Here is a 988,699-nt window from a genome sequence, read left to right as displayed (position 1 = left end):
AAGGACAGCAGGGGAACAGGCAGAGGTGAGTATTACATTCTTTTTTAATTTTTGTTTCACACTGTGGGGGATCTAGTAGGGGGACATAATACAGTGAGGGCAACTGCAGGGGGAACTTATACTGTAGTGGTCAGCTGAAGTTGGATATTAAACTGGGGGTGGGCAGCTGGAGGGGAACATTAAACTGGGGGGCAACTGGAGAGCAATATTATACTGTGGGACAGCTGGAGGGGGATATTAAACTGTGGAACAGCTGGAGGGGGATATTAAACTGGGGGCAACTGGTGGGGGACATTATAGGTCAAATAGGAAGTGGGTGGAGCTAAATTAACCATGGCATGGATAGCTGGCTGCACATTCTTCCCATCTTTCAGTCGTGAAAGTTGTGAGGTAAGTATCTGTTTGTAAGAGAAACCTTTCGTTCTGAGTTCTAATACTGAATGGAATGCCAGTGTGAATGTAGCCTACCATGTCATTAATTGAGGTAAAACTCAACTATTACTTTTGAGCTTAGGAATCTTCTGGGCATTCATGAAAACAGTGTACATCCAGAAGTAGCTGATCTAGAACCGACCACTGGAAATGGCAAGATACAGAATCTTTTCCCACAAAACTGTGTATCATATATGCTCAGCTCCTCCTGCTCTATAAGGGTGCATTCACACTACGGAACACCAGCGTGTATCAGAGCCGTACACGCCGGCGTTACAGCAGGGCTGCCGGACACTTCCCATTCATTTCTATGGGAGCCGGCATGCGAGCGCTCCCCATAGAAATGAATGGACTGCTTTTTTCCATTCATTTCTATGGGGAGCGCTCGCATGCCGGCTCCCATAGAAATGAATGGGAAGTGTCCGGAAGCCCTGCTGTAACGCCGGCGTGTACGGCTCTGATACACGCTGGCGTTCCGTAGTGTGAATGCACCCTAAGTTAGTTTTTTGGTCAGGGTTTTGGCAGAAATCCGCCTCCAAACCCTGAACCAAAAAATGTCTCACCATTCAAAGCATACAAAACGCTTCTAAGGCTTTTCCACTAGTGTTTTTTTCTGCTAGCGGCAAAAAAGGAGGGAGATGTCCATTCTTTTTGAGTGTTTTCCGGCTCACGGCTTCAATGCAAGTCAATGTGAGCCGGTTTTTCCTGCTCACAGTTTTTTGGTCAAAAACCTGAAACGGAACCTGATCAGGAAACGCCAGGCTTTTAAAAAAAATATAATTCATGACCACATCCCAAGAGGAAACGGATCAGGAAACTCCTCAAAAAAACGATTCAGGATACGCTTCAAATGGCAAAAAAACCCTCAGGAAATGTCTCATGCATTTTCCGATCCAGTTTTGACAGTGCCAAAACCCCGACCAAAAAACACTGTGTGAACTTACCCTAACATGCCACCTGCAGTTTGAGCTGCATTTTCCATGTAACAGGTGCAAACCATCCGCAGTATGAGGCAATTGAGGGAAAAAGAGAACATTTAGAGCTAAAAAAAAGCAGAGTTAATGTATATGATCAGGTTATGGAAATGTATATTGCACACAGGGGCATACCTATTATTTCCCAGGGGGGGTTGTCACCCCAGCATAAAATTAACCACACCCCTTTCACCAATAGTATGGCTACTCACCTCCACCGATCTCTGCGGTCCCATCTTGACACTGCCCGATCGCCACTGCTGTTTCCTGTGTGCAGTTTTGACAAATAGGAAATTAAATTACTGGTGCCCACATAAGAAAGCATTTCCAGTGTGTCGGAGTGACACCCAGAAAACAGAGAGCAGTGACTACTGGGTGGTGCCAGGATGGAGAGGCGCGGGAACAATGGAGTTAATCAGCCTTGTTAATTATTTTATAATGCTTTGCTCAGGAGAGTTGCCATTAGGGTCAATAAGGAGGTGGTTTTAACCCTGATTACAAGTAAATAATATTTCTATAAATAATGGTCATAGGCTGTGTAAAATCTGCATTGTATCAATTATATGCTGATAAATTCTATACTTACCGATGTAGTTCAATCGTTATAGACATATGTGTCCACATTCAGTATCAAAGCATTGCACAGTCCATTGCACTGGAAGAAGTACAATACACAAATGTAGGACGAGAACCAAGCTTGATACATAAATAGAGTAACACAACTGAGTTTAAACAATCTGTGCAGTTTTTTTCAGTGACCGATATGCTACTTAGGTTCTGTACTGTCAAATGGGTTGTATCAGGCAGAAGCAGGCAAAGTAATTTCCTAGCCTCGCCCAGGAATGAACCACCACTTACATGGTCTGGGTCTGATGGTACCTGGCTCTTCCCACCACCACTACTTACAGTTGCGATTGCCAGTATAATTTCTGAGGGTAACTCAAGTTCATTGGCCTAGTTTTTAAAAGGTGGTCAGTGATCTTTGAGTAGGGACCATATTTGGTGTAATGGAGTGTACCAGATGTGCCACAGTTATTAATAATTCATCTATAAAGGAAATTCCGCACTTGGAAGGGTCTGCAAGGGTCCGGACAGCCCAATACAAAGTAGACCTGTCTTTCGGAAATTGGTTAGCTCAGCCAACATTTATCTAATATGTATGGCAGTTCTGATTACAATATTAAATAGGAGACATTTCTGTCGGTGTCTGTAACACTGCCACGTGTATTGTGTTTTATAAAATGGCAGTTTAGTTCCAGAATTCTGTGTGTGTTATATAATATTTTTTTTTTTTTTACTGGCTTATTTGAGTTGATTTGGACAAAATAGTAAACCACTGAAGAACTGCATGTCTGTGTGCTAGTTAAACTCTAAACTAAACACTCTTCCCCTGCCTAACTTCTATCTTACTTATTTACTCATTTACTTACTTACCGGCTCTATTGCGCAGAAGTCAAGAGAAAAAGGAGGTGGTGGCACAGAAGAAAGTGATCTTGAGGACAGGAATATAGGTAAGTATGATGCAATGGAGGGGAGGGCTAAGTTAGTTAGCTAGGTAAGGCTAGTAGTCCACGGTCTAGCTAGTGAAACAGGGAGGGATGTAAGAGGGGAAGGGAGTCAGAGGGGAGCTAAGTGAAGAGCAATGCGTAATGGATGTTGTAGGATAAGAGAGCAGGAAGCTATCCATGTAAATAAATGCAGAGGATACCAGGAGCTCTCAAAGAGACCCAGAAATAACTCAAAACACTGTTAAAGGTATTTGGGTGTACTTATTAACCCATTAATAGCACTAAAAGACTTTTTTTAATTAAAAAAAATTTTTTTTTTGCCCAGGTAACCCCTTTAAGTTGGGATGGAATGCTAGTAGTTGAAAACTCTAGTAGCTGTCTATCGAAGAATATTACTCTGAGAATCTGAGTCTGGTTTATACAGCCTGCATCTATATAGAGAAATTGAGTGTTCTGATAACTATGACAGAAGTGAACGGCTGCTGCTTCGTGGGCTCTTCCCACCCAGGATGACTAAAACTATAATCATTTCTGCTTGTCGGATGCTGATGTCTGTTCCTAAGTATCAGGCTCCACAGTGCCTGGCGCCAGCCTTCCACAGTCACTGTGTAATTAAAACATTATCTTAATGTAAGTGTGACATTGTTCCATTAGCACATATGAAATATAGTTTTAGTGTGGGGCTGGCATCTCGGCACTTGACATTAACTAATGTACAAGCTAATAATTGGCATTACAATTTATTTGAGTCATGCCAGTTTACAAGTGAAGGTAAAGTAGCATATACAGTATACAGCATAGTGCAAAACCATCTGTGCACATTACATGCCACTGCAAACGCCTAGTGGATATAATGCTTAGGAACATAGAAGACTGATTGTAAAGAAACCCACCTGATCCATCTAGTCTGCCCTTATATCCTTTCCTTTTACTCTTATTATAGACGTATTTATCCCAGATATGCTTAAATTCACCTATTGTAGAGTTCTCAGCTACATCTGCTTGAAGTTTGTTCAAAGGTTCAACTACTCTATCAGTAAAATAATATTTCCTAACATTGCTTCTGATCTTACCCTCAAGTACTGTTGTTCCAGATTGTGCCCACTCAGAGGCGGAACTTGAAGCTGCTAGGGCCAGGGCCGCTTTAACTATAGAGCGAGCAGTGCACTTGCATCTGGCCTTATGGCATTGGGGCCCATTCTCTGCTAATCTTCCCTGGAAGGTGCACTGTTGTATGGCCACACACCTTCCTCAGAGCTTGGGATAGAAGCAGCAGTAGGTGGTAGACCCTACCTGTAGCACATCCTATAACACGAATCCCCATTTGTGCAGTAATACAGAGCAGGATTGTTGTAGTAGGGTGTGCTACAGGTAGGGGCAGCCTACCACTTCTTTTATCCTGGTCTGAAGGGCTGATCCTGGTGTGCAGGGGCTGGCCACAGTGATGCAAGTATTGGAGTAGTACACCACCAGTCTGTGAGCTACAGTGAGTGACCCATAACCTACCCCTACTCCCTCCTCAATCTACAAATACTGGCTGGCTATGAGACTGACTCTTGCATGTAAAAGTTAATGTGGTACACCTTCTTCCAAGGTGCCTAACTATGTCCAAGCACATTAAGAGGGACTCAGCACCTAGGAAGAGTGTGTACCCCTGCCCCCCACACTTACTCAGAATCCGTTAGGGCTATGAAGATGACCTTGGATTCATTTTAAAGTTGAGACTTTCTTCTTTACATTGATACCAAGATAGCCCTTACAGATTCGGAGCGATTCCTTGGTGAAGACAATGTTCGGCTTTCCCATCAGCGTTTTTAAAAGCAAATCGCTCAGAAACTGTAAGGGCTATTATGATGATCTTGGTATCATTTTAAAGATAAGATTCTTTTCAGATCATCTTCATAGCCCTAAACATATCCTGAGATATGCGGCTCTAATGTGTCCTCACCCCTCAAGTCTCAGGCAGCATATTAGAGATGAAGGAGGAAGAGGAGGGAGTAAGGAGCAGAGCTATAGACTACAGAGACAATTAGAAATCATTATTGATTGTGCATAACTTTTATGTGACCCTGGGGGCTTAGTGTGGATTTCTGTCCATTTTATCCCTTCTCCTATCAATCAGAGAGAATACTGTACTTTCAGAGGGGTATTCTCCAGTGGAATATGTAATACTCCTCTAAACATAACCAGGAAATTTATTGGTGCTGTGACCCAGATGTTAAGCATCATCCAGATTGCAGCGCCAAAACAGTTGCAGCAAACATTTCTACAACACATACACAAAGTCATCAATAAAGTTTGCATTTGACCCTGTTCCTATCCTGTCCATACCTGATCTTTATAGAGTACAATACGCTGACTCTAGTGATATCTGTTACACTCTAAAATAATAGCAATAATGATTGCCCTGTGCTCTGCAGCGATGATCTATCTCTACTGCGCATGCGTGTGTGTTGCACAGTAGATTATCGGCTGCAGAGCATAGAGCAGCGCTGGGAGAAGCGGTGTCAGTCAGAAAAGATGGAGGAGCTGTCCGACAGGAAGAAGCCTGGAAGATAAGTATTTCTGAGTTGATGGAGAGGGAGTAGTAGTGACGTTCCGTTTTCACAATCTGGGAAATGGATTGTGATCGGATAAACAGCAAATGTCCCTGGGCGGTCACATGACCGCCCCAGGAATATGAGTAACTATACATTCTTGATTAATTATGTTATTTAGAAAGTAGGAGCGTAGAGGGTATTTAGATTAGTGTAAAGCTTTCCATTTATCCCAGACAACCCCTTTAAGAAATTTCCTTTATACACTTGAGCAATAAAATGTTCTGCAGTGACCACTAGGGGGAGATGAGTCCATAAGAATTAATACAACTTCCATTGAAATCAATGAAAGCAGTAAAGATCTCCTTGCACTGTGTTCCTCCTAGTCGTGGCTGCAGGAAATTGTAGTGCATCAATGTCACTATGCAGGGGAGGATGATCAGCCCTTGGCCCCCTCCCATAGGCCCTATAGCAGCTGTGTGGTTTACTTACATGGTAGGTATATAACTGGGGTCAGGCTTAGGGGCTTGTGGTTTTTGAGCTGTTGTGTCCTGGGCTGCTCCTAAGTTGCTCAGCAGCCAAGTCCAACTTGCTATCATCACACTTTGCAAAGATACATCATTTCAGCAGGATTTTCTGCTTACATGATTTTGTGTGTTGTATAAAACCGATCTGTTGTAGATAGAGATTATAACAGTTTGTCTAGAAAGTTTTGGGCCCATGTAGAATTAAACAACCTGCAAGATTTCCAGCTCATTGCAGAGGCCGCTATGTACTCATATTCCATCTGTCTGCAGTACGGAACACTTCAGCTGTAAAAATGAAGGATAATTACCTCTTCAGAGCACCGAGGCGATTCTTACGTCAAAGCCCTGCCACTTCATCAGCACAGCAGCAAGCTCAACAGCACACCATCTAAGTAATACATGACAGATACAAAGAGTTAAAAGATTATAACTGCCAATGGAAATACAAGAAAATATTATATATAATGCATGCAGAGTCAAACTCCTTATAATACCTCATCCTAGATATAACTATGACCAAAGCAGGAACCACGTCCGAGATACTTGGTAAAGAGATTTTACTACATAATGTGCATTTTGTAAACTCCCATCATGCATCAAGATAGAGCACAGGTTTCATTTATGTGTATCAGAATATAACTACCAGAATACTGCCCTCTCTGCAGACTAAAGACTGCCTCCCTAGACACAATATAACTGTCTCTTACTTCCTTTACTGACCCCAACATGGTCCCTTGCCCTCTTCACTAGTCCCCAGACAGTATAACGCCTCTTTTACTGGCCCTCACCCAAAATAATGCCTCTTTTTCTGGCCCCTACACACTATAATGCCCACTTTCTTGCCACACACTATATATTTTACTGGCCACCACACATTACATTGGCCCATTACTGGCCCCCCACATAATATATTGCTTCCTTTACTGACCCACACACAGTAACTACCCACTTTATTGGCCCCCTGTACAGTGTACTGCCTCCTTTACTAACCCCATACAGTAATTGTCCCCTTTTCTGACCCCACTAAATATATGGATTCTTTACTGGCCCACAAACGTTAACCCCTTGATGACCAATGAAGCACCTATATGTCCTTGTCACATGGGGATGTATGGAGGGGGCACAGGAGCTGACCTGTCTCCACACACGGCAGATGCCAGCTGTATAATACAGCCAGCACCCACCACTAACAGCTACAATCGGTGCGACACTGCAATGGCACTGCTATCTGTACTCAATCAGTTGCCGACTGCGCTGAGATGCAGAGGTCTAAACCAGCGCAGGAGAGGGGCCGCTCAAGTTGTTTTCAGAGCGGTCATTCTCCTGCATTAGTTTAGGGGAAAAAAGTAAATAAAAATAAAAAGGCCACGTCTGCTGTCCCCCTCCGAGTACCGCCTGAGGCCAATCGCCTCACCTCGCCTCATTAGATGTACAGCACTGTCTAGAACAACTGGTTTTAAAGATTATCTGTATTCTTTTGTATTTTTATTTTAAATATGATTTTTATTGAAAAGAAGAAAGCTTTTACAATATAATAAAAAAGCAATTACAAACATAAGAAGAATCGGCATAAGTCCAAGCAGTAGAATAGGAATTGCAAGCTGGAACTCCGGGCTGCAGCCCAAATACATGGATGACACAAACATGACCGAACATACAAAGACCAAAGGACCAGATATACAAACGCTACAAAGACACCAATTCTACAAGAAGACAGGAAAGGAATGAAAAGGGGAGCACAACCAGAAGGGAACAGGAAAGAAACAAGAAAAAGAGAAATAGGGGAGACGGAATAGGAACAGAAAAGAACAAGAAAACCAAACAATGACATAAACAACATAACCACATACCTGAATACAATACCAGAAAAACACAAAATACATCCGAAAAATAGAATAAAATAAAATAAAGCCACCTGGGGTAATAACATAGTAGGTAAATAGTAATCAAGGGGACCCCCTGGGGGCGGCCTGAGGCCGAGGAGAAAGAACACCCTTATTAGACTCCACATACGAAATCCAGAGAGACCACTGGGATCGAAACTTGGCGTAAGTATGGTTTTTGTTAGACAACAAACGTTCCAAGGTACATGCCAAGTTCACATGGTGAAATAGTTCAGCTAAGGTCAAACAAAGAGCGGACTTCCACTGACAAGCGATCATGGCCCGAGCTGCGAGCACGATCTGACCCAGGACGACCTGCATCTCCGAGGGGAAACTACCAATATCTAAGAAACAAAGGGCGAGACCAGGAGAAGGACTGATATCAAAACCAGCTATGGCGGACATGAAATGAAATACCGCTATCCAGAAGGTTCGTACCGGTGGGCAGTCCCACCACAAATGCAAGAATGAACCTACTTGGCCGCATCCCCTCCAGCAGAGTCTGGAACAAGAAGGATCAATATGCGCAAGCTGGGTCGGAGTCCTATACCACCTCAGCATAATTTTCAAAGCCGTTTCCTATCTGTATTCTTTTGTATACCTTAACTGTGGTAGAACTCTTGGCTGCTAGTAGTGACTTCAGAAGAGAATTGCAAACCTGTCTGATTTTTCCTGTCATCCTCCATTCAGTATCTGTGGATTCAGACGATAGACTCCTTTCTGATACAGGAGATTTTGAGACTCCTGAAGCCTCGTCCTCCAATAAATGCAATTCGAGAAAACCAAGCTCTCTATGGTCAAAAGGGTAGGATGTCTATTGTTTCTACTTCTGTCTCTTGGATTCACTTAGTACCCAGGAAACTAGGGGCATGGCTAGTGTCCCTTTCCAACTGATGGAAAAGCCTTCTGATGTCTTCTTGGTGAAGTGTACAGAATACTGGAAGCTTGGTGTTCTCTGTGTTCTCCACTGCATCTATATCTGGAACTTTCTACATCAAGATTAATACATTGAACACAGATGGATTCAGAGCTCATTTTCCAGGGTGAAGGGTATTGCGACTTAAGAAATGCTGTCTGATTTAAAGTTGTTTTCATATGGACTGTTGCAATTCCCTGGTAATGTTCTGCCCACATCATTAGATGGCTGCATTCAGATGCCATTGAAGTGTTCTACATTCCCCCTTGCTTGTTGATATAAAAATGATTGCAAGGTTGCCACATTTTATCAGAATATTATAATTTTGCTGATTCATCATTATGGTTTGTGGAATAAGTAATCATTTGAGTTCTTTTCACGTAAAGTGAGAAATCTGAAATTTGGCATCCAGATTTTTCTGGTGCTTGTCCCAAGCGCAAAGGATGTCACACTGTAATGTTTTCATGTGTACCTTGGAGCAAAATACCCCATCCATGGCGGAAGGCATGAGACCAGGGGTTTTCCTAGGAGGGCCTTTTGGATTGAGACTCTGGGATGAGATTCACCGAAAATGTGTCACGGGGTGACTAATGCTATACAGTCTCAGAACACTTCTCACTGACAAGTGTGTGATGTGATAATAGCAGTGGTAAAAGGAGATGTTTCTGTAATGAAAAATTCTATTGTAGTAATTCTTTTTGACCACAAGATGCCGCTGTGTTAGGTAAAGGAAAAACCAGGAAGTGACGAGTTCAGGAAGTGGACTGCTGTAGTGGGGGAGAAGAAGCTGGCTGTGAGCAGTGAGAGATCTGAGGGACAATCCATTGCCATCCGCTGCCCTGCAACGCTTGTTTCAGGCCAGGGCCAGCTCTGGAGAAGCCCGAACCTGTTGCTGGTTCCCATGTCAGGAGAGTTGGAGACGATTGCTGTGCAGACGCCGCGGAGCGGATGACAAGAAGGACCAGCCCTTGTGACACCGTGTTCCAGTTGCCTGGAGGCAAAGAAATTCCTGTTTCCTTCGGAAAGTCCATCTGACTGTTCGCCCCCTTGCTAACCCGGGTAAGCGGAGCTCCGATTCACCTTTCATAAGGGTGAATAGTGTATACACGCAGTAAATAGTTTTTTTTTTTTGGCGCCAAAAACCTAGCATAGACTGGTTCCGGCCATTTTGCTTTAAAGCGAGTTCTATCCAAACGGAGATACAGCACGTGTTGTCCTGCTATTCAAAAGAGACACTATATCCTGGATTATAGTACCAGAAGTATGTCATAAGAGGAGTTATTTGTTTCACTAAGACTTGTGCAGCTAAGCACCAACTTCTGATAAAACAAAACCGGTTGCTGAAGTCTTCCCTGCAGGGTTGGGGTAGTGTGTTGAAATGTGGATATTGGGGAGTGGGTAAGTTAAATAGTAAACTGTGATATTGTTAACCCCAGTGTGACACCGCAGGTGATCTTCCTCTGCATACTTACATTGTTTTGTTAGCTTGGTATTAATAGGTAAATTGCAGCTGCTATATATATGTAGCCGCTAGTTAAAGGCATAGTTCACTAGTTCTGACATATTAGGTCACGGTGCAGTGTCACTCAGGGGTCTCAGCCCTCGGCTGAGTGTCTTGTAATTATTGATTTCATCAGGCCTGTTAGCCTGGAGTTCACCCCAAAAGGGTATAGAGTAAAATTTATATTTCTTACTTCGTGTCTGGTGTGGTTGTGCCTGTCCGTGGAACCGCTGTATCCTAAAAGTTCCTGCAAGAGCCCCGGTAGCCAGTCGGCTGCCGTGTCTTTCCCTTCCTCCTCCCCCCTTACATTTTTGGCGTAGTCGGCAGGATACGGTGCCACCATGGACATGGACAACGCATCTGGGGACGCGCCCTTGGTGGACGCGGACCGTGTGCCTAATGGCGGGGTGGCTGTAGGTGCTGTCCTCCCGCCTGTTGCACCTACCCTTGCACCGACAGCCCCAGTCAGGTGTTTACCAGCAGGTGCCATCTTAAACCAACTGACTAAATTTGACGGACATAACATGTTGCTGACCGATTGGACTGAACGACTGAGGAGTGCGATTAAACTGTGTAATCTAGCCCCCGAACTCCAACCGGAGGTAGCGATAAATGCTCTGGAAGGGAATGCCCGACGGACAATCACATTACTGCCAGAGTCCCAGAGGAGTACGGTGACAGACATAGTAAACAGGTTGGAGAAGGTTTACGGGAACCGTGCCCCGTCAGTTGATTTACTTGCCCGGTTTGTTAATCGGAGACAGAGGGAGGGGGAGACTGTCCCTGAGTATGCTAATGAACTACAGGGGTTGTTAGCTGATGTCCGGAGGGCCGAATCCCACGCCCAGCGTGCCCCTGAGGAAGATGACGAGCTGTTGAGGGACTATTTTATTCGGGGATTATGTTTGAGTACGGTGAGGCGGGAACTACAGAACCGCGTGCTGGCGGACAAGACCCTGACCTTTGTCCAGATTCTGGAGGAGACCATCGCCAGGACTCAAATGGAGGAGCCAGAGGTGGGTCAGGTCGCCATGCAGAGAGCTGGAAGGGTGATGACCAATGCTGTAGGGGGTGAGACAGAGGCCCAGATGAGAGAAATGCAGCGTACTATAGATGCGCTAACCCAACAATTGAGCCAGGTGCAGAGTAGGGTACAGACTCCTGCTGCTGGGAACCCGTTACCAACTCCCTCAGACGGGCCCCCATGTCAATGCTCAGCAAGACCCCCCATGTGGCAAACAGAGGAACCACAGGGAAGGCCATCTCCATCACGGCCGTGGTATCGCTCTCCTCCTGACCCCCAACTGCGACAAAGGCCACCACCTCGGGAGTGGGACTATAGCAATGTTCAATGTTGGCAATGTCAAGAGTTCGGGCATATCTCAAGGAACTGCCCAGGACCGAGAAGGGCCAGGCCCAGCAACTCACCGCCGTTAAACGGGAGACCTCCGCGATAAGAGGGCGCACCGCGGGGGTATCAGGGGGCCCAAGTGCTCCAAAAAGCCCACATGATTTGATCGCAAAAAGCCCCGTGCTGGAAGTGAGTTTTGAGGGAAAGAAGGTCCCCTGCCTAGTGGATACGGGTTCTGAAGTAACAACAATGCCCTTAGACTATTTTGAACGGCATCATGGCCACCTTATGCGACCAAACACCGGAATGGTTATCCGACTGAGAGCGGCAGATAATGGAACTATCCCTGTACATGGGGTAGTCTGGATGCGGCTTCGGGCCTGTGGCCAAGAATTAGGAGTCAAGGGAGTTATCCTTGTCAAGTCTACCTACTTGCCGGAGGTCCCGGTGATTCTAGGCATGAATGTGTTGCGAGACCTGAACCACGTGCTTTTCACCAAGAAAGGACCGGAGTACTGGAAGCGGACTACGGCACATAGGCCAACACAGCAAGTTTTCCGGCAAATTGTCCAGACTTGCCGAATCCAGAAGGGACTCCCTGAAAACCACCGGCTGGGGGCGGTGTATACCCCGAATGGTGCGCCCGTAAAAATACCTCCCCGGCAGGAACGGACATTGATGTTGCCTGTGGGGACCAATCTGAATGTGGACGGATTGGATGTCGAGCTGGAACCGGTAGAGCGGTGTGAAGAGATAACTGGTGTGATGTTTGGGCGAGTGGTGGCCACAGTCCGAAACGGGCGAGTGCCGGTGCGGTGCGTGAATCTACAGGATCATGAAGTGACCCTACCAAGGAGAGTCAAGGTCGCCAGAGTCTTCCTACACCAGGGTGAGACAGCCCGGAGAAGACCCTTTACTCTTAGGGAAGAGAGAGGGGACGTTTGGACCTTGGCGGTACAGATGGATCAACCTGAAAAACCCACGCCCGAGTGGAATGGGAGGAAGATCCTGGAAATGATGGGAATAAACCGTCCCTCTTTGAGTCCAGACCAAGTACGGCTAGTGGAAGAGACCCTATGGGAGTTCCAAGCTGCATTTTCTAGGCATGACGAAGACTTTGGCTGTACGTCTGCTATCGAGCACCGAATACCGACCGGGAACACGGCCCCAATCCGTGAAAGGTATCGACAGATCCCACCAAACATGTACCAAGAAGTGAAGGAGATGTTACATCAAATGTTGGATAATGGCGTGGTACAACCAAGTCAGAGTCCGTGGGCTGCCCCGGTGGTGCTGGTCCGAAAAAAAGACGGCACCTTACGCTTCTGTGTCGACTACCGGAAGCTGAACGCAAAGACAGTGAGAGACTCTTATCCCTTGCCGCGGATCGAGGAATCCTTATCCGCATTGGGAAAGGCGAAATACTTCTCATCCCTAGACCTGGCGAGCGGATACTGGCAAGTGCCAATGGCAGCAGAAGACAGACAGAAAACAGCGTTCATCTTGCCGATGGGCTTGTATGAGTTCAGAAGGATGCCCTTTGGATTGTCCAATGCCCCCGGCACGTTCCAAAGACTCATGGAGTATTGTCTTGGTGACCTAAACTTTGAGTCAGTGCTCATCTATCTGGACGATATTGTGGTCTTCGGATCGTCCTTCGAACAACATCTTCAGAGGCTGAGACAAGTCCTGAAGCGCCTGATGGAGCATGGGCTCAAGGTCAAGCCCAAGAAGTGCCAGCTGTTCCAGACACAGATTGAGTACCTGGGGCATATTGTCTCTGCTGAGGGGGTGCAACCGGCAAGCAGCAAGGTGGAAGCGGTACAACGCTGGCCTGTCCCAAGAACCCTCAGGGAACTTCGCGCATTCTTGGGCCTAGCTGGATATTACCGGCGCTTCATAAGAAATTTTTCAAAGAAGGCAGGACCGCTGAACGAATTGCTGAGGGGGACCTCCCGGGGGCCAAAGAACCGGCCCATTCCATGGGGAGAGAAACAACAACAGGCGTTCGAGGAGTTGAAGGAAGCCCTGACGAGTGCACCAATACTCGCCTATGCGCAGTTTGACAAGCCCTTCATGTTATACACAGATGGGAGTCTCCATGGCCTAGGTGCGGTGCTCGCCCAAGAACAAGATGGCCGTGAGAGGGTCATAGCCTATGGAAGCCGGTCCCTGAGGGAGACAGAGAGGAACTTTGACAACTATAGTTCATTCAAGCTGGAACTACTGGCCCTAGTGTGGGCCATGACGGAGAAATTCTCAGAATACTTGACAGGAGCGGAAGTGACTGTTATGACCGACAACAATCCCTTGGCGCACCTAGACAATGCAAAGTTGGGTGCTTTGGAGCAGCGATGGATGGCCAGGTTGTCCAGGTACAAGTACAAGATCAAGTACCGATCCGGTAGAGAAAATGCAAATGCGGATGCCCTGTCTCGAGTGACGCCGGATGACTCCGGACGAGATAAGGATGGAGAGTTGGAAGACTCAGAGGTTCCCCACTTGGGTAGAATACCCTTGTTTGTGATACTGGCACGGACAAGTGGGGTGGTGACAGACCGACCAGTGTTGCTTGGGAAAACCCATGGAGATTGGGTATATGCTCAGAATGATGACGTGACCCTAAGAAAGATCAAGCAGTGGGTGATGGCAAAGGAGTGGCCTACCCCGATGGAGCGCAAACGCTTGCCACCTATGGGGGCAAGAGTAATGCAACAGTGGGATAGACTGAAGTGTGAGAATGGGTTACTGTACCGTAAAGTATATTTAGAGACTGAGTTGGAGGTGAGATGGCAACTAGTAATACCAAGTACCAGTGCCAGGGAAGTTGCCCGTGAGGCTCATGTGAGAGGGGCCCACTTTGGTCCTGATAAAACGTTCAAGTGGCTCCAGCGATTTGTCTATTGTCCTGGTCTTGAGCAGACAGTGCAGGACGTGTGCCAAGCCTGCAGGGCCTGTGAGCTCGCTAAACCCCCAGAACAAAGGGCCCCCACTCAGACGATTAGGACCACTGCGCCGTTGGAGGTGCTGATGATTGATTATGTCCTGATAGGACACTCCAACAGCGGACATCAGTACTGTTTGGTAATGACCGATCACTTTACCAAGTTTGCAGTAGCAGTAGCTACGAAAGATCAGACTGCTGAATCTGCCGCCAGGGCTGTGTGTAAGCACTTCATCCAAGTGTATGGGTGCCCCACTCGTATTCACTCAGATCAGGGGGCATGTTTTCAGGGGCGGCTCATGTCGGAGTTGTATCGGGTGTATGGTATCCACAGATCCCGGACGACTCCTTATCACCCAGAGGGGAATGGGGCCTGTGAGCGATTCAATCGCACCCTCCTTCAGATGTTGCGAACGTTGGAGAAAGATCAAAAAGCTCGGTGGCCAGAGAGCTTAGCTGAGTTGCTCTGGGCCTATAATAATCGGGTCCATAGTACCACCGGCTACACGCCATACCTGATGCTGTTTGGGCATCCCGGACGGGAGATTGAAGAATTGAACTTGACAAATCCTGAGAGAGAGGGCGCTCGCTCGCCCGATGACTGGGTAGAACTACACCGTCGAAAACTGCAGACCATACACCGATTGGTGATTGACAAAACCCGACTGTCCAGTCACCCAGACAAGACCCTGGTTCAACATGAACCCTTCCAACCTGGGGACAGGGTGTTAGTAAGGGCCAAGAGACCCTCGGGAAAGTTGGATGATCGGTGGGAGGCAATGCCATATCGAGTAAAACGAAGGGTCATCCCTGACGGACCAGTGTATGAGATAGAGCCTGAAAGGGGTGAAGGAGTTACCCGGACTCTTCACCGTAATATGCTCAGACCTTGTAATTCAGAGACTCCCACAACGGAGACTGAGGTGCATCGGTTGAATCCGACAGCCCCAACCTTCACACCTGCTGCACAGATTGATCCCGATGAGTGGTGGGATGTACCAGTTCCCATGTCTGAAACGGTTCCAGCCGTGGTGATCTTACCTCCACGGGAGGGGACGACACTAATGGCTGCTCCTGTACAGGAACCTGAGCCGACCTGTGGGAATGAAGTGACTGATGCCCCGACTTTACGCAGAACGCCAAGGTCTAATGCTGGGGTTCCCCCACAGCGATACGCCCAGGATGAGTTTGTCTGGGGAGGTCTGTCGAGGACGCCGACCTCTAGTGGGGTGGTGTGTCACGGGGTGACTAATGCTATACAGTCTCAGAACACTTCTCACTGACAAATGTGTGATGTGATAATAGCAGTGGTAAAAGGAGATGTTTCTGTAATGAAAAATTCTATTGTAGTAATTCTTTTTGACCACAAGATGCCGCTGTGTTAGGTAAAGGAAAAACCAGGAAGTGACGAGTTCAGGAAGTGGACTGCTGTAGTGGGGGAGAAGAAGCTGGCTGTGAGCAGTGAGAGATCTGAGGGACAATCCATTGCCATCCGCTGCCCTGCAACGCTTGTTTCAGGCCAGGGCCAGCTCTGGAGAAGCCCGAACCTGTTGCTGGTTCCCATGTCAGGAGAGTTGGAGACGATTGCTGTGCAGACGCCGCGGAGCGGATGACAAGAAGGACCAGCCCTTGTGACACCGTGTTCCAGTTGCCTGGAGGCAAAGAAATTCCTGTTTCCTTCGGAAAGTCCATCTGACTGTTCGCCCCCTTGCTAACCCGGGTAAGCGGAGCTCCGATTCACCTTTCATAAGGGTGAATAGTGTATACACGCAGTAAATAGTTTTTTTTTTTTGGCGCCAAAAACCTAGCATAGACTGGTTCCGGCCATTTTGCTTTAAAGCGAGTTCTATCCAAACGGAGATACAGCACGTGTTGTCCTGCTATTCAAAAGAGACACTATATCCTGGATTATAGTACCAGAAGTATGTCATAAGAGAAGTTATTTGTTTCACTAAGACTTGTGCAGCTAAGCACCAACTTCTGATAAAACAAAACCGGTTGCTGAAGTCTTCCCTGCAGGGTTGGGGTAGTGTGTTGAAATGTGGATATTGGGGAGTGGGTAAGTTAAATAGTAAACTGTGATATTGTTAACCCCAGTGTGACACCGCAGGTGATCTTCCTCTGCATACTTACATTGTTTTGTTAGCTTGGTATTAATAGGTAAATTGCAGCTGCTATATATATGTAGCCGCTAGTTAAAGGCATAGTTCACTAGTTCTGACATATTAGGTCACGGTGCAGTGTCACTCAGGGGTCTCAGCCCTCGGCTGAGTGTCTTGTAATTATTGATTTCATCAGGCCTGTTAGCCTGGAGTTCACCCCAAAAGGGTATAGAGTAAAATTTATATTTCTTACTTCGTGTCTGGTGTGGTTGTGCCTGTCCGTGGAACCGCTGTATCCTAAAAGTTCCTGCAAGAGCCCCGGTAGCCAGTCGGCTGCCGTGTCTTTCCCTTCCTCCTCCCCCCTTACAAATGCTTGTGAATCCATGACAAAACCTAGAAATATCGGTCTCTAAGGGAGCATTCACACGGCGTAACGTCCCGCGAGATTTGGCACGTGTACGCCGCGTGACCCTTTGCGTGCCGTACACGCTCCCATTCATTTCAATGGGAGCGGGGAGCGTATGCGCCGCGCTAGTTTCCGGCCGTGCATTTATTCATGGCCGCAAACTAGCGCGGCGCATACGCTCCCCGCTCCCATTGAAATGAATGGGAGCGTGTACGGCACGCCAAGGGTCGCGCGGCGTACACGTGCCAAATCTCGCGGGACGTTACGCCGTGTGAATGCTCCCTAAGTCAGAACTAAGATTTCTTGAGGTTTACGAGAAAGCCATGGTCTGAAGGACAATCTGAACGTAACTTTTTAGTAGATGCCTTCACCCACCAGTTGTCCAGATATGGGATGACTTAGATGCCTTTCAGCCTGAGGGCTGCAATCAAGACTACTAAAATCTTGGTAAATATGTGTGGGGCTTATGATATGCCGAATGGCAGATATGTGGACTGCAGATGAAGAATCCCCTTTGAAGACTGTACAGCAATCAGTAAATACTTTATGTGACTGGGAAGGATAGATATGTGTTAATATGCATCCGTATGATCTTTTGTTGTGAGGAAGGTCTAGTTTACAAGGAACTGATCGAGGAAGGTTAAGTCAATTACATATTTCCATTTTCCTCTAGTTTTGGGACTGGGAATATTCTTGAAGCTACACCTTAACCTCTTTTGGACCATGGGACTTCCTATAGAGCAGCCTTCTTGCAAAATTCCTGTAATAGCAACACGACCACTGGATTTGTACAAGAACTGAGATGATAAGGTGGCATATCCTTGAATTCTATGGCCTAACCTCTCTGGATAGTAACTGTCGCCCCAAGTGAAGTAAAATTTCTTAACCTTGTCCCTACTGGTAGTCCTAGGTTTCTGGCTTGACAGGCCATTATTTTTCTCACAGATGTTTTTATTTCTTGAAGGAGGTTTGGTTCTCTCTTTTTGTTACAGGTACCCATGGGCTGTGTATCTGTTGTCTCTCCTGAATCTAGGAGATCTTCTCCTTTGAAACCAAAAGGATCTGTGAAATTCTCTTTTCTTTGTTTCAGGAAACTTATTCCCTTTACGAGGGTAAAGGGAGTAAGTTTCCTTAAACAAAAGAAAAGTGTAATGTCTTTGCCTATACGGGTCTCTGTGCCACCCTCCGCTCTCACGCTGCAGCGTAAGAGGCGTGTTCACGTTGATTTCTTGCCTAGAGTTGTTTGTTCCTCTGTCTGAACACTGCTCTATTACCTCTCCTTTGTAATTGAATTTCCACCACACCCATCTCCTGCAACTTGTTTCCCTCTGTCCATAAAATAGTTAATCTTAGCCTTACCTGTGTGATTGACAGCCTCTCTTGCAATCAAGTCTGAGGCAGGTCCTGGGAGTTTCCTATATACAGGTCATCAGCCCACACAAGTTTGACTCTGTCCTGTGACTTTGTCCTTGCTAGCTTCCTACTTTCTCTTACTAATGTGTTACTGACCTCTGACCTTTGTGACTACTCTTTTGGATTACAATTTTATACTGCTTTGTCGGCTTTACCCCTTGGCTAGCTGACGCCTCTTCCATGTTTGTCTTGTCAGCATTTCTTGTTGTCACTTATTCAGAGAAGGAATCACCACCAAGTTGTCGGCTGTCGCCTAGTACAGTTCAGATAAGTAGGCAGAGACAGGGGCCGGGTTGAGATTAGGACTCACTGTGTCTGTCATTCCCTTCCTCTCAGGTTTCAGCAGCAGCACAGGGGAATTGCTCAACTGGCAACTCCCTTACAAAAAGAGAATTTTGCAGATCCTTTTGGGTACATAGGAGAAGATCGCCCAGATTTAGGAGAAACAATAGGGCCAATACTTTGGACAGCTGTTCTCCAAACAAAGATTTTGGCAGAAACAGAAATGATGTTTAGAGGGAATATCACCTGGCCAGAGCTTCAAGCCAAAGACAACGTCTTGCAGAGTTAGTTCAGTTCAGGGATCTGGCTGAATATTTAGTAGTATCTTGATAGGAGTCACATAGAAATTCAGCAGCTAATATCAACTGAGGTACTGTCTAAAGAATTCCTTCTTTTATGTCTCTTGTGATGTGGTTAATCCAAATGTGAAGAGCTATTGCAACTGATACCAAGGCAAGGGAGGCTTTGCCGGATCCCACAGAAGAGGCATAGTTCTTTTTCAAGATAGAGTCTGCTTTGTTGTTCACTGGATTCTTTAGCAAAGTAGAATATTCTGAGAAAAAAATCGATTTCTTTGATAACTCTCTTACTGTGAGAGAGACCTTAGGAACTGAGCCTCACTTTTTGGAGAAGGAATCATTCAGTCTGTGGATATTTAAGATTCTAAAACTTAGGTCTGCTTTTTTTCTGGCTTGTCCCAATTCATCATGATCCACAGGGGGATATGAAAAAACTTTTTCCTTAGTCACTCGAAAATAATATAGTTTATCATGTCCTATTTTGTGATCCACATTTTTATGTCTTTGCCTTTATCAGGTCATGTAGTTCGTCTTTATTAAGAATATATATTAATATTCTTCTGGATTGTCTGAATCAGATAATATTTCACAGTCAGAATCTGAGGCTGATGACGAGGCAAGAGAGATATAACGTTAGGGAGATCTTTTTGCCCTTTTAACTCTGAGCGGATTTAGCTTCTTCAAAGATGGATGATAATTGTTGCTTAAAGCAGTGCATAAAGTCTGGGGGCTCATCCACTGGGGAGGAGTTTAAGGGAGATAAATAACTGGCACATGTATTAGACTGTAAATCACCTGGCAATGGTAGCTCTCTCTCTTTGCAGTCATCTGTAATACATATAGAACACAGCATAATCAGTATATAAACTATATATAGTGAGGGTCACAGGACTTGCGCAGCACACCATGCTGCAAAATGTGCTGGGCTTTAGTGGCACATCATGCCACATCCATGCAGGACTTAAAGTTCAATGGTAGTACTGAAAGTGTCTTGGCCGTTGCTTACTGTGTCATGTAAGTAAGGCCCAGGAAGGGCTCACTCATTCGCTCATATGCGCGTATCATATTGAAAGAAATAGGTAAAAAAAAGCCTCCCATTGATTTCAATGGGGAGTGCGCGTATGCCGGCACCCATTCAAGTCAATGGGATCTTTTTTTACGCCGCTCATGAGCGAGTATAAACTCTGCGTGCAGGCTTCCTTGGCTATATACTACCAGGAAGGACTTTACCCACTCCGCTTGTGTATCAAGGAATACATATCTATCGCCCGCCATCTTAGTATGCAGCTGGGATTTAGGGACAGAGACACAACCCTGTATGTAGCCTGACATAGCTCATAACAAAGAAGGAAGTTTAAAGGAACCTGTCCCATAACACCTAGGAGAGAAAAAATACGCTTTCTCTCCTTCCTTGTCTCATACTTATGGAGTGGATGTGATTGGATGATTGGTCAATTAGCAACCATGTTTTAATGCTTACGGTATTAACCTGTCTCTATCTGATTCTACCCAGGTAGCTAAAACCCATATGTGCTGGGCTGCAATTAGGATGTCCAGGAAACTGCTGACGCTGGGTTCACACCAGCGTCTGGACTCCGTCATCGGGTTTCCGTCTTCTGCATTCAGAAGACGGAAACTTGTCATGCCGAGTCTGGCCGTGAGCGGCGGTGAGCGGTTTGAGCTCTCCGCGGCGAAACGTTTTTTTTTAAAAACCGGACACAGAGTACTGCATGTCCGACTTTCGCCACGGAGAGCATAAAATGCTCACCAGCGCTCACAGCCGGACACTTTTCAAACCCATTCAAATGAATGGGCTTGGAAAGATGCCGGCAGGTTTCCGTCTCCTGCCCTGTTATGTGCAGAAAACGGAAACCTGCAGAACGGAGTGCCAGGCACAGATGTGAACGAGCCCTGATGTGTATAACGGTAAAACTACTATAAGGCTAAGGCCCCACGGGACGTCCTGTGGCAATGCATCGTGGTTCTTCACGCAGAGCTTTAGACAAAAAGTTTGCAGAGTCTTCCTCTGTGGGCTTTCTGTTACAATTATACCAATGGGGAAACCACCGGCGTTTCCATAGGTATAGTTGACGCCACGCCGGTTTCGGAAATCGCAGCATGTCCGCACCATGGTTTTTACCACAACGTGGGTATTGGATTCGCTAGTATCCCATCCACTTTGCCATTACTGTAAAACACTGTGATTTTTCCCATGGCGTTTCCACCTCCTGGGGTCCTGGCCTAATACTACTCCCTATGTACAAGATTAAGCAGGAAAATAAGTAAATCTTTATATATTTTTGTTTCTTTGATGCTGCTTCATCAGTGTAAGTGAAAAAATTAACGTTATTATTTCCTCTCTATAATAGGATTTTGATATTTTATGATTTTTTCTGTTGTTCTGGGCGATTCATTGTCCTAAGTTCACCTGTGACTATGAATGATAATCCATTTACCTGGAGATCTCAGGGTCAAACATAATCACAATTATTTGCAGCTCCCCATGAAAACAGGAACTTACAGCTCAACTCTACTTTCACATATGTCTCTTCATATAATATTGGCAGTGAACAAAGAACATTTTTGCCTGTGGTACCATCAGGAATTGCACCTATAGTTACACAACTGCTCTTCACCGCTGTGCGCACCAGGATGTAAATGTACGTCCTGGTGCATGTGGCCAAGTATGGCTTCCGCACTGAAGCAGAGCAGACTCACTAACCCCTGTGCTGTTTCACAGAGCAGGGACCCGGGAGCATTGCCCATGTTCAGAGATGTCTCTGATCATGGGCATTTATCCACTCAGATGCTGTGGTTAAAGGGAGTCTATCATTAGAAAAACACCTTTTTAACTAATGGCACATTGGAATAGCCTTTAAAAAGGCTAATCTACTCCTACCTTCCATTCTTTTCTTCTCCTCGCCATTTCTGATAAAATTAGTTTCTTCTGTTATGCCAATTACGGTCACGGAGCATCAGGGGTGTTCACCCTGTGCTCCAAGCACCCCCGTCATAACTTTCCACCATCCTTTAGCTCATTGTGTTGACTCCCCTCTTCTCCGTACCTTCTGCCTTTTCGCAGGCATCAGACGCAGCGCTGTAACAGACCCCCAGAAAATGGCAGCCTGGGCAGAGCCAACTGGTGGTTGCAGGAAACCAAAGTCCAACACCAATATTCCATCTCCTGCAACGTGCCTGTGTAGTTGCATTGGGTAAGTGATAGGAAGCAAGGAGCTCATAAAGAGTTAACAAAAACAAAAACCTGTACCCACAGCTTTGAATGCAACTTGAGTATAATACATGTAGAGGATAAATAGACTTTTACAAAGTTACTGAATATTATATGTAAAATGAGAGGTCGTCCCTTCCTTCTACCTGTACAGTGTTATACTGGGGGAGGGGTTGTTTTTCCTTCAGTAGTCTTGCCAATATTCATATTTGCTAATCACTGTAAGATGTCGAAGAGACACAAAAAGCCTCTGATTTTGCTTCTCTTTGAAGCATTGCTGGAATTAGCCGTATTCTTTGGTGATTTGTCTGTTTGTTGAGTGTGACATGGATGCACTGATTTTGCTCAAGTAGGAGAAAACATGGCTCTCAGAAGACGCAGTCAGCGCTTGTTCTCCACTGTGGTCTGGGTATTACCAACTCTCAGAACCGTCAGTAATGAAAGGCATCATTAATTCTGTCTCTGGAGCCGGAGCTCAAGTTATCAAGCAGAATGACTGATAAAAAGTGACATTTCAGCCGGCAATAAATGCATCACTAAAAGAGTAACAAAGCGAATGGATGGAAATGAACATAATAATATCCCAATAAAATGTAAAATATTTGTGGAGCCATCAAGACTGGCATATTCTGTGCCCTGCACCAATGGGGAATTTGCCTCATTTCTGGCAAAGCACAGGCCTCATAAATCAAATGCACCCTCTGCAAGACTCTTCGCCTACACTAAAAGCTGTGAGTTGGTGTAGATTACATTTACACCAAAAAACTGGAGTAAATAACAGTAAAACTGGTCAACAGCACGCCTCCAACACATCCTGATTTTTAAAATAGCAATGGAGGCCTGAAACTGGCACTTGCAACAACAATTTTTCTCACAAGTGACATTAAAAAGTGACATGCATAAATATTAAGTATCCAGTAAGTTTAGCTGATTCTTAGTTCTATCTGTGCCTTAAGGGAGCATTCACACGGCGTAACGTCCCGCGAGATTTGGCACGTGTACGCCGCGTGACCCTTTGCGTGCTGTACACACTCCCATTCATTTCAATGGGAGCGGGGAGCATATGCGCCGCGCTAGTTTGCGGCCGTGAATAAATTCACGGCCGCAAACTAGCGCGGCGCATACACTCCCCGCTCCCATTGAAATGAATGGGAGCGTGTACAGCACGCAAAGGGTCACGCGGCGTACACGTGCCAAATCTCGCGTGACGTTACGCCGTGTGAATGCTCCCTAAGAAAGATGGGGGACAGCCAATATCAGCTGCTCTACGGCTCCTTCTGGTGTTCCAGTTTTCCTAGGATTCTAGCTAGCACTTCTACTTGTGCACAAAATGACCATCACGTTAAACAATATTATTATATATATTGGCAGAATTTCAGGAGTACAGAAAACTGGTTAATAGTTCCGCTGGTGGATGGAATGGTTATCATACTGGGTGTCGAGGGTTTTCATAGAAATAGATAGGATTATGTCTGATAGAATCATGTTAAAAGGCTTCATATTGCTTGATAAAACAATCTGCCACTTTTTATTAGACTTTTCAGTCCAGATTTACCACTGTCGTTATGACTAGACACTGACATAAATATAGTGCAAATTTTACGCAATGTTGGTCATCTTTGGCGCATCTAGTTTGGGCTAAAATTTATTGACATGCAAGACATGCGGGTGTGGATATTCAAACATCTAGACATACTACTAGATGTGGTTTAACTGTGCCACAATGGGCCAAAATAAGCATTGAAAAAATCTAGCTCAAAGTAAGCCAACTAAATGTAGTATAAACTTAGATTACACAGTTTATTCATATGCCAGATATATCATCCACCATCAGCCACTGTAATAAGTGTTCTTCAGAGCCCCCGCCAGGTCTGAAGAACACTGGTGTAAGTAATGCCAGTACTGCTTGTAGCTGGGGTGCCTGCACGCCCTTACCATGCTCTCCTTTTGGGAAAGTGGCAAAGATGGTTCAGTGGTAAAAGGTGGTTCAGCGGTAATTCACAATTTTTTTGCCTTGTACTAAAAGTTAGACAAAGCAAACCTAGACAGACAGTCTAAAAATATATCCGATTTATCACAGTGACTAATCCTGGATGATAATTCTGGAATATTTTTAGACTATCTAGTCTATGTTTATCTCACCTTTTAGTTACTTTGACCCAGAATTTTTTTTACACTATTTTGGTACAATGTTTGGCTCATCGTGACACATTTAAGCCACACACCCTTTTTCTGAGAACCCACACCCACATATCGAGTATGTTGAGCTATTTTAGGGCAAACTAGATGCGGCACACTGTACCAAAGATGTGCCATGTGTATACCAGTGTATAGTTGTAACTACAATAGTAAATCTGGGCCATTGTTTATACCTAGGGACAGAAAACCAGTATGTAATTTCAAAGCTATCGGATCGACACAATTGTATCTATTGTAGACACCCCTTGTATGCCAAACTTGTCAGCACCACAAACCTCTCCTATCCTAATACTTTGCTATAATGTATCAGTTCAGGTAAAATCAGTTTGGAAGCTTGTTTAGCTGACAGAGGATTATCTAGACTGGATAGAACTGTAACAAGCTGTCAGCTGAAGACTAGGTTCTGGCACAGTGAAGTATTACTGGATCCAGCAGTACCATTAGTATGAATAACCACAGATGATGGAGAAATTTATTTGCTGCCGTGCTATGTGCTCCATCCTCGAAAACTCTGAGGCTTGTCAGAAAAATCATGTGTGACAGCTAACATTAGGGGGGCATTACAGAGCCATCCCTCAGCGGGTCACATCATGTTTTATGCCCAAAGAAAAACTTGGCTAAAACCTACAAATGAGCAAATTGCATTATACATAGAATCAGTTGTAATGTCGCCTGCACTGACTTAATATTCAGTCTGTGTATTGGTGATTACAGCAATGGCATAAATAAGGGGTATGAAGGGCTGTGTCGGGCAGTGTCCAAGATACTGGGTGCCATAGGATCACTAATAAGCCACTCTGACTTGGTCAGGTTATGGAGATACAGGTCTAGAACAGCAAACAGAATTTCTCACCAGTGTAAAGCAAGGCTAGACTGCGGGATGTGGATAACATGGACTGTGACACCAGGTGACTGCAGGATATACAGTATGATACATGAGCTGTGCAGCTAGAAGAGACCTGCTTTATTTCTACTAAAATTACAGTTTATATGTATTGTGTGCCTATATAATGAAAATCCAGCGAGAGCCAATGATAAATGAAATCTAGCTCCAGCTATGCCACATCCCGCTATGTACATAGAGCATATAATCATATCTACATATACTTGGCTGAATAACCACTAATATAATGTGCAGTAAATGTAGCAGCTAAGGGTCAGCTTGCAGGGAAACACAATGTTGCACCCCCCATGGCAAAATCCTAAAATAGAAATGTCACTATGTGGCAATTCTGTGCACTTACATATTATACTAAGAGGTGATTTTATGTATGGTACATGACCATTAGCTTATGTAGTGACATAGTTAGTGGGTGTTATACATTATATATTATTCATGCTTATTGAGCTCATGTGATATCCCACTTGACAAATCATCGATATATCGCCTTGAATGGAGTAAATTATATTACTCTGAGGATTGCAGTCTAAAATAAATAAACTAAGTATCTCTCTATGGGTGTCTAGTTTGCATAGAGATATTAATTAATAGCAAAGCAAATGATCTGGAAGTTATACCCCAGTACACATATCTATAGGAACGACTATATGAGGCAGAGAAAAAATATTACTACAAAGCTTCTCCTTTCATAATCAATCAGAATACATTTTTTACATACCGTAACTCATTTATTTATGATCAGGGAACTCTGCTGCGTCTCTTATCTCAAGTGCCAGGATTTGTGGCCTTGGGAAACAACAGAATTGAATATTGGTTAAAATGATTAATATTTCATATTCATGTTTGGTGTGCCTAGGTTGGTAAAACACATTTTGGAACTTGCCAGTCTAATGAACACACTAGAAGATTTGTATGTAGACAGAGGTGTAACTTGAAGGTCCTGGGCTGCAATATAAAATTTGTACAGTGCTATCTATAATTCTTTTATCTTCTTATGTTGTAGAGAGGCCCTATAGCCCACTCTGGCAGTTGTTGCTACTTTCCTTTCTCTGTATTTAGCGTTAAACTGTATTATTTTCATACAGGCCATGTAATATAATTACAACCTTGTCCTATACACTTATATAGGCTGTATTTATATCACATGGTCACTATAGGGGGCCCTTGCACACGGAGTAAACGCGTGCTCATTTTTGCATAATACACGTGTAATGAATACACATGTAAAAATCAGACTCCCATTGACGTCAATGACATTTTTTACACGTGTAAAAAACGTGCCAAAAATGAGCATGCATTTACTCTGTGTGCACAGGCCCCTATATAGACAGCATGCAATATAAACAGAGAAGAGGTCACTGTGCCTGCACATGCGTTATGGCCTTCTTCGAACAGCTGATCTATGGAGGTCCAAGTGTCATAACCCCACTGATCATCAAAAAATGAGCTGGAAAACCCCTTGCCCTAGTGCTTCTTAATTTAATACTGCCCAATTGCTCCCTTATATGATGCCCCCTGAGAAAAATACTGCCTCCAATGCCCCTTATACTAATATGCTCTAATGATCCCTCATATTCATAATGCCCCGACAACCACCTTTTATAAATAGTGCCCCTTATATAAATGATTTCCTCTTATATGTGAATCCCCCTCATAGATATAATGCCCCCAATAACTTCTTATATAAAAAAGCGCCTTATATTCTTTATTCCTCCTTACATACAGTAAATGATCACCCCCCTTAGTCCCTTAGTCATCCGCAGACTTTCTGTTACAATTATATCTATGGGGAAACCGCCAGCGTTTCCGTAGATATAATTGATATGCTGCGATTTCCAAAACTGTGCCAGTTTCGGACATGTCCGCACAATGGTTATTACTACAAAGTGAGCATGAGATTCACTAGAATCCCATTCACTTTGCCTGTACAACGAATTGTGTTTTTTCTGAATATGGATGTTGTACTGTGGTTGATTATACGGTTTGGAGGTATTGTTATTGTGGTGATAATCGATCAGACCCTATATCTTTACAATTGGACATTAAATGTGTGAGTGCTTGTTACGTAACTCAAAGGTTAAGGATTAGGCCCCTTCTAGATGTTGATTGATTTATGGGGGCATTTTTGAGCGTTGTATTCTAGAACAGGTGGGGTGTATGGAGCAATAGCCATGTCCCTGGCTGTAGGGTCTGAACATATGAATGGTTGATAAAACCCCATCCCCTAACCCCCTCCATATATTCTCCAACCTTACCCTCCACCCTTCCTTAATCTCTTGTATTCTTGTTCTTATTTTTTTTTTGGCCTTTTCCACCTACTATTTAAGTTCAATATTCTAGATGTGGTCTGGAGGAATTTTGAAGTAAAATTTTCGGTCAATACTGTTCTCTACTGGATGACCTTTAGCCTCCATCTCACTTTTTAGTAAAATTTAGTAAAATTACAATATGACAACACATCTTCCTGTGGGAACATACGTGTATTTCTATTTTGGAGTTGATGAAAGGTCCCAACCCAGTATTCGGCAGGCTTTCCTCAAGACTTTCCTCAAGACGATCACCTGGAATACCATGTTCTTGGCACGTCTGTTGTTGATGTTTCTGAAAACACCTGCGCAATTTAATTTCCATGTAAATAGGTTCAAACCTTTAACCTTTTCAAATGTGTCAATATCGGATCGTGCTATTTAGGTTCAATATCTTAGATGGGACCTGGAGGAACAGTATGGGACTTTACTGTTTACATGTCTATTTTAATAACTGACATCTGTGATTAATGGGTTAATTGTATCCTCTCTTTCCCTAATGGGTGTTTTCCAAGCGGTGCTTCTCCTGGGTTGTTGTTTTTTTTTTAAATATAGTATTTCATCTAATGCAAGTATAGCAGTCTATTTAATGTATTTGCTCCCTGGAGATACAGGTTTATCTTTAACCTTCTGGATTATCTTGTACATATGAGCCATAGAAGTGTTGGGTCTCAATAGAGGTTTAACAAACCTGACCAATGGAGCTATGCTTTAAGGCAGAGGTTCTCAAACTTATTTAGTCTACCGCCCACTTTGAGAATCTATTAATTTCTAGGGCATAATAAAATTTTGAACTTACCCACATCTTAAAAATCCCAATCGCAATCATTACTTTCATTTAATGATAGTGGCCATATGAGTCTTATCCTGTTCAAACTTACATTTTAAACGAGGCTGTTCTAATGAGAACAATAAAACACAACTTTATGAATAACATTTAGAAAAACTTTTATTCAAATTTAAATAAACATTTCAATTTAAATTTTAAAACTAATCTAATGTAAATGGTGAATCTGATGATTTTTAACAAGTTTCTTAATATTATGCTCGAATTTACTCAAAAACATCCACAGCGTTTGGTAACATACAAACGATTTCTCTTTTTAGTTAGCAGCATTGCCACAGCACTAAGTCCCATTACCGCCCCCCTGTAGGCCTCCAGCGCCCACAAGGGGGCGTTATCGCCCACTTTGAGAAACACTGCTTTAAGGTATGCTGCTACCTTGCTTCTATTTAGTGATCAGATAGGAGATCACTAAGTGTGGTGCGTTTTGTTAAAAGCTGCATCACGCCACCTTGTTTATGCATGTGAGGGCCAGAGATTTGGCATTACATCTTTGGGGCGTGGCATAGAATCCTATATCTAGCTGCGCTACGTGTGAGGCTGCACAGAGCTTCCCCTAAACAATTCACAGCGGGGACTATCAAGTTCTCCTTGTCTTATATCCACGGAGTAACTCTGCTGCATTATTTCTCATTTTTTGGGTTGTTTGCTTGGTATAGGTGGGAGTTTGATTTTCATAGGGGTGACAGGGCATTTTTAATGTAATCGTTCCTCCTGAACCCCAACACTGACTCCCGAACACTGGTATGTCCCTGTTCCAACTGAACACTGTCCAACTCCCAATTCCAAATAGACAACCCAAATAGCAAGAGTGTTCCATTTTTTATGATCATGGTGTTTTCTGGACTCAAGTATTTTACATTGTACCTGACATAATAAATGTTAGGTTTTATTATAGTTTGATAGGGATCTGTGCTTCCAGTTTCAACTTATCTAGCAATCTAGGAGGAAATAGGACAAAATCCCCCCTTTGTGGCTTAAGTGATACATCCAACCAGTGCTTACTCTAGGAATAAGCTTGCATTCACACTTTTTAAATGTTTGTTCTGATAGAATAACAAATGAAGATGGAAGATTCTCGATTTGCATTCACCACCATTCACTGCAATGTTACAAACAAGATGAAAACTTTCTTCATCTTGTTTGTTATTGTTTGAGCAGAAAAGTATATCTGATGTTCTTTGTGAGTCACAGCACTCACTGGATTTCATTGATTGTGCCCCTTACTATGACTGACACCCCAGTAGTATAAGGACCCGCTATACAGAAGAGGCCATGAATTGCCTTAATCAAAAAGTACTCTAAAAAGCTTGTGTTCATTTCTGTAGATTTTGCTAAGAAGCATGTGCCAATGTATAATACTTACATACATACATGCCATCTCTTTTTTTCTAACATATTGGTTTACTTGTATAGTCATTTTTTTTTTTTTTTGTTTTCTCATCAGTCTTTTGACTGAGGATACATGGTATGGTGAATTTTTTGAGATATGTTCACATGGTGCAGTTGCTGCCACTATTGTGTCTGTGGGGTGGTTTGGCCCAGAGCCTAGAATTTAGCCTAGTAGCACTGGTGTTGTTGGACGGCTGAATTGCTCCCCCTGCAGGCCAGCTGTACTACGCTGGTCATGGTCTTCAAGTGGTGTCACATCCAGTAGCATAGAGAAACACTATACCGATGTCATGTGAAGTGGCTTGTGGACTTCCATAACTTGATAATGTATACTAAGAACCTCAAGTTTATTTTTTTACATTTTGCTGAGAAGCAAAGATCAATGTATAATACTAGGATGTGTGGTCCATGTTTTTTTTCTAAAATGTTGAAGAAAATATCACTGTGTTGGGTTAATCCATTCTACTAGTTTTTTGCAGGACTTTTTCATCTGGGATTTCGAATGGATCTGTGCCGGAGGGACACCTATTGAAGATGTGAACTTAGCCTTAGTAGCCAAAGAGCGTGGTTTGTGGTGTCCAACTACTCGACACAATACAAAGCTGCTACTACTAAGAGGTAGATCTGTTAGGTGCAGGAATAAAGTTTGGGTTGTATTTTTGCTTGAGAGCACTATGTGCTTGTGCATCTTGTCAGCCATAACAACAAGTGATAATACTGTTTTGTTTGCATGTGACAATCTGTATATATCCTTTTAGATTTCATGAGTGACCAAGAGCATCTGTGTTTCATATTTTTGTGTTTCATATTCATGTTTTACTATTCATAACTCATAATAGGTTGGTTGTCCCTCTTTGTACTCTCACCAGCAGGTTTGCCAATCTGATTACTTTTTCGGACAAGTGAATATAAAGATAACCATCCTCTAGCAAGTTTTTTACAGACAAATTAGAAAACTACAATAAATCGTTAATATTTTGCCTGATATATGCTTATAGCTCCGACATTAGCAGCATTTACTCAGAACTGCAAAATGATGGCAATTATAATAATAATCTGCACAATCTCTACCAGCTGCAAAGAAATTGATATATTTTCATAGGAGTTGCAAAAGTCCCCTATTTTAACAGATTGTCCAGGATTTTACAGTCATTTGTTCTTCCTAGTACAAGGCTCTATTTTGACTTTTGATGTGACAGTCAGACATTACTTGCTATACTTTTTGTTCTAGTTTGCCACCTTTGAAACAATAATTATTATACAACTATTATTATAAAGTACAAAGAATAAGGCTTAAAATGTACTGACCCTGATTTGTACCCAGTATTTTTCTCCAGAGCTTCACTTGGTATTCTGGGATCTGGAATTACTATATATATATATATATATATATATATATATATATATATATAAGATTAATTATCCCTTCTGGTTATGTTGGTGGAAACACCGGCTCATATTTACTAGAAAGTGGCTAAAAATATGATGCAATGTGGTTATTTTTGGTGCATGATGGCACATCTCATCTTCTGTACCGTGCTTACCACTTGGATCACTACTTGGGCCATCAGATTTACTATAATTCTCACCATAAAACTGGCATAAGGTATACCACCATAGATTTGAGTTCAGGCGCATCTACATGCACAAGAATTCTGATGTGCTTTTACCTGTTGGGAAATGAATTAAGATTGACATAAAAATTGCCAGTCTTAATAAACCTCCCTCAATGTGAGCCTACGTTACTTATTCTGTAGTGATCCTGAGTTACATACAGTATACTCCACAGCTGCACTCACTATTCTGCTGCTGCAGCCATTGTGCACATACATTACTTATTCTGTAGTAACTCACTATTCTGCTGGTAGAGTCATTGTTTACGTACATTACATAATATATCCTGTATTACACTCCAGAGCTGCACTCATCATTCTGCTGGTAGGGTTACTCTGTGTATACTTTTATATTAATTATCCTGTAGATGATAATAAAAAATCCAGCTTCAAACCAGGCAGCACGATGATGAATTTCTTTAAAACATAGCTTTTATTCGTAGATTCAAATAAAAATGTTACATAGTAACATGGAATAGACCATAGAATATTGCATAAGAGAGGCTACGCGTTTCCGGACATAGCGTGTCCCTTCTTGAGGCCATGAAGAAGGGACACGCTATGTCCGGAAACGCGTAGCCTCTCTTATGTGATATTTGATGGTCTATTCCATGTTACTATGTAACATTTTTATTTGAATCTACGAATAAAAGCTATGTTTTAAAGAAATTCATCATCGTGCTGCCTGGTTTGAAGCTGGATTTTTTATTATCATCTACTTCTATTTATCTGCTGGCTAAGTCCCACCAGTACTCCGAGCCTCCCAGGAACACAATCTTGTAAAAAAGTCTACATTTTTCCTGTGAGCTGGATTCTTTTGTGATTTACGACTGTATTAAGTATCCTGTACTGATCATAAGCTACATCGAGTGTTATGCTTCAGAGCTGCAGTCACTATCTGGCTGGTGGAGTCACTGTGTATATATATTACAGTACATCACTTATCTACAGTTTTGGACTGGAATGTCTAGGGCCCACAAGTAGAATTTTTTATGTGAGACCACCACCAAGACCCCTGCAGATTAGCTGATCAGCACGACTACATATCTGGAGTCATGCTGCTCACTCACCATACGGTGTGCACCACTGCACTACCTAAATCCACTGCTAAACTCTGTATGGCAAGTGAGCAGCATGGATCCTGGAATTGTTACCATTACCTGTAGCTGCACTGTGTATGGAAAGCTGATCTGCAGAGATCCTGGCTGTCGGACCACCAGAGATGTAATAGAACAGGCCAACAATATTAGAAAGATGGATAAATCCTTTAAAGAGGTTGTTCAGGAATTGAAACAACCCATGTGACGTGCAAAATAAAATAAAACTAAAAAAATGTAAAAAGCAAACTCAACTGTCTTTGGCACTCCATTGTCCGCCGCCAGTATCCACTCAATAATATGCCGGCGCCTTATGCTGGCAGTCCTGCATCTCACGTGACCTCTAAGACCAATTTGTTACAGGATTTCCAGAAATGAGGCACTGCCATGAGACCAAACAGACACAGTTGGGGAACTGGTGAATGTGCTTTTTTTTTCTTTTAAATATTACACCTCCCTGATTGCCATGGGTCGCTTCAATTTATGGACAATCTCTTTAAAGGGGTTGTCTGAGCCTAATTTTTTATGGCCACTTCACTGGTCTCCCCATAGAGTGGCCTCTTCAATGGTCCCATCTATAGGAGTATTGGGTCATTACTTACCTGTCTGCTCCTTGGTCCTACTCTTGCTCTGGGCATACTGATGTGTACAAGTCTGGAAGTGGTAACCTATGGCTTCCTGCTCTACCACCCGGCTGCATTCACTTACCATTCCCTGCAACTGCTCATAGCCTCTCCTCTTCCCCCTTCATTCTTCAATGGACCTTCGGGGCTCACATCAGGTCGTGATGACGTAATGGAGAGGAAGGGGGTAGGTAAGTAAATAAGGCTGTTTCCGCACCTTCATTGCAATTTAAAGGGATCCTATCATTAAAAAGCAATTTTTGCGACTAACTCGTAGGAATAGCTTTAAGAAAGCTATTCTTCACCTACCTTTAGATGACTTCGATGCGCCGCCATTCCGTAGAAATCGTGGTTTTCTTATGCAAATGAGTTCTCTCGCAACAATCGGGGCGGTCCCCAGTGCTCAAACAGCACTTGGGGCATCCTCAGTGCTGTGAGAGAACTCTCCAGCGCCGCCTCCATCTTCTTCAGGAACGGCCTCTTCACGCGTCTTCTTCCGGTGCTCGGGGTCAAACTTCTAGGCCTCGGGCTGAGCCAACTACACATGCCCGCGACCACAAGAAAAATGGCCGCTTACACAGTACACAGAACGGCGGCGCAGAGAAGACATCTAAAGGTAGGAGAAGAATAGCCTTTCTTAAGGCTATTCCTACGTGTTAGTCACAGAAAATTGCTTTTTAATGATAGGATACCTTTAAAAAAACAGTGGAGTCCAACAAGGCCTCTAAAGGACCAATGGGCCTCATACAGGCTTGGACCTCAGTAGGTCAGTCTGAGCCTGCTTATCCTGCACTTATGATCCTGCATTACACTTCACAGCTGCAGTTATAAAAACTGTATAAAAATGATAAATATTTAGTGATAGAAGTCTTTATCTCAGACACTAATATGAAGACATTAGCAGCAGTTACTGTGCACTAGAAACAGATGATAACTAGTCATAATAATGTGTATGAGCACCTCCAGCTTCAGCTATAAATCACTGATCTATCATTTTTAGTTTTCATTTTTTATATTAATTAGTTTTTTATAGACAGCGGGAAAATTGCTCCTATTTATTAGACTGTCCAGGAATATGTAAACACGTGGCAGGCTGGGTATGAATACAACACTATCCTGAATGTGAATCTCCAGTGTAAAGCTTTGTACAGACACTGTGCAGAAAATGTTTATGGATTTAATCTCGGAATCTGCAAAATGGGCACATTTAGCTCATTTTAACTATCCATGCACATTAGATCAGGTTTCTGCTTGTGGATATTTTGAAAGCATTAACACAATTTCAACAGAGAAAATATTTTTTGCAAATCAATTTGCTGTTAGAGCTCACTGGGAGGCAGAGATGAAAGTGGTGCCTGTGACGGGTGCGGAGGGTCCGACTCATTAGCACATGAGATATAGAGGATTTCTCCATGTGGAATTATTTGATCCCATATCTTTGATTTCTTATCCATGGGGAGTTAGTCAGAGAGCGCTATCAAATGCCACATCCTCTGCTGTGAAAGGTCAGCAGTGGTCAAGCACTGGCACATTCTCTAGTTACTGACATGTGCAGGAGCTCCCAGTGGTATAGTCCTCGCAGTGCTTAGCATTACTGGTGGTTGGGTAGGATGGCATCACCTTGTATAACAGAAGAACAAAGTTTTCAGAGAGTTTTCAGGAAGCAGTGGACTATGGATATAGGGACGTTCCAAAAGGTCTGGTAGTTAAACACAACCTATGCAAGGGGTAGACAGTTTAGGCAACTGCCTAGAGCACCACCTAAGAAATCCTGATCTTTAGTGGTCAGTGATAGTACTCACATGTTGAACTAGAGACCTGTATAGGAAGAGGAAGTTACATACAGCAGTTAGATTGCTTTGGTATCACTGCTGTCAGTGGAAGAACAAGCACCCTGGGAGCACTTCTACTAGAGAACCATTGTGAGGTCAGGTAAATATTATAGGGACTACTAATAAAGCTGGCAATACAAGGCATGACACGCCATCACCTTATATAAGGAGGGCACAGACTGAATAGAGTAGCAAAATTATTTGTATACAGTTACACATAAGGACAGCTAGGTGAATGGCCACTTGGAGCATATAATACTGTGGGCAAGGGCCACTTGGAGCATATAACACCATGTGCAAGGGCCACTTGAAGCATATAATTCCATGTCCAAGGGCCACTTGGGGCATATACTACTGTGTGCAAGGGCCACTTGGGGGCATATACTACTGTGTGCATGGGCCACTTGGAGCATATAATTCCATGTGCGAGGGCCACTTGGGAGCATATACTACTGTGTGCAGGGGCCACTTGGGGACATATAATACTGTGTGCAAAGTCCACTTGGAGCATATAATTCTGTGTGCAAGGACCACTTGGGGAATATAATTCCATGTGCAAGGGCCACTTGGGGCATATATTCTGTGTGCAAGGGCCACTTGAAGCATATAATACTGTGTGCAAGAGTCACTTGGAGCATATAATACTGTGTGCAAGAGCTACTTGGAGCATATAATACTGTGTGCAAGGGCCACTTGGAGCATATAACACCATGTGCAAGGGCCACTTGGAGCATATAATTCCATGTGCAAGGGCCACTTGGGGCATATATGCTACTGTGTGCAGGGGCCACTTGGGAACATAGAATATTGTGTGCAGGGGCCACTTGGGGGCATAGAATACTGTGTGCAGGGGCCACTTGGGGGCATAGAATACTGTGTGCAAGGGCCACTTGGGGGCATAGAATACTGTGTGCAGGGGCCACTTGAGGGCATAGAATACTGTGTGCAAGGGCCACTTGGGGGCATAGAATACTGTGTGCAGGGGCCACTTGTGGGCATATAATACTGTGTGCAAGGGCCACTTGGGGGAATATAACACTGTGCAAGGCCACTTGGGGACATATAATATTGTGTACAAAGGCCACTTGGGGACATATAATTCTGTGTGCAGGGGCCACTTGGGGCATATAATACTGTGTGCAGGGGCTACTATGACGCATAATTTATTCCAATATTGGGCATATAAGTGTGTGTAGGAATGCATGTGTCCACAGGGGGCGGTGTTGCTATGGGGGGTGGGGTTTTTTGGGGCAGGATCCATTTCCAATTTAATCACTGCCTACAACCCCCAACTACTATCACCAAACCAGCATCTGAACAGTCTCTACCCTCAGGCCCTCTATCCCACTGTGTCAGTTGGTCACTGTTAGTATTATATTTGTTTTGTATATTTTGTGTACTGTATGTAAACCCTCAAATGTACAGCAGCATAAAATTAATATAATGTACAGCAGCATAGAATTAATGGTTCTTTATAAATAAAGTGGTGGTGTCTTCTAACTTCTAGGCCTCGGGCCTAGGGCAAACCAACTGCGCATGCCCGCCAGCCACGAAAAAATGGCCGCTTACAATACTATGTGCATATCTGCAGCAAGCTGAAATTTTTTTTAGCTCAAACTTGGTGCACCAAATTTATGCCATAGTCTAGTCACAACCACAATACTAAATTATTGCATTGAGTTCCCCCATTAACTGGTAACTCCCTGTAAATTTTTATGTTTGGAAGCTAATTTTTTTTTTTTTTTTTTAGGAGGGAGGATTTGATATTTGTCCTGGTATAAAGAAATCAGCCTGTAATGTTATTAAGTTGAGCTTTTCCTGGCAGAAGATGCATATGGAATAATTGCCCTCCCCCAGGTACAGGCAGGCTGTGCAGGCTACAGGGGCCAGGCTGACATGACAGGCCTGATTAGCAGGCCACCCGGGGAGGGGAGCCGGGCCTCTCAGTGCTGCCGGTCACTCCGATGTCACTTCGCATTTACTAATTTAAATCAACGGAGAGATAAACACGCGCCATTGTTGTCAGGATTCAGGAATAGTTCTAAGCGCTAATTAATAGCATAAAATCCAGGTAATTAGAACTACAGCCCTCTACACCGTGGCCGGGTCTGTAGAGGCTCATTATCTGTATCTTGTAGACTTGTGAACCGTGTAATATGCCTGACAAGATGAAGGAATACTTTTTGCTGAGTGAAAATTCCTCTGTGGTTCTATGTTGGTACTTCTGTTGTTAGGGCTTATTCACACAACAGTGAATAATGACCGTGTTACGGCCTTCTTTTTCAACAGCCTATAAATGTCTTTGGGTCTATCCACATGTCTGATTTTCTGAAGGACTATTTTTCACAGGTGTCAAAAAACTCTCATGATCTTGTGCACTTTCTTCCATTGTCCACAAGAATATGGCGCTCGGCCATGCGCAATAGCGCTCAGAAGGGGGCGTTACTGCGCATGCCTGAGATTTCAAAGCGCAGGGATCGAGGCTACAAGAATGGAGGCAGATACAACAACAGAAGAGGAGGGCATCTTGGAGCACAAGCAAAGGAGGAGGCATTACAAAGGTATGACGCAGTGGGTGTGTACGATGACTTGGGAAACGCCCAGGGTGCACCGAGAGGTTCATTTACATATCAGTTCTACCGCTATGAAAAAAAACGGGGGGAGGGGGGATCTTTTCAAAATCTACTAGCAGCACCTGAATAGCCTTTTTAAAGGCTATTCAGGCATATCACTATGTAAAGACATGATTTCCAAATGATACAGCCCCTTTAAATTCCTCTTCACTTTTCACCTGTCTGGCTTACTGCTGCAGCTTTCACTCATTGATTCGGCTCAGATGAATGGGCCTAATAAGTGGACTGTCATGTGCCATTTGTGCTTTTAATAAATTTTGTGATATACTTTAATAACAATTTTTGGATAGTTTCTGTGAAATCCTGCATTTTTTCACTCTTTTATTTGTTTCTGTAGCTGTTCCTGCCTCTCACTGAATGTTACTGTGTATGGAGTACAGGGCTGTGTAACATGCAGAGAAAATGAGGATAGGGGAGGCTCAATTCAGTCAGTTAAAGCTGCAGTGCTATATACTGTAACTTATTTCACTGGTTGAAAATACAGCCAAGATTAGGCTATTTATATGCAGCTGTATAAATAGCCTTAGCGTCACATCCCCTCTTTTATATGACAACGAAAGCAAGGTTATATGTTTTTATAACATCTAAATTATAACTGTTTGAAGTGATCCTCCCCTGCCTTCATTTTCTCTACATATTACAAAGCCCTGTACTCAGTAACATTCAGTGAGCGGCAGGAACAGCTCGCAACACAGAAGGGGACAGTGAAAAAATGCAGGATTACAAAAGAATCCAAAATGTATTAAGAAAGTATATTGCAAAATGTATTAATGACCCAAATACTGCCAACATTTTGGGTATGACAAACCCTTCATCAGGAAGTGGATAATTTAGTATAGACTTGCTGGTGGCAGTCAGTTTAGAAACATAATCCTGTTTTGTATCCGGATATGATCCCCTTGGGAAAGATGATAATCCTGGTCTGGCAAGTATATATGGAGTTGAATTGCTGACAATTGAATACAGCAAGTGTATTCTAAACCATTATCTGATGAAGGGTGTGTTAAGCCCGAAATGTTGTATTAACTGTGGCGGGAATAAAACTTTAGGAAGCATAAGGGTAAGTTCAGACGGGGTTTTTTGGACTGGAACCTGAGGAACCTGAATCATCTTACCAGACTAAGTTGCTCTTATATCAAGGGAAACCAATGGTGCCAACAAAGGGAAAGAGTGTCTAAAAATACTCACTGGATTATATCAAGGAGAGAGGTACTGAAGAGAGTTAGTATCTGAGTGGTAGCATACCACAGAACTAATTGTTATTACAGTATGTCTGCACAATGTCTGATGAAGGTCTAAGATCCATACCGAAACATTATATTTGATGACGTTGGATTGTTATCTCACATAGTTAAAACTTTTCTATATACTAATGCTCTGTGCAGTGCTGAGTTTCTGTATCCACTTTGACAACAGGGTGGAACCCTACTCGAGCACCTGAGACAAGTGGCTTGACGTGCATCCTTATTATTTTTGTTCAGTGGATTGGGTGAAAATATAAAGACTAATGAAATTCATCTTTTTTTTTTTCTTAATGGTCCATTAAAAAATGGTGACAGGCATTAAAAATGGAATGGATCCAAAATGGTCATTAAAAATATCACTGCCCTGTGAATAATAGACAGTGCAAATTTGACTAGACAGTCTTAAACTGCCTCATATTTTCCAATGTGTATCATGCTTTTTGACTATCTGTTGTACATTTAGAACGTCTAGTCTAACTTTACAACAAATATTAGTTAGCTTAGTTTTCAACAAAATTTGGGTACATTTTCTGTCTCAACTTTTTGCATACTAACCTACTCCTGACAACTGCTGTCTTTAAAGATAGCCGCTCTGCTGCAGAGTGGCCGCCATAACCATTGAGCACGCTGTATTGTTCACTCTGTTTGTGGGCATTGCAACTGTACCTTTGACTGTGTAGGGCAATTGCCCAGGGCCCCAGCTATACTTTCCCTATTAATATAGGCAGAGTATATGTCGGAATATGTGTAGCTGCAGCATCGGCTAATATATTGCAGCCAGTGCTGGAGCTGCAGCTATTGCTAGAGGACTCTCCACTCAGCGCTCTCAGGAGGCTTCACCCCCTCCTCCCCTTCTCTGGCTGTTCTCTTCCCACCAATGAGAGGGTGAGAAGAGCCCAGGAGGCGGGACTTATCTTTATACAGAAGATGGACCCTGCCGAGCTCCTGCCATCTGCATAGTGCATAAAGGAGAAGGAGGAGAACACAGCTCAGTAAAGTGAAAGTAAAAAAAAATAAAACACCAGGTACTTGCTGGAGTAGTAATATCAGGTATTTGGGGTGATTAATTTAGTTTTAGGAACTCCATGTGCCTCACATTAATGTCAATTAACCCCCTCATGTCCCTCACATTAACCCTTGTATGCCTCACATAAGGGTTACTAGTATGTGAGATATATGGGGGTACTAATAATGAAGATACCTTATTATTACCTCCATATGTCTCACATATTAGTAACTCTAATGTGAAGCATATTAGTAACTCTTATGTGAGGGACAGGAGGGCGTTAACTGCTCTTAATATTGGGCACATGGAGTTTCTAAACTGTAATGCACAGAACCAGGGCCGGCGTCAGCGCACGGCATAGTCGGGCAAGTGCTGGAGCCCACAGAGCCTCTGGGGGCCCCCCGGCACTTGCCCGCCCCAGCACTTGCCTGTCCCGATTTCCCGAATACATAGGCGATTAAAGCAGGAGCTGTGAGCTCAGTTCCTGCTTTAAAGCTGCGGCCCGGCTTGTGTGTATAGGCGCGATGACGTCATCACATCGCGCCTACACACACAAGCCGGGCCGCAGCTTTAAAGCAGGAGCAGAGCTCACAGCTCCTGCTTTAATTGCCTATGTGAATGGAGTGAGAGAGTGGAGAGAGGAGCATCGGGGGAGCGATGGAAGGTGAGTGTAAGTGTTTGTTTTGTATTAAATATTAAGGTGGAACATAATGAAGGGGGCCCATGAAACTGGGGGGCAAATGAAGGGGAGGGGGGGAACGGCATGACACTGGGGAAGATGAAGGGGGTGGGGAGAGAACGGCATGAAACTTGGGACAGAGATGGAGGGGGCCTAATGAAACTGGGGGGGCAAATGAAGGGGAGGGGGGGGAACGGCATGACACTGGGGCAAATGGGGGGGGTGGAACAGCATGACACTGGGGCAGAGATGGGGACATGAAACTGGGCAGATGAAGGGGGAGAACGTGATGAAACTGGGGACAGATGGAGGGGGGGACATGAAACTGGGGCAGAGGAAGGGTGTATATGAAACTGGGGGAGAGATGGAGGGGGGGCATATAATTTACGGGTGACTGTAGGAGGATTATATTGTGTGGGAACACATGATAAATGAATGAGAATGGGCGGAGTCAACATAAAAGCGGGTGGAGTCAAATTTGCCGCGGCGCGCAGAGCACATTTTGCCCCTCTTTCTACTCTTTAAAAATTGGGAGGTATGGCGTTGGTGACACCACACTCCTGCGTGATGTCACTCACTTCATCTGTGACGCACAGTGTCTCGACTCCCCCGCCTCCTTTACAAGGGGGCCCACTGAGGCTCTGTCGCCCAAGGGCCCATAAAAACCTGGAGCCGGCCCTGCACAGAACCATTCTTTTTATCCTCAATTGTGGATAAAAGTATGGACTATTATATTTCAATGCTCCCTTACATACTGCCGTTGTTTTTGCGGCCGTTTGTCCGGACCAAATTGAAGACCCGCAAAATATGTTGTAGGTCCTATATCTGTCCTATATGTAGACATTTCATGTCCTCAGAAATGGGTGGTATTATATACCACCATAAAGATGCAGTGCACGGAATTCACTGCACTGCCAGCTTTCATGGTACGTGCCAATGTGCTGGAGATATTGGTGCTATTATTTTCGGCAGCAATATCTCTCCACTCTCAGAAGAGCGGGTCTTATAGCTCAACATCATTTCTGTACTGTGAGGTACGCCCTCCTAACTGTACTCTTCCATAGCCTTGTACTGTCAGAGGGGCGTTTTCTACCGCCTAGTGATGCCGCGAGGCTAGAAGGCCCACCTTTCCAACTGTGGAGAGATATTGGTGCCGAAACTAACTGCACCAATATCTCCATCGTGGCGAATACCGGAAAAGTTGGCACTGCACTGAACTCAGTCAGCTTTCTAGCAGTATATAATACCGCACATCTCTGAAGACATGAAAGGTTCTCTTTAAATACACGTCATCTGCATCAGTTCTGTGGTTATCCAGGACCATTGTCCAACTTGCAGAGGTGCAGTGTATGTCATTGCAAGGCACTGACACTCAGTGTAGTACATGGCTCCTAGGAACAAGCTGCTTACTGAAGCTTACTATTACAGTGCACGGCAGGAAGAGGTTAATTGCTGGCTGACATTATGAGGGGGCATCTGCAAATAAAAGGGGTCTGGTTATGTTCATATGGGGAATGGAGGCAACTCTGATAGTCGTGAAGTGTTTGGCGCTGTGAGGGGAACATTATACCGTAAAAATAGCTGGGTGGCTGGGCCCCAAACCTCACTGCCATAGAGAAGGATCGGAGTGATGACTGCGTTGAATATCTTCAGCCAGACCCTCACCAGTGGTTTGTGTAAGGAAGGTGAGGATTCTGTTATTGATGATGCTGTTGAACAGTTTCCCCAGCGTGCTGCTGACGCAGATCCCTCTGTAGTTGTTGGGGTCATATTGGTCCCCATTCTTGTACATGGGGGTTATGAGGCCTTTGTTCCAGTCTTGGGGGAAGTGTCCGGTGTTGAGGACAAGGGTGAATAGTTTTGCCAGTGCCGTATGTATGTCTGGGGAGCTGTATTTGATCATCTCTGGTAGGATGCCGTCGGGACCGCTGGCCTTTTTGTCTTTCAGCAGGGCGATTCTTTCCTGTATATCTTTTATGGTGATTGGTGAGTCCAGAGGGTTCTGGAAGTCCTTGATGACTTTCGCCATATGCCTCAGTTTGGTGGTTATCTGTTGCTGTCCGGGGGTTAGTTCTTCTTCTGGGATGTTTTTGTAGAGGTCTCTGAAGTAGTTTAGCCAGATATTGCCGTTTTGGATGTGGAGGGAGTTTTTCTTGGGCTTTGTGCCCATGTGGTGCCAGGTCTCCCAGAATGAGCTGTGTTTGAGGGAGTCCTCCAGTTGCTCCATTTTGTGGGAGAGGTACGTCTGTTTCTTCTCTCTGAGGATGCCTTTGTATTGCTTGCGTAGATTGTCGTAGGCTTCCCTCGCCTCCTTGTTGTTGGGGTCTCTGTGTTTCTTGTTGGAGGTTGCCCTTAGAGAACGACGTAGAGCCTTGCAGTCTCTGTCAAACCATTTGTGAGACTGTTTGTTAGTAGGTCTCTTGGGCTTTGTCTGTTTCAGGCCTGCTAGTTCTGCCGTGGTGTACAGGATGTTACTGAAGTCCTTCACTGCTCGGGTGACACCTTTTTGGTCTGGCTGGTAGGAGCTCATATAGAAGTTTGTGAACAGTTTCTTGATTTCAGGTCAGTTGGCCGCATTGGTGTATTCGGTGGCCTGGGGGCTGGCCCATTTAAAGGATGGTGGCAGGTTGTAGAGACCAATCTGGTGGGGCTTCTGTGTGGGTGGCTTGTCAGTGGATCTCATGTACAGCAGGATCTGGTTGTGGTCCGACAGGTGTGTCTCAGGGGTGACTATGAAAGCATTTATGTCTGCTGGGTCTGTGTCTGTAATGGCATAGTCCACCACACTGTTGCCCATGTGAGAGTTTAGTGTGAAGCATCCATGAGAGTCCCCTCTGGTGCGCCCGTTCATTATGTACAGTCCCAGACCGGCACAGGTTTGGCAGCTGTCTCCCGCTTTTGTTGACGTCTCTGTCATAGCTATTTCTTCTTGTCTGTGTAGACTCCACGTGGTGGACCTCGCCTCCCAGGATTTGCAGGTTTCCATCAGAGGACAGGTAGTCTTTCTCTTTGCCCGTCCTGGCGTTTAAGTCACTGCAGATCAGCACTCTGCCTTGGGACTGGAACTGGGCAGCTTCCCTTTGTAGGACCTCATAGTTGTCTGGGTTGTGGTAGGAGGACTCTGATGGGGGGATGTATGCTGCACAGAGGTATATTTCATGTTGACCGTTGAGGATGGAGCTGCTTATTTTTATCCACATGTGGTTGTCTCTGCGTTTAATGGCTTTCAGATGTTCTTTAAGCTCCTCCTTCAACCATATTAGTATGCCTCCTGAGTGACGGCCTAGTTTGGTGGTTTTGCTTTTCCGGGCAGTGACAGAGAATACCTTGTAGCCCATGGGTGTTAGGGCTAGTTCACACGGGGACATGGACGCTGATTTTGACAGCGGATTTCGCAGCCAAATCAGCGTCCATACAATGTATCCCTATGTGAACTGCTCGCTTTTTTTTTCTGCTAGCTCGCTAGCAGAAAAAGAAGCGACATGACCTATCTTTCGGGCGGAAGCCGCTCGCGATGAGCCGCAGCTTCCGCCCAGCCGCAGCGCCCTCCATGTCGGCTCATTCATTTGAGCCGACAGCGGAGGTGAAAGCCGCGACCGCGATGGTCGCGGCGGGAGCAGTTCACATAGTGTAGACATTGTATGGATGCTGATTTGGCCGCAAAATCTGCTGTCAAAATCAGCGTCCATGTCCCCGTGTAAACTAGCCTTTAGGGATTCATCTTCTGCCCGGAACCATGTCTCTAGGAGGATTTGGATGTCAATATTTTTTAGTCTGTCTATAAAGTCTGGATCGTTTTGTTTGGATCCAAAGGCTGCGGTGTTCAACCCTTGGATATTCCAGCTACTGATAGTCAGTGGTGTCATCTTATGTAACCTGTACATCTTCTTATAATTATATATGTACCGCTGGTATAAATGATACATCTTCTTGTATATAGTGACATGGATCATGCTGGTATACTCTGAGTACCTTCTGTACATAATTCACAATTATATATGTACAGCTAGTATAAACTATACATCTTCTTGTATATAGTGATACGGACCATGCTGGTATAACCTGGGTACTGTATCTATTGGTAGTATATCTAGTATGTGAAATGCAGCTTGTGTATCTTATGTCCTGATCCTGTCTGTGTGATGCTGAGGACACCAACAAGAAAAAGACCCTGCGGTGACATCCAGCTCATATACAAGATATACTGCTGTAATAACACTGCAAATATAAAATCAAAGCAAACAGAATAAAGTACAGAATGTCTCAGGGTCAAAGCACAAATTAAAATGAGCCATTTTCCCCTTTGCACAGCGGCACGTTTGATGACTGATGCCTCACAATGCATACAGATGGAATTTAGTGAGAAATTTCCAGCAAAATATGTGCCCTATGAGATCATATGAGTTTAATAGTCTGCATATTGTTATTTTATAAAGAAAGGTGGACATTGTGATTGTGGTGGGGAATGTGGGAGGGAAAGAGGTGTAGCTAGGGGGTTCAGCACAGGGGAGGGGGGGGGCAAACATGTCCGAGTGGGCACCCAACTCAGGTATACTGATATTATCACTATATGGTGACCATATGGTGGTAGATACCGATTCTACACAAACCATTTAGGTAAATACAGTACAGTAACATTTCATGACTTACAGAAGACGTCTCTGACTGTAATTATTCACATTTCTCATCTCTTCTATCTGGACTGCCATGACCACTTCTTCCAGCTGTGACTTGTCTTTAAGGTCAGACCTTATGAAAGTAGCGGCACCTACCATACGGGTCCCGCGAACTGCGGTTTTTACCGCACACCATCATCTAGGTGTCTCAACCTGATAGACAGGACTATGCTAGTCTCCTGATGAGATTTAAACGAAACACGTCGAGACTAATCATGTTGTTTTAAGGAGTAGACGGCTGTTATATACCAATACAGCCACTCCTGTATATTTAGGTACCCTGACTGTTAAGTTGGAATAGGGCTTGAATATATCAGTGCTGCGGGTGGTCATCACAAACTGGGCAGCACTTGTTCGAGATAAATTTTAGCCTACTCCAATTTGTTTGGTGTTGCTGCCTTGCAAGATAGCAGCTCACCGTTTGCCACTTTGGCTCTGGCTGTCAATTGGATGTAACATCTCCTGTGTTTATATACAGTTGCACTTTGTCTTAAATGAGATAGAGACACAGATACATTGTCTAGGTAAATCTTTATTCAGGAGTATTAGACATCATTCCATTACAGTTCGAGTCCTATAGTGGATTGTAATTATAGGTGCTCACTTCCATAAGGAGTACATGAGTTCTTTTTCATGACATTTTAAATTTATTAAATAAAAGTTATATTTTATAGTACCTTAGTAGGGGACACTTTTGTGTTTTTGCATTGGAATATTAGTCTCCTTCGATCCTGGTTTAGTAGTAATTTTTATTAGGCATGCTGCAATACGTTTTTTTTTGTACTAGCTATTCACTCCATATAGCAGTCCGGGGATCTTCCGAGCAGCCCATATTTTCATGCTAAACATTTGTGCAAGGATTTGACTTTGGATAAAGTTGAGCAACTTTCATGTGGAACTATTTTTTCGTAGCTAAAATCTACTATGCCCAAAATTCTTCTTAACTATTTCAAGTCTGTACTTTACCTGAACCCCAACACAGTGAGACAGTGGAACCAATTTGTCTTGGTAACTGGGCATGGCACCCGTCCAAGCTGTAACATCTCAGTAGAATAATAAAAACCGCAGGAAGCACACAACCAACTTTACCATGTACTAGCCACATCTCCAAAAAATACCCAGGGGCAGAGTGAGCGACTATTCCTATCATTGTGTCGACAGCAGAAGCTAAGGGCCTGCCTACATGCACCTCTTTATATATGTATGCCATAGGCTTCGCCTCTAATCCATCGCATCCCAGAGCCTATGTCCCCATCAATTCAAACTATCACATGTCCCATAATTGGGTAGACAGTCCCAGGACCTTTCTCTAATTGGTTTAAGGTCATCAAGACTGTCGGGACTACTGTAAACCAAACCCAACCGGAAGGTAGGTGGCTACATGGACAATGGCTCCAAGGGTAAAGCACCGATTATTTTTCCACAGCTTGACTCTAAGGTTACGTTCACACTACCATTATAAATGTCCATTGCTGAGTCCCCTCAACCTGTGTCTGCTCCAATTGACTTTAAAATAGGTAACATGGTAGACACCTTCTTCTGTATTGTTTATTTACTTTTGCATGCAGCACTTTTTCTTCCATCAGAGAAGTAGAAAATGTGATGGCAGAAGGCTTCTGTCATGTTTTTTTAATATATATTGGGATGAATTCAGACTGATACCCAATAGAGGGAGCTAAAACAGCATCTGTCATTTAATATACATTGTTGCTCTCATCTGTCACACGATGAGAACAAACATTAAGGCTAAGGCCCCACATTGAGGGGAAACAGCTTTTTTTGTTGCAGATTTTGTTGCGGCTTTTTGAGCCAAAGTCAGGAGTGGATTGAGCAAAAGGTAGAGGTATAAGAACTTCCTATATATTTCCCATTCCTTTCATAGTTATTCATGGTTTTGGTTCAAAAAACTGCAGCAAAATCTGCAACAAAAAAGCTGCATTTCTGCAATGTGGGGTCTTAGCCTCAATAACTGTAGTGTGTACCTAACCTAACTGACTCCTGTTCTGACAGCCATGGTCAAACAGAAACAGTAAAGCTCCTCTAATTCATTAAAAAGCCAGTGACTGAATTCTTACGGAAGTAAATGTGTAGCACACTACACATCTAATAATTGTAATTAGTCATCTAATTTTGAAGATAGATTAGGTAATCTTTTCCAACTCCATCCAAAACTGGCCCTGACTCAAATTCCATAATTCCGATCTCAACACCACAGCCCTGCTACAACCACAGGAATTTATTGCATGACATGATTGGTATAATGCAACTTTCTCACACCCTTACTGGACACTCCCTTGAGCCAACACACATTACTCAAATATCATCCTGTAAAAAGCTCTCCAAAGTCTCTATATTGCTGGCTGTAAGGGACCTAGGTCATCCCTGAAAATGCCATAGCATTCCTCCTCCTCGAGTAGGTCTCCTAACATTCTCCATACCCAGACTCTTCCATCAGACTGCTAGACAGGGAAAAGGGATTTGTCACTCCACAGAAGATGTTTCCACTGTTTCCAAGTTCAGTGCGAGCTTTGTGCTTTATACCACTCCATCCGATTGTGCTTGGCGATGTAAGGCTTGTATGCAGCCACTTTACCATGGAAACCCATGAACTGAAGCTCCTGATATGCGTTTTTTATACATCTTGTGTAACTCAATGGTAGCCTCTATTATTACATGTCTGTCTCTTTATTAAGTTATTACAGTGGTGATGGCAGTGGCACCCGATCGCTGCCTCTTACTTTACATTTCACTCCTTATAATAGGTGGTTTCCTTGGTGACAAAACATTTTATCCTCTACCTCTGGCAATATAAATTTATTTGTATTACTAGGTATTTCTTAATAAAACCTGTTTATCTAGAGAAGAAAGCTTACAAGTGCTTCATATCACAGCACACAATACAATATATGACTTAGTCTCTTCAGATCCTGGTCACAATATCCTTGTCTGTAGAATAAAAGGTCCTGCCATAAACTGAGCTGGTATAGCATGTACAGGGCTGGCTCCAGGTTTGTGTACAGAGCCTCAGCGGGCCCCTTTTGGAGCAACTTGTGTGCATTGTAGCAAAAAAACCAGCCAAAATTGGGTGTTTTTTGCTGAAGCAGTACATTACATATGAGTAGACAAAACCTGTTCAGACGTCAGAAAATAAAGAGGAATTTAAGGTGGACAGCTGCCTTGATTCCTCTCTATTTTCTGCCCCCTGGCTCAAGGTTTTGATTGCGGAGCATCAGTATTCCGTTGTGGAGTTCTCCTGCATAATTAGCAAAGTGGGCCCCATAGCAAACGTTTGTCTTGGACTCCTCTACTGTCACACTGCATGCGCGCTACATATTGAAATCAATGGCAGGCTTTATAACCCATTGATTTCAAAGGGTAGCGTGTGTAAGCCGGCACCCATTGAAGTCAATGGGATCTCTTTTGAAGCGCCTCGCTCTGACATGTGTTTATGTGTCTAAATGAGCGGCACATTACTCTGTGAGAACGGAGCCTTAGGGTGAGTTCACACGGAGTAAAGTGCCGCGTGATATGGCATGTATACACCGCATGAGCTTTTGCGGGCCGTATACGCTCCCATTGATTTCAATGGGAGCCGGGATCGTATACGCTGCGCTATTTTGCAACCATGATTTTGCCCTTAGAGGCCCCTGAACACAGGATAATGTCTCACAGCAACTCTTGCACACAGTGTAAGGTCCCATATTTGCCCCTGCACACAATATAATGTCACTTATTGGCCCCTTGAAACAATATAATATCCTGTAGCAGCTTCTTCACATAGTATAATATCCTATAGCGGCTCATGCACACAGTATAATGTTCTATAGTGGCCCCTGCATGCAGTAATATGTCCATACTGGCCCCTAGGGTTTTTCTTGTAAATATTGCATAAATCTCAGGTACGGCAGGGGTTCACCACCCAAGGACTATTATTATACTCAGGGGGGTTTTCAGACCTTCAGAGTATAATGATAGGAGGACCAGGGGAGGTAATCAAACATACAATAAGTGTTACTCATGTCTTCTGGGCTCTGGCACAACTCCATGCTCAGCTTTCAGCCCTCTTCAATTACGTCACAGATTTGGGTTAAGCCAGTATCATTATTCATCTGTAATTTCATTAAAAAACCCCAAAGACAGCAGGGACTCGCACCAGAGCCCAGGAGAGTATAATACAAACAAACAAAATATCTATGTGCTGGTGTGCACCAATGCTAAACATATAATCAAATATAAAAACACCCAGCTAAGGTAATAAAACCATGATTGTATTAATGTCTTAAAATTGAGACAACAATAAACTAACAAAGTACACAAAATAGAAAGGCGGATGAAACAAACAATACCCAAACCCAATGGGATGTCCGTTTTTTTATTGATCCATTAAATGGATCAGTTAAAAAAATGGACACATTAACATCAGTTAGTGTTCATTAATGTCTGTAAGAAAGGTGTCCTTTTTTTTTTTTACGGGCACCTTCATAACGGAATTCAATGGCAGTGTGAACCCAGCCTAAGGGGGCCATGTATTACCTATTTATGCCAGATTACTGGTTTGCCACTTTTAAAATTCCATTTGCAACACAATTTAGGACCAGTTTTTGTATTGTGTTCACCACTTTCCTGAAAGGGGGCATGGCAGGGAACATGGGTTGGGCCGGAGACCCGGTCAGATTTCTCATTTACACCAATTTGCTGGTGTAAATGATGCCTTATCTCCAGCTGGCATACATTTCAGTGTAGGCGCAAAGCCTGCCGGGGAGTGCATGAGATGTGTGCCTCACCATAAATTAAGAATTTTCAGGACTGGCATATGAAACTCTGGACTTTATAATTCTCCAAGTATTTAGCCGAAATCCGACTTGAGGTGTTGTCAAGAAACCTCCTATGGTAGAATGGGACAATAATCCCTAAAGAACAAGCAAACTCTGAGCATTATGGAGAAGTTGTCACAGTCATGCCCCTTCTGGCACTGCTGTTCAGGGCCGCCATCAGGAATTTTGGGGCCCCATACAGCCTAAGTGTCTGGGCCCCCCCCCGCCATTTTAAAACGACCTTATTTTGCGACACACCAATTCTGTATTACATTTCCCTTTATTTAGCAGCATTACAAGGCTTCATCAGATTCTATTTGCAGGTAAAATCTGCTCCGTGTGACAGCGCCTATAGAGAGCCAACACCATCTATAAGAGCCCTCCTAATAAATCCTCAGGGCTTATTCACATTGCGTTTTTGGCCTCCCTTGCCGGGATACGTTGGTAACCAGTCAAAATCAGCTGTCACCTTATCCCTGCACGAAGAACTGGCCATTAAAAAAAAAGGGGGGCCTGCAGTTCTCCGTGCAGGGATAAGTGGGGAGCTGATTGTGACTGCTTACCAACGTATCCCGGCAAGGGAGGCCAAAAACACAACGTGAACACTCCTTTACAGCGAAAGTCCCACCCCCAAACAGGCTGCTATGCTAGTAACATAGCGGCCTACATCATTATTATTCTCCAGCTAAAAACTTATATATTATATATTATTGCCCCAGTTCCCTCTCCGCAGTGCCGCACACCCGATGTCCCAACAATCCCCCCCGTCCACCCTCTAGCATCTTTCCATTGCCCCCTGTACCCATACCTCCCAATTGTTGAAGAACCAAAAGAGGGATAAAATGTGCGGCGCGCTTTGCGCGCCGCGGGAAATTTAGCCCCACCCACTGTTATGTTGACTCCGCCCACTCATTAATTTTCATGTGCCCGCACACTGTATAATCCTCCTACAGTCACCCGTAAATTATATGTCCCCCCTCCGTCTCTCCCCCAGCTTCATATACACCCTTCATCTGCCCCCAGATTCATGTCCCCCCATCTCTGCCCCCAGATTCATGTCCCCCCATCTCTGCCCCCAGATTCATGTCCCCTCCATTTCTGCCCACAGATTCATGTCCCCCCATCTCTGCCCCCCAGTGCCATGCCGTCCTCTCCATCTCTGCCCCCAGATTCATGTCCCCCCATCTCTGCCCCCAGTGCCATGCCGTCCTCTCCATCTCTGCCCCCAGATTCATGTCCCTCCATCTCTGCCCCCAGTGTCATGCCGTCCTCTCCTTCATCTGCCCCCAGTTTCACGTTCCACATAATCCACATTACACTTACCTTTTCCTCGTTCCCCCGCTGCTCTCTGTGCGCCTCTCTCTCTTACTGGCGCACAGTTACACTTCCTCGCTTCCTCGCTTCCTCTGGACGCAGATCTGAGTTGAAACAAGCAGGACATACAATGACTGCTGCCGGCGCCAGGGGCCCGGGCCCCCCCAATTTTTAAATTTGGCCGGGCCCCTGACGCCAGTAGCAGTAGTACTGGCCTATCGGCGGCCCTGTTCAGCCGCATGTGTCAGCGAGAGAGGCGGGCAGCGGCGAAGCGAGGAGCTGACCTGTGTCAGCTCCTCGCTTCAGCCGCGTATGTGTTCAACTCAGATCTGCGTCCTCTGGACGCAGATCTGTGTTGAAACAAGCAGGACATACAATGACTGCTGCCGGCGCCAGGGGCCCGGGCCCCCCCAATTTTTAAATTTGGCCGGGCCCCTGACGCCAGTAGCAGTAGTACTGGCCTATCGGCGGCCCTGCTGCTGTTATGATTATATCATCAAGTATACACTACATACTGTGTGGCTATTTAAAGGGACCGTGCATTCTGATGTCAATGAGCAGGATCCTCTGAGAAATCTTACAGCTAATGAATGTCTTACACATTTAACATTTACACATTTCTTATAATTTTCTCGACTCCTCCGCAGAACTTTCCATTATTCATTTCTTCTTTAAACTTTTACATTAATCCAGAACATTGTCTAATTATCGAGTACAAAGTCTGAATTAGCAGCCGGCACATGAGATAATCTTCTATCATTTCACTAAATCAAAGAGAAACAACTGCTGAATTTCCAAGTGTTTAGAGAGCGAAGGCGTCTCATTCCATAACCTCTAGAAAAAACAGTGCCAAAGTGACTCATAACAGTAGACTGTGTGTAGGAGCGCTGTCACCAGAGGCTGACATTCAGTAGATGTCTTATAGTAAGTAGAATGTTGGTCAGCTTGGATTGTCCGGTGAGCACGAATAAGGTTCTTGATGATTCATTGGTTGTAGGTTATTTCCTGAGAAAGAGAATAGAATAGCAGAAGAATTTTTCGTTGATAAGTTCTTGAGTAGAAGAATGTTTGCCGATGATTTCTTGGGCAGGATTATGGTTGATGATATCTGGCTGTTCTTGAATTCTTGAACAGCAGAATAGTTGTTAATGATTTCTTATGGTTATACAAAATGGTTGTTAATTTCTTGCATCCAAGAATGGTGGTTGATTATTTGTTATACAGGATAATGGTTGTCAGTGATTTCTCAAATGGGAGAATGACAATAATCAGGAGAATAGACATAAAACATTTTACATACAGATAAAACAGGTACAAATGGGGCATTTAGTGTCGCCCACAATGGTACACAATGGCTAGAAAGCATTGCTTTGGAGAAGAGAAGATCGCAGATCACCCATGTCCCACACATTCCATTCAATCTGTAAGCTATTAGAGTTGTATTGAAGTACAGTCAGATGGTTATACCTAAGACCCGCTGAAGATACCTCACCGGGGAGAGTACGTTGTTTCACATTTACTGGAGCTGCTCTTTGATTCGACCATTTTGGGCATAGGTTAAAGCACTAACTGATGAGTTCTTTCTCCAAGTTGTCCTGCTTGATCCTTCCATTTATTTGCTTAACTTACCTTCTTGACACCTTGGCAGAAAGACCTCTAAGCTGTTCTTGTACCTCTGCACTGCTGCTAGATCACTTTGTAGCCCTTCATAGGAAAGTGTGCATCCTCCTACTGGCCCAGCCTTTGTAGCTCGCTAAGAATTCTTCACGGCTACCCTTAACAATTCTATGGATGCCTTCCAGTCCATCTGGAATCTATGGGATATGTATTGCATTCTTCATAGTCTCTGACTTCTCCATCTTGTCCCTTCTTTCCTCTTTTTCTCCCTTTTGTTCTCTCTATGTTTATGTGTTCTTGGTTCTCTGTCTGGGGTTTTATTACTGTTTTATTGTTTATTATAGTATGCCTTTTGTTTGTATGTATAATATACTTTTGGAAACTTAATAAAAATTACAGTTTAGAAAAAAAAAGAAATGAAAGAAATTTTCTGAGAGAAGTCCTCAGTAGTTGATACCTTTTTTAATGGCTAACTCAAAAAGTTTTTTGATGACATATCGAACTTTCGGGACTACTATAAAGGTCCCTTCATCAGGATGGTATAACACAATGTCTGAAGGTAGGCATATATATACAGAGAAATGGAGTGTTAGATGCAAAATAGATGGAAAACAGAACATAAACAGTTTAAAAAAAAAACAAAAAAAAACACATATATATCAGTTCGCAGGAAAGTTCTCTGGGTTTATGGCTTCTTTGATCAGTGACGTGGTGTCTAGTGGTTATAAAAGGCCATAAAACCCTGGGCCCTGTTTAAACCTTGTCGGAGAGTGCAAAGGGTCGTCATAAGTTTAAATTCCCATATGAGGCGATCTTTTCTGTCTCTGAAATTCCCCCTTAGTACCAGGATCTTCATATCCTGGGTCATATTATGATTTTGATTACAGAAGTGTTTTGGCACCGGGAGGTCCATTCTTTGCTCTCTAATCGTATGTCCAGAGGTGGATAAGGAGGCTTCCCCATCAACATCCTGGTCGCCTGACCGGATGGACTTCAGCAGTTTCCCCCATCTTATCCATGGGGAGTATGGGTCTGCTGGAATTTACATCCTCGTCCAAAGAAACAGTTTGGTCGTCCATGGTTAATCGCACCAGCGATTGCAAGGACAAAGAGCGCCTATCAGTGCGCTGTTTCTTGGTGATGTGGGAAATAGAATCCCTGATGTCCTTAGAAAAGAGAAAGAAAAAAGGGCTGGACGGTCATGAAAAAGAAAAAAACTCTCCATGAAGTCTCTTACCCAGACAATAACATCTCGAGTAGAAATGTTCTTGGGAGGAGGTCCTCTGCAAGAACGGCAGCGGGCCCATGCATAGCCTGGGCAAAAGGGGAAAGAAAAATATTTATTTCCCACTGTTTTGTTTTGTTTGTTTTTTTGGTGAGAAAAAACCTACCATCAGGCAGGGGAATTTCGCGTCCAGTGCAGGCCTGATGCCTCCTCTTAGAGGAGATTTCCATCTTCTATGGTCTTCCGGAGGAGGGGTAGTAGAAGACATACTGGGCTACAAGCCACTCACTCTACGGAAGGTACAAACACGTTAGTGTATGACCATAGGAATAATAGCAAGACCTGCATACTCATGGAAGAGGCCATTTAGCGCTTGAATAGTTGAGCTGAATAGCACAAGAAGCTCCAAAGCAATAAAGCAACCACTACACAAATACAGGCTAGTGCCAGAAAGCCCCACTAGTAACTCGTAAGGCCCAGAGCCTCCAGAGGAGGATCTCCAATAGGGAAGGGGCCGGAAGGGGCGTGGCCACCCGCTGCCAACAGAGCCCTGCACTCCAAAACATAATGAGAAGAAAGGGGCTCAGAACCTTGAGACACTGCAAGAAAAGCAGGGATAAAACATAAAGATCTTGCCCCACAAGCAAGGAGCTGGCTGCAAGGGGCGGGGAGCTAACCAACACTGCCCAAGGCCCGCCCCTCACCAGACGGACTAGCAGCAGGCTGGAAGTGGAGCCAAGCGACTGGAAGTAGGCCGCAAGAACCTGCCCCTAAGGTAAGCGGCAAGTAAGCCAGACTAGGCTGCAAGCGCGGTCGGAAGTAGGCCGCAAGTGTGGCTGGAACAAGCCGCTGCGCTGCCAGACCGTGAGCGTGGCTAAACAAGGCCGCAAGTATGGCCCAAACAAGGCCGCAAGCGCAGCCCAACCCAGGCCGCAGCGCGGCCAAAACAAGGCCACACAAACGCGGTCTAACCACAAGCGGGCGGAGCCTAACTGGACCAGGCCATACTGCGGCTAACTGACCAGATAGGCAGCCTGCAAACTGAACTTTCTTCTCTCATTTATGCCTAGGCAGAAAACAAAGAAGATGAACAAAAGAAAAGGATCGGGACCTCGTACACAGGCCGAGGAGAGGTAACAAAACCCCGGTCAAGGAGGACACAAAGTCCTCCCCACCTGTCCTACCATCTGAAGGACAGAAAAAAACATATGGGGGGAGGTCTCTGTGCCCTCTTATAGGGCCTAGTCGTGCATATTTAAATTAACTGTTGATTAAAATATTCCATCTGTCCTACCAGCACGCAGGGGCAGAAATACCCCACATTGTGCTGACGATAGGGAATGAAGTATATATCTCTTTAGGGAGCGTTCACACTACCGTCGGTGTCCGACATGTAGTGTCCGCTCCTAGTGTCCGCTCAAAATCTGTCACGGACATTAGGAGCGGACACTAGATGTGTTCGTGACACCTGTCATTCACTTTAATGGGCATCGGGTGCGTTCTTTTGCACTCCGTGCCCGTCCTTTCCTGTCCGCAAGAGAAGATGTCCGACTTCTCAAGCGGACAGAGGAACCCTGCATGCAGAGTTTTTCTGTCCGCTTGAGAAGTCGGACATCTTCTCTTGCGGACAGGAAAGGACGGGCACGGAGTGCAAAAGAACGCACCCGATGCCCATTAAAGTGAATGACAGGTGTCACGGACACATCTAGTGTCCGCTCCTAATGTCCGTGACAGATTTTGAGCGGACACTAGGAGCGGACACTACATGTCGGACACCGACGGTAGTGTGAACGCCCCCTTACTAATCAGTTTCAATTTTTTATATTCTATCTTCTATGTATGATTATGGGAACTTCCATCTTGCCTGACCTTCTCCTCTACTGTGTTAACAGCAATTTACTAATGAGCATTACAACAGCCTTGTGGCTAATAGTATGAAGCACACTCATTATACTTTGAAAATAAGAAAATAAGCCATTTTATTGTTGATTGTTGTAGTGACTAAAAAGGCGCAGATATGTTCTGTGCATGGAGGGGGAGTCACCTGTAAGTCACTAAATGTTACTGCCTTGTATTCACCTTAACTTGTCTGCAGAGCCCTGTGTAAAGCTGCTATATACCACTACACACTCACCATATACTGAAAGTATCAGTATACGAACATGTTCAATTTGGGGGCCCACCTAGACATGTTTGCCCCCCCTGTGCTGAACCCCTAGCTACCCCACATGTGGATTAACTGCAGTGAATGGGACAAATCTATATATCAGTCTGTGCAAAAGCAACATGAAAATCTGTAGAAGAAATCCAAGGATTGGCCTCAGATTTATGCGACAATTTCTTCCAAATCTGCTTTGAATTTTTCCTTTGAACATGCTCTTAACGTGAACTCCAGTTATAAAATAACTTTTCAGAAATAAATAATTCAGATGAATATAAGAAACTTTGCAGTATATCTTATTAAAGAAATATGCTTCCGTCTCGTCTTATTAAGCTTTCCTTTTCCTTATCTTTATTCAAACTGTTTATCTGTATGGAATCCTTCTCCTTACTCTGACTCATTAAGAAGTCAGTGGAGAAGGGAGGCAGATGAAGCTGTTGCCACCTACTTAACCAAGTTATAGCTTTTTTTCTGGGTTTTGGTAGACTCTTATCTTGAAAGAAAACGGTGAAAAAAAGGTCTCTCCCTCACAGTATAGCAGAGAATAACAGCAGAAGTTATTTGTGTGTCCCATCTTTGTGCTGCTGGTAGGACATAATGGAATGGTTGATTGTGATATTAATGTTTTCCCTTAGTCCTAACAGCAGCACAAGTCTCTCTCCCTGTTGTCCATTTTTTTTTGTTCTTTATAAATAACATATGTGGGGAGGTCTCTTTTGGGAAGTTAATTAGTTTAATTAAATTAAATATTCTGCCTGTCCTACCAGCGCACATGGGCAGAAACACTCCATCTTTGTGCTACTGTTAGGACTAAGAGAAAACAGATTAACGTCATAATCGACCTTTTTTTCCACGTTGTGCACATGTAGCCTTACCCTGGCACTGGGCAGCCAGTGCGCCATATCACACTGATCAGTAGGTATGGTATATGATATATAGAACATTCCTAATTGTGATCAGATACTAAATACAGTGGCGTAACTACCACCATAGCAGCAGAGGCAGCTGCCACAGGGCCTGGGACATTAGGGGCCCGGTGACAGCTACACCTGCTACCCCCGCTCTTATCTCAAACTGTTGTAACTGCGATAAGATCGGGGGAAAGCTTGTAGGACCTGTAGATGAAGGACCTTGTGTGACGTCAGCCGTCACATGACTAGTTGGGCGTGTCTTTATAGCCCGTGCAGTCCTGCAAGAGATGAAGAGAAGGAGAGATGTGGTGCTAGGTAATGAAGGGGAGGGGGGATGTGAGTTGCAGGATGGAGAGTGTGTTTGTGTGTAAGTGTGTATGTATATGTGGTGTGGAGGAGGGGAGAAGACAGTGTCCTGATATCTGTGTATTAGGAGGAGGGGAGAAGACAGTGTCCTGATATCTGTGTATTAGGAGGAGGGGAGAAGACAGTGTCCTGATATCTGTGTATTAGGAGGAGGGGGAGGTCAGTGTCAGTAGATGGATCAGTACTCTACACATTGTTTGTATTCAGACTTGCCTGCAATTGCTGTTACTAATGACTATCTAATAGTAGTCAGGGGGCGCTCTGTGTATTGTATTGTATTGTACTGAAGGGGAGGGGGGATGTGAGATGGAGAGTGTGTGTCTGTGTGTGAGTGAATGTGTATGTATGTGTGGTGTGGAGCAATTGAGGAGCAACAGTAACCTAGGGGGCAGAGATGGAGGAGAGGACATGAAAATGAGGGTAGAGATGAGGGGTGCATGAAACTGGGGGCAGCTGGAGGGAGGACATGAAACTGGGGGTAGATGGAGGGAGGGTATGAAATGTAATGTGACATCTGTGTGTTATTTAAGATGGCCAACGCCACCAAAGTCTGCAGCGGAGCCGGAGACAGGTAAGTAACTTTTTTTTATATCTGTATCTCCCCTCGGTCTCCGATTATTATACTCTGGGGTCTGAAAATACCCCAGAGTATAATAATTGTTCATGAGTGTTCATTATGGGGCATAATCCCTTGTGCATGGGGCCACAATGGGGTGTAATACTGTGTGCAGGGGTCACTGAGGGACATAATAGAGCGCGCTGGAATGCTAGGAGAGGGGGGGTCAGTCGGTAAAGGTCTTCGGTGTCAGTCAGGAAGGGGAGGGGGCCATGTCAAAAGTTCGACACGGGGCCCCGCCATTCCTAGTTACGCCACTGACTAAATATACACAGCTGCAGGAAAAAGCCAGGGTGAGGCTGCAGGTTGGGCTCTGTTCAGCAACATACAACATGCCACTTGCAGTGTGTTAACTCCCCAGAGGCATAGATGGCTGGCCAGAACGCTTATAGGAAACAATACCCAAAGCTAAGGAGATTTATCATTGTCATCCATTTCATATCATAACAATGTACATATAGGACTTTTATGCAAAGGAAAATTAGGCTCATTGCCTGCAAAGCAGGTCTACAATTGACTGGCAATTTCCATATGAAGTGCTTGTCTGTGGAAGCGAATACTGATGAGCTGTTTAATGTGAATGGATTATTGGATATTTTAGCCTCATCTATGGTAATTGTGGAGTCATTGCGCTCAGCCCGATCCACTGAGAACCTTCTGGTTTTTATGTCTCGTCCAGAGCTTCAGTGCAGGGAATATATTCAGCTGGGCACTTGAGCCTGATGAGATTTTCAGGGCTTGTTCTGAAGAGGCGCTGCTGCTACAGAGGGGATAGAGTAAATTGCAGGTTGGCATTATCGCCCTGACTGGACACGGAGTGCCTATTACCCAGGATGATAGAAAGATGATCAGCGGCAGAATTAGTCGGGGGCAACATTACCGTGCACTTATCACATATTCATCAGCGGCCACATCCATCAATGTAGTGAACAGGCTCATGTTGTCTGCATAAGTAAATTCAGAATTCTCTATAATAATGAGGCTGCAAGAATCCAGTGTGGGACCCCTACTCTGTATTACATGGCAGTGCCTCTCTCCAAGATAACAGTCTGAAGCACTTGGAGTCTTGTGAATCTGAACATGTGCACATCCAACTAAAGCACATGGCATAGGGGAAAAAAAAAACATATTAGCAAAATTTGTGGCTGGAGTACTGATGGTACTTCTTAAATGCTTTATTGCATATGGGGTATGCAGTTTAACTTGGGCACTGCATATTGAGGTAATGTGCATTATTGCAGGCCTACTGACGCCACAGCCCTGTCACACGCAAGCTAAAAAAAAAAATCAATATCGGAAAGGGGCTTGTAAAGGGAATCTGTCCCCAGAATCCAGCTTAACAACCCAGCCCTTAGATAAATGGGTTTCCTGGATCTATTGGTGTTTTCTCCTTGTGAAATGGTGCCAAGATATCACTTTTTTCAAATAATACTCATTTTCTTCCTGAAAATGATTGCAAGCACAAACACAAGCGCAATTTTGCTTCTCAAGTCCTCAGACAGTTCTTTGGTCTTCTTTCTTTTCTCCATACTCAATGTGGTACACACAAGGACACAGGACAGAGGTTCAGTCAACTTTAATCCATTTCAACTGGCTGCAAGTGTGATTTAGTTATTGCCACCACCTGTTAGGTGCCTCAGGTAAGTAACAGGTGCTGTTAATTACACAAATTAGAGAAGCATCACATGATTTTTCAAACAGTGCCAATACTTTTGGCCACCCCCTTTTTTGTGTTTGCTGTGGAATTATATCCAATTTGGCTTTTTGACAATTCTTTTTGTGGTTTTCAATTGAAGACAAATTAAATGAAGATAATAATACCAAAGAATTTGTGATTGCAATCATTTTCTGGAAGAAAATGAGTATTATCTGACAGAATTGCAGGGGTGCCAATACTTTTGGCCAACATTGTATAATAATCTCCGCTTCAATCAGCCGCTTTCATCTTCAGGCGACTTACCAAGGGCCTGGTGACCCCGCACTGTCCGTCCACTTCTCCTGCAGAATCCTCTAAAATGAAGGCGACAGATGATCAAATACCGCAGCAGCCATAACAAGCGCTGTGACCTATAGGATGTGTGATCCAACCACGCGTAAAAGAAAAATAAGATATATAAAAACACCACAAAGTGTCCAACTGTGTCATCTGATCAGCCAGAGAATTCTCCATGATGTTAAGAGATAGATAGATAGATAGATAGATAGATAGATAGATAGATAGATAGATAGATGGATAGATAACAGATACACATATTAATCCACACACCATATTATTTTCTATAATGATCTTTTTAATGTGTATAAAAATAGCATTAATATCTTCTTCTTCTTCACATTCTGTCGTTTACAAATCATAAGAAGAACTGAAATATTTCCTGACAACTTCACTTGCCCATCTGACAACCAGCTGCCGATCAGAAATGACATTGTGCATCCTCTTATTGTTTGCAGCTGCTGTGCACAAATCCTGTAGTGACACTTGAGATTATTCATGAAACGCCGGCTGTCCACTGCTGAGATGTCACCTGCTCTATAAAATAATTAAACTAAACCAGGGAATTCAGGGCGCTGGTTGTCATGGCAATAAGGAAATCTAAAGAGAACGCCGTGTAAACAGGTGTTGGCCTGCCATACACCAGCACTACTGACATCCTCATATTACACTAGGGTGGAGTCCAAGATTTTCAGAAGGGAAGATCCCTCAGCGAAGTCTTCCAGCACTTCAATCACATTATGGATGGTAACAACAGTTTTCCATGAAGTATTGTAAACCTTAAGGGGGCGCTCACACTTGTACCCATGTCTGCCCGACGGATCTCCGTCCTATTCTCCAGAGAATCTGCATAGGGCATGACTGTGTCTGGTCAAAAGAAACGGGTGTCCCCACGGAAAGGCTGCATACGGACACCAGCGGTTTGCTTTTAAAACCCATTGAAATGAAATGGGTTTTAAAACTGACCGCCGGGAAGCCATGCCGTATGCAGTTTCTCTGGGGGATAGGACGGAAACCTGGCGGGCAGACACTGGCACAAGTGTGAGCGCCCCCTAAAGGGCCAATACATCCTTCTGTACATATTATATTATCAATGTTTATTGAAAAGTTTTACAACACTCTAATATACTTCATCATTTTAAAGATCTCTGCTTTCTGTTAGGGAATGGAAACAATATCCAGAAACTAACAAACTATCAGAAGAAACAAGGGACTTGTGCTTGTGGTCACAGGTTTATCTAGACTAGCTCTGCTAGAAGTATTGGGTCCATACATGTTTCCCCTCACTGACAGCAAGCAGTGATATTTATATATTCATTGAACTACAATGCATATTAGAGAATTGCAGATTATTTTATTATATCCTGCACCCTTAAGTTACCGAACCTGCTATTTAACGCTCGGCTCACATCCATTGGGTATCTGTTCTTTTAAATTGAAACCACCTGGCGAAAAAGTTGGACTTGCTGTACTTTTTTTTCATCCAGCAATTTTTTACAGTCACTGCAATAGAGTCTCCAAATGGAGATTTTGGTGAAGATGTGAACCCAGCCTTAGTTGGCAGTCATATTGTTTTCAGAATTGTGCTCATTTCCCAGCATGCATATTGGTCCAAACTGTGCTTACACGTATTTTTTTTTTTTTTAACAAAACAAGATTGTGCAAGTTATCTTCTAAGGGCAGGTTCACACTACTGTTATTAATGTCCGTTGCTGTCATCTGTCATAGGATGACAGCAACAGACATTAAGTGGCTGATATATAGCGAGAGGACCCTCCTTCTGGTGTCCATCTGCATTCAATATTGTGTACTATATATAAAACGTCATTCCCCCTACGACAAACAGCAGCACAAGATGGGGTATTCCTGCCCCTGTGTGCTGTTAGGACAGGTGGAACTTTTAATTAGCTAACAGTTTTTCCCCCTATAAGAGGCCAGAGCGACCTCCTCCCCCCTGTGTTTTTTTCTGTCCTGTGCGACTAGACAGGTGGAGGAGGCTGTGGCCTCCTCTATGGTTTAGAATAAGGTGTCTTAGCTCCTTTTTTCTCTTTCCCTTCTTTCTGAGTGAAAGATCTAGGTTTATACTGCAGTCTTTTGTCTTACCTGCCTTGTGCAGGTTACTGACTTTTTCAGCTGCAGTTCATTTACTGCCCTGCAGTAAGGTAAGCCGTGTCCTCTTTCAGCTTTCCCTCTGTGTTCACTGCAGAGACTAAAAGCACTAATTTCTATTGCTATGGGTACTCTGTCAACTTCACAAGATGGAAGTCGATTCACCGCCATTATGGTAAGATCCAACCAAATTTTTTTATTTCTTGCGGTTTTTCAATGTGCATTTAATTCCTAAGCGGGGACTTTATGCTGTGAACCTAAAAGAAGGGTTCAGATACCTATGTACTATCATGACTTATTAGGTGCATATTTGCTTATTGCTCACATGATGGTGGATGCTCTAAGGCATTTTGTTGTAAGGTTATGCATGTCTGCACTGCTGTCAGTACGGGGTCCTCCAGCTAGGAGCCCTTCATTTATTGTTGTCATCTCCTGGGTGAAGGAGTACATGATTTTCTGGTAAGGTTCCCTCTCCCAGTTTTCATAAGAGGTCTTACTTAGAAATAGAAGCCCTAGTGGCTCAAACTTGTATGCCTGAATCCACAGTATCCTGGGTTCAATTCCAGTTGCACTTTGCAATCGTGACATGGGAAAAAAAAAAAAAAGTTAATAAGGTACTTGTGGTTCTCATGGTCCATTCACATGGAGAACGTTTCTAAACTTCATGCTGGACTCTGTCTGCTTGAAAATCTCCCTCCTCTAGGTGGGAAAAGATCATATCAGCAGTGCATTATCTATAGGTGATACAGCAGGTTTCCATCCTAACTGCCAAAGGTTACTGGATCTTATGTCCGAGTCTGCCGTTGCAGTCCCTTGGGCCATATAGCGCATGCGGCCTGCAGAAGGTAAGTCTGAGGCCTGGAATCACAACCCGTGGGGCCTGGAGGGGCTTCATTTTAAGGGCTGGATGTCCATGTCCAGATAGTCTGGACCCTGTTGACCACAGAGACAGCCCTCTCCGGTAGAGAGCGCATCTACAGGAGATTCCCATACGGGCAATGAGGAATTGGATGGAGGAGGCTGTGTCATCCAGCTGACAAAAAACTCAGCAGTCTGGGTCAAGCCAATTTAGTTATTCCTCAAAATTTGTCTTTCATCCAGGTGGTGTTCCATCTTAAGGACGGGATGTCCATGGTCCAGCTAGCGCTGGACCCTGTTGACTATAAACGCCTCTCTCTCTCACTAGTGGGGCGAATCTAGAGAAAAGTTCCATAGGAATAAAGTGGAATTGGATGAAGAGTTCATGGTCCAGTTTACCTGGACCCTGTTGCCCACTGATGCATCCCTCTCTGGTGGAGAGTGTCCACGGTCCAGCTAAGGCCGGAACCTGTTGACTACCTATGTCTCCCTCTCTGGTGGAGAGTACATCCAGATAAGCGTTCCATAGGAGGAACATGAAATTAAATGTAGAGTCCATGGTCCAGTTTACCTGGACCCTGTTGACCACTGATGCATCCCTCTCTGGTGGAGAGTGGCCATGGTCCAGCTAACGACAGACCCTGTTGACTACCTATGCCTCCCTCTCTGAGGAGAGCACATCTAGATCGGCTGGGTAGGCTATTTGGTCTCATCATATGTCCTCCTGGTTACGGCTTATCCAAGATCCATCGGTCCTTCAACTTGTTCAAGCCAGACAAATACGTAAGGACCCTCCCTCTTCAGGGCATCAAGCAACTTTATCTAGACAGATCCGTTCAGGAGTACGTGGACAAAGCCGCATTGGAACCTTTTCCCTTTGCAGAACGAGGTCAAGGCGTCTACTCTCCGGTATTTTTAGTACCAAAGTCATCAGGCGGATGGCGTATGATCATCGACTTCAGATACCTGATTCGATTTATTCACAGGGTACGGTTCCGCGTGGAGACCATCAAATTGATCCTTCCCTTCCTGCAATCCGGAGATCACTGTCACCCTAGACTTAGGGGATGCATACCTCCATATAACCATTTACCCTCTTCACAGGAGGTTTCTAAGAATTGCGGTATATTTAAACGGAGGATTGCTTCACTTCCAGTTTACAGTTCTCCCATTCGGCAAATCCTTGGCCCCCCACACCTTCACAAAGGTAGTGGCCCCGGTCGTAGCCGCCCTGCGCCTCCAAGGGATCTTATTGTCCCATAACTAGACGAATGGCTCCTAAAAGCCCAGTCAAAGGAGGTGCTTGCCACACAGTTGGAATCCACTGTGGCTTTCCTAAATGAGCTGGGCTGGCTAATAAACTGGCAGAAGTCGGTAGTGGTTCCATCTATCCCGATTCAATTTCTGGGGTTTATCTTGGATTCTCTCAGCATGATGATCTCCCTGCCTCCTCCTTGGAAGGAGAAGATTGGTCAAGCGGCTCATCACCTATCCACAACCCGGAAGGTTACTATCAGGACCGCCATGAAGGTCCTAGGTCTCATGTCCGCAGCCATCAAGGCAGTTCTGTGGGCCCTATGGCACATGCGCCCCTTACAGTGCAAGATCCTGAGAGTCGGGAACCACAATCCTTCGGGGCTACAGAAGCCTATCCAGTTATCCATCAGAACCCGTCGATCACTGGCTTGGTGGTCCCAGCTCAGAGACGGGAAATCCACGGTCCAGACATCCTGGACCCTGTTGACCACAGATGCCTCCCTCACAAGATGGGGAGTGCTTCTGGGGGAGACCCCGGTACGTGGGACCTGGAACCAGCTTAGAGAAGGCTCATTTGTCCAACTGGCGAGAGCTCACTGCGGTGCACCGTGTGCTTCTAATGTTTGCACCCCACCTGCAAGGGAAAGCTGTGAGAGTGAGAACAGACAACTTAACAGCAGTCCGATATATCAGCAAACAAGGGGAGAACCAGATCCCCCTCGCTTCTGCAGGTGACAAATCTAATATTCTCCTGGTGGAGAGGAATCTTTCACAACTATCAGCGGTTCATATTCGAGGTGGGCTGAACATCCTTGCGGATCAGCTAAGCAGAGGCCTGGTGACAACAGGCGAATGGTCCCTAAATCCGGACATCTTTCATCATCTCACTGAGATGTGGGGTCTCCCCGAGGTGGACCTGATGTCCACCCAGTACAATGCCAAAGTGACGAGGTTTTGCTCCCTCTACCGGGAAGACAATCCTTTGGCGGTAGATGCCCTGTCAATACCTTGGAGGTTCAAACTGGCATACGTTTTTCCTCCTATTCTGATGATTCCGAAGGTATTGGCGAAACTCAGGCAGGACCAGACTTCGGCAATAGTGATCATGCCGTTCTGGCCAAAAAAAGAGGGCATGGTTTGCCCACCTCATCCTAATGAGTCAAGGGACCTACTGGAGGCTTCCACAAGTTCAAAACCTGGTAATTCTGAACCGACAGCTCTGCCAGGACCTGGACAGGTTCAACCTCATGGCCTGGAGGTTGACCGCATCGTATACGGAGATAGACGATTATCCCAGGCCGTTCTGGCCCATTCAAGAGCGGATTCAACTAACAGGAGTTACCAAAAGATCTCGGATAGGCAGCTTAATAACTCTGCTATCGAATCGGTCTTGGAGTTCCTACAGAGTGACCTGGATAAGGGGCTAACTCCAGCTACCCTGAAGGTTCATGTTTCAGCACTTTCCGCTCTTCTAGGGACCTGGTTATAACAAGATCCTCTATTAAAGTAATTCCTTAAAGGGGCCTCTAGGCTCCGCCCTCAGATGCAGCCCCCTGTCCCGCAATGGGGCTTGGCTGCGGTTCTTCAGGGGCTTTGTTCTCCCCCCTTTGAACTCTTAACAGAAGTGGACTGGAGATATCTCTCCTACAAGTTAACCTTCTTGTTGGCAATTACCTCTGCCAAAGGGTTGGAGAATTACAAGCTTTGGCTGCCTCGGAGCCATTCATTACCTTTTTCCCTGATAGGGTTCAACTTGGGTTCATCCAGGGATTTTGTCCTAAGGTCGCATATATTTGCGCATATATTTGGATTGTACAGCTTCCTTTCGAAGAACCTGCTCATCAATACCTACGGCCATAACAAAGGTGTTAAAGCCTCTAAAGTCACCCTATCAAGATGGATCAGGGAGGCCATCGCTTGCTCTCTTCGCGCTCAAGACCTACCAGTACTGGAATTGGACCAACTTCCCGGTCAGAGAGACGCTCGCTCTCCTTAGAGCAGATATGTTCCGCTGCTTCCTGGAGTTTTCATCTGATGTTCACCAGACACTGCAGATTGGACTGGCGCAGCTCAGAGGCCACAGCCTTCGGACATTCTGTCTTGGCATCTGCTTGCCAAGATCTCCCACCCTAGTTGGGATTTTACTTGCTAGATCCCCCATCTTGTGCTGCTGTTTGGCGTAGGGGGAATGGAAGATTATAAAGATAATCTGTTTTCCCTTAGCCCAAACAGCAGCACAAGGCTCCCTCCCATTGTTTATGGTAATGTTTGTATTGTTATATTGCCTTTTATACTTTTGACTAACACAGGGGGGAGGAGGTCGCTCTGGCCTCTTATAGGGGAAAAACTGTTAGCTAATTAAAAGTTCCACCTGTCCTAACAGCACACAGGGACAGGAATACCCCATCTTGTGCTGCTGTTTGGGCTAAGGGAAAACAGATTATCTTTATAATCTTCCATTCTACTACCACTAATATCCTTTGCTCTCATCTTGTGAAGGATGAGAGCAACGGACAATAAAAACAGCAGTGTAAATGTCCCTTAATGCTTTTCATTACTTATTTCATATTGACTTACATTATGTCTTATACTTCAGTCACATCCAGAGTTTAATTCACCATACTTTTCTGAGATTCTTCAACACTGAACAAAAGAACACCTGCCAGGCAGATTTACTAAGACGTCACAATGCAATGCACTCTGCCATACCGCATGGGGAAAACCTTTTTCTACTGCACTCAGGCTACTGAGGAGTAAGATGGTATTATCACATATGTACATCAGTAGACTACACTGTGCACTGGCAGAGAAAAGTAGGGAAAATGGAAACCTGTAGTCAGAGAGCAAGTCAGCAGAATTCGGAATGCAACTGCGGGTGTGATTGAAATAACAAGAGCATAAAAATAGTCATCTCCTTGAGGCCCCACATTGCAGAAACGCTTCTTTTTGTTGTTGTTTTTTTATTGGACCTAGTAGTGGCTACAGAAGGAATTGAAAATATCTAGGAAGTTCTTATACGTCTTTCTACTTGATCCATTCCTAGGTATGGCTCAAAGAGACGCAGAAAAATCTGCAAACAAAAAAGCAGCCTCCCCGCAACAAGATTTGCATATAAAACTCGTGTACCTTCACATATATTAGTTATCTTTTAGAGATCCTGAGATACATCCTCTATCACACACCAGTCTGGCACATATTATTCTGCTGGTGGAGTCACTGGGGCAAATTGATGAAGACTAGTGTTACAAATGTTAGTCTTTATAGTCCCTGAACTATTGCTGGGTGTGCCTCATATATGACCAGATGAACACCTACTCATAAATGAGGTCCACACTGTGCGTCTGGTGGGAAATGTACACCAGCTTGTGGCATTCATTTCCCGCATCATTTATGCTGGATTTTTTGTGTACGGCTAAGGTCCCACAAAGCAGGCAGCAGCCAGTAAGCGCTGCTGGAAAAACATGGCTGAAATGCTTTGCAGTTTTTCCCGCAGCACTTTTCACATGAAGTCCACAGATTTTTCTCTGCTTTTATTATACCTATATGGAAACTGCCAGCATTTCCATAGGTATAATTGACATGCTGCGATTTCCAAAAACAGGATGGGCATTTCTGCTTCAGGTATTTGTCTGAAATGTGTGCATGGGATTCAGTACACTCTCATCTACTTTGCAGGGACCGTAAAACGCTATGTTTACGCCACGTTGGGCTTTAGCCTAAAGGGTATTTTTACCTTTTAAAGATTACATATAAAATTAATCTACCTTCTGGCATAAATGATGATAAATTTCATGGGCCAGTGGCCCTCCCTCCTGCTTGTTACACCCCATTTTTTGGAAAGTAGCAAATGCTGCGCAGAATTAAAGTCACACCACATTTTGACCAGAAAAATGTGACTTGTTATACCTTGTACACCAGAAAACTGGCGTACAAAGTATAATAAATCTGGGCTATAACCAATTACTTATCCTAAATTGATGCTGAGTTACATCCTGTATTATACTCCAGAGCTGCACTCACTAGTCTGCTGATAGAGTCATTGGAACTTAGCAATCTAGATCAGTTTTATGACACTAGTCATTATCTCCATTCAGCTGCTTAAAGCAGAGGACACAACATTCATCCGATGCTGCAGACTCTTCAAATAGTTGATCAATGGGAGTGCCGGGTGTCAGACAGGTCATCAATATCCAAGCACCCGGGAACCCCTTGAGGTTAAGGTCCCAGGTTGCGGAAATGCAGTCTTTTTTTTTTTTTTTTTTGCTGCATTTTTTAAGCCAATGCCAGTAGTGGATAGACCAGAAAGTAGAAGTATAAGTGCTTCCTATATGTTTCCCATTCCATCTGTAGCCACTCTGGGCTTTGGCTCAAAAAAAGCAGCAAAATCTGCAAAAAAATGCTGTGTTTCCACAACGTGGGGCCTCAGCCTACAAGGACATACACAGTTACTCCACAAGCAGAATAGGGAGTGCAGCTCTGGAGTATAATATAGGATGTACCTCAGGAACAGTGCAGGATAAGTAAAGCAAAGTATGAACACAGGAACTCCACCAGCAGAATAAAGAGTGCAGCTCTGGAGTATAAAACAACCTGTAATTCAGGATCATTATTGTCATGTATTTATGGTTTGTATGTATCACATTCATAACTGCTGGACACAATGTTTCATACTCATTTTTAGCAGGTAAATGACAGAATGTTCGATTGTCTCTACCCAAAACATTCATCTGTCCACACTAGTTTCTGCAAGTCTGTTATTCATAATCGCTAACGCCCCTACTCCTCCTGAGAAGCCATTGTGCCTGGAGCTTGTGCCTATTTGCCTCGGGCAGCCATTGGCCGTCTCCGACAACTGTTTCTGCATGATGGCCAAAGAAACTTTATTAGATGCCAAGAAGTCTTTCATGGAGATCATCTCCCCAGACATTCTCCTGCCATCCGTCTCACTCTCATAGACTCCATCTGTTTCTATAGATATGTTGCGCCTCGTCCGTATATTTCCTGGCATCACCACATTCCTCTTGGGCCTAAATATTTTTCTTTGGCATTTTTGGCAGCAGCGACATTCCAATTTTTTTAATATCCAGTTGACACATTGTTTAATGACTATGGAGATGACATTAAACAGAGAGTAAATACAGCAGACCCCCATAAAGATGAAGATAAAGTTACCACATCGGTAGAGTCCTTGGTTCTCATATTTGGCTTTTTGGCTGCTGACCATGTCCCCAAATCCTATAGTGCTGAAGGCAACAAAACAAAAATAGAGGGAGTCAAAGTATCCCCATCCTTCAATGGGAGAGTACATGGCGGAGGCACAGCAGGATATAATAATAGATGCCAGGCATAATATGAGCATCACATAATACACTGAGGGTTTCCATCCAGCCAGACTGTCCACCTCCGAGTTACCTGATCCCCGACGTGTTTCAGGGGGTATGCCTTCTTTCCTTCTGAGTTGCCTCTCGTGACAGGATTTCATGACATAAGCTATGACTGTAATTAGACGCTCCAGGAACAGGTTAAAAAACAAGATGGTGGCAGCGCACCCAATGAGACCATAGAAAATCAGGAAAATCTTGCCAGTAATGGTGGCTGGAGTTGTCATGCCAAACCCTGTAAAGGAAGCAGAAGACAGAAGGTCAATGGCGATAGGACAAGACAGTAATGAAACACCAAATGAAGCTAATGCATTTTGCAATATATTTTAGTACAGGAACATAAACTGAATTCAGTAACCAGAAGCCGCGCTCCTCCTGGAGCAAAACGTCCAATTAATTCATCTCTAAGTATTCATTACAGAGTTGTCCCGCTAATTATACCTTGTGGCGGCCCTGAGGGATCCACCATCGGGAAGTTCGGAGACTTACTGAACAAAGGGAATCTCCGTGTGAAGAGAAAATACATTAACCCCACACTACAGACAGTCAAATGTCATCATCAATCTGCACCTCTAATAAAACAGATGAGTGCCCCATACAGAATCATTGTCATTCAACCATCGCCTGGGCTCTTAAAGGGCCATGCCTCATAAAATAAGGGAGACACCTAAAAATAGAGTCAATTATTATGCTATGAGGGGTTTAGGCTCTTCCTTGGTCCTTATACAGGTAAACAGCAGCAAGTGTCACTAAAAGACAAGAGCACCGAAACAATCCTACTAGGGGTTTAAACCCAGTTTTTAACAATTTATGATTCTGAAATATTACACATCATTTAATCCCAACTGGCTTCCTCTCTACTACAGCTCAGTTTATTAGTCAGTCTTAAGTATTCACAGAATTTTATTCATGAAAGATTTTTTGTTGCAGAGATTTTTTGTTGCAGATTTTGCAGTTTTCTTTTTTTTTTTTAAATACAGGATTGGCTTCAAAAAGAATGGTAAATATAAATGAAACTCTTAAAGGGGCTCTATCAGCAAAATTATGCTAATAGAGCCCCACATATGCGTGAATAGCCTTTAAAAAGGCTATTCAGGCACCGTAAATGTTACATTTAATCCCGGTTCCGTTTTTAAATAAAAGTATTAAAACATATATGCAAAACTTACCTGAACGTGCAGACGCCCTCTGGTTCCGTGTCTTCCGGCTTCTTCTTTTCAAATCCCGCACCTGCGTAGTAGCGCTTCCCTCCGGAGAGCTACTGCGCAGGCTCACTCGCCATTTTACTTAATGGCAGCTCGCGAGTGAGCCTGCGCAGTAGCGCATCGGGGAGATGCGCTACTACGCAGGCGCGGGATTTAAAGAGAAGATGCCGGAAGACACGGAACCAGAGGGCGTCGCTCCAAGAAGACAGAAGAGCCGGGCGTGCCCGAAGCTGACGTCGCATCGTTTATCCCCGCCCATGGTGCACGTTCAGGTAAGTTTTGCATATATGTTTTAATACTTTTATTTAAAAACGGAACCGGGATTAAATGTAACATTTGCGTTGCCTGAATAGCCTTTTTAAAGTCTATTCACGCATATGTGGGGCTCTATTAGCAGAATTTTGCTGATAGAGCCCCTTTAAATATTTCCCTTCTGTTAAATCCATTCTTGACTTTGGCTCACAAAAAGTAGCGAAATCTGAAAAAAATAAAATAGCTGCATTTGTGCAATCTGACAGGCTGAAGCCCACGTTGTGGAAACACAGGTTTTTGTTTGTTTTTTTTTGGGGGGGGGGGGGTTTGCAGTTTTCATTGCGTTTTTTTTGAGCCAAAGCCAAGAATGACTACAAAAGGAATGGGAAATATATAAGAAGTTCTTACACTTCTACCTTCTGCTCAATCCTCTCCTGGCTTTGGCTCAAAAAACCACATCAAAATCTGCAACAAAAAAAGCTGCGTTTCCGCAACATGGGGCCTTAACCTTAAAGGGAATTGATGCAATTTTATCACTGATGATTTATTGCTAGAGCAGCCAGTGAATACTTGATCTATGGCAGGTTTGTCTGCTCCCTGATCAGCTGAACACTCACAATGAGGCTCAGTGCCATACATATGGTTGTGCCTAGTACTGTACTTCCATGCCAATCAGGTGAATGAACCTGAGGTGTAGTACCAGGCACAGCCACAACTGTATGTAAAAAGAGCCCCCCCCCCCCCCTGAATGAAGGTTTGACCTACAGATAGACTATCAGTACTAAGTTCCAATAAATCCAGTTTACATTCATTTATTATGCTTACTTATATAGCGCTATCATATTCTGCAGTGCTTTACAGAGATATTGTGAACACAGTCCCAAGTAGGGCTCACAATCTAAATTCCCTATCAGTATGTCTTTGGAGTGTGGGAGGAAACTGAAATACCTAGAGGAAACCCATGCAAACATGACAGGTCATTGCAGACAACCACCTCTATCTTATATAGCAGCAGAAGCATATAAGCATCCCATAATAAAAGCTGGAGGTGTCATATTATAAAGGCACCATGACCTTCAGATTATCACAGGAAAGTATTAAACTACAGGTTACAACCAGATCTTTAGACCTCTCTCCAGTGTATGTGCTGCAGTTTCCGTACATCTATTTCTCACTGGTGCTTACTTACAATGTTAGTGTTAATTAGATCTTCTATCATTACTGTATTGTCACCATCTCTTCATGTACTAAGGTTGTGCGTAATACAGAAGTCAATCTAAACAAGCAGAGAGGTAGCCTAAACCTTTAATAAATCATAGGATGGATGAGGGGTAGACGAAGGTAGACAACCGACTAGGGCTCTGCTTTTCCATGCATGACAGGGTGTACAATGAGCGCTACTATCAGTACACAGGCTATTATAATGGGGAGACTGTTATATATAAGGGGGTTATTATAAGGGGAAGACTTTTAAATATAAGGAGACTGGTATTTATAATGGATGAACTATTATACATTAGGGCCACTATTATAAGAGACATTATTATATATAAGGGGGCTATTAAATATAAATAGGCAATTATAAGGGGGGACAATTATATATAAGGGGGCTGTTATAAGGTGGAGACATATATAAGGGGACTGTTATTTATAATAGATTAACTGTTTTATATAAGGAGCGCTATTATAAGAGAGGAATTATTATGCAGTATATAAGGGGCACTATCACAAGGTAGGACCATTATATATAAGGGGGCTACTATAGGAGAGGAATTATTATATATAAGGAGTGCTATTATAGGGGAGGAATTAATATATATAGGGGGTGTTATAAAAGGGGACTGTTAGGCCGGGGCCCCACGGACCGGAAACACCACGATTTGCGTGCAGCAGAGACACTGCGGGAAAAATTGCGGCGTTGTACAGTGCAGGCAAAGTAGATGGGATTCATGCGAATCCCATTTCCAATTTGCGGGAAAAATCGCAGAGTGGACACGCTGTGATTTGCAAAGCCGCTGCGGCTTTGCAAATCGCAGCATGTCAATTATATCTCCGGAAACGTCGGCGGCTTTCCCGTAGATATAATGTTAAGAGAAAGTCCGCAGAGGAAAACTCTGTGAACTTTCTATTAAAAGCGCTGCAGAAAGAACTACAATGCGCTCACGCAGCGGTTCTTCCTGCAGCGCTTTAGTGCTGCGGATACGGCCCGCGGGGCCTTAGCCTTAAATATAAGAAAGGCTGTTTTAGTTGCGGAACTTTTATATATAAGGTGGATAATATAATGTGGTCTCTTTTATTTATATGATGGGAACTTTATAAGTAGGATATTGCTAAAGGGGCTATTTATAAGGGGGCTATTATTTATAAGGAGGCTATAAATATAAGTGGGTATTATTGATAAGAGGACTAATATTGATAATGTGGACTATTATTTATAAGGTGAACTCTTATTTATGAGGGGGCTATTACTGATAAGGGGGAACTATTACTGATATGGGGCACTGTTTATAAGCAGGGACTATTATTTATAAGGAGGTGCTATAATATCTAATGAGGGGATGTGAAAATCTATTAGGCAATACAAAGGCATTGTGTGTGGGCATAAGAGAGTGTGGTTGGTGGTTACTGTTTTGGGGGAAGAAAGGGGGTGTTATTAAAGGGGCTTCCACTGGAAATATGACGGTGTTGTTGGTATATCAGCATTTGGTGCCCCGCTTTTAATTTCACCCAGGGCCACAGTTTGACTAAAAGCGGCTCTGTCTAGCCCTCGACCCAATCATCAGAGCTACTTCCAGCACCTGTACTGTACACGATATGGAAGCATATTGCACCAGTATCATGTTTATATAAGATGCCGCAATATAAATTCGACTGGCCTCCCATCATTGCAGCCAATCAGATTTCCTAAAAGTGGATGTCGCTGAAATGAATTGGAAACCCAAAAACAAAGAAGAGAGACCATCACAGTACAATGAACACTGCAGATAAAGTGTCCTTGAGCATCCAGAATCTGTTGCTTCTATTGTGTCTTAAATGAGAAAATTAATTTAAATGAAGCAAAAAAAAAAAAAAAAAAAAAAGATCGAAAAACTTAACTCTTTATTGTAGAGTAACAACTAAATCTCTGAACCAACTGATTCACTGTACTATTCAATGTACCATAGAAGCAAACTATGCAGCCGCTCTGGGCCCGGGGAAAGTTCCCTTTGGTGTGGGCTTTGGAGCACACTGTTTTAACCCTTTTGAGGTTGTGGTTGTTATTTGGCCTGTTTTATAAAATGAAGCCATATTTATGAATGACTGCGCTCCATTCTTGTCATTATAGTGCAGCATTCTCCTACACCCAATGACAGTTCATCTAAATGTTCCCAACTGTGTCTCCCTGAGGAGCTACTAGTAATTTCCTAATGGCAGCTTAAAAGCCAAGAAAAACATAGAAATCACTTAAAGTGAATTTCTTGTGCTCATCAATATCAATTTCCACAGCTTCAGTCAATCCTCACAGAAATGTCAACTTTTCAACCCCTGAGCTGAAGATCCCACAGAGAACGAAGAAGAAGATTTCATAGAAAAAGAATTCATATGGCGGCTGACAGCAAAGTCCCCAGCCCTGAAAATTGACAGACTGATATAGTACATGCTTCTTTAGAAATACTCTGTGCTGCTGAAACCTTGTTCTTTCCTCTTTAAGTCTGTAGTATGGTGTGGAAACCTAACCTTTGAAAAGTTCCATGTAGTCACTATTTTTTCAGACAACTTATTTTCATTTAATAGATGTCATCCTGGACCAAAATATAATGCACTTTCATTATAATTTTGCTTTCTATGGAGACAATGCAGACGTCTCTTCCTCCAAAAGGGGTTAATCTTAAGAAACACCCCTAGACCCTGTCTCAGGTGAAAGGTTACATCAAATCCTCATTCCAAGGTGTGATGCCAAGATCATCCTTGACGCATATCATGACCAATCTGGATATTTTGGTGTGCATAAGACAGAAGCAACCATCCGACGCCGCTTCTATTGGATTGGAATGCGAGGAGACATCCGAGAATTGGTGTAATGAATGTCCTGCCTGTAATCTCGCCAAAGCCGGTTGGAAAGATGCAAAAGCACCTCTTCACCCTATCCATACTCATCGACCAAATGAGCTCGTAGCTTTGGATCACGTGAAGCTTGCACCCACTAGTTCAGGCTACACCTATGCTCTAACCATAGTGGATCATTACTCCAAGTTTGTCGTAGTCGTGCCTGTTAAAGATCTTACCGAATGTACCACAGCTATTATGTTCTATCTGCAGTATGTTAAACATTATGGCTGTCCAGAAGCTGTTCTCACTGATCGTGGATCTGCCTTTGTTATTACATCTTTACACAGTTTATAGAGAGGGGAGGGCTTGGTTTTCCTCACAGTACATTTCTCTCTGCACTGGACTGAATATTCTGCAGCATTCTCACAATATAAAAAAAGTCTACCTATGTACCTGTATCTACATCTGGATGTTTGTGTGATTAAAAATGGGAAGTTATTTACTGACAGCGAGCAGCTCTCTTTTTAGCTGCACCATGCTTGCATGTATTTACACTGTATTTGCAATTTGGTGTTGATTGAGCTCTTATAGTATACTCACTCGGGCTTTTCTCAACTGTCTGCTTGTTATTGTACAGTTACTACCGGCTAAATTACATGCAAATAATAGGCATAATGGATAGGGAAAGGGGCAGACTGCTTCTTATTGTACACAGTCACAGACCTAAGAGACAAATGTAAAATGCGATTATTAGCAACTTCAAAACTAAAACAAAAACCTTATATGAAGGCTTACATAGTCATAGAATAGACTACATAGTTAGACCCAGCAGATATTTCAAATTTTTATGTAAATTCAGGCACCCTTTTAGTGGTTGACTGATGTGACATGACCTTACTACTCATGATGGGCATTCTTTATTGTTGCACGCATTGTGAAATAAAATGTCTAAATTATATTTCTATGTTACTGTATGTATGTTTTATATCCACAAATACAATACTTTGTGATATCTATTTAAATGGAGTCTATTGCTGTCCCCAGCTACTATAAACATATGCCCAGGGACACGAGCTGAATGCAGAATGGGTGTGTGTAGTGATGATACAGCAGTGCTCAGTAATAGAGGAAAACTCCCCCTGTGCTCCAAGATCCTCATTTGAATAAAGAATAAGGCTGGGGCGCTACGGGCCATAAATGCAGAGATTTGCCCGTGGCGGAAATGTTAATGATAGTCTTTGTGGGGCCCGCGGTGTGATTTACCGATCCCGGCCCAGCCAGGATCAGTAAGTAAATAGGGCCCGTTACCGGATTGAGTAACTCCGGCCGGTAACAGGCCCTATTTACTTACTGATCCTGGCTGGGCCGGGATCGGTAAGTGACACCGCGGGCTCCACAAAGACTATCATTATACTCGGGGGTCTTTGCAGACCCTCGAGTATAATGATCGGAGGCAGTAGAGAGGTAAGAAACATAAAAAACACTGTTACTTACCGCTCCACAATCCGGGCAGGCTTCAGGCCTAGTTGTCTAACGTCTCTGATGTCACATGAACCTGGCCTGCGTCCCGGGTCATGTGATGTCCAACGTCATTGAAGAAGGACGACAGCTGAGGACTGCAGCGAAGACAGAGGACAGGTAAGTAACAGTGTTTTTTTATGTTTTTATTCCCCCTGGGTCTCTGATTATTATACTCTGGGGTCTGAAAAGACCCCAGAGTATAATAATTGTTTATGGGTGTCCACAGTGGAGCATAATACTGAGTGCAGGGGCGACTATGGGACATAATAGTGTGTCCAGGGGCCACTAAGAGACATAATACTGTGTGCAGGGGCCACTAAGGGACATAATACTATGCGCAGGGGCCACTGAGGGACATAATACTGTGTGCAGTGGCCACTGAGGGACATAATACTGTGTTGACAGGGGCCACTAGGGGCATAATAGAGCGCACAGAAATGAGGAGGAGGGGGGTCGGTCGAGGTCTTCGGTGTCAGTGTCGGTGGGGAAGGGGGGCATGTCAAAAGTTCGCCACGGGGCCCCGCCATTCCAAGTTACAGCACTGCCCCACATTATAATGTTGCCCCACAGTGTTAGGTCCCTCTCCTTGTTCACCAGTCTAAACTAGCGGAAACTAGAGGGGGACATTAAACTAGGGCATCAGGAGGGGGACATTAAACTATGGGGCAGCTGGAGGGTGATATTAAACAGTGGGGGTAGTTGGAGAGGGACATTAAAGTGCAAGCAACTAGAGGCAGACATGTCTCCCTCCAGATAACCCTACGGTTTAATGTCCTCCTCCAGATGCCCCCAGTTTAATGTCACCCTCAATCTGCCCCTCCCCCAGTTTAATGTCACATGACTGCCACAGAGATATGGGTAATTTAATTATGTTATTCAGAAAGTAGGGGGGTGTTGAGATTAATGTAGGGATTTCCATTTATCCCGGACAACCCCTTTAAAATGCTAGATACTAGTAACCCCAGAACTTCTGCCTTAGAATGGCAGACACAAATGTTGCTGCTTCGTAGCTAATTTTCCATCTAAACATCAATGGTTGCCATGGAAACAAGCTGGCTATGCAAATGCAGGCACCTTGGTGGAAGAGCTGGGCACTCAAGGAGCAATGCCAAGAGTTAGTATGCTTGGCACCATTACCAGCGTATATGGTTTTCTAGAAACAGGAGCAACTAGGTGAGGGCTTGTCCCTGTTTACTATACACGGTGCACCGCAGTTGGGGGTTTTCAGCACTGAAGTCAGAGGTGACAAACCATGAGAAAGGCGCACAACAAACCCCACAATATAACATCTATGGAGTATACACGGACTAGAACTCCTCATTGTTAGGATCAGTTATGCGTTCCAGAAAATCATTCAACATATTATGTGAAAAAACCTTTCGCCTCGTTGCTGTTATAAATGCTGGCAACAGTGTAGCAACTTCCCTCTATACACCCTGGGTTTAGGATATAAATCCTACAATTGCTTTAAAAATGAGAAAAAATTCTATTTCTTCCATTTTTGCATTTTTTATACAAATCACTTAGCATAATACACGCAAGGTCCCTGTGAGAATGACAGACTGAACTTTCATCGTTCGCCATTCGCTCGCAGTAAACGATTCCTGACTAGATTCCCGATAGGACTGACTTGGACGCAGTACAGATGAGCAGCGGCTGCTGCAGTAATTAGCGGCAGGAAACTCCGCACTTGCTGCCTGTGGAGCTGAAGGCTGCTGGATAAAAGCACAAGGCCTTCTTGGTTACATAATTAAGGGAACGTCTCGCTGCTCCCCAGCGATTTCTGTGGATAGACATGCTTGTACAGCACGAGCTTTCTTTCATAAGAGACCACTGGGAGCCAGAAAGATGTCAGGAGCGTACTGTTCCTACAAGGTTTTCCTACAGGATTTCCAAGAGTGGCTGTGACATATTGTCAGCATTGAACATTACATAGAATATTGCCATTCATACCGTGATATTCACTTACAATCCTTATGATGGATCCTTAGGCCGACTTCACACAGGTATATTTGATCCATTGAATGTGAACTGTATGTTGTCAGTAATTTATTTATTTTATTATTTTTTTTTTTTTTATGTAGATTGTGGGCTCCACATAGAGCTCACAATGTACATTTTTCCCTATCAGTATGTCTTTTTTGGAATATGGGATGGAAATCCATGCAAACACGGGGAGAACATACAAACTCCTTGCAGATGGTTTTTTGTCCTTGGCAGGATTTGAACACCAGGACTCCAGCGCTGCAAGGCTGCAGTGCTAACCACTGAGCCACCGTGTGGCCCCTTGTTATCAGTAATTTTTGAAAGAAAAACCGACCAAGGATCCGGATTACAAGCATCATCCTAATCTATGATGCTAGGAGTTCCCTTTACTGCCGTTTTCAATATGGGACAGTAAATCACTATGATGCTTGGAGTCCAAGCCCCTGCTTAGTGTATGGTTGGGGAAATATGGTACACATCTGATTCATATGTCCTGGACCAAATACCCCATGTAAAGACTTCATAATGAAACATTCTACTTTCTACTAGCTACAAACATGTACAGGTCTAATATACCTCACAGCTGAGAGTTTTTTGCAGTTCTTATCTAGTCTTGACAGTCTTTAGTATTAGCACATATTGTTCTTAACTAGAGTAGTGCTAAAGTGCAGGGAATTATGAGAAGGCGCAGAAATATGTGAATATAAATGACTAGCAGGAGGACCCGGCTTCGCACGGGTATATTACATTTTATGTTTGTGTAGTGGCTCCATAAGCACTGGTGTATTTTGTATGTGTGTATGTCTATAAGCGTCATGTGATTATGTGTATCTCATTTTGGATATCAGTGAAAAACCTGTGATCAGTTGTTATGGATACCTGGAGTAAAGCTGTATCTAATCCTTCCCCGTGTAGTACTGTGTTTATACGCAAGTATCTAATCCTTGTTGGTGTGGTACTGTGTGCAGATGCAAATATCTAATCCTCCAGAGTGTGGTACTGTGTGCAGATGCGCATATTTAATCCTCCCCCGTGTGGTATTGTGTGAAGAGGTGCGTATCTAATCCTCCAGCAAGTAAAACTGTGTGCAGACGTGCGTATCTAATCCCACGACATGTTGTACTGTGTGCAGACGCACGTATCTAATCCTCTGGAGTGAGGTACTGTGTGCAGATGCGCGAATCTAATCCTTTGGCGTGTCATACTGTGTGCTGAGATGCACATGTAATTCTCTGGCGTGTGGTATTGTGTGCAGAGGCATGTATCTAATCCTGCCCCATGTGGTACTGTGTGCAGACGCAGGTATCTAATCCTCTCCTATGTGGTATTGTGTGCAGTGGTGCGTAGCTAATCCTCCAGCATGTGGCATTGTGTGGAGAGGCGCATATCTAATCCTCTGACATGTGGTACTGTGTGCAGAGGCACATATCTAATCCTCCCCCGTGTGGTATTCTGTGCAGTGGTGTTTATCTAATCCTCCGGTGTGTGATATTGTATGACGATGCCTCTCTGTTGGCATGGCAATAGGCCAGTAACCTCAGAGGGGGGGGAGTGATTTGCTGGCAGTTCATGCTTTGGGTCCTGTTCAGAAGTTGCTGTTTGGAAAAAAGCCACTGTGGTTTATTAGGGAGTGAGGGTTTCAATATCCTATAGGGCATATATAGGTGTATATACAATTGCCCCTCCCTAGTTATTTCTTCACTTTTGTATGGACTGAACAGGTGGAACACAATCATTTTGTTTTACTTATTGGATATCAATAAAAGTGAAATTTTATGTGTTTATTTTTTTGGGCAGATAGTGTCATTTGTCCCTCTGTGAACTTTCTAATATACACACATTTGTTTGACATCAGTGAATTATTGTATGACGATGCATGTATCTAATCCTCTGGCATGTAAAACTGTGTGCAGATGCGCGTATATAATCCTCTGGCGTGTGGTACTGTGTGTAGATACACGTATCTAATCCTCCCCCATGTGGTACTGTGTGCTGAGACGCGTATCTAATTCTCTGGTATGTGGTACTGTGTGCAGAGGCATGTATCTAATCCTCCAAAGTGTGGTACTGTGTGCAGATGCACGTATCTAATACTCCCCTGTGTGGTATTGTGTGAAGAGGCGCGTATCTAATCCTACGGCGTGTGGAACTATGTGCAGACGTGCTTATCTAATCCTCTGGTGTGTGGAACTGTGTGCAGATGCGCATATCCAATCCTCTGGCATGTGATACTGTCTGCAGACACATGTATCCAATCCCCCGGCGTATGGTACTGTGTGCAGACGCGGGTATCTAATACTACAGCATGTGGTACTGTGTGCAGATGTGCGTTTCTAATCCTCTGGCGTGTGGAACTGTGTGCAGATGTGCATATCCAATCCTCTGGCGTGTGGTACTGTGTGCAGATGCGCGTATCTAATTCTCCCCCGTGTGGAACTGTGTGTAGATGTGCGTATCTAATCCTCTGGTGGTGGTACTATGTGAAGACATGCGTATCTAATCCTCCAGTAATGTGGTACTGTGTGCAGACGCACGTATCTAATTCTCCCCTGTGTGTAGACACGTGTATCTAATCCTATGGCTTGTGGTACTGTCTGCAGACGCGCATATCTAATCCTCCCCGTGTGGTACTGTGTGCTGAGACACGTATCTAATTCTCTGACATGTGGTACTGTGTGGTACATGTATCTCATCCTCCAAAGTGTGGTACTGTGTGCAGACACACATATCTAATTCTCCCCTGTGTGGTATTGTGTGAAGAGGCACGTATCTAATCCTACAGCATGTGGTACTGTGTGCAGACGTGCTTATCTTATGCTCTGGTGTGTGGAACTGTGTGCAGATACATGTATCCATCCTTTAGCATGTGGTACTGTGTGAGGTTCTGAGGTTCTGAAGAAGGTCTTTGAAATCAGACACTTCATATCATGTAGATCAAAAGGGGTGATCTATAAGATCACTTGTAAATGCAAGTTAGAATATGTAGGCAAAACAAATAGGGAGCTTAGAAGAAGGATTGGTGAGCACCTGGGGGACATACGGAATCAGAGGGATACACCAGTTGCGAGACATGTTAATTCCTGTCATGGGGGTGATTTAAACTGTATACGATTTATGGGTATTGATCTGGTTAAGCCACATCAAAGGGGAGGAGACTGGTCAAAAATGACGTTGCAGCGAGAAGCCAAATGGATATTTAGATTAAAAACGGAGTCTCCACGAGGCTTGAATGAACAACTAAATTATTGTTGCTTCATTTAGGAAATTATTGGGTAATTTCTCTAGCCAAAAACTTTTGGCATCTGAGGTCTAGTTTCTATGTAAAATACTTAAAGTATAATTAATTAGGGTATGCGTATCAACCAATAAAAAGGGACAGTACCTGGTTTAGTAAATGCTCAATGAGCAATGAGGTGGATGAGGTTAGTTTCACAATATACTCACCGTTCCTAGGAAAGTATGGGGGATGGGGATAGAAAAATTGTTGGAACTAGGGGTTATATGTTTGTTTATAATTGCTGGAGTGCACTGATTGGATTTGTGCAAACCCTTTTCTCCTCATTCAGACGTCTGTATAGACAGAGAAGCGCTACTACGCATGCACGGAGTATGTTGTCAAGCTCCGTGCGGCAAACTACTGCGCATGCGCGGGATCGGGAGTGCGATCCCGCGGGACATGAATACTGGGAGTACGTCGATACGAGTGACGTCATGAGTATGCGCGAGATGGCGCCAAAATCGGAATGGTATCCGTTTACCCCCTGGCAATACGGGTAAGGGGAGGAGCGCCACAAAGGTATTTAAAGTTCTTGATTGGAGTAAGGGGTGCTGCCAGTGTCACTACACTTAGCGAGCGCTAGGAGATTGAACTATCTAGATGTCCTACCACTGTGGGCATAAGTTTGAGATGAGAGGAGTCTGCGGTTAGCAGCTTAAAATAAGGTCCCCTGATGAGCGGTGCGTTACTGCACTGTGAAACGCGTAGGGACAACTAGGGTCTTGCTTGAGGGCTAGTTTGGGACTGCCCTTGTCAGGGCGGGAGTCAATGGGGGCTAGCACGCATCGGCAGGTAAACAACAGGGATTGAACGTCCTCCTGTGATGGGCCTGGTCCTGAATGAGACTCCCACTCCTGACATCTGGTAAGACCGTTCATTTTTGTCATCTTAATTGGCAGACTATAACGAACAGTTGGTGGTCAGTATGCTTTATGGTTATCACTTAAAGTGACATTGCCAAAAAATCTCTATTTTTGTGGACTCATTAGCACATATGAGTATTTTTTCTATGTATTGTCTCCAATAGGGGAATTTTTTAAAAGCCATTGTTTGTGAGCACTTTTTATAATAATAATGAATAAATGTTAAGTTTTATGCATCAGTGCGCTGCTAAATAACTGATTTACCTGTTGCAAATCACGTCCCAAGATATTGTTGGGGAGACGTGAGGGCTCGATATTTTTGCTGGTTTATTCATGTGGTACTGTGTGCAGACGCATGTCTCCAATCCCCCGGTGTATGGTACTGTGTGCAGACGTGCGTATCTAATCCTCCGGCGTGTGAAACTGTGTGCAGACGCACGTATTGTAAGGATTGGAGTCAGGGGCAGGCAGTGCAAAGTGACACAGATGGGAAAGCAACACTGTGCAACTAATGACAAAAGGGGTCGTAGGCCCTGCGGCTATGACTATGCTGTAATATCTGAGATGAGGCAGACCCATGCACTTCCTAATTGAAGTGCGCCTACCAAGGCTCCTGACACTTCTATCCGGCGGCTAGGATAAGGGGAGAGGAGGCCCTGAAAGTCCTAGGGACTGGAGTCACGGGGGTCACACCTAAACAGAAAGCACAGTGTAACTGCAATGCAAAACAAAAGACTAAAACAGCATGGAACCAGGGAGGACCACAAGTCCCAGCAATATACAGAAGAGAAGGCGAGGTCAGACGAGCAAGAGGTCAAGCCAGGAGATATAAAAGGTACCAAATCAAAAGACAAGGGATAGTCAAAAATACAAGCCGGGTAGATTAACCAAGAAAACAGACCGAATATTAACAGACAGGGAATCAGACTGAGCAGGGGGACCAGGAACCACAAAGTGAATGGCTGGCAAGGATCCATGCCTGGGTGGAGTTTAAATAGCAGCAGAGAACACACCTGATGGTTAATGACATGGAGACTGAAGGTAAGGAAAAGATTAACCCTTAATGACCTAAGCACACCCAATAGAACTCCTAACACGTCTCCCAGGGAGATGCCGCGCAGCAAGGAGACCGCGGCAACTCCGTATCCTGACACATATCTAATACTACAGCATGTGGTACTGTGTGCAGATGTGCGTTTCTAATCCTCTGGCGGTGGTACTATGTGAAGACATGCATATCTAATCCTCCTGCATGTTGAACTATGTGCAGATGTGCGTATCTAATCCTCCCGTGTGGTATTGTGTGAAGAGGTGCGTATCTAATCCTCCCCTGTGTGGTACTTTGTGCAGACACAATATATCTAATCCTTCAGCGTGTGGAACTGTGTGCAGATGCGCATATCTAACCCTCGGTCGTGTGGTGCTGTGTGCAGACGCACATATCTAATCCTCCCGTGTGGTATTGTGTGAAGAGGCACGTATCTAATCCTACGGCGTGTGGAACTGTGTGTAGACACGTGTATCTAATCCTACGGCATGTGGTACTGTGTGCAGATGCACGTATCTAATCCTCTGACGTGTGGTACTGTCTGCAGGCGCACGTATCTAATCCTCTCCCGTGTGGTACTGTGTGCTGAGACGCATATCTAATTCTCTGGCTTGTGGCACGTATCTAATCCTTCAGTGTGTAGAACTGTGTGCAGAAGCGCGTATTTAATCCTCTGGTTTGTGGGACTGTGTCCAGACGCGTGTATCTAATCCTCTGGTGTGTGATACTGTGTGCTGACCTGTGTATCTAATCCTCTGATGCCTGTATCTCAGTTTGGTTATCACTGTTGGATTGTACATGTGGAGTGACCGTGTGTATTGCAGTTGGAATATGAGTGAAAGACTTGCAGGTTTGTTTTGGCTAAGGAGGGGGCATTGTGTTTGGAATGCTGTATCTCAGCAACGGTACGTCCGAGCGAGTTGGAGTCTTGTCTTAAACCTTCCCGGATACCTGAAGTATCTGTTGCACACCTAATGAACTAACACTGGTGTGGTTGGGGGGGGGGTTATATTCTTTATTCACTTTATCTGTAATCATAAGGGACATGCATCAATATGGAGAGTAGGACCTCCCTTCTTCTTGCTATCTGAGGTGCACTACAATAAGTGTCCTTACATACTATCTAGTAGTTATACATTAGCATCAAATTCTCAGTCATTCCTAACATCAGTGACTGTATCAACATATACTGAACAATACAATATGAGAATATAACAACAACATGGCTGCAGCAATTAATCACTGTACCTGTAATCATAAGGGACATGCATCAATATGGAGAGTAGGACCTCCCTTCTTCTTGCTATCTGAGGTGCACTACAATAAGTGTCCCACCAGAAACACACCTCTGAGATACATGGTCCCACTCTAGTGTCAGATTACAGGACCTGTAAACTGCTAGTCTGACACTAGGTAATATCCAAATTTTTGTGTGGTGGATCTTTCTGTATATATCTCACATTCTTCCCCACTAAATTAATGTCGTCCTCGACATTCCGCATTTCCACAATTATGTGGATTGTCTTAAGGTACTTTAGTAATTGAGAACAATCAATTGGTGGTGATATCTCCAATAGAGGTCAATGCCTCATTGTGACATATGTTCCTATAAAAATGTCACAAGTTACTTCTAGGTCCGTTGCTAGCTAAGAGACCTAGAAGAGCCAATGTTAGCACTGGTTCTCAGTAGTATTGGACCACCATGCATAACAATGCTACTACAATATCTGAACCTCATTTTATGAGGTGGAGATTGGTCAGGTCTAATTTTTGCATTAAATACGACCATATGACCTTGTAACCTCACAGTTTCTATCGCTAAACAACTAGAAACATTGCCAAATAAACAAACTAATTGTAAACATAACAGTGCAATTGCTTTGAAGGTAAATAGTCTTTATATCCGCTCACAGTTCTCCAGAAAATATGCTGGTGGTAGGTACCATTCAGGTTGTTTCTCTTGGCCAATGGTTTTCACTACCTGTTTAGCATGAAAACTTCTTGGTACCCTACTTGGTTCTCCCATGGTATCATAAGTAAGTGTAACCGGCCTTCGCCTTTCTCTCGCAACAGAAGATCTTTTCAAAGTCTGTTGTCCTGAAGTTTCTGTTTCTTCATCTGTTTCTGGGTCTGTTGATTCAGAGTTCTCCATCCATACTTCTTCCTCTGGAGTTGTTACAGATTCCTCTGATGACTTTTCTGACTCTGACAGTAGACCTTCAGGTGATGCCAAGATCTCTGATGAATTTTGTGGTTCAAATTCTGCTGCGTCAGGATTAAGTTTACTGCCTTGTGCTGTATAGTTATCTGTTATAGGTGAACTTAATGAACACATTTCATCTTCTTCATCAACACTATCAGTTTCATATCCTACATGCGATGTTGGTTTTGGTCGCTTTGCTTTGGAGGATCTCTCTTGGCCTAACAATTCAGCAGTCTGCTGTACATCTGGAAGATAGTCACAAGATAATAACAGATTACGGTGCAAAATCCTTGATCTGTTGCCACCTGACTCTGGTTTTACCTCATACACTGGACTGTTTTCGTGTTTTCTTCTTATGACAACATAAATCTTATCTTCCCAATAGGAGCGAAGTTTTCCTGGTCCTCCTTTCTCATGTAAGTTCTTCACTAGAACTCGACTTCCTGGAGTAAGTTCAGCACCATGACTTTTTTGATCATAGTATTCCTTGCTTTTACATGCTGACTTCTTTGCTGTTTCTGAAGCTATTTTATAAGCTTCTGCCATTCTCTTTTTCCAGACTGTAACATAATCTGCGTAAGTTTTGTATTTCTCTGATACTGGAATGTCAAACATTATGTCAATTGGAAGTCTTGGTGATCGACCATACAATAGGTAGAAAGGTGAATACCCTGTTGCTTCACTTTTTGTACAATTGTAAGCGTGGACAACTTTTGACAAAGAGTTTTTCCAGTCTTGCTTTTCTTCCTCTGTAAGAGTTCTCAACATTGACAACAATGTACGATTAAAACGTTCAACCTGTCCATTACCCTCTGGGTGATATCGAGTTGTATGAGAATTCTGAATTCTGCAGTATTTCCCAAGTCTTGCAAATAACTGATTTTCAAATTCTCTTCCCAGATCATGGTGTAATTTTGTTGGAAAGCCAAACTTTAGAGCAAAATCATTAAATATCTTGTCTGCTGCAGTCTTACCAGACTTGTTTGTGGTAGCATATGCCTGTGCAAACCTTGTAAAATGATCCATTACAACAAGGATGTACTCATATCCTCCTTTGCATTTTTCCAGATGCAAAAAATCAATCGATACCATTTCAAAAGGATAGGTGGAGACAATGTTGTTCAATGGTGCTCTGGTTGGTTTATTGGGACGTTTGTCTTTTAGACACTTGCATTCTCTGGTGACATAATGCTCAATATCCTTCTGCATGTATGGCCAGAAAAAGCGTTCTCTAACAAGATTGACAGTTCTTTCTACTCCTAAGTGTCCCATTTGCTCATGAAGTTCTTTGAATACTGTCCTATGGTAGACTTTTGGCAGGACTAATTGTAAGTTATGGCTAGTCTTCCTATAAAGAATACCATCTGAATTGAGGTATAACTTAGACCATTCTCTGAATAAGGCAGTTACAGCTGGTGGTTCTGTTTGTCTCTCCTTCTTAGCCGGAAATCTATTTTGATGTTTGTAGTGTAGCAGTCTCCCAATGATCTTGTCTTCTTCTTGTGCTTTTCTGATAGTTTCTTTTGGGAGCTGGTTAACACTTGCTCTGAGGCTTTGTTCAGCTTCTCCAGCTGTACTTTCTACAGTTACAGGGCACCACCATGGCATATGTTCCTCCTCTTGTATCTGAACTGCTTGGACAGTGCTACTAATAGCTTCCATGCTGATTTCTTGGGAACATTCCTTCATATACTGGTCAGGATCTAGTGGCATTCTTGACAATCCATCAGCGTCTGCATTTGCTTTCCCTGGGCGGTATTTAATGCTAAAATTGAAGTCTGCAAGTTCTGACACCCATCTATGGCCAGTCGCATTTAATTTTGCTGTAGTGAGAACATAGGTAAGTGGATTGTTGTCTGTATATACAACAAATGATGGACTATAGTACAAGTAGTCTCTAAAACGATCACATATTGCCCATTTCATTGCCAAAAACTCAAGTTTCCCCGAGTGCAAATGGTAGTTTTTCTCTGCTGCAGTAAGAGTTCTTGAGCCATAACCAATAACTCTCAACTTGCCATTTTGCCTTTGATATAGGACAGCACCAAGTCCTTCCTGAGATGCATCACAGTGCAGTATGAATGGGATGTTGAAGTCTGGATATCCCATCACTGGTGGCTTAACTAACAAATCAATCAGTCTCTCCAGGATTTCTTGATGATGGGCAGTCCAATTGATGGGCTGATGTGCAGGAAGTTGACTTTTTTCCTTCTGTTTGGATCTATCTCTCTTTGCTTTCTTTTGTGTGGGTGATGGTGAACAAGGCCCTACCGACAGTAGATCATACAGTGGAGTGGCAATCCGGGAGAAGTTTTGAATATATGTCCGGTAGTAAGACAGAAAACCTAGTATTTTTCTAAGCTCTCCCACTGTAGATGGAGGTTTGTTTTTCAAAGCCATTACTGGAGCAATTTCTGCTGGATCCATAGTATAGCCATCAGCAGAGACACTCTTACCTAGGAACCGGACTTGTCTTTTGAACAGCTCACATTTCTTCGGTGTTAGCTTGATTCCATGCTGTTGGTAGCGCTGAAGCACAGTCCGTACATGTTCCACATGTTCAGTGAAAGACTTACTGTGAACCAGGTTGTCATCAAGATATGGTTGACAGATACTGTCTCTCAGTCCTTCCAAGCATTCTTCCATGCTTCTCTGAAATTCCGCTGGAGCTGAGCTGAGCCCAAAAGGAATACGGATCCATTCATATAATCCCCAAGGTGTTATAAAGGCTGTCAAAGGCCTACTGGATTCTTCCATAAATCCTTGGTGATAGGCTTTCCCTTGATCAAGCACAGAAAACCATGAACTTCCTGACAAACTATTCAGGATATCTTGGATTCTCGGTATAGGATGACGGTCAGGAACTGACTTCTGGTTTAGTTCTCTATAATCACAGCAGAGTCTCAGGCTACCATCTCGTTTTCTTACACATACTATAGGAGAAGAGTAGGATGATTCTGACTTTCTAATCCATCCTCTATTTATCAGGTCTTGTAGGTACTCCTTCACTTCGTTATGAAGCGGTTTCGGCACGGAAGTATATGTCTTCTTAACGGAGGTGGTGTCTTTTAGATTAATCTTTAATTGGAGTGATGGAATATATCCAACATCAGACTCATCTCTGGAGAAGGCATGACATTCTTCTCTTAACATCTGCCTTACTATGCACTGTTCGTCTGCATCAAGATGATCCATAGGAACCGGAGGATCCCATTCCTCTTTAACTGAACACACTTCACCCTCTGCTTTGTCAACATTTTCCACTGTTTGTATGTTTGCAGTCAAAGAAGAAACTTGAACAGGTTTTATGCAAGCTGGGTATACCGCTTTGACTGTTTCCAAGTGACCCAACACGGTTTTTGGATCCAGTACAATATCATGTTTAGTGGGGTTCATTACTGGAATGGTTACCCGAGCATAGTTGTCATAAGGTACAATCACAACTGTCTCATCTGTATATATTCCCTCTGGTAACTGTGCAATGCTACTATTGCACAAAGAGCTTTTCCTGGTTCTTCTTATGAGGTCCCACATGGACACCACACTTGACACCCATTATAGTACCTGCAGGAATAATGGTACGACGTACTCCAGTTCTTACCTCCTTCACAAATGTTTCTGCTTGGCTCACTTGGACGGCTTTTACCACCATCTCTGCTCTTCTTGTCGGCAGTGAAAATGATGCAGCCAGTGTACTCACCAAAGATGATGAAGGGATTTTTCTCAGGATGACTTCCTCAATCACATTATATCCAATGATTGGCTCTTCAGCTACATTATTGTCACTAGATACTAGAAAAGGCACCAGAAGTTCTATGTTGTCATTACCAGAGGACAGCTGAAAGGTTACTTCTATCCAACCAATGAAAGGAATTTCGGTCTTGTTTACCGCTCTCCCGCATAATGGTTCAGAGCCTAGTAATTCTTCCACTGCCCTTACTTCTGTTTGAGGAAGGTACTGCTGCCGCCAACTTTCATTGATGATACTTGCTTGAGCTCCAGTGTCCCATAATGCCTGAAGAGGAACCCCATTTAGTTTACATAGGACCATACACCTCTTTCCTATTAAATTGATGAGTTTTCTTTGGCCTCTTGACACACTTTCACTCATCTGTAAGTTAGTTGTCGTGCACTTCCTAGAGGTGACTTGCTGTATACTGTTCTGTTGAAGCTCCAGTTGTTGGATACGATCACATACATTTTGGAAATAAGTATGTAGCAGATTTTCTTTGGCTTCCATACCTGAAGATGGTACTTTCTTTGGTTGGGACTGGGGCTTGGCACAGGTTACTGATTGTCCCTCATCAGCAACCTCCTGTCTTTTAACTGTGCAGATCTGGGTGCACAACATCCCCTAGCATAATGTCCTTCTTTGCCACATTTGTAGCAGTGGCGACATGTATGACCTTGATTTGATGTCTTGCAGGCCTCACAAATTGGATTCTGCTTATTTCTGGAAGTTACTTGGGATGAAACCAATCTTGGTTCTTGAGAAGTCTTAAGTAACTTTTTCAATTCTGACATCTCATTCCTCAGTTCTTTCACAGCCTCCTCCCAGTTTGTCACTTCTGTATCTCCTGAAAGTGGAACTTTCTTTGATTTTAGCGTAGGTGGGGCGGTTTGAGTTGTAGATGACTCTACTTTTGTAAGTAATCCTTGTTGTGTGGTACCAGCCTGCATTTCGCCAAGTTTGCTGATTTTGCTGGAAGAGTACTTCTTTAATTTCTGTTCCCTCTCTTGTTCCCAACTGGCAGCTTCATTCATTTTCTTTATTAATACGTCATCAGTGACAGTGGGATCATCCAAATAAGGTTTCAATTGGAATTTAATGTGTTCACTGAGCAGTCCTGTTCCTACTGATCTCAGGAATTTCCTTTGAATCAAATCCGTTTCAAATTTTTCCTCTGCTCCCACTTCTCTAGAGGCAAAGAGAAGTCTGTCCTTTAGTTCTATAGTCCTGAAGAGGAAATTTTGAGGAGATTCTTTTCTGTCTTGCGAGATATTTACCAACCGGTGGTATAAGTCCGAGTTGCTCTCCTCCTTGTAGTGTCCTTTTAGGATAGTCTTCAGCTGTGGCAGTGTTAGATCACTTTTCATCTCTAACATATTTCTTATACTCAGGCCGGGGCTTATTGCTTTAACTACTGCCTCAATCACTTCTAATTCACTGTAACCCTTTTGCAGTCCCATGTCTATCTGGTGCATGAGATTTGTGTAAGACAGTTTGTCTTTTTGACCTCTTTCACCAATTTGACCACTAATTTTAAAGTCTTTCCGTATTGTCATTTCTGGCCACATGTTCTGTGGAGAAGTCCTGCAGTAAGTCTCTCTCTCTGACACCTCTTGCTTTGCTTGACTTGATGTCTCAGAAACAAGGGCTTTTTCTAACAGTTTGCTAGATTCCTGGAATGCTTTCTGCAAAGCAAGGTACTGTGCCTTTAAATCTTCCAATTGAGTCTGGGTCTTAGTCTCTTTTGCCTGTGCCCCGACCTCTGCCTCTGAATGCAGATCTGTAATGAACTGTTTGCACTTTTGGAGGAACAGACAGGTAACATCTTCATCCTCTGTTTCTCCCACTTCATCAAGCAGTTTATTGATAGCATTCAGCAGGTGCCTGCGGGTTCTGGCTTTGGAGATTTGCTCCCCTGGCACTTTAAGATATTTGCTAACAGCACCCAGTTCATCAAATGTTAGATGCAGCAAGGACTCACTAATGTCATTAATACAGCTCTCCACATCCATTGTCAGTCTGCTGGGCAGGATCTCACTGAGGGGACACTCACAGGATATCACTGAGATGGCTGCACTTTACAATTGGTTCTTTTCTATCTCTTATTGAGTGAATTCTGCTCTGTATCTTCTATGAATTGTCACTCAATCCCATCCTCGTCGCCATTTTTGTTGCACACCTAATGAACTAACACTGGTGTGGTTGGGGGGGTTTATATTCTTTATTCACTTTATCTGAAATCATAAGGGACATGCATCAATCTGGAGAGTAGGACCTCCCTTCTTCTTGCTATCTGAGGTGCACTACAATAAGTGTCCTTACATACTATCTAGTAGTTATACATTAGCATCAAGTTCTCAGTCATTCCTAACATCAGTGACTGTATCAACATATACTGAACAATACAATATGAGAATATAACAACAACATGGCTGCAGCAATTAATCACTGTACCTGTAATCATAAGGGACATGCATCAATATGGAGAGTAGGACCTCCCTTCTTCTTGCTATCTGAGGTGCACTACAATAAGTGTCCCACCAGAAACACACCTCTGAGATACATGGTCCCACTCTAGTGTCAGATTACAGGACCTGTAAACTGCTAGTCTGACACTAGGTAATATCCAAATTTTTGTGTGGTGGATCTTTCTGTATATATCTCACATATCTCTGTACCAAATTTGGTGAAGATTGGTACAGTCGTTTGGTTTGCAATAGAGAACACACAGACAGAAATTAATTTTTATAATATAGAGAGATTATGTAAAATACATAATGTAAAAAAATTAAAACTGGTCAAATGTCTACAGCCGAGACCCATTCTGACCAATGTTCTTACTAAAGCAACTCCAATAGGAGCTGTCAGGGTCATCCAGTTTTCTTAGAGTCCTGAATAGGAAATGTTCTTGAATTTTCAAAAATTTTCCTTAAAGCATATCTCCAATTATACCAATATATTATTACTAGCTGGTACCCGCGACTTCGTCTGCGGTGATTGTAGCAGTGGGTATATACAGGGGTGGGTAAGGTTTTCGTACTGTGTATAAGGTATGGGATATGAAATGTAAGTTTGCATCTTGTTTTTGCTATAATTCAGAGAATACGTGAGACGTTTGTGTTGAAGTTACTTTGTATTTGAGCTGCTATATATACAGTGTTGTGAGAAACTTTACATAGTGACTTTGGGACAGAGGGATTTGAAGTTAACCCTTTCCCGCCGATGGCATTTTTTGATTTTGGTTTTTGACTTCCCTCCTTCTAAACCCCATAACTTTTTTATTTCTCCGCTCCCAGAGTCATATGAGGTCTTAATTTTTCTGGGACAAATTTTTCTTCATGATGCCACCATTAATTATTCTATATAATGTACTGGGAAGCAGGGAAAAAATTCAGAATGGGGTGGATTTGAAGAAAAAATGCATTTCTGCGACTTTCTTACAGGCTTTGGTTTTACAGCGTTCACTGTGCAACCAAAATGACATATCCCCTGTATTCTGTGTTTCGTTACGATTCCGGGGATACCAAATTTATATGGTTTTATTTACATTTTGACTCCTTGAAAAAATCCAAAACTATGTTAAAAAATTTTTGTTTTGAAAAGTCGCCATATTCCGACAGCCGTAACTTTTTTATACGTCCGTGTACGGGGATGCATAGGGCATCTTTTTTTGCGGGACCGGGTGTACTCTTTAGTTCTACCATTTTCGGGAAATGTTATTGCTTTGATCACTTTTTATTCAAATTTTTATCAGAATCAAAACAGTGAAAAAACGGCGGTTTGGCACTTTTGACCATTTTTCCCGTTACGGCGTTTACCGAACAGGAAAAATATTTGTATAGCTTTGTACAGCGGGCGATTTCGGACGTGGGGATACCTAACATGTATGTGGTTCACAGTTTTTAACTACTTTTATATGTGTTCTAGGGAAAGGGGGGTGATTTGAATGTTTAATCCTTTTTATTTGTTTTTATTTTTTTTTTACTTTTTTTTTAAACTTTTTTTTTGCATTTATTAGACCGCCTAGGGGTATTGACATGGGTGGGCGGTGTCACGGATTGTCAGAGCGGTGGGGATCGGCAAACATGGCTGCTCCGGAGCGTTATAGAGCGCCTCCTGGAGTATCGTTAAGGTGAGGGGCAAAGTGGTAAAGTATATGTATATGTGATTGTGTGGGGTTAGGGGCGAGGCTGTAGAGGGCAATATGAATTTTGTGGCTTGCTATGGTCCAAAGTGTGTGAGATTACAGAGATGGTGGTGTGAGTTTGGGTTTGGGTTTTGTGGGGGTCCTGGCACAAACGTATGTGCGCTATTGTGACGAAAAGTAGCCTATTGCGCAATCGGGTGTATTAACTATGTTTGTGGAAACTTTCAGCCAAATCGGTCGAGCGGGTTTTGCGTGATTGAGGAACAAACATCCGAACATCCAAAACTCACAAACCCACAAACTTTCACATTTATAATATTAATAGGATATATCACAATAATTTCAATAAATAAAACAGGTAAATATAAAAAACTTTGTAATATATCATATTTAAGAAATATATTTCCTTCTTCATTTATCAAGTTATGGGGAGGTAGGCTCAGCGGTAGCAGCAGCAGACCCAGACACCAAAATCAGGTTCAACGGGTTTTTAAGCCTTTATTTTGCAACAAAAAAGAATTTGCAGACAAAATAAACAGGCCTTAGCTTCAGGCAAAAGTAGTAACACAAACACCTGCTCGTCTGAGCAACTAACTAAACAAAAGTACTCTAGCTATATGTGTGGTTCGCTTCAGCCACACAGGAAAACAAAAAAAAACCCAGAATCTGTGGTGCACACTGGTCTCTCACCAGAGGTCAGGCTGTTGGGACAGAACCTTGCTCTTCCACTCTCCCCCAAGGACTGCCTAGGACTGAAGTCTTGACAGGCTTTATAGGCCTGTAATAAGGTCCAGCTCTCACCTTGCATGAAAGCTCCTTCCTACAGTAGAATAAGAAGAGGTTATACTCACAGGTGAGATTTTGCTACAGCTATGTGATGACCTCACTCAACACACATAAGTGAGGAATCTGGAGGAGATACAGCGTCCTTCCAATTCCAGGACTTTCCTTGTCACTTTCTCACAAAGCTTAGTTACTTTTTACATATTAGTCTAAGGAGATTGAAGGGAGAGGGGTGGAAAAGACATACAAATAACTGCAGCTGCTACATTGTAGATCAGGGAGCTATTTTATACACTGCTATGCTAAGAGTCTACCACTGCCCAGAATGAGGCACTAAATTAAGATCCTGCTCCTCTCCGCAGTATGGTAAAGTTAGATGACAATCCTTGTGGTACCTGAATAGCCATTAGGGTCCATTCACACAGAGGAAAATGGTGAATTTGGTGTGGAATTTCAGTGATGAAAAAAAGCCTCCCTTTGATTTCAATGGGTTCTGCTAACATTTTTTCTCCACTAGCGGAAAATTCATTTTTTCAGCACTGAAATTCCACACTGAATTGCTCACCATTTTCCTCCGTTGAATGCACCCTTATATCAGTTGTCTCCCATCTTTCCCAGACCAAGATAAAATGAAGAAACCTCTGTTAATGGACATGAGTAACTGCAGTGAGCAGTTTATATATTCATATATTCCGTTTCTGCCTCTTCCTCTAAGTGTCGCTGCATTCTCAGATGTGTAAAGCGCTATCAAGGGGATTGATCGTGATTGTTCATCTCAGCCCAAATTGTGCTTCTATTATCAGATTTTCCCTTAATCTTTGTTCCATGCTCAGAGTGATCAGGAGAAAATCATCCTCCTTGATACTATTTCTATTCTTTACATTTTCAGATCTTATTCTGAATTGTGTTCCCAGTGGAATTGCGCTTTGCTATAGAATATAAGCATTTTCCACCAGGCGTCTGATATCAATCACCAGCAACCGGCAGAGAGGCAAGGACTCCTCTTATCAACCCTTTCAGGACTGACCAAGATGTGAGTAAAACACAGCATAGTATAACTGCATCTCCTGGCTAAAAAATATGCAACTAAGACCTCTTTGGTGAATAAAAAGAATTTAATTTTGCCACCTTTTGGAAGATCACTATAGATTAATGTATGGCTTTCAAAAGAAACCTCTTGGCTTAGTATGAGAATAATAGCCAAGTCAGAATAACTCCCCAAAAGGAAGAGGGTCCCATTCGCAGACAACTTCGAAACAGCTGTCTGTGGATAGAAGCCTCTTCCTTTCTGGTTTGCCTATTATTCCCAGATCATGCCCTTAGGTTTCTTTTGAAAAACATAAATTATTCTATAGCACAGGTGTCAAACACAAGATTATTATTATTATTATTATTAAGATCTGCGCGCCAAATCCAGCCCAGGGCCACTTTGATGGTGCAGCTGTCCCGGGACCTTTAACCTGCATCAATCAATTTGTTTTGCCTTTGGCCGGATGGTCCCCAGCACTCTAATGCCTGAGGGTCCACAGCAGTCCCTAGCTAAAGACAGAACAAACAGCTATAGGAGTCACAAGGCTCATAGATCCCCTCGCCACACTACTTTTTACAGGTAGTACCATAATATAGCTGCCAGGGTAGTTGGGAAGACAATAGAAGTGCACAGCTCGGCACAGCATCAACGCTTTGCAGGAAAAAAAAGAAAAGATGAAAGTATGAAATATTACACACAGTGTAATATGCTCCTTGCAGCCCACGCCCCCACAGTCCACAAAGCCCAGCATATTATAATGCTCCACAGTCAACCCACATGATATAATACGTTCCCCATAGTGTTTCCCCCCAGCATAAAGCTCCACAGTAGCCCCACACAATATAATATGCTGACCATAGCTTTCAAACAGTGTGATATTCCCCTGCAGCTCCACACAGTATAATAGGCTCCCCACAAGACCCTCCCCCCCAGTATAATGCTCCTCAGTGGTCCTACACAATATAATGTGCTTCCCAAATTTTTTTTAAGCTCAAACTAGATGCGCCATGTTGGACCAAAGATGCACCACTTTAAAGCCAGTGTCTAGCCATAACGATAATAGACAATCTGGGCCTTTCTGTTAGAATTGCTGAGTATTTTCAAGATCTCTGCTGCAGGTGAACAAGAACATTCCTGGTTATAAAGCAAGTAAAGGCAGTAAATTATGTACACAGGTAGCCCTGCGCATAGCTGAGAAATGGATACAAATGTATCCGGCCTAGACCTTGCTCTCTAAGGCAATGTTCACATCTGTGACAGATGTCCATCTGGTGCAGATCCGTCAAAAATCATCAGCCAAAAAATGCTGCAAGTCCAACTGTTTTTGTTTTTTTTTTGTAGATTTTAAACAGTCCTGTTTATGCCCGCTATTTTATGGGTCCGTTATTTTCCACTTTACTTTTCTTTTGGTGCTCCGACAGGCCATAAAATGGGGTTCCCAATGCAGATGTAGTGTAAGCTAAACACATCAGCAAAAGCTGGAGAAATCTCTGGTAGTTTGATGCAATCAATTGAGGCTGTTCAGCTCACAGAGCATTGTCTAGATTGTGAACTACTTTCCTGTCCGCATGATCCCTGCGGAGATCTGGCGGCAATCACACGGACTCCATTATAGTCTATGGGGTCCGTGTACTTTCACTGGCACATCACTTGCAGTTGCATTCGGTATTCCGTTCGGGGGGTCCTCATACATTTGGATTCCCCCAGAGGGAATCCAAACGCAGATGTATACGAGGCCTAAGGCCACATGTTGCAGAAATTAGCAAGCATCAAAAATGCTGTGTTTTACAGTCCCTGCAAAGTGAAAGACATTCAATTCAGGGCAACACAGTGGCTCAGTGTTTAGCACTGCAGCCTTGCAGCGCTGGAATCCTGGGTTCGAATCCCACCAGGAACAACATCTGTAAGAGTCTGTACGTTTTCCCTGTGTTTGCATGGATTTCCTCCCATACTCTTAAAAAGACATACCGGTAGGGGAAAAAAAATGTACATTATGATCCCTATATGGGGCTCACAATCTACATTTAAAAAAAATTTTTTTTATTTAATCAAATCCACAAAAATGCTCTAGAAAACGCACTGATCTGCATGTTAGCCTTAAGTTAAGATCCCATGTAGCGAAACGCATCACGTTTTTTCCGGAGTGTTTTTCATTGCATTTCTGTAGAGTTTTCCTCTTTGGGGTTTCTGCCCCTATTATAACTATATGGAAAACACCAGCGTTTTCGCAATTGACAGGCTGCGATTTACAAAAACACAAGCATTTTTTGAAAACACAAATTTTCCGCTGCAGGTTTTTTTCCACTACGTTCTTTGCAAGTACTGTAAAACGCATCGAACTTCAGCCTTAGATATACAAAAAAGAATCATTATTTGCCCTAGATTTATATGGGGCGATTAAAACACGCAACAAAAATGTGGCTGAATTTCCGCTAATGCAAATACGTACTACATTTTTTTGTATTATTTTTTTTTATTGCTGCATTTCCACATTGTGCGGCCTAAAGCTTACAGTTTGTGTCCTATGCAAGTATTCTCTACTGTGGCCTAAGGGGGCATTCACACAGAGTTTTCTGGTGCGGATTCTGACGCGGATTCCAGAACCTATTGAAGTCAATGGGAGGCTTTTTTTCCACGCAGATTCTGACGTCCACGTCCGTGCTGCGAAATTTTTTCCGCAAAGTGGGCGTAGGACTCGCAGGAATCCCATGCACTTTGCAAGTACTGTAGAATGCCACAATTTTTCCTGCGGCATTTCTGCCGCAGCTAAATCGCAGCGTTTCCAGCCCGTGGGGCCCCGGCCTAAAACAGATATAGGGTGCATTCACACTAGTGATACGGTGACTGATTCTGAACGTGAAAACACGTTCAGAATCAGCGTGTATAAAGCAGATCCCTTTGCAGTCCCATTGAAGTGAATGGGGAGTGCCGGCGTGTACGCTCCGGCATGAGCAGAGCTTGCCGTATACGCCGGCACTCCCCATTCACTTCAATGGGACTGCACGGAGTGAAAGAAGCAGCCCATTCATTTCTATGGGGAGCGCTCGTATCCCCGCTCCCATAGAAATGAATGGAGCTGCTTTAGACGCCGCTTATTCTGAACGTGTTTTACGTTCAGAATAAGCTAGCGTTTACTCAGTGTGAATGCACCCTTAGGGGGAATTCACACGGAGTAATCTGGCGCGTGATCTGGCACGTATACGGCGTGTCAGAGCTTGCGCGCTCAAAAAAACCCCATTGATTTCAATGGGAGTTACGAGTGTATACACCACGTAGTTTTGCGTCCGTAATTTTGCAGGCGCAAAATTACGTGGCGTATACGCTCATAACTCCCATTGAAATCAATAGGATCTTTTTGAGCGCACAAACTCTGACACGCCGTATACGTGCCAGATCGCGCGCCAGATTACTCCGTGTGAATTCCCCCTTAACTATAAGATACTTCCCCTTCTCTCAAGCAGCATGAAGTATGCTAGTTTCCTCTACACCCAGTCTCTGCTACTACTCCAGCTCCACCAGCCTGGACCTGCAGGTGTGTATTATCCAATTTCACAGTGTTACATTAGTATCACACTCTGGCGAGCCTCCAATTCCTTCCATCGTGCCACTATCTATTAGGACATATTTACAGGTCTCCTGGTCAGTGTGATTTTGTCCCAAAGCAGATCTGAAGCCACATGCTTCTAAAATGACAAATGCATGTCTAATCCTTACAGACCTCTTTAAAGGTAACTCCATCCAAAACTCAAATTATTAATGTGCTGATGTATCACTAGATTCTCCTTCATCTGTGTTACATTATGATTAGGGACATAGTTATAGGGGGTGCAGAGGTTAAATTGCTACTGGACCCTGAAGCCTGAGGGGGCCTAGAGGACTTTCTACAACATAAGAAAATACCGTAGTATTAGATAGCATATTGTAAGTGTGAGCCCCATTACATATGTTGTGATCAGACATAAATGAGATCCACATATCACAGGTATCCCATCCATTACTGCTTACAACCAGCCACTCCACTATGTCTGAGAGGTTGTCAAAGCCCTGTCCTCAGTTATTATCGGCATCACTGAATATAATTACACTGTGAGACGATGTCCATGTAATCCAGCCAGAGCTAGTCTACTTATTACTACTTACTACAGATCGGCAAACTTCTCAGATTCGTTTTGTTTCAGGCTCAGTACCAGATTTTCTTTCGGTGAAACAAGTTTGGTATCAACTACTCCTTAAAATGGCTTAAAACATAGTGTATGGGTAAGTTCACACGGGGTAGCCGCGACTGAAAGCCGGTGCACTGCACCGGCATCCAGCCGTGCACTCTGCTCCGGATTAGGTCCAATGAATGGGCCTAGTCTGGAGGAGGGTGTGTCTTCAGGCCGAATCGCGAGGCGACTCAGCCTGAAGAATGAGCATCTCGCTGCTTTTTTCCGGGAGCCAGAAGAAACGGCTCCCGGAAAAAAAGACCTGAGCGGCTCCCATTGACCAAAAAATTCCGTCATATATCAAATTTCTAAGGCAAACACAAAGTTATGTGAAAGCGAAAATGGCATTATTACACTCTGGGGTTTCTTCAGACCCTAGTGTGTAATAGGTAGAGGGCCAGGAGTAGTGTAAAAAATAAAAAACATTCATAGGACGGGTTCACACGGCTGCAAAATCACGGCCGCAAAATAACGCAGCGTGTACGATCCTAACTCCCATTGAAATCAATGGGAGCTTTTACGGCGCGCAAACTCTCACACGCCGTATACGTGCCACATCACGTGGCACATTACATCGTGTGAATGCACCCTTAGACTCCAGCGCTGCAATGCTAACCACTGAGTCACCATGCTGCCCTTATCCATAGCTTGGTAGTAAATGGATGTCCATGTGACTGTATATGTCACTCCACCTCCTCCACCGCGCCTTCATTACAGTAGTTTGCAGAGTGCAGTGTGGTACTATAGAATAGACTCAGTGATGTGTACAGTTAGGGTATGTTCACACAGCGGAAAATGGATTCCGCGTGTGACCATACCGCGTGGCTATCCGCGATAGAATGCCGATGCAGTGCACCGTTCGCAGCATTCCGCTCCGGATTAGGGCCGAATGAATGGACCTAATCGGGAGGGAGTCTCGCGCCGTGGATGCCGCAGCTGAGTCAGCAACAAGATAGGTCATCTCGCTTCTTTTTTCCGCTTCTTTTTACCTGTGGTGACGACTGTACTACTTCACTTCACTTTCAGATGTGGGATATTTCTTCTGAATTAACGATCTGGGTTAAGAGGTTTAAAAACATTTCCTTGAACGCTTGCCTGCAGATCTTGGCTGAGTCACCAGCTGCCTGACGCAGGACACAGGTTTCTGATATAATCAGCAAAATGGCAAAGGATAGAATTAAGAATGAGGTCGATCAATTCCACGCGTGATAATATCCGGCATGTGTTGCCAAACGCTTTTGCCACATCCTCCTCTTATTTTATTGATGAACTTATCGGTTTAGATATTTCGATCATTCTGTGAATGAGTCAGTCTCAGAAGCTGACATATTTCATTCACATGGTATACAGCTACTGAGCTTCCAGTGCTCAGGCACCAGTAAATTACTGTCCTCCAACCCCGGAGCGTCCTTAATTAGATTTTATTCTCTGGGAAAATGCCAATTTGCAGCTGGTGTTGAAGGAAATGGAAGAAGGTGAAGAAGAAAGGGGTGGCAATAATTGGAGGCTTGACTGGAGGAACATGGGGTCCTGGTGACACAAGCACTGAGGGTCAAGTAACTCTATAGCAGATCATGGCATAAATGGAGAACTACGGTATATTAAAAACCTGTGGCTGGCTGCAGTTAACATCACTATCACACTTCCCCATGTAACAATCCCAGTAGACCAAGAAGCTGAGATATGAGATACTGTTTGTTGAAGTCTTCTCACTATACTCCTAAATAAGCTGTTTCTACCACAAACATAAAGAAAACAAGGTGTTCACTAATGACCAACATATTCCATCCATTGCACAGAAAGGGACATCTGTAAAAATAGCTGGCCTAAACTAGAACATTGAACCTACCGTATATACTCGAGTATAAGCCGAATTTTTCAGCCCAGTGTTTGAGCTGAAAAAGCCCCCCTCGGCTTATACTCAAGTCAGCAAATTAAAAAAAAAATTTTTATTCGGTTTTTTTGGAGGAGGGGGGGGGGGTCCATGACCAGTCACAATATCAATGTATAGAATCTCCCATAAAATAGTGCAAAAAAAAAAAAAGATTTCAAAGAAATAAAAGTTCTTAATCCCTCCTTTCCCTAGAATACAGACTAAAGTAGAAAGTAACTGTGAAACACATACACGTTAGGTATCCCTGTGTCTGAAAGTGCCCGGTCTACTGAATATAGGGGATCTGCAGTGCTCCTGTTCCGTCGGGAAGGGGTTAATAGGAGCACTGCAGATACCCTATATTCAGCCAGGCTGAATTCCAAGTGAGGGAAGAAAAAACAGTCCTCAAGCTCAGGGAAGGGGCAGACAGACACCAAAACACCCCCTCCCCTTCCCCAGCACCCAGCAACTACTGCACCCAAAAACTCCGACCATTTTAATTTTTGAAATTTTCCAGTAGCTGCTGCATTTCCCCCCCCTCGGCTCATACTCGAGTCAATAAGTATTCCCAGTTTTTTTGTGGTAAAATTAGGGGCCTTGGCTTATATTCGGGATGGCTTATACTCAAGTATATACGGTATATTAGGCCACAATTCACATGCAGGGTTTACAATGTGCAGGTCATGGCCATATTAAAACACCATGAAGGATAATATTAATATTTAGGTTCATTCTGAGCCATACACAATGTGGCGGAGTAAACCTCCATACACAGCTACGCCCCCTCCCCCCTTATATTACGCAACAACCACCATATAACACAACATTGCCCAGCCCTCCTCCATACCACATAAGTTTAGCATGAAATTAGGGTGTCCCCTGTAGTCCACAGCATGGATTTTCAGCTGGAAACTAGGGGTGGATTTGCATAGATTTGCATGGTATTAGCATTTCATTATGTACATACAGTATATGATAATTATGGCAGAAGGCGAGTATCGCACGTTCCTGTGATTATCACGCTGCATCTATAAATTCTAAGGATAAAACTTTGCAGTTAAACATAAGATATTCTTTATCTTCCAGAAATCTATTACATACATAAATATCCATGAACTGGCACCTTGTGTGACAATTTTAGACGTTCATCCATTTTACATCATAATCCCTTATATTCAGCTCTCTAGGGATATGGCATAAATTTCCTTTATTCTATTCTGTCAGTTTTCACTAAAGTTTTGACATTCTATTCATGAATTCTATTTTCTTCATGACAACATCCAGTGCACTGTGTCATGTGACAGGGGTGTTCTCCCTCATTTCCTGATATAAACATGTATTGTGTGCAATATTCTAACCCCTTGTGCCTAATCACTGAATATTTACATGTCACGTATAACAAGCGTCTCTTGTTTAAAAAGACCCTGAGCGCTTTCATTGGCAGTAAGGCAAAGAGGATGTGAAGCTTTTATTCTCACCATTCAGCGCAGGCCTTTACAATTAGTGGGTCTGTGTAATTAAGTGTGAGGCAGACAAAGGCGCGGCTCTGATTAACAGCAACAAACGCCGCTGCTGATGCAATTCTTCTAAACGCTTCCAACCTACAATGGAGCTGGCGGTTAACCCCTCCGCTTCCACCATCATATTCCCTGGTTTTATCCTCCACATCTGCATCTCACACTTCGCCCATCTTACATTCTTCCTAAGGCCTTGTTCACATCCGCATCGGTAATCCGTTAGGGCGAGTCCACATGGGGACCTCCGAACAGACTACCGAACGCATTTGCAAGCGGTGTGCAGTGAAAGCACACGGATCCCATAGACTATAATGGGGTCCGTGTGCTTGCCACGAGATGTCCGCAGGGAACATGCGAACAGGAAAGTACTTCACAATCTACTTTTGGGCTAGTTCACACGGGACAAAAAGGTCAGGATTTTGACAGGGAATCCCTGTCAAAATCCTGCCGCCTCCCACTGAAATCAATGGGAGCCAGTCAATTCCTTTTTCCTTGGGCGGTTTGTTCCTGCTCGTGGAAAAAAGAAGCGAGCTGCCCTTTTTTCAGGCGGATGTCCAGCTCTCAAAACCTTCCTCCACACTAGGCCCATTCATTTGGGCCTAATCCAGAGCGTAAAGCCGCGGCGGAATGTGCACACGCAGAACCCCGTGTGAACTAGCCCTTTCTGTCCGCATGACTCGTGCGGAGATCTTGTGGCAAACACACGGACCCCATTATAGTCTATGGGGTCCATGTGCTTTCACTGCACACAGCTTGTAAATGCGTGCGGTAGTCTGTTCGGGGATCCCCATGCGGACTCCCCAAACAAATTACCAAACGCAGATGTCAACCAAGCCCCCTTACACACACCGTATGAATGTTTTTCCCGGATAGCACACTGACACATACATTTCTATGGGCCCCTACACATGACCATGAGTTACACGGTCACGTATGTGGGCCAACAGTCCGGGCCGCAAAATATGGAACAAGTTATATTCCTCTGTGGACTTTCTGTGAAAATGAGATATGTTTTCCGTTGCAGATTTTTCCACAGCACTTTTTGGTTGCGGCTCACTACGTGGGGCCTTAGCCTTAAAGGGGTTGTCCAGGCAATTTTTTTTTTTTTTTTTTTTAGTATGCCGGGGAAGTGAAAATAATAACAAAAAAATCATACTCACCTGTCCCTGATGCTCCAGTGTCCACCCAGAGCAGTCCGGTCCTTCTGCTCCAGCGTCTTCTCATAGCTCTCTTCCCATGTAGCCACTGATTGGAATCAGCAGTCATGTGGCCACTGAAGCTAGTCAGCTTCCTCAGGAAGGGACCCGTGATGTCACAGGTAGTGACATTGCACACCATTCCACCACACGCTGGGAGGCACCTAAGCTCTGTAGAAAGGTGAGTAGGAATTTTTTTTTTTTTTCACTGCCCCCTCCGGCTGATTTAAACATTAAATGGGTTGTCCATTTTTACCTGGACAACCCCTTTAAGGCTACTTTCACACTAGTGTTGTGATGTCTGTTATTCTAGTGTTTATTGATTTATTGAAGTGCAATCCAGACTGGACCTTCTTCAGACGGGTCACGACATCCTCTCAGTGGTATACCCTATTTCCAGATACATTCCTCTCTGACTCTTTCACTCTTTAACCCTGACAGTCTGACAAAAATTCGGTGTAGACTGAAACGTTACATTTTGTTATATGGAATGCACGTCAATAAATCACGCTAAGGAGTAAGTTCCATCTTGAGCATCAGATCTGTACAAAACAGAGTAGATTTGTTGTTCAGAGGATCAGGGGATATCTAGGTGACAACCAAGAGAGGTGCTATCGGGTTTGTCACCTAGCTTTCCCACAGCACTGACATGCAAAGTAGTCTTATAAGGCTGGCTGCACACAACAAGAGGACCAGGAAAACAGACATTAAGGCTAAGGCCCCGCAGGCTGTCCTGCAGTAATACAGCGCAGCGGGAAAAACCGCAATGAGAACTCATTGTACGCAGCGCTTTAAACAGAACGTTCACAGAGTTTTCCTCCGCGAACTTTCTGTTACAATTATACCTATGGGGAAACCTCCGGCGTTTCCGTAGGTATAATTGACATGCTGCTATTTCCAAAACCGTGCCGGTTTTGGAAATCACAGCGTGTTCGCACAGTGCATTTCACCACAAAGTGAGCATGGAATTCGCTAGAATCTCATCCACTTTTCCTTACTGTAAAACGCCGTGATTTTTCCTGCGGTGTTTCCATCCCGTGGGGCCCCGGCCTTAAACTGTCAGAAAGATAGAAGCGAATGGAACACATTCAGTTTGTATCAATTATCATAGAAATGCTAAAATAAAAAAGGTAGGCCACACTAGTCTCTCATAGAATAAAGCGAAGCATGATGCTATTTCCCTTCTGTATCTTTTAATCGTGTTTTATTAAAGTTTTCAGGGAAATAGAAAAATACAAAACTCTACAGTCTCGCAGGATCTATTATATCAGAAGAATTGGTAAAGAGAACGACAACATTGCCTACAGCCCCCTCATGGCACAAGTCAAACATCTGAAAGACGAGGTGCTTAGGAACTAACTATCGTAGACTATACCAGGCACATTGAGAAGAGCAGAATGTACCCCATTGAGAGGAGGTGAGCCGATCATGCCTTGGCAGCAAAGAAAATGGGAAAATATGTATGTCACTTACATTGACATTATCCATACAACCATTTTTAACAAAGCCGAACAATACTGTACATCAAACAAAAGGGGGGAAAACAGAATACATGGGGTGTAGAGGGGAGAATTATAGTAGAGGAAAAAGAAGGAAAGCAAAGCAAAAGATAGAGGGAAAAAAGGAGGGATGAAGGATAGGGAAAAGAGAACCTTCTAAAACGTTTCTGAGACTACCTAAGCATCCTTCACCCATTTATTTAAAGGGGCTCTATCAGCAAAATTTTGCTTTACGAGCCCCACATATGTGTGAATATAAGGCATAAGGCTATTCAGGCACTGCTAATGTTATTTTTAACCTCGCCTCCCCCCCCCCGTTCTAAAATAAAACCATAAAAACATATATGAAAATTATACTTATCGTGCACAGTGGGCGGTCATGCATGGTCCGACGTCATCTTCTGGTACGCCTTCCTCTTCTTTCGGCGACGCCCTCTGGTCCTGGCTCTTCCCTGGCTTCATCGTCCTCTTCTTCCGGCGGGATTGGTTCAAATCTGGCACATGCGCAGTATCGCTTGCCTCAAGGATGCGAGCATACTGCCATTGAGAAAAATGGCGCCAGAGCAGCTGGAGGGGACCTTATAATGCATGGGCAGATGGAGCGGGGCATAAAACTGCGGGGGTAGCTGGAGGGGGACATTATAATGCATGGGCAGATGGAGGGAAGTATAAAACTGTAGGGGCAGCAGGAGGGGGACATTATAATGCATGGGCAGATGGAGGGGGGCATAAAACTGTGGTGGCAGCTGGAGGGGACATTAAACTGTGGGGTAGCCTGAGGGGGACATTATACAGTGAGGGCTTTCCTAACCCACCATATATTCCCCAAGTGTGCACAGAGTTACATGGCCATATACAACCATTTGTGAGGCAACAATTCAAATATTTTGGGAGCAAATAAAAAATGTTACTTTAACCCACCTCATGAATTTTGTTTCATATAAACCCCATTGAGGAATATTTGACTGGCAGACCCTGCCTTTTACAAATGCTGCCTTAAAATGTATTTAGCATATCTGGATGCAGCCCCGGCCTCCTCTCAAAAAAACTGTCCTTGATCAAACGGACTTATTTATTTCTAATGGGCTGGGTGGAATTAAACATTTGTAAGGAGTTTTATTAAGGTTCTACATAGACTACAAGACAAAAATTAATTGACACTTCCAAATTTGGGAAATGATCCCCTTTTGTAAGTGTGCTAAGAGTTTTCATGATCTACACAGAGGTGGTAGCAGCAGTTCTGTCCTTATCCTTTTTGTTGTTGTTTTGGTCTTTTTATGCTTGTGTTTTCCTAATACTTGTTGCTGTAAGGTTTGTGTTGTTTCACTCCTGGATCGATCATTGTCACCTTGCCAGCAATAACATTTTCTTTACTGTCACTCTTCACAGAGATTGCTAATATATTCAGTGAGCTATATACTGCCAATGTTTATTAGTACTTGCCGCCAAGAGCTCTTGGATTTGTTGTTGTATTAGCATAATAATTTCAATAAAAATAGTTTGACAAACATAACATATATACGGGATGATGCTCATGTTCCATATCATACTTGTAGCATCTATTAAGGGTCAGTGCACACAAAGTTTTTTGGCACTGATTTTGATGCTGAATCCGTCTCAAAATCAGCCTCCAAAAAAAGCCTCCCAAAACTCTATTGGAAGGCTTTTTTGGAGGCTGATTTTGAAGCGGATTCAGCATCAAAATCAGAGCCAAAAAACTTTGTGTGCACTGACCCTAATATGAAACTGTCTTCCTCCGGCGCTCACGAACTGCCATTGATAAAAAATGGCGCGGGTGCATGCGCAGGTAAAGAGCTATCGGTGCCGGTACCATAGCTATTTACAGTCAGAAGGGCGTTCCTGACACTCAGTCAGGTACGTCCTTCTTCAAAGCAGCGCTTATCGCGCTGTGCTGTGTGAGCGGGGAGGAACGCTTCCCTCCCCTCCTGATAATACTCATCTATGGACGAGCACTGTGAGCAGAGGGAGGGGGCGTTCCTCCCCGCTCACACTGTACAGCACGATAGGCGCTGCTGTGGAGAAGGACGTACCTTATTGACTGTCAGGAACGCTCTTCTGACTGTAAAGAGCTACGGTACTGGGACCGATAGCAACTTTACCCGGGGCACAGATTGGGAAGCAGTATATAGAACTACCTGTGCCCAAATCGGTGAAAGGTCATCTTTAAGTAGATTTTTATGCTGATTTCAAATCTGAAAACTGTTTTGCTCTATCAGGTCAAATTATTAAGATATTGTCGAATAAATGTTTTTATTTTGCTTAAATAGTACTACAAGCTTCTGACAGTAACAAAATAATATAATATATATATTCTCAATATATATATATATATATATATATATATATATATATATATATATGAATATTTCATTATAATTACTTACTAAGAGATGATGTAAGATTTTATGACACAAATTTAGTTGGCAGTTGCGTTATGAATTGTGCCCGCATGAAATATTCTACCCACATGAAAGAAGTATGAAAACATGTCACTACTTCTGGAAAAAATATGTTATCGTGAGTCCAACTGGTGTATTTGCGGTGACTTAAAAGAAGTAGCTATTCTAACAGAATGCAGACAGACTCCTCACACAACCGTCTCCAAGACTTCTCTCAGGCATTCCCCATACTCTGGAACTCCTTACCAACACACATAAGACTGACCCCCACAATCACAGGCTTCAAGAAGGCCCTGAAGACTCACCTATTCAGGATGGCCTACAACCTCCAATAACACTATCACCGCACCGCCATCTGTACAGTCTCTCACCTCATCTTCTGTCTCTATCCATCTTCCCTCAAAGATTGTAAGCCCTCAAGGGCTGGGCCCTGAAACCCGCTGTGCCAGTCTGTCATTGCTAGTATCATATCTGTTTGTACATTTTGTGTACTGTATGTAAACCCTCAAATGTAAAGCATCATGGAATTAATGGTGCTATATAAATAAACAATAATAATAATAAGTACTGCTGCTTCATATGCGAATGGACAGCAGATATAAGAAGCAACACTACATCAAGAAGAATTGACCAATCAGAGACAGAATGCAGCCAGGAAATAAAAACGTTCTTCATCCACCGTTGGTTGATCGTGACAAGATTCTTATGCCACGGCTTCATATAAAGTTGGGACTTATGAAAAATTTTGTCAAGAAATTAGACAGCGACACTGATGCACTTTGGTTCCTGCGCAACAAGTTCCCAGGGTTGAGTTATGCAAAGGAAAAAGAAGGCATACTCATAGGTCCACAAATAAAAGAAATCATGGCTGATGGAACACTTTCAAGACATTCTAAGTGCTGCTCAAAAAGTTGCGTGAGTGGCATACAAGTCAGTCGTAATCAACTTCCTTGGAAATAAGAAAAGTGATGGCTACATGAAAGTTGTACAAAAATGTATTAGTGCGTACAAACATCTTGGCTGCAATATGTCTCTGAAAATTCATTTACTCGTCTCACATCTGGACTTCTTCCGAGAAAACCTAGGCGCAGTCAGCAATGAACATGGCAAGCGCTTCCACCAGGACATTTCGGTGATGGGCTCACGCTATCAGGGTCAGTGGAGTGCAGCCATGTTGGCAGACTACTGTTGGATGCTTCAGCGTAATTTGTTAACTTATCAGTATAAGGGGAAATCCACAGCCAAGAAATTTAAACCATGAACATGTTTAATGAATTTTTGCACATATTTTACAATTAGACTTCAAAGTGAATTTTTGTTTATCATATAATTATGTATGTTATATATAATTTCAGTATCTATAGCCACGTTCATGTTTATGTTTACAATTCATGTAGCAATTACTTTTAAAATATAAGTTTTTGTGCAAAAATTACATTTCTTATGATTTGAAGTAATTAATTGAAATATAAGATTTAAGATCATGGATATTTCAAGAATGGCGGGTGATAGAGAAAGACGGTTTGGATATTTGAAATCAGCATGTTCAAATTGACTATGATCGATTATTGTATACCAAGATATCCACAGAAAGCTCTTTTTTTTGTTGTTTAGTGTAATCTGCATGTTTTCTACATGTTATGTAGGACTGTGTTGGGAACATGGTTAATCTCATAATACCTGCCATAGTAACATTAAATGGGACATAATATAGTTTCATAATTTTAAAGGGATTGTCCAGTTTCATACAAATTTTAAGAAACAAGTGTTATTGTTTGTATAATGAAAAGTTGTACAATTTTCCAACATTCTTGCTGTATGAATTCCTCATGGTTTTCTAGATCTCTGCTTGCTGTCATTCATGGGAAAAATATGCAAATCTGTCTCCCAAGATGTAAACAGGGAGACAGTGCCTCTGTTATGCTGCCCTCTATAGCAAGCTGTCATTCATTCATACTACTTACTTCCAGTGGATAAAAATCAGTCCATGGTCATATAATGATCACAAAGACGCACAGCTCGTTACCAGGCAAATGTCTGATTACTGTGCTGTGACTATAACGAGCTGTACACTTGTGTGTCACATGACCATGAACTGTATATCACATGACCATGGACTGATTTTTATCTACTGGCCATAAGCAGAATAAATGACAACAAGCAGAAATCTAGAAAACCGAGAGGAATTGATACAAAAAGTGCAGATGTAGCAGTGTTAACCTGAATTTCTGCAATTGTTTAAACTGCTGCAGTGAGACATCTTATCACAGAAGACAACGAAATCCAAAGAAAAGTCGTACTCTTGGTTAACATCTGTGCTTGCCACTCCATATGGGGATTCTGTTCCTCTCTCCGCAGCACTTTTCTCTCCGCATTTTTTGTCCTTTGCAAGCGGAAACCAAACATAAACCACTCAGACTCCATTATACACTCACCGGCCACTTTATTAGGTACACCATGCTAGTAACGGGTTGGACCCTCTTTTGCCTTCAGAACTGCCTCAATTCTTCGTGGCATAGATTCAACAAGGTGCTGGAAGCATTCCTCAGAGATTTTGGTCCATATTGACATGATGGCATCACACAGTTGCCGCAGATTTGTCGGCTGCACATCCATGATGCGAATCTCCCGTTCCACCACATCCCAAAGATGCTCTATTGGATTGAGATCTGGTGACTGTGGAGGCCATTGGAGTACAGTGAACTCATTGTCATGTTCAAGAAACCAGTCTGAGATGATTCCAGCTTTATGACATGGCGCATTATCCTGCTGAAAGTAGCCATCAGATGTTGGGTACATTGTGGTCATAAAGGGATGGACATGGTCAGCAACAATACTCAGGTAGGCTTTGGCGTTGCAACGATGCTCAATTGGTACCAAGGGGCCCAAAGAGTGCCAAGAAAATATTCCCCACACCATGACACCACCACCACCAGCCTGAACCGTTGATACAAGGCAGGATGGATCCATGCTTTCATGTTGTTGACGCCAAATTCTGACCCTACCATCCGAATGTCGCAGCAGAAATCGAGACTCATCAGACCAGGCAACGTTTTTCCAATCTTCAATTGTCCAATTTCGATGAGCTTGTGCAAATTGTAGCCTCAGTTTCCTGTTCTTAGCTGAAAGGAGTGGCACCCGGTGTGGTCTTCTGCTGCTGTAGCCCATCTGCCTCAAAGTTCGACGTACTGTGCGTTCAGAGATGCTCTTCTGGCTACCTTGGTTGTAACGGGTGGCTATTTGAGTCACTGTTGCCTTTCTATCAGCTCGAACCAGTCTGGCCATTCTCCTCTGACCTCTGGCATCAACAACGCATTTCTGCCCACAGAAATGCCGCTCACTGGATGTTTTTTCTTTTTTGGACCATTCTCTGTAAACCCTAGAGATGGTTGTGCGTGAAAATCCCAGTAGATCAGCAGTTTCTGAAATACTCAGACCAGCCCTTCTGGCACCAACAACCATGCCACGTTCAAAGGCACTCAAATCACCTTTCTTCCCCATACTGATGCTCGGTTTGAACTGCAGGAGATTGTCTTGACCATGTCTACATGCCTAAATGCACTGAGTTGCTGCCATGTGATTGGCTGATTAGAAATTAAGTGTTAACGAGCAGTTGGACAGGTGTACCTAATAAAGTGGCCGGTGAGTGTAGTTTATGTAGTCCACAGGTTTCCTGAGGTATCTGCTTTTTTATGTGGATTAGGTTTCTGTTCGTGGGGGTTGGTTGCCAAGCAGATCCCCAAATGGAAACCCATGCTTAAATGTGAACCAAGCTATAGAAAATTGTGCATGTTTTTTTTCATTACTTTTCATTTTGTTTTGTTGTCTTCTGTGTAAAGAGTTTAATCAGCTGCAGAGATTTGCATTAACTCTGCTACATCTGTATATTGCAACATTGTATAACTTTTCATTATACAAACAATAACATTTGTCTCTTAAGATTTGTGTGAAACTGGACAATCCCATTTTACATCTAAATAAGCATCAGACAATAACAACAAGATGTGATAGTATAAAATACTGAGGATGTTCCTCAACTTTGCACTGTCAGATGATTCTCCTCTCAGAGCACTATTTGGTAGAAGCTACATGCTCACGTCCTTGCAGAGTCCTTTCAATGTCTCCTTTCATACTGAAATAAATAAGAACCATTTGAGATAAGGAGAGAAACTGTAACTAAGGAATTTCAAAGAGCCACCACTGCACTGAGTTATCTATGAAAGCTGTCACTGGACATATGGTAGTCACATGGCTTTCTAGTGATATAGAATATTGGCAGCACATACACGTATTCTCCAAAGGCATACTGATTTTACATTGTGAATTAAGATTGTGAGCCCCATATGAGACAGTGACCAACAATGTCAGTATAGAGCTGTGGAATATGTTGGCGCTATTTATTTATTTAAGTAAGCGAAGTAAATAAATGCTGGTAGATTCACAGAGCACATATATTATTTACCCTGTACTCATACTAAATTACACCCTGTATTATACTCCAGAGCTGCACTCCCTATTCTGCTGGTGGTGTAATTGTGTATACACAATACATTATATTACATATCCTGTACTGATCCTGAGTTACATCATGTATTACACTCCAGAGCTGCACTCACTAGTCTGCTGGTGGTGTAACTGTGTATACACAATACAATACATTACATTACATATCCTGTACTGATCCTGAGTTACATCCTGTATTATACTCCAGAGCTCTACTCAATATTCTACGGGTTGGATTTCTGTATACATGCATTACATTACTTGTCCTGTACTGATCCAGAGTTATGTCCTGTATTAGGCTAAGGCCTCACGTGGCACCCCGCAGCAAAAAAGCACTGCAGGAAAAGCTGTGGTGGCAACGCATTGCAGTTTTTCCCACAGCGTTTTTTACAGAAATTTCGCAGAGATTACAGGGAAGCCGGCGTTTCTGTAAATATAATTCCATAGAAATCGCTGCATGTCCACACCACATATTTTCCTGCAAAGTGGAGATGGGTTTCACTAGAAACCCATCCATTTTGTTGAGACTGTAAAACGGTGCTGTTTTTCTGGGTCCCTGGCCTTATACTCCAGAGCTGCACTCAATATTCTGCTGGTGGTGTTACTGTGAACATACATTACATTGCTTGTCCTGTACTGATATACGTCAAAGGCAACATTTTTTGCAGCACAGCTTTTGGACACTTAAGTGATTTGCAAACCATGCCAAATGTCATAACTGTGAGACTTGTGACCTTATCACTGTGGCTCATCTTGGTGGCTACTTAGAACCACACCCTGACTGCAGTGTATCTGGTGCCCTCCTGACTCTAGGGAGGTCATTGACAGATAGCTCATCTCTTCTGCGCTCAATTTTGATTAAGTTCATTTGGATAATTTTTAATTAATGAATATTAGTGGCTGATTTATAAACAGCTGATAGCATGAAGCTCCAGTTATAGCAAAACCATCATCCGCTAAGAACAAGGTGACAACTAACATAACTGCTGAGGGGGAATATGCTTAAAGCGATAGATACAAGCCCTCAAAAATAAGATATCCACTGTAGTGGCCTGCAATTTTGCCAGAGAAACATCTTAAGAAATAGAGTTACCAAGAACACTTCATGGTGGATGTAAGTGAATGGATGAGGCACGAAGCACTATGTGCTCTGTGTCTCATTTAATAATATTTTTTCATAGTGAATGTAAATTGATTTTTGGTTGAGTGTTACTTTCTGAGTCTAAGTTTACATCGTGATTTTTGCTGAAGAACTGTATGTGGCTTTTTGCAACCTGTCATACAAATGCCAGTATTTTGCAAATAGGGGGTCTAATAAATACAGTATTAAAAATAATAATAATTTTATATATATATATATATATATATATATATATATATATATATATATATATATATATATCCTATTAATATTATAAGTGTGAAAGTTTGTGAGTTTGGATGTTTGTGGGTTTGTGTGTTTGGATGTTTGGATGTTTGTTCCTCAATCACAGCCACACGGCTGAATGGATTTTGGGGAAATTTCACACACACACATATTTGCCAGGAAAAGGTAGTAGGCTACTTTAAATGTGGGTCACTCACCCCAAATCGCCACCGTGACCCTCCAAACAATCCTCTGGCTCGGTTGCAGCAGCTGGCATTCTGCCAGCGCTGGTCTGTGCACGCACCTCCTATTGGTGCATGGCAGGCTGTGGGCAGGCTCTGGAGCCAGGGCGGTGGCACCATAGGTTGGGGCTGAAGGTGGGCGTGCCGATTCAGCAGGGAAACACTGGGGAAGATGGCGGCAGCCCACATGGTCCTGGCGCCGCAGCTGTCCCAGCCCACCTACACAGCTCTCGGGCAGAGGAGGCTGCTTCCCCCCTACATACCACAGGTAAGTGCAGTGGGTACAGGGGGCTGGGGTGTCCCGGGGTGGGGGAGGGGCAACCACATTCCCCAGCTTCATGTCCCCTCCCCCCTTTATTGGCCCCAGTGTAGTTGGACTCACCTTTCCACGCTCCCCTGACGCTCTCTCCACTCGCTTGCTGCACATAGGTGTCCGGCGGCTGGCTGCGTATGGCAGGTACCCTGCAATACAGGCACCAGTATTCGGCAATGCACTGTATGATACTGGCGCTTGGATTGCAGTCTACCTGCCTAGGCTGCTATACAAGCACACACCTGACAGGCCAGGGAGGCAGAGCGAGGCTCCGGCTGTCATAGCAACCTGACGCCCTCGCTCTGCCTCCTATACGCCACACGCAGCCAGCCGCCCGACACTGATGTGCAGCAAGCGAGTGGAGAGAGCAGCGGTGGAGCATGGCAAGGTGAGTCCAACTACACTGGGGACGATGTGGGGGGGGGGGGGGGCATGAGGCTGGGAGCAGAGATGGGGGGACAAGAAACTGGGGGCGGGGACAAGCAACTGGTTGCAGATGAAGGGGGGACAAGCTCCTGGAGGCAGAGATGGGGGGACAACAAACTGGGGGCAGAGATAGGGGGGGGGGGATAACAAAGTGGAGGCAGAGATGGGGGGGGGGCAACAAACTGGGGGCAGAGATGAGGCGGAACAAGAAACTGGGGTCAGATGAAAGGGGGACAAGAAACTGGGGGCAGAGATGGGGGGACAAGCAACTGGAGGGAGAGATGGGGGGACAACAAACTGGGGGCAGAGATGGGGAGGTCAAGAAACTGGGGGCCGATGAAAGGGGGGACAAGAAATTGGGGGCAGAGATAGGGGAATAAGAAACTGGGGTAAGATGAAGGGAGGGACAAGAAACTGGGGGCAGAGATGGGGGGACAGGAAACTGGGGGCTAAGATAGGGGGACAAGAAACTGGGGGCAGATGAAGGGGGGACGTGTTATATCCACATGCTGTGACCCCCTCCTCGTGTCCTACAACCAAGTCGGCTGTATTATTATTATTATGATTATTAATATCAATCCGCACAGAGAACGAAATGATCCTGTAGTGTGTCTTTGTTTCTTTCTTTTTTAGTTGATTCCTATGATTCCTAGGATTTATCTATCTGCCATGAGCTTGTATGTGTTTCTCTCCTGTTATATACTACTGTACCATCTATGAAACTGTAACACTGAAATTTCCCCATTGTGGGACTATTAAAGGAATATCTTATCTTATCTTATCTTATCTTATGAAACTGGGGGCAGAGATGGCGGGACAAGAAACTGGAGGCAGACATGGGAAAACAAGAGATATAAGCGGTTCAGCGCCACCGCCATCCCCCGGACGAAGTCGCGGGTAACTGCTAGTATATATATAAAGATATATATGTATATATATATAATCACCCCCTTTCCCTATAATACATATAAAAGTAGAAAATGACTGAAACACATACACATTAGGTATCCCTGTGTCCAGAAACACATGGTCTAAAAACATATAAAAATAATTTTCCTGTACGGTGAATGCTGTCGTGGGGGGAAAAAATGCTACACCAAAGTTTTTTCACTTTTTCATCTCTGATAAACGTTTTCATAAAACGTGCTCAGAGTAATAGACATTCTGTACACGGAAATACAAAAAAGGTAAAGGTGTCAGAATATGGTGATTTTAAGCAAAACTTTATTTTGGCAAAGTTTAGAATTTTTGTTAAGAGGTTAAAATGTAAATAAAACTAGATAAATTTGGTATCCCTGCACTTGTACTGAAACATAGAATACAGATGACATGTAATTTTGGCTGCACATTGAACGCTATAGAAACTAAGCCTGTAAGAAAGTTGTGCAAATACACTTTTTCTCCAATTCCACTCCATTCTGAATTTTTTCCCAGTTTTCCAGTACATTGTACAGCATAATAAATGGTAGGAAATACAAATCAATTAGTCCCTACTCAAAACTGAATAGATATCTAAAATATAACTTTTAATAATACCAATTCAAACCATAAACAAAGATCCCCAATAATAAACCCTGCTATTCCTTCAACTGGGATAATGTTGAAGGACACTAATGACTGTGGTGATTGCAGTACCTGAAACTAAAGCGTGCACCTAATTAGGTCCAAGCACTGTACTAAAACGTCTATCTATTGGTCCCCAAAATGCACCTATGTTCTTTGTTCCGTGCAGACCAAGAGTCACCGCAACAAAACTGATAGACTAATGTTTAATAATCTGCAAGAAATGCTGGAGGGGGAGATGTCTTTAAGTCAGGTGTCCCACCTATTTTGGCTGATATTTAGAGCCCCGTCAATCACTATGGGCTAAACTTCTATAACTATGGTCCCGCGAACTGCGGTTTTCACCGCACATCATTTTACTTATATAGCGCTGCCAACACTCACCTCCTGATGAACAGATAGGGAAATGCATCGAGGCTTACAGCATATATCCAATGATTTTGTGAGGAATGTAATAGTGAAGGTAACCCTGGTCGGCAGTATAGCGCATAGGGATTGACGGGACTGTAAAATATCAGCCGAAATAGATGGGACACCTGACTCACAGACATCTCCCCCTCCAGCATTTCTTGCAGCTTATTAAGCATTAGTCCTCTTCTTCCGGTGGGATTGGTTCAAATTTGGCGCGTGCACAGTATTGCTCCCAGTGGCGTAACTACCACCATAGCAGCGGTAGCAGCTGCCACAGGACCCAGGACATCAGGGGCCCGGTGACAGCTGCTACCGCTGCTATCATTATTCTCGGAGGTCTTTTCGGACCCCCGAGTATAATGATCGGGGCCCCCTGTTGGTGGAATACTTTCCACCAACAGGGGGCCCCGAAGCTGCAGCAACGGCTGAGACACAGGAGCTGCAGGTCTGGCTCCTCTCAGCGCTTCAGGATGCTCCCCCTCTCTCCCCCCTCCCTTTCTCTGCTGTCCTCTGCCCACCAATGAGAGGAGGAGGCGGGGCTTATCCCTGCCGAGCTCCTGCCGTCTGCACTGGAGGAAGAAAGGAAGAAGGAAAATGAAACTAAAGCTACACAGGTACGTACTGGGGTTACTTATTAATGTCAGGCATATGGGGGGATTACTTGTGTTTTAGTAACTCCATGTGCCTCATATTAATAGCAGTTAACCCCATCATCTCCCTCACATTAACCCCTGTTTGCCTCACCATAAGAGTTACTGATATGTGAGACATATGGGGGTAATAATAATGAAGATACTTTATTATTACCTCCATGTCTCTCACATATCAGTAACTCTTATGGTGAGGCTTACAGGGGTTAATGTGAGGGAGATGATGGGGTTAACTGCTATTAATATGAGGCACATGGAGTTACTAAATTGTAATGCACAGGGCCAGATTTTTTATCCCCAATTTGTCCTGGTATAGCGGTCAGCGGGTGACGTGACAGTATTTAGTCCTGTAGGGGCCACTAAGGGACATAATACTGTGTGCAGTGGCCACTATTGGGTATAACACTGTGTACAGGGGCCACTATTGGGTATAATACTGTGTGCAGGGGCCACTATTGGGTATAATACTGTGTGCAGGGGCCACTATTGGGTATAATACTGTGTGCAGGGGCCACTATTGGGGATAATACTGTGTGCAGGGGCCACTATTGGGTATAATACTGTGTGCAGGGGCCACTATTGGGTATAATACTGTGTGCAGGGGCCACTATTGGGTATAATACTGTGTGCAGGGGCCACTATTGGGTATAATACTGTGTGCAGGGGCCACTATGGAACATAATAGAGCGCGCAGGAATGCATAGGAGGGACTCGGTCGAGATCTTCGGTGTCGGGGGGGCCCCATGTCAAAAGTTCGCCACGGGGCCCCGCCATTCCTAGTTACGCCACTGATTGCTCCCTCCGGAGCGCTAATGCGCACGCTCCGGCGCCATTTTACTCAATGGCAGTATGCTCATGTCCTTGAGGCAAGTGATACTGCTTAAGTGCCGGATTTGAACCAATCCCGCCAGAAGAAGAGGACGATGAAGCCGGGGAAGAACCATGACCGGACGGCATCTCCGAAAGAAGAAGAAAGAAGAGGAAGGCGTGCCAGAAGATGACATCGGACTGTGCATGACTGCCCACCGTGCACAATAACAAGTGATTATGAAGATAATCTTGTTTCCCTTAGTCCTAACAGCGGCACAATGTGGGGTATTTCTGCCCCTGTGTGCTGGTAGGACAGGCAGATATTTAATTAGCCAATCAAATGCGTGGCAGGCCCTATAGGAGGGCACAAGAACCTCCCCTCTGCGTGTAAATACAAAAGTACCTCCATAACATTCATATACAGTTTTATAAATAAGACATGATTCCCAGGGTGGGAAATCTTGTGCCGCTGTTAGGACTAAGGGAAACAAGATTATCTTCATAATCACTTGTTCCCTGTCGTCCGTACCAGCGGCACAATGTGGGGATATAGCAAGCAGGTCCCCAAGATGGGTGGGACTAACCCATGACCGAACTTAAAACGGTCTGGGCAAAGGCAGTGGAATCTGCCACTTGGTCCTTCAGGAGGTAATGCCGAATGAAGGTGGATTCAGATGCCCAAGAGGCAGCTGCGCATATTTGGTCCACAGACAAAGCACTTCTTTCTGCCCATGAAGTGGACACTGCCCTGGTTGAATGGGCATGAAGGAAAGATGGAGCCGACAGCCCTTGGGCGGTATAGGCGACTAATAGTCTCGGTAACCCACCGGGATATTGTAGCTTTGGCGGCTTTGGCGCCCTTGTTTTTCCCCGTGTAGCTGACCAATAGGTTTTCAGTCCACCTAAAGGGGCGAGTGCGCTGCAAGTAGATCTGCAGGCATCTGACCACATCCAGCTTGTGCCATCTTTCTTCTTCAGCAGAAGAAGGGAAAGGAAAAAATACTGGAAGGGAAATCAGTTGGTTTCTGTTTACAGCAGATGGCACCTTGGGACGAAACCCAGGGAGGAACCTAAGCTGTACATGGTCAGAGAAAAAGGTGGTATATGGCTCCTCAGCGGACAAAGCTTGTAGTTCACTAACGCGTTTGGCAGTTGTGACTGCCAATTGCAGCGCCATTTTGCCTGTTAGCAACTTGAGAGAGACCTCTTCCAGAGGTTCAAATGGTCAATGGAATAAGGTTCCATTGGTGGACAGGGGTGTTTACCACCGGTCTCAGCCTAGTTGCCCCTTTAATAAAGGTGCTCACTAAGGAATCCTGAGACAAACGCCTCCCCAGATAGGCGGACAGGGCCGCTACGTGTACCTTGAGTGTGGCCGCAGCAAGACCTCTGTCTAGTCCGTCTTGAAGGAAGTCCAGGATCGCCTCCGTAGGGGGATCGGTGGAGTCCACTTGATGCTGCAGACACCAGGCATTAAAGATGTTACCTATTCGACGGTAGTTCCTGTTAGTCAAATCTGCTCTGGCGCTGGATAGGGTCTTCAAGACGGCTTGTGACAGTCCTCTATTCCTCAATAGGGACTGGTCAACCTCCAGGCAGTCAGGTTGAGTCTCCTCAGATCCTGGCATCTCAGCTCTCCTTGGGTTACCAGGTCTGGGAGAGGGGGAAGCCTCCAATATATGCCCTGACTCATTTGTATGAGCTGAGCAAACCAAGCCCTTTTTGGCCAGAACGGGATTATGGCTATTCCCGAGGCTTGGTCCTGTCTTATTTTTATCAATACCTTCGGTATGATTGGAATTGGAGGGAATATGTAAAACAGCCTGAACCTCCATGGGATGGACAGGGCATCCACCGCCAAGAGGCCCTTAACCCGGGCACTTACCCCCACATCTCCCCGTCTTTTCCGCCCTTTAATAAGGCCTGAATCTCCCCTGAGTATCATGGTGCCATGATACTTCCGGCGAAACCGGAACTGCGCTCCTACAGCCACCAGAGGCGGCATGCGGAGTCCCCGGACTCTCACCAAAATGTCAGGTAAATCACAAGGAGCGGGGGAAGTGGAGGAGAGGGGGGGAGGGGGGCATAAATGTTTTTATGGTTTTATTTTAAAACGGGGGGGGGGGGGGGGTAAAATAACATTAACGGTGCCTGAAAAGCCTTTTTAAAGGCTATTTACGCATATGTGGAACTCATATAGCATAATTTTGCTGATAGAGCCCCTTTAATGGCAAATGGATAAGAGTGAGAGTGATGCAGGGGGTACTTTGCACCGTGTGCCTCAGTCTTCTGCACAAGCTCTATATAAATGGTAATGGGTATTAAGTTCACACCACGTTTACTGTAATGACAAGACAATAAAGAATTGGGCACATGACAGAACAGTCACAGGCGGAGGCAGAGGTTACAGTGTCGGTCACTGACCATAGATGTTTCATCAGGTGATTTCATGTGCAGTAGTGCCTGAATTCTTTGGCGGAATCAGTGAACAGGTGTCCAGCCAGAAAATCAATGAGGGGGTCACAAATTACAGATAGAAAGAAACACACGATACTCTTCCAGCTCATTTCACAGTCAATACCAGTGATTGCTGCCGTCCTCCATCAGAAAGCTGATTGTCTCCCTGGTACCTCCTGTTAGAACATCCTGTGACCACTGATTCTGTAGGACTGTCTTTCTAACATGTCCTCAGGGATGGTGGTTGCAGGGATGCCTTTAACACAAGTTATATAAAGAACCAATGTCTTGTGAACAGAGGCACAATTTATTAGCATCTAAAAAAACCCAGACTCTCCCTGTTATTATATTGTAATGATATGGACCATACTGAGAGAGCGAGTCTCTGTTTCCCACTATGTATCATATAGTATAGAATAATTTGTATAATATAGGTATAACCTGGGAATCTTCTGTATTCTACTAATCACGGAAAAACAGCTGAACAGATTTGAATGAAATTTGGCACACAGATAGATTGTAACCTCGATTAAAACATAGGCTACTTTTCATCCCAGTAAATGACATGGCTTCACGACTGTTATGAATTTATGTTCACATACTATATTACACTGCTCCTGCAGCAGACTTATCTCAGGTCCCAGCTCTGTTATCCGCCGTGTAAACACACGCTAACCCTCAGTGGATTGTGTACATGCATTTGCATATTATCTGATCTGCTCCAGGCAGTGCAGAAAAACTGACATGGGCAAACACCTTTAATCCAAATTGGCAGTTTGTCAATTTTAAACATGCTGGAAAAAAGAAAATGTAATTTGTCGCATAAAACGAGAGCGATGAAGGGAGCCAGAAGTCAACAGAGTTCTCCTCAAGCGGAGCTGAGGGGGATCATTAACGCCAACAACACGCTCATTATATGGTGTCCCAGCAAGCTGCTGAGATGCCGAACAATTCCGGGCACAGCGCGAGGTACGCGTTCAGCGACATGCCAGCTTGACAGTTGTCGAAACACCAGAGCAGATGGATCGTCAACACCAAAAACATACTCATTATGTGGTGTCCCAGCGAGCTGATGAGATGCCGGAACAATCACAGGCATGGTGCGAGGAACAAGTTCAGCAGCAGGACAGCTTAAAGGGGTATTCCCACCTCACATACTCATCAGTCTTTACTGCTGTAAAATCTTCTTTCTTCCTGGTTTCTTACATCATTTGGTGGGCGGGGTTTCACATGCAACCTGCCATTTAGCTCTGCCCCCAAATTCACGTGTAGCTCCGCCCACCCATATTGGACTATGAAGTACAGGCAGCAGCAACTCCATTCTGTGTTACATACAGAGACTGCCTGTCTCTGCCATAATAAACACAACTGAATTAGCTAGCCTGATAACTGGGAGAACAGAAGAAATGAAAGCAGCTCCTCTCCTCTATTTGATAGCAGAGAGGTAGGTCACGTGGTGTAGACACAGGAATAGCTAGATACACAGGCTCGCTCCCTGCACTTAGCCCCTCCTCCCCCCCCCCCCCCCCCTGAGAGCAGCAGATACATCACTTGACTCATGAGCAGCTAAGTCAGGGCTGTGGCCACAAAGAATTGAATAAGGTGATATAGTGGAGAAACAAAGCAGTTTTGCTGAAGCAATGTATTTAGGAAAGGTCTTACATCCACATTAACAAGCAGTATAGATAGGATCCTTGTGATTGGACAACCCCTTTAAGAGCTGCCAAAACGCCTGAGCAGGCAGACCATCGACGGCAGCAATTTGCTGAATATAGGTGGATCATCGACGCCAACAACCCACAGAGGAAGTCATGGGCAGAGGCTAGTATAATTATATATGAACAGTTGGTATAAGTTCTACAACTGTTTGTATATAGTAAAATGAATAATGCTGGTATAACCTGGGAATTTTCTGTATATAATTATATATGTACAGCTGGTATAATTTATGCATCTTATTTATAGTGATCTTATATGTATCTTATTGCATAGAATAATTTATAATTTACGTATAACCAGGGCATCTTCTGTATATAATTGTATATGTACAGGTTGCATAAGTTCTACATCTCCTTGTATATAGTGGTATAGACCATGCTGTGCTGGTATAAACTGAGAATATTCTGTATATAATTATATGTGTACAGCTGGTATAATTTATATATCTTATTGTATACAGTCATATGGACCATGCTGGTATAACCTGGGCATTGATGCTCCTAGGTCTAAGTGCAAAATCTGTAATGTAGGTCCGCTCTGTGCTACCCATAAGGCTGAGTTCAAACTGAGTTTTTTGGTGTGGAATTTGACAAGGAGGCCGCCTCAGATTCCGGACCAAAAAACAGGTAGCCGCGACTGGATTCCGCTGCAGTGCACTCCGCTCTGGATTAGGCCCAAATGAATGGGCCTAGTCGGGAGGAAGTGTCTTCAGGCGGACGTCTGGCCGCAGAATCTGCCTGAAGAAAGAGCATGTCGCTACTTTTTTCCAAAAAATTGCTTGCAGAAAAAGCAACCCATTGTTTTCAAAGGGAGACGATTTTTTGAGCTGGATTCTGATGCGGATTCTGCGTCAAAATCCAGCCTAAAAAACCCTGTGTGAACTCAACCTAATACTGTTGTCTTCTTATTGTGCACTGTCCATTGGGCTAGCTCTGCACCCACTACATCTACGTTCCTGATTTCCAGCTTATTTTTATGTTACAAGGTCATTAACACATTCACTGCAAGGATGTAAATTGTCTGTAGATGCCTTCAAGCAGGTTCACGGGTATGGATATTGGTTTCTGTTTATGTCATTGGCACATGGCTGCTCTATTTCCTATGCATTGTCAGGTAATATACTGTATATAGGGTTTCAATATATCTTTACTTTTTTCTTGAATGTGCACTGCAGAAAATTATGGTGCCATACGGCTAGTTCACACGGGACAAGAGGGGGTGGATATTGGCACAGAATCCACCTGAAATCCACCCCCTCAAAATATAGGTCTATGTAGACCGCAAGCGATCTTTTTTTCGGAAAAAGCGGAAAAAAGAAGCGCAATGCCCTTTCTTGAGGCGGACATTTATGTCTGCTCCTACACTCACACAAATGATCCCATCATCAATCCAATGGCCCTATGACAGATGTTTGTAATGTAATGTGTATTGTCAGACTAACCCATACAGTACGATAGCCATCAGCGGAGCAGTGTGTTCTAAATAGGTATGAGGAGAAGGCTCTTAGTAGGCTCCTCTGGCAGCGGCTTATCTTGCAGAGAGCAATGGACTTGGACAGTCATGTCCAAAAGCTTTGAGTCTGAAACAAATTTTTGAGACTGGCAAAATTGTTAGATGAAAAGCAAGTTTACCACTGAATAAACACCGCCACAAATAAAGACTGGTATCTAAAGCTATTTCTACCAACCATCTAAGAGTAATTTGGTGAATAATGCTTTTTCCAGCATGATGGAGCGCCATGTCACAAGACAAAAGTGAAAACTAAGTGCTTTGGTGAACAAAACTTTGAAATTTCGGGTTCATGGCCAAGGAACAACCTGAATCTTATTGAGAACCTGCGGTCATTCCTCAAAAAGTGGGTTATGAAGCAAAAGCAAAAGCACAGACATAGTGATAAACTAGTACAGATCAGGCTAGAATGGGTTGTCATCAGTCAGGACTTTGCCCAGAAGCTGGTATCCAGCATGCCAGGGTAAACTGCAGAACTCTTGAAACAATAAGGGTCAACACTGGAAAATATTGAGGCTTTGCATGAACTTGATATTTGCTGATAAAAGTGTTAAAACTTATGTAAGTTTTTAAGTGTAAAAAACTTATAATTGTACTTCAACGTACCATAGAAATATCCAAAGCCACTGAAACAGAAGACTTTATGAAAATCAAAATTTGTATCAGTCTCAAAAGTTTTGGCCATGACTATATTTCCCTGCCATCTGCCATCAGGTAAAACTAGGCTAGTGGCCACCATACATATTAGATGGTTGGTTGGTCCTGACAAAATTATCAGGTTTGTTTGTTAACCCTGTAATATGTATGCCTTAATGGCTTAACTCTTTATTTCATAGCAGAATGTGATCACCATATACAATGCACAGATACCAGCTCGAGCCACTTATGAAGATTGCTATAACTTTCTGTCTGAGCAATTCTTGAGGTTCAGAGAGAATCCTTAAAAATCAATTACACAGGACTTGAGGGCACTGGTTCTCAACCTGCAATACGCATACTCCTGGGGGTACACCATGATACACACAGTGATGAGAACCTCTGTTCCACCCTCCAAGGATGAATGCCCACAGATTGTCGGCATACAACAGGAATTTATGGTCCTAAATATAGTTTCCTAAATTTATAATTTCTTGGTTTTCTGAATGTGTATGACAAGTGCAGTACGTTGTGCACTGTGCACACCCAATTTTGTTACCCTATACGTGGAAGAGCCATGCTACCAGCCAATAGAGCAAAGAGAGCTGTCCTTCATCCAGTGGTGGGTGGACCATAGAGGGAATTAGGAGTAGTAATCTCCAGCGCTGATAGAAGCCCAAACTGCGGATTACACATCCGTAAATCCCTTTTCAGTTAATTTACATATTTAACTCAGAATATCTCTGCAATGGAGTAGCAGTATGAAATAAGAAACACACTTTTGAAAACTTATCACAAGCCTGACAAGATACTGTATTTATCTTTATATCCAACTTACAGCTGACAGACTCCCTATAAAGAAGACCAAAAATCATAAGGCCTAGTAACTACAGATGCAACATTTTTGCTAACCGATGATGACCCACAGCTGTTCATCCAGAGTCTCCTGTTGCCAGCACTACAGAACCATCTGACCTAGGCATGGAGCTTCCACAGACAGCACTGCAATGGTGCATTGTCATATCCTGAATGGCAACAAATGGTGCTGCATGTCCAATTTCCATTAAATCAGTCAGAGTCTATGATTCTGGATGACCACAGCATGGGCACTTTACTCTGCTGTTCACCCCTGTAGTTTTGTTGATCAATCTTACCCCAGAGACTAGGTTCACACCTGCGCCTGCACTCTGCCTGGGGATTCTGTTCCCCATTCCGCTTTTTGCTTGGGTCCAAGGGTTTCCAAAGGTAACTACTTTTTTAAGTGCATTAGGTTTCCATTCCACTCCACACGGAAACTCTAAAGCAGGTGTGAACCTAGCGTCATGGTATATATTATAAACCTGGAGAAACTTCTTCTTGTGATTCCTTTTGTAAACAGATAGTACAGGATACAATTTCTATAAATAAGAGTCATATAGTGCAGGCTTCTGCTAATAATAATGGTGATGATGACGTAAGCAGTGATGTCAGAAACTCTGATACTAAGCTAAAGTCTCCACTGATAAACATGGCACAAGTGATGGGAAGAATTTGGACTGTAAACCCCAATTGGCACAGGGACTGATGTAAGTGATGGTCGTCTCTGTCCAGCACTGTAGAGTATATTGGTGTTGAATGGAATATTTTACAGGCAGTTTACATGTACAACAGAGGTAGATTACATGTAGGCCATCAGCAGGTAGTCCTTCAATGAACTATTATATAGTAAATGGATGGCACACTTCCAGCAGCTATGAGAATGTCCTGACTTATGTAGCCGTACAAGTACGATCAGTGGCTTCAGCTCAGCTGCATTGTCTATCGGAGTTTAAGGTAAGCTCATCAGAAACTTAGGTTTTTGCTCTGGTGATCCTCGTGCTTTACACCAAAGCCTAGATCATGAGTTTTCATGAAGAGTTGAAATATGTGCAGGGTCTTGCTGGGCTATCAGTTCTATAGCTGTATAAGCCTTCATTCATGGTATCTTACCAGTGTTTTTCTGCAGCTAGCAGTCCCATTATGACTACAGCAAATTTTACTTTTCTCCCTGAGGCAGATGATAGGTACCAGCCCCTTTTTTTTTACCCTGCGCCTGCCTAGAGTGTGGCTGCATGTGTTTACAGCTGCTGAAACTAAACTGATCTTTCTCTATCCCGTCCTTGTTTGTTCACTTTTTTCTATTACTATAAGGAGTATTAGTATAAGAACTTACCATGGGCTGGAATTTGATGCAGAAACTCTTATAAAGAAATCCTTTTTGAGCCTTTTTGTCTGAAGCATGCCTCCACACAGACAAGGAAGACTGGTTTACACTAAGGAGACACTATTACACCTTAGAAGCATGCTGCAGGACAAGCTGGACAAGCATGCTCTTACCATCCCCCACGAACTAATAAGGAGACTTAGAAAACGCAGAAAACGCGGAAAACGAGCCGGCATACTGAGACGCGAAGGAAGAAAACGCAAAAAGCATGTGATCCCGTCCATCATTATGGGGAATGTGAGATCAATTGTGAATAAGATGGATGAACTGACAGCACTGACCAGACATCAACAGGAGTTTCGTGAGTGCAGTATGATGCTGTTTACAGAGACTTGGCTTACTGAAATCACTCCGGACATACTTGCCTCCGTGGAGGGCTTCAAACTTCTTCGGGCGGACAGAACACTGGAGAGCGGTAAGCGAATAGGCGGAGGAATTGCAATATTTGTCAATGAGAGATGGTGTAATCCAGGACATATTGTGGTTAAGAAACAATTGTGTGGAAAGGATATTGAACTGCTAGCCGTGGGCATGAGACCTTTTTACCTGCCAAGGGAACTATCACATGTTATTGTACTAGCTGCCTATGTCCCCCCCTCTGCTAAAGCTGACGCTGCCTGTGAAGTCCTCCATGCTGTTGTGAGTGAGCTGCAATCATCTCACCCCCATGCCCTGCTCCTAGTGTCTGGAGACTTCAACCATGTCTCAGCATCCACTCTACCAGGCTTCACACAGTATGTAACCTGCCATACAAGAGACAACAAGACGCTGGACTTGCTCTTTGCCAATGTAAGGGATGCATATAATTCATCTACCCTACCACCCCTAGGCAGATCAGATCACAACCTGGTACATCTGCGACCCACATACATTCCACTGGTGCGCAGAGAACCGGCGGTTACCCGTACCGTGAAGATTTGGTCAGAGGGAAGTGTCGAGTCTCTAAGGGACTGCTTTGATATAACTTTATGGGAAGTGTTTCAAGACTCATTTCCAGAGGACATTGAGGGACTCACACATTGCATAACGGACTACATTAATTTCTGTGTGGACAGCACGGTACCAACTAGGAAGGTGAGGTGTTTCTCCAATAACAAACCATGGATTAACTCTGAGATTAAAACTCTCCTCAAGCAAAAAAAGAGAATTTTTTAGGTCTGGGGACAAAGATGGCCTGGGGGCGGTTCAGAAACAGCTGAGACAATTGATCAGGGAAGGGAAAGCCAACTACAGACGGAAGATGGAGCTACAGATGGGGGAGGGTAGAATCTCTGAGGTGTGGGACAGCCTTAAGGCAATTTCAGGACACAAGGAAAAGACAAGGCACCGAACAGTAGGGGACAGGAAGTGGCTTAACGAGCTTAATCTATTCTTCAATAGATTCGACTCCAAGCAAATGCTCCCTCCACCAGCATGTCAGCTAACCGCCCTCCCCTCACACACCAAGACCCAACCCCCACCGACCTGCGGTCAACTGCAATCTGACTATCTGATCCTGCAGGAGTCTCAGGTGTGTAAGGAAATGAAGAATATTAGAGCGAACAAAGCGGGGGGACCTGATGGTATAAGCGCAAGAGTTCTTAAAATGTGCAGTGACCAGCTGTGTGGTATTATAACGCACATGTACAATATGAGCCTGAAGCTGGGGGTGGTACCTCAACTGTGGAAAACATCTTGCGTGGTACCAGTCCCAAAGAAACCCAACCCGATGGGCTACAATGACTACCGACCTGTAGCACTGACATCACACCTAATGAAGGTCCTAGAGAGACTGGTCCTGACACACCTACGCCCCCTAGTGAGCTCCGCTCTGGACCCCCTCCAGTTTGCCTACCGGCCAGGCATTGGGGTAGATGACGCCATCATCCACCTTCTTCACAGAGCTCTCTCTCACCTGGAGAAACCCGGGAACACTGTGAGAATAATGTTCTTTGATTTCTCCAGTGCGTTCAACACCATTCAGCCAGGGCTACTGAGGGAGAAGCTGAACCTTGGTGGTGTGGACCATCACCTGTCCAACTGGATCCTAGACTACCTGACAAACCGCCCTCAGTATGTGAGAGCCCAGGACTGTGTGTCTGACACTGTGATCTGTAGTACGGGGGCACCTCAAGGTACAGTTCTTGCCCCATTCCTCTTCACACTGTACACTGCTGACTTCAGGCACAACTCATCCAGCTGTTACTTACAGAAGTACTCCGATGACTCTGCTATAGTCGGCCTTATCACTGATGGCGATGATAGGGAATACAGAGACTTAAACCGGGATTTTGTTGAATGGTGCCAGCAGAACCAGCTCAGGATTAATGCTGGGAAGACCAAGGAGATGGTGGTGGACTTTAGTAAACGGAGAGGTGCTCCGACCCCGGTGGAGATCCAAGGAACATGTATTGAGATAGTCAGGACCTATAAGTACCTGGGCGTGCTCCTCAATTACAAACTAGACTGGGCTGATCACCTGGAGGCGCTGCACAGAAAGGGCCACAGCAGACTCTACCTGCTCAGGAGGCTGAGGGCCTTCGGAGTCCAGGGGACACTTCTTAGGGCCTTCTTCAACTCTGTGGTTGCCTCAGCCATCTTTTTCGGTGTGGCCTGCTGGGGAAGCAGTATATCAACCAGGGACAGAAATAGACTTGACAGGCTGATCAGGAGGGCCAGCTCTGTCCTGGGGAGCCCCTTGGACCCAGTACAGGTGGTGGGTGACAGAAGGATACTGTCTGTGGTGACCTCCATGCGGGGGAACAAATCCCACCCCATGTATGGGACCCTGATGGGACTTGGCAGCACTGTAAGCGACCGTCTGCTTCACCCCAAGTGTGAGAAGGAGCGCTATCGCAGGTCCTTCCTTCCAACCGCGACCAGGCTGTATAATCTACATCAGACCAAACGAAGAGCTCTCCGCACAGAGAACTAATGATTATGAGGATGACCATGAGGTCTTCCTCTTTCTCTTCTGTTTTTCCTTAGCTGCCATGGACTCCTAGTATATCTTCTCTTCTCAGCTTATCTGTGTCTACGTCTGTAACATATTACTCTGTATTATCCTGTATCTGTATTACTATGCTGCTGTAACACGCTGAAATTTCCCCAAGGTGGGACTATTAAAGGATTATCTTATCTTATCTTATCTTCCATCTCCATTCAGTGTGTAAAGAAAAACAGACCCTCACCCTCTACTCTAAATCTTAAGCTTGACAATATCTATGGACAGAACTACCTTACTAACTGGGAGTGTACGGAAAATAAACTAGAAGGGAGACATCTATTGATAGCAACCTTAGAGAGGTTTTCAGGTAGACAATAGCAACATTTTCTACATAAAGTGCATTGCATTTTGGTCCAGAACCACATGTTCTTTTAAATGAGACTAAGTTGTCTGAAATGTTAGTGATTAGTCATTTAAGGCACGGAAATACTCAATGATCCCAGTTTAGCTGCACTGTGTATTGCAATTTGAGATAGTATAAAATGTTCATTAGAGATGCTAATGCTCCCCCTTGCTTCATGCTTTACACTGTAGCTCTGCTTGTCTAGATATATTGCTGTGTATAAGCACAAGCCAAGCATGAAGTCAGTATAAAGAGAGTTGTTTTCCATTACAGCAAACAGGGCAAATGTGCAATTTTGGCATGGTATGGAATAATGGGAACCTGTATAATTTGGTACATTACCTCATAGAGTATTAGGGTACCTGTATAGAGCGCAATACTGCCATGTTAAGGTGACATTATAGTGTTGGGTGGTAGTATAGATAGTTGCAATTGTGTAAGTATTGGGATAGTAGTGTAGTGTTAGACTGACTGTATACTGTGGGGTGCCAGTATACAGTACAGGTGGTCTAGGTGGGAGTTTGGCATGGTATGACGAGAGTGTCAATACAGTGTGGGATGTTCAGTGTCGGAGTATAGTGTGGGGCAGTTTTTCTGTACAGATGTTTATGTGGGATTACACTGTAGAATTCAGTATTGTTTGGAATGCTATGATGTCATCAGTTACATTGTTCAAAGTGACTATAAGCTCCACAGGTTGCTAGAGCTACACAGGATTTAGCAGCACCAGTGTTTGGAGCAGAGTGTGACTGAACTGTGATGAGCTTCAACACCAACTCTGCTGCTTGTGAAAGTGTTACCCTGTAATAATGCCTGGGGGTGTAGTAAAGAACATGACGGTGCAGAGCTGAGGAGCTCAGAACAGAATGGCTGATGTCATGAAGATAAATATGATTCCCAGCCCATGCCACTGGCTACAAAGTATCATAATCTGTCTGCATTTGAGTTCGAAAGTCCAGTCTGAAACTCAGAATTTAAATGGAAAAACGGAACATGACCCTTAACCCCTGTGCCATAGATTTAAGCAAAAAGTCCCTGAGCAAGGCTCCCCTCACTCCCTCTAGTACTCAGGAGTGTTGGAACCAATGTATTCTCTAATGCAAACACAACTCTCATGATAAGTGAGATGCTTTCTGTTCTTCCCTTTTGATGACGTCAACACAAAGACCCTTTGTGTCTAAGATATAGCTTGATTTAACCATGGTGGGAAGATACAGGTCACTGAAAACATATAATCAGACTCCAAGTTGTTGGCTTCTTGGTGACTTCTTCAAATTAGTACATGGTGATTGCTCATGGACTGACTCTAAATCCCTGGTTTTACATGATGGGACACATATGGATAACTAATTGGAGCTAATCTTTCCGAAATGTATTATCAAATACTTAATTTTAAGTGTCCACTTGTAAAAGGGGACAATATGCAAAGATGAAGACCTATATAATGGATGTAGGTAAAACTTTCACAAATACCCAATAAAAAAAACATCATAACCATCCTTGGAGAACCCAATAAAAAAAACATCATAACCATCCTTGGAGAACTATGTATTTCTTCAGATAAATACTTACGCAGGATAACAGACCAACATGTCGGGTGTTTTTATAGTTTGTATTGTCACCTTGCACACATGGACTATGAGTTTGAATCCAGGGAAACATCTATATAAAGCTTGCATTTGTTAACCCATTGTTAACATGTGCTTTGCCAACAATACATAAAAGAACCTTCTGCAATTAGTTGGTCTCTTCTAGATAGCAGGTGTCTTGAGGTTGAAGAATCACACAGGAAACATTCTCTGTATAGCACTTCAAAATATGTTGTGGCTATATGATATTATAAATGTATAGTCTGCGCTTTATCAAAAACTGAACTAAAGGTCCAATAATATAAACTGCAGACTATGTATATACAGTAGATATCAACATCCCCCTTGAGACATTTGGAAATGGTGGTAGAGATGAAATCTATAAGATTACCACTTACCAATGGTTGAGACCACAGTTCCGACAAAGTAGAATGCTCCAGTGAAATCCCACCTGGGTCTTATAGTGTCCACTCTGATCCCAGCCACATTGGCCTCCTCATAGTCACGGAGGAAGTTGCGTAGGTCACTTTTGCTGAGGTTGTATTTTTGGGTAAAGTTGTCAAACTTATTTTGCCACCTTTCCTTGGCTTCTTTTTCCTTTGGTTGCTCAATGGCTGAGAATACAGCAGCTCCACACAGCATGTAGAGGATGATTAGTATGGCCAACAACAGAAATCGACCATTGTCTTCATTCAGGTGACCAAATCCACAGCAGCAGCCACCTCGACAAGCCATTCTCTGCCCCTGGGCAGTAGTGACTAGGACACAGATCCCAGGTGAATCAGCTTTCTACATTACCCAGATGTTCAGAGCTGACCCAATGTACCAAATATCAACTTTTATGTTAAATCCAACTCAATGGGCCTGGTGGTTCTGGACATTTTATCTTGACTTGAACTTATCTTACATCACACCAGGCAGAGATAATCACCTGAAGACATCACTGCATCTCCTAGATTGTCTACAGTGAGCCAAATAGTTTATACACCTCCAACCCATTGGTCAGTAGACCATTATGCCCAGTTGTGCTAAGGAGAGGTGATGGTAGGTAGGGCAAACATGACTGTATTTGTACTTGGCACAGAGAACATTATCCCAGCTCCATGATCATGTCTGACACCATCTCTCACCATACACATACTGGACCCGCAGTAGACACTGGTGAGGAATCTGACCTAGCACCAAGTGGCCAGGATGAAATTATATTTAGCTTTCTCATTTCTTACTGAACAACAAATTTCCATCAGTCGGGACTTTGATTTAGTACAGAACAAGGGAGCTCCTTTCCCCCAACCTTGAGATGCCACTGAAACCTTTAGGAATGTATTATAAATCCACTATAATCCAGTACATTTCCAGATGTGTTACATCTAATGCAGCCTTATACAAGCTCGAGGAGCCTGAATCTAGCAGTAAAGATGATAGGTCTGGGAAATAAGCAGCTATAGATGTGTTAACTTTTACAGAACATCTTGTACTTATCTGTTCATAGAGCTCCAGCAAAGTCCATTGTGTGAGATCCTGATCAAGCAACACACGACTTCATTGTGTCTGCCCATAAGACGTCTGGAGAGTTGCAGATGCCCAGTAGCAGCCAGCTCCTCTGAGGTAGGTGGTCCTCTCCAGGATGACCCATTCACACCTCTATTTTACAACTTGGACTCCTAAAACTTCCCCGCTGCGTCCTGTACCTGAGATCTGCAGACTTTCAGCTCGGTGACTGTAGTCCATAGACGTAAGGGGTCTTCTGGGAAGACTTCCTAAAGATAGGAGCAGCTTCCTCAGAGGTGAATTAACCCACTCCTGCCCGGACTGTCGTGGGCTGCAGCTGTGATCGCAGCTTCTGTGCAATGATCACTTCAGTATGAAGATACAGCTTCAGACTCTGAAATCCCCCAGTCCTTGTCTCCACTCTCCCCCGGGCTGCTCTGCCTGATGCTTAGCAGATGCTGCTCCTCTCCGTACAAAACCCTTCTGGTTTGTAAGCCTGATTTTAGCGCCCCCTGTGGTGATCGGGTGCAGTGCAGCCTAGAAGCATCATTGTATACAACAACCACGTGAATGGTGACTGTGCAGAAGACATGGCAAGCTGAGTGAGTGGCATCCGTATACTGGCCTGCGTTATGTCCTAGCTGGTGTATGCAGCTCTCCCAGGGCAGTGTCACAGGGACAGAGGGGTGAGCTTCAGAACTTCAGGGGTTAAGTGTATGAACGGCCACATCCTCTCTTCTTATGTGTTGGTTCCTCCCCTACTGAGAATTAATGTTATTTATAGACCCTGACACTTCAAAAGGAGTCAACTGGTTTGATATGTCCTGTCCCTGCAAAGAGAAAAGAGCTAGAAGCAGGAGCTGCCCAGGGTGCTGCCACCAACCACCAGCCTCAGAGGCTGCCACTACAGGATCTGCTGTCTATGGTGCTGAAACCAGTACTTTTACCCTGGGCATCACATCAGTAACTATCTCATCTATGTATCACAGCTATCTAAACTGTAATCTGTCAGAGATATATATCTCTCGTTCTCTTTATCTAGCTCTATATATGTAAGAGATCCACCCATCTCATATTTAACCATTTATTCAGGCTGTTACACATTTATTTATCTCATATCTGTCTTTTCTATTTATCGATCTTCTGTCCGACATCAAATTTTAAGAAGTTCTATTAATAGGTCCAAAAACATATTAGCATTGCCAAAGAAAGGGAGAAATAATGGCATGGGGAATGGTCAAATCCAGGATAGGGGGCATAAAAGTCAATGACAGATCATGTCTGTTCTAGCATGGCAAGTTTGCTTTCTTAAAGGGGCTGTCCTATCTCAAGGATCCTATCTATACTGGTAGCTTATGTAGCTTATGTAAACTGAAGACTTTTCCTAAATTTATTGCTTTAGAAATGCTGCTTTGTTTGCCTGCTATGTGAACTTATTCTTCCCATTGTTTAGACACCGTTACCATAACCATGGACCTGTAAGATAGGACATGTGAGGTCACTCACTGCTCTGCTGGCAGGACTAACCATGACGGGCTGCCGATGTACTGCATTGGCATTCCATTGCAGCATCCCGCTCCTGATTAGGCCTGGATGAATGGGCCTATGCAGGAGGGTGTCTCAAGCCACAGATGTCGCGACTGACTCAGCCGTGAAATCCGCGTGTAGATAGGGCATGTTGCATTTTTTTTCCACTAGTTGAAAAAAAATCTCTAGCAGAAAAAAAAACTGTGAGTGACTCCTAATTAAATGAATGGGAGGTGTTTTTGCAGGAAGATTTTGAGGCGGATTCTGCGTCAAAATCCACCTGCAAAAAACGCTGTGTGAACATACCCTTATGTAACTGAATTTATAGTTTATCTCCCTTCTTCATGACTGAAGTACGAGAAGACCCAGTTTCTCTGATGTTCTTATGTCATACCTACAGTCTTCTTGACCTTTGTTAATTGCCTTTGGTGAAGCTGTGCTGATTGATGATTTGGTCACGCCAGAAGTGTATGAGCCCCAAATCTCATTTCTATATAAGAGAATTGAAGTGAAGTAAAAAATTGTAAGCCATACCATCACTTGTATGGGTTTTATCTACCTATCATCTGTGGCAAGGTTGCTGCAACCAGTACAGGATCTGTCTATAGTGTTAAAAACAGTCCAGTAAAGCCAGGTACACACATAAGAAATTTTTGTTGACTACACAGTTTTATTAACACATCTTTATGTATTGTACATAAGGATATGCAGATCCCCAGCCTGTTATATCTGATGGTACCAATACTAATCACTTGGTACTCTACCTGTCTCCAGATCACTATATATGTCTGTCTCATTCACTTACGGCAGTGTGGTACAGTTTTTAGATACACCTCTTGCAATGAAATCGAATTCCTTAGTTTATACTTTTCCTCTCATTCCAATTATCTCCTAACTTTAGCTTAAAAATGTGTAACAAAAACTGCACCACACTGCACAGTGTGCACCTGGCCTAAAGGAAAGACACCTAATCCAAGGTTCAGGTTGTGATAATCCATGCTGGGCAGCTATGTAACCAATGAATAGTAGAATCTCTACCCAGAAGCCCTGCTGGTGAATATGTTCTATAGAATTCTTCGTTAATGCGAATGCAAAGCGTGAGTAATCCAGTTCATCATCACTTGAATACTGCTCTCCAAGACAGAGATATACCAGGATAATGAAGGGACAAGGGTAGGTAGACTGTATCTCAGCTGCTAATATAGCATCCATCTCGAAGTTTGGGAACATAAATGAAGCAGATGGTTCTGCTGATAAAACAATGGCCGACAATCAGGACTTCTACTCAAGCATCAGTGGGGCCGCTGTGTAGAGCTAATTGGGGATTATTTCTGCCAGAGAAAGCAGAAAGTCTCCAAATTCACTGCACTAGGGCAAATGTCCCTCCTCCCTGTCACCAGCGATATCTTATCTCTCGCTACATTGTTACATGCCCTGATTATTGTCTTAATTGCTTTATCGTACTGCTCTATTTTTATATATAACCGTAAAACTGACAGGACTTGGACCCTGGACGGAACATGCCCAAGGATTGCACATCTGAGTTGATTTTCATCCATGTCCTGATCCTGAGATCAAGAATCATTGTTCTCTAAAGACCAGAGAAGGAAGGAATGCACCTGCCCATAGCAACCTATGTAGTACCAGCGACAATGTTACTAGGGCAGATTAGAATAAACATGAATTTATTTTATAAGATATCTCTATAGGGGTAGTAGATCCATTTTTCTGATACAATGTTCCAGATCCCTCGAGTCTGCTGCCGCCACAAGGGGGAGTTTATTGAAGATGTATTTGTTATTGAGTTTGATGTGCATAGTATAAAGTCTTATTTAGTGGACTCCACACTGTGATGGCTGCAGATACCTAGGATGTTTTCATGTAAGGCCATGTGCCGGGAAGCAGTATGTGGAGAAGGTGGGGATATCAAGCTCTAACAGAAAATTGCAGTTTCCACTCCAGTAAAAACAAGATAACAATCATCAGAGATCAAGTAAAGAGTGGCCATTTATGTTGAAGATCCTTAAAGAGGGGAAACCTTCTTTACCAGGGACACAGAAGCTGCATGTGTTCTCTCTATGGTACTTACACCATATACACAAGAGCTCTGCATACACTCCTTCATTGTATTGTGAGATTACAATCACATTTCTTACTGGGAACCATTAAACATTGTGGTATCTCTATCTAGTGAGTGGTGGATGTCGGACTGGGAGGCGCATTTACAAACACAATGGCAGATGGCTCCTATTTACTGCCATAAAATACTTGTCAATGTGTAAATCCTTCTGTTTTAGCAATACTCTGTCATGGTTTAATTGCATTCATTTGATGCCAAGACATAAACCCTGACTCCACAGAAATAGGACCCAGATAAGGAACTATACTGACACAAACAGGAGGTTATGGTCTGTTATCACAGAGCAGAAGATAGGAAGAATGCCAGCTCCCCATCCCCTCCTTTCCACAGTAACCCACTACTCATCAGTAATGCCAATTCATACATAGAAAATAATACAATGTATGAGAAGTTACTGAGACAGAGTGGGATTATCATGTGTGATATGGTCTGCTGAGCTGAAGTATCTAAGCCTGTCGTGTGTTAGTGACTGCTGAGTCAATGTATCTAGTGCTATAATGTATAATAATGTATGCTGAGTCAATGTTTCTAGTGTAATGCTGTCTCCTGTGCTGTTATATATAAGCCTGTCATGTGTTATATATAATGTCTGCTCAACTACTGTAACTAAACTTGTCATGTGTGATTTTATGTCAAGGAGTCACCCAGCTCTACTACTTTCTCTGAGATTCTTCAGTTTTCTTACCTACAATGTGGGATGAATAGTTGAAGAGAAGGCCATTATCATTCTACATTTGCATAATTCTTTTGATACAATGTATCATTTTCAGTGTTTTTAATGACTGCTCAGAATAGCTATTATCCATGAATTCCTCTTGACAAATCTACCACATCTGGGCTACTGTTCTTTAGGAGGTTCACAATGTCTTACTCAGCACCAAGAAAAACTGGGATTCAAAGGTAGCATGGCAAAGAGGAAAGTTCATGTAGACTATGTGAAAACTGATCAAGCCTAAGCTGTATCCATAAACTTACATTTTTCAAAGGTAAAGCTGGCCAGACCCACTGATTTCAGTAAGCCATGGTGACCAGGGGCGTAACTTCAGGGGGTGAGGTCGCACCGGGGCCCAGGATCTTCAGTGGGCCCATAAGCACTGGCATAAGCCAAGGAGACCCAAAAATTACCCAAACCACACTTAAGGTATGCTCACATGAAGGAAAAGATTGCGGAAACCTTTTCCGCCTTGTGAACATTCCGTGCGGCTAACCATGACGGGATGCAGATGAAGCATCGGCATTCTGCTCCTGATTAAGCCTGAATGAATGGGACTAAACAGGAGTGTGTCTCTAGCCATGGCTGAATCAGCCACAGAATCCGTAGCAAGATAGGGCATCTCAGTTCTTTTTTCTGCTAGCGGAAAAAGAAAATAGGCAGCTCCCTTTAAAGTCAATGGGAGCCTTTTTTGCAGGCGTATTTTGAGGGGGCTTCCGTGTCAAAATCCACCTGCAAAAAACTCTGTGTGAACATACCCTAAGGTTGATTAAACTCCTTAGCACCTATAACCATTGCTATCAAGAATTTACTATAGGGATGAGGTAGGGGGCCCCGAACAAAAGATTGAACCTGGGCTCACAAGAATTTAGTTACGCCACTGATGGTGACTATTGTAAAAGGACTGTCCAGGACCTAACAAAGTTGGATACTGATGACCTATCCACAGGATAGGTTATTAGTGACAGATTGGTGCATTGTCCGGGTGTCGGACCCTGACCTATCAGTAGTTTCACCCACCAGAATCTGTATAGTGAATGGAAACAGAGCGCAAGTTCCTGGCTCCACCACTACACTTTACAGACAGGAAACTGTATACAGTGTATGGAACTACAGCATTGGCACCAGCGGTGCAGCCATTCACTTGAATAGAAGCAGAGTTGGTTCCCGTCCATATACCTGGTATATGGCTTCCAGCAAAATAGCTGATCGATGCAGGGTCCAGGTGGCAGACCCTGACCTTTTTAATACTGATGATCTATCCTGTGGATAGGTCATGAGAATACAACTTTCTAGGTTCTGGACAACAACTTTAAATGTATAGGGATGTTATGACTTCCATTCATAAGATGCAGAGCTGTGTGTGCATGTGTATTGAGGGTATCTGGTATTTCTTTCTTTTACTGTGGACACGTGGGACTCTGTTACAGCCTGGGAACCTACCCCACGAGGTTATGGAAGCTTGGCAACACCCTGTCTACCTGGATGGCTTCAGACTTCTTTGGGCAGTAGAACACAGTGGTAAGAAGAAACGAGGAGGACATTTGGGGCATTTTTTGTGGTTAAGGAGCAATAGTGCTGATGCAAGATACCGAACTATCAGCCGTGAGCATGAGATCTCAATACCTACCAAAGGAACTACCACATGTTTTCGTGATAACTGCATATGTCCCCCACCTCTGCAAAAAGAAAAAAAAAGTTTCTGCCTGTTATATCTCCATGCTGTGACCCCCCCCCTCCTCATGTCCTCCAACCACAGTCGGGCTGTATTATCAACATCACTTCACACAGAGAACTAAATGATCCTGCAGTGTGTCCGTGTTTCTTTCTTTTTTAGTTGCTATGATTCCTAGGATTTCCCTATCTGCCATGATCTTGTATGTGTTTCTCTCTTGTTATATACTACTGTACCATCCATGAAACTGTATCACAAAAAGTTTCCCCATTGTGGGACTATTAAAGGATTATCTTATCTTATCGTATCTTAAGGCTGTCATAACAAATTTGTAGTTAACAAAATCAGTAGGATGGAAAAGGACAAATGACAACCGTATAATGTAAACTGATATAGTGTGTCAGGCCATTGCTACAAAGGCCAGATGTGAATACTTTGCTCTGCTAGGATCTGCTCTGTTTTTTGTTAGGGGACACTCACAATACTGTTATGAATGTCCATTGCTCTCATCCATCATAGGACAAGAGCCACAGACTTTAACAGCTATGACATAATAGACGCAGACTGGGTCCTCTGTATACAAGACTTTTTCAGGGTCAAGGTGTTTATTTGCAGAAATTGTCAGCATTATGGTGACTTCTGTTATTCCCTAGGTCTCATATTCATTCCTACAGTGAATCAGATAGCACTAGACAGAAGTCCATAAATCCTGCAACCTGTTCCAGTATACACTAGCGGAGTGTTTAATCCGGAATACACATACGCTCCCATAAGGGCCACCTAGGCCCAATGCTGAAGTATGACAGGCTCTCTGAATTGAGATGCTCTATAACTCATCTTCTCTACTCCTGAGTGATGGTAGTAGGGTCCAACCAAAAGACTCCCAAAGCAAGCATTCAGAGCACAGAGGAGGTGTTGTGGAGCAGCTCAAAGCAGAGAACCGATAGCACTTCAGTCTTAGGGACCGCCTCGGTAGCACTTGTGGGAACACATGCTGGAGTAAAGGTTCCTCTCTGAAATGCTGCTACTACAATACTTTCTAGAGGCGACAGATGATCTAAATCTTCATCACTCTATAATGACATCTTCTATTTCACTTACTCACTACTTGCGGTCAGTGAATGAAAACAATCCTAATCTGAAAACCCACCATGAATGAACATTTCCCACAACTGAGTATTTGTTACATTTGTATCCAGTCTAGACAATTGTCTGTCAGCTAAGTATATCTCTCTTCGCTGTAGACAGTTTGCTATGTAACAGACTGTTCAGCTCTGTGTTAAACTCTCAGCTGTGAGACATAAATATGCTTTTGGTCTCCCTGTGTTTCCATACAATAACAGCAAGCACACTTATTGAGAGTGAGGTCTGTTATAAAAGTGCGGCGCCTGAGATGAAAGAGAATGATTGCAAATATGTCAAAATCAAGGACATATCGAAATGACATTTTATTAGCTTTCCTTATCTTTGTGTGAAAACATACAAAAAAAACTACAATTTGACAGATCTGAAACGTCTGAGTAAAGCTTTAAGGTCCAGCCCCGGTCCTGCCAACTCCGCTTCATATCTACATGGCTTTGATGTGTGGAGGTTTCTACGAGGGACACCATATATTTCCGTGGGAGTCCGGTGCGTTGACATAGGGAATGTTCCAAACCCAGGGTCTATCTGAAAGACAACATAGAGGAGGTGAGCGGGGGTCTGCGGCTTGCCTGGATTGTTGGGGGGGGGGGGGCTGGTTGCCTGGCGATCACACACTGATGAAGATAAAAGAGGCTTGAATAACGAGAGGGGGCGGATGCAAAAATCAAGAGGATTTTATGAATAAATCTCATCATTGGGAGAAGGAAAAACAAGAACATAAGCACATTATAACTGCCTGGTTACAAGATGGAAGCTCTGTGTCACCAATGATGTGAAGATGCAGTCACGTGACAGAGACAAGGGAGGAGGATATTTATTTAAATATGTTTGTTTTCCTTGTCTTTTTCTTTGATTCTCCTTTATGAGAATGGGTTCTCCTTGAATACAGTTATATACAGTACTACATTGATCTAACCTAAAGGGCTGAAGTGTCCCCCAGGATGATCATACGATACGTTTCAGATCATGTAGGAATCTTACCACCTACTGTCATTTTCCATTGTTCCTTCTTTCCTTCCTTTCAATCTTGTTATCTTAAGTTATTGTAATGATTGATGCAGTTTAATAGTGTGACACCCCTTAGTGTTATATGTCTGTCTATACTTACATGCCATCCAAGGCACTGGATCCTTTTGAAACTGTAGAGACTGAGCTTCCTGATTCAGGAACAGAATGCTTCAATACGTAGGAAGCGTGAGAGGGCATTGGATGTAATTCAACAGTTACACTGTCCACAGAGTCAACACACCCAGCTTTCCAGTCACTGAATGGCACAGAAACCTGCTTTTGCCTTATTGTTAGCTCGTGTCAGTCTTTACTGTGGTTCCAACATTTTGTTCATGAACAAGGAGGGCCAGGATAAACAGAACTAGAGCTTGTTCTCAGATTGGGGAGGGGGGTGGAGTGTTACAGTACATGGAACTGTGGGAGGACACAAAGTGATATGAATACTTTGTATTATATAAACACTGTGACAGCAGCAGTAAGTTGCATTTATTCAGTAGGCGCCCTTAGGCTGTCGAGGCATGCTGGGGGTTGTAGTCACAGAACTAGGAGGTTTGTATTACTAGGGGGATTAGTTTATTGTGCGTACATGGTGTTAATTCAGCGTGTGATTCTCCACCGTACGAGGCAGTTTTTCCCCGTCGTTGGAGATTTATTTCCTGCTGAACGCCTGTCAAAATCTGGTGATTCAAGGAACGATCAAGGCCTCGTCTTCACGCCATTAACATTGTGTGGTTTTTTTCCACCCACAGTTCAAAATTATTCTCCCTTCACCGGAGAGGAGGAAAATTAACCCTGCAGCTGCTGAACAGCATTTAATTGTCTTTCCAGGAAAACAGCGTAAAGCGATCTTGTAATATCTGGCCTTTAAAGGGGCATCACCCCACTTTAGTCTTTGTTTCTGTTATGTAAATTGTTAGTTCAGGCCTTTATAAAGTTCCTAAAGGAGATCTAAAGAAATTGCCTTAGTGTTTACTTCCATAATTCTTATGTTTTCCCTTCCTCCTCCCACGCAGGTGAAAAGCTCCTTCAGATAAACTGTATGAATGGAAGAGATGAATGTTTATGGACTATTAAGTCTGTCACTATTACAATGGATTCTGACAAAGAACAAGTGTGGATCCATTGTCAGCCTTGACTTTCTCCATGACATGCTCACTCAGCCCAGGGCAAACGCATCATTTTAATGGTGGGGAGAAGAAGCCATCAGAAACCACCAAGTGGCCTCTGCTTATAATGTGCCAATAAGAAAATAAAAAAAACATTAGTTTTTACCAGTGCAGATGTCATGGGAACTGTCTCCTTTCCCTATACACAACAGACACAAATATACATTTAATAAAGCCAGTCCTGAAGAATATACAGATCACACCGCTGGAGGACTTATTACAGAAACATATCTGATACACTACAACAAACCCTGCAGCTGTGTCAGCAGGAGATTACCTAAACAGTTGTCAGGCCTGTGCTTGTAAACATATATTAACTGCATGATTGAGGAGGGTCACAGGGGTGTACTGTCCCTTTAGACAGTTACAACTCATGGCTAACCTATAGACAGATGCATAATGCAGTTTATATGTACCAGTCTCAAATTCTTCTTTTCATGGATGGTTAAACCATGCAACAAAAGTTTCTAAAATAACATTTTCCCCAAAATTTTAAGACTATCTTTTTTTCATCTTTTCTCCTCTGCTAAGTACAAAATGATGGAAATCTTATTTTCACCTACTAGGAGAAGTGACTGTAATGTATTATGTGACAGAATCACAAAGCATAGACATAATGAATGCTCAATGAGAATGCAGCCAATTTCCTTCAGACTCTCTCAAAATTGGTGCTCGGTGTAATGCGCTTCCATAATGTCGCTGCTTTTAAAGAACGTATTACGCTGCCCCCACCCAGCAAGGTTGTACAGACCCCAGACTGCGAGACATGCTGCTCTGTGCCAAACTGCAGATTTCTTCCCTCTATTATAATTAAAATAAGATGCAAAACACAATCTGCAGTTACAAGCTTGGGAACCTGAGATTAACCCATTAAATCACAAGGCTTCAGCACTGGTACTAAGCACAACGAACCCACATATTAAAGGGGCGGTCTCCTGTCTAATGTAAACAAGGTTTAACCATTGTAGAATGACAAGTTGTGCGACTTTTCAATTCTTCATCATTTTCAAGATCTGCTTTCTGTGGGTGAATGGGAATATTATTATTTATTTTTAATGTCCAAAAACCCTTCAGCAAAGGATATGCTACAGATGTGTTCAGTGCACATCATTTTCTGTAACCATGGACTGCAGACAGAAAGAGATGAATGTAGTTATCACTAAAAGCTAGGTCACAGCCATAGATGTCTACTAGAAATCATCTTTAAGACCTTCACCAAACAGGAGACCAATGGTCCTGTGAGAAATATGTGTTATAATGAATCCAAGAAAGCAGTGCTAAATACATTACTCAATGCTTTATTGTGGAGCTAGAGAGCACAACAGTGACGTTTCACAAAAAGAGAAAACAAAAGGAGAAACAACACCGAGCGGATCCTTGTGCATTAACCAACACTGTATGGCAATGGTGAAAAGACAATTAGCCCTCTCACTTGGTGGGTTGTGAATGATGTCACAACAACCCTTAGGGTCAATTCACACCGAGGAAAATGGTGAGGAATTTAGTGTGTAATTTTCCACGCTGAAAAAAAAGTCTCCCTTTGATTTCAATGGGTTGTGCTAGTTTTTTTTTCCACTAGCGGAATTTTCCGCTAGTGGAGAAAAAATGTTAGCAGAACCCATTGAAATCAAAGGGAGGCTTTTTTTCAGCGTGGAAAATTCCACACCATTTTCCTCCATGTGAATGGACCCTTAGAGCATGAATAAAACTGATGGTAAATGATCCAAGGTAGCTGCTGCCAAACCGCCATATGGACGTCAAAGAAGTAAAAACAAATGGACCAGTCTCTTCAAGTAATAGGCCTAGGAAAAGTGCTCACCCAGAAAGAACTGCAACACCTCTTAATTGACTAATGTACAATGTGTTTCGTGCTGATAGCGCTTTCTCAAGTGCAAATATTCTTGAATAAAACACACACATATAGAACACATAACAATACATAATAAATAAAATAATAATAAAAATCTTATTATGGCCCATAAAAATCAAATCAATCAAAATCTGCATATATGTATATGTTGTACATTACCAACTCATTTTATGGGCCATAAGTCTGAGTTCTATTTGATTATTATTTTTTTTTTTCTTTTTGGCGATTGTTATGTGTTCTATATGGGCGTGTTTTATTCAAAAATATTTGCACTTGAGAAAGGGCTATCAGCCCGAAACGCGATGTGTGTTACTCAATAAAGAAGTGTTGCAGTTCTCTCTGGGTGAGCACTGTTCCTTGGCCTATTCCTTGAAGAGGCTGGTCCATTTGTTTTTGTTTCAGAAAAAGAGGTGTTTCTCAAGCTGTATATAAGAAGGCATGCTGAAACTGAAGGTATGGCTGTTCTGTGCTTTTGTGCTGCACAAAAACACTGAAAAATGTATCTGCTGCAGCCTTGAACCCTTACATATTGGAATCCATCCCGTTTTGCATGTCTCAACCTTACCTGTTTCAAACTATGCAAAATCTGGATACACCATTATAATCAATACTTTCCAAGTGAAGCAAGTGGGACAAGCAACCTTCAACTTGCCCCCACAACACTTTAAATCGGAGATAATGTCATTGTAAATATGATTACCTACGTCTTCTTTAACTGTAGAATCATCTTGGATGGCTCAAGAACAGGTCACATACCTTTTCCAGTGTATCGCTCAGGGGGTAAATCAAAGGGAACTGGGAATGTTCCTGTAGAATCTTCTTTGTTGGAGTAGATATTCAACATCACATGGAAGGTTCCGCTAGGGAGGTCCTGCACAGAACAGAGGATTTTAGGAATATTAACTGTGACAAAAGATCCATCAGCAAAGATGAAATACAGTAAGAGGAGCTGAATAATTTAAAGAGGTTTTCCCATCTCGGGAATTTCTGACATAGCCATAGAACACTGAAAACAGAGGGGGCCCAAAACATAAAGTTCTCTTTATTTACATTTATGAGGGTTTCAAAAATAGCAGAGCTTATCCTGAAATAAATGCTGATCCCAGAAATGGAACGTGGGGCATAGAATTGGGAACACGTCACATTATCACCTGTTTGTCAGTACAAGGGTACCAAGAGCTTGTAAACCTATCATGCCTCAGTCCCGGGGATTGTTCTCTCTGTCCTCACAGATTGTTATAACGTATCAGTGCAGGTAAAACATATCAGTTTACATTTCAAGACTACTTAGCACACAGTTAACAGAAGGTGAAACACAAAGAATATTATAAATTTGGAGACCTTCTCAGAATTTTTCTTTATTTACATGGACTGGATGAGTCCCTCACTCACTGTAATATGAAGAGCTTTACGTAGTAATACATTGTATTTTATTTCCTCATCATTTTTAACATCTATTTGCAGTCAGTGAATGGAAGCATTCTAGTTTACAATAACAATACGTTCACACTAGCGCTCCTTTCTCTGTTGTTTGGTTATCCACGGACCCCATAGACTGTAATGGGATTCTCCAGTTTTATACAGACTCCAACACAGATGCAATCCTAACCTTGCTGAGTGAATACCCATTGTGATCTAGTTCTTCTCACACACCTTAAAGACTGTCATACCATATTAGATATCAATTAAGATGCAGATCTATCAGTGTCTATTGTATGATCTGCAGTACACAAGGCTGGACAGACTGTACAGAAATGGTGATAGAGCCCAGAGGATTGTGGCAATATTGCTGTGAGGAACCTTGCAGCTATTGACACCTGGGAATAGATTTGTCAGCGCAGCTTCATGTTTTCTCCACTGATCTCTGCCAGAGCTGAGATTTTCCCACTGCTCAATAGAAAAACAAACTCTGAATATAAAGTAGAGAAAATGCGTAGAATTCCGGAGACCACGTCACTTATCTGAACAATCTGCGATAATGACAAAATGTGCTCATCTCCGGTACAGTATGTTTGCCAGGAGAGGACAGGAAACAACTTAAAGAAACATTACATCTTCATCTACTGTGCAACAGAATGAAAATCTAATGCTCACTCTTTTCATCCATATAAGTCAGGGAAGGGCTGAGTGTAAAGACAAATAAGCACAATCCACCTATAGCTTGCCCCCTAGATGTTCCCTATAATCATTTAAGGGAGAGCAGATGTTGACTGCAATGTTCTTGAAGGGGAAGTGACAGGCAGCAGGGAGAATTTCTTACCATATATATGCTTTAGGTAGAAGACAATACTAAAGCAGTCTATTACATGTGTATTAGCCAAACCCATTGATTTTAATATATGAAGTGGTAGATTGAAAGACGCCTCTGAGTTATACTTTAAACATATCCCACAGGAGAATAACATTGTGCTCAACCATATTTGGCCACAAGAAAACCTGTAATTGATCAGTTATGCAGTTTTATGGGGCCAGTGTAGTAAACCAGAAAGAGTGAATGATTGCTTTATACATTACAAGGAAGTATGTAACTCTCACAACAATGGCAAGTGGTCCAAAACAACACGGTCCAAAACAACACGGTCCAAAACAACACGGTCCAAAACAACACGCATCAGAGTGCACAGTACTATATTAGTGACAGTTATATATTCCTGTACACAGGGAGTGTTATAGTAGGTATATTGCTGTACAGAGGGCAATATCATAGTAGATAAAGGGAACCTGTCCATCATAAACTGACCCAAGCATCAAGCAATGGCCTTTCATATGATGTTCCTGACAAGGATTTCTGTTGCTGAAAAGTTGAGTTATAAACTTTTCAAAAGTTAAACTGGCATTCATCAATTTACATTAAAGTGTAACTAAGCATTTTTTTCATAAATTTATAATTCAGATGAAGATAAACTTTGTAATATACTTTAAATAAAAAAATTCTACAATATATGTCTATGGAGCGGAGGGAGAGGAAAAGGAGAGCTCCTCAAAGAGAGACATCAACAATATACAGACACGGTTCTTTTTCAGAACACAGTTGGGTTATCAGGTATTACTATCCAGCCTTCTCCTGACAGAAATGACAGAATGCAATAAACAACCTAATATCTCGGTTTTTCTCCTCACCCTCCTTCCTCTTCCTCCCATTGTAAACTGAGATTGCTTGTGTAGGGAGTATGGATAAAATAAATCAGATTAGAAAAGACAGGAGAAATATCAAAAGACACAGGCATTTTTATTTAGTAAGTATATTGCAAGGTTGCACTACAGATTTATGAAAAAAGTCATGGTTGGTGAGAATAGCTTCATCTAGTTAGGCAGTCGCTGCATAAATCACACCCCATGTGAAAATGACTGCATGACTAGATGAACCTGTTCCTGCCCCCCCGTGGCTAGTTAAGGTAAATTTGCATGTGCCAATCTAAAGTTTTAAAGCTTATAACACAACTTCTCAGTGACAGAAATATTAGTCATGGACACCATAAGATAAGATAAGATAAGATAAGATAATCCTTTAATAGTCCCACCTTGGGGAAATTTCAGCGTAGATAAGGACTTGATGTTACACATGCTGGGTTCAGCTTAAAGGGGAAAAAAAATCTGAAAGATTCCCTTTGAAATTTTGTATAGATGTAATAATGAGCACATGTAATGTAAGGTATAATAAAAATGGCACACTGAATAAATTTGGGGTATTTTAGGGCACTGCCTAAATGCATTTTCTCAGAACTAATGTTTTCATCCCTTATACCCCTGCTGGTAAGATCTGAAAGTACATGAAGCATCCATGCAATTCAACAAGCATTGTAGGCTGGCTATTCTAAAATCCATTATTCACAGTGGAGAATTCAACATCCCATTACCACGTAGGAGTCCTGCTCAACAGCTCTGTGTATTCATACAGCAGACTATGAAATACCAGTTAATGCAGAATTACAGGGCATTAAGATATAACATAGTATAATTTTCTTAGTATGGGACCGTAATTTTCCTGTATACAGATGCTGAGTGCATAATGCAGCCACAGAAACTGTAAGTAAAGGTTCATGTGAGGCATTTAATGAGGACAGAAGCTGTTATACAGTCAATGACATGTAATGATACCTAGAAAGTTTAACCCATAATGACCTTGCAGGCTGATACACAGTATATATAGCATTTACCAAGCTCAACATGAGGCATCTGCAGGTAGAAAGACTGCGATGGCAAAGGCATAAGTGAAGTCTGCCATAAAGATCAACTGAAAATGACATGCTTCATGTAATGATCCAGAAGCCGGTATAAATCCAGCTTGTTCTCCTATTTATCTAAATGAATTCAACTGCACATATACAAAGTCTGGACAGTGCCTTCAAATTATCAATGTGAAATTTGATGGTCTTTGTCCATTGGCATCGTTGAAAAAGTTGACTCAACTGCCAACTAAAGCAAAATATTATTGCCTCTGTACATGTTATACATGTTGTACAAGAGATGCACTAAAGACAGTATACAAATAATAAATCAATATTCTACTAGAGAGCAATGGTGAGATCACCAAGAATGAAGTCTGTCCTTTTACTAGAGAACAGCAGTGACATCACTGAGAATGCAGCCTATTCCATTCAGGGCTCGTTTACATCTGTGCCCGGTCTCCGTTCTGCAGGTTTCCGTTTCCTGCACAAAACAGAGGCAGGAGACGGAAACTTGCAGGACTCTTTCATACTCATTCATTTGAATGGGTTTGAAAGCTGTCCGGCCGTGAGTGGCGGTGAGGGTTTTATGCTCACTGCCGTGAAACCGTTTTTTTAATCCGGACACAGAGTCGGACATGCAGTACTCTGTGTCCGGTTTAAAAAAAAACGGTTTTGCAGCGGAGAGCATAAAACGCTCACCGCCGCACCCGGTCTGTGGTTTCCATCTTCTTGCATGCAGAAGACGGAAACCACAGAACGGAGACCCCAACGCAGGTGTGAACCTAGCGTCACTAGAGAACAGTAGTGACATCACTGAGAATGCAGCCTATCTGCACCGGTCTGCGTACCGGCGGTGAGGAGTCAGCAGCTGACTCTTGGTTGTTGTTCATCGGGATAAGGTGAGCAAAGTGCAGGGTTGAGGCGGGACCAGCTGTATGTCCGGGATTCTAGTACTATGCAGGACATGCAGCGGGTCTTGGCTCCACCCCGCACTCGCCTACCAAACTTTGGGCAACTACATTACACGTCACTTGTCCCTGTGACGTGTAATGTAGCTGTAGTGAGGCTGTAGTGAATTTAATAACAGCATTAAGATTGATATCCGTCATCAGTATCCATCTTCATAACAGTGTCTGTCATCAGTAGCCATCTTCATAACCTGAAGAGTTCGTCAGTTTGCACTTTCTCTTGTGTTTTCATATGTACATGATTCTAATCTACACCCCCATGCTTAACCCCACCCCCAACCACAGCCCTTCCCCGCCCCCATCCACACCCCTTCCCACCCCCACCGGGCCATAGAAAAATTGTCTTGGGGACCACTGCACTAGAGAACAGTAGTGACATCACTGAGAATGCAGCCTATCCATTCATTAGAAAGCAGCAGTGACATCACTGACAATGCAGCCTATACATTCACTACAGAACATCAGTGATATCACAAATACCATTGATGCTAAGATGCATTATATTATCTTGCTCTTTTAGTGACTTTCTTGCTTCTGGAGCAGTGACCAGACTCACATAAACTCAACCACAGAGATAACAACACAGCTGTTGCAGACATGGACTCACAAAGGCAGATGGCAGGAATAAGACCCCCAGTTCATAGGACCGGATAAACAGCTGGGTCCCATTCTTCTCCAGAGACCCCCACGCTGCTTTGGAGAGGTTTGCACTGAAAGAAATAAAATAAATGATATAAATGAGACATCACCAACCCTCACAATAGCTCTGAACTCATCAACTGAAGGGGGCTATTACACATCCACGTTTTCACTCGCGTTAGCTCAAGCATTTTTTGTAAACCACACAGGTATTTAGTATTTTTGATCTATGTTAGCTGTGTTTATCGATAGATTTTAAAAAAGGTGTAATAGTACCCTTACACAAAAACCTTCCGAATCTGTTTTACGAATGGTTAGTGCCTATTCAGACATTCATTTTTCTCATCAGTGTGTTGTCCATGCGTCTCACCTACAGCACATGGATGTTACATTCTGTGCGGCCAATCAAAGTTCTTACATTTCTTGCGGATTTATGGTCTGCATGTAAAAAAAAAACTTAAGTGATCACTACTTTTATCTGATTTGTGAATCTGATTCTGAATCTGAATTCTCATCCAACACAACTGTGGATGAGAAAAACGACTGCTATACAGAAAAAAAAAAAAATTGACAAAACGGATACAACATGGACATGCTCATCATGGAATAGGTCCTTAAAATACACATAAAACTTTTAGAATAAAACTTTGTGAAGCATTTGCTCTACTTATCCTGTACAGATTTCCATTGTTTCTTATAAACTAGTCACTGCCAGAGCGGCACAATTCTGTGGGCTTCCTGCTGCCAAAAAGCAGAGAACTGTGGGAGCCCAGATGAAAGTTACTCAGCTATGACAGCAAAGATTACAAGGACTACAATTTGCCCTCAGGTTAGCCTGCAGAATTTCAACTGCAGTTCTGGATGTGACTAGAGTAAAAGACAAGACATAATAAGATCGCTGCAAGAGAACTTTATTCAACATTATATATATGACAGAAGTCAACGTTAAACTAAGCTGTTGAGTAGAAATATATGGTCATACAAAGTGTAAGACACAAGGTATCCTGCGTCACATACAATACCTCTCTAATAAATCATTACTTGTGATCAGGAAAGCCGATAGGCCAGTACTACTGCTACTGGCGTCAGGGGCCCGGCCAAACTTAAAAATGGCGCCGGCAGCAGTCATTGTATGTCTGCCGCATTGCATATCAGCCGCATATGTGTCAGCGAGAGAGGCGGCAGCAGCGAAGCGAGGAGCTGACACAGGTCAGCTCCTCGCTTCAGCCGCATATGTGTCAGCGTCAGCGAGAGAGGCGTCAGTGGTGAAGCGAGGAGCTGACACAGGTCAGCTCGCTTCAGCCGCTGAAGCGAGGAGCTGACCTGTGTCAGCTCCTCACTTCGCCGCTGCCGCCGGCTACCCAGCAGTGTAGACGCGATGTGATGACGTCACATCGCGTCTACAACTGTGCGCCAGTAAGAGAGAGAGGCGCGCAGAGAGCAGCGGGGGAACGAGGAAAAGGTAAGTGTAATGTGGATTATGTGGTGAAACTGGGGGCAGATGAAGGAGAGGATGGCATGACACTGGGGTCAGAGATGGAGGGACATGAATCTGGGGGCAGAGATGGAGGGACATGAATCTGAGGGCAGAGATGGAGGGGACATGAATCTGGGGGCAGAGATGTGGAGACATGAATCTGGGGGCAGAGATGGAGGGACATGAATCTGGGGGCAGAGATGGAGAGGACATGAATCTGGGGGCAGAGATGGAGGGGACATGGATCTGGGGGCAGAGATGGAGGGGACATGAATCTGGGGGCAGAAATGGAGGGGACATGAATCTGGGGGCAGAGATGAGGGGACATGAATCTGGGGGCAGAGATGGGGGGACATGAATCTGGGGGCAGATGAAGGGTGTATATGAAGCTGGGGGAGAGACGGAGGGGGGACATATAATTTACGGGTGACTGTAGGAGGATTATACAGTGTGCGGGCACATGAAAAATTAATGAGTGGGCGGAGTCAACATAACAGTGGGTGGGGCTAAATTTCCCACGGCGCACAAAGCGCGCCGCACATTTTATCCCTCTTTTGGTTCTTCAACAGTTGGGAGGTATGGGTACAGTGGGCAATGGAAAGATGTTAGAGGGTTGACGGGGGGGGGGGGATTGTTGGGACATCAGGTGTGCGGCACTGCGGAGAGGGAACTGGGGCAATAATATATAATATATAAGTTTTTAGCTGGAGAATAATAATGATGTAGGCTATGCTACTAGCATAGCAGCCTGTTTGGGGGTGGGACTTTCACTGTAAAGGAGTATTCACGTTGCGTTTCTGGCCTCCCTTGCCGGGATACGTTGGTAACCAGTCACAATCAGCTCCCCACTTATCCCTGCACGGAGAACTGCAGGCCCCCCTTTTTTTTTTAATGGCCAGTTCTTCGTGCAGGGATAAGTTGACAGCTGATTTTGACTGGTTACCAACATATCCCGGCAAGGGAGGCCAAAAACGCAATGTGAATAAGCCCTGAGGATTTATTAAGAGGGCTCTTATAGATGGTGTTGGCTCTCTATAGGCGCTGTCACACGTAGCAGATTTTACCTGCAAATAGAATCTGATTAAGCCTTGTAATGCTGCTAAATAAAGGGAAATGTAATACAGAATTGGTGTGTCGCAAAATAAGGTCGTTTTAAAATGGCGGGGGGGGCCCAGACACTTAGGCTGTATGGGGCCCCAAAATTCCTGATGGCGGCCCTGCTTGTGATGTCAAAAGGAACGTGCCAGTCTTGCATTCATCCATTTTCTACTGCATTGTTTTAGAACTCAAAGGTCACATGCATTAGGTTCGGTCAATGCACAACACGACATTTAGCACAACATTCTGTCAGGCACAATATAAGGCAATGAAACGCGTTAGGCTCCTGTTCCAGTCGAATCACTATAAAAGTCAGGCTATGACTTCACTGGGATAAAACATGTTCTCCAGCAGCCAGTCCCACTGTGCGAGCTCAGCCTGAAAATAGCCTCAAGGCTTTGGAATCTGCTTTCCCTGAATATTTAAGTGAGGGCCCTCTAATAGACCCCTATGTATCTAAACCAACCTTCCGCTCAGAGGTAGTGAATTTACAGCTCCATATGATGCTATGGAAGTACATTAGTATAGCATTGCATTACCCTCTGCCTCCATGGTTGGAATTGGGATTCTATCATATAAAGATTATTCCTACAGCATATCTGCTATTTTACCAATGACAAACCCTTCACATAAGGAAACAGCAGCAGTAAAAGAATAATTTACATTGGGTCAGATTTATGAAGACGGGTGCTACTAATGCCAGCTTTCATAGTCCGGAGCAGGCAGAGGGTGTACGTCATATATGACAAGGCACATGCCTCCTCATAAATGGGATGGATCGTCTGCTGGATGTGGAAGGGAAATATGCTGGTACACCAGCTCAAAGATTCCCCTCATCATTTATGCAAGATGTCTTGGTCATTTTCAGAGCAAATAGGTCCGTAAGAAACAGATGGGTAAATGAGCAGGGTGGGGTAATATTTTTGAATAGCACAGATGAGTGAATGAGGCTGAGGGTGAATGAGGCTTAACAAGCCAGAGAACAGTCTTAGGCCGGGGCCCGCAGGCCAGAAACTCCACGCTTTTCCCGCGGTGGAAACACTGTGGGAAAAATTGCAGTCTTAAAGTAACTGCAAAGTGGATGGGATTCATGCGAATCCCATGCCCACTTGGCGTTTAAAACCGGCGCAGTTTTGGAAATCGCAGCATGTCATTTATATCTACGGAAACGCAGACGGCATTCCTGTAGATATAATTGTAACAGAAAGTCTGCGGAGTGTTAGGATCACATCTTCCATCTTGTATTCTGTCAGCCATTTTGTAAGCATTTTCTGTTATAAGCTTCATAAGGATGTCTGTTTAAAGTCTAAGAGACCCCTTTAGGGGATAAGGCGTGTGAAATGTTAATGGTTGGGTTATAACTCCTTATCTGTTGTAAGGGTCTCATCTTTGAGGGTGTGTGTAGAATAACCTGTTGACCGTCGGACCAGCATGTGATCATTATCTCTCTTGCTGTGATATACATCTAGAATTAGTGTAAGATGTTGGTTTACACATAAATATTTTAGATTCCATGAGAAAGGTCATCCCAGGTTGGAGTGTAATAATAAGATGCAGACCTTATCCAATAGTCATGTGCCACAGCCTATGTTATAACCAATCATGTCAAGTCCAACCTGCTTTTGTCTGTATAAATATTGACTCCCTGTAACAATAAATCAGAACTCACTTGATACACTATCTGTTAGGAGTATTTAGGTTCTTTACTTTCTATTTTTCTTACCTGGGGAGTTTTTGGCTGCGCAGTGTCTGGGGTGGCATCCTGGCGCTGCGGGGTTGTCCTGTCGTGAGTATTGGTGCACACCTTCTGACTTGCACGTGCGCACTGATGGTAGGCAGCTTTATCTCCTGGTTGATTAGTCTGTCCTCCCATTTGCACCTGGGAGGAGTGGTCTCTACTCTGTATTTAAACCCATGCCTCCCATGGTTCTGTGCTGAGTGTCGCTTTTACAGAGCTAGGCCTTAGCAGGAGGAGTAGGTGGTTATCTTGGATAGAGGAAGTTCCGTGGTTGATTTTTGGGAGGTTTGGGTGAACGAGTTGGTTTGTGTGTTTTCCCTTCTGTGTTCACCAATCCTCCCTCTGTGTATAATTGACTGTGTGAGTGAATTGCCTAATCCTTTGATTTCTACTCAGTTTCCCTGTGTTTGTTTCCTAGTGTAAGGTTCCTTCCCATATTGGTTTGGGGGAATCCTTTCCCATATGTTTCCTGTGTGCTGCTTGTGTTGTTAGTCAGCGCACACCCTTGTCAGTCCCTGTCAGTAGCAGCTTCACTTGTTCGTTAGGGGTGACCCCCTTTAGTCTCCAGTCCCTAGAGATCTTATAGGGCATTCCTTCTCCCACTTCCCTCTAGGCCTACGGAATCAGTGAGAGAGGAGCTGTCGGGGTCAGGCTTAGCCTGAGTACAGCCGACCCACACCCGTGAGGCAGGGACCGGGATAGCTAGCGGGAGTAGTGCAGGGCGAGATTCCCTACTGCTATCCCTTAGCCCCGTTGCAGCTACCTGGACTGACATAACAGTACACTCAGCCGGTAAAAAAAAAAAAAAAAAAAAAAAAAGGTTCGTTTGCATTATGACGGACCTGAAACAGTTGTACCAGGCGGTGCAGCAGATTTCCACTGAGATGGAGGGGATTAAGCTACGAATGGATGCCATCCAAGCTTCTGGCGCATCTCAAGTACAGCAGTTGGCTCAACACACAGCCTCTCAGGTGGAGGGCATACAGAGGCAGGTGAGTAGCGCCCCTGTGGGTCGGCCTCTGGAGCCAAAAGTCAGCTTACCTGAACCCTTCCGAGGTAAGAGGTCAGATTTTTTCCGATTTCAAAAGGACTGTCTTTTGTATTTCCGGCTACGGCCGTTTTCCTCCGGTTCTGAGGTACAGAGAGTTGGGATTATTATTACTTTATTGAGAGATGATCCCCTCATCTGGGCACATTCGTTACCAGCCGACTCAGCTTGCTTACTAACTGTAGAGGCGTTTTTCTCCACAATGGGGTTACTGTATGACGACCCAGACAGGGTACGCACGGCTGAGTATAACCTACGACGTGTGGTGCAAGGGGATCACGCTATAGAGAAATATTGCACAGAGTTTCGTAGGTGGGCAGCAGAAGTACATTGGAATGACCCCGCTCTACTTAGTCAGTTTGAGACAGGGCTCTCGGACCAGGTTAAAGACCATCTAGTTTCTCACCCTGTTCCGGGAGATCTAGATGAGGCCATGCAGCTGGCAATTAGAGTTGGACGGCGCCTCCGGGAGCGTGGAGACAAGAGTCCTGGGGGGCTTAGCCCTCCTCAATTCTCTGTTTTGGGACCAACCCATGCAGATTGGGGCCACTGTGCGAAGTGCAAGACCCAAGAGTGAAGGGTCCCGCACTGTACGCTGTTTTGTGTGTGGAGGGATGGGACATGTAGCAAGGGTATGCCCCTCCAGAGAATGGTTCGCCAAGGAGAGTAATAACCCCAGGTCTATTGAGGGTAAAGGGAGAAAACCTACTAAGGAGGGAGGTGTGCATATTTCCTGTACTCAGACTGCCGGGTTGACCCTTGAAGGATGGGTAAATGGGCAGAAGTGCCGGATTTTGGTTGATTGTGGTTCGGCAGTCAACCTTATTGACTCAGAGTTTTGTGAGCAATTAAGGGTGAGTCCTTTGGTCTTGGAGTCTCAGATACCGGTGTGGGCTATTGATAAGACCCCTCTACAGCAAGCTGTCATCTCCAAACAGGTGGAGGGTTTGGAGTTTATTGTGGGTGGCCACAGGGAAGAGATTGACTTGTTCTTGTTGTCTAAGTTACCAGCACAAGTAGTTTTGGGGTGGCCCTGGCTGAAGCAGCATAACCCTATTATCAACTGGGAGACCGAGTCAGTAGTTTCTTGGGGGCAGGGGTGTAATGGTCGATGTCTGCCCATATCCGTTATGTCTTTGTCTATAGACAATTTGCCTCAAGAAATATGTGAGTTCAGGGAGGTCTTTGAGGAAAGGGCAGCCAAGACATTACCACCACATCGCACCTATGATTGCTCGATTAAATTTATACCTAATGCAGTGTTACCCAAGACAAGGTTGTACAATCTCACTATTCCGGAGAGGGAGGCGCTCAAAGAGTATATTGAGGGGAGTCTAGAGGTGGGGCATATTCGCCCATCTAAGTCCCCAGTAGCAGTGGGGTTTTTCTTTGTAAAGAAGAAAGATGGAGGGTTGCGCCCTTGTTTGGATTTTAGGGAGATTAACAAAATCACGGTGCGGAATCCCTATCCCATCCCGTTGATCTCGGATCTATTTAGCCAGATTACGGGAGCCCGCTGGTTTAGTAAAATAGATTTACGTGGGGCGTATAACTTGCTGAGAATCAAGAAGGGGGATGAGTGGAAAACCGCGTTTAACACACCCCTAGGACACTTTGAGAATCTTGTGATGCCTTTCGGTCTAACCAATGCGCCTGCGTTTTTTCAGAATTTTATTAATGATGTACTAAGTGCCGTCATAGGGAGGGGGGTTGTGGTCTATCTGGACGATATACTCATTTACACCCCGGATTTGGAGACTCATTGGGAGAGAGTGAGAGAGGTTTTAGATCTCCTGAGGGTTAACCAATTAAGTGCTAAGCTGGAGAAATGTGTGTTCGCGGTCAATAAATTATGTTTCCTTGGCTATATCCTATCGGACAAGGGGTTCGAGATGGATCCTGAGAAGGTCAGGGCAGTCTTGGAGTGGCCGCGACCCGGAAACCTAAAGGCGGTCCAACGGTTCTTGGGGTTCTCCAACTATTATCGCCAGTTTATCAAGGGATTTTCTGAGGTTGTGAAACCTATCTCGGACTTGACTAAGAAGGGGGCTGACTGTGCTAAGTGGTCGCCAGAGGCGCTAGCGGCGTTTGAAGAACTGAAGAAGCGATTCTCGTCCGCTCCCATTTTGAGACAGCCGGATGAGAGGTTGGCCTTCCGAGTGGAGGTGGATGCCTCCTCGGTGGGGGTGGGAGCAGTACTTTCTCAGGAGTTCGAGGAGGGTACGCATCCCTGTGCCTTCTTTTCTAAGAAATTCTCTGCCTCTGAACGGAATTATGACATCGGAGATAGGGAACTACTAGCAATAAAACTGGCATTCGAACATTGGCGTCATTTCCTGGAGGGGGCCAGAAGGCCAGTCCAGGTATTTACTGACCACAAGAATTTGATTTATCTTGGGTCGGCGAAGAGATTAAATGCACGGCAGGCCAGATGGGCTCTATTTTTTGCGCGGTTCCATTTTAACGTGACTTATGTGCCGGGTTCAAAGAATGTTAAGGCTGATGCTTTATCCCGGTATATGTCGACCGAGGAGGAACGAGAGGCGCCTGCCACTATTCTTGGGGATGGAGTGGTGGTAGCAGTATTGGGCGCGAAATTGGAGAAGGCCTTGATCGAAGCGCAACACGCTGCACCTTCCAAGATACCTAGAAACAAGCTTTTTGTCCCAACTACTCTCCGACAAAGTCTCCTGAGGGAGTGTCACGAGTCGGTTCTTGCTGGTCACCCGGGGGTTTCAGAGACCATGAGATTGGTGTCTAGGAATTTTTGGTGGCCAGGGTGGAGTAAGGAGGTCTTGCAGTTTGTTCAAAATTGTTCGGTCTGTGCAAGAGCCAAGGCGTCGCATACCCGTCCCCACGGTCTTCTACATCCATTGGAACCTCCTAAGGCACCTTGGACTCATCTGTCTATGGATTTCATCACGGGCCTTCCGGTGTCTAAGGGTTTCACGGTCATTTGGGTAGTCGTTGACCGCTTCACGAAAATGTGCCATTTGATCCCGTTTTCCAGGCTGCCATGTGCCAAGACACTATCTGAGGCGTTTATTAAAGAGATTGTAAGGTTGCATGGTCTTCCTGAGGAGATCGTTTCGGACAGGGGACCGCAATTTGTGGCTAAATTCTGGCGGGCTTTTTGCAGCAGGTTGGGAGTTACACTGTCGTTTTCCTCCGGGTTTCACCCAGAGTCTAACGGACAAACAGAGAGGAAGAATCAGGATGTGGAACAGTTTTTGAGGTGTTTTGTTCGAGAGAACCAGAATAATTGGGCTGCCTTTCTCCCCCTGGCAGAATTTTCCCTAAACAACCATGATTCCAATGCCACAGGTACCACACCTTTTTTTTGCTCCGGTGGTAGACATCCTGTTTTCGGAGTATTTTCTTCCATTTCTTCCCCAGTTCCGGAGGAGGAGCTATTTTCTAAAAAGCTGCAAGGGGTATGGTCCCGTATCTGAGAGAATCTGGTGCGGGCGTCGCACCAGGCTAAGGTCCAGACGGATCGGAAGAGAGGAGAGTTGCAGTTCTTCCCTGGTGAGATGGTTTGGTTGTCCACCAAGAATATCAGGTTGAAGGTTCCTAGCAAGAAGCTGGGTCCCAGGTTTGTGGGTCCTTTTAAGATCATCAAGATGGTAAATGAAGTGGCGGCGCAGCTGCAACTACCTAAAAGGTGGAAGTTAAACCGGGTCTTCCATGTCTCCTTGTTAAAGAAGGCCAAGAAGGGAACGTCTCCAGTTAAGGTTCCACCAGTTTCTGAGTCCGGGGAGTATGAGATATCCCGAGTTCTGGATAGCAAATATGTTCGGGGGAAGCTATGGTATCTGGTGGCATGGAAGGGATACGGTCCTGAGGATAATTCTTGGGTCCTGGAGTCGGATGTGTCAGCTCCCAGACTCGTGGAGAAATTCCACAAGGAGTTCCCGAAGAAGGATGCTCCTAGAGAATCCGGAGTCTTCTCCTTGAGGGGAGGATCCTGTTAGGAGTATTTAGGTTCTTTACTTTCTATTTTTCTTACCTGGGGAGTTTTTGGCTGCGCAGTGTCTGGGGTGGCATCCTGGCGCTGCGGGGTTGTCCTGTCGTGAGTATTGGTGCACACCTTCTGACTTGCACGTGCGCACTGATGGTAGGCAGCTTTATCTCCTGGTTGATTAGTCTGTCCTCCCATTTGCACCTGGGAGGAGTGGTCTCTACTCTGTATTTAAACCCATGCCTCCCATGGTTCTGTGCTGAGTGTCGCTTTTACAGAGCTAGGCCTTAGCAGGAGGAGTAGGTGATTATCTTGGATAGAGGAAGTTCCGTGGTTGGTTTTTGGGAGGTTTGGGTGAACGAGTTGGTTTGTGTGTTTTCCCTTCTGTGTTCACCAATCCTCCCTCTGTGTATAATTGACTGTGTGAGTGAATTGCCTTATCCTTTGATTTCTACTCAGTTTCCCTGTGTTTGTTTCCTAGTGTATGGTTCCTTCCCATATTGGTTTGGGGGAATCCTTTCCCACATTTTTCCTGTGTGCTGCTTGTGTTGTTAGTCAGCGCACACCCTTGTCAGTCCCTGTCAGTAGCAGCTTCACTTGTTCGTTAGGGGTGACCCCCTTTAGTCTCCAGTCCCTAGAGGTCTTATAGGGCATTCCTTCTCCCACTTCCCTCTAGGCCTACGGAATCAGTGAGAGAGGAGCTGTCGGGGTCAGGCTTAGCCTGAGTACAGCCGACCCACACCCGTGAGGCAGGGACCGGGATAGCTAGCGGGAGTAGTGCAGGGCGAGATTCCCTACTGCTATCCCTTAGCCCCATTGCAGCTACCTGGACTGACATAACACTATCAGCTGCATGTGTGTGTGTGTGGTTCTCCAGGCCCAATGGGTGGTAGCCCATCTAGGCCTGTTAATTATTTAATTTGGAGCTCTGCAACATACTATGAGGACTCTTTAATGTCCCCTACAAATTGGCGCTTCCAACGTGTGGCTTGAGAAATAAGGAGACGGTTTGCTGATCCCTCGGACGACCAGTGATTACAGAAGTTCCTGGGACCACAGATCCAACAAAAGTCAGCGCTGCAGGTAAGAACTTTTTTCTTACCAATCCGATCTGTGTTTCTAAGGACTTTGTTTTCCTGTCCGAGTGTGAGGTAAACACATATGTTCCTTATACAGATATCTCAAGTTTTTTGCAAAGAACCTAAGAGTAGTATGTTGTATGGGTGTTGCTAGATAGAAACTTGGGCTAAAATCTGTTGTGGTTGTGCATTCATTGTATTCATTTGTGTTCTGTGGAAAGTAAGTAGTCACGTGACAAAGGGACATAGTGATTCCTAAAAACCCTCCATCTGACCTTGATTAGTCACTTTTGATTTAGATACAGTAGTATCTTGGAAAAAAGGGCAAGAAAAAGGCAGAAAAATCCTCTAAACTGATCTTGAAAGTCTCCATTGAATAGCAATTTGGGGCAGGAAGAGACAGTGTGTAGTAGGAAAGCACGCAGAACAGAATGGGAGGAGTGCAAAGTCAGCCAGTATGGAAATCGGCCCAAGAGATAGTTAAAGAAAGAGCAGGGAAGAGAGCAGTTGGAAGAGGATGCAATAAACTGTTGAAGAAAGCAAAATGTAGTGCAAATGGAGTGTTAAACAGCAGCCATTGGGAAAGATTTGCCTCTCAATACAGAGGCTGGGTTCAGGATCAAAAATTAAGTAAAATGTTGAAAAATTGGACGCAGGTAAGCAGGGAAATAGAAAGGGAGGGGTATAGAAATAAGGAACATGAGGGAGTCATGTATTATGCCCCCCCTGAGAAAAACCCATCTCCCTATGAGCAAAACTCTGCACCATCTGCTCCAGGTAATCCTGATGGATGGACATGTGGTCAGGAAAGAGCCTGTAAATCAAAATGGCGGCATAGTGAAGCCCCTGCCTTATTACAAGCTGCCAAGGGCCTTGAGTTAGATCACAGGTCTGAGAAGGAGAAAAAGGTATTGCTTGCCTTCAATAATAAAAATTCTGGCCAGAGAACTCGCAACAGACAAGGAGGCAAACAAAAACACAATTACAAGTGTTATCACTGTAGGAAGCCAGGCCATTTTAGGAAGGACTGTAGGTCTCTAAAAGCTAGAAACCCCCCAGCTCAGGGCACTGACCAATGTGCCAACACCCCTCAATGAGGAGTTGGCAACCCTGTACCAGTCCTCCCTGCAAAAACATCAGAAGAAGGTGTGGCAATAATACATAAAACAAAGGGGAGGTATTGGGGGAAGAAATCCCCTTCTTAGTGGATACAGGGGCTGCCATTTCTGTTGTTAAAGGATACCACATACCTTATGAGCTGAGGACTGATAAATCTCAATCTTGTGTTGGATTAGGAGGAAAAAGAATCATTTTAAAAGACACAGTGCCACTCAATCTGAAACTTAGAGGGCAAAATGTTGTCACCAAATTGCTTGTTAGTGACGATGTGCCAACATCTCTTAGTGGTACTGAGGTGTTAACGGTGTTTGGTGCAAATATAAAATTTGATCTTAGTGGGGAGGTACAAGTGGAAACATCAGCTACTACCATTGATGAATTTTATATGCTGGCTGTCTCATTGTCTGAGTCATTTCCTGTTTCTGTACTAACTAAGGAGGAATCCACCCAGCTTTCCCAGGTACCAGATAAATTCACAATGAGTGTCAGGCCCCTCCCCCACCTCCTATTGTCCTCTGTATATCCACAGCAGAGGTATCATGTTATACAGGTTTGGTAGGAGTCAGCAAGAAGGGGGAAGGGGAGACAGCAGGTGGCTAAGTTGTCAGCTATAAGTGAGATTGTAACAATGTAACATCATTGGTATAATGTATGGAGAATTAGGAATATATGGTTTAATAATAAGTGAACTGTATAGTGTAAGCTGTTTCTAACCAGTATTTGACTTTGTGTAAGATTATTGTGATGTGTTACAGTGGTAAAAACTTTGATTGGAATCTTGTAAAGTAAAGTGTCAAAAAGTCTTGCAGTCAGCCCTCAAGGCAAATCTCAGATATAATGTAAGAGTTTCTGAGCATCTGTAGCAACTAGATGAGTGGGGTCTGCCATGGAAATATTCGAAGACTGCACAGAAATATTAATATGTAATGTTGGTATCAGTATTGGCTGTTTAAATCATATTTAATGTCTTTAGAATTGGATTAATGTCATAAATTTTAGATAATCATTATGTTTATTTTCCAGTGATATACACATTGAGGAGAAGACGAAGGCATCTAAATCACATGTTTTGTTTATTTTTCTTCAATATTGAGCTGTGCAGGAATTATAACTAACCCTGTGATTACTTGTAGGGAAAAAAAAAAAGAATAAGATGATATCACTGTACAAAATATATGAAAACTTGACAAGTTCTTTATGACTTAATGGATGTGTGTTGTCTGGAGCTCCAGTGTGAAGGTTGCATGTATGTATGAAGTGAATGGGCCCATAGGTGTTACATGTATTTGCTATATGCACATGCTCTGTTTGTTCATGTTTATATTGTTACATTTTTAGTCTCCACAGGGAGCAGATGAAGAAATTGAATGCTGATAGTCCCACAGAGGGTGGTGACAAGTATATATGAGTTCCTTTCCATCGTTGAAAATATATATATATATACAGTATATATGTCTTCTGATGAATATGAGATGTACTTGATATACCATGTACATGTACTAGGTACTCGGTGTTTATTGGTTATGAGTTTATACTATAAACCCATGAATGTTAACAATCGGGAATTATTTTGTGAAAAAGTTGTATCTAATACTTGTAAAATGTTATTGGTCATTTCTATTCAGATTGATCCTTCTGATATGGGATTAGGAACCATAAAGGGGTAGGCAATGCATGTGAGCTATCTTAATATGTACACGCAGGTAAAGATAAATCATAGTTTTGCAAAACAAAAGTGGTATTTCTGCGGCATTGTTTGCTACAAGGTGATAGACATCTGACTAAGTAGATCAGAAGGCACTCGAATATCTGCTCTGTAATGTGTTTTTGTGTATAAATTCTTGTTATGACGGGGGAGGGGGGGAGATAGATTGATCCCTTAAAGTTTTGCCTTCTCTGCTGATATATTTTGAGCATTTAATGAATTAGTTGTAATTCTGGAATAATTAGAAGTTGTAGAGAATTGAATTTACTTAGGATTGTATAAATAAGTCTGAATACAGGTTCGGCAAGTTTTAGCCAGCCAGCCACTTACAATGGCTGTACCCTTAGACTACAGTGTCTTAATTAGTGTCTTAATTAGGTCTCAAAAGTTCTATTGTATATCTGCTGAGGGCAAATAGAGTATTGTATTGTCCTGTATAGCTTAAAAGTGAGACACTGGAAATCTAATTAGACAAAAGTAGTGATAGCAAAAACCACCAGTGTATGAAAAAGATTAGACAAATGTTTTATGGGAGATTAAGTGAATATTATTGTGATATGTTGATAATTCTAATTTTTTATTCTTTGTGCCACAGATAGACAGACATGAACCTGATGTGTTTTCCTCTATCAGAACGGTGGTAAGGCAATCCTCACACAGATAGACAGATGTCATATTTTTTTGGCAATGATAGAGCAACATGGAATTTGCTCTACAATCCTCCTCAAAATATCTCATTTCAGCGTTATTTGACTTTTGAATCCTGCAACTCTTTTACCAGTAGGAGTTCATGATTCAAAAGGGGGGAGTAGATAATGAGATATTTAGTAGATGAGATATTTTTTAAACTCCCTCTCAGAAGAGGCGGCTTCAGTCATGTCACTGATGCCCCATTGGAGAATCCTGACTATGAGATGTTTGTGCACGGTTCCAGGTACCTAACAGAAAAAGGCAAATTTGAATACAGGGTATGCTGTAGTCATTATACATGACACCATAGTATAAGAAGCCCTTCCACCACACATGTCAGTATAAGAGGCTGACCTTATAGAAGCCTGATAGCACAGCAAACATTTACACTGACTCCAGGTATGCGTTTGGCATTGCACATGGTTATGGTCCAATATGGAGGTCCGGGAACTTCCTGATGGCACAGGGCAAGCCAATTAAGAATGGAAACTTAGTAAGTCAGTTGAGATATGGCCATATTGCTCCCTAAGCAGTTGGCAATTGTAAAAGTCAGAGCTCACACAAAGGGAAGAGACCCTGAGAGTATTGGAAATAAAAAGGCTGATTAAGCAGCGGCACTACTGCCATGGAAGGGTCTCAACCAGGTGAGACATTGACCTAGCAGACCCCAAGGGGCTGTACTCTAAGGTGACTGGTGCCAGAGAATGTGAAGGAATGTGAAAATGGGGGATAAATCAGTGTACCCCCAAATGGCTGGTTTGGCCCACGGTAAGGTGCATGCCTCTTGAAATGCCATGGAGTCACTAGTGGGTAAACTATAGTTTGCCTCAGGGTTTGGAAGGGCTGCAGGGAATCACGTAAAAGCATGTCACATAGGTGCTCTACACAATCCAGGGCAGGTAGTTAAGACACATCGCATGCACACCAGAATCCCTGTATCCATTACATACAATTGCCTGAATCTGAATGTACAAATATGTGTTGGTCTGTGTGGATTTTGTTCTCAGGTTGGATCAGCCGAGCAACGACACAGGTAACTGCCAAGAAATTGATATCTGAGCTTGTGTGTAGATTGGGGATACCTGAGATGATAGAGTCTGATAGAGGGACACATTTCACAGGTGAAATAATGAATAAAATAATGTATGTATTTCGGATTAAGCAGAGTTCATGAAAAGTGAAAAGTTTCTTTGAGTAGAAGTAGCCATGTGTGACCCGGTGAGCGGAGGATGGGCGGCTGCAGGATTTAGTATCACTACTGACAGATATATATGTGAGCCTGCATGGCATGTCGTAAATGAAAAGTGTCTTTGAGCCAGGCCCAGAGCCCTTGTACCTGCTCCAGGGATTGCAGGATAACTATATGCTATAACTATAACTTTAGTAACTACAAAAGGTGAGACGGTATAAGTACGTGCTTGTGTGTATAGTGGTATCTCTTCAGGATGGCCTGGGGCATATCTGGTGAAGAAAGCCATCACAAGTGGGCTGCAGATACTGAAGATGTAGTGTGTCACTTGTATTTGTATCTTCTGTAAGGTATCTTCCTGATAGAAGAATTGGTTTTAGCCCATAGCAAACTTTCTTTGGGTCAGCCCCTAGGTTAGAGTTGTATTATGGTGTACTGACTGACTATGTGATGTCTTGGCAAAAACATCTGACTAATGTATAGTTTTGAGTTTTCTCCTCCCTCTCAGATTTTAAGTTAAGTGGATGGGACCTATATATTTGAACCAAGAGATTGATGACACATGAGAAATCCTCTTGAACCAAGATTTGATGATTCACTCCAAGTGCTGCTAACTACTAATACTTCTATGAAACTTGACGGAAAGCCTAATTGTATCCATGCTTCACATTACAAAGAAGTCTCTACACACAGCGATGAAGATTCTCCTGATGTTACTGTTATAGATTATTCTGGCGATAAGCCTGCATAGAACATTTGACGATGAGTGGGACAATAAGTTTTTTTTCTTTAAACATCATATGATCTTGAACGAAGATCTGAATGTGTCAGACTGTAGGATATGTCCTCATAGCCCCATATTAGCCTCAGTCATGTTATATAGCTGTTTTCATAACACAACAGGAAGTAATGATACATAGTATACGCAAGTGAATGTATAATCTTATGTTTATGTGTTTGAAAAATACAAAGCAGACTGAAAATAACAGGCCAGAACTATGATTGAGATTAATTTGGAATACAGGAACATATGAGGGGAATCTGGAAAGGTCCAACAGTAGATGTTAAGTCACTGAAGTACCTAAATATGAATTCCTGTATCCAATTATCTCAAAATGGGGGAACTGTTAGGATCACATCTTCCATCTTGTATTCTGTCAGCCATTTTGTAAGCATTTTCTGTTATAAGCTTCATAAGGATGTCTGTTTAAAGTCTAAGAGACCCCTTTAGGGGATAAGGTGTGTGGAATGTTAATGGTTGGGTTATAACTCCTTATCTGTTGTAAGGGTCTCATCTTTGAGGGTGTGTGTAGAATAACCTGTTGACCGTCGGACCAGCATGTGATCATTATCTCTCTTGCTGTGATATACATCTAGAATTAGTGTAAGATGTTGGTTTACACATAAATATTTTAGATTCCATGAGAAAGGTCATCCCAGGTTGGAGTGTAATAATAAGATGCAGACCTTATCCAATAGTCATGTGCCACAGCTTATGTTATAACCAATCATGTCAAGTCCAACCTGCTTTTGTCTGTATAAATATTGACTCCCTGTAACAATAAATCAGAACTCACTTGATACACTATCAGCTGCATGTGTGTGTGTGTGGTTCTCCAGGCCCAATGGGTGGTAGCCCATCTAGGCCTGTTAATTATTTAATTTGGAGCTCTGCAACATACTATGAGGACTCTTTAATGTCCCCTACAGGAGGAAAACTCCGCAAACTTTCTGTTCAAAGCGCTACGGGAAGAACAGCGATGTGATGTGGGGCCTAAGCCTTAAAGTGGTTTTAGCTAAAATACTGCTTACCTATCCTAGAGATAGGTCACTAATATCAAAGCTGTGTGGGTCACTGATCAGCTGTTTCCAGCCGCTGATATACAGAGAATGAAGCAGGAAGTAGACAGCTCTCTTCTCTATGTAGCTAGGTACTTCAGATCAGCTTCTATTTATATAAATGGGAGCTAACCTGCAGTGTCTCAGATCTACCACTACACCAAGAACAGAGCTATCTGCTTCCTGCTTCATTATCTGTGCATCAGGTGCAACAGATGATTGGTGTGGGTGCTGGGTGTCAGAACTCCACAAGTATGATATTAGTGACCTATCCTTAGGATAGATCATCAATATTTGTAGTGCAGAAAACACCTTTAATAGAGATATAATGTATATAAAGACCCACATTGGCAGTAAACTGCAGCTTAACTTCAGCATATTATTTAAAGGGGTTGTCGGGGATAAAATAATATTTTAAAACTAAACCCCCTTCCCCCCCACCTACTTTATGAATTACTTTTACTACCAAAAATGTATATTTAACATTATCGCTGGGGCAGTCACGTGACCACCGCAGGTACATATTCAGTGTATCCTGTGATGACCTGTTTGACTGCTTCCGAAAACGGAGCGTCAATACTTACCTCCCTTCCTGCCAGAAACTCCAGGCATTGGCGATGGGTGCGCAGTGACTGTGACACTTGGGCATGTGCAATAGAGTTCCCCAGCAGTTGAAGTATTGGGCATGCGCGAGCTACATGGCAACATCACGAAGATGTCTATTGGTCCGTACATGTGCAATAAATCAGAATCGCCAGCTAGGGGTGCCGTTGGCATCTAGGGATGCAGGGTCCTTTGGGTTCTAAAGGACGGTAGCGATCTTTAAGCTGCTTCTGGCATCTAAATGGGGGGGGGGGCAGGAGTCTTTTGGGTGCTGCTGTTATCTGAGGGGACAAGGGAAACAGGGAGGAGAGGGGAATGTGTTAGAAGGGAGAGGATCAGTGTGTGAGAGAAGGAGGAGAAATGAGGTATCATGGAACTTGTACGAAACAAAGCAGAGGAAGTTATGGATGTAAACAAATGCAGAAGATGCTACAAGCTCAGAACCCCAGAAATCAACACACTGCTAAAGGTATTTGGTGGCATTTATGAACCTACTAGCTGGTACCCGCGACTTCGTCTGCGGTGATTGTAGAAGTGGGTATATACAGGCATGGGTAAGGTTTTCGCAGTGTGTATAAGGTATGGGATATGAAATGTAAGTTTGTATCTTGTTTTTGCTGTAATTCAGACAATACATGAGACTTTTGTGTTGAAGTTAATTTGTATTTGAGCTGCTATACGGTGTTGTGAGAAACTTTACATAGTGACTTTGGGACAGAAGTATTTGAAGTTCCCGCCGATGGCATTTTTTGATTTTCGTTTTTGACTCCCCTCCCTGTAAACCCCATAACATTTTTATTTCTCCGCTCCGAGCCATATGAGGTCTTAATTTTTCCTGGGACAAATTTTTCTTCATGATGCCACCATTATTTATTCTATATAATGTACTGGGAAGCAGGGAAAAAATTCAGAATGGGGTGGATTTGAAGAAAAAATGCATTTCTGCGACTTTCTTATGGGCTTTGGTTTTACGGTGTTCACTGTGCAACCAAAATGACATGTCCCCTGTATTCTGTGTTTCCTTACGATTCTGGGGATACCAAATTTATATGGTTTTATTTACATTTTGACCCCTTAAAAAAAATCCAAAACTGTGTTTAAAATTTTTTTTTTTGAAAAGTCGCCATATTCCGACAGCCGTAACTTTTTTATACGTGCGTGTACGGGGATGTATAGGGCGTCTTTTTTTGCGGGACCGGGTGTACTTTGTAATTCTACCATTTTCGGGAAATGTTATTGCTTTGATCACTTTTTATTCAAATTTTTATCAGAATCAAAACAGTGGAAAAAAACAGCAGTTTGGCACTTTTGACCATTTTTCCCGCTACAGCGTTTACCGAACAGGAAAAATATTTGTGTAGCTTTGTAGAACGGGCGATTTTGGACGCGGGGATACCTAACATGTATGTGTTTCACAGTTTTTAAGTACTTTTATATGTGTTCTAGGGAAAAGGGGGTGATTTGAATTTTTAATCCTTTTTAATTTTTTTTAAATATTTTAACTTTTTTTATTTTTTATTTTTTGCATTTTTTAGACCGCCTAGGGGTATTCACATGGGTGGGGGGTGTCGCGGATTGTCAGAGCGGTGGGGGTCGGCAAACATGGCTGCTCCGGAGCGTTAAAGAGAGCCTCCTGGGGTATCGTTAAGGTGAGGGGCAAAGTGGTAAAGTATATGTATATGTGATTGTGTGGGGTGAGGGGCTAAGCTGTAGAGGACAATATGAATTTTGTGGCTTGCTATGGTCCAAAGTGTGTGAGATTGCAGAGATGGTGGTGTGAGTTTGGGTTTTGTGGGGGTCCTGGCACAAACGTATGTGCGCTATTGTGACGAAAAGTAGCCTATTGTTTAATCGGGTTTATTAACTATGTGGAAAATTTCAGCCGAATCGGTCGAGCGGTTTTTCCGTGATTGAGGAACAAACATCCGAACATGCAAACATCCAAACACACAAACCCACACACTCACAAACTTTCACATTTATAATATTAATAGGATTAATAGCACTAACAGACCTTTTTTGAAAAATGATTTTTTTTTTGCCCGGAAAACCCCTTTCCAGTCCATTCTGCGCTGCAATGTGGATGTAGCAGAGCCATGATCATCTGCAGTTTCTCATAGAACTACAATACATTGGGAAAGATTTATTGAACTGTCTAAAAGCAAAACTGTCGTAGTTGTCCATGGCAACCAATCACAATGCAGCTTTCATTTTTTTTATGGCCATACAAAATTTAAGTTGCACTGCGATAGGTTCCTATGGCCAAATAAGACAGTTTTACTTTTAGATGGTTTTAATAAATCTGCCCACTCACAATGCAATAAACAGTTATACCAACACATTCAGCACTGCTACATCTGTATAATTCATCATATATAATATTATATTATGAGCTCCTGATGGAAAATCATCTACAGGAGATGAATTTAAACTTCTGTGTTCACATCAGGACCTGTGAAAACCCGAATACTTCTTACAGCTTGAGTTTGGTACAACTGTATCCAGTATAGACAATTGCGTGTGAGCCAAACAGTCTGGAATTCACATTAAAAGGGTTAGTTGGGTTGTAACATTATTAGATTGGTGGGGATTTGACATCAGGGACCCCCCGCAGACTGAACAACTCCTCGTATTGCTGACATACCACAGATCTCCTGTACTGTAACCTATCTTGTGTTATACAATGCTTTCAGTCATTGGCGCAGATTTATGAAAACTCTTTTTTACTGGTTACAAGGAGAATCAAAGAGTTTTTCTTTTATACAGTTTGTTAAAATTGTTCAATTGACTGCTAGCAAAGATCTTAAAAACTATGAGGAATTGTTTCAGAAGCCGGTCTAAGAAAAAGATAGCTGAAGTGATTTGCACCAAATTTAATGCAAAGAACCTCACATGAGTGTCCCCTTAAGAGACTCACATGAAGGCTTGACTTCTGCCTGATAATGTGACACATTGCAGCAAACACAAGAATATGGAGGTGTGGAATTTGTCTATCGCCTGCAATAAATACAGAAGGAATAGAGAGCGAGTTAATGGTGAAGGCTGGGGGGAGGGGCACATGCTCAATCATATTCTTGGGTTGGTAGGTAGAAAAAAGCGAAGGATCTGAGGACGGGAAATGTAACGTCGTAACCAAATATTGTTACCATGATACATGATTGCCGAATACCGATGCGCCTCAAGGACTTCAAGACAAGGAATATTTTAGATCACAACAAATGGGCTGTTACCATAGTACCAAGATGGAGAAATACACTTCATTGCATTCAGGAGGAAAATTGTTTAAAGGGCAACCCCAGGACACATGGTGATAATTCAGTTTTGTTTCTCATTCAAGTTCATTTTGCCTCAGCACACTCCCCATCTCCCAAAGCTTTACTTTACCTTGAGTCCTGCATTTCAGAAACATTTTAATAATTCATTCAGATAATCCTATAGTAAATCTGTTCCTGGGAAAGCTGGGTAGCAATAAATATTATCAAAACTCCTACAAGGATTGTCATCCATTAAGACAAGAATATCAAACCTTCTTCAAGGGAGGTGAGTGGTCAGATTAGACAAATTTCACGAGGAAGCTAAAGATGTTTATATCAGATATTATTATTATTCTCTCACCGGGTCTCAGCTGTTTGGACATTTCATTACTTCTCTTTATTGCTTTCAAAGGAATTCTCCGGATGATCATGGATATCTGCAGCAACATGCTTTTAAGAGCCGCCGCCACCGCCGTACCAGATGAAAGCCTGTAATAAAGGCTGTGACGGGAGCGGGGGAGGTCAGAGGGCACAATCTCCATCTTAATGGACTCTGTTTTTCCTTTGCACATCAACACCACATTAAAAAAAATCTAATTTCTTGGTTACATCTGTCTATAGGAAAGCTGAGTGATAACCAATACAGCTCCAATAAGGTTTTTCACTCAACTGTCTCAAACTTTTTTCTTGGCAGATTTGCTTACTTCTCTCCTAACTACTGAACTGTCCCAGATTCAGTATGAAGCCAGGAAGATTTATCATGCAGTATTCTAAGAAAGCTGGGTGATACCTTAATCTAGGTAACATAGGAAAATCATATTGTAAAACAAGAGTCTGTGAATATAGAAGTTGTTCTTTGTGGCATAGTAAACTGGATGCTTTGGGGGCCACAAAGTCTATAAAGGTCAGAGAGGATATGCAAAGATACAAAATAATGTGCATTCCCCAAATATATAGAGTGAAAATGTAGATCCATTGGAGTAACACAGAGCACATAAAGGTGTCATCAATGGAGGCGGGCTCAGACAAAACATATATATAATGTACTAGTAACACTGAACTGGATAAACTATTCATAAAAAACCCAGTCCCTGACATTAAAGCCTGCCGAGTCCCATAGATGTCGGCTATGGCTCAATTACACCCTCCGCCCACCTGAGGTCGGCACTGATGCCGGAGTCTCGATATAATCAGCTGCTTGTTGCTAAGAAACCCACGCAGCATTCCATGTGCTCCCATTAATTGCCATGAAGCATTGTATTCCATTGTACAAAGACAAATACAGAAAAATCCTTTAAAAGGGACGGAACTCATAAAGGAAGTTCTGAGGACCATAAATTGGATTGTCACTGGTCTTATGATCTTACATTTGAGGAAAGAATTCACTTCACCATTGACCCTAAATAAGTGTTTATAGAAACATTGAAGGCCATATCGACATATATCACATTCCTTATCCTGTACTGATCCTGAGTTACATCCTGTATTATACTCCAGAGCTGCACTCACTATTCCGGTGGTACAGTCATGTTATACACTAGCCTCTTTGTCTGTGTGTTGTTGGCATCGATGATCCGCCTATATTCAGAAAATTGCTGCCGTTGATGGTTTGCCTGCTCCAGTGTTTCAACAACTCTCAAGCTGTACTGTTGCTGAACTTGTTCCTCACACCGTGCCTATGATTGTTCCGGCATCTCAGCAGCTCGCTGGGATGCCATATAATGAGCTTATTGTTGGCGTCAATGATCCGCCTGCTCCAGCGTTTTGGCAGCTCTTAAGCTGTCCTGCAGCTGAAGCTGCACCTCGCGCAGTGCCTGTGATTGTTCCGGCATCTCAGCAGATTGCTGGGAAGCCATATAATGAGTGTGTTGTTGGCATGGACAATCCACATGCTTCGCCGTTTCAGCAGCTCTTAAACCAAGCTGCCGCTGAACTTGTTCCTCACACCGTGCCTGTGATTGTTCCGGCATCTCAGCAGCTCGCTGGGACGCCATATAATGAGTGTGTTGTTGGCGTTGATGCCCCCCCTGAGCTCCGCTTGAGGAGAACTCAGTTAACCTCTGGCTACCTTCATAGCTCTCGTTGTTTTAGAATTTTGTGACAAATTAGATTTTTTTTTTCCCAACATGTTTAAAATTAGCAAACTGCCAATTTGGATTAAAGGTGTTTTCCCATCCAGTGTGTCAGCACTGCGTGAAACAGATCATATAATATGCAAATGCTTGTACACAATGGACTGAAGGTTAGCTGTGTGTTTACATAGAGAGATATCAGCTTTATCAGCCTGTTGACAAGAGCAGTATAATATAGTATGTGAATATAACTTCATAACAGTCGTGAAGCCATGTCATTAACCGGGATAAAAAGTAGCTTATGTCTTAATCGAGGTTACAAGCTATCTATGTGCCAAATTTCATTCAAATCTGTTCAGCCGTTTTTGCATGATTGAGGATTGAGTAACATACATCCAAACACACAAACAGCCAAACCCACAAACTTTCACATTTATAATATTAGTAGGATATATCTCATTCTTTATCCTGTAATGACCCTGAGTTACATCATGAATTATACTCCAGAGCTGCACTCACTATTCTGCTAGTGAGTCACAGTATACATACATCACATTCTTTATCTTGTAATGACCCTGAGTTATATCCTGTATTGTACTCCAGAGCTGGACCCAGTATTCTGCTGGTGAGTCACAGCGTACATACGTCACATTCTTTATCGTGCTGAGGTACATCTTGTATTATACCCCAAAATTGCACTCACTTATTCTGTTGTTAAGCCTGAAACATAAGCCAGTCCCTGAATGGCATAGATTTCAGTTCTCACGCATGGCACTTCTTAATAATTCTGGTACATCTCGTGTTGTTTGCTACGCCAATCTTAATTCATTCCCTCCCCTGTGTACATATATTTCTAACTTATTTATTTTAAAATTAGATTTTTATTGAGGAAAGGGAAATTTTCAATATATAAAACAGTAACAAATAAAAGAAAAATCTGCAAAGTTCCGAACATTAAAGTCTTGCATACAAGGTCAATGCAACAAAATGCAAACTGGGTGTGAAGACACCACACAAATAATCAAATAAAGTAAGACCAGAAAATCGGTTATACACACGAAGCTTAGATAACAGGAACCGCAGTAAAACATAGATAACAAAGGAAGACAGAAGCTCGGGAAAGGGAAGAAGAAAGAAACACCAAAGGGGAGGGAGACGGGAGAAAAGGAAAATAAAACAGGACAACAACAAAAAGAAACAAGAAAATCAAACATATTCAAGAACAGTATACCTGGGTACAATACCAAAAATATATGGATAACAGCAAATATAGAAAACGAAGCCACCTGGGCAGTTAACAAATTTAACAAGTTTAAGGGGTCCCCACGGGATCAACCTGAGATCGCAAGGAAGAATAGGCCTTACTAGCTTCCATATACGAGATCCAAAGGGACCACTGGGTGCGAAATTTGGAGTAGGTATGGTTCTTGTTGGCCAACATACGTTCCAGAGTACACGCTAAATCAACATGATGGATTAACTCAGCTACAGTCAAACAAAGAGCGGACTTCCACTGACGAGCGATCATAGCCCAAGCCGCTAGCACAATTTGCCCTAGAGCAACCTGCGACCCCAAGGGGAAGCTACCAGAATCCAAAAAGCATAAGGCAAGACTAGGGGTGGGACGTATGTCAAGACCAACTAAAGTGGACATGAATTGAAACACAGCCGTCCAAAAGGCTAAAATGCACACCACAAATGCAGGAAAGAACCTACTTGCCCGCAACCCCTCCAGCAGAGGTTCGAACAGGAGGGGTCTATATGGGCCAATTGGCTTGGGGTCCGGTACCATCGCAACATTATTTTCAAGGCCGTTTCCCAGTGAGCAGCCCCCCTAGAGACCCGTTTGACAAAACCACTTGCTTCGTACCAATCCGTCAGAGGAATGGTCTTGTCAAGATCCGTTTCCCAACGGCGCAGATGACAAGGCTTAACCTGCCCAGAGGGAACAGAGAGAAAGTTATAAAACGCAGACAAGCCACCTGTAGCCGGGGAGGATCTATTCCACAGCTGTAAAGCAAGTCTAGGGAAGGTTAATCTAGAGGGCTCATAGGATTGGAAAAAATGCCGCAGTTGTAAGTATTTTAAAAAGTCTGCTCTAGGGAGGTGGAACTCTTCCTGTAGTATAGAGAACGATTTAAGCCCATCTTCAGAATAAAGTTGAGCCACTTTGTAGAGGCCTCTAGAGACCCACCCACAATGTCGCAGTTGGGGGAGAAAAGAAGTCATGTACAGCAGGGGTAATTTCGACAATGGAGCCAAGTCCTCTCTGGAAGTATACGACAAGAAATAGCGCCAAGCAATCACAGAAGCCCTAATACTCAACAAAAGAAAGGGTGAAGGGAAGGGGGCCAGATCTCTAGGGCGCAGAGTACTCATAAGCGGGGCATCCAATAGGCTTTCCTCAATCGCAGCCCACCGCCATTTAGAGGTCGCATCCCAACCAGGGAAAGGTCTCAGACAAAAAACCAGAAGAAAGCACACGAGACGACGGATGAGAATAAAGAGCTAGTATAGCAGACTTGAAGACAGGGCCCATTCCAAACTTATCTAAGAGGCTATCAAGATAATCCCAGTGAACCCTGTCAAAGGCCTTCTCGGCGTCCAGAGCCAAAAGCAAAGAAGGAACACCATCCCTTTAGGCTTTCTGGATAAGATCTATGAACCGTCGCGTGCCGTCCGGGGCCTGCCTCCCAAACACGAATCCTACCTGATCAGGGTCGATCAACTGCGGGAGAAGATGGAGTAATCGCTCAGCAAGAATCTTAGCATACAGTTTAACGTCAATGTTCAGAAGAGAATTGGGTCTAAAATTAGCCGGGACGGTAGGAGACTTGCCAGGCTTTGGGATGGTCACTATGGTGGCCGAGAGCATTTCCTTCGGAAAGGACTGTTCCTCCGCCGCCTTCCTATAGATAGCTAAGAGATGGGGAGACAAAATGTCTACAAATTTTTTGGGAAGAATATGCAAATCTGTCTTCCATGATGTAATTAGGAAGTATTGCAAACCAATAGAGGGCGCTCACTGGAATTTGCAAGCCTATCTTCCCTGATGTAGTTGGGAAGACAGAATTCCAGTGAAATAACCCAATATATCCCAATATATAATATATCCCCGAGAAGCCATCAGGGCCAGGAGACTTTAACAGCTTCAGCGAGGCAATAGCTTCCGTAACTTCAAACAAAGTGATAGGGGAGGCCAGGGATGCAGCTTGTGCAGAGGTAAAGCGGGGAAGGGCCACAGAGTCCAAAAACCCATCTATTTCGTCTTTAGATGGCTGATAAGTATGTGGGTCTTCCCTAAGATTACATAGAGACATGTAATATAGGCGGAACTGCTTCCCAATAAGACGGGGGTCAACAACCTTATTACCCAAATCATCCATAAGATAGGCAATGCAAGATTTGGGACACGACTGCTTGATCTTTTTGGCCAAAAAAGCACTAGCCCTGCTATTATGTATATAAGCCTGACACTGGAAACGTTTGAAGGCCAAGTCTTGTTGACAAGCCAGAATCCCTTGTAGCCGAAGTTGCCCTCGCCTAATCTTCGCAGAGATGGAAGGGGTAGGATTGAGCTTATTAACTGCCGAGAGAGAGGATAAAGACCGAAGTATCATATCTATGTCCTTAGACCGTTCTCTTTTTGCTCTCGAATATATTTCTAACTTATCATGCATTCACCCTCATTTTCATCCTGTCTCCAGAATCACTGCGCACATACATTATATTATTTATCTTTCACTGATCCTGAATGACAGCCTGTATTATACTCACTTTTCTGCTGTTGGTGGAATTGTGTAAATACATTATATGGACAAAAGTATTGGGACATTCACAGAAGCATTTATGAGATTCCATTGTACATCCATAGATAGTAATATAGACTTGTTTCCCCTTTGCAAATAAGACAACTTCCAATCTTCTGGGAAAGCTTTCTACCAGATTTTGAGTGCGTCTGTGGAAAGATTTTGTCCATTTATCTAGAAGAGCATTTGTGGGATCAGACACAGTGAATCCACTAGCAGAATAGTGAATGTAGCTCTAGAGCATGGGGTCAGCAGTTTTTTCAGTATGATGTGACAATTAAAAAAAAAAAAAAAAAAAATACTCAATGTCCCATGCAATAATTGTAAGGATGTCAACCTGACAATATGAAAGTCGTATGATGCAAGCCATAATTGCAACCAATGTATTACTTGATTAAAGAGGACCTTTAATATCCTCATCAATGTGCTGTTTTATATACAGCTATAAGCTGTCAGTGGTCTGAATTCAGTGCACTCTTGGCTTTCCTGGTATGCACCCCAGTGCTGGAGATATCGGTGCCGCTAATTTCAGCATCATACTAGATACAATATAGTCTGATACCAGATAGTAGAAATAAAAAAAAACTAACGTGAACTGCCACTCACTAGTGAGGATATCTAAAACTAGATTTTATTAGAACTATTAATAATACTAAAGCCACAATTGGCCAGATACACAACTACTCTAATAGGGGTAACAATGTCTCTTAATAAGTAACTCCATAAAGAGAATAGCTGGTTTGCACCAAATATAATATATAGACATTAGGGAGAAAGAGGATGAGCTAAATTTTGTAGGCTCAATGCCCCTATGTAGTTTATGATGATGAATAAACTACTGAAAAATATGAACCCCCATAATCTAATTGTGCAAAAGATAGCAACAAAGTTTAGTGAGCAGGCGCAGGAGCTAAGATAAGCAAACTCTCAATATTCGTATCTGGCTCAATTGTAACGCAGGAGCCTGGTCTACAATTTTGCGTCTCATCAACTATTGTACCAAAAAGAAAAAGGCACTAACAAATAAATGAACAAACTGACCACCTAAGGTCAGGCTCCAAAACATAATGTTTCTACCTCCATGCTTGACAGTTAGGGACAGTGTTCTGTGGGTCATAGACAGGATTTCTCTTCCTCCAAAAACGGCGAGTTCAGTTAATGCCAAAGAGCTCAATTTTTGTCTCAAATGACCAATCTGGATGACTCTGACCGTGGTCCAATAAGATAAAAATTGAGCTGTTTGGCATTAACTCAACTTTCTGTTTTTGGAGGACGAGAACACCATTCCCAATGCCAATCATGGAGCTAGAAACATTATGTTTTGGGGGTGTTTCTCTGCTAAGGGCACAGGACTACTTCACTGCATCAAAGGGAGAATGGATGGAGCCATGTACCGTAAAATCCTGAGTGACAACCTCCTTCCCTCTGCTAGGATATTGAAAATGAGTCATGGCTGGGTCTTCCAGCAGGACAATGACCCAAAACATTCAGCCAAGGTAAATGAGTGGCTCAAAAAGAAGCACATTAGGGTCATGGAGTGGCCTAGACCACTTAATCTCATAGAAAATTTATGGAGGGAGCTGAATCTCCAAATTGCCAAGCGACAGCCTCAAAATCTTAATGATTTAGAGAGGATCTGCAAAGAGGAGTGGACCAAAATTTTTCCTGACATGTGCGCAAACCTCATCATCAACTACAAAAAAACGTCTGACTGCTGTGCTTGCCAAGGGTTTTGTCACCAAGTATTAAGTCTTGTTTGCCAGAGGGATCAAATATTTATTTCTCTATGCAAAATGCAAATAAATTTATAACATTTATACAATGTGATTTTCTGGATATTATTTTTGATATTCTCTCTCACTGTTAAAATTAACCTACCCTTCAAATTATAGACTATTCATGTCTTTGTCAGTAGGCAAACTTACAAAATCAGCAAGAGATCAAATAATTATTTCCTTCATTATATATATATATCACGCCCCTGCAGAGAATCAAAGGGGTTGTCTGGGAAAAAAAGCTAATTCCTCACTAATCTAAACACCCTCCCCCTGCTTACTTTCTAAACTACATAATTTATCAAAAATGCATATTTACCCATAACCCTGAGACATTTTCTAGCTATCCGGTGACGATCCCCGTTTTCGGAAAGTCACTACTACACCTCCCCATCAATTCCATTATAATTACCTCTCTTCCTTCCAGGTTTCCTCCTGCGCTGCTCTGCACTGAGCCGGTAATCCAGCTCTACTGCACAGGCATGTGAGCAGCTCCCACACGTGCGCAGTGGAGGTGGGTCGTCAGCTGCAGAGCACAGAGCAGCGCTGGGACTATTGCGCGGTTCCAGCAGTCAGAAAAGAGGGAGGCGCCATCCTGCAGGAGGAATCCTGGAGGGAACAAAGGTAAGTATAATGGAATTGGGGATAGGCTGAGTTAGTTGGGAAGGGCTAGTAGTGGGCGGCATAGCTAGAGAGACAGGGATGGGGTGTATGGGAGGGATGGAGAGAGGAATGGGGGGGGGAGGTGAAAGGGAGGTAGTGTGGAAGCTACAGGAACCATGTAAACAAATTCAGAAGATGTCAGCAGCTCCCCCAAATCATTCCAAACACTGTTAAAGGAATTTGGGTGCATTTATTAGCCCAATAATAGCACTAACAGACCTTTTTTTAAAAAAACAAAAAAAACATTTTTTGCCTGGACGTGTTAAACCTGACTTTATAAATAATGCGGCTAAAGACATAGGGGATTATTTATCATGGCCTGTGTGCCAGAATTTTAGGGCAGAGAATTGCTCCACGCCCGACTTTCCTTAAAAAGGGCATGGTGGGGGTCATCAGGTCTTTCACATTTATCAGCTTTTACACCAATGATATCAGTAGGAGCTGGCACAGATTTCTGTTTTAGTGGATACAGCAGGACAAGGATTATCAGGTTAGAAGACACCGTTCTTGACAAATGAAGATTCGCAGACAACATATAGGTAGGAAATAATCATCTACCTGTTAAAGGAATTTCCAGGAATAGAAAAACATGGTTACTTTCTTCCAGAAACAATACCACCCCTGTCCATATGCCATTTTTAGTATTGCCATTTAGCTTTAACAGGCTGAAATGCAATACCACACTCTTGACAGGTGTGGCACTGCTTTTTTTTTTCCCTCCAAAGTTTTTTTAAACACCCTTCCCCCATGGATAAAAAGGTACCATCTACCGACCAAGTGACAGTCAACAAGCATTTATGAAGTAACCTTGGCCGCAGACTCCTACCAACCCCATCAACCCCTCCCCCTCCAAACTTTACTTGGTGGCATGATCTGACTACTGCACAGGATGCAGTTTTGCATTTTTTTTTATTATTTTTTTAAATAATTCATACAATTAAAAAAAGAAAACCCTAAACAGACTTTTCAAAAGGAGACTGCAGGAAATCTCACTGCCACTGCCATCACTATGGAAACTTGGGATAAGAGGAGCACTTGCTGCTCCCAACTCTTCACATACATGAGGACCACAGTTCCGCACTCCAGCTGAGATGGATTGAAGCTTCTGTGTACAAAGACTTAAATTGCTTAAAGGAACACCAACTAAAAAATAAAAAGTATGTGCTTTAAGGGTCCCACCAAACAACAACGTTACATGGGCTCATGAATTTTCCTAGTTTGTAATGTGGTTTGCTTGACAGATCCTAAAGGCTGATACTTTGTAGGGACAGAAAGTGGGAACTATATTCAGCCACTTTATACATTTTGGAAAGCTGCCTTTAGTCACCAGCAATAAAAATTGGACTTTTGTACTTACTGTATAAACCCTTTTTAGTTGAAATCATTAGGGGACACATTACCATAGGTATAGGCCCGTCCACTAGGAGGCTGACAGTAGGAAATAAGAAAGTTTTGGCGGCGTCCATGTGGACTATACCATCACTTCAGAGAGGAAGTTAATCAGTTTTGTACCAACAGCAGTAAGAGAAGACAAAGCGCGGATCAAGTACCAATATGTCCTTAGCCCAAGAAGAGAACCCAAGCACAATTTTCAAGAACAGAAAAAGCATAGGGAAGGATCTATATCCCCCAATGAATTCAACGAGAAAGGGATTTTACGGTAAAGTACAAAAATCCAATTTTCACGTTTAAATCATTGGGGGAACCGAATACCATGGGATGTCCTAAAGCGTTCCCAGTGGGTGGAAAGAGAAAACGCCAACCAGCAGCACAAGACGCAGATCAGCCTAAACTTCAGACAAGGAGGAGGAAGCCTGTGTTGGACCAGCAGGGCCTAGTGAGGACACGGACGTCAGCCCAGAGAACAGCAATATTAGATTGCCATCAGCAGCAATCATGATTGCCCAAAGAATGAGGGGCCCAAGTGGGACTCTAGGATGCACAGAATAAAATGCAAATGTCCTAAGATATTAAGACAAGGCCCTTAGGAGATAGAAACCTCAACGGTTGCCGAACCCATGTATGGACCCTCAACAGAGGAACTAGAAACTGGAGCAGCAAGAGGGCTGCGCGTAACCCCGAAGAAGTAAACTGCCTCTGACAGATACTGACCAAGAAAATTTAAGCATGTTGTGGAAAAGAAAAAGTCAAGTAGGGGCTGGAGAGACTCCATCACTGAGAAGGGATAAGAGAGAGCCCTATCTAATAGTTAGACAACCTACTCACCCAGTGGAGAGCGATAATTGCAGAGGGAACCCGAGGGGGTTAACTAGTCAGCAAGGCCCTCCACACTAAACCAGGTAGCAAGCTCCACTAAGGTGCACAATAGGAGACCTTTAGCGAAAGATCAGCTCTGTGGGAGGAGCAAGCCAGGAGCAGGCCGATAACGTAGCCAAGATGGCCCACAACTCACCTGGGAGAAAAGGGGAAAGAGGACTGAAATGTATCCTGAGCCTGAGGAAGGGGACAAAGGAACAGACCTCAACCACAAAGAAGGCACCTGGGGCTGCAGACAAGTAGGGGAACAGGGTGATCGGTGGTGAGGAGAGACACAGGCCTATACAGGGAAACACTAGCTGCATGACTCCTAACACCCACAGAAGGATATAACTAATGTGGTGGTACACACTGAGGACCCCCCTGTAACCTGAAAGAGAAAATAAGTAAAAAACTAATATAATAAAATGCAGAAGACCTGCAAGCAGGACATTTCTGCCTCATACGGACACTATGCTAAAACTGATTAATGTCCTGCCTAGGGAAAGAGTACAGCCCACTTGGGCTAAGCCAACACTTTCTTATTCCTAGTGTCAGCCTCCTAGTTGCTGTGCCTAAATCCATGGTACTGTGCTCCCCAATTATATAAATGAGAAAGACATATACACACAGATTATTTAATATACTCCTCTCCTTGTTATCAACAGTGCACATGTTAGTCCCTGGCCCTAGAGTTCTCAAGATGAAAGTACAATCTACATGAAGGATAAAAACATCAACTTGATAGTCCATGTCAATAAAACTGATTTTTTTTTTTGCAAGACTGTAACAGCCCTGACTTCAGCATTTACAATCCTGCTGGTTTCCGCATAGCCTTATTCTTCCCTGGGTTAATAGCCTATCCATCAGTACCACACAGAGCCACCCCTATGTACCTTTGCAAACAACGTAAAAGATTTTCAGTTAGTGTTGAAGCCCCTTCATTCTGGAAAATCCCTTTAAGTGTCTGTAAGATTCCTTACAAACACTTAAGGTTACTGTAAGATTCTAACATGGAGAGTTACTTCTGAACAGTTTGTCTGATCGCCTTTTTCTCAGGAGCATGGTAAGCGCGGCCTGGGGAAGAAGTGATGTGTACATTAAATCACACAGACTACAACAAGAGCTCAGCAGGATTGCTGGGATAATCACCAGGTAAAGGAAATTATTGGCAATTTTTTAGTTGTGAGAACTGAGATTTATTGTCTTTCTTCTATTTATTTGAGAAGTGAAACAAGCAAATAAATCAATTCTTGAGTACAGCAGTGCTGGCATTGTTCCTGCCAAGCAGCCAGAAGTTGCATAATGGCAATATAGATCTGTGGAGCCGCTTTATGTCAAGACAATGAGAGCTGCGCACATGGGGGCTGTGCTCTACAACCAGGCGTCAATACTATAGTTATAAAAAAAGGTTAGGTGATCGAGTCATTCCATTAGTACAATACCTGCCATGCCAGAAAAGTTTCTGGATTTATGGAAGTTTTCTACATGCAAACAAAAGGCAGAGATATTAGGGTGTGTAAAATCTACTACATTATATGTACTCAAAACTGAGGTCACACTACATTTCTTATCATTTTGAGGAGTGTTTTTAGGCAAGGAGGAGTATGAAATTTCCAATAATGCAAATAAATAATCCACAGACTGCAGGTTGTGGATACCAGGTGGTGTGCCAGCGGACACACCAAAAAAGGTGCTTTTCACACTAGCGTTATTTTATCTATTCTCCTAATCTATGACAAACTACAATGAATGCTAAGGGCCAGTGACTATTTGTTGTTTTTTTATCTGACATAGCTGGAAAAACAATCATGTTTGCAGGACTTTTTAGTCTGTGATTTCAGATGGACTCTGTGCCAGAGGCTCCCAATGGAAACTACGATGCAGGAGTGAACTGTGACTAAGACAGCTCAGAGAAGCACAAACAGTATTAGCAGTTTACCTGTATTCACTTTAGAGTAATCTCCTTTATACTGGCAGTATCACAATAGAATAGATATATGGTGTATACCATGTAGTAGTGTAAATAGACAATAGCAATAAAAGGACTAAAACACACAGCAAAGACTGGTATGATCATGCCGGTAATACCTAGCCCTGGGTTACTGATAGATTTGACTGCAGTTAAAGAGCAACTCCACCTAAAACATTCCTATAAATGCTACTCACATTTCAAGGTCTTACAGGATGAAGTGGTGATTAACGTGAGATTATACCACATTATATTATATAATGCCATTATGGTACCTTGTTACTAGGAACCATGCCAGTTCCTGGCAGTCTGGTGATACCCGCATATAAGTTTTGATGTGGGGCATAGCTCTGCTACGACCTGAAGTTTCCGCTTTCCACTTGCTGTAAAGAGATATGGGTTCATTTTTAGAACAATGGTATAACCACATGTTTCACAGTCACTGACTATAAACTCATCCAGTATAGTCTGACCCTGGAGCCACATATTACTCTTCCATCTTTTACTGTATGTTCATTTCCAGGATGAGGAGGCAGAGAAGGTGGAACACCACATGACTGCAGGATTAGACTACAAAGGGTTTGTATGTAGTCTGTAACTATGGAAATATATAGCTGTGTGAGTTGTATAAATAAAATTTTAGATTTTTTTTTTTTTTTAAAATCAGGACTATTTCCAAAGTTACTTCAGATTATGCATTGCGGTAATATAAACTGTCTGCAAAAGGTAAGATTTATTTACCTAAGTAAAGACATCCCCATTAAGTCATAGAGGAATTGATTAGCCCCCTTAATGTAGAATGTTACCTACTGGAAGTACGTGTGAAGCCAAGGCTGCTTCTGTGCTGTCTGGATACCATAAGGCAGGGAGCCGCCAGCTGCAAAATACAATGAGCAAAACAAAACTAAGCAGAGTTATCTGCAAAATATGAAGACTAACAGCAATGACAGAAAACTCAATGGCCCAGTTTTTCTACTGTAGATACAACCAGACACTGGTGTAAACCTGACACATTTTTGGCACATCTAGTTTGAGCTCAAAATTTTCCAACTTGCCAAAAGGCGGTATAAGCTTGGGGTAGACGGTCTACAAATGCATCTGATTGAAATGCCAAGACTGGCCATCTTGATAAATGTCTTGCGTTTTCAGACTGCCATTTAACACTGTCTAATTATTAGTATATCTGGATCAATGTATCTCCCTACAAATTAAACTCTATGAGACAATAACATTAGTTTCTAGAATGGAAGTGTATGTTAAGGATCAGCAAACCTTTCTTGTATGGTATGGCGATTTATGTAAAAAAATCAAAGATGCGGTACTTAGTTGGCTATGCAATAGTAGTAGGAATGTCAATCTGTATAAGAAAGTCAATTAACTAGTTGATTAAACTTCCATTTCAATGTGATCCTTGTTCCTCACTTTTATGCAAGGGCGATCCTTTATGCAAAGGCAATGATTTTCTGCTGAACACAGGCCACAGAGTGGTGTGCAAGTAAGCCTGCTTTTTTGGGGACAGCCCAGTCTTTTTGATTAATAAATCCATACAAATTTGTCCAGTCTCGTCGAAAAGAACAAAATCCTACTTTATAGCTTGTTCAGCTGCCATATTATGCTTTTGAACTTGCTTTGAGGTAGAAAAGTGACTCATACAGGAAATTGTTGCCCTCTGACTAGGTCAACTCCAACTCAGTCACTAGGACGCTATGCTTCATGCTTTTTCCCCTAGTGCCTACTCTCCTCTGATTGGATTTCCATAGTCCATGAGAGATAAATTCATGGAGAAATCTGGAGCAGCAGTGTCTAAAAAAAATGGAGAGATGCTCACCCCTGTACTATAGTCATATTGTGGCCCTAACCTGATCATGGCGCTGCATTGCCCCTTGTTTGGGCATCATCCTACAGCAGGGGTAGGCAACCTTCAGCACTCCAGCTGTTGTAAAACTACAATTCCCAGCATGCATACTTGCTCTGCTGTTCTCGGAACTCCCATGGCAGTGAACGGAGCATGCCGGGAGTTGTAGTTTCACAGCAGCTGGAGTGCTGAAGGTTGCCGACTCCCATCCTACAGACTGGTAATATCTATAAAGGAGCAGAAAAGGCTACGGTTTCTTTAGCACTTACCAGGATATCCTTCCAGACTGGTCCTAACATTATCCACAGACGGATAGATCTGCAAAAAGAAGATAAAATGAAACAAATATTTTGTTGCATTCATAATCATAAGATTCTCTAGCTAAATATTTTTTTACAAAAAAAGTACAATATTTAATTAAGAAATGGAGAAAGCTGAACTATAATGTCTGCAGAGCCTCCAGCGTCGTCTATTGCTCTCAACCATGAGTGCAATGGGGGCGGAGCCTGATTTATTTACAGGCAGCTGTAATGCAGACAGTTTGTAGGCAAATGTCACATATTTTGTTCGCCCGTTAAGTATTCTAAGACTGATTTACATATCTGTAAAAGATGATTATTTCTACATTGATTTACCAGTTTGTGGCCACAAAGGTATGTGTCTGACCCTATTAAACGCCCCTAACATGGCACTATTATTGGTTTGGGAGGAATTCTGGACCTGACAGACTCCCTTTAAAGTTTTCAGTCATAACTGGCAGGTGACCCTTTGTACCCACACTTATACCTGGGAAACGTTGGGTACTTTCTGTAGTAACACGTTTTATTCATTAAAACCTCTACTCTTTCTGTGTTATACAGTCAAGAAAGCAGTCCTGTCAGCGACTGTGCATACAGAGATAGCTGTCAATCACTGATAGAACTACTGCCTTAACTTTCTAACAAGAAAAAGCCTGAGATTAAAAATTAATCAAGTTATACTAAATGTTTTCCCACAAAACTATACATCAATCTTCTCAGTTCCTCCTGCTCTATAACATGTTAACTGTACCATGTTGCCTTTTGCAGATTCCCAATAATGTATGTACATAGCAACTCCATCAGCAGAATAATGAGTGCAGCTCTGGACTATAATAATGCAGCCTTTAACTCAGGATCAGTACAGTAATGTATGTACAGAGTGATTGCACTAGCAGAATAGTAAATGCCAATATGGAGTAGAGTATAATACAGAATCTGGACCTCAGATCAGTACAGTTATAGTAAAATAATACAAAGACAGTGGGGCAGATTTATTATTGCCCTACACCTTTCACAAACATTTGCCACTTTTTAAAATGAGAGCATGGCAAGGATGTGCAATTGATCTCAGTAAATCTATTGTCATTTACAAGAGTTTTCTGGAGTAAGTTATTGTTGTAATCTATGCCAGTCTGTAGTCAGTATCCGCACAGGGAATGCTGAAGAATGGGCTTAGCTTATGACTACGTAGTGCAGTGAATATGAACAAAAATATAATGAGTGCAGTTCTTGAGTGTAATAGAGGATATAACTCAGATCAAGTAAAGTAATGACAGTGGATATTATGTAGGTTACTCTTAAGGTGAAAAGATGCTTGAAAAGAGACTATGGAAATGTACAGCACAGAGCACAGAAGAAACAGCTTATAACTTTACCAGTTGCAGGGGGTTTTCAGAGTGTGGAAGAGTTTTCACCCCTTTCCCCAGGGTCTTCAAACTCTCGCTGAATTCAGAATGTAGCCATTTGCTTTGATCAGTTCCCATTGATCCTATGCTGGAAAATTGGCCAATCACAGGCCAAGATTCTATGCCAGTGATGGGGCTGCACCTTTCCCTTAAAATCTACAAAGTAATTAAAAACACATAATGGAATGAGCAATCATCCTATATGAACACAATAAAGACTGGCCCCTACCATAGCACTTAGCAATATCTGTGACAGCTAAACAAAAACTCCAGAGACTACTTTTACCTTTCTTAAACGGAAATGCCCCCATTTCTCCTTGTCATATCCTTGGAATCTCCCTGGTGTCGATCCAACTAAAAATACCCTGAAATAATAAAAATAATTTAGCACGGTGTCCAAGAGCATATTTGTTTATACAATTTATAAAGCAGTTATTCAGAATCAGAAAAAAATGGCTGCTTTCTTCCAGAATCTATTACCATTTTCAATGGGTAGTGTGTGGTGTTGCAAGTCAACTCCACTGAAGTGAATGGGACTGAGTCGGAATACCCTAAACAACCTATCAACAAGTGCTGCATTGTTTTTGGAGTAAAGCAGCCATCTCTTTCTTACCCTATAAAATCCTATGTAGCATTAGCCCTACATTGCAGTCAAATACCATGGGCGATCTACATGTAGCTTATAAGAAAGTTAAACAATTACAATAGTTGGTGTGTTGTGTATGGAAATCATTCAGGATAATGGATAAGCTGAAGTTGGGTCCCTGTGTCAGAGTTATTACCATGAATTGATAGCTCAGGCTATAGGCAGTACAGACAAACAATGTCTGGGTCATTCAGCTACATAGGAATCAACATCTCTTCTATAATGAGGCACTTTGCTACCTTGTTATTTTATCTGCAGACAATATAAGAGAGCTCCTTGCCCCTCCACCATACACAGCTGGCAGGTACAGACCTGGTCTCAGACAGATCATGCTGTTTAATTATATCCATCCATTCCCTGAGGCTCTGTGAGTTGTATGAGGCCAGATATGCTACCAAGTCAGACCTGAAGTTGGTTACTGATTCACCGGCTAATGATGAAGACCCTTCCGGCAGTTTGGGATAAAGAGGACTCATCCAGATCCTGCTGACACAGAGTGAAGAAGAGGAGATAATGAGATATAAAGTCACTGTACATTACAGAATACTACATTGGTACCAATGAATATACTGGAGAAAGAACTTGTCAATCCCTATGTAAATCAAGGTGAATCACTGCAAAACCCATTGCATTTGAAGATTACGGCTTGATCATTGCAAGGAGTCTTATCAAACAGATCTGCTCCAATCTGATTCATATTTCCTATCACACTGAACTTCGCTATATCCTAAAATGAGAATCAGACTTGGGCTGTACCCCTACTGATGAGCAATGGTCCCAGATTTGGGAAGTAACATGTGTTTGTGCAACTTTTTTGTGGGTTTAATTTTCATTGGAAATATTCTGACACCTGTAACTTTATTATTTGTGTGGACAAGGGTCACATAAGTTGTCTTTTTGTGAGGCAAGATGTAATTTTTATTTATACCATTTAAGAGAATGTCTGAGGTTTTGGTCTTATTCAAATTTTTAGGGCAGACAACAGCGAAAAAGTGTCTGTTTGGCTGTTTTGACTTTTTTTTTTTTTTTTTCCTGTGAGGGAGGATATTTTCACTATTTTCTGGCATACCCTCAGAGCTTATTCCGGCGGCCGGCTGCAGTTCCCCTTCAGGTCCGGCCGGCCAAGGTTCTCATTCAGGTCTGCCCCTCGGCGCTCGTGCCGGGGATCTCCCTCAGCGCTTCTGTAAAGGCTCCCTGGCCTGCAGTGCTTTTCTTTTGCAGGCTGCTCTATGCAACCTGCAAAAGAAATTATGATCTTTGCAATGTATTGCAAAGCATTAGCATTGCAATGCATTGCATTAGTGATCAAACTCCCTAGGGTTCAAGTCCCCTAGGGGGTCTAATAAATGCAAAAGAAAAAAAAAGTAAAAAAAAAATAAAATAAAAAAATTAAGTATTAAAAATCAAATCAAATCCTCCCCCTTTCCCTAGAACACATCTAATTAATAACTAATACTGCTAATACTGTGAAACACATACACGTTACGTATCCCTGTGTCTGAAAATGCCCACTTTACAAATCTATAAAAATATTTTCCTGTACGGTAAACGCTGTAGTGGGAAAAAAAAGTTGTCTAACTACCCCTTCCCTGAGACTGTTCCCCCCCCCCCCCCACTTGGAATTCAGCCTGTCTACACCCAGGCTGAATATAGGGGATCTGCAGTGCTCCGATTCCATCAGGAAGGGGTTAATAGGAGCACAGCAGATACCCTATATTGAGCCAAGCTGAATTCCAAATGGGGGGGAAACCCAGTCCTTAAGCTCAGGGAAGGGGGCAGACAGACAACCAAAACACCCCCTCCCCTTCCCCAGCATCTACTGCACCCAAAAACCCCGGCCATTTTAATTTTTGAAATTTTTCAGTGGCTGCTGTATTCCCCCCCCCCCCCCCCCCCCCCGTAGCCTTATACTCGAGTCAATAAGTTTTCCCAGTCTTTTTAGGTAAAATCAGGGGCCTCGGCTTATATTCGAGTATATACGGTATATATATATGATATGATATGATATATATGATGTAGATTTCAGCTCTGCCTGGTCCATGCCCCTGTTATAAAAGTGGTAAGCAGGTTTGCACAAACAAATGCAGCTTTTAAGGCTAGGAAACTGGACTAAACCTCTTCATGAATTACTGCACATCTATGATGTAATACAGTCCTACAACACAAAGAGTGCAAGAGTGCACTGCCATCAAAAAGCCCCAGACAAAGTAAGAAAGCCACAAGTATTGTGTTTGAAGATGGTGCTGAGTGTGCAGGCTCAGGCAGCAGACACGAAAGGAAAAAGCTTTCAGATGTAACACAGCAGTAACCTGAAGAGAAGACAATGGTTGGAGGACGCAGGGGGCGATGAGAAGATTGTAATGCCAGGATGGACACAAGATGTAACAGATCACTCCTATGTATCAGACACTGAACGCACTGCTCTTTTATTTCATTTTTCTGTTTCACAATGGTGACATACTACAGTACACTCACAGCTATTCATTTTTCTTTCTTATGTAGCACTAACATATTCTGCAACACTTCACAGACGTGTCATCATTCATTGCCTCCAGCATGGCTTACCATCTAAATCAGTATGTCTGTGAACTGTGGAAAAAAAACAGTGGACAAACAAGGAGAACATACAATCTCCATACACACACATATTGCTCCTCCACAGGACTCCAGTGTATATCATGTGTGAGGGGTTGTCATAGCTCTATCTCTTATTGCTGATGTCACTGGATAAAATATAATAGTAATGTGATCAGACACCCATGGATTTCCCACACCTCATTACTATAGTAACAGCTATTCCATCTATTACTGCTAACAACCACCTTCTGGAATAATTTATAAAATAGAATATTAGAATAGTATAATCACATTGTGATCAGACATACGATTAATATACCTTATCCTACATTAATAGATATTATATCTGACAATCTGCCTTTACAGCATGGCAACATCTGAGAGGTTGTTATAACTCCACCTATTCTACAAATAATATATAACAGTAATATAACTAAGGCACATCTGTAGGATCCATAACAAGAGAAACGCTTAAAACAGCTTTACACTGAAGCAAAGAAAATCTCTTAGCCAGCTTCTATTTAAAAAGGTGTTGCCCAGAAAACGTAATCTCAGAATCTGCAAGGAGCGATGAAATAAGCAAGGTGGCAGCAATACTTACATAAGACTGAGCAAAGAGCTGAGAAAACAGAAGAGGAGAAACCAGTGAACTCTACATGGCTGCTATCCTCCTATCCTACTTCCTATCCTATCCTATCCTATCCTACTAATCCTATCCGATCCTATCCTACTAATATAAATGTGAAAGTTTGTGTGTTTGTTAGTCAATCACGCAAAAACGGCTGAACGGATTTGAATGAAATTTGGCACATAGATAGATTGTAACCTCGATTAAAACATAGGCTACTTTTTATCCCGGTATACGACATGGCTTCATGACTGTTATGAATTTATGTTCACATACTATATTACACTGCTCTTATCTCAGCTTCTGAGAAAGCCAGGGCTGTTATCTCTCTGTGTAAACACATGCTAACCCTCAGTCCATTGCGAACACGTATTTGCATATTATCTGATCTGCTCCAGGGACTGCTGGCAAACTGACATGGGTAAACATCTTTAATCCAAATTGGCAGTTTGGCAATTTTCAACATGCCTGGAAAAAGAAAATTTAATTTGTCGCAAACAACGAAAGCTATGAAGGTAACCAGAAGTGTTAGAGTTCTCCTCAAGTGGAGCTGAGGGGATTATCGATGCCAACAACACACTCATTATATGGCGTCCCAGTGAGCTGCTGAGATGCCGGAACAATTACAGGCAGGCACAGCAGGACAGCTTAAGAGCTGTCAAAACGCCGGAGCAAGCGGATCATCAACGCCAACAACACGCTCATTGTATGGCGTCCCAGCGAGCTGTTGAGATACCGGAACAATCACGGGCACAGCGCGAGGAACAAGTTCAGCGGCAGGTCAGCTTCACAGCTGTCGAAACGTTGGAGCAGGCGGATTATCAACACCACCAACACACTCATTATATGGCATCCCAGAGAGCTGCTGAGATGAACAATCACAGGCACAGTGTGAGGAACAATGTCAGCAGCAGGATAGCTTGAGAGCTGCTACAATGCTGGAGCAGGCAAAAAATTGACGGCAGCAATTTGCTGAATATAAGTGGATCATCGACGCCAACAACCCACAAACGAAATCGCGGGCAGAGGCTAGTAAAATCATATACATCAAATACCAAACAACACAAATATGTAGGTGTGCCTATATATATATGTAAAATGCACCAAATTGCTTTAATCCAGTATTAATGAGACAAGATAAAGAAAGGAATGTTGAATAAACAAATATTTTAGATTATTCGATTAATGTAAAATTTGCTTGTCTGAAAAATTATTAATTTCTTCATCTTTGCTTTGAAATTCAAGATTGTAGAACAACAGGTGCCAGATTATCAGTATGACTGGACTATTGGATGTCAGTTTAACGTAATATGCCCACGTGCGTGTATATTCGTATTCCTAATAGTAATCACAACTGCAAGGGATTATGGGTTATACATACCCCTGAGTCTTCTGGTGCCAGTCATCACGGATGAGATTACTGGTGTGGATGACAACCCGCAGACCTTCCTCGTATAACAGCAGCATCATTTTCCTTTAAGAAATGGTAAACATTTGATAATTCCTGAGATGCTCACAAGGAAAAAATTTGCAGCAATGGAAATGGATAAGGATAGCACCCTCTCCTCCGCCCCCAGATGAAACAATCCACCTCCCCCACTTGGGGAGGTTCCTAATATTGAAGCATTATATATTTCCAGCACATGGAAAACAAAAGTCACTGGTTTCAACTGCAATACAATAGAAAGTACTACCCGTATGGTCAACTTCAGGTGAAGCAGAAAATATCAGGACAATTTCAGTGTTAAATTTCACACTGAGCGGTAACAGATGACTCTTAGTGTGAGTTCACACTATCGTTTTTATAGTTTGTTGCTCACATCCATGACGGGATGAGAGCAATGGACTTATATACTCATAGAATAACTGATGTAGACAGAGCCTCTTCCATATGTGTCTGTTTCTTTTCTCTCTAAAGTAAAAAACATGACAGCCGTTCCGAATAGCACACTCCCATAGAAATGAATGGAAGCGGCCGGCATGCCGACTTTGCCGGCGGCCGCCTGCTTAACCCCCTGCGTGCCGGCTACATCCATTCATTTCTATGGGAGCGTGCTATTTGAAACGGCTGTTTCGAATAGTGTTCACTCATCTCTATTACTTATCTCTCTACGATCCGGGCAGGCCTCAGGCCTAGTTGTCTGACGTCTCTTACGTCACATGAACCCGGCCTGCGTCCCGGGTCATGTGACGTCTGACATCATTGAAGAAGGACGACAACGGAGGCCGACAGCGTAGGAGCCGGGGGACAGGTAAACAACAGTAGTTTTTTATGTTTTTATATCCCCGGGTCTCCGATTATTATAGTCTGGGGTGTGAAAAGACCCCAGAGTATAATAATTGTTTATGGGTGTCCACAGTGGAGCATAATACTGAGTGCAGGGGCCACTGAGGGACATAATACTGTGTGCAGGGGTGACTAAGGGACATAATACTGTGTGCAGGGGCGACTAAGGGACATAATACTGTGTGCAGGGGCCACTAAGGGACATAATACTGTGTGCAGGGGCCACTAAGGGACATAATACTGTGTGCAGGGGTGACTAAGGGACATAATACTGTGTGCAGGAGCCACTGAGGGACATAATAGAGCGTGCAGGAATGCGGAGGAGGGGGTCAGTCGAGGTCTTCGGCGTCGATGTCCGTTGGGAGGGCCTCCATGTCAAAAGTTCACCACGGGGCCCCACCATTCCTAGTTACGCCACTGCCTGACACGGACAGTACCTGGACATAATGTGCAGCAGCTCCTGAATTCACCCCTTGATGGCAGCGCCAGGGCCTTATAGCCAATGTGATAGGGAAGTTTGGGACCACTAAGGGGGCATTAAACTGTGGAAAGAGGCACTAAGTGGACAGTATAGTGTCTGGAGGCACTAGGGGAATTAAGGGGCAAAAAGGAATTACAAAATTGTCCATTATTATTACAAGAAGTATGGCAAACGTTTAGCAACTAATAGTGAAAACCTAGATGAGGGCGAGCCATGCACAATGCCAGGACGTTTCTCGCTTCCTTTCCTGTTGCTTGGAAACTGCTACTTGAAACTGAAATGAAGAGACCACAGAGCGATCTCATCATCTACAAGATTATAAGCTGCCTAACACCCCCTCTCCCCCTTTAATGTCACACAGGAACGCCAAAATCTGAATATGTCTGCAGGGGAAAAGGTGAGGACCCTACAGCTGTGTTATTCAACATGTGCCTCTCTAGGTGTTGCTTAACTGTAACTCTCAGTTTGTTATGACATATTACAGGGATGCAAAAATTTTCTACATCTCTTGGCGGACACCTACAGTAGTGTCCCCCAACCTGTGAATTAATAGCTATTGCAATACCCAGTATGCTTTGACAGTATGCATCTGTAGAGTCACAGTTGAAGGAACATTGCCTTACAATAAACTAGGTAAGTTCAGTAAAATGTATAAGGGGATCGCTTAAATAACAATTCTCCTATATATTGCTATTGTTCTTATGAATGTACCCTATATAGTGGCTTTTTGTCATTACAGGAACATTTTACATAGATATACATCATAACTCCACTTACGTATGATGTGTCCCAAATGCCATATCCAGCCGAGCCTATGGAACAAATAACTTTATTGTGAATTTAGGTTAAAATAGAAGAAAAAAAAAAAAAAAGAATTCACATGATTTATAAAAAAAAACAAACAAACAAAAAAAAAAACAGCCGGAGAATCAAATCATTTGGGACAAAGATGTATAGAGCAAGAACTTTTACCTGTAGAGTCACAGGCGTGCGCAGGCTCAGAAGTGGATCGATTTCAAGTTCATAGTATTTAGTATTAGTGACCATGCGTTGCCCTCTAGTGGTCACAAGAGTTAATCACAAATAACTAGAGCGGATATATAGGTTTATATTTGGGTTTTCCAGGCTTTTGATAAAGATAACCTTTTAAGATTGGTCATCAATTTGACACCCATCACCCCCACAGATCAGCTGTTCTCAGGAACAGTAGAAGATGTCAAAAACTAATGGCTCTGTCCACTGTGAAGTGGCCTTGCTGATTGCTGTGAATTGGTTCTGAGTTAGAGTAGCCCACTACTGTCAATAAACAGTGGATGGAGCCGTTGAACAAGAGGGCCTGGTTCGCATTCTCTGTTTTAGTTCAACTCAAAGGTCTTTGATGGAGTTATGGTCAGGGCTCTGGGCAGGGCAGTCAAAATCTTTCACACCAAACTCATTCAACAATGCCTTTATGGACCTTGCTTTGTGCATTGTGGCACAGTGATGCTGGAGCAGAAAAGAGCCTTCTCCAAAATGTTACCAAAAAGTTGGAAACATACAATTGTCCAAAATGTCTTGGTACTCTGAAGCATTAAGATTTTATTTTACTGGAACTATGGACCAACTTCCAAAAAACACCCCCATGGCATTATCGCACAATACACGCAGGCAGGTAACACTCTCCTGGCAGTTGACAAACCCAGACTCATCCATCAGACTGTCAACTCCACTGTTATGTTTCCACTGCTCAAGAGTCCATTAAAAGCATTGTGCTTTACCCCACTCCATCTGACGCTTGGCAACAGTGAAGTAAGGTTTGCATGTAGCTGCTATATTCACACTACTGTCATTAATGTCCAATGCTTTTATCCATCATAGGATGACAGCAAAGGAAATTAACTGCAGCAAAGTAACAGATACAGATGTGGGCCCCTCCATGATGTGAGAAAATGCAGACACACTTCTGACGGAGGGGGTTCATCTGCATGTGACAGGTCTGTTGGTCTCATTTGGCGACAACGAACATTAAATAATGGTAGGGTGATTATTTTGGTTCGATTATTACAAAATTTTCAGTTTCATTCACACCAAAGAAGTCCGAACCAAAAATGCTATTATTATACTTTCTGGTCTCACTGGGCAAACGTCACAACGCGAATCTCGGGAGGTTCCCCCAACACTTAGTCATACTAGAAAAGAGGCATGGTTTAAAAGGGGCCTGAACTAAATAATGGCCATTAATCGTTATTGAGGTAAAATTCCTGATTAATCACGATTCAGATCATAATATCACATTCCTAGCTAGGATCAAGGCAGGAAGGACAGGGATGCCGCAGTTTCAGTTTTAAAAGCAGTGCACTATAAATTCCCCTCTTGTGTAAGACTAGTAATAGGACAGCTGTGTTTAACATCATTGGTTGATACATAAAAGTTTCCAGGATTCCGTTTTGGAACTGAACTGCCTGTATTGACATTGGTCTTGTCCGTCTTCACTTTTTGTGCTGACAGCTACCTCTTCCCTTGTCTTCACAGTCTGCTAGCCTGAGTGCACTGACAGCAACCTCCTCTTCGATTATAACTTTCTGCAATGGCAGTTGCCTTTTGTCTACTTGGTTTGCGTTCACAGCTGCCTCCTACACTTACTGCCTGCACCAACAGAATTCTGCCCTTGTGTAATCACCGTCTGTACTTATAACTGTCTCTGCTCCAACCTCACTACTTGCCGCTAACTATCTTATATGCATTCATCAGCAGTAATCACCCGTTATGTCCTTACTACCTGCGCTGACAGGTGTCTCCTCTGCTGCCCTCACTGCCTGCGCTAGCAGCTGTCTCCTTTTCTATCCTCACCACCTGCGCTAACAGCTTTATCCTCTTCTGTCCTCATTGCTTGCATCAACATCTAAATCCTCCCCTCCTCACTGCTGATGCTGTCAGTTGTCTCCTCACTGCCTGCACTGACAGCTGTCTCCTCCCCTCCTCACTGCCTGCACTGACAGCTGTCTCCTCCCATCCTCACTGCCTGTGCTGACAGCTGTCTCCTCCCCTCCTCACTGCCTGTGCTGACAGCTGTCTCCTCCCCTCCTCAGTGTCTGCACTGATAGCTGTCTCCTCCTCTCTTCACTGCCTGCACTGACAGCTGCCTCCTCCCCTCCTCACTGCCTGCACTGACAGATGTCTCCTCCCCTCCTCAGTGCCTGCACTGACAGCTGTCTCCTCCCCTCCTCAGTGCCTGCACTGACAGCTGTCTCCTCCCCTCCTCAGTGCCTGCACTGACAGCTGTCTCCTCCCCTCCTCACTGCCTGTGCTGACAGCTGTCTCCTCCCCTCCTCACTGCCTGTGCTGACAGCTGTCTCCTCCCCTCCTCACTGCCTGAGCTGACAGATGTCTCCTCCCCTCCTCACTGCCTGTGCTGACAGCTGTCTCCTCCCCTCCTCAGTGTCTGCACTGATAGCTGTCTCCTCCTCTCTTCACTGCCTGCACTGACAGCTGCCTCCTCCCCTCCTCACTGCCTGCACTGACAGATGTCTCCTCCCCTCCTCAGTGTCTGCACTGACAGCCGTCTCTTCCCCTCCTCACTGCCTGCACTGATAGCTGTCTCCTCCTCTCTTCACTGCCTGCACTGACAGCTGCCTCCTCCCCTCCTCACTGCCTGCGCTGACAGTTTTATTAGTGATTTGAGAATACTTTTGTAAAGCCATAAAAGCAGAAGGCACAGAGTAGAATAGAAATACCTGGCACAATCGGACATTCTCATAAGGATGAGCAGCTTCATGAAGCCGAGTTTTGGATTCCCGCTTCTCACCATGGACAATCAATAATGGCTTATCCCTTTCATACAAAACAGAGCAGAGTGAAAATAAATATTGGTTACATTTCTCTGAACATATTCTCTGCTTACTCCTAGGGAACAGAAACATTCTTGCTTACTATACAGGCCTCATAATTCTCATAGATGAGATTCTGTTACAATTGTATCCAACCTAGACAATCCAGAAAACATGGCTGAATAGATGTTCTGTTTACTATTTAGGGCTAGTTCTCACGGGGGCAAGAAGGCGGATTTTGACAGCGTCTCAAAATCCGCCTTCATACAATGATGGTCTATGGAGACCACTAGCGCTCTTTTTTCCTCTATCGGAATGTTGCCGCTAGCGGAAAAAAGAAGCGAGCTGCCCTTTCTTCAGGCGGATTCCGCGGCTTGCTGAGCCGCGGAATCCGCCTAGCGGCAGCAACCTCTGGCGTCGGCTCATTCATTTGAGCCGACTCCGGAGGGGAAAGCCGCGACCGCGACAGTCGTGGCAGGCGGGTTTTGACCCGAGAGTGACGCGGCTCCCCACGTCACTCTTGGTGCCAAAATCTGCCCCACCACTCCCCGTGTGAAAGAGCCCTTAGTTCAATTTTTTTTATTCCAAAATTTTCAGTTTGAATATCTGTTCCTTAGTCCTATTGAAAATGTTTTTATTCTAATGAAAAAAGGAAACATTAAAAAACTCACCGAAACTCCTCTGGGTACTGGTTCACCAGCCAGGGTATATCTATGCAGTAATTAAACTTGCAAAATAAAAAAAATAGAATAAAGGTGAACACCACAACAAGTTATAAAGGTATCTGAATACTGTATATATCTGATTAGGAGACAGTCCCATCTTTCTTACTTTCCTACTGCATGTGGTTCCCAATTCCCTGCCAGCAGCCCTTAAATGTCCTCAAAACAACTCAGTACTTTAAAAGAATCTATTTTAAGTGATAGAGCAAATAACAGACAGGGAAGAGGGAGATGCAGCTGCAGATTATATCTCTCTTTTAACATGGGCAGCAAGAAACTCTACCATAAAGGACAAACATCACATTATGAAGTTGATACAAATGGAAGGAGACAACACAGAACATACACATATCACTTCTTCACGCATAGACAGACGCTTCCTTGTACAACAACACTATACATTTATACCTGAACTGAAGACACCAAAGTCCCAAAGAGAGGAGAAAGAATATCTGCCAATAAAGAAAAAGATAATGATCCATTAAAGGTTTTATAGGACTGAGCTATAACATTATGGTGGACACAGAACTTGTCTGCCAACTTACAACATGAATACACAGAATGCATCCACATCAGTGCACAAACGCCACTCCTTGTATTAACCAACATGTGGCACAATACTGAAGACAGATAAAAAGAGAAGGACAATGCTCTGCTCACAGCAGATTAGTGAACTTAAATGATTAAGACGTACATAGAGCCTTAAGTGTACTCAACCGTATTATTGTTATTTTTACAACACCACTGTATACCTATGTAAACCTAAACAATGGTTTACATAAGTTTACTTTGAAGTCTTCCATTGGAGTAATGTGTAAGGAAATCTTCTTGCCATATAACTTCGATTGAAGGCTCTAATAAAGTGTGAAAAGAGCCAAAAAAGGATTTTCTTGACATGGAGAGGTTGAGGTCACGTACATACAAGATCATATGAAGTGTAACAGACATCAGGGGCAGGATTTTTTTTTTTTTATGACAAGGAGAAAGGATAAGATGATAGATGCAATAAGCTAATACTAATACTGACTTTCATGATATATGTATGCATGGCAACCCATTTTATTTCCATAGGTTAATCTTTAACTTGTTATTATTGGCAGTAACTCACCTTTAATGTGGAGCGCTCCTGTGTTATACTTGGGCTTAATACCTGTGACTTTAGTCAAATAAAAGCAGAATGGCTCTCCAGCCTGTAGTACATCCCAGGGGTCCTGAGCGTCACTAGGAGTTCTATATTTGTCATCAGCACTTGGGCTAAGTCTTTTTTCCTTTTGTGACTTTGGAGCTTCCACTTTATAAGATGTCCCAGCGCTCTTTGATTTTACAGTCTTTTTAGGCTTTGATTCGTCATCGCTGCTCGATAGACACCAACCTGAATCCTCTCTGTCTGTTTTTGGTTTCTTGGATGGAGAGCATTCCTTACCAGGTATCTCTTCAAACTTCAGAGGATTTGACTTCCTCTTGTAAGACTCTTTCCTGGCATCAGAGCAGGGGTGTTGAAGAGGGATGACGCTGGATTTCACTTTAGGTGTAGAATTAGATGACCTCCCCTTGTCCTCACACTCATCTTCACTACTGGACAATGTCCACTTGCCGTAACTCCCTTGCTGAGAACCAGTACTCCTGTAAAACACAAATAACTGTCTATTATACCTCCATCTTACATAAACTCTACAACAAGATTGGAAGATGTAATACAATGTTAATTTTCATTCAGATAAACCCAAAATTATTAAAAGGGGTTGTTCAGGGCTGTAGAAACAGGCAGGCTGTTTGTCCATGTGATGGAAAGTGCATTATTTAGAGGGATGGCTATGTCACTTATGATGTTCTGTCTAGGGAAGTGACATCACATCAATAGCACAAAAAGTAGACCTTCCACTCTTCCAGGCACATGATAGTCAGGCAGAAAGTGGGACAAAGCTAAAAGTAAATCCCACTGTTAAAAAGGTTAACCACCTTTTCAAAATTGATGGCCTATCATGAAAATAAGCCATTGATTTAGATTATCAGAGAGCCCCCACAGATCAACCGTTTCTCCAGGCACGGGTTACATGCAGAGTGCTGTGCTTTTACCCTGCTGTACTACTGACAGCAGTGGTTCTGGGTACTGCAGCAGCGTTCCATAGACTTGCACAGAAATGTAAATATGGCTGGGAATTGTGTTTTCGGGTAAATAACTAATTTTTAAGTGATTTCCCCTTGTTGCCCCCCCCCCCCCCATTCATTTGAATGGGTGTGAAAGCTGTCCGGCCGTGAGCGGCGGTGAGTGTTTTACGCTCTCTGCCACGAAACCGGGTTTTTTAATCTAGACACAGAGTCGGCCATGCAGTACTCTGTGTCCGGATTAAAAAAAAACGGTTTCACGGCAGAGAGCATAAAACGCTCACCGCCACTCATGGCCGGACCCGGTCTGTGCTTTCTGTCTTCTTGCAAGTAGAAGAGGGAAAGCACAGAAGGGAGTGCTGAACACAGGTGTGAACCTAGTGTCAGACGTGTCATGAGTAAGTAACAACAGCCAAGTCTAATGCTTGGTTCACACATCAGTATGCCATCCGTTCGTTTGAATTCAGTTTGAGACTAAGACTTTGAAATGGACTGATGCACATACTGATTGCAAAGGTCTGGCCCCCTGGAGGACAGATAAGGGGATTAAAAGTAGCAATTGTAAACAGAGTAGAGATAAGGACATATAATAAATGCCTTATCTCTACATATAATAAATGTCCTTATCTCTACTCTGTTTACAATTTTCTACTTTTAATCCCCTTATCTGTACTCTTTGCTATCAGTATAAAAAGGAGTCAGTATACAATCAGTGTGTGTATCAGTTCATTTTTAGTCTCAAACGGACGGATGGCATACTGATGTGTGAACCAAGCCTTACACTGAAGTCTGGAAGAGTCAGTTAAAATTTGCTATCTGCAACTAAAAAAAAACAAAAGACTTAGATTTTTTGCAACTGTCAAACTCAAATATTGTTGTAGGTAGTAACAACCAAAATCACATTACTTTCAATACTCCAACGCAACGTTGGAATATTAATCTGGTGTGACCAAAGACTAACTATACCTCTTCCTACTTTGATATCTGAAGCGTTAGAGCAAAAATGCAACACTTTGATGATAAGGCAACACATTGGACAAAAGCTGTGTTTTTTGTTGTAGATTTTGCAGCTTTTCACTGGATGTGGCCTTAGTCTAAATTTAGTTTCCCCAAAAAAATATAACCATATTTAAACTTATTTAATCAGCTGTATAAGGGTGAGCTACTTCTTACTGACTTTTTTATTGATGGGACATATTTAAACTTGTACACAAATAAAAATGAATATTTTTGCAAATATAAATATGTAGCCCTGCTCTCAGGACTAAAGTGCACAAACTTCTTCATTTGCATAACACTTCAAAGTTGTTTTTTTCCCTAAATTTACATGAGTGACATAGATAACAAAGGTAAGCGGTTTATCACTGTAATGTAGAATGGTGATAATAATTATATATGTTTGGTGCAGTACTCTTTAAAAAAAAATTCCAGTTTTACAGAATTTCTCTAACCTTGAGGTTACCATAGGTTACCAATGGATATGATCATGAATGCAGGAATTTTCTGTGGTCTGGCATTTGTCAGACACTTAGCCATGCTTTCATGCAGAGACACTACATGCACAAAAAGATAACCTGGCCACAACAAAGAAATTTGGACCAATTTTGGGTGGAGTCCAAGTTGGGTATGAGTTGGAAAAAATTTCTGGGACACGTTTATTAAGTGTTCATTGTGCCTTTTCAAGGACTTTTTCTGCTCTATGCTCCATTTATGAAGTATTAGCGCATTTTCTCACATTGTGATGCTGCTCTCGCCACTTTTTCTTTTTGGCGAGAAAAAGGGCGCAAATGCACTCCAGTCCATGGGCAGCGTAAAAGAGCCCGTCATGTTAGAGTGCATTAGAAAGGGGCAATTGCACATCTAAACCAACATGTTGACAACATTTATCAAGGAGGTGCGCCTACATCCTAAATAACCTCGACATCTGCATCAGAAACTTTTCTCTCCGCAGGTTTCAGTATAAAATCAACAAGCTCTCGTTCAATGCTAGTGTGAACCTAAACACAAGCCTTTAAGCGGCCACAGTAAAATGGCTGAACAGACATGCGCAGTTGGCTCTGCCCAAAGCCCAATGGCAGAGCCGACTGATTATGCGCAGGATTTCCATCCCGAACGCAGGCTCGGCGATGACGACATAGAGGATGCAGCGGAGAGGCGCGGCTGAAGAAGATGGAACAGTCGCTGGAGAGTCTTCAGGCAGCACAAGAGACACCCTCCTGTGCTTTCTGGAGGCTCATTTGCTTATGGCAAAAAAATGGCATATCAACGGAACAGTTCCATGCTGCAGAATATAAAGATAGCCTTTGTTAAGGTTTTTCTGACATGGTATTACTTGAAAAAGGGATTCTAATTATAGAATCTCTTTAAAAACAAAATTAATAAATTTTTTTTATTATACTATACAGTTTTTGCATTTTTCTTTCATAGCAATTAATTCACTGCTTTCTTAACGAATAGTTGATCTTTACAACTTCTGCATGGCCATGTCTGTAAGCTATTTATGAAGGAGTTGGAGCAGGAGTCAGAGTTGGGCTGTGGAAAAATAGAAGACTGAGTCAGTTGTTTGCCCTACCAACTCCACAGCCCTGACATACAGTTCCTGCACTTGATGTTATTCCCACCGGAAATCTATCACAACAAGAGACTGTCACACATCAGATGGTTAGGCCCCGTTCACACAGGGCGCGGAATGGCGGATTTTGGTCCTGATTCTGACGTGGGAAGCCACTCTGGAGTAGCGCCAAATGAGTAGGCCTAGGTTGGAGGGTGCTGCCGCGAGGCGGATGCTGTGGCTGAATCAGCCGCGGGATCCGCCTGATTTCCATCAGTGGCAACATGCCGCTCACGGAAAAAAGTAAGCTAGCGGTTCACATAGACCACAATTTTGAGGGGGCGGATTATTACATGGATTCAGCGGCCCCTCTTGCCCCGTGTGAACGTAGGCCTTAGAGAAAATATTTAATACTTTGCAAACTTTTAAACTATTTATATTTGCCAAAAGTTTAACTTTTAAAGGTCTACAAATTTAAATATAGTTGGTTAGAAAACTCATTTAACGCTTGTAAGAAAAGTGGGAAGAGTTTTGCAATAAACTGGCAAAGATTTCATTTTGAGGCACATTGAAAGCGAAATATATACCTCATTTATTAAAAGGCATGCACCTATAATAATATTAGCACATTTTTTTAGCAGCACACTCTGGAATAAAAATGTATGTACAAAATGCCGCTCTCTCACCCGATGTTTTTTCCCATTTTTATTTTTTTTCTGTTGTAAAAAAACTTAATGTTCCATAGGTAGCCAAGTAAACCCGAAATAGTTGATGAATAAATCACAGGAATGAGTCTGGGCAGGTAAGGGGGTGTTGCATTATTAACGCCATGCACACGGCTACAGACTGACATTATTAATAAACAACATCTGTTTCTGCCGATACTTTTCACCACTGATGAGTATATCAATCCCACTTGGCTTATTCCATTTTCCCAGACGTCGCAGTTGTAGAACATTCAGTCTTGAATTCTGTCTCCACCATCTGCTGAAGAGCTGCACACAATTGGGGTTGGTGAACAAAATTAGCCTCCAGTCCAGACAACTCAAATCATTATACCTGAGACTCCAGCAAAAAACGCTCAGGGCTCCCTGCACCTCGGCCGCCGCTTATCACTGTAGGACTGGAGCAATTACTTATTTATCAAGTGTGAATGAGAACTGCATGGGGATGGGAAGTAGAACATTACCGGGAAAGGTTGTTCTTTACATGTACAAATCCAAAAGATAAAACAAAAAATCTGAATCTGCTTTACTGTTCTAAAATGTTCCCAAAAAACAAATTAAGGCCATGGCCACCTGGGGTGGACTGCTGTTAGCTTTTGCCTTGGGTTTAACCCCTGAAGCTACAGCAGTTGCTCGCTTTTGTACTGCAAGGGTTGAAAACTGCCACAAAATCCACAGTAATAATTGACACGCTGGGGGTTACAAATTCTATCCAGACAGTGGGATTAAAAAAAAAAACAAAAAAAACTGCAAAATGTTTTGTTTTACATTCAGTTGTTTTTTGTTTGTTTTTTACTGAAGTGTGGAAAAAATTACATTGCTACTGTAAACAGCGAATTAGCTGACAACATGTAACACTCTGCATTCTCTCAATATGTGGCTCCGGCCAAAGGAACAATTCATATGCATGAGCCTGATACCAGAGATCTGATACTCATCTGGGACCAATTAGTGTCAACTAGGGAGCAGAAAATTAAGAGATATCTGATGTGTATGTCCGCCTCAGATTCCCCTTCACTTTACACCATGTGAACAGCCTAAGGGCCCCTTCACAAGGCGTAAGTGTGCCACTCATTTAGACATGTATACACATGTCCGAGCGTGGCGCTTCAAAACAGAGCTCATTGATTTCAATGAGAAGCGTGTGTATATACCAATATACGCGTGCTTCCCATTGAAATCAATGGGCTCTGTTTTGAAGCGCCACGCTCGGACACGTGCATACTTGTCTAAATGAGCGGAGCACTTATGCCGTGTGAAGGGGCCCTAAGGGGCCATTCACATGGAGGAAAATGGTGCAGAATTGGGTGTGGTATTTCAGCACTGAGAAAAAAAAGCCTCTCATTGACTTCAATGGGAGGCTTTTTTTTAAGCGCTTAAATTCAACACCAAATTCCTCACCATTTTCCTCCATGTGAATGGACCCTAAGGGTGCATGCACACTACGTAACGCCGGGCGTGTATGAGAGCCGTACACGCCGGCGTTACAGCAGGGCTGCCGAGCACTTCCCATTCACTTCAATGGGAGCGCTCGTAAACGCCGCTGTTACGAGCGCTCCCATTGAAGTGAATGGGAAGTGCTCGGCAGCCCTGCTGTAACGCCGGCGTGTACGGCTCTCATACACGCCCGGCGTTACGTAGTGTGCATGCACCCTAAGGGTGCATTCACACGTAGGAAAATGGCATTGAATTTGGTGTGGAATCCGCCTCAGATTCAGCGCTGAAAAAAAAAGCCTCCCATTGACTTCAATGGGTTCCTTAGCAGAAAAAGGAACCCATTGAAGTCAATGGGAGGCTTTTTTTTCAGTGCTGAATCTGAGGCGGATTCCACACCAAATTCAGCGCCATTTTCCTCCGTGTGAATGCAGGCTGAGTTCACACTGAGTTTTTTGATCAGGATTTTGAGGCGGAATCCGCCTCAAAATCCTCCTCCAAAAAATGCCTCATCATTCATGTATGTAATCCGCTTGTAATTTATTTCCAGCAGTGGAAAAAAGAAGCGACATGTCCATTCTTCAGGCAGATTCCGCCTGAAAAAAATCAATGCAAGTCAATGGGAGGCGGAAATTCTGCCTTGTGGTTTTTGGACACATTCTTTGATGTGAAATTGGCAAAAAAAAAGCCACGAGGCATTTTTAAGAAGATAATGCATGGCCACATTCAAAAAAACGCCTCAAAAAACGTGCCAAAAACCACCACACAAATTTTATTAAGCAGATTTTTCCTGACCAAAAATCTCAGTGTGTACTCATCCTTAGAGGTCACTATTTAAGCAGGGAATCCATTACTATGAAGGTCTTCCATGTATAAATAGTGACAGTATAAAAATTACATTTTCCTTATCTCCTCGGGAACGATCACAGCGATATCAAATTTATAAGGTTTTTTATCATGTTTTAATACCTTTACAAAATCCAAAAACTATTTTAGGGTGCATTCACACTGAATAAACGCTAGCTTATTCTGAACGTAAAACACGTTCAGAATAAGCGGCGTCTAAAGCAGCTCCATTCATTTCTATGGGAGCGGGGATACGAGCGCTCCCCATAGAAATGAATGGGCTGCTTCTTTCACTCCGTGCAGTCCCATTGAAGTGAATGGGGAGTGCCGGCGTGTACGCTCCGGCATGAGCAGAGCTTGCCGTACACGCGGGCACTCCCCATTCACTTCAATGGGACTGCACGGAGTGAAAGAAGCAGCCCATTCATTTCTATGGGGAGCGCTCGTATCCCCGCTCCCATAGAAATGAATGGAGCTGCTTTAGACGCCGCTTATTCTGAACGTGTTTTACGTTCAGAATAAGCTAGCGTTTACTCAGTGTGAATTCACCCTTAGTCACCATATTCTGACAACTGTAACTTTTCTATGTTATTATGTGAACAATGTTGTGTAAGGCCAAGGCAACACATGGCGTAAACAGTCTCTGTAAGGTGGATGGGATTCTAGCAAAAGCCTTCCACACATTACGAAAAAATACCCACAGTAGAAATACTGTGATTTCCTAAACCATCGTGTTTTTGGAAACCACAGCATGTCAATTATACCTATGGAAACTCTGGTCGTTTCCCTATAGGTGTAATTGAAGTAGAAAGTCCGCAGAGGAAAACTCTGCGGACTTCCTGTAAGGCTAAGTCCCCAAGGGACGACCCGCAGAAAAAAAGCACTGCAGGAAAAACCATGGCGGCAACACATCGCGGTTCTTCCTGCAGCACTTTAGAAAGTTTGCAGCATTTTCCTCCGTGGACTTTTACCTATGGGGAAAGCGCCGACGTTTCTGTAGGTATAATTGACATGCTGCACTTTCCCAAACCACGGTTTTTATCCATCCACTTTGCCCTTAATGCAAAATGCTGCAAATCGCGGCATCAGTTTTTCCTGCAGAGCTTTTCGCTGCGGCCTGCTATGTGGAGTCTGATACCATAGATCACACTACTTTTTTTTTTTTCTGGAAGAATACAAATACTTTATTAGGAGTATTTTAGTCACAGCAAAGCATTTTTTAAGCACAGAGCACATAGGTGTCTTTTTTGCGGCACAAGGTGTAGTATTTATTGATACTGTTTCGGGGAGCGTCTGACATATTGACTGTTTTCTATTCAATTCATTTTCATTGGGGAAAATGGCAATTTGACCTTTTTTTTTTTTTACCACCAGTGTACACCACATGGCATAAATCTTTTTATAGTTTGGGCATTTTTGGTCATGGGAAAGCCTGATTTATTGTTATTTATTTAAATTGTGATCTAGGAGGAGGAGTCGTGATTTGAATTTTTTTGGAACTGGCAATCTTTACATTTCATGCCCAACAGAATGCAATACAGGTGTATTAAAGTCGATGGGAGAATCAGTGTAAAACTATTGAGGATTGCATGTAGCAAGCCTCAATACTTATATTCCGGTCAGCTTCCTCAATCTCCCCTATATAGGCGTTATTGCAACCCCTGCCTGGTATTGTACCACAGTATGCTAGTGATTGTGTACCTTATGGTGGCCAGGCACTGATACTGCAGCTCTGCTTCCATTGCCACTAGACACGGGCCAGAGTAATCTGCTTCCTGCCCCATGTTCATGTAGTACGTGGGTTGGAAGTAGTCCCATACAGCTGATCTGAGCGTGGGTTGGCTGTCAGTTGCATTATTATATATTTGTGGCCTATCCTAAGAATAAAGCATAAAAACCTAAATCCTGGACAACGCCATTAATGTTTTACTAAGCTTGGTAGATAAATGGCATACCGTCATGGGCTTTAACCATGGGTGGCAAGACCCTAGTGGAATTAATTTGACTTTAACTATATGTAGGTGTAAGGAAGCGTTGCTTCTACTTGAGAATATCTTTGTACATACAGTACCCGATAATAAATTGTGATTTCAATTACTGAGATCATATTATGGATTCACACAACCTCTAACACGTACAGCGCTCTAAATGAGGCACCTACCATATATATATTTTTTGACCCACTGCCTCTGTACGTCTTAGTTCTAATTCAGAGGCATAGAATTTTGGCAGTGTCAGATTTTACAAGAATTGACAGAAAAAAATAATTGTGCCATGCTTCATCAGTTGGTACTATAATGTGCAAACATACTTCCTTGTGCACACCTGTCCATCTCTTCCTCACAGAAATCACCATTAGTTCCCCATCTACCCCATACCATCAGTTCTCTGCCTCTCCCACACTACCATCATCATTTCTCAGTCTCACCTTTACCCTCAATCTTCAGTTCTCTGCACCCCTACAATCAGTTCTCCATCCCTCCTATACTACCCACCATCAGGGCTCCCAAACCCCCTGCCATCAATTCTCGATCTTTACCACCAACAGTTCTCATACTCTCCCATACCCCCTGTCATCAGTTCTCCTTCTCTCCCATACCTTCTGCCATCAGTTCTCCTTCTCTCCCATATCCCCTGCCATCAGTTCTCCTTCTCTCCCATACACCCTGCCATCAGTTCTCCTTCTCTCCCATACCCCCTGCCATCAGTTCTCCTTCTCTCCCATACCCCCTGCCATCAGTTCTCCTTCTCTCCCATGCCCCCTGCCATCAGTTCTCCTTCTCTCCCATGCCCCCTGCCATCAGTTCTCCTTCTCTCCCATACCCCTGCCATCAGTTCTCCTTCTCTCCCATACCCCCTGCCATCAGTTCTCCTTCTTTCCCATATCCCCTGCCATCAGTTCTCCTTCTCTCCCATACCCCCTGCCATCAGTTCTCCTTCTCTCCCATACCCCCTGCCATCAGTTCTCCTTCTCTCCCATACCCCCTGCCATCAGTTTTCCTTCTCTCCCATACCCCCTGCCATCAGTTTTCCTTCTCTCACATACCCCTGCCATCAGTTCTCCTTCTCTCCCATACCCCCTGCCATCAGTTCTCCTTCTCTCCCATACCCCCTGCCATCAGTTCTCCTTCTCTCCCATACCCCCTGCCATCAGTTCTCCTTCTCTCCCATACCCCCTGCCATCAGTTTTCCTTCTCTCACATACCCCTGCCATCAGTTCTCCTTCTCTCCCATACCCCCTGCCATCAGTTCTCCTTCTCTCCCATACCCCCTGCCATCAGTTCTCCTTCTCTCCCATACCCCCTGCCATCAGTTCTCCTTCTCTCCCATACCCCCTGCCATCAGTTCTCCTTCTCTCCCATATCCCCTGCCATCAGTTCTCCTTCTCTCCCATACCCCCTGCCATCAGTTCTCTTTCTCTCCCATACCCCCTGCCATCAGTTCTCCTTCTCTCACATACCCCTGCCATCATTTCTCCTTCTCTCCCATACCCCCTGCCATCAGTTCTCCTTCTCTCACATACCCCTGCCATCAGTTCTCCTTCTCTCCCATACCCCCTGCCATCAGTTCTCCTTCTCTCACATACCCCTGCCATCAGTTCTCCTTCTCTCCCATACCCCCTGCCATCAGTTTTCCTTCTCTCCCATACCCCCTGCTATCAGTTCTCCTTCTCTCCCATATCCCCTGCCATCAGTTCTCCTTCTCTCCCATACCCCCTGCCATCAGTTCTCCTTCTCTCCCATACCCCCTGCCATCAGTTCTCCTTCTCTCCCATACCCCCTGCCATCAGTTCTCCTTCTCTCCCATACCCCCTGCCATCAGTTCTCCTTCTCTCCCATACCCCCTGCCATCAGTTCTCCTTCTCTCCCATGCCCCCTGCCATCAGTTCTCCTTCTCTCCCATACCCCTGCCATCAGTTCTCCTTCTCTCCCATACCCCCTGCCATCAGTTTTCCTTCTCTCCCATACCCCCTGCCATCAGTTCTCCTTCTCTCCCATACCCCTGCCATCAGTTCTCCTTCTCTCCCATACCCCCTGCCATCAGTTCTCCTTCTCTCCCATACCCCCTGCCATCAGTTCTCCTTCTCTCCCATACCCCCTACCATCAGTTTTTCTTCCCTCCTGCAATCTCCACCATCAGTTCTCCCTGAACTAGTACCACTTATTCCATCTGTCCTCCCCCTCTCTCGTCCTGTAATATTGTATCACTTTAGTTTCTGTCACCTGTTCATTCTGCAGCTCAGCTCCACATGTGGCGCTCTTTGATGACGTCACCATGAATGTAGACGAGCAATAATAGTGAAAGGGGCTGTTGAATATTATACTGCCCCCTGCTGGCTCATCTTAGCCAGACTTGCTATTATGGAACTACAACTCCCAGCATTCCTCGCCAGCTAGAACGTCTGTCAGCTTATTGACAATATAACCAGTCCTGAGAGGACTAGCCTGGAGCTGTACAAATAAGCGGTCCTGGTATAACAGTGTCATAATGATTACTAAGACTAATACGGCCTTTTGCAGAGTCGCTTTGTTTACAAGTGACGTCACGGCAAAGCCACCAATTAGGTGCAGCCTTAGATTTGAGCGGTCGTTTTGGATTCTGGGTTGCTATGGAGACACGGCCTGTTGAGACGATAGCCAGGCCTCACGACCGCAGGTTGGGAAGCGGAGTCATGTTTACAGCGGGGTCCCGAGCTGTGAGGGGCTCTGACAGGAAAAAGTTTCTTCAGGTAACATCTCATCACTGATCCTTCATAGTCCTGCTCTGCCATAGTCATCGTCTTCTCGTCACCTGGTGACACGTGTACATCCACCTATTCATGGATACAGTGCAGGGAGTCTATGCCAGGCCACATAACCATTCATGAGTGAAAACCAATAGGTTTACATTGCTGCTCCCGGCTGAAAGGCGAATCACTAAGCGAAAAAAAAAGTACATGTAAGAATGCTTATAGAAAACATATAAGGGATATATCACAGGTCACAAGGGTGGTGTTACTCAGCTTCTCCAGGCTTCTGAATGAGAAATCGACTTCTGACATGACAAGGTATATTTACCATTCAGGAGACAGGGAAAGCTGAATGAAAACTCAAACTGGGTTAATCACAAATGTTATCTCTGCTTACTTAATAATTGTGGTGACCTACGGAGTTTCCGTACACTAGAATTAAAACCTGTGCCAACCAGGAGTGGATGTAGATTTCAGCTGAAAGAGGGGTCTATGTAGACCGCTAGGGTTTTTTTCCGCTAGCGACAAAGAAGCGACATGACCCTTCTTCAGGCGGATTCCACCTCAGGAAATCAATACAAGTCAATAGGAGGTGGAAAAATGCCTGCAAAAAACGCCAGGCGTTTTTTTCAAAGTCCATTCACTGTGCTGGAGCAAAAACCAGAAACAAAAAACGCTCCAAAAACCGCCTCATGTCAAAAAATGCATCCTTATTCCTGAAGCGGATTTTTTCCTGACCAAATTCCTTGACCACCTTAAGGCTTAGTTCACATGTAAATTACGTGTGGCTTATTTTGGCACCGGAAAAACCGCTTCCTAATTAGGAAGCGTTTTTTGGACCTTGCCCCGCTTTTTGTGGAACGTTTTTTTTTTTTTTTGAAAAATCGCTTCCAAAAGGTTCCAGGCGGTTTTCCCATCCTTTACAGAATGGGCTGCAAAAATAACGTTGCATTTTTTATCGAGCGTTTTTTTTTTTTGCAAAAAAATGCGTGGTAAAAAACGCACTTTTGCGCTTCCCATTCACTTCTATTGCTTTCTTCAGGCGGAAAATGCCTGAAGAAAGGTCATGTCGCTTCTTTTTCTCTGCTAGCAGTCTACACAGACTCACATTGTATGGAGGAGGATTATGACATGGATTCCGCTGTCAAAATCCTCCTCCATGTCCCCATGTGAACTAGCCCTAACACGTGTGAACTAGCCCAGCCCAGTTTTCTGTTGTGAATCAAAGCCAAGGCATGTGATCCCAACACATCATCCACAATCTGCTTTGCCCACTCCACCCTTAAAGGGGCTTTCCAATGATAGAGCCCTTTTAAAAAGTGGCATACAGCAAATGTTTCTTTTTTTTTTTTTTTTTTTCTCCCTCAACATGAGTATGACGCTGTTTCTGTGCGAAAGCAGCCATGTCTTGTAATCATATACAACTCCTTTAAAAAGAGGCTGTCAATGAGGGTGATTAAACCAGACACACAGATAGGTCACCCTCACCTGAATGTAACGCCTGGAGCACTGACAGCAGCCCTGTTGCTCCAAACTGTTATGCCCCAGTGATAATAAACCGACACAAATACAAGAACACAGGGTCAGGTGAGATTTCAACATAGCTCCTTGGCCCTGTCACTCAAAGAAGGCAGAGGACACGGAGGGGACGCATTAGAGACTTATGGTTTGGTACACTGGAACCATCCTTGGTGCTCTAGATTTTTTAATGAATTAATATCAATATCTTGGCAACAGAAGTGTGAATTTTTATGGGGGGAAAAGGCGTTACTTTCAGGTGAGCCTGACCTATCTGCGTTGCTGGTTTATTATGTTTCATTCACCATTGTGACAGACTCCCTTTATGGTGTTATTTCCATCTCAACTTTTCATGGGAAGTTACAGAGATCGGTGAATCAGCTGTTCTTCCATTACATCCATAGGATTTACAGGAACGGCATAGCACTGCAAGTTATGTTGTTTCTGTAACACCCAAAGCTGGGCAGCACGGTGGCTTTGTGGTTAGCACTGTATCCTTGCAGTGCTGGAGTCCTAGGTTTAAATCCTGCGGAGGACAACATCTGCAAGTGGTTTGTATGTTCTCCCTGTGTTTGCATGCGTTTTCCCCTGGTACTCTGGTTTCCTCCTACACTCCAAAGACATCCTGGTAAGGACTGTAGATTGTGAGCCCTATTTGGGACAATAAATTAAATAATTATAATAATACAGTGTAGCTTACTGTGCTTTGCTGTTATTATAACATCTGTTGATTACTATAAGCCATGTTTGGCTGAATCCATAACTCCTGACCTAGTGGATGGAATAAGGAGCTGAATCTTTCTAACTTGGCCGCTTTTGCCCATGGTAATAATACACCTTTCCATGAGAGAATATGTTTCTGATATAATTGATGGCAGTAAATCACCCCCCCCCCCCCCAGTGGTTACACTGATAAATTTGCCCCTCATTTCTTTGGTAATATGACTGCATTAGGAATATTTCTTCTATGTGATTTATTGTGTCCCTTTGTGAATTGTTGTGCAGGTGTTCGAGATTTGTGATGAAGACAAGAAAGGTTATCTCAGTAGAGAAGACTTCAAGGTGGCTGTTGTTATGTTGTTTGGTTATAAGCCTTCCAAGGTAATTTCTGTTGCTCTGTGTATTGGGTCTAATATATAACCGTGATCTAAATAAGGATAAAAAGGTGGAAAGCTTTAACAAGTGCTTCATTATCACTGTGTGTCTTTTCACGGCCACCCAGAAGATGTCAGTAGATGTCAGAGAGTCACTGAAAGGATCTCTTCTGTTTTTAAATACTCATGTACAGTCTGTGATGCTCACAGTTGGATTTTCCATCATTACCTATTTCTACTAATGTCTGCACGTCTGATGGGGATTACTATACACACTACTGAACAATGTCAGGATGCACCCAGCATTTTTCACTGCCATTTTCTTTTTCAAAAATAGACTTGTTCCTTTTCATAGCATTGTTACTCTAATTGATCATGTTCCTTTTGTCAATGTCATAATGTCATATATTGGTAGAAGTATTTGTGTGGCCCCCTCACAATTATGGTCCTTAAAGAGGACCTTTCATGGTTTGGGGCAAAGGCAGTTCTATATACTGCTGGAAAGCCGACAGTGCTCTGAATTCCGCGCACTGTCGGCTTTCCTGATCTGTGCCCCACGTAAAGAGCTTTTGGTCCCGGTACCGTAGCTCTTCACAGTCAGAAGGGCGTTCCTGACAGTCTGGCAGTAACATCCTTCTTCACAGCAGCGCCTATAGCGCTGTACAGTGTGAACGGGGAGGAACGCCCCATTCCTCTGCTCACAGTGCTCGTCCGTAGACGAGTATTATCAGGAGGGGAGGAGGCGTTCCTCCCTGCTCACACTGTACAGAGCGATAGGCGCTACTTTGAAGAAGGACGTTCCTGACAGATTTGTCAGGAACGCCCTTCTGACTGTGAAGAGCTACGGTACCGGGACCGAAAGAGTTTGTGCTTGCAATCATTTTCTGGAAGAAAATGAGTATTATCTGACAGAATTTCAGGGGTGCCAATACTTTTGGCCAACACTGTAGAACTGGCTGTGCTCCAAACCATGAAGAATCCTCTTTAAGTTTATTTATTTTCACAATAACACTTAAAACTATAATGGCTGCATTATAAAGGCAAGTTCCCATGGTATAAGATACACATCAGTAAAATCTGTTACTGCTATGGAGAGTCAGCACCCTGATTAATCCCATTCAATTTAGCTAAACTGGCCATATATGTGGTTTTAGTGCTGTTGGGATAAAAAGCCAATTTTTGGTTGTGAGTATCTTCTTCATTCACATCTAGAGCTGCTTTTAAAATTCTGGTTGCCTTGGGGAACAGACATCAGCTTAGCTTCACCCTTTCCATAAGACGTGTGTCCTATTTAATTTACGCTAGGTCTACACCTGCATTTGAGTTTCCGTTCATGGGGTCCACTTGGCTTAAGAAAGCGGTTATTTGCAGGAACCCGCTGACCCCATAGACTATAATGGGTTCTGCCTGGATTCCGCCCAAAAAAAGCTGGAAAATACAGAGAAAAAAGTCCTGCTTGCGGGACTTTTCGCTCCCCATTTTTCAAGCGGATTCAAGGACATGAAAACCCGAACGGAGACTGAGCACAGGTGTGAACCTAGCCTTAAAAGTTATGTTTACATGGGATGGTTGAATTTCAGATTTTCCACCATGAAATTGTGGGCAGAAAATCCATAGCATTTACAGCAGCAGCATAATGGATGAAATTTGGGAACCTGCCATGCAAAACAGTCAGCGCAGAAATTGACCTGTGGAGTGGATTTTAAATCTGCAGCATCTCAATATATGCTGCACAATTTAACCCCTTAACGACCGGCCCATAGGGAATCTACGTCGGCACTGACAGGTCCTTCCTGACTGCCCTATAGGAAAACTACGTCGGGCAGTCAGGGAAGGATTCCCTGTCAGTGCCGACGTGAATGGAGCGGATCTTAGCTGTATCTTACAGCTAAGACCCTGCTCCATAACCCCCCATCGGAGGGGGCTCCGATGGGGGGGTTTTAACCCCTTCAGTTCCGTGATCAAACATGATCACGGAACTGAAGCGGTTCCGTGATGGTGCCGGCGGTATCGGCACCCCCCGCGGCGAGATCGGAGGGTGCCGATATACAAAACATGCAGTCTGGGGTCTGGCCAGTGACCCCAGACTGCCTGAGCCCCCTGTTACCTGGTTGATCCTGCCCCCGTTGTCAGGAAGCCAAGCGATGCGTCTACATCGCTTGGCTTCCTGATACAGACTGGAGACACGTGCAGCCTGTGTCTCCTGTGTCTCCAGCCTGTAATACTGATTCAGCAATGAAGTCATTGCTGAATCAAGTGTCCTAAGAGGGACACATAAAAAAGTGAAAGAAAAAGTGAAAAAAAGTGAAAAATAAATAAATAAAGCTTTTGAAAAAAATGAATAAAGTTATAAAGCCCCAAAAGTCTCCTTTTTTCTATAAAAAAAATGAGTTATGTAAAAAAAACCTAAAAATTAATAAAAACAATACATATTTGGTATCGCCGCGTCCGTAACAATCTGTACAATAAAACTGAAATAATATTTAATGTATACAGTAAACGTCGGGGGAAAAAACGGAAAAAACCCGCCGGAAGTAGTGATTTTTCACCATCTCACCTTAGAAAATATGCTATAAAAAGTGATCAAAAAGTCATATACACCCCACAATAGTAGCAATAAAAAGCACAGGTTGTCCCGCAAAAAATAAGCCCCCAACCAACACTGTCCACGGAAAAATAAAAATGTTACGCCTCTCAGAAGGTGGCGATGCAAAAATCACTGATTTATGTCCCCAAATGTGTTTTTGTTCTGCAGAATTAGTATCGCATAAAAAAAATACTATAAATGAGGTATCGCCGTAACCGTACCGACCCGCAGAATAAAGGTCACATGTTACTTATACTGTACGCTGCATGGCGCAAAATTTAAAAGGGAAAACTCAATGCCAGAATTGATTTTATTTTTTTAAATCCAGCAAAAAAAGAGTTAATAAAATGTACTCAATAGATTGTAAGCACCCAAAAATGGTGTCATTACAAAATACACCTCATACCGCAAACAACAAGCCCTTATATGGCCACGTCACCAGAAAAATTAAGAAAATATAGCATCCAGCAATGTGAAGACAAAAACCCGCAAAAATCGCCAAATCATTAGAATACAACTGGCTGCGGCAGGTAGGGAATATATAAGCTGTGCGAGCGTATATCAGGGGACACCCCATATTTACACCTTATGAGGGAACGGACACCAGAAATGACCCCCAAAGTGACTCGACCAATCATAGGAGCTATTGGGACATAGTAGGGAATTTGGTGTTTGCAATGTTCTCCGCACCGCTTATATATTCCCTCTTCGCCATCCGCTGTGCAGTCACGTCTGGGATACTAATACTCACTACACCCCCTGATAAATTCTTTGAGGGGTGCAGTTTTCAAAATGGGGTCACTCCTTTGGGGAATCCACTTTTCTGGTACCTTACAGGCTCTACAAACATGACATCGCGTCCAGATACCAAACATCTGAATCTGTACTCCAAAAGCCGCATCGCACTCCTTCCCTTCTGCGCCCTGCTGTGCGCCCAAACTACAGTTTATGCCACATGTATGACACTGGTGTACCCGGGATAATGTACGTAATGTCATATGTGGGTATAAACTGATATTAGGGCACAGCTGGACACAGAAGGGAAGAAGGGTTATTGGGTTTTTGGAGCACAGACGGTTTGGTTTTTGGATGCCATGACACTTTTGCAGAGCTGACACGCCAGTAAAGTGGAATCCCCTGATATGTGACCTTATTTTGGAAACTACACCCCTGAAGGATTTATCCAGGGGTACAGAGAGCATTTTTAACCCCTAAGTGTTGCTATAACTTATTATCTATAAATGAATACGAAGCTGATTGTGAGAAGTGAAAATACCAATTTTTCCAGGAATCCGTCATTTCAGTGCATAATATGTTGTGCCTGCCTTGTATCAGAGATGAACGCTCTGAAAGCTGTTGTGCCCGGGATACCCACTTAACAATTTTTGGAGTGTGTATCTCTGCTGACATAAGTTGGGCACAACATATCAGATACTGAAATGGCGAATCTCTGGAAAAATTTCATTTTTAACTTCTCATTGTCAGTTGCGATTTCATTTCTGGAAACTAAATAAATGCAACCCTCAAGGGTTAAAAGCGCTCGCTATGCCACTTGATAAATCCCATCAGTGGGCTAGTGTCCAAAATGGGGTGACATGTCTGCAGATTCCACTTTATTGGCAATTCAGGGTCTTTGCAAAAGTGATGTCCAAAAACCAAACTGTGCGCCAAAAAACAAATTAGCGCTCCTTCCCTTCTGTGCCCGGCTGTGCCCAAACAGCCGATTCTACCCACATATGGCATTAAGTCCGTTATCCGGGGTACACCAGTGTCATACATGTGGGCATACACCGCCATTTGGGTACACAGCAGGGCGCAGATGTGAAGGAGCGATATGTGCTTTTGGAGTGCAGATTTAGATTGTTGGTGTTTGGACACCATGTCATATTTGCCGAGACCCTAAAATTGCCCCTACAAAATGGGGTCACTTCTTAGGGAATTCCAGTTTACTGGAACCTCCAGGGCTCTGCAAAAACATCATGGCGCCCAGAGGGTCCCTCTAAATCTGTACCCCAAAAGCTAAAAAGCGCACTGCTCCTTCTCTTCTGAGCCCTGCTGTGTTCCCAAGCAGCAGTTTACACCCACATATATAATTTTTTGACCCTCGGGATGGCCCCTTAATAGTTTTAGGAGTGCAGGTCTCTGACAACACAAAGTGGGTGCAACGTATTGGGCACCGAAATAGCAGATTTCTTTCAAAATTTCAATTTTCATTTTGTACATTAATTTTTGGGAAGCATTTTTAGGCTCAGAGTGATAATACACCTTGATACATTCTTTGATGGGTGTAGTTTTTAAAATGGGGTCACATTTGAGGGGTTTCCATTGTATTGGTACTTTAGGGGTTCAGCAAATGCGACATGGCACCTGAAAACTATTCCAGGAAAATCTGCCCTCCAAAAGCCAAATAGCGCTCTTTCCATTCTGAGCCCCACCATGTCCCCATAAAGCAGATTATGGCCACATATGGGGTATTGCCGTGTTCAGGAGAAATTTTGTAACAAAATGTGGGGGGCTTTTTCTCATTTAACCCCTTGTGAAAATTAAAACTTTGGGGATAAAGGGACATTTTAGTAATTTTTAACCTACACATCCCAAGGTTAGTAAAATCTGTGAAAAGGCTATAGGGTCAAAGTACTCACTATACTCCTCAATGAATACCTTAAGGGGTCTAGTTTATAAAATGGGGTCATTTATGGGGGTTTTCAATTGTTTTGGTAACGTAAATCTTGTTTGAATGTGCAATGGGCCTAAAATATCTGCAAGCAAAATTTGTGTCTTGAAATTCAGTTGGTGCTCCCATCTTTTTGGGCCCTACCGTGCGTCCGTACATAGGATTAAGGCCACAAAGTGTACATTTTTGAAGACGGGAGAAATGGGGCCATCTATTTTGGGGTGTTTTTCTTTATTTTCATGCCTTGTGTGCAAAAAAACTGCCTTTAAAATGACTCTTTTGTGTAAAGAATATGACAATTTTTTTGTTTGACACAAATTCTTTTAAAACCTATGGGGTCAAAATACTCACTATACCCCTCAATGAATACCTCAAGGGGTCTAGTTTATAAAATGGTGTCAATTATGGGGGGTTTCAATTGTTTAGATAACTCAAATCTTTTTGGGCCCTACCGGGCGTCCGTACATAGATTTCAGGCCACAAAGTGTACATTTTTGAACACAGGAGAAATGGAGTAATCTATTTTAGAGTGTTTTTTCTTCATTTTCATGTGTTATGTGCAAAAAAACTGCCTATAAAATGACACTTTTGTGTAACAAAATGACATTTTTTTGTTTGACGCAAATTTTCTAAAAACATATGGGGTCAAAGTACTCACTATACCCCTCAATGAATACCTCAAGGGGTCTAGTTTATAAAATGGGGTCATTTATGGGGGTTTTCAATTGCTTTGTTAACTCAAATCTTGTTCAAATGTGCAATGGGCCTAAAATATCTGCAAGCCAAATTTGTGCTTTGAAATCCATTTGGCCTTCCCTACCTCTTAGGCCCTACTGTACGTGCGTATATAGGACTAAGGCTACAAAGTGTACATTTTTTAACACGGGAGAAGTGGGGTGATATATTTTGGGGTGTGTTTCTTCTTTTTGACGTGTTGTGTGCAAAAAAACTGGTTTTAAAATGACACATATTTGAAGAAAATGAAAATGTAATTTTTTTCAGCATTTGTAATAATTCTTGCAAAACAATATTTGTTTGATCAAAATGCTCACTGTACCCCTCAAAGAATACCTGAAGGGGTCTAGTTTTACAAATTGGGTCATTTAATGGGAGGTTCTGTCATTATGTCACCTATTCTTGTCTGCAAACATAGCTTGGTACAGGAAAAAATCACAAACTCAAAATTTCCAAAATTTGCTTTTAAATTTCATAAACTTCTAAATTGTCTAAATTACTCAAATATGCTAAAATTATTTCAAATATGCTTGAAACACAAAAGGAACATTTGGAAATATATAACTACTAACTTTTTTGCCCTGTATTATTGTGCATATGTGAGATATCGCAGCTGAAAATGGAAAACATTGTAAAAATTTCAAAATTTTCAGCATTTGCGAGTTTTTTAATAAATTTACACAAGTTATATCAGTCTAATTTTACCTTCTCAGTAAAGTACAACATGTCACGAAAAAACAATATCAGAATCGCTTGGATGCGCTATACTGTTACAGAATTATTAACTGATAAAGTCACACAGGGCAAATTTCCAAAATTTGGCTTGGTCATTAAGGTCTAAAATAGGCTGGTCACTAAGGGGTTAAAGTAGTTGTTCAGTTCACATTTTTAGTATTACTGAGCATATAAACACCAGTACTTATTTCTTCCCATACCTCTGTTTCCAGCGGCAGTAATTCCATTGCCTATTATGCAGGTCCCGTGCTCTTTGTGAGAAGGGTTTGCTGCACAGGCCTCAGTGGTCTCCTCTTCACAAACTGCACGTCATGTGCCATTTGTGATTGGCTACAGCAGCACCCTAGCATAAACGGGACATAAACTGTCACTGGTGTCGTCAGCAGGGATATGGTTTACAGACCAATGGAGTGGCTGCCACTAGAAATTGAGGCACAGGGTGAGGTGAGTACTGGTTTATGTTTATATGCCCAGGAGAAGTGCTGTTAAAACATAAAAAATATTAATTGGACAACAGCATTACTTAAATCTTTCGATGAACAGGATGAAATCTGCATTAAACCTTCAGCAATTCATCAAAAAGTCTATATGTCATTTTCTACAGATTTTCACCATATTTATGTCCAGTGTAGATCTGTGCATCAACAATGCGCTGCTTCCTGGTAAACTGGAAACTTTTATAATTCGAGATTCATCTTTGGACTTAAATAAACATCTTGTATTTAATATTTTATGAGTTGCTCAACTTTTTCTGTTTAGATGTGCTGTTTTCTACTGCTTTGCTAAATTATTGTAAAAGGATGTGTACTGACCACTATCTTGTCGCTCCATCTAATACTTGACTATATTTAATCTTCCAGATTGAAGTGGACACAATGGTGCCAGGCCTGACAAAGACTGGAGGTAAGTGTGAAAAAATACAAGTAGGTTAAAATGAGATATTCTGGCATGCTATGATAAAAGGAGAACCTCGTCTGAAGTAGTGAAATCCCTACTTATTCTGCACTGACCACACTGCTTACAAGTAGAGCAGTTGGACGTGGACAGGTTGCTGCAATGTGATTGACATGTCTGCTCTAAGGTCCTGCTGCACAGTCCTCTGCAGGACTACACACAAGAGTGTAATGTCTACTTCTTATCCCTTAGAAGTGAAACCTGATGAATTTGTGAAGCTGATGACCCTCAAGAGAAGTGCTCAGCTGAGCTTTGGAGATCAAAGACAAATCTTTTCAGTTTTTGATACTCATTGTGAGTATTTATTGTCTACCTATATGCATATAGTCACAAATAGAAATGACTATACTCTTTAATTAAAATAAAAAGATTTATTTTATTTTAAAGGGATCCTATTAGAGATGAGCGAATAGTATTCGATTGAATACTACTATTCGATCAAATACTTGTATCGGTCGAATACCATGCAGAAAAATTCCATTGAATTCAATTCAAAAACCTCCTCTTGCTCCTCGTCCTGCTACTTCCTGAACTTGGAGGATCCAATGTGTCGAACTTTGGTTTCCATTGAAACTGGAACAAAATTCCCGTTTTTCCCATAGACTATAATGGTATTCGATCGAATACTACTCGCTCATCTCTAGATCCTATCACTCAGACATGATTTTTTTCTAAGTACCACGCCGGAATAGCCTTAAGAAAGGCTATTCGTCTTCTACCTTTCGTCGTCTTCTGCGCACCGCCGTTTGCGTACAATCCCGGTTCTTGTCGGTATGCTAATGATCTCTCTTGCAGGACTGGGGGCGTCCCCAATGCTGCAAGAGAACTCTTTCCAGCGCCGCCTCCTCTTCTTCAGCAGCGTCATCTTCAGCATCTTCTTCCGGCGGTGGCTTGTAAATTCTAAGGCTTGGGCCTTGGGCAGAGCAGACTGCGCATGCCCACAGGCCATGAGAAAATGGCCGCTTGCACAGTATTGGATGTGGCCATTTTCTCATGGCCTATGGGCATGCGCCGTCTGCTCTGCCCCAGGTCTAGAGGTAAGAAGACACCGCCGGAAGAAGAGGCTGAAGAAGAGGAGGCGGCGCTAGAGAGAGCTGCCCCCAGTGCTGCAAGAGAGCTCATTAGCATACCGACAAGAACCGGGATTGTAGGCGAAAGGCGGCATGGAGAAGACTATGAAAGGTAGGAGACGAATAGCCTTTCTTAAGGCTGTTCCGACGTGGTACTTAGAAAAAATCATGTCTGAGTGATAGGATCCCTTTAAATAACTTTTTTGTTTGTGCCAGCTATCTGTTGTTCTGGTCTATCAGAGAATCAGATAATGAATAGGCAGACTGCTAAAATGGCAGTTATGGAGCCTGAGGAACCCTCTGCGGGGCTTCTTTGACTTCCATTTTCAGTCATGCAATCCTGAGTGATACACCAGTCTCTTATATGTCAATGTGGTAATATTATTTGATGGTTTCAGATGGATCCTTTATACTGTCTGTTTTTCTCAATAGGTCGTGGATTTTTAAACTTGGATGATTTTAGACGCGCATTTAAACGTGTGGCTCCACATTTACCTGACCAGACCATCATCGAGGCTTTCAGGTGAGGTTTTTGTCCTGTCTCCTCTGCCCTCTGCTTCCTGGATTTCAGCCTAGGCCAGTAGCATACCCCTGAGATGAGTGGTGTGGTTTTTTTTAATTGCAGATTTACATACAGAGATAATAGAGGCTCTGATCAAACACTGTTCTAACTTTTATCAATAGATGAGAGAGATGGTCTGAAACCTAGACAATGAGTATACACACTGAGGACACATATTTAGCTGTATCTGAATGGAGCAAGATAAAGCAATGTATTGGCTAAAATCGTTCGGTTAGCTTAAAGAGGACCTGTCATGAGAATGAAAAATGATTTTTGTAGCACTCAGAATGTGGGCGTCATACAGATCATGTAGTTTGTTTTGTATTCATTTTGTTTTCATTTTGTTTCTGCGCGCAACCAAAGATATCACCTTCGTAGTAATTTTTGTACCCAGCTTTCTCCATTGGGCATCGACATCTGGGCGGTATTATGTTTGCCATTGAGGCAGTAACCTGTGCTATGGAGCTGTTTCTTCCCTGCATGCTCTGTGGACGGTCATTTTTAAGCCCTCCTATTATCTCATGGCAATGTCCGACTAGCTTGGCCAAGTGTCATCTAGCAAGATCTCACTGATGCATCTTTTTTTGAGATGGGTCTGCTCTGCAGTGATCCTTCCAGAGATGACGATTGACCAAGCCCTTCTGATGTTGCAGTAAGTTGATAGGGCAGCATCACATAGCTCAGAAAAGAACCCTCCACAGAGCTGTACAGTTTACCACCCCAATGGAGAACATAATACTGCCTAGTTACAGAGGTCATCACAACAATAGAGAAAGCTGGCTAACTTACATACTGGATGTTAATTTACTACATAGGTGATATATCTGGTCTGTGGGGGTTGCAGAAACAAAATTTTAAAACCGCTTAATTTGTATGAAGCGCACATATTGTGTATATGCTAAAATTTCATTTTTAATTCTAATGATAGATCCTTTTTAATTTACAAGCTTAAATATGATCCCGGAAATGGGAATGTCCTGTAAGGCTGTGTTGACGAGCCAATGGCATGCATACCAGACAGGGAACGCAGAGCCCTCTTAGTTGGCACGCGCGCCATCGCCATGATCTCGTACAGGATTCCCCATTAGTGAGCAATCACTGCTTTCAGCTGTATGTACAAATGCACATACAGCCCATTGCGGAGTGGCTAATACTGTTTGTGGCCCCACTGTGGAGAGTATAATACTGTTTGGAGGCCCACTGTAGAGCATATAATATTGTGTGGGGGCCCGCTGTGGAGCGTATAATACTGTGTGGGAGCCACTGTGGAGCATATAATACTGTGTGGGGGGCCTACTGTGGATCGTATAATACTGTGTGGGAGCCACTGTGGAGCATATACTATTGTGTGGGAGCCACTGTGGAGCATATACTATTGTGTGGGAGCCACTGTGAAGCATATAATACTGTGTGGGGGCCCACTGTGGAGCATATACTATTGTGTGGGAGCCACTGTGAAGCATATAATACTGTGTGGGGGCCTACTGTGGAGCGTATAATACTGTGTGGGAGCCACTGTGGGCTTATAATACTGTGTGGGAGCCACTGTGGAGCATATACTATGGTGTGGGAGCCACTGTGAAGCATATAATACTGTGTGGGGGCCCACTGTGGAGCATATAATACTGTGTTTGGGGACCACTGTGGAGCTTATAATACTGTGTGGGGGCCCACTGTGGAGCATATAATACTGTTTGGGGGCCACTGTGAAGCATATAATACTGTGTGGGGGCCCACTGTGGAGCATATAATACTGTGTTTGGGGACCACTCTGGAGCATATAATACTGTGTGGGGGCCCACTGTGGAGCATATAATACAGTTTGGGGGCCACTGTGGAGCGCATTGTACTGTGTGGGGGCCTTTCACTATTTATATCACATAGTATCTGTTTTATAGCAGACGTGATGTTATTGGCTGTAATAACATTACACGGTCACTATAAATCAGATCCTGGTTAATTTAAGGTTAAATTGCCGTAGTAGGTTTTGGGTTGCAGTTTGGGCACTAGGTCTCTAAAAGGTTTGCCATCACTGCTGAGAGGTGTCAAGACTATTTCTTACCACAGAATTTCAGACTATTAGGTCTGTTTTCTCAGGGTAATGATATGTCATACTTTAGTGCTCTTGGTGTGGCCACAACAGTAGAGTTCAGTAGAACAGTGGGGAGTCCAGTTGTTCTGCTCATACAACAGATAATAAATTGTTACTGTACTTTAGTCCTTTATAACTGATCTTAGGGCCATTCTTGTTTCCTTTTTTCTATAATGCAGATAATCTTCAGCAAAAATATTTAACATATTGGAGAGTAAGATTTATAGTATATATTTACCAGTGAAATTTCTGATATGGTTTACAAAAAAAACACAAAAAATGTGGAAAAAGACTTTGTGAAAACCACTTGCTTTGTTTAGTACACCACTTAGTGTACCACAAGGTTCATATGTTTGACTTTAATAGTCGCTGCATAAGGATTGATGCCAAATCGCATCATTGTGGCCCCCATTTTTACAGATACCTGATAGACTTGAGTCTGGTGAGTGAGCCATGAAAACAACTAAATATAAGACTTCTATTTTTTTGACGGACCTTTCACATGGACATGTGAGTTAGCCTGTAGGAATTCATTCACCATAGCGCAGCCATCACATGGCTATTTTACATGTTTGTATGACTAGAGCCTTAGGGTATATTCGTTCGGCGGAATTTGGCCTGAATTTAAGATGGATTCTACCTCAAAATTAACTTTTTTAATTCTTTCTTAAACCAGCCTCCATTGATTTCAAATGTAGTTTTAATTGAAAACCAGATTTTTACAACGTATATGAAAGAAGAGAATAACAAGAGTAGTAAAAGCCAGAACAATGAGAACCACAGTTTGACATCGCCCATTTCAGGGAGCAAGTCAGAGATGCTACAACCATCAAATACATGGTGAGAAATTTCAACAATAGCACCATATATTTTAGCGAGAAAGAGAAAGGACCACTCAGGGAGAACTGGGAAGTAGAATAAGAAGCCCCCATTGATTTCAATGGGATGCAGACACTGTTTTTGCCTCTAGCTGATATTTTCGGCTAGCAGAAAAAATAAGCGTATCCTCAATCTTCAGTCAGATTCCATCTGATGACTCCCACTGAAGTGAATGAGAGGTAGAAAAATACAGCATGGCAGGTGCACAATTTGTAAATTTCGCCACTGAATGCTCTGTGGAATTTGGTCAAGCGGAAAAATGAATCTTTACATTTCTGATGCTTAATTTTTCAGCTGGGAAAAATGCCACCATGTTAACGTATCTAGATGAACCTAGAGGAAGTTTAGAGGAACAGTTATCTATAGTAAAGAAATAAAGCACTGAAACCTAATCATGTACATTAGGAAAAAGTTCAAAACCATTTCTGCTGTGATTCACTTTAAGAGTCACATTACCCTAAAACACATTTTATATCCATAAGTCCAGGTCTAAATGGGTTGTTCAGTTTGAGCCTGATCACGAGAAGGTCTAAGAATCCATTGTTTGATAGAAAATTCTGCTGCCAAAGGTTAATTTGCGCTGCATAGAACAAATTACACGTATACCACTCTCTTCTCTGGCTAACAAGGCAGAGGACGTCCGCCCCCTTCTTATTACCTGTATATGCTGTGTTAGAGGGAACAAAAAATATAAATGTGTAATATTTTTGTAATGGTGAAGCAATATTTCCTATCTGCCCAGGCTCCGAGTATATAACCGCTTCACTGACAATGAGAATAGCATTTAGGGTTGATTTATAGAATAAGATAGAGTCGCCTCCATTATATGCAGTGACATCTGCAGCGACAAGCTCTTTTTAACATTCCAGTCTCTCCTCTCCCGTTTATCACTTCTAACTTGCAGCTGAAATTCCAGCCAGCCGATTATACCAGTTGCTGTGGAATTATGAACCCAGACAGACAACACAGGAGGTGGTCAGAAACGTTTAGAACCCAAGTGCACACCATTACAAACCTCCTGTATTATAAAAATAACCCTGAGGTAATTCCAGCATCTGCAATCGAGCCCCAGAGAAGCGGCCAAATCCGAACAGACACGTCCCATCCAGCCAGCCCATAGAATGCAGGACATAATAAACGCGACTTGCCAAACTGAAAATGGCGCTTTTTATTGCACGTTGATTAGCATGCTCGGAAGGCAGCGTGCCCTGCATTTTATTGCACCATTATTGCCTACTATTATCTCCTCTTGGTCCATCCCGGCAGCTCCTGCACCGCGTTAGATAAACACGGGGGTCAGATGCCAGGTGCGCCTCCAATTATTTCACTTCATTGTCCGCTAATAACGACCTCATTGTTTTGTGCTGCTCTGCTGTAATTAGAAGCAGAAGCCAAACGACGCGCGGCTTACGACAATAGAGGCGCGCTGATACCGCGCTCCCTCTGCAAGTTAGATTTATGAACCTGTACTACAGAGCGGAATGAATCTCCTGCGTTCATCTCCCAGCGCCGGTTACCTTGGTAACCACATACACAGAGCAGCATCGTTTCACCTCTGGTGATTCCGTCAGACGATTTTCTTTTTTCCTTTGTTGCTCCAGCTTAAGCAGCTGTCTTCCCAGCCTTTCATCACCAGACAATTAATCATTGGCGCGGGTTTTTCTCTTCTCCATGCGTCTTCCTCATGCAACATTTATAAATGTCTTTTTTGCGCTGCAGAAAAAAATAAAATAAATAAAGAGCAATGACTGAGTAACCAGCTGCCATTTACAGCATATCTGTCCTTGAATCCCAGGTAGGTGCAGCCATTTTATGCAATAATATAACTTTTCTCAGATGGCTGAGGCATTACCGAGGTGCAAGGCATTGTGTCTTTTTTAGAGCAGCAGTGCAAGACCTCGCTGTTACATGTATAAACAGCATGAAGAGGCTTCTATTTTATCTATATTCACAGTACAATTTGTCATAAATCTTTTTTTTTTTTTTTTTTTTATTTAATCATGAAGCTTTGACACCTGACAACAATTGCACTGTACTGTTAGGTGGGCAGTGTCAGACAGGAACAGGAAAAGAGTGTGATTCAGAGCTCCAGTCAAAGACAGCTTTGTCTGCTCCTGCCTGACGCCACTCTTGTGACAGTACAGAGCCTAAATAGCATATGAGGCACCAAAACAGCACCTATTTCTCAGGAACTGTGGGGGTTGGAGAAAAAAATCCAACTGTAGCAGATTCAGTGAAGCATCGCACTTTAAATAATACAAAAAGCTGGACTTCGAGGAAGTGGTGAATGGTTAGAGCCTGGGAAAGCTGGGTGACAACCCCTATAGTGAATGGAATGGTAGCTTTGTTTATTTAATTCTCTGTCACTTATATAGTGCCATCATATTCTTCGATGTTATACAAAAATTGAGATTGCTCACATCAAAATCCTGTGGAGCTCTCTTTTCCTACTAGCATAAAGCAGATAACAATAAGTACTGTATATACTCGAGTATAAGCCAAAAATTTATTTTTTTTTGACCAACCACAATATCAATGTATAGAATCTTCCATAAAATAGTGGGAAAAAAAGAAGCTTTAAAAAAAATAGAAGTTCTAAATCCCTCCTTTCTCTAGAATACATACAAAAGTAGAAAATTACTGTGAAACACATACACATTAGGTATCCCTGTGTCTGAAAGTGCCCGGTCTACTGAATATAGGGGATCTGCAGTGCTCCTGTTCCGTCGGGAAGGGGTTAATAGGAGCACTGCAGATACCCTATATTCAGACAGGCTGAATTCCAAGTGGAGGGAAAAAAAATCCCAGTCCTCAAAGCTCAGGGAAGGGGCAGACAGACAACCAAAACACCCCCTCCCCTTCCCCAGCACCCAGCAACTACTGCACCCAAAAACTCCGACCATTTTAATTTTTGAAATTTTCCAGTAGCTGCTGCATTTCCCCCCTCTCGGCTTATGCTCGAGTCAATAAGTTTTCCCAGTTTTTTGTGGTAAATTTAGGGGCCTCGGCTTATTTTCGGTTCGGCTTATACTCGAGTATATACAGTAGTAATTAAAAATAAGTTTTTGAGAGATCTGCTGATAAGTTCAGTATAATTTTTAGTGATGACCTTGATAGATGAGTATTTCTGTTGTCGCAGTCTATAACAGTCCTCCATCTGGTGCAAGATTTCTGTCCAATGCTTCCATGTGGCCAGTGGCCCTGCATTGTGACCGTGCCAGCCATACATACTATGAGGGATCTGATTAGGTTGAATACCGTGACCCTATAGGTTAGGAAGCAATTAAATTTTTGCCTGCTGGGTAAAGATGAGGAGCTCATCTGTCAGGATAGATTAATACACACTTGGAGGGAAGGATTGCTATCCCAGATAAAGTCCTCACTTTTCCTTCACTGCATGTCTCGCTGATTTGCCCCAGTTGTACCTGACCAGTGTCAACTGACATACTGTAGAGATGCGCTTCGGCTCAGTATATGCAAATGATCTAAGTCCACACAGTTCCTCTGCTGCTACTATCAGTCACGCTTTACTTTTTCATGTACCTCCAGCCTGTTATTGAGCGAAGAAAATTAGATGTCCCTCAAGAAACCCTGCCGTCTCTGTTTGATAAAAACACAGTTTGCTCTTTTCACAAATAAAACTGCAGCCTGCTGCCCATGTTATGGCTGTGACCTTCCTCACGATTTTGTCATTGATGCTGCAAATGATCCACTGTTGTCACAGCTTGTAGTAAATAGATGGAAAGGGGTGCAGCAGACATGTTATATTATATTTTCATGTCTTGTGGTGTTGTGTTATATGATGGTATGTGCTGATATATAATGTGGTCGTATTTCTATGACATTTAAAGGATATTTTCGTGTGGCAAAGTGATGGCATATCTCTAAGATATGCCTTTTGTGGGAGCCCAACCTCTAGGCCCCTTAATTCTAAGGATTAGTAGTGGTTAGGGTTGAGCGATCGGGATTGGAAAAGATCGGATTTCGATCAGCAATCGAGTAAATTTCACGATCGCGATCGAAATTCCGACCCGATCTTTTCCAGCGGGATCGAGATCGGAGGTTATCTCAAGATCGGCTCAACCCTAAAAGTGACTTTTCCCATAGAGAAGCATTGACTAGGGTTGAGGATCGGGTTCGGAAAAGATTGGATTCCGATCGGCGATCAAGCAAATTTCACGATCAGGATCGAGATCGGCTGGAAAATGATTGGAAATCGGATTTTAAAATCGATTTTGAAATCTCAAGATCGGCTCAACCCTAGTAGTGGTCCCAAAGTCCGAACTTCCATTAACCAGAAAGTGATGGTATAAGGCATCACTTTCTAAAATGGGAATACCTTGTTAATATTATTACTATAATATAATACCACATGATGTCATAAAATAAATTATAACCACATAATATAAAACATTGTAGCATATCACTACATGATATAAGAATATAAGAGAAGATGTCTACTGTAATCATGTGTTATATTATTTCACATTTTATCACATTCTGTTACATTACTATACTGTACACAGGTCTTTAGGCCAACTTACTAAAGGAGTTGTGTACAACTTTACCACTGATGATTATTAGAGATGAGTGAGTACTGTTCAGTTTCCTGTGTAAGGAAGATGATGTGAGCTGTAGCTGCTTGGATAGATCACTGCTTACCAAGCCAATCACAGTCAGTGGCAGGATTCGGACCCTCTGCCAATCTGATATTCATGCCCTATCCTAAGGATAATCATTAGAGATGAGCGAGTACTGTTCGGATCAGCCGATCCGAACAGCACGCTCCATAGAAATGAATGGATGCACCTGGTACTTCCGCTTTGACGGCGGCCGGCCGCTTAACCCCCCGCGTGCCGGCTACGTCCATTCATTTCTATGCAAGCGTGCTGTTCGGATCGGCTGATCCGAACAGTACTCGCTCATCTCTAATGATTATCCTTAGGATAGGGCATGAATATCAGATTGGCAGAGGGTCCGAATCCTGCCACTGACTGATTGGCTTGGTAAGCAGTGATCTATCCAACCAGCTACATCTCACATCATCTTCCTTACACAGGAAACTGAAAATGCGTTTGGTTACATACCTTGATATCTACACATGAGGGTGAGCAGAACATTCTCAGACTATTGTATAGGAGACAACATGGCTGAAGAACTATTAATTAGGGAATATGAAAACCTTCCAAATTACAGTGGGGAAACTTTAGTACTAACCAAATCATCACCTTAGTCTGTTTCTGTAATAGTTGTAGCTGTTATGGGAAGAGGCAATGACTTCATTGTTAGATTAGAAGATTGTAATACATTGAATGCAGGTGATGGTTGGAATGGCCCCGGTATACCGCTGGTGTACATTGTCGCTGGCAATCACACTGTTTGTTTTTTTCACTTTCCTTCTTTTCTGCACAGCGTTGAGAAAAGATCCCCCCTCCCCCAGCAGGGATCATCGAATCATCAACTGCTAACGTGTGAAGCAATAAACGGCAACACTTCATATTCTCAGCTTTCTGACAACCAAACAAAATATGATTCTCAAAGAAAAAAATCTCCGCCATATGGCTCGAAATGTGTCAGCGGATGGACTGCGCAAAGCCTCCCAGGCACAATCTCTCACGTGCTGAGTATGTGCAGCAAGCAAAATCTGCATCTTGCTGAGAGAAGGAAACTTTCCCAGATAGTTAGATATTGCATCAGAGGAGAGGCAATAGCAAACCGATTGTAAACTTAAATGATATCTGAAATTGGCCATAGATGTAGAAGATTTACCTGCAATATACACTCCTCAAAACTGAAATTGCAGCACCAAAAAGGACAAGTCGTAAGGTTACACCTATCAAGAAGGTAGCGTATGTTGCAATGATCTGCAAATGTTCAAACTTTCAAGCACCTTGCTCCAATCTGTGGGGTAGGAGGGGCATAAAAGGAAGATTGAAAGAAATTTTTTTTTTAAACCACATGGAATCTCAAAAATTGTATCAAGTGGTATGGGGTAACTGTACAATGCCTCCTGTTCATCAATTTGACAGTTATTGGCTCTTGTTGAAAAACTGAGGACAGTATCCTTAAATCGAAACCCTTCGTTTATTACTCTGGCAGATCGCTATGCATTTAGGCCGAGATGTCAGCACTGTTCAATGTTGCATGTCCTGGTGGTTGGAAGACCGACGACGAACTGAAATGACAGAAGCAAACCTCTGCTTGGATGGATTGACTCCTTGGAAGAATGGTTCATAGTGATCCATTCTGTACTGCGAGTGAAATTGGTCCTCACATCGCAAACCTATGGTGGCAAATAGTGCTGACACAAACAATCATAAGAAATTTGCTCAACATTGGCTTATAAGCCATATATCCAACTACAGGCGTATAATTGATTTCACAGCTATCATGGGGCACAGCAAGATAGTAATGGAGGTCTATGTTCTTCATCGATGAGTCCTTTTTTTTCTCAGATTCAATGATTTTTTAAAAAGGAAACTTCACAAGGGAAAAAGGCACCGATCCTACTCCCAGGATTATGGTGTGGGGTGGCGTAATGTATGGTAGCTGTAGTCTATAGGTATACAAACAACCCCATGTTATGTTGATTTGGTTGTGGAACCAGGTGGAGTGACATTTTACAGTTATTTCATAATAGAGCGCTGTAATATAAAGTATAAGGACTTAGTGACAATCATTCATTGGTGCATGTTTCCACGAAAACAGCAAGTTCCACAGTTTGAACAGTTTACCTACTTTTAACTACTTGTTCTGACTATCTTGTATGTTTTCCAGCAGCAAAAGTGTTAAGTTCCTGTTGATTAGGAGCCATTCTCCCTTCTGATTTATAATTGGCCCCTGGGAGAGAAGTCAATTACTTAATGTGTGTGCGGCTTCTAAAGGCTGCATTGTCAAGCAGTCTTATCCATACCAGATACAGCGCCTCTTGTATTCAGTAACAGAGAAACAAACAAAATGAGCTGTGTAATTAATCTGACTTGCTGAACACTGGGAAACAATGCAGTCTAGTGGAGCGATAGCCGGCAGGAGATTCCCCACAGGAGTCACTGAATGCAACTGATGTAGCTGTCCTCCTGGTCACATCTGGACATGTGGGAAAAGTGCAGTGTTACATCACCAGGATTTACATATTTCCTCCCTGGCACCTCAAGGATTGATCTGTCCAACATTCCTACAAATTGAGATAAAATGTCATTGTTCTTACTTGGAGCCATCTTCTGCTCATTATTGGATTTGCCATTTGGGATGTGTCGTCCGGTTCAAGTCAGGTCTTGAAATTGCTGCCATGCTAGATCTGCCTTGGTCATCTGTAGGAGCTGCTACTGTGAAGTGTGCCCCGCCAGGAGCAACAGACACTCAGCTATTCAGTGGTGGCAACATAATGGCACAGAACAAGGTCACCAGTCACCATACATGACACACAATAGCAGTGTGCCTTGGAGAAAAGTGTTCACCCGCATTGTGTAAACTGTAAGTCACACTGGTACAGCTGTAAAGCTTCTTGACTTAGGGTTTTTACACCTGAGAAAAGCAATTGAACATGACTCTGAGGTCCCCATGCTCAATGCCATTGTCAGGTGAAGAGGTATTAAGTCACCAGCAGAGGAGTTTGGAGCAATGGGAAAGTGGTCACTGTGCAGAGTGACTATCGCTTCTTCTGAATGAGTCTGGGCTTAAGAGTTGAATGCTTTTTTTTTTTTTTTTTTTTTTTTTTTATAAATACCTTGAGCCACATGTAGAAGAATTATGGTCTTCATGATTTGGGCTTCTTCGCTCCCTCTACAATGATGTTTTGGAGTTTTGAAGGCTTTTTACTTCTGGCAATAATTTAGACATAGTTCATTTCCTGTTTCAGCAGAGAGTGAATGGCCCCTGAAAATTGGTTTGCTGTGTTAAATTTAGCAAGATTTTCCTAGACCTCCATCAAATGCCTGACTATGTGAACCAGGCTTTATCCCCCAACATCCGTATCCAACCACAGTTCTGTTTTTGTGATTGACAGAGCAGAAGACATTTGCTGCTACTGCTTTAGCTGACAGAGGATTGCTCTGACTGGTACATTGTGACAAAACCTTACATTTAGAGTACATTATGATAATACATTTTTATTTATATAGTGCCTTTAAAGTGTTATAAGGCTACCCACCAAATTGCTTGGGCATACAGGGCTACACTTGCATAAAAGCATCATGAGTTAGTTTGCTGAAAGTATTATACTAGGAAATGTTATAGGCTTGCTTGAAGAGATGTGTTTTTAGGCTGTGTTTGAAACGGTGGAAGTTGGGAGTTCCTCTGATTGTCTGGGGTAGCGCATTCCAGAGTACTGGAGCAACTCAGGAGAAGTCTTGGAGACAGGAGTGGGAATTTCAGATTATAGAGGGTGTTGATCTCGGATAACTGGCTTAATGGGGGGACGTGTAGAATTGGGGATGGCAGTGATGAGATTAAATTGAAAAAGGCATGTTCTTATTTAATGACCAAGAGCAGAGATTAAAAAAAAAAAAAAAACTATGAAAAAAGCCTCAGAACCCCTAAAAAACAAACAAACCAAGACTGTTATTTTTCTGGGCTGCAGCTTTATGAAAATGGACAGAAATTCTTGAAGCTTTTGTGACTTGAGCTGAAGATCCTGCATACTGACTGTGACCATCTGTGTTTGATTCGATCTGCTCTCGAGACATTTAACTAAGACAATAAATAAATGAATGTACAGCAGATGTCTCTCCGTGGCTGACCAATCTCAGACACACTGACAAACCTGAACATCATCACACATCTATTCCACCTGTGCCCTGCAAAATGCCCCATGCAGTTGGTACGTCCTGGGCAATTGCTTGTGTTACATTACATTAGGATGGATGAGCCCTGCAGGATACAGTGACTGTGCCCAGTTCAAAAGATCGACCAGCTTGTCATCCTCTTCATTTAGTGTAGTATTTGATCATTAAAGTAGAATATTGCATCCCACTAAAATCAAAACTAGATGCCCATTTCTTTGGAGCTATAATGGTGGTCATTTTGGTTGTCTTACAGAAACAGTATATGCATGCAAATTAAATTCTTCAGTCACTATTGGCCATAGGGGTTCTTTGTTGCCTACCATGTTTCAGTTCTTTATTTTTACTGCTCTGGTTATGTTAGTGTCAGTGTTTACCGTAGTTCTGGCTTTCTCTTCATGAACCAGGAAAATGAAGGTAGGATAGTTCTGTAGGGCATTAAATTATAAATGGACAGAAACAAAGTATTGGCAACAAAATGCAGATTTTTATTTCTAAGTTCTTTTTCATCACTACTCCATGCTTTATTTATGGGGGCTCCTAGAAAAGAGCTCCCATATCAAGGTCGTATCATGTCCACATCCAGTTTGAGGAGCATAACCCAGTAGTTGACCACCCCTTCCTTAATATTTAGGAATTTCCAGTTATGTTTCCTCGGCCTTGCCAGCATGTTGGGCTCAGATCTTCAGGATCACACTTCTTAGAGGATTAAATGATTAGCCTCTCTGGCCCATTATCTCCAGCATATAATCACTTTAAGATGCTTCTAGACACTTACCTGCTAAAGTGCTTTGAAATGATTTGATCCCCACTTACAGGACCGTGTACAGAGCAGCATTATGTGGATGGCACTTGTGCACCTGTTCCCTACATTCGGGGCTTCTTTCTACTGCCTTTTTTTTTTCCTGAAGAACTGGAGAGATACTTCAACATGTAATTGTTCTCCACAGTGGTTTACCAGGGGATTGCAGTGTTTAACAAGAGTATTGTCATGAGATAGGCAGATAAATGCAATGTTCGTGTGAATGGAGCTGGCTTGTGCTGCAGGTACAGATAGAGGGAATGGTATACACTATCCAGTCAGCCGTTTATATCACAGACAATAATGATAACACACAAGAAATCATCTGAACCGTACTCAAGCATTTGTTTATACCTGTATACAGATGTAGCCTTCTTTAGTTTGTTCATGACTTACATGTTGACTTATCTTTAGCACATCTCCTACACAATGTATAGCACTGTGATTTGTATTTGTGCAGAGGCCAAAAGCTGTGGTCTCTTTATCCAGCTGATCAGTGGGGGTCCTGGATGTATGGCCATCACCATTGATATATTGATCACCTGTCCTAAAGAGAGGTCATCAGTATTTAAGCCCCAGATAACTTGAATCGGATAACATGCTGCAATGTGACACAACAAAAGCCAAGAAAACAATTGAAAAAAGTCAAGTTAAATATGTTGCGGCTGCTTAACTCATTAAGGGTAAGTTCACAGAGTTTTTTTTTATGCAAGCAAATTCACTGACTACAAAGCAGTGCATAGTTTAGACTTTTTCTCATGTTCAATATATTCTCCTGGAAAATTACTGCTGCGTATGTCAAATATGTTCATAGACCCACATTATACTGGTGGCGTTCAAAATTGTGTCCTTTTTGGCCTTCATTGGGCCAGTATATTTGGTATAACTGTTTTTTCTCATGGGAGCCTGTGGGCAACGTTATTTAGCTAATCCTACGCTCATTTGAGAAGCAGATGCAATTGTTTCTAATCTACATTGCTGTGTGACATAAACATCCTAGATACTGATACTGGGGAGAGTTTTGGGCAGCTACCAATGTTTCTCAATGTTTTCAAGCGAAGTACCTTCTAGTGATAAAAAGCTAGAACCAAGTGCCTCAAAAAAAGTGATCTATTATAAATGACTTACCGGTATAACCTGTAAGGTTAACCTCTGTGCCTTTATATGTAATAATATTGTCCCTACATGTAATATAATAATGTTCATGTGTAATATAATGTCCTCCAGTAATAGTATAATGGCCATCACATTGTCTCTACTTGTAATATAATGGTCCACATGGTGCCCCCACATATATCCAGTGATATCTATACTACATCCTGCACTTCATGCAGATGCCCATAAGGCGTCACTTCCATCAGCGCACTGTCGGCTTTCTAGCGGTATATAAAACCGAATGTGCCCTCTTTAAAGAGGACCTTTCACCATCTCGACCACTTCTAGTTCTTATCATCTGCTAATTGCCAGTCCTCCACTAATTGCATCACAGTTGGAATTTTCTCACCCCCACCATTCCTGAGGAACAATTCCTGAGGATGTGCTATTTCAGTTGTGCAATGTCAGGTGGGCGGTGTCAGGCTGAGAGTTGTGATTCAGAGCTCCAATCAGATACAGCCAGTGTCAGAGCTCAGAATCATACTCCTTGTCTGCTTCTGTCTGACACCGCCCACTAGACAGTACTGAGACTAAATAGTATATCACAGAGCCAAACTAACAGCATTGATTGCTCAGGAATGGCGTGGGCTAGAGATACAATTGCAACTGTGCCAGAATCAGTGGAAGGGCATCTGGTAATTGGTGTAAAGAGCTGCATTTTTTGGAGGTGGTGAAAAGTCCTCCTATAAGTTCATTTCATTGACCTTTTAGGCTAGAAAGGCTACCCTTATAGATCTTTTGGAACATGATATATAGTTTTAAGTAGCCATGCACATAAAAATATGTGATAAAGAACTGTGATATAAATTTAATGAATTTGTATTTATTTCATTGAAAAAAACTGAATAAATATGGATCCATAGTATTGGATATGCAGTTGGATTTCAGCTGCCCTATCCTTTTGGTCTCGGAGAGAGGCAGACATGATATTTGTCAGTTAAACAAGCTAGCTGATTTATATAACCAGCTTAAGATTCACTGCTGTGTGGAAAGAAAACTGTGTATAGCACTGCCAGCAATATGGGAAGAAACTAACATGAGTGGTGCTCAGAGAGGATACAAACATGGCCATGTGATGCTGGAGTGTGTCAGTTGACACAATTCATTAGAGATCCCCCATAGACTGGAATTAAATGCATCAACTCATTACCAAGTACAGACGTTTTCATTAAAGACAACATCTGACCACGAAAACACGTGGCGCCACTCATCATTCAGTGCCGCCGCTCATATTATAAAGAAGAATCAAACGATCACAACAAGCTTAGAGAATTAATACAAAGTCTCCACGGCTGGACAGCCGGCTCGCTTCCTTGTGTTTACAATATTTGGAAACACATTTGGCAAAATAATTTCACGCTGAAAAATGAACATTTATCGCAGGAGATGAACATTAGAGGCAACGGCGCCCGCGACACTTAATCTGTTTTACTTCATTTCAGAATTGTTGTGGGGAAAAATAGCAAACTCTCGTCTCTGCGATACTTTCTGGAAAAACAGATTAATTTTTAATCCGTCTCAAGGGAATTGATTCTAACAAAATACATTACGCTGATAGTGTTCTTGTAGTTAAGCGAACGCCCGGCGTCCTGAGTGTCCTAATTATTAGCAGTTTCCAGCAGACTCGCGTTTCTGCCTCTTCTGCGCTGGGCTTTTCTGGTTCTATATAAATATAGTTTGATCACTGCATAGTGCAAAGTTCTGCAACGTTTTGTTTATTCTTCACCTTTTTCAAGATTACTGCTTGCTGTCAGTGAATGTAAATTGTGCAGAAGTTTTAACCTGTCGACACCCAATACTTCTCATTATTAGGATATGTTCTTATGGCGGACTTTGGTAGTGAATGTGAGGCCAATTAGCCACCTAAGGAAAGGACCCAAGATATCACCCTCCCTGGCCACCAGGAAAAAACTGCATTTCTCTGACAAGCCCCTTTAAAGGGGTTGTCCCATCACAAGGATCCTATCTATACTGCTTGTTAATGTGGATGTAAGACTTTTCCTAAATACATTGCTTCAGCAAAACTGCTTTGTTTGTCCATTATATCACTTTATTCATTTCTCTGTTGACACATCCCTTGACTTATCTGGTCATAAGTCAAGTGATGTATCTGCTGCTCGGAGGGAGGAGGGGCTAAGTGCAAGGGAGCGAGCCTGGAAGGGGGGGGGTAGTTTGTACTTTGGGGGAAGGGGCCGTCAATACAGACCCGGCATCCGCTGTAATAGAGAGGCAGATGCCGGGTAGTGTTAGCCTGCGACATCGCTACGCTACTCCCCTGCATGAAGCCAGCAGGAGCGATGCTGCTATTCCGCTCCTCGCCCCCCCCCCCCCCCCCCCCCCCCTCCGATATAGCAGCATCGCTCCTGCCGCTGCTGGCTTCATGCAGGGCAGGAGCGTAGCGATGTTGCAGGCACCCGTGTCGGCGTCTAACACTCCCCAGCATCCGCCTCTCTATTACAGCGGATGCCGGATCTGTATTGCATTGTGAAGGCTCTAGATCTGACTGGTCTCACCATCTATGAGCGCGCACGCAGGGACAGCGGCATCTCGCCGCTGGCTTTGCATATGTAACCCCACCCACCAATGACGCAACAAAGCAGGAAGAAAGAAGAATTTACAGCAGCGAAGAGTGGTGAGTATGTGATGTGGGAATACCCCTTTAAGGGTCTGGCACAGTTGTATATACTTGTAGTTAATCCTATCAGAGCTAAACAGAATAATGTATTTTACCTGTACTGATACATTGTAACAAATTATCCGGAGAGAAATATTTACTGATGCATTTAGGTCCCAGACGATTGTCTAGACTGAAGTGATTTTCAGCCTTTGCAAAAACATGTTTCAAGGCACTGACATCAACCAAATGTGATTGAAAATGCTAAAAATAATGTAATTCTGTTTGATAAAAAGCCAACATTGATACAGTGTAGCAGATATTCAGCACCGTTGGTGTGAATTTCAGTCCCTGAATGTAAATACAACTGTTTCCATGTATCTTGAAAATGGTGAAGAATATTAGAAAGGTTCATTATACGGGTATTAGACTGAACCACTCCCTCCCATTGTGAATACTATGCAGATTTAATCACTTGTCACGTGTTCACATGTTATTAACCAAGTTAAAAGAAGCAAAGCAGAAGCGGCCGTCTCCCTATTATTTGAGAAAACAGCAAGGATTTTATTAATGGCCAGTAATGGAAACATGAGAATGGCCATTGTGATCAATCTACTGTGTGTGGCTGTATGTAATAATGTGAAGTAATGACTGCAGCGACTGGAATATTATGGCACTGAATGGAGCTCTTGCAGTATTAAACACACGTAGTCGGTAATGATGGGCCAGGACATTTCTATAGTTATATAGATGGATGTTGCTTTGTAAACTCCGATGCCTTATCATGTACAGTTATAGTCTAGCTGGTGAATGTAACAATCATTCTTTATTTCTTCTTGTGCTAATGAGATGGTTCCATAAGGAAAGCGAAGCAAGTTGTATTGACTTTATCTATCAGCATTCTCAGTTTGTTCAGTGTCTCCATGAAGCTTATCCTGGTGATTTTCGAAGTACTGTCATCTGATGTAGTGCAAGATACATCAGATGATGCACGTCTGATGCTCTCTGTAAGATAGGTGAGAAGCATAGCTGTACTTTACCTACATAGATCTGACTAGCCCACACTAGAAACAGGGGATCTTCCTCAGGCCAGTTTCAGACAAGTTCAGTCTGTAAAACATGGATTGTACACTCACCGGCCACTTTATTAGGTACACCATGCTAGTAACGGGTTGGACCCCCTTTTGCCTTCAGAACTGCCTCAATTCTTCGTGGCATAGATTCAACAAGGTGCTGGAAGCATTCCTCAGAGATTTTGGTCCATATTGACATGATGGCATCACACAGTTGCCACAGATTTGTCGGCTGCACATCCATGATGCGAATCTCCCGTTCCACCACATCCCAAAGATGCTCTATTGGATTGAGATCTGGTGACTGTGGAGGCCATTGGAGTACAGTGAACTCATTGTCATGTTCAAGAAACCAGTCTGAGATGATTCCAGCTTTATGACATGGCGCATTATCCTGCTGAAAGTAGCCATCAGATGTTGGGTACATTGTGGTCATAAAGGGATGGACATGGTCAGCAACAATACTCAGGTAGGCTTTGGCGTTGCAACGGTGCTCAATTGGTACCAAGGGGCCCAAAGAGTGCCAAGAAAATATTCCCCACACCATGACACCACCACCAGCCTGAACCATTGATACAAGGCAGGATGGATCCATGCTTTCATGTTGTTGACGCCAAATTCTGACCCTACCATCCGAATGTCACAGCAGAAATCAAGACTCATCAGACCAGGCGACGTTTTTCAAATCTTCAATTGTCCAATTTCGATGAGCTTGTGCAAATTGTAGCCTCAGTTTCCTGTTCTTAGCTGAAAGGAGTGGCACCCAGTGTGGTCTTCTGCTGCTGTAGCCCATCTGCCTCAAAGTTCGACGTACTGTGCGTTCAGAGATGCTCTTCTGGCTACCTTGGTTGTAACGGGTGGCTATTTAAGTCACTGTTGCCTTTCTATCAGCTCGAACCAGTCTGGCCATTCTCCTCTGACCTCTGGCATCAACAACGCATTTCCGCCCACAGAACTGCCGCTCACTGGATGTTTTTTCTTTTTCGGACCATTCTCTGTAAACCCTAGAGATGGTTGTGCGTGAAAATCCCAGTAGATCAGCAGTTTCTGAAATACTCAGACCAGCCCTTCTGGCACCAACAACCATGCCACGTTCAAAGGCACTCAAATCACCTTTCTTCCCCATACTGATGCTCGGTTTGAACTGCAGGAGATTGTCTTGACCATGTCTACATGCCTAAATGCACTGAGTTGCCGCCATGTGATTGGCTGATTAGAAATTAAGTGTTAACGAGCAGTTGGACAGGTGTACCTAATAAAGTGGCCGGTGAGTGTATATTGACTGTCTCAGCATCATAGTCATCTGTGTCTCACTGTAGCCCTACTGTCCTTTTCCTTGATTGTACTTGTAGTGTAGCACAATCGTCTATGGTTGGGTAGTGACTCACAGCATCATACATTGCATTGATGCTGTGATACCATGTCCCTGAATAGTCAAGGAAATATAGCCAACATACTGTCCTTAAAGGTGTTGTCCAGGATAAACTGATAATTATCCTCTAAACTAAACTCCTTCCCCCACCTAACTTCTAATTTACTTCAATTAAAAAATATGTATAATTACCCATATCCCTGGAGTGGTCATGTGACTGCTCCAGAGACACTTTCTGATGATCTGGTGACGTTCTGTTTCACTGCTTCCGAAATGGAATGTCACCATCACACTTCCCCCTCCCCTATCCCCTTCAATACTTAACAACCCTTTCTGTGTTTGAGGAATGAGTCCTCCCCCACTTCCTAGCTTAGCCAGGAAGATGGGGAGAATGGGAGGGGCTAGTAATGGGTGGGATCGCTAGTCAGTGAGGGTGGGAGGGGTTATGTTAGTGAGACGGAAGGTTTTGTAATGGTGTGAGAGAGGAGGGGGGGCTGAGTGAAAGGGAGTTAGTGCAGCAGCTACACAGGAAGTTGCACAGCAGGAAGGTAACAGCATGTAAATAAACACAGAGGATGCAGCAGCAGCAACCAGAGACACCCAGAAATCACTCCAATAACTGCTAAAGGTTTATTAACCCATCACTAGCACTAACACACCTTGATTTAAAAAATAAAAATTTCTGCCCGGAAAACCCCTTTGATTTTTAGACTGAATGCAGCAGTCTGACACTGGCTTAAATGCACATGGCCACTGCGCCCACGTGATTTGCCAGCAAAATCATGAAACTATGGGCCACTATACATCATAGTCATGGTTTGGCAGATGAACTGTACAGTCTTATCCTGTCCTGCAAGACAGACTCTGAGCATGTCAAGTGAACTGAACTTTGCTCACCATACAAAAGTGGATCTGATTTGTGGCAGTCTGAAACTGTATCCTAAAACTCAGAATGGAGTTAAGCTACTGCTTGAATTTGCTATAGCATGACTTCCAGCAGAATTTCTTTTTATGGGCCCAGTGTATACTTTTCCTGAACTGCAAATATATGGTAGATACATACAGGTACCTACTACATTCTAGCATGCAGGCATGACACAGTAAAAGAGTAATTTATGAGCACAGTCAGGATAGCTACTTGCTTACTGTGAATAATATCACATCTGTCACCACAGAACAACCAGAAGTACATACAAATGCATAGAGGACTTTTTCTTATATTATAAGCTGTGAGATGTGTAGAGTGTCCAGTTCAGTTTGTTGATGTTTGTAAGACTTCGAGGAGAATAAACCCCTCCAATCTGCATTCACTGTGTGACGAGAGAAAAACCCCTCCACACTTTCCTCACTGTCTTTCTGTCTTGCTGCTAGGGTATTTCTTTCTTGGTAACACAGGAGTCAACTGCAAATTAGCTAGAACGGAGACCCCTAGTGGCAGGAACTTTAAAGAGGATTTCCAAGCAAAAAAAAACAAAAAACATTTTTAATTAGAGTGCATAAGGCTAGTTTCACATCTACAACAGGCTCTCTATTGTTTGGATCTGCTGGGTAACCTCAACAATGGAGACCTGGACTGATGTTTTAGCAGTTACACATGGACACTGGACCCCATTGACTATAATGAGTACCGTTAGGTGTCCGCTGTTTCAGAACTGAAACCAACAGAGAGAAAATTGCAGGATTTTTCTCTTCTCCGATTTTCAGCGGTTTCTGCTATGGACACTCTAGCACAGATGTGAACTTGCATGATATTTTGAATGTATCAATAAATATGGGGCAGGTTTTTGGATATATTTTTTTCCCAGTCTTATATTACACTAGCAGGAGGACCCGGCTTCGCACGGGTATATTTCATATTTTGTTTGTGTAGTGGCCCCATAACAATTGTCCAGTTTTGAATTGGTGTATTTTGCATATTGTATGTGTGTGTGTCCATAAGCTTCATGTGATCATGTGTATCTCATTTCGGATATTACTGACAAACCAGGGTTCGGTTGTTATGGAGATCTGAAGTGAAGCTATATCGCACTTATCTAATTGTTTGGCATGTGGAACTGTGTGCAGACATGCATGTTTAATCCTGCAGCATGTGGAACTGTGTATAGACGCACGTATGTAATCCTCCGGCATGTGGAACTGTGTGAAGATGCGTGTATGTAATCCTGCAGCGTGTGGAACTGTGTGCATTAGCATGCATCCAATCCTCCAGCGTGTGGTATTGTGTACAGTGGCGCGTATGTAATCCTGCGGTGTGTGGAACTGTGTGCAGACGTGCAATTCTAATTGTCTGACGTGTGGTATTGTGTTAAGACGTGTATATAATCCTCCAGTTTGTGGTACTGTGTGCAGACGTGCGTATCTAATCCTCTGGCGTGTGATACTGTGTGCTGACCTGTGTATTTAATCCTCTGGCGTGTGGTACTTTGTGCAGATGCGCGTATCTAATCCTCTGCCATGTGAAACTGTGTGCAGACGCGCGTATCTAACACTTTGGCATGTGGAACTGTGTATAGATGCACGTATCTAATCCTGCAGTGTGTGTAACTGTGTACATTGGCGCCTATGGAATCCTACAGCGTGTGGTATTGTGTGCAGTGGCGTTTATGTAATCCTGCGGCATGTGGAACTGTGTGCAGATGCGTGTATGGAATCCTCTGGCGTGTGGAACTGTGTGCAGACGCACGTATGGAATCCTACGGCATGTGGTACTGTGTGCAGACGTGCGTATCTAATCCTGTGGTGTGTGGAACTGTGTGCATATGCGCATATCCAAGCCCCCAGCGTGTGGTACTGTGCATTTGCGCGTATCCAATCTTCCGGCATGTGGTATTGTGTGCAGTGGTGCACATCTAATCCTGCGGCATGTGAAACTTTGTGCAGACTTGCGTAGCTAATCCTCTGGTGTGTGAAACTGTGTGCAGACTTGCGTATGTAATCCTCTGGCATGTGTAATTGTGTTAAGACGTGTGTATCTAATCCTCCGGCTTGTGGTACTGTGTGCAGACGTGCGTATCTAATCTTCCGGTGTGTGGTACTGTGTGCAAACGCGCCTATCTAATCCTTTGGCATGTGGAACTGTGTGTAGATGTGCGTATCTAATACTATGGCGTGTGTAACTGTGCATTGGCTCGTATCCAATCCTACGGCATGTGGTACTGTGTGCAGTGGTGTATATCTAATCCTTCTGGCTTGTGGAACTGTGTGCAGACACGCATATTTAATCTTCTGGTGTGTGGAACTTTGTGCAGATGTGCATATGTAATCCGTCGGTGTGTGGTACTGTGTGCAGACACGCGTATGTAATCTTTCGGCACGTGGTACTTTGTGCAGATACGTGTATCTAACTCGTGGCCCCTGGCCCGCATGGCTCCGGTCCACCCAAGCCCCTGTAGTGCTGCTTCCTCCTCCCATGCGCACTTCCAATCCCTACCCCCGCGGCATCCCTGGTAAGGGGGCCCTGGGCACCCCTCTGGCTCCCCAGACCACTCGCGGCCCCCTCGCCTCCTGCGCGACCCCCTGGGCCCCCAAAGTCCTATACCGTGGGCCCCGACTCCAAACACTACAGTCCCCCGTGGTTACTCACACAGCCGATCCTCTTGCCCTGCCACAGCGAGGGAGGCCGCGTGTCCGCTTCACTCCGCAGCTGTGGGTATGCACCATTGTGTCCGGAGCGCAGGCTGTGCACACCCGAGTGGTTCGTCCTGCACCGCACAGCCAGCCTGCATGTCAGTGTCGCGCCGGAGCGGCGAGCCGCCGCCATGTTTTCCAGGGATGATGTCATCTTAGGTCCTGCAGCGTAGCAGGACCATACGTTCTCCGGTAGCGGTCGTGATGTCGGGGGATGGAGTGGCCTATTAAGTAGCCTATGTTTCCTTCCCGGTCCCCATACAGGTATGTGTGCAATCTCAGCCAAATCCTTTCAGCGGTTTAGCCGTGATTGAGGAACAAACATCCAAACTCACAAACACATTTATAATATTAGTTATAATATTAGTAGGATTTATGCATATTACCCCCAGTACAGGATGTCAATGGTTGATGGTGTCAAGTTAACTGAGACTCGGATCGATGTTACTGCAGTGTTTGTCGTACCGGCGTTCTGGTCATTTTTCATTTCCCAGCAAACCCCAAATGGACACCTGAAATTAAAAGTAAATGTTAAAAAAAAAAAGTATTGGCGCCTTCAGTCTGCGCATGTGTTCTGTCTTTATTTTCTAGCCATTTGACACAAGCCACTATTGTTCAAGTAGATCTACAATGTTTGGTCATTATCTTCTGCTACAGATGGTAATAATATTGTATTCTTTGTTATTCAGATGAATGAACATTATGGCGGAGGTAACAGTGATGGAGCAAGATCCAATCTTTGTAGGCTATCCATTCTTTATATCTCTGTTGGCTCTTATACAAGTACACTACACGTACATATTCATGGATAAGATGTCTTATTGACCTTTAGCCTTTACATTGACATGTAGGCAGACATTTTTCTAGATTTTATATGATACAGATCCTTTCCAACTTGCACTGTTTATTAAAGGGATCCTATCATTCAGAAGTAAGCAGCCATTTTCTTGTGGCCTGTGGGCATGCGCAGTAGGCTCTGCCCGAGGCCTACAATTTTCTAAGCTTGCGAAGACACAGGAAGTGGACGTTCCTGAAGAAGATGGAGGCAAAGCTGGAGAGTTCTCTGGCAGCATTGGGGACCGCCCCCAGTACTGCAAGAGAACTCATTTGCATACCGGTGAAATCCGGTATGTCTATGGAACGGCTGGAGCAAAGAAGATATCTAAAGGTAGGAGACGAATAGCCTTTCTTAAGGCTATTCCTACGTGTTAGGGAAAAAAATTACTTCTGAATGATAGGATCCCTTTAATGTGTTCACTTTGCTGCCATTATTTGGGGATATACTGTATATACTCGAGTATAAGCCGACTTTTTCAGCACACTTTTCATGCAGAAAAAGCTCTCCTTGGCTTATACACGAGTCAGGGTCCACAGAGCACAGAAAACGAAGGGGAAGGTCCTTTAGTGCTACTGCTCTGTGATTGGCTTGTCATGAGGTCCCGTGACTGTGATGTCATCAAAGGTCCTGTAGCCACCGGTATGTAATATCTGCAGATAAGGTTGAGTCTAAATCCTAGTAGCTCTGCCCACACCAGAGTCTGATCACATGGTCATGATGTCATCAGAGGTCCTTTAGCCCACTAGGATTTAGCATCTACCCTGCAGATGAGTGGCCAGGATTCATTGTGTCTTATGGAAGATGTCTGTTGTATGGAGGAGAAGAAGCTACAGTAAAGTGACACACACAGGGACCTTCCTTTAGTTACTCTGCCTATTAATGTCAGGCATTTGGGGTTATTAATTTCGTTTCAGTAACTCCATGTGCCTCACATTAATAACAGTTAACCCCATCATGTCCCTCATATTAACCCCTTTGTGCCCCATATAAGGGTTACTAATATGTGAGATACATGAGGGTACTAATGAAGGACCTTAATTATGAAGATACCTAATTATTACCTCCATATGTCCCACATATCAGTAACTCTTATGTGAGGCACACAGGGGGTTAATGTGGTTAATGATCCCCATGGAGTTACTAAGTTGCAGTGCACATGACCGGACTTTATATCTGCAATGGTGGATTGCTCTTCTTAATTGTTTTCTTCAGTATTGTCAGTGGATTAAAAACATCATTGCATGCAGAAATCACTTGAGGCTTTGTTGTAAGGCATTTTCTTGTTTACCTGTAATCTTGAAGATGGGAGATATTTGTGGTACTGATATGTTTTACTACCAGAGTATTACATAGACTGGAAACACTGTGACAATCATTCAGCTGAGAGAGCTGAACTAGGTCAGGGGGCATTTTCAGTCTTCAAATGGAAAAAATAGAAAGCATTGATCATGAAAGTGATGAAGAATTGAAACATCAAGCATACCCAAATCTAAAGAATAGAGAAGTTATGACAAGCTGATCACTAGGGACATGCTCCATGGAAACCCCTGTATATGTCGGTAGCTAATAGTGAGTGTATTCGTATCAATCAGCCTAGATCAGGTGGCTGGCTCAGCATTGAGCGCTACTTCTAGTACCAGTCGCTATCTCTACATTATTAGAATTTTCTAAGAAATAGTAAAGGAGAGGCTCTTCCAGAAACACATTAGGTAACAAACATTAAAAATAAGGTTTACATTATTATGAAAATATTGTGTGTTTATTATTAAAGGGGTTTTCCAGCCTCAGTTTTTGTTTGTGGTTTTTTTTTGTTTTGTTTTTTTACTGATGATACAAAAGATAGGCCCTAGATCCCGCACAGGTCAGCTGTTGCAGCAACTTCCTGGTGGCAGAAGTTAATAGTGGATTCAATAGGAGCAGTGTTGTAGTTCCCTGGGAACACTGTGCAGTGAAAGGGGCTGCTGTGCCGCTCCTATTACTTGCAAAGAAGAGCCTGCCCATGCGGCACCTGGAAGTTGCTGCAACAGCTGATCTGTGGAGGGTCTAGGTGTCAAACCACCACAGATCCCATACTAATGATGTATTCTGTGGATAGGTCATCAATGTGAAAAATCGTACTTGGGCTGGAAAACTCCTGTAAGAACATGTAGATTCTCTTATGAAAAATCTATACTAACCTTCCCTTTGTTTCTCCTACAGGGAAGTGGATCGAGATGCAGATGGACTTGTCTGCTACAAAGACTTTGAGTATGCTATAAATTATGGTGAGGAAGAAGATTAGACTAAGTCTATTTCCCAGTCACATGACTAAACAATAACCTATTTTAATGAGCGTTTCCCCCTAAACAGCAAATACCCCTGTAAATAGAACTCTGTAGTTCATTCTTTTCTGTGAAGTTGTTTAAGGCTTTGTTTCCTAAGAACAGATAAACAAACAGGTTGTTAAAACAGTCTGCTACCCCCCAAAGGGGATGTCACCCAGCTTTTTCTAGAGTACCAAATGGTGAATTTCTTTGGTTAGTCCTCTAAAACGAGAGGATAATGCTTTACCTAGACAGACTTCTTATTCAGGAGCTATGGGTGATAACCTGCCATGATGGCCAGCTTTACTGTCATTTGGAAAGTGACCTTTTAAGGCCGGGTTGTCACACCTGTACCACAAACTGAAAAGATCACAGTCGAGAGTCCCAGAAGAAGTCACTTCGTTCCCATCCAATAACAGAATCAGCATTGCTGGCATTGCAAATATGGAAACCAAGCTGAACTTTGCAGAAAGAAGGAAATTCAAGAAGGTTTAGTGAGCGTTGCCTGGCAGCGCAGCATATACACACTCTCTCCTGTACAAGCGCTGACCTTGCTACTGTAGTCAAGCAAAATCTCTGGAGCCCCACTCAGGAAAACTGGAGCAGGTGCAGAAGTGTCATCTGAGGTTACAAGCACGGGGGTTGTCATCTGGATCAAACACACAAGTGCATTTCACAGCCGAGATCCTCAAATCTGCAGCGTGTCCTTTTGCTGTCTCTTCTAGTTCTGCAGGCAGTAAGAAAATACAAGGAGATCCATAAACAGCATCAGTTGTCTTGTTATTTACACAAGAGCACAAAGTACCAGTGGAAGGATCATTAGAGGCTAACATAAGGTCTTTAGATCTTGGGATCAAACTGTAGCAAGAACATACAAGAACATACCCAGGCGGGATGAGAAAAAGCAAATCCAAACCTAGAGAGACACTTTTTTTTTTTTTTTCCTTGATATTTGTCCTCAGTCTGTGGTACTTTTTGTATGATTCACACTTAAAAGGCCAGTACAAAAGCAGTTTAAGAAAATTTGTTATATACCTATAAGACATTAAATGAGTGGTTGCAAGGAGCTACCATTATACATCTTAACCAAAGTTAGGAGACTGTATCTGGAATCCAACAGAAGTACATTTTTTAAAAAATTCATTTCTACTACTTATAAAGTGCATCATATTCCACAGCACTTTACAGATGTTGTCAATCACTGCCCCATACAGGACTCACAATCTACATTCCCTATCAGTATGTCTTAAGAGTGTGGAAGGAAACTCACGTAAACACTGGGAAAATATACAGATGTTGTCTATAGTCAGATTCAAACCTAGGACTCCAGTGCTGCAGTACTAACCACTGAGCCACCGTAGTGCCCTGGGTTTTTACAGCCAAATAAAAATAAACTTAAAGCAAAAGGATGTCAGCTCAATGAGCAGTCAGGAGAACAAAGAAGGGCTATAGACAGAGCCACAAAAACACTATATTAGGCTAAGGCCCCACGGGCTGTAATCGCAGCGCTAAAGATTAAATCGCTGTGGTTCTTTCTGCAGCGCTTTCAACAGAAAGTTCACTGAGTTTTCCTCCGCAGACTTTCTGTTACAATTATATCTATGGGAACGCCGCCGGCTTTGCAAATCGCAGTGTGTCCGCATGGCGTTTTTTTCCGCAAAGTGGGCATGGGATTCGTCGCAGGCAAATCGCGACGTTTAGGTCCCGTGGGGCCCCGGCCTTAGTCTACGTGCAAACAAAAGTCAATATCAGGGAAAATATGTGTATACACTCACCGGCCACTTTATTAGGTATACCATGCTAGTAACGGGTTGAACCCCCTTTTGCCTTCAGAACTGCCTCAATTCTTCGTGGCATAGATTCAACAAGGTGCTGGAAGCATTCCTCAGAGATTTTGGTCCATATTGACATGATGGCATCACACAGTTGCCGCAGATTTGTCGGCTGCACATCCATGATGCGAATCTCCCGTTCCACCACATCCCAAAGATGGTCTATTGGATTGAGATCTGGTGACTGTGGAGGCCATTGGAGTACAGTGAACTCATTGTCATGTTCAAGAAACCAGTCTGAGATGATTCCAGCTTTATGACATGGCATTGCATTATCCTGCTGAAAGTAGCCATCAGATGTTGGGTACATTGTGGTCATAAAGGGATGGACATGGTCAGCAACAATACTCAGGTAGGCTTTGGCGTTGCAACGATGCTCAATTGGTACCAAGGGGCCCAAAGAGTGCCAAGAAAATATTCCCCACACCATGACACCACCACCACCACCAGCCTGAACCGTTGATACAAGGCAGGATGGATCCATGCTTTCATGTTGTTGACGCCAAATTCTGACCCTACCATCCGAATGTCGCAGCAGAAATCGAGACTCATCAGACCAGGCAACGTTTTTTCCAATCTTCAATTGTCCAATTTGGTTGTAACGGGTGGCTATTTGAGTCACTGTTGCCTTTCTATCAGCTCGAACCAGTCTGGCCATTCTCCTCTGGCATCAACAACGCATTTCCGCCCACAGAACTGCCGCTCACTGGATGTTTTTTCTTTTTCGGACCATTCTCTGTAAACCCTAGAGATGGTTGTGCGTGAAAATCCCAGTAGATCAGCAGTTTCTGAAATACTCAGACCAGCCCTTCTGGCACCAACAACCATGCCACGTTCAAAGGCACTCAAATCACCTTTCTTCCCCATACTGATGCTCGGTTTGAACTGCAGGAGATTGTCTTGACCATGTCTACATGCCTAAATGCACTGAGTTGCCGCCATGTGATTGGCTGATTAGAAATTAAGTGTTAACGAGCAGTTGGACAGGTGTACCTAATAAAGTGGCCGGTGAGTGTGTGTGTGTGTGTGTGTATATATATATATATATATATATATATATATATATATATATATAGTATAAGGTCTTCAGAGTTAAAAAGAGTTCCACAAAATGGAAACACTGATAGATCAACTGTTTTGATAATGGGTAATGCTAGTAACAGACCCATAGTGTAAACAAGTAATAGAGATAGCACCCTCCCAATGTGTTTTGGGTTTTTATGACACATTTCCACAGTAAGGTTCTATACGCGTTAGAACTCAGATTTACTTCGTTAGACTATATTCACACTACCATTATTAATAGGCATTGGCGTTATCCGTTATAGGCATGCACAACTTTTTCTTCTATCAGAAAAGTAAAAAACACGATGGAAGAAAGCTTCCATCGTGTTTGGGATGGAGGAGCCTTCATCTGCATTTGTAATTTCCTGTGCAGGATTATAGCAACGGAAATTAAATAACAATAGTGTGAACAAACCCTAGTTCTGTTTACAGTTTGTCTGTAATCTGGTTATGCAGAATTGTGTATATCAAGGTGGACATCACTGGTGGGCTATTCTGTGTACACCAGCTTGAAGGCGGATTTACATTTTAAAGGGGTTATCCTCAGATTAGGCCATCAATATTAGATCTGCAGTGGTCCAACACCCAGGACCCCTGCAGATCACAGGCCTCACTTGCCATATAAACTGTAGCATCAATGGGGCAGTGCAGCAGTACAGCGAGTGAGCAGTATGGTTCTCCCATGCGTTCTCAGTACTGGTGATCTGCGGGGTCCCAGGTGTTGGACTAGCACACATCTAATATTGATGCCCTATCCTAAAGATGGGCCATCAATCTCAGAAACCAGTTAACCCCTTTAAAGGAACAGTCTATGTATATTGTGAAATCTTTGTTACACCATGAAAGAGGAATATGGCTATTTGAGTATATATAGAGCAGGTAGTCCTTCCTCCCTGCTGCTGCTCATCATGTTATTCAGCTAATGGAAAATTACTTAGAGGACATTTGTAGCTGGAATAATCAGACCCATAAATCAGAGCTGACAGGTAGAAAGTAGCGGCACTTTTATGTATCAGCAAACACCAAACATACAACCAGGAAATAGTTCTTGAATATGAAAGACAGATCAATGTCCAGTCATCAATTTTTCTACAATACATGTCTTAGGAAGCCCATTTTGTAAAACTACAAGTTGCAGCATAACCTGTCATGCCAGCTTGCACAATAGTTCTATTATAATTCTTAATTCCGTTTATAAGCCCAACCAAGACAAGGAACCCCATAAATTGCAGCCACAAATGTAATTTTTACATACATAATACACATAAAAGCATTTTAGGACAACATATTAGCTAAAAGCAATGTGAAACTCCAGAGAGATAGCAGTTTAGAGGAGGTGTTGGTGTGTGTTCACATTTTATTATTGCAGGGAAGTTCCAGATGCATACATTGAATTTATCCATGGGCCCCATTCATTCAGTGTATGCCAAAAAGAGTGTCATCATGTTATACACCATGGACTGCTGTGCAATAGTATACTTTTTTCTGTATAACCTAGCATAGTACATTACGCTATTACATGCAGAGGCATTTAGTAAGCTAAACATATGTCACAGTATGGGCAACATATGTCACTGTTTGCCTATAGAGAATCTTCTTGTCTGAAATGTTTGCAATACATTGCAGATTTTAAAGGGGATTTTTCCGGATCAGGATATCGGTGACCTAACGTTAGCATTCACTATCAGATCAATGGAAGGTTGACTTTTACCAACCCCACGATCAGCTTTATGAAGGTACCATGCTGTGTCCTCTTCACTGTTTGTCTTGATCTAATATCAACATCATAGGATATTGCAGCTTCATTCCATTTACTTAAAGGGATTGTGGATTGTGCAGATAGAAGAAACAAGATAAATACTGAAGAGCTGACAACTGATTGGTGGGGTTCCTGAGAATAAGATCCAACATGGGTAGAACTACTTTGGAAATGTCTATTCTGACCATAGGCAGGTTTTATCTTGTGCCTAAGATCAGGTGAGTATTACAACCTGCAAGTTTACAGAATGCTTGTCCTCCACGTTGTGTGAAGAATCGTCTCCGCAGGGTTTTACTTCTTTCTATAACTAGCAGAAAGATAAACTGCACCAGAGAAGTAAATTGTATTGGACTGGCAAATCCTATTGGCTTATGTGATTTAGTAACAGCGCATTCAATTGAGGTTACAATATCTGAATGGAAATAGCTCTTTCCACTATGCCAATAAGGATGAAATGTAATTACGTGCGCTAGAATCAGTTTCAGCTCCATCGTAACTCGTAATGTGGCAGTCGCTATCCTTGGAACCGACAGGAGCCAGAGGGGTTCATCCTAATGACAGTAATACACTTTGTATTGAAGGAAGCTGCATGCTGCTGAAAACTGATACGTCTTGGTTCACTCCACGCAGATATCCCTTTCTGTCTGATCGCTGCTCAGACTGGAAAACTTAAATAAAATCCAAAAGTATTGCTTTTAAGGGAAAGTAAACCCTACCCGAGGTATGAAAGGGGCTAATTGACTTCCATTTATGCTGAAAAGTATGTTTACCACTGAACATTGTTTCAGCTTTTATTCCATGTAGAATACACCTAAATAACGTGCAGTCATGTCATAAATACATTACTTACTTGCAGGAACTAACTCTGGACAAGTAATGTAAAACAAACAGCCCACCAGCTGAATAGTGATTGCAGCTCTGGAGTATTATACAGGACAAGTCATGTAATGTGCAGGTCGTGTGCACAGTAATAACAACTGAATGGAGTTTGAAAGGGTTCTTTACTAAAAGATGGAAAAGGAACAAACAGTGCATAGAATTGTAAACTGATTAAGTAAATACTGCACATTAGCCGATGCAACGGAAGTCGCCTTCCTCCTTGGTCAAGATTCAAGACAACACTATTGGTGCTACGTCCATTAGCTGAACCACACTGTCCACTTACGAGTTTCCAATACACTATTACACACTTCAGGTTACGGTCCAGAGGAGACATTGTGGTGTATGCTAATTGTAATATGGCTTAAATACATTTGCTTTTCATTCAATAGAGGCGACAACCCAAAGAGAGGTGAGTAATATTAGTGTAGGATCTCATCTAAAAAAGGTCACTTTGTTGTGGCAGATGGATGTATACAGTTTAATCAAAATGTTAACCAAGAACCTCATTTTCATGTTGGGAGCCCCATAGAAGTGAATTGAGCGCTGGTTACGCAAATACACTGGTGCTTCATTCACAAGGAGTCCTTAGGGGGACTTTCGGTGATTGGACACTTATTGCTAATCCTGTGGCTAGAGGGGACAAGTGTATATAAGAGCACAACCACTTTAAATGTGTGTCAGGAGGAATAGGAGAACTGATTAACAGCCTCTTTAATTTAACAATGCCCGATCTACCTCAGCACTCCAGTTGGCTTCCTCTTGTCCTTCTCTGGCTATCAATATGTACAGGAGTCCACTAGTTAATCACTAGCCCCAAGAAGGAATGCAGCTCACTTCTGATCATGGGAACCAGTCACTATTGTACTGCCTTCACCTTCAAGTCTATAGGTTGTACTCCCTCCTTGGACATTATGTGCCCCAAGAACGCCAAACTCTTCCATAGGAGATGGCACTTCTTGGACTTCAGTTTCTGTCTGTACCTTTCCAGCCAAGTCATGACTCGGTCCAGTCCATGTATTTTCCCCTCAAGTGTAGATGAGAAAATCATCACATCTTCCAGATAAATGAGGAAGCATTCATGGTTGAGTTTCCCCATGCATAACTCCATTAACTATTGGAATGTTGCTGGGACATTTTTGAGTCCAAATGACATATGGAGAAATTCATACAGTTCCATGGGCGTGATGAACGTAGTCTTCTTCTTGGCCATCTTGGCTACAGGTCTAATGCAGAGAAATATCAGGGCCTGTCCAGAACGAGCAACAAATTTTTAATCCTAGCAGAGGAATACAAAGCTTGTGCAGTGCAGGCATTCAGGCTGGTAATCTATATAAACCACAAGAGCCTTTCTCTTTTTTGAAAGACCCCCTTGGATTTCCACTTGGCCAGATCACCTGACTGTCCTGCATTTGTTTCAGCAGCATCTTCACTTTCTAATACAGAACCAGAGGGATATGCAAGTACTGATATTGGATGGATAGGACATCCTGGTTGGGATCATGTGCCCAATCATTTGGCTCATCCAAAAATCTACAACATGTCTCAAAAACGCACTATAATGTTTCACTAAGATCATGGCGAAACACTGTCATTCTTGCATGACCAATTAATGATAATTTATGTTCACCTTTTACAATAGCTGGTTTCCTGATGGTCTCACTTCTACTCTGAAGGAGCACACCATAATTATTGCTGCGGCCACATCAGTTGAATCCACACACGACTGGTGTTCCTGTGGAGCTTGTATGCCCTGCACTGGATACACTTTAGCCACCAGTTCATTCAGGGCTAGGGTCACACTGTACTCGCCGTTCTCACACACAGTTGGCCTTCTCACACTGCACACAGGATCCATCTGATAGCCACTCCTTCCCGCTGCAATATGAAATCTACCATTAAAGTGGTACCTTGCAACCGTACACTGGTGCCCACCGGCAGTGTTACCAGGGTCTTTTATCCTATGTGTATTTCTACAGTGGAAAAATGCTGAAGCCCAAAATGAGCTTACCAGATAGGTTGGTTAATAGTACCTGCACTGAAAAATTCTAGCATCCTCTGCAGAGCTTGCTGTGTAGGCCTGTGTTTGGGACCTGTGTAGGCCTGGTTTTGGGACCTGTTTAGGCCTGGTTTTGGGGCCTGTGTTTTCAATACCGGGGTGCAAAGCTGTAATGCTATTAGTCCATCCAACTCCTTCAGCACTTTTATGGCGTTAAATCCATCACACCTTTGTTTTTCAGGATTCATCCCTGGACAGCACATATAATTCCAGTCTTCTGAATGGAAAGGTTATTATCCAGTCCAAAGAAAGAATCTAAGTGGTAACCTACGACGTGGTGTCAGGCAAAGTAACTCATTGCTTCAATTAGAGTTCTCAACACAGAGCTCTTACTAATATCATCCACCTCTTCCACATTGGGACAGTTTTTAATAGTTCCTGCTCCTTTGCAGGACACTCTAGTTTAAATCTTCCCATAAAGCACAGTTCCCCAGAGGGTTCAATCCCATGCTATGTTCCCGTCTTGGTTGCATGTCCAACACTTACAACTTGTAATTTGCAATCTTCCACCAGAACATGGGTCTATGGGTGTGGGTTAGCTTGTGCTCAATGCACATCCCGTTTGCTTCTCCATCAATCCACTCACAATTGCCTATTTTTTAAACTATGCTTTTAGGTGAAACTTCATTTTTAATTTTTCTTATCACTATTCTATATCTATATTTTTAAAGAAGCACTGGACTGTTAAAGGCAGTCTATCACCAGGGTGCAGCATATCAAACCAGCAACATAGTTATTTTTTTCCCATAAAAATTAGTACCAAGGTTGCTGACATATTAATTTATTTCAGAATATGCAAATTTGCAATCTAGCACACCGAGGGCAGCTCTCGTGCTATGTACAGTCTGCTCTGATACAGCCTCCTCTACCCCTCCTTTTCCAGGGCCAGGTGAGATTTCAGCTTAAGCACTGTCACTCAAAGAAGGCAGTGGGAAGGAGGGCATTCATATAAGTAAAAATAAATAAAAAAGCACCACAGAGAATGATGTATATAAAACATAACTTTTACTTTAAAAAAAACTAATACTATAAAATTATGTCACATACAAGTGAATAAAAAGTCACTTACACATTTCGAGACTGTCAGCCATTTACTCGTAGCATGAACACTATACAAATATAGTCATAATAAATAAATTCCACAACTTCCAAACACAGGAAAAAAAACACCTGTAGATTAATAAAATTAATAATCTGCTTTCACAGGTTAGGGCGGGTTGACACCTGCGCCCGGTCTCTGCTTTGCAGGTTTCCATTTCCTGTCCGAGAAACTGGACAGGAGACGGAAAGCGGCAGGCAGTTTTCAAACCCATTAATTTGAATGGGTTTGCAAAGTGTGCGTCCGTGAGCGTCTTCTGCCTCTCCGCGGCGAAACCGTTTATTTTTAACTAGACACAAAGTCGGACATGCAGGACTTTGTGTCCAGTTAAAGAAAAAACTGTTTTGCTGCAGAGAGCAGAAGGCGCTCACCGGCGGACACTGATTGCCGGGTTTACGTTTCCTGTTAGCAGAAGACGGAAACCCACGAAACGGAGATCGGAATGTAAACCCGCCCTTACTAGTAATGACACCACCCTAGTAATCCCTTAATCCAACAACAAAACAAAAGAACATACAGTGGATATAATCTCAAGAAAAAAAAAAAACATATGAAAAAAACAACTGGGAACCATCTTATGAAAACAAAAACAAATGAAAAACAATGACAATGTATGTATTCTTTTACATAACGAGATTTTTAAATATATCTTAATATTAGAAAACCACAAATAATGCAGTCTCATACCTTCTTCTAGAAATTACACCCCAATGATAGTCCATACCAAAGAGACAGGAGGACGATATCTTCACTAAATAATAGGTCATTTAGAGAAGATATAATTTTTCTAATATTAAGATATTAGAATTATATATTAAGATAATACATTGTATTACATATCTGGTTTTAATGAATATATTTAAAAAATTGGTGATGCATTCTTGATGGAGGTCAGCTGCATCTCAATTCTGTGCTCTCTTGGTGAGGACTTCTTCACAAAAGGTGTCTTCTGGAGAGAAACGACTGCCAGAGCCTCAACATGTTCCTCCCTTCCCCAAGTGATCAACATTCTAAGTAGAAATGATTTTGTGGCTCCTTCTCCAGTCTCCCTCTAAGGATCTTCTTCAACGAGTGGTTTCTGATCACTATGAGGAATTTATCCTGTAGCACGATCTTTGGGTTCAACAGGAGACCGCTCTTCACCCTGGCTTTCCTCCACAATGTGGCCAATAGTCCCTGGTGTCTATTAGCAAAACCTCTCAAAAAACTATTTCCATACAACTATGTCAACACATTATTATAGACTTCCTCCAGAAGGACACAAATCTGTTCAAAATACTGTGGTCATCCAGGTATATCAATGTGCTCTTTGGATTCTAGCCATACTCGGGACTAACTCCACTTTCAAATGGGTGGGCATGTTTCATAGCCTGCCCACCAATCCCAACCTCTCTTTCCAGTCGCCCTGCAGAACACTAGAGCCATTGAACTTCGGAGGTTGAATCAGAAGCCCTGCTGCTCTTGAGAGGTAATCTGTGGCAGTACTGGTGCTGGTTCTCAACTTTTGGAGTGTAACATTCTTTCTCGTACAGGAACTACACCTGATCCATCTTGCCAACTAGTGGCAAATGTAATGATAACACAAAGGGGAATGGATTGGTTCTTTACTAATAACAACTCTCTAGACTGTTTAACCCCTTAAGGACCAGGCCATTTTTTGGTTTCGCATTTTCGTTTTTCCCTCCTCACATTTCAAGAGCCATAACTTTTTCATTTTTCAGTTCACAGAGTCACATGATGGCTTATTGTTTGCGGGACAAATTGTACTTTGTAATGGCATCATTCAATATGCTGTGCAATGTACTGGGAAGCTGGAAAAAAATTCAGAATGAGGTGCAATTGGAGAAAAAATGCATTTGCGCCATTTTCTTATGGGTTTAATTTTTACAGCGTTCACTGTTTGGTACAAATGACATGTTACCTGTGTTCTACGTGTCAGTACGAACGCGGTGATACCAAATTTATATAGTATTTGAAATGTTTTGATACTTTTAAAAAAATGATAAACTTTGCAAAATAGAAAAAAAAATTTGTGTCATCATGTTCTAACACCTGTAACTTTTTCATATTTCCATGTATGGAGCTGGTTGTGGTGTCTTTTTATGCGGGACAAGATGACGTTTCTATTGATACCATTTGGGGAAAGATCTGATGGTTTGATCACTTTTTATTCAATTTTTTATAGGAGGCAAAGTGTTGAAAAAAACGCTTTTTGGCTGTTTTTATTTTATTTTGCCGCTACGCCGTTCGCAGTACGGGATAAATGTTTTAATATTCTAATAGTTCGGGCATTTTGGAGCGCGGGGATACCTAATATGTTTATGTTTAATGTTCTTTAATTACTTTTATAGCTAATCTAGGGAAAGGGGGGTGATTTGAACTTTTATATTTTTTTAATTTTTTTAATACTTTTAAAAACTTTTTTTTTTCTTCTGTTACATTTATGATCAGACCCCTTAGGTACCTTGAAACCTAGGGGGTCTGATCGCTCATACTATTCACTACAATACTACAGTATTGCAGTGAATAGGAAAATCGCAGCACTTCTATTAGACGATGCCTCTGGCATCGTCTAATAGATCTTGTGCAGAGACAAGCCTGGAAGCCTTCAATAGGCTTCCGGCTGTCATAGCAACCGATCACCGCCCTCATGTGACGTTCAGGAGGGCGGCGATCGGGGAAACATGGCGGCTCCCATGCCGCCTGCGCTGTTTACACGCTGCGGTCGCGTTTGACCGCAGTGTGTAAAGGGTTAACAGCAGCGATCGGCTCGGGCACCGACTGCTGCTGTTATTGGCAGGTCCTGGCTGTATTATACAGCCGGCATCTGCCGTGTATGGAGCGAGCTCAGCGTGTGAGCTCGCTCCATACATCCCCATGCGACCCATGACGTACAGTTACGTCAAGGGTCGCTAAGGGGTTAAAGAATTGTAAACTGATGAAACAACTACCATGCACTACCAGTCTACAGCTCCCAGGCCAATGCAACAGAAGTCTCCTACATCTTCGGGTGAGATGCAGGAAGACATTATTAGCGCTTCTTCCACTGGCTGACCCTCAGGATACATTCACCGGTTTATAAGTATATTGTTGTGCACGCTACATCTTGCGCTCCCCTCTAGACTCTTTGTGGCTCTATTGCCCAGTATGCCTACAGTGGGTTTCACTCATGTGACGCTAGGTTTACACTTTCCGTTCCTTGGGTCTGCTTGGGGACCTGAGAAATGGAAACCTAATCCACTTAAAAAGTGGTTACCCGTGGACCCCATAGACTATAATGGGGTCCACTGTGTTTCCACCCAAAAAAATTCAGAGAAAAGTCCTGCTTACTCTCTGCATTTCTAAATGGGGAACGGAATTCCCGAGCACTCATTGAGTGTAGATGTGGATATACTGTCAGCCTGGATCCTTTGCACATACAACGCTCACTCACTAACAGGAAGTCTGATTCAGGTTAGTGAGTGATCAGGGCGATGTGGAGGATGGCATGAAGGCCCAATGTCCACAGATGGGGGTTGTGCTCACAGCCCAACACTGTGCAGGACACTTGGCATTTGCCACAGAACACCAGGATTGGCAACTTCGCCACTGGCGCCCTGTGCTCTTCACAAATGAAAGCAGGTTCATACTGAGCACATGTGACAGAGTCTGGAGACCCCATGGAGAGCGATCTGCCTGCAACATCCTGCAGCATGACTGGTTTGGCAGTGGGTCAGTAATGGTGTGGGGTGGCATTTCTTTGGAGGGCCGCACAGCCCTCCATGTGCTCGCTAGAGGTAGCCTGACTGCCATTAGGTATCGAGAGGAAATCCTCAGGCCCCTTGTGAGACCATATGCTGGTGCGGTTGGCCCTGGGTTCCTCCTAATGCAGGACAATGCCAGACCTCATGTGGCTGGAGTTTGTCAACAGTTCCTGCAAGATGAAGGCATTGAAGCTATGGACTGGCCCGCCCCTTCCCCAGACCTGAATCCAATTGAGCACATCTGAGACATCATATCTCGCTCCATCCACCAACATCACGTTGCACCACAGACTGTCCAGGAGTTGGCAGATGCTTTAGTCCAGGTCTGGGAGGAGATCCCTCAGGAGACCATCCGCAACCTCATCAGGAGTATGCCCAGGCATTGTAGGGAGGTCATTCAGGCACGTGGAGCTCACACACACTACTGAGCCTCATTTTGACATGTTTTAAGGACATTACTCCAAAGTTGGATCAACCTTTAGTGTGTTTTACCACTTTAATTTTGTGGGGGACTCCAAATTCAGGCCTCTATTGGTTAATAAATTTGATTTCCATTGATGATTTTTGTGTGATTTTGTTGTCATCACATGCAACTTTATACAGAACAAAGTTTTTAATGAGAATATTTCATTCATTTAGATCTAGGATGTGTTATTTGAGTGTTCACTTTATCCAGTCGCGGCATTCCACTCCAGATTAGGCCCAAATGACTGGGCCTAGTCAGGAGGGAGTGTTGCGCCACGGATAACAGCCGTGGAATCCGCGGCAAGATAAGGCAGCTCGCTTCTTTTTCTGCGAGTAGGTAAAATCCGCTAACGGAAAAAAGAAGTGAACGACTCCCATTGAAGTCAATGGGAAGCGGTTTTTTGAGCCAGATTCTGAGGCAGATTTTGTGTCAAAATCCAGTCCAAAAAACCCAGTTTGAACTTACCCTTAGGGTGCATGCACACTACGTAACGCCAGGCGTGTATGAGAGCCGTACACGCTGGCGTTACAGCAGGGCTGCCGAACACTTCCCATTCACTTCAATGGGAGCGCTCGTAAACGCCGCTGTTACGAGCGCTCCCATTGAAGTGAATGGGAAGTGTTCGGCAGTCTGCTGTAATGCCGGCGTGTACGGCTCTCATACACACCCGGCGTTACTCAGTGTGCATGCACCCTTAGAGTGGCTGAGTCCTAGACGACCCAGATCAGCCTAGCAGTTATGGGCAGGAGGCTGTATTTTTCCAGTAAGGCTAGGTTCACACCTGTGCCCGGTCTCCACCTGAGGATTCCGTTCCCCATTACGCTTCAAAAACGCGAAGAGAAAAGTCCTGCAAACAGCGCTTTTTTTCTCTGCATTTCCTGCCCTTTTCAGGCGGAAATCCAGTGGATCCCATTATAGTTTATTTGGTACGTGGGTTTCTGAACAGAAACCCGAGCGCAGGTGTGAACCTGGTGTAAGTGGAGCTAATGTATCAGCCCAGTAAGGGTGCATTCACACGATGTAACGTGCAGCGTGATCTGGCATGTATACGGCGTGTCAGAGTTTGCGCGCCGTAAAAGCTCCCATTCATTTCAATGCGAGTTAGGATCGTATATGCCGCAAAATCACAGCCACAAAATAACGCGGCGTATATGATCCTAACTCCTATTGAAATGAATGGGAGCTTTTACGGTGCGCAAACGGTGCGTTACATCGTGTGAATGCACCCTTACAGGGGAAGTCAGCCGCCCTCCATAAATACTTTCAAAAGATCTATTATGACCTTATGGGGGCATAATGTAAAAAAAATAAATAAATAGAAAAGTTTAAAAAAAAAAAAAATTAAGTAAAATAATTAAAGAAAATAATAATACACCAGTACCACACCCACATCACAGGTTCTAACCCCACCCCCGATGACACAATACAAAATAGAATTCACCGTAACGGAGAGGGAAAAGTATTTAAATAAGTTTCTTAGTAGCTCCTCCGTGCAACCCCCCCGGAATAGCAGCATCGCTCCTGCCGCTGCTGGCTTCATACAGGGCAGAAGCATAGCAATGTTGCAGGCATCTGTACTGGCGTCTAACGGTCCCCGGCATCCGCCTCTCTATTACAGCGGATGCCGGGTCTGTATTGGCGGCCCCTTCCCCCCAAAGGGTAAACTACCCCCCCCCTCTCCAGGCTCGCTCCCGTGCACTTAGCCCCTCCTCCCTCAGAGCAGCAGATACATCACTTGACTTATGACCAGATAAATCAAGGGATGTGTCCCAAAAAAATGAATAAAGTGATATAGTGGACAAACAAAGCAGTTTTGCTGAAGCAATGTATTTAGGAAAAGTCTTACATTCACATTAACAAACAGTATAGATAGGATCCTTGTGATGGGACAACCCCTTTAAGGGATGTGCATTATCATGTCCCTACCATAAGTTCCTGGGTTTCATAAGTCCTTCTATTCTGCATAAGTTCGGCATCTTTAAAGAGGACCTTTCATGTCCTCAGACACGTGCGATTTTATACACCGCTAAAAAGCCGACAGTGTGCTGTCGGCTGAAGGGTGTTTCTGACAGTTTAGCTGGGCTGTAAGGAACGCCCCCACCGAATGTACTCGTCCATAGACTAGTGTAGGGGGCGTTCTTCACAATTTAGCATCAGTAAGGAACACCCCTTCTGACAGTATAGGGCTATGGACGAGTACTGTTGGGGGGGGTGCATTCCTCACAGTCCAGCTACACTGTCAGGAACGCCCTTCTGACAGTGGGAAGAGATCAGTAACAGCACCGATATCTCCAGCCCTGGGCACATAACATGAAAGCCGATAGTGCACTGAATTCAGCGCATGTTCGTCTTTCTAGTGGTATATAAAACCACATGCTTTATGGATAAATGTACATGCTCACCCCTGGAATTTTAGCCTGACATATGCATTTTCCCCTCTTCCTCTCACTTTGCGAATACTACAGAAGTTGTGCTCGGAACCAGTTACACTCATTATGGTGACTCCATTCTGGCTGAAATGAAGGTGGATCAGGCTAATTTATCATCCAGTGGTAGCAGGGCCCTTCAATTTCCCAATTCTCCAGGACCTTTTCTATTAAGGCCCAATTTTACATCCGAATGCAGGCAAAGTTCAACTTTCGGCTTGGCTTCTGAAGAAAAGATCCTAAAAGCTCTGGGATTGTCAGATGCCATCATGCAGACTCTTCTTGCTAGTAGGAAATTGGTCACTTGGGCTATATATTGGAAGGTAGGGAAAACAATTTGCTCTTGTGGCCAAAATCTGATTTTCACCCCTAATTTCCACCCTGGATTTTCTACAGGCAAGACTGAAAGAGGTCTAAAACCAAACACTCTAAAGGTGCAAATTTCTGCTCTAGAATCCTTTGATGTAACCTGGCTAATCATGATTGGATCAAGTTTGTTAAAGCTGCAATCAAACTTTGCCCTAGAGCATGTAACCTTAGTCTTTCCTGGGATCTTTCTATTGTTCTTAACGGTCTATACAGGCATCCGTTTGAACCTCTAGACTGGAACAACCTTAGAAGACTCACTTGGAAGATCACCTTATCTAGAAGGGTAAGCGAGCCATTAAAGAACCTTTTCAGGATGATTGCACCTTCTCTAAGTAGGTTCCTACATTTCTAACCAAAGTTGTGTCTGACTTGCACATGTCTCAGGACATTGTTATTCCATCCTTCCATCAGAATCCCTCTATTGCTAAAGAGGTGGAATTTCCTTTTCTTGACGTCTGCTGTGTCATCCTTACTTACCTTGAGTCCTCTAGAACAGGGGTCCCCAACCGCCGGTCCGCAGACCAGTACCAGGCCGCGGGGCATGTTGCATCGGTCCGCATACCGGCGGCGAGGAGTCAGCAGCTGCTGACGCTTGGTTGTTGCTCATTGGGATAAGGTGAGCAAAGTGCGGGGTTGAGCCGGGACCCGCTGTATGTCCGGGATTCTAGTACTATGCAGGACATGCAGCGGGTCTTGGCTCCACCCCGCACTCGCCTACCAAACTTTGGGCAACTACATTACACGTCACTTGTCCCTGTGACGTGTAATATAGCTGTAGTGAGGCTGTAGTGAAGTTAATAGCAGCATTAGGAGTGATATCCGTCATCAGTGGCCATCTTCATAACAGTGTCTGTCATCAGTAGCCATCTTCATAACCTGCAGTGTCCGTCATCAGTAGCCATCTTCATAACCTGCAGTGTCCGTCATAAGTAATCTACACCCCCATGCTTAAAGGGGTATTCCCACCTCACATACTCATCAGTCTTTACTGCTGTAAAATCTTCTTTCTTCCTGGTTTCTTACATCATTTGGTGGGTGGGGTTTCACATGCAACCTGCCATTTAGCTCCGCCCCCAAATTCACATGTAGCTCCGCCCAGCCCACCCATATTGGACTATGAAGTACAGGCAGCAGCAACTCCATTCTGTGTTACATACAGAGACTGCCTGTCTCTGCTATAATGAACACAATTGAATTAGCTAGCCTGATAACTGGGAGAACAGAAGAAATGAAAGCAGCTCCTCTCCTCTATCTGATAGCAGGAAGCTAGGTCACGTGGTGTAGACACAGGAATAGCTAGATACACAGGCTCGCTCCCGTGCACATAGCCCCTCCTCCCTCCCCCCTGAGAGCAGGCAGATACATCACTTGACTCATGAGCAGCTAAGTCAGGGCTATGGCCACAAAGAATTGAATAAAGTAAGATAGTGGACAAACAAAGCAGTTTTGCTGAAGCAGTGTATTTAGGAAAAGTCTTAAATCCACATTAACAAGCAGCATAGATAGGATCCTTGTGATGGGACAACCCCTTTAACCCTGCCCCCAACCACACCCCTTCCCGCCCCCACCGGGCCATAGAAAAATTGTCTTGCTGAAACTGATCCCTGGTGGAAAAAAGGTTCGGGACCACTGCTCTAGAACCTGGAAGGTAGATAAACTTCTAAGGGGACTATTTTAACTTGGATAAAGAAGTTGATTATTGATTCTTATTCTTCTCAGGATCTCTCTCCTCCTCTGAAAATCAAAACCTACTCTACTAGAGACACAGTAATCTTTTTGGCCGAAAGAACCTGTGCTTCTAATGAGCCGATTTTCAGGGTGGCTACCAGGTCTTCTCCTCAAACTTTCATTAAGCACTATCATCTAGATCAGAGGTTCTCAAACTTATTTTGTCTACCGCCCACTTCTAGAATTAATTATTTTCTAGCGCCCCCCAAATTATTTTACTTTACTACATCTTAAGAATCACAATCGCAGTCATTTTGTTAATAATTAAATTATGTGTGTCATGTGAAAATAAGACTTTCTGATGAGGGTAATGTAAAACACCATTTTGTAATATTAGGAAAACTTTTATTCATGTTATTAAAACAAACATTTCAATTTTAAAACTAATCTAATGTGAAGGATGAATTTGATGATTTTTAACAAGTTTGTTAATATCAGGCTCGAATTTACTCAAAAACAGCTGTAAGTCACCGCGTTTGGTAATCTGCAACCGATTTGCAAATCTGCAAAGTTTGTGTTAAAAGCAAAAAAACTATTTTAAAGGGGTAGCCTCATGAAGCTTGATCTGCCTTCTAAGCTGCCTAAAAATCTTCTTTCTTCCTGTTTGCTCGCGTCAATTATCCCCACCCCCAAATTAGCGTGTAGCTCCGCCCACCACATAGCGTGATCCTATGGGATGACTGAAGGGCCTGTGATGTCATCAAAAGGTCCTGTAGACTTGGATTTACCTTGTACTGAGTTTCCTAAAGGACCTGGCTCCTCTGCCCACTAGCAGCCTGCTCTATATAATAAAGCTTTATCCTAGTGAACAGAGAGACCAGGTCCTTTAGCCCAGTGGGATTTAGACTGCTTTATGTAAGAAAGCAGCACTTATTCCACACACACCCCTCTATCTCACAACAGGGAGCTAGGTGATGTGTATGTGATGTGTATGTGTGGTGCAGACACAGGCTGGCTCCGTACACTCAGCCCCCCTCTCTCCCCCCACACAGCAGGGAGCTACGTCATGTGGCTCCCTCAGCAATGAGCAGGGGGCCAGGTGCTAGTGTCCATAATGAAGTGAATAAAGTAAGATAGTGGACAAACAAAGCAGTTTTGCTGAAGCAATGTATTTAGGAAAAGTCTTACATCCACATTAACAAGCAGTATAGATAGAATCATTGTTATGATACCACCCCTTTAAATTAGCCATCGCCCCCCTAAACCGCTTCAACGCCCCCCTATCTTCTCTGTGCCCTTTACTGCCCCCCTATAGGCCTCCAGCGCCCACAAGGGGGCGTTATCGCCCACTTTGAGAAAGACTGATCTAGATCTTTTGTCTTCTGGTGATCTCTCCTTTGGGAGAAAAATTCTGCAGGCTGTGGTCCCTCCCTAAGGTGGTTAGTTGGTATTCTCTTGTGTGTGCTGTTATGGAGGATGACTGAAAATAGAATTAGTTACCGGTAATTCGGTTTCTAGGAATCCTCCATGACAGCACCCTTAATTTCTTCACCTATGCATTATGATGCCTTGGTAATTTGTAAACACTGGTATGTTAATGAGAGGGAAGTGCCTTAACCTTTCTGTTTTCTGTTCCTATTAGGCATGCAGTCTTCCTCCTGTGTGTGCTATCATGGAGGATTCCTAAAAACCGAATTTCTGGTAAGAACTAATTCTATTTTTCCCAACCGTCCTGGTCTCCACTTATTGTACTCTAGGGTCTGGGAAGACCAAAGACTATAATAGCACTTTGTTGCTGACAAACCCCAAAAGTCTTGAGTCCGGGCAAAGCCCAAAACTTTTGAAAATGTTATGTTGAAAACATTTATCCACATATCACTGTGTGGGGACCAAAATGGGGGCAGCATATTGTGTGGGGACTACTAAAAGGAGCAATATACCGTGGGCACCTAAAAAGGGACAATATACTGTGTGATGATCATTAAAGGGGGCAATATACTGTGTGCGTACCAATAAAGAGGGCAATTTATTGTGTGAGAGTCAATAAAGGGGGCAGTACAATGCTAGCAGAGGGGGCATTATACTATGTGTGGGCCAAAAAAGGGGATTTTTGATCTAAAATGGGGGTGTGGCCTACAGGTTTAATTAGGACCCCATCACAGAACCAAAGATGGCCAGGTCAGGTTTTTTTTTTCTTCTTGTTTTGGAGGGGGTCTCGGGCTTTCTATAGATCGCCTCAGATAGAGAGGCTAGAGTTACCTCTGATTATAGCAGAGATCTACTCCTGCTCCTAGTTGGAATTTATTTAGATTCAGGTGTATAGAGGGTAGGCAATATGTGTCATGCACCATGAGCCTCTTAATAAATTGGATGCATCGTTGCCCAGCAAATGGGAGATCATGACTGGAGTAGGAAACACCAATCATGATGAATCTCCCCGTATGATTTAACCAGCAGAATAGTGAGAGCAACTCTGTAATATCATCCAAGATTTTATCTAGGATCAGTATAGGATAAATAATCTGAGCACACAGCCAATCCAGTACCAGCAGAACAGTGGGTGTCGCTCTGAAGTATAAATGTATTTACAGACTATAGCTGCAAATGCTTATCAAAATTGAATGAGCCCTGGAATTGTCCTGTGAGTACTGGAATGGCTGTGGAGAACATGATGGGACAAGTCATTACAAGGGAAGTCAGGGAGGCTTGAAATTGCTTTATCTCCACCAGTGCATATCATACAGAGAAAGGACCATAAACTGAGCATAGATAATATATACATTCAGACCCAATTCGTTCAGTCTTTTGTGTACACAGGGATATGGATGACTTTACATGTTCTAAGCAATTGGGACATACAGAATCTTTAGACAATGTTTAGCTTTGGTTGTAATGGCCACACATTGACAAACCTTATAAAGAAGTTATTGGCGCCTACAATGATCTACTTCTGAAAATGCTACAGTAGTTTAGAGGTGATATTACTGAACTTGGTATATTCTATAGCTCTGTTCTCTCTAAGAACCACTTCTTAGAAATATTTTATTACATTTTTCCAGCCTTTGTTTGGCAGATTCTTGATCTTTTTCTCACCAGGGGTTTAGTTACTTGTAGTTAACAATGTTTCTTTCTGTATTGTATTCATCACTCAATCTACTGACTTGCTTCTCAACTAGTGCTTACACAAAGGTGCAATGTAAAGCAGGAGACAGAGCAGCAGGTTAAGCCTCTTGTGAAAATTGAGGCAAATTCCATACCAACTGTGAGAAGATGACAGACAGAGTGCTGGAGTCTCGCTATATCAGCCCCAGGTTTCTGACTTACATGTCGTCCAGGATGGGTCTGGAATAGGCCTCAGCTCCAGCTATGGGTACTAGGCTCATTACTAAGGCCATAAAAGGCTGAAGAGCCTGCACTTCAGGGCAGATCCAGGGAGTGAGAGGAGGTGTCTGGGTGTGTCCTGATACTCTGAGTCTGGTGAGACCGTATCGTGCTTATTTGTTTGTTTGTGTGGCTGTTACTAAGCCACACGTATAGTTAGCTTATTATTATTGTTACCTCAAGTGCAAATGTACTAAAAAAAAGAGAGAAATAACCAACATTAAAATATATATTACAACAAATAAGAAATTAAAATAAAATGCACATGTGATGTAAAAATCGTCATACAATAAAATACATTACAGTACATTTGCACTTGATAAAGGACCTATGGGTCCGAAACGCGTAGTGCCATTCCCTTTGAGTGTTGTTCAATAAAGAAGGTTTCTAATAATTGGGAGAGCGCTGTCCTTGACCTATCCGGTCAGTTGGCCCTTTTCCTGTTGCCACATATGATCAGTGTCAGGGATGTTATGTTATAGTCATTGTCAGTATACCAGTGTCTGGACAGCTATATTACAGTCATTGTCTCTGTATCAGTGTCAGTCTGGTTATAGTCTATAGTATATTAGTGTTAAGACACTGACTATAATATAACTGGCAGTATATCAGTGTCTAGCCAGCTACATTGTAGTCAGTGTCACTATATCAGTGTCAGGCTGGTTATTCTGTATTAGTATTTTAGTGTTGAGATACTGACTATAATATAGCTTGTAGTATATCAGTGTCAGGTCAGTCATATCACAGTCAGTAGTATATCAGGGTCAAGCCAGTTATATTGTATTATGCCCAGTGTCAGTTTATCAGTCTGCAACCAGTTATTTAGAAGTCATTGTCAATGTGGTTACATTACAGTCAGGGTCAATATATCAGTTTTAGGAATACTATATTGTAGTCAGTGTCAACATATCAGTGTCAGTCTGGCTATATTATAGTCAGTTAGTTTATCCATGTCATACCGGTGATAGTATAGTCAGTGTCAGCACATTGGCATGAAGCCAGCCATGTCATAGTCAGTGTCAATATATCAGTGTTAGGCTATCTACTTTATAGTTAATGTTTGTATATCAGTATCAGGCTAGTTATATTATAGTCTGTGTAAGGATATCAGTGTCAGTATTTCAGTGTCAGGCAGGTTTTATACAGCAGCATCAGTATATCAGTGTCAGACTGGTTATATTATTGTCACTGTTTTTATATCGGGCCAGCTGTATTTTAGTCAGTATATCAGTGTTAGGCGTGTTAGATTGTAGCCAATGTCAATATTTCAGTGTCAGGCTGGTAATTTATATAGCAGTGTGAGTATATCTCAGTTAGACTTGTTATCTTATGGTCATTGTCAGTATATCAGTTCCGGGCAGGTCTGAAAATAATACTGCAAAGTAAGGGCTCGTTCACATCTGCGTCGCCCTCTCCGTACTGCAGGTTTCCGTTTCCTGCCTAAAACAGAGGCAGGAGACGGAAACCTGCAGGAGTCTCTCTCACCCATTCATTTGAATGGGTGAGAGAGATGTCCGGCCGTGAGCGGCGGTGAGCGTTTTGTGCTCTCCGCCGCGAAACCGGGTTTTTTAATCCGGACACAGAGTCGGACATGCAGTACTCTGTGTCCGGATTAAAAAATCCGGTTTCGCGGCGGAGAGCGCAAAACGCTCACCGCCGCTCACGGCCGGACCCGGTCTGTGGTTTCCGTCTTCTGGCATGCAGAAGACGGAAACCACAGAACGGACAGGAGAACGCAGGTGTGAACCTAGTGTAAGAATGTTTTTAACTATAGAAGTGTTAATTGTTAATTTTTGTTAATAAGTGAAAGAACAAAAAAGAAAACTAAATCAAATCAATATTTGGTGTGACCACCCTTAGTCCTGGAGGCGTGAAATGGCCTTCATGGACAGGGCTGTTTTAGCACATTGGAAACCTTCCCCCCCGCATCACCACTACTTAGAAATACCCAACCTGCAGAACTTAAAGGGGCTCTATCACTGGGAAAAGTCATTTTTATCTAAACACATGCTTGCATAGGAATAGAAAGTCTATTCCACACCTACCTTTAGTATGTAAATTGCCTCAGTGGTGTCTGAATAAGTCCGTTTTTATTAATATGCTAATGAGCCTCTAGCCAGCTCAGGAAGTTCCCAGCAGCCTCCTCTCTCCTATTATCTCCTATGTGTGTGAGGCAAACAGGAAGCTGAGTCATCATCAGCAGCAGCAGCAGCCTCCCATAGAAAACAACAGGAGAGGAGTGCACGATGTATCGTGCAACAGTCTAATTAGCATATGAATAAAAACGGACTTATTCAGAAACCACTGAGGCAATCTATATACTAAAGATAGGTGTGAAATAGACTTTCTAAAGGCTATGCAAGGATGTGATTAGTTAAAAATGACTTTTCCCAGTGATAGAGCCCCTTTAAAAAGCCCTTTCAATATCCCGCACATAGAATAGTGCCCCTTAGTGGCCCTCACACAGTATAATGCATTTCTAGTGGCCCCATACAATACAATGCCTTTCAGTGGTGAAGGACAGAAAGCAGGATAGAATGTGGCGTGTGCTGTGTGCGCCGCTGAAAATTTAGGCCCATCCATTTTCACTTTGACTCTGCCCATTCATTTATTTCTATGCCCCCACACAGTATAACATGCCTAAAATCACCCTAACATAATATGTCCCCACATTATAATGCCCCCTCCAGTTATCCTCACAGCATATTCCGTCCATCTGCATCTACAGCATAATGTCCCCCTCCAAGTGCACACACAGTTTAATGTCCCGTCCCATAGTTTAATACCCCCTTCTAGCTACCCCCACAGTTTAATGCCCCTTTCTATCTGCCCCCACAATTTAAAGTCCCCCTGTAGTTGCCTTCACAATATTATGTCCCTCTACTATCAAACAAACATAAAAAACACTAATAATCACCTCTCCTCAATCCCCTGCTGTCTCTGGTCCCGAGTCTTTTGGTAGCTGAAACTGCAATGTAAGTGTCGTCATTACATTGCGCCTGCAGCTCCCGCAGCAAAGACAGGATAAATGGTGAAGGAAGGTGAAGACATCCTGAGGACGCCGATGAGTTGAACTTGGGGCAGCCCAGAACTCTCTGTCCCAAGGGGGACCCCGCTACCACAGTGCCCGATGCTAGTGCACTTTTGGCCCTATGGTTAAAGAGACCCTGTTCACGGAGCCCTGACACAGATGTGAACCTAGCATTATTTTAAATAGCATCTAATACTAGTGTATATTTAGTACATCTTAGGGAATGTTCACATGGCAGAAAATGAAGAGGAATTCTTCTTCATTTTCCGCTGCCCAGCATTTTCGCAGTCTAGCCATGACGGGATGCCAATGCACGGCGTCAGCATTCTGTCGTGATATCCCCATCCCGATTAGGCCCGGATGAATGGGCCTAATCAGGAGGGAGTCTCAAGCCGCAGACCCCGTGGGCGGAATCCGCAGCAAGATTCAGCAGAACACTTCTTTTTTCTGAGTGCGATCAAAGCCTCTTTGAGCCGAAACGTCGCAGTATGAGGCAATAAACCTACTACACTTTTTTACTCCATACTTTTTGGTGTGCCGCCTTCTTTTTGGAGTTATATTGAAAGGGACAGATCCTTTTCCCATTGGTGAGCACCCTATGCTTATACTAGTGCAGTCTTATATTTAGTTTAGTGTCATGCTAGTTACATTGTGGTCACTCTCAGTATATTGTCACTTTTAATATTAATATATGTTATGGGTATACTCTCTATGTTGTTGTATATAGATTGCAATGCTTAACATTGTAAAAATGTTATGCATATCTTGATAAGAGTCATACTGTATCAATATCTTTGTGTAAGGCCCAGTTCACATCTGTATTTGGTATTCCGTTTGAGGAGTCTGCCTGGGGACCCCCGAAAGGAATACCGAACGCATTAAAATGCAGTGAATCATATGGAGAGGAAAGTGCACGGACCCCATTGTAGTCTATGTGGTCCATGTGGTTTCATTGCTTACCCCTTTTTTATGCATTCAGTACTCCATTTGGGGGGATACCAAGCGGACTCCCTGAACAGAATACTGAATGCAGATGTGAACAGGGCCTAAGCCTTGTTATATGGTTATAAGATAAGATGATCCTTTAATAGTCCCACAGTGGGGAAATATATTATAGCAGTGTCAGTATATCAGTGTTAGGCCAACTCTGTTGTACAGTAATCATTGTCAGTATATCAGTGTAGGTCAGCCATACTATAGCCTATTTCAGTGTCTGGCCAGTTATGTTATAACTAGTGTCAATACTGGTTATATTGTATCCAGTGTCAATATATCAGTGCCTTGGTGGCTATATTATAGCCGGTATCAGAATATTAGTGTCAGGCTGATTATAATATAATCAGTGTGGGGATGACTATATTATAGTGTCTGTCAACATAATGTCACTTTTACAATGTTAATATATGCTATCGATGTATTCTTTACAATACTTTACTTTGGATTTCTATATTTAAAATCTAAAGCTACGTTCAAAATTGCGATCACATTTTGTCTATCTTAGAATCCAGTAATACCTGCCATGGCTTCTGTCTCGTTGGCCGTATACTCTGTGGGAGTCCTATACAAGTACCAGGCTGCAGACATTGCTCCTTTGCTGTTGCAGCACGTTGCTTTTGTTTGCTTTTATTTGTTTTTGTGCAGTGTTTGTGCAGCACTGAGGGACCTCCGCCAGCTGGCAGATCTCTTCCCCACACAGACACTTCGCTGCCACCAACTACCAGCTCTGATGTGCTGCAAGACGAGCAAGCACAATTATAATTGCAGAAGGGTTTCATAAGCCGAGGAATCCTGGAAATCACACACCGCACCTATCACAACAGTATGACTGAAATAGGATTTGTCAAAACATTTTTAGCTGATAATTACTTTTCTGTGCTAAAAATGTTTAAAATCATGTGCTGCTTTACTTGATGAGAAGAGATAGAACCAAAGCTTTACTAAAGCTGAGCCCTGCAAAAGGGATGTTCTGTGTAAAAGTGCCATTATGTCCCAAGAACAGGACAGGTGTAGGGAAAGGCCATTGAATTCTTTCAGGATAAGAACAAGAGAGCTGTTGGGATAGATTTTGGTTAAAGTATACAGTTTTTAGGGGAAGGTCCTGCTAAAGTCAACAGAGTAATGTCTCTACTAATGTCAGCAGGGGAATACGGGTATGTTTCTTCCAAGGTCAGCAGAGTCACATTGGTTGTTTATGCCAGTTCTAGCAAGGTATCAAGGGTATGTCTCTGCTAATGTCAGCAGAGTAACAGGGGTATGTCTTGCTAAGGTCAAAAGAGTTATAGGGGTAGGTCCTGCTAATATTAGAGGAAATGCAGTGTTATGTCCTGAGAGTGGTCTATCACTCTGTTCGCATGACCGACTCAAGACTTGGCCTCATATTTAACAGATACATGCGGTGTAGTTTCTTTCATGGTCCCATCCACCTCAATTGCTGAACTGGGTCTGTGAAAATTAACTCAATTGTCTCAGTTTTTCCTAAAAGAGTTTTCCTCTGTGGACTTTGTGCTACCTATAGGGAAACCGCTGGCGTTTCTGTTGGTATAACTGACATCCTGCGACTTCCGATAATGGAAACGGTTTTGGAAATCACAGCATTTCCACTGTAGGTATTTTGTTGTAATTCACTGGAATTCCATCAATCTCATCATGGGGCTCTGGCCATAACAGGTTTACTGAAAACTGATGAAAACGTATGCATCCTTTTTTTATGCCGGCCAAGTCTACCATGCTTTTGTGTCCAAACAAAAAAAAAAAAAGGTGACATTTACATTTTTCTTTCATATCTTAAAATGTAAGTAAAATGGATGCAAACAGGTTGAAACGGATACAATAGAAACATGAGGTGAACCTAGAGAAGCAACATATATATTAAGCGACAACAAAACACATGATGTAAGCCGGGCCTAACATTAGAGCTCTACTGTCCTGTTGCAGAGAGATTGCTGTAGCAGCGAGCAGTTCCTCTGTTTACGTTGTTGCGCTTCAGTGACGTTCTGCTCCCTCAGTTCTCCCTTTATTATGCTCTGATATAATCTGAGTATTGATCCTGTACGGAGGCAAATCTCGGCCCCTGCTGCATTAAATTCTACATTGACCTCTGTAGCAGTATATTAGCCTGCATTTCCCACACAATGAACATTAAAATAATCACTTTGCTGCTGCTCGCGCTTCTGTCACGCCAGACAAAGGAGCAAGTAACTCATTTCCATAGTGACGGAACAGTGAATGGCAACACATTATTTTCTTTTGCTTTAAATTATTATTTTTCATAGCAGTGGCAGCACGCCTGCGACAGACATGAGCGAGCGCAATGAAGTGCCAATAAAAGGACTACAGCAGTACGCCTGTTACTTACTGCTTGGCACTGCCCACTGCTCCACCTCTGAATACACCCTAAATTAACAATTGTTCACTAAATGTTACAGCTGCTGAGAAGATACGTATGGTTTGCAGCTTCGATATGAATAGGGTATGTATGAAATTATAGGGGACCATAGTGAAGGGCCCCTGCATGCTGCTCATACACTGGGAAACTTGAATTACATTACCCTCCATTCACTTGAATGGAAGGTGTTTAATGGAGCATTCCTACTGCAGAGCAAATATGGGGCTCATTCCCATTTGGGTCTTTCCCTTCAGAGATTCTGAAGAGGCAGCCCTAGGCAGTGATTATATGACAATGACAAGTGACCAAGAATCATTGTATATAATCTATTATAGAGTTGCCAAGTAGCCATAATAGTCAAGATAATCCAGATAGCATTTGCTAGCTAAAGCATAAGATCTTCACTTTACTGGTGGATACAGTGAGATGGTGGTGATAGCTCCAATTTAATATATTTGAAAATTCTGAGTTATCTCTGAAAACCACTTTGTAATTTCTTTAAAAAATTCTATTATTTATTTATGTAGATGTATGAAAATTGGTAATTAGATAAAATAGACATGAGATTCACCTTATAATGTAGTGACTGAAGAACAAGATCAATCACATATTGACAGCTTTATTAAATTATTATTAAAATGGTGTTCTCTAATTTAATATATGATATAGAAGCAGGAGGCCATGGTCCCTAGATTCATATATACACTACATAGACAAAAGCATTACGACACCTGCAGAGATTTTATGACATCCCATTCTAAATCTTTAGGTATTAATATGGAGTTACTCGCTCCTATGCAGCTAAAACAGCTTCCACTCTTCTGGGAAGGCTTCCTATAAGATTTTGGAGGGTCCCTTTGGTAAAAATTACCAAAGGGACCCTCCAAAATGGATTCTTCTGGAGCCCATTCATCCAGAAGGGCATATGTGAGATCTGACACTGATGTTGGAAAACAGGACCTGGTTTACAGTCTCCGTTCTAGCTCATGCCAAAAAAGTTCAGTGTAGAGTTGTAATTTAAAGCTCCTGGGCCCCAATGCAAAATATGTACCATTTACCATGTACCATGTACTGTATCATCTATAATACTTGTGTCTTCTTATGTCGTAGAGAATGCATAGGGCACCTGAGACTCAAGGGTCTGGTAGCAGTTGCTACTTCTGCATTCCCCTGTAGCTACACCCTTGGTTTAGTAGGGTTAATAAGGGTGCATTCACATGGAGTAAAAGTGGAGCTGATTCTACCATGATAACTTGCGGAAGAATCAGCGCTGATAAAAAAAAAACCTCCCATTGATTTCAATGTGTAGCGCCCGTAAGCTGGCACACATTGAAGTGAATGGGATCTGTTTTGAGCGTTCACACTCTGACACGTGTATACGTGTCTGAATGCGTGGCGCGTTACTCCGTGAGAATGGAGCCTTAGAATTCCAGATAGAGAAGCCTGATTCATCACTCTACAGAACAAGTTTCCACTTCTTCAGAGTCCAGTGGCAGCATTGCACTTTATACTACTTCCTTTGACTCTTGGCATTGAGCTTGGTGATATAAGATTTCGCATGCACCTTCTCAGCTGTGGACACGGTTTTAGTGCTGATGTTAATGCCAGAGGATGTCAGGAACAGTTAATGAGTCAGAACATGGGCGACTTTTATTTTTTTTTCCTAAATATAATTTTTATTGAGAGAATAAAACAAAAGAAACATACAGCTTTTCAAATATACAAACATTATAAAACGAGAACATACGGAGGAGGACCCAAAATTGGAGCAAGCTAAATTAGCAAGGACAGTCTGTGCATCTAGGGGATATCCTGGGATACATCAAGAGCACTGGAAGGCATATAACAATGAAGCAAGTATACAATAAAATAAAGTAGGTCCCTCAAATATGGGGAAATAGGGGAACAACAAAAACACCACCAAAAGGGGAAGGGAAATCATAACTCAGATTCATATCTTGATCAGTTGTACAGTAGGACCAATACGGGGAGTAATCATGACCAGGGGCAGTGAGGCTACAAGGAAGTACTCAATCACCCAGGGGCATATTTACTCATGTAATGTAGTCAAATCACAGGAACCACTTCTTGCTCATTCTGTGATAGTAATTATTTTTGGAGGCTAGCAACTGTTCCAGGGAGAAGGTTAAGTGTACCTGATGAATAAGCTCTGCTATAGTAAAACAAGATGTAGTCTTCCAATGGTGGGCGATCATCAGTCTCGCTACCAAAATAATCTGGCCCAATACAGTGCTCAGAGTATCCGGAAGGCTCGCTGAATCAAGAAAGCATAGCGCTAAACCTGGGGACGGCTGCAGCAGAATGCCAGACAGTTAGGACATAAATTGGAAAACGGCATTCCAAAAGGCCAAAACTGGGGGGCATTGGTGACCAGTTGCAATGGTTGCACCCTATTATAGTACCACACTGGAATTCAGTGAGCTCTTGCAAAGTGCCCATTCCCAAATGTCTATAAGACTAAGGCTCCACAAAGCAAGACACAGCAACAAAAATGCTGCACAAAAAATTGTGATGATAGTGCATCACATTTTTTTTCTGCAGCGTTTTTCAAAGAAAATCTGCAGAGTTGTTCTCTGCGGACTTTCTGCCCCTATTATGGCTATACGGAAAACGCCAGCATTTCCATAGGTATAATTGACATATTGCAATTTTACAAAATATGAGAGTTTCCGCTGTGGATGTGTGGATGAGATTAGCCAAAATCCCATCCACTTTGCAGGCAATGTAAAAAGCAGCATTTTTGCTGCTATATTTCTGCAATGTGGGGCCCAGCCAGGGGTGTAACTACCGGGGTAGCAGAGGTAGCGGCTGCCACAGGTCCCGGGACATTATTGGGCCCGGCGGCAGCTGCTACCACCGCAGATTTATTTATTTTTTTAATAGGCCATTACCTGCAGGTAACAGGCCCTATTTACTTACCGATCCTGGCTACTACTCACGGCCGCCTGCACTTCTTCTGCGGAGGCGGCTGTGAGCAGGAGCCAGGATCAGTAAGTGAGACCGTGGGCCTGCAAACCTCAGTAACACTATCATTATATTCGGGGGTCTTTACACCGCACTGTCAGCTTTCTAGCGGTGTATTACACTGCATGTGCCCCAGGTGGTGTAAGGTCCTCTTTAAGAGCCACTTAGTGCTTCTGATTTATTTTCAGTGAAATTGCTCAAGTATTTTGTTGCTCGAGTATTTTGTGAATGGCTTCTCACCCTTCGTGATTTAAATATTGTAGTAGTTGTATTATAGTAGCTAAATTTTTGTACATAGGGGTACTATTTTAGTAGTTATAATCTTGAACTTAGAGGATAGTATTACAGAAGTCATTGTTGTACATTGGTCATTATTGTATTTTGTATATTTTACATTGGAGGCAGCATTATAGTAGTTGTAATACGGTACTTATATTTTTGTACATACCGTAGGTGACATTATTTAATAGATATATTCTTGTACATGTGGATAATATGATAGTAGTTAAAGTCTAGTACATATGAGGCAGTATTTTAATTTCAGTTATATTCTTGTGCAAAAGAGGCAATATTATATTAGTTATATTCTTTTACATAAGGAACAATATTATATAGTAATTATATTCTTTTATGTAAGGAGCAATATTATAGTAGTTATATTCTTGTACATAGGGCAATGTTATACTAGTTTGATTTTAGCACATAGAAGGCAGTATTATAGTATTTGTATTAGAATATATTTTTGTACATGAGGGGATTATAGTAGTAAATTTTCATACATAAGGAGTACTTTTTAGTAATTATATTCTTGTATATAGAGGACAGTATTATAGTAGTCATATTCTTGTACATTTGTCAGTATTATAGTAGTTATGTTCTTGAATATATGATTAATATTATTATACTTATGTTCTTGTATATAAGTGTCAGGACTATAGTAATTATGTTCTTGTACATATTAGGCAGTGTTATAGCAGTTGTATTACATTAAATATATCTTTGCACATAGGGTGTATTATCGTTGTAGTATATTTATGTACATAATAGGCAGTATTATATTAGTTATATATAATCCTTTATCCACTTTCTCCTCACACTTGACACATAACATAAAGAAAAGCATATTACCCCCACCTCCTTGTCAGCTGTCAAACTCAGTCTCTGATGTACTGCTATTGAAGGCACACAGGCGGCATACATGCCACCACTGTTGCTGCATTTCAGGAAAGTGGCTCATTCATTCCTGTCGTCCCTTCTCCTCATCACCAGTCACAATACATCAGGCTTGGCCCCAGCTTTGTGGTCTTCTGAAAACCTTCAATTCAATTATCCCCCAGTCATTTACTGCACACATGCATTTGTCTAAATATAGAGCAGAGTTCTCATCTATAGAACACCGTGCGGCTCTGATACACTCTCCTCTCCTCAGATTCAATTTTGACAAGGTCAGTTTACATGGAATCAGGAATTTTTTTTTTTTTTTTTTCATTTGTGTCTTAAAGCTTTCTTACAGGACTCTCACCACTTCTCAACCACAGACTCAGCATTGTTACTGATTACAGTCACAATTTCTATTTTATGTCATGGATTCATCATGTCATTCATATGTATTTACTTGTCCTCTCTTATTTAGACCTTCTGCAGGTGCCACTATGTTTTAGGGTCCATTCACACAGAGATTCCGTGCGCGGATTCTGACGCGGAATTCGCGTCAGAATCCGTGCGGAAAAAGGAACCCATTGAAGTCATGCACACGGAAACTCCGTGTGAATGGACCCTTAGTCCTTAGTGTGTTCCCCTTTGCTCAGAAAGCACAGGGGGCATCCCCTGTACTGTCCGAAGACTCTTCATTGATGCCTCCATCTTCTTCTCTCGACTGCCTCTTTGCCGCATCATAGGCTGGGTCTTAAGCCGAAAACGCCTGTTCGGCCACAGGAAAGTTGCCGACGGATATGTGCAGTCGGCACTTTCGGCTGAAGACACGGCCGATGACACAGTGAATAGGTAGACGGGAGAAGAAGATGAAGGAGTCGCTGGAGAGCACAAGAGGCACCCCCTGTGCTGTCTGAAAATTCATTCACTTATGGAAGAAATAAGAAATTTCTCAGGAATGGTGGCGCGGATCAAAAAAAGAAATGTTAGAGAAGAATAGCCTTTCTAAAGCTAAAGCCCCACTTTGCAGAAATGCAACTTTTTTTGTTGCAGATTTTGTTACGGTTTTTTGGAGCCAAGAATTGCTAGAAAAGGAATGGGAAATATATAGGAAGTTCTTATACTTCTCCCTTCTGTGCAATCCAATCCTGGTTTTGGCTCAAAAAACCACAGCAAAATCTGCAACAAAAAAAGGCTTTGTTACCGCAACATGCGGTCTCAACCTTAAGGCTAAAGCAACACTGGGCGGAAACGCAGCGCTAAAGCGCTGTGGGAAGAACCGCGGCATGAACACATAGCGGTTCTTCCCGCAGCACTTTCAACAGAAAGTTCACAGAGTTTTCCTCCCGCAGACTTTCTGTTAGTTATATCTATAGGACAGCCGCCGGCGTTTCCGTAGATATAATTAACATGCAGCAATTTTCAAAACCGCAACCGTTTTGGAAATCACAGCATGTGTGTGCTGCGATTTTTTCAGCAAAGTGGGCATGGGATTCACATGAATCCCATCCAATTTGCAAGTACTGTAAAACGTGGTTTTAGTAAAAAAGGGATTCTAATGATAGAATCCCTTTAAGGCCTTAGGTAGTTAAAGGGTACCTCAGTTTTCATGAAAAGCTGAAACATGTGCAGGATGTTGTTGAGCAGTCTGTTCTCTGACTATATAGACCTTCTTACATGATGCCATATCAGTTTTTCTGCTGCTAATAATCAAATTATGGCTGTAACACAGTTTACATTTCTCTCTAAGCCAGGGGCCAGTCTGTCTCCCCTTCCTCATCCATTGCTGATAGTTTTCTGCCATTCTGCCAGGAGTAACTACACAATTGTAAACAAATATCCGAGAAAAACCCAAGTCACCATAATATAGGAGATCTAGCAACACATATTTAGAATTGAGAAGGAATTTTTTCCTCTGATAGGGCAATAGGCGGCAGCCTCGTGTTTTGTTTTTGTTTTCCCTTCCTCTAAATAAGTTTGGTAGGTTTGTAGGTTGAACTTGTGTCTTTATCCAACCATATCTACTATGTTAAAAAAAAGCTTCTGTTTTCACAGAAATTAAAAAAAAAAAAAAAAAAAAAAAAAAGGGATCAGTCAGGGACAGAAAACACTATCATATTTTTCATATGCAAAATGTTCCATGTTATTCATCCACAAAATTGCCATAGACACGTCAAAAAGTCAGAGGACCTTTCATGTCCTCAGGGCACATGCGGTTGAATACACTGCTAGAAAGCCAACAGTGCACTGAATTCAGTGCACTGAATTCAGTGCACTGAATTCAGTGCACTGAATTCAGTGCACTGAATTCAGTGCACTGAATTCAGTGCACTATCGGCTTTCTCGTTCTGTGCCCCCGCTGAAGAGCTATCGGTGCCAGTACTATAGCTCTTTAGTGTCAGAAGGGCGATTCTGACAGTCTGATAGGAACGCCCTTCCTCACAGTAGCTTCTATTGCTCTGCAATGTGAGAGGGTGCGTTCCTTACCGCCCAGCCATGATTCTGAGCGGTGAGGAACAATCCCCCCTCCCCTCCTGATAGTACTCGTCCATAGACGAGTACTGGAGGGGGCGTTCCTCACCACTCAGCATCATGGCTGACACTGAAGAGCTACAGTACCGGCACCGATAGCTCTTTAGCGGGGGCACAGAACGAGAAAGTTTTCTAGTGATTTATCACACCGCATGTGTCTGAGAACGTGAAAGGCCCTCTTTAAGTGTGAATGTGGGATCAGGCTATACAGAGTTTGTTTGTAGTCTGTAACAGTAGTAACACACACATTTGTTGACAAAGTTGATACATTGGAGCAATTAAAAATTGGTTGCAAAGACTTTAAGGTCAGGGCCCCACGTTGCAAATCACTGCAAAAAACAGTACAGAAAAAACACAGTTTTTCTGCTGCAGATTTTTTTCTGTAATGCGTGGATGGGATTAGCCAGAATCACATCAACTTTGCAGGTACCGTAAAATGCAGCGATTTCACAACAAAAGCATAGTGAGCCACTGCAGAAAAGTGATGCGGAAAAGATCATTATTTTCCGCAGTGTCTTTCATAGAAAGTCTGAGGCCAGGGCCCCTCGGGACAGAAACACTGCGATTTGACAGCGATGGAAATTCCGTGGGAAAATTGCAACGTTTTACAGTCAGGGAGTTATACCACTTTGCAGTAAAAAATGTGGGGCGGATATGCCACTATTTCCAAAATTGCTGAGGTTTTGGAAATCACAGCATGTCAATTATACCTACAGAAATTTTTTCACAAAAGATGAATCCAGCATAAGGATGGGTTGGATGAATAAAATTTAACTTTTATTTAATCTTCATAAAAAATAGTAATGTGCTTATAGCAAGATCCAAATTGCATGGCTACGCGTTTCGGAGCTGCATTGCGTGCTCCTTCCTCAAGGCATGCTACTAACATTTTACACATCACTTTTAAAACCCCTTAATTATTTACTCCACCCATAAAATCAGGTGATACACATCACAAGATAAAAACAAAACATACTATTGCAGATCTAAACAAATGCAAAACACATTACAATTCACATCATATAATAAATTATAAACTTTTACTTGTGATCTCAAAGACCTGTTTTGTTTTTATCTTGTGATGTGTATCACCTGATTTTATGGGTGGAGTAAATAATTAAGGGGTTTTAAAAGTGATGTGTAAAATGTTAGTAGCATGCCTTGAGGAAGGAGCACGCAATGCAGCTCCGAAACGCGTAGCCATGCAATTTGGATCTTGCTATAAGCACATTACTATTTTTTATGAAGATTAAATAAAAGTTACATTTTATTTATCCAACCCATCCTTATGCTGGATTCATCTTTTGTGAAAAAATTGTATTCCTGCTGGTCGAAGTCCACCTGCGTTTCCGTGCATTCGGCTGGATGAAAGGGTGAGCTGGAAAAACATATTATCACATACCTACAGAAACCCTGGCAGTTTCCTCATAGGTATGATTGTAACCAGGGCCGCCGATAGGGCAGTACTACTGGTACTGGCGTCAGGGGCCCGGCCAAATTGAAAAATGGGGGGGGCCCGGTTTTGGCCCGCCACCGTGTTCCGGCCCCCTGGCGCCCGTAGCAGTCATTGTGTATGTCCTATTTAAACTCAGATCTGCATCCAGAGGACGCAGATCTGAGTTGAAGACATACGCGGCTGAAGCAAGGAGCTGACAGGTCAGCTTCTCGCTTCGCCGCTGCGCGCCTCTCTCCCTGACACATATGCAGCTGAAGCGAGGAGCTGACATGTGTCAGCTCCTCGCTTCGCCGCCGCTGCTGCTACTGGCTTGTAGACGCGATGTGATCACATCGCGTCTAAAAGCCAGTAGCCGGCGGCAGCTGCGAAGCGAGGAGCTGACACAGGTCAGCTCCTCGCTTCAGCCATCGCGTCTACAAGCCAGTAGCCGGCGGCGAAGCGAGGAGCTGACACAGGTCAGCTCCTTGCTTCGCCGCTGCGCGCCTCTCTCGCTGTCACATATGCGGCTGAAGGAAGGAGCTGACCTGTGTCAGCTCCTCGCTTCGCCGCCTCCGCTACTGGCTTGTAGACGCAATGTGATGACGTCACATCGCGTCTATAACTGTGCGCCAGTGTGAGAGAGAGGCACGCAGAGAGCAGCTGGGGAACGAAGGAGAAGGTAAGTCAGTCAGTGTAATGTGGAACGTGAAACTGGGGGCAGAGAGAGGACGGCATGACACTGGGGGCAGAGATGGAGGGGACATGAATATGGGGGCAGAGATGGAGGGGACGACATGACAATGGGGGCAGAGATGGAGGGGACATGAATATGGGGGCAGAGATGGAGGGGACATGAATATGGGGACAGAGATGGAGGGGACATGAATATGGGGACAGAGATGGAGGGGACATGAATATGGGGACAGAGATGGAGGGGACATGAATATGGGGACAGAGATGGAGGGGACATGAATATGGGGACAGAGATGGAGGGGACATGAATATGGGGGTAGAGATGGAGGGGACATGAAACTGGGGGCAGAGATGGATGGGCGGACATGAATCTGGGGGCAGAGATTGGGTGGGAGACATGAAACTGGGTGCAGATGAAGGGTGTATATAAAGCTGGGGGAGAGATAGAGGGGGGACATATAATGTACGGGTGACTGTAGGAGGATTATACTGTGTGCGGGCACATGAAAAATTAAAGAGAATGGGTGGAGTCAACATAACGGTGGGTGGGGCTAAATTTGCCGCGCCGCACATTTTGTCCCTCTTTTGGTTCTTCAAAAGTTGGGAGGTATGGGTGCAGGGGGCAGTGGAAAGATGTTAGAAGGTGGGGGGGGGAGGGGGATTGTTGGGACATCGGGTGTGCGGCACTGCGGAGAGGGAACTGGGGCAATAATATATAATATATAAGTTTTTAGCTGGAGAACTACAAAGCACACAAGACCTCCAAAGCTATATGTGCTTTGTATTAATAATGATGTAGGCTATGCTACTAGCATAGCAGCCTGTTTGCGGGTGGGACTTTCACTTTAAAGGAGTGTTCACATTGCGTTTTTGGCCTCCCTTGCCGGGATACATTGGTAACCAGCCACAATCAGCTCCCCACTTATCCCTGCACGGAGAACTGCAGGCCCCCCCTTTTTTTTTTAATGGCCAGTTCTTCGTGCAGGGATAAGTTGACAGCTGATTCTGACTGGTTACCAACGTATCCCGGCAAGGGAGGCCAAAAACGCAATGTGAATAAGCCCTGAGGATTTATTAAGAGGGCTCTTATAGATGGTGTTGGCTCTCTATAGGCGCCGTCACACGTAGCAGATTTTACCTGCAAATAGAATCTGATGAAGCCTTGTAATGCTGCTAAATAAAGGGAAATGTAATACAGAATTGGTATGTCGCAAAATAAAGTAGTTTCAAAATGGCGACAGCCGGGGGGGGGCAGACACTTAGGCTGTATGGGGCCCCAAAATTCCTGATGGCGGCCCTGATTGTAACAAAAGTCCGCAGAGGAAAACTCAGGGAACTTTCTGTCTAAAGCGCTGCAGGAAGAACCGTGAAGCATTGCCGCCCCGTTTTCGCAACGTAGAGCCCCAGCCTAAAAGACAAAGGTGTGTCTATATAATGCACCATGGGAAATGGACATTAAAACAAAGCTACAAGTGCGCAGGTAGAAAGGTAGAACAGGTTATTGTGCCCTATACCTGAAAGAATAGACTTTTAATTACTGTTGAGAAAACAATTACACAGGAAGACACGTGGGGAGCAGTTACCTGAGCATCATACCCTGGAGTCTTAGCAACTCTCTATAGTGATTAGAGGTAATCTATGTCGGCCACACACAGTAAGCTGCCCTCAAGGACTGGTAAATATGCGTGCATATACCGTAATTCATGTTACCAGTCTCAGTTATTTGTACAAATCGTTTTGTGAAAGAATTACATGTATATATACGCTATATATTTGATAACCCAAATATCTAATCAGTGGCAGTGCTACATCACATTGTGTATAATAAAAAGTTCTGCTACTTTCTAATAGACTGTGGTGGAATTGATCATTCTTCTACACCAGTGTTTTGTCATAAAATAGCCTTAAATTAGCGTTTTGAGACTATTTAACATCATTTGTGCCTCTCTACTTTTCTTGATGTAGGCACCATAATCATCATCACTTATGCCACAAAAGTGGCATAAATGATGACTGGAATACAGTGTTGGCCAAAAGTATTGGCACCCCTGCAATTCTGTCAAATACTCATTTTCTTCCAGAAAATGATTGCAATCACAAATTCTTTGGTATTATTATCTTCATTTAATTTGTCTTCAATGGAAAACCACAAAAAGAATTGTCAAAAAGCCAAATTGGATATAATTCAACACCAAACATAAAAAAGGGGGTGAACAAAAGTATTGGCACTGTTTGAAAAATCATGTGATGCTTCTCTAATTTGTGTAATTAACAGCACCTGTTACTTACCTGAGGCACCTAACAGGTGGTGGCAATAACTAAATCACACTTGCAGCCAGTTGAAATGGATTAAAGTTGACTGAACCTCTGTCCTGTGTCCTTGTGTGTACCACATTGAGCATGGAGAAAAGAAAGAAGACCAAAGAACTGTCTGAGGACATGAGAAGCAAAATTGTGAGGAAGCATGAGCAATCTCAAGCCTACAAGTCCATCTCTGAAGACCTAAATGTTCTTGTGTCTACCGTGCACAGTGTCATCAAGAAGTTTAAATCCCATTGCACTGTGGCTAACCTCCCTAGATGTGGACGGAAAAGAAAAATTGACGAGAGATTTCAACGCAAGACTGTGCGGATGGTGGATAAAGAACCTCAACTAACATCCAAACAAGTTCAAGCTGCCCTGCAGTCCGAGGGTACAACAGTGTCAACCCATACTATCCGTCGGCGTCTAAATGAAAAGGGACTGTACGGTAGAATACCCAGGAAGACCCCACTTCTTACCCAGTGTGGGGGAGTTAGGCTCAGCGGAAGCAGCAGTGGAACCAGACAGTCAGAGACAGACACCAAAATCAGTTTAAACAGGGTTTTTAGCCCTGTGTGTTTATTTTGCAAAAAGGTGTTGGCAAACAAAAACAGGCCTTTACTTCAGGCAAAAACAGAAACACAAATACCTGCCCGGCTAGGCGACTAACTACACAGATGCACTCTGTCTATACGTGTGGCTTGCTTCAACCACACGGACAAAACAAATCAACAAGAAAACAAGCTGTGGAGCACCCACTGGTCTCACCAGTTTTCAGCTGGGATGGACAGGACCTGGCTCCACCACTCTCCCCCAGGACAGAAGTCTTGAGAGGCTTTATAGGCCTGTGATTAGGCCTAACTGTTCCCACCTGTGCACACAAGCTCCTTCCTGCAGTGGGCTGAGAAGAGTTAACTGACAGATGCCTTACTACAGCTATTGAAGCCCTCACTCACCACACATATGAGAGGACTCTGGGGGAGATATAGCGTCCTTCCAGGACTTTTCCTGTCACTTTCTTACACCAGAGACATAAAAAAGCCAGGCTGGAGTTTGCCAAAACTTACCTGAGAAAGCCAAAAACGTTTTGGAAGAATGTTCTCTGGTCAGATGAGTCAAAAGTAGAGGTTTTTGGGAAAAGGCATCAACATAGAGTTTACAGGGGAAAAAAAAGAAGCCTTCAAAGAAAAGAACACGGTCCCTACAGTCAAACATGGCGGAGGTTCCCTGATGTTTTGGGGTTGCTTTGCTGCCTCTGGCACTGGACTGCTTGACCGTGTGCATGGCATTATGAAGTCTGAAGACTACCAACAAATTTTGCAGCATAATGTAGGGCCCAGTGTGAGAAAGCTGGGTCTCCCTCAGAGGTCATGGGTCTTCCAGCAGGACAATGACCCAAAACACACTTCAAAAAGCACTAGAAAATGGTTTGAGAGAAAGCACTGGAGACTTCTAAAGTGGCCAGCAATGAGTCCAGACCTGAATCCCATAGAACACCTGTGGAGAGATCTCTTGGTGGCAGTTTGGAGAAGGCCCCCTTCACATCTCAGGGACCTGGAGCAGTTTCCCAAAGAAGAATGTTCTAAAATTCCAGCAGAGCATTGTAAGAAACTCATTGATGGTTACCGGAAGCGGTTGTTCGCATTATTTTGTCTAAAGGTTGTGCTACCAAGTATTAGGCTGAGGGGGCCAATACTTTTGTCCGGCCCATTTTTGGAGTTTTGCGTAAAATGATCAATGATTTGACTTTTTTTTTTTTCATTCTCTTTTGTGTTTTTATATTGCAAGCAAAATAAATGAAGATATTAATACCAAAGAGTTTGTGCTTGCAATCATTTTCTGGAAGAAAATGAGTATTCTCGGACAGAACTGCAGGGGTACCAATACTTTTGGTCAACACTGTACATGCTAGCTCATAGTAAGATGCACCTGAAACATAACAAAGCACAGGCCTGGTCATTAATCAGAGGAGGCCGCCACCAACACACAAGACATAAAGACTGGTGTACTATACACTGATCTTTACAAATTCTCCCCAGTCTGTTTCAATTCCTCACCAATTACAAGATTTTTGATTGCTGTGTTGCCTAGAAACACTATTCTTGAGACTGAAATCCTGTTTAAGGCTAAGGGTAATTTCTGCACTCCTGACCAAAAAGACGGCTCCCATTGAAATCAAAGAAGAAACGGCTTCCGGAAAAAAGAAGCGACATGCTCAGTCAATGATGCCGGTGTCAGTGCACTCTGCTCCGGACTAGGCCCATGTAAAGGGCCTAGACAGGAGGAGGGAGTGAATGAGCATCTTAAACAATTTCAATGGAAGCCGTCTTTTTGGTCAGGATTTCGAGGCGAATACGGCCTCAAAATCCTGTCCAAAAAACCCTGTGTGAACTTACCCTCAGGGTGTATTCACACGGAGGAAAATGGTGAGGAATTTGGTGTGGAATTTCAGCGCTCAAAACAAAGCCTTCCTTTTACTTCAGTGGGTTCCTTTTTCTACATTGAAGTTAATGGGAGGCTTTTTTTTCAGCGCTGAAATTCCACACCAAATTCCTCACCATTTTCCTTTGCATGAATGGACCCTTAGGCCCCATGGGAGGAGTGGCTACAAAATGCATGGGAAATATATATGAAGTTCTTATACTCAGTGGCGTAACTACCACGGAGGCAGCAGAGGCAGCTGCCACAGGGCCCGGGACATTAGGGGCCCGGTGACAGCTGCTACCGCTGCTATCATTATTCTCGGAGGTCTTTTCGGACCCCTGAGTATAATGATCGGGGCCCCCTGTTGGTGGAATACTTTCCACCAACAGGGGGCCCGGAAGCTGCAGCAACGGCTGAGACACAGGAGCTGCAGGTCTGGCTCCTCTCAGCGCTTCAGGACGCTCCCCCTCTCTCCCCCCTCCCTTTCTCTGCCTGTCCTCTGCCCACCAATGAGAGGGCTGAGGAGAGCCCAGGAGGCGGGGCTTATCCCTGCCGAGCTCCTGCCGTCCCGCACGCAAGAGGAGAAGAAGAGGAAGCTGCTCCAGGAAAATGAAACTAAAGATACACAGGTACATACTGGGGTTACTTATTAATATCAGGCATATGGGGTGATTACTTTTGTTTTAGTAACTCCATGTGCCTCATATTAATAGCAGTTAACCCTATCATGTAGCTCACATTAACCCCTGTTAACTCACCATAAGAGTTACTGATATGTGAGACATATGGGGGTAATAATAATGAAGATACTTTATTATTACCTCCATGTCTCTCACATATCAGTAACTCTTATGTGAGGTACACAAGGGTTAATGTGAGGGACATGATGGGGTTAACCTCTATTAATATGAGGCACATGGAGTTACTAAATTGTGATGCACATGACCAGATTTTTTATCCACAATTGTCTTGGTATAGCGGTGACGTGACAGTATTTAGTCCTGTAGGGGCCACTATGGAACATAATACTGTGTGTAGGGGCCACTATGGGACATAATACTGTGTACAGTGGCCACTATTGGGTATAATACTGTGTGCAGGGGCCACTATGGGACATAATACTGTGTGCAGGGGCCACTATGGGACATAATACTGTGTGCAGGGGCCTCTAAGGGGAATAATACTGTGTGCAGGGGCCACTATGGGGCATAATCCATTGTAAAGCATGGACTCAAGACCTGGTTCAGCTGGTTTCCACATGTGCCTGTTACCATCCCCCCCAGCTAGGACAGCATGGCTCAACATGCGGCATGGAAGAGAAACCTACATGGAAATGCGGACTTCTTTGTTCAAGGAGATGATTTCTGGCGTCAATTGCTGATGTGTGAAGATGCTACAGCTGACTGGTATTTCTTTCTATTACTGTGGACACGTGGGACACTGTTACAACCTGGGAACCTACCATCACCCACCTACCCCAGGAGTTATGGAAGCTTGGCAAGAGAGCAGCACCATGTATACCTGGATGGTCTCTGACTTCCTTGGGGCAGTAGAACACTGTGGTAAGGAGGAGGAGGAGGGCTTGTGATGAAGGACATTTGGGGCATTTTTTGTGGTTAAAAGGACAATAGTGCTGATGCAAGATACCGAACTATCAGCTGTGAGCAGGAGATCTCACCACCTACCAAAGGAACTACCACATGTTATCATGATAGCTGCATATGTCCCCCACCTCTGCAAAAATTTCTGCTTGTTATATCCACATGCTGTGATCCCCCTCCTCGTGTCCTACAACCAAGTCGGCTGTATTATTATTATTATTATAATTATTATTATTAACATCAATCTGCACAGAGAACTAAATGATCCTGCAGTATGTCTGTGTTTCTTTCTTTTTTAGTTGCTATGATTCCTAGGATTTCTCTATCTGCCATGAGCTTCTATGTGTTTCTCTCTTGTTATATACTACTGTACCATCTATGAAACTGTATCACTGAAATTTCCCCATTGTGGGACTATTAAAGGAATATCTTATCTTATCTTAATACTGTGTGCAGGGGCCACTATGGGACATAATACTGTGTGCAGTGGCCACTATTGGGTATAATACTGTGTGCAGGGGCCACTATGGGACATAATACTGTGTGCAGTGGCCACTATTGGGTATAATACTGTGTGCAGGGGCCACTATTGGTCATAAAAGAGTGCGCAGGAATGCGTAGGAAGGACTCGGTCGAGATCTTCGGTGTTGGGGGGGCCCCATGTCAAAAGTTCGCCACGGGGCCCCGCCATTCTTAGTTACGCCATTGCTTATATTTCTACTTTATACTCAATCCATTCCTAGCTTTGGCTCAAAAAAAAAAAATACAGCAAAATCTGCCACAAAAAAAGTTGTGTTTCTGCAACATGTGAAGCTAGCCTTAGGCTGAGGCCCCATCTGCACTTGGGAAACCTACTCCATATAAAAAAGCGGTTACCTTAGGAAACCCACGAGCCCCATAGACTAAAATGGGGTCTGCATAGTTTGTGTTCAGTTTCCACTTAAAAAGCATTTTTCTATCCGCATTTTTCAAATGGAGAGGGGAACAGAATCCCTGTATGGAGACTGAGCGCATATGTGAACTGAGCCTAAGGCTACTTTCACACGATCAGTGTTTGGTTAGTGATTTTGTTCAGTGATTGTTTTCTTAAAACTAGGAGTGGATTAAAAAGACAGAACAAGAACAAATATTTCTACTATACCTGATATCTGTGCAGTCTCCACTCCTAATTTTGGCTCACAATCACTGAATGTTCACTGACCAAACACTGCCGTGTGAAAGCAGCCTTAGGGAGCATTCACACGATGTTACGCTCTGCTCATTTTGAACGTAAATTTTGTTCAGAATGAGCGCGTAACAAGCAGCTCCCATTGATTTGAATGGGTGCCGGCATACGCGCACTACCCATTGAAATCAATGGGAGGCTTTTTTCTCTATTGCTTTCAATGTAATACGTGCGTATCACATTGAAAGTAATAGGTAAAAAAGCCTCCCATTGAGTTCAATTGGTAGCGCGCGTAAATGAAGTCAATGGGATTTGTTTTGAAGCACCTCACTCTGTCCTCTAGGGGAGGAGAACGTTTGCTATCAGCATAAAAAGGAGTCAGTATACAATCAGTATGTGCATCAGTCCGTTTTGAAGTGTCAAACTGAATTCAAAAGGACGGATGGCATACTGATGTGTGAACATACCCTTAGGGACCTTTTTAGATGCTTAGGAAGCCTTTGCAGCTGTTTTGCGCTAATTATTCTAATTTTCTAAGATAATGACTTTTGGGTTTTCCTTGGCTGTAAGCCATAATCATCAACAAGAAACACTTGAAAAAGTTCACTCTGTTTGTAATGACTCAAGATAATATATAATATATATTATGTTTTACATACATATTATGTTTTACTTTTTCAATTGAATTACTAAAAAAAAAAAATTTATATTCTTATTTATTGAGATCCACTTGTCATTGGAATGCTGCAATTCTCAAAAAAAAAACAAAAAAAAAACCGTGCGTTTTTGAAAATGCTGCTTATCTGCTGCAGATTTCTTTCTGCAATATTTGGATAAAGTCCCTACACTTTGCACAGCCACAGCTTTTTTGCAGCGTGGGGCCCCAGCCTAAAACAACATGCAGTTCTCATTGTGTGAATAGACCTTAGCATGGAATGTAGTAACTTTTTTCTGCTTCATGACTCATTATGAGAAGCAAGAAACCGTGGAATAATTCAAGAGCAGAAATCACAGATATTTTCATTCCACTTCAAAATCTCTCCAGATTTTGAGAAAGCATCCATGGCTATAAGAGAGGTTAAGAACTCTTGAGTTTATAGGTCAAATGATCAGCAATGAGTAGTGTTCAGGTGCTACCAGCAGGGGGAGCAGGCACCTTCCATCCCAGGACACAACTATACATGAATTTGACCAAGGCAGACTAGTAAACAGATTGTAAACAAGAGGACAAATAACACAATCTATATATGTAATATCTGACTAATCATTTATGTGATATTTATCAATCAGTCTGATATGTATCTAATCCATCTATGTAGTATCTATATATTTATCTCTGTCATCACTACCTAATATTTATATTTCTTTATATCTAAAAGATATGTATAATGTCTATGTAATATCCTATTATCTGATATTTATGAATAGATGATCTTCTATCGATGTAATATTTAGTTTATATGAAATCTGTCAAATCTATTTATGTAACCTATAACTTGCTATTTATCTCCCTGATATTTAGCTAATCCATTAATGTAGTAGCTATATCATGTCCATATATTTATCTATGTGATCTCTTACCTATCTACTGTATATAATATCTATGTATGTATTTTACTTCATATTCGCACTTTACAGAGATATTGTCGACACTGTCCCAAGTAGGACTCATAACCTACATTCCTTATCAGTATGTCTTTGGAGTGTGGGAGGAAACCAGAGCACTACATAGATGGAGGGAACCCACGCAAACACGGGGAAGAACATACAAACTCCTTGCAGATGTTGTCCTTGGCTGATTCTAACCAAGGACTCTAGCTGCAGGGCTACAGTGCTAACCACTGATCCACTGTGCTGCCCTGACAGTGTCTATCTTACTCAGCTTATATTTATCAATCTCATTGATTTTAACTTTTTATCCATCTATATAATCTCTCTAATATCTATGTATCATTTTCTATAACAGGGATCAGAAACCTTCGGCACTCCAGCTGCTTTGAAACTACAACTCCCAACATGCTCCATTCACTTCCATGGGAGTTCCAAAAACAGTAAAGCAAGTCTGCATGCTAGGAATTGTAGTTTCACAACAGCCGGAGTACCGAAGGGTGCCTACCCCTGCTCTATAATATCTATCTATCTATCTATCTATCTATCTATCTATTTTGTCTAATGTTATTAGTAACATATTATTTTGAGTCTTTGATTTCTTTTAGCCAATAGAAAGTTACTTATTACTTTCTAACCTGCCTAGAAGGTAGGATCTGATTGGTTTGCTGTGGGTCAAATCACTGTTTTCCTTTGCACAATGTGTTACTCTCTTGTGTACTTTAGTCATAATATATCTTAATAATTGGACTTAATCATCAGCATAAACAGCAGGAAAGCCACAGTGAATAGAGTACATATTTATAGAGTCTCCCTCCCCATTAAATATTGGCAATGTGATCTAATAATAGTCATGTGTATTATTGATTTTATTGTCACTACTTCAGTTTTTTGCAGAGAAGCTGAGGGCCTGGCTGGAGAGATGAGCTGATGAGCAGTAGGACCCAGGAGGCAGCAGCTGTAGTTTGCTCAGAACAGTGACAACACTGAGCTGTTTCAGAGAGTATGGGCTGGTTATGGCTGCATTCTGTCTGCAGAGATCCTTCACAATAAACAGCACCAGGATGGCCGGGATAAGCCTGGAAATATAACCTGACCCTTAGAGAAGCGACTGATGCAGGCAGGACACTCCACAAATCAAGGATTACAAGGTAAAGAACGTGGCTTGTGTCTACCTCCTGCCCAGATACATTCCCTTACTAAGACCATTGTACTGTAACCTCCCAGTGCTGTAGATAACCACCCTGGTGACATTGTATCACTGTGTACTATAAGCAAGCTAGTGAAAGATACAACATATCAGTTTACCACATATCCTTGGGACACTGTATCGTTCTACATACAATGTATCAGTCATCCCAACCACCCTGTATCGGTTTCTACACTCTATATAAGGACACAAAATATCAGTCTACAGCAGGAGACCACATAGTTGATATAACTCTATAGATCTACAAGCATATACAATGTATGAGTCTAATAAACCTACTCCCTTTCTGACATTGTATCAGTCTACTATGCATACAGCTCAGCATAGCGTTACAGTGTATCACTCCGGTACCCCATAATACTAACCAGCCGGGTGACTTTCTCCTGTGTATACAAGTCTATATAAGGTATTAATGTTTCACTTGTATACAGTATACTAACCACCCTGGTGACATTGTATCAGTCTACTATGTGTGAAAGCCTTTATTATAATACGGTGTGCCAGTCCTATACCACAATGCTCTGTGCACTGGACATAAATGCTATATATATATCACTGCTGTCACCCACACAATGTACAATATGTACATATTGTAACATACATATCTGTAGGTGTTCAGCGGCTGCATCTTGTCTCCAGAGGTTTTATGTCTTTATCCTTCTGTGTCCTTGCACAATGTCTTAATATCTTAATATCTATGATATTTTTATGACTGCATTGGGTCACTTAGTTGCAGATAAAAAGTTTTACAAGAAAACATTGACTGTAGGGAAAACAAAATGGCAGTTTGTACGTGTCAGCAGCCGTCTGCTTCCTGTTGACAGTCACTTTGAGAATTTCATGCAGCAACAAGCTGGAGAAGATATTGTCTGCGGCTGTTACTTTGTTTTTTGGGTCTGTTTTAGATGTTAAACTTCCCTTCTGTCATCCAGGGGGATAGGATACAGGTTTCATTTATACATTTCAGACAATATATAAACTGTTTTGTTTCTCTGTCACAGCATTGCTATAGACAATGTGCTGCTGTGGCATGAAGTAGTGGGCCCTTGTGTATTGCTGAAGAGTGACTGTTAAAGGCAGTCTACTGTATATTACTCATCTATTATTCAATATGCCAAATGCGTGGCGGTTCTTCGCAGGTGGACATGTCACATGATCGGCCACCCTGCACACAATTCTATTTGTGGGACAATGTTGCAGCAGGTGACATACTGGGCTACACGGCGACATCAAGCTGCACAACCAAAAAATTAGTGCAATTTGTCTGTGACTTGCCATTTCGCAGAAGATATGTCACTATTTTAGAGTGCAATTTGGCTACGAGTCATAGACAATTTAAGGTTTGCAATCCCATTAGACAACTAGGAAAACATTGATACAGCTCAGACGCTATGTCAGAAAAGTTGCTGGTGATCTGCGATGAAAACTATTGTAGGTTTAGACTTTTTATGACTTTTGTATCTGTATTACATTCGCAGTTATTACTTGCTGTATTGCGATGTGACCTTATGATGTTGATGTCTGACAACTATAGTTTCCTTATAGACCAAACGTAAGGATGTAAAGTTGTTCGGTATTGGTGCCTCAATATACATGTGCCAAACTCCTATTTTTTCATTGTAAGGGGTGTGGTGACCCTCATTTACTGACTTTCAATATCATCTGTGATGTCTACCTTTCCACACAGCAGTGATATGCAGTTGGCACTACTGACACCTTCATTGTGGGCATCCATATTCATGCCTAATTGGCACAGACAGTCTTGTTTGCTCCATGCATTGCGGGGACGGTCTGTTTAAATGGAGCTTTGTTATTTTAGCAGCCGATGACGTAGATCAGAGCTAAGATTGCTCTCAACATCACAAGAGCAGCTGAAGATTCGGCTCTATAAATGGCTGATGTGAACACACTCCGAGATCCAGAGGAAAGCTAAAATAGTAGCAGTCACTTTTCTTAAGGCGCAAGTGGGCGCATACATGAGTCAGTGTGAACCGTCAGGGCTTGTATGGATCCACTTAATCCCCTTGACAACACTGAATGTGAATTTCTGCAATATCTAGATATTGCTCCTTTATATTTGTGTTATGTGTAGGATGCACTGCTCAAGTATACAGTCACAAGGACTTGCATTTACTGCTGGAGTCTTAAATGTATATTTGCAGAAGGAAATACATGTAGAAGCATTGTTGTCTCTAGAGCTGTTACTATGTAGTAATGTTAGTGCAGGCAGATGACATTGCAGAGTCAAAGCCTCTACTAGTGTCAGGGGCATATAGATAGAGAGAGAGAGAGACAGAGACAAAAAAGTAAAGTAAAAATGTTGGATTGCTGCAAAACTCAGTATGCAGTTGTGTATAAAGCAGATATGTAAGTGATTACAGGTATAGTCTGACTAGACAGTGCTTCCCTTGTTGCCTTATAAAAAGGCTCTTAGAGGCTACTTTTGGGTAGTGTACCTCTTGATAAGAGATGGTTGACTACTAGACATGCCTCTATTTCACACTCAAAGATATTTTGTCCAGTTGACAGATTTGTGATGGGCTGTATCATTGGATTTAGAGAAGCAGGATCGTTTTGAAGAATTGCCTGCCATCTAGGCCATTCCGACCTAGCTCTTAGGAGCTGTTGGGAGCATTGGTACATGAGGGCACACAAATATGGCATACAGGCTCCAGGCAGACCACTAGATCATTTGATCTGCTGACATGAGTAACTTCCACAGTTTTCTTGTCCACCAAGCCTACAAAGGTGGCACCTTCATTACACAGTCCTGTCCCTCTCTAGTCCACTGCCAGGCACTTAGCAGAAGGGAATTTCGTGTCACTGCACTTATTATGGGTCCTGCCATTGACAGACAGCAATAGTCATCTTCTTTTGATGTAGTGTTGTGAACAAGAAATCTCAACTGCTATGAACTGAAACCGTATTTTCTTCAACAATAAATACAGGTTCTGTATAAGATCTGACTACAGTCTATGCTTTAATCCTGTCCTTGAGTTGAGTGACACACTGCCCCAACTGGTGCTGTAATGATCTGGGGAGCCATTGCATATGACAGGTGGTCACTCTTGATAGTAATACAAAATACACTTACAACTCAGTGATATGTGCATGACTGTGGAACGCCAGCTTTGGCAACCTACAGATGTACAGGATCTACAGGCCCGGCTGCAACATATCTGGGTAGATGTGTCACAGGATACTATGTGGAAACAGTATGCCTCCATGTCCAATCATATTTCATCTTATATCCAGGTTAGTGGCGGCACAACAGGTTACTAAAGGTTCCTCTTAACTGTACAGTTTTCCACAATAAACTTAACCTTTTGCTCTAATATTGTAATCACTTACGTATATCATCATTACATTCACACATAGAAAGTTTCATTCAATTCTAATATTTATTATTTGTCAATGAGTATAAATCATATAGTAGGCATTAAACTTGAAGCCAGGAGGTAGACACTTCTGATTGTTTACAAAAAAAAAAAAACACAGCTGTGCCACAACCGCACTGTGTGAACTTGGCCTGGATCCAATGACGTAGACCCTCAACCATATGCATATCAGATTTCTCTGATGTATTTGAGATATTTTTTAGCTGTAATTTTTAGACTTAAGATTAGATACAGGAGCTCAGCAGGCAGTATCACACATGATAGACTAAAAGCACTTCTTGGCAGCATGGTACGGTCTCCACTCAGTTCGCTTCAACCTAACTTCCACTCGGTTTGGATACTGTGTACGGCAGAAAATACCCACTTCATGCACCAGGTTGTCATTTATATATCAGCAGAGGAGTATATGGAGGTCACGTGACCTTCTAGTATTGCTTTGGTTTCCTTGGTACATACTGTAGTCTAAACTGGGTACTAAAAAGTATCTGGCTGGTGCCCACTACTTTCAGGACTTATTCAAAGTGGAAAAAACAACAAAAGCAGAGTAAAACAGGCTTAACAGTAGCATGCAACCGAAAAGGGGCTTTACATACACAGTACCACACACAATAGGATAAAATCCATGGCTCAGCAGTCAGTATCACATGTGACAGGCTCAGCAAGAACATGGTAGACTTAGATACAGCAGTCCAGTAGAGAATATCACATATGATAGGCCTGATAAAGCAGCTCAGCAGAGAGTTCCACACATGACGGGCTTAGATACAGCAGCTCACCAAACAGTGTTAGGTTTTGATCCAGTAGCTCACTATCCCTGAGGGATATATATATGATACACTGAGCCCTTTACATTGCTGTCAGATATGTAGCAGCTGTTATGGGAACATTGGGAAGCTGAGCCCCAGTAACACTAGCTCCAGGCTATGCGCCTTCATATTTTCGCAGGCCCGCTGCCTGATATCAGTAAACAATCTCCTCATTGGCTGCAAAATTTAGACACAGGAAGTGGCTGCTTTCTAAACCTGAGAAGTGGGGACTTGTCGTCATGGGAACAAGGAGCTGGCTGCGTCTGCCTTCCGTCCTTTAACCCTTGCAAGGCTGCTATATGCTGTCTTGTCACTCCCGGGAGGGGAAACAATTTTTTTTTTTTTGCTATCACACTGTCAATGTGGGTTATATTTTGCAGTCAGCTGAGAACGGTCAGATTTAGATATGACATACATATAACAGAGAGTATTTATATATTTATCAACCTTTATGAATGACTATGAGCAAATAGATGGATAGAATGTGTTTTTTTGTTCTACTGATAGCTGCTGAGTTTATCATTTAGATCTAAGTTTTTGCCATCATTGAATTTTAGTTTCCTATGAGACTGGAGCTGGTAAACAAGGGGCAGCCCTGAAACAAGATACCAGTAAAATATAGAAAGAAATGTTTTTTTCCCACTATATACAGTGTTGGCCAAAAGTATTGGTACCCCTGCAGTTCTGTCAGATAATACTCAATTTCTTCCAGAAAATGATTGCAAGCACAAACTCTTTGGTATTAATATCTTCATTTATTTTGCTTGCAATGAAAAAACACAAAAGAGAATGAAAAAAAAAAAGTCAAACCATTGATCATTTTACGCAAAACTCCAAAAATGGTCTGGACAAAAGTATTGGCACCCTCAGCCTAATACTTGGTAGCACAACCTTTAGACAAAATAACTGCGCACAACCGCTTCCGGTAACCATCAATGAGTTTCTTACAAGGCTCTGCTGGAATTTTAGACCATTCTTCTTTGGCAAACTGCTCCAGGTCCCTGAGATGTGAAGGGGGCCTTCTCCAAACTGCCATTTTGAGATCTCTCCACAGGTGTTCTATGGGATTCAGGTCTGGACTCATTGCTGGCCACTTTAGAAGTCTCCAGTGCTTTCTCTCAAACCATTTTCTAGTGCTTTTTGAAGTGTGTTTTGGGTCATTGTCCTGCTGGAAGACCCATGACCTCTGAGGGAGACCCAGCTTTCTCACACTGGGCCCTACATTATGCTGCAAAATTTGTTGGTAGTCTTCAGACTTCATAATGCCATGCACACGGTCAAGCAGTCCAGTGTCAGAGGCAGCAAAACAACCCCAAAACATCAGGGAACCTCCGCCATGTTTACCTGTAGGGACCGTGTTCTTTTCTTTGAAGGCCTTTTTTTTTTTTTCTGTAAACTGTATGTTGATGCCTTTTCCCAAAAAGCTCTACTTTTGTCTCAGCTGACCAGAGAACATTCTTCCAAAACGTTTTTGGCTTTCTCAGGTAAGTTTTGGCAAACTCCAGCCTGGATTTTTTATGTCTCTGGGTAAGAAGTGGGGTCTTCCTGGGTATCCTACCATATGGGTTGACACCGTTGCACCCTCGGACTGCAGGGCAGCTTGAACTTGTTTGGATGTTAGTCGAGGTTCTTTATCCACCATCCGCACAATCTTGCGTTGAAATCTCTTGTCAATTTTTCTTTTCCGTCCACATCTAGGGAGGTTAGCCACAGTGCCATGGGCTTTAAACTTCTTGATGACACTGTGCACAGTAGACACTGGAACATTCAGGTCTTTGGAGATGGACTTGTAGCCTTGAGATTGCTTATGATTCCTCACAATTTTGCTTTTCAAGTCCTCAGTCAGTTCTTTGGTCTTCTTTCTTTTCTCTATGCTCAATGTGGTACAAACAAGGACACAGGACAGAGGTTGAGTCAACTTTAATCCATTTCAACTGGCTGCAAGTGTGATTTAGTTATTGCCACCACCTGTTAGGTGCCTCAGGTAAGTAACAGGTGCTGTTAATTACACAAATTAGAGAAGCATCACATGATTTTTCAAACAGTGCCAATACTTTTGTCCACCCCCTTTTTTATGTTTGGTGTTGAATTATATCCAATTTGGCTTTTTGACATTTCTTTTTGTGGTTTTCCATTGAAGAGAAATTAAATGAAGATAATACCAAAGAATACCAAATTTGTGATTGCAATCATTTTCTGGAAGAAAATGAGTATTATCTGACAGAATTGCAGGGGTGCCAATACTTTTGGCCAACACTTTATTCCAGTCATCATTTATGCCACTTTTGTGGCATAAGTGATGATGATTATGGTGCCTACATCAAGAAAATTAGAGAGGCACAAATGAGGGGGGGGGTCCAACCTCTGGGTATGCAAGTGCATCTAAGTGTCCCATGGCAATGGAGCCACATAGGACTTATGGGATGCACTGAATAGAGCAGTGGTCAGCTATGAGCAGTGGTCAGGTTTGGGCACTACCCCTTCATTCACATGTGACACTTATGGACACGTGCAGGCCCCCCTGTGATTATTGGGGGTCTCTGCAGTGATCATGTATTAACCCCTTATGCTGTGGATATGGTATAAACCACATGTAACCATATAAAGAGCAGAATTACTGTGTAAAGATGTTATATTACTTATCCTGTGCTGTTCCTAAGTTATAGCCTGTATCCTATTCCAGAGTTGCACTCACTATTCTGCTGGTCACTATGTACATACACTACATTATGTATCCTTTACGGATCCTGTGGTACATCCTGTATTGTACTCCAGATCTACACTGACTATTCTGCTTAGTGGAGTTATTATGTACTTATACTACATTACTTATTCTGTACCAACCCCAAGTTAGATCCTGTTGTTCTTTAATTATAAAACATTATACATAAAATAATATTAATTACAAATATAAAACATAGAATAATATAACAATATGACAGTAATAATAGTAATAAAATGAAAAACATAACAAGGGTAACAGATAACATACCTAGGGGTCCATTCACACGGTTTTTTGGCGAGGATTTTGGAGCTGAATCTGTGTCAGAATCCACGTGGAAAAAAACGCCTCCCCATAGAGTTCTGTGGGTTCTGCTAGCTTTTTTTTTTCCGCTAGCGGAAAAAAAGTTTCTTTCAGGTGGATTCCACCTGCAAAAACCAACACAGTTAATGGGAGGTAGAAAATCCACGTGGCATTGGCAAAAACCGCATGGAAAAACCGCTACCGTTTTTTTCAAGGCCCATACACTGTGCTGGAGGAAAAAAACATTTCCTAATTCCTGAAGTGGATGTTTTCCTTGCCATAATCCTCGCCAAAAATCTCAGTGTGAATGGACCCTAAAGCAGAAATTACAAATAGCAGGATAAGATAACATAACAAGTACTAAAATATACTATATACATGATAACCCGTAACTGAAAAATAGTACATTGCCAAAACCAGCCCCATTGCACCAAACTCTCCTCAGCTTAATAGAACACCATATACTATATGACACACTACACCAATACTAGTTATACAGACTCTCCAACTGATCCAGCTGCCCATGACACAAAAGGAAATAATTCAATACATCGGTGACAATATTATAATAAACATATATATAACACACATATAAATACAAACCAGAAATAAACCATAATATTATTTTACTGTATTATACAGTACTTCAGATGCATTCACTGTGCTACTGGTGGAGTCGCTGTATAAATGCTTTACTTACCCTTTACTGGTTTTGAGTTGCGTCCTGTGTTAGGGAGGGTTCACACGGTGTAACGTGCCGCGTGATGTGGTATGTAGACGCTACGTGACCTTTTGCGGGCCGTATACGCTCCCATTGATTTCAATGGGAGCGGGGATCGTATGCGCCGCGCTAGTTTGCGGGCGTGATTCTGCGGCTGCAAAATCACAGCCGCAAACTAGCGCGGCGCATACGATCCCCGCTCCCATTGAAATCAATGGGAGCGTGTACAGCCTGCAAAAGGTCACGCGGCGTCTATGTGCCACATCACGCGGCACGTTACACCATTTGAACCCTCCCTTATACTTCAGAGCTGCACTCACTATTCTGCTGATGGAGTCACTGTGCACATACATTACATTATTTATCCTGTACAGATCCTGACTTACATCCTGTATGACATTGCAGAGCTGTGCTCACTATTCTGCTAGTATATATGTTATATTACTTATACTATATTGATCTTGAGTTATATTATACTAAAGAGCTTCACTCACTATTCTGCTGGTAGATTCAATTGAGGGAATTGAACATAGATTGACACAATTTGTTGCGCATGGCTGTGTTTTTTTAAGAGGACAGGAATTAGCAGGATGTGACCATATGATTGTGGTATGAGTTTTGTAGTATTCACAGCACTCTCACTCCTTTCAGGTATTATCGTCATTGGGACTGTGCCTCCACTGGTGATTATTAGACATAACATTGCAATCGTAATAACTTCACACATTCCTGTAAGAAGAATGTTATTGTGCTTTGTGGTAACCGGGGTTTGACCTTGACTGAACCCAAGATTGTCGTCATCTTGCAAGAACTAAAAGCACACTTATATGATGAAGAAATGTAGATATTCATACCCTACCCATAACTAAGGCTGTCACCTATTCTTAACTGCTCTGTTAAATTGGTGGCATCAGGGGTGGTAACCAGTGGCTGGTGAGGGCTATTGTCTGTGTGCCAGATTTGTACAGGAATGGTGAAAGATATGTTGTATTTCCAATATTCATGCATATACTGGAGGAAATACCAGTATATACTCGAGTATAAGCCGACCCGAATATAAGCCGAGGCGCCTAATTTTACCACAAAAAAACTGGGAAAACTTATCGACTTGAGTATAAGCCGAGGGGGGGAAATGCAGCAGCTACTGAAAAATTTCGAAAAATAAAAAGGCTGGAGTTTTTGGGTGCAGTAGGTGCTGGGGAAGGGGAGGGAGTGTTTTAGTTGCCTGTCTGCCCCTTCCCTGAGCTTGAGGACTGGGTTACCCCCCCCTAGTTGGAATTCAGCCTGGCTCAATATAGGGTATCTGCAGTCCTCCTATTAACCCCTTCCCGACAGAACAGGAGCACTGCAGATACCCTATATTCAGCCTGGCTGTAGTCAGGCTGAATTCCAAGCGGGAGGAAAAAACCCAGTCTCAGGGAAGGGGCAGTTAGACAACTTTTTTTTCCCGCTACGGCGTTTACTGTACAGGAAAAATATTTTTATAGATTTGTAGAGCGGGCGTTTTCGGACACAGGGAATACCTAACGTGTATGTGCTTCACAGTATTGATAGTATTAGTTTAATATGTGTTGTAGGGAAAGTGGAGAGATTTGAATTTTTAACACTTTATTTAAAAAAAAATTTTTTTAATGCATTGCAATACATTGTAAAAATCGGCCAGGTCCAGCGGCCGAGGTCTTCTTTCAGGTCCGCCCTCAGCGCTCTTGCCGGCAGCGGAGGATCTCCCTCAGCACTTTAGGTCGGCCCTTGAGAGAATGGTCGCGCCCGCTCCCTCCTCTCTCCAGGGGCATGGCAGCACCTGCCGCCTCTCCATAGCGGTTCCCCTCAGAGGCTTCAAGTTCCACCTGTGGAGGGCATCTCCACTGTAACTCTTACAACGGAGATGCCGGAGCTCATGGACGCCATTATAGCTACAGACCCGGCATCCAGACCCAGCATACAGACACCGCCACGCTCCTGCTGTTCATTTAAAACTGCAGAAGTGCTTACAGTACTTCTGCTAGCAGGTCCGAAACACAGACACACGCCGGGTGGGGGCCTGAGGTTACGTGGCCACGACACCTTGCGTGTGATAGAGCGGGAGGAGGGGTTGGCGGTGTCTGTGTTCTGGGCCTGTTACCAGAAGTACAGTAAGTTCTTCTGTAGTTTGAAATGAACAGCATCGCTGCACTCCTACCAGGAGTGTGGCGCAGCTGCGGGCCTGGCACCTACCCCGGTGTCTGTATGACGGGTCCGGATGCCGGGTCTGTAACTATAGTATTGCTGAATTACCGTAATGACTCTTGTATAAGCCAAGGCAGACTTTTTCAGCTCAAACACTGTGCTGAAAAACTTGGCTTATACTCGAGTATATACGGGATTAAATGGGGGTGTATCTATGTGCACGATTGATCTATGCACTAATATGGGTGTAATTTACATGCCTATTTCATGTACCAGTGTAACCAAATGTTGATATGCTGACATAGTCAGGATAGGAAAACAAGGAGAGACACCAAGCCGATCCTCGTGTATTATCACAGGGTGAAATGGAAACACAGAGATGAGTGTCTGCTCACCTAGTTCGGTTGTGGTGGAGTCACAACAGCCCGACGGAGTCTTTAGACACAAGTCAGTGCTGGTAGTACAGGACAGTTCAATAGGCAGCAGCTGCAGTAACGTCACAAGAACATAATATATGGATGCAATGGATGGACCGACCTGTTTTGGATACAGGACGAAGGACAGCACTCACCCGGACATACCAAAAACTTCTTTATTATTGGAATGAGAACATAGCACAACGCATTTCGGACCACTGATGGTCCTTTCTCAAGTGCACAATTGCTTAAAATGACACAAATAAAAACATCATAACTAAAAACCCTCCATTCTCTAAAACATTTGTACAGTGAGTGACATTTATGCACACACAATGCCATTCTGATTGACATATATGGATAATGTGTTTGTTTTGGTGTACACACTGATCTTATTTGGGTGTGTGCATAAATGTCCATCCATTGCATCCATAGTCAGGATAGGGGGAGTTGTCTACTGCGTACTGGATTTATACAGGAAGTGGAGGTAGACAACTGAGTATACAGGTCTCCTCTGACATATGCACACTTTACAGCAATAATAAGGAAACTTATAATGTTGGGACTTAGAAATAACATGTATACAAAAGAGCAAAAATAGTGCAATTCACTTACCTGATTAAAGAGGAGCTTTCACATCCTCATTGATGTGCCCTATTATATACTGCTGAATTCAGTGCACTGTTGGCTTGCCCAGTATGCGCCCCTGTGCTGGAGATATCGGTGCCGTTAATTTCAGCACCAATATCTCCCCACTGTTAGAAGGGCAAACCTTACAGCCTGGCGTCGCTGAGCTGTGACACTCCCCCTGACAGTACAACTCTATGGAAGAGTAGTGTCATTCAGCTTTCTAGCTGTATATAATACCTGCACATAGATGAGGAAGAAATTTACTTTATTTTCAAAGAGTTAAAAGGGGTTATCTAGCCCCATAAGAAATTTTTTTACCAATGACCTATCCACAGGATAGGTCATCAGTATGTGATCTGTGGGAGTCTGACACCCGATCCCTACACAGATATTGTTTGGGAAGCCTCCAGGCACCAGAAGTTATAGCAGTGGATGGGGAGTGCATGCAGCTTCTCCAATTTAATTAATTGGAGCGGTGCTATTGTTCTCAGAAACCAACGCTATACTGTAGATGGCTGCATCACCACTACTGTTACTTGAGTAGGAGTAGCTGCTTGCGCTCCCATTCCACCGGTATAATTTTCGGCACCCTGGTGGCTCCCAAAACAGCTGATGTGTGGGACTGGGTATCATACCCCACAGATCAGATATTGATGGCTGAATGAACTTGCCATATAGTTTATTGTATTTGGAATGTATTGAAATGCAACAAATAAATCTGGATGGAGAAATTGCTAACAATGGTAGCGATGGTATTCTGTGTGCTAGTGTGCTAGTTTTATACATAAGTGGTAGTTGCATTCTAATCTGCATTCATACATACACGTGTGGAGTCAAGAAGTATAGTGGAAGTTCACACAGTATATTAATACATGAACGGAATCAGTGAGGATGGTGGGAATTGTAGTATCTGTGCTGCAGGGGTGATGTCATTGGAGCATGCAGGCAGAGGCGCATCTTCCACGAGACGACCTGACGCAATGGCCACAAGTGGCGCCTTATGGAATAAACTGGGGGGAGGCATTTTTTTTAATCGGCTGCTACTTTTTCTGTTCTTGCAATAGATAGGGGCTGATAACTTTTACTCACCTGTCTATGTTCCTGCCCAGACCGCCCTCCACTGCTACCTCTAAGAGGTCATATACTGTGGGGGGCCAAAAAAAGGGGGTTTAATACTATATGGAGCCAAATAAGGGGATTTTTTGATCTGCAATTGGGGGGCCTTTCCTAATTAGGTGGACCCCATCAGGCAACCACAGCTGGATTGGGTATCTTTTTTTGGGGGGACAGGGGCACCTTCTTGTAGTTCGGCTCAGGCAGCAGAGAAGTTAGGTTCACCCCTGCATGCAAGCTGCAAGGCACCTCATAGCTTACTCTTCTCATGAGTTCAAACAACAGGCCATCATTTGTGCGCTCAGTCAGGATTTCCTGTCAGGTGCTCTTTCCAAGACTCTTTCAGAGCGGATATTGTATGTGCTTGCTGTAATTGTGAGAGGAAGTACAGGGATTCTCAGACTCCTGACTCTGCCGCTCTCCTCCTTGTGTCTTTAGTTTTGTTCATTTCTCTACGTCTGTACCGGAAGCTTCCTTCTCAGAGAGCTAGAGAGAGAGAGAGAATTATATTTTGAGGATGGATGCATTATAACAAACCTTCAGCTGTGTCTGTATTCATTAACCAAGAATATTTACATTTAATGACAGCAGGCAGAGATCTTGAAATAGTGATGAAAAAAAAAAAAAAAACCTTAAAAACCAGAGCAACCCCTGTTTCCTACTTTGCAATTACTTGTTCTCTGGTGACAAAACTTTGTGGGAAAGATAAATCCCTGATAACTGTGTGGAAAATGAGCCTCAAGAAACAAGCTCCGACCTGCGGTAATTGAGTGGGTTACACAAGGAAATCCTGCGCAGTTACCAGGTCTGAGGTCACACTCGAGAACACTCACAATGGGCGGAATGGCAGGACTGTGAATTAATAGACTGCTTATGGAAATAACTGACTGATATGGATGTGAAAATGGCTACCGACCCATATTACAAACCAGAAACTTAAGATACAGCAGCTCCGCACACTGTACACACATAATATGCTTTGGCTTAGATACAGCAACTCAGAACCCAGTATCACACATGATAGGCTTAGACAAGCACGCTGAGCAGGCTTTATTAGACTTGATAGGATCAGATACAGTAACTCACACGTGATATATGTTGGGTTTTTTTGTTTGTTTTTTTTACCTCACCATCCTAATTAAAAAAATAAAGTTTTAGCCCGGACAACTTCTTTAACAGATGGTATCACACATGACGACTTTAGATACAGTGGCTAAACATGAAAGGTTTAGATATAGTGGCTCATCAGACAAGATCACACAATGTAGGCTTACAGTCCTATGAAAAAGTTTGGGCACCCCTATTAATCTTAATCATTTTTAGTTCTAAATATTTTGGTGTTTGCAGCAGCCATTTCAGTTTGATATATCTAATAACTGATGGACACAGTAATATTTCAGGATTGAAATGAGGTTCATTGTACTAACAGAAAATGTGCAATATGCATTAAACCAAAATTTGACCGGTGCAAAAGTATGGGCACCTCAACAGAAAAGTGACATTAATATTTAGTAGATCCTCCTTTTGCAAAGGTAACAGCCTCTAGTCGCTTCCTGTAGCTTTTAATCAGATCCTGGATGAAGGTATTTTGGACCATTTCTCTTTACAAAACAATTCAAGTTCAGTTAAGTTTGATGGTCGCTGAGCATGGACAGCCCACTCTCAAATGATCTGAAAACAAAGATTGTTCAACATAGTTGTTCAGGGGAAGGATACTAAAAGTTGTCTCAGAGATTTAACCTGTCAGTTTCCACTGTGAGGAACATAGTAAGGAAATGGAAGACCACAGGGACAGTTCTTGTTAAGCCCAGAAGTGGCAGGCCAAGAAAAATATCAGAAGGGCAGAGAAGAAGAATGGTGAGAACAGTCAAGGACAATCCACAGACCACCTCCAAAGAGCTGCAGCATCATCTTGCTGCAGATGGTGTCACTGTGCATTGGTCAACAATACAGCACCCTTTGCACAAGGAGAAGCAGTATGGGAGAGTGATAAGAAAGAAGCCGTTTCTGCAAGCACGCCACAAACAGAGTCACCTGAGGTATGCAAAAGCATATTTGGACAAGCCAGCTTCATTTTGGAAGAAGGTCCTGTGGACTGATGAAACAAAGATTGAGTTGTTTGGTCATACAAAAAGGCGTTATGCATGGAGTCCAAACAAAACAGCATTCCAAGAAAAACACTTGCTACCCACTGTAAAATTTAGTGGAGGTTCCATCATGCTTTGGGGCTGTGTGGCCAATGGCGGCACCGGGAATCTTGTTAAAGTTGAGGGTCGCATGGATTCCACTCAGTATCAGCTGATTCTTGAGAATAATGTTCAAGAATCAGTGACGAAGTTGAAGTTACAATGGAGATGGATATTTCAGCCAATGATCCAAAACACCGCTCCAAATCGACTCAGGCATTCATGCAGAGGAACAATTACAATGTTTTGGAATGGCCATCCCAGTCCCCAGACCTGAATATCATTGAACATCTGTGGGATGATTCGAAGCGGGCTGTCCATGCTCGGCGACCATCAAATTTAACTGAACTTGAATTGTTTTGTAAAGAGGAATGGTCCAAAATACCTTCATCCAGGATCCAGGAACTGATTAAAAGCTACAGGAAGCGACTAGAGGCTGCTATCTTTGCAAAAGGAGGATCTACTAAATATTAATGTCACTTTTCTGTTGAGGTGCCCATACTTTTGCACCGGTCAAATTTTGGTTTAATACATATTGCACATTTTCTGTTAGTACAATAAACCTCATTTCAATCCTGAAATATTACTGTGTCCATCAGTTATTAGATATATCAAACAGAAATGACTGCTGCAAACACCAAAATATTTAGAACTAAAAATGATTAAGATTAATAGGGGTGCCCAAACTTTTTCATAGGACTGTACATACAGCAGCTTGATAGACATTTGTACATATGATAGGTTTAGAAAGAACGGCTCAGCAAATGGTATCACACAAAAGCTTAGATACCCGAGCTCATCAGACAATATCACACATGATTATGGATTAGATGCAGCAGCTCAGCAGAAACTGTTTCATATGATAGAAATTTAGAAGACTACAGTACATAACATATCATAGATTATGTATCCAAGGCCTGCAGAAAATATTGCACGTGGTGGCTTAGATATCCAAGCTCAGCAGACTGTATCACACATGATGGGCTTAGATACAGCAGTTCAGCTGACAGTAGCACACATCATAGACATGGATACATCTGTTGTCTCCAGAGTTTGTCTGCAGATTGGTGCATATTACACACCCTGTAAAGACTTGGGAAAATATGAATATATCCCCATTACTCTGTGCCTTTGCTTTGGCACAGTCATGGCATCACTTTCCTGCCAGCTTGACCAAAGTTCTGTTTGCAGTTTAAAGTTGTTCCCTAATCTGCAGCCCAGCAGCCTCATGTGTAACTTAGTGGCCGCACTGTTGGAGTGATTTCAAGTACAATTTGCTGGACACGTTTGTAGCATATTAATCCTGTATGAAATGGTTGTACAGGAGAGATGGAGCGATGCTCCCCGGGCAGGAGTAGACTCTGTTTCAGCTCTTCATCTAGGTTCTGCAGCGCTGGCACTGTGGAATTAATAGGGGAGCTGATTAAGCGCATTTAATGCCAATTGTGTAGTGTGACAAAGAAAATAGTCACACAGCTCTTTATTGTGTTACTGTAATGCTTAACTCCTCAGCTGCCAGTTCCAGAGCAGACTCCTGAGCTACTAAACTATTACATGTAAGGATAAGCTGTAATACAACTGCAGCAAAAACATTAAACTTGTGTCTGGTTTTGAAGTCATTGATGTCATCACTGCTTTCTAGTAAATGCATTCCCAGTGACGTCACCACTGATCTCTAGTGACAAGATAGGTTGCATTCTCATTGACATCACTGCTGCTCTCTAATACCTGAGTAGGCTACGTTCATAGTGCTTTTGCTGCCACTCTATAGTGAATGGATTTTCTGCGTGTCAATGATGTCACTACTGATCTCTAGTGAATAGACAGGCTGCATTCCAAGTGATGTCACCACGGATCTGTGGTGTTTGAATAGGCTGCATTCTCAGTGATGTCACTCTAATAATGGATAGGCTACATTCTTTGTGATGTCACTGCTGCTCTCTAATAATGGAATAGGCTGCTTTCTCTGTGATGTCACCGCTGCTCTCTAGTGAATGGATAGGCTGTTTTCTCAGTGATGTCACTGCTGCTTTCTAGTGAATGGATAGGCTGTTTTCTCAGTGATGTCACTGCTGCTCTCTAGTGAATTGATAGGCTGCATTCTCAGTGATGTCACTGCTGCTCTCTAGTAATAGGCTGCATTCTCAGTGATGTCACTGCTGCTCTCTAGTGATTGGATAGGCTGCATTATCAGTGATGTCACTGCTGCTCTCTAGTGATTGGATAGGCTGCATTCTCAGTGATGTCACTTCTGCTTTCTAGTGAATGGATAGGCTGTTTTCTCAGTGATGTCACTGGTGCTTTCTAGTGAATGGATAGGCTGTTTTCTCAGTGATGTCACTGCTGCTCTCTAGTGAATTGATAGGCTGCATTCTCAGTGATGTCACTGCTGCTCTCTAGTAATAGGCTGCATTCTCAGTGATGTCACTGCTGCTCTCTAGTGATTGGATAGGCTGCATTCTCAGTGATGTCACTGCTGCTCTCTAGTGAATGGATAGGTTGCATTCTCAGTGATGTCACTGCTGCTTTCTAGTGAATGGATAGGCTGTTTTCTCAGTGATGTCACTGCTGCTTTCTAGTGAATGGATAGGCTGTTTTCTCAGTGATGTCACTGCTGCTCTCTAGTGAATTGATAGGCTGCATTCTCAGTGATGTCACTGCTGCTCTCTAGTAATAGGCTGCATTCTCAGTGATGTCACTGCTGCTCTCTAGTGATTGGATAGGCTGCATTCTCAGTGATGTCACTGCTGCTCTCTAGTGATTGGATAGGCTGCATTCTCAGTGATGTCACTGCTGCTCTCTAGTGATTGGATAGGTTGCATTCTCAGTGATGTCACTGCTGCTCTCTAGTGAATGGATAGGCTGCATTCTCAGTGATGTCACTGCTGCTCTCTAGTAATAGGCTGCATTCTCAGTGATGTCACTGCTGCTCTCTAGTGATTGGATAGGCTGCATTCTCAGTGATGTCACTGCTGCTCTCTAGTGATTGGATAGGTTGCATTCTCAGTGATGTCACTGCTGCTCTCTAGTGAATGGATAGGCTGCATTCTCAGTGATGTCACTGCTGCTCTCTAGTGATTGGATAGGTTGCATTCTCAGTGATGTCACTGCTGCTCTCTAGTGAATGGATAGGCTGCATTCTCTGTGATGTCACTGCTGCTTTCTAGGATTGAAGTTACATAAGTCAGTTTATGTTGACCTCTGGTGACTCTCTCAGGGGCTGTGTGGCTGCTCCTGCCCCACTTTGTGTATGTGGTGTAAGCATTAGTCAGGTTATTGATCAGAACATCAAGGTGATAAAGCATGCTCACTACTACAGTCAATTAGAAGTGGTTGGCCTGTACATATCTTACCCCATGCATTGTCTAAAGGAAGGGGATCAAAATTCTGGAAAGCACATCCTCCAACCCTTATCCTTGGAGTTTAGCAATATTCCTCAAAAATGAAAGGATTTTTAAAAAATAATAATGACAATTGAACATTGAATCAATAAACCACATAATGTGTACCGTCCCTTTAAGTGGTACTTTAGGGTTGGAATTGTATCCTACGTGCATATATATTTTTGAAGGAGAAGCCGAACAATCATAATTTGCTTCCCCATTGTTCAGTGACAGCGATGCAATGTATCTATAGGGACATCACAGGTGAAGTAGGGACATTTTATCATTGCGGTGTGGGGAGGATGTCGCTGCTGCTTATTTTATACAATACTCTGGTTTCCTGCCCTCACTATGGAGTCTATAAACTCCAGTTATTAGGGTTAGCTTGTCTGTTGCCTGGCAACCCTCACAAGGAACATAGATTTCCCTTTGCTGCTGCTAGAAGGATTTGCTGTAACTAGGGGTTGCTGGTAATGGCAGATTACATTACTACATGTTCTCTACTCTACCTGTAATATTCATTTCATTTATGAGAAAGTGGGAACAGATAGAGACTTGTGAGAGCATTTGGGCATCCTGTGAATTGTTAGATAAATGGAGAACTGGAGAGATACAGAGATGCAGATTTTGCCGAGCTTTGGACAGGGGGCTCATATTAGTTGTAATAACTCTAGGACGACCCCAGAGCGGTAATAGTTATGTTTTATGCTATTATGTATTCTTTGTGTATGTCTCTGCATTGTGCTATGTACTGCAGCATAATTTTCAATTCGCTCGTCTCTTTTGGAGTTGTTCATCCTGAACCTCCTGTTTGATGAATGAAATGTCAGTACAACATAGCTAGGTTCACACTAGTGTTCAGGCACTCCATTCCAGATTCCGCTTAAAATCAGTGGAGAAAAAAGTCCTGCAATTTCAGTATGAAATCTTTGGAAACTTGATGGACGCCATTATAGTCTATAGGGTCCATAGGTTTCCATTTGCACCTTTAAGGACAGAAACTTGAGCGCTAGTGTGAACCTATCATAAGACACAAGCAGGGAATGATACATAGCTACATAGTTACATAGTAGATGAGGTTGGATAAAGACATTAGTCCATCAAGTCCAACCTATAACCCTACAATCCCTACAGTGTTGATCCAGGGGAAGGCAAAAAACCCCATGAGGCTCATGCCAATTGCCCCATTTCAGGGAAAAAATTCCTTCTCGACTCCAATCTGGCAGTCAGTATAAAACCCTGGATGAACATGTCCTTAAAATCTAGAACCCATAATCAGTAATATTTTACTGTTCGAGAAAGACATCCAGGCCCTCTTTGAACTTGCTCAGTGAATCCACCATCACCACTTCCTGGGACAGAGAGTTCCATAGCCTCGTTGTTCTTACTGTGAAGAATCCCCTTCTATGTTGCTGGTGAAACTTTCTCTCCTCCAGACGTAGAGGATGTCCCCCTGTCACTGTCACTGACCTAGGAGTAAAAAGATCCATAGAAAGTTCTTTGTATTGTCCCTTCATGTATTTGTACATTGTTATTAGATCTCCCCATAGACGTCTTTTCTCTAAACTGAATAACGATAGAAGTATAAATATGATTATGATTAAATATAATAGTGTCTTTCTGGTTGTGTATGAGCTGTGGTGACAATTCCCAGGGGTTCTCTGCAGTGCCCTATTAGGACAGAGTAGGGTTGGTCTGACCCCATTTAAAGTGGTAGATAAGATGAGAGCATCCCAGTCTAACACCATGGACCTCGGCAGAGGACAAAGATGTTCATTGATTTGGCTGTGAGCGGTCTGGCACATTTTATCATGTAAGATGTGGTTTGTCTTTATTTACACTTTGCACACTTTAGTTTTTGACATATTGCATTGCCAGTTGTGAGTTCTTCATTGTTGTATTTTTGTTAAAGCACTATATATATTTTTTTTTTGTAATGCTGAAATACAAATGATAAAAAAAAAAACCAAACATGTGCATGTAACTATGCAAAAATGGAATATGCATTTATAAATTCAATCTATTGATTTCTGTGGGCTAGAAATGGCTCTGTTCAATCATGGTGTGCATATAGAAAAAATGTCATGGGTATAAAAAAAAGTGACTAAGGTCAGGGCCCCACGTGGGGTAAACACTGTGACGTTTTACAGTCCTTGCAAAGTGGATGGGATTCTAGTCAATCCCATGCACAACTTTTAGGAAAACACGTGCAGTGGAAATGCTGTGATTTCCAAAACCGTATCGGTTTTAAAAATCACAGCAAGTCAATTATACCTACAGAAATGGCGGTTTTCCTATAGGTATAATTGAACTTTCTGTGAAAAGCTCGTTGGGAAAAACCGCGATGTGTTTCCGCTGCGTTTTTTCCATCAGCACTTTTTTGCTGCGGCCCACTATGTGGGGCTTTAGCCTAAAACGATATTGACAGCAAACTATTACTGAAAAAACAACATTAATCCGTAATACGCAACTGTGCATGAGACTTAATATTGTGCAGTCATAGTTGTCAATGTAATGCAGTATAAAGGTTGATAATTGACAGTATAAGAAGGTCACAAGCGGCAATTCCTGGTGATCTGTGTCTGTCTACCATTCATCGCTTATGTAGTGACTGCTACTGCTTTATAATGGCAACTCCTTTATCATCTGTCTGTTAAACTCATTATTTCCGAGCGCCGGCCGCGAATTCAAGGCTGCTGCCTCACTGACTGTTTACCCGCCAATCGCTCAAGCCTCCTTTTCTACTTTGTTGTTTTAAAAGCCGCCGCAACAGGATTGATAAGTTCCCTAGCACAGATAGCCGGGTATTATTACCTCGCCAGCTCATCCTGCAATGCCGCAGAACCGTCTCAAGTGCCTTGTGGATAAGGACGGGCTCTTCAGTAACGCATTCATCTTTCAGGTGCCAAATACGAGGGAGAGTAAAGAAGACATATATGCTACCAGCACAGTTTAGATACTGCAGTTCGGCAAATGTCACACATGATTAGCTTAGATACACAGTTCAGCAGACAGTATCACACATGATATGCTTGTATATGACAGCTCAGAAGACTTTATTATATGATAGGCTTAGATACAGAAGCTCAGCAGACAGTATCACACATGATAGGCTTAAATACAATATGAAACATTTAACATGGGAGGATTAGATATAGCAGCTCCTCAGACAGTATCACACATGATAGGCTTAGATATACTGCTCTACAGACTGTATTATACAAGAAAGGCTTAGAAAAAGTAATAACTACACATAACCGAGAACCTAATGTATACCCGTCAGCTCAGGTGACTTCTTGGAGCAAGTTGTCATGTGTCTCTATATGGGGAATAACATTATATTGGCCATTATATGACTGTTATTAGAATTTTTCACCAGTTTCCTGCATGCAGATTCTCAGTTTTTTTTCTGAACTAGTGAGTAAAGAATATACACTATAATATCTGCCATCCGCTGCACATGGAGAAGAGGTTTTGACTCCTGTATCTCTCTGTAGTATATCCTTATAAGTAAAAGCAGAGTGGAGGATATTATACTGCAGTACTGAGCAGTGTAGCTGTGAAATGAGTGGTTGGGTAATCTCATACGGAGACTTCAACACAGATGTGAACCTAACCTTACTATACTTCAGCAGCATCTGTGAGTGCTTTTTGTCTCTTTGAGGCTGTACCTCCTGCTCCCATCTACCTAGACTTCCATAGGCTGCACAGGTAACCCAATCCTTCTGTGAGCTGCTAAGCACTCTTCCTTGAAGATGGATTTAGCAGTGAATTCTAAGTTGAGTGAGAAACGTAGGAAAATGGGGGAGTAAACCTCTCAACCATCCCGGTATATTCCTGTAATTCTGGGTGCTGTCCCGCATGGTTAGCATTATGTCCTGACTCCTCCAGACATAGCTAAGTTGAATATGGTGAAGTAGGGATCTCATTCAGGGGGAATATTATAATGTGGGTGTATATTCAAGGGAGTATTATAGTGCGGGTCATATTCGGGGGGGATATTATAATGTGTGGAAATATACAGGTGAATATTACAATGTGGTGTCATATTCAGGAAGATATAATGTGTGGGGACACTGCAATATAGAGGCCATATTAAAAAGGGTATTACACTTTGGGGGCAATCTTAAAATACTGTGGAGGTCATATTAATTTATGGGTCTTGCAATACCTAAAGTTTGTCCCTCTTTCAGTGAAAGCTTGGATGTATTGCAAAATTTCTTAGCTTCACCTGTATTATTCATTTATGGAAAAAAAAAAACCTTGAATGGACAGTTACTGTCTCAGGATGACTTCATCATCAGTGAAGAAGAGGATGTAGGATTCCCTTCACCTGGGTACTATTTTCCTTCAACATGCCTTACCCGTCTTTCCCTGGTTGATTTTGGGACTACTCCATACACATAAGATAATCAGCCGGGCTGCCAAATTGTGATGGATTCGCTGACTTTACTCTTACATGTGTGGTCACCCTTTAGATTCTTATTCCCTGAAAACTACGTTAAAGTTTTTGAATAGATCGTGATGCTAGGTACATTAATAACGATGATACATTTTGTGGAATTATACGATACATTTTGTGGCGATGGAAGATTACGTAACTGGACAGATGGTGCACCTTGATACCTTCATGTGTCCGCTGGTTGCTGAATTCCTCCGGATGCCTGCATATTATTGCTGCCTGCATTGTGAGCTGCTGTGAAAGCCTCTGAAGATGATGGATTGGGACTTCAGTACAGATACGAATCCTCAGGAGAGAATCTTCCCTTTCTCTAGTGAATGGCGCAGAAATGATGGAAATTACTGGCTGCCCGGCTGTACACATCTCTGTCTGAGGAGATCATCTTGTAGAGGTCATTTGCAAATTATAAATTCCCTGATGGTGTTAGAGCACAGAGAACCAAACTATCCAGAGGACGTTTATTCATACATTACATTGTGTCCCTGGTATATTCTCACTTCTGTCCCTGAGGGTTAAAAAAGGAATTCTTTAACAAAGCCATGTTTGTAGAATCTAAACGCACATACATTAGAGAGAGACACTAGGGTTTGTATGTCTATGTCTCTTGGGTGATCCAATGGCTGCAGCTCAAATTGATGTCATAAACTGATATATTCAGAGAATGATGTCATTGAGTTACTACGTTAAGCTATAATTACCGTATATCATATCGTCATATTATCTGCTCAGAGTGATGACGCTGTAATAATATATTAGTTCATAGCATTACTAGGACATTTCTTCCAACCATGATGTCATAGCTTTTTTCTGTCTTCCAAAATCATCCCATACCTGTGTAGAGGTTCTATTGTGGAAGCACTGTGTTTTCCTCTAGCTGGATGTATATTATATAAGAAACGAGCATATCTACCCCTAGAAAAAATATTTTCTTATATCACTATCATTTGGCATACAATGGTACAGAGCACAATTTCTTTGTTATTTCCTGTTGGTCAGAGGCATATGGACGTAATCTAGGGCTCAATAGCTGTGGGTCCCATTTTTATGATGCTGTACTTCTTGGGCTAAGAGAAAGTTTTGTGCGTTAAAGGGGTTGTATAACAGAGACATCCTAAACACAGGATTGAAGGTAAGTGCTGGGACCCCAGAGGTCAAAAGAACAGAGACTAGACGGTTCTATTGAATGTGAATAGAGCGCTAGTATGCATGGGTGGCCAGAGTTTGATTCTCGTGGAGCATTCAGGGTAATTTTGGGTCCGTGTTGTCCTTATTGCTAGAGATCCCAGTGGTCAGACCCCCAACGATCTGAAACTTATTCCCTATACTGTGAAAATCTAATTTGTCGCACAACCCCTTTAGCACTAGTCTGTAAACTTTACAACCAGATAGATTAATGTCAGCTCATTGGTTTCCTGTTGGAGCTTAAATGGTCACTAACTTTTCAGACAATGTAGTCTCATTTAGTAGAGAATGTGTTTCTGGACTAAAATGTAATGCACTTTAATTAAAATGTTACTGCTTTCTGCCTTTAAAAAACTTCTCTGAAGTTCCTGCCTCTAGGTGCCTACTTTCTAGCTAATTTGCAGCTCATACGAGGATAGATGCAAGATGGATCACAATTGAGTGGAGTGGGGAGTTGCACTTCCCTTTCAAACTGTAACTGCACATGGGAGGGGTTGATTCTCCTCACAGCACCTCTGTAAACTGATCTGTCCAAAGTTCTGAAGATTCTGCAAATCTCAGTTTACATGTAGTTTAATATAAGAAAAGTCTTCTATGTACTTGTATCTACTTCTTGCTGCTTGTGTGATTAGATGGAATATTATTCACAGACAGAAAGCAGTTTTCCTGACTAGTGTCTTAGCTGCTTGGCTTCATGTATTTGCAATGTATGTGACCTGTATTTGTAGTATGCTGTTCCTGGATCTCCAATATTATGATCACTATTATGTTCATATTGTGGGCTTTTCTCAGCTGTTTGTTTACTATTGTACAGTTACTCCTGGTAGGCCAATATTAGTAATGGATAGAAGAGAGAGGCACCTTTATTGTATATGTAAAATGTGTTTGAAGGTTGACACTAGTTTCACACTAGTGTTCAGGTTTTTGGTTCTACCAGTCCGCTGGGGGATTCTTGGGAAACCTTATCAACTTAAAAAGTGGTTACCTGTGAAAACTTGCAGACCCTATAGATTATAATGGGGTCAAGTTGGTTTCTGCCAAGTTTCCTTCCTGCTTGCAGGACTTTTCCCTCCGCATAGTTTAAAGGGATTCAATCATTAAAACTGAATTTTTTTCCATAACACATTTCTCCCTTTAAATGGCACGCATGTGCAGTCGGCTCTGCCATTGCGCAGAGCTGACTGCGCATACCTGCGGCCATTTTCTTGTGGCCACTTACATGAGCGCTCAAACAGCACTGGGGCGTCCCCAGTGCTGCGAGAAAACTCTCCAGCGACAACCTCTTGTCTCGACCTCTGGGGACGTCTCCAGTGCTGTTTGAACATTGGGGACGCCCCCAGTGCTGTCAGAAAACTCATCTGCATAGCAATAAAATGTGGGATATCTACAGAACAGTGGCGTGGAGGAGACATCTAAAGTTAGGAGAAGAATAGCCTTTCTTAAAGGGATCCTATCACTCGCACACAATTTTTTCTAGGTACCACGTTGGAATAGCCTTAAGAAAGGCTATTCTTCTCCTACCTTTCGTGGTCTTCTCCGCGCCGCCGTTCGCCTACAATCCCGTTTTTTCTCGGAATGCAAATTAGCTCTCTCGCAGCACTGGGGACGGGCCGCAGCGCTCAAACAGCACTGGGGGGCGTCCTCATTGTTACGAGAGGACTCTCTCCAGCGCCGCCTCCATCTTTGTCAGAAGATGACAAAAGGTAGGAGAAGAATAGCCTTTCTTAACGCTATTCCGACGTGGTACCTAGAAAAAATTGTGTGTGAGTGATAGGATCGCTTTAAGGCTATTCCTACGTGTTAGGGAGAAAAAATTCAGTTTTAATGATTGACTCTCTTTAAGCGGAATGGTGGACAGAGTCCCCATGAACAGTCACACAACTCTAGTGTGACCGTAGCCTTATTCACACATAGAACAGAGTGTCCAACAAGACCCTGCACATATTTCAGTTTTTCATAAAAACTCAAGTAACCATTAAGCCCTATTTACATGGTGGGGTTTGTCCATGAAACGTGGTCTGTGTTTGGGCCTTATTTCCCTAACTAACCACAGGCGTGTTAATGGAAGTCATTGCATTATTGTGAGTTATGTTGTAGCGAGCTTCTGAATGTCCGGCTCAATTCTATACTAAACTCACCACTTTATGTCGGTTCACTAAAGTATTGCAAATTGTTTCAAGAGTTCATTACAACAAAACTCACTATGATACAGTGACATCGACACTCCCATGATCAGTACGGGACATACAGCTCGCTAACAGACAGTATTTCACAGATAGAACATAGTGATGTGAATAATCCCTTACATGATAGCAGGTCCATCATAATCTGGCAATATAGCGGATTAATCGCAGAGGAAATATTTGATATCTATTAAGATTTAAACATTTGGGATCTATGATCAGAAACTTATTATTAGAGAATATGATGGATTTTCTATATCTGCTTTATATCCACAAATCCAGGTTAAGTCCTTTACTGGGACCGAGGCCAAAGTTTCAGTTGAATATGTTTAACCCTCATCATCGTATCGTTTTTATGTGTGTGACATTGCGCATCATTTGTATTCTGTCCCCTTAAAGCTAGCAAAACGCAGCAAAAACACTGTGTTTTCTCCACAGCATTTTTATTAACTTTTTTTTCTGTGTTTTTCTTTCTTCCCATACTAAATATATAGCAAAAATGATTGCGATACCACAGCTAAAATTAACATGTTGTGTTTTTGAAAATCCTATTTTTTAAAAAATCTATTTATTTAGCTTACTTGTATAGCACCATCATGTTACACAGCGCTTTACAGACATTGACAGTCACAAGAGAATAACGAAATCTCATTCACTTTGTTGGTACTGAAAATGCTGCATTTTTTGCGCTGCATTTCCGCATCATGGGGTAGTGAAATGCAATTAAAAACTGCTGTGGAACAAAAATTAAGTGAGAACCATGGTGTTATTTCCGCAGCATTTTCCATTGAGTTTTTGCTGTGTTTTTCCCAGCTTTTTTTTTTTTCTTCCCCCTCTTAAAGGGGTTGTCCCATCTCAAAGATCGATCTATGCTGGTAGCTTATATAAATTGAGGACTTTTCCTAAATATGTTGCTTTAGAAATGCTGCTTTGTTTGCCTGCTTTATGAACTTATTCCTCCAATTGTTTACACAGCGTTTACAAAGGACCTGTGAGATAGGACAAGTGACATCACTCACTAGGTCAGTCAATAGCTCTGCGGGCAGAACAATCAGTTCAGCTAATTTCAGTTTGCTGATAAAGCTGAGCCTGTTATCTCTCTATGTAAACACACAGATAACAATGAGTCCATTCTCTACAAGCTGTGGTAAAGTGTATGGTAAAGTGGTGGACGGGGTGTATATCTCACCTAGTTTCCTGAACCATAAAAGAAACCCAGAAGGTTGAGTGCTGCTTTAGCAGAACATACTCTGCTAAGGCTCTTTTGTCTAAATTACATGGCTGGATTTCCTGGACTGGAGGAGAGGCTGTTAGTGGGAGTCCTCCAGTCCACGCCCCTAGTCCACTGAGATGGGAAACCCCTTTAAATATATAGGGAGAGCACTTCAGTTTCCACAGCTAAACCTAACACACTGTTTCAAAATCGCACGTTTTTGAAAAAGCCGCTTATCTACCGGTCTTTCTTCCTACAAAGTGTGAGTGAGAGTAATCAAAATCTCATTCACTTTGCTGGTACTGTTAAATGCAGCTTTTTTTTTCTATTGTGTTTCTGTAGCAGCCAAAAATAACCATACAAACTAGATTTTAGACTGCTGAATTGGCAGATTTTAGACTCTCTGCTGTTGGTTGGTTGTACATAAATCAACAACAGTGTGTCCCACATGGCCAACTAAAGTTTTTCAAAACCAAAATCTGTTGTGTTGGATTTTTTCCATCGTCTGACTGCTGTGATCTGTGGTGTTCTGGCTAGGGCTCGTTCACATCAGCGTTCGGGTCTCCGTAGTTCAGGTTTCTGTTTCCTGCCTAAAACAGAGGCAGGAGACGGAAACCTGCAGGAGTCTCTCTCACCCATTCATTTGAATGGGTGAGAGAGATGTCCGGCCGTGAGCGGCGGTGAGCGTTTTAGGCTCTCCGCCGCGAAACCGGGTTTTATAATCCGGACACAGAGTCGGACATGCAGTACTCTGTGTCCGGATAAAAATATCCGGTTTCGCGGTGGAGAGCCTAAAACGCTCACCGCTGCTCACGGCCGGACCCGGTCTGTGCTTTCCGACTTCTGGCATGCAGAAGACGGAAAGCTCAGAACGGACAGGAGAACGCTAGTGTGAACCTAGACTGACAGACCTGTGGGAGATTTTTATATTGTGGGCATGTGTTTTTACTACTAACACACCCACAAAGTGTCCACCATTTCCTCTTTCCAGCACTTCAGTAGCATTGAAAAACTTCCATCTGTTAGTTTTCCAAGTGTCAAGGATAGTCAAATGCTGTTTGGGGGGTTCGTGGATGTTCCTCACTGGACGTTCATATGACCAACCAGCCAACCCCAGTTCTTAAATGTAATGTGTATGGCTAGCTTTACCCTAAGACTTGGTATTTTAACACTGGGATTTCTAGCAAATTATCTCCCCAACATGTGAAAATCCAGTCTTAGACCAGGGCCCCACGTGGCGTAAACGCTACACCAAAACACGCGGCGTTATACAGTCCCTGCGGAGTGGATGGGATAATAGAGACTTTAACCTTTGAATTTTTGGAAATCCCAGCATGTCAATAATACCTACAGAAACACTGGCAGCTTTCCTATAGGTATAATTGAAGCAGAAATTTCATAGAGAAAACGTCTGCGGACTTTCTGTAAAAACTGCTGTGGGAAAAACTGCCACAGTGTTTCCCACAGTTCTTTTTTGCTGTGGCCTGCTATGTGGGGCTTTAGTTTCAGGAAATGGTCTTTGCCATTAGCCTTAGCTTTTAGAAATTGCAGCATTTCCGCTGTGGGTATTTTTCTGCAACGTGTGGCAGATTTGTAGGCAGTTTTGTCATGTCATTTGATGGAAACTGCAAAAAAACTGCATCATAACCTGCACATGTGATGTTGCTTTATGGCTGGACAATTTCATTAGACAGATTATTAGACTCCTTAATATAGGCCAGTAGATCATCAGTATCATATCACACTTATCCCTTATCCCAATATCATATCACACTTATCCCTTACTGATCAGCTGATTTCAAGTAAATGGAAGCTCAGCTCTACTAGTAGAAAACAGCCACTGGATTGTGTACAGGGCTGTCTGCTTCCAGCTCCCCCACACTATGCTGAATACAGCTGGTTAGTGGGACTGCTGGGCCGTCATAGGTGGGAAATTGATGATAAGATCGGATCAATACTTGGACATCTCTTTAGTAATGTAGTGTATTAAAGGGGTTGACAAGGCAAAATTGGACAACCCTTTCAACTTTTAAATCTGCAGGGGGCAGTAAAAAAAAAAAAAAAAAAAGCATACTCACCTTTCTCTGATTTTCTGGTGTCCCCCGACACGTTCCGGTTCTTCTGCTCTAGCGGCATCTTCTGGGTCTCTTTTGCAGTCCCACTGGAGCTGCTGACTGGCCTCAATCAGAAGCCTCAGCAGGCCTACGTAAGAGACACATGATGTCACAGGTAGTGACATTGTATGATATTCGCTGATTGGGAAGCATCGGCTTCAGCGTAACTCCAGAAGAGACCCATTCAGCAGAAGGACTGGAACGCTCCGGGAGGATACCAGAGCTTCAGTAACAGGTAATTTAGATAATTTTTTTAAATGTTTTTCAATGGCCCCAGCCGATTTAAAAATTAAATGGATTGTCTACTTTTGCCTGGACAGCCCCTTTAAATCTGGATTATTATAGCTTCCATAGTATATTTAAAGGGAACCTGTCAGGTCTGTTTATGATATGTGACACTAAACCTTCCAAAGTTTCTTATGGACCAGTGGTTTAGTGTCTCACCCCTATTCTAAACCTGTACATACCCGCCATTTATAAAAAGAAAAAAAATAATAGCCAATAGGTCTATACAGTCTAGCTTGCAACAACTAATGGTAGAGAGCAACTGAATTTTTTCTCTCCTGTCCTACAGTCAGTCTCTCTTCAACCTGATATGACTGATTTCCCCCTGCTAAAATGCCTGATAAAAGGGAGCAGTAGATAGAAAATGTATATTTAAGGACAGGTGAATCCTGAAGTCTGCAGTGGAGAATAAAGAAGGTAAGCTATGGTGTTACTGTCTCTGTAACCAGTTCTGAAGTCCAGTTAGGTTGTATTCTTGTACGTACTAGGACATAGTTACACATTTTGGTCAAGATATTTTAGAAATTGTGGCAAAACCTATTATGTGAATAAACCTGCACGGTGGTTTATCAAAAAGATAGGTGAACCTTCTAAATTGTTATTACAGAGGCGGATATGGTTTAGACAGGAACCTGCTGCAACATCTTATGTTGTAAGTGATAACAAAAGCAATACATATTATTGGTAATTTTAGTTAATAAAGAGCTGCAATGGGCTGGGAACATCTATTGATGAGCACAGGCAGCTATCTGCGTCTGCCATTGTCACTATCATACTTTATAACAGGGGTCCTCAAACTGCGGCCCGCGGGCCACATGCGGCCCGCCAAGCACTTCTGTCTGGCCCCGCCGGCAACGCCGGCAGGCGTGCATTTATAATGAAGCTCCTGGGGAGCTCGGGCCAGGCCATGGAGCGCACTTCACTTTACCTATTGGAGGGCACCGCTCCCGATGTCTATGCGATCTGCTCTGCCTCCGGCCCACTGTTTAAAAAGTTTGAGGACCCCTGTTTTATAAGATCAGAATTGTTATTACCAAGTACACAAGTGGCAGAGTAACCACAGCGCCAAGCCAACCTTATTAACACACCAGATCCTTCATGTACCACACGCAACCAGCAAACACGATAACTATTTTTGAGGTACAAGTGATTTAGGAAGTTGTTCACTTCTGGCATACTTCCTGTTCATCACATGTCAGTAGAAGGGCGAAGTAGAGCCTCATTGTTTACATAGACAGGTCCACATATTACATTGTATTTATTCTAGTTGAAAATTGTCCTACATGTCTTTCCAGGCGATGGTTAAATCTGTATACTGCTTTACCACCAGTGGCTGAGAGAAATTTATAGCGTGAATGATAAATATTCCTAGTGATGGGGCAGCTATCTATCTGTCACAACTGTTCATTTTTAGTGCCATTAAAAATAAACATTTTTAACACTTGTAAAATTGTTAATTAACAGTTTAGTTTTTTTTTATGTCTATATATGGTGTATTCTCTAATCACCTTTTAGTGGTTACATATAGAATTACAGGAAGTAACTAAGTATGAATAATTTATGTATTCTACATAAAAAAGTTGTAGAAAAATAACTGATATGGATTTCTGCCGTTTGAGCTTAAAGGTAACCGCCGGTGTCTGTATACGGCCTCTCCGCTTGGAAACCATGTTTTTAGCACAGACACAAAGTTGTACATGCAGGACTTTGTGACCGTGCAAAAAAAAACAAAAACGGTTTCCATGCGGAGAGGCTCATACGGACACCGGCGGTTACTTTTAAAATCCCATTCAAATAAATGGGTTTTAAAGCTGCAACGGCAATCCATACCCTGTCCAGCTTCCCCGGGGTTTAGGATGGAAACTCCTGGGCGGATAGCGGCGGTTGTGTGAACCTGAATGGTGGAGCTGATAGCTCCATCCTGTACCTTTGGCCCTATTCACATCTGCGTTGTGAACTGAAACCTATATGCATCAAAAAGCGATTACCTGGGAAACCTGCAGACCCTATAGACTATTAATGGGGTCCGTCTAGTTTACGCTTGGTTTCCCAAAGCAGACTTCCCGAACGGAAACCCATACGCAGATGTGAACTGGGCCTCAGGAAGCAGATTAAGTTGAAAATGGTGCTTACCACCTGGAACAGTGGGACAACATCTGAAATACCATAAGACCTGGTGCAGATGCATTGTTTACCATATGGTTAAAGCGGACAGTAAAGTGAGAGCTGCTCTGGCGTAATATACCGGATATAACTCAGGATCAGCACAGTATAAGTAATGTAATGATTGTACACAATGAATTCACTTGCAGTATAATGAGTGCAGCTATGGCATATAATACAGGATGTAACTTAGGGTTGATATAGTATCTAATATATGTAGACAGTGGAAAAATTTATCAGATGTGTTACGCCACTTTTAAGATATAAAATAGTCTCAAATTGGTTATTTGCAACCATGAACGCGGCTTGCAACTAAAATAATTGCAAGTGGCAATTCTATGCCGGCCTCACCATCTTTATAAAACTGGGGCGTGGGACATAGGATGGGGCTTCCACCATTGCTAAAAGTAGCTGTATTAGATTTGCACCCAGAGGAGATACAGCCTCTTTGAGTTAAGAGCACCTTTGGTTGGTGCAGGGGTCAGTCTTGATGAATCCCCCCTTCCCCCAGTGAGTCTGCCAGCAGAATAGTTAGTACAGCTCAGCTGTGGAGTATGACACAAGATATAACACAGGGTCAGTACAGGATGCATAATGTGTGTGCACAGTGACTTTGCTATTTATGTAGATACTTTCTATATGTAACCTGTAACATGTGCTTCCTTACTACATAGTACATGAGGTCTTTCAGCAGGACACTTGACAGCGCACACAGGCTTTCCTGTTCTTTCACCTTTTTCCTATCTTGTTTGTTTTTATCACAAACTTGCAAAGTTTTTTGGAGTCTCCACATTATGGAAAAGAAATCTATCTTAGAAGATTCTCTGACCACTTCAGCACATGTAGCTGCATGTCCTTTGTGTCAGACCACTTGGCATTTCATTCATGAACCAAGCAGCTCAGTATGAACAGAGGTATAAGTCTCCAGAGAGGAGAGAGAGTATTGTAGGTATTGTAGGCAGAAGCAGAAAATAGTGATGAGTTTGCTTGGTTAATAAATCCTGTGACGATTGTCTGTAACAGTGCTGCAGTCTGCAGGGCAGCTTGGTGCGCTTTGTATATGTAATTCCTAATCTTTGCAGATTTTTTAAGACAAGACAATTTTTCAATGAAAAGTCAGCGTGAGCAAGGGAAAGTTAATTTCACGTACGTTCTTCTGGTTTATATTGCAGGTTTAATTAAGTGTACTTTGGTGAGACTCCCCCCGCCATACTGTTCATTGCTATCTCAGTATTAGCTTTGAGAGAACGGCTTGGGTCATGTAGCGGAACTAATGTGCCAGTGTGGTAGGAGGCTGCCAGTAAGCTGAACAGCTGTCCTTTACACTTTTTCACACTGGGCGCCACGTAAAAGTAATAAAAATGGAAATCTGCATTCATGCAGCATCCTCTATGTGCATGCTCCTCCTAGGACCCTTGCGGGGAGCCGGCGCGTCTTCATGTTCTCTTCACCTGTTGAGCCAGACGTGGCAAGAACAGTTTGAATTAACATATCGTATCATGTTGATGCCATTGGAGATGACGAGTCTGGAGACCTGAGCCTTTATAAATAGACATTTAATCTTTAATGTGGAGACGGAACATCTGCTCACATCAGAAATCTGCACAAGATCAGTCTGCACCTCTGGATGTGACCAAATAATAGCAGCTGGCAGCTAGAGTGGTTTTGTGCCAGAGTGTTTACCTGCTTCTACAATAAGGGTTTAGCTGTTGTTCTTCTCATAAGTTTCAATCAGTATGCAGTATTGCAGCTCAAAGCTCCTGCTCCCCCCATTCTATTGGGTTGTGACTGTCCTGAGGTGGGTTAAATAGTGCCAAAATGTGAGTGCCCCAACTCTGTTTTCTAATGCCTCTGGATAATACCAAAATTTAAGTATCTCAATCAGTGGCATAACGTAAGCCCCTGATGCAAAAGCATGGTGTGCACCCTCTACGCAACTTCCTATCATAACTGTCAGCCGCACCCCGTCCATACATTTTAGCAGCTCTTACATTTCCCTATTTTTTTCTGTCTAGGCCCAAACCACTGTGAAGACTTGCTCACAACATGTCTGTACACACAAGCTACCTATTATTCTCATCCCCTGTTGGTGCCCCTCCAAATAGTAGTCATATCTAGAGATGAGCGAACAGTGTTCTATCGAACACATGTTCGATCAGATATCAGGGTGTTCGCCATGTTCGAATCGAATCGAACACCGCGTGGTAAAGTGCGCCAAAATTCGATTCCCCTCCCACCTTCCCTGGTGCCTTTTTTGCACCAATAACAGCGCAGGGGAGGTGGGACAGGAACTACGACACCGGGGGCATTGAAAAAAATTGGAAAAAGTCATTGGCTGCCGAAATCAGGTGACCTCCATTTTAGACGAATAGTGGATTTCAAATCCGGGTCATATGAGAATGTGAACTTTGTGACTATGAGACAGGGATAGCTGTACAGGCAGGGATAGCTAGGGATAACCTTTATTTAGGGGGGAATGTTATTAAAAATAACTTTTTGGGGCTCTATCGGGTGTGTAATTGTGATTTTTGTGAGATAAACTTTTTCCCATAGGGATGCATTGGCCAGCGCTGATTGGCCGAATTCCGTACTCTGGCCAATCAGTGCTGGCCAATGCATTCTATTAGCTTGATGAAGCAGAGTGTGCACAAGGGTTCAAGCGCACCCTCGGCTCTGATGTAGCAGAGCTGAGGCTGCACAAGGGTTCAAGCGCACCCTCGGCTCTGATGTAGGAGAGCCGAGGGTGCACTTGAACCCTTGTGCACCCTCGGCTCTGCTACATCAGAGCCGAGGGTGCGCTTGAACCCTTGTGCACACTCTGCTTCATCAAGCTAATAGAATGCATTGGCCAGCGCTGATTGGCCAATGCATTCTATTAGCCCGATGAAGTAGAGCTGAATGTGTGTGCTAAGCACACACATTCAGCTCTACTTCATCGGGCTAATAGAATGCATTGGCCAGCGCTGATTGGCCAGAGTACGGAATTCGGCCAATCAGCGCTGGCTCTGCTGGAGGAGGCGGAGTCTAAGATCGCTCCACACCAGTCTCCATTCAGGTCCGACCTTAGACTCCGCCTCCTCCAGCAGAGCCAGCGCTGATTGGCCGAATTCCGTACTCTGGCCAATCAGCACTGGCTAATGCATTGTATTGGCGTGATGAAGCAGTGCTGAATGTGTGTGCTTAGCACACACATTCAGCTCTACTTCATCGGGCTAATAGAATGCATTGGCCAATCAGCGCTGGCCAATGCATTCTATTAGCGTGAACTGAGTTTGCACAGGGGTTCTAGTGCACCCTCGGCTCTGCTACATCAGATTGCTACATCTGATGTAGCAGTGCCGAGTGTGCATCAGATGTGTAGTTGAGCAAAACTGACTCAGCACTGCTAAGTCTCTGCATTCGCATAGGAATGCATTGGCCAGCCTTCGGCCAATCAGCGCTGGCTCTGCCGGAGGAGGCGGAGTCTAAGGTCGGACCTGAATGGAGACTGGTGTGGAGCGATCTTAGACTCCGCCTCCTCCAGCAGAGCCAGCGCTGATTGGTCGAGTTCCGTACTCTGGCCAATCAGCACTGGCCAATGCATTTCTATGGGGAAAAGTTAGCTTGCGAAAATCGCAAACTGACAGGGATTTCCATGAAATAAAGTGACTTTTATGCCCCCAGACATGCTTCCCCTGCTGTCCCAGTGTCATTCCAGGGTGTTGGTATCATTTCCTGGGGTGTCATAGTGGACTTGGTGACCCTCCAGACACGAATTTGGGTTTCCCCCTTAACGAGTTTATGTTCCCCATAGACTATAATAGGGTTCGAAACCCATTCGAACACTCGAACAGTGAGCGGCTGTTCGAATCGAATTTCGAACCTCGAACATTTTAGTGTTCGCTCATCTCTAGTCATATCCCTTTTTGTGCCGCAGCATTCCCCACAATTCCCCTACTTGACTTTATGGTGATTTGCTCCTTTCTGATGGTGGAAAATCTTATATAACTTAAGTTTACATTTCCATCATTCTGGTCCACTGGGGGACCCAAATGAGCTAGATCGCTAAAACAGCTGTTGCCCACGGACCCCATTGACTGTAATGGGGTCTGTCATTTTTATACTGAAAGCAGTGAAGAGAAAAGTCCTCTGTTGGTGGCTAAACATCACAGCTGACCGAGCGCTCATCACATATAGCGCATCTTTGTTTTCTGGTGTTAACCCATGAATTGGGTACACTGGGGGGCCTTTAGTTAACCATCCAATGCCTCTGATGATCCGGAGTAGCCAGGGAAACGCATTGGGCAGAGTAGTTTAGGCCTATATGTCAATACCTGCATGTGTGAATGTGGCTCTAGTTAGCTAGTCAATACTCTGACTTGAGTACAGCTGCGTGTAGCACTGGGTCTGCTGTATTGGACTCAGTGTTAGTAGTTTGTGTGGTATTTTGGAGTTCCATGGGTGAAAGGGGAACTCCTTCTAGGGAATCATGTTAACTAGGATCCAGGCAATGGATTCACCAAAGTGATAGGAGGTTACCTAGTACCCAAGATATTTCCTAAACCACTCATTTAGTATAGCAGCCTGTTTGTCACACACGCAGTTTAGCCCTTTTTCTACCATTTTTAGCATATGTATAGCTAGCTTTTAATGAACATTAATAAAAGTTAAATTTTAGTGCACTTTTTTATTTTTCTTTATTTGTTTTGTATACCCCTGGTTGCATTACCGATCTATTCAATTATTTTTGTTTACCTGTCTATATCAGTGCACCAGAGGGCAGGCATCATAAATTTACAATGCACAGACTGTGGGTTATAAAAGAAAATCAGAAAAGAGATTGAAAAAGTTTATCTAGCCCAAGTATGTGGCACCCTCTGGCTTCTGGGCCTGGTCACAGCTGTGACCTATGAGACCCCTGTATTTACGCAAGTGGCCTCAAGTGGGAATTTTATGTGAGAAACCCATAACTAAAGCTTTGCAGTACACCTATTAAAGGGATTCAATCATTAAAATGCAATTTTTTTTCAATTTTTTTTTTCTCCCTAACACGTAGGAATAGCCTTAAGAAAGGCTATTGTTCTCCTACCTTTAGATGTCTTCTCCGCACCGCCGTTCGGTTGAAATCCCGGTTTTCTTCTATATGCAAATGAGTTCTCTCGCAGCACTGGAGGCGGTCCCCAGCGCTCAAACAACACAGGACACCACAAGGCTGCGAGCGAAATCTCCATTGCCACCTCTATCTTCGCCTGGAATGACCTCTCCCTGTGTCTTCTTCCAGCGCTGGCTTCAAACTTCTAGGTATGCGCAGTTGACTCTGCCGTCGGGCCTCGGGCAGAGTCAACTGCACATGCCCGTGGCAATTTTCCTGTGGCCACTTACACAGTAAACTGGTGTAAGCGGCCATTTTCTTGTGCCTGCTTACACAGTAAGCTGGGGTAAATGGCCACGGGCATGCGCAGTCGGCTCTGCGAGGCCCGACAGCAGAGCCGACTGCGCATTGCCTAGAATTTAGAAGCCAGTGCTGGAAGAAGATGCAGGGAGAGGCCGTTCCAGGTGAAGATAGAGGTGGCGCTGGAGATTTCTCTAGCAGCATTGGGGATGCCCCAATGTTTGAGCGCTGGGGTTCGCCTCCAGTGCTGCGAGAGAACTCATTTGCATATAGAAGAAAACCAGGATTTCTTCTGAATGGCAGCGCAGAAAAGTATAGCCTTTCTTAAGGCTATTCCTACGTCTTAGGGAGAAAAAATAGTATTGTAATGATTGAACCCCTTTAAGGGTAAGTTAGGCTATATTCATATCTGCGTCACAGTCTCCGTTTGGCGTCTGCCTGATGATGTCTGCAAAAGTATAATAGACACCTGATGGACCCTGTTATAATCGATGGGGTCTTTCGGCATTCATTGTTGTCTGTCATTACACAGAAAATTTTTCAAAACTTCTGGTTCTGCAATGGACCAAATAAACGGTGGCAGTGGAGCAGATGTGACTGCGTCTTTGTATGGTGAAATACAGTCGTGACACGTCACCATTAGTGTGAAAGAAAACAGTTTTTTCCATTCCATGACCTGTAGATGTATTTTGGTTGTTATGGAGAACTTCATGGCTATTGATATTGTATACAATGTTACCATTCATCCTGTTATACAGATTATTTTACATTATTATTGTTATCCTGTACCAGTATGTAAATCATCTAATGGTGCAACCTTCTCTCTCCAGTGCAGGGAGATCTAGACATCTTGAAGATCAGTCTGAGACATAATGTTGCTCTTACAGTACTGATCATTGCAGATCATTCCCATTGTATTCAGTATAATTGGAATATGCCCACCAGTCATGGTGCCTCATGAATTAAGCACATCTTCCTGACCTTTATGCACATAGGGCAATCTATGTCATCCCCTTTCCGACATACATTTTGCTATAATGTATGCCACTTTTGTGGCATAATAATGATGAATACATCATAGGTGATGGCCCCGCCCATGTGCCTCCCACTTTCAGAAAAGTGCCAAAGTCAGAGCAAAAACTCAGTCAGTGGCCAGTGGGGGGGGACTTCTGCCATGTGCGGCAACTTCCGTGTGTGTTCACCACCTTACTCATTGAAATGAATTTACTTTAACGGGTATTGAGAAGGGTATATTCACACAGTGTAGTAAAGTTTCAATTGAGAAAAAAACACACCTCAAAACTGCCTCCAAAAAAACTTTGGCATATTTGGAGGTTGGCATATTCTTCCTTTCCTCATCAGTTGTACTGTAGGTTCCCGCTTAGACAATGTAATTATATTTGCATTAGAATAGGATGCACGTGTGAGAGGCCTGGGATTTATGGCGTGCACATGGCGGTCCTGTCTGTAAGTAAACTTGTGACTCACTATGAGGTTTAGAATTTAATTTCTTTGAATCATGAGCGGATATAAATTGGATTAATTCCCAATAATTACTCAGGTTTCTTTTCAGCAATTTGAATAATTTATGAATTTGTATTTTTAGATAAACTGCACATGAGTTACTGAGTGCGTGTTCTGCGCCGGAGACAGAAAATGGGTCAGTAAGTGAGTTGTGGCTAGATCATGGATGTGACTGCTGGGCGTCAGCTCAATCACTGTTTCTAGGAATAAGGAGAATCAGTCAGAATGATTTAGTGACATCACAGATTTACTGTCCTGTCATGTGTTCTTCATGATGTCATTATGAGATGTAGACTCATTACTAATGCATAAGGCAATGCAAACAGAAAATCATTGCCATGAGCTAGCTGTTTGTTGTTGGGCTATATATCAAAGCCCTTCATGCGTGATACTGTCTGCTGAGCCGCTGTATCTAAACTGATCATGTGTGATACTGTCTGCTAAGTCATGGGTGATACTGCCTGTATTACACACAACAAGCTTAGATACAAAGGCTCATCAATCTCCTGGGATGCTGGATTTCATCTGTTCATCTGTGATACTGTCTGCTGAGTCAGTGTATCTAAGCTGATCAGTATTCTGATTGCTAAGCTACTCTCTCTAATCCGGTCATGTGTGATGCCAGTGTATATGTCAGTTATATGTGATACAGTCAGCTGTTCATCTCTGATACTGTCTGCTGAGCCACTGTATCTAAGCTGATCATGTGTGATACTGGCTGCTGAGTCAGTGTATCTAAGCTCATCAGTATACTGTTTGCTGAGCTACTCTATCTAATCCTATCATGTGTGATGCCAGTGTATATGCCAGTTATATGTGATACTGTCTGCTGAGCCACTGTATCTAAGCTGATCATGTGTTACTTTCTGCTGAGCTGCTCTATCTTGTCCTATCATGTGTGATGCCAGTGTATCTAAGGTGAACAATCATGTGTGACACTTTCTACTGAGCTGCTGTATTTGAGTTGCTCATCTGTCATACTGTCTACAGACCCACTGTATCTAAGCTGATCATGTATGATACTGTCTGCTCAGCTGCTCCACCTAATCCTATTATATGTGATACTATATAGTGTTCCAATGTCTATTTTGTTTGGTTCTGTCTGCTATGTCACTGTACCCAAGCTGCACATGTGTGATACTGTCTGCTGAGCCACTGTATCTAAGGTAGTCACATGTGATACTGTCAGAAGAGCTTTCACTCTAATCTTAACAAGTGTTTTAAGTCTGCAAAACTGTGTACTTAAGCCTATCATGTGTGATAGTATGATACATTGCTCAATGCACATTTTTCAATATAAAAGTTGGAGACTGTGACTAATATAATGCTCTTATTTTTTGCATTGCTGGTTATGATATACAGTACAGACCAAAAGTTTGGACACACTTTCTCATTCAAAGAGTTTTCTGTATTTTCATGACTATGAAAATTGTAGATTCACACTGAAGGCATTAAAACTATGAATTACCACATGTGGAATTATATACTTAACAAAAAAGTGTGAAACAACTGAAAATATGTCTTCTATTCTAGGTTCTTCTGCCACCATTTGCTTTGACTACTGCTTTGCACACTCTTGGTATTCTCTTGATGAGCTTCAAGAGGTAGTTACCTGAAATGGCCTTCCAACAGTCCAACAGACTCTGCGGTCCAGCTCACCCCAAACCATCTCAATTGGGTTCAGGTCTGGTGACTGTGGAGGCCAGGTCATCTGGCGTAGCACCCATCACTCTCCTTGGTCAAATAGCCCTTACACAGCCTGGAGGTGTGTTTGGGGTCATTGTCCTGTTGAAAAATAAATGATGGTCCAACTAAAGGTAAACCGGATGGAATTGCATGCTGCTGCAAGATGCTGTGGTAGCCATGCTGGTTCAATATGCCTTAAATTTTGAATAAATCCCCAACAGTGTCACCAGCAAAGCACCCCCACACCATCACACCTCCTCCTCCATGCTTCACGGTGGGAACCAGGCATGTAGAGTCCATCCGTTCACCTTTTCTGTGTTGCACAAAGACATGGTGGTTGGAACCAAAGATCCCAAATTTGGACTCATCAGACCAAAGCACAGATTTCCACTGGTCTAATGTCCATTCCTTGTGTTCTTTAGCTCAAACAAGTCTCTTCTGCTTGTTGCCTGTCCTTAGCAGTGGTTTTCTAGCAGCTATTTTACCATGAAGGCCTGCGGCTGCACAAAGTCTCCTCTTAACAGTTGTTGTAGAGATGTGTCTGCTGCTAGAACTCTGTTGGCATTGACCTGGTCTCTAATCTGAGCTGCTGTTAACCTGCGATTTCTGAGACTGGTGACTCAGATGAACTTATCCTCCGCAGCAGAGGGGACTCTTGGTCTTCCTGGGGCGGTCCTCCTGTGAGCCAGTTTCTTTGTAGCGGTTGATGGTTTTTGCAACTGCACTTGGGGACACTTTCAAAGTTTTCCCAATTTTTCGGATTGACTGACCTTCATTTCTTAAAGTAATGATGGCCACTCATTTTTCTTTACTTAGCTGCTTTTTTCTTGCCATAATACAAATTCTAACAGTCTATTCAGTAGGACTATCAGCTGTGTATCCACCTGACTGCACAACACAACTGATGGTCCCAACCCCTTTTATAAGGCAAGAAATCCCACTTATTAAACCTGACAGGACACACCTGTGAAGTGAAAACCATTTCTGGTGACTACCTCTTGAAGCTTATCAAGAGAATGCCAAGAGTGTGCAAAGCAGGAATCAAAGCAAAAGCTACTTTGAAGAACCTAGAATATAAGACAGATTTTCAGTTGTTTCACACACTTTTGTTAAGTATATAATTCCACATGTGGTAATTCATAGTTTTCAGCGCACTGTTGGCTTTCCAGCAATATACAGAACTGCCTGTGCCCAATCTGATGAAAGGTCCTCTTCAAATGAAAGGACCTCTCCCCACTCACATTATACTGTACTAAGGCTACATTCACACAAACCTCTGCATTTATGGGTCCTTGGAAAAGCGGCACAGACAGCACAGGGACAGAGCCACTTATTTCATGTAGTGAATCTGGACTGCATAATGGACAGGAATAGGACTTGTCCTTTATTTTGCCCTGGTCTCATGTCCCATGGCAAATAGTGGCTTAAAATCATGGCTAGCATGCTGACACAGCACATGTTCATGTGCATGGAGCCCTATTGAGCTCTCCCTGTCATCTGTCACCACTGACATTGATGCTTTCTAAGTATAAAGGTTCCAATACATATTAGAAAAAAATTCTGACTCTCCTCTCATGGGATCTGTTGGAGAAGAGAGAGATATTTTAACATATGCGATCCTTCATTACCGCCTCAAAATCCACCTGCAAAAGTGGTCCCCTTTGACTTCATTGGGAGCCACTCGCTTTTTTTCCGCTATCTTGCGGTGGATTCCGCGGCTAAATCAGCCACAGCGTCCACGGCTTGAGACACGCTCCGGTTTAGGCCCATTCATTTGGGCCTAATCAGGAGCGGTATGCCACAACGGAATGCCAATTCTGCATTGGCATCCCATCGCGGCTAGCCGCGCGGAATGTTCACAAGCCGGAAAAGGTATCGGTGACCTTTACCTCCATGTGAACATACCCTCAGAGGAGTCTAGAAAGGACAACGATGTTTTGCAACGGGTTATTCCCCTCTTCCATTAAAACACTTTCCTGCTCAGCCAAGTTTGGTGTGCATGTGAATACAGGGTCGGAAGTACTAACTGTCGGTCTAGAGCTGTGTATGCATATGGGCAACTTAAAAGGAGTCTGTCACTAGGTTGAAGCATATTACTCGAGCAATACAGTCAGATAGGCCAGGGTCCCCAAGTAAATTCATGCCTCTGTTGTGAAGATATTCATTTATTTCACAGCAAGCAAATGGGCAGTCTGGAGCCCTGAAGGCGGCCCCGTTGCTCCAATCTGCTCGGCTCTACACTTGTCTCATTTTCCCTTCTTTGAGTGACAGGACTGGGGATCTATCATGAAATCTCGCCTGGCCCAGTGTTCTTGTATTCTCACTGCTATATTAGGCACAATGTTTCATGGGGAAAAGCGTTCCTTCAGGTGAGCCTGACCCATGTAACTGAGTGGCTGGTTTAATAGGCTTCACACTGCTGATAGACTCCCTTTAAAGTTTTCTCATGCTGACAGAACTTTTTGACCAATCAGTGAAATTATCAAGAGATAATTTCCATATACACATATGCTTTGCATCTTTTGCCAGCTTTATGGGTCAATGTATATTTTTTATTTATTCCTCATTTTAACATTATTGATATTTATCAGTTTTTTCCATCAGTATTTGTTATCTATTGCATGGGACAGAGACGTAAGTTGATATAATATCCTGTTCACAAGAGCTTACAATCTATATGAGATACTGTAAGGACTGCTCCCAAAAGACATCTGCTGCAAGGGTTAAAATGTCATAGTCCTTCCCATCACTGCGTGGCCCCCGTGAACTTCCTGGGAGATGGGAAGGGGGGGGGGGGGGGATGCAGAGCCATCTGACCCCTGGCCTGCGCCCACGTTTCTTGCCAATTGATAAGGTGACTTATTTGTGAAGCAGCAAGATAGAGATGGATGTTGGTGTTCCCTTGGGGTTCATGGGTGATGGAATTAACATAGGCTGGCACTCTACTCTCGCTGTGTTTGTTTCCATGGCAACAGCTACGTACAATCTCCTAGTCCGTCTTCATGACACAGTTGCAAGAACACTAGCTTACAGGTCTGATATAGCAGAGCACTGGACAGACAGCACCCGCCGTACCAAGTAAGTGCAGAATCGTTCCTAATCTACTTTGGGATAATGATGTGAGCAGGGGGTGGGTAAGGGGTTTAGGGGGGTGCCCCGGACTCTTGAAAGGCACAGAGGCGCTCGCTCTGCCAGTGGAACCTCAAAGTTGCAGGTGCTAAATATATCATTAAATGCCATGTTTAGCTCTCAATCCATAGGAGAGCCGCTTGCGGAATTAACCCCTCGTAGGCTTGCAGCAGATCCCTGGCCAGCAGACGTGGTCCCCTGGATGCAGGATAATGGCAATCATTCACCGCTGGGTAGATACAATGTATCGACAGACACTTGTGTCTTTCATAGATCGCAAGTCTTTTAAGAAGAGGTGTTGTGTGTGCAGTCACATAACCATAGACGTGTCTCGGCGTATGTCTGGGTCACACTTTAGAACCTGTTGTTTTTCCCCAGAATCTCAGCCTCTGTCTATCTTGGAGAAAGTCGAGGAGCTTTAAGGTTGTGATTCCAGCACTGTAAACAGCTAGAAAGACCGAATCCCCAGTGTGCAATAATATACGGCCAGCTGTTCACTGCATACAACTGGGGGAATCCTTGTACAGACACAGGCAAAGCTTTGGAAATCCGCCCCCACCCCCTGAATCTGGGGTTTACCAAGCCGCACAAAGCATCTGCATAGCAGGGTTTTCCGTGGGTGACTTTTTTGCTATTCACAGTGGCAGCTCCTTGTCTTGGTGTCATTGCTCCTACGTGCAGATCTGCATTGTATTCAAGTGTCAATATGCAGGGTGACCCCCATCATCTGTCGTCCATACTGCTACAGGGGGGGTCATTTCTGCAATTTGCCACACTTCCTGTTAAGTAATTGATGTAATCCCTTCACCCAGTGTTTTGATGTGGACAAGGATCAGTGCCTTTTATTCAAGAAAATGACAAGGAACTTGTAATAATAATACAGGGGATCCCCAAGAGTCACAAATAAAGTAAATTATATATATCACACTATATGATGTATATGATGTAGCAGTTTGGACCCTAGAAGCAGACCATGCAGGCTAAAATTACCAAAGATGAGATATGAACACATCAAACCTAATGTATGTATTGGAAGTCTCTGGAACCATTCCAGATAACTAGCCTCTGTGCAGGAATGCTGTGACAGAAAACTTTTCATATTCACATAGTAAAATGTTTGTTAGCTGTGGGCAGCAGCAGAACTGCCAATAAAAGGTCATGGTTGCACTGATACATTGTAACAAACCATTATTTGCTTGAGTAGGGTTAGGCCTGTGCAAGTTTTTATCTCTGGCTGTAAACATCAATATTCCCATTCTTTGACAGCAAGCAGAAATCTTGAAAATAATGAGAAATTGGAACGTAGTGTCAGTCTGTTGTAAAGTTGCAGAATATATAATTTGACAATGATGAAGCTTTATGTTCAGAGGACTGGACCAGTACCTATAGCTTTAGAGGCTCTGTGTGTTCTGTGTTGTATAGCACTGAGAATTTGTGACCCAAATAAGATTGATGAATTCAGCACGCTTAGGACAATATTATGGGACAGGTTTTTGTCTCGGTATCATTTTGTTAATTTCAGCTGTTGTGTCAGTTTGGTAAAAGAATGTGCTGCATACAGATGACATCCCATGGGGGTGCTATCCTGACAGTCGCACATTTGCAGCTGCTACTTTGTCTGTGATGTCATTCACACTTAATGTATTTCCAAAGTCACCAAGTCATTTTTGATGGATACTTCATGCCAAGGGATCTTCCAGATATGTCTACTTGCCATGCTCACTGTATTGCATGGAAACATGTTTCTGGTGATTTCATTATTAGAACCGTTTTTAAAAACTAAATGTGTGCTCATCTCCTTTTAACACTGGATACTTTACCATACCTAGTGTCATATTCACATAGATCAGTGGTTCTCAACCTGTACACTCCATAGCTGAAAACCACTGCTACCCCTGCGCAGAATGGATACCTATACATGGCCATGGGCGCCGTTTTTACTTTAGAAGCGCATTGAATACTTCAACTATTCCTGATGGAGGTCTTCATTGGAGTTACTGGCACCATAGAAAGTCAGTAGTGTGCTAGGTTCATTACTAACCATTGTGCTCACCACTTCCTCTCTGCTTCCAGTACTGAGTACTGAAGTCCCAGCAGATCCCAGAGTACAAGTGGAGCAAGGTGGTTAGTAATGAATGCAGCTCAGCACCGACTCCTTGAATATCTCTGGATGTGGGGCCATTGTGGAGGCCATTATACACAGTATTATAACTGTGTACGGACCATTATACTGAGTATGGGGGCTATTATACCCAGTGTGGAGGCCATTGTTTTACAAGCGGGTGCTGTGGCAGTGTGGGGGCCAATATATTACCTGGGGGCAGTGTCATTATATTACATGTGGAGCACTGTTGGGGCCATTATATGAAATGTTGGGCATTATGAGGATCACTATATTACATGTGGGACACTGTTGGGGACCATTATATTATAGTTTGGGCACTAAAAGACCATAATACTACATGTGGTGGCACTGATAGGGCCATAATATTACATTTCAGGGCAATGAGTGGGTCATTACATAACTGCTGGCATAGGCTCTAAACAAAGTCTTCTTTTGTTAACATTTATAAGTCATCACTATTGTGGGGGTACTCAGTTGTGACTTTTTCTAACTAAGGGGTATTTTGCTTGAAAAGGTTGAGAAACACTGACCTAGACAGTAATCTTCTCTTAACAGGTGAATGTAGTTTTTTTTTTTTAGAAACCGAGGATGCATGTTCACATCTCTGCCTGGGTTTCTGTGCTTTGGTTCCTCATGCGGACCTTAATCTGATTAAAAATTCGGTTACTTGCAGAAACCTGCGGACCCTATAGACTATAATGGGGTCTGCCCGATTTCTACCCAAAAAATGTGGAGAGAAAAGTTTTTTCAAATGGATTTGGGGAAGGAAACCCTGAACAGAAATACAGGCACAGGTGTGAACCTAGTCTTAGGGAGGTGCAGAACTTGTGTACTACTCACACACCAAACTCACAAGGGCATAGGTGGGGGCAAATTCTCTTTACTAACAGTTATGGAGGGAGATAAAAGCATGGAAAAGTCATACATATACCTGTTTCTATATTGGGTGACTGTTCAACACTGTAACACCAAAAGTGAAGTAACTTCCTATTACAGTAGGGAGAACTGCTCTGGAGCATAAACTTCTGCTCCAAGAACACTATTAAAGTCTGAGAGGAACAAGACTAATGGAGACTTTCTGAGGCACATGGAGGGTGCATAATCTGTGTAGATACAATGTATACAGCTTACACTTGGTTACATTCTCCAGCCATGATTTCTGTAGAGCGGCAGCTCTAGGTCACGCACTATTATACGCCTGTCACCCCTGCTTCACTAGTGTCATGTCTCACAACTTTTTACTTGCACTCTGTTTTCAGTAGTCCTCAAATTTGTTGGTATGTCTGAATTTGATTCTGTTATCTTCATAGAGATATAGACAACAGTAACATTCCAGTTACTAAATTGTCTCAGCGCAGATCTCTGCTTCTCAATCAATGAACTATTAATGTTGCAGCCAAGACCTATGAATGATTCTGTAGTCTGGCAATTTGATCTGCAGGCAAAGGCAACAATTCAATTGCACAGACATAATCACACAGACTATGAGCCAATAGAGTACACTTATTGTACGTAACGGAGCTGTCCCATTCTGAAGACTGATCAGGATATGTTCCATTTACATCATTGTATTTGTTACATCAGAACCAAGGTAGAGATTCATAGGGCTATCTGCGATCTTGGTCACAATCCAGGTTACCACAATTGCGACACTACTGTGACAAGAAATCCATTCTTGACTGTAGCATAGTGAAAGCATGATCTTCACTTATACCATGGGTATCATAGCCAAGATGGCTGCGTAGGCCTAGCCTCAAGCTGGACTCACATGCAATATTTTTCATGGCTACGCAAGCAGATTTTTATAGTCAATAGAAAATTATTAAAAATTCTACATCCACATCATCATCCACACAGACCAATTTGCTTTGCAGGTTTTCAGCGCAGCATGTTTACATTGCGGCAAACAAACCCTTGTGAACCTATATTTGTCTATGCGTGTCACCTTTTACTTTGCTGAATGCATTGAATCAATGGTGTACCACCACAAATTGTGAGGGCATGCTAAGAGTTGTAATTTTACCACCACTGGAGATCACAATTTACAGATCAGTTAAATGATATTGCCTTTAGTCCCTTCCATGAACAGTAGGATCCTTTTATCAGGTTGCATTTTAAGATTCCGATCTAATTTAGGCTGAGACCCCACGTTGTGGAAAAGCATCTTTTTTTGTTTTTGTTGCAGTTTTTTGAGCCAAAGCCACGAATGGCTACAGAAGGAATGAGAAATATATAGGAAGTACTTATATTTCTACTTTTTGCTCAATCCACTCCTGGCTTTGGCTCAAAAACCTAACAAACAAACAAAAAACAAAATCTGCAACAAAAAAGCTGCCTTTCTGCATCATGGGGCTTCAGCCTTAGTTGGACAATGATCGTACTGTATTGATGGATATTTTTCGGAACAGAAACCATGAAAGTTGAGGGGCAGACACAAGGGTTCGATAATGTCCTGGGATGTGTGCAGGGGCATTATCATTATCTATTACCTGTATCCCTCTCGCTCCACTGAGCCAGGACGATGATTCTCTACTTTGTAATTTCCGCCGCCTGGGTTTGGATCGAGTTTGGACACAGAAAAAAAATCTGTTTTGTGCGTTTGATTAATTATCTGGCATACACATATGGAAATAATTGAACAATGGGCTCTCCTGAGAATCATCGCTGCGCAGGAATGAAAAATGATCTCTCACCGGGGTGACGGAGCCTTGAGACGTAACAATGTGGAGACGTCTTTTATCTATGGCGGTGAATAACACCATCATTGTGGCAATTAGTGGCTCGTTACTCACCAAGGGAGGCGCGCCGCCTCGAAATATTGAGGGGTGGTACCTTCTAGATTACACAATAATTATTGCTGTTCTGGAGAGGAGATCACAAGTGGAAGCATCCTGTCTGCAGAAAAATCCTATGTTTCATGTTAAACTAAAGTCGCATCAAAGGATTCAGGTCACGTTACCAATTTCCTGCAAGGTGTGCACTAAAGTTGCTTCCTTAAAGGGTTGTCCAGGATAAACTAAGAATTAACCCCTAAAATAAACCCCAATCCCCCTGCCTAACTTCTAATTTACTTCAATAAAATATATATATATATATATATATATATATATACATAATATCCCTGGAGTGGTCATGTGACCTCCCCAGGGACACTTTCGGGTAATCCATTGACGTTCCGTTGAACCGCTACCGAAATGGAACATCACCATTACTCTTCCCTCCAAAAAAAAATCCCCGTCAATACTTACCAGCCTTCCTGTGTTTGGGAATGGCTCCTCTCCTCTTCCTCTCTGCTAGTAATGGGCGGAATAGGTTAGCTAGGGAAACGGGGGAGGGTGGAAGGGGCTAGTAATGGGCAGGATCGCTAGGTTAGAGAGACGAGGTAGGGTGAGAGGGGCTATTAATGGGCGGGATTGCTAGGCTAGGGAGACAGGGAGGGGAAGTGCAACGGAGTAAGAGAGTGGTGGGGGCTAAGTGAGAGGGAGTTAGTGTAGCAGCTACACAGGAAGCTGCACAGCAGGAAGTTACACCATGTAAGCAAACACAGAGGATGCAGCAGCAACCAGAGACACCCAGAAATCATTCCAAACACTGCTAAAGGTATAAGGATGTACTTATTAACCCTTTACCTTTCTAAGAAAAAGATTTTCTGCCCAGAAAACCGCAGAAAAAAATCATTGTATTTGAAAAAGTTTTGCAACTTCCTAATATATTTAGGGCAGATTTATTATGCACCTGTGCCAGAGAAGTGGTGTAAAAAAAAAGTTGCAATAAACATTGTGTGATTTATACCGCTATTATCACCTTCCTGCAGGGAGTCATGGTGTACACGGGGTCACATGTCATCGTTTACACCTGCTTTCCTATAAATGATGCCTGACATCTACATGCCCATTGGCCTTGTCATAAATTAGGTGTATTCAGTGATGGTGCAAGGATTATCAAAACCAGCATACAAAATGCCAGATTTGATACTCCCCTTTGTGTTTGAAATCTCAGCTAAATCTCTGCTTGCTGTCATTGAAAGTAAACATTCTTGCTTACATCCAGAAACTGTAAATTTGTCTTAATGTAGCCCTGCTCACTGCTGAAAGTTTAGTACAGTTTATCAGTCTCTCTCTTCTATAAGCTGAACACAGCAAGTTGCTTAGAATGTGTCTCCTGTTCTGGACTCTCCAGACTGACACCCATTCTAATACATTGCGTCCAGCCATCAGCTGTGTGATCAGGACTAGATTAGGATTGTTTTTCAGCCTACAAATGTAAACAAGTGTGACTCCTTTCTCAGTTGCATTCATATGTCATTACAATTTCGTTTAGGATGTCACTATAGGAATCACTGCCTTTTCAGTGTCAGACTGTAATTTTTATGGAAACAGACTTTGTTCATGTGATGGGGTCCATTGCCCTGGCCATTTTTTTCTGTGCCTACTTGCACTTTCAATCTCTGTTCTCACCAGCAGAGGCCATAAGTGACCAAATAAGATGACCAAGTTCTATAATGTCCCTGACAATGTAGCGGAACTTCAGAATAAAGCATGTAGGAGAGGCAAACATTTGTAATGAGTTTTTCTCACACAAGGGATTCAAAGTACAGGGTGCGTTGTGAAGTATGGAGTTAGTCGCTGCGGTACAGGCACTGATCGCCAACACCCACAGTTGTTTTACAGCAAGCTAGTTTACCTATCAGTATATTTTTGGAGGAAACCAAAGTACACAGAGGAAAACCATGCAAATACAGGAAGAACATACAAAATCCATGCAGATGTTATCCTTGGTTGAAACTGAACCCAGGACCCCAGCACTGCAAAACATGAGCTGCCTAGTGCATCAGCTTGAGACATTATGGGTTTCATAGTCCTTAAGAATTCAATGGTTAATGTAGTTTAGGCTGGCTTCACATCAGTGTTGAAGTCTAGGTCACAGAGACCGCCGAAGATAAAAGTCCTGCACGAAGGACTTTTTTTCTTCCACTTTCATTTCAGAATTGGCGTCCCTCTTTTATTGTCAATGGGGTCCGCCGGTGTCCGTGTTTGAACCTAGAATTAATTGAAGTCTCTAATAACAATTGTGTTATAAAGAAGTATAGTTGCAATTCAAAGCTGAGACAGTGGGAGAAAATTATTATTCCCAGGAAACTGGAATAGATGAGAGGGTAGTTTTTTTGTTTTTTTTTACCACTAAAGATACACCATTTTGATCTTTCTGCTCCCCGTTCACCACTTTTTATGAAAGTGGGTGGAGACGAAGGCAGGCCAATGTGGGGACTGGTCCCCTGGCAAATTTAATATAAATGACACTAGAAAACTGGCGCGTGATATACCACAGATCTACCCCAGTACATGACTGGTGCACAGCGCACTTCCACGCTGCACCTAAATTATTTAGAGGCCAGAGCCTCTTAGTAATTCAACTGAATGTCATGCCAGTGGGGAAATTGAGTAGGACTGGCATAGATAATTCCACCATTATAACTTTTTTCCAGTTCTAAACAGGTTGCCTGGTTACAAAATTATAATTATTTCCAGCTATGAAGTCCGCCATATTAGTTGGTGTGTCTCTGCAGCCTGCAGGTGGCACTACTGCCATTACTGTCCATGAATCATATTAGTCAGTGACTAAATTTTACCCCAGAATATCTAAATTATATTCATTGGGGATTTTAGTGCATTGGCCTGTTAAGAAAAAGCTTTATGAGGGTAAATGATGATTTAATGTCTATTTTGATTTCTTAATAGAGCTTCTTCTAATATTAGGGGGAAATGATGTGTGGCTGTGACACCCCCCAGCTTGGACCTTTTAATGGATTGTCATTAACCCCCTCAGCAACTATTTCACATAAAGTAATGGAATGGAAATAGAAAGTCAAAATCTGTAAAAAATAACTAATTTACATTTTTGCCAATGATTCGCTATGATTTGGGCTTTTGGCTTGCTGTGCAAGAATGGTATCATATTTACTAAGGCCATGACTTTACCATCATGTTAAGTGAGATAGAATCACATGTGCACATGCTGTGTCAATGATTTCTCAGTCACAAAAAAGTCTTACATTGAACACAAAGAATGCAACATATAACAGCACAGCAGAAATGACAGCAGAAACAGATGACCTGGGATGTGGCCAGCATGAAAACCTCTGTTCTTTACACTGCAGGCTGCATTACACACATGAGAAAACACAAAGAAACAGAATAAGGTTTATGTGACAGTGTGACTTCTCTTTATATTCTATGACTAAACAAATGTATTAATTCAATGTTTAGCTCCCCTGTTAAGGTATCGACATTCAGGCGCTGCCCTGGTGTCATCTAAAAATACTTTAGGTGTTAGAAATGTTGCCAGAAAAGCCACCTTATTATTTGATGTGATCGGTAACATAACCTCACATTTATTGTGCCTAGGATTCCTATCTGGCTGGTTGACCTTTCCTGTGCCCTTGGATATAATACAGATTTGGTCGGATACATTGTATGTAGATAGAATCTCTTTGTTGCCCTTGGTTACATCAGATCAGTACAATGACAGAAAGTCTAGTCTGACAAGTCAGGATCAGGTATCAGTAACATGACATTTACAGTAACGCATGAAGCAGCCATGTCCCCGGATGACTCAAGGAGAAATACAGTCAGTTTCTTTTACTTTTCTGTATTTATTCTCACACTGTTTATTTTCTGCTTGTTTCTATTTTGACTTCAATAAATCTGGAGGATTAAACTAATCAAAACAAAGTCATCTTAATTAGAGGTTTCTGCTGGTGTGGAGGGCGCTGCAGATACCCTGTGCACTGCCTGGCAGCGATGAGGCACCGTACGTGTACCCTGAGTATGGATCTATCACAGCACTAAATGATAACCTTAGGATACAAAACTATTCAAACTGTAACATCAGATCTACTGTATGTTCCTAGAGGAAAGGCTTAGATGCAGCAGCTGAACAAGCAGTATCACGTATTATAGGCTTAGATACACCAGCTCAGAAGACAGTATTACACATGCCAGGCTTTTTTACAGTGGCTAAGCAGATGATATCACACATGATAAACTTAGATACAGCAGTTAAGCAAACAGTATCACATAATAGATTTAAATACAGCACCTCAGCAGATAGCATCACATAAGAAAGGCTTACATACAGCAGCTCAACAAATAGTATTAGGCTAAGGCCCCACGTTGCTGGCCACAGCAAAAAAAAAAAAAGTATTACGGGAAAAACCGTGGCAGCAACACATCGCGATATTTCCCGCAAGGCTTTTCACAGAAAGTCCGCAAAGGTTTTCGTAGATATAATTGACATGCTGCGATTTCGAAAACCGTAGTGGTTTTGGTAATTGTAGCGTGTCTGCTGAGAGTATGTGGATGGGATTCGCTAGGACCCCATCCTATGCAGGTACTGTAAAGCCAAACTACAGCGTTTATGCCACATGGGGCCCCAAACCTTACACATAATATGCTTAGATACAGTGGTACAGTATATAGTATCAGGCATGATAGACCTAAATAGACCAGCTCCACAAACATTGTCACAAATGATACGCTTAAATACTCCAGCTCAACAATATTACACAATGGGCTTGTATATACCAGCTGAGCAGTAACACATAATATAGGCCTAGATACCACAACGCGACAGACGTTATCACAATATGACAGGACTGGATGCAACAGCTAAACAGTATCACAAAGAATTATATACATCAAGTATCACACCTAATAAACTTCATAATAACACACTTGCCTATGAGTGAAACACACGATGCTGTACAGATGCCACTCCTTTTATGTGTAGGATCACACAATGGAAATGGATCCTAGGGGTGATACATATAGGGTCATATAGTAATACATTGGCCCATATAGTAATACATTGGCCCAGATTTACTAATGGTAAATACCTAGAAAGTGGCCAAAAATGTGCCTCAACATGGTGTATTTTTAATACATGACAAAGCAACTCAGCTCCTTCCCCCCCAGCATGGGAATCTAGGTGGGCTGGAGCAGGGAAGCGTCTACATGCACAAGAATTATTAAATGGCTGTAGCCTGTTAGTAATATCGGCACACCTAACACCTGCTTGGGTAGAAATTCGAGTTTTAATATATTCCTCCCATTTAATGCAGATGTCTTCCCTGAAGAGCTTACAATCTAAGTGTGTGCATTCAATGTTTTCTTGGCATCTTAACTAGTACGCCATGCTTCCGTCATAGTCACTAGTAATAACATTGAGTAATGGGTAAGGACACATTTATCACTGACATCTGCAATAATAATAATATTTATCTAGTGAAGCTGTGTCACAATGGGGAAAAAATGTTTGCTCATTTAGTAGTTACATTTGTTTCTGAGAAAGCTGAGTGACAGTCATAGATTCCATTAAAGCATGTATAAAGGTTGTCACTCATAGGAATGACTGGGGTAGTCAATCAGCTGTTCCAAAATCCTAAACAGAAAATCCAATACTTGAGCAAAGACTTGACAGGCAGGATCTATTGACCGGTAAACCCAACACAATATTCTGATCTGATTCTTAGGGTTACCTATTATTATTGTTTTACGACACCACTGAAACTGGCAACAACTCATACATATGTTATTAACACGGCTCAGGGATCGCATCAGGCAGGGGTTGCAGTTGCAGGGCCATGGGCACTGTCTGAGTGCCTAGCCCACCCCAGTTTCTGAAAGCTGCTGAGAATCTTACCTCATTGCTAAAGTCTGAATCATTTTATGATGTGTGTCTCTTGGAACTTTGAAACTTTTCCAAATCAAATTAAGATGAAGAGGGTGGAAAATGAGGAAAGGATTGGACTGGGGCAGAGAAAATTGATGAGCAACAAGGTTGGTGTCTGAAGAGGGACAGTGACTGGCGTTCAGGCAAACTAATGATTGTAAATTGTCAATTTCATAATGCAAGTAGTTCTGTACAAGTGAAGTGGTACTGTGCAGCATCCATGTATAAAAAAAAATCTATCATACAACACAAGAGAAGTGATACTGTTCAATGTCCATATATACAAAATAAGAACCCATACTGAGAATTACACCCAGAATATAGGACAAAAGAAGTGGTACTGTGCTGTGAAATATATACAGAATAAGAGCTGGTACTGAGAATTACTCCCAGTATACAGGGCAAGAGAAGTGGTACTGTGCAGTGTCTATATATACAGAATAAGAACACATACTGAGAATTTTACTCAACGAACAGGTCAAGAGAAATTGTACAGTGCAGTATCCATATATAATAAAATCATATACTGGTAATTACACCCTGCATGCAAGACTATAGAATTGGAACTATGTAGTGTCCGTAAATACAGAATAAAAGCAGATGGTGGGAATTATACCTAGGAAACGGGACAAGAGAAATGGTACTGTGCAGACCCCATACAAAGAAGAAGTGATATACTATACTTGATATACAGGCAGGAGAAGTGGTACTATGCAGAGTCCATACGCAAACAGAACAGAAACTGGAACTTACATTTAGCATGCAGAACAAAAGAAGTGGCACTATACAGTGGTCATATATGTAGAATAAGAGCAGATGCTGACAATTACACACAGCATATGGGACAAAAAGAATCGGTGCTGTGCAGTGTCCCTGTATATACAGAGTAAGGACAGATACTGAGAATTACACCCATCATACAAGACAATAGAATTGTACTGTGCAGTGTCTATAAAAGCAGAACATTTTTCCTTTTTGAGCATTAATAGTTGATTTTCATAGTCTAATTATATGACTCTAATTAAATGTAGACAACTAAAAAAGAAAAAATGGTGTTTTATTTTATTTCCCATAATTCATTCATGATCTGGGTGCAGTATTCTGCTCATATTGGTTGCAATGCTTGTTTCCCATGTGAATACTTTTGTGATAATTGAAACACATCCCAGATGGCGTACACAAGCACGGCATTAGGAAGCAGCACACATTTTAATTAGGTTAAATGAAAAATAAGGTGTGCGGCTGGCAGCACGAGTGTGGAGGTTAACGCTGGAGCCGTGTGGGCTTGGACTTACAGACTGTGTCTTGGAATTAAAGTGACGAAGGGTAAAGATTAGTTTTGTCTTATTACAACTTAAAGGGACTTTAATTGTAACTCACAAGGCCTTGAGGCCAACTCACCGCATGTGGCGCTCACAAGGACGAGCGAGTGCCAAGAGGCAAATTTCACAAGCTTCACTGCACTAATACAGTAGTGTGCTGGTAGCGCCCATGTAAATGACTTCAAGAAAAAAAAGCAGCTGGATCAGTTATGAATGGGTTAATTACCCTGTGCTTTAACAGTGGGGGTCATTGACAAACTAGAGAAACAGCCTGATTTATTTTGTACATTTTGGTAAAATCCCATTGTCTATATGGTGGTAGCAAATCCTGCCAGACATTAATGGGAACACTGAAGATGTTTCAATAATGGAGTCCAAAAAACTGAATCCAACATCATGGGTAAATTCGTTCTACAGATTGTCGCCCATTGGCCTATCCAAAGTGACCAATGAATGTCTGACAATCATGATACAAAGTTGGAATTGGATGGTTATCAATTTGCTTAAGTCTATGGTTGTCTTAATGTTTGCACCTATGGATAAATGCATATATAAAGTCCAGCACCTTCACAATTTACAGGTCACTGATCTAAAGGGTACCTGTCACCATGAAAATCCAACCCAGTTAACCAGCAGCATGTTAAAGAGCAGGAGGAGCTAAGCAGATTGCTATGCAGCTTTGTGGGACCAGATTCAACATAACTTGTAATATATTCATTGTAATTTCTACTTTTTTCATGGTCAGGAGCTCAGTGGGTGATGTCACTCAATGATTGTAGTCTTCTCTGTATAACATAGTGCATAGAGCAATAGCTGTCAGTCACTGATTAGGGCTGCCCACTGGCATGGAGCGAGCAAGGGTTCCATGGGCCTCACAAAGACTTGGCCAAATCATTTCCTTCCCTGGATCCCTCTGCCTTGCTGACACTTATTGAAGTTGGGTAGCATACAGAACCAGTGATGAAGTGCTTTGCCAGTGTTTCTTTCTTTTTTTATCCCACTCACTGTAATAATGCAGTCTCCTCCACCCGCTTTATGCACTCTGTAAGGAGACAACCCAGTTAGAGGCCGTTATACTGTGTGTGTCCACTAGGGGATAATATAGTGTGTATGTGGCCACCAAGGGGGCATTAAGCTATAATGCCCCTTTAGTGATCACACACAGTATATTGCCCCCCCCCCCTAGTGGTCCTAAACAATATATTACACCCTTAATGGATACACAGTATAACGTTTATACTGTGTACAGTCACTAACGGGTCAATATATTGTGACTGGCCACTAAGGGACATCATCTATTATGTCCAGATTTTTTATCCTCTAATCAGAAGGTCTGGAATGCAAAAAGGTGTGTGTCCTGGGAGATGTTTGTAATCTAACCTATTTACTGTGGTAACATGTACGACTGTTAGGGAGGCCTATTATGCTGCCATATTGTACTTATAGTTCTGGTAGTATTTTGTGCTGCATCAGTGTATTTGAGAACTTTTTGCTCCATGTGCTCCACTGATTCCAGCACAATTGGAATTTTTTCTCTAGGTCCCACTATTCCCAAGCAATAAGTGCTGTTAGTTTTGATGCCTGATAAATAGTCTTCTGCTGTCAAGTGGACAGTGTGAGGCAGGAGCAGGCAAGGGGTGTGATTCTGAGCGCAGATGCCCGGTTCACACTAGCGCTTGCATTCCATCCGGAGGGAGTCCGCATGAGGACCCCCCGGACGGAATACAAGTGCAACTAACTGCAAGCGCTGTGCAGTTGAGGTGCACGGACCCCATAGACCATAATGGGGTCCGTGTGCTTGCCGTGCACTACCCGCACACGGAGCCCATTATAGTCTATGGGGTCTGTGTGCTTTGACAGCACATCGCTTCCAATTGTGATTGTATTCCGTCCGGGGGGTGTCCATGCAGACTCCCTCCAGACGGAATACAAGCGCTAGTGTGAACCAACCCTGACACTGTCCGCCTCAAATTGGAACTCTGAATCACATCCCCTTGCCTGCTCCTGTCTTCAACCCTACTATATTCACCTGACAGTGAATAATGGCTGTGTGGCATTGTTTTGGGGGATTTTTTTTAACAGATGTCACAGCAACATTAAATTCAATTCAAGTAAATGGGGGCTATGTGTATGCCCGTTATTTTGACGGTCTGTTGTAATGTAGCCTAAGGCTATGTTCACATTTTCTCTAGTCTCCGTAGAAAGGTCTGTCTGAAATTGAGGAACAAAAAAGTCCTGCATACACAGCTTTTTCATCTGCCATTTTCAGTTTTAAAACAACGGACACCCAGCGGTCCCCATTATAATCAGTGGGGTCCATTGGGCTCTATATGTAACCACTGTTGTAGTGGTTCTATTCATTGTTCTGGTCCTCCAACGGACGAGAACAAGAAAGAACCAATGCTAATGTGAACTTTAGTAGCACATCAGGCACCAAAAGTAGCTGCATAGATTGCTTGGGACTGGTGGGGGTTAGAGAAAATATTCCAACTGTGCTGGAATCAGTAGAGCGGCCGACATTAACAGTTGCTAAGATCTAGAGCTGGTGAGGAAAAGTTGAAAAAGTTTGAGAACTTTTGGTTTAGACAATTTTCTGATACAATTTAATTGCACTGATACATTGAAACAAACTATTGTGACGATATTTGTGCTGCCAATGTGTTTACCACACAGAGGATTGTCCACACTGATACACTGTAGCAATCCTAGCAGCTGTATGAACAGGACTAGAACAGGAATAGTATCTTTTCAGTACACAGTGCTGAAGCTTTATTTACATAACACTGGAGTTGTATGAGACAATTGTGAGCCCTTAAATGATTCATTAATATCTGTATCCAAAGATCAATTGCCAATTCTCCTGAGAATAATATTGTATTTGTCTTCCTGCACTGATAACACAAAGATCCTGTTATCTACACTTATCGCCCTGAATCAACATCAAGTCACTGGTTATGGCGTCAATTATCATCTATATGGATTTGGTTGTTGACTTACTAGACAGGGTAAGAACAACCAAAGATGTAACGCCACCGGCGTCAGAACTCTGTAGGACCCAGTAACAAACTAATATATTTGGGGTACTCAACTGGTTGTACATTAGTCCATCTGATCCTTTGTTTCCCCTGGAGATAAATATCAGCATGGGTGTCTGTAATCACATAAAGTATCTATGAGATGTAAAAAAAAAAAAAAGTCTCATTATATTCCTTATTAAAGTGTTAATAAGTTAATGTTTTTTTCCCCTTTTCGGAACCCCTGATGGATCAGAAGAAGGCTCTATTCTGATGATGTTTTTTACATCCATTTAACGGATAGAAAAAACAGCCGCAAATGGCTGGTCATCAGTTCTCTTTACATTGCTCTCCATGTATGGCATTGGCATCTGTTAAACAGATCTGATAATTGGATGTAAAAAAACATAATCTGAATAGAGCCCAACTTTACAAGATGTCTAGTGCAGATGTGAACCAGACCAGGATTTATCTTTTTTCTATGTATCCCATCCCCACAATGATTTGGGGTCTTACAGGAAGAAATATACAAGGATGTTGTCACATGAGAGCTGTGTTTTATGGGGTTTAAATAGTTGTTACACAGATCTAAACTGTTAGTCGCATGACTAGCTGCAAGATAGATATAAACCGCAGTCTGTTTCTAATGTGATCCAGAAGTATTGTTACTGCAGCTCTGGATGGAACTGGAGTAGAAATGGTGTAACCTGAGTATGAGGCAAGATAAGCAAAGTACATTTAATCTAAACTGTGACATGTTCCTAAAAGCAGCAGTATGCACCAATAGCACTATAATATATTCTGCACCGTTTCTCAAATCCAGAGCTTCACTAAGTCTCTGAAGGAAAAAGCTGAAAAATCCACAACAAAAAGCAGAAAGCGCTTTGTGTGCTGAACTCCCTGCGCTTACATCAGTGAAAACACATTAAAGGCTTTCATCAAGTTCCAAAACATCTTGGTTCACTAATGTGTACTGATCGCTACAGAAAACACAAGTAGGTCAGGTAAACGAATGGAGAGATGATTTTTTTTGTGCCTGTCACTCAAAATGCTTGCCTTAACTCCTTCAGCCAGAGAAGGAATGTCATATTTCTTTAGAGCTCAAGACTTTTCACAGCAAATCATACTGGTGAACTTTCAGACGAATATCGAAATATTGGGCGCAGAAGCCAATACTGCCTGCAGTTTTGCTTATCACCACTAGAGGCAGTTGTGTCAAGCAATCTATTTAACTATTTCATGACTGGGCCATTACCCCTAGTTCATCATGACTAGACCCATTTTTAGGGTTTTTTTTTGTGCATGCAATTTTGAAATCTATAACTTTTTTTTTTTTTTAATTCAAATAATTTTTACATTTTTTTTTTACGGTTGATAAATAGTGCTTTATTTTTGTATATTTTTTATTTATGCAGTTTTTAGTTACCCTTTATTTAAAAAAAATTATTGAGATAAATGTAGAAAATTTGGAAGAAAATGTGTCTGTTATTTACATTTTTTTTCTGTGTTTTTTTAATAGTACACATGCCCACATCAAAGGTTCTAGCCCATCCTTGGTGATACAAAATTGTCACCTACATAAAAATCTCTTGTAAGTCCATATCCAGACAAACCATGCTATACACTTGGCCATGGAGATATACTTTTTTAATGGTTGAGTGTACATAAGTGTACACCCAAAGGTAACACGCATCCTTCAAAACTTCAGTCTATTGAAAGATCTCAAGCATGTTCTATTATATAATGGATCAGTCATATGGACTTTAAAAAAAAAACAAAAACAGTCCCCTGAATACATCCATTAATGTCTAAGGGTGCATTCACACAGAGGAAAATGGTGAGGAATTTGGTGTGGAATTTTCCACGTGGGAAAAAAAAGCCTCCCATTGATTTCAATGGGTTCTGCTAGCTTTTTTTTTTCCACTAGCGGAATTTTCCGATAGCAGAACCCATTGAAATCAATGGGAGGCTTTTTTTTCCCACGTGGAAAATTCCACACCAAATTCCTCACCATTTTTGACCCTAAGGCTAAGGCCCCACGTAGTGTCCAGCAGCAAAAAAGCACTGCTTTTTTTTCAACCGCAGTGCTTTTCGTAGAAAACTCGCAGAGGAGTTCCTCTGCAGACTTTCTGCTTCAGTTAGACCTATAGGGAAACCACCGGCGTTTCCGTTGCTATAATTGACCACAATGGTTTTGAAATCGCAGCATGTCCACTGAGCGTATTTTCCGCAGGTACTGAAAACGCAACATTTTTTGCTGCTTGCGTTTTTGAAATCACAGCATTTCTGCTGCAGATTTTTTTCTGTAATGTGTGGATGGGAATAGCTACTGTAAAATGCTGTGTTTTTGCAACATGGGGCCCCAATCTAAAAGGGTTTTCTGGCTCGAAATAGAATTTTCAGATGACCTATCATCAGGATAGGTGGGGGTCTGACCAGGGGTGAACCTACCATTGTCGCCGCGGACAACCAAGAGGAGGAGGAGGGGGCAGAACGGAGCGAAGGGGGCGTGGCGTAGCGGCATTAGCAGGCACAAAGCAGGCAGGGAGAGGACCTGCTCTCTGCCTGAGCGTGAGGGGAGCGCTGCTCCAGCGGCCTCCCCAATCCACCACTCGGTGACGGTGACGCTAAGCCAGTCCAGGACAGCTTGTCCTGGACTGGCTTAGGTAAGCAAAAATGCCGCCCTCCCCGGGGCCCTGGCCTAGCGCAGCCTGAAGTGGTCGCTTCAGGTCGCCTCATGGGAGGTGCGGCGCTGGGTCTGACAACTGGACTCAGCAAAGATCAGCTTTTGCTTCAGATTCTGTAAGCTGCTACTGGGTGGGGATGCATGCTACTCTTATTCAAGCAATAGGAGCAGCACAGCAGCCTTATCCACTGCTTCCACAGAATTGCAGTGTCTCTACTATTACTTAAATAATTTGGTAATTTTTGTTTTAATTATTGTACTTTTAGCTACTATTATATTATACTATCCTCTGCCCGCGACTTCATCTGCGTGTTGTTGGCGTCGATGATCCACCTATATTCAGCAAATTGCTGCCGTCGATAGTTTGCCTGTTCCAGCAGCTCTCAAGCTGTCCTGTTGCTGAACTTGTTCCTCATGCCGTGCCTGTGATTGTTCCGGCATCTCAGCAGCTGGCTGGGACGCCATATAATGAGCATGTTGTTGGTGTTGATGATCCGCCTGCTCCGACGTTTTGTCAGCTCTCAAGCTGGCCTGCCGCTGAACTCGTTCCTCGTGCCTTGCCCGTGATTGTTCCAGCATCTCAGCAGCTCCTGGTATGCCATATAATGAGCGTGTTGTTGGCGTTGATGATCTCCCTCAGCTCTACTTGAGGAGAAATCTTTTGACTTCTGGCTACCTTCATAGCTCTCGTTGTTTTAGAACTTTGCAACAAATTACATTTTCTTTTTGCCAGAATGTTTAAAATGAGCAAACTGCCGATTTGGATTAAAGGCGTTTTCCCATCCAGTGTGTCAACACTGCCTGGAGCAGATCAGATAATATGCAAATGCCTGTACACAATGGACTGAGGGTTAGCTCTGTGTTTACACAGAGAGATAATAGCCCTAGCTTTTATCAGCAATCTCCAGTTAACTGAGATAAGGCTGCTGCCAAGAGCACTGTAATATAGTATGTGAACATAAATTCATAACATTCGTGAAGCCATGTCATTTACCGGGATAAAAAGCTGCCTATGTCTTAATTGAGGTTACAAACTATATGCCAAATTTCATCCAAATCCATTCAGCCGTTTTTGTGTGATTGAGGAACAAAAACACAAACTTTCACATTCATAATATTAGTAGGATAGGATAGTTAGAAGTTAATACTGTCTGAAAATGTATGGGATTCTTCTTTTCAGTTAAAATGGACCTTTCACTCCTTCCAACAAGATTTTTACATCATTTGATAGGCACTGTTCCACTGATTTTGGAACAGTTGGAATTTTTTCTTTAGACCCCACCATTCCTGAGCAATCAATGCTGTTAGTTTTGGTGTCTGATATGCTATCTAGGCTCTATACCAGTGATGGCGAACCTTTTTGAGACCGAGTGCCTAAACTGCAACCCAAAACCAAATAAATTATCACGGAGTGCCAACACGGCAATTTAACCTTAAAACTCTGTGGGTCCACAATTGCGGACCCACAAATTACAGTCATGTGACTGGGGCTTTACAGATCTTGTACTGAAAGGTAAAGGTCTCTGCATTCTGTACTTTTAAACAATTAATTTTCACTATTTACATCGCACAGGATCTGTTTTATAGTTACCGTGCAATGTTATTACATCCTGTACTAATTTCACGTCTGCTATAAAACAAATACTGTGTGATATACATAGTGAGGGGACCCCACACAGTACAATCTGCCCCTCAGTGGCCCCCCCACACAGTACAATCTGCCCCTCAGTGGCCCCCCACACAGTACAATCTGGCCCACAGTGGCCCCCACACAGGATTATACCTGTATACTCCACAGTAGCCCCCTCCCACACAGCATGAACTGGTCCACAGTAGCCCCCTCCCACACAGCATGAACTGGTCCACAGTAGCCCCCTCCCACACAACATGAACTGGTCCACAGTAGCCCCCTCCCACACAACATGAACTGGTCCACAGTAGCCCCCTCCCACACAACATGAAATGGTCCACAATAGCCCCCTCCCACACAACATGAAATGGTCCACAGTAGCCCCCTCCCACAGAGCATGAAAGATCCACAGTAGCCCCCTCCTACACAACATGAAATGGTCCACAGTAGCCCCCTCCCACACAATATGAAATGGTCCACAGTAGCCCCCTCCCACACAGCATGAAATGGTCCAGAGTAGCCCCCTCCCACACAACATGAACTGGTCCACAGTAGCCCCCTCCCACAGAGCATGAAAGATCCACAGTAGCAGCATAAAATGGTCCACAGTAGCCCCCTACCCGCACAGCATGAAAGTCTACAGTAGCCCCCTCCCACACAACATGAAAGGTCCACAGTAGCCCCCTCCCATACAGCATAAAATGGTCCACAGTAGCCCCTACCCACACAACATGAAATGTCTACCGTTGCCCCCCTCCCCTGACAGTGCAAACAAACACAATAAAGTTACCTGAAGAGCTGCCGGGTGTTCTCTCTTCTGTTCACTGCGCGCGCTGATGACTTACGTCATCACGCCCGCGCTTGTTCAGAGGTCACACTCTGTAGTCAGTGTAGGCCGCGTAGTACGCGTGGCCTACACTGAGCTACACTGACAGCTTTCAGCTGGATGCGCATTTGCACAACCAGCTGAAGGCAGCGATCGCTCACTAACGGGGAATCCTGCATCGGATTCGCCGTTAGTGAGCGATCAGGGCGACAGCACGCGTGCCAGCAGAGGGGGCTCTGCGTGCCCTCTCTGGCACGCGTGCCATAGGTTCGCCATCACTGCTCTATACTGTCTGGAGGCTGGTGTCAGGCAGGAGCAGGCAAGGGGTGTGATTCTGATTGGAGCCCCCTGCTGTGACTATAACAAACTGTGCTATGGTGTGTTTCTCATATGACCATGGACTGATTTTATCCACTGGGAGTATGAATTAACCGCTTCCCGACCGGCCCCTGTAGATTAACGTCGGCGCGGCTTGGGCTCTGTGCCGCGCCGACGTTAATTAACGGCCCCTTTTAAAAATGGGGATCGGGTCTCCCCGAGGGTCGGGAGCTCCGTGGACCCAGCGCTAATAGCTGCTGGGGTCCACGGAGACATGATCAGGACCTGATAGATTCAGGTCCCGATCATGTAGCGGCCATGTCAGGGAAAGTTTGTTGCAGTAACAAACTTTCCCTGACATGCTATGCCGCCGCGGGTTAGATGATCCTGCAGGCGGCATTGGAAGCAAGTGTTAGCTATATGTGATAGCTAACACTGTGCTCTATATACTCCGCTCGGAGCTGGTCTCCGAGCGGAGGTTTTAACCCCTTAGATGCCGGCGGTGAAACATCACCGCCGTATCCAAGGGGCTGGCAAGGATAAAGTGCCTCCTGGGCACCCCCGCGGCGAGATTGGGGGGTGCCCATAAGTATCTTCTGCAGCCTGGGGTCTGACCAGTGAACCCAGGCTGCTAAGAGCCCCCAGTACCTGGTTGATCCTACCAGGTATAGAGGAAGCCAGCCGATGCGTCTGTATCAGCTGGCTTCCTCCATAGACTGCAATACACTGTATTGCAATCTATAGCATAGAGCCAGCGATCCTCTCTGATCGCTGGTTCTAGTGTCCTTATAGAACAAATAAAAAATTAAATAAAAAGTTAAAAAATAAAGAAAGAGTGTAAATTTTTTTTATATAGTTATAAACCCCCCCAAATTCCCTTTTCTTATATAAAATTAATGATATAAAAAAAAACCCAAAATATTAATAAAAACAATACATATTTGGTATCAACGCGTCCGTCACAATCTGTACAATAAAACAAACAATATTTAACCTACGCAGTGAATACCGGAAAAAAAAACGCAAAAAAACCCGGCAAAAGTAATGTTTTTCGCCATCAAGTCACATGTACCCCAAAACAGTACCAATACAAATCACAGGTTGTCCCGCAAAAAATAAGCCATAAACCAATTCTGTCAACCGAAAAATAAAAATGTTATACCTCTCAGAAGTTGGTGATGTAAAAGTAATTGATTTACGTCCCCAAATGGATTTTTTGTTCTGCAAAACTAGTAACACATAAAAAACAATATAAATGAGGTATCGCCGTAATTGTACCGACCCGCAGAATAAAGGTCACATGTTACTTATGCTATACGCCTTGCAGAAATTTTTTTTAAAGGCAAAACACAATACCAGAATTGATAGGGATTTTTTTTTAATTCACCAAGAAAGAGTTAATAAAAGTAAGTCAATATGTTAAACACCCAAAAATGTTATAACAAAATACATCTCATACCGCAAACATCAAGCCCTCATGCGGCCACATCACCAGAAAAATAAAAAAAATTATAGCCTGTACAGTGTGAAGACAAAAAACAAAAACAAATCACCAAATCATAAGAACACAACTGGCTACGGCAGGAAGGGAATGTATAAGCTGTGCGAGCAAATACTGGGGTACAAACCAGATGTAGAGCTTACGACGGAAAATAAACCAGAACTGCCCCCCTTAGTGACCCCCCCCCCCCCCCCCCCAACATAGTAGCTACTGGAGATATAGTAGGAAATTTATAGTAGGTTCCTTATCCGGGGTACACCAGTGTCATACCTGTGGGCATAAACTGCTGCTTGGGTACACAGCAGGGCGCAGAAGGGAAGGAGCGATATGTGCTTTTGGACAGCTGATTTAGATTGTTGGTGTTTGGACACCATGTCACATTTGTAGAGACTCTAAAATCTCCCCTACAAAATGGGGTCACTTGTTGGGGAATTCCAAATTACTGTCACCTCCAGGGCTCTGCAAAAACAACATGGCGTCAGGAAACCCCTCCAAATCTGTACACCAAAAGCTGAAAAGCCCACTGCTCCTTCCCTTTTGAGCCCTGCTGTGTGCCCAAGCAGCAGTGTACACCCACATATATAACTTCTTTCTACCCGGGATGGCCCCTTAATAGTTTTAGGAGTGCACAAAGTGGGTGCAACTCATTGGGCGCCGAAATGGCTGATTTCTTTCAAAATTTAAATTTTCATTTTGTGCATTAATTTTTGGGAAGCATTTTTAGGCTCAGAATGATAATACCCCTTGATACATTCCTTGATGGGTGTAGTTTTTAAAATGGGGTCACTTTTGAGGGGTTTCCATTGTATTGATACTTTAGGGGCTCAGCAGATGCAACATGGCACCTCAAAACTATTCCAGCAATATCTGCCCACCAAAAGCAAAATAGCGCTCTTTCCATTCTGAGCCCCACTATGTACCCATACAGCAGATTATGGCCACATATGGGGTATTGCCGTGTTCAGGAGAAATTGTGTAACAAACAGTGGGGGGCTTTTTCTCATTTAACCCCTTGTGAAAATGAAAACTTTGGAGATAAAGGGACATTTTAGTAATTTTTCACCTACACATCCCAAGGTTATTAAAATCTGTGAAATGGCTATAGGGTCAAAATGCTCACTATACCCCCCAATGAATACCTTAAGGGGTCTAGTTTATAAAATAGGGTCATTTATGGGGGTTTTCAATTGTTTTGGTAACTCAAATCTTGTTTGAATGTGCAATGGGTCTGAAACATTTTGAAGCAAAAATTGTGTCTTGAAACCCAGTTGGTGCTCCCTTCTTTTTGGGCCCTACTGTGCGTCCGTACATAGGATTAAGGCCACAAAGTGTACATTTTTGAACACAGGAGAAATGGGGTCATCTATTTTGGGGTGTTTTTATTCATTTTCATGTGTTATGGGGAAAAAAGCTGCCTTTAAAATGACACTTTTGTGTAAAAAATATGAAAAATTTTAGTTTGACACAAATTTTTTCAAAACTTATGGGGTCAAAATACTCACTATACCCCTCAATGAATAACTCACAGGGTCTAGTTTCCAAAATGGGGTCACAATTTGGAGGTTTTACTGTTTGGACACCTAGAGGGCTCTGCAAATGGGACATGGTGCTTGATCATGATTCCAGCAAAATCTGGCCTCCAAAACCCAATTAGCACTCTTTCCGTTCTGAGTGCTGCCATGTGTCCGTATATCAGTATACCAGAACATATGGGGTATTGTTGCATTCAATAGAAAGTGTGTAGCAATATGTGGGTTGCAATTTCTCCTTTAACCCCTTTTGAAGATAAAAAATTGGGGGCTAAAGTGACATTATATTAGGGAAAAAATTTTTTTAAATTTTCATGTCTCAATGGTAAAAAAATCTGTGAAACACCTGTAGGGTCAAAGTGCTCACTATACCCCTGGATACATTCCTTGAGGGGTCTAGTTTCCAAAATGGTGTTATTTTGAGGGGGTTTCCACTGTTATGGCACTTCAGGGGCTCTGCAAATGCGACATGGTGCCTGAAACAGATTCCAGCAAAATCTGCCCTCCAAAATCCCAATAGCGCTCCTTCTGTTCTGGACCCTACAGTGTGCCCATACATCTTTTAACATTCTCACATGGAATAGTTTCATGCTTGGGGGAAATTGCTTAATAGAATTTAGAATGTGTTTTCTCCTTTAACACGTTGTGAATGTGTAAGATCTAGGGCTAAATGAAAATATTAGTGAAAAAAAATTGAAATTGTAAATTTGACCTCTATTTTGTTTTAATTGCCATGAAATGCTGAAAGGGTTAAGAAACTTCCTAAATGCAGTTATGAATTCTTACAGGAGTGAAGTTTTTAGAATGGGGTGATTTATGGGGGGTTCTATTAGAGAGGCCTTTTAAGACCCCTTCAGAACTGAACTGGTCCCTTGAAAAATGTGTGTTGGAAATATTCTTAAAAATTTGGAAAATTACTGCTTGACTTGTAAGCCTTATAACATCTGAAAAAAATGAAAGGGTGATTAAAGTTTGATGCCAATATAAAGCAGAGATATGGTAAATTATATGTATGAAGTAATTTGGGTAGTATGACATTCTACATGAAAGGCATGCAATTTCAAAGTTTGAAAATTGCATTTTTTTCAAAATTTTAACCAAATTTCCTATTTTTTCATAATTAAAGACAAAACATATTGGCCAAAATGTACCACTGACACGATGTACAATGTGTCACGAGAAAACAATCTCAGAATCACCATGATAAGTTAATGCATCTCAAAGTTATTACCACTTAAAGTGACACGTCAGATTTGAAAAATGAGGCCCGTCATCTAGGTACTTTTAGGCTCGGTCTTGAAGAGGTTAAAGCAAAACTGTGAAGAATTCATAAAGAAAGTATATTGGAAAATTCTACAACTTTTTAATTATACAAACAATAACATTTGACTCTCAATATTGGTCTGAAAGTGGCCAATCCCTTTAAATAGCACATCAGGTACTAAAACAAATTGCACTTGAAGTTGCTCAGGAATGGTTGGGGCTAGAGAAAAAAATCCAACTGTGCTGGAATCAGTGAAGAAGTGTCTACTGACAGATGCTAAGAACTACGGGCCTGCGTTCAGTATTCAGCTCGGGGAGTCTGCTTGGGGACTCCCCAATTGGAATACCGAACGCATTAAAAAGTGGTGAGCAATGAAAGCACACGGACCCCATAGACTATTACGGGGTCCATGTGTTTTCCACACAGTGTCCACACAAATCACGTGGAGAGAAAAGTACTTCAAGCTCTACTTTTTTCCGCATGATTCATGCAGACACCACATGGAAGACATATGAACTCCCCGAACGGAATACTGAATGCAGATGTGAACCAGGCCTTAAATTGGTAGAGGTGGTGAAAGGTCCTCTTTATATTATGTGATCTCATTCTGACCTGATAAAATTTCCATGACTTAAAGGGGTTTTCCCCACAAATGACATTTTTGGCATATTGACAGGATATGGCATAAATATCTGATAGATGTGGATCCCTCCTCTGGGATCTGCACTAGCTCAGCTTTTCTAGCTACAGTATATACTTAGAGCATCTTAGATTAGGCAGAAATGGTACTGTCTTTAGCTACCCTGGTTATGCAGTGCTGAGACATCATGGGATTGATAGCAGAGCACAGATAATGAGAAAAATAAAAACTAACATGATGTCTGAACCTGAGGAGAAGCTGGATTTGAGTACAGTATACATGACAGAAGACTGAAGTGTGACAGTCAGGTGATAGGTGCGGGATGATTAAAGGGTTTTCACTGAACTGCTCTACAAAAGACTGGACAGGAAAGGAAGATACTGTACATTGCAACTGTTGGTTCCATAAAACTTTTCAGGTGTTTCTGCTACATTTTCATTGGACTTCTGCTGCCTGGCCATGCATCATTTGTTGAACTGCAAATCCAGCTGCCATCCTTCCCTCTAAGTTTTAGGAGCAACCTTGTTTCTATTTCCTCTGGTGAAGCCTGACCTGAATGCACTAATCCCAGGTGAGGCAGGTTATCATCCTGTCATACAGCACAGTGCCCCAAGGTAGCTCCCTTAATTCTCCTCTCCAGGTAGGTTGTAGCAACAGGGTGTGGAGTGATCCACAGAAAGTTCGTCTGTCCCAGTGATGTCATCCATGCTCACCAAACTTATTCATGGGAAAAAGAATGTGATGCTGAAAGCAGCACACAGTCAGACACCTTCCAACGACATAGGTACTGAGGTTTGGAGGACTCATTCATGTCCCAAGTCTCTAGGGATCTGTTAACATTCATGTGCTGCTTGCCGGATTCAGGAGTTGCTTCTGGTGATGATGAGGATATTTGACGTGCAGGCTCATTGTTTGCTTGGCCCCGAAGAGACTCCTGGAACCAGCTGAACTGTATACAGACTTAAGAATTGCTCAGCAAAACTTCAGACTGTTCTGTAGACCTGCAACACTAGACTGAATATGTGGAAGTGCACGTGTCACAGTGTATCTCAACACAGAAGTATGAGATAAGCACGGGACTGTAATGGTGCAAAGATTGGGGAGGAGTAGAGACTTATTCAGGTAGGAAAACAAATCTTAGGAAAGCTCAGCATATCATCACCAATGTTACGCTAGGTTCACAATAGCATTTGGGTTTCTGTTCTTAGAGTCTGCTTGGGTACCTGAAAGATGGAAACCCTATCCGCTTAAAGAACCCATAGACTATAATGAGGTCCGCTGGGTTTTCTGCCTGAAATCAGCAGAGAAATGTCCTGCTTGCAGAGCTTTTTTCTCCACAAATTTTAAGCAAATGGGGATGGAGTCCCCGAACGCTAGTGTGGTATCACAGATTATATAGATTGCTTGCTTACCTTCTACTGATCCTCCTGAGCTACATCCTGTATTTCTGTTAATATAAAAATATAAAACATAACAATACAATATAGACAACATATACAGCAGTATCAAACCATCGGCAAGCTTGTGTTCAGACACCCCTAGCACCTTTGATTCAATCCCAATAAAATTACATGAAACACGCAAGTTAAAAAAAAAATATAATTCCTCTTCATTGAATATCAGTTGTAATAAAAACGTACAAGGTAATGAACTGCACAGCTTACAGGGCCGTATACCCCGTCTGTCCAGCGTCTGCTCCTGCCTTTGTTTAGGGACATCAGGTATTTACCTTTTTCGCTTATCTTTGGCTCCAACACTGTGCAGCAGTCTGGCCTTTGAAGTGGGTAAAGCCACTGCCATATTGTGTAGTGCTGGAATGTTTCTCTGTGTAATCCTCTTATGCGCCGCATACACACGGTTTACTATGGAGGCACATTGTGGATGTCACAGTTCTCAAGTGTGATTTTATTTTTTTCAGTGTAATTGTGTGTAATTTGTAATTGATCAGTTACTCTAGCTTAGCTACATTGCTTATTGGAATCTCCAATAGTCTCATATCCACCCACTGTGTTGTTAGGCAAGGTTCCTATAGTGGAAATTGAAGAGGAATCCACCTCAGATTTTTCCTAATTTTTCAGGCCTGTATATTTTCCATGCTGATTAGACTTGAGATGAATGAGCCCAGTTGGTAGGATGTCTTGCTCTGTATGTGGCTGAATCAGCAACAGAATCCACAGCAAGAACGAGCAGGACGCTTATATTTTCAGTGTCCTATTTTGATCTCTGCCTCCCATTAAAAAATAAGAAACAGATTTTGTGTGGAAACTTCAGCTGATTTTGAAGCAGAATCTATCTCGTAATCAGTACCAGACTTCACAGTGTGAACATACCCTTAGATGCTCAAGCTGCTGCTCTGTCCATCCCAAAGCTTTAAGCTAAGGCCTCAAGTAGCGAGAAAGCATTGCGGGAAAAACGTGCTGGAATTGCATCGCGGTTCTTCCCACAGCGCTTTAGACAGAAAGTTCACACAGGTTTCCTGTATGGAATTTCTGCTTCAATTAAACCTATGGGGAAACCGCCGGCATTTCCGTAGGTATAATTGACATGCTATTTCCAAAACCGCGACGGTTTTGGAAATTGCGGCATATCCACAGCCTGGTTTTTACCGCAAAGTGGGCTGTGATTCTCTAGAATCCCATCCACTTTGCTGTGACTGTAAAATGCTGTGATTTTTCCTGTGGCATTTACGGCACATGGGGCCCCGGCCTTACACTGCAGTTCTGGTTATTTACATATTAGGTAAACTGCTGCTCTGCCTATCCCTTTAACTTTGCAGTTCTGCTTATTTAGATATTTATGTAAGAAATCTGTAATATCAGATGTTACCTTGATTTCGTGCCTGGAGCTTAGAGCCATCATATAGCCCTATGGCAACATTAGGATAAATCTTAGTATCGCCAAGCCGAGGAACACGAAATCCACAGGCAGGATTAGTGCTATCATGGCGGGATATCATAGAGCCACCCTTTCTATGTCAGGCCTAACGTATCTGCACTGTACATAATGCCATGGTATTGTCCAGTGTTTGCATGCACAAGAGAAGCAGAATTTCCGCATTGTACAACCCTGGTATTAGTCATCAGCAGCACCTGTAAATAACCATGCAAATTCAGACACCCCCTCTTTCCTGCATGATGGTTTGATCTGTGTTTAACCCTATGTCCTAGTGATGTCATCCTGCCCATGTAATAATACTGTATATCACAATATTACACTGCTCACTCTGGTGTTTTACTTGCCATTATAACAAACTTTTTTTTCCAGTAAAGGGTTTTTCTTGGCTAAACTTGTTGATGATCTATTAAGGAAAGGTCATAATTATCAGATGAATGAGTGTCTGACACTCGGCACCTGCATTGATCGGCTGTTCTCACCAACTGTTATGCAGATCACTCTATTCTGTGTGTAGTGGCCAGACCAGGCCATTCAATGGGAGCCAATGTTGAGCTGCAGTGACTCTGTTCTTTGTGTAATAGCTACTGAGAACAGCTGATCATTGGGGGTTCCAGGTTTCATACCCCCCCCCCCAAAATAAAAAAGTCTTATATTGTTGACAGTAAAATCCAGTGTGCTTGCCTATTGTTGGATGCTCTAATGTACCCACTGTCTCCAGCACCTCCTAACAGCTAGGTCAGAATTAGCTTTCTAGTGGTATATAAAACTGCACATCTATAAGTACATGAAAGGTCTTCTTTAACTGTATGCCAAGGTTTTCAGAAATACGACATTTCTATCTGGGTATGTTATTTTTGTTGTCAATGATTGTAGATGAGTTTGAATAACCTTTATTTATTGTTTATGCCAGATTGAAAAGAGTTGTAATAAATGTTACCGCTGAGGGTTTGTTACCATCACATCCCCTGTGAGCTAAACAGCCTAGAGCTAATCTGGAGCCTGGAGCTATCCTCTGTGAGCTAAACAGCATTGTAACAAAACATCAGGTCAGGAGAGAAATTTGTGCTGCTAAAGATCACAGAGGATTGTCTAGACTGGATACAATAGTATAAAACCCTCAGGAGTGATGAGTACCAAGTCAGGATGGGTTCTGACCCTTTAGGCCTCCTGCACACGAATGTGGTGGACTTACTGTCCCCAAACACTGATCCGCAATCCACAAAAAACCAAATCCACGTTACATTAGTATGTCATCCACATTCATGGATCTTGTATGATTCCCTACACTGATCAGTGCCACAAATGCAACCAAAAACAGAACATGCTTCATACTTTGCAGTCCTTGGATATAAGATGGACACGCAGAAGGGGCCATAGAAATGAATGAGTCCATACTTTTCTCGGCAACTTTGGATCCGTAAATGCGGAAAAAAAAAAGGTTGTGCGCATTAAGCCATTGATTTAAATGAAAATAGTTTCTATTCTTACTATTGACAATAGTGGAAAATTGGAGCACAAAGTAAATTAGAAATTAGGAGAATTTTTCATCACACAGTAAAGTGATACTCAAGTTCAGAATAATAGTTCATATTAAATGCATAACACAGTGTCCAAATACCTGATATCCTGCTTGCTGCGCTGGGATGGGACCAGCTAAAGAATTGGTGGCCATGGTACAGAAATAAAGAGTGCATTGAGAATCTAAGGAACTGCTGTAGAAAGAATAAAAGAGGGCAAGGGTATTTTAACTATGCAGTTTGTATTTACTGTAAAATTTCTATTGTGAACCAGTGCCACTTTATGTTTGGGGAGTTTCCCTTTAAGCACCATCTGTGAGGTGACTCTTGGTTCTTGTGTGGTCACTCCTTTACTTCTCGTCTCTGTCCTGGTGTTGCTGGAGCGTCAGGACAAATGTGATTACAGTCAACTCTAATGATTGTCTGGCGAGGAGTCCCCGGCGAGGACGAGCGTGCTCATTAATCAAAAATGCTAACAGACTTGGTCCTTGGCGTTCTGCTTTTATGTATAGCTAGTTGTCATTTATTTGCTATTGTCATTAGAGGCAACACAACGGGAAACAACCTGTATCCTACAAGTGTTTCCCAATATAATATTATCTGATTGTGCAGCTCTTAGAGATTTTGTTCAAAATTTCTATTCTGCTTGTATTGAGAATTAAAATTCTATTAGGCCAGGGCTCCACATGGCGTATCACAGTCCCTGCAAAGTGTATGGGAATTCTAGTAAATCCCATCCACACATTAAGGAAAAATATGAGCTGCAGATATGCTGCGATTTCAGAATCCGTTGCAGTTTTGGAAATCACAGCATGTCAATTTTACCTACGGAAACTCCAGTGGTTTCCCTATAGGTATAATGGAAACAGAAAGTCCACAGAAGAATCCTCTGCAAACTTTCTGTGAAAAGCGCTGCAGGAAAAACCGCAATGCAATACAATACACTTTGTTTTGTTGCAGCCTGCTATGTGGGGCCTTTGCTTTAGGATCCATTCACACAGAGGAAAATGGTGAAGAATTTGGTGTGGAATTTCAGCGCCAAAAAAAGCGCTTCCCACTGACTTCAATGGGTTCCTTTTTCTGCTATCAGAACAAAGAACCCATTGAAGTCAATGAGAGGCTTTTTTTTCAGCGGTGAAATTCCACACCTCACCATTTTCCTCTGTGGGAATGGACCCTTAAGGGTAAGTTCACAAGGAGATTTTTGGTCAGGATTTTGAGGCCGTATCTGCCTTGAAATACTGACCAAAAAGACGGCTCCCATTGAAATCAATGGGAGCCACTCATGTCAGAAGCGAGATGCTCATTCTTCAGGCCGATTCGCCTCGTGATTCGGCCTGAAGACACTCCCTTCTCCTGACTAGGCCCATTCATTGGGCCTAATCCGGAGCGGAGTGAAAAACTCCGTATGAATTTACCTTAAACTAGTTCTGGCTTAGAATGGAAGTGTAAATTGTCTTTTGAGCAGTTTCCCAATGTAAAGTTTTGTTTACAAACCACAGTTATTCCATTTCGTTAAGGACTACACGGTGACTTTGGCCACGACTCTTGAGCCACAGGCTAAAATTCACATGACCATGGTTCCTCTGTGAAACTTGGTCGATGTGTGAACAGTATGCCAGGACCCCGTGTCCTCGCATTATAGTTATGTATGCTGCTAGGAGTCTCTGTCTCCTAGCGAAATATTATTTCATAGTGATTACAGTACCAAAACAGTATGTATAACTATAATGCTAGGAGATGTGTGTTCCAGTAATGTCGCACAAAAGCAGCCCTATATTGGGGAATCACTCATAATACAATTCCCTAATATGATCTTTAGAGAAATCCAATCTGCATCTCTGTCTAGTATTCTAGTGACCTTGCCTCTGGTGTCAGAACATAGTCATATTCTGGGCTCATGTTTCCAGCGATGACACCAGGTGTTTCAGGGAAGGCACCAGCCGAGCTCCTTATTCCAAATGGAGCCAAATCCATTAATGATCTCAGCGGCCGCTCCTCCCCAGGACTGTATCTCTTATTATTTTGCTTTAGGCTAAATGCATAATTCCATTGTTGTATAATCTCACCTTTTTCGATAAATTAAACAAGGAGTACCCCATTCCGGACTCGCCATGACACTTTACAAACCAGCATATCGGCCTGGCCTTTAGTCAGAGCCAAAGAGTAACTGACTTTGTAGGCTCCATGTCATTTTTTATATTCCTATTGGCTGTTCCTATTCACTGACAGCAAGCAGAGATCTTGAAAATGGTGAAGAGTTGGAGAATATTACATTATACAGCAGTGTGTTCCTTAAGGGTGCATGCACACTACGTAACGCCGGGCGTGTATGAGAGCCGTACACGCCGGCATTACAGCAGGGCTGCCGAACACTTCCCATTCACTTCAATGGGAGCGCTCGTAAACGCCGCTGTTACGAGCGCTCCCATTGAAGTGAATGGGAAGTGTTCGGCAGTCTGCCGTAATGCCGGCGTGTACGGCTCTCATACACGCCCGGCGTTACGTAGTGTGCATGCACCCTAAATGTGTTTTCTAGTATATTAGGGGGGCATGTCAGACTGCAACATTTTGGGATTGGGGGATGGAGTCCATAATGCACCTGAGTTACTTCCTCAGAGTTTTATGGACCATAACCACATCAAGAAACTCAAATGTGGTTTTGCCGTAATTCCTTGCTGTTTTGAGAGTACAATGACGCTAGGTTCACACTAGCGTTCGATCTCCGTTCTGTGGTTTCCGTCTTCTGCATGCAGAAGACTGAAAGCTGTCAGACTGGGTCTGGCCGTGAGCGTTTTATGCTCTCCGCCGCAAAACCGGATTTTTTAAACCAGACACAGAGTACTGCATGTCCGACTCGGTGTCTGGTTTAAAAAAAACGGTTTCGCGGTTGAGAGCATAAAACATTCACCGCCGCACATCTTTAAAACCCATTGAAATGAATAGGTTTGAAAGAGTCCTGCAGGTTTGCGTCTCCTGCCTTGTTATGTGCAGGAAACGGAAACCTGCAGAACGGAGATCGGGCGCAGATGTAAACAAGCCCTCAGGTACGTTTACATCTGCGTTACCCTATCCGTTTCACTGGCCCGTTGCAGGACCAAAAAAAAGGACAGTAGCAGAAAATTACGGACACAAATGAATTCTGAGGACCCCATTAACTAGAATAGGGTTTGACAAGTGTCCGTTCTTTCTTTTGTTACTGAAATTGCTAGATGACGCTATGTTCACATCTGTGCCTGGTATCTGCCCGTTGCGAATCCGTATAAATAAATATCCATCACCATTTGTGTCTCCTTCCATAGTCCACAACGTTTAAAAACAACAACCAAAAAAAAAAAAACGGATTTGTTGCGGTCTGTCCTGTATCATTATTTTTTTGTATGGAGTGAAAGTGTTCCAGATCTGACTTTAGCCTCCATCCAACATAGCGAATACATGGCGGAAAAAGTAGGGCTTCTAGCACTTTATCTTCTAGAGATGGAGACTTCAAACTGGGGCTCTGATGTAGAACCGACCAACAATATTACCCTCTAGGAAGACCAGAAATTGGGGTGTGGGCTCAACTAGATAGTGGACATTAGAGTGCCCCTAGGGACGTGACGGAGCCTTATTAGTAGCTCTCACCCTAGATATTAGACATTGCATCCGTCTCCGTCTACCCTTTTGTTACACTGATCCCCCGTTCACCTGGTTTGCCCCCCGCTGTTTGCGCTGTTCCCCGTCCCTCCCCCGGGTGTCTCCCCTCTTCCTCCGCCCAGTCCTCCACCTCCTCCCCCGGCCCGGCCCACGCTTCCCCCTCCGGACATGTGCGGCGGGTTTTTGTGTGTTCAGTGGAGACTCCTTCTCTCCCGGAGGCTCCGGCCCCTCCACGTGTTGTACCCCCTGCTTCCGGGACCCTCATTCTGGGGGGATTAGCCAGGTAAGTCGCGGACCGCGGCGGGAGGAAACAGCGAGGTCGGGGCCCGGACAGCAGCTGCTGTGTAACATGTGACTGCCCCCCCTTCCCTATAACTTTATATAACTTCACACAACTTCCTAGAAACTGCGCCCCCACCACTCCTGACAGGTTCTGTGCCGCTCACTACCATGTTTACAAGATCCCCCCCCCAGCGGAGGCTGGCCATGGAGTGCCGCGACAGCTGCAGAACCTCTTTTAGTCCGGGCTGTTGATCGACGGGTTATATGTTTTCTTCCTTCACAACATCAGGGGGAGGGGGCATATACTTATGTACTTGCTGTAAACAGTGATCCCCACCCCTCCCTATACTAGCAGCTGCTGCAGAACCCCTTTAATAAGGGCATAGGCCCTCCTCTTAGAAGTACGCTCTTCCTGTATAGCCCAGTGAGGCTCTTACTATGATACAAAGCATTAACAGTTTGTAGGTCTGACTTTATAACCAGTGTTTATTGCACTGATATGGGGGGGGGGGGAATAATAATAACACCCCCGCCCGCCACTTCCTTTGCTGTGTTGGATGCGTCTGTCTGTCTACCCTACATGTTCTACGTGAAGGAAGAATGGTTATGAGGTTTCCTAGCAACCAGAGATGATTGACTAAGTGCTCAGCCAATGATCCGCGCTGCTGACGAGGCCATCCATACTAGGGTGTTGTAATAGTATAGTTCAGAGTGCAGGGTCTGCCATGATCCCCTCCTGTCCCAGGCACTAACAGCTCCTCTCTGCTACTTCTTCTACCACTCCTACTGCTATTCCTACCCCTGTCAGCTTTTCGGTCCTCACTCTTCCTACCCCTGTCAGCTTTTCGGTCCTGCTATTCCTACCCCTGTCAGCTTTTCGGTCCTCCTCTTCCTACCCCTGTCAGCTTTTCGGTCCTGCTATTCCTACCCCTGTCAGCTTTTCGGTCCTGCTATTCCTACCCCTGTCAGCTTTTCGGTCCTGCTATTCCTACCCCTGTCAGCTTTTCGGTCCTGCTATTCCTACCCCTGTCAGCTTTTCGGTCCTGCTATTCCTACCCCTGTCAGCTTTTCGGTCCTGCTATTCCTACCCCTGTCAGCTTTTCGGTCCTGCTATTCCTACCCCTGTCAGCTTTTCGGTCCTGCTATTCCTACCCCTGTCAGCTTTTCGGTCCTGCTATTCCTACCCCTGTCAGCTTTTCGGTCCTGCTATTCCTACCCCTGTCAGCTTTTCGGTCCTGCTATTCCTACCCCTGTCAGCTTTTCGGTCCTGCTATTCCTACCCCTGTCAGCTTTTCGGTCCTCCTCTTCCTACCCCTGTCAGCTTTTCGGTCCTGCTATTCCTACCCCTGTCAGCTTTTCGGTCCTGCTATTCCTACCCCTGTCAGCTTTTCGGTCCTGCTATTCCTACCCCTGTCAGCTTTTCGGTCCTGCTATTCCTACCCCTGTCAGCTTTTCGGTCCTGCTATTCCTACCCCTGTCAGCTTTTCGGTCCTGCTCTTCCTACCCCTGTCAGCTTTTCGGTCCTCCTCTTCCTACCCCTGTCAGCTTTTCGGTCCTGCTATTCCTACCCCTGTCAGCTTTTCGGTCCTCCTCTTCCTACCCCTATATGCGTCAATCTTCCCTCTCCATCTTTAAATGCTCTTCATTGACTCCTGATGAAGTGTTGTGTTTGCACAAACCTCCAGCACTTTATCCTCCATAAAATCCCCTGAATAGCTGCCCCCTCCCCTCCTGAACTCTTCCTTTTGTGTTTGGAAACCTGTAAACACAGAGAAGTTGTGAGGTCACAGCCAGCAGAAGCCTATTTGCCTTGAAGGAATAACCCTTTGTATGCTGAAATGAAGTCCTCCTGTGTGACACAGCGTGATGAAATCATTTTATTATCCACACACTGTCATGTAGGATAAGTACAGGTTTGGTGACTGGGCTGTCACCATTGCTGCCTGTCGTCTGGCGGTTTTACAGGATTTTGTGAACATGAAGGTTGTGCGCAAGGTATAGAGATCATTGTGTTGTCAGCAGCCGCCCAGGTGGTATTATTATAACCCTTTAAATACCAGGCCTCCAACTACACACTCCAAGAACCATGACTGCAATCAGCAATTGGGTCATACCGGATGTGTGTAGTTTAACACAACCCTGGTACAAAAGAAAAAATTCTATTATGTCGCCATATTCTTATACTTGACTTTTGCTTTATATTCATTGGAGCCAATGTGTTGTCCTATATTACAGAATGATTTGAGTTCTGTTGATATTGTTTTGGGGTAGAAATTACCTTTTTATCTTCTTTTCACTTCCCCTTCTTAAAATCCTTCTGTATTGCCATGTGTAATGTCTGCATGAGGCCTGGAGCTAAGTGGACTACTAATGCCATGTTCACATTTGTGCTGGGAAGTCTGTTCTTCTGGTCCATTGGAAAGCCAGAAGAACTGGAAAATAGTCCATGTAAATAGTGGACATGAACAAAGCCAGAGGGACACCATTGATTTTATTTATTTTTTTATTTTTTGTATTAAAATTGCCGAACTGGTGATATGACGGACACTGCAACAGAAACTTGGACCAGAGCCTCCGCAAAGATATGAACATACCCTAAGATGACAGTCTTGTGGACTGTTTATAGGCTGTGATAGGAGCCCATTGGCGCCATACAGTCCCTGGGGGTAATAAGTCAAAATATTGGGTCTCTTCACTTTGTCTAACAGCTTAGGTGTTGCTGTTGCATTTGTATAGCATCATATGTGGGGTAACTAGCCCCCATTCCATCATTTTCAGTCGTCGCCCACTTGTCAGTGGCATCATCACCATCCTTATTAGGGATGTTTATAGAAATTAGAGAAGTGGATTATGAAGCCATGAAGGAAGTGTGAAAGCTCTAGGAACATCAAAAACATTTGGGATACAGAATAAAGACACATTGACACTTAGGGTCTCTGCTCAGAAGGAATCTGGCAGGGTGTCTTCTCTTTATTTTGAGATCTGATCTTTGTGGGGATGTGTGTGAACAGTCACCATAACAATAAGAGGATGTGGTGTCTCAGATAAGAGAGACACGCATCACCATAGCAACCATGCAATGAAATTACCGCCAGCCCTGATATTATTTTCTGGGTAGAGGCTCTTGGGACATTCTCTTTGCTTGGGAAAAGTTCTGGGAAAAGTTCTGAAAACTGAGAGGCATCTGAGGAATGAAGGTGTCAGCCTCTAACCCTGTTATATTCATTTACCAGCCTCTGGTTCATGCTTTCATCTACTTCTCAGATCTTTGTGTGGCTTACTATGACTATAAACAATTCCCCCTCTGAAACCCTAAATCCTTAGGGCTCTTTCACATGGCTGTGTTTGGGCCAGGGGAAATGCGCCTTGTATCGGCCACATTTATTGGTCCTGGCACGCCTTGGGTGAAGGGCTATGCCACTAAATCTGGCTGGTGCATGAGCCTTCTCCCTGCCCAAACACTGCTGTATAAAGCTCTCCTTATTCTTTTGTCTTCTCTTTGATTTTGACAATTCTGTAAGCCATGTATATCTGTAAGCCATGTATATCTGTTTCTGGAAAAGCTGGGTGACAACCAATATGTGGCTCATTACAGCTTTCACATTAGTTTATTAGCTTTTCTGGATCTTTCTTTATCTATGTAGTGGTGTCCCCCTACTCCTCTGTTTACGGGCAAGTTCTTTGTTCAGATGTCCATGTTGGTTGTCACTCAGCTTTCCCAGCAACAGATGTAACTGAGAGGAAATGACTCCAGGACTTGTATGCAATTTATATAGAGATATGACAGGTCTAGATTAGGAAATGAAATAAATAATAGACTAGAATAATTTATTGATCCACAGGGGAAATTCAATGTCCTACAACTGATTTGGTTGCCATGGCCACTTGTTTTTACACACAAGGTACTACATGGGCTTTTCTAGATTGTAGATTTGAGGAGTTTTACTTGGTAACCAATCAGATCACTACTTTCATTTTTCAGCTTTCTGTAAATGAGAGCTGAAGTGATAGGTAGCTATTTTTTTTTAGGTTGTAGTACAACTTTATTAATAAACTGACAAACAGTATTTTTTATTTTTTTTCTGTTTAGTTCAATCTGTTAACATGATAAATAATGAATACATGTTGGTGAATGTGATCTCCTGCAGCAGATGCTCCATTCATTGTTCTTCATGTCTAATAAGATGTGGCTACGTTCTTGCTCCACTTCCACAAGGATTTTCAGCTTTTTTGTGCCTTCAAGTTCATGATATGTTCAACGCAGGCATGGTACCATGTTATTTCTGCTTTTAACAATACTTTAAGATCTAACTCTACATAACATTACATTTAGAGTTCAATGTTTTTACATTAAGGGAGTCTGTTAGGTCCAAAGTGACTTCCATTAAGTTTACGCTCACGTTACGTTTATTAATGTCCATTGCTGTCTTCTTTCATAGGATAACAGCAATGGATATGAACGGTAGTATGTGTCCATTCCCATTGATTTGAATGTAGACAACATAATGGACTGCGTGTCCTGATGCGTGACCAGAGATCAACATGTCGCCTTGTGATTCTTTCACCAATATAAGTCAATGACATCTCATTGTGACCCTGGTGGTGCAGCAACTTCTAGTCACAAAGAAGCACTTCAGTCCTCAATCTGCTTGCGACAAGAAGTTGTAGCTGCAGCACCCTTGGGTTTGCAATGCAACTCCATTCACTTAAATTGGTGAAGGAGTTTCAGGGTAACTCAGCGATCTTTGGTTGCACAATGGTAAATTAAGCCAAAGTCACTGTTTTTAGCTGGTTAGAACTCTTTCAAAGTTGTCAGTCGTTGACAGCAAGCAGAGGTCTTGAAAATGGTGAGCAGTTGAAACACATTGGTCCACATTTACTAATAGTTAGGCCTTGAAAATCAACCAGATTTATTGCAATGCCTGATGCCCGATGAGAAATATAATGCACCTTAGTTAGAGCTTACTTTGCTTTTTATGAGACTTTATATCAGACTTTTTGGGTGCACATTGTTGCATGTTAAGCTATCTCTCCTTGTCAATCCAGTCTAAAAGAAATTGTCTAAAAGTAGATGCACCTAAATTGCACATAAAATTAGGCCAGAGTTCAGACATCGTCACCATAATTAATTCCCTCCAGTGTCTGTAAGAAATTGTTACAGCTTATTGTGATAAAATGAGGATTCCCATAGCATTGCTCTACCCCTGTATTAGTATTCAACATTAAATCAAAACAAGACTCTAACATTGTCTTCTGTTCCTTGCAGGAACCTTTGTCTAAATGGGTCCAGTGATGCCTCCCAGTAAGAAGCCGGAGGGGACAGGAATCAGTGTTTCCAGCCAGTGTTTCCGGAGTAGCACATTATCAAACCCACTCAATGATGACGACGACTTAGACTTCCCACCTCCGGCTGTAAAGACGAATAAAGAGAAAGGTGGTATGGAGGATGAGGAGCTAACAAATTTGAACTGGCTCCATGAGAGCAAAAACTTGCTGAAAAGTTTTGGGGACTCTGTGTTACGGAGTGTCAGTCCTGTTCAGGATATAGACGACGATACCCCACCCTCCCCTGCCCAGTCAGATATGCCCTATGATGCCAAGCAAAACCCTAACTGCAAGCCCCCCTACTCTTTCAGTTGTCTCATATTTATGGCTATCGAGGATTCTCCAACCAAGAGACTTCCGGTGAAGGATATTTACAATTGGATTCTGGAACACTTCCCTTACTTTGCCAATGCTCCCACGGGCTGGAAGAACTCTGTACGACATAATCTGTCCTTGAATAAATGTTTCAAGAAAGTTGACAAGGACAGAAGTCAGGTAAGATGCTATTGTGGTAATGATGCAATAATGCTACTTGGCACCCAACCACTCGCAAGGTATCTTATCTTTCTGCTTTTAAAGTGTTGCTCTTCTGTAAAGGAATTGAAATTTTAGAACTACTAAAGGGAGATTTTCACCAGGGTGAAGCATAGTAAACCAGAAATACAGTTAGATAGGGCAAGCTCGCCTGAATTTGGCACTTTTTTCCCTTGGAAATCTGTGCTTCCATTGATCCATTTTTTTTTCTTTAGAATATGCAAATAACCTGCCTGGAGCACTGGGGGCGGCTCCGTTGCTGCAAACTGCTAGGTCTCACATTGTTCTTTGAGTGACATTGCCAGGGAGCTCTGCTGAAATCTCGCCTGGCTGTAGCATTTGCATCAGTGCATTACAGCAGTGTGGAGTATAGCAGGAGCACACCCTCAGTATTTCTTACTGCTCATTTGTGTATTGTGAAATCAGTGAATGTCTCTGCAATGGGAGCACACATTTTCATTGGGAGAAAGTTGATCATAGATTGTAAGCTCTCGTGAGCAGTCCCATTGTGTGAAGTGACTATTTCTTTGTAATGTATCTTTTTTGCCTGTGCTTGAACCCTACAAATTGTACAGTGCTGTGGAATACGTTGGCGCTATATAAATAAAATGTATTAATCATATCGAGGTGACCCTGACATATCTACCTGTGATGCTGATTTAATAAGCTTCATCCTGGCAACAGACTTCATTGAAAAATTTGGAGCCGACATTGAGGCGGATTCTGCCTCAAATTCAGCGCCAATTTTCACTGTGTGAACGCACCCTTATAGGAAAATGCAGCAAAATTATCAGTTTGTTCCATAATTGACCTTGTGAGCAGTAAAGCAATCCAGTAATAACCTTGAAGTATTTCGTATAACACAATTACTGCCAATTTCACATGAGAAGTAAAAAGTAAGATTCTAGTAATACTACGCTAACATCTGCTCTCGTAACTGGGGAAGGGGTTTTATGTACAGTAATTAAAAATGGAAGTTGAATAACCACCAAATTCCAAATAAATAAATATATATATATATATATATATAGCCCTCACTGACAGTGATATGAATTCCTCCTTTCATTTGTGAATCTTTCCACAAGAATGCATGTGTGGCCGCTTTTCCTTCAGTAACAATGTGGACTAGCTTCAAAATTGATAGATACTATATGTGGTCATTAGAGATGAGCGACTACTGTTCGGATCAGCCGATCCGAACAGCACGCTCGCATAGAAATGAATGGACGTAGCCGGCACGCGGGGGGTTAAGCGGCCGGCCGCCGTCAAAGCGGAAGTACCAGGTGCATCCATTTATTTCTATGGAACATGCTGTTCGGATCGGCTGATCCGAACAGTACTCGCTCATCTCTAGTGGTCACCTATATTCTATGTTCAACTAATGGTTTCAGTAGGAAAAATGGAAATCTCCTGCAAATTATATTAAAAGACACATATCTTGTTATGGCATTGCTAGTTATGTACTTCCTTCATACAGCGGGACTATTAAAGGCTTTCTTATCTTATTAAAGTGACTCCACCTACCAGAATCCCGACAACTCCATAATATTCTTATGCCGCAGTTTGTTGCTGGCGTCCCCTTTCCCACCTAGAAGTCTTTAGGGTGATGAGGATAACCAGGGGCATTCAGATATTGATCATCTGATAAATGTGTTCATTGGCTCATTGACCTTTCTGTGATTTATTTGACCTGACGTTGTTGGGTCTTTGTAGTGGAATTTGCCCTGTAGTTCTCATCGTCTCCACAAGTACCGATCCTCATCCAGTTGCGTATTGAACCTGTAAGCGCTTTCTTCTTTAAATTTGCTGAACGCATCAGGTTGGAAAGGCACATTAATCTGGAGACTTCTATATATTTGGGAGTGGTCCATTTGTCTGTTACAGTAATTTCTAACCCCCTAAATGTGACAGCTGTTTCTTAAGCTGGCCAAATATATTCGATGATTGTTGGTTGATCCCTTGGTTTTTGACAGAACCGGCCAACCATCTGATATGTATGTGGTTTTCGCAAATGGCAGATGTTGGGGAGATAAGGATTGAACAGTTGGATTTCAATGGCAAATTGTTTTGATTTAGGTGAGATAAGCGGCTGCCATGTGAGGTGGCTTCATCCTCTCTCTGATTCAGGACCAAGCTGAGCATGCATGTGTAAGGTCAAAGAGGGAGCGCTTGGCAGAGTGTTTGGCTGACAGATATTGTATATGGTCCGCTTTAGGCTATTTTTACATCTGCATATCTTCTATTTCATCGTAGGAGCAGAAGAATGACATTAATGACAGTGCTGGATCCATTACATTGCGTCTATGAGTGGTGACCAATTGACTTAGCTTTTTGTCATAGGACAAAGTAGTGCAGTGTGAATGACATCCAGTATGGCTACCTTTAGGGCTAGTTCACACGTAAAAACCACCTGGCTTATTTTGGTCCCGAAAAAAACCTCTTCCTAATTAGGAAACATTATTTTGACCTTGAGGCGTTTTCTGGAGCAGTTTTTGGTAAAAACTGCTTCAGAAAACGCCAGGCAGTTTTCCCCTCCCCTAAAGTGAATGGACTGTAATAAAAAAAAAAAAAAGCTAGGCTTTTTCGGTCGCGTTTTTTGCAAAAAAATGCTAGACGTTTTTTGCCTCCCATTCACTTCTATTGATTTCCTTAGGCGGAATCCACCTGCAGAAAGGTCATGTCGCTTCTTTTTTCGACTAGCAGCAAAAAACTGCTAGCAGAAAAACAAAAGCTAGCAGTCTCCATAGACCACCATTGTATGGAGGCAGATTTTGAGGCGAAATCTGCTGTCAAAATCTGCCTCATTGCCCCCGTGTGAACTAGCCCTTAGGCTGGTCTTACACGACCGTAATGTAATTCCGCAATTGAGGGTTTTCAATTGCGGACACATTATATTCAATGTGGCCTCTTACACCACCGGATATTTTATCCGTGGTGTGGCCGAGTCTCAACCGTGGTCCGCAATTTATATTATGTCCGTAATGGCCGTGAATTATGGCACCGCATGGACTCGCCCTCAGAACTCTAGGGGCAAGTGCGGCAAGATACGGACATCTGCGGAGCCTATGTTGCCGATCAACAACTAGTGTTGCTGATCAGCAACTTGCTGACCGTACATTCAATACAGTCGTGTAAGACCAGCCTGGTTTTACATGACAGTAAGTTTAGTCCGCAATTGTGGGTTCTCAATTGCGGACACATTGTATTCAGTGCGGCCTCTTACACCACTGGATATTTTATCTGTGGTGTGCTGTGACCAAGGTCCGCACTGAATACCGCATGTCAGCAAAGGCACTGCAAATTCACGGCACTGCACGGACTGTCCCATACAACTCTATGGGCATGTGCGGCTGGACACGGACGTCTGCGGAGTGACTATTTGGAGTGAATTATCGGTGTTGCTGATCAGCAACTTGCGGACCGCAAAACCACTACAGTGGTGTAAGTTAGTTATACTGCAGGGTGTCCCAGGAAAGTGCTGGAAGTTGTAGCTGTAAAAGCTATCACTAGTCAGGGCAGAGCTTGTATAGAAGGGTAGCTGAAGATAATACAGCGCTGTCACCTGGAGGAATTTCCTTGTGGATAGGGCTCCTAATCTTGTAGAGAGCCTCATGCCGTGGCCATTCTGAGCTGGGTTATAAGAAGACATTTTACTGATGTTTCTGAACTTGTGTGACAGCCAATATGGCCACGACCACAGAAGACGTATTCACAGACTCCTCCATGGCCCTCCCCAGATATGTCACTGGGCCTGGTAGATTCCTAGGCCTGGGAAAGCTGTTTGTAGAGATCAGTGATCTATATTTATAATTGGTGACATCTTGACACAACATTATATCTCCATATGTTCATGATCAGGAGATTTGTGGGTTACATTAGGCTTGGGGGGTGGATGTCACTTTCTGCTTAGAGTCCGAGGCTCTTGTGGGTAATCTGAGCTGTCAGTCAGTCCCCTCCCCCGTAGTAATGTCCCTTTTGCCCGTGAGTTTCCGAATCCACTGCCATCTGGTCCTCGGCTGCGGAGAGGAATTTTTCTTGTATACGTGTTTCCATAGCAACGGTCTCACAGTTGATAGGGAGAGTAACTAGTTGCCATAGTGACAGAGTTCCTGATGTGGCAGTTTGTGCGTGCGGGGAGAGGCGAGCGCAGAACTCTTGTGGTGAAGCTATAATATAGGAGATGGGGAGGGGGGGGGTCGCATGACTTGATGGAAAAAAAAAAAAAAAAGTTTTTTATTTTTGGAAATTTTCACAATAGACTAGCTGCTTTTTCCCCCCTATTGCGTTGAGTCAGCGGCTTCTGTTCTATAAATAGACTATTAAATACCAGCACTGCTGATATGTTGCTTCAAAGAAAGACGCCATGTTGTAGGACTACGTGCCCAAGCGTCACCAGACTGCCAAGGTGTGTGGCTTGTACTTGTACTAGAGCAAGGGGTGGTTCACGTATCAACAAGTTGTAGCTAAAGAATGGCGCAAAGGTTTTGTCAGGTAATGTCACCCGGGCCAATGCAATATTTTTCTGTGTTTATAAATGATGCTATCATGGGAAGAATGGACGCAGCCTATAGAGAGGGCTACAGGACACCTCCACCCATGGCAGAGCATTGAACCTCTAAAACAGGGGTAGGGAACGTACGGCACTCCAGCTGTTGCAAAACTACAACTCCCAGCATGCATACTTGCTCTGCTGTTCTTGGAACTCCCATGGAAGTGAATGGAGCATGATGGGAGTTGTAGTTTCACAGCAGCTGGAGAGCCAAAGGTTCCCTACCCCTGCTCTAAAACAAGAAAACTCCCCAGGAAATATAAGGCAATATCAAACCTTTCAGCCTTTCCATGTGCACCAGGGACCTAGGAGTTACAGCTTGTTCATCCTGAGCTTTAGGATTCAGAATAGAATTCTAAAATTATAGTAGAGACTGACATTATCGCCAGCACAACATTAGAAGACTGAGAAAGAGATGCTAGCATTTAGGGTGTTTGGAAAGCTGAGTAAAATAGTTTGACCTAATATATTCTAGTTTCTATGTAACAAAACCGATACACGATGCAAAATGGACTTCAGAATATACATATTAAATAATAGCAATGGCTTGAACGGGCAGCGCTGCCACTCTTGCAGTGTTTTCTCTGCATTATCCGGATTTTAGCATGTGTGTCACTTGGAAGCCTTTCTGATTGAATGGGTCTGTAGGGAGTTGTGTTTCCTGCTCCTTCCTAAGCTGCCATCTGTACAGTCCGGGTAGCGATCCTCGTCTTTGCCGTTTACATGCAATATTCCCACTATGCCTTATGCGCAAAGGTGCGTTGTGTTGGAATGGCTTTTGCCACACCCACTGCGACAAAGTTTTACCATGGAAAAAAAAAATTGTGACTTGTTGCCTTGACATTACATATGTACAGGATCACTAATGTTGGCTATAGGCACAAATAGATTTATGAAACTGTCCAAAAAAAAAAAAACCAAAACACTTTGGGAAGTTTATTATCCCATCTACAGCTGTTTCTGGGGTAGATGACTGACATTGTGGCATCCTTTTGGCTCCAATTGTGAGCCACATCCCCTGTTCTGCATCTTGCCACTATCTGTGAATGTGGATGGACTTGGGCAGACACCAGTCTTCTGCCATGAGTTATAGGGGAAATCAACACTATTTCCTAACTGTCCTAGATCTCCATTATGGCACATGGGCGTGCGTCTGATTTATTAAGAGGTCGGAGCCTATATGAAGAATGACATACCAAACACCAGACTTAATAAATCTCCCCGTTATCTTTGTTGCCTATGCCAACCAATCGCAACACATCTTTTATTCCTTATAGTGCTTTTGAAAAATAAGTTCTATACTGAGATTGGTTCCTAAGGAAAATGGTCATTTTTTCTAACTTTAGGCTGAGTCTGCACGTTCCTGAAACGCAGCTTTTTCTCTTTCAGATTTTGCTGTGGTTTTTTGAGTCAAAGCCAAGGATAGAAATAAAAAGAATGGGAAATATATAGGAAGTTCTTCTATCTTCTCCTCAATCCACTCCTGGCTGCCTTAGACACTTTTCATAAATCTGACTGTATCGAGCAGTTGTTGTGTCTGACGAAGCTGGTCTGTGACCCCAGATTTTATCCCTCTCTTTTTGTTTATCAGTGTAGATAAAAAAGCCCCAAAACATTAATATGTTGGGAGGGTGGGGGGGGGGGATGTTTCGGTTTTGGCGACCCGGCAGGACTGAGCATGTTGTCCACGGCGGCTTTATCCATGATATGGTTGTGCATGTCATTACAGATTCCTCCATTCTTATGACTCGTGCTTTACCTGCAACAACGATTCCATTAAGGTCTCCTTAGTCCGCCGAAAACACAAGCATCATCATTTATTTAGTAATGTTCCATCTGGAGACACTGGGTGGTCATGTGCTGCAGCTCTCTTGGGAATAGACCGCTCAGAGAGGCCAACCCACGGCAGCATTGGCATGTGACATCTTAGATGTAGAGCATGTGATATATAGAGCATCACCTGTATCCATTTCTATCCTAAGGACATCATTTGATCCCAGCCTAAGGCATATTGGTCAGATGTAAGAACAGTCCATATACATTTTGACTTGGAAGACCACCAACGTGACTGCCATTGGTGCTTCCATAGATGGTTTTCAAGCAGATCTATTGAGATGCTGGCTGCCATGTCGACAATGAATACGTCATTGAGTTATCCTACCGTATTCTGTCTTGTGGTTGAAAGTGGGAGTTTCTGGGCGAAAGCCCATATTCTGACTATTGTAGTCTCCACCACCCATCTTTCCTAGATTCCATTATGGCAGTATAAGACTGGGGGTCACTTAATGCTGTGTACTTGGGGAGTTTACCAGTCAAGACTGTAGAATGGCAGGAGAAAACTGTTCTGAAGCCATGCTGGCTGTAACCCATCTTTCCCAGAAGTAGATAAAAGTTAAAAATACTACTCTAGTTTCTAACACTATATCAGAAAACAGAAAAGAAATTGTGTTCCCTTTAAACCTGTCCTGACATTTGCAGATGGGGCAGCGTGCAGCGATATGTATCTTACGTGATGTAACCAATCCACTCATCTTTGTTATGAGGCGTTCAGTTGTAGGTCGGATTTATTTTTAGACTCCCAGTTTGATGTTCTCAAGGGTGATATCACTTATCATGAAAGGACATGTCCCCATAGCCAGCTGTCTGACCAAGGCCTAATCCGTACAGGTACAGCCTCTCATTATGGGAGGAGCAATCGCATGACATCATGTCCCGATCCTTCAGCAGCATTGCCAGTGACCTCATAGAAATATTTCAATAGTTCTGAAATTTTGGGAAAGATTTATCAAAACTAGTGCAATAGACCACGGAGCAGTTGTTTACATTGTAACACGCTGTCAGGGCAGGGGTCTAGCTCACAGAGCATTGCCTTTATGGGTACAGTATTGCAGTCCAGGAAACAGGATAAGGCCGGGTTCACACAATGTATTTTGGCTCGTAATGTGGCACATAGACGCCGCGGGAGCTTTTGCGGGCCGTATACGCTCCCATTGTTTTCAATGGGAACCAGTACCGTATATGCGGCGCTATTTTGCAGCCGCCGCAAAATCACAAAATAGCGCCGCATATACGGTACCGGCTCCCATTGAAAACAGTGGGAGCGTATACGGCCCGCAAAAGCTCCCGCGGCGTCTACGTGCCACATTACGTGCCAAAAGACATCGTGTGAACCCGGCCTAAGACCTGGGCTTCAGCTTTTAGAGGTCAATGCAAATGTTTGCAATTCACCGACAGGCAATAGTGAACTTGAGGAGGAATTGTAACACACGGTGTATTGGAAATATTCTGAAATTATTACACAAGAAATAAACCTTATTTACTGGCGAATGAGTACCAAGAAACTGTGACGCAGAGTGCCATCTGAATGGCGGTATTTATTAGTAGTTACTATACCTGCTGCAGGTTGTCACCTCCCTGTAGTGTTATTTGTGGCAGATAATCGCACCATATAAGACTCCAGAATTCACTTTGGTTGCTATAGGTAACAGAGAAGCGCTACTTGGTTGCTGTACCTGAATTGTCCTCTTCACCGGCATTCACTTGTTGCTAGGAGACCTGTGTCTGGCAGACTTCTCCTCGGACTGGGTCGGAGACGCTGGAGCAGTCTTAGGGGTCGTGCGCCAGCTGTCATACCACAAAGTGCTGTAAACTCTGCTGCTGGAGTCAGGGAGGAAATCAATAGATGGCCGACCGTGTGGGTGATGTAGGAGGGAAGCCATCATTTCACCACATACTCCATGATATTACAAAGAAGTAAAGTTACACTTTGCAGATATCTGGGGTTAACAAAGAGCAGGGTGGAGTCTGGGGCACGCTGGTCAAAATACAATGTTTAAAGGCAGTCCACCACCTCCCCAAAGCATATTCAGTTGCCACCTTCCTATTAGGCTTAGTTCACACCTGAATAGGGTGTGGCGGAATTTGGTCCGGAACAAAAACGCTTCAGGAAGTAGGAAGCGGTTTTTGGACACTGAGGTGGTTTTTGGTAAAAACCGCCTCAAAAAACGCCAGGCGGTTTTCCCCTCCCGCACAGCAAATGGACCTTAAAAAAAAAACAAAAAACAAAAAAACGCTTCCCGGTTTTTGGCAAAAAAATGCAATGCGGTTTCCGCCTCCCATTCACATGTATTGATTTCCTGAGGCAGAATCAGCCTCAAGAAAGGTCATGTTGCTTCTTTTTTCCGCTAGCGGCAAAAAAACGCTAGTGGAAAAATGAATGCCAGCTGTCTACATAGACCACTATTGTATTTCTTTCTTTATTTATTTATTTATTATGCTAAGGGATCGTTCACATCTGTGCCCAGGTGTCCGTACTTCAGGTTTCCGTTTCCTGCATAAAACAGAGGCAGGAGATGGAAACCTGCAGGAGGCTTTCTCACCCATTCAATTGAATGGGTGAGAAAGCTGTCCGGCCGTGAGCGGCAGTGAGCGTTTTAGGCTCTCCGCCGCGAAACCGGGTTTTATAATCCGGACACAGAGTCGGACATGCAGTACTCTGTGTCCGGATTTTAAAAACTGGTTTTGCGGCGGAGAGCATAAAACGCTCACCGCCGCTCATGGACGGACCCGGTCTGTGGTTTCCGTCTTCTGGCATGCAGAAGACGGAAACAATAGAACGGAGACCCTGAACGCAGGTGTGAACCTAGCGTTACTTGTATAGCGCCATCATATTCCGCAGCGCTTGTATGGAGGTGGATTTGGAGGCCTAACAGTGAGAAACAAGATACCTCTATTGTTTCACTTTTGCAGCCTTGGAGATAAACAACTTTAGGTTGGGGCCCCAAGTTAGCAAATCTTATGCAAATTAGGTAGCTGGTGCACAGGAGGCGGGCCATCACCCCAGGAATAGCTGTTGGCTGATTATCATTTGGCCAACAGCTGTGGAAGATGTATGGCCACCTTAACTGCAGATATAGTGTCCCTTTAATTTGTAAGTTTCGCTCCTATCTAACACACCCTAATGCCTTATTATATGCATAGGATTTGTTCAGGATGTTTGGTACTGTTTTTGAATGCTAATAATCAAGTTCATCCTGAGCCTCCTGGTTCAGGAACAATGTATTATTAGAGTAAAAACTGACAGAGCAGAAGGGAAAAGTTACTGTACTTATTAATGCACATTAGCATGGCATTCAGGGTTTGTGGAAAGCTGGGTAATAACCTCTGCAGACACCTGACTGTAAGGAGATGTGACCTATATTCTGGATCTATAGAGTCCGCCTCTACGGAGTAAAATATTCCTGAGTTTATCGCAGTAATTGGGTCACTCTCCTTTTGAAGTCTCGTTTACATCAGCAAAACAAGTGATATGCAAATGAAATGTGCCAGGAAAGGTTGGCGCGTGTGTAAAATAAGTTTACACTGGCACGCAGGCTGGGCTTGTAAGACATAATGTGACAGAGCGAGGCATGAGGTGCTTGGTGCCTGGCACTCATGAATGGGGGGTGTAGTCCTCATTGTGAATTAGACTGCGCTCTTGTGCTGGTGACATCCGAGGTCAGGTCTCTATTAGGCTTCTGGGAGCTTGAAGTAAAGTCAATATTTGGAGGCTCCTTTATCTGAATGACTTATGTCCTGGGGGTCAGGTGGAGCGTGTGCCTGGCAGCAATCGATACCCTGATGTGGCGGCTCCTTTAGTCAGGGACATTGTGAGAGCGTGGGCAATCATATGCCACGTCTGTCTGTGTATACATTTGCCCACAAGTGCTGTGGATAGGAAGAAAAATTACTAAATAACAGGTTTCATTTATTGTGCGGGGACACTTCGAAAGCTGGTTGACAACCCTTGGTGAGAACTGTAGTGTTAGCCTCATTAGTTGTTAGCCAGCTTTCCCAAAAATATATAGAGCCTAGACCGCCATTCACATAGGAGAGCTGGCAGCCATCTGGGGGTCTCAACATAGACATGAGAGGATTTTGGTGGATTCAGCCAAAAAAAACACTCAAAGGTATAGGAGGGGGGATTTAAAGTGTGACTGAACTTTTGGACAGTTTGGATTTCTGGCAGTATATTGTCATTAATAAATGTTGTGATATACTTTATTATATAAACACATTTTGTATCCTTTGTGTGAAATCCTTCTTTTTTTTCACTCTTTACCTTGTTTCTGTATTGAGAGCTGTTCCTGCCTCTCACTGAATGTTACCGTGTATGGAGTACGGGCTAGGGGTACGGGCTAGGGGTACGGGCTAGGGGTACGGGCTAGGGGTACGGGCTAGGGGTACGGGCTAGGGGTACGGGCTAGGGGTACGGGCTAGGGGTACGGGCTAGGGGTACGGGCTAGGGGTACGGGCTAGGAGTACGGGCTAGGAGTACGGGCTGTGTAATATGTAGAGAAAATGAGGGGAGGGTCGTTTCAAACAGTTATATCTCAGACATTGTAAAACATACAAACTTGCTTTTGCTGTCATATGAAAGAGGAGATTCTCTTCTTGCAGTGCTATCTATATTATTTCCAGAGATGTCACTGGTTGGGATTGAGATATTTATATCATATATATTATATATTACCGTATTCCAGTGATATCTCTGGAAATAATATAGATAGCACTGCAGTCTGCTTCAGACCAGAGCAACGTACACTTAGACACAGATGTGAATATAGTGTCAGTAATGAATGTGCCAGGTAACTTCACCAGCAGAATAGTGAGTGCAGCTCTGCAGTATAGTACAGGATATAACTCCGGATCAGTACATAATGTATCACTTCACTGGGGTGAAAATATTCCTGTATAATTTCGGACTCTGTTTCTTGCCTCAGGATTTCCTCCTGTCAATAATTAAAATTTGTTTTTCTTCTCTTTTCAGAGTATTGGCAAAGGGTCCTTATGGTGTATAGACCCCGAATACCGTCAGAACCTGATACAAGCCTTGAAAAAGACACCCTACCACCCATACTCCCATGTATTCAACACACCCCCCACCTCTCCTCAGGCCTATCAAAGGTAAGGCGACCCCAGGCTGTTGCTTAAGAGGTTTTTCAGGACTATCCTTTGCATAGGACATAGGTATCACATTGACGGTGGTCCGACGCACAGAAGCCCCACCTATCAGCTGTTTAAAGCGGCTGCCCACAACAGCACACAACACCCAACTCCCCCACTAATCTGATATTAATAATCTGTTCTATAAGTCGTCATTATTGCAGTACAGGTCTTTTTTTTGCTTTGTTTTTATAACTTATATGGTCCACCATAATACGGAGTAATTTTCAAGATCTCTGTTTGCTGTTAGTAAAACAAAAGACTCTTCCTAATCTCTAGATACCTGAAGAGAGGGTGTTATACTGAAAGAGGTTAGATCTGTTCTAGATTTATAGAGCAGCTGAAATAGTGGGGCGCAGCTATTTCACACTGTACAGAGCATGTGCTTTTGGCTCCATACATTGTGCTGAAGGCAGCTGATTGGTGGGGGTGTTGGACCCCCACTCATCCAGTATTAATGAGCTGTCCTAAGGATAGGCCATCATTATTGAGTCATGGAGAGTGTTGTAAATGCTCATTCACAGCAAGCTTACATCTTGAAAATGACAAGAATTGAAAGATAAAGCTCTTTGGAAAGTTTCTACTTAAAAACTTCTCATGCACTTACTAGGCAGAAGTTGCCCCTGTTGATTTTCTGTTTCCCGGGTTGGTAACATACCTGCTCAGGTGTTATGCGGTGCCCCACATTGCTGCTCCTTCTTCAGCTTGTGATGTCTTTGAGGGATCTGTGGGATATGAGACTTGTATTGCATTGTCTCCATGCGTTGCCTTGGTACAGATAACTGGCGACTCGCTGTGGTTACGCCGTGTTTGTTCATTCTTGGAAACCACAACAACGATGACCACGTTGCACAGAGACTGCTTTCATCTACTGTGAGGCTACATGCTCCAGGCAGTGTGAATGGCTGTGGCTTCAGCCATCATGAGTCCATATCCTTATAGAGATACCTGCACTTACCTTCTGACCATATACTTCTCTGTTGTTTCCTGCTATCAGCTATTCTGATGCAGTAGTGGTTTATTTTGGGCTCTTGAGCTTTCTAAGGGTTTTCTGTGCTTACAAAAATCTTTAGAAACTTCACTGTGGTTATCTAATAATCCGGAATAATTGATCCATAACCGGTTCCTATGATTCTGGGATGATATATTGGTGAGAATGGAAAGTAGCTGCCTTAAACCTGTGCACAATATATTAGTGGCTTCAACGGTGGAAGTCAATTCCTCTTCCACAATCTTCTCTATATATTCACCTTATAAAAACTGCTTATTTGACAAGAGCTACAAGGCGACATTACAAAAAAACTGGGCATATAAGATTAATATATATAATAGAATAAACAAAAAGGTCCTACAAGTAGATACATATACATATATATATATATATATATATATATACAAATACATCACATTGGGGGAAATTGGGAGATCCACATAAAAATTTGCTAAATGGAAGAGAGTATGGAAAGATAAATGGCTAGTAAAAGAATGACCTATATCTGCTGAGACACATAATAGTACGTAAATTGTATCAAGTGTAAACAGTCATAAACTTTAGTCATAGACATAAGACCGCTTTAGCAGACAAGTGGCAAGACAAAGACTGTAAACATGATAATAAGCCCATACTGTTCACCTTACCCAAGTAGCACGCACTCCCGACACTCATTTCGCCACTCTGGCTTCGTCCGGAGCAGGGTGAAAGAATTGTAGAACTACTACGTAACACCTAATGATAGTGGATCTCTTGTGTATCTACTGTAGAATTTGCACTGAAACTGGTTTTCTGATGCAAATTTGCACATTAAAAACTATGGCAGATCTACATGTGGATTTAATCCCATTCACTTGGGCTAATCTGTGTGGCTAGCTGCTGTGAGATCTTTGGCAAAGAACTGAGACATTGTAGTTCTCAAACCTTCAGTGGAAAACTCTGCAACTATTTGGGTGGCAACGCTGGATCCAGTTGAAAGCGGTGACCGTGAGATTCTCGCTTTCCTTATCCACACGCAGTGATTGACAACTCGCCCCATGTCAGTGTGTGTACACAAGGCTGGGAGTCAATGGGTGTGGGTGGGATGATCAGGACTCTCGCGCTCTCTCCTTGGAGTCCTTTCTAGATGTACTTTGCTCCAGATGTAAAAGCCTCTACATCCCAGACCTCGGATTCTCTCCCTATAGCTGCAGCTTTTATATGTAATATATTGGGATATGTTTTCTGATTCGAATAAGTGTGTTTCAGTGCCCAGATAGCAAGCAGAGAGATTTAGAAAAAGTTGTGGAACTTTTCATTATACAACAGTGAAGCTCTTATTTTCCATGGTCTGGACAATTCCTAAAATAACAATGGATGCATCTGCTGTTACCTGGCCGTCCCCTATACAGCTCAGGAGAATTGCTCTGAGCCGATGTTGCATGACTAATATTTGTTCTGCAGGATGGCGCGCGGTTTGTACGTGTGCCCCCGCCATTGCCTCTTCCTTCGTGTTTTTTTCATTGAATGAAGTTTGTTGGCGTCTCGGTTGAGAAGCATTCCATCACATGCCCAGACAATCCCTCCGCCGCACGGAGAGATGCTTAGAAGAGCTGGGCTGCAGGGGAAGACTGCCGTAAGTCCGCCCTCACAAGGCGATTAGCGTGATGGTAACCGTAGCAACTGGAGCGTCGCTATAGCAACACATAGCGGAGACAGGTGCAAGTTGCCTGGCAAAAGAACATCCCATTAGCACATAGAACTACAGGGTTCCCATGGCAACCCCTGAACCCCACGCAGCGACTACACTTGGCTCCCAGCCCCGTCCTCGCTACCTGATTTGGTCTCTTTTAATTTTTTTTTTTTTTTGTGAAAATCAGCAACAGCATGAAATATCCAAAATGACAACTTGAGGTCAGATAGCTTCAGGAGGAAACATCAGATTGAGGATTAGCACAAAGCCTGGGACAAAGTGCTCAGGAAGCAAAAATAAATAAAAGTCCCCTCCCCCGTCCTCTGAAAGATGAACATAACCTTACACGTTTCATTACTTCTATTGTCAGCACTCTGCTCCTGGTAGCGCAATTCATGTTTTGTGTCCTTAGGACAGACAGAAACATATAGTTTAGGTGGCTATGGTACTTGTAGTCCGCTGGGGGCTATTTGGCTGAACCTACATCCTTAGAGCGAACGGTAATTCAAAATGGAGTTAACTTATATGTTTTTGACATGTTGTACATACAGACAGCAAATTCTGAGAGGGCCCAGTATATACACGTAAGGCTGTGTAATACTATAAATTGTGAGATAGGGTATCCTTGACTCAGGTTTGTTTTTCTAGCACTTCCAATATCCTTGAGGTCTTATCATGTTCCTCAACCCAATACTGACCAGTATTTGCAGTGTGGCATTTTGTATGATCCTGCTGAAAGAGGTCACTGCCATTAGGTAATACCATTGCCATAAAGGGGTCTCTAACAATCCTGGGTTCAAATGTGACCAAGTACAATATCTACAAGGATTTCTGTGTTCTCCTATGTGAGGCTTTCTCTGTGTACTTAAATGTCCTCTTACACTTCCATAGGGAATTTAGATTGTGTGCCCTACTAAGGATAGCAAATGTAACTGGTATCCTTAAAGCACTGCAGAATATGTTGGTGCTATAAAAGTAAGAAAAATAAAATAGCAGCAGAACATACTGCAGTGCAGAGCATCATACTGCTTCCATTTGCCTGACTTTTCCCCATAGACCATCCTGGTGTCATCTCTACTCCAGCTAAGGCTGGGTTCACATCTTTGCCGGACTCTTCAGTGTTAGGGTCCGCCGGGGAACCCAAATAATGGAGAGCCAAATCGCTAAATCACTGGTTACCCGTAGACACTGTTGGACCCCATTGACTATAATGGGGTTCGGCAGGTGTCCACCGTTTTCATACTGAAAGCTGCGGAACTAAAAGTCCTTCATGCAGTATAGATGTGAACTCAACTTAAGGCTGTGGTCACAGTCATGTTGTGTGACTGTTTGGGAACTCTGTCCCCCATTCCGCTTAAAATATTTGGAGAGAAGTCATGCTTGCAGGACTTTTCTCTCTGCTGATTTCAGGCAGAAACCCGGCAGACAACATTATAGTCTACAGGGTCCACTGTTCTCCGTGGGTTACTGCTTTTTAAGCAGATAGGTCCCCAAGTGGCCTTGGAGAATGGAAACCTGAACAATAGTGTGATTCTAGAGTAAGCTGCACACAGTACACACAAATCTGGCCTTCTCAGTGATCAGATCCTCAAGTTGTTCCTGCTTCCAACACACAAACTTTAAGAACGGACTGTTCACTTGCTGTCTATATATCTCCTTTGAATGACACTATTGTCATAATCAACAATGTTATGACTATTAAGTGTATAATCTATTACCCAGCAATATCAAACATTGTTTATCCATTCTTAGCAAAACTATTACTTATAAAACTGGACTTTTTAAATGTTGCCCCCCTTTTGCTCCTTTATTGAGGCTCCTCAGCCTTGACCAGATTCCTTCCGCTCCCCAAGGCTCCATAACAGAAGATTATAAACTGCAGGAAATGATGCCACCAACGAGAAAATGAAGATATTTAAGAACCTACTATACACTTGGTCTCTGTACACTTTCTTGGGTATCTTCATTTTCTCGTTGGTGGTATAGTTTCCTGCAGTTTATACTCTTGTTATAGAATTGCAATGTATGCAGTTCTTACTAACATTGCAACTTTATGGCTTAATTTTCTGCTGGAATCATAGCACTGAGTGAAGTCCTCGACCCTTACAAAGTTCCATCTCCTAGGCGGTCATGAAAGATTCCTGAAATCTGTCACCGTGCAGCGACCGAGAAGTCGGCACTCAGAAACGCCACTTTGCTGGCACCAATTAGCACTGTGATTACTGAAAGAGGATTGCAATTTCAGGGCTAAAAGGACGGGCACCGGGCGAAAGGATTTGAAATGAGATTATGGCATTAGACGGCTCCTCGCTTTTGTTCCGCTCATAATGCAACGATTTCGCTCAAGTAAGTGAAACAATCCAGTTTGGAGATTGAAGTGGCGGATCAATGTCCTGCAGATTTCTTCAAGCGGCTGCCTGAGAACTGACCTCTGCTTGGGGATGGCAGGGAATGAGGAATTAAGCTCAACACTGATCATTGACGCAGGATGTACATGTAAAAACTTCATTATAGTTCTTGTCTTTGATCTTGGAAAATAATTGATTAAATCATTTATATTCTATATTACAGGATGTAGCTCAGAGTCCGTATAGGACATTATATGTGTATAGTGACTTCACCAGCAAGAGTAGTGAGTACAGTTCTGGAACATAATACAGGATGTAACTCAGAATTCCTACAGAACATTATATGTATACAGTGACTCCCCCAGTAGAATAGTGCATACAACTCTGGAACATAATACAGGATGCAACTCGGAATCTGTACGGAACATTATATGTATACAGTGATTCCATTGGCAGATTAGTGAGTGCAGTTCTAGAGCATAATACAGGATGTAACTTGGAATCAGTACAGGACATTATATGTATACAGTGACCTCACCAGCAGATTAGTGAGTGTAGCTCTGGAGCATAACACAGGATGTAATTCGGAATCAGTGCAGGACATTATATGTATACAGTGACCTCACCAGCAGGTTAGAGAGTGCAGCTCTGGAGCATAACACAGGATGTAACTCAGAATGTGTATAAGACATTATATGTATACAATGATTCCATTGGCAGTTTAGTGAGTGCAGTTCTGGAGCATAATACAGGATGTAACTCAGAATCAGTGCAGGACATTATATGTATACAGTGACCTCACCAGCAGATTAGTGAGTGCAGCTCTGAACGTAATACAAGATGTAATTCAGAATTACTACAGAAAAAAAACAATGTGCTGTATGTGCACACTGGAGCAGATTTACTATTGAATATGTTTCACAAAACTGCCAAACATGTTTTGTATCACATTTATTAACTATTTTGGACACTTTTTGCGTTTTTTTGTTTTTTTTTCGATGGAAGGGCAGGGCTTATAGAACAAGGAGTGTGACCTGTGGCAATGGGGTGGGGCCTAAGATGCAACATCATGCGCATATTTTTTTTAGAAACTAAAGGCCGTTTTAAACAAGGTGATTTTACAGCCAAGTACAGACACTCTAAATGTATGCTATCCAGTCTGGATTTCTGATACGTGAATAACTGAAACCAAACTTCAGTGGCATGTCCTTAAATGATCTTTAATTGAAATTGAGGTAAAATGTTCAGTTAATTGTTCATCCCTAGTGTAAATCTGCACTAGACAGTCTAGGAATGTGCCAAATGTATTATTCAATATTAGACACTTTGATAAATCTGATGCACTTTTTAAGACTGTCTAATCTAAATTAAACATTATTAGTAAATCTGCCCGATTGATTTGACCAGCAGAATAGTAAGTGCAGCTCTGGAGTATAATACATGATGTAAACCAGGATCAGTGCAGGATAAATAATTTATGTATTCGGGCTGAGCAGTCAGGGTTGGGACCAACGTTGGGTGGAGTGTGTGTTGGAAAAATGTTATCAGCTTCAAAATAAAGTAATTCAATATTTTTAATCATATCATACGATGATGAATGTTATATAATGAATTAGGGGGCTTTCACACTTGCGCCTGTGTCTACCCGCTGCTTTCCCGCAGAGAGGCTCCAGGTGGACACCGGCAATTGGGTTTTAAAACTGACCACCGGGAAGTCGTCACCTATGCAGTTTCTCTGAGGAATAGGACAGAGACCCGGCGGGCGGACAGAGGCGCAAGTGTGAACGCCCCCTCAGATGTCTCTAGATGTTAAGTATTTACCTTCATAAGAGTTTAGTCACTGGCTTTTTAATACATTAGTGGATCTTTATTGCCTATGACAACCATGGCTGTCAGCCACTTATGAGGGAGTCCAAATCAGAGCAAGAGTCAGTCATGTGGAAAAGTAAAGGAGTACTGACTCCACAGCCTTCCTGTACTACCTTGTACTATCCTGTGACTCCACCAGTAGAATAGTGAAGAAAGCTATGGAGTATAATAGATGATGTTACTTAGGATCAATACAGGAAAAGCCAGAATTGTGAGTGTAATACAGGATATAACTCAGGATTAATATAGGTTGAGTAATGTAATATAGGATATACATTTGTAATGTGCTTTTTATCTCACTAAGGGACTCAAAGTGCAGGGAGCATTATGGAGTCAGTGTCTGCCATATAGGTGCTGATCCCCAATACCCACACAAGGGTCAGTTGTTTTACAGGAACTCCATTTACCTGTCAGTATATTTTTGGCATGTGGGAGGAAATGCACACAAACATGGGGAGAACATACAAACTCCGTGCAGATGGTTAACTGGATTGGAACCCCCGGACCCCACCAGTGCTAACCACTGAGCCACCGTTCTGCTCCACCAGCAGCAGTATAATACAGTACAGGATAAGTGAGATATGTACACAGAATAGGGAGTACTCCTAGTACAGGATGTAATAGGATAAGTAATGGAATGTACTATTATAGAACTGCTCGACAAACACTTGTAGCTGTATTCCCCATTCCACAGTATAATTCTTTCTTGTGCTGTATAATTGTCATTCCTTCTAGAAACGTTAATGGATGTGTATATTCCTATGTTCTCTTACCTGGTCCATCAGTGCATGCCGTGTAATACTGTCTAGGGCCGCAACCTTCAACAACAGTAATTTGTTATTCACCCAGTTTTCTGGGTAAATAAATAAGGGAATAACTAAGCAATGGCTCTATGCAAAGTTCTCAGAAAAGAGGCCCAACAAGTATGTACCAAAACAAGGAAAGAGATGACAGGCCTGCTCTAAACGTCCTCTGTTATACCATCGGGATCTCTCCCTGTATGTATGTGTGAATAGTCTGTTGATATTGAGTAGAAGGATTCTCGTCTTAGACGGATCTGACAGCTGATGGAATCCTTTCTGGAGTTCTCTCAGTATTCAGTGAAATGTGAGAACTTCCAGTGTGACGGTCGTGAAACTGAACCCATTATTCACCTTGATCAATAATGGCAACAGTTGCTGCATTCTCAGCGATATCCCAGTAGTAAGGAGAACTGTATGAGGCCTTGGCCGCCTACACTGTGTGTTTAAAGGGACAGTAAAGCCTTATTCTGTCACGTCTCTGTTAGCTGTGTAAGGGAGTGCAGACATATTTTCCTTGCTGTCTTGTAAGAATTGGCAATCTGTTGATAAGCAGTGATATCACCTCCCCAATGTATAAAAAGTGGTGGAGGAAACAGGAAAGACTAAACATAAGTGGAGAGATGAGCGAAGGATTTTGTCTCTGGCCTCTTGGATATGTGGTTCCTGGGCAGTGAGTCACCCGCGGGTTATTATCCACCAGGCATCAAAGGCGATGGATGATACATCCTGCCTGGCACTGATGAGGTTAATGATGCAGGAGAACACGGCTCCTATTTACTGTGCTCATAAATGGCTCCTTAGACTACAAACTGCAGGGGGAAGGAGGGGGGAAAAATATCTGCCCCCCCCCCCCTCATATTTCAGAGTCGCCAGTTTCCATAGAGATGCATACCAGCGTCGTAAGATAATCTGAACCATGTGTGTGACAGAGACGCCTGCAGCAATGGAGCAACGCAGTGAGGAGGACTGAGGCCTACACTGTAAAATGTAGGAACCTGCAGCTCACACAAGTTATAGCCAGTTATTTTATGTCACCAAAGAATAGTTAATAAGAGAACTTGTAGATGTAGTTCCAACATATAGGGACGTTGAGCCATGTTTCTGTGGCTATAATATGTAATACGGTCTGCTGTGCCACGCTATCTAGAAGTCTGTCACTTGTGATAGTGTCCACTGAGAGTGTGATTCTCTGTCCTGAGCTGCGGTATCTAAGCCTGCCATGTTGTATCTAATCCATTCATATATGATACAATGTGCTGTGCAGCTGTATCTATGCCTATCTTTTGTAAAGTGTACAGGCAGCAGCCATTTCTTTTAGGAGCCCCCTTATTTTTATGTATATTATACTTCTTGCTCCTTTTCTCCTTCTCCGTGTTTTTATATTTCAATAATGTCGGTATTATAAATACAGCAAATTTGTTCTCATACCCTGGGCCTCATGGTTAACAGAGTGTCCATTGTCCACACTGTAAGTGGGCACGCGGTCCTCCAACCCTGCACACTCTCTCCCAACCACATGAATTCCTTCAGGATCTGCAGCTGAGCACGGCCTGCTAGGGTCTCTGCTTCAGGAGGGGATTCTTTCACTTAAAGTTTTTTAAATCTTCAGCCTTTCAAGGAATTTCTCTTGGACTGAAAGATGAGTTAACGTACATCACAGAAAAGTGATCCCTCGTATCCCGCTACATACCCCTGTCTATGTGCTCTGAATATAGGCTACTATGCATGAGACTGATCCATAGACTCTGCCTATGTGTGTGTTATATGTAGACTACTATGTATGAGGCTCATCCATACACCACTGTCTGTGTACCCCGTATATAGACTATTACATCTGAGGTTGGTGCCAACACTGTAGAATACTATGTATGAGGCTGATCCATACTCTGCTATCTCACGTGTACGCTATTTATAGGCTACTATGTATGAGATTTGTCCACACATTATCCGTGTGCAGGGTGCTGTATATAGACTGCTATGTAGGAGGCTGGTCCATACACTGCTGTCTATGTGTACAGTATATATAGGCTGCTATGTATGAGGTATAATCTATAGGAACTTGCTCATTTGGATTATTTCAGTTATCACATCTCACACTACCATTGGCTAAAGTATACGTCACTTTCAGTGGCATAGAATAGGGGCGTGGTATATAAGTAGGGGGTGTGTTCTAAAATAATTGTTCATTAATCGTAATAAAGGTAAAATATTGAATTAATGGTGATTTTGTTTTGGGTCGGAATCGCCCAGCCCTGGGTTGGTCCACATGCCACTGTCTATGTGCTTTGTACTGTACATAGCCTGCTATGTATGAAGCTGGTCCACATACGTGGCCTATGTGTGCCCTATATATAGACTCCCTACACTGATAATGGACTGCCACAGTACATGGACCTATGCAGGTAAGTATAAGAGCAGAATCTGTATTCTAACCCTGCCGTATATTTGGCCTAGTGAGTCACATTAGACGTTCTGTATCGGGTTCTTGTTTTCCTTTGAACTTCCAAATATTCTTGAAACTGTTATTTGCATTTGGTCATTCTCTTTGGTCACGTGACACATTTCTAAATTTCACCTTGAAGCAAGCGTCTTTCCAGGACGTAGACGGCCTGCAGCGATCCAGACGCTCGCACTCAGCAATGTTGACTGTCGCTAAGCAACGAGATAATTGTAATATTTGCCACCACAGACGCCGCTCCTCTTGTTTTGACAATTGCAGTGAATGTAATGTAGCAAAGCTTCTCGCTCTCCTGCCCCCGTCCAACCAGGAGTCTGGCAGCTGCAGTATAAACAGCGCTCCCTGGTCACTGACACCGGGCATGTAGAGAGGCCAAGCTCAGTGTTGCCTCCATTGTAACATTGTCTGGGAAACTGGTTTCTCCTTTTTTCTTTAGTGCATTTGTCATGTATCTTGCAGCTTCCCTTCATGACTTTGGTTACAAGCACACAGCGGTCTGTTGTGCCATATAGAGAAGTTCATGATACCAGGTTCACCGGTGGTATAACCAGTAGACAGTTACAACCTTTGCAGCGTCTTCACACTTTGCGGCTGACCACTTCCTTCTCCTTCATTGGTTATAAATAAGATGGTTCTCAGACAATCTCTGTTTCTGGAGGTTAATGTTTTATTTAAAGAGACAGTGACCCTAATAAAATAACAATTAATGGGACCCACTAGATTATGATATGTTCTGGACTACCAGACAGTTATTAAAAAAAAAAAAAAAAAAAAGTCTCGTAAAGTACCATCTGCTGCCTGGTCTCGGTAGTAGGTGATGTTTTATGTCTTGCACCAGTTGTTTTCATATCTCTGCCCATATTGCATCCCCCTGAGGTCTACCATAAATCCGAGCTAATAAGCAGACCTCACGCCAATTCGCCCTCTCCACAATACGACCCCTTTTTATAGGTCTAACGCCAACCGCAGAGACAAAGTTTCCAGAGTTCCATTTGTCTCTCTTAACAAGGCGGCCTCTTTAATCACGTCGTTTAGTTAAATAGCCTCATTAGGTAGAGCTGTGGAAACCACATTGTGAGGCGAGACCTCTATAAACATAAACCTCTCGGAGCTGGGAGAAGATCGACTTTGCGTTGTCACGTGGTGCTGATGCTAGGGTTCTACATGTAGAGAGTGTGCTGTTGGGGGATTCAAGCATAGTGTAAAATACACCACAATACCCACATTTAAAGGGAACGTGACAGGTGCTTTGGAATCTCTAAACTGTTACCATACCTTTAAGTTGGGCTTGGGGTCCCAAACTGTTGAAGTCAAAGTTTGAAGAGGCCTGGGGTTTGCCAAGATGGATCTGCTGAGAGAATCCGGCACAGATGCATTGCATGCTTCACTGTGCATGCTTCTCACATCAGGCTCATTTACAATGAAGTGAGGTGTACTGACCTCAACCTCCCTGCACGCAATGTGCTGGAGCGCCTCAGCAGACCCTGGGCTTCTTCACACTTTCATTTCCATAGATCGTGGCGAAGGGCAGTGGTATGTTACAGAGTTTGGGATCCTAAACCCAGCTGCTTAACAACATGCTGGCAATTGGATGGCCCCAAACCAGCTGACAGGTTCCCTCTAAGTTTTGTTTTAGTGTATTTTTTTTGTTTATTTTTATCTTCCAGAATTCTGGTGTTCAAAGCTGCAGAATAAGATTTTTGGCCTCATTTGCATTAAGACATTTTAAACCTTTTCTAAAATTGTGAAAAATTTGTAAAACTTGGTGCAAATTAGGGCAAGACTGCACCAAAACTCACTTTAAAAATTTCCACCATAAGTCTTCCCCCAAAGAATTTTACACTAATAAGAATACATGGTGTGAATTCCACAATCGATTTTTCTAGCAGAAAAATAGAATGGGGGAATTTATTATACCATCTTCACCAGTTTTTTGATGTAGATGGGTGATATTTTGACACCCGGCCTTTTCTTGGGCCAAACATGGGACACGTTCCCCATTGTGCATGTTGCTCACCATTTTCCACGAGTGTGGGTGGAGAGTGAGGTACACTGGGGACGTCTTGGCCTGGCATTTATTTATTATATCTCATGCAAGCTTTCTGGCATGAGTTATACAAGGAAATCTATGTCCATTCCTCACTGGCATATATTTCCATTCTGATGTATGGGTTTGTTCCCGATGGACCTTTTAATTTGACTGGTGTGGAAACGCAAGTGTTAATAAATTTGCCCCACTCTCTGTGGTACTTGAAGGAACTCTTCAGCTGTCACAAAGTCTGCCTGATGACCCTTCACCTCTCTCATGTGAGACCAGAAATTATAGAATGTACATTGTGATTGACTGTTTACTGGGAAGGGGGGGTGGTGGACGTTGTCACGGAGTTACTGACTGCCGCAATGGAAAATCCAAAGCAAATGACAGAATCTGTATGATTATTTAGTGTTTACTGGCTCACTTGTTGCCATTGTCTCTCATGTCAAAGATCTTGTGAAGCTGAATTGTGATGGTGTCACTGCCTGATGTGGACCCAGTGATAAACGTTTTAGTGTGGGTCGAGATTCCCTTTGTGTGCTGGAGACATGACATGAATGAGTGTCATGGACTCTTGAGTCTCAGATCGCTTATCCATTCTCCTGAAGTGTGCTGGGGAGGGGCAATTGTGACTTCTCATTGCCCCCACTCCTGGGGTCGTAACACCCATAATAAGATGTTGCAGTGTCCGAAGGGACTGTGTGCTCAGACACGTGCAAGTGTGTAAATCACTATCCCCATGAGAATCTTAGTCGCTTGTCTCCAAAGTGCTTCAGACAAAATTTTTTTTTTTGCATTGCATGGCATGGCTAGAACTGGGCAGAAATGCAGATTTAACACTTCATCGAGAACCGTGGCAGATATGGAAGGGCTCTGACTACCTGACCATTAGACCTTTGTCTACTTGATGTATTCCCGGGTCCTTCGATGTCTGTGATATGTTTTAACAGGAGCAGGAAAGTGTAAAAATAAACTGGGAAAGCTGGGTGGCTAATACAACCGTGGCTCTCTCCTGGACACATCTGCTTTGTTACTGAGTATTGTTTGCCTTGGCCTGCCCCCTAACCTCTGTGTGATTAGATAGATTTGTCTTTCAAAAGTTAGGGGTACTAATCTTATAGATTTTGGGACTAAAGGATTATGACCCAAGTTTCTGAAGAAGGATAAATTGTGTTCTCAGAGCTGCAGACACTGTTGGGATTGTTGCAATGCTTTCTGGCTGTTGTAGGCAAAACTAACACCTCTGAGCATGCCATGAAATTCTTTGATGATTTTCATCCAAAATGGACATATTAAATTTGTGTACTATCGTGCGACTGTGTCTTACGAACTCAGATCACTATGTAGTTATAGGATGTAATAATCTTTTACATTATCTTCATCCGGTGTTTTTTCCCATGAAAATAACTGTATTTATTTATTTGTAGACCATTAAAAGTTAACATTTTGTCAAATATAAATAGTTAAAATTTTGCAGAGTTTTTATGATTTTCTGAAATCTCTTTAGTTTTATGATGGTTAGAGAAAAACTTTAAAACGCTGCAAAACTTGTAATGTAATTATTTATATTTGCAAAAATATTTAACTATTAATTGTCTACAAATACAAGTTACCACTTTTTTACTAGTGCGCTCTCTGGATAGAAGAGGGGAGATTGACTAGGCAAATGTGTCACAATTCTGGGGTATGGTAATATGCACCAAAAAACTTACTGCAACACATACATGTATGTATTATTTATTCACACTTGTATTTTGTGCAAAAAAATTTGGAGTTTGTTGGTTTGAAGGGCTGTGGCTTCATGGAAAGTGGGTGTGCCTAAGTACAACATGCAACAAACAAATATGCAAAATTCTGGTGTATTTTTCTGGTGTAAACGAAGCCAACTAATAGGAGGAGGTATAATGTTAGATAGACAGTGTAATAGTGACCGATTTATCAGACAGTGTCAAACATTGATAAGTCTGGTATAGTGTGAGACTGTCTAGTCTGCATTATTGCATCCAATGCAGGGGGCCCTGCAGATCTTAGCCACTAGAGTATTACTAAACATCTAGAACTAGGTTCACATCTGTGGTGTGGAGACTGTGCTGCAGAAACCGACAAAAATCGGCAGAGCAAAAAGTACCGCATGGAGGACTTTTCTCTCCACTGGTTTCAGTATAACAACAGCGAATACCCAGCGGAACCCATTACAGTTTATGGTGTCTGAGGGTAACCTAGCGGTCTAGCTCTCCAACTTTTGGATCAACCGGAAGATCCGTACAAGGGAGACCTGTACACAGATGTGAACCTAGCCTAAGAGGGTCATGATGTTTGATACTTGGATACTGATACATTGTTCCTCCTTCCCTTCTGCAGCACATCAGTCCCTCCTCTGTGGCCCGGAAGCCCCTTTTTCAAGAAAAATGGAGCTTTGCTTCAAGGTAAGACTCTGACATCCATCTTGGACTGCGCTGTATGCTTTGGGAATGGAGCCCGCCACTGGTGTCATGACAGATTTCCTCTTCTTTCTTTGAGATCTGTTTATTACCTCTAGATTGCATTATCTTTATGTATATGTTTCCTTTGTGACATCACCCACGTGTATAGGTCACTGAATCTGCATCCAGTATCAAGGGTTAAGAGGGCTACTCAAAGCTTTCTCATAGACGGCATGTTTCACTTCCATCTCTAATTATTATGTGCATTCAGTACAGTGTGCAACGGATTGAGAAAAAAAAAGTCAAAATGATGTGAAAAGTTGTGCAGCAAAATCTCTATATAATCTCGCACAATATATATGATGCAACTTCTTGCTGTTAGAATACTGACAACCTTGTCCGCACATATAATAGTGCCATGGATGTATCTGGATACATGGCATGACCCTGCACTGTGGCCTGAAAGCCTCTCTCACATCACCAGAGCTGAGGCGCAGCAGTGTCCTAAACTTGTTAATTTGCATAAAGATTAAGGTCGTTTACTTTTTATGGAGACTGTAAAATGAATGAGGTTTGGCTCCTGCTTATCCACATGTTGTTACAGGCAGAGCCCTTTATCAGTGACATCATCCATAGTCTGTGCAGGGGTGCTAGAGTCACCCTGTTATGTATTATGGATTTTGGGGTTAGTGCATCAGGGTAAATTGGCAACATTAGGGTAGAGAACCTTTACAATAGTTTCCTGTGTTAGACAACTTGTCCAGCATTAGAAAAACATGGCTTCACTTGTGCGGAAACAGTATCACACCTGTCCATGGGACGTCTATGCACCTGGAGAGCTCAGCCTGGTCGCGGCAACAAAGAAATAGGAGACTAAATGTTTCTGTCGGCCCTTTGTGCTGAGACTTTGTAACAGTGGTAAGTACAAAGCGTCCTGCTCCCACCTCCTAACCAAACAGGCTAAAGTTTAGTGGCGCAGTTTGGTCACCACAGCAACCGTGAGGTGTGGCTGTAAATTACAGGGTGAAAGCATGCTGCTGTTTAAATGCTAGGTGTGTAGACAGCCATTATCTGCAATCTGATGCCCTCATTCACTGGTGTCACTGCCTTAACCCTTACCACTCTGTCCAGAGCAAAGTGACACATTACTTTTTTGTAAGGGTCCCCATACATGTTAGACAACTGGCATTCCTGGCTCCTCCAACATATATGCTGGTGTTTTCAGTGAGGAGATGAAAATAAACCTCTCTGCCCCCTCCAGGCCCCTCTGTCAAGGGCTTATCTTCTGCAGGAACAGAGTCAAGCATGTTGAAATTCATTGAGATTCAATTCAACGTGATTTTTTATTATTATTATTTAGTTTGCTTATATAGCACCATCATATTTCGCAATGCATTACAGATCCCTTTTATTTTTTCTACTACGTCAGCCGTAGGGGAATACTTGAAACAGCTCATGCACCGTAGATGGTTGGTCAGTCCCATTGAAAGGGGGCGTTCACACGGAGTAACGCCGGGCGTGTATCACAGCCGTACACGCCGGCGTTACGGCAGACTGCCGAACACTTCCCATTCACTTCAATCCCATTGAAGTGAATGGGAAGTGTTCAGCAGTCTGCCGTAACGCCGGCGTGTATGACTGTGATACACGCCCGGCGTTACTGTGAATGCCCCCAAATATGTATGTTCAGCTGACTCACATCCAATAAATTGATCAATTTTATGAATTACCTTGAGCCACCTGCAAAACAAAGTGTAAAATTAACGTTATTGGGGTTTAGGAAGCCTGAGTACTAGAGATTAGCGAACACTGTTCGGATCAGCCGATCCGAACAGCACGCACCCATAGAAATGAATGGAAGCACCTGTGACGCTGACTTTGCTGGCGGCCGGCCGGCGTCACAGGTGCTTCAATGCATTTCTATGGGTGCGTGCTGTTCGGATCGGCTGATCCGAACAGTGTTCGCTCATCTCTACGTGTGAGTACCTATAAATTGGCAAATTATTTTAGGATTTGGCCAAAAAGTTTTCTTACTCCAGTTTGTCTAAAATTAAAATAGAAAAATTAGCAAGATAAAAGTGGATCTAGATGTAACAGCTCCCCTTTTGTGTATCACAGCTCTGGAGCCGTGGAAATAGAGATGAGACTCATTTTAGTCATAAAAAAGTCACTGACTCAAAATAGGTTCACACCTGCACCCGATATCCATTCTTCAGACCCAAAAACGGAAATCCTTAAAAAAGATTATAATGGGGTCTGACAAGTTCCACCCGAACAATGCGCTTTTCTCTCTGCATTTTTCAAGCAGATTCGGGGATGGAATCCCTGAACGTAGAGCAAGCGCTGGTGTGAACCTAGCCTAATGTAGTAATAACTGGACCTTTGCTGCCATTAACTTCTACTTCATTGCTGTGTGAACTAGTATATAATTCGCGAGCAGCTCCCTTCTGGGGTGACACTACCCCTTTCTGCTGCTGTTTGTACAACCTGGGGTCAGGATCGCGATAGTTTAGTTTCTTGTCATTGGCTGTGGAGTCAGTGAACACTTGATCTTGTGCTGTCTACACCGATATGAAAGGGATGTTGGTTTAAAGAAGCAAAGCTTACAAAAAAAACCCCTGAGTGTCTGGCAGTGAAGTGAGCACCGTGCCAACCAATTTCAGCCTCTTATTTTCTCTTGTCCTGAAATAGTTGACACGAGGCCAAATTCCTCGCCAGTTATCGCTCGGATGAAACGTTCCTGCTCGTGTTTTTAATTCACTTATTTAAAAGTAATGATCTCACAGCTGCCGGGCGAACAGAGCGCCGAAAATCGCCACATTTGTCATTAGCTCCCCGCCAGCAGCACTAAAACCGTTCCCTGGCCAGTGTAAATAGACTCTCTCCTCATGCCAGCAGTGATCCACAGTCCATTTCTCAGTTCTGTCTGTGTCTGGGAAAGCTGGGTGATTGTTTTTGATCCCCTCAGTGGCAGTGAAGTTCTCAGTATTGTATCTTCTTCTGTTATTCTGCTGAATAATGGGGATGGTGTGTCATTCTGGAGCTGGGAAAGTTTGGTTATGTTGCATAAGAAAGAGTTCATTAATACATTCTTAGATTATCATCTCAATTAGTAGACGTATAAAATCAGACATTCGGCATTCCATTTTTGGGTCAACAGACGTGTCACCCAGCATTCCTAGAGTTCTGAAAGGTGAGTGTGCAAAGTTAGATAGTAATCCATCCTCCTGTCCCATATGAGACTGCGTTCATATCTGTATATCGATGATGTCAGAAATGCCTGGAAAATCAGAGCATCATACTGCGTTATATTACAGACCCCATGATGGAAACCTGATGGACCCTGAGTATAGTCCGTACAGTGCAGATCTTAAAGCAACCCATACACATTCACACTTGACGTGGCCAGGTATTGCACATGTGCAGAACTAGGAGAGAGGAGAAAGCCATAGCCAGACTCATCTCCCCAACGCCAAAAGGATTGCACAGTTGGAATCCGTCGTCTTCCAGTGGGAGTAAGGTGTAAGGCTTCCATGCCAGTAGGTTCAATGATGTACATTTCATGTATATTGCCAGCTGTAATGTCTATCTGAAGCCTAGGACAGTGGGTTATACTCACATAAATAAGGATATGCTCACTGCTTCACAGATTTGTCTCAGACTAACAAAAATATATGTCTTTTGTCCAGTTTGATGCTTTATTTCATAACAGAACGGTAAAACATGACAAGTGATGGAGTCATGAGACTTAGAATATTTTACTCTGGTCACAATTCTGTTGAATTTACTAGATTACTAACTTTTCACTATTGAAGGTTTTAGATGTACCCTGAGCGCCAGCTTCATCTTCTGTGTCATGTGACCTGCATTGGGTGCAAAGGTAAACAGTTTAGACTTTTCCAGATGTGAGTCTCTCATGCCTGGACCTGCAAGGAGCAAAACCGGTTTATGTTGTCTCCTGACTCAGCTGCTGAAAGATGTGGTCTCTAGCAGCGCCTACTCCATGGTCATGTTGGTACAATTATTACCCCAACCCCCACTGTATACACAGAGACCATTGTAATGCTATACTATACATAGCAATGTCCGTAAAACAGTGGCGCACACAAGTGTCCAAGACTGTTATTTCTATCTAGCCATACATGGTTTATTTTACTTGGGGTTCTAACAGAAAGTGATTTCCGAAGTCTCCAAGCATCTCATACCTTCTTACTTTCAAAGGACTGAAAGAAGGAGAACCTTTTTGGCACCCATATTTATTAGGTATTGTGAGTCGCATTCAATTTTATATGGGTTCTATCCATTTCCATTCATCTCCTATTGTGTCCCCACATAGTACAGTGCCCCTTAAGTGGCCTCAATATGTTTCCTAGTAGCTCTTACAATATAATGTTCCCCTCAAGGTGGTACTCACTGTATAATGTCTCCCTTAGTATGCCCCACAATATAGTGCAGTTCTGGAGTTTAATACAGGATATAACTGAGGATCAGTACAGTGTTATTAATTTATGTGCACAGTGATTCCCCTAGCAGATTAGTGAGTGTAGCTCTGGGGTAGAATACAGGATGTAACTCAGGATCAGTACAGGGTTAGTAATGTACATACACAGTGATTCCCCTAGCAGAATAGTGAGTGCAGCTCTGGGGTAGAATACAGGATATACAGTAACTTAGGATCAGTACAGTGTTATTAATGTATGTACACAGTGATTCTCCTAGCAGAATAGTGAGTGCAGCTCTGGGGTATAATACAGGATGTAACTCGGGATCAGTACAGGGTTAGTAATGTACGTACACAGTGATTCCCCTAGCAGATTAGTGAGTGCAGCTCTGGGGTATAATACAGGATATAACTTAGGATCAGTACAATGTTATTAATGTATGTACACAGTGATTCTCCTAGCAGAATAGTGAGTGCAGCTCTGGGGTATAATACAGAATGTAACTCAGGATCAGTACAGGGTTAGTAATGTACGTACACAGTGATTCCCCTAGCAGAATAGTGAGTGCAGCTCTGGGGTAGAATACAGGATATACAGTAACTTAGGATCAGTACAGTGTTATTAATGTATGTATACAGTGATTCCCCTAGCAGAATAGTGAGTGCAGCTCTGGGGTAGAATACAGGATATACAGTAACTTAGGATCAGTACAGTGTTATTAATGTATGTATACAGTGATTCTCCTAGCAGAATAGTGAGTGCAGCTCTGGGGTATAATACAGGGTGTAACTCGGGATCAGTACAGGGTTAGTAATGTACGTACACAGTGATTCCCCTAGCAGATTAGTGAGTGCAGCTCTGGGGTATAATACAGGATATAACTTAGGATTAGTACAATGTTATTAATGTATGTACACAGTGATTCTCCTAGCAGAATAGTGAGTGCAGCTCTGGGGTATAATACAGGATATAACTTAGGATTAGTACAATGTTATTAATGTATGTACACAGTGATTCTCCTAGCAGAATAGTGAGTGCAGCTCTGGGGTATAATACAGGATATAACTTAGGATTAGTACAATGTTATTAATGTATGTACACAGTGATTCTCCTAGCAGAATAGTGAGTGCAGCTCTGGGGTATAATACAGGATGTAACTCAGGATCAGTACAGGGTTAGTAATGTATGTACACAGTGATTATCCTAGCAGAATAGTGAGTGCAGCTCTGGGGTATAATATAGGATGTAACTCAGGATCAGTACAGGGTTAGTAATGTATGTACACAGTGATTATCCTAGCAGAATAGTGAGTGCAGCTCTGGGGTATAATATAGGATGCGACTTGGGATCACTACAAGATAAGTAACGTAATATATGGACATAGTAATTCCAACAACAATAGTAAGTGCAGCTTTGCACTTTATTTGTAAATGAATTTTGTCTTTTGAGCTGCTACATAAGAGGTGACTGTGTCTGTGGTGACTATGGGCCCTCTATACAGGTCGACTTTCTCTCTGGTTGATGGCAGTGGCCCTATGATGGACATGAGGTGTCTATTTTAATACTCGACCCCCTTTAATCCAGTGTGCCAGATTAAAGGAATTCTGGTGTCTTCAGGATTTGTTGTATAATTGAGGGTTTTGTGATCTCGCTGATTGTTTCCTCGCCATCAGTACATCCGACTCTGCTGCTATTTATCCAATAACTTCTCTGGCGCTGACCTTGGGAAGGCATCTATTTATAGCAAGTATGATGGCTCGTCAGGGTTTATCTTGTCGTATTCCTCCTGACAGCGGCTGCAGATGATACGCGCAGCGTTATCCCTCTTTCTGGTGCTCTATCGATCACACCACACGTTAAGTGGGCGAGCGCTGGGAATGAGACAGGTCCCCGCGGAGACCACCGATACACGATCACTAATACAATTTTAAGTACATCAGCAATGACTGCTCCTGCAGCTTGTGTCCTTTAACAGTCTTATTATATTACATAGTGTGACCCTGGTAGAATACAGGGCCCCCCAAATTATTAGTATTACTAGATGACATGTGTTTGGGATTCTCAGATGCAGATGAAAGGTCTCAGTTCCTTTAGGATTGTCATTGTTTGTTAAATATATGATTGTGGTATCGATAGATAGATAGATAGATAGATAGATAGATAGATAGATAGATAGATACTGTCATTGATATAGGAGCATGCTGCACAATGCATTTTGGGCTCCTGACTATCTTTCTGGTTTCATCTGCTTGGCATCCTGGAAGCAATGACAGAACATTCTGAGGGCTCATTTTAGAAACCTGTTGGTTCAGCCCCAATTCTGCGCTTGCACGGCCATACTTCGCTTTCCATTAGCAAAGCGGAAAGGAGGTCACGAATGCAGAAGGGTTATTCGTTAGTCGTTGACAATAAGAGTGCCCCCTTCCCTTCCTCCCTGCACAATAGATGACTGTACGGCTTTCACGGAGCCGCTACTACAAATACCTCTTGTCACAAGCGATCAGCGTCGTGCTGCTGGCGAGGGGTAGAAGCGGAGGCCATGCTCTTGTTAAACGATCGTCCCAGGCTGGCTGAGCAGCTTGCGAGGGGATGTCTTCCTTCCACCGTTCACCTTTTGTGTGAGGCAAATCTACCTATTGTCTGTGTGATCAGTGACCCGGCTGCAATCGCACTTAATGCAACAAAGCTGAAAATGCGGCAATTCCTTTCATAGCGAGTCCTAGAAATTGAACCATCAAGCCTAAAAAATCAATGCGGCCCAGCTTGTAAAACGTGTCTGCATACAGGCTCATATCTGCCAAAGCCCTCAGGTTGTACCCCACCCCCCCTCTCCCCCCAAGGATTCCTCCATCAGGATTTTTGATTATTTTAGTTTCATTTATTTTTAGCAACCGATAAAAACTCCAATGACTTGAATTGCTGCAGTATTATGAAAAAGTCTCCTGTCTGTTGGTAGGAAAGCTGGGTGTCTGCCACTAGTACTGTCCTAGGCAGGGTTCACACTACCGTTGGATTCCATTATGAAGGTGTCCATTAAAGAAAAACCCATAAAAAAAACAGACACCTATCATAACAGACATTAAGGGACACTAACTGATGTTAGGGCGGGTTCACACCTGCGCCTGTGTGCGCTTTAGGCAATCCGGCAGGTTTCCGTCTTCTGCCCCGAGAAACTGGACAGGGAACGGAAACCTAGCAGTCAGTTTTCAAACCCATTCAAGTGAATGGGTTTGAAAAGTGAGCACCCGTGAGCGTTCTGTACCTGTCCGCAACAAAATCGTTTTTTTGTTTTTTTTTTAACCGGACACAAAGTCGGACATGCAGGACTTTGTGAAAGTAAAAAAGGTTTCGCTGTGGACAGGTACAAAATGCTCATGGGCGCTCAGTTTTCAACTGACTGCCAGGTTTCGGTCTCCTGTCCAGTTTCTTGGGGCAGAAGATGGAAGCCCAGCTGGATTGCTTAATGCGCTCACGGGCGCAGATGTGAACCCGCCCTAAGCGTTATTGTCCGTTTTTTTTATACTGTCCATTTTTTTGTTTTTGCTTTCTGAGCATGTGCAGAAAACAACGAACACAAAATAACGAACAGTATCTGATGGCTATCAGTTACTGTCCATTATAAGTCTTGCCCATAGACCTCAATGTTAAAAAAAAATAAATAACGGACACCTGCCCTCCGTCTAGAATCTGTTTTTTCAAACGGACACAAAAGTCCTGCATGTAGGATCTTTTTTGTCTGCTGGAAAAAAACGGACTTCTGACAGACTGAGTGTAAACGGACACAAGATAAAATCCCATTGAAATGAATGAAAATTTTAACTGATTACTGATGGTTCAGCTAGTGTCCCTTACTAAAATCTTGCAACGGGCACTGCTGAAGGTCACCAACAGTAGTATGAACGCCCCCATAGGAAGGCTGTTCATTAGGTTTCCTGGACTCCTGAATGGTAGATCTGTATTGCCACAAGCCACCCTAGTTCATAATTTGGTATATATGTCATTCAGGCTTGTAGGAAAGCTGGGTAGCCACCTTTTGTGGGAGGTTTAATTTGAGGCCAAATTGATTTATAATTCTCACATATATAAGACCAGAGCCTGTCTAGAAGACTGTAGCTCTGGAAATCTTGAAGCAACCCTCGGGTCACCCTGACGTTATATTGGGTCACTTGATCCCACCCTAGCTGCCCCTGGTGCACCACAGGGAGGCGATTGGAGTATACAGTGTACTAACTGCAATAATTGTGTATTATCCTGTCCTGGGAGAGAATCCACTATTGTATTCTAGTTTTTCTTTTTGTGTGTAACCACCTCTCCGACAGTGGTGACATGATCCTAGAGAAGGAAACACACTTTTCCTTGTCGCCATCTTGCTGCACAGCTTCACTTTCATTTTTAGTTGAACAGGATAATAACTGGCGCGACGGTTCCAGGAATGGGGCAGGGCCAGCTTATCCGTTGGACTGTGTTCTGTTGATATTATGTCCATGACGGTTGAGTCGTTTGTTGCCATGGTGATGAACTTGTTCAGCAGGTTGTCACACTACACCCAGTTAAGTAATTCAGCACAGGCAGTATTCAACACGGAGCCTTCCAGCATATATGTATATAACTCTACACATGGCACACTGCTGTGTTCAGTTACTAGAAATGGACATTTTTATTTTTTTGTTTTGTTTTTCTGAACAGATTTTTCTAACAACTTACAATGCTGAATGGATGGGCTGCATTCTCAGTGATGTCACCGCTGCTCTCTAGTGAATGGATAGGCTGCATTCTCAGTGATGTCACTGCTGCTCTCTAGTGAATGGATAGGCTGCATTCTCAGTGATGTCACCGCTGCTCTCTAGTGAATGGATAGGCTGCATTCTCAGTGATGTCACTGCTACTCTCTAGTTTATGGATAGGTTGCATTCTCAGTGATGTCACTGCTACTCTCTAGTTTATGGATAGGCTGCATTCTCAGTGATGTCACCGCTGCTCTCTAGTGAATGGATAGGCTGCATTCTCAGTGATGTCACTGCTACTCTCTAGTTTATGGATAGGCTGAATTCTCAGTGATGTCACTGCTACTCTCTAGTGAATGGATAGGCTGCATTCTCAGTGATGTCACCGCTGCTCTCTAGTGAATGGATAGGCTGCATTCTCAGTGATGTCACGGCTGCTCTCTAGGGAATGGATAGGCTGCATTCTCAGTGATGTCACCGCTGCTCTCTAGTGAATGGATAGGCTGCATTCTCAGTGATGTCACTGCTGCTCTCTAGTGAATGGATAGGCTGCATTCTCAGTGATGTCACCGCTGCTCTCTAGTGAATGGATAGGCTGCATTCTCAGTGATGTCACTGCTACTCTCTAGTTTATGGATAGGTTGCATTCTCAGTGATGTCACTGCTACTCTCTAGTTTATGGATAGGCTGCATTCTCAGTGATGTCACCGCTGCTCTCTAGTGAATGGATAGGCTGCATTCTCAGTGATGTCACTGCTACTCTCTAGTTTATGGATAGGCTGAATTCTCAGTGATGTCACTGCTACTCTCTAGTGAATGGATAGGCTGCATTCTCAGTGATGTCACCGCTGCTCTCTAGTGAATGGATAGGCTGCATTCTCAGTGATGTCACGGCTGCTCTCTAGGGAATGGATAGGCTGCATTCTCAGTGATGTCACCGCTGCTCTCTAGTGAATGGATAGGCTGCATTCTCAGTGATGTCACCGCTGCTCTCTAGTGAATGGATAGGCTGCATTCTCAGTGATGTCACCGCTGCTCTCTAGTGAATGGATAGGCTGCATTCTCAGTGATGTCACCGCTGCTCTCTAGTGAATGGATAGGCTGCATTCTCAGTGATGTCACTGCTACTCTCTAGTGAATGGATAGGTTGCATTCTCAGTGATGTCACCGCTGCTCTCTAGTGAATGGATAGGCTGCATTCTCAGTGATGTCACCGCTGCTCTCTAGTGAATGGATAGGCTGCATTCTCAGTGATGTCACTGCTGCTCTCTAGTGAATGGATGGGCTGCATTCTCAGTGATGTCACCGCTGCTCTCTAGTGAATGGATAGGCTGCATTCTCAGTGATGTCACTGCTGCTCTCTAGTGAATGGATAGGCTGCATTCTCAGTGATGTCACTGCTGCTCTCTAGTTTATGGATAGGTTGCATTCTCAGTGATGTCACTGCTACTCTCTAGTTTATGGATAGGCTGCATTCTCAGTGATGTCACCGCTGCTCTCTAGTGAATGGATAGGCTGCATTCTCAGTGATGTCACTGCTACTCTCTAGTTTATGGATAGGCTGCATTCTCAGTGATGTCACTGCTACTCTCTAGTGAATGGATAGGCTGCATTCTCAGTGATGTCACCGCTGCTCTCTAGTGAATGGATAGGCTGCATTCTCAGTGATGTCACGGCTGCTCTCTAGGGAATGGATAGGCTGCATTCTCAGTGATGTCACCGCTGCTCTCTAGTGAATGGATAGGCTGCATTCTCAGTGATGTCACCGCTGCTCTCTAGTGAATGGATAGGCTGCATTCTCAGTGATGTCACGGCTGCTCTCTAGTGAATGGATAGGCTGCATTCTCAGTGATGTCACCGCTGCTCTCTAGTGAATGGATAGGCTGCATTCTCAGTGATGTCACTGCTACTCTCTAGTGAATGGATAGGTTGCATTCTCAGTGATGTCACCGCTGCTCTCTAGTGAATGGATAGGCTGCATTCTCAGTGATGTCACCGCTGCTCTCTAGTGAATGGATAGGCTGCATTCTCAGTGATGTCACTGCTACTCTCTAGTGAATGGATAGGCTGCATTCTCAGTGATGTCACTGCTACTCTCTAGTGAATGGATAGGCTGCATTCTCAGTGATGTCACTGCTACTCTCTAGTTTATGGATAGGTTGCATTCTCAGTGATGTCACTGCTACTCTCTAGTTTATGGATAGGCTGCATTCTCAGTGATGTCACCGCTGCTCTCTAGTGAATGGATAGGCTGCATTCTCAGTGATGTCACTGCTACTCTCTAGTTTATGGATAGGCTGCATTCTCAGTGATGTCACCGCTGCTCTCTAGTGAATGGATAGGCTGCATTCTCAGTGATGTCACTGCTACTCTCTAGTTTATGGATAGGCTGCATTCTCAGTGATGTCACTGCTACTCTCTAGTGAATGGATAGGCTGCATTCTCAGTGATGTCACCGCTGCTCTCTAGTGAATGGATAGGCTGCATTCTCAGTGATGTCACCGCTGCTCTCTAGTGAATGGATAGGCTGCATTCTCAGTGATGTCACCGCTGCTCTCTAGTGAATGGATGGGCTGCATTCTCAGTGATGTCACCGCTGCTCTCTAGTGAATGGATAAGCTGCATTCTCAGTGATGTCACTGCTGCTCTCTAGTGAATGGATAGGCTGCATTCTCAGTGATGTCACTGCTGCTCTCTAGTGAATGGATAGGCTGCAGTCTCAGTGATGTCACTGCTGCTCTCTAGTGAATGGATAGGCTGCATTCTCAGTGATGTCACTGCTGCTCTCTAGTGAATGGATAGGCTGCATTCTCAGTGATGTCACTGCTGCTCTCTAGTGAATGGATAGGCTGCATTCTCAGTGATGTCACCGCTGCTCTCTAGTGAATGGATAGGCTGCATTCTCAGTGATGTCACTGCTACTCTCTAGTTTATGGATAGGCTGCATTCTCAGTGATGTCACTGCTACTCTCTAGTGAATGGATAGGCTGCATTCTCAGTGATGTCACCGCTGCTCTCTAGTGAATGGATAGGCTGCATTCTCAGTGATGTCACCGCTGCTCTCTAGTGAATGGATAGGCTGCATTCTCAGTGATGTCACCGCTGCTCTCTAGTGAATGGATGGGCTGCATTCTCAGTGATGTCACCGCTGCTCTCTAGTGAATGGATAAGCTGCATTCTCAGTGATGTCACTGCTGCTCTCTAGTGAATGGATAGGCTGCATTCTCAGTGATGTCACCGCTGCTCTCTAGTTTATGGATAGGCTGCATTCTCAGTGATGTCACCGCTGCTCTCTAGTGAATGGATAGGCTGCATTCTCAGTGATGTCACTGCTACTCTCTAGTTTATGGATAGGTTGCATTCTCAGTGATGTCACCGCTACTCTCTAGTTTATGGATAGGCTGCATTCTCAGTGATGTCACCGCTGCTCTCTAGTGAATGGATAGGCTGCATTCTCAGTGATGTCACTGCTACTCTCTAGTTTATGGATAGGCTGCATTCTCAGTGATGTCACTGCTACTCTCTAGTGAATGGATAGGCTGCATTCTCAGTGATGTCACCGCTGCTCTCTAGTGAATGGATGGGCTGCATTCTCAGTGATGTCACCGCTGCTCTCTAGTGAATGGATAAGCTGCATTCTCAGTGATGTCACTGCTGCTCTCTAGTGAATGGATAGGCTGCATTCTCAGTGATGTCACTGCTGCTCTCTAGTGAATGGATAGGCTGCAGTCTGTGATGTCACTGCTGCTCTCTAGTGAATGGATAGGCTGCATTCTCAGTGATGTCACTGCTGCTCTCTAGTGAATGGATAGGCTGCATTCTCAGTGATGTCACTGCTGCTCTCTAGTGAATGGATAGGCTGCATTCTCAGTGATGTCACCGCTGCTCTCTAGTGAATGGATAGGCTGCATTCTCAGTGATGTCACTGCTACTCTCTAGTTTATGGATAGGCTGCATTCTCAGTGATGTCACCGCTGCTCTCTAGTGAATGGATAGGCTGCATTCTCAGTGATGTCACCGCTGCTCTCTAGTGAATGGATAGGCTGCATTCTCAGTGATGTCACCGCTGCTCTCTAGTGAATGGATGGGCTGCATTCTCAGTGATGTCACCGCTGCTCTCTAGTGAATGGATAAGCTGCATTCTCAGTGATGTCACCGCTGCTCTCTAGTGAATGGATAGGCTGCATTCTCAGTGATGTCACCGCTGCTCTCTAGTGAATGGATAGGCTGCATTCTCAGTGATGTCACTGCTACTCTCTAGTTTATGGATAGGCTGCATTCTCAGTGATGTCACCGCTGCTCTCTAGTGAATGGATAGGCTGCATTCTCAGTGATGTCACCGCTACTCTCTAGTTTATGGATAGGTTGCATTCTCAGTGATGTCACCGCTACTCTCTAGTTTATGGATAGGCTGCATTCTCAGTGATGTCACCGCTGCTCTCTAGTGAATGGATAGGCTGCATTCTCAGTGATGTCACCGCTACTCTCTAGTTTATGGATAGGCTGCATTCTCAGTGATGTCACTGCTACTCTCTAGTGAATGGATAGGCTGCATTCTCAGTGATGTCACCGCTGCTCTCTAGTGAATGGATAGGCTGCATTCTCAGTGATGTCACCGCTGCTCTCTAGTGAATGGATAGGCTGCATTCTCAGTGATGTCACCGCTGCTCTCTAGTGAATGGATGGGCTGCATTCTCAGTGATGTCACCGCTGCTCTCTAGTGAATGGATAAGCTGCATTCTCAGTGATGTCACTGCTGCTCTCTAGTGAATGGATAGGCTGCATTCTCAGTGATGTCACTGCTGCTCTCTAGTGAATGGATAGGCTGCAGTCTCAGTGATGTCACTGCTGCTCTCTAGTGAATGGATAGGCTGCATTCTCAGTGATGTCACTGCTGCTCTCTAGTGAATGGATAGGCTGCATTCTCAGTGATGTCACCGCTGCTCTCTAGTGAATGGATAGGCTGCATTCTCAGTGATGTCACCGCTGCTCTCTAGTGAATGGATAGGCTGCATTCTCAGTGATGTCACTGCTACTCTCTAGTTTATGGATAGGCTGCATTCTCAGTGATGTCACCGCTGCTCTCTAGTGAATGGATAGGCTGCATTCTCAGTGATGTCACTGCTGCTGTTTAGTGATTTCATTTGCGTGCTGAGTCCTGGTTCCCCTTCATTAGTAAACTGCTGCCCATCGCCCCTTCTACAGTTGTACATTGTGCGGAGATATATAAGATGTTAGTGGTTACTATAGAAACAGAGATCCGGTGCCAGCAGGAAGGAAAATGTGGAAGGGAGAAGCCATTTTATTGGGAATTCTCCAGGATGGAAACTTTCAAGTCAGAAATATTCACTGAGAGTAACACAAGGCTGAAGGAAAAGTCATTATTAACTGCAGTGAAAATTTTCATGGCGTTGTAGTTGGAATCTTTTTTTTTTTTTTTTCCCTTGTATCTAACAAATTCCAGTTCTCCAGCAGAAATTCCTACACTTGTAGGAAAAGTTTCAATAACTGCAGATGATGCAATTTTTTTTTTTTTTTTACTGTTTTGGTTGTGACCCAGGTTGAAGTAAAAAATAGTGTGGTTTTCTTGCTGCATTGTTCCTCCATTCCTGAGAATATGAATGTTGCGGGATATTTCTGCGTGCCTATAGAACAGATACCTCTTCTGTTTTATCCTTCATTTAGGAACAATCTTTATGATTTCCTATGTGACATCTTGGAGTGTGGCTGAGGGGTGAGCGTGTTTTGTTTGTTTTGTTTTTTTCCTCTTATTTTCTACATTTTGACTTGTAAGCAAACATTTCATATTGCGCCCGGAGAGATCTTATAATCATTATGGACACGGCCTGTGGAGATAAAAAAGCCGCTCGTCTAAATTCAGCAAACAACATTTGTTGACATCAAAGTTTGCGTTCTTTACGAGAAGGGAGCGAATCAAAGGCGAGAGAAGCGCGCTGTCCTGGCCTGGTGTGCGGAGAGTGTCGGGGGGTGGGGGGGGGGGGGTGGTACTTGTATCCTCTTCCAGTAATAGAGTCTAGAAGCTCGCCGTGTGACAAGGCTGCATGTCCCCAAGCAGCTGCGGACGACTCTCAATCCTCAATGAATTTGTTACGGTGGAATTTCATATTTTTATTTTTTTTTTGGTTGTCAAGGCAACCATGCAAATAAATGTAAAGACTTGTCCGTCATGCAAGCGTTGCCTTATTCATCATACTGCAGTCACGCCTTTCTCTGCAACGAAAATTTAAAGGAGAAGACACTAGGGGGTGTGGGCTCCAATTGCAAGTGTAATGGAGCTCTGTCATGACCCCTTAGAAGGGACGTGTGGCATATGGTTATATAAGAACACCCCCAGGTGGCCTGGTTCTCCTGTAAAAATGAATAGAATACAAGTGTCCGTCCTAATGACAGTAAGGGTTAAATGCTGCTTTTCAGGATCATACTGTCTCCTGGTGGTTATGTGTGGTATTAGTTGTAGCATTGTATGATCTATGTTTTATAAGGGGGGGGGGGGGGCTGTCTAGATTCTAATTTATTGGGGGTCTGGCATGATGTGCCCTTTCTCTGCTGGCAGTCGGATTACTATGGATACATTACAACAATGGTTTTTCTCCAGTACAGCAGTGTCTCACATTACATAGATCTCACGCTGAAGGCAGAATTACTGCTGAACTGAGAAATAGAAGAGACGTGAGGCTCCGCGAGTCTTTAACCTCGGCTTTCTCCATCTCTAAACAGCCCAGTGACAACACATTTAAGGGGAGTAGCCCTTTAAGAATATGTACAGTTTGTAGAACTTGCAGTCCAAACAACCAAAGTAACTAGAGGCCGGAGAGTGGTGCCTCTGATAGAGGAGAGGCGTCTGGACTGTGCAGCCTCCTTGGGGGGTTGACGTGGAGTGGGGAGCGCTGCCGACTCCAGGATTATATTATGTGGAAGGAATGTGTCTTGTCTTGTGCTGAAATGTGAGTGCTGATGTAATGATGTCCTTGTAGTAACCCCTCTGTGCTCGGGAACACTTCTCCTCTGGTTGGATATATAGTGGACCAATCCAAGTGTAATCCTCGTAAATAGTGGCAACTTTCTTCTTTGTATAGGCGCCATCCATATTTTTGACCTTGAATTCTAAGTCCTTGAGTTGTACTCTATTGTCAGGTTGTCAGAGAAAGAGGTGATCTGTTAAGTCTTTTCATGGATGTATCTCTTCCTAGTAACCATTATATATTTCAAATTGGGCGGCACTCAGCTTTCTGAGAATTCTGAATGGCATTTCTGCTTATGTTGTGCCTCAATGCAGAAACAATGGGTATCGTGATGCTTCTAGGCATACTCCCCCTGAAATTAGACACAAGTTGGAGAGAATTTATTAAGACTGCTGTTTCATGTGTAAGGCTTGGTTCACATCTGCGTTCGGGCCATTCTGTTCCTCCCTCCGCATGAAAAATGAGGAGAAAAAAGTCCTGCAAGCAGCACTGTTCTCTCCTCATTTTTTGTGTGGAAACCACACGGACCTAATTGTGGTCTATGAGGTCTTCAGGTTTCCTAAGGTAACCACTTTTTTTATGCAGATTAAGTTTCCATTTGAGGGTCCCCAAGTGGACCCCCGAATGGAGACCCATGCACAGAACTTGGCCTAATTCATAACAGGTTTCTGGTGTGAGTTGTAATAAATTTCTCAACCTGAGGTGTCCTTGTGGCACATCTTTGCCATGGGAAAGGCCTGTTTGCCAAACATGCACCAAAGTTGGGCACATCTACACCAGTAAACTTATTTAATTCCCCCATTGAGTTTTTGGTGGAAGTTTTGAGTAGTTTCAAAAGCTATGAGAAATATAAAGTAAGCACTTACAGTAACTCCATAGCACCTGCTTATTCTGTATATTTGTACAGTGCACTGTACCACTTCTTTGTCTATCATGACCTGTAAGTGACTATGCATTTCATGCAACACATCTGGTTCAGCTTATTACTATTATATTACAGTATGTCCGCCTCCTCTGATGTTTCCTTGTTTGCATTGAGAAGCTGTTGATGTCACATAAGTATGAGTGAGAAGCCACCATGTGCAGACAGATAGACAGACCAGTGTAATGCACAGTAAGGCTGGGTTCACACCAGCGTTGGTTCTCCATATGGGGATTCCATTCCCCTCTTGCCTTGAAAAATGTGGAGAGAAAGGCACCGCAAGCAGCAAACTTTTCTCTCCACATCTTTCGCCCTCTTTAGGTGGAAACCACACGGACCCCATTATAGTAACCGCTTTTATTTAAGTGGATTAGGTTTCCATTTGGGGGGTCCCCAAGCGGACAACCCAAACACAGATGTGAACCTAGCCTAAGAGCGGACAGGGGGCAGACACTGGTAGAGTATTTAGTCACTAAGGGGGCAGTGGAACACGTTTTGTAAGCATTTGTGTATGGACTTTTCTCTTATCAGCCATTCCTGATGAATATGGATAAATGGCCGTTAATTCTCTGTTATCTGACAGGTCAGACTAGGGAGAGACTGACTGCAGCGCAGATGAATGCAGTCTATTGCTCTTTGTTATCAGCCATTCAGGCAAGGTACAGGCTACCCCTTTTACCACTGCTGAGAGATGTCTAATGTGGCGATAGGCGATGCCCTTGAAATCCGGAAAATAATGAAGTTGTCATGTTGTTGGCCTTGAGTCATTCTTGTGCTGGATGGAGGGGGCCCTTTGTCTGGGGGTCGCCTCTTCCTCTCCTGCTCGTCTCGTGGCCTGGTTCTCTTTCGCCTCTGGGCAGATGGGACGCTTCGCTGGGGCAGATGTTCCTTTCAGCAGCCGCTCCTGGATGTTTACTGTCGTCATGGTGACATCGGTTGCCATGGAAGCCCTGACTGCTTGGCTCTGCGTTTTTTGTGAGGGCGGCAGTTGGGGGGGGGGGGGTGAGGAAAACCATAATATTTCTTTCTGTCCCTGCAAGCTGCCATCTGTCTAGCAACAGAATGGGGATTGGTTCTGCAGGAGCTGGGAGCAGATAGCGCTGGAAGCTGCGAGCATTTGGAGGAAAGTGAATTGTTGCAGCCGTACACCTATTCTGTAGGGTAATTACAAAAACCAGATGAGGGTCCCTAGTCAGGCAGTAACCCCCACTTACTCCTGTATCCTCTCCTGTGCACAGGTTTATGGGGGCATCGGGGGAGGTCATTGTTTCTTTTTAGTAGCACTATGTGTCTAGATTGTATAGAAATAAAGGTATTTAGCTACTAAGGACAAAACGAAACTATTTCATAATCCTTTACACTGCACATGGAGAACAGTAACCAATAAAATGCAAAGAATGGAGGGTTTGTTTTTTGTTTTGTTTTTTAAAAACCCTCCATTCTTTATACTGCAGGCTGCATTTAAAGAACCGACAAAACAGTATAATAGAAAATGTTCTTGTGTAAAGTGACTTCATGTTTTCATGACTAAATCACTTTATCTATATAACATTTTCTTTTTTGGTAGGTGTGCTACATAGGAGCCAGCTCTTGGCATGGCATGAGGTACAAAGGACCTTCTGGGCAAGGGATGAAACGTCAGACCAGTCCAGGCGGCCATTGGCTAGTGACCCCACCTATGACATCCTATAACCATTGGTGCAGACCATTGGCCACCTGGCTCCTGAGATTTGTGTATCTAGTGCACATCACAACCAGTCTGGAGCTCAGTTGCTTAGATACATGAGCTCCTGTATGCCTCATGTGTCGGCACTAAGCTGCATTGTACTTAATGTTAGGTTACATTTAACTCTTTTAGATCATGTGTTATAGGATTCACTCAGATTTTAAGTAACTGAATTGAGCTCCTTTAACTGCCTGTTTATGGGGGACAGATGCCTTGTGAGTTCCCAGGCTGCCTGGTGTCTGTGGTAGCTCATGCGCCTGTCCTCTGCTCTGTCTGAAGTTTCTTCTTTCCTTTCCTTCCACTCTTCTCGGATCATGTAACGCTTTGGCTGGAGGCCTGCGCCCCGTGGTGGTGGGCTTACCTGTGTCATTTTCCACTGTTCCCTGTCATAGAGTTGTATAAGTTTAGAGTAAGATTTCCCCATGATACTTAGTAACGTATCTATTGGTTGATTTTCACAGATCCCGACATTGCCGCTGCCAGCGCCATGATGCTATTGAATTCTCCACATGATTTACACGCAGGTTGTGAGTAGACAGTAACACTACATATAAGTGACATTATACCTACTGATAGAAGGAATGCATATCTACTGATTGTCTCTGCTACTTGTGTGGGGAATACATCTGGAGCAAAATGCTTCAGTCCTCACAGCATAGAAACAAACATTTCCTTCCTAATGTTTTAACCCTTTAGTTCAGCATCTAGAAGGCGACCACAAATCCCGGCACAGCCCTATGTGTGGATTCTGAACTCCTGATAGCAAGGGATGTTTGTCACATCAAGAATCTGTCCCTGTGCATTTTATTAACTTGCTGAACGGGTTTCTAAGCTGGGACCTTCATAGCACAGGGAGAATCCCGATGAGTCACTGCTTATTATCTGTGTCAGTCAGCTGGAGACGACGCGTTTCATACCATTGTTCAGTAATCCAGAAATAGAGGTCTGCCATGACACACAATAACTAATTATGAGAATACACTTCATTGTACGGCGCCACATTAAAGGTCCAAAACATTCACCCTACAAACAGATAAGCTAACTATCTTCCATAAAGCATGCCATGTGAGAATGAAATGTGTCAGCGGACAAAAGCGTCTGATTTCTCAGTGATGTCACTGCTGCTCTCTAGTGAATGGATAGGCGACTTCTCAATGATGTCACTGCTGCTTTCTAGTGAATAGATTGGCAAATTCTCGGTGATGTCACTGCTGCCCTCTAGTGAACGGATAGGTGGCATTCCCACATCTGCTATCTAGTCAATGAATATATTGCATTGTCAGTGATGTCACTGCTGAATTCTCAGTGATGTGCCCGCTGCTCTCTAGTGAATGGACAGGCAGTATTCTCAGTGATGTCCCTGCTGTTCTCTAGTGAGTTGTATAGACGGTGCTTTCTAGTGAATGAGTGTTCTGCTTTCTCAGTGGTGTTACTACAGCTCTCTAGTAAATGGATAGGCTATATTCTCAGTGATGTCGCCACTTCTCTCTGGTCAATGGACAGGCTGCATTCTCAGTCTACTTTTGCAATTTTTACTGCAGGGTTGCAATACATACTAGTCTCACACAATAGACTGAATACAAACCCTAAATTGTAAAAAAAAAAAAAAAAAGAATGATCCCATCATTGACAGCAAGCAGAGGTCTTAAAAATGACAAATTGAAATATCAAGTCTGGACAGTTGCAGAATCATGTTTTATTATATAGTTGACAGACAAACCATAGTACTGATAATGTCAGTGGTTCTGTATTTCATGTCACATCATCTAATTGAGGGTTAATATTAATTACATATTTTCCTCCCTGTCCTGCTAGTTTTATTGTGTTCTCTGGTTATTTGGATGCAGGTAGGTGCCACATACCCTCATGGTCTTTGGTATCAAAGCAGTTTTTGTGTAATGTACTTCAGTCATTGTGCCTAATGCCAACCTCTTCCCTAGTCACGTGTTATTTTCCCTGTCAATTCTGTTTCTTCCCATCTCCTGTATTTACTTTCCTTTGGTGACTGCAGTTTTTGGGATCCCTCCACATGAATTTTGTGGTCGGCGTGCTCCTCTGTTTCTGGCAGAGCCCTTGCCAGTCAGGATCATAGACTATAACATCACCCAATTTCAGGAATCTTGTAAACGCCGCGAGGAATTAGAATCAACTGCTGGTAAAATATTCACCAACAGATGTCACTTCAGTGAAAATTGTCAAAAATAAATTCAATATTATGATCAGCCGCACGTGTTCAGCTCAAACAGCGCAGACGGGTTCGTGTCTCGGCAGCAATTAGGCCTTGATTGTGCTCAGCTTGTGCCAGGAGCCCGGGGTAATCGGAGGGCACAGATAGCAAATCAGGAATCCTGGGGAGGGAAGGAAGGGCAGAGATTGGGTGAGATGTTCATATACTGACATGTTCCTGGAGGATTTCTATCTCTGAAGTGGCTGATAACAGGGAACAATCAACTGCTCAATGGAGAACAGTCAACAGGTTTAACATTAAAAGTTGCAGGAATACAGTCTCAGCACACCATTAATAAAACTTTTCACGTCCGCTTCGTCCTGTTACAGAGAATCAGAGGATGTGTTGGGCTTCGTGATCGAACCAGAACTATAGAGAGGATTGTCATAACAGTACAATATGGGAAATGAGTGGTTCCAAGTCTAAATAACAGTTCATATGTGCTGGACTTGTGGAAAGCTGGGTGACTTGTAAGGGAGATTTATTTTTCTGTTACTAGAGCTACTATAGGCTCATGTTTGGTGGTAATTTCTACTGTCACACTGGTTATGATATGAAAGTTTTTCCAAATCTCATTCCAATGTTGCCCACTGTCTGGCACGGCATCTTGGAGTGTGGGCTTCTGTGATACTGGTATGCTGGTAATATTGGTTTCTGGGGTTGCCTTATTCTGACAATCCCACTCCCTCTGTCTCCACAGTTCCCCCCGGAGTGATACAAAATGGAGCTCGTGTTCTCAGCAGAGGGATCTTCCAGGGCGTCAGACCTTTACCAATAAACCCTATTGGAAGCATGGCTGCTGTAAGGTAAGTGCCAAGGTGGTAGGTGTCTGCTCATTTCTGATTTGATCTACAGTGTTGGCCAAAAGTATTGGCACCCCTGCAATTCTGTCAGATAATACTCATTTTCTTCCATAAAATGATTGCAAGCACAAACTCTTTGGTATTATTATCTTCATTTATTTTGCTTGCAATGAAAAAAACACAAAAGAGAATGAAAAAAAAAGGTCAAATCATTGATCATTTTACACAAAACTCCAAAAATGGGCCGGACAAAAGTATTGGCCCCCTCAGCCTAATACTTGGTAGCACAACCTTTAGACACAATAACTGCGCACAACCGCTTCCGGTAACCATCAATGAGTTTCTTACAATGCTCTGCTGGAATTTTAGACCATTCTTCTTTGGCAAACTGCTCCAGGTCCCTGAGATGTAAAGGGGGCCTTCTCCAAACTGCCATTTTGAGATCTCTCCACAGGTGTTCTATGGGATTCAGGTCTGGACTCATTGCTGCCACTTTAGAAGTCTCCATTGCTTTCTCTCAAACCATTTTCTAGTGCTTTTTGAAGTGTGTTTTGGGTCATTGTCCTGCTGGAAGACCCATGACCTCTGAGGGAGACCCAGCTTTCTCACACTGGGCCCTACATTATGCTGCAAAATTTGTTGGTAGTCTTCAGACTTCATAATGCCATGCACACGGTCAAGCAGTCCAGTGCCAGAGGCAGCAAAGCAACCCCAAAACATCAGGGAACCTCCGCCATGTTTGACTGTAGGGACCGTGTTCTTTTCTTTGAAGGCCTCTTTTTTTTCCTGTAAAGTCTATGTTGATGCCTTTTCCCAAAAAGCTCTACTTTTGTCTCATCTGACCAGAGAACATTTTTCCAAAACGTTTTTGGCTTTCTCAGGTACGTTTTGGCAAACTCCAGCCCGGCTTTTTTATGTCTCTGGGTAAGAAGTGGAGTCTTCCTGGGTATCCTACCATACAGTCCCTTTTCAGTCAGACGCTGACGGATAGTACTGGTCGACACTGTTGTACCCTCGGACTGCAGGGCAGCTGGAACTTGTTTGGATGTTAGTCGAGGTTCTTTATCCCCCATCTGCACAATCTTGCGTTGAAATCTCTCGTCAATTTTTCTTTTCCGTGCACATTTAGGGAGGTTAGCCACAGTGCCATGAGCTTTAAACTTCTTGATGACACTGCGCACGGTAGACACAGGAACATTCAGGTCTTTGGAGATGGACTTGTAGCCTTGAGATTGCTCATGCTTCCTCACAATTTTGCTTCTCAAGTCCTCAGACAGTTCTTTGGTCTTCTTTCTTTTCTCCATGCTCAATGTGGTACACACAAGGACACAGGACAGAGGTTGAGTCAACTTTAATCCATTTCAACTGGCTGCAAGTGTGATTTAGTTATTGCCACCACCTGTTAAGTGCCTCAGGTAAGTAACAGGTGCTGTTAATTACACAAATTAGAGAAGCATCACATGATTTTTCAAACAGTGCCAATACTTTTGTCCAACCCCTTTTTTATGTTTGGTGTGGAATTATATCCAATTTGGCTTTTTGAAAATTCTTTTTGTGGTTTTCCATTGAAGACAAATTAAATGAAGCTAATAATACCAAAGAATTTGTGATTGCAATCATTTTCTGGAAGAAAATGAGTATTATCTGACAGAATTGCAGGGGTGCCAATACTTTTGGCCAACACTGTACAAGGAACACAGGAAACTTCCACATACAGCCCCCTTTTTTGAAAGATCAAGCATTTTCCATAAGGAGAAAGTAACCCAACTGTACTTTAGGTCCTTTAGATTCAGAGTCTTTGAATTTTTGCAGGAAACCTGTTGCATCTCTTCTGATCTTCATTTGTATAGATCATTATTGTTGTCTCCATCATCTGGAAACTTTTTAGGTTCATTTTCCACAGGAGGAATAGATCCAGTGCTAATTTTCTGTCGACTAATGTGGAAACGTTTTAACTTTTTCTGCCCAAGAAGTTGTTTCCAGTAATGTCTTGCCACAGACATATAGCTGTGAATCCAAGGAGGAACGAAAGTGTACCTAAACTTTGGAAAAACTTTTGATTTTTCTGGCAGCATTGGTGACATTAATAAATATTGTAATATATTTTATTAATAGATTTTGGCTCCATTCTGTGAAAACATGATATGAAATCCACTTGTGCCCTCCTGGATTATTTGTCCTGTTTAACTCACTGACTTCTCACTGGATTATAGGGGAGCAAGCTCTGATAAAGGAGGGTTAACTACGGTAAGTGGATGGGGGTGGGCATCCCATTATAAATTCTCTGGTTCACTTTCTCATGACACAAATGGCAAACTATGATTAAACACTTATATCTCAGCCATTATTAAAGTGCCCGACCCTCCCAGGCTTAGTTTTCCTGCCTTATTCCAGCCCCTACTCCAATGAAAAGCCAGTGAGTTGAACAAGGCAAGGAATATAGAAGGGACAGCAGTGGATTCCAGCACAGGATGTCACAGAAAGGAGACAAACTATGTTAATAAAGTAAAGTAAATTATTATAAGTAAAGTACATTATAGTATTTATTAATGTTGCAAATGCTGCAAAAGAAGTCAAATGTAGGTACAATTTAAAGGGCCAGTCCAGGCTTGTGTAGATAAAGTTTACATATTCTGTACATGTGTTTTAATTCTTATGTTATCTACATGGATTTATTATAATAAGTCGTCATGCTGCGTGGTCAGGAGAGGATACAAAATTGGAGGAAAAATTGATAACCCTCATATTTTACAAGGTCTAAATTTACTCAGCATGAGTCACTTACAATGCATATGGTCATAATGACATCTCCTCAATGAAGGGGTTAGAACGATTGGGGGTGTTGTTTTTGTCTCCGATTTTAATAAATCTTGTCTAAAGCTGAGAAGTTGCCCGATGGCTACAAAATAAATAGCACCGCATGGAATATTTATAAGGCCCACGGCCCTGTTTATTGGTTTATCTTTCTGTCTAATAGACTCTGGTGGATCAAATAAATTCTGTGCACAGGAAACTCATTTTCTAGAAAGAGACAATGCAGCGTAAGAGAGGGGAAGGCGTGAGGCACAGACTAAACACATGTTACCAGAGATCTGGGCAGGAAATTCATGCTTCAAAGCACTTACAATAAAAACTGATAGCACACTGACCTATTCACTGCTATGACCTCATACACACAACTGTGATTTTCATGGATATCTATGTGGGCCTGTCATTTTCATAGATCTGTGTGCGGCCACAAAGCTCAGGTTGGTCCTATTCTTGTCTTTTTTTTGCGGTCCGGGCTTATTCACTCAAGTGTATGGGTCCGTGTAAAACATGGGATGCCATCTGTCATGGGATCCATACATGCACATGGTCATGTACATGCAGCCTAAGAAGAGATTGTCACGGTTCTACCCATGATGCTTTGCTGAAAAAAGCTTTATTAAAAGTTGCCATACAAAGTTGCATACCATTTTTTCTTTGATTTAGAGTGAGAGCATTTAGGCGAACCCTGAATGTAGCCATTGTACATGATAGTGTTTGCGTTGTCCCTTGTATTTCCTGACATTTGTCTCTACGTTCTCTTTCCAGAAATGGGATTGGAAACTGTCGCATGCGAACAGAGAGCGAGCCATCATGTGACTCGCCAGTAGTCAGCAGTGACCCCAAAGAGGACCACAATTACAGCAGTGCCAAAACTGCCATCAAAAGAAGCTCATCACCTGCCAGCGACTCAGTGTCGTCTTCATCGGCTGACGACCATTATGAGTTCGCTGCCAAAGTCTCCCGGGAAAGCTGTGACATCAGCTTCCAGAGCCACGAGAGTTTCAGCGAGACAGAGGAAGATGACAAAAAACAGATAAAGAAGGAGCCTAAAGATTCTTTTGGGGACAGCGGCTACTCCTCACAACACAAGAAAAAGCAACACCTGCTGAAAGTGCGACGGATCCCCAGTGACGCCCTGCCACTGAAAAAGAGACGCACGGAAAAACCGCCCGAGAGCGACGATGAAGAGATGAAAGAGGCGGCCGGGTCTCTCTTACATTTGGCAGGAATCCGGTCTTGTTTGAATAACATCACCAATCGGACGGCCAAAGGGCAGAAAGACCAGAAAGACAAAGAAACGACAAAAAACTAGAGGGCAAATCAGATTTCTTTGAACTTTGGCCCGTTTCCTTACGCACGTCAGGTGAATTTTAACTAATTTTGTGGCAATATCAACCATTTTTCTTTTTCCCCTTTTTTATTTTATTTTTGGGGTGGGGGGCCCTTATAGTGATTTATTTTTTAAAGGATATTGAAGCCATAGAACTCAGCCAACTTACAAATGCTTTTAATTTACTGAAAAGGAAAAAAAACAAAAAAAATAAAATCAAAAGCCAAAATTTTATGGTCACAGTCGCCCGCCAAGCAGGCGGTGACAGTAACACGACCCTAAGATGGAAAACGGTGCTGCAACCCGCTAAGGTTTAGGATGCAGGGCGCTGTTCTGGATCCTGTAGCCTTCCTTTATCTTCCTCAAGTTATGCACATGGTTCCATGGCAGATTCGGTAACAACATCACTGCTACTAGCAGATGCCAAGCCAGTTGTGCCATATATCTTACCTACAAGCTTCTACCCTCCCTGAATGCAACAATAATGGAATTATACAGTGTTGCCAATTGGTATTGTATACAATTATTACAATGTATCTTCTTGAAACTAACCCATTTACTCCTGGAATAAACTCCGCCAATCAACGACAAAGGAAAGTAAACCGTATACAGACGACTGCCAGAGCGAGGTGGATCACCCCGGCTGATAACTTGCCAATGACGAAAATAAAACAAAGTGCTACAGAACCTGCCGCCAGTATTCAGCTGCCACGAAGCGCATAAAACCAGACCGACTGCCGGAAACCACAACCGGTTCACACACAGGTGCATGGATCTCATGACAAGTTCTGGGGCTTTATTTTACCATTTTTTTTTTTTCTTTTTTCTTTTTTTTTTTTTTTTTTGTTCTTTCCAGAGACGAGCGCCGTTCTTGTAAGGTAAATCTGTATTTAGCATGACGCATGGATTATTTTCATATAAATAGAGAAAAAAGGCAACGCCTCTAATGTTAGGCCCAGGGCCTGGACTTCAGTTACCCCTGTTATTTTTTATCTGATTTTTGGAAGCAGGTTTCTAAGGTCTAACCTTCTTCAGGGACAAACATTTGACTGTTGGGGAACTTCTTCTCTCTGCAATATAATAATAATTACAGCTCATCCTCTCGTAGGGCTCGGATCTGCCTTGTCTTTACATTCAGCCCAACATACAACCCTACTGTGCTTCTCTGTTATATAGAAAAACAAAAAGTTTCTGTCCTTTCTGTCTACTTGGATAACATGAGGCAATAATATGTTGGTAAACTGGGCAGTGATGGTGGTTGCTGGGGTGCCACAAGCTTTACTGGTTCAGAGAGTTCTGCTCCTGGGGGTTTCTTGTGTCTTATGTGTGTCATCTTCTCTCATCAACACCAGACATCTTCGGCGAGGTCTATAGTCATTACAACCTTGAAACTGTCATACTGTGGCCATAATATAATTACAGTGGAGATATATATGTGTGCGTGTGTCTATGTATGTATGCGTGTATAATATATATATATATATATATATATATATATATATATATACACACACACACACACACACACACACACACACACACACACACACACACACACACACACACACACACACACACACATACACTATACACACACATTGAAGATTGCGCAGCTGCACAGGCACTATTTTGCCAGTTGACGTAAATCATATCTTGCCAGTAGAAGTATTTAAAGGGGAAGTTCTAATTTATGCCTAGTTACTGTCATGTTATGTTACATCTCCCCCTCCCCTTACTCTTCTGTGCCATTTATCATGAAACAACATAACACATAATTTACGCAGTTCACTGCCATTATTTGACACTGTTGAAATCTGCAATACATCACCCCTATGCTAGGGGGAGCTCTTCGGTACATAGGTAGTAGAGACTGGGCATTGCTCCTGGCAGATATAAATGGTTACTATTATCATGGTTGATTTACAGTTAGTGGTTAGTGAGGCTTTGATAAATGCTGTAACCAATGGGATGACTTCCTGCCAAGAAAAGTCTCCCTGATTGGCTGCATTGTGGTGACGTTGTACAGATCGCCCTTTCTAGTCATAGAGTAATGTAAACCGTACACCAGCAGGCGGCTGCAGAATTTAACAAACACTTATACGCTTCCCAGTCACATACATACTATACACCTCACTACCACCAGCCTAATGTACATCATATACTTGACTGTCACTTGCCGCATAGACACCTTATATCCCACTGCCACCACTTATTCACCCCATGTACCCTCATGCCACCTTCCCAATATACATCATACACCAACTGCCCCAGAAATACATGTCCACCATTAAGTTCACTGCCACCCACTGCCATCTGCTTCCAAATAATAAGCCCACTGCCACCTAACCTCATATAAATCATACACCTCAGTAACATACTCTGTGCGGAGGACAGCCATGCAGCACTTGTTATTGCTTTATGGTGGGTTCAATGGATTATGAGAATCACGGATGCAGACGCCATTAATTTACTAAATATTATGCAAATACAGCAAAAGAAAAGCAATGAAATAAAACCATGTGATGGATAAATGAAAGGTATTAAGGTATAAGCAAGCATAGAGGATGGAAGCTCAGTGGTACATGCCAATGCCCAAGATGGCAAGCTGTCAGTGAGCTCAGAGATCAGGTGAGCTTACTACCATCATGTGCACAAAACTTAAATGCACTACTCAGAGGCTTCATTCTAGAAAGTCTATGCAGGGTGCATATATCCCAGAAGCTTCTATAGACTAACCATTGCCAAGGCTTAGAAGTGGTGTGTATTGTGCGCATGTCTTACAAGGTTACTTCTCTCTGCCAGTAGCAGGTACCCCACTGACCCGCCTAAGTAAGTTGAAACCAAGGAGAAGAATCAAACTGAAATTGCCCTTCCATAAAGAATCAAGTGTAATCTATGTGTCATGCTATAGAGTCTGAGGCTTCATGGGATGCCTGGTGAATACCATACGAGACAGCAGAGAGGCGGGCGCTCCTGGCATCCTAGCTAACAATAATGCTAGGAGTTTGTTTCCCAGCATAGTGTACAGGCTGGTGAATCTGGTGCAAGCATGTTTCATATTTGAGACTCTGCAGTATAATGCCACCCTAATATAGGTGACTAGTAGAAAAATGTAGGGACCTCGCCACCCATCGTCAGTTGTCTTGGCCCACATATGGACATAGTCTCCTAGGTCTACAAGCCAGCCTCATACTACCTCTGGGGGGGTGGGGCACTTCCTAATCTGCTGCTCATTCTTATGTCTAACAGTCAGATTGAAGGAGCTAGAAGTATTGCCATGCCCGCGACTATGCGTCATGTGGTTTTCTGGCGCCAGCGTTCACTTGGATTCTGCTAATGTTTTTGTTTACATTTCTGTGAAAACATGAGATTCACTGCCAGCCCCAGCGCTCACTCGACACGCTGCATGCTAACACAGCACCCGGGCACAAGAACCCTAACATTTACTCCCCCCATCCCTTCCTGTCATCTGCTGCTGAGGTTAAACCTTCTTTCATTTTATTTTATTCCTTTATTTTTCTTTAAACTTATTTTTTTGTATTTTTAGACCTCTCTGACAGTAAAGTGATGAATTTAATTCTCATGTACATTAGGACAAAGGACATTTGGGGCACCCCGGCCCCGCCTGCTGCCTCCAGTGGTTCTGATATTAAACAATGTTTGTGAGATATATTGTGTGTATGTCTGTATGGAAAGCATTTTAAACTTGTAGATTTTTTTTTTTTAATTTTATGGATTCTGTAACATTTCTAAGAAAAAAAAAAATATTTTATTTTGTTAAGTGATAAAGCAATCAAAAAAAGGAAAAAAAAAAAAAGTTTGGATCTGGTTAACCCCTTCACTGCCAGAGAACCCTGCATTGCATGCCAAGTCACTCCTGCAGAAAATTACCTAGTTTTTATTTTATTTTTATTTTTTTTGCCTTTCTGCGGCAGCGCATGCAATATATTGCACTGCAGATTGTTCCAGGACGCCCTCCAGCAGTGAAAGGGTTGAGGTATAACATGTGGGGGATGTTCTGCACTCTGTTTGGCCAAGAAGCCAAAAAAAAAGTGCAGGGGAAAAAAATAAAATGCAATATTTTTTTCTGTACTTGTGTGTAGCTGCCAACGTCCTAAACTCGAGAACTGTGATGGAGCAGGGGTGCCGCTGAGCTGTGGAGAGCAGTGGCGGTGGACGGAGTACTATGTTGATTTCAGCGCATATTTTCCTGCATTTCACTTTTTCTTGATGTGTAATCATATTGCCAAAGAAACAATTTCATCGATTCTTGTAAATAACACTTCCCCAAAATCTACCATAACGTTTCTGTGATGTATTGTCTTCCAGTTGCAATAAAAATTTACTGAGTTGCATCAATTTCGGAGTCGTTGTCTTTGTGACAGATTCGCAATAAATGCGTCTTTTGGGAAAGCAAAGGCGAAACCGCAGATTCGTGGTAAGGAAAGTTCAGCATCGACCTGTCACCCACTGTAGGGTTGTCAAGTAAAAGTATTTGAACCCCTAAGGCCTGGTTCACATATGTATTCAGGGGGTCCTGTTTGGGGACCCCCTAAACCGAAACCTAGCCACATAAAAAAAAGCAGTTACTTTAGTGGGGTCCATGTGGTTTCTGCTTGGTTTCTGCACAAAAAATGCAGATAGAAAAGTGCTGCTTGCATGACTTTTCTCTCCACATATTTCATGTGGGTAGGGTATCAGAATGGCCCAAACGCAGATGTGAAACGGGCCTAAGCATGACTAACACCAAGCATAAATGGCTCTCTTGTTGTAGAACCATGGTATGTATTTACATGGAGTCACCACCCTCCCCTTTGTCTCTATATAACAGCAGCATCTATAAACCAGGCATCCATTTAATGGATCAATTTTAAAAAAAAACGGACATACTAGCATCAGTTAGTGTCTGTTTTTTGTATACTTAACTTGTTTTTTTGTTCTCTGCTTTCTGAGTGTGCGCAGAAAAAAACAGACACAAAATAACAGACAGTAATGGCTATCAGTTACTGTCCGTTATAAGTCTGTTGCCCATAGACTTCAATGCTAAAAAAAAAAAAAAAAGACACTTGCCGTCCGTTTTTTACATGCCGTCCGTTTTTTCTAATGGACAGAAAAGTCCTGCATGTAGGATTTTTTGTCCGCGGGAAAAAAACAGACAGATTGTGTGTAAATGGACACAAGAAAGAATCCCATTGAAATGAATCGAAATTTTAACAGATTTCTGATGGTTCAGCTAGTGTCTGTTTCTAAAATCTTGTAATGGACAATCGCTACGGACACTGCTGACGGTCACCAACAGTAGTGTGAACGTCCCCTAAGTGATGTCACCGCTGCTCTCTAGTGCACGTTCAGTGAGGTCATTGCTACTTTAAAGTAAATGGATAGGCTGCATTCTCATTGACATCACTGCTGCTATACCTGAGTAGGTTACATTCATAGTGCTTTTGCTGCCACTTTATAGGGAATGGATTTTCTGCATTCCAAGTGATGTCACCACTGATCTGTAGTATCTCTGAATAGGTTGCTTAGGCTGCATTCTCAGGGATGTCACGGCTGCTCTCTAGTGAATGGATAAGCTGCATTCTCAGTGATGTCACGGCTGCTCTCTAGTGAATGGATAGGCTGCATTCTCAGTGATGTCACTGCTGTTCTCTAGTGAATGGATAGGCTGCATTCTCAGGGATGTCACTGCTGCTCTCTAGTGAATGGATAGGCTGCATTCTCAGTGATGTCACCATTCACATATTGCAATCTTGATACAATGGGGGAATTTACTAAAGCTATTGTAGAGTAGCTAAGTCCCCAGCTGGTGCAAGATGTGTCTGAATTACAGTAAGTTGGGCAGCTCGCGGCGTACCTGACTCTGCCCGACTTGATCTGTGCCCTGCTCTGCTCACTCTTATTAAAAAAAAAAAAAAAAGAAGTGATGAGCAGGTCAGAAAATGGCAGATTTTGTCGCATTTATTGGAGCAAACTGCATGTGTGACAAAAAATGCACGACTTTTGCACCAGAAAATTGTTGCCTTTTTTTTTGGTTGATTTACCTCCAATATATTTGTACTGCATGAATGTGATATTTCCTCGCCCTATAATGCTTGGCTTTCTCATGTCAGCTTGTAAAACCCCAGGGCACCCATCAGCAGAATGCATAATCCCCCTGAAGAGAACGGTCAATGTGCATAAGATAAATGTCTTCTGTTCAGGGGAAGATTTTCTACCAATTACAGGACAATCTTCTGAAATGAATAATTAACTCAAAATTATCAGAGGTATCTTCAGCTGATTAATTCAGAGGCGATGAGTGCGCCTGCGCCATTCCCATTGTGAGCCCAGACAGAATCAATCATGAGGCGGCCATTTGTTATACATTGAATCCATGGAGAGTTGTTTGAGCTGCATGAATGTCATGTGTGACTCTATAGGTTCATACCTAGTGTCGGTATATTCTGCTCTGAATATGTTATCCTATAAGGGTGAATAGAGCGAGAGCGTCCTTACAAATGTGTATAGGTTTATTTTGTGGTTATGGCTCTTAGTGAAAAAGAAATGAACATTACTTTAAGTGCTGCAAAATCTACTTCTATGTTAATAGCACTCACTAACTTGTGCACCAGAAAGCCAGCATACAGGCCGTACACCACAGGGATTCATTCACTGTCTGAATAAGGGGACAATGGGCCATTGTGCAGCAGAAATGTGTCAATTGGTAAGCCAACAAATATGGTATATGCAGTACTGACCAAAAGTTTGAACACACCTTCTCATTCAAAGAGTTTTCTGTATTTTCAGGACTATGACAATTGTAGATTCACACTGAAGGCATCAAAACTATGAATTACCACATGTGGAATTATATGCTTAACAAAAAAAAGTGTGAAACAACTGAAAATCTGTCTGATATTCTAGGTGCTTCAAAGTAGCCACCTTTTGCTTTCATTCCTGCTTTTTTTTTTTAATTCAAAAGTTTTATTAGGATTTTTGAATTTTTAACAGAACAAGTAAGAGCGTTCAAACTGCATAGGTACAGCAATAATAAAACAGGCAATAGAGCAATAAATCAAATCACTTATGTGGTTCTGCAAGGAAATATCGATAAACATGTATCGTCCGGGATGTTCAAAAGGCAACACAGAAGGCATTGCGCCTAATCCACAGAAGGCACAGGGCATATCAGACCCGAACATATAAAGAGTATAGAAGGAAAATAACCTTGGATGTTCAAGTACAGAACAAGATCAGGTGGAACAAGAACAAGAGTGTAGGTAAAGCAAAGAGAAAAAAAAAAAGAAGAATAGAACAATAGTAGTGCAGACGAAGAAACAGGGACAAGAAAAGAAAGCAGAAAGAATAGGGGGGGGGGGGGGGATAAGTAAGAAAGAAGGGTAGGGGATGGGTGGGGAAGGGGTGAAAGCACGTCTCACCTCCAGAAGCCGTGGGCCTAGTGCTTATGTAGTAGCCAGGGAGTCCACGTCTTCACGTACCTATCATGAGATCTAGAAGACCAACACATCAATTCGTCAAAGCGAGAGATCTGATTCACCTTATCAACCCACAACGAGATTGGCGGGGCCGAAGAGTTCATCCAGTAAAGGGGGATGAGGGATTTTGCTGCTGCTAAAAGATGTGTAACTAGCTTGTCCGATTCAGGTTTGTAGTCGCCCGACGGTTGGAACAAAAACACGGTTTCGGGAGTGAGCTGAAAGTAGGGATAGCTGACTTCACGGATCACTTTTTCAACTTGTAACCAGAAATCCTGAATCACCGGGCATGACCACCAGATGTGCAAGTAAGTGCCAGCTGCAGACTGGCATCTCCAACATCGATCTGAAGAATGCAATTTCTTAGCATATAACCAAACAGGTGTCCTATACCAGCGTGAGACAAGTTTGTAATTGTTTTCCTGTAATCGAATGCAGGGGGAAAAGCCGTGCGACCTGGATAAGAGCTTTTCGACATCCTCATCAGACAGTGACAATTGAAGATCTGACTCCCAGTTGATCACAAACTTTGGTCTATAGGGGAGAGGGGGATCAACAAAACGAGAGCTATAGTGTGAGATTTTCCGTAACATATGAGTTGGCGACAGGAGCAGCTTCTCAAATTCAGTCAAAGTAGATCTAGGCGTGTGCTGGCGGAGAATTTTGTCGAAGACCACTGACATGTTCCTTTTGTGAAGGAAATTGAATGTTCTATCAGGAAGCAGTGCACAAGTCTCATCAGCCGACAGCAAACCTGTAGAGGTGACCACATCTTTGAAGTACATACCACGAAAGAGTGACCAAACATCTGCCGAGGGACCAGGAGGTATATTCGCCAGAGATGGAGCAAGGTGTAGCGGGAGCAGCGGAGAGGGTTGTGGAAGGAGTTCATCCAACAGATCCGTCCAAGTACTCACTGGGTCGAATAAAAGTGGACAAGAGGAGGCGGACAGGTTGCGGTGAGAACGTGGAAACCACAGCACAGCTTCAAGCGGGACCTCCATGGCGTCTTGCAGCAAGGCGGCCGGTAGTTTAGAAGCTAGTGGAAAGGCTAGGTCAGCCCACCAGGACAAGCGGATAGCCGTGTGGTATTTCTGGGCATCCAATAAGCCAATACCGCCCTGTTTCTTCTTTTTAGTCAGCTGAGGCCAGGAAATTCTCGGTGTTTTGTTGCGCCATATGAAACGAGTGAACATGCTTCTAAGGGAGGCAAAGAAAGCAGTAGGTAAGGCAATGGGCAGCATGGACATACGATAGACAATTTTGGGAAACAGGTAAGTCTTGAGCAAGTTCTTTCGCCCGAACCAAGACAAAGGCAAATTATCATATTCCGCCAGTGAACGTTTCAAGTCAGCTAGCAGGGGGGGGAAATTGGCATTATACAGCTCGGCAAGACTGGGTGTTAGTTGCGTTCCCAGGTATTTGAGAGGCTTCGTAGACCAGTGAAAGGGAGTCACCCCCTTCAAGGAGGCGACAGCTGTCGGAGATAAAGTCACATTCAGCACCTCAGATTTTGAGAAGTTTGCTTTATAGCCCGAAAGATCTCCATATGACGACAGAAGTTTCATCAGGGCGGGGAGACCTTCCGCCGGGTTCGATATGACAAACAGGACATCATCAGCATAGGCAGTAGATTGTAACAACTTGCCACCAGAATGAATACCTTGGATTGCACTATCTTGCCTGACAGCTTGTAATAGGGATTCTAACACTAGGACGAACAGGGTCGGGGACAAAGGGCAGCCCTGGCGAGTACCATTTGATATAAGAAAGCTATCTCAAAGGATCCCATTAACCTTCAACTTAGCCGTGGGGTGGTCATATAGGGACAATATTGCCGTAATGAATCTCTCCGGTAAATTAAATCGGCGTAAGGCCTCCGTCATAAACTCCCATGACACCCTATCAAAGGCCTTCTCGGCGTCTACGCCGAGTAAGACCAAGGGAACGTTGCGTTTATGTGCCATATGGATCAGAGGTAGTAATTTCGCTGTATTGTGCTTCCCCTCCCTCCCCAGCACAAAACCAGATTGTTCATCGTCGACAAGTTGCGGGACTAGTGGTTGTAGACGTTTGGCTAAGACCTTCGCCCATATTTTCACATCCAAGTTTAAGAGCGAGATAGGGCGATAGTTACTACATAGGGTGTGATCCCTTCCCTCTTTAGGGATAAGTACAATATGGGCTTCTAATGTCTGACGAGGAAGAGAGGCGCCAGACAGTAGGGAATTACATAATTGGATAAGATGAGGCAGGAGGGTTTTAGACAGTTTTTTATAATAAAGCAGGGGGAGTCCGTCAGGACCAGGGCTCTTACCAGTCGGTATACTACTGAGCACCTCTTCAACTTCAATCTGGGAGATGGGGGCTAGCAGGGTCTGACCCAAATCATCTGGTATAGAGGGCAAAGACAAAGCCTCTAGAAAGGACTTAATGGACTGTTGTCTGTCAACAGAGGGGGTTGAGGTCGGGGCCAAATTGTATAGGTCTGAGTAATAAGATACAAATTCGGACGCAATAGCTTCCGTAGAAGTGTACTGCCGTCCATTCGAGCTCTGAATACAGGAAATAAAAGCTTTCTCTTGTGCCTTCCTGATGAGTCTAGTCATTAACTTCCCCCCCTTGTCCCCATGGGCATACAAGAGCTTCCTATAGTGCATATGTTGCTTAGCAGCCTTTCATTCCTGCTTTGCACACTCTTGGCATTCTCTTGATGAGCTTCAAGAGGTAGTCACCGGAAATGGTCTTCCAACAGTCTTGAAGGAGTTCCCAGAGATGCTTAGCACTTGTTGGCCCTTTTGCCTTCACTCTGCGGTCCAGCTCACCCCAAACCATCTTGATTGGGTTCAGGTCTGGTGACTGTGGAGGCCAGGTCATCTGGCGTAGCACCCCATTACTCTCCTTCTTGGTCAAATAGCCCTTACACAGCCTGGAGGTGTGTTTGGGGTCATTGTCCTGTTGAAAAATAAATGCTGGTCCAACTAAAGGCAAACCGGATGGAATAGCATGCCGCTGCAAAATGCTGTGGTAGCCATGCTGGTTCAGTATGCCTTCAATTTTGAATAAATCCTCAACAGTGTCACCAGCAAAGCACCCCCACACCATCACACATCCTCCTCCATGCTTCACGGTGGGAACCAGGCATGTAGAGTCCATCCGTTCACCTTTTCTGTGTTGCACAAAGACATGGTGGTTGGAACCAAAGATCCCAAATTTGGACTCATCAGACCAAAGCACAGATCTCCACTGGTCTAATGTCCATTCCTTCTGTTCTTTAGCCCAAACAAGTCTCTTCTGCTTGTTGCCTGTCCTTAGCAGTGGTTTTCTAGCAGCTATTTTACCATGAAGGCCTGCAGCTGCACAAAGTCTCCTCTTAACAGTTGTTGTAGAGATGTGTCTGCTGCTAGAACTCTGTGTGGCATTGACCTGATCTCTAATCTGAGCTGATGTTAACCTGCGATTTCTGAGGCTGGTGACTCGGATGAACTTATCCTCCGCAGCAGAGGTGACTCTTGGTCTTCCTTTCCCGGGGCGGTCCTCATGTGAGCCAGTTTCTTTGTAGCGCTTGATGGTTTTTGCAACTGCACTTAGGGACACTTTCAAAGTTTTTCCAATTTTTCGGACTGACCTTGATTTCTTAAAGTAATGATGGCCACTCGTTTCTCTTTACTTAGCTGCTTTTTTTCTTGCCATAATACAAATTCTAACAGTCTATTCAGTAGGACTATCAGCTGTGTATCCACCTGACTTCTGCACAACACAACTGATGGTCCCAACCCCATTTATAAGGCGAGAAATCCCACTTATTAAACCTGACAGAGCACACCTGTGAAGTGAAAACCATTTCTGGTGACTACCTCTTGAAGCTCGTCAAGAGAATGCCAAGAGTGTGCAAAGCAGGAATCAAAGCAAAAGGTGGCTACTTTGAAGAACCTAGAATATAAGACTGATTTTCAGTTGTTTCACACTTTTTGTTAAGTATATAATTCCACATGTGTTACTTCATAGTTTTGATGCCTTCTGTGTGAATCTACAATTGTCATAGTCATGAAAATACAGAAAACTCTTTGAATGAGAAGGTGTGTCCAAACTTTTGGTCTGTACTGTACTTAATTCATCATTTTAGTATATTTGGAGTCTGTCAGTGCAATAGAACTGAAATCTATGGCAACTAGGAGTATGCTATAATAAACGTGGAGCCTGTGGAAGGCCCAATGGGATTTACCCCTTAGTGTAGTAGCGCCTCTAGGGGGAATCAGGTTTTAATTCCACTGTAAAAACTTATTAATCCAAATTTACTAACCCTGCTGTGCCTAGAAAGTGGCCAAAAAGTACCTCAAATTGGCATGTTTTTGGCACACATGGCAAATCAAAGCTCTAGCACATGCTTGCCACTTTTTGAGACAGTGAGCAGGACAATTATACCATTTATGCCAATGATACCACAAATCTGTGCAGTTCCTGGTTGGTGTAGATTTGAGATCAGTTGTACCTACATGTCCAAGAATTATTGGACTGGAGCCTGTTGGTAATTCTGGCACATCTTGCGCCTGTCAGGGAATAGATTGGCGTGACTAAATTCTCCTCAATGGTATGTTACTGTTATGATTTTTTTAAAATTGAGATGTGACATTTTGTTTTTGTTTGCAGAGCTGCAGTGTAAAGTATGGGGCGAGCACAACAGCAGCCTGAACCTGATGAGAATTGACTTCTGAGCAACTGAGACAGCATGGCTAGTGCAACAATTACACCCTAGTACAGACCACTCACATGGCTCTGGCAGTTTTATGCTGTGTAGTCAGGCCAAAGAAACCACTTGGCACTTTTACCACAACCAAAACTTCATTTAGCTTCATCATAGCTAACAAAAGTAGAAAAATGCAAAATATGGCACAGACCTCGATGTAACCCAGGCTTCACAGTGCAGCTTGCGTGGCTTCATACCACAGGATGTCTCCAAAGAAGGACGTCTAACCATGGTGCAACCAACATTTGACCCTCTCATGAGGTACCTGCATAAGATGTATGTCACTGCAATATACATGTTACATAACTGACAGCTCACAGACAATCAAGGCAACAACAGCAGAACATACACTATTTCTATTGTAATGGCATCTGGTCTTAAGGAGGACCTTTCACCTCCTGGGGCACATGCAGGTTTATATACTGCTAGAAAGCTGACAGTGCGCACAGTCAGCTTTCATGTTCTGTGCCCCTAGTGAAGAGCTATCGATGCCGGTACCGTAGCTCTTCACCGTCAGGAATGCCCTTCCTCACAGTAGCGTCTATTGCACCGATAGCTCTTCACCGGGGGCACAGAACATGAAAGTCGACTGAATTCAGCGCACTGTTTTCTGGTGGCGTGTTACACTGCATGTGCCCCAGATGGTGAAAGGTCCGCTTTAAGCAGGGGCTCTACGCATGGCTACTAAGAGCACCCAAATTGGGGTGCTGTCTAAGGAGGTTAACCCTTTCACCCCTTTCCAACTTTACACACAGAATATATAGTAATGCATTTCTTGGACTCCATACCTTGGTAGACATTTGTAATTCTGTAAAAGCTTGGTGAGAAACTGAATAGAATTTTGTACAACCTGACAGCATAGGACAGTGCCAGCACTGGTGGTTACTGTAGATTTTGCCATTTTCAGCTGCTTTCTCTACTTTGTTGGTGACGTTATGAATTGGGGAGATTCCGGCAGATTGAGATGCTTCACTCGTAGGCACAAGGCAAAACCATAAATTTGCGCTGCAGTAAAGAGGCTCATTCAGCGAGCAGTGACAGCGCTGAAGATAGAGCCCAGCTCTCAGGCGAGGAAGTGGCCACTTCTCACTGCTCCATAGAAATGCAGCTAATAAATCCAGTTTATGTCCGAGGGATGAACCGCTGCGTGACCAGTGACGGAATCTGAAGTCACCCCTGGCTCGCCATTCTCAGGAGCTATAGGGGAGCTCTATAGACTTGTCACCCCCGCAACAAAATGTCAGTAAACCCAAGATTTATTATATCCAAATAATGTCATCGCATCCCGTCCCCGCACCTTACAATTACATGACAGGGGCTAAGCAGCCGAACCAGTGCAGAACATCAGTATGTTCCGCAGAGTATTACAACACTGATCTCTCCAGAGTCTGCAGAGCATTGTTCTGTAACTTTAACTGTCTGCCAGATACATAGTGATACATAGCAATATATATGTAAGGAGTGTGAGCGTCCCCTTTAAGTCGCAGCGAGAAGCTGATCTGGGCAGCTTGGCTAGGAGAGTTCTATGACTTTCCATATCTCTTTATTATAATAGTGTTCTATATTGTACTTAGTATGTGGATATCTGTAACCTGTTGTGTATTGTTGGTTTAGTGCACTTGGTTTGAATGGTATGGCTATGTGTGTATACCAATGGTTAATGTCACATTGTCTGGCCTGTCTTTAGGCAACTTTGAGGAAAAGGAGCCTTTGTACAAACTAGACATTGTACTACAGACGTAATTCTCAGTGTGACCCTGTGCTGGCTTCAGCTTTGATGGCCGTCTGAGCCGCACGTACCAAGCGATGCCACAGGTGCTTCAGTTTGGTATTCTGCTTGTCACAGGTCAGACAGACAGTACTGTGTGCTCGTGACCTGTCTCCTGTTATCGTGTAGGACATTGAAAGACACTTCTGCACCTGTGAAAGTCACGGATGCTGATGTCTACCTGAACAGAAGTGAACAGCCGTTTCCATTGTAAGAAGTGTGTGACAGTGCACAGTATTTCCTGGGCAACTACAATGTTGTATTAATGTTAGTCACAACTATATTGCAAGGGAAGGGTTAAAGGCAACTGAGGGGCCCTGCACCCATTTTGAGGTAGGCCTTACATGTTCTGCAGAGTATTATATCAATGACCCATCAAGATCCTCCAAGCATCGCTCTCACGTGTCTACCGCCTGACCCTGTATTATACAATGAATCATGACCTGTGTGCGGTATAACTACCTATCACCTACCATTATGTACCTCAGCGAGGCTGGCATTACATGAGGGAGGGGGGAGGGTCTGCAGTGTAAACTGACTGATGTGTTTGTGGATTAGGTATTGGGTGTTATAGCATACAGGGCTTCCCACGCACAGCAGCAGAGGGTTTGTGTATCCGACAGCTATGTGATCCCTGCAGTCTTCTGTCTGGGAGATTTATTAGAATGAAAAAATCGTGACTAATATAAAAATCTTGTCACCAATAGAAGACGATATCTGCTGCACCTTGTGGCTCTCAGACAGCGGTGACACTAACACACCCAGCATTTCCTGACAAACACAGGGACGCCATTCTAGCTTTACAACTGAAACAACCAGAGTCCTGTTTTTCTGATCCAGAACGCCAAATCTCTCGCTTTTCCCCACTCGTAGAACTGCATAATAAAATGGTGTTTGCTTTCCACCTCCACTGGGTGGCGCTCACTGCCAGCATACATTCTTATGTAATCAAGCTCCCCCTAGTGGTAGCTGCAGCAAAGGTAATGTTACAATTTCTCCTCCCATGTGCTGCACCTGACTGACGCCTTTTATGTTTTAGCAGCTTAAATGTCAATAATTATTCATGTATGGTTATTCTAAATCTGCGTGTGACTGTGGAAATACCGTACCTTACCCAGCCATATTTACCAAGATGTGGGATATGATTGGAGTTTTCCTACTCCCTGAACTTTTTAAGCCAGGAATGGTAATTTGCTGGGACTGCTCTTCCAAATTCTGGACAGTCCCAGCAAATTCAGGACTATTGTTAAATACTGCACCTGCCCTGACCATCGGACTATATTATTTATTTAATTACACTACAGAGCTGTACTCACTATTCTGCTGGTGGAGTCACTGTGTACTTACATAATCTAAATTCTGTATTCTTTACTGATCCTAGGTTATATTCTGTATTGGACTCTATCATCAGAATAGTGATTGCAGCTCTGGAGTATAATAGTGAATGTAAGCCAGGATCAATATTGGATAAGTAATGTAATGTATGTACACAGAGACAACTCCAGCAGAATAGCGAGTACAGCTCTGAAATAGTGTTGGATTGAGGTTCCTTGGGCCCCTCCTACATCAACCTGGTGTCTCTTCCCTTTTCCTATTTACTCTCCTGGATCACTGTCTCCCTCCCAGCACACCCTGCTGTGTCAGTGACCACTTCCTGTGTCTCTTGTTAGAGCTTTAACTCCACAGGTGCTGGATGATTTTACATCATGGCTGCAGTCTGTCTCTACCTGTCACACTCTCCCCCGCTAATTTCATGTCGTCCCTGACATTGGCCCAAAAATATGGCCTACGTATGGTTAATTTGGACCCAATTGGAACTGTCCTTACTCAAAGGTCAACATCCATTTTTCCTGATTGTAGGACGTCTCCCACATCCAGGATCCCAGTATCTAACTGGTGGATGTCTCCATTGTCCCTTCTACTGTCCTTAGTGAAGAGATGTGAGACAGTGTCCATAGTACTTCCCTCAACATTAACACATCAATGATAACCATAACCTGACTAAACATAACATTAACAATAACCTTTTTTTCATTCTTCAGCTGGAGCTCTTCCTCCGTCTTCAACCAGCTCTGAACAACTATCCTCAAAGTAGGTTGACTCTAATCACAATAACCAAACCAGTCTATTCATCACAGTTAAAGTCCTCAGTAAAGTAGATTGTGGGTAGATACCACTCTGGTCGGTTTACCTGATCCTTAGGTGTCCACACCTGTCTGAACTGGACAGTTCTTGGTACTTCTCTTGGTTCTCCTAGAGTGTCATATGTCAGGATCACCGGTTTTCTTACTTCTCTACTTGATACTTTCCTGCTGGGTAGTTCTCTTGATGATTCAGTTCCAGCAGCTTCAATGGACTCTGCTTCCATGTCGCTTGTTAGTTCATTCTCTGATGTGTTTGGAACTGCATCTGTAGGTCCTCGCTCTTCCATTGGACAACCTATTTCTGCATCCTCTAGGGGTTCCTCTGCTCTTACCTCTTCAACCATTTCTTCAGTAACTGGTGACGGATCATCTGAGACCATACAGTTATTGGGTGCATTTTGAGGTACAAACTCAGGAGCCTCAGGACATAACTCACTTTGTTGAGGAATGTTGGTTCCGCGTCTGTTCGGTATACGGAATACAAGGGTTTGATTTTCCTCATCTGAACTCTCACTGTCATCACTTCCATCAATAACTTCCTTCCTACGTCGTTGTCTGAGAGGTTTTGATCGACGTTTATCAACTTCCTGAATGGCTTGCTGTGGTGGCAGGTAATCACATGGTAGGAGTAGATTTCGGTGCAATATTCTTGTTTTATTATCTCCTATTTCTGTTCTTACTTCATAAACAGGGCTGTCATCAGATTTTCTCCTCACAACCACATAAACATTCTCTTCCCAATATGATCGAAGTTTTCCTGGACCCCCTTTCTCTCGTAGGTTTCTGACTAACACACGACTTCCCGGTGTCAATTCTGCTCCATGACATCTTCTGTCATAGTATTCTTTGCTCTTTTTCTGCTCTTCCACATTCACTTTTGATGCTATGTTGTATGCTTCATTCATACGTTCCCTCCATACCCGGACATACTCAGGATACGTCTTGTATGTTTCTGAAACTGGGGTATCGAACATAATATCAATGGGTAGCCTTGGGGATCGACCAAACAAAAGGAAGAATGGCGAGTAACCTGTTGCTTCACTCTTGGTGCAGTTATAGGCATGTACCATTTTTGTTGAGGAATTCTTCCAATCTCTTTTCTCAGCAGTTGTCAGAGTCCTCAACATTGACAGTAATGTCCTATTGAAGCGTTCTACTTGTCCGTTTCCTTCTGGGTGATAGGGCGTAGTGTGCGATCTTTGGATTCTACAGTATTTCCCTAACTTGGCAAAGAGTTGGTTCTCAAACTCTCTTCCTTGGTCATGATGTAACTTGGTAGGAAATCCAAACTTCAGAGCAAAATCATTGAAGATCTTTTCTGCTGCTGTCCTGCCTGATTTATTAGTAGTGGCATACGCTTGAGCAAATCGAGTAAAATGGTCCATTACCACTAGGATGTATTCATATCCACCCTTGCACTGCTCCAGGTGTAGGAAGTCTATTGAAACCATTTCAAACGGGTAAGTAGTTTGGATGTGGCCCATGGGCGCTCTGGTCGCCTTGTTAGGATGTTTGTCTTTCAAACACCCACATTCTCTGGTCACATATCTTTCGATATCTCTTTGCATATAGGGCCAGAAGAACCGTTCACGAATTAGGTTCACTGTTCTTTCTACCCCCAGGTGTCCCATCTCTTCATGGAGTTCTTTGAAAACCAATCTGTGGTATACCCTGGGTAACACTAACTGTTGGTTCGGTCCTCTCTGACGGTATAAGATATCGTCTGAGCTGAAGTATAACTTTGACCATTCTCTGAGTAAAGTAGTTACTTCTGGTGATTCTGACTCCCTCTCTCGTCTTCCTGGAACCCTGTTCTGGTCCATATACTGGAGGACTCTTCCAATTGTTTCATCTTCTTGTTGCGCTTTCCTGATAGATTCTTTTGACAGTTGTTGGATGGACATGGGGGTATAATCTTGTTCCCTCACTTCCATAACGCTTGCTACTGTCAATGGACACCACAGTGGTGTATATTCCTGCTTCTGAATTTCTATCGCCTGAGTGGTGCTCCTAATGGTTCCCAGGCAGATTTCCTCTGAGCAAGCTTGCATAAATTCTTCAGGCTCTAACGGCATCCTAGACAATCCATCTGCGTCAGCATTGCATCTTCCTGGCCTGTACTTAATACTGAAGTTGAAGTCAGCCAGTTCTGCTACCCACCTCTGACCAGTCGCGTTCAGTTTTGCTGTCGTGAGGACATAGGTCAAAGGATTATTATCAGTGTAGACCTCAAACTCTTGACTGTAATACAGATAATCCCTAAATCGTTCGCAGATAGCCCACTTCATTGCAAGGAACTCGAGTTTCCCAGAATGTAGATGGTAGTTTTTCTCAGCGGCTGTCAGTGTTCTGGAACCATAGCCGATGACTCTTAACTTGCCATTCTGTCGTTGATACAGGGCAGCTCCAAGCCCCACCTGAGAAGCATCACAGTGAAGGACGAAAGGGTGGTTAAAATCTGGATATCCCATGATGGGCGGTTTCACAAGATAATTCACTAGTTCTTCTAGTACTTCCTGGTGTCCTGCAGTCCAATTGATTGGTTGCTGCGCAGAAACAGTGTTTCTTTCCTTCGGCTGTGACCCGCCTCTGGTCTTTTTCCTATTTACTGATGTGGGTGAGCTAATTGGCATGCCCAAGAGGGTATATAGTGGAGCTGCAATCCGGGAAAAGTTCTTGATATATGTTCTGTAGTAGGAGAGGAATCCCAAGATCTTCCTCAACTCCCCCACTGTAGATGGAGGCTTGTCTTTCAATGACATTACTGGAGCGATCTCTGCTGGGTCCATGGTATAACCATCTCCAGACACGATTTTTCCCAGAAATCGAACCTGTCTCTTGAACAGTTCACACTTCTTTGGTGTCAACTTTACTCCATGTTGCTGGTAACGTTGGAGTACTGATCTCACATGTTCGACATGTTCAGCAAAGGTCTTGCTGTGTACCACCGTATCGTCTAAGTAAGGCTGGCAAATGTCATCTCTTAATCCTTCTAAACATGTTTCCATACTTCTCTGGAATTCTGCAGGAGCAGAACTAAGTCCAAACGGTATACGGATCCACTCGTACAGTCCCCATGGTGTGATGAAGGCTGTTAAATGTCGGCTGGATTCTTCCACAAAACCTTGGTGATAGGCCTTCCCTTGGTCAAGAACAGAGAACCAGGTACTTCCTGACAAGTTATCCAGCATGTCTTGGATTTTAGGGATTGGGTGCCGGTCAGGGATTGACTTCCTATTCAGTTCCCTGTAGTCACAACAGAGTCTCAATGTACCATCTTTCTTCCTGACACATACGATCGGGGAGGAATAGGATGATTTAGACTTTTGGATCCATCCCCTGTTGATTAGATCCTGCAGGTATTCTTTCACTTCTTGGTGTAATGGTTTAGGTACAGACATATAACTTTTAGTTACTGGGGTAGTGTCTCTCAAATTGATCTTCAGGTTCAATGAGGGTATACAGCCTATGTCAGAGTCATCTTTAGAGAATGCATGGCATTCTTCCCTCAGCATCTGTTTCACTACCGGCAGTTCTTCAGCACTCAGCTGTTCCAGAGGTACTGGGGGATCCCACAGTTCTGGTGTAGTTTGTACAGGTCTTTCGACTGGACCACCATTGTTACTGGGTTGTACCACCGAATTCATGGAGGAGAACTGCACTGGTCTCACATTGGCAGGATACACAGTCTTAATGGTTTCTAGATGGCCTAACAGTCTTAGGGTTCAGCCTCACTTCATGCTTTGTCGTATTTCTCACTAACACAGCCACCCGAGCAAAACCACCAGTAGGTATAGTCAATATGGTCTCACCTTGAATAATGCCCTCAGGAAGATCTGAAGAGTCTTTCGGTATGAACAGTCTATCTTGTGGTTTTCTTCCTGGTTCCATTCGTACACCACACTTCACTCTCACCGTTCTATTCGCAGGAATGATGGTTGGACGCGAGCCGAGCTTGACTTCCTTCACCCTCACTGTGTTCTGTGCTTCCTTTATCCTGCTGACCACCTTCTCCGCTTGCCTGCTAGATATGGTAAACGAGGTGGCTATGGCATCGATTAACGGTGAGAAGGAATTAGTTCGCTGAATGACCTCATTGATCACATTGTACCCAAGGATCGGTTCTTCAGCCACCTTTGGATCACTTGTGACTAGAAAGGGTACGAGTAACTCAATAGTGTTGTTCCTCTTAGCTTTCAGCTGAAACATCACTTCCACCCAACCTAGAAAAGGAATTTCAGTTTGGTTCACCGCTCGACCACAGAGTTCTACCGGACCCATGAGTTCTGCAACTGGATGAAGACAAGTTTGCGGCAAATGACTTCTTCTCCAATCTTCATTTATAATGCTGGCTTGAGCTCCTGTGTCCCACAAAGCTTTCACTAGGAGTCCATTTAGCTTACATTGAATCAAGCACCTCTCACCAATTAGGCTAATGAGTCTGTCTTCACTACCTGAGAACTTTCCTTGGTCCTGGGGATGCCTGATCAGACCATCACACTGATCGCCGAGTGGTTGATTCCCCTGTCCACCTTGCTGTAACTGTTGAAGACGATCACACACCTGGGGATAAGACTGATACAACTTCTGTATATCTGAAGCTGTTCTGGGGAGGGGTGGTGTTTGTGTTTGGGACTTCATCTGCTTAGAGGTTACCAGCCGCCCCGCACCAGCAACCTTTTGTCTTTTAAACTCTGGGATTGTGACTTTGGACATCCACTGGCATAATGCCCTTCTTCACCACACCCCCAACAATGGACACAGGCGGCACTTCTATTTGACACTCGACATGCTTCACAAGTAGGTCGTCTTCTGTTCTGAAAACCCCCTCCAGGTCTAACTGGTCTTGGCTCTGGTTTAGCGCGAATCAACTTTTTCACTTCCGCTAATTCAGCTCGGAGTTCCCCAAATGCTTTCTCCCAATTGGTGTCGGCTGTTTTCTCTGTCAAAGATGATTTGGTGTGCACAGCAAGTGTAGGAGAATCTTCTCGCCTACCTTCCGGCTGATCGCTAGGCATATTCATTTTCAGCTGGCCCAGCTTGGTCATTTTAGTTATAGAGCCCTTCTTTAATTTTTGTTCACTCTCAGACTCCAAACTAGCTGCCTCATTCATCTTCTCAATTAGGGTTTCATCTGGAATGTTAGGATCTTCCAGGTACTGCTTCATTTGCAACTTTATGTCCTTACTTATTAACCCGGTTCCTAAAGATCTCAAAAACTTCTTCTGTACTAGTCCTGCATCAAACCTTTCCTCTGCATCTACTTCGCTGGATGCAAACAACAGCTTGTCTTTGAGTTCTATGGCTCTGAACAAGAAGCTTTGAGGAGATTCCTTGGTATCCTGAGAGATGTTGATGAGTCTATGGAACAGCTCTGAGGTGTTTTCTTCTTTGTAGTGCCCTTTTAAGATCATTTTCAGTTGTGGTAAGGTCAAGTGACTTTTCATTTCTAGCATGTTCCGCAAATTCAGTCCTGGGCTGATAGCTTTTACCACTGCCTCGATAATTTCTTCCGGCAGATAGCCTTTCTGCAATCCTGCCTCTATCTGGTGCATCAGGTTTGTGTAAGACAGTTTCTCTTTTTGTTCACGTTCTCCAATCTGTCCCAGGATCTTGAAATCTTTCCTGATGGTGATTTGTGATGCTAGAGAGGTCTGTTGTCTTGACTTCCCTAACCTGGGTGGGCTAAGAGTTCTACTGGGTTCTGCTGCTTGTTCAGGGGTTTTGGTCGATTCTTGCACAGCTCTCTTTAATGCTACCAATTGCTCTTTCAATTCCTGCAGCTCAGTCTGTGGGAGGGATTTCTCCCTCTCAGTGTCCTGCACTGCCTCTTTATACCCCGGTCTCAAGCTGGTGATGAACTTCATTAAATCATTAAGGAATGTGCACAAGACATCCTCCTCCTCACTATCCCCTAGCTCATCCATCTGCTTGTTGATGGCTGTTAAGAGCTGTCTGTGGTTGCATGTCTTAGAGACCTGTTCTTCTGACACCTTCACATGTGCAGCTACAGCACCCAGTTCCTCATAAGTCAATTGAAGGAGCAACTTACTGATGCTGTTAAGCCGTGTCTCAACATCCATAGCTGTCTGTTTGATACTGAGTCTTTAATTGTTGTGGCAGTCTTTACCCAGAATCCCACCGCTGGCAGTCTGATCTTGTCTCTAAATATCCCCGTACGGGCCACCAATGTCGTATGTCCGTCTCACAGCGGGGCGAGGTAGGACATAGTGTATATGAGTTCTTGGATATTAGAGAGCTCAGACGAAGGGACAATCCCAGACAGCAGTTGTTGTTAAGGTTTTACTTCTCTTCTCTTCACACAGTCTCCACAGCTATCACATACAGTACATGAGTCTTTCATAACAGATATCACTGTATACTGGCAGTTGTACTTATCACTGGGAAAGATGGATGTCTCAATCAGTTCTGGCCTTCAGCTGCTCAGCTAAACTCCCTTCTGTTATCACTGTTCTGTTCTACAGTCCAGAGTTTCTAGCTTTGCTTCAGGACCAACATGGTGTCTCTTCCCTTTTCCTATTTACTCTCCTGGATCACTGTCTCCCTCCCAGCACACCCTGCTGTGTCAGTGACCACTTCCTGTGTCTCTTGTTAGAGCTTTAACTCCACAGGTGCTGGATGATTTTACATCATGGCTGCAGTCTGTCTCTACCTGTCACACACAGACCACAAAATCCTTCAAGTCTGGATGTTTTGTGCTTGATCATTATTGTGTTAGTCTCGGCCGACCACAGAACTCTTTGGTATTCTGGTGGGTCAGTCTAACACTGCTCTGAAGTGACTACAGAATGTAGTTACAGGATGTAACTCAGGATCAGTACAGGAAATGTAATGTATGTGCACAGTGATTCCTTCAGCAGAATAGTGAGTGCAGCTCTGAAGTATAATAAAGGCTGTAACTCAGGATCAGTACAGGATAAGTAATGTAATATATATACACTGTGATTCTACTTGTACAATAGTAAGCTCATCTCTAGAGTATCTGTGCACATACATACATTACATTCCTTACTCTCTACTGATCCTGAGATACAGGCTGGTTGTATTTGCTAGTCATCTCCAGAGCTGAAATCACAATTCAGTGCATCAACTGATTGCTGCTACAAAGGTAATGAAAAGTTGCAAATTCTTGTCCCAGATTTGGACTCTTTGGCTTCTCATACTGTCACGAGATCCATTATGGTCATTGTCCTGGATCCTGTCAGCAGTTCTCCTGAGTACATCCTTATTGTAGCCCAATAACCCACAATGTTACGGCCATCACTGTGCTGATAATACAGACCCATTTGCCATCACCAGGCAACAGAAAAAGGCCTGGGCAGAGATGCAGATGGAGCACAGAGATAGAGATTTGCAGCTCAGTTACTTGTTTGTATTGAGGACTCGAAGATAATTGTTGTCTCCATTAATGGTCATTAGGACGCTGAATGACTGGAAGGTTTCCAACCTCGTAGAGCAGAAGAGGACAGAGAAGAACATAAAAGCTGAAGAATAATGAGATAGAAGCCTACACCACTGATCTTCTTCTAAACATACCGATGAAATGAACTACAAGTCCAAGCAGGATAAGATAGTAGCATACGCTTCACCTTAATTCAGGTATTTGGGTGAATCCTTTGTTAGGCACCTATAAGGGTAGGTTCACAGAGGAAAAGGTCGCAGAAACCATTTCCACTGTATGAACATTCCGCACCGCTCCCTGTGATGCATCATCAGCAATCCGTCATGGCATCCCACTTCTGGGTAGGCCTGAATGAATGAGCCTACACAGGAGACGCTGCAGCTGATTCAGCTGTGGAATCCACAGCAAGATAGGGCATGTCGCTTCTTTTTTCTGCTACTAACCAGTAGAAAAAAGTAGTGAGCGGCTCCCAATGAAGTCAATGGGAGCTATTTTTGGCAGCAGATTTTGAGGCGGATTCCGCTGCCAAAAAACTCAGTGTGAACTAGCGCTAAGATGGCGCTAACTCTGAGGGTGCCGTAGTTTTCCCCAGGTTTCATCATAAATTTTATATTTTAATTCTTTACCATTTTTGACCTCTGCTTTCTGTCAGTAAATGAACCTCACCACCACCTTCTCCACCCCCTGCCCGATCTAATCCTCTTTGCTGAGGATCTGTTACACTGTATCAGGTTAGGTCATAGCTATGATCTGCTACCACCTGCTCACAAAGGACTTTCTGCACTTATGGGGATTTGGGGTAAATGAAGATACAGGTCTTTATACCCAGCGTCGGGATAAGGGATGCCTAATAAACTTCAATCTGTGGGCTCACTATACAGATACATGGCAATATACACTCATTCCCAAATGTCACCAACAGGAGTGTATTTTTCACTAGCAGCTTGCTGTCTAGCCCTTGCCTCTGACTGTCTCTGCCCTGGAGTCTTGTCAGTAGTCTGCTAAGATTGAGAAGACTGGCCCAGGACAGGAGGATACTGGTTGTGTCTATAGTATAGAAAAATAAGCTGAGTAGTTTCTTAAATAATCTTGCCAGTATATTATATCGACACATAGCCTGGTTACAATGAGTATCTGTATGAAGTACAATGAGTGTACTGTGCCATGCCACATTGAGCTGAGGGCTCAGCAATACTCACCTGAGGCTGTTTATAGCACCCTGTGGGATCTAGGGACAAGCAGAATAGTAGACATGTCTATTCTCCCTCACCCGGTCACCTGATGTTTAGCTTCTTTCTCAATAGGCTCATTAGTATTCACACAACTGTCATCTCAGTGATGAGGAGGTTGATGGGAAATCCTCTATTTCATTACCTATCTGCAGGCATTTGAACCCTGGCAAAAGAGTATGAAAGTTATTCTACTGAATGAGCCACAATCTCTATTAGTTTCAATAGGAGTTTTTTGTCTTATACCAAGCTGTAATAGCAATGTACTGCCCTATATAATGTATTGCTATATAGATAGATATACTAGTACATTGTATGCTTAAAAATATATCCTCTAAGTATACAATGTACTGGCATATACAAATATGAAAAAGCTTGATAGGAAGAAAAACAAACCTAATGAAAAAAAAAATATTAAAATAAGGCTTTAGTAACGTTTTATGATTAATTGATTATATACAATGTATTCATTCAGTATTGGAAAAAAAAAATGTAAAATTAAATTGATCAATAAATGGGGTAAATAAAAATGTTACATTTGTTTATTCTAGTTAACTAGTAACAATCCGAGGTCTAATATTATACTCCCACTTTGGCCGCAACTTGTCATTCGCCAAATCACCCTGTAAAGAGCTTTCCCAGGTTCATGTCTCTATAATAGGCAGCAGCAAGCGCCTCCTATACAGGGGGTAGCTATAGGGGGTGCAGTCACTTCTGAGCCCTGGGTCCTAAGGGGGCCTCATAGGTCTCCCTGATTCATAATATATAACAGTAATTTAAAGGGAAAAAGGCAGATATGGGATCATTACAGATTTTGCATTGGGTCCAGGAGCTTCAAGTTACACCACTGCTTATCTGTTCACTGCTTTCACATCTGAGGGTTCCTAAGGGGGCGTTCACACTACCGTTGGTGTCCGATTGCAGTGTCCGTTGCTACTGTCCGTTCAAGATTTTAGCAACGGACACTAGCTGTGTCCGTTAGAATTTCCATTCATTTCAATAGGATTTCATCTGTTGTCAGTTTGTGTCCGTTTGTGTCCTTAAGGGTCCGTTAACAACCATGTCCGTTTTTTCAAGCGGACAGAGAAATCACACATGCAGGATTTTTTTGTCCGTTTGAAAAAACAGACAGAAAGTGTCCGTTTTTTATTTAACATTCAGGTCTATGGGCAACGGACATATAACGGACAGTAACTGATGGCCATCAGTTACAGTCCGTTTTTTTCTGTCCGTTTATTTTCTGCACATGCTCAGAAAGCATAAACAGCAAAAAAGAAAAAACGGACAGTATAAAAAACGGACACCAACTGATGCTAACTGATACTAATGTGTCCGTTTTTTTTTTAACTGATCCATTAAATGGATCAGTTAAAAAAACGGACACATTAACATCAGTTAGCATCAGTTAGTGTCCGTTAATGTCCGTTATGATAGGTGTCCGTTTTTTTTCTTTTAAACGGACACCTTCATAACGGACAACAACGGTAGTGTGAACGCCCCCTAACAGATAATAGAAAAGCCTAAATATTGTAGTTCCTCCTTGAGATGCTGGATACAAGTTGTCTTCCCATCTTGTCACACAATAGGACTGATGATTAAGGAGATTCCTATAGAAGAAATTCTGACCTGATGAAGCAGTGACACCTAGTGGTTGAAGGCAGCACTACAGGTGGTAAAGTTTGTATTCTTGTTTTTCCTACCTGTATACAGAAAGAAAAAATCTTAGTCTTATAGCTTATACTCTGGCAGGCCCGAACAACAAATAGCCCATCCCAGATATGGAGCAAGCCTAAAAGATCTAAGACCGATGAAGGTCCATCCCATAAGTGATGACTACATGAACCCTGCACATGAAACTTCAGTAGCTTTTTTTAACTATATATAATCTCAAAAGAATTATTGTTGGGGTTCCAGGGTGCAGGCAATCTCATCTCAGGCTCCCAGTATCCATTATCTCATAGGACCTCCCAAACATTGTCTCCAAATGTAGAGAAAGTGAGAGAGAAGAGACAGAATAGAGATGGTTTCAATAGCAGCAACAGAGTAATAAGTTGTTTTTACACAATGCCTTTACCAGCAGAATAGTGAGTGCAGCTCTGGAACATAATGCAGGGTGTAACATAAGATAAGTAATGTAATGTATGGACAGTATTGTAATGTACGTGTAGTTTTCTGGCATACAAGTGTGCAGGGGGTTGCTGGAGAGGCGTAGAGCTGAGCTTCTGTAAATCTCTTACCAAGCACATGACCCAGCAGAGTAATAAATTGCCCCACTTACTCCACCAGCAGAATTGTGAGGACAGCTCTGGAGTATAAGGATGTAAGGGCGGAATAGAATAAGTAATGTAATGTGTGTACACATTGAGCAGAAGTTTCATACACCCATACCTCCCAACTCTCAAAAGAAGGAAAGAGGGACAGAATGTGCGGTGCACTATGCAAATTAGGCTCCACCCACTTTTATATTGACTCCACCCATTCTCATCCATTTTCACACTGTATAATCCTCCTACTGTCATCCTAACATTGTAATGTTCCCTCCAATTACCCCATGTATGAAGAAACTAGAGGGGAATATTAAACTGGAGGAGTTGGAGGGGGATATTAAACCTTGGAGGTAGATGGAGGGGGATATTAAACTGGGCGCAGGATGTAGATGAGTTGATATTGGGATGGTTAGGAGGTATGTACACCAATCTTAATAAAGGCCCTGACAGGCACAAGGCATGGCAGAGTTATGAAGAGGCTGAAGCCATTTCTTTAATCAGGCGCATGTCCATGCATCAGAATGGAGCTCTACACCAGTTAGACACTGAGATAGATTTCCATTATATCTCACACCAGAAAACTGCTGTTAGATTCTGATTTGGAACCCGGCCCTTCATCTTGTAAGAAAGAAAGGAGACCTCACAACCAGCGCTTCACCTAGCTTCCCTGCCTGAGGTAAACTATAAACAGGCACCAAGCTATGTTTGCTTGCGTCAATTAGGACATGCCCCCCTCCCCACTGCCAGATCAAAAATACCCTTATTTAGCCTCCCATGATATAAAATCAATGATATAAAAAATTTTGGCACACCACACAATATATAACCACCTTTTTTTGGTGGACTTCAACATGATACATCACCCTCCTTTTACTGGGCCTCCCACATGGTAGAAGATCCTCTGTTTCTGGCCCAGCACATGGTATATGCCCCCCCCCCTTTATTTTATTTTTCTCTCCACATGGTATATAACCCCCTTTTCCTGGTTTCCCACATCATAATTTTTACTCTCCTGTCTGAGCTGCTCTCCACTGCCACCACCAAGGTGCAATGTAGCCGAGGCTGAAGAATACGGGGACGCCCTATGTAGTGTAGGTGCTCCCCCTCCATGAACAGAAAATTAGACATTACACTGAAGTGTCCACTAGATGGCAGAATATGAATCATAGAAGATACTATGAAACAAATTTCCCCTATTTATATACATAAAGATCTGTATAGATTAAACGTTCCACAACTTTTTAAATACACTTTGAGTTTCTCACCATTTTCAAGATATTTGCTGTCAGTGTGACGTCAGACTGTGATGGTGCACAAGGGCTGACAAGCTACAGTTGAGCATTTCGCAGTGAATAAGAATCAGGGGCTTCCACATGTGTCTAATACAACAATGCGGTGAACCCTACTGTGTATGGGGCTCCAAAGCAGATGGATGATCGCTGCACTGATGCTAACAAAGATGCATTGGAGCAAAAAGCCCTGTGGCCTGTACTCCACACTGATACATTGCAGCAAACCACCAGGGAGATGTATACATCTGCAGCTCAGATAACTTGCATTAAAGGGGGTTTCCAAAACTAAAATACTGATGATTTATCCTTAGGATTAGAGATGAGCGAACACTAAAATGTTCGAAATTCAATTCGAACAGCCGCTCACTGTTCGAGTGTTCGAATGGGTTTCGAACCCCATTATAGTCTATGGGGAACATAAACTCGTTAAGGGGGAAACCCAAATTCGTGTCTGGAGGGTCACCAAGTCCACTATGACACCCCAGGAAATGATACCAACACCCTGGAATGACACTGGGACAGCAGGGGAAGCATGTCTGGGGGCATAAAAGTCACTTTATTTCATGGAAATCCCTGTCAGTTTGCGATTTTCGCAAGCTAACTTTTCCCCATAGAAATGCATTGGCCAGTGCTGATTGGCCAGAGTACGGAACTCGACCAATCAGCGCTGGCTCTGCTGGAGGAGGCGGAGTCTAAGATCGCTCCACACCAGTCTCCATTCAGGTCCGACCTTAGACTCCGCCTCCTCCGGCAGAGCCAGCGCTGATTGGCCGAAGGCTGGCCAATGCATTCCTATGCGAATGCAGAGACTTAGCAGTGCTGAGTCAGTTTTGCTCAACTACACATCTGGTGCACACTCGGCACTGCTACATCAGATGTAGCAATCTGATGTAGCAGAGCCGAGGGTGCACTAGAACCCCTGTGCAAACTCAGTTCACGCTAATAGAATGCATTGGCCAGCGCTGATTGGCCAATGCATTCTATTAGCCCGATGAAGTAGAGCTGAATGTGTGTGCTAAGCACACACATTCAGCTCTACTTCATCGGGCTAATAGAATGCATTGGCCAGCGCTGATTGGCCAGAGTACGGAACTCGACCAATCAGCGCTGGCTCTGCTGGAGGAGGCAGAGTCTAAGATCGCTCCACACCAGTCTCCATTCAGGTCCGACCTTAGACTCCGCCTCCTCCAGCAGAGCCAGCGCTGATTGGCCGAATTCCGTACTCTGGCCAATCAGTGCTGGCCAATGCATTCTATTGGCGTGATGAAGCAGTGCTGAATGTGTATGTTTAGCTCAACTACACCGGTGGAGTAGTTGAGCTAAGCACACAGATTCAGCTCTGCTTCAATCAGCGCTGGCCAATGCATTCTATTAGCTTGATGAAGCAGAGTGTGCACAAGGGTTCAAGCGCACCCTCGGCTCTGATGTAGCAGAGCCGAGGGTGCACAAGGGTTCAAGCGCACCCTCGGCTCTGATGTAGCAGAGCCGAGGCTGCACAAGGGTTCAAGCGCACCCTCGGCTCTGATGTAGCAGAGCCGAGGGTGCACAAGGGTTCAAGCGCACCCTCGGCTCTGATGTAGCAGAGCCGAGGGTGCACAAGGGTTCAAGTGCACCCTCGGCTCTGCTACATCAGAGCCGAGGGTGCGCTTGAACCCTTGTGCAGCCTCGGTTCTGCTACATCAGAGCCGAGGGTGCGCTTGAACCCTTGTGCACACTCTGCTTCATCAAGCTAATAGAATGCATTGGCCAGCGCTGATTGGCCAATGCATTCTATTAGCCCGATGAAGTAGAGCTGAATGTGTGTGCTAAGCACACACATTCAGCACTGCTTCATCACGCCAATACAATGCATTAGCCAGTGCTGATTGGCCAGAGTACGGAATTCGGCCAATCAGCGCTGGCTCTGCTGGAGGAGGCGGAGTCTAAGGTCGGACCTGAATGGAGACTGGTGTGGAGCGCTGATTGGTCGAGTTCTGTACTCTGGCCAATCAGCGCTGGCCAATGCATCCCTATGGGAAAAAGTTTATCTCACAAAAATCACAATTACACACCCGATAGAGCCCCAAAAAGTTATTTTTAATAACATTCCCCCCTAAATAAAGGTTATCCCTAGCTATCCCTGCCTGTACAGCTATCCCTGTCTCTTAGTCACAAAGTTCACATTCTCATATGACCCGGATTTGAAATCCACTATTCGTCTAAAATGGAGGTCACCTGATTTCGGCAGCCAATGACTTTTTCCAATTTTTTTCAATGCCCCCGGTGTCGTAGTTCCTGTCCCACCTCCCCTGCGCTGTTATTGGTGCAAAAAAGGCGCCAGGGAAGGTGGGAGGGGAATCGAATTTTGGCGCACTTTACCACGCGGTGTTCGATTCGAACATGGCGAACACCCTGATATCCGATCGAACATGTGTTCGATAGAACACTGTTCGCTCATCTCTACTTAGGAGAGGTCATGAATATCGGATCAGTGTTTAATGAGATCTGATGAGCATTGTGGCCTATTTTTGTACTTACCAGACACATCTCTGTACATTGGTATTACAGCTCAGTCTCATCCACTTGAATGAGGCTAAGCTGTAAACAGGCCGTATGACCATCACATGACCTGTGAAAGTGGAAGCTATACTCACAGGAGTGTCAGTTCCACTTTGAGCAGCTGATCTGCAGGGATTCCAGGTGTTGGACCCCCAGCAATAACTTTAACATCAATATTTTAGTCCTGGAAAACCTTTTTAACCTAAACCCCTTTAATTCATATACTAAAAATCTGGTTTCTAGCCACAGAGAGTAAGAGGGAATGACAATGTCCTCTATCAGCACAAAATCCTCTACTATATAGATAGATATAGGTCAGTACTAAATGTAGGCTTTATAGCTGACCTACTGGAAATAGAGATGAGCTGAACATATGCTTGGCAACAGGACTTTCTTATTACAGTGCCATAATTCCCCCATGAAATACAATCTGAAATAAGACTTTATTTTACCATTTCAGCCGACATTGTTTATTTAACCCTTTCAGGACCAAGAGTCACTGATGCCCCAATCCTCAAGCATAGGCAATATCCACAGCAATATCTTTTTAATGGCTTTGCATATCCCAACTATTTAAAAAAAATTTTTTTAGGACACACAAGGCTTGAAATAACTAGCTGTATTTGTTAAATAAGTTGAATATTTTTTTTAACTAGAAGTAGTAGAATAGTATAAAATGTAAAAAAAAAATGTAAATTTTGCTTCTTTTACCTAAAAACAAAATAGTTTTTATATATACTATTGCACATAAATATATTACAATTTGCTTTCCTAGTTCTTCTGATCACAGGGGTTAAACATTTACTTTTTAACAAAAATTAGGTTTTATATTCAGCATGGCTTATTTTCTGAACCCCTGGTCCATGTGTAAATTAACCAGTAGTTTAGTATAGTAGAGGGATGTAAACTGCTTGTGTTATCTCTAGCTAGGTTCCCTGCTGAGACAGAGCAAATATCCAGGAAGTAGGTGATGGAAGGGGGTGGCAGGGGAGCGAGTTCTGCTCGCACAGTGTGAATGCAAAGACAGTTTCACTTTACAATGATCACTATAAAGGGTTACATTTTCTTGATAAAGGTGATGATAAAAGTCTTTAAAAAGTTTCCCTTATCACACTGTAACGCCTGGACAGTAACTTCAGCAGGAAGTTTTCTGCACTTATGACTTACAGAGGATCACTTGTAAATCACAGGTAAAAAGAAGCAAAAACCGGGTCCAGCCATCAAGGACGAGTCCAATGAAAATTAAAACATAACTTAATATTGGTGCATGAAAAAACAAGGTTATGTGCAAACAACCATGATCAAAAAACAGTCCATGGGTTAAACTGAGACGTTTCAGAACCTTTCCGTTCCTCAGTCATAGTCTAATAGGTCTCCAGCTGTCATTACAACCACTCAGCACCCTGCCATTGTGGCAGAGTCTGAGATGAACTGACAGAGAAAATTCCTTTCTCTGATAAACTCTTTGATATAACAATAGATCATACTAAGGGGGACTTGACACTACCATTACTAAAGTCCGTTGTTGTCTTCTACTATAGGTGAATGGGAACAGACAGAGAATCAGTCTGTGACAGCTAAAGTCCATTGCTGTCATTGTAAGACAGGCTTTAGTAACGGTAGCTTCTAATTTATGGGAATGGTAATAGTAATGTAATAGTACATCATTGGGAGGAAAGGGTTTTCTAGTGAGGTCTTGGGGTAGAGTAAAATGAAAATACAAAACAAGCAGGGATAACAACCTTTATTGTGGTTTTGGGTCCCCTTGTTGCATTCTGTTCTCACACTGAACGGTCCAGAAGAGAAGCAGTTCAGCAAGACGAGAACCTGGATTATTCTGTTAGTTATCCCTGTATGGAAGCAAATGCCACAGTAACATAGTGTTGGTGGAGGGACAATTTTCAGAATTTCAAGAAAAATTTGTAGAACAGTGTGCTTGCCAGTTGAAAAGTTATACAGAAGTGAGTGTAGGAAAAAGCCACTACAATTATACCTTTATGGGAACACTTGAGGCACCAATGAATGACAGTTACAGAATTTCAAGAAAAATCAATGTACCTAGCTTGCCAGCTGAAAAAATCTGGACTGTCTTCCAGGAATGATCGTAATGTACAAATTGTTATTTTGCTTTGCTATACAGTCATGGCCAAAAGTTTTGAGAATGACACAAATCTTATATTTTCACATGATCTGCTGCCCTCTGGTTTTTATGTGTGTTTGTCAGATGTTTTTATCACATACAGAAATAGAATTGCAATCATATTATGAGTAACAAAAGCTTACATTGACAGTTAGAATGAGTTAATGCAGCAAGTCAATATTTGCAGTGTTGACCCTTCTTCTTCAGGACCTCTGCAATTCTCCCTGGCATGCTCTCAATTAACTTCTGGACCAAATCCTGACTGATAGCAGTCCATTCTTGCACAATCAATGCTTGCATTTTGTCAGAATTTGTAGGTTTTTGTTTGTCCACCCGTCTCTTGATGATTGACCACAAGTTCTCAATGGGATTAAGATCTGGGGAGTTTCCAGGCCATGGACCCAAAATCTCTATGTTTTGTTCCCTGAGCCATTTAGTTATCACCTTTGCTTTATGGCAAGGTGCTCCATCATGCTGGAAAAGGCATTGTTGATCGCCAAACTGCTCTTGGACGGTTGGGAGAAGTTGATCTTGGAGGACATTCTGGTACCATTCTTTATTCATAGCTGTGTTTTTAGGCAATACTGTGAGAGAGCCGATTCCCTTAGCTGAGAAGCAACCCCACACATGAATGGTTTCAGGATGCTTTACAGTTGGCATGAGACAAGACTGGTGATAGCGCTCACCTCGTCTTCTCCGAATAAGCTGTTTTCCAGATGTCCCAAACAATCGAAAAGGGGATTCATCAGAGAAAATGACTTTACCCCAGTCCTCAGCAGTCCACTCCCTGTACCTTTTGCAGAATATCAGTCTGTCCCTGATGTTTTTTCTGGAGAAAAATGGCTTCTTCGCTTCCCTCCTTGAGACCAGGCCTTGCTCCAAGAGTCTCCGCCTCACAGTGCATGCAGATGCACTCACACCTGCCTGCTGCCATTCCTGAGCAAGCTCTGCACTGCTGGTAGCTCGATCCCGCAGCTGAAACACTTTTAAGAGACGGTTCTGGCGCTTGCTGGTCTTTCTTGGGCGCCCTGGAGCCTTTTTGCCAACAATGGAACCTCTCTCCTTGAAGTTCTTGATGATGCGATAGATTGTTGACTGAGGTGTAATCTTACTAGCTGCGATACTCTTCCCTGTTAGGCCATTTTTGTGCAGTGCAATGATGACTGCACATGTTTCTTTAGAGATAACCATGGTTAACAGAAGAGAATCAATGATGCCAAGCACCAGCCTCCTTTTAAAGTATCCAGTGGTGTCATTCTTACTTAATCATGACAGATTGATCTCCAGCCCTGTCCTCATCAACACCCACACCTGTGTTAATGGAGCAATCACTGAAACGATGTTAGCTGGTCCTTTTAAGGCAGGGCTGCAATGATGTTGAAATGTGTTTTGGGGGGATAAAGTTCATTTTCTAGGCAAATATTGACTTTGCAAGTAATTGCTGTTAAGCTGATCACTCTTTATAACATTCTGGAGTATATGCAAATTGCCATTAGAAAAACTGAAGCAGTAGACTTTGTAAAAATTAATATTTGTATCATTCTCAAAACTTTTGGCCATGACTGTATATGGAAGTGAATGACATCACAGATTCTGCATTGTCTCTGCTGCTGAGACATTTGGTGGCCTCCTTAAAGGGCTGTGGAAGATGACACACTTCCCTGATAAGCCTCTAATAACAAGTTTAAAAATAACATATTGTGCCTGTGGTTTGCTGTATGCAGGAATCATTACTGCCTTCTGCTGCTCAAATTGACACTCCAGCATGTGCCACTCAATGTGTGCTTCATCTTACAGCAACAAAGCAATGGCTTTCCTTCAAGTTGGGGTGAGAAATGGTCCTTTGTGGAGGAACTTGTAGAGATAGATGGGTCCCAGACTCCTGCCTTGTGTTGAAACTGCTCCAACAAGGTAATGTCAATACTAGAAAAAACCTGGCCTTGCTGCTTTTCTAGACAGACTCAAAATACTGACCCAGTGGGCTATGAAAGCTACGTACCCATGACTACTGCTCCACATATGGATGGTGAAGTGCACCTTTCCCCACATGCACTTTTTCCAAGGAGTTCCACATAATAATATTAAGCAGGGACAGCTTTTCTAGAGAAATAATGGCAGCTAGGTATTCTTTATCAAGACTGCGCATGCGAACAGTTGGCAAAATGCAGTGGAATCCACTAAGTGGCGCGACAGCAATTGTACCGCCAGGAACTTGGCTAGGTGCAAGTTAAATTAGCAGACCAGCAGAATGGCTGAGCATATAGTTTCCTGGACACACATTCCCTTATGGATGACTGACATTGGTGTGGAAGAGGAGAAGCAGATGGAAATGATAATGATGACATGATGACCATGTGCTAGGCGTACAGTAGATGTGGCCTGTCTACAAAGAAGATCATGGCGTGAAAGAGTAGGTTTCATACGTTGCCTGCCAGTGCCACTGCTAATTCTACTTTGCCATACGAGGTAGTGATGCAATTTCATGTGAGTACAGAGAAACCTAGTTCCTACATGTGTGCCTGCCTGGCCATGACTAATTTTCTGTTTGCAGATCTTGCACCTTAAGGATTTGTCATTTGTTAATGTACAAATAATTTCATACTGGCAGCAGTGCAAATATGCCAGTGCCATCACTGTAGTCCGCCTTAGACCTACTCCAGGCAGGTATTTTTGGATGTTGGGGCTGCACATCAATTGGTGTTCTTACTGTTGCAGCTGTCGCCACTATCTTTCTCCAATGTCACCCTGACCTGATTTTCAGGTCTTATCTGCAATAGAATCATCGTTGCATTCAATAAGTTCAATCACCTTCCCCACTTTTTTTAAACTCATCATAGCAATGGGATCTATACTCTCACAATTCCAGATTTCCTGATGGCGCCCCTACCAACATGAATACCAGTATCACACAGCCTGCTGCTACTACCTCCACCACCAGCAACAGTCATGTCTTCCATCTCTGCCTCCTCTACATAAAAAAAACACTGCCTGTTCTCATCGAATCATCAAGAAGAGAATCGAATCATCAAGAAACGTTTGGCTATGAGGAATTTGTTTACAAAACCTAGTTGAAGAAAATAAAGAAATAAAATTAGATTTGTCCTTGAAGGGGCAACCTGGCCAGTATTAGACTACAATACACTGTCAGCTTGTTTTTTGTTTTTTTTTACCTACAGTGATAATGGCACTTTTTCTTTTATTAACAAAAGGAGACTTTGTAATATAGAGTCTTCAACACACTGTGTGAGTCACCTTGTTTTTTGCCATGACAACAGTACATTATATGTATTGTAAAACACTTTGATTAGAGAGGCTTTTCAGGCAGAAAACAACCACATTTGCCATTAGTTGTCTCCCTTTTAGCTAATTTGGAGTTCACTCCCTGTTGCTAGTCAAGATCCGTCCATGGATACATTAGATAAGCAAGACCTCTGCTCAGTGAATGGAGGCGGAGGTTCTGTTTTATGTTCACACAGTGAATAGAGAGGAGAGGGTTCATATTCCTAACAGCCTTCACTAGAGATGAGCGAACACTATTCGAAACAGCCGTTTCAAATAGCATGCTCCCATAGAAATGAATGGAAGCGGCTGGCACGCAGACTTCGCTGGCAGCCGGCCGCTTAACCCCCCGCGTTACGGCTACGTTCATTCATTTCTATAGGAGCGTGCTATTCGAAATGGCTGTTTCGAATAGTGTTTGCTCATCTCTAGCCTTCACATACACACCTGTAAACTGTTATTCTATGCAAAGGAATAAACATTCTGCAAATCTCACAGTTTACAATGTATTCTATGTACCTGTATCTACTTCTGACTGCTTGTGCGATTACCGATGAGATATTATTTACAGACAGCAAGTAGCTTTCCTTACTATGCTTATAGGTTTTTTTTCCCCCTTGTGCCCTAGGTTCTTGCCTGTATGAGTTTGGCCTGTGGTTCCTGGACGGTGGTTCCTCCATCTCATATTATGGTCACTTGGTCTTTTCTCATCTGTTTGCTGTTCTACTTGCTACTGGAAAAATTACATCTAAAGAAAAGAAGATGGATACAAGAGGAGGCAGGAATCAGTTTCATTCTTATTCTTATGGTAGAGTTGGAAGGGACCTCAAGGGCCATCGGGTCCTTCCCCCTGCGAGTGCAGGTTTTCCTAAATCATCCCAGCTATATGTTTATCCAGATTCCGCTTGAAGATTTCCACTGATGGAGCGCCCACCACCTCCCGTGGCAGCCTATTCCACTCTCTCACTACCCTCACTGTCAGAAAGTTTTTCCTAATGTCTAATCTGTATCTCTTTCCCTTTAGTTTCATCCCATTGCTTCTTGTACTTCCTTGTGCTAATGAGAATAGGCTAGATCCCTCTGCACTGTGACTACCTTTCAGATATTTGTAGACTGCTATTAAATCTCCCCTCAGCCTTCTCTTCTGCAAACTAAACAATCCCAGTTCTTTTAGCCGCTCCTCATAGGACATGGTTTGCAGACCTTCCACCATTTTGGTTGCTCTTCTCTGGACTTGCTCCAATATATCGATGTCTTTCTTGAATTGAGGCAGATGGCATTTGTAACACCACTGAGTTGCCAAAGCATTGACAACCATCCCCCCAAAAAAGTGACCCCAATTTGAAAACGAAACCCCTCAAGGAATTTGTTTAGGGGTATAGTTAGTATTTTGACCCCCAAAGGTCTTGCATTGATTTATTTTCCAGAAATTAATACAAACATTGGTTGAAATGTAAAACTGTAAGCTGTGTAGAGTATGTCATGGTATAAGGAGGTGACATACCAGGGTAAATAAAGCATAAAACTAATAATACAGAAATGGATTGATCAGCCACTATCACGGACCACATTATCGGTACAGTGAAGTGACATACGTACTCTGGGTGCCACCTCCTCTTCAAATAGCTGACTGGTGGGAGGCCAGGGTGGCAAAGCTCAACCAGTCACATATTGATGACCCATCCTAATGATTGATCATCAATATATATAAGTTATGGAAAAGAGCACTCATACAACTGTCTGAGCAAAACAAAATATAAAATATGGCGACAATCAATATTGTTAGAAAATAGGGTTAAATAGAAGATGATTTTATGCTGTGAAAACCACTTCACTACGGGAGGGAAACTGTTGGCCATGTTTAATTGTGTTGCTTTATAATAAGACCGCCAAACCCCCCTCCCCCTTAAAATTGAAAACCTCTTCATGTAACCAAGTATAGTGGAATAAGATACTGTAAACTGGTGGTCTATGTGTGCACGTCATGCTCAGGATGGTCATGGAAAACGTTAGTATTTGCCTTCATGTATTATAGATGCTAATTAAACCCTCCCTGACTGCTCCGATTCTCCGGCTTCTGTTCACCCTCCATCACTCTTGTATACAAACATTCAGAGTAAGCGGCTTGTTTGCTGCTATATTTCCTTAAAGTGCTGGAGCAGGAGGTCATATACATGATGTAAGTAAACTTACTGCCTAATAAAGGTGTTGTCAAAGTCTATGTAAAGAAATGGTTAAATTTGAATACTTATTGGTGGATTTTGATTTCATTTGTATCCCTCTTGCAAAACACGGTGGTTACAGGTATCATCAAATACTAAAATAATGTATTTTCTAATTACAAACATTACATGCATGTCTTATAGTAAGCATCAGAAAGCACAGATGTTTTGGTAACAATTACATTTATAGTAAGTGGCCACTTTATTAGATGCCACAAACCACTATTAATGTCCCTGTATGGAGGATGAGGTATGTTACCCTAGTCAAGACTAACTGGGACAATATTTCAGAAGCGACAGTACACACATGACACTGTTTTCTCAAGCAATGATGTTGAGAATATAAAGAGAATGGAGTGATCGACGTAGAATCTCCAGCACTAAAGGGAGTCCTGTGGATGTAAAATAACAAAAAAAAAAAAACCTAAAAAACTTGTCAATGAAACTGGCCAGAGGAAGATGTCAAAAATCATTTTAAGAAAGGAGATCTAACTGAAGCAAATTGAAGCTGAATTCAATGCAAGAATCCAGTGGGCAGGGGAGCTCTATTGAATGCCTTAGTAGTGGGAAACCACATCTGGCCAGAAGACACCAGATCTCTGAGGCACCAGGCGGATGGGTGGAATCACCACAAGCATCAGGATTCTGAACCCTTCCTACTGGTGGATGTGAAATAATGGTGTTTGTTGGAACGCTTTCTTATCACACCCTTGGTTTGTCTGATATCTGTGGAAGATATATGTATACACCATAGCAGATTGCTGTGATTCTGATGGGTAAGCTAGGTAGGTCCACTATTAGATGGGTATCTCTAATAAAGTGGCCATTCAGTATATGAACAAAGATAATCTTTAAACAATTTCCTGCTTAATGTAATCGCATCAATGAAAAGTTCTATAATTTCCCACTGAACTTTTAGTTTCCGCTTAACAACACTGTTTGCTGTCAGTGAAGAGGAACATTATTGCAAACGACACAAACTAATAACGTCAGAGTAAAGATGGGGACCTGTGCATCCAAGCTGTTCTTTTTTCTGATTTCAATTGCTGAAATTTTCCTTCTTTTTTTCTGGATTATTTTGATTGATAGGTTCCGAGCTGTCCAGCCTCATGGAAGGTGCACCCCACTTGATTTGGAAAATGTGTGTCAACCAAAATATCTTGGCGTGTCATCTTTGACACGTATGTCATAGCTTCGCTATCACTGATCTAGATAATTCTCTGAGAGCCAAACAGTCTGGATCCCTGGTTAACACACTTTATCTGATACAGAACATCCAGAATTTCACATTGCAAGATGGGCCCTTTGCAGAACTGAATCTGCTTACTGCAGAAACAGCTCCATTCAGATGTAAGAAACAAATTTTGCAAAAATTGCAAGGGTGTAAATTCACTCTTAGTAATAATTAGATTTATCATGTAATTTCTTGTCTGCAAAACTGTAGGGACACTATTATACCTGATGTAACATTTCTGCTGGGTCATGTGACTACACAAAGTAAGAACTAGTGGCTAAGAAATCCAACATGCCACATTGTTTGTCTGTTCATGTTTTGAACCACTACTATGAATAGCTATCACAAAACATGGTCATGTTCATTATGTCCATGGTGAAAGGGTTAATTGTGTTCTAATCATCTCCTATGCACATTAGTGTTATCAGCAGAACCAGACACTGAAGCATTCACCAACAGTTTATCTGAAATCCATTTTCTATGTGGCCTTCAATGTTATCTAGAGGCCATTATCAGCCGTGTGTGACCAATGGGCTCAAATCATGGCAAAATGCTGCCTCAACTTTTCAAGGAGCTGCTGGGTTTCCACGTGGTCAGAAAATGCGGTTTCTGCCTTCTGGGCAGCAATGTAGCTGCTCTGGAGGTCTCCGATCTGCAAGGCAAGATGGAAATGGGTTACTAAGTTTCTGCTAATACACATGAATTACATCATACATTCCCAGTGGAAATGGTCGGGTGACAAGACAAGCTTGTAACCCTTTCTAAACCAAAGCTGTCTGAAAAATGACTGCCACAAGGGTAAAGGCCCTACCAATGCCTCTGCAAGTACAGTATTTTAAATAAAACCATACTAGAAATCTAGAGAGTCTACAAAGTCCCCAAGAATATGCAACCAGGGCCATTTCAACAAATGTAGGGTCTACCTGAAGGGACATTAAACTATGGAGGAGGCCCACTTAATGTCCCTGTTTCCATAGAGACTATTCATTCAATAAATTATATACTCTTTCACAGACGTCACCTGCTGATGTCTGGATGGTGGAGCAAAGAGCCGATACCTCCAAGCTCCACCACTATATTCAACTTTATCTGCCTAAGGATACAGAGAGTGTTGAAATTGCTATGTGCCGCTCAGAACAGCACCTGAAATATAGGACTGTCTCACTCAGTCCAGGTCAGCAGAGGACCCGCACACACGCACTTCTGGAAGCACTGATCTTTATGCTCAATTATAATGGGTAAAGGCATAGGAATGGGAGAATCAACTCTCACTGCATAGGGTGGCACAGGTAGGAGATGGTTGGTGTGGCAAAAGCAGTGCTCCCAGGGGCTGAAGACCCGTCCCCAATGCACCAACTCCTTTTTTTTGCATAAGACTTAAAATGTTTTTCTCCAAATCTACAAAGGTGACATACATAACAAAGGAATGTTGTTTATCACAGTAATGTACTCTGTAACATAGTGATGGCAGTTGAATATACTTGAGGAGGTGGCAAACTCCTCTTAATGTATATGACACTGGACGACCCTTGAATAGTTGAAAACTGTCAATATTCTGATATGGAACAAACAAGACAAGTTACCCACCCATAAATCTGCACTACCCCAAAAGTACAGATAAAGCTCTGCTCCCTCAAAGTCATTAAAAGCAAAATGTAATCTCGACCATAAAAACACACTACTCACCTTGTCAGAGAGGCAAGCGAAGTTAAAATGTGGCTCATACATGTGAGGTGCAAGAGCAGCAGATGTCTGGAGGAGAGCTCGAGCCTGTAATAACATTATAAATAGTTAAATCCAAGATCATTACGAAAGAGAAAAAAATTATATAGCAAATGTCTCACTTGACTGACCTGCTCAACATGATTTTTTCGCATTTCCAACACTGCCAGATTATTGTACGCTTCAGCATGGTCATTGTTATTGGCCAAAGTTAGCTTGAAGCACTGATAAGCCAGATTTAGGTCTCCGATGCCCTAAAGCAAACACATGAAATATGGCAGGACTCAGAACATAATAGCAATTCTGTAAGAATCAATAACTCTGGCTACATATGGTACATACTGAAATGATTACCCGAGACAGAGTTTTTTGTTTTGTTTTTTTTCCCCACCCAAAAGTTCTACCAAACAATAAAGACATTTTAAAGGAATGTTCCACCAGAAAAAATTCCCACTTATGCCACCAGTCCGTGCAAGACCTTTGTTTCACATTCTGCTATAATATGCCCCAATGTATGATTGGCAGGAGTCATTTCTTTTCCTATCGACTTTGCTCAGCCTTTTTTAGAGGTCACATAGTTCACTCATAATAGTCAAATGACCAACCATATAACTGCCTGGAAAATGGCTGAATGGAAAAGTCAGGACACAAAGTGGCACAACCATTGCTGGCACTAATGTCACACTATTCTTGCAACTGGATGATACATGCTTAAGCCTTAGGGTCCATTCACAGAGTTTTTTGATGCCGATTTTGATGCTGAATCCGCCTCAGAATCCATGTGGAAAAAAAGCCTCCCATGGATTTCAATGGGTTCCTTTTTCTAGTGGAAAAAGGAAGATTCTGGAAGATTTAAAATAACCTTTAAAGCTATATTCAGATTCCAGTGAGGAACACAGGAGTTGAGCCACTCTTGTGAACAGTCAGGCTTGCCAGACCCCTTCTAACTTGACTGACATCTCAAGGTCAGCCTCATCATGACAGGATAAGTCCTGTGGCAATGACGGATTTCTCTTTAAGTAAGATGGGCTTGTTTTATACATATTTGTTTTATGTATACGCTGCTCATGGGTCAAATGCTTGGGATAATGTACCCAGCCACTATAGCTGGACCAGACTGAATGTTCAGGAAAGCAGCTCCTTCCCCCAGACTCTTTTCATCCTGTTTTTACAAGCCAGTAAAGTTTGCATTCCATTTTCATGATGTTGAATCTTCCAAAAGATTATCATTGTGAACAGGTCACCATTCTGCACCACAAATTGCTGATGACAGGTTCCCTTTAAGGTAATGCAAGTCAAATCTATAAAAAGGCTAAGAGCTGCACTTTGCAGTGACACCAAGTAGTTGTATTTCTAGTATGGTGTAACTTACAGCAGTATCACTCTTACAGGACAAAATGGAAACCAAGGCAGTGCAGTGACTGTTGTGTGACTTCTACCATTCACCTTTATTGGAGAGAGTCTTGAGGGACGCACAACATTTGCCTCATGCAATTTTTAGTCTCACAAGCAGGTCCAACTGAAATTGTAGCCTGGCTCATACTCTGATTTACCTACTATGTAGAGAAAGCCATAAGGGAATGATAAGCTCCACTGACATAATACAGCACAAACTGCTCGTGTCTGTATATTCTCTGCAAATAACTGCGCTGCAGCAACTGCAACAAATCTTACACAAACTCATCTCTGGCTTTAGGGACCAGGACCTGAATAATTGAAGACTCTCTTTCATCTGGCATCAGCAGATCACTTGTCATGCTTCAGATCTTCCTAAAAGGTTTATCATAATCGATAATGGACAATTATTGGAAATCTTTAAAAGGGGAACACCATTAAGTGAGGTGAAGCTAACAGATGGCCGTGCTTTACCAGAAAGGTTCTGTTTTACAAAGTTAAAGACAAAAAAAGAAAAATACAAGAGCCATCAGTGTTCAGTCCATTTTTCACTGGTGGTTCCTAAGAAACACTGAGTAAAAATTTTTTAGGAAGAAAACTGATGACACTTAATCCAAAAAAACCAACAACTGACAAATGGAAAAAACTCTGAAGGAAAACTGATATACCGGTAAATTGCCAGATTTTCCCATAATGCACACGGAATGGTCATTGAAATTTCACAAGAGTGTTTCAAAAAAACAGCTTTGTGCCCATGTGTTACCGATGTGCGGCCAAGTTTGCAGCTGAATGCAATTAGATGATACTCATTGGGCTTCCAAACCACTCTATTCTGATGACACGTATGGTTATAGAGCAGGTCGTATCCTGCTCCAAGTCATCAGAACAGAATGGAGCAGAAGCCTCGAACCATTGGGGAACCTGAAGAAAGGAGAGCTGGACCACTAAAACAGCGGTAACACACAAAGCTCATGTAGACCCCCATTGGTGGAGGAAAGCTCTAAGCAGGATATCTCCTTCTGCCGATTTTTAGCAGACAATGTGCCTATGGCGCAGATGTGAACGTAGCTTTTAAACACTTGTAACTGCAAATGGTATTAAGATTTTTTTGTGTGATTTATTAAATTCTGCACTATTTCAAATATGAATGTTCTGAATTCTACAAAGAAGCCTATGGGAAATACATGAGGAAAAAGTTCCATACACATAGAGCATTTTGTGTTAAAAAAAACAAAAAAAACAAAAAACAAAACACTGCTACAAGACTGCCAATAGTTGTGTAAGTTGCTATTATACTAGGGTTCTGAAGATGTTTTACAAAAGTCTTACAGAGACCTACAGTAGTTGTCATTTTTGTCTCCAACGCATACATACCACAGCAACGTGTCCCAAGTTGTACCAGACCTCAGCGACCTCTTCATCATTCTCAGCCAGGGACAACGCTCGCTCAAAAGAGGTGAGGATCATGTCATACTGCTGAGCATAAAAACAGCACAGCCCCAGATTGTTGAACAGCTCACAATTGTAGACACCCATCTGTAGGAGGCGCCTGTGAAGTAAAAGCTACTGTTATTAAATGGCCATCATGGTTGGAATGGCCATCATAATTCAGCTGTAATATCAAGATTATAAGGTTTATTTACCCTTTATCCTGATAAACATACCAAATCTATCTTAGGGGGCGTTCACAATACCGTCTGTGTCCGACAGGTAGTGTCCGCTCCTAGTGTCCGTTCAAAATCTCTCACGGACATTAGGAGCGGACACTGGCTGTGTCCGTGACACCAGTCATTTATTTAAATGGCAATCGGGTGCGTTCTTTTGCACTCTGTGCCCTTCCTTCACTGTCCGCATGTAAAGATGTCCGACTTTTCAAGCGGACAGAAAAACCCTACATGTTGGACACAAAGTCCTGCACGTCAGACTTTGTGTTTGGCTAAAAAAAAAAAACGGTTTCCCCGCGGACAGGCCGTAGGCTGACACGGGCGGTCACCTTTATAAACCCATTCAAGTGAATGGGTTTTAAAGCTGACTGCTGGGTTTCCGCCCCTGTCCAGTTTCGCTGGGGCTGAATACGGAAACTTGGCGGAATGCACACACTGGACACCGGGCGCAAGTGTGAATGCCCCCTTACTTGTGTTTAAAAAATAAATAAATAAAATCTATCTATCTAGCTACAAACACACACACACACACACACTTACATTCTGCCTTACAGTTTGTCTTTTTATTGGCTACATTTTCATCATTACCTCTATGCTCTATACTATCCCACCTGTAAAACCGTAGTGCAATCTCTGGTTGGTCTGTATAAAAGTGGTTACTTCCTATACAGGCGATGGCCTCCACGTGAGTGTTGTCTTGTTTGAGAAGTTCTTTATAATATTCTGTTGCAGATGTCAAATTATTCATTTCCTGTACGACAAGATAAATAAATCATAATGATACATAACACCGAGACACTACAACAGATGCTGTATAGAGGGACATATAATGCAAAATCTACTGCTTCAACTACATTTATATATCTGTTTCCAGATTTTTATTGGTTTCTCTGGGCAACAACTGTTTTATTGAAAAACCAAAACTTAACAGAGATGTGCATATAGGAAGATGGATGATGCTTCTTATTTGATCAAAGGAAACTGTTAGCTAACTCCAACCTCATGAATTCTTGCCACAGCACACAGGAGGGTCACTTCTTTAGGAAACCGGTCTAATCCTTGTTTATAAATAGAGAGGGCGGTCAGAGGCTGGTCCATGCGAGCAAACACCTGAAACACACAGAGGAGACTCTGGAAATCAGCAAGTGACCAGAACAATGCAAGTCTTGAATTTATCTGTAGCCCCTAAGGACTGATCAGACTGGTGAAAAACAGGCAATCATTGCAATAAAGCTGCTGGATTTATTGCCCGACACAATTTTCACCATGCAGAAAGTAAATTTCTCATGAAGATCATATAATGTCATATTATAAATTCCTGGGACTTACTTTCCCCAAATACAGGATTGTATCCACCATGTCCTGATGTGTGAGTGCAGATTTAAACTGGTTTTCTGCTTCACGGAACAGGCCCAATCTACGGGAGGCAATACAATAGTTTATGTAGAAGACCGGCAACCACTAGAGTCACATATAGTTATCATGTCACTTCTTCTCACTGACAGAAGATTATTATCTTTATGCATGCATCTCTCTGAGTGGATCTGTCAGCTTAATATTCTGTAAAAGGCAAAATAATGCAGGGGATTTTCATTAAGAAATAAATTGTGTGGTTTTGTTATCAGTAGCTCTGAATGAAACGGTCGTATAATGTGAGCTTGGCTGTATTCTTGAGCAGAGTGCCCAGGATGGCGACTGACAAGCTTCAACAACTAAAAGAGGACGCAGAACCATGTGAATAGACCAGAGGTCCAGGGACAGTTCACACCCAATAAGATTATTTTATGTCTGTTAGTTCTGTATTTGGAAACTGTAAATAAGGCACTAAAGTGTGGGAAGGGAAGAAAGAAAAAAGAATTACATAAAAGGCTATATAAAATTGATGATTTAGCCAAGTGGATAACAGTCATGCAATATTCTTTGCCAATTAAGAAACATTTAACCTCAGAGAGTGCCATCCATTTTGTAATGCCTGTGCCAGAGAAGTGCATGCACAGCCAGGCCATACCTATAGTAGCATTTCCCCAGCTGAACCTTCCACCACCAGTCCTTGAACTGAGCATTTTCAGTGGCTAATGCAGCCAACTCCAAAGCCTGAAAAAAACAAATCAAGCCTTTCTGGAATTCTTTAATTCCAACAATTTCCTACTTCTCATTTACTTCTTACATACATCACAACAGTTAAAATAGTAAAATGTAATGTTACCCTTAAATAGACTGTGTACTCTACAGACAGCATGCTATAGAGCAGGAGGACGTGAACTGATCAATATATACAGTCGTTTTATGGGAAAAGATTCTGTATAACTTGTAATTTATTCATCAATTTCTCTATTCCTTCAATGCTTGGAGTGACAGCCTCCCCATCCACGACTGTTTATGTAGAGATAGCTGTCAGTCACTAATAGCACTGCATGCTGGACCCAAGTAATCCCTCTAAGGGATCGTTCACATCTGCGCCCGGTCTCCGTTATGCAGGTTTCCGTTTCCTGCACGAATCTGGACAGGAGACGGAAACCTGCAAGCATGTTTCAAATCCGTTCATTTGGAAAGTGTCTGGCCGGGAGCGCCGGTGAGCGTTTTATGCTCTCCGCAGCGAAACAGTTTTTTTTTAACTGGACACAGAGTTGGACATGCAGGACTTTGTTCCGGTTTTAAAAAAAAAACTGTTTTGCCGCAGAGAGCATAAAACACTCACTGGTGCTCATGGCTGGACACTGTCTGACAGGTTTCAGTCTTCTGCCGGAAACCTGATACAGAGACCCGAACCCTGGTGTTAACCCAGTGTTAGGAATGAAAGAACTGAAAAATTAATTGATAAATGACAAATTATACAGAATCCCCCCCCCAAAAAAAAAAAAAAATTAGACTGCATTCAATTTTCATGGTTTCCTTTAACATAGGTTTCAAATCAATACACAAATAATGAATGACCATATTTAGAAACTGAACTTTATATAAAGAGAGGAAAATCTTACATTTTTCACATCATTTTCATGGTGGAAGATGTATTCAAATAATGTCTGTAAAAAGGAAAATAAGCATTATGTGGAGGCCACTATTGGGGCTTTGATTATGTGCGCCTTAATTGTTCACTATTAACCTTATTTAATGTATTAATTATAATACGAGGTGTGTATATATATATATATATTTATATATATATATATATATATATATATATATATATATATATATATATATATATATATTGTATAGAAGATGTTACAGTAGCTAACCAAATTACTGAGATTATATGATGCCTAATAATAACCTGCAACATTCTATCACTCTATAGTCTAGCAGCTTAGGTAGGACTCAGTAACTGAATCTGTATTTTCTCTAAGGATATTTCAGGGCTCCCGGTATTGTTTATGTACTTAAGATTGCACAGCAAGTGAGAAGCAAAGCTCTCAGCAGTAAACAATACTGGGAGCCACTCTGTCTTGGTACAGCTGATCTGTACAGGTCAGGTGCCCACAGTTCTAATACTGATGTCCTATCCTAAGGATGCCAGCAGTTTTAATCTGTAACAGGAGCTTTTTCTAGTTTGTCTTTTTTTCCCCAAATGTTTTAAAAACAGTTATTTTTTATGTACATACTGTTTTGCATGGTGTTTTTCAACACTCGGAAAAAAAAAAAAAGAAAAAAGATAAATTTCTCTTTAAATGAAATGATTTGTCACAAAAACATCATACGCTTTGTAAATTGTGGGTGGAATTTATGAAATCCTGCACTCCAACATTCTGATGTAGAAAAGTCACAAAGCAGAGATCTGCAACTTTTTAGCTCTTGTGCAAAAATTGTGTGACTTTTGATTTCTGCACCAAACACTCAACTTTTCAGAAATAGGGGGGAAAGTGGGTGTGGTTAGGGTAAGTTCACATGGTGAAAATCTTTTCTGCTGTGTGACTTTTCTGCACGGCTAGCCGCCATGGGATGCTAATGCAGTGCATCGGCATCCTGCTTCTGATTAGGCTCGAATAAATAGGCCTAATCAGAAGTGAGTCTCGAGCCGCGGACGACTCGGCCGCAGAATCCACGGGAAGACAGGACATGCCGTTTCTTTTTCCCGCTAACTGAAAAAAAGCTAGCAACTCCTATTGAAATGAATGGGAGACGTTTTTGCAGGTAGATTCTGCGTCAAACTCCGCCTGCAAAAAAACTCTGTGGGAACATACCCTTAGTATGTCTGGCTATCTGTATTCCAGATTTAGTTACTGTGACTTTTTAAAAAGTTGCAAAAATTGTTACAAACTCAATCCAGTCAGAGGTTGGCGTAAAAAGTGGAGGAACATCTCAGGACTGACTTCTTAGGCTGGGTTCACATCAGCCCTTAACTCTGACTGGGGTTTCCATCCTCAAACCAGTTTAAAAAATAAATAATATAAATAAAAAATATGGAAAGAAATGGCTACATGCAGTGCTTTTCTCTCTGCACTTTTCTCCTTTTTTCGGGCGGAAACCCGGCAGACCCTATTATAGTCTATGGGGTCCGCGGATAACACTTTTTTTTTTAAAGAGAATTACATTTCCGTTCAGGGGTTACCCAAGCGCACTCCCAAATGGAAACCCAAACGCTGTTGTGAACCTAGCGTCAGAGTAATAGATGCATATTATGTTAGGTTCACACCTGCGTTTAAAAAAGCGATTACCTGCGACTAGAATGGGGTCCACCTGGTTTCCGCCCGAAAAATGTGGAGAAAAAATCCTTCTCTTCGCATTTTTTAAACAGATTCAGGGACAGAAGCCCTGAATAGAGACTGGGCGCAAGTGTGAACCCAGCCTGATTTATCAAACTTTGTACAACATTTGATAAATTTGACACAGACTACACTAATGATGATTCCAGCAAAACGGATTTAAAAATTCTCCTAATGATATATTTCCTCCCTATGAAATGTCACTGTTTGTGAATTTATCTTTTGACTTCTTCATTGCTGACTTTTACTCTAGTGAATTAAACACTGACCTTGGCCAAGTTGGGACTCTGTGCATATTTAGATAGATTTAATCTGGACAGGTTAATGAAAGGTCCATCTGGATTGGTTAACATTGAGGCCTACAAGGAAAAATATATGTAATTAACTTAGACTGTTATTAATAAGAATAAGTTAGTATTCTGTAGTCCATTACAAATTATAAGGTTCAAGGCTGGAAAAACACAATGCACTATATAGTCAATGACACGGTTTGCAGATTAGCTGCTGTTGTAGACTTAAAGCAACTTGAACTTCCTCCTAGTTACCGTTCCAAGTCGTATGTATCGTCCTGATGCGCTGGTGATTGGTCGGGCTGTATGTGCTGTTCTTGGGGTGCGGATTGCCTGTTCCATGGTACCTGGCCGGCCAGACTGTGTACCTGGCCTTACAAAGCCAGTGAGTGGCCGACCAGACTGAGTCACAGGTCTACAGAGAGATATATACATATCAGGCTTATACACCTGGATATCTTTCAGCACAGGGACAAACTAAATAACTTACCGTACTGCTGGACTCGGACCTTCAAGCTTCTTTGCTGTTGCTTGTCTGAGGGAAGTCCCAGGACCTGTAAATAATTTACACTTCTAATGTGAGTCAATGAAGTCAAATGTGCTCATTGAGAAAACAACATTAAATTATAGATATATTATAGGCTTGGGCACACACGGTATACATATTTAATCCAGCTACTGGAGTATAACATCTGCTCCACAGACCACTAGTTGGCCAGCTCAAATCTGAAAAACTAAGGGGATTAGAATTTCAGGTAGAATTTCCTTTAATGCCAACTACAGTGTTCGCTCATCTCTAAGCACTACAACGTGAGGATGCGTCTGACTCTTCCTTGTGTAAAAGAAGAATAAAAAGGGTTCCCATGGTATATTATAGACATCTAAGTTAAATTAATGACACTTTAATGAAACATTATATATTGGTGGAAAACCCCTAAAGCCCCCCCCTTCCCCCTAGTCTAAGAGGGAATCAGAGAAGACCAATTTGGTTTTCATGGAAACTCACAGGGCAATAACTAATGGCAAGAAAAAAAAAAAATATTTACCAGTAATGGTAGACACTAGAGATGAGCGAACACTAAAATGTTCGAGGTTCGAAATTCGATTCGAACAGCCGCTCACTGTTCGAGTGTTCGAATGGGTTTCGAACCCCATTATAGTCTATGGGGAACATAAACTCGTTAAGGGGGAAACCCAAATTCGTGTCTGGAGGGTCACCAAGTCCACTATGACACCCCAGGAAATGATACCAACACCCTGGAATGACACTGGGACAGCAGGGGAAGCATGTCTGGGGGCATAAAAGTCACTTTATTTCATGGAAATCCCTGTCAGTTTGCGATTTTCGCAAGCTAACTTTTCCCCATAGAAATGCATTGGCCAGTGCTGATTGGCCAGAGTACGGAACTCGACCAATCAGCGCTGGCTCTGCTGGAGGAGGCGGAGTCTAAGATAGCTCCACACCAGTCTCCATTCAGGTCCGACCTTAGACTCCGCCTCCTCCGGCAGAGCCAGCGCTGATTGGCCGAAGGCTGGCCAATGCATTCCTATGCGAATGCAGACTTAGCAGTGCTGAGTCAGTTTTGCTCAACTACACATCTGATGCACACTCGGCACTGCTACATCAGATGTAGCAATCTGATGTAGCAGAGCCGAGGGTGCACTAGAACCCCTGTGCAAACTCAGTTCACGCTAATAGAATGCATTGGCCAGCGCTGATTGGCCAATGCATTCTATTAGCCCGATGAAGTAGAGCTGAATGTGTGTGCTAAGCACACACATTCAGCACTGCTTCATCACGCCAATACAATGCATTAGCCAGTGCTGATTGGCCACAGTACGGAATTCGGCACACACATTCAGCTCTACTTCATCGGGCTAATAGAATGCATTGGCCAGCGCTGATTGGCCAGAGTACGGAACTCGACCAATCAGCGCTGGCTCTGCTGGAGGAGGCGGAGTCTAAGATCGCTCCACACCAGTCTCCATTCAGGTCCGACCTTAGACTCCGCCTCCTCCAGCAGAGCCAGCGCTGATTGGCCGAATTCCGTACTCTGGCCAATCAGCACTGGCTAATGCATTGTATTGGCGTGATGAAGCAGTGCTGAATGTGTGTGCTTAGCACACACATTCAGCTCTACTTCATCGGGCTAATAGAATGCATTGGCTAATCAGCGCTGGCCAATGCATTCTATTAGTGTGAACTGAGTTTGCACAGGGGTTCTAGTGCACCCTCGGCTCTGCTACATCAGATTGCTACATCTGATGTAGCAGTGCCGAGTGTGCATCAGATGTGTAGTTGAGCAAAACTGACTCAGCACTGCTAAGTCTCTGCATTCGCATAGGAATGCATTGGCCAGCCTTCGGCCAATCAGCGCTGGCTCTGCCGGAGGAGGCGGAGTCTAAGGTCGGACCTGAATGGAGACTGGTGTGGAGCGATCTTAGACTCCGCCTCCTCCAGCAGAGCCAGCGCTGATTGGTCGAGTTCCGTACTCTGGCCAATCAGCGCTGGCCAATGCATTCTATTAGCCCGATGAAGTAGAGCTGAATGTGTGTGCTTAGCACACACATTCAGCTCTACTTCATCAGGCTAATAGAATACATTGGCCAATCAGCGCTGGCCACTGCATTCTATTAGCTTGATGAAGCAGAGTGTGCACAAGGGTTCAAGCGCACCCTCGGCTCTGATGTAGCAGAGCTGAGGGTGCACAAGGGTTCAAGTGCACTGATTGGCCAGAGTACGGAATTCGGCCAATCAGCGCTGGTCAATGCATCCCTATGGGAAAAAGTTTATCTCACAAAAATCACAATTACACACCCGATAGAGCCCCAAAAAGTTATTTTTAATAACATTCCCCCCTAAATAAAGGTTATCCCTAGCTATCCCTGCCTGTACAGCTATCCCTGTCTCATAGTCACAAAGTTCACATTCTCATATGACCCGGATTTGAAATCCACTATTCGTCTAAAATGGAGGTCACCTGATTTCGGCAGCCAATGACTTTTTCCAATTTTTTTCAATGCCCCCGGTGTCGTAGTTCCTGTCCCACCTCCCCTGCGCTGTTATTGGTGCAAAAAAGGCGCCAGGGAAGGTGGGAGGGGAATCGAATTTTGGCGCACTTTACCACGTGGTGTTCGATTCGATTCGAACATGGCGAACACCCTGATATCCGATCGAACATGTGTTCGATAGAACACTGTTCGCTCATCTCTAGTAGACACATCAGTGGTATAGCATCTTAGAAAGAGACTTACGTGCCACCTGTGCAATAGAATTTTCATCCAATGTCATTTCAGCAATTCCCTCTTGATCCACATCAATCTCATCCACATAAACCATCTCAGTAAGGGCTCGGGTCTTGAGGCTCCATGCTGCCTGAGGGAATATAAGACTCATCATACTAGAAGACATTCACACAGTCTTATAGTTACAGAATAAACCTACTTGAGAGACAGAAGATGCCCCAAATTTATCACAATGGAGCACAGGAGAGTTAATCGTACCAGAATTCTAGATGTCAGCTCATACGTTTCTTGGAGGAATAAAAGAGGAACAGCACACCTGAGAACTCTAAGCAAAGACGCTCCAGAATAGTTATATTAAGGTGGAAAACAAGGATTTAGCAAAAAGAGACATGACAGGTCCATTTCAATAAATCTATTAAATTTAATTAAAAAAAAAAAATCTAACTCAAATCAATATTTGGTGTGACCACCCTTTGGAGGAAGAGTCCTGAAAGTGATGATACTGCACCCAGAGAGCCCTGATCTCAACATCAGCCAGTCTGTCTGGATTACATGAAGAGACAGAAGGATTTGAGTAAGCTTACAAAAACAGAAGATCTGAGCTTAGTTCTCCAACATGTTTGGAACCTTCCTACTGAGTTCCTTCAAAATCTGTGTGCAAGTGTACGTAGAAGAACTGATGCTGTATTGAAGCCAAAGATAGTTACACTAATTATGGAGGTGATTTACATTTCTCTTTTGTCCATTCACTTTGCATTTTGTTATTTGACAAAAATAAACTAGTGCATTATATATATATATATATATATATATATATATATATATATATATATATATATAGTGTGTGTGTGTGTATAGTGTGTGGCACTGGGGAGAGCAATGTCCACCGTACAACTGGAAAAAGTAAGGCGTTCAATGTCAAAGCAGATGTCTGTCTTTGGGGATCCCCGACTGCTCTGAATCTCTCCGGCAATAACCATATTGGTCATCATTTTTAGGCATTGCAAATGAAGACAGAAAGTAATGCAGGCAGCAGCAAACATGCATAATAGCGGAAATAAAACCAATTTACACCACTGTCAGTAGGTTCTTATAACAATATCTCACCCAGCCTGCAGTGGAAATGTAATGTCAGGAATGGCCAGCGGGGGCTGAGGCTGCAGTCTGGTAACGATGCAAGACGCTAATTAAAATATGCCAAGAAAATAATGAATATCCTGAGGAATACACCTCCAGGACTTCTCCTGCTCCAACTCCAGCAAGGAAATAAATTAATGTTTAACAAACTTGCATCAAGTGAATCACTAAATTGCAGAACTGGGATATTTAAGAAAGGTTTATATTTACATTTAAATAAAGTTATTCAAATGAATAGATTTTACCAAGAGGAGCACAGAATTATCTATTGCCCACAAGAGCATTTAGTGTGCACTACAGACATATCAGCACTGTTATGGAACTCAAGAGCTCAAGTATAAGTGTGGTCGTGTCTGTATTTATCATGCACAAAGTATGAGAGGAACTAAGAGGAAGATGAGACTCCATGGACTGTTATACCCCAAATCAGCCACCCCCCCCACCACACATACTCTCCCCCTCGACTCCAACTCCCCCCCCCCCCAACTTTACTAGCTTTGGCAACGCCAAATATCCATTCGGACGTGCCAATAAAGCCTATTTGATTTGTATGGAGGTGCCCCATGGGGGTAACACTATCAGTGAGAACAAACTGACCTGCTGTGGCACAACCATTTAGGATCAGTACAGGAAGAGTAATGTAATGTATGTACAGAGTAACTCCACCAGCAGAATAGTGAGTGCAGCTCTGGAGTATAATACAGGTATAACTTGGGTGTGGGTGTTAGGGGGTTGTTGGCAATAAATTGATGGCAGATGAAGAAGACATTAAACTGGGGTCAAATGGAGGGGGCGTGTTTAACTGGGAAGGCAGATGGCGGGTGACATTCAACTAGGGGCAACTAGAGGAGGACATTAAACTGTTAAACCGTGGGACTAGCTGGAGGGGGAAATGTCTGCCTATAGTTGCTCCCATATTAATGTCCCCCTCCATTTGCCCCCCAGTTTAAAGGGGCTCTATCATTGGGAAAAGTCATTTTTAGATAAGCACATCCTTGTATAGCCTTTAGAAAAGGTATTTCACACCTACCTTTTGTATGTAAATCGCCTCAGTAGATTTTGAATAAGTCCGTTTTTATTCATATGCTAATGAGCTTCGACCATGCACTGGAAGTGACTGTGTGCACTGTCTGCTCTATGTGTATGTATAGCAGAGGCTGCTGTGCTGATGACTCATCTCTGCTATACATACACATAGAGCAAGATAGTGACCTGGGCAGCTCATCTGCATGAAAAGGCCGTTATGCAATGACCCAGGAGGCGGTATTCGGGAGTACGACGATGCTGTGTTTGGAGCATAGGGGGAACGCCCACCGTGCTACCTGAATTTCATTAACATATATCGAAAAAACAATTTATTTCCAAAAAGGCGTCGAGCAGGACAAAAACAGAGATAGGACTAGAATAGCCTTTCTAAAGTCTATTCCTACATGTGCTTAGAGAAAAATCAATATCACCAATGATAGACTCCCTTTAGAGGGGTTATCCAGGTTCCAATATCTACAAATACATCCATAGCAGTGTTAAATACTCCTTGTTGCCTTGTGCACTCTTTGCTTGGATTTATTTTCCTTGAGACTCATTGGCATCAGTATTAGTTACATGGAGTGAATCTGTGAAGAAACTACATTTCCCATGATTCATCTGTATGCTCTCCCCTCCGATGAAATCACAGGTAATAAATCACTCCCATATCTCAGGTCACATGATGCTATGATGTTTCGTTTGGATGCTCACTTCCCCCTCCCCTCTGTGAAGAGCAAACACAGAGAGTGAGTGCAGACAGATGCCTCATGGGAACTGTAGTTTCTTCACAGATACAATGCATGTAAATAACAGTGATATAAGGAGTCTCAAGTAAAATAAAGCCAAGAAAAGGGGTTCATAAGGAAACAGTGAGTATTTAGCACTGCTGTGGATAATGCTGTGCAGATAATTTTTGGAAGTTGAACAACCCCTTTAAATTAAGCAACGTGAAGACATTACATCTGCCTTCTACATTTTTCAGTTTAGGAGCCAATGGCTTCTAGATATTTATTTTACTCTAGAGAACTACATTATGTAACTATAGGTTCACTGGAAGAGTAAAACAGCACAGCAGGCTGCACAATATTCTCTGGTAAAGTGACAGACACTATCGAGTCCATCCAGTGCCACCAATTTTAGTTGTGTAATAGATCTGTTCCATAAACCTAGCCCAAGTAACATTATATATATCCAGAATGACTGAACTCTTTGTATACATTAATTCAACAAGTAACAACCACATGTTCAACCACAATACATATCCATTTTTTCTAAACTCGTCCACATTGAGAAATAATAGTGTAAACTGCATCCAAGCAACTATCAGCACACTACAGTCTAAACTACAGCGACAGAGGCTTTGGAAGCATCTAATGTCCGTCTACACAACTATACAATCATTACCTGTATTAACTGCTCACAAGTCTTCTCCTTAGGAAGCAAAGAAGGAAAATAGAATTGTATTAAAGAGTAACTATAGAACTCCGAGAAGGCAAGAACAAACCAGCAAACTAAGACTTTTATACATACAGCTAGTAATAATATTAAAGTAGACTGCAGATAACACATAGGTCTAACATTGAGGGTGTCTATAGAAAAATCTGATATATTTAAAATTATTCCCTGTAATTATATTATTATCAGAAAGTAGCAACCACATGGCAACACTTCTCTGCACTGTCTGTGCTGTATATGGAAGCCTGTACTTAACCAAACAGTACGGACAGAACTATGGCTGCTGATAGACCCCATACATAAAGGTGGGAGTCAGTGTCCCCCCCCCCCCCTCACTTGCAAACACAACAATTATCCCCCCCCCTTCCCCAATCATACCAGCCATAGAAACTCTAGGACACATTATGACTTGCATGTGAACAGTATCTCAATGGATATGTGGATATAAGTGTGGCCGCCAATCCATCGGCAATGATTATTCACATGAGCACTGCAGCCACTCACTGGCTTTAGGCTCTATTCAGATGACCATGATGCAAAACACTCATTCTTTATAATCATTTTGCATATGTAGACACCTGTTTCCATGGATCCCTTATAGACTTAAAAGGGGTTGTCTGGGATATGTTAAAAACCCTACACTAATCTAAACACCCTCCCACTTTCTAAATAATATTAATAAAAAAAAATGTATATTTACCCATATCCCTGGGACGGTCTTATGATAATCCGGTGATGATTCATTTCCCCATTTCCGGAAACGGATCGTCTCTACGGCTCCCCCCATCCTCTTCATTCATACTTACCCATCTACGGCTTCTTTCGGTGAAAGGGGTCCTCCTCCTGTACTGGCAGGGCGTGTGCTCTTCTCCTAGCAGTGTGCACGCACTGCTGCCAGTAAATCACCTCTACGGCATGTATTCGCATGCGCAATAGAGGTGACTCGTCGGAGGACCGGGCACACAGTACAGGAGGAAAAGAGGCTATGTCACAAGAAGACACCATGGAGGGTAAGTACGTAATATGGGTCAGGGGTGGGCTGAGTAGGTAGGGTAGAGTAGGACATATAGAATAGCTAGAGAGACAGGGAGTGGGTGTAAGGGAGGGGGTAGTGAGGAAGGAGGGGGAGAGAAGTGAGAGGGGTTAGGAAGTTACACCAGGGGTCCCCCAAGACACCCAGAAATCACTCAAAACACACTAAAAAGTATATAGGTACATTTATTAAACCATTAATAGCATCAATAGACATTTAAAGTAGCTCTATCATTGGGAAGTCATTTTTAGCTAAGCACATCCTTGCATAGTCTTTTGAAAGGCTATTCCACACCTACATTTTGTATGTAAATCGCCTCAGTAGTTTTTGAATAATTCCATTTCTTATTCATATGCTAATTAGCCTTCTCCATGCACCCAGAAGTGTCCTTGAGCACTGTCTACAGAATGTGTATGAGAGCAGAGAGACTGCTGCTGATGACTCATCTCTCTGCTCTCATACACATAGAGAATAGCAGAGGATGCACACAGACACTTCTGGGGTGCACGGAGGAAGCTCATTAGCATGTGAATAAAAACTGACTTATTCAAAAACTAATGAGGCAATTTACATACAAAAAAGTATGTGCTTAGCTAAAAATGACTTCTCCCAAGCCCCTTTAAAAAAAAAAAAAAAAAAAATTTTGCCCAGAAAATCCCTTTAAGTCTATTAAGGGATCTGTGAAAATGGGAAAATATAGTCTGTGTTATATTTGTTGTAGGCCCATTAAAACAGAGTCAAAAATTATTCATGTGATGGCTGTTAATATTGTTTGTGTGAATAGAGGCTTAGATGTAACACTTGCAACTAAGTCAATGTAACTACTGAGACTAGCGAGTGGCTGCTCTCTCACATGAACAATACCGCTGCAGAAACAGCCGGGACCACCAGACTGGTGGCACTGAAGCTTCAGGTGATTTATGGGGTAATTAATGACTATACTTTTATTTTATAGGCTTTTTTAAAGGGGGTAAAGAGCAGAGACCATTGGGGACCCAGTGAGCATCAAACTGGAGTCAAATGGTGGGATGACTAATAGAAGTATGAATTCTAATTTATTTTAAAAAAATAATTAAATTTAAAAAAAAAAAAGAGAACCCTTTTAAGCCCATTTTCTTACAATTGGCTAAGGATGGGGGTGCTGATGGCTCCTGGATATTAACACAGAGATAAAAACAGGTAAATCTATGCAGTCCTGACTCATGCGTAGACACCATACAGCTGAAGACAACGCACACAAAGCTTCTTCATAAATGTGCACATCAGAATAAATGCGAACATAAGCGTAGGTGGAGAATTGACTCAACAATACAGACAAGGCTTCAGGGTCACCGCTTCCTGCATATTGCATATGCTCAGTTTTGCTCTATGTTATGTAGTAACAATCTTCCAATGTCACTTCCCAAGGTCGGCCACTGTATACTAACAGTACTTGCAAAGCTCCAATCCATTATCCAACCAAGGACTACTCAAGAACAGAAACGCTGATACTGTACAGCTTATATAATATACAGATATTCATCTATAACACACAATAGATATATTTATACTCTCATCTAGGACATACCCTACATGCAGCCTCCTCAAGATCATCTTATTAGCACATAAGCAGATTACAGATCTATTCCTGCCCCCATGTCTCTCATTTTTGTTGTTCTCACCTGCAAGTATCATACTATGAACACCTTGAAGACCAGATGTAAATCCATCTTTCTTCCACTGCCAAGAGTTTACTGACACTGTGTGGTCATAGTTTGGTTTATAGCGAATAAATTAGTATGACCACAACGTGTGACTAATACCTCAGTACAGACTGGTTAAAGATCAGTTAGGAAAAGCTGCAGCCGGCAGCATGTTTCTACACTAGGCCTGGTTCACATCTGCGTTCAGTGATTCCGATCCCCTCTCCACATGAAAAACGCTGAGAGAAAAATCCTGCAAGCAGCACTTTTTTCTCTGCATTTTTCGTGTGAAAACCACAAGGACCCCATTATAGTCTGTGGGGTGTGTGGATTTCCTAAGGTAAGGCTTTTTTTTTTTTCTTTCCAGAATAGGGTTCGGTTCAGGGGATCACCAAGTAGACCCCCCAAATGCAGATGTGAATCTAACCTGAGTTACTGCAGTTCATTTCATGTCCCCTGTTCAAATACAATACATGGCCATGTCCTCTACACTAAAAATTGCTCTCAGAAAGATGCATTATAGGTCACAGACACATTATGATGTACAGTAGTTACAGAGTCTTTTTTGTTTTGTGAAGGGAAAAGTCATGGCAGTGGGTAAAATCTGTGGGCTTTGTCCCATTGTATAGCTGCGGCAGCAATACTGATCGTTGCGATGTTCTGGTGTTGGACCCCTAGAATCAGATACTAATAACATATCCTGTGAATAGGTCAACAGTAAGAAAAAGGTTTTAAGCTTCGAAGTCACACATTGCAGCTTTTTATTATTGAAGAGTTTGCTGGGGGGGAGGTTGAGGGAAGGTTAGTTGGTTAAATTCGATTTAGCAGAAGGGAAAAGTGTAAATGCTTCCTTTAGATTTCCCATTCCTTTAAAAGTTACAAAAAAATTACAAAGAATTTCCTTACTAGATATAAAGTAATTTGTCCACTCTGGAATAGCGCAGTCCCAACACACATTTTAGAACAACCTTCTTAAATATTTTATAGAGCTGGGCGATTACTCAAAAAAGAACCCGAACATCAACCAGGACAACCAATGTGATTATGTTCACGTCAATTATTTCGGTTCAGTGATTACAATGTCTTCAGACCTTGGAGTATATTAAGCAGAGAGGCACAGGGGAAGTGATCATAGACGCAAGTGTCACAACGCTGCGTCACCCATGTGATCGCTGAAGGCCAAGCAATCATAGGCTTTACGTCAGTCAGCAGAATGGAAGACAGTAGGGAGTTGCACTGGAGTCTAGGAGAGATCAGTAGGGGCTTTTTAAAATTTTGGATGACCTCCCCTGGGCCTCCAAATATTAGATTCTTTACTGTACAATGAACTCTAAATTTCTATTTAGGCACAGGGGCACCCTACAAATAAGAGAATTCTGTCTGGGGGGCAGAAGTTATCAGCTATTCATATGAGCTGCCGTACCTGACATGCAAATGAACACAGGGACCAATTAACAATTCAAATTAATAGCTGGCAGCATCACAGATAGATGTGATCGAACAACAGCACCCATTTTTCTTGCGTCATGTGAATTGGACACAGCTGACACATAGAAATACACTACAATGTACAATGTCCGTTGTTTCCTAGTGCACAAAACACATAGCTAAGGTAGAACCAGCCTGCAAAAGTGCCCACCACCAACATAACAAACAAAACTGCCCGATCAGGGGAGAGAGTTTATTTAGCCCTTTCAGTGCTGCAGCAGAATGGTTAGTGATCAGCCATACAGCTGGGTACAGACACATCAGCCCACAAGACAGTATCACACACAGTGGGTACAAATACATCAGCTCACAAGACAGTATCACACACTATAGGTACAGACACATCAGCCCACAAGACAGTATCACACACTATGGGTACAGACACATCAGCCCACAAGACAGTATCACACACTATGGGTACAGATACATCAGCCCACAAGACAGTATCACACACTATAGGTACAGACACATCAGCCCACAAGACAGTATCACACACTATGGGTACAGACACATCAGACCACAAGACAGTATCACACACTATGGGTACAGACACATCAGCCCACAAGACAGTATCACACACTATGGGTACAGACACATCAGCCCACAAGACAGTATCACACACTATGGGTACAGATACATCAGCCCACAAGACAGTATCACACACTATAGGTACAGACACATCAGCCCACAAGACAGTATCACACACTATGGGTACAGACACATCAGACCACAAGACAGTATCACACACTATGGGTACAGACACATCAGCCCACAAGACAGTATCACACACTATAGGTACAGATACATCAGCCCACAAGACAGTATCACACACTATGGGTACAGATACATCAGCCCACAAGACAGTATCACACACTATGGGTACAGACACATCAGACCACAAGACAGTATCACACACTATAGGTACAGACACATCAGCCCACAAGACAGTATCACACACTATAGGTACAGATACATCAGCCCACAAGACAGTATCACACACTATGGGTACAGATACATCAGCCCACAAGACAGTATCACACACTATGGGTACAGACACATCAGACCACAAGACAGTATCACACACTATAGGTACAGATACATCAGCCCACAAGACAGTATCACACACTATGGGTACAGATACATCAGCCCACAAGACAGTATCACACACTATGGGTACAGATACATCAGCCCACAAGACAGTATCACACACTATAGGTACAGATACATCAGCCCACAAGACAGTATCACACACTATGGGTACAGATACATCAGCTCACAGGACAGTATCACACACTATAGGTAAAGACACATCAACCCACAAGACAGTATCACACACTATGGGTACAGATACATCAGCCCACAAGACAGTATCACACACTATGGGTACAGATACATCAGCTCACAGGACAGTATCACACACTATAGGTAAAGACACATCAACCCACAAGACAGTATCACACACTATGGGTACAGATACATCAGCTCACAGGACAGTATCACACACTATAGGTAAAGACACATCAGCCCACAAGACAGTATCACACACTATGGGTATAGATACATCAGCCCACAAGACAGTATCACACACTATAGGTACAGATACATCAGCTCACAAGACAGTATCACACACTATAGGTACAGATACATCAGCCCACAAGACAGTATCACACACAGTGGGTACAGATACATCAGCCCACAAGACAGTATCACACACTATAGGTACAGATACATCAGCTCACAAGACAGTATCACACACTATGGGTACAGATACATCAGCTCACAAGACAGTATCACACACTATAGGTACAGATACATCAGCTCACAAGACAGTATCACACACTATAGGTAAAGACACATCAACCCACAAGACAGTATCACACACTATAGGTACAGATACATCAGCCCACAGGACAGTATCACACACTATGGGTACAGATACATCAGCTCACAAGACAGTATCACACACTATAGGTAAAGACACATCAGCCCACAAGACAGTATCACACACTATAGGTACAGATACATCAGCCCACAAGACAGTATCACACACTATAGGTAAAGACACATCAGCCCACAAGACAGTATCACACACTATAGGTACAGACACATCAGCCCACAAGACAGTATCACACACTATAGGTACAGACACATCAGCCCACAAGACAGTATCACACACTATAGGTACAGATACATCAGCCCAAAAGACAGTATCACACACTATAGGTAAAGACACATCAGCCCACAAGACAGTATCACACACTATGGGTACAGATACATCAGCTCACAAGACAGTATCACACACTATAGGTACAGATACATCAGCTCACAAGACAGTATCACACACTATAGGTAAAGACACATCAGCCCACAAGACAGTATCACACACTATAGGTACAGATACATCAGCCCACAAGACAGTATCACACACTATAGGTACAGATACATCAGCCCACAAGACAGTATCACACACTATAGGTAAAGACACATCAGCCCACAAGACAGTATCACACACTATAGGTACAGATACATCAGCCCACAAGACAGTATCACACACTATGGGTACAGATACATCAGCTCACAGGACAGTATCACACACTATGGGTACAGATACATCAGCTCACAGGACAGTATCACACACTATAGGTAAAAGGAAAATGTTTGTTTTGGTACCGTGTTAGCCAGTGGTTATAAAATATAAAAAACAAAAAAAACTTTGCAAGTCTTCAGTAGGTGATACCTTTTTTAATGGCTAACTCATAATGATGACAGAATATGACGTTTCGAAGCTTTCCTCTGAGCTTCTTCTTCAGATATAACTAAAAAACACTTTCTAGAGGCTGCATATTTATGTACAACAGGACACAGGGCTAGAATTACAGGAGGGAGGGGGGAAGAGGCTTATTACTATATACTTATAACAACAAACAATCAATTGCCAGATCCCTCAGTTGAACTGAGGGATCTGGCAATTGATTGTTTGTTGTTATAAGTATATAGTAATAAGCCTCTTCCCCCCTCCCTCCTGTAATTCTAGCCCTGTGTCCTGTTGTACATAAATATGCAGCCTCTAGAAAGTGTTTTTTAGTTATATCTGAAGAAGAAGCTCAGAGGAAAGCTTCGAAACGTCATATTCTGTCATCATTATGAGTTAGCCATTAAAAAAGGTATCACCTACTGAAGACTTGCAAAGTTTTTTTTGTTTTTTATACACTATAGGTAGAGATACATCAGCCCACAAGACAGTATCACACACTATGGGTACAGATACATCAGCTCACAAGACAGTATCACACACTATAGGTACAGATACATCAGCCCACAAGACAGTATCACACACTATGGGTACAGATACATCAGCTCACAGGATAGTATCACACACTATGGGTACAGATACATCAGCTCACAGGACAGTATCACACACTATGGGTACAGATACATCAGCTCACAGGACAGTATCACACACTATAGGTAAAGACACATCAGCCCGGAAGACAGTATCACACACTATAGGTACAGATACATCAGCTCACAAGACAGTATCACACACTATAGGTACAGATACATCAGCTCACAAGACAGTATCACACACTATAGGTACAGATACATCAGCCCACAAGACAGTATCACACACTATGGGTACAGATACATCAGCTCACAGGACAGTATCACACACTATAGGTACAGATACATCAGCCCACAAGACAGTATCACACACTATGGGTACAGATACATCAGCTCACAGGACAGTATCACACACTATGGGTACAGATACATCAGCTCACAGGACAGTATCACACACTATGGGTACAGATACATCAGCTCACAGGACAGTATCACACACTATGGGTACAGATACATCAGCTCACAGGACAGTATCACACACTATAGGTACAGACACATCAGCCCACAAGACAGTATCACACACTATGGGTACAGATACATCAGCTCACAAGACAGTATCACACACTATGGGTACAGATACATCAGCTCACAGGACAGTATCACACACTATAGGTATAGATACATCAGCTCACAAGACAGTATCACACACTATAGGTAAAGACACATCAGCCCACAAGACAGTATCACACACTATAGGTACAGATACATCAGCCCACAAGACAGTATCACACACTATAGGTACAGATACATCAGCCCACAAGACAGTATCACACACTATGGGTACAGATACATCAGCTCACAGGACAGTATCACACACTATGGGTACAGATACATCAGCCCACAAGACAGTATCACACACTATGGGTACAGACACATCAGCTCACAGGACAGTATCACACACTATAGGTACAGATACATCAGCCCACAAGACAGTATCACACACTATGGGTACAGATACATCAGCTCACAGGACAGTATCACACACTATAGGTAAAGACACATCAGCCCACAAGACAGTATCACACACTATGGGTACAGATACATCAGCCCACAAGACAGTATCACACACTATAGGTACAGATACATCAGCCCACAAGACAGTATCACACACTATGGGTACAGATACATCAGCTCACAGGACAGTATCACACACTATAGGTAAAGACACATCAGCCCACAAGACAGTATCACACACTATGGGTACAGATACATCAGCCCACAAGACAGTATCACACACTATGGGTACAGATACATCAGCCCACAAGACAGTATCACACACTATAGGTACAGATACATCAGCTCACAGGACAGTATCACACACTATAGGTAAAGACACATCAGACCACAAGACAGTATCACACACTATGGGTACAGACACATCAGCTCACAGGACAGTATCACACACTATAGGTACAGATACATCAGCCCACAAGACAGTATCACACACTATGGGTACAGATACATCAGCTCACAGGACAGTATCACACACTATAGGTAAAGACACATCAGCCCACAAGACAGTATCACACACTATGGGTACAGATACATCAGCCCACAAGACAGTATCACACACTATAGGTACAGATACATCAGCCCACAAGACAGTATCACACACTATGGGTACAGATACATCAGCTCACAGGACAGTATCACACACTATAGGTAAAGACACATCAGCCCACAAGACAGTATCACACACTATGGGTACAGATACATCAGCCCACAAGACAGTATCACACACTATGGGTACAGATACATCAGCCCACAAGACAGTATCACACACTATAGGTACAGATACATCAGCTCACAGGACAGTATCACACACTATAGGTAAAGACACATCAGACCACAAGACAGTATCACACACTATGGGTACAGACACATCAGCTCACAGGACAGTATCACACACTATAGGTACAGATACATCAGCCCACAAGACAGTATCACACACTATGGGTACAGATACATCAGCTCACAGGACAGTATCACACACTATAGGTAAAGACACATCAGCCCACAAGACAGTATCACACACTATGGGTACAGATACATCAGCCCACAAGACAGTATCACACACTATAGGTACAGATACATCAGCCCACAAGACAGTATCACACACTATGGGTACAGACACATCAGCTCACAGGACAGTATCACACACTATAGGTAAAGACACATCAGCCCACAAGACAGTATCACACACTATGGGTACAGATACATCAGCCCACAAGACAGTATCACACACTATGGGTACAGATACATCAGCTCACAGGACAGTATCACACACTATAGGTAAAGACACATCAACCCACAAGACAGTATCACACACTATGGGTACAGATACATCAGCCCACAAGACAGTATCACACACTATGGGTACAGATACATCAGCTCACAGGACAGTATCACACACTATAGGTAAAGACACATCAACCCACAAGACAGTATCACACACTATGGGTACAGATACATCAGCTCACAGGACAGTATCACACACTATAGGTAAAGACACATCAGCCCACAAGACAGTATCACACACTATGGGTATAGATACATCAGCCCACAAGACAGTATCACACACTATAGGTACAGATACATCAGCTCACAAGACAGTATCACACACTATAGGTACAGATACATCAGCCCACAAGACAGTATCACACACAGTGGGTACAGATACATCAGCTCACAAGACAGTATCACACACTATAGGTACAGATACATCAGCCCACAAGACAGTATCACACACTATAGGTACAGATACATCAGCTCACAAGACAGTATCACACACTATGGGTACAGATACATCAGCTCACAAGACAGTATCACACACTATAGGTAAAGACACATCAGCTCACAGGACAGTATCACACACTATAGGTACAGATACATCAGCTCACAGGACAGTATCACACACTATAGGTACAGACACATCAGCCCACAAGACAGTATCACACACTATAGGTACAGACAGTATTACAGTATTATATATAGCATCTCTGGACAGTATCACACACTATGGGTACAGATACATCAGCCCACAAGACAGTATCACACACTATGGGTACAGATACATCAGCTCACAGGACAGTATCACACACTATAGGTAAAGACACATCAGCCCACAAGACAGTATCACACACTATGGGTACAGATACATCAGCCCACAAGACAGTATCACACACTATAGGTACAGATACATCAGCCCACAAGACAGTATCACACACTATGGGTACAGATACATCAGCTCACAGGACAGTATCACACACTATAGGTAAAGACACATCAGCCCACAAGACAGTATCACACACTATGGGTACAGATACATCAGCCCACAAGACAGTATCACACACTATGGGTACAGATACATCAGCCCACAAGACAGTATCACACACTATAGGTACAGATACATCAGCTCACAGGACAGTATCACACACTATAGGTAAAGACACATCAGACCACAAGACAGTATCACACACTATGGGTACAGACACATCAGCTCACAGGACAGTATCACACACTATAGGTACAGATACATCAGCCCACAAGACAGTATCACACACTATGGGTACAGATACATCAGCTCACAGGACAGTATCACACACTATAGGTAAAGACACATCAGCCCACAAGACAGTATCACACACTATGGGTACAGATACATCAGCCCACAAGACAGTATCACACACTATAGGTACAGATACATCAGCCCACAAGACAGTATCACACACTATGGGTACAGATACATCAGCTCACAGGACAGTATCACACACTATAGGTAAAGACACATCAGACCACAAGACAGTATCACACACTATGGGTACAGACACATCAGCTCACAGGACAGTATCACACACTATAGGTACAGATACATCAGCTCACAGGACAGTATCACACACTATAGGTAAAGACACATCAGACCACAAGACAGTATCACACACTATGGGTACAGACACATCAGCTCACAGGACAGTATCACACACTATAGGTACAGATACATCAGCCCACAAGACAGTATCACACACTATGGGTACAGATACATCAGCTCACAGGACAGTATCACACACTATAGGTAAAGACACATCAGCCCACAAGACAGTATCACACACTATGGGTACAGATACATCAGCCCACAAGACAGTATCACACACTATAGGTACAGATACATCAGCCCACAAGACAGTATCACACACTATGGGTACAGACACATCAGCTCACAGGACAGTATCACACACTATAGGTAAAGACACATCAGCCCACAAGACAGTATCACACACTATGGGTACAGATACATCAGCCCACAAGACAGTATCACACACTATGGGTACAGATACATCAGCTCACAGGACAGTATCACACACTATAGGTAAAGACACATCAACCCACAAGACAGTATCACACACTATGGGTACAGATACATCAGCCCACAAGACAGTATCACACACTATGGGTACAGATACATCAGCTCACAGGACAGTATCACACACTATAGGTAAAGACACATCAACCCACAAGACAGTATCACACACTATGGGTACAGATACATCAGCTCACAGGACAGTATCACACACTATAGGTAAAGACACATCAGCCCACAAGACAGTATCACACACTATGGGTATAGATACATCAGCCCACAAGACAGTATCACACACTATAGGTACAGATACATCAGCTCACAAGACAGTATCACACACTATAGGTACAGATACATCAGCCCACAAGACAGTATCACACACAGTGGGTACAGATACATCAGCTCACAAGACAGTATCACACACTATAGGTACAGATACATCAGCCCACAAGACAGTATCACACACTATAGGTACAGATACATCAGCTCACAAGACAGTATCACACACTATGGGTACAGATACATCAGCTCACAAGACAGTATCACACACTATAGGTAAAGACACATCAGCTCACAGGACAGTATCACACACTATAGGTACAGATACATCAGCTCACAGGACAGTATCACACACTATAGGTACAGACACATCAGCCCACAAGACAGTATCACACACTATAGGTACAGACAGTATTACAGTATTATATATAGCATCTCTGGACAGTATCACACACTATGGGTACAGATACATCAGCCCACAAGACAGTATCACACACTATGGGTACAGATACATCAGCTCACAGGACAGTATCACACACTATAGGTAAAGACACATCAGCCCACAAGACAGTATCACACACTATGGGTACAGATACATCAGCCCACAAGACAGTATCACACACTATAGGTACAGATACATCAGCCCACAAGACAGTATCACACACTATGGGTACAGATACATCAGCTCACAGGACAGTATCACACACTATAGGTAAAGACACATCAGCCCACAAGACAGTATCACACACTATGGGTACAGATACATCAGCCCACAAGACAGTATCACACACTATGGGTACAGATACATCAGCCCACAAGACAGTATCACACACTATAGGTACAGATACATCAGCTCACAGGACAGTATCACACACTATAGGTAAAGACACATCAGACCACAAGACAGTATCACACACTATGGGTACAGACACATCAGCTCACAGGACAGTATCACACACTATAGGTACAGATACATCAGCCCACAAGACAGTATCACACACTATGGGTACAGATACATCAGCTCACAGGACAGTATCACACACTATAGGTAAAGACACATCAGCCCACAAGACAGTATCACACACTATGGGTACAGATACATCAGCCCACAAGACAGTATCACACACTATAGGTACAGATACATCAGCCCACAAGACAGTATCACACACTATGGGTACAGATACATCAGCTCACAGGACAGTATCACACACTATAGGTAAAGACATCAGCCCACAAGACAGTATCACACACTATGGGTACAGATACATCAGCCCACAAGACAGTATCACACACTATGGGTACAGATACATCAGCCCACAAGACAGTATCACACACTATAGGTACAGATACATCAGCTCACAGGACAGTATCACACACTATAGGTAAAGACACATCAGACCACAAGACAGTATCACACACTATGGGTACAGACACATCAGCTCACAGGACAGTATCACACACTATAGGTACAGATACATCAGCCCACAAGACAGTATCACACACTATGGGTACAGATACATCAGCTCACAGGACAGTATCACACACTATAGGTAAAGACACATCAGCCCACAAGACAGTATCACACACTATGGGTACAGATACATCAGCCCACAAGACAGTATCACACACTATAGGTACAGATACATCAGCCCACAAGACAGTATCACACACTATGGGTACAGACACATCAGCTCACAGGACAGTATCACACACTATAGGTAAAGACACATCAGCCCACAAGACAGTATCACACACTATGGGTACAGATACATCAGCCCACAAGACAGTATCACACACTATAGGTACAGATACATCAGCTCACAGGACAGTATCACACACTATAGGTACAGACACATCAGCCCACAAGACAGTATCACACACTATGGGTACAGACACATCAGCTCACAGGACAGTATCACACACTATAGGTACAGATACATCAGCCCACAAGACAGTATCACACACTATAGGTACAGATACATCAGCTCACAGGACAGTATCACACACTATAGGTACAGACACATCAGCCCACAAGACAGTATCACACACTATAGGTACAGATACATCAGCTCACAGGACAGTATCACACACTATAGGTACAGACACATCAGCCCACAAGACAGTATCACACACTATAGGTACAGACAGTATTACAGTATTATATATAGCATCTCTGGACAGTATCACACACTATGGGTACAGACAGTATTACAGCGATATTCTTATATATAGCATCTCTGGACAGTATCACACACTATGGGTACAGACAGTATTACAGTATTATATATAGCATCTCTGGACAGTATCACACACTATGGGTACAGACAGTATTACAGTATTATATATAGCATCTCTGGACAGTATCACACACTATGGGTACAGACAGTATTACAGTATTATATATAGCATCTCTGGACAGTATCACCCATGCCAGTCTCACATGCAGCTATTAACCCCACAGCTGCTGTCACTGTACTTGGCGCACTACGTCCCTCCTCAGCACCTCCTCTCATCTACAGTAAATAGCCCTCCTTCCCCAGGAAACATCACCTGGTCATACGGCTCCTTGTCCAAGATACGGCCGCACACCTGGGAGCACTGCTCGAACTTCCTGCGGCGAAAATAGCTCCAAGCCTGGAGCAGAGGATCCATTTCTAACCCCATCCTCCAGCTCCAAGATTCCCCCGACCATAAACACTAGCACAGGCCGGGGATAAAGATGAGACCAGGCCTCGTCACCTTGACAACGGATTTGGCTCGGCGTCCTCAGCGTAGCAACCGCTGGGTCCTTAGTGTGTACGGGCTGTCTTCTCTGCTGCCTGACAGGAAATATAAAATCCCGCCCAGTGTTTTGGTCCTTGCAGTGTTCCTGGTGACAGAGCCTTGTTTTATGTCACTTAGTTGCTATTTTTCACGTTACTGCTGCAAATTAAAGTGAAATTATACTTTATATTGCAATGACCATCATATTTATTGCCACTATGTTACTCCTAGCAACCAGCCAGAGAACTGATTTTATTTACTAGTCAAAATTTACTAAAAACATCCGACGAACCCCATTATAGTCAATGAGACCATTGGACTCCATGTGTTACTGCTGTGTTAGCTGTCCGCCCCCGATTGGTCAGGAGAGGTGACACTAGTGTGAACCTACCAAAAGAGAGACATTTACAGTTTACTGGTGAAAAGTTCAAATCTGTTTGCATATCCGTGTGCTTGAATTGAACAATATCTGAATGTGGACATTTTAAAGAGGACCTTACAGTCCTTACGGTGTGACGTATTTTATGTTGCTGCAGAGTTAACACTGCAATATACTGTATATCAGTGCTGTTAGTTTCGGCTAGCGTTATTGCTTCTCTTTCAGAGGGGCTGGACCCATAACTTAGAGCCATCTCTGAGCAGTAAGGGTCAGTGCACACAGTTTTTTTCTACGCTGATTCCACCTCAAAAACAGGCTCCAAAAAAAGCCTCCCAATATTGGGAGGCTTTTTTGGAGGCTGATTTTGAGGCGGATTCAGCGTCAAAATCAGCATAGAAAAACTCCATGTGCACTGACCCTCAGAAACACCTCCCTGACAGTGCTGGTCTATTGTCTTATATACTGTGAAGCGGGATATTCCTCACCACCCAGCGATGACACTAAGCTGTGAGATCAGACCCTCTGATAGTTCAGTGAAATGGGCAGCTGAAACTAACCACACTGATACTTCTGGCCACGGGACACATACCTGCTAAATTTAGTGCAGTGTCAGCTCTTCAGCAGTATATAATATGTTACATCGAGGACATGAAAGGTCCAATTTAAAGCATATTTCTAGTTATAAACAACTGTCTAGTAGTATACAGTACAGCACTATGTGTCCTGTACATCTCACTACCTGTTTGAGGACGAGCTGCTCCTTTGTGCATCAAGTGATGATATCTATTACTAATGTACACTATGTACTGTGCAGTACCCTGAAGATACTGTCTAATCTACATACAATCTACAAGTAATTTGAAAGGAAGGGCTGGCTTTGTCTGTATTATTAGTTATCTGCTTAAAAATAATGCATTTCAATCACATCCCCAAATACAATGCATCAGAATCAAGGATACTATGCATACCATAGGTTTGGCATGCTAATAGGTTTATTGGCAGACAACATTATAATTGCAATACAGAATCCCCTAACATCTCTCAAAGCAGTGCATGAATTCATTAAACTTTACATTACCGTCTTACTACATAGTAAATGAAAACCAATCATTAATACAAGATATGATATCCAACTTGAACCAAAAAATAAAATAATTAATTACTTCCCATTCAATAGGCATGAACCACACATCCCATACCTAGGTATAAGGCTTACAATTTGCACTACGATGCAGCTGGAAAATGTAGTCTAATCTGCAGACATGATATTATGGAGCAGATTGATGTATATTATAGTTCTGAGTGAAAAAGTAAACTGTGGAGTATAATTTTTATTTTATTTGTCCAAATCTCTGCTCCTTCTGAGTTCAACTGTCATGTGGGTGGTCTTACTAAGTGATTGAGAACTATTTCTATATGCTTACTGAAACAGGGGAAGTAGTGAATTGCAGAGTAGGAACACCGCTTGACATTGAAAAATAGAAAGAGCTGTCCAAAAATTGGTATTGATGGCTTCTGTTTAGAACAGCTGAGTGTCAGTACCCCTGCATGGCAGGGGTGCCAAAGTTGGACCCCCATGGATTTAAAACTAATGATGACCAATCCTAATCTTAGGCTATCAATACCAATCCATTTAAATGAACGTACTACAAGTTATATCCTTACAATGGTTGTCCTGGAATCAATCATTGTAAGAATACATTCACATTATCAGGATTTACATGCAGAAAATCTGCACCAAAATCCACATGCATACAGACAGAAATACATTTTGAAAATCTGCACCAACTGGCATGGATTTTCATCATGCACATTTGAGAATTTCAGTGTGGATTTTGACATACAAGCTTTGGTGCCATTTTTCTTAAATCCACAACAGAAAAAATAAGTAAATTGGCATGCTGCATATTCTAAAATACACACAATAGGTTAATTTCTACATGGAAAAAAACAATCTGCGTAATGTGTATAAGGGTCCATTCACACGGAGAAAACTGGTGAGGAATTTGGTGTGGAATTTCAGCGCTGAAAAAAAAAGCTGTAACCCATTGAAGTCAATGGGAGGGTTTTTTTCAGTGCTGAAATTCCCCACCAAATTCCTCACCATTTTCCTCCGTGTGAATGGAAACAGAGAAATACAATTTCTCATTGACTTTAATGCTAATCGATTAGGATGTGGATTTTCCACATTGAAATTTGCATGGAAAATCTGCATGTAATCCCGATCTTGCATGTACCCTAAATATCATAACTCTTCACTGGATCTTTTTTTCTAACAACATGCACTGTAAATGGCAAAGATTACTCCTTTTTTTAAAAAAAAAAAAAAAAAAAGATGCCATTAGACCAGACCCTGAGATTTAACAAAAAAAAAAAAAAAAAAAAAAAAAAAAAAAAAAAAAAAAAAAAAAGAAATCCCAGTGCATGGGCTCTTGAAACTGAAGAAGGGCCATGAGCATGGAGAATATTTAGTTCATCCACTAGATAATACCTATTTTTCTTTGTAGGGCTCCCTACCCGAGAATGAAAATGATATATCATATATATCAGTTGATATATATGATATAAACAAAGGTGACTCCCAATTAAACAGGACGAGTTGACATGTCAGGGTTCATTCACACAGAGGAAAAGGGCGAGGAATTTGGTGTGAAATTTCAGCGCTGAAAAAAAAAAGCCTCCCATTGACTTCAATGGGTTCCTTAGCAGAAAAAGGAACCCATTGAAGTCAATGGGCGGCTTTTTTTTCAGCGCTGAAATTCCGCACCAAATTCCTTACCATTTTCCTCCATGTGAATGGACCTTCAGATAACAGAACTGAACACAGTGGTGCTCATGCAGTAATAGCTTCAACTCTTCCTTAACAAAGCCAACCACAGAGCCCATACAATGAAAGTCATGGTATTTCCATAGAAGAACCAATGACAGCACTCACATAATGATAGCCACAGAGTACTTCTATAGTGCTCCTATAACAGCACACCCATAATAGCAGCTATTATCTAGCCTTTCATGGACACCAAACAGCATATAAGTCAATATATAATTACTGCTTTGCCTGGGTGTCAGTCCTCACTGTAGTTCTGGTTTTGTATTCATGAACCAGAGGGCTCAGGATTAACAATGTCATAAATCCATTTAATACTGAATAGTGCTTTTGTGCAGAGAATTGGAAGAGAACAATAGCTGAAAATAAACAGTACAGTGAATGTATGCATTTAACCGTATTATTATCACCTGTGATTATGGTCTATGGGAGTCCTGAATTGCACTTTAGTCAGTTAGCAGATCCACTCTGAAGTTTTTCCACCACCTCCTGGTTGTATAAGGATGTAGAAGAATGTGATGATGCTGAATATTTTATCACTTTTGCAAATCTCGCTGCTGCCATTCACTGTCATTGCAGTGCAGGGACCGAGATGTCTTTCTCTCCCGGCTCTTAATGGGATGTGATGGGTCCTGTCAACTGCAGATATGATGATCTCCCAGATGAAATCCTTAACACTGTCACTCAGACTGAATCCCAGGGCGCCCCACATATCTCAAAAGCTCGATTGGCTTTCAAGTGGTACTCCACAGAAAAGACATTACATGTAAATGCCCCTGATATACACAGATCTATGTGTGAAGAGGCAGAGCCTGACTAGAGAGGGCCCCTGTGCAAAGTATGTATATGTATAGCTGCACACCATCACTTCAAGGCCAAAACATTCCATCCAGGTCACTTCATTAATTTGCGGATATGGTGTACTTTCATAAGGTCCTATAGCAGCAAAGAGCCCCTGTCAGCGGTCTGTATTCAACAGCACAGTTCCAGCATGTCCTGATTTATACTCAGGACACAGAAAGCTTTTAATTCAACAGTCCCAGGGCTGCATCTGTCATGAGGTCTTAAGCATCTGAAACAGACCTGCTGTTATTATACTCTGGGATCTGTTCAAAGTTCAGGGATTAAACATAACAGTGCTACTCACCTTCCCTTGCTTCCAGTCATCGGACCTCTTTCAGTCTCAGAGATGTCGTAAATGATGTCAGAGATCACTGAGGCCTCAGCAATCTCTGATGTCATTGATGATGTCTCTGAGACTGGAAAGGCCCTAAGACCGGCACCATAACCCAGGGGAGGTAATACTGTTTGTTAATCACCTTCCCTGGGCCTTCAATCATTATACTCTAGGATCTAAAGAAACCCCAGAATATAATAATAACTGGTGAGTGGCCCCCAAAATTTTGGATTCAGACAAACCTGAAATTTTTGGAAAACTTGTACAAGACACCATGGGATGTTACACTGCATGTGCCACTAAGGGATGCTATACTGTGTGGAGGGGCTACTGTGAGACATTAAATTGATTGAAGGAGCCACTATGGGACATTATTCTTAAAAAAAGGTTTTCCAGAAATTGGACAAACTCCAGAAGGGCTGGGACAGGTGTAACATAAAAAAACAAGACCATACTCCTTGTCCCCATCACTCTGATGTACAGGGCTGCAGCCCGTCTGATCCCCAGAAACCCTGTGCCCCACTCAGCAGACTCAGTGGTTGCAGGAGAAGAATTGGTAGTGGTGTAAATACCGGGGTAACAGTGGTAGCGGCTGCCACGGGGCCTGAGACCTTAGGGGTCCTGGTGGGCCTTTGATATTTTTCTTTTTCTTTGTAATAGTCTGAAAAGACCTAAATGTATAATAATTGTTCATGGGTGGTCCACTATGGTACCTAATACTGTGTGTAGAGGCCACTCTGGGGCATAATACTGTGTGTAGGGGCCACTGTGGGGCATAATACTGTGTGTAGGGGCCACTATGGTACAACCTATAAAATGTTCAAAAACTCTGTTATGCATAATAATTTGGTACAGAGGATTTAGATTTTTTTTTAATTTGTGAAAAAAAAATTATCATTGGGAGGTTTGTCCAGTAAAATTTTATTTATACTCTAAAGGTTAAAGATTTCAGCATTACACTGCTTGTCATTTGCATCACCCATTTAGGAAAAACTGAGAAAAATATAATTTGCATAATAACATAAACTGATTGAGATAGAATAAAATTGGACTGGTCTACCACACACTATGTTACTGCTATTGTGATGGATGGAGGTAACTCTGTGGCTGCAGGGAGCACAGAGAGATTTCAGTTCTTCTGCTGCACAAATCCTCGGATCAGAGGGAAGTGCAGGTACGAGGCAGGAATGATAACGCTAAACGCACCAGGGACTGCAGGCAGAACAACACACAGAATAATCATGAACTGACTGGAGCTGAAGACATGGTCATAATACTTATCACCAGATTAGTTCCATATACAGGCTAATGTCAGTGGGCTAAATCTACCATATGTATGGTGAGTTTTAATCTTTTTTTTTTTTTCATCTGATAATAGGTTCAAAAGATGCCAAAATTTGCAAGGTCTTTTTGTCATCATTAGGCTAAGTAGTGAAACAATAAAAGCTGCAGAAATAAAAGCAGCAAAGTCACTGGATTTACTGCGTTTTTATGTGCTTTTTTCTTTTCTCTCATTTTTGAAACACGCAAGCTTTTTGAAAAAGCAGCTTTTCCAAAGCTCTTTTTCCTGCAATGTGTGGATGAAATGTGGGCCCAATGGTATAAGTACCACTATAGCTAGTGTCGGACTGGGGTGTCCACCAGTGGTATTGTTTCTAAGGGCCCACCATCAGAACCCCCACAGATCAGCGATACCGAGACAGGGTGGCTAAAGGTAATAAGATGTCGGGAGCCATGCTGCTCACCCGCCATACGATGTGCAACAACACACTACCTAAACCTACTGCTACACACTGTATGGAAAGCGAACAGCATGGCTCCTAGAAATGTTACCATTACCTGTAGCCACGCTGTCCTGGAAGAGCTGATCTGCAGACGTCCTGGCTGTTGTATCATCACAAATAGCAGTGAATTTCAATGTATTTTTTTGTACAGTGTTTTTCACTGAGTTTTTGTCCCCAGCACTCCGTTGTCCCTCTCCTGTGTCTGTTTGGTCTCACGGCGGCGACTCAGTTCTGGAAATCCTGTACCTAATTAGTCTCAGTTGATCATATGAGGTGCAGGACTCCCAGCAAGAAAGCGACAGCACGAGACCGAATAGACACTACCGGTGGACAATGGAGCAACGGGGACAGGTAAATACGCTTTTTATTTATTTTTATTTTTTATTTTACACCTCTTCCAGCACATGGGTTGCTCCAATTCCTGGACAAATCTTTAAAGGATGTATCCATCTTTGTAATATTGATGGTCTGTCCTTAGAATAGGCCATCAATATTACATCTGTGATGATACAACAGCCAGGACCTCTGCAGATCAGCTCTTCCAGGACAGCGTGGCTACAGGTAATGGTAACATTTCTAGGAGCCATGCTGTTCGCTTTCCATACAGTGTGTAGCAGTAGGTTTAGGTAGTGTGTTGTTGCACATCGTATGGTGGGTGAGCAGCATGGCTCCCGACATCTTATTACCTTTAGCCGCCCTGTCTTGGTATCGCTGATCTGTGGGGGTTCTGATGGTGGGCCCCTAGAAACAATTCCACTGGTGGGCCCTAGACACCCCAGTCCGACACTGGCTATAGTGGTACTTATACCACTGGCCCCACATTTTGTAAATAACTGAAACTGATCATTTATTGATATTGCAGCATTAAGAGGTCACATTCACTAAAATCAAAAGCTACCGTATATACTCAAGTATAAGCCGACCCGAATATAAGGCCCCTAATTCTACCACAAAAAAACTGGGAAAACTTATTGATTCGAGTATGAGCCGAGGGGGGGGGGGGGGGGGGGGTTGGGGGAATGCAGCAGCTACTGGAAAATTTCAAAAATTAAAATGGCCGGAATTTTTAGGTGCAGCAGATGCTGGGTATTGGGGAAGGGGAGGGGGTGTTTTGGTGTCTGTCTGCCCCTTCCCTGAGCTTGAGGACTGGGGGTTTCCCCCCCACTTGGAATTCAGTCTGGGTGAATATATGGTATCTGCAGTGCTCCTAACCCCTTCACGACGGAACAGGAGCACTGCAGATACCCTACATACAGTAGACTGGGCACTTTCAGACACAGGGAAACCGAATGTGTATGTCTCACAGTAATTTTCTACTTTGAGGGCGGGTTCACACCAGCACCCGAACTCCGTTATGTAGGTTTCCATTTCCTGCCTGAGAAACTGGGCAGGAGATGTAAACCGGCAGGCAGTTTTCAAACCCATTCATGGGTTTGAAAAGTGTCTGCCGATGAGAGTCTTCTGCTCTACACGGTGAAACCGTTTTTTTTTTAACCGGACTCAAAGTCGGACATGCAGGACTTTGTGTCTGGTAAAAAAAAAACAAAAAAACAGTTTCGCTGTGGAGAGCAGAAGACACTCACGGGCGCTCACCACTCACCGTCTATGGGAGATTCTATACATTACTATTGCGGCTGGTCAGCAATATTGCTATGACAGGTCTAGGAGCTTTCATTAGGCTCCCAGATGTCATCGGAACAGGTCGGCTCCACGACTTCGCTGCGCAGGAGCTGGCTTGCAACTTTAAAGGTATGGTCCGAAGGCTGATCGTGCCCAAGGTATGGTCCCAGTGCAAGTGCGACGCGACACGTTTTTTGACGCGTTTTTTTTACACGTGTAAAAAATGTCATTGAAGTCAATGGAAATCTTATTTTTACACGTGTATTCTTTACACGTGTATTTGCTAAAGTGAGCATGCGTTTACTCTGAGTGAATGGACCCTAAAGGTAAATCTGATTTGCATAGTAATTTGGAACATAGTGCACATACCAGCATGGTCTCATTCACTGACAGGAAGCAGAAAGTTTTCAATCATACAGCGATTAAGACTAATTTTTCAGGAGTCTAACAAACCTGGATGTAAGTGCTAATAGTCTACTGTAGTTTGCAGTTCCCCTGATATTCTGTAGATCTCTAGGGTTCAGCCCCAATTCTTCCCACATTTCTCCAGTGCTGTTTGGTCCTGCAATGTGATAGCAGCATTTTGGAGAAATCCTCAACTCTGGATAAAATAGGAACCCTAGTGCTGTCCTAATAGGACATGTGGCCCAGGGATGACCTGTAGGATAGCCTCTTTAAAAAACACACTGGATATAACTTACGGTATATTATTTCCATGTGAGTTGAGAAAAGTGCTAAATGTGGCATTTCTTTTCTTTCTAGAAATGAGAATTCATTAAAATTTGTTGCAGACTCTTAAGCTACATTCAAACATCCGAGGTGCAAAAACAGACACAAATGAATGTATTTCACGACCATCTTGCACCCAAGGGGTACCTGTTTTCACAGATCCTCCATACATCCATGGAGGGATCTGTAAAAATGGACAAAATAGACCATGAGCTATATATTGATTGTCCATTAAATGGGACTGTCAAAACAATGGTCATGTGACTAGCCCTCATTCACAGACATTAAATTTAAAGGGATCCTATCACTTAGACACAATTTTTTCTAGGTACCACGTCAGAATAGCCTTAAGAAAGGCTATTCTTCTCCTACCTTTCGTCGTCTTCTCCGTGCCGATGTTCGCCTACAATCCCGGTTCTTGTCGGTATGCAAATTAGCTCTCTCGCAGCACTGGGGGCGGGCCCCAGCGCTCAGACAGCACTGGGGGAGTCCCTAATGCCGCGAGAGTACTCTCTCCAGCACCGTCTCCATCTTCTTCAGCAGTGTCATCTTCAGCCTCTTCTTCCGGCACTGGCTTGTAACTTCTAGGCCTCGGGCCTTGGGCAGAGCAGACTGCCAGAGTAGACGCTGACTTTGGTCTTGATAAAACACAGTGGAGCTACACCAGCAGTTGATATGGCTCCTGAAACCATCACTGATTGTGGAAATGTCACACTAGACCTGAAGCAGCTTGGATTGTGTACAGCAGTCTCTCCACTCTTTCTCCAGACTCTGGACCTTGATTTCCAAATGAAATGCAAAATTTACTTTCATCTGAAAACAACACCTTTGACTACTGAGCAACAATCCAGTTCTTTCTCTCCTTGACCCAGGTAAGACACCTCTGGCTTTGTCTATTGGTCTTGAGTGGCTTGACACATGGAATGCGTGACTTGTAGCTCATGTCCTGGATATGTCTGTGTGTGGTGACCCCAGCAGTAGTTCACTCTTTGTGAATCTCCCCAAAATTTTTGAATGGCCTTTTCTTAACAATTTTATCAAGGCTGCAGTTATCTCGGTTGCTTGTGCACCTTTTTCAACATTAAAAGTTTTATTGAAAGTTTTTCCAAAAATTTTTTAACACAAACTGGAGAGGGGGAGGAAAAAGAAAAAGGGGGGGGGGGATTCGAAGGGGGGGAGGATCGGGAGGGGGAAATAATGTACAGAAGTATCAAATAATGGCAAAACTTGGGGGAAAAGGAGGGGATGAAGGAGGGGGAGGGGCACAAAACAGATAAACGCTCTGGCGCAGCAGAGCTGGGGAACAAACCATATGCGAGAACCTCAGCAAAAATATGAATAACAATAGACAGAGGAAATAAGGAAGAATTCAACAAACAAACCACGCAGGGGGACATTACACAGGGGACACAGAGGGAAAGAGGGAACGGAAGTCGGCAGAATAATAAAAGTGGTTCCAAAGGAGCCAGGTTTGTTGATGCTTGGTATCATCCTGACGGAGCTCAGCCACCAGGGTTTCCATAGTTCACAAGGCAAGGACCTCATTCAACCAACAAATGAGCGAGGGGGGGGGTCGTAGACTTCCATAGCCTGGGGATGACAGATCGAGCCGCCACCAATAAAAAGCCGAGAAGTCTACGGGTGGGTTTACGAAACACCCGGGAGAATAGTGAAAGGAGTAGCGGAGCCGGGTCATCTTCCAGATCAATCCCCGTCACCTGCCGAATAACCTGTCTGACCCCAGTCCAAAAGGGACGAAGGAGAGGACATCTCCACCAAATATGGGCCATCGTGCCGCGGTCAGAGAGACATCTCCAACATCTATCAGAGGTGGAGGGATAAATATCATGTAGGAGGGCCGGAACCCTATACCATCTGGAAAGTATCTTAAAGTTGGTCTCCTGCGCCCTACACGATATGGAGAAAGTATGACACGCACGAAAGGCCGATGACCACATACCTGGGGGGAACGAGACCCCCAATTCCCTCTCCCACCCGCTAATAAATGACGGAGGCGAATCCTCAGCCCCAACCAACAAAAGACCATAGAGAAGAGAGACAGTGTGAGAGGGAGGAGAGGAGGAGATACAGAGACGTTTGAATGGTGACAGAGGCCTATGAAGGTCTAGGGAGGACCGCAAAGAGGAATAAAAGTGCACCTTTTTCTACCACACTTTTTCCTTCCACTCAACTTTCCATTAATATGCTTTGATAGAGCCCTCTGTGAACAGCCAGATTCTTTAGCAATGGCCTTTTGTGTGTCAATTACTAGAGATGAGCGAACACTAAAATGTTCGAGGTTCGAAATCCGATTCAAACAGCCGCTCACTGTTCAAACGGATTCACACATGCGCCACACTTTCACCAGTAGCTCCGGCACATTTGGGTAGCTCTTAAAAAAACGTTGCACCACTAGGTTAAAGACGTGGGCCAGGCATGGAACATGTTGGAGTCCGGCAAGCTCCAGAGCTGCTACCAGGTTCCGGCCGTTATCACAAACGACCATGCCTGGGCCCAGGTGCAGCAGCTCAAACCATATTGCCGTCTCATCGAGGCGGGCATCCCTCACCTCGGAGGCAGTGTGCTGTCTGTCCCCCAAGCTGATCAGCTTCAGCACTGCCTGCTGACGTCTACCAACGCCAGTGCTGCAACGTTTCCAACTCGTAGCTGGGGTCAATCTAACAGCGGCGGAGGAGAAGGAGGTGGTGGAGGAGGAGGAGGGTGTTGTTCCCGTGTCCCTGCCAGGAATGTTAGGCGGGGAGACGAGGTACATCGGCCCAGTTTGGGAAGCAGTCCCAGCCTCAACTACATTCACCCAGTGTGCCGTCAGTGAAATGTAGCGTCCCTGTCCGCATGCACTTGTCCATGCGTCGGTGGTCAAGTGGACCTTTGTACAAAGCGCGGAACTAAGGGCCCGCCTGATGTTGAGTGACACGTGCTGGTGCAAGGCGGGGGCGGCACACTGGGAGAAGTAATGACGGCTAGGGACGACATAGCGAGGTGTCGCATCAGGTCCAGGAAGGCCGGAGTTTCAACAAGCGGGAACGCCAACATCTCCTGGGCCAGCAATTTAGCGATGTTGGCGTTCAAGGCTTGCGCGTGTGGGTGGTTAGTAGTGTATTTCTGCCGGCGCTCAAATGTCTGAGAGATGGTGGGTTGGTGTAAAGAAGCGCCTGATGGTGCATGAGATGGTGCAGGAGAAGGAGATAAGACAGGAACAGGGGAGGATGAGGGAGAAGTCAACAAAGCGGAGGAGCCAGATGATGGGGTGTCCTGGCTCGTCCTCTGGAGTGCATCGCCAGCACTGTGAGCAGTGGGAGAGGCAGTGGCGTCAACGGCGGGCGACGTTTGTCCTGCGGTTGCTCTCTGCCACTGACTCCAGTGCTTGGATTCCAAATGACGGCGCATTGAAGTAGTGGACAGGTTGCTCTTCTCAGAGCCCCTACTCAATTTCGAGAGGCAAATTGTGCAAACAACACTATATTTGTCCTCGGCGCATTCCTTGAAAACACTCCACACCTTCGAGAAACGTGCCCTCGAGGTGGGAGTTTTTCTGGGCTGGGTACAATAGGGAACATCTTGGGAGACTCCGGGTGTGGCCTGGCTTCGGCGAAGCAGCTGACCTCTGCCTCTAGCTACGCTTTTTGATGCTGCACCTGCCTCAACATCGACACTACTTTCCCCGCTTGACATCCCCCCTGTCCAGGTCGGGTCAGTGTCCTCGTCGTCCACCACCTCCTTTTCCAACTCCTCTCTCACCTTCTCCTCCTGCACAATGCTCATGGCAACTGGCTCCTGATGGCAACTGTGTCTCATCATCGTCGATGAGGGTGGGTTGCTGGTCATCCACCACCAAATCGACAGGAGATGGAGGAGGCTCCAGTGTTTGAGCATCTGGACACAGATACTCGCCTGGTAGCTCCATGGAATCGCAAAATGGAGGGGCAGGTTGAGGGACAGAGAAAGGACCGGAGAACAGCTTCGGGGAGCTGGGAAAGTTGGGGTTATTGTTCTGGGAAGATTGGGAATTTTGGGAGGAAGGAGGACAAGACTGTTGGGTAGGAGGAGGAGAGGAGGTAGAGACTGACTGGCTGGTGGACAATGTGCTGTAAGCATTATCCGACAGCCATTGCAAGACCTGTTCCTAGTTCTCGAGCCTAGTAAGGTTTGTACCCTGCAGCCTAGTTAATGTGGCAAGCAACCCTGGGACTGTGGAGAAGCGCAATGCTTGCTGCCCCACAGGAGTAGGCATGGGATGCCCTGTGGCTTCACCGCTAACTTGCTCCCCAGAAGCATTCCCCCGACCTCCCCACGGCCTCGTCCACGTCCCTTCCCGGGAGCCTTGCGCATTTTAATATGGTTTGCTGACTTAAACACACTCAGAACCTGGGTGTATATGCCAATATCAAGAAATTAAGGGGGGATGCAGGCCCCAATATATTTGGGGAATTAACACTCAGAACCTGGGTGAATATGCCAATAGCAAGAAATGCGGGTGGTATGCAGGCCCCAATATATTTGGGGAATTAATATTCAGAACCTGGGTGAATATGCCAATAGCAAGAAATGCGAGTGGTATGCAGGCCCCAATTTCTTAGGGGAATTTACACTCAGAACCTGGCACTATATGCCAATAGCAACAAATGAGGGTGGTATGAAGGCCCCAATTTCTTAGGGGAATTTACACTCAGAAACTGGCACTATATGCCAATAGCAACAAATGAAGGCTGGTATGAAGGCCCCAATTTCTTAGGGGAATTTACACTCAGAAACTGGCACTATATGCCAATAGCAACAAATGAGGGTGGTAAGAAGGCCCCAATTTCTTAGCGGAATTTACACTCAGAACCTGGCACTATATGCCAATAGCAACAAATGAGGGTGGTATGAAGGCCCCAATTTCTTAGGGGAGTTTACACTCAGAACCTGGCACTATATGCCAATAGCAGCAAATGAGGGTGGTATGAAGGCCCCAATTTCTTAGGGGAATTTACACTCAGAACCTGGCACTATCTGCCAATAGCAGCAAATGAGGGTGGTATGAAGGCCCCAATTTCTTAGGGGAATTTACACTCACAATGTAAGGGAATTGCTAAGACAGCAATTCCCAGAACTGTTAAACCCTGGGAGGGGCACAAGAGACAGTGAGCCCTAAGCTGAAGCCCCCCGCTTTCCCTTCCTATTGCCAGGCCCTATCCTAGGTAATAGGCGACAACCACGAGGACAATCCCTCCCTGAATATGTGAAACACAAAACGCAGACAAGATGAACAACAACAAAGGGAGGTCAGCTAGCCAGGGTTCGGTAACAGGAGAGCGATGTAGTGCCAAATCGGAGTCAAGAGAATAGTCAATGAGAAAAGCCAAAGGTCAAGTATAATAGTATAAGCAAACAGGGACAGTAAGAGCAGGTATGCGCATGGCAATAACAAGCACTGGTGTGAATGGGAACCAAGGCTAAATAGGGAGGAAGAACCCGCCCATGGAGTTCACAGAAAGGCAGCTGTCAATCACAGGGCAAGGCCAGATTAACCACTTAATGGACAGAGGCAACCTTGGCAGAAGACGGGTGTGGTGCAAATCCAATAAGGACTAGAGCCGTGTTCACACAGTGCAACTAAAAACTTTAAGCAGATTCTCAAACTGCACACGCCTCCTGCGCCGCAGCATGCGAGCAGAGGGTGGTGCAGTGACCCGAAAAGGCAGAGGTTACACACAACCTGGCACTATATGCCAATAGCAACAAATGAGGGTGGTAAGAAGGCCCCAATTTCTTAGCGGAATTTACACTCAGAACCTGGCACTATATGCCAATAGCAACAAATGAGGATGGTATGAAGGCCCCAATTTCTTAGGGGAGTTTACACTCAGAACCTGGCACTATATGCCAATAGCAACAAATGAGGGTGGTATGAAGGCCCCAATTTCTTAGGGGAATTTACACTCAGAAACCGGCACTATATGCCAATAGCAACAAATGAGGGTGGTATGAAGGCCCCAATTTTTTAGGGGAATTTATACTCAGAACCTGGCACTATATGCCAATAGTAACAAATGCGGGTGGTATGAAGGCCCCAATTTCTTAGGGGAATTTACACTCAGAAACTGGCACTATATGCCAATAGCAACAAATGAAGGGTGTATGTAGCCCCAATTGTATTCTTGAGGGATTACACACAGTGTATTTCAGTTAGTTTCAGGGGTGGGGGTGGGGGTGCACATTGTTGGAACGTGGATTGGGGGTATATAGGGTATATGGGAATATACTTTCAGTGTATCCCACTCAGTATCATCCACACTGCGGAAATATGGGTTGCGCAGATACAGCCTGTCAATCCCACGTTAGTGTGATAGACACTGACAAGCTTCTCCCTGGAATGTAGCTCTTAAAAGAGCTGTTGGTTCTCTTCTCCTTCCTATCCTATCCCTGCCTACCAGAATCTAATACCTATGTCAATGGCCGCAGACCTCCGTCTGTGACCAAGTGAAAGCTCAGAATGACGCGAAGCTGGGCGGCGCTGTTCTTCTCAATCAGAGGTCACATGTTTTCGGCAGCCAATGGCATTTTCCTATTTTTTTTCAAGGTCCCTGTTGTCGTCGTTCCTGTCCCACCTCCCCTTCGCTGTTATTGGAACAAAAAAAACGCCAGGGAAGGTGGGAGGGGAATCGAGTTTTCAGTCACTTTACCATGCGGTGTTCGATTCGAATCGAACACCGCGAACAGCGTGATATCCGATCGAACATATGTTTGATAGAACACTGTTCGCTCATCTCTATCAATTACTACCTTCTGGACATCTGTCAAGTCAGCAGTCTTCCCCATGATTGTGTCGCCTACTGAACCAGACTAAATGGATCTTTTTAAACGCTTAGGAAGCCTTTGCAGCTGTTTTGGGTTAATTATTCTGATTTTCTGAGATAATGACTTTTGGTTTTTCCTTGGCGGTAAGCCATAATTATCATCATTAACAGAAATAAACACTTGAAAAAGTTCACTCTGTTTGTAATGACTCAAAAATAATGCTGTATAGGTTTTTCAATTGAATTACTAAAATAAAAAAAAAAAAAAAACTTATTGATGATATTCTAATTTATTGAGATGCACTTGTACATGTGCTGAGCAGGGCCCCTTTAGGGACTTAAACTCTCAAAAGTCCCTGCTGTAGACATAGATATGCTATTGAGTAGAATAATCAGTTTACTACACAATTCATTTGCATTAGATCAGCAGCAGTCTGTCACGTATATGTGCTTTCTGTTCCACTGATTATTTACTGAATAATATCTATGGATCCCTTGTATGAATAGAGCTTTTCTGTACCTTTATTGATTTCCAATCAGTCTCCTTCTCATTTACTTACATCTATAGTCCCAGGAGCTGCTGAGCAATTGGGTTAAGTGAACTAAGGGGGTGGAAGGTGAGATCTTTACACGACCTGAGTTAATCTGTATGCAGAGCTGTACTTACCCGGCAGAGAAAATAGGCAGTTACATGGTTAAGGGCTGTTCATGGAGCATTTATTGTGAAATGTCATCCCCCCTAAATACTCAAATCCTAATTCAATGTAGTTCCATTCCTATGCAAGTAAAACTTAACATTTGTATGATAAACCTGCCTGTAACTCCCCAATAGGCTTTGTGTTTCACTTTCTCAGTATTTTCAAGTTCTCGCAGCTCAGACTTCCTTTGGCACCATTCAGACAGCAGTTGTCCAGTATTTGAAATCTAAAGCCCGTAGTGGAACATAAAGAAAGGAAAGTGTAAGGAGGAGGGCTAGTCTGCCACAGTTGTAAGCAATCTAGACAATCCTCTGAAAGCTATAGTCTAGCCTAGCGTGTGTCTAGCTTGAATACATTGTAGGCTCTATTTATACTGCAGTATTTTTGTCAGCATTTTCCATCAGTATTTGTAAGGGAAAGCCAGGAGTCTAAATATGGAATAAATACAAATCTTTCCAGAAGTATAAGGTCTGTTTGGTTTTCTATTCTCTGGTTGTAAATAGGAAAGATTTGATGTACTAATAGCAGCAATGAATGAATGAATGTGTATTCACAGGTGACTGGGTAAAACCTTTTTACGTTTGTGGTCTCCAATACAGCTGATCATGAAGGATTCTGCATTTTAACAGGGGATCTTGAGCAGGAGACTCCTGTCCAAAGTGCAGCATGTTCTAATAATAGGACATATGGAAAGGATTGCTTGAACCAAATAGGCCTTGTTTAATCCACTTGCAGCCTGTCATTTACTGTATCTTCTTCTGTCTTTTCTAAGGTTGGTTTGTTTTACTTTCCTAAAAGAAAATGTATATATATATATATATATATATATATATATATATATATATATATCATAACTATATACTTTCTTTATGCACTGACAAGCAATCATCACATGACTTGTCACATGATACAGCTTATCTGTCATATTGAAGGCAGATAGAAGAGAGAAACTGAAAGAATGCAATCACATTTAATCCTCTAATGAAAAGCAATACATTATTAAGGTCATCCCGTACCCGGGGGCCTTGACTGGAGCTGGATATTGCAGAGCTGCCACAGTTCTGCCTCTGCAGTCATCTCACTGCATATCATTTACTTTTCACAATGATGGGATAATAGACAGACTATAGTGGAGTTACTTCTCTTAGCACTATGTAGATCATTCTGTCCCATGGATGTATCAGCATTGATTCATGGATGACACAAGCGCTGTGACACAGCATGTCGTCATTTGTCCTTGCCATTCTTAGACTCATGTTTCAGGATCAGACTATAAACAGGCAGTCTACAGGGATGTAATAATACAGAGATAGCAGTTGCACCTGAGCCCTGCTGTCTGTCTTGCTTGCTTCTGCCAAACAAGACATCAATATTAAAAATGACACGTCAGGTAAAGGGCATGTTATAAATTTTGTCTAGGGGCTTCAGGTTTTGTCTCTGTTAGGGTCCATTCACACGGAGGAAAATGATGAGGAATTTGGTGTGGGAGGTGTGGTGAAGTCAAGGGGAGGGTTTTTTTCAGCGCTGAAATTACACACCAAATTCCTCACCATTTTCCTCCGTGTGAATGGACCCTTAATGTTCATGGGGTGTATAAATCTTTGATCAAGTTGTTAAAACATTGGCTCAGATTTACTATTAATTACTAATATATCAAAACAAGTGTAGAAAATATTGGGCTTGATAAAACTCCCCCGGTGTGTTTCAATCCATCAGCATTTCTATTCCCTAATGGCAAGCAGAGATGTGAGAAAATAAAATACAAGATGTGACAGAAAGCTGAAGAATGAATGACAGCAAATCTATACCAGAGACAAATCTATTAGCCCAGCAGATCAACAGGTGCACTATATGTATGTGATCTGTATAGGAAATAAATTTGGTAACTAAATGCAATACTCCTACATTGACAGCAGTCAGTGCACTGACCTATCTAGAGCCCAAAAGCAGGTTTGTACAGATTGCTGGGACTTATGGTTCCACACCAACAAATCTCATTTACAAGTGGGAGTTGTGGTATCATAACAGGTGGCAGACACTGCTATAGACGTTACTCCACACATCCCTGCAACAAACACACCTATTCACCAAGACCCCAGACCCAAGCTGTTAGCTGCCACTTTAATTCTGGGCCTTGCCAGTAAGACCTGACTGTGATTGGAGCATACAGACGTCAGTCTCATCCGACATCCAATCAGCGGTGAGCAGAAGGCTTTCCTATGCCAGCAGCCAAGTCCTGGGCTCCGGAGCTCAGTGCCCACTGCAGGAGGCTGCGACAGGCGGAGGTCACAGGAGGTTCAGCACCAGGGACAGCGGCGGCATCATGCCCGGTGCCCGCAGCACATTCTCCCCTATCGCCTTTGGATAAGAAGCGGCAGTGACAAGCAGACTCGTCCCCATCATCACCCCCTCCATTAATGCGGCCACATCCCCGCACAGCTGCCCGTCTTGTATGAAGAGCTCACCCCGGAGGACATGGCTGACAGGACGGCGCCTAACTGCCACCTCAGGCTGGAATGGGTGTACGGCTATCGGGGCCACCAGTGCCGGAACAACCTCTACTACACAGCGGCCAAGGAGATCGTGTATTTCGTGGCGGGAGTTGGGGTGGTCTACAACACCCGGGAACACAAACAGAAATTCTACATGGGCCACAACGATGATATCATCAGGTAATGGGGGACTGCGAGAAGTGAAGAGGGTACCTGCATAGACCTGCCTGTCCTCAGGGGGGCAGAGACAGTGCTAGCCTACCTGCAAGTATTCTTAGTAGTTGAGGTAACCAAGGAATCCCCCTAATAAGAGTACCCTAAGACCAAGAGTGTCTATAGTGGTGGCAGAGACCACAGGGAACCCTAATAGTAGTAGAACAGACCACAGGGAACCCTAATAGTGGTGGCAGAGACCACAGGGAACCCTAATAGTGGTAGAAGAGACCACAGGGAACCCTAATAGTGGTGGCAGAGACCACAGGGAACCCAAATAGTGGTAGAAGAGACCACAGGGAACCCTAATAGTGGTGGCAGAGACCACAGGGAACCCTAATAGTGGTAGAAGAGACCACAGGGAACCCTAATAGTGGTGGCAGACACCACAGGAAACCCTAATAGTGGTAGAAGAGACCACAGGGAACCCAAATAGTGGTAGAAGAGACCACAGGGAACCCTAATAGTGGTAGCAGAGACCACAGGGAACCCAAATAGTGGTAGAAGAGACCACAGGGAACCCTAATAGTGGTAGCCTGTCAGCAGTAGTACCCTCAGTGGTGGCAAAGACCACAGGGAACCCTAATAGTGGTAGAAGAGACCACAGGAAACCCTAATAGTGGTAGCCTGTCAGCAGTAGGGCCCTCACTGATGGCAGAGATCATAGGGAACCCTAATAGTGGTAGCCTGTCAACAGTAGTGCCCTCAGTGGTGGCAGAGATCACAGGGAACCCTAATAGTGGTAGCCTGTCAACAGTAGTGCCCTCAGTGATGGCAGAGATCACAGGGAACCCTAATAGTTGTAACTAGTCCTCAGTAATGCCCTCAGTGGTGGAAGAGACCACAGGGGACCCTAATAGTATTAGTCTATCCTCAAATGTTACCTTAGAGGTGGAAAAGGCCACAGGGAACCCTAATAGTAGTAGTCTATCCTCAAACGTGACTTTAGTGGTGGCAGAGACCACAGGGAACCCTAATAGTGGTAGCCTGTCCTCAGTAATGCCCTCAGTGGTAGAAGAGTCCACAGGGAACCCTAATAGTAGTAGTCTATCCTCAAATGTTACCGTAGTGGTGGCAGAGACCACAGAGAACCCTAATAGTGGTAGCCTGTCCTCATTAGTGCCCTCAGTGGTGGAAGAGACCACAGGAAACAAAATAGTGGTATCCTACCCTCTTGAGTAATCTCAGTGGTGGCAGAGATCGAAAAGATCCCTAATATAGCTTTCCCACCCTCAAAAGTGGCCAAGAACAAGCAGATCCCCCACCAAGCTGTATCCTATTCTTCAGACCGTGATGGCAGAGATCACTGAAGGCCATCATAATCACATTCTAAGAGGGTTCAAAGGCACCCCAGAGGAGAATTCTTTCTGCAAGAGTGCCCTAAGTGGTATCAGGCTTACTAACCCCAATAACCTCCAATAGCAGTAGTCTCTGTCAAGATCTTCTTATAGGTGGCTTTTGTGGTTTGATTCTTTATTACAGGTGACTTGGGACATATCCTTCCATGAGTGACCTTAGTGGTGACACATAAACTGAGACTCTATTAAGCATGTAGTCTCCAGAGACTGATAGCATTGTGTCCTGGACCGATACTGTACTGACACTGCTGGTATATTATTTTTTTTTTTTTTTTTTGTAGATTGTGAGCCCCACATAGAGCTCACAATGTACATTTTTTTTTCCCTATCAGTATGTCTTTTTTTTTTTTTTTTTGGAATACGGGCTGGAAATCCATGCAAACATGGGGAGAACATGGGGAGAACATACAAACTCCTTGCAGATGTTTTTTTGCCCATGGCGGGATTTGAACACCAGGACTCCAGCGCTGCAAGGCTGCAGTGCTAACCACTGAGCCACCGTGTGGCCCCTCCACTGCTGGTATAGTAAACATGGAAAGTAGCCCCTTGTTCTTATAGTATTCTAAGAATTATTGGGTGGGTATTATGGGTTGTATCTGGAAATGCCAGCTTAATGCCAGGCTATTAGTATTAGGGGTCATTATTATTTTATGTTATGTCTAGGGGAATTATCATTTAATCCTGTGCTATATTGAGCGTCCTTCAGATGAGGGCTGTATGTTATAAGGTGCTGTATGTTGCAGTGTGGATTATATTACAAGTTATTGGTATGTTGGTTGCAGTATATAATAAGCTGTTATACAAAATATTACAGTCAGTAAATATGAAGCTGTGGTTTCTTTGAGTGCCGTATATTGCAAGATATTATATGCCTTGGATATATTACAAGATGGGGCTGTATTATCTGTTGTATATTATACGGTAGAGTGTTATTTGTTGCAATCTGGGATAAATTGTGGCTATGTTGGCTGGTGTATATTAGGGTGTTGTGCTGTATGTTGCAGCCTGGTAATATATTATTAGGGTGGTATGAGCATATTGAGCTGTGGAAGATATGTGTTGTAACCTGAAGTATATTAGAAGCTGTCAATATATTGGTTGCTGTATAATATAATGTGTTATACTATATATTGCAGCCTGGTGTGTATTATAAGTGTATTATATTATAGGGTGTTATGACTTGAACATATTACAGCTGTGATTGTATTTTTAGGGAGTTATGTGTTGCAGTCTGAGGTATATTAGAAGCTGTATATGTATTGTATGCTGTATATTATAGGGAGAAATGTGTTGCAGCCTGAGGTATATTAGAAGCTGTATATGTATTGTATGCTGTATATTATAGGGAGCAATGGTGTTGCAATCTGTGGCATGTTAGAAGGTGTCTATATACAGACTCCTGTATAGCATAGAGAGCTATGTATTGCAGTCTGGGTATATAAGAAGCTGTGAATATATGGGATGCGGTATCTTTTATGGTGTTATATGTTGCATTATACACCTCCTATATTGTCTGACTTGCTCAGGATATTGTCAGGGATGCAGTCCTGGGACTGTATGGACATGTTCAGGACTTGTATATTATATATCTGCCATTCCTACAGCAGAGGGTTTGGGCCAGATCCTGTCTGATTATGCACTTACAGATATTGTGAAACTACAAGTCCCATCATGCCAAGAAGTCTGTGCAGGTTGGGATTATGGCTTCACACTAGCTACAGGTTGCTGAGCTGTGTTATTTATGTAACCTGCTCCTCCCTGTATGTAGAGTGTATGTCATATATGTAGGGTAAAGGCTATATATGTAATCTGCTCCTTTCTGTATGTACATACAGTGTATATCATATACGTAGGGTAAAGGCTATACATGTTACAGGCTTCTCTCTGTATGTACATATAGCAACAGTGTAAGGTGAAGCCTGACTATGTAACCAGCTCCTCTCTGTATGTACAGCGTATATCATATATGTAGGGTAAAGGCTGTGTATATAATCTGCTCCTCCCTGTATGTATCTATAGTGTATATCATATATGTAGGTTAAAGGCTATGTATGTAATCTGCTCCTCTCTGTATGTACATATATGATAAATGTAAGGTGAAGCCTGTCTATGTACCCAGCTCCTCTCTGTATCCTACTAGACTTCCTTCTGTATGTTCAGATTCCAGCAGTAGTCTCCAGCACAAGGCTCTGCTCTGTATTCTAGGTATACGGAGTGTGTACTTATATACAGTGTTTAGAGTTGCAGAGCCCCCTATATCTCTGCTTCCCTTCTGTCTCTGTAATACATATTACATGTGGTGGTGGCATTGGAGGGGACAGCTGGTGTGCGCGGAGATCAGCACTAGGAGGCCTGGACAGCTCCATTGTATAGAGTTACTGCCCCATAGACCCGGCCCTGCTCCCATACGGATCAGTTTACTGCGGCCATATGCACACAAGGACCATGGCCATACTGTCTACCTATCTATTTATTTGTGTTCTCTGTGTCTACCTTCTATTTCTATATCATTGTCATCTGTCTATACCCTATTTATCTACATATCTATCTATTCCTATTTTTTTACATCATTATATATCTCATATTTATCTATCTCATTTATGTAATTATCTCTCAGTCTGTCTCCTATTTATGTATATCATTACCTAGCTAGCTCCTATTTATCTACAGCATTATCTATCTCCTATTTATTTACATATGTCTCTATCCATTATCTACATATCTAATGATCTGACCCCTATTTGGTTGACAGCCTTTCTACCTATCTGCCTCTATGTACCTCTGTCTATCAATGGATTTTGTGGTAATTTGTAAAATTGTAAGTAGTGTTATGAGTACAGTTATTATACCAGGACATGCTAGTAGTAGTAGTGACACTTTCCTATGACGCCGCTTCATCTTTATCCTGTCTTAGCTATGATGTTTAATAATCCAAAAGCAGTCATACTTATAAAAATGCAAATCTAGTGCAGAAAACCTATTTTAGTTATGAATTATTTGATTCATCTGAATTACAGTGTATGTTATTAGTAGTGTCCAGCATTTTTTTGTTAGCCGGACAGGAGAGGTGTTGGATAGAACTTCTCTTTCACTGGAGGACCAAGCAAAGCACAATTGTACTGTACATTAAATGGATAGCCTATTGCTATCAATGAGACCTGGGTAATATGTAATTTCTCCTGTAGTGCCACTTTTGGAGGAATTGAATATTTGCTGCCAAGTGCCAGGGCGATTGTTCAGGATCTCAGAAACATGACATCCTGTGATCAGCTTTTCTTTGAAGGGCCTTGAAGCTGGGAATTGTGATTTTATTGCAGTGTAAATGTGGACTGAAGAATGTTTGTCTTTCCTACTATTTTGCCAGTGCGTCAGTCTTCACTGACATTCTAGCATTTTGTTCATGATAAGCATTATAATGAATGGGAATGTGGATACAAGTGATCAAATACACCCATTACATATAATTAATCCTGTCATGGTCATGGTCACCAGTCGCTTTACTTCATATATGGAAATCATTGGAGTTCCTGTAATATCCATTTCGTTCAATTGGATTCTGCATGAAGTGATTAGAAAAGCAGTTTTATTATTTTTTGGCATGCCTGAAGAGATTATAGATTCTCTATTCCTATGGCCGGATTGATTTGCCATCATGTAATAATTGGATGGTGTCACTGCAGTCAGCTTGGTGAATGGAGTTATGACTGTGAGCGGTAATGCATTGCACTCTGTCATCACATCCTTGGCCCGAGCACAACGCTCAGACATCATTGTGTGGCTATTGTCTCTGCAGAGCTAACTTGTGGCCAGGGCTATGGAAATCCATTGTGCTTGTAAAAATTAATCCATAGCATTAAATTTCACTGTGTAAAGAATTTCGTTCTTGTAAGCGTAATCCTTTTCCATCTGGACAAGCGCAGAGATTGATTAGAACAAGTAATGAACGCAACAACCAAATGTGGTCAAATACCTCGCAACATGATCCGTGCAGAGAGAAGTATACCTGGCTCTCTACATAACCGCCAGCAGCTCCACACAGCACTATATCTGCATGATATATACAATCTATATACACTGTAATCCACTCCATTCATGGAGACTACATTATATTATAAGTCATTGTACCATTGCATCACCCAGGGGCCTAGCAAGTAACCTTGGGACTTATAGGAAAACTCTACCAACCTTACCAGCGGCCAGTCTTGTTGATTTGGTCATTTACTTTTCATTCAAGTGGATTTTTTATTTCACCGCCCAATCTTTTATCCATAGTGATCACTAGAATGCCCCCCTATAGCTTCTTATGTGCTATGCTTCCGCCCCCTCTTCTTAATCAAGGTTTTTTTAAGCTCCAAAATGTATCACAATTGAAATTAATTGACTCAGAAATGCTGTTATTGTTATCAGGTTTCCCTGGTGTTTGGTAAAATATAATCATAAAGATCAGGGGCAGACATTCATATGGTAACGCTAGAACCCCAGTGTCCTTACCTTGAAAAGGAACTTATGATCTTCAGGAGTTGTCACTGAATGAAAGCGCCTTCAGTCAATACTAGTAATCTCTTATTTAGTAGCTACAAGTGGACTGATCAATGCATTGGTTGTCACTTGTCGATCTTTCTTCCCAGTGGATACGAATAGATGGATTTTGAGACAATTTTGTGTAACATGAAACTATATTGTAATTAAATAGTCTGGTGTGATAAAATTGATATGTGTGAACAGTGCTTTATGTGGCTGTGCTATTTGTTTGGTAAAATGACAGATACCATGATGGATGCCCAATGGATCCCCTTACAGTCATTGTGGTCTGTCAGTTGCACTTGGTATCCATCATGTGATGTATCTGGTGCTGCCTTTATTTTCAGATATACTGGATTTTGTAAGTTCAGCTCTGTGGGAGTTATATTAACTGTGGCACCCAGAATTCCCAGAATTAAAGGTACAAACATTAATGTATCCAGTAAATGCAGTACTGTGCTCACCCAACACAGCATTACTAGTTACCTAAATCTGCACTTGTTTGGATAGTTTACCGAGTGCTTTAGTGGCTTGGGGCTTATTATAAGAGAAGTTATGGTGGAATCAAAGGGGCTATCTCATCATGACAACCTCTTTTTATATTGATGCCAACCCTGGATGGCCATACATAATCTCAACAGCTATTATGGGCAAATTGTAGTGTGAGCAATGAAATGAATAGCTGCCTGTGTAAGGATAGGCTGTATGGAACATAGTAAGGCTTGGTCTTTACCTCCTTTTAGATGTTCATATGCCCTTCTTGTACAAATACAAAGGGGTTGTCTTCATGAAGGTTCTGTTCTGGTAAAAGGATATGCATTACTAAATCTCCAAACAATAGACCTATTCTGTGTTATGTTAATGGATAGTCTTACATATCATCATTTTCAGTTTTGACGCTTTATAAAACCTATGCAGCTGCATTTCAAATACCACCACAAGCAGGATAATAGATGACAATGCTCAAGAGAGTTGGTCATGTAAACATACCTGGAGAAGTGGGTAATTATAAACCAGAAAAATGGAGTGGGTATTTCTAAGCATGTTTGTGGGAGAGGGTTATTATAACCATTCCTGGGAAAGAGGGTAATTATAACTATCCCTGAAAGATTTGGTAGTATTCATGCCTGGGGCAGGTTATTATAATCATTCCTGGGAAGAGGGGAGCATACGTAGTGGGGCCAAGTAATTCTGGAAGGATAGGGGGAGGTAGTAATTATAAATATACACAGGGAGTCAATGCCTAGCTTAGGAGGACAGACTGCTCCTTCATGGCGCCATAGAACTGTCACAGATACGATGTGTTGGGTAATTGATCTAATCTGCTGCCCAGACAGAAGGAGACCAAAGCTCATCAGAAGCAGAACATTATGCACAGTGTTATATACTATATACAAACCCTTTTAACCTTCCTGTCCTAGACCCCAAGTTCCAGTTCCACGGGCGTAGTTATAGGGGGTGCAGAGGTAGTAGTCAATACTTGACCCTGGATCCTGAGGGGGTCTCAAAGTTTCCTCAATCACATAAAATGTACCACTATTCTAAATAATACATGGCTGCTACAGATTTTGTATTGGGGCCCAGGAGCCTAAAGTTACGTTTCTGCTAAATCCTTTTATGTGTCCACAATTTATTTTCTCCTTTTACCCTTGCTTGTGTGTCAGAACCTTTATACCCTGAGCTAAAATAGTGAAGAGTTGTCACTTCCATTACATCTTGCAGGGGTGAAGCAGAAGGCAGCTCACCATTAACAAAGGGTGGGTCTAACTCCTATTAATGTCTAATATTGTGCTTAATGGGAGATCCCGTTGCATTGAGACATTTTAGTTGTAGTGCATAACATCAGCACTGTTTAACAAAAATCACTTCTGTTCAGACAGCTGGTGGGTAGGGTTGAGCGATCGAGAAAAGATCGGATTTCAATCGGCAATCGAGTAAATTTCACGATCAAGATCGGAATTCCGACCCGATCTTTTCCAGCGGGATCGAGATCGGAGGTTATCTCAAGATCGGCTCAACCCTAAAAGTGACTTTTCCCATAGAGAAGCATTGACTAGGGTTGAGGATCGGGTTCGGAAAGGATCGGATTCCGATCGGCGATCAAGCAAATTTCACGATCGCGATCAGGATCGAGATCGGCTGGAAAATGATCGGAAATCGGATTTTAAAATCGATCTTGAAATCTCAAGATCGGCTCAACCCTACTGGTGGCTTTGTTTCAGTGTATCATTGTAGACAAGCCACTGTAAGCTAAACACAGCAGTACTAAGGACTCTTCTGTGCTGGACCCTAGTGTACAGTTTCTTTCCTGAGCTAAAACATTGCAACAAACTTATCAGATGTGAGAAGAATTAGTCCACAGTGTTGGCCTGTAAAGGGGTAAAAACCATCCTCTCCAGTTAGCAACCTTAGGTGGGCGACTGAAGGTGGGCATGAAGAAGTAAAATACAAAAGTATTACTAATGGTGCATATACAGAAACGTACAGTAGAACACCAAACCTACATTACAGTACAGTCATAAAGTCACATAACTACCGCCAATGCCAAAAATCACTAAAGCAGAACTATAAGAAATAGCAAAGAAACAACTTAATAGAGGGAGAGATATACAGATAATCTACATAGATAATGCAACCCAGGCATAAGACAAGGGGAAGCACAGAGGAGAGAGGAAGTTTAGGATATAGGAAAATTGGATGAACAGTAGGGGAGAACGGGGAATTCTCCCCATCTAGATAGTATATGGCCATGTACATTGCCCCTATATGCTAGTGACCCCTATGTATCAATGAATATTAGTTTTCCTGCTTGTGTTTCCAACTGTTCTGTTGATGTGCTGTTTTATCAGTTGATAATGCATTGTGTTGATTGCTGTTTTTTCTTGTGTAAGGTAGAACTGGTTGCCACTGGGTGTTGTACCATGGGATAGAGTAGTTTTGACACAGCCCACGGGATCACCCAGCGATAGCTGCAGTGTTGCACATATGTTATGCCAGGATGAGGGCTCACTGTATATAGGGGAGTCTTCATGAATTTTCAGGAGTAGAGTGGAGGTCTGGTCCATATTATGCAAGAAACTGAAGGCCTATTCTGTGTGTGCAGGTGGGAGCGACACCTGTGCTAACAGAAACCAAGTAGAATAGAAGAGGTAGTATTGAAGTACTGCTCCCAGGTACAAGAAAACTATTGGAGAATGAACTGACAGTGCCATGCATGTTTCATAGGATGTATCCTACTTCCTCAGGCACATAACATGGCAGCTATTTATACATAGTCAAACAGCAATGATCATCCAATTAAACCATCAATTAGCTAAAGCCACTATTGATTAAACAAAACCGTAAGGAGGAATTCATCTATTAATTAATATCAATGATCAATTCTACCATTACTTTTTTGATTCACTTTCCATCTAACTATATTACACTAGGAGGGCCCTTGTGTTTCCTTCTCTTACTGTGAGAATACGTCATGGCCTCATGGGTGCTGGAGTGCTGGTGACGTGTACTGTAACACGCTGTATTCTATTCCTTATCCCGCATCTTTATAGTCAAGGTCACACAGTTTCAGTTCCGGGCTATGAGCAGCAGGTGATTTTTTTTCAGACACAATGACACTACAACACCAGTTCTTTGTGGGGTACAGTCAGTAGTACTATATGCACAATCCTCAGACCTGGAATTGCAACACAAAGAAGAAAATGTCTTGGTATTATGGAAACTAGAAGATCGATAGACATGTTAAGGGTATGCAAAAAATGGAGAAAAAAATTAAAAACATTTGTTAATTTAGTATTGCGTAGAAGCGCTGTGCAGAAATACATTCACCTACAAACCTTGCCATGCTATTAGTGACATTAATAGTTTTCTCAGGAATGTTATACCACACTTAATGCACTTGGGCATGAAATCCATTAAGATTAGCTACTAGTAGCTCCCTTTGTAATGCCCATCCAATGACATTCCAGATGTGTTCAATGTAAGACAAGTCCACAAATTCTGCAGATCAATGTAGCTCATTTAGGCTACACAGACTGCTCAAAGTAGCACAGGCATCTGGCATTGTACTATCCAAAAGTGGCTCCTGGGACACTTAAGAAAAATGGCCGTACCACCTACAACCAAATCAATGTAACCAAGCTGTTAATATACCTAAAATGAAGACTAGAAAAGACTGTTAACCACACACAGGGCTTCTTTAACCAGAGGGCCAATAGTCCACTTGCATCCCTATCATAGTGGGCCCTATCATAGTGGGGTACTGACTTTACATTAGTGTGAAGTTCCCTGTGAAGGCCTCTTCATGCTGTTGCCCACGTAGTCCCCACACCAACATCTGGCTATAATTGTGTTTTGAGGCAAAAGCAGAATTCCTTACTGTAGAGGATAGACCTCCATTTCAGCCTCCATGGCTAGCTTGAGGTGCTCCATGATAGCTTTTGAGAGCAGTGGCTTGAGGTGAATAGAACACCTATCGTTGGACATCAGGCTCATAGCCTAATGTCATGTAAATACTTTCAGATGATCTCTACGTGCCGAGCTTCACTTCTGCGCACCTCTTTGCTGTCCTTTCAGTTCATCATTGTCCGCCCAACCACTCGGCCTAGGGGCAAAGTGATCTGCAGAATAATAAAAGGTCTCTCCATTTATTTGCTGAAACTGGACAAGACCTTTAAATAATCTACCTAGTTTATTTCATGGACTGAAAGACTTGTTAAAATGTGGTGTCTTTATGTAGTGTAGTGAGTATACTGTGCCATGTTTGTGATAAAGGTTTGACTGGGGAATTTATCTACACCCCATGAGCCAGACTGAGCCTGTTAGGTCAGGATGGGTTTTCAGCCTCTGCATATAAACAAGAATGTGCTGACAGCAAGCAAAGATACTGTGTGATACTGTCTGCTAAGCTGGCTGTATCTAAGCCCATCATGTGCACTGCTGTATCAAATCCTTTTATTTGTTATACTGTGCACTGAGGAGCTGTATCTAAGCCTAACATGTAAGATAGATGTTGCTAAACTGTTATATCTAAGCCAATAATGCATGACACTGTATGCTATGCTTCTATATCCAGTCCTATCATGTGTGATACTTTTGAGCCACTATACCTAAAGTCCCACTTGCATCAATTGACGCAGGGGCAATAAGAGAATGAGCACCAATTGATGATACAATGATGTTGCCTCACCTGTACCTGACATGGCTATAGCCACATTTAGCCCCCAGGCCACTAGTGTTTTCATGTCATGGTAAGTAAAAATTTCAGCTGTAAACACTGAGAAGCAAAAGAATAACGCTAGGTTCACACTACCGCTCGAGTCTCTGTACGAGATTCTATCCCCTGTTCTGCTTAAAATTGGCAGAGAGAAAAGACCTGAGAGGAGAACTTTTCTCTCCACTGTTTTCAGCAGGAATCAGGCAGACCCCATTATAGTCTATGGGGTATGTGGGTTTCGTGGTGTAATCACTTTTTAAGTGGACAGGGTTTCCGTCTGCTTAAACGCTAGCGTGAACCTGGAGTAACATTGTTTTGAACTTTTGACTTTCGCCGCAGAGACCAGAAGACGCTCACGGGCGGACACTGACTGCTGGGTTTCTTAGGTAGAAGACGGAAACCCACAAAGCAGAGACCGGGCGCAGATGTAAACCCGCCTTAAATGAGATTTCATTAATCTCATACACACATTGCAGATAAAAGATCTGTGGGAAAGCTGTGTTTTCAGAAACATGTTTTTTTGTTTTTTTAAATGCAGCATAGTAGTTTTCGCTGTGGAATTGAGTGTTTTCCCTATAGATTTTTTGGTTCAATAATTTTTTATTGAAAGGAATTTTCCACAAAAGAACACTACATAACAAAGGCACGCCTGCCATTCCAACTTCAGCTTCTTCAACAAAGACTTGACTATGGTCTAACTAGAACAGAAAACATGGAGGGTCAGTGATTACCAATGACCCAAATCTTACCTAGGAAATGAATTGCCTATGAGCACAATGGTCCTTGGCATCATACAATATATACTGTAATCAATAGTGACTCAGAGGTGAATAAAAAGAGAGGAAAGAGCAGAAATAGCTAGAAACGAAACAAAGGGTAAAAAGGGGAGAAGGGGGAGCGAATAGATATGGATAGGAGTAGGGGATTTTATAGGGTGGTGGAATATCTCAGGGAGATCGGTGTCACAACTCCACCCACACTAGAGGTGCACCTGCAACCCATGGGACCATTGCAATGCATATCAGAGACGCCAAGTAGTAAGGAAAGTGTCTCTCTCATGACCTCATCCCGGGACCCCAATTCCTCCATATTGTTAATGCTGTTTAGTGCCTCATTCTACATCATTCTGGAGGGTGCAAGTGTGGGTTTCCACAATCTGGGAATAATCTGACACATGACCATTACAAAAGGGCACAGGAGGCTTTTCTTCAATTTAGAGATTGGGCCTGGAAACATGGACCAGAGATCCTGTTCAGAAGTGAGCGTAACCCTAGGCCTAGGTATAGATCAATGATATTAGCCCAGTGGGTGGCTACTGAAGGGCACAACCACAAGATATGTAGCAAAGAGCTTTCCCCTCTACCACAGTGCCAACACTCTAGGACACAATTGGATACATAGCTTGCAGTTTGACCAGACTGTGATACCACTAACACAGGTTTATATAATTCAGCTTCTGAAACCGGAAAGATATGTTTTGAGTATTGGTAAAGGACATCAGCCACTGTACAGATGAAAAGGAGGAACCCGGTGGGGGCTGAGTAAAGGGGTTAGTGAGACTGTGAGGTTGAAGATGGGGGTCAATGATTGTAACTGGAAATAGATAAGCCATCTATGTGATAAGATGCTAAACAGTCCTGCAATGCCAGCGAGGGGGTGTAATCTAGTTTGGTCTACAATGCCTCTAATTCTGGGGATCTGAATGCCACAGTGATGATGCTGGCAGTCAGCTTCGCTATAGTTTTAATAGGGGTAGTTTTTTTTTCTGCAGTGTTTTTTTAACTGTGTTTTGCTCCATGGTGCCTTAGCCTATCATTATTGTTAATGGGGGAAATGTATTAAGACTTACATTTCCTATGCCAATTTTAATTAATTACCCAGCTAGTGTGAGGAACCTGAAATATTAAAAGGGATATTCCCATCTCAAAGATCTATACTGCTAGCTTATGAAAATTCAAGAGTTTTCCTAAATACATTGCTTTAGCAATGCTGCTTTGTTTGCCTGTTATGTTAGATTATTCATCCAATTGTTTACACAGCTTTTCCATGGTGCACTGCCTGTATTGGATAAGTCAGGATGGATGACGCGACTCACTGCTCTCTGAGGAGGCTGAGTGCTCTCACTGTTATGTACAGCTCTGCCTGCAGGACAATCAGGTCAGCTAATTGCAGTAAGCTGATAAAGGCTCCTGGGTGTCTGGTATCTCTCTATGGAAACGCAAAGATAACACTGAGTCCATTCTCTGTAGAAACATGTTAAGTGTGCCGTGACACATGGTCGGGTGTGCCGCGGGGAAAGTTCCCCAGACGCATGCCAAGATTGGCACGGGAGACCTATTTTGCTGGCACAGCAGCCAGTCCCCGTGTAAATGTAGACAGAGCGTCCCTTCACTGCTCTGCTAGCTAGAGCTGAGGTGTAGGACACGTCCCCTTCTCTCCCTGCCCACCAATCAGAGGTGAGCCTCTCACTGCACAGGATAAGGGCTCCTTGGACCTGCTGCTACATGTGAGGAGGAGCTCCTGCCGTCTGCAGCCCTGAATAGGAGAGGAGGAGAGGAAGCTGAACAAAGTGAAAGTAAAAGAAAACACCAGGTTAGTAACTATTCTCATTAATGTCAGGCATTTGGGGTTATTACTTTAGTTTTAGTAACTCCATGTGCCTCACATTAATAGCAATTAACCCCATCATGTCCCTCATATTAACTCCTGTGTGGCTCACATAAGAGTTAATAACATGTGTGACATATGGGGGTACTATATAATGAAGATATTTACTTAATTATCACCTCCATATGTCTCACATATCAGTATCCCTTATGTAAAGCACACAGGGGGTTAATGTGAGGGACAGGATGGGGTTCACTGCTATTAATATGAGGCACATTGAGTTGTAACCTGTAATATACATGACCAGACTTTTTATACACAACTGTGGATAAGAGTACAGACCTATACATTTCTAAGGACCCATATATACAGCCATTCTTTTTGTGGCTGTGTATCTGGGCCAAATTGAAGAGCTGAAAATTATAGAGCAGGTCCTATATCTGTCCTATACCTACCCTATATCTGTCCTATATATACCCTATATCTGTCCTATACCTACCCTATATCTGTCCTATACATACCCTATATCTGTCTGCATTTGTGGCCCTGTCAATTAATTTTTAATGTTTATATCAGTGAAAACCACATGCGTGCCACTTGTATGCAGAAGGCGTAAGGCTGAGGCCCCACGTTGCATAAACGCAGCGTTTTTGTTGCAGATTTTGCGGCAGTTTATTTCAACCAAAGAATCAACCATTTAGAATCTATATTATTAACTATATGTATAATATGTACTGTTTTAGTGTCATTTTGTGCCATTTTGGTTGGTGGTGTGCCGCGGGATTTTTTAAGTGTAAAAAGTGTGCCGCGGCTCAAAAAAGGTTGAAAATCACTGCACTAGGTGATAGATGTAGAAAATGCCCCGCAAAGTAACAAAAATGACTCCTTTATATTGTGGGGTTGGTAAGAGCCGCGTTAACCATAGGGCCAATGGTGCAATTGCAGCGGGTCCTATGGTAGCAGGGACCTCCTTTGTACAGTAGGACAATCCTACATTTGCTGTCCTGCTGTCCAGACCAGTGGGTCTGAGCTATCCTAACTCATCGGTGTCCAGAGGTAATTGTTTATGCAGTGTTATTATATGTACAGTAGGATGCTGGGTAATTGTTATATATGCAAGTAATTGCTATATATGCAGTATTATATGTACAGTAGGATGCTGGGTAATTGTATATACCGTGTTATTATATGTACAGTAGGATGCTGGGTAATTGTATATACGCAAATTTAGCCCGCCCACTTTTGTGTTGACTCCGCCCACTCGTTAATTTTTCATGTGCCCGCACACAGTATAATCCTCCTACAGTCACCCGTAAATTATATATCCCCCCTCTATCTCTCCCCCAGTTTCATATACACCCTTCATCTGCCCCCAGTTTCATGTCCCCCTTCCATCTCTGCCCCCAGATTCATGTCCCCTCCATCTCTGCCCCCAGTTTCATGTCCCCTCCATCTCTGCCCCCAGATTCATGTCCCTCCATCTCTGCCCCCAGATTCATGTCCCCCCATCTCTGCCCCCAGATTCATGTCCCCCCTCCATCTCTGCCCCCAGATTCATGTCCCCATCTCTGCCCCAGATTCATGTCCCCCCATCTCTGCCCCCAGATTCATGTCCCCTCCATCTCTGCCCCCAGATTCATGTCCCCCATCTCTGCCCCCAGATTCATGTCTCCACATCTCTGCCCCCAGATTCATGTCCTCTCCATCTCTGCCCCAGATTCATGTCCTCTCCATCTCTGCCCCCAGATTCATGTCCCCACATCTCTGCCCCCAGTCTCATGCCGTCCTCTCCATCTCTGCCCCCAGTCTCATGCCGTCCTCTCCATCTCTGCCCCCAGTGTCATGCCGTCCCCTCCTTCATCTGCTCCCAGTGTCATGCCGTTCTCTCCATCTCTGCCCCCAGTGTCATGCCGTCCTCTCCATCTCTGCCCCCAGATTCATGTCCCCACATCTCTGCCCCCAGTGTCATGCCGTCCTCTCCATCTCTGCCCCCAGTGTCATGCCGTCCTCTCCTTCAGCCGCATATGTGTCAGCTAGAGAGGCGCGCAGCGGCGAAGCGAGGAGCTGACCTGTGTGAATATCCCGCGGAAATCGGGACGGTTGGGAGGTATGGTAATTGTATGTACAGTGTTATATGTACAGTAGGATGCTGGGTAATTGTATATACAGTGTTATTATATGTACAGTAGGATGCTGGGTGATTGCATATGCGATGTTATTATATGCACAGTAGGGTGCTGGGTAATTGTATATACAGTGTTATATGTACAGTAGGATGCTGGGTGATTGCATATACAGTGTTATTATATGTACGGTAAGATGCTGGGTAATTGTATATACTGTGTTATTATATGTACAGTAGGATGCTGGGTAATTGTATATACAGTGTTATATGTACAGTAGGACGCTGGGTGATTGCATATGCGATGTTATTATATGCACAGTAGGGTGCTGGGTAATTGTATATACAGTGTTATATGTACAGTAGGATGCTGGGTGATTGCATATACAGTGTTATTATATGTACGGTAAGATGCTGGGTAATTGTATATACTGTGTTATATGTACAGTAGGATGCTGGGTAATTGTATATACAGTGTTATTATATGTACAGTAGGATGCTGGGTAATTGTATATACAGTGTTATTATATGCACAGTAGGATGCTGGGTAATTGTATATACCGTGTTATTATATGTACAGTAGGATGCTGGGTGATTGCATATACAGTGTTTTATATGTACAGTAGGACGCTGGGTAATTGTTATTTATGCAATGTTATTATATGTACAGTAGGGTGCTGGGTAATTGTATATGCAGTGTTATTATATGTACAGTAGGATGCTGGGTAATTGTATATACAGTGTTATTATATGTACAGTAGGACGCTGGGTAATTGTATATACAGTGTTATTATATGTACAGTAGGATGCTGGGTAATTGTATATACAGTGTTATATGTACAGTAGGACGCTGGGTAATTGTATATACGGTGTTATTATATGTACAGTAGGATGCTGGGTAATTGTATATACGGTGTTATTATATGTACAGTAGGATGCTGGGTAATTGTATATACGGTGTTATTATATGTACAGTAGGGTGCTGGGTAATTGTATATACAGTGTTATTATATGTACAGTAGGATGCTGGGTAATTGTATATACGGTGTTATTATATGTACAGTAGGATGCTGGGTAATTGTATATACGGTGTTATTATATGTACAGTAGGATGCTGGGTAATTGTATATACGGTGTTATTATATGTACAGTAGGATGCTGGGTAATTGTATATACGGTGTTATTATATGTACAATAGGATGCTGGGTAATTGTATATACAGTGTTATTATATGTACAGTAGGATGCTGGGTAATTGTATATACGGTGTTAGTATATGTACAGTAGGATGCTGGGTAATTGTATATACAGTGTTAGTATATGTACAGTAGGACGCTGGGTAATTGTTATTTATGCAATGTTATTATATGTACAGTAGGGTGCTGGGTAATTGTATATGCAGTGTTATTATGTGTACAGTAGGGTGCTGGGTAATTGTATATACAGTGTTATTATATGTACAGTAGAGTGCTGGGTAATTGTATATACAGTGTTATATGTACAGTAGGATGCTGGGTAATTGTTATTTATGCAATGTTATTATATGTACAGTAGGGTGCTGGGTAATTGTATATGCAGTGTTATTATATGTACAGTAGGATGCTGGGTAATTGTATATACGGTGTTATTATATGTACAGTAGGATGCTGGGTAATTGTATATACAGTGTTATTATATGTACAGTAGGACGCTGGGTAATTGTATATACAGTGTTATTATATGTACAGTAGGATGCTGGGTAATTGTATATACAGTGTTATTATATGTACAGTAGGATGCTGGGTAATTGTATATACGGTGTTATTATATGTACAGTAGGATGCTGGGTAATTGTATATACGGTGTTATTATATGTACAGCAGGGTGCTGGGTAATTGTATATGCAGTGTTATTATATGTACAGTAGGATGCTGGGTAATTGTATATACGGTGTTATTATATGCACAGTAGGATGCTGGGTAATTGTATATACGGTGTTATATGTACAGTAGGATGCTGGGTAATTGTATATACAGTGTTATATGTACAGTAGGACGCTGGGTAATTGTATATACGGTGTTATTATATGTACAGTAGGATGCTGGGTAATTGTATATACGGTGTTATTATATGTACAGTAGGATGCTGGGTAATTGTATATACGGTGTTATTATATGTACAGTAGGGTGCTGGGTAATTGTATATACAGTGTTATTATATGTACAGTAGGATGCTGGGTAATTGTATATACGGTGTTATTATATGTACAGTAGGATGCTGGGTAATTGTATATACGGTGTTATTATATGTACAGTAGGATGCTGGGTAATTGTATATACGGTGTTATTATATGTACAGTAGGATGCTGGGTAATTGTATATACGGTGTTATTATATGTACAATAGGATGCTGGGTAATTGTATATACAGTGTTATTATATGTACAGTAGGATGCTGGGTAATTGTATATACGGTGTTAGTATATGTACAGTAGGATGCTGGGTAATTGTATATACAGTGTTAGTATATGTACAGTAGGACGCTGGGTAATTGTTATTTATGCAATGTTATTATATGTACAGTAGGGTGCTGGGTAATTGTATATGCAGTGTTATTATGTGTACAGTAGGGTGCTGGGTAATTGTATATACAGTGTTATTATATGTACAGTAGAGTGCTGGGTAATTGTATATACAGTGTTATATGTACAGTAGGATGCTGGGTAATTGTTATTTATGCAATGTTATTATATGTACAGTAGGGTGCTGGGTAATTGTATATGCAGTGTTATTATATGTACAGTAGGATGCTGGGTAATTGTATATACGGTGTTATTATATGTACAGTAGGATGCTGGGTAATTGTATATACAGTGTTATTATATGTACAGTAGGACGCTGGGTAATTGTATATACAGTGTTATTATATGTACAGTAGGATGCTGGGTAATTGTATATACAGTGTTATTATATGTACAGTAGGATGCTGGGTAATTGTATATACGGTGTTATTATATGTACAGTAGGATGCTGGGTAATTGTATATACGGTGTTATTATATGTACAGCAGGGTGCTGGGTAATTGTATATGCAGTGTTATTATATGTACAGTAGGATGCTGGGTAATTGTATATACGGTGTTATTATATGTACAGTAGGATGCTGGGTAATTGTATATACGGTGTTATTATATGTACAATAGGATGCTGGGTAATTGTATATACAGTGTTATTATATGTACAGTAGGATGCTGGGTAATTGTATATACGGTGTTAGTATATGTACAGTAGGATGCTGGGTAATTGTATATACAGTGTTAGTATATGTACAGTAGGACGCTGGGTAATTGTTATTTATGCAATGTTATTATATGTACAGTAGGGTGCTGGGTAATTGTATATGCAGTGTTATTATGTGTACAGTAGGGTGCTGGGTAATTGTATATACAGTGTTATTATATGTACAGTAGAGTGCTGGGTAATTGTATATACAGTGTTATATGTACAGTAGGATGCTGGGTAATTGTTATTTATGCAATGTTATTATATGTACAGTAGGGTGCTGGGTAATTGTATATGCAGTGTTATTATATGTACAGTAGGATGCTGGGTAATTGTATATACGGTGTTATTATATGTACAGTAGGATGCTGGGTAATTGTATATACAGTGTTATTATATGTACAGTAGGACGCTGGGTAATTGTATATACAGTGTTATTATATGTACAGTAGGATGCTGGGTAATTGTATATACAGTGTTATTATATGTACAGTAGGATGCTGGGTAATTGTATATACGGTGTTATTATTTGTACAGTAGGATGCTGGGTAATTGTATATACGGTGTTATTATATGTACAGCAGGGTGCTGGGTAATTGTATATGCAGTGTTATTATATGTACAGTAGGATGCTGGGTAATTGTATATACGGTGTTATTATATGCACAGTAGGATGCTGGGTAATTGTATATACGGTGTTATATGTACAGTAGGATGCTGGGTAATTGTATATACAGTGTTATTATATGTACAGTAGGATGCTGGGTAATTGTATATACAGTGTTATTATATGTACAGTAGGGTGCTGGGTAATTGTATATGCAGTGTTATTATATGTACAGTAGGGTGCTGGGTAATTGTATATACAGTGTTATTATATGTACAGTAGGGTGCTGGGTAATTGTATATACAGTGTTATTATATGTACAGTAGGGTGCTGGGTAATTGTATATACAGTGTTATTATATGTACAGTAGGATGCTGGGTAATTGTATATACGGTGTTAGTATATGTACAGTAGGATGCTGGGTAATTGTATATACAGTGTTAGTATATGTACAGTAGGACGCTGGGTAATTGTTATTTATGCAATGTTATTATATGTACAGTAGGGTGCTGGGTAATTGTATATGCAGTGTTATTATATGTACAGTAGGGTGCTGGGTAATTGTATATACAGTGTTATATGTACAGTAGGGTGCTGGGTAATTGTATATACAGTGTTATTATATGTACAGTAGGGTGCTGGGTAATTGTATATACAGTGTTATTATATGTACAGTAGGATGCTGGGTAATTGTTATTTATGCAATGTTATTATATGTACAGTAGGGTGCTGGGTAATTGTATATGCAGTGTTATTATATGTACAGTAGGATGCTGGGTAATGGTTACATATATAATTTCCTCTCAGTGCCTCTTCAGTAGAGTAGATCATGCTTCTGATTATTCAGGTTATGGATATTTTGTCATTTTGTTTATTTTCCTATAATTATGACGATTTTGTCTCCAGACTCGTTTATTTTATGATTGTTCTACTTGGCCGCACTCCAGACTGCAAAAAAAAAAAAAAAATGGAGCTGAACATCTGCTGTTTGAGAGCAGATTAGCACAGGTTACAGCTGATGCTCTGTGGTTTTGGGTCATTGTGCAGATCTGGGGTAGAGACTGTGGTTCAGTGAGGTATGATCTGTATATGGACGGCCTCCATTGTATTACACTTTACAAGTTCCCAGTTGTATAGAGCCACTGTGGACACCACTGTGTGGAGAGTACGATATGGTGACTTCATATAGACATCATACACTCCAATGAAGTCAAATTCTATGAATGTCACATATATGTTTCCATATCTTTGCAGCATTGGTTGGGGGAAGCCTTATAGGACTTTTTGTATGGCGTCCTTATTTGTCATTGCCAGCAGCCCTATGTCACTAAAAACTATACAGTAGTGTGTGATAGAATAGAGTTCCTGATAGGTGGGGCAGTCACATGACACACATTAGTAACGATTTTACCTAATGGGGTGTTCACATGTAGGAATTTGACACTGAATTTGAGGCTGTATATGCCTCAAAATATGCCTCAAATTCTGCCTGAAATCTTCACTGTAACTGAATGGGCCTGAATCAGCTGCGGCATTCGTAGCACGACGCTTATTTTATCAGCTTCCTACTGCGACCTCTGCCTTCCATTGAAAACAATGGAAGGCTGAATCTGAGCGGAATCTGCCACGGATTCAGAGACAGCATCCACCCCCAAATCTACAGCAAATTCCTCCGCATATACGTATCTTAAGCTCACTACTTGATCTTTAGGCTAAGACACCATATTGCTAAAATGTAGCATTTGTTGAGCCAAAGCCAAAAATAGCTACAAAAGGAATGGGAAATATAAGAGAAGTTCTCATACACTTATACTTCTTCTACCTTCTGTCCTTCTGTACCTTCTGGCTTTGGCTCAAAATACTGCTTCAATTTCACTGTCACAATCAGCTTCAAATTCAGTCTCAAAATCCTCTTTGGGTTTTGACAAGCAGAACATATTCCCCCCAATAAATGTCTGAGATCAGCAGGTGGGAAGTATCTGTGTAGCCTTATCATGAGGGAAATTTTTAGGTTTTATATACAGCCGACAGATGCTGTAGAGCTGCCCTCTTGCAATTACCAATGATTGCCTAATTTTGAAGTCAGTGCCTCAGATTTACCTTCAAAACTGCACCCTCTTTGGTTATCGTGGGTGCATGGAAACCCAGCCAGTGGCGGATCCAGGGTTTGCGGGGCCCTGGGCAATTGACTTTGGCGGGGCCCTACGCGCAGCGCGCCGCAGCAAATTAGTCCCGCCCACTTTTATGTTGACTCCGCCCATTCTCATTCATTTTTCATGTGATTCCACACAGTATAATCCTCCTACAGTCACCCGTAAATTTTATGTCCCCCCTCCATCTCTCCCCATTTTCATATACACCCTTCATCTACCCCTAGTTTCATGTCCCCCCCTATCTCTGTCCCCAGTTTCATGCCATTCTCCCCCTTTATCTGCCCAAAGTTTCATGTCCCCCCCGTCTCTGCCCCAGTGTCATGCCGTTCTCCCCCCTTCATCTGTCCCAATGTCATGCCATTCTCCCCCTCTTCATCTTCCCCAGTGTCATGCTATTCTTCCCCCCTTCATCTGCCCCAGTGTCATGCCATCCCCCCCTTCATCTGCCCCAGTATCATGCCATTCTCCCCCCTTCATCTGCCTCAGTGTCATGCCGTTCTCCCCCCCTTCATTTGCCCCAGTGTCATGCCGTTCTCTCCCCCTTCATTTGCCCCAATGTCATGCCGTTCTCGCCCCTTCATCTGCCCCAGTGTCATGCTGTTCTCCCCCCTTCATCTGCCCCAGTGTCATGCCGTTCTCCCCCCTCCATCTGCCCCAGAGTCATGCCGTTCTCCCCCCCTCCATCTGCCCCAGTGTCATACCGTTCTCCCCCCCTCCATCTGCCCCAGTGTCATGCCGTTCTCCCCCCTCCATCTGCCCCAGTGTCATGCTGTTCTCCCCCCCTCCATCTGCCCCAGTGTCATGCCGTTCTCCCCCCCTCCATCTGCCCCAGTGTCATGCTGTTCCCCCCTCCCCTTCATTTGCTCCCCAGTTTCTTTGGGCCCCCTCCATCTTTGTCCCCAGTTTCATGCCGTTCTCTCCCCACCCCCTTCATCTTCCCCAGTGTCATGCCGTTCCCCCCCTCCCCTTCATTTGCCCCCCAGTTTCATGGGCCCCCTTCATTATGTTCCACCTTAATATTTAATACAAAACAAACACTTACACTCACCTTCTATCACTCACCTTCCATCGTTCCCCCGACGCTCCTCTCTCACTCCAGTCACATACGCGATGCAGGAGCTGTGATCTCAGCTCCTGCTTAGCTGCGGCCCGGCTTGCGTGTGTAAGTGTGATATGATGACGTCATCGCGCCTACACACGCAAACCGGGCCGGAGCTTTAAAGCAGGAGCTGAACTCACAGCTCCTGCATCGCGTATGTATTCAGCTCATCGGCGGACAGACGCCGATGAGCTGAAATCGTGACAGGCAAGTGCCGGGGGCCCCCAGAGGCTCTGTGGGCCCCGGCACATGCCCGACTATGCCGAGGCTGACCGGGACCATTTTGTTAGGGCCGGGCCGCGGCTCGCCTGGCCCTGGATCCGCCCCTGAACCCAGCTGTAGGGTATGTCTACATAGGACAGCACCACTGCTGAATTTGTATCATGCCCTAAATTCCTAAATTGGGGGATTGCAGGGATTGCCGCACTTCTGCTTAACTTGTAAACCTTTGCATTGCTGAGGTTAAAAGCTGCAGGGTAGACCTGCAGAGTAAATTGACATTGCAACCCCTCTGCACAGGTCAGTTTGTGCTGTGCTTTTAGTTGCATTGTGTGGTTAAGATTCTCATTCACTATGCTGGTACTTTACAATGCAGCATGTTAGCCACCTCTTCTGTTGACAAACCCACATGTACGTCATGTGTGGATGTAGGCATGAAGTCAGTTTAGTTGGAGTCATTGTTGCTGCAATTTGTGCCAAATTTATCAAACCGTGCATAATGTTTTATAAATTTGCCGCTTATTTTCATGAAATACTTCTATCTTGATGCGGACTCCCTGAACAGATTACCCGTTGTGAACGGGGAGTAAGGCCCCACATTGGGGAAATGCAACTTTTTTGTTGCTGTTTTTTGAGCCAAAACCAAGAATGGCTACAATGTGATACCACATTGAAAGCAATAGGGAAAAAAGCCTCCCATTGATTTCAATGGGGAGCACACGTATGCCGGCACCCATAGAAATCAATGGGAGCTGTTTTTTACGCGCTCATTCTGAACGAGTTTTGCGTTCAAAATGAGCGGAGCGTAACTCCGTGTGAAGGCTCCCTTAGTCAGTTTTATTGGTATACAGCACATGTGTTAACTTGAGTGAAAAAACAGCATGTGTACTAATACCCTAAGGCTGAGGCCCCAAGGGCCAGAATGCTGCAATTTGCCTGCGGGCAGAAACGCTGCTGGAAAAATCGTGGCATTTTACAGTACAGGCAAAGTGGATGGGATTCGGCTTGAACTTCATGCTGGGAGTGGGACTCCTATCATCCTAGTAATCTTTGATGGTAGGAGTCCTTACCTCCCAGCAAACTACTATCCATACTAATTGCAGTACAGGACAGTATATTGCTTGGAGGTAGGGACTCCTTCACCAAAGATAATTAGGATGCTACGAGTCCCACTCCCAGCGTGAAGTTCAAGCCGGTAAATCTGGCTAACAGACGGACCTAGTTTCACGGGTGAAACTCGGTCATGTGCAGCTACCCTTAGGCTAAGGCATCAATGCACCAAAAACACATTGTGTTGGGTCTTTTTGCAACCTTTTTCATTAAGTTTTTGTGAGAAAAAGAAAAAAAAAAGTAACAGCTCACCTTGCTAATGTGTAATACAGTCCAGCCAGATACTGGTGCTCAGAAACAGAACGATCGGACTCCCAGGGTATTGAGTGAAAAATCCAAAGAGTGGAATCCGGCACCAAAAGTAAAATTTTAGTTATTCTTTTTGGTGCTGAATTCACACTTTGGAATAAGTTTTTACTGCATTAAATATAATAGGGAAGGTGTTTGCGATTCCGCAGCTAAAATTAACATGCTGGGTATTTTTCTTTTTAAAAAAGTAGTTTTTCAGCAGCTATTTTTTTCCACAATGTGTGGATGGATTGGGTAAGACTCCTGCCACTATGTGTTCTGCATTGTATTATATTGCACCGGTGTATTATCACTACTAAGTATAGTGCGTTATATTACTGTGTCCTATATTGTATCATTGTATTAATACACTCTCATTATGTGTCCTACATTAGACCTTTCCTACAAGTATAACCCGACCTGTTGTATTATGATTGTCATGGTAGTCATCCACATTTTCTTATCGGCTTTGTTTGGTTCCCAGTCCCCAGTTTAGGACCATTTTATATCAATGGTAACAAGAGTACAAGAGTACAAGAGTCATCCGTTGTATACAATGGGTAGCAGTAACCTAGGCAGCTACTACTTTTGCCATTCAATTTTTTAAGAAAGTTGGTTACATTACATTATCCCTGAGTTTTTCTAGATACATATATTTATATTTAATGTGGAATTTTTACGATTATTTTTTAGGGAGGGGGTTGGGTATGGTGACCTTAATTGTGTCAGAGTCACATACAGCACTTTATACCAGAGTCCCGGGCATTGTTCTGATAGTAATCCGGTCCTGTGCTTCATTAGATCTTTCCCTTCGATACAAGAACCTGACACTGGAGATTGATCTTTATCCTACGTTTGACCTAAACAATGTGTGAATGTAATTTCTCTCCCTATAGGGTTAAGTGTTTGTCACTGGAGCGGGGACGGCTTCATCAGGGCCTCACTCAGGGACATTGTAACTGTGTCTAGCAGGTCTTTCCTCATTTCTGCCCTACCCTGGATCACAGGCTTCACCATTCTGCAAGTTTTTGTTTGGTGACAATCCCTAATGGCAGCTATAACAGTGCCCACTATATTTGGCACCATATTTTCATAGACCCTAAAATGGAATCAATATCTACATTACTGATCTAAAAACAAATGTATGCCCAGCTAGTGCAAAATTTCAACTCCCGGCATTGCACGTAGGTTTAGAGATGTAGTTGGAGGGACACAGTATGGCGATCACTGCTTTACATAATATAGATTTTATGGCAGCCAGTGTGTGCGGATACTGTAACTTGGGGCTACAGTCATTGTCACCCAAACAAGGGACCAAGATAAAGCAAAAATGACTGAATACTGCTATTTATTTGGGTTATTGAACTTTAGACATCCCCTATATGTCATATTGGGGTATATAGAGGGGTTCAATGTGCCCCCATTATTCACAAAGACCAGCTATTATTCTGGATGACCAATTACACTTTAGACACTTCAGTGTCATATTCATTTCCCCATAGGTGACCATGATACAGAGTTTTCGACTTCACAGCTCAGACTCTTTTTAGTGAAATGATCCAGATATTCCTGCCCCATTTCCTGCTGGGACAGAGAACCCCTCCCCCACTCAGTTGATGCTATTAAAATTAATAACTTTACACAACACACCATATATTTCCTGCTAATATAAGATATGACATAGTAAATAGAAAGTAAATAGAAACCCTGCTCTAACCTTCTATACATAGGAGACATAGTGGTTGGAGTAGCTATTTATTAAAGGGGTCATCCAGTCTTATATACAACAAGGGAATCTAAAAGGGTCTAATGTACTTAAAGTAGCAGTCCATGAAATATTTGACTATTATATCCAGAGCTTGCTCTCCCGAGTAGAGAGAATGTCACTCTCCCTGTCTGTAGGATTTTTGTCAACTACAGAATTACATTTTCACCTAATAAATCCTTCCTGTCAGCCTTTTCATCCACAAAAGTTTGTCCTCCTTTTTCTTCTGTTTGTCCCTCCAAAGCTGCTGAAGATGTAATTTCTACCTTATCTAAGGCACCAGGAGTGCAGTGATATACACAGTCCAGTCACATTAATGTGACCACCTGTCAGAATCCAGAATAACCACCTTTGGCAGAGCGGACCGCGGCGAGACGTGCAGGAAGAGAGGGGATGTTGTGGTGATGTTCACTGGGATGTTGAGCCATGTCGACTCCAGTGCCGTGGCCAGCTGCTCTAGGTTACGCGATTGAGGATCCATGGTGCGAACAACCCGATCGAGGTGGTCCCACAGATTCTCGATTGGGTTCAAGTCCAGGGAATTTGCTGACCAAGGGAGTACGGTAAACTCATCCTGGTGCTCCACGAACCAGGCACGTACACTGCGTGCTTTGACACGTCACATTATCCTGCTGGTAGATGCCATCATCCTGAGGAAAAACAAGTCGCATGTAGGGGTGAACATGGTCCGCAAGGATAGATGCATACTTTTGTTTTTCCATCATGATGAGTGCACCCAGATGGCTGATGACACGTGCCTTCTGCGATTGGTTATTTAATGATGACGTCAAAAGTAGGCAGTGGTCACATTAATATGACTGGACTGTGTAGTTGGTGAGTCCATACAATACTTAGGTGCAGGGTTATAAAGCTGCCCAGACTCACATTGCTTATACTAGTGTTCCACAACCTTTTCAGACTCAAACCAAAAAAACATTCCTTGAGGCACACCTACCAAATATTTTTTAGCCCAGAAAACATCCTAAGGATGCAGATAATGTTGCATAAAGGCATGCCGTCATCTTCCCAGCCAGAGTATTGCAGTCCCTGGGGGTTTCCTTGCAACACTATTTGTGTTCTGAATCTCCAGTGTATTTCTATGAGATGCAGTTACATATTCCTTCCCCTGCCTCCTGCTCATAAGCACTGATAGGTCGACTTCTATCACAAGCAGGAGGCAGAAGAGACAGGCCTGATGAAGGGTGGTATGTCCATACATAGAACATTAAACAAACAGGTATACACAAAGCATATAAAACACTTAGATGTTACTATGCTTTATAGGAAAAAATAAAATAATTATGGAATGCTTTTTTAACATAATAAAGACTAAATACTCACATGTTTATATGTACAGGCCAATGATTACAAACAACTATGCACACCGATGGAATTCATCTTCCGCCTGTGCTTCCATAGACCGATACACTATAATGGATGAGGACAGACTGCAAAACAAATTATAATAGCACATGCCCTGAATTTTTGCGGCTTGGTCTTAAGGCCCGCACACAGATCCATGAACATCACAGTTGTGTGTATCGGACCACGGAAATGAATGGGTCGGTGTACTGTTAAAAAAAAAATGGAGAGTACACAAACCTAAGTATACGTTTGTATGCATGTAGCCTTACTCGACATTTTCAGTCTCTCTGCTTGATAGATTTTTTTTCCATACATTTAGAAACTGCAAACAGCTCAGGGTTTGCTACAGTTGTATCCAGTTAATACAGTCATCTGTGAGCCAAACAGCCTGGATTCTGAAAATCTGCACCAATACATTGTAACATGTTTCAAGATCTCTGTTTTCTGTCCGTGAATGGGAACATTCTTGCTTACACTAGGTTCACATAGCATGTGACGCTGGGTTCACACCAGCGTTCGATCTCCGTTTTCAGGTTTCCGTCTTCTGCATGCAGAAGACGGAAACCTGTCATGCCGAATCCGGCTGTGAGCGCAGGTGAGCGTTTTATGCGCTCCACGGCGAAACCGTTTTTTAAAAAACCAGACACAGAGTACTGCATGTCCGACTCTGTGTCCAGTTTAAAAAAACGGTTTCGCCATTTTCGCCATCAAATAAATGGGCTTGAAACATGCCAGCAGATTTCCGTCTCCTGCCCCTGTTTTGTGCAGGAAACGGAAACCTGTAGAACGGAGTTCGGGCGCAGATGTGAACGAGCCCTGAATCTCAATATGAGACTCTGTCTCCCATTCCACTTAAAATCGGCCGAGAGAAAACTCAAGAGGACTTTTCTGTCTGCCATTTTCAGCGAAAACCAATCGGGAACACAATTATAGTTTATGGCAGGGGTGGGCAATTAATTTTCCCATGGGGCCGCATAAGAAATTGAAACTATTCCAGAGGGCCATGTGTGCCGCGGCAAATTTAGCTCCACCCACTTCTATGTTGACTCCGCCCATTCTTAATCATCTTTTCATGTGCCCCCACAAAGTATAATCCTCCTACAGTCACCCGTACATTTTATGCCCCCACATTATAATGTTACCTTCCAACTGCCCCACTGTATTAAGTCCCTCTCCTGGTGCTCCAGTTTAAACTTGTGGAAACTAGAGGAGGACATTAAACTCGGACAGCTGGAAGCAACAATTAAACCATAGGGGTAGCTGGAGGGTGACATTAAACTGGGGGCAACTAGAGGCAGACAGGTCCCCCTCCAGCTACCTACATGGTTTAATGCCCCCTCCAGTTGTCCCCAGTTTAATGTCCCCCCAGTTTAAGTGCCCCCTTTATCTACTCCCAGTTTCATATCCCTCCTCCATTTCTCTACCAGTTTCATATCCCCCTTCATCTGCCCCAGTATAACATTCCCCCTCCATCTCTGCCCCAAGTATAACATTCCCCCTCCATCTCTGCCCCCAGTATAACATTCCCCTCCATATCTTCCCCCAGTATAACTTTCCCTCTCCATATCTGCCCCCAGTATAACATTCCACCTCCATATCTTCTCCCAGTATAACATTCTCCCTCCATATCTTCCCCCAGCATAACATTCCCCCTCCATATCTGTCCCCAGTATAACATTCCCCCTCCATATCTGTCCCCAGTATAACATTCCCTCTCCATATCTGCCGCCAGTATAACACTCCCCCTCCATATCTGCCCTCAGTATAACATTCCCCTTCCATCCCTGTCTCTAGGTTACTGAGACACAGACACACACACACAGACAGACAGACACACACACTCTCCACCCTGCATCTCACATCCCCCCTCCCTCCTATCTCAGTACCTTAGGACACACACCACACATCTCTCTTCTTGCACTGTCCTGCCGGCACTAAGACACGCCTCCCTAGACACTCCTCCCTAGTCAAGCTATGCGCGCAGGACTGAATCAGTCAGGGTGCCGGATATGGCCTGCGGGCCGTACATTGTCCAGGTCTGGTCTATGGGGTCCACGGGTTTCTGCATGTAACCACGTTTTAAGCAGATAGGGTTTATATTTATTGGGTCCCTAAGTGGACCCAAAGGATGGAAACCCGAACTCTTTTGTGAACTTAGCGTTACTTGTAGAGACTGCAGTCCTGGATGGGCAATGTGCTACTTCCACAGTTTAACGTTTGTTACAATGTATCAGTGTTGGTAATTCTCTGTGAACCAATCAAATTATTAGCACAAATTTCTCTCCTGTCCAGCGTTTACAGGTCTATGGCTCATACCTACGCTGTTATTCATTAAAATGTAACGTACAATTAGGTAGCGGTCCTTTTTAGGTGACTTCTTAATGTGACACAACATTCGTCTGGATCTTTTTGCTTGCAGAAAACAGCCTCTTTAGCATAAGGGGAATCAATTGAGATCTCCAGAGCTGAGCCTGGCAGACCCAAAGAAGATAAAATTCTCTATGATTAATTGGGGCTGACAGCGCATAATGTCACCAGATAAGCAATTAGCCGCCCGCCCTGCCGTTGGGTGACCAGAGGTTAGAATTTCTCTTTGAAGATTTGTTGCTGTGACCATTGGAGGTTCAGGGCACCCAGGTAAACCCCAATATGAGATGTGAGGTCTCCAGACCACTGTGGTTTATTAAAAATGTATTTGTTACTGTCTGCTATCTTAATAGTGTCAGAAGTGATATCTGCCCTCAGGTTTAACCCTCTCATGTTGTCCTCTCTTACCAATTGTTAATTTAAAGCAGTGGTTCTTAACCTTGTTTGAGGTACCAAACCCACCAGTTTCATATGCACATTCACCGAACCCTTCTTTAGTGATAAATTAAATATGTTTTTTTTTCCAAATTCAAGACATAGATATGTGTTTTTTTACTGGTACACAAAATGAACCATGCATAGGGTTCGATCGAACCCCGATTTAAAGGGAATCTGTCAGGTTTTTTTTTCCACTATTAACTGACCCCATAATGTGCAGGATGAAGTAGTTCCCTTAACATTGGTGCTCCTCTGTAATCTTTTTATTTATTTATTTTTTTTTAAATGTAGATTGTGAGCCCAATATAGGGCTTTGGAGTGTGGGACGAAATCCACGCAAACAGATGGAGAACATACAAACTCCTTGCAGATGTTGTCCTTGGCAGGATTTGAACCCAGGACGCAGTGCTAACCACTGAGCCACCATGTTGTTCCCTCTGTAGTCTTTCTATTGCAATAAAGTGAAGTAATAAATGTCTGATAGCATAAAACATCATATGGAAATTACCCTAAGAAATCACGGCGGGCAGGAGTAGCTTCAGCCTAGTCACACTATCCACTTCCTAATAGCACTTCATGGGCATCATTGACCTCTCCCTCAAATATCAGGGAGTGAGGAGACTGTGAGGAAGATGTCGGTCATGCTCAGGAGCCGTGACTAGCAAGGAGACAATGTGACTAGGCTGAAATTGATCCCTGCTTATCTTAACTACTTATGTTAAAGGGGTTTTCCCATTTCCCTGTCTCAGTAGTTTGCCTGCTGTTTCTTCCTCATACTTCCTGTATTCTTCAGCAAGGTGGTGGGCGGCTTTGATTGTTTGATGAACAGGACACTATGAAGTACTAGATATAGACATGAGATTGTCCTGAGACAGAGCTGTCTAGTGGACAATGGACACTGGGAATAAGCAAGTACGTTTTTTTTTTTTTCACTTTACACCTCCCTTGGCCTCCATGTGGGTTGCTTCAATTCCTGGACTAACCCTTTAATATGGATGTTACCCCTATGTCCCCCCATAGAACAGTGACTCATCCCTACACAGTGGCGTAACTAGGAATGGCGGGGCCCCGTGGCGAACTTTTGACATGGGCCCCCCCCCCCCATCCCAACTGACGCCGAAGACCTCGACCGACCCCCTCCTCTGCACTCTATTATGTCCCTTACTTGCCCCTGCACACAGTATTAACCCCAATAGTGTCCCCTGCACACAGTATTAACCCCAATAGTGTCCCCTGCACACAGTATTAACCCCAATAGTGTCCCTTGCACACAGTATTAACCCCAATAGTGTCCCCTGCACACAGTATTAACCCCAATAGTGTCCCCTGCACACAGTATTAACCCCAATAGTGTCCCCTGCACACAGTATTAACCCCAATAGTGTCCCCTGCACACAGTATTAACCCCAATAGTGGCCCCTGCACACAGTATTAACCCCAATAGTGGCCCCTGCACACACTATTAACCCCAATAGTGGCCCCTGCGCACAGTGTTACGTCCCTCTGTGGACACCCATAAACAATTATTATACTCTGGGGTCTTTTCAGACCCCAGAGTATAATAATCGGAGACCCGGGGAATAAAAACATTAAAAAAAATAAACCACTGTTGCTTCTTACCTGTTCCCCGGCTCCTGTGCTGTGCTGTCTTCCTGTGCTTGCGTCCTTCGTTAATGACGTCGGACGTCACATGACCCGGGAAGCATGCCGGGTTCATGTGACGTCAGAGACGTCAGACAACAGTAGGACGGAGGCCTGGCAGGATCGCGGAGAGGTAAGTAACAGTGTTTGTTATGTTCCCTTACCTCTCCCGATCCGCCGGTCATTATACTCGGGGGTCTGCAAAGACCCCCGAGTATAATGATAGCCTTTGTGGGGCCCGCAGTGTCACTTGCCGATCCCGGCCCAGCCAGGATCGGCAAGTGAATAGGGCCCGTAACTGCCTATTGAAAAAAACCGCAGCGGTAGCGGCTGTCACCGGGCCCCCTATTGGCCCGGGCCCTGTGGCAGCTGCTACTGCTGCTACCACGGTAGTTACGCCCCTGTCCCTACAAGCTGTCTTATCATATATAGACCTGGAAAGAAACACTGTGTAAACAATGGGGGGCATAATCTAACATTGCAGACAAACAAAACCTAATGCAATGCAAACAAAACCATTGCTAATGCAATGTATTCAGGAAAAGCCTTGAAATAACATAAAGGATCCATGAGATGGGAATACCCCTTTAATTTCCATATGACTTTTTATGCTTTCAGACATAATCTTACAACAGAAAGATTACAGAGGGGCAACAATGGAAAGGTAATACTTGATATTGCACATGTTGAGACCATGGTGGAAAAAAAACACCTAATAGGTTCCCTTTAAGGTCTTATCTTAGCCAAACATGAGGGAGAGGGGAATGTATTGCCAAACTTGTCAACTAGATCTACTGTCTTTGAGAACATACGGGTTCTATAAGTTCCAGTGACCTTGATCTTACGGTCATTGAACGACTTGATATATAGCTTTTTTTAATGTAGTATTTGTGACCATTTTTCGCCTGGTGGAGTTTAGGGATGAAAATTGTTACAAGTGGTCACCAAATTAACGTTTATGGGGTACTATAAAAGATAATTGGTGTAGGTTTGACTGCTGCCCCCCATCATTGTCACCAATAGTGCCCGGCAACCATTTATAGCAGAGATGTGGCTTTATTAAATAGAAGACATTGCCACTGAGGAGAACTGGCACCCCTATTCTTTGTAATACCGCTCATTATTCAAGTCTATGGTCCGAAAATCTTTTAAGGGAGCACTCCAGTTAAACCTTATAACCTAGAGCAGTGATTCTTAAAGTGTGGTACACTTACCCCAGGGGGTTTGTGCTACTTGTTGAGGCACTGAAGGAGTCATTCTGCAGAGTGTAAGGGCCATTATACTATATGTGAGGGCACTGAAGGGACCTTTATAATACAGATGGGGACCATTATACTGCAAAGTCTTATTTTATTAAAATTAATAAGTGATTGCTACTTTGTGGGTACTCAGTTGGGGCTTTTTCTCACTGGGGGGTACTTCACTTGAAAAGGCTGAGAAAGACTGACCTAGAGTATGGTTTCCATGGGTTTATCGTTCCAACACCCCAGGCCTGTCATACTGTTTACAACTGTAATTTTTGGGTATATCTGAACATTATGTGCTCCGGCCCACACATACAGTATGCTCCTTATTCCCAGAAGTTGATGTTCCTTCCCGTAAGGCTCCCTGTCTAGTGAAGTTTAGCTTTTGTACAGATTAAGATGTTATGTATCTTCATTTTGGCTGACCTAATATTTTACGCTTGTATTCCATTATCAGATTAGACGTGTGTATTACGTTCCTGTATTTCCATTCCCTTTTGTTGTCTATATTTAATAAATTGTTTTGACACTAAACCATATAAGCTGATACACTGTGTCTTGTCTAGTGCAGGGCCTAAAAGGGGCAGGGTATGATGCATGGAACTTTCTTTGGTGTTCTTTGAATCCCTGCGTCAATCTTCACCCTCAGACCCAGTCCTAGGCATAACACAGTGTATCAAGTTTACAGTCTTGCTTTTAAAAGGTCCTACCACCCTAGACATATGCCAGAAAGAATAGATTTGGGTGGATTTGTCAACATATATAGACTCCAGTAATATAATTATGGTTCATACCCATTGTGCTGAGGTGTAATGTCACAGAAGATTCTTGCTGTCTGATCCGTCTGTCCTGAACATGCTCCTGTTTATAAAGATTACTTGTTGAGCCTTCATTCCAGAATGACAATGGTCACATGAGAGTGTCTTAGGGATTTGGTTAAGGCAGGATAGCAGATGGTCCCCCAGCCTCATCCATGGCATAATCCTGGGCTTCTGATCCAGTAATAGACATCTCCCAACATCACAGGAATTTGTGGACAGCAGAGTCTCTTCCAATACCAGTATTGAGGAATCTCTATCCCCTTTTTCTGTAATATACCTGGTTCCTCAAAACATCTCAAAAGAAGTTGACCAGTATATGGAGACGGTAGATCTAGTATATACAACAGATTTATTTTTTGGCATATACTATTTCAAGGGCAGTTTCCTCTTTTGTAACATTCATATTAAAGGGTTAGTCCAGGAATTGAAGCAACCCACATGGAGGCCAAGGGAGGTGTAAAGTGAAAAAAAAAATACTTGCTTATTCCCAGTGTCCATTGTCCACTACTGCTATCCATTCAGGCTCATACCAGGGACCTGTGGACGGAAGTCCTGCGCCTCACATTCGAACTTTTTTTTTTTTATTGTACACCTTCCTTGGCCACTCAGCAGGTTGCTCCTACACCTGGACAACCTTCAAGTCTATGTAAAGGAACATGCCAAGGAAAAATGGATGTTGATAAACGTTTCCAGGATTAGAAAAACATGGCTGCTTGTCTTTCCGCCTTTTGTGGGGCAGAAAACCTGGTGGACCTCATTATAGTCCGGGTCCTGGGGTTACTGTGGGTAACTGCTTTTTAAGTGGATTAGGTTTCGGTTCTTTGGGCCTCCAAGTGGACCTGTAGAATGGAAACCCAGGTGCTGGTGTGAACCTAGCGTCAGCTGCAGTACCATACATAACCTATAGATCTGTATCACGGAGGATATATGTATATTTTTATAATCCAGTACAATCATATTAAGAGGTGGAATATGTTTTAGGAAAATAGATTTTGACTATATGTTTACCTCCAAAAAATGTATGGGTCCACTTATTCTGCCAGAGCAGATAGAATTGCCACTAAGGGGTCTGAGGAACCTGGATGATAAGCTTTGTGGTGGCTGGTGTACTGGTGACCATAGTAAGACCCGCTCTCTGCTTTGTGAAATCCATATATCTTAAAAAGAAATGTGAACAGAGTAATAGAGTATTGTGGTGTTACATGCCCCATAAGAAGCATTTTCGTCAGCCAGTATGGCTGCTATTACAGCACCCACACGGGTTATCACCCATCTTTCTTAGACTCCTGAATGACAAATTTGTATAGCATATAGTGATACATTCCAAGCTCCCATGGTATTTGATACCTGGATAGATTTGTCATTAATAAGTCTCAGGACTGTAATGGCAACCATATTATTTTTTCCCAACTTTTCCTCAAAAAGATATAGCCATGAAAAGACAGAAGATATATAATGACACATGAAGGGCTTGTATATATTGTGTCCTGGCCATCATTGCTGATGACAATATTATGTCCTGCTTTGGATCTCGTCCTCCACTGAACACATGTTAATCAGCATGAGGCTCCTTCTTAATCTGCACATCCTACAAAACAGCAATTTCATCACCCGCTGATCCCGGCTCGCGCCTCCATTAAATGCTGATTCAGGGATTATGGGGAGAAATGTTACGTGTGTGACACTTTGAGGATTAAGATGTTCAAACAGGGTTTACACGCTGGGTCAAATCCCATGAGTAGGTATGGAGGGTGGGGGGGAGTCAAGATTAAAAACAAATATGTTTCAGCTCAGTGTTCATTTAACAGGAATATTTACCAACTCTGTACAACTGATACAATGTATCAGGGGACCAGCAGTTAAAAAGAACTTCTGGGGGCAATGCTACCCGTCATGTGTAATACTGTCTTGTGAGCAGCTGTATCTAATCCTGTGATGTGTAATACTGTTTGCAGAGCTGTTCTATCCAAACTCAACATGTGTGATACTGTCTGCTGAGCTGCTGTATCTAAACTTCGTATGTGTGATTCGGTCTGTTAAACTGCAGTATCTTAGCCTATCCTGTGCAATACTGTCTGCTGGACCTCTGCATTTAAACCAATCAGGTGGATACTGTCTGCTGGACCTCTGTATCTAAACCAATCAAGTGTGATATTGTCTGCGGGACCTCTGTATCTAAACCAATCAGGTGGATATTGTCTGCTGTTGCTCTGTATCTAAACCAATCAGGTGTGATATTGTCTGCGGGACCTCTAAACCAATCAGGTGTGATACTGTCTACTATCTAAGCTTCTCTTGTGCAATGATGACTCTTGAGCTGCTGTATCTAAGCCAATCATGTGAGATTCTTTGTGTTAACCTGTTGTATTTAATCCTATCATGTGTGATACTGTCTGCAGAGATGTTGTGTTTAAGCCTACTGTGTTAAATTGTCTGATGAGATTCTGTATCTAGGCCTATCACATGAGATACCGTCTGGTGAAATTCTGTCCTATCATATGTGAATTTGTCTTGTAACCTTCCTTCTATATCCCACTGAAAAAAAGAAAAAGAAATACAGAAAAGAGCCCATACCCTCTAAATGAATAGCATATATTTTTACACAAATGCAAAAGGAAAATAGCCTTAAAAACATTTTTAAAAACTTTCATACATAGTTCAACTACAAATGAGGTCTTCTTCACATGGCCATACTTTTGATCCACAATTGTGGATTTAAGTACAGATACATGAATTTCAATGGACCCATATAGACGTAGTTTTTGAGGCTGTGTGTCTGTGTGTCTGGGCCATAGTGAAGAGTCGTAAAATATGGGGTAGGTCCTATATCTGTCAGTATTTGTGGCTCAGACCATTCAATTCAATGTATAGGTCAGTGAAAGCACAGAGGATGCACCAATATCAATCCGTATGTCATCCATGTCGTTATTACTAACCCTTCACAGTACAGGAGGCCATGGCTGGTGGGTCACTCTTATTTATGGTTGAACCATGTATTTAATTGGTTTTGAAATGTTTTTAGGGCTATTTTCTTTTATCTGTGTAAGTATACTGATAAAGATATATGATATTCATTTACACTAGGTTCACATATGCATACAAGTTTTTGTTCGTGGGGTCTGCTTGGATACCCTGTAAATTGAAACCTAATCTGCTTAACAAAAGTGATTACCTGCGGAAACCCGCAGACCCCATAGACTATAATGGGGTCCACTGGATTTCCACCAAAAAAGGGCGGAAAAATGTGGGGAGAAAAATCCTGCTTACGGGACTTTTCTCTTTGCATTTTTAAAGTGGAATGGGTGCAGGTGTGAACTTTTTTCTTTTTTTTTCTGGAATATTATATATATAGTGTGGAATTTTATAGTAGCTGCACCCTGAAGGTAATGTTAACATTACATATTTCTTGTGGTGCCAATTCTTAGTTGTTTGAGGGATTGACTGTAATCTTCCTTCTAACATTTCTATCCCTATATGTACGTCTAGCGTCTAGTAGATTTGAGCCAGTATGGCGTGCACACTGCACTTTGATGGAGTATTGGCTGCAGGTATCGAGCAGGGAGCCATGAATCAGCTCTGAATCTTCTTCTATTGCTGTAATGTCTCCGCTATGAATCATTATACTGATCTTTCAGTGGAAGTAAAGCTGCAGCTACACAAAGGACCGTTCAATGACCGGGACAATGTAGGATGTTTTCCTCGCTTTGAGGATGTATGAGGTTTGGCAGGGACATTATAGACGTCAAACCTGTTTCACTATTGCTGAATGCTCCTGTTATCTGCTGCATTATTCATCACAATAGCGACATTCACGGGAGACACTTACATAAAACCTCCTATAATACAAGGAAACATTAGTGACTGCTGGAGCTACTGCTGCACTAGTCCATGACTACTCATTGTCATGTAAGGCACCTCTCGCTGCAATGACTTCACTGGGGTGTAGGAAATAAGGTTTAATAGACAGAAAGCTTGAAGATAAATCCTTCATTGTGCCCCTCTAGCATGACTAATGTCCAAGGACAGAGGTTGCCTTATCCTATAGTAGTCTTCACTCCCTGCTGCTGTATGTGTATATATTGTACTGCTGTGTTGGGCAATCACTATGGGGTGTCATTTGTATACAGGATAGAGCAAAAATATGTCATACTCACAAAATATATCACACTAACATAAAATACATTCTGTATAAACAAAAATACAACATATACTGTACGTACTCACAAAACTTATTTTGTACTTAAACAATCTATTATGTTACTAAATAACATACTTTGTACAGAATCAATTTCTCATTCACAAAAGTTAGTTATGTAGAATAGAATTTTATTTTGTTGCTCACAAAAAGTTATTTTTTTTGACACAGAATGTTATTTAGTAGGACAGAATTTTATTTTGTGACACAGTTGTATTTTATGATATAATTGGGGGAATTTATTATCCCATCTTTGCCATACTTCTGCCATTCTTTAGTGCAAGGTCCTTTAATTGCACTGAAATGGGTCACATTCCTTGTACTGCTCCTTGGTCCAACATATTTATTCTAATTCACGCCAGTTTTGTGCAACGAGTTACACAAGAAATCTATGCTAGTTATTGACCGGTATAAATTTCTTTTCTGGCGCAGAGACGTGCACTTGATTTATTAAGAGTCTGGAGCTTTTTGATAATTCCGCAGACCCTTGTGGTAATTGAGGCCGTCATTATGAGTGTTGTACAAAATGCTAGTCTTAAAACATTTCACTTGTTCTATTTGCTATTACCAGCTTTACATGATGTATTATGTCTTACAAGATAAAATTCTGTATTACATGTGGCTACACATGTAATATGTCTCTCAATATTGGTCTGCAAGTGGACAACCCCTTTAATTATCTAAATCTGTTGTAACACATGATCTGCATGTCTTTCTCCATAGCTTTCATACCCTTAATGGTGCCAGGGACTGTTGGCCCTTAGGAAAATTGAAAATGAACCAGATTTATCACAGTGATGGATGCTGGATGATACATCTGGTATATCTGTAGACAATCTGTTTTAAGCGTGTGCCACCTTTTTTGATGGTGTACTTTGATTCAGAGGTTTACAACACAATTTTGACAAATTTTTGGCACATCATGGCCCATTTAAGCCATGCATCCTTCTTCTGAAAATTTATAACCACATGTCTAGCAATTTCAAAAATGTTTGTCTACACTAAATGTAACAAAGTTTCACCATATATACAGTCCTATGAAAAAGTTTGGGCACCCCTATTAATCTTAATCATTTTTAGTTCTAAATATTTTGGTATTTGCAACAGCCATTTCAGTTTGATATATCTAATAACTGATGGACACAGTAATATTTCAGGATTGAAATGAGGTTTATTGTACTAACAGAAAATGCGCAATATGCATTAAACCAAAATTTGACCGGTGCAAAAGTATAGGCACCTCAACAGAAAAGTGACATTAATATTTAGTACATCCTCCTTTTGCAAAGATAACAGCCTCTAGTCGCTTCCTGTAGCTTTTAATCAGTTCCTGGATCCTGGATGAAGGTATTTTGGACAAACAATTCAAGTTCAGTTAAGTTAGATGGTCGCCGAGCATGGACAGCCCGCTTCAAATCATCCCACAGATGTTCAATGATATTCAGGTCTGGGGACTGGGATGGCCATTCCAGAACATTGTAATTGTTCCTCTGCATGAATGCCTGAGGATTTGGAGCGGTGTTTTGGATCATTGTCTTGCTGAAATATCCATCCCCGGCGTAACTTCAACTTCGTCACTGATTCTTGAACATTATTCTCAAGAATCTGCTGATACTGAGTGGAATCCATGCGACCCTCAACTTTAACAAGATTCCCGATGCCGGCATTGGCCACACAGCCCCAAAGCATGATGGAACCTCCACCAAATTTTACAGTGGGTAGCATGTGTTTTTCTTGGAATGCTGTTTCTTTTTGGACGCCATGCATAACGCCTTTTTTTTTTATAACCAAACAACTCAATTTTTGTTTCCAAAATGAAGCTGCCTTGTCCAAATGTGCTTTTTCATACCTCAGGCAACTCTATTTGTGGCGTACGTGCAGAAACGGCTTCTTTCTCATCACTCTCCCATACAGCTTCTATTTGTGCAAAGTGCGCTGTATAGTTGACCGATGCACATTGACACCATCTGCAGCAAGATGATGCTGCAGCTCTTTGGAGGTGGTCTGTGGATTGTCCTTGACTGTTCTCACCATTCTTCTTCTCTGCCTTTCTGATATTTTTCTTGGCCTGCCACTTCTGGGCTTAACAAGAACTGTCCCTGTGGTCTTCCATTTCCTTACTATGTTCCTCACAGTGGAAACTGACAGGTTAAATCTCTGAGACAGCTTTTTGTATCCTTCCGCTGAACAACTATGTTGAACAATCTTTGTTTTCAGATCATTTGAGAGTTGTTTTGAGTAGCCCATGATGCCACTCTTCAGAGGAGATTCAAATAGTAGAACAACTTGCAATTGGCCACCTTAAATACCTTTTCTCGTGATTGGATACACCTGGCTATGAAGTTCAAAGCTCACTGAGGTTACAAAACCAATTTTGTGCTTCAGTAAGTCAGTAAAAAGTAGTTAGGAGTATTCAAATCAATAAAATGATAAGGGTGCCCATACTTTTGCACTGGTCAAATTTTGGTTTAATGCATATTGCGCATTTTCTGTTAGTACAATAAACCTCATTTCAATCCTGAAATATTACTGTGTCCATCAGTTATTAGATATATCAAACTGAAATGGCTGTTGCAAACACCAAAATATTTAGAACTAAAAATGATTAAGATTAATAGGGGTGCCCAAACTTTTTCATAGGACTGTATGAGTGTCTAGTCGTGAACACAGTAGTAAATCCGAGCCTTTGTCTGTGGCAGTAGGTCCTGTCCTTTTTCTCACTTTTACCTTTCATTCCCTGTGGACACAGAAGATGCTTTTTTCCTCTCTGACTAATACCAGCTAAGTCCTGTGCCATCCTAGAGCTGTATCATCATGCACAGTAGTAGTCACCATGTGTCTACTGAAATAATCTGCCTGCATTAATCTGCTGGGGCTGCACTGACGTGCGCCATATTTAAAGCCAAGCATTTATGTTCTGTCACATGACTTTTTATAGAAGATGATCTAATTAGAAGGGTTGTCATTACTGCTTCTAGTAATGTGGCTTACTATAACCATCATTGGGTCTTTCTGCTATATATTGTACCTGCGTGGATATATCTACATTACAAGGATATATCAATCATGAAGACACCATATAAATAACAGTCAGTGACCAGGAAGCCACATAATATACCCACATACTGTTCAGGAACACTATGTAATTGTATAAGCTACATCAGTACCCATACAACCAAGTACCCATAAATATAATAGTACAGTACATACAGTGCCTGTCTCTTATTCTGTATACAGAGAGACTAATCAGTATTACTCTATTTGCCCTGTATTCTGTGTGTAATTGTCATTATCTCCTTATAAGGTGGAGTAAGCCTCTTATGTCCCTACTAATGTAAAAGACTGTATTTTAGATGATATAGCATGTATTCCCATTATTATACTTTATTGTGCACAGAGTCCAGCGCTGCCTCGGCACCCTAAAGTATGCCGTTATAGGGAATGGGGAGCTGTGGAACATGGGCGTGCTGTCATGCCCTTTCATAATGGCTGACGACACGAATGTTGATTTATTTTTACTGCCAGCTAACAAGAAGAGGTGCCAATGCCAGCATGGACCCATAGTCCAAAATAGGTGTGTGCACTATGGCTGTGAAATATTGCATAACAATTCTGGTAGAAAGGGAAGAGCAGATTTTACCCTCTATTCTCTTACAGTCCCATAGTTATATGTATAAGAACTTATGTAATATTTACAGATGTCAGTACGTCTCTATTTTAGTACTGTAGATAACAAAAAAGGGTATATAATATGCTGGTATCAAGGAGCACGGGTAGTGTGTGACTGAAGCCACATGTTACGCTAAGGGCACCTGCTTAACATGTGAGACTCCCATATGTCTGGATTGACCCTCTATGGAGTTTGTCAATATGCTGACTGAAGAACAAATAGCCAATGTGTTACAGAGAGTAAGAATATGGGGCGGATTCTATTCCTTTCCAAATTTGTGGCACAAACTTGCCTATACAAGTGTGGGATCATGCAAGTTGTGTAAACTCCTTATTACAGATGAAATACAAATGCAATACAGACATATTTTACAGAATATGGATTCATTTTGCTGAGAGTAAAAACCATGATGGTCGTGTTCATGTCACCTAAAGTTATGTTTGGTGCCAAGAGATGAGTATCGATGGTCCATGTGAGTGCCTGGAAGACCTGTGTTTGGCCTACATAACTGCTAGACCTGGGCTTTTCCATCATGAGGGTGTTTGTGTCTAGAGGCCTGAGTAGCTTGTTCATCATAAGAGAAGCAGTGGGGTGGATGTTAGAACAAATGAAGAAGATGCTGTGGAAATGTAGTGTAGTGTGTTACCTAGCTTGCTTTTGAGGGACCCATAGATGAAAGCTGTCATTGTATTATTGCAAAACATCGAAAACATTACCAAGGAACAGTTGATGGAGGGAACTGTTGCTGCTTTAGAGTAGTGGGCAAAGCCAGAGTAGCCATGGGAATAGGACATCTTGTAGGCTGTCACTGAAGTATTGTGGGCTGAGCATGCTTTCACTAGGGGATGAAACCGTTCGTAGAAGTCTGCTGGGACTATATGAAATGTCAGTTTGGGGGCTTACCAATGTGGTTTGAGTTGAGATATTAAAGAGGACTTTTCACCACCTCCAACAGTTCCAGCTGTTTACATCAACTGTGCTGGAATCATTGGATCATTGGAGGTGGTGAAATGTCCTCTTTAAGAAATATATTTCTGGAATAGAGCTATTTGTGAGAGTGATTCTCCTTCAGTGTAGGTAACAAAAGTTGTGTTGTTCAAGTTATACTGTGTTTCCAACAGTGGATGCTTTGGAGGTAATATTAAGATGCCTGAAGTTAGAGCCTATTTATTTATATGACTTTTGTGTTCTAGATTAGAATGTTCAAATATTCTGCCCCAGAAGGAGAGATTTGTAAGTAAAAGAGTATTATAGCACCACCTACAGTTATTACAACCATCAATGCCTTGTATGACAATTGTGACAGCTAAAACTTTTTATACCCCTGTTGGTGAAGATACAAAAGTAATATCTTCTGTGTAACCAATATGGTCTACAACTTTCTTCTTTAGATGGGAACCTCAACCACTGCTTGAATGATCTCATTCAGTAGATATAGACCCTACACAGAGTCACTTCTCTTGTCCTGTATTTTAGGTGTCATTCTCAATAACTGCCCTCATATATAGAAAATGCACAGTACCATTCTCTTGTCCTTTATGTTGGGTGTCATTCTCCATATCTGCTTTTATTCCACATACAGTATTTAAGCTTATGTACAGTGTATTGGACCACTTCTCTTATATGTTGTACCTGCTCTTCTGCTGTGTGAAATTCTCACCCTGTGCTAAATCTTTTTTTTTAAATATATATATATATATATATATATATATATATATATATATATATATAGACACTGCACAGCGCCACTTCTCTTATCCTGTGTGCTGGGTGTAATTTTCAGTGTCTGCTCTTATCCTGTATATATGGACACTGCACAGTACCACTTTTCTTGTCCTGTATACTGGCAGTAATTCACAGTATCTGCTCTTAATGTGTATATATGGATACTGCACAGTACCACTTCTCTTGTCCTGTATATTGGGTGTATATCTTAGTATCTGCTAGTATTCTCTATGTAGCCACACTGCAGAGTAGTGCATACCTTGTCCTATGTGCTGAGTGTAATTTTCAGCTTTCACTTGTCTATATATGGGCAATGCACAGTACCACTTCTCTTGTCCTTTATGCTGGGTGTAATTTTCCCTTTGTCTACTAGTATTCTGTATATATAGACACTGCACAGTACCACTTCTCTTGTCCTTTATGCTGGGAGTAATTTTCCCTTTGTCTACTAGTATTTTGTATATATAGACACTGCACAGTACCACTTCTCTTCTACTGCTGGGTATTTAAATATATCCTTTTTCTGTATAAATAGACACGGATGCCATCACACAGTAGAAATGGTACTGTGAAGGGTACCATCATGGCTGTGTTAATTGGTTGCAGTAATGCAGTCAGTGTTATCTGAAATATAGGGTGTCCTAAAAGTAAGTACACAAAATGAAAGGGTGGACTGTTATGTCAGTCCAGGTAGCTGCAACGGGGCTAAGGGATTGCAGTAGGGAACCTCGCCCTGCACTACTCCCACTAGCTAACCCGGTCCCTGCCTCACGGGTGTAGGTCGGCTGTTCTCAGGCTAAACCTGACCCCGACAGCTCCTCTCTCACTGACACCGTAGGCCTAGAGGGAAGTGGGAGAAGGAATGCCCTATAAGATCTCTAGGGACTGGAGACTAAAGGGGGTCACCCCTAACGAACAAGTGAAGCTGCTACTGACAGGGACTGACAAGGGTGTGCGCTGACTAACAACACAAGCAGCACACAGGAAACATGTAGGAAAGGAATTCCCCAAACCAATATGGGAAGGAACCGTACACTAGGAAACAAACACAGGGAAACTGAGTAGAAATCAAAGGATAAGGCAATTCACTCACACAGTCAATTATACACGGAGGGAGGATTGGTGAACACAGAAGGGAAAACACACAAACCAACTTGTTCACCCAAAACCTCCCAAAAACCAACCACGGAACTTCCTCTATCCAAGATAACCACCTACTCCTCCTGCTAAGGCCTAGCTCTGTAAAAGCGACACTCAGCACAGAACCATGGGAGGCATGGGTTTATATACAGAGTAGAGACCACTCCTCCCAGGTGCAAATGGGAGGACAGACTAATGAACCAGGAAATCAAGCTGCCTACCAACAGTGCGTGCGAGCAAGTCAGAAGGTGTGCACCAATACCCACGACACAAAATACTCCTAACAGGATCCTCCCCTCAAGGAGAAGACTCCGGATTCTCTAGGAGCATCCTTCTTCGGGAACTCCTTGTGGAATTTCTCCACGAGTCTGGGGGCTGACATATCCGACTCCAGAACCCAAGAATTATCTTCAGGACCGTATCCCTTCCATGCCACCAGATACCGTAGCTTCCCCCGAACATATTTGCTATCCAGAACTCGGGATATCTCATACTCCCCGGACTCAGAAACTGGTGGAACTTTAACTGGAGACATTCCCTTCTTGGCCTTCTTTAACAAGGAGACATGAAACACCCGGTTTATCTTCCACCTTTTAGGTAGTTGCAGCTGCGCCGCCACTTCATTTACCATCTTGATGATCTTAAACGGACCCACAAACCTGGGACTCAGCTTCTTGCTAGGAACCTTCAACCTGATATTCTTGGTGGACAACCAAACCATCTCACCAGGGAAGAACTGCAACTCCCCTCTCTTCCTATCCGCCTGGACCTTAGCCTGGTGCGACGCCCGCACCAGATTCTCTCGGATACGGGACCATACCCCTTGCAGCTTTTTAGAAAATAGCTCCTCCTCCGGAACTGGGGACGAAATGGAAGAAAATACTCCGAAAACAGGATGTCTACCACCGGAGCAAAAAAAAGGTGTGGTACCTGTGGCGTTGGAATCATGGTTGTTTAAGGAAAATTCTGCCAGGGGAAGAAAGTCAGCCCAATTATTCTGATTCTCTCGAACAAAACACCTCAAAAACTGTTCCACATCCTGATTCTTCCTCTCTGTTTGCCCGTTAGACTCCGGGTGAAACCCGGAGGAAAACGACAGTGTAACTCCCAACCTGCTGCAAAAAGCCCGCCAGAATTTAGCCACAAATTGCGGACCCCTGTCCGAAACGATCTCCTCAGGAAGACCATGCAACCTTACAATTTCTTTAATAAATGACCCTGATAGTGTCTTGGCACATGGCAGCCTGGAAAACGGGATCAAATGGCACATTTTCGTGAAGCGGTCCACGACTACCCAAATGACCGTGAAACCCTTAGACACTGGAAGGCCCGTGATGAAATCCATAGACAGATGAGTCCAAGGTGCCTTAGGAGGTTCTAACGGATGTAGAAGACCGTGGGGACGGGTATGCGACGCCTTGGCTCTTGCACAGACCGAACAATTTTGAACAAACTGCAAGACATCCTTACTCCACCCTGGCCACCAAAAATTCCTAGACACCAATCTCATGGTCTCTGAAACCCCCGGGTGACCAGCAAGAACCGACTCGTGACACTCCCTCAGTAGACTTTGTCGGAGAGTAGTTGGGACAAACAGCTTGTTTCTAGGTATCTTGGAAGGTGCAGCGTGTTGCGCTTCGATCAAGGCTTTCTCCAATTTCGTGCCCAATACTGCTACCACCACTCCATCCCCAAGAATAGTGGCCGGCGCCTCTCGTTCCTCCTCAGTCGACATATACCGGGATAAAGCATCAGCCTTAACATTCTTTGAACCCGGCACATAAGTCACGGTAAAATGGAACCGCGCAAAAAATAGAGCCCATCTGGCCTGCCGTGCATTTAATCTCTTCGCCGACCCAAGATAAACCAAATTCTTGTGATCGGTAAATACCTGGACTGGCCTTCTGGCCCCCTCCAGGAAATGACGCCAATGTTCGAACGCTAGTTTTATTGCCAGTAGTTCTCTATCTCCGATGTCATAATTCCGTTCAGAGGCAGAGAATTTCTTAGAAAAGAAGGCACAGGGATGCGTACCCTCCTCGAACTCCTGAGAAAGTACTGCACCCACCCCCACCGAGGAGGCATCCACCTCCACTCGGAAGGCCAACCTCTCATCCGGCTGTCTCAAAATGGGAGCGGAGGAGAATCGCTTCTTCAATTCTTCAAACGCGGCTAGCGCCTCTGGCGACCACTTAGCACAGTCAGCCCCCTTCTTAGTCAAGTCCGAGATGGGTTTCACAACCTCAGAAAATCCCTTAATAAACTGGCGATAATAGTTGGAGAATCCCAAGAACCGTTGGACCGCCTTTAGGTTCTCAGGTCGCGGCCACTCCAAGACTGCCCTGACCTTCTCAGGATCCATCTCGAACCCCTTGTCCGATAGGATATAGCCAAGGAAACATAATTTATTGACCGCGAACACACATTTCTCCAGCTTAGCACTTAATTGGTTAACCCTCAGGAGATTTAAAACCTCTCTCACTCTCTCCCAATGAGTCTCCAAATCCGGGGTGTAAATGAGTATATCGTCCAGATAGACCACAACCCCCCTCCCTATGACGGCACTTAGTACATCATTAATAAAATTCTGAAAAAACGCGGGCGCATTGGTTAGACCGAAAGGCATCACCAGATTCTCAAAGTGTCCTAGGGGTGTGTTAAACGCTGTTTTCCACTCATCCCCCTTCTTGATTCTCAGCAAGTTATACGCCCCACGTAAATCTATTTTACTAAACCAGCGAGCTCCCGTAATCTGGCTGAATAGATCCGAGATCAACGGGATGGGATAGGGATTCCGCACCGTGATTTTATTAATCTCCCTAAAATCCAAACAAGGGCGCAACCCTCCATCTTTCTTCTTAACAAAGAAAAACCCCACTGCTACTGGGGACTTAGATGGGCGAATATGCCCCACCTCTAGACTCCCCTCAATATACTCTTTGAGCGCCTCCCTCTCCGGAATAGTGAGATTGTACAACCGTGTCTTGGGTAGCACAGCATTTGGTATAAATTTAATCGAGCAATCATAGGTGCGATGTGGTGGTAATGTCTTGGCTGCCCGTTCCTCAAAGACCTCCCTGAACTCACATATTTCTTGAGGCAAATTATCTATAGACAAAGACATCACGGATATGGGCAGACACCGACCATTACACCCCTGCCCCCAAGAAACTACTGTCTCGGTCTCCCAGTTGATAATAGGGTTATGCTGCTTCAGCCAGGGCCACCCCAACACTACTTGTGCTGGTAATTTAGACAACAAGAACAAGTCAATCTCTTCCCTGTGGCCACCCACAATAAACTCCAGACCCTCCACCTGTTTGGAGATGACAGATTGCTGTAGAGGGGTCTTATCAATAGCCCACACCGGTATCTGAGACTTCAAGACCAAAGGACTCACCCTTAGTTGCTCGCAAAACTCTGAGTCAATAAGGTTGACTGCCGAACCACAATCAACCAAAATCCGGCACTTCTGCCCATTTACCCATCCATCAAGGGTCAACCCGGCAGTCTGAGTACAGGAAATATGCACACCTCCCTCCTTAGTAGGTTTTCTCCCCTTACTCTCAATAGACCTGGGGTTATTACCCTCCTTGGCGAACCATTCTCTGGAGGGGCATACCCTTGCTAAATGTCCCATTCCTCCACACACAAAACAGCGTACTGTGCGGGACCCTTCACTCTTGGGTCTAGCACTTCGCACAGTGGCCCCAATCTGCATGGGTTGGTCCCCCGGGTCCTCTCCAAAAACAGGGAATTGAGGGGGGCTAACCCCCCCAGGACTCTTGTCTCCACGCTCCCGGAGGCGCCGTCCAACTCTAATTGCCAGCTGCATGGCCTCATCTAGATCTCCCGGAACAGGGTGAGAAACTAGATGATCTTTAACCTGGTCCGAGAGCCCTGTCTCAAACTGACTAAGTAGAGCGGGGTCATTCCAGTGTACTTCTGCTGCCCACCTACGAAACTCTGTGCAATATTTCTCTATAGCGTGATCCCCTTGCACCACACGTCGTAGGTTATACTCAGCCGTGCGTACCCTGTCTGGGTCGTCATACAGTAACCCCATTGTGGAGAAAAACGCCTCTACAGTTAGTAAGCAAGCTGAGTCGGCTGGTAACGAATGTGCCCAGATGAGGGGATCATCTCTCAATAAAGTAATAATAATCCCAACTCTCTGTACCTCAGAACCGGAGGAAAACGGCCGTAGCCGGAAATACAAAAGACAGTCCTTTTGAAATCGGAAAAAATCTGACCTCTTACCTCGGAAGGGTTCAGGTAAGCTGACTTTTGGCTCCAGAGGCCGACCCACAGGGGCGCTACTCACCTGCCTCTGTATGCCCTCCACCTGAGAGGCTGTGTGTTGAGCCAACTGCTGTACTTGAGATACGCCAGAAGCTTGGATGGCATCCATTCGTAGCTTGATCCCCTCCATCTCAGTGGAGATCTGCTGCACCGCCTGGTACAACTGTTTCAGGTCCGTCATAATGCAAACGAACCTTTTTTTTTTTTTTTTTTTTTTTTACCGGCTGAGTGTACTGTTATGTCAGTCCAGGTAGCTGCAACGGGGCTAAGGGATTGCAGTAGGGAACCTCGCCCTGCACTACTCCCACTAGCTAACCCGGTCCCTGCCTCACGGGTGTAGGTCGGCTGTTCTCAGGCTAAACCTGACCCCGACAGCTCCTCTCTCACTGACACCGTAGGCCTAGAGGGAAGTGGGAGAAGGAATGCCCTATAAGATCTCTAGGGACTGGAGACTAAAGGGGGTCACCCCTAACGAACAAGTGAAGCTGCTACTGACAGGGACTGACAAGGGTGTGCGCTGACTAACAACACAAGCAGCACACAGGAAACATGTAGGAAAGGAATTCCCCAAACCAATATGGGAAGGAACCGTACACTAGGAAACAAACACAGGGAAACTGAGTAGAAATCAAAGGATAAGGCAATTCACTCACACAGTCAATTATACACGGAGGGAGGATTGGTGAACACAGAAGGGAAAACACACAAACCAACTTGTTCACCCAAAACCTCCCAAAAACCAACCACGGAACTTCCTCTATCCAAGATAACCACCTACTCCTCCTGCTAAGGCCTAGCTCTGTAAAAGCGACACTCAGCACAGAACCATGGGAGGCATGGGTTTATATACAGAGTAGAGACCACTCCTCCCAGGTGCAAATGGGAGGACAGACTAATGAACCAGGAAATCAAGCTGCCTACCAACAGTGCGTGCGAGCAAGTCAGAAGGTGTGCACCAATACCCACGACACAAAATACTCCTAACATGGACTTTAGCTGGTATATGAAGCGTTTTTTATTAATGAACATGTGACTGGAAATGCACCATTGTGGTGCTGCAGGTAGATAGAGATGTCAGTTTCCTATCCCTCGCTGCCCCATCTGAGAGGAGAAACGAAGAAGAGAAAGCACTTTAATGGGAAATCAGTTTAATCACTGTTACTTATTTACAAGAACTGCTCGAAGTGCTGGCTGCCTGCCTCGATGCAAGCAGTGCAACGCCGGGAGATGGAATGATGCACCCGTTCACAGACTCCTGGCATGGCCCTCACCGCGACGAATGCAGCCTGGATGCGGTTCATGAGCTCTTCGCGGGTTGGCACAGGTGTTTCTTACACAATGGACTTGACATGTCCCCACAAGAAAAAATCTTCTTCGGTTCTACTTTCACATGGCACAGCGAGGGATAGGAAACCAACATCTCGGTTTACCTGCAACATCACAACAGTGCATTTCCGGTCACATGTTCATTAATAAAAAAACGCTTCATACACAGGGGGTGGACAAAAAAAATTGAAACACTTGACTTTTTGGCATCATAATGTTTGAACATGTTCAAATCAATCAAAACTTGGCATATTTTAATTTTTTTATATTCTGTTATTTGATGTTTTTTTAAACTACCTTTTTTTAAAAGAAATTTAAGGAAATTGGTTATAACCTTCTAGAAATGGCAGACCTCTCAGACTTTCAAAGAGGCCAAATTGTTGGTGCTCGAATGGCAGATTTAGTGTAACAGAAAGTGCTCGAATGTTTGGCGTTTCAAGAGGTAATATCTCAAAAGTAAACCTCTGCTCTCAAAGACAAATGTTTCAAAGCATTTAAAGTGGTGTAGAAACCACCAGAAATGGTCCCTCTAGCAGTGGCAAAATGGGATTTTTCTCTGACGAATCATCGTTTACCCTTTTTTCCGACCTCTGGCCGTGTTTACGTTTGTAGACAGCCAAAAGTCATTTCATCCAGACTGCCTTCTCCCAACCGTCAAACATGGCGGGAGTTCAGTGATGATCTGGGGTGCTATTTCTTGGAAATCCGCCGGGCCAATGATTTCCCTTCATAGAAGAATTAACAGCCATCACTATTTAGGACTTTTGGATGACCAAATTCATCCTATGGTTCAAGAACTGTTTCCAGAGGGGGATGCCATCTTTCAAGATGATAATGCACCAATCCATAGAGCAAGAATTGTTAGAGAAAGGCACGAGGAACATTCTAATGAAGTTCAGCATCTCATCTGGCCACCACAATCACCAGACCTCAACATTATTGAGCATTTATGGTCGATTTTAGAGATTCAAGTAAGAAGTCAATTTCCACCACCATCGTCTCTAAAAGAACTGGAGGGTGCTTTAACTGAAGAATGGGCTAAAATTCCTTTGGAAACAATTCACAATTTGTATGAATCAATACCTCGAGCATTGAGGCTGTATGTGCCGCAAAAGGTGACCAACACCCAGGGGTGAACCTGCCCCTTTCGCCGCCCGAGGCGAACGACAGAAAGCCGCACCCCCCCCACCCCACCACCCCCGAAGGAGGGGGCGAAGTGAAGGGGGCGGGGCTTAGCGGCGTTCGCAGGCACGGAGAGGACCTGCTCTCTGCCTGAGCTTGAGGGGAGGCCGCTGGAGCAGCGCTGCTCCAGCGGCCTCCCCAATCCACCGCTCGGTGATAAGCCAGTCCAGGACAGCTTGTCCTGGACTGGCTTAGGTAAGCAAAAATGCCGCCCTCCCTGGGGCCCTGGCATAGCGCCGCCTGAAGCGGTCGCTTCAGGTCGCCTCATGGGAGGTGCGGCGCTGCCAACACCATATCAAAAGATATTTTGATGATTTTTCAAGGTGTTTCCATTTTTTTGTCCACCCACTTGTACCAGCTAAAGTCAACCCTTTCATTTTGTATACTTACTTGTCAGATATCCTATATTCCTCTTCCTATTATAGGATGTTTCCATCCAGACCACAGATGAAGGATCTACCCTTTCTGGGTGGCCTAGGTTATTAGAGACCCTGATCCAATAACCACCAGTGCTCTGCTCTCCTCCTGCATTAGTTTATGGGGGAAGGTGTGTCGCGGTTACCCATCCTTCTTATTTATGGCTCTGACACAGTAGAGAAGATTTTGTCTTTTGGCACATCTTTGCTGGTAAACCTGCCTCATAAATTTCACTCTAGTTATCATTTACAATCCAGCCCCAAAGAGCTGAGTAACAAAATCATCTTTCCTTCATTTATATATTATTATAAACTGGCTGCTTTCCTACTGAGAAATTTAGCAATTGTCCCTGAATTGTATTGACTGTGGTAGTGACTGCCCTCTAATATATGCAGCCAGCATTGCCAGCATGAGTGGATTAGTGCTGCGCTGTGCAGAGACTCATAAACCTCCTCCTGACTCTTACCCATATTAATCCATCTTCTCTAATCCCTGAGCAAGAGCAGGCAAGGTGACTCGTAGCCAGGGACGGGGAGCAGTGCGAGGGTTAATGGTGGGTGAGGGGCAGACATGGCATTATACATTAGGGTGTCCAGACCTCTTTATACTTGTTACATTGGTCACCCGGTAATGAGTCCATTATCCTGAGTTCATCATTTGCTCCATTGGAGGGTGAGCCATAATTAATTGGCTTTTATCTCTTCACTTCAGTAAAGGTGACGTCTAATAGACTGGAGCAAGGTGAATAGCATAGGTCGCCACACGTTCTGCGTAGACACTGGAGTAAAATGTGCGACTGCAGCAAGATCGGTGGAACAGGTAGCCACACATTCCACTTAGACGCTGGAGTAAAATGTGCGACTGCAGCAAAATCGGTGGAACAGGTAGCCACACGTTCCACTTAGAATTTGGAGTAAAACGCACAACTGCAGCAAGGTGACTAGAACAGATTGCCAGACGTTCCACTTAGACTCTGGAGTAAAATGTGCGACTGCAGCAAGATGGATAGAACAGATCACCACACTTTCTGACTAGACTTAGGCGTAAAACATGCAGCACAGCAAGGTGTATAGAACAAGTCGCCACACGTTCTGACTAGATTTAGGAGTAAAACATGCAACACAGCAAGGTGAATAGAACAGATCACCACACGTTTTGACCAGCCTCTGGAGTAAAACATGCGACTGCAGCAAGGTGAATAGAACAGATCACCAGACATTTCGTCTAGCCTCTGGTGTAAAAGTGTGACTGCAGAAAGGTGAATAGAACAGATCACCACACATTCTGACTAGACTTAGCCGTAAACACGTGACGCAGTAAGGTATATAGAACAGGTCGCCACACATTCTGACTAGACTTAGTGTAAAATATTCTGTATTACGGTGAAACTTGTGACCACGTGTTGTGAGGCCTTATCATGATAGGAGGAGTCAGCTTGTTATGAAAACATGTAGAGTTTAGTTAAGGTCTTGAAGGAAAACACAGGAACAGGGAAAATGTCCAAAATAACAGAAATATCAGTCAATGTCTCAATAGCTTACATCTTCAGAGAAGTTAGATTTCTTCATCTGGATATCCTGTAGTTACAGCTTGGTTCATGCTTGTCATCTGGTGGGTGGACTTGGGCTGGTCACGACGTCCTCCATGAATGACCACTTGCCAGGACCACCCTCCCTGGTCTTCCCAAAGACCCAGACATGTGTATTTCTTACTCATTTATATTCATGAGAGGGGGTGTTACCTTCTATCTTGTTGCTATGCAAGGAGATTTCTAAAATGGTGTACTCTGACCGCACCCATGTACCCAGAATATAGAAGTGTGATGTCAATAGAGTATTAACCCTTTGCGTGCTGGAGAATATTGTAATTATTATAATATTTAACTCTTAGCCGTAAAACATGCGACGTAGTAAGGTATGTAGAACAGTTCGCCACACATTCTGACTAGACTTGGGAGTAAAACATGCAACGCAGCAAGGTGTATAGAATAGGTCACCATAGGTTCTGGCTAGACTTTGAAGAGATAACGTGCAACTGCAGCAAGATGAATAGAAAAGATTGCCACATATTTTATACTATACTCTGGAGTTTTTACGACTTGCTAGACAAATGGGTGCAGTATCAACCTTTTGTTCCTTGGAATTACCAGTTAAAATAATTCTGAGAGCCCATCCTCCAACAGTCCTTTGGACATAGACCAGAGTACCCTTCAAATTTGTATGCCTTCTGCCAGACCATTGTGTTAGAGCCTGGGCCCACCAGAGGATCCGCAGGATCCGCAGGTTGAATGCACAATGAAACTATAATATAATAAAATATAATAGATAAAGAATAAAATAGATTTTTGGACACGTCTCTTTACCTGTGCACATACCCTCACCTATTCAGTGTCTGGGCAATCAGATAAAATGATTCTGGGGCCCTCAAACAATGATCTAAATATTTTCGGAAGACTACCTTTTTGGACATAACTCTTTACCAGAAGTGGCATTTTCTGCACCCTTAACATATTTTATCTAAAACTTACATAGGTGCCATAGATAACATGCAATATTAACGATGGGGGGGGGGGATTTCTAACAAATTTATATTAGATATTATATTTTCTATCAACTTTATTCAACTTATTTTCTTTTTCAGTCACAGTTAAAAAATAAGCAACTTAACTTAACTGTGGTTTGTTGTCACTGGTCTCAGCAAATCCAATTTCCAAGTAGGAATCATGGGATTTCCTTTTTACTGATCTTTTTCCTGTGGAACTGATATTCACAGAAGAAGAATAGTACTAGGCAGTTTGTTGAACGCTTCTGGCGCATTTGGCGTCGCAAACTCTTCCATAAACTCTTCAGCCTGTCGCATTATTTGAGCATCAATAATCTCTTCAATACTGCAATTGAAAAGTTGTATCACCCAAATCTGGTTCTGGATAATCACAACATCCATATTTTGATTTTTTAATATAATATTTGAACATACCTGTTCGATGTTGAAGCCGCTGCTCCTACTGGAGGGTCTGTGTCAGTGGTATTAACTGCTTGTCTGAAGGATCCAGTCTTCAGCTAGGGATCCTTTGCTGAACTACCAAATTAGGAATGTTATTTGAATAACACAACGAATACCTGCAAATACTGTGGAAACTAAACTGACTCAGCAAGGATCGAGTGACCACACAATACGAGCATGAAAGATGACTAAAGCACTTCCATCCGTAGGTACAGTTTGTTCAGCGAACATATGAGACCGGCGTATTAAGCCAGAAAGGGCGGTCTGAGACCAGTTTGGAAGTTCTGTCTGACCGTAAAGCATTAATCCGCTGGCCTCGTATATTCGCCAAACAGACCGTAGTGCCGTGACGGTAGAATATTAGGAGTGCATGTGAACCAGTATTGTAATTTTAAAACCCAATAAAACGCATTTATCTATTTTTTTATTGTTAACCATTTATTATTGCCATATCGTGGAGCACCTGTAGATGGTTCGCGGAGCACTTGGTGCTCCACGGAGCACAGTTTGGGAAATGCTGCACTAGAGTATCCACTGATGGGTCAGTCCAACATTTAGTACATGTGGATTAGCAGGTAAGGAGTGTGCCTTTTAAAATATGAAAAAATACTGCAAAGTGTACCATAAATTTCTGTCTGAATCTGAGCCAATTTATAGGTGGTGTAAATTTACACTAATCAGTCTAAAGATACTCCAGAACTATCTTGATAAATTTAATGTATTTTCAGACTGCCTGTCTAAATTTTCAATGGGTCTGACATGTACAAGGCACACATGATTTAACAATAGACATTGGCTTCTTAAACAAATCAGGCCCAGATCTACACTCATACCAAAAAACTGTGCCCCTACCCCACTGTGCCCTCATTCACAGAAACTAGCAAGCAAGGCACCCAATGTACCATATCATCACACATCTACACCAAAAAACTGGCTAAATGTGTTAATGAATTTTACTCAATGTCAAAGAATTAGGATCAGTAAATGTGTCCCTGTGATCCATTCACTTGCGAGCATCGATGACATCACTGAGTGTATTCATCCACTAGAGAGCAGCAGTAAGGTCATTGAAACTGGAGCCTATTTATTCACTGGAGATCAATGGCGACTTCACTGACAATGCAACGTATCCATTTACTGGAGAGCAATGGTGGCATGTTGTAGGCCTGGACTTGCATGAGGTTAACATTTCTATACGCAAATCATATTATGTAACTTCAGTGCAGTGTGTAATACGCAGGATGCTGTCCAGTGTGGTGACCTGACCCAGTAACCCAATATGAGATGGTCAGCATCTTGGCTGCAGTTCAGATGACACAGATTTATCAGTTCTATATGAGCAGTGATGTCCTTTTGACGACCGCACCAGAGCAGAAAGACTGGAAGGACCTGACAGAAAGGCATGAGGGGGGAGCACATTTTACTGAGAGCTATTTCTGTCATGGCAGCCGCTGATCAGAGATGACAAGTCAGGGAAGGGTCTCTGCCAACCACTATGGTTAGCGGCTCTTTAACTAGCTGTGTGTTTGTTTGTAATGTGCTGTCAGAGAGAGATGCTCTGCAACATGATTCTGCTTCACTGTACTGTAACTTTCTGTCTGAGTTGTTACTTTGTATTGTATTGCAATTTTGGACCCATTACTCTCTTGATATTCATAATACTATTGCTATTGCTGCGCTCAGTTTGTTTGCGCACTGCCCGCACGAACGATTCGTGTGGGCAGTGCGCGGCAAGCACACGGACCCCATTATAGTCTATTGTGCCCGTGCGCTTGAACTGCACAGCGCTTGCAGTTGCGTTTGTGTTCCCTTGGTAGGGGTCCTCATGTGGACCCTTACCTGCAGAACACATCAGCATGTGTGAACCGGGCATTATAGACGCAACTCACAATAATCAATACATCACATAGTGCAAGTCATATACAAGCTGTGGTCATGCCTTTGATAAACTGAGGCTGAACAGTGGCTGAATGTTTGTGCGAACCAGGGGAGAACAGCAAACTATTGAAAGAGGACCTTTCACCACCTCCAACAATTCATGGGCGTATTTGTATTAATGGGTGTATTTGGGGTTCTGGCATGTGCAAACTTTGAGGGCAATGCAGGATAAGCTGCAGTACAGTACTGGTTGCCTAGGGGAGAGATCCCATTAATTTACATTTGCAATGTTATATAACTGAGCACATTCATTTAGATGTGCCGTGTACCCAACTAGGCAAAAGCGGTGAATGAGGGAATACTTGTGCCAGTGTACAGTAACATGGTCAGTTTGGGAGTGGAGGTGTCCCCTCTATCTGTGCAAATAAGTTATGCTGAATAAGTGATATTGAGTATTTGTACGAACAATGTAAATGAAACATTGATTTCCCTAATGGTATGTAGTCACCTTTGATCGTCTGGAATGAAAGACTGTGTGTGATGGTTTTCAGGATCAAGTCCCATGTCCACCAAAGTAACTACCTGCCTATAAGCAAAAGCATCACCTGGGGAGAACTGATACCAGTGTATCTGCAGTCGAGTTCAGTAAAGACAATTGTGTTGAAATCTTATGGTCTGAAATTCCTTTTTAGCAAAAACGTAGCAAAATCTGTAACAAAAACCGCTGCATTTCCACAGCGTGGAGCCTTTTTTTTTTTTTTAAATGTAGATTGTGAGCCCCACATGGAGCTCACAATGTACATTTTTCCCTATCAGTATGTCTTTTTTTGGAATATGGCAGCGTGGAGCCTTAACCTAAAGGGGAAAACCACCCTGAAACCAAGTTTAAAGGTTTCTTCTTCAGTGGCAATCACTCAGACCTAGTTGTTTTTCACTTCTCAAGCACTGTGGGTCCCCTAGGCCATGAATCTAGCACAGTAATATCCATAGTGGCTTTACAGCTCCACTCAGGCTCTCATGACTTTTGTTTCTTCATATAGCCCACCAATGTAGCTCACTGTGGCCTTACTAAGAGGTGTCTGCTTTTACAGCTTCTTAGTGCATTGTGACCACATAGTGCCTTAGTTGCTCACTAGGACATCTGTGTTAACCTCTGTGTGTGCCTGTACTGACGCTCGGCACTTCCTCTTTCTGCACAACACCAATGAGGAAACCTGGTGTCCATCAATATTGGCAGTGTTTGTTGATTCCATCTTACTGGTCAAACTTGGGGAAACATGAGGGTATTAAACATAGGAATAATACATTTTAAAGATGCTCGAGAATATTTACACTATGTGATCAAAAGTATCCGGACATCTGGCTGAAAATGACTTACAAGTTTGCGGCGCCCTCCATCGGTAACGCTGGAATTCAATATGGTGTTGGCCCACCCTTAGCCTTGATGACAGCTTCCACTCTCGCAGGCATACGTTCAATCATGTGCTGGAAGGTTTCTTGGGGAATGGCAGCCCATTCTTCACGGAGTGCTGCACTGAGGAGAGGTATCGATGTAGGTCGGTGAGGCCTGGCACGAAGTCGGCGTTCCAAAATATCCCAAAGGTGTTCTGTAGGATTCAAGTCAGGACTCTGTGCAGGCCAGTCCATTACAGAGATGTTATTGTCGTGTAACCATTCCGCCACAGGCCGTGCAGTATGAACAGGTGCTCGATCGTGTTGAAAGATGCAATCGCCATCCCCGAATTGCTCTTCAACAATGGGAAGCAAGAAGGTGTTTAAAACATCAATGTAGGCCTGTGCTGTGATAGTGCCACGCAAAACAACAAGGGGTGCAAGCCTCCTCCATGAAAAACACGACCACACCATAACACCACCGCCTCCGAATTTTACTGTTGGCACTACACACGCTGGCATATGACGTTCAGTGGGCATTCGCCATACCCACACCTTGCCATCGAATCGCCACATTGTGTACCATGATTCACTCCACACAACGTTTTTCCACTGTTCAATCGTCCAATGTGTACGCTCCTTACACCAAGCGAGGCGTCGTTTGGCATTGACCTGTGTGATGTGTGGCACCCAATCACCTGACCACGTTCGAAGTCCGTGAGTTCCGCGAAGCGCCCCATTCTGCTCTCTCACAATGTCTAACGTCTACTGAGGTCGCTAATACGGAGTACCTGGCACAATGCACCTAATATGAAAAACGTATGTTTTTGGGGGTGTCTGGATAATTTTGATCACATAGTGTAACTTCTCCTCCCTTTATCTGATGAATTGTCCCTTCTGGTCTGTGGTTATATTCAGTATAGACATTAGAAACCCCCAGGAAGATGTGATTTGCAGTAATAAATGTTCTCTTCTACCAGTTTCCTTGCTAATGTTAAAAGGAAGTAGGAAAATAAGTATCAAACTAATGACAGTATCTTGTAGGGTGGCCTCAACACTTTCCAAAGATGCCTTTCTTATTCTACATTACTGCTCCATTTTCATGAAAATGAAATGTTTTTGTCTTATGCCTCATAACTGCTGCCCAGCTCCTTACCCAGCAGGAGAAGAAACCCCCATAAAGCCTTTTTCAATGCGTTTGCATAAGAATAAAATGAGGATGTTCCTGGAAATGCAGTTTCAGTGCTGAATAAGAAAGTCATCTTTGGAAAGTGTAGAAGCTGCTCTACATGGTACTGTCATTAGTTTGATACAGATTTTCCTGTTGACAGACTTTCTTTAAGTTGCCTTTTACCTAACAATTAACCATTTCTCAGTCATTAATGCAACTGATCATTTATTCTAGAAGTGACTTTATAGACTCTGTGTGGAACGATTTGTCTATATTAGTTGTTTTTTTTTTTTTAGATAAATACGACTTTAAGCTCTTCATCCCCTGTGCCAATAATGTGAGCCCCCATCTACCGGTAATAGGTGTAAAATGTCAAACAGTATACATTATAATCATCAGTGTGTATAGCAAGATCACTATGTATGGTGCTATTACAACAATGCAATAGGGTCTAGCAGGACCATGGATTCCCTATATGTCTCCCATACTGCTATTGAACAAGCCACGTGCACAATATAATAAGAGTAAATTCACTTGGTATTACTTTCTGGGCATCATTAATTAATACTTGTGATCACTGAAGTTGTTTTTTACTTTCTAGTTTGGCCCTACACCCCGAGAGATTGCTGGTGGCTACTGGGCAAGTTGGAAAGGAGCCATATATCTGCGTGTGGGACTCTTATTCAGTGCAAACCGTCTCCATATTGAAAGATGTTCACACTCATGGGATTGCTTGCCTGGCATTTGATTTGGATGGTCAGGTGGGTACATGTCTGAGATACAATGTTTCAAATTTTCATCAGTGTAATGTAAAATGAGGTAAAAGAGATGCAGGCATCATACTAACACAGAACAAAGTGCAAATCAAGTTTGTGTTCTTTCTACATTATTTTATTATTTACATCAAATAAATAAAAAAAAAATACACTTCTCTTGGTGCAAGTGTAGCTGTTCATTGAACATGAGGTGTTAGTCATGCTTAAATTGTAGCTCCTCATTAAGCATTGTGTGCTCCCCATGACACACGTGCATGGTGCAGGTGTAGCTCCTCATAGTACCACTGCAGCAAGCCAGTAGAAGAAAGCTGGGAGGTTGGAAGTAGTAGTTGGTCACTGATGGGCTCACAGTGGCTGCAGTCAGCCTGAACAACCCGCCAGCACTCCTTATGGCTGGTGCAGTGAAGAGGAGGCCTGCAGTGTGAAAGATGGTGGTAGTAGTATCCCGATGGCATCTCCTTGTAGTAAGCCTGTCTGAGTCTCATAGTAGTTGGAGTGCTCTTGTGGGTGAAGTCACAAGGGACAGTGTTAAACAATGCATATCATATCAAGCTTTCCTGGTCCCCACATGATATAACTCCCCATTTACACACACGATAATGTCCCACAGACCTTTCACATATTTTAATGTCCCAAATCAGCCCCTCTGCACTGTATAATGTCCCATAGTGACTTCTCCACACAGTATAATTTTCCATAGTAGCCCCTTCACAAGGAATAATGTCCCATAGTAGCCCCTTCACACTGTATAATGTCCCATAGTGACCCCTTCACACAGTGTGTATATATATATATATATATATATATACAGTCCTATGAAAAAGTTTGGGCACCCCTATTAATCTTAATCATTTTTAGTTCTAAATATTTTGGTGTTTGCAACAGCCATTTCAGTTTGATATATCTAATAACTGATGGACACAGTAATATTTCAGGATTGAAATGAGGTTTATTGTACTAACAGAAAATGCGCAATATGCATTAAACCAAAATTTGACCGGTGCAAAAATATGGGCACCTCAACAGAAAAGTGACATTAATATTTAGTACATCCTCCTTTTGCAAAGATAACAGCCTCTAGTCGCTTCCTGTAGCTTTTAATCAGTTCCTGGATCCTGGATGAAGGTATTTTGGACCATTTCTTTCTACAAAACAATTCAAGTTCAGTTAAGTTTGATGGTCGCCGAACATGGACAGCCCGCTCTCAAATGATCTGAAAACAAAGATTGTTCAACATAGTTGTTCAGGGGAAGGATACAAAACGTTGTCTCAGAGATTTAACCTGTCAGTTTCCACTGTGAGGAACATAGTAAGGAAATGGAAGACCACATGGACAGTTCTTGTTAAGCCCAGAAGTGGCAGGCCAAGAAAAATATCAGAAAGGCAGAGAAGAAGAATGGTGAGAACAGTCAAGGACAATCCACAGACCACCTCCAAAGAGCTGCAGCATCATCTTGCTGCAGATGGTGTCACTGTGCATCGGTCAACTATACAGCGCACTTTGCACAAGGAGTAGCTGTATGGGAGAGTGATGAGAAAGAAGCCGTTTCTGCACGTACGCCACAAATAGAGTTGCCTGAGGTATGAAAAAGCACATTTGGACAAGGCAGCTTCATTTTGGAAACAAAAATTGAGTTGTTTGGTTATAAAAAAAGGCGTTATGCATGGCGTCCAAAAAGAAACAGCATTCCAAGAAAAACACATGCTACCCACTGTAAAATTTGGTGGAGGTTCCATCATGCTTTGGGGCTGTGTGGCCAATGCCGGCATCGGGAATCTTGTTAAAGTTGAGAGTCGCATGGATTCCACTCAGTATCAGCAGATTCTTGAGAATAATGTTCAAGAATCAGTGACGAAGTTGAAGTTACGCCGGGGATGGATATTTCAGCAAGACAATGATCCAAAACACCGCTCCAAATCCTCAGGCATTCATGCAGAGGAACAATTACAATGTTCTGGAATGGCCATCCCAGTCCCCAGACCTGAATATCATTGAACATCTGTGGGATGATTTGAAGCGGGCTGTCCATGCTCGGCGACCATCTAACTTAACTGAACTTGAATTGTTTGTCCAAAATACCTTTATCCAGGATCCAGGAACTGATTAAAAGCTACAGGAAGCGACTAGAGGCTGTTATCTTTGCAAAAGGAGGATCTACTAAATATTAATGTCACTTTTCTGTTGAGGTGCCCATACTTTTGCACCGGTCAAATTTTGGTTTAATGCATATTGCACATTTTCTGTTAGTACAATAAACCTCATTTCAATCCTGAAATATTACTGTGTCCATCAGTTATTAGATATATCAAACTGAAATGGCTGTTGCAAATACCAAAATATTTAGAACTAAAAATGATTAAGATTAATAGGGGTGCCCAAACTTTTTCATAGGACTGTATATATGAAGTACAGTTTGGTGCAAATATCAAGTTCATTAGAATCCAAAATCTTTGGTTTACACACCCAAGAACATTATTTTTTGTGGCGTGGGCTTGACCTATGTGACATTTGTGACGTCATTGAAGGGGCCTGAAGACAGACTGGAGTTACAATGGCGCCCAGGACAAGTGAGCAAGACTAATTCTTATTTTTTTCACCTCCCCTGGGCCTCCAATCATTATACTCTGGGGTTCTGAAGAGACCCAGAGCATAATAATAGTAGTTTTGCTTTGGACATGTTCAGACGTGTTCAGACAAATCTCGCGAAGTTCACCCAACCAATACCAAGTACTTACTGGTCTCCGCCCTTGGCCGCCATTGCCTCTGCTTCCCCTTCAGCTCTCCTAAGGGTCCTGTACATTCAATGTCTGGGGTCCCATACGTTCCATCATTGTTAGGGAACCCCTAAGATCTTGGGCCCTGCACCAGCCTCTACGGCTGCTATAGTGGTAATTCTACAACAGGCAATAGCCCTTCTACTGTATATTGACATGTGATCTGATTTAGCTAACACGTTTCAGCCTAACTAAGCTCCCCCCAGCTTCCACTTCCTCTTAGTCCCTAACTGGGAAGGAAGAGAACTCAGTATCTCGTCCCCCTCACTAGAATGTCCTAAGTTGAGGACTGTATTAACTGTTTAGTATGTTCCACTTAAATGGTATGTTTCAGTTAAGGCTACATAGTTACTTAACATGCATGATAGTAAGATGACAGTAACAAATGGGTACAGTTAACCAGTCGTTTCCCAATATCATGAGTTGTTGTCTTTTCTCATCATATTTTCCTCTATTCTATACAGCGTCTGGTATCTGTGGGCCTCGACTCCAAGAATACAATTTGTGTGTGGGACTGGAGGAAAGGGAAGATGCTCTCTATGGCTCCTGGTCACACTGACAGGGTATGAAGGGTTTTTTCTCGATACAAGTGCTTTTTAAGAAGCATAGAGCTTAAGCACAGGCCTCATAGTCACTGGTCGAAAAAATAAAGGGAACACTTAAAAAACAGCTTGGATCTGTATTATGAATTTTGTAATTCATTGAGAACAAAATGAAATAATAGCCAGAGAACTAAAATAATTAACCATTTGAGAACTGTATTCTAAATTTATTCCAAAAATCAAAGTTAAAAATTAAAATCACAGATGGATGCAACTTGTGTGAATTTTATTACAGCAACTAATAATGTAACTCAGTAGTGTGTACATACCTGTATGTACTCCTTAATTCATCTGGGCATGCTCCTGGCAGATGGTGTATTAGATCAGTGGTTCTCAAAGTGTGGTAAGCGTACCCCTGGCAGTATGCCCATCTAGCCCCAGGGGTACATGTTATGGCTAGAGACCTCCCACTATCGCTAATGATAGTTTGTGGGGCTTGCTACCCACAAACTTCTATTATACCCTGAGGTTTCTTTAGACCTTCAGAGTACAATTAGTCCAATAGTGTTACCTCTCATGGGCTCCGATGTGGCCTCCCTGTATGGAGCCCAGGGGAAGTGACTAACACAGCATTTTATGTTTATTCTTCTCCCCTGGGCCTCTGCTTATTCTATTCTCCAGGTATAATAGTAGTTTGTCACTATAATAGTTTTTGTTAAAAAATGGTAAAGGTTGATATGGAACCATTGGTTATCATGTGGAGGTTTGTGCGATCCTCAAGGATATGCCTTCCTAGACCATTACTGACCATCCAAAAAATGGTCTTGCTGAATGATGTTGTAGGTAGCATAACATTCATCATGGTATCTGCATACTCTTCACATCTGTCAAATGCTCATTGTGAAGAGTACGAGGCACCAATGGCAGACCTGCCATACCAATTCTGGTATCCTCTGGTGAAAACCAATTAAGCTGCATGATGCTGGGATATGAGCAGATGTCCCAATACAGGACTTTGGGCCTTCATGCCACCCTTGGACAAAAACATGCATGCCAATAACCCACTCAAGATCATTTTGTTGAGCACTAGCTGTGCACCCCGTTCTTCGTCACTGAAAGGTGCAGATACTAGCGCTGCTGTTCAGTTGTTGCTTTACTACAGCCCTGTGTGAGTCTTCTTGCATAATCATTCATGCCCCTGGTATCTGCTCCATGCTCTTGAGACTGTGCTGGAAGACACAGTAAACCTTCTTACAGTGACACATATGGATGTGTCATCCTGGAGGAGCTGAACTGAATGTGCAACTTGAATGGGCTGCAGGTACTGCCGGATACTACCAGTAGGGACAAGGACATTAGTAAAGGATAAAACAACTAGAAAAGAATTAGACAGGAAGGAGGAGAGAGAAAAGCATGTGGAAAAAAGGCGCAAATGTGTCATAACTAAAACACAATTAAAAGGTGCACTTTAAGCCAAATAAAAGCTTAAGGTTACTTAAGGTTGCTTAAAGGGATTCTATCATTAGAATCCCATTTTGAATTAAGACCAAGGCTATTCTTCTCCTACCTTTATTATGCTGATCCGCACCACCGTTCTGGTGTTATTTCGTTTTTTCGCCGTATGAAAATGAGTCTTCAGACAGCACTGGGGGTGTTCCCCTCTGTTCAAAATTCACAGGGGACGTCCCCTATGCTGTCCGAAGACTCTCCAGCGATTCCTCTGTCTTCTTCTCCCAACCGCCTCTTCGCTGAGTCATCGGCTGCGTCTTCATCTGACAGAACCGACTGCGCATTTCAGCTCAGCCAATTTCTGGTGGTTGAACGGACGTTTGTGTAAGAGAACACAGGAGTATGGCCGAATGGACATGTGCAGTCGACTCTTTCGGCTGATGACGCAGCCGATGACAGTACAGAAGGCAGTCGGGAGAAGAAGACAAAGGCATCGTTGGAGAGTCTTCAGACAGCTCTGGCGATGCCACCTGTGGTTTCTGAAGGCTCATTTTCATATGGCAAAAAAACGAAATAACACCGGAATGACGTTGTGGATCAGAATAATAAAGATGGAAGAAGAATAGCCTTTCTTACTGCTATTCCAACGTCGTCTTAGTTCAAAAAGGGATTCTAATGATAAAATCCCTTTAATAAATGAGTCCATAGTGTTCCCCATCCATGTAAGGGCATGCTGGGTGTTGTAGTTTCACAAGTGGAGAGTCATAACTTGGAGACTACTGAAATACAGATTAGTGACCTGAAACTTATTGGCGAGGAAAGGGGTCATGGCCAAAGTAGACTTTCTTGTCTCATCGTATTTATAACTTGCCCCTATTTACAAAGAAGCAAATGTACTCCAGTACATGGACTGGGTAACAAAGCCCACCATGTCGCACAGAATTGTAATCACAATTCCATGTGGTACATTTGGCACAAAATGTATTGTGCATGTGTGCCTTTTTAGTAAAATAGGTGCAAAGTGCACATGACCAAAAAAAAGGTGCAACCAAAATACCGTAACTAACATTTGCTCAAAATTTATCGAAGAACTGCACCTATTTAATAAATATCCACTACTGAAAAATCTGAGAAAAAAAAGGCGCAACTGTGAAAATTTCAGATAAAAAGGGGCAGTTAATAAATAACCTCCCATACGTCTCTATGTCTCATTGCTATCTAACTTTCTTTCAGATCTTTGACATCTCTTGGGATCTCTACCAACCAAATAAACTGGTCAGCTGTGGAGTGAAGCACATAAAGGTCTGGATTCACATTGGATTACTTTGGTCATGATATAGTTCTGGTCATAAATCCTGTTTTACTGTGTATATTTATTCGCACAATGGTTATTATAACGTCTTCTTTTGCCTCTTATGATGATATTGTCCAGTTGGTGTCATGGTCTGATAGACTCTGCAGGGTACATGTATTCTTGTTGCCCATAGTCATCTGCTGTCATGTTTGGGTGACCACAATTTGTAGACCAGAAGCGATAAGAGGATGTTCTGTTTGCTGTACAATACACTGCTTCTCCAGTCTGCACAGACTTGTCTTATATCCATTGCATGAGAAATCATTTTGAGTTTCCCTTGTCTTCATTCTCTGTTCTTCTCTGAGTGTATCAGGCATAGTTGGTCGTATGGTTGTTATGCCAAAGTAATCAATAAAGGCGATGTGGCTCTTCCAGGAGCTGAGAAGAGTTGATTGAGGGGTAGCAAACAGTAAGGCCCCATGTGACCAGCTTCTTCTAGGAGTCACACAATACCCTACTAGTTGCTGACCTTGGGATTCTGGATCTTTTGAAGTACAATTCCATATTGTGTCATGATTTAGTAGCTGACTTTGTGCCTCTAGGCCTCTTTTTGCTGTTCCCATGGGGTGACTGTTACCTATCATGCCTTCTTCAGCTTGGTGTGTTGTCTGTCCCCAGATCTGCTTCTCCATAGGGTGCAGTCAGATAAGCAATAGGACATGTACTCCGCAGACAGCCCCACTTGAGTAACATTTCACTGCCCTGTTTACTCTGAATTATTTATCCGATTGTATAAATTATTTATAGAAAGATAAATATTTAAATTCACACTGAGACTGCACGGCCCTCTGAGGTCGACAAGAAGCGTTCCCTTACTCATTGCCAAGTGGCAGGACGTGCAGATTGTTTGGGACATCATCATACACTACAACAGACCCTCCTGTTACTAGAGCAGTGGTAAAATCAGTCACCAAAAGTTGAGAAATATCTTACGGTTTGTTTGTATTCTTTTAGTATCTTCGTTTTCTTTACCAATGAAAACCAGACTGTGATACTACTTTCTAATCTGCTTTTACTTGCTGTGCTTACTCTCTGTAACAGAATTTCGAGATGTGCTCTACAGCAGCCACATGGACAATGGACACACTAGTTATATTGCAGTTGTTTATAGAGATCTATGGCAAAGTTTTCTAGACATGTTTCTTGTGACCTGATAGAAGAGATTGTGCAGTGAAGGGAAGTAGATAAACTGTGACAGGTTACCTATTGTGAATGGTTGTCCCTATGTTTTCTATATATAGCTGATACCTTGTAATTCTGCCTGTGCTAATAATGAGGTGACTGCTGATCTCTACAAAACAAGGACGTGTTAAGTTACATTCACACTACTGAGGTGCACAACGGCCATGAAAAATGTTGATTTTCAACGGCTGTCTTACACCCAAGTGGCACCATATATGTTTTTTTACGGATGTCCCATACATCTAAATGTATGGAGGGGACTGTGAAAACAGACAAAAATGGGACATGACCTATATTTTGAAGTTCCATTACAATAGAGCATCTAAATTTGGGTCATGTGAATAGCTCCCATTCACGTGAATTAATTGAATGCCGCTGTATGATGTCATGTGACATATAGGTCAGGTAAATATAGTTTTAGTCTATTATTAGGCTCAGTAGCCACAATGAAAATAACCAAATGTTATTTTTATTTTGCAAATAAATTGACATTGGAAATTTAAAAATAAATGAACTAAAACTAAAAAAAATATGCTTTTCCATTTCAATACTGGGTCCTTTTCCCTGGTGTGACTGGACACATATTCAGGATTTTTCATATATCGTATTTTTCGGACTATAAGACGCACCTAGGTTTTAGAGGAGGAAAATAGGGAAAAAAAAAATTTGAAGCAAAAACTGGTAAAATATTTAATATATGGGAGTTGTAGTTTTGCAACAGCTGCAAGGCCACATTGACAGGTGACCCTGCAGCTGTACGGGGATGCATAGAGTGTTTTTTTTTGCAGGGCCAGATGTACTTTTTAGTTATACCATTTTGGGGAATGTCTATTTCTTAGATCACCTTGTATTGAAAAAAAAAACAGGAGGTGATTTAGAACTTTCATTTATTTCATATTTTTATTATATATTTTTAAAGCTTTTCTTTTTTTTTTTTTTTTTTTTTCACTATTTTATTCCCCCCCGGGGGCTTGAACCTGCGGTCGCTTGATTGCAAGTCCCATAGACGGCAATACAACTGTATTGCCGTCTATGGGACATTCTGTATATTAGTATTACGGCTGGTCATAGACCCAGCCGCAATACTAATACAGCAGTGACAGGCCTGGGAGCCTCATTAGGCTCCCGGCTCTCACCCGAACAGGTCGGCTCCTGCGATATTGCCGCGCAGGAGCCGGCCTGCAACTTTACAGGTATGGGGCCGGTGGGTACCGTCCCCGGGGGAGAATGGGCCACCGATACTGACCCGGCATCCGCTGTACTAGAGAGGCGGATGCCGGGGCGAGATAGACGCCAGCACAGGTGCCGGGGCCTGAGACATCGCTCCTCTGCCCTGCCTGAAGCCAGCGGCGGGGGGACGGAGGAGCGGAATAGCATCACTCCTCCCGCTGCTGGCTTCATGCAGGGCAGAAGAGCGCAGCGATGTCTCAGGCCCCGGCGTCTATCCCGTGCCGGCTTCCGCCTCTCTGTTACAGCGAATGCCAGGCGCCACATTCAGACTATAAGATGTACCCTTCTTTTCCCTCCAAATTTTGGGGAAAAAAAGTGCGTCTTATAGTCCGAAAAATACGTCGTTTTACACATAACATTTTTTTAGTTCGGGTTATTCACATAATTTTTGAATGATAGATGGGGCTTTGGTTTTATGTCATTTTTTTTTTTTTTGCATGTTTTTCTTTCTACTTTTTGTTTTGTGTCTTGTGGGGTAGGGCTATAACTTATGATATGGATGTCATAGTGACAATATTTTTTAAAATTTAACTTTTTATCTTTTTTTTTTTTTTTTTATACATTGTGCCCCCCCCCCCCATAAGGTCATAGTATACCTTTGGGGGGCATTTTAACATTTTATTTTTACTGATATTCCCTGTACATAATGTATCAGGTATACTGCCTCCCTGTATATACTGCAGAGCTAATCTTGGAACTTTAGGGCAGGAAGGGATCAAAGCGATAGAAATTGTATAACTAAAAAGTACATCTGGCCCTGCAAAAAAATAAAAGACACCATATGCATCACTGTATACAAAATTATAAAAATGTTATGGGTATCAGAATATCACAACTCCTAGAAAAATTATTATTTTTTTTCTAAGTTGGTATTTTTTAAGGGGTTAAAACACAAATAAAACTACAAATTTGGTATCTCTGATATAATACCAACCCATAGAATACAGGTATCATGTCATTTTGGCTGCACAGTGAACGCGGTTAACCAAAAGCCTGTAAGAAAGTTGTGCAAACAATTTTTCTCCAATTCCACCCCATTCTGAATTTGCTTCTAGCTTCCCAGTATATTGTATGGAAGCTGGAAGAAAATTAAGCCCAATTTGTTCCAAAAAAAAATTAAGCCTTTCTATAGCTCTGTGAGGGGAAAAATGGAAAAGTTTTAGCGTTTAGAAGGCAGAGAATCAAAACCAAAAATTGAAAAATGCCTGTAGTGAGAAGCGGTTAATGTTAATACTTGTACCTGATTGTTTGTAATCCGCACAGAGGTTTTTCTGGTTATTACATTATGAAAAGTACCATCTTTACACCAGGTTATCAGGATCACTACAGGATAAATAATGTATTTACGTGATGGCAGAATAGGGAGTACAGCTGTGCCATATAATACAGGATGTACATGAGTTAGCAGTACAGGATAAGTAATGTATGTACATAGTGTCTCTGCCAGCAAAGTAGTGAATACAGCTCTGGAGTACAATACAAGCTGTATCTCAGGATCAGTACAGGGTAACTACAGTACTATAATGTATGTACAGGGTTACTCCACTAGCAGAGTAGTGAATACAGCTCTGGAGTATAATACAAGTTGTAACTCATGATCAGTACAGGGTAACTACTGTAATGTATGTACAGGGTGACTCCACTAGCAAAGTAGTGAATACAGCTCTGGAGTACAATACAAGTTGTAACTCAGGATCAGTACAGGGTAACTACTGTAATGTATGTACAGGGTGACTCCACTAGCAAAGTAGTGAATACAGCTCTGGAGTACAATACAAGCTGTATCTCAGGATCAGTACAGGGTAACTACTATAATGTATGTACAGAGTGACTCCACTAACAGAGTAGTGAATACAGCTCTGGAGTATAATACAAGCTGTAACTCAGGATCAGTACAGGGTAACTACTGTAATGTATGTACAGGGTGACTCCACTAGCAGAGTAGTGAATACAGCTCTGGAGTATAATACAAGCTCTAACTCAGGATCAGTACAGGCTAACTACTATAATGTATGTACACAGTGACTCTACCAGAAAAGTAGTGAATACAGCTCTGGAGTACAATACAAGTTGTAACTCAGGATCAGTACAGGGTAACTACTGTAATGTATGTACAGGATGACTCCACTAACAGAGTAGTGAATACAGCTCTGGCGTATAATACAGGATGCAAGGTTAGGTTCACGTCAATGCACAGGTCTAGCCAGATCACTAAAACAGCAGTTACCCGTGGACACCATAGATTATGATGTGTCCTCTGGAGAGACTCCGACATACCAAGCCACATGGTAATAGCTTTCGTGTTATAGAACCAGATCTGTCATTGAGCTGGAGGAAGATCAGAGCACTGGGCTAACAGCAGAAAGATGCCATGTTGTACTGAAGAATGCAGGGGAGGTGAGCTCCAGTAATGGACTCATGAGAAATCCAGTCATTGTGAGGATAATGGGAGGTGATGGATGGATTATCACAAAAATATTTTATACCATGCCCCTCATTTTTTCAAGACTGTGTCTGAGAGGTTGTCACAGACTTGCCTCTGTTACTGACAGCTCTGAATATACTATAATATATTGTAATTACGTAAGATTTACATACCTTATACTATAGTAACAGCTATTATGTCTATTACTGTGGAGGACAACCTCTATATCATGTCTGGGAGGTTGTCACAGGATTGCTCCTGTTACTGACATCACTGAATATATCATAGTAATTACACTATTATCAGACAGATCCACATATCTAATACTACAGTAAGGCTAGGTTCCTACCTGCGCCTGGATTCCGTTCAGGGTTTCCATCCCCAAATCTGCTTAAAAAATGCTTTTCTCTCTGCAATTTTAGGGTGGAAAGTGGGCAGAAACCCGGCGGACTCCATTATAGTCTATGGGCTCCATGGAGAACCACTTTTTAAGTGGATTCAGATTCCATTCTTGGAATCTGCAAGTGGGCCCCAAAAACAGAAACCCAGGCGCAGGTTTGAACAGCGTTCCAGCTATTTCATCTATGACTGTGTACTTACAACAAGGCTCTATATCATGTCCGGGAGGTTGTCACAGCCCTGCCCCATTACTGTCATCACTGATATAATACTTATAAAATTACATTATGATGATATGTCCATGAGATTTACAAACCTCATACTATAGTATCAGATATTCTATCTGTTACAGATGGCAACTGGCCTGCATATCATGTATCATGAGAAGTGACATGAAATTCACACCGCTTATACCACACTAACGCCTATTTCATTTACTATTGCTGACAACCCGCTTACTGTATATATCAAGCCTGAGTGGTTGTTTCAGCCAGGTACCATGTTAAGGACATCACTGAATATAATAAATATATAATGGCAGACATAAGATCCACACAACTTATTCTGTTGTAGCTGCTATTCCATATATTACCACTGACAACCAGCCTCAATATCCCAGCCAAGAGGTTGTCACAGCCCCACCCCTTTTAATGACATCACTGAATATATGATAGTTTTAGTTAGATAGTGGCAATTCAATCTATTACAATATTAAAAAACTTGGCTTAGAGTTTTGATGGGGGGTGGGGGCTTGTCTGTTTTTATTCCCCCCCCTTCCCCCCGCTACTTCATATACTAATTAATCGTACACCTATATATTCCGAGCCGCATTTGTCCTAATTCCACATGATCTATCAGTTTGTGGCACACAGATAGAACCATCCGCTGTTCCCTTCACCCAGTGGAGCGGAATCGATCCGTCATCCCGGGGTAATTGAAGGGTTTGTTTTTCCATAGTGCAGGCTCAGCTACTCTGCACGGTACAGGCTTTGTGGGCTCTAATCCATTTAGCTCTTATTTGAGTAGGAAATGGCTCTTACTTAAAGTAATTACCTCGGGGCCAGATGCTTCGTTATCAAGTTTTGATGAATTATATCGAAGGACGAGTTCTGCTGCTTTTAGAGGATTATTCCACTGTCTAGTCTGATTGTTGGCGATGGAAGATAGTGAAGTACAGAGGCTTTTTTTTTGTCTCCCTCTCCCCAAAAATATGATATGTGCTTGCGTGAAAGGTACATAATTACTGTACTGTCCTCATCCCCAGTGCCCTGCAAATATACAGATTGGGGTGCAAGACAGAAGAATGTGGGGGAAGACTAAATGGCCCTTATGATTGATTCTACGGCGTCCCAATGTTCTGATTGATGTCTTTGGCCAAAATTGTGCAAGAAAGCACCGTGCACAAAAGAAGTGCAAAATTAACACCTATCTAGGTCAAAAAAGTGGCCTATATAAGTTTATAAATTCCCCCCGTTGTGTCCTTTTTCTTTTTCAGTTTTGGACCCTGTGTGGGAATTCGTTAACGCCGAAGCGTGGCGTTTTTGGGAAGACAGGTGACCTACAGACCATACTGTGCCTGGCATGTGCGAGGGACGAGGTGACCTATTCTGGAGCACTGAATGGAGACATATACGTGTGGAAGGGGATGAATCTTGCTCGGACAATCCAAGGAGCACACACGGTGAATTCTGCCACAAGTCCTTTAGTGTTCTGTACTAATGTATCCATGGGGAATGCTGGGATTTGTAGTTCTACGCAAGTGATAAATGACTCTAGACTAGAGCAGTCTGATCTGAGATATGAATGTCCAGTGTTGTGCTGTGTAGTGGAATGTATTCTAAGTTTCCAATATATAGTGTTGGAGATTTATCAAGCAAAATGTGGCATATGCCTTGCGCCCCTGAATCAAGTGTTTTAGACACTTTTACGACTTGTTAGAAATGGCCAGGGCTTCACAAGAAGTGTGTGGGGGTTACACTGCGAGACCATGTCCCAAACCTGCACCAAAATTTTCACACATTTTTCTAGCATAAACTGAGATGTGTAAAGTTAGACTAGACAGTCTAAGAATATAACACTTTTATCAAACAGTGTCTGTGTAAGTGGAACTGTGTAGGGATATGTTTTTAGCCTCTGCATACAGTTGACACAACAAGGAATCTCTATCGGACAAGATCTCCACTACTAATCTGTTAACCACTTCCCTTCCAGGCAGGGATCTTCAGCATGAACGCTTGCGAGGAAGGATTTGCCACTGGTGGAAGAGACGGCTGTGTGCGTCTGTGGGATTTAAACTTTAAACCTATTACTGTTATCGATCTCAGGGAAACAGACCAAGGATATAAAGGTACAATGATGGCCACCAAATACTCTTAAAGGAATAGTCGTAAATGTATCACATCATAGATCTGTCATTGAGACACCCTTCTCTCACAGATTATTACAAATTCTATATAGCTAATATTTCTCACCCAACTTTCCCAGAGTCCAGATCATTGGATTTTTTTTATTCTGAAGCAAAGGAGTTCATCCTTCACTTACATATTCCAACATGACAACTCAGATTTGACATGTGGGACTTTGGGAAATACTGATGGCAACCCCAATGGTCTTTCCTAGACTCCTGACTGGATACTACCATGTGATACATCCATTAGTTTGGATTCCAGTGTCAACAAACTATGATAATCCCCTCTAGATAATGGTCATATTATTTGCCCAGCTTTCCCAGATGCAGATATGAGCAGAATATTCAACAACTTGACAAATGAATATGAGTCAAGGACAGCACAAAGTTCTGCACATGACTGATCATTACCAGGGCACCACACACATTATGGGCAACATAATATGAATTTCTGAAAAAAAATGTAAATTTGTGTCTGGTTTAATAAATGTAAATTGTTGAGACTGTTAGTAGTACATCCAGATCGGCTATCGTGTGGTCACATGGTGTGGGGTCCAATGTAGGTGTTGATTGATAGGGTTCACAGTAGTACTGTATATAACACATACTGGGCAATACAGCTCCCTACCCATTTCTAGCACAGTCTATTCCCCAAGCTGCAATTCATTGCAATGAGAACTGAAATGTCGCTGCAGTTCCTGTAAATGAAGGAAAACTACCCATCTGAAGCTGAGAATCAAATCATATCTCTCCATTGACCCAGTTTTATATTATGCTACAGATGGCAACAGCCCAGGATCTGAGATTACACACAGCGCCCTCTGGTGGAGGATGTGCTGCACACACTCTTCACTTCTGTTCAATAAATCATTTTTTTCTCTTCATATGTTTTCTCAAAGGGCATTTCTATCTAAAAGGACCAATTATCCAATATGAGTTAACAGTATGACTCCTAAATTTAAGTATATCTGTTTCCGGTAAAGCTGGGTGACAAGTACTGTAGTTGACATTGCATTGCCATGCTCAACTGCTTTCTAGCCAGTGTTCACAAGACAGGAGTTTTATATACTCGTAAGTGTGGGCTGTTTCAGTGTAGAACTAGGTACATCATAATTTAATATTGGCTTCTAGCACAATGGTCACAGAGATTAATTTCCATTAATTAATTTCCATTAATTTTACTCGACTTCCAGTTGCATACTAGCCTAGTTATATATATAGCAGCAGAATTAACCCCATAGTGCTTCATATGGTTTAGTGTGGAAACGAATACTGATATACTTGACCAGTTAGCACTAGTGTGGAGTTCTTTTTGGATCGGTGCTCTCTTTTATAGGGAACCACACAGTATTTTAATACAATTTTAATATACCAATAAAAGTTATATTTTATTTATTTTTTTGCTTTGGGAGGGACACAATTTGGTTGGATATATACAAGTAAAGAATATGGGGATGAATAGTCTAAAAATATGATATGCAGCATTTAACATTCAGAATTCTGGGAAGGCTGAATATAAGTTACCTTTGCATTCCCAACTGTCCCTGATTCACCAGGGCAGTCCCAGATTCACCAGGGCAGTCCCGGATTCACCAGGGTAGTCCCAGATTCACCAGGGCAGTCCCGGATTCACCAGGGCAGTCCCGGATTCACCAGGGCAGTCCCGGATTCACCAGGGTAGTCCCAGATTCACCAGGGCAGTCCCGGATTCACCAGGGCAGTCCCGGATTCACCAGGGCAGTCCCGGATTCACCAGGGTAGTCCCAGATTCACCAGGGCAGTCCCGGATTCACCAGGGCAGTCCCGGATTCACCAGGGTAGTCCCAGATTCACCTGGGCTTTCCTGGATTCTGGGTGCTGCTTCTATTCATCTGCACCTGAGGATGTGAGGTATGCATATGGTCCCCATACACTCAAACAGGAGCACATCCAAACAATAGCACAACATAAGATAAGAGATAAGATAAGATAATCCTTTAATAGTCCCACCTTAAGTTCCCGGGTTTCTCCAGGTGAGAGAGAGCTCTATGAAGAAGGTGGATGATGGCATCATCTACCCCAATGCCTGGCCGGTAGGCAAACTGGAGGGGGTCCAGAGCGAAGCTCACTAGGGGGCGTAGGTGTGTCAGGACCAGTCTCTCTAGGACCTTCATCAGGTGGGATGTCAGTGCTACAGGTCGGTAGTCATTGTAGCCCATCGGGTTGGGTTTCTTTGGGACTGGTACCACGCAAGATGTTTTCCACAGTTGAGGTACTACCCCCAGCTTCAGGCTCATATTGTACATGTGCGTTATAATACCACACAGCTGGTCACTGCACATTTTAAGAACTCTTGCGCTTATACCATCTGGTCCCCCCGCTTTGTTCGCTCTAATGTTCTTCATTTCCTTACACACCTGAGACTCCTGCAGGATCAGATAGTCAGATTGCAGTTGACCGCAGGTCGGTGGGGGTTGGGTCTTGGTGTGTGAGGGGAGGGCGGTTGGCTGACATGCTGGTGGAGGGAGCATTTGCTTGGAGTCGAATCTATTGAAGAATAGATTAAGCTCGTTAAGCCACTTCCTGTCCCCTACTGTTCGGCGCCCTGTCTTTTCCTTGTGTCCTGAAATTGCCTTAAGGCTGTCCCACACCTCAGAGATTCTACAGAGATATGTATAATAGTGGCACGTCACTGAATAAATAATGTAGGTGTTATGTGAGTAAGAACTACTGCTGTTTGGTGTTATTTATATTTTGACCACTGAATGGATGTTTTCTCAGGAAGCTGCAATTGTGCTACATGACTAATAACAATGGAAGATCTATGTTGCCCCAAATATTTCTTGCACCCCTGTAATGCTACCCTTTCTTCTTCTAGGTTTATCTGTGCGGAGCGTGTGCTGGAGAGGAGACCACATATTGGTGGGGACACAGGACAGTGAGATCTTCGAGATTGTGGTGCATGAGCGGAATAAGCCTTTCTTGATAATGCAGGGACACTGTGAGGGCGAGCTCTGGGCTCTGGCCGTCCACCCAACCAAACCGCTGGCGATTACTGGAAGTGATGACCGATCAGTCAGGTCCGTTGTATTTCCCTATAGAGAATTTGAATATGGGAATATATATCATAAGGCAAGGATTATTCAACAACTCCAGCCAACTTAATACTTAGTTGTGGAGAGAGCTAGCACAGATCTCCAATTCTCCTTTCAATAATTTGTCCACTATACATACAGTATATTTGGGGGATTCATTTGAAAAGAGGCTCTTCATTATTAGGTGTCAGTTTTAAGGAACTCAAAAGCAGAGTAACCTCCAATATTATCATTAGGATTTATGCAGGGACTAATACCCATCTTTTTCATACTCCTGAACGGCAAGTCTGCTTATGGAATATTAGTATGGGGAAGTATCAATGTATTTCTACTCAGGATCTAGAAAATACACCACTAAAATTCTCACAAGAGATCAGACACGAGTTGGTCTTCAGCATTGCTAGGCAGATATATCTATATAACAATATTAAGGGTTTGTATCAATAGAATTCTACCTAGGTTTAATATTTGGGGATCTGGAAAATGTGAGTAACCACCATTATTACTTTTATAGAGGTTGTGTTTGTTCTGCCGTCTTATGTAAGGCCCCATTCACATCTGCATTCAGATTTCCATTCGGGGAGTCCACTTTTGGACTCCCCCCCCCCTTCCCCAACAGAACCCTATACGCATTATAAAAATGGTTACCTAAGGAAACCACATGGACACTATAGACTATAATGGGGTCCGTGTGGTTTCCGCATGAAACATGTGAAGAGAAAAGTGCTGCTTGCAGGACTTTTCTCACTGCATGTTTTGTACGGAGACTGAGTGGAAACCACACGGACCCCATGGGGTCAATGGGGCATAAGTCAAACTTTCATACTAATGAATGTATTTGGGAAGTGACGCAAGTTTTGACATTTTATTTGTTTACTAAAACACATTCAAGATATAGTTATATAATCAATATGAGCACACAGTGTAGACTCTCAGCTTCAATTTGAGAGTTTTAACATGCTATTTGGAGGAAAGGTTTAGGAATGACAGCTCTGTAATACGAAGCCGCCAGAATTTCAAGGAACCAAAGGTAATTAGACAATTATCTCAAAAGCTATTTAATGGACTATTCCTTCATTAATCCATCATCAATTAAGCAGATAAAAGGTTTGGAGTTGATTCCAGGTTTGGTATTTGTATTTGGAAGCTGTTGCTGTGAACCCACAACATGTGGTTAAAGAAGCTATCAAAGAAAGCAAAACAGAACATCATTAGGCTGAAAAAAAAGAAGAAATCCATCATAGAAATAGCAGAAATGTTAGGTGTGGTCAACAGTTTTGTACAGTCTGGTAAAAAAAAAAGTGCTCTTGTGAGCTCAGGAAGTAAAAAAAAGTCCTGAATGTCCACAGAAGACAACAGTGATGGATGATTGCAGAATCCTTTCCATGGTGAAGAAAAAAAACCCTTCACAACTAGAGATGAGCGAACAGTGTTCTATCGAACACATGTTCGATCGGATATCAGGGTGTTCGCCATGTTCGAATCGAATCGAACACCACGTGGTAAAGTGCGCCAAAATTCGATTCCCCTCCCACCTTCCCTGGCGCCTTTTTTGCACCAATAACAGCGCAGGGGAGGTGGGACAGGAACTACGACACTGGGGGCATTGAAAAAAATTGGAAAAAGTCATTGGCTGCCGAAATCAGGTGACCTCCATTTTAGACGAATAGTGGATTTCAAATCCGGGTCATATGAGAATGTGAACTTTGTGACTATGAGACAGGGATAGCTGTACAGGCAGGGATAGCTAGGGATAACCTTTATTTAGGGGGGAATGTTATTAAAAATAACTTTTTGGGGCTCTATCGGGTGTGTAATTGTGATTTTTGTGAGATAAACTTTTTCCCATAGGGATGCATTGGCCAGCGCTGATTGGCCGAATTCCGTACTCTGGCCAATCAGTGCTGGCCAATGCATTCTATTAGCTTGATGAAGCAGAGTGTGCACAAGGGTTCAAGCGCACCCTCGGCTCTGATGTAGCAGAGCCGAGGCTGCACAAGGGTTCAAGCGCACCCTCGGCTCTGATGTAGGAGAGCCGAGGGTGCACTTGAACCCTTGTGCACCCTCAGCTCTGCTACATCAGAGCCGAGGGTGCGCTTGAACCCTTGTGCACACTCTGCTTCATCAAGCTAATAGAATGCATTGGCCAGCGCTGATTGGCCAATGTATTCTATTAGCCTGATGAAGTAGAGCTGAATGTGTGTGCTAAGCACACACATTCAGCTCTACTTCATCGGGCTAATAGAATGCATTGGCCAGCGCTGATTGGCCAGAGTACGGAACTCGACCAATCAGCGCTGGCTCTGCTGGAGGAGGCGGAGTCTAAGATCGCTCCACACCAGTCTCCATTCAGGTCCGACCTTAGACTCCGCCTCCTCCGGCAGAGCCAGCGCTGATTGGCCGAAGGCTGGCCAATGCATTCCTATGCGAATGCAGAGACTTAGCAGTGCTGAGTCAGTTTTGCTCAACTACACATCTGATGCACACTCGGCACTGCTACATCAGATGTAGCAATCTGATGTAGCAGAGCCGAGGGTGCACTAGAACCCCTGTGCAAACTCAGTTCACGCTAATAGAATGCATTGGCCAGCGCTGATTGGCCAATGCATTCTATTAGCCCGATGAAGTAGAGCTGAATGTGTGTGCTAAGCACACACATTCAGCACTGCTTCATCACGCCAATACAATGCATTAGCCAGTGCTGATTGGCCAGAGTACGGAATTCGGCCAATCAGCGCTGGCTCTGCTGGAGGAGGCGGAGTCTAAGGTCGGACCTGAATGGAGACTGGTGTGGAGCGATCTTAGACTCCGCCTCCTCCAGCAGAGCCAGCGCTGATTGGTCGAGTTCCGTACTCTGGCCAATCAGCGCTGGCCAATGCATTCTATTAGCCCGATGAAGTAGAGCTGAATGTGTGTGCTTAGCACACACATTCAGCTCTACTTCATCAGGCTAATAGAATACATTGGCCAATCAGCGCTGGCCAATGCATTCTATTAGCTTGATGAAGCAGAGTGTGCACAAGGGTTCAAGCGCACCCTCGGCTCTGATGTAGCAGAGCCGAGGCTGCACAAGGGTTCAAGTGCACCCTCGGCTCTCCTACATCAGAGCCGAGGGTGCGCTTGAACCCTTGTGCAGCCTCGGCTCTGCTACATCAGAGCCGAGGGTGCGCTTGAACCCTTGTGCACACTCTGCTTCATCAAGCTAATAGAATGCATTGGCCAGCACTGATTGGCCAGAGTACGGAATTCGGCCAATCAGCGCTGGCCAATGCATTCTATTAGCCCGATGAAGTAGAGCTGAATGTGTGTGCTAAGCACACACATTCAGCACTGCTTCATCACGCCAATACAATGCATTAGCCAGTGCTGATTGGCCAGAGTACGGAATTCGGCCAATCAGCGCTGGCTCTGCTGGAGGAGGCGGAGTCTAAGATCGCTCCACACCAGTCTCCATTCAGGTCCGACCTTAGACTCCGCCTCCTCCAGCAGAGCCAGCGCTGATTGGCCGAATTCCGTACTCTGGCCAATCAGCACTGGCTAATGCATTGTATTGGCTTGATGAAGCAGTGCTGAATGTGTGTGCTTAGCACACACATTCAGCTCTACTTCATCGGGCTAATAGAATGCATTGGCCAGCGCTGATTGGCCGAATTCCGTACTCTGGCCAATCAGCACTGGCTAATGCATTGTATTGGCTTGATGAAGCAGTGCTGAATGTGTGTGCTTAGCACACACATTCAGCTCTACTTCATCGGGCTAATAGAATGCATTGGCCAGCGCTGATTGGCCGAATTCCGTACTCTGGCCAATCAGCACTGGCTAATGCATTGTATTGGCTTGATGAAGCAGTGCTGAATGTGTGTGCTTAGCACACACATTCAGCTCTACTTCATCGGGCTAATAGAATGCATTGGCCAGCGCTGATTGGCCGAATTCCGTACTCTGGCCAATCAGCACTGGCTAATGCATTGTATTGGCTTGATGAAGCAGTGCTGAATGTGTGTGCTTAGCACACACATTCAGCTCTACTTCATCGGGCTAATAGAATGCATTGGCCAATCAGCGCTGGCCAATGCATTCTATTAGCGTGAACTGAGTTTGCACAGGGGTTCTAGTGCACCCTCGGCTCTGCTACATCAGATTGCTACATCTGATGTAGCAGTGCCGAGTGTGCATCAGATGTGTAGTTGAGCAAAACTGACTCAGCACTGCTAAGTCTGCATTCGCATAGGAATGCATTGGCCAGCCTTCGGCCAATCAGCGCTGGCTCTGCCGGAGGAGGCGGAGTCTAAGGTCGGACCTGAATGGAGACTGGTGTGGAGCGACCTTAGACTCCGCCTCCTCCAGCAGAGCCAGCGCTGATTGGCCGAATTCCGTACTCTGGCCAATCAGCACTGGCTAATGCATTGTATTGGCTTGATGAAGCAGTGCTGAATGTGTGTGCTTAGCACACACATTCAGCTCTACTTCATCGGGCTAATAGAATGCATTGGCCAGCGCTGATTGGCCGAATTCCGTACTCTGGCCAATCAGCACTGGCTAATGCATTGTATTGGCTTGATGAAGCAGTGCTGAATGTGTGTGCTTAGCACACACATTCAGCTCTACTTCATCGGGCTAATAGAATGCATTGGCCAATCAGCGCTGGCCAATGCATTCTATTAGCGTGAACTGAGTTTGCACAGGGGTTCTAGTGCACCCTCGGCTCTGCTACATCAGATTGCTACATCTGATGTAGCAGTGCCGAGTGTGCATCAGATGTGTAGTTGAGCAAAACTGACTCAGCACTGCTAAGTCTGCATTCGCATAGGAATGCATTGGCCAGCCTTCGGCCAATCAGCGCTGGCTCTGCCGGAGGAGGCGGAGTCTAAGGTCGGACCTGAATGGAGACTGGTGTGGAGCTATCTTAGACTCCGCCTCCTCCAGCAGAGCCAGCGCTGATTGGTCGAGTTCCGTACTCTGGCCAATCAGCACTGGCCAATGCATTTCTATGGGGAAAAGTTAGCTTGCGAAAATCGCAAACTGACAGGGATTTCCATGAAATAAAGTGACTTTTATGCCCCCAGACATGCTTCCCCTGCTGTCCCAGTGTCATTCCAGGGTGTTGGTATCATTTCCTGGGGTGTCATAGTGGACTTGGTGACCCTCCAGACACGAATTTGGGTTTCCCCCTTAACGAGTTTATGTTCCCCATAGACTATAATGGGGTTCGAAACCCATTCGAACACTCGAACAGTGAGCGGCTGTTCGAATCGAATTTCGAACCTCGAACATTTTAGTGTTCGCTCATCTCTATTCACAACATCTTCCCAAGTGAAGAACACTCGCCAAGAAGTAGGTGTGTCACTATGCAAGTCTACCACAAAGTGAAGACTTCATGAGAGCAAATATAGAGAGTTCACCACAAGGTGCAAGCCATTAATCAGCCTGATAGATAGAAAGGCCAGATTAGACTTTGCCAAAAATATCTAAAGAAGCCAGCCCAGTTCTGGAACAGTATTCTTCGGTCAGATGAAACTAAGATTAACCTGTACCAGAATGATATGAAGAAGAAAGTATGGGGAAGGCTTACAACAACTCCTTATCCAAAGCACACCGCATCCTCTCTAAGACATGGTGCAGGCAGCATGGTGGCATGGGCATGCATGGCTTCCAATAGCACTGGGTCACTAGTGTTTATTGATGTGACAGAGGACAGAAGCAGCCGGATAAATTCTGAAGTATACAGGGATAAACTTTCTGGTCAGATTCAACCAAAGGCAACAAGGTTGATTGGACGGCAGACACCGTACAGATGGACAATGACCCAAAACATACTGCAAAAGCAACTCTGGAGTTTAAGGCAAAGACATGGAAAACTCTGGAATGGCTGAGTCAATCACTAGAGCTCAATCCCATCGAGCATGCCTTTCACTTACTTAAGACAAAACCTAAGACGGAAACATACACAAACATACACAAAGAAGCAACAACTGAAGAAAGCTGCAGTAAAGGCCTGGCAAAGCATCAGAAAGGAGGAAACCCAGCGTTTGGTGATGTCCATGTTTTCCAGACTTCAGGCAGTCATTGCCTATAAAGGATGTTAATTTGTCTAATTACTTTTGAGCCTCTGAAATGAGGAGGTTTGTAGAAAAATGGTTGCAATTCCTAAACATTTCACTGAATGTTTTTGTTGAACCTCTTTCTGGCCCCTCTGTATATCTTATATGGCTTTGCTGAATCATGACGATGTTTACTCCTGATCACCGTGTTTCAAGGCTTTCTATGTAATGAATTCTGGCATAGTTTCTGGATCATTAGCGAATTGGCTCCAATCCACGAGTAGATGATCCCAATTCAAACGCCCATTTCCCGAAAAAGCCTTTTCGATTATCCTGTCAAAATGTTTCATCAGAATGCATAACATTAACATAAGTAATGAGCGTGGTCTGATCATCTGCTCCAGAGCAGCAATCCACTTCATCCTTCAAGAATATCATGAAATACAAGTGACTGCTTTTCTTTAAAGGGCTAGCAACCAAATAATCATATAATATTAATGGTCCTTATGAGATGTCATTAATGTTCTCCGTTACAGTAGGGTGTCTGAGTCGTCCCCCACTTCTCATAGTAAGGACCAGTCTCTGGATTGCACAGCCTATTTGACTGCACAGCCTATATTTGTTGCTTTTGAAGGAGGGTTATATATGGCCTGTCCTGCAAGGCTTGTGAACACATGGTTCTTTGTATTAGTTGTATGTATTATTGTGTAGTGCTGTCATTTGTACACTGTATGGCGGTTTTATTTGGGCAATTAATTTCGACAATATTTTTTGCATTGCATGGTTGTTATATTTGGGCACTGATTGATTGTATTACTTGGTGACAGTATGGTGGTATTTAGACACTGTATCTTGGTATTACAGTACTACCCAGTGGTGTATGAAGGTATCTTTGGGAACTATATAGTGCTATTTCATAATTGGTTGGCAGTAATATTTGAGCACTGCATGGTGATATTTTTGCACTATTTTGTGGTATTAAGGAATTGCATAGTAATATTAGGGTGCTGGTTTTGGGTTAGGATTATTAGGGCATAGTATAATGGTATTTTTTGTCACTGTATGGTGTTAGTGGAATTAGAGAAATCTATGGTGGTATTAGTAGAGTGTTTGTGGTAATATTTGGACACTGTTTGATGGTAGTATTTTGGCACTGTGTGCTGTGTTTACATTATACTTTTGCACTGTATATTGGTGCCTCTAGCATTGTATAGCTATTTTTTAATTTTACAGCTGTATGGGAGTATTATTTGGCTGGCCTATGGTTGTTTTGTATTACTTTGTTCGACATCGCATATGCCATTTATGATTAGGCACTGTATGATAGGAGTATTTTTTCACTGCATGACAAAACACAAAGGCTAAGGCCCCACGATGTGAAACACAGCTTTTTTGTTGCAAATTTTGCTGCTTATATTGTGAACCAAAGCCAAAGATCTGTTAAAAAAACATCAAAATCTGCAATAAAAAAGCTGTGTTTCCACAATGTGGAGCCTCAGCCTTAAAGTGGGAATGAAAGGCTACCAACCAGCTTTAGGGTGCATGCAGACTACGTAACGCCGGGCGTGTATGAGAGCCGTACACGCCGGCATTACGGCAGACTGCCGAACACTTCCGAGCGCTCCCATTGAAGTGAATGGGAAGTGTTCGGCAGCCCTGCTGTAACGCCGGCGTGTACGGCTCTCATACACGCCCGGCGTTACATGGTGTGAATGCACCCTTACACCGGTAACTGACCAATTTGTTAAAATGTAACCAGTTTGAGCTAACCATAGTGTTTGGCTTAGACACAGTTGTAACAATCACTCAGCTGTGAAAAGTATTGGGTTAGGACAGGTTTTAACATCTGATCATTAAGGGTAAGTTCACACAGGGTTTTTTGGTCAGGATTTTTAGGCCATATCCGCCTCAAAATCCTGACCAAAAAGACAGCTCCCATTGAACTCAATGGAAGCCGGTCAGTTCTTCTTCCCAGGAGCCGTTTGTTCTGGCTTCTGGAAAAAGAAGTGACATGCTCATTCTTTCAGGCAGATTCACCTTGCGACATCCGGCCTGAAGATACTCCCTCCTGACTAGGCCCATTCATTTGGTCCTAATCCGGAGTGGAGTGTGCGACTGGATGATGGTACACTGTACCGGCATCTAGTCGCATCTACCCGTATTTTGGACCGGAACCTGAGACGGCCTCTGCCTCATGTTCCAGTCCAAAAAACCCAGTATGAACTTACCCTAAGAAGACTTTTTCTAGTCACTGACAGAAAACAGAGATCTTGGAAGTGGGGAGGAATAAAGCTTATCTGATCTTAGAAAGTTGTCAGAATTTATATAATTCTATGTACTTTACTGGAGAATGGAAGACTGTGCTATCCTTACAACCTTGTTTGCAGTCTTATACTGACCTAACATAATCATTCACTTCCCTCACTGTGTATTCTGAAAAGCTTGTTAATATAAGTGGTCTCCTCTTCCTGGGGGTCAGTGTGTGATTGATGTCTTATATCTTCAGAATTTGGAGCCTGGTGGACCATGCACTCATTGCTCGCTGCAATATGGAGGAACCAATCCGCTGTGCAGCTGTCAGTACAGATGGCATCCACCTAGCACTGGGCATGAAGGATGGATCATTTACTGTACTCAGAGTCAGGTAAATCTATAATCCATGTACCATTACCAATGTACAACCCCCTAAATGTGTCAGATTTCCATAGATTACAATGCCAAATCACCTGCCCTTGTTTGTATCACTCATGGGAAAGTGGGATGGAGCCATCCTGAGCTGGGGCTCACCAAAGGCCACATGACTATAGATTAACTGTGCTACCTCTGCATAATTAAGGTGGTGATCATATAGAATTTCTATGCTCAAGTAGTCACATATCTGCTGCTGAATACCCCCTTTCAGTATTAAAATGTCTCATCCAGTGTAAAACAAAAAGTATTGTAAAATGTATTACTGCAGAAAAGGAGCCACCAGGAACAACTACTGTAGCTCCTAAAGAAGGTGAGATCAGATTAAAATTCACAGGTTTCTGGCTTCTTAGTATGTGGTATGTATAATGGGAATTTGTAACTTTTGCAGCCTGATAAGTAAGCTAGTCACTGGTTATGTGTTGTCAGATGTTTCAAACAGGCAAAAAATAGGTTAAAACTAGGGTTGAGTGATCGGGATCGGAAAAGATCGGATTCCGATCGGCGATCGAGTAAATTTCACGATCGGAGATCGGAATTCCGATCCCGATCTTTTTAGGTGGGATTGAGGTCGGAGGTTATTTCCAACAATGCTTTGCTACTGGCAAAGGATTGTGGGAAAAGCTAACAATGTTAGCTAGCTAACATCTCTAGTAATAGAAAAAAATGCAGAATGCAGAAGCAGCACAGCATACAAACCAGGTGCAAAGCCAAACTAGAAGATGGCTAATCTTCAACTTTACATAAGAAGTGGAAAAATGGCAGCACTCCAACATTTAGAAAAAGTGTGGGTTTATTCCAAGCAGCGACGTTTCAGTTCTTATCCAAACCTTTTTCAAAGTTTGAAAAAGGTTCGGATAAGAACCGAAACGTCGCTGCTTGGAATAAACCCACACTTTTTCTAACATCTCTAGTAGCTATCACTTACCTGCACAGATTGCTGCCGCTCCCCGCTGTTCTCGCTCCTCTTTTTGCCTCTTCTCGCCTCGCTTCCCCCGCCTCCCAGGTTAGTGTTACAGACATAGGAAGAAGGCGGGGCTTGTGGCTTAGGAGAGTGTGGGCAGGTACTGGGAGGGGAGATGTGAGTGATGCACTCTTGTCTCCCTGCCCTGTACCCACCCACACTCTCCTAAGCCACAACAAGCCCTTCCTACTCCCAGCATCAGTAACACTAGCCTGGGAGGCGGGGGCACATACGGCAGACATGCGAAGTAGAAAGAAGAGGAGCAAGAGCAGCGTTGAGCGGCAGGGGCAGCGCTTCTGTGCAGGTAAGTGGACAGCAGGGGGGACTTAAGTAGCTGGGGGATTTCTTAATCACTACACAGTGTGGAGTCTAAAAATTAAAGTGTTCAATTTTTGGACTCCATGCTGTGTAGTGAATAGGATCGTTTTTAAAATCTGATCTTCGATTATTAAAAAAAATCCCATTGACTTGCATTAGGATTGGAATCGGGATCGGGTTCGAATGGAAAATGATTGGAAATGGGATTTTAAAAACGATCCTGAAATCTCAAGATCAGCTCAACCCTAGTTAAAACCAAATAAAGCAGTCCTCCTCTCACTGATCTGCCATTGATCCCCTTACGATACTTACCAGGTCCACACTAAACTTCCCTTCCTTGTCCCATCTCAGCATATAGGAAATGTCTTCTTAGCCAATCACTAGTTTGGTGACCCAGTGATTGACAGAATGGGCATTTCCTAGATGCTGAGAAATAATTGGGAAGTAGAGACCAGTGGGAACACAATAAGCATTGGGGCAGGAGGGGATAAGTGAGCCTATTTGATCCTTTTTTCACCATTGACGACCCCTTTAACCTCAGAAGTCCTGTTGTAATTTTGAGTTCATGCCTGTTCTCCAGGGACATGACAGAAGTCGTGCACATCAAAGACAGGAAAGAAGCCATTCATGAGCTGAAGTACTCACCGGATGGAAACTTCTTGGCTGTGGGCTCCAATGACAGTTGTGTGGACATCTATGGGGTTGTGCAGAGATACAAGAAAGTGGGCGAGTGCCTTGGCTCAGTGACCTTCATCACACACATGGACTGGTCCTCAGATAGTAAATATCTACAGACCAACGATGGAAGTGGCAAAAGAATGTTCTACCGGATGCCAGGTCAGTTCTAGCGTCCAGATAATACTGGTCAAGTCAAATATGTGATCATACTGAATGTTCTACAAATGACACCCTGCTTAGACAGTCTGTATGGTGGGAGCTATAGTTTTGTAATTGTTGTAGAGCCATATACTGACAAACTTTGCATTGTATAATGTCCAACAAAACCAGAGGAACACCCAGAGAATGTTCAAGCAAAATAATGTCACTACCAGGACTGTGCTATGGCCTGATAGCCTCTGTCTAAGGCCCCACATTACGGAAAAGCTACTTTTGGCTTGAAAAGGAATGGGAAATATTAAGGAAGCGCCTATACTTTATCCTTATGTTATCTCCACTCCTGGCTTTGTCTCAAAAAGCCGCAGCATGTTTTTCCTCAATGCTTTTCATGCAGAAAGTCTGCAGAGTTTGCCTCTGCAGACTTTCTGTCCCTATTGTATGGAATATATATTATTATTATAATTATTATAATAATATATATTATATGGAAAACACCAGCATTTCTGCGGGTATAATTGGCAAAAAAATATCCACAGCGGAAATTCAGTGATTTCTAAATCCGTTACAGATATTTTTCTGCAATGTGTTGATCCAAATAACCACAATCCCAACCATTTTGCAGGTACTGTAAAATGCTTTGTTTTTTTCCGTGGCATTTCCGTTGCTGCCATATAGCAGTGTTTTTGCTACAAGGTTGGACAGGTTTGACAGTGCTGGGATCAGTGAAATCCACTGGGATGCCAGTCTGACACTTCATTTTTTCTGTGTTCACAGGAGGCAAGGAAGTTACCAACAAGGAAGAGCTGAAGGGTGTGCAGTGGGCCCGATGGACATGTGTCACTGGTAATGAAGTGAATGGCATTGGACCCAAATATTCTGAAATCAATGAAATCAACTCTGTTGATGCCAATTATCTTGGGCAAGTGTTGGTGACGGCTGATGACTATGGGATAGTGAAGCTTTTTCGGTATCCATGTATAAGAAAAGGTAACAACTTCTCTTATATATAATGATATGGAACATGCTGATATAATCTAAGCATTTTACGGTATTATATATTTAGAGCTGGTAGAAGTTATATAAGTCAATGTACATGATATTATAGATCATGCTGGCATAGAATTATATATAGATACAGATGTAACAGAGTTAACCTGAACTTCTGCAATTGGTTAAACTGCTGCAGAGTGATACCTTATCATAGAAGACAACAAAAATCAATGAAAAGTCATTGGAAAAAGGATTACGCTGCAGCAGCTTAAAGGGATCCCATCATTAGAATCCCGTTTTTAGCTAAACCCATGTAGGAATAGCCTTAAGAAAGGCTATTCTTCGCCTATCTTTAGATATCTTCTCTGCGCGGCTGTTCCTTAGATACCCCGGTTTTCGTCAATATGCTAATTAGTTTTCTTGCATCACAGGGGGCGGTCCCCAGCATCAAACAGCACTGGGGCGTCCCCTGTGCTGCGAGAAAACACTCCAGCGCCGTCTTCTTCTGTTCGCACCCTCTTCTTTCTTGTTTAGCCACAGGAAAATGGCTGACTGTGCATGTCCATCACCATTTTCATGTGGCTGAATGGGAGAGGCCAGTTAGGGGAAGAATAGCCTTTCTTAAGGCTATTCCGACATGGGTTTAGCTTAAAACAGGATTCTAATGATAGAATCCCTTTAAGCAATTGCAGAAGTTTGGATTAACTCTGATACATCTGTATATATGTATCTATACAGAGCTAGTATAATGTATTCATCTTCTTGGATATAGAGATATGGACCATGTTTATATAACCAGGGTATCGTCTATATATATACTAGCCTCTGCCCACGACTTCGTCTGCGGGTTGTTGGAGTGGTTGATCCACTTATATTCAGCAAATTGCTGCCGTCGATGGTTTGCCTGCTCCGGCGTTTCGGCAGCTCTCAAGCTGCCCTGCTGCTGAACTTGTTCCTCGCACCGTGCCTGTGATTATTCCGGCATCTCAGAAGCTCGCTGGGATGCGATATAATGAGCGTGTTGTTGGTGTTCATGAACCATCTGCTCCGGCATTTCGATAGCTGGTCAAGCTGGCCTGTCGCTGAACGCGTTCCTCGCGTTGTGCCCAGATTTGTTCCAGTATCTCAGCAGCTCGCTGGGATGCCATATAATGAGCGTGTTTTTGGCGTCGATGATCCGCATGCTCCGGCGATTCGGCAACTCTCAAGCTGGGCTGCCTCTGAACTCGTTCTTCATGCTGTGCCTGTGATTGTTGCAGCATCTCAGCAGCTCGCTGGAACCCCATATAATGAGCGTGTTGTTGGCGTTGATGATCCACCTGCTTCAGCGTTTCAGCAGCTCTCAAGTTGGCCTGGCACTGAAGTTGTTCTTCGCACCGTGACTGTAGTTGTTCCGGCATCTCAGCAGCTCGCTGCGACACCATATAATGCAGTTCCGCTTGAGGAGAACTCTGTTGATTTCTGGTTTCCTTCATAGCTCTCATTGTTTGAGACAAATTAGATTTTCTTTTTCCAGGCATGTTTCAAATTGACAAACTGCCAATTTGGATTAAAGGTGTTTGCCCATGTCAAGTTGTCTGCACTGCCTGGAGCAGATCAGATAATATGCAAATGCAAGTACACAAACCACAGAGGGTTGGTGTGTGTTTACACATAGAGATAACAACTCTGGCTTTCTCAGAAGCTGAGATCAGAGCATGTGAACATAATTTCACATTTCATTCAAATCCGTTCAGCCGTTTTTGCGTGATTGAGTAACAAACATCCAAACACAGAAACTTTCACATTTATAATATTAATAGGATAGGATAGGATGTAAATCTGGTATAAGTTATATATGTTCTTGTATGCTAATATAACGCTAGTAATAATGCTAGTATAACCTGGAGATCTTCTGTGTGTAATTCTATGTGTACAGTTGGTATAAGCTTTACATCTTGCATATACTGAAATGGACCTTGATAATATGTTAAATATAATATAATTCCCAGTTATTTTCCTTCTTTCTTTGGCCTACACCATTGTAATTCCTGTGTAGCCAGTTCCAATCAAATATTAATGATGTGCCATTAAGTTAATTATACAGTGACACCCGGTCGGATTCACGCTGCGAGTCGCTTTCATCTTGATTTAGTCATTATCCTCAGGAGGCATGACATAATGATTTATTCTTAAGTGTTACTTTGCCAGGACTGCTGGTGGTGATTTCACAGTCCTGAAGTTAATAACACTGAATACCTCTGGGTGTTGAGGGTTCTTTTTAGGAATGGGGTGGGTATACAGTCATTGATCTCTGAAGCTGAAGTACAAATATGTTTTCTGTGCTGTCTGTTCAGTGTCTTGATTCACTAGAAAACATGGTGGGCAGTCTATGTAAACTGAAAATCAGTGACATAAGCTGGAGAAATATGTGCCAAGTTAAGGTCAACAAATTGCCAGAGAAATGCAAAATGCCAAAATGCAAAATACAGAAATTATGTGAGCCAAAATTTGTAACATTTTGATCCTTAAAAATATTTGTTGCATTTTTCAGGAGCAAAGTTTAAGAAGTACCTTGGTCATTCTGCTCATGTGACAAGTGTGCGGTGGTCACATGATTATCAATGGATTATTTCTGTTGGTGGCGCGGATCATTCTGTATTTCAGTGGAAGTTCATCCCCGACAGGAAATTGAAGGACGCTCTGCACATTGCTCCACAAGGTGAATATATTAATGGATGGATCAAGAAGTCTGCAATCTGCTTCACTCCTGACACTTTATTTCTGTGCTGGGTAGCCAAACTAACCTGTCACCTGTCAGACATGGAGACAGAAGACTCAGCATCCCTGCTATGAATGATGTTTCGGCAATCTGCTTCTGTATATGAGTCTGTTACATGACGCGGGACATTATAATGGTCTGTAACATTATATAATTTCCTTCTGTCTCTTTTGCTATCAGAGAGTTTGATGGATTCTAACAGTGATGAATCAGATTCAGAACAGTCCGATGTTCCAGAGCTGGACTCTGAAATAGAACAGGAGACACAGATAACGTATCGGCGGCAAGTAAGTCACTGCAACTGCTTTATCCTATCATCCTACCGTCTGTGTACTGTGTGGCTGTATGATATAACTTTTGACTAATGGCTTCTAGTGCTGATCTAGCTAACTTTACAGGAACGGATTTGTTAAGATCGGTGTTTCATATTCCAATGTTAGGCTAAGGCTCCACCCAGTGAATTGCTGCAAAAAATTGTTTCAGAAAAGACTTTGGCAGAAACGCATTGCGATTTTTTTCAGCGGTTTTCACATAAAATCTGTAGAGCTTTCTTCTTTGGACTTTAGACCTATATGGAAAACGCCAGTGTTTCCGTCAGTATAGTTGACATGCTGTGATTTACAAAAACACAGCATTATTCTGACAAATTTATTAAGAGGTCCCTGTATGCCACAACACAAAATCTGTAGCAGCTATTAGCTAGCAAAGAATTGTGTTCTAATATGTTCCACTTTCTGGAGTAAACCATAGTAAATCTATTAGGCTCCGCAAGGCCGCACCCCCTCCGACACCCACTTTTTCACCACTTTTAAAAGTCCCCAAAATAGTATGTGACCTTGATAAAGTCCCTCCTTATGTATGTATTGATGTGTATTGGTGTCTGCACAGACGTGGCATAAGGAGCTCAGAACACGAGGCCCCGGGTGACTCCAGATCATTGCTGGTAATTAGGTCAGAAGCTGAAGTTTCCTATTCACATGCAAGCTGGCTCTTACCTAGTATACAGTCTGCAGGCCATGACCGACTCTGCTTAATTATTCATTATATATTGTTACAAGCCACAATTATATTATATACAGTAATGTCAATAACAGGAGGCGCGGGTGTGACATTCTCTCAGACATGATATAGAGCAGGGATAGGCAACCTTCGGCACTCCAGCTGTTGTAAAACTACAACTCCCAGCATGCATACTTGCTCTGCTGTTGTTATAACTCCCATGGAAGTGAATGGAGCATGTTGGGAGTTGTAGTTTCACAACACCTGGAGTGCCGAAGGTTGCTGACCCCTGATATAGAGCCTGGTTTTCAGCAGCAATGGATGAAATAACTGTTATTGTAATATCAGATATCTAGATCTCATGTCTGGTCAGATGTGGGGGAGTTACTGGTCCTTCTATGCAAAAAAAACTGGCGAAGATAGGAGTAGTTGTGGCGTATCTTTGGTGCAAGGGCCTTTTTTGTGCCAAATATGTGCCACTCACCCCTTTCTGTGCCCTGCTCACCATTTTTTACAAAAATGAGTGGAGTGGGAGGAGACTAAGGCAGGCTGGGGTGTAAACTCCTCGACTCAATATTTATATCATTATTATATTAAATTCAGTGATGTACGTAACAGGGGTGGTTCTCTGATAAATCTATCTGGATTTGGCTAAAAAACAAACGCAACAAAATCTTCATAAATATAGAACTGTAGTACAAAACAGATCACAGAAGAGGAATCCCTCAAAAAATACAGATAAAAATAAAACATAACCTTTATTATTAGAACATAAAAAAAGAGACAAATGGCGTGAATACAAAGATGAAGGGTTGTGATCCTTATTATTATTATGTTTATTATTATTGTTTATTTATATAGCACCATTAATTCCATGGTGCTTTACATTTGAGGGTTTACATACAGTACACAAAATGTACAAACAGATATGATACTAGCAACGGCCGACTGGCATAGTGCGATAGACTGCCCTGCCCGCGAGGGCTTACAGTCTATGAGGGAAGAAGGATAGAGACAGAAGGTGAGGGTAGAGACTGTACAGATGGCGGTGTGTTGACAGTAGTGTTATTGGAGGTTGTAGGCCTTCCTGAATAGGAGATGTTCTTCAGGGCCTTCTTGAATCCTGTGATTGTGGGGGTCAGTCTAATGTGTCTTGGTAAGGAGTTCCAGAGTATGGGGGATGCACAGGAGAAATCTTGGAGACGGTTGTGTGAGGAGCGGATGAGAGCAGAGCGGAGTAGGAGGTCATTGGAGGACCTGAGGATATGTGTGGGCAGGTAGCGGGAGATTAGTTCAGAGATATATGGAGGGGACAGGTTGTGGATGGCTTTGTATGTTCACATTAGTAGCTTGAACTCAGTACGCTGGGCTATGGGTAGCCAGTGTTCATGAGAGGATCAATGTATTACTGTATCTCAATGATGATAGAAGTTGAAAAGGTGGCATATTGATCAAAAGGTAGAACCAGTGGATGTAAAAGCCACCGAAGTAGCTCATGACCGGCCACTGTACAAAGACCAATGACTACAATGATGTAAAATAGTCAGGTCCAATTCACTGATATGAACACCGCAATATATAAAATACAAGTATGGGACATGGGAGGTAGGTGCTTCTCACATGCTGCTCATCTAGAAACATATAGAGAGGGTCTCTTATTATCCCTAAGGAGGAAATATGGGCAAACCACTAGATATACATCAGCCTAAGCAAACTATAAGTAAATGTGTATGTGGTGTTGCCCTATATCTCCCAATGTTAAACTAGGGACCTCAGTCCCGCATGGGCTACACACAGGGGACATGAGGATTTCCCTGTGTGCTGCCCGTGCACAGGCCGTGCTTCCGTGGCTCCTTTCATTAAATGAATAGCAGCCATGGAAGCATGAGCTGCAAAATAGGACAGGAATAGAACCTGTTCTATCTGATGTAGCTTGGACTGTCAGCCTGCACACGGGACTGTGAAAATCACAGTAGTCTGCAAGGGGACTTCTATTTCTGACAGGCTCCTATGGACACAATACAAATAGATCTAGGCAGAGCTCAGATACCCAGGGCAGCTGGAGGTACTGGATCTGCCCCGGCAAATATAACACCCTGTAGTACAGATGTGAAAGATGGAGATTTTCCACTGCCGTTTTTCATATGAAGGATAACCATTGTCACAGATCCATCATTTGAGTTTATTGAGGGTTTTTTGATAATGGGTGAAAATAGGACTTTACCTTGTGGTGTTCTGTCAATACAGACAAAAAAGTCAATCATGTGAATAGCCCCCAATCATATAATGCAGGGTGATCGTCACTGTTGTGTGAATGTAGGCTTAAGGCTTCTTCATAAATCTATTTACAGGTATATAAAGAAGATCTACCTCAGCTTAAAGAGCAATGCAAAGACAAACACAGAAGTGCTTCTTCTAAGAGGCGGGAACGTGCTCCTCTGAACAGCATCCGCCTGCATTTTGTGCATGGGTGAGCAGATTTATTTATGTACCTGTATATACAGCTGTAGTGTATTTTAGTGCATTTTGGAGCTCAGCTAAACTTTAGGGTGTGTTTGTCAGCTCAGTGTTGACAGAATATAAGCAGCAGCCAGTAGAATTGTGTATGAAGATAAGTATAAGATAAAATGAAATATTCATGTCTTCTGATAATCTTGAAGGTATCGGGGCTATGACTGCCGGAGCAACCTTTTTTACACCCAGACAGGTGAGATCGTTTACCATGTGGCGGCCATTGGAGTTGTGTACAATCGGCAGCAGAACACACAGAGGTTTTATTTGGGCCACACTGATGACATTCTCTGCCTGGCCATTCACCCCTTGAAGGATTATGTCGCCACAGGTCAGGTATGTTCTGCATGCTACAAAAATAAATGAACCCACTTATTGGAATAAACTAGATTTATTGTTCTTTTAGTAAAAGACACAATCGGTGGTAGCTTTAGGCGAAGGCCCTACAATGTGGAAACACAGCGTTTTTGCCTGCTGCAGAAACACAGAAGAAAGAACCGCTGCATTTTATAGTACCAGCAAAGTGAATGAGAATCTGGCTAATCTCATGTACACATTGTAGGAAAAAAATGGAGCAGGAAATCTGCAGTTTTGAAAAATACAGAATGTCAATTCAACCTGCGGAACAACAAGCATTTAATAAGGGAAGAGAAACATAGCAAAAATGCAATGACAAACACAGTGGTTTTTAGCTGCAGGTCACTATGTGGGGCCTTAGCCTTGGAAGCAGCAGATTGACATTTAGTGATGTTTGGCAGATCTATGTATACTTGGACAATAAACACATATAGACCTAATTTTCACACAGCAGCAACATATATTAGATTATTTCACTTTGCAATAAATAAACCATGTACATTAGCTCCTTGTTGAACTACCAGTACAATCTTGTACACAGGTCTTGTGCTTTCAATGAATGCAGGAGATGGAGGGAAGGTTCCCAGGCTGCACCTTTTCTAACATGTGCATTTCATATCTTTCAGGTGGGCAGAGACAGCACTGTGCACATTTGGGACTGCGAGACAATCAAACCTCTTTCGGTGTTGAAAGGACATCACCAGTATGGAGTGTGCGCAGTGGACTTCTCAGGTGACTGATCTGTGAACAAAATGTGACATGAGGTGACAGAGAGCAGCAGGAAAGAAATATAGGTTGAAGGGCCATATCCATGCTACCGTACCAAATTCATTCATTCATACAAAGCTTTGCAGTTTTCTGATTACCTATATATATTTTTTTTTCAAAACACTTCTTGTTGTTGAGTGACTGGGAAGATTCTTACTTAAATCTAGAGGCTAAGGCCCCATGTTGTGAAAATTCAGCATTTCTCCTCCTGCAGAAAAACAGCAGAAAAAAAAACGCGTTTTTTAGCTGTGTTCCGCAATATGGGGCCTTAGCCTAAAATATATTCTGGTCCTAATATCTTTCATAGCTTGAGTATTGTTACAGTGAGTGTTACAGTTGTTTCTAGTCTAATCCAATTTCACGCTTGACATGAAAACAAGAGTTTTTTTTTTTTTATTTATAGCAGAGATGTTAAGCATGATGAAGAATTAAGACATTCAGGGAAATTTATGAAACTGAAAGAATAATTGTCTTTGTTACCCAAAGCAACCAACCACAGCATGACTTTCATTGTGTATGCTGTTCCTAAAAAAATGGAATCTGAACTGTGATTGGCTGCTACGGGCAATAAAGGCAGTTTTAGTGATTTTTAAGTAGTCACAGGAGCAATCTTTATACCCTAGTTTAAATACACTAAATAAACTTTTTGTGTGTAAATGCTAATGTTCATATATATAAGTGACTAGCTGGTACCCGCGACTTCGTCTGCGGTGATTGTGAAAGTGGGTATATACAGGCGCGGGTAAGGTTTTCGTACTGTGTATAAGGTATGGGATATGAAATGTAACTGTGTATCTTGTTGTTGCTGTAATTCTGAGAATACGTGAGACTTTTGTGTTGAATGTAATTTGTATTTCAGCTGCTATACGGTGTTGGTATAAACTGTACATAGTGTCTTTGGGAAAGAGGTATTTCAAGTGAATATACTTCGATATACGACATTGTATGATTTGTTATTTTCCGCCAGTACATGTACATTTTGGGCACAGGATACTCTTGAGCAAGCAACATAAAGTCTGGCCCTGTGCATGACAGTTTAGTAACTCCATGTGCCTCTTATTAATAGCAATTAACCCCATCATGTCCCTCACATTAACCCTTGTGTAAGAGTTACTGATATGTGAGAGACTTGGAGGTAATAATTAAGTATCTTCATTATTGAGGTCTTTTATTATTACCTCCATATGTCTCACATATTAGTAACCTTTATATGAGGCACACAGGGGTTAATATGAGGGACATGATGGGGTTTATTCCTATTAATGTGAGGCACACAGGGGTTAATATGAGGGACATGATGGGGTTTATTCCTATTAATGTGAGGCACATGGAGTTACTAAGACTAAACTAATAACCCCAAATGCCTGACATTAATGAGAACAGTAATCCAATGTACCTGCGTGTTTTTCAGTTTCACTTTGCTAGCAGCTTCCTCTTCTCCTTGGGGAATGTTTGCAGGATGCAGACGGCAGGAGCAATCACTATAGCAGGCACAGACCTGAGCGATTAAGCTGCACCCCTCTCAAAGGGGAGTGTCCTTATTCCTCAGCTCTAGCAGCCCACTGAAGAGACTCGGACTTCATTTAACTCTTGCAGGTCCTGTGCTGCTGGCGTGCCAGTGAAATATGGCAGGAGTGCCACTCTTGGCACGTGTGCCAGGGGTTGCTGACCTCTGCTGTAGAGGGTAATATGAATTTTGTGGCTTGCTATGGTCCAAAGTGTGTGAGATTGCAGAGATAGTGGTGTGAGTTTGGGTTTTGTGGGGGTCCTGGGAAAAATGTATGTGCGCTATTGTGACGAAAAGTAGCCTATTGCGCAATCGAGTGTAGTGACTATGTTTGTGGAAAATTTCAGCCAAATCGGTCGAGCGGGTTTTGCGTGATTGAGTAACAAACATCTAAACATCCAAACATACAAACCCACAAACATCCAAACTCACAAACTTTCACCTTTATAATATTAATAGGATTAATACAGTGAATGGATAAGGTTATTGGGGAAAATCCTGTTGGGCTCCTTCGATAGATAGATAGATAGATAGATAGATAGATAGATAGATAGATAGATAGATTTTACAAGATATATGGTTGGGCATGAAGACATACGGGTTTTGTATGGTATTCTGTGGCACATTTGCCTCAAGGTGTTGCAGCTGGGCCTGTAGATCCTGCACACTTATAGGTTGTCAAAGCTGGCATCCTAGCTATAACCAAAAGTTCTTGACTGTCGATAAATATGACAACTGGGCAGGCCAAGGAAGTGCAATCTGGAAGATACATTCTTGGGAAGCCCTTGCTGTTTGTGGGTGAGCATTATCCTGCAGAAAAATACCAGTTGTAAGCCCTACCATGAGAGGGGCTACACATTTGGCCACAGAAAGTCCTGCACATTTCACTCAGCTACTTGTGTCCCTTGTGTCACTACTAAGGATGGCAGACTGTCATATGTGATGGCTTCCCACACCACCACTAATTGAAAGAATCTAGGACAGGGAGCAATGTTAGACTAAGAGAACTAGGATGGTCGTTTTACAAATTGCCCACTATCTCTCAGAGGTGTTAGGAGTAGTACGTCTTACATGAAGGCACCCCTGTCATCTCAAAATATTGGTGTCTGTCAGCTTTTGGCCACTTATCAGCCAATTTGATCTTTGTTGTTTATTTTTCATAACAACTGACACTTGTGTGCTCGGTGAGCGCTTGGGTATTTCATTCCCCATTACACTTTAAAAACGCGGAGAGAAAAGTTATGCAAGCAGGACCCTTGAAATGGTGGGGAATAGAAGCACAAAGTCTATTACAGAAGTTGCAGAATTTTTATGGCAGATCAGTTGCCAGCCCTTTAACAAGCCGAGAACATGAATTCATTTTCTGTAATTTGTTCACTATTCAGATACATCGCTTTCCTTTCATTAGTGTTAAATATCCGTGAAATGCATGGTTAGATGTAATGGGCTGACTCTCACTGCATAATTGCCTTCTTACTATGCCAGGGACATCGGCACCTGGGCTGCACGTTCTCTCTCTGCTGAGTTATATTACATTTCAGTATCAATTTGCATTAATTTCACTTAAATAATTGTAATGTAGAGTAAGTGAAAACATTTTGTTTTGCAGGAAACAATGGCACAAAACTGTATGCCAATGCCAGCCATAATGACAATAGGGCTGTGTGGATGTAAATGAGAGTAGATTGGGTTAGATCTATGAAAGCTTCCTAAAAAGACTTATCTAGTTATTATGCAGTATACGTATAATGTAAAATTTTCTTTGTACAGCGGATGGGAAACGTTTAGCCTCTGTCGGCATTGATGACCATCACACTGTGGTCTTGTGGGACTGGAAAAAAGGCGAGAAATTGTCATCAGTCAGGTATGGCCTCAATGATGTCACCGATTCTGGGCACATTGCTGAGAACTCTCACTGTATTGATCGGTTTTTGAGTGTAGTAGAAACCACAGTCACATGATTGCAGCTGCCCAGAGACATTGGCCCAGGTTTACTAATAATTAAAGAGTGTGTAAGCAAGATGGGAGGAGGGGGGTGCAGGCTGTGTGCAAGAAAAATGGTAGTGTGGGGGGAACCCTCATTTCCCCCTTCTTACTCACACACAGCCTGCACCCCCATGTCACCCTCTTGCTCACACACAGCCTGCACCCCCATGTCACCCTCTTGCTCACACCCAGCCTGCACCCCCATGTACTCCTCTTGCTCACACACAGCTTGTACTCCCATGTCACCCTCTTGCTCACACCCAGCCTGCACCCCCATTCCTCCCACTCCTATACTAGTGAATGAGGCTCAGCTGCAATTCCATGAACGTCCTGGACATATTAACAGGTGAGGTGACAGAAAAACAGCATTTCTGATTGTAGAGTTTTTGGTTTTTCTATGGCAGCCATCTGAGGGTCAGTTCACAGGGAGTTTTTTGCAAGCTGAAAAAATCTGCTTCAGAAATTAGGAAACCGTTTTTGACGCAGTTTTTTTTGCTCCAGCACACTAGATGGACCTGGAAACTTCTCTTGAAAAAATAGTTAGCGGTTGTTGAAGTGGTTTTTGCAAAAGCCGCACCAAAAAAGTGTTGCTTTTTTCCACCTCACAATGACTTCAACCGGTTTATCCAGGCAGAATCTGCCTGAAGATTGGTCATGTCGCTTTCTTTTCCCGCTAGTTTAAAATAAACTGGTAGCAGAAAAAAACTGCTTGTTACTCCCATTGAAATGAATGGGAGGCGGTTTTTCAGGTGGATTTTGAGGCGGATTCCGTGTCAAAATCTGCCTGCAAAAAACTCCATGTGAACTGACTGTATTAATAACATTACATTTACAATCTAGTGGGCTAAAAGACTTGTTCACCCAGCCACTAGAATACATCTGGTTCTGAACATAAGGATTCAGCTGCTCTGTACACTAACATTTACCCTGCTCTAGAGGGCAAATCAGCTTTTTTTTGTTGCAGATTTTGCTGCGGTTTTCTGAGCAAAATCCAAGAGTAGCTACAGAAGGAATGTGAAATATATAAGAAGTTCTTATACCGCTCCCTTCTGCTCAATCCACTCCTGGCTTTGGCTCAAAAAAGCAGCAAAATCTGCAACAAAAAAAGTTGTGTTTCTGCAACGTGGAGCCTCAGTTTGCTACATCCTAGGTGGGTAAAGGACCGACTCCTTCTCGGCAGTAGAAGAGTGTTCATCAACTTTCCACACATAGTTTCAATCAACCACCCCCAAGAATCAGTAGATGTAGATGGGACTGCATGATGAAGGTGGCTGAAGGGGGGGATGCTTTTTACATGGGACTGAACGTTGGGTGGAGCTGAAGCCGGGAGAGAGGATAATGCTGTATACATAGGACTGCATGTAACTGTGAGGGCATATGAGGGGGGCATTAAACTGTGGATGCACCAGGACAGAGACTTTATACTGTTTGTCCATTTGAGGACAACATTATAATGTGGGGGCATATAATAATAGGATACTGTGTGGGGAGCACAAAGAGAAATGGATGGGAATGGGCGGAGTCAATTTAGAAGGGGGTGGGGCTAAATTTGCTGCTGACTTTTTGTCCCTCTTTCTGTCCTCTAAAGGTGGGGATGTATGCTACAGGTTGCATCTGGTCTTGCACCCCAGCTTGATTCACTGCAAGGGGACTGAGCTGCAATACCAGATGCAACCTGTGAACAAGTATGATCCTGTTTTTGAAACAAAACATCTTTAGCCCTGGAAAGTAGGTTTAAAAAATTTCAAGCCGTGCGTAAGATATCTTGCCACCTGTAGGGGGCTCCATGCTTAGCTAGATCTATTATTAGAAATGTTATCCCAAAGGGCTTGAGCTAGAATTTTCAACTGTCAAAACCCCTCACCCCACTTTCCTCTGTCCCTGATTCTCTATATGTGATCTTTATTTTGCAGAGGAAGTAAAGATAAAATTTTTGTGGTGAAGATTAACCCCTACATGCCTGATAAACTGATCACTGCAGGGGTGAAACACATGAGGTTCTGGAGGCGAGCAGGTACAGTTTTTCTCATATATACACGGGAATATACCGGGGTCACACACTTAGTATTTGTCTGTCTGTTGTAGTGCTCTTTTACAGTTAATGTGGGGTGTCTCTCAGGATATTGTATTATATATGGCAAAATGTTCTTCATTTTCTGTCCCAGACTTACTGGTTTCGGTTATGCTTTCCTTCAAGGGGTTGTCCAATTTTAGGCAGATTTTTAGAGGCAAATGTTTATTTATTATTTATTTGTTGTTTGCATAATGAAAAGTTCAACAATTTTCCAATATACTTTCTGTATCAATTCCTTACAGTTTTCTAGATCTCTGCTTGCTGTCATTCATTCTGTTTATTTCCAGTGGATAAAAATCTGTCCATGGTCATGTAATTTTAAGCAGAATGAATGACAGCAAGCAGAGATGTAGAAAACTGTGAGGAATTGATACAGAAAGTATATTGGAAAATTGTACAACTTTTCATCACACGAACAATATGGGCTCGTTCACATGGGGCAAGAGGGGGTGGATTTTGGCTCTGAATCTTCCTCAAAATAGAGGTCTATGCAAACCGCTAGCGGAAAAAAGCAGCCAGCTGCCCTTTCTTCAGGCAGATTCCGCAGCTGATCCAGCCACGGCGTCCGCCTCGCGGCTGCACCCTCCGGACTAGGCCCATTCATTTAGGCCTACTCCAGAGTGGGGAGCCGTGAGTGTCAGTTGTGGCAGGCGCATTTTGGTCCTAGTCTGACGTGGCTTCCTGTGTCAAAATCAGGACGAAAATACGCGGTCCCTAGCCCCGTGTGAACAGGGCCTAACATTTACCTCTCAAAATTTGCCTGAAACTGGACAACCCCTTTTACTATTGCACAAAATATAACAGTGTTGCATCATTGGGCCTTCAAGATTGTACCCTCATGCAATATACAATGTAAAGAATTTGGTCACTGCTGGTCTATAACTTGCTTTCCTATGCAGTTGTGAGCATTAGGTATACTGTACAGAGGAGGAATAGAATTTGTGTTAACAGCGACATCTTGTGGTTAAAATGATACCTGCGGTTCACATGACCCAGATAAATGGTACTTAATACTGAGAGCCATTGACCAGTAAATTAGTACTTCATTGTACAGTGAAATGCATTGTAACTTTCTAATCTGCTTAGTGTTTAAATTCATCTCTAATTTTTTCAAGGTCTCTGCTTGCATTGAAATGGAAAAATACTGTTTATCTGCAAGGACTGAAAACCCATCCTAGCCTAATTCTGATTTCTACGTAGCATATGGTGTGTTATAGTGTATCAGCAAAAATACCGGTTTCACTGCGGAAAGGCTGCATAGAGATACTGGCGTTTGCCTTAAAAACCCATTGAAATGAATGGGTTTTTAAACTTTCCAAGTTGTCCCTAAGCTGTTTTTCCTGCAATTTCGTTGAAATCACAGCAGCCGGACAGCAGCGCAAGTGTGAACAGACCCTTAAAAAAACTAAAGATTACTGAATAATGAATGCAGACAGACACTAACAGATAAAAGAGAAAAGTCCTATTGGTTCCACTGAGATTTTTTATAGCTCTGTTTCAGCCAGTCACATAAGCTAAGGTTACACTGATGAAACAGTGGCGGTGTGAACTTAGCCTAATGTGAATTAGGAACTTTCAGCCATCATGAGAACAGTTCATTTCAGTAAAGCAACCCCCTTCTAGGTTTGTGTTTGTCTATCCCTGTCCTTCCTCATATTGTCCTGTGCTGGCAGGTGGAGGTCTGATTGGACGCAAGGCTTGTATAGGGACAGGGTCGAAGATTGATACCATGATGTGTGTGGTATATGGATGGACAGAGGAGATGTCCTTCTCAGGAACCTCCACTGGAGATATCTGTATCTGGAGAGATATGTTCCTGATGAAGACTGTGAAGGCTCATGATGGGCCAGTGTTCAGTATGCACGCCCTGGATAAGGTGAGAATGGGGATATACATTCCTGAGCTCAGGGGACTAGGTAACTACAATAGCCAATGTTAAAATCAATCGTATCAAATCTCTTGCCATTTTACTATTAATCGGTTGAGTATATTACATCATGGTGCTTGGTATCCGGACCCCTGTTTAGACATGTACCTGTATTAAGCCAGCCTTACTCCTTCCACATCCAAAGCTAGACAATTCTGTTGCCATAGGAGTAGTGTTATGGGAGCTCAGATGGTATAGATAATTTGGAGTTTGATACCAAGTGCACCTAGCGGGTGTTTGTTTTGTTTTTTTTAGATTTGTGGAACTATACATTATATATTCATCTAATGCTAAATGAAGATTCATCTTTGTACAGTGAAAAATTCTTCACATTTCTAAGACTTCGAGTTTCATTGCCACATAATTTTTAAAGATATTTACTTGCTGTCAGTGGATGGAGATGTTCTTCTTAACATCCTGAGGCAGTAAACTAGTGCACATATACTTCTCTTGGTGGAGAGTTTATTACAATGTATCAGTGTAGACAATCCTTTGATAGCTAACCTCAGCTACACAACCCCCTGCTCTGCTGTGAATATTCTGTGTGTATACAGTATGGTGGTAAGTTATAACCTAGGTTATTAGGTTTCTTAGATTTCGTGTTGCTCTGGGAGTTCTGCTATAATAAATATAGTACATTGTGTCCCACTACAGGGCTTTGTGACTGGTGGGAAGGATGGCGTGGTGGCGCTCTGGGATGATTCTTTTGAACGATGCCTAAAAACCTACGCAATCAAAAGGGCTGCCCTGGCTCCGGGCTCTAAAGGTGATGAAACACTGAGCACATTGTCTACCCTTACCACACCGCACACACTTAGACTCTACAAGTGCTGACCACACTATAGAGGCACATATACAATGACTGCACTATATACAATATCTGCATTGTACAAACTAACCACACATATTGACCAAAACCGTGGACTCCACACTGCACACAGTGTCATACAGTGGCATTTACTAAGGCTACCGTGCCTATAAAGAAGCCAAAACTGACATTTTTGACACACAGTGGCATATCTCAATCCCCGCTCGCAACAGGGCTTGAATCTAAGCATGACAGAACACTGGTGCAAAAATTACTTAAAATTACTAAGAGGCCAGAGCGAGTCTGACGAGTCCTGTGACTTTTGGAGAATGACAAGACTTGCATAAGAATCGCCAGTCTTAATAAATTCTCCCAAAAAACTGACTGTTCTGACAACACAGCACTGCATGTAATGACCACAATTTAGACACAGCACTGTTCACTGAGCACAATATAGGCACCTCATCACACATTCTGACAAAATACTGACAATAGAGATGTCCACACTGCACCACACACTAATCTCCTGCATGTGTCGCTATTCCAGGGCTGCTCCTAGAAGACAACCCGTCCATACGTGCCATATCTCTAGGACACGGCCATATCCTGGTAGGAACGAAGAATGGTGAGATCCTGGAGGTTGACAAGAGTGGACCGGTCACCTTGCTTGTCCAGGTAACTGGCAAGTACATGCAATTTCTCTTTAATGATTTCCTGTAATACTCTGTGCTGCTGTTATACACTTTAATGATTGGTTACTAAGGGTCCTATCTCTGTACAGATGGTGCCCTGTTTGTGAGCAGCATGTTGTAGTGATTTGAACTATTATGTATGAAGTCATTTGGCCACGCTCATAATTTAATCCTTGCAGTTCACTGCCAGCTCTGTGAACAAGGAGTGCCATGTATTCATGATATGCAAGCTCCCCCACTCCTTACAGCTTCTGTTTGGCAGCTATTTACCTATTAATGTACATAGGGAGAAATCTGTCAATCAGCAGATTATGAATCATGAATTCATCAAACTCTTCTTTTACAGTGCTTGTATTGTGCTACAAGTATTCAGCTGTGGCCAAAAGATACCACAATGTATAGCAAATTATTGAAATCATCAAACCTGCCACTATTACATGCAGCTCATGGAGCTGAAAGGTTCCTATAAAGGCTCCTCTCTTCTGTCTATTTAGATAGAGCAGTTTCTTGACAATTTTTTTCTCTCTAATAGTTTTTTTCTTGCAGTCTATAATCTTCTGTCCTTACCATGACTAAGTACAGCAGAGAATGTGAACTAGACTGCAGTGTAAAGCATGGCGAGAGACTTCTGTTACCCATCTTGCACCCAAGTGTGGTTTGACAGTTATCCAGCCTCCGCTTTACTCCATCCCTTCTTAATGGATCTTGTATTTTGCAGGGACACATGGAAGGAGAGGTCTGGGGTCTGGCTGCCCACCCCCATTTACCAATCTGTGCCACTGTGAGTGATGACAAGACCCTGCGCATCTGGGACCTGTCCCCCAGTCACTGCATGCTGGCAGTGCGCAAACTGAAGAAAGGTAAGGCAGTATTAAAGTCTGCCCTCCTAGTTAATGACGTGGATCGGAGCAGTGTGATCCATTTCAGAGCTTTGCTTTCTCAGCCACTTAAGTAGATGAGGAAATTGCACTGTAAGCAATTCCCCAATATACAACTATTTCCTTAGTCACTTCCATTACAAGCTACTGATCTCTGGACACTATTTGCAACAGGGTCACTTTATGGCAGCTTGCAGATGACTTGTTGTACTTCTATTTCTCTATTTGTATTATGGCTCTGTATGCCAGCCCAAGCATGCATCTACAGACAAGACTGCAACATAGATCAGTAGAATGCTCTAACTTCGGGTCAGTAGACCTGCTTTGGGCTGGGATGCAAAGTCCTAATATGGATGCTAAAATAAGGGAACAATTGGTTCATGTGAGTCAGCCCTAATTCAGTGAAACTGTAATGGATGATGTTCATGCTGTATGGTGCCTTCAGGTGGTCGGTGCTGTTCATTCTCCACGGATGGCAAAGCTTTGGCTGTGGGTCTCAATGATGGAAGTTTCCTGATTGTTAATGCAGACACACTGGAAGATTTGGTGTCATTTCACCATAGGAAGGATGTGATCTCGGAAATCCGCTTCTCTCCCGGTGAGTGGATGACTGGTTGATCTGGATTGTCTCCCACTATCTTGTGTCCCAAGAATGTGGTGTTTATTGTGAATTCTTTCAGGTACCGGGAAGTATTTGGCTGTTGCCTCCTATGACAACTTTGTGGATATTTATAATGTGATGAGCAGTAAAAGGGTTGGAGTGTGCAAAGGATCATCCAGCTACATCACCCACCTGGATTGGGACACAAGGGGTGAGTGCAAGGCCTGATGTCATATCTTAGCAGCAGTTTATAATGTGCAGTGCTTTGTGGGATCTCAAGAAAAAGTCAGATGACCTGTTAATCGTGTGTGACTACAGAACGCAGATCAGCCACAGACCGTGTCAAATGGGAGCAGCAGATATGGGAATGCAGCTCTGGTTTTGATAAAATATAAGGCTATGTTCACATTTGCGTTGGAGACACCATTGCAATGTCTACCTGAAAGAGTTCTGCACACACCTCATTTTCGTCTGCTGCTTTCAGTTTATAAATAACGGACGCCCGATAGACCCTTAAATAGTCACTGGGGTTTATCAGGCTACGTTTGTAACCGCTATTTTATTGGTCTGCCTGTCCATTGTTCTGGTCCTCTTAGAGACCAGAACAATGGACAACCCACGCTAGTGTGAACCTGATGAAACTCAAGATGAGTAAAGCAAAACAAATATTCTCATCATCCAGCTATAGCTAAGGCTGCCGGATCACAAATTTCTCTGCTGCCCCCTATTGGTTAAAATTCTGCGCATGTTGTATTGCACTGTAGGAGATGTAGTGTTTTCTCCAGACTACACAGTTCAGTAATATGTGGGTTGTGTGTGATGGGGTGTTAGTGGTGCCTCTTGGTGCTCAGTCCATTCTGTGCTTTTCTCAGGTAAACTCCTGCAGGTGAACACTGGTGCTAAGGAGCAACTGTTTTTTGAGGCCCCTCGAGGGAAGAGACAAATGATTCCAGCCCATGAGGTAAGATATCGGTGAAGGCCTCAATATGTGTGGATTATGATAAGCGTCTGCAGTATTAGGGAACATTTTGCTGCCCTCTCTTGATGCCAGGTCATACTGATGTGGCAGGTACCATGTATACTGAGCTTTCTATTTCTCAGGTAGAAAAGATTTCCTGGTCTTCTTGGACAAGTGTTCTGGGTCCGAGGTGTGAGGGCATCTGGCCGGTGATCGGCGAGGTCAGCGACGTGACAACCGCTGCACTTAGTAACGACAGCAAAATCTTAGCCACTGGGGATGACTTTGGATTTGTAAAGCTTTTTCGCTACCCTGTCAAAGTAAGAATTATCATCTGAGACAATGTAACTTTGAGCATGACAGAATGTCGTAGATGCCTCATTTTCAGTTGAAACTTAAATGGTTAAGCTGCTGTCCCCTGTATCTACACAGATAACGCTCAGGAATCAGACAGACCCATTCTCAGTGTAGTGGCAGGACTACAACATAACTCCTATTCAAGTGAATGGAACTGTTCACAGCCTAGTAGAGTTGATTCGAATAGTATTCGAAACATAGTTTCAAATACCTCGCTCCCATAGGAATGAATGGAAGCAGCTGAACAGCAAGGTGTTAAGCGCCGGCACCAGCTGTGTGCCGGCCGCTTCCATTATTCCTATGGAGCGAGGTATTCGAAACTATATTTTCGAATACTATTCGCTCATCTCTATTCACAGGCATATAGTCAGGCAACTACAGAACAGGTGATTGATGTTGGTGTGGGATGTCGGATCCCTATTGCTCTGATATTGAAGACCTGTCCCTAGGATAGGTCATCAATATTTTTAACCCTGAAGTCCCTTTAATCTGGCCATACACCTCCTTTATTTGTCAGCCAAACAAAAGTCAGACTCTTCTTCCAAGCCATACTAGTCAAGCATGTATGTGTTTGGAATGGGGCTAAGGAAATAAGCCACTGCCATACATCCTCATCCTCTTCTGTCAGAGCAGAGTCAGGACACATCCATAAACATGAGATCGCTGACAGGTTTGGCCAGAGCCTGATAACCTGAGTAACACAATGTAATAGGTGTCACTTGCAGTCCTATATAACACCACGGATAAAACAGTGATAACTCTGAGTACAGATAATGTAGTAGATGTTACCTGCAGTCTTATGTAACACTATGGATAACACACATTGATAATTCTCTGTATACAGATAACGTAGTATATATTAACGGCACGCTTATGTAACAGCACACATGTTGATATATCAAACTTGACTTTGCTATATATGGTAAACTGTGTTACAGCACCCCTCCCTCCTTCCACAAGTGACTATGTACCATAATTTATATACTTTGCAGGGTAAATTTGGGAAATTTAAGAGATACGTGGCTCACAGCTCCCATGTCACCAACCTCCGCTGGATTCACGACGACAGCCTCCTGGTCAGTGTTGGAGGGCCAGACACCTCCCTCATGCTCTGGACCCATGAAGTGGAAGGACACAGAGAGATGAGACAGTGTGACAGCGAGGAGTCTGACATAGACTCAGAGGAGGATGGAGGTATGGGAGAGAATAAGATCCTGATGGGTGTAGTGATAGCAAAAAGAAGCCCTTATCCTAGGGTTGTCCTTTTCTGTCATTAAGAATTCTGTTTCTAGGAAAGATGGGTGACACCCAATTTTACTGCTGTTAAAGTTCCCACAGGAGATGCGACCCAGCTTTTCCAAAGTCCTAATAAATCTCCCACTCTGCAAAACCAAGGAGATTTTTAATTTGAGAGTTTAGGAGAGTTTGGCCACGTATGAAACAGGGTTTTGTGAAGCATGTGGTTGGATGAGGATCTGAGGACTCAGTGAACATTCTCGCCACTTTTACTCCCAGGTTATGACAGCGATGTAACAAGGGAAAATGAGATGACATACACCATCAAAGCCTTATCCACCAACATTCGGCCAATGGCAGGAATCAAACCTCACCTGCAGCAGAAGGAGCTGTCCCTGGATGAGAGGTAACTGGCAGCATCTGTACATCAGCCCCTTCTCTGTGCAGAAGCAGTACTGTGAATACATACCTTACATTACACTGTCTCCAGCTTAGAAGCCAGTGCTTAAAGGGCTCATCCAGTACTGTGGTGCTAAAAGCCTCATAACAAATTGTTTTCATTCACTGACAGCAGGCAGAAATCTTGAAATGATGAGAAATTGAACAACATTGTATTATAAAGTTGCAGAACCTTTCATTACTGAAGGAGTAAAGTGATTTTCCCATAAACATAAACATTTAAATTGGTAGAAAAAAATTCAACATTTTTGCAAATATTAATAATTATCAACTTAGTAGTAAGAGTTTGTTGTAATGTATGCAACCATGAATGCAGAAACTTTACATAATCTGGCACTTGTCATAAACCCAGCCATGATTTCCTTATTATGGCTGAGATATCAGGCAGAGAGACTACATACACAACCAAAAGATAATAACCCGATCACAATGAGGAAATCATGGCTGGGTTTATGACAAATTCCAGACCTAAGTTCTTGCATTCATGGTTGTATCCACTGGCCACCTTTCAAGACTGTCTCCAATAAGATGGCATGTGCCATCTTAAATGTTTGTGCCTTTTGCTGGCCCATTATTGTGTTGTAGCCTGTGCCCTTTGGAGGATGCAGTGTACATTCTTACATTTTGTTTAAATCATAGACCACTGATGTTTCTCTTCTTTCTTCCTCGCTTCCTTGAAGGCAGGGAGTAGTCCGGTGAGTGGTTGACATGGCACCTCATTTTCAGTGATTGTCTTCTGGGTGTGGGGGTACAATTTGTCTAGATAAACTATTTTGTAACTCTTTCCTATTTGTACTGGGAATTCTCAGGGAAAACAGTTAAAAGAAAACTTTACCCAATATCTGCCATTATTATATTATTAATATTGTTGCATCAATGTTTGCACTTGACCGTTAGATTCTCTGCCATATTGGTTGCCACTTTTGCAGTTGACAGCTACCTCTCCTTTATTAGTTACTCTTTGTAGAAAATGTCATTTTCTTCTATGTTGCTAAGATGCTGCAAAAGTAAAAACTAATATGACTGCAGGTCTTCCTGGTTAAATCTACATAGAATTTTGTAACTATGTACTTTCAGTCACATCCCAAGTTGCATTCACAATTCTGCCCGGTTGGCACTTGGCTGACATTAACAATGTACTGACCGTACTTTACTGAGCAGCTTGGTTCAGATCCTATCACTGGTGTATAAAGACAGTTCTGCCATAACGCAGTCACAGCATAGGACTAGGAGCGGTAAACCAAACCATGTGAGGTTTTTTTTATTTTAATTGCATTGGAGCAATAACAATGGTTGTAAAAGTTTACACACCCTCTAAACATGTTATAGATCATACTTGATCTATCCGCAATGTTTTCTTTTAAAAATGTGTCCTCAGATAATGACATATTTGTTTAAATCAAGTTTTATGTTGAAACTACTTTTGTGGGTTTTTTTATTCTTCATGTTATTGACTATTTCAAATCCTGAAATCTTGGGGTATTCACTTTGACCTGTGCCTAATAATAGACTGATACTTCCTGTTCTCTAAAGATCACGTTTCGGGTCACCTCGTTATCAGCACATGCAGGATTGCAGTGACTTGTAACTCCTATAGATAACATGAGATTACACCATTTACAATAGTTATTGGTCATAGCTACTCCCTGCACAGTAACCTCTACACAGATCACTGAGTATGCCCACAACCATGTCCCATAGAAGACAATGAAAAACTACAGCCTATAGTCATTGTTGATATCTCTGAATACTGTTAACAGCAGCTCAGACAAGATGGCCACTCCATAATCTTCTGACAAGAGATTTTTAAAATCTACCATCAGTAAGCAGAATATGTATTAGTAAAAATAAAGGTGAGATTTATTCCCTATAAGTGCAGCAGATGTTCCCCTTATTGTATTTCCTCAGTCCCTCATCTCTGGTCTTATCTGCATTATATAATTGTCCAAATACTATAGGAACATGTAAAATATGCCGCTGCCTCCAGGCCTTGATACATTGATGGCTGCACACGTGTTAGGGAGCAAGTATGCTGCTTTTATAGGGGTCTGTCCTAAAATACATGAACATGAGATCCTATAGACTTATGGGATTTTCAGCTTTGCTATGGACGTCTTTGTACCCTTGTAACGTTACTGGATGGAGCAGATCGTTGCTGCAGGGACCAGCTCTGAGTTGTCTTCATATTTCTAGCCTCCATCATTTGCTGTCCTTGAATGTGTGTTTTCTTATCTTTCTCTTTCCTGCTGCTGTGTAGAGGTTCCAGGTAAATCTCTCGCTCTCAGTGTCCCTTCATCACTGCCACATCTGAATGTGATCGACGTACCTAACCCATCATCACTGTTCAGGCTATATTCATGAAAATTGCTGCCTCCTAGAGGACACTGAGGGGATCTGCAGACTTTTCCAGTCCATGCAGCTTACAGTTTGCTCCTGTATCATGCCTCATGGTCTGTGCCTTGCCCCTTCTCACTCTGCAGATCTTTCTCTTGTGTGCGATGAGTGACGGACCGGCCTTCTCTTATTCACAGTTCTCTGTTTCAGACCTCCTGTTAGTAGAGCGCTACCACATCCTGAGAAACTTCAGACTAACAATGTTGGAAAGAAGAAGAGACCCATCGAGGTAAAGAAACCCGTGATGAGTACATACTCAGTTTTATTGGTTGGGTGGTGTCCATGATCCTGACTCCTATCATGTATTATTATGACAGTGACATGATCTTTTTTTTTGTTGTTGTTGCAGGATCTGGTATTGGAGCTGGTGTTTGGATACCGGGGTAGAGACTGTCGAAATAATGTGCACTATCTGAATGACGGTGCTGATATCTTGTACCACGCTGCCTCTGTTGGGATCCTGTACAATGTCGCCACAGGTAACATACAAACACAATGGTAGGAGTGACATCGCTGAATCTTCCACAGTTCACATCTTGATAATGTTATCACTTGTTTCATAGGATCTCAGAGTTTTTACCAGGAACACACAGATGACATATTGTGCCTCACCATCAACCAGCATCCAAAGTTCACCAACATAGTGGCAACTGGCCAAGTAGGTATGTTTGTACATAAAGCCTAGACTACGCACTGCTCCCTGAGTGAAGATGACAACATGGGGTCCTGAATCACAGATCTTAATAAACCTCCCAAAATATCTAAAGATGTATAAACCATTCACATTAATCTTAAACTAGGCCTGAAATTCAGCAGCGATTAATTCCATAATACAACTTTACAAGGGCTCATATTTCTTGTCACAAATCTCCAAATTCATCACACCGCCATAGCGTTGCAAGAACATAAGCGCCTGCCTACAGATTTATACAGTTTCCATAGAACTAGATATTAAGTGGGGGTTGTCTGAGATGATACCAAAGCCAGGAAATTAGATAAATGCCCAACATTGTCTGTACCCACCACTGCTCTAGTCCTCCCCCTGCTGGGCTGCTGTGATGACTGCTGTATAGCCCACATGACTGCTGTAGCCAATCACTGGACTCAACGGTCATATCCTATAAACTATCAAGGCCAATAATTGACTGAGACATTAACGTGAGGTTTATGGACAACCCCTTTAAATCTTTACAATGCTTTTAGCCATGAATTACTTGAATATACAAGAAGTAGTCCATTATATACTCGTATTGGTGATGTTATTAACTGTTTCATGTCTGGAATCCTAATTACAGTAGCCATTTCTATTATGCAATTTCAGGTGATGCGGCAGACATGTCCGGTAAGTCCTATTATTGTGTCTACATTGTATCTTTTTTATGTTCTAATTTTGTTTTTCATCCTGGGGTTTGAGGTGGGGTATATGGGGAGCTTTTAGGGTTTTTTTTTTATCATTAACTGTATCCTTTATTCCTCTTCCCGTCCTCAGCCTCAGCACCCTCCATACATGTGTGGGATGCAATGAGTAAGCAGACCCACTCCGTACTTCGCTGCTTTCACTCCAAGGGTGTGTGTTCCGTCAGTTTTAGTGCCACCGGAAAACTGCTCCTGTCTGTGGGATTGGACCAAGAACATACAATTACTATCTGGAAATGGCAAGAAGGTATATAGTGAATGGTATCTGATAGAAATAAGTACTGGGAGGAAACTGTGGTAATTGAAATGTGAAATGTTAAGGAAAAAATGGTTTGTCATTACAATGGGGAAATAATAATTGTTATTGTAGATTGTGTCCACATAATTCCCTGTACTTTACAATACAGGCGTACAGACAAAATCAGACATTTCTGAATAACAGGCTAAACAGAGAGTTGGCCCTGCATGCACAAGTTTACAATCTATGAGGAAAATCAACCTTTCAATATCCGCCTGTTGCCCCACAATTTAATGTCCCTCCCAAAGGATAATAGCCCTCTCACACAAATAATGGCCCCATCACTAGTCTCCATACAGTATGTTGGGGCCAGTGAAGGGTTCACTGCATAGAAGGGACCATTGAAGGGAGACACTCGTCCCTTCAATGCTCCCTGTTATAGCAGTAGTAACTCACTACTTACCTCTCTTCTGTTCAGTCATGCTACTTATTGCTCCAGGTGCACTGACGTCATGTGTGCCTGGAGCAGGAAGGAGCAGGAGGGGCCAGAGAGAAGACAGGTAAGTACCGATACTCAGCTTATAGGCCACAGGCTTAATGTAGTCTGTAGTCTACAAATCAGGGAGTGGTAGAGTAGGAGGCCCGTGGCTTCCTGCTCTATTAGTAGCAGAAACGGGTTGGGAGGACACTTCTCCCCAGTTCTGCAATCCAGTTGTATTTTTAACAATCGGATCACAGAATTGTGGAAAACTGGCTGCATTCATTTACCTTTCCTCGTTCCTGCTCGTGGCCTCCTCTTCAGCCTTCAATGGGCCCTGTGATCGTGATGACGTAACGTACAGCGCATGGGGGTCCCATTGTGGCTGAAAATTTAGACTGCAGTGAGTGGGGAAAGGTAAGTGATTATGGGCCATTATCGGAATTCCACTGTCTGTGAGTGTCCCTTAGGGCCTTCAAAAGGCACGGGCCCCACCAAGGATTCACTGGTACCCCGAAGGGCCAGTCCGAGCTTGATAATGGGTGGGCAACCAGTGCAAAGACTGAAACAGAGTCTCAGTCTGATATTGGATGGGCAACTAGTACAGAAACTGGAAAGGATAAAGGAACTGGTGTAGCAGTTACACAAACATTTGAGTATCACTGTGGAGACATGAATAGTGTATGTAATGATTACTATGAGCGAATGAATGGTATGTGGTAGGAGTACAGCGGAAGGATGAATTGTATAAGGAATGAACACTGGTATTGGTATATATAATCATTACTGTGGAGTATTGAGTGGGATATAGGATGAGCCCTGTGGAATAATAAATGTATCCTACATGAGGTAGTGAGCACTATACAGGAATAAATGGTATATGTGGTGAATACTATGGTGGAATGAATAGTGTATTAGTGCTAGGAAATAATGAATAGTATAATAGTGCTAGGAAGTAATGAATAATATTGAGGATTGAATGTTATATATTAGGAGTTCTTTGTGGGATAAGTACCTGTGAGGAATGAATACATATGATGATCATTGTGGATGAATGAATACTATATATGATAAGTTTTATAGATACATGAATTGTATATGGGGTGAGTACTGAGGAGGAGTGAATGGTATATATCATAAGCACTGTGAAGAGATAAATGGTATATAGCAGTGGTTTTCAGTGGTGTCCCTATGTCCTGCTATCCCTGGGAGTATGCGTTGTGTTGGAAGCCACTGACCCCCCCCCCTCCCATATGTGATCAGTACTAGGAAAGAATGAATAGCATATAGGTTAAGTTTGGTAGAGTAATAAATTGTATATGGCAGGAACTCTGTGGAGGTTTGAATGGTTTATGGTATGTGATCTGTGGAGACATGAATGAGACTGGAGAGACTGTGATTGAAGGAATAAGAAGAGATGGAGGTGAGAGTTGCAGATAGGTGGCATTAGTCTGTGAACTGCCATGTGCTGAGGTGGAGGAGCACATTCCGTACATCTGACCCGTCATCTTCACCTGCTTTAGGTGCCAAAATTGCGAGTAAAGTTGGTCACAACCAGCGGATCTTTGTAGCTGAATTCCGTCCTGACTCTGACACTCAGTTTGTGTCTGTGGGAGTGAAACATGTGCGGTTCTGGACACTGGCAGGGAGGGCGCTGCTGAGTAAGAAGGGGATGTTGAGTTCTATTGAAGATGCCAGGATGCAAACCATGTTGGCTGTGGCTTTTGGAGCTGTGAGTATATTCTTTGTATATATCTTTGGTTACATCTGTTTATGGGAGAGCTGTGAAGGTCCTGCTTTTCAGACCAGACCCTGAATAGCATTCTAGCGATGATCTTGTTCCTTTCTGCAGGGAAATCTGACCTTTACTGGTACAATCAGCGGGGATGTCTGTGTCTGGAAGGATCATATATTGTCACGGATAGTGGCCAAAGCTCACAATGGGCCAGTGTTTACAATGTACACCACGCTGCGGGATGGCCTGATTGTGACTGGAGGCAAGGAAAGACCGTAAGTCAGCTGTAGTAATGCCAAGGAGCCAACGTTGAATCTGCCAAAAACCAACATCTAGTCTTTGCTACCCTTGTCACTCCTTTCCATTAACTGTATCTTCTAAGGTTTATTTCTTACATTCATAAGTCCCACAGTCTGTCTTTCCTTGCTTAAAATGGACTGTGCCTACCAGTCCAAAAATAGATCTAAACTAGCCACTGCCCGCAATTTCGTCTGTGTGTTGTTGGTGTTGATAATCCACCTATATTTAGAAAATTGCTGACGTCGATGGTTTGCCTGCTCCGGTGTTGTGGCAGCTGTCAAGCTGTCCTGCTGCTGAACTTGTTCCTCACGCCATGCCTGTGATTGTTCCGGCATCTCAGCAACTCGCTGGAACGCCATATAATGTGCGTATTGTTGGCGTCGATGATCCCCCTCAGCTCCACTTGAGAATTGAGTTGACTTCTGACTACCTTCATAGCACTCATTGTTTTAGAATTTTGCAACAAATTAGATTTTGTTTTTCCCAGCATGTTTAAAATTGGCAAACTACCAATTTGGATTAATGGGGCTTTCCCATGTCAGTGTCTCAGCACAGGAGCAGATCAGATAATATGCAAATGCATAGAGAGATAACAGACCTGGCTTTATCAGCAATCTCCAATTAGCTGAGCAGTTTAATATAGTATATGAACATAAATTCATAATAGTCATGAAGCCATGTCATTTACCGTGATAAAAATTGAGTTTACAAACTATCTATGTGCTAAATTTCATCCAAATCCATTCAGCCATTTTTGCGTGATCAAGTAACAAACATCCAAACTTTCCCATTTATAATATTAGTAGGAAGGATACAGACTGCTTGTGTACTGTGCCTTTAAGGAACAAATGTCATCCTGTTTGACTCTATCACAATGATGGATTAGTGCCTCTGTACAGGTCCAAGGAGGGCGGTGCAGTGAAGCTTTGGGACCAAGAGCTAAAAAGATGTCGTGCCTTTAGACTAGAAACCGGCCAGACAACCGACTGTGTGCGATCTGTGTGCAGGGGCAAGGTAAGGTACTCCTTATAGGTAGACTGCACAGCCTTCATATTGAGGATGTATAAAATTGTGGCATGGATTAACTGGGGGTATATTGGGAGCCAGGGGTTTCTAAGTCTCCCCTTACCCTGTGACAGTAACATCTGACATCTGATTCCTTGTCCTCCATCTTCAGGGAAAGATTCTGGTTGGAACCCGAAATGCAGAAATCATTGAAGTAGGGGAGAAGAATGCTGCATGTAACATTTTGATCAATGGTCATATGGATGGACCCATCTGGGGACTAGCAACCCATCCATCCAGAGACTTCTTTCTGTCAGCAGCAGAGGATGGGACTGTTCGTTTATGGGACATTGTGGACAAGGTAGAAATCCCAAACACTATGGTGAAGTGCTCAGTGTTTGCAGACAACAGGATATTCTTAATTTTACGGGAATTCTTTTTCTCACAGAAGATGCTGAATAAGGTGAATTTGGGTCATGCTGCTCGTACTGTTTGCTACAGTCCTGAAGGTGACATGGTGGCAATAGGGATGAAGAATGGAGAGTTCATCATCCTGGTTGTGGCTTCTTTAAAGATCTGGGGCAAGAAAAGAGACCGAAGGTCCGCAATTCAAGACATCAGGTGAGATTCTATGTTGCTGTTGGTTAAGCAGTAACAGCATGTTATAGGTTCATATCATTGTGGCACTAGAGCTGACAATTCTCTATTCATTCCTAGGTTCAGCCCAGATTCTCATTACCTGGCAGTGGGATCCAGTGAAAATGCAGTAGATTTCTATGATCTTACCATTGGTCCTTCACTAAATCGCATCAGTTACTGCAAAGACATCCCCAGCTTTGTGCTGCAGATAGACTTCTCTGCTGACAGTCGCTATGTGCAGGTATGTGCTATGGGGATCAAATCAAATCAAAAAAGCTTTATTGGCACGTCCGAATAGATATTTGGCATTGCCAAAGCTAGTAGAGTGGGGGGGGGGGGGAGTTGGACTCGGGTGGGTGAGTGGTGGGGGTGGTGTGGGTGGTTTGGGGTATAACAGTCCATGGAGTCTCATCTTCCTCTTCGTTGGTGACCGTTATATGGGGAGGTGGGGTGGGGCGGGGCGGTTGGTTTGGGGTATAACAGTCCGTGGAGTCTCATCTTCCTCTTCATTGGTGACTGCTATATGGGGAGGTGGGGTGGGGTGGGGTGGGGCGGGTGTTTTGGGATAAATATAACAGTCCGTGGAGTCTCATCTTCCTCTTATTTGGTGACAGCTGGACACGTATTGGGCAGCGATCTCCACAGTGGCCTCTTCTTCTCCCAGTAGGATGTAGAGTTTCCTCTTCTCGTCTGCAGATATGAAGTCTGGGATGTGGGCAGAGAGTCTTTTGTAGTAGACGGCCCTCACAGCTGAGTATTTGGTGCAGTGTAGCAGGAAGTGGGTCTCGTCTTCTAGGACCCCCTGGTCACAGTGCTGGCACAGTCTCTTCTCCCGTGGCTTGTACGTCTGCCTGTATCGCCCCGTCTCTATCTCTAGGTTGTGGGCGCTCAGTCTGTACCGGCTCAGGGTCTGTCTGTGCTTGGGGTGGCGTATTCTCTCCAGGTAGGTGGCCATGGTGTAGTCCCTTTGTAGGGATTGGTACACGGTGAGTTTCTTGGAGTTATTTATTTTGTTTCTCCATTCTTCAATGTACCGCTCTCTGTTTGCCTCTGTGGTCGCCTTTATTTCGGCCTTGGTTATCATCTGTTGGTGTTTTTGGTTTGGTGGTTGGCTGTTGTTTGGTTGGTGAGTGTCTGGTTTGCTCAGGTGGTTTAGCCATGCTTGGTGGTGGTAGGAGTCAGGCTTGCTCCCCTGGATGTGTGCCTGGAAAGCTAGCGCCCTCTTCTGTATGGTGAGCCATAGGGGGAGTCTGCCTAGCTCTGCCCTGCAGGCCATGTTGGTGGTGTTGCGATGGACATGGAGCAGGTATTTGCAGAACTCCAGGTGGAAGTTCTCTGTTGGGCTGGAATCCCACTTTGACTGGTCTGGGTAGGTGGCTGGGCCCCAAACCTCGCTGCCATAGAGAAGGATCGGGAGATCAAATATCTTCAGCCAGACCCTCACCGGTGGTTTGAGGTGGTACAGTTGTCTTCTGATGGCGTAGAAGGTTCTGCAGGCTTTTGCTTTCAGGGTTTCTATTGCTGCTTTGAAGCTTCCTGATTGGCTGAGCTCCAACCCCAGGTAGGTGTAGCTGTTGGTTTTCTCCAGTGTGGAGCTGTTCAGTGTGAATTGTGGGGTGGTGGAGGCTTTATTGTGGCCCTTCTTCTGGAATACCATGACTTTGGTCTTCTTCTGGTTGATGGGTAGGGCCCATGTGGTGCTGAATTTTTCCAGCGCTGACAGTCTTTCTTGGAGGTCTTTCTCGGTGGGGGCCAGGAGTAGGAGGTCATCGGCGTATAGCAGGAACTTCACCTCTCGATTGTTCAGGGTGAGGCCTGGGATTGGTGAGGTCTCCAGGGCTGTAGCCAGTTCATTGATATAGATGTTGAAGAGCGTTGGGCTCAGGCTACAGCCTTGTCTGACCCCTCGGGCCTGTTGGAAGTATGCTGTCCTTTTCCCATTCACCTTCACACTGCACTGGTTTCCGGTGTAGGAGCTCTTGATGACGTCGTACGTTCTTCCTCCTATTCCACTCTCTAGGAGTTTTAGAAGTAGGCCTGGGTGCCATACTGAATCAAACGCCTTCTTAAAGTCTACGAAGCAGGCGAATATCTTGCCTCTTCTGGTGTTGTGGACGTGCGTCTTGATGAGGCTGTGCAGGGTGTAGATATGGTCTGTGGTGCGGTGGTTTGGCATGAACCCTGCTTGGCTCTTGCTGAGGACCCCGTGTTGTGTGAGGAAGGTGAGGATTCTGTTATTGATGATGCTGTTGAACAATTTCCCCAGCGTGCTGCTGATGCAGATCCCTCTGTAGTTGTTGGGGTCATAATGGTCCCCATTCTTGTAGATGGGGGTTATGAGCCCTTTGTTCCAGTCTTCGGGGAAGTGTCCAGCATTGAGCACGAGGGTGAATAGCTTTGCCAGTGCCGAGTGTATTGCTGGAGAGCTGTATTTGATCATCTCTGGTAGGATGCCGTCAGGGCCACTGGCCTTTTTGCCTTTCAGCAGGACAATTCTTTCCTGTATATCTTTTATGGTGATTGGTGAGTCCAGAGGGTTCTGGAAGTCTTTGATGACTTTCTCCATGTCCCTCAGTTTGGTGATTATCTGTTGCTGTTCTGGAGTTAGTTCTTCTTCTGGGATGTTTTTGTAGATCTATGTTTTTGTAGGGTCTACGGAGGTCCGTGTGAAGTACAGAAAATTAGTCTATGGAATTCTTTTTTCTTTCCTTGGCCCCCTGCTCTGTTTTGAACGGAGCTTATATCAGTGGTGTACAATGTGTCTGCTCTCAGTATGGACAGTAGTAATAGTAGGAGGTCTTATATGGACACTACACATGTCTTCTCCGCAGGTCTCCACAGGTTGTTATAAGAGGCTGGTCTACGAAGTGCCTTCAGGAAAACTCCTCACGGAACAAGCTGTGATTGACCGGATAACATGGGCCACCTGGACAAGGCAAGTGACGGGACTTCTGACTACTACTATTGCTTCACACTGGCAATACTGGAAAAGCAGTAGCCTAAGACTGTCTTATTAACTATGCTGGCTCCTAATCATGGGGACACTTGTGCTTGTGGTCAGTGAATGGAAACATCCTTGTTTATTTCCATAGGTTTAACCCCATGGCCACATTTGCCATACACTGTATATATGGCAGATGTGCACAGAGGAAATATGGCACCTTCTCCAGAGCTGATCCAGCTCCATATGTGGCAGGTGTAGGCTGTGTTATACAGCCTACACCCATCTGCACTGCTTGTGGTCAGAGATAGCTCCAACCATTGATGTTTAACCCCTCAGATGTCACTATTAGTAGAAACTGTGGCATTAGAGAGGTCAGTTGAAGGGGGCCCCCATCTAACCCCCGATTGCCCACCATTGTTCCAGTGGCACATTCACAGGTGCTGGTCATTTGTATTGGCAGCCTGCGGCCTTGTAACTTTTTATAGAATATTTTGTGATTTGAAAAAAAGTAAAACAAACATAATTGGTATCATAGCATCCAAACATATCTGAATTTTTAAACTGTAATACTATTTAGTCCAACAACAAAAAAAATTGGTGCTGGAGATAGTAAAGTAGAGCGCTCAGCTATCACAGGAACTCCCATTGGAATGAATGTAGTAGAGCATGTGCTGCTTGACCGCAACACAGGGGACATGACACATTACCGCGCTTCAGACTCAGACTCTTCATACTTAAAGGGGTTATACCATGAAATGAAAAAAAATCTCTGGGGAGATGCACACAATTATGTTAACATTATCAATACGAAAAAACTCTGATCTGCAGTGTCATTTTCACCCTTTACACCCATCTCTGCAGCTCTGGTCCTTTTCTTTCATCTAAACCGGCATGCTGTAGACAGAACTGCCTATAAACCCAGCCTCACTGAAGATATATTTCACTAATAAGGGGGAGTTCACACGGAGGAAAGTGGAGCGCAATCTGGCACGTATACACGTGCTGGCAGATGACGTGCTGAAAATGCTCCCATTCATTTCAATGGGAGTTAGGAGCATATACGCCGCGTTATTTTGCGGAAGCTAAATCACTGCTGCAAAATAATGCGGCGTATACGCTTCTAACTCCCATTGAAATGAATGGGAGCATTTTCAGCACATCATCTGCCGGCACGTGTATACGTGCCAGATTGCGCTCCACTTTCCTCCGTGTGAAATCCCCCTAACAGTGACACATTCATTAATTCCAGGCTATTTCGCATTACTGAGGGGTGACACACTATGTACCTGGATGTAGTTATATTACCCCCTCAGTAATGAAAAATAACCTGGAGTTATTCAGTGTGTAACTTACTTATTAGTGACATTGCACATTTAACCTTAAAGCTACACCATCCTATATTTTCCAACCAGCACGTACAAAAATTCAACTTTTACCATCACCAAAGTACCTTAGTGGCTTCACATAGTATCAAGCTCCACAGTACCCCTAGACTCTAAATAATGCTCTTATCTGGCCCCCAGACACCTAATAATGTTCCCCATTGCCCACAGACACCTAATAATAATACTCCGCAGTGGCCCTCAGGCAAGTAATAATGTTCTCCAATAGTCCTCAAACAGCTAATACTGTCCCCTTAGTGACCCTCAGGCAACTAATACTTTCTCCCCAGTGGCCCCCAGGCAACTAATACTGTCCCCCCAGTGGTCCCCAGGCAACTATTACGGTCCCCCTAGTGGCCCCCAGGCAACTAATACTGTCCCCCTAGTGGCCCCCAGGCAACTAATACTGTCCCCCCAGTGGTCCCCAGGCAACTAATACTGTCCCTCTAGTGGCCCCCAGGCAACTAATATTGTCCCCCTAGTGGCCCCAGGCAACTAATACTGTCCCCCAGGCAAATAATACTGTCCCCCCAGTTGTCCCCAGGCAACTAATACTGTCCCCCTAGTGGCCTCCAGGCAACTAATACTGTCCCCCCAGGCAACTAATACTGTCCCCCAGTGGCCCCACAATGTGGTTGTGCTATATAAATTAAAAAAAAAATAAATTAAATAACACTTACCCATCCTCAGTATCCTAAAGCTATGATGTTCTCTTTAACATTATATCCATTTTAATAATACTTTATTAAATGGCTTTCAGAAAACAGATTAAGTAACAGACATATTCAACATCACTGTAACGGTTAAGATCACTAAATGATGTAAATGGAAAATGGCGCAAATGTTTCTTTTATTACGGTTCTACTATTATTTGTGGACTAGGATTATTGTATGAGGCCTTAATGTATGTAGCTATCCACTTATACAAACACCACTCCCACTGTTGCCATGGCTTGCCATTAGGGTTGAGCGATCTGGAAAGATCGGATCCCGATCGGCGATCAAGCAAATTTCGTGATCAGCTGGAAAATGATTGAAAATCGGATTTTGAAATCTCAGGATCGACTCATCCCACTATATATAATATACAATTAGGGTTGAGTGTTCGGGATCGGGAAAGATCGTTGATCGAGCAAATTTCACAATTGGGATCGGCTGGAAAATGATCGGAAAACGGATTTTAAAATCGATCCTGAAATCTTAAGATCGGCTCAACCCTACCTGCCGTTCACAAATCATTCTTTGAAGGGATCTCCCAGGTTGAGGTCTCTGTAACTATTAAGTCCCTCCATTAAGTTGTGAATGTTCTGTTTGTCTTCTCCAACAGCGTCCTGGGTGATGAGGTGGTGGGAATCTGGTCCAGACACAATGAGAAGTCAGACGTAACATGCGCCTGTGTCTCTCACTCAGGGATCAGTCTGGTTACAGGCGATGACTTTGGAATGGTTAAACTGTTTGACTTTCCCTGTCCAGAGAAATTTGTAAGTAGCAGCAACTTTTCAGTGCACGATTGACGATATTTAGCATATTAGGATAGGACGTTGTTTCCACTGGCGGAACATGTGATACTTGTAACCAGTATCTGTATCTGTTAATCCAGGCAAAGCATAAGCGGTTTCTGGGACATTCAGCCCATGTGACGAACATACGCTTCACAAGCGCAGATCGCTATGTGGTCAGTGCAGGAGGGGATGACTGCAGGTAAGACAAGGGCAGATGACATTGGTGTAAAGATAACACAAATCTACTATCGGTCCTAAAATCTATATCCAGTCTGTATTATAATGCAGATCTGCTGGTGGAGTCTGTGTGGCAGAGAGACTAAGAATCTGCACCACTATTTTGGAATAAAAGTTGCCTCCTGGCAGTTTGCAACTTTTTAATGCCATTTGTGACTAAAATAGTCACAATTGGCTTTTTTTTTTAAATATATATATACTATATTTTCAATTTTACAATAATAAGAACAAAGAAAACTTGAAACACTTGAATAACATGAAACAAGTTAAAGTATAACAAGTGGCATCTCTGAAGTGCTATCGTCACATTTTACAGAATGGCTGGAGCTAAGCGGGACAGCGCCAAATTCACTGTCAGTTACACCACATTTCTGATCTGACAAGAAATCTGCACTAGCTATGAGCTGCTATAGATGTCTGCTAAAGCACACAAACATTTTTTTCCTATATAAACCTACAGCACTGTCAATCAATGCAAAAAGGTGTAAAGTGTATTCAACATATATCCAATCATTTCTCAAAAAAGCAGTTAGTATAGCAGCATCACAGGTAGTTAGTGGCACACAGACATGTCCAAATGGAGGTTTTGGTAGGTATCAAAAAGATATCATGGGAATCGAGATATAGCACTATACTGTATATACATACCTCCCAACCGTCCCGAATTCACGGATTTGGTGTCCTGTCCCGTGGTGTCGGTCGGTGGCAGGTATGTCCCAGTTTCAACTCATGAGTTGAATAAATAGGCGATTAAAGCAGGAGCTGTCACAGCGCAGCTCCTGCTTTAATGCTGCACTCCAGCATTTGTACACGTGGTGTGATCACGTCATGTCGTGCCTACAACTATGGGAGCGTGTGAGACTGCGGAGAGAGCAGCGGGGGAGCGTTGGAAGGTGAGTATAAGGGTTTATTTTTTTTGTTGCACATTGAGGGGAATGTGGGGGGCTCATGACACTGGGGCAGATGAAGGTGGGGGTAGAACGGCATGAAACTGGGGGAAGAGATGGGGGACATGACACTGGGGGCAGGTGAAAGGGGGCAGAACGGCATGACAGTGGGGCAGATGAAGGGGGGGAGAACGGCATGACACTGGGGCAGATGAAGGGGGGAATGGCATGAAACTGGGGCAGAGATGGAGGGGGACATGAAACTGGGGGCAGAGATGGAGGGACATGAAACTGGGGGCAGAGATGAGGGGACATGAAACTGGGGACAGAGATGGAGAGATATGAAACGGGGGGCAGAGATGGGGGGACATGAAACTGGGGGCAGATGGAAGGGTGACATGAAACTGGGGGCAGAGATGGGGGGCATGAAACTGGGGGCAGATGAAGGGGTTATATGAAACTGGGGGAGAGATGGAGGGAGGACATATAATTTACGGGTGACTGTAGGAGGATTATACTGTGTGGGGGCACAGGAAAAACGAGTCAATGGGCGGAGTCAATATAAAAGTGGGTGGAGCCAAAATTGCAGCTGCGCACATTTTGTCCCCCTTTCTGCTCTTCAAAAGTTGGGAGGTGTGTGTGTGTATATATATGTGTATTTCATTAGTGGACTATTAATAACACCAGGACGTTTTTTTACCTCGTTTTTAACCCATTAGCCACATACAACTGGCAGTGGTTCCTATTTCATATAATTCATAATGATCTTATCTCACCAATATAGATGAATACACACCATATTTCCCACACCACATATTACTCCTTAAGGTATTATTCACAAACCCAAAATAAAGACAATCAATACAACAAAAATGCAAAAACATACAAAAGAATATTATCATTCAAGTCACCCACCATATCTGTATAAGATGATCTAATCAGATTGGTCTTGCACATGCTATATAAGCATGTTAGGAAGTCCATTTCTGATGACATGACTCCCTCTGAGTCAGTGGTATGGTCACGTGATCACTCCTTCAGATGGGTTAAACTACTAAATCTTTGCTAAAGCACATAGCCCACTGTATTTTTATGATTTTTCAAGGGACATCAAGACCAATGTACATACCTCCCAATTTTCAAAGGACAGAAAGATGGACAAAATGTGTGGCACGCAATGTGCGCCGTGGCAAATTTAGCCCCACCCACTTCTACGTTGACTCTCGTTGATTATGTAGATAATCTGTTTTCCCTTAGTCATAACAGCAGCACAATATGGGGTATTTCTGCCCCTGTGTGCTGGTAGAATTTTTAATTAGCAATTAATTATACATGCTTGACTAGGCCCTATAAGAGGGCACAGACACCTCCCCCCCCCCCCAGTATTACAGTAATAATCAAAATTAGGGAGGGGAGCCTTGTGCTGCTGTTATGACTAAGGGAAAACAGATTATCTACATAATCAATGATTCCCTGTCGTCATACCAGCAGCACAATATGGGGAGATGACAAGTAATCCCCTTAGGGAGGGTTTCCTCAACTTACCGCCCGAAGGCAGTAGCGTCCGAAGCATGAGCTCAGTCTATAGTGCTTCACAAATGTGGAATGGGAGGACCAGGAGGCCGCCGCACAGATATGTTCCAAGGGCACCGCCCTTTGCTCTGCCCATGATGTTGAGACTGCCCTCGTAGAGTGTGCCCTAAGGCATGCTGGAGAAGGAAGACTGAGAGGAGAATGCCATCTTTTAGGCCTCCTTAACCCACTGGGAGATAGAGGGTTTAGAGGCTTTCAAGCCTCTGAACCTCCCAGCAAAGTTTACTAAAAGGTTCACTGACCTTCTAAATGACGGATGGAGTCTCTCCTCCTCAGGAGAGGAGGGAGCAGGAAAAAGACCGGCAATGAAATTAGTTGATTTAAGTTTGAGACAGAAGGCACCCTGGGTCTAAACACTGGCAAAAACCGCAATTGTACCCTGTCCTCAAAGAAAGAGGTGTAAGGTTCCTCTGATGACAGGGCCTGGAGCTCACCAACCCTTTTGGCCGAGGTAATTGCCAGTAAAAAGGTTGTTTTGTAGGCCAGAAATTTTAAATCAACATTCCTTAACAGCTCGAATAGAGAGTCACAGAGGGCTGAAAGGACAGTTCCAAGATCCCATTATTGAAATGGCTCCTTTAGGAATGCAGATACCAAAGGGTGTTGAGATAGACGCCTCCTCAGATAGGCGGATAAAGTGGACATATGCACCTTCAGAGATGAAGGAGATAGCCCTTTGTCTAGGCCGTTCTACAAAAACTCCAAGATGACCTCTTAGAAAAAGATACATCCCGTCCACTACACCACGTTTTGAAGATCGTCCAGATCCTTTGGTAGTTCTTGTTTGTGGACTCTGCCCTGGCACAAGCAAGCTGTGTTCAGAACGGCCTCTGACAGTCCACTGTATAGGAATAGGGACCGATCAATCTCCAGGCTGTCAGGTTGAATCTCACCAGTTCCTGGCATCTCAGGCCTCCTTGAGTGACCAGGTGTGGGAGAGGGGGAAGTTTCCAGTACTCGCTGTGACTCATGCCTATGAGCTGGGCGAACCAAGTCCTTTTCAGACAGAATGGTATTATGGCAATTGCCTGGACTTGGTCCTATCTTATTTTCATCAATACCTTGGGTATGATGGGAATTGAAGGGAATATGTATACCAGCCTGAACCTCCAAGGGATGGACAGGGCATCCACTGCCAAGGGATTTTCCTCCTGATACAACGAACAGAATTTCTCCACCTTGGCGTTGAGTCGGGTTGCCATGAGGTCGACCTCTGGGAGACCCCATCTGTGGACAATCTGCTGGAACACCTCTGGATTGAGGAACCATTCTCCTGATACGGTAATACCCCGACTCAACTGATCCGCTACTATGTTCAGGGAGCCCTTGATGTGAACAGTAAGGTTTTACAATATGGCCCAGATCCCCTGGTTTCTCAAGTGGTTAGGGGCACACCTAACCACTAAATGAGTATGTCAAGTGTGGAGACTGAGGGCTACTCGTAAGGTCTCTTCCTGGATATCGTTCTGATTCCAAGTAGTAAAAAATTATATATTTTTTTTTTGACCCACAGCAACTAAAGTAGCAGGGGGAAAAAATCCTTGAAAGCAGAGACTAAAATAGACACTCTTCACTTCAAAGGTAACATGTTTCGAGGTGAAAACCTTTTTCAAATCAACCGTACCCTCCGTTTTACTGTCAGCTAAGCCAGGGAGATGTCAGTCCTTGTCAAATAGCTAAAAGGCTGGGGGAGGTACGGTAGATTTGAAAAAGAGGTTTTCTCCTCGAAACGTGTTATCTTTCTACCACTTCTTCTAATAAGTGTACTTTATCCCATTGGATGATACTATCATATATCCATCTGCTACTCCATACACCATAGGAAGGTGAAGTGATGAGCGCCTATTTTGGTGCCACAGCTAATTCTGTGCATACAACGAACAAGGAAACACGGAGTTTTTAGGCCTGAAGCAATTGTGAGCTCACAGTAGGAGTAGAATACAGGTACTTCTGTTTCCAGGTTTATAAAGGATTCAGGTCACTTGGTTACAAACAACTGTCGGATTGATGTAAACAATGGGTACTTAATACTCAAAAATATATAATCTATTTTTAGGTGGTTGGGGAAATTCACTGATGGACCATTGAATAGCCAATGCACGAGAAGGGATTCATGAAAATGATGGATGCTTTATATAAGTTCTTCCTGGGCTTTTAGCTTGCATGTCTTTTTAGGACACCCTGTATAAAACAATGATCCAGGGTGAATGTTCACTTGTTACCTGTACCCTGAAAACACTTTTGTCTCTATTTCAGCCTGTTTGTATGGAAATGTGTCCACATGCCACACTGATGGCAGAACAAATGCACGACTCTCCACCTCAGACAATGGACACAGCTTGGGAACTGGAGTTCCTACAGAATCGCAGACAAGTTGCATTCAATCCAGAGACAGACAAGTCCTGCAGAGAAGGCGACAGTTGAGCGGATCAGCTTTACAGGGAAGCATGCGCTACCCCCTCCATGGGGTTGATCTATTCAGAGCAGGAGTCCGTGTTCCTATATAACTTGTGCCAGGTGAGGGACAGGTCCGATCACTTGACGGCTACCTTTGTGAACCATATACCAGCATGGAGATTCCCCTATGAGGATGGCACAGAGCTGTCAGGACAAACTGCGGGCACCAGGGCCTTGCTCGCTCTTATAGCTGTGCCAGCCGGGATGCGAGTGCCTTCCCTTCTCTCCCAAAGTCTGACGTTTCCCGTCTTTGCCTTGTTCAGTCCGTTCCACGCTGACGTTGCCATATCTATGTGCTGCTTGTTTTTTGGAACGTTTCCAACTGTTATGAAGACATTCTCCGGTCTGTTGTTCTTAAACCTCTTCGGTGCTAGAAGGGGCTGTATCTCATATTGGGGGTCACTGGGACGGTGGGAGCATTTACTCTTATAAACAAATATAATTTCTTATAAGTTCTTTTCATGTTGTCTTGTGTTATTTGAAATCAATTCATTTGGCATTTGGTTTAAACAGCATATGGGGGGGGGGAAGCATATGTGCTCAATGTGAGATCAGTAGGGGTCAGACAGCCACCTCTGCAACTCCCCATAGAAGTTGAATGTCCATGTTTTTATATCTTATTTTAACCTGTTCCCAAAGAACACCTTTAAATTCTAATCTGTCACCAGTAACCAAGACGACTGATTAATTAGAGGCAGCAGATTTGTTATTGGGTTCACTGTATAAAGGGGCATTCCCATTCCCATCTCAAGAATCCTATCGATACTGCTAGCTTATGTAAATTGAAGAGTTTTCCTAAATATATTGCTTTAGCAATACTGCTTTGTTTTCCTGCAATGTGAAAATATTCCTTCAATTGTTTACACAGCATTTCTATAGAACCGGACCTGTGTGATAAGACAGGACAAGTGATTTCATTCACTGCTCTCACTGTTATCTACAGCTTTGCCTTCAGCTACTTGCAGTTGTCTATTATCTCTCTATGTAAACACATAGATAACACTGGGTTCACTCTCTACAAGCATGTGCATAATATCTGATCTGCATTTATAATTACATTTCTAGTTACCATAATAAGCATTGTGATACTTCATAGTGTCCTGTTCAGCAAGTGGGGTGAGGTGGCTTTCACTGTTTGATAAGGAATAGAGGAAGTGAGAAGAAAAGACAGCAGGCAAAGCTGCTGAAACAGGAAGATGTGAAAACCCCTTTAAATGATATATTTCTTTACTAGAGATGAGCGAGTACTGTTCAGATCATCCGATCCGAACAGCACGCTCCATAGAAATGAATGGATGCACCTGGTACTTCCGCTTTGACGGCGGCTGGCCGCTTAACCCCCCACGTGCCGGCTACGTCCATTCATTTCTATGCGTGCGTGCTGTTCGGATCGGCTGATCCGAACAGTACTCGCTCATCTCTATTCTTTACCTATTCAGGGGGATTTGGTGCTCGGTATCTACATGCAGCAAGCAAAGTGGCAAATGCTATATATCAGGTTCAGTGGTGGGCATTCACTGTAAAGATAATCTGTCTCTTTAGACAGCCTGAGCCACCATAAAAAATCTGCCACATCTTCACCCTACCTGGTCTAAAGATTAAACATGAATAGTAAATCTGCTCCAGAAGGCAGTGATATTAAAGCACATGTAACAAAACCTTCTGCAAACAAATTTTGGGTTGTATGTAGACCTGAAATACTACTATAACCTGATACTAATATTTCAGCTTATTCTAGTGCTGAGGCACAATAAACAATCCATAATGATTTCCAATCTGTGTTTTCCAGCTGTTGCACAACAACAACTCTCAGAATGCCAAGAAAAGTAAAAATAAAGACATTTATTTGCATTCAATGGACACCAAGAACACAAATGTGTAGTAATCTTCAGGCTGGATTTAGTTACAGTTTTGACTTTTTACAACAAACTTTCAGATCTGATAACTATATAAACTATAGCTTTATATTAAATAATAAAATAAGGAAAAACAGATGTAAGCTTCGCTTTTCCCTGCAGCAAAGTAGAAAACTGCAAGAAGTATAAAACTTGTACCTCACAAAATAAAGTCTAAAATCAATAAAACACTATGTAGCATTTGCTGGTGCCATGCCTAAGACGGTCTTGTGTCCTTAAGGCCAAGGTTGTGGAGTCTGAGCTTCAGTGTCAGTCACTGAGGGGAAATAAACAAAGAGTTAATAAGTACAACTTAAAGGACCTGAACTAGAGATGAAACGTTAGTAGCAGCTGTAATGGGTCACATTGACTGGAGACAGTTATATCAGCTTGGACTACTATGGCTGACTTGTGCACACAGTGTGAGACAAGATCCGCTGTGCCAGAAGCTGCAAGTGGACTGGAAGGGAGTTTAGCACGGCTGCTATGCAAGTAATAGGAGCAGCGCAGCATTACGGCCACTGCATAGCAGGGGTTCCGGAGAATTAATGCATCACTCCTATTACTGGAATAGGCGGGGTACTACCTGTTCACTAGCAGCTTTTGGCACCGAGAGGCTCCTAGAACAGCTGATCTGCGCAGGGCTGGGTGTTAGACCTTGGCAGATCGCACACTGATGGCCTATCCTTTGGATACGTCATTAGTATAAAAAATAAGTTCGAGGCTGTAAAACCTTTTAAAGGCCCAAGCCCATGTTGATGCTCAGCACAGCTTTCATTTCTTAAAGGGAGTCTATCAACAGAACCCAACATATCAACATCCCTGCAGATTGGGTCAAGTGGCCCTCACTTAAATAGGGTTTTCCCCTTGTGAATTGATGCAAAGATGCAAATGAGCTCATTGGAACAATAACAGTATGGCCTCTTATCTCTTTGCTTCGAGAGCTCATCTGCATATTGACAAAAACAGCAACATCTTGACAACAGAGGCATCAACTCACAAGCGGAAAACACTGATTCAGGTGACCCAAATGGATCTGCTAAGTTCTGGTGACTCCCTTTAAAAATGAAAGCTGTGTTATCACTGGTTTCTAAGGGCAACTAAACCAGGTTATCCTTTAGATCGTTTAGTAAATCTGCCCCAATACGTGGGGAAGGGGTCGGGTGAGAAGAATCACAGCAATTCTGCCATTTTTTGCATTCTAAATGTACTCCATTTACCTCAGGGCACAATAGAAATATGTCTAGTATTACATTTCACATAAGAAATCTGATGTCATTTTAGGAATTAGCCATATGAGGCTTTTGTTAATTGAACCATTTTGGAATCCATATAACTTCCTGATTAAAGGGGCAGTGTCCCTTGAGTGTAGAGAATACATTGTAGAGAGTAATAACTTTATTATATAACAGCACCAGCTTCTCTCTACACTTTTGAAGAAAAGGATTTTTACCTGGCTTGATTCCGAGTCCATGTTAGAGCGTGTCGGGGAGGGACAGGAATTGTAGGGTGATAAAACTCACAATCTGGGCGCGTGCAGTGATTGCTGAACCTGCAGTGCTGAGCCCCGCAACAAAAAGAAAATGACGTGAGTAATGTTTCAGATCTTGATGGACTAAGTGGTTATAAGCTATAAAGCAGTCACAGTTACCTTGGGGTGATAGAATGGACACTCTGTCTTCTTACAAGCTGGGAAGTAGCGACACTGCTGCACCACAGGCGGAATATGTGCTACTGGAGACAAGAGGAGCCCTGGTCATTCAATAGCAAATAACATTTCATATGGGAAAGTGTCCCATTCAGAAGATCAGATAGAAAGGTTTACTAAACGGTGAGCTGCTGAAATCATCGCACACCCATACTGCCTGATCCTCCAACCTGATCTCAAGGCTTCTAATAAGAAGACACGAGGACGCCCTCCATTAGCAATGCCTTATCCAAAAGACTACAAGTTAAAGGCTATTGAAACTATCTTCTCAGGTCATGTAAAATCACCAACAGAGAAACTTAATAGTTTCAATTACCATTTCCTATAGTTTTGCTTCTGCGGCTACTATGCAGAGGGTGACTTCATAGTAACAGACTACAAACAAACCGGTGAAGTCTGATTCTACAGTCTTACGCCTCTCTATCTATATTTCTATAATATGTAAGTTAGTAGGTAAAGGAGAAAAAGTATGAGGTTACATACATTGTCTGTTACCCTACAGAAAGAGGGAGATTCCTCAAGATTGACGCCAGCTTTGATCTCTCCTGTGCTGGAGGATAAATTAGAAACATCTCCTGTCCTAGTCTACATATGAGCTACAACCTACACAAGTTTCTGGAGTGAATTATAGTAAATCTGCAGGGCTGCGGGATGAGGTACCCTCAACCCAATAAGTGTGACAAACACACCTTTCAGATAAGAGGCATGGCGGAGAAAACATTCCAATAAACTCATGCAGCTAAAAGTAATAAAGCCCCCTCCATAGTCTGCACTGAAGTTGTAGAAAGAAAATGAAGACGTATTAATCTGCATGTATTAAGACAATTAAAAAACATGGACTTTAAATACTGAAAGAAAGATATAGAACCCTGTAACATTATCCCACAAGTGTGACATGGCAATGCATAGAATGAAAAGTCATTAAGATGTTACACTATATCCTACATATAGGGAGCTACATTGCTTTGCATCTGGCATGACTACACAATGCATTCCATGTGAAACCGCCCGCTCATTGTCACAGATCCCTCATAGATTTTAGTTTATTCTGTGAACCATAAAAATGGCCAAAAATAAGATATGCCTCATGTCTTTGCGAGTGGTCAATGAAAACAAAAAGCAGACATCTGAACAGGCCCACAGGAATGCATTCATTTTAGTCACCAAGCCAATTTTGACATGCATGTGAATTATGCTAAGAGACAAGTGACAAAAGACAAGATGTCAGAGACTGTCACAGTGAGGTCGTCTTGTCAATCTTAAGAAGCCTGCTTCAGACTGTCCAATCGTTGCCACAGTCTACTATGTATATAATGGCTGATGTATCAATACTGAAGACTCACCTGGTTTAACTAGAGGTGCAGGCATCCGTCTGCTGGCATGGGTGTAAGGACAGTCGGCCTTAGTACACTTTGCATCAAATTTACAATTTGGATGTATGAAAAAGCATTTCTCTGCAAAGCGGCACTTGGGAAAAGCTCTGGAGGAAAGGAAGAAGAAACCTGAGTAAGTTCTGCAGCAGCCACAATCCTCAAGTCTCATACAGATATAATTGCTGCTGCCCTATGGGGTGAACTGGTGCTCCTAAGGTTATATTGAAGAGAGGTGCTTATTGTAAAGTCCCAAGAGTATATCCACCATGGATAGCAGGAGGGGAAAATTTGCTTATGTATTATTTTCCCCCGGTGAATCCCTGTAAAGATGTAATATTCTGAAGGAGAAGGAGGCTAGCTGATACTGTTCAGCAGACATTTCCCCTCCTCCTTATGTGAGGAAGTAAATAGGATTATGCAGGCGGCACTTACTTGCAGGGTGTTGTGGGATGGTGATAGGTGCAGCGTTCTGCATTTTTACATGCCGGCCAGTACTTGCAGCGCTCTGGGATCTTCGCCTTCGTTGGAACATCGCTCGGCTCTACAACTGGTGAATGGTAAAAGATGTTACAATGAAAGAGTGTTTAGTCTACTAAGATGCACTGTGCATATTCTTCCTTGTTTCATAGTGCACCTTTATATCCATAGCTGTATATACGTATAACCCTACAGTATGTCATACCATTTGTGCTAGTAGGATCCTGTAGCATGGGGAAGCCCGGCTCTGTCCTGCTCAAGGTATTATATGGCTCTGGATAATTCTCTCCCTGCTCTGAGTAACACATTGGCTCTTCCTCTGGTTCTTGGTCGGAAACATATCCTGGGGGGCTGGGAACCCCTTCTAAAGTTACTATAAATTTTGGACTTGGAGGTTTGTCAGGCACCACACATTCCCTAAAAAAAAAGAACAGATGAAATATGTACTGCTTTATATTGGACTACATACATACATACATACATTAAAGAACTACTTTGTTACCAATCCTGCTGTCTGACACTCATGTCAATACATAAAGCATCCCTTTAAGCTGTGCTGACCTTCATAAATATTAGTTGCTAACTATATGCAGCAATCATTTAGTGTTAATAGGAAAAAAAAACTATTGAGTGAAATTCCATGCTTTACGAGAGAGAGAGAGATTTCTGTATTTTCATGACTGTGAAAACTGTAGATTCACACTGAAGGCATCAAAACTATGAAATAACATGTGGAATTAGAAACAAAAAAGTGTGAAACAAATGAAAATCTGTCTTATATTCTAGGTTCTTCAAAGTAGATATCAGACTGACAAATGTACTGAAACATAACCTTTATTTAACATGCCATAGAGGCTAAAATAAAACACGCCCCTCCATTTATATTAGACCTGATGAAAAATAAACACCCAGTGAGTCTTATGCAACGGCCCGTATATGGAAGGCAACCTGATATATAGCTACCTCTCCAACCCCTCGGTGTGGTATAAGATGAAAACCTACACCCTGCAATTAGTCAATAACTTTGTACCACTGAGCGTAAAAGATATAGCTTCAGGAGCTATGCCCCCCTCCTGGGCCAGTGAATGTTAGCTATAGCCCAACGATAGGGGAAGTGTTCCAGCCAGATTTCTGCAGGCTAACAAAAAATTTAAAAAAATTTTTCCTTTTTTTTTTTTTTTTCCGGCTCTTATTCAGACATGGCTCGGCTCAACGCGTTTCACCTGCTTCCCACAGACTCATCAGGAGCTGACTGAGCTATCATAAGATGATTACTGCCTTCCTACAAAATCTAACACTGCCCATGATGTGCGGTTAAAACCACATTTCCCAAGGCACTGATGGTGTGCCCCAGTACTAGCAGAGTAGCTGACGTCTAGCCTCTATGCTCGCACAGATTTAAAGTGCCGAGACCTGAGGCCACGCCCACCCAATCGCCAACGAGCCGGCCAGACAACCAATCAGCCTCACCATCACCTGACCAGCCCCCCCCCCCCCTCCAAGGGGCTTGCCTCTATTCCCACACGAATCAGCTGATGTAGGAATCATGTGACCGCTCCTGAAGGTTACCAGAGCCGGTCATAATAGACAGAAGAATCCCCATAAACCGTAAGACTAAACCCAAAATCCAAAAAAGCCATCTCCCCCCACCCCAGAGTGTAAACAAGAAACAGAACAACCCCAATGAGGCACCAACCACAGATCATCTGCCATTCTGTTTCAATAGAGACTCAACACTATTAACCACATACATACAAATTCCATATGGACAATGTCGCACCTTCAAGCACCAACACCATTGACGCATCTTCCACATCACAGTTTACCATCCCAGATCAGGTATGTATCAGACATATACAGGGTGTCCCAAAAAAATGTATACACATTTTAGCAGCTGATAACTCAATTATTTATTCTTTCTTTACAGACTGAACCCATTAACCCATTTTAGAATAAATTTCCTTTCTTCAAAGTCAAGTCTGTATGCCATCACTCGGTTTAATGGGTTCAGTCTGTGAAGAAAGAAAAAATAATTGAGTTATCAGCTGCTAAAATGTGTATACATTTTTTGGGACACCCTGTATATATGCTTTGCACACTCTTGGCATTCTCTTGATGAGCTTCAAGAGGTAGTCACCGGAAATGGTCTTCCAACAGTCTTGAAGGAGTTCCCAGAGATGCTTAGCACTTGTTGGCCCTTTTGCCTTCACTCTGCGGTCCAGCTCACCCCAAACCATCTCGATTGGGTTCAGGTCTGGTGACTGTGGAGGCCAGGTCATCTAGCATAGCTCCCCATTACTCTCCTTCTTGGTCAAATAGCCCTTACACAGCCTGGAGGTGTTTGGAGTCATTGTCCTGTTGAAAAATAAATGATGGTCCAACTAAACGCAAACGGATGGAATTGCATGCCGCTGCAAGATGCTGTGGTAGCCATGTTGGTTCAGTATTCCTTCAATTTTGACTAAATCCCCAACAGTGTCACCAGCAAAGCACCCCCACACCATCACACCTCCTCCTCCATGCGTCACATTGGGAACCAGGCATGTAGAGTCCATCCATCCACCTTTTTTTGCGTTGCACAAAGACATGGTGGTTGGAACCAAAGATCCCAAATTTGGACTCATCAGACCAAAGCACAGATCTCCACTGGTCTAATGTCCATTCCTTCTGTTCTTTAGCCCAAACAAGTCTCTTCTGCTTGTTGCCTGTCCTTAGGTTTTCTAGCAGCTATTTTACCATGAAGGCCTGCTGCACAAAGTCTCCTCTTAACAGTTGTTGTAGAGATGTGTCTGCTGCTAGAACTCTGTGTGGCATTGACCTGGTTTCTAATCTGAGCTGATGTTAACCTGCGATTTCTGAGGCTGGTGACTCGGATGAACTTATCCTCCGCAGCAGAGGTGACTCTTGGTCTTCCTTTCCCGGGCCGGTCCTCATGTGAGCCAGTTTCTTTGTAGCGCTTTGATGGTTTTTGCAACTGTTCTTGGGGACACTTTCAAAGTTTTCCCAATTTTTCGGACTGACTGACCTTCATTTCTTAAAGTAATGATGGCCACTTGTTTCTCTTTACTTAGCTGCTTTTTTCTTGCCATAATACACATTCTAACAGTCTATTCAGTAGGACTATCAGCTGTGTATCCACCTGACTTCTGCACAACACAACTGATGGTCCCAACCCCATTTATAAGGCAAGAAATTCTACTTATTAAACCTGACAGGACACACCTGTGAAGTGAAAACCATTTCTGGTGACTACCTCTTGAAGCTTATCAAGAGAATGCCAAGAGTGTGCAAAGCAGGAATCAAAGCAAAAGCTACTTTGAAGAACCTAGAATATAAGACAGATTTTCAGTTGTTTCACATTTTTTTGTTAAGTATATAATTCCACACGTGGTAATTCATAGTGTTGATGCCTTCAGTTCAGTACAGTCCTATGAAAAAGTTTGGGCACCCCTATTAATCTTAATCATTTTTTGTTCTAAATATTTTGGTGTTTGCAACAGCCATTTCAGTTTGATATATCTAGTAACTGATGGACACAGTAATATTTCAGGATTGAAATGAGGTTTATTGTACTAACAGAAAATGTGCAATATGCATTAAACCAAAATTTGACCGGTGCAAAAGTATGGGCACCCTTATCATTTTATTGATTTGAATTCCCCTAACTACTTTTTACTGACTTACTGAAGCACAAAATTGGTTTTGTAACCTCAGTGAGCTTTCAACTTCATAGCCAGATGTATCCAATCATAAGAAAAGGTATTTAAGGTGGCCAATTGCAAGTTGATCTCCTATTTGAATCTCCTCTGAAGAGTGGCATCATGGGCTACTCAAAACAACTCTCAAATGATCTGAAAACAAAGATTGTTCAACATAGTTGTTCAGGGGAAGGATACAAAAAGTTGTCTCAGAGATTTAACCTGTCAGTTTCCACTGTGAGGAACATAGTAAGGAAATGGAAGACCACAGGGACAGTTCTTGTTAAGCCCAGAAGTTGCAGGCCAAGAAAAATATCAGAAAGGCAGAGAAGAAGAATGGTGAGAACAGTCAAGGACAATCCACAGACCACCTCCAAAGAGCTGCAGCATCATCTTGCTGCAGATGGTGTCACTGTGCATCGGTCAACTATACAGCGCACTTTGCACAAATAGAAGCTGTATGGGAGAGTGATGAGAAAGAAGCCGTTTCTGCACGTACGCCACAAATAGAGTTGCCTGAGGTATGAAAAAGCACATTTGGACAAGGCAGCTTCATTTTGGAAACAAAAATTGAGTTGTTTGGTTATAAAAAAAAGGTGTTATGCATGGCGTCCAAAAAGAAACAGCATTCCAAGAAAAACACATGCTACCCACTGTAAAATTTGGTGGAGGTTCCATCATGCTTTGGGGCTGTGTGGCCAATGCCGGCACCGGGAATCTTGTTAAAGTTGAGAGTCGCATGGATTCCACTCAGTATCAGCAGATTCTTGAGAATAATGTTCAAGAATCAGTGACGAAGTTGAAGTTACGCCGGGGATGGATATTTCAGCAAGACAATGATCCAAAACACCGCTACAAATCCTCAGGCATTCATGCAGAGGAACAATTACAATGTTCTGGAATGGCCATCCCAGTCCCCAGACCTGAATATCATTGAACATCTGTGGGATGATTTGAAGCGGGCTGTCCATGCTCGGCGACCATCTAACTTAACTGAACTTGAATTGTTTGTCCAAAATACCTTTATCCAGGATCCAGGAACTGATTAAAAGCTACAGGAAGCGACTAGAGGCTGTTATCTTTGCAAAAGGAGGATCTACTAAATATTAATGTCACTTTTCTGTTGAGGTGCCCATACTTTTGCACCAGTCAAATTTTGGTTTAATGCATATTGCACATTTTCTGTTAGTACAATAAACCTCATTTCAATCCTGAAATATTACTGTGTCCATCAGTTATTAGATATATCAAACTGAAATGGCTGTTATAAACACCAAAATATTTAGAACTAAAAATGATTAAGATTAATAGGGGTGCCCAAACTTTTTCATAGGACTGTATATATATTAGCTGGGGCTGGAGCTCAGCCAATCAGGAAGCTTCAAAGCAGCAATAGAAACCCTGAAAGCAAAAGCCTGCAGAACCTTCTACGCCATCAGAAGACAACTGTACCACCTCAAACCACCGGTGAGGGTCTGGCTGAAGATATTTGACGCAGTCATCTCCCCGATCCTTTTCTATGGCAGTGAGGTTTGGGGCCCAGCCACCTACCCAGACCAGTCAAAGTGGGATTCCAGCCCAACAGAGAACTTCCACCTGGAGTTCTGCATATACCTGCTCCATGTCCATCGCAACACCACCAACATAGCCTGCAGGGCAGAGCTAGGCAGACTCCCCCTATGGCTTACCATACAGAAGTGGGCGCTAGCTTTCCAGGCACACATCCAGGTGAGCAAGCCCGACTCCTACCACCACCAAGCCTGGCTAAGCCACCCGAGCAAACCAGACATTCAACAACCAAACAACAGCCAACCACCAAACCAAAAACACCAACAGATGATAACCAAGGCCGAGATAAAGGCGACCACGGAGGCAAACAGAGAGCGGTACATTGAAGAATGGAAAAACGAAATAAATAACTCCAAGAAACTCACCGTGTACCAATCCCTACAAAGGGACTACACCATGGCCACCTACCTGGAGAGAATACGCCACCCCAAACACAAACAGACCCTGAGCCGGTACAGACTGAGCGCCCACAACCTAGAGATAGAGACGGGGCGATACAGGCAGACGTACAAGCCACGGGAGAACAGACTGAGCCAGCACTGTGACCAGGGGGCCCTAGAAGACGAGACCCACTTCCTGCTACACTGCACCAAATACTCAGCTGTGAGGGCCGTCTACTACCAAAGACTCTCTGCCCACATCCCAGACTTCATATCTGCAGACGAGAAGAGGAAACTCTACATCCTACTGGGAGAAGAAGAGGCCACTGTGGAGATCGCTGCCCAATACGTGTCCAGCTGTCACCAAACAAGAGGAAGATGAGACTCCATGGACTGTTATATTTATCCCAATACACCCGCCCCACCCCCACCTCCAACCCCCCCACATAGCAGTCACCAACGAAGAGGAAGATGAGACTCCATGGACTGTTATATTTATCCCAATACACCCGCCCCACCCCACCCCCACCTTCAACCCCACCCCCCCATATAGCGGTCACCAACGAAGAGGAAGATGAGACTCCATGGACTGTTATAACCCAAACCACCCCCCCATACCCCCCCACCCACTTTACTAGCTTTGGCAATGCCAAATACCTATTCGGACGTGCCAATAAAGCATTTTTGATTTGATTTGTGTGTGTGTGTGTGTATATATATATATATATATATATATATATATATATATATATATATATATATATACACACACACACACACACACACACACACACACACACACACTAATATATATATACTGTGCTTTGAGGTGCTGGGGGACTCTGGATGGGAGGTCTACATCTCAAATACCTGGGCTGGATTAATCGTCCGGACTGAAGCTGGCCCTCCGTTGTTGTGGGCATTCCTTGGACTACAGGCTCTTTGGTGACTTTTGGTCTCTTGAGGATGAAGGAACGGCTGTCAACAGGTCTGAGTTTCTCCAACTCTTCCTCTGATAAAGTAGCACAAAGAACGTAAAAAAACCCCCCAAATCTCCAGCACAACATACATATCATAATAATGACTTAAATGTAACAAAGTGATCATTTACTGTAGAAAAACCTCACAAATCATCTTCTAACAAAGTATAGTTTGTGGACAACAGATACTAATGTAAGCCTAGAAAGTTACATGTCAACTTTTGACAGATGTTGCAAAACACAATGTGTAAGTACCCAGACTGTGTACACAAACACACTACACTCCGTACCAAACATAAAAATGTGGATAATTTTGATACCTTGTCCCCAGAGCTGTGCTTCATGAGAGGGATCAGGTTGAAGTCTTGAGAGGACATCCATTCTACGTTGTTCTGCAGAAACAAAACCACCACTATGTAAGAAATAAGACTCTGAATGGCACACGGCAAATGGGGAGGCTTCCTCCACCTTCAGGAAAAGTCAGAATGATTTTCGTATGTAACAAGATTTCCATTCACTGTTTGCAAGCAGAGATGCAGTGAGTTGCTGATGCAAGGGTATTTTAAAGAGTTACAGAAATGTACACTGTGCATTGTTCATAAGACAGGACAAGCCTTTATTTCTGTACCACACCAAACCATACACACTTATGGAGTATTATCAAAAACTTGTAACTGGACCATGCAGGTATTAGAGTCTAGTTACTCAGGGCAGATGTTCTGCAGAAACTTCTGCAACTTTCCAATTCATGCAAACAGGATTTGCTTAATTCATGTTCTTGCCACATAAACAATCCCTTTAAGATGTATGGCATGGTGTGCGAGTGTACCTGGCATAGTGTCCATTGCAGGTGGTTCTTCAGGCTCTTCTTGGTAACGCAGCATGGAAGCTCGGCTTTTCTGCAGGATCAGCTCCTCCTCAGGTAAATAACGGGTTCGTGGAGCAACAGGCACTGTCTGCTTTGGTGGAGCTTTAGGGGTTACAGAAATAATGAATAAACAGGAGATATTGACAGCAGATGTGACCGGAGCGCATGTACAATAAACATCCATATTGACTCCTTAACTCCCCTCAACCACCCTACTAGTTATCCAGAACTGTGCTCAGCAGTGCTATGAGTATAGGAAAAGTGCTTGGCTGATGCTAATAGGAGAAAAAAACTACTGGAATAAACAAATACGAAACAGCGCCCAACTTTTCATCTTGGATCTATAAAAACACAGTCCAATCATATTAATGTGACCACTGTCTACTTTTGACGTCAACCAATCGCAGAAGGCACGTGTCATCAGCCATTTGGGTGCACTCATCATTATGGAAGGCACGATGGATCAACACAAGTATGCATCTATCCTTGCGGACCATGTTCACCCCTACATGCGAAATGTTTTTCCTCAGGATGATGGCATCTACCAGCAGGACAATGCGACGTGTCATAAAGCTCGCAGTGTACATACGTGGTTTGAGGAGCACCAGGATGAGTTTACCGTACTCCCTTGGCCAGCAAATTCCCCGGACTTGAACCCAATCGAGAATCTCTGGGACCACCTGGATCGGGTTGTTCGTGCCATGGATGCTCAACCGTGTAACCTAGCGCACCTGGCCACGACACTGGAGTTGGCATGGCTCAACATCCCAGTGAACATCACCACAACATCCCCTCTCTTCCTGCACGTCTCGCCGCGGTCCGCTCTGCCAAAGGTGGTTATTCTGGATTCTGACAGGTGGTCACATTAATGTGACTGGACTGTGTACTTGCGGATGGAGGGTGCTGCCCCTGTCTTCCTCTTCCTGTGCCCCGATGCCTTTCCTCCATGTCCCCCACGCCTTTGTGTTGCCCCACACTGCTCACCATTAATACCCATGCTGCCCTCATACTCCTCCAATTTTACCTACTTTTTACACTCGCACAGAAGTACAGTAAAATAATGCTTTCTGACGGCAGCCACCACTAGGGGGAGCTTGTACCTTAACTGCCCTTTCACTGTTGGTAAACATGAAAACCTGAACTTGACACTTGGATGCTATATAGTGTGCTGTGCCTCCAGCTGCCAAAGATGCCATTCTTTGGCACAAACTACCTATCAACAAATGAATGAAATAAAACGCTGTGGCAAGATACCCAGGAGGACCCCACTGCTGACACAGAGACACAAAAAAGCTAGACAGCAGTTTGCTAAAATGTAAATGAGCAAGCCAAAAGCTGGAAAATGTCTTGTGGACAGAAGAGACCAAGATAGTGCTTTTTGGTAAAACATATAATTCTACTGTTGTTGTTTTTCTGCCTCTGGCACTGAGTGCAAGGCATCATGAAATAAGAAGATTACCAAAGGATTTGGGGTGGCAATGAAGGGCCCAGTATCAGAAAGCTGGGTTTGTCACCAGTGGATTTTGCGTTAATGGTGGCACAAGTATTAAATAGCATCATATACATAAAATCTATTCAAAAGTAGTTTTCCAACAGTCTATATGTACTGTGTGTGCACAAAGGCATTCAATGTGTCTACAATGGTCCTCTGCACCACACGTAAGGGCAAGTGAGCCTTATTACCTGTAGAGTAATTTGTTGTCTTTGTGATGGATTCCTGGGCTTCAGATATGGCTTTCAGAATAAGGTTCTTGTTAGCTTGTTTTGAGGGAGGTAGGGTAGGCCTAAGAAATAACAAGACATACAGTCAATATCCTATTTACATTACAGATTTAAGACACCTCCTTCGGATCTTAAAAGGGTTGTCCAGTATAATCCATTTTTTGATAGGAATCTGGAGGAAGGTGAAAAAAACAAAAAAGAAAACCCACACTCATGTATCCAGAGTTCCCCGGTGTTTCCCACCACGGTCCAGTGTCTTGTAGTTGGCAGAAATCCCTGCCGCATGTGACCACTGATTGACCTCAGCAGTCATGTGCGGCGAGGACTTCAACCAAAACAAGATACTGGAGTAGCAGGACTTGAACCACAGTGGGAGACACCGGAGCACCGTCAACAGGCGAGTATGGGGGTTTTTTTTGGTTTTTTTTTTACCTTTCTCAGCCTCATATAAAAAAACGGGTTATCCTGGACAATCCCTGTAAGTTTAGTGGTATTGATAACCCACAAATAAATGAATGGAGAAAGCCCTGTGCATGCGCAAACACCTATTTAATCTCCACCTGGAATTTGTGACCACATTTAGAACCTTTCTTCCGAAGTCAGGCACGGGTCTAAGAGGTGGGAACCACATCTATCAGACATTTATGGCATATCCCATTTTACAAGCATCTGCTTAATATTGCATAGGTCACTTAGGAACCTGCAAATTAGCTCTCATCATCTGAAGCATGGACACCACAAGATCTCTGAGTGATTCTGTGATATCTAGCAACAAAATGTTATCAGCAGATCATGTAAGCAGAAGAATGGATTGCCTAATGCATCAGAAGGTCTCCACCAATTTGCCTTGGTCCTTAACAAATATATTGTGCTAAACCAAGGGCAGAGACAAAAGGATCGCTATCTATGAATGGACTACTCCTCATACCTCACACTAGGTATTAAACAGTGTTGTAGGTTTTCCTGAAAAATTTCTGTAGAAGCTCCAAAGATTTAGTTACCTCCTCTCTGGCCGTGATGGCACAGAGACACTACTGGATAAACCAGCTGCCCGAGACAAGTCATCCTCCTCTTCATCTTCCTCTTCTTCCTCCTGCACATCTTCAGCAAGTTTCTTCACTTTCACCACAGAACTGGCCACTGGGATCTTCCTCTTGCGTGAACTATCACCCTACAACAAATAGAGGTTAGAAAGTAGATAAGGACCAATTAGGGAATAATAGTGGGATATTTCTGGAAGTAGCCTGAATTATCTGTCATAAATCTGCTGTTACTGGAAAGAGTCACATGAAGCATGGAAAAGTGTGAGCGCAGTTCTGTAGTTTGAAAGAAGATGTAATTCAGAATACAGTACAGGATAAGTAACTAACCTCCCGTGCTGCCCTCTCCATGGAGGACATGTAGATCTCCTCAGCGGGGCTCATATCCTGAGGGTTACCCTTTGGTCTTGTTGGCTGGCTGGTGTTCTGCAGTAGTCTATGTATGCTGCTTCCCTCAGTAACCTGGTAAACACTCTGGCTACTTCCAGGGGGCCTGTACAGAGGAGCTGCAGGTCGAATGGTTCTGTTATTGGAGGACGCAGCTGGCCTTTTCCTGGCAAACAGTGGATTTTCATGTCCATAGCTCAAATCATCATTAAATGGATCATCAGAGTCCAGTTTGATATCAATAACTGCCTCGGAGGGGGAGAATTCATATATGGGCTTTACTGCAGAGGTAAGGCGTGCGGCTGTGCCAACATCAGAAGCGACTCTAGTATTAAAAAAAAAAAAAAATCTCAATGTTAGAATGAATGTGGAGTATAAGAGGCCATAGCGATGGATGACCCTGCACTCACATCCATTAACATACCTGACATCCGCAGAGCGCTGAACTCGTAGGTCACCAGAGGTCAAGCTGTGAAGTCTCTCCTGGCGAGGTGGTGGAGCTTCTCTCCCAGTATCCTCTCTGTACTGTGGTAAACTTTTCAGGGGAGGCATGCTACTATTGAAAATTATGGCCTCTGATGCTTTCAGGCTATTGCTTTCTGACCAAAGAAAAGAAAAAAGAAAATCACAGCCAGCACATCCCTGGATTATGAGACAGACCCACACGTAGTTGATCTGGTACAGTAGGAGGAAAGCACAAACAAATACAAGCGTTGTGTGTTCACTACTGGCTGTCATTTACTTAAAGAGGACCTTTCATGTCCTCATGAAAGTATGGTTTTATATACAGCTAAAAAGTTGACATTGCGCTGAATTCCTCATACACTGAGCAATGAGGAACACCCTTCTGACAGTAGGGAGATATCAGTGTCAAAACTAACGGCACTGATATCTCCTCCACCAGGGCTCATACCAGGAAAGCCAACATGGCGCTGAATTAAGCTCACCGTCAGTTTTCTAGCGGTAGATAAAATGGCACTATCATGAGGACATGAAAGATCTTCTATAAACAAGCAGTTCCAGGTAATGATCCCAGAACCATGACCTAAACTTCAAAGTCAATTTTGTAGGGATGTCCCCACAACTAATACTTGTGACATTTAAATCTGATACAATACAAACATCTAGTCAGAGGGAACTTGACTTTCTTTTGCAATGACTTTCAGCCTCAATTCCTGGGCAGCTGTCCCATCTCTCAGCCAATGGAATCGAACCCACAGCAACAAATGACAAAGTAGAGGAACAAGTTTAATATTAAAGATGAGCAACTAGTTTGCCATTTCACAAATCTCCTGTTATTATTTTTATTTGCAGGTCACAACCATCTGCAGGACTCCTGAGTGATCTTAAAGAGGACCTTTCACCTCCTGGGGCACAGGCGATTTTATGTACCGCTAGAAAGCCAACAGTTTGCTGAATTCAGCACACTATCGGCCTTCACGTTCTTTGCCTCCGGCGAAGAGCTATTGGTGCCAGTACTGTAGCTCTTCACTGTTAGAAGAGCGTTTCTCACAGTCAGTCAGGAACGCCCTTCCTCACAGTAGTGTTTATAGCTCTGTACTGTGAGAGTAGTGATACTTGTCCATAGACGAGTACTGGGGGGGGGGGGGGGGGGGGCGTTCCTCACCACTCAGCATCATCGCTGGGCAGTAAGGAACACCCTCTCTCCCAATACGGCGCAATAGACGCTACTGTGAGAAAGAGCGTTCCTGAATGACTGTCAGAAACGCCATTCTAACAGTGAAGAGCTACGGTACCGGCACCGATAGCTCTTCAGCGGGGCCACAGAACAGGATAGCCGATAGTGCACTGAATTCACTGCATGTGCCCCAGGAGGTGGAAGGTCCACTTTAAAAGGGTTGTGCCAAGATGGAAAATAATCATCTGCCCACAGGACAAGTGATAACCATCTGATCAGTGGGGTCTGAGAACCCCACCAGCCCTGTTTTGTTTTAATGGAAAGCAGTCAAGCATGTGTACTGTCATTGCTTTCGGCTCTACCAAAGAAAGCTTAATACTGTATTTGGCTTCTCTTAAGCAGTCTGACAGAGAAGACTAGAGAAGCAGAGCGCATAGCTGATCCATTCATACACAGTTATGATTGATGGGTGTACCAGTGATCCCCCTCCCCACACACAAATCAGGTACTTATCACCTATACTGTGGGTAGGAGCTTAAAACGTGGTCCATCCACTTTAAGTAAAGCCCTGAAATATGCAGAAACTGTGAATCTGAGATCTTAGGTAACTATAAGAAAAGTTTTAAACCACAGACCTGGAGTAACAGAGCGCAGCTTATCCAGTACCCCCTGCAGCCTGGAAAACAGGGGAGAGAGAAGGAATTATAATGTCACAGTGTAACAATCAAAAACAATAGGATTTTTGCACATCTCAGGACAGACCTAATACTTAGGATAACAGAGAAATTTGAGCTTTCAATAGGAACCCCACACAGAATTATCTATACATGACGTAACTGTAAAAAAATTCTCAGTTGTGCCAAGTATTAGGCCTGTAGTTTTCAGCCATGGTCCCATTTACTGACCTAAAAAAAGACTGCGGAAAATGATTACAAACTGGAACAATGACCACATGAACGTAGATCAGATGACGAAACAATGCCTGTCTAAAGGGGACACATTCCAGAATAAGCGCTGTGTAACTATTGGTCAAGCAGAAGAATAACATGCTGCACTCCATCGTGTCCTCGCTGTGGGGTTTCTACAACAGTTTTAATCCCACTGACCTTATACACAGACCTGCAAGTCAGTTCCGCATAAACGCAGTACACAACTGCGACTGCTGTAAAATTTCCACTGCTGTCAGAGCCTCCATCTGCAGCCGCAACAGATTTCATAAGAAGTCTAATGCAGCACAAAGGGTTAATCTACCCAGCAGAACTAGAGGTGGGTACAGAAATCACAATACAAGTGTGAACAGATGCCCTTTTTGCTTTATGGCAGAAACTATAATTCAATGAGAAATATACAATTTATTAATCTATAGATTTAAAATCAATACAATTGTCAAAAATTAAAACTGCTGGTAGCGGCTGCACACAAATAGCATAACGCTATTAATACCAACAGTTCTGTAATTCATACTATATGCTCAGGTAAAACAATTTATATGGAAATAGATGGAGAACAATAGCAAAAATCTATAGCAAATACACGAATATTAAATTACCAACCAAATGGAAAAAAACAGCTGCAAGAACAAGGAACAGCCACAACCTCCACCTTGACCCCTAAAGCACGATTTGACCACTGGCTTCCTCTGGGGCTATGTGTATTTTATTATATGTTTTTGGGTTTTATGTGTCCCTAGTACTACTGTGGTATTTAGGAGTTGTCTAAATTATGTAGGCTTAGAATTCAATGAATGAATATGAATATCAGTGATCTGATTGGTTGCCATGATCACATGTCCTGCTTCTCTTTGTGCCAATCCTGCACATGAATTAGAAGTGTGGTTACCAGGTAGTGAATCTGGCCGTGTTGTTCCCCAGGAAGAGGGACAGATCATCCGTCATCTGCTCTTGACTCTTCTTATTTGCCACCATCACCATGATATAATCGGGGAGTTCCTCATCTAAACAACACAGAGAAATGGATGATGGAGGATTCAGTTTACGTTCACAAAGATTTCACATTTTCTTCAAATTTCAAGAACCTACCGACGTATGCGCCAAGCTCCTGCAGCTTTCCTTTAATGGCAGTCTATGGAGAAAACAACAAAACAACTAAATGATCAGGCATTAAAAAGGAACAATAATCTTAAAGTATAGCCCCTAATATATACACATCATCCCACCACTAGTGTATAGCTGACACGTACAGTATAATGGAGGCTGTACACTGCTGACTTGTATGTACATTACTGATAGGTATGCATGTACCCATCTATCAAAGTTAACAGAACCCCACTTACCCCTGTCCCACAGGCCCGATGCCTTGGGGTAACCCTGGATTCTGACCTATCCTTCAAGTCACATATTCAAACCCTCAACACCTCCTGCCGCCTCCAGCTCAAGAACATCCACCCCTTCCTCACCCTGGAAACTACCAAGATGCTCGTCCAGGCCCTCATAATCTCCCGCCTAGACTACTGCAACACCCTCCTCCATGGACTCCCAGCAAACACCCTCACCCCCCTCCAGTCCACCTTAAACTGCGCTGCTCGTTTAATTCACCTCACCCCCCGATCTTCATCGGCTGCTCCCCTCTGCCAGTCCCTCCACTGGCTACCCATTGCCCAGCGTACTGAGTTCAAGCTACTAAGTCTAACATACAAAGCCATCCACAACCTGGCCCCTCCATATATCTCTGAACTAATCTCCCGCTACCCGCCCACACGTAACCTCAGATCCTCCAATGACCTCCTACTCCGCTCTTCTCTCATCTGCTCCTCACACAACCATCTCCAAGATTTCTCTCGTGCATCCCCCATACTCTGGAACTCCTTACCAAGACACATAAGACTGAGCCCCACAATCACAGGCTTCAAGAAGGCCCTGAAGACTCACCTATTCAGGAAGGCCTACAACCTCCAATAACACTATCACCGCACTGCCATCTGTACAGTCCCCCCCTCTCCTTCTGTCTCTATCCCCCTTCCCCCACAGATTGTAAGCCCTCGCGGGCAGGGCCCTCACCCCACTGTGCCAGTCAGTCATTGTTAGTATTATATCCACCTGTATATTCTGTGTATTGTATGTAACCCCCAAATGTAAGGCACCATGGAATTAATGGTGCTATATAAATAAACAACAACAATAATAATGTACAGTATAATGGGGCCCTGTAGACTTCAGAAGTATACAGGCCACCATTATACTGTATATATACATACCTATTAGCAGTGTACAGCCATTATATTGTACATATATACCCATCAGAAGTATACAGGCCACCATTATACTGTATATATACATACCTATTAGCAGTGTACAGCCATTATATTGTACATATATACCCATCAGAAGTGTATAGGCCACCATTATACTGTATATATACATACCTATTAGCAGTGTACAGCCATTATACTGTACATACATACCCATCAGAAGTGTACAGGCCCCTATTATACTGTATATACATACCCATCAGAAGTGTGCAGGCCACCACTATACTGTACATACATACATACTTGTCAGCAGTGTACATCTCCCAAAATATAAATTTCCATAAACAGAGCACAGCCCGTGAATAGACAGTACATATATTCGATATATATACAACACACACATACACATGTGTAAGGGTGTGTAGAGAGCCCAATACATGCATACATACTTACTTACATACATACTTCCATCGCTAACATATAGACCCCTATAAATAAATCTCCCCCTCAGTGCAGTATAGTATAATTCGGGTCAGACCCCTGGTAACCCGATACGTTTCAGGACATGTGGTTACACACCCGGATCTTGCGGCTGATTTCTGTCCCGATCTCCATGGCACCGGCTGAAAAATCCCGGTCGCAGCAAGAACATGCACCGGTTACCGTACAGTTGGGCAGGATAACAGGCCAAGCTGCACAGTGCTTTACCACCGACCAGCATGAGTCACAGCGACACCAGGCGGAGCGGAGGACATACAGCGCCGCTCGCTGCCACTAGTCAGCTGGTACCAGTCCTGCAGAGCGCCCCCTGTTGGAACCTCTTTTTGTTGTCGGTATAATTATGTCCTGACCTAGTCCTGCGCAATGAGCTGATGATTTGTTATAGTGTTTTCCAGTCCGGGGCAATACTGTGTGATATACACAATCTGGGCACCCAAAACCATCATCAATCAATGATATAATGAGAAATTTACAGAAAGTTTCTGATACTACAATCTTTCTAGGGTATTCTGATGAAGACAATCCTTGTCCATATGTACTGTTTGGGTATGTAAGAGGGTTAGCTTTTACTTTGTGGGCCTTGATTATGACACATTACCCTGGTTGGAAGATGACACATAAATGGAGGTGGACACAGGACAGTTCAATAGAGCAGAGCTGATGCACAAATTGTAAGGCTGAGTTTACACTGGGCATTATCTCTGAAGAACTGCATGCATTTTTAATTGTGGTAATGTGTGGCACATATTATGAGTTTTACCTATTTGCTAAGACCCAGTACACATGTTATCATAATGGAGATGTATAGTAAAATATGGCATGAATTACTGAAATTAAAAACCACATTCACTTGTCCAGCAAAAAAGTGCCATGTAAACCCAGAATTATGGTTATATGTAAGGAGTGGAAACAGGTCCCTTTATAAGTGTCTGTGACCTGTGATGTACCTGTCAATTGAGACGTCGCTACTGATGGCCTTCTTTGTAGTCAGATACTGTGAAGTGTGTTTAATAATGTTTCTGGATGGTGGTGTGTGTGTTATTCTTTTCACTTGACTGGGTTTTTGGAGAAGGATCAGACAGGAGTGATGGGTGAGCATGCCAGTTTTGTGACACGTCTGTATGTAGTCGGTTTACTGGACCCATGGCATACCAGGAAACACCTGATTTTACCCACTCCATTCTAGCATCAACCCTATATAGTCGCAGAGAGGTGCAAGTTCTAACACTGGGCATGGCTACTCTATATAGGAGTGCCTGCGTCCCATAGAGCTAGGTTTCTAGTAACATACTGTTCAGTCTGGTCTCCGTTGTGTCATGTGTGAAGAAGAATTTATATACCTAAGTGTCAGCTACTAGTTAGTATATCAGTCCCGTCTCATCAGTTTACGGACACTGTTAACTATAGGGGAATGGAACTCAGGTCCATTAATGCATGTTTTCATTTCTGTGCTACTAAATTATACTCCAGTAAAGCAGTATTCTAGAAAAAGTGGAAAGTGTGTTTCCATTTCCTATCCATACATGACTACATACTCATGGAAAAAGCGCAGGGAGCTCCTCACAGTTGGTGCTTTGTGGCTACAGTCTTTAATAGCTATCCAGCTTGGTGGCTACAGTCTGTAATGGGCACCCAGCATAGTTGTTAAAGTCTCTAAGGCTAGGGCCACATGGCAACTTTGGCTGCAATACAGATCACCATGTTTCTTGTGACTCTTTTATTCATGCTAGTCAATGGAGTGGCACTGTGACCCTTAGGGTGACATGACTTCTAGTTGCAAAAAGTTGAACATTTTTATGATAGTTGCAGCACCCTCGGATCACAATATGCCTCCAATATGACTCAAGGCATCTTTGAGTCATGGAACACTCTACATAGCAGACACAAGTAAGACTGCTGTCCAGTGCAGGATCCTCTGCTCAGTAGAATTTTCAGGGTCACTGCCTTTTCAGTCATAAACACTTGCAGGGCCTAAGTCCTCTCCACAAACCTCCTTCAGATCTCCAATATAGTCATTTCTCCCTGTACAGATGATACCTCAGTATACTGTATAGCGTGGCTCTCTCCTATGGGGCGCAACCCTACTGTGTCGACACACTACCAGGGACATCACCAGCCCTACTTGCCTACTTAGAAGCACAAGATATATTGTCCAGTTAGCTTCTTTGGTGAATCCAACAATTCAAGTGCTCAGCAACAGGGGGTCAACTTGGGAGAACGTTAATGAAAAGGGTGTTAGTCAATGACTGGTCAATTTATGTTGGAACACTCCTTTACGAGCATGTGGACTACACTGAGATCCATAATATAAGGCAATAAAACCCTTGCAAGGCATTACGTAGGCAGCAATTCATCTAAATGCTAGGCATCGAACACTAGATTTCTCCTGCAGCAGACAATGGAAGGAATTTATTAAGACTGGTGTTCTGTACGCCAGTCTTAACACATTCCCTTGCTGGCGGCCACTGCAACTGAACTAATAAGAGAGTCAAGACTCTTAATAATTCATAAAAAGTGGCGAGTGGGGCACAGAAGGAACATTATGATGCATGTTTATTACAAGAAAACTAGCATAGACCCAGTTTACCTCTGTGTTATGGTTTCCGATTGGGGAGTCTGCTTGGGGACCCCCCGAATGGAAACCTATACACATAAAAAAGTGGTTACCTAAGGAAACCCGCAAACCTCATACAGTATAATGGGGTCTGTATGGTTTCCGCTCGGTTTCCCAGGTAACAGGGGGTCCTCAAGTGGACTTCCCAAACGGACACCAGAATGCAGATGTGAACAGGACCATAGATAGGTTAGTAAATTTGTGTGTCTAAAAAAAAAGAAAATCATGGGAGAATGTATTTAGGTATAATACTCATAGATAGATGGACCATGTGGTGCTATTCTACCGTCAGTCTTCTATGTTTCTATGTACAAGGCTCATTTATCTCTGTGTCACTATTATAATACTGCATAACATGGGGACAGACTGTGAATTAGAGGTAATCTTCAGGGCAACTTCAGGATTATTCTGTGTGCTTTGTCCAGACAGACATATGGCAGAGGTAATGGGATTAGCCGGATGGATCAATTGTCACAACCTGTCAATGAAAATAAAATCTGAAAATAAAAATAGTCTGGGCAATGTGGTGCTGTGAGTAATAAAACGCTACTAGACTACTGTCAGGGTGCTTTAGGATCTGTTCTTATGTTTTCTCTGTTCCCTTCAGTTTTGTGTCCATAAATAGATGTTGTGATGGATCTCTCACTCATTTCAGTGGGATTCTCTCCTTGAATACTTTCAGAATACATTTGTGGAGATTTATGATTTATATTCTTAGCAATGAACAGAAAATGTCGCCAACTCACTCTCACTAAACAGTTCTAGGATGTCAGTGTTATTGAGTTGTCTCACTATACATAGCCAACAGCAAAGTTCACTGAAATAGGTCCCTTGTATAAAACCCACCTAAATCTCTATAAAAAGCTGTGTGACAATGAATCGTCTCTAACTCTGATCACCTTTATAAAGGTCATATATGCAATAAATGTACAAAGAGAGTGGAGTCACTATTTACTTAAAAGGAACCTTTCACCACCTCTAACATATCCAGCTCTTTGTATCAATTAATAGGTGCTGCTCCACTGATTCCTGCACAGTCGCATTTTTTTTAAGTAGCCTCCACGAATCCTGAGCAGTTAATGCTGCTAGTTTTGGTGCCTGATATGCTATTTATATTGTGGAGGGTGGTGTCAGCCAGGAGCAGACAAAGGTTATGATTCTGAGCTCTGACACTGGCTGACTCTGATTGGAGCTCTGAATCACACACCCCTGCCTGACACCACCCTTCTGACATTACAGAGCTTATATAGCACATCAGGCACCAAAACTATCTGTGCTTGTTGCTTGCAAGAGAGAAAATTCCAACTGTGCCTGAATCAGTGGTGTTATACCCATTAACAAAGGCTAAGCACTTGAACTGGTGTACTTGGTGGTTAAGACCCCATGTTGCAGAAAAACGGATTTTTTAGTTGCAGATTTTACTATGGTTTTTTGAGCCACAGCCAGGAGTGAATTTTGCAGAAAGGAAAAGTATAAGTGCTTCCTATATATTTCCCATTCCTGTTGAAGCCACTCTTGGCTTTGGTTCAAAATATCTTCAGCAAAATCTGCAACACAAAAGCAGCTTTTCCACAAAATGGGGCCTAAATGACATAAATAAGCCAGTACTTCCTATACATACATTTTATATTATACTTCAAAGCTGCGCTCACTATTCTGATATTGAAGTCACTGTGTACCTTCAGTATACTAGTTACCCTGTACTGAACTTAATTTACAGTCTGTAGCCCAAAATAAACATGCAGAACAAAAATAGGTCCAAATGAATATACATACTTTATTAACTCAAAAGCACACTTACAAAATAAATATAATCTAATAACCCCTATGTCCAAAAACAAAAAATGGGCAAAAACATGAGCGAAGTGCATACAATATTATAAATAACGAAATAACATAATCTAATAGACAAGACCATAATGTGTCATCTACAAGATTACTATTTCAAAGTCTCAGACCAATTAACAAAAATATAGATGAACTACATTGTAGTTTAATAAAGTGTGGGGCCCGATTCAAATCTGCTTGAGGAACCCCTGAATGGAAACCTAATCAGAATAAAAAAATGGTTATCTAAGGAAACCCATGGACCCGGTAGACTATAATGTGGTTGCCGCATGAAAAATGCGGAGATAAAAGTGCAGCTTGCAGGACTTTCCTCTCTGCATATTTCATCCGGAGAGGGGAAGGGAATGGCCCGAAGGCAGATGTGAATCGGGCCTTAGTGCTTGAAGGGAGGTAGATTTAATGGGGCCCATCGGGTTTCTAATGTTTTTATACTGAAACCAACGGAGAGAATATTCCTCCATGCTGGACTTTTCTATCTACCAATTTTTGTTGGAATCTGTGGCGGAGTCTACAGAGACTCTGTTGCAGATGTGAACCTAGCCTTATCAACATATGAATTCTTTAATAACTAAACCTACCTCCCTTCGAGCTCTAGTACTTTATTAAACTGCAATAGTATTTTTGGTGAGGGATGGTTTTTGCTTTACATTTCATGCCTATTTTTGTTAATTGATCTGTGACTTTGAAGCAGTAATCTTTTGGTGATAAATTATGGTCCTGTTTAATGGATTATGTTTTTACGTGTATTATGTTATTTATTATATTACCTTTCTTGTGTTTTTGCCCATTGTTTCTGTACATGTGGGATAAGTAGTTTAGATTTATTATATAAGTCTGGTTTTATGAATTAAAAAAATATTTATGTTCATTTTAGTGTCGGCGCAGAGTGTCCCTGGGCAGCTTTCAATCCAAGGCCCCATACAATTGACTGTATTTTTCATCAGTGTAGTATTCATTTTTACAACATATAGGTTCCATGCATACATCTGTATGTGTTGGGTCCATTTGGGAAGCGTGAACCTGGGCAGCAAAACTTAGAGTGGATCCTATTACTGTGTATTTTATGGCCTGGACTCATTCACTTGTATAAGTCCATGGAAAACATGGTCGGCACATGGAAGTCATCTATGTACTATCCGTTCTGTTTTTTTTAAAGATGTGTATATGACAATGGTCATGCAGTTATAGTCTGTCTTGCTCCTTCAGTGTCATAAACGCCACAAAATAGGTGTCAACTGAAGTTTCTGGGCCCCAATGCATCATGTAACATGCCTCCACTGAGGTCTTCTTATTCAGTGGTGCCAGGTATGAGTGCTACCTCTGTGTCGCCTATAGATACGCCTTTGGCCCATAGACATATTGCAGTGATTTGAGTGTAAGCTCTTATGGCAGCTCATCTTTATTCAGTTTGTGTAACTTTATCATAAGTATAAAGTAATCCTGGTTTATTACTGACGGTGTTAGAGAAAGTGTAGGCAGGTCGAGCGCTTGCAGCCTGTGACAGCGGCTGTGTGGTAAACAATGAGTAATCTCCCCGCAATGTGGAGCACATATTTAGGATCCTCAGAAGCAGACTCATCTCCAAGACATTAAAGCTGCTGCCTTCATTGTAGCTACATATAACTGCCTACAGTACCTGACCTCAGGGGCACGTCAGGATACTGCTGCTTACCGAGGCCACCCCTTGACCACAGAGCTTGCAGTCTTTAGAGCTTAGGAGGTGAAGAATGTGGTTAAAACAAAATAGTCCCATTGCATTTCACTGACATATAGACAAGCCTGAGTACTTCTATACCATGTAATTGATAAATGCATGTTCCATCCAGAGGCTGAGTTACATACACTAGGCCTACCATTACCTATACAGTATATTGGAGCACCCTGACATACAGTATGGCCAAGTATACAGTACTTGCTGCCACTGACTTGGAACACGGCAATTCCCATGTAGTGAGGGTGCCCAGTAGTTCCAGGGCACTGATAGTGAATGTGCCCCCTATTTATATTATACTGCCCTCTATTTCTGTAATGTCCCGGAGCTGGAGGAGAGCAGCTGTCCCAGCACTGACATTCCCACTGCCTGGCATTCCAACCCCCTGACATCATGGGCAGCAGCAGGCACACATTCTACAGTCATTCACATGTCCTTCCGCCCGCGCGGGACTACATCTCTCTTTCCTTCTCTCTCCTAATAGGTAGTGCCAGCTTTCCTTGCCCCACAGGGTTGGCACGCAGCATGAATGGGGCAAGAGGACGAACTATTTCATACAAGAAAATTGTTTTCGGATGTCCCCTCCCCCAGAAGCCTCTTCACAGCGCGCAATGATCTGCTGCCAGCTCTCCCAGACAGGAAGTGAGGAGAAGTGTTCAGAGGTGCTGAGAGCAGGAAAGTGCAGAGCTGGGGGATCTGGGCTGTGCACCCTGTAATGTAGACTGGGCTCCTTCAACCTACAAGACAAGACACCGACTCCTGTATAATACAGCGAGCAAGGGAGTGAAGGGAGCAGCTCAGCAACAGGTGAGAACGGGAGGCATATACATTGCACTAGTGTGCACTAACATATACATTAGACTAGGCTTACTAACAAGAATCATATACACTGCACTAGTGTGCACTAACAGGAGTCATATACATTAGACTAGTGTGCACCAGCAGGAGGCATATACATTGCACTAGTGTGCACCAACAGGAATCATATACATTGGACTAGGCTTATTAACAAGAATCATATACACTGCACTAGTGTGCACTAACTGGAGTCATACATTGCACTAGTGTGCACCAACAGGAATCATACACATTAGACTAGTGTGCACTAACAGAAATCATATACATTAGACTAGTGTGCACTAACAGAAGTCATAGCCATTGTATTCAGTGTGCACTAACAGAAGTCATAGCCATTGTATTCAGTGTGCACTAACAGGAATCATAGCCAATGTGGTTGGTAGGTATCGCCAGGAGTGACATACACAGCGGGTACCTGTGGAGCAGTTCCAGGGGTGACATATATAGTGGTTAGTGGGTACCTCTGGGGTAACATACACAGTGGTTGGTGGGTACCTCTGGGGTGACATACACAGTGGTTGGTGGGTACCTCTGGGGTGACATACATAGTGGTTGGTGGGTACATCCAGAAGTGATATACACAGTGGTTGGTGGGTACCTTCAGAAGTGATATACATAGTGGTTGGTGGATACCTACGGGGTGACATACACAGTGGTTGGTGTGTAACTCTAGGAGTGACATACACAGTGAGTAGCTGAGTGATATCTTGTATCTTTTCTGTAGCTGAGGAAATGGTACCTTGTCTTGCTGTAGGATCATAGGTATAAGTGATAGGTTCAGGTAAATAGGTTAGATGTGGGGGTGGGATGCTTTCTTGGAAGGCTAGATGGGATTTTCATAGATCTATATTAAGAGCTCTGACTCTAGCGGGGGGATCCAGGTCTTGGCAGGGCAGCCTGTCCCCTCTATGTGCTCCAACAAATCTGGAATAGCTGAGAGGGCTCCTATGAAATGACAGCTGGAGGTGGTTACTATTTGTCAGGACCCAGCACTGTTGTTATTATCAGGGCTTTTAGTATTTATCCCATCTTTAGATAGTAATTTGCAATGGTTGACTGTAATCCCTGTTATGTACGTTTTTGATCATTTGTGACTGATACATTGTATTCAATAACTGCGTCACAGTAAATTCTGATTAGCTTCCATGCTACCTCTTGTGTCACCCCCTCTACCTCATAGATTGTAAGCTCTTGCGAGCTGGGCCTTCAGTCCCATTGTATGAAATGACGTTCTTTGTTATGTATCTGTCTGCATTTGAACCCTACAAATTGTACAGTGCTGCGGAATATGTTGGCGCTATATAAATATTTTTTTTTATTATTATTACTTTGTAAATAGCAACTTCATGAATTTTTGTAATATTATTGTGTCTGCTTATTTTCTACTCTGCTTCGAGAAAGAGTTAAATGCTATGTAAGATTCCCTATGAGGCCGTTATGAGGTGACAGACAGGCCATACAGTGCTTGCATTGCTCTTGTCTGTAGGTGACTGTTGGTGTTCATTGGAACCTATACGTGTTCCTTGTCTGTGTGAAATGGTCCAAATTGTGGTGCTTTTATTCTGCATTATGTTGTGTACTAAGGAGTAACTCCAAAGCACTTTATTTTCAGGTGGTTTTAAATCAATAAAATACAATATATTTTAAAATGGCAGTTTTCCTTTTATATATTTTTACTTCTGTAATAAGTGTTTTTCTTTTGGTGTTTTTGGTGGCTGGATAGATCATCCGTATGAAAAATCGTTTTGAACCTTGAAAACCCCTTGAATTGTCAGATCTCTGGGGCACTCGAATTCCGGGTTACCCAGTGATCAGAATTACAGGGGACCGAAAGTCCTCCTAAAAGCCTCCATGTAAATGGAGTGCCAGTTAGGCACCAATACTCCATTTCAGTCCCCCATCCTATTATCTCTGGGGGGGCCTCCAGTTATCGGATACGTATCTCTTGTCCTGTGGATAGGGAATAATTGTCAATAATAGCCCAACCCCTTTAATAATTCAGGTGCATTCCTGTGTGCCAGAATCGAAATTTACACCAGTGAATACCTTGCTTAGATTTCCCATATAATTCCCACCCACTTTTGTAAAAAGTGTTAAGCGGGGTGCAGAAAGAGGGGGTGGTTCATCTTTGGTGCAAAAAAAGCCGCAGTGCCAAAGATGTGCCACAACTATTCCTAACTACACCAGTTTTCTTAGAGGAAATAGTAAATCCCCCCCCAGAAGGTGTGTATGAGGCTGTCTGGGGATAGTCCTAGCCTAAATTCTGTGGTGTATTAGTTATAGGTTATGGTTGTTTTTCTACTTTTTTGAGAAGCAATTGAACTGTCCTAATTTAGTAGACACCTGGAGAACCCCTTAAAGATGTATACAACAGCTAATCTTCAGTGTTGCCACCATTGTGGTTGGTCCCTTTGAAAAAATTCCACAGAAATACTTCACATGTATCTTTCTTCCAGTTCTATTTACTGGTCAATTGTCAAATTGGTTGTAAAAATAAATGTGTGTTCAGTTTTAGTGAAGAGTGAACAATTGACACATGTACGGATCCCAAACGCAAAGTAACCAGTGCACCAAAAAGTTAGCTACTGATTCTCATATATCATAGTTTTTTCATTTCATTCTTGGGGGTTAAGTCAGGTTGTGTTTGTTTTTGATTTGTTTGGAAAGTCTGGTTGTGTCCAGACTTCATTTTTCTGAATATTGTGGATTTATCATATCACTGTAATTGCTGAAAAGTGAATGGTCCACTTACTAAAATTCTGATGCATCCTAATTATGTCCTCTTGTTGCATCTAAGACATGTAATTCCATAATTTTTACACTAGAAAAACTTACAGAACGTATTGTGTATGAAGGTTAATATAAACATGAGATCAATGAAAAGTTCTCCACATTTTAGCTCAGCTGGATGCACATTTTATTTTAATAGTGCACATATAAGCAGCACATCTGTTGCCGCTTATCTCCCTGAAATAAAAGATCAAATGGGGTAAAAAACTAAATTTCTGTCTCTTCGTAAATCATTCAGGGCTCTATACCAGTAGATTGTTCTATGGATTCTTTTTTGTGCTCTAGCCAGTGTCTATGGTGTTCTGATTCAAAATACTATACTGTAGCCATCAGATATGCCATATATCTAAGGACATGGTTGGAACCTTACTATTTTTCCAGATCTCTGTTCTGTAGACCTAAAGCTTTTCACATGAGCGTCTTCTACAGTTGTATCCTGTCTGGACAACAGACGATTACATTTTAAAATATAGTCATTGGGCTCCCTTGGCCTCTGGACGTGTCCATCCGAATTCAGATCTGGTTTTCTGTTCTTATGGTCCTCTAATGGACCAGATGTAAACAGATCATAATTTCTGATCGGGTTTATCAGATCTGCTTTTATTTGCTTAATTTATTTTAGAGCATCAATTTCAGATTCTATTTGTGAACGTGTGTCCGTAAGTAGGCGTGCTAATGGTTAAGTTCTATCCAGTTTGATGCCTGATCCTCTATCATGCTGGTGTTCTGGAACATTCCATGAATTATCAGTGCAGATTCCTGTAATTCAGGTCTGTAGAGGTGATGACCCTGCTTGTGTCAGGTGTGGTCCAGTGTTACCAGCCTGCTGCCAGCTTTAGCTCTGCAGCGAATGGGCACTGAGTCACTGGTCTTGTGCTTGCTTTTTTTTCCTTTGCAGCCGCTCAACTTGGCAAAAATTGAACCTTTAGTTGGCAGCTGAATAAACCCACAAGAATTCAATGAGTATGATGGAGAGATATGAGGCTGGCCTCAAAGACAGGACTATGTGTGCATTCACCGTGCTTTATTGTATCATGTGGACACTTAAAGAGATCTCTGCTTTTTTTTAACTCTAGCTTCGTAATTAATGTATCTTCATAGAGGTCAGAAGTTTTTTTGGTAATGTAGGAATGTAAGGTTCCATATACTGTATGCTTCAGGCTTCCTGCACACAGTTGACTACAGGCCAGAATATGTGGTCCGTACATAAGCCCATTACCTGGGGCAAATAGTGATATATGATGCTAGGAGTCCCTGTCTCTTTGTGGCTCCACTGTCCCACACTAAATACAGTCCTGGACGGTGAAACCGCAATTGGGGTCTTTTAGAATCATAGATAATTATGATGCATTGAGCGGGGATGGAGGGGTACCTTCAGATGGAGTATATGCTCGCTGATTCTGAACGTGTAAGGGCCCCTTCACATGGAGTATACGCTCGCTGATTCTGAATGTGTAAGGGCCCCTTCACACGGAGTATACGCTTGCTGATTCTGAACATGTAGGGCCCCTCCACACGGTGTAAGCGCGCCGCTCATTTAGACACATATACACGTGTCCCAGTGCGGCGCTTCAAAACAGAGCCCATTGATTTCACTGGGAAGCGCACGTATATGCCGATATACTTGTCTAAATGAGTGGCACGCTTACGTCGTGTGAAGGGTCCCTTAACACGTTCCGAATCAGCGGCGTTAAAACAGATCCCATTGCTTTCTATGGGAACCGGCATACATGCGCTGCCCATAGAAATGTATGGGCTGCTTTTTTTCCCTATTGCTTTCAATGTGATACGTGCATATCACACTGAAAGCAATAGGGAAAAAAGCAGCCCATTCATTTCTATGTGGAGCGCTCGTATGCCGGCTCCCATAGAAAGCAATGGGATCTGTTTTAACGCCGCTGATTCGGAACGAGTATACACGTTCAGAATCAGTGAGCGTATACTCCGTGTGAACGCACCCTTACTGCCTGTTTGGTTGGCAGTTATCTAAAGTGTTTGGGCTACTTTAGAAGCCTTCTTCAAGGATTCTATTACATTTGATACGAAAGATAGACACTTTGGCAGAACACACTGGACCCAAGACGTCTACAATGGGACTCCACTGTTTACTGTAATTTTTATTCCTTTTGCTTTGTATGATTACTTACAGTTTGGAAGTCAACTATGGCCCAACTAGAAGGGGCCATACTGTTTTCAGTGCTCCCCGCATTTGAGCAGCTGAGGACTTTTTCTTCTGCCAATTTCAGTGTTGAAATGAGAGGCACCCAATGCACTCTGTTATATTCAATGGGGTCCGCTGGGCTCTGTGTATAACTGCTATTACAGTGGTCTAATTGTCTGTTATTCTGGTACTCCGACAGAAAAGGACAATGGATTGACAATGCTAGTGTGAACCTAGTGCAAGGATTATTGCAGGATGAGTAATGCATGTACACACTCTCTTATGAAGACACTCCAGGGACTATATTAAGGAAATGTTATTTATTCAATGCCTTTGCATTATTAGGCTATGCATTGGTTATGTCATTTCTATGTATTCTCTACACCTTTTATTTTGTGCTCAGGTCACAGCCCTGATACTGTGATGATTGTGACTCATATATGACTATAAATATCCATCTCGCCTGTCATTTGGTAGTTACATAATTGATGAATATAAATCTATAGGGTAAAGGAAAGTAATTATGTTACTAGGATGACGTTGATAAATGTGGTTAGGCTGGAATGTGGTTATTAATGAAAGGGATGATACTGTAGTTGCTTGTCAGATCTTCCTCTATAATTCCCATTCCTTTTATAGCCATTATTGGCTTTGGCTCAAAAAATTGCAGCAAAATCTGCAACAAAAAACAACATGGGTTCTGCAACATGGCACCTTGGCCTAAAGGGGTTTTGCTGGCTGGGGGCCATTTTTGCTACTTATATGACTGATCCTCAGAATGGGTTATCAGTATAAGATCGGTGGCGGTTTGACACTGACCCATCACATATTAGCTGTTCCAGGCGGCCTCCATCTATACAGGAGATGGAACTGGAAGAAGGCTGTGCTCACTTATAATGGTGGTGCTGGTGTGCTGCAGTTCTGCTCCAATTCACTTGAATGAGATGAGAACTGCAGCTCCATCTCTGTCTCCTGATCTGATGCTCATTGTGTTGTGATTGGCCTGCTCCTTCTCCTTGGTGCTGATGTCTCTGCTCCTTCTCTCCACAGGGTCCTGAATGTGTCACTCGTGCAGATTCTTCTCTCTCTATTTAATGGCTGCTGGATGATCTGGGCTGGACCCTCGGGACGCAATAGCTGATCGCGTTCGCTAGGAAGATGCCGCTTCCATTTGGGCTGAAGTTAAAGCGGACAAGGAGATATACGGTGTCCAGTAAGAGTTGCTTGGTGGCCCGCATTCAGCTGCTCAACAATGAGTTTGTGGAATTTACCCTGTCAGTGGAAAGTTCAGGACAGGAGTGTCTGGAGGCTGTGGCCCAGAGGCTGGAGCTCCGAGAGGTATATGATTTTCCTTACTGGGAGTTGTAGTTCTGTAGCTGCCTCATGGAAAGGCACAGACGGCCTGTTACTTTAACTTGGGGCAGCTACTGTGCAGACTGTATAAGGAGATTACTTAAAGTGACATTTTCCAATTTCATTTCCTTTAATAGGCATTGCTCCACTCATTCTGATGCACTAAAGAGCAAACAGTGCTGTTGGTGTTGGTGCCTAATATTCTAATAAGGCTCTCTACTGTCAAGTGGGTGGTCTTTGGTAGATAAGGGGGACACTCTGGCTCTTACAGTGGCTGCCTCTGATTAGAGCTCTGAATCCTGCCCCCAGTCTACATTGTCTGAATGCCACCTACTTGATTGTAAACAGTCCAGTTAGCATATCAGGCACCTAAATTAAGCAAATGACTGATTACTCAGGAATGGTGGGCACTAGTGAAAACATTCCAGCTGGAGCAATATCAGTGGATCTGCACCTATTAAATAAAACAAAGAGCTGGAGTTGGTAGAGATAGTTAAAAGTTCAGCTTAAAGGGGTTGTCTGGTCACAAGTAGTTTGAAACAAGTAATGAAAATTGCCTTGGAACTGGTGCATTTGTTGAGAAGGTGTAAGTGAATGATTATCTCCATTTTCTTGCACAGAGCTTTAGCAGACAAGTGAGCAGGTAGCCTCAGCTATTTTTGGAATTCCTGCTCTCCTTGCACATGCGTAGCCGTCTTTCATTCAATTTCAACCACAAATGGGGCCCTGTTCTCAAAATAGATGCAAGTCCCAGAGGTGGGACCTGCCGCTATCAGGATATTATTGCATATCCTACGAATATAGCCATATATTTCAAGAATGGAATGGCTCTTAAATTCAGAATTAGGTATTATGTAAATTGGGTATATAATGTAGTATCCTGATGATTGGAGATTGATGGCCATGAATGTTGATATTCAGTGACAGCATTCCGAAATGAAAATGTGATGGAAAAGATTAAAGGAATTGTCCCAGCAAAGACATTGGTGGAATGGTGGCTGGATTTTTTTTTTTTTTTTAGTTTCGTTTTGTATCTGTGACCTTTGGGTGGCTACCATTTTAGCTCCCACAGGGCCTGTCGGTCAGCTTTCCTATACCAGGCTGGACTAGTTTTTCTGATTGATTTTACATTGATACAGATTTTCTTGTTCGTCTCCATAAATTAGTCATTTGCCATTAAATCTGGATGCCAGGAAAGCTGGATGGCAATATCCTTTAGGGGTTGTAAATGTCCAGTCCTATGTATGTACAGTCTAATATCATTGTGTAATAGAATGCTCTGCAACTTTCTAAATACCATTTTCGAAATCTCTGCTGTCTTTAAATCTCACATTTCTTGTTTTGTATAGATTCAGATACTGAAGACCTTGTTTTTGTCTTGCTGACACAACTGAGATTGTTACAGTGTATTAGTGTAGGGATACACTATCAGCTGGGAGAGACTTGAGTACTATTGATGTGGGTAGCTGATAGCAAATTGGGTAAATGGTCATTAACTTATCAATAAACTTTACATTAATCAGTACAACTGGAGACTATAAGAAATTGAGATGTTTTGGTCTGGAATAGGTGATCAGCCTTTTGTATGTAAGAAAAATAATCCATTCTTTCATAAGAAGCAGAGGTCTTGAAATTGGTGGAGGTGTAAGTTACCAAGGGGTTTTCCTATGTAAACACATAAGATATAGGACAGGGGATACTTGAAGATCTCTGAGCGTCTGGCAGCGCAGAGCCCAACTAATCAGGAAAACATGAGACAAAAGTGATCGGACAGCGCATGCACCAAGTCATACATTTCATTGGCTGCACTGTGTTTCGGCTATCTCTGGCACTTCCATTGCAATGAAGAGTGGTACATGTGCTGCCACAACACCTCTCCTTTCTAAATGGAGGTTACACGTCCCCCATTCTCCTGATCAGTGGGGGGTTTAGCAGATGGACCCCCTCTAATCTTCAAGTTATCCTCTCTGCTATGGACAGGGGATAACTTAGATAGGAAAAACTCTTTAAGAAAGTTGGCTAAAGTTTCATTGTGAAATAGTGGCTTTAGGCTGGCTTAACATGGGCAGCTTTGGTGTATGAGATTACAGGACAGGACAGCTGCGGGGTAGCAGAGACTCCTAACTTCATAGAGGACTATGATACTTGGAGTCAAGTCCTGGGAAATACATATCATGCATCAAACCTGCCCATCTGCAACCTGACTTCTTTGTATAAAACTGGACTGGCCCTTTTATGTAGCACTTCCTATAAAATCATTACGGCTCAGTAAGTAGTATTCTGGCAAATCTTTTAGATATGAGTTGTCACTTCGCTTTTGTAGTGTTTATTTGGAGTTAGGGGCTGGTTGTTGCTGTTTTCCCTGTTCGTACATTGTGCTCAGTGAGTCACAGGTTTCACTGAAACTATAGAGATAACTGCAATAACCGAGCCACCATATGGAATGTGTGCCGTGACTTAATGTCACATGCCTCTTCACAGCTGGTCATTGTGTTTTGTTCTGTGCTCAGGAAAGCTGGAGCTTTCAACAGCTCACATACAAACCTGTCCCACCTACTCGGCAAGAGTCAGAAGAACGAGTGGAATGCAGCGGGCTCTGTTGTGCAATACATTCCAGGGCAGTGGTGAAGCAGGCTCTTGGCTGGTTGGCTGCCATGATGAACGTCTATTAGTTCTTGCTGCATTCTTCATTACAGGACCATTTTTCCTCCAGTGACAATGTGTTCATTGTCCTATGGAGTTGATAGAAAGCTGAAAGGACTCTATTGGCTCTTCTGACATGTGATTGTGGATTTGTAGGTCCAGGGCCCAGATAGTCGATGACTAACAACTCTCAGCAGTACATTAACATGCCAGTCCTACTGCATGATGGCTAAATATGTCTTCACATCATTCCTGCCTAGCTGCGTCATCATTTGGAGCGGTCGCAAGGGTTCACCAGGGTAATGAGTAGACTGATACAGTAGATGTGCAGCCATGGTGTAAAAATAAGAGACCTGAGAACACACAGACTATCACAGATACCACGGTATCTAATCCCATTATGTGTGATATTGTGTTGTGCACTGCTGTATGTGCTATAACAAATAGTCTTGGTGTATGTAATGGCCTTACAGGCTGTAAGCAGTGTAATAGTACTATTCTAGGGGATTGACCTCTCCGTGGGGGTGGGCAGCTGAGCCCCCAGATTGAACAAGTCTTTACAAGTCCACAGTAGTAGGCCTTTTATGAAGTGTACAGGACCAGTGATAACAGGTGCGGTAATACAGGATATGTATGTGCGCCCCCAAGACGGTTGTGTGAAGGGATCTGCATAAATAAAGGCACAGGACTGCTCACCTCACACCCAGATCTGATCTTTGTATGTCTCTGCACAAGCAATACATACTGTACTATGGGATTTATGTTCTTCAATCTTCAGACTAGCTCACCTCTATTATTGTTGTGCTCTTGTTAGGTGACGTTCTTCAGCCTGTGGTATTACAACAAGCAGAACCAGCAGCGATGGGTAGATCTGGAGAAACCGCTAAAGAAGCAGCTGGACAAGTACGCCATGGAGCCCACTGTGTATTTTGGGGTGGTGTACTATGTACCTTCAGTGTCTCAGCTGCAGCAGGAGATCACCAGGTGAGTACAGGCATGGTGGAAAAGCTGGACACAAAGATCTAGTAATGGGAGAGGATTACTAAAGCTAATGCTCTCTCCATCTCATGTAAATAAAGTATCACCAATACATTTGTCATCTACTAATAAATGTTTTGTTTGCTCTTCTCCATATTTTCCAGAGCTAATACTTCTGAGGTTTTGTTGCATTGTTTCTAGTCTAGACAATCCTCTGTGAGCTAAACAGTCTAGACTCCAGAGTTGCACAGTTTATCTGTACTGAGACACTGTAACAAACCATCAGTGCAGGAAAGAGATTTGTGCTGCTGACACATTTAGCTGCTTGTTCATTATTTAAATGGCAGCAGATTGGTAAAGAAATGAAATACACAGTCTGTTTGGAGGTTGCTGAACTTTTCTGGGTGCCAATTATTTGCCCTGGTAGAAGGTCTGGAGAGCTATTGCTGTCTGCTGACAGATTCCCGTTACACTAAAATCACTACATGTGGGGTGATTATACTATCATTGTTATTGTCCGGTGCTTTCTCCCGTCAAAGGATGACAGCAGTGGACATTAACTGAGGCAAGGTAAGCAGTCACAGACTGAGTCACCGCTGTCTGCGTCTATTCCCATTGACACTAATGTTAAAAACATGCAGATGCTGTCTTCTATCATGTTTGTTTAATTATGTGACAGAAGAAAAAGTCCTGCATGCACAACTTTTTCTTTTGTCAGAAAATTAAAACTTGATGGAATAAAGCTTCTGCCATGTTTTTTAGATTGGGGTGAATGCAGATAGACTCCTGACAGAGGGGTTTCCGACTGTCATTTGCATTTAATGTCCGTTGCTCTCATCCTGTCTGCAGTAGTTTCACTAACAGCTTGTATCTTGTCTTTTGTCTTGGGCAGATATCAGTATTACCTGCAGTTGAAAAAGGACATTTTGGAGGGGAAAATATCCTGTACTTTGGAGCAGGCGATCCAGCTGGCGGGTCTGGCTGTGCAGGGTGAGTTATGATGGAATGAGATTTAAGGGGCCCCATTTATGAGTATTTACAGTTAAGCAGGTATTACATACTGTGTTGTTAGCTCTATAGATTATGTCCTGTATGTGCCTTTCAGTTCTCCCAGTTTGAATGAAATATCGCTCCCAGCGTTGGTGTGTGAGACACTCCATATCCTGGAGATGTGGTTCTTCCCCAATATTTCTAACTTCAGAGAGCTCACAAAACAAGTTTCATTGAATAAACTGCAGCAACTGAAATGCACACTACTGCATTGCATGTTAACTTCAAGAAGAGCTTTTAGGCTTGCTTAGATATCTAGATGTGTCCAGCACCCAGATGTGATGATGATGATGTATTAGGATGATGGGTGCTTTATTGACCATGAACTGATTTTCGATAGTCTTGACTATAGAGAAATCAATCTTTTATTCTTTGGTCCAGTCCTTTGGGCTTTTAGATTCTGAATTATTGGACTCTTGTTGCGCAAGGTTTAGTTTGGTCTTCAACTTCTGGTTTTCCAGCTTTAATTTCCAGCTTTAATTGTAGTTCCTGCATAGCTAGAGAACCACAGGTTGGAGATTTTATAACCTGTTCTAGCACAAGAAGGGTTTAACATCCTGATCTCTCCATGTGGTGGCCACTGGTTGTTTGTAGCACTGGGTGTGGACTGGATGCAACCTGATCGCCTGTGTGCTTTCCATGTTTTGCTCCAAATTGTATGTGGCATTTTTTTTTTTTTTTTTGTTCCTTTCCAGCTGATTTTGGAGACTATGATCAGTACGAATCTCAGGATTTCCTGCAACGTTATGCACTGTTTCCTGTGGTAAGAACCTTAATGTTAACCCTTGAATCTCAATCGGGATGAAACCTCAACTTGAAGCTGTAAACCATTATTTAATATAACATTCTAGTATACTTTTGTTTTGATTTCTTAAAGGGTTTTTTTTGGCTCTAGATGGATTCATCAGTATATGATCTGGGGTCAGAGACCTGGACTTCACACAGATCAGCTATTACAAGAGCCTTGTTGTTAGTGGACAGGGAGTGTGTGCAGTACTGTTCATATTCAAGTAATAGGAGCGACACAGCAGTCTCATCCACTCCATAACACTGGTTGCGTGAAGTGCAGTGCCGCTCCTCTTACTAGATTGGCACCCAGAGGCTACTGTAACAGCTGGTCTGTGTGGAGTTCGGATCTCTGACCCCCTACAGATCACATACTGATGACCTATCATGTGCATAGGTCATCAGTATGAAAACTCTATCTAGGACCAGAAAAACCCTTTAAGAATTTCAAGGTCTTTACTTTATCAGTCATTGAAAACATTCCGGTTTAAATCCAGGGACTGAACCTTGTACTGAACTAGTTCTGTTCATATAGCTGCTTATGCTACAATGTGTTCAGCCCTGACAGTTTTCTCTAAGCTAATCATATCAGCAGAAGACTCCTCTGTCATATTTTGTGAATCTGGGCAGAAGGTACAAATAATCAGCCTGGAGTCTAGGAAATGAAACTGTTAAATAAGTGACAAATCTTTGCGTTTTTAGGTTATGTTGATAGTCTACGTCCCTGCTCATGGTTTAAACAACTGGTCTATATACCAATCTTCTCCATAGGGTTTCTTTCACCCAATGAAGACTGAGTATCAATTATTTATTTCTTGAAGTATGGAATAGAGTAGTAGACTAAGGCCCCATTCACATCTGCGTTCAGGTTTCCGTTTGGGGCCCCCCCCTATACGCATTAATACAATCTATGTCAAAATGACAGGATCACTTCTAGATAAAAATAGAATATTTTATTGAAATACATGAAAACATGATATGACAATGCTAATATTGTAATAAATATGGGAAGGACCAAAAGTAACATAATGACCATTATATGGGAGGCTCAATGATGTACCATGTAAATAGTAATGCAGGCAAGGTCTTAAGTGTAAAAAATGTGAAACCACCTAATTCACTCAATATAGAAACAAATGATAAGAGTTACATAGTAACATACAATAACAATAGTGAAATGAGCCACAATAACATAAGTATGAATAAACTATATACCCACAAAAAGGTGAATACTAATAAAGACCAAACACCTAGCACTGTTTATACAAATAATAATGAGCATACCCAGATTTGGAGCGCCAGTGTACAGAATTCGGCCAATCAACGCTGTTTCTGCCGGAGGCTCGTCTGTGAGGTGGCGAAGTCTAATATCGGACCAAAGCAGACTCCATTGTGGTCCGATATTAGACTCCGCCTCCTGGCCACCGTTGATTGGCCGAATGCTGTACGCTGGCCAATCAACGCTGGCCAATGCCTTCCTATGAGAAAAAGTCAGCTCCCGCATAAACGCAAGCTGCCAGCTCTCCCTGTACTGTACTGTATATGGTACAGTCTTCCTCTGTTCCGAGCCGCTGCACACTAAATCACGCTGATCCGTTCCTACATGGCGTCGTATGGTATGTTTCCGACTTGCATCGAAATTCGGTTTACGATGCAGTGTAAGAACGGATAAATGTCGTAAGTCGAGGACTACCTGTATAAATGTATATGATGCAGTATGTTGTGTTTTTGTTTGTTGTACTAAATGGTCATCTGTTGTCTATAGGGATGGATTCAGGATGAAAAAACGCTGGAGGAGGCAACACAGAGCGTAGCTGTGTTGCACCAAAAGCTGCGGTATGTTTTATTCATTATTATACTTACTTGCTTGCCACCTTGCATTGCCACAGGGTAGGTACAGAGCTAGGGTAGCTGCTCTGTATATTGTCTATTCTTTACACTGCAACTTGGGACAGTGCATTACTGGGATACAGCTATCATGCATAGGCCTCATGCACATGATCGAGTATGCCGTTTGAGTGTGGAGTTTCAGTGCTTCGTTCCTAGGGTTATGGAGCATGTCCTGTCCAGATCTGTGAAAAAAATTAGAAGAGAATAGAAAACCCCATTGAAATCCGTGTAAGACTAAAAGCATTCAGGTGTCAATTGAGTGCCTTTCTTGAAAAAATGGAAATCCTTTCAGGCCACACATACAGTTATGTGCATGAGGCCTTAGTTGTGTTTTCTGAGGTCATCTGTAAGCTACCTCTATACCAGCCACAATATTAATGTATAGAATCTGCCATAAAATAGTGCAAAAAAAAAAAGTTCTAAATCCCTCCTTTCCCTAGAATACTTACAAAAGTAGAAAATTACTGTGAAACACATACACATTAGGACATTAAGTATCCCTGTGTCTGAGAGTGCCCGGTCTACTGAATATAGGGTATCTGCAGTGCTTCTATTCCGTCTGGAAGGGGTTAATAGGAGCACTGCAGATACCCTATATTCAGCCAGACTGAATTCCAAGTGGGTGGGGGGGAGAAAAACAGTCCTCAAGCTCAGGGAAGGGGCAGACAGACAACCAAAACACCCCCTCCCCTTCCCCAGCAACTACTGCACCCAAAAACATTTTAATTTTTGAAATTTTCCAGTAGCTGCTGCATTTCCCCCCCTCGGCTTATACTCAATAAGTTTTCCCAGTTTTTTGTGGTAAAATTAGGAGGGGTCGGCTTATATTCGGGTCGGATTATACTCGAGTATATACGGTATCTAAGAAGCCTCTGATGTACATTAGAAAGGACTAAGCCACCCCATAGCCAAGCCCTCAGGATTACACGTATTGTAAGAGGCACAAAATGCGCCTAGCTATATCGACTAAACGTGTTAAAAAGTATCGTGGAAAAATTTCCCCACAGATTTCTTTGAAATGAAGTACCCCAACAGGAATGGAAAGTTTAATAAAAGTATAAGGTGGACAAAAATAATTTAAAAACTACACCTTATGTTTAGCCATTGAAATTTCTGTGGAATTTTCAGAAATATTTTTTCCGATACCAAAAATCTTCCTTTATGATCAATTTGACTGGAAAATCAGAGGAGTTTTTTCTTTCAATAATTCTGGCATATAAATTCCATGTGCCATACCGATCTATCCATTGCCAGAAGCAGGTAGCGCCAATGTTCCCAGCAGAGAGTTGGTCTCATGTACAGTGCGCCCACTAATTTTGCCATAGACAATGCATAATGTGCGGTTTGCCAATATATAAACATATTCTAACAAAATAATATTCTGAAAGGCATAATAAAGTTGTGTATCCTGAAGAAAAGAGAAAAGAAATAAAAATGACAACAAAAAACCAAAAACAAACGCCTATAACCTTGTGTTCATTTGCAGTGGTCTCTCCCCTCCTGAGGCCGAGCTCTTGTACATGCAGGAAATTGAGAGGCTGGAAAACTATGGAGAGGAAGCGTACCCTGCCAAGGTAATGAATCACACAGCGGACAGTGGGCGTAGAGGGAACTGCTGTGGGGAACGTCTGGACATGTTCTGCTCATAGATGGAGACTTTGTCTCCTGGGCCCCAGCACTTCTGGTTTTTAAAACGTCAAATCTAGTTGTTTTTTTTAATTTTATTGCAGACCTAAGTAACACATTTCTGCTATGTCAGTAAACCAGAGGTTACATTAATATCCTTATGTATACGGGTGAGATGCTAAGTAACGTTTGCTACCTTTGGCTTTATTTAAAAACTACATGTGATTCTTCAGTAAAAGAAAGCTCCATGTAAACAGAGCCTAACTTTCTGAAGGAATGACCCAGTAGTATTGTACTGTATAATAGTAGTATTGTATGGGTAATGTGTTACAGCAGCAGTTGTCAGACTCGTCTGTTTCTATTCCTGGATTATCAGTAGTCTGTAAACTCCTTTCTCCACCAGCGTCATTCCACCTTGTCATCTTTGTTAGGAATAGGGTGCATTTTATTGCATTTGAGAATCCAATGTAAGGATACTGTCGTGAGTGTGTGTATGTTTTTTGTTTTTTTTTAAACAATTTGTTTCATTTGTTGAGCCTTTGTATTGAGATAATAAAGGGGTTATCTGGATAGTAAAATGGTTTATTAATGCATTCCATGCACTAGTTAAGCTGTATTACTAATGTACAACCCAGAGCCCCATTTATAACGTTTGCAGAGGACTCTCTGAATCCCCAATTTTCCCGGCATCCTTTGTGAGTCTTTGATACTACCAACCCCACAGATTCTGGCCTCAGCTCTATTCAGTGGAATGGAATTGATCATGTGACCCATAGATGGCAAGGCTGCAGGGGAAATGGGAGCCAGAGTTCTGGTCTCTACTGCAGCCCTCCACCAAAGTAATGAACTGTGTACAATAAAGCCTAACCAGTTCATGGAATACACTGGTAGGCTTTATTACTCCCTGGGTAATCCCTACTGAACAATAACAGAAAAAAATTGTCACTTTGTAATATAATTTAACTTGGTAATAAAGTTAAATTCTGCCTTTTACTCCAGTCACATCCAAAGCTGCTTTCACAATTTGCCTGGCTTCCTGTTACCAGTAGTTGTGCGTGTGGGAGCTCCTATGAAATGCATGCCATATACTAAAGTTAGACTGTACTCAAAAGCTGTAATGGATTTCCAAAATTCATTTTTATTTGATGTGAATTGTGAAATATACTGTATAAGTGTTGATCTGGGTTATTACAAATTCCTGACTAAAGATCACCCTCTTACTCCCAGGACAGCCAAGGTGCTGATCTCTCCATAGGTGCTTGCCTGAATGGGATCTTTGTGAGGCACAAAAATAGCAGATCGGCTGTAATTTTCAGGTAAGTGTCCAGCAGCTTTGTTTTGCATTATTACCTTCAGTCTTATTTTCTGTTAACCAGAGAGAACCTCTATCAGAATGTGTGTGCCCCCTGCTTTTCCCATATGATCTCTGTGCCCAGAGTTGAAGGCCTGCACTGCTACTTATGCCCCTGACCCCTTATGTTGGATTGGTTTCTCTGCAGGTGGTTGGACATCACGAACATGTCCCACAACAAATCATTTTTTACTCTGGAGGTGGCCAGTAAAGAAGAGACAGTCCAGTTCCAGACTGTAAGTATTTCCATACAGAGATGACAATGGGGGTTTAGGAGAAGCGAGCCATTGTCCCATGTTTAGTTTGTTCTTGAGACATTACTCTTGTGTTGAAGACCTCACATCTTACACATACTATTGATGCTTCTTTTGATCAATGTTTAGTCTATTTTTTAAGATAGCATTTATTAACACTAGAAGTCCCAGACATTTCGAGCTCCCATTTGAAGCAATGGTAGAAATGTTAAATGACCCCTCTCTGGGACTTCTAGTGTTAAATGTCACCTCTGAACTCCAAGTATGTTTCACAAATTTATTTACTCTATGATCATAAGAGTAGCTGTACAAGTTTTTACAGAGCTTCACACAGTATTCTGGTGGATCAGTTATGGTGTACATACATTACATTTTCTTCATGTACTGATCTTGAATTACATACTTTGTTATACTCCAGAGCTGCAATCCCTATTCTGCTGGTGCAGTCACTGTGTACATACATTAGTTGCAGTGTGTATTATAATCCAGAGCTGCACTCCCTATTCTGCTGGTGCAGTCACTGTGTACATACATTAGCTGCAGTGTGTATTATAATCCAGAGCTGCAGTCCCTATTCTGCTGAATTTAATTTGAATTTTTTAAAACGTTTAATGCAATGCAGTGTGAATGACAACATAAAGTAAAATATAATTTGATTCAAACTGTGTAATGTAGATATCTTTGCAGGCTGATAAAGTTAGGACTTTAAAACCGAAGTAGTCCAAGATTCTTCTTACAAGTTGTAATGAAGCATGGGGATTGATCTCCATCCGCATGTGTCCAAACCCTATAGTTTGTGAAAGTCATTCAGAACTCACTAAGATGTTTGAAGACTGGCATAGCCCAGGAGCCATCGGAGAATGAGCCTCATATATGATGATGTGACCACTGGTCTGTGTGACTGGGACAACATGTATTCCATCTCGTTGGTGTAAATGATATTGAAAAGGTATACCAGCTACGAGCTAGTGTACATATCCCCCTAGGTGCACAGTCCAGTGGAGGGCACGCCTCATTTATGTGGTGGCGTTTCCCTCCTCATCTTTGAGCTCTGGTGTATAATTTATAAATTGTAAATTGGGATTACTAATATTAGTAATGTATGTTTAGTGTGACTCCCACCAGCAGATTAGTGATTGCTGCTCTGGATTATAATACAGGATGTACCTTAGAGTAAGTAGAAAAACTGTGATAGATAACACATCAGGGGCATTATACTGTAGAAGGATCACTGCGGCTCATCATTTAGATGACGTGTGACTTGGTCATAGTTGCTGGTGAATTGTCTGTTTTATTTTTGTATAACCTTTCCTGCTTTGTTCTTTTAGGAGGACATGGAAACTGCCAAATATGTGTGGAGAATGTGTGCTGCCAGGCACAAGTTTTACAGAATGAACTGCAACCTGTGAGTAGACATTTGATCGACCCTTCCAATTTATCAAGCACATTACAAAGATAATACACTCACCGGCCACTTTATTAGGTACACCTGTCCAACTGCTCGTTAACACTTAATTTCTAATCAGTCAATCACATGGCGGCAACTCAGTGCATTTAGGCATGTAGACATGGTCAAGACAATCTCCTGCAGTTCAAACCGAGCATCAGTATGGGGGAAGAAAGGTGATTTGAGTGCCTTTGAACGTGGCATGGTTGTTGGTGCCAGAAGGGCTGGTCTGAGTATTTCAGAAACTGCTGATCTACTGGGATTTTCACGCACAACCATCTCTAGGGTTTACAGAGAATGGTCCGAAAAAGAAAAAACATCCAGTGAGTGGCAGTTCTGTGGACGGAAATGCGTTGTTGATGCCAGAGGTCAGAGGAGAATGGCCAGACTGGTTCGAGCTGATAGAAAGGCAACAGTGACTCAAATAGCCACCCGTTACAACCAAGGTAGCCAGAAGAGCATCTCTGAATGCACAGTACGTCGAACTTTGAGGCAGATGGGCTACAGCAGCAGAAGACCACACCGGGTGCCACTCCTTTCAGCTAAGAACAGGAAACTGAGGCTACAATTTGCACAAGCTCATCGAAATTGGACAATTGAAGATTGGAAAAACGTTGCCTGGTCTGATGAGTCTCGATTTCTGCTGCGACATTCGGATGGTAGGGTCAGAATTTGGCGTCAACAACATGAAAGCATGGATCCATCCTGCCTTGTATCAACGGTTCAGGCTGGTGGTGGTGGTGTCATGGTGTGGGGAATATTTTCTTGGCACTCTTTGGGCCCCTTGGTACCAATTGAGCATCGTTGCAACGCCAAAGCCTACCTGAGTATTGTTGCTGACCATGTCCATCCCTTTATGACCACAATGTACCCAACATCTGATGGCTACTTTCAGCAGGATAATGCGCCATGTCATAAAGCTGGAATCATCTCAGACTGGTTTCTTGAACATGACAATGAGTTCACTGTACTCCAATGGCCTCCACAGTCACCAGATCTCAATCCAATAGAGCATCTTTGGGATGTGGTGGAACGGGAGATTCGCATCATGGATGTGCAGCCGACAAATCTGCGGCAACTGTGTGATGCCATCATGTCAATATGGACCAAAATCTCTGAGGAATGCTTCCAGCACCTTGTTGAATCTATGCCACGAAGAATTGAGGCAGTTCTGAAGGCAAAAGGGGGTCCAACCCGTTACTAGCATGGTGTACCTAATAAAGTGGCCGGTGAGTGTATACCGCACACTTTCTTTCTTTTACCAGTTCTTTCGGGTCGGGAGAAGCTTGTGTTACATTAGTTATAGTGGTACAGGACTATCATGGATACCTAGTGTATGGTGGATGTGGTTGTCCTTTGGAGAGTGGGGGGAGGAGGACTTGTAAAGTTTTGTTATGTAGTGCCATTTGTATTCTGGGTGAGAGTCTTCTGTGAGCCTTCTCCTCCATCAGCTGTTCCTCTGTATCCTTGTCTTTGCCACCACTGCTGTTTACATACATGAAGACAGAGGACCATTGTCACTGAGCTGTGTAAGTGTGGTCCACCTGTCCCATCACACATGTTCTTCTGTTTCCAGTGCCCTCCATATAATGAGGCTTCTCTTGGTACATCTGTCCTTTGCACTTGCCACAGCTGCTGCCAATATCCAGCTGACCTCTCATAACTCCTTCTTTATTGTCCTTACTGTCACCATTACGGTTTAGTAAACACAGACAAAACTTCTCCAGAAGACCATATCTTAAAAAAGACCCCCTCTATAAAGGCCTTTTTTTTATTTGTCATTTTTCTATTATACTCTAAGGAACCTACCTCTCTATAAGGAGATGCTAAACTTATGCAACCAAAGTCCACTTTTAATAAATTTTTCAGTGGTGGCCCCTTTTGAAAAGACAACACATCGGGTTATATACAATAGTGAGACCAAAATGAACTACTGGACTGCAGCATGCTGGAGACTTGCAAGTGACATTGGGGGGGAAAGTAACTAACATTAGAGCAGAGAGCCCATGTCATAGTCAATGGATACATGCCAACGCTCCCACTTTTACAGGACAATCTCATAATTTGGACCAGGTATCACGCCATACTGATGTAATACCTGGTTCTGTGTATAGTATATTGATGTGATACCTGGTTCTGTGTAGTGTGCTGATGTGATATCTGGTTCTGTGTAATATACTGATGTGATATCTGGTTCTGTGTAATATATTGATGTGATACCTGGTTCTGTGTAATGTACTGATGTGATACCTGGTTCTGTGTAATGTACTAATGTGATACCTGGTTCTGTGTAATGTACTGATGTGATACCTGGTTCTGTGTAATGTACTGATGTGATACCTGGTTCTGTGTAATGTACTGATGTGATACCTGGTTCTGTGTAATGTACTGATGTGATACCTGGTTCTGTGTAATGTACTGATGTGATACCTGGTTCTGTGTAATGTACTAATGTGATACCTGGTTCTGTGTAATGTACTGATGTGATACCTGGTTCTGTGTAATGTACTGATGTGATACCTGGTTCTGTGTAATGTACTGATGTGATACCTGGTTCTGTGTAATGTACTGATGTGATACCTGGTTCTGTGTAATGTACTAATGTGATACCTGGTTCTGTGTAATGTACTGATGTGATACCTGGTTCTGTGTAATGTACTGATGTGATACCTGGTTCTGTGTAATGTACTGATGTGATACCTGGTTCTGTGTAATGTACTGATGTGATACCTGGTTCTGTGTAATGTACTGATGTGATACCTGGTTCTGTGTAATACATTGAGACTCCATGGACTGTTATAACCCAAACCACCCCCCATACCCACCACTCATACCCACCACTCACCCACCCGAATCCAACTCCCCCCCACACACACACACACACCGCCCACTTTACTAGCTTTGGCAATGCCAAATACCTATTCGGACGTGCCAAAAAAGCTTTTTGATTTGATTTGATGTGATGTGATACCTGGTTCTGCGTAATATACTGATGTGATACCCGGTTCTGTGTAATATACTGATATGATACCTGGTTCTGTGTAATATACTGATGTGATACCTGGTTCTGTGTAATGTACTGATGTGATACCTGGTTCTGTGTAATATACTGATGTGATATCAGGTTCTGTGTAATGTACTGATGTGATACCTGGTTCTGTGTAATACATTGATGTGATACCTGGTTCTGTGTAATGTGCTCAAGTGTAAAATACCTGATTTTGATTCTTTCATTTTATTTGAGGGGCTATACATGCTTACCTTATTCCGTTAGACACTTCAACCTGCATTTTTTTTCTGCAACTTTGGGTGGAAAATAAAATTCTAACAACTTTGAAGATATCTGCTAGCAGGAAGAAAAAGATCTAATAGTTTACACATCTGAGAGTTTGGTACATGAGATTCACAGTAGCATTGTATCTCTGCTGTTTTGGTTCTTTTAAGGACCAGAAAAATGGAGAGGCAGACCGCTAAAATATTAATAACACATGGAGCCTGACTGATTCCATTGACTTTCACAACTGAAACCAATTCTCAGGTTGACACTGCAACGGAGACTCCGGTACAGATGTGAACATCGCCTTACAATGTATTGTATTGTCTCTTGTCATGATGGGGTTTTTTATGGTTCACATTCTTTATGGGTTTAGGGTAGTGGTACTTGTGCAAGTACTGTGTGCTCTTTGGTGACTACACTCCATGCCATCTACATACTGGTGACTGTGCAGGGTGTTGCAGCTCCGCTCCATTCACTTGAAGTGTATTTCTTCTTTACTCTGTTTTTACACTTTTCATGAATCTGACCCAGAGTTTAACAGTTCATGATGGGAGTGGAACATCTGATGATATTTTGTGTGAGAACGGAAACTTTCCAGTGTTCTGCAGAGAGCAGCTGTTTATCTTGGTAAAGATGTATTCCACCTCTTATCTACATTGATATGTTGTATCAAACCTTCAGCTGTGAGCAGCTATAGGACATGATGCCCTCTGTATGTAATCAGTAATTTTCCCATTCACTGACAACAAGCAGAGATATTGAAATTGATCAGAAACTGAGACATTCAGTCTCAAATAGTACCATTCTCTGTTGCTGTCATCCGTCATAGGCGTAACTGACACAGAGCGATTCCCATCATCTTTTTCAGGGTTCTGCTTCACATTGAATTCAATGAGATGTAGATTCAGGCCAGAAATTGGTGCGGATTTTGGATGCAGAATTAGTCTCAAAATTAGCCACAAATTTTGCTATGTGAACATACCCTTAAGACTTATTTTTGACTCAGACTAAACCAAACAAAAATTGTCCAACTCTGGGAAAGATGTGTGCCGACCAATAAAACCCATCATTCCTAATAGTTTTTCACCCAGCTTTGCCAATGTATGAATACTCTCCGACTATCTAGGCTGGTAAATCACCGTAATTATGGTTTTCCTGCCCTATTCCTACAAATCAGAGCAGTTTGTTCCACTTACCCTAATCATTTGAGCCATGTCTAAATGCAGTGTCTTCATCAATTGCAACCCAACAGTGAAGCCTTATATATTTAATTCAGTTTTTTTTTTTTAATTTAATTCAGTTTTGCAGTGAAGCTTTAGTAGGGTCAAGCAACCTAATGGATAATTAAAACCCCATCAGCACACAGTATTTCAGCACTGTCTGTGTATTTCCTATTGACCACTGCTTGTGTTTGTCTGCAGTGATTCCTCAGATCCCCCTCCTGTGGACTCTTTACAGAAATTTTCCTCTCTTCTCTCCTTCCAACGCTTTCCTATTCTGTCCCGTCCATTACTTCCTAAAGGGTGAGCTGGAGAGATCTCGCCTGTAGCCTGTTGTGTACATGCCTTGTGCGCTGCATGATCTGCCCTCTTGTGTCATGTGGCAGCTGCTATAAGCTTATGATCCGCATGTCATAACATGGCTGCATAGTGGTGCAGAGCTAGCATAGGGTTTTCCTTCTGTCCAGAGCTGCTACTAGTCACAGCATGCTGGCACTTGAGGTTTTACAGCAGCCAATGTGCAAGGAGTTGCCTAAACCCGCCTGTGTGTGTATTGCGTGGCTAAACGGTGTCTGCATCTGACAGTAGGGCTGCTGTTTGCAGTTCCAACGGAAGTCGTCATCCAGCTCTCATACATTGGTCTATCTCCATCACTGTATATCTATGTAGACTTTGTGCACACCGTTATAACCCCTATCAATGGCAACCTACCTCGTAATGCAGTGATATATATATATATATATATATTAACTTCTATTTGGAGGAGACTTCATGGAAAGTTGCCTTTTCAAAAAGTCGTCTATGTATTATATGATGTATTAGTTTCATTGTAGCTTCGCTATTGCTAGTTGTGAATATTTACATCCTTGGTATATAACTTGAATGATAATTGTCATTTATATTATTCAAGGCAAACTCAAGCAGTAAATCCAGTGCGGCGGCGGTCATCAACAAGAATGTCACTGGTAAGACCACACGTCCAGGACTGTCTGCAGAGTTCATTGTCCAGTTGTTGCGTTATTGAGTGATCAAGATGAAACAACAGAAAAATGTTACAATTTTGTAATCTCCGTAACAGGGGGTGGGGCAGTGACAACTTGTTAATCATGACAGGGTCTGGATGTTAGCAATAATAGATGAAATACAGTATAAGATGTATAGATACCACGTCTGATCACAGTGTAATTACTTTACTATTATATTTAGTGATCCCTTTACCTTCGTGGAGCTCTGACAACCCCTCAGTCAGGAAATAGTCTAGCTATAAGCAGTTACAGCTGCTTACGGGAGTATAAGAATTTCACAACTGATGACAATATAATTCTAGTAGTTATATTCTATGCTATCAGTAACGGGGTGGAGCTGTGACAATTTCTCATTCATGATTGAGTCTCGTTGGCAGTAAGGGTAAGTTCACATGGGGTTTTTGGATCGGAACCTGAGGCAGAGGCCGCCTCAGGTTCTGATCCAAAAAACGGGTTGCCGTGACTGAAAACTGGTGCACTGCAGTGGCATCCAGCCATGCACTGTGCTCCGGATTAGGCCCAATGAATGGGCCTAGTCCGGAGGAGAGTGTGTCTTCAGGCCGAATCGTGAGGCGACTCGGCCTGAATGAGCATCTCGCTCCTTTTTTTCGGGAGCCGGAAAAAACGGCTCCCGGAAAAAAAAAAGACCTGAGCGGCTCCCATTGATTTCAATGGGAGCCGTCTTTTTGGTCAGGGTTTGGAGGTGAATACGGCCTCAAAACCCCGATCAAAAAAATCCATGTGAACTTACCCTAGTAGTTAGACTAGCTGTTGCTATAGTAGTATGGCTCCCACAGATGTCAGATCACAATGTAATGATATTACTATATTTATTGATACCAGCGACAGGCAGCAGATCTGTGACAATCTCTTATATATTTCTATGGTAAGGAGGCAGTTAGATCAGTAATTGATGGCACTCCTCCACACTTTCTGAGCGATCTTCTGTTATATGAATGTTTATGGGGATGGTAGTAGAATTGATAACATATAGCAGTTTAGTAATTATGTTCATGTCTTGTTTGTGTTGTGTATCTTGCAGCCAAAGCATCAGCCGTACATGATCCCCCCTCCCCAGATGCATTATAACGGACACTACAATGAACCTTACACCTCCTCACAGGGTAAGCAGACTTTCTTTTATTTTATGGGGTATTCATGCTCTGATGGTTGTTACACAGAAGGGGGTCTAAAAACGGTTAAAATCTATTTGTGTATTATAGTTCTTTAAAACCATGAGCTGCTCTGTAATGGTATTGGATGAAATACCTGCAGGGCTTGCTGAGTAGGCTGTTCTGACTTTATAGAGGTTCAGACAGCTGAATTTTTCCTAGCTGAAAAATTAAGCTTCAGGAATTTGAAGCAGAATGTTTCCCTTTGACCCAATTTTATATCCAATTCTGCAGACTTTTCCTTCTTCCATTCATGCCAAAGAGAGTTATCTGGCAGAATCCACCTGAAGATTAAGCATAAAGCTTATTTTTTCACCATTTGCCTTCCTTAGAAACCAATGGAGACTGGTTTCAGGCAGAATTTGGGGCTGATTTAGAGCTGGAATTTGCCTCAGTTCAGTGCCAAATTTCCTCAGCCTTCACACATAATTTCCTATCCGTTTTTCTGATGCAAATAGTTCCATTATGGCTGCAGAAAATTTTGCATTTTTGTCTGATGCTGGGGGTGGTACAATAAAGAGCAGTCTGGCCCCACCATCCATTACTAATACCGGAAGGAAGTGGTTTCCTTACATGTAATTTTGCCAGGAGTAACTAAAATAGCAAACACATAGGTGAGAAAATCCTGAGTGAATATAGTATAAAGATGCAGAGAGACTGGTCTTCAAATCCAGGTTATGATGCAGCTAAAAAGCTTCCTGACACAGAAAGAGAGACCTAAGCACAGCAGGAAAGCTTACAGTTTATGACTAATATATTATCAGTGATAACACAAGTATTTGTTTAGAAATAAATATACTCTTTGACCTGTGAGAAATGTTTATGTAGTGTAGAAGCTGAGAATACTGTGTGGAATCCTCCTATCTCCATTCACTGTAGGAAAAAGCCCAACCCTTCCTGCACTCAATGTAAAACCGTCTTGCTTTTTATGATATCTATGAACGGACCTTCCCTAGTAACAGGGAGTAAACATTAACTAGAAGGGAGCTCCTAGTGGGAGCAACTTTAGACAGTAAATTTTTTTTTTTTTTTTTTTCAAATACAGTGCATTACTGTAAAGGAATTGCAATAGGAGCAATTTCCCAGTAGCTGCTGGTGAACCCTGGGGGGAGGGGCACAAGAGACAGAGAGTCCTAAGCTGAATTCCACCACTGTCCCTTCCTGCTTGCCGGTCCTATCCTAGGCAGTAGGTGGCAACTGACCGACAGGCCTTTCCTGTATGTGTGCCAACATAGAACGCAGACAAGACAAACCATACAAGAGGAGGTCAGCTAGCCAAGCGTACAGTAACAATCGAGCAACACAGCACCAAATCAAAATCCAAAAGAATAGTCAATAGGGAAAGCCAGAGGTCAGTAATATAATAGTAACAGAAGAGGAGCTTAGCAGGGACAAAGTCACTGGACAGAGTCTCACTAGCCAGCCTGTGTGGGCTGATGGCCTGTATATAGGAAGCCAAAGACCCACCCTAGGCTTGATTGGTAGACAGGCTGTCAATCACACAGGCCAGGATAGAATTAAACATTTGATGAACAGAGAGGAACAAGGTGCAGGAGACGGGTGTGGTGGAAATTCATTTACTGAGCTAGAGCAGTGTTCACGCAGTGCAACAAAAAACACTAAGCAAAGAATTGAACTGAGTACGTCTCCTGCTCTTCAGCAGAGGTTGGCGTAGAGACCGGAACAGGCAGGGACCATACAATTACAATTTGGTTCAGAACCACATGTCCTGTTAAATGAGGCTAAGTTGTCTGGCCAGTTAAAGAACATTCACAGTGATCCTTGACCGTGCTCAGATTGCAGTTCCCATAGAGTAGTAGCTTGCTGTCCAATCAAACAAGTCCATTTAATGATTTCAGATTTTTTTATGTGGATCTGGCTTCCGCCGCAGAATTCACCAATAATGTGCCCTCCTTTGTTTTAATACTTCAATAACTTTGTTTTGATTCTTACAGACAATCTACCGGTATTTGTGAGCAATCAGAACGGTTATTACTATCACTCTCAGACCAGCCTTGACCGCAGCCCACATGATTACAATGGCAGAATCCGGAACGGCAGCGTCTACAGTGCTCACAGCACCAATTCTCTCAACACTCAGCAGCACTACATGCAGCCATCTCCTATGTCATCCAATCCCAGCATCACAGGCAGTGACATCATGAGGCAGGAGTACATCCCTTCTCACCGGCACAGTGCCCTCATCCCACCCTCCTATCGTCCTACCCCGGATTATGAGACGGTCATGAGACAGCTGAACAGGGGTATAATGCATACTGACAGGCAAAGCCATTCAATGAGGAACCTCAACATTGGTAACTCTTATGCCTACAGCAGACCAGACGCATTAGTTTACAGCCAACCGGAAATCCGAGAGCATGCCCAGTTTGCATCACCCCAGTCTCATCACTATCCTTTTAATCTAAACTACAGTTTCCACAGCCAGACACCATACCCTTATCAAGCAGAACGTCGCCCAGTGGTAGGAGCAGTCAGTGTCCCTGAGTTGACCAATGTCCAGCTTCAGTCTCAGGACTATACACCCTCCAATATTATGAAGACTCAGGTCTACAGACCTCCACCTCCTTATCCATACCCGCGGCCTGCCAACAGCACCCCTGATCTGACCCGTCACCATACAAGTAGTAGTAATCCAGATTTAATCACGAGACGTGTCCACCATTCTGTACAGATGTTTCAGGAGGACAGTTTGCCGGTGGCTCATTCCCTTCAGGAAGTTAGTGAGCCATTGACTGCAGCCCGTCATGCTCAACTACAAAAGAGGAACAGCATTGAAATAGCAGGGATTACCCAAAGCTTTGAGGGTATGAGGGTGAAAGAGAGGACCACGTCTTCATCTGCAGCTAATGTGGCATCTCAAAGAATCATGCCAACTGACTCACAATCTAATGTTTACATTGAGCGGACAAAAGAGGAGCAGATTGGTGACCACGAGAGAGGGAGATATGGACACAAGAAGTCTTTGTCAGATGCCACCATGCTAATCCACAGCAGCGAGGACGATGATGAGGACAATGATGAAGACAACAGTGGAAATGTTTCCCAGACACCACTCTATGATCGATCCCAACTGCGACCAGTGATTGAGACCTACACTGATGAGTCAGAATCCAACTACCCCTACAGTTCAATGCCTGTCAATCATCTCCATATCTATGAGCACAAGCCACCTGAGATAGAGAAGGAGCGGAGAATGACTGCTGTCAGCCCTGTACAGTTTGTTGGAGAACACTTGACCAGTAGGAGAAGCAATGGATCAATCCCTCCTTCAGTGTCGGAGTCTGACCTCACAGCTGTTACTGTGCGCTATCGAACAAAGAAGGAACCTGTGAAGAAAAGACCCGTGTCTGATGTTCTGTCTGGGAGGAAGGATATTGTAGAAGGACTACCACCCTCAGGGGTAAGTACAAAACAGATAGGGCTCCTTTTTAGATTGGGTGTAGTAAAAGTTACTTTAGGTTGCAGCAAGGCTTCCCTTAGCAGCATCAATTTTTTGCCTACATACACTTCTGTGGAGATTTGCATAAGCTCTGCTCATGATCAATGCAAGATGAGTAAACTTATACTCTGTTCACTTCCAAAGCTGTTTCACTAAATGCATTCGCTTGCTTGGCAGAGACAGAATGCCGAGAGATGCATGACTATAGTAATAGATTTCTTGACTGCCACATTATATGTCACACTATATGTCCAATATGCATCACAGAGCCTAAGAACAAATTAATATATGGAGAACATTTTTGGTAAAAGTCATACGCTTGTCATTTGCACTGTGCTGTGGCAATGGAAAAGCAGGAGAATTGTGACTGCTACTGTTATTAGACAATGGCACTTTAAATATCTGTGTCTATTAGAGCGTGACCTGGAATCCCTCATTGGGTGGTGGTGAGATGTATAATCTAATGAGAATAGTTATTTAGTTGCTTTATCGCATCTTTAATATCTACAGGGAATAAAGAAAGGGAATCGTACAGAGGCTAAAAAAATGGGCCCCTTGAAACTGGCAGCTTGGAATGGGTTAACTGTGCCCCGAATGCCCATGTTAGATGACGAGAGGGAGGAGCCAGCCAGAGCATCCAATGATGAAAGGGTAAGTGTTTTCAACTCTTGGTTAAAGGGCAGCACACATCTTTATGTAAATAAAGTTTAAAGGGTTTCCCATCTCACTGTTTCAACAGTCTGCCTGTTGTCTCTTCTTCTCATTTCCTGCATTTCTCCCGCCGCCCCCTCTTTCATATAATATGCACATGCATGTAGAGAATGGACTCTGTGTTATCTGTGTGCTTACATAGAGAGATAACACTGCTTTATCAGCAGACTGAAATTAGCCGCACTGATGGTCCTGCCTGCAGAGCTAGTGAGTGATGTCACTTGTCCTATCTCACAGGTCCTATGGAAATCGGGTGTAAACAATGGGAGGAATAAGTTCACATAGCAGGCAAACAAAACAGCAATTCTAAAGCAATATATTTAGGAAAAGTCTTTAATTTACATAAGCTGCCAGTATAGATGGGATCCTTGAGATGGGACAACCCTTTTAAAGAGGACTTGTCACTAGGTCTGAAGAGCTCAGTATTATGTGATGGGCGCTTTCATCCTAAGCATTTTGGTGTTTTGTTAATCCAAATCCTTTCATTTTCATTCCAAAAATATAATGTACAATATGGAACAGGGGAAAAGTTAAAACACAGTCCACTCAAGGTTTGTCATTGTTGAAGGTAATCCCACTTCACACCGTTACTCCCGGATCATGGATGCACGGACTTGAAAGCTCCACCGGCTTGGCGCATAATGAGCAAACCGGAAGGATGAATTCCAGCAATCGCTCATGTTCTATATAAAACTTTTAATCATAAAGACATCTTTACAAAAAGTCAATAAAAGCAACGGGAGGTCCCCATGTGGCGTTTGGCTGACGTGTTTCGGAGAAAACTAGTCTCCTTAATCATAGCCCGATTAAGGAGATGGGCTGTGATTAAGGAGACTAGTTTTCTCTGAAACGCGTCAGCCAGACGCCACATAGGGATCTCCCGTTGACTTTTTGTAAAGATGTCTTTATGATTAAAAGTTAAGTTTTCTATGGAACATGATTGATTGCTGGACTTCATCCTTCCTGTTTATTCCAAAGATATACTGTATTTTTTCCCCAAAAATTTCGGAGGAAAATGAGGGTGCGTCTTATAGTCCGAATGTGGGGGGAGGAGCGGAACTGCAGCATCGCCGCTCTCCTGCCACTGCTGGTTTTCTGCAGCGGCAGGAGCGTGGCAATACTGCAGGTCCTGTGCCGGCGGCTAACACACTCCCCGGCATCCACCGTTCTATTATAGTCCGGAGTCCGGAGCGAATGCCTGCGAGATGGAGATGCCCAAAAGGAGATGTCCTCTTCCCTCCCTCCCCCCCCCACCCCTCCTCCAAAAACAAAAAAGTTTAAAGTTAGCCTTGGGGCCGGTCCCCACCAGCCCCATACCTTTAAAGGGATTCTACCATGAAAACAACTTATTTCCTAATTACCATGTCGGAATAGCCTTAAGAAGGGCTATTCGTCTCCTACCTTTAGATGTGGTCTCTGTCGCGCCGTTCCTTAGAAATACAGGTACTTACCGGTATGCTAATGAGGTCTCGGCAGCAATGGGGACGTCCTTCTTCATCTGCCTCCTCCCCTTGTCTGTCGTCTTCTTTCTTCGTCATGTCTGACGTCTGCGCAATCAGACTTGCAATCAAATGATTGCAGGTTCAAGCCCCCTAGCGAGCGCTAATAAAATAGTAAAGAAAAAAAAAAAACTTAAAAAAAATATAATAAAAAAATAAAATAAAGTTCACCTCCTTTCCCTAGAATACATATAAAAGTATAACATTACTGTGAAACATATATACATTAGGTATCCCGAAAATGCCCGGTCTACTAATATTTTTCCTGTACATTGAACGTCAAAATCAAAAGTGCTAAACCGCCTATTTTTCTCCTCTAAAACCTAGGTGCGTGTTAGTCCGAAAAAAAAAAAGCCCTCTTAGTGTTTATGCAAATTAGAGAATACTATCCATGTGAGTGGTAACACTGTGGGGTCTCTGTCCTCTATGGCATGAATATTACCCACTTAATGCAAAGTAGGGTATACTAACACTAAAAGGACTTATATTTTTGGAACAACTGAATGGATTTAGATAAACAAAACGGCAATATGCTCAGGGTGACGGTCCCTATTTGAAGTATGACAATGGACATTTCAGAACTGGGGACAAGTCCTCTGTAAATGCTATGTACACCTTTACATCATTTTTTTTTTAAATTCTTTAATAGCATATATTTTGGGTTAAATAGCCATAAGACTGCTGTAAAGCATATCACTAAATGCCATTCACAGAGGCAAGGAGAAACTCAGGCAAAATGGCGGCTTCCATAATCATGCACAAAAGATCTTGTTTGGTAGTTTCAATGAAAAAAAAAATAATGTGTAACCTTTCGTCTTGTCTCAGTGCAAACTCCTTGAGGAGCGGCTGGAACAGGGCATGGTCTTTACAGAGTACGAACAGACTCTTAAGAAACGTTTGCCAGATACTGAGTGCACGATAGCGCGCCTCCCTGAGAATGCAGAGCGCAACCGTTTTCAGGACGTGCTGCCATATGATAACACCCGTGTGGAACTTGTGCCAACAAAGGAGAACAACACGGGTTACATCAACGCCTCTCACATAAAGGTAATGGCTGCTTGTCTGTCTCTTTGTCTCCTAATCTAGAGGAATCTCCGGTGTAGTAATTAGTCATCTAAGTTTTATTCCTTCCGCCTTGGTGAACATATGCTATCATTTCCACAGGAGACTGTCGGTGGCGTGGAGTGGGATTACATTGCTACCCAAGGTCCTCTGCAGAACACTTGCCAAGACTTCTGGCAGATGGTGTGGGAACAGGGAGTGGCCATTATTGCCATGGTAACGCTGGAAGAGGTGAGTCTTGTGGGAGGAAGGCCTGATATAACAATCTGTTCCCGGACAAGGAAGTCTATAGAATCTACGTGTCCTGGCAGCTTCATCTTCGGGGTTGTGAGATATTACTAGTGTCATTAGAATTCTGCTGCTTTCCTACAGGGGTAGCTTTGTATTGTACATGTAATCTCTCAGCACTCCCTACTTGTTCAGTGTCTGCAGAACTTTTTCAGAAGATTTGCATTCCGGGAAGTGTAGTCTTTACAAGAGACCTTATACAGTCATCCTTGTCCGCATGGGAACCCCTCCCCCCCCTGCCCGAATGGAATACTAAACACATTGGTAAGCAGTGAAAGCAGAAGGACCCCTGTAGACTATAATGGGGTCCGTGTGCTTTCCATTCGGTGTCTGCATGAGTCATGTGGACAAGAAAGTAGATCACAAAGTACTTTTCTCTTTGCATGTTCCGTGCGGACAGCGCGCGGAAAGCACACAGACCTCATTATAGTTTATGGGATCCGTGTGCTTTCATAAGGTCACCACTTGCCACTGTGTTCAGTATTCCGTTCGGGGGAGTCCCCATGCAGACTCCACAAACGGATTACCGAACGCAGATGTGAACCAGGCCTCAGTGCCCCCCTTTCTGCATTCCAAGAGTTCATCTAAGTTGTTAGGCAGGTGAGCTCTGGAGGATAATACAGTTATAACTCTGGACCAATCCAAAATAAGTGGCATCCATTTAAATGGCCATATTATTAGAGACACCTTCTTTTTTACGATTGGAGACTAGACATGTAATCCCAGAGTGCAGCATAGCATTAAGTGAGCAAGTATCCTGTGGCTCAGTTTCAATGTGTATCCATATTAGAAAGGGGAAGTCAAGAAATCTCTGCAACTTCACGCATGAAATGACCATTGACGTTAGGTTAGATGGATCTGTTTTTCACGAACGGATGAGAGAAAAAAATTGGATCACAGAATAGTGAAAAGCATTGTCTGGTCATGTGAATCCAGATTTCTTTGGCATTGGGCAGATGGAAGGGCCAGAATTTGACAATGGCAGCTTGAATGGGGGAGGGCCAAAATTTGACATGGGCTGCATGTAATTTCAGGCTGGTAGATGTGAAGTAATGGTGTGTGGTGAAATTTCTTCATGGGACACCTTCGGTCCTCTGATACCTTTTGTATGCCATAATGAATTGCTGTGGTTCTGAAGGCCAAAGGAGGTCCAACACACTACTATATGGGTGACTCTTATAAAGTGGCCATTTACTGACTGCATCAGTAGAATAGTGAGTACAGCCCTGGGATATAAAAGAAGTGAAGGTACATAACAGTGGTGCCCATTCCTGGCATGTGTTCAGACGCTCCATTATGTCTAGAGGTGACGACTATTCACTTATGTCTTTTGCAGCAGCTATTCCTCCTCTGCTAGTGCCACAGAGCAGCTGCCTTTTTGGTTGAATTGCAGGACATTAGAAGTAGATGGATAACATTCTTTACTACTTTCTCCCTTCCAGGAGGGTGGCCGAGAGAAGAGTTACCGATACTGGCCACGACTGGGGTCAAGGCACAACACTGTCACCTATGGAAGATTCAAAATCACCACGCGGTTCCGCACAGACTCTGGCTGTTATGCTACCACTGGCCTCAAGATAAAACACCTTTTGACTGGTCAGGAAAGGACTGTGTGGCACCTGCAGTATACAGACTGGCCAGAACATGGACACCCAGAAGACCTGAAAGGATTTCTTTGTAAGTTTTCTATAAAATCTCATCCTGAAATGGAGACAGCAAAACTTCCAGTTCTCATACATAAACCAAAGACACATCCTAAAATTATCTGCTGTCCTGGTTGTGGATGCCAGAATTTTGGTGCATTTTCATCTCATTAAGTATTTTAGGCACTTTCTGTGCCTTGTTTGAGAAGTGGATGGGAATTGTCAGGAGAGGGATAGTGCTTAAAGGGAGTTTGTCAGCAGTAAATGTGTTATAAACCTAATCCTAGTACCTTGTAGAGGTGATTTTGAGGGAAATAGAGGTTTTATTCATATGCAAATGCGGGGAGTACTAAGACATGCTCCAAAGCCCTTGTTCCCTTATTTGCATAGGAATGAAACAGCTATTTACTTAAAGCTGGGATTAGGGTTCTAAAAAACTTGCTGTAGATGGTCCATTTTCAAATGTGACACCTTGCGCCAAAACTTTGACATTTTTTTTTCCCCCATAAATGAAGTCCGCTAACAAATGGGTGTAAAGTTAGAGATTTATCAAATGGCATCAGCCACTTTCATAAATCCGATGTAATTTAAGACAGTCTTAGACACATCAGACTTGGACTAGACAAGGTGTTAGTAAATCTGTCCCACTGTAGTAGCAGTAGCAGGTTTTGAACTTTTCTTTAGGTCTGACTAGACTTGTTGTTTTACAGCCTATCTGGAAGAGATCCAGTCAGTTCGTCGGCACACAAACAGCACAAGCGACCCCAACAGTCCAAATCCCCCTGTGCTTGTTCACTGCAGCGCAGGCGTTGGCCGGACAGGGGTGGTCATACTGTCTGAGATAATGATTGCTTGCCTGGAACACAATGAGGTGAGGACTTGCTGAACTTTATTTGTTTTTAAGAGTCTTTTATTCATTTCCCATAGACACTGGGGGGAAGGGGGGGGGGGGGAGATGGGAGATTTAATGCTTGTGCAGTGTCTGTGTGCACTTATTGTTACTGTAGATTTGAGGTATGAATGATGACAAATCTGAAGGGGCCGATGGCGTACCCTCACCATAACACCTTTTTACAAAGTGCCGAGGGTGGCATAAAAATGTAACATACATTTAAAGTGGGATTTAAAAACTTGCAAACCTTCGCTTTGTGATTTGTTTTATACCAGAGAACTGTCAAAAGAGCCTAGTGAATCTCCCCATAGTGTAACTAGCCACTATTCTGATAGTTCTGCTTGCTGTCTGTGAATAGTAACATTCCGGTTTACATTCAGAAGCAGAGTTCCTGTAGGGACCTAGCATGTTTCCCAGCTGCTGGCTTGTTACACTTGCATTCAGTCTATACTGATACATTGCAGTTGCTTACGTCATAACGGGTGCACTGCCTACAATTTTTTACAAACTCTAAATTGTGAAGAAGTAGTGGGTTAGGACAAGGTTTCAGCCTCTACTTGTTATAAGTGAATGAAAAAACATTCTTCTTTACATCCAGAGGTCATAACATGGTGACATGTTGAAGCAAAAAAATAGTTACATAATTTCTAATTTTTTTTCATTAATTGTTTTATTTACATAAAGCAGGAACATTCCTTTACGCTCTGGCTTATTGTACCTTGTTTCCTTTAGATGCTGGACATCCCTCTAGTTCTGGACATGCTGCGGCACCAGCGGATGATGATGGTGCAGACGATCGCTCAGTACACTTTTGTATACAAAGTCCTGATACAATTCCTAAAGAACTCTCGCCTTATCTGAATCGCCTCTTCATGAAATGGGGAGCGACTGGAGACTTGGCCACAGTCATCGTAACGTAGATAAGTTGCTGGGCGACTTACTACTGAGAAGACGTGGCCTTTGATGGCTTCAGTGAACCACTGACATTTTTTTGAGCTCTAAATGGACCGTGGACGGGCAGCAAAGGTCCCCATCAGACATTAGAACCTGAACCGCACCTTCCAGTCCTGCGGTGCTGAAGCCTAAAGCATTCAAGTGCCAGAAAGAGCATCAACCACTTGGGGGCGCTCTAGCCTGTAGTTACATGGCTGGTGTCAGGATGAAGGACTTTGTATACGCAGCAGTATTACTCTATACAGCTCTGATTTTACTGGTTGAAATCAAATCTGACGTTTGTGATGTTTAAAGCACTTTTTTTTTTTTTTTTTATTTTATTTATGATGTTGCATATATCTTAACCCCAATCCTCATTTTACTAACCTGTTGCCCACAAGTAGGCCTAAGCTACCTGGACAAATTGCTTCACCACAAGTATTGAGATCGGCTATGGTGAGCATGTGATGACAATTCTGCTATAAATTGCAGTTTGGTCACTGACGAGGAGTGAGCGTGGGCGATAACTGCGCCGCCAGGTAGCTGAGTCCTCCATGTGCCCTTCAGGGCTGTGTGATGTACGCCAGCGCCTTAATTGCCTGAGGTGTTTTTACTTGTTCATATAGGAGACAGTCGTTTTCTACACTGCTGATAACCCCCTCCTTCTCTTCCCCCAGATTTTACAGCTAGATAACTGGCAGAAATGCGTGAGCCTTGCTTTTGTACAGGTGACATTGAAGTGTTTGTATATTTTTAGGCTTCTTTTTATGGAGAATTGAAGTTTTGCCTAGAAAATGGTTTTATATTGTGATACAAATGTGTCTATTTTTGTAATGGAAGGTTGTAGGTTTTATCTGAAACGTGTTGCCTAAAGTTCCCACATCTCATGGGGAGGGGGGGTTGATAGGGTGGTAAAAGGGATGTGATTGATATTAGAAATGTTAAGTATGGTAAGAGTTGTAGAGTTCTGTCAACTGTACTCCATGAAGGTGAGTGGAAGAATGGATCAGTGTTTGATGTGAGTAGAGGAAAGTTACGTCTTAAACATTTCACTGGTTAGTTAAGTAACATGATTATTTATCTGTATTTCTTGAGTTAAAGGCAGTCTGTTACCCTTATAGTTCAATTCTGGTATGTTCACACTGCGATTTTTGAAGGCTGAAAAAATCTGCTTTAGAAATTATGTTTAAAAAAAGACTTCAGGTCATATCATGGAGGTATTAGTGAGAGGAGACAATGCTAACATCTCTTTACATTAGATTGCAGTAGCCTATCAGGACAAAAAAAAGCTAAGTACCTCAACAACAAAGGCAACAATCAGGAAGAAGAAGAAGAAAAAAAACAAGCATTTCTTTCCTATGAACTATTAGAATTTTTCGCTAGCTGGGGTTTAATAGAGCTTGTTCTAGCGCTGACTCTTTACAATAGTGTCCCAGTCAAAGATGCCTTCATATTTCTGCAGGGTCCAGACTTCAGTTCGCAACCCTGACAGCCTCTCTGCTGTTACCAGATCACAGGCCAAACCTTATTGTGAATGCAGCTCTGGCTGCTACTCAAAGAATACAAAGTGACTAAACATTTGGAGCAAGTGATATCTGGTGAAGGTTTTCAATAATCGGTTTATGAAGAATAGTGTAAATTGAAGCCGGAAATGAAGGAGTAGTGCCTGCAGTATGATTCCTATCATACATCACAGCATGTTATAGGAAAATAGGGGGCACTACACAGTTCAGGCAGCAGCTTTATAATAGTCAGTAAATGTACCATCCAGCTCTTGTCACATGTTTTGTATATCAAGTCTCCAACCGCACGCAGGGGACGCATGATTTTGAAGGTAATAACTTGTACCCACAAAATGGTACAGCCTTTTACCTACCCCAAGCATGCTCAACACCATGTTACACAACAGAGGTATGTATATTTATGTCACTTTTTAGTAAATTTTCAGAAAAACAATTTTTGAAGTCTTTTGCAAATGAGTCCTTAAGTAAATTGGGGGGTGGGACTTCAGCCATGGGAGTACTGCTCTTGCTGCTCAAGTAGCATGGGTCATGTCACCACAGTAGGGATGGCTCATGCAAAAGCAGTGCTCTAGGGAGCTAGACCCCCCCCCCCCCCCCTAGTGCACCAACTACTGTGTTTTTTCCTCATTCACTACCAATACTGTAAATTGTATTGCAGCTCAGCCCCTTTCACTTGAATGAGCTGCACCATGCTACCAATGAATGTAAACTCATGGGCAGAGGCTGTAGCACTTGTGAGTGCTATGGATTCATCAAACATCTGCTCAGCAGGGGTTCTGGATATCTGACATCCCACTGATCATTTGTTGATGACTCCATTGACGGGGATTTCTGAAATTTACTTTAAATAACATTATAGAAAGTGAAAAACTGGTAAACTAGAAACTTAAGTCATAGCTACAGGACAATCTACAAGCTGGCTAGGCGCTGCTGATGCGAACATCTTATTTCTAGACACATTATGACCAGCACACAAGGCTGATGAACTGGATGTGACATTTACTGACTGTAGCAGAGAGCGGCTGCCTGGTGATGTAGCTCGAAGCGATTATGTGAGGGTTCATAATGTGTATTAAATTCATGACAGATTCCTGTTCTGTAAAAATCTGAATCCAGACAAAGAAAGAAACTGTCAGAATATGCTGGAAGTTCTAGAAAGGATGAGCTTACAGACTTGTAAAATGAATGTAGAAGTGGAATCTGTTTACTGTACACAGTGACTATGCTGAACACTGTGCTGTAATGTCAGGTATGTAAAATGGCATCATCTAATGTGTCTAATAATGCTGAATCTATGAAAATATTGCAAGACATTAACAATTTCCTTTCACACTAAAATATAGACAATGTAACTACTTGAGGATGGCAACATTTTTATTGGTGGGAGCAGTTTCTGTACCCCTGACCTGTTCTTTTATAGTATTGTATAATATTGGCACTACCTGAAGACATCAGCGTGTATCACTACGGAACAGGTTTAGCACAGCTGACCCCACTTCCCAGAAGTGCAGTGGTATCCTGTTCATTTTTGGGGGGGCAAAGCTCATGTATGATATTGTACAATCAGCACGGCTCAATGTACAGACTGTGTGATAATTCCTGTTTAACCAAATATGTAATATGTGATATATGCAAAAATGAATATAGTATATTTTTGCCATGGAAATTAAATATTTGGAGCAGTTTCCAGAGTCTTGGATTTTCTGTTATGCACAATACTACATTACTGGGAAAAATTATAGTGACGCCAGCTAAACTGCATTGTCCTCAGATGGTCAGGCTCCTACTTTACACTGCAGGTCTGCTCTATTAGGACAATGATATGAACTGTAACTCCACCTTAGTAGCATAGTCTTTAGAGTAGACTAAAATCCAACTCCTGTCTCAGGAGAAATCAGAAGCTCAGGTCCCTACCCAATACTTTAAACTGCAGCTCTGCTTGTTTATGGTCGCTGCTAGGCCTAAACAGACAAGGTTAGCTTGAAGAGATCATATGATTCTTTAGACATGGACAAGAGACAGTGACAGCAGTCATGTTCTAAATGTTTTAATGGGAGAATACCAATTGTGCATTATATTTGTATCATCTAGCCCACACCATACAGCAGGGACTTAGGAGACAACCAAACTACAACTCCCATAAATCTGGACACAGTTAAGTTACACATTTTTCCAAAAAATATAGTTTTCAAAGTTCTGAAGCCTAACCATCTTAAAGAGAGACTGTCAGTTGCCAATGGATATGATCATAAATGCAGAAACTCTCCCCCTGTCTCTGTCCACAATAAGGAAATCATCGCTGGATTTCTCACAAGTGCCAGACTATAAAAGTTCATGGTCATATCCAGTGGCAATCTATAAAGACAAGACTCTTACCACTAAGGCTACATTCACATCTGTGCCTGAGTTTTAGCTGGAGACTGTCACAGTGTCTGCCATATAAATGCACTGGATCGCCTTAGGTTCTAAGCAGACATTTTGACTCTTGTCTATTTTAGTCTCTAAATGTAAAAACTTAGTCTTGCTCTATGCAATCCTCTGGATTGCTATCAAAAAATTGTTATTTCCTTTAAGGGGTTGTCCAAAACTTGATATTGATGGTCTACTGTAAGACAGGTCATCGCTATAAGAGCAGTGCAGATATGACACCCGGCACTCCCATCGATCAGCTGCCGCAGAGAACAGAGCTGTCTGCATTCTGCTCCATTCTCAGGGTATTGGCTGCTGAGAAGAGTGGATCAGTAGGGTGATGGGTATTAGATACAGATACTAGTGAGCTATTCTTAGGAAAGGTCATCAATATCTTTAGCCTGGTTTTCCTTTTAACAGACAATGATAAACGGAGACAGAAAACCCTACCACATCTAGTTTTCTTAGCCCTAAGGTATTACCCGTATGTGAATAAATTCCTAGAAGCAGCAGGATACTCCACTACATCATTTATTTCTCTAGAAGCCATTCTGGTCATTAGTCTCTACAGATTCTTCCTCTCCTGAATCTGAAACCTGGACGACAGAAAAATTTTGCTGCAGGTCTTCAAGAGACTCTATATTGTCCGTTTTCTTAGGTGACGTACAGATCTCCAGACCTATTTCTAAGGAGTCGAATGTGTTGTCCAAGGTCTGATCTTTATCAGAGATGTCTGGCAGGAGATTGTTCTCAGGGATTTCTTGCAATACCTGAATATCACCAACTTCATGGTCAGAAGATGCTCTATCTTCTTCTGTACCTCTGTTATCCAGAGAAGAATTAATGTGCTCATATGAGAGTTGGGGGAATTGGTCGCCTCCATATTCCTGATCATCATTTTGATCATTTGCACTTACTGGGACATAGTCTCCCTGCTCCTGCGGAATTTCTGTTCTGTCTGTTTCAGCAAGGTATAAAGAAGAAAATGTTTGTTTTTGTACTGTGTTAGCCAGTATATGAAATATAAAAAACTTAAGTCTTCAGTAGATGATACCTTTTTTTAATGGATAACTCATAATGAAGACAGAATATAATGTTTCAAAGCTCTTTGGCTTCTTTTTCAGATATAACTAGTTATATCTGAATATATACTAGTTATATCTGAAGAAGAAGGCAAAGAGCTTCGAAACGTTATATTCTGTCATCATTATGAGTTAGCCATTAAAAAAGGTATCACCTACTGAAGACTCAAGTTTTTTCTTTCAGCAAGGGCATCAACTTGAAACTGGTACTTACTATATTTTCCATTCATGTATGGTACAGAGTTCGCAAGTAGATGCTGGTCAATGACTATACCATCTCGATGACAGGAAGCTTGCTCCTGAGAGTTCCTATTCATGGCTCCATCCCAAGACAAATTGGCGAGTGGTCTACTGGTGCTTGAGAGGTTACCCACAAGTGACTTCTGATTGGTTTCCTCCTTGAAGTCCAAGTCAGCCCTGAGAATGTCTAGCAGATGGTGCATTTTACCCTGTACAAAGAAAATAATTTACATGCAATAAGCTGGTAAAGTATGGGAGGATCACACACTGGGAAACAAAGTAACAGGAGCAAGTTTTACAGCAGCACAGGGTAGATATGAGAGGGAAGAGTATGCAGATCTTATGGGAAGACGCACACATGCTACAAGCTATTACGCATTAGAAGTAGGACATCTGGCCACCAAAAAAACAAAGTTAAAAATGACAAGCGAGACGCGTTGTGTTCCTCAAAATGGCTGTGAGTAAAACCAGCATTATAAAATGGAAAAAGCAGGATCCCCATCAGGACAGCAGTGCTGATCTTGTTACCAATCCCAGGGAGTCTTACCTCATCTAATCGATGTCTGTTTTCTTCTAGATGGCGCTGGAACACGCGCTCTAACACCCTGAAACAGACAGATATTTAGAGCACTGACAATGAGTACTGTCCCTTCCCCTGCAGCTATATCATTTGATCACCACTGACCTGTCTGAGAACAGCCCAAGGGTCATGATTTCATTTGTTATATCTGCTACAAATTTGAGGTACGTCAGTTCTTCCTCTCTATAAGCAGAGAGAAATAAGACAAGATGAACCCCATTTCTTACTTCAGCACAGTTTGATCTTCAGATTTGTGGAAAGAGCCTATATTCTCTAATCGGTCATTGTCTACCGTACATACACACGTGGACAAAATTGTTGGTACCCCCCGGTTAATAAAAGAAAAATGCACAATGGTCACAGAAATAACTTGAATCTGACAAAAGTAATAATTTGCCAAACTACATGTTGACAAGCCACAAAGCTTCTGGGAGAATGTCCTATGGACAGATGAGACAAGAATCAAACTTTTTAGCAAGGCACATCAGCTCTATGTTCACAGATGGAAAAATGAAGCATATCTTTAAAATAACACTGTCCCTACTGTGAAACATGGAGGAGGCTCTGTTATGTTCTGGGGCTACTATGCTGCATCTGGCACAGAGTGTCTTGAACCTGTGCAGGGTACAATTAAATCTCAAAAGACTATCAAGGGATTCTAGAGAGAAATGTGCTGTCCAGTGTCAGAAAGTTTGGTCTGAGGCGCAGGTCATGGGTCTTGCAACAGGATAATGACTAGAGATGAGCGAACAGTGTTCTATCGAACTCATGTTCGATCGGATATTAGGCTGTTCGGCATGTTCGAATCGAATCGAACACCGCGTGGTAAAGTGCGCCATTACTCGATTCCCCTCCCACCTTCCCTGGCGCCTTTTTTGCTCCAATAACAGCGCTGGGTAGGTGGGACAGGAACTACGACACCGGTGACGTTGAAAAAAGTAGGCAAAACCCATTGGCTGCCGAAAACATGTGACCTCTAATTTAAAAGAACAGCGACGCCCAGCTTCGCGTCATTCTGAGCTTGCAATTCACCGAGGACGGAGGTTTCCGTCCAGCTAGCTAGGGCTTAGATTCTGGGTAGGCAGGGACAGGCTAGGATAGGAAGGAGAAGACAACCAACAGCTCTTGTAAGAGCTAAATTCCAGGGAGAAGCTTGTCAGTGTAACGTGGCACTGACGGGCTCAATCGCCGCAACCCAGCTTTCCCAGGATCCTGAATGGAATACACTGTCAGTGTATTCCCGTATACCCGATATATACCCCGATACCCGTTCCAACGGTGTGCCCCCCCACCTTCACCCCAGAAATACCCTGCAAGTCCCCTAGCAATAGAATTGGGGCTATATACACCCACAATTTTTACTACTGGTATACAGTGCCATTGTCTGACTGGGAATTCAAAGAATATATTGGGAATACAAATACCCTCATTTCTTGCTACTGCCATATAGTGCCAGTTTCTGACTGGTAATTCAAAGAATATATTGGGGTTACGTGCACCCACAATTTTTACTACTGGTATACAGTGCCATTGTCTGACTGGGAATTCAAAGAATATATTGGGAATACAAATACCCTCATTTCTTGCTACTGCCATATAGTGCCAGTGTCTGACTGGGAATTCAAAGAATATATTGGGGTTACGTGCACCCACAATTTTTACTACTGGTATACAGTGCCATTGTCTGACTGGGAATTCAAAGAGTATATTGGGAATACAAATACCCTCATTTCTTGCTACTGCCATATAGTGCCAGTTTCTGACTGGGAATTCAAAGAATATATTGGGGTTACGTGCACCCACAATTTTTACTACTGGTATACAGTGCCATTGTCTGACTGGGAATTCAAAGAATATATTGGGGTTATAAATACCCTCATTTCTTGCTACTGCCATATAGTGCCAGTTTCTGACTGGTAATTCAAAGAATATATTGGGGTTACGTGCACCCACAATTTTTACTACTGGTATACAGTGCCATTGTCTGACTGGGAATTCAAAGAATATATTGGGAATACAAATACCCTCATTTCTTGCTACTGCCATATAGTGCCAGTGTCTGACTGGGAATTCAAAGAATATATTGGGGTTACGTGCACCCACAATTTTTACTACTGGTATACAGTGCCATTGTCTGACTGGGAATTCAAAGAGTATATTGGGAATACAAATACCCTCATTTCTTGCTACTGCCATATAGTGCCAGTTTCTGACTGGGAATTCAAAGAATATATTGGGGTTACGTGCACCCACAATTTTTACTACTGGTATACAGTGCCATTGTCTGACTGGGAATTCAAAGAATATATTGGGGTTATAAATACCCTCATTTCTTGCTACTGCCATATAGTGCCAGTTTCTGACTGGGAATTCAAAGAATATATTGGGGTTACGTGCACCCACAATTTTTACTACTGGTATACAGTGCCATTGTCTGACTGGGAATTCAAAGAGTATATTGGGAATACAAATACCCTCATTTCTTGCTACTGCCATATAGTGCCAGTTTCTGACTGGGAATTCAAAGAATATATTGGGGTTACGTGCACCCACAATTTTTACTACTGGTATACAGTGCCATTGTCTGACTGGGAATTCAAAGAATATATTGGGGTTATAAATACCCTCATTTCTTGCTACTGCCATATAGTGCCAGTTTCTGACTGGGAATTCAAAGAATATATTGGGGTTACGTGCACCCACAATTTTTACTACTGGTATACAGTGCCATTGTCTGACTGGGAATTCAAAGAGTATATTGGGAATACAAATACCCTCATTTCTTGCTACTGCCATATAGTGCCAGTTTCTGACTGGGAATTCAAAGAATATATTGGGGTTACGTGCACCCACAATTTTTACTACTGGTATACAGTGCCATTGTCTGACTGGGAATTCAAAGAATATATTGGGGTTATAAATACCCTCATTTCTTGCTACTGCCATATAGTGCCAGTTTCTGACTGGTAATTCAAAGAATATATTGGGGTTACGTGCACCCACAATTTTTACTACTGGTATACAGTGCCATTGTCTGACTGGGAATTCAAAGAATATATTGGGGTTATAAATACCCTCATTTCTTGCTACTGCCATATAGTGCCAGTTTCTGACTGGTAATTCAAAGAATATATTGGGGTTACGTGCACCCACAATTTTTACTACTGGTATACAGTGCCATTGTCTGACTGGGAATTCAAAGAGTATATTGGGAATACAAATACCCTCATTTCTTGCTACTGCCATATAGTGCCAGTTTCTGACTGGGAATTCAAAGAATATATTGGGGTTACGTGCACCCACAATTTTTACTACTGGTATACAGTGCCATTGTCTGACTGGGAATTCAAAGAATATATTGGGGTTATAAATACCCTCATTTCTTGCTACTGCCATATAGTGCCAGTTTCTGACTGGTAATTCAAAGAATATATTGGGGTTACGTGCACCCACAATTTTTACTACTGGTATACAGTGCCATTGTCTGACTGGGAATTCAAAGAGTATATTGGGAATACAAATACCCTCATTTCTTGCTACTGCCATATAGTGCCAGTTTCTGACTGGGAATTCAAAGAATATATTGGGGTTACGTGCACCCACAATTTTTACTACTGGTATACAGTGCCATTGTCTGACTGGGAATTCAAAGAGTATATTGGGAATACAAATACCCTCATTTCTTGCTACTGCCATATAGTGCCAGTTTCTGACTGGGAATTCAAAGAATATATTGGGGTTACGTGCACCCACAATTTTTACTACTGGTATACAGTGCCATTGTCTGACTGGGAATTCAAAGAATATATTGGGGTTATAAATACCCTCATTTCTTGCTACTGCCATATAGTGCCAGTTTCTGACTGGGAATTCAAAGAATATATTGGGGTTACGTGCACCCACAATTTTTACTACTGGTATACAGTGCCATTGTCTGACTGGGAATTCAAAGAGTATATTGGGAATACAAATACCCTCATTTCTTGCTACTGCCATATAGTGCCAGTTTCTGACTGGTAATTCAAAGAATATATTGGGGTTACGTGCACCCACAATTTTTACTACTGGTATACAGTGCCAATTTCTAACTAGGAATTCAAAATGCGCAAGGCTCCCGGAAAGGGACGTGGACGAGGCCGTGGGCGAGGTCGGGGGAATGGTTCTGGGGAGCAAGGTAGCAGTGAAGCCACAGGGCGTCCCGTGCCTACTCCTGTGGGGCAGCAAGCATTGCGCCACTCCACAGTGCCAGGGTTGCTTGCCACATTAACTAAACTGCAGGGTACAAACCTTAGTAGGCCCGAGAACCAGGAACAGGTCTTGCAATGGCTGTCAGAGAACGCTTACAGCACATTGTCCAGCAGCCAGTCAGACTCTGCCTCCTCTCCTCCTATTACCCAACAGTCTTGTCTTCCTTCCTCCCAAAATTCCGAAGCTTTACAGAACAATAACCCAAACTGTCCCTGCTCCCCAGAGCTGTTCTCCGCTCCTTTCATTGTCCCTCAACCTGCCTCTCCACGTCACGATTCCACGAACCTAACAGAGGAGCATCTGTATCCAGATGCTCAAACACTAGAGTCTCCTCCATCTCCGTTCGATTTGGTGGTGGATGACCAGCAACCCACCCTCATCGACGATGATGTGACGCAGTTGCCGTCAGGGCATCCAGTTGACCGGCGCATTGTGCGGGAGGAGGAGATGAGACAGGAGTTGGAAGAGGAAGTGGTGGATGATGAGGACACTGACCCGACCTGGACAGGGGGGATGTCAAGCGGGGAAAGTAGTGTGGATGTTGAGGCAGGTGCAGCACCAAAAAGGGTAGCTAGAGGCAGAGGCAGAGGTCAGCAGCTTAGGCGAAGCCAGGCCACACCCGGAATCTCCCAAGATGTTCCAGTTCGTACCCAGCCCCGAAAAACTCCCACCTCGAGGGCACGTTTCTCGAAGGTGTGGAGTTTTTTCAAGGAATGCGCCGAGGACAGATATAGTGTTGTCTGCACAATTTGCCTCTCGAAATTGATTAGGGGCTCTGAGAAGAGCAACCTGTCCACCACTTCAATGCGCCGTCATTTGGAATCCAAGCACTGGAATCAGTGGCAGGCAGCAACGGCAGGACAAAGGCCGCCTGCCGTTCACGCCACTGCCACTGCCTCTGCCTCTGCCACTGCCACTGCTGACTGTGCTGGCGATGCACTCCAGAGGACGAGCCAGGACACCACTTCATCTGCCTCCGCCACTTTGTTGACTTCTACCTCATCCTCCCCTGGTCCTGTCTTATCTCCTTCTCCTGCACCATCAAAGGCACCATCAGGCGTTTCTTTACAACAACCCACCATCTCTCAGACATTGGAGCGGCGGCAGAAATACACTGCTAACCACCCACACGCGCAAGCCTTGAACGCCAACATCGCTAAACTGCTGGCCCAGGAGATGTTGGCGTTCCGGCTTGTTGAAACTCCCGCCTTCCTGGACCTGATGGCAACTGCGGCACCTCGCTATGCCGTCCCTAGCCGTCACTACTTCTCCCGGTGTGCCGTCCCCGCCTTGCACCAGCACGTGTCACTCAACATCAGGCGGGCCCTTAGTTCCGCGCTTTGCACAAAGGTCCACTTGACCACCGACGCGTGGACAAGTGCATGCGGACAGGGACGCTACATTTCACTGACGGCACACTGGGTGAATGTAGTTGAGGCTGGGACTGCTTCCCAAACTGGCCCGGTGTACCTCGTCTCCCCGCCTAACATTCCTGGCAGGGACACGAGAAGAACACCCCCCTCCTCCTCCTCCTCTACCGCCTCCTCCTCCGCCACCGCCTCCTCCTCCGCCACCGCCTCCTCCTCCGCTGTTAGATTGACCCCAGCTACGAGTTGGAAACGTTGCAGCACTGGCGTTGGTAGACGTCAGCAGGCTGTGCTGAAGCTGATCAGCTTGGGGGACAGACAGCACACTGCCTCCGAGGTGAGGGATGCCCTCCTCGATGAGACGGCAATATGGTTTGAGCCGCTGCACCTGGGCCCAGGCATGGTCGTTTGTGATAACGGCCGGAACCTGGTAGCAGCTCTGGAGCTTGCCGGACTCCAACATGTTCCATGCCTGGCCCACGTCTTCAACCTAGTGGTGCAACGTTTCCTAAAGAGCTACCCCAATGTTCCAGAGCTACTGGTGAAAGTGCGGCGCATGTGCGCCCACTTTCGCAAGTCGACAGTAGCCGCTGCTAGCTTAAAATCTCTCCAGCAACGCCTGCATGTGCCACAACACCGGCTTTTGTGCGACGTCCCCACACGCTGGAACTCAACGTTTCAGATGTTGAATAGAGTGGTTGAGCAGCAGAGACCTTTGATGGAATACCAGCTACAAAACCCTAGGGTGCCACAAAGTCAGCTGCCTCAGTTTCACATCCATGAGTGGCCATGGATGAGAGACCTTTGTGACATCCTACGGGTCTTTGAGGAGTCCACAAGGAGGGTGAGCTCTGAGGATGCGATGGTGAGCCTTACAATCCCGCTCTTGTGTGTTCTGAGAGAATCCCTGATTGACATCAGGGATAACTCAGATCACACAGAGGAGTTAGGGATAGCATCCGATCCGTCACAGCTGGAGAGTAGGTCCACACATCTGTCCGCTTCACTGCGTTTAATGGAGGAGGAGGAGGAGGAGGAGGAGGAGGAGGAAGAAGAGTTGTCCGATGATGTGATGGTGATACAGGAGGCTTCCGGGCAACTTCGAATCGTCCCATTGTTGCAGCGCGGATGGGTAGACATGGAGGATGAGGAGGAAATGGAGATTGAACTTTCCGGTGGGGCCAGAGGAGTCATGCCAACTAACACTGTGGCAGACATGGCTGAGTTCATGTTGGGGTGCTTTACAACCGACAAGCGTATTGTCAAAATCATGGAGGACAACCAGTACTGGATCTTTGCTATCCTTGACCCCCGGTATAAAAACAACATCTCGTCTTTTATTCCGGTAGAGGGGAGGGCCAATCGCATCAATGCTTGCCACAGGCAATTGGTGCAGAATATGATGGAGATGTTTCCAGCATGTGACGTTGGCGGCAGGGAGGGCAGTTCCTCCAGTAGGCAACCAAGTTCTCACCGGTCCACACAAACGAGGGGCACACTGTCTAAGGTCTGGGACACCTTGATGGCACCCCCTCGCCAAAGTGCCGCCACGGAGGGTCCTAGTGTCACCAGGCGTGAGAAGTATAGGCGCATGTTGCGGGAATACCTTTCCGACCACAGCCCTGTCCTCTCCGACCCCTCTGCGCCCTACACGTATTGGGTGTCGAAGTTGGACCTGTGGCTTGAACTTGCCCTATATGCCTTGGAGGTGCTGTCCTGTCCTGCCGCCAGCGTCCTATCTGAGAGGGTGTTCAGTGCAGCCGGTGGCATCATCACTGACAAGCGCACCCGTCTGTCAGCTGAGAGTGCCGACCGGCTCACTTTGATAAAAATGAACCACCACTGGGTAGAGCCGTCATTTTTGTGCCCACCTGTGTAAAGCACCCCAACATGAAACTCCATGTCTGTACTCAACCTCTCCAATTCCTCCGCATCCTCATACTCATCCACCATAAGCGTTGCACAATTCTGCTAATACTAGGCTCCCTCCACCCTGATTTCCCCCAACTCTGCTGGTTAGAGGCTCCCTCCACCCTGATTTCCACCAACTCCGCTGGTTAGAGGCTCCCTCCACCATGAATTTGCCCAAACTGGGCTGTTTAGAGGCTCCCTCCACCATGAATTGGTCCAAACTGGGGTTTTTAGAGGCTCCCTCCACCATGAATTGGTCCAAACTGGGCTGGTTAGAGGCTCCCTCCACCATGAATTTCCCAAAACTTGGCTGTTTAGAGGCTCCCTCCACCATGAATTTGCCCAAACTGGGCTGTTTAGAGGCTCCCTCCACCATGAATTGGTCCAAACTGGGCTGGTTAGAGGCTCCCTCCACCATGAATTTCCCAAAACTTGGCTGTTTAGAGGCTCCCTCCACCATTAATTGGTCCAAACTGGGCTGGTTAGAGGCTCCCTCCACCATGAATTTGCCCAAACTGGGGTGGTTAGAGGCTCCCTCCACCATTAATTGGTCCAAACTGGGCTGGTTAGAGGCTCCCTCCACCATGAATTTCCCAAAACTTGGCTGTTTAGAGGCTCCCTCCACCATTAATTGGTCCAAACTGGGCTGGTTAGAGGCTCCCTCCACCATGAATTTGCCCAAACTGGGCTGTTTAGAGGCTCCCTCCACCATTAATTGGTCCAAACTGGGCTGGTTAGAGGCTCCCTCCACCATGAATTTGCCCAAACTGGGCTGTTTAGAGGCTCCCTCCACCATGAATTGGTCCAAACTGGGGTGGTTAGAGGCTCCCTCCACCATGAATTGGTCCAAACTGGGGTGGTTAGAGGCTCCCTCCACCATTAATTGGTCCAAACTGGGCTGGTTAGAGGCTCCCTCCACAATTAATTGGTCCAAACTGTGCTAATTAGAGGCTCCCTCCACCATGAATTGGTCCAAACTGGGTTTTTTAGAGGCTCCCTCCACCATTAATTGGTCCAAACTGGGCTGGTTAGAGGCTCCCTCCACAATTAATTGGTCCAAACTGGGCTAATTAGAGGCTCCCTCCACCATGAATTGGTCCAAACTGGGTTTTTTAGAGGCTCCCTCCACCATGAATTTGCCCAAACTGGGCTGTTTAGAGGCTCCCTCCACCATGAATTGGTCCAAACTGGGCTGGTTAGAGGCTCCCTCCACCATGAATTTCCCAAAACTTGGCTGTTTAGAGGCTCCCTCCACCATTAATTGGTCCAAACTGGGCTGGTTAGAGGCTCCCTCCACCATGAATTTGCCCAAACTGGGCTGTTTAGAGGCTCCCTCCACCATGAATTGGTCCAAACTGGGCTGGTTAGAGGCTCCCTCCACCATGAATTGGTCCAAACTGGGGTGGTTAGAGGCTCCCTCCACCATTAATTGGTCCAAACTGGGCTGGTTAGAGGCTCCCTCCACAATTAATTGGTCCAAACTGGGCTAATTAGAGGCTCCCTCCACCATGAATTGGTCCAAACTGGGTTTTTTAGAGGCTCCCTCCACCATGAATTTGCCCAAACTGGGCTGTTTAGAGGCTCCCTCCACCATGAATTGGTCCAAACTGGGCTGGTTAGAGGCTCCCTCCACCATGAATTTCCCAAAACTTGGCTGTTTAGAGGCTCCCTCCACCATTAATTGGTCCAAACTGGGCTGGTTAGAGGCTCCCTCCACCATTAATTGGTCCAAACTGGGCTGGTTAGAGGCTCCCTCCACCATTAATTGGTCCAAACTGGGCTGGTTAGAGGCTCCCTCCACCATGAATTTCCCAAAACTTGGCTGTTTAGAGGCTCCCTCCACCATTAATTGGTCCAAACTGGGCTGGTTAGAGGCTCCCTCCACCATGAATTTGCCCAAACTGGGCTGTTTAGAGGCTCCCTCCACCATGAATTTGCCCAAACTGGGCTGTTTAGAGGCTCCCTCCACCATGAATTGGTCCAAACTGGGCTGGTTAGAGGCTCCCTCCACCATGAATTTCCCAAAACTTGGCTGTTTAGAGGCTCCCTCCACCATTAATTGGTCCAAACTGGGCTGGTTAGAGGCTCCCTCCACCATGAATTTGCCCAAACTGGGGTGGTTAGAGGCTCCCTCCACCATTAATTGGTCCAAACTGGGCTGGTTAGAGGCTCCCTCCACAATTAATTGGTCCAAACTGGGCTAATTAGAGGCTCCCTCCACCATGAATTGGTCCAAACTGGGCTGTTTAGAGGCTCCCTCCACCATGAATTGGTCCAAACTGGGCTGGTTAGAGGCTCCCTCCACCATGAATTTCCCAAAACTTGGCTGTTTAGAGGCTCCCTCCACCATTAATTGGTCCAAACTGGGCTGGTTAGAGGCTCCCTCCACCATGAATTGGTCCAAACTGGGGTGGTTAGAGGCTCCCTCCACCATTAATTGGTCCAAACTGGGCTGGTTAGAGGCTCCCTCCACAATTAATTGGTCCAAACTGGGCTAATTAGAGGCTCCCTCCACCATGAATTGGTCCAAACTGGGCTGGTTAGAGGCTCCCTCCACCATGAATTTCCCAAAACTTGGCTGTTTAGAGGCTCCCTCCACCATTAATTGGTCCAAACTGGGCTGGTTAGAGGCTCCCTCCACCATTAATTGGTCCAAACTGGGCTGGTTAGAGGCTCCCTCCACCATTAATTGGTCCAAACTGGGCTGGTTAGAGGCTCCCTCCACCATGAATTTGCCCAAACTGGGCTGGTTAGAGGCTCCCTCCACCATGAATTTCCCAAAACTTGGCTGTTTAGAGGCTCCCTCCACCATTAATTGGTCCAAACTGGGCTGGTTAGAGGCTCCCTCCACCATGAATTTGCCCAAACTGGGGTGGTTAGAGGCTCCCTCCACCATTAATTGGTCCAAACTGGGCTGGTTAGAGGCTCCCTCCACAATTAATTGGTCCAAACTGGGCTAATTAGAGGCTCCCTCCACCATGAATTGGTCCAAACTGGGTTTTTTAGAGGCTCCCTCCACCATGAATTTGCCCAAACTGGGCTGTTTAGAGGCTCCCTCCACCATGAATTGGTCCAAACTGGGCTGGTTAGAGGCTCCCTCCACCATGAATTTCCCAAAACTTGGCTGTTTAGAGGCTCCCTCCACCATTAATTGGTCCAAACTGGGCTGGTTAGAGGCTCCCTCCACCATTAATTGGTCCAAACTGGGCTGGTTAGAGGCTCCCTCCACCATTAATTGGTCCAAACTGGGCTGGTTAGAGGCTCCCTCCACCATGAATTGGTCCAAACTGGGCTGTTTAGAGGCTCCCTCCACCATTAATTGGTCCAAACTGGGCTGGTTAGAGGCTCCCTCCACCATGAATTTGCCCAAACTGGGCTGTTTAGAGGCTCCCTCCACCATGAATTGGTCCAAACTGGGCTGGTTAGAGGCTCCCTCCACCATGAATTTCCCAAAACTTGGCTGTTTAGAGGCTCCCTCCACCATTAATTGGTCCAAACTGGGCTGGTTAGAGGCTCCCTCCACCATGAATTGGTCCAAACTGGGGTTTTTAGAGGCTCCCTCCACCATGAATTGGTCCAAACTGGGGTTTTTAGAGTCTCCCTCCACCATGAATTGGTCCAAACTGGGGTTTTTAGAGTCTCCCTCCACCATGAATTGGTCCAAACTGGGGTTTTTAGAGGCTCCCTCCACCATGAATTTGCCCAAACTCTGCTGGTTAGAGGCTCAATCCACCCTGATTTTCAAAACAAATGTTGGTGCCAACCTCAACTTACTACAAGGGCCAAATTCACTGCTGGTGACAAGCTCTCCTCACTGCAAGTGCCAAATACACATGTTTCAAGGTGTTTTCCTACTGTCAGAGAGGTGGTATTGAGTGTGTAAAGTGTGTAGTTGTTAGGCTGTGATGTTGGGGTAATAGAGGGTCTTTGGTGTGTTAGATGCCCCCAGACATGCTTCCCCTGCTGTCCCAGTGTCATTCCAGAGGTGTTGGCATCATTTCCTGGGGTGTCATAGTGGACTTGGTGACCCTCCAGACACGGATTTGGGTTTCCCCCTTAACGAGTATCTGTTCCCCATAGACTATAATGGGGTTCGAAACCCGTTCGAACACACGAACATTGAGCGGCTGTTCGAATCGAATTTCGAACCTCGAACATTTTAGTGTTCGCTCATCTATAATAATGACCCAAAACACACAGATAAAAACACCCAAGAATGGCCAAGAGGAAAACATTGTGCTATTCTGAAGTGGCCTTCTATGAGCCCTGACCTAAATCCTATTGAGCATCTTTGGAAGGGGCTGAAACATGCTGTCTGGAAAAGGCACCCTTCAAACCCGAGACAACTGGAGCAGTTTGCTCATGTGGAGTGACCAAAATCCCTGCTGAGAGGTGCAGAAGTCTCATTGACAGTTACAGGAATCGTGTGATTGCAGTGATTGCCTGAAAAGGTTGTGCAACAAAATATTAAGTTATAGGAACCATGATATCTGTCCAGGCCTGTTTCATGAGTTTTAATTTTTTTTAAATTCTGTTGAAGCGAAAAGCAATGTCTGACTTTCATTTGTTCATTTTTATAGAATTTTTATTTATTATTACTTCTGTCAGGTTCAAGTTATTTCTGTGACCTATGTGGGTTTTTCTTTCATTAAACGAGGGGTACCAACAATTTTGTCCATGTGTGTAAGTCTGAGCAATCTTTTACTGCACCTAATGCTTTCAGGACATACATCATAGTTAAAATTTTGGGACCTCTCTCCCAACTATTGCGCTGAATCACATTATAGTGCACTATAACTTACTCAGAGTGAATCTTCTGGAGTGTTGGAGACGGAGACTTGAAGTCACAGGAAGACACCCTAGAAAAGCCACACAATGTTACTAGAACAGATTATACATTTGACCTCTTGGGGCACCGTGCTCATGAATATTTTAATCGGACATACCCTGCATCTTTTCATTGTAATATAATTATGATCATCAGCTAAGACAGGTAATTATGGTGACCAGTGACTGCAGAGTAGGCTGAACACGTCCCCAGAATCATTGCAGTGGCAGCACAAGTGAATCTATAAGGTGAATATGACTTACTTAAGTAGCCAGGTCTTACAATAATGTGAACATCCAACTCTTCCTGCCATCATGGTAATGCCCATTGTTTTCTCAGTCACAAAACTTATATCGCGGTTGATAAAACAAATCAACAAATTTCTAGAAGAGTGCAAATGATAAAGTTTAAGGGAGCGATATGTCAGATCTGACAGATTATTGGTGTACACCTGTTGGAGAGTCTATGATCGGAGTTACTTAGAAGCAGTAGACCTCACACTCAGACACAACAAAATGTGATCACATCTCAGTATGAAAGGAACAGCAAAAGACGGAAGCAGCCGTGGACAAAAGTCAAAGCCTGATGCAAGGGACACAAGGACCTTGTTGAACTATAGTCAAAAAACACAAAATTATGGCGGCTCAACTTAATGGCGAGTTAAATGCAAATTTAAGGAGGAACTTTCACTCCACTAACTCTTTTCAGTATCTATTGAAGGATGCAAAGAGTTGGAGTTGGTTGAGGCGATGAAAGATGCCCCCTAACAGTCACATCAAAATTGCAAAACCCCCTCCTGAAATTGTCACTTTCTTATTGCAAATTTTGAAGTTATTGCTGAAGTATGCTGTGCATTTTAACCCTTTAGCAATCTAACATTTTAGCCTTAGACCAGTAATAATTTATTTTCTCTGCGTTCCCACACTCATTTTTTTATAATTTATTGCAATGTAGCTTTACAGGACCTTGTATTTTGTGGGTAAATAAGAACTGATTAGAAAACAACAGGATTATGGCATTTATCAGGTAGAATAAATAACATACTATTTTTATTTCAGGGGTTGTTATAGATGTTGAGATACCGATTTTCAGACTTTTTTGTTTTCCATTAACCGGGGATACAGAAAGAAAAGATAATAAAAACATTTTTTTTCTGTAAATGATTGCTGACTGCAGCACAAAGAGGTTACATGGCATGTTTCTGATAATGGAGGGGTGGTGAGTGACATAATGAACAAAAGTCTATGGTACCCTCTCTCCTGGGGTTATCTGAATTGTCAAGGACAGGTGAATAATAAAATCCTTTTCTCCTTTCCCTGCATGGTCAGCTCCACCACGTCTTCTCACTGATTAAAGTGAAAGTGTGAGTATATGCAGCTCCGCTTTAACCAGTGATATCTCAAAATCTAGGTGGGCTACACACATGATCTTGGTCTTCTTTTAAATCTTTTAGAGTCATTTAAAGTTACATTGTCAATAGTGATGAGCGAATACTATTGGAAACTCTAGTTTCGAATACCTCGCTCCCATAGGAATGAATGGAAGCGTGCGAACTGCAAGGGGTTAAGCGCCAGCCACTCCCATTCATTCCTATGGAGCGAGGTATTCGAAACTGCAGTTTCGAATACTATTCACTCATCTCTAATTGTCAATAAACATGTTGTACTTGAGGTGAACAGCAATGCACTTCTCAAGCCCCGAGTTCTGCTCCTTCAAAATTGTAGGCGGGGTTAGGGGCACCAATACCAGTGAAAATGTCAGATGTTATCCATAGCAGTGCATAAATAGGCAAACAAAGCTCAAGCTTTGACTTTTGACCACAGCTGCCTCTGTCTGCAGATGTTTTGGTGGTCTCTTCATACTGGACTAGAAAGCTTCAACACACCCATCACTCAGAAACCCTCCTACCAGGCGCAAAGCAACAATCAGTCCCTGTTAGAACATTATCACCTAAAACAAATAGCTTTTTAGAATAGTACATGTAATAAAGTTTGTTTATCAACAGTGATATAAGCCTACATTATGGAGAAAAACAAAATGGGTCATTTCTGGAAGTGGCAGGTGTGTCAGAAAGAGATATACTTGACTATGTAAAAATAATGGTGCTTGCATTATTTTGTCCAACCTGCGTACTCCATATACTCACACCTCAAGTATACATTTTGGGTGTAATTAGTTATGCGGTTGTGGGATAAAATGACTAGCTGTTTTGTGCAGAAATGATAGTTATTATGGCCTTGAAGTTCCCCGATGAACCCTCCCACTTGATCACTGGCTCCAACTTGGTAACAAATCTGTTACTATACCCCTACACCAGTTACTATATCTTAGTAGGAAATGTCCCATAAATTTGAAAAGACATAGAAAAGCTGTTTGGAGACAACAAACTGCTACTTAGATTGGTTTTGTTCTTGGGGTCCAGTCCAGGGTGGGGGACTGAGTAGTGTGAATTGTGGATGACTGGCAGTGTATGACTCACTAGCGTCCATGGCTTCCATTTTTAATTCCGACCCATCTTATGTTGCATTGCACTTTTGTTGTAACATTATGATGTATACTGCTTTTGTACTTGGAACAACTAACTCTGCTCGCATATATGGTGTTGCTGTTATGGTTTAATTTCAAACTGCAAAACTAGAAGCTGTAAAAATGAAAATAAATCTGGCACTGTGGCTCCATCTGCAATAAACCTGCAGCTCTCATGGTCAACTATATATTCAATGGTCTTATCTTTAAAACAAGTCCCAGAGTGGATCTCTAGATATATCCTGAAATATAGTAGGTCGGGGAGCCCCTTCAAGGGGGTGAGGCCATTGCTGACAGAAAAGAGGAATAACATAGATCCTGCTGTTCCTGTGTAACTGTAGATGACCCAGGGGCAGGGGTAACATGCACTTTTCTGCAAACTATCATCCTCTCCCCCCACAAATTAGGGAGCATGCTGTGTCATATAGGAGTTTTCATTAAAAAAAAAAAAAAAAAAAAAAGTGAGAGAAGATGAACACTTGCTTATTTTAGCACCAGTCTATGCCCAGTTTTGCTGGTCATTGATGCCACAATCCAAATGTTTACTAGTATCCAGTTGATGCAGCCAAAAAAGCTGAGTCAAACATCGCTAAAGTTTCCATTTTACACTGCCTCTATTCTGTCCAGATCTGAATAAAACCGTATTTGGCTAAGACCTCACACTGCGGAAATGCAACTTTTTTTTGTTCCAGATTTTGCTGCGGTTTTTTGAGCCAAAGCTGAGAATGGCTAAAAAAGGAATGGGAAATATATAGGAAGTTCTTATTCTTCTACCTTCTGCTCAATCCACTCCTGGTTTTGGCTCAAAAAACTGCAGCAAAATCTGCAACAAAAAAAGCTGCATTTCCGCAACATGGGGCCTCAGCCTTTGGCGGGTCTTTAAGTGTATTATTTGTACTTTTTTGCACCAATATTACAAACACAACACCTAGACCTCCTGCAGTTCAGAACCACCAGAGGTATGACATTATCTTCAGTTCTGATGAACCGCAACAGTTCTGGGTATTGAAAATAGAAACAATAAAGCAGCCCTAATTAAAATGATCGATCTTTACATTGGTTAGAAGATAAAAAGCATTAGGTTAGGTTTAGGTACTGTATTTGCAACTATTTATTCAGTTTACAATTTGTATGGGTTTATCTTTAATACATTCGTGGATGAAACATTGCATAGCTTCTGATACAATGTCTTTTTTTTTTAATCATACAAGCGCTTATTGTTATTGGTAATTGTGGGGGGGGGAACTTTTGCATTGCTTGATTTATTATAGGCAAACAACAAAAAAAAAAGATGGCCATGACTGTCAACAAGACAACTGTAATTGTCAGTTGTCTACTTTCAAGAAAAATATAGGGTTTAGGGGTCCATCTTAAAACCAGATTTTCTGAAGATATGATTTTCTGAAGATATGTGCATGTAGACATATATCTAAGTCGTACGTATGCATTCTGCACATGTTAAACAAAAGGTCGAGTACATATAAAGTTCTGCTTTGGTCACCAATATAAATTTTTATGCATTTTATGATAAACTCCACTGTGGCTTCCCTGTATGGAGGTGCCTGTGTGTATAAGTGCTAAGTGGCATTTTGACAAATATATGGGGATGATAAGATGTAGGACCTCCATCAATTGCACATTTATAGTACATAAGTGTGTCAGGTAGCAATAATCCTTTAAAGTAAGATACATGTTTCATACCTGGAAAAGGAATGCTGGTGTTCAGGTCCCTCATCATCTTCACTCAGCTGTAGATTTTCATTACTTCCTTCCTGGGATAAGAAATCACAATCATCCTCCAAGTAAACTAATCTGTAATCTAATTTTTCATCATGAAGATGCAGACTGCCCATGTCCAGTGTTATCCATAGAATAATAAAGCTTACTAATGCATTCTCTGCAGTGAATAAGTTTTAATACGGTAATATATGGCTTGCAACTGAAGCTCAGATTATTACATTTGCAAAGTGTAGAAGATATGGCTTGCACTCATTTCACTGCCTCCCCTGCTGAAGCTCTGACTCTCCAGTAAGTGACTGTGGCCAGAGTAGGGGGATGAGATGTGACATCAAGCAGAGATTAAAGGGGTTGTCCAGGCAAAAACGGACAACCCATTTTAAGGGGATGTTCGGGATAAATTAAAAATTTACCACTACACTAAACCCCCTCCCCCGCTTAACTTCTAATTTACTCCCTTTAAAAGAAAGTATATCCTACTAATATTATAAGTGTGAAAGTTTGTGTGTTTGGATGTTTGTGAGTTTGGATGTTTGTTCCTCAATCACGCTAAACCGCCTGGACGGATTTGCGTGCAATTTTCCACAAACATAGTTTTCCCTTAGGATTGAGTCACAGGCTACTTTTGGTGCCACTAAACATGGCTTCCTAGCAGGAGACTCACAAAAGCAGGAATCCTAGCCCCAGCTATAGACTCACACACACTGCCTGGAATTTCCTGCCTCAACCTGCCTGCACACTCCTTACTGTCACCTCAGGAGTAGCCCTCACTCTACTCACTCACATTTACACAATATAACAGATCACATTGTCTGTATCACTACATACACAATATAACACATCACATTCACATTGTCTGTATCACTACATACACAATACAACACATCACATTATCTGTATCACTACATACACAATATAACACATCACATTGTCTGTATCACTACATACACAATATAACACATCACATTCACATTGTCTGTATCACTACATACACAATATAACACATCAGCTATAGACTCACACACACTGCCTGGCATTTCCTGCCTCAACCTGCCTGCACACTTCTTACTGTCACCTCAGGAGTAGCCCTCACTCTACTCACTCACATCACAATATAACACATCACATTGTCTGTATCACTACATACACAATATAACACATCACATTGTCTGTATCACTACATACACAATATAACACATCACATTGTCTGTATCACTACATACACAATATAACACATCACATTTGCTATCCCACCAAACTTTTTAAAGCACTTTTACAGTTTCACACGTCTGTGTCCGCCCAATTCTCAAATCACCGCAGACGAAGTTGCGGGTAAAAGCTAGTTTACCCATATATCTAACCTGGATCAGAACTCTTGTTTCAAACCCTGTTTACACCCACATCCATACTGACCCAAACCTGTTCTCATGGCCCATGGTTAGTGAATTTTCATTTTCACAATTTACATAATCACCAGGGTAATAACCCCTATGGACATAGTATAGGGAGTCTCCACACCGAAGGAAGTGTTGAAATAAATTAAGAGATTTAGGCTAAGACCCCACGTGGCATCCCAGAAAAAAAAAAAAAAAAGAAGTGCTGTGGGAAAAACCGTGGCATCAAAGCATCGCGGCTCTTCTCACAGAGCTTTGCACAGAAAGTTTGCAGAGTTTTCCTCCGCGGACTTTCTGCTTCAATTATACCTATAGAGAAACCACCTTCATTTCCATAGATACAATTTCCAAAATTGTAACAGTTTTGGGAACCACAGCACGTGTGCTACATGGATTTCAACACAAAGTGGGGATGGGATTCACTAGAATCCCATCCACGATGCTGTGACTGTGAAACACCATGGATTTTTCAGCGGCATTTACGCCACGTAGGGTTCTGGCCTTAAAGGGATTCTACCAATAAAATCTTTTTTTTTTTGTGGATAAGACGTTGGAATAGCCTTTAGAAAGGCTATTCGTCTCTTACCCTTAGATGTGGTCTCCGCTGCGCCGTTCCTTAGAAATACAGTTTTTTACCGGTATGCAAATGAGTTATCTCGCAGCAATGGGAGTGGGCCCCAGCGCTCAAACAGCGATGGGGTTGTCCCACCGCTGCCAGAGAAGCATCTTCAGCGCCGCCTCCTTCTTCGTCCGCAGCGTCATCTTCAATGTCTTCTTCCGGCACAGGCTCGTAACTTCTAGGCCTCGGGCCTTGAGCAGAGCAGACTGCGCAGGCTCACAGGCCACTGGAAAATGGCTGCTAATAATACTGTGCAAGTGGCTATTTTCCCATGGCCTGTATACCTGCGCAGTCTGCTCTGCACAAGGCCCTTGGCCTAGAAGTTATGAGCCTGCGCCGGAAGAAGACATTGAAGATGACGCTGCGGACGCAGAAGGAGGCGGCACTGGAGACGCTTCTCTGGCAGCGGTGGGGACGCCCCCATCGCTGCGAGAGAACTCATTTGCATACTGGTAAAAACCAGTGTTTCTAGCGGAGACCATGTCTAAAGGTAAGAGACGAATAGCTTTTCTAAAGGCTATTCTGACGTCTTATCCACAAAAAAAAAAGGTTTTAATGGTAGAATCCCTTTAAAGAGAAATACTTAAATATAAATCATGGGGGTGGGGGGGTTATTTATGAAACCTAGCACTCTACAACTGGTGTAAAAAGGGAACAAAGCAGAGATTTGACACTTTTGATCTCATTTGCACAAAAATTTGCAACTTTTGGTTTCCTGCACCAATCACTCCGTTTTTCAAAATTGGCTGTGGTTTGCCTGTTTAGCTGTCCGCAATCCAAATTTATCAATAAATGTATCAAACATTGTACAACATTTGATAAATTTGGTGCAAAACTGAATTTTTGATAGAGTGCCCCTACTGTAGCCAGTAACCTAGACTCACATCATTGAATTACTAAACAATAAGGTTAAATATCCTCAAAAAGTAGGCTTAGGGGTTACCTGGTCTCTGATTGGTGAGGTTTCCTGGGTTTGTGATAAGTGCCGAAAGCTGGAAAAAAAAGTGTTAAAATTGGTTGGAGAGAAAAATCCCAGATGCAGTGAATCAGACCATTAAATGGGGGGTTTTGAATGTCCTAGGCAGGGGTTTGGTTCCTATATACCCTTCAGTGTAGGAGGAAATATTCACATAAAATGCAGCTTATTATTATTTTTCATGAAAACAAGTCACATCATTTAGGTATGAAGCTGATATGATAATCTGAATACCCCATTACACTTTAGAACTCTTTATAGGAGGATATGGTTTCTCAGGCTTACAGTAGTCAGTTTATTTCACGACTATGGGCGATACAAGTCAACGACAAGAGGATCCATTCTAATGGCAGGGCTAATAAGCTGAACTTAGATGCATGAGAGGTAGCAAAATAGACAAACCCACTAAAGAGAGAGAGTGCACAGGCTCTTTACCATGTATCGTATACTACATATCAAACATTGTTACATACTGGTATATGCAATTTGGTCACAATATTTGACCCTATACCTGCTGATATCCGTCTGGGTCTCTGCGTTGGCTGCTGTTCCCCTCCTCTTCCTTCTGGGTGGAGTGTAATAACGAGACTGTGCTAATACAGACTTGGCCTCGGTCTTTAAGGTGCGGGGGGTGAAGGGACGCTCTTTGTTGGTAAATTGATGGGAGTGTTTCTCCAACAGGTCCCCACTATAAGTCTTAGTTTTACTGTCCTGGAACTTGCAGGGACTAGACCAGGCGGTAGTAGCACGGAGGCCACTGTTCAGTCTGAAGAATTCAGGGTGTCTTTCGTGGAGCTCACCAGGGTGGGCTGGAGACCTGAGGTGTCTTGGAGAAGAAATGAAGGAGCTGGGAGAGTACACAGGCCCTGGGTCTGAATATGGGGAATGTCTCCAGAGAGGAGAGTGAGGGTCATAGAAGTCCTGGAATAAAGCAGAAGTCATTCATCAATATCACAGAGGTCAAGCTAGCTAGTGTAACAACAATGATAATATCACCACGCCCATATGCCACCTTTGTAGTTTAAAAAAGTTGCAAACCTTGGCTTGAGTCTTTTTGAACTCCATTTTTTTCACCACCCTCACCATGTTATGAAAAGGGGCATGGCACTTGCCTCCTGTGAGCAGGCCTGATACCTGCCGTGGTTTAGGGATGCCACCCTTTGTGCTTAAATTTCTTACACATTTTAGGATCTCTGCTTACTGTCAGTGAATTGAGAACATCCTTGTTTACATTCAAGGTTAGTAATTTCTGTACATAGCTTGTCTTGTGGTTACAAACTGACAGGGGTCTGAAAAAAGTTATAGGCTCAGACTTCAAAATAAATGATTAATTATATTATACAATTAATTTTGTATAATTAGATGCATAGTTTGTTGCGTATTTACTTTCATTGGAATTCAGTCATTAAGTATTTAATAAACTGAATGCCATTTATGAAGGAATCGAGAATTAGGCTAAGGAAAAATCGAGTAGTTGCATTTGGTGGTTTGACCTACCAACTCAACAGCCCTGTGTAAGGCCTCGTTCATATCAGTGTTTGCATTCCGTCAGGGGGAGTCCGCATGAGGACCCCCCCCCCCCAAACAGAATACCGAATGCAACTGCAATCGGTGTGCCAGTGACAGCACACGGACCTCATAGACTATAATGGGGTCCGTGTGCTTGCCGTCAGATCTCATGCAGACAGAAAAGTACTTCTCAATCTACTTTCCTGTCTGCATGATTGGTGTGGGCAGAAGGCAGCAAGCACACGGACCCCATTATAGTCTATGGGGTCTGTGTGCGTTTACTGCACACCGCTTGCAGTTGTTTTCGGTATTCTGTTCGGGGGGGTCCTCATGCGGACTCCCCGAACGAAATACAGAACGCAGATGTGAACCAAGCATAACACATTCATGAGATTAGAAGCCCACTTGCTGACTGTGAGAAGTGGAGTTGTGGCTGGCATCCATCCTTAAAGAAATCTCTGCACTAGCCTGATGTTAAAAATAGAACAGAGGAGGGGAAAACGGGCTTTGCCTTCCTAGAAAACTGGCACTGTGAACAATAGGGTGAGAGTAGCAATATGGACGAGGATGGGACCAGAAAACTGCTAAAAACGTCTCTAAACACCAGACATACCACTGAGATTACAGTGCATTTACCTTTTTCTAGATGACTCACTACTCTTTACTTTGTCAAGTAAATTAAACAAAAGAAACCGAAATAATCTTGTAACTCTGACTACAAAGAAGACAGCCACACCGTCATCCTCAACCCTAAAGTGACATGACCTGCACCTATGTGTTGTAGCCAACAGCTGGTCCATAAGATTATATCAGGAAGGAAAACATTCAGTGCAAACACCATGGACGCAAACGCCACAGCAGCATAGCAACATGGACACCACTGCCGCCCTCAGCTAATCCTCAATTCAAGAAAATGACTCAACTAACGCAGGAGGAGTGTGATTTATTGCAGTACACAAATGCAAAATTGCAGCAATTTGCTTGCGCCATCACAGCAGAGGAACGCTCTGTCCTCCCGCTTGTGACTACTGCTTTTGTCAAGCAATCTTCTGTTCTGTGTCATTTCTGTTCTTTTTTTATTTGTTAGAAAAACACAATTAAGGAAAAACGTTTTTGTTGAAATTGCCAGAAAAACAAGCGGTAGGAATCAGGAAGCAGAAGTGTTCAATCCACGGTTTCCACCCACCAACTTACACAAAAACTTTTTAGCCAAAATTGCTTTTTTTTTTGTCAACAATTAAGGGTCCTTGATATAAAGGCTTGACATTGTGCAGGATTTGTGTATAGCGCGGCTGGAGCAAGTGACGCGAGTCCTTAAGTCATCACATCAACAATTTCATACTGACAGGAACACCAGTATAATAATCCGCACGCAGGGATCATAGTCGTGTGAAAAAGTATTAGTGGGTAGTCACGGACATCGCTGCATGCAATCATGACCTCAAGGCTACAGGCTTATTTCCCATATAAGGTCTCTCTGCCCACACATATCATCTAGAAACTGAAACCAGTACAAACTAGAAAGCCTTCACAGCTGAGGATTAGTTACAATGGTTTAGTTCAGACCATCCCAAAAAACTTAAATTATATCATGACAATGGCACCTGGATCTATTCCAGTGAATGGGAGCTGAGCTACAATAGTGCAGCACAGCAGACTGCCTATAGTGATATCACTGTGTTAATAACCATTTTTAGGGATAGGCCATCAATCTCTACTCTTGGACAACCCCTTTTAGTTTAATAAGGCTGAACATTTTTGATGTAGCTATCCCATCAGTTACACAACTTCAGTCAGGACTTACTATATGTGGAACATTTTTGGCAACGGATGTGGATCAAACAGAAGCTGTTTTACGGGCAATTTTCCTTTAACTTAGACAACACTATTCATAGAGGGTGGGAATACTTGTGCAATTTTTTTCTATGTCTACAATATGGACCCTGCTGGGCAAAACAGATATAGAAATAGAATAGCAGGCAGCCTACAGCACTTGTACTCAAAAAGGAAAATATGAAAGCATAGCAAAATTTATAAAGAAAACAAGAATGAATATTGAAAAACTAAATATTTAACCCTTAGACGTTGCTAATCTGGCTATTTACGTCGCTTAATCTGATGCCCGATGCTGCAGACACGTTAAAGTCACACACCTGTGATGGCAGATCCATGCTGAAGTTACTGCCCTGGGGTTACACTGTGATAGGGGAAGCGTTTAGGACTTTTATCACCGCTGTTAGCTACAAAATTTAACTCTTTATAGTGATGATAGTAAAGTGAAAGAGACTCGACATTTACTTTGTGCTAGCAGAACTCGCTCCCCTGCCACCCCCTTCCATCACCTACTTCCTGGATATTTGCTCTGTCTCAGCAGGGAACCTAGCTAGAGATAACACAAGCAGTTTACATCCCTCTACTATACTAAACTACTGCTTAATTTACACATGGACCAGGGGTTCAGAAAATAAGACATGCTGAATATAAATCCAAATTTTTTTGTTGAAAAACTATATAAATGTGTAGCTCCTGTGATCAGAAGAACTAGGAAAGCAAATTTTAATATGTTTATGTGGAATAGTATATATAAAACAATTTAGTTTTAGGTAAAAGAAGAAAAATATAATATTTTAATATTTTTCCACATTTTATATCATTCTTCTACTTCTAGTGGAAAAAATATTCAACTTATTTAACAAATAGGGATAGTTATTTCAAGCTTCATGTGCCCTGAAAAAAACATGGTAAAAATAGTTGGGTTATGCAAAGCCATTAAAAAGATATTGCTGAAAAAAAGCAATGTCTACCAAAGTGCTAAATTTGGCCTCAGGATTGGGGCATCAATGATGCTTGGTCCTGAAAGGGTTAAGTTGTCAAGTCTCTTTTATGGTAACAATTTAGCCGAGAAACTTGATAATTTCAAAAATACTTGTTGCCATGGAAACGTGAACCGTTCTGACAGATTAAATATTGAGACCCCCCGCAGCGGAGGCTCTACAGGCTGTCTATGTGTTCACTCGGGACCACGCTTCATCCTGTGTCTTCTAGAAACACAAACACATTTTAGATTTCAGAACTCAGCTGGATTCCTTTCAAAATTGGGGAAAAAAGTAAATAACATAATTGCCAACTTGGGTAAAACACAACAATTGCTCCACCGACCGCCATCTGCGCCCTTTTGTTTCCCGCACGTTCATGTAAATTACTAGTAAGCCTTTATATCTAGTCACGATGAGTATAGCTTCATTTGTTTCAAGCCTATACTGCAAAAGGCACCACTGATGCATTTACATGGAATATAGTATAAGAAGGTGAAAGGCAAAGTACCGGAGTCCTGCTATATCAGCCCCAGATTCCTGACTTATGTATGGTCCACTGTGGGTCTGGAATAGGTTTCATCCCCATGTGTAGGTCATAGGTTCGCTACTGGCCCATAAAATGGTTTCAGAGCCTGCACTTCAGGGCAGATCTTGAGAGGAGAGGAAGTCCCTGGGTCTGTCCTGACACTGAGAACCTTGTGGTACTGTACGGCTTTATTTTGTCAATTCGTGTGGCTGGTAGTAAACCACGCGTATAGTTAATTACTTCTACTTACTTGGTCGCTCGGACGAGCAGGAATTTGTTTTATTTTTGCCTGAAGTTAAGGCTGTATTTTGTTTTGCTCATTTGTACCTGAAGTGAAGGTTTATTTATTTTCCTGTTTTTTTTTTTTCTAAATAAATCTGTTTGCTGAATAGTTTGTGTCCCTGTCTGACTGTTTGGGTCCGCACCACTGCTTTTACTGAGCTACCTTCCCCACTAAACATACATATATCTATATTGGAACAGAAAGACTAGAGATGCAAGGACAACCACAGGCAATATGCCATAAGTTGCAGCCTTCAGGTTAACAGACCCTTAGAAAAATAGATTAAAATAACAATATATTAATGTTTCAATACTTATGCAATGCCCTTATGTACTGTATTATATAAACTGGCTCCAAAGTAGCAGAATAAATAACAGACCTGGATAACTTCCAGGAAACAAAGAACAAAAGACACAAAATAAAAAAAATTATTTGGCTAGACAATATCCTGTTCTGTGGGGCTGGTGTATGTCCGAGTCGGCACAGACAGCTTTATGGGGCAGTGAATATTTTGTGATATGTGATGCTGGCTTCCCTAGGGCAGTACTGAAGAAGTGGCTGCGTCTGCACCTTAGGCGCAGTAAAATGTAATTACAATTTTAAAGACAGCAATTTATTTGTATCTGTGATTTATCCAATATACAATAAATAACATTTACTGGATATATCCAGCCTTTCAGTGGCCAGTTCACAACCCTCACTTGATGTATGCAGCCGTCCACATTCAGGGAGCCTCTTGCAGCTTTTTTATTGCAAACCATGAAGTTGCTTTATTATGGCCATTACTGTGTGTGTGAGAGACAAAAACAACTAAAAGATTCATTGACAACTGCGGTTTAATGTAAACCCCCAAACTTCCCTGAGCACCCGAATCCTCCTGTGCATCCTGCTGTGTGCCAGCCTTGTCACCTTGTGCTACCTGCCACTATACAGCCATCTTCTTTTTGCTTACCCCATAGTATGCAGCTTCTGTAAACTTAGCTGTTTGTCTTTCTGTCACCCATATTGGCACCCATGGGGATTACCGTATTTTTCGGACTATAAGACGCACCCAGGTTTTAGAGGAGAAAAATAGGGAAAAAAAAATTTCAGGCAAAAAATGGTAAAATATTTAATGTATGGGAGTTGTAGTTTTGGAACAGCTGCAAGGCCACATTGACAGGTGACCCTGCAGCTGTACGGGGACGTATAGGGCGTTTTTTTTGTGGGGCCAGGTGTACTTTTTAGATATACCATTTTGGGAAATGTTTATTGCTTAGATCACCTTTTATTTAATTCAGAGGCAAAACAGAGAGAAAAACCCGGCAGTTTAGCACTTTTGATTTTGACGTTCACTGTACATAAAACTATTAGTAGACCGGGCATTTTCAGACACAGGGATACCTAATGTATATGTTTCACAGTAATGTTATACTTTTATATGTATTCTAGGGAAAGGAGGTGAACTTTTATTTATTTTATTTTTTATTATATTTTTTTTAAGTGTTTTTTTTTTTTTTTTTTTAACTATTTTATTATCCCCCGCCTAGGGGGCTTGAACCTGCAATCATTTGATTGCAAGTCCCATAGATGGCAATACAAGTGTATTGCCGTCTATGGGAGATTCTATACATTACTATCGCGGAGGGTCATAGACCAGCCGCGATAGTAATATATATCTATGACAAGCCTCGGAGCCTTCATTAGGCTCCCGGCTGTCATCGGAACAGGTCGGCTCCTGCGGCCTCGCCGTGCAGGAGCCGGCCTGCATCACTAAAGGTATGGGGCCGGTGGGGACCGGCCCCGGGGCTAACTAACTGCCGGGACCTGCGGAGGAGGAGTGGATTTGCAGCATGGCCGCGCTACTGCCACCGCTGGTTTTCTTCAGCGGCAGTAGCACGGCAATCTGCATGCCCCTGCAGCTAAGACACTCCCCGGCATCTGCTATAATAGACCGGCGGATGCCGGGGAGTGTCTTAGCTGCCGGGGCCTGCAGATTGCCGCGCTACTGCCGCTGAAGAAAACCAGCGGTGGCAGTAGCGCGGCCATGCTGCAAACCCACATTCAGACTATAAGACGCACCCTCATTTTCCTCCGAAATTTGGGGGGAAAAAAGTGCGTCTTATAGTCCGAAAAATACGGTATATAAATGTCAACAGGTCAAACGTCTGTGACTTCTATCTTTTCCTTCTCTTCCTCTGGAAGCTCTCTGGCAGTCAATTGCTGCAAAGCTTTAGAATATTATTAGGCAAAGTTCTCATGGTGCAAATTTACACATCCCCCACCCCAAAATAAATAGAAAAAACTTTTATTTTTCTGTGGCTAACCAGCAGGTTCCTCTACTAGCCTCTAGCAGATTAGCCACTGGCAAGTTTGTAGTAGCTAACTGGATACAAGTATCCTGACACTTGTGCTGCCCATATACAGTCCTATGAAAAAGTTTGGGCACCCCTATTAATCTTAATCATTTTTAGTTCTAAATATTTTGGTGTTTATAACAGCCATTTCAGTTTGATATATCTAATAACTGATGGACACAGTAATATTTCAGGATTGAAATGAGGTTTATTGTACTAACAGAAAATGTGCAATATGCATTAAACCAAAATTTGACCGGTGCAAAAGTATGGGCACCTCAACAGAAAAGTGACATTAATATTTAGTACATCCTCCTTTTGCAAAGATAACAGCCTCTAGTCGCTTCCTGTAGCTTTTAATCAGTTCCTGGATCCTGGATAAAGGTATTTTGGACAAACAATTCAAGTTCAGTTAAGTTAGATGGTCGCCGAGCATGGACAGCCCGCTTCAAATCATCCCACAGATGTTCAATGATATTCAGGTCTGGGGACTGGGATGGCCATTCCAGAACATTGTAATTGTTCCTCTGCATGAATGCCTGAGTTGATTTGGAGCGGTGTTTTGGATCATTGTCTTGCTGAAATATCCATCCCCGGCGTAACTTCAACTTTATCACTGATTCCTGAACATTATTCTCAAGAGTCTGCTGATACTGAGTGGAATCCATGCGACCCTCAACTTTAACAAGATTCCCGATGCCGGCATTGGCCACACAGCACCAAAGCATGATGGAACCTCCACCAAATTTTACAGTGGGTAGCAAGTGTTTTTCTTGGAATGCTGTTTCTTTTTGGACGCCATGCATAACGCCTTTTTTTATAACCAAACAACTCAATCAGTTGGCTTCTCCAAATGTGCTTTTGCATACCTCAGGCAACTCTATTTGTGGCGTACGTGCAGAAACGGCTTCTTTCTTATCACTCTCCCATACAGCTTCTATTTGTGCAAAGTGTGCTGTATTGTTACCGATGCACAGTGACACCATCTGCAGCAAGATGATGCTGCAGCTCTTTGGAGGTGGTCTGAGGATTGTCCTTGACTGTTCTCACCATTCTTCTTCTCTGCCTTTCTGATATTTTTCTTGGCCTGCCACTTCTGGGCTTAACAAGAACTGTCCCTGTGGTCTTCCATTTCCTTACTATGTTCCTCACAGTGGAAACTGACAGGTTAAATCTCTGAGACAACGTTTTGTATCCTTCCCCTGAACAACTATGTTGAACAATCTTTGTTTTCAGATCATTTGAGAGTGGGCTGTCCATGTTCGGCGACCATCAAACTTAACTGAACTTGAATTGTTTTGTAGAAAGAAATGGTCCAAAATACCTTCATCCAGGATCCAGGAACTGATTAAAAGCTACAGGAAGCAACTAGGGGCTGTTATCTTTGCAAAAGGAGGATGTACTAAATATTAATGTCACTTTTCTGTTGAGGTGCCCATATTTTTGCACCGGTCAAATTTTGGTTTAATGCATATTGCGCATTTTCTGTTAGTACAATAAACCTCATTTCAATCCTGAAATATTACTGTGTCCATCAGTTATTAGATATATCAAACTGAAATGGCTGTTGCAAACACCAAAATATTTAGAACTAAAAATGATTAAGATTAATAGGGGTGCCCAAACTTTTTCATAGGACTGTATATGAAAGGGTCAAAACAGGACCCTGGAAACTATAGGCTGGCAAGGCTAACTAAGATAGTAGTATAGTTGACGGACGGTTTTCTAAGAGATGCTATCGCAATGAAAATAGCCTTATAACACCCAATCAGCATGGGTTCACAAGGACTTGGTCCTGTCAGACTAATCTGAGCAGTTTCTATGGAGAGGTCAGTTCTAGGCTGGACATGGGGTACTGTACCACATAAAAGGTTGGGGGAAACAGTTGGCTCAGTGTTAGGAAACAGAGTGCTTGTTAGTGGGAAGCACACAGAGTGGGTCACCAGTGGGGTGCCAAGGTGGTCAGTATTGCATACTTTTCTTTCCAAAATGTTTATTAATGGCCTGAAAGAGGGTTTACAGAGCAGGGTTTCTATATTTGCAGATGACACTAAACTGTAAAGAAATCAAAACGGAGTAGGATGGTAGAATATTACAGGAGAATATCGGGAAGCTGGAAGCATGAACGCAGACAAATGTAAGGTTATGCTTTTTGGTTGTAGAGATAAAATGTATGATTATACAATCAATAATATACTATAAGACGCACTTTTTTCCCCCCAAACTTGGGGGGAAATGAAGGGTGGCGTCTTATAGTCCGAATGTGGCCACTAATACAGACCCGGCATCCACTGTAATAGCAAGACAGATGCCGGGGAGGGTTAGACGCCGGCACAGGTGCCGGGGCCTGTGACATCGCTACGATTCTGTCCTGCAGGACGCCAGCAGGGGCAGGAGTGATGCTGCTATTGTAAATCACCTCCTTTCCCTAGAATACATATAAAAGTAGAAAATCATATGTCAAAACACATACACATTAGGTATCCCTGTGTCTGAAAATGCCTCTGATTAAAATAAAAGGTGATCTAAGCAATAGACATTCCCCAAAAAGATATAACTAAAAAGTACATCTGGCCCCGCAAAAAAATATTAAATATTTTACCATTTTTTGCTTCAAAATTTTTTTCCCCTATTTTCCTCCTCTAAAACCTAGCTGCGTCTTATAGTCCGAAAAATACAGTACTAGGAAAGAATGTTACTGAAAAAGACTTGGGGATTTACAGAACACTTCATTCACTAGTTTCTTAACGAATCTGAGGACAAATACATGAAGTGACAGAAAAAAAATATTATTAGAAAGGCCTTTGTGCTAATAGGCGTGTGATAGTGACCACAAGACAGCCTTTACGCCTAGAGGAGAGACCATGTCACCAGCATCACAGACAGGTTCTTTACTGTAAGAGCAGTAAGGCTGCAGTACCCACTGCAACTGGATGTTCATTGTGCAAGTGCAAAAAGAGAAAAACATTACAGGCTACAGGTTTTAGATTTTTGGTGAAGACAAGTTGATCCAAGGCTTTATGCTGATACCTCATGGGTTTTGAGTTTTTTTTTGTTTTATTTTCCCTCTGGATAGGGTTATTGGTTCTATGTCTTCTACTATGTTACTATGCTATCAAGACCAAAACAAAGCGCCACACTCCTGACCATCTTACCTTCCTGTTTATTACCGAATCTGTGCCAACTCTGGACTGAGGGCGAGAAGAAACAGCTGAGTGTGATGAAGTCCTCTCCAGAAAGGCTACTTCTTTCTTCATCCTTTCCCGTTTCTGCTGGTCACTGTCTTCAAGACAAATACAGGAACATCAGTTACATATACAGAGAAGAACACAACATAAGAATATGATACTGCACAGGAATGATGAGGAAATGATCTTTATAAATATAACACTTAAAGAGAGTCTGTCAGCAGGAAATTGGGATATAAACTAATCATAGTACCCTATGGGGCTGTCAGCACAGTTTACACTGATGTGATTCTTATTCAGTACCGCTGCTCCATTTTTATTTTAATAAAAATAGGTCTTTTATCCCTATGCTAATGAGCAGAATCGAGCTTCAGGAGTGTTTTTTTCACATCTTTAAGGCTTTGCTATTTGCCATCTGTCAGTGCAGCACACCACAGGTTAATAAAGACCAAACAATATATAATAAGAGACCAGGCGTTTCTGACATATGCATTAGATAAAACACGATTTTCTTTGATCTCTTTCATCTTTAGCAAGAAATGAGGATGTGACAAAGGAATCAGTGTCTCCAGCGTAGGACATCCTCCAATGCTGACTGGCACAATCGTTACATGTAATTAACTGGAGAATTAACAGTGAGACCCCTGCAAATTCATAAGTGAGAGTATACTAGGATAGAATAAGAATTATCACCTACTATATCTTAGCTGCCTTTTATTTGGGATTTGATAACTTGAAAGCACTGCAGTAAGTGAGCCAAAATTATATCCCCCACCCCACCCCTGATATACAGTAATTGCACATTTCCATCACACACCTCAAAGAACCACATACAATGAAACATAGTACACAGAAGAAGAGAGATTCAAAATCCCCAAGCGGAGTGTGCATGTGGAGGGGAATTGGAGAAAGGAGTAATAAGTGTTTAGCCAAGAGCTAATGTGTACACATTGCTTTACTGGTTTATGGTTGAAATACTAAATCGCTTTCTAACAGAATTTATTAGTATTCCTCATCATTCTTTGCTTGCTGACTGTGAAAAAGAGCAGTCTTAGGGTGAATTCACACTGAGTAAACGCTAGCTTATTCTGAACGTAAAACACGTTCAGAATAAGCGGCGTCTAAAGCAGCTCCATTCATTTCTATGGGAGCGGGGATACGAGCGCTCCCCATAGAAATGAATGGGCTGCTTCTTTCACTGCGAGCAGTCCCATTGAAGTGAATGGGGAGTGCTGGCGTATACGGGAAGCTCTGCTCATGCCGGAGCGTACACGCCGGCACTCCCCATTCACTTCAATGGGACTGCACGGAGTGAAAGAAGCAGCCCATTCATTTCTATGGGGAGCGCTCGTATCCCCGCTCCCATAGAAATGAATGGAGCTGCTTTAGACGCCGCTTATTCTGAACGTGTTTTACGTTCAGAATAAGCTAGCGTTTACTCAGTGTGAATGCACCCTTAGATCTGTAGGCTGAAATCTTGTGCAGTGCTAAAACTTTTCACAGCTGAGGTTTGTAACAATGGAAATATCCCCTGCAGACGCCCAGGAAACTTTTGCAAACATAGTTACATAGAAAATGGTGTCATCTAGAGCAGGCGCATAACTGCACCAGCTGAAGGCAACAGAACACCAGACCTCTTCTCCTGCCCCGAGGACATGACTACAGCATAACAGATAGATTCAGTAAGTTAGTGCCAAGCGGAGCAGGTAAATCACCTTCCAAGTGCATTATTGACCTTGGAGAATGGCCACACAGGAGACCTTATCACACATAACAAGCTTAGAAACAGCAGTTTAGACAGTTTCACACAAGATAGGTTCAGATACAGTGGCTCAGCAGACAGAATCACACATTACAGGTTTATATACATCAGCTCAGATGTAACACACACGACTGGCTTAGATACAGCAGTTTAGAATTTTATCAGAGACATTGTAGCATTTATTTTCTGACTGCATAGACTACTTACATGAGAATAAACACTTACATTTTATGCTTTTTATCATACTCTTTGGGACAGAGCAATCAACAGCAGCTAGAAAAAAAATAAAATTTTTATTATAAATGGCAGCAATTATAATGTCTCGTCTCTTTATTTACTCTGCAGGTTATTACAAGCTATTTCTCCCTGTATCAGCCAATACAGTCTGGGGAGAGGTTGACTATAGGACAGATGAATACAGCTGAGTTGAAGAAAGTCTGAAAAAAACCTCCCTAACCTATGATCACCATTTTACGTCACATATCTCCAGTGCTGAGAACTTCCAGAGACATTAATATCTATTTCTCTTCCGGATATCAGCTACGCCTCTCATTATGCTGCTGCACTAATATAAAGTGCAGACTTTAAGGTTGGACCTTTAAATGCAAATTTTTGCTCTTTATAAAACATGTTAGTGAGGTTTACCAGGACTAAAATATTGATGATTTATCCTATGGATAGGTCATCAAAATGGCAAGGGTCCGAAACCAGGGACCCTCAGATCAGAAGACTGATGAAGGACTTCCACTTTACAGGCTATGTAACATCACGTTTGTTCATCAGTCTCATGGACAATGTGCGACTCTCACTCAAACGAACAATGCTGAGCTGTGATACCAAGCACACCTACTATTGTGCATTTTACGGTGACCTGCTAGGTAGGTAGTGAAGAGGCTGCAGTGTGGTGGTCTGGATCTGCAATGATTTAATATCAATAAGCTTATTTAGAGATAAAATTTGCAATCCCTTCTAAAGTGTAAAGGTCCTATTAGGCCTAAAGATATTTCTGAAAAAGCGCTGACTGGCTACAAAAGTCTGATCGGTCTGATTACATAGGCCAATGCAGAGCGCATGAGGAGACCAGCGATCAATCCGCTACCACTTTTATTGTCAGCGACACAGCCTAATGATGATGATGATAATATTTTTGCTCTGCTGAAATCAACCAATCACCCAATGAACGAGCAAATGATCATTCCTTGGGTCATTGTCGACATTATTAGATGGGCCAATTGTTGGGAATGAGGGCATGAATGAGAGTTTGTTCCCAATTATTGGCTGTTAAATTGCCCTTTCTTATTGGGCCTTTAGAATAGTTAGTAATCTGTTATTTTACAGGCGCTCATTAAATGATTCATTCCTCATTTTGAGCTCTCACATAAAGGCAAGCATCAACCTGAAGCCATAGAATATCAGTAAACTAAATAGACAACTTATAAATATCCGGCAGAAATCACAGATAGCGGCACCTCCCGCTCTTGTCCATACTGTAGATGACAGTGTGCAAAATACAAAGTAATCCAAAATCTAAGATTCATAAAAGCAACTAAGGCACAAAGTGCCGCCTCACACCTCATGATGATGTCACTGTATCAACAGAGTGGAAGAGAATACAGTATTTCCACAATACAGCTCCCCCTCCTCATTGAATAATGCCTGGTTGCCTTTAAAATGACATACTTACTTGCACAGAGCAATGAGACTATAAAAGAACTTCTTGAAGCCCTCCCCAGACTATAATACCCACAATTATGTCACCACCAGCCATAAACCAAAAGGAAATCATCCCCATAGTCCCCCCTCCCCGGGACAATCAGGGCGATGAGCAACTGGTCAAGTTATACAACAATGTTACACAATATTCCCCACAGTTCATCGCTGTTGTGACATTCTGCTGGAGAACATGGAGATGCTGGTTCCTTGCCAAGATCTTGGCAGATGCCATACCTTTAGCTGAGAGAATTTTATTGTAGTGGATCAGCATGCGATCCCGAATCTGGTACTGGTCACTCAGCCGGCTGCTGTGGCCGATGCAAAATGCTGGAAGCAAAGGGAAAGGAGGAAGTAGATAAACACAGAATAGATAAGGCTCTGTTTACATCGGCACCTGGTTTCTATTTAAAATGAACTACATATGTGGCATGCCGGACACTAAGAACACTCAATGGTCCTCCAGCGAGTTATAACGGAGAACAAAGTTCCATTGAGCTGTCCAGGGTTTTGGCATATACAATAGCACTGCATACAGCACTATTTTTGTGTCAAACATGACAGAATCTGAGATACTGATTCAGTATAACTTGTTATCAAGCGCATTGAAGCATCAAATTAAATATAAGGAAAAAAAACAAACAAAACAATACTGAACTTTCCCTTGTCCCAAATATAACCTAAGGCTATGTTCACATCTGCATTGTGTGTTCCCCCACTGCAGATCCGTCAGAAATCACCGGATGAAAAGTGTTGCAAATCCGACTCTTTAATCTGGCAATTTCAGTTAAAAAAAAAAAAAAAAAATTGGACACCCAAAGGACCCCATTATAGTCAACTGTTTTGCATTTGGTCAGCTAGCATTCTGGCCCATTGAAGGACTAGAAGATCAGACTTCCTGGTGCAGATGTGAATATAGAATTATATGAAACTCCCTGAACCCTTGGACAGGACAACTGGGTAATGAACTAACTATAGGATCAGGACTCTGCAGGTGAGTACAAGTGGGTTCTTACCGTTGCTCTTAGTACTGAGATGTCCCCTGAATGGGCTTGATATTCCGCACCTAGGAATGGATGGAGGCCGGGACCCTGCAACCAATGCAAACTAGTCAGAATATTATATATACCATAACTGCAGATTCTCAGCACCAGAAAATGGTGCAACTTCAAAGGACATTCAACACCATCAAGAATCATCATCATTTCTTATTTACATTTGGCAGCTAATAATCCACAGTGACTCAATCCTGCTCACACAGCTGAACATTTGTTACAATGAGTCAGTGGATGCAATTCTCTGTAAGGACACAGCAGCAGAAACCTCTCCAGACTGATAGCTCTTACCCCCAATGATACACTGTAACAGCATCTGTGGCCAGATGTTTAGCCTCTAACTGTAAAATATGTCTCTATATCTCTACAAGAAATTGTGCAACATATGCAGCTGAATATGCAGGGAGATGTCATGAGGGCATACAACAAATGTCGTAGGAGAACACATTTGTTACAACTACTGAACCGAGCCATTACCAGAATTTTCCAGAAATTAAGAGCCAGACGCTGCCCCAACTACCTGTAACAAGAGATCATCCAAAGCTGATTTTCCAGGGATCAAGAACATAACTTGGAATCCAGTGACATATGAGTGACATCATCGGGAGACTCATAGTGAAACATTCTACTGTTATATCAGGCCTTTAGACACATCAAGAGCTGAACTGACAATTCTGCTGCTGCTTCTTAGTTCGCTAGCTGATTTACAAAAAAATTATTGAATGGGAAACAAAACAAAACAAAAAAATTAGATTAGGCCACATGTGGAAATGCAGCAGAAAACTGCTAGGGCAAAAAAAGAAGTGGAAAGTGCAAAAACCAAAAAAGCACTGTATTTGTGGTTTTGTAACTTTCAGCTGCATTTTTTGCTCACCCCATATAAATCATGGAACAAGGGTAATGAAATTAGCAGTGAGATCAAGCAGAAACATCTATGAATCGAAAAAAATCCCACAAGTTTACAGGCAAAATACATATTTATTGATGCTTAATAACAAACATAAAACAGCATGACGACATAAATATATAAATAATATGAGAGGGAAAAGACTGATGGAAGTCTTAGTACAGGACAAACCCGCAGCAAGAAAGTGTAGTAAGAAAATGGTATGACAAATAATGAATTCAGTGTAAACAATAAGACCTAGCAAGGATATAGGCTAAGCTTGAGGTAACAGATGATATACAAAAGAGCTTATACAAATAAACCCAAGTCACTATGTACCTAACTAGTATAGAACCTAAGTGAATGATATTGGTAGTAATGATGAGCCATACCATATATTACAAGCCTGTCCGGACTCTGTTTTAACTTTTGCAATGCAGATGATTTGGGCTTTTTTTTTTTTTTTTTTTTTTTTTTTGCAGTAGCTGGATCCACTGTAGGATGTCTGCTACAGGTATCTTGTGGTGGTCCTGTCCTTTGTGTCCCTAGACTCTGAACAAGGCTACTTTGGTAGTAAGCGTATGGATTTCTGAGAGTCCCACTTAGATAAATCCATGATGGGGAAAGTCTAACAACTGTTTGTCCAATAACAATCTAAGGGCTCGTTCACATCTGCGTTGCCCTTTCCTTTGTGCAGGTTTCCGTTTCCTGCATAAAACAGAGCAGAATACGGAAACCTGCAGGAGGCTCTCACCTATTCATTTGAATGGGCGAGAAAGCTGTCCGGCCGTGAGCGGCGGTGAGCGTTTTGCCCTCTCCGCCGCAAAACCGGGCTTTAAAATCCGGACACAGAGTCGGACATGCAGTACTCTGTGTCCGGATTAAAAAATCCAGTTTCGCGGCGGAGAGCCTAAAACGCTCACCGCCGCTCACGGCTGGACCCGGTCTGTACTTTGCGTCTTCTGGCATGCAGAAGATGGAAAGCACAGAACGGAAGGCTGAACGCAGGTGTGAACCTAGCGTAAGCTGTATTGTCACCTTAAGACTAAAGCCCCACTTAGCGGGCCGCAGCCAAAATGTGATGTGAGAGAAACTGCAGCAGAAATGCACTGCGTTGTTTTTTTTTTTTTTAATGTAGATTGTGAGCCCCACATAGAGCTCACAATGTACATTTTTTTCCCCCTATCAGTATGTCTTTTTTGGAATATGGGGTGGAAATCCATGCAAACACGGGGAGAACATACAAACTCCTTGCAGATGTTTTTTTGCCCGTGGCGGGATTTGAACACCAGGACTCCAGCGCTGCAAGGCTACAGTGATAACCACTGAGCCACCGTGTGGCCCGCACTGCAGTTTTTCCAACAGCACTTTCCACAGAGTTTTCCTCTACAGACTTACTGCTTCAACTATACCTATATGGAAACCACCAGCATCGTGGTTCTTCCCGCAGCGCTTTAGACAGAAAGTTTGCAGCGTTTTCCTCTGCAGACTTTCTGTTACAATTATACCTATGGAGAAACCGCTGGCGTTTCCGTAGCTATAACTGACATGCTGTGATTTCAAAAACCGCACCAGTTTGCCCTTACTTACTGAAAAACACTGTGATTTTTCCAGTGGCATTTCCAGCATCAGTCAAACCGCAGCATTTCCATCCTGTGGGGCCCCGGCCTAAAGGAGTTTTCCCACAAAGGAAGTTATCTCCTAATCTGTAGATAGTGATTGACTTACATGCACCTCTCCATTCAATGCAATAGGAGCGCCAAAGATATTGCCAACACTAAGCTACCTCTCCCAAATCCATTTTAGACATGATGTAACAACCTGAACTGTGACTGCATCTGTAGGTGTAACTGAATTATGGCAGGAGATCGCACAAGTATTACTATATGTGACCAGGATATGATGATATAAAAGGAATACTATGCCTGCAGGTCTGGATGTAACTTGAGAAAAAGACATTTATAAGAAGAGAAAGTGTTTAATTATATAACAACATATATCATAATTGCTTAATAATTACAGCTATATCCACATATTTTCTTTGTGAAAAGCAAAGTTATTAGTGCTGCCAGTTATTTGGGATAAAATGGCAAAAAAGGTTGCTGAACACGGTAAATGGGGGTGTACTCACATGATCTGTTTGCTTCTTGTTCCTCCATTGTGATATAACTGAGAAGCTAATCCGCCAGACACTTCCCTGACTCACTAAGAAAATCCCCATCTGTCTCTAGGAACTCAACGTCCTCCTTTGTGCACTGCTTAAATAGAATATGTAGCAGGTTTTGGGACACATCTTAATCACTGATTTCATTCAGACCCATTGCCACAGGGGAATATAATCCAGCACCTAGCCATGCAGCATGTCTTCAGGCAAGGTCCACGTGCGTTGTGTTTGCTGCTGGATAGCCATAGTAAACCTGACTGTGGTGTAAACTAGCTGAAATCAAAATGAGGGCAGGACGCAGGGGGGCTGCATCTCTGGGGTACTGGTGACATATCAGTAATGAGGTCACTGGCACCGCACATGTAAAACCAATGACTGGCCGCGCGGACGCTTGAGTCTTCCAGACTGACTAGTCCAGAGTCTAGCGGGAACAGGCGATGGGGTTCCCAAAAAGAGGACTATATAGGTGTCCCAATACTTGTGTCCATACAGTGCATGTGGTTGAAAATGTTCTTTGTGGCCGAGTTCACACACAGATTGTTCTGGAATCTGCGCCAGCAAATCAGAACCAAGGCCAGTACCTACACTCTTATATAATGCACAATGAGTAGACGTGTTATACAATGTACCTACAGACTTCACCCACTGCAGTGCACAGTATGAGCGTCCTGGGCACTGCAGAGTTTGAGGTCAGCGCCGCTGTGGAGTTATACATCATGTATAAAGCTGGAGCCAATAGACTGTCACAAAACAAATGTGTGTACACCTCTGATACCTCGAAATGTAATAACCTGGGATGTATGCACTGGGCATCTGCATGTATAAATATACTTGTGTACTGAGTGCTGGCTGTGTCCTTGTATAGATATGTCTATGTACTCTTAACTGTATATGCATTATGTATCCTTACCCTGTGTATATAAGTGGTGTCATGTACACTGACAAACACGTATATACGATTTATTCGTCTTGCAATTGTACATTATATACAACAAACTGCTCATGTATATATTATATATCCCTGTCTTGTAAGGTATGGTGTGTCCATGTATAGCGCTAGTTATTTGTGTACTGTACATTGTATACATTTATATATGGGAACATACAAATATGTTCTCTGTCTTGTACAGTATGTTCTGTGTATACTGTACATATATATTTGTACACTGTCTATATACATTTATATCACTTGTATCTGTATACATCAACAAAACACACTGTCCAAGCCAGGAATACATGAACACTTTCTATATACATGCATACATTATGCATTGTGTTGTGTGTATCTGTATCCATGTATATAGACCGTGTACACGTATATACTATATAGCCCTGTCTAGTACACTACTTTGTGTCACTTGTACTTGGTATACATGTATATGGATGAATGGCTAGATTCTATTCCGTCCGCTGCCGTTCTCCGGCCACCTACCGGCTCGGGCTCCGCCATTACTGCTGCCGCTGTGTGTCCGAGGTCGGGGCTCATCTGTCGCGGAGCAGTGTCCGGGCGACATGTAAGTGCAGGCAGTGCTGGAGACTGCAGCGTTCCCCCGGCGTCTCCTGGATACTGCTGGGATGTGATGTCGGGGCAGGCGGGCGGGGGCTGCACTTCCTGTCACCGGAGACCTCACACAGGAAGCCGCGGAAAGATGCGCACAAGCGGCCTCAGTACCGGCGCGGTGGAGAGGGGTCTCCGTGGTGTGACAAAGAACCCGCTGAATTTCATAGCTAATTACTGATGTGATTTTATTTAATCTCATCCTTACATTGTGTGCGGAAAATACAGCGTGTTCTTCTACCGCATCTCATAGACTTGTATGGGGGAGGTGAAAACAGCAGAAAAGCTTTAGAATGGGGTCTCTCCAGGCAGGTCCTCCCTCCAGTACCTCCAATCTAGTCCCCTCAGTAATGAATTATCTAGAATGGGGTCTCTCCGGGCAGATCCTCCCTCCAGCACCTCCAACCTAGTCCCCTCAGTAATGAATTATCTAGAATGGGGTCTCTCCGGGCAGGTCCTCCCTCCAGCACCTCCAACCTAGTCCCCTCAGTAATGAATTATCTAGAATGGGGTCTCTCCGGGCAGATCCTCCCTCCAGCACCTCCAACCTAGTCCCCTCAGTAATGAATTATCTAGAATGGGGTCTCTCCGGGCAGATCCTCCCTCCAGTACCTCCAATCTAGTCCCCTCAGTAATGAATTATCTAGAATGGGGTCTCTCCGGGCAGGTCCTCCCTCCAGCACCTCCAACCTAGTCCCCTCAGTAATGAATTATCTAGAATGGGGTCTCTCCGGGCAGATCCTCCCTCCAGCACCTCCAACCTAGTCCCCTCAGTAATGAATTATCTAGAATGGGGTCTCTCCGGGCAGATCCTCCCTCCAGTACCTCCAATCTAGTCCCCTCAGTAATGAATTATCTAGAATGGGGTCTCTCCGGGCAGGTCCTCCCTCCAGCACCTCCAACCTAGTCCCCTCAGTAATGAATTATCTAGAATGGGGTCTCTCCGGGCAGATCCTCCCTCCAGTACCTCCAATCTAGTCCCCTCAGTAATGAATTATCTAGAATGGGGTCTCTCCGGGCAGGTCCTCCCTCCAGCACCTCCAACCTAGTCCCCTCAGTAATGAATTATCTAGAATGGGGTCTCTCCGGGCAGATCCTCCCTCCAGCACCTCCAACCTAGTCCCCTCAGTAATGAATTATCTAGAATGGGGTCTCTCCGGGCAGATCCTCCCTCCAGTACCTCCAATCTAGTCCCCTCAGTAATGAATTATCTAGAATGGGGTCTCTCCGGGCAGGTCCTCCCTCCAGCACCTCCAACCTAGTCCCCTCAGTAATGAATTATCTAGAATGGGGTCTCTCCGGGCAGATCCTCCCTCCAGTACCTCCAACCTAGTCCCCTCAGTAATGAATTATCTAGAATGGGGTCTCTCCGGGCAGATCCTCCCTCCAGTACCTCCAATCTAGTCACCTCAGTAATGAATTATCTAGAATGGGGTCTCTCCGGGCAGATCCTCCCTCCAGCACCTCCAACCTAGTCCCCTCAGTAATGAATTATCTAGAATGGGGTCTCTCCGGGCAGATCCTCCCTCCAGTACCTCCAATCTAGTCCCCTCAGTAATGAATTATCTAGAATGGGGTCTCTCCGGGCAGATCCTCCCTCCAGTACCTCCAATCTAGTCACCTCAGTAATGAATTATCTAGAATGGGGTCTCTCCGGGCAGATCCTCCCTCCAGCACCTCCAACCTAGTCCCCTCAGTAATGAATTATCTAGAATGGGGTCTCTCCGGGCAGATCCTCCCTCCAGTACCTCCAATCTAGTCACCTCACTAGTGAACGGTCCAGAGTAGAGTTGCTGGAGGGAGGACCTACCAGGAGCAACTTCATTCTATATAATTCATTAATGAGGTAACTAGAATGGAGGTGCTGGGGAAGGACTTGCTAGAACCAACTCCAATGTAGGCTGTTCATTACTGAGGTGACTAGATTGGAGGTGCTGGAGAGAGGACCTGCTAGAATGCAGTTGCTGCAGGAAGGTTTATGGTCTCCGTGTATTCTGTAGTTACTCTAGGTAGGTCCTCCATACAGTAACTCTATTCTAGCTGTCTCACTACTGACCTGACTAGCATGGAGTTACTGCAGTTAGGTTCATGGTCGGTGTATTCTGTAGAAGTGGGCCAGTATAGGGTCTATGGCCTCGCCTGCAGTAATATTAATAAAACAAAGTCAGATTAAAAAGATATATATACTCGTATATATATATCTTATTGCAATAAAACACTCCACACAACCCTCATTAACCATTAAAACAAAAGTATTAAAACACCTCCACTGGTTAAAGGGGTATTCCCACGTCGCATACTCGCTAGTCTTCGCTGCAGTAAATTCTTCCAGCTTTGTTGTGTCATTGGTGGGCGGGGTTACATATGCAAAGCCAGCGGCGAGAAGTCGTCGCTTCTATGCCGCTGGCCCTGCGTGTGCGCTGCCGATGCACTAGGCATCGGACGTACAGCCTTCACAATGTAATACCGACCCGGCATCTGCTGTAATAGAGAGGCAGATGCCGGGGAGTGTAGACGCCGGCACAGGTGAAGTCAGCAGCGGCAGGACCGATGCTGCTATTCCGCTATTCAGGGTGCGCCGTCTTCTTCATTGTGCACGATGTGTAAGTAGATCACATTCTTTTTTAGGGTTTTATTTTAAAATGGGGGGGTAGTTTAATATATCTTTTACGGTGCCTGAATAGCCTTTTTAAAGGCTATTCACACATATGGGGGGCTCTATCAACATGATTTTGCTGATAGAGCCCCTTTAACCCCTTAAGGACCAGGCCATTTTTTGGTTTCGCATTTTCGTTTTTCCCTCCTCACATTTCAAGAGCCATAACTTTTTCATTTTTCAGTTCACAGAGTCACATGATAGCTTATTGTTTGCGGGACAAATTGTACTTTGTAATGGCACCATTCAATATGCTGTGCAATGTACTGGGAAGCTGGAAAAAAATTCAGAATGAGGCGCAATTGGAGAAAAAATGCATTTGCGCCATTTTCTTATGGGTTTAATTTTTACAGCATTCACTGTTTGGTACAAATGACATGTTACCTGTGTTCTACGTGTCAGTACAAACGCGGTGATACCAAATTTATATAGTATTTGAAATTTTTTGATACTTTTAAAAAAATGATAAACTTTGCAAAATAGAAAAAATAATTTGTGTCATCATGTTCTAACACCTGTAACTTTTTCATATTTCCATGTATGGAGCTGGTTGTGGTGTCTTTTTATGCGGGACAAGATGACGTTTCTATTGATACCATTTGGGGAAAGATCCGATGGTTTGATCACTTTTTATTCAATTTTTTATAGGAGGCAAAGTGTTGAAAAAAACGCTTTTTGGCTGTTTTTATTTTTTTTTGCCGCTACGCCGTTCGCAGTACGGGATAAATGTTTTAATATTCTAATAGTTCAGGCATTTTGGAGCACAGGGATACCTAATATGTTTATGTTTAATGTTCTTTAATTACTTTTATAGCTGATCTAGGGAAAGGGGGGTGATTTGAACTTTTATATTTTTTTTATTTTTTTAATACTTTTAAAAACTTTTTTTTTTTCTTCTGTTACATTTATGATCAGACCCCTTAGGTACCTTGAAACCTAGGGAGTCTGATCACTCATACTATTCACTGCAATACTACAGTATTGCAGTGAATAGGAAAATCGCAGCACTTCTATTAGACGATGCCTCTGGCATCGTCTAATAGATCTAGTGCAGAGACAAGCCTGGAAGCCTTCAATAGGCTTCCGGCTGTCATAGCAACCGATCACCGCCCTCTTGTGACGTTCAGGAGGGCGGCGATCGGCGAAACATGGCAAATCCAACGAGCCTCCGAAACTTTACAGCATACACTTGTCCTCATCTTCCTCCTTGGCGGGCAATATTAAAGTGGTTGGACAACCTTTTTAAAGTTTAAATATGCTCTGGTGTCCTCCTGCGCCTCCCGTGACACCTTCTGATGTTGTACTGAAGTCGTTGATTGGCCTCTGCGGTCATGTGACCGCTGAGGCCAATCAGCGAGGGGCCTGAATGTCACTACCTGTGACATCACGGGTCCTCTTCCTGAGGCCTGTTGAGACCGCTGATTGGCCTCAGCGGTCACATGACTCGAGAGACCAATCAGTGGCTTCAGTACAACATCGGAAGAGACCCAGGAGAGCAAACGAAACGCAGGACAACACTGGAGCAATGGGGACAGATGAGTATGTATTTTTTTTATTTTTTTCACTGCTCCCAGCAGATTTAAACTAGCCTGGACAACCCCATTAAAGAGGCTTATCCACTTTTCTAATATTGATGCTCTATCCTTAGAATAGACAATCAATATTATATCCCATTGAAGTCTATGGGGCAGCACTGCAGTACCTAAACCTGCCACTGAGGGGCAGTACACTGTGCAGTGGCCACTCTGGAGCATATTATACCGTTCAGGGGCCGCTGTAGAACATATTATACTGTGCGAGGGCCACTGTGGAGCATTATGCTGTTTATGTATGTATGTGTGCATATATACATAATATATTTTGAGAAGGTGACAGGCAGAGTCCTGGAGTCATGGTGTATATTCCCCAGATTTGTGACATATGTGTGCTCCAGCTTTGGGTCTTGAATAGGCCTCAGCCCATTTGTGGTTCATAGGCTCGTTCCTGACCATAGAAGGCTGCAGAGCCTGAACTTCAGATCCTGGGAGCGAGAGGAAGTGCCTGGGTCTGTGCTGATACTCTGAGTCTGGTAAGACTGTGCTGCATTTTTATTTTTTTTGGTGATTTGTGTGGCTGGTAATAAGCCACACGTGTAGTTATACGTGTAGTTGTACTTATCGTGTAGTGAGTGCTCAGATTAGCAGGGTTTTGCCTGAAGTTAAGGCTGTATTTTATTTTGCTCATTTTCTGCCTGATGTGAAGGTTTATTTATCTTGCTGTTTTAAAAAAAAATAAAATAAACCAGTTTGTTACAATTTTTTTGTCCCTGTCTTTGACTGGTTGGGTCCACACCATTGCTGCTACCAAGCTACCTTCCCCACTATATATATGCCACATTGTGTGCATTATCCCAGTACTCTAAAACTTCAATGTGTGCATTGTCCTGTACTGTGACCACCCTAAGGACATTATCCCTGTGTTGTGATGTCATTGTACAGGGATAATGCACACAGGGATGTCATAGCACAGGAATAGTGCACGCAGGTGAAGAAATAGAGGCACATTCAGTTTTCCACATCCCCTTCTATCAGTACAAGTGGGCTCCCTTAGTTGTTAGGCCCCATAGTATCTGCTATGTCTGCTTACCTGGTAGTTACTCTCATGTGTAGGACAATGGTTGGGGTACAGTATTGTGACCCTCACATATACTCTGCAGCAACCATCATGCTTCAAATTATAATGACATCCGATGGACACCATTGTCTTGTAATGAAAATATCATAATTCTGTTATTTTGACACCAAGAATAAGGCATTATTTACAGCTACGTTGGGTATTTGTTTTTCTTTTCCATCACAGGGACCGAAAAATAGACTTTAAGCCAGGGACAAGTTTATTACATGCAAAGTCAAAGGAGCAGAAAGCTGCTGTATCTAACCGACCTGTGAACCGAAAATGTACTTCTGCAAAAGAACAAAATTAAACAATTCAACATCATTAGCTGAAACTCTATGGCGTGCCCTACAATGGGTGACATTCCCACATCTCTATAGTGCCTCCAAAGTATGTTACACTCATTTCCATGTTGTGCAGTTTGAACTGCACTGTGTGAATGCGTCCTACGGAACCAGGCGTGTACTGTCACTCCTTGGTCACCATACAGGGGCAGCACATTACCATTGAGATCCCATAGACCAAAACTCTACCAGATTTATGCTTCCTTGGTTTATAGTTACTTTTCAAGCTCCTCCTTTTATTATTGTACCTCTCTCAATATATAGATGGTGGAGTTTTTTTTCATTCTTAACTTATGCCTGGACATAAAACTTGCATGAAAAAAATCTGGCTACCAGTAGCCACCACTAGGGGGAGCTTACTGCAGCTTGTTTATGCGTTAAACTCAATGATAATACAACGTAGTAAGCTCCCCCTAGTGGTCACTGCAGGGAGACAGAATGTCATGTTTTAACGTTTATGAGTTGAGCTTTGACTGCAGTAAAGATTAAGAAGCACAAAATGTTCAACCCCAAAATTACCTGTTGATAAAAAGTGGAGAGTAACTCAGACTTCACTATTCTGTATTCAGTAGCTGCTATGTGACAGTGAAGTGATATAGTCGCCAACTAGCTGATCACTTAAGATGATCTCACATGGCCGTATAATGTGTCTGATCATCTCTTCTCCAATACTAGAGAGAGGGCAAAGAGATGGACAGGACACAGCTTTAATACTTGTCCTCCCAGGCAGACATCTATCAGGAAGGTCAATACCTCCAGACAGTGATGGAGTGTACAGGGAAGAGACACTGCTTCACTCATTACTGCTCTGCTGGATGTTTTACTGTGCAACTTAGGGAGAGTGCAATACTCTGCAGAACATTGCCCTGTGCCAGCTACCACCTTAAAGATATATAGAGATATATTAGGCAAATTATCACACTGCTAAACTATCTAGATAGCTGCAGAACATTGCTCTGTCCTCTCTACCTCATGGCACAGTGACATATTCTGGAAATTACCACGCTACTGCCCTTTCTAAAGAGGTGAAGAATATTGCTCTCTCTACTATACTTCCTGACAGATACGTAGTGAGTATCCTGCAGATTATTACACCACTACAATATCTAGATCTTTTTGGAGCTCTGTTCCTCTTCTGTTACTTTGATGTATAATTGTATATAATTGCCCCCTATTCTTTGGAGCGCACACTCTCATTTTCTGGCTATTTATAGATGTGTTACGTGTTATGGCATCTGCTGCACTGTGTCCTGCTCCACCATCTTCAACATATGTACTAAATGTATAAAATATGGAGCTTCTCCCCAGAAAATAAATTGCCATCCCAGTAAATATTATTCAGCTCAGTCAAATTGTATTCAGTGGTTTGTTATACCTCTTTCTGGAGAAGCTGGGTGACAACCAATATAGCCCCCTATTACTCCTTCCAAATGGATTATCATTAAAGGGTTGGCCACTTTTACAGAAATATCGAGAGATAAATCTTATTGTTTTTATAATAAAAAGTTGTACAATTTTCCAATATATTTTGTGTATCAATTTCTCATGGTTTTCTAGATCTCTGATTGTTGTCATTCATTTAGTAACTTCTAGTTGATAAAAATCAGTCCATGGTCATGTGATATGCGGTCCATGGTCATGTGATGGACACACAGGTGCACAGTTTGTTACCAGGCAGATGTCTGATTACTGTGCTGTGACTATAACGAGCTGTGCACCTGTGTGCCCATCACATGACCATGGACGGTATATCACATGACCATGGACTGATTTTTATCCATTGGGAGTAAGCAGAATGAATGACAGCGAGCAGAGATCTAGAAAACTGAAGGAATTGATACAGAAACTATATAGGAAACAGACAGTGGCGTAACTAGGAATGGCGGGGCCCCGTGGCGAACTTTTGACATGGGCCCCCCCCCCCCCCATCCCAACTGACGCCGAGGACCTCGACCGACCCCCTCCTCCGCACTCTATTATGTCCCTTACTTGCCACTGCACACAGTATTAACCCCAATAGTGTCCCCTGCACACACTATTAACCCCAATAGTGTCCCCTGCACACACTATTAACCCCAATAGTGTCCCCTGCACACAGTATTAACCCCAATAGTGTCCCTTGCACACAGTATTAACCCCAATAGTGGCCCCTGCACACAGTATTAACCCCAATAGTGTCCCTTGCACACAGTATTAACCCCAATAGTGGCCCCTGCACACAGTATTAACCCCATTAGTGGCCCCTGCACACAGTATTAACCCCAATAGTGGCCCCTGCACACAGTATTAACCCCAATAGTGTCCCTTGCACACAGTATTAACCCCAATAGTGGCCCCTGCACACAGTATTAACCCCAATAGTGGCCCCTGCACACAGTATTAACCCCAATAGTGGCCCCTGCACACACTATTAACCCCAATAGTGGCCCCTGCACACAGTATTAACCCCAATAGTGGCCCCTGCACACAGTATTAACCCCAATAGTGTCCCTTGCACACAGTATTAACCCCAATAGTGGCCCCTGCACACAGTATTAACCCCAATAGTGTCCCTTACACACAGTATTAACCCCAATAGTGGCCCCTGCACACAGTATTAACCCCAATAGTGGCCCCTGCACACAGTATTAACCCCAATAGTGGTCCCTGCACACACTATTAACCCCAATAGTGGCCCCTGCACACAGTATTAACCCCAATAGTGGCCCCTGCACACACTATTAACCCCAATAGTGGCCCCTGCACACACTATTATGTCCCACTGTGGACACCCATAAACAATTATTATACTCTGGGGTCTTTTCAGACCCCAGAGTATAATAATCGGAGACCCGGGGAATAAAAACATTAAAAAAAACAAACCACTGTTGCTTCTTACCTGTTCCCCGGCTCCTGTGCTGTGCTGTCCTCCTGTGCTGACCAGCGCTCGCGTCCTTCGTTAATGACGTCGGACGTCACATGACCCGGGAAGCATGCCGGGTTCATGTGACGTCAGAGACGTCAGACAACAGTAGGACGGAGGCCTGGCAGGATCGCGGAGCGGTAAGTAACAGTGTTTGTTATGTTCCCTTACCTCTCCCGATCCGCCGGTCATTATACTCGGGGGTCTGCAAAGACCCCCGAGTATAATGATAGCCTTTGTGGGGCCCGCAGTGTCACTTGCCGATCCCGGCCCAGCCAGGATCGGCAAGTGAATAGGGCCCGTAACTGCCTATTGAAAAAAACCGCAGCGGTAGCGGCTGTCACCGGGCCCCCTAATGGCCCGGGCCCTGTGGCAGCTGCTACTGCTGCTACCACGGTAGTTACGCCACTGGAAACAGAACAGACAGCTGAACACAGGTGTGAACCTAGCGTAAGTCTATATGGATCACTGGTAGCCCTACTTGCACCTCAACTTAGATAGTAGTGATTCAGCTGGTCTTGGTACCCCTCCTCCCCCTTCTCTCTTATGTCTTCTATTTGAAGTTTCTTTTTTTTCTATGGAAATTAAAAAAACAAAAAAACCTCTGTAAGGCCTCGTTCACACGGGGCACGGGACCGTGTATTTTGGTCCTGATTCTAATGCCATATCAGAATTGGACCAAAATGCGCCTGCCGTGACTGTCGTGGCTTCCGACCGTCGCGGCTTCCCGCTTTAGAGTAGGCCTAGTCCTGAGGGTGCTGTCGCGAGGTGGACGCCGGGGCTGACTCAGCCGCGGAATCTGCCTGAAGAAAGGGCAGCTCGCTTATTTTTACCGTGACCTGGAAAATACCGCTCACGGTAAAAAGGAAGCTAGTGGTCTACATAGACCTCCATTGTGAGGGGGCGGATTCTGAGGTAGATTCGGCGTCAGAATCCGCCCCACTTGCTCTGTGTAAACGAGCCATAAGAGGAGATGCAGTTTGTCTTGCCTCCGTAGTAACCTTTGTACATTATATTGTTTTTGCACTTTGAATGTGTTACTGTTATAAATAAAGAGTTGATAAAAACAGAAAAACTATACAACTTTTTATTATACAAACAATAACATTTGTTTCTTAATATTGGTCTGACAGTGACCAACCACTTTAAGCTTTCTTAGTTTAAATTGGTGAATTGGTTAAAGGGGTGGCGGTTTGGTCTTTTAGTGCTCAGACCACACTGCATCAAATTGGTCTGCATTGTTGTTACTCTATATCAGGGGTAGGGAACGTACGGCACTCCAGCTGTTGCAAAACTACAACTCCCAGTATGCATACTTGCTCTGCTATTCTTGGAACTCCCATGGAAGTGAATGCAGCATGATGGGAGTTGTAGTTTCACAGCAGCTGAAGAGCTGAAGGTTCCCTACCCCTGCTCTAGATGGAAGCCTCTTCTAAAGATGATGCAGGAAAGCACACAAACAGCTTTAGTATTGCAATATACTGTATAATATGAGCAATCAGATCCCCTAGGGTCCAAGGTCCTTAAGGGGTCTGAAAAGAAAAGAAGAAGAAAAAAAATTAAAACTATAAAAAAGACATAAAACATATAAAGGTTCAAATCCCCCTTTCCCTAGATCACATAGAAAAATAAATAAACAAAGGTATCAAAACATTACAAATACTATATAAGATTGGCATCACCCTGATCATACTGACTCTAAAAAATGATGGCTCTTAGTATGTGGAGGGGGAAAAACAGAAATGCAAAAATATAAATTGTCTCAGTCCTTAAGAGGTTAATGTCTGTGTTGAGTGATTTTGATGGCACAACAAGCTGTACACTGACTACATTAGATTGTATCAAACTGTCATATCTTCAGTGTTATACTATGGAAATATATAATGAAATGATTACAGAAATGTTAGGGGTGTACTTGCTTTTCGAGATACTGTATCTATACATCGAGCTGGGTTGATATGTTAAAGGGATTCTACCATTAAAGGGAGCCTATCATTCACACACTATTTTTTTCTAGGTACCACGTCGGAATAGCCCTAAGAAAGGCTATTCGTCTCCTACCTTTCGTTGTCTTCTCCGTGACCGCCGTTCGCCTACAATCCCGGTTCTTGTTGGTATGTAAATTAGCTCTCTCGCAGCACTGGGGGCGGGCCCCATCGCTCAGACAGCACTGGGGGCAACCCCAATGCTGCGAGAGAACTCTCTCCAGTGCCACCTCCATCTTCTTCAGCAGCGTCATCTTCAGCCTCTTCTTCCGGTGGTGGATTGTAACTTCTAGGCCTCAGGCCTTGGGCAGAGCAGACTGTGCATGCCCACAGGCCTTGAGAAAATGGCTGCTTACAATACTGTGCAAGCGAAGAAGAGGCTGAAGATGACGCTGCTGAAGAAGATGGAGGCGGCGCTGGAGAGAGTTCTCTTCGCAGCATTGGGGACGCCCCCAGTGCTGTCTGTGCGCTGGGGCCCGCCCCCAGTGCTGCGATAGAGCTACTTTTACTTTTTACTTTTTTGGTAGAGTTGGAAGGGACCTCAAGGGCCATCGGGTCCAACCCCCTGCGAGTGCAGGTCTTCCTAAATCATCCCAGCTATATGTTTATCCAGATTCCGCTTGAAGATTTCCATTGATGGAGCGCCCACCACCTCCCGTGGCAGCCTATTCCACTCTCTCACTACCCTCACTGTCAGAAAGTTTTTCCTAATGTCTAATCTGTATCTCTTTCCCTTTAGTTTCATCCCATTGCTTCTTGTACTTCCTTGTGCTAATGAGAATAGGGTAGATCCCTCTGCACTGTGACTACCTTTCAGATATTTGTAGACTGCTATTAAATCTCCCCTCAGCCTTCTCTTCTGCAAACTAAACAGTCCCAGTTCTTTTAGCCGCTCCTCATAGGACATGGTTTGCAGACCTTCCACCATTTTGGTTGCTCTTCTCTGGACTTGCTCCAATATATCGATGTCTTTCTTGAATTGAGGCGCCCAGAACTGTACACAGTATTCCAGGTGTGGTCTGACCAGGGAAGAGTACAGCGGAATAATAACCTCTCTTGATCTAGATTCAATGCTTGTCTTAATACATCCCAGAATTTTATTAGCCTTTTTTGCAGCAGCACCGCACTGTTGGCTCATGTTGAATTTGTGATCTACTATTATGCCCAAGTCCTTTTCCCCTATGCTATCACTTAGTTCTATTCCTCCCATACTATATATGTTTTTTACATTTCTGTTACCCAGATGTAGAACTTTGCATTTGTCCCTGTTAAATACCATTTTGTTTGCCTCAGCCCATTGTTCCAGTGTGTCTAAGTCCTTTTGAATACACTCTCTCTCCTCTCTAGTGTTGGCTATTCCTCCTATCTTCGTATCATCTGCAAATTTTATGAGTTCCCCAATAATTCCATCGTCCAGATCATTTATAAAGATATTAAAAAGTACTGGGCCCAGAACAGAGCCCTGCGGCACCCCGCTTTTGACTTTCTTCCAGTTCGATGTGTAGCCATTTAGTATTACTCGTTGTGCCCGATCATTAAGCCAGTTGTGAATCCACCTAACTGATTTTTTGTCAAAGCCATACTTAATCATTTTTTCAATAAGAAGGTTATGTGATACTTTATCAAATGCCTTACTGAAGTCAAGATATACTATGTCCACGGCATTCCCTTGGTCCAACCATTCAGTGATTTTGTTGTAGAAGGAAATCAGGTTAGTCTGACAAGATTTATTGGTCATAAAGCCGTGCTGGCTCTGGTTAATTAATGCCTTCCCATCCAGGTACCGAAGTAAATGTTCCTTGACAATTTGCTCAAAGATTTTTCCTGCTATCGAGGTCAGACTTACCGGCCTGTAATTTCCTGGATCGTCCCTTTTCCCCTTTTTGTAGATGGGGACAACATTTGCCTTTTTCCAATCTAAAGGGACCACTCCTGTTTCCCATGACTTACCGAAGATTATAGCAAGGGGTTCTGTTATTTCCTCTGCTATCTCTTTCAGGACTCTAGGGTGTAAATCATCTGGTCCTGGGGACTTGGTTTCCTGTAACTTGGCTAAGTTCTCTCTTACCAGACCTTCGCTTATAGTCAGCTTGGAGTCCTCCTTCCCCTCATCTCCATAACCATTAATGTCGATATTTCCATTAGTTTCTTGGGAGAAGACGGATACAAAATATGAATTTAGTAGCTCCACCTGCTGTTCCACCATGTTAACTGTTTCTCCTTTGTCATTCTTCAGGACTCCAATGGTCTCCTTCACTTTTCTTTTGCTTTTAACATATCCCCAAAATCCTTTTACCTTACTCTTTGCCTCTTTTGCAAGCTTCAATTCGTGTTCAGCCTTAGCTCCTTTGATGCTTGTCTTGCAGAGTCTGCAGACTGCTGTGTACTCTTCCTTAGGTATAGTTCCCATCTTCCACTTTTTGTATGTTTCCTTTTTCCTTTTTAGCAGGTTATGTAATTTTTTGGTCATCCATCCTGATATTTTTAGGTGCTTCCCATTTTTCTTCCTTCTAGGTATTGTTAGTTCCTGTGCTTTAATGATTTCCCTACGGAAGATTTCCCACCCTTCATGTGCATTTTTGTGCTTAAGAATTTTGCACCATGGAATTCTGCTAACCCTTGCCTTCAGGCTCTTGAAGTCTGCTCTGCTAAAGTCGAGCCTTGAAGTCTGTGTCTTCTCAGGTCTTCTTCTTCTTGCAACCCCAAACTCAAGTATAGCATGATCGCTCAATCCCAGTGTCCCTGCTACCCGTAGTCCCTTAACCATGTGCTCTTTGTTGGTTAGGACTAGGTCCAAAATGGATGTTCCTCTCGTGTTTTCTTCTGCTAGCTGGGCAATGAAGTTGTCTGCTAGAGAGGATAAAAATTTGATGGAGCCTTTACTCTTGGCTGTGTGGGTTTCCCAATGAATGTCAGGGTAATTGAAGTCTCCCATGATCACTATTTCATGTTTCTTTGAGAGCGCGGTCATTTGCTGTGAAAAAATCTCATCCATGTCTTCTGTCTGTCCTGGTGGTCTGTAATAAACGCCTAGTATGATGTCCTTATCATTGTTTTTCCCTTGAATTACTACCCAAATAATTTCCAGTAGATTATCAATCTGTAAAACTGTAATTTCTGTGGAGATGTGTTCTTTTTTAACATACAATGCAACTCCACCGCCTCTTTTATTAGTTCTATTCTTTTTGAATAAGTTATATCCTTCCATCTGTATGTTCCAATCATGCATGTCATTCCACCAGGTTTCTGTGATGCCGATGACGTCATAGTTTTCCTTGTGTATCATCAGCTCTAGTTCTCCTTGTTTGTTTCCCATACTTTGTGCGTTTGTGTAAAAACATTTCAGATTGTGCTCTGTTGTATCCTTTTTCGAAATTTCCTTCTGAGTATCCTGTCTTGGGTCCTCTTTACCACATCTAGTAACCTTGTTTAGTATGTCTTTTAGCTGCATGTTCTTGTCTTTCTTTTTTCTCCCCATCCCCTCTTCTTCTAGTTTAAAGCCCTTCTGATGAGTGTGGCAAGTCTTCTGGCAAATATGTTTTTCCCAGGTTTTGTGAGATGTATCCCGTCTCTAGCAAGGAGTCCATCGTAGAGGTAATTCACGCCATGGTCCAAAAATCCAAATCCTTGCTCTCGGCACCACCGTCGAAGCCAGGTGTTTACCTCTACTATTCTATTCCATCTCCTGATGCCATGACCATCAACTGGGAGGATTGATGAGAATACTACCTGCGCATCCAGTTCCTTCACTGTCTTCCCCAAATTTTCAAAGTCTTTATAGATAGTTGGTAAATCATTTTTGGCCGTGTCGTTTGTACCTACATGTATCAGTAGGAATGGGTAGTCGTCCTTGGAGCTGAGGAGGCTTGGTATCCTATCGGCCACATCCTTGATTTTTGCTCCTGGGAGGCAGCATACTTCTCGTGCGGTTAAGTCTGGCCTGCAGACAGCTGCCTCTGTGCCTCTTAGCAGTGAGTCACCCATAACCACTACTCTTCTTTTCTTCCTTGCAACACCATTTCTTGTTGCTCCTGATTGTCTCTGGGTGACGTTTGTTTCTTCTTTTGCTGATAGGTTATTTTTGTCATTTTCATCCACCTTCATGAGAGTTTCATATCGGTTACTTAGCTGTGTGAGTGGTGATGGCCTTGTGATCCATTTGCATCTCTTGGTCACATGTGTCCAGTTTTCTGCCTCTGTAGGTTCTCTCAAGTATTCTTCCCTTACTGTATTCGGGGGACTTGCATCAGTCTCTGCAACTATAGGCTCTCTAGCACTTTCATCCCCTACTGTGTTCTGGAGGCTTGCTTCAGCTTCATCAATGAAGACCTCACTTTCTTTGATGCTTCTCAACGTCACTATTCTTTCTTCCAACCTCTGCACTTTTTCTTCTAAAAGGGCCACTAGTTTACATTTCATACAGGTGAAGTTGGCTTTATGGTCCGGCAGATCTGTAAACATATAGCAAGTGTTGCAGCTCACCATGTGGGTTTTCTCCTCTTCCATGTTGCTCATTAAATTTGGATGAATGATCTTGTATATGTTTTTTTTTTTTTCTCGTCTGACGCCGTCTACGAAGTGTAGAAACTCGCACGCCGTCAGGTGCGCGGTTTTGCGATGTCCTCTAACCAGCGAGACCCAGCAATTCCCAGCAATCGATAAGATTAAGGCGACTCTTCTCCTCTTCCCAGAATGCACCAGAAATATTCAGATGAGCTTCCAATCCCAGGTTTTGCGATGTCCTCTAACCAGCGAGACCCAGCAATTCCCAGCAATCGATAAGATTAAGGCTAATTTGCATACCGACAAGAACCGGGATTGTAGGCGAACGGCGGCACAGAGAAGACAACTAAAGGTAGGAGACGAATAGCCTTTCTTAAGGCTATTCCGACGTGGTACCTAGAAAAAATAATGTGTGAATGATAGGATCCCTTTAAAACTCTTTTTTTTTTTCTCGTTTAAATGTCAGAATAGCCTTAAGAAAGGCTATTCTTCTCCTACCTTTAGAAGTCGTCTCCGCCCCGCCGTTCGGTTAAAATCCTGTTTTTGTCAGTATGCAAATGAGCTCTCTCGCAGCACTGGAGGCGGGCCTCAGCGCTCAAACAGCACTGGGGGTGTCCTTAATGCTACGAGACAACTCTCTCCAGCGACACCTACATCTTCTTCAGCAACTGCTTCACTTGTCTTCTTCCGGCTGGGGTCCCACTTCGACGCTTGTGCAGTCGGCTCTGCCATCGGGCCGCTGGCAGAGCCAAGTGCACATGCCGGCGGCCATTTTTTTGTGGCCGCTTACGCGAGCATGCGCAGTACACTCTGTATTTCATAGCACTACAGGAGCATCTTGTAATATTTTCACAGGTGGAGATTTGTAATAAGTCTCTTCTCCTTGACACATAATAACATATTTGGACCCGGAGTGATATCAGTTATTAGATTATGTTTTTTTGTGTCGGAATAGAATAGATAACCATTTATGATGGGCGACTGAGACTCATTCTAGGAACAGGGATGCGACCCATCAATATAAGGCAGGATCAGCTTGATACAGGCGGAGGCAAAGTGACTACTGAGTCCTAATGTAGCTAATAATAAATCAATGCATCAGATGGTATACAGATGCCTATGGCATAGCAGGGCATGTTCTATAGGGTAAAAGCTAATTTTATGAGGTGAGGGCACAACCTATGGCAAGTCTCAGTGGACGTCTCTTCTGAAATACTTCCAGGTGCTGACATAGAATGAGTCTTGGCCCTTAGCATTAATCTCCATGTTATTACTCTGTCCATCTGTGCAGATGAATATACTGTATTGCTTCCCATGTTTGATATTTGACATACGGGACGACCGCAGTAATAGTTTCTTGCTCTCTATAACTTTTACGTTTGCTACCCGCAGGACAGATAACAATTAGGGACTTTCCTCAAAATCCTGCTCATACTTATATCTGTTTACTGGAAAAGATGGGTGGCAGTCATTGGGTCCAACAATGGAGTCTTCATAAATCTCTCTCACACTCACCCTTTACATTGTAGAGACGATTTACTCCAGTGACTTCTTTATACTGAATTACTAAGTATTGACTATAAAAGCATCACCTTAATTTACAGGTCAGTCATGTGACTGGCGAGTGATCTTTCTACGGCTGGGACCCCATGTGGTGGAAATGCCGCGGAAAAAACGCAGTGTTTTATAATCACTGTGTAGTGGATGGGATTCTAGCAAGTCCTATCTCCACAGTGTGGTAAAATACGCGCAGTGGACACACTGCAATTTCCAAAATAGTTGCAGTTTTGGAAACCGCGGCATATCAATTATACTTATGGAAGTTTTGGCAGTTTCCCTATAGGTATAATTGAAGCAGAAAGTTCGCAGAGGGTACCTCTGCAGACTTGCTGTGAAAAGCGCTGTGGGAAGAACTGTTATGTGTTGCTGCCGCAGTTTTTCCCACAGAGCTTTTTTGCTTGGAGCCTTAGCCTAAAGCAGAAAAACAATTACTTGGAAGTCACCCAGTAGTGCAAACATTACATAAATGTGCATTAACCAGTAGAGGGCGCTGAAGAAACTTAAAGCTGAACTGGTGACTCCATACAGTATTCAGTAATGGGATGTTCCAATATTCAGGCTTGCTGAAAAGTCTTTACAATTGGGATTTACACAGAGACTATCAGGGCTGTGAAGTAGATGAGTCAATTTACTGACTCCAACGTCAGCTCTGACTCCTCCAGTTTTCCACACTGCCATTCTGACATCAAATGCAACTTTTTCATAAATGACTCACGTATAATCAGTAATAACAAATTCACTGTAGTAAAATGGTAAATCTAATATTTTTCTATATTATTTTTTATCCACTCCGCAGGTCTGGTATTTCTATTGGTTGTTGGGTGTCTGCTTTATTATCATAGAGGAGGAAGGGGATATGAATCCAGATCTGGATACACTGGATCAGATGAGTCATATTTGAGGATTTGTTGAATTATTGCAGCACTGATGCAAATTGTAAATGTTTCTCAATTAATAATTTAGAAACAAAGTTTATGGCAGCAGAATCGTAGATAAGAGTCAGGACACTGCGGTAACCATGGAGATCATCCTGCGCTATACGCCGCTTGGCCTATTTTAAGACAACATTTAAATATATATAATGGGCGAGGAACCTTATAGCAATATGCACATGTCCTAAAAATTGCAAATTCAACAGTGGTGAAACGATGATTATAAATGTTACTTATACAGGGTTAGGCAGGGAGGTATGGATGATTTGAAATAACACTTACACACTCAATAACAGTTATATACGAAACTCGATTTTTATTTTTTCAATGTGTAGCTTGGATGTTGCTATTACAAAAATCAGAAAAAAGAAATTAAAACATTGATTACGTACGAAAAATTACATCTGTTAAATGGCATCCGTTTTTGTCCATACACTCCTATAGACGTTGTGAGAAGTTGTCCCTACTCCTCTGAAGCATTTCACGTGGAACCGCTCGAATTTCTTGTGTTATTGTTTCACTCAGGGAACAATCAACACAATATTGTCAGTCATGTTTTCCAACATTGTTTCTGCAAATCTGAATCGTCTTCCCTAGTCGCTTTGCTGCAACTGTTGGACAACCATCAGCTTATAGGGATGAAAATGCAGGTCCAGGGGTAAAATCCTGCGAACTGATCGGTCCGACATTCGAAGAACACGAGCATGCCGTACGGACGAACGTTGAGGGCTGGCGTCAACTGCTTGACGCTCCCTTTTGATGTTTTCCGGGGTCTGTACCGTTCGGTCACCTCCTCGTGCAGTTCCGGGTCTCAAAGAATCTGTTTGTTGAAAGTTATTCACCCACTTCGTTATCGTGTCAAACTTCGGAACACGACCATGACAGCCAACGTTGAAATGATTCCGGAAATGTCTCTGAATTTGAATGACAGAAAGGCCCGTTTCAATAAAGGTGTTGTACACGAACACACGATGCTCTATCGACCACGTCTCCATTGCTACTAAAATGGCGGCTCCTGACGAGCAGATACCCCCACTCTTAGGTTATCCCCACCTTCCGTGGCGCCCTGTTCAAATCATCCATACCTCCATGCCTAACCCTGTATTTTCTATACATGCACTAGCAGTGTATTTCTAACATACTCGATTAAGCTTCAGGGATGTATCCCACCCCTTCCCTAATTTGTAAATAAATTCTCAGCTATGGGTGCAGCCTCTGCGGCAATCTGTATACAGCACCTATTTAGGTGAGCAGGAACTGCAGACAGCTATTTGTAGATAGCCACCTAGTGATGACAATTGGCTAAACCCAGGACCCCCTAGATCAGCAGCGCTCCCTGAACTCCACTGCTGCTTAATAGGCCATGTGACATACATCATATTAATTGGTCAAATAGATAGAATTAAATCCAGCACTCAGAGGTAAATATTAGAGATGAGCGAACAGTGAAATGTTCGAAGTTCGATTCGAGTAGCCGCTCAATACTCGACTGTTCGATCGAACATTGAACCCCGTTATAGTCTATGAGGAATAAATATTCGTTTAGGAGGAAACCACTATTCGACTCAGGAGGGTCACCAAGTTCGCTATGACACCCCAGGAAATTATGCCAACACCCTGGAATGCAACTGGGACAGCAGGGAAGCATGCCTGGGGGCATCTAACATGCCCAAGTCACTGTATTACGTAAGGATCCCTGTCAGCTTGCGATATGCGCGAGCTGACTTTTTCCCATAGGAATGCATTAACCAGCGTTAATTGGCCGAATGCCATACAGAGATGCGCTGAACCCTGCTGCACACTCAGCTCCGCTGCTACACCAGAGAACCGCTGAACCCTGCTGCACACTCAGCACTGCTGCATCAGAGATGTAGCAGAGCTGAGTGTGCAGCAGGGTTCAGCGCATCTCTGATGCAGCAGAGCTGAGTGTGCAGCAGGGTTCAGCGCAGCAGTGTAGCAGTGCTGGTTGTGCGCTCAGCTTGGCTGTATCTATAAAGTAAAGATGTTTATTCAGTGCAGTCATAGGTTTTCTGTCCCCACATAACCTCTATAATGTGAAAGGCCAATTTAAAAGGGTTCTCAAAGACTGGATATTGATGGTCCTTGGCCTATCTTTTGCATAGATCATCAGTATCATCCAATCAGCGTTGGTCTTAGCAAAGTGCACATAGCCAAAAGTAAACGGCCCCATTCATAGTGTAGAGCAGTCTTTCTCAAAGTGGGCAATAACGCCCCCTGGTGGGCGCTGGAGGCCTATAGGGGGGCAGTAAAGGGCACAGAGAAGATTGGGGGGCGTTGAAGCGGTTTAGGGGGGCGATGGCTAATTTAAAGGGGTGGTATCATAACAATGATTCTAGCTATACTGCTTGTTAATGTGGATGTAAGACTTTTCCTAAATACATTGCTTCAGCAAAACTGCTTTGTTTGTCCACTATCTTACTTTATTCACTTCATTATGGACACTAGCACCTGGCCCTCTGCTCATTGCTGAGGGAGCCACATGACGTAGCTCCCTGCTGTGTGTGTGTGTGGGGGGGGCTGAGTGTACGGAGCCAGCCTGTGTCTGCACCACACATACACATCACCTAGCTCCCCGCTGTGAGATAGAGGGGGGTGTGTGTGTGTGGAATAAGTGCTGCTTTCTTATATAAAGCAGTCTAAATCCTACTGGGCTAAAGGACCTGGTCTCTCTGTTCACTAGGATAAAGCTTTATTATATAGAGCAGGCTGCTAGTGGGCAGAGGAGCCAGGACCTTTAGGAAACTCCGTACAAGGTAAATCCAAGTCTACAGGACCTTTTGATGACATCACAGGCCCTTCAGTCATCCCATAGGATCACGCTATGTGGTGGGCGGAGCTACACACTAATTTGGGGGTGGGGCTAATTGACGCGAGCAAACAGGAAGAAAGAAGATTTTTAGGCAGCTTAGAAGGCAGATCAAGCTTCATGAGGCTACCCCTTTAAAATTGTTTTTTTTGCTTTTAACACAAACTTTACCGCTCCTTTACGCTTAACGCGCGTTTCCTCGTGTAACACCATCTAGAGGACTAGACAGTAACTATTTCCTGTCCAAAAGTTGTCAAACTGTACCATAGATGGCGGTAAGCTCCATCGTATTTGTGTGAACGTGGATTTCGTGCTGTGGCAACGTTGCTAACTAAAAAGAGAAATCGGTTGCAGATTACCGAACGCGGTGATTTACAGCTGTTTTTGAGTAAATTCGAGCCTGATATTAACAAACTTATTAAAAATCATCAAATTCATCCTTCACATTAGATTAGTTTTAAAATTAAAATTGAAAAGTTTGTTTTAATAACATGAATAAAAGTTTTCCTAATATTACAAAATGGTGTTTTACATTACCCTCATCAGAAAGTCTTATTTTCACATGACACACATAATTTAATTATTAACATAATGACTGCGATTGTGATTCTTAAGATGTAGTAAAGTAAAAAAATTTGAGGGGGGGGGGGGCGCTAGAAAATAATTAATTCTCGAAGTGGGTGGTAGACAAAATAAGTTTGAGAACCTCTGGTGTAGAGGCTAGGCCTCGATATTGCAGATCAGTTCCCATTAACTTTTACTGTATTTCTCAGTATCATTTGTGGCTAGATCTGTCCTGAGAAGTGAATTTGCCTTCATCCAGAGCATCTCTCAGGGTAATGTTATTAGAGTATTAAACAAATAATTAATGTGATGTTGGAGATTTTACTCTGTAATTATCTCATAACAATCTTGTGGTTTCATACACATATCACAGCAAAAGCAACAGACTCTCTAAGACATATAATCTGCTCCTTATCCACCAATGTGTGATCTAATGAATCCAATTATATCAATGGCAGTCTTTAGTATGCTCCAGAGGATGTAAGCTATCTATCTCAGGGCCATTGGCAGCCCAATGCAAAGGTTTCCTAAGTGCCCCCCTCTGACCCTAATACCCACCAGTTAAGCATATCTGCTAATTATAGTTTAATAAGCCTTAACCCTAATTCTCACCATGTCCCCTTAGAGTCTGCTCTTTCCCACCCAGTCCCTTTGTGCCTCCACACAGTAATAGTACCATTCACTATATAACAAACAGGGATGATGCCTCTTTATTCCCTCCCACACGTTATGATGCCCTAAGTCCCCACACAGTATAACGCATTCATTGTGCCTCTACAGTATAATGTACATATGATATCCCCCTGAACATATGGTATCCCACCCCATGCCTTCACACAGTATAAAACTCACTTAATGTCCCCACATATGGGAAGAATATGCAAATGTGTTTCCCAGGATGTAAATAGGGAAACACTGCCTCTGTATGCTGCCCTCTATGGGAAGCTCCCTGAACATCATGCCCGACTTTCCAACAATCCTGTATTGCAATGATGCCGGGTTTTGCCACGTCAGTGTCATCCCAACTGCGGATGGCGCTGTTTCGATCTGATTGGATCTCATCAGCATAGTCTAGGGAGATCTGACTTGGCAGAGGTGAGAGACTTGTAAACCAGATAATCTGTCCCCACATAGTATTATTTCCTTTTTAGACCCCATACAGTATAATGCTCCCTAATGGTCACCACATATGTACTACCTCCTAAGTGTACCCCCTCACTATAATAGACTTAGAGTCCTCCATACAGTATAATATATGATCCAAAGCATGTGCTCTCATATTTAGGGAACAGCATTATGACAATTATATTTGGCACATGGGAAGGAACTTGCAACATTATTTATCATGAAGCATAGAAATTATTACTGCACCAGTCATATTAATGGCGTTGCCCCATGCTTTAAACATATCACCGATCTATTCATACAGGGGTAATTGGTGAATTCCCAGATGTAAAACCTTCACCGGTCATAAACTTATATCACCTATTCTGCTAGCTGATATGTTTAGACCTGCGACCTTAATGTCAGTCTTTCTCTTTATATCATATCTGTGCTGCTCCTCATTTATCTAGGAATGCTGAGAGTTCATTTATAAAGGTGTGCACAGGATATAAATAAAGGTGGGGACAGGATCAATCTGCTGACATCAAACAACAAGCGAGAAGCCGGAAAACCAGGATTGATTTCAGTGCTAGAAGTCACTTAAGGCAACACAGAGAGAATGTGAGACAGAGAGAAGGTAAAGGATGTTGTGTCTTTCCCTATGTAACTGTCTGCACACAATGAACCAGGAACAACTGAAGCCTCAACTGTTTTATAGGATCAGCATGGTAAGAGTTAATATATGGACAGATTATATAATAGAGGCCACAGGGGAGTGGATGACACATAGGACACAGAATAAAGTTAAGAAAGGAATCGACCTCAGCCCTTCATCCGAATATTAATTTTCAGAAACCAGATAAATTATATCAGTTTCAGGATTCTTCATAAAAAACAGCCAGGATTCTGTAATCTTGATGACAACTGATCCAAAATTGATCAGTAGAAAAAAAAAGAGCCTAGAATAAGAAAGGTTAATTGTAGAGATGAGCGAACACTGTTCGGATCAGCCGAACACCTGTGACGGTGGCCGGCCGGCGTCACAGGTGCTTCCATTCATTTCTATGGGAGAGTGCTGTTCGGATCGGCTGATCCGAACAGTGTTCACTCATCTCTATTAATTAGTGTTTTAGTCATTGGACACACTACAAGAGGCTTGTACTGCAGTTGTAGCTGTCCATGGTGCTGAACCCCTCACTTACACCAGACCCTGCTAGTTTCATTGGTATTTGCCAATGATGTAATGTGGTGGTCTCCAACAATAAGCCTACAGCTGGTCTTAAACAATAGCTCTAGCAGTTCAGGCATGCTGGTAGTTGTAGTTTATCACCTGCCAGAAAACCACATGTCAGTAAGCTATGATGTAATGTATACAAATGGGGCCACCAGAGACACACAAATATTCACTTTTAGAGGGGAAGTAGATAAGCCCTGAAAGTAAAGTCTATCCCCTGGAGCTTACTAAGTCATACAGGTCTGATGATGAAGAACCAGTAATGCTGCATTTTAAAGTCAAGCAGTTCTGTTATTTGCCCTCCCCATGGGCCAAAACCTAAAACCAACTATATCGGTAATTGGGCATGAACCAGAGAAAGGCATCACTTCTTCACAGACATCACAATGTTAGCACAGAAGAGCAACAGATACCCAGTCTTTTGTTTCTAGACAGTAGGGACATTAGCCACATGATGACCCCCAGTTATGGAAAGATAAAGGGGATAAGGGGGCATATAGTGGCATAAGGAAAGGAGGCCCATTATGTTACAGATCCCATCCTTTACATATGGTTATTAGTGACATGTGAAAGTTTCTACACGGAATAAAAGAAATATAAGGACTCACCACTGTCAGGATTTTCATCAGCCTGTGCCTCTAAACATGGTGACCTGTCATATAGCAGTCACTGAGGAGGAGTCACAGGCATCTTCCTTCATACGCCAAAGTGAACCTGAAGAATGGAGAAAAGATGGGGATCTACTGATACAAATATCAAAGATAAACAAAGGCTGGACAAATTAATATTGAGATGAAACATGATGTTGCGAAGGACAGAACATTGTCTACCTTAGCCAAATTGGACTTTGCAGCAATGCCTTTGATAACACTGTTTGCTGATTTGCACAATTTGGATCTCTCTTCATAAATTACATTGAATATGTTTTTTTTTCTATGTGATATCCAGACTTACTGATGTACAGTGATAGTGTTAGCAAGAGACAGCAGTAGGGGCAGGATTGTGCAATAGAAAGTAGTAGTGAGCAAGAGAGTGCACACAAAAGCAGTGGGTGTAGGGAGTGGATGGAGCATTAGAGTGGAAATAGATGTGTTTAATGCATAGGACTAGCGCAGGACACATCTGGAGTAAGGTTTCAGCTTAATGGCTACAAATGTATTAGAATCACTGTTATATTCCCACGAGGCTCCAATGCTCTGATATATATCTGCATACCACACACATTAGATATACCCTTAATCTGGTGCAGACTACAAATATAGTATTGTATGTATAATTATGCTGACTTGTGCAGTTTAGAAATATTCATTCCTGAGTGGTCTACTCATGTGGACTATTTATCAGATTATTCGGCCATTTCTTGTATAGGCAACTGTACAACAATCAATTATCGATGTCCTTACAGTGCACACAGATCATTGTAATGCCATCCTTACTGCCTTGCCCGAGCCATCCTTTGCTATTGCACAGTACACAGAATTGTTAAGGACACAGGAAACGTGAATAGAACTGGCAGGGTGACGTAATGAATAATGCAACTGGGGCCTTTATTAGCCTTAGTGCATCTTTTCCCAATGATTTTATATTGTATATCTACATTTTAGTCCTTGTAGCTCCCTTCCCACCTTCCTGAACACACAGAAATAGAATGCAATTACAGCATTATCCAGTAGGTGGTGATAAAAAATCTCTCCCCTATTCATGCCTTATGCCTTACTCACGAATTTATTGACTATTTCAGGGTGTGATGAATTTACTTTGTGTAGGTGATGAACATCACTGAGCTTCTGTTTGAGCTGTATTGATTCTACACCATAAAGAGTGTAATTCACACTGTGCACATGGTCATAATAGTTGCAATCCCCTGTCATCATGCACATTCTATGTCCTTCCCTGCCACAATGTACCAGCCATTCCTCCAAGTCCCCTGTGAGAGAAAAAGCAAAATCCCATTATGCACAAAGCTCTTAACATCACATTTACTATTTATACGCCAAGACAAGTTGATTTATTTCAAAATTCCCAGCGTGTCAGAAGGTCGCAGGTTCCTCTTGTGCAGCATTGACTCCATACTCCAGAGCTCTGCTTCTTCTGCAGATTTAATGTCACATTCACAAAAACAATTGCTGTGGAGCGTGGCTGAGCGGCTGGAATACATATACAAACGCTTTAACTGCTAATTTCTTTTTCTACCTACAGTGAAATATTGCAACATTATTATTTTTTTTAGATGTAGATTGTGAGCCCCATATAGAGATCACAATGTACATTTTATTTTTCTGATCAGTATGTCTTTGTAGAATGGGAGGAAATCCACACAAACACGGGAAGAACATATAAACTCCTTGCAGATGTTGTTCCTGGTGTGTTTTGAACCCAGGACTACAGGGTTGCAAGGCTACAGTGCTAACCACTGGGCCACTGCGTTGCCCCGCATAAAACCACTTCTGATAAGTTCTGCAACGTTCTAACCCTATTCCTTTTTTAAGATCTCTGCCTGCTGACAGTGAATAAAAACAGTCTTGTCAATATATCGAGTGTCAACAAATAAACTTGTGTGCCACGAGCCTGGGTGCCAACTGAGCTTGGTCACACAACCGTTCCTCACAACTTTCAGCTGTAATCCATCTGAACATTTCAGCAACATTTACATTTCCCTTCTCTATTTGGAGCCAGACCAGCATGAAGAGTTGTTCTCAAGATGTCTAGGTACACAAGATTTCTATCATTCGCATCCCTTGTCAGTGTTCCCCATGCCTTCTTTTGTACTACATTCCATCTATGGAGATCAAACAAGTTTAACCAGCCCTATTGTGTAGAACGGTAACCTATGGGCCCCATGGCACCTTGTAGTTAAACCAGTGTCCATGGCACCCTATAGTTAAACCAGCGTCTGAGAGTAATTGTTTCCGTTCAATAACAGCAAGCAGTGATTGTGAAAATAAAGAGAAATGAAGCACAAAGTCTGTCCACTGTAAACCCCGGGGAAACTGGACAGCAGACGGCTTGCGAGTGGTCAGCTTTAAAACCGATTCATTTGAATAGGTTTTAAAAGGTGACCGCCCGTGAGCATTTTCAGCCTTTCCACCTGGAAACCGTTTTTTTTCAGCAGACACAAATGAATGGGTTTTAAAGCCAACCACTCACAAGTCGCCTGCTGTCCAGTTTTCCCAGGGTTTACAGCGGATACCCCGGGGCAGACAGCAGCAGCAATGTGAACGCTGCCTTAGAAAAAAGTTACAGAACTTTTTTTTCAATTTTATATGTTTATTACAGTTTTCTAATAATACAACAAGGTCCGGAACGGACCAATAATACAAAAATTCAAACTTACAAACATAAACAATGCAGGCCAGAGCCACCCGAGGGACCCCCAGACAGGCCCAACCAGCAAGGCTACAGGAATATTAAAGGGGTATTCCCATGATGCTTGTTCATGTTCATGATGTTTGTTCACTAACCTGCAGGCTCTCTTGACTTCCTGCTTTTCTCGGCACATAGGTGGGCGGGGTTTCACTTGCACGGGATTGGTTGTAAATGAATTAACACAGTGTGAAGCTGATGTAGCAGAGCTTTATTTGAGTCAGTTTGCATTACATACAGAGGTAACGGACTCCCTATCTCAGCCCTTAGCAGCCAAATTCAATTAAACCGACTGATAAGAGCTCAGAAATCCCGGAGCTCTCACCTCCCCTATCTGAGAAGCTCCGCTACTTAAAAGACTCAAACAGCTCAGAGCTGCTCCCAGCCCCTCCCTCCCCCTGAGAGCAGGCAGCTACATCACTTGACAAATGAGCAGATAATCCCAAGGGCCATAGAAACGGAGTGTAAACAATGAAGTGAATAAATTAAGATAGCGGCCAAACAAAGCAGTTTTGATAAAGCAATGCATTTAGGAAAAGTCTTAAATCCACATAAACTAGCGGTATAGATAGGATCCTTGTGATGGGACAACCCCTTTAAGAAGAAGAAAAGGTGGAAAGGGTGGAAGAGGAAGGACAGGAGAGAAAGAAAGAAAGCAAGTTGCAGAACTTTTCATTACATAGAGATAAGTCTTCATTTACATAAGCTGAGAAACTACCTTTGATTTATTCAGACTTTAATTAACTGTATGGATTGTGCGGCGGTGCCTTGTCTCTGTGTGCCAGCCATGTCCAGGTACATTAGCTTTCCCTTCACACTTGGACCTGCAGATAGTGTAATTATTGTAGGAATTAGGACCCTATCTCCTATGTAACATACTTTCAGCCATAGACAGATAAGTCACACAGACTCCTGTCATTGCTCCCTACGTCTAATCACTGGACTTTTATTTCACTATATAAAAATAATTGAGGTTAATTAAAACAAGCCCATAGATCTGTAGACATAATTCTACTGCACAATGCTTCAAGGCAAGGCAGGTACCAGGCTGCAGAAGGCTCCGCGTCTGTACAAGGTGAGGCTTGCAAAGTTGTCAAATGGCAGTCTGCTTTTCCACAATGTTTTGTTGCTGTAGTAGTCACACATTTATCTCTGGATTTGTGTCTTTTATATACAGTTATCTGTAGCTCTGGTTAAAGCTTCAACTTTCTTTTACATGGACATTACATCTGCAATCTGTCTTCTCTCCATTTGCTTAGTAGGAAAATTCAGTCTATTGCTCTCTGTTGTCAGTGATGTGAGACTGAGGAAAAGCTGACTGTAGTAGAACAAGTGAATAAAATCTGTTATTCCCTGTTATCAACCATTTTAGGCTTGAAAGATGCCAGAGTGCTTCTCAAAGAGTTAGTGCTTGGCCATTCAGAGTAAACTATTGATATTAGTATTTATATCATTGTATCTGTGCCCAACATCCACACAAAAGTCTAAGCCCTCATGTAAACAACCGTAGTTTTTATCCACAATTCCTATATGATATGTAGATCTATGTTTCGCAGTTGACATATGGACATGTTTTTTTTTGCAAATTACAGATCAGTATTTGCAGACAGTAAAAACCACCATGGTGGCATGCTGGATGCCTTAGCTCTCTATTAAAGGAATTAATATGACATAGGCAGACTATGCAGCTTTTCTGAGGCCCATGGGGAGAGGGGTTCATTCCAGGATCCCCCTCTCCAGAGGAACTACATGGTTAACTACAAGGGGTTAGGTAACTGGTCCACAAGTCATAGAAAGGATGTCGAAGGGAAAACAAACACATAAACACCATAACTGTAGTAAGTGGCACATTAATTGGGGATGATTTTAATCCACTAAGGCATATGATAAAATATTATCCATAGTAGAAAACGCCTTTAAGGCCGGGGTCCCCACATGGCATAAATGCTGCGTTTTGGCTGCGGAGGAAACACCATGAAAAAAATAAACCATGGTGTATTACAACCTCTGCAAAGTGGATGGGATTCTAGTGGTTTTTCCGCAGCGCTTTTTTGCTGGGGCCCGCTATGTGGGGCCTTAGCCTCATGGGAGTAATGTCTCCTCTATCTTCCAATGAATGACAGAGAATGAAGAAGAATATGTGAGACATTAGCTATAGGGGACAGCTGATAACATGATTCCTGAGGGCCCATAGACCTCAGTGTCATATAGAAAAGCAGCAGATCTAAATGAAACTAGAATGGAGACACAAACATTTTTCTAATATTATAAGTTAATGTCTTCAGTAATGGGGAAACTTGTATGGATTCCTAATATACCCACGTACATGAGTCCTTAGATATAGGCAGACAGGAGATGGGATTCCATCAGATAACATCCTGCTTTTCTCTGGTCTGCCTCTGAATTCTCCCAAATATATTGACAGTCCACAGATGACAAATACTGGAGGATACTATTAGCCGCTTGTCTTCCTCTTCCAATGTCATTGTTTCCCAGGATAAGCAGTGACATTTATATCTGGCAGCCTCTGATCTCCCTCCTACAAAAACAACCTTCATCTTCTGGCAGCTATGGGAGATATATGGGAAGAATTGGTAAGAGGAAGAGAAGACTAAAAATGAAAGAGAGAGGCAGAATGAATGTGAATGAGAGTAAAGTCAGTGGCATCATCTGCAGTGTAGATGGAGTGAGGAGCAGCCTGCCACTAGATAAACACAGCTGATCATTTTCGGGGAGGAGGGGGGCACAGATAGCTCCTCACTTCTCTCCCCTCCTTTGTGCATTGGATAGAGTGGAGCTGATGTCAGCCGGTAGTCAGGAGCCCTCTCCCCCTGGTTACCTGGCACCTCTACCTGCTGTGGGCATGCCCTGTGCAGCCTCCTCCCTGGCACCTGGGGCATATAAAGCAGCAGCTGGTACATGGATGATGGGGCAGGGCTCTCTCTCAGCTGTGGAGGCTTTGTGCTGCCAGGGGAAGCCCATGTGTAGGCTGTGGGCTTTGCCATTGTCTGCGGCTTGTGCTTTGTGCTCTGCATTTGAATATGTATGGTGAGAAGACAGCCACCCTCTGCTGCAGGGACTTCCCATGTATCTGCCATGTGCTGCTGACCAGCCAAGCGTGTCCCCAGCCAGGAAAGCCAGCCAGGAACACTGCACTCTCCTCTACTGGCCAGTAAGTACCCAGTGGCATCACCACCACCATCATCCTCCTCATCATCACCCCCACCATACACTATATGTGTGTGATAAGGGAGGAGACCTCATGTGTCCTTATCCTCAATCCTCCTCAGGAGGTAACTTCTCATCCTGACGGGGGGGTTGTATTGGTGGTAGGGGGAACCTTCCCTGATCACACACTGCAGTCTTCTCCAGCAGCCATGACGTTATGTCAGTTGCTCCTCACTCTCCCAGTGCATTGTGCTGCTTCCCCCCAGCAGAGGTGGCCACCAGCTCCACACATGTGTAATGCTGCAGTCCCTGATCCATCAGGCTATGCCAGTGTGCTCCAATCCAGAAGAGGTGCAGCCTCCAGCCTGGAGCTGATGTGATAAGGAAGGACCACCTCACCCCCACTCCAGGGTTGTTTCATCCTCACTCCAGGATTGTCTCATCTCATCCCTTCTTCAGGATTGTCTCATCTCCTCTCCAGGATTGTCTCATCTCTATGTCTGCCCAGCCCTACACATTCATGTTGCAGTAACCTGACCGGCTGGGATTTGTGTCTGGGGCAGTTATTCCTCATATACAGGAGACATGAAATTCCCTATAGAGACCCCGAGGAAGCAGGTGAACTGGGATCCACAAGGTGGGTGCATATCCCCTGTGCACATGGGTGCAGACTCTGCCGCAGAGCACAATACCCATTGCTTGCTACACTGTTCTCTGCATCGGGGCTGTTTACTTGCGCTGTTTGTGGGTGGCTGGGTGGGTGATGGCTGTTTGTGTCTCCTGCCCTTGTGCCCTGCTTGTGCCAGCTGCTGCAGAATGCCACAGGCTGAGCCCCTCATCATTATGCAGTCCATGGGGTCTTCCAGCCATTCTTCATACCCATTATTATTTCAGTAGCTCTGCAGCAGGAACACAAGTGTAAGATCACTCCAGCAAGATGTCAGTCACTGCTGCAAACTTGTGCAGTGTAATACCTGTTTGTACTTGTTAGGTTAGACAGGTGCAGATGGTCCCTGGGGTAGCACAAGAGCAGGCAGGGGGTCATTATAGTACAAAGTATTCCTAACAATGGATGCGCTATATATACGTATATATGCACACACCCTAGCATACATGAGATAAATAGTACTTTATGATGCACTTCAATAGAGGCTCAAGTTTACACAGTAAAAAGCTCTGAGTCAGAATTTACTAACATAAAAGGAGAAATAGCACAAGACCTGACAAGAAGCACAGACTTACTTAGTATTGCAATGTTTAGTTTGCTAATCTTAAAATATTTGTAAAATAATAATAATAACAGTAATAATATACAGATAACGGTGCATATATACATAAACTGAATGCACATCACACGTATCAGCTCTGAGACTTGGTTCATAGGCATGTTGAGATGGATACAAGCACAGCGTCATCATAGGACTTGAGTTGTTTGGAAAATCCCTTCTTATGATATGGCGGGTCAGGGGTTCCTCTGCTGTGGAATCCAGGAGAACACAGATCATTTAGATTTCAATTGATGCCTGTGGTCCTCAAGCGTAAATGGCTGCACTTACCAGAACTTAGAAGTACAAGAGACCCTTTTCTATTAAGTATATTTATTAAAGGCTGGCATAAGCAGACCCCACCCTGTAAATATATACAGTATACGTATACACACATTGCCATCTGCTCACCGATATTCTGTATTTATGTAGTGTGTGGGGTCAGCCACTAAAGCAGATCACATTTTTGATAGACATAAGTCTGCTGTTGTTATTGCAAATGATGAAATTAAAATTATGGTCAAACTATGGTTGGTTGCAATGAGCAAAATTGGGCACCTTTTATGTAATGTGTATAGGCTTTAATAACACTGACACCTAGCAGGGTGAATACTGTTCACAGAGCTCGATATAAGCCAACAAAACACAGCTGCTGCATACTGTACATGATGTGACCTCTGAAATACCAGTCACAGGTCTGAGCTCTTTGGTTTAGAGACACTTTGTATTCTGGGTGGTGATGGATCCTGCCATATTTACCATGCTGCTGGAATGTAGATCATATTACGTCATTGTTTTTGTGTATTGGTTGTTACTGGTCTGTGGTGGATAAATGGGAGAGGTATCCAGACATTACGTGATACAGCTTTATACCTGCGTCTAGTAAACATTCTAGATGGGACATCAACAAACTTCATTTATGTTGTAATGCTGCAATATCCATGTAACTATAGGGCAATATACAAGATGCCGCAGCATGTGTCTCACTAAACTGACTCTAATTCTTCATTATCTTTTAATTAACATTGATCAGATATAAATTAACTGGTGGAAAAATGCAGCCGGGGGTGATGGTCACAGCCATGCTATGATATAGTCACACACTGTCTTGTAAGAAGTCACAGTGACATCAGTATACATTTTGCCCTTGTGGGATACGCCTGTCTATATGTGGCCAGTAGTCAGAGAAAGAACTGAGTCATGAGTGGAGGACTTGCTTCAGGCTATGGAATAAGGGGGGCATGGGAGGATTTGCAGTTGAGAAATGCATGCGGCAGATCATGAAGTGAACTTGACCTTTGTTAGCAAATCTTGTTTATTTTGTCATGCTGATATTTTTCCCTGGCACCTTTATCAATCAGGACTGAGTCTTCAGTGACTTGCCAAAGACTATGTTGTAGCCTTTTGTAAAACTGTGAGGGACCTTACTAACAAAGACAAATGACCAAACCTATGACTATAGAGATCATGAACAGGGAGACCAGGACTATAAACACCATGTCCATGGAGAACATGGATTTAAGGACCATGACCATGAAGTCCTGACTGTGGAGACCATGAATATGGAGACCATGACCAAGGAAAATATGTCTATAAAGACTATAACTATAGAGACTATGAAAAAAAAAACTATAGCTATAGAAACCATGACTATAAAGACCTATGCAGACCTGACTACAGATACCATAACCATGCAGATTAAGTTTATAAAGACTGACTGTCAACACTCTGACTATACAGATTTGATTATAAAGACTATGACCATGGAGACAATGTGGGAGATTGGGGGTGATATTATTGTGCACATTTGGCGCAAAGCCCTTTTTACATCGATTGTTTATCACACCCTTGTTCTGTGCCTCTTGTGTTCCATTGTGCGAACTCGGGTGGGGCAGAAGCTTCTTCATGCATCACTTGTTCCTGGCGCAACTCAGGACTTTTATTAAGACTGGTGTACGATACGCCAGTCTTAATAAACCTGGACTAGAGATTATGTCTATAGAGAGCATGACTATAGAGACTAGAGGAGAAGAGCTTTACTTTATAGTATGAATAATCTGGAATCTGGGACTGTGTGCCCATTGCTGCTGTTATAGGATGCATAATTTTACAAAGAGCCTCTGGAGTAATTGCGGTAAATGTTTACAATTTGGTGCCTGTTTAGTTTCCTGGAATAAGATCTCCTGTAATTCTATCTGATTCAGAGAATGAAATGTTTGTCCTTGTACTAGAATGATTATCTGCTTTCTAATAAACAAAACAGATGATGATAGTGATGTCTGGTGCGATGACATCATTTCTACCAATATTTGATGTAACATAGAGGGTTCTATGACAGGGAGAAAAAGAATGCCACACACCACTAATATAAGTGATTGTAATACAAGAAATGACACTAAGGGGCAACATGGTGGCTCAGTGGTTAGCACTGCAGCCTTGTAGTGCTGGAGTCCTGGGTTTGAATCCTGCCAGGAACAACATCTGCAAAGAGTTTGTATGTTCTCCCTGTGTTTGTGTGGATTTGCTCCCATTCACATACAAAGACATACTGATAGGGAAAAAATGTACATTGTGATCCCTATATGGGGTTTACAATCTACGTAAAAAAAAGATAAGCAAGTAAAAGATAATAAATGAAAAGCAACACTTAAGCTTGGGGGAATCTGATATCAAGCATCCTGACACCCCAAGATATATAAGCAATTCAAAGATAATAGGAAACCAGGCAGAGAGCTGAAGTCAAATGTGTTAAGTAGTATATTATACAATGAACTTTTAGGCTAGGGCCCCCTCAAGTTTGGCTGTGACTCCCATCACCTACCAAAGATCACTGTGTCCCTCTGCAACTCCTTCACTCATACTGTATTAGTGAGCAGAGTTGCATTGCAACCTCGTGGATGCCGTGAACATTGCCCTGGGGTCACAGATGACATGGAGATCATTGTTTGTGCAATGGGAGTCATGGTCAAAATTGCCGTGTGGCCCTAACCTTATAGCTCTCTAGCTTGTATAAAACTTTTCAGAAGCTGTTTTAGAAGTTGTTTTATGTTCACTGCTTTGGAACAAGTCCTTGAACCTTGTATCATGCAGTACCAAGACCTTCTACAAACCTGAAGCGTCTGGACCCCAGTGCAAAAGTAAGTGGCACTTATCCTGTTCTATCTATAATACTGGTGTCTTCTTATATTGTAGAGAGGCCCAGTAGCAATAGCTAAATTGCTAAAACCAAGCTAGAATTGAAGTAGAAGAAACATCAAGAAGCAATACATACTGTAATACTTTTCCTTATATACAAGAATATAACTACTATAATACTGCCCTTTATGTACAGGAATATAACTAATATATTACTGCCCTATATGTACAAGAATAGATATACTATATAATTCACCCTTTATAGAAAAATATACCTATTATAATATCTTAGCATATAAAAATATAACTACTATAAAACTGCTACCTATGTGCAAGACTTTAATGTCTATAATACTGTTCCCCACATACAAGAACATAATTTCAATATTACCATCCCTCATATGCAAGAATATAATTACAATAATACTGCCCCTTTTGTACAAGAATATAGCAGAAGCTACTTCAATACTGCCCCCTACGTATAAGAATATAACTGCTATAATACTGTTCCCTATGTACGAGAATATAGCTGCTTTACTACTGCCTTCTATATACAAGAATATAACTACTATAAGGGCTAGTTCACACGTGGGCAAAGGGGAGGTTTTTGACAGCGGAATTCGCTTCAAAAACCTCTCCTTTAACATGGTGGTCTATGTAGACCACTAGCTTTTTTTTTCCTCCTAGCGTTTTCCGCCTGAAGAAGCGACATGACCTTTCTTCAGGCGGAAAACGCCTGAAGAATTGCATAGAAGTGAATGGGAGGCGAAAACCGCGCGGTAAAAAAACGCGCGGTTTTTTGCACACAAAACCGCGCGTTTTTTTACAAAAAACCGCGCGGTTTTCGCCTGCAGTTTCTATAGCACATATAGGAAAAAAAAAACCTAGCGAAAACCGCTAGCGAAAACCGCGTCAAAAACCTCGTCAAAAACCGCGCGGAATGCAAAAAACAGCGTCAAAAAAACTCCTCGAGGTTTTTTACCTCGCACAAATAAGCTAGGCGGTTTTCACGTGTGAACTGACCCTAATAATGCATAGTTATTGGCAAGAAGAAGCACTTGAATATATGAACTTTCGTCTTCCTGGATACTATTGCTTTCTTTCAGTGAAGACGTATTATAATTGGCTGGGTTGTTGCAGCGATGTAGAAGCGCTTTGGATTTTGTTGAAGTTAGTGGGGACAGGCCGGAGGTGACGTGGATGCTGGAATCATTTTAGCTTTTTTCTCTGGGTGTCTTAATCTCAGTATTAGGCTCGGTCTTCCTGATATTTGACAGCGTCTTGTTATTTCCTTACAGGTGAAGATGGCGGGATATTAATGTGATTAGCCACTGATCTTGGCCGCTGATCACAGTGCAGAGAACGGAACCATTTGTCCTCTGCAGCCAATACCAGATAATTAGCTTGTCTTCAGAATTAAATTACCTCTTGGCTGAGGATTCTGGGATCTGTAGTTTGGCAGCAGCTTAAGAAGGTTATATGTCTGTTGGAATGGACAGAGGCTGTGAAGCTTGTCTGGAGAGTAGGGCTGACATTTACATATGATGGGGATGTGTAGTTATAACAGTGTTTGCTATCATTTACAGTGTTAGTTCAGTTCTACCTGTCACCCATGGGTACCCTACTTATTCAACAGGTGGGGCCCCTGCTTAGGGTGGCACTATCCCCTATATGCCTGTATCCAAAAATATAAATCGAGAGTCCAAAAATATTTTCACAAAGGTCCCGACCTTGCCGAATGTCATGGGGCCATTTCAGGAACAACTGAGGGCTCTATCTCAAGCAACACTTACAATGGATCAGATAAACTAATGAAACTTCTATCTGATAATAAAGCAGTTAACTGCGGACCCTATAGACTATATTGGGGTCCATTGGGTTTCCGCTGATTTCCGTCTGAAGTCCCGCTTGCTCCGCCTGTTTTTAGTGGAATAGGGCATGGAGTCCATGAACGTTAAGTTACACAAGACAGTCTAATGGCCGATTGGACTCAATGCATGTCCATAAAACTGAGTTTTAATGGACATGAATTTGATTGTCATCAGTTAAAAATGGATCAGAGGGTTGGGTCAGAAAAAAAAATAGATCAATGAAATTCATTCATTTTTTTCATTGACAGTTAAAACGTGAGCAAAACTGATGACGTTTGGCCACCATGCATGGAAAAATAGAACGGAGAGGATGCAAAACGTACGTCAAAAATGTGGAGGGCAAGAGGCCTTAGTCTTAGCAATATATATATTTTTTTATTTATATACGTTATATAGCTTCTAATTTTTATTTTAGTTTTTTTATTTTCCAGTAGCAGGTAGTACACTTTACTACATCATCCTGCATAGGAAGGCACAGTGGCCTGGTCTCATTGTCTCAGTACTTCATTGTCACAGAGGCCTTGGACAGTTGACAGCAGAAATTGGATGATTCAATTATCATTCCTATTACATCTTATATTTTTTGGGCACAAATTAAAGTTTTCATTCATAACACAGAAATACCCACCTCACGTGACTGCTGAGGCTACTCAGCGGACTAAGGAAAGGACATGGGGCATCACTACCTGTGACATCCTGAGTCCTTTCCTTAGGCCGCTGATGTGCTCAGTGGTAACGTGTGGTGGGGATTTCCACCTGGAGGAAACACCAGAGCAACAATACCAATCCGTAATGGGAGATACCGGGGCCAGGTATGGGTTTTTTTTAAAATGTTTTTGCCTTCCCCTGGTTATCCTGGACAACCCCTTTAGTAGGGGAAATAGCTTTCCAAGTGATCTTCCTGACCTTATTGGGATGCTTTGGACCTTAGGGTCTGTTCACATGGACTTTTTAGAGCAGTTTTTAAGGCGTTTTCTTCTTCTAAAAAACGCCTGAGATTCTCCTCCGGCTAAGGCCCCACATTTCGGAAAAGCAGCTTTTTCTGTTGCAGATTTCGTTGCAGTTTTTTTTAGCCAAAGCCAGAAGTGGACTGAGCCGAAAGGAGATGTATAAGAACTTCCCATATATTTCCCATTCCTTTTGTAGACATTCTTGGCTTTGGCTCAAAAAACCGCAACAAAAAAAGTAGGCGTTAGCCTAGAGCAGTTTTTAACGCATTTCCTGCCTCAAAAAAATGCCTGAGATTCTCCTCAGGCTGAGGCCCCACGTTGCGGAAAAGCAGCTTTTTTTTGTTGCAGATTTTGTTGCGTTTTTTTCTTCTGGACAAAACCGAAAAACGCTGTGGAAAAGCATTGTGTTTTTTCCCCAGAAAATCCACAGTTTTCCTTATTATTCTGTACGTATAAATGACAAAAAAATAAGTGTTTTTGAAATCGCTGCATTTCCGCTGCAGATTTTTTTCTGCAAAGTGTGGATGGGATTAGCCAGAATCTTATCCACTTTGCAGGTACTGTAAAATGCCACATTTTCGATAACGTGGTGCACTGGCCTAAGAGGCGCACACAGTTTTGGGTTTAATTATCTGTCGTATGTCTTCAGGCGTGAGAGAAATACAGAAAGCAATGAATAATGAAGCTGCTCATCAACTCTTACCTTCATATAAGATGTAATGCCGCAAGGCTTTCCTATCTAGAGATGGTGGCATCTGTCTTTACAATTGCACCAGTATTATTGAGCAGTTAACCCCATATGTACACATGTTGCCACTCAGTACTCCTTGACCATAAATAACTGCAGAGATTGCTGTAATTGGATGTGATATTGTGTGATTGTAAATTTATGATATCGATTATATGATAACATGACATGTATATGGTAATATGACAGTATGCATAAATAAAAAGATGTTCTTACCTGCGTCCTACCTGCATTATTGTGACTGCAGTTGATCAGTGATTGCAGATCAATATTTCCTCAATCCCTCCTATTTTTGACTGCCTGTAGAACAAGTTCAGTGACTGACCAGGCGAGGGCACTGTATCACTGTGTTCATCACATGCTCTTATGGGACTGTGAAAATCACAAACCCTTAATCCATGATGTTAATAATAATGTCACCATGGGTAAGATCCCGTCCTAAAGTCATGTGACCCTAGTTGAATCATTAGCTCTAAATAGAGTCATTTTCCCTTTTTCAACTGCACACTGTCCCAAAATTAAAGGCAAAGGTGCAACACTCCAATTCATTGCCATAAAGGGTATACCCCTTAAAAATAATGTGTTATCAAAAAGTGTAGCTTCTAAATTTCCGTCATTATTTATATTAAACAAAAAAAAAAATCCAGAAGCTTTGCAGTGTTTACTTGAGCCACTCAACTCATAATCGGTCGACAACTCCTGTTCTGTAGAGATCACATACCAGCAGTAATTTCATTACCGTAAGAATGCAGAGTTACAATGAAAGGTATCACCTACATAGATAAAACACTCGATGACACCACTGACAGTAGGTGATGGTCACAACAGGCTCTGCACGGTGACAACATCCCCCCATAAACAAATCAATGGGAGGAATTAAGCCTGGTATTTCCTATGTTAGTGTTAAAGAGGACCTTTCACCATATCTGGGCACAGGCAGTGTTATATACTGCCAGAAAGCTGACAGTGCGCTGAATTCAGCGCACTGTCGGCTTTCCCGATCCGTGCCCGGTGTAAAGCGCTATCGGTCCCGGTACCGTAGCGCTTTACAGTCAGAAGGGCGTTTCTGACCATTAGCCAGGAACGTCCTTCTGCCTCGCAGCGCCTATCGCGCTGTGCTGTGGAGCCGGGAGGAACGCCCCCTCCCTCTCCTGATAATGCTCGTCTACGGACAAGCTGTGTGAGCAGAGGGAGGGGGCGTTCCTCCCCGCTCCACAGCACAGCGCGATAGGCGCCGCGAGGCAGAAGGACGTTCCTGGCTAATGGTCAGAAACGCCCTTCTGACCATAGAAGAGCTACGGTACCGGGCCGTAAGCTCTTCACACCGGGCACAGATCGGGAAAGCCGACAGTGCGCTGAATTCAGCGCACTGTCAGCTTTCTGGCAGTATATAGAACTGCCTGTGCCCAAAAGTGGTGAAAGGTCCTCTTTAATAAAGTGTCCAACTGGAGCGAAGAGCAGCTTATTATTAATAAATCAGAAACACTCCATCTGGCATCAGTTATAATAAATTTGTTGGGATGTGGTGTTCCCAATAGACTTGCACTGCTCTCCTCCCAACTCCATCCACTTTCACAAAAAGTAGCAAGCGAGCCACAGAGAGAGAGATGTGGTGTATGTTTGGTGCAATAAAGGTCCATGTCCCAATTATACACCATATTAACACCCATATACACTAGAAAACTGTTGTAGTCCGGGGCTTCATGTGGCGTAACCAGCCATTGTGTAGCAATGACTAGCAAATCTAGATTCTAGCAAATCCCATCCCCACAGTGCGGTAAAAACGTGCAGTGGGTGCGCTGCGGTTTTCAAAACCATTGTGGTTTTGACAGTCACAGCTTATCAATTATACCTATGGAAATTATACCTGCACTATAGACTATATATACACTATAGGTATAATTGAAGCAGAGAGGAAACCTCTGTGAACTTTCTGTGAAAAGCACTGCAAAAACCATGATGCGTTGCTGCCGCAGTTTTTCTTGTAGAGGTTTTTTGCTGCGGCATGCTACACGGAGCCTTAGCTGTAGATGGGATTATAAATTCCCAGCAGTGAGTCAGTGAGCTCTACAACATGGTTGTCTTCATAATTCTGTGCAGATAATAGAATAACAAAAAAATCTACAATCAGAAATTCCTTACCGTACCACAGGGGATCCCAACACAGATTTTGCTTCTGTACTATGACATTGCTGTGCTGCGACATCACTATGTTTATTATCTTTGTATTGTGACATGACTGTGTGCTTTATTCCTATACTGTGACATTGCTGTTTATCATCCTGATACTGTTACATCTCTGTTTATAATATCTCTGTACTGTGACACTACTCAGTACTGTGATATTACCGTGTGCAACTTATTTTCTTATGTCTTTGGAGTGTGGGAGGAAACCCACGCACACACAGAGAGAACATACAGTTGTTGTCCTTCACAGGATTTGAACCTAGGACTCCAGCACTGCTAAGCTCCAGTACTCACCACTGAGCCACCATGGTGCCTACTGTGTGCGTTTTCTGTACTGTAAAATCACTATGTCTGTCATCCTTGTGTGTAAATGAGACCAAAGTAATTGTACACTTTTCAGGTCCTGAACTTGCTGTTTAAGGTGGTCATGGTAAAGTGGGGCTTCATTACAAGTTTTTCTATGGAGCCCCATGGTTACTTATTATGCTCCTGACCATCATTCTTTTTCTGGCTGGAAAACTTCTTTAAAGGGGTATTCCCACCTCACATACTCATCAGTCTTTACTGCTGTAAAATCTTCTTTCTTCCTGGTTTCTTGCATCATTTGGTGGGCGAGGTTTCACATGCAACCTGTCGTTTAGCTCCGCCCCCAAATTGACGTATAGCTCCACCCACCCATATTGGACTATGAAGTACAGGCAGCAGCAACTCCATTCTGTGTTACATACAGAGACTGTCTGTCTCTGCCATAATGAACACAATTGAATTAGCTAGCCTGATAACTGGGAGAACAGAAGAAATTAAAGCAGCTCCTCTCCCATATCTGATAGCAGGAAGGTCACGTAGTGTAGACATAGGAATAGCCAGATACACAGGCTCGCTCCCGTGCACATAGCCTCTCCTCCCTCCCCCCTGAGAGCAGCAGATACATCACTTGACTCATGATCAGCTAAGTCAGGGCTGTGGCCACAAACAAGTGAATAAAGTAAGATAGTGGACAAACAAAGGAGTTTTGCTGAAGCAATGTATTTAGGAAAAGTCTTACATCCACATTAACAAGCAGTATAGATAGGATTCTTGTGATGGGACAACCCCTTTAAAGAGGACCTTTCATGTCCTTGGGCACATGTGGTTTTATATACTGCTAGAAAGCCGACAGTACACTGAATTCAGCGCACTGTCGGCTTTCCCATTATGTGCCTTGGGGCAAGAGATATCGCTGCCGTTACCGATCTCTGACCACTATCAGAAGTGCATTCCTGACTGTCTAGCTGGGCTGTGAAGAACAATCCTCCTGAGTGTAGTCATCCATAGACCTGTACTGTCAGAGGGGGCGTTCCTTACTGACCAGCGATGACTGTAGCCCCCAGTACTAATATATGGCCGAGTACAGTACTGAGGGCGTTCCTCACAGCTTAGCGTCATGGCTGGGCAGTCTGGAACACCCCCTCCGACAATACAGGGCTACGGATGAGTACAGTCAGGTGGGGGGGAGAATTCCTCACAGCTTAGCGACATCGCTGGGTGGAAAGGAACACCCCCTCTGACAGTACAGGGATATGGACAAGTATTGTCTTGACTGTCAGGAATGCCCTTCTGACAGTGGACAGAGATCGGTACCTTTATAACGGTACCGATATCGCCAGCCCTGAGGCACATAACGGGAAAGCCGACAATGTGCTCAATTCAGTGTACTGTTGGCTTTTAAGCAGTATATAAAACCGCATGTGCCTGAGGACATGGAAGGTCCTCTTCAAACTATGTAGTATTAGGACTCCTCTCCTGTATCATTACTGACACTTGTGACAACAGAGGAGGCCATTCTCTGGGGACTGGTGACTCTGTGGTTTGAATTTGCTGGAGATGCCCCATAACATGATCTCCTCCATGGATCAGATTAGTCAGTGCCACAGGCTTGCAGATATGTGATTGTGATAGGCTATTGTAAATGTTTTCTGTTCTCCGGAGCCATTGTACTCCATGTCCTGATGAAATATTCATCTCTGGGCTGGTCTTGCTATTTTAGTAGTCCAAATGCATTAATTAACCATGGCTAAATTCATACCCAGCAAAAGCTGTGACTGCCCAGAAGAAAATCACATCCCTGTCATGATACCCATGTATGGATTACAATTTCTATAAATCACAATGGTGTACAAGACAGTCCCATAGACTGGCAGCTGTCACCCCTTGGATTCTGCTGGTGACCTCTTATTGACCAACTTCTATAGGATGCCACTATTTGGCTGTCACTGTGAGTATGGGGAGGGAGCTATGACATCAGCATAACAATGTGGATAGCCTGTGTAATAGTCTGTATGGTCATTGTGTAATGTGTATAATGTTCTGTTCCAATGGTGTGTCTGCAAAGAGAAGGAAAAGGCCGAGAAAAGCAAAGAACGAAAATTAAGAAACTGCATGCAAGAATAACCTGAGATTATATGTAACTATTAGAAGAATGTACCAATATGTAAATCAGGAGATAGAGGGGGCAGTGCATTGTTCTAGAGATCTTTACAGTTGTCAGTGATGTCATAACCTGCAGAATATACAGTATTCCTATGTATCTGTCAGGAGGTAGAAGGGGCAGAGTAATGTTCTATAGATCTCTACAGTGGTCAGTGATGTAATAACCTGCGGAATATTTAGTATTCCTATGTATCTGTCAAGTGGTAGAAGGGGCAGAGTAATGTTCTACAGCGGTCAGTTATGTGATAATCTGCAGAATATATAAATATGCATCTGTCAGGGGTAGCGGGATATTGCTTTTTCTACAGATCTCTGCAAAGTTCAGTGATGTAATAATATATGAAGTATATCCCCAAATACCAGACAGACGGTAAAGACGCCAGAGCAATGCTCTACAGATCTCTGTGTAATAATCTGAAGAATATACAGTATTCCTATGTATCTGTCAGGAGATAAAGAGATCAGTGATGATATTCAGAAAGGTTAGCTAAAGTTTGCAGATCTCACCACGGAGGAAGGTCTGTGGTGTGATAATCTACGGGGTATATTAATGTATGTGTGAGGTTGTAGAGGGGACAAAAAATTGTCTGGACAGTCCATAAAACTAGAAGAACTTTTTTATGTGATTTCTTTGAATCTGATGACTTTGTACAGATTATTATATAATATATTATTATTATACTAGCTGGTACCCGCGACTTCGTCTGCGGTGATTGTAGAAGTGGGTATATACAGGCGTGGGTAAGGTTTTCGTAGTGTGTATAAGGTATGAGATATGAAATGTAAGTTTGTATCTTGTTTTTGCTGTAATTCTGAGAATACGTGAGACTTTTGTGTTGAAGTTAATTTGTATTTGAGCTGCTATACGGTGTTGTGAGAAACTTTACATAGTGACTTTGGGACAGAGGTATTTGAAGTTAACCCTTTCCCGCCGATGGCATTTTTTGATTTTCGTTTTTGACTCCCCTCCTTTTAAACCCCATAACTTTTTTATTTCTCCACTCCCAGAGCCATATGAGGTCTTAATTTTTGCGGGACAAATTTTTCTTCATGACGCCGCCATTAATTATTCTATATAATGTACTGGGAAGCAGGGAAAAAATTCAAAATGGGGTGGAATTCAAGAAAAAATGCATTTCTGCGACTTTCTTACGGGCTTTGGTTTTACGGCGTTCACTGTGCAACCAAAATGACATGTCCCCTGTATTCTGTGTTTCGTTACGATTCCGGGGATACCAAATTTATATGGTTTTAGTTACATCTTGACCCCTTAAAAATAAATCCAAAACTGTTAAAAAATTTTTTTTTTTTTAAAAGTCGCCATATTCCGACAGCCGTAACTTTTTTATACGTGCATGTACGGGGATGTATATGGCATCTTTTTTTGCGGGACTGGGTGTACTTTGTAGTTCTACCATCTTCAGGAAATGTTATTGCTTTGATCACTTTTTATTCAAATTTTTATCAGAATCAAAACAGTGAAAAAACGGCGGTTTAGCACTTTTGACCATTTTTCCCGCTACGGCGTTTACCGAACAGGAAAAATATTTGTATAGCTTTGTAGAGCAGGCGATTTTGGACGCGGGGATACCTAACATGTATGTGTTTCACAGTTTTTAACTACTTTTATATGTGTTCTAGGGAAAGGGGGGTGATTTGAATTTTTAATCCTTTTTTTTTTGTTTTTAATATTTTTTTTTACTTTTTTTAAACTTTTTTTTTGCATTTATTAGATCGCCTAGGGGTATTGACATGGGTGGGCGGTGTCGCGGATTGTCATAGCGGTGGGGGTTGGCAAACATGGCTGCTCCGGAGCGTTAAAGAGAGCCTCCTGGAGTATCGTTAAGGTGAGGGGCAAAGTGGTAAAGTATATGTATATGTGATTGTGTGGGGTTAGGGGCGAGGCTGCAGAGGGCAATATGAATTTTGGGACTTGCTATGGTCCAAAGTGTGTGAGATTGCAGAGATGGTGATGTGATTTTGGGGTTTGTGGGGGTCCTGGGAAAAACGTATGTGCGCTATTGTGACGAAAAGTAGCCTATTGCGCAATGGGGTGTATTAACTATGTTTGTGGAAAATTTCAGCCAAATCGGTCAAGCGGGTTTTGCGTGATTGACTAACAAACATCCGAACACACAAACCCACAAACATCCAAACTCACAAACTTTCACATTTATAATATTAATAGGATAAAATAGTTATTGTAAATCAGTTATAATTATAATATCATTATAGTTCACAGTGGATGATGCTACAATATTCATAGTCTTCATACTCTTAACCTAAACCATAGACATACTGCATATTACTTGTGATCTGTATGATTTATTATGGTTTCTTACTGTGGTCATTAAAAGTAAGGATGGCATTCTGTTGTCTAGAAAATTGAGGTTGGACCCGATGATTCATTGATACATTTTTGCCCTATTATCTGTTATGTCTCATGACATGGGATTATAGTTTAATATTCAGAAATATGAAGTGTTCGAGTAACTACAGGGCTACAGCTCGAGCACTGCCAGTATTAGAACTGTCTACAAGAGAACATTGATGTGAAATTAAGAAACAAATTATTATTCCCCCGCTGTTCTGTATGAGCACGACTTATGTAACAATAATAGGACAACACCTTGTCAGCCCCCTCCTAATATCTGTAGCATGTCAGAGGAAGAATAACTGAAAATGAACGGATATATAGATAGATTCGAAGGATGACAATCTGCGTAAGACTGAGGAATATGTTGGCGTTATTTGAAGGAATGTGATAATGATAGATTAGCTAAATATAAGGCGGATGAACTAGATAGATAGATAGATAGATAGATAGATAGATAGATAGATAGATAGATAGATATGAAAGTCTGGATGGGCTAGATAACATTAGTTTGATGCAGCATCTACTTCTGTGGTTTCATGAACTCAGAATTGTAGCGGTTACTTGTCAAATATTAATATATTCAAGCGAGTAACTCTTGGAAGGTTTAGGTTTTGTAAGATTCACTTTTCCATGGCTCAGTCAGTGTGTGAGGTTTTTAAAAGCTGTTGCACAAACTCTGAATTTACATTTGAGGTTTTATAAACTTATTAACCAATTGATTTTTACCAACAATGAATTCTAAGAGTTCACTGAGCTGAGGTATCTAGAATTTTCCTGCTTGTTCTTTGCAATTTATAATCCAAAATTATTCATAATTAATGATGAAGATATAAGCCATATGTAAGAAATTGCAGCATTTGCAGGGGAATATTGTTATACTTATCTAGAGGTTAAAACAGCAATAAATCTGCATTACTGTAGAAGGATTGCAGTGCCTTACATCCAGCCTTATAGCTACTATAATATTGGCCATTATGTTTAAGAATATAACTACTATAATACTGTCTCCTAAGTACTGTACAACAATATGACTACTATAATACTGCTTGCTGCTATCTACAAGAATATAACAACTATATTATTCCCTCCCTTGTAGTAGAAAGTATCTACTATAATACTGTCCTATGCACAAGAATATAACTAATATAATACTGCCTCCTGTGTACAAGAATATAATTAGTATAATACTGCCTCCTATTTACTGTATAACAATATAACCACTATAAACTAAGGCCCCACATTGCAGAAACGCAGCTTTTTTTGTTGCAGATTTTGCTGCGCTTTTTGGAGCCAAAGCCAGGAGTGTATTTACCAGAAGGTAGAAGTATAAGGCTTAGTTCACACGTGAATACCATGTGGCGTAATTTGTACGGAAAAATAACACTTCCTAATTAGGAAGCGTTTTTTGAACCTTGAGGCGTTTTTTTTGGAGCGGTTTTTGGTAAAAAACGCTTCAGAAAACGCCAGGCAGATTTTCCCTCCTGGACAGTAAATGTACCTTAAAAAACTGCATCACAGTTATTTTGGGCGCGGTTTATGGCAAAAAGATGCAACGCGGTTTCCGCCTCCCATTCACTTCAATTGACTTTCTGAGGCGGAATCCGCCTCAAGAAAGGTCATGTCGCTTCTTTTTTCCGCTAGCGGCAAAAAAACGCAGTGGAAAATTGAACGCTAGCGGTCTCCATAGACCACCATTGTGAGGGGGCAGATTATGACGTGGATTCCGCGCCATAATCCGCCCCCTCTGTGCCCATGTGAACGGGCCCTAAGAACTTCTTATATATTAATCATTTCTTTTGTAGCCATTATTGGTTTTGGCTAAAAAAAAAAAGCTGTGGGGCTTCAGCCTAATACTGCTTGCTATTTACTGGAATATAACAACTATAATACTCCCTCCCATGTAGTAGAAAGTAACTATTATAATACTGTCCCTATGTACAAGTACAGTGTATAACTACTATAATGCTGCCTCCTACGTACAAAAATATAACTACTATAATGCTGCCTCCTATGTACAAGAATATAACTACTATAATACTGCCTACTATGTACAAGAATTTAACTATTACAAACACAAATTATAGTGTTGACAGTGTCTGTGAAGTCCTGTGAAAAATGATGGTGCTATATAAGAAAGCATACTACTACTACTACTACTACTACTACTACTACTACTACTACTACTACTACAAGGATTATCTCTCTCATAATAATAATAATAATAATAATAATAATAATAATAATAATAATCTGACCCATATATAAGTATATAACTATTTTAGTACTGCCCCTTTTTACAAGAATGTAACTCCTCCAATACATACAGGCCATCAATATCTGCCTTGTGTCCCTTCTCTGTGGATGGGACTGGGGGAAGTGGACTATTTGAGTACTGCAGCTCAGCCCTTGTTCAATTGTTGTGCTGATGATGACTTATCAGCCTCCCTGCTCTCACCTCCCCCCATGTACACATAGCAGACAGTGCTCAGTGAATTTCCGGTGCTCCTTGCTGTCTTATTAGCATATCAATAAAAGCGGACTAATTCAAAAATGGTTGAGAGGATTAACAAACAAAAGATATGTGTAGAATATACAAATATATGCTTAGTTAAAAATGAGTTTTCCCAATGATAGAATCCCTTTAAGTATTTATATTAGGCAGGCTGGAATATTCGCTAATCCCTGTATGTGGCACATTTATTACGTGAGTGAGGCATTTTGCTTTCTTGTTTAACAGATATAAAAGGGGGAATTTATATTGAGGTGAACATTTGGCGTTAGGCCCTTTCTTACACAAAATGGGCATCTCAGGTACGCAATCCGCACCTTAGTGTTGGTTCAGACTAGCGCTTGTATTCCGTCCGCATGGAAACCCCCCAGACGGAATGCAATCGCAATTGCAAGTGATGTGCTTGCAAAGCACATGGAGCCCATAGACTATAATGGGCTCCATGTGCTTGCCGCGCACTGCCCCTACGAATGAATTGTGCGCGGCAAGCACACGGAGCCCATTATAGCCAATGGGCTCCGTGTGCTTAACTGCACAGTGCTTGCATTAGCATTGGTATTCTGTCCGGGGGGGGTCTCCATGCGGACTCCTTGCGGAAGGAATACAAGCGCTAGTGTGAACCAACCCTTACCTGTCAGATTCTGCAAATGTAGGCAATCTAGAGATCAGGGTGTGGTGAGGTGAGAATGCCTCCGCTCTGCTGATTTACTAAAACTCACATTGAGTTACAATGGGAATCCAGGCCAGTTCCTACCTGGTGTAGATTTCCATTCTGGCGCTGCAGCCTCTTCATTTAATCTCTTAGTCCTGGTGCCAGTCGAGCAGTTTATTAAGATGGGCGTATGATACATCAGTCTTAATAAATTTTCCACACTAAGTCTATACACTGTATACACTATAACCCTACAATTCTTTACATGGCCAGATATGGGGTAAGGGTTATGTGTAGAAGATCTACAAACAGTTACAGTCAGATGATTGCTCAGTCCTTGCAGGAGAGTTCAGAAATCCACCTGTCATATATTATTCACTATACTCTTTTTTTTGTCTTAGATGTCGTAGGGCAATAAAGTGACAGTGACCTATAAAGTGATATCATGTGCACGGTGAATACATAGTATCTCTTATTACTGGCTGTACATGGGTAGTGATGACACATGATACAGATGATACAATTATATTTATATTAAATTGTGTCATTAATAAGGCAATAAGAAATATGTCTACAGGCTACGAACACTGACATCTACTGCTTCATTCACTGAACACAACATACAGGTCAAATTTTGGGTAAAATTAGTACTCTCTCTATATATGCAGTGTAGGGTAAATCCCAGCAAACACCTAAGAGATGTGGCCCCTGGGCATATTCAAACCTAGGACCCCGGCAATGCAAAGGAACAATGAGAGCTTCTATGCTCCGGACTTGTGTGTTTTTCACTATTAAACAAAATATACAAATGTCTACAAAATTAAGATGGAAGGAAAAGCACAAAAATGAAGACTTGTTGTTTAGATAATAAATGTTTATCATTATACAACATTATGGACACCTCTTAAAAGCTGTTTTGTAGTGATAGTTGTATCCTGGTCTGCAAAAGAATAACCAAGAATGGTCAAAAAAGGAACTACTAAAGTTATAATACCTGTCATGATATTGTCCTATTGTAAGGGAATTGCCAGTTGAGCAATTCCCCAGCACAGCTGCTGTAACCTGGGAGGAAGGGCAAGACTGAGACAGTGAGTCTTTAACTTGACCCAACCACTGTCCCTACCTACCTATCACATCTGTCCTAATGACAGGGACAACTGGGTGACAGTCCCTTCTCTAAATAAGTGTAAACACAGAACATGGACAAGATAACACAGCACAGAAGATGAATCAGCAAGCCAAGGGAAAAAGCCAGAGAGACAAAGCCGAACCAAATCGTAATCCAAAAGAGTAGTAACAAGAAAACTCAAAGGTCACAACTCAGTCAATATAATACAATAGCAAGAGAACAGCTAGCAAGGACAGAGTCACAATAGCCAGTAAACCTGTGTAGGCTGGTGATCTGTATATAGGAAGTCCAGAACCCGTCCCAAACTTGATTGGTATAGGCTAAGATGATAATAACTGATTATTTAAACTATTTTGCATCTATGCCATCCTGTCTCATGGTTAAAGGACATGTCACTAACTGTACGTTGTCCAATCAAGATTGCTGATATGTGAATGAGTGGGTCAGAATAGCTACATACCAAATGGGCGTTCAACCAACAACTTGGTCCAAAGTGAGCAAGGGCCATTACTCTTAGCAACTATACATGTCTCCTTTATCTACACATGTTAATGACTTTATACAATCTCCTTTTTGCTGTACATCAGGATTTGGTGTATTTTGTGTTGGATTCTCTATGACCAATTATATAACCCTTTATGTTAATATAACAGGAACATCTGACATTTTTTTTCATGCTCCATCTGAATACAGCTCTGTAAAGCTCAATATTCCATAATCCGAGAGAGAAGAATCATTCCAGACAGTGTGCACCACTCACACTCAGGCCTGATTCACGCTAACAGATCAAAGTACAGAGACATGCATTTCATTGGGTCCAGACTCATGGCCTTAGCTTTTGAATTAAAGAGCAGGTCCCGATACCAGTCCGTGTGTCATCCGTGCTGTTTTTACTGACCCGGAGGCCGCACATGGTCATTTGCAAGAGGCCTAAGACCCCGCACATCTGAGGCTTTGTTACGTATCAGATGTGATTGGCAGAAGAATTGATCCACTGAGGAGATACAAAGTATCAATGTCTTATGCCCCAGTAATGTGGTTATCTCCACCACAGGGTTTCACCTTTAGTAAAGTCATTACATAATATGGAATCTCAGACATAGACATTGGCTTTTACCGGATTCGTTCTCACACTTTCCAGGCATTTCAATTTCACTTTTCCCTATAGAAACATGTGTAACAATGTGATACAATTAGATGGAATGCAATACGCAAGCAATAAGACATATAATGGAAATGTGTACTTAGATAATGGATTCCTAGAATTAGGTATGATTCAATGATTTCTTTTTATTAGATGTAAATAGCAAGGGGAAATATTACAGTTAATATTTAAGTTAATGATTTATGTTTCTTTTGGTAGAGTTGGAAGGGACCTCAAGGGCCATCGGGTCCAACCCCCTGCGAGTGCAGGTTTTCCTAAATCATCCCAGCTATATGTTTATCCAGATTCCGCTTGAAGATTTCCATTGATGGAGCGCCCACCACCTCCCGTGGCAGCCTATTCCACTCTCTCACTACCCTCACTGTCAGAAAGTTTTTCCTAATGTCTAATCTGTATCTCTTTCCCTTTAGTTTCATCTCATTGCTTCTTGTACTTCCTTGTGCTAATGAGAATAGGGTAGATCCCTCTGCACTGTGACTACCTTTCAGATATTTGTAGACTGCTATTAAATCTCCCCTCAGCAATGTTGTTTCCATCTGGATTATTTAGTCGAGATATGTGGTGAACATTGATGTGGTTGCCATTAGACTCGAGGCTGAGGCCTTGGTGGACATTTGATTGTTGTTGGGTTGGGCGTTGAGGCTATAGTGGACAATGAAGTGAGGCTGAGACCATGGTGTATATGGTTTGTGTTAGGTTGGAGGCTGAAGTCAAGGAGGACTTTGACATTGGTGGTTGGTGTTAGGTCACAGGTAAGAGTCATTGTGGGCATCAATGGGGCTGGTGGTAACTTGAAAGCTAAAGCCATGGTGGATCTTAGTATGGTTGGAGTTAGAAATTTGAACCCATAGTAGGCATGGGTGTGGTTAGTGCTTAGTCCATACCCTTGAATCTTCTGGGCATTAAGACCCCAACATTTAAATGATCCCTGGTTATATCCTCAAGACAGTACTGAAAATAATAATAGAAATCAAAATGTTAGGTGCACAAGTGCGTTATAGATTCATACACTGCCAACCTCAAAGTAGTATCGACAATTCCAGTGTAGACTTATAGTAGTCCATACAGTTCCAGACTGATGATAGGGCCCATAGGGTCATTTATATTCTGTTGATCACTGTTAGTGGGACAGTGTACCCTCTGCCTTATTACATATTTGCCTCATGGTGTTTGCAGACAGCTATATCAAAACTATGAAGAGCCGACCTAAGGGGACCAGCAGATCCAGCAGCATGTACTTAGCTAACCTTACATATCATTCATAAATTGGTAAATTTATGGTTGTGAGTACTAAAAAACTGCTACTGGTTCATTAATGGACTCCCTGTGGAGGAAGTTGTGTTGTTTGACAAGAAGTTAGAATGTTCCCTGTTCTCAGACCTCTACTAATAAGGAGCAGAGATGCTGCAGACAAGCTCAGGAAATATGGAAATTAGTTCAACAGCTGAAAGAAGTAAAGTTGCCAGAGACACGGTGGCATCTTGGGAATAGAGCTGGAAGAGGAACCCAGAGAGGACTGGGCTAATACAGTGTACAAGAGAAGAACATTCTAATAACTGACGATTTTAAAAAGTAACTACAAGTCCAAGCACAGTATACGCTCACATTTAAGAGCTGGAACTGAAGCAACTGAAGACAATGTAGAAGGTTCTCAGAGTAGTTAAGCCACATGTAGATCCCATAACTAAAAAGCCTCCTATACACGACATTATAATTACTATAATACGGACTATAACTACAATAATACTGCTCCTATGTTTAAGACTATACTATAATACTGCCTTCTGTGTACAAGAATATAACTACTATACTACCGTCTTGCACATGTGCGGTATATGTGATTGTTGTTGTGTTTGTTGTGTATCTAGCACTGAGATCAGGGTCTCGCTCCCTGTAGTACACAGTATGTTGCTAACATTGCCCAGGGTCCTCTGAGGCTCCATGGTTTGGCTCTGTGATGTAAATGAGTCCCTGAGCTCTGATGCTTCATGCTGAGATGCAGCCATGTATTAGTGCAGGTGACTATACCTTATTACAGCTTCACTGCAAGTTAACCCTCACATAGCTAGGACTTACCTCTATTTCGCATTGGGCAGGGGCTTCACTTTTGCCAGGTAAGGGTCCTTATTTAAGGATTCTTAGAGTTTAATTATATTTTTAAATCCTTTGTTTACCATCTAAGTGTCACAGAGCAATCTATTGATGGCAGAAACTGTCAGGGAGTAGGATGAGTATACAACACAGTGGCCAGCACATCAGGGACCTTTAATTGACCAAGTGCTCCAAGGACTCAAGGTCATTCCTGTTGCTGACAAGGAAGTGACAGGTTGTGTTCCAAGGTGTCATTAATTTTCTTTACAGTACAGAGAAATCTAACAAATTGCCTCTTAGACATGGGGGATTTCGCTTAAAGGGACAGAGTCCTATAATCTGCATTTTCTGTCTTCCTGTACAGATTTGAAATAACGTTAGGCAGCCTAATAGAGGTGTATGGTATATGACATATATCGGTACAGAGGTCTATATAATATAGGTAACGGTGGTAAAGAGATCATATCAGCATACTGCTTACACTAGTAAATATTATGTTATAAAGGTATGGATTTTATCATTATAGTGACATATTAGTTATATTGTTGTAGACTGGGGTTACATAATTTATCGGTGACTAAGTGATTAGTATAGACCTGTCATACATAATACATATGCCTATAAGGGTGTGTATATATGGAGGTTTAATGGAAGTACTCTGTGATTTTGGATTGATGATTGACGATCATTAGTGATTTGGTTTCTCTTGCTCCTGGTCTATAAGAGTCTATACTGGAATTTCCATGGGCCATGTGTCATCTCCACTAACTTATATACCGTTGTCAGATGAGGAAAAACCGAGTCTAAAACTCTTAATATATGTGGTGAAAGACTTGCTGTTTCTGACAAATGTTGCCCCTCAATTCTGGAGCATTATGAATAGTGAATCTCTCCTGTTGCGTCTTGTGACTGAGATACATTTACTGTATGTTTCATAAACATCCAAGAGCAGGGGCAGGAAGAGGCGAGGAACATCTTGTCCTGCATCTCAGAAGGTCAGAAATAGATGAACTCCATTGTTGTGGGGATCTACAAGACAGCATCATCCACTGCACTGCCTTGTTTTGGTCTACAAGTCTCTCCTTGCAGTCCACTTTATCTTAAAGGGACACTACACCTGCAATCTGTCTTCTTTCCATTTATTTATCAAGTAAATGAATTCTGTTCCTTGTTATCAGGCTTTTGATGCTGGAGAGAGGATGACTGTATGACTCGAAGATATATAGGTTAGGGTCACCTGAATCAAACAATATTTCCCCCTTTAATCGGTGCCTATCTTGCTGAGTTTTTAGTGTTTTTGTCAATATGCAATTGAGCTCTTTGGAGCAATGAGGGTCTTCCCCTTACCCAGCTAAATCGTATATTGACAAAAATGGAAATATCTTGGGAATCGAAGCAGGAATTCAGAAGAGGAAAATACTGTTTGAGTAAGGTGACCCTAACTTATCTAAATGTGGGGCTACGTTGATATGTTAGGTTTTGGTGACAGTCGCCTTTTAATACAATCTATTGGTCTCTGTTATCAGTTGATGCAAGCTGACTGTTAAGGAGTTGAATGCAATCTATTGCTTCCTGTTATCATTTATTTCTGGCTGAGAATATCTTGACTATATTGTTTTTCAATAGGAAGAGAGATAGGACATATTGAATCTTTCAGAATCCATATATGTGACTGATACCAAGTACCCCTCTTATACTGCTTTAGTACTATTGTAAGCTCCAGGTTGCAGGGTACAGGTCCTTTAAATAATGTGTAACACAAATTTATGTGTAAATTATAAGTGCTCTTAAAATGAAGAATTATGCCTTATGGTTTCTTGGCTGAATAGTCCATTTTCAAAGAAACTGATGATTCTTGCCTGCACAGATGGCTGGAGGGGTGGAGGGACTCTACTGATGTAGAGAGCAAAGTCATCCTGCTAGTTTGTAGGAAAGAACTGATGGAAGGAGACTTTGTAAATCATCGCCCAATAAACTACTGCCATGTCCTTATCACATGTGGAACTGGCACCAGGTAGAACACTCTACTACTAATACCAACATTTGGTGGAGGACTGACCACCCTCCCTGAGTTACATTCAGTAAAACAAGGGTTAAGCAATATTCCAGAGATTTGTTCTGATTCATATGTATAGTGATAGTAATACGTAAAGCACTGCTTGTAAATATGTATCATATTATAGTAGATGTGAAATGATTTGATCGCTCTTCATCAGGCATAGCTTTGAGTTCATGGCATATTGCATATATCACTTAAATACCATAATCCACTTCTGTATGAGTTATTTTAGCTGGATCAGGGGCTTAATAATCTAATAAATCAATAAAATAAAAACTCTGTCCTTAGAAGATCTTAAAGTACAAATAAGTAAAATGAATAAATGCAACCTCAAAAGAACAACAATACGACACGGTAAAATACACATGAAGCAACCAGTATTGTTCAGCCTTTGTATTGATGCATGTCTTTAATAGGCCAAATGAAAATTTGGGGTCTGCTGCTATTGCTAGGAGAACTATGTTCAAGGTGTTGCCCTAGAAATGAGTTGATGGCACTTATGCCAAGTTATGTCCATATGTCCAGTTTATATGAAGATGCAGATACTTATTCCTGGTGTTTGAGGTGGTCCCAAGGCCCTCTACCACATAAAAAGACATCAGTATTACAGGTACCCTGTTAGAAATTATGCACAAGGAACTGGGAGCTTCAAGTTATGCCTCTGGGAACATCACTGGGTCTCTAGAACACAGAGTAGCTGCTGACATAGGTCACTGTTATATGATGTGGAATGCAGTCCAGATTCAAGAGATACCACCCTGTATGTAAAACACAGAAAGTCCCTTTAATAAGAACATTTGCATGATTCTGTAACAATGTAACAGTTGCCAATCACTCTTGTCCTTTTTTTGCAGTGGCTGTGCCATCGAATGTGCCCACACCCGCCCCAGTTCCTGTCCCCCCGTCTGATCCGAAGCCAAACGGCCATCACCCTACTCCTACACCGACCCCTCGAATGTCTGTATGTTCCCGGACTACTATAGTAACTACAATGGACAACACCTCCAGCGGTCTGCACTCTGTCATGAAGTGGAAGACAGTCTTGGCAATCTTTGTGGTGGTGGTAGTGTATCTAGTTAGTGGCGGCCTTGTCTTCCGGGCTCTTGAGCAGCCTTTCGAAAGCAGCCAAAAGAGCACGATAGCCCAAGAGAAAATGGACTTCTTGCAGTCGCATACATGTGTCACTCAGCAGGAACTGGATGCTCTGATTAAGGTAACAACTTACAAATATTGGAAGATTGGATTGTAAAAGAAGGCACCATATTCAGATATCTCCATCCTTTGTTAAATTTGTTATCTACATGAGTGTTAGAGGTTGTGCAGAAAGTTTGTATGTAACTTACATATGTATGGTTCATGGCGGAGTTTCCTGTGGCTCAAACATCTAATATTGCTGTACATTGTACTATGAGTCAATTACATATCTCCACTTCAACCACCCTCCCCTCTCACAGCTTACAGGCTCACATACTAGAATATAAAGAGAAGCTGTAGTTGCATCCCCCTCTTTTTCTATCACTTGACAATATTACTGTAGTGAGTTTATTTAGGGACTTTGAAGTTCTGGAAAATGAAAAGGATGACATTGTCCACAACTCAGTTAAACAGAACAATTAAATGGTATACCCATATGTTTCACGAAATCCCATTCATTTCTATTAGTTTCATATATAGGCAGAATTAATGGTGCTAGGTTGGATAAATGAGGCACAAAATGTCTCTGGTTTTCTTACCATTTTTAATTTTCCTTCTTGTTGGATATTAATGGTAGAAGAAAAAATTGTATCAGATTTCTTTTACAGAGTGTTTTTGCATTTTATTATTTGTTTTCAAGATGTATCTTGGAAATGTAATTATCGTCTACTTGTAAAATATGAATGTAGATAACACAGGCTGACAGTGGAATTGCTATACAGGAGGGTTACTCAACTACTTTTTCTAAGGGTCCATTGACTTTGTTCTGCTATGGTGTAAAGGTCCGAGCTGAACCGAAGCTGAATGTGTCCAGTATTTATGGTATTTTTCGGACAAAAAGACATGTCTGATTATGAGATGCATATTTAAGAAAAAATATTTCCTAATTCAGCATCATACTGTGCAGGGGTCACTAAAGTGGCATTATAGTGTGCGGGGAGACAATGACTAAGGAGCATTATACTGTGGGTGGGGGCTCTAAGGAACATTATTTGGTAGGTGGGGGCACTAAAGAGCAGTATATGGTGAGAGGCATTAATAGGACTTTAATGCCCCCATACAGTACAATGCCCTATTATTGTGCATTTTCACAGTATTCTCCTTAGTACCTAAACACACAGTATAATTGCTCATTAGAGCCACATCACATAATTAATACTGACAGCGGCTGGGAGAAACCTTGCACTAAGCGGCACAGAGATCAGTAATCGTCCCTGCTGTCTGCTCAATAGCCCTCACGTGTGAAGGCAGCATGGATGATTACCGATACTTGCCGCTACTAGTGCAAGGAATCAGGGGTTGGGGAGAGACAGTATGTGAGAGATGAATGTTTCTCCTGGTCAGGTCGTAATGAAAGAACCAGGAGGCAGGGGTCCACCAGTTGAGTATTCCTGCTATATGGTCTCTGAGCATGTTTTATAGGAGGAAAGTATTGCTTGGTCTTCTTTTATGGGCTGTGTCAACTGTAAGTTCTGCAGAATAGTGAATACAGCTCTGGAGTAAATTCATTACACGATGTCTCTGCCTTATTATAGGTAATCTACCAACACCAACATCACTTCTAAACCACTTATATGCTGTTGTAGGATGGATTAGTTAACATATCTTTATTGTGTTAAAGTGCAATCTTGATGCTGAGAAATTCAGCTTTCATTTGATATGCAAATGAGCTATTTGATGCACTCAGGTGCACACATCGGCTGGAGCACTCTCCTCTCTTGTGGTCACTGCAAATTGTATGTCCATGGGATATGTCAGTTTTTCTGTTTAGATGGTACAACTAGGTGGTGACCACAAGAGAAAATGGGTGCTCCAACAGGTGTGGCCTGGAGTACAGTTTATTTACATATAGAATAATAGGTGAATTTCTCAGTAGCATTTTAACACAAGAAACATATGTTCACTATGTTTAATAGTGTTTTGTGGTGGTAGATTCTTTTAAAACCCAACTAAGCGATTAGGTGGTATCTTGCTTCAAGCTTGCTGAGAGCTCCAATAGCAACAAACAGAATAGTGAGTGCAGCTCTGGAGTATAATACAAGATAACTCAGGATCAGTACAGGATAAGTAACATAGTGAATGCACACAGCGGGGGAGATTTATTAAAGCTGGAGTATTGAACACCAATCTTAATAGAGGCTTCTTCATTAATCATTCAGACATCCCTGGGTCAGAATGGAAATCTACAAAAGCTAGAAACTGACACAGCTTTCCATTGTAACTCATACCAGAAAACTAGCATGAGCTATAATGAATCTGTTGGGGTGAGGAATCCCTGATCCGCTCCACCAAGGAAGGGTCTTTCACCAAATGTGCGCCATAATATCAACCCTTTACACCAGAAAACTGATTGACAAATCTTCTCCAATGACTCCGCCAGTAGAACAGTGAGTGCAGCTCTGAAGTATACAGGATAAGTAATGTATGTACACAAGTGACTCTACCAGCAGAATAGCAAGTGCAGCTTTGGAGTGTAATACAGGATGTAATTTTCCATCAGTATCTGATAAGAAATGTAATATACAGTATGTGCACAATTTTGATTATATAGTATAATTTGCATGGTGCAGGTTTGAAGTCATCATCAAAATTTTTGTAGAAAAAAATACATATAATTTATATTTCTACCATATAGTATATACATATATACAGATCTATAATTAGCAGATGGAAAAGACGGAGGATCCCCAGGATGCCACTTTGTTGTCCTTGTCATTGTGACTCAGAAGCAGTTACTTAATAACATGTTTTCATACATTTGGATTTTCATCCCCCCATGATTTTTCCCATGATTCATTGTATACATGCAGGATTATTACACAGCATACACTTATTACTCAACGTGCTGAATCTATTGGAAATGTTTCAGTCTTTGTAATTGATCTATGAGTTGATTTAGTGGTGAATGTAGAGATTAGCGGCCAAGTCTTGTTGTCAGCACATGCAGTATATATATGTACAACACTTAATGTCACTTACCATAGACTAACAGTTGTTTTTACAATTGTGGGATATATAATTATTGTTACAAGGGAAATCACTATTGACACTCAGTACAGGGTTTCAATGCCTTCAGTAGTCCCAGAAATCCCTCCACAGATCAATGTCACCCTGCACTACTGCTCCTGTGTGCACGAAGCAGGCCTATGCTGCAATAACTGGCCATAAACTGAGAGTGTATTAAGACCATCAATTTTTTGGTGGTACTGCGGTCAACCACAGGGATAAAAAACAAACAAACAGGTGTGGGTCTGGGTGTGTTCAGTAGAACATACTTTAATTCTTTTTCATGAGTAGTGTGATCCCTCTTTTAGGCTGGGTCCCCATGTGGTGTAAACGCTGTGGCAACAACTGCGGCATTTTACTGTCCCTGCAATCTCATCCACACATTGCAGAAAAATAGATGCAACAGACATGCTACAATTTCCAAAATCGTTGTGTTTTTGGAAATCTCAGCACGTTAAATATACCTACGGAAATTACAATCGGTTTCCCTATAGGTATAATGGAAGCAGAAGTCTGCAGAGGAACCTCTGTGGACCTCCTGTGAAAAACTCTGTGGGAAAAATCGCAATGCGTTCTCTCCATGGTTTTTCCCACTGAGTTTTTTTTTACCGCAGTCCACTATGTGGTGCCTTAGCCTTAGGTGGGTTCTAAGGATGGTGAAAACAATAATGCCACATACCAATGATGTAGGTTTTTGTAGTAATAGAAAAAATAATAAGCAAAAAAGCTAAAAAACAAGAATACTTAAAGGGGTTGTTCCAGCTCAAGGATCCTATTTATACTGCTAGTTTATGTTGATTTAAGGTTTTTCCTAAATACCTTGCTTAAGCAAAATTGCTTTGTTTGGCCGCTATCTGAGATTCTTCACTTCATTGTTTACACTGTGTTTCCATAACCATGGACCTGGGGATGGTCTTATCTCTATGCCCAGGATAAGTGACGTAGCTCCCTGCTCTCAGGAGGGGATTGGGAGCTGAGTGCTCGGAGCTTGTATTTCTGAGCTCTTTATCTCTCCGCCCATGACAAGTGACGTAGCTCCCTGCTCTCAGGAGGGGAGGGGGAGCTGAGTGCTTGGAGCGAGCTTGTATTTCTGAGCTATTTATCTCCGGTTCTTCCAGTTATCAGTCGGTTAACTGAATTTTGCTGATAAGGGCTGAGACAGAGAGTCTGTTACCTCTGTATGTAAACACAGACCTAAAAGTGAGTATATTGCAAGCTGACTCTGGATTCTAGAGCATGTAAGTTTGGGATTCTCATCACCTAACAAATCCATCTCTGCTACATCAGCTTCATATTGTGCATCTTTCAGTGATACTGTTCTAATTTATTTACAACCATCCCTCATTACTGACTGCAAACATGTACTGCTATGAAGAGAGCTAGCAGAGCTGGCTTTGTTTGTGAGTTAGCAAGTGAAACCCCGCCCACCAATTTAACAAGAAAACCAGGAAGTGAACAGAGCTTACAGCCTGCAGGTTGGTGAACAGGTAAGTTGGGAATACCCCTTTAATGAACAAGAATACAAGGAATCACTTACTCAAACTCAGGGGGAGCCCAACATAATGCTAGCTGATACCCCAAAGGATATAGGCAAATCAAAAGAGATAGGAAACCAAGCTGACGTCTGGAGTTGAATGGGTTAGCTAGTATGATTTGCATTAAGCATTTATAGTGTGTTATACCCTTCCTTCTTGGTGTATTGAACTTTTCAGAAGCTGTGTGTATACATGTCTGACGGTCACTGGTTTAGGATACAATATTATACCCTTGTATCAAACAGAACTTAGACATTCTACAAAACTAAAAAAGAGCTACAACTGAAGTGGAAGAATCATCAAGAAGCAACATTCATGCTTTTCAATACAGGCTTGCATTAAAAAACTGAAGTGTGTATGACCTTCTTTAGTACGAAGGCTCCATGTGCAGTCTATTCCATCAGACTGCACCACAGACATGAAAACTGTTTAGGTCCTAGGGGCCAAATTGGTACTAAAACGCCTCCAAATCAGATATTTAAACAGGGCCTTTCATACCGCTGGAAAGCTGATATGAGTACAAGTACTGAAGATATCAAGGCCATTAGTTTTGACACCGATATCCCTCCACTGTCATAAGGGTATGCAGCACAGCCTACCCTTATCGCAGGGATAGGGAACCTTCGGCTCTTCAGCTGCTGTGAAACTACAACTCCCATCATGCTCCATTCACTTCTATGGGAGTTCCAAGAACAGCAGAGCAAGTATGCATGCTGGGAGTTGTAGTTTTGCAACAGCTGGAGAGCCGTACGTTCCCTACCCCTGCCTTATCGTGATGATGATGCTGAGGTGTAAGACCTGCCTTTCTGGCCGTGGATGGATACTGGTCCCGGAACTAACAGCACCTATATCTCTGGCACCTGGGCACATGTCAGCTTTCTAGTAGTATATAATACTACCCATCTCCAAGAATATGAAAGCTTCTCTATAAGACTGGGGCTTCACGTTGCGAACACGTTTTGGCTGCAGCAGAAAAGCTCTATCACCAAAGGGCGACAAACCCGATGCCGGCCCTGACAGGGAATATTGCTTATAGATGTAAACAGATATTGCAAGGATGTAATGAGGAAGAAAGGAGGTGGGAATTACAATGAAGTAAAGAAGGATATACAGAAAGAGACCACCATACTGTAATAGGTTAACACCCTCATACAGTGATTGGATAACACTACTATACTATACTATACTATACCTTTATGGTTTTTGAAATCACAGCACGTCAATTATACCTAGGGAACGCCAGCAGTTTCCTTATAGGTATAATGGAAGCAGAAAGTCCGCAGAAGAAATCTGTGCTAACTTTCTGTGAAAACCGTGATCCGCTGGCACCATGGTTTTTCCCGCAATGCTTCTTTGCTGTGAGACACTACATGGGGCTTTAGCTTTAGACAGTTTTATTAAACAAAAGGGCGTTATTCATCATCTGCCCCTTTTTTGGCCATACTTTTCGCAAGTGTGCCTCCTTTTAGAGTAGTTTTACTGTGGTTTTATTTATGATGTCGGGTATGTTGTCCGGGTTAAATGTTGTGCACATAGTTTAGATGTGCCTTTTTTTTTTTTCTTGGTTCTAAGGCTGTTGCTGGACACTTCCTGCTTGGCCTGAAGAAGACACCCGCCCGGTGTCGAAACGCGTAGCCGTTTTAAGCTGTTGTTCATGTCCTTGGAGCAATAAAACAGAACCAATTCATCTCAATCTTGCATATCGTCATTTTTATTTTTCAAGTCTATTACAGATTTTGCTGCCTTTAGCGCTCTGCCAGTTCCCGGTTTTTTATATATCTTTTCCTTTTAGAGTAGTTTTACTGTGGTTTTATTTATGATGTCGGGTATGTTGTCCGGGTTAAATGTTGTGCACATAGTTTAGATGTGCCTTTTTTGGGTCATGTTCACTTTTTTGTTCAAAAAGGCACAATTGCTTAAAAAAAATTGTGAAATTGCCCCTTTTTAATGCTTTCTAGCCTAATTCATAAATACAGCGTGAAAAGGATCTTCATTTAGGCCACACCTCCTTTCTCGCCGGGTGGCAAGAGCAGCAAAACATCTGGGAAAAAAGGCACAAATGCTTCATAAATAAGGTGTAGGGCAGAAAAAAAGACCTCAAAAAGGCGCAACTAACGCCAAAACAAGGTGCAAATGTGCCCCAATGTGTCAACATCTGTTAGTCAGCTGTTTTTCACTGTTGTGTGAATAAGCTCTTACAGTACCATTTGACACTGTTTAGACCGCAGACAAATCGAAAAAGGAAAAAGCGATAATAGGAGGTGTCCCCCTCTTGCTTGCCCTTCTGACTCCACTATAACTATCCCCTATCCCCCCCAAACCCTCCCTTGCCTGGCATCAGGATGAAATTAAGCTTCAAGATCAATTCCATGTGAGAATCTGGTAGAATTGTGCGAGTTGTAAATTGAGGGATGGGTGCTTGGAGTACTGTGTTTACCTTGCACTGATTGGTGACGCTACAGACCGAATGCTTCTCCGCCAGTCAGAGCAGCGTTCACATTATGTAGTAGGGGAGAGTGAGGAGAAGTCCTGCTTATTGTCTCCTCTCTTTCTCTGCCGCCCCTGGACTCTGTATAGCAGTGGACAATATAATAAAACAATTCCTGCATCTGGTCTTCGTCTTCCCTCCAATAACCGACTGCACTAGGTACTGCATCCCCTGTGTTTAGTGGCAAATACAACCCTCATCCCCCATAAATCTTTACATTAGGCACATTTAAGCATGCATGTGTTCTTAGTAGGAACGAAGGAATAAACTGCGGCCAAACACCATTAGCGGAGGATTATCTCCCATTAGAACAAATCCTTCTTTGGGACAATCCTATACACATGAAATAATCATTAGGCAAATATTAATCTAATGTGTATGGCTACTTTAAGAAGGGAAGGAATAAGCAAGAAAATAATAAAGGAGATGGAAAGAACGAATGATAAGAGAGGCAGGAGGAAATAGATACAGATTCACACTAGTGTTGTCATTGAAGCGTTTATAAGGGGCTCAACGGATGACAAGTTCATTGTGTCGGCACTTTGTAGTCTTGCTGTTGGGATTTTATGCCAGATTACAGGATCTGGTAAAAAAATTGGAATTATTCAGTATGTATTTTCCCTTGTTATATCCTAGTGACACGTCTTGCCTCTTAGCCCCATGTACAGCTGTGGTCAGACATTGCCCTATTGCAGGGAGAAGCAGCATAAACTTGCAGTGTGCTGGTGTCTGAGCATCTGTGGCTTCCATTCTATACTGCAATGCAGCAGGATCCAGCCCCAGCCTGCATAAACACTGGCGATATGACGGAGCAGGCTGAGGTACAGCACACAGCAGGGATTACACATCCTCATACCAGCAACGTCTCTGACTAAACCAGTGGGTTTCACAGGATTTGCAGCGGATTACTAGATACACAGCATGACACTGGGTGCGGTCGCAGAAATCTGCCGCTGTATTTGTTGGGATTTCTCCGTAGCAGGTTTACTATTGATGTGACACTTTGCTGAGATGAACAACTTTCATACATGGCTGTTCTGAGTGATCAACAAGCAGTGCCTGCCTGTAATAACCTTCTGGCTAATTGATTGTATCGGTACAGATGTCCTCTGCCCGACTGCCGTGACACGAGATTTATCCTGGAGAAAAATGGCTGCATATTTTCTTATCTGTCAAGCTTCTTATTAATTGAAGGACTATACTGGTCTTGACAGAAGAAGAAGTATTGAAGATCATTTTCACCCAAATTCTGCACATGCTTACACTTAAAGGGCATTCTGACGTTATAAATAAAGTTTAGAAATGAAAAGCTTAACAACTTTCTAATAGATTGTAGAGAGAATTTATCGAAACTGTGCCTTGTCATCTATTCGGCGCTTTCTCATGGCACTCTATGGGCTGCCATAGATTCTGCTAACATTTACGCCTTGCTATGTGAACACGTTGATAAATATGGTGCAGGTGGCCTTGCGCTTTCTACACCCTGGCCCCACCCATTTTCAGTTTCAGTGTTGAGGTTGGCAAAAAAATACCACTTGTGACTATTATAGTCACAGATCACCTATTTGTCACTATCTTACGCCACTTATTGTTGAATAGGGGATTTTGTTTCCTTTCAGTAAATGGAAACACTCCTACTTATATGTAGATGCAGTAAACCCAGTACACAGCTAGTATTGAGATGAGCAAACACTGTTCGGAACAGCCGTTCCGAACAGCACACTCCCATAGAAATGAATGGAAGCGGCCGGCACGCGGGGGGTTAAGCGGCCGGCCGCCGGCAAAGTCTGCGCGCCAGGTGCTTCCATTCATTTCTATGGGAGCGTGCTGTTTGGATCGGCTGATCCGAACAGTGTTCGCTCATCTCTATGATGCTCTCATCTGAGAAGTAGATACAATTGTAACCAGTCGAGACAATGCTCTGTGAGCTAAACACATCATCAACATCTGCACAGCACTGCTAGTTTGCTACAATGTATCATTCTGGATCCCAGTGCTCAGGCTGGGTCCACTTCAGCAACAGAGACTCCATCGCAAAGACCCCTGCAAGTTGGTAGAGAAAAAAATCTGAAGGTTCCCAGCCCTGCTTTAGTATTGTAACTATTGAAGCCTGCAGCAGGTTTCAATAGTTACATAGCAAATTTGCTATAGACTGCATTACAATAGTATTGCAGTCTATGACACAGGTGGTCTGAAGATCACATGTTGAAGCCCCCGAGGGGTCTAAAAAAGTTAAATATATATTTAAAGTTGAAATCACCCCACTTTCCCTAGATCACATGTAAATGTAACATAAACACATTAAGCATGCCTAAGGCATTTGCATTTGGTATTCCACTCAGGGAGTGGTGAGCTTATGAAAGACACGGATCCCATAGACTATAATCATTACGGACTAATAATCCCATAGACTATAATCATTTCCACCTAATTGTAATTTTTTCCTGCTTCTCAGTATATTGTCCAGAATAATATGAATGGTACTATTATAATAAATGGTACTATTTTGAAGTATAACTTGTCACCCAAAAATCACATTCTCATATGACTATGTAAATGAAAAAATTAGAAAGTTATGGCTTTTGGAATGCAGGGAGTAAAAAAAAAAAAAAAAAGAAGAATGTCTGTGTCGCGTAAGGGTTAATGAAACAAATTTTTCTGTGTACGAATTTTCCATTTCTGTGTTTGCAGCCTGAAGTGTAAAGAATGGAGGGTTTGGTTCTGGTTGTCATGACTACACCCATGGTCACTTATCTATGTGTACCTATACAATTCCTCCTCCACACTATACATTATGTTATATAAGTGATGTTTAGTGAGTACCGGTAAATGGAAATAAACACGTACATAAAACCTATTGTTCTGATCTGTATATATTCCTATACATAGCAACCTTTTAGAAAACTCCAATTCTTTACTCACAAGGCGGCATTTATAGAACTGGAGAATGGGGTGAAATGGGAGTAAGATTTTGTCTGTCAATAATGCAGAAGAATATAATACATTTCATACTCTTAGAGGGGTTTGTAACATGTTAGGGTCCGAGCACACGATGCAACACGGCGCTGATTCTGACATGTAAACTCATGTCAGAGTCAGCGCTTCAAAACAGAATTCCATTGACTTCAATGGGTTCTGTTTAACCCACGTGTGCGCGGGCCCTAAGAAGATCTAATTTTACTAGATAAATGGCCTAAACAATGGAAACACTTGCACTTGGGGAGAAGGAACCTTCTGTCTGAGTATCATATTGGCAGTTCCATATTAGCCAGTATTCCAGGAGAAAAAGATCTACAGCTCCTTATATCTAAAAACCTAAAAATGAGTCAACAATGCAACCAGGCAGCAGGAAAGGCAAGTAGGATGGTGGGCTGTATAGCTAGAGGTATAGCCAGTAGGATATGAGAGACTGTGATCGCACTGTATAGAGCCGCTGGTGAGACCTGATCTAGAATGCTGTATCCAGTTATGAAGACCCCAACTACAAAACATATAAATATAATAGAACATGTGCAAAGGGAGGCCACAAAAATGGTTGAAGATCTAAAGAATTTGATCTGTAACGTCTTCAGGGAAAAGGGGGACAGGATCGAAACCATGTAAAATATGTAAATAACGTTCAGGAGGGAAGTCTTTTAATAAGAATTAAACACAAGAATGTGGGGCACAATCTGAAATTAGTTAGTGGTAGATCACAACCAATGTCAGGAAATATTATTTCACTTAAAGAGTAGTAGAGTCTTGGAACAAACTTCTGAAAGGTGTGGTTGCAGATCAGAAATTTCCCTTTACTGACCCACACACAGTAAAACACCCCCTTTACTGGCCCTCACAGTATACAGTCATGGCCAAAAGTTTTGAGAATGATACAAATATAAATTTTTACAAAGTCTACTGCTTCAGTTTTTCTAATGGCAATTTGCATATACTCCAGAATGTTATAAAGAGTGATCAGCTTAACAGCAATTACTTGCAAAGTCAATATTTGCCTAGAAAATGAACTTTATCCCCCAAAACACATTTCAACATCATTGCAGCCCTGCCTTAAAAGGACCAGCTAACATAGTTTCAGTGATTGCTCCATTAACACAGGTGTGGGTGTTGATGAGGACAGGGCTGGAGATCAATCTGTCATGATTAAGTAAGAATGATACCACTGGACACTTTAAAAGGAGACTGGTGCTTGGCATCATTGTTTCTCTTCTGTTAACCATGGTTATCTCTAAAGAAACACGTGCAGTCATCATTGCACTGCACAAAAATGGCCTAACAGGGAAGAGTACCGCAGCTAGAAAGATTGCACCTCAGTCAACAATCTATCGCATCATCAAGAACTTTAAGGAGAGAAGTTCCATTGTTGGCAAAAAGGATCCAGGGCGCCCAAGAAAGACCAGCAAGTGCCAGGACCGTCTCTTAAAAGTGTTTCAGCTGTGGGATCGGGCTACCAGCAGTGCAGAGCTTGCTGAGGAATGACAGCAGGCAGGTGTGAGTGCATCTGCATGCACTGTGAGGTGGAGACTCTTGGAGCAAGGCCTGGTCTCAAGGAGGGCAGCAAAGAAGCCACTTCTCTCCAGAAAAAACATCAGGGACAGACTGATATTCTGCAAAAGGTACAGGGAATGGACTGCTGAGGACTGGGGTAAAGTCATTTTCTCTGATGAATCCCCTTTTCGATTGTTTGGGACATCTGGAAAACAGCTTATTCGACGAAGATGAGATGAGCGCTACCACCAGTCTTGTCTCGTGCCAACTGTAAAGCATCCTGAAACCATTCACGTGTGGGGTTGCTTCTCAGCCAAGGGAATTGGCTCTCTCACAGTCTTGCCTAAAAACACAGCCATGAATAAAGAATGGTACCAGAATGTCCTCCAAGATCAACTTCTCCCAACCGTCCAAGAGCAGTTTGGCCATCAACAATGCCTTTTCCAGCATGATGGAGAACCTTGCCATAAAGCAAAGGTGATAACTAAATGGCTCAGGGAACAAAACATAGAGATTTTGGGTCCATGGCCTGGAAACTCCCCAGATCTTAATCCCATTGAGAACTCCTGGTCAATCATCAAGAGACGGGTGGACAAACAAAAACCTACAAATTCTGACAAAATGCAAGCATTGATTGTGCAAGAATGGACTGCTATCAGTCAGGATTTGGTCCAGAAGTTGATTGAGAGCATGCCAGGGAGAATTGCAGAGGTCCTGAAGAAGAAGGGTCAACACTGCAAATATTGACTTGCTGCATTAACTCATTCTGTCAATATAAGCTTTTGTTACTCATAATATGATTGCAATTATATTTCTGTGTGTGATAAAAACATCTGACAAACACACAGAAAAAACAGAGGGCAGCAGATCATGTGAAAATATATTTGTGTCATTCTCAAAACTTTTGGCCATGACTGTATACCCCCCCCCCAAAAAAAAAAAACAAAAAACAAACAAACAAACAAAACAAACTAAAAACAAAACAAAATAAAAAACCCAGTATTCTATAAAACATATTGAATCCTGGTTGTAGCCAGGTACCAAGACACTAGTGACTAATGCAGAGGGCAGATGTTTTGTGTCTGATAGACATGGCTGTAATCACAGTTGGCACGCCTGGCGTCAGGACATGGAGCAGGATTCCAAGGACCTGTTGGGGGTTTAGTTAAATTGAAAAGCAAAGACAAAGATTTTCTGTTAAAAACAGGACAATGTAAAAAATGAGAACCTCATGTTCTTTCATCTGATCTAATATTTTGACCATATTGGGGAACAACACACATTTGCTGGGGGTTAAATACACAAAATGACCATAGGTCAATGTATTAATAAGCTGAAGAACTGCATTTAGATTTCGTGTGAATAAGAATATAATAAAATAAGAGCTGAAAGAGTTGTGCAGGATTAGAGAACATGGCTGTTTTCTGTTTCTCATGAAGTGAAAAGGATGAACCTAACGTCTCTGCTGCCTGAGGCGGACTCTATACAGGTATAAGTGCCTCCTCCACCCCCTTCTGATATGTGCCACAGTATCTGGTTGTGTGATCCTCGGGCCCAGAATTAAAATTGTAGTAATACCCTTTACTGATCCCAACACAGTATAATACCTCATTTACTGATCCCTACAGTCTACTGCCCTCTTTACTGACCCCAACACAGAATAATGCCTTCTTTATTGTCCCGCCACACAGTATATTGCCCGCTTTATTGGCTACCACACAATATATTGTCCCTTTTTAGGCCCCAACACATAATATGGCTTCCTTCTTTTTTTACCCCCACATAGTATATATTAACCCTTTTTAGGCCCCCACACATAACATTGCATTCTTCTTGTCCTCTGCCTCTGCCACCAAGCATGATCGCTGATGTACGCTATATTGTCTTCGGGAGGAAGATGCAGAGGCCGAAATTCACATGAATGGGGATAATAAAATAATTTAATAGGCAGGTGCCATTTATGCAGGTGCAATGCTGACTATGCTGCAGTTCAGTATCAGTCTTTTTAATGGGACTGAGCTGTAGCACAGCCATGTGACCAACAGATGTAAGGTCACTTCCTGAGAAAAAGAAAGCAGCCATGTTTTCTAATCTTGTACAGTCCCTTTCAGCAGCTTAGAAGATCCACATGTTATATGTAGCCATCTTAGGTTTTTACACTGTTGAAATATTAGGGTATGCTCACATGGCAGAAAATGGATTACGCGTGTGAACATTCCGTCGTGGCTAGCCGCGTGCAGCTGCAGTGCAGCAGCATCCCGTCACAGCATTCCATTCCGGATTAGGCCCGAATGAGTGGGCCTAATCGGGAGGGAGTCTCGCACCATGGATGCCGCAGTTGGGTCAGCTGCGGAATCCATGGCACTGAAGTCAATGGGAGCCGTTTTTAGCAGTGGATTTTGAGGCTGATTCCGCATCAGAATCCGCTACCAAAAAACTCAGTGTGAACAGCCCCTTACACAGGGTTGTAGATCTGGTCCAGTGTTCAGAGTCTTTTCCTGTTTTAACCTTTGCTGTTTGCGCTGTAGACTTCTCCCGCCAACAGCTGGTAGAAAGAGAAATAGCCGTCTGATATTTACAGTGTGAGAACAACAAAATCCACCTATTTTGAAATCTATAGCTTTACATATCAGGACGTAATAAACAGCATTTCGATAACTAAAGCCTCAGATGAAGAAGAACACGCAGTAGATTCCGCAGTTTCATTGTTTAACAAAGATAAAGCCAAAACAGATTCTTGCGTCATTCTCCGTATGGTAAAAAAAACCTGATGAATGTATTATCTGGGTAGATACAATTACATTGCTATCACATTTGTATAGCTTTTAAAGCTTTGCTAGTTTTGCAAAATAAAAACTCTTTTTTGCAATAAAATATTTTCGTCTTTGCATTGCTGCTTTCAAAGACGTATAACCAGAGGCATAGTGAGCGGAGGGCCGGCGATCTGGGCCCACTAACTCTGTGGGGCCCACCCTGAGATCACAACACGAACACTTTCAACAATTTCTACTATGTAATGAACGTTGATGAACTGAGCTGCCGCTGCCTCTTCTTACTCCACCTCATGCCTGCAGCCTACAAGGTGCCATGACCAGAGACAGGACGTCTACGTCCCAGAGCATGAGGTGTAATGTTATATTTTTGATCACCTGTGTTGGGTAGTAGACGTCCTGTCTCTGATCGTGGCAACTTGTAGGCTTCAGGCTTGAAGTGGAGTAAGAAGAGGCAGTGGCAGCTCAGTTCATCTAGAGATCGGAGGCAGATGAGTCTGACTTTGATTTATTTATTAGAGCAACTGGGCTTTAGTGGCATTAAGGGACTAAAATGAGATAAAGTGAATTAATTGAAGTCATTATGAATATAAGTGGGGTAATTTATATAAGGGGACGTTATGAATATAAAATGGGATCATTTATGCAAGTGGTCATTAAGGGGCATTATAAAATATAAAGGAAGGATGATTTATATAAAGGGTAAGTATTAATAGGAGGCAGTATTTATGTCAGGAGGCATCAGGTGCATAATATAATGGGGCTGTGGGGCTTTACTAAAGGGGTTTTCCACCTCATTTTTATTTATTATCTATCCTCAAGGTAGGTCATCAATAATGGATCAGCGAGGGTTCAATACCTGGGACCCTTGTTGATCATCTTTCTGATGCGTCTATGGCAAACAAGCAAACATGGTGATCTTCACTGGTTACATGGCACACTGTAGTGACTGTGTAATGTATTCACAGCCCTGTGGCATGGAAGTGTATAGGATGAGACTGTAGTTACAATGCTTAGAATAAAAAATACAATAAGAACAGAGAATGGGTCACGGTGCTTGCACTAGCGGCATGGTCCCTTCAACTATCATGCCTATCTCCATGCAAAACGAGAGTCGGATGGTCATGGTAGTGGGTCGGTATGGTTTACTATTATGTCTGTCTGTAACATTATTGTGTGTTTCTGGCTATTGTTTATGCTGTCTGCATTATTCATTGCTTGTAATTAGAGATGAGCGAACACTAAAATGTTAGAGGTTCGAAATTCGATTCGAACAGCCGCTCACTGTTCGAGTGTTCGAATGGGTTTCTGATGTAGCAGAGCCGAGGGTGCACTTGAACCCTTGTGCACCCTCGGCTCTGCTACATCAGAGCCGAGGGTGCGCTTGAACCCTTGTGCACCCTCGGCTCTGCTACATCAGAGCCGAGGGTGCGCTTGAACCCTTGTGCACACTCTGCTTCATCAAGCTAATAGAATGCATTGGCCAGCGCTGATTGAAGCAGAGCTGAATCTGTGTGCTTAGCTCAACTACTCCACCGGTGTAGTTGAGCTAAACACACACATTCAGCACTGCTTCATCACGCCAATACAATGCATTAGCCAGTGCTGATTGGCCAGAGTACGGAATTCGGCCAATCAGCGCTGGCTCTGCTGGAGGAGGCGGAGTCTAAGGTCGGACCTGAATGGAGACTGGTGTGGTGTGGCTCCAGCAGAGCCAGCGCTGATTGGTCGAGTTCCGTACTCTGGCCAATCAGCGCTGGCCAATGCATTCTATTAGCCCGATGAAGTAGAGCTGAATGTGTGTGCTTAGCACACACATTCAGCTCTACTTCATCGGGCTAATAGAATGCATTGGCCAATCAGCGCTGGCCAATGCATTCTATTAGCGTGAACTGAGTTTGCACAGGGGTTCTAGTGCACCCTCGGCTCTGCTACATCAGATTGCTACATCTGATGTAGCAGTGCCGAGTGTGCATCAGATGTGTAGTTGAGCAGAACTGGCTCAGCACTGCTAAGTCTCTGCATTCGCATAGGAATGCATTGGCCAGCCTTCGGCCAATCAGCGCTGGCTCTGCCGGAGGAGGCGGAGTCTAAGGTCGGACCTGAATGGAGACTGGTGTGGAGCGATCTTAGACTCCGCCTCCTCCAGCAGAGCCAGCGCTGATTGGCCGAATTCCGTACTCTGGCCAATCAGCACTGGCTAATGCATTGTATTGGCGTGATGAAGCAGTGCTGAATGTGTGTGTTTAGCTCAACTACACCGGTGGAGTAGTTGAGCTAAGCACACAGATTCAGCTCTGCTTCAATCAGCGCTGGCCAATGCATTCTATTAGCTTGATGAAGCAGAGTGTGCACAAGGGTTCAAGCGCACCCTCGGCTCTGATGTAGCAGAGCCGAGGGTGCGCTTGAACCCTTGTGCAGCCTCGGCTCTGCTACATCAGAGCCGAGGGTGCGCTTGAACCCTTGTGCACACTCTGCTTCATCAAGCTAATAGAATGCATTGGCCAGCACTGATTGGCCAGAGTACAGAATTCGGCCAATCAGCGCTGGCCAATGCATCCCTATGGGAAAAAGTTTATCTCACAAAAATCACAATTACACACCCGATAGAGCCCCAAAAAGTTATTTTTAATAACATTCCCCCCTAAATAAAGGTTATCCCTAGCTATCCCTGCCTGTACAGCTATCCCTGTCTCATAGTCACAAAGTTCACATTCTCATATGACCCGGATTTGAAATCCACTATTCGTCTAAAATGGAGGTCACCTGATTTCGGCAGCCAATGACTTTTTCCAATTTTTTTCAATGCCCCCGGTGTCGTAGTTCCTGTCCCACCTCCCCTGCGCTGTTATTGGTGCAAAAAAGGCGCCAGGGAAGGTGGGAGGGGAATCGAATTTTGGCGCACTTTACCATGCGGTGTTCGATTCGATTCGAACATGGCGAACACCCTGATATCCGATCGAACATGTGTTCGATAGAACACTGTTCGCTCATCTCTACTTGTAATCTATTTGCAGCACAGAACATGCTGCCATGTTCTATCTAGAAAGAAGAGGCTTTTCTCCTGGCAACCCTTACAAACAAGCCAGGTTTTTTCAGTATTTTTCTGGTTGTACTGACATGAACATTTTACACGATAGAGTCTTAGATGGTGCTCTTGTTTTTTTTTTTTTTGCAATTTCTCTAAGCATTGCAAGATCTAAACCTAGTGTGAATTTGCTGGGACATCCACTCCTTGGAAGATTTTCTTCTGTCTTGAATGTTTTTCACTTGTGAATAATTTTTCTCACTGTAGAATGATGGACTTCAAATTGTTTGGAAATGGCCTTATCGTCCTTCGAAGACTGATGGACAGCCACAATTGCTCCTCTAGATCACCACTGGTGTCTTTCCTTCTTGGCACTGTGTTAATCTAGACCAGCAAGCTACCAAAACATCTGCTGTTATGGAGGTTATTACATGTGCTTATGATTGCCAAAGGGATTTAATGAGCAGCACCCTCTTAATGGCTATGGAAGCTGTAAGGGTGCACTTCATTTTTCACATACTCTTCCGCATTTTAGCCTCGTTTTTGTAAAATAATGACAGTATAATTTAAGGACCAGATGTTTGTCATAAATACATAAAAACCATAGATTTCAAAGAAAGTTTCTTTGTATTTTCCATGACTGTACCACTGCCATATTAGCTGTCAGAGCTAGAGATGAGCGAACACTAAAATGTTCGAGGTTCGAAATTCGATTCGAACAGCCGCTCAATGTTCGTGTGTTCGAATGGGTTTCGAACCCCATTATAGTCTATGGGGAACAGATACTCGTTAAGGGGGAAACCCAAATCCGTGTCTGGAGGGTCACCAAGTCCACTATGACACCCCAGGAAATGATGCCAACACCTCTGGAATGACACTGGGACAGCAGGGGAAGCATGTCTGGGGGCATCTAACACACCAAAGACCCTCTATTACCCCAACATCACTGCCTAACAACTACACACTTTCCACATTCAAAAAAACCTCTATCAAAGTGGGAAAATACCTGGAAACCTTCTTTACTCCCCAAATGGATGGACACAAACCCCAATTTAAGCTCAACAAGCAGTAACAACCACCCCTTTAAATCACGTTCCCCATGACAACCACAAATGGAATAGGCAATGGGAATTCCAAAAGCCCTCACCCTTAACTGTCATTTTGAGTGTGTGTGTGTGTGTGTGTGTGTGTGATGTGGTAAGACCTTCCAAAATTCACTTTTCTAGCCCTTAACATGAGCCCTTCCAAACAAAGTTACATGACCTTAAGCTGAGCTACCAGCAGAGATTGAGGCCCTTGGCATGAGTAGAGCCTTGCACCAGCAGTGTTTTTGGCACTTAGGGTGAGTTGAGCCTTGTACCAGCGTGTGTCCCTTAACATCAGGCGGGCCCTAAGTTCTGCGCTTTGCACAAAAGTTCCACATTAACTAGGCTGAATGGTACAAAGATTAGTAGGCCCGAGAACCAGGAACAGGTCTTGCAATGGCTGTCGGATAACGCTTAAAGCACATTGTCCACCAGCCAGGCAGCCTCTACCTCCTCTTACCCAACAGTCTTGTCCTCCTTCCACCCAAAATTCCCAATCTTCCCAGAACAATAACCCCAACTGTCCCTGCTCCCCAGAGCTGTTCTCCCTTCCTTTGACTGTACCGCAACCTGCCCCTCCATTTCGCGATTCCACGGACCTAACAGACGAGTATCTGTGTCCAGATGCTCAAACACTAGAGTCTCCTCCATTCCATCTCCGGTCGATTTGGTGGCGGATGACCAGCAACCCACCCTCATCGACGACGATGAGACGCAGTTGCTGTCAGGGCAGCCAGTTGACATGCACATTGTGCAGGAGGAGGAGGCGAGACAGGAGTTGGAAGAGGAGGTGGTGGACGACGAGGACACCGACCCCACCTGGACAAGGCAGATGTCAAGCTGGGAAAGTAGTGTGGATGTTGAGGCAGGTGCAGCACCAAAAAGGGTAGCTAGAGGCAGAGACATGTCCAGAGGCAGAGGTCAGCTGCTTTGCCGAAGCCAGGCCAGACCCGGAATGTCCGAAGATGTTCCCTTTTGTACCCAGCCCAGAAAAACTCCCCCATCGAGGGCACGTTTCTTGAAGGTGTAGAGTTTTTTCAAGGAATGCGCCGAGGACAGATATAGTGTCGTCTACACAATTTGCCTCTCGAAATCGAGTAGGGGCCCTGAGAAGAGCAACCTGTCCACCACTTCAATGCACCGTCATTTGGAATCCAAGCAATGGAATCAGTGGCAGGCAGCAACGGCAGGACAAACGTCGCCCGCCGTTCATGCCACTGCCTCTGCTCACAGTGCTGGCGATGCACTCCAGAGGACGAGCCAGGACATCACTTCATCTGCCTCCGCCACTTTGTTGACTTCTCCCTCATCCTCCCCTGTTTCTGTCTTATCTCCTTCTCCTGCACCATCAAAGGCACCATCAGGCGCTTCTTTACAACAACCCACCATCTCTCAAACATTGGAGCGCCGGCAGAAATACACCGCTAACCACCCACCCACGCAAGCCTAGAACGCCAACATCGCTAAACTGCTGGCCCAGGAGAGGTTGGCGTTCCGGCTTGTTGAAACTCCCGCCTTCCCGGAGCTGATGGCAACTGTGGCACCTCACTATGCCGTCCCTAGCCGTCTCAACTTCTCCCGGTGTGGCGTCCCCGCCTTGCACCAGCACGTGTCACTCAACATCAGGTGGGCCCTTAGTTCCGCGCTTTGCTGCAAGGTCCACTTGACCACCGACACTTGGACAAGCGCCTGTGGTCAGGGATGCTGCAGTGCTTATCTTTAATGACAGGCAGGGTGAATGTGGTGGAGTCTGTTCCCCGGGTGCAAACTGGGGTGGCCTATCTCCTCTCCCAGGCCAAAATTCATGGCAGGAGTAGACTGAAACCCTACGACGCTGCAACCTCCACCACAGCTACTAGCGGCAAACGCTAAAACACTGGTGTGGGGAGACGTCAGCAGGCGGTGCTGAAGCTCATCAGCTTGGGGGACAGACAGCACAGTGCCTCCGAGGTCAGGGATGCCATCCTGGCTGAGATGGCATTTTTTTTTCCCTGCTACACCTGGGGCCTGGCATTTTTACGCCTGTGATAATGGCTGGAACCTGGTAGCGGCTCTGGAGCTTGCCAGCCTCCAACACGTTCCATGTTTGGCCCACGTCTAACCTAGTGGTGCAAAGTTTTTTAAAAACATACCCAAATGTACCGAAGCTACTGTTGAAAATGCGGCGCTTGTGCGCCCACTTTTGCAAGTGCACAGGAGTCGCTGCTAGCCTAAAAACACTCTAGCAAGGCCTACATCTGTCCAAACACAGGCTGTTGTCCGTCATTCACACACGCTGAAACCCTACAATACCATATCTTGAGCAGGGTGTGTGAGCTGCACAGACCTTTGATGGAGTTCCATCTACAAAACCCAAGGGTTCCTCAAAGTCAGCAACCAAAGTTTCTGCACCATGAGTTTCCAGGGGTGGCAGAGTTATGGCTAGGGGAAGAGGCATGGATAGGGATGATGTCTAGGGGCAAGAGCAGTGTGGATGTGGAGGCAAGCTAAGCAGGAAAAACTGGGGGTACAAGCTAAGGCATGGACTGGGGTGATGTCTAGGGGCAAAAGCAGTGTGGATGTGGAGGCAAGCTAAGCAGGAAAAACTGGGGGTACAAGCTAAGGCATGGACTGGGGTGATGTCTAGGGGCAAAAGCAGTGTGGATGTGGAGGCAAGCTAAGCAGGAAAAACTGGGGGTACAAGCTAAGGCATGGACTGGGGTGATGTCTAGGGGCAAAAGCAGTGTGGATGTGGAGGCAAGCAAAGCAGGGAAAATGGTGGCTAGAGGCAAAGGGATGTCCATAGGCAGCAAGGGCAAAGATGCAAAACTCTCCCGTTTCAAGAATTTTCCTGACTTGTTTCCCCACAAAACATTCCTGGGAGGAGGGCTGAAACACCACCCTCCTCCTCCTCCGCTGTTAGATTGACCCCAGCTACGAGCTGAAAACGCTGCAACACTGGTGTGGGGAGACGTCAGCAGGCTGGGCTGAAGCTCATCAGCTTGGGAGACGGACAGCACACTGCCTCTGAGGTCAGGGATGCCATCCTGGATGAGATGGCAATTTGTTTATCCCCGCTGCCCCTGGGGCCAGGTTTTTTAGCTTGTTGGAGGGCTCTGGAGCTTGCCAGCCTCCAACACGTTCCATGCCTGGCCCACATGTTCAATGTAGTGGTGCAATGATTTTTAAAAACATACCCCAAATTAGCTGAGCTAAGGGTGAAAGTGCGGCACTTGGACACCCACTTTCCCAAGTCTACAGTACCTGGAGCTAGCCGCAATACACTCCAGCAAGGCCTACATCTGCCTGAAGCACCTACTGTTGTGCGAGGTCACCACACGCTCTAACCCTAGATACCGTATGTTCAGCAGGGTGTGTGAGCAGCAGAGACCTTTGATGGAGTACCAACTACAAAACCCAAGGGTTCCTCAGAGTCAGCTCCCTCACTTTCTGCACCATGAGTTTCCATGGGTGGCAGACTTATGGCTAGAGGCACAGGCATGGATAGGGGTGATGTGTAGGGGCAAAAGCAGTGTGGATGTGGAGGCAAGCTAAGCAGCAAAAACTGGGGGTACAAGCAGCCGGTGACATCATCACTGACAAGCACAGCTGTCTGTCAGCTGACAGGCTGACTTTCACCAAAATGAACAGACAATGGATAGACTCATCATATACATGTCAGTTACATGACAAATTTAGTGCAATTTGCAAGTCCAAGATGGTTTGGAGATCTGCGGAGAGGAATCTCACCACCTCTTGCGGGTGCCATCATTTGGAAGGCAAGCCCTGGGCTCAGTGGGTGAGAGCAAGCGCAGGATAATCGTCGTTTGGCCTGGCGGCCACTGCCTCTTCCACTGTTGACAGGGCTGGCGCTGCAGTCCAGACCAGGAGCCAGGACACCTCCACATCTGCCTCTGACACTTTGGGGAGTTCACCCTTATCCTCACCTTTTCCTGCCATTTCTCCTTTTGCCCGCGCCATCATGCGCCTCTTCCCAGCAACTCCCCATCTCCCAAGCCTTTCATTTCATGCTAAAGTACAGCGCAACCCACCCACATGCCCAAGGCTTCAACGGCCTCATCTCAAGAAATCTGGCCCAGGAGATGTTGGAATCCCGGCTGGGGGACACTCTGCCCTTTTTGGGCAGAGTGTCTACTGCGCCACCGCACTGTGCCGTCCACACCAGCACTTTCCCCCAAACATGAGGCGGTCCCTAAATTCAGCGCTTAGCCCTAAAGTTCCATGTGACCAGTTACGAATGGACAAGTGCATGCGGACAGGGACGCTACCTTTCAATTTGGGCACAGTGGTTGAATGTAGTTGAGGCGTGGACCGGGTCGCAAAATGTGGTGGCCTGACTTGTCTCCCCACACAACATTCCTGGGAGGAGGGCTGAAACACCACCCTCCTCCGCTGTTAAATTGACCCCAGCTACGAGCTGGAAACGCTGCAACACTGGTGTGGGGAGACGTCAGCGGGCCGTGCTGAAGCTGATCAGCTTGGGGGCCAGACAGCACACTGCCTACAAAGTGAGTCATGCCATCCTCGATGAGACGGCAATGTGGTTTTTGCCACTGCACCTGGGCCCAGGCATGTTGTCATGTGTGATAATGGCCGTAACCTGGGATTGGCTCTGTAGCTTGGCAGCCTGCAACATATTCCATGCCTGGGCCACGTTTTTAACTCATTGCTGCTAATCTTTTGAAAAAGGTACCCCAATGTTCCTGAGCTACTGGTGAAAGTGTGGCGCTTGTGCGGATAGTTTTTAAAGTGTATAGTTGCCGCTGCTAGCCTCTATGCACTCCTACAACGCCTGTACCTGCTGTAACAACGGCTGTTGTGCGACATCTCCACACTGCTGGCACTAAACATATCATGTGTTGAGCAGAGTGTGTGAGCAGCACAGACCTTTGATGTAGTTCCAACTCCAAAACCCTCGGGTTCGTCAAAGTCAACTCCCTCAGTTGCTCAACCATGAGTGGCCATGGGTGGCAGACTTATGTGAAATCCCATCCCATCCATTGCACTGGACACGAAACATTAGCATGCGCTCAGCACAACTTCGGATATGGCAGATGCGTTAAGCAGGGTGCAGGGTACAACACAGACCAGGCCCGAGCACCAGGAACAGGTGTTAGAAATACTGCAGCATCTGCCATTTCCTTCCAATTTTGGGGTTTTGGACCCGCCACCGACTTGTCTGGACCTAAGTGGGGATCATGAGACACAGTTGCCATCAAGGCAAGCTGTGGTCATGTGCGGTTTGCAGTAAGGGGGCAGTGCGCAATTGGAAGAGGAGTTGGTGGATGACGAGGCCACCGACCCCACATGGACAGGGGTGATGTCTAGGGGCTAAAGCAGTGTAGATGTAGAGGGAAGCTAAATCAACAAAAAACCTGGGTAGAAGCAAAGGCATAAACTGGGGTGATGTTTAGGGGTGAAAGCAGAGTAGATGTGGAGGGAAGCTAAGCAGCAAAAACAGTGGGTAGAAGCAAAGGCATGCAAAACTCTACCCTGTTGGAAGACTTATTCCTAGGTCTGGAACACGTTAATGGCCCCCCTGGACAAATTACTGCCACTCAGGGGCCTAGTGTCACCAGGAGGGACAAGTATAGGCGCATGTTGTGGGAATACCTGGCCGACACCAGCTCTGTCCTCTCCGATCCCTCTGTGCTCTACAGCCTAAACTTATTTTCTCATCTTTTTTTCTGAACTGCACATCTCTTGCCTGCTTCCTTTGGGATCTTAGAAATGGTGGTCCACTTCCACAGATGGTAACTTCAATAGACAGTGTAACGGGAGTAGCTGAGGGATCGCTGTCTTAACCACTTTTTGGCACAAAATTAACTTCCAAAGCCAAATATGGTGCAAGTATATGATGCAAGGACACCTACACACCTATCTCTGACACATTGGGGAGTTCACCCTCATGCGCCCTTTTGGCCTGCACCATCATGCGCCTCTTCCCAGCCACTCCACATTTCCCAAGCTTTTCATTGCAGGCAGAAGTACAATACAACCCACCCCCATGCCCAAGCCTGTAACAGCCTCATCGATAAACTGCTGGCCCTGGAGATGTTGGTGTTTGTTTATGCTTCTGGAGACCCAGGCCTTCCGTCAGCAGATGGCAGCTGGGGCACCTCCCTATGCTGGGCCTAGCCGTTACTACTTCTCTTGGTGTGCTGTCTCTGCCTTGCGCCTGCATGTGTCCCATAACATCAGTCGGGCCCAGAGCTCTGCGCTTTGCTGCAAGGTCCACTTGACCACCGACACATGGACAAGCGCCTGTGGTCAGGGATGCTGCAGTGCTTATCTTTAATGACAGGCAGGGTGAATGTGGTGGAGTCTGTTCCCCGGGTGCAAACTGGGGTGGCCTATCTCCTCTCCCAGGCCAAAATTCATGGCAGGAGTAGACTGAAACCCTACGAAGCTGCAACCTCCACCCCAGCTACTAGCGGAAAACACTGTAACACTGGCATGGGGAGATGTCAGCAGGCCGTGCTGAAACTGATCAGCTTGGGGGACAGACAGCACAGTGCCTCCGAGGTCAGGGATGCCATCCTGGCTGAGATGGCATTTTTTTTTCCCTGCTACACCTGGGGCCTGGCATTTTTGCGCCTGTGATAATGGCTGGAACCTGGTAGCAGATCTGGAGCTTGCCAGACTCAAACACGGTCCACGCATGGCCCACGTTTTCCAACTTGTTGGTGCCATGTTTCTTTGAAACCTACACCATTGTGCCTGATATACAGGTCAAAGTGGGGCCATTTTCGTAAGTGAGAACTAGCCTCTGCTAGGCAGAAAACATTCAGAGCACACTCCTCTCATCTTCGCACCGTTGGCTGGCGGAGGAAGACGAGGGGGTTGGAGTGGCATCTGATGTCCCTATCCCACACGAGGCTAGAGGGTGCACTTCAGTGCATCCCATTGCTTCACCACAAATGGTGTGAAGGGGAGTGGAAAATGGAGGAAATGGAGAGTGACCCTTACAGTTGGGGCCAGCAAAGGCATGCCAAGTAACACACTGGCACACATGGCTGACTTCATCTTGGGTTGCTTTTCAACACATATTTCACATCATGAAGAACAAATAATACTGGATTTTTTCAAGCCTCGAACCCCGGTCTAGGTCTAATGTCTGTTCCTTTCTTATATTAGGGGAGAGGGAAAAAAATTACTTCAGTGATACGTTTAGCGTACATAGACTGACTATTAATGTGTATCCCACTTAGTGTTGTTAGGGTTACACACCGTCACAACCTGGCTAAAGCTTCTATAGCTGTTAATAAAGTCAACATAACTTTACGGTATCCAAAAAGACAGCTGGTACCGACAGAGAGCAAGACAAATGTCACCCAAAGCTGTGAGCTCTGAACACCCACAGTGACTTTGGCGTCATCATCATTATAAGGGAGCGGGTGGTAATAAATAACTTGGCAGTGCCTAAAACCCAAAAAGCTTATACAACTATATTTACATTAAGATACACAAATGAAACTTTTCAGTAGCATGTCATGAGACAAGCTGATAAGCTCTTCCTTTGTGCAGTGCTATTTGAAAGTTAAACGCTGCCTTTATTTTAATTCTGGAGAAGGTGCAGACATTAGATTTAGAACATGTTGTCTTCATTGTCCAAATCCTCTATATAGGTAACGTGTTTTTCGGGACGAGCTGTCTGGGAACGAGCTGGTGCAGCACTGACAACCTGGGTGAATATGGCATGAGCCTGAGATGTAGGGTGAATGAATCCCAAATTATTTGTGGAATTCCCAGTGAGACAATGGCACTGTATACCAGTATTAAAAATTGTGGGTGCACATAACCCCCATATATTCTTTGAATTCCCAGTCAGACAATGGCACTGTATACCAGTAGTAAAAATTGTGGGTGCACATAACCCCAATATATTCTTTGAATTCCCAGTCAGACAATGGCACTGTATACCAGTATTAAAAATTGTGGGTGCACATAACCCCCATATATTCTTTGAATTCCCAGTCAGACAATGGCACTGTATACCAGTATTAAAAATTGTGGGTGCACATAACCCCCATATATTCTTTGAATTCCCAGTGAGACAATGGAACTGTATAGCAGTAGCAAAAATTGTGGGTGCACGTAACCCCCCTATATTCTTTGAATTCCCAGTCAGACAATGGCACTGTATACCAGTAGTAAAAATTGTGGGTGCACATAACCCCAATATATTCTTTGAATTCCCAGTCAGACAATGGCACTGTATACCAGTATTAAAAATTGTGGGTGCACATAACCCCCATATATTCTTTGAATTCCCAGTCAGACAATGGCACTGTATACCAGTATTAAAAATTGTGGGTGCACATAACCCCCATATATTCTTTGAATTCCCAGTCAGACAATGGCACTGTATACCAGTATTAAAAATTGTGGGTGCACATAACCCCCATATATTCTTTGAATTCCCAGTCAGACAATGGAACTGTATAGCAGTAGCAAAAATTGTGGGTGCACGTAACCCCCCTATATTCTTTGAATTCCCAGTCAGACAATGGCACTGTATACCAGTAGTAAAAATTGTGGGTGCACATAACCCCCCTATATTCTTTGAATTCCCAGTCAGACAATGGCACTGTATACCAGTAGTAAAAATTGTGGGTGCACATAACCCCAATATATTCTTTGAATTCCCAGTCAGACAATGGCACTGTATACCAGTATTAAAAATTGTGGGTGCACATAACCCCCATATATTCTTTGAATTCCCAGTCAGACAATGGCACTGTATACCAGTATTAAAAATTGTGGGTGCACATAACCCCCATATATTCTCTGAATTCCCAGTGAGACAATGGCACTGTATACCAGTAGTAAAAATTGTGGGTGCACATAACCCCAATATATTCTTTGAATTCCCAGTGAGACAATGGCACTGTATACCAGTAGTAAAAATTGTGGGTGCACATAACCCCCATATATTCTTTGAATTCCCAGTCAGACAATGGCACTGTATACCAGTAGTAAAAATTGTGGGTGCACATAACCCCAATATATTCTTTGAATTCCCAGTCAGACAATGGCACTGTATACCAGTAGTAAAAATTGTGGGTGCACATAACCCCAATATATTCTTTGAATTCCCAGTGAGACAATGGCACTGTATACCAGTAGTAAAAATTGTGGGTGCACATAACCCCCATATATTCTTTGAATTCCCAGTCAGACAATGGCACTGTATACCAGTAGTAAAAATTGTGGGTGCACATAACCCCAATATATTCTTTGAATTCCCAGTCAGACAATGGCACTGTATACCAGTAGTAAAAATTGTGGGTGCACATAACCCCAATATATTCTTTGAATTCCCAGTGAGACAATGGCACTGTATACCAGTATTAAAAATTGTGGGTGCACATAACCCCCATATATTCTTTGAATTCCCAGTCAGACAATGGCACTATATACCAGTAGTAAAAATTGTGGGTGCACATAACCCCCATATATTCTTTGAATTCCCAGTCAGACAATGGCACTGTATACCAGTATTAAAAATTGTGGGTGCACATAACCCCCATATATTCTTTGAATTCCCAGTCAGACAATGGCACTGTATACCAGTATTAAAAATTGTGGGTGCACATAACCCCCATATATTCTTTGAATTCCCAGTCAGACAATGGCACTGTATACCAGTATTAAAAATTGTGGGTGCACATAACCCCCATATATTCTTTGAATTCCCAGTCAGACAATGGCACTGTATACCAGTAGTAAAAATTGTGGGTGCACATAACCCCCATATATTCTTTGAATTCCCAGTCAGACAATGGCACTGTATACCAGTATTAAAAATTGTGGGTGCACATAACCCCCATATATTCTTTGAATTCCCAGTCAGACAATGGCACTGTATACCAGTATTAAAAATTGTGGGTGCACATAACCCCCATATATTCTTTGAATTCCCAGTCAGACAATGGAACTGTATAGCAGTAGCAAAAATTGTGGGTGCACGTAACCCCCCTATATTCTTTGAATTCCCAGTCAGACAATGGCACTGTATACCAGTAGTAAAAATTGTGGGTGCACATAACCCCCCTATATTCTTTGAATTCCCAGTCAGACAATGGCACTGTATACCAGTATTAAAAATTGTGGGTGCACATAACCCCCATATATTCTTTGAATTCCCAGTCAGACAATGGCACTGTATACCAGTAGTAAAAATTGTGGGTGCACATAACCCCAATATATTCTTTGAATTCCCAGTGAGACAATGGCACTGTATACCAGTAGTAAAAATTGTGGGTGCACATAACCCCCATATATTCTTTGAATTCCCAGTCAGACAATGGCACTGTATACCAGTAGTAAAAATTGTGGGTGCACATAACCCCCATATATTCTTTGAATTCCCAGTCAGACAATGGCACTGTATACCAGTAGTAAAAATTGTGGGTGCACATAACCCCAATATATTCTTTGAATTCCCAGTCAGACAATGGCACTGTATACCAGTATTAAAAATTGTGGGTGCACATAACCCCCATATATTCTTTGAATTCCCAGTCAGACAATGGCACTGTATACCAGTATTAAAAATTGTGGGTGCACATAACCCCCATATATTCTTTGAATTCCCAGTGAGACAATGGAACTGTATAGCAGTAGCAAAAATTGTGGGTGCACGTAACCCCCCTATATTCTTTGAATTCCCAGTCAGACAATGGCACTGTATACCAGTAGTAAAAATTGTGGGTGCACATAACCCCAATATATTCTTTGAATTCCCAGTCAGACAATGGCACTGTATACCAGTATTAAAAATTGTGGGTGCACATAACCCCCATATATTCTTTGAATTCCCAGTCAGACAATGGCACTGTATACCAGTAGTAAAAATTGTGGGTGCACATAACCCCAATATATTCTTTGAATTCCCAGTGAGACAATGGCACTGTATACCAGTAGTAAAAATTGTGGGTGCACATAACCCCCATATATTCTTTGAATTCCCAGTCAGACAATGGCACTGTATACCAGTAGTAAAAATTGTGGGTGCACATAACCCCAATATATTCTTTGAATTCCCAGTCAGACAATGGCACTGTATACCAGTAGTAAAAATTGTGGGTGCACATAACCCCAATATATTCTTTGAATTCCCAGTGAGACAATGGCACTGTATACTAGTATTAAAAATTGTGGGTGCACATAACCCCCATATATTCTTTGAATTCCCAGTCAGACAATGGCACTATATACCAGTAGTAAAAATTGTGGGTGCACATAACCCCCATATATTCTTTGAATTCCCAGTCAGACAATGGCACTGTATACCAGTATTAAAAATTGTGGGTGCACATAACCCCCATATATTCTTTGAATTCCCAGTGAGACAATGGAACTGTATAGCAGTAGCAAAAATTGTGGGTGCACGTAACCCCCATATATTCTTTGAATTCCCAGTCAGACAATGGCACTGTATACCAGTAGTAAAAATTGTGGGTGCACATAACCCCAATATATTCTTTGAATTCCCAGTCAGACAATGGCACTGTATACCAGTATTAAAAATTGTGGGTGCACATAACCCCCATATATTCTTTTAATTCCCAGTCAGACAATGGCACTGTATACCAGTAGTAAAAATTGTGGGTGCACATAACCCCCATATATTCTTTGAATTCCCAGTCAGACAATGGCACTATATACCAGTAGTAAAAATTGTGGGTGCACATAACCCCCATATATTCTTTGAATTCCCAGTCAGACAATGGCACTGTATACCAGTATTAAAAATTGTGGGTGCACATAACCCCCATATATTCTTTGAATTCCCAGTCAGACAATGGAACTGTATAGCAGTAGCAAAAATTGTGGGTGCACGTAACCCCCATATATTCTTTGAATTCCCAGTCAGACAATGGCACTGTATACCAGTAGTAAAAATTGTGGGTGCACATAACCCCAATATATTCTTTGAATTCCCAGTCAGACAATGGCACTGTATACCAGTATTAAAAATTGTGGGTGCACATAACCCCAATATATTCTTTGAATTCCCAGTCAGACAATGGCACTGTATACCAGTATTAAAAATTGTGGGTGCACATAACCCCCATATATTCTTTGAATTCCCAGTCAGACAATGGCACTGTATACCAGTAGTAAAAATTGTGGGTGCACATAACCCCAATATATTCTTTGAATTCCCAGTGAGACAATGGCACTGTATACCAGTATTAAAAATTGTGGGTGCACATAACCCCCATATATTCTTTGAATTCCCAGTCAGACAATGGCACTGTATACCAGTAGTAAAAATTGTGGGTGCACATAACCCCAATATATTCTTTGAATTCCCAGTGAGACAATGGCACTGTATACCAGTATTAAAAATTGTGGGTGCACATAACCCCCATATATTCTTTGAATTCCCAGTCAGACAATGGCACTGTATACCAGTAGTAAAAATTGTGGGTGCACATAACCCCAATATATTCTTTGAATTCCCAGTCAGACAATGGCACTGTATACCAGTATTAAAAATTGTGGGTGCACATAACCCCCATATATTCTTTGAATTCCCAGTGAGACAATGGCACTGTATACCAGTAGTAAAAATTGTGGGTGCACATAACCCCCATATATTCTTTGAATTCCCAGTCAGACAATGGCACTGTATACCAGTAGTAAAAATTGTGGGTGCACATAACCCCAATATATTCTTTGAATTCCCAGTCAGACAATGGCACTGTATACCAGTATTAAAAATTGTGGGTGCACATAACCCCAATATATTCTTTGAATCCCCAGTCAGACAATGGCACTATATACCAGTAGTAAAAATTGTGGGTGCACATAACCCCCATATATTCTTTGAATTCCCAGTCAGACAATGGCACTGTATACCAGTATTAAAAATTGTGGGTGCACATAACCCCCATATATTCTTTGAATTCCCAGTGAGACAATGGAACTGTATAGCAGTAGCAAAAATTGTGGGTGCACGTAACCCCCATATATTCTTTGAATTCCCAGTCAGACAATGGCACTGTATACCAGTAGTAAAAATTGTGGGTGCACATAACCCCAATATATTCTTTGAATTCCCAGTGAGACAATGGCACTGTATAGCAGTAGCAAAAATTGTGGGTGCACGTCACCCCAATATATTCTTTGAATTCCCAGTCAGACACTGGCACTATATACCAGTAGCAAAAATTGTGGGTGTATATAGCCCCAATTCTATTGCTAGGGGACTTGCAGGGTATTTCTGAGGTGAAGGTGGGGGGGCACACCGTTGGAACGGGGATTTGGGGTGTATATATGGGGTATACGGGAATACACTGTCAGTGTGTTCCATACAGGATCCTGGGAAAGCTGGGTTGCGGCGATTGAGCCCGTCAGTGCCACGTTACACTGACAAGCTTCTCCCTGGAATTGAAGTTATATGTAAGCCCAATATATTCTTTGAATTCCCAGTGAGACAATGGCACCATATGGCAGTAGCAAAAATAGTGGGTGTATATAGCCCCAATCCTATTGCTAGGGGACTTGCAGGGTATTTCTGGGGTGAAGGTGGGGGGGCACACCGTTGGAACGGGTATCGGGGGTATATATCGGGTATACGGGAATACACTGACAGTGTATTCCATTCAGGATCCTGGGAAAGCTGGGTTGCGGCGATTGAGCCCGTCAGTGCCACGTTACACTGACAAGCTTCTCCCTGGAATTTAGCTCTTACAAGAGCTGTTGTGGTTGTCTTCTCCTTCCTATCTAGCCTGTCCCTGCCTACCCAGAATCTAAGCCCTAGCTAACTGGACGGAAACCTCCGTCCCCGGTGAATTGCAAGCTCAGAATGACGCGAAGCTGGGCGGCGCTGTTCTTTTAAATTAGAGGTCACATGTTTTCGGCAGCCAATGGGTTTTGCCTACTTTTCTCAACGTCACCGGTGTCGTAGTTCCTGTCCCACCTACCCTGCGCTGTTATTGGAGCAAAAAAGGCGCCAGGGAAGGTGGGAGGGGAATCGAGTAATGGCGCACTTTACCACGCGGTGTTCGATTCGATTCGAACATGCCGAACAGCCTAATATCCGATCGAACATGAGTTCGATAGAACACTGTTCGCTCATCTCTAGTCAGAGCATTTTCTCTCACTTGTCACTTGGTCGTGAACAGTAAGACTTGTCTTCACACATGTCGGATTTGACTCAAATTTGTGGATTTAATCTACACTCCGGATAGCTAATCTACGTCAGGGAATTGGGTCTCAGATTTTTTTCTGTTATGCTTATGTGTGAACATACTCTAAAAGATATAACCACTCTATCCCCTTCATTGTGCAGAGGCATGCTTCATTAAATGTGTGCCTACAGAGTGTGATAAAGGATGTCAGTGACTAAATGCGTCAGACGCCTCAGACAGTATTAGAAAACCTCTTATAAATTCTTATATATAAGGCTCAGCATTATAATACTTAAATTCTTCTATGTGCAGCAGTTGGCTATTATAAGAGTTATATTGTTGGACATAGATTTATGTCCAACAAGATTTATACTAGTTATAGTTTTATATTTAGAGGCAGTATTATAGCAGTTATGTTTTTGTACATATGGAGCAATATTATAGTACTTATATTCTTATGCATACAGGAAAGTATTATAGTTGGTATATTTATGTACATAGAGGTAGTTAGTATTTATATTCTTGTTCATGGGGCAGTATTACAGTAATTATATTGTAATTATATTCTTGTTTATAGGGGACAGTATTATATTAGTTGACAAATTGTTGCCAACAATATCAGCATTAGGTGGTTATATTTTTGTTAATAGAGGGCAGCATTGTAACTGTTATATCCTTGAATATAGGAGGCAGTATTAAAGTAGTTATATTTTTGTGCATAGAGGCAGTTGTCCATTGGACAGTATTACAGTAGTTATTTTTGTATGTGGGGGGTATTACATTAATAAAATTGTTGCTCACAGAAGCAATATTAGGTAGTTATATTCTTGTACATAGGGGGCAGTTTTATAGTAGTTATATTCCTGTACATAGTGATTTGCAGCTAAAGATACAGCTAAAACACACTGCAATTTGTTTTCTGCTTTAGGCTGAAGCCCCACATTGCGAAAACGCAGCTTTTTTTGTTGCAGATTTTGTTGCGGTTTTTTGAGCCAAAGCCAGGAATGGATTGAGCAGAAGGTAGAAGTGTAAGAACGTCCTATACATTTCCCATTCCTTTTGTATACAATTTTGGCTTTGGCTCAAAAAACCTCAGCACAATCTGCAACAAAAAAAAAACTACATTACCGCAATGTGGGACTTTAGCCTAATAGAGTTTTTCCCGTGGTTTTCTCTGCTTTATTCCCTTTATTCAATATATAGGGAAAAAGATTACAATTCCTCAGCTACAATGAACATGCTGTGTTTCTGTAGAAGAGATGTTGAGATGTTCTATGTGAATTGTTGATCTTAATTGTTAGACTGGTTACTGGGTTCATCATTAAATGCTTGCCTCTCCTTAGAAAGCCATTGATGCTGACAATGCTGGAGTCAATCCCATTGGAAACTACTCAAACAGCAGCAGCCACTGGGATCTGGGCAGCGCCTTTTTTTTTGCTGGGACGGTGATAACTACAATTGGTGAGTTGTGCATGTCTCTGCCACCATTTTTAATTTTTTTGGTCATTCAATGTGTTACATACAGAATAGTTTTCAGATTTGGTAATGATGAGACATTATAAGTATTACATATCAATAATCTATGAAAGTGACCCTTTATAGCGCTACATAATAAATGTAAATGCCACTCAAACATAAGGAGTGTCAAGGTTTTTGGGGCTTCTCCCATATATTTCCACTTCTGCTTAGCTTTATAGATAGTCATTGAGAATTTGTTTTTTGACTGTGGGAGGAAATCGTAGTACCCAAGGAGAACCCACAAGATCATGGGGTCACATATCATCAGTATAATGTGTGATCTTGTCAGATATGAACCTACATTTCAATTGCTGCAAAACAAGATGTCTAAATATTGTAAGGAGCATGCTTCCTCTCATGATGACTGTTTCTTCTGTCACCAGGTTATGGAAACATTGCACCCAGCACAGAAGGAGGGAAAATTTTCTGCATCCTATACGCTATATTTGGAATCCCTCTTTTTGGCTTCTTATTAGCTGGCATTGGAGACCAACTGGGTACAATTTTTGGGAAAAGCATTGCAAGGGTTGAGAAAGTCTTTAGGGTAAGGATCAATCTCCTATAGGTGAATTATTGATTTATAGAAATAATTGTGCTGTGTTACTGAGGTGTATTTATCTTGTGTAGTCTCTTGTGGTCTGTGAATATTCCCAATCTTCCAATGGCAGATATCGGGGAAAAGCAAATCGGCATTTTGGTTTTCCATGGGGGATAATGTGTTTGCGGTGCCTTATTCCCCTTTTTTTGCTGAGTCGCAAGAGTAAAACCACACCCAAATCAAGTGACCATATCCTATATACTACTGGGGATGGGGTGATATTCTGGGCAGACTCCCTTTACTTCTTTACTAGAGATGAGCGAGTACTGTTCGGATCAGCCGATCCGAACAGCACATTCGCATAGAAATGAATGGACGTAGCCGGCACGCGGGGGGTTAAGCGTCAAAGCGGAAGTACCAGGTGCATCCATTCATTTCTATGGAGCGTGCTGTTCAGATCAGCTGATCCGAACAGTACTCGCTCATCTTTATTCTTTACAGTAGGTACAAAATGCACAAGTCACCATCCAGAAGCGATTCCCTCCACTCTGCCAGCCCTCATGGGCCAATACCTTTAAGTGGTAAAGGAGACCATAGTTAATTTCCACACCCTCTGTATCTTTTATACTGTACGCTGCTCCCTACTAACATGAGTGTTAGCTCTGCTGCCATTCCTGAGACCAGAGGTTAGGTTTCCTATGGTTTGCCCCTTATGAAACAGAATCAACCCCTTGGATTCAGCAGGGCCACTTGATGCAAGCTGGGCCCATTACCTTAATGAGCAGAGATCTGTAAAATGCTGGATGTATATTTAATGAGCTGAATTGTGAAGGTCTTAGAAGAAGCGGCGCAGTTGCGAGCGTGTAAATTGGATTCATGGTGAGTTAACCCCAGTCATGATGACCTTATAGACAGGTCTCTAAGAATAACGTAAAAAGTAAAAGATGCAATTATTTATATAAAGTGCTCATTACTGTGTCCTAATATACTGCATGATATGGTCAATAATATGGAATAAAGGCAACAAGGTAATCCTGCCACATTGGGCACATATACAGATGTAGTAGAGTTCATCTAAACCTGTGCAATTGCAGAATGATATCTCATCACAGAAGACAACAAAAACAGAGAAAAGTCATTGGAAAAACATTTTTCAATTACTTTTCATTGGTTATTGTTTTATTGTTGTCTTCTTTGATAAGATATCACTCTGCAGCAGTGCAGGTTAATTCTACTACATCTATATACTAACAGTCATGTGTAGGAAACAAGAGCCAACCCCTTTACCCCTATAATTTATGAGCCCCCAATTGTGTTACACATGCATGTAGTAGAAGGGTAACATCATATGTATTGTTTATCATAAAGAGGGATAGGTATGATGTCATTGTGGGCGTGGTCAGATCAGGTGATGAGTGTAGGCTGATAGCATTACTCATCTATGTTGGGAGCCTATAGAGTCACACAAAGTCATGATAAAGAGGGGCGAGCAAATAGACAATAATGTGGAGGGCTGAGTTGAATTTTTACAGCTAATAAGCAGCGTATCTAGGTGAGTTATGAGGTATAAATTCCTTTGGTCAGCAACGGATCCTCCAATATGGGTAGTACAAGGAAAATAAAACTCTTGCATGTGGCAGTGATACTCCAGAGTAGTATCGATAAAGATTATTTTTTATTGAATAATGTGTTTTGGGTTAAGTACAATAACAATTTCCTTATTGAGTCTACTAACATGACAGCCATGTGGAACAGTTTCATTTTCCACTTGCATCTGGAATCTCACTTTATATGATAAATCTCAATGTAATATAATTCTAGAATCCCTTTGCGTTGTCTTTTTTTTTTTACATTGACCTGGAGTTAAATTATGTCTTTTATTCCAGTCACATCTGTTGTGCAAATACACAATGGATAAAGGTCTACCAAGAATTTGGAAAATCTAATAAGGGTATCCCCCAGAGTAACAAAATATAAAATATAACTTTTATTAATTATTGTTTAAAATGGACAATCCATCCACCACCAGTAAAACTCTATAACACACAGATTCGAAATATAAAATAACAAAGATAAGCAGGGAAGGAGTAGGAGCTGTGGGAGTGGGCCTAATACTAAATCAATGTGCCCAGTGTTATTTTATATACCTCCCAAAGCAGATATTAGTATGTCAAACCCCCACAATAATTAAAAATATACCACTCCAAGTGCAAAAGCAGGGTATGGATAAAGTGTAAGGTGTGTCATTTTTATCTGTAAACCCATCAGTGAAAGGACAGAAGAAACCACACACAATATAACCGAGTGGTGGCTACAATGTAACACTCTGCAGACCAATCCCTTAGACCAGTGGTTCTTAACCTTGTTTGAGGTACCGAACCCACTAGTTTCATATGCACATTTACCGAACCCTTTTTTAGTGATAAATCAAATATGATTTTTTTCCAAATTCAAGACATAGGTATATGTTATTTTACTGGTACACAAAATGAACCGTGGATATTATTATATTAGTATTATTCGATCGAACCCTGGTTAAGAACCACTGCCTTAGAAGCTCTATTTATTCCAGAAACTAAGGTTCACTGCTGTCACTAAAACCCATTTAATTAATCGGACTGCCTGTCTGGTCTCTCTGGGTATATTACTGCAGACTGTCCCTCACATAGGTAAAATATCACACCCTGTACTAACTGTATGTATCTCTATGTGTTTCATTACACTAGGTGAATCAACAGAACTTTAGTGCTATCTAACCCTGAAATATAATGTAGTGTGGTAATAACCACAGTTCCCGGGACTCTGATGGTGAGTCCCGGTACTTAAAGAGACCAGACAGGTGTCCGATTAATCAAATGGGTTTTAGTGACAGCAGTAAACCTTAGTTTCTGGACTTAATAGAGCTTCTAAGGGATTGGTCTGCAGAGTGTTACATTGTAGCCACCACTCGGTTATATTGTGTGTGGTTTCTTCTGTCCTATGACTGATGGGCTTACAGACATAAATGACACACCTTACACCTTATCCATACTCTGCTTTTGAACTTGGAAGGGAGTGGTAGTTTTTTAATTGATGTCGGGGTTTGACATACCAATATCTGCTTTGGGAGGTATATAAAATAGCACTGAGCACATTGATTTAGTATTAGGCCCACTCCCACAGCTCCTACTCCCTCCCTGCTTATCTTTGTTATTTTATATTCCGAACCTGTGTGTTATGGAGTTTTACTGGTGGCTGATGGATTGTCCATTTTTAAACAATCATTAATAAAAGTTATATTTTTTATTTTGTTACTCTGGGGAAAACCCTTATTAGATTTTCTACATCTGTTGTGCACTCCCAATTCTGCTGGCTTCCTTCAGGGGTGGAGAACCTCAAATATCTCCAATATACCCTCTTATGGAGCATACTTGGGTGTGGTGGATTGTAATAAGGAACATGCTCAGGTGTGGTGGATGATGGGAGATGTAGTGTGATAGAAAGTATAGAATACTCATGCGGTAATTCTGGTAGGGGTATGTATGATGATCCAGTGTTAGGTCTAAGTACCATAAAGGCAAGATTATTACTTGGGTCAACCAGTGACCATTGTGTATGTCCTAGTGATAGAAATCCAAGGTATCCGCTTGCTTCATGCAGTGTCTGTCACTTACTAACAGTCCAAACATACTCATACTCCATTACAGCAGCGTTCCTCTTTCATAGTCCTGATAATTCCTCCTGATACCGTACAGATCATGGCTTCCTGCTCCTGGACAGGATGGTCATTTTCTGGAGGATTTTCAGAAGGTTGCTGATTCATTGATTATCAAGCATGGAATTGCATGAACCCTGACTGGTCACCATGGAAACAGTAATAAGATGTAAATGCTCCCAAGGTATCAGATCAGCAGGATTTTCTAGCCGCTGCCTCTGGATCCTCGGAGGCGCTCAGTCACTTTACTGTTCCCGTGAGGCTCCTCTGAGGCTGAACATTAATGGATCCTGTCCCTTTCTTGCATCTCATTACTCCCTCATTTGCATGTTGGGTCACTTATAGTTTCATGCAAATTGAAAATGAAAAAAGATAAGGATTTCTTCACAGAACAGACTATGAAATGAGATCTGCAAATTTTATACCAGAACCAGAAAAATGCAACAATGAGATGAATATAGGAAATGTTACCCCTATTATACTTAATACTGATGGTTGGGATTTGTATATCTGGTCATATATGGAGGATGGCTGCTGGATGGGAATCGCGTTCACTTCTAATCCTCCTTGAGGCCGGGGCCCCACTTGGTGTAGACCACAGCGTTTTACAGTCCCTGCAAAGAGGACTGCAATTGTGGAGAAATACACACAGCGGACATGCTGCCAATTTCAAAACCGTTGCAGTTTTGGAAATCACAGCGTGTCAATTATACCTACGGAAATGCTGGTGGTTTCCCTATAAGCATAATGGAAGCAGATGCGCTGCCTCTGCTTTTTTTCCTGCAGCACTTTTTTGCAGCGGATTGCTACGCGGGGCCTTAGCCTAACATTTCTTATTAGTAGATGACCTTATATCTCCTTGTCATCTGGTGCTGCTTCAGGACCACCATGTTGTGCACCATACCCTGTGTAGAAGCATAGTTTAGGCTTCACATCTGCGTTGTTTTAGTCCATTCTTCTGTTCTGTCATAGCAACAAAAGAACAGTCTAAGGCTGGATTCACACTTGTATTGGAGTCTTAGTAGGAGCATAATGTGCTTAAAATTTGTGGAGAGAAAAGTCCTGCAACAGATCTTGAGGGACCCCATTTACTATAATGCCATCTGCAGAGTATCCATTCTTTACTGTGGAATTTCTTTATATAAAAAGTTTTGCTTGCCTGAAATTAACTGTCAATTTAAACTTTGCTCCATCTGAACCCCAGCGCATAGACTGCAATGCTTCATAGGATCTCATATATTTCATTCTAGTTGTAATAAATGTAAATTAACAATATATATTTAGTAGAGTAATCTGTGAATCTAACTCTGTGTCTTTGCTTCAGAAGAAGCAGGTGAGTCAGACCAAGATCCGGGTCATTTCCACCATCTTGTTCATCGTAGCCGGGTGTCTGGTGTTTGTCACAATTCCAGCTGTCATCTTCAAACAGATCGAAGGATGGACGGAGCTGGAGTCCATTTATTTTGTAGTTGTTACACTCACAACCGTTGGCTTTGGGGACTATGTGGCAGGTAAGTGACTGAAGCAATCTACCAATGTGTATCTAAGATTGTCATATGCGAAAATGGCTGTATCTAAGCCTATGTGTGATAGAATCTGAGAACCACACAACACTACATACCGTGTCATATACTGCTGAGCCCATCCCTTCTAAGGGCGGTGACACACTTAGTTCCTGGATCAAGACATGGCTGCTTCAAGTTCCCGGCCTCTGATGGTTTCTCCTCTGTGCAAGTGAAACACTGATGTATTACATATGGATATCATTGATATTTCACGTACACAGAAAAGATTCACCAGCAATCCTGGGCGAGATGTGGCTATAACATTACGGGTCTCCACCCCAATTCTTTATGTGTGTTCTGGGTTCATGGACCATCAATAAATCATCTGATACGTTGCAGGTGAATCTCCTATAATTGCAGATGACCTGTGTTATAAAGAGTTAACAGCTGCTTCCATTTTATGTTCTTTGTTAGTAGTTGCTTCCTCCCAACCCCCTCTATGATTGTCCGATGATCTCATCTTCTCATGAATTATCCATGAGACACGTGTGAGGGCCTGAGGCAGGTTTAACAATCAGGCGACCACTACGGGGGGCTCAATCTGTATTATTGAGGTTTTGGAGACTGTGAGTAAGGATTCAAATACATGGGAGAGATACTATATCAGATAGGAGTAAATGTAGTAACTGCATGAGTAACTGGAGTGTGAACAGAGACTAAGATGCAGATATAATTTGCGTCTTCTCTTCTGTTTCCTGCTCCACACTAACACCAGGTCTCATAACTTATCAAATTATATTCCATATATTAATGCATCAAATGGAAATTTCTCTCAGTAAAAACATAAAACGTTAAAATTTTAACACATGCTACTGTTGCAGCTGAAATTCATTTTTAAATATGTTATCTTGTATTATTATTTCCCATTTTGTTGTATTATTTATGACATCACCTTTTAATATATGAGTTTATGTTCTTTTTATGATACTTTTAAATCATTGTGTATTATTCACTAGATTATCTTTACTACGTTTAATATTATAATATTGAATTTTATGTTATATGCAGCTATTTTGTTTTGTGCTGTGTTTTGCATTACTTTTATTGTTATATTGTGTTTTGTATTATATATTATATTTTATGTTACTTTTGAAATACACTTTCTACCAATAAGTATTTGGGCACCTGTGGTAGAATAGAAAAACCACATTTATTCCTATCCAATAGTTGGTAGAGCCCAGGAGATGCTTCCTTACGGATGGGATTGATGGATACAATACTCCTGGATGCCTGGTGAAACTCCTGGTGTATGTGAGCCATCGGTTTGGTGCAGTTTCTCTGGCCAGCACTCGTCAGTCTCTATCTCCCAGTTTCAGGGTCTGCCGACTCGGGGCACATTCCGACAATCACCGTTCACCTTCCACTTCGTAATCACATAGGTCACTGTTGATTTTGGGTAATTCAGTTCACTTGCTATGTCCCTTAAGTATCGACCATTTCTGTGGTACCCGACAATTACCCCTTTCTTGAAATTGGACAACTCTGCACTTTGTGGCATCTTGCATGCGACTAATGCCAATGCTGTTTCCTATTTAACGGCGTAAGGCGTGACGTACATCACAACCGCAGATATCTTCATTTGCATGGGTGTCCAAATACTTATTGGTAGACAGCTTGTTATGATTATTATTATCATGTTTTAATATTGTTTTTATGTTTTATATTTTATCTTCTTATGGTATCGTGTTATATTATTATTTTGTTACTTTTGTTATACAGATTATACTGTACGATGTCATATTTTGTACTGTCATTACAAAGTTTTCCTATATGGTGTCACATTATATTTTATTATATTATTATATAATTTTACATTTTTATGGAGTCAGGAGAAATCTAGGGAGAAGAATCAGCCTCCATCTTAAGAGTCATTAGATGTTATCACATCCAATTAAAACAGTTTTAAATTAATTATGTTCGTTCCAATTAGTGTAAGCAGCAAGCTCTTTGAATAAGGGTCTGTAGAGTGGCGAAGGCCGGGTACGGCTCTCTGAGGCATTTCTATCATGCTGCGCAGCACAATCTATTACTGGAGAAGTAGAAGTCTCTGCAGGTTCTTGTTGTTCGCTGAGCAGTTTCCTGATTGACTTCAGGGATGAAAAATCTCAGACTTGGAGCTGCTTGGTTCTGTCTGCGGGACAAAGTCGTTAATCTGCTGGTAGATACGTCAGTGACATAGCTTGAGGATCCTAGAGGACAGCCACAGGGAGTTCATATTTTCACTAATTATTATTTCTTTTACTTTATTGTATTATTTCTCTTATTTGTATAGCGGCAACATATTCCATAGTGCTGTACAGTCATTGTCAGTCACTGTCCAATATAGGACTCACATTTTGAAATCCCTATCAGTATATGATTTTGGATGTCCTGGAGATAGCCCATGTAAACGCTAGTCAATGTAAATGATGCAGCTGTCATCTAGGGCATAACTTTCAGCCTCTGGGCTAGCTCTGGGGAGGTATTAGCTCTCCTTTAGAAGACCAGTCGGTATAGAGACTTATTGGCAATGCTTCATGGGAAAGTATACATAGAGCTGTATCACAAGGAAGGAGAACTGTTTTGTTAGTGGTACCTATTGGAAGTAGCTGCAGCACCCAGCTCTAACAGGGGTGTCTGCTTACTCGGCAGAGGTGCCTTTAGGCCCCCTCAAGCATTGGGGCCCAATTCCAACTGCTGTATACAGTTTACACTGTTCTTTTTATAAATGAGAACCAATAAAACATTATACACAACAATAATATAACATAACCACTCTCCAAGTATAAGTTATATTATTCAGCAGTGACATTGCCACCCTCCAAATGTAAAGTATATTATAGAGAAAATGACATCAACAATCTCCAATTAGAATTTGTCTTATGTATATGGTAACAACTATCCGCATATAGTATAGGCATCAATGCTGCCTACATAGAAGTTTTACTACAAATCCATGGTATAATTGCTTTTCAGATACCAGTTATATTAAAATAAGCTGCTTTTTTATAGTGCTGATCTTCAGATATAAGGTATATTATACAGTAGTGACATCACTGCATAAACAGATATAGCTTATATTATATTTTTACCAGCGATATTCCACAATAAACTGTGAGTGGTATTATAGAAAAGTAGAAGCATGTAGGAGCCATAGCAACAGCACAGAGGGGGCCGCTGAATGCTGAGGCGCATAGTGCATAAAAGTCGCCAGTGCTCTCCCGACTCAATAACTGCTGAGTTCTGAACCTCCTCTGGTATTACCATCTGCACAAAAACTGTGTGAAAATAGCTTTATGGCATGTGTTTCCAAAGCCGAGCTCTGTATGTAAGCTTTACATCATCAAACACAATGGCAGGTGTTGGATGCCGTGAGGCAGGTTGAATGGAGTGGTGTAAAGCACAATGCCACAACTGGACTCTGCACTGGAAACATGTTCTATAGAGGGATGAATCACACGTCTCTGTCCGACAGGGAGTCCAGGTTTAGTCAATGTTAAGAGAATGTTCCCTGCCTGACTGCATTGTTCCAACGCTACGGTTTGGTGGAGGAGGGATAATGCTGCTGGATTATTTTCGAGGGCTGGTCTTGACTCCTTAGTTTCATTGAAGTGAGATCTTAATACTTTAGCACATCACGACATTTTGAAAAGTCTATCCTTCCAAGTTTGTGGGAACAGTTTTTTCTGTTTCAGCTTTACATCTCATCTAAGTGTCTGACCTTGAAAATGCTTCTTCTGTGTGAATGGGGAAAAATTCCCACAGACACTCTCCAAAATCTTGTAGAAAGCCTTCGCAGAATATTAGAAGCTGTATTAGCTGCAATGGGGTTACCAACTCCATATTAAAACCTATGGATTTTGAAAGGCTCCTATAGGTGTAATGTGTTGGTGTCCAAACACTTTTGTCCATATAGCGTAAGTTATAGTAGACAGCAGTACCATCAGTCCTCTCCAAATCTACATTGTATTGTATAGCAATGACATCATTAATCATTAGGAATATATATTTCTAATTATGTTTCTCACACATTATACCCAAGTAATATAGAGGTACTTCTTTTACAGGTGGAAATACAGATATAATGTATCGGGAATGGTACAAGCCGCTCGTATGGTTCTGGATCCTGGTTGGTCTTGCATATTTCGCAGCCGTCCTGAGCATGATTGGAGACTGGCTCCGAGTGATATCAAAGAAAACAAAAGAAGAGGTAAATTAGTCACTGACAAATCTTACTTATTCCTTAATAAAACTGTACAGCTATAGTAATACTACATAGCACTTTGTCATAATAGCACATTGATAACTGAGCAATAATAAGTTAATAAAGAACCTGCTATTATAAAGGCATAGAATGTTCTGTAGCATCTGGGTACCTTGTATCCTCTCAACTTTGGCCACTCAAGACTATGAGGCCGTGAAATAGAAAAGAAGGACTTCATACAGATGTTTTCCATGGGCTGACCATGTTTCATATCTTTTTCACTAATTCTTTGTTAGTTGATGTTGGAAAATAAAGAAGACAGCGGTTTTATTTTGTTTTGTGAATGCAAAAAAATGGATGACACATGGATAAGACATGGTTCAAAAACCCATAAAAAAAGAGAAGTACGGTAGGATGTATAGTATGTATTCGTTTTATAGTTATCGAATCAGATATGGGTAAAAGCAGATATATATGTGTGTGTGTATTTATATTACTCTGCCTCTAATCTCCTTGGCTTTCTTTTAAAATACACCATACCTCATGTACAGGGAGGTGGCGACTTCACCTTGCACCAAATCTGTGATCCTTTAGAGGGAGTCAGAAAAGTGACTTCTATGAAACTCTATGTGAAACTATGGCACATCTGCAGATGGGTTATTTTTGGTATTGTAGCTCCATTCCATTAAAGTAATGGCTCGTTCACATCTGAGTTTGGGGAGTCCGCATGGGAACCCATCGAATGGACTACCAAACGCACTGGCAAGCAGTGTGCAGTGAAAGCGCATGGACTCCATAGACTATAATGGGGTCTGTGTGCTCTTTGCCGGTGTCCGCAAGGAAGATGCGGACAGAAAATTACTTTGTGATCTACTTTCACGTTGTCATCTACTTTCACATCCACATGATGAAAGCACACATTATAGTCTATGGGGTCCGTGTGCTTTCACTGCACACCGCTTGCCAGTGCGTTTGGTAGTCCATTCGGGGGGTCTTCTTGCGGACTCCCCGCACGGATTACCAAACGCAGATGTGAATGAGGCATTACTTCAATGGAATGGAGCTACAATACCAAAGATAACCCATCTGCAGATGTGCCATTAGTGGGCCTGATCTACAATACTAAACACCACCTGTGGACAGACATGGCACTGTTTCTGGAAGAAATCAGCCATGTTTTTCTAATCCTGGACAATTTCTTTGATGTCACATCAAGCACAGTACATGTGTCACTGGGTATGTCTGGGCTTTGGCTACAGATCTGTGTGTGTTGTACACGGTCAAATCTTGCACATATATACTGTATAACATATATATATATATATATATATATATATATATATATATATAACAAGTATAATGGTAGCTATAAGAGCTGCTGTCACCAGTGAACAGACTTTATCATTATTGGCACATTATGACTTCTGATTCCTGAGAATTTTCTGCTGTCACAGTGATCGATCACAATATTGAAGGGCTGGGGAATTACAGACTGTTTACAGAATGTTGTAAGATGTCTGAATTTACGAGCCGGTGAACATTGCACAGATGGAGCATGTGTCTTCTTAGTCTTCATGCTAAATCATGAAATCCTGTTGAAAATATGAGCAGGGCCTAGAAATGTAAAAGTTTTATGCAGAAAGGTCTGAAAGGTGATAGAGCATATACAGTATAGAAGATTCCAGCTTCAGCACCATGGACAGCGAATAAGACATAATGGACATAATCCTATTAATATTATAAATGTGAAAGTTTGTGGGTTTGTGAGTTTTTGTGTTTGGATGTTTGGATGTTCAGATGTTTGTTCCTCAATCACGCAAAACCCGCTCGACCGATTTGACTGAAAGTTTCCACAAACATAGTTAATACACCTGATTGCGCAATAGGCTACTTTTCGTCACAATAGCGCACATACGCTTGTGCCAGGAACCCCACAAAACCCAAACTCACACCACCATCTCTGCAATCTCACACACTTTGGACCATAGCAAGCCACAAAATTCATATTGCCCTCTACAGCCTAGCCCCTAACCCCACACAATCACATATACATATACTTTACCACTTTGCCCCTCACCTTAACGATCCTCTAGGAGGCTCTCTTTAACGCTCCGGAGCAGCCATGTTTGCCGACCCCCACCGCTCTGACAATCCGCGACACCGCCCACCCATGTCAATACCCCTAGGCGGTCTAATAAATGCAAAAATTTTTTTTAAAAAAAAAAAAGTAAAAAAAAAAACAAAAACAAATAAAAAGGATTAAAAATTCAAATCACTGCCCTTTCCCTAGAACACATATAAAAGTAGTTAAAAACTGTGAAACACATACATGTTAGGTATCCCCACGTCCGAAATCACCCGCTCAACAAAGCTATACAAATATTTTTCCTGTTCGGTAAACGCCGTAGCGGGAAAAATGGTCAAAAGTGCCAAACCGCCGTTTTTTCACTGTTTTGATTCTGATAAAAATTTGAATAAAAAGTGATCAAAGCAATAACATTTCCCGAAAATGGTAGAACTACAAAGTACACCCGGTCCCGCAAAAAAAGACGCCCTATGCATCCCCGTACACGGACGCATAAAAAAGTTATGGCTGTCAGAATATGGCGACTTTTCAAAAAAAAAATTTTTAACATAGTTTTGGATTTTTTAAAGGGGTCAAAATGTAAATAAAACCATATAAATTTGGTATCCCCGGAATCGTAACGAAACACAGAATACAGGGAACATGTCAATTTGGTTGCACAGTGAACGCCGTAAAACCAAAGCCCGTAAGAAAGTCGCAGAAATGCATTTTTTCTTCAAATCCACCCCATTCTGAATTTTTTCCCTGCTTCCCAGTACATTATATAGAATAAATAATGGTGACATCATGAATAAAAATTTGTCCCAGAAAAATTAAGACCTCATATGACTCTGGGAGCGGAGAAAAAAAAAAGTTATGGGGTTTAGAAGGAGGGGAGTCAAAAATGAAAAACGAAAATCAAAAAATGCCATCGGCGGGAAAGGGTTAACTTCAAATACTTTGGTCCCAAAGTCACTATGTTCAGTTTCTCACAACACCATATATATAGCAGCTCAAATACAAAGTAACTGCAACACAAAAGTCTCACGTATTCTCTGAATTACAGCAAAAACAAGATACAAACTTACATTTCATATCCCATACCTTATACACAGTACGAAAACCTTACCCACGCCTGTACATACCCACTTCTACAATCACCGCAGACGAAGTCGCGGGTACCAGCTAGTGGATCATATGGGAAACTTTGGTAGAATGTGATCACAAATCTCTCTGGCATTGGCTACACTGAGGCTAGTAGGAGTCATTACGTCAGTATCGTAGATGCTGCCATGTACAAAAGGCATGAATCCCACCACAAAGGGGCTCTGTATGATTGCTGTATGTAGAATCGTTGATCCCTTTTGATACAACTTTAGTGGGGACACCATCTTTCTAACAAGTCTTAAAGGGGTTGTGCAGGGAACATCTAGATCTAGATCCTACTTACTAATATATGTGCATCATACCCACTGCACAAGTTCTGGTCTTTTTAAGTTCTGATCTTTGGGATCCAGAATTCTCACAGTTTGGCCTCCCTTCCAAATGCACCTCTTGCTCATGTGACTGATCATGCTTTACTCCTTCTGCTTGTCCTCAGAGTAGAGCAGGGTCAGTCATACAATCAAGAGTTAGTGCATCAAGAGAGGGTATAGAACTGCAGGACTTCCAGATCCCAGGCAGTAGCAGATTTTGTTCCTTGGGTAAGCCCTATGATTGCAAACTAGGCTTATTTAGTAATCTTTCGAGAGTGAGGTTGTAGAAGTATTATATTCAATGCCTAATACAGGGCCTAAGGTGTTGATGAATGTTAAATAAAGAATACTTAGTTCATGCCTCTCTAATGAATTGTTAAATTATAACAAGGCACTGATAGTCATCCTAATCTTTTTCTCTAGGTTGGAGAAATCAAGGCTCATGCTGCAGAGTGGAAAGCCAATGTGACCGCAGAATTCAGGGAGACTCGAAGACGCCTGAGTGTAGAGATCCATGACAAGCTCCAGAGGGCAGCCACAATCAGGAGCATGGAGCGCAGACGGCTTGGTCTTGACCAGAGAGCTCACTCTCTTGACATGCTCTCCCCAGAAAAACGTTCAGTGTTTGCAGAGTTGGAGAATGGCCGTTTCAAGGCCTCATCCCAAGAGAGTATAAACAACAGACCCAATAATCTAAGACTTAAAGGGGCTGAGCAGTTCAACAGCTTACATGCTCAAGGCCTCTCAGAAGATAATATTATCAATAAGTTTGGCTCCAATTCATCAAAGTTAACCAAAAGGAAAAATAAGGACCTGAAGAAGAATCTTCCAGAGGATGTACGGAAAATTTATGAGAATTTCAGAAAATATTCTGCAGATGAAGAGAAGAAGGAAGAGGGCGAAGGCGATAGGATGTCCACCTCAGACACAGCAACTCTCTCTGACTTCATCCAGCACTCCATCATAGAGAATGGCTCAGTCCCCTGTGAAACCAAAGATGAGGAGCACGAGAACAAAGCATTACTTGAAGAACGAAACTAAAAGGGCAAAATTGAGGATCATTGCTCTGTCATGGCACAACAAAGCTGTGGGCTGCAATGTGGGATGGACCATTGACTTTCTATTTCCATTCTGGAGCCCAAAGTTAGTTTGTACTTTGACTCAGCAGTAACCTTTGACCCCTTCTGTGTTGGAGAGGATAGTAATCCTATGTGGTAACTGCCCCCTCCAGCACAGAAGGGGTTAAAATATCGCCCTGGGGTGTAAACCAGAACCGACAACAATCGGTTACTTCGTAGGAGCTCTCGAGACATGTGCCTTATGCAGACTTTTCAATTAACTGGAGCTCTTTAATCTGCATTGGTGGAAACATTTACTGTGCCATAACTGACTGCCAAAATAAGCCCCCCAACAACAGCTACAAATAAAAAATATAGCAAGATAGCAGCCAGAATGTGGAAAACAGCACTGTGTTACGCTGGATAAGATAACCATAGTCATTACAGGAGACACTGAGATGGCATTGCGTTTCTTTACTCAATCTGAGAGTCCCAGGAAGCATTTTCCATGCTGGCATAAAGAGTACACAAAAACAATTACGATTGCAACGCGTTTCACTCTCTAATTGAAATATAGAAGGATACACTTTGTAAGCCTACAAATAGACTATACAAGGAAACATGGAGATGGCAACGCGTTTCACTCCAACTCAGACAAGACAGGGAACATTTTTCAGTCCAAATCCAGTATATGAAGAAATGTGGCGATAGTAACACATTTCACTGTCTAAATTAAACGTGGTAGGAAGCTTTTTCCAAGCTTGCAAATAAACACCTATATGCATTTTGTGGCACATGAATAGAATATGGAGTACTTAAGTGACATTTATCATCTTTCTAACCTCTACATTGAGCCAGATCCTTTACTGGCCAGTAACAACATCAGCACACCCCACAGAATAACTGCGTGTCAGCTTTTTAACCGTAAACAAGCACTGTGGCAGCAACCATAACCAATGAAAGCACCAGAGACTGTGACAGCGCCCCTAGCGGTAGATGTGGGCACTGCAAGCCCCAACATAAATTGAAAGATGTCAGTTTTAAAAAGAAAAACACACTGCAGAGTGGATCATGCGTGCTTTTTTTTTATTGCAAACACTTTATATTTGCTGAAGAAATTTCAGTTCTCAATGCTGTATAACAAGGAAGCAGCGGAGCGTCTTGCATGTGGTTCAAAGCCGCCCGCGCTATAAGACTGTAATAATCCCAGCACCTAGAGACAAAAACAACGATGGGGATGTTATTGTGCAATTCTCAGGGCTCGTTCCCTTCTTTTAAGTGAAGGATTTCATGGGCACTCAAAAAATCCATACAAAAAAAACAAACAAAAAAAAAACCACACACACCATAACATGCGAGTCCCTCCATGTAGTCTGGCTGGAGAGGGACGAGAAGTGCTCACCGCTTTGTGCCATCTTATTTTGTAACTTTTTAAGAGTATTTTCAATAATTAGTTTGTTTTTTGCATTGCTGGACGCTCGGTTCTTCTATCAGTGTTCCTTTATTGGTTTTCTATTGCACATCCTGCGAGTTTTTGCAAGGGATTAGAGGGAGTTTTATAACCAGACATACTGAACAATAAATCCTTAGGTGACCTAAAAGTTTTTATTGTTTCTGTCAAATATCAGTGGGAATGTAAAGCTATTTCTACATGGTGCCATATTGCAGTCCAGCGTAGTAATATATTAAGCACTTCTCAAGCAGAGATGGAACGTGAAGCTATTGGGACCTTGTGAAGAGAGTCTTTGCCTGTCGCCTCTGCCAGGCAGTGGTTATTAATGAGAATTGCAACCTCGGATACCCCAATAGCTAAACTACTGAAGATCGGAAGTGCTTGATATTGTACAAACAGGACAGGAGAGTAGGATTTCTGAAATGTATCCCCCAATATGCTTACATTAGACACGCCACAGAAACTCTTCATTATTCATTGGTTTGAAGTATAAAAGTGGAATGTGAATTCTGATAAATTCCAGAAATTGTCATGAAATTGCAAATAGATTTACAGAAATAACAGAAAAGCAGTGATTTCCTCCCATCCCGGGACATTACTGAGTCCTGTGCTGTAATGAAAGGACTAGGTTGTCCTATGCCATGCCCCTACTGCTCTATGGCCCCATGTTACAAGCAGAAAATTTGTTGCAATTTTAATGAATAGCTTTGGCACACTGTTGGTAAAAGCTGTAAATACGTACTGGAGAATTTCATAAGCTTTCCTTCCAAGTCTTACCATAAAATATTTTGTATTTGGTAGAGCAATATTACTTGCTATAGCAGACGCTTACTCTGTGTAAGGGAGATAGGGATATATTGTGATGAAGAGAGAAATAACATTGTAACACAATGTATCAAGATGCACTGGGGTGAATCCACAGGAAATCAGTGGTATAGTCCTCAGTATATACAGGGTCTACATATACAACATCTATCACCGGAGATCCAGCTTTGAATTTTTGTACAATTTACTAATACATCATATACATACCATTGATTTCAATAGGATTTTACAGAAAGGCCAACAAGATATCTCCATGCCCTGATAAAACTCCCAAATGTTTTAAAAACAAAGGTAACTAAAGTTGGAAGGTAAAAAAATGCTAAATCATCCCCCAATCCACAACCACTGCTTGCTGTCATTTCACACATGTTCTGTATACACTAGGCCTTGGTGATGATCATCCACTGGCCACTGTCCTGCTGTAGGTTGTATACAGAGCTGATGTGTGCTGGTAGCAAGTTGTGGTGCAAGGCAGGAGAAATATTTTGTATATTTTTTTACAATTTTTTTATGGTTTTAGGGAATTTTTATTGATCTTGGATAAACCCTTTAATCTGAAAATACTAGGCGATCTTTTTATTCTTCCTTCCTGTAAGAATTTTGCTGTAGAAGTGCTGGTGGTTGCTGACACCAGCAGACCATCTGCAGCCTGGTTGCTTGTATATTAGGTGCTGCTGAGCAAATACGAACAATACTGGGGAATGTGAAGGATGTAAAAGGGTCCATATATATATCTAAGGTATCTACTAAAACTGCACTATAGCACCCACTGAATAGCCCCCTGGACCTCTGCTAGTTAAACATTAAGAAGGTCAGGTGATTCCCCTTAGCCAATCAATCGCAAGGACTGGGTAGTAATGGGATTTTTTTTCTTTGGGCTTTTTTGCAATATAACCAAAAATATGAAGTGGGAAAGTAAATTATTTAAACTATTTATTGCATCTATTACAAATTACAAGAGTAGAAGTGATAGCAGTTTCTCCATCAGCTCATGGTCTCATCCAATACTCCTTTTCTCTCATCTTCTCCCGTATTAGGAATGGCTGGTAGGGGAAGAGGGTAGCTGGTAAGCTCAGAACCTTGAAGTGAAAGGGAAGGTTCACTATGTGAGGCTGTATGTTCAGACATTACTGATCTGGAGTCTCTCAGTGAAATAAATCGTCTCATAAACCAGCCTGAGTCAGCGGCCAATTGTTCCATTATTCACCATTAGTGAAGCTTCCAATAGACATGGATCTCAGCTCCTACATTATTAAGGTTTCCATCTGACTTTATGAAATTAATTTTTATCACAAGTTCATTTTCCTGCTGTGCTTTGATGAAAGCCATGAGATATACCCTTGTGGTAAAAGAGAGTCCCCTCGTGTCAATTCTTACCTTATCAGAGGTTTGAGTCCTCGATGTTTACCATGCTGAACATGCCGTGGTCTTTATTATTATTACTGACACATATTTTATGGAATCACGATGTAACAGAAAGTAGGTCAACACTTACAATGTTCAGGACAGGAGGAAACAAATCGGGAAAATGTCATTCTGAACTAAAGAAAATACAATTTACAGCTTACTTATATTAAGCAGTTACATAGAGTGATTCATGTGTTTCGTGTGCAGTTTACTGCTGCTGTGTAATAGATCAGTCCATTCATCTAGATCTAGACTTCTATATATCCAATTGGCCATTCACCCAGAATTCATCCATGCCCTTACAAATCTTGCACCCAGTCAAGCTACTGTTCAATCCAATTTCTTTATTCCATTATGATCCCTCTGAAACAGGCATCCATCTATTGAACAAGACATGCTGCCAGCCAATCAACAAATCCATATATCCAACCATCCTCCAAGCCTTGCTACCATTCATCTACGACGTCCATCAATCTAAGCATGCACCAAGACCTGATGCTATCCTCCAGCACATTCATCTATCCATGCATCCACCTAGACATGGTAGTGTTCAGCCAGCACATCTGTCTATCCTAACATCCAACAAGCCATACTACCATCTGTCCAACACATCCATCAATCTAAAGTTCTGTCAATACCTGCTACTATACTCTAGCACATCCATTTATCCAAACATCCACCGAGACATACTATTGTCTATAAAGCATATCCATCTATCGAAGCCTCCACCAATCCATGCTACCACCCAACCATCAAATCCATCTATCTATCCCAGCATCCACTAGGCCATGCTACCAACTGCCCATCATTTTCTTGTAGTTAGATATTCACCATGACATGCTACCATCCAAGGTATGCTTCCTATCCACAAAATACATCCCTCTATTCATGCATCCATGAAGCTATATTAACATCCAACTAACACATTCATCTAACCAAGCATATTTGAGGATCCACCAATGCATCTAACAAGTCATGTTGTCATCCAGTCAATACATCCATCTACCCAAGCATCCAACAATCCATCCAATCAAATCCATTTACTCAAGCATCACTCAATCTATGCTACCATCCATGGTACATCTTGGTAAAATCCATCCATGTTACATCTTTAGTCCAAGCATACACCTCAGCCACGACAATATAAAAATCCAACCAACATATCTGTCTATATATCCACTAAGACAGTAAGACATGCTGCTGTACTGCCAACACATCAGTTTATCCAAGTATCCACCAATATACCATACAAACTTTCAAGATACCATCTAACAGACACATCAATCTTATAGTCACTAAGAAATGCTACTATACAACCACACATCCAGCTACCCAATCTATCAATTTATCTAAACAAGCCTTGATTCCATACATTCAACAACTAGCCAACCAGACAACCAACTTTCTATCTAAGCATTCACCAAGACATGTTGCCATCCTTTCATGTTTCCCTTTAACCAGACAACCAGACATGCCTCTATCTCTCTTTATCCATCCGCAAAGCCATGATACATTTTTTCCATGATGTATGATGTGTGACTATCACAGGTTATGATCTTTCAAATGTAAGCGCGGATATAAAGTGGTTTCCACGATTGTTCCATTGCTTCATTTCAACATATCTGAAGACCATAAATTACAGAGAACATTTATATCTCAGATGGTCATATTACTATTAGTCACTATGGGCTGCTAGGGTTACAGTCACCTCTAAACCTGGAGATGACTTAATGGACTTGCCATGATTCTAAGTCACCTGAACCAAGAAAGAAATGAATTAATTGAGCCACAAAGTGTCTGACTTGCACCAATCCCAGATGTCACTGAGCTGAATGAAGGCTTTAGATAAAGTGACATTACATTATGATTTTATAGGATGAAAAAAAAAAAATGGAAATTTACTATGCAAAGCTTGTGCTTGTGTGTTGTGTGTCTCCATGTGTAGATAGCAGTGATGGTTGTTCTGCAGGCCATCTCTCATATCCTCACCTGATGTCTATGGAGCACTGTGGATGGTCCGGACTTTCACCACTCCTTTCATGTTGCAGTCTCACTTTTTAAAAGACTTCTTTTTAAGTCAGCGGCGAATGTCATTCCTTGCTCTAGGAACACCAAATCCAGCTGAATTTTTATGCATTTCACAAGAGACCTTGAATAAAGTGACTTTGTCCCATCCAGTCCGGTTAAACCCCTTCAGAGGCCATTACAGAAGACACATCCTCTGTTCATCATGGGGGAGGCCTTTGCTGGACCTTTCCTCGCTCTCTGCTATGACTTGATAACTTGTCTGTTGATATGTTCTCAATTCATGTGTAAAACAGGACACATTGTACGGTGAAGAACGAGGACGCTGAAGCGGAAGGCTCGTTGTGTTGCACTAATTTGCTCTGTCTGCAGATTTGTAAATGGGCACACCAATTGTGGTGTGTTGTGGTGAATGGTGTATCAGATGATGAATGATCAAAAACAATACAGTACAATGTAACCAAGCTTTAGTCTGTGTCTTCCATCAGCAATTTCCACTACATGGACCAATAATTCAATGATCAATATATATATTGATAAACAATCCTATATTATCATGAGTCAGTAATGTAGGTGATGGAAAATCTCCTTGAGTGTTCAAAGTTTAGTTTAGAAGAACATCATAAAGAACAGATTCAGTCATCACATGATGTTGCATTGGTGACAACTCCGCTACCCTCCTTCAAGAGACCAATTATGATCTGTCCTAAAACTTATAGAATAGTAAGAGTATAAAGTATCTCTGCCTTTGCCACAATCTCGTCTGTTAATAGTTAAAGGTAATTATAAAAATCGGGCTTGTGTGAATAATCTCTTAATTTACAACGGGGAAATTGTCTTTATATGAGTAAACCTATGAAATAATCTACATTTACATCCGGAATTTTACTCCATAGCTGTGCTCTCTAAGAGATTTGCTAGTCTTGGGAGGGAACAGTTGTTTTTCCTATATCAGATGACTGTAGAGTGCCTGATATGAGGACAACACTTCCCAAAACGCAAAACATGCCTTTTAACTTAGGTTCAGCGCAGAAGAAGTAGTGTGAGGTACATACACAGCATCTCCATCAGCAGAATACTGAGTTTCACTCTAGAGTATAAAGCAGAAAGTATTTTAGGAATAGCACAAGATAAATAACATCTGGTAGGCAATCCAGCGCTCCAGTCCAATAATTTATGGGGCTTCAGTCTGACTGTAGCTTATGCCCAGGAACACCAGGGTAACAATGGTGCCCTCCCTTTTGCTTGGACAATTTTTCACTGTTACACAGTCTAGACTGTTCACCATCTTAGATGCATTCACTACTCCAGTTGTGGTACTCCAACACTGTAACTTATAGCCTTGTGACCGGCACAGAAGCCTCTCTCAACTTCCAAGTCTTTTTGGCAGCAGTCCATCTCTTTGCTTGGTTTTCACTGTTCCACAGTCCAGACTGTTCACCCCCTAGATATAGTCACTACTCCTGTGTTGGGATTCCACCACAATAATTTATAGCCCTGTCCTCTCTTGACTTTCTTGTCTCTTTGGCAGTACTATAGGCACCTCCTGTTAGTATGGACTCCATGTAGGACTCCCTGTGTGTCAAAAACACTCCTGCTTATACAAACTAAACATTTTGTCCTCATAACACTCTGTACATCCTCCCAGGGCTGCCACAAGAAGCAGCCTCCTACAACATGGTGCCTTGGACCACAACACCTCACCATTAGACATGGCTAAACTTTTTAAACTTCCTTCCAAATTTGGTTAAAATTTGTAAAAAGTGCAAGTTGTCCTGAAAGGCTGTGTTCACGACGGCTCCTAGGGCTCTATTCCCTTCCTAGCTTTTTCATACAAACACAGCCATAGTAATGTAAATTGACAGTAACATATATAGCTGTGGTATATGGATGGTATCCTGTGGTAACACTGTGTACTACCAAAATTTTTATGCTTTTGAAAACGGAAAAAATAGTCCAAAAATTATACACTGATGTTTCTACACACAATATATCAGAATGAGCAATGGTTTTTATAAAGAGTATGACAATTATCCCTTTTTTGGGTAGTAGCAAGGGTTTGGCGCCACTGTTACCACCACACAGCCAGATATCACCTGCCTTATTGATCACGTTCCATAGTGTACTGCTACCGCTGCCCCCACTGATACACATCACACATCCAGACATGAGGCAGCAGCGACAGTACAGAATAGAACAAGATAGACAGGAGATATCCAGCTGTGTGGTGGTGGCAGTACAGTATGGAACATGACTGACACAGCTGGAAATAATGGCAGACTGTGTAGAGGTACCGCAGCGACAGAAGCAGTAAAGTGCAGAATACTATGTCACACAATGGCAGTGATATAATTTCCACACTGAACACCTTCTCTGATATTCCCTGGAGACTGGACAAGTCACCCATTGCAAACTGGGCCAGTTTCTGTCACTGCTCCAATCTGCTGCCATGGAAGTCCATGGGGTCAGGAGGGCGTCTGCTGGAGTAAGGGAACAGTCCGGGTATGCCTGAATCTGGTTGTACAGGTGATGCACATCTGTTGGCCAAACATTGTGTTATGGATGACTGACGATGGAAAGGAGGAATACGAGGTAAATCAGATGGTGATGATGATGACAATGATTACCATGTACTAGTTATGGTTGAGACTGTGGTCTGGCTCTGAGAATGACTATGGGTTGGAGAACGAAAGACCTACTCACATTTCCACTGCCTGCGTATTTTTATGTTTTGGCCGTATGTCAACCCATTACCACTGCCGCCATCACTTTCCTTCTCTGATTTCATCACCTTTGAATCAGGCTTGTCCAACACACAACACTGTCAATGTCTTCATCGTCATCCCCACCATTTTTTCAGACTGTGAAATGTCTTGCTCATGAGTTTCTTGTTCCACCTCAAAATTATTACGTCTAGATTTGCCCAAGAGTCCATATTACCATGGCTACCAGTGCCCCTGTCAGTACCACTACTTCCACCACCACCATGGCTACAAGTGTCACTATTCCCTCTTACAACATTCATGTTCCCCCCTCTCCATCTGAGCCTCCTCCACATTGCATTCAACACACTGACTGTTCTCTATTGGGAGGCTTTTTTTGGAGGCTGATTTTGAGGCGGATTCAGCTTCAAAATCAGCACCAAAAACTTATTAATGTATACTGACCATCAAGGCTTCAATAGTTACAAAGTGAATTGGCACTTGTTCACATGTTCAGCCCCCTATGGCGGCAAAAAAAAGTTAAAAAAAGAAACGTTTTTAAAAATATATTTAAAAAACCCCCTAAAGGTTTAAATCACCCCCCTTTCCCTAGATCACATATAAATGTTAACAAATAAACATAAACATTTTATGCATCTTTAAGTCCGAAAATGACTATTAAAATATTAAAACATTTGTCCCATACGGTAAATGTTGTATCAGCGAAAAAGATCAAAATAGCTGATTTGGCGTTTTTTTTTTACCAATTTACTTCCATTACCCAATATGCCCTGATAAAAATACACCTTACACAGCTTTGTACACTGAAATATACAAAAGTTACAGAGGTCAGAATATGGTGATTCACAGAATTTTTGTATATATTTATTAAAACATGAAAAAAAAAAAACCTATATAAATTTGGTATCACCATGCTCGTACTGACCTGCAGAATAAACCTATCATAGCATTTTTACTGCAGAGTGGAAGCCATAAAAACAAAACCTACAAGAATATGGCATTTTTTTCTTAATTCCACCTCATTCTGAATTTTGTTCTATTTTGGAACTTGTCCACCCTGCTATTGTGATTCGCTTCCCCTGGGACATTGCACATGTACATTATGTTACAGCGAGTCTCCTAATGTGCATTGAGGCCTGCATGTATAGGGTTAAATGCGTTTTTCAGTTGACTGATGTTGTGACAAGTAGTGTGAAGCAGGGACATATCTGTGACTGTAAGGTGACACAGTGTTACGCACAGCTGTGAAAAGCTCATTGCTCAATATTCAAGTGTGCAGTACAATGATGGAATTCCTGGAAAAATTAGCTATTAGGACATTTCACACCCCATGAATATTTATCTGGAAAGGGGTGTCTTGAGACCTCCTGCTGCCCTGAAAATTCATTATAAATCTATGCCAACTAGTTTCTAGCGCACAAAGGGCCAGTTCTGCTTCTTATTTATTAAGAAACATGGTGTTTTGTTAAAATCGGTACATCTCCTCAGGCGCACAGGAGATCAATATGATGCAAAAGAATAAGCAAGCTTATGCTCTACACATTCCTTAAATGACTGCCAGGTGGGTCTCTTAGGGCTAGTTCACACGGGGATATTTGGCAGCGGATTTTGACGCGGAATCCACCTCAAAATCCGCTACCGAAAATTGCTCCCATTGACTTCAATGGGAACTGCTCGCTTCTTTTTTCTGCTAGCTAGTAGCGGAAAAAAGAATCTAGCTGTCCTATCTTGCCAAGGATTCCCACGCTCCAGCTCATTCATTTGGACCTAATCCATCGCAGAATGCCACGACGAGATGCCAGTGCCCTTATCCCTGACTCAGTCATCCAATTCACAAAATAGCAGGACAAAATATTTATCAACTTGCTCTTTATAAATACGTATCAGGCCCAGTTCACATCTGCATTCAGTATTCTGTGCAGTGAGTCCAATTGGGGACCCCCGAACGGAAGTCTATCCGCATTAAAAAGTGGTTAGCTAAGAAACCACATGGACTCCATAGACCCCATAATGGGGTTCGTGTGGTTTCCGCTCGGTGTAACCCTAAATAATAATAATACATAAGTAACTTGTTGTCTTGTAGTAGAGGTCATGCTTAGTCTCACAGTTCACAGGGCAGTGCAGTGAGAATGCTGGATAGACATTACATATGGCAGGAGGGTTGTGTGAAGGAACACACAAAACAATGTTTCGGGGCTCCATCACTTTCTTGAGATTACACATTGCTCTCGAAAGCGCACAGAGGAAAACTCTGAAAATGCAATGAAAAACACTGCGGAAAAAACATGATGCTTTTCTGCCATGTTTTTTTCACTATATGGGACCTTAGCCTCAGGATTGATCACCAGCTTCTGATCATGTGAACATATGAAGCATTGGCTGTGTCTCTGAAGCATCTGAGTATAGAACAGATGGTGAATGAAAGGAGCAGAAAATGTATCAGGAGCACGGCGCCGCTGACAGCGGTATGTTCTGATCGGCTGACAATCTTCATCAGTAATCTTTGCAGCTCTGAAGACAAAATCCTCAGAGAAACTTCTGTTTTATGAAGAGGGAACAATATTACATAAGAGGGAAAGGAATGACAGACACAAAGAGATGAAAATCAGGATGGAAGCAAATGATCCTTCAAATGAGGTTATTTCCTATAATTTACATTCAGCCCCCTGCCGTAAGATATACAGATCTGAAACATCGCTATGATGAGTTATTAGATCTAGAAGCAGCTTCTTATCAAGGGCTTTCTCTTATTACCTTCCTAAACTTATAATGGTGTTCATCTTGTGCCTCCTGTTTCTAGAGTAGAAAGTCATGCCTGTGAAAGGTGACATTTGCACAGAGCGGACATTATGACAGAGTGAGCAGAGGGAAGTAGCTTTTTATAGTGATACAGTTATGTGTCATTCAGGATTTCTGGAAAGCTGGGTGAGACATAATGCCCTGATAATAAATCTTGTAGCGTGCTCAGCTCAGACACTATAGCTCAGCTCACTATAACTTCTACAGCAGTTTATGTTTACAACAGTGCTGATCAAGATTATACATACTGTACCACAGAAGTAGAGAGACTTGACTTCCATAGACTTGAGAGAGGGGCTCAAGACTAGTTGGCCCCATACCCTTTGCACTTGGATAGCAATTGCTGCAAATCCCCTCTATGCTGCAAGGGTAGCAAGCAAGAGTAAGAAGAAATTGGTCCAAGGGCCATGGAAAGGACATGTGGGAAACAAACACCAGGTCCTGGCTGGATAGGAGGAAGAATGAGATAAAGTAACAACATAATGAGGATGTGTATTTTGGGAGGTGCGGCAGACTGTAGTAAGTAAATTCTGCATCTTCTCATTCAATCTGTGTTTTATTTCTTACAGTTTTCAATAAATGATATATCAGAGGAATATCTGGTGTGAAGTTAGATTTGCTGTGTGAAGCGCAAGGATCATTTCCTTCTCAAGCTGAGTCAGCAATTCAGGGAAGAGAAATCAATTACAATAATTTTGCACTTAAGAGGTTGAAGGGTCTCGGAGGGATCATGCCTGTATTAAGACATTTCCCAGAAATCACTGCTGTATAGCTGAAAAGAAAGCTCTGGACCAGCAGCTGCAGTGACAGCAGAGCAAGGTCACACCTGGTAGATGGAACCATTCAAGATTAATTGGCACCAACCTCGGCCTGCAGAATTAAAGAGAACTCTACCTTTATTTACCTAATGGTAACATTGCTGCAGCCTATTTGTCTGCCTGGGACCCTTTCTGATGGGGTTCACAACCAGCATGTAACCCTCTTTTGATGTGGTCTATAGATTGTCTGGGACCTCCTCCTGCTGTAGACTAATAGCTGCCTGGACCCTTTCCTCAGTGGCGGATCCAGGGTTTGCGGGGCCCTGGGCAATTGACTTTGGCGGGGCCCTACGCGCAGTGCGCCGCAGCAAATTAGGCCCCACCCACTTTTATGTTGACTCCGCCCATTCTCATTCATTTTTCATGTGATTCCACACAGTATAATCCTCCTACAGTCACCCGTAAATTATATGTCCCCCCTCCATCTCTCCCCATTTTCATATACACCCTTCATATACCCCTAGTTTCATGTCCCCCCCCTCTATCTCTGTCCCCAGTTTCATGTCCCCCACTCCATCTCTGTCCCCAGTTTCATCACGTTCTCCCCCTTCATCTGCCCACAGTTTAATGTCCCCCGTCTCTGCCCCAGTGTCATGCTGTTCCCCCCTCCCCTTCATTTGCCCCCCAGTTTCTTTGGGCCCCCTCCATCTCTGTCCCCAGTTTCATGCCATTCTCTCCCCACCCCCTTCATCTTCCCCAGTGTCATGCCGTTCCCCCCTCCCCTTCATCTTCCCCAGTGTCATGCTGTTCCCCCCTCCCCTTCATTTGCCCCCCAGTTTCTTTGGACCCCCTCCATCTCTGTCCCCAGTTTCATGCCGTTCTCTCCCCACCCCCTTCATCTTCCCCAGTGTCATGCCGTTCCCCCCTCCCCTTCATCTTCCCCAGTGTCATGCTGTTCCCCCCTCCCCTTCATTTGTCCCCCAGTTTCTTTGGACCCCCTCCATCTCTGTCCCCAGTTTCATGCCGTTCTCTCCCTACCCCCTTCATCTTCCCCAGTGTCATGCCGTTCCCCCCCTCCCCTTCATTTGCCCCCCAGTTTCATGGGCCCCCTTCATTATGTTCCACCTTAATATTTAATACAAAACAAACACTTACACTCACCTTCTAACACTCACCTTCCATCGTCCCCCCGACGCTCCTCTCTCTCACTCCAGTCACATACGCGATGCAGGAGCTGTGACCTCAGCTCCTGCTTAGCTGCGGCCCGGCTTGCGTGTGTAAGCGTGATGTGATGACGTCATCGCGCCTACACACGCAAGCCGGGCCAGAGCTTTAAAGCAGGAGCTGAGCTGACAGCTCCTGCTTTAATCGCGTATGTATTCAGCTCATCGGCGGATGGACGCCGATGAGCTGAAATCGTGATAGGCAAGTGCCGGGGGCCCCCAGAGGCTCTGTGGGCCCCGGCACTTGCCCGACTATGCCGAGCTGACCGGGACCATTTTGTTAGGGCCGGGCCGCGGGGCCCCGCTAAGCGCAGGGCCCCGGGCGGTTGCCCGGCTCGCCCGGCCCTGGATCCGCCCCTGCCTTTCCTGGTGTGGTTTATAAACTGCTTTGGGCCCTCTATAGGTGCAAACCATGAGGTACTTGCGACCCACTGTTGGCAAAGTCCATGAGTTGTCTGAAACGCTGTTTTGGTGTAGTCCTCAAACTTCCTGAAATACCCTTCTGGTGCCTGGAATAATCTTCTAGTAGGGTCTGTGAGCTGCCTGGGATGGTTTGTAGGATGTCTCAGAACCTTTCCTAGCACAATCCATTAGCTGTTTTGGACCCTTTCTTGGGACAATGTTTATGTTATCTGATTTACTCCTTTGTTCCTTAAAGGGATTCTATCATTAGAATCCCTTTTTTCAGGACTACAATGTCGGAATAGCCTTAAAAAAGGCTATTCCTCCCCTACCTTTAGATGTCTTCTCCGCTCCACCATTTCCGTGATATTCCGGGTTTCCACTGTATGCAAATGAGTCTCCAGACAGCACAGGGGGCACCCCCTGTGCTGCCTGCAGACTCTCCAGCGACACCCTCCATCTTCTTCTCGAGACCGCTTCTTCTTCACCTCTTGATCAGAAAGCGCCGACTGCCCTTGTCCGTCAGCCATTGTCCTGTGGCCTCTTACACAACTGTCCATTGAACCACAGGAAAATGGCCGACCTACAGCTGGTGCAGGTGTGTTGTATCCATCTTTTCAATTCAGGTTATGTGGACAGGTGACAAGGGTACAACATTTACCTATAGCATCTTGGAAGATCTGAGGGATGTTCTCTGCCTGTACAATGAGAATTTTCTGTACTTTATGTTGGAGGGTTCAACAACTGAGACATAACAGAAAATATTAAGGAATTCACTTGTAAAATCCACCAGTTTGTTAATGAACTGAGCACCAGAGATGTACTCATGGCCACCACTAACAGGATATCAGTGGATTAGGCGTGGTAAGAACCAGGTTGGTAATATGCTCCTCTAGATATTGAGCTGGCCAAGCTTTCCATCTGGTGATCACAAGTTGCCCAGTTGAAGAGACACCACTTTTGAATGAAAAAACTAAGCCTTTTATTTATCTCTGATGACTATCTACAAACATGGTGTTTTTTGTTAAACTGTAATAAGACCTGAGAAAATACATTATGAATGAGGCTGGAACCTTACCAACTCAAGGAGTAACCCCCAGAACCCATGGGAGTTCCAATCAATAGCTTCTGATTTAGGCATAGATAAAGCACTGGTGCAGTACCAGTCTCCAGGGGTATGGATTGCTTTAAACATGAAGCACCATGACAGTAAATAGATACATTCCTGTCCCTGCCTGCAGTCTTTTCACAGCCCATCATGATGACCAGAGACCAATGGAGACTAATGTTCATTGTGGTTTATAGAATTTGAGCACATGATTGGTCGCTGCCTCATTATGTTTGAATCACAAATCCTACCTTCAAATCAGAATGGCCTCCTGGTCCTGGAAATGCCCACAATATATCCTGGATTATGTAGTTATCCCTCATAACTGCACTATTTATATCCTGTGATTTACAGTATGATATTGTCTTGGATGCTGAGATGTGATTGTGACTTTCCCTAATTTGAATCAATGATCTCATGGAAGGAATCTTCACATTTCAAAGACCTCCACTGAATCTGAGAGGTTTATATCCTGTCCATCTTATAGGTTTGTTACAAAAGAGAGCTATGATGGACAGTAATAGAGATGAGCGAACAGTAAAATGTTCGAGGTTCGATATTCGTTTTGAGTAGCCCCTCAATGTTCGACTATTTGAATTGAATATAGAACCCTATTATAGTCTATGGGGGGAAATGCTCGTTTCAGGGGTAGGCAACGTTCAATCAAATTATACTTACCAAGTCCACGAGTGAGGGTCGGGCTGGATCCTCCGAGAAGTCTTCTCCGTGGAGCTTCCCCGCGGCATCTTCCGGCTCTTCATTCACTCTGCCAGGCATCGGGCCTGGGCAGAGCCGACTATGCATGCTCGCACTACAAGCGGGCATGCGCAGTCGGCTCTGCCCAGGCCCGATGCCTGGCAGAGTTAATTCAGAGCCGGAAGACGCCGCGGGGAAGCTCCACGGAGAAGACTTCTAAAGGTAGGAGAAGAACCAGCGTTGATTGGCCGACTGTATAGCATTCAGCCAGTCAATGCTGGTTCTGCATCAAACTTTTCCATTCGAATAGCGAATGGTACTCGATCGAGTACGGGTATTTCGAATACCGTAGTATTCGATCGAATACCTACTCGATCGAATACTACTCGCTCATCTCTAGACAGTAACAAATATTTAGCCAGGAGCACACAGAAAGGAATGGGAGCCCCATAGCATTGACTAAAAAGTCACCCCCTCATCTCCTCTATAGTAATGGGAAAAATCAGATGCTTGAATCCATAGCTGCTTGTTTGGTACATCTGCCTTTGCCTACAACTGTGTAAACAGGACTAAGTAGTGATGGATTTCCATGTTCCTAAAACAAGAGGAATTTGTGAAAATTGAAAAACAAAGAATATTAGAAAATTACAGAACTTTTCAGCTTACAAGGCTTAAGCTTTGAATTCTGTAAATGTCACATGAATTTGTTACTTTTATCTGCATTTTATACTTCTTTATAGGGCTTTGTGCTGTTCCCACTTGGATGGGTACAGATTTCTGGATAATCTATTATACACTTTAGAAGAATTTCAGTATTTTATTACCAACAAACTAAACATTTTGTAATCTGATCTCCATTCATTTATTTCTCAATTGCTGTATTTTCTGTGTCCTCACCACATTGTCTTCTATGACCTTGCACCTTGATGCTGTGGAGCTGTTAGAAGGAGTCATTAGAGGATGTTATCTGCTGTCACCATCACCAGAAACCTTTATTAATTTGCGGATAGCACCTTGTGCCAGGCAGCCTGTGGGGTGAGTCCTGGTGGGTGTGATTCCCTTGCTTCCAAATGATAATGTGCTATTCACAAGATCACTTCTGACAGAAGGAAACAAATAGTCAGAGTTACATGACACAAACATTCAGTGACACAATATAATGAGATCAGCAGCATGGAAAACAGCATGAAACGCAACAACCTGGGAGCATTAGACATAGAACAAATCAAAGTGTCAGATATTAAATATTAGGGACAGGAAATCGCAAATATTCCAAAAGTGCACAAACCTACCAATTGGGTGGTCTCATAATACTGTAATGGGGTGCTGGGTGCCAATAGAGGCCATGACAGTGCCTGTAAAGGTTGTTACCCAGCTTCCCGAGGACTCTGACTTACGCAGTTAAGTAGATTTTCATTGTCTCTATTCCATCTTAAAAGTGGACGGGCTGGATGACTATTTAATGTGTATGATCTGGTTGGCCAAGACTCATACTCATATAAGCCATCTGTGCGTGTCAGTCTTCAGTATGTTGGTATTGTTTTCAGGAATCATGAACAATACTACATTATAGATCCATTGCTGCAGTGCGTAGGATTGCAGGAAAACACACAATAACCCAGTTGATGATCATGGGTGATGTGGGTGATAATGCTGCACCTTAGTGCACCAAGGGTGGAAAATCTTTAATTTTGCCTGGATTCCTGAGACTTCTTGGACTTTGTGACATTTAGACGATGTCATCTTGTTTCACAGTAGGAAAGTAAAATAGGAAACTATTGATCTGGCTAATGGATGTAGTAGGGGGAAGTCATGTGGTTGGGAAGTGACAATTTCCTTCTTTCATTTATAGGATGAACTCATTATCTCTCTCAGCAGGAGAGAAGGCCTAGGATATAGGGGCAGGTAACTATGAGGGCACTTCCAGGGATATAGGGGGTGTAAGCATGGGAGGTTTTCTATATTGCAGAAGACATTTATACACTGGAGTATGAAGACTTAAAAAAATCATTTTGTGGAGCATGAAGTGGATTTCTAGATTTCTTGGGTTTTTGGATCCCACTGCAGTACAGGGACTATGTAACATCGACAACTCCAACCGTCTAAATGATGGGCCAGTCAAATAATAGAGCAAGCCATGAATTGTTCTGGTAACTAGTTGTGACCATGCCCAATGTGTTAGTGTGGGCATCCTATTAATATTATAAAAAAAAGTTTGTCAGTTTGTGGGTTTGTGTGTAAAGTTTGTGAGTTTGTAGGTTTGTGTGTTTGGATGTTTGTTCCTCAATCACGCAAAACCCGCTCGACCGATTTGGCTGAAAGTTTCCACAAACATAGTTAATACACCCAATTGAGCAATAGGCTACTTTTCGTCACAATAGCACACATACGTTTGTGCCAGGACCCCCACAAAACCCAAACTCACACCACCATCTCTGCAATCTCACACACTTTGGACCATAGCAAGCCCCAAAATTCATATTGCCCTCTGCAGCCTAGCCCTTAACCCCACACAATCACATATACATATACTTTACCACTTTGCCCCTCACCTTAACGATACTCCAGGAGGCTCTCTTTAACGCTCCGGAGCAGCCATGTTTGCCGACCCCCACCGCTCTGACAATCCGCGACACCGCCCACCCATGTCAATACCCCTAGGCGGTCTAATAAATGCAAAAAAAAAAAAAAAAAAAAAGTAAAAAAAAAAAAAGTATTACAAATTCAAATTCCCCCCGATTTCCCTAGAACACATATAAAAGTAGTTAAATACTGTGAAACACATACATGTTAGGTATCCCTGTGTCCGAAATCGCCCGCTCTGCAAAGCTATACAAATATTTTGCCTGGACGCTTAACGCCATAGCGGCAAACATACTGAAAAGTCCAAAACCACTGTTTTTTCACTATTTTCATTATCATACAAATATCAATCAAAAGTGATCAAACCAATAGCATTTCCCGAAAATGCAACAACTAAACATTACACCTGGCCCCGCAAAAAAAGACATCCGCCGACACGGACAAATAAAAAAGTGACTGCTGTCAGAATATGGCAACTTTTACAAACAAAAAAATGTCAACACACTACTGGTAGAAAATAACAAATCATACAATGTCGTATATCGAAGTATATTAACTTCAAATACCTCTGTCCCAAAGACACTATATACAGTTTCTCACAACACTGTATAGCAGCTGAAATACAAATTAGCTTCAACACAAAAGTCTCATGTATTCTCGCAATTACAGCAAAAACAAGATACAAAGTTACATTTCATATCCCATACCTGATACACAGTACGAAAACCTTACCCGCGCCTGTATATACCCACTTTTACAATCACCGCAGACGAAGTCGCGGGTACCAGCTAGTATTATATATTATCTGAGTTACATAGGACTGCTGGTAACATGTGATATGCCATCTGTGTTACGTAGGACTGATGGTAACATGTGCTATGTTATCTGTACTCAGAGAGTAAGGCTAGGTTCACATGATGTGCAGCATGGCTTTTCTATCTATAGTATTGTAATCTATGTTTTGGGTTTATATTCATCTTTCTCCCTTTGCCATACAAATGGTGAAACCTGCGGCATACCCGCAGAGATTATCCTATGAATTCTGCTATAAAACAACAATTTGGTCAATTTGTGCTATGATGCAATTTGGGCAAATATACTGCAAATGTCTTGCAACAGAAAGTCTGCCTCCACATTGTCCCATATGGATGCATTTAACATAGGACTTCAGGCAAACCTGGAAGCTTTCCAGACTTCCTTAGTCCCCATTGTCCCTTCATTTGTCACTGTACTGTACACAGAGGGAATTTTGGTAAATGATCAGAGGATTTGTGTCTTGCTCCCAGGATTATTGAATGGGCATTGATTAGATATAAATCATGAGACACAGCTCCCTGTAATATACTGAGGAAGGGATAGATAATCCCATAAAAACTCCATAAATCAGGAGGAGTGTGTGGACAACTGTAAATAATCTTACTGTAGATGGGTAGGTGGTGTACATAAGAGCTGAAGGTGGACCCATATATGTCAATGCTACAGTGAAGATTGTGGGTTTGGTTCCTGTCCTGGAGTGGGCAGGTTATCTCTGCTCTGTGGTAACCAGTCATGTCTAGTGAAATAAATCCATTATACAATGAATAATGTATAACTCACTGGGAAAAACTAGCAGCTTAGAATGAAGATAAGGGGAAGAAGGGGACATGTGATACACTGCAACTGGTCCATTCACACGGAGTAACATGCTGCGTGATGTGGCACGTATACGGCGTGTGAGACTTTGAGCGCCGTAAAAGCTCCCATTGATTTCAATGGGAGCCTGGATTGTATACGCCACGTTATTTTGCGGCCGTGATTTTGCGGCTGCAAAATAACGCAGCGTATACGATCCAGGCTCCCATTGAAATCAATGGGAGCTTTTACGGCGCTCAAAGTCTCACACGCCGTATACGTGCCACATCACGCGGCACGTTACTCCGTGTGAATGGTAAAAATGTAATCAATGAGAAGAAAATATAGAGATCACTAGCTACATATTCCTACATTAGGATCCAATGTAAATATTGGAAATTAAACATGTGCCATTATGGTTACTCCACTGCGGTGGTTGTGTTCTCCCTATTGAGGCCGGAGACACGTGTTGTGTACTTTCCATTTGTTATCCACATATTGCAATGGATAACATACTGTGGATTCTGAACACACAGCATTTTAATTTTTGCTGCGGATTTGCCTTTAGTTTTCATCCTTGAAAGCTGGTGCCAGGCACTGGGAATCGCAGCTGAAAGCTAGCCACGAAAACCAGTTATCTATGGTTGGCTTTTTCCTCGTCTGTACCAACAACCAGGTGTCTATGACAGACATTCTGCAGCTGACCTGACACCTATTGCCTTAGCCAAGATATCTATCCCCATCATATAAAGTTATAGTATATTGCTTGGATCACTAGTCTAATTGCTCAGACCTCCATCAACTCTGAGAATGAAGGGGCCACACCTCTGTCTTAGTGCCTTGGCCCCTTTGCAATGTTTCCCTGACAGCTGTACCCAGGCCATACTCACGTTGGTATACACATATGTTGCATATGTACATGATATATTTCTCAGAGCCTGACAATATCTGGTTTTCGGCACTTTGATATTTATAGACATTATGGGAAACACTCTGTACTATACAGCTCCCTTTGAGCACACTACTACTTATATATACTCTGTATGCAGTAAACTTCCTCTACTGGTGGCACTAGGCAGCTACCATGTTACTATTCTATGTATATACAGGAGCATTTGGGTGTCTTTCTCAGAACAGCAAAGTTTATTGAACCTATTTAGGCCGTGACTATATTACCATGATGCTCAAGTTCTCCATCACTGAAAGGGTATTTACTGGGCGCCCCCTTCCCCCAGAATGATCCCCAAATCAACATTATTCTGCTTTTTCTTCCTGCACATTCTTACTGACTTCTTTCCAGTGAATTCCACATTGGTAATTCTACGTTCATATTTACGTTGGGCCCTCCGTCGTTCAGGTCCGGCTTGGGACACAAATGATAGAGAGCTGGACCTCTAAAACAGTGATTACAGATGGACACCGGCAGACCCCATTTACTATAATCAAACTGAAAGTGGCCAATTTCTGAGATTGAGTCTCCCAATAAATAGGCCGATGCAGATGTGAACCCAGCCTAAGAGAGGGAGAACGATATTCCACAGCCCAATATATACAGTAGTATTTCATATCTATCATGTGTCATGTGCCCATGACACTACAGGCAAAAGCTAGAATTAATCAGAAATAAGTGGGGTTACCGAACCTCACACTGGGTCATAAATCAACTCTAAGGAAAGATGACATTTGGAGGACAAAACGGAGCAATAATACCAGACAGTTAGTTATTCAGTCAGATAATGTAGTGAATAAAAAAATATGTAATGCTGAATGTTATGAATGAACCAAGAGTGCCCCCTAGAGATGAGTACAGGAAGGCATGTTATAGTCGGACTCCTGGCAGGGGCTGCAGTGTACCTGAACCAAACAGCTACACCCAACGTATAGTGGCCGGGAAACATACTGCAAGCTCAGACACATTGACTAAATTTGAAGTCACTTGCCCAGCCACAGGTCAGAAGCATACCTCCCAACCGTCCCGATTTCCGCGGGACAGTCCCGATTTGGGTGACATGTCCCGCGGTCCCGGTTGGAGGGAGGTATGTCCTGATTTCAACTCAGATCTGCGTCCAGAGGACGCAGATCTGAGTTGAACACACATGCGGCTGAAGGAAGGAGCTGACACAGGTCAGCTCCTCGCTTCCCCGCTGCCCGCCTCTCTCCCTGACACACGCGGCTGAAGCTGCTCGCGTGCTCGCGTGCTCGCTTCGCCGCTGCCTCTCTCTCTCGCTGACACATGCGGCTGAAGCGAGGAGCTGACCTGTGTCAGCTCCTCGCTTCGCTGCTGCTCCTGGCTTGTAGACGCGATGTACACGCCAGGAGCCGGCGGCAGCAGCGAAGCGAGGAGCTGACACAGGTCAGCTCCTCGCTTCAGCCGCATGTGTCAGCGAGAGAGAGAGACGCAGCGGCGAAGCGAGCACGCGAGCAGCTTCAGCCGCGTGTGTCAGGGAGAGAGGCGGGCAGCGGCGAAGCGAGGAGATGGAGAGGACATGAATCTGGGGGCAGAGATGGAGGGGACATGAATCTGGGGGCAGATGAAGGAGAGGACGGCATGACATTGGGGCAGAGATGGGGGACATGAATCTGGGGGCAGAGATGGAGAGGACATGAATCTGAGGGCAGAGATGGGGGACATGAATCTGGTGGCAGAGATGAAGGGACAGGAATCTGGGGGCAGAGATGGAGAGGACATGAATCTGGGGGCAGAGATGGAGGGACATGAATCTGGGGGCAGAGATGTGGGACATGAATCTGGGGGCAGAGATGGAGGGGACATGAATCTGGGGGCAGAGATGGAGGGGACATGAATCTGGGGGCAGAGATGGAGGGGACATGAATCTGGGGGCAGAGATGGAGAGGACATGAATCTGGGGGCAGAGATGTGGGACATGAATCTGGGGGCAGAGATGGAGGGGACATGAATCTGGGGGCAGAGATGGAGGGGACATGAATCTGGGGGCAGAGATGGAGGGGACATGAATCTGGGGGCAGAGATGGAGAGGACATGAATCTGGGGGCAGAGATGGAGGGGACATGAATCTGGGGGCAGAGATGGAGGGACATGAATCTGGGGGCAGAGATGTGGGACATGAATCTGGGGGCAGAGATGGAGGGGACATTAATCTGGGGGCAGAGATGGAGGGACATGAATCTGGGGGCAGAGATGGAGGGGACATGAATCTGGGGGCAGAGATGGAGGGGACATGAATCTGGGGGCAGAGATGTGGGACATGAATCTGGGGGCAGAGATGGAGGGGACATGAATCTGGGGGCAGAGATGGAGGGGACATGAATCTGGGGGCAGAGATGGAGGGGACATGAATCTGGGGGCAGAGATGGAGGGACATGAATCTGGGGGCAGAGATGGAAGAGGGACATGAAACTGGGGGCAGATGAAGGGTGTATATGAAACTGGGGGAGAGATAGAGGGGGACATATAATTTACGGGTGACTGTAGGAGGATTATACTGTGTGCAGGCACATGAAAAATTAACAAGTGGGCGGAGTCAACACAAAAGTGGGTGGGGCTAAATTTGCCGCGGCGCGCTACGCGCGCCGCACATTTTGCCCCTCTTTCGGTTCTTCAAAAGTTGGGAGGTATGCAGAAGGGGTACTATGCTAAGACCCCAGATAAAGAAGGGGTAGTATGTTCAGACCCCAGATAGAGAAGGGGTACTATGTTCAGACCCCAGATAGAGAAGGGGTACTATGTTCAGACCCCAGATAGATAGAGGCAAATGGGAGGTGACAAAAAAAACTATACTCACCTTCCGATAATTCTTTTGGGACTCCTCACGCGGTCTGACGCTCTCATGTGGTATAATGCGCCCAGGGTCACCAGCAGTTACATGGGTATACCTAGCATCGTCATGCCCATGTCACCAATAAGCCCTGTGATTGGGCTCTTGATGTCACAGGAGAGCACCAAATGCCATCAACTGCACAGAGAAGGAGCGCTATATACCATGAAGGGGCCCAAAAGAGGTAACAGAAGGTGACAATGAATTTTTTAATTTTTTTTTACAACTCTCCTGGCCCTCCTAGGAGTCCTAAGACTGTTATACACTATGTTTTAAGAGAATTCAAGATGTAGTTTGTACTGAACTTATTCAACCTGAAACAAATTTTGAACCCAAGCAACCCAAGCCAAAAGCAAATGAATCCTGAGAGGTTTGCCCAACTCTAGGTATAAACAAAGATGTTAGATAACCCTAACATATTCCGCAGCACTATACAAAGATAACACTGGACTCAGAAATATGCAATCTCTAATATTACATTGCCTCCAACTGCCTGTAACAGTACTGCAGACATAGTGTAATGCTGCCATCTAGTGGTAATCTAAGACTGTACAACCATCATCTCAAATCATTATATCTCATGAAAAATAAAAAGCAGCTGTATCACAACTTTAAAGGGATTGTCCAGGATAGATCTATATTTTAAATATAAGGCCCGTGCCCCTCCCTTCAGTTTTCTAAATTACATTTATTAACAATTTTCCGTTGTTTTGCTGTAATATATGTAGTTAATGTGACCTACATATATTATTTTTTTTTTCCTTTCCACTGAGTTGTGAGGTCTTGGTCTAATCAATAGCCAACGTCAGTGGAAATTACCCACACCCTAGACCCATTATATTCACCATTTCTCTTCTTGTGGAAATTTGGACCCCAGGACGTCATCACTGAAAGGCTGCCTCTTCATTGCATGCGCTCGCCATCCACACTTGCTCAATATAGTGGGTGGACAGGAGACATAGCACAAACGGGATGATGTCCTGGGTCCAGAGCTGGCAGGAAGAAAAGGTAACTGTAATGTAGATGGGTCAAGGAGGAGGTACCACTGCTACTCATCATAAAGCGGATTCTCTGCCGCCCACACCTCCGTAGAATAGGCAGCCGAGAATCCTGTTGGCCTGTAGTGCTGTAGCCACTGTAAAGCATTATACTGTGCGGGAGCTGCCAAGGAGCATATTATATTGTGCAGGGGCCACTGTAGAGCTTTATACTGTCCAGACACCGCTGTGGAACATATTATGCTGTGTAGGGGCAACTGTGGAGCATTATACTGTGCGGGGGCCACTGTGGAGCATATTATACTAAGCGGGGGCCACTGTGGATCATTATACTGTGCAGGGGTGACTGTGGAGCATATTATACTGTGCAGGGGCCAATGTGGAGCATATTATACTTTATGGGGGCCACTGTGGAGCATGTTATACTGTGCAGAGGCCACTGTGAAGCATTATACTGTGTGGGGGCCACTGTGGAGCACATTACTGTGCAGGGGCGACTGTGGAGCATATTATACTGTGCGGGGACCATTGTGGAGCATATTATGGATGATTAAGTAGCATATGGAGCATTATATTGTGTGGGGACCACTGTGGAACACATTACTGTTCAGGGGTGACTGTGGAGCATATTATACTGTGCGGGGACCATTGTGGAGAATATTATGGATAATTATGAGACAGATATATATAGAGAGAGAGAAATAGAGAGAGAGATAGTTGTCAAAATATTCATGTTTATTAGAGATGAGCGAGTAGTATTCGATCAAGTAGGTATTCAATTGAATACTGCAGTATTCGAAATATTCATACTTGCAGTAAATATTCGATTCAGAACCAGCGTTGTTTGGCCGAATGCTATACAGTGTATAGCATTCGGTAAATCAATGCTGGTTCTGCAGCAGGCTCCCTTACTTGTTGGGAGAGCTGGCAGCTTGCTGTTACGAGGGAGCTGACTTTTTCTCATAGGAATGAATTGACCAGCGTTGATTGGCCAGTGTACAGCATTCAAACAATCAACACTGGTTCTGCTGGAGGCTCGTCTGTGAGGAGGCGGAGTCTAAGATCAGACCACTGCAGTCTCCATTGTAGTCTGATCTTAGCCTCCTCGCAGATGAGCTTCCGGCAGAAAAAACGTTGATTGGCCGAATGCTGTACACTGGCCAATCAACGCTGGTCAATGCATTCCTGTGAGAAAAAGTAACGTCCCTCGTAACAGCAAGCTGCCAGCTCTCCTGACTAGAAAGGACAAGCCTGCTGCAGAACCAGCATTGATTTGCCGCAGGCTCGTCTTTGCTAGTCGGGAGAGCTGGCAGTTTGCTGTTACGAGGGAGCTGACTTTTTATCAGCGCAACTGCAAGCGCTGTGCAGTTAAAGTGCACGGACCCCATAAACTATAATGGGGTCCGTGCGCTCTAACTGCACAGCGCTCCTCCTAAACACTCTCCTCCTGTTACTCATGGACTTGGTGACTCTCCTTTAGTCGAATAGTGGTTTCCCCTGAAACTAGCATTTTTTCCCATAGACTATAATTCAATATTCGATCGAGTAGTCGAATATTGAGGCTCTACTTGAAACGAATATCGAATCTTGAATATTTCAGTGTTCACTCATCTCTAATGTTTATGCATTCATGTATATATGTGTGTGCGAGAACAAAGCTGTTGTCCTCAAACTTTCTCTGTGTGACTGTAATGATGATATACGGAAGTGATTACAATATTACAGCCAAAGGAAAAGGTAATTGAATGAGAACTAGGAGTCTAAAGATGGCTGCTGAGGGTGTAAGTAGATAGGCAAGAGAGAAACAGTACAGGGCACAGAACAGGAAGATGCCAAAGTAAACAAATGCAGAAGATGCCAGGGACTCCCAAAGAACCCAGAAATTACTCAAAACACTGCTAAAGGTAATTGGATGCACCTATTCCTAACACAATTAACTAGTTCATAGCACAAACAAACCTTTTTTTTTAAAAAAAAAAAATTTTGCCCATAAAACCCCCAAGGGGGTATGGCTTAGTTCACATGTAAATAACGTGTGGCTTATTTTGGCACTGTAAAACAACGCTTCCTAATTAGGAAGCTTTTTTTTACCTTGGCACGCTATTTGTGGAGCGTTGTTTTTTTTTTTAAAGCGGCTTCCAGGCAGTTTTCCCACGGATTTTTGTAAAAAAAACGCGACGCAAAAAAAAAAGTGCGATAAAAAACGTTTCCCATTCACTTCCATTGCTTTCTTCAGGCGGAAAACGGTCATGTTGCTTCTTTTTCTCTGCTAGCAGAAAAATCTGCTAGCAGAAAAAAAGCTAGCAGTCTACATAGACTAACATTGTATGGAGGAGGATTATGACGTGGATTGCGCTGTGAAAATCCTCCTCCATGTCCCCTTGTGAACTAGCTCTATAGAGCGTGGGCTGCCAGGCTGCACTGTGTAGAAATAGTCAGGGTAAGGACCAAGCCTCAGGGTAGGTATCCTGCTGGCTCAGTGGGAATTGTCGCAGTGATATACATGACCAATCCACCCCTGCCTACAGGCAGCTCTGTGTGAACAGCATTGAACTAGTATATATTCAGTTTTATAGCTATATAAATATTATATACATATATATATATATATATATATATATATATATATATATATATATATATCAACTGTGGGAGCAATAATTAGTTTCTGGTGTCCTTTCACAGCTCTTTGGTCTTCACCATAGTGGAGTTTGGAGTCTGACTGTTTGAGGGTGTGCACAGGTGTCTTTTTATAGTGATAACAAGTTTAAACAGGTGCCATTACTACAGGTAATGAGTGGAGGAAAGAGGAGACTCTTAAAGAAGAAGCTACAGGTCTGTGAGAGCCAGAAATCTGGATTGTTTGTAGGTGACCAAATACTTATTTTCCACCATAATTTGCAAATAAATTCTTACAAAATGAGACAATGTGATTTTCTGGATTTGTTTTCTCATTTTGTCTCTCATAGTTGAGGTCTACCTATGATGTAAATTACAGACGCCTCTCATCTTTTTAAGTGGTGGAACTTGCACTATTGGTGACTGACTAAATACTTTTTTGCCCCACTGTATATTTGTTTGTTTGTTTGTAATAACAGTGACTGAAGGGGTAAGTGGCCTTATGCAGGAGCTACATAAAGAAGACCTTGCACAAACTATATACATTCTACTTATAAAAAGGTAATGTTAGCATGATTTTTGGTGACGCTAGTATGTGGCTGTGCTGTGGGTGCTCTGTGTAGCTCTACCCTTACATTTACATTGCCCTTCCTTCATTGATTTTTTTTCTTTACCATTTCCCCTTTTATTGCAGAAACTAAGCGTTGTGGTTTGTGATTCTTTTGTATTGCAACATGACAAGAAGTTTGCGGTTATTGCTGTTTCATGGGAACCAAAGATACAGATAGAGTGGAAATCACTGCCCAAAACAGCTGGACAGCTCCAAATTGTGGGGCTGTCTGAGTCAGTTGATGGAGGCTTCACTAGCTCATGGCAGGCTTTGGATGTACCATTTGCCCTATGGTAAAAGCGACTCTGATGGGAACGTACTCATGAGAGCCCAGCCATTGGCTCGTATAACTAAATCTCCAATGTTGCCCACTATTTGCAAAGTTATGGCTTATAAAATAACTGCGATATATGTAAGTGATACAAAGAGTGGCAGTTTGACTAAACCTTAGACTATATTGGACAGACTAGTCAATCTCAAGCCTCACCTCTTGTTAGAGGAAATGAAAAAAGTGTGTAAAACACATAATAAATATGGTTCCCGGCATGCGGGTCATTTTCTGATCCAAATTAAAGCCAGAATAATCTGCAGATAAAGTTTAGTAAATCTCCAGCATGCAAGCTAGCCAGACTACAGAGGTCTCTGCAGAGCGCAGAGGACAGATCCAGATCACACACAGGTTTATTATGTCTGCATACAACAAACAGCAGATCTGTATTAAGACTATACAGTCCTATGAAAAAGTTTGGGCACCCCTATTAATCTTAATCATTTTTAGTTCTAAATATTTTGGTGTTTGCAGCAGCCATTTCACTTTGATATATCTAATAACTGATGGACACAGTAATATTTCAGGATTGAAATTAGGTTTATTGTACTGACAGAAAATGGGCAATATGCATTAAACCAAAATTTGACCGGTGCAAAAGTATGGGCACCTCAACAGAAAAGTGACATTAATATTTAGTAGATCCTCCTTTTGCAAAGATAGCAGCCTCTAGTCGCTTCCTGTAGCTTTTAATCAGTTCCTGGATCCTGGATGAAGGTATTTTGGACCATTCCTCTACAAAACAATTCCCAGCCCGCTTCAAATCATCCCACAGATGTTCAATGATATTCAGGTCTGGGGACTGGGATGGCCATTCCAGAACATTGTAATTGTTCCTCTGCATGAATGCCTGAGCCGATTTGGAGCGGTGTTTTGGATCATTGTCTTGCTGAAATATCCATCCCCGGCGTAACTTCAACTTCGTCACTGATTCTTGAACATTATTCTCAAGAATCTGCTGATACTGAGTGGAATCCATGCGACCCTCAACTTTAACAAGATTCCCGGTGCCGGCATTGGCCACACAGCCCCAAAACATGATGGAACCTCCACCAAATTTTACAGTGGGTAGCAAGTGTTTTTCTTGGAATGCTGCTTTTTGGACGCCAAGCATAACGCCTTTTTGTATGACCAAACAACTCAATCTTTGTTTCATCAGTCCACAGGACCTTCTTCCAAAATGAAGCTGGCTTGTCCAAATGTGCTTTTGCATACCACAGGCGACTCTGTTTGTGGCGTGCTTGCAGAAATGGCTTCTTTCTCATCACTCTCCCATACAGCTTCTCCTTGTGCAAAGTGCGCTGTATTGTTGACTGATGCACAGTGACACCATCTGCAGCAAGATGATGCTGCAGCTCTTTGGAGGTGGTCTGTGGATTGTCCTTGACTGTTCTCACCATTCTTCTTCTCAGCCTTTCTGATATTTTTCTTGGCCTGCCACTTCTGGGCTTAACAAGAACTGTCCCTGTGGTCTTCCATTTCCTTACTATGTTCCTCATAGTGGAAACTGACAGGTTAAATCTCTGAGACAACTTTTTGTATCCTTCCCCTGAACAACTATGTTGAACAATCTTTGTTTTCAGATCATTTGAGAACGGGCTGTCCATGCTCGGCGACCATCAAACTTAACTGAACTTGAATTGTTTTGTAAAGAGGAATGGTCCAAAACCCCTTCATCCAGGAACTGATTAAAAGCTACAGGAAGCGACTAGAGGCTGTTACCTTTGCAAAAGGAGGATCTACTAAATATTAATATCACTTTTCTGTTGAGGTGCCCATACTTTTGCACCGGTCAAATTTTGGTTTAATGCATATTGCACATTTTCTGTTAGTACAATAAACCTCATTTCAATCCTGAAATATTACTGTGTCCATCAGTTATTAGATATATCAAACTCAAATGGTTGTTGCAAACACCAAAATATTTAGAACTAAAAATAATTAAGATTAATAGGGGTGCCCAAACTTTTTCATACGACTGTACTTCCTGCACCAGTCAGAAAAACATGTGGGAAGGTGTCTTGCATCAAGGGCTCTCCTTGATAAGGTTTTTGAGAAGATGTGACGATAAGATCAGAAGATGTAGATAACCACATCCTGGATGTATATGCTGCACAGATCAAAGCAGGTGCATCATCTTCACTTGTTACAGGAGACTCTCATCAGCTTCAGACCTCCTGGGAATAACAGGACATGGCCAATATCAGAATGGCTTGTAATTTAACAGCCTCCGGCAAAGGGCAGAAAGAAGACTGTAAGGAGCAAATGTCCACCTCTAACCCCCAATCCTTAGCATGTATTTAGAGATCATACACATACATAGTAAAGGCACCATTTAAAGGTGAGTGACCAAAGTAAATACATAGAATTGATTTGCCACAGTACTCAGAGAAACTTTTCTAATTAGGTTTCTACCTCATGGGGAGGGGGGTTTGCCTCTCTCTGGATAAACAGCGCAGGACAATAGACTAAATTAAATGGACTTGGGTCTAATCCTCTGGTGTGTGGTACTGTGTGCAGACACGCATATCTAATCCTCCCCCATGTAGTACTGTGTGCTGAGACGCATATCTAATTCTCTGGTGTGTGGTACTGTGTACAGAGGCATGAATCCTCCCCTGTGTGGTATTGTGTGAAAAGGCGCATATCTAATCCTATGGCGTGTGGTAATGTGTGCAGAAACACGTATCTAATCCTCTGGCGTGTGGTAATGTGTGCAGACGCGCATATCTAATCCTCCCCTGTGTAGTAGTTTCTGCTAAGACGCATATCTAATTCTCTGTTATGTGGTACTGCGTGCAGAGGCATGAATCTAATCCTCCAAAGTGTGGTACTGTGTGCAAACCCACGTATCTAATCCTCCCTGTGTGGTATTGCGTGAAGAGGCGCATATCTAATCCTACGGCATGTGGTACTGTGTGCAGACGCGTGTATCGAATCCTACGGCATGCGGTACAGTGTGCAGACACGCGTATCTAATCCTACGGCATGTGGTACTGTATGCAAATGTGCGTATCTAATCCTCTGGTGTGTGGAACTGTGTGCAGATGCATGTATCCAATCCTCTGGCATGTGGTACTGTGTGCAGACGCGCGTATCTAATCCTCCGCTGTGTCAAACTGTGTGCAGATGCGCGTATCTAATACTACGGCATGTGGTACTGTGTGCAGACGTGCATTTCTAATCCTCTGTCGTGTGGAACTGTGTGCAGATGTGCGTATCCAATCCCTCGGCGTGAAGTACTGTGGGCAGACGCGTGTATCTAATCCTTCGGCACGTGGAACTGTGTGCAGACACGCATATCTAATCCTTCAGTGTGTGGAACTGTGTGCAGAAGTGCCTATTTAATCCTCTGGTGTGTGGGACTGTGTGCAGACGCGTGGATCTAATCCTCTGGTGTGTGATACTGTGTGCTGATCTGTGTATCTAATCCTCTGATTCGTGTATCTCAGTTTGGATATCAGTGTTGGATTGTGCATGTGGAGTAACCGTGTGTATTGCTGTTGGAATATGAGTGAAAGACTTGCAGGTTTGTATTGGCTAAGGGGGGGGGGGGGCATTGTGTTGGGAATGCTGTATCTCAGCAATGGAGTCTCATCTTAAACCTTCCTGGATACCTGAAGTATCTCTGTTCCAAATTTGGTGAAGATCGGTCCAGTTGTTTGGTCGCGCATAGAGAACAGACAGACAGACAGAAATTCATTTTTATAAGATAGAGAGATTATACTCCAGAGCTGCACTCACTATTCTGCTAGTGGAGTGACTGTGTACAATCATTACATTTCTTATCCTGTCCCAATATATTATCTGTAAGAATTCATAGAACTAGTGGCACATTGCATTAGGGATCCAAGCTAAACTTTTAAAGGGGCATTCTCATCTCAGCCCTTCATGGCAGAGATGAAAATACCCATGTCTTTGCCACCCTTTGTAGAACAGCTGTCTTCACCTCTTCCCAGCCTAGAGGTCAGGACACTCTGGAAGCTAATTAGCATGTGTATAAAAACGGACTTATTAAAAAAACTATTGAGGCGATTTACATACAAAAGGTAGGTGTGGAATAGCCTTTCCAGAGGCTATGCAAGGATGTGCTTAGCTAAAAATGACTTTTCCCAATGATAGAGCCCCATTAAGATCTGCAGCATCATAATGGAAGCCTGCAGAAGTGTGAATACAGCTCGGGATGTGACTAGAGTAATAGTTTATTACGGCATAGTTATCTATCACTATTTATGGCTCACGCACAGAAAAGTAATGCTGTTACTACAATTATTTATGCAGCTTTAATAGAAGAATGACAGTGATCACTCTACAGTGGCGTTGACAGTGATACATCATTGCTCCTCTTTAAGATTTCTGATGGTGAAAACGTCTGCAGCTCTGAGCTGGGCTCAGACTGAGTCTTGATTTGGCAGCATTGTATTATGTTCCTTGCGTCGGCCCTTCCAGCCTCACTCATGAAGCAGTAGAGCAAGGGATCAGCCAAGCAATTGATACTTGATAATGCAAGAGTCAGTTTGTAGGGGACAAATATTGTTTTGGCAAAATCGCAATTTCCTGGCTCCCATATACTGCGAATTAACAGGACAACATGGTATGGAGTAAAGCAGAGGGTGAACATGATGACGATGATGAGCAGCAGCTGCTTGATCTTCTGTTTGTCCTTGTCTATTGTGGCCTGGTTCTCCTGCACTGCCACAAAGATCCTGTAGTAGCAGAAGATCATGATCAGCAGTGGAAGAATATGGCCGACACTGACATTCAAAAGGCTGAAATAAGCCTTCCACTTTTCCATAGGAAATATGTCATAACAAAACAGGTCTCGGGTGTTATTGTAGGTGTTATTGAAGGTCTCGTCTTTCACCAGGATGATGACGTTAGATGCACTCTGCACTGTCCACACTCCCAGACTTATACAAATCGCCATTTTCCTTGTCCTGAGATGCTGAAATTTAAGTGGATAGACAACAGCCAGATATCTGTCCATGGATATGCAGATAAGGAAACCGGCACTGCAGTATAGGTTTGTGTGCAGGCTATAGGCGCTCAATGAACACAACCAGGCTGAAAATCTCCAGTTATCATGCTGCAAACTAAAGTCAATCCATAGGGGGAAGGTAAGAGCGTAGAAGAGGTCAGAGAGGGACAGGTTAAACAGGTAGATTCCCAGCTCATTCTCCTTTATCACCTGCTGGTAGGAGACATACAGAGAGATGCAGTTAGCAGGGACACTCAGCACAAACACGAGGATGTAAGTGGTGGGGAATAGGTACTGGTCTAAATCGTGCTTTAGATAGCAGTCACTACTGTTGTTAGCATCTGAATGTATTTGATTCATTGTAATAGCGATCTAACAGTCCTAAGAGCCTGTGATGTCACTGCTCATAGTCAGGAGTTTACAGGTGCCGCTCTATTGATGACATTTTTTCTGTACACTTTAAATCTCATTTCCTGGTATCCAGATCAGATTTTTCCTTGTTTATGGTCTCTCCAAGTTTTCTAGAATAAATTAAACAATAATAATCAACATTTCACATTTAGAAGTAAATATTAGTATACTTATTTTGACACAGAGATCACAGGAGATATTGGTGTCGTTAATGATGCTGAACTGTAAAAGCCACCTTTATGACAGTGGGGAGATATCGGTGACAAAATTAATGGCATCAATAATTTCAGTACCTGAGCGCATACCAGGAAAGCTGATACTAAATTCAACGCACTGTTGGCTTTCTAGTGGTATATAATGTCGCACATCTTGAGGACATGAAAGGTCCTCTTTAAGTTAGCATTGCATGGCACTATTGTGTCACCACCAATTCTATTATGTAGTGACTACATGGTCTTATGTTAGCACTGTATACACTATAGTACTGTATGTGATACATTCAGTATATGTTAGCACTGTATCTCAAATATTATCAATATGAAGACACTGTATGACACCACTATGTTCACTATATGAACATATTTTTCAGACACTGTATTAGCTCAGCAATACAGTATCATTTGGGCATTATACTTTCTGTATCCATTTGTCATGGTTTTCCAGATCTTTGCTTGCTGTCAGTGGATAAAAGTCCATGGTCATGTGAAATTCAGTCTATGGTCATGTGACGAACACACAGGTGCACAGCTCGATACAGTCACAGCTCAGTATTCAGACATCTGTCTTGTATACAGAAAATATATTGGAAAATTGCCTAAGTTTTCATTATAAAACAATAACATTTATTTGCAGAAACTGGACAACCCCTTTAATCTTCATTTGCTTTGTTGGAAAAGAAAGGAACTAGGGGTTGGCCCACAGGCCTTGTTCTAGATCTTCCTGGGTGCATCAATATTGGCACACAGTGGGTATACGTTGTCATTACAGCTTATTTTCCCATAGACTCAGTAAACACGACATTGTGCTTTGCAGCTGCTAAGAAATGATAATTATATAGTGAAATTATCTTCACTGCTTACACAAAGCTATCATCTACATGAAGACAAAACTTCATGATCAGCACTGGGAACACTCCAGACACAGTTGCGGGGCTTATCACTGTTGGTGTAACTTATGGTAGGAACCTTGGGAAATTGATGCCCTGAGTTGTTGCTACTGTTTCTGCTACTACCATTACTACTACACAATAAGATAAGAGATATTTTACAAATATTCCACCTTTGCAGTCAGAAATCTAAGGGATTCTATCATTAAAATCACATTTTTTCTCGATCACATGTAGGAATAGCCTTAAGAAAGGCTATTCTTCTCCTACCTTTAGATGTCTTCTCCACGCTGCTGTTCGGTAGAAATCCCGGTTTTCGTCTGGATACAAATGAGTTCTCTCACAGCACTGGGGCGTCCCCATGCTGCGAGAGAACTCTCCAGCGCCACCTTCATCTTCTTCAGGAACGGCCTTTCTGCGCATCTTCTTCCAGAGTGGGTTCAAACTTCTAGGCCTCGGGTCTCGGACAGAGCAGACTGCGCCACAACAAAAATGGTCGCTTAAGCAGTAAGCTGTGTATGCGGCCATTTTCTTGTGGCCGCGTACACAGTAAACTGTTGTAAGTGGCCATTTTCTTGTGGCCTGTGGGAATGTACAGTCGGTTCTGCCCGAGGCCTAGAAGTTTGAAAACCCAGCTCTGGAAGAAGATGTGCAGAGAGGTCGTTCCTGAATAAGATGGAGGCAGCACTGGAGAGTTCTCTTGGAGCATTGGGGACACCCCCAGTGCTGTATGAGCACTGGGGCCTGCCCCCAGTACTGGAGAAAACTCATTTGCATACAGACAAAAAACGGGACTTCTACCGAACGGCAGCACAGAGAAGACATCTAAAGGTAGGAGAAGAATAGCCTTTCTTAAGGCTATTCCTATGTGTGATCAAGAAAAAAAATTGATTTTAATGATAGAATCCCTTTAACAAGCAGTGGGATAACTAAACTCTTGTGGGTCCCTTCCCCACAGCGTATTCTTGATAGCAACAGTTATGGGTGCTGCAGCTGTATCTCAGATACTTGAAAAGTATACAACTACAATACCCACAGCTGCAGTTATCAAGAATATGGTGAGTGAGCAGTGGAGCATCCACCATGGAAACAATGACGGGAGCTGCATGTTCTGGTAAACAGCTGATCTGCTGGGTCCTAAAAATCTAAGAGATCAGTGGGGCTCTAACACCCAGGGCCCCTGCTGATCAACCGTTTGAAAGTACTGTCGTGCGTTTGAGAGCACTGTGACCCCTTCACTATTTACATTGCACAGGATGCTTTATAATGACTGTGCAATGTAATTGTAATCTGTAACAATATCACATGTTATCTATAAAACAGATGGGGTGTGATGTGAATAGTGAAGGGAGTACACACAGAATAATATCTTCCCCAGAGCCCCCCTGACAGTATAATGCCTTACAGTGGCTCCCACACAGTATAATCTACTCTACAGTGGCCCCCCACACAGTATAATATGTTCCACAGTAGCCCACACACAGTATAATATGCTCCACAATGGCCCTCACACTGTCAAATATTCTCTGCAGAGGACCACTACGCGTGACCCCAGTCACAAGCCGGAAAAGCCCTGAAGAAGATACTGGGGATCGTCGGAAGCCCAGGAGAGGTGAACATAAGTATTTGTTATTTTTAAATACCTCCCCTGGGCAGGCTACTATTGGAAAATCCTGCCTCTAGCTGACTGCGGGCTTTGTATCACTCCATTAGCACACTTGTTACACCTCTGTTAACAAGGAAAGTCATGACCTGAACAATCACTGTAGTACTGTAATAAAGTTTACTCCATAAACATTAGGAGAAAAAACAATGAAAAGGGCAAAGAAAACACATACTGATCAAAGTACCGTAAAAATGTAAATGTATGACACGTGTATATAGATAGACAGGCTATAGATATGTAGATAGGCAGACTGCTTGTGACCACAGCCAGGACTCTGTGCATTGTTCCATTAAAGAGGTTGTACCAAGTTTTCAAGTTATCCCCTTTAAAGAGGACCTTTCACCATATCCGGGCACAGGCAGTTCTATATACTGCCAGAAAGCTGACAGTGCGCTGAATTCAGCGCACTGTCGGCTTTCCCGATCCGTGCCCGGTGTAAAGCGCTATCGGTCCCGGTACCGTAGCGCTTTACAGTCAGAAGGGCGTTTCTGACCATTAGCCAGAGACGTCCTTCTGCCTCGCGGCGCCAATCGCGCTGTGCTGTGGAGCGGGGAGGTACGCCCCCTCCCTCTGCTCACACAGCTTGTCCGTAGACGAGCATTATCAGGAGAGGGAGGGGGCGTTCCTCCCAGCTCCAAAGCACAGCGCGATTGGCGCCGCGAGGCAGAAGGACGTCTCTGGCTAATGGTCAGAAACGCCCTTCTGACTGTAAAGCGCTACGGTACCGGGACCGATAGCGCTTTACACCGGGCACGGATCGGGAAAGCCGACAGTGCGCTGAATTCAGCGCACTGTCAGCTTTCTGGCAGTATATAACACTGCCTGTGTCCGGATATGGTGAAAGGTCCTCTTTAAGCCTTTGCAGTTGCTGAGCAGAGCAGCTAGGTAGCTGTTCAGATTTAATGCTGCTGAGTGACTGAATTGAGGCAGCACGTGTTTTTTTTCAATATGCATTTGAGCTGTGTGAAGCAATGAGGACATTGGTGTTGCTCCACTGAGGTAAGTGGCAACACCCATCATTGCTTAAAACAGCTTATTTGCATGTTTGTAAAAATGGCGATATCTTAATAACTGAGACACCAATTCATAGAGGGAAACACTGTTTGATTCAGGTGACCCTAACCTATCTACCTGTGGGCTGAATTGATATGCTGGTTTCAGGTGACAGACTCCCATCTATCTAATTTACATAGTTGCTAAGACATTGTAAGAGTTCCCCCCTGGACGGACTACCAAATGCATTTGCAAGCGGTGTGCAGTGAAAGAACACGGACCCCATAGACTATAATGGAGTCCGTGTGCTTGCCGCAAGACCTCCGCACAAATCATGTGGATAGGAAAGTAGATCCCGAAGTACTTTCCTGTCCGCATGTTCCCTGCGGGGATCTTGCAGCAAGCACACGGACCCCATTATAGTCTATGGGGTCCGTGTTCTTTCACTGGCACGCCGCTTACCAGTGTGTTTAGTATTCCGTTTGGGAAGGTCCCCATGCGGGCTCCCCTGAATAGAGTACAAACGCAGATGTGAATGAGGGGTTATGTGTGTTTGTGTTACTTGTCTGTAAAGCTCTTGGGTCCATGGTTCCCTCGCTGGTCACAAGCACAGTATGAAATAAGTAATTTGGACTTTATTTTATGTGTACATTTAATGCGTATACTGTATATGTGAGGAATGTCTACAGTATATTTGTGTCTATATATGTGTAACATGTGTATTTGTGGTTGTATGTGTGTCTATGTATGCTTTGTTTATTATAATGGTACCATTTATGTGAATTGTTAGTGGCATTGTATATCTGTCAGATTAGGTTAAATTCTGTTCACATCATGTTTAGAGCCCTAAATTGGAGGCACACAACAGGAAAACTGCCCAACATTTACATCTGGTGGAAGGCTGAGATATTTTCCACTGTATAGAAATTTATTGGGATGCTGTACTTAGACTCCTATAAAAAAAACTTTTGTATGGAATAACATAGTTTACTACACTATTTCATACTGTAAAAATGGGTAAAGTGACATAAACTATCCTGACAGAGGCCAAAGGGGCATTATTCTGGCCTCAGCTGAATGAATGGAGGCCTGTGGATGTTTGGCATTGCACAATTTAATATGAACAATTTATAGTTATACATGTGGACAAAATTGTTGGTGCCCCTCGTTTAATGAAAGGAAAACCCACAATGGTCACAGAAATAACTTGGATCTGACAAAAGTAACAATAAATAAAAATTCTATGAAAATGGACAAATGAAAGTCAGACATTGCTTTTCGCTTCAACAGAATTTTTTTTTCTCTAAATAAAACTCATGAAACAGGCCTGGACAGAAGTGATGGTTCCCTTAATATTTTGTTTTACAACGCTGCAATCACACGATTCCTGTAACTGTCAATGAGACTTCTGCACCGCTCAGCAGGGATTTTGGCCCACTCTTCATGTGCAAACTGCTCCAGTTGTCTCGGGTGTGAAGGGTGCCTTTCCCAGACGGCATGTTTCAGCCCCTTCCAAAGATGCTCAATAGGATTTAGGTCAGAGCTCATAGAAGGCCACTTCAGATTAGTCCAACGTTTTCCTCTTGGCCATTCTTGGGTGTTTTTTTTTCTGTGTTTTGGGGCATTATCCTGTTGCAAGACCCATGACCTGCGACTGAGACCAAGCTTTCTGACACTGGTCAGCACACTTCTCTCTAGAATCCCTTGATAGTCTTGAGATTTCATTGTACCCTGCACAGATTCAAGACACCCTGTGCCAGATGCAGCAAAGCAGCCACAGAACATAACAGAGCCTGCTCCATGTTTCACAGTAGGGACAGTGTTCTTTTAAAGATATGCTTCGTTTTTCTGTCTGTGAAAATAGAGCTGATGTGCCTTGCCAAAAAGTTTGATTTTTGTCTCATGTATCCATAGGACATTCTCCCAGAAGCTTTGTGGCTTGTCAACATGTAGGTTAGGAAATTCCAGTTTGTCATATTTAAGTTATTTCTGTGACCATTGTGGGTTTTTCTTTCATTAAACGAGAGGTACCAACAATTTTGGCCACATGTGTATATTATTTATGTGTATGGCATATTTGACCATATTTCTGGTTCTTTTATTTGCACTTTTTCTGGCACTACCATTATTATATGCACACTGCAAGGCATTTTACATTTTGCAGTGTATGGCTCTATTTTTTCACACTACTGTTATCTCTGGCAGGTCTCTTTCTTTTTCTGGGCTGCTTATACATTTTAAAACTGGTAAGCGGATACAGCATACAAAGAAAACATCAGGGAGCATACATGACTCAGTGCAACACTGATAATGCAAAAGTGAATGTACATTTATGTTTCTTTAGATGGAGGGTGCACCCCAGTCCCACAATGTATAGTCAGACTGATAGCTATGAAAGAGATAGATGGATGGATAGATAGATAGATAGATAGATAGATAGATAGATAGATAGATAGATAGATAGATAGATAGATAACTACGGGTGAACTATTACTTCATATACACACGCACACACACTAAAATCATCTCTGCTACATCTGTCATTATACACAGATGACTACTGCCTGTGCCTCCTCATATGAAATACTCATTAGATTTTCTCGATTTGGGACATTATTCCATATATTAAGAACTTACCCTTCTCTTGTGTTTGTGGTGTGAAAGCAGAACTGTCAGTTTCTTCCTAAATTTTAAGATTATGAACAGCAAACAGTGTCTTCACAAAGTTCCTTCTTTTGCGGCAAGGCAATGTCTTCTACTGTTTAATTAACCAGTAAACTCCCAAACCTTACAGTCTACAACCGGAAGGGTCTCACTGCTCCTGTGTCAGCGCTGAGCTCACTCTGCTACACCACACTGCACATCACCAAAAATTTACATTGCAAAACCTCCACCCCTGAACTGCAGAGGAATGGAGGACGGCCAAAAGATAAGACTTCAAATACCATACACATAATACAGATCTGAAGAGTGAGCCATGACTTGGTGACATCTGTTTTTGGAAAAGCTGTGTGCCATTACCACTGCTCACCTTTTCCATTATTGTGAAAGGCAGATCTGCCCTTAATATTATTTTTATGGTTTTATGCCTATTTACATAATATAATAAACAAATATTTATTATAATTAACTTCCTCCTCATGGATTCACTGTTTGAGACTAGTCATTCAGTTAACTATATAGAAGTTTCATCAGTCTATGATGAAGTTTCATAACTTTCTACTAGATTTTTATTGTTTAAGCTCCTTACAGTTTTGAAGAGGTTGATATCTGTACCAACCTAATACTTCTCACTGCTGATGGTTTGTTTCAATGTATTGGTGTATGTAATCCTATGCACAGTATGCCAGCACAAATCTCTCTCCTGTCATGAACTCCAGGCTAATATAATATACAAAACTGTCAGCAGGACTAGGCCAGGACAGGTAAGTAGTACTTTAGGTTACATATTTATTGTTCCTGGGTAATAAAAACCATCTTTCTATGCAGTGGTGTTAGGCCTGGTTCACATCTGTTTTCGGATTTCCATTAAGGTATTCTGCTTGGGGAACTCCACGAATGGAATCCTATACTCATAAAAAAAGCGGTTATCTAAGGAAACCCATGGACCCCATAGACTATAATGGGGTCTGTGTGGTTTCCGCATGAAACATGCATAGAGAAAAGTCCTGCAAGCAGCACTTTTCTCTCCGCATTTTTCATGTGGAAACAGAGCAAAAACCACACAGACCCCATTATAGTCTATGGGGTCCCCTGATTTCCTTCGGTAACCAATTTTTTACGCGTATAGGATTCTGTTTGTGGGGGAAGGGGGTCCCAAGCGGACTCCCCGAACGGAAACCCGAACCCGAACGCAGATGTGAACTGGGCCTTAGCAATGGTGGTTGAGCTCTGACAATCTTATGTGCTTTATGCTCAGAAACGGTGGTTATCACCACTATAAAGAAGGGATTGATGTGAGAGACAGTACATAAATGACTGCTAGGTCAGTAAATAATAATGCTCTGCAGCTCCAAGCTTCACTATCACTGCAGACATGGTCGGAATTGGTATCACTATGTATTTGAGGGTGATATTTATTTATTTCTCCTGCACATATTGTACAGTGCTTTCTGCCCATGCTCTGCTGTGGTGCCACCTCTGGGACCCTGTGGGTCCATGAATATTCCCCCATTGCTGGTACTTACAGGACAATAGTGACCTGCTTTTAACCTGAACAATCAAATCCAACCAGATTGTTCACTTTGCTGGAAACTACAGACAGATATTATGGATAGCCGGAGGCTCTGTGTACACCACGTCTCATCTGCACTGCATTCTGCTTACATGTAAACTAAAGCCACATTACAGATTCCATATCAGCTCCTCTTATGTTACATTATTGTAATAAAAGGTAACTGTCAGTTACTAACTGATATGGTAATTGATATCAGCTATTTCTCTTATAATGCTACATTGCAATAATTAGTGACTGATATAAGCTGCTCCTCTTACAATGCTAGGGCAGCACCTCTAATGAGGTGAGGCGTCAGCCTCAGGCGGCACTCTAGAGGGGGCGGCAGCTGCAGCAATTAGATTTTTTTCCTTTTACTTTTTAATGAAAACAACCCGAGTGGCCCTCTCCTGCATTAGTTTAGACCTCTGTGCACTGAGACGCAGAAGTCTTATTACCGGGTGAAAAGAGGAAGTGGGAGCAGCGGCGAGATAGATAAGTTACATACTGTTTTTTTTTTTTTTTATAATACGCCGCTACCTGCTGGTGTATCCTCAGCAGGTAGAGGCCTATTTACCTACCTCCCCGGCCCTGTTCACTGCTGCCCCACTTCCCCTTCTACTATAGGACGCGGAAGGCGGCATTGAGCAGGCCTGGGCCCAGGTTGCGATCCAACTACCGCTTTATTATATTCAGAGGTCTTTTCAGACCCCCGAGTATTGGAGTAATTGGAGCCCCAGGGGACGTGAGGGAATAAACAGTGTTACTCGCCTCTCCGGGATCCGATGTTGATCCTAGCAGGCTTTGGGCCTGTATGGTAATGTTCCAGACGTCACATGGTCTGGTATATTACCATACAGGCCCAAAGCCTGTGCTAGCAGTAGCATACAGGCACAAAGCCTGTGCTAGTAGTAACAGCCTGTTACTGCTGAAATGAGGAGTCAAAGATTTCTGTGTTGCAAACTTTAGAGTCAAGTCACAGCTGGAAGAAGTGGTCATGGCGGTTCAAAGGGAAGAGACGAGAAATGTGGGAAGACGTCACCTGTAAGTGTTACTGCACAAAATATTACTGTATTGTATTCACTGTAATGTTACCACTAGCACCCCCCCCCCCCCCCCGTTCCCCACCGCTGACTGAGGCGGACGATCAAAAGATGAACACCCTCCCCCTAGGCTAGGTCCACCACGTATAATGCTACCGTACTTTAGTAAGAGTTGTCCAATATCAGCTGTTCCTCTTATAATGATAATGTATTGTAATAAGAGGTCACCAATATCAACTTTTCCTTTTATATTGCAACTGTATTGTTGTAAGAGTTAACCAATATCAGCTACTCCTCTTATATTATTTCTGTATTGTAATAGGTAACTAATTTGTTAACTAATATTAGCTATTCATTGTATAATGCTATTATATTGTAATAAGTGACTGTTGCTGGTCCCTCCTCTTACTACTGTATTGTAATGAGAGGTCACTGATTTCAGTAATAGTGAATGACGGTACTGTAATAAGGCGTGAGCAATATCAGCTGCTCCTCTTATAATGCTACAGTATTGTAATGAGAGGTAACTTATATGGTAACTAATATCAGCTATTACAATGCTATCTCCATGATATCTCCACTTACAGTCCTATGAAAAAGTTTGGGCACCCCTATTAATCTTAATCATTTTTAGTTCTAAATATTTTGGTGTTTATAACAGCCATTTCAGTTTGATATATCTAATAACTGATGGACACAGTAATATTTCAGGATTGAAATGAGGTTTATTGTACTAACAGAAAATGTGCAATATGCATTAAACCAAAATTTGACCGGTGCAAAAGTATGGGCACCTCAACAGAAAAGTGACATTAATATTTAGTAGATCCTCCTTTTGCAAAGATAACAGCCTCTAGTCGCTTCCTGTAGCTTTTAATCAGTTCCTGGATCCTGGATAAAGGTATTTTGGACAAACAATTCAAGTTCAGTTAAGTTAGATGGTCGCCGAGCATGGACAGCCCGCTTCAAATCATCCCACAGATGTTCAATGATATTCAGGTCTGGGGACTGGGATGGCCATTCCAGAACATTGTAATTGTTCCTCTGCATGAATGCCTGAGAATTTGGAGCGGTGTTTTGGATCATTGTCTTGCTGAAATATCCATCCCCGGCGTAACTTCAACTTCGTCACTGATTCTTGAACATTATTCTCAAGAATCTGCTGATACTGAGTGGAATCCATGCGACTCTCAACTTTAACAAGATTCCCGATGCCGGCATTGGCCACACAGCCCCAAAGCATGATGGAACCTCCACCAAATTTTACAGTGGGTAGCATGTGTTTTTCTTGGAATGCTGTTTCTTTTTGGACGCCATGCATAACGCCTTTTTTTATAACCAAACAACTCAATTTTTGTTTCCAAAATGAAGCTGCCTTGTCCAAATGTGCTTTTTCATACCTCAGGCAACTCTATTTGTGGCGTACGTGCAGAAATGGCTTCTTTCTCATCACTCTCCCATACAGCTTCTCCTTGTGCAAAGTGCGCTGTATAGTTGACCGATGCACAGTGACACCATCTGCAGCAAGATGATGCTGCAGCTCTTTGGAGGTGGTCTGTGGATTGTCCTTGACTGTTCTCACCATTCTTCTTCTCTGCCTTTCTGATATTTTTCTTGGCCTGCCACTTCTGGGCTTAACAAGAACTGTCCCTGTGGTCTTCCATTTCCTTACTATGTTCCTCACAGTGGAAACTGACAGGTTAAATCTCTGAGACAACTTTTTGTATCCTTCCCCTGAACAACTATGTTGAACAATCTTTGTTTTCAGATCATTTGAGAGTTGTTTTGAGTAGCCCATGATGCCACTCTTCAGAGGAGATTCAAATAGGAGATCAACTTGCAATTGGCCACCTTAAATACCTTTTCTTATGATTGGATACATCTGGCTATGAAGTTGAAAGCTCACTGAGGTTACAAAACCAATTTTGTGCTTCAGTAAGTCAGTAAAAAGTAGTTAGGGGAATTCAAATCAATAAAATGATAAGGGTGCCCATACTTTTGCACCGGTCAAATTTTGGTTTAATGCATATTGCACATTTTCTGTTAGTACAATAAACCTCATTTCAATCCTGAAATATTACTGTGTCCATCAGTTATTAGATATATCAAACTGAAATGGCTGTTGCAAACACCAAAATATTTAGAACAAAAAATGATTAAGATTAATAGGGGTGCCCAAACTTTTTCATAGGACTGTATAATGCTGCTGTGCTAAGAGGTAAGTGATATCAGCTGCTCAATTTATAATGCTACTGTATTGTAATAAGAGGTAACTAATATCAATGGCTCCTCTTAAAATGCTACTGTAATGTAAAAATAGGTAACCAATATCAGATGTTCCTCTAATAATTAACAATTTCACTTATAACACTATTGGACTGTAATAAAAGATAACTGATATCAGCAGCTCCTCTTATTACATTACTCTACTCTAATAAAAAGTAACATATCAGCAGCTCTTCTTATAATATTACTGTATTCTAATAAGAGGTAACATATCAGCAGCTCTTCTTATAATATTACTGTATTCTAATAAGAGGTAACATATCATCGGCTCTTCTTATTATGTTGCAGTATTCTAATACGAGGTAACATATCAACGGCTCTTCTTATTATGTTACTGTATTCTAATAAGAGGTAACATATCATCGGCTCTTCTTATTATGTTGCAGTATTCTAATAAGAGGTAACATATCAGCGGCTCTTCTTATTATGTTACTGTATTCTAATAAGAGGTAACATATCAGCGGCTCTTCTTATTATGTTACTGTATTCTAATAAGAGGTAACTGATATCAACGGCTCTTCTTATAATGTTACTGTATTCTAATAAGAGGTAACATATTAGTGGCTCCAGTTAATACGCTATTATAGTGTAATAAGATGTATCTGATATGAACCACTATGTAAAGGTTTCTGTACCTTGCTTTAAAATAACATACAGCATACTGTACTTAGAAAACTGTTTGTAGTGGGGCTAATAAATTATTGCATTAAAAAATAAGCTCAATTTATGTTGGAAGTCTATATGTTTTCATTACAGTAAAGGTATATTAACATATGCTATGCCCTTTATCCCTTCAGATCTGAGGAGTCATCATCCCAAGGTCATATTCACTTGGTTAATTATCCAATTATCTGAGCTCGAGTTACCTTTAGGAACCTGAAAGCTATTTATCCTTGAGATCTGGACCTGGTGACCCCTGTGGCATGGAAAGTGCTGCACAGAGAATATCACTCATCTACCAGTCATTTACCTGCTGGCAAAGCAGACAGTCTGATGTGTGTATGGAAAGTCTCATACATTCACCTGGATGACCTATCGTTTCATACAATAAATCTGCTACTAGTCATTTATTACACTATCTGGACCCATATCTACAACTGAAAGTCTTCAATTTGCCAAGCTATTGAAAACATTTCAGACAACTTATTTGATGAGCTCCAACACCTAAAATGGGAAGCGGATACCACTTGTATCTATTTTACTTAGCATATGCAGGTGTTTCACTAGTGCCTTGGGACTGTTATGGGCATAGAGGTGACACTCAAGTATGAAAAGTATTTATGAGCTCCTTTTAAGAATCAGAGTATCACACTGGAGAGTCATCATAAGGGCAAGAAACGGGTTCATAGAAGGTATCATGATGACCTCTTCATCATTTGGCAAAGGGATGAAATATCAGTCCTGGACTTCTGTAAAGGTATCAATACGAACCTTTGGAAACCAAGCAAATCACTCATTACTGCAAGAAACAAAGTTGTACATAGTTGTTGGGCTGAAATCCTTGGGCACCAAGGATTATTCATAGGTGGGTTCAACAATGAAAAATATAATAGAACAGCATACAAAATATAAAAACCAGGAAGCTGTAAATGTCATAAATCTAAATGCCTGTGCTGTAAAACTATTACACATAAAAGCAAAACTTTCAGCTCCAATACTACAGGTGAAAAATTCATCCCGAACTACCATGTAACATGCCAGTCCACTTTGGTCATTTACATGTTTGAGTGCATGGGGTGGATCACAAAACACCTTCATACCCACCTCTATATTAATCAGTATTGAAAACATGGTGTACCAAGACATCACACATTAAAACATAAAGATGAGACCAACCTTATCACTATTATCCCAATCGACCACATACCTGATTCAGTGAGTGGAAGATTTGAGGCACTTCAATGGAAGAAGTTTTCTGGATCCATAAACTTCAAACACATAATCCCCAACACATAAATGAGAAGCGCACCGTAAAAAAATGCGGCGTACACGCGCCGTAAACGCGCCACAATGCGCGGCGCGTTTACGCCGTGTGAAGGGGCCCTAACAGCAGTCAACAAGAAAAACATCAAAGAGAGAAGGATTAACAGAGCCTCAACTTGTGGAGAAATAAGAATAAGACTGGCTTATTAGCTAAACAAAGGTTAAAAAAGAACTGAGGAACCCTAGTGGTCAGGAAGAGACCTCTGATGTATCCTTTAAGTACTACAATGTCACAAATCTTTTAGCAATAGTAAAATACTTGAGAAAACTAAGGGCAAGCCAAAAAGCAATATCACACTAACCCAAAATAGATGTCTGAAGACTCCTAGCAGTTGCTACTGGGACCTGGACTCTGAAGGGGCCCCAAAAGTCCTTCTGCCACATAAAATATACCACTATACTAAATGGCACAATTTACATAGGGTCTCCATTATAGATTTTGCATTGATTCCAGTAGTTTAAAGCTATGCTTCTGTAGGCTTCTGTAGTTTTCAGCCTGTGTATATTTCTAAAAGCATCTGAGGATCCTTTAAAGATGACCTTTCACGTCCTCATGAATAGGCAGTATTACATACCAGTAGGAAGCCAACAGGCTTTGCCTTTATGTGACCCAGGGCTGGAGATATCAGTGTTGTTAATTTCAGCACTGATATCTACCCAATGTCAGAAGGGCGCTGCTCACAGCCTAGCATCATTGCTAGGCTGTGAGGAACGCCCCCCCCCCCCCCCCCCCTTAACAGTACTCATCCATAGTTATCAGGGCTGGTGGTGCATTCTTCACAGCTCAGTGTCATTGCTGGGCGGTAAGGAACGCCCCCTCTGATAGGTCGGGGCTATGGACTTCTAACAGTTGGGAGATATTGGTGCTGAAATTAAAGAGGAAGCCGACAATGCTTTGAAAAAAAATGGTTACCCATATATTTTTGCATATTCTGTGGTTAGGTTCATAGCTGCATTGAAGTGTCCGCCACAGAAACTGCTGAAATGCACTGGAGAGAAAAGTCCTGCATGGAACACTTTTCTCTTCGCTGGTATCAGTATAAAAATATTGGAAGCCGGGGTCCGCTTAGAATGGGTTGCCATTCATTTTTACATTACTATTTCCAAGCAGCATGCAGCCCTAGCCAGTTTTCATACTGTTCCAATGAACTATTAAGGATTTCCATTGAGATTGGATTGCCATAATACAGACACCCATTTTATAGAGGCGATGGTTCTAACCACATCCATTGGCAATCTGCTGCTTATTCGTCTAGAGATGATTTCCCCTAAACAAGATAGATTTCACTTGCTGCTATCTCTCTGGCTCAAACACTGCTTATCAGGGTAGGTCACTGCTAACTAGCTATTTTGGCAACAGGAAAGGAGTTTTGTAGACATTTAGCATTAATTGCCAAAGCTGGAAACACCCACGGGGTTAAAGGAAGGAAATCATTCAACCTACTGCAATACATGGTCAGCAACATCTGAAAAACAAGAATAACAGAAGTTAACCCTTTTATCGTGGGACCTATTTTGTGCCCTGTTATTTAACCTTTTTTTTTTTTTTTTGATACTTGGGACTTTTGTATGCCTCCATACTAGTACTTTTATACTTTGTGGGTTCAAAATTCATCGAATTTTCATATGAGCAGCACAGCATCCTCTGCATAGTGGTGGATTCAGTGAACTGCAGTTCCACTCCTGTTACTTGAAAAGAGGTGGTGCTGCCCATCCATTAGCAGCTTTTGCCACCCATAGTCTGTTAAAACAGATGATTTGTGTGGGGTCTGGGTGTCAGTCCATGACAGATCATATACTGATGACATGTCTTGTGGATATGTCATCAGCATAAAAACTTGACATGGGTCCATGTTGCGGAATGCAGCTAAAAAAATGTAGCGTTTTTTATTGCATTTATGCTGCATCTTTCTCTGCAGTTTGTCTTCCCTTATGAAATCTATACTGCAGGTAAAACTGTCATGCTGCATTTTTGAAAAACAGCTTTTCTGTAGCATTTTTTTTCCACAATCTGTGGATGGAATCTAATTCATGTTGCTGTTATTATAAAATGCTGTTTTTTTTGTTGTTTTTTTTTTACTGTGTTTCTGCAATGCCTTAGCCTAAGGCCCCATTCTACCGAAAAGCTGCATATTTTTCTTCGATTTTTTTTTTTTATTTTTTTTTTGAGCCAAAATCAAGAGTGGATTGAAAAGGAATGGGAAATATAAAGGAAGTTCTTATACAGTCCTATGAAAAGGTTTGGGCACCCCTATTAATCTTAATCATTTTTAGTTCTAAATATTTTGGTGTTTGCAACAGCCATTTCAGTTTGATATATCTAATAACTGATGGACACAGTAATATTTCAGGATTGAAATGAGGTTTATTGTACTAACAGAAAATGTGCAATATGCATTAAACCAAAATTTGACCGGTGCAAAAGTATGGGCACCTCAACAGAAAAGTGACATTAATATTTAGTAGATCCTCCTTTTGCAAAGATAACAGCCTCTAGTCGCTTCCTGTAGCTTTTAATCAGTTCCTGGATCCTGGATAAAGGTATTTTGGACAAACAATTCAAGTTCAGTTAAGTTAGATGGTCGCCGAGCATGGACAGCCCGCTTCAAATCATCCCACAGATGTTCAATGATATTCAGGTCTGGGGACTGGGATGGCCATTCCAGAACATTGTAATTGTTCCTCTGCATGAATGCCTGTGGATTTGGAGCGGTGTTTTGGATCATTGTCTTGCTGAAATATCCATCCCCGGCGTAACTTCAACTTCGTCACTGATTCTTGAACATTATTCTCAAGAATCCGCTGATACTGAGTGGAATCCATGCGACTCTCAACTTTAACAAGATTCCCGATGCCGGCATTGGCCACACAGCCCCAAAGCATGATGGAACCTCCACCAAATTTTACAGTGGGTAGCATGTGTTTTTCTTGGAATGCTGTTTCTTTTTGGACGCCATGCATAACGCCTTTTTTTATAACCAAACAACTCAATTTTTGTTTCCAAAATGAAGCTGCCTTGTCCAAATGTGCTTTTTCATACCTCAGGCAACTCTATTTGTGGCGTACGTGCAGAAACGGCTTCTTTCTCATCACTCTCCCATACAGCTTCTATTTGTGCAAAGTGCGCTGTATAGTTGACCAATGCACAGTGACACCATCTGCAGCAAGATGATGCTGCAGCTCTTTGGAGGTGGTCTGTGGATTGTCCTTGACTGTTCTCACCATTCTTCTTCTCTGTCTTTCTGATATTTTTCTTGGCCTGCCACTTCTGGGCTTAACAAGAACTGTCCCTGTGGTCTTCCATTTCCTTACTATGTTCCTCACAGTGGAAACTGACAGGTTAAATCTCTGAGACAACTTTTTGTATCCTTCCCCTGAACAACTATGTTGAACAATCTTTGTTTTCAGATCATTTGAGAGTTGTTTTGAGTAGCCCATGATGCCACTCTTCAGAGGAGATTCAAATAGGAGATCAACTTGCAATTGGCCACCTTAAATACCTTTTCTTATGATTGGATACATCTGGCTATGAAGTTGAAAGCTCACTGAGGTTACAAAACCAATTTTGTGCTTCAGTAAGTCAGTAAAAAGTAGTTAGGGGAATTCAAATCAATAAAATGATAAGGGTGCCCATACTTTTGCACCGGTCAAATTTTGGTTTAATGCATATTGCACATTTTCTGTTAGTACAATAAACCTCATTTCAATCCTGAAATATTACTGTGTCCATCAGTTATTAGATATATCAAACTGAAATGGCTGTTGCAAACACCAAAATATTTAGAACAAAAAATGATTAAGATTAATAGGGGTGCCCAAACTTTTTCATAGGACTGTAACTGTCAATTATACCTAACTCTGGAAAACTCTGTGGATTGTCTATGAAAAGCACTGTGGGAAAAGCATGGGGCATTAACCTAAAGCAGCGCCAAAGTTGCCTAGTGTAAACTATAACTGAATTGCTTTTATTCCATCTCTCCACAAAAAAGTTACCGTAATACAGCCATAAAAAACAAGCCTTCTCTGACTGCAGCGACATAAAAGGCTGCAATGAAATAAAAAAAAAATTGTAGCGATATAAAAACAACTTGAAAATTGAGATTATTGTGCAAAAGTAAAAAAACTGAAAGCACATTTAGTATCACCATAGTTCTATCAGGGCGCAGAATAACGTTAACACATAAGTGTAGTGAGCAGATTAACGTGTCAATGGAAAAACAAAAACAAGTGATGGCTTCTTGAATGCAGCAATGTATAAGAAATCTAGGGTCCCTAGTGCAAAAAGAGGATGGAAAAGTTCAGAAGGGTTAATGTCTGAGCTGCTAAATGTAACGCTCTTGTGACACACAGGAAGTCTTATACTGGTTAGAAGGTCTGTAGGTTTTTTTTTTTTGGTGTAAGACAGCATACCTCCCAACCAGGGGCGTAACTACCGTGGTAGCAGCAGTAGCAGCTGCCACAGGGCCCGGGCCATTAGGGGGCCCGGTGACAGCCGCTACCGCTGCGTTTTTTTTAAAATAGGCAGTTACGGGCCCTATTCACTTGCCGATCCTGGCTGGGCCGGGATCGGCAAGTGACACCGCGGGCCCCACAGGGGCTATCATTATACTCGGGGGTCTTTGCAGACCCCCGAGTATAATGACCGGCGGATCGGGAGAGGTAATGGAACATAACAAACACTGTTACTTACCTCTCCGAGATCCTGCCAGGCCTCCGTCCTACTGTTGTCTGACGTCTCTGACGTCACATGAACCCGGCATGCTTCCCGGGTCATGTGACGTCCGACGTCATTAAAGAAGGACGCGAGAGGAGGACAGCACAGCACAGGAGCCGGGGAACAGGTAAGAAGCAACAGTGGGTTGTTTTTTTTATGTTTTTATTCCCCGGGTCTCCGATTATTATACTCTGGGGTCTGAAAAGACCCCAGAGTATAATAATTGTTTATGGGTGTCCACAGAGGGACACTATTGGATTTAATACTGTGTGCAGGGGCCACTATGGGGTTAATACTGTGTGCAGGGGCCACTATAGGGGTTAATACTGTGTGCAGGGGCCACTATAGGGGTTAATACTGTGTGCAGGGGCCACTATAGGGGTTAATACTGTGTGCAGGGGCCACTATTGGGGTTAATACTGTGTGCAGGGGCCACTATTGGGGTTAATACTGTGTGCAGGGGCCACTATTGGGGTTAATACTGTGTGCAGGGGCCAGTAAGGGACATAATAGAGTGCGGAGGAGGGGGTCGGTCGAGGTCTTCGGCGTCAGTTGGGATGGGGGGGGGGGGGGCCCATGTCAAAAGTTCGCCACGGGGCCCCGCCATTCCTAGTTACGCCACTGCTCCCAACTTTTGAAGATCTGAAAGAGGGACAAAATGTCCTCTCCATCTCTGCCCCCAGATTCATGTCCCCTCCATCTCTGCCCCCAGATTCATGTCCCTCCATCTCTGCCCCCAGATTCATGTCCCTCTATCTCTGCCCCCAGATTCATGTCCTCTCCATCTCTGCCCCCAGATTCATGTCTCCCATCTCTTCCCCCAGATTCATGTCCCCCATCTCTGCCTCCAGATTCGTGTCCTCTCCATCTCTGCCCTCAGATTCATGTCTCCCATCTCTTCCCCCAGATTCATGTCCCCTCCATCTCTGCCCTCAGATTCATGTCCTCTCCATCTCTGCCCCCAGATTCATGTCCCCCATCTCTGCCCCCAGTTTCATGTCCACTCCATCTCTGCCCCCAGATTCATGTCCCCCATCTCTGCCCTCAGATTCATGTCCCCCCCATCTCTGCCCCCAGATTCCTGTCCCTCCATCTCTGCCCCCAGATTCCTGTCCCTCCATCTCTGCCCCCAGATTCATGTCCCTCCATCTCTGCCCCCAGATTCCTGTCCCTCCATCTCTGCCCCCAGATTCATGTCCCACATCTCTGCCCCCAGATTCATGTCCTCTCCATCTCTGCCCCCAGTGTCATGCCGTCCTCTCCTTCATCTGCCCCCAGATTCACGTTCCACCTCCACATTAAACTTACCTTCTCCTCCGCTCCCTCGCCGCTCTCTGCCCGCCTCTCTCACTGACACATGCGGCTGAAGGAAGGAGCTGACACAGGTCAGCTCCTCGCTTCGCCGCTGCCCGCCTCTCTCCCTGACATATGCGGCTGAAGCTGCTCGCGTGCTCGCTTCGCCGCTGCGTCCCTCTCTCTGACACATGCGGCTGAAGCGAGGAGCTGACCTGTGTCAGCTCCTCGCTTCGCTGCTGCCGCCGGCTCCTGACTTGTACATGGCGTCTACAAGCCAGGAGCCGGCGGCAGCGGCGAAGCGAGGAGCTGACACAGGTCAGCTCCTCGCTTCAGCCGCATGTGTCAGCGAAAGAGAGAGAGACGCAGCGGCGAAGCGAGCACGCGAGCAGCTTCAGCCGCATGTGTCAGGGAGAGAGGCGGGCAGCGGCGAAGCGAGGAGCTGACCTGTGTCAGCTCCTTGCTTCAGCCGCATATGTGTTCAACTCAGATCTGCGTCCTCTGGACGCAGATCTGAGTTGAAATCGGGACATACCTCCCTCCAACCGGGACCGCGGGACATGTCACCCAAATCGTGACTGTCCCGCGGAAATCGGGACGGTTGGGAGGTATGAGACAGTACACTCTTTTATTTTAATTGCTTAACATTTTATTTCATATATTGATTTTTATGATACTTCAGTGTCTTGAGAAAGATGTGATCTGTGTGTATCCCACAGTCCTCATGTACATATGATATAATGGTGATATAATGGTAACTCCCCATAAGATGATGGTATTAGTGATCTCTATACAGATAGCCAGGGGCATAACTACCATAGAGGGAGCAGAAGCGGCTGCCACAGGGCCTGGGCCATTAGGGGGCCCGGTGACAGCCGCTACCACTGCGTTTCTTTTTTTTTTTTTTTAATAGGCCGTTACGGGCCCTATTTACTTGCCGATCCCGGCTGGGCCGGGATCGGCAAGTGACACCGCGGGCCCCACAAATACTGTCATTATACTCAGGGGTCTTTGCTTCCCGGGTCATGTGACGTCCGATGTCATTAAAGAAGGACGAGAGCGGTGGCCGACAGCATAGGAGCCGGGGAACAGGTAAGCAACTGTTTTTGTTAATGTTTTTATTCCCCCGGGTCTCCGATTATTATTCTTTTCAGACCCCAGAATATAATAATTGTTTATGGGTGTCCACAGTGGGACATAATACTGTGTGCAGGGGCCACTATGGGGGATAATACTGTGTGCAGGGGCCGCTATGGGGGATAATACTGTGTGCAGGGGCCACTATGGGGGATAATACTGTGTGCAGGAGCCACTATTGAGGATAATACTGTGTGCAGGGGCCACTATGGGGGATAATACTGTGTGCAGGGGCCGCTATTGGGGATAATACTGTGTGCAGGGGCCACTATGGGGGATAATACTGTGTTCAGGGGACACAATTGGGGATAATACTGTGTGCAGGGGACACTATGGGGGATAATACTGTGTGCAGGGGCCACTATGGGGGATAATACTGTGTGCAGGGGCCACTATTGGGGATAATACTGTGTGCAGGGGCCACTAATGGACATAATACTGTGTGCAGGGGCCACTAATGGACATAATACTGTGTGCAGGGCTTACTAAGTGACATAATAGAGTCAGGAGGAGGGGGTCGGTCGAGGTCTTCGGCGTCGGTATCGGTTGGGGGGGGGGCCCCATGTCAAAAGTTTGCCACGGGGCCCCGCCGTTCCTAGTTACGCCACTGCAGATAGCATTTGCCTGTATACAGAAGTCATGGGAATGTGACTTTCTATATGATCACTGTGTCAGGGCTCTTTCATACTATCTACTTTTCTGTCCATGCTATCTATGGAAATAATGGACAGTATATAGGCCTATTTTAGTGAATGGAGACTTTCACATGTACTTATTTTTCATCATCCTGTAAACATGGACAAAAAAAATTGTGACATGCGCTACTTTTTTTTTTTTATCTCTACTCATCTGGGCTATGCAAGTTTATGGGTCCATGAAAAAAATGGACTGCACACAGACATCATCCTTGTGCTGTTCCTCATTCACAGATTCATAGCTAGGTGATACCAAAAAATAAAAATAAATTTTTTGGCAGATGCAAAATAAACGGATGGTACACGGATCAGACACGGATACAACATATAGATACAATAGGATGTACAACTTCCATTTTCTTTTTTATTAGTTAGGCTAGGCAGAAACTGCTGAAAATTGACAAAGAGAAAAGTCTTGCACAAGGGATTTTTTTCCCCACCGGTTCCAGTATTGACACGGACACTCGGTGGACCCCATTACACTCTAAGGGCTAGTTCACACGGAGTAAACTGGCGCACAATCTGGCACGTATAATTACGGGCTCAAAATTACGCGCGTTATACGATCGTAACCCACATTGAAATCAATGGGATCTTTTTTGAGCACACAAAATCTGACACGTGTATATGTGCCAGATTGCGCGCCAATTTACTCCGTGTTAACTGGCCCTAATTAAGATCAGATAAGAGGTGCAAAATGACCCTAAATTTGCGCCAATTTACAATTCCGATATATCCATGTGCATCTGACAAGCCTATTGATATCCAGTATGTCTCTACAGATGGAGGGGATGTGTGATGGTGGTGGTGGTGGGGGGGACCCCGCTCAGTCGTTGTGTTTTATTGTAGCTTTGTTTTTAAAGAAAGTGTTACCAGGCACAGACATAAGACTTACTGGATTCTACCTAGAGAAAGTCTATGTAAGGTATGACACAATAGGATTAGATACAGCAGCTCAGTAGATAGTATCACACCTAATAGGATTAGATACATAGTAAAGCAGAAAGTATCACACATGACAGATACACATTCTATGGGATCCTTGACGGTTGAATGATATTCTTCTCTTATCTACAATGTATTTATAAAGCAGTGTGGAGTGGAGGCGCCGACACTTCCGGGTATCACGTGACGTGGTCAGATGACTGCAGGGACAGTCAGATGACTGGCGGCAGTAATGTGGCTGCCCTGGGTCGCGCTGTGTTTGCAGGGGGTGCAGGCGCTGTATGAGCTCAGTGACCGGGGAGGACTCGGCCGGGAGTTCGATGGAATCGGAGCTGTCAGCGGAGGAGGCGTAAGTGCACCGGGGGCGACAGGCGGAGAGAAGGTTGTAGTGGAGGAACCTGGGGATACAGGTGTCCGAGGAGGAGCTGTGGTGGGGATAGAGGAAGTGAGGGTGGGGGGGATACAGGTGCTGGAGGAAGTGTGGAGGGGGAATACAGGGGATGGAGGGAGGGGGAATACAGGGGATGGAGGGAGGGGGAATACAGGGGATGGAGGAAGGGGGAATACAGGGGATGGAGGAAGGGGGAATACAGGGGATGGAGGAAGGGGGAATACAGGGGATGGAGGAAGGGGGAATACAGGGGATGGAGGAAGGGGGAATACAGGGGATGGAGGAAGGGGGAATACAGGGGATGGAGGGAGGGGGAATACAGGGGATGGAGGGAGGGGGAATACAGGGGATGGAGGGAGGGGGAATACAGGGGATGGAGGGAGGGGGAATACAGGGGATGGAGGGAGGGGGAATACAGGGGATGGAGGGAGGGGGAATACAGGGGATGGAGGAAGTGTGGAGGGGGACTGTTTGGAGGGGATACAGTTGATAGAGGAAGTGAGTGAGGGGCACTGGTGGGGAATATGGGTGATAGAAGTGAGGAAGGGGGGGAGCTGGTGTATTAGAGGAAGGGGCATTCTTCTCAGGGGTTAGATTGTCCCTGTGGCTGTTGTTGTTGTGGCGCTAACCCGTGTTGTTTCCTGTCTCCAGGCCACCTCCCGCCTGCTGGTGAACTACCAGGAGCCATACCGCTCCCAGATCCTCGATTATCTCTTTAAGGTAATGACTGACACATAGCAGCAGTGATTCTGCTGTGATCTCTGTGTTATGCCCACTATGGTGGGCCGACATCACATCACCCGCAGTGATTCACGTCCCCCCATCCTTTTATACAGCTACTGCAGGATTAAACAAGGGCGATTATAGTCTTGATTAAAAATATCCTGACATTTTTGTGTAGCGTTCCTTTGTAGACCTTTGTAAGAAGTAAGGAACAAAAAAAATTAGATAAAAATATCAAATATATTTATTGAAAAATGGTAAAACGCATACAAAAACATATATAACACACCATGAATCCTGATGAAGCCACGCTAAGGTGAAACGCGCGTCGGGGTGTTTTGGTTCCCTTGCTGGTGACGTTCCGGTGCTGATCCCTTATGGTATACATACACTGCTAATATGTCTATTGGTATGTATTGGGAATAGACTTATTATATCTATTATTGTACTGCCTATTTATATTCACCTAGGATATTATTCATTATAGGTTTATTACACCTTATATGGAGAAACCTTGTTATATGTGGTGAGATCTTGTTATATATGAGGCTAGTATTATGCACCTTGATTATCCTTTAGGTGTATATTTGAATAGTGCAGTGTATATACTTACCTCCAATTGTGAGGAATAGATCTTTTTTTATATGCCATACATATTTTAGGGGATGTCATCTCCGGTGCATCACTAGTGAGAGGGGTACGGTATTGTCCGCCTGTTTTTCACACAGGCGGACCCCTCTGTGTTGCCCTCCATTGTGTGTTATATGTTTTTGTATTTGTTTTACCATTTTTCAATAAATATATTTGATATTTTTAAATAATTTTTTGTGTTCCTCAATTTTTGTTGTGGTATAGTTGTATTGGTTTTTGGGGTACCCATTTATTATTGATGGATATATTTGGTTGGTTGTTAGTAAGAAGTAAGGGACAGGTAGAATGCAGCATGTCTTTTGGATCAGACGTCATAGCAATTTTTCATGGTCTGTAAACTTGGAGGCACACAGATCTGCATAGGAGCTGTACACACAAAACCAATCTCCTGTAATAAATTGTCATCATTCTATAATGAACAATTGTACAGCTTTCTTGTAGTTCTCCAGTCCATTTCCAGTACTCTGGAAACATCTGAAGCTCGAGTCTCTCCTCTGTCCAGATAGGCCTTTTCTACACAACTGTGTGCAGTATACGGTTCAGTAAAAACTGCACGGATGACACATGGATTGGTATCCGTGTCTAATCCATGATTTTTATTGACCCTTACATTGATCATTATTGACAGAGCCGCAAACACAGACAGGTATAGGACCTGCTCCATATTTAGTGGCTCTTACATTTGGCCCAGGCAAATGGAGATATGAAGTCCGGTTGCATGCATGAGGCCATAGTTTTTACATTTTACCTGCACTAATGCATTGTATCACTCTGGAGTTTCGGCGGTTAAAGGTGTTATTATGGGAATAAAAGGTACCTTTAGTATAATCACTTCATCAGCTGCTGCTTCTTGGTAATATAGAAGCTGCCCTCCCATAGCACCGAGTGATTTCTAGCACAAACTGGGGGCCTAAAGACTTCTCCAGTTCTGGATCATATAACTGACACCATACTCTCCTGCCCTACTCCTACTGGTCGTCTGAGTAGGTAGAGGTCATGGTGTAGTGTAGTTGTCATTTATCATTCCCCCTGTGCCCAGATGTGAATCTTTTCTTTGTAATCTCATGAGATGTTTAGTTATGAGTCACAGTCTGCATGTACTACTCTGACCACCATGACTAATAGGAGAAGAGGAAGTAGTGTTATCACCACACCAGCCATTACACTGCTCTTATCTAGATCGGTTTAACTGTAGAGCTCACAAAGGTCAGTCTGAGATCAGTCAATGTTTTGGATGTATAGGGACAGATTTATTAAGACTGGTGTATCATATTTTGTCTTATGCTAGGTTCACACTAGTGTTCGGGTTTCCATTCTTCAGGACTACATGGTAACCCGAAAGACGGAGGCCCTGTCCACTTAAAAAGTGGTTACATCAGAGTATAATGTGGTCCGCCAGGTTTCCACCTGGTTTCTGTCAGTTCTATACTGAAACTGGTGGAGAGAAAAATCCTCTCCAGGATTTCTCTGACGATTTTAAGTGGATTCTACAGCGGAGTCAGAGACTCCAACGCTAGTGTGAATCCAGCCTTAATAAAGGCCCAGACTGTTGCATGTTTGGTGCAAGAATGGCCTTGAGTCAAATATGCGCTACAATATTATCCTCTCTATAATTTGGCGTGCAGGGATTGATAAATCTCCTCCAGTATTTGCAAACTTTACACTCTAAGAAAATCTCAAGTCTCCTCCTTATTATTGAGGTTCCTCCCATCATTCTTTGCAGCAGGTTCCTGCTAATCTCCTTATCATTGGTGGTTTGGGTAAAAGGCTTTTCTCAAACTAAAATATTGATGACGTCCTTAGGAGCTACTGTCACTTCAGTACTTACCAGGGACAGCTATATACCTTGTACAGCAGCTCTGCCTGGTATTACAGCACAGCCCCATTCACTTGCCTTGTGACCCAAACATTGTGACATCAGGTGACCTGGGATGCAAAAATAGTTCTCACCAAGACTCTGCTACTGATCTGCGAGGGGTCCAGGTGTTGGTCCCCCACTGAGCTATTGATAACCTTTCCTAAGAATAGATCAATATATTCATGGAAAGCCTATTGCGTGGGTCATTTGTCCTGTCTAAGACTGTATGGATAGATAGTACAGCAACCTCAAATGGCCGGGGATTCAACCACACTCTGTTCCTGTACCGTCTGTTCATACCCTATTTGATCAGCCAACAAACAAGGAAGGGCTTTAGTGCAGCATAAAAGATACAGGGTTATCGGGAGCACACTGCCCTGTATGAATAGGGATGTGCTGCTGGTGATCGATACAGCAGAAAAGATTAGTCATTTGGGTAATGTGGATACTACTTACTTGTGGTTTATCATTTTCTGTCCTTACTGCAAGGTAATCTTCCTTTTATGCACTGACTTTCTGTTGAGCAGTGTAAAGCACAGGGGACAGAGCAGCAGGCTGGTCTAGCTGATTTTATACGGCTGTAAAATGTGTAGAACATCATAGAACCTTATGTGATCTTGCATTTGTTCTGTGGAATTAAAGATTTTGGGTGTTGCAGCCTCATTTAACTCTACAAAGATAAAATAGGTAGAGTCACTGATCAAAGCTGTGTGCAGATGGAGCCAAGCTGAAATGTAAAGCAGTGGAGTATAAGTCCCAGAACTTAAATTCATTTGCATTACCAGACCAAGGCTTTGATGTGTTTTTAATGAATATATGTAAGATCCACTTTTTTTTTAATGAACCCATTCGCCTCAATGGGTGAATCGTTAATAATTTGATCTGTGGAAAAAGCTTGCTGTACCTTTTATTTATGGATCACAAACAGCACATAGTCAAGGAAATTGACTGTCTGAATAGGCTCTTAAAGGAAATTTCAACACCACCATAAACTAACAAGCAATACATTTTGGAGTCACAGATTGTAGGTCAACTTTACTGTGACTCATGTGACTTTGTGTCTTGCGACATTTTCCTTACTGTCGTTTTAAAGAACAAATAAAGCTCTTAGCCACAGATCACGTCAGTAAATTATCAGTGGAAGGTTTACCTAGTGTTTAGTAGAAAGCTCCTGACCGCATGTGTATTGTGAGTATGTGTTCTTCTATCTAATACATTTTTGTTCTTACAGCCAAACTTTGGAGCCTCTTTGCACATCTTTAAAGTGGAGATTGGGGGTGATGCTCAGACTACAGGTAAGTTACATGTCCCCCCCCCCCCCCCGCTCCTGCAGACAGTATAATCATTACATTGTGTAACTACATCACCAATAACCATTCTCTTAACAAAGGCTGTTTATAGCAGTGACCAATGACATATGTATCAGAAGGGGGTTGTAAAGTGAAGGGCTATTCCTCTCGAGCTCCACATTCAATGGAGCCAGACTAAATGTGGACGGGACTGGTGACTGTTGAGTCTCCCTTTTACCTCAATGGGTGCTCTGGAGATAACCGAAGTACAATGCTCTGCTATGTCCGGCACTCCCTGTGTGAATGGGAATGATAACCATCACTAGTCCAGTCCCACCTATGTTCAGCCTGACTGTGGTTAGGTTGAATGTGGAGCGTGAGAAAGGCCCTTTCACTTTACTTCCTGGGAAAACCCCTTTAATGGTTGCTTCTCAGTCTCACAGGGTGTCAGAAATACCTACACAACTGTATAGGGTGCACAGCATTAATAGATGGCCATGATTCTGCTGTGATCAGAAGACTCCAGTCCTGGTAGCTTAGCCCATTAAATAGGTGCTATTGTTTCAACAATCTTTGCCTAAACTTTGGGGGGAAAGTTCCTAAAATATCTTACCAGTGAGAGATGGCACTTTCTGCTCTTGTCAGGCTGTTTCCCTGCTCCCGCTCCATCTGCTAAACTGACTTTGACTGTAAAGCATTGTTGTATAGAATGCAGGTCACATGACTCATTTTGTAGAAGTCTATGGAGAGGGTAGGGGGAGGGGTCATCAGGTAGAGATAGAGATCACACAAAATGGAAGTTCTAGGGTCAGGCAAAAAGCGGTCAATGACAACCACATCTAAGGTATTTCAAAGAGGCAGTGGGCTCCATCTTTTAGCACATCAGTGTCCTGCAGTTGGGGCCCATGTGGATAGCTAGGGAAAAAGGAACCTAACAGATCCCCCCCATACCTGTTATGGCTATGTGTTTATTAGACTGTGCCAAAGCCTAATAGATTGCCATTCAGTTTATTGCCAATGTGCTGTATGATCAGCACATAATCTGTCCTAGGGCAGGTTGGTGGGTTTCTCACACAGAATGAGACTGGCGGCCATTTTGTTTACTACAGTCATTCCTGTATAGGCCAGATGAGCTATTGCATCTTGTTAATGGTATTTAGGCTGCGTTTTTTTGAGCAGATGGTAGTAGTGTAGGATCTTCTATATATTTCCCATATTTCCCAACATGGGCTCTCAGCCGAGTACCATGCTGTTTTTTTCCACAATCTCAGAGAACCCCTTGAACACCAGAATAGCTGCTCTTTAGGCTCTTCCCTCACCCAATGGGGCACATTTATTAAGCTACTTGAACCTTGTTTTTATGTTAATTGCACCTTTCTATGTTTTTTTTTTTTTTGTTTTTTTTGTTTTTTTTTGTACTCTACACTATATGAATCATTTCACCTATTTTTTCCAGATGTTATGCTGCCATTGCCACTTTTGCTTTTTGTCTGGAAAAGGGAGAGCATGCTGTGTCTATGCCGTTTTAGAAGGGGGCAACCCCCCACCCCCCCCCAAAAAAAACAAAAAAAAACAAAAAAAAAACAAAACAAAACCAAATGCTGTCCAGTACAAGCAGTGTATATTGGGGGGGAGGGAAGAAAGCCTCTGCGTTCTGTTGGACCATCAACTAATATTCCTGTTCATCCAGAATAGGTTTAATTTTGTTGCACATCAGATTAGCAGAGTGTTTGCAGCGCTGAGAGCTGAATTATTAGAACTTTAGTGTAGTCAGTCCTTACATGTGGGGCAATGCGGCAGGAAACGCTTTCAAGGATGTTGGGTGAAGATGCTTTAATGTAATAAACCACAGCTTCAGACTGGCAGTGACGTTCAGGAAGTGAAAAGCTTTACAATAACTCTGGAACGGCATACATCACAGTCTCCACTCCGTCACAGAATGATGGGTTTCACTTCTCTAATACAAAGTTCATCAGTATTATCTTTTGCAAAATCATTAAGAGGAAAAGTTCAGACTTTAATGGGTTTTCTTTTTTTTTTCTTCACAAGCTTTCTTAATCCTTGTGTGACGGAGGGGTCAGAACCTTTCTGATACTTTAGTTGGTGACAATTTTCAGGATGTCCGCTTACTGTTAGTAAGAGCATTCACTGCTTCAATGCAGAGGCTAAAATCTTCTATATGCCCAATACTTCTCTCAGTCCAAGCTGTTGTGTCTAGTGTGAACTAAGCTACTAGGGACCCAAGCTGAAACCGTTGCTGGCACTGATATATTGTGACAGATTAGGAGACAGATTTGTCATGCCTCCTGGTTTAGCTATGAGGATTGACTAGACTAATAAATTATAACCGTCCTTCCAGCGGTCCCTGTGCCATTACCCATACTGTTCCATCCCCTGTGCTAAAGTGTTACATTTGGTAGTCAGTTATTGGCTTTTGTCCATCCAGAGTCTGGAGGTTGGAAGCTATTTTACTGAACCCCAATATACCGCAAATAACACTATTTTGTTTAACTTTGCAGAATATTGGTCTATTTTTTAATGGATCAGTTTGAAGTACATGGATTATTAGCTTTTCTTTCACCTCCTCAGATGGCACTGAGCCTTCTCACATGCACTATCCAGATGACCAGAACTACTTCCGGGGATATGAGTGGTGGTTGATGAAAGAAGCCAAGAAGAGAAACCCAAACATTAAGCTTGTGGGTAAGTGGAGTGATGTCTGTCTACATGTCCCACTCCTGCATCGGCTTATCCCACATACTCCACACTTATTATGAAACTCACTGCTCATAAATCTGCTGTAGACAGGTTGGACCAACCAGATCCTCTACAGCCATTGCCTGTATTAAGGAGTTGTCTGGTTACCCAAAAGAATTGCAAAACCTCCTGTGGGTATGCAAGAGGTTTCTTACCCATAAGAGTCTACTTTATATTTTTAATTTGAGGTCCACTGTGTGTGCCTACCATATGACAGGAAGAATGTATTGCTTTCTGTGATGACATGATACCTGACGGCTGATCACATGGTTTGTTTTCATTTATGCCCCGCCTCCTTCGACAGCTCACAAAGGGGCGAGACTTGAAGGGGAATATGGGGAAGATGACCATGAGATAAACAATGTCTGCGTTCCTTAAGAGATGAATCTTTATTGTCCCATTTTCCAAAACACATGTAACCTTTCACCCCCTCAAGGGTCTCTTTCAATCCCCATTGAGTGGTCGAAACTTTGCATGGTGTTTTGGTCTTTAAAGATTCTCCTTCTTTGAAATACTAATGTCATTGTTTATATTTTGGTACTTCCTGAGCGGGTGGGGGTTGGGCCATATGACTGGTCTATTGCTTTTCTTTTTCCCATTCTGTAGGTGACGGTACTGTTCTCATCCTGACTTTTGTCCAGGTGAGCTAGCGGGGTGACATAAGTAACAGCAGTGCTCCCTGTTAGCCCATACCCCTCAGGCTGTAAGCACGCTGCCCCTTTTGTGCACCATTTGAGTGGCGGGGCTTGCAAGCAAGTAAACCATGTGATTGGCAGATGTAACATCATACCATTGCAGAAAAGACTGCAGTATTCCTGTCCCATGACAAGGACAACTAACCTCAAGTAACGCTAGGTTCACACCTGCGTTCAGGGTCTCCGTTCTGTGGTTTCCGTCTTCTGCATGCCAGAAGACGGAAACCACAGACCGGGTCCAGCCGTGAGCGGCGGTGAGCGTTTTATGCTCTCCGCCGCGAAACTGGATTTTTTAATCCGGACACAGAGTACTGCATGTCCGACTCTGTGTCCGGATTATAAAACCCGGTTTCGCGGCGGAGAGCATAAAACGCTCACCGCCGCTCACGGCCGGACAGATTTCTCACCCATTCAAATGAATGGGTGAGAGAGACTCCTGCAGGTTTCCGTCTCCTGCTCTGTTTTATGCAGGAAACGGAAACCTGAAGTACGGAGTGCCGGGCGCAGATGTGAACGAGCCCTTAAATGTGAAATGGTCATATGGGAAAGAAACTTATGTCATAACCACTCTTACATTTTTTTTATTTTTTTTTAAAAAAAATCCACTTTTTATCCACTTAAAATTTATGTTGTTTTTTATTAGGTCTTCCTTGGGCATTTCCTGGTTGGATCGGAAATGGCAAGAATTGGCCGTATGACTTTCCTGATGTCACGGCATATTATGTTGTCTCTTGGATCATTGGCGCTAAGCAGTACCATGATTTGGACATAGATTACGTGGGGGTGAGTGTGTGTGGTAGTCTTCCGTAAAACAAATATAGTGTCAGCATATTCTACAGTACTGTATAGTGATGACCACTGACATTATATATATTTTTTTTAATTAACACTGGTCACATCTGGAGCTGCTTCCAAACTTCTTCTGGCTTCCTGTTAGCCTTTGGGATCTCAACTCTCACTATAGTCCTTTCTGGTTTAGCAGGAATCTCTGCAGAGGTGCTTTGTATGAGATTAAGTAATGTAAATCTGTCAGTGGGGCAGCTTTACTTTTTGGAATTTGATGTAATTTTCTGCACCTTATTGTTTTCAAGGACTTGCTGTGACTGAGTTTAGAGATTGTCACATACTGATGAGGAAATCTTTCACAGCTGAGGGTTTATTACAGTTGTATTCAGTTTACAATAGTCCTTGAAACAATACATTATTACAATTCCTAAACTGGTAGACTTGTTCACATCACAATTTAAAGAGGACCTTTAAATTGTCATCTTTTATCACTGCCAATGTTAGGGAACATGAAAGGTGCTTTTAAGAGGACCTGTCACTAGGTTGCAAAAGGCCAGTGGACATACCTTATCTGATTTTGGTGTTTTTGTATATCCAAATCTGGCCAGCCGTTCCAAAGATAGAAGCCCCATTAGTGATTATGCTACTTGTAAGCCAAATGGGATGTCGCTGTCATTCATCTGTCTTTCTTTCTCAGATATGGAATGAAAGAGCCTTTGATGCCACTTATATAAAGGTAGGTACATTGTCTAGGACAGTATTGCTGCTGTCCTTTTATCTTCCTATCCACAGTAAATTCTTCTATTTTTTGTTTCATGTTTTCGCACTCATTAACGTTTAGTGTTGTCATTAACAAATCACTAAAATCCAAACTTCCTTACCCGAAGAGCTCACAATCAGAAATTTGACATTACAGAGTGGCTAGCAAAGTTGTTGGTACCATGAACATCATCAGGCCATCCCTTAATATGACTTTTCACACGGGGGTGGTCAAAAGTGAACCCCTCTATTTAAGCGGCAATAAAATTGCTTTAACTTGACATCTTTTAGTGTGGAAATCTTGCTGTAATAAAACAAAATATACCCTTGTTAGATGAGTAATTTACCCAGTGTTCCAAAATTTGACTGAGGGTCTGTTACATCTATTCTGTCTTTCACACCAAATCTCTATTGGTTCCCAGACTGTTGATAAAATTACAAGTCTTATGCTTCAAGGCTTTCATGATGCACCACTGACACATCAATTGTGTTTTTCTTTATGATCTAAATGTTCACTCTTGGGGTATAATAAATTGGACTTTCCAATACTCTGGCAATGTAATTGACTTATTGGAATTTCTATATTGCTTTATCTCTCTGTACACGATCTCATATCACAGTCCAGAGCTGCTCTATGGTCAGTGTAGGAGGAGACACTGTAAAGATGAAGGTTGACATTTAGGTGGTTACCTTGCCTCTGTGGTTATGGCTGACGTGTAAACTTTGTCCCTGAGGTTCTCCGGCGCACTCTGGACAGGCTGGGGTTACGCAATGTCGGTATCATCGCTGCAGATGGACAGTGGGAGATTTCACATGACATGGTAGTTGATCCTTATCTAAATGATGCTGTGCAGATTATAGGGTAAGTGATCATTTACACAGCAGTGCAACTTTTTGGGTATCCTAATCTACTATTGTAATCACCCCCAAGAAGTCTGCAATATAGGATTGTTTTGTGTGGCTGACAATAATAGGGGTGATAGTCCTGCTTCTAGGGCTCCTCCACAGTTAGACTGTTCCTATGACAGCTATCTGTCATTTCTTCTGAGCATCACATTCTGTAGAAATCTGTAGTTCATTGATGTAATGTACCATGTCCTTCACAGCAAAAATAAGGTAATATGGGAAGGGACTGACTAACAGAGACATTCTCTGTAATAGGCGAATGGTGGGTTTTACAGTATAACCCTCATTGATTCAATGAACATCTGGTGAAAAGAAAAAGAAAAAAACGTGCTACACCTGTCCATGGGTTGTGTATGGTATTACAGCTCGCCGCCTTTTAAGCTGCACAACCTGTAGATATGCATGGTGCTGTTTTTGGATGACAGTAGCCATGTTATTATAATGCTAGACCCACCATTTAAACTGTGGGGATAGCAGAAGTAAGCAATATAAAGTCACCAAGATGTGCATGTATCATCATAAGACAGAACTTTATACTAATCTGATTCCCTCTAAGGGAAGAGTCCATCATGAATTGAGAGATTACAGAGTTATCAGGTTGTAAAATATGTTGCACTACATCTACCACAGGGAAATTTTGTACACAAGTACAGCAGTGAGATGTGAGGCAATGCAGAATGAAGTTCTGGATATGATGGTAGTATAAGAGATGATATAATAGTAGATTGTTACGGCAGCTCTGGGGGTGACTGGTGTAACTCAAGATCAGTACAGAGTAAGTGAAGCAAAAGACTTAAAAAGTTATTCAGCATTACACAAACATGCTAAGAAACAGTGGACAATATGTGGGCAGATTGTTAGCTCTTCTGGTCAGGGATGCATTTGTTTGTCTTAGTAATTAATGCTGTTGGTGCATAAGTAAAATCATTCTGGGTAAGACTGAAATGATTTTTCCATCAGTTCTGGTGCTTCCCCATCACAGGTCACCAAGACAATGACTTTATATTTGTACAAGTGGGCTATGGGTCCACTGGAGGGATTTGGGATGGGGGCATGCCACGACTCTGTTTATCTTTTCTTTCTTTCCTTTCATGTATTGTCAGCCTCTATCTCTCGCTTGTCATGCATGCAGTCTGAGACACACAAACTGTAGCTGCATACCCTGCCTTCGCCCTGAATTTTCTTTAAGGTACTAGTGTCTGCAGGATCTCTGTAGTACACAGACACTGCCCATAATAGCATATCCTACAATTTCCTATATTTACATGCACTAGTGACTAACCTGTAAATGCTTCTAGCATTGCTTTAATATTCCTGTTTTCCCCATGGATGTCACTTTGGGGAAAAAAAAACACTGCAAATCTAGCAACTTTCTGGTGTGTCGCTTGCTTAACCTTCACGTGTTACTTTTCTGAAGGATATATGGTGATCTGCCTTTTCTCTCTCTTTGCGAACCCTCTTCTCTATCAAGTTACTGCGCTACACCCTGGATAAAAATGGTCTGGAGCGGGTGAGGATCATAGCCAGTGATAACCTGTGGCAGCCCATCGCTTTCAAAATGCTGCGAGATGCCGAGCTCCTCAGGGTGGTCGATGTGATAGGGTAGGACACTGCTTTATCCAGTGATCTGTTCCCAACATATAGAAAAATTTAGCTGAGGTTGCCCTAAGACTGTTCACATTCGGTGGTTGTTACTGATGCTGTATAACTATCTCTGTGTAGCCGCAGCTTGGTTCATTTTGTACTAATCCTGAGCTGTAACCCCTATTTTATACCAGAGCTAAACTCTGTCCTGCTTGTGACGTCACCAGGTGCAGACGTTACATTACTTAACCAGTACTGATTCTGAGTTACTTCCAATGTTATACTCCAGAGCTGCACTCCTAATTCTATTACTGGAGTAAAACCTAATCTGTCTATTGACTGTTTTCCCCCAGAAACCGATCTGGAGGGGTATTTAACCCTCTATAGATGTTCAGTGTGGAGTGTGTTGTGTTGCATTATTATAGCTGTCCAGATTTTAGGTTTAGTTTATAGATTATTCATATTCTTTTATGGTGGACATAACAGGAAAGTGTGGATGTGTTTAGATTGTTGATAGCTGCAGAAAGTTGTAATGGGACAGGATGCCACTAAAGAGACTGACACCCAAGAAAGTTCAGATGGTAATGTCAGATTATTCTGCTGTGGTTTTTTATTGGTATGGATAGGCTGCAATGTTAGCGATGTCACTGCTGCTCACTAGTGAATTTATAGGCTGCATTGTCAGTGATGTCGCTGCCATTGTGGATTGAATAGATAGACCCTATCAGTACTGTTCTTTAGTGGATTGATAGGATGCATTCTCTGTGATATCACTGTTGCTTTCTTCCGAATGAAACCACTGATCTGTAGTGAATAAATAGTCTGCACTGTCACTCTTTGTACTTATTTTTTATTCCAGAGCTCACTATCCAGGTACTCACACTGTTGATGATGCAGTGTCTACAGGGAAGAAGCTTTGGTCCTCAGAGGATTACAGCACTTTCAATGATGAAGTTGGGGGAGGCTGCTGGGCGCGAATTCTCAACCAGAATTATGTCAATGGGAACATGACATCGTGAGTCCATTGCATGATACCTTCATTTATAAATGGATATTTCCATCTTAAGAAGTTATACCCTATCCATAGAATAGTGTATAATTTTCAGATTGGTGGGAGTCCAACTGCTGAGATCTTCACCAATCAGGAGAACGGGAGAGTTTTGTGCCCTGTTCCGATTGGAACTGTGGTCAAGACAAATTTTCACTGCTTTAATTGTTTCAATAGGAGCTCTGAAGATGGCTGACTACTGTTCTTTGGCTATCCTCAGTGCTTTCACTGAAATGCATAAAGTGGTGTGCATTTATCCTGACCATTGTTCCATTCAGAATAGGGGACAAACTCCCCATTCTTTCGATTGGCAAAGGTCTTGTCGGGCAGAACTCCCACTCTTCTGTATATTTATCCCTTATCCTATGGATAGAATATAAGTTATAATGAGAACATCACTTGGTTCACCTTCTGATTGTCCTCTGGGTATGACTGACAAAATATATATAATGTGTGGGAAGCTATGGCATTATTACATTATTTGTCATCTTCTAGAACCATCTCATGGAATCTGGTGGCCAGTTATTATGAGCAGCTGCCATTTGGTTTGGAAGGACTCATGACGGCTAAGGAACCTTGGAGTGGCAATTATGTAGTGTCATCTCCCATCTGGATTACAGGTAATTCCCTACTTTATGAGGGAAACAATCACATATACATTATACAAGAGACACTAAGTAATTCATTCAGATCTAGGTAAACCTGTATCACCTCCAGCCTGAAATAACTGATAGCTGGAAACAATAATCCGTCTCCTCGCCTTCATACAGCTTGTCATTGCTGTTTACAAACCGTGTATTTACCACAACAAATGCTCACTCAGTGGGGGTTTGTTATGCTGTATTAGTGGTACAAATTTTCTTTTGCTACAGATTGTAAACCTGTAGACCATTTTCATGTCTTGTCTTTTTCAGCGCACACAACTCAATTTACACAGCCAGGGTGGTATTACCTACGGACGGTTGGTCACTTGGAGAAAGGCGGGAGCTATGTAGCCCTCACCGACAGGATGGGGAACATCACAGTCATTATTGAGACCATGGTAAGATTCTGGAGATGTTGAAAGGTGTTATGTCATGAGTAATATGTATCCTTCATTCATATGATAGAGGATAAATAGCTGATCAGTGAGGATCTGACTGCTGAGACCTTCAGCAGACCTTAGAATGCGACTGTATTACCCCTATTGTGCATTCAGCTTGACTGTAGCCAGAGATAGCCAAAGTGGTATAGGATCCATGTTGTCCGTGGCATAACCCCTCTAATAGTCATAGACTTCAGATTGTGTTGTGTCTGAAATAAAACATAAATAGCACTTTTCCTATTAATTAAAAAATAAATTAAAATTTACTATTAATGCACCTGTAACAACCAAATGCGACGAAATAGAACATTATTTATCCCACATATTAAAAACCATAAAAAATAAAACTGAAAAACATCAAAATTGCTGATATTTAATTACATTGCCTACAAAAAAAGAATTACAAACAATGATCACAGCAGAATCCAAAGAATTCTATCAAAAGAACTTGCGTGAGTGCACGCTCCCTTAAAGGGGTTGGCCACTTTCAGACCAATATTGACAAACAAATGTACAATAAAAAGATATAAAATTTTCCAATATACTTTCTGTATCAATTCCTCACGGTTTTCTAGATTTCGGCTTGCTGTCATTCATTCTGTTACTTCTAGTGGATAAAACTCTGACCATGGTCATGTGATTTACGGTCCATGGTCATGTGATAGTCTTTTCTTCGTTATACATCTCTCTGGTTGCGATCCTTAAGGGAGCATGTGCTCACACGGCTTCTTTTGGTAGAGTTCTTGGATTCTGCTGTTCTGCTTGATGTCTATATACAGCGCACTTTGTTGATGGCTCCGAGTTTCTTACCCTTCATACCAAAGAAAAAGTGGTACCGGTACATTGAGTTAAGGACTCTGAAGCCTGAACCTGTAAAAGCTCTACATTAGATGAACCCTGAAATCTGCATGTATTCTGCTTGAATCCTGTGTTACCTGCCTGCCGGACTCTAAAACCTGAGGTGTACCTGTAACCTGAACCTGTATTCAGTCTGCAGTGGATATACCTTGAAACCTGTCTGTATTCTACCTGCATACCTCAAAGCCTCATTCTATATTTTGTCTGTATCTGGGGTACTCAGAGACGTGTGCTTGCATCTTGTGTACTGCGACCTTCCAGTATATCGTTTTTCATCCGGTGCATCCTGAATTTGGGCCTGTATACTGTATGCCAAGGCCTCAACAGTGATATGACTCTGACTACCCTTGTACACTGCTCTTGGCATCTACCATATCCATGTTTAGGACCTTGGCCTAGTTGTTGCTTAAGCAATTACCTGGTTTCAATTGTGGACAAACCTGTTCCATCTATGGTCTGCTGCACCGCGTCCTTAGTCCTGTAGTCTTTAGTTTGCACTTAAAGCTGTAGAAATTGGGAGTTAATCTGACTGTCCTGGGTAGAGCATGCCACAGAAGTGGTGCAACTCATGTGCAACTCATGAGAAGTTTTGTATACGAGCGTGGAAGGTTCTGATAGTAGCGGATGTTAGTCTTAGGTCATTGAGTGACCGAAGAGCACAGGGTGGGTGATAAACAGAGATGAGGGAGCAAATGTGGTGGGGGTGCAGCATTATGGAGAGCCTTGTGGATGAGAGTGATAACTTTATATTTTATTCTATAATGAATAGGCAGCCAATGTAGCGACTGACACAGACCAGAGGCATCGCTATAGTGTCTAGCCTGATAGATGAGCCTGGCCGCTGCATTCAGAATAGATTGTAGAGGGGAAGACCGATTAGTAAGGAGTTACAGTAGTCAAGGCGAGAATGAATCAGAGAGACAATAAGTGTCTTTAATGTATCTGCGCTAAGCAAAGAGCAGATTCTGGAGATGGTTTTGAGGTGGAAATTACTTGAGCGTGCGAGTGAGTGTATATGAGGGGTTAAGTACATAAGTAAACTTCTCTTACCTTGTAAGATGTAACAAGTTGCAGAATGGCTGTTCAGTTTACAGGCAGAGAAATCTGTTTCAGACATGAGTGAGGAAATTCAGAAAATAAGACTTTGTTGTCTGATAAGTTAGTTTACATTTAAGTATAGCTGCATCTTTAAGAGGTTAAATGCATTGTATAACATTATAAGGAAGGCTCTGCAATACCAGAGTTATAAACCACTTTAATATTACAGTATAATTATAGCAAGAGTTGAGGTTGTTGTGATGGAGGTTCATTAAAAGCCAAAGGCAATTTCTCATAAAGCATTGTATAACACAAATAGATTGTAGATCCACAATAGCGACAGAACAGGACACGTTGCAGCAGACCATAGACGGAACAGGTTTGTCCACGGTTGGAACCAGGTGATTGCTTAAGCAACAACTAGGCCAAGGTCCTAAACATGAATGTGGTAGAAGCCTAGAGCACTGTTCAAGAGTGATCAGAGTCCTGTCACTGTTGAGGTCTTTGCATACAGTATACAGGCACAAATTCAGGATGTAGCGGATGAAAAACATTATACTGGACGGTCGCAGTACACAAGATGCAAGCACACGTCTCTGGGTACCCCAGATACAGACAAAATACAGGATAAGGTTTTGGGGTATGCAGGTAGAATACAGATAGGTTTCAGGGTATATCCACTGCAGACAGAATACAGGTTCAGGTTACAGGGTACATCACAGTTTTCAGGGTCCTGCAGGCAGGTAACACAGGATTCAAGCAGAATACATGTAGATTTCAGGGTTCATCTAATGCAGACCTTTTACAGGTTCATGCTTCAGAGTCCATAAGGCAGAACATGTAGGCAAAAGGCAGAATCCACAGCCAGAAAAACACAGCAAAACGGATCGAGGGCAGCAAACAAATAAAATACATTGCGGAACGATCCTCAAGCAAAGACTGATGGAACAATCAACGTAAACTATCAATAGCCAGTGGAACAGCAGGAGTTTTAACCCCTTAGCGACCCTTGACGTAACTGTACGTCATGGGTCGCATGGGGATGTATGGAGCGAGCTCACACGCTGAGCTCGCTCCATACACGGCAGATGCCGGCTGTATAATACAGCCAGGACCTGCCACTAACAGCAGCGGTCGGTGCCTGAGCCGATCGCTGCTGTTAACCCTTTACACACTGCGGTCAAACGTGACCGCAGTGTGTAAACGGCGCCGGCGGCATGGGCGCCGCCATGTTTTGCCGATCGCCGCCCTCCTGAACGTCACAAGAGGGCGGTGATCGCTTGCTATGACAGCCGGAAGCCTATTGAAGGCTTCCTGGCTTGTCTCTGCACAAGATCTATTAGACGATGCCAGAGGCATCGTCTAATAGAAGTGCTGCGATTTTCCTATTCACTGCAATACTGTAGTATTGCAGTGAATAGTATGAGCGATCAGACTCCCTAGGTTTCAAGGTACCTAAGGGGTCTGATCATAAATGTAACAGAAGAAAAAAAAAAGTTTTTAAAAGTATTAAAAAAATAAAAAAAATATAAAAGTTCAAATCACCCCCCTTTCCCTAGATCAGCTATAAAAGTAATTAAAGAACATTAAACATAAACATATTAGGTATCCCTTCTCTCCAAAATGCCTGAACTATTAGAATATTAAAACATTTATCCCGTACTGCGAACGGCGTAGCGGCAAAATAAAATAAAAACAGCCAAAAAGCGTTTTTTTCAACACTTTGCCTCCTATAAAAAATTGAATAAAAAGTGATCAAACCATCGGATCTTTCCCCAAATGGTATCAATAGAAACGTCATCTTGTCCCGCATAAAAAGACACCACAACCAGCTCCATACATGGAAATATGAAAAAGTTACAGGTGTTAGAACATGATGACACAAATTTTTTTTTCTATTTTGCAAAGTTTATCATTTTTTTAAAAGTATCAAAAAATTTCAAATACTATATAAATTTGGTATCACCGCGTTCGTACTGACACGTAGAACACAGGTAACATGTCATTTGTACCAAACAGTGAATGCTGTAAAAATTAAACCCATAAGAAAATGGCGCAAATGCATTTTTTCTCCAATTGCGCCTCATTCTGAATTTTTTTCCAGCTTCCCAGTACATTGCACAGCATATTGAATGGTGCCATTACAAAGTACAATTTGTCCCGCAAACAATAAGCTATCATGTGACTCTGTGAACTGAAAAATGAAAAAGTTATGGCTCTTGAAATGTGAGGAGGGAAAAACGAAAATGCGAAACCAAAAAATGGCCTGGTCCTTAAGGGGTTAATACCCAAGAGTCCAGCAAAGGATGGGTTAATGACTATTCACAGAGAGCTGAGGAAAACATATAAAATAGCAGAGCTGATAAAGTCAAGAACACTGTATATAACAGTAATTCTTAACAAACTAGTGACTTGTTCTCCTCTCCAGAATGAGTAAGTAATTCTCTTCTCTGATATGTCTCCAGTCTCACGACCACTCCATCTGTATCCGGCCACCGCTTCCCAAATTCAATGTGTCTGCACAGAACGCCACCTTTAAACTGGATGGGTCATTTGTGAGTATCAAAATGGTAGTAATGAAATATATGATCATTTCCATCCGAGGCATTATGATGATCTGATTTCTCTTGTTTTTAGAATAATCTGAAGTCGCTGCAGGTCTGGTATTCTAAGCTGTGTACCAACGCCACCAAACCCACTCTGTTCACAAAGAAGTCGGCAATACCGGTAACTGTTACCTTGTAACACACAATACAGGAGGTGGGAAATGAGTAGGGGTACAGACCATGGGAGTTTACCATCTATATGGAATAAGCAGCAGGTTCAAGACATGGAAGATGAAAAATCATGAACATAGATTTTTTTTTTTTCCAGCTATAAGAAATAAGTGGTACATATATGTAATAGAGGATGGGGAATAGAAAGTTGGGGATGAGTTAATCTGTATTAATTTATAATCTGCAATTACTAGAAAAGGAAGTGAGTTTGTGAATTATCTGGATTTCTTTGCTAACTGATAACATTTGATCTGACTGTTATGTAAGTCACTGCTTTAGACAAGCACAAACAGACCAGGTTTTATTAGTAATCCATGCAAAAGTCCAGATAATTTCAAAAGTTTTACTTACTTATTTATTTTTTTTGCCTGCGTTGTGGATTTTTACATTGTGGACTCAAAGACTGAAGAATACAATTGTGTATTAGTTAATATATTACAATTTCATATGTCTTATTGAAGAAATATGTTTTCTTCTACAGTTTTCAGGCAGTTACTTTCTCCATATTAATCTATGCAGAGGGGATAGAATATACACTGAAATAATTGCTGCTGTTACACTGTGCTATTCTTGCTTTTGTAACAACGCTAGGTTGTACATTAGAGGCTACTAGTACACAGAATGAGGCAATACATCAATTACCCAGCTGGCAGGAGACTCCTACTCCGTCCCACTCTGCTCCATAGAGTTGTGTGGATGAGGCTGAATATGGAGCTATAATGTAGATGAGCAGTCAGATTGAAGATATGGAGCAGGAGAGCAGCTTAATAAGTGCTGAAAGAAACAAATCTATTTAATAAGATATATTAGAAAGTTTCTTACATTTAAATGCACTATTCATTGTTAAAAAGTTTTTGTTTTTAAACTTTTGCTACTCTTTAATGGGCAAAGGCTCTGTGAAACCCAATCTTCTGATCTCATATTTGTAACTGAATAACTTTTTTACAACTAGTTACGAGTATTAAAGGCGTTATCCAGCTTTTCAAAATGTATCACCTGTCCATAGCTGATCTGCAGTTGTCCTAGAAGTGAGATCCCTACCAGGCTATTATTGATGTCCTATCGTATGGGTAGGACATTGTTTTTAAGCTAGATAAGGCCTTTAACAAGGTTCATTTACCGTTTCTCTTTGCACTGTGGGTGGTAAATCATTTTGCTTAATAAAAGACATGGACAGGGCAGCTGTTCAGTTTGTCTATCAGACAATTCTATTAGTCATTATTGCAGAAATTAAAATGATTCCCAAAGGGTTTGCTTATCTTGTAACTGTATAAGGAATAGAGCTTTTAGCCTACATATAAGGGTTAGTTACTTTTCAGTGACCCAGCAATAAAAAAACCCTTTAAAATATCTAGTCTGTTAAACTTGCCATTTTCGATCCCCCATTGTCCACCTTTTTCCTGGGACCTGTCCAGTCCATCTCTGTTGGTCACTTGTGACTGTTCTTTTCACATGACTTTGATAAATAACTAAACCCCTGATGTGTTCTTCAGGTTACAGATGGTACGTTTACTCTGGAGCTTGAAGTCGATGAAGTTTACACTTTGACAACCCTAACAACAGGGCAGAAAGGGTCGTTTCCCAACCCTCCAGAATCTCAGCCTTTCCCTCGGAAATACAAGGATGACTTCGATGTCCGTAAGTCTCTGACAAATACTGTCGGTCTTCAGAGGACTGGTTCTGAAACATATGTATCTTGTGGTAGTTTTTCTTCTCAAGCATTAGGGGGCAGGACGTCATGATAATTTGTTTATAGAGGGTGTTCTTCCAGTTGGTGGCTCACTAAATTCTTGTCTCATTTGTTATGAACTATGTAAAGACTTTTATGTTTTATTAAAGTCTCCTGATCCCCTCCTTTTCCAGGTAACCCTCCGTTCAGTGAAGCTCCTAATTTCGCAGATCAGTCAGGTGTCTTTGAGTATTTCACTAACACCTCAGATCCCGGAGAGCATGTCTTCACGTTCCGTCAGGTTCTGACTCAGCGACCAATCACTTGGGTTTCTGATTCCAATCAGGCGATCAGCGTTATAGGAGATTACTCATGGTAAGAAATATTCCTGCACATTAATACTGTACATGGTGGACTCCAGACAGATACATTTACCTGTACTAATATGTTGCAGTAAACCTCTCAAAACATGAGTTGTATGTTTAGTTATGGATTATCTAGGCTAGATACAACTGTAGCAACACTGTAGGTGTGAGGACATGACAAGGTTACAATAAAGTTTGTCTTTTGACAGTATATGGAAGGGTTTCCATTCACTGAACACAAGCACAGATTGTAAAATTGAAACCTAAAATATATTAATTGCAGAAATGTTCCTTCTATGATGTTCAAGTTTTATATACAGTGCTGTGCAAAGGTTTAGAGGTGTGTGTGTGTGTGTGTGTGTGTGTGTGTGTGTGTGTGTGTGTGTGTGTGTGTGTGTGTGTGTAGTAAGGGGGTACTCGGCAGGGAGTTTGTTCCAAACTTCTCTGAGAACTAAGCACAGATTTTCTGAGGCTTCTGCAAATCCTTCTGTATCTTCTGTGTAATCCCAAACAAACTGAATGATGCTGAGATCAGGGCTCTGTAAGGGCAATATCATCAGGTTCATGACTCTTCCTTCAAAGGGTAGTGACAGCAAATATTGATTTTTAGATTTCTGTTTTGTTCATTCACTTAATTTTGTTAATTTACAAAAAAAACTATTAGCATTTCTATTTTGAAAGCATTCTTGCATGTCTCCACTCTTGCCTAAATGTTTTGCACAGTACTGTAGACAAGACCAGAGAAACCCCACATTCATATTGTTGATTCTCAGATCTGTGTTCTTAAATAGCACATTGTCTCCTCTGCACAGGTCCAACGTTACAGTAACCTGCGACATCTACATCGAGACCCCGGTTACTGGCAGTGTGTTCATTGCTGCCAGGGTAGATCAGGGCGGGTCACTTGCAAGCTTGGCCAAAGGCATTTATTTCTGGGTGTTTGCAGATGGTACTTACAAAGTCACAGCAGATTTGCGTAAGTTCTTAGCCTCCCAGAGAATGTAGACCACAATATATCACTGCTTTGTACTGTCTCCTTATAACTGTGATTTCCTTTATCAGAAGAGAAAGTTTTGCTGCGCAAAGGTCTGTCTGGGGTCCGAGCTAGACACTGGCACACGCTGACCCTCCATGTTCAGGTAAGAAGAAGCTGAATGCCTATCATTTTATCATTTGTCTTACTACTTGGCTTGTGAGGTCAGCACAGTCCAAATGTGAGTTATACAAAGTTATAATGTACAGCCATCTTCAGATAAGTTATTTTATACAACAATATCACCACTCAGTTTTATTCTATTCCCTGGTACTATACAATATACCAGAACTATGTATCAAGCTGTATTGTGTTAATTTTACCCAGTATGGCTACAGCAGTATATAGCTCAATGGTGGGTTAGTCAATGGGTAGCTGCTACTTAAGATACAAAGTGCAAGAGCCCCCATCCCAACATATTTTAGCAACTGGTAGCATCATTAGGGGTCTCCAACACTCTAACATTCTCCAGGTATACGTTATACAGACTGACATCACTGCTCTTGAGATATAACTTGTATGGTACAGAAGGTGACATTACTGACTGCTTTTTACACTGCATTTCTGCTTTGTCTTATAAGAGCTATGCTTTCTATTTGTGATTCAGGGCTTTTCTGCCTACGGCCTGCTGAACGGTAATCTCCTGTGGAAAGATGTCCTCACGTTGGGACCTGTGCATGGCTGGGCCGCCATAGGGACGGGCTCCTTTGAGCTAGCTCAGTTTGACAACTTTGTGGTTGAAGCTGAAGTCGCTGATACATAAGGGTAGCCTTCTTGAGACATCCATGTGTTATTACAATGTGAAGGTGCAGGGGTCTTCTGGATCACATATTACTGTAACTTGAGGAGTCTAGCAAAGAAATATAATGTCATATTTAAAAAAACACTGATTATTGCACTACTGTAACTGTAATACTGAACTGTAACACCACTCATCCTATCATTCACTAAGGGCTTCGTTACACTATGAAGGGACTACATTACCGCTATAATGTCCCCTAATATTACAATAGTGAGGGGAACCTTTCTCTTGGACTGGACTGTTCTTCTGATTGGGAAGGAACACTGATACAAACTTATGCAAAGAAAATTGGGTTTAAAGGAAGTTTTCCGGCTCTCTGAAAATAAAGCTTAATCATTGCAGACTGAAAAGTTCTGCAATCATTCATTTTCAATATCTCTGCTTGTTGTCAGGGAATACAAGTGGTGTTTACTCCTAGGAGCTGAAAACCTGTCCAGTTGAGGGTTTGATGCAGTTGTATCCAGTCTAGGCAATCCTCTGAATGAAGTATACAAGCCGTATAGATTACTCTTCTGACCCGATAGTTTTTTTTACCTTCTCTACTATATTATATTGGTCAGGAGTCCATGCTGTTTTGCTCACAGGAGGTTTACACTGATTCATTGTAACAAATTCTCAGCTGTGTGAGCATGATGGATTTTTCAATATCAGCCAGGATGTTCCTATTTTACCTACAGCAAGCAGGGATTATGTTACATTATGCTCTAATCTGTTCATTGTACAGTGATTAAACTTCATCTCCGTCGCACTATTTAAGATTGTATATATAATGCCTATGATAAGTGTCCTTTAATGGTACATATATTTATTTTTACATGATTTATACTGAAACACAGTATGGGATCAAGAGGATTTTGTAGTGAAAACATTGCGTGGTACCTTGCCCCCTGCCAGAAATATGGGGTTGAGACTGCAGGGAAGTAAATGTGTGATCAAAAGTCTGCTCTCAGTAGTCTTCAAAATGGCTGACTTTTAATGTAGCTCTGAGGCATTCTAGCACTGTGGTCTTCCATGTCCCCCTGTAACGTTTAGGAGCAGAAAAGTTAATATCTTCTGGGTTTCGTGTGATCTGTAACTCGCCACAGTTTGATCTGCAGAGGGATTGTCTACAGAAGTAACTCTGAGCCACAGAGACTGAGAACAATATTGGTGGCCACTTTGATAACTATGTAGTGCGTTTCTTAAATAGTCGCACTCGGATTTTATGGGTGGATCCTGTAGAGATTAACAAGCCACAGATCTGAGATCACATCACTTACTTCTCGAAGTCTTTCATTATGATTTTTGATGTTGAAAATATTCTAATGAAGGGTTAATGATGATATTAAATTAAATATAATATTTCTAAACTATATCAGTGTAAATGTATTTTATTTCGTTTAAGCTTCAGACATGTTTCTCAATATGGGTAGTAAGATTTACATCAGTGATTTATAAAAGAAAATCTGTCACAAAGACAGATTATGTGTGTGTGTATATGTGTATGTGTGTTTACAACAAGCAAGCAAGTAGTTAGGTAGGTGCTGTTATATCCCATCCACTACTCTTAGCGCTGTGACTACTGAATGTTCAAGATGCATGCCATGAGCTGTAGCAGTTATTGAGAGCTACCTGACAATATGGCTAAAGTGCCAGCAGAGGGCACAACGCAGGAGTCTTGTAAATTGCCTATAGTAAACAGAAGCTGTATAATAGTAGGTATAGTTTTGTAGATGAGGCCAAGCATGCCTGTGTATTGGGGAGTGGCTGTTCAGCCGACAGCTAAAAGTTTGCCAGATTTGGGTTTTGGTGTTATCTTAGAGACATTCGTACTTACAAGTCACTTGATCCTATTTGCCAAAACGTTTTCATTATTATTATTATTATTATTATTATTATTATTATTATTATTAAGCAGCAGTCCATAATAGTATATTTTTTATTTCTATAGCACCAGCGTTTTCCACTGCACATTGATATTGACTTCAATTGCACCATAGACCGGTAACATCTAGTGAAAGGGAAATGTTTGTTTTGGTACCGTGTTTTTTAGCTATATCTGAAGAAGGAGCTCAGAGGAAGCTTCGAAACGTCATATTCTGTCATCATTATGAGTTAGCCATTAAAAAAGGTATCACCTACTGGTAACATCTAGAAATACTTCATGTAAGCTTGCATGCTGTGCTGCTGTGGTGCTCCTGTAGATGGCACTGCAGGGGATGGATGGATGTGTGTGCACATTATATGTGTACTGTATATATGAAGTTATCCACGAGACCTGCGGTTACATTACTATTCTCCATTCAGGCTTACAGTTTTCCTAATCTACCATCATGAATTATAGTTATTTTTCTCCTTTTACATGGGACAATTTTAGATGTGCGGCTACAGGGATTGCATGTGCTGCAGAGTGAGAACTTTTCCAAAACTGACCTTGAAGCTATCTGATACAGATGGGGCTCTGTTTACACAAATGATGCCTCGTGCACCGCGGAGCTGCGATTATATCTCACAATGCACAGCGCTGAACTTGTCACCAGATGATCTCCTGTACAGTTGTTTTCTTTATCATCTGAAGAGGCCACTTATATATCTTCCCAGAACTGAGATGAATGAGACAGAGTAAAGTTACAGCATAATCTCTGAGCCGACAGAGAAAAGCCATTATTTCAAAATGCATGCTGAAAGAGAAACGACCCACCAGATAGGAAGATGGGACCCAAACAGGACTAAATCCTTGTCCTTAGATGGCACTAGCACATACGATAGGAGGAAGCATTATAGTAGTTGTATTCTTGCACAGCATTATAACTATTTGGTTGTTGCACATAGGGCTCAGTACTATAGCAGTTACATTCTTGTACACCGGAGGCAGTGTTATTAGAGCTGTTGTATTCTTGTGTTGGGGGGGGGGGGGTGTATTATAGTAGTTATTCTGGTAAGTAGGAGGCTTCATTATCGTAGTGATATTCTTATAGATTTGGTCTGTATTATACACACACTAGGGTGCACAAGGCACAATCAAGTATATATCAAATAAAATCCATGTATTGGGGTAGCACTGTTCCTAAAGTAAAAGGGGAACCCTCCTTTCATTCTGTAGCGGCTCATTAAATGAGAATTGCATGCTCTGAAGATGTGACATTAGACGCTGGTTTACACAGCACTCCTTTTAAACTAAGAACTGCCTGCAGATTATAATTACAGCAATGAGAAGCACATGTCACAAAGCATGTCACCTATATGCGGACAGCCAGTAGATTGAAAACCTCTGATGTATTGGCAGTTGGCATATGGGTGAAATGCATAGTCCCGTGTGGCACCCATTATTGCAATTAAAAATGGCATACAGTTCTTCAGTGGAAAACAGCACTGTGTAGATCCACCCTGAGGCCGGGGCCCCACAGGACGGAAACTCTGCAGGAAAAATTGCAGCGTTTTACAGTAAAGCAAAGTAGATTCTAGTGAATCCCATGCCCAATTTGTGTTAAAATCCGGTGTGCGGACACGCCATGATTTCCAAAACCTGATTGGTTTTGGAAATTGCAGCATGTCCATTAAACCTACGGAAACACTGGTGATTTCCCCATAGGTATAATTGTAACAGAATGTCCGTGGAGGAAAACTCTGCGTACTTTCTGTTTAAAGCGCTGCCAGTAAAACCGCGATGTGTTGCTGCTATTTTTCCCGCAGTGCTTTATTGCTGCCTTACATCCTGTGGGGCCTTCACCTTAAGAAGTCTGTTGTCTGCAGAGTTTATCGCATATGTAGTAATGAAGCAATCGGTTAGCGCTGAATATATTCTTTATTCTGATGGAGGAAGCATAATGATTGCCATTCCTTTGCACCAGCACTAGATGGCAGCATCACCACATCTGTTGGCGCTCCTTGCCCCCATTACGATGCTGCCTTTTCTTTCTCCTATAGGAGGTGAGAATAGAAGAGAAAGCTGGAAATAAATGGAGGTCAGCCGCTTCGAAGGTTCAATTCACACACGGTCGTTTGTGTTAAAAGAAACATCTCCATTTACTATCTGCTGTAAACAGATTGGCTGCAACAATGGACGGCTTAAGAAGTTCTTTTTATATGTTGTATTTTTCTTTATAAATTCTGAAGCGACATCTATCTGTGTGTTTGGAAGCGGTTGAGGTCAAGAAGAGAATAAAAGATTCCAGATACTTCTGACGTCCTCCTAGATGCTGCTGTTGTTATTATTTTTAATTAGCGCAGCGACAGAGCTATTGACTCATCTATTGAACGCTTCTTTCCTTCTTCTTTATCGTGTTTCTCTGGTGGCTGAAGGAGCTCAGGAACGTGAGACTCTTGAGTGATAGATCTCTTGGCACAATTCTGGTCACACAGGAACATGACAGAGAGACGGGAACAAAGTAAAACATGTTTATTTCATTCATGTGACTTTCTGAGGCCTGGGTGTAACTGATGTAGGGGTACATTGTGTATGGGGCATGGGGAGCAAAAATCAGAACAGGAGTGGTTGGGGTTGTCCAGAATGAATTAATGATTAGCGGTCCTTTTCTTTTTGTTGTTTTTTCCCTGCTCTTGCTCATGACCTGAGCGACCACCATAGCGTTTAATACAGCGGAGACCTGATGGCAATGCCTGTGATCATTGCCCGTATTGATCATGGGTTTTAACCCTCCTAAAGCCTTGGTTAAAGATGAGCGAGGTGCTATTCTTCCCACAGGGACGCCACCATTTTGGATAGGGTCTCAATAACCATAACGTCAACTGTCCCTATGGTAGCGGGAACCCTTTTGGACAGCGGGACAGCCTTGCGTTTAGAGTGTTGTTCCAGGCTACCCCCCGCTACATCACGGCTCCAACTCATCCGTGTCGCCCGAGTTTAGTGGTGAAGCAGGAAGCAATCCACTCTCTGCTTCACAATTCGACCGCTGTATCTGCTGATGTAGTGACAGCACTTACATTGTGAATGTTGCTCCCTGCAGCTGCTGAAGGGGTACTTTGTACTGTGGGGCAACTGGAGGTAGACATTATACTGTGAGGTTAACTGGTGATAGTCTTTATAATATATCATCTGAGGGGCCACTGAGGGACAGGTTGGACTGTTGTAGTCCATTCCTTTTGATCTATTACTGTGACAACTGGGAGTCAGTTGAATATTCCCAGGCTTGTCATTACAATGCATTATATTACAGGCTGCGCTAGACAGTCTGTAATAGAAGTATAGGTATATTGCAGTGTTTTAGCATTTCTGTGTATTGAATTAATGATCAGATCTCCTAGGTGACACAAAATGAAAGGAAAAAAGGAAAAATTAAAAAGAAGTGAATTTAGATTACATATAAAAGTAAATAAAGTACATGCACAATACACATGCACATTAAGTATCCCTGTGATTGAAACACCCGGTCTACAAACTTATACATTTTTTTCCCAATATGGTGAACGATCTAGCAGGGAAAAAACTAAATCGAGCTGAACCGCTGTTTTTCACTGTTTTATCTCTCAGACAAATTAGCTTGAAAAATGATCCGTGATCAAAACAATAGACTTTCCCCTACCAAAAAAAATACTTATTGCATATGTCACAATACGGCGACTCTAAAAAAATTTTTTCACAGTTTCGGAGGCTAAGGCCCCATGGGATGACCCGCAGCCAAAAAGCACTGTGGGAAAAACTGGAGCGGCAACACATCACGGTTCTTCCCACAGCACTTTAAACAGAAAGTTTGTGGAGTTTTCCTCTGCGGACTTTCTGTTACAACTATATCTATGGGGAAACCGCCAGCGTTTCCGTAGATATAATTGACATGCTGCGATTTCCAAAACCGTTCCGATTTTCTACCGCAAAGTGGACATGGGATTCGCTTGAATCCCATCCACTTTGCCTGCTCATATTACTAGGTACTGCGTTATGGGGACTGTATAACTTATCATTATTATACACTTGTGAGTGAACAGTTTTGTGGCCACCCCTCGTGTACTGCGGCTGTTACTATTAATGTAGATGTTATTGTTATGGAGACATTGTTACAATCGCCGTCCAATATTAGAAACATTTGAGGTTGTGGGTACATAGTGGTTGGTTCTGTTACAGGGACACTTATAGGGACATATAGGCTACCTCTATGATGGTCACACTGTGGACGTCATTGTTATATAATAATAATTTCTAGACAGATCCCATGTTTTAATATGATGAATATCTAGAAAGCAAGCCTTCTTATTGATTCCTTCCTGGGTGAGGCACTTGACATCATTGTGTGTTTGTAAACCATCCATGATCCATGGAGCAGACACGCTATCCTGGGTAGACTGCAGGTTATTTATGATACATTTATTCTGTGGATCTGGCAAAAAAAGAAAAATCCGATTGATGTTGGGAAAACAATTCCCACTGAACACAATTTAATTTCACTCACTTGGGAGAATTTGATGAATATCTCTCAGCATATAGAACAGGATTTAATGAATGCCCCTTCCCCCCAGGCACAGTGATGCGGTTTATAAGGTGACGGTTTATGTATTGTAATGTGTATCTATTTCATGGTGTCAGGTCCCGAGAGGTGAAACATCGATAACCCGGTTATCCTATCACTGACAGTAAATTGCATTCAGCCGCAGATTTCGCTGCTAACAGTTTCACAATGAAACCTGTGTCGTCTTCGCAGGTCTGAAATGAGAAATATCAATCTTTATAGATAGGAAGATGAATGAATTTGCCACCTAGAGGATAAGGCTGGTACTGCATCAGTAAAGAATATTTACATGCAACAAAATTGCTGCAATAATTTCTGCCACTGAAGATAGGTTCTGTTTCTGTAGAAGATGCAGGATGTTTGCAAGAACCATTTAGATGAATGGGACAGTCACAGAAATCTCTGGAACAAATCAGCTCTGTGTGCACATACCATAACTACACCTAAGCTACATCGTACCTCTATGAGCATGCAGATCAATATATTCATAAGGTCAATCATTTGTACATCACAATAACAACTGCTACTTATTGGAATGGTGACTACTAGACAATTTATCATGAAAATGAAAGAGTTGTCACTGCTCCGCCCACTGTCGATTGTGTCATTGAATATTAATACATTATGTCCAATAAAAATAATGCAAAAACAGAGCCATAGGAATATCTGCTACAATGCCACAGAGGAGCTAATGTACTAAAAAGTGCTGAAAAGGTTTTCTGATGAGCAAAACCATACTTAAATTTGTAGACCGTTAAAAGATAAACATTTTTGCAATTATAAATAATTAAGAATTTAGCAGAGCTGGGAGATTTGCTCTATTCATTTTAGTGGTGGCAGCTTTGTCTTGAATGTGCCAATGGATATGACCAGTAACTTCAGGGTCTGAAAAGACCCCTAAGTATAATAATAGTTCGAGGGTGGGCAACTGTGGGGCATAATAGAGGTTGCAGGGTCCACTGTGGCCCCTGTAACCTCTCCTATGCCCCACAGCAGCCCCTGCAACATCTATTATGCCCCAAAGTGGCCCCCTGCAACCTCTATTATGCCTTACAGTCTATTTTGCCATAATAGACGTTGCAGGGGTCACTGTGGGACGTAATATATAGGGGTTCAGGTGCGTGGAGAAGTGAGAAGTCAAAGATGTCTGTGTTGCAAACTTTACAGAGTCAAGTCACAGCTGGAGGAAGTGGTCATGGCAATCCAAAGGCAAGAGCCTGGAAAAGTGGGCAGAGCTCTCCTGTAAGTAACAAAACCTGCGCTGTATTCACTTTAATGTTACCACTAGCTCTCCTGATCATTTGATCGTCCGCCTCAGGCAGCAGAGAGGCTAGGTTCACCACTGACCATGAATGCAGGAACTTTCTATGGCTTGGCACTTGTCAGCCATTATGCCTTTATTGTGAGTGGGTTATCTTCTGTTGCAAGTAGCATCCAGGTGATAACCTGTCCACAATAAGAAAATCATTACCTCCTTTTCCACCAGGCAATGCCCTCAAAGGTGGCTCCCAGGCTTTCACTCACCCCCAACCAATCTTTGTTACGGGAATGGCAAAATAATTTCACATGGCATCTCTCTATCAGTGTAGAGTGACACCACCTGCACCTCACGCTTATGGACTTTTGGCTCACTTGAGTCCTCCATATCCTTCATAACACATGCCCTCCTTATTTAGCATGTCATGCAACTTCTCCATGAACTCTGAATTGATTGAAGGTACAGGATTGTCTCATGTCTCCATTGCTCATGGAATACTTTCTTACTACCAGACCTGAGGCCTTGAGTTGGTCTCCTCAGTCAGTATTCTGCACAAGAGTCCTTGCTCTTCCAATGAGTAGTTGGCTGACTTTACTGAGCCACTGAATCTGTGTCCCATTGATCCTACTGACTACTAAAAGAATATACGGTAGTCAGACTTCCTGCTTGTAAAAAGATAGTAATGTTGCACCCAAGAAATACACTCTGCACACAGGCATCTTGTCATCAGCATTTACTGAGGTAGATGTTCAGCATTGCACAAGTTAACAACATTTACGTACCGGTGGGAAACAGCCAGGATCAACTTGAGCGCTACACACGACAGGAACAGAGCACTTCTTGTAACGTGAGAATGACAGTCCTGTGTTACACACAGCGATTACCCAGTTCTCACAGGGATTTGTTCTCAACACTTACGGTAACTGGTACTTGGGCTCTTAGCGGCTTCAGCAATGCTCAGCTGAGGGATTGCACCTCATTGCTTCAAAGCAGGCTCAGCTATGGGATAGCATTGCATAGATGGATAGCCGGCGTAGTAGCAATGGAAGTTTGGATGGAAGATCCGAGGGCGTGAGAAAAATTTGGGACCAATTTGTGGCTGTGAGTCTAGTTGAAAAGAGATGAAGAACTGGCTTTTCAAAAAAAAGAAAAGAAAAAAAGCAAGCCACCAAAAATGACGATCACTTTATGGGGACAAATATAATATCAAAATGGTGGTATCAACAGTGTGGTATAGCAGAATGTGATGGACCAGGCCGCAGGATGCCTCTGGCTGAGTGGTGGTAGCTGTGGCAATGTGAGTGGCAGTGTGGCATGGAATAATATTGATACATATGATATAATAATTAATATGATACAGATCTTCTCCCTCACTCCTATCTGTGATCATTAATCTGCCTGTAATTGATTACATCTGACTAATCTCTCCTGTCCTCAGATTCTCTAGCTTTATTGCAGTTTGTAAGTTTTTTAGATCCATCACAGATCCTTCCCTACATCCACCATCACTGCAATACCAAGCAGGTTTTCTGGGTCCCCTGGTACGTTTCTTACTGATGCGACCACCACTGATCAGATACTGATGTCATAGCCTACTCAGAGGTCATCAGTATAAACCCATTTAATATTATGACTGATCAGTGTATGTAAACACATACTGTATATGTATGAACAAAACACATAAATAGATACATTTGGATTCCTATTGCTTTATTCTTAAATGAAAGAGGATAGTCTCCACTGATACATTGTAACAAGCTCGTGGCACTCAATAAGACTTTATCTTCTGGGATACTTTCAACAGTAAGCAGAGATGTTGAAAATGGTGAGACATTGACGTAAAATCTCATAGAACTTTGAATGTGCATCCAATGAAGCTTTATTTGCATTAGACTAGACGATTCCTTTAAGACTCCGCTCATCTTGACAGCAGGCTGTGTGAGCAGACGATGTGATTACGGCTTGTCTTCGGTGTATGATAAGCTGCAGTGCTATAGAGAGCTACCCGGCCTCTCTCTATAGATACTTTCCCGGCAGTAATTCTAAAGCAGGCAGCCGCCCAAGAAGTCGAGATAACGGGAGAATGTGCAATTCGTTTTAGATCCAAATCCTGCAGCATCTGATGACCGGAGCTGGGCTCTGCCACTCTGCAGCCTTCGGTGAATTATAGCGCAGAGAGGGCGAGATAACACCCGGATCTCATTTCAGATTACAGCGGCGTTCTGTGTGGTCAGCTCCCTGACAAAGTTTTCCTTGGGCTTCTGCCAAATCAGACAGATTGGTGCCTAACTCATCCCTTGTGTCTTGCTGGACATGGGATATACTAGAAATGGAACCAGATGAGATGTCTTATTTATGCACTAAAAGGAAACGTAACAACTTCTTTTTTATATATATATATACTGCCCCTGAGTACAAGAATATTACCGATATAATATTTCCCTCTATGCGCAAGAATTTGACTGCTATACAGTTGTGGCAAAAAGTTTAGAAACTGATACAAATTTAGTTTTTCAGAAAGTTTGATACTTTAGTGTTTTTAGATCATTTAGGGTCTGTTCACGCGGCTCAAGACTCCCTTCTGATTAGGCCTATTCATCCGGGTTATTCAGGAGCGAAATACAGCGACAGGATGCCGATGCACTGCATTGGCATCGCATTGCGGCTAGCCACGTGAAAAAGCCAGCGGAGGAAAAGGAAGAAGAATTTCCTATTATAACATTGCTCCTTATGTACAAGAATATAACTACTATAACACTGCACAAAACACAATTTAGACAGCACATCCCAATGTGAACAGGTGCAAGTTGCTATGGTAGTAGCATAAATACAATGACTCTACTTGGTCAGTATTCACACTGTAGACCTATTCTGGGTCCAGGAGAGGTACGTTTTAGTGTAGGATCCCATGTGAATGAGGTAGCCTTGTCGTGGCAGATAAACGTTTATAAGTTTGATCAATCATATATGAAGAAACTGAAATATATATGTATAGAAAGTAACTAATAGTAGTAAATTTGTATGTGTACTGTATATAACAAATAGCAACAATACTACATTTTTAGCTCTATTTATATAGGTCATGGTGCTGTTAACAGAATGCTAGTGTACTTTTTGTATACGGTTATATGGAAATGAATATATAACCTCTATAATACAGCTCCCTGTGTACAAGAATATAACTAATGTAATACAGCTTCCTGTGTGCAAGAATATAACCTCTATAATACAGCTTCCTGTGTGCAAGAAAATACCGTATTTTTCGGACTATAAGCCGTATTTTTCGCACTGGACTATAAGACGCACCCAGGTTTTAGAGGAGAAAAATAGGGAAAAAAAATTTTCAGGCAAAAAATGGTAAAATATTTAATGTATGGGAGTTGTAGTTTTGGAACAGCTGCAAGGCCACATTGACAGGTGACCCTGCAGCTGTACGGGGATGTATAGGGCGTTTTTTTTGTGGGGCCAGGTGTACTTTTTAGTTATTCCATTTTGGGAAATGTTTATTGCTTAGATCACCTTTTATTTAACCCCTTCCCGCCGATGGCATTTTTTGATTTTCGTTTTTCGTTTTTGACTCCCCTCCTTCAAAACCCCATAACTTTTTTATTTCTCCACTCCCAGAGCCAAATGAGGTCTTAATTTTTGCGGGACAAATTTTTCTTCATGATGCTACCATTAATTATTCTATATAATGTACTGGGAAGCAGGAAAAAAATTCAGAATGGGGTGGATTTGAAGAAAAAATGCATTTCTGTGACTTTCATACGGGCTTTGGTTTTACGGCGTTCACTGTGCAGCCAAAATGACATGTCCCCTATATTCTGTGTTTCGGTACGGTTCCAGGGATACCAAATTTATATGGTTTTATTTACATTTTGACCCCTAAAAAAAATTCCAAAACTGTGTTAAAAATTTTTTTTTCTAAAAGTCGCCATATTCCGACGGCCGTAACTTTTTTATACGTAAGTGTACGGGGATGCATAGGGCGTCTTTTTTTGCGGGGCCGGGTGTACTTTTTAGTTCTACTATTTTCGGGAAATGTTATTGCTTTGATCACTTTTTATTCAAATTTTTATCAGAATCAAAACTGTGAAAAAACGGCGGTTTGGCACTTTCGACTATTTTTCCCGCTACGGCGTTTACTGAACAGGAAAAATATTTTTATAGATTTGTAGAGCGGGCGATTTCAGACGCGGGGATACCTAACATGTATATGTTTCACATTTTTAACATTTTTTTTTTTTTTTTTGCATTTATTAGACTCCCTAGGGGTGTTGAACCCCAGGGGGTCTGATCACTAATGCAATGCATTACAATGCTAATGCATTGCAATGCATTGCAAAAAAGCATCCTTTCTTTTGTAGGCTGCATAGACCAGCCTGCAAAAGAGAGGATTTGCAGACAAGCCTGGGAGCCTGTACAAGGCTCCCGGCTGTCATGGCAATGGGACGTCAGCCCTGGAGCATGCTCCAGGAGCCGGCGATCCCGGCCAAAATGGCGGCGCCCATGCGCCGCCGGGAAAATGGCGCCTCCGTCGCCTTTGATCGCAGCGCCGGAGGTTGTAATGCCTCTGATCGGTCCGGGGACCGATCAGAGGCATTAAAGCCGGTTGGCTACTGCTTAAAGCAGTAGACACCCGGCGGCTATGGCGGCCGCCCGGCTCCCGGGCGGTTGCCATAGTTACAGACCCGACATGCGCCGTACTATTACGGCGCATGTCGGGAAGGGGTTAAATCAGAGGCAAAACGGTGAAAAAAAACCCGGCGGTTTAGCACTTTTCATTTTGACGTTCACTGTACATAAAAATATTAGTAGACCGGGCATTTTCAGACACAGGGATACCTAATGTGTATGTTTCACAGTAATGTTATACTTTTATATGTATTCTAGGGAAAGGAGGTGAACTTTTATTTATTTTATTTTTTATTATATATTTTTTTAAAGTGGCTAACTTTAAACTGCCGGGACCTGCGGAGTTGGAGCGGATTTGCTGCATGGCCGCGCTACTGCCACCGCTGGTTTTCTTCAGCGGCAGGAGCGTGGCAATCTGCAGGCCCCGGCAGCTAAGACAGTCCCCGGCATCTGCTGTAATAGACCGGTGGATGCCGGGGAGTGTTTTAGCTGCCAGGGCCTGCAGTATTGTCACGCTCCTGCCGCTGAAGAAAACCAGTGGTGGCAGTAGCGCGGCCATGCTGTAAATCCGCTCCTCCCCCCACATTCGGACTATAAGACGCACCCTCATTTTCCTCCGAAATTTTGGGGAAAAAAAGTGCGTCTTATAGTCCAAAAAATACTACTATAACACTGCTTCCTATGTGCACGAATATACAGTACCTACTATAATGCTATCCCTATATGTAATCTGCATCTCCATAGTCTGTTTATTTCTAGAAATACATTTTTGCATCTACATGAGATTTGATGATACAGACAAAATTCGCTGCTGTCAGTGCTAGGTTAGGCCATGAGTGACCACTGCTACTTGTTTTTATATTTCTTTCACAGATGGAAGTCATTTGGGTTATCAGATACTTCGGGGTCTGGTGTGTCCTGTGATGGTGCTCACAGTGTAACTGTATGTAGGAGCCGCTTGGTGTCTTATACATAGGTGTAGTCAATTGGGAAGACATTTATGGTTAGGACTCCGCTCCCCCTTTTGCTTGTGAATTTATGAGCTATGCACTAATGCTGGAGTGAAATGCGTAGTGCACAGAGAGCAGGAGCCTGCACTCAGAGGTTACCTCATAAGACAGCCTTGGGCCATTAACTCTATGCAAAAAGCATCCAAGAAGTGGGGTGCAGCCCTCTGTGAAATTGGAAAAAGTTGCTAATATCGCAGCTTCATTGCGCTTCCAGGAATGAACACAAGCAAATTGTCCCTGGAGGAAGTGTTAATCCTTCTCATGTGGAGACATTGCTGACTGCCCCCCGAGAAATGGCTAAGAGGGGATGAAAAGCAGCTCACCGTGGACCTCACTCTGATTAACTCCCCTGCTGCCAGCTCCAGCCATTATGAAACACAGCCGCTCCTATAGAATCATCCAGAGCCCTCCTCTATCTTATGGTGGGCTTATGCACTAACCAGGCCTTTCACAGTCATTGTTGGTGTCAGACCAGCAATTGGACCTACTGGACTACATTTTCAACATTTTTTTTTTTTTTTTTTAAATGTAGATTGCGAGCCCCACATAGAGCTCACAATGTACATTTTTTCCTATCAGTATGTCTTTGGAATATGGGATGGAAATCCATGCAAACACGGGGAGAACATACAAACTCCTTGCAGATGGTTTTTTGCCCTTGGCGGGATTTGAACACCAGGACTCCAGCGCTGCAAGGCTGCAGTGCTAACCACTGAGCCACCGCGTGGCCCCAACATTTTTTTTTTTTTTTCAATTTCTTTTCTTGGCTCCTTGTACTTTTTCTTCCACGCTTTGGATTGGTGTGTAGAGATGAGCGAGTAGTGTTCGATCGAGTAGGTGTTCGATCGAATACTATGGTATTTGAAATACTCGTACTCGATCGAACACTACTAGCTGTTCGAAGTTTAAGGTTCGATGCAGAACCAGCGTTGATTGGCAGAATGCTATACATTCTGCTAATCAACGCTGGTTCTTCTCTTACCTTTAGAAGTCTTCTCCGTGCAGCGTCTTTGCGGCGTCTTCCTAGGCAGAGCCGACTGCATGCGCAGTCAGCTCTGCCTAGGCCCCGATGCCTAGGCAGAGTGAATTCCAGCCGGAAGAAGACGTGGTTACGCTGCGCCGGGAGAAGACTTCAAGGAGAAGCCAGCCTGACCGTCACTCGTGGACTTGATAAGTATAATTTTATCGAATTTTGCCTACCCCTGAAAAGAGCATTTCCCCCCATAGACTATAATGGGGTTCGAAATCCGTTCGAACAGTCGAACAGTGTGCGGCTGTTCGAATTGGATTTCGAACCTCGGACATTTTAGTGTTCGCTCATCTCTATTGGTGTGAGGTTTCTCCTTACTTTGCTGAAGATCCTCCCATAGTACTGAGCAATCTAAGTTTTATTGACAAAATAATTTGTCCATTGTGTTTCTGCAAAAAGCCCCAAAAACTGCATTTTGGCAATGTATGGGCTTACCCTTAGGCCAGAATTCAGGCACATCCACTAATGCAAATTCCCCCACATTTCATAAGAAAATTGTACAACTTTGTATAATACAGTGGTCAATCATTATACAGACGTGTGTATTTAAGATGTATATAGTCATTCGGTCACGTAAGGTTCACGTGCAGCTTCATAGAACTGATATATATAGTGAAACCTCTCCAAAAGAGCACCTCTTTGAGAAGACCCCATTACCCAGACCATATTATGTGATAAATTTTCAGTTTTGCATACCTACTGTTTTCTTTGAGAAGACCATCTCCTACCTAGAAGATCATTGTTTAATGAAGTTGGGAATGATCGACTCTAAGAAGTTTCACTGTATTATAGAACATAGTATGCAGTCATAATTTAATCAGACTATCTTCTTAGATGAACATTCCCTTTAAGCCGTGCTCCAGGTAATAGACTGTTCCTGCATTGAATCTCTGCTGGTATCTGTATAATTGAGTCCTTAGGGCAGAAGTCAAGTGAGCAGCTCCTTCTTACCTCTAGACGCTGGTACAGAAGACGCTCACCTCACCTTTCACCCCCCTGCCATTCACAATTCAGCTTATTTGTAATCCAGAGGCCAGGGTGCTGTGGGGTGAGCTGCCTGGGGTAACGTATATGTAAATCTGCTCTGAAGACAGGCTGTTTAGTGCGGTGACCTGACTTGTTCTACTAAAAATAATTTATACTTAGGGGATTGAGGCGGCTTGTACATCATTAAAGTTTCATCCTACTGTGGTCCGTGGGAAAACATGCTGAGAGGCGAACAAAGGCGGAATCCATTGTAAAGGTTCTTGCGATTTAACTTCTTTAATAAAAAATAAAAGAAAAATGTTAAAGGTGGATATCAGCAAATCTACACCCAAGGCTGCCCATTGTGGCATAGCAGGATTTAAAGGGGCAGCATCCATATTATACACCTGTCACTTGTGAATGTCTAGGACTTAATTCAATTCATATAGATGCAGTGACATCACTGAGGCTGGAAACGCCAACCTGGTGGCTTAAAGGCATTGTTCACCTCTAGGCTGAGGCCACACGTTACATAGGCGCAACCGAAAAAAACAAGGGCTTTATGGTCCCAGCAATGTGAAGGAGACTTCATTTAATCTTATTCGTATACAGAAGGATAGTAAACACCGTGGAAAATGTAGCATGGTAATTTTATATGCAAAAACAATGAGGTTTGTTTTTAGACTTATATAGGAAAAGGAAAAATAGAAAATGCAGCAGAATAGAAGTGAAAAATGCAAACCTTTTTTCTACTTTTTTTCTGTTTTTTTTCCTAATCTTTTTTTATCTGCTATGTGTGGTCTTAAACTCAAACAAATTTCTTCTTCCCCGATTCATAATGATGATGATATTATTGTCCTCTCATTTTGATGCCCTTTCACCTTCCTTTCCTCTCTTCCTCTGATTCCAAAAATATAAAACAAAACAAAGACACCGAGCGCACTAAGTGTAGTATTTGAGAGTACACAAATGATTAAAAACTGAGTAAGTATTAACGTGAACCAGATGGCCTCTCACCTTATGAGGTTGTGAACAGTCACAACACTTGAAATCGTATTAGGGTGAGAGTGGCAGCAGTTCAATCCGTCACCGGAGAACCAGAGGAAATACTGAAGAGGAAAAGGGGACCAAAGGTCCGTTGAGGGAGAACCGCGCACACTGGTAAGTTTAGGAAGATGCTAAACAAGGGTCCAATCACATAGGGTTTATTGGGTAGTTAAAAATACAGCATATAGCACGACGTGTTTCGGGCCTTACACTGGCCCTTTCTCAAGTGCAAAAAACAAGAGCAGGTCCCGTCAGGTCAGACGCTTCTGACCTGACGGTACCTGCTCTCATTTTTTACACTTGAGAAAGGGCCAGTGTAAGGCCCGAAACGCTTCATGCTACAGTCCTATGAAAAAGTTTGGGCACCCCTATTAATCTTAATCATTTTTAGTTCTAAATATTTTGGTGTTTGCAACAGCCATTTCAGTTTGATATATCTAATAACTGATGGACACAGTAATATTTCAGGATTGAAATGAGGTTTATTGTACTAACAGAAAATGTGCAATATGCATTAAACCAAAATTTGACCGGTGCAAAAGTATGGGCACCCTTATCATTTTATTGATTTGAATACTCCTAACTACTTTTTACTGACTTACTGAAGCACAAAATTGGTTTTGTAACCTCAGTGAGCTTTGAACTTCATAGCCAGGTGTATCCAATCATGAGAAAAGGTATTTAAGGTGGCCAATTGCAAGTTGTTCTACTATTTGAATCTCCTCTGAAGAGTGGCATCATGGGCTACTCAAAACAACTCTCAAATGATCTGAAAACAAAGATTGTTCAACATAGTTGTTCAGCGGAAGGATACAAAAAGCTGTCTCAGAGATTTAACCTGTCAGTTTCCACTGTGAGGAACATAGTAAGGAAATGGAAGACCACAGGGACAGTTCTTGTTAAGCCCAGAAGTGGCAGGCCAAGAAAAATATCAGAAAGGCAGAGAAGAAGAATGGTGAGAACAGTCAAGGACAATCCACAGACCACCTCCAAAGAGCTGCAGCATCATCTTGCTGCAGATGGTGTCACTGTGCATCGGTCAACTATACAGCGCACTTTGCACAAATAGAAGCTGTATGGGAGAGTGATGAGAAAGAAGCCGTTTCTGCACGTACGCCACAAATAGAGTTGCCTGAGGTATGAAAAAGCACATTTGGACAAGGCAGCTTCATTTTGGAAACAAAAATTGAGTTGTTTGGTTATAAAAAAAAAAAGGCGTTATGCATGGCGTCCAAAAAGAAACAGCATTCCAAGAAAAACACATGCTACCCACTGTAAAATTTGGTGGAGGTTCCATCATGCTTTGGGGCTGTGTGGCCAATGCCGGCATCGGGAATCTTGTTAAAGTTGAGGGTCGCATGGATTCCACTCAGTATCAGCAGATTCTTGAGAATAATGTTCAAGAATCAGTGACGAAGTTGAAGTTACGCCGGGGATGGATATTTCAGCAAGACAATGATCCAAAACACCGCTCCAAATCCTCAGGCATTCATGCAGAGGAACAATTACAATGTTCTGGAATGGCCATCCCAGTCCCCAGACCTGAATATCATTGAACATCTGTGGGATGATTTGAAGCGGGCTGTCCATGCTCGGCGACCATCTAACTTAACTGAACTTGAATTGTTTGTCCAAAATACCTTTATCCAGGATCCAGGAACTGATTAAAAGCTACAGGAAGCGACTAGAGGCTGTTATCTTTGCAAAAGGAGGATGTACTAAATATTAATGTCACTTTTCTGTTGAGGTGCCCATACTTTTGCACCGGTCAAATTTTGGTTTAATGCATATTGCGCATTTTCTGTTAGTACAATAAACCTCATTTCAATCCTGAAATATTACTGTGTCCATCAGTTATTAGATATATCAAACTGAAATGGCTGTTGCAAATACCAAAATATTTAGAACTAAAAATGATTAAGATTAATAGGGGTGCCCAAACTTTTTCATAGGACTGTATATGCTGAATTTTAACTATCCAATAAACCCTATGTGATTGGACCCTGGTTTACCATCTTCCTAAACTTACCAGTGTGTGCGGTTCTCCCTCAACGGACCTTTGGTCCCCTTTTTCCTCTTCAGTTCCTCTGATTCCAGTCTTATTGTCTCTATTAAAAGGATCCTATAATTAAAACTCATTTTTTTCTGCCTAACATGGAGGCATAGCCTTAAAGAGGACCTTTCATCAGATAGGGCACATGCAGTTTTATATACTGCTGGAAAGCTGATCTGTGCCTCGGGTAAAGCGCTATTGGTCCCGTTACCGTAGCACTTTAGTGTCAGAAGGGCGTCAGAAGGCCTATCGCGCTGTACTGTGGAGCGGGGAGGAACGCCCTCTCCCTCTGCTCACAGTGCTCGTCCATAGACGAGTATTATCAGGAGAGGGTGGGGGGAGTTCCTCCCCGCTGAAACTGTACAGCGCGATAGGTGCTGCTGGGCAGAAGGGTGTCCTTGGCTAAGTGTCAGAAACGCCCTTCTGACACTAAAGCGCTACAGTACCGGGACCGATAGCGCTTTACCCGGGGCACAGATCGGGAAAGCCGACAGTGCGCTGAATTCAGCGCACTGTCAGCTTTCCAGCAGTATATAGAACTGCCTGTGCCCAAATCGGTGAAAGGTCCTCTTTAAGAAAGGCTATTCGTCTCCTACCTTTAGATGTCTTCTCTGTGCCGCCATTTGGTATATAATCCCGTTTTCGTCAGTATGCAAATGAGTTCTCGCAGCACTGGGGGCTGCGAGAGAACTCTCCAGTGGTGCCTACATCTTCTTTGCATCTTCTTCCAGTGGAGGCTTCAAACTTCTAGGCCTCAAGCATAGGGTAAAGCTGACTGCGCATGTCCGCCAGCCACAAGAAAATGACCGCTTACACAGTATTGTAAGCGGCCAGTTTCTTGTGGCCGGTGGGCATGCACAGTAGGCTTTGCCCTAGGCCCAAGGCCTAGAAGTTTGAAGCCACTGCCAGAAGAAGACGCGGTGAACAAGACGTTCCTGAAGAAGATGGAATAGCGAAAAAACAGAGAGAGGACAAAGAGCACTCTGAGTATGTAAGTCACGAATGGTGAGAAAAATAGTAATGAATTTGTGAAGTGACCAGTTGGCCTCTCACCTGAAAGGGTTGTGAGCAGTCAGAACTCCTTTGATGGCTTTTGGATTGAATAGTCCAGGTGAGAGAGGCAGCAGATCTAGAAATACACCGGAAATGCGTGAGGAATACGAACCAGAGGCTCGTGACGGAATGAAGATCTGCGCTCACTGGTGAAAGAATGATGTAGGAACTGTAATATCCAATCCACATTGGATTGGTTTCTCTGCAGTAAATCTGACAACACTTTCTCTTGACACTAACAACTATAGGAGTTAGTGTGACTTTATTTGTTCCACCGCCATGCCTTTCAGATCCTTCACACCAGGCTGCCCCCTGACAATCACCTTAAGACATCATATGGAAGATCCCTTCCAGGAGAGCCCCATAAAAGAAAACTCAGCTACTGATGATAATAACAAGTTAAAAAATTAATAGAATACCAGAATTACAGTGTAGACTGACAAAAACACTTGATACTAGGAGAAAAAGTAGATGGCATTTTAATGAAAGGGTCTGTGAAAAGTTTGGTGATAACCACTATTGGCAATGCAGAGACAGTTATTATTACTACAGATCATTTAGTTATCTTGAGCCACTTGAAGTCCTCTTGAGAAGGTGAAGAAGTCTCTTCCCGAGTCATCATTTGTGAAATGTAACTGTAGAGAACGTCTATGACCGACCTGAAGGACCTGCGATGTACTTAGTCTGACCCTTTAGTTATAAAAGAGAAGAGTACTCAGCTCCATGATGGGTTTTCTCAAGAGGTTCAGATATCTGGAGATCAGTCTTATATCCCGGAATATTTGCTGCATTAACAAACCCTCCAGAAAAACAAGAGGTGGTAGAGGAATTTTGCTTTTTTTTATGTTTACCCTTGAAAGTAAAAAAGTGGTAGTTGAGTATTTAGTAGTTAAGAATTTGACATCCTGTCTACTAAGCGAGAGAGATTTGTTTCATTATGTAAGAATGTTGGGCTGAGGAGGTCTTAGAAGGATCCAAATGTCTCCTGTGTTATAAATGTCTTCATAGAACAGTGATGGCGAAGCTTTTAGAGACCGAGTGCCCAAACTGCAACGCAAAACCCACTAAATTATCGCAGAGTACCAACATGGCAATTTAAACTTAATACTCTGTGGATCCACAATTGCGGACAGTTACGGACCCACAAATTACAGTCATGTGAATGGGGCTTTACAGAGCTTTCAATAATACAAACAACTTTGTACTAAAATGTAAAGCTATCTGCATTTTGTACTTTTGAACAATTAATTTTCACTATTTATATCGCACAGGATCTGTTATATAGTGACCATGTAATATTCTTACATCCTGTACTAATATCACGTCTGCTATAAAACAGATACTGTGTGGTATAAATAGTGAGATGACCACAGACAGAATTATATGCTCCACAGTAGGCCCACCACACAGTATTATATTCTCCACAGTACTACAGTAGCCCCCCATTGTTTTATGCTCCACAGTAGGTGCCCCCACACAGTGTTATACGCTCCATAGTAGCCCCCCCCACATGATTATATGTTCCACAGTGGCACTCACGCACAGTATTATATGCTTATAAATATGCCCCTCCAGTATTATATGCTCTTCGGTACGCTCCCTCCCACACACAGTATTATATGCTCCTCAATACACATCCTACCCATCTTATATGCTCCTCAGTACGTATCCCCTCAGTATTATAAGCGCTTTAGTATGCCCCCCCCAGTATTATATGCTCTTTAATACACATCCCCCCAGTATTATAAGCTCTTTAGTACGTCCCCTCTAGTATTATAAGCTCTTTAGTATGCCCCCAGTATTATAAGCTCTTTAGTACGCCCCCACAGTATTATAAGCTCTTTAGTATGCCCCCAGTATTATAAGCTCTTTAGTATGTCCCCAGTATTATAAGCTCTTTAGTACGCCCCCGCAGTATTATAAGCTCTTTAGTACGCCCCCTCAGTATTATAAGCTCTTTAGTACGCCCCCAGTATTATAAGCTCTTTAGTACGCCCCCACAGTATTATAAGCTCTTTAGTACACCCCCGTATTATAAGCTCTTTAGTACGCCCCCCAGTATTATAAGCTCTTTAGTACGCCCCCCCAGTATTATAAGCTCTTTAGTACGCCCCCCCAGTATTATAAGCTCTTTAATACGCCCCCCAGTATTATAAGCTCTTTAGTACGCCCCCATATTATAAGCTCTTTAGTACGCCCCCGTATTATAAGCTCTTTAGTACGCCCCCCAGTATTATAAGCTCTTTAATACGCCCCCCAGTATTATAAGCTCTTTAGTACGCCCCCACAGTATTATAAGCTCTTTAGTACGCCCCCTCAGTATTATAAGCTCTTTAGTACGCCTCCCCAGTATTATAAGCTCTTTAATATGCCCCCCCAGTATTATAAGCTCTTTAGTACGCCCCCCCAGTATTATAAGCTCTTTAGTGCGCCCACCCAGTATTATAAGCTCTTTAATACGCCCCCCAGTATTATAAGCTCTTTAGTACGCCCCCAGTATTATAAGCTCTTTAGTACGCCCCCCAGTATTGTAAGCTCTTTAGTACGCCCCCCAGTATTATAAGCTCTTTAGTACGCCCCCCAGTATTATAAGCTTTTTGATACGCCCAACAGTATTATATGCTCTTTAGTATCATATACACTCTCACACACAGTCAGCCACAGTCAGTCACACGTAGTCACACACTCTCATACTCGCCCATGAAGAGCCACCAGCGTACACCTCCTTTTCACTGCGGGCGCTGATGACGTCATCGCGCCCGTGTTGGGGCAGAGGTCAAACTCTGCAGTCAGTGTAGGCCGTGGTCGCGCGATCCATGGCCTACACTGACAGCTTTCAGCTCTATGTGCATTTGCACATACAACTGAAGGCAGCGGTCGCTCATCAACGGAGAATGCTGTACCGGATTCCCCGTTAGTGAGCGATCCGGGCGACCGCACGCGTGCCAGCATGGAGGGCTCTGCGTGCCCTCTCTAGCACATGTGCCATAGGTTCACCATCACTGTAAAAGGGTATATAGGTTGCCCCTAGTGGTGAGATGCCAGAATGCACTGATTCAAAAGCAGTCCGCAGTATATGTATGTTTATGATGCCATTAGGTGCTCCAGGAGGTTGAGTGATAAGCTTTGTGGGAGCTGCGGTGGTAGCATGGGGTGTAAGATATAGTTTTATGGGATACAGTACTGTAGCTCTAGGATTTGGGCCATGTAACATTACAACCTCCATTTTTGCTACTTCTACCCCTGCGGTACTCAGGCAGTGAGGAAGGTACTGCTGTATAATTAGGTAGATTTGACATTTAGTAAAGATGGGCAAACCTTATGCAATTAATTTCAATGGATGTTTGTAAGGTTTGCCCCTCCAATTGGAGGTTTAATTTTTTCAGAATGAAAGTGCTATGATTATAATCTGGAGTCTCCAAACAGTTATACTCACTGTGCATCCTTGCGGCATCCGGCATTACCCCAGCATCTTCTTCAGACCTCTTCCACCATATGCCCAGGGATCATAGCTTAGGCCTACTCACAGACCTCATTGGTGACCGCAGGATAATGACATCAACCAAAAGCTTATAGAAGCCCGTTGAATAACCAGGAGATGTGAGGCTGTTTGTTATTTGTATTCACCTTCCTTAGGCCTCCACTTATAATACTATATGGTTTGAGTGGCTGTCGAACCCTCACATTTTTGGAACCTCAAATTTTTGGATTTTGGACGAAACTAAAACTTTTGGAAAATTTGTGTCAAATCCAGTTCTGACCAAATTGATTTTAACATCCCTACCATGTAGTACTCCAGAGCTGGCCTTATGTTGGTTGGTAGCCTGTGAATTGTGTTTTATTGATGGCGACCTGCCAAGTAATACTAAATCTAAGTCTAAATTACAATGGAAAGTTGCAATGTGTATGAACTATTGGACACATATGCGGGACAAAGGAATGAATGAATGTGATAATAAGCAATTCAGAATACTTGTTATGCTCTTTTATGGGCGACCATGCCATACACAATTTTCCCTGTTCTGTAAGTCTCTACAGGCCAGTCTGACTCAGTTGACTTCTTGGGAAGCTTCTTGGTAATCTTCCGTTGTCTTCTCAATGCCAACTTTAGCATGTGACACCTAATATTTCTTTGGTCGACCTCTAGTATCTTTGAATGCCATCTCCTCCACCATCAGTGATATGACTGACACTTCCTAGCAACCTCCAAGTGAAGAATGTGCAGGCCTCCTCTTGAAGGTCATTTGTGTTGTGGTGTACACTGTAGGTGGTAACTCACCAGCCATCTCTTCTGCCTCTTATCCTCACAGTACCAACTACTTCCAAAGTCCCTGTGGTGCCGGTCTCCTCCTACAGTGGTGGTATGGGGAATGGGAACCAGCAATCCGCGTCCTTATAGAAACTGCCCGGTAGCAATGGTGATAAAGGTGTGTCTTCTGCATGCCAAAAAAGTTCAAGGGAGCAACATGTTGCGTCACACAAATGGGCAAAAATGGGGTGGACTCCAATTTCTACCTCAGTTTTCAGTCCCCTCAGGCAACCAGTTCCTCACCAGCATGTGGTCACAAACATGAAGTGGCAGCTCTCTTAGCTTATGGTTAGTAGACCGGGGTACTTACCTGTTATGCCACAAGGTCGTACATCTGTTCAACTCACTGCTAATATTCTCCCATCTAGGTCTGTGGCATCCAGGCCTTTGGTTGCTAACCTTGTAGTTGACTCCCCTCCAAAAATGTAGTCCATTGACAACTGAAGAAGGAACTCATTGTCTGGATCAGTACCAGCTGAGCTTTCTGTTCTTGTCCTCTCGCCAAGCCACAATTTTGGCAGCCCAGCTGGTCAGTAGGGAGCCTTCTGTATATCTGGATGATAATAATACATCTGCAACCAGGCAAAAGTCTTCTCAGGCCCAAAGTGTCATTTTTTCCCCCCCATGCATCCGTGTTGTGATCTGATGCACCTTCCAGAAGTGATCAGCTGGCTAAGGACCCTGTTACGCACAACCAGCTTTGCTGCTACCACAGCCTTTTTCCACAGAAAACAGGTTTTCAGTGTTGCAGTATCCACTGTGTTTGTTACCTCTGCAGCCTTGGGATCTTGAGCTTGCTGTGTTTACCACTCCTAATCTGTTTGGAGCTCCAAGAAATCCTCCCTTGAGGGTTCCTCTTCTCGTTATCTGGGATCTAACTCCCTTCACGGTCCTAACCCATAATCCTGCTGTTCACTTACAGGACACAGGCTCTGCACGTTGACTTTATCAATTTGTGTACAATACCGTATTTTAAATAGCTATTGGTTTAGGCAAGTCATCCAACACTACTCTAGCGCCCTAGCTTGATGGATTCAAGGTGAATCTAGAGCACCAGTGTGAACTTGGTGTCTGCCAAGATATCCACAAACGTCTTTGTCACTGCCCACACCAGTGTCAATACCAGCACTTTAAAGATATTTTTCTGGATTATCAATTGATGATCCCATCCATAAGATTGGTCATCAACTGAAGATGAACAGGGGTCTGATACCCAGAAATCTGAACACATCTGCCAGTCTTGCTGCCGTTGCCACCCCTAAACCATTGGGTTGCCTACAGTTCCTTCAGGGCTTCCTCTAGGGAAGTGGGATAGGGGGAGATCACCCTCGCCAGGGTCTCCTGTAACTGTGACAGAATCCTCTTCAACATAGAATCAGGTAACCTCATGATGAACTGGTCTGACAGCATGGTTTCAGCATCGCTGGTTAGGGATGTGCTTGCTATGGCCCTTCTCCAAAAACTGGCAAATAGCTCCTGCAGGCCATAACATACTACACGAGAGTCCTGTCCTCCACATCATGGCCTGGGTAGCCTGACACATCCCAATAGATTTTCTCTAACACTGCCAATATCTGTTAAACCATACTCCTGTGAGCAGTGAGTTGCAACATAACAGTATTCCTTGGCTCTCCTTTCAACATACTCAATTCCAGTTTGGCCTTCAAAGGCAAAACTACATTACATAACCACAGTGGCATAACTAGGAATGGCGGGGCCCCCTCACGACCGACGCCGAAGACCCCGACCAACCCCCCTTCCCCCGCATTCCTGCCCCATAGTTGCCCCTGCACACAATATTATACCCCATAGTGGCCCCATCACCCAGTATTATGCCCCATAGTGGCCCCATCACCCAGTATTATGCCCCATAGTGGCCCCATCACCCAGTATTATGCCCCATAGTGGCCCCATCACCCAGTATTATGCTCCATTGTGGACACCCATTTACAATTATTATACTCTGGGGTCTTTTCAGAGACCGAGAGGGGGATACAAACATAAACACTGTTATTTACCTATCCCTGTGCTCCCCGCTGTCGGCTATCTTCAATGACATCAGGGACGTCATGTGACCGGGGGCCTGCATCGCGATGCATAAGGACGCAGACCCCGGTCATGTGACGTCTGAGATGTCACACAAGTAGGCCCCGAAGCCTTCGCAGAGCGTGGAGAGGTATGTGACACTGTTTGTCTGAAAAGACCCCTGAGTATAATAATGATGTTTGCGGGGCCCGCGGTGTCACTTACCGATCCCGGCCCCAGGATCGGTAAGAAAATAGGGCCCGTTATCGGCTGGAGTAACTCCAGCCGGTAACGGCCTATTAAAAAACCCCTCAAAAAATGCAGCAGTAGCAGCTGTCGCCGGGCCCCCTAATGTCCCGGGCCCTGTGGCAGCTGCCTCCGCTGCTTCCTCGGTAGTTACGCCACTGCATAACAATGTGCAGATTCCAGTCTCTCTCTCCAGTCATCTAGGACAACACTGGTCCCATGATATTTTAGGAGATGACTCAACACTTGTCACCACTAACACCGTAGTGATAATTTCTGTACCAGTATCTGGCAACATGGCCCCAGATCCCACCAAGTACTGTGAATATCGCCCCCACATCAGCACATGGTGTCACGGTTGAACCTCAAAAATTCTATACTGTGTGAAGGGGTTGCTGTAAGACATTATATTACGTGGAGGGTTCACTAGGGACATTATGCTATGTGAAGGGCTTCTATGGGACATTATATTGTATGGATGTCACTATGAGACCTTATACTGTTTGAAGGGGGGGGGGCACATAAAGCAGTGGGGCAATCTGGAAAGAGACATAAAACTGTAGAGGCAACCTGGAAGTGGACATGAAACTGTGGGGGCAACTGGAGAGGGACATGAAACAGTGGGGGACCTAGAGGGGGGATTGAGCTGTGGGGGCAATTAGGAGGGAAACATGAAACTGTGGGGACAACCAGCAAGAGGACATTATACTGTAGGTACACTAGGAAAGGGACTTTATTCTTACTGTAGGGGCAACTTGAGGGAGAAATTATAATATAATGCCTGTGGGGTCACTGGGGAAGGGGGGGGGCAGCTTAATGTGTGATGCCAGTGCACTGGGCCCACCAATGTGTTAAAACGGCCCTGTTTCTGCTACTGGTAATATGTCTGGCAACCCTTGGTGGCCTGCTGATCAGCTACATTGTCAATAGACTAGAGAATAGGGCTGCAAGCTCTAGGTTCCCTGTATCATGGCCAATGGTGCCCCTTTCTGCAATCATAGGTAATTCAAAACTTTAGGAACCCGTGGGAGAGTTGTAATAGCAACCATATTAGTTACCATCCAACTTTCCCAGAAACAGTGAAATTTCAGCTATTTCTTGATTATAATTTTTTTTTGCTATAACTCATACAGGTTCCTGATCCTTTGTCACCTTTAAGACACTTGCGCTCCACATCATCTGCTTGTCTGGGCAGCGGCCCGGGCGAGACAAAGCTGTTGCTGACGCTGCGCCTGCCATCATTCATACTTTGTCTCATCAGCACAGAAGAAAGGGTTTTTCTTTCTCTTTTTGCAGATTCTACTTTCCTTTGATTCGTCATTTGCATATGCTAACCAACCGTATTCATCAGGAAGTGCGATCCGTCACACAGAACCTGATAACACATTTTACTCTCATCTAACTTCTGCAAACTCCGGGCTCTGCAGATTTATACAATGTTCCACAGCGTAGAGAGAGGAGGCGATGGCATAATGTTTAATCGCCAAAATATTTTCCTGCTTTAATGATTTCAATAACTTTCATTCTGCTCCCCCCTCCCAGTAATGACAATGAGCTGCCTGTTGTATATGGCAAGCGCTGTCAGGGGAATGGGGTGCTGCAGTTATAGATAGGAAGGGGACGCTGTCTAGCAGATGCTGGAAACAATCCATGCAAGATCCAGCAACTCAGCAGATAGTATCACACATGGTAAGATTACATACAGTCATGTAACAGACAGTATTACACATCATACAATGTATCAATCAGGATGGTATTAAATACAATGGCCCTGCAGAGTGTATGGTAGGATTAGATAAAGTGGTTCAGCCAACAGTGGACTCCTACCTATCATGTGCCCATTATAATACTAGTGTCATAAGGCAAAGGGCCCTTTGGACTCTCTCAGGAGCAGTGATAGGGTGCAACATCTATGTATTCTATGGCTATTCCTCTATCCCATGTGGTAGGATTAGATACAGCAGCTCAGCAGGGTGGGATTAAACATTTCAGTAGACAATATTACACACGATAGGTTTAGATACAATAGTTTAGCAGACAGTATCTCTCATGATGGGATTAGATACACAGCTCAGTAGACAGTATCATACATAATAAGATTAAACACTTCAGAAGACAATACTACACATGATAGGCTTATATAAAGCAGCTCAGCAGACACTATCACTCATGATAGGCTTAGATACCGTAGCTTAGTAGACAGTATCTCCTATGATAGTATTAAATACACAGCTTAGTAGGCAGTATCACACATGATAGGATTAAAGCTTTTGAGAAGACAGTATCATTCATGATAGGATTAGATACAGCATCTCAGCAGAGAGTATCTCACATGATATGATTAGATACAGCAGCTCAGCAGAGGGTATCACACATAATAGGATTAGATACAGCATCTCAGCAGAGGGTATCACACATATGATTAGATACAGCGGCTCAGCAGAGGGTATCACACATGATATTATTAGATACAGCAGTCCTCTGTATTCCTACACATTATGTTCTGTGTGTGACTCTGAATGTAATTGCTCTGCAGTGTGTGACGATCCAGACATGAAATGAGACATTGGGGCTGGGGGGTTAGTGAAGGTTTGATGTGAGTAATGCTGTCAACTATGGATTTCCCATAAACCAACTAAACAACATAAATTCAAAGAAAAAAAATCTCAGAATTCAATCCATTGTCCTTTTATTTGCACAATTTATGGCCTTTTCCTCCACCGCTTGGATACAAATTGCCGTCTTAATTGTCTTATTTTCCTTCCCTGTGAGAATCCTGTAAATCTTGCTGCAACCGCAGACACGGGCAACGCTCCCGGACATCTGTACTGACAGATATAGAAATCTCAGATCTTACATCTTAAGGTTCCTTTACTTTCTGCTCTGAAAGGAGATATAATGAGCAGGTAGCAGGTTACTGGAATGCAGAACATCCTACAAATCCTCCTTGTACGTAGCATCCTAACAGAGTGAGACACAGTGACTGCACAAAACCCGCAAACTCTGTCAAAGTCTAATCTGTAGAATAGACATTTACCATCAATGTCAACACAACCAACTGCAAGTCCTTCATCAGGTGTCCCTGCCCCCTGCACATCCTCACCATGCCCTCTTTTCAGCAAAGTGGTGAAGGTGTTGCAGAACACTGCTAATTTTCTGTGCAAAAACCCGATTTGGGTAAAAAAAAACAAACAGGCATACAAGGCATAATAAATGTTCCCCATTATCCTTTTCATCGTCCTCTCACTTTGCTTTACCGTTGCCATTTTTGTAGCTTCAAAAAGTTTTATGTCATTTTAAAGAACGGACCACTTTGTCTGAACAACGTCTGAAATGAGAGGGACATTTACTCTTCTCTTTTTTCCATTGTAAGTCTCATGCAGAGTCTCTGCAGTTGCATAATGTGCTTGCATCTATTCAATAAGCTTTGCATACTTGGTGGGTATCTGCTGAGGACGCAGTCACCTCGATCCAGGTCTCTTTATTACAGGCTCTGTATGTTCTCCTTATACTTCCCAGCAGGATCTTGGTCTATTCACAGAGAATCCATGATTTATTCATGTTCCTTTATCTGCACCAGGTTGCTAGTCATAGGGAAGTTTTAAGGATCTTGGAATTGAAGATTCTGAGTTATCAATGTCTCCACCAACAACAGCTCAATAGTTTCTCAATATCAAGAGGCAAAGGAAGAGACTGTGGTTAAAGTGCACCATAGGGTCTGACCATCTGGCTACTATGGGGTCCTTGATGACAAGGGACTAAGCCCTGGTTTGTCACATTCTCTTGACTGTTAGGCACCAGAAAACCAAGGGAGACACGCCTTCCATGAGGAACTGAATTGTTAGTTAGATGTTAGCTGTTCTCCTCTTGGCCCACATTAAGAGAGAAGTTGGGAAAAGTTGACTATTACTCTTCCATGTTACAAACCACTGTTGTCAGGGGATGTCCAGGCTACCCTGGATGAGAAGGAGCACACTATTTAAAAGCCTGTTTTTGCACTTGACTAGTAATGTGCCGAGGTGACTAGTAATAGTGTGAGAGCCCACTTGAGGGCATCAGCAGGTTGCTGCTTGGAGGTCAGCACGAAAAGCCTGGACTAGGCACCATCACACCAAAACGTCAATCAGTTCTTGGAACTTGGGCACACACAGCAGTGACACTAGTTTGCAGGAGGCAGTCATTGCGTCACCCATGGTAGTGGAAGCATGGTGCATATCGAAGATCTGGTCACTGGTTCCATTTCCACAACACTTTACTGTTCAGCTCCTGGTGTGTCACTTTGAACAATGTGATCACAGTAGACTCTACAGTAAAGTCCCTTGTGTCCAGAGTACGTGTTCCTCCTTCTACTGGTGGGAAGCTCCAGCAAGGGGGCAGTGTTACTAGGTGGTTGCTCAATGAGATCTGACCACATAAGTGTCATATAGGTGCTGGCATGAGTACTGTGTGTGTCTACTGTAGTCAGGTGGGTAGCATATTGCCACTGTCTCCCGTTACCACCAGCAGACCATTGGGTGCACTGATAACATATGAAGGATTGAAGAAAAGGCATTAGACCCTTCTACCCTAGGTAGACATTTACACTTTGGATATTTCTGACCTATGTGCCAAATGCTTTCCCTTCACATATATGTTAAATGGGCACTGTAAATACAGTGTACAGAAACTGTAATAGGGGAACAGTTTGATCTTCTTATTCATGTATAAGGGTTTGGAATTTCTCTGGGTGTATTGAAATATTGTTGTATGATGTTGAAATCTAGAAATGCAGTGGCTCCAGTGGCCACTAGATGGTACTATTGCAACAATAATGAATACACTCACTCAGTTTGTGTGTCTGTAGTTGTTAAGTGCCATTTGCTCTTTGAGGTCACCTCTGATATCAGGAGGAGGAGGGAGCCTGTATATAAGGACAGGCAGCAGCCAAACTGGGCAAAGTATATGGCACATGCCACATGGTGTGCGCTCCCAGCTGGGATGAATGCTGGTTAGGTAGATACTAGAATGGAGTGGGTAAAAGTACATTCTCCCCAGGCCTAGTGTGGATCTATCAGGTGGTGTTGTGTCAGCTCCAGTGTTCTTGCCACCTCCAGTGACTGTAAGTATTAGGTACCATCCTCTGTGTCCGCTTCAAACCAGGCGGGTTAGGGCTGCATTTTGGAGAGGCATGTTTAGTCACCATCACTTGGACCATTCTTCAGCAGCAGCTCACATTCTCCCTGCTGATAAATGTGGTAAAGCCATAGTTGCCAACTTTCATGCAATAAAGGAGTGAGCCCCTGGTTTGCAGGAAGAGTGGGTAAATATACTGAGCCCAGCAAAATGCCCCCACCTAGGCCAGGCTCTCTGTCATTTTATATGCCAACGTCACAAATAAGGGAGTGGTACAATTGCATGGCCATGGAACAATAATGGCCCTGAACTGTTTAAGGAGGGGGCCATGGACTGAGTGGCGGGAGGAATACATGTTTTCCTTTGAATAATCTTTTCCGTGCACATCTACGGAGGTTAGCCACAGTGTCATAGGCTTTAAACTTCTTGATGACACTGCGCACGGTAGACACAGGAACATTCAGGTCTTTGGAGATTTGTAGCCTTGAGATTGCTCATGCTTCCTCACAATTTTGCTTCTCAAGTCCTCAGACAGTTCTTTGGTCTTCTTTCTTTTCTCCATGCTCAATGTGGTACACACAAGAACACAGGACAGAGGTTGAGTCAACTTTAATCCATTTCAACTGGCTGCAAGTGTGATTTAGTTATTGCCACCACCTGTTAGGTGCCTCAGGTAAGTAACAGGTGCTGTTAATTACACAAATTAGAGAAGCATCACATGATTTTTCAAACAGTGCCAATACTTTTGTGCACCCTTTTTTATGTTTGGTGTGGAATTATATCCAATTTGGCTTTTTGACAATTCTTTTTGTGGTTTCCATGGAAGACAAATTAAATGAAGATAATAATACCAAAGAATTTGTGATTGCAATCATTTTCTGGAAGAAAATGAGTATTATCTGACAGAATTGCAGGGGTGCCAATACTTTTGGCCAACACTGTATACGGGGCACATAGAGCAACATTATAGTATATGATGCTGTAGAGGACTATATGGGGCAAACTGAAGCACATAAGGAAAAATTGTACTATATGGTGGCACATGTGTAGCATCATAATGTATTTGACACAGAGGGGAACATTTTATTATATGGAAGATAGATGGAGCACATAATAATAAATTCAATATATTGGCACACAGCTGAAAATGATTACTCTATGATGCACATAGGGGAGCATGGTACTCTATGAGGGCACATAGATGAACATTATTACTATATCAGGGCGCAGCGGGCTCATTATTACTATCTGGTGTACATAGTAGTACATAATTACTATATGAGGGTATTAGTTTTATATGGGACACAAAAGAGCATGGTGCACTCTGTAAAACTCATTTACTTAAATTATAAAAAGGGCACAATTGCTGTTTAGTGGACTCATTTACTATGTTACCAGAAAGGGCCCTTTTCTATTTATGGTTACGTTTGTATAGAGGGTGAGGATGTATTGCAATAGGGAGATACCACAAATAAGATAGGATAAGATAAGATAATCCTTTAATAGTCCCACCATGGGGAAATTCAGTATGTTACAGCAACATGGATAATACAGTAATGTATTACAAGAAAGAACACATACAAGCTCACAGCAGATAGAAAGGATACTAGGAGGCATAGAAACTAAAAGAAAAAGAAAGACTTCATGATCATTTAGTTCTCTGTGCGGACTGATCTTCACTTAGCCTGATGTTGATTATACAGCCTGACTGTGGTTGGGAGGAAGGAACTACGATAGCGCTCCTTGTCACACTTGGAGTTAAGCAGTCGGTCACTGACTGTACTGCCCATTACTGTCATGATCTCATACATGGGATGGGAGTTGTTCTCCAGCATGGCGCTCACCATGGACAGTCTCCTTCAGTCACCCACCACCTGTACTGGGTCCAGGGGGCTCCCCAGGACAGAACTGGCCCTTCTAATCAGCCTATCAAGTCTATTTTTGTCCCTGGCTGGTATGATACTCCCCCAGCAGGCAACTCCAAAGAAGATGGCTGATGCTATCACAGAGTTGAAAAAGGCCCTAAGAAGTGTCCCCTGGACACCAAAGGCTGTGAACCTGCTGTGACCCTTTCTGTGCAGCACATCCAGGTGATCAGCCCAGTCCAGCTTATTATTGAGAAGCACACCCAGGTACTTATACGTCTTGACTATCTAAATGCCCGTCTACTGGATTGGGAGCACTTCTCCATTTACTAAAGTCCACCCGATTTAAGTCTCTGTATTTCCTTTCATCTCATTCTGTGATGAGGCTTACTATTGAAGATTCATCGGAGTACTTCTGTAACAGCTAGATGAGTTGCACCTGAAGTCAGCAGTGTACAGTGTGAAGAGTTAAGGGGCAAGAATTGTACCTTGAGGTGCCCCCGTACTACAGATCACAGTGTCAGACACACGGCCCCGGGCTCTCACATACTGAGGTCGTGAGGCTTGTGAGGTAGTCTAGGATCCGGTTGGACAGGTGATGGTCCACTCCAACAAGGTCCAGCTAACTCCAGATAATTCTGAGCATTAAATTTTGCTGGAATTAGTCATGAGTAGAAGTAGTTGTCATGTCATTCTATGCCAGATGAAGGAGAAAACGGAAAGTGAGCAAGTCCATTGAGAGATGAGGTCAACTGTAAGACTGTGTAGACTGCCTGTGTAGAATTGGTGTCTACCATAATAATGTATGATATCTGTATGGTGGTAATTTCGAGCATTTCTATAGTAGCTTTTACTAGTGTGGTGATATTATTCAATTACTAGGATGTGATAATATGCTGTCACACTCTGCTGGTATTTTTCCATCTATTACGGTACTATTGCAAGATTGTTGCTTAGACTGAATACTGTTGCACTATTACTCACTGTGCCATGGTATGGGGACACTCGTCCACATTAGGGAGAGCGTGTGCCTACATAGGCAGTACGGAGACTTACAAGTCATTCCTGCTCCGCTAGGGCCGAAACAGCGCTGTCCATAGCTGGGAATCTGTTCCTTTTGGGACAGAAATATTGATTTGGCAATTAAATCCACATCATGATTAAAAGACTTTATAACTGAGTCGTTCATGATGTTAAGGATGCTGCCCTCTATAAGGTGGTGTACAGAGTGCACTCTGTTCTCCTAATTCCATCCAGGAGAATAGATTTGCATATTTTTTACCCATAATACCTAGCAGAGTAGGAATGACTTGTAAGTCTCCGTACTGCCTATGTAGGCACACGCTCTCCCTAATGTGGACGAGTGCCCCCATACCCTGGTCTATAGTCTCTCACCATGCTAAATCAGTATCCCTACACTATGCTGAGGATGGCCCAATAGGCCGAAACAGCGCTATCCATAGTTGGGAATCTGTTCCTTTTGGGACAGAAATACTGATTTAGCAATTAAATCCACATTATGATTAAAAGACTTTATAACTGAGTCGTTCATGATGTTAAGGATGCTGCCCTCTATAGGGTGGTGTACAGAGTGCACTCTGTTCTCCTAATTCCATCCAGGAGAATAGATTTGCATATTTTGTGCCATGGTATACATTGAATAAAGTTAGGCCACAGTTCCTTTTGAGGCTGAATGTAGTCTATACATGCCCTGGAAACCTGCAAAGCCTAGGACTGATTGCCAAGGCCACTGCAGATGATGCACAAGAGAAGGAGTCTCCCTCCCCACCAGTGTGCCGTTGAAGAGACCTGAACTATCAGAAAGAAAACAGACAGTGGCAAATGTCTGCAAATTCAGAAACTCAAAGGTGTCAAACCACAACCATTACCTGCCATTTCTGTTTTAGGTTTAGTGTTCCCTGTGCCCAGTAGAGGTTGAGTTCTACTGTCGATGTTACACAGCATGAAATGAAGTCTCCCTCTCCACCAGTTTACTGTTGAAGAGACCTGGAATGTCATGTGTATGTGATGTTGATAGCATTACTTGCAAGTTCCTTGTTCTATATTGCTGTAGATTTTGCAGTAAAGACACCCACAGTAAAACCAGTTGTCAGAAGATTGTGTTGTCAGTCAGTAGCAAACCATTACAGGATTCTGCAAAGACATGCAACAATTGAGATCTGTGACCTTTTCAGACAGACTTTGTATAGTTGGATGTTACGGGTAGAATAGAATAGTGTGGTTGAGTATGCTATTCTATCCAGAGCTATCCTGTAAAAACATGTACTTTTTATCACATGGGAGTTTACGGGTTACAGATGCCACTGCATTCCCATTAGAATTATACATGCAAAATCCTCCAGACTGTGCATACTGCAAACACAATGTGAACACCCTTAGGGTGCATTCAGACTACGTAACGCCGGGCGTGTATGAGAGCCGTACACGCCGGCATTACGGCAGACTGCCGAACACTTCCCATTCACTTCAATGGGAGCGCTCGTAACAGCGGCGCTTACGAGCGCTCCCATTGAAGTGAATGGGAAGTGTTCGGCAGTCTGCCGTAATGCCGGCGTGTACGGCTCTCATACACGCCCGGCGTTACGTAGTGTGAATGCACCCTTACTCAGCGCTATTGATATTAACCCTGTAGGGTTCCGTGTTATCTTAATCTGTATTGACATCCAGTCATCACCTCTACCAATGACAAAATACTTTGCAAGATGGTTTTTCCCCGTTTTTCTTCTGGTACTTAATTGCAATGAGTGCTGTGACTGGATACATTTGCAGACGATACAATAATTCCCTTTGTATCACAAATCTTTTCAAGTTGACTTCAAAAGTAGATGGGGAGTCTTTTGTTTTGATGCCTCCTTTTCAGGCATCAGACTCCCTCTAATTGGGGACACTTAAGTCTTATTCAAATGCAGATGGACCAGAAAGTCCACATAGCGGCCGACCATGCTGATGTCACTTCATGTCGCTGTTGCCTGACTTTGATATGGTTCTAATTTCTAAATAATCATTAGAAAAACATCTTATCTCTTCCTGTGGCAGGGAATGTAACGCGTTTCTTTGTGTATTATCAGTGAATGTCACAATGCACTCAGAACAAAATGCTCATGATTAGAGTAGACAGCAGAACAAAGGCAGATGTAGCCTGCGGCAGGAGCTCTGAATGGGGCCCTATGGGCTGAGTGGAGTATAATGCAATGTACAAACCTTATTGTCAAAAATATTTTCCACTTCTACACTTAGGGACTATGCTTTGGAGCGCCAGACCTCCCAGGACCCAATACACTCCTGTTATTATAGCTGTCAGAGGAAAAAGCTTTAACCATTTCACCCTCTTGTGAATGGTAAAACCCAATTTCTCTGATCCAGACTGCAGGAAGTGTCTCAAGTTCATGGAAAGAACATCGCATGGCAAAGAGAACGAAGAGCAGTAAATGGCTGCATATACGGAATAAGTAAAAGGTCTTGAACTACGATCATTAAGAGCCATTTCTGTTCTATGTTTAGTGAAGATGTACCGTACAGACGAATCACAGTAATGGTAGTGCTCATCCATTAGGACGTGAAGTAGGCTACAAACAACAATTCCCTTGTGGCAAGACATGGAATTTCTATTCTGAACTCCTAGAGAATGCAGCAATTTTTTTTGCATTTTCACAATTGCTTTCCAAGATCCATAATCTAGAGGGTGTTTTTTTGTTGAAGGAGTAGGTTATTTTTCATTTTGGGGTACATAATATGCATTTTTTGGGAAGAATAATAGAAAAGAGCAGCAATTCAGCATTTGTTATTGAAGTTTTATCTTGTGGCATTTGCATGTTAACCTCTATTCTGTGGGTCAGTATGATTGTGATACATGATGATACAGCAATACCACATATATGTATTTTCTTACTACTTTTTCACAATAAAAATACTATTTTATAAAACATTTGACTTTTCAGCTACAAGGCTGTATAAGGGCTTGCTTTTTGCTGGATAAGCTATATTTTTATTCATGCCATTTAGGATGCAGTACACACAACTTTTTGATCAAGACTTGTTCAGTTTTTTTTTTGGAAGCAGGATAAACAACAAATTCATAGTTATACCATATTTACCAATGTTTACAGAGGACCTTTCACCACTTCCACCATCTTTGAGTCTTAGCATCTGTTTATAGGCACTGCTCCATTGTTGCCCCCGTCATTCCTGAGCAATCAGTGATGTTAGTTTTGGTGCCTGATATGCTATTTAGGTCGTGTCAGGAAGGAGCAGGCAATGGGTCTGACTGACACTGGCTGCCTCTGGTTGGAGCTCTGAGTCATGCTCCCTGCCTGGCACTGCCCTTCTGACATTACAGAGCTTAAAGGGAGTCTATCAGCAGGAAAATCAGTATCATGTTCATGACAATACTATGTAGAACTGCATCTACACTTTTCAAAGATGTTTTTCTTATTCTGGATTGTAGCTCCAGTCTCATGAAAATCTGGATTTTGCGCTTATTGAGATTAGCTGAAAAGGGATTTACGGTTGTATCCTCTCCTATGGGGCATCCCTCTCTGCTCTAGATAACCACCACCCAGCTCTGCCCTCCATCACTTAAGTGACATATCCCAGTTTGTCATGCTTTGTCTGCACTTAGGAGTGATTATCTAGAGCTGAGAAGAAAGCCCTTGTAGGGGAAGAAATGCCTCGAGAGCCCTCTTCAGTTAATTTTCATAATAATAAAATCTTCATTTTCATGAAAATGAAGCTGTAATGTAGAATAAGAAAGGCATCTTTGGAAAGTGTAGAAGCAGTCCTAGAGGAACTGTCATTAATCTGATACTAAATTTCCCACTTATAGACTCTCTTTAAACATCACATTGGGCACCAAAAGTAATTGCACTTGTTGTTTGGGAACCATGGGGGCTAGAGAAAAAAATTCCACCCAATGGACTCCATTTACAATATCTGAGTCTGTCAGGTTTCTGACACAGTAATTATTTCACTGGACAACACTGCACCCAGGTTTTGGCTAAATCCTCAACAGAGGTTCCTCCTGTAGTGCTAGAGCCATGTTGGGGAATGTCTATTGAATCTAAAGAGGGAAAGGATCAAAGAGAATTGTAAAATGCAGCCCGACAAAGGTGTACAAAAGAGCTGCCTGCATGACCCCTAAAGAAAGGTGGTCCACACCAGGTTGGTGTTGTAATTTTTATGGTCTCTATCGTTTCTGCAAATGAGCTGCTTGCACTAAGACCTTCTGCTGAAAGGGGGGGACATTCATAAATCTGCTAAAGCCCCTATATACAACACTGCTCCCTGTAAGTGGAGAAGCAGTGGCCAGTCCTGGTTTAGGGTTACCCTAACAATACATTACAACTTCATTGCCAGAGAGTTGACTTCTAGACAAGTGCCAGCTACCCAGAATCCCCAGCTTCTTCTCAAAGTTTGACTGCTATGTTTTTCCTAGTAAAGCATTGCCTGTAAGTCTCCTTGTCTGCAGCGAGTTCTCCAGAAAATGCAATTACATTAGGTTCCTCAGTGCAGATTTATTTTTCCTATCAGCCATAAATTACATTAACCTGTTTATTAGTGCACAAGTTCATTACAATGATGAACATACAGGCCACCGCTGAAGATGATGGGAATAATGAATGTTGGAGGTTCAGGGCCAAGAGAAGAGTCGCTGCGTAAATTACTGGAAGGTGACGGGATAAGTACAAAGATTCCTACAAATGTATCAATTAAAGTCTTGTTATTGTTTTATGTAAATCAGGCAAAAGACGAGTAGGAGGCTATGGAGACTAGGCTGCGTGAGTCTTATTCTTAAGCAGCATTTCTCCCATGGAAACTCATCTATAGCGCCCCCTGCAGGGTAGTCCTATAAAGGACTGATTTATGTAGTGGATACTTATAAGGTTATGAAGTGAAACACATATTGGTGGATTTTTTCTGCAGGAGATCAGTGCTACCTGAGTCTGTTGTCAGGATCTCCATAAGGAAATCATATGGACGAGAATACAGAGAAATGTCAGTATTTGCCACAGGATAGGAGATACGAGTCAGATATCTGCCCCACCTCCACATTTATAGAAACCACCATGTTTGCCTCCATATTTCACCAATACAGAGGTATAGTAGTGCTTGCTGGTGTCGTTAGCCCTGCGTATAGGCCTTGGGTTAGTAGTTGCCACTATTAATTGTATCCATGTTCTCCAATTCAATGGTTTATGCCCATACACATCTATGCATTAAACCCTTACCAGGAATAGTGGGAAGGTAACCGAATGTTATATGTGATAAATGAGGAGGGGTATAGAATATGCACTGTAAGGCTTCAACGTCACCTTCCCAAAGTCCCAAATATTTGGACATGTAAAGCAGAGAATATTTGGTTCTTGGAACACTTTAGCTGTGACTCTCGCCTGAAAATGGATTATTTGCTCTCCTCCCCAATCATCCATAGCCCACCCTCTGACAGCTGCTCCTGTAAACTTTTATTAAGCACATTATGGCATCCAGCAGAATGATCAGCCAGGACAATGACAGAGATGCGCAGCGCCTCTACTTAGAGATATTAATGGAAGCTCTTGCAGCTGAGTGCTAGATGGGTTTTTTCATACTTGTGTTTTCTTTCTATTGTGCAAACATTTGTCAAGCAGCATGATCAGTGTCTGCGAGACACATATTACATTGTGTTACCTTCCCACTCTTTCAATTACTCAAGACGCTGCCATCTGCGCAGACAAAATGATCCTTCTCTTACAAGCATTCACAGCTACAGTCACTTGGAGCTAAAGAAATGCGTAGTGATGGGGCTGTGCCAGAGAATCTGGGGGTTCAGCTGCACAATATTAAGATGTACCTACATTGTTTGGCAGCCACAAGTGTCCAGAATGATGTGTAAACCGGCCGCCTGTATTTACCAGGGATGGATGTGGGGCTTGTGTTGTGCAGGTCGCTCTCTTGTGTAATCAGTCATGAAATGTTCCATGTTCTTCCCTGCAGCTCGCTTCACTTGTCTGTGACAATAGATTCCCGGGCAGATACATTTATTATATTTCTCTTTTTCACAATACATTTGTCAGGTCTGAACTGCCACTGAACATAATGTAACAGGCTCACTCTGTGGAAATGTTCGGCTGCTGGACTCTTATTTATTACTTATTGAAATATTAACCGGTTAAGGACCAGGCCCAGAAGTACATTAAGGACCGGGCCTCTTTTTTCAAAACTGACATGTGTCACTTTAAATGGCAATAACTTTGAGACGCTTTAACTTACACAAGTGATTTTGAAATTGTTTTTTCGTAACACATTATACTTCACGTTAGTGGTAAACACTAATCAATATTTTTGTATTTATTTATAAAAAAACTAGCAAATTTGATGGAAATTTGGAAAAAATTGCAATTTTCAAAATGTGAAATTCTCTGCTTTTCAGGCAGATAGTCATACCATCCAAATACATGAATAAATATTATCTCCCATATCTCTGCTTTATATCGGCATCATCTTTTGATCGTCTTTTAATTCATTTTGGACGTTACAAGGCTTACAAGTGTAACAGCGATTTTCCAGATTTACAAGAAAATTCCTCAAACTAATTTTTTAGGGAACACTTCAGTTCTGAAAGGAATTATAAAGGCCTATATAATAGAAACCCCCATAAATCACCCCATTTTCAAAACTACACCCCTCAAATTATTCAAAACAGCATTTGGGATGTTTGTTAACCCTTTAAGCATTTCATAAGAATAAAAATAATATGGAGGTCAAATTTAGACATTTCATTTTTTTTCACTAATACATTCATTTAGACCTAAAATTAACACATTCACAAAGGGTTAAAGGAGAAAATGCATCTCACATTTTGTTATACAATTTCTCCCGTGCACAGAAATACCCCACATGTGGGTGTAAACTGATTTTTGGGCACACGGCAGTGCACGAAAGGGAAGGAGTGACACTGGGTGTTTGAACAGCATATTTTGCTGGAATAATTTTCAGGCACCATGTCACATTTGCAGAGCCCTTAGCGTACCAAAACAATGGAAACCCCCCAAAAGTGACCCCATTTTAGAATCTACACCCCTCACAGAATTCATCAAGGGGTATAGTCAGCATTTTGACCCTACAGTTGTTCCACAGATTTTACTAACATTGGAATGTGTAAAAGAAAAATTACTAAAATGTCACTTTATCCCCAAAGTTTTCATTTTCACAAGGGGTTAAAGGAGTAAAAGCCCCCCAAAGTTTGTTAAACAATTTATCCTGAACACGGCAATACCCCATATGTGGCCATATTCTGCTGTATGGGAACATGGCGGGGCTCAGAATGGAAGGAGCGCTATTTGGCTTTTGGATGGCAGATTTTGCTGGAATAATTTTAGGTGCCATGTCTGATTTGCAGAGCCCCTAGAGAACCAATACAGTGGAAACCCCCTAAAAGTGACCCCATTTTGGAAACTACACCCCCCACAAAACATATCAAAGGGTAGAGTGAGCATTTTGACCCTACAGCTGTTTCACAGATTTTATTAACATTGGGACATGAAAATGAAAATTTACTTTTTTTCCAACAAACTGTCAATTTAGCCCCAAATTTTTCATTTTCACAAGAGGATAAAGGAAAAAAAGCTCCCTAAAGTTCGTTACACAATTTCTCCTGAACACAGAAATGCCCCATATGTGGTCATAATCTACTGTATGGGAACATGGTGGGGCTCAGAATGGAAAGAGCGCTATTTGGCTTTTGAAGGGCAGATTTTGCTGGAATATTTTTCAGGTGCCATGTCGAATTTGCAGAGCCCCTAGTGTACCAATAAAGTGGAAACCCCCTAAAAGTGACCCCATTTTGGAAACTACACCCCTCATAGAATTTATCTAGGGGTTTGGTGAGCATTTTGGCCTCACAGCTGATTCACAGATTTTATTAACAATGGGACGTAAAAATGAAAAATTACTTTTTTTTTCCAATTAATCGTCCATTTAGCGCCATATTTTTAATTTTGCAAGTAGCTGAAGAATTAAAAGCCCCCCAGAGTTTGTTACACAATTTCTTCTTAACACGGCAATACCCCATATGTGGCCATAATCTGCTGTATGGGTATACGGTGGGGCTCAGAATGGAAAGAGCGCTATTTGGCTTTTAGAAAGCAGAAGTGGCTGGAATAGTTCTCAGGTGTCATGTCGCATTAGCTGAGCCCCTAAAGTATCAATACAATGGAAACCCCCCATTGTGACCCCATTTTAGAAACTACACAGGTGACAGTAAACTGGAATTCACCAAGAAGTGACCCCATTTTGTAGGGACAATTTTAGGGCCTCTGCAAATGTGACGTGGTGTCCAAAAACAAAGAATCTAAATCTGCACTCCAAAAGCACATATCGCTCCTTCACATCTGCGCCCTGCTGTGTACCCAAATAGCGGTGTATGCCCACATGTATGACACTGGTGTACCCCGGATAACGGACTTAATGCCATATGTGGGTATAAATGGCTGTTTGGGCACAGCCGGGCACAGAAGGGAAGGAGCGCTATTTTGGTTTTTGGAGCACAGTTTGGTTTTAGGACACCATGCCACTTTTGCAAAGCCCCTGAATTGCCAATAAAGTGGAATCCGCAGACATGTCACCCCATTTTGGACACTAGCCCACTGATGGGATTTATGAAGTGTTGTAACGAGCGTTTTTAACCCTTGAGTGTTGCATTTATTTAGTTTCCAGAAATGAAATCACAGCTGATAATGAGAAGTTAAAAATGAAAAATTTCCAGAGATTCGCCATTTTAGTGCCCGATATGTTGTGCCCAACTTATGTCAGCAGAGACACTCCAAAAACTGGTAAGCGGGTATCCCGGGCACAACAGCTTTTAGAGCGTTCATCTCTGATACAAGGCGGGCACAACATATTACGCACTGAAATGACGTATTCCTGGAAAAATTGTCATTTTCACCTCTCACAATCAGCTTCGTATTCATTTATGGATAATAAGTTATAGCAACACTTGGGGGTTAAAAATGCTCTCTGTACCCCTGGAGAAATCCTTCAGGGGTGTAGTTTCCAAAATAAGGTCACATATCAGGGGATTCCACTTTACTGGCGTTTCAGATCTACAAAAGTGTCATGGCATCCAAAAACCAAACCGTCTGTGCTCCAAAAACCCAATAACCCTTCTTCCCTTTTGCGTCCAGCTGTGCCCTAATATCAGTTTATACCCACATATGACATTACGTCCGTTATCCTGGGTACACCAGTGTCATACATGTGTCATAAACTGCAGTTTGGGCACACAGCAGGGCGCAGAAGCGATGGAGCGCGATGCGGCTTTTGGAGTACAGATTTTGATGTTTGGTATCTGGACGCCATGTCATGTTTGTAGAGCCTGTAAGGTACCAGAAAAGTGGATTCCCCAAAGGAGTGACCCCATTTTGAAAACTGCACCCCTCAAAGAATTTCTCAGGGGGTGTAGTGAGTATTAGTATCCCAGACGTGACTGCACAGCGGATGGCGAAGAGGGAATGTATAAGCTGTGCGGAGAACATTGCAGACACCAAATTCCCTACTATGTCCCAGTAGCTCCTATGATTGGGGGAGTCACTCTGGGGGTCACTTTGGGGGTCACTTCTGGTGTTTTTTCGCTCATAAGCTGTAAATCTGGGGTGTCCCCTGATATTCGCTCGCACAGCTTATATATTCCCTATCTGCCGCAGCCAGTTGTGTTCTAATAATTTGGCGATTTTTGGGGGGTTTTGCCTTGACATTGCTAGATGCTATATTTTCTTTATTTTTCTGGTGACGTGGCCATATAAGGGCTTGTTGTTTGCAGGATGAGATGCATTTTGTAATGACACCATCTTTGGGTGCCTACAACTTACTGATTACATTTTATTAACTCTTTCTTGCTGGATTAAAAAAAAAAAAAATCAATCCTGCATTGAGTTTTACATTTTAAATTTTTCGCCATGCAGCGTACAGCATAAGTAACATGTGTCCTTTATTCTGCGGGTCGGTACGGTTACGGCGATACCTCATTTATGTTATTTTTTTATGCGATACTAAGTCTGCAGAACAAAAACACATATGGGGACATAAATCAATGTTTTTTGCATCGCCATCTTCTGAGACGTAACATTTTTATTTTTCGGTTGACAGTGTTGGTTGAGGGCTTATTTTTTGCGGGAAAATGTGCGCTTTTTATTGGCACTGTTGTGGGGTGAATATGACTTTTTGATCACTTTTTATAGCATATTTTGTAGGATGAGATGGCAAAAAATCATTATTTCCGGCGAGTTTTTTCCGTTTTTTTTTTCCGACGTTCACCGTGTACATTAAATATTATTTCAGTTTTATTGTACAGGTTGTTACGGACGCGGCGATACCAAATATGCATTGCTTTTTTTAATTTTTAGTGCTTTTTTTTATATAATTCATTTTGTATAGAAAAAAAGGGATTTTTGGACTTTAGAACTTTATTACTTTTTTCATACACTTTATTATTTTTTTTTTAACTTTTTTTTTACTTTTTCATGTGTCCCTTTAGGACACTTGAATCAGTTGATGCTTTGATGAAAGCATCAACTGATTCTACACAGTAGCAGACAGGACACGAGCAGGACATGAGCCTGCTCGTGTCCTGTAAGCTGCAGAGGAAGTGAGACACATCGCTCACTTCCTCCACCGCCTGGCAGGATCACCAGGTATGTGGGGGCTCCGGTAGTCTGGGGTCACTGGCCAGACCCCAGACTACCTGTTACTGACATCGGCACCCCTCGATCTCGCCGCGGGGGGTGCCGATCACTTTAAATTATCGGCGGATCCCTTTCGATCGCGCCGTGATGTTTCACGGCGCGATCGAAAGGGTTAACACGTCCAGTCGGACTGAGTTCCGACTGGACGTTATGGAGGAAGGGGTTAGGTGTTAGTAACACCTAACCCCTGTCCCCCCCGCACCCCTCCCCCCGCCAGAAAGGTACCTAAAGGCCGGACGTATTTCGGCAATAGTCCGGTCTTTAGGTACCAGCACATGAGGCCGTAAATTTACGTACGGCGGTCCTCATGTGGTTAAGCCCCATTTCCATCACATGAGCAGGGGGCCGCTGCCAGATACTGACATCATTATTGTCTGATGGTTATGTGAAAAGTAGACCTTGTTCTGGGGCCTAATGTAAGATGCAGAAGGAAATCAAGTGGTTGGAGTACGCCTTTTGATACATTATGGTAGCACATAGGAAATCCACGCAAACATGGGGAGAACATACAAACTCCTTGCAAATGTTGATCCTGGAGGGATTTGAACCCAGGACTCCAGCGCTGCAGTGCTAACCACTGAGCCACCGTGTTTCCCCATAGACCCCTACCATATAGTATGATTCTGAACTAACACGTAACAGCTTAAAGGGATTCTACTATTAAAATACTTTTTTTTCTAGTTAAAACGTCGGAATAGCCTTTAGAAAGACTATTCGTCTCTTACCTTTATCAGTCACCTCCGGCCTGCCGTTCGGTAGAAATAGCGGTTTTTACCGGTATGCAAATGAGTTATCTCGCAGCACTGGGGGCGGGCCCAGGTGCTCAAACAGCACTGGGGGCATCCCCAATGCTGCGAGAGAACTCTCTCCTGCACCGCCTCCATCTTCGTCAGCAGTATCTTCTTCATCGTCTTCTTCCGGTGCAGGTTTCCGACTTCTAAGCCTCAGGCCTTGGGCACAGCAGACTGCGTATGCTCACAGGCCACGCAAAAATGTTTTCCTTTGAGAAAATAAAAGATTCCTGTCCACATGGAGAATTAGAGCTAATGCACATATAGTCTTCCAGGGGTCATATTTTTTGAATGGGTGGACAGATTTTAAAATGAAAAACACCAACTTGTTCAGGCAACAGCAAGAATCAATTGATGCTTCTGTATTTTCATTCAGTTGCCTAAATAACATTGCTATACAATGCTGCCAATATAATGCACTGCAAAAACCATATACTGTACAGTGCTTATAGTGATTTTTTTTCTATATGTATAATTCAACTGGCATTACCTTATTCATGAGATGCTACTCTTCAATTGGGTCACTTGATCGTATTCTGCCATCCGGATTCTGACATGGCTTTCTGTTCTCCAAACCTCACAATCTTACTTCTTGCATATGTTCCACACAAGCTGTCCAAAGAGCGATATAAACTCCTATTACAGCTACTGTTGATTATTAGACAGGCTTCTGTCACACAGTCGTAATGAAGAAGATGACAGTGCAGCCTCTGGACTGTATAATGGTCTCTTAACCACTTCAGTATCGGCCCAATTACTCTGGTTTAGGACCAGACACATTTTTGGGTTTTTCTGTATGTGCGTCGTTGAAGGCTCTAACATTTTTATCATTTGGGTTATTCAACTCATCTTTGCGTCTTTATTCCGAAACTGCATAGGGTTTGTTTTTATGTTGTTTTTATTTTTGCATAAAAATAAACAAAAAAAGGAGGAAAATGTGTCTTGTTTTTCACGTTTCACTTTTTAAAAAAATCAGATAAGCAGTCATGGGCAGGAGGCTTAGGTACAGGAGTATTAGTTTACTGTAGTATGGTGCAGTATGAGGGCATTACTGTGGTATGGAAAAGTATCGGCTGTATACTGTACTGGTGGAGTATGGAGAAAAATGGTACATTATAGTGGATTATGGTACATTAGGATGTAGTATTGGGTGGACATGCTTAATTATTACCGTATATACTCAAGTATAAGCTGACCCGAATATAAGCTGAGGCCCCTAATTTTACCACAAAAAAACTGGGAAAACTTATTGACTCGAGTATAAGCCTAGGGGGGGAGAAATGCAGCAGCTGCTGGAAATTTTCAAAAATTAAAATGGTCAGAGTTTTTGAGTGCAGTAGGTGCTGGGGAAGGGGAGGGGGTGTTTTGGTGTCTGTCTGTCCCTTCCCTGAGCTTGAGTACTGGGGTTTTTTTCCGCCACTTTGAATTCAGCCTATACCTAGCGGTATTGCATATTAGGCTTGAAAAAGCGTTTGACAACGCGAAACGGCTGTTGCCTGTTTTTTCTGCCAATTATGTCATCTCTCCCTCCCTAAGGACTTGTTTTACTATGTTCAAATTTTACTATGTTCAAATAAAAGCATTTTTTTATATAAAGAAGAGAAGTGCCGTCTACTGATTGGTGAGTGCCCACCCATACTTTTCCTACTTTTCTATTTTTACAATTGTTTTTTCCAAGG

General features: G+C 42.8%; 12 protein-coding genes across 22 annotated transcripts; 6 read left to right on the top strand and 6 right to left on the bottom strand.

The window, feature by feature from the left end:
- Positions 1 to 15,832: 15,832 nt before the first annotated feature.
- Positions 15,833 to 501,653, bottom strand: TTC8 (tetratricopeptide repeat domain 8). 4 transcript variants are annotated; one of them, XM_075282409.1, is made up of 16 exons: positions 501,426 to 501,653; positions 486,584 to 486,610; positions 483,026 to 483,146; positions 480,261 to 480,324; positions 480,026 to 480,185; positions 479,750 to 479,839; positions 477,756 to 477,800; positions 476,786 to 476,871; positions 476,107 to 476,194; positions 475,777 to 475,887; positions 475,389 to 475,528; positions 474,488 to 474,662; positions 471,850 to 471,972; positions 471,683 to 471,766; positions 468,883 to 470,648; positions 15,833 to 15,848 (listed from the first exon to the last, which is right to left on the bottom strand). In XM_075282409.1, the coding sequence occupies exons 1-15, from the start codon at positions 501,537 to 501,539 to the stop codon at positions 470,532 to 470,534; spliced, it is 1,545 nt and encodes a 514-aa protein (XP_075138510.1). In that variant the 5' UTR covers positions 501,540 to 501,653; the 3' UTR covers positions 15,833 to 15,848; positions 468,883 to 470,531. The 4 variants fall into 4 exon arrangements, with proteins under 4 accessions (XP_075138510.1, XP_075138509.1, XP_075138511.1 ...); XM_075282408.1 differs by lacking the exon at positions 15,833 to 15,848 and adding an exon at positions 131,787 to 131,801 and having other exon boundaries at positions 468,887 to 470,648; XM_075282410.1 differs by lacking the exons at positions 15,833 to 15,848; positions 486,584 to 486,610 and adding an exon at positions 131,787 to 131,801 and having other exon boundaries at positions 468,887 to 470,648.
- On the bottom strand, positions 69,141 to 133,255 carry KCNK13 (potassium two pore domain channel subfamily K member 13). Its single transcript, XM_075282420.1, has 2 exons — positions 132,919 to 133,255; positions 69,141 to 70,206 (listed from the first exon to the last, which is right to left on the bottom strand). The coding sequence occupies exons 1-2, from the start codon at positions 133,253 to 133,255 to the stop codon at positions 69,314 to 69,316; spliced, it is 1,230 nt and encodes a 409-aa protein (XP_075138521.1). The 3' UTR covers positions 69,141 to 69,313.
- TDP1 (tyrosyl-DNA phosphodiesterase 1) lies at positions 141,555 to 211,012 on the bottom strand. The gene is made up of 16 exons (XM_075280671.1): positions 210,968 to 211,012; positions 200,191 to 200,705; positions 199,491 to 199,534; positions 199,032 to 199,087; positions 198,268 to 198,364; positions 195,332 to 195,366; positions 193,168 to 193,260; positions 188,894 to 189,064; positions 188,222 to 188,300; positions 187,906 to 188,091; positions 186,500 to 186,548; positions 185,186 to 185,252; positions 184,651 to 184,758; positions 150,997 to 151,099; positions 146,009 to 146,123; positions 141,555 to 141,733 (listed from the first exon to the last, which is right to left on the bottom strand). The coding sequence occupies exons 1-16, from the start codon at positions 210,973 to 210,975 to the stop codon at positions 141,660 to 141,662; spliced, it is 1,800 nt and encodes a 599-aa protein (XP_075136772.1). The 5' UTR covers positions 210,976 to 211,012; the 3' UTR covers positions 141,555 to 141,659.
- On the top strand, positions 211,406 to 248,998 carry EFCAB11 (EF-hand calcium binding domain 11). The gene is made up of 6 exons (XM_075280670.1): positions 211,406 to 211,473; positions 213,997 to 214,092; positions 221,677 to 221,719; positions 221,963 to 222,064; positions 223,273 to 223,363; positions 248,834 to 248,998. Exons 1-6 carry the CDS (start codon positions 211,417 to 211,419, stop codon positions 248,913 to 248,915), a joined length of 471 nt encoding a protein of 156 aa, XP_075136771.1. The 5' UTR covers positions 211,406 to 211,416; the 3' UTR covers positions 248,916 to 248,998.
- FOXN3 (forkhead box N3) lies at positions 294,981 to 434,594 on the top strand. 4 transcript variants are annotated; one of them, XM_075282412.1, is made up of 7 exons: positions 294,981 to 295,146; positions 377,543 to 378,096; positions 389,493 to 389,629; positions 404,206 to 404,270; positions 423,526 to 423,591; positions 425,992 to 426,097; positions 429,671 to 434,594. In XM_075282412.1, the coding sequence occupies exons 2-7, from the start codon at positions 377,557 to 377,559 to the stop codon at positions 430,215 to 430,217; spliced, it is 1,461 nt and encodes a 486-aa protein (XP_075138513.1). In that variant the 5' UTR covers positions 294,981 to 295,146; positions 377,543 to 377,556; the 3' UTR covers positions 430,218 to 434,594. The 4 variants fall into 4 exon arrangements, with proteins under 4 accessions (XP_075138513.1, XP_075138516.1, XP_075138515.1 ...); XM_075282414.1 differs by lacking the exon at positions 294,981 to 295,146 and adding an exon at positions 337,883 to 338,310; XM_075282413.1 differs by lacking the exon at positions 294,981 to 295,146 and adding an exon at positions 372,164 to 372,277.
- An 18,221-nt stretch (positions 501,654 to 519,874) lies between the features above and the next one.
- Positions 519,875 to 649,954, top strand: EML5 (EMAP like 5). Of its 2 annotated transcripts, XM_075282374.1 has the most exons (43): positions 519,876 to 520,324; positions 580,557 to 580,716; positions 583,971 to 584,069; positions 586,731 to 586,799; positions 593,583 to 593,768; positions 594,299 to 594,434; positions 597,352 to 597,553; positions 606,116 to 606,253; positions 608,160 to 608,416; positions 609,191 to 609,403; positions 611,940 to 612,107; positions 612,348 to 612,454; positions 615,518 to 615,636; positions 615,827 to 616,013; positions 616,661 to 616,766; positions 620,080 to 620,173; positions 622,209 to 622,309; positions 624,043 to 624,245; positions 624,951 to 625,062; positions 625,652 to 625,779; positions 626,515 to 626,656; positions 627,120 to 627,272; positions 627,355 to 627,486; positions 628,148 to 628,236; positions 628,377 to 628,553; positions 629,583 to 629,784; positions 630,106 to 630,232; positions 630,966 to 630,980; positions 632,830 to 632,908; positions 633,029 to 633,158; positions 633,243 to 633,341; positions 634,001 to 634,021; positions 634,169 to 634,342; positions 636,335 to 636,543; positions 636,664 to 636,821; positions 637,746 to 637,860; positions 638,024 to 638,212; positions 638,300 to 638,472; positions 638,569 to 638,731; positions 641,322 to 641,425; positions 644,144 to 644,297; positions 644,417 to 644,517; positions 649,292 to 649,954. In XM_075282374.1, the coding sequence occupies exons 1-43, from the start codon at positions 520,128 to 520,130 to the stop codon at positions 649,326 to 649,328; spliced, it is 5,925 nt and encodes a 1,974-aa protein (XP_075138475.1). In that variant the 5' UTR covers positions 519,876 to 520,127; the 3' UTR covers positions 649,329 to 649,954. The 2 variants fall into 2 exon arrangements, with proteins under 2 accessions (XP_075138474.1, XP_075138475.1); XM_075282373.1 differs by lacking the exons at positions 636,335 to 636,543; positions 636,664 to 636,821; positions 637,746 to 637,860; ... (5 more) ...; positions 644,417 to 644,517; positions 649,292 to 649,954 and having other exon boundaries at positions 519,875 to 520,324; positions 633,243 to 633,337; positions 634,169 to 634,334.
- A 1,399-nt stretch (positions 649,955 to 651,353) lies between these two features.
- ZC3H14 (zinc finger CCCH-type containing 14) lies at positions 651,354 to 671,133 on the bottom strand. 2 transcript variants are annotated; one of them, XM_075282371.1, is made up of 17 exons: positions 671,016 to 671,133; positions 669,268 to 669,310; positions 669,068 to 669,182; positions 667,864 to 667,904; positions 666,014 to 666,188; positions 665,533 to 665,914; positions 665,164 to 665,333; positions 664,124 to 664,224; positions 662,402 to 662,542; positions 661,893 to 661,964; positions 661,463 to 661,604; positions 655,151 to 655,362; positions 654,901 to 655,015; positions 654,439 to 654,575; positions 653,039 to 653,121; positions 652,841 to 652,947; positions 651,354 to 651,664 (listed from the first exon to the last, which is right to left on the bottom strand). In XM_075282371.1, exons 1-17 carry the CDS (start codon positions 671,049 to 671,051, stop codon positions 651,658 to 651,660), a joined length of 2,079 nt encoding a protein of 692 aa, XP_075138472.1. In that variant the 5' UTR covers positions 671,052 to 671,133; the 3' UTR covers positions 651,354 to 651,657. The 2 variants fall into 2 exon arrangements, with proteins under 2 accessions (XP_075138472.1, XP_075138473.1); XM_075282372.1 differs by having other exon boundaries at positions 653,039 to 653,118.
- A 6,606-nt stretch (positions 671,134 to 677,739) lies between these two features.
- On the top strand, positions 677,740 to 716,649 carry PTPN21 (protein tyrosine phosphatase non-receptor type 21). Of its 2 annotated transcripts, XM_075282368.1 has the most exons (20): positions 677,740 to 677,917; positions 683,970 to 684,257; positions 687,730 to 687,899; positions 688,786 to 688,883; positions 689,639 to 689,706; positions 691,495 to 691,565; positions 693,106 to 693,193; positions 694,473 to 694,561; positions 694,745 to 694,832; positions 696,179 to 696,255; positions 700,996 to 701,097; positions 701,705 to 701,759; positions 702,862 to 702,943; positions 704,947 to 706,412; positions 706,962 to 707,102; positions 709,487 to 709,708; positions 709,826 to 709,954; positions 711,454 to 711,688; positions 712,365 to 712,525; positions 713,279 to 716,649. In XM_075282368.1, the coding sequence occupies exons 2-20, from the start codon at positions 684,078 to 684,080 to the stop codon at positions 713,405 to 713,407; spliced, it is 3,651 nt and encodes a 1,216-aa protein (XP_075138469.1). In that variant the 5' UTR covers positions 677,740 to 677,917; positions 683,970 to 684,077; the 3' UTR covers positions 713,408 to 716,649. The 2 variants fall into 2 exon arrangements, with proteins under 2 accessions (XP_075138469.1, XP_075138470.1); XM_075282369.1 differs by lacking the exon at positions 700,996 to 701,097 and having other exon boundaries at positions 713,279 to 716,648.
- Positions 716,650 to 717,950: 1,301 nt separating this feature from the next.
- SPATA7 (spermatogenesis associated 7) lies at positions 717,951 to 758,718 on the bottom strand. Its single transcript, XM_075281634.1, has 13 exons — positions 758,587 to 758,718; positions 754,066 to 754,140; positions 753,287 to 753,379; positions 751,565 to 751,612; positions 749,545 to 749,672; positions 739,431 to 739,840; positions 738,887 to 738,935; positions 735,895 to 735,965; positions 731,642 to 731,698; positions 719,419 to 719,496; positions 719,281 to 719,338; positions 718,708 to 718,942; positions 717,951 to 718,369 (listed from the first exon to the last, which is right to left on the bottom strand). The coding sequence occupies exons 1-13, from the start codon at positions 758,666 to 758,668 to the stop codon at positions 717,951 to 717,953; spliced, it is 1,803 nt and encodes a 600-aa protein (XP_075137735.1). The 5' UTR covers positions 758,669 to 758,718.
- Positions 758,719 to 788,691: 29,973 nt separating this feature from the next.
- KCNK10 (potassium two pore domain channel subfamily K member 10) lies at positions 788,692 to 864,658 on the top strand. Its single transcript, XM_075282406.1, has 7 exons — positions 788,692 to 789,143; positions 813,968 to 814,326; positions 848,193 to 848,310; positions 848,751 to 848,911; positions 853,924 to 854,110; positions 858,211 to 858,353; positions 862,311 to 864,658. The coding sequence occupies exons 1-7, from the start codon at positions 789,092 to 789,094 to the stop codon at positions 862,926 to 862,928; spliced, it is 1,638 nt and encodes a 545-aa protein (XP_075138507.1). The 5' UTR covers positions 788,692 to 789,091; the 3' UTR covers positions 862,929 to 864,658.
- Positions 864,659 to 895,219: 30,561 nt separating this feature from the next.
- Positions 895,220 to 896,248, bottom strand: GPR65 (G protein-coupled receptor 65). The gene has a single exon (XM_075281632.1). The coding sequence runs from the start codon at positions 896,246 to 896,248 to the stop codon at positions 895,220 to 895,222; it is 1,029 nt and encodes a 342-aa protein (XP_075137733.1).
- Positions 896,249 to 918,580: 22,332 nt separating this feature from the next.
- GALC (galactosylceramidase) lies at positions 918,581 to 942,756 on the top strand. 2 transcript variants are annotated; one of them, XM_075282401.1, is made up of 17 exons: positions 918,581 to 918,721; positions 919,415 to 919,483; positions 923,227 to 923,290; positions 925,874 to 925,987; positions 927,380 to 927,519; positions 928,220 to 928,258; positions 930,659 to 930,789; positions 931,631 to 931,786; positions 932,315 to 932,439; positions 932,734 to 932,861; positions 937,265 to 937,354; positions 937,437 to 937,526; positions 939,070 to 939,214; positions 939,440 to 939,620; positions 940,423 to 940,586; positions 940,673 to 940,749; positions 941,251 to 942,756. In XM_075282401.1, the coding sequence occupies exons 1-17, from the start codon at positions 918,605 to 918,607 to the stop codon at positions 941,404 to 941,406; spliced, it is 1,986 nt and encodes a 661-aa protein (XP_075138502.1). In that variant the 5' UTR covers positions 918,581 to 918,604; the 3' UTR covers positions 941,407 to 942,756. The 2 variants fall into 2 exon arrangements, with proteins under 2 accessions (XP_075138502.1, XP_075138503.1); XM_075282402.1 differs by lacking the exon at positions 930,659 to 930,789 and adding an exon at positions 929,016 to 929,143.
- Positions 942,757 to 988,699: the final 45,943 nt, after the last annotated feature.

This window comes from Leptodactylus fuscus, chromosome 7 (assembly GCF_031893055.1).
Source record: "Leptodactylus fuscus isolate aLepFus1 chromosome 7, aLepFus1.hap2, whole genome shotgun sequence".
NCBI lineage: Eukaryota > Metazoa > Chordata > Amphibia > Anura > Leptodactylidae > Leptodactylus > Leptodactylus fuscus.
This window is presented reverse-complemented; position numbering and strand designations above follow the sequence as displayed.

What these genes read in the sequence shown, in the direction of transcription:
- SPATA7 (XM_075281634.1), bottom strand. Translation starts at nt 758,668, where the DNA reads ATGTCGCCCGGACACTGCTCCGCGACAGATGAGCCCCGACCTCGGACA. An exon ending in TAAAATTCTCTCAGCTAAAG is followed by an intron (nt 751,613 to 753,286) that starts GTATGGCATCTG and finishes TTTTTTTTCTAG; the next exon opens with CTGCTGTTGATTGCTCTGTC. An exon ending in CACCAGCATTCCTTTTCCAG is followed by an intron (nt 731,699 to 735,894) that starts GTATGAAACATG and finishes TGGCTTTTCTAG; the next exon opens with GGTGTCTTCCTGTGACTTCA.
- GALC (XM_075282401.1), top strand. Translation starts at nt 918,605, where the DNA reads ATGTGGCTGCCCTGGGTCGCGCTGTGTTTGCAGGGGGTGCAGGCGCTG. An exon ending in TCCTCGATTATCTCTTTAAG is followed by an intron (nt 919,484 to 923,226) that starts GTAATGACTGAC and finishes TTGTTCTTACAG; the next exon opens with CCAAACTTTGGAGCCTCTTT. An exon ending in CCCAAACATTAAGCTTGTGG is followed by an intron (nt 925,988 to 927,379) that starts GTAAGTGGAGTG and finishes GTTTTTTATTAG; the next exon opens with GTCTTCCTTGGGCATTTCCT.
- EFCAB11 (XM_075280670.1), top strand. Translation starts at nt 211,417, where the DNA reads ATGTTTACAGCGGGGTCCCGAGCTGTGAGGGGCTCTGACAGGAAAAAG. An exon ending in AGGCCTGACAAAGACTGGAG is followed by an intron (nt 221,720 to 221,962) that starts GTAAGTGTGAAA and finishes CTTATCCCTTAG; the next exon opens with AAGTGAAACCTGATGAATTT. An exon ending in ACCATCATCGAGGCTTTCAG is followed by an intron (nt 223,364 to 248,833) that starts GTGAGGTTTTTG and finishes TTTCTCCTACAG; the next exon opens with GGAAGTGGATCGAGATGCAG.
- KCNK10 (XM_075282406.1), top strand. Translation starts at nt 789,092, where the DNA reads ATGAAATTCCCTATAGAGACCCCGAGGAAGCAGGTGAACTGGGATCCA. An exon ending in GACGGTGATAACTACAATTG is followed by an intron (nt 848,311 to 848,750) that starts GTGAGTTGTGCA and finishes TTCTGTCACCAG; the next exon opens with GTTATGGAAACATTGCACCC. An exon ending in CAAAGAAAACAAAAGAAGAG is followed by an intron (nt 858,354 to 862,310) that starts GTAAATTAGTCA and finishes CTTTTTCTCTAG; the next exon opens with GTTGGAGAAATCAAGGCTCA.
- ZC3H14 (XM_075282371.1), bottom strand. Translation starts at nt 671,051, where the DNA reads ATGGAGATCGGGACAGAAATCAGCCGCAAGATCCGG. An exon ending in GCTGCGCTCTGTTACTCCAG is followed by an intron (nt 666,189 to 667,863) that starts GTCTGTGGTTTA and finishes TTCTTTGGTCAG; the next exon opens with AAAGCAATAGCCTGAAAGCA. An exon ending in TGCAATGGACACTATGCCAG is followed by an intron (nt 661,965 to 662,401) that starts GTACACTCGCAC and finishes TTGTTTCTGCAG; the next exon opens with AACAACGTAGAATGGATGTC.
- FOXN3 (XM_075282412.1), top strand. Translation starts at nt 377,557, where the DNA reads ATGGGTCCAGTGATGCCTCCCAGTAAGAAGCCGGAGGGGACAGGAATC. An exon ending in AAATGGAGCTTTGCTTCAAG is followed by an intron (nt 404,271 to 423,525) that starts GTAAGACTCTGA and finishes TGATTTTCACAG; the next exon opens with ATCCCGACATTGCCGCTGCC. An exon ending in GGAAGCATGGCTGCTGTAAG is followed by an intron (nt 426,098 to 429,670) that starts GTAAGTGCCAAG and finishes TTCTCTTTCCAG; the next exon opens with AAATGGGATTGGAAACTGTC.
- PTPN21 (XM_075282368.1), top strand. Translation starts at nt 684,078, where the DNA reads ATGCCGCTTCCATTTGGGCTGAAGTTAAAGCGGACAAGGAGATATACG. An exon ending in AAGGACTACCACCCTCAGGG is followed by an intron (nt 706,413 to 706,961) that starts GTAAGTACAAAA and finishes TAATATCTACAG; the next exon opens with GGAATAAAGAAAGGGAATCG. An exon ending in CCATGGTAACGCTGGAAGAG is followed by an intron (nt 709,955 to 711,453) that starts GTGAGTCTTGTG and finishes TCTCCCTTCCAG; the next exon opens with GAGGGTGGCCGAGAGAAGAG.
- TTC8 (XM_075282409.1), bottom strand. Translation starts at nt 501,539, where the DNA reads ATGGGGTTAGAAATGGATCCTCTGCTCCAGGCTTGGAGCTATTTTCGC. An exon ending in ACAAGGAGCCGTATGACCAG is followed by an intron (nt 486,611 to 501,425) that starts GTGATGTTTCCT and finishes TTGCTTCCTAAG; the next exon opens with GAGAAGACTTGTGAGCAGTT. An exon ending in GATACATACGACTTGGAACG is followed by an intron (nt 479,840 to 480,025) that starts GTAACTAGGAGG and finishes TTTTCCTTGTAG; the next exon opens with GCCTCAATGTTAACCAATCC.
- GPR65 (XM_075281632.1), bottom strand. Translation starts at nt 896,248, where the DNA reads ATGAATCAAATACATTCAGATGCTAACAACAGTAGTGACTGCTATCTA.
- KCNK13 (XM_075282420.1), bottom strand. Translation starts at nt 133,255, where the DNA reads ATGGCTTGTCGAGGTGGCTGCTGCTGTGGATTTGGTCACCTGAATGAA. An exon ending in AACTGTGGTCTCAACCATTG is followed by an intron (nt 70,207 to 132,918) that starts GTAAGTGGTAAT and finishes CTTCCTTTACAG; the next exon opens with GGTTTGGCATGACAACTCCA.
- EML5 (XM_075282374.1), top strand. Translation starts at nt 520,128, where the DNA reads ATGGCTGACAGGACGGCGCCTAACTGCCACCTCAGGCTGGAATGGGTG. An exon ending in AGATAACGTATCGGCGGCAA is followed by an intron (nt 612,455 to 615,517) that starts GTAAGTCACTGC and finishes ATCTATTTACAG; the next exon opens with GTATATAAAGAAGATCTACC. An exon ending in AGTGGCAACTGGCCAAGTAG is followed by an intron (nt 633,342 to 634,000) that starts GTATGTTTGTAC and finishes ATGCAATTTCAG; the next exon opens with GTGATGCGGCAGACATGTCC.
- TDP1 (XM_075280671.1), bottom strand. An exon ending in TGGCACCAGAAGACTCAGGG is followed by an intron (nt 189,065 to 193,167) that starts GTATGTATAACC and finishes CTGTGTCAGCAG; the next exon opens with GATCTGGATGAGTCCTCTTT. An exon ending in CAGTCTGGAAGGATATCCTG is followed by an intron (nt 185,253 to 186,499) that starts GTAAGTGCTAAA and finishes TGTATTTTGCAG; the next exon opens with CTGGCGGCTCCCTGCCTTAT.